This window comes from Stegodyphus dumicola, chromosome 9 (assembly GCF_044657685.1).
Source record: "Stegodyphus dumicola isolate Sdum_Otavi_A_Nest chromosome 9, ASM4465768v1".
Taxonomy (NCBI): domain Eukaryota; kingdom Metazoa; phylum Arthropoda; class Arachnida; order Araneae; family Eresidae; genus Stegodyphus; species Stegodyphus dumicola.
Genome location: NC_140776.1, coordinates 188297049 through 189450481, shown reverse-complemented (window position 1 = coordinate 189450481; position 1153433 = coordinate 188297049). Strand labels below are relative to the sequence as shown.

General features: G+C 33.7%; 4 protein-coding genes and 4 pseudogenes across 26 annotated transcripts; 1 reads left to right on the top strand and 7 right to left on the bottom strand.

Moving 5' to 3' along the window:
• Positions 1–118588: 118588 nt before the first annotated feature.
• On the bottom strand, positions 118589–202282 carry LOC146995591 (transcription factor unc-3-like). Of its 7 annotated transcripts, none has more exons than XM_085824476.1 (3): positions 190145–190573; positions 183242–183310; positions 118589–118751 (listed from the first exon to the last, which is right to left on the bottom strand). In XM_085824476.1, the coding sequence occupies exons 1-3, from the start codon at positions 190168–190170 to the stop codon at positions 118604–118606; spliced, it is 243 nt and encodes an 80-aa protein (XP_085680602.1). In that variant the 5' UTR covers positions 190171–190573; the 3' UTR covers positions 118589–118603. The 7 variants fall into 7 exon arrangements, 2 of the variants coding, with proteins under 2 accessions (XP_085680602.1, XP_085680604.1); XR_015043165.1 differs by lacking the exons at positions 118589–118751; positions 190145–190573 and adding exons at positions 130829–131716; positions 194285–194362; XR_015043164.1 differs by lacking the exons at positions 118589–118751; positions 190145–190573 and adding exons at positions 130829–131716; positions 194281–194358.
• On the top strand, positions 156894–371253 carry LOC146995590 (inositol polyphosphate-5-phosphatase A-like). Of its 17 annotated transcripts, none has more exons than XM_085824465.1 (9): positions 156894–156948; positions 158443–158523; positions 265269–265382; positions 277065–277094; positions 314234–314346; positions 327804–327907; positions 337826–337930; positions 361852–361927; positions 369730–371253. In XM_085824465.1, the coding sequence occupies exons 3-9, from the start codon at positions 265270–265272 to the stop codon at positions 369786–369788; spliced, it is 600 nt and encodes a 199-aa protein (XP_085680591.1). In that variant the 5' UTR covers positions 156894–156948; positions 158443–158523; position 265269; the 3' UTR covers positions 369789–371253. The 17 variants fall into 17 exon arrangements, 14 of the variants coding, with proteins under 14 accessions (XP_085680591.1, XP_085680589.1, XP_085680596.1 ...); XR_015043160.1 differs by lacking the exons at positions 156894–156948; positions 158443–158523 and adding exons at positions 262718–262872; positions 346037–346179 and having other exon boundaries at positions 369730–369879; XR_015043159.1 differs by lacking the exons at positions 156894–156948; positions 158443–158523; positions 369730–371253 and adding exons at positions 262718–262872; positions 346037–346179; positions 356036–356120 and having other exon boundaries at positions 361852–361906.
• Positions 371254–444330: 73077 nt separating this feature from the next.
• On the bottom strand, positions 444331–962772 carry LOC146995585 (uncharacterized). Its single transcript, XM_085823152.1, has 24 exons — positions 962631–962772; positions 933543–933604; positions 903644–903672; positions 898717–898789; positions 894113–894141; positions 892248–892320; positions 881876–881910; positions 879116–879170; positions 876502–876533; positions 873695–873773; positions 873259–873305; positions 871940–871984; positions 869486–869704; positions 866686–866781; positions 861755–861922; positions 861332–861625; positions 850589–850663; positions 846516–846582; positions 470439–470476; positions 467834–467888; positions 453391–453419; positions 452559–452591; positions 451167–451232; positions 444331–446182 (listed from the first exon to the last, which is right to left on the bottom strand). The coding sequence occupies exons 2-24, from the start codon at positions 933568–933570 to the stop codon at positions 446168–446170; spliced, it is 1680 nt and encodes a 559-aa protein (XP_085679278.1). The 5' UTR covers positions 933571–933604; positions 962631–962772; the 3' UTR covers positions 444331–446167.
• Positions 795265–796651, bottom strand: LOC146995589 (ATP-dependent RNA helicase DDX19A pseudogene; annotated as a pseudogene).
• On the bottom strand, positions 799850–801080 carry LOC146995588 (ATP-dependent RNA helicase DDX19A pseudogene; annotated as a pseudogene).
• Positions 804419–805749, bottom strand: LOC146995587 (ATP-dependent RNA helicase DDX19A pseudogene; annotated as a pseudogene).
• Positions 808997–810683, bottom strand: LOC146995586 (ATP-dependent RNA helicase DDX19A pseudogene; annotated as a pseudogene).
• On the bottom strand, positions 813641–817552 carry LOC118180210 (ATP-dependent RNA helicase DDX19A-like). Its single transcript, XM_085824560.1, has 2 exons — positions 817304–817552; positions 813641–814796 (listed from the first exon to the last, which is right to left on the bottom strand). Exons 1-2 carry the CDS (start codon positions 817476–817478, stop codon positions 813799–813801), a joined length of 1173 nt encoding a protein of 390 aa, XP_085680686.1. The 5' UTR covers positions 817479–817552; the 3' UTR covers positions 813641–813798.
• Positions 962773–1153433: the final 190661 nt, after the last annotated feature.

Genomic DNA, 1153433 nt, shown 5'->3' with positions numbered 1-1153433 from the left:
TTAATGAAAAAGCACCAACAAACGCATGGAAGAAATACTAAATTACCAAAAGAAAAAACCCCAAAAAAACGCATAGAAAAAATACGAAAAATCCAATGAAAATACTCCAAAAAACGCATGGAAAAAATACTGAAAAACCAATGGAAAAAACACCAAAAAACGCATGGAAAAAACACCAAAAAATGCATGGAAAAAATACTAAAAAACCAATGGAAAAAACACCAAAAAACGAATGGAAAAAATACTAAAAATCCAATGAAAATACTCCAAAAAAAGCATGGAAAAAATATTGAAAAACGAATGAAAAAAACACAAAAATCGCATGAAAAAAATATTAAAAAAGCAATCGAAAATAACACCAAAAATCGCATGGAAAAAATACTAAAAATTCAATGGAAAATATACCAAAAAACGCATGGAAAATATACTAAAAAAATAATGGAAAAAATTCTTAAAAACCGATGCAAAAAAAGCACCAAAAACGCATGGAAAAAATAGTAAAAATTCAATGGAAAAAATACCAAAAAACGCATGGAAAATTTACTGAAATATTAATAGAAAAACAGAAAAAACGCATGGAAAAAAAACTTAAAAACCAATGGAAAAATCACCAAAAAACGCATGGAAAAAATACTAAAAAACCAATCGAAAAGAACACGAAAAAAAGCATGGAAAAAATACTAAAAAATTAATGAAAAAGCACCAAAAAACGCATGGAAGAAATACTAAATAACCAATGGAAAAGAACACCAAAAATCGCATGGAAAATATACTAAAAATTCAATGGAAAAAATACCAAAAAACGCATGGAAAGTATACTAAAATATTAATGGAAAAAACAGCAAAAAAAGCATGGAAAAAATACTAAAAACCAATCGAAAAGAACACCAAAAACCGCATGGAAAAAATAGTAAACATTCAATGGAAAAAATACCAAAAACGCATGGAATTATACTAAAAATCCAATGAAAATACTCGAAAAAACGCATGGAAAAAATACTGAAAACCCAATGGAAAAAACACCAAAAACGCATGGAAAACATACTAAAAAACCAATTGAAAAAACACCAAAAATCGCATGGAAGAAACACCAAAAAACGCATGGAAAAAATACTAAAAAATTAACGAAAATGCACCAAAAAATGCATGGAAGAAATACTGAAAAACCAATGGGAAAAACACCAAAAAAACGCATGGAAAAAGACTAAAAAAATTAATGGTAAAATTCTAAAACACCAATGGAAAAAACACCAGAAAACGCATGGAAAAAATACTAAAAATCCAATGAAATTACTCCAAAAAACGCATGGAAAAAATACTCAAAACAATGGAAAAACACCAAAAACGCATGGAAAAAATACTAAAAAATTAATGAAAAAGCACCAACAAACGCATAGAAGAAATACTAAATAACCAAAGGAAAAACACCAAAAAAACGCATAGAAAAAATACGAAAAATCCTATGAAAATACTCCAAAAAACGCATGGAAAAAATACTGAAAAACCAATGGAAAAAACACCAAAAAACGCATGGAAAAAATACTAAAAAAACAATCGAAAAGAACAATAAAAATCGCATGGAAAAAATACTAAAAATTCAATGGAAAAAATACCAAAAACGCATGGAAAATATACTAAAATATTAATGGAAAAAACAGCAAAAAAACGCATGGAAAAAATACTAAAAACCAATCGAAAAGAACACCAAAAATCCCATGGAAAAAACACCAAAAAAACGCATGGAAAAAATACTAAAAGAATTAATGGAAAAAATACTAAAACACCAATGGAAAAAACACCAAAAAACGCATGAAAAAATACTAAAAAACCAATCGAAAAGAACACCAAAAAACGCATGGAAAAAATACTAAAAAATTAATGAAAAAGCACCAAAAAATCGCATGCAAGAAATACTAAATTTACCAATGGAAAAGAACACCAAAAATGGCATGGAAAAAATACTAAAAATTCAATGGAAAAAATACGAAAAAACGCATGGAAAATATACTAAAATATAAATGGAAAAAACAGCAAAAACGCATAGAAAAAATACTAAAAACCAATCAAAAAGCACACCAAAAATCGCATGGAAAAATAGTAAAAATTCCATGCAAAAAATACCAAAAAACGCATGGAAAATATACTAAAGTATTAATGGAAAACACAGCAAAAAACGCATGGAAAAAATACTTAAAAACCGATGGAAAAAAGCACCAAAAACGCATGGAAAAATACTAAAAATCCAATCGAAAAGAACACGAAAAAACGCATGGTAAAAATACTAAAAAATTAATGAAAAAGCAACAAAAAACGTATGGAAGAAATACTAAATAGCCAAAGGAAAAAACACCAAAAAAACGCATAGAAAAAATACTAAAAAAATTAATGGTAAAATACTAAAAAACCAATGGAAAAAACACCAAAAAACGCATGGAAAAAATACTAAAAATCCAATGAAAATACTCCAAAAAACGCATGGAAAAAATACTGAAAACAATTGAAAAACACCAAAAACGCATGGAAAAAATACTAAAAAACCAATCGAAAAGAACACCAAAAAACGCATGGAAAAAATACTACAAAATTAATGAAAAAGCACCAACAAACGCATGGAAGAAATACTAAATAACCAAAGGAAAAAACACCAAAAAAACGCATAGAAGAAATACGAAAAATCCAATGAAAATACTCCAAAAAACGCATGGAAAAAATACTGAAAAACCAATGGAAAAAACACCAAAAAACGCATGGAAAAAATACTAAAAAAACAATCGAAAAGAACAATAAAAATCGCATGGAAAAAATACTAAAAATTCAATGGAAAAGAGTACCAAAAACGCATGGAAAATATACTAAAATATTAATGGAAAAAACAGCAAAAAAACGCATGGAAATAATACTAAAAATCCAATGAAAATACTCCAAAAAACGCATGGAAAAAATACTATACACAATGGAAAAACACCAAAAACGCATGGAAAAATACTAAAAAACCAATCGAAAAGAACACCAAAAAACGCATGGAAAAAATACTACAAAATTAATGAAAAAGCACCAACAAACTCATGGAAGAAATACTAAATTACCAAAGGAAAAAACACGAAAAAAACGCATAGAAAAAATACGAAAAATCCAATGAAAATACTCCAAAAAACGCATGGAAAAACTACTGAAAAACCAATGGAAAAAAACACCAAAAAACGCATGGAAAAAATACTAAAAAAACAATCGAAAAGAACAATAAAAATCGCATGGAAAAAATACTAAAAATTCAATGGACAAAATACCAAAAACGGATGGAAAATATACTAAAATATTAATGGAAAAAACACCAAAAATCCCATCGAAAAAACACAAAAAACGCAAAAAAAATTATAAAAAATTAATGGAAAAAACACCAAAAAAACGCATGGAAAAAATACTAAAAAAATTAATGGAAAAAATACTAAAACACCAATGGAAAAAACACCAAAAAACACATGGAAAAAATACTAAAAAACCAATCGAAAAGAACAATAAAAATCGCATGGAAAAAATACTAAAAATTCAATGGAAAAAATACCAAAAACACATGGAAAATATACTAAAATATTAATGGAAAAAACAGCAAAAAAGGCATGGAAAAAATACTAAAAACCAATCGAAAAAACACCAAAAATCGCATGGAAAAAATAGTAAAAATTCAATGGAAAAAATACCAAAAAACGCATGGAAAATATACTAAAATATTAATGGAAAACACAGCAAAAAACGCATGGAAAAAATACTTAAAAACCGATGGAAAAAAAGCAACAAAAACGCATGGAAAAATACTAAAAATCCAATCGAAAAAACACCAAAAACGCATGGAAAATTTACTAAAATATTAATAGAAAAACAGCAAAATACGCATGGAAAAAAACTTAAAAATCAATGGAAAAAACACCAAAAACCGCATGGAAAAAATACTAAAAATCCAACCGAAAAGAACACGAAAAAACGCATGGTAAATATACTAAAAATTAATGAAAAAGCACCAGAAAACGCATGGAAGAAATACTAAATAACCAATGGAAAAGAACACCAAAAATCGGATGGAAAATATACTAAAAATTCAATGGAAAAAATACCAAAAAACGCATGGAAAATATACTAAAATATTAATGGAAAAAACAGCAAAAAACGCATGGAAAAAATAATAAAAAGCAATCGAAAAGAACACCAAAAATCCCATGGAAAAAATAGTAAAAATTCAATGGAAAAAATACCAAAAACGCATGGAAAAATACTAAAAATCCAATGAAAATACTCCAAAAAACGCATGGAAAAAATACTGAAAACCCAATGGAAAAAACACCTAAAACGCATGGAAAACATACTAAAAAACCACTCGAAAAGAACACCAAAAAACGCAAGGAAAGGATACTAAAAATTTAATGAAAAAGCACCAAAAAAAGCATGGAAGAAATACTAAATAACCAATTAAAAAAACACCAAAAAACGCATGGAAAAAATACTAAAAAATTAATGGAAAAAGTACTAAAAAATCTAAAGGAAAAAACACCAAAAAACGCATGGAAAAAATACTAAAAATCCAATGAAAATACTCCAAAATAAGCATGGAAAAAATATTGAAAAACGAATGGAAAGGACATCAAAATCGCATGGAAAAAATACTGAAAAGCCAATCGAAAATAACACAAAAATCGCATGGAAAAATACTAAAAATTCAATGGAAAAAATACCAAAAAACGCATGGAAAATATACTAAAAACCGATGGAAAAAAGCACCAAAAACGCATGGAAAAATACTAAAAAACCAATCGAAAAAACACCAAAAATCGCATGGAAAATACACCAAACACCGCATGGAAAAAATATTAAAAAATTAATAAAAATGCACCAAAAAACGCATGGAAAAAATTCTAAATAACCAATGGAAAAAACACCAAAAAATGCATGGAAAAAATACTAAAAAACCAATGGAAAAAACACCAAAAAACGAATGGAAAAAATACAAAAAATCCAATGAAAATACTCCAAAAAAAGCATGGAAAATATATTGAAAAACGAATGAAAAAAACACCAAAATCGCATGAAAAAAATATTAAAAAAGCAATCGAAAATAACACCAAAAATCGCATGGAAAAAATACTAAAAATTCAATGGAAAAAATACCAAAAAACGCATGGAAAATATACTAAAAAAATAATGGAAAAAATTCTTAAAAACCGATGCAAAAAAAGCACCAAAAACGCATGGAAATAATAGTAAAAATTCAATGGAAAAAATACCAAAAAACGCATGGAAAATTTACTGAAATATTAATAGAAAAAGAGAAAAAACGCATGGCAAAAAAACTCAAAAACCAATGGAAAAATCACCAAAAAACGCATGGAAAAAATACTAAAAAACCAATCGAAAAGAACACGAAAAAAAGCATGGAAAAAATACTAAAAAATTAATGAAAAGGCACCAAAAAACGCATGGAAGAAATACTAAATAACCAATGGAAAAGAACACCAAAAATCGCATGGAAAATATACTAAAAATTCAATGGAAAAAATACCAAAAAACGCATGGAAAATATACTAAAATATTAATGGAAAAAACAGCAAAAAACGCATGGAAAAAATACTAAAAACCAATCGAAAACAACACCAAAAACCGCATGGAAAAATAGTAAAAATTCAATGGAAAAAATACCAAAAATGCATGGAAAATATACTAAAATATTAATGGAAAAAACAGCAAAAAACGCATGGAAAAAATACTTAAAAACCGATGGAAAAAGCACCAAAAACGCATTGAAAAAATACTAAAAAACCAGTTGAAAAAACACCAAAAATCGCATGGAAGAAACACCAAAAAACGCATGGAAAAAATACTAAAAAATTAACGAAAATGCACCAAAAAATGGATGGAAGAAATACTAAAAAACCAATGGAAAAAACACCAAAAAACGCATGGAAAAAATACTAAAAAATTAATGGTAAAATACTAAAAAACCAATGGAAAAAACACCAGAAAACGCATGGAAAAAATACTAAAAATCCATTGAAATTACTCCAAAAAACGCATGGAAAAAATACTCAAAACAATGGAAAAACACCAAAAAAGCATGGAAAAAATACTAAAAAACCAATCGAAAAGAACACCAAAAAACGCATGGAAAAAATACTAAAAAACAATCGAAAAGAACAATAAAAATCGCATGGAAAAAATACTAAAAATTCAATGGAAAAATACCAAAAACGCATGGAAAATATACTAAAATATTAATGGAAAAAACAGCAAAAAACGCATGGAAAAAATACTAAAAACGAATCGAAAAAACACCAAAAATCGCATGGAAAAAACACGAAAAAACGCAAAAAAAAATTACTAAAAAATTAATGGAAAAAACACCAAAAAAACGCATGGAAAAAATACTAAAAGAATTAATGGAAAAAATACTAAAACACCAATGGAAAATACACCAAAAAACGCATGAAAAAATAATAAAAAACCAATCGAAAAGAACACCAAAAAACGCATGGAAAAAATACTAAAAATTCCATGCAAAAAATACCAAAAAACGCATGGAAAATATACTAAAATATTAATGGAAAACACAGCAGAAAACGCATGGAAAAAATACTTAAAAACCGATGGAAAAAAGCACCAAAAACGCATGGAAAAATACTAAAATTCAAATCGAAAAAACACCAAAAAACGCATGGAAAATTTACTAAAATATTAATAGAATAACAGCAAAAAACGCATGGAAAAAAAACTTAAAAACCAATGGAAAAAACACCAAAAAACGCATGGAAAAAATACTAAAAAACCAACCGAAAATAATACGAAAAAACGCATGGTAAAAATACTAAAAAATTAATGAAAAAGCAACAAAAAACGCATGGAAGAAATACTAAATAGCCAAAGGAAAAAACACCAAAAAAACGCATAGAAAAAATACTAAAAAAATTAATGGTAAAATACTAAAAAACCAATGGAAAAAACACCAAAAAACGCATGGAAAAAATACTAAAAATCCAATGAAAATACTCCAAAAAACGCATGGAAAAAATACTGAAAACAATGGAAAAACACCAAAAACACATGGAAAAAATACTAAAAAACCAATCGAAAAGAACACCAAAAAACGCATGGAAAAAATACTACAAAATTAATGAAAAAGCACCAACAAACGCATGGCAGAAATACTAAATAACCAAAGGAAAATACACCAAAAAAACGCATAGAAGAAATACGAAAAATCCAATGAAAATACTCCAAAAAACGCATGGAAAAAATACTGAAAAACCAATGGAAAAAACACCAAAAAACGCATGGAAAAAATACTAAAAAAACAATCGAAAAGAACAATAAAAATCGCATGGAAAAATACTAAAAATTCAATGGAAAAGAGTACCAAAAACGCATGGAAAATATACTAAAATATTAATAGAAAAAACAGCAAAAAAACGCATGGAAATAATACTAAAAATCCAATGAAAATACTCCAAAAAACGCATGGAAAAAATACTGAAAACAATAGAAAAACACCAAAAACGCATGGAAAAAATACTAAAAAACCAATCGAAAAGAACACCAAAAAACGCATGGAAAAAATACTACAAAATTAATGAAAAAGCACCAACAAACGCATGGAAGAAATACTAAATTACCAAAAGAAAAAACCCCAAAAAAACGCATAGAAAAAATACGAAAAATCCAATGAAAATACTCCAAAAAACGCATGGAAAAAATACTGAAAAACCAATGGAAAAAACACCAAAAAACGCATGGAAAAAACACCAAAAAATGCATGGAAAAAATACTAAAAAACCAATGGAAAAAACACCAAAAAACGAATGGAAAAAATACTAAAAATCCAATGAAAATACTCCAAAAAAAGCATGGAAAAAATATTGAAAAACGAATGAAAAAAACACAAAAATCGCATGAAAAAAATATTAAAAAAGCAATCGAAAATAACACCAAAAATCGCATGGAAAAAATACTAAAAATTCAATGGAAAATATACCAAAAAACGCATGGAAAATATACTAAAAAAATAATGGAAAAAATTCTTAAAAACCGATGCAAAAAAAGCACCAAAAACGCATGGAAAAAATAGTAAAAATTCAATGGAAAAAATACCAAAAAACGCATGGAAAATTTACTGAAATATTAATAGAAAAACAGAAAAAACGCATGGAAAAAAAACTTAAAAACCAATGGAAAAATCACCAAAAAACGCATGGAAAAAATACTAAAAAACCAATCGAAAAGAACACGAAAAAAAGCATGGAAAAAATACTAAAAAATTAATGAAAAAGCACCAAAAAACGCATGGAAGAAATACTAAATAACCAATGGAAAAGAACACCAAAAATCGCATGGAAAATATACTAAAAATTCAATGGAAAAAATACCAAAAAACGCATGGAAAGTATACTAAAATATTAATGGAAAAAACAGCAAAAAAAGCATGGAAAAAATACTAAAAACCAATCGAAAAGAACACCAAAAACCGCATGGAAAAAATAGTAAACATTCAATGGAAAAAATACCAAAAACGCATGGAATTATACTAAAAATCCAATGAAAATACTCGAAAAAACGCATGGAAAAAATACTGAAAACCCAATGGAAAAAACACCAAAAACGCATGGAAAACATACTAAAAAACCAATTGAAAAAACACCAAAAATCGCATGGAAGAAACACCAAAAAACGCATGGAAAAAATACTAAAAAATTAACGAAAATGCACCAAAAAATGCATGGAAGAAATACTGAAAAACCAATGGGAAAAACACCAAAAAAACGCATGGAAAAAGACTAAAAAAATTAATGGTAAAATTCTAAAACACCAATGGAAAAAACACCAGAAAACGCATGGAAAAAATACTAAAAATCCAATGAAATTACTCCAAAAAACGCATGGAAAAAATACTCAAAACAATGGAAAAACACCAAAAACGCATGGAAAAAATACTAAAAAATTAATGAAAAAGCACCAACAAACGCATAGAAGAAATACTAAATAACCAAAGGAAAAACACCAAAAAAACGCATAGAAAAAATACGAAAAATCCTATGAAAATACTCCAAAAAACGCATGGAAAAAATACTGAAAAACCAATGGAAAAAACACCAAAAAACGCATGGAAAAAATACTAAAAAAACAATCGAAAAGAACAATAAAAATCGCATGGAAAAAATACTAAAAATTCAATGGAAAAAATACCAAAAACGCATGGAAAATATACTTAAAAATTAATGGAAAAAACACCAAAAAAACGCATGGAAAAATACTAAAAGAATTAATGGAAAAAATACTAAAACACCAATGGAAAAAACACCAAAAAACGCATGAAAAAATACTAAAAAACCAATCGAAAAGAACACCAAAAAAAGCATGGAAAAAATACTAAAAAATTAATGAAAAAGCACCAAAAAAAACGCATGCAAGAAATACTAAATAACCAATGGAAAAGAACACCAAAAATGGCATGGAAAAAATACTAAAAATTCAATGGAAAAAATACGAAAAAACGCATGGAAAATATACTAAAATATAAATGGAAAAAACAGCAAAAACGCATGGAAAAAATACTAAAAACCAATCAAAAAGCACACCAAAAATCGCATGGAAAAATAGTAAAAATTCCATGCAAAAAATACCAAAAAACGCATGGAAAATATACTAAAAAACCAATCGAAAAGAACACGAAAAAAAGCATGGAAAATTTACTAAAATATTAATAGAATAACAGCAAAAAACGCATGGAAAAAAAACTTAAAAACCAATGGAAAAAACACCAAAAAACGCATGGAACAAATACTAAAAAACCAAAGAACACGAAAAAAAGCATGGAAAAAATACTACAAAATTAATGAAAAATCACCAACAAACGCATGGAAGAAATACTAAATAACCAAAGGAAAAAACACCAAAAAAACGCATAGAAGAAATACGAAAAATCCAATGAAAATACTCCAAAAAACGCATGGAAAAATTACTGAAAAACCAATGGAAAAAACACCAAAAAACGCATGGAAAAAATACTAAAAAAACAATCGAAAAGAACAATAAAAATCGCATGGAAAAAATACTAAAAATTCAATGGAAAAGAGTACCAAAAACGCATGGAAAATATACTAAAATATTAATGGAAAAAACAGCAAAAAAACGCATGGAAATAATACTAAAAATCCAATGAAAATACTCCAAAAAACGCATGGAAAAAATACTGAAAACAATGGAAAAACACCAAAAACGCATGGAAAAAATACTAAAAAACCAATCGAAAAGAACACCAAAAAACGCATGGAAAAAATACTACAAAATTAATGAAAAAGCACCAACAAACGCATGGAAGAAATACTAAATTACCAAAGGAAAAAACACCAAAAAAACGCATAGAAAAAATACGAAAAATCCAATGAAAATACTCCAAAAAACGCATGGAAAAAATACTGAAAAACCAATGGAAAAAACACCAAAAAACGCATGGAAAAAATACTAAAAAAACAATCGAAAAGAACAATAAAAATAGCATGGAAAAAATACTAAAAATTCAATGGACAAAATACCAAAAACGCATGGAAAATATACTAAAATATTAATGGAAAAAACACCAAAAATCCCTTGGAAAAAACACCAAAAAACGCAAAAAAAATTACTAAAAAATTAATGGAAAAAACACCAAAAAAACGCATGGAAAAAATACTAAAAAAATTAATGAAAAAGCACCAAAAAACGCATGGAAGAAATACTAAAAAACCAATAGAAAAAACACGAAAAAACGCATGGAAAAAATACTAAAAAATTAATGGAAAAAATACTAAAAAACTAATGGAAAAAACACCAAAAAACGCATGGAAAAAATACTAAAAATCCATTGAAAATACTCCAAAAACGCATGGAAAAATACTGAAAAACCAATGGAAAAAACACCAAAAACGCATGGAAAATATACTAAAAAACCAATCGAAAATAACACCAAAAAACGCAAGGAAAAGATACTAAAAATTTAATGAAAAAGCACCAAAAAAAGCATGGAATAAATACTAAATAACCAATGGAAAGAACACCAAAAAACGCATGGAAAATATTCTAAAAAATTAATGGAAATAGTACTAAAAAAACCAAAGGAAAAAACGCATGGAAAAAATACTAAAAATCCAATGAAAATACTCCAAAAAAGCATGGAAAAAATATTGAAAAACGAATGGAAAGAACACAAAAATCGCATGGAAAAAATACTAAAAAACCAATCGAAAATAACACCAAAAATCGCATGGAAAAAATACTAAAAATTCAATGGAAGAAATACCAAAAAACGCATGGAAAATATACTAAAATATTAATGGATAAAACAGCAAAAAACGCATGGAAAAAATACTAAAAACCGATGGAAAAAAGCACCAAAAACGCATGGAAAAATACTAAAAAACCAATCGAAAAAACACCAAAAATCGCATGGAAAATACACCAAACACCGCATGGAAAAAATATTAAAAAATTAATGAAAATGCACCAAAAAACGCATGGAAATAATTCTAAATAACCAATAGAAAAAACACCAAAAAACGCATGGAAAAAATACTAAAAATCCAATGAAAATACTCCAAAAAACGCATGGAAAAAATACTGAAAACAATGGAAAAACACCAAAAACGCATGGAAAAAATACTAAAAAACCAATCGAAAAGAACACCAAAAAACGCATGGAAAAAATACTACAAAATTAATGAAAAAGCACCAACAAACGCATGGAAGAAATACTAAATAACCAAAGGAAAAAACACCAAAAAAACGCATAGAAGAAATACGAAAAATCCAATGAAAATACTCCAAAAAACGCATGGAAAAAATACTGAAAAACCAATGGAAAAAACACCAAAAAACGCATGGAAAAAATACTAAAAAAACAATCGAAAAGAACAATAAAAATCGCATGGAAAAATACTAAAAATTCAATGGAAAAGAGTACCAAAAACGCATGGAAAATATACTAAAATATTAATGGAAAAAACAGCAAAAAAACGCATGGAAATAATACTAAAAATCCAATGAAAATACTCCAAAAAACGCATGGAAAAAATACTGAACACAATGGAAAAACACCAAAAACGCATGGAAAAAATACTAACAAACCAATCGAAAAGAACACCAAAAAACGCATGGAAAAAATACTACAAAATTAATGAAAAAGCACCAACAAACGCATGGAAGAAATACTAAATTACCAAAGGAAAAAACACGAAAAAAACGCATAGAAAAAATACGAAAAATCCAATGAAAATACTCCAAAAAACGCATGGAAAAACTACTGAAAAACCAATGGAAAAAACACCAAAAATCGCATGGAAAAAATACTAAAAATTCAATGGACAAAATACCAAAAACGGATGGAAAATATACTAAAATATTAATGGAAAAAACACCAAAAATCCCATGGAAAAAACACAAAAAACGCAAAAAAATTACTAAAAAATTAATGGAAAAAACACCAAAAAAACGCATGGAAAAAATACTAAAAAAATTAATGAAAAAGCACCAAAAAACGCATGGAAGAAATACTAAAAAACCAATAGAAAAAACACGAAAAAACGCATGGAAAAAATACTAAAAAATTAATGGAAAAAATACTAAAAAACTAATGGAAAAAACACCAAAAAACGCATGGAAAAAATACTAAAAATCCATTGAAAATACTCCAAAAACGCATGGAAAAATACTGAAAAACCAATGGAAAAAACACCAAAAACGCATGGAAAATATACTAAAAAACCAATCGAAAAGAACACCAAAAAACGCAAGGAAAAGATACTAAAAATTTAATGAAAAAGCACCAAAAAAAGCATGGAATAAATACTAAATAACCAATGGAAAAAACACCAAAAAACGCATGGAAAATATTCTAAAAAATTAATGGAAATAGTACTAAAAAAACCAAAGGAAAAAACGCATGGAAAAAATACTAAAAATCCAATGAAAATACTCCAAAAAAGCATGGAAAAAATATTGAAAAACGAATGGAAAGAACACAAAAATCGCATGGAAAAAATACTAAAAAACCAATCGAAAATAACACCAAAAATCGCATGGAAAAAATACTAAAAATTCAATGGAAGAAATACCAAAAAACGCATGGAAAATATACTAAAATATTAATGGATAAAACAGCAAAAAACGCATGGAAAAAATACTAAAAACCGATGGAAAAAAGCACCAAAAACGCATGGAAAAATACTAAAAAACCAATCGAAAAAACACCAAAAATCGCATGGAAAATACACCAAACACCGCATGGAAAAAATATTAAAAAATTAATGAAAATGCACCAAAAAACGCATGGAAATAATTCTAAATAACCAATGGAAAAAACACCAAAAAACGCATGGAAAAAATACTAAAAATCCAATGAAAATACTCCAAAAAACGCATGGAAAAAATACTGAAAACAATGGAAAAACACCAAAAACGCATGGAAAAAATACTAAAAAACCAATCGAAAAGAACACCAAAAAACGCATGGAAAAAATACTACAAAATTAATGAAAAAGCACCAACAAACGCATGGAAGAAATACTAAATAACCAAAGGAAAAAACACCAAAAAAACGCATAGAAGAAATACGAAAAATCCAATGAAAATACTCCAAAAAACGCATGGAAAAAATACTGAAAAACCAATGGAAAAAACACCAAAAAACGCATGGAAAAAATACTAAAAAAACAATCGAAAAGAACAATAAAAATCGCATGGAAAAATACTAAAAATTCAATGGAAAAGAGTACCAAAAACGCATGGAAAATATACTAAAATATTAATGGAAAAAACAGCAAAAAAACGCATGGAAATAATACTAAAAATCCAATGAAAATACTCCAAAAAACGCATGGAAAAAATACTGAACACAATGGAAAAACACCAAAAACGCATGGAAAAAATACTAATAAACCAATCGAAAAGAACACCAAAAAACGCATGGAAAAAATACTACAAAATTAATGAAAAAGCACCAACAAACGCATGGAAGAAATACTAAATTACCAAAGGAAAAAACACGAAAAAAACGCATAGAAAAAATACGAAAAATCCAATGAAAATACTCCAAAAAACGCATGGAAAAACTACTGAAAAACCAATGGAAAAAACACCAAAAATCGCATGGAAAAAATACTAAAAATTCAATGGACAAAATACCAAAAAACGGATGGAAAATATACTAAAATATTAATGGAAAAAACACCAAAAATCCCATGGAAAAAACACAAAAAACGCAAAAAAATTACTAAAAAATTAATGGAAAAAACACCAAAAAAACGCATGGAAAAAATACTAAAAAAATTAATGGAAAAAATACTAAAACACCAATGGAAAAAACACCAAAAAACAAATGGAAAAAATACTAAAAAACCAATCGAAAAGAACAATAAAAATCGCATGGAAAAAATACTAAAAATTCAATGGAAAAAATACCAAAAACACATGGAAAATATACTAAAATATTAATGGAAAAAACAGCAAAAAAGGCATGGAAAAAATACTAAAAACCAATCGAAAAAACACCAAAAATCGCATGGAAAAAATAGTAAAAATTCAATGGAAAAAATACCAAAAAACGCATGGAAAATATACTAAAATATTAATGGAAAACACAGCAAAAAACGCATGGAAAAAATACTTAAAAACCGATGGAAAAAAAGCAACAAAAACGCAGGGAAAAGTACTAAAAATCCAATCGAAAAAACACCAAAAACGCATGGAAAATTTACTAAAATATTAATAGAAAAACAGCAAAAAACGCATGGAAAAAAACTTAAAAACCAATGGAAAAAACACCAAAAACCGCATGGAAAAAATACTAAAAATCCAACAGAAAAGAACACGAAAAAACGCATGGTAAATATACTAAAAATTAATGAAAAAGCACGAAAAAACGCATGGAAGAAATACTAAATAACCAATGGAAAAGAACACCAAAAATCGCATGGAAAATGTACTAAAAATTCAATGGAAAAAATACCAAAAAACGCATGGAAAATATACTAAAATATTAATGGAAAAAACAGCAAAAAACGCATGGAAAAAATAATAAAAAGCAATCGAAAAGAACACCAAAAATCCCATGGAAAAAAAAGTAAAAATTCAATGGAAAAAAATACCAAAAACGCATGGAAAAATACTAAAAATCCAATGAAAATACTCCAAAAAACGCATGGAAAAAATACTGAAAACCCAATGGAAAAAACACCTAAAACGCATGGAAAACATACTAAAAAACCAATCGAAAAGAACACCAAAAAACGCAAGGAAAGGATACTAAAAATTTAATGAAAAAGCACCAAAAAAAGCATGGAAGAAATACTAAATAACCAATTAAAAAAACACCAAAAAACGCATGGAAAAAATACTAAAAATTTAATGGAAAAAGTACTAAAAAATCTAAAGGAAAAAACACCAAAAAACGCATGGAAAAAATACTAAAAATCCAATGAAAATACTCCAAAATAAGCATGACAAAAATATTGAAAAACGAATGGAAAGAACATCAAAATCGCATGGAAAAAATACTAAAAAACCAATCGAAAATAACACAAAAATCGCATGGAAAAATACTAAAAATTCAATGGAAAAAATACCAAAAATCGCATGGAAAATACACTAAAATATTAATGGATAAAACAGCAAAAAACGCATGGAAAAAATACTAAAAACCGATGGAAAAAAGCACCAAAAACGCATGGAAAAATACTAAAAAACCAATCGAAAAAACACCAAAAATCGCATGGAAAATACACCAAACACCGCATGGAAAAAATATTAAAAAATTAATAAAAATGCACCAAAAAACGCATGGAAAAAATTCTAAATAACCAATGGAAAAAACACCAAAAAATGCATGGAAAAAATACTAAAAAACCAATGGAAAAAACACCAAAAAACGAATGGAAAGAATACTAAAAATCCAATGAAAATACTCCAAAAAAAGCATGGAAAAAATATTGAAAAACGAATGAAAAAAACACCAAAATCGCATGAAAAAAATATTAAAAAAGCAATCGAAAATAACACCAAAAATCGCATGGAAAAAATACTAAAAATTCAATGGAAAATATACCAAAAAACGCATGGAAAATATACTAAAAAAATAATGGAAAAAATTCTTAAAAACCGATGCAAAAAAAGCACCAAAAACGCATGGAAAAAATAGTAAAAATTCAATGGAAAAAATACCAAAAAACGCATGGAAAATTTACTGAAATATTAATAGAAAAACAGAAAAAACGCATGGCAAAAAAAGTCAAAAACCAATGGAAAAATCACCAAAAAACGCATGGAAAAAATACTAAAAAACCAATCGAAAAGAACACGAAAAAAAGCATGGAAAAAATACTAAAAAATTAATGAAAAAGCACCAAAAAACGCATGGAAGAAATACTAAATAACCAATGGAAAAGAACACCAAAAATCGCATGGAAAATATACTAAAAATTCAATGGAAAAAATACCAAAAAACGCATGGAAAGTATACTAAAATATTAATGGAAAAAACAGCAAAAAACGCATGGAAAAAATACTAAAAACCAATCGAAAACAACACCAAAAACCGCATGAAAAAATAGTAAAAATTCAATGGAAAAAATACCAAAAATGCATGGAAAATATACTAAAATATTAATGGAAAAAACAGCAAAAAACGCATAGAAAAAATACTTAAAAACCGATGGAAAAAAGCACCAAAAACGCATTGAAAAAATACTAAAAAACCAGTTGAAAAAACACCAAAAATCGCATGGAAGAAACACCAAAAAACGCATGGAAAAAATACTAAAAAATTAACGAAAATGCACCAAAAAATGCATGGAAGAAATACTAAAAAACCAATGGAAAAAACACCAAAAAAACGCATGGAAATAATACTAAAAAAATTAATGGTAAAATACTAAAAAACCAATGGAAAAAACACCAGAAAACGCATGGAAAAAATACTAAAAATCCAATGAAATTACTCCAAAAAACGCATGCAAAAAATACTCAAAACAATGGAAAAACACCAAAAAAGCATGGAAAAAATACTAAAAAACCAATCGAAAAGAACACCAAAAAACGCATGGAAAAAATACTAAAAAATTAATGAAAAAGCACCAACAAACGCATGGAAGAAATACTAAATAACCAAAGGAAAAACACCAAAAAAACGCATAGAAAAAATACGAAAAATCCAATGAAAATACTCCAAAAAACGCATGGAAAAATACTGAAAAACCAATGGAAAAAACACCAAAAAACGCATGGAAAAAATACTAAAAAAACAATCGAAAAGAACAATAAAAATCGCATGAAAAAAATACTAAAAATTCAATGGAAAAATACCAAAAACGCATGGAAAATATACTAAAATATTAATGGAAAAAACAGCAAAAAAACGCATGGAAAAAATACTAAAAACCAATCGAAAAAACACCAAAAATCGCATGGAAAAAACACCAAAAAACGCAAAAAAAAATTACTAAAAAATTAATGGAAAAAACACCAAAAAAACGCATGGAAAAAATACTAAAAGAATTAATGGAAAAAATACTAAAACACCAATGGAAAAAACACCAAAAAACGCATGAAAAAATAATAAAAAACCAATCGAAAAGAACACCAAAAAACGCATGGAAAAAATACTAAAAATTCCATGCAAAAAATACCAAAAAACGCATGGAAAATATACTAAAATATTAATGGAAAACACAGCAAAAAACGCATGGAAAAAATACTTAAAAACCGATGGAAAAAAGCACCAAAAACGCATGGAAAAATACTAAAAATCCAATCGAAAAAACACCAAAAAACGCATGGAAAATTTACTAAAATATTAATAGAATAACAGCAAAAAACGAATGGAAAAAAAACTTAAAAACCAATGGAAAAAACACCAAAAAACGCATGGAAAAAATACTAAAAAACCAACCGAAAAGAACACGAAAAAACGCAAGGTAAAAATACTAAAAAATTAATGAAAAAGCAACAAAAAACGCATGGAAGAAATACTAAATAGCCAAAGGAAAAAACACCAAAAAAACGCATAGAAAAAATACTAAAAAAATTAATGGTAAAATACTAAAAAACCAATGGAAAAAACACCAAAAAACGCATGGAAAAAATACTAAAAATCCAATGAAAATACTCCAAAAAACGCATGGAAAAAATACTGAAAACAATGGAAAAACACCAAAAACGCATGGAAAAAATACTAAAAAACCAATCGAAAAGAACACCAAAAAACGCATGGAAAAAATACTACAAAATTAATGAAAAAGCACCAACAAACGCATGGAAGAAATACTAAATAACCAAAGGAAAAAACACCAAAAAAACGCATAGAAGAAATACGAAAAATCCAATGAAAATACTCCAAAAAACGCATGGAAAAAATACTGAAAAACCAATGGAAAAAACACCAAAAAACGCATGGAAAAAATACTAAAAAAACAATCGAAAAGAACAATAAAAATCGCATGGAAGAAATACTAAAATTTCAATGGAAAAGAGTACCAAAAACGCATGGAAAATATACTAAAATATTAATGGAAAAAACAGCAAAAAAACGCATGGAAATAATAGTAAAAATCCAATGAAAATACTCCAAAAAACGCATGGAAAAAATACTGAAAACAATGGAAAAACACCAAAAACGCATGGAAAAAATACTAAAAAACCAATCGAAAAGAACACCAAAAAACGCATGGAAAAAATACTACAAAATTAATGAAAAAGCACCAACAAACGCATGGAAGAAATACTAAATTACCAAAAGAAAAAACCCCAAAAAAACGCATAGAAAAAATACGAAAAATCCAATGAAAATACTCCAAAAAACGCATGGAAAAAATACTGAAAAACCAATGGAAAAAACACCAAAAAACGCATGGAAAAAACACCAAAAAATGCATGGAAAAAATACTAAAAAACCAATGGAAATACTCCAAAAAAAGCATGGAAAAAATATTGAAAAACGAATGAAAAAAACACCAAAATCGCATGAAAAAAATATTAAAAAAGCAATCGAAAATAACACCAAAAATCGCATGGAAAAAATACTAAAAATTCAATGGAAAATATACCAAAAAACGCATGGAAAATATACTAAAAAAATAATGGAAAAAATTCTTAAAATCCGATGCAAAAAAAGCACCAAAAACGCATGGAAAAAATAGTAAAAATTCAATGGAAAAAATACCAAAAAACGCATGGAAAATTTACTGAAATATTAATAGAAAAACAGAAAAAACGCATGGAAAAAAAACTTAAAAAGAATGGAAAAATCACCAAAAAACGCATGGAAAAAATACTAAAAAACCAATCGAAAAGAACACGAAAAAAAGCATGGAAAAAATACTAAAAAATTAATGAAAAAGCACCAAAAAACGCATGGAAGAAATACTAAATAACCAATGGAAAGGAACACCAAAAATCGCATGGAAAATATACTAAAAATTCAATGGAAAAAATACCAAAAAACGCATGGAAAGTATACTAAAATATTCATGGAAAAAACAGCAAAAAAAGCATGGAAAAAATACTAAAAACCAATCGAAAAGAACACCAAAAACCGCATAGAAAAAATAGTAAACATTCAATGGAAAAAATACCAAAAACGCATGGAATAATACTAAAAATCCAATGAAAATACTCGAAAAAACGCATGGAAAAAATACTGAAAACCCAATGGAAAAAACACCAAAAACGCATGGAAAACATACTAAAAAACCAATTGAAAAAACACCAAAAATCGCATGGAAGAAACACCAAAAAACGCATGGAAAAAATACTAAAAAATTAACGAAAATGCACCAAAAAATGCATGGAAGAAATACTGAAAAACCAATGGGAAAAACACCAAAAAAAACGCATGGAAAAAATACTAAAAAAATTAATGGTAAAATACTAAAACACCAATGGAAAAAACACCAGAAAACGCATGGAAAAAATACTAAAAATCCAATGAAATTACTCCAAAAAACGCATGGAAAAAATACTCAAAACAATGGAAAAACACCAAAAAAGCATGGAAAAAATACTAAAAAACCAATCGAAAAGAACACCAAAAAACGCATGGAAAAAATACTTAAAAACCGATGGAAAAAAAGCAACAAAATCGCATGGAAAAATACTAAAAATCCAATCGAAAAAACACCAAAAACGCATGGAAAATTTACTAAAATATTAATAGAAAAACAGCAAAAAACGCATGGAAAAAAACTTAAAAACCAATGGAAAAAACACCAAAAAACGCATGGAAAAAATACTAAAATACCAACCGAAAAGAACACGAAAAAACGCATGGTAAAAATACTAAAAATTAATGAAAAAGCACCAACAAACGCATGGAAGAAATACTAAATAACCAAAGGAAAAACACCAAAAAAACGCATAGAAAAAATACGAAAAATCCAATGAAAATACTCCAAAAAACGCATGGAAAAAATACTGAAAAACCAATGGAAAAAACACCAAAAAACGCATGGAAAAAATACTAAAAAAACAATCGAAAAGAACAATAAAAATCGCATGGAAGAAATACTAAAAATTCAATGGAAAAAATACCAAAAACGCATGGAAAATATACTAAAATATTAATGGAAAAAACAGCAAAAAAACGCATGGAAAAAATACTAAAAACCAATCGAAAAAACACCAAAAATCGCATGGAAAAAACACCAAAAAACGCAAAAAAAATTACTAAAAAATTAATGGAAAAAACACCAAAAAAACGCATGGAAAAAATACTAAAAGAATTAATGGAAAAGATACTAAAACACCAATGGAAAAAACACTAAAAAACGCATGAAAAAATACTAAAAAACCAATCGAAAAGAACACGAAAAAAAGCATGGAAAATTTACTAAAATATTAATAGAATAACAGCAAAAAACGCATGGAAAAAAAACTTAAAAACCAATGGAAAAAACACCAAAAAACGCATGGAAAAATACTAAAAAACCAATCGAAAAGAACACGAAAAAAAGCATGGAAAAAATACTACAAAATTAATGAAAAATCACCAACAAACGCATGGAAGAAATACTAAATAACCAAAGGAAAAAACACCAAAAAAACGCATAGAAGAAATACGAAAAATCCAATGAAAATACTCCAAAAAACGCATGGAAAAATTACTGAAAAACCAATGGAAAAAACACCAAAAAACGCATGGAAAAAATACTAAAAAAACAATCGAAAAAAACAATAAAAATCGCATGGAAAAAATACTAAAAATTCAATGGAAAAGAGTACCAAAAACGCATGGAAAATATACTAAAATATTAATGGAAAAAACAGCAAAAAAACGCATGGAAATAATACTAAAAATCCAATGAAAATACTCCAAAAAACGCATGGAAAAAATACTGAAAACAATGGAAAAACACCAAAAACGCATGGAAAAAATACTAAAAAACCAATCGAAAAGAACACCAAAAAACGCATGGAAAAAATACTAAAAATTCAATGGACAAAATACCAAAAACGCATGGAAAATATACTAAAATATTAATGGAAAAAACACCAAAAATCCCATGGAAAAAACACCAAAAAACGCAAAAAAATTACTAAAAAATTAATGGAAAAAACACCAAAAAAACGCATGGAAAAAATACTAAAAAAATTAATGAAAAAGCACCAAAAAACGCATGGAAGAAATACTAAAAAACCAATGGAAAAAACACGAAAAAACGCATGGAAAAAATACTAAAAAATTAATCGAAAAAATACTAAAAAACTAATGGAAAAAACACCAAAAAACGCATGGAAAAAATACTAAAAATCCATTGAAAATACTCCAAAAACGCATGGAAAAATACTGAAAAACCAATGGAAAAAACACCAAAAACGCATGGAAAATATACTAAAAAACCAATCGAAAAGAACACCAAAAAACGCAAGGAAAAGATACTAAAAATTTAATGAAAAAGCACCAAAAAAAGCATGGAATAAATACTAAATAACCAATGGAAAAAACACCAAAAAACGCATGGAAAATATTCTAAAAAATTAATGGAAATAGTACTAAAAAAACCAAAGGAAAAAACACCAAAAAACGCATGGAAAAAATACTAAAAATCCAATGAAAATACTCCAAAAAAGCATGGAAAAAATATTGAAAAACGAATGGAAAGAACACAAAAATCGCATGGAAAAAATACTAAAAAACCAATCGAAAATAACACCAAAAATCGCATGGAAAAAATACTAAAAATTCAATGGAAGAAATACCAAAAAACGCATGGAAAATATACTAAAATATTAATGGATAAAACAGCAAAAAACGCATGAAAAAAATACTAAAATCCGATGGAAAAAAGCACCAAAAACGCATGGAAAAATACTAAAAAACCAATCGAAAAAACACCAAAAATCGCATGGAAAATACACCAAACACCGCATGAAAAAAATATTAAAAAATTAATGAAAATGCACCAAAAAACGCATGGAAATAATTCTAAATAACCAATGGAAAAAACACCAAAAAACGCATGGAAAAAATACTAAAAAACCAATGGAAAAAACACCGGAAAACGCATGGAAAAATTCTAAAAATCCAATGAAAATACTCCAAAAAAAGCATGGAAAAAATATTGAAAAACGAATGGAAAAAACCCCAAAATCGCATGGAAAAAATACTAAAAAACCAATCGAAAATAACACCAAAAATCGCATGGAAAGAAATACTAAAAATTCAAAGGAAAAAATACCAAAAAACGCATGGAAAATGTACTAAAATATTAATGGATAAAACAGCAAAAAACGCATGGAAAAAATACTAAAAACCAATCGAAAAGAACAGCAAAATTCGCATGGAAAAAATATTAAAAATTCAATGGAAAATATACCATAAAACGCATGGAAAATATACTAAAATATTAATGGAAAACACAGCAAAAAACTTATGGAAAAAATACTTAAAAACCGATGGAATAAAGTACGAAAACGCAAGGAAAAATACTAAAACCAATCGAAAAAACACCAAAAATCGCATGGAAAAAACACCAAAAAACGCATGGAAAAATTACTAAAAATTTATGAAAAAGCACCGAAAAACGCATGGAAGAAATACTAAAAGACCAATGGAAAAAACACCAAATAAACGCATGGAAAAAATACTAAAAAAATTAATGGAAAAATACTAAAATGCACACGTTAAACTTTCATCCTCGCGACTACTTTTACTAAAAGAATTTTGGAAAAATGATATTTTGTATTTTTTAAAATTTTTTTAAATGAAGCTTCCCAGTACTTCTCACATCTTTAAAAATGTGATTTGGGCAACAAATTTCCTTTCTTATTGTTGTTGGTAGATTTTTGATGAAATCGCATCATTTTGAATTGTTTGGCAACAATTTTTCATCTTTTTTCTTATGTCACTGTTTTTAAGACAGTGGCATATTTCATTGTTATTTTTTTATATATATAATACATTTTTATTAATTTTTTTTGATAAAGTTATTTTTCAGAGTAAAATTGTGCGCGGAATTTTATGTTTTTTGAGTTGCTTTCATGTTATTTTTTCCTTATTTCACTGTTTGTAAGATATTGAAAAGTTTTGCATGACTTTTTTTCTTCAACGGAAAGTTGGTTAATTTTTTTATTAGGATAATTAATATTTGTATTAAGGGATATAGCTTATTTCATTGTAATGTTTTTTCTCTTGAAAATGTAAGATAAAATATCATTAATTATACTTTGCTTTTCAGAATTTTTTGTATTCTTTTATGTTAGTTACTGCTCATTTCACTGTTTTTAAGATATTGAAAAGTTTTGAGTGATTTTCTTAAGAAACAAAGTTCTTAACCTCCTTTATACCATTTGAGTTCTTAAGATTTTGCAAAGGGAAGTTGGTTAATTTATTTATTAGGATAATTTATATTTGTATTAAGGGATATTGCTTATTTCATTGTAATTTTTTATACGTAATAACTTTTTTTATGAAGTTGTTCTGCATAGTAAAATTCTACGCAGTTTCTAAATTTAACGTTTGGTGTTCCCTTCAGCCATTTTTTCAGTACATTTCAAAGCCAGACGAAGGCTGGCAGCGAAGCTGCTAGTAAAATGTAAAACACCAAGTACAGTGAAAACAGTTATCAAATTTTACAATTAAAGCCAGCGGGCAAGAAGGCAGATTTTTCTGTGCACAAAACTGAAAGTTTACTTTTGGTCCCACTCGGCAAAAAGACACTGAAAGTGTAGAAACTGACTTAATTCACAGTTCTGCTAAATTTGGCTCAGCCTTATTTAAACAACTTTTAAATTGCCCCACCGATTGGGTGCCTCCATAATAAAGAGACCACCACATCTGGCCTTGTATAGATTAATGGACTGGGTAACAATTATTCACAATCTGCCATTGTATTTCTAAAATTCCATACTGAGATGAAATTCTTAGTGATCTTCCCGCACTTTATTTCAATAAAGTGAGAATTCGAATCTTATAAAAACTATCTTTGATAATACTTATAAATTTTATTTACTCTTTTGAAAGCACGAACATGATTCATCCAGATTAATAATAGCGAGTACAAATTTTTATATTAGACCTTTAGAACATCTTCTGATGTTGTCATTCCGGAAAAACACAACTCTTTTTCTTTTATTCATAATTCACCATCTTTTTTTTTTTTCTGATTTTGCCATTCCGGAAAAACACAACTCATTTTACTTTTATTCATAATTCACGATCTTTACATATGTGTATTTTAAGATTCTCTATTAATGTGTTTCTGATTTCACAAACAGAAGTGACAGAAAAAAAAAATTATTGGGTTTATTTTTCATAAATACTTGTAAGGTTTGCTTTAAGTAATGTGCTTTTCTTATGTTTAAAACATTCCTGTACTTCTAATGTTTTGTATACTCCAGCAGAATATGTAAATGGAATGTGTTTTAAATAGGAACTAAGACTTAAATTTAATAGGGAGAGGTTAGGCAATATCTGTTTTGCAAAAACGAAAGTATCTCGTATTGTCTTTCTTTCGCACTCTTGTTATCATTCCGTGAATTTACCTGAAGTAGCTGAGCCAGGTTCTAAGGTTTTAAATTTTGATTTGTAAATAAGTTGAATCTCTGTCTAACTGCAAGTAACGGACGTTTTTTTTTTTTTTTTTTTTTTTTTTTTCTTCCCTTTTAGTTATGTAAATACCACTTTAAGTTCAAATAAATTCGTTAATCGAGTCTAAAAGAAAGACAATAAAAGTTGATGTATATATTTTTTGCAGAAATGCTTTTAGCGATACAACACTGGCACTTTGTAGAGTTTATTTTAAGTTTCTAATTGTTGTTTTAACTTTTAAACATGCTTTACTGTCTATTCTCGTTTCCCATCTACTTGTTTAAAGCTAAATGCTCTCGGCCGTATTGTACATGCCTGCTGATATTCACCGGTTAATTTAATTAAGTTTAACTTAATCAACTGCGGTACATAATTTTGTGCAGCTTCGGCTAAGTTCAGTTTAGTTTAGCATTAGATTAGTTTCTTATTTTCTTACCTTGATTTGAAGCCCAAGTGGAGGCTTTTCTGTAAGCCCAAGAAAAAGGCCATCTGCGTTCTTAGTTTGAGATAATAAAGAGGGAGATCAACTCTTCTCTGGACTTTTCATTTACACATTTGCACTCAGTAAGAAGTAGCTACATAGTTCAACAAGGTTTCCGCTAAGTTTATTGCATACATTACTGCTAGACAAAGCAGTTAGAAACATTATACTCTTTTTCATTGCAGAAAGCGTTTTTGTTAACAGACAGCCAGACCTAGGTAGAACTAGCAGTGTTCAGTGGTCTTACCAATCGACTCTGGTGAGTATAGCATTATTGATGCGGATGCGAATTAGGAGGTTGCTAATGTGACCCCAGAGAAGGCCTTATTAATCTAGATAGAAATGTTAAGCCTCTCAGGGCACATGGCTTTGACAAGCTAACGAATGGAATTCCGAGAACGGTCAAGAAAGTGAGGTAAAGAGGGAGAGATCATTGTCCCCTCTACTGCATGTAGGCCAATTACATAGAAGCGAAAAGAGACAAAACTCACGCCTGGCAAGAAAATAAGTGAGCAATCCGAGCTAGGTTTGGAAGCATGTGATGGCACTAAATAAAATATTTCCATCTTGAAGAGATACAATTAGTTATTAGCCATTCCACCAATAACTTCTTGAGACGGCTTACATCTCAAAACGAAACAATCTACCAAAGTATATTGCTGAATTTACGTTGTGTTTTGCGCTTCGTGTTTCACGCATGCACATTAGAAATTTTTTCATAGTAAAGTATGCAATAAACTTAATTTCACTTCGGCACTAAATAAAATATTTCCATGTCGAAGAGATACAATCAGTCATTAGCCATGCCACCAAGAACTTCTTGACACAATTCTGCTTGGCTTTCATCTCAAGCCGAAACAATCTACCAAAGTATGTTGCTGATTTTACGTCTCTTGAATATCTTCCCTACCGCAACCTTGCAATCACCTTTTTGTTATTTTTCGCTTTTATCATCATGCAGTTATCAACTCATAGCTGCTTGAGCAATGTCTCTTCTAATAAATACTATTAATTGAATATAAAACAGCATGGGAAACGTTTATGCTTGGCAATGATTGCAGACTTCACTCAAACGCACTTCGAAGTGAGTTTGTTAACCTGTGGAAAATTTAACAGATATTTTCTTTCCATACGCAAAAAGATACTCATACACCAAAAGATTTACGCCCATTGGTGTCTGATAAGAATGACACATTTATTATTCAGATAAGCCTCTATATATATATATGCTAGAATTTACTTTTTGCAGATTCAGGTAAGCGAGAAATAGATGTAGGTATATATAAATAAATAATGTAATTCAGCAGCGCGCACAAAATCAAGATAAGATAGAGTGGAACATTTAGTGAATAAAATTTAGTGTGCAGTCTTATGATGCATCGTCAATAGTGTATAGTAGACGCTAATTAAACGTTAAGCTAGCTACTTACGAACTATCTCAACCATCTTAGTAGAAGTAGCCAAATTTTCAGAAATTGCCGAACTCTTTCAGTTATGCGCATAACCATTCTTCCGGCAACCAATGCTTATAGCAATCTTTGATACACAAATCGTGAGATTTTTTGCTTTAAACTTAGATTTAAAATGTGAGCTTGTGGAATTCAACAGCAATGGAAGAAACTACCGTAAAATTTCGACAGTAATACATATTTTGCTGAAAATTTTCTAAAGGGAACAACGAGGAAATGTGTTTTGTAAATAGCCGCTGTTGCCAAAGATTGCACGAAGCCGGCTTTTTTTTTTTTTTTTTTTTTAAGTGAAAACAGATCGCTGTGTACTTCAGGAAAAAAAATAACAACAACAACAGGGAAAAAAAAGAAAAACGCAGAATGATTCGAAGACTATAAGTATTTTACTTTTTGATGTACGACATAATCCTTATTTATTTAAATTTGTATTTTAAATTGCTAAATTAAAATTAAGCTTTCTCTTCTATGTTGATATTAAGCTTTCTCTTATATGTTAAATTAAGCTTTCTCTTCTATGTTGATATTAAGCTTTCTCTTATATGTTAAATTAAGCTTTCTCTTCTATGTTGATACTGTTTACTAAACTTTCTATAAATATCGATAGTTTGGGAATCTTTCTAAAAACGAAGGCCCGAAAACCCACCAGCTTGCACATGCTAACTAAACAACATTTTCATCCATAAAGAGTCGTCAGATTGCGCCAGGATGGCTGCGATAGTACGTAAGTACCTTGAGTTATGTTAAAAAGAGACATTAATAATAATAATAATATTTATTCTTAGCCTGCCTTGCCTCTCATTGGGCACTACAGGTCATTCGTTATTAATTAATTACAAAGCAAATTACATTTATAAATACAATTATGTTGGTTTTTCCAACTTACATCGAATAGTTATATTAGTGAAAACAAGTTTGAATAGAAATTTGAATATATATATATTAATAATATATATATAAACTAAAGAGACATTAGTCGAAATCTGAAGTATGGTTCTAAATATCTACTATAGTGAAGAAAAAGACAAGGAAGTGGCTGAGAACGAAAACATTACGATTCGCAATTTAATGGAAATTCTCCATTTGGCAATTTCAGAAGCTTTATAACTGAACAAGAAATTACGTAACTTGTAAAAGTAACTTGAACACCTTACATTGAAAGAAACTTTTAATAAAGGAAACAAATGCATACTGAGGGTATTTTGTAATTTTTGATGTCATAAATTGTTTCATAAAAAACTATGTTTTTATTTTATAATATGTTCATGCCATCGTAATAGATTTAACCTGATGATCTAAAATTTCGAATCACTGAAGTCTCGACGAGTCCGGAAGTATGACTGTATATTGTATAAAAATCAGTTTTCTTTATTTAATTGCTATTTATATGCACAAAAATTCCACTTGCAGAAATTTATAATTAGTCAAAATATCGGTACTTGCATGTAACCTCAACCACTTTGTCGCAGTTTAGCGAATTATTATTATTTTTAATTATGTATTACTTACATATTTTGCATTTCAACTGCATATTTATTTCAAAAGGCAATAAGTAAACCTAGTTACAAATGGGTTTTTGTTGTGATAGAAATTTCGTGGCGATCGTTTTGTAAAAGAATTCGAAGCATTTTTCTTTTAGCGATTTTGTTGCAAAATAATGTATTACATGGATTACATGATACAACAAAATTAACGCGTGCGAAACTGAATGTTTGTCAAACGCATGGTTACCAGAGTTTGACTTCTGATTTACAGAGAAGGTTGCTGTTGTCCATGAATTTCAGGAAAGAGTGAATGTCAGAGGTCAAGCGGTAAAATTCGCTGAACACTGAGAGTTCGGTTCGGGATTCGAGTCTCGGCGACGCTGGCTGCATGGGTGTTTTCGGGGTTTTCCCTATGTGTAACGTGTATACGAGCCAATTTCCTTTAAAAAGACCTCCACGGGGATTATACCCATTATACTCTTTCCGTGTAGTGCCTAAGAGACGAGCACGTAATAAGTAAAAATGATTATCAGAGCCTCAAGGGGGGTGTAATTCTATTTCAATTCCAATTTTGAGGGACAGCACCCCGGGTGGGGTTGTACGAGGGTCTCCGACCCCTTTCCCCTTTTACGAACCCACACGAGAGGATTTTCGGCTCTCCATATATTTAGAATGCCCCTATGCCACAAAGACACTATACATTTGCAAATATGCATGCCTTCTCCGGGCATCGAACCCGGAACCTTCGGTACCATTCGGACGGCTACCGTGAACGTGATTGCAAAATAGGAATGTACCGAAATATCAATGAATGCGTTTATGTCATCAAATAGTAATTTTTCTTGCGGGTCTGTAAATTATTCAACATGATATTGTGGGCTGTAATTTGAAAAATTCAATGTTATTTGCGGAGAAATCGCATATGTATCATTAAGTTATATGGTCCAGTAAATTACGATCAGAGGCATGAGTGTTATAAAAAAGAACACATTTGTGCCGAAGGTAATCGAGCAATCCATCACCGTCGTGTGCATACGAGTAAAAATAATGTATGAATTTCATTTTTTTATGTTGGTATCGAAAAATATAATTAATAGAATACCTTTCTTTTCTCATGTATTTTTCCGAAACACGTTACTGGATTTACAGGCCATAGATCTGCATTTGTTGTCAGCAAAAACTTGATCACTGCAATTTTCAACAATAGCAATCCGTTCTTCAAACCTGTATGTATTACGGCCTTTAAGAGTGATTAGATTTCCACACTTATTTCCCCGGAGTATTTCGAAAGGAGCAAAGGCGGAATCAACTCATGAATTTTATTCTCGATGTCACCTATTTTTTTGCCTGAATGAATGCATTCTAGACGAGTTTGCTGAATTTACTTTTTTTTTTTTTATTATTCTTGCCGTCTTTAATTCACTGAATAAAAATGTTAACATATTCTTTCGAGTAAAAGAACAAGAACTTCTTTCGTTAAATTTTTTATGGTATGAGAATTTTTTTCCTTTGTTTTTGTGAGCTGAATTGAAAGAAGGAGTTAAAAACTTTGTTTGCTAAGAAGAAGGTATGTTGGATATATCACACTTGCTTCCTTTAGTTAAACAAGAATTACAAAAGAATGTAAGCAGTTTCTGTCGAGGTACTTAGGAATCAAAATATTATCTTCCAGCCGTGAATTCTCGCATACGATTAATTGAGTTGGTGTTGACTTATTCGAAAACATCAGTCAGTTAAAGCTTAATGAAACCGAATTTTAATTGAATGACATTAAGAAAGATAAAATAATGCTGAATTTCTTTCAAGTATGTAGTTTTTTAATAAAGTGGTATGGAGTAATAATATAAGAAAATCATTTCTTATATTCTGTTCATGTAGCTCTAGAGTAATCGAGCGACTAAAACCGTTGAACAGAGGTAATTTGATGGGAGTTCAAAGCTCGGTGAACGGCTAGCTGAAAGATGGGTTGTATTGTTTTTTCCATATCCAACACCAATACAAGCAATTTTTTCTGTGAAAGTCCTTCACAAAGAATTCCCTTTCTATAACCAGATAATTCTAATACCCTTAACAATGATTTAACTAACCGAATCAGAATCCATGTTTGTAAGCACAACCATCTGCTGTGCTACTTGCTGTACCATAATCTTTTAGTGTTATCTGTGCCGACCAGCTGGTATAGTGGTTAGCACCGCTGACTGCCGTGCCGAAGGGCCCGGATTCGAATCCCGGAGAAGTCATGGATGTTCATAAATGTATAGGGTCGGTGTGGCATGGCGGCAGTCTAAATATGCGGGAAGCCGAAAGTCCTCTCATGTGGTTTGGTGCAAGGGAAGAGGGATGGGAGACCCTCCGACCTTTCCCCTGCATCGAAATCGCATGGAAAATACACCGAACACCGCATGGAAAAAATATTAAAAAATTAATGAAAATGCACCAAAAAACGCATGGAAAAAATTCTAAATAACCAATGGAAAAAACACCAAAAAATGCATGGAAAAAATACTAAAAAACCAATGGAAAAAACACCAAAAAACGAATGGAAAAAATACTAAAAATCCAATGAAAATACTCCAAAAAAAGCATGCAAAAAATATTGAAAAACGAATGAAAAAAACACCAAAATCGCATTAAAAAATATTAAAAAAGCAATCGAAAATAACACCAATAATCGCATGGAAAAAATACTAAAAATTCAATGGAAAAAATACCAAAAAACGCATGGAAAATATACTAAAAAAATAATGGAAAAAATTCTTAAAAACCGATGAAAAAAAAGCACCAAAAACGCATGGAAAAAATAGTAAAAATTCAATGGAAAAAATACCAAAAAACGCATGGAAAATTTACTGAAATATTAATAGAAAAACAGAAAAAACGCATGGAAAAAAAACTTAAAAACCAATGGAAAAATCACCAAAAAACGCATGGAAAAAATACTAAAATACCAATCGAAAAGAACACGAAAAAAAGCATGGAAAAAATACTAAAAAATTAATGAAAAAGCACCAAAAAACGCATGGAAGAAATACTAAATAACCAATGGAAAAGAACACCAAAAATCGCATGGAAAATATACTAAAAATTCAATGGAAAAAATACCAAAAAACGCATGGAAAGTATACTAAAATATTAATGGAAAAAACAGCAAAAAAAGCATGGAAAAAATACTAAAAACCAATCGAAAAGAACACCAAAAACCGCATGGAAAAAATAGTAAACATTCAATGGAAAAAATACCAAAAACGCATGGAAAAATACTAAAAATCCAATGAAAATACTCCAAAAAACGCATGGAAAAAGTACTGAAAACCCAATGGAAAAAACACAAAAAACGCATGGAAAACATACTAAAAAACCAATTGAAAAAACACCAAAAATCGCATGGAAGAAACACCAAAAAACGCATGGAAAAAATACTAAAAAATTAACGAAAATGCACCAAAAAATGCATGGAAGAAATACTAAAAAACCAATGGAAAAAACACCAAAAAAACGCATGGAAAAAATACTAAAAAAATTAATGGTAAAATACTAAAATATCAATGGAAAAAACACCAGAAAACGCATGGAAAAAATACTAAAAATCCAATGAAATTACTCCAAAAAACGCATGGAAAAAATACTCAAAACAATGGAAAAACACCAAAAAAGCATGGAAAAAATACTAAAAAACCAATCTAAAAGAACACCAAAAAACGCATGGAAAAAATACTAAAAAATTAATGAAAAAGCACCAACAAACGCATGGAAGAAATACTAAATAACCAAAGGAAAAACACCAAAAAAACGCATAGAAAAAATACGAAAAATCCAATGAAAATACTCCAAAAAACGCATGGAAAAAATACTGAAAAACCAATGGAAAAAACACCAAAAAACGCATGGAAAAAATACTAAAAAAACAATCGAAAAGAACAATAAAAATCGCATGGAAAAAATACTAAAAATTCAATGGAAAAAATACCAAAAACGCATGGAAAATATACTAAAATATTAATGGAAAAAACAGCAAAAAAACGCATGGAAAAAATACTAAAAACAAATCGAAAAAACACCAAAAATCGCATGGAAAAAACACCAAAAAACGCAAAAAAAAAATTACTAAAATATTAATGGAAAAAACACCAAAAAAACGCATGGAAAAAATACTAAAAAAATTAATGGAAAAAATACTAAAACACCAATGGAAAAAACACCAAAAAACGCATGGAAAAAATACTAAAAAACCAGTCGAAAAGAACACCAAAAAACGCATGGAAAAAATACTAAAAAATTAATGAAAAAGCACCAAAAAAACGCATGCAAGAAATACTAAATAACCAATGGAAAAGAACACCAAAAATCGCATGGAAAAAATACTAAAAATTCAATGGAAAAAATACGAAAAACGCATCGAAAATATACTAAAATATAAATGGAAAAAACAGCAAAAACGCATGGAAAAAATACTAAAAACCAATCGAAAAAACACCAAAATTCGCTTGGAAAAATAGTAAAAATTCCATGCAAAAAATACCAAAAAACGCATGGAAAATATACTAAAATATTAATGGAAAACACAGCAAAAAACGCATGGAAAAAATACTTAAAAACCGATGGAAAAAAGCACCAAAAACGCATGGAAATATACTAAATATCCAATCGAAAAAACACCAAAAAACGCATGGAAAATTTACTAAAATATTAATAGAAAAACAGCAAAAAACGCATGGAAAAAAAACTTAAAAACCAATGGAAAAAACACCAAAAAACGCATGGAAAAAATACTAAAAAACCAACCGAAAAGAACACGAAAAAACGCATGGTAAAAATACTAAAAAATTAATGAAAAAGCAACAAAAAACGCATGGAAGAAATACTAAATAGCCAAAGGAAAAAACACCAAAAAAACGCATAGAAAAAATACTAAAAAAATTAATGGTAAAATACTAAAACACCAATGGAAAAAACACCAAAAAACGCATGGAAAAAATACTAAAAAAATTAATGGAAAAAATACTAAAACACCAATGGAAAAAACACCAAAAAACGCATGGAAAAAATACTAAAAAAGCAATCGAAAAGAACACCAAAAAACGCATGGAAAAAATACTAAAAAATTAATGAAAAAGCACCAAAAAAACGCATGCAAGAAATACTAAATAACCAATGGAAAAGAACACCAAAAATCGCATGGAAAAAATACTAAAAATTCAATGGAAAAAATACGAAAAAACGCATGGAAAATAAACTAAAATATAAATGGAAAAAACAGCAAAAACGCATGGAAAAAATACTAAAACCAATCGAAAAGAACACCAAAAATCGCATGGAAAAATAGTAAAAAATAAATGCAAAAAATACCAAAAAACGCATGGAAAATATACTAAAATATTAATGGAAAACACAGCAAAAAACGCATGGAAAAAATACTTAAAAACCGATGGAAAAAAAGCACCAAAAACGCATTAAAAAATACTAAAAATCCAATCGAAAAAACACCAAAAAACGCATGGAAAATTTACTAAAATATTAATAGAAAAACAGCAAAAAACGCATGGAAAAGAAACTTAAAAACCAATGGAAAAAACACCAAAAAACGCATGGAAAAAATACTAAAAAAACAATCGAAAAGAACAATAAAAATCGCATGGAAAAAATACTAAAAATTCAATGGAAAAGAGTACAAAAAACGCATGGAAAATATACTAAAAATCAATCGAAAAAACACCAAAAATCGCATGGAAAAAACAACAAAAAACGCAAAACAAATTACTAAAACATTAATGGAAAAAACACCAAAAAAACGCATGGAAAAAATACTAAAAAAGTTAATGGAAAAAATACTAAAACACCAATGGAAAAAACACCAAAAAACGCATGGAAAAAATACTAAAAACCAACCGAAAAGAACACGAAAAAACGCATGGTAAAAATACTAAAAAATTAATGGAAAAGCAACAAAAAACGCATGGAAGAAATACTAAATAGCCAAAGGAAAAAACACCAAAAAAACGCATAGAAAAAATTCTAAAAAAATTAATGGTAAAATACTAAAAAACCAATGGAAAAAACACCAAAAAACGCATGGAAAAAATACTAAAAATCCAATGCAAATACTCCAAAAAACGCATGGAAAAAATACTGAAAAACCAATGGAAAAAACACCAAAAAACGCATGGAAAAAATACTAAAAAACAATCGAAAAGAACAATAAAAATCGCATGGAAAAAATACTAAAAATTCAATGGAAAACAGTACCAAAAACGCAAGGAAAATATACTAAAAATCAATCGAAAAAACACCAAAAATCGCATGGAAAAAACAACAAAAAACGCAAAACAAATTACTAAAACATTAATGGAAAAAACACCAAAAAAACGCATGGAAAAAATACTAAAAAAATTAATGGAAAAAATACTAAAACACCAATGGAAAAAACACCAAAAAACGCATGGAAAAAATACTAAAAACCAATCGAAAAGAACACCAAAAAACGCATGGAAAAAATACTAAAAAATTAATGAAAAAGCACCAAAAAAACGCATGCAAGAAATACTAAATAACCAATGGAAATGAACACCAAAAATCGCATGGAAAAAATACTAAAAATTCAATGGAAAAAATACGAAAAAACGCATGGAAAATATACTAAAATATAAATGGAAAAAACAGCAAAAACGCATGGAAAAAATACTAAAAACCAATCGAAAAGAACACCAAAAATCGCATGGAAAAATAGTAAAAATTCAATGCAAAAAATACCAAAAAACGCATGGAAAATATACTAAAATATTAATGGATAAAACAGCAAAAAACGCATGGAAAAAAAACTAAAAACCTATCGAAAAGAACAGCAAAATTCGCATGGAAAAAATAGTAAAAATTCAATGGAAAAAATACCATAAAACGCATGGAAAATATACTAAAATATTAATGGAAAACACAGCAAAAAACTTATGCAAAAAATACTTAAAAACCGATGGGAAAAAGTACGAAAACGCAAGGAAAAATACTAAAAAACCTATCGAAAAACACCAAAAATCGCATGGAAAAAACACCAAAAAACGCATGGAAAAATTACTAAAAATTAATGAAAAAGCACCAAAAAACGCATGGAAGAAATACTAAAAGACCAATGGAAAAAACACCAAAAACACATAGAAAAATACTAAAAATCCAATGAAAATACTCCAAAAAACGCATGGAAAAAATACTGAAAAACCAATGGAAAGAACACCAAAAACGCATGGAAAAAATACTAAAAAAAACAATCGAAAAAACACCAAAAATCGCATGGAAAAAATACTAAAAAATTAATGAAAAAGCACCAAAAAACGCATGGAAGAAATACTAAATAACCAATGGAAAAGAACACCAAAATTCGCATGGAAAAAATACTAAAAATTCAATGGAAAAAATACCAAAAAACGCATGCAAAATATACTAAAAAAAATAATGGAAAAAATACTAAGAATCCAATGGAAATACTCCAAAAAACGCATGTAAAAAATACTGAAAAACCAATCGAAAAGAACACCAAAAAACGCATAGAAAATATACTAAAAAACCAATCGAAAAGAACACCAAAAAACGCATGGAAAAGATACTAAAATTTAATGAAAAAGCACCAAAAAAAGCATGGAAGAAACACGAAAAAACTCATGGAAAAAACACCAAAAAACGCATGGAAAAATTACTAAAAATTTAATGAAAAAGCACCAAAAAACGCATGGAAGAAATACTAAAAAATCAATGGAAAAAACACGAAAAAACGCATGGAAAAAATACTAAAAAATTAATGGAAAAAATACTAAAAAACTAATGGAAAAAACACCAAAAAACGCATGGAAAAAATACTAAAAATCCATTGAAAATACTCCAAAAACGCATGGAAAAATACTGAAAAACCAATGGAAAAAACACCAAAAACGCATGGAAAATATACTAAAAAACCAATCGAAAAGAACACCAAAAAACGCAAGGAAAAGATACTAAAAATTTAATGAAAAAGCACCAAAAAAAGCATGGAATAAATACTAAATAACCAATGGAAAAAACACCAAAAAACGCATGGAAAGTATACTAAAAAATTAATGGAAATAGTACTAAAAAAACCAAAGGAAAAAACACCAAAAAACGCATGGAAAAAATACTAAAACTCCAATGAAAATACTCCAAAAAAGCATGGAAAAAATATTGAAAAACGAATGGAAAGAACACAAAAATCGCATGGAAAAAATACTAAAAAACCAATCGAAAATAACACCAAAAATCGTATGGAAAAAATACTAAAAATTCAATGGAAGAAATACCAAAAAACGCATGGAAAATATACTAAAATATTAATGGATAAAACAGCAAAAAACGCATGGAAAAAATACTAAAAACCGATGGAAAAAAGCACCAAAAACGCATGGAAAAATACTAAAAAACCAATCGAAAAAACACCAAAAATCGCATGGAAAATACACCAAACACCGCATGGAAAAAATATTAAAAAATTAATGAAAATGCACCAAAAAACGCATGGAAATAATTCTAAATAACCAATGGAAAAAACACCAAAAATCGCATGGAAAAACTACTAAAAAACCAATGGAAAAAACACCGAAAAACGCATGAAAAAAATTCTAAAAATCCAATGAAAATACTCCAAAAAAAGCATGGAAAAAATATTGAAAAACGAATGGAAAAAACCCCAAAATCGCATGGAAAAAATACTAAAAAACCAATCGAAAATAACACCAAAAATCGCATGGAAAGAAATACTAAAAATTCAATGGAAAAAATACCAAAAAACGCATGGAAAATATACTAAAATATTAATGGATAAAACAGCAAAAAACGCATGGAAAAAATACTAAAAACCAATCGAAAAGAACAGCAAAATTCGCATGGAAAAAATATTAAAAATTCAATGGAAAATATACCATAAAACGCATGGAAAATATACTAAAATATTAATGGAAAACACAGCAAAAAACTTATGGAAAAAATACTTAAAAACCGATGGAAAAAAGTACGAAAACGTAAGGAAAAATACTAAAACCAATCGAAAAAACACCAAAAATCGCATGGAAAAAACACCAAAAAACGCATGGAAAAATTACTAAAAATTAATGAAAAAGCACCAAAAAACGCATGGAAGAAATACTAAAAGACCAATGGAAAAAACACCAAATAAACGCATGGAAAAAATACTAATAAAATTAATGGAAAAATACTAAAATGCACACGTTAAACTTTCATCCTCGCGACTACTTTTACAAAAAGAATTTTGGAAAAATGATATTTTGTATTTTTTAAAATTTTTTTAAATGAAGCTTCCGAGTACTTCTCACATCTTTAAAAATGTGATTTGGGCAACAAATTTCCTTTCTTATTGTTGTTGGTAGATTTTTGATGAAATCGCATCATTTTGAATTGTTTGGCAACAATTTTTCATCTTTTTTCTCATGTCACTGTTTTTAAGACATTGGCATATTTCATTGTTATTTTTTTTTATATATAATACATTTTTATTAATTTTTTTTTGATAAAGTTTTTTTTCAGAGTAAAATTGTGCGCGGAATTTTATGTTTTTTGAGTTGCTTTCATGTTATTTTTTCCTTATTTCACTGTTTGTAAGATATTGAAAAGTTTTGCTTGACTTTTTTTCTTCAACGGAAAGTTGGTTAATTTTTTTATTAGGATAATTAATATTTGTATTAAGGGATATAGCTTATTTCATTGTAATGTTTTTTCTCTTGAAAATGTAAGATAAAATATCATTAATTATACTTTGCTTTTCAGAATTTTTTGTATTCTTTTATGTTAGTTACTGCTCATTTCACTGTTTTTAAGATATTGAAAAGTTTTGAGTGATTTTCTTAAGAAACAAAGTTCTTAACCTCCTTTATACCATTTGAGTTCTTAAGATTTTGCAAAGGGAAGTTGGTTAATTTATTTATTAGGATAATTTATATTTGTATTAAGGGATATTGCTTATTTCATTGTAATTTTGTTATACGTAATAACTTTTTTTATGAAGTTGTTCTGCATAGTAAAATTCTACGCAGTTTCTAAATTTAACGTTTGGTGTTCCCTTCAGCCATTTTTTCAGTACATTTCAAAGCCAGACGAAGGCTGGCAGCGAAGCTGCTAGTAAAATGTAAAACACCAAGTACAGTGAAAACAGTTATCAAATTTTACAATTAAAGCCAGCGGGCAAGAAGGCAGATTTTTCTGTGCACAAAACTGAAAGTTTACTTTTGGTCCCACTCGGCAAAAAGACACTGAAAGTGTAGAAACTGACTTAATTCACAGTTCTGCTAAATTTGGCTCAGCCTTATTTAAACAACTTTTAAATTGCCCCACCGATTGGGTGCCTCCATAATAAAGAGACCACCACATCTGGCCTTGTATAGATTAATGGACTGGGTAACAATTATTCACAATCTGCCATTGTATTTCTAAAATTCCATACTGAGATGAAATTCTTAGTGATCTTCCCGCACTTTATTTCAATAAAGTGAGAATTCGAATCTTATAAAAACTATCTTTGATAATACTTATAAATTTTATTTACTCTTTTGAAAGCACGAACATGATTCATCCAGATTAATAATAGCGAGTACAAATTTTTATATTAGACCTTTAGAACATCTTCTGATGTTGTCATTCCGGAAAAACACAACTCTTTTTCTTTTATTCATAATTCACCATCTTTTTTTTTTTCTGATTTTGCCATTCCGGAAAAACACAACTCATTTTACTTTTATTCATAATTCACGATCTTTACATATGTGTATTTTAAGATTCTCTATTAATGTGTTTCTGATTTCACAAACAGAAGTGACAGAAAAAAAATTATTGGGTTTCTTTTTCATAAATACTTGTAAGGTTTGCTTTAAGTAATGTGCTTTTCTTATGTTTAAAACATTCCTGTACTTCTAATGTTTTGTATACTCCAGCAGAATATGTAAATGGAATGTGTTTTAAATAGGAACTAAGACTTAAATTTAATAGGGAGAGGTTAGGCAATATCTGTTTTGCAAAAACGAAAGTATCTCGTATTGTCTTTCTTTCGCACTCTTGTTATCATTCCGTGAATTTACCTGAAGTAGCTGAGCCAGGTTCTAAGGTTTTAAATTTTGATTTGTAAATAAGTTGAATCTCTGTCTAACTGCAAGTAACGGACTTTTTTTTTTTTTTTTTTTTTTTTTTTTTCCTTCCTTTTTAGTTATGTAAATACCACTTTAAGTTCAAATAAATTCGTTAATCGAGTCTAAAAGAAAGACAATAAAAGTTGATGTATATATTTTTTGCAGAAATGCTTTTAGCGATACAACACTGGCACTTTGTAGAGTTTATTTTAAGTTTCTAATTGTTGTTTTAACTTTTAAACATGCTTTACTGTCTATTCTCGTTTCCCATCTACTTGTTTAAAGCTAACTGCTCTCGGCCGTATTGTACATGCCTGCTGATATTCACCGGTTAATTTAATTAAGTTTAACTTAATCAACTGCGGTACATAATTTTGTGCAGCTTCGGCTAAGTTCAGTTTAGTTTAGCATTAGATTAGTTTCTTATTTTCTTACCTTGATTTGAAGCCCAAGTGGAGGCTTTTCTGTAAGCCCAAGAAAAAGGCCATCTGCGTTCTTAGTTTGAGATAATAAAGAGGGAGATCAACTCTTCTCTGGACTTTTCATTTACACATTTGCACTCAGTAAGAAGTAGCTACATAGTTCAACAAGGTTTCCGCTAAGTTTATTGCATACATTACTGCTAGACAAAGCAGTTAGAAACATTATACTCTTTTTCATTGCAGAAAGCGTTTTTGTTAACAGACAGCCAGACCTAGGTAGAACTAGCAGTGTTCAGTGGTCTTACCAATCGACTCTGGTGAGTATAGCATTATTGATGCGGATGCGAATTAGGAGGTTGCTAATGTGACCCCAGAGAAGGCCTTATTAATCTAGATAGAAATGTTAAGCCTCTCAGGGCACATGGCTTTGACAAGCTAACGAATGGAATTCCGAGAACGGTCAAGAAAGTGAGGTAAAGAGGGAGAGATCATTGTCCCCTCTACTGCATGTAGGCCAATTACATAGAAGCGAAAAGAGACAAAACTCACGCCTGGCAAGAAAATAAGTGAGCAATCCGAGCTAGGTTTGGAAGCATGTGATGGCACTAAATAAAATATTTCCATCTTGAAGAGATACAATTAGTTATTAGCCATTCCACCAATAACTTCTTGAGACGGCTTACATCTCAAAACGAAACAATCTACCAAAGTATATTGCTGAATTTACGTTGTGTTTTGCGCTTCGTGTTTCACGCATGCACATTAGAAATTTTTTCATAGTAAAGTATGCAATAAACTTAATTTCACTTCGGCACTAAATAAAATATTTCCATGTCGAAGAGATACAATCAGTCATTAGCCATGCCACCAAGAACTTCTTGACACAATTCTGCTTGGCTTTCATCTCAAGCCGAAACAATCTACCAAAGTATGTTGCTGATTTTACGTCTCTTGAATATCTTCCCTACCGCAACCTTGCAATCACCTTTTTGTTATTTTTCGCTTTTATCATCATGCAGTTATCAACTCATAGCTGCTTGAGCAATGTCTCTTCTAATAAATACTATTAATTGAATATAAAACAGCATGGGAAACGTTTATGCTTGGCAATGATTGCAGACTTCACTCAAACGCACTTCGAAGTGAGTTTGTTAACCTGTGGAAAATTTAACAGATATTTTCTTTCCATACGCAAAAAGATACTCATACACCAAAAGATTTACGCCCATTGGTGTCTGATAAGAATGACACATTTATTATTCAGATAAGCCTCTATATATATATATGCTAGAATTTACTTTTTGCAGATTCAGGTAAGCGAGAAATAGATGTAGGTATATATAAATAAATAATGTAATTCAGCAGCGCGCACAAAATCAAGATAAGATAGAGTGGAACATTTAGTGAATAAAATTTAGTGTGCAGTCTTATGATGCATCGTCAATAGTGTATAGTAGACGCTAATTAAACGTTAAGCTAGCTACTTACGAACTATCTCAACCATCTTAGTAGAAGTAGCCAAATTTTCAGAAATTGCCGAACTCTTTCAGTTATGCGCATAACCATTCTTCCGGCAACCAATGCTTATAGCAATCTTTGATACACAAATCGTGAGATTTTTTGCTTTAAACTTAGATTTAAAATGTGAGCTTGTGGAATTCAACAGCAATGGAAGAAACTACCGTAAAATTTCGACAGTAATACATATTTTGCTGAAAATTTTCTAAAGGGAACAACGAGGAAATGTGTTTTGTAAATAGCCGCTGTTGCCAAAGATTGCACGAAGCCGGCTTTTTTTTTTTTTTTTTTAAGTGAAAACAGATCGCTGTGTACTTCAGGAAAAAAAATAACAACAACAACAGGGAAAAAAAAGAAAAACGCAGAATGATTCGAAGACTATAAGTATTTTACTTTTTGATGTACGACATAATCCTTATTTATTTAAATTTGTATTTTAAATTGCTAGATTAAAATTAAGCTTTCTCTTCTATGTTCTCTTATATGTTAAATTAAGCTTTCTCTTCTATGTTGATACTGTTTACTAAACTTTCTATAAATATCGATAGTTTGGGAATCTTTCTAAAAACGAAGGCCCGAAAACCCACCAGCTTGCACATGCTAACTAACCTTAACATTTTCATCCATAAAGAGTCGTCAGATTGCGCCAGGATGGCTGCGATAGTACGTAAGTACCTTGAGTTATGTTAAAAAGAGACATTGATAATAATAATAATATTTATTCTTAGCCTGCCTTGCCTCTCATTGGGCACTACAGGTCATTCGTTATTAATTAATTACAAAGCAAATTACATTTATAAATACAATTATGTTGGTTTTTCCAACTTACATCGAATAGTTATATTAGTGAAAACAAGTTTGAATAGAAATTTGAATATATATATATTAATAATATATATATAAACTAAAGAGACATTAGTCGAAATCTGAAGTATGGTTCTAAATATCTACTATATTGAAGAAAAAGACAAAGAAGTGGCTGAGAACGAAAACATTACGATTCGCAATTTAATGGAAATTCTCCATTTGGCAATTTCAGAAGCTTTATAACTGAACAAGAAATTACGTAACTTGTAAAAGTAACTTGAACACCTTACATTGAAAGAAACTTTTAATAAAGGAAACAAATGCATACTGAGGGTATTTTGTAATTTTTGATGTCATAAATTGTTTCATAAAAAACTATGTTTTTATTTTATAATATGTTCATGCCATCGTAATAGATTTAACCTGATGATCTAAAATTTCGAATCACTGAAGTCTCGACGAGTCCGGAAGTATGACTGTATATTGTATAAAAATCAGTTTTCTTTATTTAATTGCTATTTATATGCACAAAAATTCCACTTGCAGAAATTTATAATTAGTCAAAATATCGGTACTTGCATGTAACCTCAACCACTTTGTCGCAGTTTAGCGAATTATTATTATTTTTAATTATGTATTACTTACATATTTTGCATTTCAACTGCATATTTATTTCAAAAGGCAATAAGTAAACCTAGTTACAAATGGGTTTTTGTTGTGATAGAAATTTCGTGGCGATCGTTTTGTAAAAGAATTCGAAGCATTTTTCTTTTAGCGATTTTGTTGCAAAATAATGTATTACATGGATTACATGATACAACAAAATTAACGCGTGCGAAACTGAATGTTTGTCAAACGCATGGTTACCAGAGTTTGACTTCTGATTTACAGAGAAGGTTGCTGTTGTCCATGAATTTCAGGAAAGAGTGAATGTCAGAGGTCAAGCGGTAAAATTCGCTGAACACTGAGAGTTCGGTTCGGGATTCGAGTCTCGGCGACGCTGGCTGCATGGGTGTTTTCGGGGTTTTCCCTATGTGTAACGTGTATACGAGCCAATTTCCTTTAAAAAGACCTCCACGGGGATTATACCCATTATACTCTTTCCGTGTAGTGCCTAAGAGACGAGCACGTAATAAGTAAAAATGATTATCAGAGCCTCAAGGGGGGTGTAATTCTATTTCAATTCCAATTTTGAGGGACAGCACCCCGGGTGGGGTTGTACGAGGGTCTCCGACCCCTTTCCCCTTTTACGAACCCACACGAGAGGATTTTCGGCTCTCCATATATTTAGAATGCCCCTATGCCACAAAGACACTATACATTTGCAAATATGCATGCCTTCTCCGGGCATCGAACCCGGAACCTTCGGTACCATTCGGACGGCTACCGTGAACGTGATTGCAAAATAGGAATGTACCGAAATATCAATGAATGCGTTTATGTCATCAAATAGTAATTTTTCTTGCGGGTCTGTAAATTATTCAACATGATATTGTGGGCTGTAATTTGAAAAATTCAATGTTATTTGCGGAGAAATCGCATATGTATCATTAAGTTATATGGTCCAGTAAATTACGATCAGAGGCATGAGTGTTATAAAAAAGAACACATTTGTGCCGAAGGTAATCGAGCAATCCATCACCGTCGTGTGCATACGAGTAAAAATAATGTATGAATTTCATTTTTTTATGTTGGTATCGAAAAATATAATTAATAGAATACCTTTCTTTTCTCATGTATTTTTCCGAAACACGTTACTGGATTTACAGGCCATAGATCTGCATTTGTTGTCAGCAAAAACTTGATCACTGCAATTTTCAACAATAGCAATCCGTTCTTCAAACCTGTATGTATTACGGCCTTTAAGAGTGATTAGATTTCCACACTTATTTCCCCGGAGTATTTCGAAAGGAGCAAAGGCGGAATCAACTCATGAATTTTATTCTCGATGTCACCTATTTTTTTGCCTGAATGAATGCATTCTAGACGAGTTTGCTGAATTTACTTTTTTTTTTTTTATTATTCTTGCCGTCTTTAATTCACTGAATAAAAATGTTAACATATTCTTTCGAGTAAAAGAACAAGAACTTCTTTCGTTAAATTTTTTATGGTATGAGAATTTTTTTCCTTTGTTTTTGTGAGCTGAATTGAAAGAAGGAGTTAAAAACTTTGTTTGCTAAGAAGAAGGTATGTTGGATATATCACACTTGCTTCCTTTAGTTAAACAAGAATTACAAAAGAATGTAAGCAGTTTCTGTCGAGGTACTTAGGAATCAAAATATTATCTTCCAGCCGTGAATTCTCGCATACGATTAATTGAGTTGGTGTTGACTTATTCGAAAACATCAGTCAGTTAAAGCTTAATGAAACCGAATTTTAATTGAATGACATTAAGAAAGATAAAATAATGCTGAATTTCTTTCAAGTATGTAGTTTTTTAATAAAGTGGTATGGAGTAATAATATAAGAAAATCATTTCTTATATTCTGTTCATGTAGCTCTAGAGTAATCGAGCGACTAAAACCGTTGAACAGAGGTAATTTGATGGGAGTTCAAAGCTCGGTGAACGGCTAGCTGAAAGATGGGTTGTATTGTTTTTTCCATATCCAACACCAATACAAGCAATTTTTTCTGTGAAAGTCCTTCACAAAGAATTCCCTTTCTATAACCAGATAATTCTAATACCCTTAACAATGATTTAACTAACCGAATCAGAATCCATGTTTGTAAGCACAACCATCTGCTGTGCTACTTGCTGTACCATAATCTTTTAGTGTTATCTGTGCCGACCAGCTGGTATAGTGGTTAGCACCGCTGACTGCCGTGCCGAAGGGCCCGGATTCGAATCCCGGAGAAGTCATGGATGTTCATAAATGTATAGGGTCGGTGTGGCATGGCGGCAGTCTAAATATGCGGGAAGCCGAAAGTCCTCTCATGTGGTTTGGTGCAAGGGAAGAGGGATGGGAGACCCTCCGACCTTTCCCCTGCATCGAAATTGGGGGTGGAACTGAGCAAAATCGCACTGTCAACTGTAAGGTGCTCGAGCATGTTCCCAACGACAGACGTATCTTGAGCGCTCCATGCCACGAGGAATTTCCTGGGCTTGAGCTGGTGTTACTGTAAGACAAGTAGGCATAACTAACAACAATTACAATGTTGTCTCTAGTAGAGTTTCTTAAACTGTGGGTCGCGGCCCCCATGGATGTCGCGGGACCTGCGGCAGGGGGTCGCCAAAAATTTTAGCAGTTCTGATATTTCTTTAACTTATTATAATAATTTTACAATTACCAAATATTTTTACACAATGTATCTGAAAATAGATAGAGATAAGACAATACAGACAAAGAAAAAAACGAAAACGTTTCGACACATTCTTTGTATAATATAAACGTTCATTTTCCTTGCTTTGCACGTGACGCTGTCATTTCGTCTGTTACTCTTTTAAAATTTTCACATTGTTCTATGTCTTAAAATTAGAAATTAAAGTTAATGACCTAAAACTGCAATAGTATATTACAGTAAGCAAGTGAAAAAATTGACTGTTTCACTCACGCGTGTGCCGGATTTGCACAATGCTTATGGGGTCCCACACAATTTTCGTAAATATTATGGATCCCGTGGGAGTTGCGAAAAAAATCTCGGTGATACAAAGGGGTCGCGACTGAAAAACGTTTAAGGAACCAACAGACTGTAAATCTGTAATGGCGTCATAGGTCATGTGAACATAGGTTAACTATGATGTCACAAAAATCCCGTGATCCTCGACGTCATTTCGCGACTTTTTGAGTCTTCTTTTGCTACTTTAATTAAATTTCTGGCAACACTGATGTACACCTATTAGTTACAAGAAAACTTATGGCATACCTTAATATTTTGAACATGCCACTGTTGCACATGCCACTTCGAGGAGATGTTTAAAAATTTAAAACCTGTTTCTTGAAAAATTAAATATAACTTCAAGTATGTTTTGAAGGTCTTGGGGTGAACATGCAGATATGGCAAACTACGAGATACTTAACAATAATGTAAAAGAAAATGCAAAGTATTTTAAAATACTACGTTAAAATTTTGCTTTTAACTCGTGTAGACCTTTGTTTTTATTATCCGCGTATGTTTGTTTATATTTAATTGTGCCTTGTACACACTTGCATTCAGCATTTGTTTTACAGTACACTGAATTAATATATATGTTTTCCAGTTTGTAATAAATGTTCAGTTCTTTTGTATCTTTTTAAGTATGCTTAAAAGTAAAATTTTTATGCATTTGTACAATTATTTGAATGCACTTTATTTTTTGAAACTGGTTGCAGAACTCTGAAACTTTGTGCTTTGATTTTTATTGATATTACGGCAAATCTCATTAGGGTTATCTGTCTAGGGAAATGGATGCCTTCGTGGAGGACGTTCTAATTGAAACTGGCATTACATGGGGCAAACCAGGAAAACGCCCATGCAATTAGAACATTTTCGAATTATTTCGCTTGGCACAACGGATTTTAGAAATCCAAACCGGAAACTTATGCAATGTTTTTCGCGATTGTTATATGGAATATGAACACATGCATAATGGAGACGCACTCGTATGCGCATAACGTACATATACTTAATCCTTTGCAATGACGGAATTAACATAAAGGCTTTCACTTTACGTCATATGATGCATACTATACACAGAAACCTTATGAAATTCTATTTCTCGTTCTTGAATACTAGGTATATAGCTTATAACCGTTTCAACCAGGTATCGTCAACGCAGTGCTCGCTGGCTCCAAGATGCTCCCTAAGCAGTTTCAAACTACCCTTTTTCAAGTATTGGCCCACGAGCTGCCGAGCGGTAAAGTCGCAGAACACTGGGAGCTCGTTACGAGGTTCGGATCGGGCTGGCTGCATGGGCGTTGTCGTGGTTTCCTCATGTGTAACGTGTATGCGAACCAGTTTCCCTTAAAAGTCCTTCACGAAGGCATCCCTCCTCGTAGGCAGATAGCTCTCGAATGCTTTGTCGTAATCAAATAAACAAGCCAAATCTTTCAAATATCTAAATGGCAATTTTTGGAGATTCGGAAGACAAATATTCGAAATTGTAACGAATGATTTTTGTAAAAATTCTTATTTTTGCTTTCCCATGGTAAGAAATGTAAGAGCAGCAAAATTAGCCTTTTAACATAAACTGAATGCTAGCAAAATCTAAATAACACTTCATGACAAGATGAATCAACTTTCGATTGCTAGGAACACCTGATTCCGCATACAATGAACTATTTTCTATCTCCATTAACCTCATATACTCTGTCCAACCAGGTGCACTGCGCTTTACATAGATTACTTCCTGTTCATATGTTATTTAATTAATTTGCCTTCTAAATTCAAGCAAAATTCGCATTCTTCTCTTCAGATTGGAAGATAACGAGGGCATACAGACAGCATTGATTTCGCAATGGTTGGTACTAAGAAAATGTTATGTCAGCTGATTATTGTGTGACAACAACTTATTTCATTGCACAACAACAAGCCGCAGTTTTCTTGCTTAGCTGGAAACATTTATGAACAAAGAACTATGAGCAATGTACTAAAGCAACATTTGTTATGAGTTTTCATTTAGTTCACTAATGGCCCACCAGCGGGCAAACGGTAAAGTCGCTGAACACTGGTAGTTCGATTCGAGGTTCGAATCCCGCGAACGGGCTGGCTGCATAGGTGTTTTCGTGGTTTTCCCCCACGTGTAACGTATATACGAGCCAGTTTCCCTTAGAAAGTCCTCCACGAAGGGCATCCCTCTCTTTAGGCAGATAGCCCTCGAGGCTTTGCCGTAATTAAATAACCTAACCTAACCTAGTTCACTAATGTTTACTGTGGGTGGCAAACTGGGCCAATGATTGGGCCTTGTCTCAGGTGAACTACTCGAAGAGGTGCCAAATTAGCCACAAAAATTTAGAAATTAGACTTCGGAAGTACATCAAGAAGTTGAAAAAGAATTAAAATACTTTCGAATACTCCGGATGAATTAAGCGAAGAATTCATAATACTAATTTTTTTAAAGCGCTGAGGTTTCGCAGCACTGGATGTTTCTAACATCAAAATTTAATCTTCGAACAAACGTGTTGAATTTTAGCTCGTTGCAATGGCTCAACTAGCCTAGATAGCACCATGGCGCAGACGTTAATATTCTCTACTATCAATTGTTTATTAGCAAAGCAACAAACCATGTTTTTGGCATAGATTTAGTCAAGATTTAGAGATCTTGTCTAAATCTACGCCAAACATTAATTTTGTTGCTTTGCTAATTTTATGTTTCACTTTGGTGTGTTTCTCTTTTCTCGGGCTGAAGATTTTACTTCACCATAACAAACATGGTAAAGTCTATTGAGTTTATATAAACTATATAATATCTATATCAATACTATACAGTATCGCAACAGCCTATTTTTGTTGCCAACGCATGACGAAATGCTATAATTGGCTAGATCTGCGACGCATAGGCTATAATTGGCTAGATCTTCTGCACTTTCAATACACCTTTCCTTGGAGAACCATGATCGCTGCATGGAGCCCGCGAGGCAGCATATCAGTTGATCCGGAACAAATCTCACCACCTGTACACTCTCAACTTATAACTGATTTTGGAACTATTTTTGTCGCAACCCACATAAGGCATAAAGGCCGACTAGAATAGCGTTGAAGGATCTAAATGAAGGTATTTACCGATAAAGTGTTCCATTATTATCAAGTTTTTGCTTCACTTTTGAGTAAAATTTGTTGTCGAACGATAACCATGGTGCGAGGTTGTATTGATACTTATTTTGGGACGGAACTGTATAGTTAGTTTTGTGATGGTTATTTCTGGATTACACTGCTGGATGGATTAAATGAGTTTTCTGTCAGCCTGTTTCATTAATTGTTATGTCTGGAATACGATTGTATCTAAGGTAAGACATGACTTCTTTTTCTTCATTTTTGAGTTGTTCTCTTGTTTATAATGAAATAATAAATTTAATTTTTCATCATAAAATAGAAACGGAGTTTTAAATTTTTAACTTTTTTTTTTTTTTTTTTTTTTTTTTTTTTTTTGTGTGTGTGTAAGATTTAAGACGAACCGTCGTGTCTGATTTTAATGCAACTGATATCGGTATTAAAGAACACCTTATAAACGTTCAGTTTCGCTTCGTTGATTTTATAAGATAACCAGTATCGAATATATAATTTTAAAAGAATCTGTTCTTGTAACATGAATAAGTAAGCAATAAAATTTTGGAAAGAGAGAAATAAATGAAAAAAATCAATGAATTTTATGAAGGAACAGAAATAAATGAAAGCGATAAAGCTGTCAATTTAAAGATTTGAAACACGAAAATGAAATTAAAACATAAAAACCGGTTCGATCAGATATAGTCAATCTGATTAAATATTAAGAAAAATACTGAATCATCCATAATCAATGATTGATCCTCCAAAATTACGCCTGAGAATACCGGAATTTAAAATAAAACGTCCACGGTCTAGAAATTTTAAAAGTTTGGAATTCTACCAATAGTCAAAGATTTGTGGAGGCATCCCGGTCATAAATGACGCGCGCAAATTTGAGAAGCTTTCAGCTAAATAGGTTTTAAATATGAAACGTTCCCGACAGTTCCGGCCCATTAATCTTAATGAAGAAGGATGAAACACTCACGGATCAATTATGGCAATAATCATTTGTCATTAATCAAGATATCCGTTGGAAAGCATTTTAAGTGCCCTCACCATTCTCTCTGTCACAGAGTGCGACACCCTTGATTTATCCTTTTCGTTTCCCAGGTACACGATGTAAAGGAAGGAAATCGCTAAGCATGTTATTCCCTAAGGGATTTCGGCACAGCATCCTTCAGAGAAAATTCTATTACGTTAATGATTTCTAAATCTTCTAATGTCCCTAAACCTGAAATATACATCAAGTGAACTACACTGATGTATGCTGCTATCGTCTTGGAGATGTTCATCCATGTTCGAATCTTGAGATTGCCAGAGTAGAAGCTCTTTTTGATTGTGAATCAGTTTAGATAAAAGCTTTCCAACCGGTGGTGGGGAAAAGCAGCTCAAAACTTATAAGATGCTCAAAACTTATAAGTGCTTTATAAAATTTGTGCTATTTTTGTTTTAAAAGGGAGTTTGATATCATAGCAAAGAGAAAAATACTTGTTCATGCTGAATGTAGATTATGTTTATTGAAAAAAATTGGAGAAAAACAGCATGTCATCAACTAAAGGAATAGCATAACTAATATGGAAGTTAGTGCAACATCTTAAGGAGTGATATAGTAGTATATGTTTGCGATTAAGGTCCACTTTTCCTACACTTTCTGAGATGAAAATATGTAGATACATTTTTTGGAGATCCGTGACGAATGCTAAACTGTGTTGTTATTTGTTTAGAGCAATTATATTTACTTGATAATTGTAATTTTAATTTAGAAGTCAAACAACAAAAATCAGCGTTATATTTTCAAATTTTCACAGGACTCGTTTCGATGGTTTTACCGAACCATCAACAAATGATGATGGTTCCGGAAAACCATCGAAAGGAGTCCTGTGAAAATTTGAAAATATAACGCTGATTTTTGTTGTTTAACTAATTAATACTTGTTCGGCATGTTATTGTATCTTAATTGTAATTTTATTTACTTCATATTAAATTTCTACTCTACATTTAACTCAATGAAAAAATATTTACTCTTCTTCTTCTTGTTAAATAATTGACATCACAGGCATTTTGAAAAGAATTTTATGTATATTGGACTAAATATTGTAGGTTATGGGCTTGATATACTATGAGCTCAGTAATGCTGAACATAACTGATTTTATACTTTTAGTTCTTTTGAAAGAACATTCCAAGCATCGCTACTTTAAAATCACAGTTTTTATTATAGGCAGAGACGTTCTGAATTTTGAAACCATGTCAAACAATTAATTTTGTTTTTTATATAGCATTGCGTCTAAATACATTCTTTCAGCTACCTGAATTTTACAAATCAAGAATTGGAGGCGGTTTATCTAATCATTTTAAACTAATAAGGCAGCCTTTAAGAGAAAACTTACTCATGTCTCATTATATGTCTCATTGCCTTAAATGTCTATTGTATTTTAAAATGAAACACTTACTTTCTTTTGAAAACTTTTGTATCTCTCTACAGTAGCAAATAATATCAAGAACCAGTCAAAAAGTAGCAATAATATCAAGAACCCCCCCCATTTAAATCTTTGGCAATGTACAATGAATACTTACATTGCTGAAGGACTGGTAATAATCGTAATAATCTTAATAATCGTAAGCTCTGAAGAGTTCGCTGTTCTTTATTAGAAAAAAAAACCATTTTAGAAAATCGTTCAAGCTTCTACATCTGCTGATGTTAAATAAAATATTGTTTATTAGAAATTCTTCAGATTTTGGATTAGACGCATTTTTTATATCATCACTTATTTTCAAAAGTAAATTTTTACTTTTCAATTAAAAATTACAAATAAGTAATATTTATTCTAAATTTTATGGAAGAAGTGATTTAAAGTTTTACGTCGCCTGTTTTCAAAATTCATTACTGGATTACTATTGAATCAAGAGTCAAAATTTTCATTACGAAAATTGCACAAATTTTTTTAACTTGGAAGTGTTTACAACTTTGTGATATTAAATTTAATAGCACGAGTGATTAAGTAAAAAATATTGATTTGTAAGTCAGAAGTAAATTATTTAAGCTGTAATAGGAAGAAAAGCTTATTTTGAATGTTAGATATTCCAAATAAATCAAACGAAGTACGGCATGCAATATATTAAAATAAAACTCTTTACTTACGCTGTATTTAAGCACATGTATTGGTATATAAAGGGCTATTTGTGCTGTTTACATATGATTTTGAAATATGTAAATCTTGAAACCATCCGCCCATTAAGTTTAAAATCCTTTCCTATAAAAACAATACAATTCTTTTGTTATATTTTGAACTCACAGATAATACTGTTACGAATTTGCTATTTAAAAAGCTAATGTTAGTTCAATTATAAATTAAATGGTTTTATTTCTCGCGCAGTGCAGCGCGTGACGAATATTAAAAGAAAGCTAAGCCGGAAAAATTAAAAATACAAGAGCGCGTGCGTTAAATAAATAAATATCTCTTTTTGATTTCGAGAAAGTACTGGAAAATTCTAGCGCATGATTTTAAAATCTTATAAAAGGAGGAAAACATATCAGTTCGTAGAAGTAGTTGCTTAGTTTGTTGTTGTTTAGAAAACTACTGTTGTTGATTGTAGCGAATTCGCGGATTAGCGTTCTTTAGCTGTTTTGAATTACGTTCTATTGGACATTTGAGTAGTTAAAAGATAACTACTGTGAGATATTGTAATACTGCATGATAATTTGAGAAAATTTAAGCATTTTTGTTGTGATAATAATAAATTTTTGTTCATTTTTCATCGGACTTGTGCATTCATTTCATAACGAACCCGTACGCACGCAACAATTTTTGGTGTCAGGAGTGGGGTTTGAATGCCAATAACAAGAGCGATGGAAGAACAATTCAGGCAAATGATGACTGCATTTGCTGCTTTCCAAGAAAAGATGGAAGGGGCCGTCAACTCCGTTAAGGAAGAAATGAAATTGGGCCAGGAATCCGTTAAGGAAGAAATGAAATTGGGCCAGGAATCCGTTAAGGAAGAAATGAAATTGGGCCAGGAATCCGTTAAAGAAGAAATGAAATTGGGCCAAGATTCCGTTAAAGGAGAGATGAGATCCGTTAAAAAGGAAATGGAAGACGTTCACGAAAAGTTGGAAGCTGGTCAAGTAACTTTTAAAGAAGACATAAAAGCTGTACAAGAAAAGATTGAAGCAGGTCAAGACGAAATGAAAAGAGAAATAACCTGCGTAATAGAAACTAAATTTGAGGCTATGGAAGACAGAATAGGAGCTGTCGAAAATAAATTCGGGCAAATTGAAGAAAAGGTTTCTTCTGTCAAAGATGAAATAGAAGATAGAGTGTCGGCTGTGGAGCAACGAGTCGAAGGAAGAGTTTCGGCCTTCCAACAACAAATTGAAGAAAGAGTTTCTGCCGTAGAACAACAAATTGATGATAGGGTTTCTGCTGCCGTCGCGAAAGAAGTTGACAGCCTAAAGAAGTGCATAGCGACGGTAGGAAACAATTCTGAAGGTTTCAAATTTTTATCGATGCCTGCTCGTTCCGTTCTGAAACTATCTACATATGATGGTAAGACCTCCTGGCAAGTGTATAAGACACAATTTTCTATCGTGGCAGATGCGAATGGATAGGATTCCCAAGCTAAGGCCTGTCATCTCGCCGCTTCTCTGAGAGCAGACGCAGCGGATATCCTGCAGACGCTTCCAGAAAATCAAAGGCTAGATTTCGAAGCTCTATCCGGCGCATTGGAGCTGCGCTTCGGCGAGAAATGTTTAAAAGACTACAGCAGGCTCCAATTAAAATCTCGTCAACAGAAGCCTACCGAAACACTTCAGGAGCTCGCCGCGGATGTTGAAAGGCTGTCCCATCTCGCCTTTTCGGAATGCCCGACAGAAACAAGGGAAATCCTGTCCTTACAATACTTTATCGACGGCATCCGAGATACTGAAATACAGAAAGCTCTTCGAATGGCAGATGTAAAGGACATAAAAAGCGCTCTGTTGTACGCCATGAAGTTCGAGGCAGCCCAGCAAGCAACTAGTAGAGATCGCTACCCAGTTAGAGCTGTGCGAGTCCATGAGCCAGTGGATCAACTGATGGCTCGTTTAGATGATTTAGCCAGACAAGTCGAAGATTTGATACGGAGTAGGAGCGAGAAGAAAGTGGCTCTAAGGTGTTGGAGATGTGGTAGTGAAGGTCACCTAAGACGGAATTGCAGAACACCCCAGGGTACGGAATATAAAGCAGATGATTTTACCAGACAAGTCAGTGGCTTGAGACGGAACAGAAGTGAAAAGAAACTAATTCTAAAGTGCTGGAACTGCGGAGTTGAAGGCCACATACGCAGAAACTGCAGAACACCCCGAGGTACGGAAAATAAGACCATTTCCCAGCAACAACGCAGTAAACAAATTAGTGACCATATCGAGGAACGGAGGTTGCCAGATAGAGAAAAACCTTGTTTTAAAGCTCTTAAAATTTATACAGTGAGTGGCAACAATAACGGACTGTCCATCAATGGGAATATCGATGGAGTTCCTTGCAGTATGATCATTGACACAGGAGCTAATGTTACCATAATTAGGAAAGATTTAGCTGAACAGTTTAAAGATAAACTTATTTGGACGCCATCCTGTGTTACCCTTCAGACTGCGTCTGGTGACAAGATCGACATAACTGGAAAGTTAAACGTAAACATCACGTTTGGAAGTGCCGCCTACTGTAACAGCTTTAAATAGTATTAAAATCATGTAGTTTAAATAATTTAAATAGATGAACATTAAGTTATTTGTAAATGGCAATATTTGAAACCAGACTCGAGTGCCACGTGCGACTCTCGCACGAAGAATTTAATTTATTTTTAAATGATAGAATATGTTTTCTCTTCTTGTTTGTATGTCGCCATTTTTGAGTGTTAAATAAAAGTTATTGCTGTGTTCCATCATTGGAGTTGCTTATTATCGCCAAAGAAGCATCACAGTCTTAATTATTTTGAAAGAGAAGAACGGAAAGAGAGGGAGGAAAGGGAAAGAGAGGGAGGAAAGGGAAAGAGAAGAACGTAGGAGACAGGAAGAAGCGGAAGAGCGGAGAAGGAAAGAACAGTATGAATTAGAGAGATTAAGACTTGAAGCAGAGACAAAGTCTCAAAATACTGGACAGATCCGGCCGAAAACGGAGCTGCGTCACCTTATGCAGAAATTCGATGACAAGAAAGGAGATATCGGTCTATATTTGCTATTGTTTGAAAGGCAAGCAGAATGGGCTAAAATTGATAAAGAAGAATTTGTATCTCATTTACTAGGACTACTTCCTTACGAAGTAACCCAGTTAATAGCTAGAGAACCCTCCGATAAAGCTAAAGACTATGAACACGTGAAGAATTTATTGTTAAGACGGTTTAAACTAAGCCCGGAAAAGTTTAGGCAGAAATTTATGAAACATCAAAAGAGTACCGAATCCACATGGGTGGATTTCAATTATGAAATAGAAAATTATTGCAAGGAATGGGTGACTGGTCTAGGAGTTAAGACTTTTGATCAGTTGCTAGATTTGATGGTGATTGACCAACTTAAGCGTCGAGTTCCTCCTGAAATTCGAGATCATTTTCTTGATGAGTGGGTAGAGATGATTTCATCTAAAAAATTAGCTGAAAAACTTGATGCCTATGAAAACGTTTGCGGAAACTTTAAAAAAAAGCCTGTAGTGGATAGGCTGAAAGAAAGATACAATGCACTAACTCAAGGTAAATTGAGTTCAGATAATAAAAATAAAACTGAAAACAAAATGTCATCAGGATTTAATACGCAAAGCTGGTTTCATAGACCTAGAAGTCCACGTCCAGATGATAAATATGCAAAAAGAAAAAAAGCCACAATGCTATCAGTGTGGGTCCTATCAACATTTAAGACCCCAATGTCCAAAACTTAAGAATAGTACTGAATCTCCTGCTAATCTTAACAGAATTAGTGCAAAACCAGAGGATAAATTTCCATTACCTTATACTAGTATGAGTTACGTAAATGGTCATAAAATTCCTATATTAAGGGATTCAGGTGCTAGTATTGATATAGTTTGTCGCAAATACATCACGCCGGAAATGCTGACAGGTGAAAATGTGTGGGTGCAACAGCCATTAGATTTGAATCCAACCTGTTTACCATTGGCTGAGATCGAACTAAATTGCGATCTTGGGCGAGTAATAACTAAGGCTGCCATTATTAGAAATGAACTCGACAAAGGAAGGTATTTATTAGGCAATCGAACTTTTGCACTGTTGAATAAACAAGGAAAGGAACCTGATAGTTGTCCTCACCAGGTTAATGCTGTCTCTACTAGAGCTCAGAAGAAAAGAGAAATAGCCGAAGAGAAGATCGTGGAACCGATGAAGGAAGAAAATAAAGCATCCAGAGATGTTTTTGAAGAAGAAGATAATTTACCGGAGCTAAATTCGGAAGATGAAACTCTCATGAAACTGGTAAACATTGACTCAGAAGAAATTGCACAACTTCAGCTTGCTGATAAGGAACTGTCTAAAATCATCCAAGAAGTTAAAGAAGGTACATGCAAAAATGAGAACTATAGTCTGACAGGAAAAGAACTTTTAGTTAAAAAAACGACGGATAAAATGGGCTTTGAAAGACAGCTTGTCGTTATACCTGAAAAACTCAAGCCGTCAATTATAAAGATGTGCCACGAAGGAACTTCTGGTCATTTGGGTGTCAAAAAGACCAAAGACAGACTTGCTAGATATTTTTACTGGACGAGGTGTTACTAAAACTGAATACTATCCTTTGCCTAATATTGAAGAACGTATCGAAACTGTAGCAAAAGCAAAATATATTACCCTATTAGATTTATCTAGAGGCTACTGGCAAATTCCGTTAACAGAAAGAGCCCAAAGATATGCAACGTTTGTAACTAGTTTTGGAAGTTTCAGGCCTCTACGTTTACCCTTTGGATTAAAAAATGCCCCATATTTTTTTAGCAAAGTTATGACTAAAGTCCTGGCTGGATGCGAAGGTTTCGCTGTACCATACCTGGATGACATTGCCATTTACTCAGAAAACTGGGAAGAGCACCTTAAAAACTTAACTTCTGTTCTAGAAAGAATACAGAAAGCAAATTTACGACTAAAACCATCAAAATGTAAATTTGCACAAGATCAAGTGAGATACCTAGACCATGTTGTGGGACAAGGACAACGAACCCCAGATGAAGTAAAGATCCTGGCTGTAAAGGAGTATCCTACACCTAAAACCAAAACAGAAGTACGTGCTTTCTTAGGACTGGTAGGGTATTATCGCCAGTACATACCGAGATTTTCAGAAATTGCTTCACCCCTCACGGACGATTTGAAGGCGGTAACAAAAAAAGGAAATATACAATGGTCTGAAATATGTGACAGAGCTTTTAAAAATTTAAAAGAGTTGCTATGCAAGAAACCAATTCTGTATGCTCCCGATTTTGATAAAAGGTTTATTATACAAACCGATGCCTCAGACAATAGCATGGGTATAGTACTATGCCAATTAGATGATGAACAACGTGAACATCCTATCTTGTATATAAGCAAAAAATTTACTAAGTTTGAAAAGAATTATTGTACTACTGAAAAGGAGTGCGCTGCTATCATCTACGCTATCAAGAAACTGCATTTTTATCTGGATGGTCAGCAAGAATTCTTGATTCAAACTGATCATAATCCTTTGGTCTGGCTACAATCCAACGCCAAATGTAACTCTAGATTGATGCGCTGGGCACTCTCATTACAACCTTATAATTTTAAGGTTATTCATCGCAAAGGATCTTTGCACAAGAACGTAGATGTTCTGAGTAGAATTAAGTAATGTAACTCTTAGTGTATGTAACCACGTTTAGAATTAATTTTATTGTTTAATGTATGCTCAACTAATGTGTTTGAACGTTCTCCATTTCTTTCTTTTTAAATGTGGTGTAAAAGTATTGTTTAAAACTTAAAATTTTTTGGCCTGAAATTTAGAAATTTATAAGAGAAATAACCTTTGCTCTTTAAGCAAATGAGCAAGCCGAGCTTATTAAACTGTCAAATTTTACAGAACTTTTCCCTTCGGAAAAAGTCTCTCCGTTGGGGGAGAGGTTGTAACAGCTTTAAATAGTATTAAAATCATGTAGTTTAAATAATTTAAATAGATGAACATTAAGTTATTTGTAAATGGCAATATTTGAAACCAGACTCGAGTGCCACGTGCGACTCTCGCACGAAGAATTTAATTTATTTTTAAATGATAGAATATGTTTTCTCTTCTTGTTTGTATGTCGCCATTTTTGAGTGTTAAATAAAAGTTATTGCTGTGTTCCATCATTGGAGTTGCTTATTATCGCCAAAGAAGCATCACACTACCATCACACGGCATATGTGGCGGATATTACAGATCCATGCATACTCGGATTGGACTTTTTAAGGAAATACAATTTTTCCTTAGACTTGAAAAACAACAAACTGCTTTCAGGATCTAAAGACATGACTATCCATCCTAAGAAGGGATCCTCACCTGGAAATGCCGACGCTTTGTCCGAAAGAACCAGCTCAAGAAACAGCCGAAATCATGCTAGGGTCGAAAAGAAACACCAGACTACCAGCTATTCTCCATCTCAGATGCTCTTCGGTCGAGACCTTCGTCTGCCTTGTGACCGCCTGTTTCATCGCCGTACGGATGCGCCTTCATCGCCATCCAAGATGTCAAGGCCCGTTTTGAAGTGATGCACCGTTCCGCACGAAAGCGAGTGAACTTGGCGACGGAGAAAGTGAAGACCAGATACAACACGAGAGCTGCTGGACATAGATCCAACGAAGGAGACAAGGTGTGGTTGTGGAACCCGATTCGACGAAAAGGAGTCAGGCCTGATTTACAGTCACCTTGGGATGGTTCGCACACAATCCTAAACAGGCTAAATGACGTCATGGTTCGGATCCGTGAGTCTTCGAACTCTTACGACAGGTTAGCTCATTACTATGGCCATAGTACGTAATGTGAATAATTGTAAATAGTATAAGACCATGGTCCATTTTGTTTTTAAATGTGTATTTCATTTGATTTGTATTTAGTATTTGATTTGCATTTAGTGTTTGATTTGTATTTGATAGCATTTGATTTGTTTTACTTATTGCGTTTATTGTTCATGTTGTTTAATATTGTAATGTTTATGCCTCAGTTGCATGCATGCCACAGTTGTAAGTTTAGCTTCCTGTCCAGGGATTGTACTGCCCGGGACGTGCAGTCCTTGGGAAGGGGGCAGTGTTACGAATTTGCTATTTAAAAAGCTAATGTTAGTTCAATTATAAATTAAATGGTTTTATTTCTCGCGCAGTGCAGCGCGTGACGAATATTAAAAGAAAGCTAAGCCGGAAAAATTAAAAATACAAGAGCGCGTGCGTTAAATAAATAAATATCTCTTTTTGATTTCGAGAAAGTACTGGAAAATTCTAGCGCGTGATTTTAAAATCTTATAAAAGGAGGAAAACATATCAGTTCGTAGTAGTTGCTTGCTTAGTTTGTTGTTGTTTAGAAAACTGCTCTTGTTGATTGTAGCGAATTCGCGGATTAGCGTTCTTTAGCTGTTTTGAATTACGTTCTATTGGACATTTGAGTAGTTAAAAGATAACTACTGTGAGATATTGTAATACTGCATGATAATTTGAGAAAATTTAAGCATTTTTGTTGTGATAATAATAAATTTTTGTTCATTTTTCATCGGACTTGTGCATTCATTTCATAACGAGCCCGTACGCACGCAACAATACCATTTTTATTCATTAGGCTATCCTGTACGAAGGCCAAGACAAAAATCCTGAAATGTGCCACATTTTACTCACGTACGAAGTTATGTGCAGTTAAGAAAATCCTCTGAATTCTTTTCTGATCTTAAAATCTAAAAAAAATAAGAAAATAATAAGCTATAGCATAAAATACATTTAAAAAATTTTCCTTTATCCTTCTCAAGAAAACTTCCCTATTTCTTTATAAAGCGTTTTTAATGTTTCTCTGGTTTTCAAGATTGCCATAAAAAAGATGGAAGAGAGGGAAAGAACGGTAGCGTTACATAAGATCTCTGGCTCTATAAAAGAGCTAAAAAATTTTGACTCTTTGTTAAGTTCATTTTATCTGGCGGAATTTCTTTCACGAAATGAGAAGGGAAATTCTCCTAGCATTTCTTTTTACACTCGATTCTGTTTTAAGCATGCTGGCATTGTAATCTGATTAAATCAAAACCAGGAGAAAAAAAAAAAAAAAAAAAAGAGGAAAGAAGATGAAGGGCAGAAAGGAAAAATAACAGATACTACAGATTAGAAAATGAACATATGAAAGAGATATCTCTAATTATCTTTCATTTGCAGAATCTGTTTTTAACAAAAAGATACTTTTTTATCGGCTTGCCTTAGGTAGTATACAGTAAAGATAGTTTCGACCGAACTACATTTTAATTGACTCGAGAACTAGATGTAATTAAAGAGCACGTTACTTATAAGGAATAGGATAAAAATACGTTTCTAATAGAAGAAAAAGTATGATTTTTATGAAATCGATGGCGGTAACGCCACAAGTTGGCGACAACTTCTAGTTTACTTTTTTTGGTACTATTCGGTTTCGAGGGCCATAAAAAAATTGCAGCGAAAATGTATGCGCGAAAGCGCCAAATCTAGCAAACACGCCCATTTACCAGCGTGCCAAATCTCGCGTACGAGCTGATTTCAGATTGCGTAAGTTTATATAGTTCTGTATTTCTTAAGACGCCATTGAAATACTAGTTTAATTTTTAATTCCTTTTTTGATATCCTATGGATCTAACAATTTAGGAATTACCTATGATGAAAAGTCTGCGATAGAATTTTGGGTAAAGTGCAGAATCACCCACTGCTTGACGCGTTTTTAAGAATTGCACATACTCGGTATCCATATACACATCGACTTCACTTTAAAAAAAAATCCCAGAATTGCACAAAAATGGCACCGCGCACACCCTTGACTTTATCTATGTACACATCGACCTATTGTCACTTAAAAAGTAAAAGAAAATTGACAAAATTCCAATTGTTTTTACCCTTGTAAAAAGCGGCAAAGAAATAAGCGGGCGATTCTGCACTTTACCGAAAGTGTTTTCAAAGAAAAGGCGTCATTCATCATGGAAAATTATGTTTGAACAACCAACGAGATGACATTATGCTTTAGCGATAACTCGGTAGCGAAATATTATATGAAATTAACTTTTCATCTAAATTAAAACATCAATATTTAAATAGATATTTACTATTATAATTACTTTCTTGCGTTAGGGTTGCCGCAATTACTTTTGGCAGCACTGGCATCAACAATAGTTTGGCGATTTTTTACGGCCCTCGAAACCGAATAGTAACTTTTTTTTTTTTCTTCTCTATATTATTAATTTAGTTTCACTTTCGGTACTCCGGTTTTAATATTTGTATGATTACATTGAATAAAATATAAGTTTAGCAAAAAAATTTTTCTCCTTCTAGTTCTCAATTATACAAAATCATAGAAATGTGCATTTTAATTTATTTTTTAGTAATAGGAATTTGGTTTCCGTCTAAGTTAAAACAGTCCCTACCAAAGTCTATTGATGAGAATAAAAGACGTGTTAATTTCCTTTTTCTTTTTTTCGGACTGTAGGCCATAATTTTTAATTCTCTTTTTATTCGTAGTAATTATCCCTTTTCCTTTATATAATTATGTTTACCTTTTCGGTATTTACGTATTATCGCAACCAGGTTGGTGCGATTTGTAAGTTTGAGTAAAAAAGTATGAATAGAAAGAAAATGTACATTTATTAATTACAGATAATTTTTAATACAGTTTTTTATATTATTTTGTTTTAAAATATAAAATAGCAGTTAAACCCTTCCGGTTTCGAATTTGAATAAGTTGCAGAATTATTTTTTCGGCGGAAATCTTTTGGCTATTACTTTTAGCACTGATTGAAAACCGCCTTCGCCATTAACAGCTTGAGCTTGGCGCCATATAAATTCGATAAGGTATCAGTCAAGATAACTTCATTCTACTCTTAAGCCAAAACTGCAGACGATACTATATGATATAAATTTTATTTTATGGAACTCTTTTTCTTCGAATTTCTCAATTAAATCTGGTGTTCAGAAGCAAAAAAAAAAAAAAATTAATATTAAAAAAAATATTATTATTATTTAATAGTAATTTTAAAACTCAGTTTTAAATCAAACGTTTAGTAAATATTTACGTAAATGAGGCAGAAAGAAGAAAATGTTATTAGAGTGTATCTCGTCATATTTCCTCATATTAGAAATTTTTTAGTTATTTAATATGCTACGAAATATATAGATTAATAATTAATATAGATACGAAATGTATATCAATAAGAAATTTTTATCTAATTAACTTTAAAAAAATTAAGTTTACTTGAATCATAGTTTTTTTTTTTTTTTTTTTTTTTTTTTTTTTTTTTTTTTTACCCTTTTTAAGTATTCTGTGACTTTCATTCTGTACGAATTTTAAACTGCAGTCTTAACAGCTACACTCTTAATGATATAACAAGAAATTTCTTCTGCGTGTGGTGCATTTTTTGGCTTCTGAAGATTAAAAAAGAATAAATAAATAACAAATAAATTTTTTTGTACATTTTGAGACAATGAGATGGAAGTAATGTTTATAATAAAAGCTGCTCGACATCTACAAATTAAAATGAAGACTACTATTAAGTCTATTAATATAATCCAACTAATAACTTCGGGTGCCTTATAAATGTTTTCAGGAAATTATTGACACAGTGAGGCATAATTTAATTTGTCACTATGAATTATATTACAGAATACTGCATTTTTTCAATAATAGTACCTTTTATTTTTATTCGGTGTCTGGAATTAAAATATATGCTTCGATTTAAATTTAAAATGTAACTCAAGATTTCTTTTACCTGCTTTTAGTCGGTGCTGTGACAAGAAGAGCTGTGGAAACAGAAATGAAACACCCTCCGATCCCGTGATAATTGACAGGTAGGATATGTGTTTCTTGGTGTATACTTTTCCATTCGTTGCATATATATATATATATATGCATTAGTTTTGTTATATATGTATATTAGTTTTGTAATACAATAGGTTATGGAGCAATAATGGTAAAATAAACTATTCTATTAATAACTATTTAAGCTATTATTATTATATAAATTTTCCAATAACTTGCAGTTTTACATTTCTTATTCAAAATAATAATAATAATAATAATAATAAGCTATTTTTTAAAGTCCTTAGTTTCTTTTAAATTGCTTAATATTAAATAAACAATCAAATAAGATCACTAATCGCTGCCACATCCAGCTCGTTTTCGATATTCATTCGCCTGATCTCTAAATTTAGTACAAATGTTTGCGCAGCAGATGGCTCTACAACTAGATCCAGTTACCCTGCCCTTACAGTACACCTCTGCCCGCCTTATATTCATCTTATATTCACGACAACAACAGTAGGAGGAAAATATGTCCGAATTTGCTTGAGTTTTAGTATTCTGAGTAATGCAGCTTTTAAAAGAGCGCAAGAACGGTTGGTTATGTTGCCAAGAGCCAGTGGAGTAATTCATGACACAATTATTAAATAGTGTGTAATTTTTTATAGCTAATTAAGAAATACAGATATGAAAATTAATTTTAATAGCTCTAAATGATTTTGATTGAAGGTCGTAATCATTTATCGCAGAAATATAATCTTCTAGAATAATTTCCCACTCTGTTTGGGTAACCGACTGAGAAAATTTCTACGTCATTCACGTTTCATCTTCCAGACTTTTTTGTGTAAATGACATTAGGATTTATATCCTCCAACAAAGGGAAGAGGAGACGCTAGTCAGTTGTCTAATTTTCAGAAGATTATTAAATTTTCTATCAGTTACAGATATGTTTCTTAAAGATAGGGTGCCATCTGAAGCATGTAACCCTCTGCTTCATACTAAAAGACTACATGAACTAGAAACATTTTGGGATATCTTTTATAACAGCCAGAGGATTCTTTGTGGTGGAACAGAACATAAATAATTTTGGTTGTTAATTTTTTTTATTTAATGTTGACTCATTTCTTACTATCAAAACGATGCTAAACCAGCAATATCTTAATTTTTCAAAGCACATAAAATAGTTTAATGGCTATTCACTTGTTTTTAAATATGGAAAAGTATTATAGTAACACATAAGGACATCTTCACAGCATGTAAATGTATTTCGACTTCACAGCATATATACATTGGCGAAATACATTTAAACAATGAAAATGACAGTACGAATGTTATGAATTTGCGAAGAAATCTTTAAATATTTAAACTTTAAATATTTATTATTTTAGATTTGATTATGAAGATGTTTTGTTATTTTTCTAATAGTCTACTTTTTTCTATTCTTTATTTATCATTTTTCAGTTTTCCATATTTAACTATATATATACTTTCTTTGTTTATCATTTTTCAGTTTTCCATATTTAACTAGTCAAGGTATGTTTCGTAAAACATACGTAAAATGCTGCAATATAAATTACATAAATTTTAGCATGAAAAATCAGCTATCGAAAACAATTTCCCCCCTATGTTGGAAATTATTTTAGAAGCTTGTAATCAGACTAAAAGATATTTAAACAATTCAGAAAGGTTTTCAACCTATAATACAACCTAAAATATATTATATATATATTGGCTTTCAGATTATCAAGATATGCATTGAAGCACACCTGAACTTGTGATTTCTTACTATCAAGTGAGAGCACTTGCCACTAAATGCTTAGAATTAATTGAGAATGTATTCACAGGGATTCAAGTTTGCCGTCTCTCAAACTTGTAGTCAAAAGACTATTTGTAATCTCATAATGTAATTGATTTCTTTCTGCAAATGGAGTAATATTATATTAAAAATTACGTCATTTCAAAAAAGTGGTATTTTGCTTGAATTCAGCTATGTTCTACTATAGAATGGCTTAGGTATTTCTCAGGTTTTGAGAAAAATTTTAACTGCAGCCGGAGTTTTCTATAAGACAATCTTCAATATTTCTTTACTATGATTAGAGATTGCAATATCAGCAGGGAAGTCCATTATTCACTTGATATTTCTTTTAGAATTAATAAGACTAATACTCATATTAGTTACAAAATACACATTGTTCATTGGGACCTTAGTTTCATTCGGAAAAATAAAGGTCCATGCCCCCTGCAAAACACGCACAAGAAACATCCGAGGCTGAACCATAAGCCCAGCATCTAGTTAACGTAAGCTGAAAAAAAAAATAGATTTATATTAAAAATTTTTAGTATACGAGACATAAAGTTCGGCCAGTCGAAGACATGAAAACATATCACATTTCAGATTTCTGTTCACATTTATTTTTAGAAATGTAGAGGATAATAAGATTTCCAGTTCCAAATCTATATAAAGCTGTAAAATTGATGGGAAGATTTCAGGTTAAATTTCAGTTACGAAGTTACTGCAAAGTTTGACATTTAATCAATAATTACCTTGTAGTATTTAATAATTTTAGCGCACGATTAAGTTTCTGTAGTAAACTTCTTTAGTGATAAGTTTTTAATTTAAAAATATATTTTTCATTAAATGTTGAATGCAAAATGCACTCCGTTGCTTTAAATGAACTTATATGCTATTAAAGAATATTTATTTTTTTTGTTACACTCTTATCAAATTTTACTCTCATAATTTACTCTTTTTCCATTTCTTATATTTCGTTAATTTTTTTGCCATATATTCATTTCGATTTAACATATTTTATTTCTTATCTGTCTAAGATAAATTTTATTTTATCTAATATATTATAATATAAATAATAAGATAAAGAATATATATAAAGAATTAGAATAGTTAATATTTATTATAAAACCATATAACCTATTTATCTGTATAGAGATTTATTTATATAATTTTATTATTTATATATGTAAAATGAAACATAGTTCTGTTACACACGTAGACTATAACAGCGTTCCGTAGAGTTACGCCATTTTTAATTTTAGAAATTAACTCTATTTGATACGGAAATATTCGTACATTTAGAGCATAGCATTGAGATAAATATCTATATTGAGGTAATATATTTTCCTTTGTGAATTAGGCGTAACAACAAACGTTTAGCTAAAAAACACTCTTGTTTTCCTCATTCAAAAAACATATTGCTACGGTAAAATAAATTTTGAGAAAAATAAAACATTTTAGAAGATAATTCAGAACTGCAAAGCAAATATGCTATTTGCGAAGGAAACTAAATTTTCAACCAAAAATTCTACGAAATATCCGAATAAAACTAACTTTCTATAATAGTTCATCTCATATATTTTGTATCATCATCTAATTTGTATAAATAATATGTATATTTCTAAAAGAAGTTTAAAAAAACTGATTCTATTCTGTACAAATATTTAAAAAAAAAATCATTAAAATGTATTCGCCACTGTCAGTTAACTTTACCGGAGTTCTTTAAACACTAGATTTTCCTCTTAATTACAAATGAAATGTAACTACTTTGCTGCTGATTCAATAACACGTTTTGCACGGTTATTTTCTTAATTTTCAAATGGGCCCACCAGCGGCTGAGCGGCAAAATCGTTGATCACTAGCGAGCCCACCATTGGCAGAGTGTTAAAGTCGCTGAACACTGGTAGTTCGAATCCCGCGAACGGGCTAGCTGCATGGAGTTTTCGCGGTTTTTCCCATGTGTAACATGTATACGAGTCAGTTTCCCTTGGAAAGTCCTCCACGAAGGCATCCCTCCCCTTAGGCAGATAGTCCTCGAGGCTTTCCCGTAATCACACACAATACAATACAATATAATACAATACGTTGATCACTAGTAGTTGGATCTGGGTTTTGAATCCCGGCGAACGGGGGCTGGTTGCATGGGCGTTTTCGTGATTTTCCGTATGTGTAACGTGTTGTGCGAGCAAGTTTTCCTTAGAAAGCCCTCCGCAAAGGCATTGTGATGCTTCTTTGGCGATATGAAGCAAGTCCAATGATGGAACACAGCAATAACTTTTATTTAACACTCAAAAATGGCGACATACAAACAAGAAGAGAAAACATATTCTATCATTTAAAAATAAATTACATTCTTCGTGCGAGAGTCGCACGAGGCACTCGAGTCTGGTTTCAAATATTGCCATTCACAAATACCTTAATGTTCATCTATTTAAATTATTTAATCTACAAGATTTTAATATTATTTAAAGCTGTTACAACCTCTCCCCCAACGGAGAGACTTTTGCCGAAGGGAAAAGTTCTGTAAAATTCGTAAGTTTATAAGCTCGGCTTGCTAAATTGCTTAAAGAGAAAAGATAACTTCTCTCATAAGTTTCCAAATTTTCAGACCGAAAATTTTAAGTTTTAAACAAGTATTTTTACACCACATTTAAATAGGAAGAAAATGGACCAGTGTTCAAATTAGCGTTCTTTTTTTTTCTTGACGACGCCTAGATCTCTTCCATGGTGGACCAGTTCCTCGGCTATAATTCACAGCAAAGCCTTTCCTCAGTTCATCTGTGCCTTTCGGATAATCTTCATTTGTCATTTGCTTTCGACAATTGTTTTCTTCGTCTATTAGTAGCGGCTTTGATATTAAATCAAAAGCCGAAAGATGATGATAACGCTGCATTGCAAAATGATTCTCAATATTAATTTCTTTATCGTTTTTTAAATTTTCGTGAACATCTTCCTCTTTTAATTCTGGTGATTTAACTTCTTCTTCAAATACATCTCTGGATGCTTTATTTTCTTCCTTCATCGATTCCAAGATCTGCTCTTCAGCTATTTTTCTTTTCCTTTGAGCTCTAGTAGAAATGGCATTAAAATGGTATCACTAAGTTTACGTTCAAATGATAAACTAATAAAATAAGGCAGTTCAGTGTTAACAGGAAGTAATAACCTGGTATCACTAATATTATGTTCAGTGATGAACTAATAAAATAAGACAATTCAATATCAACAGGAAGTTACGTTCAGTGATGAACTAATAAAATAAGGCAATTCAATATCAACAGGAAGTTATAATCTGGTATCGCTAATATTGCGTTCAGTGATGAACTAATAACATAAAGCAACTCAAAATTAACAGGAAGTAATAATCTGGTATCACTAATATTGCGTTCAATGATGAACTAATAAAATAAAGCAATTCAATATTAACAGGAGGTAATAATCTGGTATCACTAATATTATGTTCGGTGCTACTTTGGTAGACGGTTGCACGGATTTTGGCGATTTTCCTTTGGCGAGTAATACAACTTATGGTAAACCCATTGCTGGATAAGTTATTTATGGTAACCGATACTTTGTTGTCATTTTATTTAAAAAATAATGCGTTTTATTGTGCATAAATTCCGTGTTTAAAATATTATTTATGGCTTTTAAATATTAAAAATCAATTTAATTTTGCATTTTTATTTGAAATAAAAATTTTATTGTTTATCATATTTTATGAAATTTTATGTTGTGGATGATGTAATCAATGACGTCACCTTACTTAGAAAGTAATTCGTTTTAATATGTATAAATTTAATCTAATGTTTTAAACATTATTTATGGCTCTTAAATATTAAAATACAATTTAATTTTGCATTTTTTTAAAAATGATTGTATTATGTATGAATTTTTAAATAATTTTAATTCTAGCCGTGATGTAATAAGCTCTCTGAGTGGTTATAGAATATTTGTGCATTAACGAGCTGTAATCAGCTCCCTGATTGGTTACTGACAATTTGTGCATTTCCGCGCCGTTTTAAAATTTAATTTATATCTTCGAATTCCTTGAAAGATGTCTTCAAAGATGTTATCTAAATTATGATTCTGATTTTTTATTGTGGTACTTATCAGTAAAGAACAGGTTAAACACTCAAAAAAATGTAAGTACATATTTTTCTTTTATTTTATAATTGTATACTTCAATTTTTGTTAAAAAAATTAATACACTATTTTCAGAAATTGCTGAGATAATTATTGTCCATATGTTTTAATGTTAATTATATTCTATATAACGTATTTTAAAGTATTTGAATTTAATAATATTCTAATTCTTTTAAATGTTGGTATGATGGTTTTTAATTCGATATTCAATTTCAGTAATATTTTAATCTAATTAAACGTTTGTTTAATTGTTTGTTAGCCAATATTTTTATAGCGGTGTTTTTATTCTCTTCTTTGCTATATGAAAGTAATAATAACCTTACTTTAGTATTTTATACTCATAGTAAATGTATTTATTTACACTTGCCTGCCATCTTAAAAAACGACATTTTCAACAAAAAATTAATCCATTACTTTTAACGATATTTATTTATTTATTTTTTAAGTTTCGAATACTTTACTATGCGTAAAAACAGCGTTTTTCAAGATGGCTGACGTTTGTAAAAATCGCGCCAACAATTCGGCCAACGTAAATCGCCAAAAATCCGTGCAACCGTCTACCAAAGTAGCACCTTATGTTCAATGATGAACTAATAAAATAAAAATACGCACGATTATTCGATCTCGTCGGTTGGTGCCTCCAAAATAATTATGACTGTGATACTTCTTTGGCGAAATGAAGCAACTCCAATGATGGAACACAGCAATAACTTTTATTTAGCACTCAAAATGGCGACATACAAACAAGAAGAGAAAACATATTCTATCATTTAAAAATAAATTACATTCTTCGTGCGAGAGTCGCACGAGGCACTCGAGTCTGGTTTCAAATATTGCCATTCACAAATACCTTAATGTTCATCTATTTAAATTAATTAAACTACAAGATTTTAATACTATTTAAAACTGTTACAGTGCATACGGGTTCGTAATGGGTTGAATGCACACATCTCCGATGAAATGTTGATAAGATTTATTTTATCGAATGAAACGTTTCAGAAATCTGGAACTTTCTACAAAGATAGTCGTACAACTCTTCACGATATTACAGAGTACAATCAGTAGTTGCACTTCAAAGTACTATGAATGTTAAACACAATGCAATGCAAAGCGCAGTTAAAGAGAAAGCTACTCGGAGATGTCTCAGTACTCCGAACTGACGCTGAGCTAACAGCCAACAACAACATCTTCGGAGAGCAGACGCTCTCTCCGGCAGAAAAACGTTAGATGTCTTACTGCTGGTTTCAACCAAACCACTCTCTTGGCTAAAAGAAGGAAGTTATTTAACTCAGAACTTTCGATTACAGCTAGTAATAGATTAGTGACACTTAAGAAACAAATAGCGTGATTGTCGATAACGACGATGCAATGCTGCAGAATTTCGCATTCAGCAGAAGAGTTTCGAATTCTAAACTAAACGAAAGCTCAAACGGGAAAGAACTTTTTCCTTTAGCTAAGTGCTACCTTTATCTAAGTTCTACTTTTATTTTTTTTAACTATGTGCTACCTTTATCAAGACGTGCAGATAGATCTGAATCCTCCACAAACTTATGTGCAGCTAACAACTTCATTCACAGTCAGACTAAACAAATCTCTAGATCAACTGTAAACCTCACATTTTTAACTCTATGCCACTGTAGCTCTAGTCGGCTTTCATTATGTTGGTTTATGAAAGCTCTGATTTCATCAATAACATTTCATTTATCAAGCTTTTAAATTTGGACCATAATAACCTTTGATAAGCTAGAAATCAAAAAGGAAACTAATAAATTCGTCCTCATGGCTTATATAATAGAAAAATGTTCCAAACTTCGGGCCGAATAAAACCAGAAACATTCTGACAAACCTCTGAATGCCAATGGTCTTGCTGAAAAGAAAGAAGACTTAACAGCGAATCAAAGAAGTATTCTCGTAGAACAAGACTTCACACACTTTTTGAAAGAATAATTAAATTTTAATTCTGAATTATTTTTTATTACATGGAATATCGTAGAGACGAACGAAACCGAGAAATCTTGAAATGAACTAAAAATAAAATAAATATTAAATTTTGCACTTTTCGCGTGCAAACAAGAAAGTAATGGTAACCATTTTATCGGGGCACACAAATATATTTAAAAATAAAAACTCTGTCAAAATTGCTATAATAATGTATTGGACTTACTTCCCTTTTTATGAATTCTCCGAGTCTATTTTGTACCATTTCGTGGCAAGTTTTTCTCCAGCTGTATTTCTGTTGGAAATTCTACTGAGCTACCAGTGTTCAGCGAACTTTACTGCTCGGATGATGTTGGGCCTACCTCGGTTAGCAAAGTAGGTCTTAAACTGTATCTTTTCTATGTTTAAAATCTTTCTTCCACGGGTTTTAAGTGAAAAATAGGTCGATGTGTAACTACTAGAACTCGCTCTTTATAATATTTGTACCTCAATGCCGAAACATTATCTTAATTTCGTATTTAAAGGCAAGTTGTTTAAAATATCTCATTTATTCATTAGTTTTATTTAATATTACATATTTCTCGTTCTAGATTTAGCATGGTATTTAGATAGAGAGCAATAAAAAAAAATTGTTTTCTAAAGGAAACTGGCTCGTATGCACGTTACACATGGGGAAAACCACGAATAGTTGAATTTTTACCACCAACTCTTCGAAAATTTTTAGCCCACGTTGAAATACATTACACTAAAGAAATAAATGAGATTCTCGCATGAAGACCTTGTTGTCCAAGTTTTTCTAATTTTAATTCTTAACACATGAACATATTAGACTGAATACAGAATTTAGACTCCTACATAAACTTATTAGACTGAATTATAAACCAAATATAATTAATCAGGTAATCCAGAGAAAAAGAATTAAGAATAGACTAAACGTAGTAAGCAAAAAGTATACCTTACATTCAGAATTCTAAAAAATCTTAACATTAACTTTTAACGCAAGTTCTGCCGGGAAAATGATATCAGACGATAGCAAACGCACGATCGCCCCCCCCCCCGAACCACAGGGGGTTCATCAAACTTCTATATAAGCTGTACAGATTCATACTAAAAATCGCTCAAAGTCCAGACAAAAGAAAAAAAATGTGTGTCATCTATAAATAATTGCGAATTTAAATGAAACACCAAGCAATTTAAATATAACATAACCTAAATTTAAAATTTTAAATATAACATAACCTGCTAAGGCATTTAGTGCCAAACGAAACAATAAAAACACAGTTTGATAAGACAAGTAATGAATTTAAGGTACTTTACCTGCCCGCAAATCTGGCAATCGTATCTCATTATGTTTTGGCGTCCATTTTTATCCTCGAAATTCTCTTTTCGAGTCTCGCGTTGTTTGGTCTCGCCATGTGCCTTTGAATGACCATCCACTGAAAAAGATTCGATAGAATATTTTCAGCAATGTGGAGTTCGGCTAAAGTGCAGAATAGCCCACTTATTTGTTTGGCACTTTTTACAAGGGTAAGAAGAATTGGATTTTTGACAATTTTCTTTTACTTTTTAAGCGAAAATAGGTCGATGTGTACGTAGATAAGGTGAAGGGAGTGCGCAGTGCCATTTTTGTGCAATTCGAGAATTTTTTTTAAAGTGCAAATAGGTCGATGGATACCGAATATGTGCAATTCTTAAAAAAACGAGCCAAGCAGTGGGTGATTCTGCACTTTCCCCGTGGAGTTCTTCCAAGTAATGGAAAATATTCAAATATTCATGATATGAATCTATATATCAGGAAAGAAAGGATTACGGGGTGATGTAATGTATGGCTGCCGGCAATAGGCAAACAGTTTCCATGTGAAATAAACACTAAATGACATAAGCAACGTCACTTCTAATTTTTTCATTGTCTTATTATTAATTATCGAGTACTATTATATCATATTATATGTTCTTATACGATACTGCGAGGAGATAAGCGGGAAACTACCGAATTTAATTGCTGAACGTTTGGAATAAAGAATAATTCCTAATTATCAGAAAACTTTTAAGTTAATTTTTCAGTCATCCCCTACATACCTTGGGTAAAATCCTGGCAGAGCCCACACCCTCAGCAATAAACTGGGAAAGTGCGCAAGGTTCGCGCGTTTCTCAAATCGCCAACTTGAAAATAACAAATCAAAGAACTGAACAAACTCGGTATCCATTCACCATTCATTTGCCATCCATTTGCCATTCACAAATACCTTAATGTTCATCTATTTAAATTATTTAATCTACAAGATTTTAATATTATTTAAAGCTGTTACAGCATACCTTTCCTTAGTCAGATAGTTCTCTAGTGCTTTCCCATAAATAAACCAAACTAAACTTCACTTTAAAAAACTTCTTAAAATTGTAGCTTTTTGATGCTTTTTCACTTTTCACTTTTTCTGACATTTTTATTTATTTTTATTTATTTGTCTTTTTAGAGCTCAAATGATTCTTCCGACAATCTTTTTTTTTTAATTTTAATGAATTAGCTATTTTTTCGTACACATTTTCTGAACAATTCCGCCCCGCCCCATGTTAAAGAATATTATAAAAGAATAATTGCACTGAATTCCGCTTAGTGTGATATGTATTCCTTGTATTTCATGTATTGATTTAATTTTTTAATATATTTAGAGTAGGTTTCACATTAATGATTAGGAAGAAACATAAAATGACTTGTCATTTAAGACAAAGTAAGTCAAGACAAGTCATTTAAAACAAGTTTGGTCAACACTTGAGTTAGTTCTAAGTAAAGAGCATTTCTATTTGATTTATACGATTTGTAGTTTATTACTCAAAGTACAGAAAACAATCTAGATCCCGGATGGAGCTGTACTGAACTGTTCTGTTTAAGAAATTGTACAATAGAACTTCTGTTTTTCAAATTTAAATAAGTCGAATGGAATGATGAAATGTATATTCGAAATTGTTATTGCCTTTTCTCATTAGCTTGTAGAGACATTGGGTATATTTTTGGAAGCCGGAGAGATGAAAAATTAGCAACGCCTTCGCCGGGAATCGAACCGCGGACCTCTGGAATACCGGCCCAGCGTGCGGAACCACTACATTACGAAGGCAGGAGAAATACCTTATATACTCCCCCTTTTAAAGGGCGACTGGGATTTTTAGGGGACTCATTCGCCAAATCCTGGGTGTGGAGAATCCTCATCCAACACCCTTTTAGTTAGGGTGCTACTGTAGAGACATTAGGTATATTTTTGAAGCAGGAGGGAGGAAAAATATGCAATCATGTTCGCTGGGAATCGAACCACGGACCTCTGAAATACCGGCTCAGTGTGCTGACCACTACACCACGAAGGCACCCTAGGAAGGCGGGAGAACAAGGTCGTAGCTAGAGTTTCTAGCGCCCGGGGACAACTAAAGAATCTGCGCCCCTTTCTGTGTGACAGAAACGGAAAATATTTCATTAAAAAATTTCGTAGCATGAATTTGGTGCCCCTTGGATGCTGCGCTCGGGGACAGATGTCCCCCCTTGCCCCACCCTAGCTACGCCACTGCGGGAGAAATACCTTATAAGCTGAGCTTTCGATTAATTGAATGTCCCTTTATCTCCCTTCAGCTTCTGCTCGTGGACGTTCCACTGCATTCCATTGCGCAAAGAGAAAAACCATAAAGAAACATCCACACAACCAGACAATTCTGTTGGAAATCAACCCCGTAACAAAACTACAAGTATTCTGTAATCTTACCTCTGAGCCACTTTAGATAAATTCAATGAGTGTTACATCGCCATAGGACGATGCATACTCCAAGTATTACCATACTTGTAACATACCCCATAAAAATAGCACTGGATCTGTAGACTGCTGCTCGCCCGCTAGGAAACGATAATGGGTCGCGTGCCAGGAAGCCTTTATCAGACAGCGTCCTCGCTTGTTACATCAAAGACCCTCTAAAATTCCAATCCCCCGATTTGAGAGTCCCGCTTTAGCTCGACTGAACTGTCATCTCTCGTAGCTTTCTGAACCTCGGTGGTTTCCTTTAGCTGGCTGTCACAGAGACTCAATTGATAACTGGAGTCATTACTTATATTGAAATATTGAAATTAAATTATTGATTTAAATGCAGAAATTAATTGAACTCCAGGGAGAAATTATTACCATTTCAGGCATTCCAAATTTTGTTGTAATTTCACTTTTCTTAAATATTTCATAAATTAGAGTAAAAAAAATTGATACAACAGTGGGAGAAACATTTCGTATGATTTTTTTACCTGTCATTTCGCAAAGCTGTTCGCTGCAGTAACGCTTATGTAATTGCAATTAATATACTCACTTCTAATCAGCAAAATTTACTGTACCGAATCTTCTGATTGTAACACTTTTAGAGCGGCTGCATTTTTAAAAAACCGCTGCGTGTTGACCTATTCACATACGTATACAGAAGAAATTTAGTAAATTTAAAGCGTGTTTGCTTTTCAGAATTTATTAATGACAAGCGTATGAACATATTTATGTTATCAGTTTATATCCTTCATGTCAGTGCTATATAGTATCTTTCATACCATAGCTTGAATATACAAGTAATACGGTTTCACTAGACGACCATCCAGAAGTCAATGCATTTAATTCGGCTAAGTGTACTTTCTAAAGTAAATGAATTAAGAAAAAAAAAAAAAATTGGAGCTAAAAAAAAATTGAATCAGAGAAAGGCTTGAGCTTTCCTGAAATTTTCTTTGAAATTCTTACATAGTTTGCAGAGATCATTTTATGTTTAAAGTTGTTTTCAATTCGAATTTTCGGATTTTTAAGAGACAGCTTTAATCTTAATTTTACCTTTTGCCGTTAGAAATATTCTCTCAAAACAGGGAAATATTGTGGGAGGTAGCCCAGATTCAACAGAAGAATTTTTCTTCTGTTAACCTTGTTCAAAAGGAGGAATGGAAAGCTAAGAAATCAGACTTCACTGAACTGTCAATCTTTCGTGTTATATAAATCTAAACATTAAAGATACGAAGACTGGTTAGATTTTAGGCAAAGTACCATGTTTTAATACAGTCCAATACCCAGAAGTTTATATAATAACGATAAGGAATTTTTAAATACCCCTGAAAACATCATATTCGTTGAAATACATATAAAATGCAAAAATATTTTCATGGCCTAATAATTGATTTGTTAACAGTAAAAATAAGTCAGTTTACTTTTAAATGTACGAAAATAAACTCATTTTTTTTCTTTTAAATGAAACGTTTCAAATATTTAAAAATAACTTCCTTGTTGCTTCCTTGTTTGTAGCGTTAAATGAACACAATATAGATGATTTCCGTAGGCTCATTTTTTCCTTTCTTTAAATTCTCTTTATCCATGAATTCTGTTTTGTAACTTTTAATAGATAGACTATCATATGAATGAATTGAATGGTCGTGCATGGACCCTCTCCACTTCTTTATAGAGCATGCGTGATGTCCTCCCTAGAGCAGTTGGAACTTCGATGAATTGCACATGGATTGTCTCTTGTAATGGATTTTGTTTGAAGATAATAACGAGTCACATTTTCAACATCTCAACGTATAATGTTTCTTTTCAACGAGTTGTTTCTTCCTTTATATTAAGATCCCCACCTTCTTACTCTATTATTAGTTCATATAAACACGTGAAACGAGTATTTTAGCTACTTTTGGCGTCATGTTTCCAACATTTTTCTGATACTTTGTGCGCCCTATAGCTCCTAAACGCTTGTCCCTCTGCCCTAAGATTTCCCAGTTCTTCTACTTGTGACATGAGCTTTCAGAAAAGTATATGGAGTTCCTTGAAACCGGTATCAAAGGTAGGTAGGTCACGGAGGACTGGAACGCCTGGTGTCTAACAGAGGTAAACAGGCATATGTTCCACTTCCTAGTCTAACTACAGCAAAAGCTCCCTGGAGCCGCACGAGGCAGCACCAGGAGATTATTGAGGTTGTCAAAGGGAAGTACATGGCCTTACAAGGGCATTAGTAGGATTATATTACAGATTGAAGAGGCAAGCTGTGGTGTTACAGATAGTAGGAAGTTAAACTGAAAATACTTTACAATAAGACGTACACATAAAAAGACCTAAAAACACATAGGCACACAATACACAAAACACAATGCGTAAAATGCATAAACAGAGAGCACATAAAACAGGTACATACACATAGTCACTTAAGGCACAAAAAGACAAATGGAGTACATGAAGTCACACGAGAGCTGGAGCACAAGGTTAGTGTAGGACTGTTGATTTTTCCGATAATAACCCTATGTGCTATATCTGACTTCGAATCTAAAATTTTCTGAAAAACACAAAAACCTTGTCTAAAACTTAAAGGTTTATTTAACTGGAACTTCAACACTGATGAAAACTTAACATCACAAACAAAAACTTAACATCCTGGGTGGAAAACTTCAAAGTGCTTTAAAGTAACAGCTATGCCGGCACGGTGAAGAACACTTTCCCTTAAAAGACAGAATCCATCTAGCCCTTTCGGCGTATATCTCCATTCCGCTGAATTCAGACATCCGCTCCTACGTGTTTTGGACTTAAACGGCCAGGCTGGAACTGGAATAGGACTGGATCAGGACCGGAACAGGACTGGAACAAGACGGGAACCGGAACAGGACTGGATCCGCAACAAGACGGGAACCGGAACAGGGCGGAAACCGGAATATCTCATCCCCTGGCTTCCGCCCCGGGCAGGTCTATTCTGGCTCGAACTAAAAGGAACTGCGGTGCCACTAAGGAAAGCACCTCCTTTTATTGCCGGCGGTTGCCGTTACTACAGGCGACTTATGCAAATATTTAACATCCTTCCACCTAAGGAAAAAAAAAAAAAAAAAAAAAAAAAAAGAAAAAAAAAAAGTGAACTTTCACATCAAAGTAAAACAATGCAAAAGAGCCTTAATATGCCAATCTGTCCGGCGGAGTTACAGTTCTACCAGATCGTGTTACAGGCCTGACAGATTTATCATCTATGTTGAGTTTAAGTTCAGACAAAGAATCTTGTTTTTCATTCTGCAGCTTCACGGGTACATCATTTTGCGCTACCTCTAAAGGATACAGAGTTCGAACTGCTCTAAGCAAAATTCCATTTCGGGTCTTTACTCTTGCAAGCCGATCCATTCCATCAGGTCCTGGAAGTAGTTCTATGACACGACCAAGTTGCCAAAAAAGTCTTTTGTCACTACTACCGATCAAAACAATATCATCTAATTTAATAGTAACTTTCCTTTCAGCTCTTTTATGCGAAACCTTGAGAATTCCCAAATATTCTTTACGAAATCTATTTTTAAATGCTTCTCGTACAGTTTGAATATACTGAAATCTTCTTTGTAAATTACTTGATTTAATACCGTATTTTATATCCCGCAAACTACTAGTTCTAATTTCTTTTAAAAAGTCGGCAGGAGTTAAAGCTTTAAATTCAGGATCGGAAGGAATTACTGTCAACGGTCGGTCATTAAGAATCGCTTCACAGTCACACAGTATCGTGTACATTTCTTCATAATTTAAACAAGCATGTTTAAGAACTTTTTTAAGGACTTGCTTCATCATTCCGATCAGACGTTCCCACCAACCACCCCACCATGGAGCACTTGGGGGAATAAATTTCCATGTTATCCGCTCATTGGCTGCCTGCCGATTAATTTGTTCAAAATCTATTAATTTAAATGCATTTGAAGCTCCTACAAAATTAGTTCCATTATCACTGTACACAGTTGTGGGTTTACCTCTTCGTGACACGAACCGATGAAAAGCCTGAAGAAACACTTCTGTAGATAGAGAAGTCAGCAACTCCAAATGGACCGCTCTATAAACGGCGCATGTAAAAACACAAATCCATGCCTTTTCTTTGTTTCTCAACAATAAAGGACCACAAAGGTCTATACCCGTTACTTGAAATACTGCTGAATCATTTACTCGCTCTATTGGCGGTGGGGCTGATATGTGGTCAACAGGTGCAGCAGAATATCTCTTGCAAGTAATGCATTTACTCAAAACAGAACGCACCGTTCTTCTGCCAGATAACAACCAAAACCTTTCCCTTAAGGTATTCAGTATATATTGTACACCTGCATGTCCTTTCTTTTTATGTTCTTCCATAATTAAATTCCTAACTAATGGATGTTCTCCTGGTAATATTATAGGTGTTCTAAACTCTAACGTGTCATCTCTTCGAAACGCACCAGTTTTAATTCTTAGAATTCCCGCATCGTAAAATGGACTAAGAGTTCGTAAGCATGCGTCTTCTATATCCTGAAACGATTCCGATTGAATCAAGCGAATAACAACCTTTTCTGCAAAATCAATTTCATCAACAGTGAGTTCACCTTTCCTTTTTTTCTTATTTCTGCAATTAAAGAAAAATCGTTGAATCCAACCAACAACTCTAACTGTTTTTCGATAGCTAGAAAATCGCTCACTCAAACTAAACCTTTCAGTAGACACTAGAGATGAAACCACTGCCTTTTTTTTCTCGCTGGCTATTTCCGCTTCATCAGTTATAAATTCGGCACTCGGCCAATTTTCTTGCGATTTTAAAAGCCAGCTCGGACCCTCCCACCATTTTGACCGGGAGAGTTGGCGAACTGAACACCCTCTACTTGGAAGATCTGCAGGGTTAAGGTGACGAGGTATATGCCTCCAATCCTCCACACGTGTCAAAAGCCTTATTTCCTGTACTCTATTTTCTACAAATGTCCCCCATTGTTCTTCCCTTTTTATCCATGCAAGGACAGTAGTTGAATCTGTCCAGAAAAATATACTTCTGGCCTCAAAGTCTTTTAGAGCGTCTGCAGCAAGACGAGATGCAATAGTTGCTGCTAACAATTCTAATCTTACAATGGTAGTTTCCTTTTTACCACAAGGGGAAACTCTAGACCTAGGCTGAAGCAACTGTACTTTAACTGATTCAGGTTCTTCTACACGAATAAAAACTACTGCCGCATACGCTGCTTGACTGGCGTCACAAAAAACATGGATTGAACACTGTTTTGGCTGATATCGTATCCACCTTGGAATTTTAATGTTTTTCAAAAGAAAAATGTCCTTTACCCATTTCAAAAATTTACTTTTAATTTCGGTGTTAACTTCTTCGTCCCATTTTACTTTTGTTTCCCATGTACGCTGTAATAACATCTTAGGTAATATAAGGACTGGACATGTTATACCGATGGGATCAAATACTTTATGGGCTATTGCCAAAATACTTCTTTTCGTAACTTTCTCGAAACAAAGATTTTGTAAATTAGCAACATTTATTTGAAGAGTATCGCCTTGTCTTTCCCATAACAAACCTAATACATTCGCAATAGATTCTGTTTCTAAACTACAGTCGGTATATTCCCAACCCCGCAATTCAAATTTTCGTTCTGCCATAACATCTGAAGATACTTTCATGAAGCGCTGTAATTCATCTTCACTTCCAACACTTGTTACACAGTTATCAACATAGAAACTATTCATTAATTTAACAATAATGTTGGAAGAATATTTTTCATCTGCATCATTTTTCTCCAAAATTGAATTTAAGTGATATTGAATAACAGCTCCAAGTAAAAGTGGACTACTAGTTACACCAAATACGACTCGACAATGACGAAAATGCTTCAAGCCATCTTCACCCTTTATCCAAAGAAATCGGAGGAAGTTTCTGTCACTAGAATTCAGGCCAATTTGTAGAAAGGCTTTACGAATATCAGAAATCACCCCTATTTTTTCTTGGCGAAATCTATTTAAGATTGTAGGAATAAATGAAATAAGGTTTAATCCCTTTTCAAGACAATCGTTGAGACTCGGAGAACCCTTTACTTTAGACGAAGCGTCAAATACTGGCCGTAACTTCGTAGTACTATGTTCCTTAACAACATGTCTATGTGGCAAATAATGATGGGGTAAATCTAATTCATTTACGGGTACTTCCTCTATTATGCCCTCTTTGAGCCATTCTTGGAATATATTTTCATACTCTTGGCGAAGATTATCTATTTCAAGTTGCCTAATCGTACCGTGCAACCTTTTAAGCGATAACTCAAAATTATCCGACAGGGGAGGGTGCCCTTCCAACCAAGGCAAAGACACTACAGAGCGGTCATCTTCTATTTTTACAGTATCAAGAAAATGTTGCCTGGTAGCCTCATACAATTCCAATTTAGTCTTTTGTTCGGATGGGTCCGTAATACCAAGCGAGTCGAGGGCCCATAAATCAGAAATACAAGCCTCTTTATTCAACATTGATGTAACTAAGAATGTTGAACCTTCACTATTCAACTCCCCGGTTTTTCCCATAACCGTCCATCCTAACTTTGTTTCAATAGCTACAAGACCGTTTGAAATTTGTTTACGATTCCCCGTTAATAATCGTCCTGCAACATCGGCTCCTATTAAAATTTCTATGGGTCCTTCTAAACGATCTGTTAAACTTATTCCACAGTCAGCAAGCTCTTTAAGCCATATTCCTTGTCCAATAGAAGGTATACTATTACAAATAACAGGCTGACTTAACGCATCAAAATTACAACTGTACGAGCCAGACATATTAGATAAATGAATTTTGTAAACTTTATGTTCACACAAACTGGTCGTTGTACCGCCAAATAATGCGTGGCTAAGGTATTCCTTTACCGTATACCTGTAACCCATATCTTGAGCTGCGCTTTGTAGAATATATGACCTTTGAGAACCAGTATCAATTATAGCTCGAGCCGAACGAGATTTTTTTTTTATCTCCTTTAATTATTACTCTTATTGTTTGCAGCAAAACCTTAGGAGACCTTGAAGAAATGTTGGCGAGTGTTTCAGCCTGATTTGGAGGCTGTTCCGTTGCCTTGTCTCACTCATTTGTGAATGGCCCTTACATAGAAAAATATGATGCCTTTTGCCGCATGTAAAACAAACTGTTTTTAATCTACACCTCCTGACAGAATGTCCAGATTTCAGACACAGATAACAAGAGCGTGTCCTTTGGACCAAAACTTCTCTTTCTGACAACGATAAGTTACGCGCCTGAAAACATTCCGCAGAACCATGATTTATACTGGAACAAAATATGCAGCCTTTTCTAGCTTCATTAGAAGAAGTAAACAGTTCAGCTGCCGTAGGTTTTAAGCGAGGTTCTCTTATCTTTAAACCCGAATTCCCTTTCTTATTACCGTGAGCCAATCGATCGAAAACATTGAAAGATTTAGCTGCTAAAGAAATTCCTTCCTCACTTTCAACTTCACCGCGCAAGAAACATAAAAGGCGCTCAAGGTCAGATTCCCTTTCTCTTAACTCGGCGTTTTCGCCGGTTAAACTTTCTGATCCTTTACGCGAAAACCTAAGTCTCTCCCAGGTTTTTAAGACTTCATTCGGCAATGCTGATTCTACCAATGGATATAATATCGCGCAATATTTGCCTCTATTTATTCCCAATATCTCCAAGGCTCTTAGATTAGATTCGAGTTCATCATATAGTTCCCGCAAAGAATGTGTACCTTGTTTTTGAATAACAAGGGTTAGCAAATCACGAATATAAATCTCCGTTAGTAATTCTTTGTTACCAAAACGCGTCTGCAATGCTTCGATTGCGCTCTTGTAACTATCGCCAGTTGGCGGAAAGCTTTTAACTATTTCCTCTGCAGGAGAATTCTCCATAGCCTGTGCTAAATAAGCGAATTTATCATTATTATCTAATGTAGGATCTTTATCAATCTTTTGGAATTGCCCCCAAAATCCTAGCCATTTCTTCACGTTGCCGTCAAAGATAGGCAATTTAATCTTCGGATAATGTAACATTTTATTCTGAACAAAGGACGGATCAATTAAAGTTACATTCGGGGTTCCAAAAGTGAGATCTTTTACTTTACTTTCCAGAAGTCTCCACCTATCAAAATATAATTCAGATTCATCTATTTCCTTAATAAGTAAAGTCTCGTCTGTAATTTCTTTAAACATTAATTCTCGTATTTTCATTTCAGTATCAAACAAAATTTTAGCTTTCTCGGAAATAACTTTTATTTTAATTAATTTTTCTTCCTGATTATATTTAGTTTCTTCATTGTCAAATTCATTACAAGCTTTACTGAATAGTCTTCTATATTGAGTTCTTGCTAATTTTAAAGCTTCCATAATTCAAAAATAAAAAAGTCGCTTACCTTGCAGATAATATCCTGTCGCTTGATGCCAAATGTTGATTTTTCCGATAATAACCCTATGTGCTATATCTGACTTCGAATCTAAAATTTTCTGAAAAACACAAAAACCTTGTCTAAAACTTACTTATAAGGTTTATTTAACTGGAACTTCAACACTGATGAAAACTTAACATCACAAACAAAAACTTAACATCCTGGGTGGAAAACTTCAAAGTGCTTTAAAGTAACAGCTATGCCGGCACGGTGAAGAACACTTTCCCTTAAAAGACAGAATCCATCTAGCCCTTTCGGCGTATATCTCCATTCCGCTGAATTCAGACATCCGCTTCTACGTGTTTTGGACTTAAACGGCCAGGCTGGAACTGGAATAGGACTGGATCAGGACCGGAACAGGACTGGAACAAGACGGGAACCGGAACAGGGCGGAAACCGGAATCTCTCATCCCCTGGCTTCCGCCCCGGGCAGGTCTATTCTGGCTCGAACTAAAAGGAACTGCGGTGCCACTAAGGAAAGCACCTCCTTTTATTGCCGGCGGCCGTTACTACAGGCGACTTATGCAAATATTTAACAGGACAGTTCTGTTGTACATAAATACAGGTACATCTTGAATGATGAATGATGAGTTCGTGAATACTCATGTGTGCAGAAGAGTGCAGTTAGATTGCTAAGGCTTTGATTATTGTAGCGTCGCTAAGAACATAGATAAAAAACACTAATAAAAAAGCACGACGATGTTGTAGCACTAATTATTGGGCAGTGCCCCAGCAATTAGTGCACCGTGAGGCACACAAGCGTTCACTAACACTGCATAAGAAGATGCTTGTTCACATGCTGTTGAAAGGATTACATATATATCATTAAGGAGGCATAATACATCTCATTAAGGAGAAGTCATGTATTTGCGAATTGTTAGTATTGCCATTTTAGATTGGTGGGAACGGGAGCTTAAACACACAGTTGTGGTGAAGCACAGATATTGCAAAATCCATTGGACTAGTGCTTCGAATCTCCTCCCCGTTTTAAAGGCCCACCAGCGGCCGAGCGGTAATGTCGCTGCACACTTGGAGTTCGGTCCGAGGTTCGAATCCCGCGAACGAGCTGGCTGCATGGGCTTATTCGTGGTTTTTCAAATATGTAACGAGCCAGTATCTCTTAGAAAGTGCTCCATTATGGCATCTCTCCCCTTAGCAATATAGCCAATGAGGCTTTGCCGTTATCACATAAAACAAACCAAATCTCCCCGTTTTAGGAAGAATCGTGCAGCCGAAGAAAAGTAAAATCAGCGAAAATTACTGGTTAGATCTGGGAACAAACCCCGTGGAACAGGTGGCTTTTTTTTCCGGTTTTCTCCACGTTTTACATTAGCACGAGCCATGTTCCTTAGAAAGCCTTCCTCAAAAGCATACTTCCTTTATGTTAAGGGGTGTTGGAACCCAAAAATCTTCAAAAAACGGTGACTGCGGATTTTTGTATTTTCAAATTCTCTACACTTTTATTTTTCTAAAAATACCATTCTTTAATCTCTATGAAAATTATAACTGTAGAAAATCGAGTTTTAATTTGTCATCGAATGCTTTGATAAACGAGGATTTTTACATAAAAACGCGTTTTTCTCCAAACGTGATTTTTTTTATACTCGATTTACCTTTTCTCAGGAACTACTGCTCACAGGTATCTAAAATTTTTATGGCTTATTTCTTAGGTTTCCTAATGTTTAATAAAATGAGCTTTTTGTGATAAACTAAGAAAAAAAAATTTTAAAATGTTTTGTGTGAGAAATGTGCTAAATTTTACTATTCCTAACAAAATATTTTGTAAATTACTCTAAAATTCAAAATGTTTCAAAAGCTCATTTCAGTATAATAAGATTAGTATACTTTAATTACTCCAAAAATTTCAAGCCTGTATCTACAGCAGGTTTTCAGAAAAGGTACATCGAAAATGGCCAATTATTTAATATTGTCGGTATAAGGGTTGCTGATACCCTTTAATGAAATTGGCGTGCTCTAACATAAACGAAATAATTCGTGAACTGTGAAAATACTGCTTCAGTTTATAGGGGCGAAACCGCTTATGCCGGGTTTCGAGTCCCGGACTGAAATGCGAATCTTCAGCGACTTTACCTCTCTGCCGCTAACATCATGAGTACTGTGATTTCTGGGACAATATAACTTTTATTACTACTCTAGAAAGTATATTTTATCTTCTTCAGACTCCATTCTGCTCTAATTCCATTTGAATTACTTTTTGCCCTCTTTCCTTGGTCTTCACATCATTCATATTTAAAAGTATACGCTTTGCAAAACTCGTTTTTTTTTATATACTAGCAGCTTCGCAGCGAGCCTTCGTCTGGCTTTTAAATGTACCGGAAAAATGTCTGAAGGAAACACCAAACATTAAATTTAAAATTTTTACTCTGCAGGACAACTTCATTAAAAAAAGTTATTACGTATAACAAAATTACAATGAAATAAGCAATATCCCTTAATACAAATATTAATTATCCCAATAAATAAATTAACCAACTTCCCTCAAATGGTATAAAGGAGGTTAAGAACTTTGTTTCTTAAGAAAATCACTCAAAACTTTTTAATATCTTAAAAACAGTGAAATGAGCAGTAAATAACATAAAAGAATGCAAAAAATTCTGAAAAGCAAAGTATAATTAATGATATTTTATCTTACATTTTCAAGAGAAAAAAATTACTATCAAATAAGCTATATCCCTTAATACAAATTTTAATTATCCTAATAAAAAAATTAAGCAACTTTCCGTTGAAGAAAAAAAATCACGCAAAACTTCTCAATATCTTACAAACAATGAAATAAGCAAAAAATAACATGAAAGCAACTCAAAAAACATAAAATTCCGCGCAGTACAGAACAACTTTATCAAAAAAAAAAAAATCAATAAAAATGTATTATATAACAGGATGAAAGTTTAACGTGTCCAAAAATCAAAGAAAACTGTACATTTTTCAAAATAAACATTTTTTTAAAAAATCCCGTTGAAAAGATGTTAAGCTCCCTTTGTTAAATAAATTCAAATTTAATCGATTTATTGAAACACGAAATTTATTTTAAAATCGTAAAATAACTAAATGCCTATGTTTTATGACGATGTCAAAATGGAGTGTGTAGAGTAAAATCTTGGGTTCCTATAGCCCATTATGTCTCAAAATGACGTGATTTCGTCACGAAACATAAAATAAAAAAATTCTAATTCGGATTTCTAAAAAATCGCTTCGAGGTGTACTGGCTCTTGTCTAGATGCACCTATGTACCAAATTTCGTAGCGTGGGTCTGTTAGCTTACGCGCAGCGCAAACGAAAGACACACACACCACTTTCTTTTATAATATGTAGAGATTTACGCATCATATTTTATATAAAGAAAGTTTTTTTTATGGGCAGCATGTGTACAGATACACACTGCATTTAATTTTTTCTTCCAAGGAGAAAAAAAAAAAAAAAGCGTCGTTGTTCTTTTCTGCTGACTGGGAATCTTTCGATGTTTTACTCGCATTTCATTCACATTTCGTCGCGCTTCTACTAGACATTTCTTCTGTTTCTAGCAGCTTGTTTCTTGCTGCTTATTTTTATGCAGTGTTTATGTCTGCAGCCCGAAAAAAAAAAAAAAAATTATTACAAAACATTGTCTATTATTTCAAGCTCCAATTCCAAAATATTTTAATTATTAAATAAGTCCACTTTGCTTTGTATAATTTATGCAAATTGCAAATATAAATATCTAGCTATTGTATAGTATATAGTTTCAAACTGGCGGCCTGCGGGTCGCATGCTGCCCCTGAAGGAAATTTATGTGGCCCGTACATTTCAGTCACGTATTTGTTTCAATACTCTCCTTCTAGATTTCGATAAAACATTAATTCATTGGGCAGTGGATATGTTTTGAGAAAAGAGAAAAGCACGAGAAAGCATTTCAGCAAAACCCGAGCTGGGCACTCGGCCAGAAGTGTGATGGTAGCTCTCTTGTCTAAACGTTCTTCCTTTTTAGTACTTTTATTTTTAAATTATACATATCTTATTTCTCCTACACACTTAATGCCCCCTTGCGGCGGTAAAGTCGCTGAAAGCTGGCAGTTCGATCGAGTACCACCATGCCACACAGACACTATACATTTATAAACATCCACGCCTTATCCGGGAATCGAACCTGTATTCTTCGGCGTGACAGTCAGTCACTAACCGCTATCCCGGTTGGGCGGATCCTGTAATATAATGACTTAATGCCCATCCATGAACTGTTTCTGTCTATGGCGTATTTCGATGTAGTGATTTTGCGGTTCAGCAAATCGAAGATTTGGTCATCGAACTTTTGGGAAAAATTGAAGATTTGGAGCATCGAAAACATTTGGATCACTAGTTCTTGCTCTCTGACCTGTAGATTATATAAAACTTCTATAAAACGTTTAAGATTTATATGATTTTAGTCTCAATTATTATTATTATGGTTAATCTTAGGATTCTGACGTTACCAAAAGTTATTTATTTACGTTATTAAAATATTCATCTAAAAAGAAGTCCAGATTTAAACATTCAAAGGAGAGAAACCTAAGATATTTTGAACCAGCCAATAAGAGTAAAATACGTCGAGTAAATCATTCCTCTCTCCTCTCAGTAACATTCACAATATCACAACAGTGGCAACATCACTTGGCAATTGATAGAACTATTTTAAAATATTCTAAGTAAAAAAAGGTAATAGATAATTTTGCATTTTTTTATTTTAAAGCATAAAGCTCAAAAACTATATTTTTACTTTTTCTTTAAAAAATGTAAGTTGAACAACAGGGAATACTAAAATAATAAATATGGAAGATATAAGTATGGAATATGTTTGAAGTATTAGTTACAAGATTTAAATGTAGATGACACCACTACACATTCCGTGGTCAAAAAGGAAAAATCCCTGAAACTGCGTTATCATGAAGCTAAAAATGTAATTTCGATTTTAAATTTTTGTTTTATACCATTCAGAAATGTCCTAAACAAGAGTCAATGATTTGTTAATTTAATTAATTTTAAGGTTAAACAGCATTAAATTATCAATACCTGCAGTAAAAACTTTTAGTTCTTTTTTTGCACTTGTTTCGGAATTACAAAAGAAAAAGCTTTATGATTCGAAATAATGGCTACTATTTTTTACTTCTTCCATATTTTTTATTAACTGAAGGAAATACTTCAGCGACAAAACTAATTTATCAGCTCCGCAAGAAAGTTTACCTGCCCCCAATAAAAAGATAAACGCTCTCGTAAGACTTCATTTTTCGGAAATGTTATGCCAGTTATGATCATACGATGACGAGAAAGTTTACAACGGATCATGCTGGTCACTAGAATATGGAATTGGATGCTGCCTAAACTTGTGCTGCAGGCTTTCAGCAGGCTTGGTTTCGAAGTATAAATAAGATTTTCACAGTGGCGTAGCAAGCATAACTGGCGCCCGGGGCAAAATACCTTTTTGGCGCCCCCCCCCCCCCCACAAAAAAAACACTGATAGAAATATAATTTGTAGAATATATTCGTAATAAAAATAATGCAAATAATAATAAAATGCTAAATCTGCCATAAAATACTCTAAAATATATTAAGAATAGTCACTACCTAACCACACTAGCATTGGATTCTGAAATGTATCTGTATCGGCGGAAAAATCAGACTTACGATGATGTAGAATTAGTTAAAAAAGTATTATTTATTTTACATATTTTTATAATTGTTTTTAAAAAAGTACAGTTTTTAAACAATTAAAATTTTATATTATAGATAAGTAGATATATTTTTAATAATAATACAATGTTATAATACATTAATATAATTAATTACTATGTATACATTTTTCTTGCCTTGGATGAAGCAAATTTATCAATTACTTCATCAAAGTCGATCCTTTCAAATTCTTCTCTTTCCACATTCAAAAATGCCAGATGACTTAGGGGATCTTGTCCCATCGTTGATTGTAAATATGTCAAAATTAATTTTAATTTGCTGAACGAACGTTCATAGCTAGCATTTGATAATGCAATAGTTAGGAATATTTGAAGTGCGACTCTTAGGTTTAGAAAAACATTTTCTCTATAGATCTGTAATGGTGTTTTAGAACATCTTGCAGTCACATTCACTGCTCAAAACAATTAGGGAATATTGTGGTTCGGTATGAAATAACCATAAAATCAACAATCTATTTCAGAAAAGGAAATAGAAGAGATTATAAAGGAAAATTATAATGTTTATAAAATGGGGAATATGTAAATTTAGTTTGTGACGTCGAAAACTATGCGTTTTAGATAAGGAGTAAGGAGCGGCCTGCAGCATTCCTTTTGTTGTAGCAGATTAAAAACAATTGACACGCGTTGAATGCTTTGTAGCAATGAATATTTGATGTCTCAGCAAGATGACTTAGTTGAATCGGTAACCAGGAAGGCCATCAGTCGTTTACAGGAGAATCAAACGCAATCCTTTGTAGCGGAAGCGTTAGAAGTTTCCAAAAATGTAATTTCCAGACCATGGAATCGGTTTCTGGAAAATGGATATGTTTGAGAAATTCGGGACAAGGTCGTGTTATCGTTTTAAAATAAAAACCGGGAGCTATACGTGCATTTCCTTTAAAAAGATAAAAATATATCTCTATTTTAGAGAAATAAAGTGGTCAGAAAGAATGTTTTGTATACGGAGATATTTGGTTGATATACTGCAAACATTTTATTACACATTTTATCAGCCAATACAAGGAAATAAATAATTAATTGTATTACAGTGATTATTAATTTTAAATACATTTTCCAGAAATCTATCAAAATAAAAATTGAAATTTTCCGGAAAATCTTGTTTGGAGACCATTTGGCGCCCCCTTGCGAGCGGCGCCCGGGGCATCATACACCCTCTTGCCCCCCCCTCGCTACGCCACTGGATTTTCACCGTCGATTTATTGTTGATTTTTCATACAAGTTGATCACAGCTATGTTGTTGTTATTGCTGTTATTCTGACTTATCTCACTTCTCTGGCAGTAATATCAGAACAAGCTGACAAAATTCATCGTGGCAAGGAGCGCAAGATAAGCGCTTGCCATTGGCAATAGCCTTTAACACAATACAAGTGACACTATGACTTTGCTCAGTTCTGCCCCCGATTGGGCAGGGACGGGTCTGAGAGCCTTCTACCATCAACCTCTCTAGAAGACATATTTAAATTGTCCCATACCACACAGACACTATACATTTACAAACATCCATGCCTTCGAAACAGCAGTCAGCGTCGCAAATCACAATTCCGGTTGGGCAACGCACGTGTATAAAAAGTCATCTATGCCACTGTATGATGAAACAATTTTAGATTATTTGATGTCTTCTTTAACAAATTGTATCGGTTGCGTTAGATAGTAAAAGTTTTATTACGAATCTACAAAATTGCTTCATAATTTTGGAATACTATGTTCGTAATTTTGCGAGAGTTTTATTTTCCTGTTTTATCTGTCGTAAAACGAGAGAAAGAACCTTTTTAACCTCCTTGAAAAGCAGATTAAGCTCACTTAAAGCCTTTTCAAATTCTTTTCTGGCGATTAAAAGCAAATTATTTCCACTTTAATCATAGCACTTTTGGTAAGAGATGCTTTCAGCTATAAGTACATTGACGAGCCAAAACATTATGACCATCCCCACGTTTTTCAATGAACTTCTCTGGATGACGCAGGTGATTGAATTTGAATGGTATTCAGCTGCTGCTGGAAAAGATAAGGAATTGTTCTCTCGCTTACTTGCGAGTAATGGGCTCTAAGCGAATTTGACAGAGGGCATATTGTGATTGTTGAAGATTCGGAACGAGTATCTCCGAATCTGCAAGACTTGGCAGGTTGTTTACGATCAGCCATTGTTAGTGCTTATGCATAGTTGATAAATGAAGGCGAAACCAGCAGTAGACGTCAAGGTGTTGGATAAAAAAAAGGTCTTCTAAGACTTTCTCGCTTTCGACGCCAGGCAGTGGCTCAGCTTACACTTTAATACCACATAATTTCAAGTACATGTGTGTCGGAAGACACAGTTCAGCGGACACTACTGGACGGCGCAACAGACGTTCCATTCGTCTGTCTCTGTTGATTAAGCATCATTGCCAACTACGCTTACAATAGGACCGGGAATAACAAGATTAGACAATGGATAAGTGGAAGACAGCTGCCTGGTCACGATTTCTCATTTATCATGTCGATGCTCTAGTCAGGATGTGCCGTCTTCCAGGCGTGCATTCGCTGCCCCCTTCCCTGTACAGCAGGTCATACACAGGCTGGTGGTAGTAGCGGGTATTATGCTTTGGGGAACGTTCTTAGGGCCGGCTCTGAGACCCTTAATTGATAGAACAGACCATGAAAAACGAGGGCTCTCTGAACATAATTGCTGATCAGTTGCAGCCTTACCTGTTTGGAGCTTATGTGCGATTAAATTGAATATATTTGCCTTAATTAGGGTTGTAAGTACTGTTTTACTTCTCTTTTAGTATTTTGCTAAGTGATTTTATGATATTGATTGTCCTCATCAACTTTTTAAGGTAGATTGCATGACTGAATTCGCCGAACTTAAAAAACTTTCGTAACCTTTATATTTTGTGTGCGTAGTTATATTTTGTACTGGCGAGGATTTATAACGTAATTTCACGCATAACATTTTACAAGTAATTCAAGCAGTACTACACACTATTAATACCAGAACTCAGTTATCTCAGAAAGTCCTCTCAAGTGGTTGATGGTAAAAAAAAAAAAAAAAAAAAAAAAAGAGGGGCGGGAGAACCTCGGACCACGCCCCGGGGTGTTCTCCCTCAAAATTGGGGTGAAAAGTTTTAACAGTTAGCTAGGTTCAGCAGTACCTCAATTACCAATGGTACTACGGAGGTGCTGGCTAGCTTCTACCTGTACCTGTAGTATAACTTCTAATTAGATGCAGTCATGATACTTAGGTTACAATGGCCATAGTTATGCAATATCTTTCGCACTGCGGTCACCCGTCTTTCAATAAAAATCTACACGGTACCTCGCTAAACTCTCTTCGTCCGCGTTTTCTTTTTTCTATTCGTACTTACTTTGAACAACACATTTTCCAAATGTCTTTCCAGCTGACTTAACACCAGATCACCACACGAATACCGAAAGATGCAAGCGTTTGTTTACGAGCGTCCCCTTACGCTTTGTTTCGCCATTTCACACAGTCCCGCAATTTTTCCGCATTTGGATCCGAACGCCCGTTATTGCATCAGCAAAATGGCCTAGCAGAGGCTAGGTGGCTGTACAATGGCTACAGATTTAAGAAACTAGGATTCTAGAGCATATTGCAATGCCAGTATATGAAACAGAGCATAAATCATAAAAGTAATACAATGAATAAGTAGGGCAATTTATAAGTACATTGCCAAATTAAATCTATCTGCATAGTAAATATGCAATAAAATAAATCAATAGTGCAATGAAAAAAAATCTGATGTGTACACCACATGACTTCCTTGTACGGAATATTAAATTATACGCATTTTTTCTTGCATTTCATTTAAACTTATTGGATTGAATTAAACCTACTTCGCCGACACCGCATAAACCACAATAGATAAAATGCATTCTTTAAAATTCACTTTGTTTACCATTGCGACACTCTGGCGCTAGGTTCACTTAACAGTATTATATTTCGTTCATATTATAACTCAGAATGCACAAAATTTATATCATTTAAAGAATTATCTAATCGTTGACACATGTTCTATTCAAATACTATAATAAAGCTAGAACGATGTATAAAAGAAATTAAGCAAATATAACAAAAAAGAAACTTTTTCACAGACGATTGACTATTTCTCATTCAATTAATTCAGTTTTCACTTTGCAACAAGGCAAAAATACATAAAAACTCAAAATATCTGTATTAAAATTTACGAAGTAAATCTTAAACGCTTATTTCCTCGAATAAAACTTAGTCAAACGTTATAAACCATTTTGAAGAAAGGCTATTTCTAATAATGACTGCAGCTTATATAAAGCATAGTGAATATTTTAATATTGCCTTTTATTCAAGTTGAATGATGACAATGATTTTGTTAGACGATAATTCGCTAAGATTTTAAATAGCAAAGTAAATTTCTTTTGGTTTTGAGGTGCGAAATTTTGATCACTCGAAACCGTTTGAAATCTATCTGACAATCTTGATGTCCAATTTGAAAGTGTTTGAAATCTAGCGGACAAAATAGTGTTTGACCATTTTTGACGAGTAATTACTTGACACATCTCAGACCTGTAGGCATTATTGTATGCAAGGTGTAAGAATGCGTATTTGAATGCAAGTAAGAAATGTGTTTGAGCTGAAAATTAACTTTAGATTTCACTAACGACTAGGGTATCGCGAATGAAATATTCCGCTAAATAAATTCCCTATGTCTGTAGGCCGACTAGCCCATGCTGGCTGCTTGGGAGTTTTCGTGGTTTTCCCCATGTGTAACGTGTATACGAGCAAGTCTTCCACAAAGGCATCCCTTCCCTTAGGTAGATAATTCTCGAAGCTTTAACATAATCATGTACACCAACATCCTTATATTTACCTAGTGTTATTTAGCTAGTGAAATATATTAAAGCGTGATATGAGAAAATGTATACATCACATTATTTTCTTATCGCTGAACATTTGCTTCCATAACAAACTTTCGAAACTAAATTTCAGTTTTTAACGGCATTACACGTTACCTCAGTTATAGTTGAAGCCTTTAACGAAAGCTACTTTTGACAAACATGGATTTTATATGCAATATTCAAACTCTTTTTCTAAATATCTGTATTGCTAATAAATTCAAAATCATCTTGCTGGAAGAAACGTGATTTTATCAGCGGCATGTTTATCATGTCCTTGATTACTATTTATTGTGTTTCCTAATATTTATTGAAATGAGCTTTTTGTGATGAACTAAGAAAAAAAAATTCACAAATTGTTTTTTGTGAGAAAAGTGCTAAATTTTACTATGCCTATTGCAATATTCTATATATTACTCTAAAGTTCAAAATGTTTTAAAAGCTCATTTCAGTATAATGTGTACTTTAACTACACAGCAGATTTTGAGAAAAGGTACATCGAAAATGGCCAATTTAACATTGTCGGTATAGGGAATTCCAACTCCTTAAACTACTCCAAAATATTAAGACATCTTCTAGCCATTTGGATCTGAATATTTTTCTACAATAATTGAGACCTTGGAATATATTTAAAACATTTATATCTTCAAATTCCATTTATATCTCCCAGCATTAAAGAAATTGTTTGTGTATGGTGATTTCATTTTGTATTCACAGTTAGCCAGTAAATCTCCGATTACCACGCCAGTTTGAAGCCAGGCCCCACAAGAGATTTTCAGATTCAAATGCGAATAAAAAATACCAATACATTCACAGAATATAGTCATTCTTTCCTGTGACATCTTTTGTTAATAACATGCTGGACAAAATTAATTTATCAATTGTCCTTTTTGATAACAGTAAACTAGTAAACTGGGTACGTTGATCTTTTTACATAGCTTATCAGAAATGTAATAACTATATTAAGTATCTAGGACCTGAATTTTTTTATGTATCTTCTGATTATTCGATACTTTCTGCGTTTATCATATTCTCGAGGCAATTAATTATCTTGTTATATCACTTCGCTTCGTTTCTAACACGTTTCAGATATTTCCCAAATCTTAAATTATTAAATTATATTAAATTTTTAGTTTTACTGTAATATATTAAATTGTTAACACAATAATTGAGATTTTAATTTAAGTTATGAAATATATGAGGTTCACGTGGACATGGCAGTGTCTTGACATATCTCTATATATCTTTTGTCGTAATTGAAGAATATTTAGTAGACATTTAATGTACTCAAATGCAATTTGTGTCCTCACTTTGCAATATAGCTTTGTGGGCTGGCACTTGAAAATCAAATACTGTGGGTCCCAGTTGACTGTATGATATTTTTGCTAACTTTCCCGTATGCAATATAAACAAGTTCATTTTAGAAAATTTTCCTCAAAGACGTTCCTGTTCTTAGGCAGCTTGTATTCGGGAGCTTCCTCAACACTGTAATAACCAATGCGATTCTTCGACCAGTGGGCGAGTAGCTAGAGTTCCTGAACACTGGGAGTGCGATCTGAGTTCGAAACCTCCCAGAGCGGACCTGTTGTTGATGGGTGTTTTCATGGTTTTCTCCATGGATAGCGTAGATTTTAGCCCGTTTTCTTTGACGTTTTCTGTGAATGCATCCTTTTCCTTAAACAAGTGTGGGCTTTGCAGTGTTCAAATAACCCAGAATAAGTAATGCAGTTTTGGATATTAAAGGAAATGTTGGTTTGGGTTATGTGACAACAGCAAAGCCTCGCGGAGTATCTGCTTAAAGGAAAGAATGCCTTTGTCGAAGACGTTCTAAAGGAAACTGTTCGTGTACACGTTACACTCCAGAAAACCACGTAAACGCTCATGCAGCCAGCTCGTTGGCGGGATTCGAATCGCGGACCCAACTACCAGTATTAGACATTTTACCGCTCGGCCGCATGTGGGCTATTAAAGGAAAGAGTCGAGTTTGGTTTTTTGATAATTCCGCTTGGGAAAGTTCCGTTGTTTAAATGTAATGCTCTTGGGCGTACACATATGTTTTAGAATTTTCAAGACAGCGCAATGTACCTTTAAGAGATAAAAATATCTATAATCAGAAAATTTGAAGCGTCGTTATTTATTATCTTCTAACTCGGTGGTTCCTATACCTTTTGACTCGCAGAGCCATTTGTAGAATCAGCTTCTCTACCGGGGAGCCCTTCAGGCGCATTCTTTATGTTACAAATTAATGATGTTTAAGAATCATAATCTATGGGTAAGGAGAAGGACCCATGGATTATAATTCATCCATTAAGGAGAAGGACCCATGGATTATAATTCATCCATTAAGGAGAAGGACCCATGGATTATAATTCATCCATTAAGGAGAAGGACCCATGGATTATAATTCTGTTTTGAATATGACAAAGCGTACTAGGGTGTTTTGAATATGACATATTGTCTGGGTGGATAAAAGGTATAGATGGTAAGGAAATACAAGGCATAGAGACATCTTACCTCCAAGTGTCCTCGAAACGAAATTATGTTTTAAAGTTTTTAACTTTACTCTATTATCTCAATTTTTTCTCAACGTCATACTCTCAAAACTGTAACCGTACAAAAAGTTTCTTCCAAAGTTCAATGAAACGTACCGTTTCAAGAGCTATTTTATATTATTCCTCAGAGTATCATTAAAGGAGTTACAATAATTTCGGTTTCTGCAATAATAGGCAGTTCATTTCAAACACGTGTTCTCTCGTTACCTGCTACTTTAAACTATTTTTACTCTTTATGAAAGGCTATTTACATTTTAATTTTATTATGATGTAACTGTAGGGCATTGTAAGCCTAAATTAAGAGTTAACATAACGTCTAATGGGGCAACAGCGGTCGCTATTTTATGCCCATGTCAAAGTCTCCACACAACCATCCTACTTCAGCGTGCAGTAGGAAGAACACATTGCATTCCGTACAGCTTTCTATTTTCATAGTATCTTCACGTACTAGTACATAGAATCTGCTTTGAAGAGATCGCGATTTTGAATCGTTTACCGTTTTAACTATCTTATTTATTAATGAACACTTTCTAGTTACTCAACTAATCAAATGCGCCTAAACCTAGAAAAAGCGCTAAAGAAATAGCAATATGATTGCTAAGATCTTTCACTGTGGTTTGATCCAAAATCCACAGGTCACCTGCATTTAAATGGACTACATTTCGAGAAGCTTTGGGCGTATTCCAAGAACTCTAGAAGGATCGAGAATGAGTGACAACTTCTCAAATGTGCAGTTATTAGTGAGGTCCAAGCATAGTTGGCTCAGGCAAACTCGAAGAGGTTCATAAAAACGGGTACCCGCGTAAAGTCGCTATCTCGACGTAATGCCACCGACTTTCGAATCTTTGTGTTTTCGAGCTAGAAGACACGCAAAATTTAACTTGGTGATTTTCCACCTTAAGAATACAATTTCAAAATTTCTGTTTTCCATTCTTGTTTTTGATTCTTATTCTTAGATTTATTCAGCTTTTATTTATTTTAAAGCCCGGCGGCGTAGTGGCTAGCGCATCGCGCAGCAGCACCACAGGTCAGGGATTCGATTCCCGGGCTGTGCAAGGTCGACTCAGACTTTCATCCCTTGATTTCCGTCACTTGGGTTGATAACATGAGTACCAAGTTCGCTTGGGGACTAAACACTGGGGATCCTGCGAGAAGCTGATCACTTGTTTAGGGCATATGCTTACGCACCCCGGGGCCCACTGTCAAGAATGCAGATTTCGGGCACTGCAGGCCTTTGCCCACTAGGGCTGTTATGCCACTGAGTTTAGTTTTAGTTTTTAGTTTTTTTTTTTTTTTATTTTTTTAAATCGACAAAGCATCGTACAGCAACAATTTTGTATTTAGTGCATATTTTAGCGTATATTTTAGCCAAGAATAACATAAGGTTGTTGTTTTGCCTAATTTTATGTTTCTACTTTGTCGTGTTTCTTTTCCGTCTTCAAGAGTTTTTTTTTTTTTTTTTTACTTTGTTTTACTGTAATATATTTGTTGTAATATATCTACTTTTCAGAGTGTCTCACAGTTTTCTGTAGGAAAGATTTACTGTGTAATTTATTGCAAGATTCATAGGCCTCATTACGTAGTCATCCTTCATCGTCTAGATAAGTTTATCCGACATTCATTCTGAATCTTTCCCATAGCTTGTAAACGGTTTCTGAATCCCAGTTCTTTAGTAAATTCCTTTTCCGTTAGAAATAAACCGCCTTCTAGAACGCCCACGAGCGGTAAAGTCGCTGAACACTGGTAGTTCGGTCTGAGGTTCGAAACGGGCTAGCTTCATGTGCGTTTTCGTGGTTTTACCCATGTTACGTCTATACGAGTCAATTTCCCTTAGAAAGTGCTCCACTAAGGCATCCCTCCCATTAGGCAGATAGCCCTCGAGGCTTTGCCGAAATTTAAATAAACCAAACCAGCCATCTAGAAATACTAACAGATTCGTATGTGTAACCTTCACATGTCTGTGTATCCTTGATCAACTTCAAAATCACTAAATTCAAACCTTCGATAATTTTAGCTCTTTCATATATTTTCGTCCTCAAGAACACAGGAAATTGAACGACTAAACTGCCTTTATGACCTTTATGTCTTGAGGAAAGTAACGAGTGAAGTAATGAATAAATTCTTTGTAACTTGCTCTCCTTCATCTATTGACGTTAATAAAAGTTTCAGAATTCGATCTAGGATTTCGTCTTTACGACGGATCGATGATTGCCATATAACACGAAGACATGAAAATGTTAGATTTGTACGCTAGTGACATACTTCACACGAAAATATTAGTTTAAAACTTAATTTAGGTACAGGTTCAAGTGGCCGGAACACTAGAATTTTGTTGTTCATTGGGACTTCTAGTTGTACAGATATAACCCCACTGAACTAACTGTGTAGTTCCGCCCAAATTTTATACAGAACATCTCGCGGCACGGTTCGACGGTGTGTCGCCTCTCTAACTCTACTCCAGAAGTAATACTGCAAACTCAGCAATATGTACAGAAGGAATTTAGCAAATGCGGTATGTAATATCGAGCATGTATATAAGCAATATGTAATTTATCATGTATTAAATGTAACGTAAAGCAACCAGCCGTATGAAAATGTATTATGTAATTGAAACATTGATGTCCTATTGTTAATGTAAACTCAAGTAATATTACAGCAGGTTTGGCGACATCGTATCATGTAATGTGTGGTATGTAATTATGTAACATGTAAATAAGTAATACATAATATTAAATGCGTAATCGTGGTACACGTAATTAGAAGCATAGTAAATGTAATGTTTAGTGTAACAGCATAATGTCACTGTAAACCGCTCTATAAGACATGTAACTGTGTAAAGCATAGCGAATTATATGTAATGAGTAACGTATTTGAATGCATACGTAGTAATGGCAGTAAGCCCGAAGTAATACTGCAAACCCAGCAATATGTAAAGAAGGAATTTAACAAACGAGGTATGTAATATCGAGCATGTATATAAGCAATATATAATTAATCATGTATTAAATGTAACGTAAAGTAACCAGCCCTATGTTAATGTATTATGTAACTGAACCATTAATGTCACATTGTTAATGTAAACTCAAGTAATATAATAGCAGGTTTGGCGATATTGTATAATGTAATGTGCAGTATGTAATTATGTAACATGAAATAAGTAATATATAACACTATATGTGAAGTTGTGGTACATGTAATTAGAAGCATAATAAATGTAATGTAATGTAATATTTAGTGTAACGGCATAATGTCACTGTATAACCGCGAAATAAGAGCAAATGTAAGGTCTGTTTCAGGAATGTACATAGTGATTAACATCAGTTATCCCATTTAAGTATGTATGCCTTCAAATTTATATGTATTCCAATTTACAGTATTTATATATAAAGGTAATCTGGTATGTTTAAGGTATGCACGTAGGAATTTGGCTCAGATAATCCATTTAAGCAAGTATGGTTTTATATAACTAGGTATCTACAATCCTGGTATATATGTCTGCAATTGAATTGTATGTTAATAACTATTGCTTGTATGTTAGTAACAAAGTAAGTAACAGAGGTATGTAAACAACTGCAAATGTATCACTATCCATGTACAGTATTATTTGATCAAATAAATAAATACTGGACCCGGGCACTTTGGACGGGAGTCTTCCCCGGTGGCATTTGGTCAGCAGGACTGCCAACCGGATGATCTAGGCGTTGGATTTGGGAGCCCTGTGTGAGCCTCCCATGTGGCCTCATTGGTCAAACTCTAGATAATGGGGAACGTGGCCCTACACCAATTAATCTTAATGGTAGAGGGATGGGGCCCGCGTCTTCCCGTCACTTGTCTAACTCTACTATCAGAGCCCTCGAAAGGATTTCCGGATTTTGAATATATCTATGCCGCAAAGGTACTATACACATTTAAATATTCATACATTCTACAGAATTCGAGCATTGCCATATCCGTACGGTAGTCAGCGTCGTTAATCATTATACCGAACAGAGCGGCACTAGCCGTGACAGAATCTTAGAATATTACACTAAGTTTAAAAAAAGAAGTAATGTAACCTTCACATTGAATATTATTATTATGGAAGTTATTTCCGCGCATAAAGTTTCAATGTATTTGTATTACTCTGGACGGCTCCTTCATAAACTGATTTTAATTAAGGTATACATCTGCATTGAAATGGCCACTTTTGGTGAAAAGTAACTAAATGACTGTATTTGAGACAGAATTTTTTAAAAAAAATTCAGGAAGTTTTATATCTGTATGTTAACTTTAAGAAAAGGTATTACAGATTTGTTAAGCAGGGAGACCAAAAGTGAACATTTAAATCGCAGAAAGCAGTTTTTCAAATTGTAGGCAATCTGTTAGATACTAATTTAAAAGCAATTTTTTAATTCTACTTTCAGCACGATTTTGAGAGGATGACAATAATTTACAAAATAGATGTAGTCAAATATGAATGAGCAACTCACGAGCGTGGTTTCGAAAGAAATCGCTGAGTTGCTCTCACGAGCTGCTCTCTCGGGAATCCTGTAGTAGTTGAAAGATCTGAAGTTAAACTTCAATTGGAAGAGCCGTGGATATGAGATTCTTTACTGCTGGGTTCCTGGGCGTTAAATTAGGTAAAAAAAAGTATTAGAAATTGTCTATAATTTATCACATTTAGGTAACAAAGGAAATGCTTCATAATTTTAGCCAGTCATAACGAACACAAGAGATAATAAACACGCCAATCTAAGAAAACCTTCGTTTTAATATGCCTTTTACACAAAATATACAACAAAAACGTAAATTTGGATGTCGAAAAAGTATTGGCAAGATCATACAGGAAAATGAGGAAACAAAATTTAATACTTTGTGCTCATACCTTTTGCGCTCATAACGGCTTGTAATCTATTTCTCATACAGAAAACCCAAGTCCTGGTTATTTAAAAGGTCCTATTTTGAAAAACCAAAGTTTTGATGGGGATTCTGTGCCACTCTTGCAGGAGTATACGCTTAAGTTCCTCTTTATACGAAATTTTATATTTCCTGAATTCTAGGTCCAGTTTGTGCCATAAATTTTCAATCGAATTTATGTCGGACGATTGAAGCGGTGTCTTTAACTCGCGAGGAGTATTATAGAGTAACGACTGCCAGTTGAGGTTCACTGTATCCTTAGGTTCATTGTCCTGTTGAAATACAAAATGATGTTCCTAAGCCAAGTTTTGAGGCACTGAATTTCATGTTATGGCGCAATATGTCGGTGTATGTATGTGCTGTCATATTGCCATCAATGAAGAGTAGGCTACTCACTCTTTTTGCTGCCATGCAACCCCGAACTACGATACTCCCTACAACATGTTTTCCTGTCGGTGTTAAATGTTGTTTTCCTAGTTCGGTGTTTGGCTTTCTCCACACATATTGTTGTCCGTCACTCCCCAAAAATGTTAAACTTTGATTCGTAGGACCAAACAACTGTGTTCCAAAGTTCATCTGATAAATTAACATCAGATTTTGCAAAATCCAATTTTTTCACTTGTTTATTTCTGAAAAGAAAGGGTTCTTTCTAGCTGCCATTCCATACTAACTTCCTCTATGGCAAACATTCCGTATAGTCTGTATACTAAAAGTTTTATGCGAAGTATTAGCAACATCTCTGGCTAACTGAGGTGCACTTATCTTAACTTCTTTGATAATGCCACGTTTTATTTTCCAGAAAGTATTCGAGGCCGTCCACTTCTAATCTTATTTTTAGTCAGTCCTGTCTCTTTGAACTTTTTTACAACACTTCTAACAGTAAATAAACTTATGTTCAGTTGTAATCCTATAACAGGATGTGTTAAACCCTCACTTCTCAGCTGAATAATCATGTTTTTAACATTAGCATCCAATTCCTTCGATCTCGAACACAATATTAGCAATTTATCACAATATTAGCAAAATAACGTTTTAAAAGTTTTGAAGTCGCATTGCAAACTTTAAATTAACAGGGTTTCTTGTCACTCTAAACACGTGACCTCAACATAACAAAATTTGCATAGAAGTTAGAAATTTGCCAATATATTTTTTACATGCAAATTTATGTTTTTGTTGTATATTTTGTGTAAAAGGCATATTAAAATGAAAGCTTCTTTAGATTTGTGTGTATATTACTTGTGTGTTCGTTATATCCAGATAAAAATGTCCTTTGTTAGGAAATAGGATCAATTATAAACAATTGCCAATACTTTTTTTAACCCACTATATAAAAGCTAATGAGTTGGCAGAAATCACAGCAAAGTCTGCGGTTGAAATGTCTTTGGAACTTTGGAACTTTGCGGTTATACTGGCTTTCAGCAGGAAATATGGTTGAAATGTCCATTTGGCTCATTCCTTATAAAGATCACAGCATTGTTATTGTTATCAAGCAGAAGGCCTTGTACAAGTGGCAACTATTCTGGGATACTCAGCTTAAAAGCAAGCTGAGGAACATTAAAACGAAAGAATTGGGAGACAGACAGAAATCGGAGAGAGGGAGGGCTTTTAACTCGCCTTAGAGCTGGCCATTCATGGCCTACCTCAACATAACACAGAAAGAATCCATTTTTCGGAGATGTACTTCTGCACATTCCGATTTTCACATTTTAGTAAAACGTCCGTACTTTAATGCACTTTGTGGGAAATATTCTAATGGTTCTGAGGTAACTCTTCATCATCTAACCGGACAAGACTTTAATACAAATACATTCTGGTATTGAGATACTGCTTTTTATCACTCATTCTGAAATGGTTTTAATATTTCTTTAATTTATTTTAGAAGTTGATAATATAGGATCTTTTCCTGATTTTAATAGTTGAAGTATCCGAATTTTATCGTTTATCTCAGCTTTCTTTATTTTGTTATTTCTGTTGATTTTATCAGTGTGCTCGTAAGTTATCTGGATGTGTATTAGTGTGCTTGTACGTTATCTGTATTATTTGTGTTTCTATAACTTGCTAAAGGCTATATGCGGCGAATCACTTTTCAAAGTGTTGCCATCCAATATCCCTGTGTTACATTTAAAGAAATTAAATAATGAAGAATCTGGATAAATGTATTTATGTTTCTCGCCTTGTGATAAAACAACGCTACCATCGAATTTTTAATAACGTAATCCGCCACCCGAATCTGGCAAATTTGGGCATCTGGAAGCCTAATTTGGAATTTGTTTTATTATCTGTTTCATACTTTATAAAACTTAACGAATTTCGGTTAACAAACTCAACAATTTCAAAGCGAGCAATGGCAACACTGTACGGGAAGAGACATTTTCATCGCCAGCGCAGGAGGCTTATTCACAAAGCCTACAGACCGTTTCTACTGCTGTTTGCTCCGATTGCTTAAAACAGGAAACGTAGGGTTACAGAACCTAGTGCTTGGCGACTTTTGATTCATAGCCTTTACAATTTGTGTTTGAGCCTTGTGTACTAAAAATTGTGCGTAACTCACCAGAGAAATCACAGCTCAGCGGTAACGAGCGCGGAAAAGAATTCTCAGACCTCCAGATCGCAGGTTCTATCTTCGCTCGTAGCTTTCATCAGTTCTGCTCTACACGTATTAATATTTATTTTAACTTTATTGAATGACTTTATCATTATTTGTCTTTTCGCCTTCGGGTGCGGTGTTAAAAATTAAACACCTTTATTGTCTCTATTTTTGTTAATTTTTCTCATTTTTATTTACTGGTTTGTACTCTTTGTAGTAGATACCAGTAGCAAGATTACGATCCAAGATCCAGAAAAGCGTTTCAATAGAAATAGCGCATAATGGAATAAAATATAATTTTAGTTATACTTAATTTAGGTAAAAAAGAATAGGTATCCGACGCCCTTAAATGCTTACTCAATGTTTTCATTTGGTTTATTTTTAATATTCCTTTATTTGTATAAATGAATGCTCTACGGAAATTTACACATCATACTCTTTCTAACAGAAATGACGAAAAAGTGCATATGGTATCTCCATGCAAACACCTTTTTCTTGTAAAACAATTACGTACTTCTAAAAGTTTAAATTCAAATACAAATAAACTATTAATAAGATCAGTAAGTTATTTAAAATATATTCCACACAATTCCTCCAAGATTTCATTCATAAACTTAAAAAATATCGAATGAAATAAACGCTGTTTCCGTTTGTTTGGCGTTAATTACTACGCCTACAGGGCGATAACTTGCCATTCCAAATATGACCGCCGAACAAATGTTTCATCCAATGAGAGCAGACCGTAGTGAAATGGTCTGTAGGCTTTGTGAATATGCGCGCGGGAGACTGTGTATCGGAAATTCTAAAGATATGCTCATTTTAAAATTATTTTGCAATACTGCCGTTGAACTGAATATTACGGTTTAAGTACGAAGAACATGATATTTAGTAAATAAAGGTAACACACAAAACGTTAAAAACGTCCTTTTGGGCGTAATGTAAAATCTGAAGGCTTTCAGAATTTGGTTTTTCTTTTTAATGCCATTCACGATTATTTCAAATGATCGTTTTAACAATGTTATTATAGCTAGTTTCCAACACTGAATAATGAGAGTGAGTTCTTCATTCTTTGAAGGACGTTCAACTACTTTTCTTTATTTAATCGTTTTCCTATAATTTATTGCTGAGGTTTTAATAATGACTAAAAATGTTATCATTGCAAACATGTAACCGATGCTGAAAAACGGACAATAAAATGATATTATAAATAAGGATTTTATACGATTAGCGCTTATTCCAAAACTTTTCAAATTTTCGTATTTAAAAGTTTTGCATCAATGAGAACAACGTTCTGGATTTTGGCTAAAATTCAAAAACTAGAAGTCGTACTTTTTAAGCAAAGCTCTGAACAGATTTTCATAAAGAAATACATATCATTATCTATAATTTTTCAGAGTTGATATTTAAAACAGGTATGTGATCGAGAACCACACATTATATTTAAGAGCCTTAAATATGTTCTTAGAGTTTTACCAAATGCAATGAGAATGAGCTCAATATGATTTTGGTTTGGTTTGGTTTATTAGATTACGGCAAAGCACTCGAGGGCTATCTGCCTTAAGGGAGAGATGCCTTCGTGGAGGACTTTGAAAGGGAAACTGGCTCGTATACACGTTACACATGGGGAAAACCACAAAAACACCCATGCAGCCAGCCCGTTCGCGGGATTCTAACCTCCGACCGAACTACCAGTGTTCAGCGACTTTACCGCTCGGCCGCTGGTGGGCCGAGCTCAATATGAAGATGAGCTCTTGTTTGAAAGCATTTAAATGTATTAGTCTCAACCCTTAGTGGGCCCAGCGTAAACACTGGTACTTCTCTCCGAGATTAGAATCCCGGTGAACGGGCTGGCTGCATGGGCGTTTTGTTTTGCCCATTTGTAAGTTCTAACGATCCAGTTTCCCTTAGAAAGCTCTCTACGAATCCTCTACCGAGGTTCGAATCCTAGACGTTACACATGGGGAAAACCACGAAAACGCCCATGCAGTAGTTGCTCATTCGCGGGAGTCGAACCTCGGAACGAATTACCAGTGTTCAGCGAATTTACCGCTCGGCCGTTCGTGGGCCCATACCCGATATTACAGAAAATTTTCCTGTGCCAAATTGGGGAAGTTCTGCACATGAGCGGCGACATGTTTGTGTGATTTATGAGCTTTTAGTTTTTATGCGATATTTCGGTGAAAGAAAAAAAACCGTGTGGTTGGATTTTTGGTGTTGCGTTGTGTTAATCTACGTGCTTCGATACTGGTTTATAAAGAAATTTGACGTCATAAGAAAGCATATTCAGAATTTTGAGTTCTTTTATGTGCTGGAGCCATTAAACTTAATATAACAGGTATGTTTTCATTTGACATTGAGAATTTATAGACCTTGAAATTAAACTGAGGTGTTGAAAATGCATGACTTAGTGCTTTTGTGCTTTTAGTTTGAATATTAGGAGCATTTACTGGCTCTGTTTAAGAAATTTTGTGTTTGATTTTTGTCTTCATTAATTTTGTTATGCGTGAAAGAAGGAATTATTTGACAAGTTTTGGGGAATTTTATAGTTTTTATGCTTTCTTATTTTCCCGCTTTTTCATGTAAAGCAAATGTATTTACATACAATATAATTAGGGAATGATTGAGTCTGTCACGTTTAATAACTTTAAAATACGTGCATGTGGGGATGACAAAATTGTTTTTGCTGTTTAAGCATGTTTTCTTATTTCACGCTTATGTATACAGTGCTTTTTCTGTTTTATGCATTTTGAAACACATGGGTAAGTTTGTGTGATTGTGAGAAAAAGCTTACTTAGTTCACTGTTCCAAGTTTCAAATGTAAACACATATGGCATTTATTTAAAAAAAAATTATACTCAGTCGGACTAAAACAACTTTTAAATTGTTGATAATTCTACAAGTATTGCCTGCAAATACATAATGTACAAATTATACTGGAAAATGTGCAGATGCTTAGGTCAAGTATTATAACTTTCTGAGTAACTGAGGAGTCGACCAGCACTCACGGTCGCTGAACACTGAAGCAGTTGAGCACTGGTTTGACCTGAGCCCGTTTCCATGCGAAGGGTATTTTCGCTGATCTCTCCGTGTGTACCGACGATATGAGCCAGTTTTCCTTAGAAAGTCTTCCATAAAGGCATCTCTTCATTTAGGTAGAGAGCCTTTGGATGCTTTATCATAATCAGAGGTTTGAAAATGAGTCAGAGTTAGAGGTTTGGAATTAGAGGAATCGAAATATGGAAACAAATTGGCATGTCATTTCAGAAAAAGTCCTATTTTATGTCAAATTACCTATATTAGAACAACGCTGTACTTAAGTCTACTATATATCCTAAGACGCACTTTCAAGACACGAACAACGCAATTTGAATTTCGTCAAATGGAACAGAGAATGGTCAATTGACGGCTATAGACTTGCCTCATTTTGTTTTTTGCGCACTGTACCTTTTACTCGCCGTTCATGGCCTACCTTTGAATTACCTTTTAAAAGTGGAGAAACAGCCCATTTCTCGCAGATATAGGTTTGTACATTCTGTGTGTTTACATTTTAGTATAACGCCCGTACTTGAATGCACTTTGTGGGAAATATTTTAATGGTTCGGAGGTAACTCTTCATCAACTAATTGGACAACACATATTCTTATATTTAAGGGATACTGGTTTTCATGACACATTCTGAAATGGTTTTAATATTTCTTTAATGTATTTTAAATGTTGATCCTATATGAATTTTACCCGTTTTAATAAATGAATTTTATCTGTTTTAATAGTTGAATTTTATCGTTCATCTCAGCTTCCTTCATTTTATTATTTCTGTTGATTTCATCAGGGCTTCTAAGTTTTTTGTGTGTATATTAGTTTGCTTCTGAGTTTTCTGCGTTATTTGTGTCTCTATAACTTGTGTTTTTACTCACTTTACTTCTTCAAGTACCTGATACCTGTTTCGGCGCAGATAGCCTTTGAGATTTTGCGCCAGAAATCCACAACGAACCAACCCAAAGGTTGCAGCATTTGCAACAAAAAATGCATGATTTAATAAAAATAAGTATGATCGTAATTAAGCATGCGTATATATTAAATTGTGTTATGGAAATTTATTCCTGAAATATTTACAGAAGGGATCACAACGCAATGAAGGGTGGGTTACAATGGTGTCTTATACAAGTTCAACCGAAAGATACTTCTGTAAATAACAAAATTTAATGTTAAATATAACCGATGTCGTACAGTTCAAGACGTTTCAAAGAGTACTAGATAGTCTTCGAATTATTGATATTCATCTTTGTATTTTAAACATTAAAGATATTTTTTCAGAGCTTAAAAGTCGAATGAATTAGTCTATCCGGACGGTCCTTACTGCCCGAGGCTAAATTTGTCAGAAGGGGGGGGAGAGGGTTAGACTGATTGAAAGAGGAATATGAGAGACCTATAAATGTTGAGATATATGAGGTATGTTGGCGTATTTTCCAGTTTAATTCAATAATATGAAATTAAAATTCGTTTTATTTAAAACTGAAATTTACACTTAAATTTCCTCGTATCAGAAATGGTAGCTCACATTTTATGATATAACGCGGTAAGGACAGCGTGTCATGGGTAAAGCTTTGTTTTGCCACTGTGAAAAGGGAAGGATGTCTCAAATTTAACCACAAAAACTCGGTGATTAGAAGTGCATTGCTTCTCGCAACATATTTGTCTTTCGAATTGAATTAAAAACTTTGTAATTTAAAAGAAATATATTGCCACTGCACGAAATGATATATTTTTATCTTGCATGCGGCACTGTTTTAACGTTCAGTGAAGACGAGATATTTTTTATTCACATTTATTCTCTTATTAATTAACAAAGCCAGCGATTTTAAAGCGATAAAGATCGTTCCATTTCGATTATTTCTGGACCCATAAAATCACACCGCCTGAATTCATTAAAATCTTCTATATCTGTAAAAGATATGAGTGTCTCTTTGTTTGTGTATAATATATACAAGTTTACAATTGTGTTTCTATCTTCATGAAATATTGCCCTTGTGAACTTAAAAGTAAAATGAAGGTTAAATATGCAAAACCGTTTGTGTCACCCACAAGGTCTCATGGCATGTATATTAGAATGTCGTGCCAACATCACTCATCTTGGGTTAGGTGCCGTTGTTGCGTTAAAACTATCAATTCCTATCAAAAACTTTAAATGATGCCCTATTCGTGTACTCTTTAGAACAGCTCGAACTATACAGAAGAGTGCAGAAAATATAAGCGGAATTATGCGTGCTCTGTATTAGTATTTTGCGAATATTTCGAAAACTGTGAAAGAAATCGGTTAATCTTTGGATTATGGTAACTTGGCGATTTTTTGGCGAAAATTTGGCGACCAACCCTGCTACAGCAACTTGCTAGTTTTTGTTTTGACGCCATTTTGGTTTCACGAAGTAAAGGCATTTTTTTTTTTTTAACTCAAAATTTTTTTTCAACAATCTGCTAGCCGAATTACGCTTCTGCTAGAACGCTATGGAACAAAAGTGCTTGATCATGGCGTAGATTAGGTGCGAAATTGGGAGAAAGTGCAGAATCGCAAACTGCTTGCCGCGTTTTTAAGAATTGCACGTACACGGTATCATCCATGTACACGTCGACCTATTTTCACTTAAAAAAACATTCCAGAATTGCACAAAAATGGCATTGCGCACACTCTTGACTTTATCCATGTACACTGCTAAAGTCCTAGCTAGTAACCTTTATCGCTTTACCAAAACGTCGCCAAACTACCTGTTACCATATTCCAAAGATTGGCCAAAACGGTAAATGACGCCCTATTCGTTTACTGTTTAGAACAGCTCGAACTATACAGAAGAGGGCAGAAAATATAAGCGGAATTATGCGTGATCTGTATTAGTTTTTTGCGAATATTTCGAAAACGGTGAAAAAAATCTGCCAAAATGGGTGGGGATTATCGAAAACTCATTTCCAAAAAAAAAAAAAAAAAAAAAAAAAAAAAAAAAAAATAACGAAGTATATATCAGTTTTTACTAAAATCATTACAGGGCGCCGTGTTAGTTTTACGTTGTTGTACGTTATGCGAGCTTGGTTAAATTCTGCTTAGTTCATCTTGTACCAAAATAAGGGGAAAATCTCAGTTTATCTGAGATTTCAAAGAAACTGTTCCTCTAAATCAGTGTTTCTTAACCTTTCTAGAGAGTCGCACCCCATTGAAAAATGTGTTTTAATTTTTTTAGTCTAGAAAAGTACATTTTATGCGAAACTTATTGTTTATTGAAAAACATTGTACATTTTATATAAAAATAAAACAATATTATTTTTATTAATGACTAGTCTGTTGTTTGCTCATTATTATACTGGCGAATGGCGAAGCGAGGTTCCTTTTTTGAAAGACATACGAATTTAAGCGATCACTTGCATTTAAGCGATTTCTCGCTTTGGTTTTTATATGCAAAAGCGATGAAAATCTCGGGGCCCACCAGCGGCCGACCGGTAAAGTCGCTGAACACTGGTAGTTCGGTCCGATGTTCGAATCCCGCGAACGGGCTGGCTGCATGGGTGTTTTCGTGGTTTTCCCCATGTGTAACGTGTATACGAGCCAGTTTCCCTTAGAAAGTCCTCCAAGAAGGCATCTCTCCCCTTAGGTAGATAGCCCTAGTGGGCTTTGCCATAATTAAATACACACCATCGATGAAAATCCCATTTCGCACAAGTAGGTGGTAGCAAAGGGTAAGAGTAACTGCAGTGCTTCGTTCATCAACTCTCGATAACGCTGTAACTGTGAACACCAGAATTGCTGCAATTCTAATTGTTCGAGTTCCATTTGAACATATCTACTTGCTCGCATTTGAATAAGTTGATCTTTTTTCAGATCATCAAATTTAAGTCAAATAAAAATGGATCCAGTATCCATCTCTGAGTTTTGGTAATATTTCCGGTAGAAAAATATCCATTGAATGATTCGCTCAATCGTCTCAAATGTATTACAATGTCGGGTATAATTGTATTCTTTTCATTTTTCGCAATAACAGAATCAAGCGAGGGAAAGTTTGCAAAATTCCCCTTTTCTACTCGACGTATCCAAATTTCTAATTTTGCGATAAATGAAGATAATTTTTCACTAAGTATTATTATATTTATGCCAAATCCTTGCATCGATAGATTCAATTCATTTAAATGGCTAAATATGTCTGCTAAGTAGGCCAGCCTCAGCATTGCATAATTACTATCAAAATCTTTCACTAAATCCACAAAAAATGCGATGATTAAGCGCTCGCCTCGGATGTATTTTACTGCATTTACTGCTGTAGTTAGATGTTGTTTTAAACTTTCTGGCAATGCTTTCGACGCAAGTGCATGACGATGCAACATAGAATGCGTTATTATAACTTCCGGTAATTCTCTTTTCATATGTGGAAAAAATCCTGAATTTTTGCCTAACATTGCTGGGGCTCCATCAGTGCATATAGAGCCAATCACATTCTTTGGTAATTGATATTTAGTAAAAAAACTTTGATGCGATTGAAAACATCAATTCCTCTCGTATTCACCTCCAGTGGCTCACAAAATAGTAATTCTTCTATCACCTCTTTTTCCTTCACGTACCTGACAAATACCAAAAGTTGGCTACAATTATCAACATCAGTTGACTCATCCAGTTGCATGCTTATTTTTAGTGGACTGATTTTTATGTCTTCAATTACTTGCATTAAACTATCTTCACTGAGATCTTGTATTCGCGATCGTATAATATCATTCGATAATGGAATCTGTTGGATTTTTTTATGTGCTTCCGAATCTAAAACTGTTTTAACAATAATTAAAGCAGAAGGTTTAATCAACTCTTCAGCGATCGCGTGAGGTTTCTTTCTTTCTTTTTTTTTTTTTTTTTTTTTTTTTTTTTTTTTTTTTTTCACATAAATATGCCACTGGATATGACGCTTCTAATAAAGGTTTTTGAATTGCTGGTCCGCACAATTTTAGGATAGTTCCACTGGTATCAAACCGAGCCTTCTTTGACTTCAAGCTGTTCATGCTATGCGCTTTTTCGCCACCATGCAGATTGTTGAAATGCTCTAATAAATTTGATGGTTTTAGATTGCTGTTTGAAAATATCTGGGAACACAAGATGCATTGCGGTCGCTGCGTGCCATCTTTTTCGGTTGTGCAGGTAAATCCATAACCAGCATACTTATCATTCCTTTGTCATTTTTTTTGACATAGTGGGGTTCACTATAATCGATTTAATTATTTAGAAACAATGTAATATAATATATATAATGTTCGTACGTTTGTAATATCACTGAATCCTATTCGGCTTGAACGGGCAATTACGAATGTATTAGTCTCAAGAGGTTTCTGGACAAATCAGAATACACAATACCACATTATAATAAATTAAATAAATGATATTTAAAAATTTTTATGGTTAGGTAGGGGCTTCTCCCGCACACCCAAAAATACATTCCCGCACCCCTAGGGCTGCGGGCACCCCCGGTTAAGAACCACTGCTCTAAATGGAGCCTCTTTGTTCTGCATAAAGCTAGGCAATGCTGGTCTCTTCAGCTTGTAATATGCATTTTGTAGACTTTAATTTCTTTGTCTTTGTATTGTTTGTTAGTACATGTACTAAAGAAAATTCTATTGTGGAATCCTTTCCTAATAAAAGCTTTCTTTTTTAATTGTAATATGGTATTTAGGCAAAAAAATACAGAATTACTTTTTGATGAATTCTCAAATTTTGATTCTTTAGAGTACCTTTTGAATAATATTATGTGGAATACAAAGAAGCATATAGTTTATTGTGCTATTATTTTTCAAATAAGTCTATGGTTTTTCTTTAGCATTTTTGAGCGTTTTAAGAAATTCCGTTATATTTTAAACTGTTTTTGTACCATAATAATATTTATTTCAAATACTCTTAATCAGCCTTTAATATTACGAAAAATGAAGCTAATGATTAAAATGTTTGTATATTTTATTCATTACTGTGTTGGGATAATGTATTGATTAAAGTGTTTGTATATCGTTGGTATTTGTAAAAGTGTTTGGAAACATGTGATTCAAGTGTTTGTATATTGTGTTTTATAAGCTTTTATTTAGTTCACTAGTGGTGCTTCACTACGAGTGGAATTTTGCCATCTATTTTCAATCTACTTCCTTATAAACTATGGAGTTCAACGCAGTTTATACAGTTTATAAGGAACAGTTGTCCATGACAACACAATGCGAATGTAATTGTTTCCAAATTTGATTTAGGTATTTGTAATTAACCTTATCCCGCGAGCTCGGAAAAACAGTTGTGTACCTTCACTGGGGGCTCTTGGCTCAGCGGTTATGAAAAGGGGGAAGAATTATAAAATCGAGTCTTAATGTTTAAACGATTTTTCGCACATGTCTTCATAACGAACAATTCACATTAACGAACGATATCAAAATTTTATTGTTTCGCACCATCGAATGGAGACAAAAAAAATTATTTTCAATGAAACTTGCATAAAAATTGTAACTTTATTTCTGAATTTTTTCAAATCTCCGGAATTTTTGGATTATTTGATGTTTGTGATTTTAAAATTTCAAAATATAAAAGCATATCCGATGTAAAATTTAGAAATTTTCACAGATTATAAAAGTAACTTTTAGCCGTTTTCCAAAACAATACAATAATGATTTAAAAATATTAATTGGGCAGTTTTCTATACCTTAAAAAAAACTGTAGCACTCTGAAGCAGAGGGGAAACATCCCCACATGCATTCACACTATGTAGACTCTTCATTATTTAATTTCTTTAAATATAATACAGGGCGATAATATTAAGTGGCAACAATTTGAAAAGTGAAACGACGTTTATCGGGAATTGACGCAAAATGCCAAAACGAAATTAATAGGCCTTCTGAGCAAATTACCCCTTTGGACTAAACATGAAATTTTATGGAATTTGTTTGGATAAAGAAGCTAGGCAAAAATATAAAAATCGTTTGCTTTTCGAACAGTCCCCAATGTGTCTAATCGTTTGAAAGTTTCATTTGAATTTTTGCTACTTGAATTTTTACTGAATTTGACTTGAAATTTTACTACTTGAATTTTTACTTAACATTTTTATTTCCAGCGTGGTACTGTGTATCGGAAATTCTAAAGATATGCTCATTTTAAAATTATTTTGCGATATTGCTTTTGAACTTAATTTTTGGGTTCAAGTGCTAAGAACATGATATTTAATAAATAAGGGTAGCACGCAAAATGTTAAAAAAACGACCCTTTGGACGTAATTTAAAATCCGAATCTTTCAAGATTCTTTTTTTTATGCTAGTGCACTGTAAGCCTAAATTAAGACATTACGTAACGTTTAATGAGACACTAGCAGTCGCTATTTCGTGCCCATGTCAACGTCTCCACACAACCATCCTACTTCACGTGCGACAGAAAGAACACATTGCGTATGGCTTTCCATTCTTATAAGTGGCTTCAGATATCAGTACATAGAATCTGCTTTTAAGTGGTCACGATTTTATATCGTTTAATGTTTTACTATCAGCTTTATTAACGAACACTTTCTAGTTACGCAACTTTACTAAAGAAATGAAATGCGCCAATCAAACTTGAAATGATGTTAAGAAATCGTAATATTATTGCTAGGAACATCCAATGAGAATTGATTCCAAATCCACAAGTCACCTGCATTTAAATGAACTTCGCTTCGAGAAACTTTAAGCGTATTCCAGGAACTCACGTAGGATCGAGAATGAGTGAGAAATGTATGGCTATTTGTGAGGGTCAAGCATATAGTCTGATAGAGGAGACGCGAAATTCAACTTGGTGGTTTTCCATCTACAAGATATCATTTCTAAACTTCTGTTTCTCATTCTTCGCTTTGATTCTGGGAACATCGGTTCTAACGAATAGGTTTTCGGCTTAAGGTTGTTGTTTTGCTTAATTTTATGTTTTTACTTTGGCATGTTTCTTTTCCGTCTTCGAGAATTTCTTTTGCTATGTTTTATTGTAATATATCCATTTTTCAGCCCCTGACCCAATTTCCTGTGGGAAAGATTTACTGTGTAATTTATTGTAAGATTCAGACTCCTCATTCATAATTCTTCGCCTAGATAAATTCATGTGACATAATTTCTGAATCTTTTCCATAGCTTGTAAATGATTGAAAACGGTTTGTTAATTCATTATTTAGCAAATTCCTTTTTTGCTAGAAATAAGCCGCCATCTACAGGGTGGGCCAAATATAAGACCGACCAACGTTAAACACAAATAACTTTTTTTTTTTATTTTTCGACATAATTATTTTTTTCTTTTTGTAGGTTATATTTGAATTTTTGGAAATTTATTATGGAGCCATACATCGCGTTAAAATTATCGAGTTTTTCTACTCTTGTCAACGATCAATTGTTATGACGCAGCATAAATATCAGCAATATTTTAATTCCAGTGTACTGTTGGGTGCGGTGTTGTGGTCAATAGGGTTATCGGCCCATATTTCTTCGAGAATGAGGATGGAGCGCTGGAAACGATTTCCGGAGCTTCTTACAAAACAATGATTGAATACTTTTTGCGGCCAGTAGTGGAAAAGGATCCTTTTTTCATGGGAATATTTAAAAGACACCTTGTATGTTAATAAATCAGAGACTATTAGACAGCTGAAGCAGAATATTCGAGATGAAATACTGAGCCTTCAACCAGAAACAGTACGTGGTTTAATGGAAAACGCGTTAAAAGGAGCCAATCTCCGTATCGAGAAAAAGGGTGGACCTTGGTCTGATGTCATATTTCATGCATAATTTCCATAAATATATTTAATGTATAAAAAATTAATTAAAATAAATAATTATTACAAGCGTTATCAATGTTTAACATTAGTAGGTCTTATTTGGCCCACCCTGTAGAATGCCTCTCAGCCGCCTATCGACAAAATCGCTGAACACTGGTAGTTGGGTCCCATGTTCGAATCCCGCGAACGTGCTGGCTGCATGGACGTTTCTGTGCAGTATGTATACGAGCCATGTGTAACGTGTATACGAGTCAGTTTCCCTTAGAAAGTCCTCCACGAAAGCATCCCCCCTTAGGCCTATAACTCTCGGTGCTTTGCCGTAATTAAATAAACCAAACTAGTTAATTTGAAATGCTAACAGATTCGTATGTGTAACTATCACATGCGTACCTGTGTACCACCAACTTCAAAATAACTAAATTCAAACCTTCGATATCAAAACTGATCCTTTCTTTCTTATATACCTTCATCCTCAAGAACAGAGCAAATAGAACGACTAAACTACTTTTATAACCTTTTGTGTTGAAGAAAGTAACGAATGAAGTAATGAATAAATTCTCTGTCTTTCTTCTATTGACGTTAAAAGTTTCAGATTTCGATCAACTTTTCTAAGATTTTGTTTTTTCGATGGCTCGATGACTGCCATATAACACTTTTTACGCTAGTGGCGTATTTCGCATAAAAATATTTTCAAACTTAGTTTAGATACAAGTTCCAGTGGACATGACACCAGAATTTCTCCTCTCGTTGTACAGGTATCGGTGTCTCGCCTCTCTTACTGTACTACCAGAACCCTCGAAAGGATTTCCGATTTGCCAGTATTTAGAATGTCTCTATGCCGCAAAGATACTATACACATTTAAAGGCATATCGGTGCAGTAGTCAGCGCCGCTAATCATCATAAAGATCAGAGCGGCACTATCCGTTCACCACAAAACACACACAAAAATAAGATTTCATACGCAAAATGCCAATCCTCTTTCTAGATAATATTTCGGTCAACTTTCTTTTGAATGTGCTGTGACAGAATCTTGGAATTTTACACAATTTATGAGTTTAGAAAAGAAAATAATGCAGCCTTCACATCCAGTCTTATTATGGAAGTTATTTCTGGACATAAATTTTCAATGTATTTGTATTGCTCGGGAGGAATGCAAATACATTGAAAATTGAATGCAAGTACATTGGATTTCTTGTACAATAGGCGATCGACTGTGTCCAATTATAGCTTGAATACTAGATGCACTATCAGAGAGAATTAAGGATGGTAAAGAAAGTTCTTTTGCGAAGCATATGGCTTCTTTGATTGCAAAAAGTTCTGCTTGAAAAACTGAGTTGTTATTGCTTAAACGAATATTCCAGTTTTTAATACTTGAATTTTTTCGGAATGCGCAATATGCACTACCAACGCCTGCTTCAGATTTCGAACAATTAGTATATATGGTGAGTTCATATTTATTGAGTTCAAAGGTTCCCAATAGGGATTTTGTGTAAAAATATGTAGGATGTAGCTCTAAGTTGTGTTTAAGATATTCAAAATCTGTGGGTTGAAATACATTATTATTCATTATGCTTTGAATTCTTAGTTTTGATATTCTTACTTTATTTGCTTCTTTTATTAGAGATAAAGTAATTGGAGGGATGCCTGTTATTATTTGTAGCGCACTAGTTGGAGTAGTTCTATATGCTTTTGCTAGAGAGAGGAGGAAAGGTCTTTGGATTGAAAGTAAATGTTTTTGAGCTTGGGAATTCAAGGTTAAACCCCAGACGGAAGCACCATATAGTAGTATTTTTTCAATAACTGTTATGTACCAATTTTTTTCTAATTTTGAGGATATACCCCAAGTGCTGGCTGTTACAGATCGAAGAGAATTGTGAAGGGTTAAAGTTTTGTTTTTGAGATATTGAATATGGAAATGCCAGGATTGCCGAGTATCTAATACTATTCCCAGATATGTGATGCTCTTGTCAATTTTGATTTTTTCTTGAGAAATTTTGATTATTGGCTTTCTTAGGTTTTTTATGGAAGTACCTCTTTTTGGAATATATATTGCTTTACATTTCGTAGTAGAAATTTTAAGATGAAATTTATCTGTCCAGTTGCGGAAGATATTTAAAGAAAAGGTGGAGTTAATTTCTATTGATTTCCGGCTACTTGCGTTCACAATGAGAAGAAAATCATCTGCGTATGCTTGGATATGGGTATGATTAATATTGTCGTATAGTTTTAAAACTTCGTTTGCTATAAGATTCCAAAACGTAGGGCTTAAGCAAGATCCTTGAGGACAACCTTTTGATAATTTATAATTTATTACACCGGAATCTGAAGAATATTGTAGAGTTCTATTGCATAGGTAGTCTTTGATAATATGAAGGATATCCTGAGGGCATGATATTATTTCTAGAATTGTTATGATGTCTTTCCAGCGGATAGAATCGAAGGCTGCTTGAATATCTATCGAAATTATTATTGAATGAAGATTCTTTGATTCATTCATCTTTAAGACTTCTTGCATTTTTTGAAAAGCATGATCTGTTGATTTATTTGGTGTGAATCCATACTGATTTTCATGCATGATTTTCTTCATAAGCTGATTTTAATTGAAGTATACGTATGCGTTGAAATGGCGAATTTTGGTGAAATGTAACAACTGAATCACTGTATTTGAGAGAGCATATTTTTTAAAATTTCGACAAGTTTGTTTATATCTGTATGTTATATGTTAACTTAAAGAAAAGATATTACAAATTCGTTAAGCAGGGAGACTGAAAGTGAACATTTAAATCACAGAAAGTAGTTTTTCAAACTGTGGGAAATTTGTTAGGTATTTATTTACCAATTTTAATAATTTAATTATACTTTCAGCAAGATTTTGAGATGATGACAATAATTAAGACACAATAACACGCAGAAAAAATACTAATTCAGAAGTCAAACAACAAAAATCAGCGTTATATTTTCAAAATTTTGAAAGTTGCAAAATTTCAAAAAAAGAATTTTGAAAATATAACTCTGATTTTTGTTGTTTGACTTCTGAATTAGTATGGTGACAATAATTTAAAAAACAGACGTAGTTGAATATGAATGAGCATAGTTTCGAAAGTTGCAGAATATGAACTTTAATTTGGTATTTATTAATATTTCTTTTTATATCTTATTAATAACTTGATAACCTGGTATGTGCAAAAGAAAACGTGTATACGAGCCAGTTTCCCTTAGAAAGTCCTCCACGAAGGCATCCCTCCCTTCAGGCAGATAGCCCTCGTGTGCTTTGCCATAACTGAATAATCCAATCCTGTACAAAAGAAAGTTTATAATTTATACGGACTCCTTCATTGCACGGAAAGTATTTATTTATTTACCATCAGATGAGCAGCTGCACCGCCTTTAAGACATTCAGCTTTTACGCTCAACTGATGGAATCATCTACCAACTGTGTTGTTATGTAAAATACAATAAAATTTTAGAATTTTGATAATTACATAATAAAAATAAAATATCAATAAATAAATATATAAATAATACAATAAATAATAAACATAAATAGATACAATAAATAAAAGTTAAAAATTTAGAATAAGATGTGATGTAGCCGTTCCTCAATAGACACTAATGCCGGCTAGCTTTAAAAGGATTTATTAACAGAGCACACAGGAACGGTTACAAACAAAAGAAATATACATAAAAAATGAAACATTGAGAATAACATAACATAGTAAGCTATCATCATGGCGGCTGGAGGTCGATTGACGTTTTTTCATATCGCCACGAGATGGCGTTTAAATAAAATAGTTCGGTTACAGTCCATGACATGAATAAAATAGTTCAATTACACTTAAATAGGTCTGTTACAAAGATAAATACAATGGTGTTATATATGAAGTCAAATAAAGTATCAGAATTTTGAGAATTATATAATAAAAATTGAAGAAATTAAATATATAAAAACATAATACCTAAAGAAATATGAAAGTAAATGAAACGTAAATAGATAAGTAAATACTTAAGAAGATCATTACAAATTTTGAAAATGAACAACATAATGTATAAGAATAGTAGAGGCTGAGAATGTAAGATATGTAAAGAGTAAAGTATTTCATTATGGAGAATGAAGAGCAGTAATTGAATAAAAGTTGATGAGAAATAGTATTTGAATGAATTAGGATGACCTGAATGAAAAGTTCGTGGAAATTCTTGATAGAGAGTCATTCTTGAGTAAAAGACTTGACTAAAAATCTTGAGTTGAGAATTTATTAATATATTAAGGAGATGGAGTTAGAAAATATCCTTAAATTCTTGATCGAGCTTGAGAGATCTTGAAGGTTTAAATAAAGATAGTCTTGAGTGAAAGCATTAAAATGAGGTAGTAGAAAGAATGGCTTATTAAGTAAGGTAAATGAACAAAGAATAATGATTTCAAGTTCCTTTAAGATTATCGATGTTTGCGGAGATATAATTTATTATATTATGAAGATTATTTCTGAGAATATTACTTTTTAATAACTGTTGAAACCATAACTGAGCAGAAGTTAAATTGTATGCTTTAAGGTGATAATCTTTAGTAATGTTGCAGTGAAAGAGATAATGATCTATTGTGCCTTCATTACCACAGGTACAGAGATTTGTATGCTGAAGTCCGAATCTATGAAGGTATTTTGGAAATGGACCATGAGCTGTTAGGAAAAATGTAATTGAACGGTTGGTAGATATTAATGATCTTGAAGGTTTTGATATGAAAGTAAAAGTTCTTCTGCCGGTAGTTGCTTCCGTCCAGGTTTGCTTCCATAAGTGCATTAATTCTGTTTCTAATTTTGTTTTTAGTAATGATATTGGATATGGAATTGAGTAATTTGGAAGGGAAGAATTGTTTGCAGCCCCTTTTGCTAGTTCGTCTGCGAGCTCGTTACTACTATTACCGATGTGTGCTTTAATCCATTTGAAATGTGGTCTATTATTGTTTTGAAATTGAGAAAGTAGAAAATGGATTTCTTGTACAATAGGCGATCGACTGTGTCCAATTATAGCTTGAATACTAGATGCACTATCAGAGAGAATTAAGGATGGTAAAGAAAGTTCTTTTGCGAAGCATATGGCTTCTTTGATTGCAAAAAGTTCTGCTTGAAAAACTGAGTTGTTATTGTTTAAACGAATATTCCAGTTTTTAATATTTGATTTCCGGCTACTTGCGTTCACAATGAGAAGAAAATCATTTGCGTATGCTTGGATATGGGTATGATTAATATTGTCGTATAGTTTTAAAACTTCGTTTGCTATAAGATTCCAAAACGTAGGGCTTAAGCAAGATCCTTGAGGGCAACCTTTTGATAATTTATAATTTATTACACCGGAATCTGAAGAATATTGTAGAGTTCTATTGCATAGGTAGTCTTTGATAATATGAAGGATATCCTGAGGGCATGATATTATTTCTAGAATTGTTATGATGTCTTTCCAGCGGATAGAATCGAAGGCTGCTTGAATATCTATCGAAATTATTATTGAATGAAGATTCTTTGATTCATTCATCTTTAAGACTTCTTGCATTTTTTGAAAAGCATGATCTGTTGATTTATTTGGTGTGAATCCATACTGATTTTCATGCATGATTTTATTCTTATTTAGATGATATAAAAGTCTTGAAAGGATTAGTTTTTCAAGGAGTTTGCCCAACGTGGGAAGAAGGCATATTGGTCTATAAGTAGAGGGTTTGTGGCTGGTTTATTTTTCTTGAGGAGCAAAACAACTTCTGCATTTTTTAATATATTAGGAAATGTTAAGTTATATCAGCAGGCGTTAATGAATGATATAATAATTTGTTGATAATTATAAAAAATAAGTTTTAAGATGATGTTGTCGATACCATCGGGACCTGGTGCTTTCCTGTTATTTAGTCTTTTGATGATATGTTCCAATTCATCGATCTTTGGAGGGATGATAACTGTTGGTGGATTAGGACGACGTGTAGAAGAACTGTTAGATGCTTCTGTATCTGTGTATGATTCGATCTATATTCATCTTGTGGGAATAGTTTTGATAAAATTTCTAACGCAGCTTGGGAAGAGGAAATTGATTCAGAGAAGCTGTACATTGATAATGAAGGAGGAGTGAAAATTTTATTGTGCGCTATTTTGAAGGCGGAGCCATAAATTTTGGAGGTAGAAGTGCAAAATGTTTTCCAACTATTAATTTTTGATATTCTGATATTTCTTTTATAATGCGCTCTTGCTTTTTGGAAAGCTATTTTATAGTGAGTTCACGGAAAGTATTAGAGACATGTTACTACTCCCCAGAATTCTGTAGTAGCTGAAGTTAAACTTAAATTTGAAGAACCGTGGATATGAGATTCTTTACCGCCGAGTTTCCGGGCATGTAGTTTTAAAACGTAATGAGCTGACTAAATCGCAATAGCTTATCGCTATGCAAAAGTCTCTGAGTACTAATAATAAAATAATTAATTTCTCCGTGATCGCACTGGTATAAATTATATATCCAGATATGCGTAGAGATATTAGCTATCCAATTAAACCTCTCCCTTTCCACCAAACCAACCACACGAGAGGACTTTCGGTTTGCTGCATATTTAGATTGCTGCCAAGCCGCACTGACACTATACATTTGCTGCCTTCTCCAAGATTCGAGCCCGGGCCCTTTGGCACGGCAATCAGAGACAGTAACCACTATACAGGTTGGGCGGCAATAAATATAGAGTTACAAAAGATTATTAGAAATCTGTTGAATGTGAAGTTATTTGTAATCTTTAAAAACTGTAACAATAGGGTTCATATTTGTAGCATCATGAACCAAAAATAATGTTTTACTTTCTTACAAATATGTATGATTGATTTTAATAGCTTTTTGTGCATACATTGACAATCGTCCATGCCTTCTCCGGGATTCGAACCCAGGCTCTTCGGTACAGTCAGCAACACTAGCCACAATGCAGGTTGGGTAGCTTACTCAGGTGTAAAAACTAATCATCAGTGCCGTTCATACCTGTGGAAACGGGTTTAAGCAGTAGCCAGTCAGTGAAGATATTGTTGCGCAGGTACGACTGCGCGGGCGACTCTGCGAAATCGTAGACCGAAACTCAGTTCACGTGTTCGTTGTGAGTGGTCGGTTCTTAACCACGTTGGCACCCATTCCATGCCTGAAATGTCTCTTGATGAACCTCTCTAGAGCAAGAAATCTGCTTAGTAACCAGTGGACTGCTTCGTCTGACCAGGCCAGCCTTATCCTCTCAGAGCAAGGAGCTCTGCGGCTGAAGGTCCAGCAGACTTCCTAATTCGATTCCTAGAATGAGTTCATCCAGAACATATTCTCTGACTTCAACAAACGAAAGATAAGTGAAAATGACTCTACTTGAATATGTAGTTTTACTTAATCTTAATTTAAAAGTAAATTGTGCTCAAAGTAGCTCTCAAGTAAATTGTTCTCAAAAATTTTCTTTCAATCGTTGCCTTGATCAAGGATAATCTTATTTTAGCACTTTATAGAGCAAGACGTCCTTTAACTTAATTATTTTGTATTGTAAGAATATATTAAGTTTAAAAATGAGAACAAGATGTTCATTTTTAGTCTGAGAGACTGACTTCAGGAAACGTTAGCGTGTTTTCTCTTAAATGAATCAGCAAATTTGTTAATCTTTTAAAGAATTTTATTTAACATATATGATTTGAAATGGTTCTCAGAAAATTCACTTAAACTGATTGTAAATGCAAGTTTTTATGAAATGTGTGTTAAAACAAAGTATTTTTGTGATACTAATACATGTGTAAGAGTCCAGCTAATAGTAGAAATTAAGTTAAAAATAAAAACTAGTTTGAGAACGCATGAAGTTAAAATTAGGCTTCGTAATTGCCAGAATATATTCAGTTTAAAAATGAGAACGAGATATTCCGTTTTAGTCCAAGAAACAGAGCTAAAACTTTGGAGTGCTTCTAATTAAATGAAGCAAATTCGTTATTCTTTAAATGAATGAAATTTATTGAATGTAAACCATTTAAAATTGTTTACCGGAAATTCGATTAAAGTGATTGTAAATGTAAAAGGTTTTGTGGAACATGTGTTTAAGTATTTTTGCGATGCTAGTAAAAACAGAAATATGGTTGTATGTGTGAAAGAGTTAAAAGTCAAGTTAACAGAATTTAAGTTAAAAATAAAAGCTAGCTTCAGATTGAATGAAATTTAAAGTTAGTTTTTTGTAATTATCAAAATTAATTAAGTTTAAAAATGAGAACGATTTGTTCATCTGAGAGGCTGAGTTTAGGAAACTTTGGAGTGCTTCCAATTAAGTGAAGCAAATTCGTTACTCTTTATTTTATTATAAAAGAATTTTATTGAATGTAAACAATTTAAAATTGTTTTCAGGAAATTCAGTTAAAGTTATTGTAAACCTAAAAGTATTTTTGTAACTGCTTGTAAAACAGGAATGAGTGTGTATGTATGAAAGTCAAGCTAGTAGTAGATTTTACGTAAAAAACGAAAATTACTTTGAGAAAGCCATGACATTTTAAGGTAGGCTTACCAGCGAATGCTAAGTTAATTTTTCACTTAGCGCCTGAGGGCTGAGAATTGAATGTAGGGTGTATTTTTGAGGTGTGGTATGTGAAAATTCTAACATGCAGGTTGTTTGAAGCAGCAACTCTTTATATGAACACATGCTGTTCAGTAGAAAACAGTTTGCTTCAGCAAGACCTCGCAGGGGGGGGGGGAGATTTCAAAGTTGGAAAGAAAGTGGTGATTAAACCCATATGATGTCAAATGAAAGTACACTGAAACCTGTTTTTGTGCGGTCTTTGTTTGTGCGATTTTTTTATTTGTGCAATTTTTTGCCCGGTATATAAAAATTTCAGTCAAATTGGAACGTAATTGACGAAGTTACCAATTAAAAAAATAGTAAGTTTGATCGGCCATTTAGTTTGTTTCGACTTGCCATGGCATAGTGGTAAAGGGGGTCGCGGACTGCGATACCGAAGGTCCCGGTTTGGAATCCCGGAGAAGGCATGAGTGTAAAAATTCTGTTCCTTTATAGGAGGTAACGGTACCCACCTATTAGGTGCGTTATTATAATCTTTATTTAATAATTAAAATTTTTATTTTAAATTGTTAAAGTGAGTTTTTTTCCTATGTTGATATTCTTTACCGAACTTGCTACAAATGCCGATAGTTTAGGAATCTTTCTAAGAAAGGAGGCGCTCACGCATGCTAAGTAACTTCTAGATTTTCATCCTTAAAAACCCTACTTATCGCCACAAGTCATGTTTACATCCACCTGTTGCTTTGCCAACTGGCCAACTTTGCCAACAACACTGGGAGAAATTGAATCTATTCATTTTCTCATCCCCTCTACGCGCTTTTGAACAAGATGCGTGTGAAGGTATGAGACAGACCCCGGGTGTAACTTCACCCGTAGTTTGTAAAAAACAATGTATTAATTCATGAGGAATTTGGCAAAGCACAATTTCATGTCTACTTGCACAATTGGCACACAATTGTTATAAATGTTAGGAAATCAAATAACATTCTTATCTGTAATTAAAAATAATAAGAAATGTTACAAAATTTGTATAGGCGTTTGCCCGGAAGTACTATTAATTTCGTTTTGGCATTTTGCGTCGAAAACTTTAAATGTCCGTTTCACTTTTCAAATTGTTGCCACCCAATTTTATCGCCCTGTGTTATATTTAAAGAAATTAAATGATAAAGTATCTGCAGAAATGTATGTAAGTTTCTCGCATTGTGATAAAACGACTGTACCTAGAGCCATCCAATTCTAAATAACGTAATCTTCTCGAATATGGGCATCTGGAAGCCCTAATTTGGAATTTGTTTTATTATCGATTTCATATTTTGTATCACTTTAACGAATTTTTGATTAACAAACTCAACGATTTAAAAACGAGCAGTGGCAACACTATGCGAAAACAATATCTTCAACGCGCGAGACTTTGTATCGGAAATTCTAAAGATATGCTCTTTTTTTAATTATTTAGCGATATTACTGTTAAATTGAATTTTATGGTTTAAGTGCGAAAAACATGTTTAATAAATAAAGGTAACACATGAATCATTAAGAAAACGCCCCTTTGGGCGTAATATAAAATCTTAAAGGTTTCAGTTTTTATTATTTTATTGTTTTAATATATTGTAAATGTTGACTAAAACTGTTCCAATTGCTTGTGTAACTATGTGCTTTTATTTGTATTTAAAGAACTTTTAGCAGTAACTTTTGTCATCAGGTTATCAACACCTGTTAGATTTTATGTGCGGGACAGTTACGCTATATTTCATTTAATCCTCATCAGTAATTATTCGAACCATACACTATTTCGTAATAATCGATCAGTTTCGAAGGGGTTGGACTCCGAGTCCTCCAGTGCTAACACCACTTCTGAGATCTGAATTAATATTCTTCTGAATCTGATCTTCTGAGATCTAAAAATCAATATTTTATTGCATTTAAACTCCAGTGCTAACACAATACAAATTGGATGCAATTTCCTGTGTGTTTATTTTAGTCAAGAAAGTCAGCAGGGTGGCATCTTAAAATATATTGATTCCCAGTGGTGTTTTTTTATTACGGCAAAGCACTCTAGCGCTTTGCCGTAACTCTGGCTAAGGGAAGGGATGCTTTCGAGGAGGACTTTCTAAGGGAAACTGGCTCCGTATACACATTACAGATGGGGAAAACACGCATGCAGCAAGTCCGTTCGCCTAGAATCGAGTCTAGGTCGGAACTCCCAGTATTCAGCGACTTAACCGCTCGGCCACTGATAGACCTTGTTGACCCTCAACAAAAGCATAGTAGGGTGAGATAAATATCAAACAACTCGCAAATTTCTCTTTTGGGAAAATTAAAGAAGAGCAAAGCATTTGAGACTCTTGCATTGACAGTTCGTTTTTAACTTATCTAAAAGAATTATGTAAAAATTATATTATAGAAGGTTATTAAATACCTTCGACAGGCCACGAAGGCCAAAGTAATTGAATCGTACTTTTGAATTGCTTCGTTTGCAGTTTGATGGTGCTACGAATTTTTAAGAGCACATCCAAAAGCAAATTTAACAAACATCATAACTAAATTCAGTCCCATAATGACTAATGGGGTGTGCATCAAATCTTTAAATACACTATTAAGCTTATGAGTAAGTAATTGTGCTAGCACAATCACAAAGAATTACAAGCTATTGTGACAATGGATTCTTTATTAAGAAGAAAGGAATATACCTCAGCTCGAGAAGAACCAAATAAGTTGAAAACTCCAGAAATATTTAAAAGGAATTGAGAATTAAAATGTAATTCAGAATTGCAATTTTACTGTTATCTACAATATGTCTTCAAAAATGTTAACTGCCAAATCTTCGAAACTACAGGAAAAGAAATCGGATGCGGAAACCACATGGCTTTCTTATACAGAATATTAAATTATAAGCAGTTTTTTCTGCATTTCATTTAAACTTACTTCTTCGAGTTATACATTTTTTATAAAAAATATATGTTATTGGAATTTAGCAAATATTCTAGAAAATGCTAATCCATTGGAAAAAATCTTTTCCATGATAAAGTAAATTTTTAAAAACGTCAGAAAAAATAGCAGTTAAAATTAATAACAAAACAAGAAGAATAAATCTTCAATCATATCAATATTTTTAATGTACAGCATTTAGAAACAACTTAGTAAAATACATATGAAAATTAAATAATGTGCAAGAAACTAAAACTGGTAAATTTGAGAACGAACATCCTCAGAATGTTTGACAACTGAAGTCCTCCGGACAATGCAGTATGAATGTCCTCAGGATGTGAAATTGGTGAAGTCGTCAGGACATCCGAGAATCAACATCTTCAGGACATCCTCTCATATCCCAGGACATAGCGACTTAAATAAGACATCCTCAGGATGTTAAATTACGATGTCCTCAGGACATCTGAGAATCAACATACTCAGGACATCCTAATTATGTCCCGGGATATTTCGACTTAAATAGGACATCCTGAGGATGTTTTGTGTTACGGGGGTATATTTCTGATTCAATTAAATCGGTTTTAACTTCGCGGCGAGGCAGAAATACAAAAAAAAAAAAAAAAAAAAAAAAAAAAAAATTCTTTAGAAACTCAAAGATAGACAAAAACATAAAACGCCAATTCATTTAAAACAAAAAAAAATTTACAATTAAAATTAGAGTTCAGTTTCTACACAAAAACAAGCAATTCGGCCAGCAGGCAGATTTTCGGTGCAGAAAACTAAGTTTCCTTTTGGTCCCACTCGACAAAAAGACAGTGAAGGTGCAGAAAGATTTAATTCTGGTTGCAATTTGATTTAATTCTGGTTTAATTAATCTAATAGGTGCAGAAAGATTCTGCTAAGTTTCAAATGTAAACAAATATGGCTGCTATGTTAATCAAAAATCAGGCGTAGCTGCACTTAAACAATTTTTAAGTTGTTGATGATTCTACAACGATGGCATGCAGAGTACATAAAAGGCATAAAAACCTTAACCGAATGATAAGAACAGCATAACCATTTTCCATGATTAAGTAAATATTCGCGATTTACTATCATATAAGAATAAACGGAGCTCAGGGAGCCGAGTAACAGTGTACAACTACTCGTTTTTGAGTTATGCGAGATACATACATACAAACGAACGTACAGACGCCACGAAAAAAATTCTGATCTGAATCTATTTTGGATCAACTTTATAATTGGTTTGAGGAAAAAAAAGCCCTTTGTGTCTTTACGTAGAGATGTCACGCAAAAACATAGTTAAATTGCATTCGATAGCGGTCAAAATTGATATTTTCGTTGAAATATGATACCCGGAATTTTTTGTACTTCCTTTACTTCGTACAAGGAAGTAACATTCAGTGGCGGTTAGAATATTAAACAAAACATTGCTATATTGATAAATAATAGTAAATGGGAATCAGAGTTCTTTGAAAATTAAACTGAAGCAAATTTTCTATTTCTGTAATATTATTATTGTGAATTATTTAAACCAGCGGTTCTCAACCTTTCGACTAACAAGTACCATGTAAATAAATACTGAAAAACGTAAGTACCACCGCTACATTTTACAATGATTTTTTTCAGTTTCTCAACAGAAATATTAAAAATGAATATATTTTGCCATTTGCACAACCTATTGGCTGTTTGTATTAAATATGCATATATAAAAAATATATTAGGTTAAAAATGGGTTACAATTTTTACTATCAAAATTTAAGTTGTAATACTTTAATTCTAAAATTGAGTGCGAAATTTGGGTCCGTTTAAGGAAGACAAATTTCCTTGTGTCTGGTCTTACTTCACTTAGTTTTAACAGGAAATTAGGATCCACTTTTAATTTTGTTTCGCATTTAATTTTTAAATATAACATGGATGAAAATCATTGTTCACACAAATAGGTTTGTGCAAAAAGGGAATAAAAAATTAATAGCTTTATTTGAATTGCCTTTAAAGTTATTTTTCGGTTCAGATAAAAGTTAACCAGTGCATTATTTTTGAAATCTTCAGTTAGAGTTCGATCACAGGAAACTTCTATCAATTTTTCTTTTTCTTCACGAGATTTTTGAATTTAATAGTTTAAAATACTTTTTTTTTGCGTACCATCTATGTTTCTCTTGCGTACCACCGGTTAGAGCACCTGATTTAAACTATTAAAAATTTTGATTAATTAATGAATGCTGCCTTCTTTACTGGCAAATAAGGAAATAAATTAGAACTTATTTTGGTTTTAATAATCTTGATAGCTCAATAAATCTTGAAGTGTAAAATAAAAAAAATGGGAGAAGAAAAAATTTTAGAAGAAAAAAATTAGGTTTGGGAAGAAAAATGAAAAGGAAATTTAAAGTTATTTTCAATGGAAAAGATAAAAGTAAAGTTCTATTTGTGAAAAAAACAAAAGAAAAAAATTGAACTTGCGAAAAAAAATCTTAACTTTTGCAAAATAAATTGTAAATTTAAAAACTCTTCTTACTTCCTTGTACGAAGTAAAAAGGAAGTGAAGGAAAAAAGGAAATTCCGGGTAATCGCGAAAATTTTCAGGCAGCATATTTCAACGAAAATATCCCATTTTGACCTCTTTCAAATGCAATTTAACGATGTATTTCCGTGATATCTGTATGTAAGGACAGAATAAAACACTCCAAAAAAATTATAAAACTGCTTTAAAACCTCCAAAAAAATTATAAAACTGCTTTAAAATGAATTCTGAAGAGAATTTTTCGTGTCGTCTCTACAAACGTATGTACGTATCTCGCATAACTCAAAATCGAGTAGCCTCAGAACGTTGAAATTTTGTATATAGGACTGCTATAACATGTAGATGTTCATCTCATATTTTGGTTGCAATCGGCCTCTCCAAACGTATATAAATATATTTATATATATGTCCACTCTGTTACCCGGCTCATTGATCTCAGTTTCTTTACTCTTATATGTTTGTAAATTGTACATTTTTTGCTTTAAAAATGATTGAATTATGTTGTTCTTATCTTCCGGTTAAGGTTTTTATGCCTTTAGTAAATCTGTATACAATATTTTTAGAATTATCAACAATTTTAAAATTGTTTAAGTGCCGCTAAGCCTAATAATGTTTTTGATGGCGGCTATTGCTCTTGTTTACATTTGAAACAGCAAGATAGCGGATTTGTTGCCAATGTAGAGAAACTTAGCTTCGCAACAACAAAGATAACGCCTTCATTTATTATTGCCAATTAAATCATACTTAATCCATTTTGGAATTTTTTCGAGGAAATAAGTGTTTAAGATTTACTTCGTAATTTTTAATACAGATATTTTGAGTTTTTATGTATGTTTGCCTTGTCGCGAAGTGAAAACTGAATTAATTGAATGAGAAATAGTCAATCGTCTGTGAAAAACTGTTTCTTTTTTGTTTTCTTTGCTTAATTTCTTTTATACATAGTTCTAGCTTTATTGTAGTATTTGAATAGAACATGTGGGAACGATTAGATAATTCTTTAAATGATATAAATTTTGTGCATTCTGAGTTATAATATGAACGAAATATAATACTGTTAAATAAACCTAGCGCCAGAGTGTCGCTATGGTAAACAAAGTGAATTTTAAAGAATGCATTTATTCTATTGTGGTTTATGCGCTGTCGGCGAAGTAGGTTTAATTCAATCTAATAAGTTTAAATGAAATGCAAGAAAAAATGCGCATAATTTAATATTCCGTACAAGGAAGTCATCACGTACAAGGAAGTACACATCAGATTTTTTTTTAAAACAAAAAGCGAAGATAAAAAGTTAAACTTCAAAAATAACTTTAATTTTTGTCATTAAAGTAAAAATGTGAAAAGGAAAAAATATGTAAAATTTTAAAAATGAAAAGAATGTAAGAAATAAGTTTACTTATGAGTTTTAGATAACAAAAACACATTTACTTCGAATAAAACTGTATGTACGAACCGAAACTGCCACGGATATATCACAGATATATTTAGTTAGCACAGGTACAAACATATTACACTACGCTTTCTTCTATATCGCTCTCTTTCACTGTCTGAAGTGGCCCGACAGTTGATTCTTGTCTTTTGAGCTCAGAAACTTGAGCATGCAAACTTGTGGTAAAAAAGGTTTGTTAACCATTCCTTCAAAGACTCCTTTGAGAGGTCAAACTTGTCTGCAGACCACGACCTCTTCCATTAAGGATTTTTTTTCTTTTTTTTTTTTTTTCTTTTTTTTAAATTTTCTCAAGTTTTCAACCTGCTTCCTCTTTGCATAAATAAGACGTTTGTACGCATCGTCTGCAGCTGTCAGTGATGCTACTTTGATATTAGGTTTGTAATTACTAGAAAGTCTTCTTGGTGCTTCAGAAGAGTCAAAACCATTCATCTGAACTCTCCAGGATGTCTGGGTTTGAATCATCAAAGGCCATATTAAAACCCCATTCATTCCCATCCCATGGTTCTGACTGCGAAGCGTCGCGTGTTGCAACGACAGCCGATGGATTTAGACGTTTTGGTATGCGGGGACTGTCTTGTGATATCCAAAGAAATACGATTTTCCAGGAACAGAGTCGTTAGGTAAAGGTACGCCGTCGTCTACAGAGCGGTAGATTTGAGCTGGAGTCGTCCGATGGGAGAATTCTGTTTTGGGACTTTGTCTTCTATTTTCTGATTCACGTATATTGAAAAGCGGAGGTGGAACTATCATTCCGCGAGCTACGTTCCGTCTCTTACCAGATGATGGATCGTGGCTAATTAGCCAATAGGTCTTCATTTCCGCTTTGCCCTGAAAATGAAATTTATTTTAAAGAAAATTTAATTTAAAGATAAAACACAAAGAATGCTACGAGAACTCGGAATGTAACGAACTAATAAATAAAATAGAATAAATTTTACATAAGAATTGAAAAAAAAAAAAAATCTGAAAGGTTTCGGATTTTAAATTACGTTGAAAGGGGCGTTTTTCTAATATTTTGTGTTACCTTTATTTATCATGTTCTTCGCACTTAAATCATAAAATTCAGTTCAACAGCAATATCGCAAAATAATTTTAAAATGAGCATATCTTTAGAATTTTCGATACACAGTCTCGCGCGTTGAAGATAAAAATGTTCTTTTTGTACAACGATGCCATTGCTCGCTTTGAAACCCTCGAGTTTGTTAATCAAAAATATTTTGTAAAAAAACGTTTTACAAAATATGAAGTCGATAATAAAACAAATTCCAAATTTGGACTTCCACATGCCCATATTCGTTGGAGGATTACGTTATTCAAAATTGGACGGCTCTAGGTAACGTTGTTTATCACAATGCGAGAAATGCATTATTTAATTTCTTTAAGTATAATACAGGGCTCTAATATTTCGTGGCAAGAATTTAAAAAGTGAAACAGCGCTTTTAGTGAATCGACACAAAATGCCGAAAAGAAATTAATAATCCTTCTGTGCAAATTCTTCCTTTGGACTAATAATAAATCAGTTTCTATAATTGACTTGATTATCTTAGAACAGTAGACTGCGGTTCATATTATCGAGGTTAATGATATAATTCGGATGTTGTTATAGAATCGCCCAAGTCCTGCTCGTTAACACAGAAAATACTTCGTTTGTTGTGATCAACAGGTCGGTGACCGTGATCAAAGTGTGGAATATATTTTTTAAATTGAAATAAAATCGCTAAAAATATGAGCAAACAGATTATAAAATTTGTCAAGTGCCAGAAAAATGTCGCTTAGGAAGCGGTCAATCATTTAAGATTGGGCCAAAACAAAAAATCTGAGTTTGATATAGATTTTCAATTTGTTCTGCGATGTTTCTATCTGACTTTTTAAAGTATTTTAATCGGGCACGAGAAAGTTATGATAATGTCTGTTTTCTCGATTTCTGGAAAGCAAAAGAGTAAAATTACGTTTACAGCTAATACAGTAGTCAATTACAATTTCCGACGTAGCTTTCTTTAAAAATATGTTTCGTTCTGCATTGCACTGGAATGTAAACCAATTTAATTAGAATTCTACTAAAAACATCTAACTAAATACAAAATCTGTAACAATACACTTACGCCAAACTAAGATTGCATTTTCTGCCTAATTTTACATTGGCATGTTCTATTCAAGTGAGGAATGCTCTCTGAACATTAAGAGAACGTTTACTGTCACGGGATACGGAATCGGTCAAGTGATTTCAAGAAATATTATGCGCCGTTCATAAATAAACTTTTGCATTAAACTTTGAAAATACGATTAAATACATTATGAACGGTTCCGAAGCAAACTTCTGCATTTCCTAATTAAAATTCTTTGAAACTTCCTGTTTACATGTTTCTTGTTTAATCTAATTAAATTAGCTTATTTTAGTGCTATTTTGAAGCTCATTTTAATGTTAGTAAAATAGGGTGGACAAACATTACTGCATTGCAATTGTAATAATTTATTTTATTAAGAACTTTATTGGAATAGCAGACGATGCTTTATACAGTAAAAACTTAACAGCAAAGTACATTTTCTCAAGGTATACGAATTATGTAGTTAGTTATAAAAATTTCTTCAGAGGTTCATAAAATTTAACGAAAAAACTATCACAGACTTTGGGATGATTCGGCCGATTTCACTACACGAAGTCACGTTTGCACTACGCACAATGACCCACGATATGACTCAGAAAACTCCTGCTGAATTAATTTTAGGAAGAAAGTCTATAGACCTTTTTTTACTTCCTTGTACGAAGTAAAAAGGAAGTATTTACAATACTTCCTTTTTCGCGAAAAGTTTCAGGCAGCATATTTCAACGAAAATATCCATTTTGACCACTATCGAATGCAATTTAACGATGTTTTTGCGTGACATCTGTTCGTAAGGACAGAATAAAAGACTCTTTTCCTTCAAAAAAATTATAAAACTGCTTTAAAATGAATTCTGAAGAGAATTTTTCGTGGCGTCTCTACAAACGTATGTACGTATCTCGCATAACTCAAAAATGAGTAGCCTCAGAAAGTTGAAATTTTGTATATAGGACTGCTATAACATGTAGATGTGCACCTCGTATTTTGGTTGCAATCGGCCGCACCAAACGTATATAAATATATTTATATATATATATATCCACTCTATTACCTGGCTCAGTGATCTCAGTTTCTTTACTCTTATATGTTTGTAAATTGTACATTTTTTGATTTAAAAATGATTGAATTATGTTGTTTTTATCTTCCGGTTAAGGATTTTATGCCTTTAGTAAATTTGTGTGCAATATTTTTAGAATTATGAGCAATTTTAAAGTTGTTTAATTGCCGGTAAGCCTGTTTTTAATGGCTGCCATTGATGTTTATATTTGAAACGGGAGACTAGTGGATTTGTTGCCAATCTAGAGAAACTTAGTTTCGCAACAACAAAGATAGCGCATTCATTTATTATTGCCAATTAAATCATGCTTAATTCTTTCTGGAATTTTTTCGAGGAAATAAGCGTTTGAGATTTACTTCGTAATTTTTAATATAGATATTTTGAGTTTTTATGTATTTTTGCCTTCTCGCGAAGTGAGAACTGAATTAATTAAATGAGAAATATTCAATCGTCTGTGGAAAACTGTTTTTTTTTTTTGTTTTGTTTGCTTAATTTCTTTTATACATAGTTCTAGCTTTATTATAGTATTTGAATAGAACATGTGGCAACGATTAGATAATTCTTTAAATGATATACATTATGTGCATTCTGAGTTATAATATGAATGAAATATAATTCTGTTAAGTAAACCTAGCGCCAGAGTGTCGCTATGGTAAACAAAGTGAATTTTAAAGAATGCATTTGTTCTATTGTGGTTTATGCGCTGTCGGCGAAGTAGGTTTAATTCAATCTAATAAGTTTAAATAAAATACGTATAATTTAATATTCCGTACAAGGAAGTCATGTGGTGTACACATCAGATTTCTTATATCATAAAAACTTAAAACAATTTTCATTAAAAATTGTAAAATACAAAAAAAAAAAAAAAAAAAAAACGTAAAATACCAAAATGCAATTAAAAAAACGGTTTGAAAAAACAATTTTTACAATTAAAATTATAGTAGCTAAGCAAAAATAAGCCACCACACATGAAGATAAATTTTTCGTTGCACAAAACTGAAAGTTTACTTTGGTCCCAGCTGGAAGAAAGGCACCCAATTTGGTGTGCAAACTGACTTAACTAACTATTCTACTAAGAGTTTCAAATGTAAACAAATGGTCGCTTTATTAGTTCTCCAAGTTTTAGTTTGTTGATAATTCTACAACAATTGCGTTCAGATTAACTAAAGGCATAAAAACCTTAACTTGAAGTTATTCATTTTTAAAACAAAAAATGCGATACACTATTTTTCGTGCAAAAGTGTGCCTGCTCCCGAGTTTCACATGTCAGATATCAAAAATGAATCCATTAAATCTTCTGATTTCGTAGGAAGTAAGTAAAAGTACAATTATGATAAAAGGGGAAGGGAAGGAAATTTTAAAATTGAGACAGAACGTAGTAAAAAGTAAGTATCGTATTAGCAAAAAATTTCAGGCATCATATTTCAACGCAAATATCCATTTTCACCGCTATCGAATCCAATTTAACGATGTTTCTGCGTGACATCTGTACGTAAGGAGTCTCCCCCCAAAATTTAAAAACTTATTTAAAATGAGTTCTGAAGAGAATTTTTCGTTGCGTCTGTGCGAACGTATGTACGTACGTATCTCGCATAACTCAGAAACGAGTAGCCTCAGAACGTTAAAATTTTGTATATAGGACTGCTATAAAATGTAGATGTGCACCTCGTATTTTGGTTGCAATCGGCTGCACCAAAAGTATATAAATATATGTATATATATATATCCACTCTGTTACTCGGCTCAGTGATCTCGGTTTCTTTATTCTTACATGTTTGTAAATTGTGCATTTTTTGCTTTAAAATATCGCTGTTGTTTTAAAAACAGATGTTCGATTTAAAAAATCGTTGTCGCAAAAACTGTTTTAAAATTTTTTGCTTTAGTAAATCTGTATACAATATTTTTAAAATTATCAACAATTTAAAAGGTGTTTAAGTGTCGCTAAGCCTAATAATTTTTTTCATGGCGGCCATTGCTTGTTTACATTTGAAAGAGCAGAATAGTAGATTTGTTGCCAATCTAGAGAAAGTAAGCTTTGCAATAACGCCTTCTTTTACTATTGCGAATTAAATCATGTTCATTCTGGAAATCATGAAATCATTCATGAAATCATTCTGGAATTTATTCGAGGAAATAAGTGTTTAAGATTTACTTCAGAATTTTCAATACAGGCATCTTGAGTTTTAATGTATTTTTGCCTTGTCGCGAAGTGAGAACTGAATTAATTGAATAAGAAATACTCGATCGTCTGTGAAAAGTTGTTTCTTTTTTGTTGTTGTTCTTTGCTTAATTTCTTTTATACATCGTTTTAGATTTATTATAGTATTTGAATGGGGCAACGATTAGATAATTCTTAAGATGATATAAATTTTGTGTATTCTGAGTTAAAAAATGAAAGAAATGTAACGCTGTTAAGTGAACCTACGGCCAGAGTGTCGCTATGGTAAACAAATATAGTGAATTTTAAAGAGTGCATTTATTCTGTTGTGGTTCACGCGATATCGACAAAGTAGATTTAATTCAATCCAATAATTTTAAATTAAATGCAAGAAAAAATGGGTATAATTTAATATCCTGTACAGGGAAGTCATGTGATGTCACAACAGATATTTTTATTTAATACATTAAGTGTCAAAATTTATCGTTTAATCTTAGAAAATCGTTTCAATATTAGGTATCAAAAATATTGAATCAATTAAAATAATTACTGTGTAATCGACATATTATACATACAACAATTAGAACAAAACAATTAGAAGTTAAAAAAAGCTTTTTGTGTAGTTTTTAACCGTTTATGAGACATATTAGATCTTCCGCGTGATGTTTATTATATCATCTGGCCCACCAGCGGCCGAGCGGTAAAGTCGCTGAACACTGGTAGTTCGGTTCGAGGTTCGAGCCCCGCGAACGGGCTGGCTGCATGGGTGTTTTCGTGGTTTTCCTCATGTGTAACGTGTATACGAGCCAGTTTCCCTTAGAAAGTCCTCCACGAAGGCACCCCCCTTTAGGCAGATAACACACTGCTTTGCCGTAATTAAATACACCACTTATTATATCATCTGTAATATACATTGTATATATACATTGTAACATCCACATATTATACACATTGTAATATCTGTAATAAATTCTCACACACTCTCACACACTCTCACACACTCTCACACACTCTCACACACTCTCACACTCTCTCACACACTCTCACACTCTCACACTCTCTCACACTCTCTCACACTCTCTCACACTCTCTCACACTCACACACACTCACACACACTCTCACACATTCTCACACACTCTCACACACACCCTCACACACTCTCACACACTCAAACATCACCATCACACACTCACACCCTCACACACACTCACACTCACACACACACACACACACCCTCACACACACATACTCACACACTCATCCTCACACACACATCCTCACACACACTCACACACACTCACACACTCTCACACGCACTCAATCACACTCACACACTCACAAACACACACTCCCACACACTCCCACACACACCCTCACACACTCTCACACACACACTCACACATACTCACACATACTCACACACTCTCACACTCTCTCACATTCTCACACTCTCATTCTCACACTCTCATTCTCACACACCCACACACACACCCTCACTCAAACTCTCACACCCTCTCACACATTCTCACACACACACCCTCACACACACACAATCTCACACACACTCTCACACTCTCTCGCACACTCACACACTCTCACAAACTCACACACTCTCACAAACTCACACACACACTCACACACACACACCCTCACACATACACCCTCACACACACACTCTCTCACCCACCCACCCTCACACACACCATCACACACTCTCACACACACACTAACACACACACACTCTCACACACCCTCACACCCTCACACAAACTCTCACACACCCTCACTCACTCTCACACACTCACACACTCTCAAACACTCTCACACACACCCTCACACACACACCCTCACTCAAAATCACACACTCTCACACACACTCACTCACACTCACAAACTCTCAGACACCCTCACACACACACCCGCACACACACACCCGCACCCACACTCCCTCACCCACACACCCTCACACACACACCCTCACTCACACACTCACACACTCACAAACTCTCACACACACAACCTCTCACACACCCTCACACCCTCTCACACACACTCTCACACACACTCACCCTCACACACACCCCCTGACTCAAACTCTCACACACTCATACACCCCCACTCACACCCCCCCACACACACACACTCACACACACACTCTCACACTTTCTCACACACTCTCACACACCCTCACACACACACACTCTCACACATACACCCTCATACACACACACTCTCACCCACCCACCCTCACACACACCATCACACACTCTCTCACACACACTGTCACACACACTCTCACACACCCTCATTCAAACTCTCAGATACACTCACACACTCTCACACACACTCACACACTCTCAAACACTCTCACACACACCCTCACACACACTCCCTCACCCACACTCCCTCACCCACACACCCTCACCCACACACCCTCACCCACACACCCTCACTCAAAATCACTCACTCTCACACACACACACACACACAACTCACACACACACCCTCACACACACACCCTCACACACACACCCCCTCAGACACACTCCCTCACCCACACTCCCTCACCCACACTCCCTCACCCACACACCCTCACTCACACACTCACACAAACTCACACTCTCACACACACTCACACACCCTCACACTCACAACCTCTCACACACACCCTCACACCCTCACACACACACTCTCACACACACTCACACGCACCCTCACACAACACCCTCACACACACCCACTCACACCCCCACACACACACCCACACACAAACACACACTCACACACACAGTCTCACACTTTATCACACACACTCACACACTCTCACACACCCTCACATGCACACCCTCACACACCCTCACCGACACACCCTTACACACTCACACACACCCTCACTCACACACTCTCACACACTCACACACTCACACACACTTCAACTCTCGCACACACTCTCACACACACACACACTCCCTCACCCACACACCCTCACCCACACACTCTCACACAACCTCTCACACACACACCCTCACTCAAACTCACACACTCTCACACACACACCCTCACACAACACCCTCACACATACTCCCTCACCCACACACCCTCACACACACACCCTCACACAAACTCTCACACTCTCACACACCCTCACACACTCAGAAACTCACACACTCTCTCACACCCTCACACATCCTCACACACACATCCTTACACACCTTCACACACCCTCACACACACTCCCTCACCCACACTCCCTCACCCACCCACACACTCTCACACACACACCCCCTCACACACACTCCCTCACCCACACACCCACACACCCTCACCCACACTCCCTCACCCACACACCCACACACACCCACACACACTCACACACACTCACACACACTCACACACTCTCACACACACTCACACACCCTCACATTCACACCCTCTCACACACCCTCACACACACTCTCACACACATTCACACATACACCCTCACCCACACACCCTCACTCAAACTCTCTGACACACTCACACACTCTCCCACACCCTCACACACACACCCTCACTCAAACTCTCACACTCTCACACACCCTCACACACTCAGAAACTCACACACTCTCTCACACCCTCACACATCCTCACACACACATCCTCACACAACACCTTCACACACCCTCTCACACACACTCATACACTCTCACTCTCACACACTTACACACTCTCACACACACTCACACACACTCACACACATTCACACACTCTCACACACCCTCACACACCCTCACACACACCCTCACACACCTCACACACACACACTCACACACACTCACACTCTCAAACACTCTCACACACACCCTCACACACTCACACTCTCAAACACTCTCACACACACCCTCACACACACTCCCTCACCCACAATCCCTCACCCACACACCCTCACACACACACCCTCACTCAAACTCTCTGACACACTCACACACTCTCCCACACCCTCACACACACACCCTCACTCAAACTCTCACACTCTCACACACCCTCACACACTCAGAAACTCACACACTCTCTCACACCCTCACACATCCTCACACACACATCCTCACACAACACCTTCACACACCCTCTCACACACACTCATACACTCTCACTCTCACACACTTACACACTCTCACACACACTCACACACACTCACACACACTCACACACATTCACACACTCTCACACACTCTCACACACCCTCACACACCTCACACACACCCTCACACACCCTCACACACCCTCACACACCCTCACACACACTCACACACACTCACACTCTCAAACACTCTCACACACACCCTCACACACACTCCCTCACCCACACTCCCTCACCCACACTCCCTCACCCACACACCCTCACCCACACACTCTCACACAACCTCACACACACACTCTCACACAACCTCACACACAAACACCCTCACTCAAACTCACACACTCTCACACACAATCACACACTCTCACCCTCAACACCCTCACACACACACTCTCACACACACCCTCACACACACACCCTCACACACACACACTCACACACTCACTCACACATACTCACACACTCTCACACTCTCTCACGCTCTCACAGACACTCTCACACTCTCTCGCACACTTACACACACTCACACACTCTCACAAACTCACACACACACCCTCACACACACACACACCTTCACATATACACCCTCACACACACCCTCAACACACACTCTCTCACCCACCCACCCTCACACACACCATCACACACTCTCACACACCCTCACACCCTCACACAAACTCTCACACACCCTCACTCACTCTCACACACACACTCACACACACACACTCTCACACACCCTCACTCAAACTCTCACACACACTCACACACTCTCACACACTCTCACACACACTCACACACTCTCACACACACCCTCACACACACTCCCTCACCCACACACCCTCACACTCACACACACTCACACACTCTCACACACACTCACACACCCTCACACCCTCTCACACACACACCCTCACACAACACCCTCACACACACCCCCTCACTCAAACTCTCACACACTCTCACACACCCTCACACACACACCCTCACTCAAACTCTCACACTCTCACACACCCTCACACATCCTCACACAACACCTTCACACACCCCCTCACACACACTCATACACTCTCACTCTCACACACTTTCACACTCTCACACACACACACACACCCTCAAACACACACACCCTCACACACACTCACACACACACCCTCACACACACACCCTCACACACACAAACCCTCACACACACCCTCACATGCTCACACACACTCACACACTCTCACACACTCTCAAACACACTCAGACACACCCTCACACACTCTCACACACACACCCTCACACAGACACACACACACTCACACCAACACCCTCACACACATCCTCACCCACACACCCTCACACACTCTCTCACACACACACACCCTCACTCAAACTCTCACACACACACCCTCACACAATCCCTCACCCACACACTCTCACACACACACCCTCACACACTCCCTCACCCACACACTCTCACACCCTCACTCACACACCCTCACACACACACTCTCACAAACACTCAAACACCCTCACACACTCTCGCACACACACACACCCTCACACACACACCCTCACAGACACACCTTCACCCACACACTCACTCACACATACTCACTCTCTCACACTCCCACATACACTCCCACACACACTCACACAATATCACACACTCTCAAACATTATCACACATCCTCACAGACACACCCTCACACACACTCACACACTCTCACACACACTCTCACACACACTCTCACATACACTCACACACACCCTCACACATCCTCACACACACTCGCACACTCTCACAAACGCACATCCACACACTTTCACTTTCACACACACTTTCACACACCCTCTCACACCCTCACACACACACACACTCTCACACTCTCTCAAACACACTCACACACCCTCACACACACACAATCTCACACACATTCTCACACACTCACACTCTCACATACTCACACACACCCTCACACACACACCCTCACTCACACACACCCTCACACACACACCCTCACTCACACACCCTCACACACTCTCACACACACACACCCTCACAGACACACTCACACATTCTCACACACTCTCACACACACACACACACACACAAACTCACACACTCACCCTCACACACAATCTCACACACTCTCACAGTCACCCTCACACACACCCTCACATGCTCACACACTCTCACATACACTCACACACTCTAACACACTCACGTACTCACAGACACACACCCTCTCACACACTCTCACACATACACTCTCACACACACACCCTCACACACACTCTCACTCAAACTCTCACACACCCTCACACACTCAGAAACTCACACACTCTCTCACACCCTCACACATCCTCACTCACATCCTCACACACCCTCAAACACACACACCCTCAAACACACACACCCTCAAACACACACACCCTCACATACACACACCCTCACACACACTCACACACACCCTCACACACGCTCACACACACCCTCACACACTCCCACACTCACAGACACACACACACTCACACACACACCCTCACTCAAACTCTCACACTCTCACACACTCTCACACACCCTCACAGACACCCTCACACAACACCCTCACACACACATACTCACCCTCACACACCCTCACATACACCCTCACACACACCCTCACGCTCACACACACTCACACACTCTCAAACACACACCCTCACCCACACACCCTCACACACTCTCACAGTCACACAGACAATCACTTACACTCCCACACACCCTCTCACAGTCACACAGACACTCACTCACACTCCCACACACACTCTCACCCACACACCCTCACACATGCACTCACACACACATCCTCACTCATTCTCACACAACCTCACACACACACCCTCACACACTCTCACTCTTACACACTCACACACACCCTCACACACACACCCTCACAGACACACACTCACACACACACCCTCACACACACACCCTCACACACACACACACACACCCTCACACACACTCACATACTCTCAAACACACTCTCACACACACCCTCACATACTCACACACACCCTCACACACACTCACACACACCCCCTCACACACCCTCACAGACACACCCACACACAAACTCCCTCACCCACACACTCTCAAACTCACACACTCTCACACCCTCACACACACTCACACACACCCTCACACACACATCCTCACTCAAAATCTCACACACCCTCACACACTCTCCCTCACCCACACACACTCACACACACCCCCTCACACACACACACTCACACACTCTCACAGACACACATCCACACACTCACACACACACCCTTATTCAATCTCTCACACACACACCCTCACACACACATCCTCACTCAAACTCTCACACACCCTCACACACACACTCTCACACACCCTCACACACACACTCTCACACACTCACACTCACTCTCACACACCCTCACACACACTCACATACTCTCAAAAACACTCACACACCCTCACACGCCCACACACTCACACACACTCTCAAACACACTCACACCCTCACACACTCACACACACACACCCTCACTCACACAACCCCTCACACACACACCCTCTCACACTCTCTCACACACTCACACACTCTAGCACACACTCACACACTCTAGCACACACTCACACACTCTCACACACACCCTCACACACTATCACACACACACCCTCACACACTCTCTCACACCCTCACACACACACATACTCACACACACACTCACACACTCTCTCACACACACTCACACACCCTCACACACACACACCCTCACACACACACTCTCACACACATTCACGCACACTCACACACATTCACACACTCTCACACGCCTCACACACACATCCTCACACACACTCTCACACACACTCACCCTCACCCACACTCACACACACTTGCACACACATCCTCACTCTCACTCTTACACACCCTCACACACACACTCTCAAACACTCTCACAGTCACCCTCACACACACCCTCACATGCTCACACACTCTCACACACACCCTCACTCAAACTCTCCGACACACTCACACACTCTCACACACCATCACACACACACCCTCACTCAAACTCTCACACACCCTCACACACTCACTCACACCCTCACACATCCTCAAACACGCACACCCTCACACACAGTCACACACACACTCACACACACCCTCACACTCCCTCACACACACCCTCACACAATACCCTCACACACACACCCTCACACACATCCTCACCCACACACCCTCACACACACTCACACACCCACACACACACACCCTCAGACACTCCCTCACCCACACACACACCCTCACAGACACACCCTCACCCACACACCCTCACACACACTCACGCATTCTCACACACCCTCACCCACACTCACACACTCTCACACACACTCTCACATACACACACCCTCACACATCCTCACACACACTCGCACACTCTCACAGACACACATCCACACACTCACACACACAACCTTACTCAAACACTCACACACACATCCTCACTCTCACTCTTACACACCCTCACACACACTCTCAAACACTCTCACACAACACCCTCACACACACACCCTCATGCAACACCCTCACGTACACACTCTCTCACACACACCCTCTCACACACTCACACCCTCACACACAAACACACTCTCACACCCTCACACACACCCTCACACACACACCCTCACTCATACTCACACACACCATCACAGTCACACACTCTCACACACCCTCACACCCTCCCTCACACACACTCACACACACACACTTACTCACTCACACACACTCACACACACCCTCACACACACATCCTCACACACACCCTCACAGTCACACACACACACCCTCACACACACACACTCTCACCCACATACACCCTCACACACAAACTCTCACACATACACCCTCACACACACACCCCCACTCAATCTCACACATTCTCAAACACTCTCACACACACGCACATACACTCAAACACACTCATGTACTCTCACACACAGACACACACTCTCAAACACACTCACACACATGCTCACACACACTCTCAAACACACTCTCACATGCACCCTCACTCAAACTCTCACACACACACTCTCACACACACACCCTCACAGACACACCCACACACACTCTCACACACACTCACACTCTCAAACACTCTCTCACACACACATCCTCACACACACCCTCACACACACTCCCTCACACACTCCCTCACCCACACACTCTCACACACACACACCCTCAAACACACAACTTCACACACTCTACACACTCTCACATACACTCACACACACCCTCTCACACACACTCACACATTCTCACACACACACACACCCTCACAGACACACATCCGCACCCTCACACACACATCCTCACTCAAACTCTCACACACCCTCACACACACTCCCTCACCCACACACCCTCACACACACCCCCTCACACACACCCCCTCACACACTCTCACACTCAAACACACTCACTTACTCTCACACACAGACACACACCCTCACACACACACCCTCACTCACACACCCTCACACACACTCACACACAATCACACGCACCCTCACAGACACACCCTCACACACACACCCTCACCCACACACCCTCACCCACACACTCACATACTCACACACTCATCCTCACACACACATCCTCACACACACTCACACACTCACAAACACACACTCCCACACACTCCCACACACACCCTCACACACTCTCACACACACACTCCCACATACTCACACACTCACACACACACACATACACCCTCACACACACACTCTCTCACCCACCCACCCTCACACACACCATCACACACTCTCACACACACACACACTCTCACACAACCTCACACCCTCACACACACACTCTCACACACTCACCCTCACACACACTCCCTCACCCACACACTCTCACACATAATCACACACAATCACACACCCTCACACACACACACACACACACACACTCACAACTCACACACACACCCTGACACACACACCCCCTCAGACACACTCCCTCACCCACACTCCCTCACCCACACACCCTCACCCACACACTCACACACCCTCACACTCACAACCTCTCACACACACCCTCACACCCTCTCCCACACACTCACACTCTCAAACACTCTCACACACACCCTCACACACACTCCCTCACCCACACTCCCTCACACACACACCCTCACTAAAAATCACACAATATCACACACACTCTCAAACACTTTCACACACACATCCTCACTCAAACTCACACTCTCACCCTCAACACCCTCACACACACACACCCTCACACAAATTCTCACACACCCTCACTCACTCTCACACACCCTCACTCAAACTCTCACACACTCTCACACACACACCCTCACACACACTCACACAAACCCTCACACACACCCTCACATGCTCACACACTCTCACACACACACTCACACACTCTCACACACACACACTCACACACACACACCCTCACACAATCCCTCAACCACACACTCTCACACACACACCCTCACAGACACACTCACACATTCTCACACACTCCAACACTCACCCTAACTCAAACTCTCACAGTCACCCTCACACACACCCTCACATGCTCACACACTCTCACATACACTCACACACTCTAACACACCCTCTCACACACTCTCACACATACACTCTCACACACACACCCTCACTCAAACTCTCCGACACACTCACACACTCTCACACACACCCTCACACACTCCCACACTCACAGACACACACACACTCACACACACCCTTACACCCTCACACAAATTCTCACACACCCTCACTCACTCTCACACACCCTCACTCAAACTCTCACACACTCTCACACACACACCCTCACTCAAACTCTCACACTCTCACACACCCTCACAGACACCCTCACCCTCACACACACCCTCACGCTCACACACACTCACACACTCTCACATACACTCACACACACCCACTCACTCACACTCACACATGCTCTCACACACCCTCACACACTCTCACTCTTACACACTCACACACACCCTCACACACACACCCTCACACAAACTCTCACACACCCTCACACACACACCCTCACACACTCACTCTCACACACACACCCTCACACACACACACACACCCTCACTCAAACTCTCTCACACACTCCCTCACCCACACACTCTCACACACACACTCACACACACTCTCACACACACTCTCACACACACTCCCTCACCCACACACTCTCACACAATCACACACACACCCTCACAGACACACCCTCACCCCCTCACACACACTCATACACCCACTCTCACACCCTCACACACACTCACACACACCCTCACACACACACACTCTCACACACACATCCTCACTCAAACTCTCACACACCCTCACACACACACACTCACTCTCACACACCCTCACACACACTCACATACTCTCAAAAACACTCACACGCCCACACACTCACACACTCACACACACACACACCCTCACTCACACACACACCCTCTCACACTCTCTCACACACTCACAAACCCCTCACACACACACCCTCTCACACTCTCTCACACACTCTAGCACACACTCACACACTCTCACACACACACACTCCCTCACCCACACACACCCTCACTCACACACCCTCACACACACTCACACACTCACACACTTTCACACACAATCACACACACACCTTCACCCACAAACCCTCACACACACTCATACACTCTCACTCTCACACCCTCACACACACACCCTCACTCTCACACACACCCTCACACACACACCCTCAAACACACACACCCTCCCACACACACTCTCACTTCACCCTCACACACACACACTTTCACACACCCTCTCACACTCTCTCACACACACTCACACACACTCACACACCCTCACACACACACACCCTCACTCACACTCACACTCTCACACACACACACTTTCACACACTCTCTCACACACACCCTCACAGTCACACACACACACACTCCCACACACCCTCACACACACTCGCACACTCTCACAGACACACATCCACACACACAACCTTACTCAAACACTCACACACACATCCTCACTCTCACTCTTACACACCCTCACACACATACTCTCAAACACTCTCACACAACACCCTCACACACACACCCTCACATGCTCACACACTCTCACAGACACACACCCTCTCACACATACACTCTCTCACACACACCCTCACTCAAACTCTCTGACACACTCACACACTCTCACACACCATCACACACACACCCTCACTCAAACTCTCACACACCCTCACACACACCCTCACACACACATCCTCACCCACACACACACCCTCACAGACACACCCTCACTCACACACCCTCACCCACACTCACACACTCTCACACACACTCTCACATACACACACCCTCACACATCCTCACACACACTCGCACACTCTCACACACACTCGCACACTCTCACAGACACACATCCACACACAACCTTACTCAAACACTCACACACACATCCTCACTCTCACTCTTACACACCCTCACACACACACTCTCAAACACTCTCACACAACACCCTCACACACACACTCACACACTCAAACTCACACACCCTCCTCACACAACACCCTCACGTACACACACTCTCTCACACACACACCCTCACACACACACCCTCACTCACACACCCTCACTCATACTCACACACACCATCACAGTCTCACATACACTCTCAAACACTCTCTCACACACACACCCTCACAGTCACACACTTACTCACTCACACATACTCACACACACTTTCACACACTCACCCTCACACACACACCCTCACTCACACACCCTCACACCATCACAGTCTCACATACACTCTCAAACACTCTCTCACACACACACCCTCACAGTCACACACTTACTCACTCACACATACTCACACACTCTCACACACACTCACACACACTTTCACACTCCCTCATACACACACCGTCACTCACACACTTACACACTCTCACCCTCAACACCCTCACACACACACACCCTCACAAACACCCCCACACACACACTCTCACTCTCAAACACTCTCTCACACACACCCTCACAATCTCACACTCCCTCACACACTTTCACACTCCCTCACACACACATACTCACTCACACATACTCACACACTCTCACACTCTCACCCTCAATACCCTCACACACACACACAATCTCACAGATACACCCTCACAGACACTCTCACACCCTCACACACAAACTCTCACACATACACCCTCACACACACACCCTCACTCAAACTCTCCGACACACTCTTACACACACACCCTCACTCAAACTCTCCGAAACACTCTCACACTCTCACACACCCTCACACACTCAGAAACTCACACACTCTCTCACACACACTCATACACTCTCACTCTCACACTCTTTCACACCCTCACACACACACCTTCACACAAACACACCCTCACACCCTCACACACACAACCTCACACACTCACACACTCACACACCCTCACACACACCCTCACTCACAAACCCTCACTCACACACTTTCACACTCCCTCACACACCCTCACACACCTCACACACACACCCTCACAGACACACCCTCACACCCTCACCCACACACTCTCACACACACACCCCCACTCAATCTCACACATTCTCAAACACTCTCACACACACGCACATACACTCAAACACACTCACGTACTCTCACACACAGACACACACTCTCACTCACACCCTCACACACTCACACACACCCTCACACACACTCTCAAACACACTCACATCCTCACACACACTCTCACATGCACCCTCACTCAAACTCTCACACACACTCACAAACTCTCACACACACACCCACATACACACTCTCACACAATCACACACACACCCTCACAGACACACCCTCACCCTCACACACCCTCACTCACACACACACACACACCCTTACTCAAACTCTCACACACACACCCTCACACACACATCCTCACTCAAACTCTCACACACCCTCACACACACACTCTCAAACACTCTCACACAACACCCTCACACACACATCCTCACCCACACTCCCTCACCACACTCCCTCACCCACACACACACTCACACACAGACCCTCACACACTCACACACTCTCTCACACCCTCACACACACCCTCACTCACACTCACACACACCATCACAGTCACACACACACTGTCACTCACACACTCTCACCCTCAACACCCTCACACACACCCCCCCCACACACACATACACTCTCAAACACTATCACCCACACACCCTCACACACACACTCACACACACTCTCACACACACTCACACTCTCAAACACTCTCTCACACACACATCCTCACACTCTCACAGTCACACACTCTCACACACTTTCACACTCCCTCACACACTTTCACACTCCCTCACACACCCTCACACACACACTCTCACAAACACGTACTCACACACCCTCACACCCTCACACCCTCACACACAAACTCTCACACATACACCCTCACACACACACCCTCACTCAAACTCTCGGACACCCTCACACACACCCACACACACCCTCACACACTCACAGTCACCCTCACACACAACCTCACATGCTCACTCTCACACACACTCACACAAATACATACACTCACACACACTCTCTCACACACACACCCTCACACACACACACTAACACACACTCGCACAGACACACACCCTCACACACACACTCTCACACACACACTCTCACATACACTCACACACACCCTCACACACACACTCACACACTCTCAAACACTCTCACAGACACACCCACACACACACTCCCTCTCCCACACACCCTCACACACACACACACATTCTCACACACTCTCACCCACACACCCTCACCCACACACTCACACATACACTCACACACACCCTCACACACACCCTCACACCCTCACACACACATCCTCACACACACTCATACACTCTCACTCTCACACCCTCACACACACCCTCACACACTCTCTCACACACACACTCTCACAGACACACATCCTCTCACACACACTCACACACACCCACCCTCACACATGCACACCCTTACTCAAACTCTCACACACACTCCCTCACCCACACACCCTCACACTCTCAATCTTACACACCCTCACACACACACACTCTCAAACACTCTCACACAACACCCTCACAGACACACCCTCACACACACTCCCCCTCACCACATTCCATCACCCACACACACACTCAGACACCCTCCCACACACACCCTCACACACTCAACTCACACACTCTCTCACACTCTCACACCCTCACACACACCCTCACAAAACACCCTCACATACACACCCTCTCACACACTCATACACTCTCACTCTCACACACACTCACACTCTCACACACACTCACCCTCACACACACACACACCCTCACACACTCACACACACACCCTCACACACTCACACTCACACCCTCACACACACACTCTCACACACTCACACACTCTCACACACACACCCTCACACACTCACACACTCTCACACACACACCCTCACACACATACCCTTACACACACACCCTCACACACACACCCTCACACCCTCAAACACTCTCACACACTCTCACACACACACCCTCTCACACACACTCACACACACTCTCACACTTCTTACCTTAGATGTCTGATGTTGGACCTTAGACGTCTGACGTTGGACCTTAGACTTCTGACCTTAGACTTCTTTAGACGTCTGACGTTGGACCTTAGAGACTTTGAACTTAGACATTTAAAGGTAAGAGATCTAAGGTCAAATGTCCAAGGTAAGAATAAGTTTTGTGGTGTAAGTTTACTTATTATTGAAATCGAAGAAAAAGAAATGCTTCTCACTGCAATCTGGAAAGTGTGAAAAGGTGTCTCAAATAAAAGGTTTAAGTAAAAACGCATAAAAACCCGGAGAAAATGGACAGTAAACTGACCTCATATTGCACGGCATTTTACTGTTTTTGTCCTCCAGGTATTGATTTTATTTTTAAAGACCATTGCTTATCAAATTTGTTTCCTTAGTGATCTCTTACCTTTAAATGTCTATCACGCACAAATATTTTGTCTATGGTGTTGAATAACATTTACAATGAAAAGTTATTTTATTAAATTATTTTATATCTACAAAATATTTAAGCTTTATTTTATAGTGCTTTATATAATCATTTTTACTATTTACAGTTGCTGGCTTTAAATTATATAACTTATTTTTTATAAGAAATCTAAATTTTATAGCTTAAATAGTATATAATTTTAAATTTTCTGTAAGAATATACTTATGAAATGCAATGTGTTAATTGCAAGTGTCGTAAGAACAGCGCATTTACCGTTTGCACGATAATGTAATAAAGATTGTTCAAACAACTTAAAATTGTATTGAATTTTGAAAGAATAGAAGTTACCAATAATTCTTCCAAACAAAACATCGCATTTACAAAAATGCAAAAAAAAAAAAATTTACTTTCTGAAACATGTTTCTCTACTCTCAACTGGTGGTACGCAAGAGCAAAATAGGTGGTACACAAAGAAACAAAGGACTTTTAAGTATAAATTAAAAAATCTCGTGACAAAAAAGAACACTTGATATATATATTTCCTAACTGAAGATTTCATAAATAACACTTGTTAATATTTGGCTCAAACGAAAAAATAACTTAAAGGCATTTCAAATAAAGCTATTAAATTTTATTACTTTTTTTACACAATCTATTTGCGTGAACAAAATTTTGAAAAATAAATATAAAATAAAATTAAAAGTAGATCCTCATTTGCGATTAAAACTAAGTGAAATAATAAGGAAACTGATCTCTACTAAACAGGCCCAAATTTCGCACTAAATTTTAGAATTAAAGTATGATAATTTAAATTTTGATAATAAAAATGGTAACCAATTTTTAATCTAATATTTTTAGGTGTGTATATTTAATACAAATAACCAATATGCTGCACAAATGGCAATATATATATTTTATAAACTGAAAAATAACCATTGTTATTTTTTAAAGTTGTTTAATTGCCGCTAAGCCTTTTTTAATGGCGGCCATTGATGTTTACATTTGAAACGGGAGACTAGTGGATTTGTTGCCAATCTAGAGAGACTAAGCTTCGCAACAACAAAGATAACGCCTTCATTTATTATTGCGAATTAAATCATGCTTAATCCTTTCTGGAGTTTCTTCGAGGAAATAAGTGTTCAAGATTTACTTCGTAATTTTTAATATAGATATTCTGAATTTTTATGTATTTTTGCCTTCTCGCAAAGTGAGAACCGAATTAATTAAATGAGAAATACTCAATCGTCTGTGAAAAGCTTTTTTTGTTTTGTTTGCTTAATTTCTTTTATACATAAGTCTAGCTTTATTATAGTATTTGAATAGAACATGTGGCAACGATTAGATAATTCTTTAAATGATATACATTATGTGCATTCTGAGTTATAATATGAATGAAATATAATTCTGTTAAGTAAACCTAGCGCCAGAGTGTCGCTATGGTAAACAAAGTGAATTTTAAAGAATGCATTTATTCTATTGTGGTTTATGCGCTGTCCGCGAAGTAGGTTTAATTCAATCTAATAAGCTTAAATAAAAGTCAAGAAAAATGCGTATAATTTAATATTCCGTACAAGGAAGTCATGTGGTGTACACATCAGATTTTTTTTAAAGTAGACGTAGACCTTTTTCAGGACCCAGAAAAGAATTGTAAAAACTTTGGTGACGATAGCTATAGTAGTGACTCAGATATCAGCAGATTTTCTTATATATATATATGCTATAACCACATATAATAAAAATTGGCCATCGTATTGACACCTACTAGGAAAGGTATAAATATCATTACGTGGATTGCTGTAGGGAAGGCATAAATGTCATATATGGGACATGGGGGCACTTTTAAAATACTGTTCGTCTTAAAAAAATTGCCGTAGAGTAAGAAAAGGTAAGAGACATTTGAATCTATCCCGGTGAGTATTCTCTATCGAAACCTGGACAAAGCCGGAGAAGTTTATACTGTCGTATGTAAGTTCCCCAAGACTTAAACCAACAAGAGACTCTTTACAGGCATTTAGCCACATTATTTTAGCCAGGCTGGCTTAATTTACATTGTGTTCAGATCAAGAGCAGCACAATTCTAACGTATTTTTATAAATTGCTAATAAAATACTACACTTAGTAAAGAGTGGTTTCTTATTTGTAGAAAATAATTTTGAGACATTTTTTAAAGAATTTGAATAGCACTTTATTCGTGCATTAAAGGATAAATTTTAATTCCTTCAAGGCTAATAATATTTAAATTTTCTTTCTTAGCTTTGGAAGACTTTGTAGTTGGGCACATATTTTCAACATTTCTAAATTCTTACACTATAAATCTCGCAGGGTGGGATTTGGAGGGTGACAGCCATGGAGGTAGGAAAGGGAGGAGGGGCCATTCCGCGCTAGAAGTGAAGCACTGCTTTGAAGCTTGGGTCACCAGACGGGGTGTTCTTTGTTTACATTCAGAAGCTCGTTTGACAAGATTCTGATAGTATTTCGACACACGACAGTTCCATAGAAATCGAAAAAGGGACACTCTCGCATGAAAGAAACATTCATAGTGTGATGGATAATAGCAATTTGTATAGTTTACTGACATTTACGCAAAAATCACATCTTGGTTATTTTTCGATAACTAACAACAGCGATTTTGATTATGAATTTGTTTTATAAAATTCTAAGCAGTTGCACTACAAAAATATAGATTTTAAGAAAATTGCTAAAAGAGATCTGCCAAAATTTATTTTCTAGAAGATTTGAAAAGTTTGAAACTTGATGACTAAATGTAAATATAAAATTATGTATGTTAAAATATTTGTAATAAGGCACATAGGTCAGATTAAGTTTTTATTAAATAGAGTAACACATGCAAGGGCTATCTGCCTAAAGAGAGAGATGCCATCGTGGAGGAATTTTGAAGAAAAACTGACCTCTGAGTGGGTATTAAAAATAATACTTATAATTTTCATTCAAATTATATTCATATGTATTTTTTATGTAAAACTTTCGGGTGTATGCTAAATTAGTGTAAATTACTTTACACGAAAAATATAGTGAATGCACAGAAATTAAAGATTTGCACATGCCGGAAATGATAAATAGGAAATATGTATGGGTATTTATGCATGTGCTTGCAAAAAGCATGTATCTGCCTTTGACAAAATACTTAAATATTCATTTAATTATTTATAAATGTATTTGAAATGAAGAATTTATTCACTTATAAACAACTGTGAAAGTACTGTGAAGAAATTTAATGATTAAATGTATCTAATTTATAATGATTATAAATGTTATCTAAATATATAATAACCTTAATATTGAATTGTAAACATAAATTGAAATCCTGTTGACAAATACGTTATAAAACTATTTAAGCAAGAATTGTTCGTATTGGAAAGCAATCTGTTAAAAGGTATTGTAAAGCAAATGCTATGAGATGCGCACTTAAGAACGTAATAAAGAGTTTTGGAATATGTATTGTTGAAATAAAGGGTAAAAAAAAAAAAAAAAAAAAAAAAAAAAAAAAAAAAAAAATCTGATAAGTATAATTAAAAGAATTATTCCCTTTACATTTTATAATAACTCAGTTACAAGTTTTAAATAATACTTAAAAAAAACACTTATTTTATTCCCTTTCAGAAATGTTCAGAGAAAGTCAAATACTATTTAATACCTATTTAATTTTCGCTAATTCCTAATAATTCTCTAATTTAAAATGAACCGAATAGAGCATTAATTATAAAATGACTTACATTTTTCGATTTAAAAGAAGCCAAAAAATAATGTCATATTTAAGAAAGTATTTTAAGAAGAAGCTCTATAAATAATGCATAATTTTAATATTAATAATACAATAAACTTTGATCTTAATTTTTGTACCTTAACCGTTTAAAATCGAATTACCTTAATTTTTTTTAATGTAATTAACGAAAACTTGTGAAAATATTTCATTCAAATTAAACCATTCTGAGAAAACTGTCCTGTGAAAAGTATAGCATTTAATTCCGTTCAGAATGAAATGTTGTTTAAAAATATGTTGTTTTCACATACTTAGGACTCTGAAGTGTTGTAGAAAAAGAAAATATATACATTTATATGTATATTTGCGACGTAATTACAAAATATTTACACCCGAACGCGTCAAATCCCATAGAACTCAATGGTAAATGACCCAATGTTTTGGTCACCACGTAGGGATCGCCGGTGCTTCAGAGCAGGGTACGGAGAAACTTGTTTAGGGCGACTCCATCTTACTTCCTACCTCCATGGTGACAGCAGTTTTCGCTCCGTTTCGTGTCAAACAACGCAAATTTACTGTCTTGGTAGCAGAACATGTTTCCCACTTGCAATAATAACCTTGGGGAAGGGAGTGAATTGAAGGAGCAGGACGACCTCCTGTCTTGTCATTGTCCACCCAGACTGACCAAACAAGTTTGCTAAGCCAAAGAACGTTCTTTGGCTAAGCGCCATTTCAAGCGAGGACAGTCGTAACAATGGATACAGCTCCTTTGCCAAAAGTAAGTTCGCTTTTAAAATATATATACAATTATTTCTTAATATAAATATCTTAATTATTATAAATTATAGTTAGTTTATGTGTCAAAATTTAAGTATGTAATAAAAAGTAGTTTTAGTTTGCTCTTTTTTTTTAGGTGTCTGTAAATTTGCTTTAAGAGTGTAATGCTGTAACGTAGTTTTATTTATTACGTAATGCTAACACAATGAAAGCTGTACGTATGGATGGTACTTTTTGTAAATAATTCTTAACATTATTTTTATTTTTGAACAATTTACACAAAGCTATCGAATTTAATTATTTAAATTTAGTTTTGCATGCATTCCTATTTTAAATAGGAAGAACAGCGGTGGAAAAAAAAAATGCATACTAAAGTTTTGATTTTTTTTAATAACACAAGTGTGTAAATTATTTGGTAGTATTGGAAGAAATAAAAACCGTATACTTTACTGAATTTCCTATTAAAGTCATATCGTTTTCAGCTTCTAGTAGTTTTTAATAGATTTTTAACTTTCATTTTTTATAAATTCTGCTTATAGTTTGTGACAATAAAATTCACTTACTGTTGCAAAGCTGAATTTTTCCAAAATATAAATACTAGCACTACCTGGGTCATATCAACATTCTAAAACTTATATTTTTGCAAATATGTTGTTATTCTCGAGAGTGTAGGTGTAGCTAAGGCCTCTTGAACATTCAGAAGTCCGGGAGGCCAATAAAGCTGCTAAGACGGCTTTCCGTTTACGATTTTAAAAAAATCTTGCATTCTTTAAAAAAGACTGAAAGCTTCAGATTTTAAATTACGTCCAAAGGGGCGTTTTTTTAACATTTTGTGTGTTACCTTTATTTATAAAATATCATGTTCTTCGCAGTTAAACCATAAAAACATTCAACAGCAATATCGCAAAATAATTTTAAAATGAACATATCTTTAGAATTTCCAATACTCTCGCGAGCTGGAGATTTTTTTTTTTTTTTTTTTTTTTTTACTCGTACAGTCTTGCCATTGCTCGCTTTGAAATCGTTTACTTTGTTAATCAAAAATTCGTTGAAGTATTAGAAAATATTAAATAATAAAGCAAATAATAAAACCAATTTCAAATTCCAATTAGGGCTTCCACATGCCCATATTCTATGGAAGATTACCTTATTCAAATTTTGTTGGCTCTAGGTACCGTTGTTTTATTGCAATACGAGAAGCATACATACATTCATGCAGATTCTTCATTATTTAATTTCTTTAAATATAATGTTTGGTGGCAGCAATTTGAAATGAAACATATCGGGAATATGCAAAATGCAAAATATATGCAAAATGCCAAAACGAAATTAACAGTCCTTCTGGGAGAATTGTCCCTTTGGACTAAAAAAAAAAACCTTGTCCATTCTGCATAGGTTCCATATTCCTAATACTTGTGCCACAGCAAATTGTCAAATTTATCTGCCCCTTGTCTTTCTTTTAAATTGTAGCACAATAAAATACTTTTTTTTTCAGGAGGCATTACATGATAGTTCAAAATTATCAGATTTTTATAACTGCAAGAAGTTCCCGAAGATGCTGTTAATGTCCTAAAAGGTAATTTTATTTTCTACTCTGTTTTAAATTAAAAACTATACCTAGTCCGGATTTTTGAAAATTCCAGATATTCAGTTGACTTTATATGCTATATACATGTATTTATTTTATGCTAAATATGTATTTACTGACAAATATACGTATATGCCAATATATAATATGTACATCAAATGTTTATTTCTTTTAATGCAAATAAGAAAATTAAAAAAACAGTATTTATTTTTAAAAAATGTAAGGCATGTTTTTTTCAGACTTAATTAAATAGTAAAATTCGTACATGTCTAAACATTTTTATTTCAACTGAAACAAAACGACTTTTTTATATGTAAGCCATAAAACCTAAATGTTTGATGCATTTTTATTTTATAATATGAAAATTAAGCAATATTGCCTTATATTTGTGGCAGCGCCTATCATATTTAAAAAATTAACTTATTTTATTAACAGATAATAGAATGCACAATTAAAAAACAGCTTCCCCTCCCTTCTATTGCGGGAGAAAACCTAATTCGACGGGTTATTTTTATTTATTTATTTCCCCTTCTAAGAAAACTTGTCAGGCATACTTTCAAAATTGTCGAAATATATACTAATTTAAACATGATAATTCTGAAATGATTCATAGATAAATTCATATACATCAAACTCAATAGTTAGAAAGTTAAACTAATGACATTTACTTATTACTTTTCAAGATTATTGCCTTTTCATTTCAATTAGTTATTATATCTTCTCCTAGTGATATTAAAATGAGTGAGAGGATCTGATGAAGTAATGTTCAAAATAATATAATTGTTTACATTAGCAAAAGCTATTGTTGTATCAAACAAGTCTTATAAACCTTTTCGGTACTTTTCCGTTATGCCGGCGCAAGCGATAAAGTCGCCAATAATGGTACAACCGATTCCAAACGGAATATTCTCGCTGGTAACCTTTTACGCCTCATTTTAGAAACAAGTCGCAGCTTTTTCTTATCAGATTGATTGTTTCTTTCAATACTGGCATATTACATAGGATTTTTATCAGATAGTACAGTTTTATGTCCAAGGCCATTTTCGGTAATTAAGTCAATTAGGATGCAATCACAGCGCTTACCCGAAGCCGAAAATATAGAAAAGGTAAAGTCAAGGCTTAAATTCATCCATTCTAATGAGAATGCATTAGCGAAGTAAAGCACTGCCGGCGAATTCAGTCATGCAATCTGCCTTAAAAAGTTGATGAGGACAATAAATATCATAAAATCACTTAGCAAAATACTAAAAGAGAAGTAAAACAGTACTTACAACCCTAATTAAAGCAAATATATTCAATTTAATCGCACATAAGCTCCAAACAGGTAAGGCTGCAACTGATCAGCAATTATGTTCAGAGAGCCCTCATTTTTCATGGTCTGTTCTATCAATTAAGGGTCTCAGAGCCGTCCCTAAGAACGTCCCCCAAAGCATAATACTCGCTACTACCACCCGCCTGTGTATGACCTGCTGTACAGGGAAGGGGGCAGCGAATGCACGCCTGGAAGACGGCATATCCTGACTAGAGCATCGACATGATAAATGAGAAATCGTGACAGGCAGCTGTCTTCCACTTATCCATTGTCTAATCTTGTTATTCCCGGTCCTATTGTAAGCGTAGTTGGCAATGACGCTTAATCAACAGACGAGTGGGACGTCTGTTGCGCCGTCCAGTAATATCCGCTGAACTGTGTCTTCCGACACACATGTACTTGAAATTATGTGGTATTAAAGTGTAAGCTGAGCCACTGCCTGGCGTCGAAAGCGAGAAAGTCTTAGAAGACCTTTTTTTTTATCCAACACATTGACGTCTACTGCTGGTTTCGCCTTCATTTATCAACTATGCATACGCACTAACAATGGCTCATCGTAAACAACCTACCAAGTCGTGCAGATTCGGAGATACTCGTTCCGAATCTTCGACAATCACAATATGCCCTCTGTCAAATTCGCTTAGAGCCCATTACTCGCAAGTAAGCGAGATATACCATTCAAATTCAAGCACCTGCGTCATCCAGAGAAGTTCATTGAAAAACGTGGGGATGGTCATAATGTTTTGGCTCGTCAATGTACTTATAGCTGAAAGCATCTCTTACCAAAAGTGCTACGATTAAAGTGGAAATAATTTGCGTTTAATCGCCAGAAAAGAATTTGAAAAGGCTTTAAGTGAGCTTAATCTGCTTTTCAAGGAGGTTAAAAAGCTCTTTCTCTCGTTTTACGACAGATAAAACAGGAAAATAAAACTCTCGCAAAATTACGAACATAGTATTGCAAAATTATGAAGCAATTTTGTAGATTCGTAATAAAACTTTTTCCATCTAACGCAACCGATACAATTTGTTAAAGAAGACATCAAATAATCTAAAATTGTTTCATCATACAGTGGCATAGATTACTTTTTATACACGTGCATTGCCCAACCGGAATTGTGATTTGCGACGCTGACTGCTGTTTCGAAGGCATGGATGTTTGTAAATGTATAGTGTCTGTGTGACATGGGACACTTTAAATATGTCTTTTAGAGAGGTTGCTGGTAGAAGGCTCTCAGACCCGTTCCTGCCCAATCGGAGGCAGAACTGAGCAAAGTCATAGTGTCACTTGTATTGTGTTAAAGGCTATTGCCAAAGGAATAGCCTTTAACACAATACAAGTGACACTATGACTTGCGCTCTTTGCCACGATGAATTTTGTCAGCTTGTTCTGATATTACTGCCAGAGAAGTGAGATAAGTCAGAATAACAGCAATAATAACAACAACATAGATGTGCTCAACCTGTATGAAAAATCAACAATAAATCGACGGTGAAAATCCAGTGGCGTAGCGAGGGGGCGGTGCAAGGGAATGTATGATGCCCCGGGCGCCGCTCGCAAGGGGGCGCCAAATGGTCTCCAAACAAGATTTTTCGGAAAATTTCAATTTTTATTTTGATAGATTTCTGGAAAATGTATTTAAAATTAATAATCACTGTAATACAATTAATTATTTATTTCCTTGTATTGCCTGATAAAATGTTTGCAGTACATCAACCAAATATCTCCGTATACAAAACATTCCTTCTGACCACTTTATTTCTCTAAAATAGAGATATATTTTTATATTTTTAAAGGAAATGCAGGTAAAGCTCCCGGTTTTTATTTTAAAACGATAACACGACCTTGTCCCGAATTTCTCAAACATATCCATTTTCCAGAAACCGATTCCATGGTCTGAAAATTACATTTTTGGAAACTCCTAACGCTTCCGCTACAAAGGATTGCGTTTCACTCTCCTTTAAACGACTGATGGCCTTCCTGGTTACCGATTCAACTAAGTCATCTTACTGAGACATCAAATATTCATTGCTACAAAGCATTCAACGCGTGTCAATTGTTTTTAATCTGCTACAACAAAAGGAATGCTGCAGGCCGCTCCTTACTCCTTATCTAAAACGCATAGTTTTCGACGTCACACACTAAATTTACATATTCCCAATTTTGTAAACATTATAATTTTCCTTTATAATCTCTTCTACTTCCTTTTCTGAAATAGATTGTTGATTTTATGGTTATTTCATACCGAACCACAATATTCCCTAATTGTTTTGAGCAGTGAATGTGACTGCAAAATGTTCTAAAACTCCATTACAGATCTATAGAGAAAATGTTTTTCTAAACCTAAGAGTTGCACTTCAAATATTCCTAACTATTTCATTATCAAATGCTAGCTATGAACGTTCGTTCAGCAAATTAAAATTAATTTTGACATATTTACAATCAACGATGGGACAAGATCCCCTAAGTCATCTGGCATTTTTGAATGTGGAAAGAGAAGAATTTGAAAGGATCGACTTTGATGAAGTAATTGATAAATTTGCTTCATCCAAGGCAAGAAAAATGTATACATAGTAATTAATTATATTAATGTATTATAACATTGTATTATTATTAAAAATATATCTACTTATCTATAATATAAAATTTTAATTGTTTAAAAACTGTACTTTTTTAAAAACAATTATAAAAATATGTAAAATAAATAATACTTTTTTAACTAATTCTACATCATCGTAAGTCTGATTTTTCCGCCGATACATATACATTTCAGAATCCAATGCTAGTGTGGTTAGGTAGTGACTATTCTTAATATATTTTAGAGTATTTTATGGCAGATTCAGCATTTTATTATTATTTGCATTATTTTTATTACGAATATATTCTACAAATTATATTTCTATCAGTGTTTTTTTTGTGGGGGGGGGGCGCCAAAAAGGTATTTTGCCCCGGGTGCCAGTTATGCTTGCTACGCCACTGTGAAAATCTTATTTATACTTCGAAACCAAGCCTGCTGAAAGCCTGCAGCACAAGTTTAGGCAGCATCCAATTCCATATTCTAGTGACCAGCATGATCCGTTGTAAACTTTCTCGTCATCGTATGATCATAACTGGCATAACATTTCCGAAAAATGAAGTCCTACGAGAGCGTTTATCTTTTTACTGGGAGCAGGTAAACTTTCTTGCGGAGCTGATAAATTAGTTTTATCGCTGAAGTATTTCCTTCAGTTAATAAAAAATATGGAAGAAGTAAAAAATAGTAGCCATTATTTCGAATCATAAAGCTTTTTCTTTTCTAATTCCGAAACAAGTTCAAAAAAAGAACTAAAAGTTTTTACTGCAGGTATTGATAATTTAATGCAGTTTAACCTTAAAATTAATTAAATTAACAAATCATTGACGCTTGTTTAGGACATTTCTGAATGGTATAAAACAAAAATTTAAAATCGAAATTACATTTTTAGCTTCATGATAACGCAGTTTCAGGGATTTTCCTTTTTGACCACGGAATGTGTAGTGGTGTCATCTACATTTAAATCTTGTAACTAATACTTCAAACATATTCCATACTTATATCTTCCATATTTATTATTTTAGTATTCCCTGTTGTTCAACTTACATTTTTTAAAGAAAAAGTAAAAATATAGTTTTTGAGCTTTATGCTTTAAAATAAAAAAATGCAAAATTATCTATTACCTTTTTTTACTTAGAATATTTTAAAATAGTTCTATCAATTGCCAAGTGATGTCGCCACTGTGGTGATATTGTGAATGTTACTGAGAGGAGAGAGGAATGATTTACTCGACGTATTTTACTCTTATTGGCTGGTTCAAAATATCTTAGGTTTCTCTCCTTTGAATGTTTAAATCTGGACTTCTTTTTAGATGAATATTTTAATAACGTAAATAAATAACTTTTGGTAACGTCAGAATCCTAAGATTAACCATAATAATAATTGAGACTAAAATCATATAAATCTTAAACGTTTTATAGAAGTTTTATATAATCTACAGGTCAGAGAGCAAGAACTAGTGATCCAAATGTTTTCGATGCTCCAAATCTTCAATTTTTCCCAAAAGTTCGATGACCAAATCTTTGATTTGCTGAACCGCAAAATCACTACATCGAAATACGCCATAGACAGAAACAGTTCATGGATGGGCATTAAGTCATTATATTACAGGATCCGCCCAACCGGGATAGCGGTTAGTGACTGACTGTCACGCCGAAGAATACAGTTTCGATTCCCGGATAAGGCGTGGATGTTTATAAATGTATAGTGTCTGTGTGGCATGGTGGTACTCGATCGAACTGCCAGCTTTCAGCGACTTTACCGCCGCAAGGGGGCATTAAGTGTGTAGGAGAAATAAGATATGTATAATTTAAAAATAAAAGTACTAAAAAGGAAGAACGTTTAGACAAGAGAGCTACCATCACACTTCTGGCCGAGTGCCCACCTCGGGTTTTGCTGAAATGCTTTCTCGTGCTTTTCTCTTTTCTCAAAACATATCCACTGCCCAATAAATTAATGTTTTATCGAAATCTTTAAGGAGAGTATTGAAACAAATACGTGACTGAAATGTACGGGCCACATAAATTTCCTTCAGGGGCAGCATGCGACCCGCAGGCCACCAGTTTGAAACTATATACTATACAATAGCTAGATATTTATATTTGCAATTTGCATAAATTATACAAAGCAAAGTGGACTTATTTAATAATTAAAATATTTTGGAATTGGAGCTTGAAATAATAGACAATGTTTCGTATTTTTTTTTTTTTTTTTTTTTTTTTTTTTTTTTTGGCTTATCTTCAGGCTGCGGACATAAACACTGCATAAAAATAAGCAGCAAGAAACAAGCTGCTAGAAGCAGAAGAAATGTCTAGCAGAAGCGCGACGAAATGTGAATGAAATGCGAGTAAAACATCGAAAGATTCCCAGTCAGCAGAAAAGAACAACGACGCTTTTTTTTTTTTTTTTTTTCCTCCTTGGAAGAAAAAATTAAATGCAGTGTGTATCTGTACACATGCTGCCCATAAAAAAAACTTTCTTTATATAAAATATGATGCGTAAATCTCTACATATTATAAAAGAAAGTGGTGTGTGTGTCTTTCGTTTGCGCTGCGCGTAAGCTAACAGACCCACGCTACGAAATTTGGTACATAGGTGCATCTAGACAAGAGCCAGTACACCTCGAAGCGATTTTTTAGAAATTCGAATTAGAATTTTTTTATTTTATGTTTTGTGACGAAATCACGTCATTTTGAGACATAATGGGCTATAGGAACCCAAGATTTTACTCTACACACTCCATTTTGACATCGTCATAAAACATAGGCATTTAGTTATTTTACGATTTTAAAATAAATTTCGTGTTTCAATAAATCGATTAAATTTGAATTTATTTAACAAAGGGAGCTTAACACCTTTTCAACGGGATTTTTTAAAAAAATGTTTATTTTGAAAAATGTACAGTTTTCTTTGATTTTTGGACACGTTAAACTTTCATCCTGTTATATAATACATTTTTATTGATTTTTTTTTTTTTTTTTTTTTTTTTTTTTTTTTTTTTTTTTTTTTTTGATAAAGTTGTTCTGTACTGCGCGGAATTTTATGTTTTTTGAGTTGCTTTCATGTTATTTTTTGCTTATTTCATTGTTTGTAAGATATTGAGAAGTTTTGCGTGATTTTTTTTCTTCAACGGAAAGTTGCTTAATTTTTTTATTAGGATAATTAATATTTGTATTAAGGGATATAGCTTATTTGATTGTAATTTTTTTCTCTTGAAAATGTAAGATAAAATATCATTAATTATACTTTGCTTTTCAGAATTTTTTGCATTCTTTTATGTTATTTACTGCTCATTTCACTGTTTTTAAGATATTAAAAAGTTTTGAGTGATTTTCTTAAGAAACAAAGTTCTTAACCTCCTTTATACCATTTGAGGGAAGTTGGTTAATTTATTTATTGGGATAATTAATATTTGTATTAAGGGATATTGCTTATTTCATTGTAATTTTGTTATACGTAATAACTTTTTTTAATGAAGTTGTCCTGCAGAGTAAAATTTTACGCAATTTTTAAATTTAATGTTTGGTGTTTCCTTCAGACATTTTTCCGGTACATTTAAAAGCCAGACGAAGGCTGGCTGCGAAGCTGCTAGTATATAAAAAAAAAACGAGTTTTGCAAAGCGTATATTTTTAAATATGAATGATGTGAAGACCAAGGAAAGAGGGCAAAAAGTAATTCAAATGGAATTAGAGCAGAATGGAGTCTGAAGAAGATAAAATATACTTTCTAGAGTAGTAATAAAAGTTATATTGTCCCAGAAATCACAGTACTCATGATGTTAGCGGCAGAGAGGTAAAGTCGCTGAAGATTCGCATTTCAGCCCGGGACTCGAAACCCGGCATAAGCGGTTTCGCCCCTATAAACTGAAGCAGTATTTTCACAGTTCACGAATTATTTCGTTTATGTTAGAGCACGCCAATTTCATTAAAGGGTATCAGCAACCCTTATACCGACAATATTAAATAATTGGCCATTTTCAATGTACCTTTTCTCAAAACCTGCTGTAGATACAGGCTTGAAATTTTTGGAGTAATTAAAGTATACTAATCTTATTATACTGAAATGAGCTTTTGAAACATTTTGAATTTTAGAGTAATTTACAAAATATTTTGTTAGGCATAGTAAAATTTAGCACTTTTCTCACACAAAACATTTTTAAATTTTTTTTTTCTTAGTTTATCACAAAAAGCTCATTTTATTAAACATTAGGAATAAGCCATAAAAATTTTAGATACCTTTGAGCAGTAGTTCCTGAGAAAAGGTAAATCGAGTATAAAAAAAATCACGTTTGGAGAAAAACGCGTTTTTATGTAAAAATCCTCGTTTATCAAAGCATTCGATGACAAATTAAAACTCGATTTTCTACAGTTATAATTTTCATAGAGATTAAAGAATGGTATTTTTAGAAAAATAAAAGTGTAGAGAATTTGAAAATACAAAAATCCGCAGTCACCGTTTTTTGAAGATTTTTGGGTTCCAACACCCCTTAACATAAAGGAAGTATGCTTTTGAGGAAGGCTTTCTAAGGAACATGGCTCGTGCTAATGTAAAACGTGGAGAAAACCGGAAAAAAAAGCCACCTGTTCCACGGGGTTTGTTCCCAGATCTAACCAGTAATTTTCGCTGATTTTACTTTTCTTCGGCTGCACGATTCTTCCTAAAACGGGGAGATTTGGTTTGTTTTATGTGATAACGGCAAAGCCTCATTGGCTATATTGCTAAGGGGAGAGATGCCATAATGGAGCACTTTCTAAGAGATACTGGCTCGTTACATATTTGAAAAACCACGAATACGCCCATGCAGCCAGCTCGTTCGCGGGATTCGGACCTCGGACCGAACTCCAAGTGTGCAGCGACATTACCGCTCGGCCGCTGGTGGGCCTTTAAAACGGGGAGGAGATTCGAAGCACTAGTCCAATGGATTTTGCAATATCTGTGCTTCACCACAACTGTGTGTTTAAGCTCCCGTTCCCACCAATCTAAAATGGCAATACTAACAATTCGCAAATACATGACTTCTCCTTAATGAGATGTATTATGCCTCCTTAATGATATATATGTAATCCTTTCAACAGCATGTGAACAAGCATCTTCTTATGCAGTGTTAGTGAACGCTTGTGTGCCTCACGGTGCACTAATTGCTGGGGCACTGCCCAATAATTAGTGCTACAACATCGTCGTGCTTTTTTATTAGTGTTTTTTATCTATGTTCTTAGCGACGCTACAATAATCAAAGCCTTAGCAATCTAACTGCACTCTTCTGCACACATGAGTATTCACGAACTCATCATTCATCATTCAAGATGTACCTGTATTTATGTACAACAGAACTGTCCTGTTAAATATTTGCATAAGTCGCCTGTAGTAACGGCAACCGCCGGCAATAAAAGGAGGTGCTTTCCTTAGTGGCACCGCAGTTCCTTTTAGTTCGAGCCAGAATAGACCTGCCCGGGGCGGAAGCCAGGGGATGAGAGATTCCGGTTTCCGCCCTGTTCCGGTTCCCGTCTTGTTCCAGTCCTGTTCCGGTCCTGATCCAGTCCTATTCCAGTTCCAGCCTGGCCGTTTAAGTCCAAAACACGTAGAAGCGGATGTCTGAATTCAGCGGAATGGAGATATACGCCGAAAGGGCTAGATGGATTCTGTCTTTTAAGGGAAAGTGTTCTTCACCGTGCCGGCATAGCTGTTACTTTAAAGCACTTTGAAGTTTTCCACCCAGGATGTTAAGTTTTTGTTTGTGATGTTAAGTTTTCATCAGTGTTGAAGTTCCAGTTAAATAAACCTTATAAGTAAGTTTTAGACAAGGTTTTTGTGTTTTTCAGAAAATTTTAGATTCGAAGTCAGATATAGCACATAGGGTTATTATCGGAAAAATCAACATTTGGCATCAAGCGACAGGATATTATCTGCAAGGTAAGCGACTTTTTTATTTTTGAATTATGGAAGCTTTAAAATTAGCAAGAACTCAATATAGAAGACTATTCAGTAAAGCTTGTAATGAATTTGACAATGAAGAAACTAAATATAATCAGGAAGAAAAATTAATTAAAATAAAAGTTATTTCCGAGAAAGCTAAAATTTTGTTTGATACTGAAATGAAAATACGAGAATTAATGTTTAAAGAAATTACAGACGAGACTTTACTTATTAAGGAAATAGATGAATCTGAATTATATTTTGATAGGTGGAGACTTCTGGAAAGTAAAGTAAAAGATCTCACTTTTGGAACCCCGAATGTAACTTTAATTGATCCGTCCTTTGTTCAGAATAAAATGTTACATTATCCGAAGATTAAATTGCCTATCTTTGACGGCAACGTGAAGAAATGGCTAGGATTTTGGGGGCAATTCCAAAAGATTGATAAAGATCCTACATTAGATAATAATGATAAATTCGCTTATTTAGCACAGGCTATGGAGAATTCTCCTGCAGAGGAAATAGTTAAAAGCTTTCCGCCAACTGGCGATAGTTACAAGAGCGCAATCGAAGCATTGCAGACGCGTTTTGGTAACAAAGAATTACTAACGGAGATTTATATTCGTGATTTGCTAACCCTTGTTATTCAAAAACAAGGTACACATTCTTTGCGGGAACTATATGATGAACTCGAATCTAATCTAAGAGCCTTGGAGATATTGGGAATAAATAGAGGCAAATATTGCGCGATATTATATCCATTGGTAGAATCAGCATTGCCGAATGAAGTCTTAAAAACCTGGGAGAGACTTAGGTTTTCGCGTAAAGGATCAGAAAGTTTAACCGGCGAAAACGCCGAGTTAAGAGAAAGGGAATCTGACCTTGAGCGCCTTTTATGTTTCTTGCGCGGTGAAGTTGAAAGTGAGGAAAGAATTTCTTTAGCAGCTAAATCTTTCAATGTTTTCGATCGATTGGCTCACGGTAATAAGAAAGGGAATTCGGGTTTAAAGATAAGAGAACCTCGCTTAAAACCTACGGCAGCTGAACTGTTTACTTCTTCTAATGAAGCTAGAAAAGGCTGCATATTTTGTTCCAGTATAAATCATGGTTCTGCGGAATGTTTTCAGGCGCGTAACTTATCGTTGTCAGAAAGAGAAGTTTTGGTCCAAAGGACACGCTCTTGTTATCTGTGTCTGAAATCTGGACATTCTGTCAGGAGGTGTAGATTAAAAACAGTTTGTTTTACATGCGGCAAAAGGCATCATATTTTTCTATGTAAGGGCCATTCACAAATGAGTGAGACAAGGCAACGGAACAGCCTCCAAATCAGGCTGAAACACTCGCCAACATTTCTTCAAGGTCTCCTAAGGTTTTGCTGCAAACAATAAGAGTAATAATTAAAGGAGATAAAAAAAAAATCTCGTTCGGCTCGAGCTATAATTGATACTGGTTCTCAAAGGTCATATATTCTACAAAGCGCAGCTCAAGATATGGGTTACAGGTATACGGTAAAGGAATACCTTAGCCACGCATTATTTGGCGGTACAACGACCAGTTTGTGTGAACATAAAGTTTACAAAATTCATTTATCTAATATGTCTGGCTCGTACAGTTGTAATTTTGATGCGTTAAGTCAGCCTGTTATTTGTAATAGTATACCTTCTATTGGACAAGGAATATGGCTTAAAGAGCTTGCTGACTGTGGAATAAGTTTAACAGATCGTTTAGAAGGACCCATAGAAATTTTAATAGGAGCCGATGTTGCAGGACGATTATTAACGGGGAATCGTAAACAAATTTCAAACGGTCTTGTAGCTATTGAAACAAAGTTAGGATGGACGGTTATGGGAAAAACCGGGGAGTTGAATAGTGAAGGTTCAACATTCTTAGTTACATCAATGTTGAATAAAGAGGCTTGTATTTCTGATTTATGGGCCCTCGACTCGCTTGGTATTACGGACCCATCCGAACAAAAGACTAAATTGGAATTGTATGAGGCTACCAGGCAACATTTTCTTGATACTGTAAAAATAGAAGATGACCGCTCTGTAGTGTCTTTGCCTTGGTTGGAAGGGCACCCTCCCCTGTCGGATAATTTTGAGTTATCGCTTAAAAGGTTGCACGGTACGATTAGGCAACTTGAAATAGATAATCTTCGCCAAGAGTATGAAAATATATTCCAAGAATGGCTCAAAGAGGGCATAATAGAGGAAGTACCCGTAAATGAATTAGATTTACCCCATCATTATTTGCCACATAGACATGTTGTTAAGGAACATAGTACTACGAAGTTACGGCCAGTATTTGACGCTTCGTCTAAAGTAAAGGGTTCTCCGAGTCTCAACGATTGTCTTGAAAAGGGATTAAACCTTATTTCATTTATTCCTACAATCTTAAATAGATTTCGCCAAGAAAAAATAGGGGTGATTTCTGATATTCGTAAAGCCTTTCTACAAATTGGCCTGAATTCTAGTGACAGAAACTTCCTCCGATTTCTTTGGATAAAGGGTGAAGATGGCTTGAAGCATTTTCGTCATTGTCGAGTCGTATTTGGTGTAACTAGTAGTCCACTTTTACTTGGAGCTGTTATTCAATATCACTTAAATTCAATTTTGGAGAAAAATGATGCAGATGAAAAATATTCTTCCAACATTATTGTTAAATTAATGAATAGTTTCTATGTTGATAACTGTGTAACAAGTGTTGGAAGTGAAGATGAATTACAGCGCTTCATGAAAGTATCTTCAGATGTTATGGCAGAACGAAAATTTGAATTGCGGGGTTGGGAATATACCGACTGTAGTTTAGAAACAGAATCTATTGCGAATGTATTAGGTTTGTTATGGGAAAGACAAGGCGATACTCTTCAAATAAATGTTGCTAATTTACAAAATCTTTGTTTCGAGAAAGTTACGAAAAGAAGTATTTTGGCAATAGCCCATAAAGTATTTGATCCCATCGGTATAACATGTCCAGTCCTTATATTACCTAAGATGTTATTACAGCGTACATGGGAAACAAAAGTAAAATGGGACGAAGAAGTTAACACCGAAATTAAAAGTAAATTTTTGAAATGGGTAAAGGACATTTTTCTTTTGAAAAACATTAAAATTCCAAGGTGGATACGATATCAGCCAAAACAGTGTTCAATCCATGTTTTTTGTGACGCCAGTCAAGCAGCGTATGCGGCAGTAGTTTTTATTCGTGTAGAAGAACCTGAATCAGTTAAAGTACAGTTGCTTCAGCCTAGGTCTAGAGTTTCCCCTTGTGGTAAAAAGGAAACTACCATTGTAAGATTAGAATTGTTAGCAGCAACTATTGCATCTCGTCTTGCTGCAGACGCTCTAAAAGACTTTGAGGCCAGAAGTATATTTTTCTGGACAGATTCAACTACTGTCCTTGCATGGATAAAAAGGGAAGAACAATGGGGGACATTTGTAGAAAATAGAGTACAGGAAATAAGGCTTTTGACACGTGTGGAGGATTGGAGGCATATACCTCGTCACCTTAACCCTGCAGATCTTCCAAGTAGAGGGTGTTCAGTTCGCCAACTCTCCCGGTCAAAATGGTGGGAGGGTCCGAGCTGGCTTTTAAAATCGCAAGAAAATTGGCCGAGTGCCGAATTTATAACTGATGAAGCGGAAATAGCCAGAGAGAAAAAAAAGGCAATGGTTTCATCTCTAGTGTCTACTGAAAGGTTTAGTTTGAGTGAGCGATTTTCTAGCTATCGAAAAACAGTTAGAGTTGTTGGTTGGATTCAACGATTTTTCTTTAATTGCAGAAATAAGAAAAAAAGGAAAGGTGAACTCACTGTTGATGAAATTGATTTTGCAGAAAAGGTTGTTATTCGCTTGATTCAATCGGAATCGTTTCAGGATATAGAAGACGCATGCTTACGAACTCTTAGTCCATTTTACGATGCGGGAATTCTAAGAATTAAAACTGGTGCGTTTCGAAGAGATGACACGTTAGAGTTTAGAACACCTATAATATTACCAGGAGAACATCCATTAGTTAGGAATTTAATTATGGAAGAACATAAAAAGAAAGGACATGCAGGTGTACAATATATACTGAATACCTTAAGGGAAAGGTTTTGGTTGTTATCTGGCAGAAGAACGGTGTGTTCTGTTTTGAGTAAATGCATTACTTGCAAGAGATATTCTGCTGCACCTGTTGACCACATATCAGCCCCACCGCCAATAGAGCGAGTAAATGATTCAGCAGTATTTCAAGTAACGGGTATAGACCTTTGTGGTCCTTTATTGTTGAGAAACAAAGAAAAGGCATGGATTTGTGTTTTTACATGCGCCGTTTATAGAGCGGTCCATTTGGAGTTGCTGACTTCTCTATCTACAGAAGTGTTTCTTCAGGCTTTTCATCGGTTCGTGTCACGAAGAGGTAAACCCACAACTGTGTACAGTGATAATGGAACTAATTTTGTAGGAGCTTCAAATGCATTTAAATTAATAGATTTTGAACAAATTAATCGGCAGGCAGCCAATGAGCGGATAACATGGAAATTTATTCCCCCAAGTGCTCCATGGTGGGGTGGTTGGTGGGAACGTCTGATCGGAATGATGAAGCAAGTCCTTAAAAAAGTTCTTAAACATGCTTGTTTAAATTATGAAGAAATGTACACGATACTGTGTGACTGTGAAGCGATTCTTAATGACCGACCGTTGACAGTAATTCCTTCCGATCCTGAATTTAAAGCTTTAACTCCTGCCGACTTTTTAAAAGAAATTAGAACTAGTAGTTTGCGGGATATAAAATACGGTATTAAATCAAGTAATTTACAAAGAAGATTTCAGTATATTCAAACTGTACGAGAAGCATTTAAAAATAGATTTCGTAAAGAATATTTGGGAATTCTCAAGGTTTCGCATAAAAGAGCTGAAAGGAAAGTTACTATTAAATTAGATGATATTGTTTTGATCGGTAGTAGTGACAAAAGACTTTTTTGGCAACTTGGTCGTGTCATAGAACTACTTCCAGGACCTGATGGAATGGATCGGCTTGCAAGAGTAAAGACCCGAAATGGAATTTTGCTTAGAGCAGTTCGAACTCTGTATCCTTTAGAGGTAGCGCAAAATGATGTACCCGTGAAGCTGCAGAATGAAAAACAAGATTCTTTGTCTGAACTTAAACTCAACATAGATGATAAATCTGTCAGGCCTGTAACACGATCTGGTAGAACTGTAACTCCGCCGGACAGATTGGCATATTAAGGCTCTTTTGCATTGTTTTACTTTGATGTGAAAGTTCACTTTTTTTTTTTTCTTTTTTTTTTTTTTTTTTTTTTTTTCCTTAGGTGGAAGGATGTTAAATATTTGCATAAGTCGCCTGTAGTAACGGCAACCGCCGGCAATAAAAGGAGGTGCTTTCCTTAGTGGCACCGCAGTTCCTTTTAGTTCGAGCCAGAATAGACCTGCCCGGGGCGGAAGCCAGGGGATGAGATATTCCGGTTTCCGCCCTGTTCCGGTTCCCGTCTTGTTGCGGATCCAGTCCTGTTCCGGTTCCCGTCTTGTTCCAGTCCTGTTCCGGTCCTGATCCAGTCCTATTCCAGTTCCAGCCTGGCCGTTTAAGTCCAAAACACGTAGGAGCGGATGTCTGAATTCAGCGGAATGGAGATATACGCCGAAAGGGCTAGATGGATTCTGTCTTTTAAGGGAAAGTGTTCTTCACCGTGCCGGCATAGCTGTTACTTTAAAGCACTTTGAAGTTTTCCACCCAGGATGTTAAGTTTTTGTTTGTGATGTTAAGTTTTCATCAGTGTTGAAGTTCCAGTTAAATAAACCTTTAAGTTTTAGACAAGGTTTTTGTGTTTTTCAGAAAATTTTAGATTCGAAGTCAGATATAGCACATAGGGTTATTATCGGAAAAATCAACAGTCCTACACTAACCTTGTGCTCCAGCTCTCGTGTGACTTCATGTACTCCATTTGTCTTTTTGTGCCTTAAGTGACTATGTGTATGTACCTGTTTTATGTGCTCTCTGTTTATGCATTTTACGCATTGTGTTTTGTGTATTGTTTGCCTATGTGTTTTTAGGTCTTTTTATGTGTACGTCTTATTGTAAAGTATTTTCAGTTTAACTTCCTACTATCTGTAACACCACAGCTTGCCTCTTCAATCTGTAATATAATCCTACTAATGCCCTTGTAAGGCCATGTACTTCCCTTTGACAACCTCAATAATCTCCTGGTGCTGTCTCGTGCGGCTCCAGGGAGCTTTTGCTGTAGTTAGACTAGGAAGTGGAACATATGCCTGTTTACCTCTGTTAGACACCAGGCGTTCCAGTCCTCCGTGACCTACCTACCTTTGATACCGGTTTCAAGGAACTCCATATACTTTTCTGAAAGCTCATGTCACAAGTAGAAGAACTGGGAAATCTTAGGGCAGAGGGACAAGCGTTTAGGAGCTATAGGGCGCACAAAGTATCAGAAAAATGTTGGAAACATGACGCCAAAAGTAGCTAAAATACTCGTTTCACGTGTTTATATGAACTAATAATAGAGTAAGAAGGTGGGGATCTTAATATAAAGGAAGAAACAACTCGTTGAAAAGAAACATTATACGTTGAGATGTTGAAAATGTGACTCGTTATTATCTTCAAACAAAATCCATTACAAGAGACAATCCATGTGCAATTCATCGAAGTTCCAACTGCTCTAGGGAGGACATCACGCATGCTCTATAAAGAAGTGGAGAGGGTCCATGCACGACCATTCAATTCATTCATATGATAGTCTATCTATTAAAAGTTACAAAACAGAATTCATGGATAAAGAGAATTTAAAGAAAGGAAAAAATGAGCCTACGGAAATCATCTATATTGTGTTCATTTAACGCTACAAACAAGGAAGGAACAAGGAAGTTATTTTTAAATATTTGAAACGTTTCATTTAACAGAAAAAAATTGAGTTTATTTTCGTACATTCAAAGGTGGTGTGGTGTATTTGATTATGGCAAAGCACACGAGGGCTATCTGCCTAAAGGGAGGGATGCCTTTCGTGGAGGACTTTCTAAGGGAAACTGGCTCGTATACACGTTACACATGGGGAAAACCACGAAAACGCCCATGCAGCCAGCCCGTTCGCGGGATTCGAACCTCAGACCGAACTACCAGTGTTCAGCGTCTTTACCGCTCGGCCGCTGGTGGGCCCGTACATTTAAAGGTAAACTGATTTATTTTTACTGCTAACAAATCAATTATTAGGCCACAAAATAGTTTTGTATTTTATATGTATTTCAACGAATATGATGTTTTCAAGGGTATTTAAAAATTCCTTATCGTTTTTATATAAACCTCTGGGTATTGGGCTGTATTAAAGCATGGTACGCCTAATTTCTCCCCAGTCTTCGTTTCTTTAATGTTTAGATTTATATAACACGAAAGATTGACAGTTCAGTGAAGTCTGATTTCTTAAGCTTTCCATTCCTCCTTTTGAACAAGGTTAACAGAAGAAAAATTCTTCTGTTGAATCTGGGCTACCTCCCACAATATTTCCCTGTTTTGAGAGAATATTTCAAACGGCAAGAGGTAAAATTAAGACTAAAGCTGTCTCTTAAAAATCCGAAAATTCGAATTGAAAACAACTTTAAACATAAAATGATCTCTGCAAACTATGTAAGAATTTCAAAGAAAATTTCAGGAAAGCTCAAGCCTTTCTCTGATTCAATTTTTTTTTTAGCTCCAATTTTTTTTTTTTTTTTTTTTTTTTTTTTTTTTTTCTTAATTCATTTACTTTAGAAAGTACACTTAGCCGAATTAAATGCATTGACTTCTGGATGGTCGTCTAGTGAAACCGTATTACTTGTATATTCAAGCTATGGTATGAAAGATACTATATAGCACTGACATGAAGGATATAAACTGATAACATAAATATGTTCATACGCTTGTCATTAATAAATTCTGAAAAGCAAACACGCTTTAAATTTACTAAATTTCTTCTGTATACGTATGTGAATAGGTCAACACGCAGCGGTTTTTTAAAAATGCAGCCGCTCTAAAAGTGTTACAATCAGAAGATGCGGTACAGTAAATTTTGCTGATTAGATGTGAGTATATTAATTGCAATTACATAAGCGTTACTGCAGCGAACAGCTTTGCGAAATGACAGGTAAAAAAATCATACGAAATGTTTCTCCCACTGTTGTATCAATTTTTTTACTCTAATTTATGAAATATTTAAGAAAAGTGAAATTACAACAAAATTTGGAATGCCTGAAATGGTAATAATTTCTCCCTGGAGTTCAATTAATTTCTGCTTTTAAATCAATAATTTAATTTCAATATAAGTAATGACTCCAGTTATCAATTGAGTCTCTGTGACAGCCAGCTAAAGGAAACCACCGAGGTTCAGAAAGCTACGAGAGATGACAGTTCAGTCGAGCTAAAGCGGGACTCTCAAATCGGGGGATTCGAATTTTAGAGGGTCTTTGATGTAACAAGCGAGGACGCTGTCTGATAAAGGCTTCCTGGCACGCGACCCATTATCGTTTCCTAGCGGGCGAGCAGCAGTCTACAGATCCAGTGCTATTTTTATCGGGTATGTTACAAGTATGGTAATACTTGGAGTATGCATCGTCCTATGGCGATGTAACACTCATTGAATTTATCTAAAGTGGCTCAGAGGATAAGATTACAGAATACTTGTAGTTTTGTTACGGGGTTGATTTCCAACAGAATTGTCTGGTTGTGTGGATGTTTCTTTATGGTTTTTCTCTTTGCGCAATGGAATGCAGTGGAACCTCCACGAGCAGAAGCTGAAGGGAGATAAAGGGACATTCAATTAATCGAAAGCTCAGCTTATAAGGTATTTCTCCCGCAGTGGCGTAACTAGGGTGGGGCAAGGGGGGACATCTGTCCCCGAGCGCAGCATCCAAGGGGCACCAAAGTCATGCTACGAAATTTTTTAATGAAATATTTTCCGTTTCTGTCACACAGAAAGGGGCGCAGATTCTTTATTTGTTCCCGGGCGCTAGAAATTCTAGCTACGACCTTGTTCTCCCGCCTTCCTAGCGTGCCTTCGTAGTGTAGTGGTCAGCACACTGAGCCGGTATTTCAGAGGTCCGTGGTTCGATTCCCAGCGAACACGATTGCATATTTTTCATCCCTCCTGCTTCAAAAATATACCTAATGTCTCTACAGTAGCACCCTAACTAAAAGGATTTTGGATGAGGATTCTCCACACCCAGGATTTGGCGAATGAGTCCCCTAAAAATCCCAGTCGCCCTTTAAAAGGGGGAGTATATAAGGTATTTCTCCTGCCTTCGTAATATAGTGGTTCTGCACGCTGGGCCGGTATTCCAGAGGTCCGCGGTTCGATTTCCGGGGAAAGCGTTGCTAATTTTTCATCTCTCCGGCTTCCAAAAATATACCCAATGTCTCTACAAGCTAATGAGAAAAGGCAATAACAATTTCGAATATACACTTCATCATTCCATTCGACTTATTTAAATTTGAAAAACAGAAGTTCTATTGTACAATTTCTTAAACAGAACAGTTCAGTACAGCTCCATCCGGGATCTAGATTGTTTTCTGTACTTTGAGTAATAAACTACAAATCGTATAAATCAAATAAAAATGCTCTTTTCTTAGAACTAACTCAAGTGTTGACCAAACTTGTTTTAAATGACTTGTCTTGACTTACTTTGTCTTAAATGACAAGTCATTTTATGTTTCTTCCTAATCATTAATGTGAAACCTACTGTAAATATATTAAAAAATTAAATCAATACATGAAATACAAGGAATACATATCACACTAAGCGGAATTCGGTGCAATTATTCTTTTATAATATTCTTTAAAATGGGGCGGGGCGGAATTGTACAGAAAATGTGTACGAAAAAATAGCTAATTCATTAAAATTGAAAAAAAAGATTGTCGGAAGAATCATTTGAGCTCTAAAAAGACAAATAAATAAAAATAAATAAAAATGTCAGAAAAAGTGAAAAGTGAAAAAGCATCAAAAAGCTACAATTTTAAGAAGTTTTTTAAAGTGAAGTTTAGTTTGGTTTATTTATGGGAAAGCACTAGAGAACAATCTGACTAAGGAAAGGTATGCCTTCGCGGAGGGCTTTCTAAGGAAAACTTGCTCGCACAACGCGTTACACATACGGAAAATCACGAAAACGCCCATGCAACCAGCCCGTTCGCCGGGATTCAAACCCCAGATCCAACTACTAGTGATCAACGTATTGTATTGTATTGTATTGTATTGTGTGTGATTATGGCAAAGCCTCGAGGGCTATCTGCCTAAGGGGAGGGATGCCTTCGTGGAGAACTTTCCAAGGGAAACACATGTTACACATGGGAAAAACCACGAAAACTCCATGCAGCTAGCCCGTTCGCGGGATTCGAACTACCAGTGTTCAGCGACTTTACCACACTGCCAATGGTGGGCTCGCTAGTGATCAACGATTTTGCCGCTCCGCCGCTGGTTGGCCCTTTTGAAAATTAAGAAAATAACCGTGCAAAACGTGTTATTGAATCAGCAGCAAAGTAGTTACATTTCATTTGTAATTAAGAGGAAAATCTAGTGTTTAAAGAACTCCGGTAAAATCCACCAAAGAACGACAATATGCTTCAAAGACAAGACTGAATATATGCAGTTACTCTGATTTTCGCGCCTGTTGAAGACTCTGGGTTAACTGACAGTGGCGAATACATTTTAATGATTTTTTTTAAATATTTGTACAGTATAGAATCAGTTTTTTTAAACTTCTTTTAGAAATATGCATATTATTTATACAAATTAGATGATGATACAAAATATATGAGATGAACTATTATAGAAAGTTAGGGTACTTTTCCGTTTCGCCGGCGCAAATCTCGACAAGCAGACTTTATTGGCGACAACATACAGTATACACGTAAAAAATATTTAAAAAATGTTAGTTCTAAGAATTCTTTTTAAAAAAGAAGGCATAAACATTTTAATATCGCTTAAAATTTTATAAAAAGCCAATAAATAAAGACAATAAATTTGTAAAAACACATTAATTTAAGAATTTACTATGCTTTCACGGTTCAACATTCTGATTCGCCGGTTTATATCACGTGACCCCAAGCGATCTCATCTCACGTAAACTACTCTACAAAAATCTAATGCTCTCAGTAATTATCTACATTAATTTCAAGTTAAATCTTAATTTGGAACACAAGTTTAAATGCAAGAAATATTTCAATTCGTGCGAATAGCTTACTCAGAAATTATGTAAAACTGCAGTGCATTACTTCGCTAATGCATTCTCGTTAGAATTGATGAATTTAACCCTTGACTTTACCTTTTCTATATTTTCGGCTTCGGGTAAGCACTGTGATTGCATCCTAATTAACTTTATTACCGAAAATGGCCTTAGACATAAAACTGAACTATCTGATAAAAATTCTATGTAATTATATGCCAGTATTGAAAGAAACAATCAATCTGATAAGAAAAAGCTGCGACTTGTTTTGAAATTGAGGCGTAAAAGGTTACCAGCGAGAATATTTCGTTTGGCATGGGTTGTACCATTATTGGCGACTTTATCGCTTGCGCCGGCAAAACGGAAAAGTACCAAAGTTAGTTTTATTCGTATATTTCGTAGAATTTTTGGTTGAAAATTTAGTTTCCTTCGCAAATAGCATATTTGCTTTGCAGTTCTGAATTATCTTCTAAAATGTTTTATTTTTCTCAAAATTTATTTTACCGTAGCAATATGTTTTTTGAATGAGGAAAACAAGAGTGTTTTTTAGCTAAACGTTTGTTGTTACGCCTAATTCACAAAGGAAAATATATTACCTCAATATAGATATTTATCTCAATGCTATGCTCTAAATGTACGAATATTTCCGTATCAAATAGAGTTAATTTCTAAAATTAAAAATGGCGTAACTCTACGGAACGCTGTTATAGTCTGCGTGTGTAACAGAACTATGTTTCATTTTACATATATAAATAATAAAATTATATAAATAAATCTCTATACAGATAAATAGGTTATATGGTTTTATAATAAATATTAACTATTCTAATTCTTTATATATATTCTTTATCTTATTATTTATATTATAATATATTAGATAAAATAAAATTTATCTTAGACAGATAAGAAATAAAATATGTTAAATCGAAATGAATATATGGCAAAAAAATTAACGAAATATAAGAAATGGAAAAAGAGTAAATTATGAGAGTAAAATTTGATAAGAGTGTAACAAAAAAAATAAATATTCTTTAATAGCATATAAGTTCATTTAAAGCAACGGAGTGCATTTTGCATTCAACATTTAATGAAAAATATATTTTTAAATTAAAAACTTATCACTAAAGAAGTTTACTACAGAAACTTAATCGTGCGCTAAAATTATTAAATACTACAAGGTAATTATTGATTAAATGTCAAACTTTGCAGTAACTTCGTAACTGAAATTTAACCTGAAATCTTCCCATCAATTTTACAGTTTTATATAGATTTGGAACTGGAAATCTTATTATCCTCTACTTCTAAAAACAAATGTGAACAGAAATCAGAAATGTGATATGTTTTCATGTCTCCGACTGGCCGAACTTTATGTCTCGTATACTAAAAATTTTTAATATAAATCCATTTTTTTTTTCAGCTTACGTTAACTAGATGCTGGGCTTATGGTTCAGCCTCGGATGTTTCTTGTGCGTGTTTTGCAGGGGCATGGACCTTTATTTTTCCGAATGAAACTAAGGTCCCAATGAACAATGTGTATTTTGTAACTAATATCAGTATTAGTCTTATTAATGCTAAAAGAAATATCAAGTGAATAATGGACTTCCCTGCTGATATTGCAATCTCTAATCATAGTAAAGAAATATTGAAGACTGTCTTATAGAAAACTCCGGCTGCAGTTAAAATTTTTCTCAAAACCTGAGAAATACCTAAGCCATTCTATAGTAGAACATAGCTGAATTCAAGCAAAATACCACTTTTTTGAAATGACGTAATTTTTAATATAATATTACTCCATTTGCAGAAAGAAATCAATTACATTATGAGATTACAAATAGTCTTTTGACTACAAGTTTGAGAGACGGCAAACTTGAATCCCTGTTAATACATTCTCAATTAATTCTAAGCATTTAGTGGCAAGTGAGAGCAAGTTCAGGTGTGCTTCAATGCATATCTTGATAATCTGAAAGCCAATATATATACAATATATTTTAGGTTGTATTATAGGTTGAAAACCTTTCTGAATTGTTTAAATATCTTTTAGTCTGATTATAAGCTTCTAAAATAATTTCCAACATAGGGGGGAAAATTGTTTCCGATAGCTGATTTTTCACGCTAAAATTTATGTAATTTATATTGCAGCATTTTACGTATGTTTTACGAAACATACCTTGACTAGTTAAATATGGAAAACTGAAAAATGATAAATAAAGAAAGTATATATATAGTTAAATATGGAAAACTGAAAAATGATAAATAAAGAATAGAAAAAAGTAGACTATTAGAAAAATAACAAAACAACTTCATAATCAAATCTAAAATAATGTGCTGTATGACCTTTTGCTTGCAGAAATATTTAAAGTTTTCTTCGCAAATTTATAACATTCGTACTGTCATTTTCATTGTTTAAATGTATTTCGCCAATGTAATATATAGATGCTGTGAAGATGTCCTTATGTGTTACTATAATACTTTTCCATATTTAAAAACAAGTGAATAGCCATTAAACTATTTTATGTGCTTTGAAAAATTAAGATATTGCTGGTTTAGTATCGTTTTGATAGTAAGAAATGAGTCAACATTAAATAAAAAAATTTAACAACCAAAATTATTTATGTTCTGTTCCACCACAAAGAATCCTCTGGCTGTTATAAAAGATATCCCAAAATGTTTCTAGTTCATGTAGTCTTTTAGTATGACGCAGAGGGTTACATGGTTCAGATGGCACCCTATCTTTAAGAAACATATCTGTAACTGATAGAAAATTTAATAATCTTCTGAAAATTAGACAACTGACTAGCGTCTCCTCTTCCCTTTGTTGGAGGATATAAATCCTAATGTCATTTATACAAAAAAGTCTCGAAGATGAAACGTGAATGACGTAGAAATCTTCTCAGTCGGTTACCCAAACAGAGTGGGAAATTATTCTAGAAGATTATATTTCTGCGATAAATGATTACGACCTTCAATCAAAATCATTTAGAGCTATTAAAATTAATTTTCATATCTGTATTTCTTAATTAGCTATAAAAAGTTACACACTATTTAATAATTGTGTCATGAATTACTCCACTGGCTCTTGGCAACATAATCAACCGTTCTTGCGCTCTTTTAAAAGCTGCATTACTCAGAATACTAAAACTCAAGCAAATTCGGACATATTTTCCTCCTACTGTTGTTGTCGTGAATATAAGATGAATATAAGGCGGGCAGAGGTGTACTGTAAGGGCAGGGTAACTGGATCTAGTTGTAGAGCCATCTGCTGCGCAAACATTTGTACTAAATTTAGAGATCAGGCGAATGAATATCGAAAACGAGCTGGATGTGGCAGCGATTAGTGATCTTATTTGATTGTTTATTTAATATTAAGCAATTTAAAAGAAACTAAGGACTTTAAAAAATAGCTTATTATTATTATTATTTTGAATAAGAAATATAAAACTGCAAGTTATTGGAAAATTTATATAATAATAATAGCTTAAATGGTTATTAATAGAATAGTTTATTTTACCATTATTGCTCCATAACCTATTGTATTACAAAACTAATATACATATATAACAAAACTAATGCATATATATATATATATATATATATATATATATATATATATATACTTTTCCATTCGTTGCATATATATATATATATATATATATATATATATATATATATGCAACGAATGGAAAAGTATACACCAAGAAACACATATCCTACCTGTCAATTATCACGGGATCGGAGGGTGTTTCATTTCTGTTTCCACAGCTCTTCTTGTCACAGCACCGACTAAAAGCAGGTAAAAGAAATCTTTAGTTACATTTTAAAATTAAATCGAAGCATATATTTTAATTCCAGACACCGAATAAAAATAAAAGGTACTATTATTGAAAAAATGCAGTATTCTGTAATATAATTCATAGTGACAAATTAAATTATGCCTGACTGTGTCAATAATTTCCAGAAAACATTTATAAGGCACCCGAAATTATTAGTTGGATTATATTAATAGACTTAATAGTAGTCTTCATTTTAATTCGTAGATGTCGAGCAGCTTTTATTATAAACATTACTTCCATCTCATTGTCTCAAAATCTACAAAAAAAAATTATTTGTTATTTACTTATTTTTTTATAATCTTCAGAAGCCAAAAAATGCACCACACGCAGAAGAAATTTTTTGTTATATCATTAAGAGTGTAGCTGTTAAGCCTGCAGTTTAAAATTGGTACAGAATAAAAGTCACAGAATACTTAAAAAGGGTAAAAAAAAAAAAAAAAAAAAAAACTATGATTCAAGTAAACTTAATTTTTTTAAAGTTAATTAGATAAAAATTTCTTATTGATATGCATTTCGTATCTATATTAATTATTAATCTATATATTTCGTAGCATATTAAATATCTAAAAAATTTCTAATATGAGGAAATATGACGAGATACACTCTAATAACATTTTCTTCTTTCTGCCTCATTTACGTAAATATTTACTAAACGTTTGATTTAAAACTGAGTTTTAAAATTACTATTAAATAATAACAATATTTTTTTTAATATTAATTTTTTTTTTTTTTTTTTTTTTTTTTTTTTTTTTTTTTTTTTTTTTGCTTCTGAACACCAGACTTAATTGAGAAATTCGAAGAAAAAGAGTTCCATAAAATAAAATTTATATCATATAGTATCGTCTGCAGTTTTGGCTTAAGAGTAGAATGAAGTTTTGTATATGCATAAAGTAGAATTATTCCTGTCTTCCTTGCTAAATCCTGCTTGGGTTCATTTTTTTCTTTTTACAGTTTCTTTCTAATTAGCCTTATGAACTCAATCTTTCTCTCACTGTTAACAGGACGCTGATGAAAAACATAATGTATCTACTCATTAAATTTTTTCCAGAGAAAATTCCACCTTATTTTCTGTCTGTAAACAGCACAATTTGAAAACAAATTACTAAAATTCCGATACATTGATTTGAATTAGGTACATAACCAGTCTAAAACAAAGGAGTGGTTATCTAGTCATTATTTATAAGAAGTTTTCATATTGCTTATAAAACAGCAAGAAAACTCAAATGGAATCAGTTGGACTAGAAGTAGCATATTAAGAAAACGCAATTATCCGGAAAAATCAATATCCATCAGGTCATTAAGAAGCGCAATAGTGTAAATGATAAGTATAGTTTACCTAGATTGCGATCGCACCGTAATTAATCATACGCGAGTAACTAGACTATACTATTGAAATTAAATAAGTTATAGAATTATTAATTCTAGGCTGGAGTCAATTCAATGTATATTAATAATAAGTTTTTTATTTATTTGAAATTTTATTTTTAAAGAAGGCAGTTTGAGAAAGACATCAGAGTCTGGACTATATTGTTATCAATGATATTAATATAAATCATTAGCAGTATACTGATTTAGGATTAAGATCATTATCAAGAAGTTTTCTGCATGAAATAATCTTTACCACTGCTTCTGCAGTGTTTCTAAACACAGACAGTTTTAGATAAGTTATTAAAATTTATTTAAATCATCAATTCGATAATTTTTGAAATATTTGTGCTTACGGAGTGGAAAAAAAAAAAAAAAAAAAAAAAACATATCGAGTGCGGAAAAATACTGTGAACATTAATAATTATAATATGATGATATACACATGAATATCTGAAATTTTACTGCTAGCTATACTTGCAAGAAAACAAACACCTTAAAAAGCTCCTTGAAAACTTTTATTTTTGATAAAAGAATTCATATTTAAAAAAAATTACAAGCGAAAATGCTTATTTATCATAATGTCTTAATTCTACCGAGTATATTTTCCAAAAGCATTTTTTATTCACTAAGACACTTAAGATAAATTTCTTTTAAAATGTCTATTAATTTGCTCGCAATTACTTCTTGCTAAGAAAAGTAGATACATTTGAACACTGGCGTATTCATTACTTTGAAAATTACATTTGAACACTGGCGTATTCATTACTTTGACAAGTAAATAAACTAAGATTCCATGACGGAAACAATAATTAACTTTTCATAATCTTAATTAACTATTTTACGTTTCCAAGGTAAATTGAGCTCTCACCTGAGTTATTTTGGTTCGTAATTATATGCGGGGAAACTCCGATCCTGTCGACTGCGCCAGTAAAAATCCTTTCCTTATTTCAATATACTGAATATTGAATCTTGTAGGAAGAATAAAGCTAATTTTTCAGAATAAACAAAATACTTTTATTTAAATTTTAAAACAGAACCAAAAAAAATAAATAAATAAATACTCCAGCTCTAAACTATCAAAATTTTAAACTCTTAACTACTCAGTTAAAACTCTTACAACTATTCAAAAAATTAAAAAAACATTCAACTCTCTAAACAAATATATATATATAAAAATCTTTCGAATCCTCTTCTTGTTGCCACACCGTAAAATGCAAGTTCTTGTCCTATTATTTATATTTCACGTTCTCTTTAAGTCACGATCTTCACAAGTCATGATCTTTACAAGTCACGATCTTTACACCGAGTATGTGCAATTCTTAAAAACGCGTCAAGCAGTGGGTTATTCTGCACTTTACCCAAAGTTCTATCGCAGACTTTTCATCATAGGTAATTCCTAAATTGTTAGATCCATAGGATATCAAAAAAGGAATTAAAAATTAAACTAGTATTTCAATGGCATCTTAAGAAATACAGAACTATATAAACTTACGCAATCTGAAATCAGCTCGTACGCGAGATTTGGCACGCTGGTAAATGGGCGTGTATGCTAGATTTGGCGCTTTCGCGCATACATTTTCGCTGCAATTTTTTTATGGCCCTCGAAACCGAATAGTACCAAAAAAAGTAAACTAGAAGTTGTCGCCAACTTGTGGCGTTACCGCCATCGATTTCATAAAAATCATACTTTTTCTTCTATTAGAAATGTATTTTTATCCTATTCCTTATAAGTAACGTGCTCTTTAATTACATCTAGTTCTCGAGTCAATTAAAATGTAGTTCGGTCGAAACTATCTTTACTGTATACTACCTAAGGCAAGCCGATAAAAAAGTATCTTTTTGTTAAAAACAGATTCTGCAAATGAAAGATAATTAGAGATATCTCTTTCATATGTTCATTTTCTAATCTGTAGTATCTGTTATTTTTCCTTTCTGCCCTTCATCTTCTTTCCTCTTTTTTTTTTTTTTTTTTTTTTTTTCCTGGTTTTGATTTAATCAGATTACAATGCCAGCATGCTTAAAACAGAATCGAGTGTAAAAAGAAATGCTAGGAGAATTTCCCTTCTCATTTCGTGAAAGAAATTCCGCCAGATAAAATGAGCTCTTTATAGAGCCAGAGATCTTATGTAACGCTACCGTTCTTTCCCTCTCTTCCATCGTTTTTATGGCAATCTTGAAAACCAGAGAAACATCAAAAACGCTTTATAAAGAAATAGGGAAGTTTTCTTGAGAAGGATAAAGGAAAATTTTTTAAATGTATTTTATGCTATAGCTTATTATTTTCTTATTTTTTTAGATTTTAAGATCAGAAAAAAATTCAGAGCATTTTCTTAACTGCACATAACTTCGTACGTGAGTAAAACGTGGCACATTTCAAGATTTTTGTCTTGGCCTTCGTACAGGATAGCCTAATGAATAAAAATGGTATTATCTGTGAGTTCAAAATATAACAAAAGAATTGTATTGTTTTTATAGGAAAGGATTTTAAACTTAATGGGCGGATGGTTTCAAGATTTACATATTTCAAAATCATATGTAAACAGCACAAGTAGCCCTTTATATACCAATACATGTGCTTAAATACAGCGTAAGTAAAGAGTTTTATTTTAATATATTGCATGCCGTACTTTGTTTGATTTATTTGGAATATCTAACATTCAAAATAAGCTTTTCTTCCTATTACAGCTTAAATAATTTACTTCTGACTTACAAATCACTATTTTTTACTTAATCACTCGTGCTATTAAATTTAATATCACAAAGTTGTAAACACTTCCAAGTTAAAAAAATTTGTACAATTTTCGTAATGAAAATTTTGACTCTTGATTCAATAGTAATCCCAGTAATGAATTTTGAAAACAGGCGACGTAAAACTTTAAATCACTTTTTCCATGAAATTTAGAATAAATATTACTTATTTGTAATTTTTAATTGAAACGTAAAAATTTACTTTTGAAAGTAAGTGATGATATAAAAAATGCGTCTAATCCATAATCTGAAGAATTTCTAATAAACAATATTTTATTTAACATTAGCAGATGTAGAAGCTCGAACGATTTTCTAAAATGGTTATTTTCTAAGAATTAACAGCTAACTGTTTAGAGCCTACGATTATTAAGATTACATGTGTAAAAGTCCTTCAGCATTGTAAGTATTCATTGTACATTGCCAAAGATTTAAATGGGGGGGGAGGGGTTCTTGATATTATTTGCTACTGTAGAGAGATACAAAAGTTTTCAAAAGAAAGTAAGTGTTTCATTTTAAAATACAATAGGCATTTAAGGCAATGAGACATATAATGACACATGAGTAAGTTTTCTCTTAAAGGCTGCCTTATGTTTAGTTTAAAATGATTAGAGAAACCGCCTCCAATTCTTGATTTGTAAAATTCAGGTACCTCAAAGAATGTATTTAGACGCAATGCTATATAAAAAACAAATTTAATTATTTGACATGGTTTCAAAATTCAGAACGTCTCTACCTAATAAAAACTGTGATTTTAAAGTAGCGATGCTTGGAATTTTCTTTCAAAACAACTAAATTCGCAGTATAAAATCAGTTATATTCAGCATTACTGAGCTCATAGTATATGAAGCCCATTAAAATCTACAATATTTAGTCCAATATACATAAAATTCTTTTCAAAATGCCTGTGATGTCAACTGTCAATTTATTTAACAAGAAGAATAGTAAATATTTTTTCATGGAGGTAAAATGTGAGAGCAGAAATTTAATATGAAGTAAATAAAATTACAATTAAGATACAATAACATGCCGAACAAGTATTAATTAGTTAAACAACAAAAATCAGCGTTATATTTTCAAATTTTCACAGGTCTCCTTTCGATGGTTTTCCCGAACCATCATGATTTGCTGATGGTTCGGTAAAATCATCGAAACGAGTCCTGTGAAAATTTGAAAATATAACGCTGATTTTTGTTGTTTGACTTCTAAATTAAAATTACAATTATCAAGTAAATATAATTGCTCTAAACAAATAACAACACAGTTTAGCATTCGCCGCGGATCTCCAAAAAATGTATCTAAATATTTTCATCTCAGAAAGTGTAGTAAAAATGGACCTTAATCGCTATCAAACATACACTACTATATCACTTCTTAAAAGATGTTGTACTAACTCCATATTAGTTATGCTATTCCTTTAGTTGATGATATGCTGTTTTTTTTCCAATTTTTTTCAATAAACATAATCTACATTCAGCCCGAACAAGTATTTTTCTCTTTGCTGTGATATCAAACTCCCTTTTAAAACAAAAATAGCACAAATCTTATAAGTTTTGAGCTGCTTTTCCACACCCCCGGTTAGAAAGCTTTTACCTAAACTGATTCACAATCACAAATAGCTTGTACTCTGGCAATCTCAAGATTCGAACTTGGATGAACATCTCCAAGACGATAGCAGCATACATCAGTGTAGTTCACGTGATGTATATTTCAGGTTTAGGGACATTAGAAGATTTAGAAATCATTAACGTAATAGAATTTTTTCTGAAGGATGCTGTGCCAAAATCCCATATGGAATAGCTTGCTTAGCGATTTCCTTCCTTTACCTCGTGTACCTGGGAAACGGAAAGGATAAATCAAGGGTGTCGCAGACAGAGAGAATGGTTAGGGCACTTAAAATGCTTTCCAACGGATATCTTGATTAATGACAAATGATTATTGCCATAATTGATCCGTGAGTGTTTCATCCTTCTTCATTAAGATAAATGGGCCGGAACTGTCGGGAACTTTTCATATTTAAAATCTATTTACCTGAAAGCTTCTCCAATTTGCGCGCGTCATTTATGACCGGGATGCCTCCACAAATCTTTGACTATTGGTAGAATTCCAAACTTTTAAAATTTCTAGACCGTGGACGTTTTATTTTAAATTCCGGTCTTCTCAGGCGTAATTTTGGAGGATCAATCATTGATTATGGATGATTCAGTATTTTTCTTAATATTTAATCAGATTGACTATATCTGATCGAACCGGTTTTTATGTTTTAATTTCATTTTCGTGTTTCAAATCTTTAAATTGACAGCTTTATCGCTTTCATTTATTTCTGTTCCTTCATAAAATTCATTCATTTTTTTCATTTATTTCTCTCTTTCCAAAATTTTATTGCTTACTTATTCATGTTACAAGAACAGATTCTTTTAAAATTATATATTCGATACTGGTTATCTTATAAAATCAACGAAGCGAAACTGAACGTTTATAAGGTGTTCTTTAATGTCGATATCAGTTGCATTAAAATCAGACACGACGGCTCGTCTTAAATCTTACACACACACAAAAAAAGTTAAAAATTTAAAACTCCGTTTCTATTTTATGATGAAAAATTAAATTTATTATTTCATTATAAACAAGAGAACAACTCAAAAATGAAGAAAAAGAAGTCATGTCTTACCTTAGATACAATCGTATTCCAGACATAACAATTAATGAAACAGGCTGACAGAAAACTCATTTAATCCATCCAGCAGTGTAATCCAGAAATAACCATCACAAAACTAACTATACAGTTCCGTCCCAAAATAAGTATCAATACAACCTCGCACCATGGTTATCGTTCGACAACAAATTTTACTCAAAAGTGAAGCAAAAACTTGATAATAATGGAACACTTTATCGGTAAATACCTTCATTTAGATCCTTCAACGCTATTCTAGTCGGCCTTTATGCCTTATGTGGGTTGCGACAAAAATAGTTCCAAAATCAGTTATAAGTTGAGAGTGTACAGGTGGTGAGATTTGTTCCGGATCAACTGATATGCTGCCTCGCGGGCTCCACGCAGCGATCATGGTTCTCCAAGGAAAGGTGTATTGAAAGTGCAGAAGATCTAGCCAATTATAGCATTTCGTCATTGGCAACAAAAATAGGCTGTTGCGATACTGTATAGTATTGATATCGATATTATATAGTTTATGTAAACTCAATAGACTTTACAAAGTTTGTTATGGTGAAGTAAAATCTTCAGCCCAAGAAAAGAGAAACACACCAAAGTGAAACATAAAATTAGCAAAGCAACAAAATTAATGTTTGGCGTAGATTTAGACAAGATCTCTAAATCTTGACTAAATCTATGCCAAAAACATGATTTGTTGCTTTGCTAATAAACAATTGATAGTAGAGAATATTAACGTCTGCGCCATGGTGCTATCTAGGCTAGTTGAGCCATTGCAACGAGCTAAAATTCAACACGTTTGTTCGAAGATTAAATTTTGATGTTAGAAACATCCAGTGCTGCGAAACCTCAGCGCTTTAAAAAAAAATTAGTATTATGAATTCTTCGCTTAATTCATCCGGAGTACTCGAAAGTATTTTAATTCTTTTTCAACTTCTTGATGTACTTCCGAAGTCTAATTTCTAAATTTTTGTGGCTAATTTGGCACCTCTTCGAGTAGTTCACCTGAGACAAGGCCCAATCATTGGCCCAGTTTGCCACCCACAGTAAACATTAGTGAACTAGGTTAGGTTAGGTTATTTAATTACGGCAAAGCCTCGAGGGCTATCTGCCTAAAGAGAGGGATGCCCTTCATGGAGGACTTTCTAAGGGAAACTGGCTCGTATATACGTTACACGTGGGGGAAAACCACGAAAACACCTATGCAGCCAGCCCGTTCGCGGGATTCGAACCTCGAATCGAACTACCAGTGTTCAGCGACTTTACCGCTTGCCCGCTGGTGGGCCATTAGTGAACTAAATGAAAACTCATAATAAAAGTTGCTTTAGTACATTGCTATAGTTCTTTGTTCATAAATGTTGCCAGCTAAGCAAGAAAACTGAGGCTTGTTGTTGTGCAATGAAATAAGTTGTTGTCACACAACAATCAGCTGACATAACATTTTCTTAGTACCAACCATTGCGAAATCAATGCTGTCTGTATGCCCTCGTTATCTTCCAATCTGAAGAGAAGAATGCGAATTTTGCTTGAATTTAGAAGGCAAATTAATTAAATAACATATGAACAGGAAGTAATCTATGTAAAGCGCAGTGCACCTGGTTGGACAGAGTATATGAGGTTAATGGGGATAGAAAATAGTTCATTGTATGCGGAATCAGATGTTCCTAGCAATCGAAAGTTGATTCATCTTGTCATGAAGTGTTATTTTGATTTTGCTAGCATTCAGTTTATGTTAAAAGGCTAATTTTGCTGCTCTTACATTTCTTACCATAGGAAAGCAAAAATAAGAAATTTACAAAAATCATTCGTTACAATTTCGAATATTTGTCTTCCGAATATCCAAAAATTGCCATTTAGATATTTGAAAGATTTGGCTTGTTTATTTGATTACGACAAAGCATTCGAGAGCTATCTGCCTACGAGGAGGGATGCCTTCGTGAAGGACTTTTAAGGGAAACTGGTTCGCATACACGTTACACATGAGGAAACCACGACAACGCCCATGCAGCCAGCCCGATCCGAACCTCGTAACGAGCTCTCAGTGTTCTGCGACTTTACCGCTCGGCAGCTCGTGGGCCAATATTTGAAAAAGGGTAGTTTGAAACTGCTTAGGGAGCATCTTGGAACCAGCGAGCACTGCGTTGACGATACCTGGTTGAAACGGTTATAAGCTATATACCTAGTATTCAAGAACGAGAAATAGAATTTCATAAGGTTTCTGTGTATAGTATGCATCATATGACGTAAAGTGAAAGCCTTTATGTTAATTCCGTCATTGCAAAGGATTAAGTATATGTACGTTATGCGCATACGAGTGCGTCTCCATTATGCATGTGTTCATATTCCATAGAACAATCGCGAAAAACACTGCGTAAGTTTCCGGTTTGGATTTCTAAAATCCGTTGTGCCAAGCGAAATAATTCGAAAATGTTCTAATTGCATGGGCGTTTTCCTGGTTTGCCCCATGTGTAACGTGTCTGCGAGCCAGTTTCAATTAGAACGTCCTCCACGAAGGCATCCATTTCTCTAGACAGATAACCCTAATGAGATTTGCCGTAATATCAATAAAAATCAAAGCACAAAGTTTCAGAGTTCTGCAACCAGAGTTTCAAAAAATAAAGTGCATTCAAATAATTGTACAAATGCATAAAAATTTTACTTTTAAGCATACTTAAAATGATACAAAAGAACTGAACATTTATTACAAACTGGAAAATATATATATTAATTCAGTGTACTGTAAAACAAATGCTGAATGCAAGTGTGTACAAGGCACAATTAAATATAAACAAACATACGCGGATAATAAAAACAAAGGTCTACACGCGTTAAGAGCAAAATTTTAACGTAGTATTTTAAAATACTTTGCATTTTCTTTTACATTATTGTTAAGTATTTGAATGCAGGAAACTGAAAAGAAATATAGTTTGCCATATCTGCATGTTCACCCCAAGACCTTCAAAACAAACTTGCATGTGCATTGAAGTTATATTTAATTTTTCAAGAAACAGGTTTTAAATTTTTAAACATCTCCTCTCCATAATTGAAGACTTCTGTTTGTGAAATCAGAAACACATTAATAGAGAATCTTAAAATACACATATGTAAAGATCGTGAATTATGAATAAAAGTAAAATGAGTTGTGTTTTTCCGAAATGGCAACATCAGAAGATGTTCTAAAGGTCCAATATAAAAATTTGTACTCGCTATTATTAATCTGGAGGAATCATGTTTGTGCTCTCAAAAGAGTAAATAAAATTTATAAGTATTATCAAAGATAGTTTTTATAAGATTCGAATTCTCACTTTATTGAAATAAAGTGCGGGAAGATCAGTAAGAATTTCATCTCAGTATGGAATTTTAGAAATACAATGGCAGATTGTGAATAATTACAAATGTAAACCAGTCCATTAATCCATACAAGGCCAGATGTGGTGTCTCTTTATTGTGGAGGCACCCAATAGGTGGGGCAATTTAAAAGTTGTTTAAATAAGGCTGAGCCAAATTTAGCAGAACTGTGAATTAAGTCAGTTTCTACACTTTCAGTGTCTTTTTGCCGAGTGGGACCAAAAGTAAACTTTCAGTTTTGTGCACAGAAAAATCTGACTTCTTGACCGCTGGCTTTAATTGTAAAATTTGATAACTGTTTTCACTGTACTTGGTGTTTTACATTTACTAGCAGCCTTCGTCTGGCTTTTAAATGTACAGAAAAAATGGCTGAAGGGAACACCAAACGTTAAATTTAAAAACTGCATAGAATTTTACTCTGCAGAAGAACTTCATAAAAAAAGTTATTACGTATAACAAAATTACAATGAAATAAGCAATATCCCTTAATACAAATATTAATTATCCTAATAAATAAATCAACCAACTTCCCTTTGCAAAATCTTAAGAAAATGGTATAAAGGAGGTTAAGAACTTTGTTTCCTAAAAAAAATCACTCAAAATTTTTCAATATCTTAAAAACAGTGAAATGAGCAATAAATAACATTAAAAGAATACAAAAAACAAAAAATTCTGAAAAGCAAAATATAATTAATGATATTTTATCTTATATTTTCAAGAGAAAAAACATTACAATAAAATAAGCTATATCCCTTAATACAAATATTAATTATCCTAATAAAACAATTTACCAACTTCCCGTTGAAGAAAAAAAGTCATGCAAAACTTTTCAATATTGTTACGAATTTGCTATTTAAAAAGCTAATGTTAGTTCAATTATAAATTAAATGGTTTTATTTCTCGCGCAGTGCAGCGCGTGACGAATATTAAAAGAAAGCTAAGCCGGAAAAATTAAAAATACAAGAGCGCGGGCGTTAAATAAATAAATATCTCTTTTTGATTTCGAGAAAGTACTGGAAAATTCTAGCGCGTGATTTTAAAATCTTATAAAAGAAGGAAAACATCTCAGTTCGTAGTAGTTGCTTGCTTAGTTTGTTGTTGTTTAGAAAACTGCTCTTGTTGATTGTAGCGAATTCGCGGATTAGCGTTCTTTAGCTGTTTTGAATTACGTTCTATTGGATATTTGAGTAGTTAAAAGATAACTACTGTGAGATATTGTAATACTGCATGATAATTTGAGAAAATTTAAGCATTTTTGTTGTGATAATAATAAATTTTTGTTCATTTTTCATCGGACTTGTGCATTCATTTCATAACGAGCCCGTACGCACGCAACAATTTTTGGTGTCAGAAGTGGGATTTGAATGCCAATAACAAGAGGGATGGAAGAACAATTGAGAAATAAAGTGAAAAATAAAGTGCATTCAAATAATTGTACAAATGCATAAAAATTTTACTTTTAAGCATACTTAAAATGATACAAAAGAACTGAACATTTATTACAAACTGGAAAACATATATATTAATTCAGTGTACTGTAAAACAAATGCTGAATGCAAGTGTGTACAAGGCACAATTAAATATAAACAAACATACGCGGATAATAAAAACAAAGGTCTACACGAGTTAAGAGCAAAATTTTAACGTAGTATTTTAAAATACTTTGCATTTTCTTTTACATTATTGTTAAGTATTTGAATGCAGGAAACTGTAAAGAAATATAGTTTGCCATATCTGCATGTTCACCCCAAGACCTTCAAAACAAACTTGCATGTGCATTGAAGTTATATTTAATTTTTCAAGAAACAGGTTTTAAATTTTTAAACATCTCCTCTCCATAATTGAAGACTTCTGTTTGTGAAATCAGAAACACATTAATAGAGAATCTTAAAATACACATATGTAAAGATCGTGAATTATGAATAAAAGTAAAATGAGTTGTGTTTTTCCGAAATGGCAACATCAGAAGATGTTCTAAAGGTCCAATATAAAAATTTGTACTCGCTATTATTAATCTGGAGGAATCATGTTTGTGCTCTCAAAAGAGTAAATAAAATTTATAAATATTATCAAAGATAGTTTTTATAAAATTCGAATTCTCACTTTATTGAAATAAAGTGCGGGAAGATCAGTAAGAATTTCATCTCAGTATGGAATTTTAGAAATACAATGGCAGATTGTGAATAATTACAAATGTAACCCAGTCCATTAATCTATACAAGGCCAGATGTGGTGGTCTTTTTATTATGGAGGCACCCAATAGGTGGGGCAATTTAAAAGTTGTTTAAATAAGGCTGAGCCAAATTTAGCAGAACTGTGAATTAAGTCAGTTTCTACACTTTCAGTGTCTTTTTGCCGAGTGGGACCAAAAGTAAACTTTCAGTTTTGTGCACAGAAAAATCTGACTTCTTGACCGCTGGCTTTAATTGTAAAATTTGATAACTGTTTTCACTGTACTTGGTGTTTTACATTTACTAGCAGCCTTCGTCTGGCTTTTAAATGTACAGAAAAAATGGCTGAAGGGAACACCAAACGTTAAATTTAAAAACTGCATAGAATTTTACTCTGCAGAAGAACTTCATAAAAAAAGTTATTACGTATAACAAAATTACAATGAAATAAGCAATATCCCTTAATACAAATATTAATTATCCTAATAAATAAATTAACCAACTTCCCTTTGCAAAATCTTAAGAAAATGGTATAAAGGAGGTTAAGAACTTTGTTTCCTAAAAAAAATCACTCAAAATTTTTCAATATCTTAAAAACAGTGAAATGAGCAATAAATAACATTAAAAGAATACAAAAAACAAAAAATTCTGAAAAGCAAAATATAATTAATGATATTTTATCTTATATTTTCAAGAGAAAAAACATTACAATAAAATAAGCTATATCCCTTAATACAAATATTAATTATCCTAATAAAAAAATTTACCAACTTCCCGTTGAAGAAAAAAAGTCATGCAAAACTTTTCAATATTGTTACGAATTTGCTATTTAAAAAGCTAATGTTAGTTCAATTATAAATTAAATGGTTTTATTTCTCACGCAGTGCAGCGCGTGACGAATATTAAAAGAAAGCTAAGCCGGAAAAATTAAAAATACAAGAGCGCGGGCGTTAAATAAATAAATATCTCTTTTTGATTTCGAGAAAGTACTGGAAAATTCTAGCGCGTGATTTTAAAATCTTATAAAAGAAGGAAAACATCTCAGTTCGTAGCAGTTGCTTGCTTTGTTTGTTGTTGTTTAGAAAACTGCTCTTGTTGATTGTAGCGAATTCGCGGATTAGCGTTCTTTAGCTGTTTTGAATTACGTTCTATTGGACATTTGAGTAGTTAAAAGATAACTACTGCGAGATATTGTAATACTGCATGATAATTTGAGAAAATTTAAGCATTTTTTGTTGTGATAATAATAAATTTTTGTTCATTTTTCATCGGACTTGTGCATTCATTTCATAACGAGCCCGTACGCACGCAACAATTTTTGGTGTCAGAAGTGGGATTTGAATGCCAATAACAAGAGGGATGGAAGAACAATTGAGACAGCTCATTACTGATTTTGCTGCTTTCCAAGAAAAGATGGAAGCTGGCCAAACATCTTTTAAAGAAGAAATGAAATTGGGCCAGGAATCCCTCAAAGGAGAAATGAAATTGGGCCAGGAATCCGTTAAGGAAGAGATGAAATCCCTTAAAAATGAGATGAAAGCAGGTCAGGACGAAATGAAAAGAGAAATTACCTGCGTAATAGAAAATAAATTTGAATCTATGGAAGGCAGAATAGACGCGGTTGAAACTAAAGTTGGACATATAGAAGAGAGAGTTTCTGCCGTCGAACAACAAATTGATGATAGGGTTTCTGCTGCCGTCGCCAAAGAAGTTGACAGCCTAAAGAAGTGCATAGCGACGGTAGGAAACAATTCTGAAGGTTTTAAATTTTTATCGATGCCTGCTCGTTCCGTTCTGAAGCTATCCACATATGATGGGAAGACCTCCTGGCAGGTGTATAGGACACAATTTTCTATCGTTGCGGATGCGAATGGGTGGGATTCCCAAGCTAAGGCCTGTCATCTCGCCGCTTCTCTGAGAGCAGACGCAGCGGATATCCTGCAGACGCTTCCCGAAAATCAAAGGCTAGATTTCGAAGCTCTATCCGGCGCTTTGGAGCTGCGCTTCGGCGAGAAATGTTTAAAAGACTACAGCAGGCTCCAATTAAAATCTCGTCAACAGAAGCTCACCGAAACGCTTCAGGAGCTCGCCACGGATGTTGAAAGGCTGTCACATCACGCCTTTTCAGAGTGCCCGACAGAAACAAGGGAAATCCTGTCCCTGCAGTATTTCATCGATGGCATCCGGGACCCTGAAATACAGAAAGCACTGCGAATGGCGGATGTTAAAGATCTGAAAAGCGCTTTAGTGTATGCCATGAAATTTGAGGCAGCCCAGCAAGCCACCCGTCGAGACCGCCATCCAGTCAGAGCTGCTCAAGTCCAGGAGCCAGGGGATCAAGTCACTGCTCGTCTAGACGATTTAACTAGACAACTGAACGCCTTGAGTCAGAATATTGGTGACAAGAAACCGACCGTAAAGTGCTGGAACTGCGGTGCTGAAGGACACATCCGACGAAACTGCAGAACACCCCAGGGCACGGATGCTAAGACCGCTCCTAACAAACAGCAGGGAAGCTAATTAGTGGCCATCTCGCGGGGCGGAGGTTGCCAGATCATGAAAAGCCCCAGTTTAAAGCGCTTCAGATTTCTGCAGTGAGAGGCGGCAGTAATGGACTTTTCATAATAGGACATATTAATGGAGTTCCCTGCAATATGACGATAGATACAGGAGCCAACGTTACCATCATCCGAAAAGATTTGGCTCAACAACTGGGAAGCAAACTTATCTGGACGCCGCCCTGCGTTACCCTACAGACTGTGTCCGGTGAGAAGATCAACATCGATGGAAAAGTAAATGCTAACATCACGTTTGGAAGTGCCGCTTACCATCACACGGCATATGTAGCAGAGATCACTGATTCTTGCATACTCGGATTGGACTTTCTAAGGAAATACAATTTTTCCTTGGACTTTAAAAATAACGAATTGCATTCTACATCTGAGGACATAGCGTTATTTGGAGTCAATGATGAAGTTAAATCTGTCCATAAAATCATAGCACAAGACAATATCACAATACCGGCAAGAACAGAAATTTTACTTCCTGGATCCATAGCCGAAAACAAAAATTTCCGCTACGGCGTCATAGAATATCCCAATAACTGTAATAGCCCAAAAGGAGTACTAGTAGCCTCAACACTCGTCGACCTATCCAGAACGGTTATCCCGGTGAGAGTCGCCAATGTAACTGAGAAGGGGAGAATTATTAAGAAAGGTGAAGTGGTTGCAGCATGTACTCCAGTAACCACCGTTGAAAGAAAGAGTAACATCCAAGAATCCGTGTCCTCAGAGAGAATTACATCGGAGTTATTGCAGAATGCGCAATTAAACGATGAAGAGAAGAATGCTGCCGATCGCGTTATTAAAGATCTTCAAGTTGTTTTTTCCCGCTCGTCTTCTGACGTGGGTCGAACTAGTTTGACACAACATAGAATAGATACCGGCGATCATCGCCCGATCAAGCAACATCCAAGGCGTCTGCCGTTTGCTAAACAGGAAGAGGTGCGAACACTGTTAAAAGATATGGAAGAAGGCGATGTCATCGAGCCTTCAACAAGTCCATGGGCATCTCCCATCGTTCTCGTCAGAAAGAAAGACGGCTCAACAAGATTTTGCGTTGACTATCGCCGGTTGAATGAGGTTACGAAGAAAGACAGTTACCCTCTTCCTAGAATTGACGACATTCTAGACACTCTTTCTGGAAGCAAGTGGTTCTCAACGCTTGATTTAAAGAGTGGGTATTGGCAGGTAGAAATACACCTTCATGACCGAGAAAAGACGGCATTTACTACGGGACAAGGGCTTTGGCAATTCAAGGTGATGCCGTTTGGACTGTGTAATGCGCCGGCAACATTCGAACGCCTCATGGAGACTGTTTTGAAAGGACTTTCCTATGAAGCCTGTCTGATATACCTGGACGATATCATCATCGTCGGAAAGAGTTTTGAAGAGCATCTAGAAAATCTTAGAAAGGTGCTTCAGAAACTGAAAGAAGCCAATCTAAAGCTGAGTCCCGCTAAATGCAAATTGTTCCGAAAGGAAGTGACTTACCTGGGACATGTCATCTCTGCAGAAGGTGTGCGCACGGATCCTGAAAAGGTATCAGCGGTTAAATCCTGGAAACGTCCCGAAAATGTCCATCAGCTGAGAAGCTTTCTAGGGCTTTGCACCTACTATAGGAGATTCGTGAAGGACTTTTCTTCCATCGCAAGACCCCTTCACAAGCTGACAGAGAGCAACCAAAAGTTCTTGTGGACAAAAGAATGCGACGATGCATTTAACAACTTAAAGGAGGCTTTAACATCTGCTCCAATCCTGACGTATCCTCAGCACGACCGACCATTTATTCTCGACACCGACGCGAGCAATGAAAGTGTCGGTGCTGTTTTGTCCCAAGAAACAGACGGCCAAGAACGTGTGTACTGGAGCAAGTGCCTGTCTAAACCGGAGAGGAATTATTGTGTCACCAGGAAAGAGTTGCTCGCCATAGTCAAAGCTGTAGAACAGTTCCATCACTATCTATACGGCAGAAAATTTCTGCTCCGCACCGATCATGCATCATTGACCTGGCTTTTAAATTTCAAGAATCCTGAGGGTCAAATAGCCAGGTGGATACAGAGACTCCAAGAATATGACATCACTATCCGTCATCGTAAGGGATCATCACACGGAAACGCCGACGCCCTGTCTAGAAGACCTTGCCAAGAAAACTGTCGATATTGTTCCAGGGTGGAAGCGAAATACGAGCTGCTGACTCCGGTCGCAAGACAAATTACAACATCAACATCGGCTGATCGAGAACCGTGGAGTGATGATGAAGTCAGGAAAGACCAGCTGGAAGACCGCGACATTAAACCCATAATTGATCTAATGGAGTCGTCAAACAGAAAACCTACCTGGCAGGACATTTCTATCTGTAGTCCTACAACCAAACAATATTGGGCACTCTGGGATTCACTTCACATTCGAAACGGCGTCTTATACCGGAAATTCGAATCGGATGATGGGAAGACGTTCCGATGGCAGCTGATACTTCCAAGATCCCGCAATCCTGATGTCCTTAAAGAACTACATAACAGCCCTACGGGAGGTCACTTTGGAATAATGAAGACCTTACAGAGAGTTCGTGAGCGCTTTTACTGGAATAATGCAAAGGATGACGTGCAAAAGTGGTGCCGATCTTGCGATGCCTGTGCAGGTCGGAAAGGACCTAAGAGACGCAGCCGAGGCAAGCTGCAACGTTACAACGTAGGGGCGCCTTTTGAACGAATCGCCTTTGACATCCTGGGACCTCTGCCACGAACTGCTGATGGCAACAAATACATACTCGTTGTCGTTGATTACTTCACCAAGTGGCCTGAAGCTTATCCTATTCCTGATCAATTTATTTTAAGTTCGTAAAATAGTTAAGTGCCTACATTTCATGACGATGTGAAAATGGAGTGTGCAGAGTAAAATCTCGTTTCCTATAGGCCATTATGTCTCAAAATGACGCGATTTCGTCACAAAACATAAAATAAAAAAATTTTTAATTCGAATTTCGAAAAAAATCGCTTCGAGGTGCACTGGCTCTTGTCTAAATGCACCTATCTACCAAATTTCGTAGCCGTGAGTCTATTAACTTACGTGCAGCGCGAACGAAAGACACGCACACACAGACAGACTCTTTCTTTTATTATACTATGTAGAGACTATATTTTTCAATTTTAATAAAGTTATTTTGATGTTTTATGTATTTTTGCCTTGCCACGAAGTGTGAACTGAATTAACTGAATGAGAAATATATATCTAATGAAATTCGAGGAAATAAGTTTAAATTAAATGCAGCAAAAACAAATCGTACAAGGAAGTCATGTGGTAATACACATTCGATTTTTTTATAAAGCAATGGAAATATCAATGCAATGACATTAAAAATTTAATATGTTTTTAAATTAGTAATGGAATTATATTCATTTATGTACTCTTAATTGCATTTATTTTTATACTAAAAATTAGAATTTTAATCGCACTATTTGAGAAAAAAGTAACAAAAAGTGGTAGTTTGCATACTACATCATTACCAAATAAAATATTTATAAATACTTTCGGATTGTTTTCCCTTCCATAATACAAATTCTTAAATCCTTAAATCAAATTTCAGGTATAGTAAGCATTAATTACATTAATCTACATTCCATTACCAGCAATATTCTTATATTTTAAGAAGGATATGTTTCTGAGACATGTTACTGTATTTTGAACAAGCGATGAACTAAAGTTCAAAAGCTTGACAGGTCTAGATGATATGAAAATTTCTTTAATAATATCCCAATTTATTGAACGATGATCGCTAAGCAAATCTTCGACTTGATCGACACTCAGTTATTTAAAGTAAATGATCTAACAAAGCGAGTTTCGTCTTCGATGTATTCTATCCCTTCATTAAACATCTTACACTACTCAAAATCTCTTACGCTGAATAAAATATTGCCTTCAAAAGCATTTTACAAAGTTTCAAAAACTTACCTAGCGGATTTCCATTGCGAGGACAAAATTTCACGCAGATTCTTTGCGATAAGAATCGCTATTTTGGGAAATTTCCAAAGGAAAAATTCTTTATTCATTAAAAATTAATATATCTGCAAACGATAAAAGAAAATGAAATGCGAATTGTTGCCACATGTCGATGGAACTCGTCAACTTCTGAAAAAACTTCGCAAACGAATTTTGGACGCTCGCATTTTAAATTATTCATTCTCAATATTTTGATTCCAATGTACGGAAATGAATTTTAAATAACAAAAGTAAAATGTAAATCCACTGCACTACAGAAATCTATAGAAAGCATAAAACGTAATCTGCTGTGATTGCTATGAGCAATTAAGCTGAGAATGGCTGCATATGAATTGAAGAATTTTTCATTCAAAGCAATTGAGGAAGTTTCCAAAATTACGTAATTTCCTACTTTTTCCAAGAAAAAGAAATGAAATCTTACAAGAAATCCACTTTTTACTCTATCTTGTGTTCCTAATTGGAAAACTAAATTTGAAAAAGTTGTAGTACTTATTGCTGAGTACTTCTTTCGTTGAAAATTTGTTCACATTTGTTCACTAGAAAGCCATTCTGATTTCATCTCAAGTAAAAATTTTTAATTGAATTTTATTATTTATTTATTTCTCAAAAAATAGAGACATGATTTTCAGAAATATTCAGAAAGGGAAAAAAGAAAAAAAAAGATTTCTGGATTAGGTTTTTGTCATTTTGCTCCATCTACCGACTGTATAATATCGTTCATTTATTAACACAACATCTATAACACCTTATATCTATAAAACAACATCTTACATCTCCTCTCATAAAACAAACTGTTCAAAGTTCTATCAATTTCACTCGTGCAGTCAACAGCTAAAAATTAGACAGCTCGCGAAGAAAAGTGTTAAACTATGGATTTAGTATCCCACATTCGGGTTCCTGCTATGCGTCGACCTCGAAGACATTATTCTACTCTTGACATCATAAAAAGAACCATCATCGTAAATAAGCCGAAACCTGAAAAGAAGTACGAAGGGAGAGGGGAAGATTGTGTGCTAAGGACAATATTGAAAGGAAACATCTTAATTGTCCATCTTTGCACAATAACATCGTCAACAGTCCCTTCTATATTTCATCTAAAACGAAAAATATCTTCAATCTTTAACAGTTTTGGAAATGTTCATTTCATCTTAAAAATAGCATTTACTGAAATAAAAGTCATTATTAGGTGGAAACTCACAGTTCGGTTATCAGTTGTATCACTTCAGGTTAAGAACGTCATAATCAGTATTATTTTATTCATCTTCTTCTGCTTGAGTCCATTGTTTTATGTATTCAGCGCATGTACTTGTTTTAGTGGGTCCTTCATGATCTCCTTCTTTTACAACATCATAGGAGTCATTATTCTTTATTTTGACAATCTTATACAAGCCTAAATACTTTGATTTTAACTTATTGGTCCAAATTGCGTCCTTTTGATTGCTACTAAATCATTAATTTCATAACATTTTGAAGAACGTCTTCGAAAGTTATATGTTTTCTTATTTTCTTCTTGTACCTTAAACATTTGTATTTTCGCATCTTTTCGAAGCTCTTCTCTGTAAGTTTCAAAACTATTTTGAATTTCTGCGTCAATTATTTCTTTTCCAGAAGTATAATCAGTATTTGCTTGAAAATTAAAAGCATTTTGTTTGCTTACTTCAGATATAAAATTAACAGCTGATATTGCTTTAGAAAGTCTTCTTTTGGGGACAGAAGATTCTTCAAGAAACGCCTCTTCTGTGACGTTGTCTTATGTTTAGTTGCTTTGTAAATTGATGTTGAAGTCGCACTAGATGGCGTTGGAACAGCATCAGCACCACACAGGTCTCCCTAATGTTCCCAATCATCAGCATTAAGAATTTCTCGCAACTGACGACAACCTTTCTGATATAATTCTGATATCTTCATGAGTGATACACATTTTCCTTTCTAATTCTGCTTGTTTAGCAAATAATCTCTTCTCCATAATTTCCCTCATGCAATCTTTTTCTAAAGCTAGCATTTCTTGCATGTTCAGTTTAACATTTTGAACTTTATTTTCTTTCTCAGACAGGATTTTATCTTTGGTGATTGCTACTAAATCATTAATTTCATAACATTTTGAAGAACGTCTTCGAAAGTTATATGTTTTCTTATTTTCTTCTTGTACCTTAAACATTTGTATTTTCGCAGCTTCTATTTCATTCTTGGCATCTAATAGTTGTTTCTGTAAAATTTCTACAGCCTGATACGGAAAGTTTTCTTTCCAAAGACATAACTTGTTCTTCATGAACATCCAAATCCAATTGTAAAATAGATTTTACTTGTTTTAGTTGAACACTTTCTTTATCTCTTATATCTTCTGGGTATCAGAGATATAGGTTTGTTATCTTTTAAAATAATATGCATTTCAGAATTAGTATCTTAGGCTTGTCTTCCTTTAAGTTTTTCAGACATACCAGGATCCAGGATGGAAGTTTGATATTTCTGTTTCACCTGCGCACACTGAGCCGGTTCTTGGTGGTTGTATTGGTTACGCGGTCAGAGCGGACAGTGGCTACAGCGGACACGTGAGAGTAGCTAGGTGGACAGAGCGGACATTCTCGCACTTATTGTGTTGTTTTCCTAATCAGTCATATGTCATCTATTGTGTAGTTTCGAGCTTTGCACCTGCTGTAGAGAAAAGCCGATACTTATAATAGAAAATGTCTTTCTCATTTTCTCAGTCGATGTTTGATCCTTATGAAGCGTGTATGTCTTTTTTAGCGTCGAAAAAAAATCTGCGATGGAACCCATAGCCATTTTAAAAAAATTACTCTCTACAAAAAAAGAATGTTTAGTTGTAGATGATTACCCACACCGAAAAAATAAATTAGGAATGAGTTGGGTATGTGTAAAAGAAAAGACACATCGTTGTAAAGGAAATGTAAAGAGAAATTTTCAATACAAAGTACTGAAGAAAGTACATATACGAAGTACATTTCTGCGTGCCCAACATTACTGAGAACGAAGTTAAAAGGAAGTTAGAGACTTGCAGAAGAAAAGTCCCCCCCCCCAAAAAAAATCAGTTCCCGTTCCCCATATATTTCCAAAACTACTTTCAGAATTATATCAAAAAGGTTATGATTTTATTACTAAAATACCGGCATACTCCAGTGCCAAGACTGTTTTATGTAAGGAGAGGAGAAAGGCTTTGGGAGCTATCCTAATTAAAAGGCTAAATATTGACAAATTAAATACATAAACTGATTCAAAAATTTAAGTTTCTCGTTTGAATATTTTGATCAATTTTGTGTTAGTTAATATTTTTTGTATTTTCCATATATTTGTATTTTCCATAGCTGTCACTGATATTACTTACTGAACCAACTCACAGAACATTTAGAATTCGTCTGCAATTTTCATCAAAACAGATAAATTCAAAGTGTGCAATTTTGCTGTTTAAGTTTTAGTTTAAAATACTAAAATTCAAACAAAAAATGCCTACAATGTTTAAATTGTAACATGCATTATTTTGTGCTTTTGTATTTTAATATGTTTGTTTATATTTTTAATATGTGTTTTTGTTTAATTTAAAAGGGTCAAAATTCAAGCAAGTAAATTTACACAATTTAAAAATTACAGTAAGCATACTTGTCTTATTTTATCTTAAAATTCTAAAAGTTAAATGCTTACAGTTACATTTAAATATTTCTAGTAGCTTTATTTGCCATTTTTTCCCCTTAAATCTTTATTTCATGTTTTATATTTATTTTATTTTTGTTTGAAAAGTTTTAGTTTAAAATACTAAAATTCAAACAAAACAATGCCTGCAATGTTTAAATTGTAACATGTTTTATTTTGTGCTTTTGTATTTTAATATTTTTGTTTATATTTTTAATATGTGTTTTTGTTTAATTTAAAAGGGTCAAAATTCAAGCAAGTAAATTTACACAATTTAAAAATTACAGTAAGCGTATTTGTCTTAAATATTTTATCTTAAAATTCTAAAAGTTAAATGTTTAAAGTTACTTTTAAATATTTCTAGTAGCTTTATTTGCCATTTTTTCCCCTTAAATCTTTATTTCATGTTTTATATTTATTTTATTTTTGTTTAAAAAAAATCTGAATTTCAGCTTTAAAAAAACTATTTAAAAATTACTAGTTTATTTAATTTAGTTTTTTTGTTTTAAAATGCTAATATGAGCCGGAAAGTTTTATATGCATCAGAAAAAGAAATATGTATTTATATAAATTTTGCAGATTAGAAACCTTGGAAGTTCTATCATTAGATGAAAAAGAATAATTCATTTATTACATAACAGTAAATGGTTTAGAAACATGTAATTTAAATCAGAATTTTCCGAATTCATTTAGTAGGAAAAAAGTCCATATCAATCATGAAATTGGTAAATTATCAATTGTAAAACAAGTTAAAAAAATTAAGGAAATGTCGTTTTCCAAATAATTCTTATTAAAATTCTGGATTGACAGTCTCGTTAATTCACAATAAGGGGGAGGACAAAGACCACAACAAAGTTTTGTTCACATCTAATACAGCAAATGCTTTATTGTGTGCTGCTGCAAAAATAATCATTAACGGTTTTTGTAATAAAATAGTAACCATAATAATACAACATACTACGGAATCATAGCACCCATATAGTGCCACCTATTCCAACTGGGCACAAAAATAAGAAAAACTAAAGCAAGTCACAATTTTTTTTTCTGCTGTAGCATTTTGTGAACCAAAGTGGTCCTTTCATTTATATCCAACAATTTAAATATTTCCATACATTGGTAAGATTTACATTTTCATACATTGGTCAAACATTAACATTCAAGCATATATTACTACAAACTGACAAAACAGCAGTGTGTGTTATGAAGCATTTCAACAAAGGTGTGTTTCTTCGTCACACACGTATATACATACATAAAAATATCTTTCTACATTAGTAATAATAATATTATTGCAAATAATATGATTCAGCATCATAAGCATAACAGTATTTTTTTAGGGGAACAGCTTTAGTACAATACATAAGTAAGAAATTACATTAAACAAAATGGTCTCGCAAAACAGATTTAATTCATTAATTTGAATCAGTTTTGCCAGCAAAGATTTTTAAAAGTAGAACTGAATAAGATATATTCTCATGTACTTTTAACTCAATGAATGTCTGAATTAATATAATTTATAAGTATAATATGGGCATACTATATATGTAATATATACAATCCCTTTGTTTTCAAATAATTTTCAATCTACAACTAAGTAGTTTTTGAAGCAGCTGTGTGATGCCATTTGTAATAAGCAAACTATGACTCTAATGATTGTATTCCACAAAACATAGAATTTGTTATTAATAAAATAAATATACTTTAAATAGTTTTTGACACACTTCAATCTGTGTATCGCTTCATTATGAATAAATAAATTTCTTAAACAATTTTTGTGTTAGATTAATATACAATAACAAAGTTTTGTAAAGTAGGGAAGAAACATAGTAGAGGTTTTGTGGATTATTTCTCTAAAATCCCAAGTATTCAGGAATGGTACTTTCACCTTTTATAGATAGAACTAAGAACAGCTGTACATTGACAGCAAATTTCGTGTTCAGTACTGTAATTAAAAAATGAGTTTAGATGTTGCAATAAATTTTACTCTTCACCATTTAACATGTTTTGATAAATTCTATCTAAAAGCTCTCAAAAAATTGTCCATGGTGTCACTTCACTGGCTTTCTTTGAATTATAAGCAAATTTCAGAATTATTCATACCCTACCCCAAAACATACATTTTTTTACACTTCAGTTCGTGAATTTGTAATACATTTTCTGGTATTGGTCTGAAGGTTCACGTTCCTGCACAATGAAAGAACACAACACTGCACAGAAATCACCTCTTCTTCTAAAATGCACTTTTCAGAGAGTTTTTTTTTTGGGGGGGGGAAACTTTCTTTTTTTCTCTTAACCACAGTAAGTGTTTGACAGCAGTTTTCGTTGCCTTTTTATGTTTTCCTTTATTCTTTCTATGATGTGTTGGTCTTCAGAAAAAGATCGCGACTGCAAAAATGCTGGAATGATGGATAAGAAGCCATTGCTAGGTGGACCAATGGGAGCACCTGATTTGGTAAGATCACGCCTCATCATCATTACACGATCAAATCATGTGTAGGGCGCCATTGACAGTTTACACATCTGGGCGGACGATACGAGCTTGACGACCTTCCCATTCCAACAACAGTTCACCTAAATTCAAAGGAGATTCAAATAAATATTTAATCAAAATTTAAATAAATACTCATTCATTCATTTAAATAGAAAGAACAAAACGTTATTAACAGAAAATTGCTAACGGAACATTGTTAACGGAACAGTGTTACATAATGAAACACTGTTACATAATGGAACATTGTTAATATTGTTATTTAAATTATTAACTTTGCTTATGACAGAAAATTAAGATATTAGCTGAGAAGCTAAATATAGAGATACTGCAAGAAAACTTGGAATATCATTAGGCTTACCAGAAGTCCTCTTTTGACTAGAAATGATCTCGTCTGGCGATGCGGTGCCTGCCTCTCAGCCAGTTATTCATATTTTTCCACTTATGTGTTTAAATTTTAAAAGTCCAGAATACACTCAAATGATATTAATACAAACCTAAAAGAGCTTACAACATTCTACAATGCATTCATTATTACACTAAGGCACAGAAAGAAGTTTTGATGGAGCAGAACCTCTTATATGGATATACAGCAGTGAATTAACATGGTCTGAAATTGAAGCTTCAGGTGTAATTAAAAAATGTTGTCTAAATAAACAATTAAAACACAACTTTGAAGCTTTAGAACAGCCATTTTATTTTATTTTTAACAATAACAATGGTAAAGCAAAAACTGGTAACCATGGTAACGCTTTACGACTGTGCAGATAGTCTCGCAGACGAATACAAAAATTTTAAACAAGGTGAAAGCATTAATGAAGTTCCCGCAAATAACGCAATAAGCATGGATCATCCTTTTGATAATTGATTAAGTTGATGATTGCAAAGGCTTTTTGGCTAACTAGTTTGAAAATTTGGAACGGGATTATTTGGGAAAATAAATACTGAGAAGATGGATGGATATTTTTCGGGCATTTCAAAGGAGTCTGATGTGTACACCACATTGCTTCCTTGTAAATATTAAATTATGCACATTTTTCTTGCATTCCATTTATACTTAACCTAAAATTAAATTAAACCTACTTCGTCGATTGCACATAAAGCAAAATAGAATAAATGCATTCTTTAAAATTCACTGTATTTATTTACCATAGAGACACCCTGGAGCTAGTTTCACTTAACAGCGTTACATTTCATTCATTTTATAACTCGGAATGCACAAAAATGATATCATCTCAAGAATTAAATTATATTACCTGAAGAAATAAATTATATCATCTGAAGAATTACATATTTTGCCTAGGCTTTGTGTATAATGCATAAACATTCTATAGAATGACAAATGCTCTTTATTAAAAGATGTTCATTCCTCAAAAGTACAAATGTTATTTTGAAAAAGTAATGAAAGAGTTCCATTAAAAATCTGTCATTCAAAATACGTAAAAAAGTAGCGAGATGAATTTGATACAACATTATAAATTTGTATTTTTTATCTGGTCGAGACTGGGAATCAGTAAGACAACAATCTACCTGACAACGGAAATTAATTTCAGAAATAGTCATAAGTTTCACAACAATGCCCTTTATTAATAACTTTTTGTTTTTTCCGGCAGAGCTCACAAAGGTGGTTGTACAGTTCAGTATCATTTATGTGCAATGTTTTTGTATTTGGTTGAAAGTTCTTTCAACATTCTGTCGCTTCACCCATGTCCAGTACTCAAATGAGTTTTCATGAAGTACGGGAAATAACTCGGCATCCGCAACGTAGTACTGTACAGTATTGACGCTTCCTTTAAAATGATAAATCAATGTACTTTTCTTTTCCACAAATACACATCTTAGCGATTCAGGAACCATTAGTCCCATGGTTCCTTCTTAGTAGTCATTTGGGTTTTCATACATGATTTATTAACTTCTAGTAAGTAGTTTAGGTTCTTCAAAATGAATCAAAAATGTATTTCATGCTTTGCCTGTTTCTCATTTGGTATTCCTAGGAAATGTATGAAATATGAATAATTTCATACATTCCCAGCTAGTTATAGGTATTATGTACAATGCCTTTTAATTTTTTTATTACTACGGAATTCATATTTCATGAATCATCTTCAAGAATTAGATATAAAAATATACAATTTTAAAAAATGTGTTTTAGTAATATAATGCACATGCGAAATTTCATGTGAACAGATGCCTATGAGGGCTGAAAGTTTACATAAGAGAATACTAAATCATTTGTTCGAACCATTTTAAATAAAACTAATAGAAAACAAAACAAAAGGTGCTATGCCATTCAATTGACTTCTCTACATAAAAACAAGCACTAATCTGCTGCAAATAACAGGAATGATTAAGCATTCAGCAATATAATTGAGATAAACATAGTGAGCAGGGTGCATGCACAATGCTTACTCACCTAACGGAGGCTAGTCTCCAGATATATTGCTCAACCCTGAATGCAACACAAGAAAGATATTAAGAATGCAGGCATAATAGAATGAATGCAAATAACACTGCTTAAGGAATGATCGAAGAATACGCAAAGAAGCACACTGCACAAAATAAATAAAAAAGTAAAATGGGACAATGCTATATCTGCCGTTCTACTAGGGAAACCCGTAGAAAAGATGAGTGTTCTTAAACGTATACTCTAATATTTCAAGTCTCGTAAACTAGCGTTAGTCCTGCATATACTCTTAATATTTTCTAGTCTCATCTTCAAGTGTTCGCTACCAAAAACCAGTTCAATATGCCAAGCAGATATAAAATGGTGCTCCGTGTAAAAGTGAACCGCACGTTTTTCAATGAACACAGTTTTCAACTCAACACGAGTGAGTACAATGAACGTGACAAGCAAATATTAAATAGGAACTCTGGAAATATGTGAATAGCACATAGGATGCACATTAATATACCCAGTTGATATTGTTCGTTTTAATGCATCAGAATAACTTCTTATATCCAAACTCTACAGTCAACATTCTCTATAAACTCACAATCACAATGCATAAAACACTGCTAAAATACTCATTCATCACAGGGTTTCTTTAATAACCCATCTTCCAGAGTAACTTATAAATTTCGCTACAATTTTTAATACTCCACGGAAAATTTTGGCTGGGCCTAGTGATAATAGAATGCTCCATCAATTGAGTCATACAACAGGAGGTACAGCAACTCAGCTGGTGGTAAGTAAGCGTACACTCTCTCTAGGGTAGAAACTTCTTCTTTTTATGGGATCAGATGAGTACCGTTCACTCGCTGAAATAAACCGGTTCTTATTTATAACTTACAACTCACTAATAATAACCTTGATGAAAAAATTTGAGAAAAAATGTAACCTTATTCGGGTACAGTATTATATTTTAATTACGCTAAAGCCCTCCAGGAATATCTGCCTAAAGAGAGTGATGCCTTCGTGGAGGATTTTCGAAGTAAAACTGGTTCGTATACATGTTACACATCAGGAAAAGCACGAAAACGTCATGCAGCCAGCCCGTTTGCCGGGATTCCAACCTACTAATGTTCAGCGACTTTACTGCTCGGCCAAGTTAGGCATAGATATTTTCAGAGAATTTCTTTGCTCCTGATTTTATTTATTGAGATGATGGTAAAGCCTTGAGGGCTATCTATCTAAGGGAAGGATGCCTTCATATAGAGGACTTTCTAAGGGAAACTGGCTCGTATACACATTTCAAATGGTGAAAGCCACGAAATGACTCATGCAGCCAATCCATTTGCGGAATTTGAACATCGTATCGAACTACCAGTGTTCAGCGACTTTATCGCTCGGCCGCTGGTGGGCTGTTTGCTCCTGAAGAGAAGAGACTTGTGTCCGATGCTAACACTGCTTAAGGAATGATCGAAGAATATGCAAAGAAGCACACTGCACAAAATAAATAAAAAAGTAAAATGGGACAATGCTATATCTGCCGTTCTACTAGGGAAACCCGTAGAAAAGATGAGTGTTCTTAAACGTATACTCTAATATTTCAAGTCTCGTAAACTAGCGTTAGTCCTGCATATACTCTTAATATTTTCTAGTCTCATCTTCAAGTGTTCGCTACCAAAAACCAGTTCAATATGCCAAGCAGATATAAAATGGTGCTCCGTGTAAAAGTGAACCGCACGTTTTTCAATGAACACAGTTTTCAACTCAACACGAGTGAGTACAATGAACGTGACAAGCAAATATTAAATAGGAACTCTGGAAATATGTGAATAGCACATAGGATGCACATTAATATACCCAGTTGATATTGTTCGTTTTAATGCATCAGAATAACTTCTTATATCCAAACTCTACAGTCAACATTCTCTATAAACTCACAATCACAATGCATAAAACACTGCTAAAATACTCATTCATCACAGGGTTTCTTTAATAACCCATCTTCCAGAGTAACTTATAAATTTCGCTACAATTTTTAATACTCCACGGAAAATTTTGGCTGGGCCTAGTGATAATAGAATGCTCCATCAATTGAGTCATACAACAGGAGGTACAGCAACTCAGCTGGTGGTAAGTAAGCGTACACTCTCTCTAGGGTAGAAACTTCTTCTTTTTATGGGATCAGATGAGTACCGTTCACTCGCTGAAATAAACCGGTTCTTATTTATAACTTACAACTCACTAATAATAACCTTGATGAAAAAATTTGAGAAAAAATGTAACCTTATTCGGGTACAGTATTATATTTTAATTACGCTAAAGCCCTCCAGGAATATCTGCCTAAAGAGAGTGATGCCTTCGTGGAGGATTTTCGAAGTAAAACTGGTTCGTATACATGTTACACATCAGGAAAAGCACGAAAACGTCATGCAGCCAGCCCGTTTGCCGGGATTCCAACCTACTAATGTTCAGCGACTTTACTGCTCGGCCAAGTTAGGCATAGATATTTTCAGAGAATTTCTTTGCTCCTGATTTTATTTATTGAGATGATGGTAAAGCCTTGAGGGCTATCTATCTAAGGGAAGGATGCCTTCATATAGAGGACTTTCTAAGGGAAACTGGCTCGTATACACATTTCAAATGGTGAAAGCCACGAAATGACTCATGCAGCCAATCCATTTGCGGAATTTGAACATCGTATCGAACTACCAGTGTTCAGCGACTTTATCGCTCGGCCGCTGGTGGGCTGTTTGCTCCTGAAGAGAAGAGACTTGTGTCCGATGCTAACACTGCTTAAGGAATGATCGAAGAATATGCAAAGAAGCACACTGCACAAAATAAATAAAAAAGTAAAATGGGACAATGCTATATCTGCCGTTCTACTAGGGAAACCCGTAGAAAAGATGAGTGTTCTTAAACGTATACTCTAATATTTCAAGTCTCGTAAACTAGCGTTAGTCCTGCATATACTCTTAATATTTTCTAGTCTCATCTTCAAGTGTTCGCTACCAGTAACCAGTTCAATATGCCAAGCAGATATAAAATGGTGCTCCGTGTAAAAGTGAACCGCACATGTTTTTCAATGAACACAGTTTTCAACTCAACACGAGTGAGTACAATGAACGTGACAAGCAAATATTAAATAGGAACTCTGGAAATATGTGAATAGCACATAGGATGCACATTAATATACCCAGTTGATATTGTTCGTTTTAATGCATCAGAATAACTTCTTATATCCAAACTCTACAGTCAACATTCTCTATAAACTCACAATCACAATGCATAAAACACTGCTAAAATACTCATTCATCACAGGGTTTCTTTAATAACCCATCTTCCAGAGTAACTTATAAATTTCGCTACAATTTTTAATACTCCACGGAAAATTTTGGCTGGGCCTAGTGATAATAGAATGCTCCATCAATTGAGTCATACAACAGGAGGTACAGCAACTCAGCTGGTGGTAAGTAAGCGTACACTCTCTCTAGGGTAGAAACTTCTTCTTTTTACGGGATCAGATGAGTACCGTTCACTCGCTGAAATAAACCGGTTCTTATTTATAACTTACAACTCACTAATAATAACCTTGATGAAAAAATTTGAGAAAAAATGTAACCTTATTCGGGTACAGTATTATATTTTAATTACGCTAAAGCCCTCCAGGAATATCTGCCTAAAGAGAGTGATGCCTTCGTGGAGGTTTTTCGAAGTAAAACTGGTTCGTATACATGTTACACATCAGGAAAAGCACGAAAACGTCATGCAGCCAGCCCGTTTGCCGGGATTCCAACCTACTAATGTTCAGCGACTTTACTGCTCGGCCAAGTTAGGCATAGATATTTTCAGAGAATTTCTTTGCTCCTGATTTTATTTATTGAGATGATGGTAAAGCCTTGAGGGCTATCTATCTAAGGGAAGGATGCCTTCATATAGAGGACTTTCTAAGGGAAACTGGCTCGTATACACATTTCAAATGGTGAAAGCCACGAAATGACTCATGCAGCCAATCCATTTGCGGAATTTGAACATCGTATCGAACTACCAGTGTTCAGCGACTTTATCGCTCGGCCGCTGGTGGGCTGTTTGCTCCTGAAGAGAAGAGACTTGTGTCCGATGCTAACACTGCTTAAGGAATGATCGAAGAATATGCAAAGAAGCACACTGCACAAAATAAATAAAAAAGTAAAATGGGACAATGCTATATCTGCCGTTCTACTAGGGAAACCCGTAGAAAAGATGAGTGTTCTTAAACGTATACTCTAATATTTCAAGTCTCGTAAACTAGCGTTAGTCCTGCATATACTCTTAATATTTTCTAGTCTCATCTTCAAGTGTTCGCTACCAGTAACCAGTTCAATATGCCAAGCAGATATAAAATGGTGCTCCGTGTAAAAGTGAACCGCACATGTTTTTCAATGAACACAGTTTTCAACTCAACACGAGTGAGTACAATGAACGTGACAAGCAAATATTAAATAGGAACTCTGGAAATATGTGAATAGCACATAGGATGCACATTAATATACCCAGTTGATATTGTTCGTTTTAATGCATCAGAATAACTTCTTATATCCAAACTCTACAGTCAACATTCTCTATAAACTCACAATCACAATGCATAAAACACTGCTAAAATACTCATTCATCACAGGGTTTCTTTAATAACCCATCTTCCAGAGTAACTTATAAATTTCGCTACAATTTTTAATACTCCACGGAAAATTTTGGCTGGGCCTAGTGATAATAGAATGCTCCATCAATTGAGTCATACAACAGGAGGTACAGCAACTCAGCTGGTGGTAAGTAAGCGTACACTCTCTCTAGGGTAGAAACTTCTTCTTTTTATGGGATCAGATGAGTACCGTTCACTCGCTGAAATAAACCGGTTCTTATTTATAACTTACAACTCACTAATAATAACCTTGATGAAAAAATTTGAGAAAAAATGTAACCTTATTCGGGTACAGTATTATATTTTAATTACGCTAAAGCCCTCCAGGAATATCTGCCTAAAGAGAGTGATGCCTTCGTGGAGGATTTTCGAAGTAAAACTGGTTCGTATACATGTTACACATCAGGAAAAGCACGAAAACGTCATGCAGCCAGCCCGTTTGCCGGGATTCCAACCTACTAATGTTCAGCGACTTTACTGCTCGGCCAAGTTAGGCATAGATATTTTCAGAGAATTTCTTTGCTCCTGATTTTATTTATTGAGATGATGGTAAAGCCTTGAGGGCTATCTATCTAAGGGAAGGATGCCTTCATATAGAGGACTTTCTAAGGGAAACTGGCTCGTATACACATTTCAAATGGTGAAAGCCACGAAATGACTCATGCAGCCAATCCATTTGCGGAATTTGAACATCGTATCGAACTACCAGTGTTCAGCGACTTTATCGCTCGGCCGCTGGTGGGCTGTTTGCTCCTGAAGAGAAGAGACTTGTGTCCGATGCTAACACTGCTTAAGGAATGATCGAAGAATATGCAAAGAAGCACACTGCACAAAATAAATAAAAAAGTAAAATGGGACAATGCTATATCTGCCGTTCTACTAGGGAAACCCATAGAAAAGATGAGTGTTCTTAAACGTATACTCTAATATTTCAAGTCTCGTAAACTAGCGTTAGTCCTGCATATACTCTTAATATTTTCTAGTCTCATCTTCAAGTGTTCGCTACCAGTAACCAGTTCAATATGCCAAGCAGATATAAAATGGTGCTCCGTGTAAAAGTGAACCGCACATGTTTTTCAATGAACACAGTTTTCAACTCAACACGAGTGAGTACAATGAACGTGACAAGCAAATATTAAATAGGAACTCTGGAAATATGTGAATAGCACATAGGATGCACATTAATATACCCAGTTGATATTGTTCGTTTTAATGCATCAGAATAACTTCTTATATCCAAACTCTACAGTCAACATTCTCTATAAACTCACAATCACAATGCATAAAACACTGCTAAAATACTCATTCATCACAGGGTTTCTTTAATAACCCATCTTCCAGAGTAACTTATAAATTTCGCTACAATTTTTAATACTCCACGGAAAATTTTGGCTGGGCCTAGTGATAATAGAATGCTCCATCAATTGAGTCATACAACAGGAGGTACAGCAACTCAGCTGGTGGTAAGTAAGCGTACACTCTCTCTAGGGTAGAAACTTCTTCTTTTTATGGGATCAGATGAGTACCGTTCACTCGCTGAAATAAACCGGTTCTTATTTATAACTTACAACTCACTAATAATAACCTTGATGAAAAAATTTGAGAAAAAATGTAACCTTATTCGGGTACAGTATTATATTTTAATTACGCTAAAGCCCTCCAGGAATATCTGCCTAAAGAGAGTGATGCCTTCGTGGAGGATTTTCGAAGTAAAACTGGTTCGTATACATGTTACACATCAGGAAAAGCACGAAAACATCATGCAGCCAGCCCGTTTGCCGGGATTCCAACCTACTAATGTTCAGCGACTTTACTGCTCGGCCAAGTTAGGCATAGATATTTTCAGAGAATTTCTTTGCTCCTGATTTTATTTATTGAGATGATGGTAAAGCCTTGAGGGCTATCTATCTAAGGGAAGGATGCCTTCATATAGAGGACTTTCTAAGGGAAACTGGCTCGTATACACATTTCAAATGGTGAAAGCCACGAAATGACTCATGCAGCCAATCCATTTGCGGAATTTGAACATCGTATCGAACTACCAGTGTTCAGCGACTTTATCGCTCGGCCGCTGGTGGGCTGTTTGCTCCTGAAGAGAAGAGACTTGTGTCCGATGCTAACACTGCTTAAGGAATGATCGAAGAATATGCAAAAAAGCACACTGCACAAAATAAATAAAAAAGTAAAATGGGACAATGCTATATCTGCCGTTCTACTAGGGAAACCCGTAGAAAAGATGAGTGTTCTTAAACGTATACTCTAATATTTCAAGTCTCGTAAACTAGCGTTAGTCCTGCATATACTCTTAATATTTTCTAGTCTCATCTTCAAGTGTTCGCTACCAGTAACCAGTTCAATATGCCAAGCAGATATAAAATGGTGCTCCGTGTAAAAGTGAACCGCACATGTTTTTCAATGAACACAGTTTTCAACTCAACACGAGTGAGTACAATGAACGTGACAAGCAAATATTAAATAGGAACTCTGGAAATATGTGAATAGCACATAGGATGCACATTAATATACCCAGTTGATATTGTTCGTTTTAATGCATCAGAATAACTTCTTATATCCAAACTCTACAGTCAACATTCTCTATAAACTCACAATCACAATGCATAAAACACTGCTAAAATACTCATTCATCACAGGGTTTCTTTAATAACCCATCTTCCAGAGTAACTTATAAATTTCGCTACAATTTTTAATACTCCACGGAAAATTTTGGCTGGGCCTAGTGATAATAGAATGCTCCATCAATTGAGTCATACAACAGGAGGTAACGCAACTCAGCTGGTGGTAAGTAAGTAAGCGTACACTCTCTCTAGGGTAGAAACTTCTTCTTTTTATGGGATCAGATGAGTACCGTTCACTCGCTGAAATAAACCGGTTCTTATTTATAACTTACAACTCACTAATAATAACCTTGATGAAAAAATTTGAGAAAAAATGTAACTTTATTCGGGTACAGTATTATATTTTAATTACGCTAAAGCCCTCCAGGAATATCTGCCTAAAGAGAGTGATGCCTTCGTGGAGGATTTTCGAAGTAAAACTGGTTCGTATACATGTTACACATCAGGAAAAGCACGAAAACGTCATGCAGCCAGCCCGTTTGCCGGGATTCCAACCTACTAATGTTCAGCGACTTTACTGCTCGGCCAAGTTAGGCATAGATATTTTCAGAGAATTTCTTTGCTCCTGATTTTATTTATTGAGATGATGGTAAAGCCTTGAGGGCTATCTATCTAAGGGAAGGATGCCTTCATATAGAGGACTTTCTAAGGGAAACTGGCTCGTATACACATTTCAAATGGTGAAAGCCACGAAATGACTCATGCAGCCAATTCATTTGCGGAATTTGAACATCGTATCGAACTACCAGTGTTCAGCGACTTTATCGCTCGGCCGCTGGTGGGCTGTTTGCTCCTGAAGAGAAGAGACTTGTGTCCGATGCTTTCAAAATCAACAGAGTTATTGAAAATCTACATCAAACTAAGGCTGAGTTTGCACCTAATATGTATAACTGAAATTTCAAATTAAAATTACAAACCACGATGTTTGGCGACATTTTGTTGTTTGGCAATTTTTATAATGCCTTTTAAATTGTTTTGGCAGCTTTATTTTTTGTTTGAGGAATTTATTTCAGTTTAAAAAATTATCCTACAATTATCTAATTATTATAATTCATATTAATATAATTATTGATCATAATAGTGATGTATTTACAGCAATGAAAATATTACTCATCTTAATTTTTGCTCAAACTCAGTCTTGAGAATTTTAGATTAAATACTGGAAAATTGCCGCGAATTCGCAAACAGATGTTTTGAACAGATACAATCGAAATTTATTAATATTTTAAATCTGTGCGTTAGCCATTTTTTTGTATGGTTGGAAAGTGCTTTCAAGCATCAAAATTCTAAGTAATAACTTCCATTATTGAGATTTTCAAGGAAGCGAGCAGAATACAGTCACTTGAAAAAAAAAAAAAAGACTTATGCGAGATTATCGCTTAAAATGCACAAAATGGTTTTTACAATCAATGTCATTTGAGGCTGCAGTTTTATTAATTAAAATAAAAATACTAAATTTCAATTTCCTTTTTCTGAATTTTTCATATTTTTAGCAAAAAAAGATGCAAAATCTTACTGCGGTATGCTTCGGCTGAAATTTTTAAGAGTCTGCATGAGATTATTCTCTCTTTATAGATGCACATAATCATTTTTACAATCAATGTTATTGCGATGTTGAGATTTTCTGTATTTAAACAAAAATGTTAGTTTTCAGCTTTCAATTACTGATTCAGATTTTTACAGCAACAAATGAAAACTTTTATTGCAGTGGCTTTCCATAATCCAAGCAGAATAAAGCTGCTTAAAAATGAGAGACCCACGTGAAATTATCGCTCGAAATGCTAAAAATCATTTTTCTAATCAATGCCACCCTCACGTTGAAGTTGTACTAAATTTAAATAAAAAAGTTATATTTCAAATTTAAAACACTTCGATTTCTAAATTTTAAACATTTCTATTGCTTAGAAATGCAAAAATTAAATGTGTAAAATAAAAGATACATATAAAAATATTTCAGTAGTTTTAATCGCATCACAAATACCTTTTCTGCCCCCCCCCACTTTTACGGTCGGGAAGAAATCAAAGTGAAATTATGTTTACAAATTATGTTTCAGTGACTTGTTTTATTTTCCCATGTCTTATTTCCTATAGCAGGTAACAATCAAATCCTAAAAAGACTTACAGATATGATAGGACATAACACTGTTCTCTCTACCAAGAATCCATTCCTTGTTCCTATCTATAGGCTTGCTGGTGGGAGCGAAGACAATGATCAGATAACGTTGCAATAAACTCCTGCACAATTCATCCCGGTTGACCATTTCATGGAACTGAAATGAAATGAAGAGCAATTTCTTAGATCATTTGAAAAAGTAAAAGCCGGAGAACGTGTCACATCTCCTTTAAACGAAATGATTTGAATAGTCACAAATGCAGATTCTCTTTTGAAACGAATCAAATTATAGAATTTTTTTTTTTTTAATTCCAACCGCAGCGTACAAACAGAACAAAACAAAACAGAATGCACACAAAACAAACAGGATATTGTACAAACAATGCAATAGAATGCAGTATTGTGCAAACAGAACTCAGTGAACATATAATGTTAAAAGCCAATATCTCATCATTTGCCCTCCTAGTGCTCCAGTAACTTTGTTGTTGTTACTTATGCTCACTTGTCTGACTGTAAAATCAGCCCAAACCCACAAAATTCCTCTTGGCAAGGAGTGCAAGATACGCCTGTCGTTGGCAACAGCATTGAGCACCTTACAGGTGACGGTGCTATTTAGCTCAGTTCCACCCCCCATTTTGATGGAGAGCACCCCGGGGGGTCTCCATTCCTCTTCCCTTCCACCAAACCGCTTGTCGCATATTTAAAAAGCAGCCATGCGTTTACAAACATCTATACATCTTTTCATTTCGTCCTGACCTGCTTTCATCTCATTTTTAAGAGATTTCATCTCTTCCTTAATGGATTCCTGGCCCAATTTCATTTCTCCTTTGAGGGATTCCTGGCCCAATTTCATTTCTTCTTTAAAAGATGTTTGGCCAGCTTCCATCTTTTCTTGGAAAGCAGCAAAATCAGTAATGAGCTGTCTCAATTGTTCTTCCATCCCTCTTGTTATTGGCATTCAAATCCCACTTCTGACACCAAAAATTGTTGCGTGCGTACGGGCTCGTTATGAAATGAATGCACAAGTCCGATGAAAAATGAACAAAAATTTATTATTATCACAACAAAAATGCTTAAATTTTCTCAAATTATCATGCAGTATTACAATATCTCACAGTAGTTATCTTTTAACTACTCAAATATCCAATAGAACGTAATTCAAAACAGCTAAAGAACGCTAATCCGCGAATTCGCTACAATCAACAAGAGCAGTTTTCTAAACAACAACAAACTAAGCAAGCAACTACTACGAACTGAGATGTTTTCCTCCTTTTATAAGATTTTAAAATCACGCGCTAGAATTTTCCAGTACTTTCTCGAAATCAAAAAGAGATATTTATTTATTAAATGCACATGCTCTTGTATTTTTAATTTTCAGGCATAGCCTTTTCTTAATATTCGTCATGCGCTGCACTGCACGGGGAATAAAACAATTTAATTTATAATTCTACTAACATTAGCTATTTCTATACCAAATCCGTAACAATATGTAATATGTTGTACTTTAAATGCGACATGGTGTATGAACCAAAGTATTATTGTATGGCAATGTACTATCTGCCAAGCCTCTTGTATGGCACTGTATTTCAATCAGCGACTGGTGTTAAGGCCTCTCACCCTTTCCCATACCATCTTGGATGCTCTGGACAAGGGGAATGCTAATTAATTGTAGATGTGCGGTGCTTGTCACCTCAGAGGCTCCATGCAGCACCGGGCACATTACGATAGGGGTCCTGTCCATTTTTCATTTGAGCCACAGCTGGGCAGTTTGGGTTAGTAAAAATACCAGAACAATAGAAGTGGCATGCCCAGTGCTTAAATTGTGGCGGAGCCCAGCTCCGGTGCTTCTAAATTTTTAAGATAAATTACAATTGTAGCCAGAACACACCGGAGCCCTAAATAAGATGAGCTCCAGTACTACTTTTATAAAACTAAACCACAATTTCAAGGACAAAAATTAGAATTCCTAACGTTTTAGTTTAACAATAAGCAGATCTTGCAATACTCTATTTCCCTAGAAATACGAGCTCATGAGAACATGAGACGTTCAAGTAAAGTCCTCTCACTCACAACTCGCATGTGGAAACCTTTCCGTTTAAGAAGGGCAATAAATTTGGGGGAGTTTGTTTAGGAACGCGTACATTTCTCGCCATGCCATCTTATCTAGTGCATTCTTATCGATGCTTACAGCTAGTTACCCTTCCAGGAAAGAAAATTTGTGTTCTTAAATGTGCATTAAGTGACAGCGAGTACAGTAAGGGGAAATACTGAGATAAACTGCTCAAGCACATCCTACACATCGTCTTCTCAGAGTATCCACTAATGTAACCAAATACGGAGGTGCAAAAAGCGTAACCAGCAACTTCGCATTCATTCTTAACAGATTCAGACTCATTTTACCCCTGACATACATCGCTTGATGGCTATAATTGTTGGCTTTAGTTTTTCCTTATGCAAATTTTGATCGGAGTTCAATCGGTGGTAAGCTAACGTGGTTGCCGCTGATTGGCCGAGTATTATATGTACGCCGGTATTGGCGAATGAGTTATAATGAGTTAGCATAATGCTAGTTTTCTTTCACTCAAATGATTTTAAATGTAAAGGCTACAGTACTAACTTATTTTATTTTAATTTATGGAATAAAGCATGAATTTTATTTAGATTAGTCTTAGCTTTATTTAAGGGAAGCAAAATATGATTTGCATTTATCTCCACTGCCATAAGGGTTATGGGCCCAGAGCCAACAGCTAACCTGTTACCCAGTTCAACTCAGCATTGAATGAATGTAGATGAAGAGGGCCGTTATCCATGAAAAGAAGCTGACCTGTCTTAGAAGTTTGTTCAAGTCGTTGTGCTCACGCTTAATTGAAGATGTCATTACTACCTGAAAGTTTTGAGCTGCTAAACCATGACAACTGGGATCGATGGAAAGTCGATATTAAAATGCTGGTACTGGATAGAAATTGTTGGATCTTCATAGAGGATGAAGAAGAAGAATTAGATAAAAGTACAACAAGACGTGAAAAGCAGGAATTCACACTGAGAGAGAACAGAGCCTCCACTACATTATATTATGGAATTAAAACTGAGTTCAGGCCGCTGATACAAGAATGCTCAAGTGGTAAAGAAGCATGGGAAGTTCTACAGAAGCAATTCGAACTCAAAACAAAAAGAAAGGATAATTCAGTTACTGGATGAATTTTTTAGCATTAGATATACCCCAAATGAAGAAATAGGATTATTCATCGCGAGGATAAAAATGACTGCAAAGTTGGCTGAAGCTGCACACAACTTGCCAGATCTTTTTAAAGGATTTCAGGCAATAAGGAGATTACCCAAGGAATACGCCGGCATTGTACAGTTGATCTAAGGTGGAAGGACGAAGATTTTACGCTGGAAAGAATTGCTGAAGAACTGGTAAGGGAAGAAAGCCGACTTATGGTAAATGCTGATTTAGAAGACAGCAAGGTAAGCGTGTTCAATACTATTAGTTCAAATGCAGGGAAAGATACGCAGGGAAATGGGGAACAAATTCAGAGAAATGGGGAATATGAGAATAGGACCTTGTTTCATTGTCATAAATTTGGACACTTAATCGCTCAATGTGAAGAAAATGTAAGTAAAAATCAGAAATTTAAAATAGACGATAATAATGGACAGTTTAAAGATAAAGAATTAATGTTAGTAGAAAATTATGTAACAACTACAGATAAAGGAGGTAACGCAGGTAAATTTAATTGGGTCATAGATACTGCAGCTACAACTCATTTCTGTAATAATAGAAATTTAATGACAAATTTTGAAGAAATAGATGATATACGTATGTCTTTAGCTGTAGGAAATTCTGAAAGTAAAGTACAAGGAAAGGGTACCGTCAAATTTGCAGTAAAAGTAGGCAATCGAATAAATTGGATTGAGTTAGATAATGTGTTATATAATCCAAATCTAAAAAGAAATTTACTATCGGGAGCAAGGTTAGAAAAGGCAGGTGTTCATTTTGTGATTTCAAAAGGGAAGATGTGGATATATTTTAATAATTGGGATAGATTATGCTACGCTAAACGATATGACGGACTTTATCACGTAAAACCATTTAGATATGCAACAGATAAAAAGGAAGCTGGTTACGGTACAGAAATTGGAAAGTTAAATAAAGTAGACAATACGATGCTATGGCTTCGGAGATTTAGCCACGTAAATTTTGATTATGTTAAGAATACTAGTAAGAATCAAAGCGTGAAATGGTTACCAGAAATTGAAAAACCAATGGAGAGGTGTGAACCGTGTATTATTGCTAAATCTAGTAGAATAACTTTTAAAACTGTTCCAAAGAGATCAAATAAACCATTGCAGTCGGTTTATTTAGACGTTTGTGGCCCACTCCCAGTTTCATCTAACGGTGGGAGTAAATATTTCCTCACTATTGTGGATGACTATAGTAGATTAGTAACAGTGTATTGTATGAAAAAAAATTAATCATTCTACAACTTTAAGAATTATCATAGGCAAATGGAAAGACTGACGAATAGGAAATTAATAAGTATACGCACCGATAACGGTGAGGAATTCTGCAACAGGCAATTCGAAGGGTACTTAGCCGAAAATGGAATTAGTGTTGAACGCACAAACGCGTACAGCCCAGAAGAGAACAGTGTGTGTGAACATTTTAACCGAACGGCATTAGATGCAGTTAAAGATATGCTTAATGATGGTAAAATGGGAAAAGAATGGTGGGCAGAAGCTCTTGGCTGTTTCATACATACATGGAACAGAGTATGTCATAAAAGCAACCGAACCCCTTATGAAATGTTTCTAAATAGAAAACCCAATGTTGTTTATTTTAAAATATTTGGTAGTTGGCATGCGAAAACAGATTAGAAATTACAAATGAGAAAATAAATTACAAATGAGGTGCAAAGAAGAAATCATGGTAGGATATGTGAAGGAAACTATGGGTTATAGGATATGGCTACCAGAAGAACGCAGATTAATAGAAACCTGTAATGTGAAGTTCGTTGAAAAATTGAATTTGATGATACTTTGATTTCTGTTCCAGGATGCCATTTGCTTCCTGGAACAGAAATCAGACAAAAACTGGGATCGATGGAAAGTCGATATTAAAATGCTGGTACTGGATAGAAATTGTTGGATCTTCATAGAGGACGAAGAAGAAGAATTAGATAAAAGTACAACAAGACATGAAAAGCAGGAATTCACATTGAGAGAGAACAGAGCCTTCACTACATTATATTATGGAATTAAAACTGAGTTCAGGCTGCTGATACAAGAATGCTCAAGTGGTAAAGAAGCATGGGAAGTTCTACAGAAGCAATTCAAACTCAAAACAAAAAGCAAGGATAATTCAGTTACTGGATGAATTTTTTAGCATTAGATATACCCCAGACAAAAACTAAGTTTAAAAGACTAGAGGAACCTGAGCTATTAGCAGAATCAGATGAAGAACAGGAAACTTCTAGAGAAGAAATAAAGTTCTCAGATGATAAATTTACCCCGAAAGAAGAATCAGACTTAAACTGGCAAAGAAAAGCAGTTAAAAGGCCAGACGGAAGATGTACAGACATATATTATTATGTAGAGGGAACAGACACCCGTTTTAGATCCTATAATGATATTGAAATGTATTGTGAGGCAAGAAATATTAAATTTGAAAAAGATAAGTTTGGTTTTATTGGAAAAAAACGAATACTCGGGTTAATTTATTATTTATTAATTTTGTAGAAAAGGAGACTAGCTCCGTGTCTGAAGAGGCAAATTCCGTAGAAATTGTTATATCACAAAATTTTAAAGAAGCACGAAAATCAGTAAATGCCGAAGAATGGGATAAGGCAATGAAAGAAGAAATTGACACAATGAAGAAAAGAAAGGTTTGGGAATTAGTCGAAAAGCCAGAAAATAAAACTATGCTAGGAAACAAATTGTTCTATATGCTAAAAAGAAATGAAAAGAATCAAGTGGTTAGATACAAAGCACAGGGATTCAGGCAGAAAAGAGGTGAAGATTTTCATGACGTTTACAGTCCTGTAGTAAATTTTTCAATCATAAGAATATTTTTCACTATACTGGTATGTTTATATATGGATGGACTAATTGTCAGTTAAATGTAAAGAATGCATATTTATATGCAAACCTAAATGAAAATTATATATGACCTAACCAAAGGGATTTATTGAAGAGGAAAATAAAGTGTGTTTATTACACAAGGCCATTTACGGTCTACATCAAAGCGGCCATGAATGGTTTTGTGAATTTGAAAGTACTTTAGAAAATCTACATTTTAAGAAAATACAATGGTGTAATTGTGTTTATAAAAGTTCAGATGTAACTCTCTTGTTATATGTAGATGATATTGTGATTTTTAGTACAGATCAATATGGTATAAAGTAATTTCACAGCTGAGTAAGTTTTTTGATCTTAAAGTATTAGGCAAAGCTGAAATGTTACTTAGAATTGAATTCTTAGAGAACGAGAATGAGGTTTTTATATATCAGCAAAAATATATAGAAGAAACTTTTGAAAAATTTAAACATTTTCTGATACCAATAACTTCACTTCCCATAGATAAAGGCATTATTCTTACCAAATTAGATTGTCCATCTACAAGTGCAGAAATTGCGGAAATGCATACATTACCCTTTAGAAATCTGTTGGGATGTTTAGTTCTTGTAGCTAACAGGACAAGGCCTGATATTACATATGCAGTGAATATCTTATCACAGTTTCAGGAGAATCCTGGAATTAGGCATTGGGAAGCATTGTTGAAATTGCTTGGTTATCTCAATAGTACTAAATTATATAAATTAAACTTATCGAAGATTAAACATCTAAATTTATATTGTTATTCAGATGCTGATTATACAAGTAATAGGAATGACAACTTGTCATTCCTATTATATTTATATTATATTTAGATGGAGTACTGGTAATCTGGAAAACTGTTAAACAAAAAAGTGTAAGTTTATCAACCATGGAAGCGGGGTATATCGCCTTATCTAAAGCAGCGAAGGAATTAATGTGGACAAAAAATGTCTTACAAGATGAAATTTTAAAGTTTAATTTAAGAGAATATAAACTATTTTGTGATGACAAGTCTGCCATTGATTTTTCTAGATCGCCAATAGAAAATCGCCAAACTAAGCAGAGAGACATAAAATATCACTTTATTAGAAGACTAGTAAATGATGGAGTGTTTGACCTTGAATTTATCACCAGTAAATTAAATACTGCGGACTTATTTACAAAAGCGGCGACTGCTGTTAATTTAAGGAAGTTTTGTTTAGATGTTTTCAGTGTTTAAAGACAATAAGTGCTTTCGTATAATAGAATTGAACTATGAACTTCTGTAATTCTGTGTAAGTTTTGTTTTTCTATTTGCATGAGGAAAACAGGGCCGTTTGTTGGCTTTAATTTTTCCTTATGCAAATTTTGATCGGAGGTCAATCGGTGGTAAGCTAACATGGTTGCTGCTGATTGGCCAATGACGTCAAGATCTGCGGGTTGGTCGAGTATTATATGTACGTCGGTATCAGCGAATGTGTGTTTTTATGAGTTAGCATAATGCTAGTTTTCTTTCACTCAAATGATTTTAAATGTAAAGGCTACAGTGTTAGCTTATTTTAATTTACGGAATAAAGCATGAATTTTATTTAGATTAGTCTTAGCTTTAAGGGAAGCAAAATATGCTTTGCATTTATCGCCACTGCCAACACTACATATATATAAAGAAGAATGTTTGTGTATTTGTTCGCAATTAACTCAGCTACTACTATAGCTATCGTCACTAAGCTTTCTACAGTTCTTTTTTGGGTCCTGAGAAAGGTCGACATCCACTGCCTCCCCAAAAATAGCTAAAATCTGAGATATTAATTAATTCTGAAAACTCTAATTTTCGACCTCATTTTTTCGAGTAGGAACAATCTCGCACGTTGGAGATAAAAATCTGCTTTCTTTCGAGAAGTGTTGTCACTGCTTGCTTTCAAATGGTAGAGTTTGTTAAAAAAAAATTTGTAAGTTTTACGATGAAATAAAAATAGCTTTGCTCAACATTAAATACATTTGCTAGCTTTCAAATCGCAGTTTGTTAGTCAAAAATGTGTAAGCGTTACAATATATATATATAAAGAAGAATGTCTGTGTGTGTGTGTGTTTGTTTGTTCGCATTATTGACTTCTAATAAATTATGATAAACTTTTTGTCACATTTAATGGACTGAAATTGAATATAGGTGACATATTGGACGGAACTTGAGCTTTTACGACCTTTTGATTAGAAAGACGAAAATCATTAAAAACTGTGTGCGATTGTTGCCAATATAATGGGAGAGAATTAGTTTATTTTTCTACAGAAATTTATATTATTCTAAATTTACAATATACATTATTCTAAATTTAACTTAACTGGCATCGGATACTTCCTCTAGTAAGTAAATAAATAAAAATGACTCATTTATAGTTTTGATCTCTGAAAGAACATGCATAATATGTAAAAAATGCTTTTTTCTCGAAAACGTCTTAGAATAGACTGCTGTTAGTAATTAAAAAGATGTAGAAAGGAAGACAAAATCTTCTCAAACCTCTTTGAGTCAAGCAGAATAAAATATTATGGTAGAATTAAAATATTCTCTCGAGAGGCAATATAAGTGGATAGCTATCTTGGTTAATTCTGACTGCTCTGGTTCATTAAGCCTAATTAGCAAATTCTGTGTTAGGTTTTTGACAAGTGAATGTCAAGCTACTAATTTCTTTTAAATAATGGCCTTCCTTTTTCTTTCCGACATTGAGTTGGAGTTAGATATTTTTCTTAATTATTGGTCAAACAGTTGATTCGAAAAAGAAAACTGAACCAGGAGTTTTATTGCCATCTTGGGGCACGTGAGTGAAAAAGCGTTACTACTATTTTTTTTTTTTTTTTTTTTTTTTTTTTAAACTGAGGAGGAAGGGAAGTAAATATAAAAATTTAAAAATCTGGAAGCTTTCAGATTTTGCATTACTCCCAAAAGGGCGTATTTTAAAGTTTTTGTGTGTTACCATTATTTATTAAATATGTTCTTTATAATATAAACAAATTCCAAATTTGGGTATAAAACAAATTCCAAATTTATTCTTCCAGATCCCCATATAGGAATGGAAGACTACGTTATTCAAAATTGGATGTCTCTAGGTACCGTTGTTTTATCACAATGCCAGAAACATACATACATTTGTGCAGATTCGTCATTATTTAATTTTTTTTAAATATAATACAGGGCTCTAATATTTGGTGGCAACAATTTGAAAAGTGATATGTTTATAGTGAATCAACACAAAAATGCCAAAAACGAAATGAATGGCCCTCCTCGGTAAATTCCCCTTTGGGACAATAAAATGAAATAAAACTGAAAGTGTTCAGATTTTAAAGTCACACAAGAGAGTTTATTAAGATTTTCTACACACTCGCTGAGTTCGCAGCTTATTAGTCTGCTCTTGAACTCACTTACATAATTTGTTTTGTTATACACATTGCTTTCTTCGCTTTTACTCCGTGTAAAATTCAATGGTAAAATGACAAAAGTATTATTTTACATTTAATGCAGCATATCTTTAGAATTTCCAATACAGTAACAAGTATTGTTATGCAGTTTCATATTTTTTTCAGTCTTTAATCAGTTCATCATATTAGTATTCAGTTTTGATAGCAAGATGGCTTACAAAACATTTTTTTAACATTTTGTTATTAACATTGTGTTATATTGCTATGTGCTAACAATATTGTTAATTTTTTCTTATTGTTGTGTATTAACCTTATCTATTAAATATAAGGTTCTTCACACTTCACCACATAAAATTCAATACCAACGGCAAAATCACTAAATATTTAAAAACAGCATACTTTTAAATTGGTGATACAATGGAAGAAGACACCATGCATATTTTTATATTTGCTATACTACTTCTATAAAAACTAGTTATCATGAAAAGTTAGAGTCGAATTTGTTTATTAAAATTGAAAGATAAATAACTTCCACTTTTCTGAATGGCAACAGCTTCGCACGCTGGAGACAAAAATATTTAGTTTCGAAGTTTCGCCGTAGGTTCCGTGGTTTCAAATCAATGAGTTCGTTAATGAAAAATTTTAAATTTTAAATGAAAAGTTTTTTAAAATATGAAATAAATAATAAAACAAATTTGAAATTCAAAAATCGGGCGTTCAGGTGCGAATGTTTGCATGCAGGACTACGCTATTCAAAATTTGCAAAAACATATGCTAGTATGCAGCTTTTAAAAATGTGACATTTTTCTGAAGTGTAAGCAGCGTAATTGGGAAGAAAGCAATGCTTAATAACAAAGCTTTAAAAATGGATAACTAGTAGCGAGTGCAAGACTAGATTAATAGACTACAAGCTGAGAGAAAGCACAGAAAACCTTAGCAAATTCATTTAAGCGACCGTAAAAATATTAAACCTTACCGAATTTTAATTTCTTCTAAATATATAAAAAAATTTTACACAAGAAGTGCAATATAAAAATGTAAAAGGCAGGAACACAAGAAAACACAACCACGAAAATTACAAAGCACTTAAAACTTCCTCAGAAGATATGTGTTACGTACGAGCCGCTTGCAAAATTTGAAAGCTTTTAATATTCGCTTTAATAAAGTGAAAACTTGATTGTGTTTGCATAGAACCGCTGAAATGCCATACGTTTCATTTTGAAATAACTATCAAAGAAAAACTGATCGCATTGAAGAAGGATTGGTTTCGAACAACAAACATCATTAACATTTCCCTTTTTCTTACCTAGTAGAAGCAGACTTCAGATAAGTCAATAATTTACCGTAGAAACCAAGAAACTATCATGTTAAGCAATTTTATGCTAAATATTTAAAATATTACATCAATACCTCAAGCGCAGCCATCGCGGTAATAAAAATTGAGCCATTGTGCAAATAAAATCTGTGATTCTGTTTCTGAAAACTTGTGTATATTTGTAAAATCAAAAACAATAACAATACAAAAAATAATAAGGCAAGAACCTAGTAAACCATTTTTCATATTCTAATTATTAAGTTATTTATGTGCCATAATTTTTATTACATTTATGTGGTATGCTGTATATTATAGAGAAGAATATAAGGAGTTTGCAGAAGAAAACCATACTTTTAAAAGCAGTTGTACAAGTAACAAGTAAAAGGTCATTCTTTCATGGCCAAGACAACAACAATAAGTAAAAGCTGGAAAGCCTTTTAATATTAAAACATATTTTTATTTTTACTTATTACGTGCTCCGCCTTTAGGCATTACACGGAAATGAAGGAATGCCCTGTGGAGGTCATTTTAAGGGAAACTGGCTCGTATCTGCCTTATGCATGGGGAAAACCACGAAAACGACTGGGCAGCTAGCCCGTTTGCTGGGAATCAAACTCCGAAATGAATTACCAGAGTTCAGTGGCTTTTACTGCTCGGCTGCTGGTGGGCCTCTGAACATACTAAGAAGGGTTTTTATGAATTTCAAGAAGAGTTATTCTAGTCTTTTTTTATTCAAGAGAAAATTACTCAACTTCTTTCTATGAATATTTCATGAATCACTCGAATATTTAACTTTTTTAATCAATAACTGGATCTAAATTTTAAAAGTTTAAATAAAACACATCTCCCTATTCGAATGAAACTAAGAAATATTTATCGTAATTTAAATTCTCTCGAAAATTAATAAAGTCTTAAATTTCACTGAGTGGTTAATCTAATATAAATGTACTATGACAAAACAATTAATCTACTAAACAAATTAATGTATCATTTAGGAAACGCCTTTTTCATGAAATAAGCTTTTATTTGACTTAAATTTATTTTTAAATCTAATGAGAATATCTTATTTAATTTAAAAAAGGCTCAATAAATATTATTTCCATTTTCAAAGCTGTACCAATACTCCTTTTGACTATTTAATTCCTGATCTTATTTTTAAAAATTATTTGCTATTACAAATGAATTTCTTATGACGTATTTTTCTTTTTAAATATTTCAAATGAAATTTTATACATTATGTGAAAAAGCATTTTTTTTTTTTTTTAATCAATGGATTTCTTCAAAAGCCCATAAATTGCATTTAAATGTGCTCGTGAAACTCTTGTATACTGTAAAATTTATTTTGGTTAGCTTTAATTATCTCATTCATTAATTAAAGGGAAATACATATTATTAATCTACTTGGTTCTATACATTTACAAATGTACACAGTTGTATATTAAGAATTTAATTTCTTAATAATAGGAAAAGTGTTAAAAATTAATATTTAATAATAATGGCACCTGGTGTCAAAACCTGAAGTATTCCTACAGAAAAAATTTCAGTCAAATGTAAATTGCTTTTCATTTGCTATATGAGATTTTTACATAGTAAATAATAAATTGCAATTTATTAAACAGAATGATTTAATGATTTGTAATTATGATTACAAATAATAATCATGCAATTATGATTAAAAATCATTAAATAATCCATAATTAAATGGAAATCATTAAATCATACATAATTAAATGGATTAATAAAATATGTAATTTAATGATTATTTAATAATAAAATGTAATTTATATTAAAGAGCATTATTTCATAAACAGGATTTTGACTTAAATGTTCACAAACTTCCCTTAGAAAAGGCTTTACTTATAAAATTACCCAGAAAAGCTACCTTATCTGAGAAGATTTTCAATAAATCTCTATCGATTTTGAGGGCGATCAGGCACAGTCCCTCATCTTCAGGAGTAAAACATTTTTGCGAACATCTCGCTATCTTAAAAATAGCTCTATAAGTCTAAACTGCGTCCTTCAAATTAATCATGCGATCTTACATAACACTTAATGTAGATGCCTCTTGCGAAATCAAAAAGATTGTAAATCAATAGCAATAATAATAAATAATTGTAAATCGAAACTTTTTCTAATTCAAACTGAAACTTTTGACTCCCTTCCTTCTTCCTCTGAATCTTTCTAGCTTTCATCCTAGCAAGACGCTGCTGCAATCATCTAGACTCGCTTTTATTGCCATTGTATCATGTATTGATTAGTGCTCCCTGCTGATGAAAAGTCAATATGGCTGCTCTCTGTGTTATTTTCCCAACATCAGTAGGATCAACAAGATTAATATTATCTCCTGCTTTCCAAAGTATGAAAAATGAGCTCTTGAATAATTTGACCAAGGACTCTTTTTATTGCTAGATTTTACTCAGATAAATACTACAAATGGAAGGATGAATTGATTAAAATTCAGGAAATTTAGTGGTACGGAGGATGCAGAAATCAGTACTCCCAATAATCATAACTCATTATAGCAGCTGAAAGGAAACTGAATGTTACCTGCTATTGTTTTTGTGAGTCAGACAAACTTCGGATGGCAGTCATGGGTACAAAAGTCCACCTGTGGTTTCAAGGTCTATGCTAGAGTGTTGCACTGGCATGTAAATATTGTCATTTCAGTCTCTCTCCAACTGTTAATTGGTGAGAAATCTTGAACATGCATTGTGCAAAGCAGGAGTTGAACATCCTGTGTATAAAGAATATGTAGGGCAATGTGAGGAACATTGGTTTGCCCATTGTTCTATTGAAAGGAGAGGGGACAGAAGCCCTGGATATATTCATAGCCATGGGCATTAAAACCTCAGTAATATGATAGTGACTGGTAAGAGTACCAGATATGCACACTACAGGTAAACAGGATGTGCATCCAGTGCACCTCATACTGTTGCTGGGCCAGCATAATGATGAAAAATGCAAGCTTCGAATATGCATTCTCCACACATGGATATGACTATCACAACATTCTAAAAGAAAAGTGGGACTTATTCGAAAAGGTGACATCACACTTTTCATGAACCTGTGTTTGGCGCTGAACACACCATCAAAGGCATTGATTCCTGTGTCAGAGTGTGAAAGAAAGCTGAAGTAATGCTCACTTTACAAATAATCTACAATGCTTCAGATGCCATTGAGCCATACTTGATGTTAAGCGATATATCCAGTTTCCTATAAAAAAATTCCTAACAGTCATGTGGGCAAGATATCTGTCATTTGGGGCAATAGTGAGAGAAGACCAATGAGATTCTCAGGCCAATCTCTGTGGTTCTCCTGGAGTTATTAACTGCAAAGGCTAGCAAAAATCATTAGACCAAAATGATTAGCAGTTGGGATACACAGTAATTCACAATACTGAGTCCCCTTGCAACTGAATTCTGAGACATGTTAGTATGAATTGCTTCTTGTCTTATGAGACATTACATGACCCCCAACCTTCAAAATAACAAGTAAACATAATGTATGGATGAAAAACTGGCATTTTAGTCTGCCTTTTTAAATTACTTTGTAGTGTTATTTACTCTTTCATATAATGTACACATGCTGTGGAATACTGAACATTTGCATATCCCAGCATGTTCTACTTTTTATGCAAATTTCAGATTTGATGTATGATTCTGTCATGGTGTAATGATTCAAATGGCCAACAGCTACAAATAACAGTTCATTACATATAAATTTTACAACCTTGGTAAGCATTTCCAGATAAAAAATCTTCATCTGAAGAAAATACAAATTGCTGTTCCTCGAGCAGTGTTTTTTTCAGTGCCTTTTGATATTAGACAATGATCAAACTATTGAATACACTGAAAACAATACATTCAATACAAAAGCTCTGAAAAGGACTCAGTAGTGAATGGCATTAATTGATTGCAAAAGATGCTTCCTGACCCAGTTAAAGCAACACCTCTAACAGTTTAGAAACTCAACAAATTAAAAACAGCTTAGGAAATTATTTAGGACATTACTACTTAAATAATTATTTAACTCATAATTATTAATTTAATGCAATTCTAATTCTAGAAAAGACTGGTCCAAATTCTAGAACCAAGTGCTTTTGTTAGATCAAATTGAGTCGATTTTATGTCAATTTTCGGCAATGACTCCCCAAGTCTCTGGGCTCATTCCAATGAAGGCCAGGAAAACACTAAAATTATCATAAAAGGCACAAGGATTTTTATGTGCTGTAAGTTTTAGAAATTATATTAAGAAGTGGAATATTCCACAGATATACTTTACACTTATTGTTTTGGGCAGTATGCTAATATCCCATGTTACGATTGCCCTGTTTGTTAGTGATAAAGAATGAAAAAAAAAAAAAAAAAAAAATTGTGCTAAGTTTAAAGCTTATTTTAAAATAAGTTTCATTTCTCAGCTTGATGTGTAATTAATTTAGTCACCGTTATGGATTTAAGCACCCAGCAAGTATCTGACCTTTGGAGGGTAAGAAAAAGTTTATTTTGAATGTAGTAGTTGATTAAAATTGGCAAAATTGATTCATAGCTGTAATCAGAAAGAAAATAAATATTGGAAATCAAAGGAAAAAACTTGTTTTCCTATTTGGGTAAGAAAATGTTCAACACATTGCAGAAAAATGTGTGTAGCTACTAAACATATTTTCCTGATAAATGAGCAAGAGCAAAAAATTACTTCTTTGTGTTTATTATGAATGTGCGAAATGTGAAAAAATGAACACGTGAAAAAAAATGTGTGTAGCTACTAAACATATTTTCCTGATAAATGAGCAAGAGCAAAAAATTACTTCTTTGTGTTTATTACTATGTGATTTTATGAATTAAGAAATGTGAAATATTATTAAATTACTTCAAACACTACTTTCTACCCTAAATCTGGTTTACTAATTTTAAAGATAATATTTATTACTTTTCAATCCTCTTCAGCTCCAATATGTGTCTCCTACTAACAAGAAATTAGCCACCCCTTTTTACTGCATTGTCTTTTTCATATAAATGCAATTTTATATACTAATTCCAGCTATTACATTATAAAGAATTTAGTCTACGGAAAAGTCACTTCATGTTCTCATTATGCTGCCAGAGTATAACTTTGAAATTTTAAATGAAAAAACTGAGAATGCAAATGTCCTTTTAAAACAAATGCTAACAAAATGCAAAAAAGAAAACTCTATTATAATACAGAAATAAAAAAACTGCAAGTAACTTCTTTTCTTGATATTTTCTGTCACATTGCAAATATTAAGTAAATCTTTCATTTTCTAAAGTATTAATCCTAGAAATGATTTCCAGTTACAGAAGTTTTTAAAATAAGATAGAGAAAGTTATTGAAATAAATTCAATTATGTATATCAAAGAAGTCTATAAATATAAAATCAAATATTGTATATGGTATCGGTAGCACAAAAATTCCAAGTAAAATATTCATTATGCCTAATCATGTATATATGCATGTATGTAGGTGGGTACCTATATATTTATTTAAACACATAAATATGGCTGACAAATTCACAAAAATATTCAAGAATGAATTTTCTGACTTAGATACCATTTCAATGCTTAAATTTTCAAACAAATTTAGGGAGCATTTAAAAGACAAAAATGCTTGTTCGGCAATTAATGGTTCTATATTATAAAATGGTATCATATGTTATGAAATTTGTAGCTTGCCCACTGAATTCTTACATCACATAGAATTCAATAGTAGATTCACATTTAGAATTCTCAATAGTGTGTTAAATGTTGCCATAAATTTTCCTACTTTCTATTGTCATTTCTGAATTCATCATATCAATGCATAGCTTTCTTAACAAAATGACCTGCACAACTATCTTTGTCTTTTTAACTTTATTATTAAGCATCCCTTTCTTTGCACTTACCCCACACAAAATTCAATAACAAAATCACAAAATTTTTAAAAACAGCATATCATTAGGATTCCTGATATAGTATTAAGTGTTGCCAAAATATTTTTTTTAATTCCCTATATCATTTCTTTCAAAATAATACATAACAATAACATTTAGAGGCAGTATCATTTTATTTGAAAAGTAATGTGAACATAAAAGTGGTGCGGAGAAGAATGAGAAGCGAGCACATCTGGCGATAGTAAAAAATTAAAAATAGAAACATCTACATAAACCTACCATCCCAGAGTTCAGTTTTTACTATAAAAATAACCATTTCTCTCATAAAATGAGTCAATGGTTAATAATTTAACTTAAATGGGCAATACAATACCTAACAGAACTTAAAAATACACTCAATTTTCTCACCTCAGAGTATGGCCCAAACCACCAGTTTGTAGGATCAAGTTCCTTGCTCTCAAATCATCCAATAACTCAAATGCATTGATTTCAGAACCATCAATAGAAATGTCATCATCTAATGCAGGCATCTTCAAAGAAACCTGATGGTTGCCACCAACGACTTCCAGTTGATGCCATTCTCAGGAAGAACTATAGGATAAACATGAGCATGAGAATAATTCAGTTCATGTAGTAGATGCCATTGTATGCCTGAGAAATGAGCAAAATAATTGAAAATTTTAAAAAATTAATAAAAAGTGATATAACTAAATATTACTGAAATAGTGAAACCATTTTAATGCATTAAAATATTTTTTGTGCGTATGTGTGTACTTATAAATATTTATGGGGCAAGAAAATAAAAATTCAGCACTAGAAATTGATGGATGATTGTCAATCAAATGGTAACTTTAATGTACATTTTAAATTGCAACAATGTAGTGTTCAGTTAATGAAGCAAAGAGAACTTGAATGATTCTTCTTTTTAGTGGCAACCAAATTGCTGATAAAAAATCTGAAATTTTAACAACTGTTTCTATGCAGTGGTTTTATTGTTATATATAAATACCAGCATTTAGTTACTTTCTTCAAGTGTCTTCTCATAACAATGAAGCAGGAAATGAAATAAGAACTGGATAATAACAAAAGCCTTCATATGCAGAAAAGGTTTCATTCACCTTTTTTGTATATTATATGCACAATGAAGTGCATATGCATATCTACACAATGCTATTCATCCCTAAGGATAAATATCATTATGCAGATATTCTGGTACTGCTGCCTCATTTTTGAACATGTGAAGATATTCCCATAGGATATGCACAAGTGTAAGTTTAGCATCTTGAAGCAATTGCTAAAAATCCTGATCATTTAAGAAGCAATCTTGAATGATCATGATCTTTGTAGTCTCAGCCATAATCATGTGTAGCCAATAACACTAAACCTTAGTTCAGGTGATCACCTAACTACATGAGCAATCCAGACAGGGCGCCTCATTTAGTTGACTCTTTACACCTGATTAGATAAATTGTGACTACTTATTTCTTTGTACAGACTTCAGAAGCCAAAGAACTGTGATAGTACCACATCCAACAGCATGCCACTGTATCAGCATCTGCCTTCTACGAGTTGTAGAACACAATGACTGGTTCATTGATGAATGGAAGCAAGTGGCATGCAGGTATGAGTCTTGATTCCAAATGCATTAAGCTGACTTTAAGGTTAGAAATACGGTACTATCCTTATAAAGCCAAACTTCCAATGTGCCAGTCTGAAAATGGACAAGGTCATGATGATTGTGATGATTCAGTGATGGTTCGAGACAGCTTCCTTGACAATGTTTGGGATCTTTGCTATTTGAACCAACAAGTATGTGAAACTGCTCAAAAGTCACATTTCTTATCACTTTTCTGCTATCTGGATGAAAATAGAGTGCTCCAAAAAGACAATTTCTCTTCTGATGAGCATTTTACAGAATTCTCTTTTCTGAAATGGCCACCAAGAACCCAAACTTATTAAATGATTTGGTATATCTTGAAGGAAGAGGTGTGATCCAATCATCCAACATCACAGTGTTCTTAATTTATTCATGGGAAATCCTAGATGTTTGGCACGGCTTACCCCTGAAACATTTCTGCTGACTTTTTGAAAGTAAGCCTCAGCATGTGATAGACATTGTCAGGGTTAACAGAGAAATAACTTATTACTAATCAAGTATCCGTAATACAGTGACACTTCAGCAGACATGTTATGATTACGTGAATACTATGTATAATATTTTAATAATTATAAATGCATTACTTAATAATTTCTTTAAAGTAAAGGAAGAATGGCATTATGTAAAAATAATGGAATAACTCAAAAACATTTTCAAGCATTTAAATAATATCTCATGTAATATTCAATTTGATAAAACATATTTACCTCCATTTGTAAAAAATTGTAAGTATGCACTGTGGTTCCTAGAAGTTGCACCAATGCATGCCAGATTGTCTCCATATCTTCCAATTCGTACAATAAATCTAATGAATCAAAAAAAAAAAAAAAAAGTTTTCCTCTTCTCCAAGTTATCCATATGAACAACTTTACCTGAATGTCTGCTTTTCTCAGTTTTTTGCTCATTTGGTCAAAAACTGTTAAATTTGGCATATTAATGGACAGTAATTCTTTCTTTGATAGAACAGTCAAAAATCTCTAAAATACAATTCATATGAATTTGATCATGTTTAGAATAAATTTTAGTTTATAATTAAAACTAAAGAAATACGTCTTAAGTTTGGCTATAGTATTTCAAGCAAGAAATTATCCAACAATGATGAGATACATTTATATGAATTTGAGATAGATTAACTGTATCACTTGTCAAATTGTTGCCACCAAATATTAGCATCCTGTATAATAAAGAAGGATCTACATGAATTTATGCATGTTTCTTGCATTGTGAAAAAACAACCGTAGAGCAATCAAATACTAAATAATGCAGTCCTCCACCCAAACATGTGCATCTGGAAGTCCAAAATTTGAATTTGTTTTATTATCTATTTCATGTTTTACAAAAATTTAATATATTTTTGGTTAACAGACTCAATGATTTCAAACCAAGCAGTGGCAACACCGTACGAGTTTGGTGTTTGGCTGCTTTTAAATATCTTGCGATTTTGCTGTCAAATTGAATTTAATGTGGTAAAACTGAATACTGATATACAGCTGATATAATAAACTGAGAAAAGACTGAAAAAAATTGAAAAATTGCAGAATGTATTCCTAATATATGTCTTTTATACTGTCTCAACAGTTAAAGCCCATTCTAAAAACAATTTGCTCAAAGTCCAGAAATGAATTTTCTGGTCTTTTATTAATACTTCAAAAATTTAATGTATTTTATGCATTTTGAAATTATAATATGCATTAATATACTATGAAAAACGAAGTTGATGATACGTATAAACAAGCATCATAGCATGATATTTGAATTATACATTTAACTTAGTTATATATTTAATTATACAAATTAAACTACTGCTTATTGTAAAGAAAACTATACAGTCAAAAGTCTTTAATCCGGACTCGTCGGGACTTCGGCGATTCCGGATTATAGATCATCAGTTTAAATCTGGTAAGATGGCATGCAGAAATTATAAAATTAAAAATATGAAACCGTAATTTATAAAATAATGAGCAATTATGATCTAAAGGGTATCAAAATTTACCAAAAAAGAAGCCTAATATTTATTTGTTTACTTTATTAAACATTTCTTTCAACGCGCGGATGCGTAAAGCATACCTTACGCATAGCCGAAATTAGAAAATTGCAACCAGAAAACTATTTGATTTGTATTCATGGTATTTATAATGACGAGGAATTTGATTTAAATCATATCAAAGACGGAGTACATCGAAATTAAATACTACATTTAGTAAGGAATTATAAGCCGAATAAAATAAAAACATCTGCTCTGAAGATAACGATAGTGTTGACAAATAAACTTCCAGTTCATTGCGCGCCGGCCGCGATGTCTCCCCCCCCCCCCCGCGCACAGCAGCGTGAAATTGATAAACAGATTTCGGAACGGTTAGATAAACAAAGAATGTGCCTTTATCCATTTTTTGTAGCAATTCGTTTTTTGTTTGATGGACATCGAAACATACTTTCGTTTTCTAGATCCTTTGGGAGCTCCAGCATCAGAAATTCTATTTGACATAATCAAAAGTTCAAGCTTACTTTTAGAAAATTGCTCTTACAGTCTTCAAAAAATAATAAGCCGGATCCAATTCGAAGGTTAAGGAACAACGCAATCATCAACATTAACTGAAATAGATAATTAGATAATTTTAGCTTATAGCGTCCGTTATACCTTAAACGCGAACGCGAAAACGTATTCTGCACTTGCGCAGACGCATATGCGCAGTCGTAAATGTCTTGGGCGCACGAGTAAAACGCCTATGCGCATGCGTCAATGCGGCGCATGCGCAGAAAGATTTTAGCTTTGAGGTCCGGATTATAGATCATTCCGGATTATGGGTGTCCGAATTAACGACTTTTGACTGTATTTAAGGAGGCAAAGAGTTGCATGTGGCTGTTCAGTTTACTGGAGGAAATTTTGATGAATTATAAAATTTCTGACCACACCCCAAATTATGACAAAAACTTAACAGTGCTTTGTATTTTCAGTTTGTTTGTTTAATGGTTTTTATGGGGAAGCACAATATTCTTAAAGTGAAGATGCCTTAATGGAAGACCTTTTAAGGGAAACTGTCTCCCACTCACATTACACAAGGAGAAAAGTAAGAAAATGCCCATGTAGCTAGTTAATTTGGGAGCATCGCATTTTCTGAACTGACGAAAATTTTAACAAACTGAAATGAAATTTCAGAAACATTTCCCTTGCAAAATGCGTAAAAGAAAAATTAATCTTATCCCTTAGACACATTTTTTAGTAACTTTGCTACTCAGTCATTTGAGCAGCTTTCTCATTTTATTGGAATGTTTGTATAATTAATCAAACATTTTATTTTGTGTTATATTCATATTTTACATATTTTTCATTTAAAATTTCATATATTTTTCGGTTTTCCCATGAAAAATGAGTTCAAATCAAAATTCCAAATTGTCTCACATGTTTGAACTCACAATATGATCTCACAAGCTTTTGAGATTATGTTTTAATACTATTTATAATGTCTTTAAAGCTTTAACTATTCTAATTAATGCTGATTGCAATTTATGTATCTAACACAGAAATATCAAATATGAGATTAAACTACAAAGTCAGAATGTAGCCATTTGCCATGTATGTTATGCTTGCTGTTTCATTTCATTTTAAAATAATAATTTAGAGGTATATGCATCAGTGAAATTTTTTTTTATAATTTATCCTATGAAATTTAATTTAATTAAATAACTGCAAATTAAAATGAAAGTACTGTCTTCCAGGAATAGAATTTGAATTTACTGTTGTCTAATCATTTTTTAAAATAGTATGTTGAAGACAGAAATCTCAAGCTAGCTGAATAAACTAATTACTTTTAAAACTTATTAAGGAAGAGAGTTATTTATAAATCCATGCATTTTAGCTTTCTTTAAGTTAATTTGTCTAGATTCTTTTTAAATCAAAATTATATAGAATAACATGTTTAATTTTTCCTCTTCAAGTAAGAACGCGAGTAAAATGCAAATAGAAGAAAACACAAATAGCCTGATCTGTAGAGGCTAAAAGTTACCGCTGTTAATTAATATGCAAAATTTGGCAAATAGTTGCCAAATATAAGCCAGTTGAAGACATGCAACTTAAGCAAAAGTTAACACTCAAGTAAGACAGGTAGAGATGCAAGATATTTCCTCAATGGAAAGGTATTATTTACTTGCAACCTGCCTCATTTCCCTTTCTGTGTGTGGGGGGAGGGGGAGAAATTTCTGCTCTGAGTATACTAATTTCCCTTTCGGCTAATCTTCCACTGACTGAAAAGACACCAAATCATTCAAAATATCTCACCAATGTTCAGAAAAAATATGTTTTCTGTAATATGCAGAAACCGGTTTATTTGATTATGACAAAGCATGTCTATGTGCATATATCCCAAAACTAAAGAAACAATTAGAAATAAAATTAATCAGTCCATTTTATAAAAAGAGCCATAAAGAAAAAGGTGTTACTTAGTCTTCGGTGTCTGAAAGAGTATTGCTTGGCAGCATTGTTTTACGCCAAGCAGAGTTTGGCTTTAGTGTAACCCTAAAGTTATTTCGTTTTTGCCTTATTAGTATGTATGATTTTTGACTTGATGTGGGAGCATATGGTTGTTCGCTTTTAACTAAGTTACATAGGTAACTATAAGCACATGCGTGTGCTAGTATTCAATAATGTTGTTTTTGTTAAAATAAATTTGTTATTGTTAATATTACAGTCCACTTACTGAAGTTAAGTTTCATTAAATAAGTTGGAGCTATCTTCAGCAGGAACAGCATCTCATAAATCTAAATCAACTGCCACCAGAATTCTTGGGTCTGGACCACAGAAAACAACAGCAGTATCTTCCACAAGAACAGAACACAGGTATGCTATTCTTCCACCTACTACATAATTGCAATATGTTGGATCAAGACTTGCTTCATGGAAACTTTCTTTTAGAAATGTCTAAAATAAAAGAAATAATAATAATAAATATTTCCACCTTAAATATACAATGAAAGACACAGTATTAATAAACATTAATTCCCTTTTGTATACTAAATTTTTTGATGAAGCAAGTTCTAATCAGATTCAGCAAAGCCACACAAATATTTCCACAAAAATAATTATTATGTTATTATTATTTGCGGGTAAACAGCCTCAAATATTTAAATAAAGCATACAACTAAGAGGTCCATGATGAGTAAACCAGGTGTAATTATGAGTGTATGAGGGTAAATTTACGTATAATAATTTTTATCAGTTTTTATTTATTTACGGTGTCATCAATTACGATTTTAAAATAACTGTGTTTGTCTTATTGAATAAAATTCAGGTACACAAATAAATGATTACGACAATGCATGCAAGGATTATCCAGTCCTCGAGGCTTCCTTTTATTTAGCACTTTTATTTAGCACTATTTATTTAGCTTAAATTAAACTCATTCATGTTTGCAACATACAGAGAGAAGTACATGAGGAAAGCAATGAAAATATTCACACAGATAATATTTGAACTGAAATAGAATGAACTGCCAATGTACAATTACTTTATCCACTTGATTTATGACACATAAATAAATTTGTGTTAACAGTTGAATATTCATCCAGAAAGTTGTATTTGTCAGCAATTTTCAAATGTATTTTATTTTTATTGCACGCAAACATTTGGTCATGAACCTCAGTAGTAATTTCTGCTTAATTAATTTATTGCGTTCATACATGTACTGAATTACAAAAGCCCTAATATAATATATTTAAAAGAAACAGTAGACTACATATATAGTTGCTAATTTGTGATGCAATGAAACTTGTTAATAAATGATACCTAAATAAATTTAAAATAAAAAAAAATTCTCATTGATGATGACTAGAAGATTCAGTCAATTTAACAGTACAATTTTGTTCCTACAATCATAATTCTAGACATGGCAAAAGAAAAACTCTGGCACTTAGGAATTTTTATGATGAATGGCTTTCAAAATAGCTTTGTTTATTTATTTAGATTTATTTGCCAATGTATGCAGTAAAAGACTATACATAGGTGAATGAATCTAATAAGGATGCATTTTCTTATATTTAGTAACAAACAAAATACACAAGTTTGTTTTCAATACCTGACAAAATGTAGGCAAAAGCTATTCCATAGTGATTTAAAAAATTGACTGGACAGCTATAGCTACGAAGCATGGACAGTATAGCAACATTTAAAAAAGTTTTCTGAAGTCAATTAACTTCTGTCCCTTTAAAAGTAATCCTCTTCTACATTCATATGTCATTCTAGCATTAGAATCATGCCTGGAATGCCTATGCCAAAAATTATTTAGCCAAAAATTTCATGCTACACAAGAACGTAAATTTAACCAGTTATGATTTAGAAATTTACACTTCTCCTTTTCATTTCCCTATCAGAATGCAAATTAGTTCGAGAAAACTTGAGGATTACAGATTTTAAGACAAAGCCTGTTTCTGCTTCTCGAGGCCACATTTACTAGATTTCACTATCTCAGTAATTTATTATTATATCTATCTCACTATCTCAGATAAGATCACAATCCAAAGTCTCTGGCTTTGGATTGTGACTGCTGACATTTAAATTGTTATGCTGGTGAGAAGTTTGAGCCAACTTCCCATTAAATGAATTGTGCAATATTTGATTACTGGATTAGTTTTAATTTGAATTTGAATGTGACTTTTAAGATAGCTTGCGACAAGTCATTGTTTGACTTTGTTAAACATGAGATGTGCAGTTCAAGGATCTGATTTAATAAAAAGGTTATATTTTAACCATCAGAAGTCTTTGTCAGTATCTTCAGCCAAGCAATAATTCACTTCAAGTCCATTAGGAGTTTGAATATCAGTTTATGCTGTGAAAGAGCATCAAACTCTATACACTGAAGAGAGATTTTTTTCATTCCTACCTTCAAAAAGTGAATACAGCAAGCTACTGTGTATTGTGTAGGTTGTATTTTATGCAACAAAAAGCAAGGAAAAGGTGGGAGCATGAAACCAATGAAAATGTACCTTTAAGCACACTTCATGAAGATTTTATAGGACCGTTACTATAAACAAACAAGAATTGACCCCTGTAGATGCTTTTATAAAGTTTGTCTAGCTGTATCAGTAAAGCTGACATCAGCCCAAGATTCATCTTTGGAGATCCTTTTAGAATAATTACAAACAGAGATACGGCTTTCACCTCAAAGAACTGCCCAGATGATTACTGTGCAAAAGAAAAAAAACCAGTACATATTCTAAACTACAGGCATTCTGTGAGGAAATGGTCAAGCAGAAAGTATCCATTCAACTTTCATTCTAATTCTAGTCTTAGCCAAATTGTCTACTGAAGATCCAATAAAATGACACAAGTATGTTGCAGATGCCCAATGCATGTTAAACAGCCCTAACTGCAGAAGCACTAAGAGATCAGCATTTGTCAGCAATCTGTCAGCAGATCTGTCAGCAAAATATATTTTATTAAAGCAAGCAATTCATACAACAGCAGAATATTACAAAGACTACTTTTTAAGGATACATGTGCCCTCCCCCTCTTATATTCTATGGCTTCTGGAGCCAAACCTCATGCAGACATAAGGAAGAAACAGAAATAAGTGATTATCATTTACAAGAAAATTGTTTTTAACAGCTTATTATTTTTTTCAATTCAGTGTGACCATAACATTAGAAATGTAAAATTATAAAGAGACATAGAAAGGTGAATGCATTTCAGATTTATGATGCCATCTAAACCAATAGTAGAAAAAAAAATTAATGAAAATATGTCTTATAAAAAATTACTTTTATTCACCCATTAAATATTAAAACTGCTAATGACGTGATTTTTGGTTCAGCAAAGTTTAAAACTGATTATATTTTATTCATTGTTACCTCAATAACTCCTCCAGCAAAAAAAAAAAAAAAAAAAAAAAAAAAAAGATCAGTTGAATTAAAATTTTCTTCTAACAGATTAGCACGATCTGCAGCACTGCTTATGATGGTGTTGTCAATTGCCCAACATACCTTAAAAGTTCTTCTACCACTTACAGATTCTTGATACCACTGAATACAAATATCAGTTGATTTTGCAGAGGCAGGTAAACCCAGTATATGTATTGTTATTTAAACTGCAGGTTAAAATATGAAATAAAATTATGTAGAATAATTACTTCAAATTATTATTAAAACTCTATCTTTTTCATCTTTATACAGTTTCAAGGAATAAACATAACTTCAGGAATAGACCATCCTTAGATATACGAAATACTAATAAAAAAACAAATATTTTAGAAAATCAACGTTTCTTACATTCAAATATTATTTTAGCTACAGTAGCTGAGAACAATGGGGTGCCCATTTGTTCCAAACTAACTGCAGCAGATTTATCTTGAATAATGCTGTTGTGAATATTTGTAAACATCTGAATCCTTTCTGATTACACTTTTTGTTTTTCTGCATTCTTGTGGTGTTCTATTCATTTATTGTTTTTAGGCTGATAATTTTGGGGTTTACTTGATTTAATAATTCATTTCCTTTATTCCTTGGCAGCAATTTTTGCTACCCATTTGGGAATAAGAACTTGTCAACTTGGTGCTTTTATGGGAGATCTGCAAAAACACATTTTCAAAGCCAGGGTTCGTACACATTTCTGCACATGGAAATTAAGTACTTTTAAAGACTTTTAAGGACCATTAATGAAAAAAAATTAAGGACCTATGAACAAATGGGAACTGAATAAATTCAATTAAAAATATTATCTATGCCTGAACTTCACTTTTGTAACACCATCCTATAAATAATATATAGATCCGTAAGTAGGATGCATTATTATTAAGCATAGCTTAATTAACATTATAATTAATAAGTGTGAGAATAAAATTAACTTTATGGAATTTATCAAGTAGCATTAAATATTTTACACTTATAATAATTGGACATATTTGAAAGAAGATAAGTGGCATTTTATTTATGTTTTACAAATAGTTAGCTTTATGTTTTTATTATTATTAATGTTTCATTTTGTAACATACTCACTCAGTCTAGAGATTTAATAAATAGTAAACAGATTTTATGTCAAGGGGCATAGGTTAAAATGAAATCATAATCAGCATGATTCATAACAAAAGACTGGTTGTTGTCATTGCCTAGAAAGAGACCTGCTGATCAAAACAAACCTGAGAGGCCTGATGTAGGCACGGTTGGCAGGTTCTGAAAGTTAGCTGGGCTCCGTCTGACGCAGTTACTGTCATAATTTCATGTAGAGTTTCAGGGGTTGCGACTCAGATAATATACTTTAAGGTTCTAATAAGCCAATAAAGCATCAGAGGTGATAAGTTATTTTTCAGTATTTTAAGTGTCACTAGATGCGAAGAATAAGTTTTACATAAGTTTTTACATTTTTGTGTTTTATGTTGTGATCACGGTAAGGGTTAATGAAAGGCAATAACTTGCTTTAATATGCAGAGATAATTTTTAAAGGTAAGCAGTTAGTTATAAGTAATTAAATTAGGTATTAGATAACCTCAGTCATTATGGATTTACATGGTCACTATTAAATTTTATTTATTTTTTAACAATATTTGTTACAATATTTGTTAAAAAAGGCCCTAGTAAAATCACAATCTCATGAAATTTCACAGTTTAAAATACCTATAATTTATGACATTGATTCTAAAACGATATTAGGATAATTACACATTAAAAGCTACAAAACCATTTATATTTTGTAGCAACAACACTCAACAAAATAGTTATGCATCTTTTTAATTTGAAGCCTTCCCAGACATTTTGAGTAATTTATATCGATTTCCTTCTCTTGAACCATCTTTACTAACAATTATAAATTTGTCTCAATATGCGAAAGAATGTCCTCACTAGTTTCTGCGTGTTTTATCTCCTAACCTGTCAACCTCTCCACAATGTACTTATGAGGGTTTATTTGATCTGGTAAAAGTTAAATAGCCCCCAAACCCCTGACAGTTGTGAAGCAAATTATTGCTGTGTCTGAAAGTAACTACAAAGTCAGACAAAGGTTTAAATAAGCTTCTTATTTAAAAAGAACTTAGACATAGAGGCATGTTCTTATGCTAACAAAATCAACTGCAGCTCGTGGTAATGTAATTAAACAAGAAGAGTCAAATTCAAACTAAAAATATCAACTAGCGGTCAAAGACTATGCAACTTAATTTCATTTAACTCACTCTATCGTTGTAACAAACTCAAATGTCGGCAACGGTAATGCAAAGACAAATAATTACAAATTATGAGAGCTGGCAGGAACTAATGCAGGGAGCAAGTGGAGGTCAGAAACACTCTTGTCTTACATTCCAAAAACCTCAGTTTAAAAACTGTCTAAGTGATTTGCATTCTGGTAAGGAAATAGAAATGGGAAATTAGAGTAAAGGCTGAAATTGTAAACAACTGGGTAAGTTACATAATAATAACTGTACATATCTTTGAAGAATAATTTTCTTTCTCTTTATGTATTCAGTTTATTTCTTCTCCATTTCCTTTTCATTTTAGAATTTTTAGATTTAATTAAAGATTTCTGTTATTCTAAATAAAATAAATACATTTAGAATGTATAAAAAAAGCAGCTAATTTTATTTCTTTAGTAATATGAACATTCAGAAGAAATATGAAATATAGATGATAAGGTTCGGTTACAGAGCTGATGTGGCATAATTTTCAGAATTTATTGACACACCGAGCAACAAAATCTAGAAATGGCAAAACTTTTAGCATTTAGAACAGGCACTGGAAGCAGTATTTAAGATCCACAGAAACTACATCAGGTGAGAAAATGCTTAGTGCCAGCCATGTATATGATGCATTAAGACATATTAGATGAATCTTTTAAATTGTCAGTTTTCAATTTCTTTATTAGTAAAAAACATTTTCTATAATGCCTGTCCATATGATAAGATTAGAAGCATTTCTGATATTCTCCATGCTCATGTCTAATGAGAAGTAGAGAAAATAAAGGAAGATAAAAATGTTAAGAAGATTCTAGTATCAGAAGTAAAACTTTCAACTATAAAACCAATGTTTTCACTTTTCTTCCAGACGTTCTCCATAAAGTAAGAAACTGCGTGTTAATACCATCGAGACATTTTTCATTTTGTCACATTTTTCTGGAATCTTCTGTAATCGTGGGTCTATCAATCTTGCCTTCATATCTTTCTAAACTTTCCAAGCTGCAATGTCTAAAATCCTAAAGCAAAATTACCCCTACCAATTCTGTAACAGCATGACTAATAAAATCATTAATAATTAAAAAATTAAATAATTCACTAATCAATGCTTAAAATAATTACCGTATTTGACGGCATATAAGACACACTTTTTTTCCTAAATTTGGTCTCAAAAAAGTTACCTGCATCTTATCCATGAAGGACACTTTCAATACTGAATGCTATTTTTAGCCCGGATAAAGATCTAGACACACATAACTTTTTCTACATCTACATGTGTGTGGCCTTCTAAATAAGGGTGCGTCTTATATGCCAGTGTGTCTTACATGCCGTCAAATACGGTAAATAGTGCAAGTTAAAATTTAACAAAATACGAAGAGATAAATTAAAATTTAATATGATTTTTAATATAATTTTATTAGTAAAAATAAAATTTTCAAGATGTAATTTCTACTGAAATTTTGCTCAGGTACATAAAAGAAGTGTAGGGCTCCGGGTAGAATTATGATTTAACTGCAAAACTAAGAAGTACCGGAGCTGGGCTCCTGTGGGCTTGGTCGCAAATTAAGCTCTGGAGAAAACTGATGCATATTCTGAGAATTCTGAATATTCTGAGACAATTACATGGGAAAAACTCGATAAATACCATAAAAAATTTTAAAATAGATTTTTAATTAATTACATAGCTATTTTGCTTTTGCTAAGAAATGTTTCAGAAAAGGTGCTTTACAGCATTATACCTTGCTTATTTTTCACATTCAAAAATATTGCATAATAAGTGGCCAAAATGGAACTTTATAATATGACAGCGAAAAATACAAATGCTTTATTTTAATGTTATTTCTTAAATACAATTCCAAAATATTACCATTATTTAAATGAAATTTATCAATGTTACAATGTTCTGAAAAATATCATTGAAAAATTCCCAGATCTCGGAAATAAAAATTTTCTATAGAAACTGATCTTAAAATCGCCAAAATGTTGATAAATCGGCAAATTTAGAACCATTTAATAAAAAAATTCACATCCCCAAAAAGTGAAAAGTTAAGAACTCTTCATTATAAAAAATGAAATAATTTCGAAATGCTTATGTTTCACTTCGTGCTCAGAAACTTGAGTATCCCACTATTTATATTAGAAATAGGAACAAATTATAACCCATGAACCCATTCAAAAGATAACCAAAAGATTATCAGCTCCAAAAATATTCCTCCAAAATATTAATTCACACTCAAAATGGCAGTCATAAAAACAGACAGAAATTTCAGATTAAATTTCAGGACCTTCTCTCGATTTTGGTCGAAATTAAGGACTTTTAAGGACCAAAAATCGATTCAAAAAAACTTAAGGACTTTTAAGGACCATACGAACCCTGAAAGCCAATTCTTTAAGATATTTCAGAGCCCATGTCCACTGTACATAAACACAGATCAGAAAGCCTGAAAGTTCAGTCATGAATCAGCTATGATATTTAGCAGTTAGCTGAATTTTAAGTTAGGGTCCACCCTGACAGGTATTTGAGAAACTTCACAATATATTTTGCATACTAAGAAGGAATACTTAATATCTGCATTTCTTTGAGTAATTTCTAGCTATTGTTGTGTTGTGTGTGCTACTTATTGTGCTTCATAATAAATAATAAATTATTCATTTCTTTCAGCTTATCTGCACTTAGTATTTAAAGAAACATCAATAATCTATAATTCACAAATCAATTATTTCAAATAACCCATGGGCATATTCAGGGGCCATACACAAAGCGAAGAACGAAATGTCTGCATTCGGATCAGACTAACAATAAAATATCAGTTTTTCTGATGTTAAGAGATTTAGTGACCAGCATTTCTATGCAGATTATTACAAAAAATAATGATCAATATTATTATTTCCTAAATGTAGATCTTAGTCGTATAATTGTATAGAATTCATGCTCATTTATATTGGCAGGCTTCAGTATTGGCATATAGCCAATTTGTAATATTATTTGCAAGTGTTAAAAATGAAAAATACTTTAAATTAGTTTTTAACGATTATCAGGTTGTAATTGTAAAGAAATAAAACTTCTTAAAAAAATGGCTTATTAAGAATTAATCAAGTTCAAGTCAAAAAGAGGATCTGATGACATCATGATTATTCATTATCGGAGTTAACCCTTTGTGGTACGGTGTGCCTGGTCTGGGCACATCTAAAAATTTCCTTCTGTAGGCACAGAAAAATTGAATGAAAAATGATTTATAGATTACTCTGAACCTTCTTTATTTAAACTAGATGGCAGAAAACTAAATGAAAAAGGATTTATAGATTAATCTGAACCTTCTTTATTTAAACTAGATGGCAGCCCAACACAAATCAGTCCATATATTTTAGCAATGTTTAGTTTTTAAAACCCCTCATTTTTCAAAAACATCTGGTTGATCTTTGGATTATGGTAACTTAACGACTTTTTGGCGAAAATTTGGCGACCAACCCTGCTACAGCAACCTGCTAGTCATTTTTTTTTTTTTGGACGCCATTTTGTTTTCTCAAAGTAAAAGCACTTTCCCCCCCCCCTCTCAACATTTGTTCCAACAATCTGCTAGCCGAATTACGCATATGCTCGAACTTTTATGGAACAAAAGTGCTTAATCATGACGAAAATTAGGTGCGAAATTGGGAAAAAGTGCAGAATCGCCCACTGCTTGCAGCGTTTTTAATATTTGCACATACACGATATCCATGTACACGTCGACCTATTTTCACTTAAAAAAACATCCCAGAATTGCACAAAAATGGCATTGCACACACTCTTGACTTTATCCATGTACATTGCTAAAGCCCTAGCTAGTAACCTTTATCGCCTTACCAAAATGTCGCCAAAATACCTGTTACCATATTCCAAAGATTAGCCTTTCCTTCGAAAATGAAAAACCCTCCCATTTTTCAACCAAAGTTTTATCAAGCATTATCATTTATATTTCCTGTAGTAATAATGCTGACTTACTGTGTCCGATTGCATTAAGGCATAGGATTTTAAAATTAATGCCTCAATGAGTTGTAAATACGAATTAAATTCTTTAAAAAATTTTAAAGAATTTAATTCGTAAAATTTTATTGTTTATATGAGAAAATATAAAGAGATGGAAAAAATTTTATGCAAGGAATAAAAACTAAAAGTCTCTGCTAAGTATTCATTCGATAGTAAGCTATTATGAAAATACCTGCATCAGTTTATAGTTTTATCATTAAAAAAAAATTTGGCAAGCCACGTATTAAAGTCTCCAAATTAGATTAATTTAATTAAATATCTGCATTTGATTTTCACTTTTAACTACCGATCGTTGCAATACTTTCACGTGAATCCGCAAGTTATTGCTCAAACATGTCGCCAAGCTGAGGCAGCGATATTTAACACAAATGATTATTAAATTTCATAAACTCTTACGTAAAAAATAAAATGATTTACACAAAATAAAGGAAGCACTTCCACAGAGAACCTGGTAAATGTAAACATCGCCAACTTTGGCGATAATAGTTTAAATCTGGTAACCCAGCAGATTTATCCTATTCACTTGTTTGAAGTTTGCAACCATTCCTCTTGCGTTCATTTTGTTGAATTATCACTGTCGTTATTCGCATTTGCAGATTTTCGTAGATAGATGCCGGTTCTCGGTTCGGGATGAAAGGAAGAAAATACGGTGGTGAATGCTAATTTGTAACATGGCCGTTTACATTGTGTTCTTAATTATTAACAGCTCTAAGAACTATGAGGTTTCCAACCTCTAAAATAATTTGTTTCCGTAGGCCGCAAAAATGTGCATGTGCATTTTAAATAACTAAGTAATGCTTTTATTTTTATTATTGTTTATTGTCATCTAAAATTATGAGAATAAATCAATTTTTATAGTGTAAAATTTTAAAAGGTAATATATTGTTAATGTTTTTCTAACAATAACCTTTCAGAGGATGGCAGGTGTGACATAAATAGATGATTAAATTGAAATAAAAAATATTATTGATTATCTAAGATGACAGAATAGTTTGATGTATCACCATAGTCATCAAAATTAGCAAACCACTGCTGGTGTAAGGAATATATTGTTTTCTGTGTTAAATGGAATTTAAGACAATTTTTTTTCGCTTATCACATTTAACCGGTTAATTTCAGTATATTAATACTAATTTATATTTATTAAATGAATTTTTATTTCCGTTATAAATGCTTATATATTGTCTTATGCTTAATATATTCTTTTCTCTGCTAACTTGAATTTAATACAAATTTATTATCGTATATCACGTTTAACCGGTTAGTTTTACATCTACATGCTTATTATCTGTGAATTTTTACTACCATATGCTTAATATATTGTTTTGTCTGCTAACTTGAATTTACATGCAGTAAAAATCACGTTTACAGAATATAACGTTTACGGCTCGGCTCATCGTCGCTAAACCGCTAGCTTGGCGAGTAAAAATGCAACGGCGCCAACGGGTTCTCTGCGGATGAAAACCAAAAATAAATATTTCTAAAAAAGTATTTCATAACAAAAAAAAAAAAAAAAAAAATACAATTTTGCAGGTTAAAGGAATTTTAGAAATGCGAGAAATATTCATATTTGAAACTTAATTGCAAGTCACTATGAAGTTTTTAATGTACAAAATAACTTTCAAGTATAGTTTTAACTTATGCTGTTTTTCAAGATAAACATAGCGGAATCGAAATAAATATTAAAAGAATAAAACAAGTATTTAGTGATGATAAGAAAAATGATAGTAAATAAAGGTTCAACTGTTCAACTGAAATCTGGTTTAATTATATTCTTTTAATCATGCAGAAATTCTAGACAGTAGGGTAAAAAATAATTAAACTTACTTGTCTTATGAACAACTTACTCGGAGTGGCTCTAATCAATTTTCGTATTTAAACCGCTCAAAGCATATGTAAACAAAACATCACTGTTGCCATAATAATTTTACATTATCATGAACATATTAAATTATTAGTCCAAAGAGGCTTTGTCCCTAAAGGACGATTGTTTTCGTTTTGCAATTCTGCGTTGAATGAATATAAATGTCCGTTTCACTTTTCAAAATGTTGCCACCAAATATTAGAGTATATATTATATTTGAAGAAATTAAAACATGAAAAATTCGAGTGGCTCCTAAACACTATACCATCTGGGGGAAAAATCTTTTTATTATAAATTAATTTTAATATAAAAGTTATTTTAACATATGTGCATTTAAGAAAAAAGAGCAGTGAAAATTTCCCAAAATCGCAAGCAGATAAATTTTGGCAGCATAGTTTTGTCAAAAATTGCGCGATTTGGCAACACTGCGTTGCAACTTGATTCGCTGTTTGTAGCTGCGCCAAAGAACTAACTTTTAAAATCGTGTATTTAACAGCTTTTGACACTAACATATTTTCTGAAGCAGGGCAGAATTCGAAAGGTAAATCCTCTTGAAAAACCAACAAAGATGTCTTGTAGAATATAATACAGTATTATCAATTAATTACATAACTGCTTTTCTCTTACTTGAAGCAGAACTTTATTAATCTTGTGAGATATTTAGTCCAAGGCAGTTTAATTATAATATTGTTTTTGAAACTTTTAATATTAGGTATATTTATATTGTAATAGATGAGTAAGAATTAAGGATACAGTGGATATTTAGCTGAGGTATGCTAATCAGCCTAAATGCTACTATTTATCCTGTGATCCGTTCCATTTTATTTCTCGCTTCCTGTTAAATAGTCTTAAAATTTGTTTTAATTAAAAATAAATAAAAGTTGATTGATAGAAGCTTTCCATAATGTGAAACAACCTTTCCATGAATACGTTTCTTCCCATAATGTTATGCAACTGCAACTTTAAAATATTAGATTATGTTAATTAAAATTTGGGTAAAATCCTAGGAGAGCCCTTGGCGACAAACTGGGAAAGTGCAGAATCTCTGCGTGTTTCTCAAAATTGCCAACTTGAAAATGGCAAGTAAAAAAATTGCACAAACTTGGTATCCATGTACACATCGACCTATTTTCATTTAAAAAAACATCCCAATATTGCACAAACTTGGCACTGCACACTCTCTTGACTTTGTCCATGTACACATCGATATGCGCCATATAAATATGTTATATATGGCGCATATTGTATAATATATGTTATCAAATGTGGACTTTAAATAAAATTTTTAGAGTCCACATTAATAACATTGCAACAGCAAAAATTGCAAATATGGTGCAAGTTAGATCATTTTTAAATGCATATATTTATATTAATTGCACTAATTGTATATGTTTATTATATGAATATTTTAAATGTCTGTTTTATCATTCAATATTAATATATTTATGAACATTTCTGTTTTGATTGTTCTGTTCAATGTATCTTTGATTTTAATTTCACTTTTAAATTTTAGCACCATAATTTTATCAAAGTCTTCTGAAATTTAGTCACAATTTCACTCAATCAAATCTAACAGTGTAGTTCACAGATGCAGCATAAAAACTATGTCAAATAACAGTCACTAAGGTGTATGGATTAGGTTTTTCATGCCATCTGTTTTGTTTATTTCATGCTTATGACTGCATAAGAAGACTTACATGAAACAAATGTGTCACAAGCAGTGACACTGAGATGTTGTTTCACATAAAACTGAGAAGTACAGCACTAATTAGCACTGTAATTGTTAAAGAAAGTATCCTAGCTTTTAAAAAGCTTTGTTGCATGTAATGTGAACTTAATTACTTTATCATTTTAAGAATAAGAAGGGTTTGTGTGTTTATTTAATTCATAATGCAAAGCATGCAAGGGGTGGCTGAAAAAGTCATGCTTTCGTGAATAATTTCTAGGGCAATTAGGCTCATATTTACATCACTTAAGGAAAATCATGAAAATGTCACAAAATTCACAAAACACATGCGAAAAAAAATAACCTGCACAGCCAGCTCATTTTTCAGGATTTGAGCCGAGATTTAACTACCACTATTCAGCCCTCTGAATTACTCGTAAGACTAAATATGTAATATGTAATATCATGTAATAAAAAGTTAACTGTGTGTTGTGTGGCAGGATTGCTTTCTCAAGTATCAAGGTAGGAAATACTATTCTTTTCTAAATCTATTCTTTTTTTTTTTAAGTGTTTGGTCACAGTATTATTCATTACATGTACTTTCCATAATTCATATAGAATACTAATATTTCTACAAGTGTTTTTTTTTTTTTTTTTTTTTTTTTTTTTTTTTTTTTTTTAAGTGTTTTGCTTGTTGATATTCTCAAAATTGTATCTGATAATTAGTATAGTAATAGGTATAAATACAATAGACGTATATAATCAATCAGGAGTGGCCACAACTGCATATTTACATTATTCTAAAATAGGTGAAGTAGGTTTCAGGCAACAAGAAATGTGGATTCCAAACAATCATTCAGTGACAATGTTAGTTCAATAAGAGCTATGTGCCTGTAATAAATTACTGAATGCATGACTTTTAATACATCCATTTTACATAAACAGTTTTTCAGTATTATTTTTTTTTTAATTTACTAGCGGTACAACACTAATATATGCCCTAATTTCACCAAATGTGGCGATATGTGTTCTACGCTGGTTTTTGGCGCGATTGCGTGTTCTATGGCAACCCTGTTGACGTTGAAAAATCTTTCGCTGGAGCTCGTTGATTCGCCTCTGTGTCTGAGAAGATGGGAGGGAAACATAAAATGGTAGTTGTTGAATTGGAAGTTCGGCAAAAGGAAATATCATTGTGGCTATCCTGTTGAGGGGTAGTGGGTATTTCGAAGTGTGGAAAGAGGGTCTGGGAGGTTATTTTTAATGGCAGTGCATGATAGAAGTAGGGATTTGTGATTTTATTTATTTGTGAACAATAGTATAAATTTTCTGGATAGTGTGTCTGGCTGTCATGTAAATACGATAGTGATCACGTGGCGGCATGTTAAAGGCGGTATGAAATTTATATTTCTGCTATTCGAAAACGCATTAATTCATGGTAAGTGCATTTTATTTTATCCTTGTTCTTATTTTGTAGAATGCTATGTTCATTGGTTCTTTAGTATGAATTTCTGTCGTTATTGTTGTTTTTTTAAATTGTTTGAAATTTATTTTAGTTTATTTTATTGTTTAGTGTCTAGACTGTGCAATTCGTAGATGTTTTTTAAAGTTGAAACAGAACGCTGTGTGCATGGTATTATTTGAAATTTATTGTTGTTACGTTATTTTATTAAAGCGAGGAGTGCGTAGATCGTAGATTCCTTCCTTGCCTAAATTGTGCAATTCGTAGAATTTTGTTTAAGTTTAAACAGGATGCTGTGTACATGGTATTCTTTGAAATTTATTGTTGTTATGTTAATTTATTAAAGCGAGGTCTGCATAGTTTGTAGATTCGTTCGTTGCCTACATTGTGCAATTCGTAGATTTTTTTTAAGTTAAAACATGTCGCTGTGTACATGGATTCTTGTCAAATATTTTTGGTTAGAAACTTTACGTTTTTGCTATCTAAATTTTTTGTTTCAGATTTTTAGCTAAATTGTGTGTTCAAAACGTAGTTTTTGCATGTGCGAAAACCGCGTTTTTGGAGACATTTTAGGCTAAAAGTTCAAAATGTAGACAAAAAATTTAGATAGTAATATAGCAGCGTGAAGTTTCTCACCAAAAATATTTGGCGACTTGAGGGCGCATATCAGAGTAGTTCCTTACTTGCAAAACAATTTAAAGCATTTTATGTTGAAACAACTGCCTGTCTTTCATAGTATATTTGACAGTACCAATAATCTTCAGGAGTACTGAAATTCTATTCGGTAGCATTGTTAATAAAACTAGAAAATTGTACATTTTATTACTTTTGAAGAGTCATTTGCACTTGGATTCATTACACAAGTAGTGGTTTGCTAATTTTGATGACTTTGGGGATCCATAAAACTATTCTGTCATTTTAGAGAATCAGTAATACTTTTTATTTCAATTTAATCATCTAATTGTGTGTCACACCTGAAATCTTCTCAAATGTTATTGTTGGAAAAGCTTTAACAATATATTATCTGGTTAAAGTTTTAGGACATAAATACTGTTTTTCTCGTTATTTTAGATGACCATAACCAATAATAAAAGCATTAATTAATTATTTTAAATGCATATTTTGGCGGCCTATGAAGTCAAAATATTTTATTGGTTGGAAACCTCATTCTGCTTGCTTAATGCTACGTTAACAGCCGTGTTACCAATTATCATTAACCCCCCTCCCGCCATATTTTCTTCTACGAACTAGCATCTGTCACCGAAAACTTCCTTAATTATATGAAAGTATTTCCATCTATTTTGGAAAAGTTCATAAAATATAACGTGAAAATACGAAAAAATAATTATAAATAAGTGAAGAATAATTTAAATCCGCAAATGCGAACAACGAGGGTGATAATTCAACAAAATGAATGTTAGAGGAATGGCTGCAACCTTCATACAAGCGAATAGGTTGAATCCGCCGGATTACCAGGTTTGAACTATTATCGCCAAAGTTCCCGATGTTTACATTTGCTTGGTTCTTTGCAGAAGTGTTTCGAAATTCTAATTAGATGTAAACAAATTTCATTTAATAATAATTGAATGCCCCGGAAAGCTTCAAACTTCTTTTTTATTTATTTTTTTTTTTAAATTAATCTTTGGATTATGGCAAATTGGCAATTTTTTGGCAAAAATTTGGCAACCAACCCTGCTACAGCAACCTGCTAGTTTTGTTTTCACGAAGTAAAGGCATTTTTTTTTTTTTTTTTTTTTTACTCAACATTTTTTCCAACAATCTGCTAGCCGAATTACGCTTATACTAGAACTTTTATGGAACAAAAATGCTTGGAACTACTCTGATATGCGCCCTCAAGTCGCCAAATTTCTCGCCCTTCACGCTGCCATATTACTATCTAAATTTGTTGTCTACATTTTGAACTTTTAGCCTAAAATGTCTCCAAAAACGCGGTTTTCGCACATGCAAAAACTACGTTTTGAACACACAATTTAGCTAAAAATCTGAAACAAAAAATTTAGATAGCAAAAACGTAAAGTTTCTAACCAAAAATATTTGACAAGAATCCATGTACACAGCGACATGTTTTAACTTAAAAAAAATCTACGAATTGCACAATGTAGGCAACGAACGAATCTACAAACTACGCAGACCTCGCTTTAATAAATTAACATAACAACAATAAATTTCAAAGAATACCATGTACACAGCATCCTGTTTAAACTTAAAAAAAATTCTACGAATTGCACAATTTAGGCAAGGAAGGAATCTACGATCTACGCACTCCTCGCTTTAATAAAATAACATAACAACAATAAATTTCAAATAATACCATGTACACAGAGTTCTGTTTCAACTTTAAAAAACATCTACGAATTGTACAGTCTAGACACTAAACAACAAAATAAACTAAAATAAATTTCAAACAATTTAAAAAAACAACGATAACGACAGTAATTCATACTAAAGTACCAATGAACATAACATTCTACAAAATAAGAACAAGGATAAAATAAAATGCACTTACCATGAATTAATGCGTTTTCGAATAGCAGAAATATAAATTTCATACCGCCTTTAACATGCCGCCACGTAATCACTATCGTATTTACATGACAGCCAGACACACTATCCAGAAAATTTATACTATTGTTCACAAATAAATAAAATCACAAATCCCTACTTCTATTATGCAGTGCCATTAAAAATAATCTCCCAGACCGTCTTTCCACACTTCCAAATACCCACTACCCCTCAACAGGATAGCCACAATCATATTTCCTTTTGCCGAACTTCAATTCAACAACTACCATTTTATCTTTCCCTCCCATCTTCTCAGACACAGAGGCGAACCAACGAGCTCCAGCGAAAGATTTTTTAACGTCAACAGGGTTGCCATAGAACACGAAATCGCGCCAAAAACCATCGCAGAACACATATCGCCACATTTGGTGAAATTAGGGCGTATGTTAGAGTTGTACCAAATGCTTAATCATGACGAAGATTAGGTGCGAAATTGGGAGAAAGTGCAGAATCGCAAACTGCTTGCCGCGTTATTAAGAATTGCACATACACGGTATCATCCATGTGCGCGTCAACCAACTTTCACTTAAAAAAGCATCCCAGAATTGCACAAAAATGGCATTGCGCACACTCTTGACTTTATCCATGTAGACTACTAAAGTCCTAGCTAGTAACTTTTATCGCTGTTATGTCGTGGAGCAAAAACAATTTTATTTTGCACCTGACTGCCACTGGCTCCGACATAGCAATTTGAATACTCTACATCTAAAATTTGAAACATCATTCCAGAATTTTAAATGTTTATTTAATAGAATTCTATTCATATATTTGCAAGTTATACACTATAAATACAATAAACAAAATTTGAACTTATCTGCGCCAGCGTGAATAAGCCTGGCATAATATTCTGAACTCGACGCAACTTTAGCAGGAAAAATACCGCTAATTCAAACACAAGGTTTCATCCTTTCCAATGCAGCTAATTTTCTAAATATATTTTACTAATATCCGTAGCGGGACAGCGGATTCCATTTCATTCACCCAAAACTCAAATGTTATAACGTAATAGTATCGCAAAAGATGCAAAAAACATCGACTCAAAATCAAAATATTAAAATCTATAGAATATCATCCGCTGTTGCCATTCCAGCACTGCCAAGTTTTTCTTCCTGCAGCTGTTGCCAGACTTATTCTCGTTGTATGTGAGAGGTACAACAATCGCCTTACCAAAATGTCGCCAAACTACCTGTTACTATATTTCAAAGATTAGCCTTTTTTTTTTACTAGTACATAAAAGATCTAACATTGTGGTTCTCAACCTATTTTGCCCTATTCCACCCCTTTCGTCATTGCTAGAAGATCATTCTCATCATGCCCTTCCTTTTCAGTACTTGAAAAATGCATATGTATATTTATTTAGATTTCTTAACTTGCTTTATAAATTAAACAACAAAAAGTACAGAAAATGTTGATGTACAACCAGGATTTGAATAAAAATAGTTTTTTATATTCATAAACCACAGCTCCCAACTGTGGTTTTTCTTCTGGTCTCCTGGTATATTACCAAATCTCCCAGTTTTCAGTTTTTAGCCTTTATTAAGGAACATTTTTCCCAGAAATGAATAAATTTCATTGAATGAATTAAACTTAAATTGTGCTAATTCGATCTTTTCACCTTTAGTGATTTTCAGAATAATTTTTCTTATTAAATTTTATTATACTTGAATTGTATTTTTTATTAATTTTATTAAACATCATCTGATCTGAATTATCTTAATCTAATGGAGATATTTGTAGATGTTTACATCAGGGTTCAAGCTCTGTTTAATCAATTAATATTTACTTCTAATTTAATTTTATTTCGATCTACAGTACATTACCAAGTTTATCCGGATTTAAAGTACTTTGATCAGTAAAAGCTTTCATTCACTACTTGAAAATTTCTCAATTCATACTCTATTTCGATTTTATTTTTGCCATCAGTTCGTACTCTATTTTGATTTGGTGTTTAATGTGTGAGCTACAGTTGAACACTTTTTTATAAAATCTTCATTATTTTTCTGTAGATGACAAAAAAATATTTCAATTCAGAAAAACTGTAAATTTCAACATTACACTGATCGATACATTATGTAAGTATAATCAGACATCAAGCTGGTCTTTACCGTACGGTATCCCTTGGTTTCTGGAAACATCAGAAAGTAGTATTGGTTGTTCGTGAAATCTAAAAACCCCAATGTTGGTAACCGTAATGTTGATAATGTTGGCAAAACTTGCCTTGGAGAATTTTTTTTTTTTTTTTTTTTTTTTTTTTTTTTTTTTTTTTTAATCGTTAAGAAGTCGTTTTTCTGCGAATATCACCAAATGTGTTGTGATAAATTGAGATTTTGGCTATTTTTTGTAATAGTATTACTTCAGTATGGACCGGGATTTTTTTATACTTACCATTCTTTTCAATTGATGTGTTCAGTTGCACGTGCATTAGTGTTGTATTTTGATGTGGGTACCATCATTTGAATATGTCTGAGGTAAGTAAGAGGATGAATGTTGATGGTTTGGGTTCTATTATGTGTATTTATCCACCATTAACAGCAGATAGCCGAAACAACCAAAAATTTAATTGAATTGCTTACATGGAAGATGGAGAAGATGGTGGTGGGAAGCTTGAAAGTATGCTCATGATAAAAAGGTATGTTAAAAAATTGACGTTTCATTTATTTATTCGTCTCCGTATGTTAATTTTTGTTAAAAGATTTGTTGTTTAATGTTAGGAAATATGCATTTTCGGTTATTTGTTCATCTCTGTGAGTTAACGCAGCGGCAAATTTTTTCTGGTCAACATGATAGTTTTAACTTTAAGTGAAAATAGGTCGATGTGTTCATGGACAAAGTTAAGGCAGTGTGAAATGCCTGGTTTGTGCAATTCTCTGATTTTTTTTTTTTTTTTTTTCCAAAGTTAAAATAGGTTGATGTGTACATGGACACCGAGTTTGTGTAAGTCTTTGACTTCTTGTTTTGGTTTTGTGTAGTGGGGGGAAAGATCGGCACCATCTTGAAATTGGTGTAGATCTGTGGTGATGGCGATAAGGAGCGCGCCTTGCGCCCTCCGATAAGTGTGGCAACCCTAGAGGAGAAGTTTCTTACGAGTAGCGAGCAGAGCGAAAGAGGCAGGCTGTCGGGCAGTGTGCGCGAAGTTCCTAAATAAAGCTTAATTTTTATTGTGCACTATGTCTTGTTAATATTTATATTAATGCAGTAAGAACATAATCTGTGATATGGAATTCGAGGATTGGTGGTAAAACATAACAGGAAATCACCATAGATCCTTCCTGACGAAGATCTTGGCGTCAAAAAAGAAATGATTCGCCAAGGGGTACTGTAGAGTAAATTTTAACCCAGAGCCATTTAAAAATTTAGCCATTTGAGCATGTTGCATATTTTTTTGTTAGTAGCATTTCAAGGGTGTTCCCCAAGACATGACTTTCCTAGTAACTTTCTGTATCTCCACTTGTAAGTTCAAGTGTTTTTCTAAAAATTGTTAATGGCTTTGTCGAGACTGCTGCTGTTGGTACAGGACTGGAATTTCATCTTCCAACTCACTTTCATTTTCACTGATTCCTTTGTTTTCCCTGATAACTTTGATGATCTCTGCATCACTCTTTTCACAGCCTGATATTTTTTTGGCAGGTCTCATCATGCATTTCTTCATCGCCACCCTTGTCTTCTGGCACATCTCGAGAGTTTCCAGGAATTTGCTTTGGATGAAAGCTGACTTTTTTAAAGCAATTTGAAATCAATTGGGAGTTACTTCATCCCATGCATTTAAAATAACATGCATAGCATCTAAAAGAGAAATCGACTTAACAGCTTCTCTAGAAGAACAAACTGTGTCAGCCATATCAATTTCATGGTACTTTTCTGTTATCAGGACCAGATTGAGAGATGTATGTATGAATGTGTTCATGTATGTATATATGTATGTATTTGTCTATACACACATACACATGTATGTATATATATGTATGTGTGTATACACATATTGTGCATACATACATAAATCTGGATTGGATAACAGAAGAGTACCAATTTCATTAATAACATTTTAAACCACTTCCTTCCTGTAATGGGTCTTCAATGCTTATATAACATCCTGATCAGAATGAAAATTGTAATAGGAGGAAGGAAAACTAATTTTATATTCTTCAGTGAGAGATCATATGGATGGGCAGTGCAGTTATCTGACAAGTGTACCACTTTTTCTTACTGAAGTTCTTTTTCCCACTTCATAAGTAAATCTCTAAAAATCCTTCTTGTCATCCAAGCATTTTTATTGCTATAATAGGCACCCTTCGGACAACGAGATTTTCTACTTGCACCGATGACTAATGGAGTCTTAATTTTTCTGTCTGTATTACACGTTAATAACATAGTAACACATTGTTTCATATCTCGCTGATGACTCACTTTTTAATATTAAAATGTGCTAAGGTAGGGCTTAAAAAATATATTTCTATTTCAGGCAAAAAAAAATTTGCTGATTTGTTGGCACTGTTCCTATTTCCAAGTAAAATAACATCCAAAACATAAAAAATTTATAAACTCAATAAACTGCATTTTAAATCAAAATAAAACAAGGAAATAACATGAAAATAGAAATACATGATGTCTAATATGTACAGTAACAAAAAGGAAATATCGACTTACTTATTTAGAAATTTCTGTGTCTAGTAGCGCATAGAATTCCTTAACATCCCAAAGAATCTGTATACTGCCGTCGCCATATAAATTCACAAAAGTGAAAATAAAAAATATCCTCTGTACTGCCGGAGGCTTTCAGATATTAATTAAGGCTAATTGAGTGTATGAGATAGGATTCAGTTTCCCTTATTCCTTCCTTAGCAGGTAGACTTAGCTTTGCTATAATTAAAATGAAAAACCAGATATTGTTTAGCTTTTTAATTCATTTAATTCTTTAAAAAAGTACTTTTCTTTCTGTATATTTTCAGCATTAAACAGTGATTTTTGTTGCTCTGATTTTTTTTTTCTCTCTGAGGAATCCTTTTTTTTTTTTTTTTAATTTGATAGAATGGCTGATTTAACAGAAATTTTGGATTTTTGGCCTGGAATTGAGTTTAATGAAGATTGGACAAGTGAAGATGATCCTCATGACAACAACGATGAAGAAGTTCCTCCAAATAGGTATGTTTTAGCTGAGCCAGGAAGATTTCTAGTACATCTTATACATATATGTATTAGCGGGCTACAGCCAAAGCAAAATTTCTAAGTTCTATGTTCAGCTGAAGAAAAGTGTATAAAAACATTTCAATGTGATAAAAATTACAGTCAAAAGTCGTTAATTCGCACACCCATAATCCAGAATGATCTATAATCCGGACCTCAAAGCTTCAAACTTTCTGCGCATGCGTCGGGTTGACGTAAGGCCTTTACGGCTGAGAATATGCTTGTGCGCGTGCGCAAAATACGTTTACGAGTGCACGTTTAATGTATAACGGACGGTATAAGCTAAGCTAAAATTATTTAATTATCTATTTCAGTTAATGTTGCAGATTGCGTTGTTCCTCAATCTTCGAATTGGATCCGGCTTATTATTTTTTGCAGACTGTTAGAGCAAATTTATAAAAGTAAGCTTGAACTTTCGATTATGTCAAATAGAATTTCTGATATATATTTATTAATATGTAAATGATCTACAAAGCGAAAGTATGTTTCAAAGTTCATTAAACAAAAAGTGGAATTGCTACAAAAACTGGATAAAGGCATATCCTTTGTTTATCTAAACTTTAATGTTTGTTTATCTAAACTTTGTTTATCTTTAACGCTGCGGCGCCACGCAATGAATTGGAAGTTGATCTGTCAGCACTATCCTTATCTTCAGGGCAGATGTTTTTATTTTATTTGGCTTATAATTCCTTATTAAATGTAGTATTTCATCTCGATGTACTCCATCTTTGATATGATTTAAATCAAATTCCTCGTCATTATAATTCGCTTCCGACAGCGAAGAAAGTGACAGAGGTTATTGAAAACAAAAAAATTTCAATTGATAAATTTGTCGGTATTCTCGACACAGCAATTATAGGACTTGAACAGCGGAACTTTGTAACTGAACAAGAAATTATGTCTGTTTAAAGAATTAAAGAGAATGTATTATCACATAAAAAATGAAGCAACTTAAACAACTTACATTGAAAGAAATGTTTAATGAAGTAAACAAATAAATATTAAGCTTTTTTTTTTTTTTTTTTTTTTTTTTTTTGTAAATTTTGATACCCTTTAGATCATAATTGTTCTTTATTTCATAAATTACGGTTTCATATTTTTAATTTTATAATTTCTGCATGCCATCTTACCAGATTTAAACTGATGATCTATATTCCGGAAAAATCGATAATCTGGAATCGCCAAAGTCCCGACGAGTCCGGATTAACGACTTTTGACTGTATTTCAGTCTCTCCAAGCAACAACCAAATGGTAAATATTTTTTGGGGGGCCAAAACTTTTGACACTTTAAGTTAATACATAGTATATACGTATGACATCATGATTTAAATTTAATGTAATGTAACAACTTTTTCTCAATATCAAAATAATTAATGTGGCAATAACATATCATGTCAATTATCCTAACCCAGAACAAAAAAGTTGCTTAGCAGCTGCTATTTATTTTAAATGTTGATATTAACGAAACATTTTTGACATGCTGTTATGTCACATGCAATATTCTGCTTTCTTCAATGTCAGAATTAATTCTTCAATGCCTTATATAATAATAATGTGTTTAATGTTTGGCATAAAACTTTAAAATCTGTTTTATTTCGAAAAGTATGGCCACTGCTCGCTTTCAAATCATTAAAATCATAGAGTTTGTTAATAAAAAATTTGCATCTCCAGCATGCGAGATTGTTAGCATTTGGGAAAATGAAAGTGAAAATTAGCATTTTCAGAGTTTTTAATTAATATCTTGGCTATTAAAGTCGTACGAAGATGAGAATGGTCAAAATGGCTTCTCACGAATTTTTGGAATCCAACAGTACTTTTTACAAAATTCAACTCCCTGTCATTCTGGAGGAGATAATGTTATAAGCAAATAAAAATAGACATATTTTAATAATATGGATAAGATAAAAAAGTATGTAATTCAAAATTATAATTTAAATTATCAGTAACCCCTTAATTCCTCATTTTTAATTTGGGCATTTCGTCTCTATATTCCAAAAATAGTAATAATTATTTCTGGACTGCATTATTTATAGATCAGTCCATAACGTATGACTCGCATAAAGCTGATGATGTTGCTTATTCAGAACTTATTGCGTATTTTCCCTCTGTATTCCAAAAACAGTGACAATTATTTCTGGACTGCATAATGGTTCATGGATTAATTTCTGGACATGAGACTTTTAGATCCGATTTGATAAACTTGAGAGCTGAGAAGAGTCTTTCCACACTAACTTGAGTAGGAAGAAGACTGTTACTGTTAGGACTACTTCTTTTAACTTTTCAGGATAGATTTTTATAAGTTCCAAAAGAGGTGTCTTGCAAGCGCAGTCATATTTCTCTATTTCTTGAAAGGCCTTGTAGAAATCTTGTTTTTTCATTTTTATATTTAAAGGCTCTTGGTTCTTTATTTTCATTCGCTTTGCCTTAGCCTTTTCAATATTATCCAAAAGTATTTCTCAAAATCTAATTAATCAATGCAATAAATAAGTATCTATATAAACAAATCATATGTGAACAAAATAACTAGAAAAATCTAAGTTACAAAGTTATGGTCTCTCATTCTGTGCATTGTGGAAAAGAACTGTAACACCCCGAAATAGGTACTAGTAGCCCCAGCACTCGTCAACCTGTCGAGAACTGTTGTCCCAGTGAGATTTGCCAATGTAACTGATAAGGCAAGAGTTGTTAGGAAAGATGAAGTGGTTGTAGAATGTACTCCAGTGATCAGCATTAAATGGAACAGTAACTCTCCAGAATCCGCATCTTCAGAGAACATGACATTGGAGTTACTGTAGAATGTAAAATTAAGCGATGAACAGAGGAGTACTGCCGACCATGTCATTCAAGAATTTCAAGATATCTTCTGATGTGGGTCGAACCAATTTGACACAGCATAGAATTGATATCAGGGATCATCCACAAATCAAGCAACATCCAAGACGTCTACCAATTGCTGAATAGGAAGAGGTAAGAGCACTTTTAAAGGACATGCAAGAAAGCGAATTCATTGAGCCTTCAGTAAGTGCATGAGCATCTCCCATCGTCCTCATCAGAAAGAAAGATGGTTCAACCAGATTTTGTGTTGACTATCTCCAGTTAAACGAAGTTGCGAAGAAATACAGCTGCCTTCTTCCTAGAATTGATGATATTCTTGGACACCGCTTGGATTATGTAATGCGTTAGCGACATTCAAATGCCTCATGGAGACTGTGCTGAGAGGTCTTTCATGTGATGCTTGTCTGATATACCTGGATGATCATCATCGTCGGGAAGAGTTTTGAAGAACATTTAGAAAATCTTAGAAAGGTATTTCAGAAAGTGAAGGAAGCCTGTCTAAAGTTGAGTCCCGCCAAATGCAAATTATTCAAACTAGAAATGACTTACTTTGGACGTGTCATCTCTGCCGAAAGTGTGAGTACGGATCCAGAAAATGTTTCAGCAGTTGAAGGTTAGAGACACCCCGAAAATGTGCATCAGCTGAGAAGTTTCCTGGGTCTTTGCATCTACTATAGGAGATTTGTGAAGGACTATTCGTATATCGCAAGACCGCTTCACAAGCTGACAGACAGCAAGCAAAAGTTTCCGGGGACAAAAAAATGTGAGGATACATTTAACAACCTGAAGGAGGTTCTAACATCTGTTCCAATCCTAACACATATTCTCAGCTCAACAAACCATTTATTCGCAACACAAATGCAAGCAATGAAAGTATCGGTACTGTTTTGTCCCAAGAAATTAACAGCCGAAAACATTTTGGGACCTAATAGAGCAAGTAGTTATCTAAACAGGAGAATAATTACTGTGTGACCAGGAAAGAGTTGCTTGCCATAGTTAAGGCCATAAGACATTTCCATTATTGTCTCTGCAGCAGAAAATTCCTGCTCCACATGGGATCATGCATCATTGGCCTGGCTTTTAAATTTCATTAATTTTTTTTTTTTAAATACTAGTAACTGAATACCAAACAGCATGGTAAGTCCAAGTCTTCCAGATCATCACATTCATCCTCTTGGTTTACAGTCTGTTTATCTAAGGATATAATTTCAGCTTCTTTGAACCTTGCTATTATTGACAATGTTTTTACCGATTTCCACGCACTTCCTACCCACTTTGCAACTTCTTCATAAGATGCTCTACACATTTTATCGCTTTTGGTATACGTATGCAATCCTTCACTCATCCAACACTCCCACCGCTTTCGGACTTCAGCTTTGAAGGATTTATTACCTGATAAATCTAACTGTTGTAAGATTTTTGTCAAACCATCAGGAATTATTGCTTCAGTCGTAGACAATTTTTGACATCTGGTTTTCATTGACTCAAGTAAATGAGCACCCATGGAATCCATTATCAATAACCCTTTTGGTTGGAAAAAAGATCCCATACGACACTGCCAAACTTTTTGTAGCCGCTCATGCATGATTGTTTCGAACATTCAGCCGTTCTCGTTTGCACAAATAATTACGTCATTAGGAAAATCTCTCTTCGGAATAGTCTTTTGTTTAAAAATGATCATCGGCTTTAGCTTGTCACCGTTTGTGGCACATTCTAACACACATGTAAATGACGTTATTTCATGCCCCGTCGTAAGCACAGATACGGTTTTTGCACCAGTTTCATCAACACTTCTGTTTGCAGGAGAGTTGAAAGCTAATGGCGTTTCATCCATCTGTGACCGAAGAAGTTTTTTTTTGTCAATAATATCTGTCACATATTTTTAGAAAAGATGCCTTTTTATCCTGCCAGTCCATTGGTAATTGTTGCCCGACTGTTGTTCTAGTAGGCACAGAAATATTTTTTCTTTTCATAAATCTGCTACACCTCCTTTGAAATCATTATATTCATTCGTTTTGCTATAAATTTTGCTTGTAAGCGAATTTTTACAGCTTTTACATTCCCTTTCCTCGTTGCTCCTTTTTCCAGTTTTCAAGGTCGTCCTCTAGATTCGGCCACTTTACAGTATCACTTCTTACGCTCGTTTCTGTTGTGGCATATTTTAAAGTTCTTTTTCAGTCTTCCAACGTCGAATACAACTCTCGTCAACTTCAAACTCTCGAGCTGTTGCTCGATTTCCAATTTGCTCAGCACGTGAAATTACATTAAGCTTAAAACCAGCAGTATAGCTTCTGTGCCGTTTAGGTGACATTTTCACAAATTTTCCACTCTCTTCTTACTTAAAAACTATCCAACAAGTACTTGTACCCAAACTGATGGGATCTGTATCTGGCAGAATGCCAAGAAAAATTGATTCATGCTGAAGGGGAAATATGTCAGAGTTCATTATTGCAAGGCCAGGTGGAGTTGTATCCACCTTTGAAAAAAATTGCAGAAAAGGCAGGGGTGGGGAGAGGATGGGTACTGGAAGATTCATCGAATGGCAGAGGAGAGAGACTATTCAAACTGATGAGATGGTTGATTTGAAAGGGGGAAGAATGTTATTTTTCTGAGATCTTATTTAGGGTGAATAAGGCATGTAGATCCGTTCAAGGGAAAGAAGGTAAACAAAATAACGTTCGCAAAAATCAACTGAGTGGTCTTTTGTGTGGGAACAGCACCAGTCTATGCACAATGACAAGGCCATCCAAACTATGTACAATGACCATCATAGGAAATATTTTATATTTAGTACACCTAAACGCCGCATGGGTAGAAATGCCGCACACGCTGAAAATTTAAGTTTTAAACACGTAAACGCTGCAGCGTTTCTTCCGGAAATTACGGTACTTAAAAATAAAATATCGAAAAAATACTGAATGATGTAGGAAGGAAATCTAAGATTTTCTTATTTATGCTCAGACTTTTTGATGATGTGAGATTTGAATGAGCTTCAGAGAATGATATAACATTAAGCATAACCATAAATTGCTTTAAAAAGCAAGATTTGTATTGCGGCTGAATGCAATCATATCTATCCAGGATTTTGGAGAAGGTGCTGATGAAGTGTAAAATAAAATTTCACACACCTACCAGTTGCCTAGTTACATCTCTTGAGGTTGCTTTTTGTATAAATATTTGTTAGTGTTATAATATTTATGCTGCTGCAGAGTTTTATTAAGACTGCAAGGGTTTGTTTTTGATGTAGATGTCAGTGTATGGGTAGGGAAGTTAGAGAAGCTTTCTATACCAGAAACATATTGTAGATGACTGTGAGATTTGAAAATGCTGAGAAATACACCATAGTGGATAAAATTAATGTCAACACAAAATGTGAAAATTTTTTCCATTTCTGGAATTTTTGTATCTAAACACAGGACCTGTTTAGCAGATAAAGCAATAGACGCTTTATGTAAAAATTGTCAGCAACTGAAAAACATAACTTGTTATATATTTGTAATATAACTACTGATTGAATAAATGTAAAATATAATAATATTTTCTGTTTCTGTATTCTACGATTTTTTGTGCACTTCACCCTTTCCTATTATTTTTAAGCATATTTCTCTGTAAATGTTAGGAATGTCTTAAGCAGAGTTTGTCCAAAAATTTGGACGCTTGCCTTATGCTATGGCGTATTTTTATCCATACAGCTTGACAAGTGTTATTATCGCATGAAGAATAAGATTATCTTTCACCTGATCTCACTGTTACTCAGTTTTTAAAGGGCTGCAAGAAAGTAAAGCATAAAATCTTTGTTTTAAATTTATTTAACCTGCTATCATTTAAAAAGTTATCAACATTTGAAGCATTGCTGTTATATTATTACTGTTACTATGTTTCTAGTGCTATGTATTATTACATACATCAGTGCAGACTTACCATTCCTCTATACCAGAAACATATTGTAGATGACTGTGAGATTTGAAAATGCTGAGAAATACACCATAGTGGATAAAATTAATGTCAACACAAAATGTGAAAATTTTTTCCATTTCTGGAATTTTTGTATCTAAACACAGGACCTGTTTAGCAGATAAAGCAATAGACGCTTTATGTAAAAATTGTCAGCAACTGAAAAACATAACTTGTTATATATTTGTAATATAACTACTGATTGAATAAATGTAAAATATAATAATATTTTCTGTTTCTGTATTCTACGATTTTTTGTGCACTTCACCCTTTCCTATTATTTTTAAGCATATTTCTCTGTAAATGTTAGGAATGTCTTAAGCAGAGTTTGTCCAAAAATTTGGACGCTTGCCTTATGCTATGGCGTATTTTTATCCATACAGCTTGACAAGTGTTATTATCGCATGAAGAATAAGATTAATTTATCTTTCACCTGATCTCACTGTTACTCAGTTTTTAAAGGGCTGCAAGAAAGTAAAGCATAAAATCTTTGTTTTAAATTTATTTAACCTGCTATCATTTAAAAAGTTATCAACATTTGAAGCATTGCTGTTATATTATTACTGTTACTATGTTTCTAGTGCTATGTATTATTACATACATCAGTGCAGACTTACCATTCCTCTATACCAGAAACATATTGTAGATGACTGTGAGATTTGAAAATGCTGAGAAATACACCATAGTGGATAAAATTAATGTCAACACAAAATGTGAAAATTTTTTCCATTTCTGGAATTTTTGTATCTAAACACAGGACCTGTTTAGCAGATAAAGCAATAGACGCTTTATGTAAAAATTGTCAGCAACTGAAAAACATAACTTGTTATATATTTGTAATATAACTACTGATTGAATAAATGTAAAATATAATAATATTTTCTGTTTCTGTATTCTACGATTTTTTGTGCACTTCACCCTTTCCTATTATTTTTAAGCATATTTCTCTGTAAATGTTAGGAATGTCTTAAGCAGAGTTTGTCCAAAAATTTGGACGCTTGCCTTATGCTATGGCGTATTTTTATCCATACAGCTTGACAAGTGTTATTATCGCATGAAGAATAAGATTAATTTATCTTTCACCTGATCTCACTGTTACTCAGTTTTTAAAGGGCTGCAAGAAAGTAAAGCATAAAATCTTTGTTTTAAATTTATTTAACCTGCTATCATTTAAAAAGTTATCAACATTTGAAGCATTGCTGTTATATTATTACTGTTACTATGTTTCTAGTGCTATGTATTATTACATACATCAGTGCAGACTTACCATTCCTCTATACCAGAAACATATTGTAGATGACTGTGAGATTTGAAAATGCTGAGAAATACACCATAGTGGATAAAATTAATGTCAACACAAAATGTGAAAATTTTTTCCATTTCTGGAATTTTTGTATCTAAACACAGGACCTGTTTAGCAGATAAAGCAATAGACGCTTTATGTAAAAATTGTCAGCAACTGAAAAACATAACTTGTTATATATTTGTAATATAACTACTGATTGAATAAATGTAAAATATAATAATATTTTCTGTTTCTGTATTCTACGATTTTTTGTGCACTTCACCCTTTCCTATTATTTTTAAGCATATTTCTCTGTAAATGTTAGGAATGTCTTAAGCAGAGTTTGTCCAAAAATTTGGACGCTTGCCTTATGCTATGGCGTATTTTTATCCATACAGCTTGACAAGTGTTATTATCGCATGAAGAATAAGATTAATTTATCTTTCACCTGATCTCACTGTTACTCAGTTTTTAAAGGGCTGCAAGAAAGTAAAGCATAAAATCTTTGTTTTAAATTTATTTAACCTGCTATCATTTAAAAAGTTATCAACATTTGAAGCATTGCTGTTATATTATTACTGTTACTATGTTTCTAGTGCTATGTATTATTACATACATCAGTGCAGATTTGTTTAGTTTTTAACTGAAGCAATTTGTTAAAAGCATGAGATTCTTGAGAAATAAATTACTAATTCAGGGTTTTCTAAATCTTGAGAAGGCAAAAGTTTTGAGAAAACACAATTGTATATAAAGCAATTTGCCTTTTAATTTGAATTATTTAACATTCTAGAAATAGAGTTGATGAGAATTTGATCTTATTTAAAAATGTAACTGGTATTTAAACTTAAATGCCTAATAATTTATTCTTCACAGCCTTGTCAAAATCATGATTAATTATATAGAAGAATATCTGCTTAAATGGATATAAAATATGGCAATTTATTATGCATAAATGGGAGTTGTAAAGTTAGTTTATTGTAGTACTTGCTTGAATTTTTTGATTTCATACATTACGTGAAAAATTGTTAAGTGGACGAAATCTTTACATTTTGCTGTTTGAACACTGCTATTAGATTTTAATATATGACTTTATAATAAATACAGATTTTTCTAATAGCCATTATAAATGTGTTTAACATGTTTCTATAGAATCAAAAGAACAGAATTTGGGATATTTATTTTCTTGTGGAAAACATATGATGTCTTGAAATATGTTTGATTGCGGGAATAATTCAGAATTTTGTGTAATGTAATTTGACTTAAGCTAGAACTGAAACACATTAACCACTTGCGCTAAAAAGACATGCCACGCATGTCGAGATGCTTTTGTCTCAAACCGCATGCGACATGAACACCACATCGATAGGCATTTATCGCAAAAGTGAAAATAACGTGGTGCACATGTCGCCTAACAACGAGATTGTTTATTTCTCGAGTTACAGCTCTGGATTGCACTCGCAGATGCAAAGCGGCGTAAATGAGACACTTTACCGCTTGTTATATTGTAGTGCATGTCACCGCAACTGTGGAGTTTCGTCGTAGCGCAAATGGTTAAATTGAAGTAAAGTGATAGGATCTTGAATATATTTAGATAGGATCTTGAATATATATTTAGATGTTGCCATGATTACTGGAGAAGCTAGAGGAGACAATAAGTTGCTTTGAGAGATCTGTTTTAAAGTAACAGAGTCTAATTTATCTTTGATATATGACTTAATTTAGGGTATAAAGACTGATAATACAGAAGAAAAGGAAATACACCTGTAAATTAATCATTTTAATAAGTGTTATAATAACGCACAACTAACAAGGTGAAGCTGCAGCATAGTTAATACCGGACTGCTGTATTTTAAGTGTTTCCTTTTAAATCTCATATTTTTAAATTAAACATTTCCATTCAAAAACCATTTATAAGTGGATTACTTATTCCGCATTACATGATGCATTGCTTAATACTATGCATTTCTGTGATGCATTACTTGATAATCAAATTTTAGTACTTTGTTACAGCGGCTTCGATCATGTTTAGTGATTTTAGATTTGTGCCGAGATTTCAACTATAATTTCTCCATGCTCATGAAATGTGAATGTAAAAATAAACAACAGATTATATATTACAAAAATACTCATAAGCATGTTTTTTAAAAATCTTTGTTATTATTATTTTCTCTCATGTAATTATTCCAGTAAACTGCAGCTCCTGTTCAGCTGTTCAACTGCAGCACTTATTGAGCTGTCACCCATATTAAGTTGTTTGTTATACAGTTTCATGGACATCAGCTCCTCTGCCCAAGAATTCCTAAATCTAATAGCAGTGACAAATAATATTCTGGAACTACTGAACAAATTTTCAATGTGGAGGCCCTTCTTCTTTTTGCAATTTTTAACATTGCATCTCCAAATGGTTTCATCGTTAACATAAAATTTCATGTTGTGGCCATTTTTGCATACTCGTTTATCAGGTAAAAAACCTCTTTCTTGAAAAATGATATGGCATCTTCCTCATTACTTGGTAAATTAAAGAATGTTAATGTGATATTCACAAAAAAAAAAAAAAAAAATGCAATGGATGTATTTTAAAATAAACAGTGTGAATTCAAAAACCTCATCAGAAAGGAATAATGTAAGAACAGGCTGCAAGAGCAAAAATGCAGCATGGTGCATTTTTGCTCTTGCAGCTAATAATATACGATTACGTGGCGAGGTATAAAAACATGCACCCAAAGCTGATATATGATCGTTTTGTGAAGTGTCAGAACTCGTAGCCAGATTCTGGCAAGAAATCTTAGTTGATTGGCGATTCAATCTCGGGGGTCGCTATATCGAAGAAGTACCCAAATTTCTTTAGTTTAGTATATGACTTTGAACTTCAAAGTGAGACACTAAGCAAAAATATTATAAAGGGCGGATGAATTTTGCCTAGAATCTTACATTTATTTTTTTGCAGTGTCATTTTTCCAATTTAATGCACTTGCCTTGTTTATTAAAATGCTTGTCATTGTAGATACTACTTCCTACTGTACCATCAATATTTGTGTCTTAAATCAATGATTAAAGTGAAGTAGTGACTTACTTTTGATATACTAAATTGACTTCTATGCTAATTTTAAATGCAAGACTATTTTTAGCATTTTATAATTTATAGGATGTTTATTCTTTCCTGAGAACCATATAGTATTTCATGATGATACTAATGAATGAGAGAATTTTTTTGGGAGGGGAGTTGATATTTCATTTAATTTCAAGCATTATAGATTTCCCTAGCATGTTTTTAAGTAATATAATTGCTAAACTCTGATTGGTAGTTAATGCAAGTTTGAATGCTTTAGGTAATTGTTGATGAATAAATATATTTCAAGGTTGAGTTTTAGATTCGTAAGTGGGATATTTTATAGTATGTTCAGTTTCTTTTTTTTTTTTTTTTTTTTTTTTTTTTTTTTTTCCCCTCATTTAATATGATGTTATATTATTATTTTTTTTAAATCAAAACTTGTTTGATATAAAGCTTGTTTGCATGCTGTGTATTTTTCATTATGATTTATATGTTACATGTTTACTCTTTCTAGAAACTGTCTGCTCCAATATCATCTACAGAAGTGTGAAACTTTTTACAATTGTTTATTAAGAATTTCTATCATTTGCCACTTATGTTGCATGTGTAGTAAATTTGTAAAAGTTTCTTTTCCCTGCTGCTTGCATGTGTCATCTGCATTATGCTATTATGATTTTTTCTTAATTTATTTTTTAAAGGAAGAAATGATATATTCCAACTTTCATCATTTGTTGTTATTGTTGCTGGATTTTTCTTTAGTTCTATATAATACACATGAAAAATATTTGCATAATTTTTGCTTTGTATTACTTTCTATTCTGCATCAAGATTAGTCGGAGATTTGCAACTATTTATGCTTAATCTAATATATAGTATTCCCTCGCTAACCTGATAATTAGTGCATTATCAAATTTTTTGTAGTTTATCAAAGATATTTTTTGGGGGGTTGGGGGGGTTACATTCACAAAGTTGCAGTGCAAAAAAACACAGTGAGAATTATTTGTTGTTTTATACACAAATTGAAGTTTTGATTTTTATTAACTATAGGTATTAATAGGAAACTACATATTGTAACACAAGCCTTTTAATAAAAATGATATTGCAAGATAATTACATTAATTGACAGAGAAATGTCTGTTGTACATACCCTTTCACATTAAAAAAAAAGTTTTAAGCTAATGGCATTTCAGTATTATTATAGTTATTTTCTTTCTAAGTATAATATGATTTGAAAAACCTAATAACATCTATTTCAACAGTCATTGCAGGAATCTAACTCAAATTTAGGTCTTGAGTGGTGAAAGTGCTACTTGTTGAAGAGTATGATTATTATGGTATCTATCGTGACTTGTCGATGAACTTTGTAAATCAAAATGGAGGTATGTGATGCAAGAATTGTAGTTAAAATTTTTTAGAATTTTCAAATACCTTATATTGCATTTAATTTTTTCATACCTTATTTTTTAAAAGGAATAAGTATCTTAAGTTGACACAATTTGGCTGTTGTGTGCCTGTTACTTTTTTCCCTTCTATCTGATCTAAAGTAGCCCTGAAGTCTGGGACTCAAATGAGATTGGCATTATAAATGATGGAAGGATTTTGTTATGTTGCTGCTGTTCCCATTTCTGTTTGTACTGTTTCTTTTTACTGATACTCTGCTAAAAATTTCAAACAAGATTCAAGGTGATGGCCATGCTACTGATACTCTGCAATGAGTAATGCTTTCTTCCAGTCACCAATACCCAGCATTTGGTTTTGTTTCTTGTGTAAACACACACACATATATAAATGTACATGCATGTGCACTCACATACACAACACACAAATTAATATAAAACTGACAAAAGCAAATTGCAAGAATGACTTTGAGAATTATTATCTTGTGCATTTGCTGCTAAAATTGACGTACATTACTTTAAAATGTTAAATTATTACCACGTATGCAAATTTTTTTGAACTAATAAATTACATGATTAAAATAAATGAAAATTAAAAATTAATATGTTGATTTTTTTCACTGCCAGACCTGAACATTGTCAGGAGGTAGGTAGATATAACACCTATACAATCATCATACCTGGCCTATTAGATATGTTTCTGTTAATCCCAAATTGGCTGAGGCTTTAAAATGTAATATTTACCATTTTTAAAAACCATTTTTATGTCTGAAAATTTAAAGACTCTATCCCTACATATATGGCCAGCCAGAGAAGCATATATACAATAGTATAAACTACATTCAAAATGAAAATTCAAAGCATCAGAAAATTTCGGTTGGGTCGTATGCATAAAAATGGCAAAGTGGGCAAAAGCAACACTTTTTACAGGAAAACTATAAACACAGTAAATATATAAGTGGTAAATGCAGTCATAAAATTAAGTATAAAAAATCTGGAATTCAATAAACATTAACACTTTCACTGCTGGTCATGTGAGGTTATGTTGATAGTTAATGCTGTGTGATAGAAATAGATTGTACCCATATGCCAACTTTATGAGAAATATGATTTAAAAGAGGTAACAAAAGATTATTATGTCTACCATATTGATTGCTAAGCCTTTAAGCATAGAATTTTATGACTGCACACCAGTGTGTGATTGGCACTAAAGGTAAATTTATTTTTGCAATGCTGCATGAACCCTGGCACAAGGTATTTAAAAATGAATCAAAATTAGTAACAATAATATGCATTATTTTTGAATGAAACTATGCCACAAACAAATATATATATATATATATATATATTATAAATAAATATGTTATAAGACAGTTACAATGATATTCCTACAAACTAATTTCTGAATGTTATTCGTGTATGGTCTTTGCATGAAATGGAACTTTGTCTTCATTCCAAACTACATACATTGACAACTAGTTTCTAACCTTCACTCCATGCCAGTACTAGCACATATTTTCAAAACTTAATGCTGATCGGCAGCAAATTTGTTAATCAATATTTCAGTCTAATTACAAAAATCATATGAATCAATTAAAACTTACTCAAGCAGTAGGTACTTCTAAATGAATGTTGGAAAGAATGTGGATGGGAAAATTATCTGAACTCAGAGCAGCCTTTAATCTCGCCAAATAATATTAATGAAATAGTTGCTATAAAAACTTAAATTAAAAATTAAGAAAAAGAAAAATAGAACAGACTAACAGCTCTTTGTGTTATTTTGGCTGCAGTGGCAACTTTCAGAAAATTTGAAATGTCCCCATTAGTCAAAGTTACAGCCATAATGGTAGAAATAAAAATACAAATTTACAGTAAATTACATATTTTACAAATTTTACGTACTAAAAGTAGTTCCTCACCCATTCACCTCATTCTTCCTTTAAAAAAGGGCTTCATTATGTTAAAAAAAAAATCGCAGTTCATAGATGATGCCAGCTTTTTTTCAGTTTTAATTATTTTTAAACATATTTATTAACTTGATTATTGGCGAATGTTTGTGAAAACAATAGAATTTCTGGTATGTTGACTTCCCTTAAAATATCTTTTATACAAGCTAGTTGATTATAAATAGTATTTCCTATAACCTTTTTGGAGATGTACTGTTCCGATTAAGTAGCTTAATAGAATTAAAGTCGAAATCTCTTTTGTCAAGTAATGTGACTTCTTTTGGTAATTAAAAATGTTAAGATCCAGAAAATCGACAGCTGGTCAAACTGATGAATCTCAGTTTGTCTTAAATTTAAGACAGGAAGGCTAAATATTGCTAGATTTGATGAAGTTAAAATTGTTGAAAGAATGATATCCTCAATATATCTATAGAAATCTCTACTTTTTAGTAAATAAGTAAAGGTTACATATTTGAGTAGAATAATTCATTCCCATAAAGATGCCATTAATTTGCAGAAAAGTAGTATCTCGGAACTAAATGTAATTGTGAAAAAGAGAGCAGTGGAGATATACCTTCCAGGTAATAGTATCTAAACTTTTACGTATCTGTAACATTGGTAATTCTAATAGACTGGTATAAATTTTTTTTCATTGGCTGTGGTGTATAAAGGTTCCCAAAGTCATAGCAATTGATATTAAGTATATTGCTCTTTTACAATTTTAATCACATGATGGTTGTTATAAATGATGCAATTGAAGTGTTTTTCTTTGTTTACATTTTTTAAATTAAGTTTACAAATCTGCTTGAATTTAAGAGAAAAAAATGTAGTCATATCCCTCCTTATAGTTCCTCGTGCCATTAGGAATAAATCTGAAGTTGACTGAGCTCTTTTGGAACTTAAGCAGTGCATATAAGTTAGAAAATCTACTGAAATCAGAATTAAGAAATAATTTTAGTGTTCTGTGAAAAGCATGATGTTTATTATTAATAATTGCTCTTTTGTTACTTTTAGCAACACCATAAGTAACTGCTTGTTTAAGTTCGCTTTCATCAAGAGAGCTGTTACAAATGATGCTGAAATTATTACCGACTTTGTTTTTAGTTATAAAAAATTTAGCCCTAAGAGTAGAAATTTTTTTTGAGTTCTTGCAAGAGGTAAAAACTTTCAGAACTTTGCTGCTTAGACAGTGCTGTTTTGCCATTGTTTAATATATGTTTCCATTCCATAAAGGTTTGAGTAGGTAGGCAAAGCTTGAAGCTGGTTCTTAAAATGAAGTCATCTGTATTATCTTCAACATTTTTAATGCATAATGACTTATTAACTGAGCCAACTAACTGGCGTAAATTTAGTACTCTGTTTCATAAGCTGCCTTAAAAAATAATCTTCCAACTATATCAAAATTACCAGTAATAATGTGTTTATTGGGAGAATCCATACAAGAAGGGGGGGAACTACATCATTGCAGTATCAAGTTGCTTTTCAGTTCAGTTCCTGATGGTTGGAAAGCCGTTTTTTTTTTGGGGGGGGGTAGTTGAAACAGACGTGAGTCCTGGAATCTGTTGTGGGAAAAGATATTGTGATGTTTTAAACCTTTTTTTTAAATTTATTCTATTGAAGGCAAGATGTAGAAAGTTAATAAGAGAGAAATTCATGGTCATCATCTTTCTGTTACTTTGAAATTTAAGTATAATAAAATCTAATACAAAGTCTTTAATATCAGAAAAATTATTGAAAGTACCTATGAAGTACTATTGAAGTTGTGATAATGTAAATGTGTGCAGTAATGTGACACTTTTTAAAGTGAAATCTCAGTATTAAATAAATTAATGAACTTAAGTTGAAGTTTATTAACATTAACCACTAGTATTTTGTTTGTAGTCTTTTTGCCTCATCTAGTTCTTCTAAGAGCGTTTTTACTGAAAATATTAAATCTTCCATAAGTAGTATGATTAAAATATAAAGTACATTTATTAAGATAAGTGTTAAGTCCCTGTTTTTTAAAATGTGCAGATTTTCTGAAAAGCCTAATTTTTAGATTAGGAATAAAATCTAAAATTTTAATTGAAATATCAGTGAAACTGTGTGTTTTAAAATGTTCTATTTCTACTGTGGCCTGAGAAGTATGAGCTGATGCAAGCAATTCATTTTAATGCGAGATCTGTAGTTGTTTATTCTTGATTGTTTTTAGTCTGTCCTATACAAACCTTACTACATTTGTTACAAGTAATAGAGTAAATACAATTAGATGTTTTTCAGACTGCTTTTTCTCACCAAGTTGGATTAGCTGGTGGGGCATTATGTCTGTCTGTATGTTAAACAATTGGAATTTTTACATTCCTATATTTCAAATCAGCAAGATGATAAAAGTAAAAAGGGGGCTAACCTTAATTACAATCAAGATTTATGAAGGAAAAACTTGAAACCTCAGTTTTGCCTGAAAGTAATAGATTAATTCAAAATCGGAAAGTCCTTGAATTATTAAAATAAGAGTAATAGATAATAATAAAAGAATATATTAAGTTGCTTACTCAGATACAAACTAATATAAAATTGAAAAAAGCAAATTGCAAGAATGACTGTCAAACCTAGAACCCTGTGCATTTGCTGCTAAGATTGACATAAATTACTTAAACATGTTAAGTTATAATCAAATAAGTATTTTTTTTAAATAATAAATTGCAAACAAAAGTAATTATTGTATGAAACGAAAAATATAAAAATAGATGCAAATTTAGAAGTTGAATGAATAATAGTCAGTAGTCTTTGGCTGAGAGTGACATCTGAACGAACATTATGTTTTAAATTTTTAACTCTAAAAAATTCAAAAATACATCAAAATTGAAATTGGTATGGTCATTTTATCACTGTCAGATCCGAGCATTGTCAGTAGGTAAGCCTATTGATACAGTTACCTTATCTGACCCAGATTTCTTTCACTCGCATTACTTTCTTTTTTGTTACTTTCAACAATTTTAATCATATCCAGTCTAGCAGTATTTGCTTTTCGTATCTTAGTAACACTAACTCGGAGCAAACCTGACTGTTAATTTTCTGAATCTTGGCATTTTTAATTATCAAGAAGTGAGATTAACTTTTATTCAATTAAGTTAATTAAATGGAGCAGTAACATCTCAAAAAGGCTGTAGAAAATACTATTTATTATCAATTAGTTCGTATCAATAATATTTGCACATAAGTTGAGCAATAGCAACAGGAAATTTTATTACTTTCACAAGTAAGTGGGCAATAATCAAATTCCTAATTATTTTTAAGAAACTACTGAAAAAAAGCTGGCTTCCTCTACAGACTATAAATATTCTTTTACATAATAAAGCCAATTTTTTAAACCGCGAGGAGGAATGAGGTGAGAAAGTATTTTTATTGTCGTCTATAATAACCTTACTCTGACTTTCCGCCTACATTCTTTTCAGCAGTCATTTAGAAGTAGCTACTGCTTGATAAATTTTAATTAATTCTTCGCCTTTTTTTGTAATTGTATTTTTGTATTTTGATGCCAATTTTTAACATTGTTATAATTCCAGATTATTTATATTTCAGTAGGCACTTACACAATTGTTTATTGTTTTCTTGTGAGAAGTTTTGTTTTTGCGAGAAGTTTTGTTCACTTTTATACATGTGATCCAACAGGTATTTTTTGATGCCTTGAATTTTTATTTTGAATGTTGTTTATATTATTGTATTTACATTTTTTTAGCAGGCATGGTATGTAGGGGTAGCGTTTTTTAAATTTTAGAGGTACAAATAATTTTAAAATAATTAATTTTGAAACCTATGCTAATTTGGGATGAACAGAAACATATCTAGTAGACTGGGTATGGTAATTGTATCAGTGTTAAGCTCACATACATCCTGACGATGTTCAGGTCTAACATTGATAAAACAATTGTATTCATTTTTAATTTTCATGTATTTTCTGCTGTTTGAATTTTTAGGTCTAAAAATTAATATTCATTCAGATCTCAGTCTCAAATATTGACTGTTCATTCACCTGCTAAATTTTCATCGATTTATATATTTTTTATTTATTATAATGTATTTTTATTTATTATTTAAAAAATAATTTTTGTTTAAAATTTTGTTTAAAATTTATTTGAAAAAAATTTGGCTATTTGTTTATAATTTAACTTTTTAAAAATTTATATATATAGTGTGTATATATATATAGTCTTCTTCGCTTTTTATTTTAATTTCTTAACTACGTTCACAAAGTTTAAACTCTACAAGCTAGTAGGTCCTTCCTAAAAATCTTGTATTTTTTTACTAATAGCAAATCGCTATTTATTTTATTTTGTACATTTACCTAACCAGGCCATTATGTATAGTTTTTCTTACACCTTAATGTGTTTTTTCAAGCAGACGCGTCAGGAAATGGAACAGAGAATTGACACTAAAGTTTTTAACTAAGTTTTTCAGTTAATATTCAAGAAGAGTTTCGTGTATAGTTTCAGTTGTCTGTTTCGACGAAATGCGTTATGGAATTAGCTGGATTCGAATATCATTATATAATTTCCCCTGAAGGGTCGGTAATGAGATTCGAATTGGGCTAATTTACCATTTACCGCTTTTTTGTTTTTGTATTTTTGCTTAAGTCTTATATCACACTTTTATTCTATTGTTTAAAATTTGCCTTACCTTGATCAACATTTCACTTACAATTAGATTTGAATTTTATTTGTAAATATTCTAGTGATAATAATGTTTACACTTAATTGCACTTTATTTTCCGTATGTTAAAATTTGTTTCACTGTAACCGCAGTATCTAAGCTACTTTTTAGCGGAAGCACTAAGACTATTCTTTTAACTTGTTTTCTAAATTTTGCAGCTCAATGCACAAAAGTTCTTGACCACAAAGGTCTTTTTTAATTTGTTCTCCTTTCTTTAGTTTGTTCTCCTTTCTTTAGTTTGTTCTCCTTTCTTTAATTATTTATATTGTTGCGTGCGTATGGGTTCGTTATGAAATGAATGCACAAGTCCGATGAAAAATGAACAAAAAAAAATTTATTATTATCACAACAAAAAAGCTTAAATTTTCTCAAATTATCATGCAGTATTACAATATCTCACAGTAGTTATCTTTTAACTACTCAAATGTCCAATAGAACGCAATTAAAAACAGCTAAAGAACGCTAATCCGCGAATTCGCTACAATCAACAAGAGCAGTTTTCTAAACAACAACAAACTAAGCAACTACTACAAACTGAGATGTTTTCCTCCTTTTATAAGATTTTAAAATCACGCGCTAGAATTTTCCAGTACTTTCTCGAAATCGAAAAGAGATATTTATTTATTTAATGCACGCGCTCTTGTAATTTCAATTTTACGGCTTAGCTTTCTTTTAATATTCGTCACGCGCTGCACTGCGCGAGAAATAAAATCATTTAATTTGTAATTGAACTAACATTAGCTTTTTAAATACCAAATTCGTAACACTGCCCCCTTCCCAAGGACTGCACGTCCCAGGCAGTACAATCCCTGGACAGGAAGCTAAACTTACAACTGTGGCATAAATGCATTAATAAGCATTACATTACAATAATAAACAACATGAACAATAAATGAAATACATAAAACAAATCAAATACACATTTAAACAAAACGGACCATGGTCTTATACTATTTACAATTATTTACGTTATGTACTATGGCCATAGTAATGAGCTAACCTGTCGTAAGAGTTCGAAGACTCACGGATCCGAACCATGACGTCATTTAGCCTGTTTAGGATTGTGTGCGAACCATCCCAAGGTGACTGTAAATCAGGCCTGACTCCTTTTCGTCAAATCGGGTTCCACAACCACACCTTGTCTCCTTCGTTGGATCTATGTCCAGCAGCTCTCGTGTTGTATCTGGTCTTCACTTTCTCCGTCGCCAAGTTCACTCGCTTTCGTGCGGAACGGTGCATCACTTCAAAACGGGCCTTGACATCTTGGATGTGTTCCTCAGACGATGAAGGTGCATCCGTACGGCGATGAAACAGGCGGTCACAAGGCAGACGAAGGTCTCGACCGAAGAGCATCTGAGATGGAGAATAGCTGGTAGTCTGGTGTTTCTTTTCGAACCTAGCATGATTTCGGCTGTTTCTCGAGCTGGTTCTTTCGGACAAAGCGTCGGCATTTCCAGGTGAGGATCCCTTCTTAGGATGGATAGTCATGTCTTTAGATCCTGAAAGCAGTTTGTTGTTTTTCAAGTCTAAGGAAAAATTGTATTTCCTTAAAAAGTCCAATCCGAGTATGCATGGATCTGTAATATCCGCCACATATGCCGTGTGATGGTAGGCGGCACTTCCAAACGTGATGTTTACGTTTAACTTCCCAGTTATGTCGATCTTGTCACCAGACGCAGTCTGAAGGGTAACACAGGATGGCGTCCAAATAAGTTTATCTTTAAATTGTTCAGCTAAATCTTTCCTAATGATGGTAACATTAGCTCCTGTGTCAATGATCATACTGCAAGGAACTCCATCGATATTCCCATTGATGGACAGTCCGTTATTGTTGCCACTCACTGTATAAATTTTAAGAGCTTTAAAACAAGGTTTTTCACTATCTGGCAACCTCCGTTCCTCGATATGGTCACTAATTTGTTTACTGCGTTGTTGCTGGGAAATGGTCTTATTTTCCGTACCTCGGGGTGTTCTGCAGTTTCTTCGTATGTGGCCTTCAACTCCACAGTTCCAGCACTTTAGAATTAGTTTCTTTTCACTTCTGTTCCGTCTCAAGCCATTGACTTGTCTGGTAAAATCATCTGCTTTATATTCCGTACCCTGGGGTGTTCTGCAATTCCGTCTTAGGTGACCTTCACTACCACATCTCCAACACCTTAGAGCCACTTTCTTCTCGCTCCTACTCCGTATCAAATCTTCGACTTGTCTGGCTAAATCATCTAAACGAGCCATCAGTTGATCCACTGGCTCATGGACTCGCACAGCTCTAACTGGGTAGCGATCTCTACTAGTTGCTTGCTGGGCTGCCTCGAACTTCATGGCGTACAACAGAGCGCTTTTTATGTCCTTTACATCTGCCATTCGAAGAGCTTTCTGTATTTCAGTATCTCGGATGCCGTCGATAAAGTATTGTAAGGACAGGATTTCCCTTGTTTCTGTCGGGCATTCCGAAAAGGCGAGATGGGACAGCCTTTCAACATCCGCGGCGAGCTCCTGAAGTGTTTCGGTAGGCTGCTGTTGACGAGATTTTAATTGGAGCCTGCTGTAGTCTTTTAAACATTTCCCGCCGAAGCGCAGCTCCAAAGCGCCGGATAGAGCTTCGAAATCTAACCTTTTGTTTTCGGGAAGAGTCTGAAGGATATCCGCTGCGTCGGCTCTTAGAGAAGCGGCGAGATGACAGGCCTTAGCTTGGGAATCCCATCCATTCGCATCCGTCACGATAGAAAATTGTCTCTTATACACCTGCCAGTAGGTCTTCCCATCATATGTGGATAGCTTCAGAGGTGGACGAGCAGGCATTGGTAAGAATTTAAAATCATCACTCCTGCTCCCTGCCGACGCTACGAATTTCTTTAAAGTATCCATTTCTTTGGCAACTGCAGAAACTCTCTCATCAATTTGTTGTTCGATTTGGTGTTGGACGGCACAAACTCTTCCTTCAATTCGTTCCTCCACAGCAGAAACTCTCCCTTCTATATGTTCTTTTACAGAAGAAACTCTTTCTTCTATTTCTTCTTTCACCGAAGAAACTCTTTCTTCAATATGATCTTTTACGGAAGAAACCTTTTCTTCAATATGTCCAACTTTATTTTCAACTGCATCAATTCTGCCTTCCATAGCTTCAAATTTATTTTCTATTATGCAAGTAATTTCTCTTTTCATTTCTTCTTGACCAGCTTGAACGGCTTTCATTTCGTCCTTAACGGATTCCTGGCCCAATTTCATTTCTTCCTTAACGGATTCCTGGCCCAATTTCATTTCTTCCTTAATGGATTCCTGGCCCAATTTCATTTCCTCTTTAATTTCTTCTTTAAATGAGGCAAAGGCTGATATTAACTGCCTTAATTGCTCTTCCATCGCTCTTGTTATTGGCATTCAAATCCCACCGCTGCCACCAAAAATTGTTGCGTGCGTACGGGTTCGTTATGAAATGAATGCACAAGTCCGATGAAAAATGAACAAAAAAAATTTATTATTATCACAACAAAAATGCTTAAATTTTCTCAAATTATCATGCAGTATTACAATATCTCACAGTAGTTATCTTTTAACTACTCAAATGTCCAATAGAACGCAATTAAAAACAGCTAAAGAACGCTAATCCGCGAATTCGCTACAATCAACAAGAGCAGTTTTCTAAACAACAACAAACTAAGCAACTACTACAAACTGAGATGTTTTCCTCCTTTTATAAGATTTTAAAATCACGCGCTAGAATTTTCCAGTACTTTCTCGAAATCGAAAAGAGATATTTATTTATTTAATGCACGCGCTCTTGTAATTTCAATTTTACGGCTTAGCTTTCTTTTAATATTCGTCACGCGCTGCACTGCGCGAGAAATAAAATCATTTAATTTGTAATTGAACTAACATTAGCTTTTTTAAATACCAAATTCGTAACAATATATATATAAGTAAATGAAAGACATATTAATATCTTAAAAAAAATATTGTGTGCAGAGCTGCTGTAGGATTAAAAGTAGGAAATAAGTAAAAGTGAACCTGCTAACTAACTCTAGCTTAATTTGATGGCATTTAATTTATAGGATGACAAAACTTGAAATGCGGACAGTTTGTCATTCCTTGTCTTCCTGTTTATCTTCATAATTTTTGTTTGCAATTTGTCCTTTTGTCTTGAATTAGGAATTTGTTTGTGTTTATAATTTGATCCTTTTGCTTTGAATTAGAATTGTAGAATTAAATATTGTAACATTCAGCTAGGCTTACTGGTGCTCACTTTTTCGTGGCATATACAAATACACACATGAAAAAGTGCAGTATTATGTAACAAAAAAAGCCATGAACTCCTTATGTTTAATACAGATATTATTTTATATGAAAAAGAAATAATTGCTGCTTAGTTTGACATTTAATGTAAAGAAGTCAGTCTAGTGCATTGCCACTGTAAGTGGTGGTAACTGCCGTTCTGTATCCCAGTACAGAAGGGAAATTATGTTCATTATGTATTTGAGGTATGCAACTCAGTAGTTTCGGTATGTTATCAGGTTTCATCTGCTGTAGCTAAGATTGGTCTGTGCTGTGCTATCATGACCAGATGCATTTATTAGGTGATACATCTAGTGAATGCATGGCCTGAGAAAGAACAACAGGCTGCTACACTTCAGATATGTAATGGTGGTTATCCGGTGCAGTGAGAATTGGAAACCAGTGGCATCTTATACCATAATGCTAGATGATGGATTGGTACTCTGATATGTAATGTGGGACTTACTCTGTCTGTCCCTGTTCTACCGTTGGTTGGCATCATGGTGCTACAGAGGGGATTCATATGAAAATTTTATATGTCATTGATCCCATCATATGCAATAGTCTAGGGTCTCATAGCAGTCTCAGAGACCTATGATATGCATTCTGAAGTAATGGGTACCTGGCAAAAATTTCCCAGTGGTATGTCAGTGTTCAACTATATGTGCAGTAACTGGTTGCTTTGCAGTACATCAAGTTTTTCTAATACTTGAGTTGTGGCAGTACTGTCCAGTAATTAACTATGCATATAGTATGTCCATTATCATGGTCTTTCATATGATTCAGCTGTTGTGATTTTTCACTTCATTGAGTCCATTTTTCCTCATGTTTGCATCACTATGCAAATAGTCTATCTTAACACAAATGTTAGTTTCTCAAAAGGTAGTTTTCAGTTTCAATATGCCATAGATTTCTAGCCGTTAATGTTGGAAATCTTTTTTATGGCAGCCATATTTCTTAACAGGATCTAGTTTAAGCTGCCTATGCACAGGAGCAATGAAAAACACAAATCCGAAACTTAACAGTAGCTCTTTGTTCTACCCATGTACAGTGCTTCCAATCAGTATTTCTGAGGTACATAAATGGCATATATGTGTACTGCTATTAATTTATTGCCTTTCATGATTATTTGCATATCATGCAATTTTAAGTTGATCTGTTGTATCTTTTCTATTACTCTGTACATAAAATGCTTATTTTGGAATTAAAATTATGATACGAGTTAAAATTATGTAAGTTACAAACATTAGTTCATAATGTTCATAAATTTCAGATTGGAATGCAGAACTTAGTGTGTGTCATGTAAATGGCTTTATGGAAAGAAAAAAAATTTTGAGCTGGTGCTAATTGTGTGAGATTTGATGTAGTGAAGCTTTGCAGTTTCATAGGCCATAATAATTTTAGAATTTGGATTTAACAGCATTGTAATTTTAAAATGATCATACTTGGAAATAATAATTTATAAATTTTGCATAGATTGAAAAGAGCAAAAAATATTTGTAGTTAAATATGTGAAATTTCTTATATTGTTCTGCAATTCTAAATTATTTTTTCTATCTGAGATAGAACAAATAATTATTGTATTAATGATAATCATGGAAAATATTTATTACCGAATGTATGGGATAACAAGTAATTTGAATCAGTAATTAGTTCATCATATTAGAATGCTAGAAATTAACCATTTTGGGGCACTTAAAAGATGACACATAGGAGACTAAACTGCCAGACAGACAATGAATGAATTGCGTACATTCTGTAATAAGGTTACTGTGGTATTTAAGTTGAAAGGGATCATTGATTTTATGCATATAATTTTAGAATTTCAGTCTTTTAATTTTTCTTGATTTCTGTGATCAGATCTTTTGCTGTTTTAAAGATGATTCCTTAAATTTCTTTAAAGTGTTGTTTAATGTTTAATAAACATTCTACTGCTCTTTTACTGATAAATACTTCTAACACAATATTTTTCCTCTTTTTGTTCTGATAAGCATCAAGAATTAGTTATTGAGTTTCGTAGTATTTGTTTATATATTTTTAGAGACTGTTTTTTTGTGTGAATGTGTGACTACAGCCAAAGTTACCCCCTTCGAATGGCAGGCACTTGCCTTATCAGCATTGGCGACTTCTAAGGCCAGAAGTGGTGACCATTTTACTATGGAGGCTCCTATTAGGTGGCCACCATTGCCTCCTATGAGGGGACAGACAATTTACATCCATGCCTTCTCCGGCATTCGAACCCGGGCTCTTCAGTATCGCAGTTGACTCCCATACCCAGTATACTGCTTGGGCGGCTACTACAGCCAAAGTATGAAAGCTTTTAAAATTAAGTTTTAAAATCGACATCATCTGTAAAAGTCAGCCTATAGTGTGAATTTTTTTATGCAGTGCAGTCCATGAGTTTTGACTTTTCTGTCCTTATTTTGTTTCATGGATTAAACGTCCATATATAATGACTTAATGAGTTTTACATATTTCCATCTATTTAGTGCTATTAATACAGATCAACGACAGTGTGGAAAAAAAACCATAGGACATTAATAATAGTTTGGTTTTTGATTGGGTTTTATGTGCTATATGAAATTTACTTTGTACTGGAAAAAACTAAATTGTTTTCATGGCTATCCATAGGTGAAGCATAAATACAAGCCAGTGTTCCTTAAAAAAAAATCCTCCATAATGACTTTCTTCCTTTTTTTTTTTTTATTTTTTTTTATAGGTAGATAGTCTTTTACATGCTTTGTCATAGCTGCTAGGTTGTAACATATATTTGTCCCAATTTTTTAGTGTTTTTAAAATTTCTAAATTTTGTATTACACATAATGGATTTTGTAAGCATTTTTATCAGTGATTTTCGTCCAGTTTTCTTATTGCTGAAATGTACCTTGTTTGTAGAATTCATGGCACTGACCCAATTGATTAATGTAATTAATTTTTTGGTGATTACTTCCTTCCCTCCTTTTTTTTTTTTTTTTTTTTTTTTTTTTTTTTTTTTTTCTATTTTCTTGCCTTTTCCCTAAAATTTACTTCAAGTGTTTTTACAGAAATTTAAATCTGATAATTTTAAACCATTAAAAGCATTTTGCAGAGCTATATACAGATAGTACTCTGAAAGCTGAAGATCTGGGTTAATATGATGGGTGAACTAAAACATCAGTATAAAAATTTTTGCCAAGTCTTCATACAAATATGTAGTTTGTCTATGTCATGGTGGAACTCCAGTACCTATTCTGTTGGCAATAACTGACCTCTTCCTCTCAGTGACTTTGTTCATTTTTTCTGATTATAGGCAGTGTTTAATGGAATAAAAATTTAGCTGGAGAGCAACTTGTATTATATGACTTCTTTCTATTGTCACTAGAGAGGGAGAGAAAAGAATTTTCTTTGGCTGCAAAACAGCCCTTGAGATCACCTGTGTTGGTCGTCTTGGGTTTGACCATCTTTTTTTTTTTTTTTTTTTTTTTTTTTTTTTTACTAACATTGTAAAGTCTACTTTTCATTTCCAGTGATGAGTTGTTTGAGGAAAAACTAATTTTCATTGCATTTAAGTAATGAAACCTTGCACAGACAAATAACACTAAATTTTTGATTATTCAATTAATGTGCAATGCTGGCCATTAAAATTGCAACACCATGAAGGAAAGCAAATGCAAAAAAGATTGCATGTAAACAGTGTGGTATGAAGACAAAATGATTAAATATGTACGCACATTGGAGGTTTACAGGGTTGCAAACTTAGTAGAAACAGCTGCCATACCGGGCAGCTAAAACGGCCTTTAAACCATTAGGCATGGAGCTGAGAATACAGAAATGGACAACTCATTCCATGCTGCTTCATGTCTATGCCACATTTCATCAATTGTATTAGCTGGAGAGAGGTGGTGGGCCAGTCTCTCATTTAGCCATGACCAAACGTTTTCAGTGGGTGACAGATCTGGAGACTGTGCAGGCCAGGGTAGCAATCAAATACCCTGTGTATCGAGGAAGGTCCGAACATGACATGCAACATGTGGTCTTGCATTATCTTTACTATATATTGCTTAGGAATATATGGAATATACTGTTTAGGGGTCTTGAAGATAGGGCACAACCACTGGACGTAAAAAGTCAGAAATGTACCCATCTGCATTGAAATTATCATCCATCCGAACTAGAGATGTGCGTGTCGTGTACCAAATGGCTGCCCAAGCCGTCACACCAGGTGCAGAACCTCTATGTCGATATCAAATGCAAGCAGATGACATGCAGGCTCCTGGGACCCTCCAGACACGTATACGGTCATCAAAATACTGCACATAGAACCGGCACTCATTTGGAAAGGTGACATTGTGCCACTCCTGTAGCCAGCTTTGTCATTTGGTGCACCTGTCGCTGTCTGTCTCTATGCTACTTTGTCAAAGGAAGCGAAGTAATGGTCACCCTCCTGATAGTCCACGCTGCTGATAACGTCAACGCACCTTATGAGCTGATACTGGGCGTGCTACAAACTTGCCCATTTCCTGACTAATGGTCCGTGATGTGGTCATACAGTTTTGCAGGGCTTACCTCACAATATGTCTGTTCTTTCTGGCATTAGTCATGGGAGGGCATTGAGATCCTGCATGCTGTTCAGTATGATCCTCAGCACTTTATTGATTCCATATTCGCATGACAGTGGTTGGATGTCGACCAGTGCAACCGGTGATATCACAGAACGATAATCTACACTCTTGACAGGCAACGATCCTGCCTCTATCGAATTTCGAAACTTGCAGGTAAGCATTTCCTCTTCTTATCCGAGGATAACATGATATTCTGAGCAAACTCCAACCTTACAAAGCACTTTCCGAATGAGAAATCCACTACATAACTTTTCTTTTATGCTGTGCTTCAGATGTCTTTTCTCCCTCCTGCATCGTCTAAATGTGCTGAAATACTAATGATTTGCACATTCCAACTTCTTCCTTTGACGTTCGTCAGATCATTCCTTCCTCATGTTGCAATTTTAATGGCCAGCAGTGTAGTACCAAAATAATGAGCTTCCAGTCTTTCATATATGACTCAAAACCATAATGGTATTAATATTAAGTGTCTCATCATTCTCACTAGTTATCAAATGAGAGGTGCTATTAATCATCGTTTGATTTTATCCACAGCTGTGGTGACAGGTCATACAGCGCAAAATGTATCTTTGACATGAAAATTTCTTTTATTTATCTCCATAACCATTTTCTGTTTGTTAAATCATCTGCAGCACCAGCCCTATACATGATGCAAGGTAACAAGGATCTCTTTTTCATAATAAAGAAAGGATAGTAAGAAAAATGTCTGTTATTTGTATTACTATAGGGCATATTGATCACAATAAAGCAGCTCGGATCTAAGTTTTAAAATGAGGAATTTTATCCGCTTTAATTGTATAATGGTTAAGGGAAGTGGAAAAATGAGATAAATATGTTACTACCCCATTAATTATCCATATACAATGAATGTACTTTGGCATTTGCTTAAAAATTATTTTCATGTTATAGCATTTCAAAATGTATAAAACAATCCTGACCATGCTTTAATGAAAATATATATGTATATGCATTCTATGTTTATCTCTTGAACAAAACATTAATTAGTTGATGACAATCAGTAAAAATTCAGCTTCAAGAGTAGATATGGCAAAAATCAATATGATTTTTGTTACCTTGCAGGTATTATTTATTTTGAAGACAGTATTAAACTTATTAAATGCTTACTATACCATATAAAGTGAATGTTTTTCTTATTTTAAAAAAACTCATACCTTTTTTTAAAAATTGTTTTTACATATTTGCTGTATCTTTGTAACGAAAAAACATTAGCAATTTGTGCTTTTGTAGAATATATATCAATTAAAACTTGTCAATTTCAAATCAGTAGGAGCCTTTGTGTGTGCTGTAAAAGTGTATCTTTGTAGTAAAAAAAAGTGTTGGCAGTTACGCTTTTACGCTTTTGTAAAATAGTTATCAATTAAAATTGTCAATTTCATATCGGTAGGAGCCTTCGTATATGCTCTTAAAAGTGTCATTTTAAAATGTGTATTCATGGCAAAAAGTAAAATGAGCTTTATAATCTAATTGTGAGCATTTATCTGATGTATGCTAAGTTTGTCAACATATTGTTGAATACCTTATAGTTAGCAGTTGTGGTCTTTTTAAAAAGGTATGAGTATAATAGATCCATGGCATCATTTAAGTTTTCAAAATTTTTTAAAAATTTGTGTGAAGAGTAGATAAATTTGGGTTTTATTGGAGATGCTTGCTTGCTTTATCAGCATTAGCACAGAATCTGTCTTAGGGTAATGGTAATCTCTAAGTAAGAAAGAAACAAATATAATCTTTCATTCTACAAATTCTAAACTATTTTGATTTGATCATCTTTACACAATATGCATATGTGGAGCCTGTTTCTTGGTTTTGAATTAGTGTAGCTTTTAAAAATATTCTCTAGGTAGATTATCATTACTGTTATAAGAGACAGTGAATTTTCTTTACTGATAACTCATAATTCTTCACGATTAATTTATGATTCATGATTTAATTTTTTCTTTAACAATGAATTGAACATTCAAGCACAAACAATATTGTTTATCAAAATGTTTTTTTGTAACTTTCTGTTACAGTAATTCCTGTGATCCTTCATGCCATCTTATCACTTTTATGATGGCATAATAAATAAGTAAAAAAAGTAATTTGAAAAAGATTGCATGATTTTATAATCTCCACCCATTGTTAATACAGTGAGTGACAAATAATAAAATTGTCCTTTTCACATTTGACTAATGTCTATGACAAGGTAATTTTTAGTTTAAATGCTGTATAAGTTGACAATTTTAAGGAAAAAAATCAAACTTTGAAGTAGGGGGTCGACTTATACGCAAAACCTTTAAAAAGAAAAAAAAAGAAAAGAAAAGAAGATCTGCCGTCACTGATCGATGACACATCAGCAAACTTGATTATTACATGTATCGTTAGGCCCACCAGCGGCCGAGCGGTAAAGTCACTGAACACTGGTAGTTTGGTCCGAGGTTCGAATCCCGTGAATGGGCTGGCTGCATGGGCGTTTTCGTGGTTTTCCCCATGTGTAACGTGTATATGAGCCAGTTCCCCTTAGAAAGTCCTCCACGAAAGGCATCCCTCCCTTTAGGCAGATAGCCCTTGAGGCTTTGCCATAATCACACACACACATACATATATCGTTATCGTTCGTACAGAAAAAAAAAATTATTTATTCTTTCCATTTTATTTATTAGTTTTTTATTAAATTTGTTTGTGCAGCATTTGACAGCATTTCCAGCATGTGTTCATGTTTGCTTCCAGAAAAATGGTTGAATGGACAACACCCTAATGACTGATTGGTTTCAAAATCTATGGTTTTAAAAACCATATGTAATTTTAAGGAAACCTTCCCTTTTGATTTGGGATATGTTTCGACTGCATCGTGCTTATCATGTGCTAAAATGGAAATAAGCAAAAATTTGCTAAAGTGCGAGTGTAATTTTATCAAGTACATTGGCATGCTGTTTATCAGCGGTGGCAAATTTATTTTTCTCAAAAGTCGGGGGGATCGACTTATGCGCAGGTATATATGGTACCTGTTCTTAATCATAAGTATTAAGCTATTATTGCTAGTACCAAATATTATACAAATCGGCTATCTGATGTGATCTGAAAAGGATCTCTTGTTTTTAGGTATGCTCTGTAGTGTGACTTAAATATCTGTATTATAAGTATCCTATGATTTTGTTTTGTTTTTGTTTCCCAGATTAATTTTATGCTATTTGGTCACAGTCAATTTTATACTATCTAAAGTGCGCTATCTGGCCACAAGTATTGGGATATCTACCAGTGGAAAATTTTGGCTGTAATATCAGTGGCATTATCAGGATCAAAGCTAACCATTTTTTCTCCAAGTGTGGTATCTGCGAGTCTTTAAATTCTGCTGTCCAGCACTTCTCTAAATTCTATAAATTTTACTATGCATGAATTCTGGCAGTGTTTCTTCTAAATTCTAAAAATATTTTCCATCTGTAGATTTGCTACAAGTTGCTTTTCTAAATTAAAAAAAAAAAAAAAAATCTGCTTATGGTGTGACTGCACTGGTTGCATTGCCCATGGAAGCATGACTTTTAATGTAACAGCGGTTGAATTTAGTAACATAAATCAAAATCATGTACTATAAAAGTAGTATGCATGAAAAATCTGTACATCACATTATCAATAAATTTCCAATCATCAGTCAGTTCAGAATTTTCTTCGGTTGTTAACCATACCAATGTTGGTAAAGTAAAGAGGAAGTTGGGTTTGGTAATGTGAGTCACATATAAGTATTGAAAATGCTGCACCTTCCTGTAACAGTATGCAAAATTTCATTATGTTGCAGTCCTCTTACGGCAAGAATGAGCTGGTTTTTGGTGTCTGTGAGGCAGATTATGAATATTCAGGTTTATCCAGACATTTTCAATTAACCTGTGCTGTTTGTGCTCTGGAAACTGTCTGAAATAGTTCTGTACTTTATCAACGTGAGAGTGTTATTCAAAAATAATAATCTGTTACTGCATATTTCTGGGAGATATCTATGGAGGAGCCTATCTTAACTTCAGCCAAATTAAATATTTGTGTAATAAGTTAGAACCAGAGCCGCCACCAGAGTAGGTGCAACCTGTGTGGTTGCACTGGGGGAGAGCAACATTTTTAGAATTCTGAGAAGCATCGAGTAGCAAAATTTTTAGAATTTAGGGGAGGCAATGGGAAGCAGAGTGGCAAAATTTATAGAATTTATGGAGGCATTGAGTTACAGAATTTTGGAACCATAGAGACTACACTTGGGTAGCAAACTGCCTAGCACAAACTGTGGTTAGAACAGCTATTATAAATGTGTTTCATTCACACAAAATTAGTGCCTAAGTTATCAGCTAATGTGAAATTTTAAGTTGTAACCTTCTAGAAATTTATTCTTTTTCATTACACAGAGGCTGTGACTGTAAAATATAGACTGACAGTTTATTAAATGGATAAAATTTTTCATTAAATGCTTGCCATATTAAGTATCTCAGTAATTTTTCCAAGATGGTTTGCATGAAATCTCTGAAAATCTTTCTTATGAGTAAGCATTACAATATGTAGGTTGCTAGATTGTGCTTTGACTTAGAATTAAACTTATGCCTTCTTAAATTTGAGATTAGAAGTATGAACATCATGAACTTGCAGTAGTTGATCATTCTTTAATTAGATTCTTTGTTTTTTTTTAGCCCAGAGGGTTGCCATTTTGCATTGGTTCACTCTAAACGGCATTTCACTTTTCAAATTGTTGCCAGCAAATATTAGAGCTCTGCATTATAAGGAAATTAAATAATAAAGAATCTGCATGAATGCATGTATGTTTCTCGCACTGAAAAAACAATGGTACCTAGAGGCATCAAATTTTAAATAATTTAGTCCTCCACTCGAATATGGGCATCTGGAAGCCCGAATTTGGAATTAGTATTAGTATGCATTTCCTATTTTGTAAAACTTAAATGAATTTCTGATTAACAAAATCAATGATTTCAAAGCAAGCAATGGCAACACTGTACGGGGAGGGGGGAAAAAAGTTTTTATCTTCAGCGCGCGACACTGTGCATCGGAAACTCTGATTTTCGATATCCTCTTTTTTAATTTTTTTGTAATATTGCTGTTGAATATAATTTTACAGGTTAAGGGTGAAAAAAATGATATTTAATAAAGGTAACTTACAAAACATAAAAAAAGTGTCCCTTTGGGCATAATATAAAATGATTATTTCATATTAATGCTTTCAGATTTTACACATATGTAAATACATATCTATATTTTTTAAATAGGTGGCTTTGCAATCCCTTTCTAATATTGTGTTGGATATATTTCCATCTGTATGCAGTACTGATGGAGGCCAGCTCTTCAAGTATTTTATTTCACCTGAGCACTTTGACAAAAATTTGCTGTAACTAGGGATATACTCTTAAAAGTCTGTAAATGTATAGGGAAATAATATGATTGTAAAGCTATGGAATTAATGGCCAGATTCCTTTTTTGATAATGGATTGTACTTTGGAGTTATATCCCATTGTAAGACAGAGATGCTTCAAATTATAAAGAAAAATAATGAAGATTTATATTTTATCTATATTTTTGCCATTTAATACACATATGCATATAATGGGGGGGGGGAAGTAGTAATTCAAAAATTCAGCTTTTATTTATACCTGTAAAGGCAGAATTTTTACTTACATGCTTCAGTGCTGCAATCTCATTGCTTGTTTGCTTTAAATACTGATGTTTAACTAATTAGTGTTTGTTAAAAAATAAAGAACAGCTTTAGACATTTCAGATGCATCTGTACATAAATTGATCATCTTGATTTCTGAATACATATAACATGTGGCAAATTCTTAGCAAATATATACTGTGTTGTTTGATACTTATATCTCCCACGGAGTGACTACCCAATGGCTGAAAGATTAAGGCTACTAAAATATCCTCACTTGGCCCAGGTCTGATTTTTAATTAGGGCTCACTGAACAAGTTTTTCATGGTTTTCTTTATGAGGGTAACTGAAATACAGTATAAAGTCCATTATCCGGAATGATCTATAATCCATACCTCAAAGCCACAAACTTTTTTTTTTGTATGCTTTACGCATGTGCGTTTAGCACAAAAAATGAAGCAACTTAAACAACTTACATTGAAAGAAATGTATAACAAAGTAAGCAAGTAAATATTAAGCTCTCTCTCTTTTTTTTTTTTGTGTGTGTGTATGTGTGAATTTAGATAACCTTTAGATCATAATTTCTCTTTATGCCTGTAATGCGTTTACGTATGCGCATCTAGCACAAAAAACAAAGCAAACAACTTACATTGAAAGAAATGTTTAATAAAGTAAACAAATAAATATTAAGCTATTTTGTAAATTTTGATACCCTTTAGATCATAATTGCTCTTTATTTCATAAATTACGGTTTAATATTTTTAATTGTATAATTTCTGCTTGCCATCTTACCAGATTTAAATTGATGATCTATAATCCGGAAAAACCCCTAATCCAGAATCGCCGAAGTCGCGACGAGTCTGGATTACGGACTTTGTACTGTATAAGCCAGTGATTTCAGAATGTCCTTTACAAAGGAATGCCTCTTTTAGGCATATAGCAGTCATACGTTTCTCACACCTGAGTAAACATTTACAAACCACTGCAGTATTTTAAACTTTTTTGTCAGTCTGACTGTGTTTTAATGTTTATGTGAATGACACCCTGAAAATTGAAATAATCATCAGTTAATGTGACTAGATGAGACAACTGTAAGACTCATAAGCTGGATACTGTAAGTACGTCAAAGGAGTCTTCAATCTAAATCTGGGAAAGACCCAGTACTTCTATAGTTACTGTTCAGAAGGTTTGTTGTTTAAAAGATAAACCTTTTTCTTGCAGTCACTTGAAAATAATTTTATCGAGTAGTAACAAGTTCTTTGCGTCTAAAAGGTCATGTTTCTTCTCATATTCATTTATGTCTGTTTTGTGTGGACTTATGTCTTTGAAACCAAATATTAAAAATGTGGCCAATTCTACTCCTGTTATTAACAAACGGGCCTTTTCGTTTTTCATTGAGGCCTTGATCGCTCTCTACCTTGAAGAATTATGACTTTTATTAACTAATGACTGCTTTTTCCATTTTACTCTTACTTTTGTGGCCATGTTAAGTAATTTTAGCTGAATTAGCCATTTTCACTTTTTGAGGCAGTTCTTATTTTTAAAACAACTTGACTGACGCCATTTTGAACTTTTTCCAAGTCTTTCGACCCCCCCCCTTTAGTTTGTTGGGGCGAGTTCCCACCAACGGACAGTCTTATCACATAGGCTGTTGCCCAGTGACTTTGTTTACCCCTTCTTACGTCACACGACAAGTAGGAGAGCGTTGAAAGACACAGAGGGGAGTTACAACCTCTTTCAGTTTATGCTTCACGATAGAAAAGACTGCATAACCACAGGTCTGTTTTTTATGTTTCTTTTTCAAAAAATTTTTTCTTGGTCTTAGCAAGACCCACACTGTTAGATTTCATTTAAATTTAATTTCAGATTTCTAATTTATAAAGGTTTAATTCTTTAAGATGGCAGGTCTAGCCCATACGTTATTGTATATTTTGACTAATAGCAGACCGCTATTTATTATTATTTTTATTATTGTTGTACATCGGAGTTGCATTTTCATTTTTTTACACCTTAATGTGTCATTTTGAGCAGACGCGTTGGGAAATTGGAACAGAGAATTGAGACTAAAAAAAATTTTTAGGGCAATTTATCTAATTAATTAAAAATTTCGTAACGCTAAAGTTTCAATTGTCTGTTTCGGCGAAACGCGTAATGGGGTTAGCTTGGTTCGACGTTTAACCAGAAATTTCCCTTGAAAAGCCAGGTTAGACCTCGAATTGAGCTAATTTACCATTTTCCACTTTATAATTTTTATATGTTTTTATTTGTTTTTACTTGTTGCATCGATTGGTTTTTTATATGTTTTAACTTGTCACATCGATAGGTATTTAATGTATTTTTTGACTTTAACTTGTATCCAACGATTGTATTTTATAATTTACATTTTATTTCGCTTGTAGCCTAATTTTTCACCCCTCAATGTAATTGTTTTTTTTTTAAAACTGTGTTGAACTTTTTCTTGGAGCCACAGCTCCTGATAACTTTTTGGCGAGCTAACTACAATTTCTCTTCTCATTTCCTTAAGTATATATATATATATATATATATATATATATATATAATAACAAAAAAATTATTTTAAATATATATAAAATAGCAAATAATTAAAAGCCTTTACTTCATTCAAGTATATGAGACTAGGACCTGACAAACGGCTTACTTTTAAACAGGAGTGTTTTTCTACTATTAGCTAAACAGTATCTCATCAGTATTAATTCTTCCAATTCCTTTTGGTCATATGCTCATATTTATTTTATATAAGGGAAAAAAGTGCTGGTCAGATAGCTCATAAAAATTATGCAGTACATTGTAAAATTTGTAGAAGAAGCTACTGTAATATATTGGTATTACATATTGTATCATCTGGAAAATTCAGCAGTTTTTTAAATCAAGTGCATTTTCTTTTAATTATTTTATTACTGCTGATAAAGAATGAACTTTATCAAAGGAGATGTTTAAATATGGTCTTTTCTGCTCACTTTCTGTAATTCTAGTATCTTGCTATGGCATAGGTTTCGTTCAAATGGCTGTTTCTGATTACACAGTTTGAAAATGGTTTGAGAAGTTTAAATACAGAAATTTTGCCCATGCAAGTAATGCTCTATACAGTAATGTTACATGATAGTAACATCAAGAAGGAGGTTGCATCCTAAAAAAGGAATGCTTTGTGTGGGGGGGGGAACTTCGGAGAATTGTATACCATTTTTTGTAGATATCCTACTCTGCGAAACCTCATAGCATTTAAAAGAGCCAAAGCAAATGCATGAAAAGCAAGAAGGCAGAGCCAAAGGAATTCTTGGATTTCATATGTGTCATCAATAACATCCTCTATGCCTAGTAAGCGGGTTTGGGAAAAAGTTCAAAAACCATGCAGAATATGTTAAGACCGCTCACTTTCCTTTTTGGGAAAAGATGGCTGAGTGATTAGCTACATAGAAGAAATTGCGAATACTATTGGTGAGACATTTGCTGCCATTTCTTCCAAGAGAAACTATTCACCTGCATTTCTTTCTATCCAGCGCTCAGAAAGAAATTCCATCGCATTCAACTCTTTCAAATCTGAGTCTTATAAAAGAGACTTTACTTTGCTTGAATTAAGGAGAGCTTTGTTGCAGACACATAGGTCTTCTCCGGGTCTTGATGGCGTGAATTATGAAATGCTAAAGCATCTGTGCTATAACTCACTGATTGCCCTTCTCATTCTTTACAATAAAGTGTGGAAGGAGCATAATTTTCCCAGTGCATGGAGGAGAGCTGTTGTAATTCCTATTGCTAAGCCAGGGAAAGATCCAAGAAATCCCTCCAGCTATCGGCCAATTAACCCTTACGAGTTGCATATGTAAGCTGTTTGAAAACATGGTAAACAGCCGCCTAGTCTACTTCTTGGAAAAGAATAATATTATATCGCCTTATCAAAGCGGTTTCCGAAAGAGGAGAACAGCCGTAGATAACATGCTTCTCTTCAAGACAAGCTTTTGTAAGAAATGCGGTTTGCAAAACCGCATTTGCGGTTTTGCAGCTGAGGATGGTGGTTCGGTAAAACCATCGAAACTAGTCCTGTGGAAATTTTGTAAATATAACGCTGATTTTTGTTGTTTGTCTTCTGAATTTGTGTTTAATCTCTGTTTAAGGGGAAAACAGATCACTGTGTACATGAGGAGAGCATTCTTCTGTGGGAAAAAAAGAATGTAAAATAATAAGCAAACTGGACATCATTGGAATAAATGTTAAAATGCACAAATACTTCTGCTGTAAGTGGGCATTGAATTCACAAATGCTCTTCAAAGTCTATAGCAAATTTGCGATTTCATTATGGGTGTATATTATCATAAAGTATCTTTTCATATAATGCAGCAAGACTGTATTAATTGTAATGGAAACCACCTTTTTATTGTAATTTTTAAGAGATGGATATATTTGAATAAATTGTAGCAAACTGTCTCTGTGTCTAACAATACTTGTGTTTCTGCTTCACTTGTTAGGAAAACTGTTTAAAATGCTTGGTATCTTGCAGGAAATAATTTTTTTTTCCAAGTATGTTAAATAATAATTTTTTTCAATAATTTCATTCAAAGATGATTTATAAGTTCTTAATAATATGTATATTTGAAGGTTTTTTTTTTTTTTTTAAGAGGTTGAGGTTTTGGTTGATCTTAATATAACTATCAAATCAAAAATAAAAGGGAGGAGGAGGAGGATTATATTGTTCTTAAATACTGAAAATCTGTTTTGGTGTTGTGTTCTTGGTAGATGCAGCTAAATCCTTACTTACAGTTATAAATTTTTTTCACTTTAAATATGAATATAATAAAAGTGCAAGCTGAAAATTTTGTGGGAAACATGGTTTTGCTCTAGAATAGGGACTCCCCCCCCCCCCGTGTCAGTCTGTAGCAAGCAATATCTGCCATGTGAATTCTGACAGCCCAATAAAATTTAGTCTTGGTAAAGTTGTCAGAATTAAAAGTCATAAAACTGCCTGGGTGAAATGCTTGGGTCTTGTGATAGTGAAATTCCAGAAGATGTAAAGGTAATTCAAAACGGTCGTCAAGTAGTGCCTGGTGAACGGATGGACTTAATGAACTGCTATTGACTTTTTCTTAGACGTTGATAATTATAATGTTATTTGTGTGTTTATTGTTCTGTATTGTTATATTTATATTCACACATTTATAGTTCTTAGTTCAATTTCATGTCATTCGTTAAAGTTTATGTGTATTATATATGTATACATTTTCACTGCTTCAATTTGCATTGCTTTTAAGGCTCGTTTTTAAGGAGGACGTTGTGACTCCTGTTAAGTTTAGCATTTCCATTTTATTATTATTTAATAGTTTGTTTTGTAATTTTTTTTATGTTTGAACCTGGCAACCAGTTTTGTTTTTGAATTTGAATATTGTGATCGGAAAATTCCTGTTCTAAGCAGTTAAGTAAGCAGCAGTTAAGTTACGTTACTGAGATACTGAATGCTTTTTATCATTAAAATGTATGGATCATTTGATCATTATACTATACATGTAAATAGTCGCATTAATATGTATGTGTTTATAAAGTGAAATAAATTTGATATTAAACAAAGTTGTTGGATCTTGAGTCAAAATACATACCGATGGCAAGATTATAAGTAGGAGCTCTAATAGTAGGAAGAGAGAGGCCAAACTGGAAAGGGTGGAGTAAAGTAGGCATGATGTTATATAGGGTACAGAGTTCCTCAACACAAGTGATAAATGATTTGTATGTTTTCAGTTGGGGGGCGGGGGAATACTTATTCCAATGTTTCAAATTCGATCTTTCATACTTATCACAGAGTTTTAAAACCTGCTTTTCTCTTCTAAATTTTAAAGACTCGGTGTCAGTCTGAATCTCTATGGCAGCAATTTGAATGGAACCAGCTGCACCAGTAATAATCCTGAGTGCCTTATTTTGCATCAAGTTAATATCTTCTTGACAGGTTCTGGAGGCAGTGGCTTGCAAGTTCACTCCCCGTACTCCAAAGCAGGCCTGACATAAGTTTTATATGAGGTCAAAAGAGTATCAGTCAAGGAACCCCAAGTGATGCCAGGCAATCTTTTTAAAAGTTTGAGTCTATTATTTCCCCTGTTAATCATATGGACATGGAAATGACATATACTACATGGATGATACTTCATCATGGCATATAAAAAAAGTGATGTATTATCCAATTCATTAAAAAGCTTGAATTGTAGTAGTATTATTTTATGGTTGGCAAATTCTGGACATTGCCAAAAGTTCTCTTGAGGATATATGAAATATTATCTAGAATATTAAATCTGTCCTTGCAATCTGTCAAATTTTGCTGCATCTCCTTTTCCCTTTCGTGGTAATGAGTTTTAAGTACAGAAAACTTTTAAAAATTGGTTGAAAGCACATATAAAAACAATTTTGTTTTGCGTTCTTAATTTTATATTGTGTCTAGAAATGATGGAATGATATTTTTAATAAAATTAATTCAAGCATTTATAAATTAGATGTGTAAAAATGAGTGAACTGCTTTAAGGCTGAATATTAAGTGCCTGATGTAGAAATGAGTAATTTGGAATAAGAAAAGTAATGAAAATATTTATGTTTACCCAGCTAAGGATTTAATTTTATATGTCAAATGCATAATGCCTCAAATAATAGCTTATATTTTAGAAGACAAAAAATTGCGCTTTTAAATCGAATAACAATTATAAAAAAAAAAAAATCCACTAGAGAAACGAGAAACATTAGGAGTAAGATGTATTAAATATTTATATTCTGTCTGTGAATGAAATTATTATATTATTGATGTAATGCACACAGAATTATGATACGAGGGCTATCCAGAAAGTAGATTACGTTTTGGAATAAAAAAATAAACAAAGTATAGGAAACAAATTTTATTATATACAGATGAAAGCCACACTCAAATACTACTTTTCTACATAGTCACCATACAAATTAAGGCATTTATCGTAGCGATGTACGAGCTTGGAAATTCCTTCGTCGAAAAATTCGGCCGCCTGCGCCTTCAACCACTTCGTTACCTCTTCTTGCCTTCCATCTTGCACAAAACTTGTGGTAACCAAGCTTTTTGCTGATGATTTCGTGCAACAAACTTCGCGAAATTTGTGGAAAACTCAAAGAAAGTTCCGTTATTGTGAAATTTAGATTTTCACGGACTTTAGCATTGACTTTTTCGAGAAGTTCGGCGGTCACTGTGCTGGGTCTCCCACTTCGATCTTCGTCGTGAACATTGGTTCGGCCATTTTGAAATCTTATGACCCACTGATTCACTCCACCTTCAGTGATAATGTTGTCCCCATACACTTCACGAAGCTGCCGATAGATTTCTATCGGTTTACAGTTTTTTGCAGTCAGAAACCTTATTACTGAGCGCAGCTCGCGGGATTTTCAATTAACACAGACATTTCAAACCGTCACAGTATCTGAACGGAGCACAGCACGAACCTCTCACTAGCATGGCTAGATGCAGACTGAGCTGCGCAACGCTCTGACCCCAAGATGGCCGCGCTAGCCCCGCCCCTAGCGGACACAGACGGAAACGTAATCTACTTCCTGGATGGCCCTCGTACATTTGAGATTATACATGTTTGAGTGAGGTTAAAATAGCTCTAACCAAAATGAAATCATCAGCTGTTTTAAAACAAAGGAGGGGGGAATATAATACCAAAAAAGTACTTCATTTGTAAGATTAAATTTTGAATTCTATGAGAAAATTTTGAAGGTGAATTAAAATATTTCTGTAGCATTCAACTTTCAAAGTCATCTTTCATTTAATTGTATATGAGACTTAGTTGATCCCAGGGGCAAATTTAGTAGTATTTATTAATATTTATTAATTTTTTGTTCAGACAGTGTTATATTTTCCCCTTTTGAATAAAAAAGGATTCGAGGCTAATACTATTTCCTTCTGTTGCATGCATAGAAAGTTAATGTTATACGTGCTCATTCAAAGTGAAATTTTTCAAGTGGTTAAGTGTTATCAACCAAAATTTATAACCTTGCATTGCCAAGAAGTTGGAGGTAAAAACACTAAAGAATCTATGGGGCATGTTGAAGAATTCTTAAGGTAAATGTGTTCTTAATTTATTGTATATATTTAATTTTGCAGTTATAGAATTAGATTGTTTCATTACTAATATAATAGGTTTTTAAAATTAAAAAATTGACAAATTATTCTTGATAAATGAACATTTAATACTCACATGTACACAAACACATACGCACGTATAAACCATGTCCAGAAAAGTGATTACACAGCCTTTATTTTCACAACTGTTAATCAAGGATATCTACTTCCAGTTACAAAAAAAGTTTTAAATAACATGAATATTCATGCTTTAGCCCACCCTTTTTTTTTTTCTTTTTTGTTCAAAAAATTGAATTTTGCAAATGATACAAAATGTATTTTTTATGCAGTTCCCTGGGGCCTGTAATTCTTACATTCAGGAAATTTATATCCCTGTTATGAAAAATAAAACACAAGCTTAACTTCCAATATGACAAAAATTGTGTAAGATATTTAATTTCAAAATTTGGGATTTTTGGCATCATTGTCAATTTGCCTTGAGATGCCTTATTAATAAATATATTAGAATAATTTGAGGTGATTTTTTTCCTTCGGAAATGTCATTCAGTGGTATTCTTTTGTGGTTTACTAGAGGGTAACCTACTTTAATTTTCAATTATCATCCATATTGTATGCTGAATGAATTATCTAATTAATTGATAAGCTTTCAAATGCTGAGAGGATCTCATTAATTATAAAGTTTTATTATTTTAGAATCATGATATAATATTCATACAATGAAAGTCAAACTAGAAATATTTTTCATTTTAAAATTATTCAAACAGTGCTACGAGTTGGCTGTTTGTCAATACTAAAGTCTTCCAGTGTTTTCTAGTACAGGGGTTCTCTAAGATTTTGTAAATAAAATTTCATTTTTGAAAAGCATTATGTTGAATAATACTTATAACAATTTGCATAGAATGCTTATCAGTTAATCTGTTGGGTCATCTAAAATTTTCTGATGATAAATACAAATGAAACTAAGCAGAAACATAGGAAACCTACATTGAACTTTTTAGCATCATTTTATTCCGAGTTTTTGCCCCTATAATTTTTGTTTTGGTTCTGTGACATCTCTCAAGCACCTGAAAAATTTACATTTTAAAAAATCATTAGGATCATTCTTAAAAGAAGTTATTGACATGTTGTTAAATAATGTAAAAAAAAAAAAAAAATGAACTGCAGGCTATTCAGAGATTCTTTAAGTAACCTGAAGTGATGCAAATCCAAGAGGGCAAGGTCTTGAATATGGGGGTGGGTGACACAAAACATCTCATCCATGCTCAGTATGTTTTCGTCTGACATTCATCGAAATGTTGGGCCAATCATAGTTGTGATAGAAAGGTTGGTCACTTTTAGGCTCTTTGCATTGATTTTTTTTTTAATATTAAAACTGCCATTTGGAAGCAGTATTTTTCTGAATTCGTCTGATTTGGTGGCAGCAATTTGTAGTATATAATTTCTTTGTAGTCTTTCCATGCACAAAGCATTAATTTTTTTTGGATGCAGTCCCCTTTTGGTATTACTAACCAAAAGAGTTATTTTGGCTAACCTTATGATCTTTCTCATGTAATGTTGCATAGTTCAGAGCTGAAATTTACAGGCTTGTAGTTCTCAAACTACCTTGGAACTGTGTCATAAGAAACAGCACACATTTTGCTGGCAATCTAATTAGCATTTTTTTTTTTTTCCATTTTAAAATAAATGAGCATAATATGACAAAAATAACTTATAGGTTCTCTGTTCTTAGCACTGTTCTGAAAAAAAAAAAAAAAAAATTGTGCCCAGCACATTCTAGGTTAGGTTATTTAATTATGGCAAAGCCTCGAGGGCTATCTGCCTAAGAGGAGGGATGCCTTCGTGCAGGACTTTCTAAGGGAAACTGGCTCGTATACATGTTACACATGGGGAAAACCACGAAAACACCCATGCAACCAGCCCGTTCGCAGGATTCGAACCTCGGATCGAAGTACCAGTGTTCAGCGACTTTACCGCTCGGCCGCTGGTGGGCCTCCAGCACATTCTAGAATTATGCAGTGCGAGTAGAAAAGATTGTATTTGAACATGTCCACTTTGATCAAGGTTACTCAGTATCAGAAGTAATAAAATAATAAGAAAACATACTTCAATTTGAACAATGCAGAATTTTTCAGATGATGCAATATTAACATCAGAAACCTTTTTATAAACTTATATATTATCTTCGTCATGTATAAATGTAAACATTGTGTTCAGTTTGTGCATGGTCTCTGAATATGATTTCAAACATGGAAATTAAATAATCTGGTTCAATTTTTTGTATCTGAATTTAAAATTTTATTTTTTATAATTATGAAAAGTGTGAAATATTCTTAAATATAACTGTAGCGATCCAGGATTTGAATAAAAAATTACATTATATAGGTTTTTACATAATTATTTTTCCTTAAATTTAAAAGAGTTTTATGTAATAATATGGTTGCAGTAGCACAGGAAAGTTATTTGCTACCAAAATTTTAAAGTGTTTATGTGTCAAATGTCATATTTTTACCTTTATTGGCAAAAGCAATTTGATGGACAAATATTGGGTATATTCTGCTGTAACTTTGATTTTCAAAAACTCAGCAAATTTTGCACATTGTTGATGGCAATGTTCTAAGCATGGCCAATAACATATTATAAATACGACAGTAATATATCTGAATTTCATGTATGGGAATTTCAAATTTTATGAAAATTCTAATTCAGAGTTAAATAATAATTAAAAAGTAAATAGTTTACTATCTGCAAGATTGCATTTTAACTAAAAATAAAAAAGAAATTTTAACTAAAAAAAATTAAGAATTAAACAATATTATTTTAAAAAGAATTTTTTAAAAATAATATTGTTTAATGCTTCTATGCACTTAACCAGTAAAATCCGAAGATAGTAAAATATATAACAAAAATCAGAAGTTCAAGGAAGGGATATATGTAATAAGCAACACTATAGAAATAAATTTTAATCTAGATTAAAAGTTGTGTAAAGAATGCAGATAAAGTAATTTGAACTCTGAGAACTCTGAGAGGGTTTGGGTATGATTTTGACCTTGTCGCATTTAATTGTTGAATATGGATGCTTGGTGAAGAATTTAACCAAAAATTTGCTATTTTCTTTAATGAAGTGGCTGGCAGAGAACCCGGAGATACCTTTTTTATGTTGAGTAATCATTGTTGATAATTTTCTGGATGTTGAGTCATATATTGAGTTTCTGTGCTAGTATCTTTGCTACAGTTTGGTATAATATATATATGCCTGAAGTATCTACTATGGCAATGTCTGATTTATATGATTATAACGATTTTCAGACTGATGGGACTGGGGTAATGGAAAGTTTATAATCAAATCTTCTAAAGATGGAGTACATATGTGGAGTGATTTGGTACTAGGGAGAAATTCCAATAAATTTGCTATTATTTGATCAGTAATGACTTTATTTTTGTAGAAGTGATTGTAGAAGCTATTTCCCCCCCCCCATTTTTATGGTTGAGTTTTTCCTTATAATCAAGAATATATCTGTTGTTTTTAAACACTTTTAGTTGTAATTATATTCAGTTTCATAAAACTGGTGTGCAACAAAAATTTTTGGCTTATTTTAAGTAAAAGGTTATTTTAAGTAAAAGTTTTAAGCTTTTATTTTTTACTTAAAATGTAACTCTGAAACAAATTTTATAAAAATTGTGAAATATAAGTCTTTACATGCCCCTGTTCCCTATGATTATGTTAGTAAAGATTTACGCTCATTATAAAGAATATGGCATTAATAGTGTGACTCAGGTAGGAAAAGAAATTTACTGAGATGATTATGACATACCATGTCAGCGCAGTTTTGGAAGTTCGGCTAATTTGAAAATTTTAGTAATTTTCTGTAATGAAAATGTCTGTCTGTAAAGTGATTACAGGTTCCTTGAGCAGATGCTGACAAAGTATATATATTCTAAGCCTTGTATGATATGTGTTTTATGTTGCAGTAGTAAGCTGCCCCTGATTTGCAATGTTCATCCTGTAGTTTGATTTCTATGATGAATGAAACAAAGTTCTGCTCAGATTTTTAAACTGTTAAATATAAAAGTCATCAGTGTCACATCATGATATGGTTTATGCTGCCCTTATCGGTATAATATTTAGTAGTCCTGGCTTCTGTATATTTCATTGGGTTTGGGTTTGAATCCTCTGGGAGGCATGATGTTTGTGTGGCTTAATGACATTATAAATATATGGTGAGCTGAAGTCCTGTTGAGTGGCTTAGCGATAGCGATTAGGAAAGAGGGGTATCTTTAGGCCTTACCCTTGGGGGTTGATCTCCATGAAAATCGGGACAGAACTGAGCAAAGTGATCCTGTGGCCTATTATGCTGGTAAAGGCCCATGCAATTTAAAAAGATTCGAAGACAACTATTGATTTAATATGAAAAAACATCTTAATTGCAGATATTTACAAAATTTAGAAGCAGTAGATATGCAAAAATGATAAAGCTTATTTTCAAAACATAAAATTTTACATCAAAAGATTAAAGGTGCTATACAAAATGCTGTTTAGTGGAACTGACTTGCAATGATGTGTAGCAGGTGTTGGCAACCTTTTTTTGGCTGTGGGTTAAAATCAACCACAATGTGTGTATTAAGATGTTTTGGGCCAGTGGTGTTTTCATTTTAAAACCATCAGTTTGGGTGAATTATAAGTTTGTTTGAGAAAATAATTCTAATATGCTTTAAACTTTAAACGTAAAAATTTAAATTACAATTTTACGTATAAAAACAAACGTAAGTGAATTTTATTTATAACATTTTAATAACAAAAGCATCTGAATTTTTGGTGTTTAAGCTCTGCCTGTTCTTACTTAAAATAAATTTTGTGCGTGAAAATATTTGCTTGCATTTATAAGTTGAACAAAATGCCGATTTTTTTCGCTACTGAAGTCATTCTTGGACTACTGAACATCTCAGAGTGCATGAGGAGAATTGAGCTAACAGTATTAATGTTCTCAGATGTCAAAGAATTATAGAACAGCACTGCCAAACTTATCAATTTCTTCTTGAAATTATACTACAATTTAAATTTAAAAATAAAAATGTGTGTTCTTGACTGGAACTTTGTAATCAAACAAAAATGTTATTGTTATTTAGTTTCAATTAATGTTTTTATATATTCTTCAAGTGTTTGTTTCATATTTGCCTTTTACCTTAGTTCTGAAACTGAAGTGGGTTGCTCTGTGACCTGTGGGTCATAGAATGCTCAGACCTGGTGTATAAAATTGTCATCCTTTTTTCATGAAAGTGCCTGCTGTCACAAGGGCCAATTTGAAAGTTTTGCCATATGGTCATTATAATCCTGGTTTTTGGTATCTGTGTTTAGTATCTTTGTCTCCTTTTGTCATTCAACTGATTGTCTGCTTCATTTTAGTGTGCTTGCCCCCCCCCAAAAAAAACACCATATACGAGGGATAATATGCAAGTTAGATAAAAAAGTGCAGCCTTAACTTTTAGTCTCAGCAGTGATGCAGTTCTTTCTGAAGAAGTACAGAATTGCCTCAATGAAGGCAATGATGCCTAGATGCATGAGGAGTTATAGTTTTGGTGCTTTTTGGACTTTTCATTGCTATAATTTAAAAAAAAAAACAGTCTTGGTTAGCTTTGAACCATTTTTCTGAATAAATATTAGATGAGAAATTTTACATATTCTGGATGTTTCAGAAGTAAAATATTTAGAAGAAATGTGGGAATACAATTTTTTTTTTTTTTTTTTTTTTTTGCTAAAAGTTGGAGAATAGAAAAACTAAAATAATTTAAATGGATTGAATTTCTTTGTTCCCTTTTGTTTTGGGGAGGGTTAGCACTCATTACCTTTTTTTCCTACAGCTTAGAAACCAGCAGAATATAGCTAACACCATGAAATATGTTCTAGAAGAATCGGCATGATTGGTGGAAAAATAAATTACAATAAATAAATAAAAATATAAAATATATCATAAGGGCAAAAATTTTAATGCTTCAGTTTAAAGCATTTTTATAATGAGTTAAGCCATCATGTAATTCCTTTTTTATAGCAATGTTTTTAATTACATAAAGCAATGAAACGGTGCTTGAAAATTTTTCATCATTAATATATTTTCAAAAAACTTAATTTTATGGAATGCCTTTGTGTGTTCCTTATGGTTCCTTGAATATCATGATCTTCCTTTACGGCCATAAAGACTGTTCATCATTTAATACAGCTTTCATGAGTCACACATGTAGCTTGAAAGGTGAAGGTAGAAAATTATAGAGGATTTATTTTCAGCATATAAAATTTCTGAGTTGAATGAATTGTGTGCTTTTAAAAGATATAGAGTGTTCCAAGCTTGTGGCATCATTCTGGATGCTGCTATGTAAAGAATATTCTTAACATCAGCATTCAGTATGTTTAGTGACTATAAGGATGTGATCAAAGTTCATTTCTTAACTATATTTATGTAATATAAAATGAGCTGAAAACTTACCTCATCTGAGAAATCTTGTGAAGAGACCTTGCTTTGATTACAAAAATTAATCTTTATTTATGTATGTTATATTACTCATTTGAGGAATGAACATTGGACATTTTTATTGGTTGTCACTCTAACATCATGTATTTCATAGAACTTGTTATGTAATAATAATGTAACAGGCAGATGCAGACATTCTTTTAATATATTTTGTTAATCGAAAGTGGGAAAACTAACTGACTGGATTCTTGTGCCTCTAGGATTAGAATTATTTGATAGTTAAGCAGAGCAGGTAAATATGATTTTCAGCAAAACAGTGTACCTTGTCAAAGATGTCCACATGACCACACACTTTGTTTAAATGTTTATAATATATTTAAATAAAAATTAAATTACTTCAGTGCTATTCTGCTTTGATGTCAGTTTTGGTGAGATTATCCACATTTAATATTTTGTTCTCTCTAAGTTTCTTGCTAAAGCATCTGTAATTGCATACTGATAAGTAATGAAATGTTATAGTGTTTTTACATTGGTTGTAGAAGTTTTTTTATTTATTCCTTTCAGGAAAGTGTTAAAGTGTATATAATTTGTATTTTTAGAGCTCTCATGACCAGTGAACAGCTGTCTCCTTTTGGTCAGTTAAGGATATTTCTTGATGAAGATATCAGATGTCCAGAAAAATATACAGTAAGAAACATAATCAGTTATTTTTGTAAGCCTTAAAAATGTTTCCTATTAAATTCTTTGTTTTCCTTGCATATTGCTTTTATTAAAAGCATTTTCATAACAAATCTTTGGTTCTTACTCTGCATTAATTTAATCCCTCTAGTTTCTTTTGATCAAATAGCTGGCAAACATATTTCAAGGGGACTATGAATTACTAAACTCTTGGTGTATTGGGGTAATACTGTGGAACATGCTTATGGTTAACTAAAAATCATTTAATCTGAGGCAAAAACACAGGAAAATAGAATTACCCATATTATAATACAAGTAACAGAAAAATACTAAGCAGTTTATCTGTATTTTCACCTAATCAATCTTCAGATTTTTTTTTTTTTTTTTTTTTTTTGACTGTGTAAAATTAAATCATCATTAAATTAAATTAGTAATGGATCACACTTAAAAACAAAAAGAATAATGTATGAACAACACTTGTTTTTCAGTTGAAGTCGTTATGTACCAAATTTTGGCTGTGCACTTGATTTATTTCTATAAATGAGCAATTTTAACTAATAGTGTTCATATGTTCCACAGTACCTACAATTACTTTATATATTTTGCATTAAAAACCATTCCCAAAAACTATGATGTCATAAGCCATCACTCTTGTTATCACTCTTGAGATTTAGTACTTCGTAATTTTTAATGTAGATATTTTGAGTTTTTATGTATTTTTGCCTTCTCGCAAAGTGAGAACTGAATTAATTAAATGAGAAATACTCAATCGTCTGTGAAAAACTGTTTCTGTTTTGTTTTGTTTGCTTAATTTCTTTTATACATAGTTCTAGCTTTATTATAGTATTTGAATAGAACATGTAGCAACAATTAGATAATTCTTTAAATGATATACATTTTGTGCATTCTGAGTTATAATGTGAATGAAATATAATACTGTTAAGTAAACCTAGCGCCAGAGTGTCGCTATGGTAAACAAAGTGAATTTTAAAGAATGCATTTATTCTATTGTGGTTTATGCGCTGTCGGCGAAGTAGGTTTAATTCAATCTAATAAGTTTAAATAAAATGCAAGAAAAAATGCGTGTAATTTAACATTCCGTACCAGGAAGTCATGTGGTGTACACATCAGATTTTTTTATTGGTATGTCAAGGGGTTCAGACGTTTATTTTATTTGTATGTCAAGAGGTAAATGTAATAATTTAATATACGAATAAGAATTATTTATTTAAAAATGGTTTGTTTTATTGTGATTTAACCTTTTTAAGTGAGTGAAATTTAATGAGAGTATTAGAGGACTTGCATTTATGTCCAAATCCTGTGATTTCAAATGAGTTAGGAAATTGTACTTGTATTTTTAAATTTCTCTGATTTTAAAAAAGTTTAGATTTTACAATATTAATTTCACACTATTATGAGATCTGAATATACTGTAGCCATTTTATTTGGAAATAAGACGTCTGTCAGAAAAGAATTACTTTTAATTCTTAATGAACATTTACATTTCTAATAATTTCATTATAGCTTATTTCTTTTTCATTTAAATATTAGAGAAAAATATCTGTGCTCTGAGCTTGTCATTTCACCCTTACAATATACCGTATTTCTTCATGTATTCCCCCCTCTCCTATTTTATCTCCTAGCCTTTTAGGACCTGATTTTGAAGATTTAAAAAATATTTGCATGATTTCCTTTCCTTGCTGCATTCAAAGAACAAGCTTCCCTAAAATTTAAAATGGATTCTTCCACATGGTGATTGTTTTCATTTATGCAAACCCTTGGAAACTACTTGTGAAGGTCACACGGAACCTTTCCCTTAAATTTTTAATCCATTGTTCCCACCAAGCCAGTTTTCACCAGACAAGCCGATTTTTAGATTTGTGATCTGAATTAATTGTCAGTTTGTCCGGTTTTTATAAAAATTATGATTAAATAAAGTAAATTTGCAAAAATATTTTTGAGTATTTTGTTGGAACAGATAATGAATATAACTTGACCTTTATCTAAACTGATCTAAAGGTTTCGAGTGACAAAATGTGAAATTTTTAATTTCTAACCTGAAAATATTTATTGTAAAGTGAATGTTAGTTTCACTTTATAAGTTTTTAATTTCTGTTTTAATTATTCAGTCATTCAACCAGTTCTGAATATACATATATATTATAGTATATATGGTAAATGCATAAATTAAAGAAAATAAACAGTTAAAGAGATAAAATTCACAATTTTTGCCTTGTTGCTGTCTAAACCTTTTGTTTAACTTAGACAATTATAGTTTCTTTACTATTGAATTTTATAGTAAAGCAAAAGCAGACAGAGCAGTTTATTAATTTTAACATAATTAATTAGTTCAATATTTTTAACAAATAATTATAAATAATAAATGTAATAATAGAAATATTTACTTTCTATTCACCATAAATTTGGAAAAAAATAGGTTAATTTTTTAAATTAAATATTTCATTTAAAAATATGCTGGTCAGAAGTTTTAAAAAGGTAGCAACACTGTATTGAACTTCGTGCCAGACCAATACAAGAACCAACTAGCCACAGTTTAGCAAACATGAGCGGTCAGTCAATCTAGTTTGAGTCAGCTGCACATTCAGCTTCTCTAATTATTTATGGATGATTTGAGGCCTAAGGAGTAGTAGAGAAAACAATAAGAATAAGTAGAGAAAACAATAAGAATAAGAACAATAAGAATGTATGAGATTAAAGTTATAGATAAGTTAAAATGAAGATATATTATTAGGTACTGTAATGCTGCTATGTATTCTTCTTGGAATGTAGGTTTCCTTTTAAAGAAATAATAATATTTACATGTTGCTTATTTATGACTACTCTTTTTCATTTCTTAATTTCTTAGCTGTAGCTGCATCGCTTGGAAATTAAATTATTCACATTATTTCCCCCCCCTTTTTTTTTTTTTTTTTTTTTTTTTTTTTCTGTTAGTAAAAGAAAAAGGGGAAAATATGTGAGGAAACATAGTGTGTTAGTTTTATTATGTGATGTTTCATAATTTAGTTTTGTCAAATAGAGCATTTGAGTGCAAAATTTAAAAAATGATTGTTTTGAAGGTCTTCTGAATTTTACAACAATTTCAGTTGTAAATGTTATGATGTTTGGAACTGAAATTTAATTTTAATTTTCTTTCAGTATTTATGCCTGTGCAAAATTTAAAAACTGATTGTTTTGAAGGTCTTCGGAATTTTACAATAATTTCAGTTGTAAATTTTATAAAATTTAGAACTGAAATATAATTTTAGTTTTCTTACAGTATTTATGCCTGTGTCATTCTTTTTTTGTTAGGAGATTTCAAACATAAGTATTCATTTAAATTTTTTCTAAAGCCTGCTCTTACATTTTATGAGAAATATTTTGAACATTAAACTCTAGTAGAATTGCTTTTCTTAAGTGAATCTTTGACCTGCTGTGTAAAGGATAAGCCAAGCATGAGGAACATCCAAGTCCAAATTTAATTTAATGTAGGTATTTAAGCCTCAAGTTGTAATGTAGCATGTACAGAAAATTATATATTTATATATACTCACACTGTACAGTTTCGATAATCTGCATACTTTGGGACTAATGGTTGTTCAGGTTGTGCTGATAATAGGTTATAACTTTCTGACTTTTGTTTACATTTTGCTCTTTCTAATTTCTATATTATATGTATAGATTATTTGCTCATGAATAAGTAAAATGCACTCATACCTTAATTATTTTTTAATACAGATAGATCTGTTCTTAAAAACCGGTACAAGTGTCGAAAAACATAATGGAGAGATAAAATAGGAAAATATTTTAAGAAAGTGAAGAATGCTTTTCAAAATATGCATCCGATAATTTTGTTGAAAGGAAAACTGCATCTTTTAAAGTTATTTTTACACTCTTAAATGAGAGAAAAAGATTATTAATAAAAAATTACAAATAACTACACAGCTCACAAACACCCTCTTAATAAGGCTTTCCCTAAATTGAATCTGTTTGTTGATTTCAATATTATATTCTGCGTAGGCACATTTTGATTAATGACACTACCAGAATTACTGGAATTAAAATTTTAAACTTATAGGAAATCTCTCCCCTCTTTAGGCTCTTTTTCGCTATCATATTTTCTATTTTTAGAGCCAGAAGAAGCTTTACAAGGGCTGTTTTCAAAAGCATGTGTGTATTCTTCCACTGATGTAAACATGCTCATTTTGTGAAATGTAAACAAATGAGCTGTGAACAGCAAAATGGCACTGAAAACATGCATAAAGGAATTTTTGACATATGTCACGTTTTAGAGTGTCATAAATTTGTATGCTAAATAAATTCAAAATTAATAACAACAGTGGAGTATGTAACCAAAATATGGATTTATATGAAGCAAAAAAGTATTCAGCATGGTGTTCAGTCCTGTGGTTGCTCTTCATTTCCTGCACACTTGTCCTCAAGGGGTTAAAGAAGCATTGTACTGCAGTTTCTGTCTTTCTTTATTTATTTAATTAGTGAAAAGGTAAATTGCTACTTTTTATTTTTATGCACATATTGCTTTAAATATTTTTACAATATTCTTTTATTCTAAAGTGCTTAACATGGTGATCTCTTGAAAGTGGAATCTGATTTAATGTTATAATGGTAGAAAACCTTTTCTTTATGATAAAGCTCATGGTTATGATGTGACTGATTCAAGTCTCACTCTAGACATTGGCTCTTTCTCTATTAAGGTACAGAAAGTCACTATTAAAAAAAAGGCATTAATGCACTATAAGTTGCAGGGCAAATGAAGAAACTTTTAATAAAATCGTAACAGCAGACACCTAATGTTTAATGATTGGTTACTTCAAAAAGTCCATATGATTATCCAAATTTGCTGTTGTAGAACATTTAACATGTGTTATCATAATTGGTGGTAGTAGTCTTTAAGTTCAGTTCTAAGTGGTTCAGAATATTACACAGGAGAGTAGACTATTTCTGAAGGAGTGTTCAATTACATGTTATGAGCAACAATCATGCTTGTATTTATTAAACTCTGTGGTTATCTATGTTGCTGTGATATGCTATTACAGGATTCGTACAGTCCTTAAAAGTCCTTAATTTTTTTGGAATCAATTTTTGGTCCTTAAAAGTCCTTAATTTTGGCCCAAATCAGTAGAAGGTCCTTAATTTTAATCATCTGAAATTTCTGTGTTGTTTTTACGACTGCCATTTTGAGTGTGAATTAGCATTTTGGAGAAATATTTTTTTGCGATTCACTGATGTTTTTTTTTTTTTTTTTTTTTTTTTTTTGAATGGGTTTATGGGTTGTAATTTGTTTGTATTTCTAATATTTACTCGAGTTTCATGGGATACTCGAGTTTCAAAGCAAGAAGTGAAACATCAGCATTTCGAATTTCATTTTTGGTAATAAAGAGCTCTTAAACAATTTTCGCTTTTGGGGATGTGAATTCTTTTATTAAGCAGTTCTAAATTTGTCGACTTGTCAACATTTTGGCAATTTTAACGTCAGTTTATATAGAAAATTTTTAATTCTGAAATCTGGGAATTTTTCGACGATTTTTTTTTTAAACATTGTAACATTGATAAATTTCATTAAAATAATGGTAATATATTGAAATTATATTTTAAAAATAACATTAAAATAAACAATTTTTATTTTTCGCTGTTATATTATAAAGTTTCATTTTGGCAACTTATTATACAATATTTTAAATCTGAAAAATAAACAAGGTATAATGCTATAAAGCACATTTTACAAAAACAGCTCTTAGCAAATGCAAAGTTAGCTGTGTAATTAATTAAAAAGTCTCCTTTTTAATTTTTCATAGTAAGCGTTTTTCCGATGTAATTCTCTCAGAATATTCAAAATTCTCAGAATATGCGTCAGTTTTCTTTATAAAATTAATTTTATACTTTTATCCCCCCCTTTTTTTCCCCCAAAATATTTCTGGCTCTTTGCTGTTACAAAATTGGTTGGGATAATTTTTCTTTAGTATTTTTGACATTGCAGTTTGGAAAATTTAGAAGGATTTGAAGGCAAGATTTATAGACCCTCGATTCTAGATGATTTGAGAAATATGTGACAAAGTGAAAAATGTCTCCATGGTATAAACGCGTAATGGATGTATTTTACAGAAAGTTTGCGATTAATTTCTTACTTTTTGGAGAACGTCTGGAAGAACAATGAAGGCATAATATTTGAATGTTTTACTCCTGCTACTAGAATCTTTTTCTTAACATGTTTATCTTCCCTTTATTTTCTCTACTTTTCACTAGACACAAGCATGGAAAATATCAAAAATGCTTCTAATCTTATCACTTGGAAAGAAAGGAAAGATTATAGAAAGGGATTTTTTAATTAATAAAGAAATAAAAAACTTACAATTTAAAAGGTCCATCTAATATGTCTTAGTGCATCATACACAGAGCTGGCACTAGAAATTTTCCCATCTGATTCAATCTCTGTGGATCCTAAATTCAACTGCATAGTACCTTTCTAAATTCTGCTTCCAATGCCTGCTCTAAATTATAAAAGTTTTGCTATTTCTAGATTTTGTTGTTTGGTGTGTCACTAAATTCTAAAAATTCTGCCACACCATCTCTGTAACCGGTCTTTACCATATATATTTCATATTTCTTCTGAATTTCGTATTACTAAAGAAATTAAATTCGTCACTTTTTTCTATACATTCTAAATGCATTTAGTGTTTTTTGGAAAAACAGACATCTTTAATTAAATCCAAAAATTCTAAAATGAAAAGGAAACATGCTGAAGAAAGAAACTGACTACATAAAGAAAATTATTCTTCAAAGATATGTGCAGTTATTATGTAAATTACCCAATTATTTATAATTTCAACCTTTACTATAATTTTCCATTTCTGTTTCCTCATATGATAGGGTTACTGAACCAGATTAAATTAAATTGTACAATCTTTGACCACTAGTCCACATTTTTAGTTTGAATTTGTGTTTAATTACGTCACCGTGAGCTGTAATAGATTTTGTTAGCACATCATTTATGCATGCATTTATGTTTTAAGTTCTTTTTAAATAAGAGGCTTATTTAAACCTTTGTCTGATATTGTAGTTACTTTCAGACTTAGTGATAATTTGCTTGACATCTGTCTGGAGGGTTTTGGACTGTTTAGCTTTTACCAGATCAAGTAAACCCTCATAGGTACATTGTGGAGTGGTTGACAAGTTAGGAGATAAAGCATGCAGAAACTAGTGAGAGCATTGGTTTGCATATTAGCAAACTAGCCAAAATGTTTGAGAAGGCTTCAAATTAAAATGACGGATAAATATTTTGTTGAGTGTTGTTGTTACAAACATACATGTTTTGTAGCTTTTAATGTGTAATTTTTCTAATATTATTTAAGAATCAGTGTCATAAATTACATGTATTTTAAACTGTGAAATTTTATTAGATTTTGATTTTAATAGGGCTTTTTTAACAAATATTGTTGGAAAAAAAATTTAATAGTGGCCATGTAAATGCATAGTGACTAAGGTTACCTATTTACCTAATTTAATTATTTATAACTAACTGCTTGCCCTTAAAAATTATCTCCATGTATTAAAGCGAGTTATTGCCTTTCATTAATCACTTGCGCTAAAAAGACGTGCCACGCACGTCAAGATGCTTTTGTCTCAAACCATGCCTAAAAATGAAAATAACGTGGTGCACACGTCGCCTAACAACGAGATTGTTTATTTCTCGAGTTACAGTTCTGGATTGTACTCACAGATGCGGAGCTGCGTAAATGAGACACTTTACCGCTTGTTATATTGTAGCGCATGGCACCGCAACCGTGAAGTTTAGTCGTAGCGCCAGTGGTTAATATTCACTGTGGTCACAAGATAAAACACAAAAATGTAGAAATTCAAGTAAAACTTATTCTTTGCATCTAGTGAGACTTAAAATAATACAACTTATCAACTTTGGTGCTTGAATGGCTTATTGGAACCTGAAAGTATATTAACTGGGTTACAACCCGTGGAATTCTGCACAAAGCTATGACACTAACTGCATCAAACAGAGCTTGACTAACTTTCAACACTTGCTAACCGTGCCTACATCAGGCCTTTCAAGTTTGTTCTAATCAGCAGGTCTCTCTCTAGACAAGCAGCAGCAGTGATAATATTCAGTCTTTTGTTATGAATCATGCTGATTATGATCTTACTTCTCATTTTAACCTCTGCCGTTTGACATAAAATCTACCTGTTATTAAACCTCTACACCAGCAGTTCTCAACCTTTTGACTAACGTGTACCATCTAAACAAAAATTGAAACCCTTTAGTACCATTACTACAAAGTACTACCACCATCAATCTTGAACAAAGCGCAGATCACATAAATTTACGAGTGTTAAGAGAAAAAACTCAATCAGGATGTTGGGATTTTAACTTTTGAAAAAAATAGTTTAAAATACTTTGCTTCTTTGTGTACCACCTATTTTTTTCTTGCATACCACCAGTGGTACACGTACCACTGGTTGGGAACCTCTGCTCTAGACTGATCAAGTATGTGACAAAATGAGACATAAAAAAAAATCAACATAAAGCTAACTATTAGTAAAACGTAAATGTCACTTATCTTCTTTCAAATATGTCCAACCTCTTACTTAATATTTATAAAAAACTTAATATTTATTTGTTTACCTTGTTAAAAATTTCTTTCAATGTAAGTTGTTTAAGTTGCTTTGTTCTTTTTGCTTATACTTTCTCTTTAATTCTGTAGACAGACATAATCTCTTGTTTAGTTACATTGTGGATGTCCTGTAACTGCTGTTTCGAGAATTCTGACTAACTTGTCAATCAAAATTTTCTCATTTTCAGTAACTTCTCTGTAACTTTCTTCACAAACAGTAGTGGTATTTTCTGGATCTAGAACCATGCTACAGATTTCGCCATTCATTAATTGATTGATGATTGAGAAGCATTGTCATCACAATGAAAACCTTCTTTTATATTATCTTCATTTATTATTGCATATCCACATTTCTCTACAAAATCCGTTAATTGGAAAATTTCACCTTTGTTTTGTGATATCTGAAAACCTTTAAAATTAGCAGCTATCATCATCAAATTTAGCTATCCTACACCATACATATTTGGCTATGCATCATGGGCTTGGCGATTAACGACAAATTGTTCCGTTAAATTTTATGTTGTTTCTAATGCGCACTGAGACAATTAAGCCTGAATTGTATTAGTTTAGTTATTTATTATACTTTTGCCCATTTCTTGCACATGTGTAAGGCTTATCAGAGTTCTGAATAAATAAATTCCCACATATACTTAAGCCTTATTGAGGGCCGGCACTAGATATCTTACTGCCTGATGCAGTCTCTGTGGGTCCTAAATTCTGCGACTCGATGCAACCATATGGGCGCTGGTTCTGGGTTTATATGAATAACAAATCGTTTGTTCTTAATTCAAATAGCCCTAAATGTAATCTTTGGATCTATGAGTATCATCAACAAAATCTATGTTTAGCGTATGGAAAGAAATTGTTGGTAAATTTTTCCTCGTCAACATTTTTAGCACATTTAACTTAAATCTGTAATCATTGACAAGCGTAATGTCAACATAAAAGGTTACCATACTCCTTTATTATTCAATTACTAACATAAAAAAATTGTTTAGGCATCGCTACGTGAGTCATTACTCAAGTTGTCATGTTTTGATAAACATGCAGTGATGAAAGGAAAGTACAATAAATAATGATTTGCAAAGTTGACATCAGATCAATGATGGATCTATGTGGAATTTTTCCATTTGAGATGTGTGCCTAGCAGATAGGCAGCAACAGAGCCAAATTACTGGTCATACAAATTTACACTAAAATGATTCTTTCTTCAATAACAAGGTATTTTATGTAGTGTTGAAGTGAAATTAAGAATTGGGACTCTCCAGATGTTTTATTATGCGCAGAGGGGGAAATCAAATATGCATGTGTAAAGCCTACGAGTAAAAATGTTTTGGAGGTTTTTGATGTCCGAATTTTAGATCATTCCAGATAATGGACATCCAGATTTTGGATTTTATACTGTATTTATTTGTTTACTTTATTAAACATTTCTTTCATTGTAAATTGTTTGAGTTGCTTCGTTATTTGTGCTTATACTTTCTCTTCAGTTCTATAGACGGACATAATTGTTCAGTTACAAAGTTTTGCTGTTCAAGTACTGTAGTTGGTATGTCAAGAATTCCGACTAACTTGTCGCCCACCAGCAGCCGAGCGGTAACGTTCCTGAACACTGGTAGTTCAGTCCGAGGTTCAAATCCCGCGATAGGCCTGGCTGCATTGGTGTTTTCGGGGTTTTCCCCATGTTTAACTATCATACGAGCCAGTTTCTCTTAGAAAGTCCTCCACGAAGGCATCCCTCCCCTTAGGCAGATAGCCCTAGTGTGCTTTGCCATAATTAAATACACCACATCACCACCGACTAACTTGTCAATCGAAATTTTTTCAGTTTCAATAACTTCTGTGTTCTTTCTTCACTATTGGTAGTGGTATTTTCTGGATTTAGAATCATACTACAAATTTCGCTGTCCGTTAATTGATTGATGATTGGAGCATTGTTATTGCAATGAAAAACTTCTGTTATATCATCTTTGTTTATTACCACTTCTCCACATTTCATTTAAAAATCCATTACTTGGAAAATTTAACCTTTGGTTTAAGATATCTGAAAGCCTTCACATTTGCGGCTGTCATCTTCATCATCCTTAACATGAAATGTTGGCCATAAATTATGCCAAGCAGTTTTTAAAGTATCTGAAGAGACCCAAGATCGTGTGATGCTCCAGAAAGTAGATTTTACGCTAAAATATTTCAGAAATTCTTGAATAGTCTTGCCATTGTTCAAGAAGTGTAACAAGGATTGAAAAAATTCTAATTTATATTTGCATTTTCAGCATGCACACTATTCTGATAATATCCATAGGCTGAATGATGGACGTACAATTTGGAGGAAAAAATAATACGGTTACTTTGTCTTTTGCTAAAATTTTGAGTGGCATATGAGCCAAAGAGTTGTCTACAATCAGAACAATTTTTACGTCAGGCCTCCGTAAACCAACCGAATTCTTCCAAGCCTTGGGTATGAAATAATTTTCAAACCAACCATTCATTAACACTTTTGTCACCCATGTTCTTTTATTTGCATGATATATGATGGGAAACATTTTACTCCTTTAAATTCTTGATGTCCTGTATTTTTTCCAATTACGAAAAGTTTACACTTGTGCGTTCCTGCAGCATCTGCACATGCAAAAATTGTTAATCTCGCTTTGAAATCTTCGACACGAGTTGGAGTCTTTTCTGTAAAGGTGTCCAAGGTAATTTACGGTACATATTGCTCTAAAAGACCAGTTTCATCTGTGTTGCAAATTTGTTCTGGAGATAACTTTTAACTAATGAGTTCAATGAATTCATCTGCAAATAGTTCATCATAATTGTTTCACCTGAAATTCTTAATTGCCTTATACTATGGCGATTTTTAAATTTAGTTAACCAACCTGTCGAATATGTTTAGTTTGTAAGTTCATTTCTTAGTCAAATAATTTAGTTTGAGCCATTAGCATTTTATCCGTCAATGGCATGCCTCGCTGTGACACCGTCTGACCCATTCAGTCATCACTTTGCCATAATCTTCACTTTTTGCATAACGAATAATTTTTCTGTTATGCGAGTTTGTTATATTATGTTTGTGGGTGTTGGAATCCACAAAAAATTCAAAAAGTTTCTTTTTCTGTTATCTTATGTCATATACAGTTGGCTTTCAAATGCCATACTCCTCGCATAATTTTGAGACAGGTATACCTTTATCCATTTTTTGCAGCAATTCCATTTTTTGTTTATTGGACTTCGAAGTAGGTTTTCGCTTTTTAGATCCTGTTGCAACTCCAGAATAAGTAACTCTTTTCGACATAATTGAAAGTTGAAACTTTAATTTTTTATAAAATTGCTGTAATAAAAATAGCCTGCAAAAAAAATAATAAGCTGGATCAAACTAGAAGGTTAAGGAACTGCACAAGCTGCTACATGAATTGAAATTCCTTGGAATCGAAATCATTTTAGCCTAATTTAATAGCGTCCGCCATACACTATTGGCTATGTATTATGAGATTGATGATGAAAGACAAGTTGTTCCGCTTAATTTTGTCTTGCCTCTATAGCACACTGAGGCAATTAAGCCATAATTATTAGTTATTTATTATGCTCATGTCTATTTATTACACATGTTTAAGACTTATCGGAGTCCTGAACAAATAATTCCCGCAGATACTTGAGGCTTATCAAGGGCCAGCACTAGATATCTTATCGCCTGGTGCAGTCTCCATGGGTCCTAAAGTCTCCTACCATGCACTTCCCCCCAAGTTCTAAATTTTTGCCACCCCTAAATTTTGGATCCCAGAGCTTTCTTTAAATTCCAGATATCCTTTTATCCCTTAATTTTGTTGCTCGGTGCTTCTCTAAATTCCAACAATCTTTTCTTCCATATATTCTGCCTCCAGGTGCGACCATACAATCTCGGGACCATACAATCTCGGTAACATTTATGTGTTAAACAATTAGCACTACATGTAATCTTTTGACCTATGAGCATCATTAACAAAATCTATTTTTAGCATATGGAAAGACATTTTTGTTAAATTTTTCCTTGTCAACATTTAGCGCATCTGTAATCATCGCCAAGCGTAAATGTCAACATGAAAGGTTTCCATACTCCTTGTTATTCAGTTACTAATATAAAAATATTGTTTAGGCATCGTTGAATGAGTCATTACTCATGTTGTCATGTCTTGATAAACATACGGTTATGAAAGTAAAATATAATAAATAATAATTTGCCAGGTTGGCATCAGAGATATAAAAGTTTTAAAATCAACAATGTTTTTACGTAGAATGTTTCTGTTTGAGATGTATGCCAAGTAGATACACATATACGGAACCAAATTATTGATTACACAAATTTATGCTAAAATGATTGTTTCTTCAATAGCAAGGTATTTTATTTAGTGCCGAAGTGAAATTGAGAATCGGGACTCTACATGTTTTATTATGGGGAAAACAATCAAATGTGCATGTATGAAGCATAAAAAAAATTCGTAAAGAATAAATTTTGTTGGTGGCTTTGAGGTCCAGAGTTTAGATTATTCCGTATATTGGAGACTTTGTACTGTGTTTAATCTGAAGACTACAATTTATATTTTGCCTCTTATGAGGTGCAGAACATGAGTTAACAATTTTACTCAAATGGCTGGGGCCCAAACAATTTAAGAATTACTAATCTGGAATACTGGTATTACTGAAAATGATATGTTGTATATAATTTTATGCATAAAATAAAAAGATCTTTAAAAACTGCTCTGCTTTTATGATTTGTTACATGTGTATTTTTATTGTAATAAATCACACTTATGTTCACCATTTGTATGCACAGTATATTTTAAATAAAATAATTTAAATCATGATATTTTTACTTGTCTAGGCCACAAGTACTTACCTTTGACAGGGAAAGAAGTTTATATTGGAAGTATTGAGCATTTTGGAATGAAAGAAAAATCAAAATTTCCCACAGAGATATTTCCTGAGGTAACATTAATTCGTTAGTTTCTGCTTTTCTGCTTTTTTCATGGGGGAAACACTGAGTCACATGCCAAGAATTTTTTTTTTTCCAAAATTTTGAAATAATTACTGTGATATATATATAATAGGCAGTGTAATGTAGAAAGTGCTGTGATACATCTAAAGGACACCTGCTTAAAAATTTATCTTTCTCATTTTTCTGCAGCGGGGCCCACCAGCGGCCAAGCGGTAAAGTCGCTGAACACTGGAAGTTCGGTCGAAGGTTCGAATCCCGCTAACGGGCTGCCTGCGTGGACGTTTTCGTGGTTTTCCCCATGTGTAATGTGTATACGAGTCACTTTTCCTTAGAAAGTCCTCCACGGACGCATCCCTCCTCTTAGCCAGATAGGCCTAGTGTGCTTTGCCATAATTAAATACACCACACACCACCATTTTTCTGCATTGCTTCAATTTTTTAATTATCATATTTAATGATTGAAAGCAATGCTGATATTTTCAAGATTTATGTTGCATTTACTCCTTCCCATGCCATTTACCTCGACAAAACTTGGGCTCAAGTGTTATGGGTCAATGTTTGGTAAACAAGCCAGACTGATGCTTGAGAACAATCACAATACAAGCCGAAGCATAAATGCCTGTATTATACTCACTTTTGTGCGATACTGGTGGCGTGGAAGTAAACTTTAATCCTTCATAGATATTATAAATATATTTTGTAATAAATAACAGTTTCAAAATTATATTTCATAAATAAATAATACTTCAAGTAAGTAAACTTTAGTAGAAGTAAACTTTAATTCTTCTGCCTTTTGCAGATATTATAAATATATTATTTTTTTAATATATAATTTTAATAAAAATTATATCATTTATAGAGTCAAAAGTCGTTAATTCGGACACCCATAATCGGGAATGATCTATAATCCGGACCACAAAGCTACAAACTTTCTGCTCATGCGTCGTATTGACGCATGCGCGTAAGACCTTTACGGCTGCGAATATGCCTGTGCGCATGCGCAAAATATGTTTACGAATGCACTTTTAATGTATAACGGACGGTATAAGCTAAGCTAAAATGATCTAATTCAGTTATTGTTGCAGATTGCAATGTTCCTTAATCTTCGAATTGGATTCGGCTTATTATTTTTTGCAGACTGTTAGAGCAATTTTATAAAAGTAAGCTTGAACTTTCGATTATGTCAAATAGAATTTCTGATATATATTTACTAATATGTAAAGGATCTACAAAGCGAAAGTATGTTTCAAAGTCTATTAAACAAAAAGTGGAATTGCTGCAAAAAATGGATAAAGGCATATCCTTTGTTTATCTAAACTTTAACGTTTGTTTATCTAAACTTTGTTTATCTTTAACGCCGCGGCGCGCAATGAATTGGAAGTTGATCTGTCAGCACTATCCTTATCTTCAGGGCAGATGTTTTTATTTTATTTGGCTTATAATTCCTTATTAAATGTAGTATTTCATCTCGATGTACTCCATCTTTGATATGATTTAAATCAAATTCCTCGTCAGTATAATTCGCTTCCGATAGCGAAGAAAGTGACAGAGGTTATTGAAAACGAAAAAATTGCTATTGAGAAGTTAGTCGGTATTCTCGACACAGCAATTATAGGACTTGAACAGCGGAACTTTGTAACTGAAGAAGAAATTATGTCTGTTTATAGAATTAAAGAGAATGTATTATCACATAAAAAACGAAGCAACTTAAACAACTTACATTGAAAGAAATGTTTAATAAAGTAAACAAATAAATATTAAGCTTTTTTTTTTTTTTTGTAAATTTTGATACCCTTTAGATCATAATTGTTCTTTATTTCATAATTGTTCTTTATTACGGTTTCATATTTTTAATTTTATAATTTCTGCATGCCATCTGACCAGATTTAAACTGATGATCTATAATCCGGAATCGCCGAAGTCCCGACGAGTCCAGATTAACGACTTTTGACTGTATAATAAAAAATTGTGACTAACTCATGTAGTGTACTGATAGGAACTAACATTGGGTTACAACCATGAAATTACGATGTTAATGCTCACTAGCCCAGCTTTCTTTTCACAAGCCTGAATCGTGATGTTTATGTGTGGCTCTGCTTTCTGTTCTCGAGCCTGTCTCATGATGTTTATGTTTGGGACAAAATCTGAATCATGAGTAGTCAGATTTGTTAAAGCACGTGAAGCGGTTAAATAAATATTCTTTTTTTTTTTTTTTTTTTTTTTTTTTTTGTAGTTAACTTAACGTAGTAAATCAAGATATAAAACCTCCCATTTAACCATATATTATATATTTTATGGTCAGGTATTTTTAAAACTCAGTTATTAATAATAACAAACCACTTCAAATTAATAATTTATGAGAGTTTATCACATGAATCATTTGTTATTAATAATTACCATCAATGAAGGGAAGTGTAACAATTTTCAGTGGGTTCCTTTTGAGATTTGCCATTATGCATGAGTGTGATTTTCCTGCATCAACACCTAACGAAATTGCAAATGTATAATAGTGGTGGTGAACACTCATGTTTGTTTTTGCCTGTTGGCCACAACTGAATAAAATCTACTGTAGGCACTTACATTTTTCAAAACACTCACATGTACTTTACATTCAGCATTCACAAATGTTCTGTGTTCTGCTGTGTCTCAATTTGGTACTACTTTCGTCAGTTGCTAGCATACACATAAATGTTTCCAAATTTTGACAAATTTTACTCTCTTTGTAAGCACAGTGGATGATGATTTAGATTTCAGAGGGCACATTTTGATGATGGTTTTGATATGCTAAAATCGAAAAAAGAAAAAATTCTCAGTTAGAAAGTTTTTTTTTTTTTTTTTTTTTTTTTCCCCTAGAGAGAGAAGGAAAATGAAGAGAAGACTTCTGGCAAATAACCAGAAGATTATCATTGACTATCAAGGTATGATATTGTGAAGAATTGGTTGTGTTAAAAAAACATATTGCTGCAGCTAAAAATAAAAAAGACCTAATTATACTTTATGCTTTTCTGGAGGCCATGGAGGGTGCAATAGAATGATAAAAATGCTTAAGACAAAATATAAGCAGATTGTGATTAAAATTGATATATTTAAATCTTTGTGAATTTTGTCAAAAGAAACAATTCGTTACAAGATAAAACTTTTTTGTTTGTTTATTTTGTTAAAAGCATTAAATTGAATCCAAGGTGTCAAATTGATCTTACTGATTTACAGTCGGAAGCGAATAGAGACATTAAGTTTATAACGGTTTAATGAGACCATGTAATGAAAATTGTTCAGTAAAGGGCATTAAAAGCAAATTAAGTTACCTATCATCTGCTGGATGTGTTCACGTTATGGAGAGCTAAGACTGGCAATGGTAAATAATTTGCTAATAAAAATATTGAAACAAGATATTGAAGAGGTGTTACTTGCTGATTTGGAAACAAACATACAAAGTGGTCAGAAGGCATAAAGTTTATTCAATTTGTGAGAAATGGTGCACATTGCTTAGAAAGAGATCACAGCACGTATGAAGCTATATTTAGCTGTAAAGCTAAAGCATGTTTAAGAACCTACTTGCCAGTTAATAGGAATTGAAGATGAAGAATACCTGGCATTATTAAGAGTCTAAGGCTGATATCCATCCTCAGAAAGTAATCTCAGTCGAGGATAAAGATACTGGTGCAATGAATATGGAAGTTGAACTGGGTGATTTGAATGAAGACTTGGAGGTAGTGACTGTTGCAGATGTAATGAAAAACAGAAATAAGAGTGTTGGGTAATAGAAAAGGAGCAACATAATTCTGAAGTTGAAAAGAGAAAGAATTGATGAATTCTCAGAAATTATTCAAGAAACTTAGCGCTGTGCTAAACTGTCACCAAATAAGCAAGAAGAAAACATGTTAGCACTTTTTAAGTTAAAACCTGCAGTTGTTAATTTAGGAGAAACCGTTTGGATAAAAATACCAGAGGGATGGCATGGGAAAGGCTGATAAGGTGAATTATAGCTGTTACAATTTTTAAACAAAATGAAAATAATTTAAGCTCAAAACATGGCATTTTAAACCAACTTCTAACCAAAGAATTATTCTAGTGTATGCTAGGAAGCTTTTATTTTAGTCAATAAAGTTACAAATATTAAAATAAGTAAGAAAATGTGCTCATAAGAAATTTACGTAGTCAGGGATTTCAATATTGTAATTGCACAAGTAATGGTAGCCCAAATCGCTACAGTGGAAAAATTCAGAAACCCTCCGTAAATTCATATTTCACAGTCGTTAATAATTTCTTTAAAATGTAATAGCAGTGTGTTTATAATGCAATTTATTTGCATTTTTTGTTGCTGTAAGGTGTTCATAATATAATTTATTTGATGTAGTAAATAATGAATGTATCTTACAAATAACAGTAATCATTGCTATAAAACATTTTTTTTTTTTTTCATTGATTGAATTTCACTGCTAAGAAAAATGCTAAAGTATGTAATAAATAACAGTAATCATTGTTGTAAGACATTTTTTAATTTCATGCATGTTTGCATGACATTAAAATTTCATTAGAGTTCGAAATTTCTGTTTTGTATGCTTAATTATTTGCATTGACCAAACCCCATTGATGATTATAAATATTTATTAGTAAATGTGATTATTTTGTGTTATTTATCACATTAAACCAACAACTGGATTATTATTAATAATCACTGGATTTTTTACTTTGACCATAATATATGCAATGAATACAAGTAGGAATATATACTGTAGGGTAATTGAAATGCCAAAGAGATTAAGCTGTTCATCTGCTGAAATTTAGTTTTTTTATATTTTCTAATTTTGATGAGTCACTGTCAGTTGTATTGCTCAATAATGAATTTCTGGTTAAATTGTTGTATCTGAAAGGGAAATCAGCTGTTTCAGCTTTGTAACAATTTCATATGCTAAAACAGGTGAAAATATGCCTAGGCTATATGACTGTAACAAAACTAAAAATTCTTGTACATTACTTCAGGGAATCTAGTGGTTTGGCTCATCGAGGTTGCAGTGGCTGTCTGTCATTGGCCATATCTTAAGTCGTGGCACCACAGATTCAGGCTGTAGCAACGCAATCAGCAAATTACGTAGCGTAATATCCAGAAGAAAGATCATATCAGCGTAAATGTTGCACTTCAGGAAAATGGCAAGAAAAAAAAAAAAAAACTACGAGGAAATGACACTCAACCTAAACAATATACTAAATTAAAATGTGTGTGACATGTCCTCGAATATTATAGTTGCAAAATCTTCGCCTGTTTCATGATATCTGGGATATCAGTTAAGAAAAATTCTTGGAATAAAACCTTAAGGATAAATTATAGATCCTCTTCTGTCTGACCAAAGTATTTTTCTTAAATTCTAACCTGATAAATCACACTGTGTTTCATATGCTGGGAAATACAGTATCTTGAGATGTTGCAATCCATGTGACTGAAATTTGTTGCCAGAGTTCTATCATTTGCAGCTGCTGGTAGTCTCTGTTATTCCAGTGTGTGCAGTATTTGTATACCAGACATGTTCAATTGGGAAAACATCTAGTGAATCCAACAGTCAAGGCAGAATTGTAACCTTTTGTGTGTTGCTGAAGTATTGACATTGATTGCTTCCATGATTGTGCATTACCTTGCTGTAAGGTAATTCTGAAGTCCTTGTGAAGATATGGGAAAAACCACAGTTTTTTTTCATGTCTGTAATGTAACTCTGGCTAGTTAGTTTATTGTATGCTTTCTTGACACAAGCTTAACTCATATCAAATGGCACTCAACGAAGCAGGTCGTTTCGACGCCAAGGCAGTTTGACGCCATATTTTTTTAGTATTTTTATTTATTTATAGAATAAATATGAAATTATATAAGTAAGTAATATGACTGATTTTTATTTATTGAATTAGCAATTGTTTGCATGCATATTTGAAATAAATATATGTGTGTATATGTGTGAAAGTGTTCTAGATTTTTGTTTGTGTCCCAGATTAATGAGAAACTCCCTCGCCAACGTCAAGGCCCCGGGACATGAAGGAGGTTTTTTTTTTTTTTTATTTATTTATTTCAGAAAACAGCATCAAAAATGCAAAATACGCAAATGGTAAAAAAACATATGGTTACAAAGTAGTTATATTGCAGACAAATATAATTACAGGTAAATAAGATTACACATAAATAAGATTACATCGCAGAACTGTTATTATACTAATCCATTGCAAAGTTATGCGTCACACCTTTCAGGTATTCTATTATTTTTCGATTTTCAAAATCTTCAACTATTACTTTAATTCTCATATGAGCTCACAGATACCTATTCCACTTGTGCGGCGGTTCATCTCTACATACAAATTGTTCGTAACGTTGATCAATTGATTTTTGAACACGCCTGAGACCATCTATGAATTCCCATAATGTGGGGTGTGAAACACCAAATGATGATGACACCAAATTTATTTGAATGGTGGTCCAAACGTAATCTAAAAATAAATAAAAATATGAAAAGTATGGCGTCAAACAAAAACAAAAAAAAAGTATGGTGTTGAACTGACCACACGTCGAATGGCTGGCGTTGATCTGACCTTAATTTTCCACATTCCTTCACAAATTCCATTAATTGGAAAATTTTGCCTTCAGCTTGTGTATAATTTTTGTGATTGTTGTAATCATCATCACCGTGAAATATGGCAGCTAGCAATAAATTATTCCAAGCATTTCTAAATGTATCTTCAGACACATCTTTCTATGACCTTCCAATGATCCACGAAGCAGATTTTATGTCAGTGTACTTGAAAATTTCTTGAATGGCCTTGTTACTGTTCTGAAAATTCAACATAGGTTTTAAAAAGACTATCTTACATCTGCATCAGTGTACAACGCACTCTGATACTCATTGGGCAAATGATTTATGTTTAATTTGGAGGAAAGAAAAAGATGGAGACATTAGCTAAAACATTAAGTAAAGTATGAGCCGAACAGTTGTCTATAATTGCTAAAATTTTGCATCATCCGATGAATCAACTAATTTCAAACTTTGCTGAGTATCTGGTATGAAATGATTTTCAAAATCAGTCATTTGTTAATGTTTCTGTCATTCATGCTTTTATATTTAAACGATGATAGAGAAAATTTTACTCTTTTAAAAGTCAAAGTTGTGTTATTCCCAATTGTGTAAAGTTTAAATTTGTGCATTCCTGTAACATTTGCACATACCAGAACGATTAGTCTCGCTTTGGAATCTTTGACACAAGGTTAGGTCTTTTCTGTAGAGGTAGCTCGGGTATTTCAAAATTCATATATTACCAAGCAACACCAGTGTCATGACAGCAGCCAATTCTGGTGATAACTTTCATCCTTAACCCCTTCGAGCCGGGTAGCGAAAACGCGCGCTTATCGCTGAGGCCGGCAGTGTCTTACACGAGCGTCTCTCCAGGGCCGGGGGCTTTTTTGCTATAGGGCCTAAATCCATGAAATTTCCGAAGTATAAATGCATTGTTTAATAATGCTCTATAGAGTATTTAAATGACTTATGCTTTATAAATATTTTTATATATATACTTTAATTACCTTATTTCTTGTTTAAAAGCATATTTTACATATTTTATTTTAATTACTCACCATTTTATGAATTTTAACATTATACATCTGAAAACTAGATATATTACTTAAAATTCTCTTTTCGTATAAAAAATTTGAAAACAGGGATCTACACACAGTCCTATGTTACATTCCTTGTAATAACTCATTTGCCGTTTTGGAGGATTTTTCCGGGAATGTGAACAAACGAAGCATCGTCGTCTCATTTTCTTATCAGTCTCTTCTGAACAAAGTTTTAGAAAATGTCTTTCAGTTAATCTTTCAGAATCAATATCTGAAATATTTTGCATCATTTCTGCTATTTCATGCTCTGTTAAACATTTTCGACGCTTCGAAATTGCAACGGTAAAAACAAAGAATTCACGTCTAACAAGATCTAATTATTTTCTAAAAACTGAACTGCAAACCAAAATACCCAATGCTTTAGAGCAAATAAAACTTCTCTACTTACAGTAAACAACTACCACGTGCGAATAAAAAGTGCGATTTAAAGAGACGTCATAAATCACGCCATTCGGAAACATTTATTTCCCCGTTTGTTTATATAATTAAAAACACGTGTATGTGAGTATTCTCTCATTTCGAGTAGAAGGTCTAATTTACATGTATCTGAAACCATATGGACATACAGTGACATCTTGTGGCAGAAATTATAGTTTGAAAAACGTTCCAAAGTACTGGCACAAATACGTGACAGTCGGTAGAGAACGGAACAATCCTCTGGCACGCCTGCGTGTCGGCCGGTAGGTAAGTGTGTTCGTTGCTGGCACGTATACGTGACAGTCGGCGCGAAGGGGTTAATGAGTTTGGTGAATACACATGGATCAGCTGAAGTTTTATTGCCTGAAATTTTGAACTGCCTCATGCTATGGTGATTTTTAAATTTGGTTAACTGACCTGTTGAATATACGAATTAAGCCTTTAACTTCATCCTCATTAAATATTTTGCCTAGAGCCATTAGCATTGGACTTTCAATGGTGCAGCATCGCTATCTCATCTATTCAATCACTACTTTGTCATAATTATCATTTTTAGAATTATGAATAGTTTTTTTGTTATTCATTGTTGTTCTAGTGACTCTTCAGTGCCATATTCCTAACATAATTTTGATTTCAAAAAGTTCAAACTTTTAATTTGTAATACTAAAGTTCTAACTTTAATTTTAATAGTGCAGTGCCATTTATACCAGCTCCAAAAAATAATAAGCTGTATCAAATTTAAAAGTTAAGAAAGAGCATAATTTGCAATGTTAACTGAACTTAAATTCCTCAGAATCAAATTCCTTCTCCTGTTGCTATGCCAGTGAACAGAAACTAGGATGAGCGACATCCTGCTCCCAAAAAATATGTCTTGGAAATTCAGTTATTGTTTATGTTAAAAAATAAATTATATTGTTCAAAAAAATGCTAATCCCCCTACAACCATTCAAGGGCAAAAAGTGTAGTCATAGCAACTTAGACTAGAATAAGCGACATCCTGCTCCCAAAAAATATGTCTTGGACATTCATTTATTGTTTATGTTAAAAAATAAATTACATTGTTAAAAAAATGCTAATCCCCCCACAACCATTCAAGGGCAAGTGTAGTCATAGCCACTTAGCCAGCAGGTGTTTGAATGTTATGAGTAGGAATCTCAGTTAGTCAATGAGAAAAATCACTGTTATGGAACAGCTTCTTTTTTTTTAGTATTATACTCTCCATTCCAATACTTTGTAAGAAAAAAAAATCTTAAAAAATTGCTGAAGGCTGTTCTGAAGTCCAGATATTAGATCATTTCGAATATGAAAAATCCAGATTTTGGACTTTTTATTATAAATGCTGTATTAAAGTAAATCAGTTGAGCACTTTTTGTAAAAAGCATGAACAATATCATTTCTAGTATTGGAATTAAAATTTTGGACCTTAAATCAAATTTAAAAAATACTCATGTATAGAAATTTATTCCCATTTCATTAAAAATTTATCTCATATACAAGTTTGAAATGTTTAAATTGCATTTATTTAATATAATTCTTAGACTTCTGGTTTGGTTACATTATTAAAAAATTTGACAGAGTTCTGCTATAAATTAAGTTAGAAAAAGTGTGTTGAAATATTACATGGCCTACATAATGATAAGAAAACACTGTTACGAGGTTTTGGATATGATAGTTTTATAAAAATTAATAGACAGCAATTCATTGGTACTACTTTCCACATCTTAACTCTAAAACCTATTAAACACTTAATTCTAAAATATGCTGTATGCACATTATCTTTTTTTTTTTTTTTTTTTTTTTTTTTTTTTTTTTTTTTTTTTTTTGTTTCATTTTCTGTTTTTAGAGTAAAGGATTCACGAGAACACGCTGGAGTATTGGTCATACAATCTTTGATCTAGTCAAGATACATCTTTTTCATGACGCATCAAATTTCATAGCCATGGATGATGTAAGTTTTGTTTAAATGATTTTGCTGAAACTTTTGCAAAAATTATACTTTTATGTTTAATCAGATTTGCATGAAAACAAGGGAGAGTCTGAAAGATACTGCCATATAATGTAACTGGAAATTTAAAGGGAAGTTGAGTAATATGTTTCATGTGCCTTGCGAGTTGTTATTGGATTCGAAAATCTGTTTAATACATTTAGTTTTGACATTATTAATGTGCTTTTCTCTCTTTTTTTCATTCATGATTTTGATATCATGTTTGAATGCTTATGGGGGATGGTGAAGACCAGTTTTTATTCAGCAAGATGTAGCTGCAGATGTAAAAAATGTAGAAGTCCAAAAAAGCAATGTCAGGGCTGTACAGTGGGTGTTGCAAAAGATACCATTCAAGTCTGTACAGAGTCCAGCTGGTGAATGCAGACACGTGTGGTCTTTCATTATTTTGATGGAGTATATTACCTTCTTGCGCCAGAACTCAGTTTGGCATTTTTCCTTGATAGTAGCATCAGCATGGACTAGTATCTTGCTGTACACCTTACTGTCAGGGGTTTTACCTTTTTCCAGATACTATTTGTGTATAATACCACGGTTATCCCACCAGATACAAAGCATGATCTTTTTATTAGTCAAAATTATACTTTGCAATGCTGCCGACAGGTTCACTGCATGCAGATCAAGCCCCTTTTTGGTTTTTGTTGTTGAAGTGAATTTGCTTTTCATCAGAAGTGTTGATGCGGTCCAGAATTTTATCCTTGCATTGATATTCAAATGGATTAGTGCAGGCCTGAACATGTCTGTCTGTATCTGCTTCGTCTCATGCGGCACCCAGTAATTGAACTTGTATGTCAAGTTTATGCGATGCATTGCATGAATTGTGGACATGGCGCTAACATCTAATTCCTTAGCAAGCTCTCGAGTGGTTGCATACTGATCTTTTTCTGCAAGTTCTGGCAGGCAGAACGTTCTGGGCGTCCTACTGATGTTCGCCCAGAACGTTCTTCTTCTTCACTGTCATAGTCCTTGTTTTTGAACTTTCGATACTAAATCATCACAGAGTTATATGGTACAATGTTAGTACCAAAAGCTGTTCACATGATTTGGCGAAATTTTGTAGCTGACTTTTTGCAATAGAACTGGGAATAAATGATGTTTCTAATGTGGTAGCCTGATAGTTCTATTTGTGACCCCATTCTACTTAACAATATTTTTTTACAAATTTTACAACACGGTGTACTAAAGCAAGTTCCTTTCTTTCAAATATCAAAAATCATTTGACAAAATGCGTTTAAACAGGTGAACGTGATCTGTTTAGTGGACGCTATTTGCAGTGGTGGGAAACTTTGATTAAAACCCGATATTTGCAAAAATCTGTTGAACTGCATCATTTTTCTGAATACTGGAGTTTCTTAACTGCCCTCATTAGAGGAATTCATTTGAATTGTTGGCTTCAGTTCAACCATTATTATACACAATGGAAACTATATTTTCATGTCGTCCCAGTCTACAGGAAACCAAGTCTTGTCTATTTTTTGTCTGTTGCTTGTCTATTTATTTAAATTGCATGCTGTATGGTTTACGTGCTTATGTTTTCATGCAGAAAGTAAAATATCACTACTGTCAATATTATTATTTAAAATACCTGTTAAAGCATAGTTTAAAATGTTAGCAAACTTTTATTACTCTCATCAAAGCTTAGTATTCTTTTTGAAGACATTTTCAAGGGTATCTAATATTCAAGAAATATATCTTCACATTCCAATGTAGACAGGAAAATTGATAAGTGTTTTGTTGCATGTAGCCCAAAGAATATAACTAGCTCATGTCTGTCACATGTTGTGTTTACTTTTGGCCCTATTGACGTACCACATCTCTCATATGCCATAGTTAAGGCAAGGTGTTAAATTTTACAGCTAACAAATGCAGAAAGCCTGGAGTTAAATTTTCAAAGTTTATAGTTGACAAAAGAACTGAATGTAATCATACAGAGATGTGTACTGTCCTGGATATGTGCATAACATATTGTTTGTTCTGCATTGCTACTTTTACCTGAGTGGATTCTCTTTGCTGAAGTGATAATATAAATAGAATACAAAGTCTATAATCTGGACTTGTCGGGACTTCGGTAATTCCGGATTAGGGCTTTTTTTTGGATTAAAGATCATCAATTTAAATCTGGTAAGATAGCATGAAGAAATTATACAATTAAAAATATGAAATCGTAATTTATGAAATAAAGAGCAATTATGATCTAAAGGGTATCAAAATTTACAAAAAAAAAATAATAATAATAATAATAATATTTATTTGTTTACTTTATTAAACATTTCTTTCATATTAAGTTGCTTTTTTTTTTTTTTTTTTTTTTTTTTTTTGCTAATACTTTCTATAAACTATATATTCTTTCTATAAACAGACATAATTTCTTGTTCAGTTACAAAGTTCCACTGTTCAAGTCCTGTAAATGCTGTGTCGAGAATACCAACTGACTTGTCAATTGAAATTTTTTCGTTTTCAATAACCTCTCTGTCACTTTCTTCGCTATACGGTATTTTCTGGATCTAGAACCATACTACAGATTTCGCTGTCCATTTATTGATGATGGGGGCATTGTCATTGCAATGAAAAACTTCTGCTATATCATCTTCATTTATTACCACATCTCCACATTTCTTTACAAAATTTAATAACTGGAAAATTTCGCCTTTAGTTTGCGATGTCCGAAAACCTTCAAATTTGCGGCTATCATCTTCATCGTCCTCACCATGAAATATGGTAGCTGGCCATAAATTATGCCATGCATTTTTTAACGTATCTGGAGACACATCCTCCCAACACGCATGTGCAAACGTGCGTTAATGCGTATGTGTAAACACATTACACGCATGCGTAAAGCATACAAAAAGAAAAGTTTGTGGCTTTGAGTTTGAGATCATTCCAGATAGTGGATGTCTGTATTACAGACTTTGTACTGTATTATGCTTGAAGCAGAATGAAATATGTACTGAAGGTCTGAATTTTCCTGTACCCCCCCCCAAATTCTGCTATGCTGCATCAAAGTGGCGGGGTGTGTCATTGGGCAGAATGAGCGAAGTATGTTGGGAGCATAACTCCTGATAGGGCCACCTTAGACATGAAGGCCATTTCAATATGCCCAGCTAAAGCATAGCAGGTGAAGATCCTTCAGGGGATTACTGTCTTAGTGATCGGGTATCACAATCCTAGGCCTTTTTCATCCTTTCTATCCTTTTTCCATCTCCTCTCAAATGCTAACTTTTCTCTTTTTCTTCTGCTTTGTGGTATTCCTCTTCCAAGGTTGAGGTTTGTTATGAGAAACTAGAACTGTTCTTGTCTCTAGTTTTCGAATGGTGAGAAAACTGCGTGCGTGGAGATCCATGTCACTGGAAAGGAGGGTCCTGGTAGTTGAAGGACGAGGTACTGTCCCCAACACACTGCTTTGGCTTCTGCTTCTTCTAAATGGGAGGCACTTTATCGTACTCATGGGTATCAATCGGCTGGCCACTGGTCCTTTTGTCAGTGGCTTGGGGACAAGCTCTCGGGAGTACCTGCTTTTAGGAAAGCTGACTGTGGGGCTTCAGTTTGCATATAAACCTGGTTATCCTTGGTGCAGGAATCTGAGTCCCCTTGTTGGACTCTGTGGTGGGTGGGGATGCCAGGTTCGAATTTTTATTTCCTTCAAATATGGCTTTGCAAAATTTTATTACACTTCATGAAACTGCCAAGTAATCATCTAGTAAAAGACCTCAAACTACAGAAAGTACAGAAAACACCTAAATTGTTCCCCTATTTTTGGTTATGACAAGATCTGCTGAATTGCATAAAATGTCACATTTCCTTGTTCAAAAATATATAAAAGCCTGTGCAATGTTTGTATGTAGAATATTTCGAGCCACTCCTTCAGCTGAGACATGAGTAGTTGTCTCTTCACTATTACTTCAAAAACTGTTTCACATCCTGATAATTCAGCCAACTACTTAGTGCTTGATAGCCAGTTTTATTTGCTCTACCAAGTGCATCTTTCTTGTATTCCTGCTTTGGGATTATGCATTCAACAGTGGATGCAAGAACATGGCTTCTAAGAGGTGAAAGTTCAAGCAGTAAAATATTTGGAAATCCTCCTTGGAAAGATGCTTACATTGAGCTTCTCAACACATTTTCCAACTTAGCTAAAGATAACACCAATGATGATGTGTACAAGCAGATTTTCTATGAACATAGACAGGCTTTCAATGACTATGTTGCAGTGTATACAGATGGATCTAAGTCCCAGGATCACGTCGGCTCTGCCTTCGTGTGCGGGAATACTGTTGAGGGAAGAAAACTTTATCTCGCTTATACCATCTTCACTGCAGAGATTGTTGCTTTGCTATTAACTCTATCTTCCATAGGTAAACAACATATGAAAAATTTCATTAGTTACACACACTCGCTTAGTGTGCTAAAAGCTCTTGAATCCTATGTGGATAACACAAATCTGTTACTCGTAGAAGTTCTGAAGTTCAGTGTTAGCTTAAAAGCCAAAGGTTACCAGATCCTTTATTGCTGGGTACTAAGCCTTGGCTTGGTACCCAACAATAAAGGATCCTACAATAAAGGGTACAATAAAGGATCAATAAAGGATTGACAATGACCTTGTCATGCTTCCATTTTATCCTTCTGTTAGCTATAAAATTGCACGGATTCTCCAGAAATTCAATTTTCAAGTCGGTTTCTCGCCTATTAATAAAATTCACCCTTCGATTCTAAAAGATTGCGTTTCTGTCTTGAATTCTTGGGGAATTTATATTATATCGTGTCAGTGTGGTTTAAGATATATTGGCCAAACAAAAAGAGCGTTAAAGTTTCATATCAGGGAACATGAATCATGAATCTTATGTCAGAAAAGGCGAAATTAACAAGTCTTCAATAGCGTATCATAGTTGGACTTTTAACCATAATTTTGATTTTGGATCTGCAAAAATCATCCAAAAGGCTTCTTCCATAGGTGAATTGGATTTTCTTGAGGCTTTTCACATTCACAAAGATTTAGCAGGTTTAGTTAATGTTTTGAAGTCCAATCCAGTCCTTCCTAATGCCTTTAAAATTCTACTATCTTAATTCAGTTATTTTTGCCGAAAGATGGCATTACCTCCTCACGTTTGGTACTACCAGAGGGTATAAAAATCTGTTCAGTGGTTGCTTTCCATTATTCGAAGTTCAGATTTTGAGCGTGAAGGTGCATTTGCCCCTCGCTCCCTATTTTTAACTTCGCCATTTTTCTTGTCCTTTGTGTTACATGTTTAAATCAGATAGCCAGGCTCAGTAAAAGTAGCCGGCCAGTGCAACTCTGATTAAAAATTCGGTTACAACCACGTGCAGTGCTGATAAGGACCACGTGTTTCTAAGACTCCTTTCCCTGTATTTTTCTTCTTTCTTGTTATTTCTTTTTCCTGATGAGGAGGGACCTTTAGCTGCCCTTGAAATCGATTGAGTGTTTCAAAATACTTACGCTAAATACAAGGTTGTTTTTACGATTTTGATTGTCATATTAGCGTGTTTCTCTTCTATTCTAGTCTAATAAAGGATCCATTAGTGTTGTGGGAAACGAACTGGTGGATGTCACTGCAAAATATGCCTGTTCAGCTAACCCGTTCCCTATTCAGATAACAACACTTTGATTGGGAGGAAAATTTTGATGAAATGGCAAAATCTTTTGGATGCACAGTTAACCAATAAATTATGAAATACAAAACATAAAATAGAACATTGGAAATGAACCCTATACCGAAAGGAGGAGGTCCTTCTGACCCGATTAAGAATTGGTTTCACAAGGCTAATACACAGATACCTATTGATGGGTGAAATTGAACCAGTTTGTGCTAAATACAACACTGTTTTAACCATTAAACACATTTTAATTGATTGTCTAAATTTTAATTGCTTTTGAAATTTTTATTTTAATACTTGGGAGATTTCAGCAAAAGATTAAGTTGGTAAAGAACCACATTCTAACATTTTTAACTTTTTAAAAGCTACAAAGCTTTACCATGTTAATTGGATGCCCTGAATCCAATTTGAGTTTCAGAATCTTTGAGTTCAGATCTAACTGGGATCTAGTTATATTCATATTCATCAGAATTTATCCTTTGACTATAGAGTTTACTATCTGTATTTCATGGTTTTCAAAAATTAGTAAAAAAGAAAATTGTGTGTTTGATCTTATAGCTTGCTATTTTATACCTATATGTAACATTGTCTTAAATTTCCAATCATGACTCGTGAGTATGCACTGAATGGTGCATGTGTTCTTGTCTTTATTAGTTTAAGTTTTGAAAATACATAATCTTTTGTTTGGCGCAATATTAATCATGGTAATCATGGTGATATCAATATACCACCATGAGTTTTGTGCCGAAAAGTTCCAACCAACCAACCTAAATTTTCTGTGCTTTTCAAATTTCTACCATTTTCCTAGAGAAAAATACAAATATCCTTCGGATATTCTTACCTAACATTTTGTTAATTATTTAACTTAACATTTTGTTAAGTACTTACTACTTTACCTTATTGATCCAACTTTTTTTCACATTGCTTGTCTATTTTCATTCATTACATTTTTCTTCGCAGACTGATGGCGGCTAAGTGAAATATCCCATTCTACCATCTAGATTCTTCTTATCACACATTTGTTGTTCCAGACATTCTTTTATCTGATGCAGAGTAAAAGCGCGCTGTCACTCTCTTTCTATTCGATACAAGCAAATTTCTACCAGCATACTATGTTGACAAAAAAAAAAAAAAAAAAAAAATTGGATTTTACCAACTGTATCATCTTATCATGAAACATTTCTTGTTTTTCCTTATTTGATTAACCCTAAAGGTAGGAAATGCATATATGGAAGATAAAGTATATGCGAATTAAAATTACGATTTAAATTAGCAATAGCCAGTTAATTCCTTATATTTAATTTGGTCATTTCCCTCTCTGTTCTAAAAATATTGTTAACTGTTCCTGGACTGTGTTCTGTCTAGATCAGTCCATATAATATGACTTACATAACATTGAAGATGTAACTAATTCAGAACTTGAACTCAAAATTTTGAGAATAAATCTTTCTCTTAGTGAACTTTCATATTGAATAGCTATGCTCTTTTGCTCTTTGCTCTTGCTAAGACGCTGCCTTGCTGCTCTATTCCTACTACAGTATCAGAAAGGTAAATATTTTTTAATAGGCATGACTAGAGTGCCAGGTGAATTGTGGCTGTAAATGTCAATTGAAATAAAGATGAATATTTATTTGCCTCAACTGCCAAGTTTGTTTTTCAATATTGATCAGCATTCTTTGCTATCAATATTGCTAAGTTTGCTGTATTGCATATAGTTACTGAAAACTTAGTGTATTAAAATTATTTTTTTGCTAGTGAACAGGATTTTCATTACTGCATATAATGTCTGAAAGAGATTATAACATGCATTAAAAAATTTCTACTCTTTAAGTACCTTGAAAGGTGTTGCAGCAAAATAGTTTTTGAAGCAGTGGTTGGCAAATTAACTTTTAAATTTTATGAAACTAATAATGTATGTTTATATTAGATTTCTGGTGCAATGCTTAAAGTTTCAGTAAATTTAGATATGTTTTTATAACTGAAAACTGGCATCTATTAATGTATTTATTTTGTGGCTGTTTTTACTTTTATATCGTCCAAGGATTATATTAGAGGCAGTTTTATCTTTGCTGATTTCTGAAATTTATTTTTAGTATTTATTATTAATATGAAAATATATATTTGTTTAAATGAAGCTTTAAAAAAATTGTTGTGGATGTTTAGGTCTGCTTTTTGCAGTTTATAAATTAACAATTTTACAGAAAAAAACAAAAACTGTGTTTGAATTTGCTTTTGCTAAAGTGACTGGTCATTTGACGTGGTTTTTTTTTTTTTATTATTATTATTGTTAAACATTTTGCTTAATATGTTGAAAGCGTAATGCTTCATTGTCATTTAAGCTTTTTAAAATATGAATCATTAGATTCATATTTTAAAAACTGTTTGTTTGTTGATATTACTGTTGTTTACTTCTATTTGATATTGCTATTATTTTGTTTTCAGTTGGTATTACTATTATTTTATATTCACCAATGTACTTCATTTTAAACTTATCCGATATATGATTGGACCAATATTTTTATATTTCATTTTCTGTCAAGATACAGTAAAACTAGGCAAAATGCATTAGGTTATTTATTACAAAAGTAAGCATATTTTTTCATTTTACTAATTTTTCTAGATATCTTATAGTATGTATATTTTAGTTCCCCCCCCCCAAAATGCTTTGTAATATACTGAACTCTCCTGTGATGACCACCTTTTGTAGACAGCTAACTTCATGAGAACATTAACAAACACTGGTATTAAACATTACCTCTGAGGTGACCAAAATCATCTGAAACCTTGAGTGGTTTTTGAAAAGCATTCACTGTTTGTATAAAGGCATTTGAGGATCAATCATTATTATTGAAAATGCGTGATAAAGAGTTAAAATCAACAAAAATGCAAAAATTATTTTTCATCATAAAAAGTTAAATGAACTCATCTGTATTTTCACATATCATCAGATGATAATTCATGTTAAGAAATCACTATGGGCTGTTTGTCTTGCTTCATTGTCTTGCAGTCCTTGTGTGAAGAATTGTTGTTAAAAAGGTTAATCAGTTGCAAAGATGAGGTTAACCACTTGTTGAAGGTTAAAATAATCATAAGACAAAGCAGAGTATTCATGGACTGATGTCTCCACAAAGTGCTGAACAAGCCATACAGTATTATTTCCAGGATTCAGAGAAGCCTTCTAGGTTTAGGAACAGTTCGATGCTAGCCACTAAGAGGTGCTTGCTAAAAGTTCGTAACCTGCATGATGTGGCTTGCATTAACTTTATAATTTCATGCAATGATATCTGGCAGGTAATAATTTTCAGAGCTTAAGCCACCTCAGTAGAAAGAAATTCATTATTGTCTGTTTGCTAGTCTCCGGCTCAATCTGAACTTTTCTTTCTTTAGTGAATATATTCATTGTAACATCAAGTGAAGGGATCAGTTTGGTTGTGTGAGGGATGCAACAGGCAAGCATTATTTTGAATGGGTGTGTTATTTTGACACTCAGTTGTGTCTCCGCCTTTGTATCTTTCATGCATATTTTTTAATTTTATTAATTGTAGGTGACTTTTAACCAATTTGCTCAAGGAATGAATAGAATTTTTGTGTTTGAAGTTGAAGGAAGTCTATGATTTGTTTCATGTAGGATATCTAATGGTATAATTTTAACATCTTGTAGAATTCCAAAAGTGTGTACTTTTTCTTCATTGGTTAGATGAAAATAAATCCCAATGTGACATGCAGTTCACCTTCTTTCATGTTTCTGATATTAATATAAGTTACTTTTCTTCATTCTCAGTGAAAAATGGGTTAATCTTGTAGCTACTATTGTAAAAATCATTGCATTATGCAATTATTTCTAAGTAAAGTACAGTGCTCATTTAAACCCTTTCAAATGTCAAATATGAATTTGGTGAAATGTTTTGATTAGTTGCTGTTTTAGAAATAAAATATGCATTTTGATTGCCTTCTTTTATTAGAGAAGAAAATTCTAAATCTGAAGGCTATGGCAGGTGAAGCATGCAGAACTCAGACTTGTTAATAGAACATATTGTGTCAGTTGATAATTTTATAACATCATACATTGAGTAAAATAACTGATAAGTATAAAACAGCTTGTTAAGAAATATGAATACTATTTGAAGAAAAATTTTAGATAATTTAAAAAGCTGAAAGCATATTTATTTATTTATTTTTTTAATTTTTATTTATTTATCAGACACATAGCAGTGTAGAAGTACAGGAGTCCTTCTTCAACACAGCATCCTGTAACACGGTTTCGCTGTAACACGATTCATAAATTGCAAGAACCCTATAACAATATACAACAGGGATAAGATTAGATTATCTTTAAAGAAATTATGTTTTAGCTCTCATTTCATCAATAGATGTTGCCGGTAACTTAACTCATGTTCAATCTTTCTTATCTTATCTTGTTCATTTGCACTTTTGCAAATGAGGATGATGGTTCGGTAAAACCATCGAAACTAGTCCTGTGAAAATTTGAAAACATAATGCTGATTTTTGTTGTTTGACTTCTAAATTAATGTCTACCCCTATATCGAGAAATTTAAAATGACCGGGTAAGAACTAGTAAGCAAAGTAAAATTACAGATTTTGTAAAGAGAGAAGAGAATGGCAGAACTTTAAATGAAGGAAGAAATAATGAAAGTGAAAGCGATCTCATTCCACTGAAAAAACATTCTCTGTTGATTATACTGAGTAATGACAAAGAAGAAATTTATTACACTAAAGTTGTATTAAATTAAAATATGTAATATTCTTTGTTGTGTGTTAGCCCCTTTTTATATTGGCTCTGGGTCTCGTACAACATGATTTCACACAACACGGCATTTTCTAGGAACCTATCTACTGTGTTATACGAGGGTTACTTGTATTGGCATTATATTAGCAACATTATGGTAATGATAATCTTAAATTGAAGCATTTTAGTTACTCATAATAAAGAAACAATTCTAAAACAATTGAATTTCGGCCATAAAGACCAAACATTGTTCAGATCATTGTTTTTACAAGTATTTCATAAAAGCATTATCAGTATGATTGTCAATCCATACATTTTACAAGCATTTTAAATCTTGCAGTTATAAACATTTCAATCATTTACCAAACCACAAGGTTTAAAATTTCAAAGACAAAATTGCACTTAAATTATGTGTTAAAGCATCTAATATGTGTAATCTATCCAAGGAAATTAACATGCGAATTGCAATGAAAATGGTATAAAAATTGCGTCTTTTTTGAGAAAGTGGCATGTGTAAAGTATATACTATGTTTATAAATATGTAAATTTTAAATACAGTATCTATATGTTTATATTTGTTAAATTAATATTACATCTATCTAAATATTATAGTATCAAAATAAATGAAAATTATTTGTTTTATGAAATTTCAATTGTCTGTTTTTCTGCTCTAAAAAGTTAAATTTAATGTTTAACCATATTTTTCTGTAAACGCAAATAATCAGTTTTAAGTAAATTTTGCTGAATAAATTTCACTAAAATTAAAACATTTTCAGCTGAAGTAGAGATTACATGCAAAGCTTCTGAGAGATTTGATTGCTGACATTGAAGTAATATTGGGAGTTGTTCTAGGTGTTGGGAGGGTGTGTTCTATTGTAGTATTATAGTCATTCGTACAGAAATGTCCTGTCATATATTTTAGAGATGCCTTGGTCCAGAATTTATATTCATGCTATATTGCATGTTTTCATGAAACTTGGGTGAGGGAAATGCTTTTCTCCATGTAAAGGATTCTGATGCATTTAAAGAGTGTCTAACTATAAGCTTAGCAGGGCATTTTCAGGTATAACTGAATCAAGGAAATAAAAGAAAGCGGGGAAGCAATTCTGTATCTTCCATTCTACTCGGCCAGTTGCTGAAATTCAGCTTGCATTTTTTACGTCTTGAAAGCATAACATAAGATATATATTTGATAACATAAGATATATTTATATGCAGTGTTATTCTAATATACTTATTCTGACATAAAATTGGAATTTTTCTGAAAAAGCATGGCAATTTTTTTCCATATTTCAATTCTAAGACTGAACTAATGTATTCAAATATCGAATTTTATAAATTGTGATCAGAAATTTAAGGAAAAATTTGAGAATTAAGTTTTGCTCGCTTTTTTTACATTGTGCCCAAGAGTAATTCACTTGGAGAACTTCCTAGTTTTTGGCAACATATTTCACTTTTCTTTTCATTCTTAATCTGCCGAAGTCTCAGTTCTTCTTTCGTAGAAATATTTTTGCCATATATTACATTTTTTAATCACTGTTGGAATTTTTTCCCTTTTCAAATTTTACTGAATTGCTTTAGATATATTACTGAATTATATTCCTTTAAATAATTATGTAAAAAATTTAATTTTATACATTTGAATTGTGTACTTTTAAGTATTTATTAATATAAATTTTTTCAGTGTTTTTTATTTATTTTAACTGCATTTCCTTTTAAAGAGTGCTTTGTGAACCAGTGTACACCATGATGCATTTAAAAAATAGATGTCTTAAAAAAAGGAAATATAGTAAGCACAATTCGTACGTCTTTCAGTGAGCCATTCTGGAAGAATATATAAATGAAAAAGATGATAATAGAATTTTAATTTAGGAGGAGATACATATATTGTTTATGCAGTTTTTCATTGCCTTGGCTTTAAACAATTTTGTTATTGTGACTTTTTTTATATATTATTACATTTTTATCATCTTACTTTTAAGTTTGTTAAAATGTTATGCGTATTTCAGAATAAGTTTAAATATTTCATTTTTTTTAAATCATAAGAATTAAATAGTGTAATATAAAAAAAATGAGTTCGCAAAAAATTATTTTTGAGTTTTTAATACTTTGCCAATTTTTTGACACATTCTACAAATATGTCTGCTGTCATTCACTTTTTTGGGCTGCATATTGTCAATAGTTGTGAAACATCTTGGTTTTTGTAACATTCTTAAGAGTAGTCTTCTATATTTTCCTTATTTGCTCAATATAAAATAGTGAAGGGATTTTCACCGTGATACTGAAGGTCTTCAGAGGTGAGGTATTTTAAAAACTGGAGAAGAAAGAAATGACTAGTTTCATCAACATTTAAATGTTTTTAGATGGTATAAATGTTTTTTACTTGATTGTTGAACTTTGGATAAATTCTTAATCATTTGGCTGAGACATCTTTGGGTTTTCAATTTACGATATAACATTCTGTGACATATGTAAATTTATACAGCCCTTCAGTAAAAAAATAATCATCTTTTGCATTCATCCACAAAGTTGTATCTTGGCCCTTTTCAGTTTACATAGGCCCATTTGCTTAACTACTTGATGTGCTACACTGCCTGAAAAATTTTAATAAAATACGGTTTGAACATTCAGATATTTTGCTTTGAACATGCAACTTCTCTGAAATGGATTTTCTGCAGTTGTTCATTCTTCTAATTTCCTTCTTTCAGAAATATTTGTTTTCAGTGTTGACACAAAAACATTAGTTTTTAAACAGTTATATTTCCATTAATTATGTATTCTGGCCAAATTCTCAAATTTGAATTGTATCTTTCAGGAAGACCACCTTTCATTTTAAAGATATTTCACTTGCAGATTAAATTTCAAGCAAAGCTCATTGGACATACTATTGAGTTAAAACCTGTTTAACAAATGATAGAGGCTTGTTTTGGGCAATGCTGTGAGAGAGGATCCACTATCCAATTGTAACTCAATGATATGTTATATATCCAATTGCAACTTAACTTTGTATATATTGTTTATTTATCTATATCCATATCATGTACAGTATTGATGTTTTGCTGACACTCTAGTGAGCAATCAGCTATGTTGTTTACTAGGATTAAGTGAACTGTGAGTGCGGCATAGAAAATATTCCTAAATTGATTTGCTTCAGAGAGGCAAGAAAATTCTACCTCCAGTTTGAAAAGCACTTATTGCTACCTTGCCATGTCACTTTTAAGTATTTTTTTTTTTTTTTTTACTTTGAGAGGCAATTTTAGGTTTGGGAAATTGAAAATAATTTCAAGAAAACAAATCTGGAGAAGGACGTTAAATAATGTTTTTTACAGGATTAATCTACAGTTTACGTCACAAATAGTGTGCCAACCTAAATAATAAAATATCTTCATTGAATTGCATTGTTAAAATTATATTACTTTATAAATTTATCAAGGAATCCCCACACTTTTATTATTCATGATATAAAATCATACATGAGTTTTGTAAAGAGAGTTAATTTCTTGTTCCTATTAAACTGCAGGATCATTATTATTATTATTATTATTATTATTCATAAATATTTTGAGTTTTCAATAGAAACTTTATGGAAACTTTTTTCTAGTTGTACTTCTTTCTCTAGAACTATACTTGCATGTACAATTATGTATGCACTATTTAGAGGACTGGTTGCTACTTCATAAAGACACACTTCTTTGAGAGAAATTTTCATGTTCCTTTATACATGCAACATTATTGTCAGTAAAAGTGACGTACCCAGAGCAACATTATCCTTAATTATTCTGCGGGTGATATTTTTATCTGAGTAATTTGATTTTAAGAGTATTTCTTATATGTCCAATTGCATCTTGTGTATATATCCTCTTTATTTATATACATTTGTATCATGTACAATATCAATGTTTTGCTGATACTCTAGTGAGCAGTCAGCTATGTTGTTAATAAGGATTAAATGAACTGTGTAGTGTGGCATAGAAAATATTCCTGAATTGATTTGCTTCAGAGAGGCAAGAAAATTCTACCTCCAGTTTGAAAAGCAGTTGTTCACTGAGCTCTTGCGCCTGCTGAATTTAGTTACTTTGTTATGTACAGTAATGGGTATAAAAAGCCTCCCCCCCTTTTTTTTTTAAATATTTGGGTTATCTTGCAGGTTTTGGTATTTTTGAAAAGAATGATCAATAAATTTCATCTCTGATAATGCCAGTTTGCAATATATTTGAGAAATATTCTAATTAGATTCTTAGGTGTTTGTGGCAATAATTATTGTTTGTTATTTGTCTTGGAAGGGATGCTTTCTAAGAAAAACTGCTATGTATTCACATTATTTATAGAAAACATCAGCCTGTATGCCAGAAGCCAAATCCAGTGTAAACTATTAGAATTCAGTGGATTTAATTGCTTGGCCTCTGATTGATGAAATATTCTCATATAAGAGCTGTTAGTGATTCATTTAAATATTATTATTTGCTGGTACTGTGCTTTAGTGTCTAAACTGTAAACCCAACAGATGTGCATGTATATATGAAAAGTATAAAATAGATATTTATAGGTGTACATAAAAATAGAAATCTGTTTGAAACTTCATTGAATGAACTTTGTAACTGCATATGTTTCTAATTAGCCAGTATGAAAATTTTTAACATCAGAAAGAGAATATTAATGTAGTTCATTTATTTTGTTATGGGCTATCTCATCAAGGCTGTCTGCCCACTCTGAAGGTCTCTGTGAAGAAAACTCGCTTATCGATGTGTTGGAATTTTTAAAAATTCACTCACTCAGTCAGTTCAGAAATAAAGAAGTCAGACCCAGAGCAAACTCTCATTATTTTGTGCTTTTTAGCTCTGAGGCAAATAATATATTTCTATGAAGCTTTTTAATTGTGCTCAATTTATGCGGACTACTATTTCGTCTAATCACTCTGGCGAACATGTGGGTGTCCTGAGAAGAACAGTGAGTTTACTTTAAAGTATGTCCGATGAAATTGTAGAAGATATGACAAAGATGGGAAGGATTTAATTACCCTTTATTCTTCATGGTTTGCAGCTGCTTCCACACTTCAGGATACAAAGAACAGTACTTGTGGTCTGAACTAAAAAAATAAGAACTACAAACTAACTAAATTTAAATAAGAGCTAAACTCAAATACTATACAAAGACTAGTATCACTAAGATTGGCCTTTTAGGTCTTTACGTATGTAATACACAGAATGCAGGAAAACTACAGTATGTCTTCAATATCAAGAGGACTAAATTTCTGGCCTGAAAGGCGGACAGCAACTGACTGAAAAGCATGCATGGAATAAGGTGGCGAGAAGTCTCTCTCTCTCTCTTAACTCTTTCTTGGCTAAAAGCCACAACTTAAATACTTAATAGTTTGCAAGCTCAATTTGCATACTAAAACTAACCACATTTATTCTGGCCGGAAGTGGAAAATAAGAGAAGACACTAAAGTTTTAAAATAAAATAAACTTTAGTAAAACATAAAATCCTTACAAGTTAATTGGCCTCACATATAATAATCCCATATTTTTTAAAAGATTCTAGGACTAAGAATAACGTATTATGCAAAAGATAACTTATACATCCCACAAGGAAGATAGTTAATTTATCTAAATATCATACTGTAAGGAAAGCAAATATATAAAGTTTTATTTCAGAGGTTTGAAGTTATTAACTATTGAAATATATTCTTAAATGTTTAAATAGATTTTTCAGATGATCATTTTCAGGAGGAAAATTATCATATATTCTTAATATTATAGAATGCCAAATAGCTCATTCATTTGGGTAGTTAGGTGGTGAGTATTTCATAAGACAAAACACCTATAAAATCTGCAGATTAAAAAACCTTGCATTCAATCAAATTTCAATGAGCTGAATTGAAGGGACTTCTTAATCCCTTCAGTTCAAGGATGCTCATCAAAGTTTGTCTGAATTGAAAGAACTATGAAAAATTGTTTGACTAATTACATTTGAAGAAAATCTAGGATTCTTCATAGATATGCATATAAGTATTTAATTAAATAATAATGCTTTTTAATTAAATAATAATGTCTTGGGCATAGTAGTAATGCTGAACCTGTTAAAACATAATTAAAAGTAAAAAATTAATCATAATTAATTTAACCTAATATTATAGTTGAAATGATATAGGCATTCATGGATTAAGTGATGCTGACATAAAACCATACAGTTCCGTTAGTGATCAGATTGTGCATCTGCACTTGAAAAAGAAACGATGATTTTTTCCATGATTATGACTATATTTCTCTTTCTTCCAATGATAGAAATATCTGGAAATGTTATTAGTGATGCAGTCCAAATGATATTAAAATATTACCTTTTAATTTCTGAATGGCAATGTTTCAGATTTCTTGAATCAGCAAAAATAGAAAAGGAGAAGCAGTTCAGGTTTATTTAATTACAAATAAAAATGTAGGATCTACTGCTAAAATAAATTTTCTTGAAAGTGTGTTTTTAAATGCTAAGAAGTGAAGTGAAGGTGACTAATTCATTCAAAAGACCGTGGAAATGCAAATTACTCCACATTTATGGATTGTGTGAAGTTGGTTTGTGGCATGACCTCAGGGATTGATTCATGACTTTTAGGGATAATATCAGACTTCAATTGCTAGGGAAGGGAAAAATTCAAGAAATGGTTTCATTATCATTCAAAAACAAAAACAAGTTTTTCTTATTAAATTCTGTGCATTGAAGAAATTTGCTTTATGGAGAAAGTTTATATTAAGTTTCTGTACAATTTGTGGAAAACATAAGTTTTACTATGTAAGTACTGGAATTTATTTTAGCATATAATAACTGTTCGTTATAGAGAAATGCTGCAAATGTTTGTGCATCCACATTAAGATGTTTGAAATGTATTTGACAAGGGGTCAAATACATTTCAAATGGTAAATTCATGAAGAAGTCTGTTTCTTAATTTAGCTGCAAAAACTTAATGGTCATTCATATCAGGCAGGCTTTATAAAGCATGCTTATTGTTGACTAATTAATCTCTCATTTATAATTATTAAATATTATTTGTAACTTTACCACCCTTGATGGGGCCAGTAATTTATTTTGTTTTTAGATATTGCAAAAGAATAGAAAAAATATAAACAAAAATACGAAAATGATGAAAGGAGCAAGCTATTCAAAATATAGGAAATAGAATGTTCTTATTCGATATTGACTGCATAAACAATCATTGCTGTTCCCCCCCCCCCTTGTATACAGAATATAATTATAAAAAAAAGTTTTTGAAAATAAAAGAGAACAGTATTCTTTCTTGAGTATTTAAAAATAATTTCTGATATTAGCATTAGTTATTGAGCATAGTGTTATGATCCTTTATGTTTGTTTATTTTTATTTGTTCATATTTGAAGGTTACATCAAGTTGGATTATGCATTTTGTTCTTTTAAATATGCTTCTGTGTATATAGTTATTTTAAATTTGTGACAAATTGATCAGTTTCATATTTATATCTGAGGCATTTAATTTTATTATTTTTTATTATACAATTTTATGTTATTATTTCAAATCTCTAAGACTGTGTTACATTAAAAAAGTTGTTGTAATATTATCTCATAGCCATTTTGCAATTTGTCTTGAATGCTTTTTTGTTTTTGTTTTGTTTTGCTTAGTATCTATTTTAGATAATGATATATTACAAGTTATAAAACTGATATATTACAGGTTTTCTACTGACCAATATGAGAAAGTACCATTCTTTATTTTTGGAGACTGTAATTTTTGCCTAGATACCAAAGATGTAATACAGGTACTATCTTCAGAAAAATAAGTTTGCATAGTAATTATAACATTTATATGTTAGATAAATGGAAATAATTATAACAAGATAGCTAAACATTGTTTATTCCGTACTTCTACTAGCTGTTGTTATGTATTAGAGTTATAATATGTATTATCTTACAGTTACATATTTTGCAGTAATATTCCTCTAAAATATCTGAGACACAAATTTTTGTAGTTTATAGTTAGTCATGCAAATAGAATATTCAAATTTGTTAACAGATATCTTAGTATATATTATTTTCTAAAACTGAAGGAATCTACAAGTAACATTGAACTTGCCAATTTAGTTTGAGTTTTACATTACAATTTAATTTCAGTTTTACTTTTTTTATAACTATGTAGTTATAAAAAAAGTTTTAATTTCCATGTTTGCAAAAGAATAATGCACAACTTTAAAAAATGAGCAAGAGCTTCAAGTTCTAATAATATGTATGTTGCTTGTAATATTAGAAGGTGGAGTGAACATAGTTGTGTATGTTATTTGAATTAATTTGTTGAGGTTTTTAAAATCTTAGTGATAAAATCACTGGTTTACAGGGGGAAAAAAAGCTGGTGATAAAATCTGAATATGCATATTTTCTTCCATATTTTATTTTTTGTTTACTTTGCCTCCCCCCAACTCCAAAGTTTTTTTTTTTTTTTTTTTTAAATGACCAACATAAAAGTTTCGAGAAAAATAAATTTTTATTTATTTTTAGATGTATACAAAACAACATATTTCACCTTTATATTGAATGTATAATGGCCTACCATACTTTTCGTTTCCTTTGGAAATTTTTCTTTAAAATTTCAAAAGGTTGAAACAAAAAAGGTTCAAAAGGTACCATTGCTTGCTTTTTAGCAACAGACATGACGAAGCTTCCATCCTTGTCCTTTCAATTACTGCTCTCAGATTGATTTTGAGTGAAAGCAACAGCTGTCTTTTTCTTCTCTCTAATGAATTCATCTAATGTGGGCTGTTCATTACTGTATGTTATGGACAAAGAGATCAATCTCATTATTTAATAACCACACCATGTAAGTGTCTATGCAAACTGGAATTTCATTTGCAGTAACACAGTTAATATGTAAGACTTCAGAATTTTTTCGTATATTAAATGTGCCCACCAATGGGCGAGCGGTAAAATCGCTGAACAGTGGTAGGTATGACCTGGGTTTGATTACAGGCAAATGTGCTAGCTGCTTGGGCATTTTCGTGATTTTCCTCATGTGTAACTTGTATATGAGCCAGTTTCCCTTAAAATGTTCTCTACAATGGCATCCCTTTAGGCAGATAGCCCTAGTGTGCTTTGCCATAATCAACTAAATCAAATCATATATTAAATATTGACCTCTTATGTTTATCATTTGTATGTTGCAACACAAGCTAAAATATTAAGAATTTTATAGTCAGTAAGGAGATTTTTGTATCTGCAGATGTGAAAAAAACTGAATTCCAAAGAATAGTAAATGACAGGTTAATATGTAATTAAGTGAAAATATTAATTCTGTTGGTGGAGATTTCTGAAACATAGGGAAGGGAAAACTACTGTAACACAGCTAGAATTATCTATGATACGTGTTTTTCATAATAAACTGAATTGCCTGTTTACTTTTATTCCTCTAGCTTAAGTATTACAAAAGCCATGTTCCGAATTTCCTTGATATATCCAGAATACTAAAAAAATCATACTTTTCTTGGACCATGTGTCAAGAAATGCCAGCTAAAGGTGCTAAAAGGTTAAATAAAAAAGCTAAAGGTTAAATAATAAATTAAATATTACTACCTTCTGAGTCATTGACTTTGCATGACCTAAGATGCATCATTATACTAGGCTGAGATGGCCAATATGTATTTTGCTTATAGGTCAATGGATAGAAATGTATGTATGTGAAATTGAACGTAAGATATATGTACTACACTAGCTATTTAACACATCTTTAAGGTCTTTCAGTCCAGATGTAATAAGTATGCACAACTAGTGTTTATCTCCTTATAGAGACAATCACTAGGAATAGGAGATTACAGCCAGCATCTAGAATTTCCACACTGGTTTTTGTAGTTATGTTCTGAAGGATGAGTTTTTCCATTGCGGTATGCATATGTAGGTATATGACAAGCCATATGGCTTTATACTATAAAACTATAGTTCACTATAAATGTTTGCATTGGTACTCTTTGATTGGTCTTTCTTTCTTTCTTCATGACTTGACTAGCGAAAGATATTCCGAGAGAAGATCTTGTCAGAACTGCAGTTTAATGTTCCTGGTGTTTTAATATATTTATTTTTTATACAAATGTTTTAATGATTGAAGCTAATATGTATCTATATTCTAACATATTATTTTATTTATTAACAAGTTTTATATACTTGTTAATAAATAAAATAATTCTATCATCAAGTTCTACTTATGATCCTTCTTCCCTAAAATGTATATATATGACATGTATGGAATAGACTGAAATATATATACCCAATAACACAGGGGTTCTCAGCCAGGTTGAAATTTCCCCTTGGGGGAAAATTTTCATGGTTTCATGTGTGGGATGTGGTCAGCCTTTTACTCTTAAACTTGTTTTAGTTTATGTATATAAAAAATTACTCTTATTCAAGTTTTATCAACATTTTCTATACTTCTGGTTTAATTAAAAGCACATTAAAAATAATCTAAATTTAAGTAGATGTATATGCATTTTTGAGTTTTGGAGTTGCATGGGGCAAAAAAACTTGAGAGCCACTGCAGTAACATAAGCTCAAAGTATACCCTCGTAGTTATACCACCATAATATGAAATGTATAACTCTTTCAAAAAAAGTTTGTGGAAGAATCATATCACATGTGTAAAACTTGCAACAACTGAATTTTGTTGTTAGAGGATGTTAGTATATTCTTCATAAAAGACATATGTGAAGTAATATCTTGTGGGGCAGCATACACAGGTGATCTCATGCAAATAGAAATTAAAGCATCTTTTGACTATTTAGTGTGAAGCTGCATTTTGTAAAAAATGTGCTCGAATGCAAATACTTGTGTTCTTTGATCAAAGAAAAATTTTCATCAAACCACAACAACCTTTTTGGCAAATGTTTTATCCTCCAACTCCGTTTTTCTGTATTATTTAAGTGTTTCTGTAAGGTCAGCATTTCTGGATAATACAAGCTATTCAGCATGATATAATGGATTGTCTGTGATGTACATGAAAGACAGGCATTCTACTAATGCTTCCACTGAAGTGAATGTTTGTACATTTAAGTTTCGAAAAAATTTCTTGACTGCAGTTATCCCTCCCATGTATAATGTGTATATGAACCAGTGTTCCATAAAAAGCCCTCCACAAAGGGAAGAAGGCATCTCTTCTATCTTAGGCAGATAGCTCTTGAGTGCTTTGCCCAACCAGCCCCCTATGTAGCAATCATCCTTCAGTACCTTCTTCCTTCTTAGTCCTTGAATTGTGCTTAAATTTTTCTTACAGCTTCTTTACATAAAATATTCTACATAATAATGCAGCATAAATAACAGTATTCTATACTGTATTATGTATTGATATGATTATTACTGAGCTCCATAAACATGTGCAATATTCTAAAATTTTAAGTTATTAAATTATTTTAAGATTAATTATTAATAATTTTATTTAAGATTATTTAAATTAGATTTTCTAGAGGCATTTCACTTTGATATAAATCTTTCAGTTCTAGTTAGCAATCCCAGTTCCAATCCGTCTTTACCCTCAGTTTCTAATGAAATTATTTGATAGCTGTTTTCATTTTTCATCAATAGAGGGTGCCAGCAGCTTGACATCCTTCTTATCGTTCTTATTGCCTAATCTTATTACTGCTTTTTCCTTCATCATTTGCACTTCTGCAGTTGAAGAAGGAGTTTCTATATTTAACCTTCAAAACTAGTCCTGTAAATTTATAAATATTGTGCTAATTCTTGTTGCTTGTTTAACTCCTGCAATAATAGTTATTTGCATGTCATTTTAACTCAAATACACTTGAGTTCACATATGTAATATTCATTTAAAAACTCTTCCTTGCCAAATATAGATTTAAAAAGCTCTGTAGCTTTTCCATAATTCTCTTTAGAGAGCAAAATCTTCTAATAAGCTGGCGAGTTCGGTTTCATGCATTGAAATAAATGATCAAATTTATCCTCAGAATTAAGAGATTCATATTCCAATATTTTCATTGCCATTCTGTAAAAGATAAATTTAAAGCAATTCAGCAGTATTCGTATTCAAGAGATACACAGTTTGCTTCACGTTAGTGCCTTTTCTGCTTAAAAACTGCTTTCTCTATAGAAAACAAATCATTTAAAAATAATGAGCAATCCAGACTTTTTTAATGTTGGTTTGAAATTAAAATAGGTGAAAATTATGCAGGATACCTCTGTTTTATAAGGAGGACTTATAAAACAGAGTGCTGAACAGTGTAAATTATTATGAAATAAATGCTGTACATCTTATATGTATTACTTTGTATATTTTGACTTAAAATGTTGTCTTTAGAATTTAAAGAAAATTCTGATCAGGAACAGTTTTCCCTTTCGTTAACTTGTACTTGCGTAGATCTTAAAATGTTTTCCCTTTTTTTTTTTTTTTTTTTTTTTTTTTTTTTTCAAGGTAAGCTTTTCATTAGTTTTAACATTATTGATAAATATAAATACATAACATGAACAATAGTTAATTATTACTCAAAAGAATATCAGCTATAGAGCTATGATTAAAAACAATAAAGGCAATAGGATCATTAGGCTCACTGGCTTTCTTTAGTTCATCTAAAAGTCATCTAAAGAAATTAGAATGTCATTGTCTACAGAAACATCAGTCTTTTCTTTCAAAAACTGGGTCCATGCCACCAAATGTTACCTATTCAATAAAATGTCAGCACCAACTCTCCTGCTGAGATCTGCGAGATTTTCTTTCTCAGGGCACCAGTATCACTTAAACCCTGTATTTCATTCACTCTGTTGGTGGCAAATGATTTCTATCATTTTGTTGTCCTCTTAATCCAACAGAGTGATTTTTGAATTCGCCCAAAAAACATTGAGTGCCTTTTTTTAAATGCACCATTTTCTTGACTTTGCTTGCTAACTGAGCAGCAAGCAAAGCGCCGAATAATTCTAGTCTCGGAAGCGTGATTTTTCTTAGTGGCGTCGCTTCACACTTGCTAACCAATAAATTCACTTTGTTTGGGTTGTTTACTGTATTTGGTATTTTAGATTTTTCTGTATTTAACAATTTCGAATGAAGATGTTTGAAGTGTTTATGTACTTTTGCATTGCTGCGAAGTGATTGATTGTAACAGAAATGCATTTCTAATGAAATTCGAGGAAATAAGTCTAAAGAAATTGCAGGGATACAAGTAATATAAAAAAATTGTCTAAAGTCAATTCCTACTTAGATCAACACAGAAACATTTTAAAAATACAACAAAATTTTAAATATGTGAAAAAATTATATTAACATCAAGTGTCATCAACTACAACTTTAAAAAAATGTATTTGAACTTCAGTGGATGAATAGAAAGTATTTTATTAACAATTGAAAATTTGCACAAGATATTGGTTGAGTGTGAGCTGATAGTAGGAATTTTAAAAAGTAAAATTTCAATAGTCAGTACAAGGCAGTCGCATGGTGTGCACATTATATATTTACTATGAATTTAATTGAAATCTTCTCTAACAAGTTTATTATTATCTATTTCAATGCAGATTGAATTTGAAGGTGAAACCACTGATGGAAACTTTGCTCTTGATGACGTCACCTTTTACGATGGGAACTGTCAAAGTAAGTATGATAACACATTTTTATGCTCTTTTTAAATGCAGCTAAGATGCTCTTCCCTATGTCAGTCTGTAGCGATATCTGCCATGAAACCTCTGGCAGCCCCCATTAAAATTTAGCCTTTGGAAAGTTGTCAGAATTAAAATCATAAAATGAAGTGCAGTACAAGTTGTCAAATGAAGAAAGTCCATGGTTTCACCGGACGGACATCATCAGCAACTACACCAATGCGGTGCAGGTATTTATATAAAATGTCTTGTCGAGAGTTGAAAATTTGCCGTAAAGAATGCACGGGGTATGTCCACTGGGATAGGCGAAAATACAAGAGTATTCCACACTTTATCGGTTGAAAGGAGTTTATACATTTAAAAGTTGGTCCACTTTCCTCTTTGCCTCAGAACTAAACTGTTAATTGGAGAGTGAGAAATGTGGCTAAAGTAATCATTTTTCATTTTTATCATTCAGATTTCAAATCATTATAGCATAATGTGGCTAGGGTACAAATAGGGCGCAGCCCCATCCACCTAATCGACAAGATTTTATGACAAACAAGGGCTGCGCCAGGATAGCTTACAGCCATTTTTAGGCAGAAGATGGGCTTTTTCATTTCCAGTGGCTGGGGATCCATTGAAAAACAAGCTCCGAGCCAAAAGCCATTGCATTGGATACATTTATCTTGGTCTCTTCAACAAGAAAGTAATCAGTAGGTGTATGAGACAGCTGCCCACTCGGGAGTGAGCAAATATAACTGCCTTGCTAAAGTTAGTATCAGGTACAAGAAGATTTAAAATTGCCTTTCCTGTGGCAAAAATCTCTGCGTCGAAGTTAGAGGCATTCAGATCAACAGAATAGGATTCCGCAAAATATCCTTCACAGTACAACCGGCACCAGTATTTTCCTTACGTGCAGTGTCATCAGTAGAAATGTGGATCCACTCACAGCTAGGGTTATTTGTAGCTATAACTTCTAAGGAAAAAGCTTTAAGAGCGTCAGGAACTGCCTCGTATATCTTTTCAGCCATACCAATTTCAAGATTACAAGTAGGAGCCCTAATAGTAGGAGGAGAGAGGCTAAACTGGTTAGGGTGGAGTAAGGTAGGCATGATTAGGTATTGCAATTTCGGACCAAAATTTCAATACCTGTATTCGGTAGTAGGAATTTTATAAAAAAAGAAAGAAAACACAGGTGTTTCTTTGTTTTATTTGCCAATTTTATTAGAGTATATACCACCAAAAATCATTCATAATTTATACATTATAACAGTATATAAAGAATTGTAAAGAAACGAGGACCATCTTATATATTTAAATCACAAAAAAGTGTAAATATCAGTATTCTGTGGTACTATTAAAATTTTTGAAATGTGATCTTAAAAAAACATAATTGAGCCTGGAGCGTAATTTTGTGTAAAAATTACCAGCTGTCTAAAACCCTCTTTCAGCATCTTACACTAGTAGGTGGTACTGTTAGCAAGGGCGATATACTTTTTCCAAGTATTTATCTCGAAATCCCTCATCTTCAAATAAATCGATTTCTCATTGGATGGTTTTGGATATAACTGATTTCTGTATTTTATTTTGGCTTGTTGAATTTTTTTTTAGTTAGTGCTAATTCTAATTTTTGTTCAAGAGACAATTCTTTTCACTATCGACATTAGTGCCATCATCATCTTCGATAACTGTACCGAATTCTTCTGTGTGTGGATAGGTTTGTGGGTAATTTAAGAAAGTTTAATATTTCTTTCTATTTTCATTTTAAGAAAATTTAACATAAACTTGATTTGATTAGTCTCTTCCTCTTTTTCATTTTTAAATCATTATAATTATGTAAATACCGTAAGCCATTTTCTATTTCAGTATGCCTTTCTCCTGTGCGATTTTTCAATGTAATATATAATTCTTTAAATAGTGATGTGAGCTGTTCCTTGTTGCACTAACTGTTAAGAAATTAGAATCTCTCCGTATCGGAAAAATTAATTGGGAGATTAAAGTCGATTGTTGCTTTTGGGGATTGCATATTTCAGTTTCATAAATCGTTCCATCACTAGGAGTAAATTGTTCCAACGTGGTTTAGAATCTAATATTAAAACATGTTCTGTTTTACTTCCAGTTATTATATATTTTTCAAATAAGGCATTTTTTGTAGGAGAATGTTTAAATGTCTTAACAATTTTTCAAACTTGATTAATTATAATGAACTTGATGAGTTAATATTTCATCCTCATTAGCAATATCTTCAACAATTACAGGGTGATTATAATTAAAGTTGCGATATCAAAACGCTGCTCTAACTTTAAAACTACCAGTCAGAATGACTGGATATTTTACGAATGGAATCTGAACCATCGTGAAACAATTGAATTTTGTTTAGTGAAAGAAAAATACCATATTTGCCGCCGTATAAGACGCACTTTTTGTCTTTGAAAATAGGTCTGAACAACGGAATCCGTCTTACTCAGTTTTCGATTACATTTATTTCTCAAAATTTCCTCTATTCGGAGTTGCACAATCTTTTGTCTTGTTTTTTGCAGAGTATGGGAACATTAGTTACATAAAGTTCATTGAACCCGCATGCGCACATATCGACAATCACAGCTGAAAACTTTCCAATTTTTGTGAACGACTTTTAAGCGTGTGAAATTTCTACTGTTCAGTTATCTTTAATTTCTTGCCAAGTTATAGCTCAAAAACCATTGTCGGCATTGCTATAACATAACATACAAGGTATGTGTGATTGCGTATGGTAACAAGACTATAGATAGGCATTTCGGGCCACCCCGACTGATAAAATGATAAGAACTGTCAACTGGGATGCTGTGAAACTAAAGATAGTGTTTAAATCATTTAAGAAATGTGGTATTAGTAATGCACTGGAGGGTACAGGGGACAATTTGTTGTATGAGGACTCTGATGCTAATTTAGAAAGTTTCTATTGACTTTCCAGTTAGCTCTTGAGATGAGTATCTGAATTTTGACGAAAAAAATTAAAAGATGGTCTTTCCCCGTATAGATTGCATATTTGCAGAAATTATTAATTTGTATTACTTTATATTTAAAATACTATAAATTCATTATGATGATCAGTGATAACGTTTTATCCTTCAAAAATGTGTATAAAAAAGGGGTGCGTCATATATGCCGGCAAATACGGTAGTTAAAAAAATGTGCCGATAGATGCCGTTGTCAGGATTTACATGGCTGTTGTAGAGATATGGATATTTCAAGACTTGACATGCACACCACAGATGTAGCTGTGATAAAAATGCAGAACATTAGCGGAACACGTAATGCTTTGCTTAAATGCTTCGTTGTTTGACAATTAAGGATCGCGCTCTGCTCGTGAAACTTTTCTGTCAGAACGATGACTCTGTATTAACAGCCATCAGGAAGTTCTGGACATTAAAGGGCATAAACTTCGCCCCCAAAACCGCTTACGGCCTGTGAAAACTGATGGATAAATTCAAAGAGACAGATTTATTTAACGTGAAATGAGGTAGAGGACGAAACCCAGTTGCGACAGTGGAAGATGTGGCTACAAAGTTCCAAGAATAGACGAACAGTGATACAGGAATCAGCAGTGCATGGGGAACTGGACGAATGTTGGATATGCCTATCAGCACTGTGCGTAATGTCCTGTGGAACATCTTGCGCTGTTATCCGTGCAAGCTAACTCATGTGCAGAACTTTCTACTTGCTTACCTGGAAACATGTGAATCGTTTGCACAGTGATTTCTTGCCCGGATGGAAGTGAAGAATGGATGGCCAGGGAATATTCTGTGGTCTGGGGGAGCCCATTCCGTTTTGCAAGGTTCTATAAATACTCAAAATTGCAGGATATCGGTGATCAAGAATCCGTTCCTGCTACAGCGAGTACCTCTTCAGTCTAAAAAGGTCACTGTGGGGCGGAATAATGGCAGCGTTTGTCATAGGTCCGTTCTTCTTCGAGATCACATCTGCAGGGATCATTAACTGCTTAACCATGTCCTTCTGGCAATTCAGCAGCATCGGTGGTTCGCACAAGATGCAAGATGGTGCTCCTCTGGACATTGCTACTTCTATGAAGGAACTGCTGACCACTCATAAAATCATAACCTGCCATTTTCCAACAGTTTTACTGCCACGTTCGCCCAACTAAACCCATGTGATTTTTGGCTTTGGGGGATACCTGAAAAGTATTGTTTGCAGTCGGTAGGTTGGGAATCTGGCCGACTTGAAGGCAACCATCACTTACCACATTCATAGCATCAGCACAGATACCCTCCGGAACTGTACTGGAACATGTCGTTTTGTACTTCCAACTAGTAGCGAAACAAGGTGGATGCCATATCGAACAACTTATGCACGTTTGTTTTCATGAAGCTTTTCCTTTTTCTCTTGTCATTATCATTGTACACACATATTCTTTAAACTATTCACTGTAAACACGTCTTTTTGCCTGTCTTAAAGCCTTGGAGTCTATTATTTTCTTTTGGCTAACAACATTCGTGTGGTTATTGATTAGGTCTTACCCCTGCTAGCGTAGTCTATCGCCACATTTTGGAACTATTTTTTCCCTTCGCCAAACAAAATTTCATTGCCTCTCGATTGTTCTGGCAAAATATCAAGTCATTCTGACCTGTAGTTTTAAAGTTAATGTTCTGAAATCGCAACTTTAATTATAATCACCCTGTACCTTGTCATTATCTTCATTGTCACTCTCTTCAACGTCGGAATCGGAAGTTTCTATATCTACAGTATGCGGGTTCTTCTGTTGTTTATTATTTTTGGTATAATACATCTACTACTCCTAATTGGAGAGAGTGTGCGTGTACGTGCGAGAGACAGAGTGAGTGGGTGTGAGGAGCGTTTGAGAGAGTATACTCTCTCTAGCACTCTCACTCTCGCGACCCACAGTCTGTCTCTCGCACTCACACACTATCTCTCTCGCACTCATACAGGGCACAGGGTGATTTGTATCTCTCTCGCACTCATACACTCTCTCTCAAGTGCGAGAGGGAGTGTGTGAGTGCGCGAGAGAGAGTTCGTGAGTGGCAGAGAGGAAGTGGGAGACTGCGAAAAAGAATGTGCGTGTGAGAGAGTGTGAGTACGACAGTGTGTGCAAGTGCTAGAGAGGTGAGAGTATGAGTGCAAGAGACAGAGTGAGTAGGTGTGAGGAGGGTTTGAGAGAGAGAGTACACTCTCTATAGCACAATCACACACTCTCTGTCTCTCGCTCTCACACTTTCTCTCACACTCGCACTCTCTCACCTCTTTCACACTCTCTCGAGTGCGAGAGAGAGCGAGTGAGAGTATGAGTGCAAGAGAGAGTGTGAGTGGGTGTGAAGAGCGTTTGAGAGGGTACTCTCTCTTGCTCACACACTCACTCGCAATCACACCTCTCTTTCACTTCCCCCTTTCGAGTGCACGAGTGCGAGAGAGATTGTGAGTGTGAGCGAGTGCTACAGCAAGAGTGAGTGAGAGTATGACTGCAAGAGAGAGGAAGTGAGTGGGTGTGAGAGAGTATACTTTCTCTCGCACTCGCACCTTTCTTTCACACACTCTCTCTCTCGAGTGCGAGAAACGTTTGACAGAGTGCGTGCACAAGTGCCTGTGAGTCAGAGTGCATTTGAAAGAGTAAGTACTCTCTCACACTCGCAGGCATTCTCTTGCACTTGTGCATGCACAAACTCCTCACACCCACTCACTGTGTCGCACTCACGTACTTTCGCATGTACATGCACACTCTCTTTCGCAGTCTCACACCCACTCACTCCCTCTTCTCCTCGAGAGAGAGGGAGAGTGTATGAGGGGAAGAGAAAGTGTGCGAGAACGGCAGAGTGCAAGTGTCTGTGAATGCGAGAGAGTGAGTGGGTGTCAGGAGTGTACTTACTCTGATTCGCAGGCATTCTGTCACACTCATACACTCTGCCTCTCAAGTGCAAGAGAGAATGCCTGTGAGTGTGAGAGAGAGCGTACTTACTCTTTCAAATGCACTCTGACACACAGGTATTCTCTCGCACGTACACGCACACTTTCTCTTTTGCAGTCTCGCACATACATGCACACTCTCTCTCGCACTCAAGAGAGGTGTGTGAGCAAGAGAGAATACCCTCTCAAATGCTCTTCACACCCACTCCCTCTTGCACTCGAGAGAGAGTGTCTCTTACACTCTCGCACTTGAGAGAGAGAGAGAGTGAGTGTGAGAGACAGAGTGTGTGATTGTGCTAGAGAGAGTGTACTCTCTCTCTCAAACCCTCCTCACACCCACTCACTCTGTCTCTTACACTCATACTCTCACTTACTCTGCCTCGCACTCGAGAGTGTATGATTGATAGAAAGTGTGTGAGTGCTAGAGAGAGTGCACTCTTTCTCTCAAATGCTCCTCACATGCACTCTCTCTCGCACACTCACACACACACTTTCTCGCACCCACTCACTCTCTTGCACTCATACTCACACTCACACTTTCTGTAGCTCTCGCACACACTATCTCAAAGAGTGTGTGACTGTGAGTGAGTGTGTGATTGCACTTTCTCAAACACTCCTCACACCCACACACACTCTCACTCACTCTGTCGCACTCACATACTTTCTGGCACGTACACACTCTCTCTTGCACACTCGCACTCTTGCTCTCACAATCACGCACACACTCTCACTCTCGCACATTCACTCACTCCCTCCCTCCCTCTCTCTTATTTCGTAAGATAACCGCTGTGTATCTAGTACTATATTACTCAAATTTTTACACAACTTTGATCACCGACGCTTTCCACACACGTTGCCCTTCAGTTCCCTAAAGTGTCACAGAGATAGGGCTGACATTGTCAAATACTTTTCCCCGAATACAGGGTTAGCAAGAAAATACATAGCAAGCGAGCAAATTCCAAAGACGTCTCACCCCAGTTCTGCATAGCCAGCCAAGCCAAATATTACCTTAAATTATCACCCAGCTCAATCAGGGCTCAGTCAGTAAACCGACTATGCGACCCACACTTCTTGAAAAGTGCTTCGGGTGCCCAAGAGAGAACCATTGCTCTGTGTATGTTGATCTAGCTGCGAGTATTCCCTGAGCTACAAAACACGGAAAATGGACTCTGGAATACTCTGGAATCTGGTATCAGGGAGTAATCAGTCTTAAAAATGACGACACACTCAGAATAAGACGTCATGCTCATGAAGCAATGGATCCTGCATGCCAGGCCATGGCGACTTAATCATGGTTTGGGCTGTTTTCTCTTTGGCACTATTTCGATGTTTTGCTACTTGTATCAATCTCCCTCCGTATGCTTCGGTACGTGGAGTTGCTGGCCAATCTTCTCTATCCATTTATATAACCTATTAAGTGTTTCTTTAACCATGCCTGTATCAACAAGTTAATGCAAATGTACCTCAACTACTAGATGTTCAACAGTTGCCCCTGTAGGGCTATGTATCTACACTTAGTTCTTAAATAAACTCCCAGGGAGGAAGCGGAACATATGCCTGTTAACGTCTGTTAAACTTCAGGCGTCCCCATCCTCCATCACCTGTCTTTCATACGGAAATTCAGTATTCCAGCAAGATAATTGCACCTCTCACAGGTCCCGGTTGCCTACTGCATGCCTACATCACCATGCCTCTGACTTCTGCGTCATGAATTAGTTACCTAGAAACCCTAAATGATTTAATCCTATTGAGAATCTTTAGGGGGAAAATGTAAAATTCCAGAAAATTATTGAATCAATGCCTGGTAGTGTTGCGGCCAGATGAAGCCAAACGTCTTATGGACTAGCTATCCAAAATACAGTTAACACTTTTTGTACATAAAATTCTTTTCTTTTCCAGCTCATCCTGTAGAAGCAGCAGTGGAGCCCCCTCCATCTGAGAAATTCCAAGTGGTTTAAGAAACTGCTAAAAAATGAAGAAAAAGGCCGCTTTTAAAATACAGAATATTTCTAATTAAAGCAAACAAAAAAAATATAAAAATTAGGCTTACCATGTTTCATAAAGTGCCTTATATTTACTCCTGCATCCCATTACAGTGGCAAACTGAAAATCAGATACTTTCCTCAACCATCTCTGCTTTGCGGCAAATTTTGATGCTTTGGAAAAGATATCGATATTACTTTCTGTCGTATTGAAGGACAAGCTGAGACTTCAAAGAGGAATCTGCCATTATTTTCATGCAACTGTGGTATCAGCCAGCTTTTTGTTCGCATCTACGGCATTTTCGTGGCATTCGAATAAATCTTAGCATGCCACATAAATGTCTGCTCAATTCGCAAAGCTATATGTGAAACAAATCTGACACATTAAAAAACTGAAATGTTTCACGTCATGTAATTATAAATAACCTTGTATTTAAATACATTAATATTAAAACTATTTAAAATTATGACAATTTTTATACTACATCATTAAAAAAGATATCAGTTTTGCAAGAAACTCTATTGAATCTTTCCTTTTAAATAGCATGTGCGTAATTACTATAAATTCAATATAAATTAATGTTTATTAAAGAAAAAGAACAAAATGGAAAGCCTTAACCTAATTTAAAAATTGATATTTGCTAAAAAAAATCTTAGCAGTATTTTAACACACGTAAGGCAATTTAAAATTTCACGATCACCGTTTTGATTACACATTATCATACACCTGGTCACGTGTGCATCGAAGATCGAATTTCGAGTTTTTAGATTTACTTTTTGCAAAGTTAATACTTTGCACTAACTTTCATTAACAAACTCGACGATTTCAAAGCAATAGATGGCCACTCTGCAAGACTTATGATATTTGTCTTTCAAATTTCATCAAAACCAGCAATTTCAAAGAAATATGTTCACGCTCCAATTTGTTTCCATTTGGCGAAGCATAAAATACTTTTTTTTTCCAGTCTTCACAGTATATAACCTGCCACTTACTGATAACCAAATTAAGCGATTTAAAATCAACTAGTTCTTTCAACAAGTTCTTTGTGTCTTTTATTATTAATTGTTAGTTCGACATGTCAAATCAATCTAGGACTCATTATAATTGTATATTTTTTTCCTAATAACTATTTTAAACACTTGGTTTAAAAAAATACGTAAGCGAGAAATATATATATTCTTTAACTTATTTTTTCGTGTTTTTTCCTAATTTCTTTTGGTGAATATTTTTCCATTCTCTGTCCTTGTATTCAGTTATAACAACCAAGCGATAAAATGTTTCCACTTCTAACAAAAACTGAATATGTATACTCTGTTCAATATTTATGGTGTCGAATAATAATAAAGTATATAGCAAACATAAAATTACAGTCTTTTAATAAAATTGTGAAAAATTACAAAAATGTATAAATGAGTAAAATAAAGCATTTGTACTTGCGTTTTTTTTATTATTATTATTATTTCAATTTTTTTTATTTTATTTTTTTATTTAGACCGAAATTCACAGGTGCACTTTTACAACGCATTTCAAAACGACGTCGCATGACCCAACATCTTACGCATTTTGCGACGAGAATGTAGTATTACAAAGCGAAACCGATATTTCTGCTTAAAAGAAAAATGTAAGCAAAGACCTGAAATCCAAGTCTTTGCGACGGTCAGAAAATCGTGGAATTTCACATATATCTAGGTAGTTTAAAAAGGATGGATTTCATTGTGCTGAATAAAACAAAAATTTATCTTTTAAACGCCAGATAAAATAATATCGGTTTAAATGAGGTCTTTTTCGTTGATGTGTTTGTACTCATAATCTACTTAAATTGATATTTTTATATTTTTTTAACTTTCTACTAATATTTTCTACATTGCCGTAATAGGAATTCTGAAACTACAGAAGATTTTCTTATTCCTATAAATACTAAGTTATGATTTTCAGATCTGAAGAATAAATTGTGCAAATTTCGCTTCAAAATTTAGTACATTACATTATTTTATATAATGCATTATACTCTGGTACCTCAAAACTTTAAACGGTTTTTATTTTATGGGTTCGCCAACGAAGGGCGCCACAGATAAAACTTTGTTATATTCATTGCTGCAAATGCACAGCACATCAGCACGAGCAGAACTACCATAATAATTGCATTTTTCTACAAGTAGGACTAAAAACTTCTCCACTTTAAAATCATAAAGTGGTCTCCTTCCCCACTACGACGTACCCCGTAGGGTAACTACTTTAGGAGTCAAAGTCTTTTAGACTAAATACTCCTTCCTACCGCAATTCATGCCATGCAAATACGCATTTAACTCATGAAATGTAAAGATTCAACACATTTGTAACCATAAGGGTCACTTATAATTTAGTTATGAATAAATCAAAGGTAAATTTTAATTTAGTACCATGTATTTTCACACACGAAAAGCACCCGTAAATAATATTCTAAAATATTCAATGTAGCTGCAAATAATGGTGAAAAATATTTAAAATAAAAGCAATAACAATCAAAATTCTGAAAGAATTACGATTTTAACGGTCGCCCAAGAGGATCAAAGTTTTTATGCTGTCGCTAAGCTCGCAGTCTAAGAGTCTGTTACATTCCCTCTTACCAACCCCCCTTTTATTCCTTTGTCTATTTAGCTCTATTATAAACCACCATTAACACTTATACCATATAAAGTATGTGTCATCTTTTCAAGGTATATGTGAATCTTTTGAAACAGAGTCAACCATTTAAAATAACTCTACTTTTTGTAAAAAAGCCTTTTAACAAATGAAATTAATTTTAAAGGTAACCTTCCCGTAGCCAAATACATATTCTCACTCACGTTATTCGACAGAAACAAATATTCTTTAATATTACATGTTTGGAATATGCACAACATAAATTATTCTTGTAAAATTAATCAAATGTATTTTAATCTTCCTGCGATATTAATTATAAAGACAAAAACTTTGTTATGACCCCGAATATTAAAATTATCCAATATAATACATTTTCATAAAATATCAATCTTTAACATACTGAAAATTTAAAAATAACAAATATTTTCTTACGATAAAATATATTATTTTATTTCTTCAGTACACGTTTTCAGACGATTCTTTTTTCATACCTCGTGTTAATTATTTTTTCTCAAACGTTACAAGTATAAAAAATTATCTTTTTTTAATTCATGAAATAAATTTAAATAACAATTATAAGCACAAATTTGTGATCTGGTTCCTTTGAATTCTGATCTTTAAAAAGTAGACATGCTGATATTTTCCACCAAGGTAACAAACATTCTTAAAGAAGAATTTACAACAAAAAAAAAGTAAGTAAAAGCATTTATTTATTGTCCGATATTTTACTTTCGTAGAAGAACAACTTGTGTAAAAGCTCATGCTGCTAATTCAAATGAAACTTACTGAAAACTCATCATGGATAATTAATAAATTACATTTTCTTAATTTTTAAGCAGCGAGTAAAATTAATTCCTACAATTAATTTCTTAAAAACGTAAATTTGAAACTGAGATGCATTTTAATAAATTTTATTGGTTTATTCTTACCTCACCTCTGAAATGGTCAATATACTCATGAGCTAAGTAATTCTGTGATTTGCAAATTAGTGAATTATTTTTTGACGTCAAAAGAAACATCAGTGTCAAATATAAAATTAGGTAAAAATTCCAAATTTAAGTTAGCTTTGGTTTTATAATAAACTCTATCCATTTCTAGGAAGAGAGGCAAAAGGGTCTTTCATTTTCCGTACGAAAAAAAAAAAAGATCCCCAGCACAATGAAAACTACCTTCCTTTGAAAGAAAAATATAAACAAATAAAAATAAATAAATAAATGAAAAATAAAAAGTTTGAAATTATATTCGACAGAATATTAAGGCTCGCCCAAAACGGTTTGCTAAGGTTTTCAGGTTCGCAGTCTGCTGTTGCACTCCCTCCTACTAACCCCCTTTTTTTATCTTTTTAGCTCTATGATTAAGCATTATTTTCTTCGCACTTACACCTTATACAATTCAATCAGAAAATTACAAAACTTTCAAAAGCAGCACACCAGTATACGTTTAAGAATTCCCGATCCAGGGTTGTCTGCTCTCGTACATTCCTGTGAAAATGGGGCTGAGCAGTTGCAAAATGTGCTATGAAGTATACTATAGGATAGTATGCTATGAAGGGTAACGCAAATGGCTGCAGATGTCATCAACAAACCGTTTAAAATTGCCTATGCAGGATGCATGTTAAGTTGTCTATTCCCATATGTGCTATATAAGCAATAACCACAAATGCATAGTATATGTAACAATAAGCCCAGTATACAAGAGACAACAACTAATAGTGACTCAGGTGTATTGCGTGCACCTCGCAAACTACGATCAATGCACCATGCATACTACAGAATCCAACCATGAGTGATACACCCTGTACACTCATCAAACCATACAACAGTGTACTCAAGAGATCATAAGAACTGTGCACTTTATAAACTACATAAGCCTCACATGAACTGTGAAAACGATTTTTCCTATAACTATATGTACTCTCTGTATAACTAAGAACTGTTTGCCTTGCAAATTCTATGAACTTAATACTATTCGAATATCTTTACAAACCAAATGAACTGTGTACCTTAAAAACTCTGTGAATCGCCTAAAAACTCATAAGGTTACAATGCCTAATATATAAAATGCATGGTAAATGTTAAATTTAAGATGTTACATGTCAAATTTATGTATAATCAATGCATGTATGTGCCACATTTTAATGTTTCAATAAATGCCGAAGCGGGGTTCCTCTGGATAGTTAGTGTACAGGGTCAATACCATTTATGTGATGTAATGGTGCCCCTTACACTTTTTTCCTGTCCTGTCCTGTCCAGTACATGACGTGCTGTCGTAAGACACATCACACCAAGAGTAATGGCCACTGTCAAACTAAGGCTGATTGGGCCTTGGTTCCTCCACACGCGGAGGTGATCGTCATCTGCTCCAAGACTGAATGGAGATTCATCGCTGAGCTCTACGCTTAATACTACACAACGATGCCAGTCGGTTGGCAGTACGATGATCAGTTACGAAAACCACTCCAGACGACTCTGTCCGTATTCTGAAGATAAAGGCAGACGTCTTCAATGCCGCTGTGAGCGTAAATCCACCTCAAGCAAGCGCCATGAGATGACGGAAGGTACCACGGGTGGATAGCTGTAGCACGTTAAATAGCGGACAATTACACCGTTTGGGCATGTGACACAATCTTCTGATCTTTCCTCGTTTCCGTGAGCATTTGTTTTCTAGCGCCTTCCGCCGATGAGCGTCTTGCTGCTTCACGAAAATCTAAAATGCGGCCACGTTCGAAGTTGTGCAACTGTCTATCAAATTTTCAACAACGTCTTAACGGCATTATTGATTGTGTTTCCAGGAAACTGCAACACCAAGAAGGAGAAAAGATTAAACCGTCACTGTACTATGCAAGTTGCGCAACAGAAACAGGCGCTGCGTTCGAAGTTAACAATCATTGCACTGATCATGGATTAGTCATTATTAATCAAGTTATCAATCATCTGATTTGCATACTCGGTATAAAATTTTGAGATAATCAGATCATTTTTTAAATTGCTTTCCTCTCAAGAGAGTATATAATAAAAACAAAGACGATCCAATTTTGCAACAAGTAATATTCTATTTAGGAATTCAAAGGAACTTTACTATCTTATTTTAAATGCGACTAACCATTAATCAACTCGCTGCTGGTCGATTCGCGTAATTTATATTATAGTTTATAGTGAGATAATAAACAATCCAGAGAAAAATAAATACGAATAACATTATAGTATTGCTGCTTGTAACTAATAATCGAAAATAATATGGCATTACTAAGTATACTGCCACAAGACTGAATTAAAATAATAGCAGTATCTGTTTAAAATCGTAATTATAAATGTTAATGTGGCATTCATGGTAGTTAATGATTAATTATATTGGAAGTGAATGTATTATATGTTCGTAGCAATAACATTTACAATTTTGAGAAGGGCTTCTTCTAAAGATTTTAACTTAAATCGTTATCACACAGAAATATTTTGACTTCTTTAAAAATCTCTTTAAATGCAAAGTTAAATGGGTTGAGAAATACCATTATAATTCTAACATATGCTAATTACGTATTAAAATATAAAATAATGAAAGCTCATCTTGCATTTCTCCTGCTTCAAAATAACCTAACGTATCTACAAATTATATATTTTAATTGAACAAATACTATAGTACATCGGTATACGTCCCTGCTTGGATGCGAAACGTTTTTGATTTTTTAGAGTACGACTCGAGGTTGATGTTATGACCGACTGCACGCAGTACGCCTCGTTACCTCTTTCAAAACTGTGCTACGACTGGCCATGATCATCAGTATGCCTGTTGCTATTAATCAATAAACAATCCCAGCTATAACTCTGAATCTTCAAAAATTTTAGTGTATTTTCGAAGTGCGAATACGGTATGAGTATCCTGGATTTGACTCTCTCATACCGTATGCCGAGCACGATGTTGTGCACGACTGCGGAAAAGAAAGACAGCAGTGAATCGACTAACGCTGCGGAGGGCATAAAATCGATTACCAAAGAATAACCAGAGACATTACAACTTGGAACATGTTAAAAAATTGCTTTTGAGTTGGACAGCAAAATAACATTTGCGTACGGTCTCTTGTACAGTGCGTCTTTTGTATCATATATAGGTTTCATCCACTGCATTTGTAGTTGCATTAAAAATAATTTTAGTTGGTTATGGCAAATCATACTAGGAATATCGCCTAACGGGAGCGATGCCTTCGCAGAGGACTGTTGAAGGAAAACTGGCTCGTATACGAGTTACAAATGAGGAAAATGCTCATGCAGCCAGCCCGTTCATCTGGAATCGAGCCCAGGCTCGATGATTTTTTACAAGAAAGGATTATTTTCCCTTTATTTCTTACTGGTTAGTTTAGTTGATTATGGCAAAGCAAACTACAGCTATCTGCCTAAGGGACGCGTGGAGGACTTTCTACGGCAGACTGCACGTATACACCTCTTCGTGGAGGACTTTCTACGGCAGACTGCACGTATACACCTCTTCGTGGAGGACTTTCTACGGCAGACTGCACGTATACACCTTACACATGAGAAAAATTATGAAAACGCCCATACAGCCAGCCTTTTCGACCGGAATTGAAGCCAAGTTACTGTTTAGGAATTTTACCAATACAGTAATTTGGTGGGCCTTTTCATTTCTTACTGAGAAATTTTGTTTGCTATACCCCAAGGAGGAGTGGAGTAATGATGTATAACGGTTTAGAGGTACCACGGTAAACCAGCTGCCGAACCCAGATAGTAGTAAGATGACATTGGCTGCCGTACCAAAAGGCCCGGCATCGAATCTTGAAAAAGGCATAGATATTTGTAAATGTACACTGTTCGTGCGGCATGGGTGGTTCCCCCCCCCCATGTGCAACGTGTATACGAACCAGTTTTCCTTAGAAAGTCCTCCACGAAGGCATCCCTCCCTTTAATATGATTTGCTATATTAAACTAAACCATACCCCACATCTTTAAGCATGCTAGCAAATATCGTTTCACAATGCAGAAAGTAGATTCATAATTTTACAAATTTGAATTACAAAACTCGACATTAGCCAAGGGAAATTAAATATGGCATTGTTTTGTTAATTGATATTCCATTGTATAATAATTTGGAGATCGTATATTCCCACAGACTCAAACATCAATATTGCTAAATCCATACTTACAGAAAACGTTGCAAAGAGAACACAAACACGGGGGCACAATAAAATTTCATCTAGAAGCAGAATTTAAACCCACTAAAGATTCCCGCAGTCGCAGAATTTAATTACAGAAAACGTGATGTACATGATAAGCATTACACGTGTATATATATGGCATTTAAATGCATATATAGTGACGTATAAACTCGATATGTAACATATCGCATTTTAAGTATAACATGTATAATATCGCGGTATATGTATAATACGTTGTACGTGTAATGTGCATCATAACGTAAAACGCTTATGACGCGATATGTATAATGCACGTTTGAAAGCGTATATGCTCATACATATCGTGTTTAGATGAGTTCTCTATGTATATAATACGCATTCAAACATGCTGGGGATCAGTGAGACAAACTATTGATAAATTCGGCGCTGATCAATGACACAAACTATTGACAGTGTTTAAAGTGAAGAAGGTTGCATTCTCTAGGATTAAGATTTGTACGATGTACGTGAACATACGTAAATGATTAACGCATGGAAGTGTAAAGGGAAACTATTTGTTCTATTAAGTTCCCTCTCAAAGCGTTTAGGGAGAAAATTTAGAGCTCGTTTTGCGTTTCCACGTAGGGTAAAGCACTTTAAGGAGCTACAGTGGATTAAGAAAGCATTGGCAATATCCTATAATTGATCATATTAGGTAGCAAAGGAAATGCTTCACAATTTTAACTGGTCATAATAAACACAGGAGGTAATGAAACTTTCATTTTAATATGGCTTTTACACAAATTTTGCTATGTTGAGCTCACGTGTTTAGACTAGCAAGACACCCTGTTAGTATAAAGCCTGGAGTGCTACTTCAAAACTTTTAAAACGTTATTTGACTAATACTGTGATAAAATGGCTTCGAAGGAGTTGGATGTTAATGCTAAAAACATGATTATTCAGCTCCGAAATGAGGGTTTAACTTATCGTGCTATAGGAATGCAACTGAAAGTCTATTTACTTCTAAAAGTGTTGTAAAAATATTCAACGAGACAGGATCGACGGAAAATAAGATTAGAAGTGGACGGCCTCGAATATTTTCTGCAAGGGAAAACGGGCATTTTCAAAGAGGTTAGGAAAAACCTTCAAATAAGTGCATCCCAGTTAGCCAAAGCTTTTGCTAATACTTCGCGTAAAATGTTCAATGTGAAGACTCTACGGAATATTATACCTGAGGGGAGTTATTATGGAAGGGCAGCTAGAAAGAAACCTTTCATTTCAAAAATAAACAGGACAGAGAGATTATATTTTGCAAAATCCTAAGTTAATTTATCAGACGAGCTTTGGAACATGGTTATTTTCTCCTACGAATCGAAGTTTAACATTTTCGGGACTGATGGACAACAATATGTGAGGAGAAAGCCAAAATCCGAGCTGGAATTCAGCATGTAACTCCGACTGTGAAACATGGTGGAGAAAACGTCGTCGTTTGGGGCTGCATGGCAGCAAACGGACTTGGTAACCTATGCTTCATTGGTAATATTATGACACCATGTACACTTACATACTGAGCTATAACTTGAATTTCAGTGCTCAAAATCTTGGCTTAAGAACATCATTCGTACTTCAACAGGACAATGACGCTAAGGATACAGCGAACCTCACCCAGAAGTAGTTACTGTATAACCACCTCAATCCCTTGGCAAATATTTATTATTTATATGCACACGAGAGAAAACATGACAGTGCTCATACACCAGCCCGCCAAAACCCGATTCCAAATTGAACTACCAATATTCAGCTGTGCCTTCAAAGGTAAATTTTGAAGGTTAAAGTTAAGTATAAAATAAAGTTCAAGCTTCACATTTCCTCAACTAAAATGCTGATTTGAAATAAAATACCAAAAACATTTGCACTTAAATAGAATTTTGAATATTTGATAGTTACCGTTTCACATACTTGTCACGTTAAAGTACAGAACTTTGGCTTTAGTTTAAAACATTTGGGAGAAATAATTTTTTCCGTGATTTTCGCTCGCTTTATTACATGCTTCTCTGGAAGAATTATTCATGACACCTGCAAAGAAATATCAGCATCCTATTCTGAACCTTATCGTATGACCTAAAATTCCAACAATAAAGCATCATTCCCCTTAATTAGTTACAGTGGAGGGGAAAAATATTTAAACAATACTGATTTATGTCATAATTTCATTGCAAATGATGCAAATTAAATTTTTAAATAACTAGTTCATATTAGCTTATGTAATACATAAAAATTAACTATTAAGTAATCTTGTCACAACGCAGAAAAACGAAGTTACGTGAGTTTCCAAAGGAAACAATGCATTTGAACCACCACTGAAAAACCTGTCTTCAAATACTGAAAGTGAAAGAAAAGGAATGCAGTTTGTTTTAGAACGTTCTATTAGTCGAGAACGTTCTGATTTTACCATATAACTATTAAAAACATTTGAAGTTTTTTTATGCAAAATACATTTATCTGATTATTTTCTCAGTAAACTGATTACTTAATTTTATTTTGTGCATATTAGGGGGATTTTCGAGTTACTTATATATTGTGATTTTAAGAAGAATGCCGACTAAATATTTTTTGAACAGATTAGACTTAATGCATTACTGAATTATGAGAAAGCTTATTTGAATTCCATCTAGAGTTTGGTGTGATTTGGTTCATTTGATTATGGCAAAGCATGTTAGGGGTATCTGCCTAAGAAGATGGATGCCTTCATGGAGGACTTTCTAACGGAAACTTGCTCCTATCCATGTAACACTTGGGGAAAGCAACGAAAATGCCCATGCGTCTTACCAAATTCTAAAAATTTTGCCGCACCGGAATTCTGATACTCAGTGTTTTTTCTACATTCTAGAAAGTTCCCCATCCCTAAATTTGGATGTTTCTCTAAATTCAAAATTTTTGCCTTTCCTAAGTACACCACAATGGATTGCATCGCCTCTGGCGCCGGGCTTTAAATAAAAATCGTTGCAACTTGAAACAGAAGGAAGGCGTACGGAATTGCTCATTAAAACTGAAGAATTATTAGGCTCATCAACTCCAGAGTTTGGCACATTCTGAAAATTTGGTGACTTCTGATAAGGCGGTTGCGTTAATACCTAATTAATTCTTCATCCTGTGTCATCACTAATAATTGTTAGTTCCGAGAAGGATTGGATTATTTAAATCATAGCAAAGCACTCAAAGGTTATCTATTTAGTAGAAAAGATGCCTTCGTGGAGGATGTTCTAACAAAAAATGGCTCATATCCATATTACACATGGGGAAACCAAGGAAACTCTCAACCAAACTGAAGTTTTTTAGTATATGAACCCAGGTCACTCTACCACTTGGAGGATTGGTGTATTGAGAATACGGCAAGCACACTACGGCTATCTGCCTAACGGAAGGGATGCCTTCGTGGAGGATGTTCTAAGGGAAACTGGCTCGTATACACTTTACGCATGGGGAAACTCACGAAAACGCCCAAGCAGCCAGCCCGTTCATGGGATTCAAACCTCGGACCAAACTACCAGTGTTCAACGATTTTACCGCTCGGCCGCTGGTGGGCACTACTTGGAGGAACTCCAGTAAGAGGATATCAGAGGGGTATGCTAGAATTAAGATGTCCATTCAAAGAGTGCAACGATTTAATGAAATTTTATATCAAATAATATTTAATATTAAATCCATCGGTTTCGTTGACGCACATCTTCTGCGAATTTTTACGAAAGAGCTCTTATTAAATTGGTACTTTTATGTTATAGCAGTCCCCATCCATACTTGGCGATTTTAGATATGCGCCTATATCTCAGCTATATTTTCGCAAAACTCGTGAAAGCAAATGTAAAAATACAATATACAGGGTTAGCATAAATTATTCATTCATTTAGAAAAGGCTATATTTTCAAAAGTATTACGGATATGCACAGGAAAAATATATAAAATGAACCACAAACTCACCAAGTATTTTTCACTCTATCACCAAGTTTACCAGATAAGTGGAACGTTACTTCATCGCTGAATATCATCTTGGTGGCAAAATCTTTGTCCTCCAGTACTGGTGCAAAAATCTGGTTGACGGGTTTAATCCTCCGGCTTTAATTATTGCAGGAACTGCGCATGGTACGGTTTGAAATGCAACTGTCATTTCCTAAATCTTTTAACTATTCTTATTACTAGACGCTAAGCGGTCAGCCTTCGTCTGGCTTTTCAATGTACCGGAAAACAAATGTCCAGTATCCAAGAGAAACATTAAATTTAAAAACTGCACAGAATTATCGCTCTCATTTTTCCGAGTGACAACAGTGGTATATCGGCAACAATGGCTGTATGCCATTGTTAAAATTTTTAAAAAATTTGAGGCTTCGAGGTGCACTGGCTCTTGTCTAGATGGACCTATGGACCAAATTTCGGAGCCCTGGGTTTATTAGTTTACGAACGAAACACAGAGAGAGAGAGACAGACTCATCCTTTTATTATATATTGAGATTATTATCGCATGCAACTATTCCAGTCTCAACTGCAGCACTTTCACTCAAATTAAGCTATTGATTACACCATTTCATGGACGTCAACTCGTCTGCCCTAGAATACATATATATAATAGCAATGACGAACGATATTCTGGAACTGCTGAGCCAAAGTCCGACACAAAGACCCTTCTTCCTGCAGTTTTTAATATTGCACCTACAAATGGTTTCGTTGTTAACATGAAGTTTCATGTTGTGGCTATTTTCGCAAACTTGTTTGTCAGGCAAAAGACCTCTTTCTTGAAAAAACGATAGGGCATCTACCTCATTACTTGGTAAATTAAAGCTTGTTAACGTCATATTCACAAAAAAAAAAAAAAAATGAAAGGTTTCAGATTTTAAATTACGTCCAAAGGGGCGTTTTTTAAAGTTTTGTGTATCACCTTTATTTATTAAATATCATGTTCTACGTACTCAAACTATAAAATTCAGTTCAACCGCAATATCGCAAATTAATTTTAAAATGAGTATATCTTTACAATTTCCAATATACAGTCTCGTGCGCTGGTGATAATTTTTTTTTTCGTACAGTGTTGCCATTACTTGCTTAGTTTAATCGCTTAGTTTTTTAATCCAAAATTCGTTGAAGTGTTACAACATACGAAATCGATAATGAAACAAATTTCAAATTCAAATTAGGAAAATGAGTATATCTTTACAATTTCCGATATACAGTCTCGCGCACTAGAGATAATTTTTTTTTTCATACGGTGTTGCCATTACTTGCTTAGTTTAATCCAAAATTCGTTGAAGTGTTACAACATACGAAATCGATAATGAAACAAATTTCAAATTCAAATTAGGGTTTCCACATTCTGCGGAAGATTACGTTATTCAAATTTCGATGGCTTTTACCGTTGTTTTATCACAATGCGAGAAACATGCATACATTTAGGCGGATTCTTCAATATTTAATTTCTTTAAATATAAGACAGTGCGATAACATATGGTGCGAACGATTTGAAAAGTGATACAGCCTTTTAAAAGTTTCGACACAAATTGCCAAAACGAAATTAATAGTCCTTTAGGGCGAACTGCCCCTTTGGACTTATAAAAAAAAGGGGAATATATTTTTAAATAAATAATGCGAACTCGAGAACCTGAACAAAAATGAATAATATAAGAAAACGCAGTGACATCAGAAATGCAGCAATACTTCTGTACAATACTATACTAATATACGATCACGGTGACAAGGTACAAAAATACGCAACCAGATTATGGCGAGATATCTCGGTTGATTGCCGACTCAATACCAGCGGTTGCTACAGCAAAAAAGGGTACTTACCTACTATGACGACTACTTGGCAACATCTGCCGATAAAAATTAGTTCAGTTCAGTTATCTGATTTAGACAGCATTTAGCTTTAACTGCCTGTCATGGTATTGCCCTAAGGCTTGGAAAAATGAGAATAAGGCGGTAACCGCCGCGCCTCTATAGGCGGAGCTAGAATAGTACATGAGTACACAATGAAATTTAGAAGTACATCTGGGAAAACTGTTAGAGCTGGCAACAAAATATGAAAATATATTAAGTTATGTAGTAAGCTAGTCATGAACAATCATAATTAAATCACTAATACTTTGAATTTCATAAATTAAATCAAAAGGCACTTACAGGCTGAATTGCAATGAGTTCTACCCAGTGGGTGTGGCTTGAAACGTCGTAGGTCGGCGGCAGTTACGACAGGAGTCACCCTCCCGTAAACTGACCTCGGCCAATGCTTCTTGAAAGTTCACATTCCGGTGGAAAAAGAAAACAGTACTTGCAGGTAAGCACAGTCAAATTATAAAGTGAAAATGAAGAATTCACACTTGAAGACACACAATACTTGTAAAGCATAGTAAATTAAATGTATACACAATGAAACAGCAAAAGAACACTTGATGAACCAAGAACACAGTGGTTTTAGTCTTGTACTCTGTAGCTGTTCTCAAAACGCGAAGTGGTGAATTTCTGTATATACACAATATGTACATAAAAGCAGATACCTATGAGCTAAGCTATTACCTATGTGGGTGTCGCAAAGTCAATCATAAGTAGTAGAAAACAAATTGAACTTGAAAAATATAAAAAGCTACCAAAGAGCAATGCCATTATCCATTAGGATGTCGCAATGTTCATTTGAGGTAGTTGAAAATACGAAGAATAAGTGAGCTTTAATCCAAAGTCCGATGCTGCGGGATATTATACAATCTCATGTAATATAATTTTTTATATACACTATTCACAATTCACCACTTCACATAATGGAAGGTGCTTTGCAGCACATTCCAGGATAGAATCATAATTAATTAGCTCCCTTATATGGTCATATCTTGAGTTAGCTATTTTTTGAAAGAAACTGTGGCTTGTAGTGAGTATCTCATCAGGAATGGGCCGGATCTTCAATTCTTTATGAATCTGTAAGTTTCTGACAAACCACGGCGCATTGATGATATCGCGTAGAATTTTATTTTGAAAAATTTGTAGTCTTCTTCTGTAGGTTTTATAAACGGTGGCCCAAACAGGGATAGCGTACAGAAGTATCGGGCGAATAAGTATTACCCAGTAGAGCGGTGTTTGCAACACCAGGGTGCCTAGGCCAGAGGCCTTACCCCTTGTAGAATATGTCTGGTTCCATTTAATATTATATTTACAGTTAACCATTCAATATAAGTAATTACCAATATATATATATATTTTTTATATAAATTTTTAGGTCTTTAGAGGGTAAATTGCTGTTATGGTGGAAGCCCAGGAAAGCTGTCGAGCCGTGACTACAAAGTTACATGGTAAGTGAGTAAGTCAATAATCTGGATCCATTAAGTACATGATACATGATTCAAAAAATATATGAGCAATAATTAATGAAACATTAGAAGATAATAAAAATAAGAACATACATGACATCAGAGGCAGGTAAAAGGGTGAGAAAGAGTATACACAAAGCAGGAATAAATTACATAATGTACACATTGAGCTGAGCAAGGGGACGATCAATATTCGCAAGATCGTTATAATCATATTCACAGATTTTGATGCAGGGATTGTCAATAATTTGCTGCCTACTGTGAAATCTTTTGGCCAGCCTGTAGTAGAATGATCTGAGCTGCATCATGCCCAGCTCTTCATGTATTCTATTATTCCTGATATACCATTCTGCGTTGGTAATTTGCCTTAGAACAATATTCTGACAAGCCTGCAGCCTGCCTCTGTTAGTTTTGCGTGTGTGGGCCCAGATAAGGCTGGCATAACAGAGTAATGGTCTGAGAATGGACTTGTAAATAAGTAACTTGTTGTCTATAGATTACACTCTGTTCCGAGCAATTAAGGGGTTGAGTTGCGCTTTACGAACCCGGAACCTTTGGATAATAGAAGTAATGTGTGGGGACCATGTGAGAGTATTGTTGAGGATCACCCCAAGATATAGGACTTGCTTGGCCCAGGGAATGGTGGTACCAAAGAACTGGAGATTTTTCTTGATCTTGGTTTTCCTAGTGAACAGGATGGCCTTGGTTTTGTCGACATTAACTGCAATCTTCCACTGGGTGAGCCAGGTCTCTAGTGCATGGATGTGATTCTGTAGTCGTTGTATTGCTGGACCAATAAATGCACTTTGTGCCAGGATCGCAGTGTCGTCCGCATACATAGCTAATGTTGTGTCATGTGTGGTGGGAATGTCGTTCACGTAAATGTTAAAATATGTAGGTCCAAGCAAGGACCCCTGAGGGACCCCTGCATGGATGGGGTGGAAAGTTGAGTTTGTGCCTGCTACATGAACGACAAAGTATCTACCTGTTAGGTAGGAATTGGTGATGTTAATGATGTATTCTGGGAAACCCAGAACATGTAACTTGTATGTGAGTGCTTCCAACCAGACTCTATCAAAAGCCTTTGCTATATCAAGAAAAATTCCACCAGTGATCCTCTTGTTAGCCATTCCTTCAGCGATGGTCTCAACAACCCTGTAGAGCTGATTTGCCGTGGAGAGTTGCTTCCTGAAGCCGAACTGATGGGGAATCAGAATGTTGTTGTCCTCCAGGTGTGCGTTGATTCTTTTGAGCAGGACTGCTTCGAACACTTTGCTGATGGACGAAAGCAAGCTTATAGGCCTGTATGATTCTGGTTTGTTTGGTGGTTTTTTAGGCTTTAGTATAGGGACTATTTTAGCCTTTTTCCAACACTCAGGAAAGTATTGCCATTCCAGGATGATGTTACAGATCTTGGTGAGAATGAAGATGACTTTGACTGGCAGCTTCTTAAGCATGATGTTTGTGATGTTATCAATGCCAGGGCTCTTCCTGTTTTTGAGTTTCTTGATAATAGCTAGGACTTCTGAAGGTAAGGTTGGAATAATGTTGTCAGTGCGTGGGCTTATAGAGAAAGTGGAATGAAAGTATTGAACAGTGCTTTCAGTGGTGGAGTCATGAATGTTGTTAGTGCGAAACTGAGATTCCAGCTGCGCTAAAAGTTCTGCTTTCTCAATTTCGGTGTAATGGATCCCTTGAGGACCTTTAAGGGGCGGAATGTTGTTGTGGCATTTCGTATACCTTTTGATGGCTCTCCATAGCGAGTTATCGTCTGTGGAGAGGTTTTGAAGGTACCTGGTCCAGCTGAGTTGTGCCTGTGTATTGAGTAGAGATCTGACCTCTCCGCAGAGTCTGTTGAATCTTTGTTTGTCCTCTCGGTTGCGGGACCTCTGGAACTGACGTCTGGCAGCGTTGCGTTGTCTGATGAGTAGTCTGAGCTCTTGGCTTCTGTAAGTGCGCCCCTTCGGCACAGGCTTTCTGGCTGCAGAGTAAGCATGAGTGATATCATCGGTAAAAATCTTGATTAAACTATCAATGTCATCCCTCGATTGTACTGTGGGGGTTGTGTAGTGCATGTTGTTTAGAGTTTTGGCGAAGGCTCGCCAGTCCGTGCGAAAGACTTGTGTCTGGTGGAGTATAGCTGCTGACGTTCAGAATCAGTCTGACCGGATTGTGATCAGAAGAGAGTTCGTGGAGCACAGAAATATCCAGCGGAACGCTGGTATTTTTGAGCAGGAAGAAATCCAAGATTCCAGTAGAACGGGCAGTATACCGTGTTGGTGTTTTGGGAGCTGCTATGTGTAGATTCGCCGATTTGGCCAAATTGAAAACTACATGTCCTATGTCATTTGAATTATAGCAGTTCCATGCGCGATGTCTAGCGTTAAGGTCTCCACCAATAATAACATGTGTGCCAAGTGAGAGTAAAACCTGCAAGTCCATGTGGACAAGTTGAGGGTTACGTGTGGGTGGAATGTATGTGGAGACAAAAATGTATGTTATATTATTGCTTGTTATGAGTGAGGTGGCTGAGGCCTCAAAAGCTGAAAGCCGTGGAATTGGAACAGGGTTGTGAGGAATGCAGCGTTTAATAAGAAGTGCTGTGCCCCCGCCATGAGGGTTCTGATCTGTAGCTGGTCTGTTATATCTGTGTACAGCATAATTCTGCACAAAGATAGGTGATGAAGGGCCAAGGCGGTGTTCCTGTAGGAAGAAGACATCGGGGTCGTACTTATTTACAAAATCCCGAAGTACATGAATTTTACGGGATAGTCCATTCGCATTCCATGTAAAAATATGTACACAATCATTCATCAAGTTATTCATTATTTACATTATTAGAGCCAAATATGTCCTCACAAATGTTAAAGACAACAAATAGCTTGTCAATGGCATTATTAGCTGCTTGTAACTCTGGCAGCCTGGCACTAATTTTACTAATAACATTGCCTACTGAGAGGCCTTTAAAAACACAGCTTAATTCTTTCAATAACTTAAAAATTCCATAATGGCACTAAAGCCTCCCTCAGCAGAGGGGTTACAATTTTTAGCAATATCAACATGAGATTGTACATTTTCATTTTTACGAGGCTTAGTAGATGGCTTATTTACAACATTTTCAGAATTATCAAAAATAACATTTTTAACTGCCGCAGCAAAGGTACGACCATTAGACACATGAGAATTTTGAACATTGGTTTCGCTCTGCTTGGGAGCGCTTAGGGTATCAGAACCAACTTTGGCACCTGCATTTTTGTTTTTAATAGTGTTGTTGACGGGGAACTTAGAGCACCCCCTATAATTAGCAGTATGCCCTGTTTGTAAGCAGTTACAGCATTTAACAATATCAAGCCTTTTGGCAGAGCATTCGGCAGATTTGTGTGGCCCAGCACACTTTACACTTCTTGGTTTAAATTTGCAGTTATCTGAAGAATGATGGAAGTGTTGGCAGTTGTGACACTGCACAACACTTCTGTTTGATTGGTAAGCAGTCACTTTAACATAAAATCCCAGGAGCTTGACAATGTCATACACCTGCTCAACACCAGGTACATTGTTAATTTGGGCCTGATAGAGTGGCATAGGAATTCTGGTTTTTATTCTGTGCATTTGAGCGACTCGTCGAACCTTGAATCCTTGGTCTTGCAGCGCTTCGCTTATCTCTTCCACTGGGCAGTAGATTGGCAACCCTCTGATTACCACCTTGATCGGTCTGTCATGCTTTGTGAGTATAACATAGTGATCCACTTTTTTAGAGTCCAGGTAGCTCGTAACAATTCTGTGGTCATTTTCTGTAGCCGGGAAGATTTTCAGGAATTCTCCACTGACTTTGCCTACAAAGTCAGCTTTGCTGTCAGTTTTTAATATCTTAATGAAGTCGCTGAATTTTATATCAGGCTTAACCATGATAGGCCGAATTTTTGGCGATAGAGCTGGTGGTATGACACTGTCAGAACCCTGTTGCGTGTCCATTTCAATAATTTCAACTTCATTTTCATTACAATTATTTGGTACATTTTCATTAGCATCATTATTTGCACAAGACAGTTTTCAAATTTATTGGCCAAAGGGAGATCAATATTGTTTTTAACTAATTTAACAGGGCGGGAGGTATTCTTCGAGAGAATCCCTAGTATCATTTATTGATCTTTTAACTCGTTTGACCGAGTTTTTTCTAGCCTTGGGCTTAAGTTTGTTATCATTGTTAGTAGTATTATAAGCATCAATAACATTACACATATTCAAAACATCAGATAAATTACGATTCCTATTAATTACATTTTCCTTAAATCGATTAACAAAACCAGGATCCAGACTACTAAAGAACTGGCACTTACCTATGCATGCAGAAATAAGTCCTTCGGCAATCGCTCTGGTCTTTCTGTAGTTTTCTTCCACAATCTGTTTCTGGGTATCATCCGTCATAATCCTTAGGCTGTTTGCACAATATCGACCTTGTGAGTTAATATCCGCTTTGATTTTGTCACGAAATTGCACACAGGCGATGTAATCTCTAGGTCCGAAATCCTCTTTATGAAGAATGTCACACCAGTTTCCACCTAATACCGAGTTACCGTAATCGATGTAATCCTCAGAGAAATTAACAATTTGCCGAGCAGCCTTTTCCATAATTTTCACACAATTATCACCTTCACTCATGATGAGTGAACAGAATTTCACAAATCACACGTTGTAGATTCGCAAAACACACTGAAAAACTTGTAATCACATGGCGATCACAGTAATCCAGGCACGAAAAAAGCACGAGTAGCCAAGCCGCCAGACGCCGCCGCAGCCCGGGCGAATAAGTGTAATATATATTTTCTTTTTAATTCTCACATTTAACTTGGATTTTCTGCCAATCAAGGGTTGAAGAGCAATTTTTGCGACAGTCGCTTTTCTGAGTGCATATTCGGAATGTTCTTTAAAGAGCAATTGTGAATCAAAATAGATACCTAAATATTTAGTGCTGTTAACCACAGGAACTTCTTGATTATTAATTTTAATGTTCACTTCAACTGGGGTGAATTTTCGATGTCGGCGAAAAAGTAGAATGTTGCTTTTAGAGGGATTAATGCTGACTCTCCATGATTTAAGGTAATACACAACGTGATTCACTGCAATTTCAAGCTTATCAACAGCAAGTTGTGGTTTCATTGATCTGGTCAATATCGCTGTATCATCAGCAAACTTAACTATTTTTGAATTAAGTGGGACGGGCATGTCATTTGTATAAATGCAAAAAAGACTGGGTCCAAGAACACTTCCTTGTGGAATTCCGCTTTTGATATATTTATTCGTAGAATAAGTGTTGTTAATTTTTACTTGAAAGGTACGGTTTCTCAGATAACTTTTTAGAAGTTTAATGAAGTTAATTGGCAGATGAGCAAGGTGTAGCTTGTAAATTAAACCATCATGCCACACCTTGTCAAATGCTTTTTCTAAATCCAAAAAACAACTTGCAATTGTATTCTTTTTAACGAATGAATCAGCGATATACTCTGTTACATTAAGCAGTTGATGAACAGTACTGTGTCCAGTTCTGAAGCCGAATTGTTCACTATTTATGGTATTTTTATCTTGAAGGTGCTTTGTAAGTCTTGTTTGTATGACCCTTTCGAAAACTTTGCCCAGCCCAGGAAGCAGACTAATTGGACGATATGAGTTAAGCTCTCTTGGATTTTTCCCCGGTTTAAGGAAAGTAACAATATTTGCATGTCTCCACTGCTGTGGAAAATAGTTTAACCTGAGACACGCATTTATGATATTAGTAGTTAGAACAATGTAGCTTTTGGGCAGAATATTTAGGATTTTATTTGAAATCCCGTCGGAACCCGGAGCTTTTCTGACTTTTAGATTTTTGATGATGTTTCATTAGGTGAGGTGGGATTAATATGCTCATTAGCAATGCGGTCCGGGAGGTGAATATTAAAATTATAAACATCCTCTTCTATTTCCTCAATGTAATAATTGTTGTTAGTAAAAGTATTTTCCAGATGGGGAGCAAGAGCTTCTGCAATATCTTTTTCAGAGTAGGCGATGCCATAATTAGTGTTAATAGAACCAATATTATAGTCTTGATTTTTACGGAGTGTTTTTGCAATTTTCCAGACAGTTCCTGGGTTAAAGTCCATGGAATCGAGGAGATCATCCCAAGAATTTGACCTATATTCAGAAATAGCTTCTTTAATTTCACGGATTTTTCTATTTAATTGGTTTTTAATAGTAGGATCAGCCGTCCTTCTCCATTGCTAGGCAGTCCTATTTTTGTCTTTGATTTTATCAATTAAGTAGTCAGGTAATTTGGGCTTCTGATATTCTTTAAAAGTAGTAGAATTGATAATAGCAGTGTTAATTCTTCTGTTGATTTTAGTGATTTGTTCTTCGATGTGTGAAATATCAGCTAAAACCGGATGTGCAGGTAGTGTTTCAAGAATTTCCTTAAATTTAGTCCAGTTAGTGATGCTTTTGAGAGGAAGTGACCTTTCATATCCATAAAATGTGAAATTGACTGGAAGGTGATCTGAACTCAGTTCATTATTGACTTTAAGATATGGAATTTGAAGAATATTTTTCGTAATGACAATGTCAAGAACATCAGCTGTACCTGTATGGTGGTGTGGTGTGGTGTATTTAATTATGGCAAAGCACACTAGGGCTATCTGCCTAAGGGGAGGGATGCCTTTCGTGGAGGACTTTCTAAGGGAAACTGGCTCGTATACACGTTACACATGGGGAAAACCACGAAAACGCCCATGCAGCCAGCCCGTTCGCGGGATTCGAACCTCGGACCGAACTACCAGTGTTCAGCGACTTTACCGCTCGGCCGCTGGTGGGCCCTGTATGGTGGTAACAGGTAGGGTGAGTAGGGCCATAAATTCTGAGATCGTTATTTAGTGCGAAACTATAGAGTATGTTACCATTAGTGTTCCTGATTCTTGAGTTCCATGAATTATGTTTGGCATTAAGGTCGCCGGCTATGACAACCGGAAAAGCGATGTTGCTAAAGCTGATGAGATCGTGACCACTGATGGTGTTCCTTGGTGGATTGTAGGCAGAGATAAAAACCACTGGTTCGTTGGTACGAGAGTGCACAATGATAGCTGTGTGTTCGATGCTGGTATTGCCGCTGAGGCTAAATGGAGTGGAGCGAAGATAATTTTTAACAAGAATCAAAGTCCCGCCTCCTCTATTATGAGAGCGGTCAGAACGATAAGTTCTAAATCCTTGTATTTTAAATTTGTCACATGCTCTGAGATGAGTTTCGTTAGCGAGAAAAATATCAATATCATGACGATAAATTTGTCACATGCTCTGAGATGAGTTTCGTTAGCGAGAAAAATATCAATATCTTGACGATTAATGTAATTAAGTATCTCGGTATTTTTATTTTTTATACCATTTGCGTTAAAATATGCGACATTTAAACTACTCGAGGCAGTGATATGATAACTAGTAACATTAATATAAGGATTAGAATTCATAGTTCATATTGCTTAAGAGTTCAAATGCTTCAAATCCGATTTGGATTTTGTCAATTAGTGATTTTGCTGTCATAAATTTCTAGAAAAGTAATTTGGCTTGGTTGAATAAGTTTTTTAGCCATAATATGAATCCGGGGGCGGAGTTTTGTGCTTCTCCTGAACTTTCTGGGTTCCGATTGGTTTGACTTGTATTATTTTCGTTGTTATTATTTTCAACATTTTGGGTTTGATTTTGAGTAGGAAGCGGCGGAAAATTTTCTAAGTCCCTTGGAGGTGGAGGTGGGTTATTTCTTCTGGTATTACGATTTTCTTCTCTTGATTTCTCTTTTATATTATCAGGGTGCATTTCACACCCACGATAAGAACTTATATGCGGACCTCCGCAAAGGGCACAGGTACCAGGTAGCTTTTTGTCTTTAGTACAAGTATACGTAGCATGATTTTGGCCGCATTTTAGGCAGCGCGTTTTATGCTTGCAGTGCGTTTTACTATGACCGTACCTTTGACAGTTGTGACACTGTGTCGGACCTGGCGTAGTTTGGAAGCTAACAACTTTAATTCCTAAATCTAGGATATGTGTAATTTTATAAATATTTTCCCCTTCAATGCTTCTTTTTACTTCCACTAAAAAGGTGGGCATTTTGACAGTTTCGCCATTAATTTTCTTGGTGAACTGCTTAACAGCTTTAACTGTGATTCCTTTTTCAGTTAACGCTTCAAAGATGTCTTCTGTTTTAGTGTGTGCTGGGAGTTTTTTAATCACAGCGCGTATGGGTTTTTCAGTTGGCAGAGGAAATGTGTGATACGGAATAGTTTTATCATCTAAGAATTTAGTGATTAATCTGTAATCATCTGAACTTTTAACTTTGATGTGTATATCAGTGCCTTTAAAGTTGCATTCCATTTGAGAAGTTAGTTTTTTAATTTCATCGCGGAGTTTTTTCCAATCGTTTACGTCCGAAATGATTATAGGAGGTATTCTATTAGCGGTTTTTCTGGGTTTAACGAATCCTTCGCTATCTTGAGAGTTCTGAGAACTGATGACTTGAACATCCATATCGTCTTCGTTAGGGAAAGCGGAATATTTATTTTTAACAGATGTGGTTGAATGATTGCTATCTTCGCTAAGATTGCGTTTGTGGTTTTTTTTTTGGGGGGGGGGATAGATCCATTCCTCTTTCTGTTTATCAGCAGTAGCCTTCTGAATATTATCGGGAGGTATTATGCTTTGCATATTTTGAGAATCAGTTGGTTTACTAACAGAAGATTCATTATCAATGGGAAAATTTTCATTAAGTTCATCAACATTTTTGAACATTTTCATGCCTAAGTTAAGGACTTCAGTGAGTTTACAAATTTCATCAAGAATATCAAGAGCAACAGTAACCTTTCCATTTAGAATTTGATTGCGATGCGTATTTAAGTTAATCCATAACTTATACTTATCCTCCGGAGTGCCATTATCAATAATATTGTTACGAATTTGGTATTTAAAAAGCTAATGTTAGTTCAATTATAAATTAAATGGTTTTATTTCTCGCGCAGTGCAGCGCGTGACGAATATTAAAAGAAAGCTAAGCCGGAAAAATTAAAAATACAAGAGCGCGTGCGTTAAATAAATAAATATCTCTTTTTGATTTCGAGAAAGTACTGGAAAATTCTAGCGCGTGATTTTAAAATCTTATAAAAGGAGGAAAACATCTCAGTTTGTAGTAGTTGCTTAGTTTGTTGTTGTTTAGAAAACTGCCGTTGTTGATTATAGCGAATTCGCGGATTAGCGTTCTTTAGCTGTTTTGAATTACGTTCTATTGTACATTTGAGTAGTTAAAAGATAACTACTGTGAGATATTGTAATACTGCATGATAATTTGAGAAAATTTAAGCATTTTTTTGTTGTGATAATAATAAATTTTTGTTCATTTTGCATCGGACTTGTGCATTCATTTCATAACGAACCCGTACGCACGCAACAATTTTTGGTGTCAGAAGTGGGATTTGAATGCCAATAACAAGAGCGATGGAAGAACAATTCTGGCAAATGATGACTGCATTTGCTGCTTTCCAAGAAAAGATGGAAGGAGCCGTCAACTCCGTTAAGGAAGATATAAAAGCTGTACAAGAGAAAATGGATGCTGGTCAAATATCCGTTAAGGAAGAAATGAAATTGGGCCAGGAATGCGTTAAGGAAGAGATGAAATCCCTTAAAGACGAGATGAAAGCAGGTCAGGACGAAATGAAAAGAGAAATTACCTGCGTAATAGAAAATAAATTTGAGGCTATGGAAGGCAGAATAGACGCGGTTGAAACTAAAGTTGGACAAATAGAAGAAAGAGTTTCTTCGGTAAAAGAACAAGTAGAAGAAAGAATTTCTTCTGTAAAAGAACATATAGAAGAGAGAGTTTCTGCCGTCGAACAACAAATTGATGATAGGGTTTCTGCTGCCGTCGCCAAAGAAGTTGACAGCCTAAAGAAGTGCATAGCGACGGTAGGAAACAATTCTGAAGGTTTTAGATTTTTATCGATGCCTGCTCGTTCCGTTCTGAAACTATCTACATATGATGGGAAGACCTCCTGGCAGGTGTATAGGACACAATTTTCTATCGTTGCGGATGCGAATGGATGGGATTCCCAAGCTAAGGCCTGTCATCTCGCCGCTTCTCTGAGAGCAGACGCAGCGGATATCCTGCAGACGCTTCCCGAAAATCAAAGGCTAGATTTCGAAGCTCTATCCGGCGCTTCGGCGAGAAATGTTTAAAAGACTACAGCAGGCTCCAATTAAAATCTCGTCAACAGAAGCTCACCGAAACGCTTCAGGAGCTCGCCACGGATGTTGAAAGGCTGTCACATCACGCCTTTTCGGAGTGCCCGACAGAAACAAGGGAAATCCTGTCCCTGCAATATTTCATCGATGGCATCCGGGACCCTGAAATACAGAAAGCACTGCGAATGGCGGATGTAAAAGATTTGAAAAGCGCTCTGTTGTACGCCATGAAGTTCGAGGCAGCCCAGGAAGCAACTAATAGAGATCGCTACCCAGTTAGAGCTGTGCGAGTCCATGAGCCAGTGGATCAACTGATGGCTCGTTTAGATGATTTAGCCAGACAAGTCGAAGATTTGATACGGAGTAGGAGCGAGAAGAAAGTGGCTCTAAAGTGTTGGAGATGTGGTAGTGAAGGTCACCTAAGACGGAATTGCAGAACACCCCAGGGTACGGAATATAAAGCAGATGATTTTACCAGACAAGTCAGTGGCTTGAGACGGAACAGAAGTGAAAAGAAACTAATTCTAAAGTGCTGGAACTGCGGAGTTGAAGGCCACATACGAAGAAACTGCAGAACACCCCGAGGTACGGAAAATAAGACCATTTCCCAGCAACAACGCAGTAAACAAATTAGTGACCATTTCGAGGAACGGAGGTTGCCAGATAGTGAAAAACCTTGTTTTAAAGCTCTTAAAATTTATACAGTGAGTGGCAACAATAATGGACTGTCCATCAATGGGAATATCGATGGAGTTCCTTGCAGTATGATCATTGACACAGGAGCTAACGTTACCATCATTAGGAAAGATTTAGCTGAACAGTTTAAAGATAAACTTATTTGGACGCCATCCTGTGTTACCCTTCAGACTGCGTCTGGTGATAAGATCGACATAGCTGGGAAGTTAAACGTGAAAATCACATTTGGAAGTGCCGCCTACCATCACACGGCATATGTGGCAGATATTACAGATCCATGCATACTCGGATTGGACTTTTTAAGAAAATACAATTTTTCCTTAGACTTGAAAAACAACAAACTGCTTTCAGGATCTGAAGACATGACTATCCATCCTAAGAAGGGATCCTCACCTGGAAATGCCGACGCTTTGTCCGAAAGAACGAGCTCGAGAGACAGCCGAAATCATGCTAGGGTCGAAAAGAAACACCAGACTGCCAGCTATTCTCCATCTCAGATGCTCTTCGGTCGAGACCTTCGTCTGCCTTGTGACCGCCTGTTTCATCGCCGTACGGATGCGCCTTCATCGCCTGAGGAACACATCCAAGATGTCAAGGCCCGTTTTGAAGTAATGCACCGTTCCGCACGAAAGCGAGTGAACTTGGCGACGGAGAAAGTGAAGACCAGATACAACGCGAGAGCTACTGGACATAGATTCAACAAAAGAGACAAGGTGTGGTTGTGGAACCCGATTCGGCGAAAAGGAGTCAGGCCTGAACTACAGTCACCTTCGGATGATCCATGTACAGTGCTGAACACGAATGACGTCGTGGTTCGGATCCGTGAGTCTTCGAACTCTTACGACAGGTTAGCTTATTACTATGGCCATAGTACATAATGTAAATAATTGTAAATAGTATCAGACCATGGTCCTTTTTGTTTATAAATGTGTATTTGATTTGATTTGTATTTAGTATTTGATTTGTATTTAGTATTTGTTTTGTATTTAGTATTTGATAGCATTTGATTTGTTTAAGCTAGTTATTTCATTTATTGTTTATATTGTTTGATATTGTAATGTAATGTTTATGCTTCAGTTGCATTTATGCCACAGTTGTAAGTTTAGCTTCCTGTCCAGGGATTGTACTGCCCGGGACGTGCAGTCCTTGGGAAGGGGGCAGTGTTACGAATTTGGTATTTAAAAAGCTAATGTTAGTTCAATTATAAATTAAATGGTTTTATTTCTCGCGCAGTGCAGCGCGTGACGAATATTAAAAGAAAGCTAAGCCGGAAAAATTAAAAATACAAGAGCGCGTGCGTTAAATAAATAAATATCTCTTTTTGATTTCGAGAAAGTACTGGAAAATTCTAGCGCGTGATTTTAAAATCTTATAAAAGGAGGAAAACATCTCAGTTTGTAGTAGTTGCTTAGTTTGTTGTTGTTTAGAAAACTGCCGTTGTTGATTATAGCGAATTCGCGGATTAGCGTTCTTTAGCTGTTTTGAATTACGTTCTATTGTACATTTGAGTAGTTAAAAGTTAACTACATTTGAGTAGTTCTATTGTACTACTGTGAGATATTGTAATACTGCATGATAATTTGAGAAAATTTAAGCATTTTTTTGTTGTGATAATAATAAATTTTTGTTCATTTTGCATCGGACTTGTGCATTCATTTCATAACGAACCCGTACGCACGCAACAATATCATGAATTAAATCTCTATTCCTAAGAAAATCTAAATCCATAACAAAAACCTAAACTTTACGAGATCCTTAACGTAACTCGAAGCAAGGCATTGTTCATCAAAAGAAAACAATCGTAAGAACAAAGCTTGAAAATGCTTACCAAGAATCCGGATGCGTGAAAGACAACCAGCTCGAAGCAAATCCAAACCAAAAGTGCGATAAAAATTATTTATCGGCGGTTTATGTTTATAAATTTTTTTTAAATAAAAGCCCTAATTATAAAGGAACAAAAACTGGAAAACCAAAGAAACCGAATATATATATTGACAATCACAGATATGCTCTGGTGAAAGATCGAAATTGGAGAATGTCGACTTTCACCGGAGAATGTCAACATTCACCAAATACGTCCGTGAAAGATCGAATATTGCACTACATTCTTGTATATTCGGACCCTCACCGGTGTATGTCGACAATCACAGATATGCTCTGGTGAAAGTTGAAAAGAGAGGTTATAAAGTGCCATAATAGTTTAAGTTGTTGCAATAAATAAGATTTGAATCACATAATTTAGTAACTTTTTTATTACTGTTATTTTATTTTCTCATTTAGAACGTACTGTATAATTAAGTAAGTTTATAACTTCTATTATTTTCCTTTCTCATTTTGAATGTATTGTGTGTTTTAGGTTCTCATGTTCTTAAGTTCTTATTTCAAGTCTCAAGTGCGTTTATTCGCGACTGAATGACGGAGAAGAAAATCTAATATTGTTATATGTTCAACATTCACCATTAGTACATGGTGAATGTAGATATTGACCGGTGTAAGTCAGAAATAAGAGTATTTGGAAAATATTTCGGACATACACCAAGAGACTGTGTGAATGTTGACATTCACCGGTGAAAGTCGACATTCTCCAGATTTCACCGTAACATATATATAAATTATTATAAATAAACGCATGTATATATAGTGTTACGGATTTGGCATTTAAATAGCTAATGTTGGTAGAATTATAAATTAAATTGTTTTATTCCCCGTGCAGTGCTGCGCGTGACAAATATTATGAGAAAGCTAAGCGGAAATAATTTTAAAAAAATACAAGAGCACGTGAATTTAACATTTAATAAACAAATATCTCTTTTTGATTTCGAGAAAATACAAGAAAATTCTCGCGCATTTAAAAAGCTTATATAAGCGGCATGGAAACCTCTCAATTGGTTAGTTATTTAGTTAGTAGTTGTTTTAAGAGTTTGTTTAGAAAACTGCTCTTGTGGACTGTAGCGAACTCGTGAGTTTTCTCTCTAGCTGTTTTGAATTAAGTTCTGTTGAACGTTTGAGTAGTTAAAAGATAACAATTTCTGGGGAAATTTAAGCTTTTTTTTATAATAATAATAAATTTTGTTCATTTTTCATCGGACTTGTGCATTCAATTCATAAAGAACCCGTACGCACGCAACAATATATATAAACTATATACTAAATATGAATTAAAAATATTAACTTACCTAAAACTGGTTAAAAGGAAACATTGAAGTTAATGGTGAGGAAAGTGGTGGGAAATAGCTTTTGAAATAGTCAATCAATTCGAAAGGAGTTTCGTGTTTTTCCCGCCAAATAAATTCAGCTAAATAGGTATCCAAATGATGGCGGCTTGTCCCACGTTGTCCCTTGTTCTTTCGTTTACCTCCTCTATGACCTATGTTAGGATTAACTTGTAAAACCTACAAGGGTCGCCAGTTTTGGCGAGATATCTAGGTAGTCGTCATAGTACGTAAGTACCATCAAATCTATTGATTCTTAAGGTGAAAAAATTATGGCAGTTAGCATTGTTCCGTCGATCATGCAAATTGGCTAGAATCGAACCATGAAAGCTGGCAGAAATCCCGTCAAACGTCAAAAATTTGTCTTAGCGCACTTTTTTCAGTTTGCGTCAAAGAATGGCGAAACAAACATTATCAACATATGAAAAGAAAACATACTTTAGCAATTTAAAATGCAAATTTAGCTATAAAATAAGGAATAAGGATTACGTGATGCATTAAAAAATAAAACACTTACATTCTTCTTCAAATGCGCTATTTTCTTTTCCCGAAGTATACAGCAATCTGTTTTCGTTTAAAAAACATTAGAGAATTGTAGAGACTCGGCTTAGCGCAAACCTTGGCAGCAGCGACCATCTGGAAAACGCATATCTTTCTTATTCCCTTCAGAAAATTTTCAGCAAAATTTTGCATTCCTGCAATAATTTTACTACAATTTCTTCTATTGCTGGTAAATTAATTCCCCAAGCTCATATTTTAAAACTAATGTAAAACATGTCACGATTTATTTATAAAGACCGTTGGAACTTGGAATAGGACAAAAAAACAAGACATACGAAAATGGCGGCTCTGCTTGACTGAAGGACTGTTATCGGCATATTTGCCAGTCGTTAGGCGCATGGTTGCCAGGGTGTGGCTGAAAATTTGGCGATTTCTATTAAAGTAGTTGCATTAATACATAAGTACCTATTATACATAATATTCGTAATGCTTAGAATACATACAATTTTAAAAGAATCATGCTGTGTATTTTAAGAAAAATTAATCTTTATTAAATACAATATTACTTTTGTAGTTCCTTCGTACAATGTAACTTATAAAATTTAAAGCAGGCGCGTCTAAAAATAACAACAAAGGTATTTTGAGTACTGTTTATGCTCGTGGCGAATAAGCATTCCTCTGAAACAACATTTTGCATTATATCGAGTATAACACAATTTCAGATCGACCAAGTAATTAGTATGTTTTGCTTGCGGACGAATGAAGACATTTTTTTGGTGGAGGTAAAGCGGGATTTTTTTTAACTTACTTGTATAATGAAAATTTTAGAGTAACTCTATTTAGTAAGTACTACAGCTTAATAAATGTAATGTTCCAACTTAAAAAACATGCTGTATAATTTCCTCAAGATTAAAATAAGGTTTTGCACAGTGTAATATCTTGTTATTTAATAAATAACTATATTTATTGTTGAAGTGGCAACGCCATATTTGTATTATGTAACCGTTGCTCAGCAAGGTGAGAAATTGTTTTAAAATTAGAATTCTGAAGTTTTTCCAGCTAGTAGTTGTATGAAATTTTTGCCACAAAATAATTTTCTTGAAATTATCTATCTACGTAAAAGAAAAAGAAAATTTATGTTCTACTAAGAAGATTATCTGTTTTGTCAATTACTGCAAAATACATTACAACGGGTAATCAAATTTGAATTGCTATGCCTTGCATTTAAACAGCTTAACTTTCGATCACAAATAACTGATACTAGACACGGCTGAATCTAAAAAGAAAGGCAGTATACAGTTCTTTGCTTAAAGTTTGGCTTCACTCCTTCATTGTAGGGCAACCACCTGCCCATGTGCCGTCTTAACAAAGTGTGCAAAGTCTTAAGCAATGGCTCTATGAAACCATCCAAGCTGGAGGATCATCTGAGAATGTAGTACCCTGACACTGTTGCCAGATCGTGCGATATTGCACAAATTTGCGACTTTTGACGAACCTGTGCTACTAATATTTTAGTATTTGCGAAATCTATCATTTTCTTATGCTACTTTTTGCGACTTCAAAGATTATTTTAATATATCGTAAAATGCTTTTATTTTAAAATAATTTATCAATTAAATATATATTAAAAATAGTTTATTTAGGCTTAAAATAGAAGTTGACATCTAGCAATCTTATTTAGATGTGGGCTTCCATTTTCAAGACTACACAGCCTGATGCTGGTATAACAAGAAAGGGGCTAAGGGAAGTGAAAAAAGTAAAAAGAAAGAAAAAAAATTCTTCGGGACATCTCACCACCCTCCCTAGTCCCCCGTGAATTTTGTTTTTCAGTCAGCCCCCCCCGAGCTCTGTGGTGATGATGAATCGAATCAAAGAACTTGCAGCTTGCGCGCCATATATTGGGTACCCAAAAGAGAAATAAATTCATACTCCTGATTATAATATTGCTAAGAACTAAGCAATGGAAATGACTTGAAAATGAAAGCAACGGCATTTTTCTAAATAACAAGAAAAATAAATTTAACAGTGAAAGAAAAATTCTTTAAGTAATCAGGATCTGAAACAGATCCACCACACAGAACGGAAAACTCACTAAAAAGCATGCCTCAAATAAACTGTTTACAATTAAGCAAAAAAAAATAAATTAAAAAATTAACTGCCAACTAAAAAAATTTAATACAAAAGAGCTAACAGTCTAAACGTGAGGAATCTCTTAAGAATGGATATCTGCAAATTAATTTAAAAATTGAAACTAAATTAAATGAGAATTAATTAAAAAAGAAATGGATATATAAACAACTGAAAATGAGCAATATAGTTTTAAAATTTTCGTTAAAGCTAAGTTATGTAATTAAAAAGACTAAGAATTGAATAGTCTGTAACTTACAGAACCAATAGACGGTAAATTTGTGATGACATCAGAGGTCATATGAGCCTGCGTAACTATGACGTCAAACTTCCGTGATCTCTGACGTCATTTGCCATTTTTGGAGACTTTTTGAGTCTTCTTTTGCTACTTTAGTTGAAAATTTTCTGACAACACTGTACCCCGATAAAATACTTTAAAAAAACTGAAAGAAAAACTTCAAAAGAGACCCACGGGAACAACATGCTGCCTTCGAGGTCAAAACGAAACGGTGATGTTTTGCAGGCTCATACAATATCTCACAATTTACAGCTACTGAATTTCCAACATCCGAAGAACTGTCGGCGAAAGATCGAATATTGCATTACATTCTTGTACATTCGGACCCTCACCGGTGTATGTCGACAATCACAGATATGCTCTGGTGTAGGTCGAAAACAGAGGAGTATATGTACACGCTGTCATTGCAAAAGGAAGTGTTCCGCAAATAAATGCAATTGCAAAAGCAAGGGACTCTTGTGCAATTCAAAGTGTCATAATAGTTTAAGTTGTTGCAATAAATAACATTTGAATCACATAATTTAATAAGTTTTAAACTTCTATCATTCTCCTTTCTCATTTTGAATGTACTGTGTGTTTTAAGTTCTAATATTCTGAAGTTCTTATTTTAAGTCAAAAAAGTGCGTTTTTTCGCGATTGAATTACGGAGAAGAAAATATAACTTTCTTATATGTTCAATATTCACCATTAGTACATGGTGAATGTCGACATTGACCGGTGTAAGTCAGAAATAAGAGTATTTGGAAAATATTTCGGACATACACCAAGTGACTATGTGAATGTTGACATTCACCGGTGAAAGTCGACATTCTCCAAATTTCGGTGTTTCACCGTAACATCTACATTTCGAACTTTAAGCCTAAAATGTCTCCCAAAACGCGGTTTTCGCACATGCAAAAACCATGTTTTAAACACACAATTTAAGCTAAAAATTTGAAATAAAAACAAAAAATTTATATAGCAAAAACGTAAAGTTTCTAACCAAAAATATCTGACAAGAATCCATGTACACAGCGATATGATTTAACTTTAAAAAAATCTACGAATTGCACAATCTGGACAACGAAACAAAATAGCGAACTACGCACACCACTTTTTAATAAATTAGCATAACAATATTAAATTTCAAAGAATATCATGTACACAGCATCCTGTTATCTAGGTAACGAACGAATAATCTACGAACACCTCGCTTTAATAAATTAACATAATAATAAGCTTCAAGAATACCGTGTACACAGCGTTCTGTTTAAACTTTAAAAAACATCTACGAATTGCACAATCTAGGCATTGCGCACTAATGAACAAAATAAACTAAAATAAATTTCGAACAATTAAAAAACCACAATAACGACAGAAATTCATACTAAAAAAACAATGAACATAACATTCTACTAGATTAAAAACAAGAATAAAACAAAACGCACTTACCATAAATAAATGCTTCTTCGAACAGCAGAAATACCAATTTCAAACATCATCAAAACAATTTCACCACAAGTTTGTTAAAAGCCTCTTCTCTCGTGTCAGAACAACGATGGAAAATATACCACCAAATAAAACTCCAAATTGCATTTCCTATTTTCTGTTGACAACGTCGCTTTAACCCGCCGCCACGTAATCTATTATGACATCGTAATTTTAATTTATTATTTATATGACAGCCAGACTCACTATCCACAAAGTTCATACTATGTTTCACAAATTAATGTTCAAAACCTTCTTCTAAATACTTGTCGAATTTCCAGCCAACCGAAAAAATAGTTGTACTAAAACTTTGCTAACACATCATAAATCACTTAATTACCATACGAACCAACTACACTTCGCGACAAGCTAACTTGAGAACACATACAAAGCTAGAACGACCTTTTCACAGCTTTTCACCCTGTTCTTCAAGTTATCAATGCGCAGTAAACTGCCCGCGGATATTCAATTCCTCCAATTTGCTACACATTTGGCGACTTCTTGCCAAATCCAGCGTATTTAGATAATAATCTTTTTATGCAGTGAAGCTGCAGTTGAAATTGATAGTTCATCATAGTATGAAATGTAGGGCGTGTTATTCGTTATCTTAATTTATGTGAAATATTTCACTATTATCTCAACGTGACGAATACTAATTTAATGATAATTAAAACTTGAAACCGGAAGAGCTAACAACGTATTCCTTGCAGTTTGGGTCAAATTCCGTCCCCCCCCCCAAGACCGTTCGCTTAGTTAAAAGTAAAATATATAAATTAAGAAAATCTGGTAGTAAGTTATTTTCTTTTAATTTTTAAGAGTTTATGCGGCTTTCTGCTACCAAAACAGTGAACGAGGGGAAATTTTTTATTTTTATTTTTTAAAGACGTTAATTTGATTTTAATTTGCGATTGTTTAAAAAACTCTGACAATATTTTATAGCAGACATTATGAAAATTATATCCTGTATTAATTGTCTCCTAAAATACACACGCATTTCCAGTCAGTCTCAGAAAATCACCTTTCTACAGTACGTTTTATCCTATCTTACCGATTACTGTTTAAAATCAAAAATAAAATGAATAAAAAGACTCGAAATTGAGATTTTCAGATTGCTGTCTACTAAAGAGCTTACCGTTAAAAATTTCAAGGCATTAAAAAATTTAATAATTAAATTTTATATGCTTGAAAAATGTTCTGCATTAGGTTTACGGAGAAAGCGCATATATCAATACTGAAGTTATTTCGAGTTTAGTTTCTTCAATGCTAAATCCTGTAAACATTCTTCTCCACGTCTTATAGTTAAAAAAGTTTAGAAGTAGAAAGAACATATTTTACTTCTAAAAATACGGTAGATGAGAATCCGCTGACATCTTTAGACATCCGAGGGCACAACTATTAAAGAAAAATCATATCCGGCCGTCACATATTCGTGGCAGTGTCTTGAAACATTTTAAGAACTACAAATTTTTGCCACAAAATGGCATTGCATGTGCATAGGATTTGAGATACAGTGGTGGCCAAAATTGTGGACACTTTTGGAAATTTTTATGTTTTTGAACTTTGTATGCTTATAGAAAACGTTACGTTTCACAAAATGCAAACTTGTATATATCATTTTAAAGAGAATTTATTACTGAATTCAATACAAAACACAAAATTCAATTATTTGCAATACAAAAGAAGTTAAACGATAATAGTTATCGATAGTGATGATTGCAGTGAGTTATCAGTACTTAGTAGGGTACCCTTTATTTTTGATTACAGCTTCACTTCGACGTTTCATTGAGCTGACAAGAGTTTTAAGCTCTTCTTTCGTTATTACATGATGCCAGGAAACAATTATAGCCTCAATTAGTTCCCTTTTATTTGATGGGCGCCTCATTCGGACAAGAGTTTTCAAACGGTGCCACAAATTTTCGATAGGATTGAGGTCAGAACTGTTTCCTGGCCATGACAGCAATTTAATGCTCTTTGTACGAAACCACTCCTTCGATATTTTGGCCGTGTGGCAAGGAGCAGAATCCTGTTGAAAAATAAACAAAGCATTGTTGGGAAAGAGATCTCTGATGGAAGGTAGAAGTTTTGGTTCTAGAATAGTGTCAATGTATTTTCTGGCATTTAGGGTCCCATCGATGACATGAAGGCGGCCAATACCATCTGCTGACATGCATGACCAAATCATAACACTAACTGGGTTGAATGTTTCACAGTTGCTTGAATGCAGTCAGGATGTAGCTCTTCTCCTATTCTACGTCTTATATATTTTCGCCCATCACTACCGAATAACGATATCTTAGTTTCATCACTCCATATAACTTGTGACCACTGATCATCTGTCCAATTAATTTGTTCCTTTGCCTACTGTAGTCTTTTCTTTCGTTGCTGAAAATTAAGATAAGGCTTTTTTCGTGGAATTCTACCTCTCAGTCCAACATCTGTTAATCTTCTCCTTATTGTTCTTGAACTGACAGAAACACCAGCATCATTCAGATCACTTCTGATTGCCGCCGATGACATTTTTCTATCTTGGAGACATAGTCTTTTTATTCTTCTGTCATCAATAGATGTGGTGCACCTTTTTCGGCCTTTTCCTTCTTTGTTTTTTATTGAATTTGTCTCCTGATATCGTAAACAAAACTTTCGGACTCCAGATGTAGTCACTGAACCCCCCACCTGTCTTGCAATTTCAGCATAGGAAAGACCACTCTCTCATAACACAATAATATTACATCTTTTAGATGTCAGATCTACTCTTTTATTTGATGTCATTGCTTCTTGACTAAATATTAAACATTTTTACAAAAATTCCTACTTGTAATTGCAGTGTATAAGAAACAGGTCCTCCTTCTACAGAACAAAGTAAAATAATGAATTGTTTCAAGTGTAAACATGATGTCAGCTTCTACTAGCAGTTACTAACATTTGATTGGTTATCAGAACAAGAACAGTGATTGACCAGGAAAGCTAGACATTACAAACCACTTCATAACTGTGTTTTTTATTTATATTAAAGTACATATAACTTTTTTTGTATTGCAAATAATTGAATTTTGTGTTTTGTATTGAATTCAGTAATAAATTCTCTTTAAAATGATATACACAAGTTTGCATTTTGCGAAACGTAACATTTTCTATAAGCATACAAAGTTCAAAAACATAAAAATTTCCAAAAGTGTCCACAATTTGAACACCACTGTACACGTAGATTTGACCTTCTACTAAAAATGAGAGAAACATGACTCAGGATTAGAAAAGAAAGCACAATCTAAACAAACACGGGGCAGCCTGTCACGTGTCGTCAGAGGTTGAGCTCTCTGTGTTATCGCCCTGTATTATATTTAAAGAAATTAAATAATGATGAATCTGCATGAATGTATGTATGTTTATCGCATTGTGATAAAACAACGATACCTAGAGCCATCCAATTTCGAATAACGTAATCCTCCTCTCAATATGGGCATCTGAAAACCAAAATTCGGAATTTGTTTTACTATCGCTTTCATATTTTGTAACAATTTAACGAATTTTTAATTAACAAACTCAACGATTTCAAAGAGAACAATGGCAACACTGTACAAAAAAAATTTTTTTTTTTTTTTTTTAATCCCCAGCGTGCGACACTATGTTTTAGAGATTCTAAAAGATATGCCCATTTTAAAATTATTTTGCGATATTGCTTTTGAATTTAATTTTATGGCTTAAGTGCAAACAATGTGATATTTAATTAATAAAAGTAAGGTACAACCCCTCCTTTGGGCGTAATATAAAATCTGGAAACTTTCAGGTCTTTTTTTTTTTTTTTTTTTTTTTTTTCTAGTCCAAAGGCATTTGTTTCTGAAGGACTATTGTTTTCGTTTTGCGATTTTGCGTCGGACTCATAAACGTCGGTTCACTTTTCAAACTGTTGCCACAAAATGTTAGAGTCCTGCATTATATTTGAAGAAATTAAATAATGAAAAATCTGCATAAATGTATGTATATTTCTCGTATTGTGATAAAACAACGGTACATAGAGTCATCGAATTTTGAATAACGTAATCCTCCAACGAATATGAGCATGTGGAAGACCAAATTTGAAATTTGAAATTTGTTTTATGATCGATTTCCTATTTTTTAAAACTTTGACGAATTTTTGATTAACAAACTCAAGGATTTCAAAACGAGCAATGGCAACGTTGTGCAGAAAAAACATTTTTATCTCCAGCGCGTGAGTCTCTGTATCGGAAATTCTAAAGATATGCTCGTTTGAAAACTATTTTGCGATATTGCTGTTGCACTGGATCTTATGGTTTAAGTGCGAGGAACATGATATTTAATAAAGAAAGGTAACACACAAAATGTTAAAAAACGCCCCCTTTGGACGTAATTTAAAATCTGAAAGATTTCAGATTTTATTATTATTATTATTATTATTATTATTATTATTATTATTATTATTATTTTCTCTCTTGAGCATCTGAAAAGTATAATTTCATTTACATCATCCATCTCAGAACGTGTTTAATTTGTTGATCCAATGGATTTTCTTTATCCAACAAAGCGCATATGCATCTGTTGCATTTTCAAATTCGTGTAGATTTCATTTTTATGTTACATTGCCATGATTTAGATTTCTTGGTCTGACGGTTTGCTTCATTCAGAACGGAACGTGCTTTGCTTCTAAATTAACGGAAACATAAATGTATGCTTCCTAATACTACTTGGTAAGCTGTTCTCGACAAAATACTCGTTATCAAATGGATTTCGATTCTAATCGTCTGCTTGTTGCCCCACCGTCACATATTCGTGTCATATTCGTCACATATTCGTGTCATATTCGTCACATATTCGTGTCATATTCGTCACATGTTCGTCACATATTCGTGCCAGTGTCTTAGAACATTTCAAAAACTACAATTTTTGACACAAAATGGCTTTGCACGTCCGTAGGATTTGAGATACATATAGATTTGACCTTCTAAAAATGAGATAAACATGACTCAGGATGGGAAAGGAAAGCAAACAGGGCGTGTCACGTGTTGTCAGAGGTTGAGCTCTCTGAGTGCCTGCCTTCCACTTTCCGTGAAAGATTTTGTCATTTCTGGTAAATAATATTTCTTATACTATCTTTTAATTACATTTTAAGTTTATCAATGTGTTTTGCCAATTAAAACTTTATTTAAATTTAAAATTTCTAAAGTAAGAATCGTTTAAGATTTTTCATGTAAATTAAAGAAAAAACTATTAAATTTTAAAGTACATGATAGCTTAAGTAACAATCTAAAATGGTAAAAATTATGATTTGAACTTTTTTTAATTATTTCTTTTTCCTAAAGTTAGGCTTAGCGCTGTAAAATCTCCTGTCCTGTGGAAGCGTTCCTTTAGACTCTCGTCCGTCCGGAGAGAACGTCTTAAACACAGGCGCGCCGTCTCGAAAGGGTTAAGAAGTTTGGAGCCGAAATATTTGTGTGTGTGTTATCTCAAAATTATCATGGAGCTTAGACATTGCTCGCACACTTTTAATAAATTATATAAGAAAATTCACTACCTAATAAGCTGTAAGGGAGCTACCTAATAAGCTGTATTCACTACCTAATAAGCACAATGGTTGATCTGCATATTGATTGACAAATACGCAGGAGCGGTATTGCAAAAGACTAGTAGTGTTCTTCTAAAAGATTATTTCTCGCTCTGTTCGATAGAACACCGAACGGTGTTGTGGTGTGGTGTATTTAATTATGGCAAAGCACACTAGGGCTATCTGTCTAAGAGGAGGGATGCCTTCGTGGAGGACTTTCTAAGGGAAACTGGCTCGTATACACGTTACACATGGGGAAAACCACGAAAACACCGATGCAGCCAGCCCGTTCGCGGGATTCGAACCTCGAACCGAACTACCAGTGTTCAGCGACTTTACCGCTCGGCCGCTGGTGGGCAGAACACCGAACGAAATTCTGCTAAACTGATGATTTTCAAAACGGATTATAAAATGGATTCAAAAGAGATTCAGAAGACTTTTTCGTGACATCGGTACGTACAGAGGCTTTTCGTACATTTTTTACCCTAATTACAGAAATAGTTTACCTAAAATTGTTATGTTTTAAATGACCTATTTGATATTTCTTTACTGTTTTTCTACACCGTCATTTCCACAACAATAAAGCGCTTACCATTATCGGAAGAACTCGAACATCTTTTCCAAAGTTTAATTAGGTTGTATGTCGACGTTAAGAAAGACCGCTTTTTAACCCCTTGGACTACACGATATCTGCCAATTGCGCGAGCTATAGTAAACAAGAAAATCGGTCGCGTGCCGTGCCATTCAATTGTTCAGCCGTGTACCCGAACTGGCGCAAAATGTATATTTTTCATGACATATACATTTCAGTGTAACGAAAGGAATGGTGAAATAATAAACAATATTTAGGTACAAATAGTAATTTTAAAACATAATCAATTGTGTGTAATCGTAATCAATTGTACAGTTGAAAAACATAATTGCACGATGGATGTGATGGGTATAAGAGTTTTTTAATTCTTTATACGAAATTGTATATGAAATGTGTGAACGTAACGAAGCTTTACGGGGAACTAAAGTAACAGATCATCCAATTTCGTCAGAAATAACTGAAAAAAAAATACTGACGTTACAATCAAAGGAAAAATATTCGATGTAGAATAACTCCAATCGCTTGTTGGGCCCACCAGCGGCCGAGCGGTAAAATCGCTGAACACTGGTAGTTCGGTTCGAGGTTCGAATCTCGCGAACGGGCTGGCTGCATGGGCGTTTTCGTGGTTTTCCCCATGTGTAACGTGTATACGAGCCAGTTTCACTTAGAAAGTCCTCCACGAAGGCATCCCCCTTAGGCAGATAGCCTTCGTGTGTTTTGCCATAATTAAATACATCAGCACCAACCGCTTGTTCTAATAATACGCGGCATTTTATGCACAAATTAATCACCACGAGTCAGACACGTGGCTTTTGTTTATGACACAAATTCCTGACGACGAGTCAGACTCATGGCTTTTGTTTATGACACAAATTCCTGACGACGAGTCAGACTCATGGCTTTTGTTTATGACACAAATTCTTTACCACAAGTCAGGATCGTGGTTATAGGCCAAAGGGTTAAAAGTCCAAAAGCTCAAAAACACATTGGTGATAGAACAGGAAATTTAGTAGGGATATGTCCTAGATACTCGTTTTTTGTTCCATTTTTTCCAGGGAAGTAACACTTGATTGCATGGAAAAACGCATACGAAGCTGTTATTCACTTACACGATTTTGTTCCAAAATTCTTGTTAAATTAGAACACATTCGCATGCTTTCTGCAGAAGAACACAGTATATTTCCGTATATACGGTAAGAATTTTAGAAACTTTTTTTTATAAAGCTAAATTAAGCTGGTCGGCTTATATACCGATACGCTTGTATCAGGAAGATATAGATACTATTCTGTTAGCCGGTCACAATTGGTAAATTCTTAAATATAGCCTTTTTTTATTTATCTAGTATATATTTATTAAGTTTGTTAAAAACTATTAACTCTAAATGAAATATATCATTAGATTTGTGAAAATGAATTATTTAATTTTCGAAACGGTTTACATTTCTGGTTTGTGTAACTCCATTGTCAAAACCACAAAATCTGACGTTGGCAAAATTTGTAACTGCTTGACTGAAAACTATCCACGTGCTTCCACCTTTCTGGATTTTGGCATCCCCGCCATTTCGAAACATTTTTTCTACACTCTTGAACTTGTTTTTTAGTTAAAGAAACCACAGATCACATATAAGACAACATAAGAACGGTAAGAATGCGTTAGCTTCATATAAGGTCACCACAATTAAAATTATCGTTTGGCGTTTTAATTTACAGCAAATGAAATCGATAATATTTCAGCCCTCTTTTCCTGGGTAGCAACATTTCTGCCGTCATTCCAGCATGATTGAATATTAAATAAATTTTTTTCTTTTGAAAAAATTTCGTCAAGTTACCACCGGTTCTGTAGATTGAATAATCTATTATAAACCCATATGCACGTAATAATACTTTTTTCAAAACGATTTTCCGAGGCGTCTCTCAAGGTTCAGTTTTAGGACCGAAATATTTTAATATTTTCATAAATGACATGCCTGTCCCACTACACTCAAGTATTTATAAATATGCTGACGATACAGTTATCTTAACCAGTTCTAGAAATCCACAAAATGCTCTTGACAAACTCCAAATGCAAGCTAATCTAATCAACAAATACTGTGAAGATTGGAAAATTAAACTTAACGCAGCTAAATGTTGTGTTGTTTTATACCGCAGATATAAGAAAAATTATCCTATTAACTACTATAAAAATAGATAATTCACCAGTTCCTGTATCAAGCTCATATAAATACTTAGGAGTGTACGTCGACAAAGCTTTAAATTTCAAGGATCATATCCAGTATACCATCAATAATGCTAATGCAGCATTCATGTCTCTTTACTTCCTGCTTGGAAGGAAATCTAAATTAAATCTAAACATCAAGAGAAAACTTTATATCACATTCATCAGACCAATTCTGCTTTATGCAGTTCCTGCATGGGCGACTGCTGGAAAAACTGAACGCCAGAAAATAAACGTCTTACAGAATAAGATTCTTCGAAGCATTACCAAAGCACCTTGGTTTGTGCGTAACGCGCAAATTCATAAGGATTTAAAGATTCTGCCGATTCATGATCAAATACTAACTACTGCACACAACTTCTTTGAAAAAAATGAAAAACTCGCAATACCCGGCTATTAAAGAACTCACAAACTATGATCCCACTGAAGAACATGTAGTAAAAAGACCGCGAACTATCCATCCTAATGCATTATGGTGGTAGTGTACAGTATATATATATATATTATTCTACTTATTTCACATATTTTAATACTCTTCATTGAATCAAGTTTTGCTTATGTTTTGGACAATGCTCTGACAAAGCTTATGGACTTTGATTGCAACTTAGATTACTTACTTATTTTACTTATTATTTCTATTTAACCAAGAATTTATTTAGTACTGTAAAGTGCTTTATAGCAAAGACTTTGCTTACAGGGAAAAATTTTAGTTCGCGGTCTTACGACTCCTTCACTCGCTACGGCCATCTCGCATCACGTGGTGTTACTTCTACAGTCTTATTTTACGTTTTATTCAGCAATTTTATGAAACTTAGGACTTATTTTGCACCGACCACTGCTAATGACATGCCATTTAATTGCATTTAAAAAATTATATTTACTGAGTTCATCTCATGACTTCGATCTTGCCTTCGGGTGTGGTGTATTTTTCAATACACCTCTTATTTTATTATGATTACTAAGGGCCTTTGGTAAAATGTTTAACTACTGGTTAGAACTCATAGAAGTTGATGCCAGAAGAAAAGATACGATCCTAGATCCTTAGTCCACATAACGTCGAGTTTGCGGGACTGTGCTGTATGTATAAACAGCAACGCGGTAAAATGTAACGATCAACTTCCATTAAATTCCATCCAACAAGAGTGAGCTTGTGACCATTAAAACGGTCTCCAAGAATCATTATTTATGATATCCCAAAGGATATCACAAAAGAAGAGTTATTAACATCATTAAAGGCTCAAAATGAAGAACTTGACGGGGAAGGTTTAGTAGTTAAATTCCCCATTAAACAAAAGCATAAAAACCACTGGGTATGCGAGGCCACTCCAGAATTATTCAAACAACTCCTAAAAATTAAAAAAGTATGTATTAACTGGGAACGATTTAGCATCAAAGAATATTTAAGACCTACACAATGCTTTAAATGCTGCCAATTTAGGCACATCTCAAAGCAATGTCAGACGGAAGAAGCATGTGGTCATTGTGGTGAGGTGGGCCACTCTCACAAAGACTGCGATAGCTCAACTCTCAAATGTATTAATTGTGCGGAACGAAACGCCAACAACGAGCAACAATATGACGAAGGACATTCAAGCTTCGATAAAAATTGTCCATGCCGCATCTTAGAGATAGACGAACTTAAGAAACGCATAAATCATGGATAATTTACCTCAAAAGAACTATTTAAGAGCACTACAAATTAATTTAGCACGCTCTCATGTTGCAACCGCACAACTTAAAGTGCACATTTTTGACTATGATCTGGTCTTCGTGCAAGAACCATACTGTATTGACAACAAACCAGTTGGTTTCCCATTACAAACTAAAGTCATTTCAACAACCGACGGACTACCAAAGACGGCCACTGTGGTCGTAAATCCTAACCTCACGGTTCTTAACACGCTGACCACTCCAACTTTGAATATTATAAAACTGAAATTTGAACAAAGATCATTAACGATCTTTAACTGTTATAGCCCACCAATCACGGACCTTACAGACTTAACTTCTCTCCTAGACTTAGTCGATAGAAATCTATCGGATAATACAGACAATATTATCCTGGGTGATCTTAACGCTAAAAGTGAAATATGGGGTTCTCCATTTGAAGACCCTAGAGGCAGAATGGTCAGAGAATTTCTGATTTCTAGACAATTTATTATTGAAAATGACCCAAATTGTCCCCCAACATATAACTGTTCCAGAGGAAAGAGCTGGATAGACTTAACAGCAAGCCAAGGAAATATTATTCATGATTGGCGAGTTTTGGATGATTCATCGCTCAGCGATCATTGCTATGTATCTTTTGAAATTTCTCGTGACAAAAGCACAGATCAGATTATACGAAGGAAGTATAAACTGAACAAGATGGACTGGCTTACACTTAAGGAAAAGCTCAGTAGTTATTTTTCTACCTTTAATCCTCAATATGTGAAAGATACTGTTGACTTAAAAGCCTTAATAAAAACTTGGACCCAAAAGATCCAAGATATCTTCGACCAAGCAATAAAAGCAAAGGGAAAATTCCTCAACGTACAGCACAAAGAGGTCCCTTGGTGGACTCAATCGCTTAATATCATGAAGAAAAGAATTCTAGCAGAAAGAAAACGCTATCAGCGTTGTACTCAAGACGACAACTTAAGAGCTTATTATAAGACTATCTATAAGAAAGACTTAGCCAAATATAAACGAGAAATCCTCCGTTCCAAAAGAACGTGTTGGAAAAATCACTTAGAAAGCATAGATCCAAAATCTCCATTTGGCATTCATTATGATCTGGCAAAAGGAAATATTTCCTTGCCTTTTCAAATCAAAGCGCTTCTTAAACCTGATAATTCTATGACTGAAACCATTGATGAGACTCTAAAATTGCTGTTGGAGCACCACTTCCCAGCTGATGACCGGAGCACAGATTCAATAGAACATAGTCAAATTAGAACTCAAATTAAGACCCGATTTGGTGCTAAACAATATCTTCCGTTCACCAGACAGGAAGTTGAATTCACGATTAAATCACTTAATTCTGGTAAAGCTCCTGGCTTGGATAACCTTCCTAAAGAAATAATTCTAGAAGCATTTTACGCCAACCCAACAGTACACACGGCATTATTCAATGAACTTCTTAGACGCGGTATCTTTCCTGAATGCTGGAAAACCGCTAAACTAGTTCTCTTTTCTAAAGAAGGCAAAAGCTTGGAACTTCCACAGGCATACAGACCAATATGTCTATTAAATACATGGAGTAAAGTTTATGACAAATTAATAACTAACAGGCTCAACTATTATCTATTTTCAAACAGCAAACTCAGTAACAGACAATATGGCTTTACGGCTGGAGTTTGTTCCACGGACGCCATTAAAGATATAATCGACACAGTTGAAAATAACCGGAAAAACAACTGCTATACGAACATTATATCTCTCGATATTAAAAGTGCCTTTAATAACGTTTGGTGGCCTTTTCTTTTACAAGAACTGAGAAATATCTCCTATGTCCAATCAACCTATATAAAGTAATAGAATCAATGCTGGAAAATAGAAAAATCATCTATGAAGCAAACAACACTTCTCTTACCCACTCTCAAGAAAAAGGCTGTGTCCAGGGATCAAACTCCGGACCACTTTTTTGGAATATTGTCATGAACACTGCACTTCAAATGGAGAGGGAGTTCAAATACAAGCTTATGCAGATGATGTACTATTTATAGTATCAGGAGCTACCCACCAACAAATCCATAATAGAGCCAACAATGCCCTGATTCAAATAACTGAATGGGCGAAGAAGAGCAAACTTAGCTTCTCCCCGGAGAAATCTAGCTCAATGTTTATTGCCGTCAAAAAGAGGGGCGCAGCATATTCAGCCCCCACAATAAAGTTGAATGGCACTACTATTAAAAGGCGCAAACAAATCAAATACCTAGGTATAATAATAGATGAATGCCTTACCTGGCTTCCACATTTGGATTACATAAAAACAAAAGTCTGCAAGATTATAAATCGGCTTATGAAATTTCCTGGCCTCTCCAAAGCAGTTATGAAGGAACTTTACAAACGAGCCATAGAAAGGACAGCTGTATACGCCTGTGCAGCTTGGTGGTTTCCACCAACTGTTAAAATGCGAAATAAAGAAAATACTATTCAAAGAGTAGCCCTACTAGCTATGACAAAATGCTACAAAACAGTTCCGACCTCAGCTCTATAGATCTTAGCCGGCCTGATTCCATTAGATATTAAATTGGATCAAGAAAGTGCAATCCAAAGAACTAAAAGAGGCTGGTCAGACTTTTCATTTGAAAATTTTCACTTCTTAAAAGAAGCCCTCGACTTTCCCAAACATAAATGGTTTACCCATCCTGCCACAATAAAGACTTGTGAATGGAACGATCATCTCCCATTAAATAGAAATTATGAATTATTTACGGATGGCTCCAAAATTGAAGATGGCACAGGAGCGGGATTTTGTGTCTATTGGAACGGCACATTAAAAGCTGAATTTTCTTTTCAACTGAACCCCAATTGTTCAGTATTCCAAGCTGAAACTCAAGCGTTGAAATCAGCTCTAAACTGGCTATTAATACACACGCATACAGCCCACATTTATACGGATAGTCAAGCCGTACTGAAATCATTGGAAAGATTTGACATTCTGAATCAAGAAATCATAGAAGTTAAAAAGCTCGTCTATCAAACTAAAGCTAAATTACATTGGATATGAGGCCATCAAGGTTACAGAGGTAACGAAAAAGCGGACGAACTCGCCAAAAAAGGCACATCTTCTGAAGTGCATCTAGACTGCAAACTTCCTCTGAGCTTCATAGTAAGAACAGCTAAAGAAAAAGCTCTCACTCTGTGGCAACATCGATGGCAAGAAGAAGATACGGGCAGATTCTTCCTAGAATACAAGATCCTTCCTAGAATCTCTGAAAAAAAACACTTCAATGATTTCTTTCTTAATCAACTGCTCTCAAATCACGGAGCCTTTCCTAGTTACTTTAATAGATTCAAACTCAAGACTCCGCCCAGTCGCTGTACATGTGGACAAGAAACAGCGGACGCACTGCATTCTTCACTGTCCGAGTTTGGACAGAAAAAGAAATGAACTTTTTCCGCAAACCTTGACTTTCGACCTTCTATGCAAATTAATTCTATGAGACAAAGGTCGCCAACTGCTTTCCAAATTTATGGAATTCCTGTATTCCAATGAGAACACAATCTATGTATAACATAAAATATTTGTGGCTTGAAAATGTATTTCTAATATTTTGATTTTCTATTATATGCTTAACTTTGTATTTTATTTTCTGTTCGAACCGTAACAAAACTTATGATATCTTTCAATTTTGGGTACTTTTCCGTTTTGCCGGCGCAAACGATAAAGTCGCCAACAATGGTACAACTGATGCCAAACGGAATACCTTCGCTAGTAACCTTTTACGCCTCATTTCCAAAACAAGTCGCAGCCATTTCTTATCAGATTGATTGTTTCTTTCAATACTGGCATACAATTACATAGAATTTTTACAAGATAGTTAAATTTATGCCCTAAGACCATTCGCGGTAATTAAATCAATTAGAATGCAATCACACCGCTCACCCGAAAATAAAGAAAAGGCAAAATCAAGGGTTAAATTCATCAATTCTTAATGAGAATGGACTAGCGAAGTAAAGCACTGCGATTTTACATGATTTCTGAGTAAGCTATTCGTACGAATTGAAATAATTCTTGCATTTAAACGTGTATTCCAAATTAAGATTTAACTTAAAATTAATGTGGATAATTACTGAATTAGATTTTTATAGCGCAGTTTACGTGATATGAGATTACTTGGGGTCATGTGATATGAATCGGCGAATCAGGATGTTGAACCATGAAAGCGTATTAATGCCTTTTTACAAATTATTGGCTTTTTACAAAATTTTAAACCATATTAAAATGTTTATGCCTTCAAAATAAAAAATTCTTAGAACTAATGTTTGTTAACAGCTTTTATGTGTATACTGTATGTTGTCGCCAACAAAATCTACTTGGCGAGATTTGCGCCGGCGAAACGGAAAAGTACCCAATTTTGGTCTTTGACACTGTTTTTGTATTATCTATAATTTTGATGTCAAAAAATTGATTGATCACTTTATTTATAATTTTTTGCAAATAAAGACTTTGGCGTGGTCAATACATCTTTCAGTTAGCGGACCTCAAAATTTGCTAGGACTCAAATTAAAAAATAACTGATTATTAAATTTATTTTCTTTAGCTTAGCTTTGGCTGACTAGTTAATATTCTTAGCCTATGGCTCCGGTGATACCTCAACACTGAGGTGCGGACTGGATATTCCATTTTTATGTTGTTACTTACGCTCACTTGTCTGACAGTAACATCAGTCCACGCCCACAAAATTCCTCTTGGCAAGAAGCGCAAGATACACCTAGCGTTGGCAACCAGTCTTGTACACCTTACAGGTAACAGTGCGACTGAGCTCAGTTCCGCCCCCCATTTTGATGGAGAGCACCCCGGGGGGTCTCCATTCCTCTTCCCTTCCACCAAACCGCTTGTCGCATATTTAAAAAGCAGCCATGCGTTTACAAACATCTATACATTTACAAACACTATACATTTGCAAATATCCATGTCTTCTCCGGCATTCAAACCCGGGCCCTTCGGCACGGCAGTCAGCAACGCTAACCACTATACCGGTTAGGCGGCTCATAATAAATGTTGCTTTAGTATATTGCTATAGTTCTTTGTTCATAAATGTTGCCAGCTAAGCCAAAAAACTGCGGCTCGTTGTTGTGCAATGAATTAAGTTGTTGCCACACAACAATCAGCTGACATAACATTTTCTTAGTAACCATTGCGAAATCAATGCTGTCTGTATGCCCTCGTTATCTTCCAATCTGAAGAGAAGAATGCGAATTTTGCTTGCATTTAGAAGTCCAAATTAATTAAATAACATATGAACAGGATGTAATCTATGTAAAGCGTAGTGCATCTGGTTGTTGGGGGGGATTATAATTTTAAAATTTTGCCCTTTTACCAAAATTCAATAATACCGTTTCTTTTTAAAATAAAGTGCACTATAAAAGTTAATTTGAGGAAGACTAAAGAAAATTACATAGATCCCACTTTTGGCGAAACTCGTGTAATTTCTTTTATGCTTGTAATGAAGGCAAAGTTTTATTCGATTGACGAAATTCTGGCTTCGTCACGAAACCGCTTCCATTTGTTTAGTTTAGCCTTTTCAATCGCTCGAAATACTCGAGAAACGTAATCCTAAAATCAAATCGTATTCCGTATATCTCGTAGCCCTACAAAATCTTGTGACTTCAGCGGTATCTGAATGAAATACATTTAAATTAACAGCACACATCTACTATTAGTAACAATTTTAGTAACGTGAAACTTTAGTTAGAAATCAAGGTATATGATGAATTTCATTTTGTTCTTTTAAAAAAGTTAGAATTTCCTTTGCTGAAACGTACGACATATAGAATAGGGGAATTTATTTAATTTTTAATCTAAATTAACACTTTTCTCAAACTCGAGGGCTAAGGGGACGGATACCTTCGTTGAGGACTTTCTAAGGTAACAAGGAGGGTCTCATGTACAAGGGGATCGTGTACAAGTTACACATCGGGAAAACCACGAAAACGCCCATGCATCCAGTCCGTTCGCGGGATTCGAACGTCGGTTTGGTTTATTTAATTACGGCAAAGCACATTAGGGCTATCTGAATAAGAAGGGGAAGCCTTTCGTGGAGGACTTTCTAAGGGAAACTGGCTCGTATACATGTTACACACGGGGAAAACCACGAAAACGCCCAAGCCGCCAGCCCGTTCGCGGGATTCGAACCTCGGACCGAACTACCAGTGTTCAGCGACTTTACTGCTCGGCCACTGGTGGGCTCGAACGTCGAACCAAACTACCAGGGTTCGGCGATTTTACCGCTCGGTCGCTGGTGAGCCTCGTCTATATAAATACAACGGACAGCGGTTTGATACAAGCCGACAGAAATTACAGCGCTTCTAATTATCATCGATAGAGGGAGTACCTATTTATCTTCTCATGAATACCTATATAGCAAGGCAGGTGACAGGTCAGAGCAGGTCCGGACATCCGGACGGCTTACATAGACAAATCGGGTGTAGGGTTTATATTTATTTTAACTAACATTTATTTTAAGTTTAAACTATCTTTCCTGTCAAGCCTTACTTTCCCCTGGAACTGCCAATGCCAGAATATGTAAATTTGAGTAGAACGCGCAAGGATTCAAATTATCAGCGGAAGTATTCTGATTTAAATAGAAGGAAATGAGTTCGGTGTGATATTCTTACTTAGCGAGTGCGGAGGTAGTTAGCGAGAATTGAAGAACCCCGCGTTGCGGCCTATGTGCTTGGCGGGAAGTAGTGGTAATTGTTCCAGTGAGCTTCAAGCCTGCTGAATTAGCAGCGGTATTGTAACACGCGGTGAGTTAGTTATTTTAGAGAGCCTCGTAGTTAGAATCTTGTCTTTACTTTCTTTTCAGGTTATTATTTTTATTTGACTGCCAAGTTGGCACAGTCTGTAAGCGTCAAGAGGACGCAATTGTAATTTATTACGTTGAATAAAAAGGGACTTAAACCCTTCACAAGGCTCTATCTTTTATACAAGTTTTCACAGTCACCTCTTGGTTGCGTGCAAGTTGGAGGCGCGCAACGTTATATTGGCGCCCGAACACTTATCGAACTGAAATGGCCGAAAACTGGATGGAAGCCGCTGGACAACACCAAGAAATGACAACTCAGTTAGAAGGATTTGGATACCTGGTCCAGACTTTGAGAGCATCAATCAATCCAAACGTCCATTTCGACGGAAAAAATTCGGTGGCGGTATTTTTAGAAGGTCTAGAAAACCACTTTCAGCTCTACCCTGTGCCTGAGAGACAAAAAGTTGCCATCGCCACATCAGCACTAAGAGGACAGGCCGCGCTATGGTGGAAAAATATAGGCAAATTTCTTCTAGGTGAATTTGGAAGCCCGACGTATACATTTGAAAATTTCAAAAAATCGTTAGTAAAGGCCTTCCCCATAGTGAAAGACCGCGCACGGCTGGAAGCCGAACTATATAGTTTCTAGGATACAGCAGAATTGACGGACTTTATTTTACGAAAAATCAAGCTAACGGATATGCTGTATGGAAAAAAACCCGATGCGGAGATAATTGAAATAATATTACCAAGATTGTTACCCGCTGTCCAAGACTACTTTGAAATTAGAAACCCAAGCACGTTGCAGGAACTTTTCGAATTGGCGGTGAAGTTTCAAAATCGCAGAATAGCGGAAAGAGCGAGAGGGGAAACATATTCTCAAAGTACCCGAAGGAAGGAGGAAACCAGAAATGGAAATCGCTCGTATGGGGGAAAGAACTATCAAGCTAACGCATCGAAACTCGAAGGTCAAGGCCCAAAAAGAAAATTTGAAAATAAACATCCGCGTACCCAGAAGACACAGATTGAAAGGAAAGCTTTAAACGACTAGAGGGGCCTGTGAAAGGGAGGGTCCAGACCCCGGAAGTTTTAAAAAAACCCTCAAATAGACATTTAAACACGGTCATCGTAAAAAACTCACAGCTACCAATTATACAAGTCCTGGTTGGCGATGTACCAGTAGAAGCCCTCATCGATACAGGAGCAGAAGGAAATTTTATGAGTGAAAAGTTCTTCAAAAAGAATTTTTATAGGATACGACTATTTAAAACCAGAAATACGGAAGTTATAGCAGCGCAAGGAAAAACATGTCACTGCATCGGGAAATTATCATTAAACTTACAGGTAAAAGAGGAAAATCTCAAAGTATTAATTTTTGTGGTGAAACACCTGCAACACTCTCTTATTTTAGGTATGGACTTTCTAAGGGCCGCGAGGGCCAAATTAAATTTTCAAGATAGTTCCGTGGTGTTGGAGATGGACCAGAGTGTGGTGGAACCTGTGGAGACACCTGAATTGGACCTTAGCCATCTGAATGACCAGGAAAGTAAAGCAATACAGCAAGTGGTGAGTAATTTTTCTCATTTATTTTCAGAAAAACCAGGAAACTGTCAAATCGTGACTCACAAGATTCAATTAAATGCCGAAAAACCTTGTAGGACTAAACCGTATCGTTATGATAAACAAAAAGACCTAATCATCGAAGAACATATTCAGGAGATGTTAACGAATAAAATAATAACGCCCATAAATAGTGAGTACGCGAGTCCAGTCGTACTATGTAGGAAAAAGAACGAGTTTCCTCCTTCGGATAAAAGGGCTTGAAGGTTTGCTATCGATTACAGAAAACTAAATAGTATTACTAAATTTCCAGTTTACCCTTTGCCGGTTATAGACGAGATCATTAGACAGATCAAATCGACAAGATATATGTTTACTTTGGACTTAACGTCTGGCTACTATCAAATAGCTATGAGACCCGAAGATATACATAAAACCGCGTTTATAACAAAATCGGGCACTTATGCATTTTTACGCATGGCCTTTGGGTTGTGTGGGGCCCCATCAACATTCCAGAGAGCTATGGATATTGTTCTAAAGCTTGTCCTAGGAAAATCGACTTTAATCTATCTAGATGATATAATTATAAAGAGTAGTATCTTGGAACAACATATTAAAGATCTAGAAGAAGTTTTTAAATTATTAAAAGAGGCCGGTATTACAATTAACGCCTCAAAATGCAAGTTCGCAACTAAAGAACTTAAATATCTGGGTTATAAAATTTCGCAAAAGGGTATAGAAACGCAAGATTCAAAAATAAAAGCTATTAAGAATTTTCCACCGCCCAACACCGCCAAGAAACTTTCATCTTTCCTTGGATTATGTTCTTACTATCGATCTTTCATAAAAGATTTCGCTAATATTGTTGAACCACTCTTAGTAATCAAAAGAAAAAAGAGTAAGTTTACGTGGACAGCGGAAGCTAACACAGCTTTTGAAAGATTAAAAGAAGCGCTTATTAATGCCCCTGTTTTAAAATTCCCTGAGGGGGACGAAAACCTGGAAATTGCAGCAGATGCGTCAGACTATGCGGTGGGTGCGGTTCTTATGCAAAATAACCATCCGCTGGCATTTTTTAGTAAAACATTGAATCAGATACAAAGGAATTATACAGCTACAGAAAGAGAAACATTAGCCGTATTAATGGCTGTACACAAATTTCGAGTTTATTTCGGCAAATCGCCAGTAACAGTCTTTTCGGATCATGCGGCTGTTGGTAGACTTTACTCGGGGAAAAATCTAACGCCCAGGTTAATAAGATGGACTTTAAAACTCCAAGAATATAATATCACAATAAAATATAAACCGGGTAAGGAAAACAATGTAGCTGACGCACTTTCTCGTATAAAACTGGACGATGAAGGAAATGAACTTAAATGCGCTGTGTTAACTTCAAAAATTTTAGATTCTAGAGATACGGTTATTACTGAACTGAAAGCTGATCCTGAATTTGGAAATATCTATGCTTATTTGAAAGACCCCGAAAGCTTTGAGCATACAGATATCGATGCGATAAGAAATAAAGCGAAAAACTATGAAATAATAGATAATTTATTATTCTATACGAAAACAACAAACGAAAATCTTGAGTATAAGCCAGTCATCCCAGCCTCGCTTCGATTAAGCATTTTGAAGGAGTTGCACGAAAAAAAAACAGCGGGCCACCTAGGGGTCAGAAAGACTTTAAAAAGGGTACGCGAGGCGGTATATTTCCCGCAATTATACAAAATAGTAACGGCGTATGTCAGGTCCTGCAATCAATGTCTGTTAATAAATGATATTAATTACAGCCCGGCCGGGTACTTAAATAGCATTCGCGCTACATTTCCGAATGAAATTTTAGGGATAGATCTCCTTGGTCCCTTCCCCCAGAGCGAGTTAAATAAAAATCGTTTTCTTTTAGTAATAGTAGATCATTTTTCAAAATGGATAGAAATTGTTCCACTTAAACGCGCGTCAGCCAAAACAGTCGCAGATGCATTCTTACACAGATACATTTTAAAATACGGTGCACCGATAAAAGTCATTAGCGATAACGGAAAACAATTCATTAGTCAAATATTTGAAAACATATGCAATGGACTTGGCATACGCCATATCAAAATAGTTCCGTATAGACCACAGGCTAACATAGCAGAAAGAGTTAATAAAAACATTGTAAAAATAATTCGCAGTTACGTTAGCACACATCACAAGCGCTGGGATGGCTACATAAATGAATTAGCTTATGCTTTAAGAACGGCACATCATGATACTACGGGAAAAACTCCAGCAGAATTATTTTTAGGCAGAAAGTTAATTACGCCTTTAGATAAATTATTCTTTGTGCAACAAAGAGAGCAGGAGTTTAAACAACAAGATGTGCAAAAGTTGATTGATCAGGCGCTTAAAACCTCGGATACGGCAAGAAATAGGCAGAAACATTATTATGATAGAAAACGCCGTGAAGCAGATTTTAAAGTTGGGGATAAAGTATTGAAGCGGAAATTTTCTTTATCAAGTGCCCCAGACACTTTTATGGCAAAGCTAGCTCCAAAGTTTGAAGGCCCCTATGTAATTCAGGAAATCAAAGGGGTAGTATTATATCTTAAGAACGACAGAGGGGAAATCTGTAAAGCAAGTCCCGACCAGGTGAAAAAATACTATAATCCAAATGATTTTGAAATCCTTAAAAGTTTCTTGCAGGACTCAAGTCTAAACGAAATAGAAGGGCCAGAGACTACAACAACTATTCCACCACCCAAGAAACAGAGAACTGAAGAGAGACCTAGCACTTCTACAACCCGGACGTCGGTATCAAAAAGAAAAAATGATTTTCAAACTCCGGCGTTTAAGAAAAACAAAAATACAGATGAACCGGGTAAAGAAACCGTGGTAAAGAGAAAAACACCACCTACAAAGGATAGCAGGAGAAATTATACATCAAGGAGAACGCGCACACGGCCACAGAGTCAGGTGCCAGCAAGGCCGCCGTTCCGGAAACTGAAACGCCAACAGGAGGCACAAAAATACGAGGAACAGAAGAAATTCAAGAAGGACTCCAGACCGGAGGACGTCAGGACCGGCCGTCCCAGGGAGAAGCGGAAGGGCCAACAACCAGACGATTACTCCGTCAAGAGGCCAGCATGTAGAGGACGCAAAAGAAAAAGCAACGTGGACGACACTCGGAGATCAATAAGGAGAAGATTGACATCCATGAAACCTCTAACTTGGGATCAATTTTGCCAAAAACGGATGACGGAGTTTCAAGCATCGAAAACTCAAAGATAAGTTAAAACCTATAATTTTTTTTCTCTTTCGTTCCGAAATGTTATGCGTAAGTACGAAGTTCTATGTTTTGACGAAAGTCAATATGTCTCGGTTGAGACTTAGTTTTGTTTTACTTTATTTAGCTAAGGCAAATGTATTATTTTCTTTAAGTGTAAAAGCTAAAAACAAGCATTTTCTGTTGGTCGAAAGACTAATTCTGTTACGTTAAAGCCAAAATTTGGCCGAAGATAAAAATAACTTCGTATTCTTGTATTAATAAGAATTTTACTTTCAGTGCCGCCAGCTTGGCGAAGAATGAGTAAAGTAAAAATTTATTTTCTCTTATTCATTTTATGGTAAATTGTAAAAAGCATATGTATTAAAAATTTGTAAATGTATGTAAATACTTGAAGGTTATGTAAAAGTAGAATTTAATCTAGAAGCATAAAATTGTAGATGCTAAAAGTGAATGCTTAAAAGCAATGAAGTCAAAATTTAAGTATTAAACTGTAAAGTCATGCTTTAGAGCGAAAGCCTGCATGTTTAAAGATGAATGAGGGGGAATTTAGAATGAATGTGTTTTGTAGGGTTCTCCACCTACATTTGAATTTTTAAGAATATTAAAGTAGCTCATTGAGTTGTAGAATGTCGAGTAAGGTGTGTCTATTTGGTTGTTGAATTCTAACAAATCATGGTGGTTAGGGGAAGTGTTGTAAGACTAAAACACGAATATTCCCGTTTGACACCACACACGGTGGAGAGCCAGGGTAAAGTTAAATTAATGCTTGAAAAATTGAATGAATGTGAAGTAAGCAATAACTAAGAAAAACGAATCGTTTAAAAACAAAAATTTATTGTGTCAAGAAAGTGTAAATTATAATGTATGTAGAAAGATACTGATACTTATTCCTTCCAGATGCTGGAAGGAAAGACCAAGATTGATTGATGAAGTCCAGGAAAAGTTGCTGTAAGAAGAGAGCTTTGTAACGATCAACAGAATTTTAGTATAATTGTTACATAAGATTTTTTTTTTTTTTTTTTTTTTTTTTTTTTTTGTGTGTGTAAACGAGGTTCTCGCCAATTAGTTCAGAATTAGATAAACTTACAACAGGTCGTTTGTAGGACCTGCTTCCAAGTTTTCCAAATTCTGGCAGCGGCAAATGTAGGGTTTATATTTATTTTAACTAACATTTATTTTAAGTTTAAACTATCTTTCCTGTCAAGCCTTACTTTCCCCTGGAACTGCCAATGCCAGAATATGTAAATTTGAGTAGAACGCGCAAGGATTCAAATTATCAGCTGAAGTATTCTGATTTAAATAGAAGGAAATGAGTTCGGTGTGATATTCTTACTTAGCGAGCGCGGAGGTAGTTAGCGAGAATTGAAGAACCCCGCGTTGCGGCCTATGTGCTTGGCGGGAAGTAGTGGTAATTGTTCCAGTGAGCTTCAAGCCTGCTGAATTAGCAGCGGTATTGTAACACGCGGTGAGTTAGTTATTTTAGAGAGCCTCGTAGTTAGAATCTTGTCTTTACTTTCTTTTCAGGTTATTATTTTTATTTGACTGCCAAGTTGGCACAGTCTGTAAGCGTCAAGAGGACGCAATTGTAATTTATTACGTTGAATAAAAAGGGACTTAAACCCTTCACAAGGCTCTATCTTTTATACAAGTTTTCACAGTCACCTCTTGGTTGCGTGCAAGTTGGAGGCGCGCAACGTTATACGGGTATCGTTCGGATCCCGCAACTATCTGAAGCTACACTCAGAAAACAATACAAGGGCAAAGTACATGGGCAAAATATAGATTTTTCTGTCATGCTGAAGTAAACATTTTCCTGGCTACATCGCATGTAACACATTGCTACACAATACATTTCATAATATGCATTGCGTTGATCATTGCACTGTACTTAAGGAACATTTACAACTCAATGCTACAATTAATACGCTGTATATTCTTTTCAACATATTACGCTGAACATTATTCTTGAATATTCAACATAGATTTTGAACAACGTATAATTGATTAAGTAAGACATAACTTGATTATATAGTACATAACTTAATTATATAAGACAGAAATAAATAACTTGATACAACAGATAAATAAATTAAGAGCTCTTACATTTGCACACAGAAACATACGTTGTTTACTTTGTGCTGTACTTATAATATACAAAATGCAGATTTAAGGACACGGTACAGCCCATATTGCTTTTGATTAAATAACATGTTAAAAGTTAACTGTGGCATAGCTCTCGAGTATTTGGTTACATCCAGTAATTTTGAAGCTACTCTACCTCTAGTCAGTAGAAAGTTGCCCACCAGCGGCCGAGGGGTTAAATCGCTGAACACTGGTAGTTCGGTCCGAATCCCGCGAACGGATGCATGGTTGTTTTCGCGGTTATACCTATGTGTAACGTGTATACAAGCGAGTTGCCTTAGAAAGTCCTCTCCGAAGGCGTACCTCTTCTTAGGCAGATAGCTCTCGAGACTTTGTCCTAATCATACAAACCAAATCGTAGAAAGTTATTAAAAAAAATTAATTTCAAATGCTTACTCTACTTGGAGATGAAACAAAACCATTCGAACCATATCGCTATATATCCTGCAATACAATTTTCTATAGGAGACCAGCTATTTCTTGTTCATACTTCCACTTTCTGAAAGCAAACGCACATACATCTTATTTATTTATTCACAAATAACTGAAAACTTTCACAAAACAAATATTAAACAAATATTAATTACCTCATATTCGGAATGTGAAATGAATTGCTGCGAATGACGACCCAATTCATGCAATTGATATAGAAGAAACTGGTTTTTGTCAATTAATATTTGCTTAAACGCATATTGAGCCTATAAATAAAAGGCACTTAAACCTTAAAATTCGTTCAAGAGCAATATCGCAAAATAATTTTAAATTCACCCTATCCTTTACAAGGAGGTTAGAATAGAAGGAGGGAAGGTTCAACTTAAACGGTGAAGCTTGACGGCCATGTTACTGTTATCGCTGTGACTTGCGCAAGGAAGTCTGTAATTGTAACATTTTTTTTTTTCCTTTTCTTTTTGAAGCTTGTCAGCTTATATTGCATATGGATGCCCAAATAGATTTTCGAAAAATATTCCTGGGATTACTGTTCTCTCGTAAGTATTGATTTTCTTTTTTTTATGTAATTTTATAAGTATGTTAAAAATATCACAATGTCATGTTGTTTTCTTTCCAGATGTGACAAAAATGACTTAATAATAATCGAAACATGTTAAATACATTTTAATGTTTTGCTTACAGCTGGTATCTTCGTTCCTTAACATACAATGATATATGCTAGGATTTAAACTGTATAATGTGAACGCTTAGATAATTCGTTTTATAATTTTCATGAAAAGTAAGAAATCAATTGTTACTATTTTTATGAATTGTGAAGGTGTTAAATAAAGCAACGCTTTTCTTTATTTATTAATTACTATTCATTCTTAAGTTTTGTGAACTGTTACGGATATAATTTGTGCATTTGATCAAGATAAACTGTTCTGTTGTTAACATGTTTTTGCATAAATTTACACATTTCTGGGCAGTATAGCGATAAATGTAAGTAAAATATTTACACAATTGAACATGTGAAAAGATATATCCAAAAATTTATATAGGTATATTTCTGTAATTCAGCTTAATTCAAGGTAATTTCTTTGAGATTCATAAATATGAAACGCGCATAAACTGAAATCATTGAATTCACATAAATCTGTTTTATTTTATTAATATTTATTTTCTTGTTGATATAAGTTCATTATTGGTTGTGAAAAGAATCGATTTAAAACTTTCATTTAAAAAAAAAAGCAACATGTTACCATTTTTTTAGATAATTATCTGTTATTAATTTCAGGTAAAAATGATTCTTTAATAAATTATAATAATATTGCGAATAAATCAGAAATATCACTTCTTAAAGAAACAATTGGAAAGTATAATACCCGAGAAGTTGCTAATAAAACCTAAGCAAATTCTTGAAATTATGCAGAATCATAATTTTTAAAGGCTTTAATGTTATGCACATGCATTTAGATTTCGAACTATTTCTTAATGATTTTCTGTACTTAGTAAATTACAGACATCATCTTTATAACTTTAAAACAAAAAACTAACAATAGCGAAGCATTTCATTATAAATTTAACATATTTTTACTGGAAAATGCATGCATAGAACAGCTTACAAATACGTACGTTTCACTGCCGTATTGCAATGTTTTGAAGTAACAAACATGGACGTTGCTTGTTCCGTGGAGTTTCATTCCCCGATAGTGGAGGAAACTGCGAACCCTCCCTCCTTCTATTCTAACCTCCTTGATCCTTTAAATAAAATGTTTTTACTGTACAACGTTGCCATGCTCGCTTTGAAATTCTTGAGTTTGTTAATCAAAAATTCGCTAAAGTTTACAAAATATGAAATCGATAATAAAATAAATTCTAAATTTAAAATTTTGTCCATATTCGCAGTAGGATTACATCTTTCAAAACTGGATGACTCTAGGTACCGTTGTTTTATCACAATGTGAGAAACATACATACATTTAAGCAGATTCTTCATTATTTAATTTTTTTTCAAATATAATACAGGGCGATAATATTTGGTGGCAACAGTTTGAAAAGTGAAACGAACGTTGAGAGTGATTCAAATTCGAAAGGTTTCAGGCTTTTTAATCTGAAAGGCTTTTTTTAATTATTTTTAGGATTAATTAATAAATCAGTTGTTTATTATTTTAATTGAAAAGTTTAAAACTGCTATCGCAGTTCTGCAGTTCTTTCCCTTTGGACTAAAAATTAATGCTAAAATTAAATTAGTTATGCAACTCTCATTAATTTCAAATTTTATTATAAAAAATTTTTTGTAATTACGTTCTCGATGAAATTTTACAATCAACCGTTTGGAAGCAGTTAAGCGGTTTAGCGTTTGGAGGCGGTTAAGAAGAAACCAAAACGTTTCGTTTGCGTTATTTGAATTTAGAGGAGGTTAAGAAGAAACCAAACGGTTTCGTTTGCGTTATTTGAATTTGCTTGATTATTGTTCAACAACCCATTTTCAAACGCATAAACTACTGTTTTGAACAGCGCAAATTAATTCAAAAATTTTGCTTAGAATTTGCAGTGCTTTTCTAGATTCGATGGATGGTTGGATTGCATCACTTTTGCTGTCAATTTCTGCAGTTCTTTAAACACATTCATAATTAGTTTTTATACAGGTTGTCTGAATAACTTTGCGAATTGACACAGATTCTAAAAATGAAAGCACACAACTTCTTTGACTGATATTTGAAACATTAGATTATAGCCTGCAGTTTCGCCGAAGCTTCTTCTACATAAATGCCATATTTTCGGGAACAGTTTTTAAAGGATTTAGAGAGCTTTGCCTTCGCATTTATGTTATATGTACGGCCTTCTAACAGAGATATCGTCTTACTTATCTCTTTCCCAGTGTTTGCATTTTCCCAAAATTCAATTATTTATTGAATATTTCCTGTGATGTCATTTGAAAGCTTTTCTAATACGCTAAAATTAAAATCTGAATGTTGGAATTTGTGGCTTAAATCTTTTCGCTTGGCATTTCGACAGGGCACATGTTAAGCATACAGGCAAATTTAAAAAAAAAAAAAAAAAAAAAAAAAATGCTCCTACCAATGGTTCATTCAAATTTCAAAATTTACGTTTCTAACCTGCAGAAAGTTTGGCTTCTGTCTGTTTATTAACATAAAAATTGCTTATTAGCATGAAAATTATGCTTGTAGCATGCATGAAGGTTATTAACATGACAATTACTTTTCTTGCTTTCTCTTCAGTCTGGAAAAATTTTTCAATTCTTTTCCATTCGAAGACTTTTAAGATATGATAATAGTAAAATGCACTTCATGAACTCCTTTTATAACTCGCTGGTAACATTATCTATCCCAAAATGGAAGGTTTTGAATGTGGAGACCTTAAAAGATGGCACATCAGTTGTACTTCCACTTCTGATCATTTAGAATTCGGGAAGGAATTCTCGTTCATTTACACTGTCTCTACAGGATTTTTTTTTCCAAACTGCGTTAGCCCAGAAGGACTGTTAACCCTTTGTTGCATACAAATAATCTAGAGAAGTTAAACGAAAATGTTTGTATTTTTTCTATTTAAAATAACCTTAGTAATAATAATAATAATAATAATAATAAAAAATTATTCAAATTTCGTTTTAAATAATTGCTACAGTTTGTTCACTACAGTGGACAGCATGCATATACGTACATGCATACAAATCTCTTCCCAACGATTTACGGTCATTGAAATTGAAATCATTTCCTGCCTTGTTTGCAGTGATCATTACCATCTTCTAAAGGTAAATCTACAACTGACATGTACATACAGATCTCCCAAAATACCTTCATTTCGTCGATTGTGATTGAATTCATTTTGCTACGATTTTGTAACCTGTACCTGTTGAATTCAAATGTCAAATGTTCTAGAAATTCCTTGCCAAACATAAACATTTCCTTGTTTCCTTGTGATAAGTAGTACTTGGGTTTCAATTCACTCTTTTCGGTAGATCTTTATCTACCCACTCCACAATTTTCTCAAACTGACATTTAAAATAAAATGTCTAAAATGACTAATTATGAATAAAAAATGGCAGTATAAGAAAATGTAAGCAATATTATAGAATGTTTACTATGAGAAATAGTACTAACTTGGAAACAGAAGTAGCAGCCATTTTCCAAATATCAATGCTTTACTTAGTGATGTTATACAGCCATCTATGATCCACAGTTGAAAGTTCTAATAATATAGAATGAATAAACACAGGAATGGAATCTGTTAAGGCATTTACAAAAGAATAAACAAATTTAAACTTGCGTCTACTAAAGTGGATATGATGCAACAAAGGGTTAATTTCGTTTTGGTATTTTGAGCCGATTCACGATAAGCATTGTTTCACTTTTCAAATTGTTGCCACCACATATTATCGCCCTGTGTTAAAAAAAAAAAAAAAAAAAAAAAAAAAAAAAAAAAAAAAAAATTGTCTCCAGCGCGTGAGACTCTGTATCTGAAATTGTAAATATGCTCATTTTAAAATTATTTTGAGATATTGCTGTTGAACTGAATTTTATAGTTTGAGTACGTAGAACATGATATTTAATAAATAAAAGTAACATTCAAAACGTTAAAAAAACGCCCCTTTGGGCTTAATGTAAAATCATCTCTATGTCTATGTCATAACACTATTAAGAGGCAATCGGCCTAGTGCGGCCTTTACCAATATATTATAAGTAGAGTGTCTTTAAAGATGAGTTGAATCCAGTAAGATAGAACGTACTTTTTGCACCTAGTGCAGAGTCTCTAGAAAAGAAGTAAACGTGGCTCCACGATGTGAGGATCTGTTACTTGAGAATTTCTGCCGCTCGGCTATGCTTGTCTTGAGAGAAGCTGCGAATTAATCTTTATCTGCACAGTTCAGAATCATCTCAACGGCTTGAAAAGCTAGGCAAAGTTTCTGCATATTTGATTTAGCTGATTTAATTCTCTGAATTATTGTGGTTATTGATTTAATGAGAAAAAGGGTTTTCTGATCTTTGAAAATGTTAATGATTTCTGCTAAATTTTCCTGCGGGTTTTTCTGCTTAACTTTGTCACTGTAAAGGTTTTTAGGCATTTCTTGATTAGTTTGGCCTGAAACTTGAATAAATTCGGGGAAGTCATTAGTAGGAATTTCTTGTGGTTTTTCTATCTTCTCTAAATGATTGAATCTTTTTCTGTATACCTTACAACCACGATAAGAAACGTGATTTTCTTAACAGTAAATGCAAGTTGTTTTTTCATCTGGTTTTAATTTACAGGTATTGGATCTGTGGTTTTGTCCGCACTTACAGCACCTGACCTTTAAATGTAAAATCAAAAAGCATTAAGAATTTTTATTTATTTATTTATTGGTTAACATTATATGGATGAACTAGGGAAAGCTTTGATGTGGAGAAGTAGCATATTCTGTCACTGAAGAATTAGTATTTTAGGCAGTCGGATTTAATACTCAGCGCAGATGAATTTACTAAACGGTTTTTCAATTGGTTGGCATGTATTCATTTTGGTTCCAGGAAAATAGACCGTAATAAGCGGCTGAGTATACTAGCCTATGAATTTAAACAGCGGCGGATAGATACTGTTGCTGCTAAAAATGACGGATACACGTAGTCGGAGCGGGGAATGAGAAAACTAAGTTGAATTAATAACGAAGCTATAATACTACCAAATGTAGTCATTCAAATAAGTAACAATTATGCGCAAACTTATTGCTGAGTTATTAATAGTAAATTATTTATTAGTCTTTCGTCCGTTAAAAATTTTAAGTTTCTAAAGTTAAAAAAAAAAGCACAAGTTACAAAGTAAAAGCAATGGCAAATGATCTGCAAAAAAGTAAAAAATAGAAAATATATATAAAAATTAAATCAAATGGGAAACAGTCGGTAACCGAAAACAACAAAAGTTAATAAACCAAAATATTCGAACAGTAGTTTTTAGCCTAATTTTGTTTTTTATGAAAAAGTTGGAGAAAATTAGATTAATTTACATCGTTTCAGTGTCGGTGAAATTCAAGACAACGGTATTGAAAGCCATGATATCTCCAAATTTAAAACTGGAATTTTTTAACTTAAAATAATAAACATTTCATAGCTCAAATCCCAGGCGTTCCTTTCATTTCAAAGAAAATAAACTGTTAAATCTAAATTAAATCATTTTTCTATAATTTTAGAGTAAGTTAATTGAACACTTTCCAGATTCCATTCGTCTTGGTAGATTTGGGCTTAGAGAAAACTCACTTTGGGAGACCATTTTTTTTTCGCTGTACTTCTCAGTTTTAATTTCCCCAGGGTTCGTAGCCACATTTTAGTTAAAAAAATAAGCACCTATAAGCACTTTTCAAGCACATTTTAAGAAAAAAATAAGCACATTATACACAACTGCATAACCTTAAAAGAAAAATTAGACTTGTATTTTAAAATATGAGCACTGCAATATTTATTAAGAAAATGAGCATTACCTCAACCATGGAAAACAACTTTTTTTCTTCTTTTTTTTTAAATTTTAAATGACAGTTCAATTTACAGAATTAGTTTATAATGAGAGGGAAAAAAAAACTATGCAGAACTAAACTATATTACAAGATTTAATGATGAAATTTCAGTTCAAAATATAGAAAATAAATAATAATAAGCCATTTTAATTGTATTCGTTTGGCATCTAATAATAATTATTTTTCCACTCACATTAATATTTAAATAATTTAACTTAAATCAAAATTCTGAACATTTTCTAAATTTTCATTGCATAACAGTTTTCCCTTAACATTTATTCCAAGCAAAGTAATTTAAGTAAAAAAGAGGCACATTTCTGAAATCAGAAGACGTGAAATTGCTTCATGCAGTCTCCTTCAACAGTAAAAGCTTAACTAACCTGCATACTCTGAAATTGCCGAATATTCCGGATAGTAACTGGAAAAAGAGGAGTAGGGGAGATTGTAGCCGTTCTTTAGATTTCTCGGCTAAATAAATGATTTTGACATTTCGATATGTGCATCATATAAAAATAGACCACTATCAAACAAACTGAGAAATAATCTGCTTAGAAAGCACAGTAAAATTCTTTTAAGTGTTCATAAACAAATCTTGAAACGCTTGGGTTGGGTAGACCACAGAACTTTTAGTCCTATTCAATGCAGATTGGACAGTGACACACACACACACACACACACACACACACACAAAAAAAAAAAAAAAAAAAAAAAAATACATATTCTCATAATATAAGCATAACGATCATAATAAACACGAATATGAACTGACCACGCGGAACGAGAATGCAAATTATTAAAATCTTGATAGAAAGAAATTCAAACGTGTGTAGTATTTGGGTGGGAGGAAAAGAATACCGAATGTACCGGAATTTTCTACGGTTTTCGCAATTCTTAGACCAATAGAACGATGTGCACCTGTTTGTACTCTCGCGCGCACCGTAGATTACGTTAATGCAGAGAAAGGGGGAAAAGCTATTTCCGGGAGTAGGATTCACCATCTGACGTTCCATATAAGGAAGAAAAGTTGTTTATTTAGTTTCGGCTTTGGTATCATCCGTGAACCTTTAGGTTCCTTTCGAAGGGCTCCCGGACTGAAGAGTCCTATCCCTGTCGATGCTGAATCACTTTTCGAACGTTGGGAGCATAAGTGAATTCTGGCAGAGTGTCAATAAGCAGAAAATATGTCAGTAAGCAAAAAAATATGGCATAGAGTCCAGTCGATGGTGAGGTGGCGATACTTGCACTTGGGGAGAAGTAACCGGAGGCTATTTCCCAGGAATCAGGTCGATGCGATGAGAAACAAAGTTGAAGGCGGCGTCGGTGGGCGGAGAGAAGGCTGGAGGTGGTGGAGAATCATCAGGTCAGGTGGTATAGAGTAGCCAATGGCTGAGAAAGTGATTTTTTTTTTGTAAGAGAGCTGAGGGGTCTCATGCACGGGGCGCATTCATTAAAAAAAGCACTAAAAGCAAAAAATAAGCACTAAAAACAAAAAAATAAGGGCTAACAAAAAGTAAGCACCTATAATGGCCTTTATATTTTATTTTCAAATATAAGGCCTTATAAGCACTTGCAAGGACCGCTACGAACCCTGTTAGAGTCTGCTGCCATTCGGAAAAGCGTAATATATTATTCTCTCATATTTGATCTGCCTGTTAATTAATTATCTAGATTAAGATTATTAAAAACAATAGATGCAGTTATTAAAATTAAATAAAAATGCATAAAATTAATGATATATTTAATTTAAAATATTAAATATACGCTGCTGGCCATTAAAATTGCAACACCAGGAAGGAATAATCTGACGAACATCAAAATCCCAAGAGAGGAAGAAGACATTGGGATATGTAAATGTTTAGTATTATGATTTCATCGCATTTAGACAACGCAGGACGGAGAAACAACATCTGAAACACTTCATAAAAGAAAAGTTGTGCAGTGGATTTCTCATTTGGAAAGCGCTTTGTAAGATCGGGGTTTCCTCAGAATCTCCTGTTATGCCTCGAATAATAAGAATAAATGCTTACCAGCAAGTGTCGGAATTTGAGTTTTTGACAATGCAGAATAAAGAGGCACGATCGTTGCCTATCAAGAGTGTGGATTATCGTTCCATGATATCGCCCGTCGCATTGGTCGACATCCAACCACAGTCACGCGAATATGGATTCAATGAGTTGCTGAGGGTCATACTAAACGGCACGCAGAATCTCAACGCGCTTCCATGACTAACGACCAAGAAGACAGACATGTTGTGAAGTCAGCCCCGCAAAACCGTACGACCACAGACGGTCAGGGAAACGGGCATGTTTGCAGCACGCCCAGTATTCGTTCGTACGGTGCGTCGACGTTTGCAGCAGCGCGGACTATCAACACGGCGACCGTTACTTCGTCTTCCCTTGACAATGTAGACAAGACACGGCCACTCTGGTGCGCGGAACGACAAAGCTGGATACAGGAATAGTACAATGTCATCTTTTCAGACGAGTTCCAGTTCAGCGTGCAGTATTCTGTTGGCCGTATGCGTATCTCGAGGCTGCGAGAAGACCGCACGTCGCCTGCTTGCATTCGATATCGGCATAGGGGCCCTGCACCTGGTGTGATGATTTGAGCAGCCATTGGTTACACGACACGCACATCTCTGGTTCGGATCGACTTTAATTTGAACGCAAATCGATACATTTCTCGTGTCTTATACGTCCAGTGGATGTGCCCTATCTTCGAGGCCTGCCAAACGCCATCTTCCAAGAAGATAATGCAAGATCATATGTTGCAGATCGTATTCTGATCTTCCTCGATACACAGGGTCATCACATTTGATTGCTGCTCTGGTCTCCAGATTTGTCACCCATTGAAAACATTGGTCATGGGTTCCTGAGAGAATGGCACACCACCCCTCTCCAGGTAAAACGGTTGATGAAATGTGGCATAGACTTGAAGCATTATGGAATGTATGTAGATACTACAGATATTAAATCAGAAACAGGTAGTTTTAAAAAATGCGTTATTTTAATAAATATGACGCTGCTAAATTATTATCACATCTTTTAAAGATAATATAGGAATACACTTTAATTGAACTCCGAGTTAAAAAAATTGCGTTATGATTATTTTAAACATAGTCAGAATATAATTATAGAAATATTGCTTTTTATATTTGGAAAATCTTGCGTCACAAGTTGATCAATTTTCAACAGTTTGAAATTAACTCGAATCACATTCTTCTTGAATGTGTTCATTACGTCCAGAAACTTAACACACTTCCGGCCACTCTAAAGTACCTGTGTTACCACACAGGCCAAAATGTTTTCTGAATTTTTACGAACTAAAGAGAAAATTGCTGCTTTTAGGAATTCAGTTATCAATTTATATAATAAAGATGCATTTACAGTATTATTAGTATTTTATTTCAGTTTTCTCTTTTATTAAATTACTATAAGTGCTACTGTACTTTTGTTTATTTAGTTTGTTTGTGATACAACTTACTTCTTACATGGTATATTTTGTGGAACATGAAGAAATTAAAGTTAACCAAAAAAAAAAAAAAAAAAAAAAAAACTTTCAGATTTTATATTAAGGCGAAAAGGGCTTCTTTTAACGTTTTGTGTGCTGCCTTTACGTATTAATTATCACGTTCCTTGCACTTAAAACACATAAAATTCAATTCGACAGCAACATCGCAAAATATTTAAACACATCGAAACAGCATACCTTTAGCATTTCCATCACACAGTCTCGAGCGCTGGGGATAAAAATGGTGTTTTCTTTTGTACAGTGTTGCCATTGCTCGCTTTGAAATCGTAGAGTTCTGTTAATCATAAATTTGTTAAAGTTTTACAATATTTTAAATAGATAATAAAACAAATTCAAAATTCGGGCCTCTAAATGCCCATGTTCGATTGGAGGACTACGTTATTCAGAACTGGATGGTTCTAGGTACCGTTGTTTCATCACAGCGCGAGAAACATTCATGCAGATTCTTCATTACTTAGTTTCTCTAAATATAATTGATAGCGATAATTTTTGGCGGCAACAATTTGAAAAGTGAATCGACGCAAAGTGGCGTTTCGGAATTACTAGCCCTTTGGGCTAAGCAAAATATAGTCCGAAGTCAATACTTTATAAAGTTGATACTGTCCATTCATTTCGAGCATACATGATTTTTTATAAAAATGACAATTCCAATGCAAACCAGATTACATGAGACAAAGATTTTCATATATTTTCTTTATTGACATAAAAACAGAGAAACATATCGAAAGGTCTTGTTAATCATATAATAATGAAACATTTTTTTTTTTTTTTTTTTTGGATATTAACCAGTCAATTGAACTGGGCTTGTAAATGATGAAGCTATGTAAAATCTCTTTCTTTGTGTGAATTTTGAGTGGTATGCATCGCAACCTGAATACGGAGCTCGACGATATGCATTTTATTCACAGGCGAAAGGAACGCAGCAGTTATTCATAGGAAGTACAGGGGAAGAATTCTTTGCGCTTCCTTCGAATAACTGCTCCATTTATCCGCAGCCCCAGGGATAAAATGTAGGTCGGTGGTTTTTTGCGTTCATGGAACGATAGATAAGACTTACATTTCGCACGGGGAATGCAGATTTTTGCCTGCGGGTCGCCATGTACGTCCTCAACGTGCCATTCTACGCACACATTCTATTACAAACTTGGCTTATTTCGATCCCCTTTACATTTGTGCTATATATTTTTGATTCACTCTGTATAAATGAAATTTCTGGATTCGTATAATGTTATGTTTTGCTTAATTTTTGGAAGAGCGGGAAAACGAAATGAAATGGAAATATTTTAGCTAAAGCTTTTCAGTTGTCGAAAGACGAACAATTTTTCCAGCCCTTATTTTAAATCAATTCCTCACAATATTATAAAATCCGTTCGAAACAAATAAAAGATAAAAGTTTACTTGTTTGTTCTTAACCCCTTGAGTACATTTGATGTCTGAGACGCGTCATTCACTTTTTCCCCCTAGGAGCGGTTGACGTGTCTAAGACGTCAAACCAAAAATTAAACTCTTGGGTACATTTGACGTCTGAGAGACGGCATTCACTGGTTTTCCCTAGGAGCGGATGACATGTCTAAAATGATATTTGAGGTTATGCACAATTCTGTTCATTTCATTGGAGCTTGTATCAGTCATAATAGAAGAGGCAATTACAGTATTTCGGTGAACATTATTTGCGATACACTGCCCCATTATGTCAAAAACAAGGAATATATTTTATGATAGTGAAAGTGACTGAGAAATCTAAAGAAGAATTGTTTAGTGATCCTGAAATTGACAATTGCAATGAAATACAAAGCGAAGGTGATGAAGACGATATCAAACTAGAAAATGATGACAATTGTAATATAATATCAAGGTTTCGAAGACGCACAAGACGTCTATCGAGCAGTGATAGTGAATCTTCTCGTGACCAGTATCAGAGGAATGAATCTGGGAAGAAGAAGGAGCCTGCATAGACTAGGTAGTAATCCTACACCTTTGGATGTTTTGAAAGAAGTCTTGAATGAAGATTTTTGGGACACTATAGTAGAAGAGACGAATAGATATGCCAGACAAGGGATAGAAAAAGAAGGTTGTGTAAAAAAAAAGGTGGTTTAGACAAATAGATATGCCAGACAAGGGATAGAAAAAGAAGGTTGTGGGAAAAAAAAAAGTGGTTTCCTGTAAGTTCTGATGAAATGAAAGCTTATATTGCATCTTGATGTTGCACATAAAGAAGCCAAAAATGCATATGTATTGGTCAAAACGATATGCAATAAGTACTCCAATTTTTGCCAGCACTATATGGCATGCGATAGGCTTTTGATATTTCAAGCTTTCTACATTTTACGGATAATGAAGATGACAGAATAAGGAAGATTAGAAATATAGTGGATTATCTAAATATTAAATTTTGTTACATTTATACTCCTAAAGTGAAGTAGCTATTGATGAATCGCAACCAAAAATTATATCCATTCCACAAGCAAAAATTTTCTCAAATAAATCCGTACACAAGGGGTTAAGTTAGTGTAAATCCTAAGGAATTATGTTTACAAATTTTATTGTTCCAGTTAATTATTATAACCTAATACTACCAGGAATAATTTTCTACCCGGATTTTAAATTTATTTCTTTTATCAAAAAACATTACAATAATTTGTTTTAGTGCTATTACAGTGTAACACTTCCCTTTACGTATATAAAAAGGATCTGATTTGTTCATTTATTATTCTAGAAGTTTCAATGAAACTTTTCAGCCTGTATTCGTTTTATTTGGAAAAGAAATTGAACTTAATATTTAGAGCTAGAAATGAATTTCGTAATGGGAAGATGCTACAAACCGGATGTCCTCATTCAGTTTTTACTCGACTTGTCGCTACACCAAATTTATGCACATTTTGTATTTTCAACATTTCATTAATTACGTAGAATTCGAATGCTAACTGGGGGAGGCTTAAAAAAAAAGCTAAAATCTAAGGTGAAAAAAAAAATAAAAAGGAAAAATTAATAGTACATCACTGCAACGGAAATTTGACACCTGCCCCCTAGTGAGGAGCTCTCTCCGTCAGTCATTTTTCAGTCGAACCCCAATTATTATGCCAATATATGAGGCTTATGTTTTATAATTTTCAAAGGACCTATACCTGAAAAGCGCCTTCTGTTGGTTATATCACAATTATTTTCTTTCAGTTTATCTCCAGCGTTATGCAAAGAGTGGACTATTCCGGCTAATACATATAAGCGTTAGGTATCAATAATATATTTAAGGCCAGCTCATTTATTTCGTAAGGTTCTTTCTACAACCTTCATTCCTTAAAATCATGTTATAATTGAGGGCATAATACATTTCTATGGCACTGATTTTTCCAAAGTTAGCGTGACTTTTTATTAAGCTAATTTTTGGATTGATTGGATCGCATTTTGGGCACAAGAAAGAAAACTTTTCGCTTAAGCGAATATATTAATATACTTAGTGATTACTTGAAGAATTACTACAATATACTGAAATAACGAAATAAAAAATTACTACAGTATACTGAAATAACAAGATAAGCAGTTACTATAATATACTGAAATAACATGATAAAAAATTACTACAGTATACTGAAATAATTTCTATGTTGTTTTGCAATCAATCAGCACTCAATGTAAAAGAACGGTGAGTTGTACGCAATAAACTTACTTAATATTTCGTGCTAAATTTGCAGGCATGAAGATAACTAAAAAAAATTCATTTCTTGTCAGGTATTAAAAGGGATTATGATATTAAAAATATTAATATTAAGGCATTAAAAATAAAAATAAAAGGCTTAATATAATATAGCAATAGTAAAAAAAGGCTTAATAAAAATGAATTATTATAAAGCTAAATATAAATTAAGAAAAAATGCCTAATATAAATTATTAATAAAAAAATGCTTAATATTGACAAATTAAATCAAACGGGGAACATATTTTTGAGTCAATTTAGACTAAAAAATATACGCTTACCGTTTGAACATTTTGATCAATGTTGTGTTAGTTAAATATAAATGTATTTTCCAAAGCTGTCACTAATATTGATCCCTGAACCAACTGATAGAACATTAAGAACTCTTTCATAATTTGAATCAAAACAGATAAATTCAAAGTGTGCAATTTTGCCATAAAAGTTCAAGTTTAAAATACTAAAATTCAAACAAAAAATACTCATAATTATTAAACTGTAAAGAGTTTTTTAATTTCATGTGCTTTTTACTTCCTTGTACGAAGTAAAAAGGAAGTATTGTAATCGCGAAAAGTTTCAGGAAACATATTTCAACAAAAATATCTATTTTGGCCACTATCGAATGCAATTTAACGGTTTTTGCATGATATCTGTATGTAAGGAGAGAATAAGACTCATTTCCTCCAAAAAAATTATAAAACTGCTTTAAAATTAATTCTGAAGAGAATTTTTCGTGGCGTCTGCACGAATGTATGTACGTACGTGCGTACCTATCTCGCATAACTCAAAAACGAGTAGCCTCAGAACGTTCAAATTTTGTATATAGGACTGCTATAACATGTACATGTGCACCTCGTATTTGGGTTGCAATCGGCCGCACCAAACGTATATAAATATATTTATATATATATTCACTCTGTTACCCGGCTCAGTGATCTCAGTTTCTTTACTCTTATATGTTTGTAAATTGCACATTTTTTGCTTTAAAAATGATTGAATTATGTTGTTTTTATATTCCGGTTAAGGTTTTTATGCCTTTAGTAAATCTGTATGCAATATGTTTAGAATTATCAACAATTCTAAAGTTGTTTAATTGCCGCTAAGCCTGTTTTTAATGGCGGCCATTGATGTTTACATTTGAAACAGGAGACTAGTGGATTTGTTGCCAATCTAGAGAAACTTAGCTTCGCAACAACAAAGACAACGCATTCATTTATTATTGCCAATTAAATCATGCTTAATTCTTTCTGGAATTTTTTCGAGGAAATAAGCGTTTGAGATTTACTTTGTAATTTTTAATATAGATATTTTGAGTTTTTATGTATTTTTGCCTTCTTGCAAAGTGAGAACTGAATTAATTAAATGAGAAATACTCAATCGTCTGTGAAAAACTGTTTCTTTTTTGTTTTGTTTGCTTAATTTCTTTTATACATAGTTCTAGCTTTAATATAGTATTTGAATAGAACATGTGGCAACGATTAGATAATTCTTTAAATGATATATACATTTTGTGCATTCTGAGTTATAATATGAATGAAATATAATACTGTTAAGTAAACCTAGCACCAGAGTGTCGCTGTGGTAAACAAAGTGAATTTTAAAGAATGCATTTATTCTATTGTGGTTTATGCGCTGTCGGCGAAGTAGGTTTAATTCAATCTAATAAGTTTAAATAAAATGCAAGAAAAAATGCATATAATTTAATATTCCCTACAAGGAATTTATGTGGTGTACACATCAGATTTTTTTGTAGGTGTTTGTTTATTCATTAATGTGTTTGTTTATATTTTTATGTGTTTTTATTTTTGTTTAACTTAAAAAGGGAAAATTCAAGCGAGTAAATTTACACAATTTAAAAATTAGAGTATGCATATATAATATTTTATCTTAAAATTCTAAAAGTTAAATGCTTAAAGTTACATAATTTGGACTTTAACTCTTTCTAGTAACGTCTTTTGCCATTTTTGTTTTTAAATATTCATTTCACTTTTTATTTATTTATTTTTGTTTGAAAAAAATCTCAATTTCAGCTTTAAAAAACTACTTAAAAATTACTAATTTATATAAGTTTTGCAATTTAAAAACCTTAGAAGTTTTGCAATTAGATAGAAAAGAATCATATACGAGGGCTATCCAGAAAGTAGATTACGTTTTGGAATAAAAAAATAAACAAAGTATAGGAAACAAATTTTATTATATACAGATGAAAGCCACACTCAAATACTACTTTTCTACATAGTCACCATACAAATTAAGGCATTTATCGTAGCGATGTACGAGCTTGGAAATTCCTTCGTCGAAAAATTCGGCCGCCTGCGCCTTCAACCACTTCGTTACCTCTTCTTGCCTTCCATCTTGCACAAAACTTGTGGTAACCAAGCTTTTCGCTGATGATTTCGTGCAACAAACTTCGCGAAATTTGTGGAAAACTCAAAGAAAGTTCCGTTATTGTGAAATTTCGATTTTCACGGACTTTAGCATCGACTTTTTCGAGAAGTTCGGCGGTCACTATGCTGGGTCTCCCACTTCGATCTTCGTCGTGAACATTGGTTCGGCCATTTTGAAATCTTATGACCCACTGACGCACTCCACCTTCAGTGATAATGTTGTCCCCATACACTTCACGAAGCTGCCGATAGATTTCTATCGGTTTACAGTTTTTTGCAGTCAGAAACCTTATTACTGAGCGCACCTCGCAGCTCGCGGGATTTTCAATTAACGCAGACATTTCAAACCGTCACAGTATCTGAACGGAGCACAGCACGAACCTCTCACTAGCACGGCTAGATGCAGACTGAGCTGCGCAACGCTCTGACCCCAAGATGGCCGCGCTAGCCCCGCCCCTAGCGGACACAGACGGAAACGTAATCTACTTCCTGGATGGCCCTCGTATTTATTACATAACAGTGAATAGTTTAAAAACAAGTAATTTAAATCAGAATCTCTCTAAATCATTTAATAGAAAAAAAGTCATATCAATCATAAAATTTGCAACTATAATACAAGTTCAAAAAATTAAGGAAAAGTCTTTTTCCAAATAATTCCTTCTCTAAAATACCGGATTTACAATCTTATTAATTCACAGTAAGGGAGGGGGGACGAGGACCATAACGAACAAAGTTTCGTTCACATCTAATACCTACAGCAAATGGTTCATTGTGTGCTGCTGCGATAATATTCACGAACAATTTTTGTAATTAAATAGTAATCATAACAATACGATATACTACGAAATCATAGTGCCACCTATTCCAACTGCGCACAGAAATACGAAAAACTAAAGCAAGTCACTATTTTTCCTTGCTGTAGTATTTCGTGAACCGAAGTGGTCCTTTCATTTATATCCATTTACAGTAAAATTTACAACATTTCCATAAATTGGTCAAACATAAACATTCAAGCATATATTACTGCAAACTGACAAAACAGCAGAGTGTGCTATGAAGGATTTCAGCAAGGGTGTGTTTCTTCGTTACATGTATACAAAAAAAAATATCTCGCTACACAAGTAATAATAACATTATTGCAAATAATATGATTTAGTATCACAAGAATAGCAGTCATTTTGGGGGGAACAATTTACTACAATATGCAAGTAAGAAACTACATTAAACAACATGGTCTCACATAACAGATCTAATTCATTAATTTTAATTAGTTTCACTAGCAAAGCTTTTGAAAATAGAACTCAAGAAGTAATAATCTCGTGTACTTTTAACTCAATTAACATCCGAGTTATAATTTATAAGTATAACATGGGCATACTATAATATATACAATCCCTTTGTTTTTAAATCATTTTCAATCTACAGCTAATGATAATTTTTGAAGCAGCTGCATGATGCCATTTTTAATAAGCAAACTATGACTCTAATGATTGCATTCTACAAAACATAGAATTTGTCATTAATAAAATAAATGTACTTTAAATAGTTTTCGACACACTTCAATCTGCTTTGCCATGAATAATTGCTTAACATTTCTTAAACAAACAATTTTTGTGTTAATATACAATAATAACAAATTTAAAATTTTGTAAAGTACTGAAGAATCGTAGTAGAGGATTCATAGAATATTCCTACAAAATTCCAAGTATTCTGGAATGGTAACTTTCTCCTCTTATAGATAATACTAACAAAAGCTGTACATTGACAGCAAATTTTTCAATCAGAACTGTAATTAAAAAATGAGTTTGGACATTGTAATAAATTTTACTCTTCTCCATTTAACGCGTTTTGATTAATTCTACCCAAAAGGGCTCAAAAATTTTTCCATGGTGTCACTTCACTGGCTTTCTATGAAATATAAGCAAATTTCTGAATTATTCATACTCTATTACAAAACATACATTTTTTTACACTTCAGTTCGTGAATTTGTAATACATTTTCTGGCATTGGTCTGAAGATGTTTAACGTTTGTACACAATAAAAGAACACAAGATTGCACAGAAATAGCCTCTTCTTCTAAAATGCACATTTCACAGTTTTTTACAAAAATCTTTCTTTTTTTACTTAAACACAGTAAGTGTTTGACAGCAGTTTTTATTGCCTTATTATGTGTTCCTTTATTCTTTCTACTATGTGTTGGTCTTCAGAAAAATATGGCGACCGAAAAAAGGCTGGAATGATGGATAAGAAGCCATTGCTAAATGAACCAATGGGAGCACCCGATTTGGTAAGATCACGCCTTATCATCATTACACGATGGATCACATGTATGGCGCCATTGACAGTTTGCTCATCTGGGTGGATGATACGAGCTTGACGACCTTCCTATTCTAACAAAAGTTCACCTAAATTCAAAAGATATTTAAATACATATTTAGTCAATATTTAAATAAATATTTATTCATTCATTTAAACACATAAAACATAATATTATTGAAAGAACACTGTTAACGGAATATTGTTATTTAAATATTAGCTATCCCGAAAGCTAAACAAACATTAACAAAATTTAAATATTAGCTGTAAATTAAGATATTAGCTGAGAAGCTAAATACAGAGATATTGACTAAGTCAATATTTAAATAAGCATTTATTCATTTAAACACAAAGATCAAAATGCTATTAACAGAACACAGTTAGCGTAACATTGTTACATAACAGAACATTGTTATTTAAATATTAGTTTTCCTTATGAAAATTAAGATATTAGCTAAATTGACAGAAAACTTGGAATATCATTAGGCTTACCAGACATCCTCTTTTGACCGGAATTGACCCCATCTGATGATGTGGTACCTACGTCCCAGCCAGTCATTCAGATTTTCCCGCTTATGTGTTCAAATTTTAAAAGTCCAGAATACACATAAATGATATTAATACGAGCCCACAAGAGCTGACAACATTTTACGACACATTCTTTCTGACACTGAGGCATGGGAAAGAAGTTTTGATGAAACAGAAACTTTTATTTGGATATACAGCAGTGAATGAACAGGGTCTGAAATTGAAGCTTCGGGTGAAATTATTAATGAAGTTCTTGCAAATAATGCAGTAAGCATAGATCATCCTTTTGATGAAGTTGATGATTGTAAAGGCTTTTTGGGCTAGCTAGTTTGAAAATTTGGAACGGGATTATTTGGAAAAATAAACACTGAGAAGATGGATGGATATTTTATGGGCATTTCAAAGGAAACATTTGATGTGCACACCACATGGCTTCCTTGTAAATATTAAATTATGCACATTTTTCCTGCATTCCATTTATACTTAACCTAAAATTAAATTAAATCTACTTCATTGATAGTGCATAAAGCAAAATATAATAAATGCATTCTTTAAAATTCACTGTATTTATTTACCATAGCAAAACTCTGGCTCTAGGTTTGCTTAACAGCGTTACGTCTCATTCATTTTATAACTCAGAATGCACAAAAATTATAGCATCTGAAGAACTGCATAATTTCCCTAGTGTTCATTACGCGTAACATTTTTGTATTTGGTGGAAAGTTCTTTCAACATTCTGTCGCCTCGTCCGTGTCCAGTACTCAAATGTGTTTTTATGAAGAATGGGAAATAACTCGGCGTCTGTGACATAGTACTGATGCTTTCTTTAACAGGATAAATGAATGTACTTTTGCTTTCCACAAACAACCCATTCTAGCGATTCAGGGGCCAGTAGTCCGGTGGTTCCTTCCGAGTGGTCGTATTGGCTAGTTCACATCATTTATTAACTTCTGGTAAGTAGTTTCGATTCTTTGAAACGAAAACGAAAATGTATTTCCTACTTTGCCGTTTTGTCATTTAGCATTCCATAGAATGCCTAGGAAGTGTATGAAATATGAATAGTTTCATAGTATAATATGAATAGTTCATTGCCGGCTAGCCTGGAAATATGAATAGTTCATTGCCGGCTAGCCTGGAAATAAAATATGAATAGTTCATTGCCGGCTAGACAGGAAATACAAATAGTTCATTGCCGGCTAGTCAGGAAATACAAATAGTTCATTGCCAGCTAGCCAGGAAATATGAATAGTTCATTGCTGGCTAGCCAGGAAATACGAATAGGTCATTGCCGGCTAGCCAGGAAATATGAATAGGTCACTGCTGGCTAGCCAGGAAATATGAATAGTTCATTGCCGGCTAGTCAGGAAATATGAATAGTTCATTGCTGGCTAGCCAGGAAATACGAATATAGTTCATTGCCGGCATTGCCAGCTAGCCAGAAAATATGAACAGTTCATTGCTGGCTAGTCAGGAAATATGAATAGTTCATTGCCGGCTAGTCAGGAAATATGAATAGTTCATTGCCGGCTAGCCAGGAAATATGAATAGTTCATTGCCGGCTAGTTATAGGTATTGTATACAACTGCCTAGGCATTTTACAGAATGCTGGATTTTATACTTTGCCGGTAACATGAAAATGTAAGATACGAGTTTCATTTTTGTAGAACTACGGATTGATATTTCATGAATCAGCTTCAAGAATTAGATATAAAATATGCAAACTAAAAAATATATATATTTGTAACTCAATGCACATGCATCATATTATGTGAAAAGACGTTTATTTATAAGGCAAAAATTTTATGTAAGAGGATACTAAATAATTTTTCGAACCATTTTGAAAGACGACTAATAGAAAACAAAAAAAGGGAGCTACAGAATTCATCTGACTGCTCTACATTCAAACAAGCACTATTCTGCTGCAAATAACAAGAAATATTAAACATTCAAAAATACAATTGAAATAACCATAGTGAGCAGAGTTCATGCACATTGCTTATTCAACTAATGGAATACATTGCTCACTCCTGAATGCAGCACAAAAAGATGTGAAGTGAAGGCAGGCAAATAGGCAGCCATATTACAATTAACAAAGTGAATGCAAATTACATTGCTTAGCACAATCGAAAAATATGCACGAAGTAAACTGCTCAAAAAAGAGGGGGCACAGTTCTACATCTCCCGTTCTATGGGCCGATTGAGGAAATTCAACTTGCGTTTTTCATGTATCACAAGCTCCACTAAGGATACGCATTAGATTTATATTAAACATTGTTCTTATATAGCTATCCTGAAACAAAATCGGACTTTCTCTCAAATGACATGCCAATTTGTTTCCATATTTCGATTCAACGACTCAAATTATGCCAAACTGGCAAGTTTTCAACAATTCGAAATTTTGTTTCATTCCAAATAAAATTCGCTCATTTTTTATGATTTATTTTTAAATATTTTTTATAAATTTTTCAAAAACATTTTTAATTATAACCTATAAAATTTTTAATACCTTCATAAAGAAGATGTATTTTTAAGCATACATGCAAAAAATTAGAGTTTTTTATTCAAAATTTCCTAAAACATACGCGAATTTATATATTGGCGCGTTTTGAAATTTGGCATATTTGTTATAAGCGATAATAACGCCAAATTTGGGTTAAGACTTTGTTACAATTATTATAAAGTATGAATGATGACTTTTTTCCCCGCTCGTGTACAATGAAAAAAGGGAAAAAATAGATTACTATAAATTAAGAAGTTTGCCAAGTGAGTTACTGTTGGAGCAAACTGAAAAAAATGTGCCAAGATAAATTTTTAAATTTCTCACCAAAAATTGCAAAATTTAATATTTAGGCATAATTTGAGTCCCAGAACCGAAATATGGAAAACAATTGGCTTGTCATTTCAGAAAAAATCTGATTTTGTGTCAAAATACCTGCATTAGAACAATGCTATATATAAATATAAGAGAACCTGCATACAATCCAAGACTTTGTTGCAAAAATTCAGTCAAAATCGAAGACACATATGTGCAAATTGCATCAAATCCAGCAAAGTTCCTCTCCCGGCCTTCACTTATATAACTGTTTGTCTGTTTACTTATGTCACAGATATACAGTCTTCCACTTAAAAAAGTATTTTAAATGAAACCAAATATTCATGTGTTGTCATTTTTAAACGTGAAATATTCTAAATTTCAAAATAAATCATTTTATATATTTCTTTGCATTTTTATTTAGGAAAATTTAGCATTCCTTATTAAAAAAAAATCTGATGTGAACAAAATATGACTTTCTTGTATGGGGTACATAATACACATTTTTTGCTGCATTTCCATTTATACTTATTTCCTCGAATTTGGGATATATTTCTCATTCATTCAGTTCTCACTTCATGGCAAGGCAAAAATACATAAAAACTCATAATATCTTCATTAAAAATTTAAATATATGAAAAAACATAAAGTTAAACTAAATTTGTTTTACTGAAACGTCCCCGTCCCAGGACCCTGCGATTTAGATAATGACCTTGTTATTGGCCGGCGCTGGAATAAAAATTTATAAATTAGAAATAAGCCTACTATCCTATATTATGAAGAACTTAAGACCCCAAAATTATATATTAAATAGAATCGACTATCTTTTTATTACTTTTGAAATTTATCTGCTAAAATTTCAGATTCCACATATGTCTAAAATTTCATGTATATAAAAATTATGCTAGTATATAAAATTTATGCTAAAATTTCAGATTCCACATACCAAAGGGACTTGGCCCCTGTCACTCTTCCAGCCCTACTGTCTTCAATGGATTTAAATAAATTTGCTGGTTTTCCCATCTAGCTGAGGATTTGCAGTATAATGTTAATACGAAAAAAAAAATTAAAATCTTTCTTTGGGGAATTCCTAACAGATTCTGACTCAGACACTCATAATAAGAAATATGACTAGTATGTAGTTTAGAACTAAATAAAAAATGAAAACATTTTTCAAATGGTTAATCTGAAATATACCTTTCGTACTCAAATTATTTGCAAATCATATTGAATTTGTGTACAGAATAGAATCAACATCAGTAACAGACAGTATATTAAAAATTCTTGGCTTGCACAGAAATGTTCTGTATTTGAAAAACGTTTTTAAATTTGTTCTTATCTGAAGTTCTTAAACAGACAACTGAAATTTCAAAATTAATTTATTTTTGGTAAGTATACGACACATGAAGAAACATTAAATTTCCTGATATTTAATTATTACAAATAAAAATTGCAAGTAAATGATTACAAATTATTTATAATTACATTATTTAAACATGTACACAACAAAACCATGCTCTAAGAAACAAGAGTTAACTTCAACTTGGAAATTAAGACAAAGAACTGATGTCTAATAAAAGCTCCAAAAATAAAGTCTAATAAAAATTCTAATAACCAAGTTAATTGAAATATTAAAAGAATAGTTAAATTATGAATTAAAAAACATTCAAAATCTTAACTGAAAATGATTAACAGTTCTCTTTATAATATACACGATGATGTACAAAACTTACAGGCTTCGGACGTCGTGGACGGAGCCGGCGGCGCTGCCTTCGGCTTCTCGTCGTTGATGAGGAGTCCTTTAAAAATAGTATATAGTATATAAATATACAAATAGTATATAAATAGAAACTTTCAATAGTTACAACACATATTGCAAATATTTTATATTTGCAATTACATATAAAAAATCTTAAATAGCTGTATGCATTTTGCAGCTGAGGATGGTGGTTCGGTAAAACCATCGAAACTAGTCCTGTGAAAATTTTGTAAATATAACGCTGATTTTTGTTGTTTGACTTCTGAATTAGCTATATGCCGGTTTATATAAAATATTAACATCAAGTTAAACTAAAAACAAAATGAATTACAAAAACATTATCAGCTGCTACAAATGTATCCGAGTTTTTTAATAAACTTTGTGCGCATTTTTCATGAGCTATGTCTCTTCGATTTTGAAAGGAAAATGAAAACTGGAGCTTTAATGAATGGAACATGACTCTTGATATTATTTTGTTATTCTGTATTAATTAAGCATTCAAATAGTTTTACAGATCTGTAATTCTATATGCTTAAAATTGAAAGACATTGTGTTAAAGAAGTACCAGATATATATATATCTACGAGATCAGTGCAGCAATAATGTGCCGCTAAGATATTACATAAAAAAAACCTACAAAGATCTTCTTAGTAACAATAAATAATCAAGAAAATACCTTTCATGTCTTTTGTGTTTAATCTTTCTACTCTTTAGATGTTATAGCTGTAGAGGATGAGAAAGGCAGTTGCACAAACGATGCATTATGTCAGTGTTCGTGTTTAATCTTTCTACTCTTTAGATGTTATAGCTGTAGAGGATGAGAAAGGCAGTTGCACAAACGATGCATTATGTCGGTCATTACTTAAAGTCTCAGATGAGGCTTAAACTCCGTTAGGATACAGAATAAAGTAAATCATTTTCCAAGCTGCTCACAGCTTTACAACAGCGTAAGATATTTTAAGATCTTTGAACTGACTTTCTCACACAGCTTTATAGGAAAATCTTCGGCTATTATTTTATGTTTCTTTACTGCTTCATTTCGATATACTATGAAGAACTTATCCATACACACCTCAAAATTATCTTCTATTAAAAAAAAGAAAAAGAAGATTTCTTGCAATAACCATAAAGGACATTATTTTACATTATTTAAACATTAACATAAATAATGCTCTCAAAAAGCAAGACTTAACTTCAACTGGCAAGTTAAAACTGAGGACCGATGTCTAATAAAAGCTCCTACACTAAGTTGACTACTGATAAAAAAGCTAATAACCAAGTTACATAAAATTTTACATTCATACTCTTAATTGAGAGATACTTATTCTCATTATAATATATATGAAGTATAATATACAAAACTTACTTTGGGTGGTGGGGGTGGAGGTGATTTCACACTCTGTAAAAGTAACAAATATATTTAAACTTTCAATAGTTAACGCACATATTCAAATAGTTCTTAAATTTACAATCAGATGTCAAACATTTACAGCAGTGGTTCTCAACCTTTTACCTAATTGTGCCATCTAAACAAAAATTGAAAACCTTTAGTATCACCACTACAAAGTATTACTAAATTTGTTTGGAATGCCTTCATTTATTATCGTGTCTGCACCCATGTTATGACTGGATACCAGAAAGCCAGGAAAGTCTCTGCTTTCCATCCTGGCATCAACCAAAGACAAAACAAATGCATATTCTTTCTCTAAAGATGTTTATCAACAAATGATATTGACTGAAGGGAAAAAGGGAATGTTAAAAAATATATATTTTAAAGTAAGAAATGCTTTAGTTTTTGGGGAGCAGACATTGTGTGGGTCACTTTTTTTAACATAAATTATATCTGTAAAGTTGGGGTGCGAGTATTACACGAGCGTATACGGTAAATTTTCTTTAAAATTTGAAAAGAGAAACTGCTTAGATAGTATTATGATGTTCAAAGAACCACTGATGATATTCCTGTTTTATAAAAATAGAAACTTTTGCGAGTTTTAAATCTCCATACTAAAAAGAATAATAAATCTGCTAGGAATTTCCTAAACACAATACTCAAGAAAAATACTAAATTCCACTGTTAAAAATACTGCTGTAACAATGAAAATATATTTTGAATGTTTAAAATAAAAATAAATCAAAATTCATGAATTTTTTTTAAAGACATGCTTTAGAGAAATGTTGAGGGGGGAAATTGTTCTTACCTCTTCTGGCCCCCAGAGACTTGCCCTAACTTTAAAAAAAAAAAAAAAAAAAAAAAAAAAAAAAAAGAGAGAGAGAGAGAGAATTGAATTGTATGTATACAGTGCATGAATAACAAAAATGCATATTCAATAAAAAATTAACATTAACATAGAATCTAACAATGAAATGGATTTGGGGGAAAAACACTTCATTTAAAAAGTAAATAAATAAATAAAAACCAAAATTGTAAACAAATCAAAGGGTAAATTTATTTTAAATTAACAGTACTTCCTCTGTATCATCAGTTCACTCTTACTTTGACACAGATTTTTCTCCTAATTCCATTCATTTCCATTTCAAACAGAAATGGTATTGAGAGACCTTCCCTTTAATAATATCTGTTGTTACTGCATTTTTAGAATATTTATAACAAAACAATACGAAAAGCATAATATAAAGGAGAAAATCAGCATTTAGTCCTTATTTCTTAAAATGCATCTAATTAATAGTTGACTATTTGGCAATGAAATCTATCGACCTTTTAATTTCTTCCAATATTGTCATCAAAATATTGTGGGGTACTTACGAGTTCGTAGATTTGGATTTCGAATAACAACATTTGATGAAGAATGGAAACACAATTTATTAGACAGTATTACTTAGGACAGCTCCAAAAACACGTTTACAGTCACTGAAAAACTACGACAAATAACGCTAAAACAATCAGCAACACAGACTTCAGGCTATAAAGGTGAAGAAAGCCTCACGGTGAAACACCGGAGAATGGCTCCCGACTCGGTTTGTTCTCGGAACTCTACGTACTATCGAGACTATCCGAGCTATGAATCGTGATGCACTCGATGCATCAACTCACAATACTCGGACTAGACACCTCGACGTTAGAATACATCAACTCGATAGACTACGAGACACTCCTACTTCGCATACCAGCAGGGTTATATAGCTTTTGGGTTGCCTTCAAGAACATTCATGTCAAACCGGTAAGAATTTGTTCTAGAATGTTCTCCGTCAGTCCACGGCATATTGCCAACATTGTCGGCATGTGGAAGATTTTGTGCCAAGGCAACTAACCTGCTTTCCCTTGCCACTTTCTGGCAACCCTAAATCCGCCTTGCCCTATCTTACTGCAGCTGAACATTTTGTAAGAATATTAAATATATTTTCAAACATTCATTTCAACAGTTATACCAAAGTTTTAACTGAAAGCAAGTTTTCTGCTTCAAATTAACCAAAAATTTAAAGAGCACAACAAAGTATTTTTATAACATTAATCCCAAAATGAAGTTTTACAACTTTCTTAATAGTATTCACAACTCACAGCACTGCTTCTTTATTACCATTCAAAAATCAGTTAAACGTGTTCATGCGTTATACCCAAAACCTATTATAAATAGGAATGTTTGAACTTATGTTATTTATTATTAAGTTTTCATGGCTTTATTTTTTCATATTTGGGATACCAACGTTAAATGAAAAAACAAAGCTTCATTATGCTACTGAATGAATAGCAGTTTTTGAAAGATTTTCTCCATGTTTAGATAATGCATATTTAAGTAACGGAAAATGCAAATGTTCGTGTGCCTGGTTTTTCGGGCGAAGGACTATGATATTCAAAATTGGATGACTCTAGGTTACTGAGAAACATGCATACATTCATGCATATTATTCATTATTTAATGTCTTTAACGCTTTGCGGCACAGTGTGTCCGGTGTGGACACACCTAAAAACTTCCTTCTGTATGCACAGAAAAATTGAATGAAAAAGGATTTATAGGTTACTCTGAACCTTCTTTATTTATAGTAGATGGCAGCTCAACACAAACCAGCCCATATATCTTAGCCATGTTTAGTTTTAAGACCCTCATTTTTCAAAGAGATCTTCCAATTTTTTTTTTTTTAGGGTATAAAAGGAATTGTTTGAAAATAAATTTCTGTTATTCTTTTGGCTGTATGGTAATCTCCTTATTCTACATTAGTTTTAATGTTTAACCTTGAAATCTGAAATAAAATCAAACGGTAAACCCTAGGTGTGCCTAGACCGAGCTCACCGATAATCTAGGACAACTGAGAGTCTGTATTCTTTGTTTCTCTGCATCTCATCGGTCAGTTCATAGACAACAATGTTCGTTTCAGAATTCTTTTTGAAACTCTATTCAATCAGTGTGCCTACTTTGGGCACACCCACAGAATTAAACGATAAGTGCTATCTTCACAACTCTCTAGGCCTAGACTGCCGATCTTTTATTTTTTTTAATCAAAACTCCAACTTTAAAAGGTAGCGTGCTGGAAAGGGTTAATGAATATGCCAAACTTCAAAACGCGCCAAAATTTCAAAAAAGTCACGTATATATTAGGAAATTTTGAATAAAAACTTTCATTTTTTGCAGGTATTCCAATTTTGTCTCAAAATATATTTATGCTAGAAGAATGCTATATATAAATCTAATACATGTCAAGTCGCACTTTTGAGACATGGAAAACATAAGTTAAATTTCGACCATCGGTCCAATAGAGCAGAAGATATAGAACTGTCCCCCCTCCCTTTTCGGGGGGGGGGGCAAGGTGTACATTAGTTAATATATAATAAAAAGCGATATTAAGAAAACCGAATAAAAATTCATGATTTCATTATATTTGAGTGCAATGAAATTCATAATGCAGTACAAAGTCCGAAATCCGGAATGGTCGGGACTTCAGCGATTCCGGATTTTTCTGGACAACAGATCATCAATTTAAATCTGGTAAGATGGCATGCAAAAATTATACAATTAAAAATATGAAATCATAATTTATGAAATAAAGAATAATTATGATCTAAAGAGTATCAAAATTTACAAAAAAAGCTCAATATTTATTTGTTTGCTTTATTAAACATTTCTTTCAATGTAAATTGTTTAAATTTATGTTTAATGGACATCAAAACATGCTTTGCTTTGTAGATCCTTTGGCAAATCCAGAATTGGAAACTCTTTTCGACATAATCGAAAGTTCAAGCTTAGTTTTTATAAAATTCCCGTAATAATAACAGTCTGCAAAAAATAATAAGCTGGATCAAATTAGAAGATCAGGGAGCAGTGCAGTCTGCTACATTAATTGAATGATTATCTTTATTAATTAGAATCAATAAAGATAATTTTAGCCTAGCTTAATAGCGTCCATTATAGATTATTGGCTATGTATCACAAGATTGGCAACGAAAGCCAAGTTGTTTCGCTAAATTTTGTCTAGCTCCTATTGCATATTGAATTAAGCCTGAATTGTATTAGTTTAGCTATTTACTACACCTATGTTTATTTCTTGCACATGTTTCAAACTAATCCGAGTCCTGAATAAATGTTAAGGCTTTATCTAGGGCTGGGGCTCGATACCACCTGGTACAGTCTCTATGGGTTCTAAATTCTGCTACAAAGCACTTTCCTAAGTTCTAAATTTTCACCATGCGTAAACTTTGGATCCCAGTGCCTTCCCTAAATCATAAAAACTTCTCATCCCTTAATTTTGCCCCTTGGTGCTTCCCCAAATTCCAAAAATTTAGTCTTCCCTAAATTCTGTCGATGCTTCTGGGCTTATGGTGAATAACACATCAGTTATTCTTAATTAAAATAGCACTAAATGTAATCTTTTGGCCTATGAGTTTCATTAATAAAATCTATTTTTAGCATATGAAAAGAAATTTTCATTGAATTTTTTCTCGTCAACATTTCTTAGAGCATTTAAAAATCTATAATCACTGCCAAGCATAATGTTAGCATAAACGTTTGCCGTACTCTTGTTATTATTCAATTATTAATACAAAAAAAAGTTTACACATCACAGCATGAGTTATTACTGAAACTGTCATTTATTGATAAACATGCAGTGATGAAAGCAAAATATAATAAATAATGACTCGCCAGGTCGGCATCAGGGATATAAAATAGGTGAATGTTTCAGTTTGAGATGTATGCCAAGCAGATACTCAGCTACGGAGCCAATTAATCAATCTCACAAATTTATGCTTACATGATTGTTTTTCCATAACGAGGTATTTTATTTATTGCCTAAGTGAAATTAAGAATCGGAATTTTTAAGTGAAAATCTCCACACCTTTTATTATGGAAGGAAAAATCAAATGCACATGTGTAAAGCATTAATAAATAATAATAATAATAATAATAAAATGTTTGTGGCTTTGAAATCTGGCTTTTAGATCATTCCGGATAACGGACGTCCAGATTTCGGACTTTGTACTGTAAATGATAAAAAAAGTTTCATTGTGCAACAATGAACATTAACAAGTGCAGGTTTTAATGTACAAAACTTAGTACCACGTATTGGTTTCAAAAACCATATGAAATAATCACAGTAATCTACCATTAAACTAAAATGTAGACTACATATTGTGGGGTTCTGTTTATTTTTACTAATACTTATTTTACATTGTGAACCTTTCCTGAATTCCCTTAGCTTTCCCCCACATTGCAAACAAAGTAGGGTGAACGAGAGTATTTAGGATAAAAGGTTAGACGGTGTTTTTGCTATTGTGAATGCATGTTTAACCTTCCAGCATGCGCACTATGCACAAAGTTTACAACAAATTCGGTTTTTAATGCATACTTCTCGCATATGGCGGCTGAGACGTCTGAATGTCATTCTTATTTCTCCTTTCAACCCTTCCCCACATCATGGAATACGCCAACAGGAAGTCATATGACATTTTTGTTTTATTACTGGGCTTTTGCGCTATGTGGCAGCTTCTTCTTAAAAGTTACGACATGCGCATGGTTGTGGCTGAAAATTAGGAAAGTATTTTTTTCTCAAATATTTTGTAATTTTGTTATTAATTGACGTGTATTATTTTAATTTGTATAAATTTGACTCTATAATTTTTATATCGGTTTTCACAGGGAAAAAAAAAAAAAAAAAAAGTGCAACCAGCTGATTTTGCTTGCATTCTTCAAGAATTATCTGATGAAGAAAAAGAAGACAAAGAAACCTTTGGATGCGAGAATAATAGCGATAGGTGTAAGGAAAATATAGAGATAAATAATATCAGCTGTAAATCTGAACATTATATTTCAGATGATGATAGTAATAATGATATAGAAAAATGGAAGGATGATGATATATTCCACGGGTGGCCAAAGTGCGGCTCGCGAGCCTGATATGGCACTTGCAGACAATTTGTGTGGCTCATGCATATAAAACATATGTATGAAATATGGTAAACAAACTTTTAGAAAATCTAGATGTGTCCAAAAAGAAGTAATTAATTAGTTTAGACTCTTTTTACAAAGTTATCAGGGATCTCTTTCTATTTAGAACCTCCTCCACTAATTCTATAATGATGTAAATATGAATTTGTGGCTTTTAGAAAATCTAGATGCGGCTCTCGAACATTCCTGAAATCAAACGTGCGGCTCTTACTGACATAAAGCTTGGCCAACCCTGATATATTCTATGTTAGGGAGGATAAATCTTCTAAGTGGCAAAATCAGAAGTAGACAAACTGCTCAAAGACAAACAAGATGAATATTGTGAGCGTTATCTGGTCTAAAACACTATGCCAAGGAGGTTGTAATATCTTGTTATTTAATAAATAAGTATAATTATTGTTGAAGTGGCAACGACATATTTGTATCAAACCATTACTCAGCAACGAGAGATATTGTTAAAAAAAGATTAGTATTCTGAAGATTTTACAGCTAGGAGTAGGATGAAAATTTTGCCACTTAAGAATTGTATAAAATTTGTCTAGCACCGTGAACTAGAAATAAAATTTATGTTCTACTAAGAAGATTGTCTGTTTTGTAAATTACTGCAAAATACATTACAGTCTTAATAAATTGGAGGTTCCACTGAGATACTGGAAATTAGGAGTGCAATTATCAATTTCGATGGTGCTGGTCTCCTAATCCCAGAAATTTACTGAATTTTTTAGAACAAGTTTGCTAATACCAATTGCCAAGTTTTTTTTTTATTTCAAGGAGAAATGGATGTAAGAAGTCTGCCGTTATAAAGCCAGATTTTAAGCGGATCATTCAAAGGTTATCTTCTGTGCTTCTGTAACTTACGTCTGAGCAAAAACTGTCAAAAATAGGATACTGCTGATCTCTGAAGATAAGATTAACTTTTGGTTTTCTTAAAAAAAGCTTTTATTGAATTTTAATACTTTATTTCAGAATTATAGTTTATCGTGTAAGATTTTGTTTAAAATAACTGACCCACAAATTATTCAGCTTAAATTTATAATTGATATTCGTGGTAAAGAAGTATTTTGAAATTATTATTTATGCTTTACTTTTATTTGTATTGAAATTTTATGTTGATAATTGATATGTGTAAGCCATCCCGGCATTTATATATATATATATATATATATATATAAACTGCTGAGTTTTTGAATTTGTTGCCAAGCAGGCGCGTGAAAATAGGTAGTAACGTCAAACTGACGTAGAGTGAATTGATTATACTGCAGAATTGGCAAAGTCTAAGTTCTCGCCATCCAGGCGTGTGGTAGATAGTAACGTCATCCCGACGTATTACAGATTGTATATTCTAAAAGTTGTATTGCCAAACTGGCAAAAATTGTTTTTGTTATTGCCAACCAGGCGTGGAGATAGATAGTAAAATCGTCAAACTGACGTTGGTAAAATTCCATTGTATTGCCGAACTGGCAAAGGTGTTTATATAGTTATAGCTAATGAGGCTTGTGAATAGTGAGTTAAAACGTCAACCCGACATAGTATTAAATTATTTTGTGCCAACCTGGCAAAGTTGTTTAAATAATTCTCTCCAATTGGTTAGTGTGAATTTCGTATTCGAGAAATTAAATCTCGCCAGAAATTATATATTTTTAATACAAGTACGAGCTTTTAGATTGAATTTCAAAAGGAAGCCTATTAAAAGTAACTTGTGTCAACATGTCATTCTTAGCTAGGAGTAAAAAACAGGATTTAAAAGCACTAGCAGAAGAGTTAGGTTTAACCGTGAAACCTGAATTTAAGATTGCTCAGTTGCATAAACTGATTACTGAAAGTCCCGATTATGATGAGGAGTTTACTTGAGAACTACTGGCTGCAATTAGAGGAGAAAGGGAACGAAAAGAAGAATGCGAAAGAGAAGAAAGAGAAAGAAGAGAAGAACACGAAAGAGAAGAAAGAGAAAAGGAACGCAAAAGGGAAGAAAGAGAAGAAAGAGAAAGAAGAGAAGAACGCGAAAGAGAAGAAAGAGAAAAGGAATGCAAAAGAGAAGAAAGAGAAAGGGAACGCGAAAGAGAAAAAAGAAAAGAAGAGCGAATTAGAGCCTTTGAGCTACAGAAACTTCAGCTGGAAGCAATGGCTGCCACAGCACAGCCGGCAGAAACTACGCAGTTACCTGAGCAGCCTTTAAAAATCAGAATTCACGATGTCATGCCACGTTTCAACCCTAAAGAAGATGAAATAAGTTTATTCCTGGTGTTATTTGAGCATCAAGCTAAAATAATGAATATACCTGCTGAAAATCAAGTGACTCAACTTATTTCATTACTGCCTCCTGACATTGTTCAGCTTATTGCTAGAGAACCAGAAGAGGAAGAGAAAAAGTATGAATATGTAAAAACTTTACTGTTACAACGATTTAAATTGACTGCAAAAAAATTTCGACAACTATTTAATAAACACCAAAAATCTACTGAAAGTACTTGGTATGATTTCTACTATGAATTAAAAAATTATTTAGAAGGATGGCTTAACAGATTAAACATTAAAACTTTTGAACAGCTAAAAGATCTCATGCTGGTTGATCAAATAAAAAAGCGTACTTCTCCTGATTTCAAAGAACATTTTATGGATCAATGGACAACCATCATTTCACCTACTGAAATGGTTAAGAAAATTTTGAAGATGTGAGAAAAACAATAAAACCGAAATTTTCTACCAATCAGACTGAGAAATTTAACAAAGGATCATTTAAACCGCGTTATGATAATTTTGTGAAAAAAATAAGAGCATCCACCTCATTTTAAGCATTCTGATAGATGGGATGATTCAAAATACAAGAAAGATCATCAGCAAAGGAATCAGTTCAAAAAAAAAAAAAAAAAAAAAAAAAACAAGAAAATTTATATGACAAAAGATATTGACCACGATGTTTCGAGTGTGGATCATATGAACATTTTAAGCCTCAGTGTCCTCGCTTAAAACCAAATGAAAAGGTAAATTGCGTATCTTCAAATGATGATTTGTTAGAGACATATACAATTAACGGTTTAGTGAATGAGTATGAAATGCCTATTCTTCGAGACACAGGAGCCACTGTTGATGTTATTTCTCGGAACTACATAGATAACGCAAAAATGACTGGAGAACATGTCTGGGTACAATATCTTTTAAATGACCATTTAGTGTGTCTACCGTTAGCGGAAGTTGAAATTAATTGCGAACTTGGTCATATAAAGACAAAGGCAGCTGTTGTTACAAATGATCCAGGCAGATATGTATTGGGTAACAAAATTGCCCAATTGTTCAAAAGTAAATCATTCTTAAATTTAGGAAAAATAAATGCGGTTTTGACACGATCTCAAGTAAAAGGATCTCCTGAAGATGATCGAAGCAGAGAAATTGAAATGGAGAAACTAGAAGAATTGACGTTTATTGACACTGACGAAGATATTTTACCGCAAGCTGATGAGGAAGACAAGGAAATTAAGAAAGTGATTAATGTTAATTCAAAGGAATTAATTGAATCTCAGCATCAAAGCAGAGATCTAGCGTCATTGCTTAACGAAGCTAAAAATGAAAATTCCAGCAAGACAAATGATTTCAAAGTAAAAGAAAACGGATTGTTGGTGAAAAGGAAAATAGATAAAAATGGAAATGAAAGGGAATTAATTGTTATTCCTGAAAAATATAGGGATCAAATAAAGTCATTATGTCATGATAGCACATCTGGACATTTAGGCGTTGTGAAAACTAAAGATAGATTAACAAGATACTTTTACTGGGCTAATTGCTATAAAGAAATAGAAGAGTATGTTAAAACTTGCGATACACGTCAAAGAGTGGGAAAATCTAATGATAAAGCCAAAGCACCTTTGACTTTAGTACCAATTATTGCAGAAGTATTTTCAAAAATTAACTTTGACGCATGCGGTCCTTTACCAATAACACCGAATGGCAATAGATATTTAATTACAGCTATTTGTTTAGCTTCAAAATATCCGGATGCTGTACCTGTTCCTAATATTGGCACAACGTCAGTAATTGAAGCCGTGTTACAAATATTTAGTAGAATGGGTTTCCTGAAAGAAATACAAACTGATCAAGGTACCTCCTTTATGAGCAATCTAGCCATAAAATTTGTAGAAAAATTTGGAATAAAAGAAACTAGAAGCTCAGTACACCATCCGCAGAGCAACCCTGTTGAAAGATTTCACCGAACAATCAAACAAATTTAAAAAGTTTTATGTATCAAAGCAGCCCCTGAGTGGGAGAAGCAAGTTCCCGCAGCTCTATTTGCTTTAAGAACAATAACGCACGAGAGTACGGGATTTACACCTGCAGAATTAGTATATGATCGAAATCTTAGAACACCTGTAACATTATTATATGAACAATGGATGAATCCTAAAGACAAAGGAAATAATGTTGTTGAAAACGTTTTTCAATTGATAAATTGGTTAAAAAGATGCAAAGAGCTGGCTACAGATAAAATGCTGGAAATGCAAACCAAAAGAAAGGTGTGGTACGATCGTAAAGCTATAAAAAGAGAATTCTCTGAAGGGGATTTAGTATTAGTTGTATCAACGAATAAACCAAACAGACTAGCAGTTGAATGGAAAGGTCCTGGGAAGGTTGAGAAGAAATTATCCGAAACTAATTATGTTGTGAGTTTCGAAGAAAAAAATGACTTTAACCAAGTCTACCATGTTAACATGCTAAAACCCTATCATAGATGAGCAGAATCGGTTAACCTTATGATTACAGAAGATCAGTCTGAAATTGATGATATGGAGGAAAATTTCCCAACAATTGACTCTGAACCAACATTGTTCGATTTTGAGGACATCAAAGAAAACAGCTCCTTAAGTGATAAGCTAAATGAACAACAGATTCAAGAATTGCATGATATGCTGCTGAAGTTTTAAAAAATCTTTTCTAATAAACCTGGAAAAACTCATTTAATAACGCATGATATTCAATTGACAGAAAACACCCCAATCCACTGTAAACCATACAGAATGTCTCCTAGACAAACGGATATATTAAAAACAGAAATTGATAAAATGCTTCAGCATAAAATAATTGAAATAGGAGATTCAGATTACACTTTTCCTATGATTTTAGTAGAAGTAGCAAGGAGGGATCCAAGACCTTGTATCGACTATAGAAAATTGAATAAATTGACTAAAACACAATTCTTCCCCTTGCCTTACATCGAACAACGAGTAGAAACGGTAGCAGGCGCAAAATATATAACTCTTTTGGATTTAACAAAGGGATACTGGCAAATACCTTTAACACCCAATGTTCAAAGATTAGCCACTTTTGTTACAAGTTTTGGCACATTTAGACCTCTACAGATGCCTTTCGGACTTAAAAATGCACCATTTTCATTTAGTAAAATGATGCCGAAATCCTTCACGGTTGTGAAAACTTTGCTGTTCCACATTTAGATGACGTGGCAATCTTTTCAAACACCTGGGAAGAACATCTAAGTCACCTGAAAGCCGTTTTGTCCAAAATAAAGGACGCTGGTTTAACTATTAAACCAATAAAATGTAAATTTGCTCAAGATAGAGTAAAATATCTAGGACATATTGTAGGTCGTGGTATAAGAATGCCAAGTGAAGTGAAAGTAAAAGCTATTCTTGATTTTCCAGTGCCATCCACAAAAAGTCAAGTCAGAGCATTTTTAGGATTAGCGGGATATTCTAATCATTACATTCCCATGTTCTCATCTATCGCAGCACCTTTAACAGAAACTTTGAAAGGAAACTTAAAGAAAGGGAAAATAAATTGGACAGAAGAGTGCACAAAAGCATTTGAAGAGCTAAAGCTCAAAGGCCTGTACTACATGCACCTGATTTCAATAAGGAGTTTATTTTGCAAACTGATGCGTCAAACTCTGGTATGGGTGTCATTTTAGCTCAAAAAGATGAACGAGACAATCAACATCCAGTATTATACCTCAGTAAGAAGTTTACAGAAACTGAAAAAAAAGTACTGCACCACAGAAAAGGAATGCGCCACCATAATATTTGCTGTAAAGAAACTTCAATGTTATTTAGACGGGCATACTAAATTCCTCATCATGACCGATCATAATCCCTTAGTTTGGCTCAAAAATAATGCGAGTCTAAATCCACGACTTATGAGATGGGCACTGGTACTACAACCCTACAATTACACGATCGTTCATCGAAGTGGTAAAAACCATAAAAATGTAGACGCATTAAGTCGTACTCCCTGGCCTGATTAAATAATTTGTTTCTCTATGTAGATAAAAAAAATATTTTGTTCCTTCCTCTCTTCCTTAGTGTATCTTATTATGTTACATCTTGTATTTCAATTCTGTATTGTGCTGATATTGTTGTTTTGAAAAAAAAAAAAAAAAAAAAAGTAAGGAGGGGGGAGAGGTTGTAATATCTTGTTATTTAATAAATAAGTATAATTATTGTTGAAGTGGCAACGACATATTTGTATCAAACCGTTACTCAACAACGAGAGATATTGTTAAAAAAAGATTAGTATTCTGAAGAAGGAGTAGGATGAAAATTTTGCCACTTAAGAATTGTATAAAATTTGTCTATCACTGTGAACTAGAAATAAAATTTATGTTCTATTAAGAAGATTGTCTGTTTTGTAAATTACTGCAAAATACATTACAATGTAAAGGATGAAATAGAAACATTTTTTAAAATAGTTGATATAAATATGCTTGATGAAATTTTAGAATGTACAAATAAATATATAAGTTTGCTAAAAGATAAAATACTCGAAAGACAGAGATTGTTACATATGATGGAAATAAAAAAAGGATACCATGTAAATGCGAAAGAATTGTTCTCAAGTGATGGCACTGGAATTGAAATAGCTAACTGAGATGTACTACAAGAGATTTATTCTTTCTGAGAAGTTATCTTCGATCCGACGATAAATCAACAGGACAGACGAATATTAAAACTAGCTTGGATTTTAAAATACAGTTATTAAATAATACCTTTTAAAATTTCTATAGTAAAATACATCATTGCTTTTCCACCTGACTAATATAAGTGTTTAAAAAGAATTTACTATCATTTAAATGTGACATCATTTGTATTCTGCAATAATAAGGTTAATATTTTATGTTTTAACAAACTTATTACCAATATTCACTCATTTCTGTCCTTTTTCGTGTCAAAAATGGTATAATAACAGATGTCATAAAAAATATGGCACACACGTGCTCATGTAAAATTGCCAAGTGCATGTGCTGGAAGGTTAATGGTTTCTACCTGTAGTTAAACTTAAAAGTGGCTACGCATTCTTGCGGTTGAGTTAGTATTCTGCCTGTGTAGATTTCTGAGTCTACCTGTTAGCTTAAATTGAATCGTGTAATCTGGCACTTCTCTTTACTTTAAATTTATTGTTACTTCCTGTTTTAAGTTCTCACTGCAAGTGGCCAATATTTCTTGTAATCACGCAATTCCGAGCCAAATGTTAAATATTTTGTGAACAATAAATGGGTCTTTTATACCCTTCCCTGGTTGTGTTCATCTTCAATCACGTGAGAGAATTCGCAGGTAACAACATTTGGGTAGATCTAGTCACATTTTAAGACTTCAGCACTACTACTAAATATCCGTAATCCACAATAATTGCATTTTGATTGTTTAATATTTAAAAAAAAAAAAAAAAAAAAAGATAGATTTTTATTAATTGCCAACTACAGTTCTATTGCTTTTCTTTTGGTATTTATACTTCCAAACACTACATAATTCAAGTTTTATAAATATTACAGTCATATATGTTATTTGTTAGATCATTATCTCATTTTAAATAAGAATGTTGGAACTTAGGTTTTTCCACTATGAAATGCAAATAAATTAAGCACTTAGTTAAATACTGATTATAATCATTGCTATCTTTAGAACCAGTTATAGCAGTTTCGTGCTATGTCTTCTAAGTGTCGAGGTACACGAAGGTCACGAGAGAGCCCAAGGACCACTCTCATCTCGTGTCTGTCTCCGATGCAAGCACTGTGATAAGCCAACATTACGAAAATGGGCCTTTTAACCTTATATGAAATTTTCCCGTGGAGGTATTGAGAGGATTTTATTTTTATTGCTGACAATGAAGACACATCAAATGAACCATGATTTCCTAGAGGAAGAAAATGCTTGGTGTATTGAGAATACGAAAAAGCACACTAGGGCTATCTGCCTAAGGCGAGGGATAACTTCATTGAGGACTTTCTAAGGGAAACTGGCTCTTATACATGCTAAACATCGGGGAAAACCCCGAAAACGCCCATGCAGCCAGACCGTTTGCGGGATTTGAACCTCGGACCGAACTACCAAAGTTCAGCGATTTTTAACGCTCGGCTGCCGGTGGGCCTAGAAAATATTTGCTATGGCTAGTGATGGCACTGTAATACAGAACATGTTAGAGATATTCAGAATATACGTTTAGTAAGACTCGCTTCATGACATCAACATTCTCTCAAGACCCTTAAGGTATCAAAATCGTCACTTTCAGAACAATGGAATTTGATTGGAAATATGAAATGTCATTGTTTCAGTCATTTTTAGTTTTATTTTCACGGAATAAAGCATTTACTGCCATTGTTTATTTTCTTATATTATGATTAACTTTTTCATACTATCTGTGGGATTTGACATTACATGTAATTTGTATTTTATAAGTAATTTCACTTACTTTTATTAACTCCATGTTTCTTGGCCATTAATAATTATTAATTTGGAAGTGGAAACAAGAGAGCTTATTTTACACAAACTTTTATAACCATTACAATATTAACAAAAGTCGAACAGAAAATACTGCACTAACCATTGAGTTAAAAACAGATGGAAATGACACTAAATATATATGTGGGTTCTTTAGTTTCGAAATCACAATTCATATTCAAACAAAACACATTTAATAAAACATTAATACATCTATAATATAGTTCATCTATTAATACAAAATATATAACATCGTTTATCTATTACCACGATATCTATAACATCTTATATCTATTAACATGGCAGCTATAACGTCTTACATCTCTTAATACCCCATCTATATCATCTTGCATATCCTCTCATAAAACAAAGGGGCGAGAGTTCTATCAATTTCACTCGTGCAGTCAACAGCTAAAATTTAGACAGCGCACGAGGAAAAATAATAAGCTATGGATTTAAAATCCCACATATATAAAACATTAAACTACTGTATATGCTAAAAAAAAAAAAAAAAAAATGCTATCAATTACCTGAGTTAAGAACAACTTCCGCAGAAGCCTTCACTGCTGTCACACTTTTTAGTGCCTGTCACAATTAGAATGCTGTATAAATTATTTTTGCATTGAAATAAAAACAGTTTAAGAGCAGTTTATTGCACTTCGTATAATCTCTAACATAAATATTCTTCTCTTTATCACAGTTCACACCAGTGTGCTTTTATGAGAAATCTGCACTTGTATTGATGTTTGCTTACCGGAAAAAATTCTCTCTTACACCAGAGCTTCTGTACAGCTTTACACAATGCAAGTAACAGCCTATGGGCCACAAAAGTGGAAACATGTATAGTATAGATGCTGGTCAAGAGAAGAGAGTCTTTAAGTGCTTGATGTTCTGAGCAGAGCAAGCTACTCTATGCTGTTTTCAAGCTCTTTTTATGGCTGTGCTATCTCAGTGTTCTCAGTCTCCCGTGGATTAAACCGAATGAGTGTGCAGTTAATTTTGTGCTGTGTGTGCTAATTTTCAGCTGTGACTTTGGTTATTAACATATGTGATGGAGGAGAATGAATTCCCTCCGCTCAACAAAATGGATGCTGCTGCTGCTGTTCGTAATCACGTGGTAGGGCTACCTGATGAAATACATAAATATGCAAATGCATTGCTTGATGATAACTGGATTGAATTACTAAATGAAATACTCAATCTTTAAATGATTATGTCACTGTTGCTCAACAAATTAGCATACTACAAAATGCCATTAGTCAGAGGAATTGGGATATTGATGAGATACTGGCTAGTGCTAAGACTGAAGATGAAAAACAAACGAAACTTAGTTGTTTTCATAAGAAAAAGGAATCCCCAAGGACTCGTACAACTGTTCAAAGGTAAGCATGAATCTTTTGGTGTGCTCAATTCTGAGGAATTTTTTTTTTACTAATATTGCTAATAATGTTATTTCTCTATGTGCTAAAAGTGCTAAATCAGATAAATGCAATGTTAAAACTGATGTAAATTGTGTATCTAATACTCATTGTGTTGGGAATGTTGAGAACCCTGAGCCAAAAAGGCCTTCCAAAAAATCTAAGCGCAGTGGTAATGACATACAAGAAGCTGATTTGTCAAAGATGCTGATTTGTCAATCTGCCCAGGTCTCTTGAAATGATCTTGCACTATCAATGTTGAATTTTTCCTTTTATGCTAGATTCATTTGCGAGGGTTTCAAGACATGGAGTAGAGAAAAGCACAAAATTTTAAAATGATGCATTAAATATAAATTGATCATATACTAAAATGAGGCAACATTATTAACCAATAGCAAGGAATTGGATTTTCACGAATCAACAATCTATGGCTACCAAATGGGAACAGAGGATAGCAGTAACCATTAACCCAGACATCTCTTTGCTAAACTTCTAACTTTAGACCTCATGTGCTCCTTTTCGGCTTTATCGGGCTTATTCTGGCTCATCGCATGTGAATAAGCTTGGCTTCTCTACTAAGCTTTCGTGTTTTGTTATATTATCAGATCGCATGTTTTTCCGTTATATTTGTGTATTCTGTTTATATATTACACTAGAATTATTCATAACAGGATGCTGAGATGTGAAAAGTGGAATCTATTTAACAATGAAAGTATTAAAACTCACTGGCAGTCTGCAATAAATTTGAATTCATTTAGCAAACATTAGCTGCTTCAACTTTGGCATATTCTTTGCTGTGTAACGAGTAATATGACTGGCCCAAACAATTGAAATGTCATAAATTGGGTCAATAGATATGTATATCATTTCTGTGGCGATAAATGAAAAGCTTATATATAGGCTTCGGCCCTGTGTCAGTGGCATTATGCGATCAGTTAGTAAGTGAAACGTTCAAGACTAAATACTTATTTAAACTAACTAAACAAACTAAAATACTCATTTAAATTACATAGTATCATTTTATTGTGGTTATTGATTAAGGAAGTAATATTTTAGTCGCATGCCGGCTGATGAGGTTCTGCATGCTGACTGTGGCACGCATGCTACAGGTTCGCCATCACTGGTCTATAGACATAGCCCAGGTAGAAAAGCAAAACTTTTTATAGGAAATTAGATGAATATTCATTTAGACTGACATGAGAAATATTATGTATTTTCTGTACATTTAAAAAGTGAAAAAATATGTTATATAATTGTACAAAAATATTTAATGTTCCAATCTGATTAATTTTAATAAAATTCAAAATGAAGTATATTGACAAAAAAGAAAACTTTTCTACAGCAGTTGTCTCAAACTGGTGACCTGCAGGCTGCATGTAGAAGCAGTTTCACACGGCTTGCAGAAGTATTTCCAGCAATTTAATTACCATTACTTTGAAGACAAAGTTCAATATTTAAATTTTTCAGCGTGCAGTTTTACATTATTTTACTTATCATTAAAAATAAGTACAAGAATCGGAAAAAAATTCACAATGGAACTAATTTATTTTTAGCTTATGTAAGTTAATCACTGATTCAACATACTACAATTATTTGGAATAAGAAAGATGTTTGTGTTTGTTTGATGCTATGTTTGAGGCCACTGCTCTCAGATGACAACATCAACAAAAAATCAAATGGATAATATTTAGAAAAGTTTCATGAAAATTATACATACTCCTTTTATCTGTTTTTGGAGGGCTTGGTCCCAGTAAGCTTAAAAAAAAAAAAAAAAAAAAAAAAAAAAAATTATTATTTGACGTTTTAAAGGAAGATGTACTGATTTTGAGCGAAAAAAAAGCTCTTTTTGCTACTGAAATTATTTGTTTATTTGTATACATATATTTTCAGGCAAGAGCAATTGGTGACATAATAAAATTCAAAGCTGCAGAAACAACAATAAACACTCTTTTCTTTAAAGGAATGACAACTGCTGCGTTAAAGAATTAGTTATCAATATGATTTTAAGTTTTATTTTTGGGAGACTAACTGAAAAATATATCATTATATTAATATTACTGCGACTTAAAACCAATTACAAACATCTTAAATTTTTTTTTTTTGGGGGGGGGGGGTAGAGAAACAAGCCTAATATTGTGGAAAGCCAGATAACAGCTGTTTTCTATGTTAGAAGTATATACCTTACATTATGTAAAATTCTGATAAATAGAAACACAATTTTGATAGCAAATTCTAATCTCTAAAGCAGTGGTTCCCAATCTATGTTATGTACTTCCCAGAGGCTCCTTAATCAATCCAGGAAAATAATGCTCGGCTGTTCCTCGGAATCACACCATACCAGAAATTTCTCGCTCCGATACTCAGGCCTTCCGGAATTCCCAAAATCTGCTTGAAGCTTCTCAAAACTTAGTCTCAAATAAATAGATTTTTGCTGTGAGTTTTGCTGCCTGTGCTTAAATAAATACTGTATATTCTTGTGAATGTTATAAATATGGTGTATCCACCACTATCTGTTAAAAAATTTACTTTTTATTATTGCAGCCTATGGAGTATAAAATCAGGAGGGGTACAAAATAAGAATGCATGTGAAGAACACCTCTGACATAGAACATCTTTATTAATAGGAGGATGGATCCCTCTTTTTGACACACTGTATGCAACATAGAGCAGAAGCATTTGATGGAATATCAAGCCCTCTTGTGAAGCAGTACCTAATTTCGAAAGCATAACTGTAGGCAAATTTCAAGCACAAAGCTTGAACACCCAATAGCCTCTCAAATCTTTATTAAATGCTCATGCCAGAGGATGAAGGAGGGCAGATACAATATTCTATTTCATAATTATATACTTCAAAGGCCTGCTTGAAAAACCAAACCTAAAAAAGGGGACAGTGATCTTGCTACGTAGTTGATCTTCAGAGAATAACGTATAAAGGAAAGCATGGATGTGATCGGTCTGGATATTTTGAATTTCCCGTGTAAAATGACAGGTGGGCAAAACTGCAGTGGAAATCATACATAGAAGCCATCACTTTCATAACTCATAGTCAGCAAGACATAAATGATTTTCTGGGCATTCTCAAAACATAAATGCTAAATGGAATAGAAAATAGAAGATTTGGAAGGTAAAGAAGCTGCATGATTTTAACTGCACCACCCCCCCCCCAAAAAAAAAAAATCTGCTTATTCTTTACAAATTGGTGTTTAATAATAATCTAGAAATGATTAATTTGAAGAAAATGAATTAATGAAGCTGTTAATTTTAAATCTCAAAAACAACTGACAGCTGATGCTGCATCAGATGGTGAGATATCTCCAGATATTGCAACCAAAATTACAGTTTTATAAAATTTACATGTATTTATATACTTACTTAAAATAGGATTCTCTCTTTGAGGATGTTTTAAAACAGGTTTTGGATACGGATATCCATGAAATACACACGTAATCAAAACTAAAGATTCTCCAGTAGCTGCTAAGTTTAGAAGCCTTAGTGCCTTATAAATTCGCTGCTCCAAAACCAGATTTCACTTTAGTACAAAAAGGCATTTTAGTCCTTCTAAAAGCTGCTGGAGTAGCTCTCAGCATATGGTAAAACAAATCGGATGGGTCTTTGGTGACCTTGCGACAACTACCATTAAATTAAATTCTGTCACTATTCCAGACAACTATCCAATTAGGCATCAATATGATTTTACGCTCAAATTTAAACAATAAAGAAAATTTTCTGGCTTTATGCCTCAAGCGTATGACCAGATGCCAATGAATAAAGACGGCATACCCAAACTGGCAATAGTTATTTTAACTCCATGGCATTTGCTTTAGGTAATGCTGCGCAAACTATGCAAATTTTGTCAGATTTCAGTTACTATTTTCTATATATATGTATAGGATATTTTGACTGCTTCCTCATCTCTCAACGAATATGTCATTCATAAAGAGTTTTTCAAGAGATTAAAAAAGCCTAATTTGACTAGCAACCTTCCTAAATGCGCATTTGCTTCAGAACGTGCTGGCTGTATGGTCGATTTCGTGGTTTTCCCCATGTGTAATGGTATACGAGCCAGTTTCCCTTAGAAAGTCTTCCATGAAGGCATTCCTCCCTTTTGGCAGATAGCCCCTGTGTGATTTGCCATAATTAAATAATTCAATCCAATCCAAAAAATTTTTAAATATGTACAAAGTTTTTAAAGAATTTCATTCTAATCCTTAATACTGATTCAATTCAGAATCTGCCAATAAATCCAGAAATTCTTTTTCAGTCATTAGTGAATCATCATAAATTTCATCTCACGATTTATCACAGCATTATCTTTACTTTGATAGACTACATCATATCTTCTCATATGGGTAACGTTTTTTGGTTGAAAATAATCAGGGGGGGAAGGCAACTTATTGCTGAAATGCCTTTATAATATACTTCAAACTTCTCTTTTTAAATAGTAGATGGCAGCATATCACAAGGAGACCCAGAATTTTCATTTATGATGTGTTATTAAAATCCACTTATTTTCTATATTTTTTGGCAACACAAAAAAAAAAAAAAAAAAAAAAAAAAAAAAAAAAAAATTGTTTGAAAAAAAATTCTGTATAATTTTGATGGCTGTACTCTATATCACTTGTTATATATTTTTTTACATTTTTCATACAAAAAGCATGTGCAGAATCATTAAATATAATGGGGTGTTCCATTAGTGGCAACACTGCGCCTTTAGCGATCTCATGCTATTACGCATCAGAACATCCATCTTAGGAGAAAACATCTGTTGTATATGTTTTCTATTTACATTGTTTTGGGGGGAAATTTTGTGAGTAGTTTTCAGGTGGGAATTTTATCAGCAGCTTGAGTCATCTTTACTTAGGGAAGCTGCACGAATTATTTTGCTATCGCTTTTTAGTCTCATTCCCGTTTATTTATAATAATTGTGTAGATATTTTTTGTGTGTGTATAATTTTTAGCTTATTTTTTTATTGTTAATATTAATTGCAGTTAATTTTTTTTTATTATTAATTTTCCATAAATGGCAGGAAAACTCTTTCCGAAGAGGAAAGAATTTCTTTTTCTCTTTCTTTTTACTTGGAATTCTAAACATATTGTTGCACGGAACAGAAGCCACACAAAACAAGTTTATTGTTCAAAACCTGCAAAGTTGGTTTTGTACTTTTATCAAAAAGATGCGACATGTTTTGAAAATTTCATGAAGCTACGAAATCGAAAAATGTGTAAATATTTTTGCATATACATATATTTATGTATATGCAAAAATATTTACACATTTTTCGTGAATATACATATATTTATCTCATTTATCCATATATATTCAAGAAAGTTGTGTATATCCAGAAAACCATGTATACAGCTATAATACAGTGTTTTTTTTTTTTTATTACTATACATAAGCTTCTACTAATTTCCGTGCTTCACTGCAATTCTCGCTTAGTCGCTCTTTTAAGAGCTCTGGTGGCGCAGTGTTCCACCTCATGGAACACCCACAGAATTGAAACGGTAAGTACAATTTTTACAAAATTTTATCTGTATACTCCTTTAGGCGTAGATAGACTGCATACAAATTTTCTTGTTGAAATACCGATTTTAAAGTGTAGTGCACCACAAAGAACTATGAATTTATTTTGCTAGCCTAATTTATTTCACATTGCTAGTCTTCAGTATTACATGAACTTAAATCAAAAGATAAAATTTCTGCTGATAGCCAAGAAGCCACAGAATTTTAAAACACGAACACCAGACATGCCTTTTGTTCACAGAAATTAGAATTTTTTAGAAAAATAAGTTTGCTTAAATTTTCTTGAACCTCAGTTCTTATTTCATAAATGAGGCAATAACTTGCTTGTCTCTAGGACAAATACATCCTCAGAAGAGGGAAATAATCAAAAATTGTATAAATTCATTAACAGATGGTTTCAGTGCATTTCAAACATCATTATATTCAAACATTTATAATCATTACAAGATTAACAAAAGCCAAACAGAAAATAATGCACCTTGATTGTGATAAAAAAGAAGAAAATCAAACTAAATATATATAAAACATTAAATTACTACATATGCCAAAAAAATTACTATTAATTACCTAGGGAGGCTGCACATTGGAGCATGCCCTCCGCCTCTTTACAGAGAGTTTTAATCTTTTCAAGATTCTGAAAAGGATTAAAATCAGAATTAGAGCACTGCATATACATACTATATATTTACATTTAAATAAACATATACATTTAAATAAATTTTTTTTTACATTTAAATAAAAACTTCAGTGAATTTGAAAGCATTTTATTATACTTCATATGATTTCTAACACATATATTCTTTGCTTTGTAATAGTTTACACCACTGCACTTTTATGGAAAACCTGTACATGTATTTGTGTTTGCTTACCAAAAAGCAATCCTAAAAAGAGTTTTGCTCATACCAGGGCTTCTGTACAGCATTAGACAATGCTAGTAATAGCTTGCAGGCCAAAGAAACTGGAAACTTATATAGTACAGATTCTGATCAACAGAAGATAATTTTTCAAAACAAACTGCATTTCAAACCAATTCATTAAAGCGCTGTTTCCTGAGCAGTTCTGAAATAAAATTCATTACTCCAGATAATGGAAAGACAGGCATAGGAAGCTGATTAAAATACAAATTATCTCATAAAATGAATGATTCTTACAAAAACCTGCACACTTCTATTATTTATTGTAGTAACAGCAGATTTTTTAGTCTTTCATCGCAGAATCCAGGGTCAAAAGTATTTTGCATTAAAACCTCATATGATGAGCCATACCAAGATGGAAGGCTCACCAGCAGCCGAGCGGTAAAATCGCTGAACACTGGTAGTTCGATCCGAGGTCCGAATCCCGCGAACGAGCTGGCTGCATGGGCATTTTCGTGGTTTTCCCCATGTGTAACGTGTATATGAGCCAGTTCCCCTTAGAAAGTCCTCCACGAAGGCATCCCTCCCCTTAGGCAGATAACCCTAGTGTGCTTTGCCGTATTCTCAACACACCACACCACCAAGATGGAAAGCCAGTATCAACTGATAATACCATCCAACATTCAAGTAAACTAAAGAGGTAGCCTCCGAATTTGGCTGAATTGGTTCCAAGAGATAGAACGCATTTATAGACATATTGATCAACATCATTAACAAGTTCAAACTTCAAAAGAATGACCCTTATTTGCTAATAATGGTACCTCTGAACAGGTAATAAACTGCCACATTGCAAAGAAAGCTTCCAATGGCTATAACAAGAAGCTTATGCAAAGAATTTACATAGGTCTTTTCCATGTGTGGAGTAGGATTGAAGATACTGGACTTAAAAACTCTGAGACTGGACAAATGCACAGTCAAGCTTTCTTCCCCAAGAAATCCAGATTTAGCCCAGAGACAGCTAATCCATGACTGCTGACATGGAGAGAAGGCAACACTCAAACACAATCTAAAAAACAACTTGTTTAGCTGAAAGTAGCATGTTTGTTTCAGGATATACGGATGTACTGATTTCTACTTCATTCAGAATGAATCTCCTCCCTGATGGTCCAAATGTGCAAAACAGAAATTCTTAAAACTTTGATAATGCCCTGCACTGCTGCCAACAGTGATTCCATCTTTTTTATACATGAAACTGGCCAAGTTCATGAACTTCAATACATACGGAGCAAATAACAGGACATATGTAATGGTGCTCAGATCAGAATCCATCAGAAAATTAAAGAATAATATTCTTACGAACTGCATCTACTGCTTTTATATAGCTTATTTTGTTAACCCTTTGCACTCACCAGCAACTCGAGCATGATTTCAGCTTTGCCAAATTGAATTTGCAGATAGCGTCTTCCCTTCCAATTTTCTTTTTGCATATGTATTGGTTTCACAATTTCACAAGTTTCACAATTCATTAGTGAAAAACAGTTTAAAAAAATCTATTGGTTGTTTTATGTTAGAAACTATTCATGTTTCTGTGGCCATGAATTTGGTATAAATAAGCATAAATTGTACGCTTTGGCCAGGTATAAATTGTACGCTTGGAGGCACTTCGTCGTAGTCTCCACAAAGTACTCATGTTGAACTACTTGCACCTTCCACAGGTTCACTTTCAACTTCTCTTTTACATCACTCTCAACTTCCCTGTCACTCTCTATAATTCTAATTTTCCGTCCTCTCACACCTCTTACTGCATCACTGTCTTCTCCACTGGATTCGTTCGTTTCGCGGCGGACTCTGTCGGAAATCGCTGCAAGTTGGTCATCCAAAGCAGCAAAATCGAATTTGTCCGAACTCGAGCTGATCTGATCTTCCTCCATATTTTTAGGGTAAAACACTATTTAATTACTATATTTACTACCAAGACTGTTTCAAGCGAATGCTATGCTGAGACTAACTAAACTGAGCTAAGATTTGGCAACAATGTCAGTGGAGCCTAGTCCATGAAAAGACTTCCAAGAAAAATATCTTATCTCACATCGTAAGTAAGGAGATTGCGTTACAAAAGACCATAGTGTCGTAGCAGCGTCGTTCGATTTATGACTTCAAATCACTTGGGTGCCGCAGCAGCGCCGCTCGAGCTACTAACCAAGTTAAATTAAATTTTAAGAAAATCTTTAGTTGAATTATGAATTTAAAAATCAGGAAAACTCAGATAAGCGGCACTTGGCGCAATTTTTTCCGCCATCTTGAATCGTTATATCCTTGGGAGGAATTTTTTGACGCCTAGAGGGAAATGGCATCAAAAGGCACCTTTCTGAAAATTTCCTCTCAACCCAGAATAAATATTGTGGAAAAATACTTTCTTCTTAAGGATCTGCATATACTTGCAGAACCTTACTACATATTAACATACTGTAGAAATGCACTTATTTTGGATAAAATAAGATGCTGTATGGATTCTATAGAAAAAAATTTTCATTTAGCATTTTAGACTCAAAACACACAAATTTGTAGAAATCCCCATTAGTGATGCTGAAGGTTTATAAACAATTTACAGTTACAATTCTACTTTTGCGGTCACCCAGAGAGATATTTATACAAAAAATGGAATAGTGTTGAAGATTAATGCAGTTTTAGTGTTAAAAATTCCAATTCACACTGGTGTGTTTAATATATTTTGTCAAACAATTTTTGGCATTAAGAGTGTGTTGTGAAATATGTAAAAAAATATTGTTATCATTAAATACAAGGTGTCTAAAATGCTATCAGATTAGAACCATCATTTACTTCCAATTCTGTTGCAAAAAATAACTTACTTGGAGCACTGAGGCAGGAGACTCTGCCCTTTTTCTCTTTTTCCTGTTGCCCTATAAAAGTAACAAATATATTTAGAAACAACTATTACAATAGTTAGTGCATAAATTACAAATAATTCTTATATTTACAATCACATATCAAAACCTTGAGATTACAACATGACATTTATGTTTATGCTGCTATATTGAGATCACACATTCATAAAATCACACAATTGTATTGCCATTTCAAAAACTGAGTTTCTCTTACTAATAGAATGGCATGCAAAACACATCTCTAAATCACAAAACTAAATAAAACAAAGGAATTCATAATTTTAAATAAATATCAGTAAACTATTTAAATATATAAAAGCAACATTTTAAAAACTCTCACCACATAGAATCCTGCAGTTTTTCATTGCAGTTACAGAAAACCTAACTGCAGTTAAAAACATCATTGCATAATCTTCGAGATATGTATAAACAAGATATGATGGAAATTCTGAAGATTTAGTTTCATATAATCAACATTAGTCTTCAAAATATGTTGTGTCCCATATATAGAACCTTTTACAATGTAAGAAATACGAGGGCCATCCAGGAAGTAGATTACGTTTCCGTCTGTGTCCGCTAGGGGCGGGGCTAGCGCGGCCATCTTGGGGTCAGAGCGTTGCGCAGCTCAGTCTGCATCTAGCCATGCTAGTGAGAGGTTCGTGCTGTGCTCCGTTCAGATACTGTGACGGTTTGAAATGTCTGCGTTAATTGAAAATCCCGCGAGCTGCGAGGTGCGCTCAGTAATAAGGTTTCTGACTGCAAAAAACTGTAAACCGATAGAAATCTATCGGCAGCTTCGTGAAGTGTATGGGGACAACATTATCACTGAAGATGGAGTGCGTCAGTGGGTCATAAGATTTCAAAATGGCCGAACCAATGTTCACGACGAAGATCGAAGTGGGAGACCCAGCATAGTGACCGCCGAACTTCTCGAAAAAGTCGATGCTAAAGTCCGTGAAAATCGAAATTTCACAATAACGGAACTTTCTTTGAGTTTTCCACAAATTTCGCGAAGTTTGTTGCACGAAATCATCAGCGAAAAGCTTGGTTACCACAAGTTTTGTGCAAGATGGATTCCAAAAATCTTGACAGAGGACCACAAAAATCAGCGAATGGCTGCAGCGTTGAACTTTTTGGACGCTTACCATAAGGATGGTGACTCTTTACTCGATTGCATCGTTACTGGTGACGAAACATGGGTGAAACATGTGAACTGTGAAACGAAATTGCAATCAATGCAGTGGGGGCACACAAGTTCTCCCCAAAAACCCAAGAAATGCATGCAAACAATGTCGGCAAGGAAGATGATGGCGACTGTTTTTTGGGACAGAAAAGGTGTAATTTTGGTGGACTTCCTGGAAAGAGGCACTACAATAAACTCTCAAAGGTATTGCCAAACTCTCCAAAAACTCAGAAGAGCAATTCAAAACAAGCGCAGAGGAATGTTGAGCTCTAAGATCTTGTTGATTCACGACAACGCCCGGCCCCACACGGCAAATGTCACTCGTAAAGTTCTTGAATCTTTTAAGTGGGAGTTGTTTCCTCATCCGCCGTACAGTCCCGACCTGGCACCGAGCGACTTCCACCTATTCCCAGCAATGAAGAAGTGGCTGGCTATGCAGCGTTTTGATGACGACGCACAGCTGCAAGAAGAGGTAACGAAGTGGTTGAAGGCGCAGGCGTCCGAATTTTTCGACGAAGGAATTTCCAAGCTCGTACATCGCTACGATAAATGCCTTAATTTGTATGGTGACTATGTAGAAAAGTAGTATTTGAGTGTGGCTTTCATCTGTATATAATAAAATTTGTTTCCTATACTTTGTTTATTTTTTTATTCCAAAACGTAATCTACTTTCTGGATAGCCCTCGTATGAGCAGAATAAATACTGTGGAAACATATTTTGGATAAAATGAGATGCTGTATGGATTCTATAGAAAAAATTTATCATTTAGCATTTTAGAGTCAAAGCACACAGATTTGTAGAAATTCCCATTAATGATGCTTCAAGTTTATAAATAACATTTACAGTTACAACTCTACTTTTGTGGTCACCCAGAGAGATATTTATACAAAAAATGGAATAGTATTGAAGATTAATGTAGTTTTAGTGTTATAAATTCCAATTCACATTGGTGTGTTTAATGTATTTTGTCAAACAATTTTTGGCATTAATAGTGTGTTGTGAAATATGTAAAAAAAATATCGTTATCATTAAATACAAGATGTCTAAAATGCTACCAGATTAGAACCATTATTTACTTCTAGTTCTGTTGCAAAAAAATAACTTACTTGAGGCAATGGAGCAGCAGCTTCTGTTCTCTTCCTTTTCATGCTGCCATATAAAAGTAACAAACGTATTTAGAAACAACTAACAGAATAGTTAGTGTGCATATTACAAACATTTCCTATATTTACAATCACATATCAAAACCTAGAGAATGCTGCATGCAAGTTTTAAGAGTGCACTGACATCAAGTAAAACTAATATACTATGAAAAAATTATGAGTTGCTGGAAATGAATTTTTCGAGTTCAACAGTTTCGTGCACATTTATGGTGAGCCATGTATGTCAGATTTTGTTATACTATCCTACATTACGAAGAACTTAAGACCCCAGAATTATGAATTAAAGAGAATTTACTATAAATACATTTAATATTTCCAAAATTTATCCCCTAAAATTTCAAATTTCATACGAAATTGATACCCTATGTATCATTCATTTGCATATTCCAATATTGAGATTCTATTCAAAAGAACATGAAATTCTTATACATTATTATACTAGATATGTGCAATATATTGCACTTCATATAACTTCTTATACACATATTGTTTGCTTTGAAATAGTTTACACCAGTTTGCTTTTACCAAAAGCTTCACTTTTATTTGACTTTGCTTACTAGAAGAAATCCGAAAAAGAGCTTCACTTACACCAGGGCTTCTGCACAGCATCACACGATGCAAGTAGAGCCTATGGGCCACAAAAACTGGACACTTACATACTGGAGATGTTGGTCAACAGAAGAGAATTTTTCAAATTATATTTTATTTCAAACCAGTTCACTAAAGCGTTGTTTACTAAACTGCCTTGAAATAAAATTAATTATTCTGGATAACAAAAAGGCAGGCACAGAAGGCTGTTTCAAATGCAGATTAACAATGAAGACACTTTTTTTAATGTGAGATGAAAGTCTCCTAAAATGAGTGTTTCTTTTAAACCTGTATACATGTACCATTTATTGTAGTGACAGCAGACTTTACTAAAAGACTCTCTTACTAAAAGAATGGCATGCAAAATACATCTCTAAATCCCAAAACTAAATAAAATAAAGAAATTCACAATTTTAAATAAATATCAGTAATTAATCCGTACTCGTCGGGACTTGAGCGATTCTGGATTATCGATTTTTCCGGATTATAGATCATCAGTTTAAATCTGGTAAGATGGCATGCAGAAATTATAAAATTAAAAATACGAAACCGTAATTTATGAAATAAAGAACAATTATGATCTAAAAGGTATCAAAATTTACAAAAAAAAAAAAAAAAATAATAATAATAATAAAAAAAAAAAGCTTATTATTTATTTGTTTACTTTATTAAACATTTCTTTCAATGTAAGTCGTTTAAGTTGCTTCTTTTTTTATGTGATAATACATTCTCTTTAATTCTATAAACAGACATAATTTCTTGTTCACTTACAAAGTTCTGCTGTATAAGTCCTATAATTGCTGTGTCGAGAATACCGACTAATTTGTCAATCGAAATTTTTTTGTTTTCAATTTTTTCGGCGTTAAAGATAAACAAAGGATATGCATTTATCCATTTTTTGCAGCAATTCCACTTTTTGTTTAATGGACTTCGAAACATACTTTCGCTTTGTAGATCCTTTACATATTAGTAAATATATATCAGAAATTCTATTTGACATAATCGAAAATTCAAGCTTACTTTTATAAAATTGCTCTAATAGTCTGCAAAAAATAATAAGCCGAATCCAATTCAAAGATTAAGGAACAACGTAATCTGCAACATTAACTGAATTAGATAATTTTAGCTTAGCTTATACCGTCCGTTATACATTAAACGCGCATTCGTAAACGTATTTTGTGCACTCGCGTATTCGCCGCCGTAAAGGTCTTACACGCATGCGTCACTAAGACGCATGCGCAAAAAGTTTGTAGCTTTGAGGTCCGGATTATAGATCATTCCGGATTATGGGTGTCCGAATTAACGACTTTTGACTGTACTTTCTTTTTAATTCTGTAGACAGACATAATCTCTTGTTCAGTTACATTGTTGAAGTCCTGTAACTGCTGTTTTGAGACTTCCAACTAACTTGTCAATCGAAATTTTCTCGTTTTCAGTAACTTATCTGTCCCTTTCTTCACTATCGGTAGCGGTAATTTCTGGATCTAGAACCATACTACAGATTTCGCTATTCATTAATTGATTGATGATTGAGAAGCATTGTTATCACAATAAGAAACTTCTTTTATATCATCTTCATTTATTACCGCTTCTCCACATTTCTTTACAAAATCTGTTAATTCGAAAATTTCACCTTTGCTTTGCTATATCTGAAAACCTTTAAAATTCGCGGCTATTATCATTAAATTTAGCTATCCTTCACTATACATATTTGGCTATGCATCATGAGCTTGGCGACTAATGACACGTCGTTCCATTAAATTTTATCTTGCTTCTATCATGCACTGAGACAATTAAGCCTGCATTGTATTAGTTTAGTTATCTATTATACTTATGTCTATTTCTTGCACATGCACATTATCAGAGTTCTGAATAAATATGTCCTAAATTCTGCAACCCAGTGTGACCATACGAGTCCTGCGCTGGTTCCGGGTTTATGTGAATACCAAATCAGTTATTCTTAATTCAAAGAGCCCTAAATGTAATCTTTGGGTTAACAAAATCTATTTTTAGCATATGGAAAGAAATTTTTGGTAAATTTTTCCTCATCAACAATTTTTAGCACAACTGAAATCAAGCGTAATGTCAACATATAAGGTCACCACACTCTTTTATTATTCAAATACTAACAAAAATATTTTTTTTAGGTATTGCTATGAGTCATTACTCAAGTAGATAACGAGTACTGCGAGTCATTAGTCAAGTAGATGTTTAGATAAACATGTGGTAATGAAAGGAAAGTATAATAAATAATGATTTGCCAGGTGTGCATCAGATCTATGATGTACCTATGCAGAATGTTTCGGTTTGAGATGCGTGCCAAGCAAATACGCAGCAACGGAGCCAAATTACTGATCATACAAATTTATGCTAAATTGATTGTTTCTTCAGTAACAAGGTATTTTATTTGGTGTGGAAGTGAAATTAAGAATTGGGACTCTCCAGATGTTTTATTATACACGGAGGGGGAAATCAAATGCGCATGCGTAAAGCCTACGAGAAAAATTTTATTGATGGTTGATGGTTTTGATTTTCTTGATGGTTTGTGGCTTTGAGGTCCGGATTTTAGCTCATTCCAGATAATGGACGTCCAGATTTTGAACTTTGTACGATACCACTCAGGTGTGGCAGAAACTCCATTAGGATTTACTTATTTGCACATCTTCAGGGAAAAGGGGGCCCATTGTTATACTAAGCTAAGAGGGATGCGGTTTCCCTTGCATGTACTACTGGACCCAAAACACCCAGTTCAGTTTGGGGGAAAAAATACAGTTTATGCTTTTGCATGATAATTTAATACTTGCATACAAATATTTTAATAAAAATGTGTAAAGTTAGCCATAATTAAATACATTAGTGTGATGGTTGAGACTGAATTTTATATGAAAATTTTTGATATATTTGGTTAAAGTTAGTTGTTGATATTCATAACACAGATTGCAAGTGTTGATCTGTCACTTTATTTCTTAATTTTGACTTCATTAGATTCATAAGAGAAAATGTTTGTTCACACATATATATATGCTACCAAACATGATAGCACATCTGCTTGCATTATTTTTTAAGTGCAAAAATTCGGCAGGTGGAGTTCTACAAAAGTCCAGAATATCTAAATCATGGAATCTGGATTTGCATAAGTCAGAAGTTTGTACATCGATAAGTTCTGATTGAACATCTTCTGGAGCTTCTTCGACTACAATGGAGCCCTGAACAGTTTAAATTTAATCTTATGCAATTCAAAGTCTGTAAATCACTTTACAAAAAAAATAAGCAGCCTTTCCAGTTGTTTATCAGGAAAATTTTCTTTTAGCTTCTTCAGGTACAGAAAATTGACAAAATTTTGACAGCCAAGCTGCTTTGAGAACAGCTGGAGTTTTAGTTTGAAAGCAGATACTGCTTGTTAGGTGATTGATGAACTAGTTTTTTTCCCATCAATTTTGTGTTTAGGTCATTCAGATGGGCTCTCGCATCAACTAAAAATGCTAAGTCGCACTTGAAAGATGGTTCCTTTACAGTGGCGTAGCTAGGGTGGTGCAAGGGGAGACATCTGTCCCCGGGCGCAACATCCAAAGGGCGCCAAATTGATGCTATGAAATTTTCTAATGAAATGTTTTCCATTCTTGGCACACAGAAAGGGGCGCAAATTCTTCAATTTTCCCCAGGCGCTGGAAACCCTAGCTACGCCCCTGTTCCTTTAAAAACCTAGTTTGTTTCCCATTTTCATCAAGGGATAGTATTATTTCATCAATCAAATCAGCAACCCTTTTCAAAGCCTCTCTACGGCTCAACCATCATACTTTAGAGTTCCCCGGGCGCTGGAAACCCTAGCTACGCCCTTTTCCTTTAAAAACCTAGTTTGTTTCCCATTTTCATCAAGGGATAGTATTATTTCATCAATCAAATCAGCAATCCTTTTCAAAGCTCTCTACGGCTCAACCATCATACTTCAGAGTAATATATGAGATCACTATGTGGTGCATCTGTATGTTCTAGGATTTCCTTAAATTGCTTGTGGTTTAAAGCATGCCAGTGAATAAAATTTATTGTATCGCTCACTACTTTCATTAGGCGGTCAAATCCTAGTTCTTTCGCGCATAGCTCTTCTTGGTGTATGATAGAATAACATGAAAGCAAATCTTTTCCTCTATCATCCTCTCAGTAGACTCCCCTAACTTTATTCCCTAGTTTATCCCCTAAGATTTCAGATTCAAAACAAAAATGATACCTTATGTGCCATTTACGTGCATATTGCTATATTGAGCTTCTATTCAAAAGTAAATAAAATTTATTTCAAAGTCTTTATTATTTTCTCTCAAATTAAAAAAAAGCATTTTGATGTCATAATGGTAACTATCCACCGATCATCAAATCACACATCTGTATTGTTATTTCCCAAAACTGAGTTTCTTTTTCTAAAAGAATGGCATGGAAAACATGTCTCTAAATCGCAAAACTAATTAAACAAATGAACTCATAATTTTAAATACATATAGGTAAAATATTAGAGTCTACAATAATACAAGAAATGAACTTGCGAAATACTGTATGAAATAAAGATTAACCGATGTATGAAATATTTACTAGATTAAAAACCATTCTACATCTATTTTCTTGCTTGGACAATGTTCTTTCTTTATTACTTGTTCCGCATACCTGTCAGTTTCTATTGATAGTATTTCCCAAAAGTTCACATTCAATACTTCTTCAAAAACCTCTAATGGTTTGGATTAGCACCTAGTTTTGCATAATCAGAGGGTTTACACCAGGTATTCCTGTAAATTTTTTTATTTCAGGCACATTATCTATTTCCTTCCAACACCATTCTTCCGATGATTTGTCTGCGATTCCAGAAGGTTCACAATCATCATCACTTATTAGTCGCCTAACACGTTTTCGCTTTCTTGGTAATATTTCACTATTATTATCTTCATTATCAGTATCAGGTAAGTGTACACTTATTTCTTCTGATTCTTCATAATCGCTCCAATCACCTTTACCTTCATAGTCTGCAAAACTCTTATCTATTATGGTATTTACTATACAACACATTTTTGCGTTATTTTTCCGTTTCACCGGCGCAAACCTCGCCAAGCAGACTTTATTGCTTTATTAGCAACAACACACAGTATACACATAAAAAATGTCAGCAAATGTTAGTTCTAAGATGTTTTTTTTATCTTGAATGCATAAATAAAAAATATTTAAATATTGAATTTTGGAACAATATTGAAAGAACTTTTCATACCATTTAACTGAAGTTAATTCTTCACACCAACCATAAATAAATCTTACACACTTCATGAAACTCAACACTCCGCGACTTTATCGCTTGTGCCAGCGAAATGGAAATTTGCGCCAGCCAAACGGAAAAGTACCATTTTTCCTTTACAGAAATATATATTGACCGATGCTCACACTAAATTTTTACAAGAATGAAATCTTACAGACTAACAACAATTTGGGCGTGACTTGTACCAAGAAATTCTATGTAACAACATGTGATAGGATCTGTGATATTTCCACAAGTAAAAAAGGTGTTGCCAAATTCAGTACACTAGAAATTTTAAACTAAATTAATTATCATATTCAACAGTATGCATGACGAGTGTAGCTCGTCATTGTGCGATATGGCATGAAAAACCAATGACGAGCTTGACTCGTCATTTTACCGGAAGGGGTTAAGCTTTTCATGTAGGCACAAAGGCTCAACAGCGGCCAAGTGGTAAAAAGGCTAAACACCGTTAGCTCGGTCCGGGGTTCACATTCCGATGGAAAGGCTGACAGCATGGGCACTTTCGTGGTTTTCCCCTTGCTTTCTAAATGCTGTTTAAATTTGCTTCATTCAAAGTTTTTGTATATAAATAATTACGGTAAATTAAAATGAACTGTTTTTTAAGTGTTTACAGTTGCTTTTGTAACAGACAGCACCACTACTTTTTCCAGTCACACAGTTGGACGTGCCGTCCGCCAACGTAACAGCTAATTAAAAATATTCAGAACTACCTTTCAAATCTGCATGATCTGATTTATTCTTATTTAATGTTAATATTTTATTTATTTATTTATTTTTAATTTTTAATTTTTTTTTTTTTTTTACGTTTTGCAAAATATTTATTTCTTGTGCTGTGTTTTATATTACGGATAAGAAAATTTTCAGTGTGTGGATATACAAGTGTGAATTTCTTTTATTAAATTAGCTGGTTTAAGTATTTCACTGAATTACTTGGTATTAATATAACTGAAAGTGAGCTCCTAAATGTCATGGATATAGATTATATCAAGAACTTCGTGCATATAGTGAATGAAACACACCCGATTTTGTCCTGCTATATTTAGTTGTCAAAATCTATTTTAAACAATTGTTGTAGGCACAGCATTAAAAAGTCTGATGTGTAGACCACATGACTTCCCTTGCACGGAATATTAAATTATGAGCACTTTTTTGGCTGCATTTCATTGAAACTTATTTCCTCGAATCTTTTTAAATTAAATAGATTTCTCTTTAAATTAATTCAGTTCTCACTTCACAACAAGACAAAAATACAGAAAACCTCAAAATAGCTTTATTAAAAATTGCAAAATATAGAGAAACTTAAAACACCAAATACAATTAAAACAAAAAAAACAATTTTTACAATTAAAATTATTGTTTCTATGCAAAAACAAGTAGTTACACCAGCAAGCAAGAAGGCAGATTTTTCGGTGCACAAAACTGAGTTTACTTTGGGTCCCACTCGGCAAAAAGACACTAAAGGTGCAGAAACGGACTTAACTCACTATTTTGCTAAGTTTCAAATGCAAACAAATATGGCAGCTATAGTAAAAAAAAATTAGGTTTAACCGCACTTAAAAAACTTTTATATAGCTAATAATTCTACAACTATTGCATGCAGATTAACTAAAGGCATAAGAACTTTAACTGGAAGATAAGAACAACATAATTCAACCATTTTTAAAGCAAAATATGCACAATTTACCAACATATAAAAATAATTTTTTAAAAAATGAGCTCACGCAGCTGAGTAACAAAGTGGGTATATTTGCATATTTATATATGTTTGGTGCAGCCGAATTCAACCAAAAAGGTAGGTGCACAACTACATGTTATATCATATACAAAATTTCAACGTTTTGAGTCTACTCATTTTTGATTTATGCGAGTTACATACATACATACGTACGTACGTCCAGACATCGCAAAAAAATCTGTCCTGAATCCATTTTAAATCCTTTTTGCAACCCGTTTTGGAAAAAAGAGTCCTTTATTCTGTTCTTACCTACAGATGTCACGCAAAAACATCCTTCATTGTATCCGATAGCAGTTAATATTTGGGTATTTTCATTGAAATATCATACTCGAAAATTTTTATGATTGCGACACTTCTTACAAAAGTGCAACTTACTTCGTACAACAACTTCGTTCATTGACCGTCTCATTATTTACAACTTACTTCGTACAAGGAAGTAAAAAAGTGAGTTCCCAAATATCCTAATTTTCTCAAATAATCAGCAAATAATTAATTTTAGTCCTTTTGTTCTTTCATATTATAATAGTTTATCATTTATCAGTACAAAAACTGAGGTAATTAAAAATTTAACTTTTTAGATATTTTTAGTATTTTTTCATTAATGTTATAAGGTATTTTCTCCCTCCTTTCTGCATGCCTTCATAATGTAACCATAGCTCACTCGGCGCGTATTCGAGAGGTGTAGGTTCGAGTCCCGGCGACGCCTTTGCACATTCTTCACACCTCCTGCCTTAAAATAACCTAATGACTCTACAGTGGTGCCCGAACTAAAACGTGGTGAGCGTTGATTCTTCACAACCAGGATTTAACGATCGGGTTCCCTAATCTCCATTCGCCCTTTATAAGGGATAATGTATTTTCTCTTTCCTTCCAGCATGTCTTTGTGGTGTGATGGTCAGCATACTCGGCGCGTATTCGAAAGGTTCAGGTTCGAGTCCTGGCAAAAGACATCGCTCATTTTCAAAAATATCTCTCGGCGTATTATAAAAAAGTAACCTAATAGGTTCTAAAATGTAATTAATGAAAATCATTTCAACCCAAAATAGAATTTGCATTAGTGAATTTTAGTTAATAATAGTGCCCCCCTCTATTCTGAATATTATTGGAAAAATTTAAAGATCAAATTTGATAGTATCTTAAGATGGTTTTGCAGTCGGAAAACAAACTCATATTGATTCATCCTTTTTTTTCTTTACAAATGCCGAATATCTGTTTGCAAGTTCAATCTGTTTTCAAATCAAATGCCGAATATCTGTTTTCTATTTGAACTTGATCAAATAGTGTGTTAGTGTTTAATTCAAAAGATAATATTATGCACTGATTAACATTTCCTCTAACTTTTAATTAAGGTTGCCTATGAGCAACCCCTTTAATTCTGACTCGCAGCTTTTATTTTTAGGCCAGAATATGAATGTCGGAGGGTTAAGGATATTAAATTTAAACAACGGGATTTCTTTTGAAGCACTGCGACATGACAATGTTTAATAATCTTAGCATCGTTAAGAATAATTTTCTGGGTTCTCATATTGAAATTTTCCCAGAGTATTAAAAGTTGTAAATGAAAACGTAAGCATATTATTATAAAGGAAAATGTAGCCGAAAACTGCTGCGACTGCTATTTAACTCTAAGGAGGGGTTATCAGAGAGAAAATGAGAATTAATATAGATTAAAATTGCATTTTAGGTAGTTATTACTGATTATAATAGATTGCAATATTTGAATATGAATTCTTTGAATATTTAAGAAAAAAATTATGACTGCGAAAATAGAAAAATATTTTCTTGGATTGTTTCCTTTCTCATAGAATGCGGATGAATTCTGTTTTACTTAATGAAAACTAAAATTTATTTGCTAATTAATCTGTCCTCTGTGAAGACTTTACTTCAGTGATCTCTATTAATTTGCCATTTGTTTTTCTTAATTTAAATGCTTCAAGAATAATTAGAAAAGGACCTAATTCTCTTCTTGCCCTTAAATTCTTCATTTGTAAAACTGCATTTTCAGCTATAATCATGTGAAATAATTCTCTAAATATAATTCAGTGCAGACAAAATAAGACATATAAACAGCTTGGAAATGGGATCACCACTGAGATTCTGTTTTAGAAATATGATGAAGCTTACGAAAAATCTAGGAAGCGAAGTAATTCCATACCATATTTTATAATTTTTTATCAATGATCAACCTGTAAATATAATTTAATAATTTAACGTGTATGTATATGTTACCGTGAAAGACCGAAATTGGAGAATATCGACTTTCACCGGAGAATGACAACATTTACCAAATACATCGGTGAAAGATCGAATATTGCATTACATTCTTGTACATTCGGACCCTCATCGGTGTATGTCGACAATCACAGATATGCTCTGGTGTAGGTCGAAAAGAGAGTTAAAAAAAAAGTCATAAAAGTTTAAGTTGTTGCAATAAATAAGATTTGAGTCACATAATTTAGTAAGTTTTTTATTACTATTATTTTATTTTCTCATTCAGAACGCACTGTATAATCAAGTAAGTTTTTGACTTCTATTATTTTCCTTTCTCATTTTGAATGTATTGTGTGTTTTAAATTCTTATGTTCTTATTTTAAGTCTCAAGTGCGTTTTTTCGCGACTGAATTACGGTAAAGAAAATATCATATTCTTATATGTTCAACATTCACCGGTGAAAGTCGACATTCTCCAGATTTCAGTGTTTCACCGTAACGTATGTTCTACATGTAAATATTATAATATATATATGCATGTATATGTGAGGAGAAGGTTCATTAGCGGCTGAGCGGTAAAGCTGCTGAACATTGATAGTTTGGTCCGGAGTTCACATTCCGGTGAACAGATTAGCTGTATGGGCGTTTACATGGTTTTCCCCATGTGTGACGCATATACGATCCAGTTTTGCTTAGAAAGTGCTCCACAGAGGCATCCTTACCCTTAGGCAGATAGCCGTCGAGTGCTTTGCTATATTTAAATAAACCACAACAAACCATATAAGTAATTTAAAAATCGCTATATTTTATATATGCTTACAAAATGGTATATATATGTAATTAAAAATTTTCTAATTGCTTCAGAACCTAACATTTATATAGATATTATATACATATATATACATTAATGAACATTGTATATTTAAAATTTTTTTCTTTGATATTTTATACCTTGTAGAGACATTAGGTATTTTTTTCTGGAAGCAGGCAAGATGAAAAATTAACAACGCCTTTGCCGGGAATCGAACCACGGACCTCTGACAATACCGGCTCAGCGTGCAGAACCACTACACTACGAAGGCAGGAGAAATACCTTATAACCTTGTTCCATATTTTGTTGCATTTATTTATGCCTATATACATACATATAAAAAAATAACAATAGGCTAAAAATTAAAAACAAAATTTTTAAACCCGTCCCGTGCTATAGCTGCAGGATTGAAGTAAAATAAACTTAAAGCATCTAAAGTTAGAATTAAATTGGAATCAAAGCAAGGCAATTCCTCGCCAATATTAATAATTGCAACTGCATATAAGAGGTTTAACTTAATATCTAAACATTTGAAAATTAAAATAAGAATTTATTAGTAGAACAAACTCAAAAAATAAAAATGCGAAAAGGAAAAATATAAAAATTAATTAGATGCTATAAGTTCATATATATATAATTAAGAATTCCACATTAACTAACACGAATATAACCAAAAACTGCATCAATAATGCACAGTTCAGTAAGATTAACTGCACTCTTAAGAATTTTCTGCAGTCTAGTTTGCGTTACTTTATTCATAAGTCCCTAATCAAAATCAATTAAGTGTTTACGCAGCGTTAGAAAATTAACTAAAAGTGCAGTGACCGCAATGTATTTGCAATTTGGTAAACGATCCTTAGACGTGAAAAGGTCGAAAGCCACTTGTGTTTAGACTTTTCAGATACTTCGTACACATGTAACATAGCATTCGAAATGCAAATCTGGGTATTTACACTATAGATTTATTGATGTAACAAATATGCACCTTTCTACTCCCATGCCTTTAAAAAAAAAAGAAAAAAAAAAAAAAAAGATGCTATTTGCCTTACAGTTTATCATTGAATAATCCATTCCTATTGTACAAAATTGCATTCATACATAGAATTAAACTTGTTTTCCTCTCCATAAAATTGAATGCGGAGAAGTTAGATGTTTTAAACGACACCTACATTTTCCCATGCCTCCAAAGCGAGCTGTGTCACGTCCTTTTTCGGCACTTTCCATCTTTAAGTTTGTTTGTAATTTATGACTATGTTTGTAATTAAGACCCCTGCGATATAAATGGCCAGTTCAACCCCCTATCAGATATTCTCAAACTGCCTCTTCGGAACAGAAAAAGCAAATAAACGAGAGTCCACTTTCAAAACTACTTGAGGAAAGAAATATTATATCTTATGATGGGCCCCAGACCCAGGATGCTACATTGCCCCCCCTTTTCACTTCTCTGGAGATCCACTCACTGCGCCCACTGCAAGAAGATATGCTAGCTGCTGGCCTTATCCATTAGTAAAAATAGAGGGCTGAATCATGACAGGTAATGATTTTTGAAATCGAGGCCTGACCCCAAGGAAAAAGATTTCGATTCACCATTGTAGATGCAATTTAAAGTCAGGGTTTGCGATTATTATTCAATTAGAATATTACTCAATTTTTAGCTAATTACATGTCGCATAATTTTTTTTCCTCATTTGATTTCAATTAAAGGTATCGGTATTTGCACAGGAAACAATTGTTTAATTTTGTATTTAACTCTGAATAGGAAAACACAAAAATTATAACTAGTAAAAATTAAGAGGTTTACTTAAAAATTATATTAAATTAAAAAAATCTAATGGATCCTATAGCCACGTGATTTGGATTTAAACATTTAATATACAATGAACCTTCTTGCGGCAGCTTCTTTCAAAAATCAGCAGCATTTCCCAGAAATAAACACTTGTCATGTAGTCACTTAACTCAAACTTGGAATTTTCTGTAGCAATTTTAGTCACATCTTAAGAAGCATAAAATTAACTTTAGACCCAAACTCAGTCACATCATCATAATAGTGGATTTGAGTTCTGAATTATTCATGGGGAACAGGACAACCATTTAAATCTCAAGAACCCTCAAAAAAATATTAAAAAGTTCAAGTCAAGAATTTGTATGCTAAATTAAATACTGTTAAATAAAACAAGTTCAAAAACATCATTAACCAACATATAGACGGAAAAGAATTATATCAGACTTATTGTGTTAACATGTGGTAGTTCTAATTTACGGTTAAGACAAGATAAGCATCATCATTTACATACTTAACACACTCTTACGATTACTGATTCTGACTCTGCCAGTCAATTATGAAAAATGAAGATACAAATATTTCAAACTAAATGATCCTGCTTACATTTACAATTACAGAAGTGATCTTAATGGATAAAGCTTGTACAGCCATTATGTCCTACATTATATAAAGTGCAGAACCAAAACATTTTAAAGAGTACCCTATCACCTAAAGGGGAATAAAATGTTATGGTTTTGAACGTGACGTGTCTACACAAGCCTGATTTCATCATCTACTACAACGTTTTAAAAAGGTGAGTAATGTTCTGTATGCTAAGCTTGTACTGTGTGCATTAAATGATGCCTAAACAATATATTTTATAACCTTTAAAACATAAACCAACTGCAGTAACACATTATTAAATAATATGACAAAGGTAGGTTAGGTTATTTTAAGTTATTAAAATCTTAAAAAAAACCCACAATTTTCCCAAAGGCTAGTTTCGCCAACATTAGGGCTTTTAGATTTCAGAAACAACCAATACTACTTGCCGATTTTTTTCAAGCAGAAACCAAGAGTTACCCTACAGTTAAGATCAGCCTGATGTCTGATTATACTTACATAATGTAATGATCAGTGTAATGTTAAAATTTACAGTTTTTCTGAATTAAGATATCTTTTGTCATCCACAGAAAAAATAATGAAAGTTTTATAAAATGTGTTCAACTGTAGCTTACTCATTAAACAACATATCGATATAGAGTACGAACTGATGGTAAAAATAGAATCGAAATAGAGTATGAATTGAGAAATTTTTAAGTAGTGAATAAAAGCTTTTACTGATCAAAGTACTTTAAATCCGGATAAACTCGGTAATGTACCGTAGATCGAAATAAAATTAAATTAGACGTAAATATTAATTGATTAAACACAGCTTGAACCCTGATGTAAACATCTACAAATATCTCCATTAGATTAAGATAATTCAGATCAGATGGTGTTTAATAAAATTAATAAAAAATACAATTCAGGTGTAATAAAACTTAATAAGAAAAATTATTCTGAAAATCACTAAAGGTGAAAAGATGGAATTAGCACAATTTAAGTTTAATTCACTCAATGAAATTTATTTATTTCTGGGAAACATTTTCCTTAATAAAGGCTAAAAATTGAAAACTGGAAGATTTGATCTACCAAGAGACAAGAAGAAAAACCAGAGTTGGCAGCTGTGGTTTATGAATATAAAAAACTATTTTTATTCGAATCCTGGTATATACCAACATTTCTGTACTCTTTTTTTTTTTTTTTTTTTTTTTTTTTTTTTTTTTTTTTTGTTTAATTTATAAAGTAAGTTAAAAAGCAATCTAAATAAAAATATATATGCATTTTTCCAAGTACCAAGGAAGGGCATGATTGGAATGATCTTCTAGCAATGGTGAAAGGCGTGGAATAGGGCAAAATAGGTTGAGAACCACAATGTTAGATCTTTTAAGTACTAGTAAAAAAAAAAAAAAAAGAAGTTTGAAGCTTTCCAGGGCATTCAATTATTATTAAATTAAATTTGTTTACATCTAATTAGAATTTCGATACACTTCCGCAAAGAACCCGGCAAATGCAAACATCCCCAACTTTGCCGATAATAGTTCAAACCTGGTAATCCGGCAGATTCAACCTATTCGCTTGTACGAAGGTTGCAATCATTACTCTAACGTTCATTTTGTTGAATTATCCCCATCGTTGTTCGCATTTGCCGATTTAAATTATTCTTCACTTATTTATTATTTTTTTTTGTATTTTCCCGTTATTATTTATGAACTTTTAATAAATACATAGAAATATTTTCATATAATTAAGGAAGTTTTCGGTGACAGATGCTAGTTCGTGGAAGAAAATATGGTGGAAGGGGGTTAATGGTAATTGGTAACATGGCTGTTAACGTAGCGTTAAGCACGCAGAATCATGAGGTTTCCAAACGATAAAATATTTTGACTTCATGGGCCACCAAAATATGCATTTAAAATAATTAATTAAGTAATGTTTTTATTATTGGTTATGGTCATAATGAGAAAAACAATATTTATGGCTTAAAACTTCAACCAGATAATATATTGTTAATGCACAATTAGATGATTCAACTGAAATAAAAAAGTATTATTTATTCTCTAAAATGACGGAATAGTTTTATGGATACCCAAAGTCATCAAAATTAGCAAACCACTACTTGTGTAATGAATCCTAGTGCAAATGACTCTTCAAAAGTAATAAAATGTACAATTTTCTAGTTTTATTAACAATGCTACTGAACAGAATTTCAGTACTGAAAATTATTGGTACTGTCAAATATACTATGAAAGACAGGCAGTTGTTTCAACATAAAATGCTTTAAACTGTTTACAAGTACATTAAAAAAATAACACTGAAAAACTGTTTATGTAAAATGGATGTATTAAAAGTCAAGCATTCATTAATTTATTACAGGCACATGGCTCTTACTGAACTAAGACTGTCACTGAATGAGTGTTTGGAATCGACATTTCTTGCTGTCTGAAACCTACTTCACCTATTTTAGAATGATGTAAACATGCAGTTGTGGCTCTCACTGACCTAAAGTTTGGCCACTCCCGATCGATTATATACGTCTACTGTATTTATACCTATTATATTAAAAAATGAAAAAAAAAAAAAAAAAAAGACATTTGTAGTAGAAATATTAGTATTCTATATGAATTATGGAAAGTACATGTAATGAATAATACCGTGACCAAACACTTAAAAAAAAGAATAGATTAAGTGTTTCCTACCTCGATACTTGAGAAAGCAATCCTGCCACACAACACATAGTTAACTTTTGATTACATGATAGTCAAAAGTCGTTAATCCGGACACCCATAATCCGGACCTCAAAGCTACAAAATTTCTGCGCAGGCGTCAATGCGTAATGGGTTCACACATGCGCATAGGTGTTTACGCATGCGCGTAATACCTTTACGCGTACGCACATGCATGTGCGCATGCGCGTTTAATGTATAATGGAGGGTATAAGCTAAAATTATCTATTTCAGTTAATGTTGCAGATTGCGTTGTTCCTTAATCATCTAATTGGATCCGGCTTACTATTTTTTGCAGACTGTTAAAACAATTTTATAAAAGTAAGCTTGAACTTTCGATTATGTCAAAAGGAATTTCCGATTCTGGAGCTGGTGAAGGATCTACAAAGCGAAAGCATGTTTTGTTTTGGCAATGTATCATAAGACTGCGAAAGTATTTTCAAACAAAAAGTGGAATCGCCGCAAAAAAAAAAAAAAAAAAAAAAAAAAAAAAAATGGATAAAAACATATCCTTTGTTTCCCTAACCATTCTGAAATCTGTTTATCAATTTCACGCTGCCCTGCGCACGTGGGGGGGGGGGGACGACGCGGCGTGCAATGAACTGGAAGTTGATCTGTCAGCACTATACTTATCTTCAGAGCAGATGTTTTTATTTTATTCGGCTTATAATTCCTTACTAAATGTAGTATTTCATCTCGATGTACTCCGTCTTTGATATGATATAAATCAAATTCCTCGTCATTATAAATATCACGAATACACATCAAATAGTTTTCTGGTTGCAATTTTCTAATTTCGACTATGTGTAATGTATGCTTTACGCATGCGCGAGTTTAAAGAAATGTTTAATAAAGTAAACAAATAAGTATAAAGCTATTTTTGTTTATATTTTGATACCCATTAGATCATAATTGCTCTTTATTTCATAAATTACGGTTTCATATTTTTAATTTTATAATTTCTGCATGCCCTCTTACCAGATTTAAGTTGATGATCTATAATCCGGAAAAACCGATAATCCGGAATCGCCGAAGTCCCGACGAGTCCGGATTAGACTTTTGACTGTATTACATATTTAGTCCTACCAGTGGTTAAGAGGGCTGAATAGTGGTAGTTCAATCTCGTCTCAAATCCTGAAAAACGAGCTGGCTGGGCAGGTTATTTTTTTTTTTTTGCACGTATTTTGTGACATTTTCGTGGTTTTCCTCAAGTGGTGTAAATATGAGCCTATTTACCCTAGAAAAAATTCACAAAAGCATGCCTTTTTCAGCTAGCCCTCGCATGCTTTGCACATTGAATTAAATAAACACACAAACCCTTCTTATTTTTAAAATGATAAAGTTATTAAGTTCACATTACATGCAACGAAGCTTTTTAAAAGCTAGGATACTTTCTTTAACAATTACAGTGCTAATTAGTGCTGTACTTCTCAGTTATATGTGAAATAACATCTCAGTGTCACTGCTTGTGACACATTTATTTCACGTAAGTCTTCTTATGCAATCATATGCATGAAATAAACAAAACAGATGGCATGAAAAACCTAATCCATACATCCTTGGTGACTGATATTTAACATAGTTTTTATGCTGCATCTGTGAATTACACAGTTAAATTTGACTGAGTGAAATTGTGACTAAATTTCAGAAGACTTTGATAAAATTATGGTGTGAAAATTTAAAAGTGAAATTAAAATCAGATACATTGAACAGAACAATCAGAAAAGAAATGTTGTCCATAAATATATTAATAATAATTAATGATAAAATAGACATTCAAAATATTCATATAATAAATATATACAATTAGTGTAATTAATATGCATTTACAAATGATCTTAACTTGGACCATATTTGCAAGTTTTATAATGTTGTTAAATGTGGACTTTAAATAAAATTTTTAGCAGCATACATCATTTGGGTTTGTTTAAATTATGGAAAAACATGGGAGAGATATCTGCCTAAGAGGAAAGATGCCTTCAAGGAGGTCTTTCTGAAGGGAACTGGTTTGAATCCACGTTACATATTGAGAATACCATGAAAACAATCATACAACTTGCCCATTAGTTGGTTAACCAAACTACCAGACACTTTACTGTTTGGCTGCTGATGAGGTGTATATCAGTTGCAAAGCAGCGAACAAAAAATAATATATTCTTTGGTTCCTGTTACGAGTTACATGCAAAAAAGCAAGTCTTAATAAAAATGAATATGCCAAATTTAAAGTGAATATGTTGGGTGTTTTTTTTTTTTTTTTTTTTTTTTTTTTTGTGCAATACATGAGCATATGCATAAAATTTAAAAAATGAGTCAGAGCAGAATATAATTTATTACTAAAAAACCTTTTATGTAATCAGTTGCAATTAAGTTTCTATTTAAATGAGAATACATATTGATTTCATTTATGTGATAATAATGGAATTTCAATCATAGTTTTGGAAGTACTTTAAAATTATGCAATGAAGATATTAATCGTAAATTCACAATTTCTTTAGAAACTGCACTGTTAAAAACATAAATATTTTGGAATTTTATAATACTGAAAGATATTCAAAGACAGGTATCAAGTTTCCCAAGAAATTGCCAAGAAAAAGGGTCATTATTACAAAGCTCAATATTACATGATTATTCTACTTCCGTTAGGCTTTATATATTGTTTTCTGTGCTAACTTGAATTCAATACAAATTTATTTTCGTATATTGTGTTTAACCGGTTAATTTTGAATTTTCACTTCCATATGCTTAATATATTGTTTTCTCGGCTAACGTGAATTTATGTTACTTATTCTTTAATTAGTTTGATTATATTCATTAAATATCACATTTACGCGGCTTACTTCCATGTGTTTTAATATCTCATAACTGACGCCGATCAACCATAGGTGAACTTGGCGAGTAAAACAGCAAACGGCGCCAACGGGTTCTCTGCGGATGAAAACCCAAAATTTCTAAATAAATCAAACACATTCATGAAAACAAGCAATTTCAAAAGTCATTATAATAACAGTAGTCAAGAAAGCATAAAGTTACGAGTAAGAAATCTCTAACAAAGTTAAAGATCATCCATATAATCCAATTGCTATATTAATCAAAATAAATAAGAAATTCAGTACAAAGTCAGAAATCTGGACGTCCATTATCCGAAATTATCTAAAATCCGGACCTCAAAACCACCAATAGCCTTTTTCTCCTAGGTTTTACGCATGCACATTTGATTCCACCCCCCTTCCGCACATAATAAAATATCTGGAGAGTGTCAATTCTTAACTTCACTTTGACACTAAATGAAATACCTTGTTATTGAAGAAACAAACCTTTTAGCATAAATATGTACGATCAGGATCAGTAATTTGGTTTCATTGCTGCGTATCTGCTTTTTGGTACACATCTCAAACCAAAACATTCCACATAGATACATCGTTGATCTGACGCCAACCTGAGGAATCATTATTTATTATACTTTCCTCTCATCACCGCATGTTTATCAAAACATGACAACTTCAGTAATGACTCATGTAGGGATGCCTAAACAATTTTTTTTGTTAGTAATTGAATAATAAAGGAGTATGGTAACCTTATATGTTGACATTACGCTTGACGATGATTACAGATTTAAGTTAAATGTGCTAAAAAACGTTTACGAGGAAACATTTACCAAACATTTCTTTCCATTAGATTTCGTTGATGATACTCATAGACCCAAAGATTAAATTTATGGCTATTTGAATTAAGAATAACTGATTTGGGTACTTTTCCGTTTTGCCGGCGCAAGCGATAAAGTCGCCAATAATGGTACAACCGATGCCAAACGGAACATTCTCGCTGGTAACCTTTTAAGCCTCATTTTCAAAACAAGTCGCAGCTTTTTCTTATCAGATTGATTGTTTCTTTCAATACTGGCATATAATTACATAGAATTTTTATCAGATAGTTCAGTTTTATGTCTAAGGCCATTTTCGGTAATAAAGTTAATTAGGATGCAATCACAGTGCTTACCCGAAGCCGAAAATATAGAAAAGGTAAAGTCAAGGGTTAAATTCATCAATTCTAACGAGAATGCATTAGCAAAGTAAAGCACTGCAGTTTTACATAATTTCTGAGTAAGCTATTCGCACGAATTGAAATATTTCTTGCATTTAAACTTGTGTTCCAAATTAAGATTTAACTTGAAATTAATGTAGATAATTACTGAGAGCATTAGATTTTTGTAGAGTAGTTTACGTGAGATGAGATCGCTTGGGGTCACGTGATATAAACCGGCGAATCAGAATGTTGAACCGTGAAAGCATAGTAAATTCTTAAATTAATGTGTTTTTACAAATTTATTGTCTTTATTTATTGGCTTTTTATAAAATTTTAAGCGATATTAAAATGTTTATGTCTTCAAAAAAAGAATTCTTAGAACTAACATTTTTTTAACATTTTTTATGTGTATACTGTATGTTGTCGCCAATAAAGACTACTTGGCGAGATTTGCGCCGGCGAAACGGAAAAGTACCCTGATTTGTTATTCACATAAACCCAAAACCAGTGCCAGGGGTCGGATGGCCACACAGACTTGGAGAATTTAGGACCCACAGAGACTGCATCAAGGCAGTAAGATATCCGGCGCCGGCCCTCAGTAAGGCTTAAATGCATGTGGGAATTTATTTATTCAGAACTATAATAAGCCTTAAGGACGTGCAAGAAATAGACATAAGTATAATATATAACAAAACTAATATAATTCAGGCATAATTGTCTCAGCGCGCAATAGAAGAAAGATAAAATTTAACGGAACAATTTGTCGTTAGTCGCCAAGCTCATGATGCATAGCCAAATATGTACAGTGAAGGATAGCTAAATTTGATGATGATAGCCACTAATTTTCAAGGTTTTCAGATATAGCAAAACGGTAAAAGTTTACAATTGGGTTCCCCTTGTTTATTGGCGATTCTTTCTTGACGCCAAGATCAACGCCAGGAAGACACAATTTCAAGATGGCCGCTACAAAAACCATGATAAGGTTAGGTTTGGTTAAGTAATTTAATTATGGCAAAGTCTCGAGGGCTATCTGCCTAAGGGGAGGGATGCCTTCATGGAGGACTTTCTAAGGAAAACTGGCTCGTATACACGTTACACATGGGGAAAACGACGAAAACACACATGCAGCCAGCCCGTTCGTGGGATTTGAACCTCGGATCGAACTACCAGTGTTCAGCGACTCTACCGCTCGGCCGCTGGTTGGCCAAAACCAAAATAAGAAGTCAAAGAGCTGCACAAGATCTGTGTCCATGTACACATCGATCTGTTTTTACTTGAAAAAACATCCTAAAATTGCACAAACTAAACATTGCGCACTGCCTTAAATATGTCCATGTACACATCAATCTATTTTCATTTAAATAAAATCGGGAAGTTAAAACAAAGTTTAAACTATCGTGGTAACCAGAAGTGAGGTTTCACGGCCAAAATTTTAAAAAAATTGTCGCCAATCGAAGGGGCACCCAATTCTACACTAGAGCCAGGAAAACAAAGGTAAAATTTTCCAATTAACGGATTTTATAAAGAAATGTGGATAAGGTGTAAAAAATGAGGATGATATAAAAGAAGTTTTTCAGGTTGATCTTTGGATTATGGTAACTTGGCGAAAATTTGGTGACCAACTCTGCTACAGCAACCCTCTATTTTTTTTTTTCCCGCCGCCATTTTGTCTTCACGAAGTAAAGACATGTTTCTTTTCTTATTATTTACTCAACACTTTTTCCAACAATCTACTAGCCGAATTACACTTATGCTAGAAATTTTATGTAACAAAACTGCTTAATCATGACAAATATTAACTGCAAAATTGGGAAAACGTGCACAATCGCAAACTCCTTGCGCGTTTTTCAGAATAGCACATACATATAAACCATTTACACGTCGACTTATTTTTACTTAAAAAAACATCCCAGAATTGCACAAAAATGGCATTGCGCACACTCTTCACTATATCCATGTACACTGCTTTTTTGTCATAAATTAGAAAATTTCACGAAAATGCATTAAAATTTTGTGAATCTTTAAATCCGGTAAAAAGCACATATATGAAATTACCTGATCGTGAAAAAGTATATACCCTTTCCAAGAATGAACATTTCCACGTATAAAATAAATAAAATATCCAAAAGCTTTTACCTCTAAATTATCTATTATATTATGAACGTCACCAACGAATTTATACGCAAACATTAAAAATAGTTACAAATACTTAGTGTCAAATATTTAAATTATTTTCATACACGTTTACTTCAACTGAAACGTATACCAAATTCCTACAAACATAAAAGTCACAAAATAACTATCATTTAATTAAAATATAACTAAACCATGTACACGTCGACTTATTTTTACTTAAAAAAAATCCCAGAATTGCACAAAAATGGCATTGCGCACACCCTTCACTATATACACGTACACTGCTTTTTTCTCATAAATTAGAAAAATTTCACGAAAATGCATGAAAATTTTGTGAATCTTTAAATTTGGTAAAAAGGACATATATGAAATTACCTGATCGCGAAAAAGTATATACCAAGGATAGACATTTGCACGTATAAAATAAATAAAATATCCAAAAACTTTTACCTCTAAATTATCTATTATAAACATCACCAATGAATTTATAACAAAACATTAAAAATGATTACAAATAGTTAGTGTCAAATACTTAAATTCTTTCCATGCACATTTACTTCTACTCAAACATATTCCAAAATACTACAAACATATAACTCTCAAAATCACGATCATTAAATTAAAATATAATTAAATTAAAAAACACTACTTGAAATATAAATAAGCACATACATTAAATTAATAAAAATTAGCTTACAATCCTAATTACTTTAAACTAAATCAGTGCTAATAACAATTTTCCAATAATACCATATTAATTTATTTACTCCTTACAGTTAGAACAATGCATAAAAATAATAACTTCAAATAATTAAAAATACTAACTTACCTAATCTTCTACAGAATCTTGAGTGCATGGCGGATCACAAAATGTCCATTTTCACCAGGTTTCTTGCACCGCCATTCAAACTATCTGTAATATCCTTCCTTTCACACAATCTCATTTCATTCCCACATATTGGACATTCATACTTATCCGCAATTAAGCAATTCTTTTCAATTACACATAAACGTAATAAAAATTTCGGATTTACTTTATATACGGCCATGGAATCCAAATATTAAACAACACTGTTTCACAGAACATAGAATGAAACTACTCCTATAAAGTACAGCAGATATTTTTACAATATACCCCCTTCTCCGATTAAAGACACAGTCATTCGTCCATTAATGTCACATGACATATCTCATGATCTCTCATTTCTCTCACACAAAATAATGCGTAATCGGAACTGAAAACTTTTCACATTATTCCCAAAGTCCTAGGTAGTAACCTTTATCGCCTCCAAAATGTCGCCAAACTACCTGTTACCATATTTCAAAGATCAGCTGTTTTTCATTGTGATGACAATGCAGTAAAAGTATAGTTTAGGGTACCCCTTGGCGAAACTTGGTGGTACATGGATACCCATGTTTCTTTTCTTTTTATCTACTGAACAGTTCTTCCAACAATCTAATAGCCAAATTACACTTATGCTAGAAATTTTATCTAACAAAACTGCTTAATCATGACAAATATTCACTGCAAAATTGGGAAAAAGTGCACAATACCATACTCCTTACGCGTTTTTCAAAATAACACATACACATAAACCATGTACACGTCGACTTATTTTTACTTAAAAAAACATCCCAGAATTACACAAAAATGGCATTGTGCACACTCTTAACTATATCCATGTACACTACTTTTTTCTCATAAATTAGAAAAATTTCACAAAAATACATGACAATTTTCTGAATCTTTAAACCCGGTAAAAAGAACATATATGAAATTACCTGATAGCGAAAAAGTATATACCCTTTCCAAACATGAACATTTCCACGTATAAAATAAATAAAATATCCAAAAACTTTTACCTCTAAATTAAGGAACACTGTTTAACACAACACAGAATAAAGCCAAATACAAAATTTCCAGATTTTTTCCCCCCTTTTCCGATTAAAGAACCGTAATTCGTCCATTAATATCACATGACATATCCCACGATCTCTCATTTCCCTCAGACAAAATAATGCGTAATCGGAACTGAGTACTGCTCACATTATTACCAAAGTCCCAGGTAGTAACCTTTATCACCTGCAAAATGTCGCTAAACTACCAGTTACCATATTCTAAAGATCAGCCGAATAATGGTCAACTTAACTGTGATATGAAGAAAATACGATCAGCCTATTTTTGAACTTATACTTTACATCTGGATTTATTATAAAATGAAGACTAAGAAAACGCATAATTCAAGGAAACTAACATTTTATACTTTTAGTTTCGCACATTTAAATATTCTGGCACTTTTTTAGGAAACTACACATATTAGATTACATTTGGATATCAAACATTTTACTTTACTTGTATACTGAATTTCTATGTACAAATGGATCACGAATATAAATATTTTCGCTCTAGTGTAGAATTGAGTGCCCCTTCGCTTCGCGACAATTTTTTAAAAATTTTGGCGATGAAACCTCACTTCTGGTTACCATGATAGTTTTAACTTTGTTTTAGCTTCCTGATTTTATTTAAATGTATGAAAAAAATATATATAAGTGAATACATACAAAGCAAGCCTTTTGAAGCGTTCTTCTTCATCAACCGCTTCCATATCCATTCAAGTCTCGGAACTTTTAAAAACCAAAGCACACAGTAAACTACGCATTTGTTCTTTGGCGCTACCAGAACCAGCGAATCAGCTTTACGTTGCAACGCAGTGTTGCCAAATCGCGCAATTTTTGACAAAACTATGCTGCCAAAATTCATGTTCTTGGGTTTTTGGGAAATTTTCGCTGCTCTTTCTTAAACCCACATATGTTAAAATAACTTTTCTATTAAAATTAATTTATAATAAAAAGATTTTGCCCCCCCAGATGGTATAGTGTTTAGGAGCCACTCGAATTTTTCATTATTTAATTTCTTCAAATATAATGCAAGACTCTAACATTTGGTGGCAACAGTTTGAAAAGTGAAACGGACATTTATAGTGATTCAACGCAAAATCGCAAAACGAAAACAATTGTCCTTAAGCCCCTTTGGATTAATAATTTAATAAGTTCATTATAAGGTAGAATTTTTATGGCAACAGTGATGTTTTGTTTACATATGCTTTTCTGTCTCAGCGTGATAACGCACGGGCTATTCCTTTATATATATATATATATATATATATATATGTTTAGAATTCTAAATAAAGAGGTTTGTTGTTAATTAAAAAGGTTTTCTTTGCGAAATATATTTCCATTCGTCCGAAGTTATTAAAATAAGTTCAGAAATTGATTAATTTGAAACAGGAACAAAGGCGGGAGCCCACTTATTTGTTGCCTCCATAATAAATTAACCACCGCTTCTGGTTTTAGCAGTGGTCAACGTCTAATGACGGATTGGACCCGACATTGGAGTAACATAACAACTATTTTAGCAACTTAACAACTTAAACCCTACATACAGCAGGTCCTAAGGTCATACAGTAGCTACGACGGAAATGAGCACCTCTATTTGGTGTTGTTCTGTTATCAGGACCGAATTCAGATATAGCTGAAAGCTGACGATATAATGAAAAACTGAGAGCGTAGACAGACAGACGTGTTGTTTGGCACCCACTATAAGTCTTTCTGGCCACAGGAGGAAAAATCAAGTTTAGGTGCGAACACGGAGGTTAGATAGATGGAGTAAGGCAAAAAGAGCATATATTCAGAATTTCCAATATACAATCTTGTACGCTGGAGATCAAAATGTCCCCCCCCCGTATAGAGTATTGCCATTGCTTTCTTTGAAATCATTGAGTTTGTGAATCAAAAATCCGTTAAAGTTTTACAAAATATGAAGTAGATAATAAAAAAATTCCAAATTTGGGCCTCCAGATGTCCATATTCGAGTGGAGGACTACGCTATTCAAAATTTGATGTCTGTAGGTACCATTCTTTTTTCACAGTACGAGAAACATGCAGATTCCTCATTATTTAATTTCTTTGAATGTAATACAAGGCCTTGGGCAAATTTTGGGGCAAAAATTCGAAAAGTGAAACACCGTTTATAGTGAACCAACGCAAAATGCCAAAATGAAATTAATAGCCCTTCTGGGCAAATTGCCCCTTTGGTCTAAAAAATATATATATGTGTAAGAATATTTGGCAGTTTTCGGATATTTGGAATATTTGGCAGTTTTCGCTCTTGGCGACCTGGCTACGGCGGCCGGTGGGGGAGATCACCGCCAAACCCGGCTACCGACCCCGACAACTTTCTGCTGACGTTTAGGTTACTGTAAGGCTCTATAGGAGCCTTAGGTTACTGTAGAATCCGGAGTAACGGGAGGGATTTAGGGAAAACTTCTGAGGGCTCATATTGAAGGTCACGTGACCATTTTACTTCGCTTCTGCTGCGTGGATAACGTGACCATTTTACCATATGCGCAATAGGCATATTTTCAGCATGGTAACCTTCGTCGCTTGGCCGAACGAAGAACATCTATGTATGTTTGGCTTGGCGATGATTTGAGATTTCTATGATTCGTAAGTCAAGTCAAAGAATTGAGTGAAGTGTTGTGGAATGCGTGAAATTCCGTCACTTTGTGCCCAATTATGCGAGCATTTCTTTGCTAGGTGCTTAAAAAAACATACGGGGTGCGCATTGTGCACAAATATATGAGAATTTATTTACTGGGGACTTAAAAACCGTATAGGGAAATAGACGTTATCTTTTTTTTCGCTTGTGTTGATGATGTTTTCGAGTTGCCTAAATTAATGTTGTAGCAATTACATGTGTTTTTGTATCATGCAATAATCAGTTAACCGTATTTTACATTTATTTCCAAATGTATTTTTGTTTTATATTTCATCTTATATTATTTGTTTTATATTTCATCTTATATTATACCGTTATCAACATTTTTTTTTTTAAATTCATGCTTTCCTTAAAGGCATGTCTCATCCTAAGCAAATAACTCTCCAGTCCTTTGACATAATCAATTAATTTAACCTCATTTTACAATTTTTTTATTTCATATTTACAGGTATCATAAAAGATCTTGGCAAATAATTCTTGAGAGCTTAACATAATTAATTTAATCTCATTTATCATAAAAGTTCATCTTTTAACAGGCATTCAGCAAAATAACATACTGTGGTCCTTTCTTTTCATATTGATTACATTATCTTACCTTAGTAGTAATTCAAAAAGTATAGGTATTACTTTCAGGTAAAGAAGTTGTTAACAAAAAATTAGCAATGAGTTAAAATAAATTTCTGGTGATTCAACATACCTCATTCAGTCGTGTTTTTCACTAGTGTGAAATTTCTTTAAAAATTCTTTGTTATTTTTAATGGCATCGAAAAATTCACTGCAGTTTTTGTTCACTATTAATGTTGCAGCTTACTACAACCTTTGGTTCAGCCATTTTACTTCTTTCTGCAAACCATATCACGTTCATTAATGAGAATACTCTTTGGACTGGTGTGGATGTGTTTGGCATCCTTGGAAATGTATTCTATTATTTGAATGGAACTGAGCAATGAAGTGTATTTTTCAATGAAACGACTGAAAACATGTATCCATAAATATGCACTTTATAATTGGCTCACCAAAAAGCTTTTGAAATCATTAATTCTTCGAAAAATAGATCCGTGTTAATTGTATAATGTGCGACATTTTCATTAATTTTTTTTAATCTGAAGCTTCAGTTTGATATCGTGTTAATTCACTGTTGTTTATATAAATAAAAGAGTCAGCTCCGCCAAAACTGTTGTCTCATAGCTCAGTGTAAGCAAAACATCTATCATAAAATGTAAACTTTTGTACGATTAATAATTCATCATTTTGTAGTATTCTAAAATTCTACATTTCAATTTCATTGGCAATATCAGTTGCAGTTGCTTTTGTACTTTCCTTAATAGATAATTTTGTTAAATAATTTAAGTTGCCTTTGCACAAACCACAAATAGTACATTTCACTACAATCATTGTCATCTCTGCAAGGTGTTCTTGTGAAATAAAATAAGATTTCAGTCCTTTGTAGATTTCAAGAATTTTGCAATAGTTGGAAGTAGTAAAAGAAAACGGTTGTTGTTATGTTGAAGATCCTTTTTCACATTCTACATCTACAAATTCGCAGAACTCTTTAGTTATAGTGACTCAAACCATACAAATGTGGAAATACATTTGTTTACTTTATTAAACATTTCTATCAATGTAAGTTGTTTAAGTTGCTTCGTTTCATGTGACTATACTTTCTCTTTAATTCTATTAAACAGACATAATTTCTTGTTTAGTTACAAAGTTCCGCTGTTCAAGTCCTATAATTGCTGTCTATAATTTTCGTTTTCAATAAACTCTGCGTCACTTTCTTCACTATCGGAAACGAATTATAATGACGTCGAACTTTATTTAAATCATATCAAAGACGGAGTACATCGAGATGAAATACTACATTTAGTAGGGAATTATAAGCCAAATAAAATGAAAACATCTGCCCTGAAGATAAGGATAGTGCTGACAGATCAACTTCCAATTCATTGCGCGCCGCGTCGTTTCCCTCCCACAGCAGAGTAGAGTGAAATTGATAAACATATTTCGGAATGATTAGATAATCAAAGGATATGCCTTTATCCATTTTTTGCAGCAATTCCACTTTCTGTTCCACTTCTGTTAATGGATTTCGAAACGTACTTTCGCTTTGTAGATTCTTTACTTATTAGTAAATATATATCGGAAATTCTATTTGACATAATCGAAAGTTCAAGCTTACTTTTATAAAATTGCTCTAACAGTCTGCAAAAAATAATAAGCCGGATCCAATTCGAAGATTAAGGAACAACGCAATCTGCAACATTAACTGAATTAGATAATTTATACCGTCCGTTATACATTAAACGCGCATGCGCACACTCATATTCGTAGCCGTAAAGGTCTTACGCGCACGCGTAAACGCAATTCTGCCTTTGTAGATGTTACCTTCCATACTAATGACGCTAAATATAAAAAAATCAGTAACACCATAACTAACTTCAAACTTCTTATTCAGGCTTAACTTCTGCAACGTGGAATTTAGTGGAATAACATGTCTTCAGCTGATCTGATGATGCATCGCCAATCCTGTATAACGGACAGCAGCCAATAACGCCACCGAAGCTTGTCACTGCGCATGCGTGAAGCAAGTTCACTGCTAGGGCGAGACGCTACTAATAAATAATAATGTTAAATGCGAATTAAAACGGATAATTAAATAAATGCTAAATTATTAATGCAAATAGACGAATTCTAATACATACATTGTTCGGAATTGGAGTTTCAATAAAAGAAGATAAAAACGGATAATTAAATATAATAACAAGATTAATTATTCTTACATATATTGTTCGGAATTGGAGTTTCAATAAAAGAAGATTAAAACGGATAGTTAAATATAATAATAAGATTATTTTTATATGTTTTTCTCTTTTGCTTTTCAATTTTATTTTTAGAATTAAAACGGATAATTAAATAAATGATAAATAAATTATTAATGTAAATGTAAAAAAATTACCCCAACTGAGTGCAAAAAAATTGCTCCAACTAGAGTGCAAAAAAAATTGCTGGGGTGGGAAAAAATTGCCCAAACTAGGGTGCAAAAAAGGGTGCAAAAAATTGCCCCAAGTAAGGTGGAAAAAATTGCCCGAACTGGGGTGGAAAAAATTGCCCCAACTGGGGTGGAAAAAAATTGTCCAACTGGGGGTGGGAAAAAAATTGCCCCAACTAGGGTGGGAAAAAGTTTCCCCAACTGGGGGTGGGAAAAATTGCCCCAACTGGGGTGGGAAAAAATTGCCCCAACTGGGGTGGGAAAAAATTGCCCCAACTAGGGTGGGAAAAAATTGCCCCAACTGGGGTGGGAAAAAATTGCCCCAACTAGTTACCTAGACCCGAAGACATACATAAAACCGCGTTTATAACAAAATCGGGCACTTATGCATTTTTACGCATGTCCTTTGGGTTGTGTAGGGCCCCATCAACATTCCAGAGAGCTATGGACATTGTTCTAAAGCTTGTCCTAGGAAAATCGACTTTAATCTATCTAGATGATATAATTATAAAGAGTAGTATCTTGGAACAACATATTAAAGATCTAGAAGAAGTTTTTAAATTATTAAAAGAGGCCGGTCTTACAATTAACGCCTTAAAATGCAAGTTCGCAACTAAAGACTTAAATATCTGTGTTAAAAATTTCGCAAAAGAGTATAGAAACTCAAGATTCAAAAATAAAAGCAATCAAGAATTTCCCACCTCCCAACACCGCCAAGAAAATTTCTTCTTTCCTTGGGTTATGTTCTTATTATCGGCCATTCATAAAAGATTTTGCTAATATTGTTGAACCCTTGTTAGTAATTAAAAGAAAGAAAAGTAAATTCATGTGGACAGCAGAAGCAAATACCGCATTCGAAAGGTTAAAAGAAGCGCTTATCAATGCCCCTGTTTTGAAATTCCCGGAGGGGGACGAAAACCTGGAAATTGCAGCAGATGCGTCGGACTATGGTGTGGGTGTGGTTCTTATGCAAAATGACCATCCTTTGGCAATTTTTAGTAAAACGTTGAATCATACACAAAGGAATTATACAGCTACAGAGAGAGAAACATTAGCCGTATTAATGGCTGTACACAAATTTCGAGTGTATTTCGGCAAAGCGCCTGTAACAGTCTTTTCGAATCATGCGGCTGTTGGTAGACTTTACTCGGGGAAAAACCTAACGCCCAGGTTAATAAGATGGGCTTTAAAACTCCAAGAATATAATCTCATAATCAAATATAAACCGGGTAAGGAAAACAATGTAGCTGACGCACTTTCTCGTATAAAACTGGACGATGAAGGCAATGAACTTAAATGCGCTGTGTTGACTTCAAAAAATTTTAGATTCTAGAGATACAATTATTGCTGAATTGAAAGCTGATCCTGAATTTGGAAGTATCTATGCGTATTTGAAAGACCCCCGAAAGCTTTGAACACACAGATATCGATGAGATAAGAAATAGAGCAGAAAACTATGAAATAATAGATAATTTATTATTTTATACGAAAACAACAAACGAAAATCTGGAATACAAACCAGTCATCCCAGCCTCGCTTCGTATAAGCATTTTGATGGAATTACACGACGCGAAAACAGCGGGTCATTTAGGGGTCAGAAAGGCTTTAAAAAGGGTACGCGAAGCGGTATATTTCCCGCAAATATACAAAATAGTAACTGCGTATGTCAGGTCCTGCAATAAATGTCAGTTAATAAATGATATTAATTACAGCCCGGCCGGTACATTCGCGCTACATTTCCGAATGAAATTTTAGGCAAAGATCTTCTTGGTCCTTTCCTCCAGTGAGTTAAATAAAAATCGTTTTCTTTTAGTAATTGTAGATCATTTTTCAAAATGGCCAGAAATTCTTCCACTTAAACGCGCGTCAGCCAAAACAGTCGCAGATGCATTCTTACACAGATACATTACACAGATACATAAATACGGTGCACCGAAAAAAGTACATAGCGATAACGGTAAACAATTCGTTAGCCAAATATTTGAAAACATATGCACTGGACTTGGCATACGCCATATCAAAATGGTTCCGTATAGACCACAGGCAAACATAGCTGAAGGAGTTAATAAAAACATTGTAAAAATAAATCCAAGTTATGTTAGCACACATCACAAGCGCTGGGATGGCTACATAAATATGTTAGCTTATGCTTTAAGAACGGCAAATCACGATACTACGGGAAAACCCCAGCAGAATTATTTTTAGGACGAAAGTTAATTACGCCATTAGATAAATTATTCTTTGTGCAACAAAGAGACCAAGAATTTAAACAGAAAGATGTGCAAACACTTATTGACCAGGCGGTTAAAAGATCGGATACGGCAAGAAATAGGCAAAAGTTATACTATGATAGAAAACGCCGTGAAGCAGATTTTAAAGTTGGAGATAAAGTGTTGAAGCGGAAATTTTCTTTATCAAGTGCCCCAGACAATTTTACTGCAAAGTTAGCTCCAAAATTTGAAGGCCCTATGTAATTCAGGAAATCAAGGGAGTCGTATTGTACCTTAACAACGAGAGAGGGGAAATCTGTAAAGCAAGTCCCGACCAGGTGAAAAATATTATAATCAAAATGATTTTGAAATCCTTGAAAGTTTCTTGCAGGACTCAAGCGTAAAAGAAGTAGAAGGTCCAGAAATAACGTCACCCGTTCCACAACCCAAGAAGCAGAGAACAAGAAGAGAAACCTAGCCGTTCTATAAGTCATGCGACGGTACCGAAAAGAAGAAATGAAAACGTCAGACTCCAGCATTTAAGAAATACAAGAAAGCAAAGCCGCCGCGTAAAGACACTTTGGTAAAGAGGAAAACACCACTTACAACTTATCGCAGTAGAAATTCTGCATCGAGGAGAATGCTTCCAGGGCCAGAGAGTCAGGTGCAAACAAGGCCGCCGTTCCCGAGGACGAAAAGACGGCAGGAGGAACGAAAAGACCACCACCAACAGAAGAAATCCAAGCACGATTCCAGACCGGAGGACGCCAAGACCAGCCGTCCAGGGGCAAAACGGAAAAGACAGCAACCCGACGACTACCACTCCAAGAGGCCAGCATGCAGAGGGCGAAAAAGAAGAAGCAACGTGCACGACACTCGAAGGACCCTAAGGAGACGACTGACGTCGATGAAATCTATAACATGGGAGCAGTTCTGCCAGAAGAGGATGTCGGAGTTACAATCATCGAAAACTCAAAGATAAGTTAAAATCTTCTATAACATTTTTTTTCTTTTGTTCCGAAATGTTATGCGTAAATACAAAGTTCTATGTTTTGACGGAAGTCAATGTGTCTCGGTTGAGATTTAGTTTTATTTTACTTTATTTAGCTAAGGCAAAAGTATTATTTTCTTTAAGTATAAAATCTAGGAAGAAGCAGTTTCTGTTGGTCGAAAGACTAATTTTTTTATGTTAAAGCCAAAATTTGGCCGAAGATAAAAATAACTTCGTATTCTTGTATTAATAACAACTTTAGTTTCAGTGCCTCCAGCTTGGCGAAGAATGAGTAAAGTAAAAATTTATTTTTCTCTTATTCATTTTATGGTAAATTGTAAAAATCATATGTATTAGAATTTTGTAAATATACGTAACTGCTTGAAAGTTATGTAAAAGTAGAATTTAGTCTAGAAGCATAAAATTTTAGATGCTAAAAGTAAATGCACAAAAGCAATGAATTCAAATTTAAGTATTAAACTGTAGATAAAATCATGCTTTAGAGCGAAAGCCTGCATGTCTAAAGATAAATGAGGGGGAATTTAGAATGAATGTGTTTTGTAGGGTTCTCCACCTACACTTGAATTTTAAGAATGTTAAAGTAGCTCATCGAGTTGTATAATGTCGAGTAAGGTGTGTCTATTTGGTCGTTGAATTCTAACAAATCATTGTGGTTAGGAGAAGTGTTGCAATACTAAAACACGAATATTCCCGTTTGACACCACACATGGTGGAGAGCCAGGGTAAAGTTAAATTCATGTTTGAATACTTGAATGAATGTGAATTAAGCAGTAACTAAGGAAAATAAATCGTTCAAAAACAAAAACTTATTCAGTGTCAAGAAAGTGTAAATTATAATGTATTTAGAAAGATACTGATACTTATTCCTTCCAGATACTGGAAGGAAGAGAACAGATTGATTGCTGAAGTCCGGGAAAGGTTGCTGTAAGAAGAGAGAATTAAATAAGTATCTACAGAAATTTGTTCTACCTTTTGTGAGATAACAGATTTTTTTTATGTCAACGAGGCTCTTAAAATTTAGATCAGAATTGTGGAAACTTTCCAATAGGTCGTTTCTAGGACCTGCTTCCAAGTTTTCCAAATTCTGGCAGCGGCAAATGTAGGGTTTATATTTATTTTAACTAATATTTATTTTAAGTTTAAACTATCTTTCCTGTTAAGCCTTACTTTCCCCTGGAATTGCCAATGCCAGAGTATGTAAATTTTAGTAGAACGCGCAAAGGATTCAAATTGTCAGCGGAAGTAATCTGAGTTAAATAGAAGGGAAACGAGTTCGAAAGTGTGTTTCTTGCTGCACGAGCGTGGAGGTGGCTAGTTAGAAATTGAAGAACCACGCGTTTAGGTTCTTGTTGTTAATTTTTCAACGTAATATTCAGAAGTTTGCTGAATTATCAGCGGTATCTTAGAACGCGGTGAGGTTAGTTACGTATAGAGAGCCTCGTAGTTAGTCACTTGTTATTATTCTTTTTTTAGTTTTTTATTTTTATTTTACCGCCGGGTCGGCGTAGTTTGCGAGCGTCAAGAGCACGCATTTGTAATTTCTAAAGTTGAATAAAAAGGGATTTAAACCCTTCTCAAGAATTTGTCTACTTTCCAGTTGTTAGCAGTCACCACTATTGTTGCGTGCAGGTTGGAAGCGCGCAACATTACAAGGGATATCATTAATTATACTTTGCATTATCATTAATTATACTTTGCTTTCCAGAATTTTTTTGTTTTTTGTTTTCTTTTGTGTTCTTTGTTGCTCATTTCACTGATTTTAAGATACTGAAAAGTTTTGAGTGATTTTTTTAGGAAACAAAGTTCTTAACCTCCTTTATACCATTTGAGTTCTTAAGATTTTGCAAAGGGAAGTTGGTTAATTTATTTATTAAGATCATTAATATTTGTATTAAGGGATATTGCTTATTTCATGGTAATTTTGTTATACGTAATAACTTTTTTTTTATGAAGTTGTTCTGCAGAGTAAAATTCTACGCTGTTTTAAAGTTTCAAGTTTGGTGTTTCTTTCAGCCATTTTCCCGGTACATTTAAAAGCCAGACGAAGGCTGGCAGCTAAGCTGCTAGTATTCTGTACAAGCTTGATATAAAACTTGTTTTATTAGATTTCCCTCCTTTTCCAACAGCACAAAGTTTCGAGATCTGGACTCATCCATTGGGCTAATAACTGATTTAGCCACTACAATATTATTACTACTTTCTAATGAACCTTTTTCTAGATTTCTTCATTTCTTCTATAACCCGTTCTCCCTTTTTGTCCTCCTCACTTAAAAACTAACTTCTAAATCTCTCTTTAAAGAACTACCAGTAGGATTCTTATTCTTCTGGCCTTCCCTCCGTGCTGTATTCGGTTAGTTATTGGGATGTATACCTGTGCAATCTTTAATGAAGCTCCAACACTTTTACCTGTACATGTCTGTACCTAAATGAAACTGGTTCGTTTTGATGTTATACTAGCGAAACACCAAAAAAAAAAACAATCTTGATTTAAATGATGATGATTTAAATAATTTAGCTGGTATTTTAAGGATGAGGATTTATACTAACTGCTGATGATTTTTTATTTACGTTATCGTGATTATATGTTATAGTGATGAAGAATGTGATTAAATGAGTATGATGGTAATAAAACTTTAGGTGATAGTACTTTGTATTCAGGTGATTTTATTATTTGACGACTTCAATGATGATGGTGTATATGATATATAGTTTCGATTGATTAGTATGGAATGATGATGTGATTTGTGTGATGGTGGTTTATTTTATTCTGACGATGGTGATAGAGATACGATGGTTTAAAATCATGATGTGTTTTGTGTGGTGAGGAATATTTAGATGATTTTGATGATGATATAGATTTGGCTAATGACGATTTTATAGCGGATATGATAGTGATTTATACTAACAGAACTGCAAGTGCCTCTCTCTCGGTCGCGGAATAGTTTCTTTGTGTTTGATTTAAAATTCGGCTAAAAATGCCACGGGCTGCTGATTTCGCAAAAGTAGCGCTCCTACCGCATAATCCGAAGCATCCGCTGAAATTTCTAAATTCTCATCCTTTTCAGGAAATTTCAACACAGGAGCTTGCGTTAATGCTTGTTTTAATTTTTCGAAAGCACTATTGACTTCGGCCGTCCATTAGAATCTCGCCTTTTTCCTTTTTAATTTTAACAATGGTTCAGCAATAGCTGCAAAATCTTTTATAAAGGACCTATAATATGAACAATGTCCTAGAAAAGAAGAGAGCTTCTTCGCCGTGTTTGGAGTCGGATACTTTTGTACAGCGATTATTTTTGATTCGTCTGTCTCTATTCCTTTCTGAGATATTTTGTAACCTAAATATTTTAATTCAGGGGCTGCAAATTTGCACTTTTTGACATTAACTTTTAGACCGGCTTCATTTAATAAAGAAAACACCTGTCTTAAATCCTGTACATGTTGGTCGAGATTATCACTAGTAATAATGATATCCTCTAAATAGATAAATGTGGACTTTCCATGAACAGGCCTTAACACAATACATCGCTGAAATGTTGCCGGTGCCCCTGAAAGGCCAAACGGCATACGCAGAAATGCATAAGTGCCAGACTTGGTTATAAAAGCAGTCTTAGGCACGTCCTCAGGCCTAACCCCTATTTGAAAATAACCAGTCGTTAAGTCTAAAGTCGTCATATATTTGGTGGATGTTATGTTCCTTAGAATTTCTTCAATAATAGGTAACGGATATACCGGATATTTAGTTATGGAGTTTAATTTACGGTAGTCAATTGCGAATCTCCACCTTTTTGGATGTGTCAATGGATAGTCATTATTTTTCTTACATAAAACCACCGGGCTAGCAAAACTACTTGAGATGGGCGTTATGATCTTTTTACGTAGCATATCCGTGATATGCCATTCTATAATTTTTTCCTTATTCTTATCATACCGGTATGCTTTGTGGCGAACTGGCATTGAATCTCCGGTGTCAACACTATGGTTAGTAACCTGAGTAAATCCTGGAATATCACTAAATAACGAAGCAAATTCACTTACCACTTGTCGGATTCTTCGTTGCTCTTCATTAGGCAGGTGGTCAAGGTTTAACATCGGCGGTTCAGCCTTTTCTTCACGAACTAGTTTCATTGTCAGCTTAAGGGACGCTTCATTAAAATCTAGCGTTGCTTGTGCCTCTGAAAGAAAATCTATTCCTAAGATAATATGTGCTTGCAGATTCTTTACTATGAAAAACATAACCTTTACTTGTTCGTCCTTGATACGGACATACAGCGGTAATTTACCTATACACTTACATCTTTCTCCTTGTGCAGCTAACACTGTCGTATTATCCGAATTATATATACGATATTTACGAAAATACTTCCTAAAAAAATCTTCTGCCACACAGGAACACTGCGCGCCTGTATCCAGGAGTGCGGTGGCTGGGATATTATTCACCAACACTTCAATCTTCGGAAGAGTCAAATTTTTCACCATTACTGTATTTAACTTGAAGGAAGAGGGGTTTTCGTGGCCTTCGGATTTCCGCACCCTCCCGTCAGCAGAAATCCGTTTTAGTTTAAATTATTTTTCATTTCCGTGCTTTCCTTCTTCTTTTTCCGCCCACCAGCGGCCGAGCGGTAAAGTCGCTGAACACTGGTAGTTCGGTCCGAGGTTCGAATCCCGCGAACGGGCTGGCTGCATGGGTGTTTTCGTGGTTTTCCCCATGTGTAACGTGTATACGAGCCAGTTTCCCTTAGAAAGTCCTCCACGAAGGCATCCCTCCCCTTAGGCAGATAGCCCTAGTGTGCTTTGCCATAATTAAATACACCACACCACCACCTTCTTTTTCCACTGGCCTTGAGACTTTTTTCCTGGATTGCTATTGAACTGTCGACGTTCGCCGGCTGTTTTTGAATGCTCGGGTTTCCTTGCCCACTGATTCGCTTTGCTTCCGTAGCCGTGTGCTTGAGTTTGCTGTAGTCTTGGCGCACCAAATTGGTTTCGCTGTTGATAATGGCGTCTTCTTTCAATGTCCGCCGTTCTTCTACTTTCAAACTGGATTGCTAGCTCAAATAACTTTTCCAGTGTAGTCGGATTTCTTAATTCAATAAAGTCTTGCACTTGGGGCAGTAACCTCGGCAAAATCACTTGAATTATCTCAGGATACGGACGGTTTCCATACAAGATTTTGAAGACGTGAATTTTTCTTAAAATACAGCTTGAGAGATTTTCGATTCTTTGCTGATATATGCTGAAAAGTTCCGTTTCTAATTTCGCACGATCCCTTACGACAGGGAAGGCTTTTACTAGGGCAGTCTTGAAATTCTCGTAAGTACAGGTGGGACTTCCTGCTTGACCCAAGAGACTTCTGCCTATACATATCAACCAATTAAGCGCTTGGCCCCTCAAAGCGCTGGTAGCTAAGGTATCTTTTTGAAATTCGTGCACGGGGTAGAGCATGAAGTGGTCATCCAATTTTTCCAAAAAACTGGTTACCGGTGAGTTTCCATTAAATGTTGCTTCTGGTTTCATCGAAGCGCGCATGGTCTGGACGATGTAACCAAATCTTTCCAGGGCGGCAGCTGGCATTTCTGGATTTTGAGCCGCTTCTGCAGGCAGCACAGGTTCTTCTTGAAACTCGGCCATGGTTATTCTTCTTCGTTGGGCGCCACTCTCAGGTTCAATGTTCCGTCTTACTTTCTTCGGGAATATGCAAGGACCTGACTCGGAACAGAGAGCTTACTAAAGCTATGTTCAATAACTGTGGGAAGTAGACAGGATACACAAGAAAGGTATACAAAACCCTTTATTTTTCTCTCTTTACAATAATTTCCGTACTTCGGAATACAAAGACCCACTACTTGTGGTCTAAACGTAAGAATATAAAAATATTTAACTAAACTCTAACTTAACTTTGGAATAATAAACGTGGAAGATTGGCCTTATATTAACAGGAAGCCGTATGTAGTACAGATAACTGTTAACACTACAATACGTTTAAAAATTATCACGAGGATTAAACCTCTGGCCTGGAAGGCAACCAGCAACTGAGTAAAACTTCTAAGGTAAGCGGCCTGCTTCGACTAACTCCATCCTCTCTCTCGCTTGGCAAAAAGCCACATCTTAAGTACTTGGCGTTCGCCACACAAATTTTGCATAAATAAGTTAACGCTTTTAATTCTGGCCGGAAGTAGAAAATAAGAAGTGATAGTAAAGATTTAAAATAAAATAAACGTTAGTAAAACTTAAGATCCTTACATAGGTGATGCAAAACCATTTGCAGATATAACTGACGCCAAACCATATGGTTCATTAAATATAGAAAAAATTGAGTGTGTTGGACATATTCAAAAACGAATGGGAATATGGCTACGCAAATTAAAACTTGAAAGAAAAAAAGTAAAATTAAATGACGGTAAAATCTGTCTGGGAAAGGGAGACTAACAGATAAGTTAATAAATGAAATAACTTCGTATTATGGTAATGCGATTAGAGAATATAATGAGTCTGTTAGTGATATCAGAAATGCCATTTGGGCAATTTACTACCACAAAATATCGAGTGATGAAAAGCCGATTCATGACGTTTGCCCTGCAAATGAAACCACATGGTGCAAATACAATATAGCTAAGCAAAATAAAGCTGATTATAAGCATATAAATTCTGAACCAGTCGCTGTAATGGAGGCAATAAAGCCAGTTTTTATAGATTTGTGACAACCTTCGTTATTGAGACGTTGCCTTGGCGGCAAAACACAAAATACTAATGAATCATTTAATTCCTTAATTTGGAAATTTTGTACAAAGACATGTCGTGCTGGTAGTAGGATAGTTCAAATTGCTGGAAATGAAGCAGTAATTGCTTTTAACGAAAGGTCTGTTGGTAGACATTCTGTAATGAATGAGCTACAGCTTTTTAGAAGTAAGTTTTCTATTGAAGGATTTTTACAAATTGATAACAAGAGAATAGATAACGCAGAAAAGAAAGTGGTTATGTAAAAATAAATTTTTGTGCAAATATGCTACATGTATTTTAATATACGGCTATCATTCTGTCATGGTAATGTATATAGCAAGGTAAATTTAACGTGTTTCATACTAACAAAAGCTTCTGCAATTTATTAGGATTTATACTTTTTAAATGTATTTTCAAAATAAATATACTATGCACTTTATTATTAGAAAGTTATATACTGAAGTATTGGCATTAAAACTCAAATTTCTTAAAATACGGTTTTTCGCAGTTGTATACATAGCATTTAAAGTATGCTAAAGTTACATTGTGGAAGAACTATTAAATGTTTTATAAGTTTGATATACAGTAATATATTACAGAGAACTTGAGCTAAGACATTTGGCTATAAGTAAATTCTTATTTGTAAGGAAGTTTTAGTTTTATCATTCTTAGTCGATATGTTATACTTCGATGAATGTAGCAGTTTAGCATACAATTTCAAATAAGTCGTAAAGGATTTTTTCCCACCTATGTTTAAATAATATTGCATAATATGATACATATCATATGCTTAAATGCTTGAAAGTACTTAACTGATGTGGTTATGTAAAAATAAATTATTTGTTCAAATATGCTACACGTATTTTAATACACGGCTATCATTCTGTCATGGTATTTTATATAGTATGGTAATTTTAATGTGTTTCATATTGACAAAAGCTTATGCAATTTATTAGGATTTATACATTTTAAATATATCATTTCGAAAATAAATATACTATGCACTTTATTATTAGAAAGTTGTATACTGAAATATTTGCATCAAAACTCGATTTTCTTAAAATGCATTTTTTCCCAGTTGTATACATATCATTTAGAGTATGCTAAAGTTACTCTGTGGAAGAACTATTAAATGATTTATATGTTTGATATACAATAATACATTACAGAGAACTTTACCTGAAACATTTGCCTATAAGTAAGTTCCAATTTGTAAGAAAAATTTTAGTTGTATCATTGATAGCGTAGAAGTTTCAAATCATTTTTAGTTGATATGTTATACTTTGATGATGGCAGCTTATTTTATATTAATTATGCTTATACCAACTATTCGAAATTGTATAATATTAAAATATCTCTCAGAAAATAAGCATTTTATATATTTTATAACAAGAGAAGTATTTAAAAAAATATTTACATTAAAACTTGATTATCTCAAAACATAAATTTTCACTGCTGCGCGCATGATATTTTAAAAACGGTTCTTGGTACACACTTTAAATTTAATGGACTTCTTTATATGAGTATTATCATCTAACTGAACCAAAAAATATATTGAATATTTTAATAGTCAGAAGTTTTACGCATGGAAATATTAAAAATTCTTTATTAAAATGCATTGTATAAATTTAGTTCTAAATAAAATGAGAATTTAACATGAAATTCTTAAGATTTTTGGTTCACAGTAGTCTTTAGATGCTATACAAGCTGTATATTAGCTATGAAGTTAAAATATATAACAGAATGTTTTAAATTGTGCACGCAAAGTGGGAGTATTGCGTGAACATATAAAAAATTACCTCACAAAGAAGATTAAATTATAAAAACATTTGTGGCAACACAAAATATTTGCTTACTAATTCAGCTGTGCTATGTAGTCAGCTGTAAAAAACTGGAAGTAATAGCTTTAAAAATAAACATGCTATCCCAATTCTTACAACAGGATCATATTCAGAGATTTTGAGGGTTTTAAGGTGTACGAGACCCCTTAACGTAGTTCAATGGAGAACGTGATGCAACCACTTCTCATTCCCCAATGACTTTAGCTTTGGCACTTACGTTTCAACCGTCACCGGAATGACGACCTTGATAATTCAACGAAAGAACATATTATTAGTACTCATTTCGTGCTCTTAACGTTCTTAGCATATTTCATAATGCCTTACCGGAAATTTCTGTTTTCAGCTATAATCCTGGAAGGAAAAGTTCTGTTCATGCTGGTTCTATCATCTCGACTTGAGGTTTTGGATGATGGTAAATTACTCATGTATCGATTGTTATACAAAAGGAACTCTATTTGTATGCCTCATGATTGAAAAGTCCATTATTGCCACCAACCATAACCGAAATCTGAAAGGATTTTATGTGGGACTTCTCAATATCTGGCAATCTCTGGCAAATTCCGCTCAACATCCACGATTTGTTTTCGTGACTTCTTGCTGATTAGCAGCATTATCTTCTGTGTCCTAATGTGTTCTGCAGTTCTTTCGTAAGTGTTCATCACCACTGCAGTTCTAGCATACTAAGGTCGCTTTCGTCTGACGTCTGTTCCGCTTTAAGGCACTTACTTAAGTGGGTAGACTGCCTGGACGAGCTGTCACTTGTCCACTAGCTTCTGGGTTGGAGTAGTTCCGATTGGGCAATGGTGTGTGCAAGTTTCTGAAAGGACTGCTACGTGTTTCATGGCGTACACTCTAGGCATTTTTTAAATCCTTGAGATCCACTATTCGCAGTTGTTTCTATACCTCAGGTTCCCGTATGCCACCGAGGAAGTATTTCATGGATTGTACTTCACGTATTTCTGTTGAGCAGTCAAAAAAGGAGAGATGGGAGAGCATTTCGATATCAGTGGCGAGCTTCTGGATTATTTTGGTGAGCTTCTGCTATCGAGATATTAACTGCAGCCTTCTGTAGCCTTTTAAACACTTCTTAGTAGAGCTTTCGCGTACCGGGTACAGCATCAAAATCTAGCCTCTGGGTTTCTAGAAGAGTGGGACCGATATCGTCTTCTTCTATTCTCAGAGAAGCTGCGAAATTACAGGTTTGTCTTCGGAATCCTACCCATTTCCATTTGGAGCTATACAGAACTGAGCCTTGTACATATGCCAAATGTTTTTTCCATCACACGTGGAAAGCATGAGAAATGGGTCGGAAAACATAGGTACCAATTTAAAGGTATCAGAATCGTTTCCAGTTGTCATTGTGAATGTGTTAAAGCTGTCAGATTCTTTGGCGACAACAGCAGAAACTCTGTCATCGATTTGTTGTTCGACATCAGAAACTCTTCCTTTGATTTGTAGTTTGACAGCATTAACTCTTTCTTTGATTTGCTGTTTGACAGCAGAAACACGTTCTCCAGTTTCTCTAACTCTCCTTTCGACCATGTTATTTCTGCTTTCAAAATCCTCGAAAATCTTCTACTGTTGTCTTTTATTTCTTCTTGACAGGCTTAAGTATCAATTTTGGATAGATTCCATCTTTCCTTGAACTGGTATTATTTCCCCTTTCCCTCTTTTGTTGGACGCATTTATCTCTTCTGTAAAGGAATCAACCTCTCCTTTTATATCTTCTTGGAACGCAGCAAAGACTGTCACAAGCTGCCTCAGATGCTCCTCAATTGTTCTTGTCTCTAGCATCTGTCCTACTTCTAACACCCAAAATTGTTCCTGGCATAAAGGTTCGTAAAGCATGCGGAAGAGCTGGTAGCTTGTTAGAAATTATTTGTCTCGAAAAAACACTGAACAATTCTGGAGTTTTTCGAAAAGTACGAGTAAAAAAATATAATTCCAAAAATATACGAAATATAAAGGAACACTGCTAGTAGTTATCACTTTAAAGTGCTGAGAATGATGAAGAAAATACGATGAAAAGCGCACGTAAAGAGCGAACATAAATCTGTCAATACTCCTTACTCTATGCTGAACTGCAAAGTTCAGAACTGAAGTTCATTCTGGTCTTATCTCATTTTCTAACTCTCCATACCAAAAGCCCGAAACTGACAAAACTGTTGGACGTTCGAAATTTTGGAAGAGAAAACAAATGAAGCCACAAGGAAAAATCTACATGGCTTATAATGATTGTCACATTAAAAAAACTATAAACTGTATTTACAGTGGTACCTCGATATACAAATGCCCCAACATACGAGTGTTTTGAGACAGGAGCTACCGAGAGAGCGATGTTTTTGCTTTGAGACGAGAGCAAGATTTGAGATACGAGGAATCGCACACTACACCGCTGTACACGACCGCAACATGCGCGCGCATGTAGGTGTCGTGTGCAGCGTCTAACAGTTTCTCCCACCTCAGACTAGTCCTCAGTCTGGTGCTTGTTTCTCTCGTTTTGGAAGAATTTTTGATAAGTTGGGTTCGCGTTTTTTGCTTTTTGTACATTTAGAAAACATTATCATATTTATTTTTATAACCCTGGGTCCAAAGAAGATGATGATGTCTATTGAATTAAAGCGTTAAATAATAGAAAACCATGAGCAAGGTGTGCGAGTAATTGACTTGGGGAGGATGTACGGGCGTAACACATCAATGATATTTACTGTGCTTAAACAAAAGGAGTTGATAAAGAATAACGCCAACTAAGGGCGTTACAATAATTTTTAAGCTCCGACCTCTCTCCGTCAAGACATGGAGAAACTACTGATGGTGTGAGTGAGAGAGAAGCAGCTTCAAGGAGGAACCTTAACACAAAGCATCATATGTGAGAAGGCACTATTACGAGTTATTTACGAGCGATTTACGGTTATTTTCTACAGAAGATCCCACACACTTCTACAAACGTGGAATCGGAAGACCCGTTTAAAGCCAGTCGGGGCTGGTTTGACAACTTTAGGGAAAGGACCGACCTTCACTCCGTCGTCAGGCATGGTGAGGCAGCAAATCCGGATGTAAAGGCAGCTGATGTTTACATCAAAATGATTTCCGAACAGATAGTAGCCAAAGGATACATCCCCCCCCCAGCAAGTCCTCAACTGTGACGAGACAGGGCTTTCTGGAAAAGGATGCCGAATAGAACTTACATAACGGCAGAGGAGAAGATGCCAGGTCACAAACCCATTAAAAATAGATTAAATCTAGCAATTTGCGTCAATGCGAGTGGCGACTGTAAAATCAAGCCTCCGCTAGTATACCATTCGGAAAACCCCAGAGGCTTTAAGTCATATAATATTTTAAAAGAAAACCTGCCAGTTATAATTTTAAGAAGATATGTGGAGGGCAAATCCGAAGTCGTGGGACAGAATGAACTTCTTTGTGGAGTGGATAATTCTGGTGTTCTGTTCTGGTGTTGGCCTCGACAATGCCCCTACTCACCCATCAAATCTCGAAGATGATTTACTCGAAGAGTTCAAGTATATAAAATTTCCCTACCTACCACCCAACACCACTCCTATCCTGCAGCCCATGGATCAGCAGGAGATTTCTAATTTTAAGAATTTGTACACCAAGCACATTTTTCGCCGCTGCTTTGAGGTGACAGAGAACACAAACCTTACCATTCGAGAGTTCTGGAAAAACCACTTTAACATCGTGATGTGCCTAAGAATTATTGTTCAGGCCTGGCTGGGTGTTACAACGTCTGCATGGAAGAAGCTGTGGCCTGAGGCTGTAGCTGAAAGAGAATTCGAAGGATTGGAAACCAAAGTGTCAGTGGTAGAGGAGCTTGTTTCTCTCGGAAAATCCATGAGTCTGGAGGTGAAGGAGAGAGATGTGAACGAACTCGTAGAGGAAAAGTCTCAGGAGCTGACAACCGAGGAGTTACACGATCTGCATTTGCAGGAGCATACGGTGGTTCAACGAAAAATAATTTTCCAAGAGGAGCCAGAGATGGAGGAGGTTATCCCTACAAGAGATATAAAAGAGATCTTGAGAATGTGGGATAAAGTTGTAGAGTTCGTGGATAAAAGTCACCGCGAAAAAGTTGCAACTAGTCCTAAATCGGAGTTGTTCAACGAAACTTGCCTAACTCGATTCCGCAATACCTTGACAGGTAGGAAGAAACAAACCTCCTTGGACAGTTTTTTTAAACGATCTGCGGGTGAAAATGAGCAGATCATGACAAAAAGAGCGAAGACCAGTGACAAAAATTAAGCGCTTCCGTAGGCACTTTTTCTTTTAATTATTTTTTTATAGAATATGTATTTGTTATTTATAAATAAATGTTTCTTCTTGTTTTTGAATAAGAAACTACATTTTTCTTATTCAAAAACACTTAAAAAAACAGCTGAGGTCGTGTTTTGGGAGCTGGAACGGATTAATGGCATTTCGATTACTTTCAATGCGGAAAATTGCTTTGAGATACGAGCAAGGTTACGAAGCATATTAAACTCGTTTGTCGAGGTACCACTGTACTTAATTATATAATCGTTAGCAAGCAGATAGTAATAAATAATTTTAAAACTGTGCTGCTATCAATATACAAATTATGTTGACTAGTATAATTAATTTAGAATTATGCGAATACATATAATATAAGATGATGTATGTTACTATAGATACGTGTTAATATAATACATATATAAGTCTGTGCATATATATGAAATCCTAATTCTTTTTATACCAGTTAACAGTTAGAATTACTGAACAACCATGAAAGGTTCCCCAAGAATGAAATATGGTGTAACAATGAACACTTAGTTTAGAAATTCGATTCTATTATATATTGTTGTAAAAGTCATTGTAAGAGTGAAAATTCTTCATTCTGCCTTAATGCGATTTTTTGCGTTTAATGCGTTGTTTGGTGATTTTATGATCCCGAATTATATTGATGTGATATATTAATACTGCATTTGTAGACATACGTTTTTTGAGAAACGAGTCAAGGCGATTGATTTTTTGTAAAAATTTGGATTTATCCTTATTTTATTGACGTGCACCAGCACTGAATTGAGAATGGCTTGTGCTATGCTTCGATGGATGAAGAAGCGTTTGTAAGTAATGAATATTATGAACGTTTGAACATATTTAAATGAACAGTATTAAAAGTATATATTTACTTATACCATATACTAATAGTTTATGGTAAATTTTTCATTATAAATCTCATGACAGTTTCATTTCTCATTCTATTGCATTTCTATAGCAGTACATAAATTTTGTGGTTTACATATTGTAGATTGCATCAGTTTTACAGCGCAATTTATTCCTCGGTATGTTACTTGTAGTGTTATTAGAAATTCCATTATTTTTGTATTTTTTCTGCAATTGGTAGTATCTGATTAGGAAATTTATGTTTTATTTCAAGATATATATGAAGTTGGTAATATCAAGTGTTAAATAAACGTTGTTATTCGGGCAATAGCGTTAGCTTTATCGATATAAATAAATGCAATTCCTATTTCTTAAATACTCAAGATATAAAGACACACTCGAATAGTAGATTCACTCACTTTACGTTTTTTAAGGGTTATATATATACATTAAGGGCGTGTTCAAAACAACCATTGACGAGTAGTCTTGGCGTAATTCGTATTCATACCAAGATTATCCATTTCTCAAGGCAATAATTTTTGTTATTTTTGCTAAACCGTTTACGAAAATATAATTTTCCGAATCCTGAACTCTTATGCCTGGAAAGGCAGATTTTAAGATATTTGTTTTGCAAAATTCAAAATTCGTATTTTTAAAAATTTATTTTACGCAAAATTCGTATTTTTAAAACACTGATGTATATGTTCTTTTTTTAAAATTCTGCCAGTATATAACATTATATAAAATTCTTGTGTTATCACCATTTATAGTTGTCGCTTGCTGTACAGCCTGCTGAATACATGTTACTTTCTAGGTATCTACAATTACATCGTGTTGTTTCGGTACGAACAGGGGCGAAGTATTCATCACTTAGATACATTTAAAGATAATTAATTAATTTTTTCTGATTTTGATATCTATAATATATAGACAGGATTACTGATAAGAAATTTAAGAAAATAGTAAATGAAGAAGTAAATAGAAAAATTTCTTTCAGGTATTGTGAGATGTCAATATAAACTTCATACATTTTACTAGGGGACTGTTGACAAAGCAAAATCTTTACTATATAAGTCTACGAGCTCTACATATACAGTGTGTTGCTCAAAGTAAACTTCCTGCATTGTGAAGAGTACTACGTGTATGTCGTGATGCGTTCATGCGAAGCTTGTTTCCTCGTATGAGCTCTGCCTCTTCGAACCGAAATTGTCCGTAATCTGCAGCGTCTTGAGTTGTTTATGCAGCTTCTTGAGCTGTTCTGGTATTTCCTGTCGAATCTGACGATGACGCGGACAGTCTTACATCCTTCGTTTACTTGCGACTTCTTCCCGTCATCGCGCATATTCTTTTGACGTTCCGCTTGCCTAATGGGCCTCCGTTTCGCTTCTGCTTACCTTTCCGGAGCACGCAGTGATTCTTGGTTTTCTGAATGTCTTTTGCGTCTGCTACTAGTTTCTGATACAGTTTGAGCAAGCGAAGTTTGTTGAGTTGTTGCTTGTCTGCTGGAACTCCTATTCGTTTCTTCTTCAGTTTCTTGAATGCGTAACCTTTCTTGTCACTATGCTTGCCTTCTGAGTTTCTAGTTGTATCTTCATTCATTTTTGAAGCATGCAAGTTTTCTTCTACTTGCCTGCTGAGTCTCCTAGTGCTTTTTACTACATTTTTTCTGTAGCTCGCTGTAACATTTGTGCTGTCTTCTTGCGTTCAGACATTTTAGTAAATTGAAAAAAAAATTATGTAACTGTAGTAAAGTAACATTGCATCTAAAATATGTTAAATACCTACAGAAGTTTAAACTTCTACTCAGAAAGGAAGTATACAATAAAAGAAATTAAATTTTTATAAATAAAATTAGAATAGCATAAAATGCATAGAAACATTTCATTATGAAGAAAATGTATTCATTCTTTCCAAGCAACCAGCGATTCGTAAATAAATTTTTCTTGCCCAGTCAGGAAACAAAGAACTTTGACACTTGGGGTAATACATTTGAAATTATGATTTAAATTTATTTTAATCTAACAAATTTGCAAAATCTCAATAGAAGAATTAACGTAGCGATAGCATATCGTGTCACGTATCTAAAGGTGAACCATAAAAGTTGCCAAAAGCAGCTATTCATTTAAAATACTGAAATTAACGAAATATTTTTCGACATACAGTGACGTTATATGGAATCACGTGCTTTCCTCAACTTAGAATATAACCGTAAATAATAACAATAAGTTTCGAGTTTGGCAATACTATTTATTACATATTTTTTTAACTTAAAAATTTCTCTTAAACAATACGATTTGAGAGTGAGAAGAGCCATCATTTTTCTAAATAAAGCAATTTGATCTCCAGCGCTTTCCGAAATTTTATATGACATCTCGAGTGATAGTCGTAGGAAGATAACAATAGTCGAAAAGTTTTACCAAGAATTTTTGAAATCCGAGGGTACCTCCTTCTAAACTCAAATCTCCCCCCCCCCGTTCCGGAGGATATGATGTTATGAAGAAAAAAAAACAAAGACGCAAAATCCCACATATATTTAAACTGCTGATTCCTGTTTACAATATTCAATTTCCTTTAAAAACATTAAGCTTCATTTAAATAAAAGGAAAATAAATTCACACATTTTCCCTAGCTTTCAAGCTTTTATTGTATTTTTAAATATTCTTTTTGTCACTGTTGCGCAAGTTTTCCGCGACGTCATTAGGAGCCGTAGGTCGAAAACATATAAGAATCATTGTTGTAAATAATGATCATATGATAAATTGCATACATATGCGATTCTTTTGATTAGAATTTGAGTACAATTCTTTATACATCAGCTAGTATGCCCCTTTATGTAACGACAAGAATTATTTTCAATGATTATCCGATGAGAATGATTCTTTACAATGATTATTTGATGACAATGATCATTTGCAAAGAATATTAAAAGCCGATGACTACGATTACTTAAATAGAATATGCATGTCTTCGATCACGTCACTATTGTATATCGCTATACTTCTGGGGTTGGGGGGGTGTTGTGTATTGTACTACGGCCCTGTAATTAAGCGTTTTAAATGACATCAAAAACGTTAGTAAAACTTAGGATCCTTACATACTACCCGCCAGAGTTAATTAGTTTGAAACTGAGGTCTAAAACGACCTTGTTGAAAACTTTTAGCTCTAGAATCTAACGCGAGGCCAATCTTTTACAAACATTTCTCTCTAGGAACTAGATATTAAAAAGTCGTTTTTACATTATCATCTCTATGGATAAGTATTTTCATCTGTACTGCATCTATAAACAGGAGTTTCTTAGTTGAAATATGGTTCCTTATGGAAGGAAAACTAGTTTAATGAAATGTTACACAATCAAAAGGCAAGTAACATGAATATTTATATTTCTCCTTTAAAATTCTTATTTCATTCATGACGTTATTTAATTATCTCCCCGTGCTCTCTGACTTGTGTTGTAAAGAAAAACACCAAACACGAGCGTGTCTATGTACAAGTGTTCAACACTACCGCCTGCAATCAAAACACTAACGTCTTAAAATTCAACATAACAAAACCTCAGAACACACCTTATATTCATCTCTAAACCCTGAGGTACTATTCTGAAAAGTGGCTAACTCTGAAGTGTAGCGTCAGAGAGCCTAACTACATTCATTCAACCTTTATCACATATTCACAATAATTTGCTCATTTTACAGTCACACGAATAAGTTAAAATTTTTGGCATTACTCTAATATTTTTACTTTTAACATATCACAATATTTCTTAACTTTTAAGATAACAGTTCACATTGTATATAAGGACATATTAACATGCCGTTAATTTTACGCATTTTAAAACATACATTAGTAGTACATTGTTAACTTCTATTCTTTTCCAAGCAAGTGCCAATTCTTCTGCATTGAAATTCTACATTTCAAAAGTCTTTCAGATTAAAACTTCTTTCTTGCCAGAATATTTTAAATAAAATTTTATATAATAATTTTTACAATTTTCTTAAGGTACCTTTCTCAAAGATTATCAATGCTTTTTCAATATTCAAGTATTTACACATTCCTATTATACATTAATTTTAGTTTTACTCGCGAGTAATTGAAAAACAATACTAAAATAGGTAACAACTCCTTTCTCGCCTTTTTGGCGATAAAGGTAGGACTCACATGAGGTAAAAATTCTTGAATTCTGCCACTTGCAGTAAGATTGAAAAATTAACTTATGGTTTCAAAGTAACATAAAGTTTTACTTATCTTTGTGATATTCAGACATCCTTTTTTCTGCCCAGTCCTGGAAGGTGGCGAAGACTACGGTCTGGTTGATCTTCCTTCTTGTGCGGGTTCGCCCTTCGGTTCCTTCCTCCATGAGCTTTCTTTTTCTTCCAGTTCGGTCACCCTTGAAGACCTTTTTTTTAGCATCTGCCTGTGGTCTCGGCCGTTTGATGGCAGCTGGTCTTGGCGGAACCCTGACAACTGTCTCTCGTTGTTGCCTGGATCTCGTTGCTGGCTGTTCAAATTTTTCTTGCGTCTTTGCATCTGCAGCTGGTCTTCCTTCATCAATTCTTCGACATTTGCTGCGTAGACTCCTATCCGATGGGTAGATCTTCTGTTTTGGAGCCGTGTTATAGTTGCTGTCATTTCTCCTGGCTTTCTTTGCATTAGTCGTACTTCTCCATTCTTCATTCTGGGGGTGGTTGTGCCCTCTCTTCTCTGGTCGGTGGAACGACTTCTTTTTCTTGTTACCTTCAGTTTTCCAACGGGGGAACTTTCTTTTCAATTGCTCCTGTCTACTAATGGCTTGCCCTTGGGATTGTCGTTGTTCCACCTCCGGAGCTTGTGCCTGCCGTGTCGGATCCTGCAAAAGATCTTGAAATATTGGCATTTTATTACGGTTATAAAATGGTTTTATCTGGTCTACGTTTGCGGTGCAGGTTTCATCATTCCTGGCTTTTAACACCACTAAGCCTGAGTTACTTTTTCTATGACATATGGTCCTTCAAATCGTGGATAAAATTTGGCAGTTTTATCTTCTGGTGCTGAAGAAAGTTAATGCTTAATTTTTAACACTTCATCTCCTACTTTATAAGTTACTCCCCGTCGTTTCATATCATAATAAAGCTTCTGTTTTCTCTGTGCTCCTTCAGTGTTCTTTTTTGCTTCTTTAATTTATTTTTCTATATTGCCCATTTTAAATTCTGGGGGTCTTTGTTGAACATAAAATAATTTATCTAACGGCGTTATAATCTTTCTGCCTAAAAATAACTCAGCAGGAGTTTTGCCCGTCGTATCATGTTTTGCGGTCCTAAGGGCGAAACCTAATTCATTGACATAGTTAACTCAGCTTTTATGAAAATTTTTAACATAACTACGGACAATTTTCATTATATTTCTATTGACTCGTTCCGCTATATTTGATTGCGGCCGATACGGGACCATTTTTAAATGACGTATGCCCAGTTTTTGGCACATGTCTTCAAATATATTACTTACAAATTGAGGACCATTATCCGATATTACTTTTAGGGGCGCCCCGTATTTTAAAATATATTTATTTAAAATAGAATCAGTAACTAATTTCGAGGAGGCTCGTTTTAAGGGAACAATTTCGATCCACTTACTAAAATGATCAACCATAACAAGGAGATAGCCACTTTTATTTAACTGACTTTTTGGGAAAGGGCCCAATAAATCGATGTCAATTATTTCATTTGGAAATTCCGATTTAATACTATTTAGAAACCCGGCCGGGCGTAAATTAATATAATTAACTGCTTGACATGTTGGGCAGGACTGGACATACGCCCTTGTTAACTTTTGCAGCTCAGGAAAATAAACTGCTTCGCGTACGCGTTGGATGGTTTTTTGAATACCAGCATGAGAAGCTAAAGGGGAGTCGTGTAACTCCTGCAGTATATTTAATCTAAGACTAGCTGGGATAACAGGTCGAAATTCGTTGTTGGAATTCGTAGTTTTTGTATAAAATAATAGACCATCTATTAGTTCGTAATGGGCCGCCCTATTTCTTATCGCCACAATATATTGGTGGCTAAAATTTTCAGGATCCTTTAAATAATCATAAATATTTTTAAATTCAGGATCCTTACTCAGTTCGGTTATCACAGTTTCTCGGGAATGTAACTTACATGCTGTGAGCATTGCCACCTTTACAGTATTACCTTCTTCATCTATTTTTATTCTGGATAGGGCATCTGCTACGATATTTTCCTTTCCGGGGCGTGTGTTTAATTACCAGATTATACTCTTGTAACTTTAGTGCCCATTTTATTAACCTTGGGGATAAGTTTTTCCCTGAGTACAATCTAGTTCCCGCCGCATGATCAGAATACACTGTTATTGGACCTTTCCAAAATAGACTCGGAACTTTTGCACTGTTAACAGAACTGCAAGTGCCTCTCTCTCAGTCGCGGAATAATTTCTTTGTGTTTGATTTAAAGTTCTACTAAAAAATGCCACGGGCGGCTGATTTTGCGAAAGTACCGCTCCTAGCGCATAATCCGAAGCATCCACTGAAATTTCTAAATTCTCATCGTTTTCAGGAAATTTCAAAACAGGGGCTTGCGTTAATGCTTGCTTTAATTTTTCGAAAGCACTATTGGCTTCGGCCGTCCACGAGAATCTTACCTTTTTCCTTTTTAATTTTAACAATGGTTCAACAATAGCTGCAAAATCTTTTATAAAACTCTAACTTCAATCTTTGGAAGAGTCAAATTTTTCACAATAACTGTATTTAACTTGAAGAAAGAGGGCTTTTCTTGGCCTTCGGATTTCCGCACCCTCCCGTCAGCAGAAATCCGTTTTAGTTTAAATTTTCTTTCTTCCTTTCCATGCCTTCCTTGTTTTTCCGCTGGCCTTCAGACTTTTTTTCTGGCTTACTTTTGAACTGTCGACGTTCGCCGGTTGTTTTTGGATACTCAGGTTTCCTTGCCCTCTGATTCGATTTGCTTCCGTAGCCGTGTTCTTGCCTTTGCTGTGGTCTTGGCGCGCCAAATTGGCTTCGTTGCTCATACAGGCGTCTTCATTCGATGTCCGCCGTTCTTCTACTTTCAAACTGGATTGTTAGCTCAAATAACTTTTCCAGTGTAGTCGGATTCCCTAATTAAATAAAGTCTTGTACTTGGGGAACTAAACTCGGCAAAATCACTTGGATTATCTCAGGATCCGGACGGTTTCCATACAAGAGTTTAAAGACGTGAATTTTTCTTAAAATAAAGGTGGAAAGATTTTCGATTCGTTGCTGGTATATGCTGAAGAGTTCCGTTTCTAAACTTGTACGATCCCTTACGACAGGGAAGGCTTTTACTAAGGCAGTCTTAAAATTTTCGTAAGTATAGGTGGGACTTCCCGCTTGACCCAAGAGGCTTCTGCCTATACATTTGAACCAATTAAGCGCTTGGCCCCTCAAAGCGCTGGTAGCTAAGGTGACATTACGGAACTCATGAACTGGATACAGCATGAAGTGGTCATCCAATTTTCCCAAAAAACTGGTTACCGGTGAGTTTCCATTAAATGTTGCTTCTGGTTTCATCGATGCGCGCATTGTCTGTACGATGTACCCAAATCCTTCCAGGGCGGCAGCTGGCATTTCTGGATTCTGAGCCGCTTCTGCAGGCACCACAGGTTCTTCTTGAAACTCGGCCATGGTTATTCTTCTTCGTCGGGCGCCAATATCAGGACTTGTATTCCTCTTTACTTGCTTTGGAAACATGAACTATCCTGACTCGGAACAGGGAGCTTACTCAAGCTATGTTTACTAAATTACGTGATTCAAATCTTATTTATTGCAACAACTTAAACTGTTATGACACTTTCAATTGCACAAGAGGCCCTTGCTTTTACAACTGCATTTATTTGTGGAACACTTCCTTTTGCAATAACAGTGTGTACATATACTCCGCTCTTTTCAATCTACACCAGAGCATATCTGTGATTATCGACATACACCGGTGAGGGTCCGAATGTAGAAGAATGTAATGCAATATTTGATCTTTCACCGACGTATTTGGTGAATGTTGACATTCTCCGGTGAATGTCGATATTCTCCAATTTCGGTCTTTCACGGTAATATATGTTTATAAGATTATATATATATATATATTGTTTATATATATATATATTGTTTATATATATATATATATATATATATATAATCGTTTATTGCAATGCATTGTCGGAAACGCTTTCCTGGCCCATAGTGACGAGAGACAACACAAGAAAAATAGGGTACGAACATTGTAAAGATATTTGTTTATTTTCCTTAGCGCAGCAGAAACCAAGGAATAAGAACAAAAGCAGGGGATCGCCATCAAAGAAAGTATTCGAAAGTTCCTTCGGAACGTATCCTAAACATGGGTTTGGTAGGGATAGTCCAGTGCATTGTTCAGCAAGATCACGAGACCTAACTTGCATTATCAGTTCGTCTCGGGGTACTTCAACACATAAGTGCACGAAACCCCAGTTAGAAGTCCAACAGGAACTTGTGGCACATATTGTGGCAGGTGCTGGGAAAGTCCTGGGGATGCACGGTATTTTCCAGAACATCTCATGTTCGATGTGCGAGAGATGGAATACCTGTAACAGGGTGCAGGTCGTAATTTCGAACACCTTTTTTGAGGTCCATAAGTATCTAATTTTGTTCCTACTTTTTAATTTATCTTGTGCTAAGCATAACTGGTGTCCGATCTTTCGTGTGTTTTGTGTTGTTTGCACCGGCCAGGAAAGTGTTTTCGGCCATGTTTTGCCATTTAATTTTTCGTCATCGTAGTCTCTCTCATATATGTGTATAATTACTTATGACTCAAGTGTTGCTACTATATGATGACATTTACAAACACGGTGTTTAAAATGCTACATATTCCCATCCGAAAATATCTTTTTCTTTATCTCTTGCCCTTCAAATAAGATATATGTGTCCTTCATTGCAAAATTACCTGGAACTTTAATTTTTCTTTTTTCGAGGACAATGGAGAACATATTTCATTATAGGCAGCTGTCAATATTCAAACATCAAATTGTAAAAGCCATTAAAGTGTGGCCGAGATGATCAGAAGGGCTAAATTCGCATAAGGATTTAGGAAATAAATTTTGAAAGATTTTGTAAATTTTCCTTCAATAAATTTAATGCAACAGGCAAAAGAAATTACAGGGAACAATAAATATAGGAGAAAACAGGTATATCTTTTCCTAATTTACTTTGATTTGATTGATTTCTTTCTTTCTTCCTGTATAAATAAATAAACTTTAAGAATGCAACTGAAGAATGAGAATAAAAGTTTCAATTGAAAACAAATGGTGGCAAAAATCCTAGTGCGGCTCTGCTGGACTACGAAAAAGACCAGTAATATGATCCGAATTTGGAATAACGAGAGAAAATTTGAAATCTGTGCAGAGACGATGCAAAGAGACTCGTTAAAATACAGGTTTTGCTGATTCAGAAAGAACGTTACGTGTATATCTTCTAAAATGCTTTTTCCATCCTTTGTTTGTAGTTGTTTCCCTTTTCATTTCAGTTTCCTTTTTTCCTCCTATTTTGCAATTTTCGTCATTGTTTCCCTCTGTTTTTAAGCCACCTGTTTATTATTTCTGTTATTATTATTGCAAATTATGTAAAAATTAAGTAAGGAAAAGTAAGGCACTGAAACTTTGCAAATTATTACGCTCTACGTGAGATTCATGGAGGCCGCTTATTGCATACAAATAACGCAAAGTACTTTAACTTATCTGCTTGGCTTTAGGTCAGAACAACGAAAACAACAAATTCACCCTTTGTAGAAAACAATTCTTCCAGGCAATAATCTACGGGGAGTTTTTTCCCTATGAAACTGAGCCAAAAGTGTTATATAGTATCTAAATATGGAAGTGTTGTACATGTTAAACGTGATCGTCATTGCATTACCTTCACTATTTTACTACTGAAATAAAGATATACCGATTTTTTTGTAGATTGGAAAATCCTCCTTGTGATCATGAAAAGGAGCAAAAACTGGAAAACGAGAAAGAACTGGAAAACGAGAAGGAACTGGAAAAGAAGCGAGAACCGGAAAAGATGCAAAAACTGGTAAAGAATCAAAAACTGAATAAAAAGGAAGAACAGGAAAAGGAGGAGAAACTGGAAAAGAAGCAAGAACTCAAAAACAAGAGAAAACTGGAATTGACACAAAAACTAGAAAAGAAGCAAGAACTGAAAAAGACACAAAAGCTGGAAAAGATACAAAAACTAGAAAAGAAGCAAGAACAGGAAAAGATACAAGAATTAGAACAGAAGCAAGAACTGAAAAAGAAGCAAAAATTGGAAAAGAAGCAAGAACTGAAAATGAAACAAGAGCAGAAAAAGAAGCAAAAACTGGAAAAGAAGGAAGAACTGAAAAACAAACAAAAACTGGAAAAGCAACAGAAACTAGAAAAGAAGAAAGAACTGGAAAAGAAGCAATTACTGGAATGGATTCAAAAACTAGAAAAGAAAGAAGAACTGAAAAAGAAGAAAATACGGGAAAGAATACAAAAACTAGAAAAGAAAGAAGAACTGAAAATGGAGAAACATATTGAAGAGATGCTAAAACAAGCACACAAAAATGAACTGGAAAGGCAAAAGTTGAGGGAAAAATTGCAAAAACCAAAAAAGAGAGACCTGAAAATGAAGAAGGAACTGGAAAAAATGCAAAAACTGGAAAAGAAGCAAGAGCCGGAAAAGATGCCAGAAATGGAAAATATAGAGGAGTCTGAAAAGACGCAATACCTGGAAAAGAAGCAAAAAACGGAAAAGATTCCAAATCTGAAAGACAAGCTGGAACCGGAAAAGAACTGTCAAACCCGAAAAGGAAACCGGTTGAACTGCGAAAAGAGCCAGAACTGGATTCCGACTGCAGAACGATTGATTTAATGACCAAACGAAGCAAGACCCGGAAAAGAAAAATAGAACAAATAAATCATATACCTGCTTCATTTTACCAAAATTTATTATCAACAACATTTTTATTATCAAGAACTTTATGGTATTCTTAGTATATGGACGGCATTTGATAATATTTTGCTCGGTAAGTGTAACTACTGATATATTATTAGCTAGTAATTAGTCATGCTAACTTAAAGATACCAGTATTATTTTAGTAGCAACTAAGTACACTCTTTCGTAGTTCAGATCTATGTTTTCAGTGCCTTTCATAGCTGCGAGGTCTTCCGGTTTTACCTGGAAAGTCACAGTTTATTGACTTTTTTAACACATAGCTTTACACATGACAATATTTTTCAACAATAAATTTAAGTTGTGCTACTGGCTTTAAATTGTGCAAATAAATATTGCACGGCATATCTTTCATAATTGAACTCATGAAATTAATTTATACAAATTTCATTTTAAAATTTCTTTGACCCTGAGCTGTCTTATCCAACTGCAGATATTCATAGAACTTTATATCAAGGTTCAAAGAAATGTTCAAAAAGGAATGTTTATCCACTTTTAATTATGTGTTAATCAGCATGATTTGCATTACTAAGATTGTAATTCTAAACAAATTAAAAGCTGTTGTAGTATGTACATTAGCTTTTCATTTGCTTTCACCTTGTTTAAATTCAGTTTGACATACCACAGTTTCCGTCTCTACTCAGGATTTTTTCAGTGTAAAAATTCAAGATTACAAATTGAAATGAGCGAAAGAAATAACTTTTAAAATGTGTGTATACATTACATCAGAATTATAATATAATTAGATAAATAAACTGAATAATATGTTATAATGCGAATTTATATCAATTTCGATTTCTTTCAAAATGGAGATTCCTTCGCACCTCACAAATCTCACAGAAACTCTCGGTTTGTGATTCGTGAGCTTTAGTTTTTTATATTTGAAATTTGGCAGCAATATGATTCACTGTTACGATGCAAATTCTTGCTCACAAATTGGTTATCTAACTAGAAAATGGTATAATTAAAATAAAATGAATATTATTAGATGGAAATGTTGGTTTCCTTTGCGTTTATCTGAATGGTATCGTATATATAAACCTGTTGGAGACGTTTTTTTCCCACACATCGAATAGAGACACATAGTCACATAATACAAATAATATGAATACAAGAATATAGTGTAAGATGAAGCTCTACCACATTTCTCTATTACTTAAGACTGCGAAAGATTTGTTAAAGCATTACAGGATCATACTCTGATGGATCTCGCCGTTCTGTTTCATTTTCTGCCCTCGAAAACACATTATCTTAGTACAATAGATTACTTTTGAAGGAATGGATATTTTGAAAACATTGTAACTGTAAGAATTATTCTCTGACGTTATTACTGAAAAAGCGGTTGAGAGCATAATCTTTGGCTATGCGCTTTAAGCTGTATTAAAACCATTTTGAAATGTAAGGCCTACAAACTTAAATTCAACTTTATCTTATTTCTGTACTATTCATTAGAGTTATATACATTCCCATCAATAGATACTGAATGGCTAAATATTCTGCTTACCCAAATCAGTTATTTTTTTCCTCTCTTCTTTTTCTTAATTTTAATTAGTCCGGAAAGTAAAGGTATAGAGAATTTCCCTTCTTCATTAGAAATCTGATTTAGAATTTTGTTTTCGGAGATAAAAGTTTGAATTCTCTATCCCTTTTCTAAACACAAAGATTGAAAAACGTAACATCGAAATTTTGAAAACATTTATACACTAATAGAAGGAAAAAAAAAAACAGAATATAATGCTTCAGCAAGCATGTAAATATCTCTATCACTTAAGTTTCAGCTATGTTTGTTATAGTATATTCAGGCGTATAAGGCGCACTTTTAAAAGAAAATGCAAGATGGAAATTTATGGGTACGCGCTGTACGCCAGCTATAAAAATGTTATGTTTAGAAATATGGAAAAAGTTATTAGAATTAGATAAAATTAGATTTCTGCGTGTAATTAAATGCTTTTTATTTAAGAGAAATAACATAGTTTATGTATTTAAAAATTTTCGTTATCGGATTCTGTTTCATTTTCACCTTCACCTCTGATCCATACTTGCATAGACAGATCCAAGGTCCTCATATACGTCTCAAGCAATAACTTCAAGCACATCATCGAATTCTGTTTCAGTTTTGCCGTTACTTTTACTCTGATCCACACATAAATAATCATCTTTCGTTGCATCTAGACCGTCAGATATACCACATAAATTAAACGGGTTTAATTTTATTCCGTGATTTTATTATCTACTGACACACTATTTATGGACTGGCATGACGTATTTGGTCTCCATTTGTATATGTTTTTTTCACCTTCACTTTTGTTCGAGTATTCCACTAACGTTTAAAATATTCTATCGATGATTTATTGACATATATGTCTAATATCTGAACTAATGGCAATAATCCGCCTGGATAAACTGTCATATCTGTATAACACTCTTTCAACAACATATTTGTGTTATCCGTTAGATGGAGGCTGAGCATGTTCCCAAAGTATTAGACCTTCTTGATTATCTGAGGCAAAAGGAAGCTTTTGCCAAATATTTCTTATCCACAGTTTCACAACATTTTTCTCCGCCGATCATTTCTCGTGAATACGGATGAAAACACTTTCGGGAAACTGCACTTCAGCAAAGTCTTTCTTTTCAAGATATCGATGAGCTTTTAATTTCGCACGGTCGGCTAAGCAGGAGATCAGTACGGTGAGGTGAGATTTCTCGTTGGCCTATTGATTTTATGTTAACCGTTATTTTTCTTTCATATCATTGTTTCTTTATCTCCTACTATATCAAAACTACAGGAATGACATCCATATTTGCAACACGTGATAGTAAATAAATTTTTACATATTTTTAAAAGCTCATCAAAGTTTTATCTCTATATTTTCGAAGCCTTTGAAAAAATTTTATCTCTTTTTCTCGGAGAACTGAATTATTCCGTGAAGTAAATCGAATACACAACCTCAGTTTGCTTTAAAGTTTTCACTTCCATTTGCACACCATTTTTTCTATTTTTAAGGCAAAGAAACGTACGCTGTTTCTTGTTACAATTAATCCATTCTAGTGATGATGGGGATTTTCTACAATGCAGTTTCCAACACTTTCGCCGACGGTAAGCTATTTCATTACTTCTTTATGCAATACACATTTATTCTTTGGCGCAATAATCATTGTAAAATTTCATGCCTCTTCCACTCGTGTACGAAGCATTCACGAAAACCAACCTGCATGATTTCCATTTTCTTTCGCAAACTGAATGACTTAACATTTGAAACTTGCATTGTGTTTGTTTCGTTCGGCGAAAGCCATAACTACTGCTGAAGAAAGCACTGGATGAACTACACTTCACTAAAATCAAATGTGATATCGTTAAGTCTTTGATGTTGACATCTGAACCACAACTTCAAATGACTACAGAAAGAAGAAACATGACTCCTAATTCCGCAAATTCACTTTGGTCGAAAGTGCACTCTTATCCAAATTATGTTCCTTATTTCTCGAAGTCCTAGAATAACAATCTCTTCCACATCCAGAATGAATACAAATCACCTCCTACCTTGCAGAAATATTTTCCCCGATAATCAATTCTCCTGCGCAGCACCTTATCGCTTGCCAAACTGCAATGTTTCCGCAATTGACATATTTGCTCGTGTTTCCTAAGGTATGAAATAATCAAGAAGAGCTGTTGCGGGATATGATGTTTTTGGTATTGCCAAACCGCCATGTGTATTTTATTGCTTTCTTTATTTACTAAAGATCTGATGCATTGTAATTAAGCGATATAAGAACTTGATTTATATGCGATTACGTTTTCTTATACAAAATGTTCCAACAATGTGCTTATGCGTTGTAATTTCATTTATTCAAAACTCAGTCTAGTTATATTTATAAAATTTTCAATAGCAAACGAATGTTTTAAGAAAACAGTTTAAACGTTTTGGGTCAAGATACTTTTCAAAAAAAGTCTAAACCAAGAATTATTTATATGAGAAATTTTATGTAAAAACAAATGGCGCACATTTTTACGTTTGAAATTTACTGGCATATTCCATGACAAATTTACTAAGAGATTTCAGGTTTTTACCAGCTATAGGAAGTCAAGGATTTCTAGAATAATTTAGAAAGTCAAGGACGAGTTCTGTCTATTGTTAATTGGTATTTTCATTTCCAAAATAGAAGGTTGAAAATTAAATTTTGAGAGAAGTCTTTTTAATTTTTTTCGCAAGCTGCATAATGAGTTCATTTCAAAAAAACTGAAAATAAATGTATCAGTTTTCTACATTTTACTAATTATTCTTTCCTCCAATACCTAGACTTCATTTCGGAAACTTTCCTTTTGGTTATAAGAAATAAATCACAAAACAATTGACTGATGTCAATCGAAATCAGACGGAGATACTTATGTTCAAAATTATTTCATAACGAGTGCAAACTTTTTCCTCATAAAATTATGAGTGTCGGAGAAACATATGAAGAGCTAGGCTTCGTAATTTTTACAAAACAAATGACTTTAAATTTAAAAGTACCAAAGCGCAAACATTTACGTTTTTCAAAACACATTTGTACTTGCAAGTCAATGCCTACCACAAACGACCAAGATCCGGTCTGAACTTTTGCAGACAGTGCACAGACATGCGTTTCGAGTACCTTTCATTTTGGTTATTTGCGTATGCCATATAACCTTCTCAAATATTCTCATGCTTGTGACTAAGAATTGAATTATCATTTTAACTGATATTTTTATGTGACGTGTAACAATAATTTTGTTTATTTTTCAGGATGAAGATTCAGGCCCCCTTTGCGCATACCGACTGTAATTTGAATAGCCAGTTTACAATAACAAACTTAATAGTAACCGACCGTCATAGAAAGACGCCCGAGGCTTAAAGGAACGCGAATCTCTATCAAAGTTGCAACTTGTGTAAATGCAATTTTGACTTTTAAATTCTTTTATTTTCCCTTTCTCGTGTCAAAAATGTTTTTCTCTTCAATATTTAGTTTAATAACGTGAAACTTTAATTTAAATTTTTCTTTTCGCAATTTTTACTTTAAAAAGATTTTAAGTTCTTTCATTTTACAAAAGTAATACAGATTTTAAAAACTATAAATATTTCCTTTTGGTTTTTTATTTTAAAAAATTGCTTTTAAATGCTCACTTTATTTATTTTACAGAAATATTATATACTCTTAAAGCTAAACATATTTCTATTTCGTATTTCCATAAATGCCATTTTTTAAAAATATTTTACTCCTTTTTATTAAGGGGTGTTGGAAACCCTATAGCAACAATGTTGAATTGGCCATTTTTGGATTACCTTTTCTGAAAATCTGCTGTTCTTACAGGTTTGAAGGTTTTTACGTAATTAAAGTACATCTATCACCTCGCGCTCTTTCAAGCACGAGGCAGCTTCGTCTATGCACTCGCCATAGTAGGAAAATAATCTCTATCTTTGAAATTTTATCCTCTAATTTATTACACATAACGGTACACAATATACAATAAAACAAATATCACTAGTATAGTATACATTTAATTATATACATAATATAATATTGTTATTTCAATCCATTTCATCGAGAGTCGCGATCAAACTTTTAACTTTTGTTTTTAAACTCTGCAAAAAAATTTTCCCTTCTTCAGATATTTTATAGAGATTAAGAATCACTTCAGCATGATGTAAAAAGAACAGCCATTTCTCAGCTTTCGATGGTGGGTCAAACATAACTCTTTTATTATTTTCAAATGTTTCAATAATCGTTTTCCTTGCTCTAAGAAACTCTAAGAATCTCCTATATCTTGATAAAAATAAGAACCTTAATTTCTCATTTCCATATAAAATATACTTCCTCGGTGTCTACTGGCTTTAACGCCTGACATTCGAATCATGTTATTAACAGACATAAAAACAATTATAATTTTCTAAGTTCATATGGTTAATATATAAATTAAGAAGGACTTACTTTTGATCCCGATAGTGAAAATATCGAACGAAGAGCACAACTTGACGCTGTTAACTTTAATCATGAGCACATTGCAGTGGCACGTAACTTGACATGATTACAACACGGTAATTCACATTACCCCTGATTTAACTTTTCACGATTTCACTAGGATGATGAACACTGATGATCCCATTTTACCACTCACTGGCTGTTAACTTTTTAGCACATCACGCTTTCACAAATCGGATGAATTTATTCGAACACATGGCCCTAAACGCGCCATTTTCTTTCGTCATAAAAATCTTCTCTCATCGTAGATCCATTCGTGAACTATCACCGAATTTCATTTTATAACTTTCAGTAACTTTTTACAACCGTATTTATTTATTATTTTCACTATTTAGTGATTTTGTTTTTCACAATCTTATCCTATCGACTGCGCCGATTTGCACCTCGCGCCGTTTCAACTCCGAGGCGGGTTCGGTCATTTCTCATGCACTCGCTATAATAGGAAAATAATCTCCATCAGCTTTGAAATTTTATCCACTAATTTATTAAACAATACACAATAAAACAAATACCACTACTATACATTTAGCTTAAGTTATCTCTTTGCACACGGCATGACAGCCGGTCCAACCGCAAAAGTCACAAGTCTCGTATTCTTCCCACCAGCTTGCCCCCACTCTGTTTTCCGGCGTAACTACGTCCCTTCCTTTAACCGTCTTTCGCCCATCGCGGATAAAATGTTCTGGAAACGTCTTTCGCTAAGGGAAGGAACATCACAATACCTAGCTGAATATCCTGAAACGAGCTTTTTTATCATTTTAAATTTTAGAGTATTTTACAGTATATTTTGTTACGCATAGTAAAATTTAGCACTGATTATAATCAAAAGCTCATTTCGGCAAATATTTGGAAGCGTAGTAAATAAGGTATAAAAATTTCAGATACCTGTGAGCAGTAGTTCTTGAGAACAGGTACTACATCGAGTATAAAAAATAACGTTCGGGGGAAAAACGCGATTTTATGTAAAAATTCTCAATTATCAAAGTATTCAATGACAAATTAAAGATTAACATTTTGCATTTGGCTTATTATTATTATATTAAAATTATGCGAAATGAACAAACAGTAAATAATGAGATGCTCAATTAAAAACAAATACAGATTTAATGATAAAAGGGAAATTTTTAATGTCATTACAAACAAGATTTCAAGGGGTTCAAGAGGCCGTTGCCTAAAAAAAAAAGAAAACAATTCGTCGTTTCCGGAAGAAATGAAACTTTAAAAAATATTTTCGTTGTCACAAAAATCAAACTTTTTGAAACATTACGTTATTCAAACTCTTACGTCACTTCCGAGTGTCACGTTATCTAAGATGGCATAGGTTTCGGCTACGTCACCAAGCCTCTGGCATCTCCTGAGGGCGGTTGGTTACTACACCTGTACCAACGATAGTGAACTTCCAGTGATATCCTTCTGTCTGTACCTGAATGAAACTGGCTCTATTTGACGGCACACTAGCGAAACACTAAAAAGTCATGATTTAAACGACGATGATTTGAATAATTTAACTGGAATTTTGAGGACGACAATTTAGATTAACTGCTGATGATTTTTTATTTAGGTGATCGTGAGTATATGGTTTAGTGATGAAGAGTATGAATAATTGAGTAGGATGATAATAAAACTTTAGGTGATCGGGCTTTGTATCTAGGTGAAGTTCTTTTATTCTGACGACGACTTCAATGATGATGATGAAGATGATACATAGGATGGTTTAGAATGACTGATGTGATTTGAGTGATGATGGTTTATCTTATTCTGACGATGATCATGGTGACGCGATATACATGATGGTTAAAATGACGATGTGTATTAAGTGATAATAAATATTTAGATGAATTTGATGGTGACATAGTTTTGACTGATGACGATTTTATACATGATGTGAGAGTGATTTATATAATAATTTAGAGGAGTTAGACAATGAAGACGATGATTAAATGAGGATGAAGAAGATGATGATTTGGTTGATATTGCTTTCTATTTAGATGATCTGGAAGATTATGATTTATCTATCTCGACGATGATAATGGTGATGATGACATATACGACGGTTTAAACTGAAGGTATGATTTCGATGATGATGATTATTTAAATGATGGTTTTGAATTATCTGGTGATAATTTTATAATTTCTTTCTTGGTTATTCAGAGAACAATTTTGATGGTGAATAAGAAGGTTGAGGTGATGAAGACGATGATCAAATGAGAATCATATTGTTGATGGTGGTGATTTAGATGATACTGCTTTTTATTTAGTTGATTTGAGCTATGATGATTTATCTTAATTTGGCGATATTTTCAATGACGATGATGATGATAATATATATATGATGGTTTAACATGAAGATGTGTTTTGGGTAGTTATGCTTAGTTAGATGTCTTAGATTAGCAGATGAAGTTGATTGGATTTAGAAGGAAATTTATATAGATGATGATTTTAATGAGTTAGATATTGATTTAGATGAAGGTATATTCATTTGATAATGATTATTTAAACAATAAGAGGGTCGTCCGAAAAATTACTTTGCCGTAAACCATACAAAACAAAGTCTTATTACCTGGAAAAACTTATTGCAAAAGATACAGCTATATTTCTGCTACTTCTCAGCATAAGAAACATCGGAACTATACCAATTGTCATAGCGTCGGTTACCTATTTCCATTAGAGTGTCATAGAAGTCTGTCGCCTGGGAAGAAAGGCATCAAATCACATTTGTCTGCAACATTTCACCTGTAGGAAAGTGTGCCCAGACAAGAACGTCTTCAGGTGCAATAACACGTGGAAGTATTTAACAGCAAGATCGGAGCCACAGAATGGATGGTCAGACATCTCCCAGCGAAACGTCTGCAACATATATTTTGTGGAATTCCCCGTATGCGTCCGATGTTGTTGTAGAACACCACAACACCAGCACTGAGCATCCCAAACCATTTGTTCTGAATGGCTCTTCAGATGTTCTCTAGTAAAGCGCAATAAAGATCAGCTTTCACCAGAGCACCACTCGCCAATACGTCAATGAGCAGAATGCCTTTACTATCCCAGAATACCGTGGACTTCAATTTCCGTGCATAGACTGAGGATCGTCCGGCGCGTGGATCCCTGTGACGCCAATCAATCGTGAGTTGCTGTTTTCTGTGGTGAAGTGAGCTACCCACATCTCATCACCTGTAACGATTCTGTTAAATTGCGTTCGATAAACTGATTTATGTATCTGCTGCCTCTAGTTCTTTGTGTTTAAGTTTTGAGTATTCGAAATGGAACTCAAATACAATCAATCATATATATAGATTACATATCAATTCATATACTTGAATTAAATACATATTTACTTACCGGCCCGAAACTTTCTTAACACGTTGAGCGCGGCGCCGGTCTCTGGGGACCGATAGTGAACTTTCCGTGTGGCCGCCGTCGGTCCCTGGGAACCGACACTAGAATTTTCGTTTGCCTGGCGTCGTTCCACGGAACCGACAGTATAAGTTAAAAAATAAATATAGTCTCAATGAAATGTGATCAAATTTAGCATTAATGAAATGTATTGAAACATTCTAAACAAAAATACGGCTTAGCTCGCTGCCGGCTGAACGGAAAGGACAGCAAATTCGGCGCCGAACTCAGCGTGTTAATTAGAAAGCTACCGCTCGGCCTTAAAAACGCACAGCAGTTTGGTTTAAATAACCATTGATAACACTATTCTATAACGTTCTATAACGTATTATTCTATAACGTTCTTTGTACGTTAAAGTACATATAGGACAAGAGTGTGCAAGGAAACTGATATATAACAAATTTATTTAATATTTTTCATATAATAAGGATAATTTCAAACTGTAAACATAATTCTAAAAATCCATGACATTATCGAATTGAGACCTGTTTCGATGTCAGATATATCTCGTAATGAAATCTGAAATTTTTTGAAATTTAACAACTAATTTTTCGAGGTATTTGACAGTCCAATCTGTATAAGTTTCATTTATTTGTTTAAATGTTTGTAAAGTGTTATCACAGATTTTCATAAAAAAAGGGTGTGAGAGATAAATGATAAAATTGATAGATAGAAATGGCGGGAATATTATGCATTTGTTCAGAAACATAAACGTAGTATTTGTGAGATTTCTCGCACAGCCAAGTTATAATTGTTTTGTTAAATTCTTTTTTTTTTTCATATTTAATTCTTTTAAATTAATTTCTCAAAGTTTGTCATAATTTATGTGACTCAACTAGGTACGAAAAATTGATTCGGAATGTAAAAGAAATATATGTATTCTGTAACATTATTTTTTGTAAAGTTTAATTTTTTTAAATTAACAAGGTCTGTAACCAATGTTTGCACTTATTTAATGCACGGAGTTCCAAGGAATTTCACTCATCATCCTACAAGCTGCAATAAACACAAAAACACTACTCTGAAAATGAAATATTCTAACAAGGATTGTAAAGCCAAAGGCATATAATTAGTCTCCTCTGTATGCTCAGATCATTCAATATGATTTCTCTCACAGCTTATAGATTTTCAGATGAGTTACTCAAGTTCGTTTTTAATGGTAATCAAAATAATGTAAAACTGCAATTAAAAAGATTAAAATTTCGACAAATTGACTAAATGAAAAATATATTCGCTGGTCGCTTAAAATTGCTTCAACGGTACCTAGTTCCAAATTGCAAGACGGCTATTCCACACACGGATAATCGAGAATTAGTATAACATTCTACAGCAAAATAATGCAAATTCCTGGTTTTTTTCATATAATGCATTCATGCTGTCAGATTTCTTATGTCTAATCTTATAATATTATTGTAAAATTACTGCCGGTAGAAATCATTCCTTGAAAATGAAGGCCCCTTGCCACCTTCTTGATGCCTAATTTCAAATGGATAATTCAAACGTGGCCAAAGGAGAAATATTAAAATTTTCAAAATATCGTGTTTACGGTTTTTTAATACCTAGATTTACCACTATTAACTAATATTATGATATAATAATATATTAATAATTAGTCAAATGAAATTTATGTGGCTTCGTGTCAACCACTTGGTATTTTTAACGCTGTGTTTGAGCAAAAACAGAATATTGTTTATTAAGCTATAATAAACATCCTACAGTAACATTTAGTTATTGTACATTGTTTTTTATCAGCACTTACGAGCTGAAGTTTCGTCTTATTAAACTATCCATATTGGTGTTTTTCATGCTCCTATATTGTTTTTGTATATAAATAATGGAAATTACAATTGGGATGATCAGTTCCATAAAACTCTCAGTATTCTGCAATCCTAACCACATGACCAATGGTGCCCCAAACATACAAGAAACAAACAGGTATTTACAAGTAGGAATGATTTTCGAAACGTTTGCTTGAACAAAACTCAAAACAAAATAAAACAAAAGGGTCGAATCAAAATGTTAATGTTTCATAAAAATGTGCAGGATAATGTTAGATGTAAAGCCTGTTTTCGTTTCCCTGGCAGACGTACTAGGAAGTTTCATAAATGAAAGTTTTCTCTTTTGGTGGGATAGTGGCTGTGACCTATACATCGAGCATTCATTGCTGGACAGTACGTGTATAATTACAGATAGATAGATATAAGTAATTAATAGAGTATTTGACATATATAAACTCATCATTCAGATCTTCGAAAGTGTTCAAATAGTAAAAACACGATACCGTATGCTTTCACCACTTCACTTATGATGTATACTATGCCCATATGAGGTACTTCTCCCTGTTAGAGTTAACTAAATCTTAGCTATTGAAATATAGCATTTTCAAATTCTTTCCATTTGAATTTAACATGAATAATTTTACTCTGATCTCTCTCTTTCTTTTCTGTTTGTTTCTTACTTCTAGCCATTTATATCCAGTTCTATATCTTCTACTTGTGCCTCTGATATTTAATGTAACGGCATTTTGCTTTAGAGTAAATAGATTTAAAATAATTAAAAATTACATTCCTATTTTCAAAATACTTTTATTAATATTTCAAGGTAAACATTTTGATATTCGTCAAATGGAACTCGAATCTAAAATTTAATTTTTATTAAATCTTTAATCTGTTTCCAGCACTATGCATAAAAACGCCCTTTCTTGTTAAAATAACGAAACTGATTTCAGGTTTACTAGTAAGGAATCAAATTGCAAATTGCTTAGATGACATTTTTCAGCTCTCAGAATACATTCCATTTAACTATGCAGTAAATCGAATGATTGTTTGCAGTTAACAATATGTAAAAAGCTGTTTGGGCCCGGTCGAGAAACAGGTGGTTTACATCTGGAGGAAACGAATGTTTGACAATGTCTATATACTATATATAAACTAATAATTAGAAACTTCCGCGTAATGCCCTTATGAAATAATTCACTGTATATTAGAAAAGTACGAGAAACAGACGCATATTTTTTCGAATGAAAAAAATCGAAAAATTATGTGCTCACTAAAATCAAAAATCTCAGGCGAACAACAAATAAGGTCTTGTAAGGCCTTATGTGTTGTTCCTTATAAGTTATGTGAATTTCCTTATAAGGCCTACTAAAATATACACACTTTTTGCTGCTGATCATTTAAATTTATTTCTTCGAATTGCTTTTTCAAACTTGAATACCCGATTCCTAAAAGAAAGTTGCTGATTTTGAAATTACGTATACTGCACAATTTTGGTCGTGCGTTTATGAATTTTTTCTAATTTTATTTCTTTATTAGCGGAAGTACCCGATGTCAATTAAGTTAGATTGAAAGCAATGTATCTAACAATCAAGAGAACGATACCGTTGTAATCCTTCTCTAACGATATAAAAAATACGATTCATAGTTATACATTTTTCAGTCTGGTGCGATATGCAACCCCACATAAAAAATTTCGATAGAAAAATATAATTCTCTCTCATTGTATCAGAAGCAATGTCACTCAGCTTTTAGTGATTTTCGTCTTTCTAATCAAATGGCCATAACAGCTCAAGTTCCATCCAATATTTCACCTATATTCAACTTTAGTCGATTCAATGTCGCAAAATAATTATCATAATTGATCAGAAATCAATAACGCAAACAAACAAACAAACACACAAACAGACATTCTTCTTTATATATATAGGTTATGTAAAATTTACAAATTTTTTTATTAACAAAATGTACGAGTTGCAAGCGAGCAGTAGCAACACATTTCGAAATAAAACAATTCTATCTCCAACGCCCGAGACTGTTACCACTAGGAAAAATGAGTGCGAAAATTAGAACTTTCAGAATTTTTAATTAGTATTTTGGCTCATGAAAGTGGTTAAGATGAGAATAGTCGAAATGGCTTCCCTCGAATTTTCGGAATCGGGAATAACGTATTTAATATTTGGGAAAGCTATTTTTATTTCATCTTTTATCTATTTTCGTATTTTAACAAACTCTAGGATTTGAAACAGATCAATGGTAACAACTTTCGAAATAAAGCAGATTTTCATCTCCAGCTTGCGAGACTGTTGCCACTCGGAAAATGAGAAAGAAAATTATCGTTTTTCCGAGTTTTTAATTTATAGCTCTGATTTTAGCTACTTTTTTTTTTTTTTTTTTTTTTTTTTTTTTTTTTTTTTTTTGAGAAAAGTGACGTCGACCTATTCTGGGACCGATAAAAGAATTGTAGAAAGTTTGGTGGTGATAGCTATAGTAGTGACCGAGTTATGAGAGGACAAACACACAAACTTTCTTCTTTATATACTATATAGATAACAAGTATGAAACTTTCCCAAATGTAAGTATACGAACCGCGAGACTGTATTAAAATTTGGATTTACTTATTTGTCAAAAAAGAATTTTTTTAAATATTTGACATCGCCAAAACATGAATATTTTCGTGATTTAAAAACATTTCGATAACTGGAAGTATATTACTACAAGCAACGATTGCAAAAATAAAGGTCGTGTAGGGACTTTTAAGCCGGATAAAGGATGTTGGTGTACATATACGTGAGCATATACATATACGGTTGGTACAGCTAACCTGCAATATAAAGAGAGAAGCAAGCCTACTCTTTAGAAAAATTTCAATATTCTTCGGCTAATCGTTTTTGAGTTATGCGAGATACATACACACATATATTATATCTACATACATACAGAGAACACGAAAAAATCCCTTTTGAATGCATTGTAAAATATACTATGAAAAGGAAGAAGTCTTTATTCTGTCCGTATGAGATGTCGCACAATAATAATCCAAATGGATTCAGATATGGACAAAATGGATATTTCCACTGAAATGTGATACTTGAAAATTTTCGTGATTATAATACTTCCTTTATATTGTTGCGTGCGTACGGGTTCGTTATGAAATGAATGCACAAGTCCGATGAAAAATGAACAAAAATTTATTATTATCACAACAAAAATGCTTAAATTTTCTCAAATTATCATGCAGTATTACAATATCTCGCAGTAGTTATCTTTTAACTACTCAAATGTCCAGCTAAAGAACGTAATTCAAAACAGCTAAAGAACGCTAATCCGCGAATTCGCTACAATCAACAACAGTAGTTTTCTAAACAACAACAAACTAAACAACTACTACAAACTGAGATGTTTTCCTCCTTTTATAAGATTTTAAAATCACGCGCTAGAATTTTCCAGCACTTTCTCGAAATCAAAAAGAGATATTTATTTATTTAACGCACGCGCTCTTATATTTTTAATTTTTTTTTTTGGCTTAGCTTTCTTTTAATATTCGTCACGCGCTGCACTGCGCCAGAAGTAAAACCATTTAATTTATAACTGAATTAACATTAGCTTTTTAAATACCAAATTCGTAACACTGCCCCCTTCCCAAGGACTGCACGTCCCGGGCAGTACAATCCCTGGACAGGAAGCTAAACTTACAACTGTGGCATAAATGCAACTGAAGCATAAACATTACATTACAATATCAAACAATATAAACAATAAATGCAATAACTAGCTTAAACAAATCAAATGCTATCAAATACTAAATACAAAACAAATACTAAATACAAATCAAATACTAAATACAAATCAAATACTAAATACAAATCAAATCAAATACACATTTATAAACAAAAAAGACCATGGTCTGATACTATTTACAATTATTTACATTACGTACTATGGCCAAAGTAATGAGCTAACCTTTCGTAAGAGTTCGAAGACTCACGGATCCGAACCACGACGTCATTCGTGTTCAGCACTGTATATGGACCATCCGAAGGTGACTGTAATTTAGGGCTCAGTCTTTTTCGTTGAATTGGGTTCCAAAACCACACCTTGTCTCCTTTGTTGGATCTCTGTCTAGTAGCTCTTGTGTCGCATCTGGTCTTCACTTTCTCCGTCGCCAAGTTCACTCGCTTTCGAGCGGAACGGTGCATCACTTCAAAACGGGCCTTGACATCTTGGATGTGTTCCTCAGGCGATGAAGGCGCATCCGTACGGCGATGAAACAGGCGGTCACAAGGCAGACGAAGGTCTCGACCGAAGAGCATCTGAGATGGAGAATAGCTGGTAGTCTGGTGTTTCTTTTCGACCCTAGCATGATTTCGGCTGTTTCTCGAGCTGGTTCTTTCGGACAAAGCGTCGGCATTTCCAGGTGAGGATCCCTTCTTAGGATGGATTAGTCATGTCTTCAGATCCTGAAAGCAGTTTGTTGTTTTTCAAGTCTAAGGAAAAATTGTATTTCCTTAAAAAGTCCAATCCGAGTATGCATGGATCTGTAATATCCGCCACATATGCTGTGTGATGGTAGGCGGCACTTCCAAACGTGATGTTTACGTTTAACTTCCCAGTTATGTCGATCTTGTCACCAGACGCAGTCTGAAGGGTAACACAGGATGGCGTCCAAATAAGTTTATCTTTAAACTGTTCAGCTAAATCTTTCCTAATGATGGTAACATTAGCTCCTGTGTCAATGATCATACTGCAAGGAACTCCATCGATATTCCCATTGATGGACAGTCCGTTATTGTTGCCACTCACTGTATAAATTTTAAGAGCTTTAAAACAAGGTTTTCCACTATCTGGCAACCTCCGTTCCTCGATATGGTCAATAATTTGTTTACTGCGTTGTTGCTGGGAAATGGTCTTATTTTCCGTACCTCGGGGTGTTCTGCAGTTTCTTCGTATGTGGCCTTCAACTCCGCAGTTCCAGCACTTAAGAATTAGTTTCTTTTCACTTCTGTTCCGTCTCAAGCCACTGACTTGTCTGGTAAAATCATCTGCTTTATATTCCGTACCCTGGGGTGTTCTGCAATTCCGTCTTAGGTGACCTTCACTACCACATCTCCAACACCTTAGAGCCACTTTCTTCTCGCTCCTACTCCGTATCAAATCTTCGACTTGTCTGGCTAAATCATCTAAACGAGCCATCAGTTGATCCACTGGCTCATGGACTCGCACAGCTCTAACTGGGTAGCGATCTCTACTAGTTGCTTGCTGGGCTGCCTCGAACTTCATGGCGTACAACAGAGCGCTTTTTATGTCCTTTACATCTGCCATTCGAAGAGCTTTCTGTATTTCAGCATCTCGGATGCCGTCGATAAAGTATTGTAAGGACAGGATTTCCCTTGTTTCTGTCGGGCATTCCGAAAAGGCGAGATGGGACAGCCTTTCAACATCCGCGGCGAGCTCCTGAAGTGTTTCGGTAGGCTTCTGTTGACGAGATTTTAATTGGAGCCTGCTGTAGTCTTTTAAACATTTATCGCCGAAGCGCAGCTCCAAAGCGCCGGATAGAGCTTCGAAATCTAGCCTTTGATTTTCGGGAAGCGTCTGCAGGATATCCGCTGCGTCTGCTCTCAGAGAAGCGGCGAGATGACAGGCCTTAGCTTGGGAATCCCATCCATTCGCATCCGCAACGATAGAAAATTGTGTCCTATACACCTGCCAGGAGGTCTTCCCATCATATGTAGATAGTTTCAGAACGGAACGAGCAGGCATCGATAAAAATTTAAAACCTTCAGAATTGTTTCCTACCGTCTCTATGCACTTCTTTAGGCTGTCAACTTCTTTGGCGACGGCAGCAGAAACCCTATCATCAATTTGTTGTTCGACGGCAGAAACTCTCTCTTCTATATGTTCTTTTACAGAAGAAATTCTTTCTTCTACTTGTTCTTTTACCGAAGAAACTCTTTCTTCTATTTGTCCAACTTTAGTTTCAACCGCGTCTATTCTGCCTTCCATAGCCTCAAATTTATTTTCTATTACGCAGGTAATTTCTCTTTTCATTTCGTCCTGACCTGCTTTCATCTCGACTTTAAGGGATTTCATCTCTTCCTTAACACATTCCTGGCCCAATTTCATTTCTTCCTTAACGGATATTTGACCAGCATCCATTTTCTCTTGTACAGCTTTTATATCTTCCTTAACGGAGTTGACGACTCCTTCCATCTTTTCTTGGAAAGCAGCAAATGCAGTCATCATTTGCCTGAATTGTTCTTCCATCGCTCTTGTTATTGGCATTCAAATCCCACTTCTGACACAAAAAATTGTTGCGTGCGTACGGGTTCGTTATGAAATGAATGCACAAGTCCGATCAAAAATGAACAAAAATTTATTATTATCACAACAAAAATGCTTAAATTTTCTCAAATTATCATGCAGTATTACAATATCTCGCAGTAGTTATCTTTTAACTACTCAAATGTCCAATAGAACGTAATTCAAAACAGCTAAAGAACGCTAATCCGCGAATTCGCTACAATCAACAACAGTAGTTTTCTAAACAACAACAAACTAAGCAACTACTTCTACGAACTGATATGTTTTCCTCCTTTTATAAGATTTTAAAATCATGCGCTAGAATTTTCCAGTACTTTCTCGAAATCAAAAAGAGATATTTATTTATTTAACGCACGCGCTCTTGTATTTTTAATTTTTCCGGCTTAGCTTTCTTTTAATATTCGTCACGCGCTGCACTGCGCGAGAAATAAAACCATTTAATTTATAATTGAACTAACATTAGCTTTTTAAATACCAAATTCGTAACACTATTGTAAAATGCAGTAATAAAATATTACCTAAATGGAAATCTTAAAAAGATGAGAATTAGTACCAGAATTCCACAGCTATACGTTTAAGAAGTGGTCGTAAAAAAAAGTGGTTCGCTGACAACTTCGTTCTAAAAGTTCAAGCAATAACTAAAACATTTTCGAATAAATTGTGTGTGAAAACTGTATGTCCCGTCGTTCAAAAGTAGTGGAATGTAAATTCACTTGATGTTCCCTCAACCTCAGAGTCCCAAGAAACCTCAGAGTCATAATGTTGACCGAAACTACTTTATTGGCTTTCAAACATTAAGTTGGCTGAGGAACGGCGAAGAACTCTTTGAAACCTCCGACTTCAGTAGCGGCTCACCATGTAAACTCAAGAGAACCTGTGCTTAGTTGAAACTCACCGCAACTTAAAAGCTCTAAACCCGAGCTTTACGATCCTAACAAATTTGTGTCTGCGCCTCTCCTCGGTACAAAGAGAGAAATACAATTTGCGTAACATAGAACTAAAATATTTAATCCTTTGCGGCGCACTGTACGTTAAAGTCGGAATTTCAGCAAGAAACGTTGTATTCAGTATATTTAGTCCTAAATAAGTATACAGGTAAAATGTTGTAAAAATTGCACGTTTTAATTCTGTGGGTGTTCCATGAGGTGGAACACTGCGCCGCCAGAGCTTTTAAAAGTGCGACTAAGCGAGCATTGCACTGAAGCACGAAAATGAGTAGAAGCGTTTGCATAAGAAGGAAAAAACTCTGCTATTATGGCTGAATACATGGTTTCCTGGATATACACAATATTCTTGAATATATACGGATAAATGAGGTACATATCTATATACACAAGTCCTATATACAAAAATGTTTATAAATTTTCCTATTTCTTAGCTTCGTGAAATTGTTCAAAGCAAGTCACACCTTTTTGATGGAAGCACAAACCAACTAAGATTAAAATAATTAACTACGATTAATATTAACAAAAAAGAAAAATAAGCTTATAATATATAGATACACGAAAAATATCTACACAATTATTGAAAATAAACGGGAATGAGACTAAAATGACAGCTAAAAATTCGCGTAGGTCTAAGTAAAGATGAGTCAAGCTACTAATGAAATTCCCGCCTAAAAACTACCCCCAAAAATTTCGAGATGCCAATATTAATGCTTTCATAACACAAAAACCACCTCGCCCCTCAATGCTGCTTTGTTTGAATTCATTCCCTCCCCAAAAAAAAAAATCAACGGAAACAGAAAACGAAAACAACGGATGTTCTCTCCTAAGAGCACAGATGTTCTGATTAGTAAGAGCATGAGATTGCTAAAGGCGCAGTGTTCCCGCTAATGGAACACCTGGTTTTATTCAATGATTCTGCGTATGATTTTTGTATGAAAGATTAAAAAAATAATTTGGAGTACAGCCAGCAAAATTATGCCTATTTTTTCTCCAAATAAAATTTTTATATCATTAAAAAAATAGAGAAAATTACTTGAAAAAAATGGATTTTAATAACACATAATAAATTAAAGTTATGTGTCTCCTTGTGATATGCTGCTATCTACGGTTTAAAAAGAAGAGTTCAAAGTATATTATAAAAGCATTTTTATCTATTTACGGTTGAATTTAGAGGCTTTCGAAGCGATTCAATTTGGGTGTTCCATGTAGTGGCACACTGAGACACAAAAGCTTAACCGTATTTTAGAATCATTTATAAAAATATATAAATGTAAAGTTAAATATAAAATATTCGTTTCAAAGCGATCGTTGGCGATTCCATATCTCTTTAGTCTTCCGTTGCATCTTAGAGAGACATTGTGAAAAACCTATATTTACTTATTTTCTCAGAAACATCGGTCATCTTAGGATGGTAATCGACAAGAGGATTTATTGTACCTATATTTTCTTTTTGTAAAATTCTGCGTTTACATTTTCTAGATCTAAATTTAAATTTGATCTTTCTCAAAAACATAGTGTGAAAATGAATGCATTTCCGTTAATAATCTATTCCGTTAATAACTCTATCTGGCTGCAGTGGTCCAGAGGTAAAGTCGTTGAACGCTGGTAGCTAGACCCAGCACAAAAACACGCTGCTTGAGAATTTTATGGTTTTTCTAATGTGTAATGTGCGTACGAAACTTTTCCTGAGATAGTCCTCCCCAAACGCTTCCCTTCCCTTAGGAAAAGAGCCCTAACGTGCTCTTCCAATAATCCAATAAATATAAATACGGTACTGAAATATTACGTAGTTTATCCTGACTGTTGTCATCACAACTAACGAATCGCAACATGCAAAGGATACTTATATAAAAGGATTAATTTGAAGTCTTAATTTTATTCAAAGAACATAATATTAGAAATTTGAGACATGCATAAAACTTTTAAATACATTTAATCTAAAGTAAATGCTCCTTTTCCCTTTTTTTAATTTTTTAAAAATATATTGGTCATGAAGAACTGCCAATACAACTTTATGAAATGACTTAATTAAATAATAACGTTTAATAGTTAAGTAAATAAATTTAAAATTCTCTTAAAATAAAAAATAAAAAACTGCGTAGTACTCCCATACGTATCATTAATTTTCTACTTCCTTTCAACTTTTCAATGCAAGAGTTCCTTCTTGGATTTTTAGCAAAAAATTATTAATGAAAGGAAATATATGAAATATAGAGGTAAAAATATTCCTCATTCTTACTCGCACCTAGAATTCATTACTCGAATACGCACCAGCACCTTTTAAAAGTAGAAAAGATATATCTGCAGAATAATCGTCATGCGATTATTTTATTTACTCTCTTTTATAGGAATATATTTTCCACGACGATATTTTTAAACTGCGAAGTTTTGGAACCGCTTTCTGTTCTTCGTCGATGTTTTGTACCACGATTGTTTTCTTCGATGATGTTTTAGACTTACGATATGTTTTCCTGCCTTCTTTTCTGCCACATGTTTTCTACAACGAAGTTTCCGTCTTACGTTGTTTTCTCCGCTACGTTTTCGTCCGCGATGTCTTCGTCGGACCTCCTAGAATTCACTCGCAAGCAAGCGAAGTAATCGTTCCATTTAGACTCTTGTCCTTCGACAAAATAATACCTAGCCCATTATGGATTTATGCAAATGTACAGAGATGTATAAGATTATGGGGTTCATTTAAAAATGACTTTTCAGTCCACTTTCATATTAGTTTGATTACCATTAAAAACGAACATGAGAAAGGGGTCTAAGAATTTGCGTCTTATAATTAGGAATTTTTGAATAAGATTACAATCAATTTTTTTTTCCTTATGGTTGGCACTTGCCTATGTCGGCATCGTCCTGCCCTAAGGCCAGATCGGTAGTCTCTTTATCATGGAGGCGCCTAGTAGGCGGGCCATCATTGCCTCCTATGAAGGGACAGACAATTTTACATCCATGCCTTCTCCGGGATTCGAACCCTAGCCTTTCGGTATCGCACTCAGTTTTCCCTAACCACCATAACGCTAAAAAAGGCTTGCAGCTACAGATTTGATTTTATTCTTGACTTGTTGTTTAAAAAAATAAAATTTACGAAAAAAAAATGCAGATCAATTTTTTAACAGTGGGAATCAATTTTTCGTAACTATTTCAGTAGTGTCAGTTAGGTCAGACTTGTAGAGATTAATATTAAAATATTAAAACTGAGACTCGGTCTTTCAGAAAGCTTCACAAGTACTTTCTCTCTTTCCATAACAATGTATGTTATTGTCGTTATGATTGATCAATACCAGTATTGATCACCGATAATTTTTAAGAAAATCTGTGATAACTCTTTACCGACTTTTAAACAAAGGAATGAAGCTTATACAGGGTGAGCTGTCAAGTACTTCAGAAACTGTGTTCTTAAACGTTTAAAAATATTTCATATCTTTTAATGAAATACATCTGACACTGAAGCATGTCTCCATTCGATGATGCCACCGATGCTTGAAATTATATTCACAGTTTCAGCATGTTTATAATAAAAATTGTAACCAATGTGCTACTCACTAGTTTTCTGATATACTCCTGCGTTTTATGTACTTTAAAATTACAAACGGCTACAACTGTGTCTCTGTTCACCTTGTTTATTTAATCAAACTACTTTGTCTTTAACTGACAGAGTGTTGGCTTTATAGTAATATATACTTCTCACACTTCTGCTGCTTTGTTTTGTGTTTAAAATGTTTCTTCAGTTTTATTTGGACCGTAAACGCTTCAAGAAAGTAATTCAGAAATCTGATTTAGAATGTGCGTGTTGATGATTGACTGATTCAGATGCTTGATTATTTTCTGATTAGATCTCATTTGCGTCTGCAAGAAGTGCCAATAATTAGGTAATAAATCTATGCAGAATTTTCGTCAGAACTCGTTGGTATGCAAGTAAATAAAATGCTTACACAAATGAATAAAATACTCCTCATATTATCATTTCGACGTTTCATATACAGATAATTTGACTAAAACCTGAATTTATATTTTCTCTCTCATTGTAATGTTTCTTTATACTTTTATAAACGTTCTTCCAAATAAATGTTTCCACAAAATTATTACAATAGGTTCTCAAGCATTACCCTCTTAACCTTCTAAAACCGGGCCGAAATTTTCATATTATAGCTTTCAGACCAGCGCGATCCGAAACAGTTTTGCCACCTCTTTGACATTTTCCTAATGAGAAAAGTCGTTAGTTCCCCTCTATGGATGAAGTAAAATTTACATGTTTGTCGGACGCCTACGTCCCATAGTAGAGGAGTTGCTAGATTTGCAATTTTTTCGATGATTATTTTGCTTTCATATTTAAATGAAAGCAAAATTCTAAATAAATAGTGCATAAATAAATGTGCAGTACTGGATGCATATCCAGTGCACACTTTATTTAGAACAAAATGTATGCAATGTTTATATTTCACTCATTATTTCTAATCAATCTTGTAAATAATTTGTGAATTTTTTAACTTTGTTTTCACTCTTCATTTATATTCGCGTATTTTCGTATTAAAAATTAGAAAGCGAGAACAAAATTTAACAAAATATAGTAAATACAGACTAGATCTGTAAGTCTGCAAGCCGGAATGCGATTTTTAATAACATATTTTCATTAATAAAATAATGGTAATGACTAATTTAATGAAATAATAATAATAATATTTATTACCATTAGATGATTAGAATGAGATTCAATACAATTAGATTTTGAGATGAACTTACAGCAATAATAAAGCTTTACATAACAATAACAGAGATTTAAATCTGCTTTTTTCGATAATTTTGTTATTATAATATAAAAATCAAAATCCGAGATACATTGGTTGCGTTTAATAATTAATTTTAACAAATATTACATTGGACTATCAGGCAAAGAAGGTATATCTTTAACGAGAATTTTTCTTTGTAAAATTGGCTTTTGTTTATGTTAGCCGAGAAAAAAATTCGTGACTTATACATGCAATCATCAAAAGAATTTTGAGAACAGTTTTAAATGTTCATGAAGAATTAATTATACGTCAATTTCTTTCCATAGGTAGAAATTTCGTCTAAAACTATCGTTATATCCAAAAGTTGAAGTCTATTTCATTTTCAACGAATATTCTATTTGCACATAATATATTTTCTAGTTTATTTTAGAAAGAGTAATCTTTCACGTTTTCAAAAGAATAAGGAAATATTGGGTGTTGATACCATGTAGTAAATTTGTTTTTTATATTTCTTCCAGTAATGAAAACGATTACCCTGCAATATTTTCAAAGCAAAATTAAGAAAACCGTTTACGCCAAATTGTGCATAAAGTATCTTCTCGTGTATATTTTTATTTAAAGTGTGGAATTTTCTCTTTGAAAATATCAAAAATCATGAAGAGCAAAATTAATTCATGAGAAATAACTTTGAAATGCAATAATTCCATTGTAATATGACATAGTGGATAAAAGTGCAATACAGTTTATTTATTCACAAATAATCCCCCTCATATGCGTAATTTATGTACTGTCGATTGAGAAATATAGGTTAGTAAATTAAATCGGTTAATTCAATACTTTTCCTTTATCAATATTTTTACCTGCTCTTCAGTAAAGCGGTAAAGGTGGCTGAACACTTATAGCTCGCTTGGATTTGAATCCCGGATAAATAGTTGGATTCATGGTTTTTGTGTAACGTAAATGCAAGCCAGCTTCTCTTAGAAAGTCCTCCGCGAAGAACTCCCCTTATACAGGTAATCGTTGGGTGCTTTGATGTAATTCAGTAAGCGAACAAATTAATCCAATCAATACCGAAGAACGGGTTGATTACATGTGGAGTTTTCCACCAGGAATGTAAATGCGAGCAATTTTCTCTTAAAAAGGTTTACACGAAAGCATCCATTCCCTTAAGCAGATAGCGTTCGCGTGCTTTTCCGTAATCCAATCCTAATTTTCATACATTTAGTAGTAAGTTGACATACACCTTATTACAGACAAAATAACAACTTTTTTAAGATATTTTTTTATCAACTTGTCTGAATTCTCTCTATCTCTTGAAGAGTATAAGAATTTCAGCAAATAAAACTAGCCAAAATTTTATAACATTTAACTGATGTTTTGATTCAGTTTACAAGTAACGTCAGCTTTACTGATATTTAAATATTTTTTGGCAGATCTCATCCTAAAAGAGGGTGTAAAGATAAATTGATTTTATTTAATTTACAATCAATGAAAATCATTGAAAGCAATCACTGAATGAATGAAAATCAGAAAAACTATTATGCATACAATTGTCTCTTATTTATCTCCTGATAAATCAGACAAAATTGCCTGCATAATAGAAGCACTTTGAAAGAGTTGACAGTTCTTAAGTGTTTTATGCACTCCACAAAACAATGTCAAAATAAAATCTTATTATTCATAAGTATGAAAAGGAAGTAAACGAGTAAACGATAAAAACGGTTTTACCTATTTTCTAGAAGGGCATTAAATCTAAAATATTAATCTATTCTTATTTGTTATGATTAAAGAACATTAAATTTGGTAAGCTTCAAGAGCGTGCAAAATCGCTGACGTTTTAATCATAGCAAAAGTCAGTACTAAAAAAAATAGCATTAAAATTATGAGACAGATTGAGAAAGAGATGGCCTCTATTTAATTTTCACGTATATTGGCGAGAGACGAAACCTGCGGTTTTTGCCAAATGTAGCTAAACTGATAAGAAGAGGGAAATAATGCGTAGCCAGCGGCTACTCTGAGCAGCAACAATGGACCACCCAAAGATCTACAGATAGGCGATTCTCTAAAATGGGGAGGGCATGGATGGTATGACAGTTGTACCAATGCCGGCGTCTGAGAAAGTCATTCTCCTTGTACAACTGCTGTACCAGCCGGCTTCGAGAGGTTAATCGCATTTACGTTTACTCGGCTGGAGAACTCAGTAAAGGACTTCTTACCACAATGCCCACAGTTGGATAATCTTCGGTTTCTGGCAAGTACTATCTTAGCTGGTAAAAGGCAGCAGACCAACAATAAAGTGCTATTCACATTCAATGTTCCCATGTTTAGCTATTGTCTATTTTGCCTTTCTGCTCACTTTTCGAATATTTGATTTTGAGTGAAACGATCGTTAAGATAGTAGGTGCTTTGAAATTTATAATCATTCATCCTTTGGTATTTAATTAGGAAAATTCCCATCGGAAGACTCAGTGTGAAAGTAATTCAGATAACAGGGAAGTACTGCTATATGCGGTTGAATTCCATTTGCATAAAGGTATAAAACCGGCCCTTTAAGGAAGAGATGAAATCCCTTAAAGTCGAGATGAAAGCAGGTCAGGATGAAATGAAAAGAGAAATTATCTGCGTAATAGAAAATAAATTTGAGGCTATGGAAGGCAGAATAGACGCGGTTGAAACTAAAGTTGGACAAATAGAAGAAAGAGTTTCTTCGGTAAAAGAACAAGTAGAAGAAAGAATTTCTTCTGTAAAAGAACATATAGAAGAGAGAGTTTCTGCCGTCGAACAACAAATTGATGATAGGGTTTCTGCTGCCGTCGCCAAAGAAGTTGACAGCCTAAAGAAGTGCATAGCGACGGTAGGAAACAATTCTGAAGGTTTTAGATTTTTATCGATGCCTGCTCGTTCCGTTCTGAAACTATCTACATATGATGGGAAGACCTCCTGGCAGGTGTATAGGACACAATTTTCTATCGTTGCGGATGCGAATGGATGGGATTCCCAAGCTAAGGCCTGTCATCTCGCCGCTTCTCTGAGAGCAGACGCAGCGGATATCCTGCAGACGCTTCCCGAAAATCAAAGGCTAGATTTCGAAGCTCTATCCGGCGCTTTGGAGCTGCGCTTCGGCGATAAATGTTTAAAAGACTACAGCAGGCTCCAATTAAAATCTCGTCAACAGAAGCCTACCGAAACACTTCAGGAGCTCGCCGCGGATGTTGAAAGGCTGTCCCATCTCGCCTTTTCGGAATGCCCGACAGAAACAAGGGAGATCCTGTCCTTACAATACTTTATCGACGGCATCCGAGATGCTGAAATACAGAAAGCTCTTCGAATGGCAGATGTAAAGGACATAAAAAGCGCTCTGTTGTACGCCATGAAGTTCGAGGCAGCCCAGCAAGCAACTAGTAGAGATCGCTACCCAGTTAGAGCTGTGCGAGTCCATGAGCCAGTGGATCAACTGATGGCTCGTTTAGATGATTTAGCCAGACAAGTCGAAGATTTGATACGGAGTAGGAGCGAGAAGAAAGTGGCTCTAAGGTGTTGGAGATGTGGTAGTGAAGGTCACCTAAGACGGAATTGCAGAACACCCCAGGGAACGGAATATAAAGCAGATGATTTTACCAGACAAGTCAGTGGCTTGAGACGGAACAGAAGTGAAAAGAAACTAATTCTTAAGTGCTGGAACTGCGGAGTTGAAGGCCACATACGAAGAAACTGCAGAACACCCCGAGGTACGGAAAATAAGACCATTTCCCAGCAACAACGCAGTAAACAAATTATTGACCATATCGAGGAACGGAGGTTGCCAGATAGTGGAAAACCTTGTTTTAAAGCTCTTAAAATTTATACAGTGAGTGGCAACAATAACGGACTGTCCATCAATGGGAATATCGATGGAGTTCCTTGCAGTATGATCATTGACACAGGAGCTAATGTTACCATCATTAGGAAAGATTTAGCTGAACAGTTTAAAGATAAACTTATTTGGACGCCATCCTGTGTTACCCTTCAGACTGCGTCTGGTGACAAGATCGACATAACTGGGAAGTTAAACGTAAACATCACGTTTGGAAGTGCCGCCTACCATCACACAGCATATGTGGCGGATATTACAGATCCATGCATACTCGGATTGGACTTTTTAAGGAAATACAATTTTTCCTTAGACTTGAAAAACAACAAACTGCTTTCAGGATCTGAAGACATGACTATCCATCCTAAGAAGGGATCCTCACCTGGAAATGCCGACGCTTTGTCCGAAAGAACCAGCTCGAGAAACAGCCGAAATCATGTTAGGGTCGAAAAGAAACACCAGACTACCAGCTATTCTCCATCTTAGATGCTCTTCGGTCGAGACCTTCGTCTGCCTTGTGACCGCCTGTTTCATCGCCGTACGGATGCGCCTTCATCGCCTGAGGAACACATCCAAGATGTCAAGGCCCGTTTTGAAGTGATGCACCGTTCCGCACGAAAGCGAGTGAACTTGGCGACGGAGAAAGTGAAGACCAGATGCGACACAAGAGCTACTAGACAGAGATCCAACAAAGGAGACAAGGTGTGGTTTTGGAACCCAATTCAACGAAAAAGACTGAGCCCTAAATTACAGTCACCTTCGGATGGTCCATATACAGTGCTGAACACGAATGACGTCGTGGTTCGGATCCGTGAGTCTTTGAACTCTTACGAAAGGTTAGCTCATTACTATGGCCATAGTACGTAATGTAAATAATTGTAAATAGTATCAGACCATGGTCTTTTTTGTTTATAAATGTGTATTTGATTTGATTTGTATTTAGTATTTGATTTGTATTTAGTATTTGATTTGTATTTAGTATTTGTTTTGTATTTAGTATTTGATAGCATTTGATTTGTTTAAGCTAGTTATTGCATTTATTGTTTATATTGTTTGATATTGTAATGTAATGTTTATGCTTCAGTTGCATTTATGCCACAGTTGTAAGTTTAGCTTCCTGTCCAGGGATTGTACTGCCTGGGACGTGCAGTTCTTGGGAAGGGGGCAGTGTTACGAATTTGGTATTTAAAAAGCTAATGTTAATTCAGTTATAAATTAAATGGTTTTATTTCTCGCGCAGTGCAGCGCGTGACGAATATTAAAAGAAAGCTAAGCCAAAAAAAAAATTAAAAATACAAGAGCGCGTGCGTTAAATAAATAAATATCTCTTTTTGATTTCGAGAAAGTGCTGGAAAATTCTAGCGCGTGATTTTAAAATCTTATAAAAGGAGGAAAACATCTCAGTTTGTAGTAGTTGTTTAGTTTGTTGTTTAGAAAACTACTGTTGTTGATTGTAGCGAATTCGCGGATTAGCGTTCTTTAGCTGTTTTGAATTACGTTCTTTAGCTGGACATTTGAGTAGTTAAAAGATAACTACTGCGAGATATTGTAATACTGCATGATAATTTGAGAAAATTTAAGCATTTTTGTTGTGATAATAATAAATTTTTGTTCATTTTTCATCGGACTTGTGCATTCATTTCATAACGAACCCGTACGCACGCAACAATATAAAGGAAGTATTATAATCACGAAAATTTTCAAGTATCACATTTCAGTGGAAATATCCATTTTGTCCATATCTGAATCCATTTGGATTATTATTGTGCGACATCTCATACGGACAGAATAAAGACTTCTTCCTTTTCATAGTATATTTTACAATGCATTCAAAAGGGATTTTTTCGTGTTCTCTGTATGTATGTAGATATAATATATGTGTGTATGTATCTCGCATAACTCAAAAACGATTAGCCGAAGAATATTGAAATTTTTCTAAAGAGTAGGCTTGCTTCTCTCTTTATATTGCAGGTTAGCTGTACCAACCGTATATGTATATGCTCACGTATATGTACACCAACATCCTTTATCCGGCTTAAAAGTCCCTACACGACCTTTATTTTTGCAATCGTTGCTTGTAGTAATATACTTCCAGTTATCGAAATGTTTTTAAATCACGAAAATATTCATGTTTTGGCGATGTCAAATATTTAAAAAAATTCTTTTTTGACAAATAAGTAAATCCAAATTTTAATACAGTCTCGCGGTTCGTATACTTACATTTGGGAAAGTTTCATACTTGTTATCTATATAGTATATAAAGAAGAAAGTTTGTGTGTTTGTCCTCTCATAACTCGGTCACTACTATAGCTATCACCACCAAACTTTCTACAATTCTTTTATCGGTCCCAGAATAGGTCGACGTCACTTTTCTCAAAAAAAAAAAAAAAAAAAAAAAAAAAAAAAAAAAAAAAGTAGCTAAAATCAGAGCTATAAATTAAAAACTCGGAAAAACGATAATTTTCTTTCTCATTTTCCGAGTGGCAACAGTCTCGCAAGCTGGAGATGAAAATCTGCTTTATTTCGAAAGTTGTTACCATTGATCTGTTTCAAATCCTAGAGTTTGTTAAAATACGAAAATAGATAAAAGATGAAATAAAAATAGCTTTCCCAAATATTAAATACGTTATTCCCGATTCCGAAAATTCGAGGGAAGCCATTTCGACTATTCTCATCTTAACCACTTTCATGAGCCAAAATACTAATTAAAAATTCTGAAAGTTCTAATTTTCGCACTCATTTTTCCTAGTGGTAACAGTCTCGGGCGTTGGAGATAGAATTGTTTTATTTCGAAATGTGTTGCTACTGCTCGCTTGCAACTCGTACATTTTGTTAATAAAAAAATTTGTAAATTTTACATAACCTATATATATAAAGAAGAATGTCTGTTTGTGTGTTTGTTTGTTTGTTTGCGTTATTGATTTCTGATCAATTATGATAATTATTTTGCGACATTGAATCGACTAAAGTTGAATATAGGTGAAATATTGGATGGAACTTGAGCTGTTATGGCCATTTGATTAGAAAGACGAAAATCACTAAAAGCTGAGTGACATTGCTTCTGATACAATGAGAGAGAATTATATTTTTCTATCGAAATTTTTTATGTGGGGTTGCATATCGCACCAGACTGAAAAATGTATAACTATGAATCGTATTTTTTATATCGTTAGAGAAGGATTACAACGGTATCGTTCTCTTGATTGTTAGATACATTGCTTTCAATCTAACTTAATTGACATCGGGTACTTCCGCTAATAAAGAAATAAAATTAGAAAAAATTCATAAACGCACGACCAAAATTGTGCAGTATACGTAATTTCAAAATCAGCAACTTTCTTTTAGGAATCGGGTATTCAAGTTTGAAAAAGCAATTCGAAGAAATAAATTTAAATGATCAGCAGCAAAAAGTGTGTATATTTTAGTAGGCCTTATAAGGAAATTCACATAACTTATAAGGAACAACACATAAGGCCTTACAAGACCTTATTTGTTGTTCGCCTGAGATTTTTGATTTTAGTGAGCACATAATTTTTCGATTTTTTTCATTCGAAAAAATATGCGTCTGTTTCTCGTACTTTTCTAATATACAGTGAATTATTTCATAAGGGCATTACGCGGAAGTTTCTAATTATTAGTTTATATATAATATATAGACATTGTCAAACATTCGTTTCCTCCAGATGTAAACCACCTGTTTCTCAACCGGGCCCAAACAGCTTTTTACATATTGTTAACTGCAAACAATCATTCGGTTTACTACTTTAGTTAAATGGAATGTATTCTGAGAGCTGAAAAATGTCATCTAAGCAATTTGCAGTTTGATTCATTACTAGTAAACCTGAAATCAGTTTCGTTATTTTAACAAGAAAGGGCGTTTTTATGCATAGTGCTGGAAACAGATTAAAGATTTAATAAAAATTAAATTTTAGATTCGAGTTCCATTTGACGAATATCAAAATGTTTACCTTGAAATATTAATAAAAGTATTTTGAAAATAGGAATGTAATTTTTAATTATTTTAAATCTATTTACTCTAAAGCAAAATGCCGTTACATTAAATATCAGAGGCACAAGTAGAAGATATAGAACTGGATATAAATGGCTAGAAGTAAGAAACAAACAGAAAAGAAAGAGAGAGATCAGAGTAAAATTATTCATGTTAAATTCAAATGGAAAGAATTTGAAAATGCTATATTTCAATAGCTAAGATTTAGTTAACTCTAACAGGGAGAAGTACCTCATATGGGCATAGTATACATCATAAGTGAAGTGGTGAAAGCATACGGTATCGTGTTTTTACTATTTGAACACTTTCGAAGATCTGAATGATGAGTTTATATATGTCAAATACTCTATTAATTACTTATATCTATCTATCTGTAATTATACACGTACTGTCCAGCAATGAATGCTCGATGTATAGGTCACAGCCACTATCCCACCAAAAGAGAAAACTTTCATTTATGAAACTTCCTAGTACGTCTGCCAGGGAAACGAAAACAGGCTTTACATCTAACATTATCCTGCACATTTTTATGAAACATTAACATTTTGATTCGACCCTTTTGTTTTATTTTGTTTTGAGTTTTGTTCAAGCAAACGTTTCGAAAATCATTCCTACTTGTAAATACCTGTTTGTTTCTTGTATGTTTGGGGCACCATTGGTCATGTGGTTAGGATTGCAGAATACTGAGAGTTTTATGGAACTGATCATCCCAATTGTAATTTCCATTATTTATATACAAAAACAATATAGGAGCATGAAAAACACCAATATGGATAGTTTAATAAGACGAAACTTCAGCTCGTAAGTGCTGATAAAAAACAATGTACAATAACTAAATGTTACTGTAGGATGTTTATTATAGCTTAATAAACAATATTCTGTTTTTGCTCAAACACAGCGTTAAAAATACCAAGTGGTTGACACGAAGCCACATAAATTTCATTTGACTAATTATTAATATATTATTATATCATAATATTAGTTAATAGTGGTAAATCTAGGTATTAAAAAACCGTAAACACGATATTTTGAAAATTTTAATATTTCTCCTTTGGCCACGTTTGAATTATCCATTTGAAATTAGGCATCAAGAAGGTGGCAAGGGGCCTTCATTTTCAAGGAATGATTTCTACCGGCAGTAATTTTACAATAATATTATAAGATTAGACATAAGAAATCTGACAGCATGAATGCATTATATGAAAAAAACCAGGAATTTGCATTATTTTGCTGTAGAATGTTATACTAATTCTCGATTATCCGTGTGTGGAATAGCCGTCTTGCAATTTGGAACTAGGTACCGTTGAAGCAATTTTAAGCGACCAGCGAATATATTTTTCATTTAGTCAATTTGTCGAAATTTTAATCTTTTTAATTGCAGTTTTACATTATTTTGATTACCATTAAAAACGAACTTGAGTAACTCATCTGAAAATCTATAAGCTGTGAGAGAAATCATATTGAATGATCTGAGCATACAGAGGAGACTAATTATATGCCTTTGGCTTTACAATCCTTGTTAGAATATTTCATTTTCAGAGTAGTGTTTTTGTGTTTATTGCAGCTTGTAGGATGATGAGTGAAATTCCTTGGAACTCCGTGCATTAAATAAGTGCAAACATTGGTTACAGACCTTGTTAATTTAAAAAAATTAAACTTTACAAAAAATAATGTTACAGAATACATATATTTCTTTTACATTCCGAATCAATTTTTCGTACCTAGTTGAGTCACATAAATTATGACAAACATTGAGAAATTAATTTACAAGAATTAAATATGAAAAAAAAAAGAATTTAACAAAACAATTATAACTTGGCTGTGCGAGAAATCTCACAAATACTACGTTTATGTTTCTGAACAAATGCATAATATTCCCGCCATTTCTATCTATCAATTTTATCATTTATCTCTCACACCCTTTTTTTTTTTTTTTTGAAAATCTGTGATAACACTTTACAAACATTTAAACAAATAAATGAAACTTATACAGATTGGACTGTCAAATACCTCGAAAAATTAGTTGTTAAATTTCAAAAGATTTCAGATTTCATTACGAGATATATCTGACATCGAAACAGGTCTCAATTCGATAATGTCATGGATTTTTAGAATTATGTTTACAGTTTGAAATTATCCTTATTATATGAAAAATATTAAATAAATTTGTTATATATCAGTTTCCTTGCACACTCTTGTCCTATATGTACTTTAACGTACAAAGAACGTTATAGAATAATACGTTATAGAACGTCATAGAAAGAACGTTATAGAATAGTGTTATCAATGGTTATTTAAACCAAACTGCTGTGCGTTTTTAAGGCCGAGCGGTAGCTTTCTAATTAACACGCTGAATTCGGCGCCGAATTTGCTGTCCTTTCCGTTCAGCCGGCAGCGAGCTAAGCCTTAAAGCTAAGCCGTATTTTTGTTTAGAATGTTTCAATACATTTCATTAATGCTAAATTTAATCACATTTCATTGAGACTATATTTATTTTTTAACTTATATTGTCGGTTTCGTGGAACGACGCCAGGCAAACGAAAATTCCAGTGTCGGTTCCGTGGAACGACGCCAGGCAAACGAAAATTCCAGTGTCGTTTCCCAGGGTCCGACGCCGGCCACACGGAAAGTTCACTGTCGGTCCCCAGAGACCGGCGCCGCGCTCAACGTGTTAAGAAAGTTTCGGGCCGGTAAGTAAATATGTATTTAATTCAAGTATATGAATTGATATGTAATCTATATATATGATTGATTGTATTTGAGTTCCATTTCGAATACTCAAAACTTAAACACAAAGAACTAGAGGCAGCAGATACATAAATCAGTTTATTGAACGCAATTTAACAGAATCGTTACAGGTGATGAGATGTGGGTAGCTCACTTCACCACAGAAAACAGCAACTCACGATTGATTGGCGTCACAGGGATCCACTCGCCGGACGATCCTCAGTCTATGCACGGAAATTGAAGTCCACGGTATTCTGGGATAGTAAAGGCATTCTGCTCATTGACGTATTGGCGAGTGGTGCTCTGGTGAAAGCTGATCTTTATTGCGCTTTACTAGAGAACATCTGAAGAGCCATTCAGAACAAATGGTTTGGGATGCTCAGTGCTGGTGTTGTGGTGTTCTACAACAACATCGGACGCATACGGGGAATTCCACAAAATATATGTTGCAGACGTTTCGCTGGGAGATGTCTGACCATCCATTCTGTGGCTCCGATCTTGCTGTTAAATACTTCCACGTGTTATTGCACCTGAAGACGTTCTTGTCTGGGCACACTTTCCTACAGGTGAAATGTTGCAGACAAATGTGATTTGATGCCTTTCTTCCCAGGCGACAGACTTCTATGACACTCTAATGGAAATAGGTAACCGACGCTATGACAATTGGTATAGTTCCGATGTTTCTTATGCTGAGAAGTAGCAGAAATATAGCTGTATCTTTTGCAATAAGTTTTTCCAGGTAATAAGACTTTGTTTTTTATGGTTTACGGCAAAGTAATTTTTCGGACGACCCTCTTATTGTTTAAATAATCATTATCAAATGAATATACCTTCATCTAAATCAATATCTAACTCATTAAAATCATCATCTATATAAATTTCCTTCTAAATCCAATCAACTTCATCTGCTAATCTAAGACATCTAACTAAGCATAACTACCCAAAACACATCTTCATGTTAAACCATCATATATATATTATCATCATCATCGTCATTGAAAATATCGCCAAATTAAGATAAATCATCATAGCTCAAATCAACTAAATAAAAAGCAGTATCATCTAAATCACCACCATCAACAATATGATTCTCATTTGATCATCGTCTTCATCACCTCAACCTTCTAATTCACCATCAAAATTGTTCTCTGAATAACCAAGAAAGAAATTATAAAATTATCACCAGATAATTCAAAACCATCATCTAAATAATCATCATCATCGAAATCATACCTTCAGTTTAAACCGTCGTATATGTCATCATCACCATTATCATCGTCGAGATAGATAAATTATAATCTTCCAGATCATCTAAATAGAAAGCAATATCAACCAAATCATCATCTTCTTCATCCTCATTTAATCATCTTCTTCATTGTCTAACTCCTCTAAATTATTATATAAATCACTCTCACATCATGTATAAAATCGTCATCAGTCAAAACTATGTCACCATCAAATTCATCTAAATATTTATTATCACTTAATACACATCGTCATTTTAACCATCATGTATATCGCGTCACCATGATCATCGTCAGAATAAGATAAACCATCATCACCCAAATCACATCAGTCATTCTAAACCATCCTATGTATCATCTTCATCATCATCATTGAAGTCGTCGTCAGAATAAAAGAACTTCACCTAGATACAAAGCCCGATCACCTAAAGTTTTATTATCATCCTACTCAATTATTCATACTCTTCATCACTAAACCATATACTCACGATCACCTAAATAAAAAATCATCAGCAGTTAATCTAAATTGTCGTCTGCAAAATTCCAGTTAAATTATTCAAATCATCGTCGTTTAAATCATGACTTTTTAGTGTTTCGCTAGTGTGCCGTCAAATAGAGCCAGTTTCATTCAGGTACAGACAGAAGGATATCACCGGAAGTTCACTATCGTTGGTACAGGTGTAGTAACCAACCGCCCTCAGGAGATGCCAGAGGCTTGGTGACGTAGCCGAAACCTATGCCATCTTAGATAACGTGACACTCGGAAGTGACGTAAGAGTTTGAATAACGTAATGTTTCAAAAAGTTTGATTTTTGTGACAACGAAAATATTTTTTAAAGTTTCATTTCTTCCGGAAACGACGAATTGTTTTCTTTTTTTTTTAGGCAACGGCCTCTTGAACCCCTTGAAATCTTGTTTGTAATGACATTAAAAATTTCCCTTTTATCATTAAATCTGTATTTGTTTTTAATTGAGCATCTCATTATTTACTGTTTGTTCATTTCGCATAATTTTAATATAATAATAATAAGCCAAATGCAAAATGTTAATCGTTAAAGAGAAATGCGACCAGAGATATAAAATTAAAAATTAAAAGACAAAGAATTAAATTTATATATCAAGTTTTACCAGAATATAAAAAAAGAGAAAAGACTTTAAAGAATAGAATAGTTGAAGGGGTGTTGAAAGCCAAAACATTTCATAAAATGAGGATTTCTGATATTTGCATTTTCAAATTCTCTACAATTTTAGCTTTCTTAAAACACCGTTCTTTAATCTCTATGAAAATTAGGACTGTACAAAATCTAGCTTTAATTTGTCATTGAATACTTTGATAATTGAGAATTTTTACATAAAATCGCGTTTTTCCCCCGTACGTTATTTTTTATACTCGATGTAGTACCTGTTCTCAAGAACTACTGCTCACAGGTATCTGAAATTTTTATACCTTATTTACTACGCTTCCAAATATTTGCCGAAATGAGCTTTTGATTATAATCAGTGCTAAATTTTACTATGCGTAACAAAATATACTGTAAAATACTCTAAAATTTAAAATGATAAAAAAGCTCGTTTCAGGATATTCAGCTAGGTATTGTGATGTTCCTTCCCTTAGCGAAAGACGTTTCCAGAACATTTTATCCGCGAGGGGCGAAAGACGGTTAAAGGAAGGGACGTAGTTACACCGGAAAACAGAGTGGGGGCAAGCTGGTGGGAAGAATACGAGACTTGTGACTTTTGCGGTTGGACCGGCTGTCATGCCGTGTGCAAAGAGGTAACTTAAGCTAAATGTATAGTAGTGGTATTTGTTTTATTGTGTATTGTTTAATAAATTAGTGGATAAAATTTCAAAGCTGATGGAGATTATTTTCCTATTATAGCGAGTGCATGAGAAATGACCGAACCCGCCTCGGAGTTGAAACGGCGCGAGGTGCAAATCGGCGCAGTCAATAGGATAAGATTGTGAAAAACAAAATCACTAAATAGTGAAAATAATAAATAAATACGGTTGTAAAAAGTTACTGAAAGTTATAAAATGAAATTCGGTGATAGTTCACGAATGGATCTACGATGAGAGAAGATTTTTATGACGAAAGAAAATGGCGCGTTTAGGGCCATGTGTTCGAATAAATTCATCCGATTTGTGAAAGCGTGATGTGCTAAAAAGTTAACAGCCAGTGAGTGGTAAAATGGGATCATCAGTGTTCATCATCCTAGTGAAATCGTGAAAAGTTAAATCAGGGGTAATGTGAATTACCGTGTTGTAATCATGTCAAGTTACGTGCCACTGCAATGTGCTCATGATTAAAGTTAACAGCGTCAAGTTGTGCTCTTCGTTCGATATTTTCACTATCGGGATCAAAAGTAAGTCCTTCTTAATTTATATATTAACCATATGAACTTAGAAAATTATAATTGTTTTTATGTCTGTTAATAACATGATTCGAATGTCAGGCGTTAAAGCCAGTAGACACCGAGGAAGTATATTTTATATGGAAATGAGAAATTAAGGTTCTTATTTTTATCAAGATATAGGAGATTCTTAGAGTTTCTTAGAGCAAGGAAAACGATTATTGAAACATTTGAAAATAATAAAAGAGTTATGTTTGACCCACCATCGAAAGCTGAGAAATGGCTGTTCTTTTTACATCATGCTGAAGTGATTCTTAATCTCTATAAAATATCTGAAGAAGGGAAAATTATTTTGCAGAGTTTAAAAACAAAAGTTAAAAGTTTGATCGCGACTCTCGATGAAATGGATTGAAATAACAATATTATATTATGTATATAATTAAATGTATACTATACTAGTGATATTTGTTTTATTGTATATTGTGTACCGTTATGTGTAATAAATTAGAGGATAAAATTTCAAAGATAGAGATTATTTTCCTACTATGGCGAGTGCATAGACGAAGCTGCCTCGTGCTTGAAAGAGCGCGAGGTGATAGATGTACTTTAATTACGTAAAAACCTTCAAACCTGTAAGAACAGCAGATTTTCAGAAAAGGTAATCCAAAAATGGCCAATTCAACATTGTTGCTATAGGGTTTCCAACACCCCTTAATAAAAAGGAGTAAAATATTTTTAAAAAATGGCATTTATGGAAATACGAAATAGAAATATGTTTAGCTTTAAGAGTATATAATATTTCTGTAAAATAAATAAAGTGAGCATTTAAAAGCAATTTTTTAAAATAAAAAACCAAAAGGAAATATTTATAGTTTTTAAAATCTGTATTACTTTTGTAAAATGAAAGAACTTAAAATCTTTTTAAAGTAAAAATTGCGAAAAGAAAAATTTAAATTAAAGTTTCACGTTATTAAACTAAATATTGAAGAGAAAAACATTTTTGACACGAGAAAGGGAAAATAAAAGAATTTAAAAGTCAAAATTGCATTTACACAAGTTGCAACTTTGATAGAGATTCGCGTTCCTTTAAGCCTCGGGCGTCTTTCTATGACGGTCGGTTACTATTAAGTTTGTTATTGTAAACTGGCTATTCAAATTACAGTCGGTATGCGCAAAGGGGGCCTGAATCTTCATCCTGAAAAATAAACAAAATTATTGTTACACGTCACATAAAAATATCAGTTAAAATGATAATTCAATTCTTAGTCACAAGCATGAGAATATTTGAGAAGGTTATATGGCATACGCAAATAACCAAAATGAAAGGTACTCGAAACGCATGTCTGTGCACTGTCTGCAAAAGTTCAGACCGGATCTTGGTCGTTTGTGGTAGGCATTGACTTGCAAGTACAAATGTGTTTTGAAAAACGTAAATGTTTGCGCTTTGGTACTTTTAAATTTAAAGTCATTTGTTTTGTAAAAATTACGAAGCCTAGCTCTTCATATGTTTCTCCGACACTCATAATTTTATGAGGAAAAAGTTTGCACTCGTTATGAAATAATTTTGAACATAAGTATCTCCGTCTGATTTCGATTGACATCAGTCAATTGTTTTGTGATTTATTTCTTATAACCAAAAGGAAAGTTTCCGAAATGAAGTCTAGGTATTGGAGGAAAGAATAATTAGTAAAATGTAGAAAACTGATACATTTATTTTCAGTTTTTTTGAAATGAACTCATTATGCAGCTTGCCAAAAAAATTAAAAAGACTTCTCTCAAAATTTAATTTTCAACCTTCTATTTTGGAAATGAAAATACCAATTAACAATAGACAGAACTCGTCCTTGACTTTCTAAATTATTCTAGAAATCCTTGACTTCCTATAGCTGGTAAAAACCTGAAATCTCTTAGTAAATTTGTCATGGAATATGCCAGTAAATTTCAAACGTAAAAATGTGCGCCATTTGTTTTTACATAAAATTTCTCATATAAATAATTCTTGGTTTAGACTTTTTTTGAAAAGTATCTTGACCCAAAACGTTTAAACTGTTTTCTTAAAACATTCGTTTGCTATTGAAAATTTTATAAATATAACTAGACTGAGTTTTGAATAAATGAAATTACAACGCATAAGCACATTGTTGGAACATTTTGTATAAGAAAACGTAATCGCATATAAATCAAGTTCTTATATCGCTTAATTACAATGCATCAGATCTTTAGTAAATAAAGAAAGCAATAAAATACACATGGCGGTTTGGCAATACCAAAAACATCATATCCCGCAACAGCTCTTCTTGATTATTTCATACCTTAGGAAACACGAGCAAATATGTCAATTGCGGAAACATTGCAGTTTGGCAAGCGATAAGGTGCTGCGCAGGAGAATTGATTATCGGGGAAAATATTTCTGCAAGGTAGGAGGTGATTTGTATTCATTCTGGATGTGGAAGAGATTGTTATTCTAGGACTTCGAGAAATAAGGAACATAATTTGGATAAGAGTGCACTTTCGACCAAAGTGAATTTGCGGAATTAGGAGTCATGTTTCTTCTTTCTGTAGTCATTTGAAGTTGTGGTTCAGATGTCAACATCAAAGACTTAACGATATCACATTTGATTTTAGTGAAGTGTAGTTCATCCAGTGCTTTCTTCAGCAGTAGTTATGGCTTTCGCCGAACGAAACAAACACAATGCAAGTTTCAAATGTTAAGTCATTCAGTTTGCGAAAGAAAATGGAAATCATGCAGGTTGGTTTTCGTGAATGCTTCGTACACGAGTGGAAGAGGCATGAAATTTTACAATGATTATTGCGCCAAAGAATAAATGTGTATTGCATAAAGAAGTAATGAAATAGCTTACCGTCGGCGAAAGTGTTGGAAACTGCATTGTAGAAAATCCCCATCATCACTAGAATGGATTAATTGTAACAAGAAACAGCGTACGTTTCTTTGCCTTAAAAATAGAAAAAATGGTGTGCAAATGGAAGTGAAAACTCTAAAGCAAACTCAGATTGTGTATTCGATTTACTTCACGGAATAATTCAGTTCTCCGAGAAAAAGAGATAAAATTTTTTCAAAGGCTTCGAAAATATAGAGATAAAACTTTGATGAGCTTTTAAAAATATGTAAAAATTTATTTACTATCACGTGTTGCAAATATGGATGTCATTCCTGTAGTTTTGATATAGTAGGAGATAAAGAAACAATGATATGAAAGAAAAATAACGGTTAACATAAAATCAATAGGCCAACGAGAAATCTCACCTCACCGTACTGATCTCCTGCTTAGCCGACCGTGCGAAATTAAAAGCTCATCGATATCTTGAAAAGAAAGACTTTGCTGAAGTGCAGTTTCCCGAAAGTGTTTTCATCCGTATTCACGAGAAATGATCGGCGGAGAAAAATGTTGTGAAACTGTGGATAAGAAATATTTGGCAAAAGCTTCCTTTTGCCTCAGATAATCAAGAAGGTCTAATACTTTGGGAACATGCTCAGCCTCCATCTAACGGATAACACAAATATGTTGTTGAAAGAGTGTTATACAGATATGACAGTTTATCCAGGCGGATTATTGCCATTAGTTCAGATATTAGACATATATGTCAATAAATCATCGATAGAATATTTTAAACGTTAGTGGAATACTCGAACAAAAGTGAAGGTGAAAAAAACATATACAAATGGAGACCAAATACGTCATGCCAGTCCATAAATAGTGTGTCAGTAGATAATAAAATCACGGAATAAAATTAAACCCGTTTAATTTATGTGGTATATCTGACGGTCTAGATGCAACGAAAGATGATTATTTATGTGTGGATCAGAGTAAAAGTAACGGCAAAACTGAAACAGAATTCGATGATGTGCTTGAAGTTATTGCTTGAGACGTATATGAGGACCTTGGATCTGTCTATGCAAGTATGGATCAGAGGTGAAGGTGAAAATGAAACAGAATCCGATAACGAAAATTTTTAAATACATAAACTATGTTATTTCTCTTAAATAAAAAGCATTTAATTACACGCAGAAATCTAATTTTATCTAATTCTAATAACATTTTCCATATTTCTAAACATAACATTTTTATAGCTGGCGTACAGCGCGTACCCATAAATTTCCATCTTGCATTTTCTTTTAAAAGTGCGCCTTATACGCCTGAATATACTATAACAAACATAGCTGAAACTTAAGTGATAGAGATATTTACATGCTTGCTGAAGCATTATATTCTGTTTTTTTTTTCCTTCTATTAGTGTATAAATGTTTTCAAAATTTCGATGTTACGTTTTTCAATCTTTGTGTTTAGAAAAGGGATAGAGAATTCAAACTTTTATCTCCGAAAACAAAATTCTAAATCAGATTTCTAATGAAGAAGGGAAATTCTCTATACCTTTACTTTCCGGACTAATTAAAATTAAGAAAAAGAAGAGAGGAAAAAAATAACTGATTTGGGTAAGCAGAATATTTAGCCATTCAGTATCTATTGATGGGAATGTATATAACTCTAATGAATAGTACAGAAATAAGATAAAGTTGAATTTAAGTTTGTAGGCCTTACATTTCAAAATGGTTTTAATACAGCTTAAAGCGCATAGCCAAAGATTATGCTCTCAACCGCTTTTTCAGTAATAACGTCAGAGAATAATTCTTACAGTTACAATGTTTTCAAATAATCCATTCTTTCAAAAGTAATCTATTGTACTAAGATATGTGTTTTCGAGGGCGGAAAATGAAACAGAACGGCGAGATCCATCAGAGTATGATCCTGTAATGCTTTAACAAATCTTTCGCAGTCTTAAGTAATAGAGAAATGTGGTAGAGCTTCATCTTACACTATATTCTTGTATTCATATTATTTGTATTATGTGACTATGTGTCTCTATTCGATGTGTGGGAAAAAAACGTCTCCAACAGGTTTATATATACGATACCATTCAGATAAACGCAAAGGAAACCAACATTTCCATCTAATAATATTCATTTTATTTTAATTATACCATTTTCTAGTTAGATAACCAATTTGTGAGCAAGAATTTGCATCGTAACAGTGAATCATATTGCTGCCAAATTTCAAATATAAAAAACTAAAGCTCACGAATCACAAACCGAGAGTTTCTGTGAGATTTGTGAGGTGCGAAGGAATCTCTATTTTGAAAGAAATCGAAATTGATATAAATTCGCTTTATAACATATTATTCAGTTTATTTATCTAATTATATTATGATTCTGATGTAATGTATACACACATTTTAAAAGTTATTTCTTTCGCTCATTTCAATTTGTAATCTTGAATTTTTACACTGAAAAAATCCTGAGTAGAGACGGAAACTGTGGTATGTCAAACTGAATTTAAACAAGGTGAAAGCAAATGAAAAGCTAATGTACATACTACAACAGCTTTTAATTTGTTTAGAATTACAATCTTAGTAATGCAAATCATGCTGATTAACACATAATTAAAAGTGGATAAACATTCCTTTTTGAACGTTTCTTTGAACCTTGATATAAAGTTCTATGAATATCTGCAGTTGGATAAGACAGCTCAGGGTCAAAGAAATTTTAAAATGAAATTTGTATAAATTAATTTCATGAGTTCAATTATGAAAGATATGCCGTGCAATATTTATTTGCACAATTTAAAGCCAGTAGCACAACTTAAATTTATTGTTGAAAAATATTGTCATGTGTAAAGCTATGTGTTAAAAAAGTCAATAAACTGTGACTTTCCAGGTAAAACCGGAAGACCTCGCAGCTATGAAAGGCACTGAAAACATAGATCTGAACTACGAAAGAGTGTACTTAGTTGCTACTAAAAGAATACTGGTATCTTTAAGTTAGCATGACTAATTACTAGCTAATAATATATCAGTAGTTACACTTACCGAGCAAAATATTATCAAATGCCGTCCATATACTAAGAATACCATAAAGTTCTTGATAATAAAAATGTTGTTGATAATAAATTTTGGTAAAATGAAGCAGGTATATGATTTATTTGTTCTATTTTTCTTTTCCGGGTCTTGCTTCGTTTGGTCATTAAATCAATCGTTCTGCAGTCGGAATCCAGTTCTGGCTCTTTTCGCAGTTCAACCGGTTTCCTTTTCGGGTTTGACAGTTCTTTTCCGGTTCCAGCTTGTCTTTCAGATTTGGAATCTTTTCCGTTTTTTGCTTCTTTTCCAGGTATTGCGTCTTTTCAGACTCCTCTATATTTTCCATTTCTGGCATCTTTTCCGGCTCTTGCTTCTTTTCCAGTTTTTGCATTTTTTCCAGTTCCTTCTTCATTTTCAGGTCTCTCTTTTTTGGTTTTTGCAATTTTTCCCTCAACTTTTGCCTTTCCAGTTCATTTTTGTGTGCTTGTTTTAGCATCTCTTCAATATGTTTCTCCATTTTCAGTTCTTCTTTCTTTTCTAGTTTTTGTATTCTTTCCCGTATTTTCTTCTTTTTCAGTTCTTCTTTCTTTTCTAGTTTTTGAATCCATTCCAGTAATTGCTTCTTTTCCAGTTCTTTCTTCTTTTCTAGTTTCTGTTGCTTTTCCAGTTTTTGTTTGTTTTTCAGTTCTTCCTTCTTTTCCAGTTTTTGCTTCTTTTTCTGCTCTTGTTTCATTTTCAGTTCTTGCTTCTTTTCCAATTTTTGCTTCTTTTTCAGTTCTTGCTTCTGTTCTAATTCTTGTATCTTTTCCTGTTCTTGCTTCTTTTCTAGTTTTTGTATCTTTTCCAGCTTTTGTGTCTTTTTCAGTTCTTGCTTCTTTTCTAGTTTTTGTGTCAATTCCAGTTTTCTCTTGTTTTTGAGTTCTTGCTTCTTTTCCAGTTTCTCCTCCTTTTCCTGTTCTTCCTTTTTATTCAGTTTTTGATTCTTTACCAGTTTTTGCATCTTTTCCGGTTCTCGCTTCTTTTCCAGTTCCTTCTCGTTTTCCAGTTCTTTCTCGTTTTCCAGTTTTTGCTCCTTTTCATGATCACAAGGAGGATTTTCCAATCTACAAAAAAATCGGTATATCTTTATTTCAGTAGTAAAATAGTGAAGGTAATGCAATGACGATCACGTTTAACATGTACAACACTTCCATATTTAGATACTATATAACACTTTTGGCTCAGTTTCATAGGGAAAAAACTCCCCGTAGATTATTGCCTGGAAGAATTGTTTTCTACAAAGGGTGAATTTGTTGTTTTCGTTCTTCTGACCTAAAGCCAAGCAGATAAGTTAAAGTACTTTGCGTTATTTGTATGCAATAAGCGGCCTCCATGAATCTCACGTAGAGCGTAATAATTTGCAAAGTTTCAGTGCCTTACATTTCCTTACTTAATTTTTACATAATTTGCAATAATAATAACAGAAATAATAAACAGGTGGCTTAAAAACAGAGGGAAACAATGACGAAAATTGCAAAATAGGAGGAAAAAAGGAAACTGAAATGAAAAGGGAAACAACTACAAACAAAGGATGGAAAAAGCATTTTAGAAGATATACACGTAACGTTCTTTCTGAATCAGCAAAACCTGTATTTTAACGAGTCTCTTTGCATCGTCTCTGCACAGATTTCAAATTTTCTCTCGTTATTCCAAATTCGGATCATATTACTGGTCTTTTTCGTAGTCCAGCAGAGCCGCACTAGGATTTTTGCCACCATTTGTTTTCAATTGAAACTTTTATTCTCATTCTTCAGTTGCATTCTTAAAGTTTATTTATTTATACAGGAAGAAAGAAAGAAATCAATCAAATCAAAGTAAATTAGGAAAAGATATACCTGTTTTCTCCTATATTTATTGTTCCCTGTAATTTCTTTTGCCTGTTGCATTAAATTTATTGAAGGAAAATTTACAAAATCTTTCAAAATTTATTTCCTAAATCCTTATGCGAATTTAGCCCTTCTGATCATCTCGGCCACACTTTAATGGCTTTTAAAATTTGATGTTTGAATATTGACAGCTGCCTATAATGAAATATGTTCTCCATTGTCCTCGAAAAAAGAAAAATTAAAGTTCCAGGTAATTTTGCAATGAAGGACACATATATCTTATTTGAAGGGCAAGAGATAAAGAAAAAGATATTTTCGGATGGGAATATGTAGCATTTTAAACACCGTGTTTGTAAATGTCATCATATAGTAGCAACACTTGAGTCGTAAGTAATTATACACATATATGAGAGAGACTACGATGACGAAAAATTAAATGGCAAAACATGGCCGAAAACACTTTCCTGGCCGGTGCAAACAACACAAAACACACGAAAGATCGGACACCAGTTATGCTTAGCACAAGATAAATTAAAAAGTAGGAACAAAATTAGATACTTATGGACCTCAAAAAAGGTGTTCGAAATTACGACCTGCACCCTGTTACAGGTATTCCATCTCTCGCACATCGAACATGAGATGTTCTGGAAAACACCGTGCATCCCCAGGACTTTCCCAGCACCTGCCACAATATGTGCCACAAGTTCCTGTTGGACTTCTAACTGGGGTTTCGTGCACTTATGTGTTGAAGTACCCCGAGACGAACTGATAATGCAAGTTAGGTCTCGTGATCTTGCTGAACAATGCACTGGACTATCCCTACCAAACCCATGTTTAGGATACGTTCCGAAGGAACTTTCGAATACTTTCTTTGATGGCGATCCCCTGCTTTTGTTCTTATTCCTTGGTTTCTGCTGCGCTAAGGAAAATAAACAAATATCTTTACACTGTTCGTACCCTATTTTTCTTGTGTTGTCTCTCGTCACTATGGGCCAGGAAAGCGTTTCCGACAATGCATTGCAATAAACGATTATATATATATATATATATATATAAACAATATATATATATATATAAACAATATATATATATATATAAACAATATATATATATATATAATCTTATAAACATATATTACCGTGAAAGACCGAAATTGGAGAATATCGACATTCACCGGAGAATGTCAACATTCACCAAATACATCGGTGAAAGATCAAATATTGCATTACATTCTTCTACATTCGGACCCTCACCGGTGTATGTCGATAATCACAGATATGCTCTGGTGTAGATTGAAAAGAGCGGAGTATATGTACACACTGTTATTGCAAAAGGAAGTGTTCCACAAATAAATGCAGTTGTAAAAGCAAGGGCCTCTTGTGCAATTGAAAGTGTCATAACAGTTTAAGTTGTTGCAATAAATAAGATTTGAATCACGTAATTTAGTAAACATAGCTTGAGTAAGCTCCCTGTTCCGAGTCAGGATAGTTCATGTTTCCAAAGCAAGTAAAGAGGAATACAAGTCCTGATATTGGCGCCCGACGAAGAAGAATAACCATGGCCGAGTTTCAAGAAGAACCTGTGGTGCCTGCAGAAGCGGCTCAGAATCCAGAAATGCCAGCTGCCGCCCTGGAAGGATTTGGGTACATCGTACAGACAATGCGCGCATCGATGAAACCAGAAGCAACATTTAATGGAAACTCACCGGTAACCAGTTTTTTGGGAAAATTGGATGACCACTTCATGCTGTATCCAGTTCATGAGTTCCGTAAAGTCACCTTAGCTACCAGCGCTTTGAGGGGCCAAGCGCTTAATTGGTTCAAATGTATAGGCAGAAGCCTCTTGGGTCAAGCGGGAAGTCCCACCTATACTTACGAAAATTTTAAGACTGCCTTAGTAAAAGCCTTCCCTGTCGTAAGAGATCGTACAAGTTTAGAAACGGAACTCTTCAGCATATACCAGCAACGAATCGAAAATCTTTCCACCTTTATTTTAAGAAAAATTCACGTCTTTAAACTCTTGTATGGAAACCGTCCGGATCCTGAGATAATCCAAGTGATTTTGCCGAGTTTAGTTCCCCAAGTACAAGACTTTATTTAATTAGGGAATCCGACTACACTGGAAAAGTTATTTGAGCTAACAATCCAGTTTGAAAGTAGAAGAACGGCGGACATCGAATGAAGACGCCTGTATGAGCAACGAAGCCAATTTGGCGCGCCAAGACCACAGCAAAGGCAAGAACACGGCTACGGAAGCAAATCGAATCAGAGGGCAAGGAAACCTGAGTATCCAAAAACAACCGGCGAACGTCGACAGTTCAAAAGTAAGCCAGAAAAAAAGTCTGAAGGCCAGCGGAAAAACAAGGAAGGCATGGAAAGGAAGAAAGAAAATTTAAACTAAAACGGATTTCTGCTGACGGGAGGGTGCGGAAATCCGAAGGCCAAGAAAAGCCCTCTTTCTTCAAGTTAAATACAGTTATTGTGAAAAATTTGACTCTTCCAAAGATTGAAGTTAGAGTTTTATAAAAGATTTTGCAGCTATTGTTGAACCATTGTTAAAATTAAAAAGGAAAAAGGTAAAATTCTCGTGGACGGCCGAAGCCAATAGTGCTTTCGAAAAATTAAAGCAAGCATTAACGCAAGCCCCTGTTTTGAAATTTCCTGAAAACGATGAGAATTTAGAAATTTCAGTGGATGCTTCGGATTATGCGCTAGGAGCGGTACTTTCGCAAAATCAGCCGCCCGTGGCATTTTTTAGTAGAACTTTAAATCAAACACAAAGAAATTATTCCGCGACTGAGAGAGAGGCACTTGCAGTTCTGTTAACAGTGCAAAAGTTCCGAGTCTATTTTGGAAAGGTCCAATAACAGTGTATTCTGATCATGCGGCGGGAACTAGATTGTACTCAGGGAAAAACTTATCCCCAAGGTTAATAAAATGGGCACTAAAGTTACAAGAGTATAATCTGGTAATTAAACACACGCCCCGGAAAGGAAAATATCGTAGCAGATGCCCTATCCAGAATAAAAATAGATGAAGAAGGTAATACTGTAAAGGTGGCAATGCTCACAGCATGTAAGTTACATTCCCGAGAAACTGTGATAACCGAACTGAGTAAGGATCCTGAATTTAAAAATATTTATGATTATTTAAAGGATCCTGAAAATTTTAGCCACCAATATATTGTGGCGATAAGAAATAGGGCGGCCCATTACGAACTAATAGATGGTCTATTATTTTATACAAAAACTACGAATTCCAACAACGAATTTCGACCTGTTATCCCAGCTAGTCTTAGATTAAATATACTGCAGGAGTTACACGACTCCCCTTTAGCTTCTCATGCTGGTATTCAAAAAACCATCCAACGCGTACGCGAAGCAGTTTATTTTCCTGAGCTGCAAAAGTTAACAAGGGCGTATGTCCAGTCCTGCCCAACATGTCAAGCAGTTAATTATATTAATTTACGCCCGGCCGGGTTTCTAAATAGTATTAAATCGGAATTTCCAAATGAAATAATTGACATCGATTTATTGGGCCCTTTCCCAAAAAGTCAGTTAAATAAAAGTGGCTATCTCCTTGTTATGGTTGATCATTTTAGTAAGTGGATCGAAATTGTTCCCTTAAAACGAGCCTCCTCGAAATTAGTTACTGATTCTATTTTAAATAAATATATTTTAAAATACGGGGCGCACCTAAAAGTAATATCGGATAATGGTCCTCAATTTGTAAGTAATATATTTGAAGACATGTGCCAAAAACTGGGCATACGTCATTTAAAAATGGTCCCGTATCGGCCGCAATCAAATATAGCGGAACGAGTCAATAGAAATATCATGAAAATTGTCCGTAGTTATGTTAAAAATTTTCATAAAAGCTGAGTTAACTATGTCAATGAATTAGGTTTCGCCCTTAGGACCGCAAAACATGATACGACGGGCAAAACTCCTGCTGAGTTATTTTTAGGCAGAAAGATTTTAACGCCGTTAGATAAATTATTTTATGTTCAACAAAGACCCCCAGAATTTAAAATGGGCAATATAGAAAAATAAATTAAAGAAGCAAAAAAGAACACTGAAGGAGCACAGAGAAAACAGAAGCTTTATTATGATATGAAACGACGGGGAGTAACTTATAAAGTAGGAGATGAAGTGTTAAAAATTAAGCATTAACTTTCTTCAGCACCAGAAGATAAAACTGCCAAATTTTATCCACGATTTGAAGGACCATATGTCATAGAAAAAGTAACTCAGGCTTAGTGGTGTTAAAAGCCAGGAATGGTGAAACCTGCACCGCAAACGTAGACCAGATAAAACCATTTTATAATCGTAATAAAATGCCAATATTTCAAGATCTTTTGCAGGATCCGACACGGCAGGCACAAGCTCCAGAGGTGGAACAACGACAATCCCAAGGGCAAGCCATTAGTAGACAGGAGCAATTGAAAAGAAAGTTCCCCCGTTGGAAAACTGAAGGTAACAAGAAAAAGAAGTCGTTCCACCGACCAGAGAAGGGAGGGCACGACCACCCCCAGTATGAAGAATGGAGAAGTACGACTAATGCAAAGAAAGCCAGGAGAAATGACAGCAACTATAACACGGCTCCAAAACAGAAGATCTACCCATCGGATAGGAGTCTACGCAGCAAATGTCGAAGAATTGATGAAGGAAGACCAGCTGCAGATGCAAAGACGCAGGAAAAATTTGAACAGCCAGCAACGAGATCCAGGCAACAACGAGAGACAGTTGTCCCGGTTCCGCCAAGACCAGCTGCCATCAAACGGCCGAGACCACAGGCAGATGCTAAAAAAAAGGTCTTCAAGGGTGACCGAACTGGAAGAAAAAGAAAGCTCATGGAGGAAGGAACCGAAGGGCGAACCGCACAAGGAAGAAGATCAACCAGACCGTAGTCTTCGCCACCTTCCAGGACTGGGCAGAGAAAAGGATGTCTGACTATCACAAAGATAAGTAAAACTTTATGTTACTTTGAAACCATAAGTTAATTTTTCAATCTTACTGCAAGTGGCAGAATTCAAGAATTTTTACCTCATGTGAGTCCTACCTTTATCGCCAAAAAGGCGAGAAAGGAGTTGTTACCTATTTTAGTATTGTTTTTCAATTACTCGCGAGTAAAACTAAAATTAATGTATAATAGGAATGTGTAAATACTTGAATATTGAAAAAGCATTGATAATCTTTGAGAAAGGTACCTTAAGAAAATTGTAAAAATTATTGTATAAAATTTTATTTAAAATATTCTGGCAAGAAAGAAGTTTTAATCTGAAAGACTTTTGAAATGTAGAATTTCAATGCAGAAGAATTGGCACTTGCTTGGAAAAGAATAGAAGTTAACAATGTACTACTAATGTATGTTTTAAAATGCGTAAAATTAACGGCATGTTAATATGTCCTTATATACAATGTGAACTGTTATCTTAAAAGTTAAGAAATATTGTGATATGTTAAAAGTAAAAATATTAGAGTAATGCCAAAAATTTTAACTTATTCGTGTGACTGTAAAAAGAGCAAATTATTGTGAATATGTGATAAAGGTTGAATGAATGTAGTTAGGCTCTCTGACGCTACACTTCAGAGTTAGCCACTTTTCAGAATAGTACCTCAGGGTTTAGAGATGAATATAAGGTGTGTTCTGAGGTTTTGTTATGTTGAATTTTAAGACGTTAGTGTTTTGATTGCAGGCGGTAGTGTTGAACACTTGTACATAGACACGCTCGTGTTTGGTGTTTTTCTTTACAACACAAGTCAGAGAGCACGGGGAGATAATTAAATAACGTCATGAATGAAATAAGAATTTTAAAGGAGAAATATAAATATTCATGTTACTTGCCTTTTGATTGTGTAACATTTCATTAAACTAGTTTTCCTTCCATAAGGAACCATATTTCAACTAAGAAACTCCTGTTTATAGATGCAGTACAGATGAAAATACTTGTCCATAGAGATGATAATGTAAAAACGACTTTTTAATATCTAGTTTCTAGAGAGAAATGTTTGTAAAAGATTGGCCTCGCGTTAGATTCTAGAGCTAAAAGTTTTCAACAAGGTCGTTTTAGACCTCAGTTTCAAACTAATTAACTCTGGCGGGTAGTATGTAAGGATCCTAAGTTTTACTAACGTTTTTGATGTCATTTAAAACTCTTAATTACAGGGCCGTAGTACAATACACAACACCCCCCCCAATCCCAGAAGTATAGCGATATACAATAGTGACGTGATCGAAGATTCTTTGGAAATAATCGTTGTCATCGAATGACATGCATATTCTATTTAAGTAATCGTAGTCATCGGCTTTTAATATTCTTTGCAAATGATCATTGTCATCAAATAATCATTGTAAAGAATCATTCTCATCGGATAATCATTGAAAATAATTCTTCTCGTTACATAAAGGGGCATACTAGCTGATGTATAAAGAATTGTACTCAAATTCTAATCAAAAGAATCGCATATGTATGCAATTTATCATATGATCATTATTTACAGCAATGATTCTTATATGTTTTCGACCTACGGCTCCTAATGACGTCGCGGAAAACTTGCGCAACAGTGACAAAAAGAATATTTAAAAATACAATAAAAGCTTGAAAGCTAGGGAAAATGTGTGAATTTATTTTCCTTTTATTTAAATGAAGCTTAATGTTTTTAAAGGAAATTGAATATTGTAAACAGGAATCAGCAGTTTAAATATATGTGGGATTTTGCCTCTTTGTTTTTTTTTCTTCATAACATCATATCCTCCGGAACGGGGGGGGAGATTTGAGTTTAGAAGGAGGTACCCTCGGATTTCAAAAATTCTTGGTAAAACTTTTCGACTATTGTTATCTTCCTACGACTATCACTCGAGATGTCATATAAAATTTCGGAAAGCGCTGGAGATCAAATTGCTTTATTTAGAAAAATGATGGCTCTTCTCACTCTCAAATCGTATTGTTTAAGAGAAATTTTTAAGTTAAAAAAATATGAAATAAATACTATTGCCAAACTCGAAACTTATTGTTATTATTTACGGTTATATTCTGAGTTGAAGAAAGCACGTGATTCCATATAACGTCACTGTATGTCGAAAAATATTTCGTTAATTTCAGTATTTTAAATGAATAGCTGCTTTTGGCAACTTTTATGTTTCACCTTTAGATACGTGACACGATATGCTATCGCTACGTTAATTCTTTTATTGAGATTTTGCAAATTTGTTATATTAAAATAAATTTAAATCATAATTTCAAATGTATTACCCCAAGTGTCAAAGTTCTTTGTTTCCTGACTTGGCAAGAAAACTTTATTTACGAATAGCTGGTTGCTTGGAAAGAATGAATACATTTTCTTCATAATGAAATGTTTCTATGCATTTTATGCTATTCTAATTTTATTTATAAAAATTTAATTTCTTTTATGGTATACTTCCTTTCTGAGTAGAAGTTTAAACTTCTGTAGGTATTTAACATATTTTAGATGCAATGTTACATTACTACAGTTACATAATTTTTTTCAATTTACTAAAATGTCTGAACGCAAGAAGACAGCACAAATGTTACAGCGAGCTACAGAAAAAATGAAGTAAAAAGCACTAGGAGACTCAGCAGGCAAGTAGAAGAAAACTTGCACGCTTCAAAAATGAATGAAGATACAACTAGAAACTCAGCAGGCAAGCATAGTGACAAGAAAGGTTACGCATTCAAGAAACTGAAGAAGAAACGAATAGGAGTTCCAGCAGACAAGCAACAACTCAAGAAACTTCGCTTGCTCAAACTGTATCAGAAACTAGTAGCAGACGCAAAAGACATTCAGAAAACCAAGAATCACTGCGTGCTCCGGAAAGGTAAGCAGAAGCGAAACGGAGGCCCATTAGGCAAGCGGAACGTCAAAAGAATATGCGCGATGACGGGAAGAAGTCGCAAGTAAACGAAGGATGCAAGACTGTCCGCGTCATCGTCAGATTCGACAGGAAATACCAGAACAGCTCAAGAAGCTGCATAAACAACTCAAGACGCTGCAGATTACGGACAATTTCGGTTCGAAGAGGCAGAGCTCATACGAGGAAACAAGCTTCGCATGAACGCATCACGACATACACGTAGTACTCTTCACAATGCAGGAAGTTTACTTTGAGCAACACACTGTATACGTAGAACTCGTAGACTTATATAGTGAAGATTTTGCTTTGTCAACAGCCCCCTAGTAAAATGTATGAAGTTTATATTGACATCTCACAATACCTGAAAGAAATTTTTCTATTTACTTCTTCATTTACTATTCTCTTAAATTTCTTATCAGTAATCCTGTCTATATATTATAGATATCAAAATCAGAAAAAAATTAATTAATTATCCTTAAATGTATCTAAGTGATGAATACTTCGCCCCTGTTCGTACCGAAACAACACGATGTAATTGTAGATACCTAGAAAGTAACATGTATTCAGCAGGCTGTACAGCAAGCGACAACTATAAATGGTGATAACACAAGAATTTTATATAATGTTATATACTGGCAGAGTTTTAAAAAAAGAACATATACATCAGTGTTTTAAAAATACGAATTTTGCATAAAAAAAAATTTTTAAAAATACGAATTTTGAATTTTGCAAAACAAATATCTTAAAATCTGCCTTTCCATGCATAAGAGTTCAGGATTCGGAAAATTATATTTTCGTAAACGGTTTAGCAAAAATAACAAAAATTATTGCCTTGAGAAATGGATAATCTTGGTATGAATACGAATTACGCCAAGACTACTCGTCAATGGTTGTTTTGAACACGCCCTTAATGTATATATATAACCCTTAAAAAACGTAAAGTGAGTGAATCTACTATTCGAGTGTGTCTTTATATCTTGAGTATTTAAGAAATAGGAATTGCATTTATCTATCTCGATAAAGCTAACGCTATTGCCCGAATAACAACGTTTATTTAACACTTGATATTACCAACTTCATATATATCTTGAAATAAAACATAAATTTCCTAATCAGATACTACCAATTGCAGAAAAAATACAAAAATAACGGAATTTCTAATAACACTACAAGTAACATACCGAGGAATAAATTGCGCTGTAAAACTGATGCAATCTACAATATGTAAACCACAAAATTTATGTACTGCTATAGAAATGCAATAGAATGAGAAATGAAACTGTCATGAGATTTATAATGAAAAATTTACCATAAACTATTAGTATATGGTATAAGTAAATATATACTTTTAATACTATTCATTTAAATATGTTCAAACGTTCATAATATTCATTACTTACAAACGCTTCTTCATCCATCGAAGCATAGCACAAGCCATTCTCAATTCAGTGCTGGTGCACGTCAATAAAATAAGGATAAATCCAAATTTTTACAAAAAATCAATCGCCTTGACTCGTTTCTCAAAAAACGTATGTCTACAAATGCAGTATTAATATATCACATCAATATAATTCGGGATCATAAAATCACCAAACAACGCATTAAACGCAAAAAATCGCATTAAGGCAGAATGAAGAATTTTCACTCTTACAATGACTTTTACAACAATATATAATAGAATCGAATTTCTAAACTAAGTGTTCATTGTTACACCATATTTCATTCTTGGGGAACCTTTCATGGTTGTTCAGTAATTCTAACTGTTAACTGGTATAAAAAGAATTAGGATTTCATATATATGCACAGACATATATATGTATTATATTAACACGTATCTATAGTAACATACATCATCTTATATTATATGTATTCGCATAATTCTAAATTAATTATACTAGTCAACATAATTTGTATATTGATAGCAGCACAGTTTTAAAATTATTTATTACTATCTGCTTGCTAACGATTATATAATTAAGTACAGTGGTACCTCGACAAACGAGTTTAATATGTTTCGTAACCTTGCTCGTATCTCAAAGCAATTTTCCGCATTCAAAGTAATCGAAATGCCATTAATCCGTTCCAGCTCCCAAAACACGACCTCAGCTGTTTTTTTAAGTGTTTTTGAATAAGAAAAATGTAGTTTCTTATTCAAAAACAAGAAGAAACATTTATTTATAAATAACAAATACATATTCTATAAAAAAATAATTAAAAGAAAAAGTGCCTACGGAAGCGCTTAATTTTTGTCACTGGTCTTCGCTCTTTTTGTCATGATCTGCTCATTTTCACCCGCAGATCGTTTAAAAAAACTGTCCAAGGAGGTTTGTTTCTTCCTACCTGTCAAGGTATTGCGGAATCGAGTTAGGCAAGTTTCGTTGAACAACTCCGATTTAGGACTAGTTGCAACTTTTTCGCGGTGACTTTTCTCCACGAACTCTACAACTTTATCCCACATTCTCAAGATCTCTTTTATATCTCTTGTAGGGATAACCTCCTCCATCTCTGGCTCCTCTTCAAAACTAATTTTTCGTTGAACCACCGTATGCTGCTGCAAATGCAGATCGTGTAACTCCTCGGTTGTCAGCTCCTGGGACTTTTCCTCTACGAGTTCGTTCACATCTCTCTCCTCCACCTCCAGACTCATGGATTTTCCGAGAGAAACAAGCTCCACTACCACTGACACTTTGGGTCTCTTTCAGCTACAGCCTCAGGCCATGCAGACGTTGTAACACCCAGCCAGGCCTGAACAATAATTCTTAGGCACATCACGATGTTAAAGTGGTTTTTCCAGAACTCTCGAATGGTAAGGTTTGTGTTCTCTGTCACCTCAAAGCAGCGGCGAAAAATGTGCTTGGTGTACAAATTCTTAAAATTAGAAATCTCCTGCTGATCCATGGGCTGCAGGATAGGAGTGGTGTTGGGTGGTAGGTAGGGAAATTTTATATACTTGAACTCTTCGAGTAAATCATCTTCGAGATTTGATGGGTGAGTAGGGGCATTGTCGAGGCCAACACCAGAACAGAACACCAGAATTATCCACTCCACAAAGAAGTTCATTCTGTCCCACGACTTCGGATTTGCCCTCCACATATCTTCTTAAAATTATAACTGGCAGGTTTTCTTTTAAAATATTATATGACTTAAAGCCTCTGGGGTTTTCCGAATGGTATACTAGCGGAGGCTTGATTTTACAGTCGCCACTCGCATTGACGCAAATTGCTAGATTTAATCTATTTTTAATGGGTTTGTGACCTGGCATCTTCTCCTCTGACGTTATGTAAGTTCTATTCGGCATCCTTTTCCAGAAAGCCCTGTCTCGTCACAGTTGAGGACTTGCTGGGGGGGGGATGTATCCTTTGGCTACTATCTGTTCGGAAATCATTTTGATGTAAACATCAGCTGCCTTTACATCCGGATTTGCTGCCTCACCATGCCTGACGACGGAGTGAAGGTCGGTCCTTTCCCTAAAGTTGTCAAACCAGCCCCGACTGGCTTTAAACGGGTCTTCCGATTCCACCTTTGTAGAAGTGTGTGGGATCTTCTGTAGAAAATAACCGTAAATCGCTCGTAAATAACTCGTAATAGTGCCTTCTCACATATGATGCTTTGTGTTAAGGTTGCTCCTTGAAGCTGCTTCTCTCTCACTCACACCATCAGTAGTTTCTCCATGTCTTGACGGAGAGAGGTCGGAGCTTAAAAATTATTGTAACGCCCTTTGTTGGCGCTATACTTTATCAACTCCTTTTGTTTAAGCACAGTAAATATCATTGATGTGTTACGCCCGTACATCCTCCCCAAGTCAATTACTCGCACATCTTGCTCATGGTTTTCTATTATTTAACGCTTTAATTCAATAGACATCATCATCTTCTTTGGACCCAGGGTTATAAAAATAAATATGATAATGTTTTCTAAATGTACAAAAAGCAAAAAACGCGAACCCAACTTATCAAAAATGCTTCCAAAACGAGGGAAACAAGCACTCAGACTGAGGACTAGTCTGAGGTGGGAGAAACTGTTAGACGCTGCACACGACACCTACATGCGCGCGCATGTTGCGGTCGTGTACAGCGGTGTAGTGTGCGATTCCTCGTATCTCAAATCTTGCTCTCGTCTCAAAGCAAAAACATCGCTCGCTTGGTAGCTCCTGTCTCAAAACACTCGTATGTTGGGGCACTCGTATATCGAGGTACCACTGTAAATACAGTTTATAGTTTTTTTAATGTGACAATCATTATAAGCCATGTAGATTTTTCCTTGTGGCTTCATTTGTTTTCTCTTCCAAAATTTCGAACGTCCAACAGTTTTGTCAGTTTCGGGCTTTTGGTATGGAGAGTTAGAAAATGAGATAAGACCAGAATGAACTTCAGTTCTGAACTTTGCAGTTCAGCATAGAGTAAGGAGTATTGACAGATTTATGTTCGCTCTTTACGTGCGCTTTTCATCGTATTTTCTTCATCATTCTCAGCACTTTAAAGTGATAACTACTAGCAGTGTTCCTTTATATTTCGTATATTTTTGGAATTATATTTTTTTACTCGTACTTTTCGAAAAACTCCAGAATTGTTCAGTGTTTTTTCGAGACAAATAATTTCTAACAAGCTACCAGCTCTTCCGCATGCTTTACGAACCTTTATGCCAGGAACAATTTTGGGTGTTAGAAGTAGGACAGATGCTAGAGACAAGAACAATTGAGGAGCATCTGAGGCAGCTTGTGACAGTCTTTGCTGCGTTCCAAGAAGATATAAAAGGAGAGGTTGATTCCTTTACAGAAGAGATAAATGCGTCCAACAAAAGAGGGAAAGGGGAAATAATACCAGTTCAAGGAAAGATGGAATCTATCCAAAATTGATACTTAAGCCTGTCAAGAAGAAATAAAAGACAACAGTAGAAGATTTTCGAGGATTTTGAAAGCAGAAATAACATGGTCGAAAGGAGAGTTAGAGAAACTGGAGAACGTGTTTCTGCTGTCAAACAGCAAATCAAAGAAAGAGTTAATGCTGTCAAACTACAAATCAAAGGAAGAGTTTCTGATGTCGAACAACAAATCGATGACAGAGTTTCTGCTGTTGTCGCCAAAGAATCTGACAGCTTTAACACATTCACAATGACAACTGGAAACGATTCTGATACCTTTAAATTGGTACCTATGTTTTCCGACCCATTTCTCATGCTTTCCACGTGTGATGGAAAAAACATTTGGCATATGTACAAGGCTCAGTTCTGTATAGCTCCAAATGGAAATGGGTAGGATTCCGAAGACAAACCTGTAATTTCGCAGCTTCTCTGAGAATAGAAGAAGACGATATCGGTCCCACTCTTCTAGAAACCCAGAGGCTAGATTTTGATGCTGTACCCGGTACGCGAAAGCTCTACTAAGAAGTGTTTAAAAGGCTACAGAAGGCTGCAGTTAATATCTCGATAGCAGAAGCTCACCAAAATAATCCAGAAGCTCGCCACTGATATCGAAATGCTCTCCCATCTCTCCTTTTTTGACTGCTCAACAGAAATACGTGAAGTACAATCCATGAAATACTTCCTCGGTGGCATACGGGAACCTGAGGTATAGAAACAACTGCGAATAGTGGATCTCAAGGATTTAAAAAATGCCTAGAGTGTACGCCATGAAACACGTAGCAGTCCTTTCAGAAACTTGCACACACCATTGCCCAATCGGAACTACTCCAACCCAGAAGCTAGTGGACAAGTGACAGCTCGTCCAGGCAGTCTACCCACTTAAGTAAGTGCCTTAAAGCGGAACAGACGTCAGACGAAAGCGACCTTAGTATGCTAGAACTGCAGTGGTGATGAACACTTACGAAAGAACTGCAGAACACATTAGGACACAGAAGATAATGCTGCTAATCAGCAAGAAGTCACGAAAACAAATCGTGGATGTTGAGCGGAATTTGCCAGAGATTGCCAGATATTGAGAAGTCCCACATAAAATCCTTTCAGATTTCGGTTATGGTTGGTGGCAATAATGAACTTTTCAATCATGAGGCATACAAATAGAGTTCCTTTTGTATAACAATCGATACATGAGTAATTTACCATCATCCAAAACCTCAAGTCGAGATGATAGAACCAGCATGAACAGAACTTTTCCTTCCAGGATTATAGCTGAAAACAGAAATTTCCGGTAAGGCATTATGAAATATGCTAAGAACGTTAAGAGCACGAAATGAGTACTAATAATATGTTCTTTCGTTGAATTATCAAGGCCGTCATTCCGGTGACGGTTGAAACGTAAGTGCCAAAGCTAAAGTCATTGGGGAATGAGAAGTGGTTGCATCACGTTCTCCATTGAACTACGTTAAGGGGTCTCGTACACCTTAAAACCCTCAAAATCTCTGAATATGATCCTGTTGTAAGAATTGGGATAGCATATTTATTTTTAAAGCTATTACTTCCAGTTTTTTACAGCTGACTACATAGCACAGCTGAATTAGTAAGCAAATATTTTGTGTTGCCACAAATGTTTTTATAATTTAATCTTCTTTGTGAGGTAATTTTTTATATGTTCACGCAATACTCCCACTTTGCGTGCACAATTTAAAACATTCTGTTATATATTTTAACTTCATAGCTAATATACAGCTTGTATAGCATCTAAAGACTACTGTGAACCAAAAATCTTAAGAATTTCATGTTAAATTCTCATTTTATTTAGAACTAAATTTATACAATGCATTTTAATAAAGAATTTTTAATATTTCCATGCGTAAAATTTCTGACTATTAAAATATTCAATATATTTTTGGTTCAGTTAGATGATAATACTCATATAAAGAAGTCCATTAAATTTAAAGTGTGTACCAAGAACCGTTTTTAAAATATCATGCGCGCAGCAGTGAAAATTTATGTTTTGAGATAATCAAGTTTTAATGTAAATATTTTTTTAAATACTTCTCTTGTTATAAAATATATAAAATGCTTATTTTCTGAGAGATATTTTAATATTATACAATTTCGAATAGTTGGTATAAGCATAATTAATGTAAAATAAGCTGCCATCATCAAAGTATAACATATCAACTAAAAATGATTTGAAACTTCTACGCTATCAATGATACAACTAAAATTTTTCTTACAAATTGGAACTTACTTATAGGCAAATGTTTCAGGTAAAGTTCTCTGTAATGTATTATTGTATATCAAACATATAAATCATTTAATAGTTCTTCCACAGAGTAACTTTAGCATACTCTAAATGATATGTATACAACTGGGAAAAAATGCATTTTAAGAAAATCGAGTTTTGATGCAAATATTTCAGTATACAACTTTCTAATAATAAAGTGCATAGTATATTTATTTTCGAAATGATATATTTAAAATGTATAAATCCTAATAAATTGCATAAGCTTTTGTCAATATGAAACACATTAAAATTACCATACTATATAAAATACCATGACAGAATGATAGCCGTGTATTAAAATACGTGTAGCATATTTGAACAAATAATTTATTTTTACATAACCACATCAGTTAAGTACTTTCAAGCATTTAAGCATATGATATGTATCATATTATGCAATATTATTTAAACATAGGTGGGAAAAAATCCTTTACGACTTATTTGAAATTGTATGCTAAACTGCTACATTCATCGAAGTATAACATATCGACTAAGAATGATAAAACTAAAACTTCCTTACAAATAAGAATTTACTTATAGCCAAATGTCTTAGCTCAAGTTCTCTGTAATATATTACTGTATATCAAACTTATAAAACATTTAATAGTTCTTCCACAATGTAACTTTAGCATACTTTAAATGCTATGTATACAACTGCGAAAAACCGTATTTTAAGAAATTTGAGTTTTAATGCCAATACTTCAGTATATAACTTTCTAATAATAAAGTGCATAGTATATTTATTTTGAAAATACATTTAAAAAGTATAAATCCTAATAAATTGCAGAAGCTTTTGTTAGTATGAAACACGTTAAATTTACCTTGCTATATACATTACCATGACAGAATGATAGCCGTATATTAAAATACATGTAGCATATTTGCACAAAAATTTATTTTTACATAACCACTTTCTTTTCTGCGTTATCTATTCTCTTGTTATCAATTTGTAAAAATCCTTCAATAGAATACTTACTTCTAAAAAGCTGTAGCTCATTCATTACAGAATGTCTACCAACAGACCTTTCGTTAAAAGCAATTACTGCTTCATTTCCAGCAATTTGAACTATCCTACTACCAGCACGACATGTCTTTGTACAAAATTTCCAAATTAAGGAATTAAATGATTCATTAGTATTTTGTGTTTTGCCGCCAAGGCAACGTCTCAATAACGAAGGTTGTGACAAATCTATAAAAACTGGCTTTATTGCCTCCATTACAGCGACTGGTTAAGAATTTATATGCTTATAATCAGCTTTATTTTGCTTAGCTATATTGTATTTGCACCATGTGGTTTCATTTGTAGGACAAACGTCATGAATCGGCTTTTCATCACTCGATATTTTGTGGTAGTAAATTGCCCAAATGGCATTTCTGATATCACTAACAGACTCATTATATTCTCTAATCGCATTACCATAATACGAAGATATTTCATTTATTAACTTATCTGTTAGTCTCCCTTTCCTAGACAAATTTTACCGTCATTTAATTTTACTTTTTTTCTTTCATGTTTTAATTTGCGTAGCCATATTCCCATTCGTTTTTGAATATGTCCAACACACTCAATTTTTTCTATATTTAATGAACCATATGGTTTGGCGTCAGTTATACCTGCAAATGGTTTTGCATCACCTATGTAAGGATCTTAAGTTTTACTAACGTTTATTTTATTTTAAATCTTTACTATCACTTCTTATTTTCCACTTCCGGCCAGAATTAAAAGCGTTAACTTATTTATGCAAAATTTGTGTGGCGAACGTCAAGTACTTAAGATGTGGCTTTTTGCCAAGCGAGAGAGAGGATGGAGTTAGTCGAAGCAGGCCGCTTACCTTAGAATTTTTACTCAGTTGCTGGTTGCCTTCCAGGCCAGAGGTTTAATCCTCGTGATAATTTTTAAACGTATTGTAGTGTTAACAGTTCTCTGTACTACATACGGCTTCCTGTTAATATAAGGCCAAACTTCCACGTTTATTATTCCAAAGTTAAGTTAGAGTTTAGTTAAATATTTTTATATTCTTACGTTTAGACCTCAAGTAGTGGGTCTTTGTATTCCGAAGTACGGAAATTATTGTAAAGAGAGAAAAATAAAGGGTTTTGTATACCTTTCTTGTGTATCCTGTCTACTTCCCACAGTTATTGAACATAGCTTTAGTAAGCTCTCTGTTCCGAGTCAGGTCCTTGCATATTCCCGAAGAAAGTAATACGGAACATTGAACCTGAGAGTGGCGCCCAACGAAGAAGAATAACCATGGCCGAGTTTCAAGAAGAACCTGTGCTGCCTGCAGAAGCGGCTCAGAATCCAGAAATGCCAGCTGCCGCCCTGGAAAGATTTGGTTACATCGTCCAGACCATGCGCGCTTCGATGAAACCAGAAGCAACATTTAATGGAAACTCACCGGTAACCAGTTTTTTGGAAAAATTGGATGACCACTTCATGCTCTACCCCGTGCACGAATTTCAAAAAGATACCTTAGCTACCAGCGCTTTGAGGGGCCAAGCGCTTAATTGGTTGAAATGTATAGGCAGAAGTCTCTTGGGTCAAGCAGGAAGTCCCACCTGTACTTACGAGAATTTCAAGACTGCGCTAGTAAAAGCCTTCCCTGTCGTAAGGGATCGTGCGAAATTAGAAACGGAACTTTTCAGCATATATCAGCAAAGAATCGAAAATCTCTCAAGCTGTATTTTAAGAAAAATTCACGTCTTCAAAATCTTGTATGGAAACCGTCCGTATCCTGAGATAATTCAAGTGATTTTGCCGAGGTTACTGCCCCAAGTGCAAGACTTTATTGAATTAAGAAATCCGACTACACTGGAAAAGTTATTTGAGCTAGCAATCCAGTTTGAAAGTAGAAGAACGGCGGACATTGAAAGAAGACGCCATTATCAACAGCGAAACCAATTTGGTGCGCCAAGACTACAGCAAACTCAAGCACACTGCTACGGAAGCAAAGCGAATGAGTGGGCAAGGAAACCCGAGCATTCAAAAACAGCCGGCGAACGTCGACAGTTCAATAGCAATCCAGGAAAAAAGTCTCAAGGCCAGTGGAAAAAGAAGGAAAGCACGGGAATGAAAAATAATTTAAACTAAAACGGATTTCTGCTGACGGGAGGGTGCGGAAATCCGAAGGCCACAAAAACCCCTCTTCCTTCAAGTTAAATACAGTAATGGTGAAAAATTTGACTCTTCCGAAGATTGAAGTGTTGGTGAATAATATCCCAGCCACCGCACTCCTGGATACAGGCGCGCAGTGTTCCTGTGTGGCAGAAGATTTTTTTAGGAAGTATTTTCGTAAATATCGTATATATATTTCGGTTAATACGACAGTGTTAGCTGCGCAAGGAGAAAGATGTAAGTGTATAGGTAAATTACCGCTGTATGTCCGTATCAAGGACGAACAAGTAAAGGTCATGTTTTTCATAGTAAAGAATCTGCAAGCACATATTATCTTAGGAATAGATTTTCTTTCAGAGGCACAAGCAACGCTAGATTTTAATGAAGCGTCCCTTAAGCTGACAATGAAACCAGTTCGTGAAGAAAAGGCTGAACCGCCGATGTTAAACCTTGACCACCTGCCTAATGAAGAGCAACGAAGAATCCGACAAGTGGTAAGTGAATTTGCTTCGTTATTTAGTGATATTCCAGGATTTACTCAGGTTACTAACAATAGTGTTGACACCGGAGATTCAATGCCAGTTCGCCACAAAGCATACCGGTATGATATAAATAAGGAAAAAATTATAGAATGGCATATCACGGATATGCTACGTAAAAAGATCATAACGCCCATCTCAAGTAGTTTTGCTAGCCCGGTGGTTTTATGTAAGAAAAATAATGACTATCCATTGACACATCCAAAAAGGTGGAGATTCGCAATTGACTACCGTAAATTAAACTCCATAACTAAATATCCGGTATATCCGTTACCTATTATTGAAGAAATTCTAAGGAACATAACATCCACCAAATATATGACGACTTTAGACTTAACGACTGGTTATTTTCAAATAGGGGTTAGGCCTGAGGACGTGCCTAAGACTGCTTTTATAACCAAGTCTGGCACTTATGCATTTCTGCGTATGCCGTTTGGCCTTTCAGGGGCACCGGCAACATTTCAGCGATGTATTGTGTTAAGGCCTGTTCATGGAAAGTCCACATTTATCTATTTAGAGGATATCATTATTACTAGTGATAATCTCGACCAACATGTACAGGATTTAAGACAGGTGTTTTCTTTATTAAATGAAGCCGGTCTAAAAGTTAATGTCGAAAAGTGCAAATTTGCAGCCCCTGAATTAAAATATTTAGGTTACAAAATATTTCAGAAAGGAATAGAGACAGACGAATCAAAAATAATCGCTGTACAAAAGTATCCGACTCCAAACACGGCGAAGAAGTTCTCTTCTTTTCTAGGACATTGTTCATATTATAGGTCCTTTATAAAAGATTTTGCAGCTATTGCTGAACCATTGTTAAAATTAAAAAGGAAAAAGGCGAGATTCTAATGGACGGCCGAAGCCAATAGTGCTTTCGAAAAATTAAAACAAGCATTAACGCAAGCTCCTGTGTTGAAATTTCCAGAAAAGGATGAGAATTTAGAAATTTCAGCGGATGCTTCGGATTATGCGGTAGGAGCGCTACTTTCGCAAAATCAGCAGCCCGTGGCATTTTTAGCCGAACTTTAAATCAAACACAAAGAAACTATTCCGCGACCGAGAGAGAGGCACTTGCAGTTCTGTTAGTAGTGCAAAAGTTCCGAGTCTATTTTGGAAAGGCGCCAATAACACTGTACTCTGATTATGCGGCGGTAACTAGATTGTACTCAGGGAAAAACTTATCCCCAAGGTTAATAAGATGGGCACTCAAGCTACAAGAATATAATCTGGTAATCAAGCATACCCCCGGAAAGGAAAATATCGTAGCAGATGCCCTATCCAGAATTAAAATAGATGAAGAAGGTAACACTGTAAAGGTGGCAATGCTCACAGCATGTACAATAAATTCCCGAGAAACTGTAATAACCGAACTGGGTAAGGATCCTGAGTTTGGAAGCATTTATGAGTATTTAAAGGATCCTGAAAATTTTAGCCACCAAGATATTGTGGCGATAAGAAATAGGGCGGCCCATTACGAACTAATAGATGGTCTATTAATTTATACAAAAACTACGAATTCCAACAACGAATTTCGACCTGTTATCCCAGCTAGTCTTAGATTAAATATCCTGCAGGAGCTCCATGACAGCCCTTTAGCTTCTCATGCTGGTATTCGAAAACCTATCCAAAGCGTACGCGAGGCAGTCTATTTTCCTGAACTGCAAAAGTTAACAAGGGCGTATGTCCATTCCTGCCCAACATGTCAAGCAGTTAATTATATTAATTTCCGCCCGGCCGGGTTTCTAAATAGTATTAAATCCGAATTTCCAAATGAAATAATTGGCATCGATTTATTGGGCCCTTTCACAAAAAGTCAGTTAAATAAAAGTCGCTATCTCCTTGTTATGGTTGATCATTTTAGTAAGTGGACCGAAATTGTTCCCTTAAAACGAGCCTCCGCGAAATTAGTTACTGATTCTATTTTAAATAAATATATTTTAAAATACGGAGCGCTCCTAAAAGTTATATAATGGTCCTCAATTTGTAAGTAATGTATTTGAAGACATGTGCCCAAAACTGGTCATATGTCATTTAAAAATGGTCCCGTATCGGCCGCAATCAAATATAGCGGAACGGCTGAATAGAAATATAGTGAAAATTATCCGTAGTTATGTTAACAATTTTCATAAAAGCTGGGATAACTATGTCAATGAATTTGCTTTCGCCCTTAGGACCGCAAAACATGATACAACGGGCAAAACTCCTGCTGAGTTATTTTTAGGCAGAAAGATTATAACGCCGTTAGATAAATTATTTTATGTGCAACAAAGAGCCCCAGAATTTAAAATGGGTGATATAGAAAAACTAATTAAAGAAGCAAAAAAGAATACTGAAGTAGCACAGAGAAAACAAAAGCTGCATTATGACTTGAAACGACGGGGAGTAACTTATAAAGTAGGGGATGAAGTGTTAAAAATTAAGCATTCACTATCTTCAGCACCACAAGATAAAACTGCCAAATTTTTTCCACGATTTGAAGGACCATATGTCATAGAAAATATAACTCACGCTGTAGTAGTGTTAAAAGCCAGGAATTGTGAAACCTGCTCCGCAAACATTGATCAAATCAAACCCTCTTATGATCGTAATAAAATGCAAATAATTACAGATCTTTTGCAGGATCCGGCACGACAGACACGGCGGGCACAAGCTCCAGAGGTGGAACAACGACAAGTACAAGGGCAAGCCATTAAGAGGCAGGAGCAAGTGAAAAGAAAGTTTCCCCGCGGGAAAATTAAAGGTTACAAGAAAAAGAAACCGTTCCACCGTCCAGAAAAGAGAGCTCACGAACACCCCCAGAATGAAGAAGGGAGAAGGACGACGTATGCAAAGAGAGCCAGGAGAAATGACGGCAACTATAATCCGGCTCTAAAACGGAAGATCTACTCATCCGACAGGACTCTCCGCAGCAAATGTCGCCGAACTGCGGAAGGGCCACCAGCGGCGGAGGAAAAGTTACAAGGAAAATTTGAACGGCCAGCAACGAGGTCCAAGCAGGAACGCGAAAGGATTCTCCCGGTTCCGCCAAGACCAGCTGCCATCAAACGGCCAAGACCACAGGCAGCGGCGAAAAGGAAGGTATTCAAGGGTGACCGAACTGGAGAAAAAAGAAAGCTTCTAGAGGAAGGCCCTGAAGGGCGAGCCCGCACAAGAAGGAGGATAAATCAAACGAGAATCTGCGCTACCTTCCAGGACTGGGCTCAGAAAAGAATGTCCGAATGTAACAAAGATAAGTAAAATTTTATGTTACTTTGCAAACGTAAGTTAATCTTTCATTCTTACTGCAAAGGGCAGATTTCAAGAAGTTTTACGTCATGCGAGGTCTACCTTTATCGCCAAAAAGGCGAGAAATGAGTTGTTACCGATTTTGGTATTATGTTTTTCAATTACTCGCGCGTAAAACAAAAGTTGATGTATAATAGGAATATGTAAAGACTTAAATATTGTAAAAGTTATTGTATAAATTTTATTTAAAACATCCTGGCAAGAAAGAAGTTTTAGTCTGAAAGACTTTTTGAAATGTAGTATTTCAATGTAGAAGAATTAGCACTTGATTTGAAAAGAATAGAAGTTAACAATGTACTACTAATGTATGTTTTCAAATGCGTAAAATTAACGGCATGTTAATATGTTCTTATATACAATGTGAACTGTTATTTTAAATGTTAAGAAATACCGTGATATGGTAAAAGTGAAAGTAATGTTAAAATGTTTTTTTATTCGTGTGACTGTAAAAAGACCAAATCATGGTGAATATGTGTTAAAGGTTGAATGAATGTAGTTAGGCTCTCTGATGCTACACTTCAGAGTTAGCCACTTTCAGAATAGTACCTCAGGGTTTAGAGTTGAAGTTAGGGTGTGTTATGAGGGCTTGGTATGTTGAATTTTTAACACGTTAGTGTTTTGATTGTAGGAGGAAGTGTTGAACACGTATACATAAACACATTCGTGTTTGGTGTTCTTTTACAACACATGTCAGAGAGCACGGGGAGAGATAATTAAAATAGTCATGAATGAAATAAGAATGTTAAGAGAAATATAAATATGCATGTTACTTGCCATTTCATTGTGTAACATTTCATTAAACTAGTTTTCCTTCCAGATCTCTGGAAGGAACCAGATTTGAATAAAAGCTCCTGTTTAGATGCAGTACAGATGAAAAATTGCGTGTCCTTGGAGCTGCTATTGTAAAAACAAATTTCTTTTTTTTTTTTAATTTCTAGTTTCTAGTGAGAAATGTTTGTAAAAGATTAGCCTCGCGTTAGATTCTAGAGCTAAATGTTTTCAACAAGGTCGTTTTAGACCTCAGTTTAAAATTAATTAACTCTGGCGGGAAGTATGTAAGGATCTTAAGTTTTACTAACGTTTATTTTATTTTAAATCTTTACTATCACTTCTTATTTTCTACTTCCGGCCAGAATTAAAAGCGTTAACTTATTTATGCAAAATTTGTCTGGTGAACGCCAAGTACTTAAGTTGTGGCTTTTTGCCAAGCGAGAGAGAGGATGGAGTTAGTTGAAGCAGGCCGCTTACCTTAGAAGTTTTACTCAGTTGCTGGTTGCCTTCCAGGCCAGAGGTTTAATCCTCGTGATAATTTTTAAACGTATTGTAGTGTTAACAGTTCTCTGTACTACATACGGCTTCCTGTTAATATAAGGCCAATCTTCCACGTTTATTATTCCAAAGTTAAGTTAGAGTTTAGTTAAATATTTTTATATTCTTACGTTTAGACCACAAGTAGTGGGTCTTTGCATTCCGAAGTACGGAAATTATTGTAAAGAGAGGAAAACAAAGGGTTTTGTATACCCTTCTTGTGTATCCTGTCTACTTCCCACAGTTATTGAACATAGCTTTAGTAAGCTCTCTGTTCCGAGTCAGGTCCTTGCATGTTCCCGAAAAAAGTAAGACAGAACATTGAACCTGATACCGTCACCAATATAAGAAGTATATTTTACACCTCTTTTTTCCATGGAACATGAAAAATTGTTTATCTTTCCATTCATTTCCATTTTTCCTGAAGAACCAGCATTATTCTCCAAACAGGCCTTGTGTTCACTTACGCCATTTCCTAGAAATGACTCGCAACCTTTGCAATATAAGACAGTATTTCTGTATCGATTACTGTGTTGCTTTCTGACCCTATTACGGAACAGACTCCAACCAAAGACGTATGTCCTCGAGTCTTCCATGTACCGTCTCCACTTACAGTCACATTTAACGACGAATTTGAAAGAACGATGTGCAATCACAGGAGGGAGATCCATAACGCAGCAGAATTTCTGCATAGCAGCTTTCCCTTGACCAAGAGTTCGCATTGCATACGTAAATCTTCTGTTTAGCTCTGATATATTTTTTCGGACACCTATCATATTAGAGTTTCTGAAAGTTCTTTTACATGAACACTTTGAGCATAGTAACTCAAATTTTGAGCTTAAACCATGATGAAATAGTTCACTTAAATGAACATTACAAATTTTACAACATAAATTATTTTCAATAAATTGAAATAGGATATCCAAATCAAATAGTCTATAACCACTAAAATTAGGCTCTAAAGTTATCTTTATCTCTTGGTGGCAAATCAGTGTCACTATTTAATTTTTTAAACGAAGAACTGACACCACACTTCTTATTCATTGTATCATTATGCTGATTTCCCTGGAACTTTTTTTCTTTGGTCGATGAATATAAGATCTTTTATATTTTACATCTTCCTCACAATTTTCCATAATTATCAGGTGATAAAAATACTAAACAAAAACTGCAATGTTATAATAAAAACACCTTCAAAAAAGTCAAAAGAAATTTAGAAATCGCAAAAGAGCTTGTAAACAATCACGTTTCACGCTAATCCAAAGCTGGAGTAAGATTTCAACACATGCCTATGTTAGATGCCTATGTTAGAATAGTGCTATGTATAAATGTAATATATTCCTAAGTCGCGCTTTCGAGACATGAAAAACGCAGTTTGAATTTTGTCAATCGGGCCAGTAGAACGGGAGATATAGCACAGTCCTCCCTTTTTTTTTTTAGCTTGATAACACATCAGCACTGTTTTTCCACCATCTCAAAATAAATTATGAAGATTTGTGCTTATGCAACTAGTTGAATTTCAACAGAAATACACGTTCATATGAAAACGTTGAAGCTCTTTTAACCCTCTGAGCGTTATGACCGGGTTTAGGCGGTCAAGACGGCCTACCTCGAAAGCGTTACGGACGCTTCTAGGCGGTCACTGGAAAAGTGTTCGAAAGCGTTACTGACGGTTCTAGGCGGTCAGTGATGAAGACCTCGAAAGCGTTATGACCGCTTTAAAGCGGGCGTGCAGATGTCTCCTGCCCCCCTTATTTCTGGAACCCTGGAGATCTCTAAATGACAGTTCTCAGTAGGAGGCAAAGAGGGTTGTCTTTTTCGTTTTAGACCGCTATGTTTAATCGCCAAGAAAACGCTTGAACATGTAATGGTTTATAAACAACAAACAAACGTGGGCATTCTTCGCGAAATGAAAAAGTATCATGTAAGCATGTTTTTTCAATAGTCTCTTTAAACAGATAACATTTTCATAAAATATCCTTTAGTTTTTAAATTGATTGTTCAGAAATATGCGAAATGCTCGTGAATTCAATTAAAAAATAGCATTAGGAAATATTTAAATAAATTTACTTATGGATATATAGATACATAATTAAAACCGACAAGTTATAAGTTTTAATTATTCGAGCGAACGAATAGCGCATTTAATTACTGCATTTAATTTAATACTGCATTTAATATGAGTTATATATAATTACATGTAAAGAATAACATAATTAAGCAATAATTCAAATAAAAATTAGCCATCAACAGTAATTTATAATAAGCGTATTTTGAACGGGTTTATGAAGCATAATCTAATTTTATAGTAAAAATAATAATGGCGAATTATTTATTCATTTTGGAACAATATTCGTCGCTTATACTGGTTTGATGAAGTTCTGTTTAAATTCATTTCAAATATTCCAAATCTTTATATGTACATTGATTTCAATGCGATTTTTATTAGAAAAAAATTCAATTAGTTTGATTTTCTTACATAATTGTAATTACATTGTTCAACGCAAAATAACTACAAGCAGAAAGGCAAAGGTGTGTTAAAATTTCTGTATTTTGCTATATAAATTATTAAAATAACCAACCTACAGCCTAACAACTGAATGTCCGAAATATAACCCGCAACTTTTCTAAAAGTAACAAATTTCAGTTAAAAAAAACCGCAGTTAATAAATAAAACGAAATACTATTAAGAAAAGAAGCACGAAAATTTACTTTTTAGTCCAAAGAGATTTCAGTCCCGAAGGACTATTGCTTTCGTTTTGGCATTTTGCGTCGGACTCATAAACGTCGGTTCACTTTTCAAACTGTTGCCACAAAATGTTAGAGTCCTGCATTATATTTGAAGAAATTAAATAATAAAAAATCTGCATAAATGATTGTCTATTTCTCGCATTGTGATAAAACAATGGTACATAGAGCCATCGAATTTTGAATGACGAAATCCTACTGCGAATATGGGCATCTGAAATCCCAAATTTGGAATTTGTTTTATTATAGATTTTATATTTTGTAAAACTTTAACGAATTTTTGATTTACAAACTCAATGCTTTAAAAGCGAGAAATGGCAACGTTATATAGAAAAAAAAATACTTTTATCTCCAGCTCGCGAGACTGTGTATATCGGAAATTCTAAAGATATGCTTAATTTAACATTATTTTGCGATATTGCTCTTGAACTGAATTTTATGGTTTAAGTGCAAAGAACACGATATTTAATAAATAAAGGTAACACTCAAAACGTTAAAAAAACGCCCCTTTGGACATAATTTAAAATCTGAAAAATTTCAGATTTTTTTTTTTTTTTTTTATTTATGTTTGCTTACTTTATTTTTAGTTGAAAGGGGCAATTTGCCCTGAAGAACTTTTAATTTCGCTTTGGCATTTTTCATTGGAAACTATAAACGGCGGATCACTTTTCCAATTGTTGCCACTAAATTTTATCGCTCTGTATTATACTTAAAGAAATTAAATAATGAAGAATCTGCATGAATGTACGTATGTTTCTCGCATTGTAATAAAACAACGGTACCTAGAGCTATCAAAATTTAAAAAATGGAAGCCCTAATTTGAATTTGAAATTTGTTTTATTATCGATTTCATATTTTATAACACTTCAACGAATTTTTGATTAAAAAACTAAACGATTTCAAAGCAAGTTCCAAAGCGATTTTATCTCCAGCGCGAGAGACTCTAAGATACGCTCATTTTAAAATAATTTTGAGATATTGCTGTTGAACTGAACTTTGTGGTTTGAGTACGTAGAACATGATATTTAATGAGGTAACACACAAAACGTTAAAAACACTCCTTTGGACGCAGTTTAAAATCTGAAACCTTTCATATTTTTATTTATTAGTTCAAAGGGGCTTATTAGTATTTAAAACAATAGTCCTTGAGAGACTATTGTTTTAAATACTAATACTGTTTTCGTTTTTGCGATTTTGCGTTGAATCACTATAAACGGCCAATCACTTTTCAGACTGTTGCCACCAAATGTTAGAGTCCCGCATTACATTTGAAGTAAGTAAATAATGAAAATCTGCGTAAATGTGTGTATATTTCTGGCATTGTGATAAAAAAAAGGTTTGAAAAAAGGCCATCCAAGTTTGAATGCCGTAATCCTCCTACGAATATGGGCATGTGGAAGATCAAATTTTATATTATCTATTTCATATTTTGTGAAACTTTAACGAATTTTTGAGTAACAAACTCAACGATTTCAAAGCAAGCAATAGCAACACTCTACGGGGGTGGAAACCTTTTTATCTCCAGCGCGCGGAATTGTGTACCGGAAATTCTAAATATATGCTCATTTTAAAATTAATTATCGACATTGCTATTGAACTGAATTTTATGGCGTAAGTGCAAAGAACATGATATTTGATAAATAAAGGTACCACACAAAACGTTAAAGAAATGTCTTTTTGGACGCAATTTAAAATCTGAGACCTGTAAGATTTTTTTTTAAAAAATTTTTATTGTTTTTTGAATGCATGTTGTTTGCGAATGACGCAGTAGTCGTGTATAATTTGAATATATAATAATTATTTGTGCTATTTTTTATTTGAAATGCATAGAATTCTCTAAAATAGTAGCATTCTTAGATTGAATATTGTCTAAGCAGGTTCAATGATATTTTAACTTCATTACCATATCAAATACAGTTTCTTTTTAATTTAAAAACTTCGCCAGCGGTCTGAAGCAACTTTTTGAATCATAGGATGAGTTTTACTAAAATTTGTAGTAGTCCGAATTTTTATAAGTATTCAGAGTTACTGAAATAAAAAAAGCTAAACTTTTTAGAATTTTTTTATCAAAGTATTACATCTTAGGCCAGCAAGACCTGATTAGTAAATCTGGGAAAGGATCTATGATTGTTTAGTAAGAAGTAAAAAAAAGTACTCTAGGTCTAAGCAGTAAAAGAAAGCCTGTCCCTCTATCGAAAATTGTCACGTATGTTAGAAAGATTTTGCAAGACATTAATATTTTAGCTCAAACATGATTTTTTCAAAATTTAGTCTCTTGTTTTGGAGATGGTGTTCAAGCATCATAATTTTATTTTCACATGTGCAGAATTTTTATATTTTTTATTGATCGCTGTACTTTTAACTTCCATAGCATAAATTAAAGAAATACACATAGCAACTTCAGCCATAAACAGATGACTTAAGAGAAATTTGTTTTGACATATTATGTGAAAGATTAATAAGTACTATAACACAACAATATTACATGACAGTAATATTAAATGCTTTTGCATTTATGTTACATGACAGTAATTAGAAAACAATAACTGTAGATGCGAAAAAAACCTGTACTTATAAACTTCTGCATTTTTAAAGAAAGTACAAAATAGTTCAGAATAGCAGATGGTTTTCAGATCATTCAGTAAGGTCATCGTAAGTATATTCTCTTCACGTTTCGGAAGAACTGTAGTAGTTCAGATTTGTTGTAAAAGACTAATTACACCCCTGGGGATTGGCGTACTTACGGAACGGAAAAACAAGCTTTGAAACATACTCATACAAAAGTCCTACCTTTTGTTCGACAGATAAATGACAGATGTGATAATTTGAACACATGCTTTCAATCAGTTGTTTCCTTCTAACAAAGCGTCTTGGGCGGCTAGCAGGATCCTAGCAAAGTCTTGTAATAGTCTCTTGTTTTAAATATGCTGTATTCGAACTCAAATTCAAAGACGGGCATTTAAAGATTTTATTAATGCTTTTTTTTTTTTTTTTTTTTTTTTTTTTTTTACATTCGACGATTCAATATTTGTTTAAAAAATAAACACATAAATAAACTTGCATAGCAGATCAAAATTATGTTGCTGTGGAAATGTTTCATCAACAGTTATTAGTAGTTATAACAGCATAACTAAATAAGCCCATTTTGAAATATGGATGATATTGCATTCATTATTTTTAATCTGAAACAATATCAAGTTGTTATTACTAGGTAAAATGGCTTAAAATAAGCTCACACATTATAAGAAAATTTTTTAAAATGAAAATTGGATTCACTTTCTTTCACATAATTTCTGACCAGTTCTTCCAAAATATTTTAAAGCTTACTTTACTACATAATAGAAATGTCTCCACGTTCGTTGTTTTTAGTTAGTAATTTTAATTGAGGCTGTTATATAAGAAGGCTATTTATCGTTGTTGTGTTATAGTACTTATTTTATTGTATAATGCAAATTTTTATCAATTGGTTAATTTTATAATGTATAGAGGAATTTAAAACAGAACAAAAGTAATTTCCACCGTTATAATATGTCCTTAAATGGTTCCCAATAAAAACATAGTTAACTGAGTAGTATACTACATTATATTAATTAATTTACTAACCAAATAGCAAAAACATTTCAAATTCGAAATCCATCTTTTAACTAAGTACTTTTTGCAAAGTAACAAAAATTCTAATCCCTTTGTAGTTTAAATTAAAGATAAACAAAAAATGTTGTTTTTTCCCCATGAAATGCTAATTTTATATTATTTGATAAAAACTGGGAAGTGCAAAATCAAAATCCTGGCGAAATACATATACTTATGAATGAACACAGCACACAAACATTTCTTCACCCTAAGCACGAACACAAATCATATTTTAAACAGCTTAAAATGAATCTACTTTCAAAGTATTTAATTTGTGATAGATAATGACAGCTGAAAATATTTTCCAATATTACAAGATAAAATGAGGTTATTTCTCAAATAGTTTCACAAATAAACTCACAAAATAAAGAACGCTTTTATAAATTTTTAATTTGCAATACGTTAGATGCTTTATTGAAGAATTTGCAATAATATCGTTCTGATTTTCATTTTATACAAGATTGTCATCATGTTTCACTGATGAGCAACTTGCTAATTATTAGTCCAATGTAGAGTCCTCCTTCTGTTTTCTCATAAAATCGCCTTTGTAAATTTAGAGTTTAATTTAGCAAAACGTTTTCCACCTAAGTGGTAAAATGTCTTCGTAAAGAATTCCCTAAAGAAATCTGCCGTGTATTTATGTTGCATTTAGGGATATTTTCAAAAACACACGCTGCTGATTGTTATTTTTAATAGGTGAACAAAAGAAATATTTTTTTAAGAAAGAATATAACTTAACTGCAAGCTATGTCTTATTCCTAGATAGCGAAGCTTGATTACAAACTCAATTTTTAAAATACATTTAATTATCTTTATGCTTTAAAAAATGTCTTGTCTGGTATTTGGCCACCCACTTAACTTACACGTTGACCATTTAAATAGAGCACTACCAAATGGCACATTGAAAATGATCATATTCATCTCAGTGAGATGGATATGATTCTCATATCTTTTCTGTTTCGCATCTCTTTCTCGGGAACAAATCTACCTATGTAGTATATTAATGTATAGGTAGCAGACATTCTGTCACTGTCAGCCGAACGGTAAAGTCGCTGAATAGTCGCAGAATACCGAGTTCTGACTTAAGTTCGATTCTAAGAGACCGGGCTGGCTGCATGGGAGTTTTCATAGTTTTCCGTATATATAACATATATACGAGCAGTTTCTTTAAAAAGTCCTGGGGCCCACCAGCGGCCGAGCGATAAAGTCGCTGAACACTGGTAGTTCGGTCCGAGGTTCGAATCCCGCGAACGGGCTGGCTGCATGGGTGTTTTCGTGGTTTTCATCATGTGTAACGTGTATACGAGCCAGTTTCCCTTAGAAAGTCCTCCACGACGCCATCCCTCCCCTTAGGCAGATAGCCCTCGAGGCTTTGCCGTAATTAAATAACCTAACCTTTAAAAAGTCCTCCACGAAGAGACCCTCCTCTTAGGCAGACAGCTCTAGTATGCTTTGATGTAGTCAAATAAGCCAAAACATTCTGTTGGCAAAAAAGCAAGATTGCATTTATCATGAATAATTTCTAATGCAAAAGTTATACTTGTCACTAAGGAAAGAATTTATTTTTGTGTAAAATTCAGATTGCTTGAATTTTAATAATTCTCAGAAACGAAACACAAATAACAAAAAACTAAAAAAAATATTCATAATTAATTAGGATATATAAACGATGTAATCATTAAGCATATTTTTAGTAAGAAAGAATATTTTGTAATAAATAATTGAAAAATATATTTAATACTAAAGAATCCTCTATATATCTCTACAAAGTATAAAAATTACAAATATTTTTCAAGGTGCATGTGTATATGTACCTGATAAAAATATTTACATTGTTTATTATTCTAGCGATATTTTTAACCAGGTGCATATTTTCCGTGAGGCATTTTCCGGAGAATTTTTTTTCCCGATATACATTTTCAGGATATTTTCTTGGCATTCGTTTTACTCAAGTGGTTAGATTAAAGTGTTATTTTGTATGCTGTGAAACCTAACTAGAATTTATTTTCATTCCATAGTTGCTTCACATAAATTTTCGATTTTATGTAATATTCAGTTTCATAATTGCACTATCATTTTGAGATTTACTATACTTTTCAGTTTTTTCTATTAAATGTTGTCTACAACTACTTTCAATAAAATACTGATATGATATATAATAGGGAAATATAACATACACGCGCACACATGCTCACAAACTTACATCACCATATGTATACACAGTGTTTTGTATTGTGTGTTTACATATATATATATATATATATAGTTTACATATAACAGTTTTAATAATTTTAACAGCAAAACAGTTTTAATAATTCCTACGAAAAGTGTGATAAATTTTCACGAAATAAACTGCTTAAATTTATATATATATATCAAGCAAGGTAGTAATTACAATTTTGAAAAACTAATTTTGGTCTAGAAAACATCTTGTGCAATTTTTGGAGCAACAGCTCTTGGTAACTTTTATGCGAGCTTACTACATTTATATATATATATATATATATATATATATATATATTGCGCTTTCCATAGATTAACATAAATGAAGTTTTTAAAGTCTGAATTTAAATAATGATATTGTGTTTATATGTACTGTAATTACTGATGAAAGGATGTTTCTGAATTTAAGGCCTTAAATTACTAACAGACGGCAAATACACAACTTGAAATCAGAGTCTTTGGAAGAAGCAATAAATTTAGAATTTTCGGCAGCTCCATTTCTCGTCATAGTTAACAAAATGAAAGAACTGAGAAAAATAGATAGCGGATGCTTTTTTGTCCTTGCACAAAGGTAATGGTCTCCCATATAAAGTAGAAAATGTACAAAGGTGGTAAGCTTTTAGTTCAGTAAACTAAAAGAGTTCAGTAAACTAAAATATACCCCTGGAGGTATATTTACGTTGAAGTCAACTTGGAGATTCCGCTATTAGGTGTTTTCTTTGAAAAGGGTAATATCTTTTTCAGCACATAACCAGAAATAAGAGTTTATGTTTTCATTACTTAATCTTCAAAGCTGTATAATTTGGAGCATCTGCTCGAAAAACTGTTAACTTATTTTTCATCCTTCATGAAAAGAATACACATCTGCGTAAATGTCTTGGAGAAATAATATCGTTAACAATTTTGCTACAAAGAATTTTTTTTTTTTTTTTTGGTTTCTATTAACATCTCGATAATGCACGTAGTATATAAATACTTGCATTGTAACTCATATATAGCTAATTACAAGGAAATTGCATTGTAACTCGAAAATACATTTATTTTCTCAAGAAGCTCCTTTGTCCAAGCTGTTTACTTGTTTTCTACCCCCAAAGTGATTTTACTCTATGAAAGCCGAACTGCCTGATCTCATTCATCAGCCACTTCATCTATTCTGCTGTTGAGTTATGCGATATACATGCATACATACGTCGCGCTAAAACTAGTCATAAGTCCCAAATATAAAATTTCAACATTTTATGTTAAGTTATGCGACATACGTACGTTTAAACGTCATGATGGAACTATTCAAAATGGAAATTTCCTTTGAAATATGAAAATCGAAATGTTTCGCGATTACAATACTTTATTTATTTCTCACAAGTCAAAACGGTGTCATAAATAACTAACTACTAATAAATTTATGGTGCAATCTAAAGAATTATTTAAATCTAACACTTTAAACTGGAATAAACTTATAATATTTGAAAATTAAATACAAACATAATACTAAAATAAGTTGCGAATAATTTGTATTCGAAAAATTGGAACACGAGAGAAAAAAATTCTCACAAAATCCCTTTGTATATTAAAAAATATTTCCTCAGAAAATAAGGATAAAAAAATGCAAGATTAATTTTTCACCATTATCGAAGCAATTCCTTAAAGAAACTGGAAATTTAAAGCATTTTACGTAGTTTCTCTTACTGATGTATATTGACTAACTTTCTGTATTCGGCACATATCTTGATTTTAAGGTACGAGTAATATACAGTAATATGTGTTAGTGCGCAAATTATAAAGTAGCCAAATAGGAGATAAAATACTATTTTAGCAACCAGTCTCGTGACGAAGATACCATAGGGAGAAAAAATAATTTCACTCGCTAAATTCAACGGAGGGGAGAATTAACTTAATTATATCCACATGGTAAGGGGGCCCGCTTTTGAAGCAGTTTGAGTAAAAATGCTTGCCGCTTTTGCGACAGACATGGTAACAAAACACGATTATTTTTACGTCGTTTCCTGAAAAAACCCGTAACGCTCGGGGTGTTAAACTTCCGCGGTTAAACATTCCGAGTTTCAATGGTAAATATACTGATTGGCTTAATTTTAAAGATCTGTACATGGCGACAGTTCATACCAATCAGTCATTAGCGAAAATTCAGAAATTCCAATATTTGATAGGACTTTTAAAAGACGAACCAGCTGCTATTATTAAGCATATTCCGATTTCCGAAACTACATACGATGAGGCTTGGGACAAATTGATGAATCGTTATGATAGAAAAAATCAAATTGTAATGTCGCTTGTCAGAACATTTCTTGAGCAACCAAAAATTACTAGCGCTGATTCTGTTAATCTAAGAAAACTATCTGATACATCTGATGAAGTTATCCGTGGATTAAAATCTCTTGGCGAAAAGGCTTCGTCTAGAGATGTTTGGCTAATTTATTTTTTGTTAGAAAAAGTCGATCCAGAAACGCGCCATTTATGGTCACAAAAAAATGGTGAAGAAGAATTTCCTACCTTAGAATGTTTTTTGGAATTCTTAAACTCAAGATGTGTTTCACTTGAAATGTTAAACACTCATAATAATGAAAAGCGAGTATCGCATAAAAATCAGTGCTCTGTTTCGAAGAATGTTTCACATAATAATAAAAATTCTGTTCTAAAATGTCAGCATTGCAATGGTTCTCATTTTTTATCAAAGTGTTATAAATTTAAAGGTGCAGATATTACGACTAGGAAAAATATCATTCGCAAGAATTTATTATGCTTCAATTGTTTCGGAAATCATCAATTAAAATTTTGTTCATCGCAGAATGTGTGTTCTATTTGCAAAGCAAAACACCATACTTTACTGCATGAAGATATTAAAAGTGTTAACGTAGTTGTGTCAAATTCATCTCCATCTGATGAACAAATTTCTAATTCAGACGAACAAAATAATATTTCGAGTTTTTCTATTCAGGGTCAGAGTACTTCATTTTTACCAACGGCGGCAGTAATAATTTACGATTCTGCTGGTCAAGGTCACGAATGTATCATTCTTTTTGACAGTGGAAGTGAAGCTTCTTTTATCAGTGAATCATTTATTCGACAATTAAATATACGCAGACAAAATGCCCGTATTTGCGTAAAGGGACTTGGTGATTCTGAAGCAGCTTTGACTCGTGGTTATGTAAATGTAAAATTGTTTCCCAAATCTGAGTTGAAAAAAAATGGTGTTTTAATACAAGCATATATTCTTAAAAAATTAACTTCGCATTTGCCTTCAGTAAAGATTGATAGCAAGGACCTTGATTATTTGAATTCAATTAATCTTGCAGATCCAAATTTCAGTACGCCCAAACAAATAGACATGATAATTGGAGCTGACTATTTCTTTTCTCTGCTTCAGCCAGGGCAGATTTTTGGCTATAAAAATGTAATTGCGCAAAATACTATTTTTGGTTGGGTTGTATCAGGCAGAATTAAAACAGAAGGCAATACTCCGCATCCCATTAGTGTTAATCGCATTAGTTTACATATTGAGGATAACGTCGATGCAACACTTAAGCGTTTTTGGGAGTTGGAAGAATTAACGTTCCAAAATCAGAAATCAACGATTGAAGAAGAGTTTTGTGAGAAGCATTTTAAAGAAAATTATCGAGTAAACGGAAATGGCAGATTTGTTGTCCGACTGCCCGTTTTCAGTAATGCTGAAGAGTTAGGCGACTCCAAACCTTTGGCTATTTCTCGTCTTCTATCCATGGAAAGAAAATTTGATTTAGATAAAGAACTTGGTAGGCAATAATAGGAGTTCATGCAAGAATACGAAACTTTAAATCATATGGTTCCAGTTGTTGAGAATGAAGAAAATAAGCAAGTATATTATCTACCGCATCATGCTGTTGTTAAACCAAGTAGCTCTACCACTAAACTTCGTGTAGTATTTGACGGTTCATGTAAACCTAAAAATTCAGTTTCTTTGAACTCTGTTTTAGGGATAGGTGCAACACTACAACGAGATATATTTTCAATATTGCTCAACTTTTGTATACATAAAATAGCTTTTTCTGCTGACATAGAAAAAATGTACCGCCAGATTTTAGTAGATAATGAGGATCAACATTTACAAAGAATTGTTTGGAGAGAATCTGTTAATTCAAAAATGCAGACATATAAATTATGTACAGTTAGTTATGGCACTGCATCTGCACCATTTTTAGCAACACGCTGTTTGTGGCAAATTGCTTTGGATGCAGAACAGGATCATCCTCATGTATCCTCCGTTCTTAAAAATGATTTCTATGTAGATGATTGTTTATCTGGAGCAAACAGTTTAGAGGAAGCAGTTGACCTATGCTCTAAGCTTTCACAGCTATTACAGAAACGTGGATTTAATTTAAGGAAATGGAGGTCAAACTGCTCAAAGCTTCTCGAAAATTTATCCATTGATAATCATGAAGAAGATGACCTGGAAGTTCACTCAGATGAATGTGCCAAGGCTTTAGGGCTGTTTTGGAACTCTACAGAAGAAGTATTTTTATTTAACATTTCTATGGATTTTGGGACTGAAATTACTAAAAGAAGGTTCATTTCTCAATCTTCTAAAATCTTTGATCCTCTTGGCTTGCTATCACCATGTACAGTCAAGTTGAAAATGTTTTATCAGCAATTGTGGTTTTTAAAACTTGACTGGGATGCCCCACTGCCTAAAGAATGGGAAGAGAAGTTGCAGCGACTTCAAAAAGATCTTAAGGCTCTCAAAAATGTTAAAATTTCGAGGTGGCTTCAAACTACGTCTAACCACATCTATCTGCATGGTTTTTGTGACGCGTCAGAATCTGCTTACGCTGCTGTTATCTACTGTGTTCAACCAACATCTCACGACAGAAATGAAGTCAATTTGGTGGTTGCTAAAACCAAAGTTGCTCCCATTAAACAAGTGTCCATACCTAGACTGGAACTCCTAGGTGCATTGCTCCTTGCCAGATTAATCAAAGCTGTTCGTAAAGCCTTCTCCACCACTGAAATTTCCTTTCACGCTTGGACTGACTCTAAGGTTGTTCTCTGTTGGTTAGCAGCTCATCCTCTAAAATGGAAGCTTTTTGTGGCAAACAGGACTTCAGAAATATTAGATGCTGTTCCCTATCAACAGTGGAGCTATATTTCGTCGAAACAGAATCCTGCCGATCTTCCTTCTAGAGGAATCGATCCTAAAGTTCTATCGAACATATCCCTATGGTGGCATGGGCCATCATTCTTAGCGTTCGACAGTTCAAAGTGGCCTCTACAATGTTCTGTCAGTAATGAGACTAACAGCGATGCAACTGTCTTAACTGAACAAAGGACAAAATCATTTTTTTGTACAACAGCTTATTTGACTAATGACACTCTGGACAATTTATTTCAGAACTGTTCTTCTTTATCTAAAATAGTTAATGTAATTTCTTTTTGTTTAAGATTTATTTCTAGGTGCAAAGAACGGGTCTTTGGTTCTGAAGATAATAGGTTAAAAAGTCCTGCAGTAGTACCTTCATCTAATGAAAGGCAAGCAGCTATGAAGTTGATCATTAAATGGATCCAGTTTGTGCACTTCCATAAAGATATGAAGGATCTCAAAAATAATTCATCTTTAAGTCCTAAAAGTGTCCTAAAAGTTCACTTTTTCCTTTTCTAGATGATGATGGTGTTTTACGGGTGGGAGGTAGGCTGCAAAATTCTGACTTGTCATTCAATGCTAAGCATCCCATAATTATACCAGGTCAACACAGGATTGCTTTGTTGCTTGTTAAACAATATCATGTAACTTATATGCATGCAGGGCCCAGTTTACTAGCTAACATTTTAAAGCAAAGCTATTGGATTGTAAATGGTAAGAAACTTATTCAGTCCTTTATCCATAAATGTATTGTTTGTCACAGATATAAATTGTCATCTAATAATCAATTAATGGCAATATTAGAGTTGTTACAGTGAAAACTGTTAATGGTTATTTTAAAATACCCGTAGTAAAACTTTTACCGTTGCCATTGCATCGGGAATGATCTATGTTAATGCAATGGCAAGGGTGGGAGTTAATGTTGGATGCATATTTAATATTTGCTTTTCTTTTTTTTTTTTTTTTTTGTATATTTTATTTCCTCACTGCTTAATTTTATGTTATGATTTTTGCAATAATCTTGTTACTGGCAACGTGCTTTATTTTACTATAAAGTTTGTGTGAATGGCAACAGTTGTTCATGTTTATGTTTCAGTAGAATAGCGTTCTTAGCCGCACTGCGCTGCAGGCAATATTTCTCTTAAAGAATTTTATGTTTTAGAATAAGAATAAAGTTTATTATACAAAGCTGATGCGTTCTAGTTCAAGGCAACTAAACGGCAAATCACGATACTACGGGAAAACCCCAGCAGAATTATTTTTAGGACGAAAGTTAATTTCGCCATTAGATAAATTATTCTTTGTACAACAAAGAGAGCAAGAATTTAAACAGAAAGATGTGAAAACACTTATTGACCAGGCGGTTAAAAGATCGGATACGGCAAGAAATAGGCAAAAGTTATACTATGATAGAAAACGCCGTGAAGCAGATTTTAAAGTTGGAGATAAAGTGTTGAAGCGGAAATTTTCTTTATCAAGTGCCCCAGATAATTTTACTGCAAAGTTAGCTCCAAAATTTGAAGGCCCATATGTAATTCAGGAAATCAAGGGAGTCGTATTGTACCTTAAGAACGAGAGAGGGGAAATCTGTAAAGCAAGTCCCGACCAGGTGAAAAATATTATAATCAAAATGATTTTGAAATCCTTAGAAGTTTCTTGCAGGACTCAAGCGTAAATGAAGTAGAAGGTCCAGAAGTAACGTCACCCGTTCCACAACCCAAGAAGCAGAGAACTGAAGAGAAACCTAGCCCTTCTATAAGTCATGCGGCGGTACCGAAAAGAAGAAATGAAAACGTCAGACTCCAGCATTTAAGAAATACAAGAAAGCAAAGCCGCCGCGTAAAGACACTTTGGTAAAGAGGAAAATGCTACTTACAACGTATCGCAGTAGAAATTCTACATCGAGTAGAACGCTTCCAGGGCCAGAGAGTCAGGTGCAAACAAGGCCGCCGTTCCCGAGAACAAAAACACAGCAGGAGGAACGAAAAGACCACCACCAACAGAAGAAATCCAAGCACGATTCCAGACGGGAGGACGCCAAGACCAGCCGTCCAGGGGCAGAACGGAAAAGACAGCAACCCGACGACTACCACTCCAAGAGGCCAGCATGCTCAGGGCAAAAAAGAAGAAGCAACGTGGACGACACTCGAAGGACCCTAAGGAGACGACTGACGTCGATGAAATCTATAACGTGGGAGCAGTTCTGCCAGAAGAGGATGTCGGAGTTACAATCATCGAAAAATCAAAGATAAGTTAAAAATCTTCTATAACATTTTTTTCTTTTGTTCCGAAATGTTATGCGTAAATACAAAGTTCTATGTTTTGACGGAAGTCAATGTGTCTCGGTTGAGATTTAGTTTTATTTTACTTTATTTAGCTAAGGCAAAAGTATTATTTTCTTAAAGTATAAAATCTAGGAACAAGTAGTTTCTGTTGGTCGAAAGACTAATTCTGTTATTTTAAAGCCAAAATTTGGCCGAAGATAAAAATAACTTCGTATTCTTGTATTAATAACTACTTTAGTTTCAGTGCCTCCAGCTTGGCGAAGAATGAGTAAAGTAAAAATTTATTTTTCTCTTATTCATTTTATGGTAAATTGTAAAAATCATATTTATTAGAATTTTGTAAAGATACGTAAATGCTTGAAAGTTATGTAAAAGTAGAATTTAGTCTAGAAGCATAAAACTTTAAATGCTAAAAGTAAAGGCTCAATAGCAATGAATTCAAATTTAAGTATTAAACTGTAGATAAAATCATGCTTTAGAGCGAAAGCCTGCATGTCTAAGGATAAATGAGAGGGAAGTTAGAATGAATGTGCTTTGCAGGGTTCTCCACCTAGACTTGAATTTTAAGAATGTTAAAGTAGCTCATCGAGTTGTAGAATGTCGAGTAAGGTGTGTCTATTTGGTCGTTGAATTCTAACAAATCATTGTGGTTAGGAGAAGTGTTGCAATACTAAAACACGAATATTCTCGTTTGACACCACACATGGTGGAGAGCCAGGGTAAAGTTAAATTCATGTTTGAATACTTGAATGTATGTGCATTAAGCAGTAACTAAGGAAAATAAATCGTTCAAAAACAAAAACTTATTCAGTGTCAAGAAAGTATAAATTATAATGTATTTAGAAAGATACTGATACTTATTCCTTCCAGATACTGGAAGGAAGAGAACAGATTGATTGCTGAAGTCCAGGAAAGGTTGCTGTAAGAAGAGAGAATTAAATAAGTATCTACAGAAATTTGTTCTACCTTTTATGAGATAACAGATTTTTTTTTTATGTCAATGAGGCTCTTAAAATTTAGATCAGAATTGTGGAAACTTTCCAACAGGTCGTTTCTAGGACCTGCTTCCAAGTTTACCAAATTCTGGCAGCGGCAAATGTAGGGTTTATATTTATTTTAACTAACATTTATTTTAAGTTTAAACTATCTTTTCTGTTAAACCTTACTTTCCCCTGGAATTGCCAATGCCAGAGTATGTAAATTCTAGTAGAACGCGCAAAGGATTCGAATTGTCAGCGGAAGTAATCTGAGTTAAATAGAAGGGAACCGAGTATTCTTTTGTGTTCTTTGTTGCTCATTTCACTGATTTTAAGATACTGAAAAGTTTTGAGTGATTTTTTTGGAAACAAAGTTCTTAATCTCCTTTATACCATTTGAGTTCTTAAGATTTTGCAAAGGGAAGTTGGTTAATTTATTTATTAGGATCATTAATATTTGAATTAAGGGATATTGCTTATTTCATGGTAATTTTGTTATACGTAATAACTTTTTTGATAGTGATTTATATAATAGTTTAGAGGGTTTCGGCAGTGAAGACGATGGTTATTTATATTTAGATGCAGCGTCTAACAGTTTCTCCCACCTCAGACAAGATCTCAGTCTGTGTGCTTGTTTCCCTCGTTTTGGAAGCATCTTTGATAAGCTGGGTTGGCGCTTTTTGCTTTTTGTACATTTAGAAAACATTATCATATTTATTTTTACAACCATGGGTACAAAGAAGAAGATGATGTCTATTGAATTACAGCGTGAAATCATAGAAAACCATGAGCAAGGAGTGCAAGTAATTGACTTGGCGATGATGTACGGTCGTAGCACATCAATGATATGTACTGTGCTTAAACAAAAGGAGTTGATAAAGGGTATAACGCCATCTAAGGCCGATAAAATAATGTCTAAACTCTGCACCTCTCTCCGTGAATAGATGGAGAAACTAGTGATGGGGTGGGTGAGAGAGAAGCAGCTTCAAGGAGGAACCTTAACATAAAGCATCATATGTGAGAAGGCACGAGCAATTTACGGTTATTTGCTAAAGAAGATCCCACACACTTCTAAAAATGAGGAATCGGAAGACTTGTTTAAATCCAGTAGGGCTGGCTTGACATCTTTAGGAAAAGGACCGGCATTCACTCCGTCGTCAGACATGGTAAGGCAGCTGAGGTTTACATCAAAATGTTTTCCGAACTGATACTAGCCAAAGGATACATCCCCCCAGCAAGTCTTCAACTGTGACGAGACAGTGCTTTTCTGGAAAAGGATGGCGAATAGAACTTACATAACGGCAGAGGAGAAGACGATGCCAGGTCTCAAACCCATGAAGGATAGATTAACTCTAGCAATTTGCGCCAATGAGATTGGCGACTGGAAAATCAAGCCTCTGCTAGTATACCATTCGGAAAATCCCAGAGTCTTTAAGTCATATAATATTTCAAAAGAAAATCTGCCAGTTATGTGGAGGACAAATCCGAAGGCGTGGGTCACCAGGAAATTCTTTGCGGAGTGGATAAACCTGGTGTTTGGCCATTCTGTTAAAAAATACCCACAGAAAAACAACCTACCCATGCAACCCCTTCTCTTCCTCGACAATGCCCCTACTCACCCACCAAATCTCGAAGATGATTTACTCCAAGAGTTCAAGTTTATAAAAGTTCCCTACCTACCACCCAACATTACTCCTATCCTGCAGACCATGGATCAGCAGGTGATTTCTAATTTTAAGAAATTGTACACCAAGCACATTTTTTGGGGCTGCTTTGAGGTGACGGAGAACACAAACCTTACCCTTCGAGAGTTCTGGAAAGGCCACTTTAAGATCGTCATATGCCTAGAAATTATTGATCAGGCCTGGCTGGGTGTTACAACGAGGACCTTAACCTCTGCATGGAAGAAGCTGTGGCCTGAGGCTGTTGCTGAAAGGGCCTTCGAACGATTGGAACCCAAAGTCGCATAGGTAGTGGAGCTTGTTTCTCTGGGAAAATCCATGAGTCTGGAGGTGGATGGGAGAGATATGAACGAACTCGTCGAACAACAGTCTCAGGAGCTGACAACCGATTAGTTACACGATCTGTATTTGCAGCAGCATACGTTGGGTTAACGAAAAATTAGTTTTGAAGAGGAGCTAGAGGTGGACAAGGTTATCCCTACAAGAGATATAAAACAGGTCTTGGGAATGTGGGAGAAAGTTGTAGAGTTCGTGGATAAACATCACCGCGAAAACGTTGCAACTAGTCGTGCATCCTTGACACGGAGGAAGAAACAAACGTCCTTGGAAAGTTTTTTTAAACGATCTGCGGGTGGAAATAAGCAGATCATGACGAAAAAAGCGAAGACCAGTGACAAAAATTAAGATCTTCCGTAGGCACTTCACTTTTTCTTTTAATTATGTTTTTATAGAATATGTATTTGTTATTTATAAATAAATGTTTCCTCTTGTTTTTAATTCTTATTTAAAAACACTTAAAAAACAACTGAGGTCGTGTTTTGGGATCTGGAACGGATTAATGGCATTTCGATTAATTTCAATGTGGAAAATTGCTTTGAGATACGAGCAATTTGACATACGAGCAAGGTTACGAAACGAATTAAACACGTATGTCGAGGTACCACTGTACGTAATTATCTAATCGTTAGCAAGCAGAGAGTAATAAATAATTTTAAAAGTCTGATGCTATCAATATATAAATTCTGTTGACTAGTATAATTAATTTAGAATTATACGCCTACATATAATAATGGGATGTATGTTACTACAGATACGTATTAATATATACATATATAAGTCTGTGCATATATATGAAATCATAATTCTATTTAAACAAGTAAACAGTTAGAATTACTGAACAACCATGAAAGATTCCCCAAAAAATGAAATATGGTGTAACAATGAACACTTAGTTTAGAAATTAGATTCTATTGTATATTGTTGTAAAAGCCATTATAAGAGTGAAAATTCTTAATTCTGCCTTAATGCGATTTTTTGCGTTTAATGCGTTGTTTGGAGATTTTATGATCCCGAATTATATTGATGTGATATATTAATACTGCATTTGTAGACATACGTTTTCTTAGAAACGAGTCAAGGCGATTGATTTTTTGTAAAAATTTGGATTTATCCTTATTTTATTGACGTGCACCAGCACTGAATTGAGAATGGCTTGTGCTATGTTTCGATGGATGAAAAAGCGTTCGTAAGTAATGAATATTATGAAAGTTTCAGCATATTTAAATGAATAGTATTAAAAGCAAATATTTATTAACATATATCAATAGTTTATGGTAAATTTTTCATTATAAATCTCATGACAGTTTCATTTCTCATTCTATTGCATTTCTATAGCAGTACATACGTGTACTACGTGTATGTCTTGATGCGTTCATGAGAAGCTTGTTCCCTCGTATACGCTCTGCCACTTCGAACAAAAATTGTCCGTAAACTGCAGCGTCTTGAGTTGTTTATATAGGTTCTTGAGCTGTTCTGTTATTTCCTGTCGAATCTGACGCTGACGCGGAGAGTCTTGTATCCTTCGTTTACTTGCTACTTCTTCTATTCATCGCGCATGGTCTGTTGACGTTCCACTTGCCTAATGGGCCTCCGTTTCCCTTCTGCTTCCCTTTCCGGAGCACGCAGTGTTTCTTGGTTTTCTGAATGTCTTTTGTGTTTTCTACTAGTTTCTGATACAGTTTGAGCACGCGAAGTTTCTTGAGTTGCTGCTTGTCTGCTGGAACTCCTATTCGTTTCTTCTTCAGTTTCTTGAATGAGTAAGCTGTCTTGTCACTATGCTTGCCTGCTGAGTTTCTAGTTGTGTCTTCATTCATTTTTGAAGCTCGCAAATTTTATTGTACTTGCCTGTTGAGTCTCCTAGAGTTTTTTACTTCATTTTTCTGTAGCTCGCTGTACCATTTGTGCTCTCTTCTTGCGTTCAGACATTTTAGTAAATTGGAAAAAAAAATTATTTAACTGTAGTAAAGTAACATTGCATCTAAAATACGTTAAATATCTACAGATGTTTAAACTTCTACTCAGAAAGTAAGTATACAATAAAAGAAATTAATTTTTTATAAATAAATTTAGAATAGCATAAAATGCATAGAAACATTTCATTATGAAGAAAATGTATTCATTCTTTCCAAGCAACCAGCGATTCGTAAATACATTTTTCTTGCCAACTCAGGAAACAAAGACCTTTGACCCTTCAGGTAATACATTGGAAGTTATGATTTAAATTTATTTCAATATAACAAATTTTCAAAATCTCAATAAAGGAATTAACGTAGCGATAGCATATCGTGTCACGTATCCAAAGGTGAAACATAAAAGTTGCCAAAAGTAGCTATTCATTTAAAATACTGATATTAACGAAAGATTTTCGACATACAATGACGTTATATGGAATCACGTGCTTTCTTCAACTTCAGAATATGACCGTAAATAATAATAACAATAAGTTTCACGTTTGGCAATACTATTTATTTCATATTTTTTTTAACTTAAAAATATCTCTTAAACAAACTCTACGATTTGAAAGTGAGAACGGCCAACATTTTTCCAAGTAAAGCATTTTGATGTCCAGTGCGCTAGACTTCGGCTACTTGGAAAAATAAATACGAAAAATTACCGTTTTCCGAAATTTTATATAATATCTCGAGTGATAGTCGTAGGAAGATAACAATAGTCGGAAAGTTTTACCAAGATGTTTTGAAATCCGGGGGTACCTCCTTCCAAACTCAAACTCCCCGTTCCGGAGATATGATGTTACGAAGAAAAAAACAAGGAGGCAAAAATCCACAGATATTTATATTGTTGATTCCTGTGTACAATATTCAAATTCCTTCAAAACATTAAGCTTCATTTAAATAAAAGGAAATTAAATTCAGGCATTTTTATTACCTTTCAAGCTTTTATTGTATTTTTAAATATTCTTTTTGTCACATTTGCGCAAGTTTTCCTCGGCGTCATTAGGAGCCGTAGGTCGAAGACATTTAAGAATCATTGCTGTAAATAATGATCATATGATAAATTGCAATACATATTCGATTGTTTTGATGAGAATTTGAGTACAAATCTTTATACATCAGCTACTATGCCCCTTTATGTAACGACAAAGATTATTTTCGATGATTATCCGATGAGAATGATTCTTTACAATGATTATTCGATGACAATGATTATTTACAACGAATATTAAAAGCTGATGACTATGATTACTTAAATAGAATATGCATGTCATTCGATGACAGCGATTATTTCCAAAGAATCTTCGATCACGTCACTATTGTATATCGCTATACCCGTGGGGTTGGGGCCGGTTGTGAATTGTACTACGGCCCTGTAATTAAGCGTTTTAAATGACGTCAAATAGTCACTGATCCAGATATTTTTCTAGTAACTGCCGCGTATTGTGATCAAAACCGTTATTTAAATCTTCTAAATAAAATTTGGGATAATTCCTTTTACATCAGAGAATAAAGCAATTTGTAACACGAATTTCAACAAAACTACATGCATCGAATAACAAGAATTATATAAACGGAAGTATCAGTACAACAAATCGCTCCTTGCAGCTCCGCTTTTGTCCGACACTTGTTTTTCAGCTATCGTATCTACCCATTTGAAGATACCATGTGAAGAATACTTTTTTTAAGTGTGTAAATTAATTACATGTATGTTATGTATATATATGGAGATATTTTTTGAATTAAGAAAGCACCAACTTCTTTTAACGAAAACAACCGAGACATTACCTCCAGTCCAATTTAATTTTTCATCTAAATCATTTCTTAATTACAAAAGTTAATATTAATTTTCTTTGCAAAGGAGACTAGGTGTTGCTGGAAACAAATGAAATACCAAACATCATAAATTTATTGAAGTCAACAGCAGAAAACTGTTAAACAATTAATAGATCACTTCAATGAAATGTAATTGCATTTAAACGTATTAAATTGTTTTCAGCAGATGTAATAATCAGGAACATAGGAAGATCCGAAGAGATATTTTGCGTTTAAATACTTCTTTTGTTTTCGCTATTTTTTTATACATTTCAGTTAACGTGTAAATCTATGTTTTGAACGCATGGCCCGTTAAGTGAAGAAGTCTGTAGGAAGGCAATTTTAATCCTGTGCGGAAATTGTCCAAATGATTGATCAGTCATCGACTCAGCATACGCAGCCATCAGGTTGAGATCCCAAACATTGATTAATTGCGCTCGACTGGAAATTTGATCAGCATGGTCAACGGAAGCCACCGTTTAAAAAATTTTCTTGTTCTTAAATATATGCTTATTCACTTTTGTAATATTACTAGATACTTATAATCACGGTTCCTTCACTTTCAATAATATATTTCATAAATTGTTGAAGTGCAGACACATACTTCATATTGTAGAAAAACGTTTCTCTGGAATTTTTGATGCAAATCCTGGTTATCTTTTCTAAGAAGGGAAAGTAAGAAAGTGTGCCATTTATAAAGCTTAAATTTTGCTAGATTTGCAGGTTTTTCGCGCTCGCATTTTACGTGCTTCTTAAGAATCTCTGGAAATAAAATGGGAACTTTCCATGACTTGTTGCCAATCTAATTGGAGAAAAAATTTATTCATTATAGGGATACTTGCGGGAGGTAACCGTCGAGCAATCTTCTTGTATCTGCCTCGTCCCATCCTGTTTGTTATTTTATTAAAACGTGTTTGGAAATTATTTCCCTCATTGCAATGTTTGATTTGAGATGATAGATGTCAATCAGACCTTTTAATATGGCATCTTGAGCTGCTGGTGCCAGGAACTTTATTTCCTTTTATACCTGTATATCCTCATAATGGAATTTAGGCTAATAAGACGAATATTCATTTCCATATTTATTGTTTTTTAAAGATTTTGAATAAGTAAAGATATTTTACAACATAGAACGTTTAGAAATCTTTGACAATCTGTAAAAATGTTCGCAAACTGTAACTTACTACTTTTGAGTAAAAACGTATAAGTAATCATTTATTAAATTAATTAATTCAAACATATGAACATATATGTTTAATGAAATAAAAATATTTCAGCGCAAATAATTATCGACGTGTATTTGAAGAAGAAGAAGGAGAAGCAGAAATATACTACAGCGAACAATTACTAGAAGAATTGGATCCCCAGTGTTTAAGATTGCAATACGTGTCGGAGACGTAAGTCTTTTCGGAAAAAATAATAAAACAAAACATAATGTTTCAGGTCCAGTTTAATTATACATTTAATAATTTTTTGACAAAAACGCTGGTCTGGAAAATAATACGTTTTCAGATTTATAATGCTTAAAGTTTTTTTCATTCCTTCATTACAAAAATAGATTATAAATGTTTAAAATGGAAAATTACATTGTGAAGAATTCATATTTATTGTAATACCTTTTGATTATAAGGAAACTTTATTGCTTTAACTAATGAAATATCTAAACAGAAAGCTAATATACAAAATACACGTGTTTATACGGCCAGTTTGTAAAATTTGTGAATGAGAAGTAAATGTCAAATAGTTGATATAATTAGAGTAACAAAGACAAAAAAGACTTTATGTTTATAAATAATATGCATATATATATATATATATATATATATATGTAAAACAAATTAAATAAACACTGAAATCCATCCCATACTCTATTCGGAACAAATCTAATATAAATTGTTCTCCTCACTTCTTTCTGTTAGACTATATATTTCTAGATTTACAGAGATTTATGATATTATTTAGCTCGAGTTTTGACAATGTACTCATCAAACATAATAAAAATTTCGAGATTCTAACTTTTCATTGCAATTATTGTTTTTAATATGCAATATTAAATGATTTTGAATTAAAAGCAAATTAAAAAATAAAAATTAATTAATTAAAATATATGTTTATGTAGATATATATATCCCCATCACATGATTTTTACATAAAGATGATGACTTAGCTAAGTGGGAATATAAAATTTCCTGAATCAAATATTTCTCTTACTAAACCACAATATTGTCGAACTATGCACATTTTTTCTATCTCTGTCACCGCTGACACGGCGTCGTACTACTTTATTCCTATTCCAACAATATGAGAAATATAAATATTCTAGAAATAGGTAAGTTTGGAATTTCAAATGAACTGGGGCCGCAAATGTGAATTGAAATAAATCTGAATATTTTATCTTATTCATCTTTCAAATTTGCTCTGTATTATAGATCAACATGTGCGATCAGAATTCCTAACATTAATTCACACACACACACACACATATATATATATATATATATATATATATATACGTTTATCGTATATATGTTACGGTGAAACACCGAAATCTGGAGAATGTCGACTTTCACCGGTGAATGTCAACATTCACATAGTCGCTTGTTGTATGTCCGAAATATTTTCAAATACTCTTATTTCTGACTTACACCGGTAAATGTCGACATTCAACATCTATTAATGGTATATATATATATATATATATATACATATAATCGTTTATTGCAATGCATTGTCGGAAACGCTTTCAGGCGCCATAGTGACGAGAGACAACACAAGAAAAATAGGGTACGAACAGTGTAAAGATATTTGTTTGTTATTCTTAGCGCGGCGGAAACTAAGAAATAAGAACAAAAACATTGGATCGTCATCAAAAAAAGTATTCGAAAGTTCCTTCGGGAAGTATCCTAGACATGGGTTTGGTAGGGGTAGTCCAGTGCATTGTTCAGCAAGATCACGAGCCCTCACTTGCATTATCACTTTCTCTAGGGTACGTCAAAACATTAGTGCACGAAACCCCCGTTAGAACTCCAACAGGAACTTGTGGCACATATCGTGTCAGCTGCTGGGAAAGTCCTGGGGGTGCACGGTATTTTCCAGAACATCTTATGTTCGATGTGCGAGAGATGTGATACCTGCATCAGGGTTCAGGTCGTAATTTCGAAGAATTTCATTGAGGTCCATAAGTGTCTAATTTTGTTCCTATTTTTTAATTTCTCTTGTGCTAAGCATAACTGGTGTCCGTTCTTTCTTGTGTTTCGTGTTGTTTGTACCGACCAGGAAAGTGTTTTCGGTCATGTTTTGCCATTTCATTTTTCGTCGTCGTCGTCTCTCTCATATATGTGCATAATTACCTATGACTCAAGTGTTACTACTATATCATGAAATTTACAAACATAGTGTTTAAAATGCTACATATCCCCATCCGAAAATATCTTTTTTTTTCTCTTGCCCTTCAAATAAGAAATGTGTGTCCTTCATTGTATAACCTCCTGGAACTTTAATTCTTCTTTTTTCGAGGACTATAGAAAATATTTCAGTATAGGCAGCTGTCAATATTCTGACATTACATTTTAAAAGCCATTAAAGTGTAGCCGAAACGCTCAGAAAGGCTTAATTCGCTTAGGATTTAGGAAATACATTTTGTAAGACTTCGCAAATTTTCCTTCAATAAATTTAATGGAACAGACAAAAGAAATTACAGGGAACAATAAATATAGGAGAAAACAGATATATCTTTTCGTAATTTATTTTGCTTTGTTTGATTTCTTTCATTCTTCCTGTATAAATAATTAAAACTTTAAGAATGCAACTGAAGAATGAGAATAAAATTTTCAATTGAAAACGAATGGTGGCAAAACTCCTAGTGCTCCTCTGCTGTACCACGAAATAGACCAGCAATATATTCCGAATTTGGAATAACGAGAAAAAATTTGAAACCTTTGCAACCAGCGATGCAAAGAGATTGATCTGACAGGAAGATGACTTAAATGAGGAAACTCGGAGATAATTTAATGAGGTGTCAGGTTACCTCTACTGGGATAATAATAAGAAAAGGTTAAAATACAAAATACGTAAGTAAATTATACAAAAATTGAAGAAATTTAATATATCTGGCATGCGTAAGAAATAGTAATTGATTCAAAAATGTAAATGAATCCAAAGCTTTCAAACTTATACTCGTTTAAATACAGATTTTGCTGATTCAGAAAGTACGTTACTTGTATATCTTCTAAAATGCTTTTTCCATCCTTTGTTTGTAGTTGTTTCATTTTTCATTTCAGTTTCATTTTTTCCTCCTATTTTGCAATTTTCGCCATTCTTTCCCTCTGCTTTTAAGCCACCTGTTTATTAGTACTATTATTTATATTACAACTTATGTAAAAATTAAGTAAGGAAAAGTAAGGCACTAAAACTTTGCAACTTATTACGCTCTACGTGAGATTCATGGTGGTCGCTTATTGCATACAAATCATGCCAAATGCTTTAACTCTTTCGCATCGAGGGACGACCGAATCTGTTTTCAATAAACATCGAAAACGCCCGTGTTTACGAATTTGTCTTGGAATAGTTTTCCTTTCCCCCTCCGGTTTCATCCATTGTGTGCAGTTTCACCTTAGGGCCGGTTTGCACCTGCGAGCGTCAATAGCTTTCCGTTTTTCTCCTTTTTACTTTCCGTTTTTCTCCTTTTTTTAATTTATATTATTGTTTTTATTATTTTTATTTTTCGTTTTTCTCCTTTCCTTTATTATTTCTTCTCCTTTATTTTTTATTTCTCTTTTAGTTATATATTATTATTATTTTATTGCTTCAAAAGAATGATTGACATGTCTTTTAACAACTCGCGAAACCAATGAGCCATACACACTAACGTGGAGGGGAAAGAACTAGGTAGAAAATAAACGAGGCGTTGCGGCGGTTTGCTGTTGCCTGAATGCACGGGCGTTTCGGGCGACTTTATGCGAAAGAGTTAATTTCTCTGCTTGGCTTTAGGTCCTAACAACGAAAACTAAAAATTCGCCCTTTGTAGAAAAACATTCTATCAGGCAATGAATCTACGGTTAGATTTTTCCCTATGAAACTGAGCCAAAAGTGTTATATAGTATCTAAATATGGAAGTGTTGTACATGTTAAACGTGATTTTCGTTGCATTACTTTCACTCTTTTACTACTGAAATAAAGAGATACTGATTATTTTGTAGATTGGAAAACCCTCCTTGTGATCATGAAAAGGAGCAAAAACTGGAAAACGAGAAAGAACTAGAAAAGAAGCGAGAACAGGAAAAGATGCAAGAGCTGAAAAAGAATCAAGAGCTGAATAAAAAGGAAGAACAGGAAAAGAAGGAGAAACTGGAAAAGAAGCAAGAACTGAAAAACAAGAAAAAACTGGAATTGACACAAAAACGAGAAAAGAAGCAAGAACTGAAAAAGAAGCAAAAGCTGGAAAAGATACAAAAACGAGAAAAGAAGCAAGAACCGGAAAAGATACAAGAATTGGAAAACATACAAGAATTGGAAAATAAGCAAGAACTGAAAAAGAATCAAGAGCAGGAAAAGAAGCAAAAACTTGAAAAGAAGCAAGAACTGAAAATGAAACAAGAGCAGAAAAAGAAGCAAAAACTGGAAAAGAAGGAAGAACTGAAAAACAAACAAAAACTGGAAAAGCAACAGAAACTAGAAAAGAAGCAAGAACTGAAAAAGAAGCAAACTCTGGAATGGATTCAAAAACTAGAAAAGAAAGAAGAACTAAAAATTCAGAAACAACTGGAAGAGATACAAAAACAAGTAAACAAAGAAGAACTGAAAAGGCAGAAGAAACTGGAAAAAATGCAAAAACTAAAAAACAAAGAAGAACTGAAAAAGAAGAAGAAACTGGAAAAAATGCAAAAAATAAAAGACAAAGAAGAACTGAAAAAGAAGAAGAAACTGGAAAAAATGCAAATACAGGAAACGAAGCAAGAGCCGGAAAAGATGCCAGAACTGGAAAATATAGACGAGTCAGAAAAGACGCAATACCTGGAAAAGAAGCAAAAACGGAAAAGAATACAAATCTGAAAAACAAACTGGAACCGGAAAAGAACTGTCAAACCCGAAAAGGAAACCGGATGAACTGCGAAAAGAGCCAGAACTGGATAACGATTGTAGAACGATTGATTTAATGACCAAACGAAGCAAGAACCGGAAAAGAAAAATAGAACAAATCAATCATATACCACTGCAAGTAATAGCACTGCAAACATTAAATATCAACGTCAAAAAAGTAAACACCCTTCTTCAAGGGGGCCTTGCAATACACTGTCATAATCCAGAAGATATAGAAAAAAATCATTTATAACCTCATTGCCAAAACAGTTGCAAAAGATATAGTTAACATAAAATTTCCTGAAGCCAGAATACCAAAATGCACAATTCATAATATTCCAAAAAATTTCAACTCTCATGAACTGATTCAAATTATCGCCCGAGAAACATAATATTTCCGAGCTAAGACCTTTATTTAAACTGAATGATCAAAATAATAAATGGATCATAAAATGTCACGGTAAAACTTTCCAAAATTTTATGAGTAAAAAACAAATATATATTGGATGGCGCACCAATAAAATAACCGAGTTTATCGGTGTACGCAGATGTCAAATCTGCCAGGATTTCTCCCATAAGACAAACAAACCAAAATGCTCATTCTTCATCGGAAATTATCATGTTTCTTGCGTTCTTCCCAAAATCCGTACTGCATAAACTGCTGGATTAACAATGAAAAGTATGAAGCAAACTTTGAGTGTAAACATCCAGCTTTAGCTATTTCCTGGTCCACATATCAAACAGAAGTTAGACGAGTAAAATCCAATACATATTATCAACAATAATACAAGATCCTTCAGACTATATATAGACCATTTCCATCAATAAAAAGAATAATAATGTCATCCGCTTTCTCAAAATAAATCTTCAAAGAGAGAAGACCGTCACCGACCAACTAAGTCAGTATCAAGTAGATTATCTGGCAGATTTTATTATAACACAAGAATCTTATTGCATCACTGGCAGAGTAGGAAAAATTCCAAATAACTGGACAATTATTCAACGTCATGCTTCAACCGGTGTTTTATCTCCTCGTACAGTCATATTCATTCCAAACAATAAATGGAATTCTACAATAATGATTAATACTCGAGATATAATCACAATTTTAATCAATACTAATGCATCTCAGCTTCTTATTACTAGTATCTATATATCTCCGTCAAAAATCCAAATCAAACCTTATCCATACTAAATGAAATCTTACAACAATAATAATAGTCGCATGTTATTAGTGGAGACTTTAACTCCCATAGTACTTAATGGGGATACTTACAAACCGATCAGAGGAGACCACAGAGGAGAAATACTTGAAGAATTTTTAAATGCAAACAATCTCATTCTACATAATCATTTTACTGAGCGATCTACCTCTGATAATACCTACAATAAAGATTGGACTGATCTTCTTATTTCTACAACACATCTTGATAATAAAATTAACAACAGATCAATACTAGATGAACACTGAATCTGATAACAAATATATCTCTTTTGATATAACTGAATATACGTCCTTTACTGCACTTACAAGATATAAAATCAATAATAACAAAGAAAAGAAATTTCAACAAAAGTTCAATTCAATTTCAAATGACTTTCTAAATTCTATTATTCTGTGTACAAAAAAAAACAGAACTTAATAATATTACCAAGGAACTTATCAAAAAGTTTCAAGATACCTAAGAACGTACCTTCTTCAAAAGATCATCAATTCCCATTATAAAAATCAACTGGTGACGAAAGAACTCCGCAAAGAAACACACAAAACACGAGCATTACGAAGAAATCTCAAATCATCGCAAAATGATGAAGAACGACTAAACCGACTTCAAAAATACAAAAAACGAAAAGCCTCATATAAAAAGCAAATAATATCTGAAAACGTTAAGCATGGTGCAACTATTGTTCAAACAACCAGGATACGTATGGCTCATTGTACAAAATTGAAACCAACAAAATCTTCCACCCAACGCAACTTACAGTCACTAATACGGGAAATAATGATAAAAATGTTACGAAGATCACTTTAGAAAACATCCTAGATGTTATTCTACCAAACGAAAGCATATATGATGATTCAACTGAACAAAGATTAATTCGTTTTAATCTACTTCCACGAAAATGATATCCCATTTACATCCATGAAACTCAATCGAATTATTGAAAAACTCAATAACAAAAATGCTCCTGGACCAGATAGAATCTGCATTCAAATTATACATAAAAGCTCTTGGAGAAATTCTTGAACGTTGTATTATAGGAAGACTTGAATACCAATTTCAACATCAAAATTTCATCAAGGAAAATCAGTATGGATTTAGGCAGCAAAAATCTACCATTCATGCAACCAGTGCAGTCCTAAATCAAATCGATGTTAATAAAATCAATAACCTACACTCCGCAATAATCAGCTTAGATCTTGAATCAGCCTTTGATTCATTATGGCGGCCTTCAATTAAAGAAGCACTTGGAAATATTGAATGTAATTATAATATCTATCAAATAATAAATAATTTCCTTGATAATCGCCATAATCTCATTTTAATAATAATACTTTAATCAGAAGAAAACAGGTTCGTGGATGTTCACAAGGCGCATGTATGAGCGCAGAATTATGGAATATTACATTTAATAAAATTATAAAAAGTGCCTGGCTTCCTTTTCCTAAAATTACTGCTTTCGCCGATGATGTCGCATTGGTTATCAGTGGAAGGTCCTACTTAATCCTTCGAAGAAATTGTCAAGAAATAATAGCCATATTCCAGCAAAAATGCAAGAAAATTAAACTTGAAATTTAATCCTTCAAATCTAGAATCATGACAAATAATAAACCTGGATAAAATCTTACTAAGCAACTTTCTGTTAAAACAAATGGCGAAAAAAATCAAGCATACTAAATCAATCAAATACCTAGGAAATTATAATACATGAAAACAACATCTTATCGAATATCTCAAAGAACTTAAAATTCGCACACATTCTATAAGTCAAAATCTTCGACATGTGCATGGCACAAACTGAGGTTTAAATCGCCATATCACCAAATTACTATGTCGTACAGTAATAACCAAAATGATTACCTACGGCTCTGCCATCTGGGCATTCCCTATAACCACAAGAAAAAAAAATTCTTACCTCAACACAACGACAATTTAATCTTAATATTTCCAGAGGCTTTCGAAATACCTCCACAACTACTCTTAATATCTTAGCTGGAACTATTCCACTCCATGTCGAATCCATTCAGGAAGCAATTGATTCTACAATATATGAACTTCGCCATAATATTACTTATAACAAAACCATATACATCACAGAGGATTACGAAATGTGCCCTGCTCCTTACAATAGACATCTCCTGCTGTATCACACACAAAAATAAAAACAGCAATAAACACTAAAACTAAAAACAATTCAATTGAAGTATTTAATTATAGAATCAAATATTAATACTGACCGTTAATCTGCCATCTATGCTATCTCTAACCCAGAAAATCAGACTTCTATTGTTTATGACATCAATAACCTCTCTAAAACAACAGATAATTTAAAAATTCATATATCATGGATAAGAGGCCATAGTAGAAATGCCGGTAACTTAACATTTGACAAACTTGCAAAGAAGCTGTTCCTAATCAAGAAAGCAATTTTCTATATACGAAATTTCCCAAATCTTATCTTCGACTGCCCATAAAAGAACAAATTACCCAAATATGCCAAGAACAATGGAATAACGCATCTACAGGTCGATGAAATTACTAGTTCTACCCCTATTGGAATACTGACGCCAAGAGTACATAATCCTTTTTAACATGTAATAGTACTGGCCGTGGGCCATATCGTGTTTATTTTCATCAAAGAAACTTAACAGACACTGACTTCTGTATATGCTGCTAGAAAGGAGACAGTGATCACTATCTTTTCTCATCTCCTCTCAAGAAAACGTTTCATATTCGCGCACCCAGAAATATTGATATATAATTCAAAAGAACAAACGGCAAACTTCAACATCTTCATTCTAATATGAAACAAATTCACCAAAACGTAGCACAATTGGATTAAATCTATGCAGAGTAACCCCATCTACAACAGACGAAATATAACAAAATATTTAATTTTCACCTTTGTAGAATTTTAAGATAATTATCGATCTTTGTCACAAATACTTATTTGTACTGATCGTAATAAAAAAAGCCTTGCAAAATCCATAATAAACAGAATGAAATATAAAAATTGAGTCGTCAGAGTAAACTAGAACTGAAAAGGTGAGTCATGATACTGATTTGCTGTGTCATGACAAAAATGAGCTATGAATATTGTATGAGTCATGTAAAATATATGAACTTAAACGAGAAACTTTTTATGATCTCTGTAATCATGAACACTTTAGTCACTTATGAACTCTGACTAATGAATACTGAAAACTATTTGTGATCATGAACTCTAAAATAAAATTTTATTCTCTTCTACATGTTATACTTCTATTTTATTAATTTTATTATATGATATATCATATATTATCCTATACTTTAGCACTTTATTCAAAATTATAATTTTATTATATGATATATTATGTACTATTCTATACTTTATGTATTAAGCTATATTTTATTTCCCATATTTTAAGTATTATTCAGTATTTGTCATGATATATTCGGTTTTAGCATTTTATTCTAAATTTGGAAAATTCAAAATTTTGTTATAATGGCACATTATGTGTTATTGTATACTTGATGTATTATTCTACATATATTTTTCTTCTATTTTAAGAATTATTCCAAATTTGCCATATGATATCTCTACATATAATAAAAGAAAGAGTCTGTCTGTGTGTTGTGTGTGTTTCTTTCGTTCGCGCTGCGCGTAAGCTAATAGACAGAGGGCTACAAAATTTGCTACATGAGGTGTATCTAGACAAGGGCCAGTGCACCTCGAAGCGATTTTTTCGAAATTCGAATTCGAATTTTTTTTTATTTTATGTTTTGTGACGAAACCGCGTCATTTTGAGACATAATGGGCTATAGGAAAGCGAGATTTTACTCTACACACTCCATTTTCAAATCGTCATGAAACGTAAGCACTTAGATATTTTACGAACTTAAAATAAATTTCTTGTTTCAATAAATCGATTAAATACGAATTTATTTAACAAATGGAGCTTAACACATTTTCAAAGGGATATTTTCTAAAAATGTTTATTTTTAAAAATGTACAGTTTATTTTTCTTTGATTTTTGGACACGTTAAACATTCATCCTTGCGACTGCTTTTACAAAAAACTTTTGGAAAACTGATAATATTTTGTACTTTTAAAAATATGTTTAAATGAAGCTTCCGAGTACACTTCGCACATCTCACATCTTTAAAAATGTGATTTTGGCAACAATTTTCCTGTCTTATTGTTGTTGATATATTTTTGATGAAATCGCATCATTTTGAATAGTTTCATTCTTTTAGAAATAAGGGTTTGGCAACAATTTTTCATCGTATTTCTTATGTCACTGTTTTTAAGAAATCGGCATATTTCATTGTCATGTATATATATATATATATAATACATTTTTATTGATTTTTTTGATAAAGTTGTTCTGTAGAGTAAAATTCTGCGCGGAATGTTATGTTTTTTGAGTTGTTTTCATGTTAATTTTTGCTTATTTCACTGTTTGTAAAATACTGAAAAGTTTTGCATATTTTTTTTTCTTCAACGGAAAGTTGGTTAATTTTTTATTATGATAATAATTATTTGCATTAAGGGTGTAGGGTTTATATTTATTTTAAGTTTAAACTATCTTTCCTGTCAAGCCTTACTTTCCCCTGGAATTGCCAATGCCAGAGTATGTAAATTTTAGTAGAACGCGCAAAGGATTCAAATTGTCAGCGGAAGTAATCTGAGTTAAATAGAAGGGAAACGAGTTCGAAGGTGTGCTTTCTTGCTTCACGAGCGTGGAGGTGGCTAGTTAGAAATTGAAGAACCACGCGTTTCGGCCTGTGTGCTTGCCTCGCCAGATTGTTAATTTTTCAACGTAATATTCAGAAGTTTGCTGAATTATCAGCGGTATCTTAGAACGCGGTGAGGTTAGTTACGTTTAGAGAGCCTCGTAGTTAGTCACTTGTTATTATTCTTTTTTAAGTTTCTTATTTTTATTTTACCGCCGGGTCGGCGTAGTTTGTGAGCGTCAAGAGCACGCATTTGTAATTTCTAAAGTTGAATAAAAAGGGATTTAAACCCTTCTCAAGACTTTGTCTACTTTCCAGTTCTTAGCAGTCACCACTATTGTTGCGTGCAAACATAACATTAGCGCCTTAACACTTGTCGAACTGAAATGGCCGAAAATTGGATGGAAGTTGCTGGAGAACAACAAGAAATGGCAAGCCAATTGGAAGGATTCGGATACCTGGTCCAGACGATGACAGCGTCAATCAAGCCAAACGTCAATTTCGAAGGAAAAAATTCGGTGGCGATATTTCTAGAATGCCTCGACAATCACTTCCAGCTCTACCCTGTGCCTGAAAGACAAAAAGTTGCCATCTCCACATCTGCACTAAGAGGACAGGCCGCGCTATGGTGGAAGAATATAGGCAAATTTTTATTAGGGGAATTCGGAGGCCAGACATATACATTTGAAAATTTCAAAAAATCGTTATTAAAGGCCTTCCCCATAGTGAAAGATCGAGCAAGGTTAGAAGCCGAACTGTATAGTTTTTATCAACGGAATATAGAAGAGTTGACGGACTTTATTCTGCGAAAAATTAAGCTGACGGATATGCTGTATGGGAAGAAACCCGACGCGGAGATTATTGAAATAATCTTACCAAGATTGTTACCTGCTGTTCAAGACTACTTCGAAATTAGAAACCCAAGCACATTGCAGGAGCTCTTCGAATTAGCGGTCAAGTTCCAAAATCGCAGAATAGCGGAAAAAGCTAGAGGGGCATCGTATTCTCAAAGTATCCGAAGACAATCTTCAAATGAGCAGACCAGAAATGCAAACCGCTCTTATGGGGGAAAGTGCTATCAAGCAAGGTCATCGAAACTCGAAGGTCAAGGCCCAAAAAGGAAATTTGAAAACAACCGTCCGCGTACCCAGAAGGCAGAAGTTGAAAGAAAAGCTTTAAACGAGTAGAGGGGCCTGTGAAAGCGAGGGTCCAGACCCCGGAAGTTTTGAAAAAACCCTCAGGAAGACACTTAAATACGGTCATCGTAAAGAACTCACAGTTACCAATTATACAAGTCCTGGTTGGCGATGTACCAGTAGAAGCCCTCATCGATACAGGAGCAGAAGGTAATTTTATGAGTGATATTTTTTTAAGAACTTTAATAGGTTTCGATTATTTAAAAATAAAAACACAGAAATCATAGCAGCGCAAGGACAAACTTGTCATTGTATTGGAAAACTATCTTTAAAAATTCAAGTTCAAAACGAAAGCCTTAAAGTATTAATTATTGTAGTAAAAAATTAATAATTAATCCACTTATTTTAGGTATGGAGTTTTTAAAAGCCGCGAAGGCCAAACTGAATTTTCAGGAAAGTTCTATCGTGCTGGAGATGGATCGGAGGGTGGTGGAATCAGTGGAAAAACCGCAAGTTGACCTTAGCCATTTGAATGACCATGAAAGTCAAGCCATCCAGCAAGTGGTGAGTACTTTTTCAAACTTGTTTTCAGAACGGCCTGGTAGCTGTCAAATAGTTACGCATGAGATACAGTTAACTGCCGCCAAACCCTGTAGAACTAAACCTTACCGCTATGATAAACAAAAAGACCAAATCATAGAAGAACATATTCAGGAAATGTTAAAGAACAAAATAATAACGCCCATAAATAGTGAGTACGCGAGTCCAGTCGTACTATGTAAGAAAAAGGACGAGTTTCCTCCTTCGGATAAAAGGGCTTGGAGGTTTGCTATCGATTACAGAAAACTTAATAGTATTACTAAATTCCCAGTTTACCCTTTGCCGGTTCTAGAGGAAATTATTAGAAAGATTAAATCTACAAGATACATGACTACTTTGGACTTAAGGTCTGGCTACTATCAAATAGCTATGAGACCCGAAGACATACATAAAACCGCGTTTATAACAAAATCGGGCACTTATGCATTTTTACGCATGTCCTTTGGGTTGTGTAGGGCCCCATCAACATTCCAGAGAGCTATGGATATTGTTCTAAAGCTTGTCCTAGGAAAATCGACTTTAATCTATCTAGATGATATAATTATAAAGAGTAGTATCTTGGAACAACATATTAAAGATCTAGAAGAAGTTTTTAAATTATTAAAAGAGGCCGGTATTACAATTAACGCCTTAAAATGCAAGTTCGCAACTAAAGACTTAAATATCTGGGTTATAAAATTTCGCAAAAGAGTATAGAAACTCAAGATTCAAAAATAAAAGCAATCAAGAATTTCCCACCTCCCAACACCGCCAAGAAAATTTCTCCTTTCCTCTGGTTATGTTCTTATTATCGGCCATTCATAAAAGATTTTGCTAATATTGTTGAACCCTTGTTAGTAATTAAAAGAAAGAAAAATAAATTCATGTGGACAGCAGAAGCAAATACCGCATTCGAAAGGTTAAAAGAAGCGCTTATCAATGCCCCTGTTTTGAAATTCCCGGAGGGGGACGAAAACCTGGAAATTGCAGGAGATGCGTCGGACTATGCTGTGGGTGCGGTTCTTATGCAAAATGGCCATCCTTTGGCAATTTTTAGTAAAACGTTGAATCATACACAAAGGAATTATACAGCTACAGAGAGAGAAACATTAACCGTATTAATGGCTGTACACAAATTTCGAGTTTATTTCGGCAAAGCGCCAGTAACAGTCTTTTCGAATCATGCGGCTGTTGGTAGACTTTACTCGGGGAAAAACCTAACGCCCAGGTTAATAAGATGGGCTTTAAAACTCCAAGAATATAATCTCATAATCAAATATAAACCGGGTAAGGAAAACAATGTAGCTGACGCACTTTCTCGTATAAAACTGGACGATGAAGGCAATGAACTTAAATGCGCTGTGTTGACTTCAAAAATTTTAGACTCTAGAGATACAATTATTGCTGAATTGAAAGCTGATCCTGAATTTGGAAGTATCTATGCGTATTTGAAAGACCCCGAAAGCTTTGAACACACAGATATCGATGAGATAAGAAATAGAGCAGAAAAGTATGAAATAATAGATAATTTATTATTTTATACGAAAACAACAAACGAAAATCTGGAATACAAACCAGTCATCCCAGCCTCGCTTCGTATAAGCATTTTGATGGAATTACACGACGCGAAAACAGCGGGTCATTTAGGGGTCAGAAAGGCTTTAAAAAGGGTACGCGAAGCGGTATATTTCCCGCAAATATACAAAATAGTAACTGCGTATGTCAGGTCCTGCAATAAATGTCAGTTAATAAATGATATTAATTACAGCCCGGCCGGTACATTCGCGCTACATTTCCGAATGAAATTTTAGGCAAAGATCTTCTTGGTCCTTTCCCCCAGAGTGAGTTAAATAAAAATCGTTTTCTTTTAGTAATTGTAGATCATTTTTCAAAATGGCCAGAAATTCTTCCACTTAAACGCGCGTCAGCCAAAACAGTCGCAGATGCATTCTTACACAGATACATTACACGGATACATAAATACGGTGCACCGAAAAAAGTACATAGCGATAACGGTAAACAATTCGTTAGCCAAATATTTGAAAACATATGCACTGGACTTGGCATACGCCATATCAAAATGGTTCCGTATAGACCACAGGCAAACATAGCAGAAGGAGTTAATAAAAACATTGTAAAAATAATTCCAAGTTATGTTAGCACACATCACAAGCGCTGGGATGGCTACATAAATATGTTAGCTTATGCTTTAAGAACGGCAAATCACGATACTACGGGAAAACCCAAGCAGAATTATTTTTAGGACGAAAGTTAATTACGCCATTAGATAAATTATTCTTTGTGCAACAAAGAGACCAAGAATTTAAACAGAAAGATGTGCAAACACTTATTGACCAGGCGGTTAAAAGATCGGATACGGCAAGAAATAGGCAAAAGTTATACTATGATAGAAAACGCCGTGAAGCAGATTTTAAAGTTCGAGATAAAGTGTTGAAGCGGAAATTTTCTTTATCAAGTGCCCCAGACAATTTTACTGCAAAGTTAGCTCCAAAATTTGAAGGCCCTATGTAATTCAGGAAATCAAGGGAGTCGTATTGTACCTTAACAACGAGAGAGGGGAAATCTGTAAAGCAAGTCCCGACCAGGTGAAAAATATTATAATCAAAATGATTTTGAAATCCTTGAAAGTTTCTTGCAGGACTGAAGCGTAAAAGAAGTAGAAGGTCCAGAAATAACGTCACCCGTTCCACAACCCAAGAAGCAGAGAACAAGAAGAGAAACCTAGCCGTTCTATAAGTCATGCGACGGTACCGAAAAGAAGAAATGAAAACGTCAGACTCCAGCATTTAAGAAATACAAGAAAGCAAAGCCGCCGCGTAAAGACACTTTGGTAAAGAGGAAAACACCACTTACAACTTATCGCAGTAGAAATTCTGCATCGAGGAGAATGCTTCCAGGGCCAGAGAGTCAGGTGCAAACAAGGCCGCCGTTCCCGAAGGCGAAAAGACAGCAGAAGGAACGAAAAGACCACCACCAACAGAAGAAATCCAAGCACGATTCAAGACCGGAGGACGCCAAGACCAGCCGTCCAGGGGCAAAACGGAAAAGACAGCAACCCGACGACTACCACTCCAAGAGGCCAGCATGCAGAGGGCGAAAAAGAAGAAGCAACGTGGACGACACTCGAAGGACCCTAAGGAGACGACTGACGTCAATGAAATCTATAACATGGGAGCAGTTCTGCCAGAAGAGAATGTCGGAGTTACAATCATCGAAAACTCAAAGATAAGTTAAAATCTTCTATAACATTTTTTTTCTTTTGTTCCGAAATGTTATGCGTAAATACAAAGTTCTATGTTTTGACGAAAGTCAATGTGTCTCGGTTGAGATTTAGTTTTATTTTACTTTATTTAGCTAAGGCAAAAGTATTATTTTCTTTAAGTATAAAATCTAGGAACAAGCAGTTTCTGTTGGTCGAAAGACTAATTCTTTTATGTTAAAGCCAAAATTTGGCCGAAGATAAAAATAACTTCGTATTCTTGTATTAATAACAACTTTAGTTTCAGTGCCTCCAGCTTGGCGAAGAATGAGTAAAGTAAAAATTTATTTTTCTCTTATTCATTTTATGGTAAATTGTAAAAATCATATGTATTAGAATTTTGTAAATATACGTAAATGCTTGAAAGTTATGTAAAAGTAGAATTTAGTCTAGAAGCATAAAATTTTAGATGCTAAAAGTAAATGCTCAAAAGCAATGAATTCAAATTTAATTATTAAACTGTAGATAAAATCATGCTTTAGAGCGAAAGCCTGCATGTCTATAGATAAATGAGGGGGAATTTAGAATGAATGTGTTTTGTAGGGTTCTCCACCTACACTTGAATTTTAAGAATGTTAAAGTAGCTCATCGACTTGTATAATGTCGAGTAAGGTGTGTCTATTTGGTCGTTGAATTCTAACAAATCATTGTGGTTAGGAGAAGTGTTGCAATACTAAAACACGAATATTTCCGTTTGACTCCTCACATGGTGGAGAGCCAGGGTAAAGTTAAATTCATGTTTGAATACTTGAATGAATGTGAATTAAGCAGTAACTAAGGAAAATAAATCGTTCAAAAACAAAAACTTATTCAGTGTCAAGAAAGTGTAAATTATAATGTATTTAGAAAGATACTGATACTTATTCCTTCCAGATACTGGAAGGAAGAGAACAGATTGATTGCTGAAGTCCGGGAAAGGTTGCTGTAAGAAGAGAGAATTAAATAAGTATCTACAGAAATTTGTTCTACAATTTGTGAGATAACAGATTTTTTTTATGTCAACGAGGCTCTTAAAATTTAGATCAGAATTGTGGAAACTTTCCAATAGGTCGTTTCTAGGACCTGCTTCCAAGTTTTCCAAATTCTGGCAGCGGGAAATGTAGGGTTTATATTTATTTTAACTAATATTTATTTTAAGTTTAAACTATCTTTCCTGTTAAGCCTTACTTTCCCCTGGAATTGCCAATGCCAGAGTATGTAAATTTTAGTAGAACGCGCAAAGGATTCAAATTGTCAGCGGAAGTAATCTGAGTTAAATAGAAGGGAAACGAGTTCGAAAGTGTGTTTCTTGCTGCACGAGCGTGGAGGTGGATAGTTAGAAATTGAAGAACCACGCGTTTAAGTTCTTGTTGTTAATTTTTCAACGTAATATTCAGAAGTTTGCTGAATTATCAGCGGTATCTTAGAACGCGGTGAGGTTAGTTACGTATAGAGAGCCTCGTAGTTAGTCACATGTTATTATTCTTTTTTTAGTTTTTTATTTTTATTTTACCGCCGGGTCGGCGTAGTTTGCGAGCGTCAAGAGCACGCATTTGTAATTTCTAAAGTTGAATAAAAAGGGATTTAAACCCTTCTCAAGAATTTGTCTACTTTCCAGTTGTTAGCAGTCACCACTATTGTTGCGTGCAGGTTGGAAGCGCGCAACATTACAAGGGATATCATTAATTATACTTTGCATTATCATTAATTATACTTTGCTTTCCAGATTTTTTTCGTTTTTTGTATTCTTTTGTGTTCTTTGTTGCTCATTTCACTGATTTTAAGATACTGAAAAGTTTTGAGTGATTTTTTTAGGAAACAAAGTTCTTAACCTCCTTTATACCATTTGAGTTCTTAAGATTTTGCAAAGGGAAGTTGGTTAATTTATTTATTAAGATCATTAATATTTGTATTAAAGGATATTGCTTATTTCATGGTAATTTTGTTATACGTAATAACTTTTTTTTTATGAAGTCGTTCTGCAGAGTAAAATTCTACGCTGTTTTCAAGTTTAAAAATTGGTGTTTCTTTCAGCCATTTTCCCGGTACATTTAAAAGCCAGACGAAGGCTGGCAGCTAAGCTGCTGGTATTCTGTACAAGCTTGATATAAAACTTGTTTTATTAGATTTCCCTCCTTTCCCAGCAGCACAAAGTTTCGAGATCTGGACTCATCCGGTGGGCTAATAATTGATTTAGCCACTACAATATTATTACTACTTTCTAATGAACCTTTTTCTAGATTTCTTCATTTCTTCTATAACCCGTTCTCCCTTTTTGTCCTCCTCACTTAAAAACTAACTTCTAAATCTCTCTTTAAAGAACTACCAGTAGGATTCTTCCTCTTCTGGCCTTCCCTCCGTGCTGTATTCGGTTAGTTATTGGGATGTATACCTGTGCAATCTTTAATGAAGCTCCAACACTTTTACCTGTACATGTCTGTACCTAAATGAAACTGGTTCGTTTTGATGTTATACTAGCGAAACACCAAAAAAATCTTGATTTAAATGATGATGATTTAAATAATTTAGCTGGTATTTTAAGGATGAGGATTTATACTAACTGCTGATGATTTTTTATTTAAGTTATCGTGATTATATGTTATAGTGATGAAGAATGTGATTAAATGAGTATGATGGTAATAAAACTTTAGGTGATAGTACTTTGTATTCAGGTGATTTTATTATTTGACGACTTCAATGATGATGGTGTATATGATATATAGTTTCGATTGATTAGTATGGAATGATGATGTGATTTGTGTGATGGTGGTTTATTTTATTCTGACGATGGTGATAGAGATACGATGGTTTAAAATCATGATGTGTTTTGTGTGGTGAGGAATATTTAGATGATTTTGATGATGATATAGATTTGGCTAATGACGATTTTATAGCTGATATGATAGTGATTTATAGAATAGTTTAGAGGGTTTCGGCAGTGAAGACGATGGTTATTTATATTTAGATGCAGCGTCTAACAGTTTCTCCCACCTCAGACAAGATCTCAGTCTGTGTGCTTGTTTCCCTCGTTTTGGAAGCATATTTGATAAGCTGGGTTGGCACTTTTTGCTTTTTGTACATTTAGAAAACATTATCATATTTATTTTTATAACCATGGGTACAAAGAATAAGATGATGTCTATTGAATTACAGCGTGAAATCATAGAAAACCATGAGCAAGGTGTGCGAGTAATTGACTTGGCGATGATGTACGGTCGTAGCACATCAATGATATGTACTGTGCTTAAAAAAAAGGAGTTGATAAAGGGTATAACGCCATCTAAGGCCGATAAAATAATGTCTAAACTCTGGACCTCTCTCCGTGAATAGATGGAGAAACTACTGATGGGGTGGGTGAGAGAGGAGCAGCTTCAAGGAGGAACCTTAACATAAAGCATCATATGTGAGAAGGCACGAGCAATTTACGGTTATTTGCTAAAGAAGATCCCACACACTTCTAAAAATGAGGAATCGGAAGACTTGTTTAAATCCAGTAGGGCTGGCTTGACATCTTTAGGAAAAGGACCGGCATTCACTCCGTCCTCAGACATGGTGAGGCAGCAAGTTCCGATGTGAAGGCAGCTGAGGTTCACATCAAAATGTTTTCCGAACTGATACTAGCCAAAGCATACATCCCCCCAGCAAGTCTTTAACTGTGACGATACAGTATTTTTCTAGAAAAGGATGGCGAATAGAACTTACATAACGGCAGAGCAGAAGACGATGCCAGGTCACAAACCCATGAAGGATAGATTAACTCTAGTAATTTGCGCCAATGAGATTGGCGACTGTAAAATCAAGCCTCTGCTAGTATACCATTCGGAAAATCCCAGAGTCTTTAAGTCATATAATATTTCAAAAGAAAATCTGCCAGGTATGTGGATGACAAATCCGAAGGCTTGGGTCACCAGGAAATTCTTTGTGAAGTGGATAAACCTGGTGTTTGGCCCTTCTGTTAAAAAATACCCACAGAAAAACAACCTACCCATGCAAGCCCTTCTCTTCCTCGACAATGCCCCTACTCACCCACCAAATCACGAAGTTGATTTACTCTAATAGTTCAAGTATATAAAAGTTCCCTACCTACCACCCAACACCACTCCTATCCTGCAGACGATGGATCAGCAGGTGATTTCTAATTTTAAGAAATTGTACACCAAGCACATTTTTTGGGGCTGCTTTGAGGTGACGGAGAACACAAACCTTACCCTTCGAGAGTTCTGGAAAGGCCACTTTAAGATCGTCATATGCCTAGGAATTATTGATCAGGCCTGGCTGGGTGTTACAACGAGGACCTTAACCTCTGCACGGAAGAAGCTGTGGCCTGAGGCTGTTGCTGAAAGGGCCTTCGAAGGATTGGAACCCAAAGTCGCATAGGTAGAGGAGCTTGTTTCTCTGGGAAAATCCATGAGTCTGGAGGTGGATGGGAGAGATGTGAACGAACTCGTCGAACAACAGTCTCAGGAGCTGACAACCGAGGCGTTACACGATCTGTATTTGCAGCAGCATACGTTGGGTTAACGAAAAATTAGTTTTGAAGAGGAGCCAGAGGTGGAGGAGGTTATCGCTACAAGAGATATAAAACAGGTCTTGGGAATGTGGGAGAAAGTTGTAGAGTTCGTGGATAAAAATCACCGCGAAAACGTTGCAACTAGCCGTGCATCCTTGACACGGAAGAAGAAACAAACCTCCTTGGAAAGTTTTTTTAAATGATCTGCGGGTGGAAATAAGCAGATCATGACGAAAAAAGCGAAGACCAGTGACAAAAATTAAGCTCTTCCGTAGGCACTTCACTTTTTCTTTTAATTATGTTTTTATAGAATATGTATTTGTTATTTATAAATAAATGTTTCTTCTTGTTTTTCATTCTTACTTAAAAACACTTAACAAACAACTGAGGTCGTGTTTTGGGATCTGGAACGGATTAATGGGATTTCGATTAATTTCAATGTGGAAAATTGCTTTGAGATACGAGCAATTTGACATACGAGCAAAGTTACGAAACGAATTAAACACGCATGTCGAGGTACCACTGTGCGTAATTATATAATCGTTAGCAAGCAGATAGTAATAAATAATTTTAAAAGTCTGATGCTATCAATATATAAAATATGTTGACTAGTATAATTAATTTAGAATTATACGCCTACATATAATAATATGATGTATGTTACTACAGATACGTATTAATATATACATATATAAGTCTGTGCATATATATGAAATCATAATTCTATTTAAACAAGTTAACAGTTAGAATTACTGAACAACCATGAAAGATTCCCCAAAAATTAAATATGGTGTAACAATGAACACTTAGTTTAGAAATTAGATTCTATTGTATATTGTTGTAAAAGCCATTGTAAGAGTGAAAATTCTTCATTCTGCCTTAATGCGATTTTTTGCGTTTAATGCGTTGTTTGGAGATTTTATGATCCCGAATTATATTGATGTGATATATTAATACTGCATTTGTAGACATACGTTTTCTTAGAAACGAGTCAAGGCGATTGATTTTTTGTAAAAATTTGGATTTATCCTTATTTTATTGACGTGCACCAGCACTGAATTGAGAATGGCTTGTGCTATGTTTCGATGGATGAAAAAGCGTTCGTAAGTAATGAATATTATGAAAGTTTCAGCATATTTAAATGAATAGTATTAAAAGCAAATATTTATTAACATATATCAATAGTTTATGGTAAATTTTTCATTATAAATCTCATGATAGTTTCATTTCTCATTCTTTCGCATTTCTATTGCGGTACATAAATTTTTTGGTATACATATTGTAGATTGCATCAGTTTTGCTGCGCAATTTATTCCTTTACTTGTAGTGTTATTAGAAATTCCATTATTTTTGTATTTTTTCTGCAATTGGTAGTATCTGATTAGGAAATTTATGTTTTATTTCAAGATATATATGAAGTTGGTAATATCAAGTGTTAAATAAACGTTGTTATTCAGGCAATAGCGTTAGCTTTATCCAGATAGATAAATGCATTTCTTAAATACTCAAGATATAAAGACACACTCGGATAGTAGATTCACTGACTTTACGTTTTTTAAGGGTTATATATATTCATTAAGGGCGTGTTGAAAACAACCATTGACGGGTAGTCTTGGCGTAATTCGGATTCATACCAAGCATATCCATTTCTCAGGGCAATAATTTTCGTTATTTTTGCTAAACCATTTACGAAAATATAATTTTCCGAATGCTGAACTCTTATGCATGAAAAGACAGAAGTTAAGATATTTGTTTTGCAATTTGATGCAAAATTCTTATTATTAAAACACTGATGTATATGTTCTTAATTTAAAACTCTGCCAGTATATAACATTATATAAAATTCTTGTGTTATCACCATTTATAGATGTCGCTTGCTGCACAGCCTGCTGAATACATTTTACTTTCTAGCTATCTACAATTACATCATGTTGTTTCGGTATGAACAGGGGCGAAGTATTCATTACTTAGATAGATTTAAAGATAATTAATTAAATTTTTCTGATTTTGATATCTATATTATATAGACAGGATTACTGATAAAAAATTTCAGAAAATTGTAAATGAAGAAGTAAATAGAAAAATTTCGTTCAGGTATTGTGAGATGCTAATATAAACTTCATACATTTTACTAGAGGGCTGTTGCCAAAGCAAAATCTTTACTATATATGTCTACGAGCTCTATGTATACAGTGTGTTGCTCAAAGTAAACTTCCTGCATTGTGAAGAGTACTACGTGTATGTCTTGATGCGTTCATGAGAAGCTTGTTCCCTCGTATACGCTCTGCCACTTCGAACAAAAATTGTCCGTAAACTGCAGCGTCTTGAGTTGTTTATATAGGTTCTTGAGCTGTTCTGTTATTTCCTGTCGAATCTGACGCTGACGCGGAGAGTCTTGTATCCTTCGTTTACTTGCTACTTCTTCTATTCATCGCGCATGGTCTGTTGACGTTCCACTTGCCTAATGGGCCTCCGTTTCCCTTCTGCTTCCCTTTCCGGAGCACGCAGTGTTTCTTGGTTTTCTGAATGTCTTTTGTGTTTTCTACTAGTTTCTGATACAGTTTGAGCACGCGAAGTTTCTTGAGTTGCTGCTTGTCTGCTGGAACTCCTATTCGTTTCTTCTTCAGTTTCTTGAATGAGTAAGCTGTCTTGTCACTATGCTTGCCTGCTGAGTTTCTAGTTGTGTCTTCATTCATTTTTGAAGCTCGCAAATTTTATTGTACTTGCCTGTTGAGTCTCCTAGAGTTTTTTACTTCATTTTTCTGTAGCTCGCTGTACCATTTGTGCTCTCTTCTTGCGTTCAGACATTTTAGTAAATTGGAAAAAAAAATTATTTAACTGTAGTAAAGTAACATTGCATCTAAAATACGTTAAATATCTACAGATGTTTAAACTTCTACTCAGAAAGTAAGTATACAATAAAAGAAATTAATTTTTTATAAATAAATTTAGAATAGCATAAAATGCATAGAAACATTTCATTATGAAGAAAATGTATTCATTCTTTCCAAGCAACCAGCGATTCGTAAATACATTTTTCTTGCCAACTCAGGAAACAAAGACCTTTGACCCTTCAGGTAATACATTGGAAGTTATGATTTAAATTTATTTCAATATAACAAATTTTCAAAATCTCAATAAAGGAATTAACGTAGCGATAGCATATCGTGTCACGTATCCAAAGGTGAAACATAAAAGTTGCCAAAAGTAGCTATTCATTTAAAATACTGATATTAACGAAAGATTTTCGACATACAATGACGTTATATGGAATCACGTGCTTTCTTCAACTTCAGAATATGACCGTAAATAATAATAACAATAAGTTTCACGTTTGGCAATACTATTTATTTCATATTTTTTTTAACTTAAAAATATCTCTTAAACAAACTCTACGATTTGAAAGTGAGAACGGCCAACATTTTTCCAAGTAAAGCATTTTGATGTCCAGTGCGCTAGACTTCGGCTACTTGGAAAAATAAATACGAAAAATTACCGTTTTCCGAAATTTTATATAATATCTCGAGTGATAGTCGTAGGAAGATAACAATAGTCGGAAAGTTTTACCAAGATGTTTTGAAATCCGGGGGTACCTCCTTCCAAACTCAAACTCCCCGTTCCGGAGATATGATGTTACGAAGAAAAAAACAAGGAGGCAAAAATCCACAGATATTTATATTGTTGATTCCTGTGTACAATATTCAAATTCCTTCAAAACATTAAGCTTCATTTAAATAAAAGGAAATTAAATTCAGGCATTTTTATTACCTTTCAAGCTTTTATTGTATTTTTAAATATTCTTTTTGTCACATTTGCGCAAGTTTTCCTCGGCGTCATTAGGAGCCGTAGGTCGAAGACATTTAAGAATCATTGCTGTAAATAATGATCATATGATAAATTGCAATACATATTCGATTGTTTTGATGAGAATTTGAGTACAAATCTTTATACATCAGCTACTATGCCCCTTTATGTAACGACAAAGATTATTTTCGATGATTATCCGATGAGAATGATTCTTTACAATGATTATTCGATGACAATGATTATTTACAACGAATATTAAAAGCTGATGACTATGATTACTTAAATAGAATATGCATGTCATTCGATGACAGCGATTATTTCCAAAGAATCTTCGATCACGTCACTATTGTATATCGCTATACCCGTGGGGTTGGGGCCGGTTGTGAATTGTACTACGGCCCTGTAATTAAGCGTTTTAAATGACGTCAAATAGTCACTGATCCAGATATTTTTCTAGTAACTGCCGCGTATTGTGATCAAAACCGTTATTTAAATCTTCTAAATAAAATTTGGGATAATTCCTTTTACATCAGAGAATAAAGCAATTTGTAACACGAATTTCAACAAAACTACATGCATCGAATAACAAGAATTATATAAACGGAAGTATCAGTACAACAAATCGCTCCTTGCAGCTCCGCTTTTGTCCGACACTTGTTTTTCAGCTATCGTATCTACCCATTTGAAGATACCATGTGAAGAATACTTTTTTTAAGTGTGTAAATTAATTACATGTATGTTATGTATATATATGGAGATATTTTTTGAATTAAGAAAGCACCAACTTCTTTTAACGAAAACAACCGAGACATTACCTCCAGTCCAATTTAATTTTTCATCTAAATCATTTCTTAATTACAAAAGTTAATATTAATTTTCTTTGCAAAGGAGACTAGGTGTTGCTGGAAACAAATGAAATACCAAACATCATAAATTTATTGAAGTCAACAGCAGAAAACTGTTAAACAATTAATAGATCACTTCAATGAAATGTAATTGCATTTAAACGTATTAAATTGTTTTCAGCAGATGTAATAATCAGGAACATAGGAAGATCCGAAGAGATATTTTGCGTTTAAATACTTCTTTTGTTTTCGCTATTTTTTTATACATTTCAGTTAACGTGTAAATCTATGTTTTGAACGCATGGCCCGTTAAGTGAAGAAGTCTGTAGGAAGGCAATTTTAATCCTGTGCGGAAATTGTCCAAATGATTGATCAGTCATCGACTCAGCATACGCAGCCATCAGGTTGAGATCCCAAACATTGATTAATTGCGCTCGACTGGAAATTTGATCAGCATGGTCAACGGAAGCCACCGTTTAAAAAATTTTCTTGTTCTTAAATATATGCTTATTCACTTTTGTAATATTACTAGATACTTATAATCACGGTTCCTTCACTTTCAATAATATATTTCATAAATTGTTGAAGTGCAGACACATACTTCATATTGTAGAAAAACGTTTCTCTGGAATTTTTGATGCAAATCCTGGTTATCTTTTCTAAGAAGGGAAAGTAAGAAAGTGTGCCATTTATAAAGCTTAAATTTTGCTAGATTTGCAGGTTTTTCGCGCTCGCATTTTACGTGCTTCTTAAGAATCTCTGGAAATAAAATGGGAACTTTCCATGACTTGTTGCCAATCTAATTGGAGAAAAAATTTATTCTTTATAGGGATACTTGCGGGAGGTAACCGTCGAGCAATCTTCTTGTATCTGCCTCGTCCCATCCTGTTTGTTATTTTATTAAAACGTGTTTGGAAATTATTTCCCTCATTGCAATGTTTGATTTGAGATGATAGATGTCAATCAGACCTTTTAATATGGCATCTTGAGCTGCTGGTGCCAGGAACTTTATTTCCTTTTATACCTGTATATCCTCATAATGGAATTTAGGCTAATAAGACGAATATTCATTTCCATATTTATTGTTTTTTAAAGATTTTGAATAAGTAAAGATATTTTACAACATAGAACGTTTAGAAATCTTTGACAATCTGTAAAAATGTTCGCAAACTGTAACTTACTACTTTTGAGTAAAAACGTATAAGTAATCATTTATTAAATTAATTAATTCAAACATATGAACATATATGTTTAATGAAATAAAAATATTTCAGCGCAAATAATTATCGACGTGTATTTGAAGAAGAAGAAGGAGAAGCAGAAATATACTACAGCGAACAATTACTAGAAGAATTGGATCCCCAGTGTTTAAGATTGCAATACGTGTCGGAGACGTAAGTCTTTTCGGAAAAAATAATAAAACAAAACATAATGTTTCAGGTCCAGTTTAATTATACATTTAATAATTTTGACAAAAACGCTGGTCTGGAAAATAATACGTTTTCAGATTTATAATGCTTAAAGTTTTTTTCATTCCTTCATTACAAAAATAGATTATAAATGTTTAAAATGGAAAATTACATTGTGAAGAATTCATATTTATTGTAATACCTTTTGATTATAAGGAAACTTTATTGCATTAACTAATGAAATATCTAAACAGAAAGCTAATATACAAAATACACGTGTTTATACGGCCAGTTTGTAAAATTTGTGAATGAGAAGTAAATGTCAAATAGTTGATATAATTAGAGTAACAAAGACAAAAAAGACTTTATGTTTATAAATAATATGCATATATATATATATATATATATATATATGTAAAACAAATTAAATAAACACTGAAATCCATCCCATACTCTATTCGGAACAAATCTAATATAAATTGTTCTCCTCACTTCTTTCTGTTAGACTATATATTTCTAGATTTACAGAGATTTATGATATTATTTAGCTCGAGTTTTGACAATGTACTCATCAAACATAATAAAAATTTCGAGATTCTAACTTTTCATTGCAATTATTGTTTTTAATATGCAATATTAAATGATTTTGAATTAAAAGCAAATTAAAAAATAAAAATTAATTAATTAAAATATATGTTTATGTAGATATATATATCCCCATCACATGATTTTTACATAAAGATGATTACTTAGCTAAGTGGGAATATAAAATTTCCTGAATCAAATATTTCTCTTACTAAACCACAATATTGTCGAACTATGCACATTTTTTCTATCTCTGTCACCGCTGACACGGCGTCGTACTACTTTATTCCTATTCCAACAATATGAGAAATATAAATATTCTAGAAATAGGTAAGTTTGGAATTTCAAATGAACTGGGGCCGCAAATGTGAATTGAAATAAATCTGAATATTTTATCTTATTCATCTTTCAAATTTGCTCTGTATTATAGATCAACATGTGCGATCAGAATTCCTAACATTAATTCACACACACACACATATATATATATATATCTATATATATATATATACGTTTATCGTATATATGTTCGGTGAAACACCGAAATCTGGAGAATGTCGACTTTCACCGGTGAATGTCAACATTCACATAGTCGCTTGTTGTATGTCCGAAATATTTTCAAATACTCTTATTTCTGACTTACACCGGTAAATGTCGACATTCAACATCTACTAATGGTATATATATATATATATATATATATATACATATAATCGTTTATTGCAATGCATTGTCGGAAACGCTTTCAGGCGCCATAGTGACGAGAGACAACACAAGAAAAATAGGGTACGAACAGTGTAAAGATATTTGTTTGTTATTCTTAGCGCGGCGGAAACTAAGAAATAAGAACAAAAACATTGGATCGTCATCAAAAAAAGTATTCGAAAGTTCCTTCGGGAAGTATCCTAGACATGGGTTTGGTAGGGGTAGTCCAGTGCATTGTTCAGCAAGATCACGAGCCCTCACTTGCATTATCACTTTCTCTAGGGTACGTCAAAACATTAGTGCACGAAACCCCCGTTAGAACTCCAACAGGAACTTGTGGCACATATCGTGTCAGCTGCTGGGAAAGTCCTGGGGGTGCACGGTATTTTCCAGAACATCTTATGTTCGATGTGCGAGAGATGTGATACCTGCATCAGGGTTCAGGTCGTAATTTCGAAGAATTTCATTGAGGTCCATAAGTGTCTAATTTTGTTCCTATTTTTTAATTTCTCTTGTGCTAAGCATAACTGGTGTCCGTTCTTTCTTGTGTTTCGTGTTGTTTGTACCGACCAGGAAAGTGTTTTCGGTCATGTTTTGCCATTTCATTTTTCGTCGTCGTCGTCTCTCTCATATATGTGCATAATTACCTATGACTCAAGTGTTACTACTATATCATGAAATTTACAAACATAGTGTTTAAAATGCTACATATCCCCATCCGAAAATATCTTTTTTTTTCTCTTGCCCTTCAAATAAGAAATGTGTGTCCTTCATTGTATAACCTCCTGGAACTTTAATTCTTCTTTTTTCGAGGACTATAGAAAATATTTCAGTATAGGCAGCTGTCAATATTCTGACATTACATTTTAAAAGCCATTAAAGTGTAGCCGAAACGCTCAGATTCGCTTAGGATTTAGGAAATACATTTTGTAAGACTTCGCAAATTTTCCTTCAATAAATTTAATGGAACAGACAAAAGAAATTACAGGGAACAATAAATATAGGAGAAAACAGATATATCTTTTCGTAATTTATTTTGCTTTGTTTGATTTCTTTCATTCTTCCTGTATAAATAATTAAAACTTTAAGAATGCAACTGAAGAATGAGAATAAAATTTTCAATTGAAAACGAATGGTGGCAAAACTCCTAGTGCTCCTCTGCTGTACCACGAAATAGACCAGCAATATATTCCGAATTTGGAATAACGAGAAAAAATTTGAAACCTTTGCAACCAGCGATGCAAAGAGATTGATCTGACAGGAAGATGACTTAAATGAGGAAACTCGGAGATAATTTAATGAGGTGTCAGGTTACCTCTACTGGGATAATAATAAGAAAAGGTTAAAATACAAAATACGTAAGTAAATTATACAAAAATTGAAGAAATTTAATATATCTGGCATGCGTAAGAAATAGTAATTGATTCAAAAATGTAAATGAATCCAAAGCTTTCAAACTTATACTCGTTTAAATACAGATTTTGCTGATTCAGAAAGTACGTTACTTGTATATCTTCTAAAATGCTTTTTCCATCCTTTGTTTGTAGTTGTTTCATTTTTCATTTCAGTTTCATTTTTTCCTCCTATTTTGCAATTTTCGCCATTCTTTCCCTCTGCTTTTAAGCCACCTGTTTATTAGTACTATTATTTATATTACAACTTATGTAAAAATTAAGTAAGGAAAAGTAAGGCACTAAAACTTTGCAACTTATTACGCTCTACGTGAGATTCATGGTGGTCGCTTATTGCATACAAATCATGCCAAATGCTTTAACTCTTTCGCATCGAGGGACGACCGAATCTGTTTTCAATAAACATCGAAAACGCCCGTGTTTACGAATTTGTCTTGGAATAGTTTTCCTTTCCCCCTCCGGTTTCATCCATTGTGTGCAGTTTCACCTTAGGGCCGGTTTGCACCTGCGAGCGTCAATAGCTTTCCGTTTTTCTCCTTTTTACTTTCCGTTTTTCTCCTTTTTTTAATTTATATTATTGTTTTTATTATTTTTATTTTTCGTTTTTCTCCTTTCCTTTATTATTTCTTCTCCTTTATTTTTTATTTCTCTTTTAGTTATATATTATTATTATTTTATTGCTTCAAAAGAATGATTGACATGTCTTTTAACAACTCGCGAAACCAATGAGCCATACACACTAACGTGGAGGGGAAAGAACTAGGTAGAAAATAAACGAGGCGTTGCGGCGGTTTGCTGTTGCCTGAATGCACGGGCGTTTCGGGCGACTTTATGCGAAAGAGTTAATTTCTCTGCTTGGCTTTAGGTCCTAACAACGAAAACTAAAAATTCGCCCTTTGTAGAAAAACATTCTATCAGGCAATGAATCTACGGTTAGATTTTTCCCTATGAAACTGAGCCAAAAGTGTTATATAGTATCTAAAAATGGAAGTGTTGTACATGTTAAACGTGATTTTCGTTGCATTACTTTCACTCTTTTACTACTGAAATAAAGAGATACTGATTATTTTGTAGATTGGAAAACCCTCCTTGTGATCATGAAAAGGAGCAAAAACTGGAAAACGAGAAAGAACTAGAAAAGAAGCGAGAACAGGAAAAGATGCAAGAGCTGAAAAAGAATCAAGAGCTGAATAAAAAGGAAGAACAGGAAAAGAAGGAGAAACTGGAAAAGAAGCAAGAACTGAAAAACAAGAAAAAACTGGAATTGACACAAAAACGAGAAAAGAAGCAAGAACTGAAAAAGAAGCAAAAGCTGGAAAAGATACAAAAACGAGAAAAGAAGCAAGAACCGGAAAAGATACAAGAATTGGAAAACATACAAGAATTGGAAAATAAGCAAGAACTGAAAAAGAATCAAGAGCAGGAAAAGAAGCAAAAACTTGAAAAGAAGCAAGAACTGAAAATGAAACAAGAGCAGAAAAAGAAGCAAAAACTGGAAAAGAAGGAAGAACTGAAAAACAAACAAAAACTAGAAAAGCAACAGAAACTAGAAAAGAAGCAAGAACTGAAAAAGAAGCAAACTCTGGAATGGATTCAAAAACTAGAAAAGAAAGAAGAACTAAAAATTCAGAAACAACTGGAAGAGATACAAAAACAAGTAAACAAAGAAGAACTGAAAAGGCAGAAGAAACTGGAAAAAATGCAAAAACTAAAAAACAAAGAAGAACTGAAAAAAAAGAAGAAACTGGAAAAAATGCAAAAAATAAAAGAGAAAGAAGAACTGAAAAAGAAGAAGAAACTGGAAAAAATGCAAATACAGGAAACGAAGCAAGAGCCGGAAAAGATGCCAGAACTGGAAAATATAGACGAGTCAGAAAAGACGCAATACCTGGAAAAGAAGCAGAAACGGAAAAGAATACAAATCTGAAAAACAAACTGGAACCGGAAAAGAACTGTCAAACCCGAAAAGGAAACCGGATGAACTGCGAAAAGAGCCAGAACTGGATAACGATTTTAGAACGATTGATTTAATGACCAAACGAAGCAAGAACCGGAAAAGAAAAATAGAACAAATCAATCATATACCACTGCAAGTAATAGCACTGCAAACATTAAATATCAACGTCAAAAAAGTAAACACCCTTCTTCAAGGGGGCTTTCCAATACACTGTCATAATCCAGAAGATATAGAAAAAAATCATTTATAACCTCATTGCCAAAACAGTTGCAAAAGATATAGTTAACATAAAATTTCCTGAAGCCAGAATACCAAAATGCACAATTCATAATATTCCAAAAAATTTCAACTCTGATGAACTGATTCAAATTATCGCCCGAGAAACATAATATTTCCGAGCTAAGACCTTTATTTAAACTGAATGATCAAAATAATAAATGGATCATAAAATGTCACGGTAAAAGTTTCCAAAATTTTATGAGTAAAAAACAAATATATATTGGATGGCGCACCAATAAAATAACCGAGTTTATCGGTGTACGCAGATGTCAAATCTGCCAGGATTTCTCCCATAAGACAAACAAACCAAAATGCTCATTCTTCATCGGAAATTATCATGTTTCTTGCGTTCTTCCCAAAATCCGTACTGCATAAACTGCTGGATTAACAATGAAAAGTATGAAGCAAACTTTGAGTGTAAACATCCAGCTTTAGCTATTTCCTGGTCCACATATCAAACAGAAGTTAGACGAGTAAAATCCAATACATATTATCAACAATAATACAAGATCCTTCAGACTATATATAGACCATTTCCATCAATAAAAAGAATAATAATGTCATCCGCTTTCTCAAAATAAATCTTCAAAGAGAGAAGACCGTCACCGACCAACTAAGTCAGTATCAAGTAGATTATCTGGCAGATTTTATTATAACACAAGAATCTTATTGCATCACTGGCAGAGTAGGAAAAATTCCAAATAACTGGACAATTATTCAACGTCATGCTTCAACCGGTGTTTTATCTCCTCGTACAGTCATATTCATTCCAAACAATAAATGGAATTCTACAATAATGATTAATACTCGAGATATAATCACAATTTTAATCAATACTAATGCATCTCAGCTTCTTATTACTAGTATCTATATATCTCCGTCAAAAATCCAAATCAAACCTTATCCATACTAAATGAAATCTTACAACAATAATAATAGTCGCATGTTATTAGTGGAGACTTTAACTCCCATAGTACTTAATGGGGATACTTACAAACCGATCAGAGGAGACCACAGAGGAGAAATACTTGAAGAATTTTTAAATGCAAACAATCTCATTCTACATAATCATTTTACTGAGCGATCTACCTCTGATAATACCTACAATAAAGATTGGACTGATCTTCTTATTTCTACAACACATCTTGATAATAAAATTAACAACAGATCAATACTAGATGAACACTGAATCTGATAACAAATATATCTCTTTTGATATAACTGAATATACGTCCTTTACTGCACTTACAAGATATAAAATCAATAATAACAAAGAAAAGAAATTTCAACAAAAGTTCAATTCAATTTCAAATGACTTTCTAAATTCTATTATTCTGTGTACAAAAAAAAACAGAACTTAATAATATTACCAAGGAACTTATCAAAAAGTTTCAAGATACCTAAGAACGTACCTTCTTCAAAAGATCATCAATTCCCATTATAAAAATCAACTGGTGACGAAAGAACTCCGCAAAGAAACACACAAAACACGAGCATTACGAAGAAATCTCAAATCATCGCAAAATGATGAAGAACGACTAAACCGACTTCAAAAATACAAAAAACGAAAAGCCTCATATAAAAAGCAAATAATATCTGAAAACGTTAAGCATGGTGCAACTATTGTTCAAACAACCAGGATACGTATGGCTCATTGTACAAAATTGAAACCAACAAAATCTTCCACCCAACGCAACTTACAGTCACTAATACGGGAAATAATGATAAAAATGTTACGAAGATCACTTTAGAAAACATCCTAGATGTTATTCTACCAAACGAAAGCATATATGATGATTCAACTGAACAAAGATTAATTCGTTTTAATCTACTTCCACGAAAATGATATCCCATTTACATCCATGAAACTCAATCGAATTATTGAAAAACTCAATAACAAAAATGCTCCTGGACCAGATAGAATCTGCATTCAAATTATACATAAAAGCTCTTGGAGAAATTCTTGAACGTTGTATTATAGGAAGACTTGAATACCAATTTCAACATCAAAATTTCATCAAGGAAAATCAGTATGGATTTAGGCAGCAAAAATCTACCATTCATGCAACCAGTGCAGTCCTAAATCAAATCGATGTTAATAAAATCAATAACCTACACTCCGCAATAATCAGCTTAGATCTTGAATCAGCCTTTGATTCATTATGGCGGCCTTCAATTAAAGAAGCACTTGGAAATATTGAATGTAATTATAATATCTATCAAATAATAAATAATTTCCTTGATAATCGCCATAATCTCATTTTAATAATAATACTTTAATCAGAAGAAAACAGGTTCGTGGATGTTCACAAGGCGCATGTATGAGCGCAGAATTATGGAATATTACATTTAATAAAATTATAAAAAGTGCCTGGCTTCCTTTTCCTAAAATTACTGCTTTCGCCGATGATGTCGCATTGGTTATCAGTGGAAGGTCCTACTTAATCCTTCGAAGAAATTGTCAAGAAATAATAGCCATATTCCAGCAAAAATGCAAGAAAATTAAACTTGAAATTTAATCCTTCAAATCTAGAATCATGACAAATAATAAACCTGGATAAAATCTTACTAAGCAACTTTCTGTTAAAACAAATGGCGAAAAAAATCAAGCATACTAAATCAATCAAATACCTAGGAAATTATAATACATGAAAACAACATCTTATCGAATATCTCAAAGAACTTAAAATTCGCACACATTCTATAAGTCAAAATCTTCGACATGTGCATGGCACAAACTGAGGTTTAAATCGCCATATCACCAAATTACTATGTCGTACAGTAATAACCAAAATGATTACCTACGGCTCTGCCATCTGGGCATTCCCTATAACCACAAGAAAAAAAAATTCTTACCTCAACACAACGACAATTTAATCTTAATATTTCCAGAGGCTTTCGAAATACCTCCACAACTACTCTTAATATCTTAGCTGGAACTATTCCACTCCATGTCGAATCCATTCAGGAAGCAATTGATTCTACAATATATGAACTTCGCCATAATATTACTTATAACAAAACCATATACATCACAGAGGATTACGAAATGTGCCCTGCTCCTTACAATAGACATCTCCTGCTGTATCACACACAAAAATAAAAACAGCAATAAACACTAAAACTAAAAACAATTCAATTGAAGTATTTAATTATAGAATCAAATATTAATACTGACCGTTAATCTGCCATCTATGCTATCTCTAACCCAGAAAATCAGACTTCTATTGTTTATGACATCAATAACCTCTCTAAAACAACAGATAATTTAAAAATTCATATATCATGGATAAGAGGCCATAGTAGAAATGCCGGTAACTTAACATTTGACAAACTTGCAAAGAAGCTGTTCCTAATCAAGAAAGCAATTTTCTATATACGAAATTTCCCAAATCTTATCTTCGACTGCCCATAAAAGAACAAATTACCCAAATATGCCAAGAACAATGGAATAACGCATCTACAGGTCGATGAAATTACTAGTTCTACCCCTATTGGAATACTGACGCCAAGAGTACATAATCCTTTTTAACATGTAATAGTACTGGCCGTGGGCCATATCGTGTTTATTTTCATCAAAGAAACTTAATAGACACTGACTTCTGTATATGCTGCTAGAAAGGAGACAGTGATCACTATCTTTTCTCATCTCCTCTCAAGAAAACGTTTCATATTCGCGCACCCAGAAATATTGATATATAATTCAAAAGAACAAACGGCAAACTTCAACATCTTCATTCTAATATGAAACAAATTCACCAAAACGTAGCACAATTGGATTAAATCTATGCAGAGTAACCCCATCTACAACAGACGAAATATAACAAAATATTTAATTTTCACCTTTGTAGAATTTTAAGATAATTATCGATCTTTGTCACAAATACTTATTTGTACTGATCGTAATAAAAAAAGCCTTGCAAAATCCATAATAAACAGAATGAAATATAAAAATTGAGTCGTCAGAGTAAACTAGAACTGAAAAGGTGAGTCATGATACTGATTTGCTGTGTCATGACAAAAATGAGCTATGAATATTGTATGAGTCATGTAAAATATATGAACTTAAACGAGAAACTTTTTATGATCTCTGTAATCATGAACACTTTAGTCACTTATGAACTCTGACTAATGAATACTGAAAACTATTTGTGATCATGAACTCTAAAATAAAATTTTATTCTCTTCTACATGTTATACTTCTATTTTATTAATTTTATTATATGATATATCATATATTATCCTATACTTTAGCACTTTATTCAAAATTATAATTTTATTATATGATATATTATGTACTATTCTATACTTTATGTATTAAGCTATATTTTATTTCCCATATTTTAAGTATTATTCAGTATTTGTCATGATATATTCGGTTTTAGCATTTTATTCTAAATTTGGAAAATTCAAAATTTTGTTATAATGGCACATTATGTGTTATTGTATACTTGATGTATTATTCTACATATATTTTTCTTCTATTTTAAGAATTATTCCAAATTTGCCATATGATATCTCTACATATAATAAAAGAAAGAGTCTGTCTGTGTGTTGTGTGTGTTTCTTTCGTTCGCGCTGCGCGTAAGCTAATAGACAGAGGGCTACAAAATTTGCTACATGAGGTGTATCTAGACAAGGGCCAGTGCACCTCGAAGCGATTTTTTCGAAATTCGAATTCGAATTTTTTTTTATTTTATGTTTTGTGACGAAACCGCTTCATTTTGAGACATAATGGGCTATAGGAAAGCGAGATTTTACTCTACACACTCCATTTTCAAATCGTCATGAAACGTAAGCACTTAGATATTTTACGAACTTAAAATAAATTTCTTGTTTCAATAAATCGATTAAATACGAATTTATTTAACAAATGGAGCTTAACACATTTTCAACGGGATATTTTCTAAAAATGTTTATTTTTAAAAATGTACAGTTTATTTTTCTTTGATTTTTGGACACGTTAAACATTCATCCTTGCGACTGCTTTTACAAAAAACTTTTGGAAAACTGATAATATTTTGTACTTTTAAAAATATGTTTAAATGAAGCTTCCGAGTACACTTCGCACATCTCACATCTTTAAAAATGTGATTTTGGCAACAATTTTCCTGTCTTATTGTTGTTGATATATTTTTGATGAAATCGCATCATTTTGAATAGTTTCATTCTTTTAGAAATAAGGGTTTGGCAACAATTTTTCATCGTATTTCTTATGTCACTGTTTTTAAGAAATCGGCATATTTCATTGTCATCTATATATATATATATATAATACATTTTTATTGATTTTTTTGATAAAGTTGTTCTGTAGAGTAAAATTCTGCGCGGAATTTTATGTTTTTTGAGTTGTTTTCATGTTAATTTTTGCTTATTTCACTGTTTGTAAAATACTGAAAAGTTTTGCATATTTTTTTTTCTTCAACGGAAAGTTGGTTAATTTTTTATTATGATAATAATTATTTGCATTAAGGGTGTAGGGTTTATATTTATTTTAAGTTTAAACTATCTTTCCTGTCAAGCCTTACTTTCCCCTGGAATTGCCAATGCCAGAGTATGTAAATTTTAGTAGAACGCGCAAAGGATTCAAATTGTCAGCGAAAGTAATCTGAGTTAAATAGAAGGGAAACGAGTTCGAAGGTGTGCTTTCTTGCTTCACGAGCGTGGAGGTGGCTAGTTAGAAATTGAAGAACCACGCGTTTCGGCCTGTGTGCTTGCCTCGCCAGATTGTTAATTTTTCAACGTAATATTCAGAAGTTTGCTGAATTATCAGCGGTATCTTAGAACGCGGTGAGGTTAGTTACGTTTAGAGAGCCTCGTAGTTAGTCACTTGTTATTATTCTTTTTTAAGTTTCTTATTTTTATTTTACCGCCGGGTCGGCGTAGTTTGTGAGCGTCAAGAGCACGCATTTGTAATTTCTAAAGTTGAATAAAAAGGGATTTAAACCCTTCTCAAGACTTTGTCTACTTTCCAGTTCTTAGCAGTCACCACTATTGTTGCGTGCAAACATAACATTAGCGCCTTAACACTTGTCGAACTGAAATGGCCGAAAATTGGATGGAAGTTGCTGGAGAACAACAAGAAATGGCAAGCCAATTGGAAGGATTCGGATACCTGGTCCAGACGATGACAGCGTCAATCAAGCCAAACGTCAATTTCGAAGGAAAAAATTCGGTGGCGATATTTCTAGAATGCCTCGACAATCACTTCCAGCTCTACCCTGTGCCTGAAAGACAAAAAGTTGCCATCTCCACATCTGCACTAAGAGGACAGGCCGCGCTATGGTGGAAGAATATAGGCAAATTTTTATTAGGGGAATTCGGAGGCCAGACATATACATTTGAAAATTTCAAAAAATCGTTATTAAAGGCCTTCCCCATAGTGAAAGATCGAGCAAGGTTAGAAGCCGAACTGTATAGTTTTTATCAACGGAATATAGAAGACTTGACGGACTTTATTCTGCGAAAAATTAAGCTGACGGATATGCTGTATGGGAAGAAACCCGACGCGGAGATTATTGAAATAATCTTACCAAGATTGTTACCTGCTGTTCAAGACTACTTCGAAATTAGAAACCCAAGCACATTGCAGGAGCTCTTCGAATTAGCGGTCAAGTTCCAAAATCGCAGAATAGCGGAAAAAGCTAGAGGGGCATCGTATTCTCAAAGTATCCGAAGACAATCTTCAAATGAGCAGACCAGAAATGCAAACCGCTCTTATGGGGGAAAGTGCTATCAAGCAAGGTCATCGAAACTCGAAGGTCAAGGCCCAAAAAGGAAATTTGAAAACAACCGTCCGCGTACCCAGAAAGCAGAAGTTGAAAGAAAAGCTTTAAACGAGTAGAGGGGCCTGTGAAAGCGAGGGTCCAGACCCCGGAAGTTTTGAAAAAACCCTCAGGAAGACACTTAAATACGGTCATCGTAAAGAACTCACAGTTACCAATTATACAAGTCCTGGTTGGCGATGTACCAGTAGAAGCCCTCATCGATACAGGAGCAGAAGGTAATTTTATGAGTGATATTTTTTTAAGAACTTTAATAGGTTTCGATTATTTAAAAATAAAAACACAGAAATCATAGCAGCGCAAGGACAAACTTGTCATTGTATTGGAAAACTATCTTTAAAAATTCAAGTTCAAAACGAAAGCCTTAAAGTATTAATTATTGTAGTAAAAAATTAATAATTAATCCACTTATTTTAGGTATGGAGTTTTTAAAAGCCGCGAAGGCCAAACTGAATTTTCAGGAAAGTTCTATCGTGCTGGAGATGGATCGGAGGGTGGTGGAATCAGTGGAACAACCGCAAGTTGACCTTAGCCATTTGAATGACCATGAAAGTCAAGCCATCCAGCAAGTGGTGAGTACTTTTTCAAACTTGTTTTCAGAACGGCCTGGTAGCTGTCAAATAGTTACGCATGAGATACAGTTAACTGCCGACAAACCCTGTAGGACTAAACCTTACCGCTATGATAAACAAAAAGACCAAATCATAGAAGAACATATTCAGGAAATGTTAAAGAACAAAATAATAACGCCCATAAATAGTGAGTACGCGAGTCCAGTCGTACTATGTAAGAAAAAGGACGAGTTTCCTCCTTCGGATGAAAGGGCTTGGAGGTTTGCTATCGATTACAGAAAACTTAATAGTATTACTAAATTCCCAGTTTACCCTTTGCCGGTTCTAGAGGAAATTATTAGAAAGATTAAATCTACAAGATACATGACTACTTTGGACTTAACGTCTGGCTACTATCAAATAGCTATGAGACCCGAAGACATACATAAAACCGCGTTTATAACAAAATCGGGCACTTATGCATTTTTACGCATGTCCTTTGGGTTGTGTAGGGCCCCATCAACATTCCAGAGAGCTATGGATATTGTTCTAAAGCTTGTCCTAGGAAAATCGACTTTAATCTATCTAGATGATATAATTATAAAGAGTAGTATCTTGGAACAACATATTAAAGATCTAGAAGAAGTTTTTAAATTATTAAAAGAGGCCGGTATTACAATTAACGCCTTAAAATGCAAGTTCGCAACTAAAGACTTAAATATCTGGGTTATAAAATTTCGCAAAAGAGTATAGAAACTCAAGATTCAAAAATAAAAGGAATCAAGAATTTCCCACCTCCCAACACCGCCAAGAAAATTTCTACTTTCCTCTGGTTATGTTCTTATTATCGGCCATTCATAAAGGATTTTGCTAATATTGTTGAACCCTTGTTAGTAATTAAAAGAAAGAAAAGTAAATTCATGTGGACAGCAGAAGCAAATACCGCATTCGAAAAGTTAAAAGAAGCGCTTATCAATGCCCCTGTTTTGAAATTCCCGGAGGGGGACGAAAACCTGGAAATTGCAGGAGATGCGTCGGACTATGCTGTGGGTGCGGTTCTTATGCAAAATGGCCATCCTTTGGCAATTTTTAGTAAAACGTTGAATCATACACAAAGGAATTATACAGCTACAGAGAGAGAAACATTAGCCGTATTAATGGCTGTACACAAATTTCGAGTTTATTTCGGCAAAGCGCCAGTAACAGTCTTTTCGAATCATGCGGCTGTTGGTAGACTTTACTCGGGGAAAAACCTAACGCCCAGGTTAATAAGATGGGCTTTAAAACTCCAAGAATATAATCTCATAATCGAATATAAACCGGGTAAGGAAAACAATGTAGCTGACGCACTTTCTCGTATAAAACTGGACGATGAAGGCAATGAACTTAAATGCGCTGTGTTGACTTCAAAAATTTTAGACTCTAGAGATACAATTATTGCTGAATTGAAAGCTGATCCTGAATTTGGAAGTATCTATGCGTATTTGAAAGACCCCGAAAGCTTTGAACACACAGATATCGATGAGATAAGAAATAGAGCAGAAAAGTATGAAATAATAGATAATTTATTATTTTATACGAAAACAACAAACGAAAATCTGGAATACAAACCAGTCATCCCAGCCTCGCTTCGTATAAGCATTTTGATGGAATTACACGACGCGAAAACAGCGGGTCATTTAGGGGTCAGAAAGGCTTTAAAAAGGGTACGCGAAGCGGTATATTTCCCGCAAATATACAAAATAGTAACTGCGTATGTCAGGTCCTGCAATAAATGTCAGTTAATAAATGATATTAATTACAGCCCGGCCGGTACATTCGCGCTACATTTCCGAATGAAATTTTAGGCAAAGATCTTCTTGGTCCTTTCCCCCAGAGTGAGTTAAATGAAAATCGTTTTCTTTTAGTAATTGTAGATCATTTTTCAAAATGGCCAGAAATTCTTCCACTTAAACGCGCGTCAGCCAAAACAGTCGCAGATGCATTCTTACACAGATACATTACACGGATACATAAATACGGTGCACCGAAAAAAGTACATAGCGATAACGGTAAACAATTCGTTAGCCAAATATTTGAAAACATATGCACTGGACTTGGGATACGCCATATCAAAATGGTTCCGTATAGACCACAGGCAAACATAGCAGAAGGAGTTAATAAAAACATTGTAAAAATAATTCCAAGTTATGTTAGCACACATCACAAGCGCTGGGATGGCTACATAAATATGTTAGCTTATGCTTTAAGAACGGCAAATCACGATACTACGGGAAAACCCAAGCAGAATTATTTTTAGGACGAAAGTTAATTACGCCATTAGATAAATTATTCTTTGTGCAACAAAGAGACCAAGAATTTAAACAGAAAGATGTGCAAACACTTATTGACCAGGCGGTTAAAAGATCGGATACGGCAAGAAATAGGCAAAAGTTATACTATGATAGAAAACGCCGTGAAGCAGATTTTAAAGTTCGAGATAAAGTGTTGAAGCGGAAATTTTCTTTATCAAGTGCCCCAGACAATTTTACTGCAAAGTTAGCTCCAAAATTTGAAGGCCCTATGTAATTCAGGAAATCAAGGGAGTCGTATTGTACCTTAACAACGAGAGAGGGGAAATCTGTAAAGCAAGTCCCGACCAGGTGAGAAATATTATAATCAAAATGATTTTGAAATCCTTGAAAGTTTCTTGCAGGACTCAAGCGTAAAAGAAGTAGAAGGTCCAGAAATAACGTCACCCGTTCCACAACCCAAGAAGCAGAGAACAAGAAGAGAAACCTAGCCGTTCTATAAGTCATGCGACGGTACCGAAAAGAAGAAATGAAAACGTCAGACTCCAGCATTTAAGAAATACAAGAAAGCAAAGCCGCCGCGTAAAGACACTTTGGTAAAGAGGAAAACACCACTTACAACTTATCGCAGTAGAAATTCTACATCGAGGAGAACGCTTCCAGGGCCAGAGAGTCAGGTGCAAACAAGGCCGCCGTTCCCGAGGACGAAAAGACAGCAGAAGGAACGAAAAGACCACCACCAACAGAAGAAATCCAAGCACGATTCAAGACCGGAGGACGCCAAGACCAGCCGTCCAGGGGCAAGACGGAAAAGACAGCAACCCGACGACTACCACTCCAAGAGGCCAGCATGCAGAGGGCGAAAAAGAAGAAGCAACGTGGACGACACTCGAAGGACCCTAAGGAGACGACTGACGTCAATGAAATCTATAACATGGGAGCAGTTCTGCCAGAAGAGAATGTCGGAGTTACAATCATCGAAAACTCAAAGATAAGTTAAAATCTTCTATAACATTTTTTTTCTTTTGTTCCGAAATGTTATGCGTAAATACAAAGTTCTATGTTTTGACGAAAGTCAATGTGTCTCGGTTGAGATTTAGTTTTATTTTACTTTATTTAGCTAAGGCAAAAGTATTATTTTCTTTAAGTATAAAATCTAGGAACAAGCAGTTTCTGTTGGTCGAAAGACTAATTCTTTTATGTTAAAGCCAAAATTTGGCCGAAGATAAAAATAACTTCGTATTCTTGTATTAATAACAACTTTAGTTTCAGTGCCTCCAGCTTGGCGAAGAATGAGTAAAGTAAAAATTTATTTTTCTCTTATTCATTTTATGGTAAATTGTAAAAATCATATGTATTAGAATTTTGTAAAGATACGTAAATGCTTGAAAGTTATGTAAAAGTAGAATTTAGTCTAGAAGCATAAAACTTTAAATGCTAAAAGTAAAGGCTCAATAGCAATGAATTCAAATTTAAGTATTAAACTGTAGATAAAATCATGCTTTAGAGCGAAAGCCTGCATGTCTAAGGATAAATGAGAGGGAAGTTAGAATGAATGTGCTTTGCAGGGTTCTCCACCTAGACTTGAATTTTAAGAATGTTAAAGTAGCTCATCGAGTTGTAGAATGTCGAGTAAGGTGTGTCTATTTGGTCGTTGAATTCTAACAAATCATTGTGGTTAGGAGAAGTGTTGCAATACTAAAACACGAATATTCTCGTTTGACACCACACATGGTGGAGAGCCAGGGTAAAGTTAAATTCATGTTTCAATACTTGAATGTATGTGCATTAAGCAGTAACTAAGGAAAATAAATCGTTCAAAAACAAAATTCAGTGTCAAGAAAGTATAAATTATAATGTATTTAGAAAGATACTGATACTTATTCCTTCCAGATACTGGAAGGAAGAGAACAGATTGATTGCTGAAGTCCAGGAAAGGTTGCTGTAAGAAGAGAGAATTAAATAAGTATCTACAGAAATTTGTTCTACCTTTTATGAGATAACAGATTTTTTTTTTATGTCAATGAGGCTCTTAAAATTTAGATCAGAATTGTGGAAACTTTCCAACAGGTCGTTTCTAGGACCTGCTTCCAAGTTTACCAAATTCTGGCAGCGGCAAATGTAGGGTTTATATTTATTTTAACTAACATTTATTTTAAGTTTAAACTATCTTTTCTGTTAAACCTTACTTTCCCCTGGAATTGCCAATGCCAGAGTATGTAAATTCTAGTAGAACGCGCAAAGGATTCGAATTGTCAGCGGAAGTAATCTGAGTTAAATAGAAGGGAACCGAGTTCGAAAGTGTGCTTTCTTGCTGCACGAGCGTGGAGGTGGCTAGTTAGAAATTGAAGAACCACGCGTTTAGGCCTGTGTGCTTGCCTCGGCAGATTGTTAATTTTTCAACGTAATATTCAGAAGTTTGCTGAATTATCAGCGGTATCTTAGAACGCGGTGAGGTTAGTTACGTTTAGATAGCCTCGTAGCTAGTCACTTGTTATTATTCTTTTTTTAGTTTCTTATTTTTATTTTACCTCCGGGTCGGCGTAGTTTGCGAGCGTCAAGAGCACGCATTTGTAATTTGAATGAAAAGGGATTAATACCCTTCTCAAGAATTTGTCTACTTTCCAGTTCTTTGCAGTCACCACTATTGTTGCGTGCAGGTTGGAAGCGCGCAACATTACAAGGGATATCATTAATTATACTTTGCATTATCATTAATTATACTTTGCTTTCCACAATTTTTTTTTTGTATTCTTTTGTGTTCTTTGTTGCTCATTTCACTGATTTTATGATACTGAAAAGTTTTGAGTGATTTTTTTGGAAACAAAGTTCTTAACCTCCTTTATACCATTTGAGTTCTTAAGATTTTGCAAAGGGAAGTTGGTTAATTTATTTATTAGGATCATTAATATTTGAATTAAGGGATATTGCTTATTTCATGGTAATTTTGTTATACGTAATAACTTTTTTGATAGTGATTTATATAATAGTTTAGAGGGTTTCGGCAGTGAAGACGATGGTTATTTATATTTAGATGCAGCGTCTAACAGTTTCTCCCACCTCAGACAAGATCTCAGTCTGTGTGCTTGTTTCCCTCGTTTTGGAAGCATCTTTGATAAGCTGGGTTGGCGCTTTTTGCTTTTTGTACATTTAGAAAACATTATCATATTTATTTTTACAACCATGGGTACAAAGAAGAAGATGATGTCTATTGAATTACAGCGTGAAATCATAGAAAACCATGAGCAAGGAGTGCAAGTAATTGACTTGGCGATGATGTACGGTCGTAGCACATCAATGATATGTACTGTGCTTAAACAAAAGGAGTTGATAAAGGGTATAACGCCATCTAAGGCCGATAAAATAATGTCTAAACTCTGGACCTCTCTCCGTGAATAGATGGAGAAACTACTGATAGGGTGGGTGAGAGAGAAGCAGCTTCAAGGAGGAACCTTAACATAAAGCATCATATGTGAGAAGGCACGAGCAATTTACGGTTATTTGCTAAAGAAGATCCCACACACTTCTAAAAATGAGGAATCGGAAGTCTTGTTTAAATCCAGTAGGGCTGGCTTGACATCTTTAGGAAAAGGACCAGCATTCACTCCGTCGTCAGACATGGTAAGGCAGCTGAGGTTTACATCAAAATGTTTTCCGAACTGATACTAGCCAAAGGATACATCCCCCCAGCAAGTCTTTAACTGTGACGAGACAGTGCTTTTCTGGAAAAGGATGGCGAATAGAACTTACATAACGGCAGAGGAGAAGACGATGCCAGGTCTCAAACCCATGAAGGATAGATTAACTCTAGCAATTTGCGCCAATGAGATTGGCGACTGTAAAATCAAGCCTCTGCTAGTATACCATTCGGAAAATCCCAGAGTCTTTAAGTCATATAATATTTCAAAAGAAAATCTGCCAGTTATGTGGAGGACAAATCCGAAGGCGTGGGTCACCAGGAAATTCTTTGCGGAGTGGATAAACCTGGTGTTTGGCCCTTCTGTTAAAAAATACCCACAGAAAAACAACCTACCCATGCAACCCCTTCTCTTCCTCGACAATGCCCCTACTCACCCACCAAATCTCGAAGATGATTTACTCCAAGAGTTCAAGTTTATAAAAGTTCCCTACCTACCACCCAACACCACTCCTATCCTGCAGACGATGGATCAGCAGGTGATTTCTAATTTTAAGAAATTGTACACCAAGCACATTTTTTGGGGCTGCTTTGAGGTGACGGAGAACACAAACCTTACCCTTCGAGAGTTCTGGAAAGGCCACTTTAAGATCGCCATATGCCTAGGAATTATTGATCAGGCCTGGCTGGGTGTTACAACGAGGACCTTAACCTCTGCATGGAAGAAGCTGTGGCCTGAGGCTGTTGCTGAAAGGGCCTTCGAACGATTGGAACCCAAAGTCGCATAGGTAGTGGAGCTTGTTTCTCTGGGAAAATCCATGAGTCTGGAGGTGGATGGGAGAGATATGAACGAACTCGTCGAACAACAGTCTCAGGAGCTGACAACCGATTAGTTACACGATCTGTATTTGCAGCAGCATACGTTGGGTTAACGAAAAATTAGTTTTGAAGAGGAGCTAGAGGTGGACAAGGTTATCCCTACAAGAGATATAAAACAGGTCTTGGGAATGTGGGAGAAAGTTGTAGAGTTCGTGGATAAACATCACCGCGAAAACGTCGCAACTAGTCGTGCATCCTTGACACGGAGGAAGAAACAAACTTCCTTGGAAAGTTTTTTTAAACGATCTGCGGGTGGAAATAAGCAGATCATGACGAAAAAAGCGAAGACCAGTGACAAAAATTAAGCTCTTCCGTAGGCACTTCACTTTTTCTTTTAATTATGTTTTTATAGAATATGTATTTGTTATTTATAAATAAATGTTTCTTCTTGTTTTTGATTCTTATTTAAAAACACTTAAAAAACAACTGAGGTCGTGTTTTGGGATCTGGAACGGATTAATGGCATTTCGATTAATTTCAATGTGGAAAATTGCTTTGAGATACGAGCAATTTGACATACGAGCAAGGTTACGAAACGAATTAAACACGTATGTCGAGGTACCAATGTACGTAATTATCTAATCGTTAGCAAGCAGAGAGTAATAAATAATTTTAAAAGTCTGATGCTATCAATATATAAATTCTGTTGACTAGTATAATTAATTTAGAATTATACGCCTACATATAATAATAGGATGTATGTTACTACAGATACGTATTAATATATACATATATAAGTCTGTGCATATATATGAAATCATAATTCTATTTAAACAAGTAAACAGTTAGAATTACTGAACAACCATGAAAGATTCCCCAAAAAATGAAATATGGTGTAACAATGAACACTTAGTTTAGAAATTAGATTGTATTGTATATTATTGTAAAAGCCATTATAAGAGTGAAAATTCTTCATTCTGCCTTAATGCGATTTTTTGCGTTTAATGCGTTGTTTGGAGATTTTATGATCCCGAATTATATTGATGTGATATATTAATACTGCATTTGTAGACATACGTTTTCTGAGAAACGAGTCAAGGCGATTGATTTTTTGTAAAAATTTGGATTTATCCTTATTTTATTGACGTGCACCAGCACTGAATTGAGAATGGCTTGTGCTATGCTTCGATGGATGAAAAAGCGTTCGTAAGTGATGAATATTATGAAAGTTTCAGCATATTTAAATGAATAGTATTAAAAGTATATATTTATTAACATATATCAATAGTTTATGGTGAATATTTCATTATAAATCTCATGATACTTTCATTTTTCATTCTATTGCATTTCTATTGCGGTACATAAATTTTTTGGTATACATATTGTAGATTGCATCAGTTTTGCTGCGCAATTTATTCCTCGGTATGTTACTTGTAGTGTTATTAGAAATTCCATTATTTTTGTATTTTTTCTGCAATTTTTAGTATCTTATTAAGAAATTTATGTTTTATTTCAAGATGTATATGAAGTTGGTTATATCAAATGTTAAATAAACGTTGTTATTCAGGCAATAGCGTTAGCTTTATCCAGATAGATAAATGCATTTTACGTTTGTTAAGGGTTATATATATTCATTAAGGGCGTGTTCAAAACAACCATTGACGGGTAGTCTTGGCGTAATTCGGATTCATACCAAGCTTATCCATTTCTCAGGGCAATAATTTTCGTTATTTTTGCTAAACCATTTACGAAAATATAATTTTCCGAATGCTGAACTCTTATGCATGAAAAGACAGAAGTTAAGATATTTGTTTTGCAATTTGATGCAAAATTCTTATTATTAAAACACTGATGTATATGTTCTTAATTTAAAACTCTGCCAGTATATAACATTATATAACATTATTGTGTTATCACCATTTATAGATGTCGCTTGCTGCACAGCCTGCTGAATACATTTTACTTTCTAGCTATCTACAATTACATCATGTTGTTTCGGTATGAACAGGGGCGAAGTATTCATTACTTAATTACATTTAAAGATAATTAATTAAATTTTTCTGATTTTGATATCTATATTATATAGACAGGATTACTGATAAAAAATTTCAGAAAATTGTAAATGAAGAAGTAAATAGAAAAATTTCGTTCAGGTATTGTGAGATGCTAATATAAACTTCATACATTTTACTAGAGGGCTGTTGCCAAAGCAAAATCTTTACTATATATGTCTACGAGCTCTATGTATACAGTGTGTTGCTCAAAGTAAACTTCCTGCATTGTGAAGAGTACTACGTGTATGTCTTGATGCGTTCATGAGAAGCTTGTTCCCTCGTATACGCTCTGCCACTTCGAACAAAAATTGTCCGTAAACTGCAGCGTCTTGAGTTGTTTATATAGGTTCTTGAGCTGTTCTGTTATTTCCTGTCGAATCTGACGCTTACGTGGAGAGTCTTGTATCCTTCGTTTACTTGCTACTTCTTCTATTCATCGCGCATGGTCTGTTGACGTTCCACTTGCCTAATGGGCCTCCGTTTCCCTTCTGCTTCCCTTTCCGGAGCACGCAGTGTTTCTTGGTTTTCTGAATGTCTTTTGTGTTTTCTACTAGTTTCTGATACAGTTTGAGCACGCGAAGTTTCTTGAGTTGCTGCTTGTCTCCTGGAACTCCTATTCGTTTCTTCTTCAGTTTCTTGAATGCGTAAGCTGTCTTGTCACTATGCTTGCCTGCTGAGTTTCTAGTTGTGTCTTCATTCATTTTTGAAGCTCGCAAATTTTATTGTACTTGCCTGTTGAGTCTCCTAGTGTTTTTTACTTCATTTTTCTGTAGCTCGCTGTACCATTTGTGCTCTCTTCTTGCGTTCAGACATTTTAGTAAATTGGAAAAAAAAAATTATTTAACTGTAGTAAAGTAACATTGCATCTAAAATACGTTAAATATCTACAGATGTTTAAACTTCTACTCAGAAAGTAAGTATACAATAAAAGAAATTAAATTTTTATAAATAAATTTAGAATAGCATAAAATGCATAGAAACATTTCATTAATGAAGAAAATGTATTCATTCTTTCCAAGCAACCAGCGATTCGTAAATACATTTTTCTTGCCAACTCAGGAAACAAAGACCTTTGACACTTCAGGTAATACATTGGAGGTTATGATTTATATTTATTTCAATATAACAAATTTTCAAAATCTCAATAAAGGAATTAACGTAGCGATAGCATATCGTGTCACGTATCCAAAGGTGAAACATAAAAGTTGCCAAAAGCAGCTATTCATTTAAAATACTGATATTAACGAAAGATTTTCGACATACAATGACGTTATATGGAATCACGTGCTTTCTTCAACTTCAGAATATAACCGTAAATAATAATAACAATAAGTTTCACGTTTGGCAATACTATTTATTTCATATTTTTTTTAACTTAAAAATATCTCTTAAACAAACTCTACGATTTGAAAGTGAGAAGGGCCAACATTTTTCCAAGTAAAGCATTTTGATGTCCAGTGCGCTAGACTTCGGGCACTTGGAAAAATAAATACGAAAAATTACCGTTTTCCGAAATTTTATATAATATCTCGAGTGATAGTCGTAGGAAGATAACAATAGTCGGAAAGTTTAACCAAGAAGTTTTGAAATCCGGGGATACCTCCTTCCAAAATCAAACTCCCCGTTCCGGAGATATGATGTTACGAAGAAAAAAACAAAGAGGCAAAAATCCACAGATATTTATATTGTTGATTCCTGTTTACAATATTCAATTTCCTTTAAAAACATTAAGCTTCATTTAAATAAAAGGAAATTAAATTCAGGCATTTTTATTACCTTTCAAGCTTTTATTGTATTTTTAAATATTCTTTTTGTCACAGTTGCGCAAGTTTTCCTCGGCATCATTAGGAGCCTTAGGTCGAAGACATTTAAGAATCATTGCTGTAAATAATGATCATATGATAAATTGCAATACATATGAAGGAAAGGAAAGTATACATATGAAGGTATAGGAAGTGTGCCATTTATAAAGCTTAAATTTTGCTAGATTTGCAGGTTTTTCGCGCTCGCATTTTACGTGCTTCTTAAGAATCTCTGGAAATAAAATGGGAACTTTCCATGACTTGTTGCCAATCTAATTGGAGAAAAAATTTATTCTTTATAGGGATACTTGCGGGAGGTAACCGTCGAGCAATCTTCTTGTATCTGCCTCGTCCCATCCTGTTTGTTATTTTATTAAAACGTGTTTGGAAATTATTTCCCTCATTGCAAGGTTTGATTTGAGATGATAGATGTCAATCAGACCTTATAATATAGCATCTTGAGCTGCTGGTCCCAGCAACTTTATTTCCTTTTATACCTGTATATCCTCATAATGGAATTTAGGCTAATAAGACGAATATTCATTTCCATATTTATTGTTTTTTAAAGATTTTGAATAAGTAAAGATATTTTACAACATAGAGCGTTTAGAAATCATTGACAATCTGTAAAAATGTTCGCAAACTGTAACTTACTACTTTTGACAAAAAACGTATAAGTAATCATTTATTAAATTAATTAATTCAAACATATGAATATATATATTTAATGAAATAAAAATATTTCAGCGCAAATAATTATCGACGTGTATTTGAAGAAGAAGAAGGAGAAGCAGAAATATACTACAGCGAACAATTACTAGAAGAATTGGATCCCCAGTGTTTAAGATTGCAATACGTGTCGGAGACGTAAGTCTTTTCGGAAAAAATAATAAAACAAAACATAATGTTTCAGGTCCAGTTTAATTATACATTTAATAATTTTGACAAAAACGCTGGTCTGGAAAATAATACGTTTTCAGATTTATAATGCTTAAAGTTTTTTTCATTCCTTCATTACAAAAATAGATTATAAATGTTTAAAATGGAAAATTACATTGTGAAGAATTCATATTTATTGTAATACCTTTTGATTATAAGGAAACTTTATTGCATTAACTAATGAAATATCTAAACAGAAAGCTAATATACAAAATACACGTGTTTATACGGCCAGTTTGTAAAATTTGTGAATGAGAAGTAAATGTCAAATAGTTGATATAATTAGAGTAACAAAGACAAAAAAGACTTTATGTTTATAAATAATATGCATATATATATATATATATATATATATATATGTAAAACAAATTAAGTAAACACCGAAATCCATCCCATACTCTATTCGGAACAAATCTAATATAAATTGTTCTCCTCACCTCTTTCTGTTAGACTATATATTTCTAGATTTACAGAGATTTATGATATTATTTAGCTCGAGTTTTGACAATGTACTCATCAAACATAATAAAAATTTCGAGATTCTAACTTTTCATTGCAATTATTGTTTTTAATATGTAATATTAAATGATTTTGAATTAATAGCAAATTAAAAAATAAAAATTAATTAATAAAAATATATGTTTATGTAGATATATATATCCCCATCACATGATTTTTACATAAAGATGATGACTTAGCTAAGTGGGAATATAAAATTTCCTGAATCAAATATTTCTCTTACTAAACCACAATATTGTCGAACTATGCACATTTTTTCTATCTCTGTCACCGCTGACACGGCGTCGTACTACTTTATTCCTATTCCAACAATATGAGAAATATAAATATTCTAGAAATAGGTAAGTTTGGAATTTCAAATGAACTGGGGCCGCAAATGTGAATTGAAATAAATCTGAATATTTTATCTTATTCATCTGCCAAATTTGCTCTGTATTATAGATCAACATGTGCGATCAGAATTCCTAACATTAATTCACACACACACACACACATATATATATATATATACGTTTATCGTATATATGTTACGGTGAAACACCGAAATCTGGAGAATGTCGACTTTCACCGGTGAATGTCAACATTCACATAGTCGCTTGTTGTATGTCCGAAATATTTTCAAATACTCTTATTTCTGACTTACACCGGTAAATGTCGACATTCACCATCTACTAATGGTATATATATATATATATATATATATACATATAATCGTTTATTGCAATGCATTGTCGGAAACGCTTTCCTGGCGCCATAGTGACGAGAGACAACAGAAGAAAAATAGGGTACGAACAGTGTAAAGATATTTGTTTGTTATTCTTAGCGCGGCGGAAACTAAGAAATAAGAACAAAAACATTGGATCGTCATCAAAAAAAGTATTCGAAAGTTCCTTCGGGAAGTATCCTAGACATGGGTTTGGTAGGGGTAGTCCAGTGCATTGTTCAGCAAGATCACGAGCCCTCACTTGCATTATCACTTTCTCTAGGGTACGTCAAAACATTAGTGCACGAAACCCCCGTTAGAACTCCAACAGGAACTTGTGGCACATATCGTGTCAGCTGCTGGGAAAGTCCTGGGGGTGCACGGTATTTTCCAGAACATCTTATGTTCGATGTGCGAGAGATGTGATACCTGCATCAGGGTTCAGGTCGTAATTTCGAAGAATTTCATTGAGGTCCATAAGTGTCTAATTTTGTTCCTATTTTTTAATTTCTCTTGTGCTAAGCATAACTGGTGTCCGTTCTTTCTTGTGTTCCGTGTTGTTTGTACCGACCAGGAAAGTGTTTTCGGTCACGTTTTGCCATTTCATTTTTCGTCGTCGTCGTCTCTCTCATATATGTGCATAATTACCTATGACTCATGTGTTACTACTATATCATGAAATTTACAAACATAGTGTTTAAAATGCTACATATCTTCATCCGAAAATATCTTTTTTTTTTCTCTTGCCCTTCAAATAAGAAATGTGTGTCCTTCATTGTATAACCTCCTGGAACTTTAATTCTTCTTTATTTGAGGACTATGGAGAAAATATTTCAGTATTGGCAGCTGTCAATATTCTAACATTACATTTTAAAAGCCATTAAAGTGTAGCCGAAACGCTCAGAAAGGCTTAATTCTCTTAGGATTTAGGAAATACATTTTGTAAGACTTCGCAAATTTTCCTTCAATTAATTTAATGGAACAGACAAAAGAAATTACAGGGAACAATAAATATAGGAGAAAACAGATATATCTTTTCGTAATTTATTTTGCTTTGTTTGATTTCTTTCATTCTTCCTGTATAAATAATTAAAACTTTAAGAATGCAACTGAAGAATGAGAATAAAATTTTCAATTGAAAACGAATGGTGGCAAAACTCCTAGTGCTCCTCTGCTGTACCACGAAATAGACCAGCAATATATTCCGAATTTGGAATAACGAGAAAAAATTTGAAACCTTTGCAGCCAGCGATGCAAAGAGATTGATCTGACAGGAAGATGACTTAAATGAGGAAACTCGGAGATAATTTAATGAGGTGTCAGGTTACCTCTACTGGGATAATAATAAGAAAAGGTTAAAATATAAAATACGTAAGTAAATTATACAAAAATTGAAGAAATTTAATATATCTGGCATGCGTAAGAAATAGTAATTGATTCAAAAATGTAAATGAATCCAAAGCTTTCAAACTTATACTCGTTTAAATACAGATTTTGCTGATTCAGAAAGTACGTTACTTGTATATCTTCTAAAATGCTTTTTCCATCCTTTGTTTGTAGTTGTTTCATTTTTCATTTCAGTTTCATTTTTTCCTCCTATTTTGCAATTTTCGCCATTCTTTCCCTCTGCTTTTAAGCCACCTGTTTATTAGTACTATTATTTATATTACAACTTATTTAAAAATTAAGTAAGGAAAAGTAAGGCACTAAAACTTTGCAACTTATTACGCTCTACGTGAGATTCATGGTGGTCGCTTATTGCATACAAATCATGCCAAATGCTTTCACTCTTTCGCATCGAGGGACGACCAAATCTGTTTTCAATAAACATCGAAAACGCCCGTGTTTACGAATTTGTCTTGGAATAGTTTTCCTTTCCCCCTCCGGTTTCATCCATTGTGTGCAGTTTCACCTTAGGGCCGGTTTGCACTTGCGAGCGTCAATAGCTTTCCGTTTTTCTCCTTTTTACTTTCCGTTTTTCTCCTTTTTTTAATTTATATTATTGTTTTTATTATTTTTATTTTTCGTTTTTCTCCTTTCCTTTATTATTTCTTCTCCTTTATTTTTTATTTCTCTTTTAGTTATATATTATTATTATTTTATTGCTTCAAAAGAATGATTCACATGTCTTTTAACAACTCGCGAAACCAATGAGCCATACACACTAACGTGGAGGGGAAAGGACTAGGTAGAAAATAAACGAGGCGTTGCGGCGGTTTGCTGTTGCCTGAATGCACGGGCGTTTCGGGCGACTTTCGGGCAACTTTATGCGAAAGAGTTAATTTCTCTGCTTGGCTTTAGGTCCTAACAACGAAAACTAAAAATTCGCCCTTTGTAGAAAAACATTCTATCAGGCAATGAATCTACGGTTAGATTTTTCCCTATGAAACTGAGCCAAAAGTGTTATATAGTATCTAAATATGGAAGTGTTGTACATGTTAAACGTGATCTTCGTTGCATTACTTTCACTCTTTTACTACTGAAATAAAGAGATACTGATTATTTTGTAGATTGGAAAACCCTCCTTGTGATCATGAAAAGGAGCAAAAACTGGAAGACGAGAAAGAACTAGAAAAGAAGCGAGAACAGGAAAAGATGCAAGAGCTGAAAAAGAATCAAGAGCTGAATAAAAAGGAAGAACAGGAAAAGAAGGAGAAACTGGAAAAGAAGCAAGAACTGAAAAAAAGAAAAAACTGGAATTGACACAAAAACGAGAAAAGAAGCAAGAACTGAAAAAGAAGCAAAAGCTGGAAAAGATACAAAAACGAGAAAAGAAGCAAGAACCGGAAAAGATACAAGAATTGGAAAACATACAAGAATTGGAAAATAAGCAAGAACTGAAAATAAGAAGCAAGAGCAGGAAAAGAAGCAAAAACTTGAAAAGAAGCAAGAACTGAAAATGAAACAAGAGCAGAAAAAGAAGCAAAAACTGGAAAAGAAGGAAGAACTGAAAAACAAACAAAAACTGGAAAAGCAACAGAAACTAGAAAAGAAGCAAGAACTGAAAAAGAAGCAAAAGCTGGAAAAGATACAAAAACGAGAAAAGAAGCAAGAACCGGAAAAGATACAAGAATTGGAAAACATACAAGAATTGGAAAATAAGCAAGAACTGAAAATAAGAAGCAAGAGCAGGAAAAGAAGCAAAAACTTGAAAAGAAGCAAGAACTGAAAATGAAACAAGAGCAGAAAAAGAAGCAAAAACTGGAAAAGAAGGAAGAACTGAAAAACAAACAAAAACTGGAAAAGCAACAGAAACTAGAAAAGAAGCAAGAACTGAAAAAGAAGCAAACTCTGGAATGGATTCAAAAACTAGAAAAGAAAGAAGAACTAAAAATTCAGAAACAACTGGAAGAGATACAAAAACAAGTAAACAAAGAAGAACTGAAAAGGCAGAAGAAACTGGAAAAAATGCAAAAACTAAAAAACAAAGAAGAACTGAAAAAGAAGAAACTGGAAAAAATGCAAAAAATAAAAGACAAAGAAGAACTGAAAAAGAAGAAGAAACTGGAAAAAATGCAAATACAGGAAACGAAGCAAGAGCCGGAAAAGATGCCAGAACTGGAAAATATAGACGAGTCAGAAAAGACGCAATACCTGGAAAAGAAGCAAAAACGGAAAAGAATACAAATCTGAAAAACAAACTGGAACCGGAAAAGAACTGTCAAACCCGAAAAGGAAACCGGATGAACTGCGAAAAGAGCCAGAACTGGATAACGACTGTAGAACGATTGATTTAATGACCAAACGAAGCAAGAACCGGAAAAGAAAAATAAAACAAATCAATCATATACCACTGCAAGTAATAGCACTGCAAACATTAAATATCAACGTCAAAAAAGTAAACACCCTTCTTCAAGGGGGCCTTGCAATACACTGTCATAATCCAGAAGATATAGAAAAAAATCAGTTATAACCTCATTGCCAAAACAGTTGCAAAAGATATAGTTAACATAAAATTTCCTGAAGCCAGAATACCAAAATGCACAATTCATAATATTCCAAAAAATTTCAACTCTCATGAACTGATTCAAATTATCGCCCGAGAAACATAATATTTCCGAGCTAAGACCTTTATTTAAACTGAATGATCAAAATAATAAATGGATCATAAAATGTCACGGTAAAACTTTCCAAAATTTTATGAGTAAGAAACAAATATATATTGGATGGCGCACCAATAAAATAACCGAGTTTATCGGTGTACGCAGATGTCAAATCTGCCAGGATTCTCTCATAAGACAAACAAACCAAAATGCTCATTCTTCATCGGAAATTCTCATGTTTCTTGCGTTCTTTCCAAACTCCGTACTGCATAAACTGCTGGATTAACAATGAAATGTATGAAGCAAACTTTGAGTGTAAACATCCAGCATTAGCTATTTCCTGTTCCACATATCAAACAGAAGTTAGACGACTAAAATCCAATACATATTATCAACAATAATACAAGATCCTTCAGACTATATATGGACCATTTCCATCAATAAAAAGAATAATAATGTCATCCGCTTTCTCAAAATAAATCTTCAAAGAGAGAAGACCGTCACCGACCAACTAAGTCAGTATCAAGTAGATTATCTGGCAGATTTTATTATAACACAAGAATCTTATTTCATCACTGGCAAAGTAGGAAGAAATCCAAATAACTGGACAATTATTCAACGTCATGCTTCAACCGGTGTTTTATCTCCTCGTACAGCCATATTCATTCCAAACAATAAATGGAATTCTACAATAATTATTAATACTCGAGATATAATCACAATTTTAATCAATACTAATGCATCTCAGCTTCTTATTACTAGTATCTATATATCTCCGTCAAAAATCCAAATCAAACCTTATCCATACTAAATGAAATCTTACAACAATAATAATAGTCCGCATGTTATTAGTGGAGACTTTAACTCCCATAGTACTTAATGGGGATACTTACAAACCGATCAGAGGAGACCACAGAGGAGAAATATTTGAAGAATATTTAAATGCAAACAATCTCATTCTACATAATCATTTTACAAACCGACCTACCTTTGATAATACCTACAATAAAGATTGGACTGATCTTCTTATTTCTACAACACATCTTGATAATAAAATTAACAACAGATCAATACTAGATGAACACTGAATCTGATAACAAATATATCTCTTTTGATATAACTGAATATACGTCCTTTACTGCACTTACAAGATATAAAATCAATAATAACAAAGAAAAGAAATTTCAACAAAAGTTCAATTCAATTTCAAATGACTTTCTAAATTCTATTATTCTGTGTACAACAAAAACAGAACTTAATAATATTACCAAGGAACTTATCAGAAAGTTTCAAGATACCTATGAACGTACCTTCTTCAAAAGATCATCAATTCCCATTATAAAAATCAACTGGTGACGAAAGAACTCCGCAAAGAAACACACAAAACACGCGCATTACGAAGAAAACTCAAATCATCGCAAACTGATGAAGAACGACTCAACCTACTTCAAAGATACAAAAAACGAAAAGCCTCATATAAAAAGCAAATAATATCTGAAAACTTTAAGCATGGTGCAACTATTATTCAAACAACCAGGATACGTATGGCTCATTGTACAAAATTGAAACCAACAAAATCTTCCACCCAACGCAACTTACAGTCACTAATACGGGAAATAATGATAAAAATGTTACGAAGATCACTTTAGAAAACATCCTAGATGTTATTCTACCAAACGAAAGCATATATGATGATTCAACTGAACAAAGATTAATTCGTTTTAATCTACTTCCACGAAAATGATATCCCATTTACATCCATGAAACTCAATCGAATTATTGAAAAACTCAATAACAAAAATGCTCCTGGACCAGATAGAATCTGCATTCAAATTATACATAAAAGCTCTTGGAGAAATTCTTGAACGTTGTATTATAGGAAGACTTGAATACCAATTTCAACATCAAAATTTCATCAAGGAAAATCAGTATGGATTTAGGCAGCAAAAATCTACCATTCATGCAACCAGTGCACTCCTAAATCAAATCGATGTTAATAAAATCAATAACCTACACTCCGCAATAATCAGCTTAGATCTTGAATCAGCCTTTGATTCATTATGGCGGCCTTCAATTAAAGAAGCACTTAGAAATATTGAATGTAATTATAATATCTATCAAATAATCAATAATTTCCTTGATAATCGCCATAATCTCATTTTATATAATAATACTTTAATCAGAAGAAAACAGGTTCGTGGATGTTCACAAGGCGCATGTATGAGCGCAGAATTATGGAATATTACATTTAATAAAATTATAAAAAGTGCCTGGCTTCCTTTTCCTAAAATTACTGCTTTCGCCGATGATGTCGCGTTTGTTATCAGTGGAAGGTCCTACTTAATCCTTCGAAGAAATTGTCAAGAAATAATAGCCATATTCCAGCAAAAATGCAAGAAAATTAAACTTGAAATTTAATCCTTCAAATCTAGAATCATGACAAATAATAAACTTGGATAAAATCTTACTAAGCAACTTTCTGTTAAAACAAATGGCGAAAAAAATCAAGCATACTAAATCAATCAAATACCTAGGAAATTATAATACATGAAAACAACATCTTATCGAATATCTCAAAGAACTTAAAATTCGCACACATTCTATAAGTCAAAATCTTCGACATGTGCATGGCACAAACTGAGGTTTAAATCGCCATATCACCAAATTACTATGTCGTACAGTAATAACCAAAATGATTACCTACGGCTCTGCCATCTGGGCATTCCCTATAACCACAAGAAAAAAAAAATTCTTACCTCAACACAACGACAATTTAATCTTAATATTTCCAGAGGCTTTCGAAATACCTCCAGTACTACTCTTAATATCTTAGCTGGAACTATTCCACTCCATGTCGAATCCATTCAGGAAGCAACTGATTCTACAATATATGAACTTCGCCATAATATCACTTATAACAAAACCATATACATCACAGAGGATTACGAAATGTGCCCTGCTCCTTACAATAGACATCTCCTGCTGTATCACACACAAAAATAAAAACAGCAATAAACACTAAAACTAAAAACAATTCAATTGAAGTATTTAATTATAGAATCAAATATTAATACTGACCGTCAATCTGCCATCTATGCTATCTCTAACACAGAAAATCAGACTTCTATTGTTTATGATATCAATAACCTCTCTAAAACAACAGATAATTTAAAAATTCATATATCATGGATAAGAGGCCATAGTAGAAATGCCGGTAACTTAACATTTGAGAAACTTGCAAAGAAGCTGTTCCTAATCAAAAAAGCAATTTTCTATATACGAAATTTCCCAAATCTTATCTTCGACTGCCCATAAAAGAACAAATTACCCAAATATGCCAAGAACAATGGAAGAACGCATCTACAGGTCGATGAAATTACTAGTTCTACCCGTATTGCAATACTGACGCCAAGAGTACATAATCCTTTTTAACATGTAATATTACTGGCCATGGGCCATATCGTGTTTATTTTCATCAAAGAAACTTAATAGACACTGACTTCTGTATATGCTGCTAGAAAGGTTACAGTGATCACTATCTTTTCTCATCTCCTCTCAAGAAAACGTTTCATATTCGCGCACCCAGAAATATTGATATATAATTCAAAAGAACGATCAGGAAACTTCAACATCTTCATTCTAATATGAAACAAATTCACCAAAACCTAACTTAATTGGATTAAATCTATGCAGAGTAACCCCATCTACAACAGACGAAATATAACAAAATATTTAATTTTCACCTTTGTAGAATTTTAAGATAATTATCGATCTTTGTCACAAATACTTATTTGTACTGATCGTAATAAAAAAAGCCTTGCAAAATCCATAATAAACAGAATGAAATATAAAAATTGAGTCGTCAGAGTAAACTAGAACTGAAAAGGTGAGTCATGATATTAATTTGCTGTGTCATGACAAAAATGAGCTATGAATATTGTATGAGTCATGTAAAATATATGAACTTAAACGAGAAACTTTTTATGATCTCTGTAATCATGAACACTTTAGTCACTTATGAACTCTGCCTAATGAGTACTGAAAACTATTTGTGATCATGAACTCTAAAATACAATTTTATTCTCTTCTACATGTTATACTTCTATTTTATTAATTTTATTATATGATATATCATATATTATCCTATACTTTAGCACTTTATTCAAAATTATAATTTTATTATATGATATATTATGTACTATTCTATACTTTATGTATTAAGCTATATTTTATTTCCCATATTTTAAGTATTATTCAGTATTTGTCATGATATATTCTGTTTTAGCATTTTATTCTAAATTTGGAAAATTCAAAATTTTGTTATAACGGCATATTATGTGTTATTGTATACTTGATGTATTATTCTACATATATTTTTCTTCTATTTTAAGAATTATTCCAAATTTGCCATATAATATCTCTACATATAATAAAAGAAAGAGTCTGTCTGTGTGTTGTGTGTGTTTCTTTCGTTCGCGCTGCGCGTAAGCTAATAGACACAGGGCTACAAAATTTGCTACATGAGGTGTATCTAGACAAGGGCCAGTGCACCTCGAAGCGAGATTTTACTCTACACACTCCATTTTCAAATCGTCATGAAACGTAAGCACTTAGATATTTTACGAACTTAAAATAAATTTCTTGTTTCAATAAATCGATTAAATACGAATTTATTTAACAAATGGAGCTTAACACATTTTCAACGGGATATTTTCTAAAAAAGTTTATTTTTAAAAATGTACAGTTTATTTTTCTTTGATTTTTGGACACGTTAAACATTCATCCTTGCGACTGCTTTTACAAAAAAATTTTGGAAAACTGATAATATTTTGTACTTTTAAAAATACGTTTAAATGAAGCTTCCGAGTACACTTCGCACATCTCACATCTTTAAAAATGTGATTTTGGCAACAAATTTCCTGTCTTATTGTTGTTGATATATTTTTGATGAAATCGCATCATTTTGAATAGTTTCATTCTTTTAGAAATAAGGGTTTGGCAACAATTTTTCATCGTATTTCTTATGTCACTGTTTTTAAGAAATCGGCATATTTCATTGTCATGTATATATATATATATATAATACATTTTTATTGATTTTTTTGATAAAGTTGTTCTGTAGAGTAAAATTCTGCGCGGAATTTTATGTTTTTTGAGTTGTTTTCAAGTTAATTTTTGCTTATTTCACTGTTTGTAAAATACTGAAAAGTTTTGCATATTTTTTTTCTTCAACGGAAAGTTGGTTAATTTTTTATTATGATAATAATTATTTGCATTAAGGTTGTAGGGTTTATGTTTTTTTTAAGTTTAAACTACCTTTCCTGTCAAGCCTTACTTTCCCCTGGAATTGCCAATGCCAGAGTATGTAAATTTTAGTAGAACGCGCAAAGGATTCAAATTGACAGCGGAAGTAATCTGAGTTAAATAGAAGGGAAACGAGTTCGAAGGTGTGCTTACTTGCTTCACGAGCGTGGAGGTGGCTAGTTAGAAATTAAAGAACCACGCGTTTCGGCCTGTGTGCTTGCCTCGCCAGATTGTTAATTTTTCAACGTAATATTCAGAAGTTTCCTGAATTATCAGCGGTATCTTAGAACGCGGTGAGGTTAGTTACGTTTAGAGAGCCTCGTAGTTAGTCAATTGTTATTATTCTTTCTTTAGTTTCTTATTTTTATTTTACCGCCGGGTCGGCGTAGTTTGTGAGCGTCAAGAGCACGCATTTGTAATTTCTAAATTTGAATAAAAAGGGATTTAAACCCTTCTCAAGACTTTGTCTACTTTCCAGTTCTTAGCAGTCACCACTATTGTTGCGTGCAAACATAACATTAGCGCCTTAACACTTGTCGAACTGAAATGGCCGAAAATTGGATGGAAGTTGCTGGAGAACAACAAGACATGGCAAGCCAATTAGAAGGATTCGGATACCTGGTCCAGACGATGACAGGGTCAAGCAAGCCAAACGTCAATTTCGAAGGAAAAAATTCGGTGGCGATATTTCTAGAATGCCTCGACAATCACTTCCAGCTCTACCCTGTGCCTGAAAGACAAAAAGTTGCCATCTCCACATCTGCACTAAGAGGACAGGCCGCGCTATGGTGGAAGAATATAGGCAAATTTTTATTAGGGGAATTCGGAGGCCAGACATATACATTTGAAAATTTCAAAAAATCGTTATTAAAGGCCATCCCCATAGTGAAAGATCGAGCAAGGTTAGAAGCCGAACTGTATAGTTTTTATCAACGGAATATAGAAGAGTTGACGGACTTTATTCTGCGAAATATTAAGCTGACGGATATGCTGTATAGGAAGAAACCCGACGCGGAGATTATTGAAATAATCTTACCAAGATTGTTACCTGCTGTTCAAGACTACTTCGAAATTAGAAACCCAAGCACATTGCAGGAGCTCTTCGAATTAGCGGTCAAGTTCCAAAATCGCAGAATAGCGGAAAAAGCTAGAGGGGCATCGTATTCTCAAAGTATCCGAAGGCAATCTTCAAATGAGCAGACCAGAAATGCAAACCGCTCTTATGGGGGAAAGAGCTATCAAGCAAGGTCATCGAAGCTCGAAGGTCAAGGCCCAAAAAGGAAATTTGAAAACAACCGTCCGCGTACCCAGAAGGCACAAGATGAAAGAAAAGCTGTAAACGAGTAGAGGGGCCTGTGAAAGCGAGGGTCCAGACCCCGGAAGTTTTGAAAAAACCCTCAGGAAGACACTTAAATACGGTCATCGTAAAGAACTCACAGTTACCAATTATACAAGTCCTGGTTGGCGATGTACCAGTAGAAGCCCTCATCGATACAGGAGCAGAAGGTAATTTTATGAGTGATATTTTTTTAGAACTTTAATAGGTTTCGATTATTTAAAAATAAAAACACAGAAATCATAGCAGCGCAAGGACAAACTTGTCATTGTATTGGAAAACTATCTTTAAAAATTCAAGTTCAAAACGAAAGCCTTAAAGTATTAATTTTTGTAGTAAAAAATTAATAATTAATCCACTTATTTTAGGTATGGAGTTTTTAAAAGCCGCGAAGGCCAAACTGAATTTTCAGGAAAGTTCTATCGTGCTGGAGATGGATCGGAGGGTGGTGGAACCAGTGGAACAACCGCAAGTTGACCTTAGCCATTTGAATGACCATGAAAGTCAAGCCATCCAGCAAGTGGTGAGTACTTTTTTAAACTTGTTTTCAGAACGGCCTGGTAGCTGTCAAATAGTTACGCATGAGATACAGTTAACTGCCGACAAACCCTGTAGGACTAAACCTTACCGCTATGATAAACAAAAAGACCAAATCATAGAAGAACATATTCAGGAAATGTTAAAGAACAAAATAACAACGCCCATAAATAATGAGTACGCGAGTCCAGTCGTACTATGTAAGAAAAAGAACGAGTTTCTTCCTTCGGATAAAAGGGCTTGGAGGTTTGCTATCGATTACAGAAAACTTAATAGTATTACTAAATTCCCAGTTTACCCTTTGCCGGTTCTAGAGGAAATTATTAGAAAGATTAAATCTACAAGATACATGACTACTTTGGACTTAACGTCTGGCTACTATCAAATAGCTATGAGACCCGAAGACATACATAAAACCGCGTTTATAACAAAATCGGGCACTTATGCATTTTTACGCATGTCCTTTGGGTTGTGTAGGGCCCCATCAACATTCCAGAGAGCTATGGACATTGTTCTAAAGCTTGTCCTAGGAAAATCGACTTTAATTTATCTAGATGATATAATTATAAAGAGTAGTATCTTGGAACAACATATTAAAGATCTAGAAGAAGTTTTTAAATTATTAAAAGAGGCCGGTCTTACAATTAACGCCTTAAAATGCAAGTTCGCAACTAAAGACTTAAATATCTGTGTTAAAAATTTCGCAAAAGAGTATAGAAACTCAAGATTCAAAAATAAAAGCAATCAAGAATTTCCCACCTCCCAACACCGCCAAGAAAATTTCTTCTTTCCTTGGGTTATGTTCTTATTATCGGCCATTCATAAAAGATTTTGCTAATATTGTTGAACCCTTGTTAGTAATTAAAAGAAAGAAAAGTAAATTCATGTGGACAGCAGAAGCAAATACCGCATTCGAAAGGTTAAAAGAAGCGCTTATCAATGCCCCTGTTTTGAAATTCCCGGAGGGGGACGAAAACCTGGAAATTGCAGCAGATGCGTCGGACTATGGTGTGGGTGTGGTTCTTATGCAAAATGACCATCCTTTGGCAATTTTTAGTAAAACGTTGAATCATACACAAAGGAATTATACAGCTACAGAGAGAGAAACATTAGCCGTATTAAAGGCTGTACACAAATTTCGAGTTTATTTCGGCAAAGCGCCTGTAACAGTCTTTTCGAATCATGCGGCTGTTGGTAGACTTTACTCGGGGAAAAACCTAACGCCCAGGTTAATAAGATGGGCTTTAAAACTCCAAGAATATAATCTCATAATCAAATATAAACCGGGTAAGGAAAACAATGTAGCTGACGCACTTTCTCGTATAAAACTGGACGATGAAGGCAAAGAACTTAAATGCGCTGTGTTGACTTCAAAAATTTTAGATTCTAGAGATACAATTATTGCTGAATTGAAAGCTGATCCTGAATTTGGAAGTATCTATGCGTATTTGAAAGACCCCGAAAGCTTTGAACACACAGATATCGATGAGATAAGAAATAGAGCAGAAAACTATGAAATAATAGATAATTTATTATTTTATACGAAAACAACAAACGAAAATCTGTAATACAAACCAGTCATCCCAGCCTCGCTTCGTATAAGCATTTTGATGGAATTACACGACGCGAAAACAGCGGGTCATTTAGGGGTCAGAAAGGCTTTAAAAAGGGTACGCGAAGCGGTATATTTCCCGCAAATATACAAAATAGTAACTGCGTATGTCAGGTCCTGCAATAAATGTCAGTTAATAAATGATATTAATTACAGCCCGGCCGGTATATTCGCGCTACATTTCCGAATGAAATTTTAGGCAAAGATCTTCTTGGTCCTTTCCTCCAGTGAGTTAAATAAAAATCGTTTTCTTTTAGTAATTGTAGATCATTTTTCAAAATGGCCAGAAATTCTTCCACTTAAACGCGCGTCAGCCAAAACAGTCGCAGATGCATTCTTACACAGATACATAAATACGGTGCACCGAAAAAAGTACATAGGGATAACGGTCAACAATTCGATAGCCAAATATTTGAAAACATATGCACTGGACTTGGCATTCGCCATATCAAAATGGTTCCGTATAGACCACAGGCAAACATAGCAGAAGGAGTTAATAAAAACATTGTAAAAATAATTCCAAGTTATGTTAGCACACATCACAAGCGCTGGGATGGCTACATAAATATGTTAGCTTATGCTTTAAGAACGGCAAATCACGATACTACGGGAAAACCCCAGCAGAATTATTTTTAGGACGAAAGTTAATTACGCCATTAGATAAATTATTCTTTGTGCAACAAAGAGACCAAGAATTTAAACAGAAAGATGTGCAAACACTTATTGACCAGGCGGTTAAAAGATCGGATACGGCAAGAAATAGGCAAAAGTTATACTATGATAGAAAACGCCGTGAAGCAGATTTTAAAGTTGGAGATAAAGTGTTGAAGCGGAAATTTTCTTTATCAAGTGCCCCAGATAATTTTACTGCAAAGTTAGCTCCAAAATTTGAAGGCCCATATGTAATTCAGGAAATCAAGGGAGTCGTATTGTACCTTAAGAACGAGAGAGTGCAAATCTGTAAAGCAAGTCCCGACCAGGTGAAAAATATTATAATCAAAATGATTTTTAAATCCTTAGAAGTTTCTTGCAGGACTCAAGCGTAAATGAAGAAGAAAGTCACCCGTTCCACAACGCAAGAAGCAGAGAACAAGAAGAGAAACCTAGCCGTTCTATAAGTCATGCGACGGTACCGAAAAGAAGAAATGAAAACGTCAGACTCCAGCATTTAAGAAATACGAGAAAGCAAAGCCGCCGCGTAAAGACACTTTGGTAAAGAGGAAAACACCACTTACAACTTATCGCAGTAGAAATTCTGCATCGAGGAGAACGCTTCCAGGGCCAGAGAGTCAGGTGCAAACAAGGCCGCCGTTCCCGAGGACGAAAAGACAGCAGGAGGAACGAAAAGACCACCACCAACAGAAGAAATCCAAGCACGATTCCAGACCGGAGACGCCAAGACCAGCCGTCCAGGGGCAAAACGGAAAAGACAGCAAACCGACGACTACCACTCCAAGAGGCCAGCATGCAGAGGGCGAAAAAGAAGAAGCAACGTGGACGACACTCGAAGGACCCTAAGGAGACGACTGACGTCGATGAAATCTATAACATGGGAGCAGTTCTGCCAGAAGAGGATGTCGGAGTTACAATCATCGAAAACTCAAAGATAAGTTAAAATCTTCTATAACATTTTTTTTCTTTTGTTGCGAAATGTTATGCGTAAATACAAAGTTCTATGTTTTGACGGAAGTCAATGTGTCTCGGTTGAGATTTAGTTTTATTTTACTTTATTTAGCTAAGGCAAAAGTATTATTTTCTTTAAGTATAAAATCTAGGAAGAAGCAGTTTCTGTTGGTCGAAAGACTAATTTTTTTATGTTAAAGCCAAAATTTGGCCGAAGATAAAAATAACTTCGTATTCTTGTATTAATAACAACTTTAGTTTCAGTGCCTCCAGCTTGGCGAAGAATGAGTAAAGTAGAAATTTATTTTTCTCTTACTCATTTTATGGTAAATTGTAAAAATCATATGTATTAGAATTTTGTAAATATACGTAACTGCTTGAAAGTTATGTAAAAGTAGAATTTAGTCTAGAAGCATAAAATTTTAGATGCTAAAAGTAAATGCTCAAAAGCAATGAATTCAAATTTAAGTATTAAACTGTAGATAAAATCATGCTTTAGAGCGAAAGCCTGCATGTCTAAAGATAAATGAGGGGGAATTTAGAATGAATGTGTTTTGTAGGGTTCTCCACCTACACTTGAATTTTAAGAATGTTAAAGTAGCTCATCGAGTTGTATAATGTCGAGTAAGGTGTGTCTATTTGGTCGTTGAATTCTAACAAATCATTGTGGTTAGGAGAAGTGTTGCAATACTAAAACACGAATATTCCCGTTTGACACCACACATGGTGGAGAGCCAGGGTAAAGTTAAATTCATGTTTGAATACTTGAATGAATGTGAATTAAGCAGTAACCAAAGAAAATAAATCGTTCAAAAACAAAACTTATTCAGTGTCAAGAAAGTGTAAATTATAATGTATTTAGAAAGATACTGATACTTTTTCCTTCCAGATACTGGAAGGAAGAGAACAGATTGATTGCTGAAGTCCGGGAAAGGTTGCTGTAAGAAGAGAGAATTAAATAAGTATCTACAGAAATTTGTTCTACCTTTTGTGAGATAACAGATTTTTTTTATGTCAACGAGGCTCTTAAAATTTAGATCAGAATTGTGGAAAGTTTCCAATAGGTCGTTTCTAGGACCTGCTTCCAAGTTTTCCAAATTCTGGCAGCGGCAAATGTAGGGTTTATATTTATTTTAACTAATATTTATTTTAAGTTTAAACTATCTTTCCTGTTAAGCCTTACTTTCCCCTGGAATTGCCAATGCCAGAGTATGTAAATTTTAGTAGAACGCGCAAAGGATTCAAATTGTCAGCGGAAGTAATCTGAGTTAAATAGAAGGGAAACGAGTTCGAAAGTGTGTTTCTTGCTGCACGAGCGTGGAGGTGGCTAGTTAGAAATTGAAGAACCACGCGTTTAGGTTCTTGTTGTTAATTTTTCAACGTAATATTCAGAAGTTTGCTGAATTATCAGCGGTATCATAGAACGCGGTGAGGTTAGTTACGTATAGAGAGCCTCGTAGTTAGTCATTAATTATACTTTGCATTACCATTAATTATACTTTGCTTTCCAGAATTTTTTTGTTTTTTGTTTTCTTTTGTGTTCTTTGTTGCTCATTTCACTGATTTTAAGATACTGAAAAGTTTTGAGTGATTTTTTTAGGAAACAAAGTTCTTAACCTCCTTTATACCATTTGAGTTCTTAAGATTTTGCAAAGGGAAGTTGGTTAATTTATTTATTAAGATCATTAATATTTGTATTAAAGGATATTGCTTATTTCATGGTAATTTTGTTATACGTAATAACTTTTTTTTTTATGAAGTTGTTCTGCAGAGTAAAATTCTACGCTGTTTTCAAGTTTCAAGTTTGGTGTTTCTTTCAGCCATTTTCCCGGTACATTTAAAAGCCAGACGAAGGCTGGCAGCTAAGCTGCTGGTATTCTGTACAAGCTTGATATAAAACTTGTTTTATTAGATTTCCCTCCTTTCCCAGCAGCACAAAGTTTCGAGATCTGGACTCATCCGGTGGGCTAATAATTGATTTAGCCACTACAATATTATTACTACTTTCTAATGAACCTTTTTCTAGATTTCTTCATTTCTTCTATAACCCGTTCTCCCTTTTTGTCCTCCTCACTTAAAAACTAACTTCTAAATCTCTCTTTAAAGAACTACCAGTAGGATTCTTCCTCTTCTGGCCTTCCCTCCGTGCTGTATTCGGTTAGTTATTGGGATGTATACCTGTGCAATCTTTAATGAAGCTCCAACACTTTTACCTGTACATGTCTGTACCTAAATGAAACTGGTTCGTTTTGATGTTATACTAGCGAAACACCAAAAAAATCTTGATTTAAATGATGATGATTTAAATAATTTAGCTGGTATTTTAAGGATGAGGATTTATACTAACTGCTGATGATTTTTTATTTAAGTTATCGTGATTATATGTTATAGTGATGAAGAATGTGATTAAATGAGTATGATGGTAATAAAACTTTAGGTGATAGTACTTTGTATTCAGGTGATTTTATTATTTGACGACTTCAATGATGATGGTGTATATGATATATAGTTTCGATTGATTAGTATGGAATGATGATGTGATTTGTGTGATGGTGGTTTATTTTATTCTGACGATGGTGATAGAGATACGATGGTTTAAAATCATGATGTGTTTTGTGTGGTGAGGAATATTTAGATGATTTTGATGATGATATAGATTTGGCTAATGACGATTTTATAGCTGATATGATAGTGATTTATAGAATAGTTTAGAGAGTTTCGGCAGTGAAGACGATGGTTATTTATATTTAGATGCAGCGTCTAACAGTTTCTCCCACCTCAGACAAGATCTCAGTCTGTCTGCTTGTTTCCCTCGTTTTGGAAGCATCTTTGATAAGCTGGGTTGGCGCTTTTTGCTTTTTGTACATTTAGAAAACATTATCATATTTATTTTTATAACCATGGGTCCAGAGAAGAAGATGATGTCTATTGAATTACAGCGTGAAATCATAGAAAACCATGAGCAAGGTGTGCGAGTAATTGACTTGGCGATGATGTACGTTCGTAGCACATCAATGATATGTACTGTGCTTAAACAAAAGGAGTTGATAAAGGGTATAACGCCATCTAAGGCCGATAAAATAATGTCTAAACTCTGCACCTCTCTCCGTGAATAGATGGAGAAACTAGTGATGGGGTGGGTGAGAGAGAAGCAGCTTCAAGGAGGAACCTTAACATAAAGCATCATATGTGAGAAGGCACGAGCAATTTACGGTTATTTGCTAAAGAAGATCCCACACAGTTCTAAAAATGAGGAATCGGACTTTTTTAAATCCAGTAGGGCTGGCTTGACATCTTTAGGAAAAGGACCGGCATTCACTCCGTCGTCAGACATGGTGAGGCAGCAAGTTCCGATGTGAAGGCAGCTGAGGTTTACATCAAAATGTTTTCCGAACTGATACTAGCCAAAGCATACATCCCCCCAGCAAGTCTTTAACTGTGACGAGACAGTACTTTTCTAGAAAAGGATGGCAAATAGAACTTACATAACGGCAGAGCAGAAGACGATGCCAGGTCACAAACCCATGAAGGATAGATTAACTCTAGTAATTTGCGCCAATGAGATTGGCGACTGTAAAATCAAGCCTCTGCTAGTATACCTTTCGGAAAATCCCAGAGTCTTTAAGACATATAATATTTCAAAAGAAAATCTGCCAGGTATGTGGAGGACAAATCCGAAGGCTTGGGTCACCAGGAAATTCTTTGTGAAGTGGATAAACCTGGTGTTTGGCTCTTCTGTTAAAAAATACCCACAGAAAAACAACCTACCCATGCAAGCCCTTCTCTTCCTCGACAATGCCCCTACTCACCCACCAAATCTCGAAGATGATTTACTCTAATAGTTCAAGTATATAAAAGTTCCCTACCTACCACCCAACACCACTCCTATCCTGCAGACGATGGATCAGCAGGTGATTTCTAATTTTAAGAAATTGTACACCAAGCACATTTTTTGGGGCTGCTTTGAGGTGACGGAGAACAGAAACCTTACCCTTCGAGAGTTCAGGAAATGCCACTTTAAGATCGTCATATACCTAGGAATTATTGATCAGGACATGCTGGGTGTTACAACGAGGACCTTAACCTCTGCACGGAAGAAGCTGTGGCCTGAGGCTGTTGCTGAAAGGGCCTTCGAAGGATTGGAACCCAAAGTCGCATAGGTAGAGAAGCTTGTTTCTCAGGGAAAATCCATGAGTCTGGAGGTGGATGGGAGAGATGTGAACGAACTCGTCGAACAACATTCTCAGGAGCTGACAACCGAGGAGTTACACGATCTGTATTTGCAGCAGCATACGTTGGGTTAACGAAAAATTAGTTTTGAAGAGGAGCCAGCGATGGAGGATATTATCGCTACAAGAGATATAAAACAGGTCTTGGGAATGTGGGAGAAAGTTGTAGAGTTCGTGGATAAAAATCACCGCGACAACGTTGCAACTAGTCGTGCATCCTTGACACGGATGAAGAAACAAACCTCCTTGGAAAGTTTTTTTAAATGATCTGCGGGTGGAAATAAGCAGATCATGACGAAAAAAGCGAAGACCAGTGACAAAAATTAAGCTCTTCCGTAGGCACTTCACTTTTTCTTTTAATTATGTTTTTATAGAATATGTATTTGTTATTTATAAATAAATGTTTCTTCTTGTTTTTCATTCTTACTTAAAAACACTTAACAAACAACTGAGGTCGTGTTTTGGGATCTGGAACGGATTAATGGCATTTCGATTAATTTCAATGTGGAAAATTGCTTTGAGATACGAGCAATTTGACATACGAGTAAAGTTACGAAACGAATTAAACACGTATGACGAGGTACCACTGTGCGTAATTATATAATCGTTAGCAAGCAGATAGTAATAAATAATTTTAAAAGTCTGATGCTATCAATATATAAAATATGTTGACTAGTATAATTAATTTAGAATTATACGCCTACATACAATAATACGATGCATGTTACTACAGATACGTATTAATATATACATATATAAGTCTGTACATATATATGAAATCATAATTCTATTTAAACAAGTTAACAGTTAGAATTACTGAACAACCATGAAAGATTCCCCAAAAATGAAATATGGTGTAACAATGAACACTTAGTTTAGAAATTAGATTCTATTGTATATTGTTGTAAAAGCCATTGTTAGAGTGAAAATTCTTAATTCTGCCTTAATGCGATTTTTTGCGTTTAATGCGTTGTTTGGAGATTTTATGATCCCGAATTATATTGATGTGATATATTAATACTGCATTTGTAGACATACGTTTTCTGAGAAACGAGTCAAGGGGATTGATTTTTTGTAAAAATTTGAATTTATCCTTATTTTATTGACGTGCACCAGCACTGAATTGAGAATGGCTTGTGCTATGTTTCGATGGATGAAAAAGCGTTCGTAAGTAATGAATATTATGAAAGTTTCAGCATATTTAAATGAATAGTATTAAAAGCATATATTTATTAACATATATCAATAGCTTATGGTAAATTTTTCATTATAAATCTCATGATAGTTTCATTTCTCATTCTTTTGCATTTCTATTGCGGTACATAAATTTTTTGGTATACATATTGTAGATTGCATCAGTTTTGCTGCGCAATTTATTCCTCGGTATGTTACTTGTAGTGTCATTAGAAATTCCATTATTTTTGTATTTTTTCTGCAATTTTTAGTATTTTATTAAGAAATTTATGTTTTATTTCAAGATGTATATGAAGTTGGTTATATCAAATGTTAAAAAAACGTTGTTATTCAGGCAATAGCGTTAGCTTTATCCAGATAGATAAATGCATTTCTTAAATACTCAAGATATAAAGACACACTCGGATAGTAGATTCACTGACTTTACGTTTTTTAAGGGTTATATGTATTCATTAAGGGCGTGTTCAAAACAACCATTGACGGGTAGTCTTGGCGTAATTCGGATTCATACCAAGCTTATCCATTTCTCAGGGCAATAATTTTCGTTATTTTTGCTAAACCATTTACGAAAATATAATTTTCCGAATGCTGAACTCTTATGCATGAAAAGACAGAAGTTAAGATATTTGTTTTGCAATTTGATGCAAAATCCTTATTATTAAAACACTGAAGTATATGTTCTTAATTTAAAACTCTGCCAGTACATAACATTATATAACATTATTGTGTTATCACCATTTATAGATGTCGCTTGCTGCACAGCCTGCTGAATACATTTTACTTTCTAGCTATCTACAATTACATCATGTTGTTTCGTGATGAACAGGGGCGAATTATTCATTACTTAGATACATTTAAAGATAATTAATTAAATTTTTCTGATTTTGATATCTATATTATATAGACAGGATTACTGATAAAAAATTTCAGAAAATAGTAAATGAAGAAGTAAATAGAAAAATTTCGTTCAGGTATTGTGAGATGCTAATATAAACTTCATACATTTTACTAGAGGGCTGTTGCCAAAGCAAAATCTTTACTATATATGTCTACGAGCTCTATGTATACAGTGTGTTGCTCAAAGTAAACTTCCTGCATTGTGAAGAGTACTACGTGTATGTCTTGATGCGTTCATGAGAAGCTTGTTCCCTCGTATACGCTCTGCCTCTTCGAACAAAAATTGTCCGTAAACTGCAGCGTCTTGAGTTGTTTATATAGGTTCTTGAGCTGTTCTGGTATTTACTGTCGAATCTGACGATGACGCGGAGAGTCTTGTATCCTTCGTTTACTTGCTACTTCTTCTACTCATCGCGCATGGTCTGTTGACGTTCCACTTGCCTAATGGGCCTCCGTTTCCCTTCTGCTTCCCTTTCCGGAGCACGCAGTGTTTCTTGGTTTTCTGAATGTCTTTTGTGTTTTCTACTAGTTTCTGATACAGTTTGAGCACGCGAAGTTTCTTGAGTTGCTGCTTGTCTGCTGGAACTCCTATTCGTTCCTTCTTCAGTTTCTTGAATGCGTAAGCTTTCTTGTCACTATGCTTGCCTGCTGAGTTTCTAGTTGTGTCTTCATTCATTTTTGAAGCTCGCAAATTTTATTGTACTTGCCTGTTGAGTGTCCTAGTGCTTTTTACTTCATTTTTCTGTAGCTCGCTGTACCATTTGTGCTCTCTTCTTGCGTTCAGACATTTTAGTAAATTGGAAAAAAAATTATTTAACTGTAGTAAAGTAACATTGCATCTAAAATACGTTAAATATCTACAGATGTTTAAACTTCTACTCAGAAAGTAAGTATACAATAAAAGAAATTAAATTTTTATAAATAAATTTAGAATAGCATAAAATGCATAGAAACATTTCATTATGAAGAAAATGTATTCATTCTTTCCAAGCAACCAGCGATTCGTAAATACATTTTTCTTTCCAACTCAGGAAACAAAGACCTTTGACACTTCAGGTAATATATTGGAAGTTATGATTTAAATTTATTTCAATATAACGAATTTTCAAAATCTCAATAAAGGAATTAACGTAGCGATAGCATATCGTGTCACGTATCCAAAGGTGAAACATAAAAGTTGCCAAAAGCAGCTATTTATTTAAAATACTGATATTAACGAAAGATTTTCGACATACAATGACGTTATATGGAATCACGTGCTTTCTTCAACTTCAGAATATAACCGTAAATAATAATAACAATAAGTTTCACGTTTGGCAATACTATTTATTTCATATTTTTTTTTTAACTTAAAAATATCTCTTAAACAAACTCTACGATTTGAAAGTGAGAAGGGCCAACATATTTCCAAGTAAAGCATTTTGATGTCCAGTGCGCTAGACTTCGGCCACTTGGAAAAATAAATACGAAAAATTACCGTTTTCCGAAATTTTATATAATATCTCGAGTGATAGTCGTAGGAAGATAACAATAGTCGGAAAGTTTTACCAAGAAGTTTTGAAATCCGGGGGTACCTCCTTCCAAACTCAAACTCCCCGTTCCGGAGATATAATGTTACGAAGAAAAAAACAAGGAGGCGAAAATCCACAGATATTTATATTGTTGATTCCTGTGTACAATATTCAATTTCCTTTAAAACATTAAGCTTCATTTAAATAAAAGGAAATTAAATTCAGGCATTTTTATTACCTTTCAAGCTTTTATTGCATTTTTAAATATTCTTTTTGTCACATTTGCGCAAGTTTTCCTCGGCGTCATTAGGAGCCGTAGGTCGAAGACATTTAAGAATCATTGCTGTAAATAATGATCATATGATAAATTGCAATACATATTCGATTCTTTTGATGAGAATTTGAGTACAATTCTTTATACATCAGCTACTATGCCCCTTTATGTAACGACAAATATTATTTTCGATGATTATCCGATGAGTATGATTCTTTACAATGATTATTCGATGACAATGATTATTTACAACGAATATTAAAAGCTGATGACTATGATTACTTAAATAGAATATGCATGTCATTCGATGACAGCGATTATTTCCAAAGAATCTTCGATCACGTCACTATTGTATATCGCTATACCCGTGGGGTTGGGGCCGGTTGTGAATTGTACTACGGCCCTGTAATTAAGCGTTTTAAATGACGTCAAATAGTCACTGATACAGATATTTTTCTAGTAACTGCCGCGTATTGTGATCAACGCCGTTATTTAAATCTTCTGAATAAAATTTGGGATAATTCCTTTTACATCAGAGAATAAAGCAATTTCAACAAAACTACATGCATCGAATAACAAGAATTATATAAAAGGAAGTATCAGTACAAGAAATCGCTCTTTGCAGCTCCGCTTTTGTCCGACACTTGTTTTTCAGCTATCGTATCTACCCATTTGAAGATACCATGTGAAGAATACTTTTTTTAAGTGTGTAAATTAATTACATGTATGTTATGTATATATATGGAGATATTTTTTGAATTAAGAAAGCACCAACTTCTTTTAACGAAAACAACCGAGACATTACCTCCAGTCCAATTTAATTTTTCATTTAATCATTTCTTAATTACAAAAGTTAATATTAATTTTCTTTGCAAAGGAGACTAGGTGTTGCTGGAAACAAATGAAATACCAAATATCATAAATTTATTGAAGTCAACAGCAGAAAACTGTTAAACAATTAATAGATCACTTCAATGAAATGTAATTGCATTTAAACGTATTAAATTGTTTTATAACATATTATTTCCCTCATTGCAACGTATTATTTCCCTCGTAGTAAACGTATTATTTCCCTCATTGCAAGGTTTGATTTGAGATGATAGATGTCAATCAGACCTTATAATATAGCATCTTGAGCTGCTGGTGCCAGCAACTTTATTTCCTATTATACCTGTATATCCTCATAATGGAATTTAGGCTAATAAGACGAATATTCATTTCCATATTTATTGTTTTTTAAAGATTTTGAATAAGTAAAGATATTTTACAACATAGAGCGTTTAGAAATCTTTGACAATCTGTAAAAATGTTCGCAAACTGTAACTTACTACTTTTGACAAAAAACGTATAAGTAATCATTTATTAAATTAATTAATTCAAACATATGAACATATATATTTAATGAAATAAAAATATTTCAGCGCAAATAATTATCGACGTGTATTTGAAGAAGAAGAAGGAGAAGCAGAAATATACTACCGCGAACAATTACTAGAAGAATTCGATCCCCAGTGTTTAAGATTGCAATACGTGTCGGAGACGTAAGTCTTTTCGGAAAAAATAATAAAACAAAACATAATGTTTCAGGTCCAGTTTAATTATACATTTAATAATTTTTTGACAAAAACGCTGGTCTGGAAAATAATACGTTTTCAGATTTATAATGCTTAAAGTTTTTTTCATTCCTTTATTACATAAATAGATTATAAATGTTTAAAATGGAAAATTACATTGTGAAGAATTCATATTTATTGTAATACCTTTTGATTATAAGGAAACTTTATTGCATTAACTAATGAAATATCTAAACAGAAAGCTAATATACAAAATACACGTGTTTATACGGCCAGTTTGTAAAATTTGTGAATGAGAAGTAAATGTCAAATAGTTGATATAATTAGAGTAACAAAGACAAAAAAGACTTTATGTTTATAAATAATATGCATATATATATATATATATATATATGTAAAACAAATTAAGTAAACACTGAAATCCTTCCCATACTCTATTCGGAACAAATCTAATATAAATTGTTCTCCTCACCTCTTTCTGTTAGACTATATATTTCTAGATTTACAGAGATTTATAATATTATTTATCTCGAGTTTTGACAATGTACTCATCAAACATAATAAAAATTTCGAGATTCTAACTTTTCATTGCAATTATTGTTTTTAATATAATATTAAATGATTTTGAATTAATAGCAAATTAAAAAATAAAAATTAATTAATTAAAATATATGTTTATGTAGATATATATATCCCCATCACATGATTTTTACATAAAGATGATGACTTAGCTAAGTGGGAATATAAAATTTCCTGAATCAAATATTTCTCTTACTAAACCGCAATATTGTCGAACTATGCACATTTTTTCTATCTCTGTCACCGCTGACATGGCGTCGTACTACTTTATTCCTATTCCAACAATATGAGAAATATAAATATTCTAGAAATAGGTAAGTTTGGAATTTCAAATGAACTGGGGCCGCAAATGTGAATTGAAATAAATCTGAATATTTTATCTTATTCATCTGCCAAATTTGCTCTGTATTATAGATCAACATGTGCGATCAGAATTCCTAACATTAATTCACACACACACACATATACATATATATCTATATATATATATATACGTTTATCGTATATATGTTACGGTGAAACACCGAAATCTGGAGAATGTCGACTTTCACCGGTGAATGTCAACATTCACATAGTCGCTTGTTGTATGTCCGAAATATTTTCAAATACTCTTATTTCTGACTTACACCGGTAAATGTCGACATTCATCATCTACTAATGGTATATATATATATATATATATATATATATATATATATATATATATATACATATAATCGTTTATTGCAATGCATTGTCGGAAACGCTTTCCTGGCGCCATAGTGACGAGAGACAACACAAGAAAAATAGAGTACGAACAGTGTAAAGATATTTGTTTGTTATTCTTTGCGCGGCGGAAACTAAGAAATAAGAACAAAAACATTGGATCGTCATCAAAAAAAGTATTCGAAAGTTCCTTCGGGAAGCATCCTAGACATGGGTTTAGTAGGGGTAGTCCAGTGCATTGTTCAGCAAGATCACGAGCCCTCACTTGCATTATCACTTCCTCTAGGGTACGTCAAAACATTAGTGCACGAAACCCCCGTTAGAACTCCAACAGGAACTTGTGGCACATATCGTGTCAGCTGCTGGGAAAGTCATGGGGGTGCACGGTATTTTCCAGAACATCTTATATTCGATGTGCGAGAGATGTGATACCTGCATCAGGGTTCAGGTCGTAATTTCGAAGAATTTCATTGAGGTCCATAAGTGTCTAATTTTGTTCCTATTTTTTAATTTCTCTTGTGCTAAGCATAACTGGTGTCCGTTCTTTCTTGTGTTCCGTGTTGTTTGTACCGACCAGGAAAGTGTTTTCGGTCATGTTTTACCATTTCATTTTTCGTCGTCGTCGTCGTCGTCGTCTCTCTCATATATGTGCATAATTACCTATGACTCAAGTGTTACTTACTATATCATGAAATTTACAAACATAGTGTTTAAAATGCTACATATCCCCATCCGAAAATATCTTTTTTTTTCTCTTGCCCTTCAAATAAGAAATGTGTGTCCTTCATTGTATAACCTCCTGGAACTTTAATTCTTCTTTTTTCGAGGACTATGGAGAAAATATTTCAGTATAGGCAGCTGTCAATATTCTAACATTACATTTTAAAAGCCATTAAAGTCTAGCCGAAACGCTCAGAAAGGCTTAATTCGCTTAGGATTTAGGAAATACATTTTGTAAGACTTCGCAAATTTTCCTTCAATAAATTTAATGGAACAGACAAAAGAAATTACAGGGAACAATAAATATAGGAGAAAACAGATATATCTTTTCGTAATTTATTTTGCTTTGTTTGATTTCTTTCATTCTTCCTGTATAAATAATTAAAACTTTAAGAATGCAACTGAAGAATGAGAATAAAATTTTCAATTGAAAACGAATGGTGGCAAAAATCCTAGTGCTCCTCTGCTGTACCACGAAATAGACCAGCAATATATTCCGAATTTGGAATAACGAGAAAAAATTTGAAACCTTTGCAGCCAGCGATGCAAAGAGATTGATCTGACAGGAAGATGACTTAAATGAGGAAACTCAGTGATAATTTAATGAGGTGTCAGGTTACCTCTACTGGGATAATAATAAGAAAAGGTTAAAATACAAAATACGTAAGTAAATTGTACAAAAATTGAAGAAATTTAATATATCTGGCATGCGTAAGAAATAGTAATTGATTCAAAAATGTAAATGAATCCAAAGCTTTCAAACTTATACTCGTTTAAATACAGATTTTGCTGATTCAGAAAGTACGTTACTTGTATATCTTCTAAAATGCTTTTTCCATGCTTTGTTTGTAGTTGTTTCATTTTTCATTTCAGTTTCATTTTTTCCTCCTATTTTGCAATTTTCGCCATTCTTTCCCTCTGCTTTTAAGCCACCTGTTTATTAGTACTATTATTTATATTACAACTTATGTAAAAATTAAGTAAGGAAAAGTAAGGCACTAAAACTTTGCGACTTATTACGCTCTACGTGAGATTCATGGTGGTCGCTTATTGCATACAAATCATGCCAAATGCTTTAACTCTTTCGCATCGAGGGGCGACCAAATCTGTTTTCAATAAACATCGAAAACGCCCGTGTTTACGAATTTGTTTTGGAATAGTTTTCCTTTCCCCCTCCGGTTTCATCCATTGTGTGCAGTTTCACCTTACGGCCGGTTTGCACCTGCGAACGTCAATAGCTTTACGTTTTTCTCCTTTATTTGCTTCAAAAGAATGATTGACATGTCTTTTAAAAACTCGCGAAACCAATGAGCCATACATACTAACGTGGAGGGGAAAGAACTAGGTAGAAAATAAACGAGGCGTTGCGGCGGTTTGCTGTTGCCTGAATGGACGGGCGTTTCGGGCGACTTCGATGCGAGAGAGTCAATTTCTCTGCTTGGCTTTAGGTCCTAACAGTGAAAACTGAAAATTCGCCCTTTGTAGAAAAACATTCTGTCAGGCAATGAATCTACGGTTAGATTTTTCCCTATGAAACTGAGCCAAAAGTGTTATATAGTATCTAAATATGGAAGTGTTGTACATGTTAAACGTGATCTTCGTTGCATTACTTTCACTCTTTTACTACTGAAATAAAGAGATACTGATTATTTTGTAGATTGAATAATCCTCCTTGTGATCATGAAAAGGAGCAAAAACTGGAAAACGAGAAAGAACTAGAAAAGAAGCGAGAACAGGAAAAGATGCAAGAGCTGAAAAAGAATCATGAGCTGAATAAAAAGGAAGAACAGGAAAAGAAGGAGAAACTGGAAAAGAAGCAAGAACTGAAAAACAAGAAAAAACTGGAATTGACACAAAAACGAGAAAAGAAGAAGAAACTGAAAAAGAAGCAAAAGCTGGAAAAGATACAAAAACGAGAAAAGAAGCAAGAACCGGAAAAGATACAAGAATTGGAAAACATACAAGAATTGGAAAATAAGCAAGAACTGAATAAGAAGCAAGAGCAGGAAAAGAAGCAAAAACTTGAAAAGAAGCAAGAACTGAAAATGAAACAAGAGCAGAAAAAGAAGCAAAAACTGGAAAAGAAGGAAGAACTGAAAAACAAACAAAAACTGGAAAAGCAACAGAAACTAGAAAAGAAGCAGGAACTGAAAAAGAAGCAAACTCTGGAATGGATTCAAAAACTAGAAAAGAAAGAAGAACTAAAAATTCAGAAACAACTGGAAGAGATACAGAAACAAGTAAACAAAGAAGAACTGAAAAGGCAGAAGAAACTGGAAAAAATGCAAAAACTAAAAAACAAAGAAGAACTGAAAAAGAAGAAGAAACTGGAAAAAATGCAAAAAATAAAAGACAAAGAAGAACTGAAAAAGAAGAAGAAACTGGAAAAAATGCAAATACAGGAAACGAAGCAAGAGCCGGAAAAGATGCCAGAACTGGAAAATATAGACGAGTCAGAAAAGACGCAATACTTGGAAAAGAAGCAAAAAACGGAAAAGAATACAAATCTGAAAAACAAGCTGGAACCGGAAAAGAACTGTCAAACCCGAAAAGGAAACCGGATGAACTGCGAAAAGAGCCAGAACTGGATAACGACTGTAGAACGATTGATTTAATGACCAAACGAAGCAAGAACCGGAAAAGAAAAATAGAACAAATAAATCATATACCACTGCAAATAATAGCACTGCAAACATTAAATATCAACGTCAAAAAAGTAAACACCCTTCTTCAAGGGGGCCTTGCAATACACTGTCATATTCCAGAAGATATAGAAAAAAATCAGTTATAACCTCATTGCCAAAACAGTTGCAAAAGATATAGTTAACATAAAATTTCCTGAAGCCAGAATACCAAAATGCAGAATTCATAATATTCCAAAAAATTTCAACTCTGATGAACTGATTCAAATTATCGCCCAAGAAACATAATATTTCCGAGCTAAGACCTTTATTTAAACTGAATGATCAAAATAATAAATGGATCATAAAATGTCACGGTAAAACTTTCCAAAATTTTATGAGAAAAAAACAAATATATATTGGATGGCGCACCAATAAAATAACCGAGTTTACCGGTGTACGCAGATGTCAAATCTGCCAGGATTTCTCCCATAAGACAAACAAACCAAAATGCTCATTCTTCATCGGAAATTCTCATGTTTCTTGCGTTCTTCCCAAACTCCGTACTGCATAAACTGCTGGATTAACAATGAAATGTATGAAGGAAACTTTGAGTGTAAACATCCAGCTTTAGCTATTTCCTGGTCCACATATCAAACAGAAGTTAGACGAGTAAAATCCAATACATATTATCAACAATAATACAAGATCCTTCAGACTATATATAGACCATTTCCATCAATAAAAAGAATAATAATGTCATCCGCTTTCTCAAAATAAATCTTCAAAGAGAGAAGACCGCCACCGACCAACTAAGTCAGTATCAAGTAGATTATCTGGCAGATTTTATTATAACACAAGAATCTTATTGCATCCCTGGCAAAGTAGGAAGAATTCCAAATAACTGGACAATTATTCAACGTCATGCTTCAACCTTTGTTTTATCTACTCGTACAGCCATATTCATTCCAAACAATAAATGGAATTCTACAATAAGGATTAATACTCGAGATATAATCACAATTTCAATCAATACTAATGCATCTCAGCTTCTTATTACTAGTATCTATATATCTCCGTCAAAAATCCAAATCAAACCTTATCCACACTAAATGAAATCTTACAACAATAATAATAGTCCGCATGTTATTAGTGGAGACTTTAACTCCCATAGTACTTAATGGGGATACTTACAAACCGATCACAGAGGAGAAATACTTGAAGAATTTTTAAATGCAAACAATCTCATTCTACATAATCATTTTACTGAGCGATCTACCTCTGATAATACCTACAATAAAGATTGGACTGATCTTCTTATTTCTACAACACATCTTGATAATAAAATTAACAACAGATCAATACTAGATGAACACTGAATCTGATAACAAATATATCTCTTTTGATATAACTGAATATACGTCCTTTACTGCACTTACAAGATATAAAATCAATAATAACAAAGAAAAGAAATTTCAACAAAAGTTCAATTCAATTTCAAATGACTTTCTAAATTCTATTATTCTGTGTACAACAAAAACAGAACTTAATAATATTACCAAGGAACTTATCAGAAAGTTTCAAGATACCTAAGAACGTACCTTCTTCAAAAGATCATCAATTCCCATTATAAAAATCAACTGGTGACGAAAGAACTCCGAAAAGAAACACACAAAACACGAGCATTACGAAGAAAACTCAAATCATCGCAAACTGATGAAGAACGACTCAACCTACTTCAAAAATACAAAAAACGAAAAGCCTCATATAAAAAGCAAATAAAATCTGAAAAACGTTAAGCATGGTGCAACTATTGTTCAAACAACCAGGATACGTATGGCTCATTGTACAAAATTGAAACCAACAAAATCTTCCACCCAACGCAACTTACAGTCACTAATACGGGAAATAATGATAAAAATGTTACGAAGATCACTTTAGAAAACATCCTAGATGTTATTCTACCAAACGAAAGCATATATGATGATTCAACTGAACAAAGATTAATTCGTTTTAATCTACTTCCACGAAAATGATATCCCATTTACATCCATGAAACTCAATCGAATTATTGAAAAACTCAATAACAAAAATGCTCCTGGACCAGATAGAATCTGCATTCAAATTATACATAAAAGCTCTTGGAGAAATTCTTGAACGTTGTATTATAGGAAGACTTGAATACCAATTTCAACATCAAAATTTCATCAAGGAAAATCAGTATGGATTTAGGCAGCAAAAATCTACCATTCATGCAACCAGTGCAGTCCTAAATCAAATCGATGTTAATAAAATCAATAACCTACACTCCGCAATAATCAGCTTAGATCTTGAATCAGCCTTTGATTCATTATGGCGGCCTTCAATTAAAGAAGCACTTGGAAATATTGAATGTAATTATAATATCTATCAAATAATAAATAATTTCCTTGATAATCGCCATAATCTCATTTTATATAATAATACTTTAATCAGAAGAAAACAAGTTCGTGGATGTTCACAAGGCGCATCCTTTTCCTAAAATTACTGCTTTCGCCGATGATGTCGCATTTGTTATCAGTGGAAGGTCCTACTTAATCCTTCGAAGAAATTGTCAAGAAATAATAGCCATATTCCAGCAAAAATGCAAGAAAATTAAACCTGAAATTTAATCCTTCAAATCTAGAATCATGACAAATAATAAACCTGGATAAAATCTTACTAAGCAACTTTCTGTTAAAATAAATGACGAAAAAAATCAAGCATACTAAATCAATCAAATACCTAGGAAATTATAATACATGAAAACAACATCTTATCGAATATCTCAAAGAACTTAAAATTCGCACACATTCTATAAGTCAAAATCTTCGACATGTGCATGGCACAAACTGGGGTTTAAATCGCCATATCACCAAATTACTATATCGTACAGTAATAACCAAAATGATTACCTACGGCTCTGCCATCTGGGCATTCCCTATAACCACAAGAAAAAAAAAATTCTTACCTCAACACAACGACAATTTAATCTTAATATTTCCAGAGGCTTTCGAAATACCTCCAGTACTACTCTTAATATCTTACCTGGAACTATTTCACTCCATGTCGAATCCATTCAGGAAGCAATTGATTCTACAATATATGAACTTCGCCATAATATTACTTATAACAAAACCATATACATCACAGAGGATTACGAAATGTGCCCTGCTCCTTACAATAGACATCTCCTGCTGTATCACACACAAAAATAAAAACAGCAATAAACACTAAAACTAAAAAAAATTCAATTGAAGTATTTAATTATAGAATCAAATATTAATACTGACCGTCAATCTGCCATCTATGCTATCTCTAACACAGAAAATCAGACTTCTATTGTTTATGACATCAATAACCTCTCTAAAACAACAGATAATTTAAAAATTCATATATCATGGATAAGAGGCCATAGTAGAAATGCCGGTAACTTAACATTTGACAAACTTGCAAAGAAGCTGTTCCTAATCAAGAAAGCAATTTTCTATATACGAAATTTCCCAAATCTTATCTTCGACTGCCCATAAAAGAACAAATTACCCAAATATGCCAAGAACAATGGAATAACGCATCTACAGGTCGATGAAATTACTAGTTCTACCCCTATTGCAATACTGACACCAAGAGTACATAATCCTTTTTAACATGTAATATTACTGGCCATGGGCCATATCGTGTTTATTTTCATCAAAGAAACTTAATAGACACTGACTTCTGTATATGCTGCTAGAAAGGAGACAGTGATCACTATCTTTTCTCATCTCCTCTCAAGAAAGCATTTCATATTCGCGCACCCAGAAATATTGATATATAATTCAAAAGAACGATCAGCAAACTTCAACATGTTCATTCTAATATGAAACAAATTCACCAAAACGTAACACAATTGGATTAAATCTATGCAGAGTAACCCCATCTACAACAGACGAAATATAACAAAATATTTAATTTTCACCTTTGTAGAATTTTAAGATAATTATCGATCTTTGTCACAAATACTTATTTGTACTGATCGTAATAAAAAACGCCTTGCAAAATCCATAATAAACAGAATGAAATATAAAATTTGAGTCGTCAGAGTAAACTAGAACAGAAAGGGTGAGTCATGATACTGATTTGCTGTGTCATGACAAAAATGAGCTATGAATATTGTATGAGTCATGTAAAATATATGAACTTAAACGAGAAACTTTTTATGATCTCTGTAATCATGAACACTTTAGTCACTTATGAACTCTGCCTAATGAATACTGAAAACTATTTGTGATCATGAACTCTAAAATACAATTTTATTCTCTTCTACATGTTATACTTCTATTTTATTAATTTTATTATATGATATATCATATATTATCCTATACTTTAGCACTTTATTCAAAATTATAATTTTATTATATGATACATTATGTACAATTCTATACTTTATGTATTAAGCTATATTTTATTTCCCATATTTTAAGTATTATTCAGTATTTGTCATGATATATTCTGTTTTAGCATTTTATTCCAAATTTGGAAAATTCAAAATTTTGTTATAATGGCACATTATGTGTTATTGTATACTTGATGTATTATTCTACATATATTTTTCTTCTATTTTAAGAATTATTCCAAATTTGCCATATGATATCTCTACATATAATAAAAGAAAGAGTCTGTCTGTGTGTTGTGTGTGTTTCTTTCGTTCGCGCTGCGCGTAAGCTAATAGACACAGGGCTACAAAATTTGCTACATGAGGTGTATCTAGACAAGGGCCAGTGCACCTCCAAGCGATTTTTTCGAAATTCGAATTCGAATTTTTTTTATTTTATGTTTTGTGACGAAACCGCGTCATTTTGAGACATAATGGGCTATAGGAAACCGAAATTTTACTCTACACACTCCATTTTCAAATCGTCATGAAACGTAAGCACTTAGATATTTTACGAACTTAAAATAAATTTCTTGTTTCAATAAATCGATTAAATACGAATTTATTTAACAAATGGAGCTTAACACATTTTCAACGGGATATTTTCTAAAAAAGTTTATTTTTAAAAATGTACAGTTTATTTTTCTTTGATTTTTGGACACGTTAAACATTCATCCTTCCTACTGCTTTTAAAAAAAATTTTTGGAAAACTGATAATATTTTGTACTTTTAAAAATATGTTTAAATGAAGCTTCCGAGTACACTTCGCACATCTCACATCTTTAAAAATGTGATTTTGGCAACAATTTTCCTGTCTTATTGTTGTTGATATATTTTTGATGAAATCGCATCATTTTGAATAGTTTCATTCTTTTAGAAATAAGGGTTTGGCAACAATTTTTCATCGTATTTCTTATGTCACTGTTTTTAAGAAATCGGCATATTTCATTGTCATGTATATATATATAATACATTTTTATTGATTTTTTTGATAAAGTTGTTCTGTAGAGCAAAATTCTGCGCGGAATTCTGTTTGTAAAATACTGAAAAGTTTTGCGTATTTTTTTTTTCTTCAACGGAAAGTTGGTTAATTTTTTATTATGATAATAATTATTTGCATTAAGGGTGTAGGGTTTATGTTTTTTTTAAGTTTAAACTACCTTTCCTGTCAAGCCTTACTTTCCCCTGGAATTGCCAATGCCAGAGTATGTAAATTTTAGTAGAACGCGCAAAGGATTCAAATTGTCAGCGGAAGTAATCTGAGTTAAATAGAAGGGAAACGAGTTCGAAGGTGTGCTTTCTTGCTTCACGAGCGTGGAGGTGGCTAGTTAGAAATTGAAGAACGACGCGTTTCGGCCTGTGTGCTTGCCTCGCCAGATTGTTAATTTTTCAACGTAGTATTCAAAAGTTTGCTGAATTATCAGCGGTATCTTAGAACGCGGTGAGGTTAGTTACGTTTAGAGAGCCTCGTAGTTAGTCACTTGTTATTATTCTTATTTTAGTTTCTTATTTTTATTTTACCGCCGGGTCGGCGTAGTTTGTGAGCGTCAAGAGCACGCATTTGTAATTTCTAAAGTTGAATAAAAAGGGATTTAAACCCTTTTCAAGACTTTGTCTACTTTCCAGTTCTTAGCAGTCACCACTATTGTTGCGTGCAGGTTGGAAGCGCGCAACATAACATTAGGGCCTTAACACTTGTCGAACTGAAATGGACGAAAATTGGATGGAAGTTGCTGGAGAACAACAAGAAATGGCAAGCCAATTGGAAGGATTTGGATACCTGGTCCAGACGATGACAGCGTCAATCAAGCCAAACGTTAATTTCGAAGGAAAAAATTCGGTGGCGATATTTCTAGAATGCCTCGACAATCACTTCCAGCTCTACCCTGTGCCTGAAAGACAAAAAGTTGCCATCTCCACATCTGCACTAAGAGGACAGGCCGCGCTATGGTGGAAGAATATAGGCAAATTCTTATTAGGGGAATTCGGAGGCCAGATTCAAAAATAAAAGCAATCAAGAATTTCCCACCTCCCAACACCGCCAAGAAAATTTCTTCTTTCCTTGGGTTATGTTCTTATTATCGGCCATTCATAAAAGATTTTGCTAATATTGTTGAATCCTTGTTAGTAATTAAAAGAAAGAAAAGTAAATTCATGTGGACAGCAGAAGCAAATGCCGCATTCGAAAGGTTAAAAGAAGCGCTTATCAATGCCCGTTTTGAAATTCCCGGAGGGGGACGAAAACCTGGAAATTGCAGCAGATGCGTCGGACTATGCTGTGGGTGCGGTTCTTATGCAAAATGGCCATCCTTTGGCAATTTTTGACATTTGAAATTTGGCATTTGAAAATTTCAAAAAATCGTTATTAAAGGCCTTCCCCATAGTGAAAGATCGAGCAAGGCTAGAAGCCAAACTGTATAGTTTTTATCAACGGAATATAGAAGAGTTGAAGGACTTTATTCTGTGAAAAATTAAGCTGACGGATATGCTGTATGGGAAGAAACCCGACGAGGAGATTATTGAAATAATCTTACCAAGATTGTTACCTGCTGTTCAAGACTACTTCGAAATTAGAAACCCAAGCACATTGTAGGAGCTCTTCGAATTAGCGGTGAAGTTCCAAAATCGCAGAATAGCGGAAAAATCTAGAGGGGCATCGTATTCTCAAAGTATACGAAGGCAATATTCAAATGAGCAGACCAGAAATGCAAACCGCTCTTATGGGGGAAAGAGCTATCAAGCAAGGTCATCGAAGCTCGAAGGTCAAGGCCCAAAAAGGAAATTTGAAAACAACCGTCCGCGTACCCAGAAGGCAGAAGTTGAAAGAAAAGTTTTAACGAGTAGAGGGGCCTGTGAAAGCGAGGGTCCAGACCCCGGAAGTTTTGAAAAAACCCTCAGGAAGACACTTAAATACGGTCATCGTATAGAACTCACAGTTACCAATTATACAAGTCCTGGTTGGCGATGTACCAGTAGAAGCGTAGAAGCCCTCATCGATACAGGAGCAGAAGGTAATTTTATGAGTGATATTTTTTTAAGAACTTTAATAGGTTTCGATTATTTAAAAATAAAAACACAGAAATCATAGCAGCGCAAGGACAAACTTGTCATTGTATTGGAAAACTATCTTTAAAAATTCAAGTTCAAAACGAAAGCCTTAAAGTATTAATTTTTGTAGTAAAAAATTAATAATTAATCCACTTATTTTAGGTATGGAGTTTTTAAAAGCCGCAAAGGCCAAACTGAATTTTCAGGAAAGTTCTATCGTGCTCGAAATGGATCGGAGGGTGGTGGAACCAGTAGAACAACCGCAAGTTGACCTTAGCCATTTGAATGACCATGAAAGTCAAGCCATCCAGCAAGTGATGAGTACTTTTTCAAACTTGTTTTCAGAACGGCCTTGTAGCTGTCAAATAGTTACGCATGAGATACAGTTAACTGCCGACAAACCCTGTAGGACTAAACCTTACCGCTATGATAAACAAAAAGACCAAGTCATAGAAGATCATATTCAGGAAATGTTAAAGAACAAAATAATAACGCCCATAAATAGTGAGTACGCGAGTCCAGTCGTACTATGTAAGAAAAAGAACGAGTTTCCTCCTTCGGATAAAAGGGCTTGGAGGTTTGCTATCGATTACAGAAAACTTAATAGTATTACTAAATTCCCAGTTTACCCTTTGCCGGTTCTAGAGGAAATTGCGAAATCGCCGAACGCTGGTAGTTCGGTGGCTGCATGTTCGTTTTTGTAGTTTTCCACGTGTGTAATTTGTATACGAGCAATTTTCCTTAGAAAGACCTCCACGAAGGCCTCCCTCATGCAGACAGCCCTTGTATATTTTCCAGTAACCAAACAAACCAAATTATTCTACATTTTATTAATACTGTATTATAAGAGGCATATAATTGTGGCAACAGTTTTATAGATAGGTAGGTTGTTTCTCTGTAGAATTATATATATATATATATGGATGTTGACCATTTTTGTTGCAAAGAAATATATCATTCTCTGCTAACCCAGGCTTTAAAGTCTGAACTAAAACTGTACCGATGTTCTAGAGGGCAGTAAACCACAATAATGATTGAAATGTGATAGGCAAACAAAATATGCTTTGGCCCAAAATTATATCTCATAGATAAAACTAATATTATTTATGCAATCAATATGAGTAATGTTTCATGCACTTAGAAGAAAGCTAAAGTAAAAATTTGTATACAGTAGAACTTGGTCAATCTGTTCCTAAGAGTCTGAATAAAATGATGAGGTATTGAAATGGAATGACAAATGCTCTAAGCCAAGCTTAAAGTTTCAGAGTTTAACTTCAGCGTTCATTCAGTCAAAACGTTTTCTGGTAGCAAATTAAACCCTTGTTTAGAAGAAGAAGATGTTTGTGTGTGTGATTATGGTAAAGCCTCCAGGGCTATCTGCCTAAGAGGACTGATGCTTTCGTGGAGGACTTTCTAAGGGAAACTGGCTCTTATACAGGTTACACATGGGAATAACCTCGAAAACGCTCATGCAGCCAGCCCGTTCGCGGGATTCGTACCTCGGATCGAACTACCAGTGTTCAGCGATTTTACCGCTCGGCCGCTGGTGGGCTAGAAGATATGAAACTGAGAGATGTCGGCCGTTAAATGGAACACCGTATTTCCTTACGCACTTCTCCCCCTTTTTGTAGTAAATGTTTCGTAAGTAAATCGAGAGGGAAAAATTATGCGAATACCTCAATTTCCAAAGGACGTGGTTACAGCAAGAACATCAGAAAAGAAAAGTATTCTTTGAATGACCTACATGTAACTATCACAATATTACTTTTTTTAAGTAATCTTTATTCCAACAAGAATGAGTAGTAATATTAACATTAGTTTAACTAATATGATATCTTCATGTCTACATCCCTATAACATAGATCTCGCCGTTGTTATTCCTCAAAATATCTATGCAGCTGCTTCAGCGAAATGGTAAATTGAATGTCAGTTGGTGTTTGCTTCGCTCTGACTTGTCGGTTATTGAATTAGACTAACAAAAAATTCAACAGTTAGATAGGAACGTTTCGGCGGTATCTTCGCAAGTATTTTGCGAGAGTTTGTCTGTTAGTAAGATGAAAACAATCACTATATGAGCAAATTCATTTTAGAATTTAAGGGAGTTCGTTTTCTGAACGCACTGAGAAAGGAGAAAAATCACGCGAATAATTTTAAAAATTTCAGAACCTGGCGCTTTAGATCAAAGAGGAAATATACGCAAGGGAGAAAAGGGATTTACGCGAGAAATACGCTAATTGTTTGCATGCAAGACGTAAGAAAAAAATGATGGTATTATACGCTGAATATATAAAAGCAGAATTCTCTTACATTATAACTTTTATTGTACATTTTATAAGACATCTATATTGTATAGTTTAAACAGTGTGGGATTTTTATTTTTCTGGGAAGCGAACACAAACTGACATTCCGTCTACAACTTCGCCGAGTGAGCTGCACATTCACCTTCTCCAATTATTTATGATTGAATTGAGGCCTAAGGAGTACCAAGGACAACAATAAAACTGTCAAGATTCATTTGCAGGGAACTAAAAATGAAGACATAACAAAGATGCGTGGTTTAAGTATCTGTATTTTTAAAGTATGAAATAAAATATATTTATTCCCAGCCATGGAGACTGTATACAGGGAATTCTAAACATGTGCTACTTTTAACTGTTTAGCCATTTTGCTGTTCAAATGGGTTTCCCAACTAGTCAGTTTGCCGAATCCCAGCTAGCCCGTTCGCCTGCAATAGAATCCAGTCTAAATTGAACTACGAGTATTCACCCGAATCTACATTAATTACACCATCAAGTGATGTGTCTCTTTTTATAACATAAATATTAGTGGTAAAAAATTCAGTATGAGTTAGAGTATCAGTTGTGAAACAGGCTGTTGGCCTTAATTTCTCATTATCAAAACTAATCGAATTACACTTAATGAGTGAGAATTTTTTGATAAGTAAGTTAATAATAATCATAGTTTTTTACTTTATACATTCTGTTCGGTACGCTACACTTAATTCACACTTAAATGGCAGTGTTAATATTTTCATCATAAGTCTGAGTTATTGCCACCAAATATTATCACCCTGTAATACATTTAAAGAAATTAATGAAGAATCTGTACGTTTCTCGCATTGTGAAAAAACAACGGTACCTAGAACCATCCACTTTTGAGTAACGTAGTCCTCTATCTGAATATGGACACCTGGAGGCCCAAAATCTGAATGTCTTTATTTGTTTGATTATCTAGTATTTGATACAGTATAAAACTTTAATTATGATTTATTTATTAGCAATGACCATTCTGTTTTGCCCAATAAAGTGGGGTCCAACCACAATTGTTTATTGTATTTGCCTGAATATTAGACTCTTACTTACCTCGTTGGCATGAAACTGATTCATTCTTAGACTTATTATAAGCAAAAGTAATGAACACAATACAAAAACATATTACTGAAATTGAATGGTATACAGAGTTCGCACACATGGAAATTAAGTACTTTTAAGAACCATTAATGAAAAAAATTAAGGATCTATAATTCACTCTTCTAATATCATCCTAAAAATAAAATAGATTTTTAAGTAATATAAATTATTACTAAACATGAATTAATTAACATAATTATTAATAAGTTTGAGAATAAAATAAACTACATACAGTATATTAAGTAGCATTAAATATTTTACACTTATAATAGGTAGGACACATTTGAAAGAAGATAAGTGACATTTACGTTTTACTAATAGTTAGCTTTATGTTAATTTTTTTTGTCTCATTTTGTCACATACTTGGTCAGTCTAGAGCAGAGGTTCTCAACCGGTGGTATGCGTACCACTAGTGGTACGTAAGAAGAAAATAGGTGGTACACAAAGAAGCAAAGTATTTTTAACTATTTATTTCAAAAATTAAAACCCCAACATCCTGATTGAGTTTTTTTCTCTAACACTCGTAAATTTATGCGATCTGAGCTTTGTTCGAGAGTGGTGGTAGTAGTAGTAGTACTTTGTGGTGGTGGTACTAAAGGTTTTCAATTTTTGTTTAGATGGTACACGTTAGTCAAAAGGTTGAGAATCGCTGGTCCAGAGGTTTAGTAAATAGCAAGTAGATTTTATGTCAAACGGCATAGGTTAAAATGAGAAGTCAGATCATAATCAGCATGATTCATAACAAAGGACTGATGTTATCACCGCCGCTGCTTGTTTAGAGAGAGACCTGCTGATTAGAACAAACCTGAAAGGCCTGGTGTAGGCACGGTTGGCAAGTGTTGAAAGTTAATCAGGCTCTGTTTGATGCAGTTAGTGTCATAGCTTTGTGTAGAGTTCCAGGGGTTGTAACCCAGTTAATATACTTTTAGGTTCCAATAAGCCATTTAAAGCACCAGAGGTGATAAGTTGTTTTGTATTATTTTAAATCTCACTAGATGCAAAGAATATGTTTTACTTGAATTTCTACATTTTTGTGTTTTATCTTGCGACTACAGTTAGTATTAACGAAAGGCAATAACTCGCTTTAATATGTAGAGATAATTTTTAAGGGTAAGCAGTTAGTTAGAAATTATCAAATTACGTGAATAGGTAACCTTAGTCATTATGGATCCTATTAAAATCTAAATCTAATAAAATTTCACAGTTTAAAATACATGTAATTTATGACACTGATTCTTAAAGGACATTAGAATAATTACACATTTAAAACTACAAAACATTTATGTTTTGTAACAACAACACTCGACAAAATATTTATCCAAAACATCAAACAATATTTATCAACAAAATATTATTTATTAATTTTATTTTAATTTGAAGCTTTACCAAACATTTTGGCTAGTTTATATTGATTTCCTTCTCTTTAAGCATCTTTCCTAACAATAATTAGAGATTTGTCTCAATATACAAACCAGTGCTCTCGCTAGCTTCTGCGTACTTTTATCTCCTAACTTGTAAACTTCTCCATAATGTACCTATGAGGGTTTACTTTATCTGATAAAAGTTAAATAGTCCAAAACCCCCAACAGACGTGAAGCAAATTATCACTATGTCTGAAAGTAACTACAATATCAGACAAAGGTTTAAATAAGCCTTTTATTTAAAAAGAACTTCGAACAAACATAAAGGCATGTTCTGATGCTAACAAAGTCAATTACATCTCATGGTGGCATAATTAAACAAGAACAGTCAAATTCAAACTAAAAATGTGGACGAGTGGTCAAAGATTATACAATTTAATTTTAATTTAATCTGACTCAGTAACTCTATCATATGAGGAAACAGAAATGGAAAATTATAGTAAAGGCTGAAATCATAAACAATTGGGTAATTTACATAATAATAACTGCACATATCTTTGACATAAAAAGATTTTTAATTAACTGTTTTAATTAACTGATTTTTAATTAACATTTTAACATAAAAAGATTTTTAATTAACATCCAGTTGGGAAAAAACTTACTGGGTATAAAATGTCAGCCATTAACTTGAAATTATTTTAAAATTTTTTGAAATTATATTAAACTTGAAATTATTTTAATAAATAAATTTAATCTGGCTCAATAACTCTTATCATATAAGAAACAGAAATGGAAAATTATAGAAAAGGCTGAAATCATAAACAGTTGGGTAATTCACATAATAAGAACTGCACATATCTTTGAAGAATAATTTTCTTTATGTATTCAGTTTCTTTCTTCAGCACGTTTCCTTTTCATTTTAGAATTTTTGGATTTAATTAAGGATTTCCGTTTTTCTAAAAAACACTAAATGCATTTAGAATGTATAGAAAAGTGACTAATTTAATTTCTTTAGTAATATGGAATTCAAAAGAAATATGAAATATATATCAGAGCTGGTGTGGCAGAATTTTTAGAATTTAGTGACAACAAAATCTAGAAATGCCAAAACTTTTAGAATTTAGACAGGCACTGCAAGCAGAATTTAGATAGGCACTATGCAATCGAATTTAGGATCCACAGAGATTTCATCAGATGTCAGAATGCCTCGTGCCACCTCTGTGTATGATGCATTAAGACATATTAGATGGATATTTTACATTGTAAGTTTTCAATTTCTTTATTAATAAAAAAAACCCCTTTCTATAAATCTTTCCTTTCTTCCCAAGTGATAAGATTAGAAGCATTTTTGATATTTTCCATGCTTGTATATAGTGAAAAGCAGAGAATATAAAGGGAAGATAAACATGTTAAAAAAAAAAATTCTAGTATCAGGAGTAAAACATTCAAATATTATGCCTTCATTGTTCTTCCAGACGTTCTACAAAAAGTAAGAAATTCATCTCAAACTTTCTGTAAAGTACATCCATTACGCGCTGATACCATGGAGACATTTTTCATTTTGTCACATATTTCTCGAATCTTCTAGAATCGTGGGTCTATAAATCTTGCCTTCAAACCGTTCTAAATTTTCCAAGCTGCAATGTCAAAAATACTAAAGAAAAATTATCTCAAACAAATCTGTAAAAGCAAAATGACAGAAATATTTTGGAAAAAAAAAAAAAGGAGAGAAAAAATGTAAAATTAATTTTATAGAGAAAACTGATGCATATTCTGAGACAATTACATGGGTGGGATAGAAACTTTTATATGTCATACAAAGCAGATCATGTTTGTTTAAATAGTTAAACCGAAGGAGTCAAAGGAAATCGATTAATTGGAAAAGGTTTCATTTATTTCTATCAGCTAATCCACTTCCAAAAGCAAAACTTATCTATACAATTCAAAATGGCATTTGACAGGTGATGCGCTAGGATGCCTTCTCTTCAATTTGGTCCTAGAAAAAGTAATAAGAGATTCAAATATCAATACCATCTTTCATAAACTGGTACAGATATTGGCTTTTCCTGATGACATTATCATTATTACTACTACAATACAAGCTGTACTAAAATGGGCTTTTATATCTCTAGAGGAGGCTCACAGGAGGGGCCTGAGAATTAATGAAAATAAAATATATGCCATGCACTAAATGAGGCATCTAGATAGGACACTTAGACATGGGAGAATATAAATTTCAAAGTGTTGCCAGCTTCACATATTTAGGGACTGAAACTTCAACAGAAACAATATTACTACAAAAATACAAAAGAGAATCACTGCAGTCAATAGCTGCTTCAGTGGAATGCAAAAATATATGTACTCAAATGTTGGTCAAAGAAAAACAAAGGTTTTACTGTATAAGACCAATTTTGACATATGCATATGAAACGACCGTAATGCGCATAAATGAGGATATTGTTACGAAATGTCCAGCCGCGGTGAGATACCTTCCCCGCAAAACAGTTTTAGTGTTGCCATAAAATGGCAAGATAAGGCAGAGTTGCCACATTTGGCGAGAAATCGCCCATTTGGCGACAAAACTGGCGATATGCAATGGACGGATGGAAAACCTGCTGGAACGAATTCTTCCTGGTTTAGCCCAGAATGTTCCCGAACACCAGTCAAAACTTATATAAACCCTGCTGGTACGCTAGTATCAAGTTGGTGTCTCTTTTAGCGAGTCAATCCCTGCAGAGTCGATCGAGTTGACAGCCGGGCAGTGAGTGCCAAGTGGGTCGTCGAGTGCACTGAAAGCTGTTATCGCTGTTAATGCATCATCGAGAGGACGTGTTGAGCTCCGGGAACGACTGAACCGAAGAGTCGGGAGCTGTGCTCTGTGTGTCGTCGAGTGCATCGCGAGTTGTAGCAAGTACGTGGAGTTGAGTCGGGTGCTTTGCAGGAAGTACTCTAGTGCTTTGCCGTGAAGCTGTCTCCACTGTGATAGCCTGAGCTAACATGGAGGCTGTGTCGCTGATCGTGTCAGCGTGTTTATAGTAGTTCATCGACGGCTGTAAAATGTGTTTTGGAGCTGTCCTCACAATACTGGCCAATAACGTATGTTTCGATACTTCATCAAGTAATATTGTCATTATTCTCTCCAAATCCTCACGAACCCCATACGAACGTGAAGGAAAAAAATAACGTAACAACTGTTGTCAGAAGAAAAACTTAACAATATGTTGGGCATCTTTGAAAGGAAGGTTTTTGAGAAGTACTTTTGGAGGAATACAAAAATATAGTGTGTGGCTTAGAAGATCAAATTTGAAGCTATATCGCAAATATAACGAACATGACATCATTTAAAAAACAAAGAATAAAATGGGCAGACCATGTAAATAAAAAAAGTCTTCAACGGCAGACCAAATCTAAGATGACTACATAATGGCCTACTGGTCTTAAAATCCAAAAACTGTAAAACGCTAGCTGTGAGAATATTGGCCTGAAAAAAGCTTTTTGAGAACGCCAGGGTGAACTTTGGAGGATTTACTGGAGGATGGAATTATTAACTCAAGAATACTGAGGTGCATGTTATAAATTTGGGACTCTATCATAAATAAATCAATGCATTCAAAATTTATAAGGAATGAAATTCCACATAAAAGAAAAGCTCGGAAAATCCCGAATTCCAGGTACAGGAAAATTCCGCTAGTGGTATGTAAAAAACAGAATTCTTATTAAAAAAGCCAATTGAATGGCAAAAATGTCAACTTTAAAATTATAAAAACAATCAACAAATTTGTTTACCAACTTGAAAAGTATCACCATACAAAAGCACATAAGTTTTTTAAATAACATTCAGTCAAAAAAGACACATATTTTGATTACTATAAAATCTCACTGCACCTGGAAAGTTGGCAAAGATGTTGCCAGTTTTTATTGGGCAACACACAAATAGACATTTATATGCATTAAAGACGTATATATAAATATAAGCATCTTACCAAGGTCTTCGTTCAGAAACTTTTCATATTTTCATACTGATTAATCCATAGTGTGTCTTATGAAGATTTTGAATTTGAAGGTAGCCACAGATACAAAATTATGTATCCACTTTTCAGTAGCAAGGCAACAGTTTTCTAATGCAATTATTTGTTGGGCTTTTGCTACACAGCAATACATATGCTGGCTGGATCTAACTGATCTGATTTCTACATGAATATTCCACACTTTGGGATTCAATGCTTCGACTGCAACATCAAAAGGTAATTCGCTGATTTCAATTCAGTGTAATGGTGGTGTAATTCAAGAGGACTTGTTTTCAATTATGGTACGTTTCCGAAAACATATTTATGCTTTTACAGCGTATATCAGAAAGATGTACCGAATGGTATCAATTCATCCTACTCAACAGCAGCTACAGATAATTTTTCGGAAAGAGTCAATTAATGGTCCAGTTAAAACTTTTGAGTTGAACACGGTCACTTATGACAAAGTGCATCTTTTTTACCCATGAGAACATTACGTCAGCTTGCTATGGATGAGCTCACAAATTTTCTATTAGCAGCTGCAGTTCTACAGAGTGATTTTTACATGGATGATGTGCTAACAGGGTCCAATTCATTGAGGTCGGCAAAAGAGCTACAGCATGAACTAACTGAGATTTTAAAAAGTGCAACTATGACTCTGCACAAATGGTGTAGCAACAATCCTGAGCTTGCAGTTAATGTTGATGATGAATACACATTTCAGTGCGAAAATGAAGTCTCAGCTCTTGGTGTTTCCTGGAAAGCATATGAAGATTGTTTTAATTTTAAGGTTAGGTTAGGCTATTTAATTACGGCAAAGCCTTGAGGTCTTCGTGGAGGTCTCTCTAAGGGAAACTGGCTCGTATACACGTTGCACTTGGGGAAAAACCACGAAAACATCCAAGCAGCCAGCCCGTTCGCGGGATTCGAACCTCGAGCCAAACTACCAGTGTTCAACGACTTTCCCGCTCGGCCGCTGGTGGGCTGTTTTAATTTTAAAGTGAAAGTAGTAAATGAGTGTGGAATTACTAAAAGGCAAGTTTTGTCGACAATAGCGAGAATCTTTGACCTACTTGGTTTATTGGATCCCGTGATAGCTAAAGCTAAAATATTTCTTTAGAGACTATGGTTTTTGAAGTTCAATTGGGACGATCTTCTACCTGAAAAGAAGCCAAAGAATGGCAACGGTTTTTCTCTGAACTGCCAAATATTTGTAAATTAGAAATTAACAGATGCATTCTTGTCACAGAAGCAATTGTTATTGAATTACACGGATTTTGTGACGCCTCCGAGTTAGCTTATGTAGCTGTAGTTTATTGAAAATCCGTCTCCCAATATGGTGAAGTAGTAATATAAGGCTTGTAACAAGTAAATCAAGAGTTTCTCCTATAAAGCAAGTTACCATACCAAGATTACAGTTATGTGCAGCTGTATTGCTTGCGAAGTTATTGACTCGAGTAATATCTGCTCTGTAATAATGTATTTTTCTGGAGTGACTCTATGATAGTCTTTTCCTGGCTGCAAAAGGAGCTCTGCTGTATGAAAACGTTTGTTGCTAATCGAGTTGCAGTGGTTCAAGAAATGACAGATGTGCAACAGTGGCGGCACGTTCCATTCAGTGAAAATCCGGCTGATATTATCTCCAGGGGACTTGACTCAATCAAGTTTGTCCAAAGTGAACTATGTTATCCTGGTTTCTTGATGAAGGATGAGTAGCCATGTAAAAGTTATTCCTACTGAACTTTTGTGAAAGATTTCCTTAATGAACTCAAAAAACTTAATGACTCTAAAATTTCACTTAATATAAAAGTCAATTATTTCCTAAGTGAATTCTTAAATTCGAGTAATAATTATGTTAAACTTTTGCATATTTTAAGTTATATTTACAGGTTCTACAATAATTGCAAGGCTAAGAACAAGATTAGCTGTCCTCTTAGCAGTGAAGAAATTAAACATGTGGAATTAAAACTAATCAAAATCGTTCAAGAAGAGTTTAAAAAAGAATTAGCTAGTCTCCAGAAAGATGGTAAAGTGGTTCCAAAACAGTAAGTTAAAAAAAAATGTATCCCTTTTTAGATAAAGAAAATATTTTGCGAATAGGCGAAATAGTAAGTATAACTTTGAAAGAAAATTTCCTATAATATTGCCGAAAAATCATAGATTAACGATCTTATATTTCTCTCTAATCTTGAGATGATCTATAAAAAATACATGCACATTGGACCTCAAGGATTACTGTGCAATATTAGACAGAAATTTTGGCCTTTAGGTGCTCGTAATCTTTGTAGGAAAATAGTCCATGGCTGTATGATTTGCTTTAAAGCAAAACCAGCCCCTAGTGACCAGCTCATGGCCCATTTACCACAAGAAAGAGTTACACCAAACTTCCCAGGAGTTGATTTTTCTGGGCTATTTATGATAAACTACAAAAATCAGAAGAAAGGAGTTCTAAATAAAAGTGAGGAGTAAAGTTCTTAACAAAAGGCGTATTCTTCTAGTGAGGCCTTTATCACAGCATTAAAAAGATTTGTTAGCAGAAGAGGTAAGTGTGCACGTACCTTTTCCGACAACGCGAGAAATTTTGTTGGAAGTAATTTAGAACTGAAAAAAACTGAACAAGTTGATCAACAAACTAGACGAGAAGTTGGGAATTATTTATGCGTCGAAGGCATTGATTGGACTTTCATTCCTACACGTGCTGCTAATCACAGAGGACTCTGGGACGCAGCCGTCAAGTAAGTCAAACATCATCTCAAACGTATGGTGGGAAATTTAAAATTAACATTGGAGGAATTTTTAACTATAATTACTCAAATTGAGGGGATACTTAATTCACGCCCACTGTATCCTATGTCAGCTGAGTTAGATGACTTTGACGTCTTGAAGCCTGGTCATTTTTTGATTGGAAGACCAATAACTGCATTAGTAGAACACAGCATTTTAAATGCCACAGCAAATGAACACAGCATTTTAAATGATAACATGTTAAACAACTGAAAAAAATTAACGAAAGTAATTCATTCCATCTGTAAATGTTGGTCAAACAATTATTTAAGTACACTTCAACAAAGAAATAAATGATATTATGGAAAAAATATTGTAGAAGTTGGTACTATGGTCATTCTATGAGAAGATAATACACCTGTTTAATAATACACCACTAGGTAGAATTATAGAAACGCGAGCAGGTAAAGATAATAAAGTAAGAGTCGTAAAAGTAAAAAAAAAAAAAAAAAAAAAAAACTTTTATAAGGCCAATTTCTAAAATTTGCATTTTACCTTTACTTAAATGAGTAAAATTAAAGTAATTACAAGATGTAGATTTATGTAATTATATTGTAATTAGATTGTGTTGCAATGCTTATGAAAATTTTAAATTGTTGAATGTAACCACGTCAACGCCGGGCGGTATGTTCATGCCTGCGAGTGCAGCGCTCCTGGTGTAAAAAAATTGTTACTGGTAAGTTAGTTGCCAAGAGTACGAGATGCAGTAGGTTTAATACATTGAGTGCCAGTTTTATTTACAGTCCATTTTAGAGAATATAATAATATTATCTTTGAAGAAAGCGAACCGGTCAACAGCCTCCTTATTCCTGTTATTAAAAAATTTTTCTTTCCTGTCCATCCCCCGGGGGGGGGGAGGGGAGTTGACGCAGAGAACTCTCTTAGGCTACTGGCTAGGATTGTACCTAGACAGTCTCGGCCATGGGGGTATAATATTATTGAATTGTGTGGTTCCACGTGCCCAGGAGGATATACCTCAGGACTAACTGTTGGCCTGCCTGGGTGGGTAGGCCTCGGTGTGGGACGGCACCATAGTTTGCTAAGTAATGACAATATTGTGAACTGCAGCCCGCATAGTAATGGTAGGTAGTCTTTAAATGACCAGTCAGATCTCCAAAGTGACATTTTCCCGCCACAGTGAAACCTGAGAATCGGGAATGGTAGCCCCGCGGGCACAGGAGGTAGCCGTGGTTATAGAGACCATTTTTAGTCTGCCACCCAGAATTGGGAACCCGGGGTGGTAGTATGATTAGTGTATGTTCTTGGGAGACTAAATTCTGGGATCCAGCCCCTTGCCTGATATGGGGGTTCCACAGTTGGTACCAGACGTGTAATGACAAAGAACGGGGCACGTAATATTTCTCTCTAATATTGGGGGGAGGGGGCATCTGGGCTAGGTCCATCAACAGTAACTATGCTAGCACTTATACTGAAGTTTTAAGTGCAGGCAAAGTAGCCTCACCTTTGCTTGCCTTGACCAAATTTATAGTTAAATTTCAGTTATAAATCGCCAGGAATGAACCGGATATCTGTAAGTATGTATGTTAATAATCAGACAGAACTTAACATGGTTAATTTACCAGCATGTTAAGATTACCCTGTCAGCCATCAGGATTAGTATTCATATTAATCATTGTGAAAATGTTCCAAATAAAATACAAATGAAAGTGAAAAAAGCTGTCAACAAAACTGTCTCAGAAAAGTAAAATTTGTTGCTAGAATACCATGGAGATATTTAGATACCAAAGACGAAAGTTGGCTCACCTTGCCAATTTTCGTGTTTGGTATGAGGCGAACTTTTTTGGTGATGTGAGATCATGAATCTAGGATCAATAAGATCATCATTTGAAGAAATAAATGAAAGTTTTGCTTGAATTATGCTCAAAAGATGAGGCTAAAGATCATGATATATGTGGCACCATTACGCTTTCATTCGATTTTGCTCGTACAACTCAGGTTTAAAGGTGTTAAATGCAAATAAGAACTGTAGCATATTTGCGTTGCTACGCTACCAACATTATACCAGTAAGAAATGTAAAGAAACCTTACACATAGAATATCAGTGTGTGAAAATGCATGTCTTCCAGTTATTCTGTATATTTGAGTAATAAAGTCTTGTTCGTTCAAAATTAGAGAGATTTCTCTAAAAATTCATTACAGACGTATAAAAGAAATAAATATCTGGTGGTAATCACTGGGATAAAGGTGAAACCAGTGTTTATTTAAAAACAAAAGAAATACAGTATGTGTGAGTATTAGTTTTTATGAATACTGTGCCATTTTATATGAAAGTGTTTCATCTTATTATTCAATTCAACTAATAGAATGATATTCTAAGTTTGGATTAAGCATCAAAATACTTAAGCCTGATTACGATGTTCTTTTAAAATTTGAGCTCTTCTATTTAGAGTGGCAAATTTACTATGTTAATGTTAGAATATATTTATATTATGAAAAGTAAGATTTGTCTTACCCAAACAGCCTCTGAGAACTAAATCAGAATCCACGAATGGATTCACATTTTTTAACTTTCATTTACGTAAGACATTTCTATGCCGTATGTAATTGGTGAATGTCCTTTTCAAAGCATTCACTTTCTGTTTGTTGTATCAGGAACATTTGGCCATGCTGAACACTAATTGGTCCTGAAAATCTTTCTAAGGGCCCTTTTTCAAATAAACCTGAAAATATAACTAATAACATATAAAATAATTATATAATTATTACTTAATTTAAGTAAATTATGTAAAAGGCTATTCACTTTTATCTCAAATAGTTACTGTCCGAGTTGGATAATTTCTGCCCAACAGAAGTGCCTGACCACACAATTTGTGATGCACTAGCTTATCAGGATTCTGATTCGATGCCATGGTTGAACAGATGAAAAGTTCTTGAATTGTGGCCTCACTATGCTGAACAAACATCTTATCATCTGCAGGTTCCTTTTATATCCATTCGAGGGCTATCATTGAGTCTATCCATAAGTAGACTTGAGTCACTGCTAATTTCAAGGCGATAAGGGCGTTTTTAACCAACTCGGGCAATAAGACAGTGGCACATAGCTCAAGCCTTGAGAATGATTAGGCTCTTAAGAGGAGCAACTCTTGATTTGCTCAAGATTAACCTTACCAATGTTCTCCCAGAAGAATATACAGACTTGCAATAAACTGCTCCGAAAATATGTTCATAAGCATCGGCAAAACAATGAATTTCAACAATTTTAGCTTAATCAACCACTACATGTCTGTCATTATTGATGTTGTTTATGCTCTCTAGTGTCAAAAGATATTGATGCCGTTCCTGATTTTCTGCAGTAGGAAGTCCATCATTCGAATTAAATTTAAGACGGCACAGTTTCTGCATAAAAATCTTTGCTTTGGCTTATAGTTGGGCCAAAAAGACCAAAAGGATCAAATAATCTAGCAACTGAAGATAAGACACATCACTTATGTATGTGATATGATACAAATACAGAAATGATATCCCTCTATACAGATGAATGAAAATGTCAAGATCACGTTGGTGTAGCCTTTGTAGCAGGAAAAAAAATTCTGGGATATCGATTACACCCGACTTGCAGCGTTTTTTCCTCTGAACTCACTGCAGTTTATCATGCTCTAAACATTTATGTCAAAAGAATGTTGGAGGATTTTCGTTATCTATACAGATTCCTTGAGTGTCCTAACATCATTTAAAGAGCTTAAGTATAAATTCATATTGCAGTATTACCAGAATTCTGAAGCTTAATCAGACTAAAATATCGAAGATATCAGATTCTTTATTTCTGCATCTCTGGCCAGGGTGGCATAAAAGCGAATGAACTTGCAGACATTACAGCTAAAACTGCTAACTACAATATCCAATTCCCAGATTTCACTCATAGATATTAGTGCGATGATGAATCTTTTTTAATAAATGGCAGAGATATCGTTTGGTCACCCAAACGATTAATAGGCTGAGAAATGTTAAATCCACAACTGAATGCTGGCTGTATATGGCAAATAGAGGAGAACAAGTTATCTTGACCCGGTTGAGAATAGGTCATTGCCCATACGGCTCTAACATTTTAAACATTACTTCAGTACTGAGATTCTTCAGTGTACTTTCAGTTTGCTTTGTTAATGTTTATACATGAAAAAATTATTCCTATGCCTATTTGGTAAACTGATAAGTATAAGGATTCATAATAATATTTGAATAACATAATGTAATAATATAATGTCATTTATGTAGTTTTATAATAACGTTCATAATTAGATGGCATTTTAGTTTTATTACAATTTAAAAAATCACCATATTATGAAGATTAATTAGAATTTTAAAATTGTAATATTTTGGAAAAAAATATATGTTCTCAAATTTAAACATTCTTTTAATTTAGCTTCATTTAATTCTTTCTGGTACTTGTATTTTAATATTGGATAAAATCCAATCTGGAAAAAAACAGTGAAACTTTCAGGGCAAAAAAGTAACTGTAGTGGAGGACACATCTTTAATTTAAACAATGTGTAGATACAGAACTATACTCATTATAATAATTTGGAACACCATTTTAAAGAATTTCAATGCTAACAGCAAATCCATACAATCAGCTCAATGCAACATCAATCCAACTGGAGGCTTTGCTGTAAGCTCTGAGAAAGGAACCGTTTTTTCTTGTTACTTTTGAGTTCAAGCCTAACTGGAGGCTTTGCTGTAAGCTCTGAGAAAGGAGCCTACTACTTTTAAGTTCTTATTTAGAGAAATAAAGGGTAATTAACCCTTCTTGAATTTTACGTTTGTTTTTCTTAAGCGATTATTCTCTTATTCCTACACATCTGTCAGATAGAAAGTTAGAACCCCACAAACTGTTGGGGTTATATTGTGATTCAATATTTATTATATACTGGCATTAAATGCCATCACTCTCATCGAAGATTTTTAACCCTCCAGGCAGTGAAGATCATGTATCGACATCTTTGGATTTACACTAATGATTGGTAAATGTATTAAGTTTCAGCATACTGAATTTCCTAGATGCATTCATATACAGACAATTACATACAGTTACATACATTTTGCGATGCATCAGAGTTTGCTTATCCATCAGTGATTTCTCATGGGCAAGGATGAAGATAATGTAATGATTGCAGTTATTCCTATTTAAGAATGTGAAGATGTTTTCCTGTCTGAACTTGTAGTTGTTCAAGAAAAATAGGTATATATTTTCTTTTTTCATTGCAGCATTGGCAAGCAGAGAAAACATTTGGCTGAGTTTTGGGGGTATACGAAAAGGATTCAAAAAAAGAAAAGGAGATTAGTAATTATTTTAATATTTGATTATGAATAGGATAGGATTTCATAGGATTGACCAAAATTACAGAAAAGTACTTGAGCAGAGTGTAATTCAGATCTACCAACCTAGTAAATAAAAATTGGAATATGAATGGAATTAATGAAATGGATTAAATTCTCTTACCTTATGAGGTATTTTTCTCTCTTCCCTTCCACCATGCTTTAGTGCTGTAACTGTTCACAAATGAACTCCACTGTCCTCAGAAGCTGGTGCGTTGGGCAGTGTACTCGTAAACCAAATTGCTCGTCAATAAGGACTTTTTGGCTCCAGAGAAAACTAACTATTTAGGCCTTTAAGTAGCACAAAATCATATCTTAGATAATGAAGATAGGAAGCCGGTTGGGTTTTCATTTTGAGGATTTGAACGGCACTAGCCAGGTTTCAGAATCGGCACGACGAGCGTGCGCTTCCAGCTTTGAGGAAAACAGCAATGCAGTAACGTATAACTGATCAGCATTGCTAAGAAAAATATATAACAGGTAGGAAGGTATTTAATCATGCGATTAGTAATAGAGTCAATGCTGGAGTCTTCTTAGGTTTGAGCTTAGCGACATATTCCCTTACTTTGCTCAGTGTTGCATATTGCATCATAAATCTCTCCTGCATGGAGAGTTAAGAAATCGTGCAACATCATGTCGGAAGGAAGTTGCGGTCTTGGCAAAAACTCCCATTACGTGGTGTGAACTGTGTTTGGAGACTATCGGCTAGTAACTCAGTTTTCTTCATGTCTGTATGGGCCACCACCACTGCATCCTTAGCTAAGGACGGAATGTGTGATTTATGTTTGCAAAGTCTGGCAGATGCATGCCAAAGATTAATTTATCTGAGATAGTTTCGGTCTGAATGTGGTCAGAATATCATGATTGGGTGTACTGGTCATATGATGCCTTGATCTCATTTTGGAGAGTATGAAGTTGTAATTTTAGTTCAGAACTCCAAGTTCTTTCTCAAGGTCTTCGTACTTTATTCTTTTCACGAATTCTAAATTTACCTTCTGTTGGTGGTTTAGAATAAACTGGGGCGTATGGTAAGTATTTGTTAACGTTGAAGTTAATTCATAAACTGCCTCATCAATGCTGGATTTAATTTCAAGGGAGCGTCAAATTTTAGTGTTCAGTTTAAAATGAACGTGCTCCCAATTTGTTGAGACGAGTGCCGAAGAATTTTGATAAAGAGTTACAGTTAAGGTCGATGAGCACGGGGTTGTGTTCTGAGGATAATCAGCATTCTACAGTCACTTGATACCCAAATGGAATATTTCGAAAAAGAGTCAAATCAATAAACGACAGGACTCCTGTGTATCACATTGTGTAGGGAAATCCGGAGCAACACTGAACCCATTGTAGGAGGCAATTTAGATCACCAGCAATTGTGATATTGTTTGAAATAGTGAGCAGCTTGTTGAAATCTTCGGCTAGGAATTTTTTATGAGGTGGAAGATAGGGAAGAGATCCAAGACTAAGGGAGGATGAAAAATTCCCCCGATATCTAGCACGAGAATCCGAGGCTTGTCTGTCATTTTGATAAAAATTATAATTTGTAAGCTTGGGAGCTCTTCCTGGCCGGAGTTTGGTCTCTAGGACAAAAATAATGTCAAAGCCCTTCTCATCTACGTAATCACAAATAATGCTGTTAGCATTCCAGGTACATAATTTTAAAAAATTCAAACCTCTTAAAGTATTGAATGTTAATGATTGGGGGAGAGAGCTCGTTAAAACATTTAAGAGTGAAAATCCAGGGAGAACTTTAGTAGAAAGTGGTAAAAGTTGCAGTCAGTCATAATTTGAACTATTATTTGCATTGAAGGTAGGACCAACGAAAGGACAGGATAGAGACAGGGTTGGGTAGTGGGTACTGAGTCTGAACTTTAGGTGCAGGGTTTACGGCCGGCTGCGGGGTATTAGTATCAGCACTAAGTTGAAATTTTCCAAGTTTTCAAACTGATTAGATGTGCTGGTAGTTTTATTAATATTATTGATATTATTAATAAAACTTATTAGAAAAAACGTCCCTGGGACTTTCTTTGCAATACGGTAAAGCAAATCCTTTGGAGTCTACTGGTTGAAATTTTTTTTTGTCTTCAGTCTTTTGAGAATTAGTTTTTGCAGAACTAAGAGAGGGGTTGAATACCAGTAGCAGTACTGCTGCTGTTTTTAGAATTCAGTTTGTTGCAATAGGCCAAAAATTTTTGTTCTGTGGCTGGTAGTGTAAACAAGTAAACACCAAGGCTCACACAAAGCGTTTTTAAGTAAAATAAAATTTTCTTACCGTCGGCTATCATCTGTTTCAGCATCGGCTCTTTGTTTGGCTTGACCTGAAGTGATTTCAAACATCTTCTCCATGTGGTGGTTCTTCAGTGCATAAATCTGTATCATATTTTTGAGCAGTTCATTTGGAGATAGTTGAGGTGGCCATATCTCAATTCGTAATAACATGAAGAGGTCCAGGAGGCTACATAATCGCCTTTATAGCAGGATGACTGCCAGCTGGCGAAGCCGCCTTCAGGTTAGCAATCTAAACTGCTGAGCTCAGAGCTCGTCAGCGAACGACCGTAACTCTTGGCGGCCGTGACGCAAATCAAAATAAAAAAATCAAGATACCTTGCCGGTCTGATTATACATTTCTGTAAACTGGAATTGATCAATCACGTGAATAAACGACACATACGAAAAGTCAAATTTCTAAGCTACGCCTCATGAACATCACGATGGACTGCTGAACTCAGAGACAAGTCAATTTTTGTTTTCCCCTGCTCGAAAATTTTCGTAAGTATTTTTTGCTTATTCTGTTCGCAAAGCATAGGGTGTCAGAAACAAGACGCATTTATTATCTTTCTTTCATAGTTTGCTATTGAAAAGTGGTAACTGTCGGATCTTTGTCTTAACGTATCATTTGCGAGCACCAAAATAAAGCAACCAATTATAGTGAGAAGAATCCTTGCATATTTTGTGAAAAATTTCATGAAAGTCGAGATTGCTTTGTTGCTCAGAAGATGCCTCTGAGTCAAAAGAATGATGAAATTAAGGAAAAGAAGGGTTGCTTCTTCTGCCTCAAAATGGGACACGGCCAAGCAATGCAAGAAAAATGTACGATGTTTGATATGCTCGAAAAGACATTGGGGTGTCATGTGTCCAGATTTGCCCACCAATCAAAAAAAAGAGCAATGATGTTGAAAAGAATAAAGAAGAGGAATCACAAAACGTATCACTTGCGAGCACTAATTTCCCAGATGGAGTGTTTCTTTTATTAAAGGAGACGTAGACGTACGGTGCCATACAATTGGATTTGAATATTTAATTCATGCACTTTTGGGAAGAGTAACAACAAAGTGAGAAATTCACAAACGCTATGAAGTGAACGTTAGAAGCCTAAAATGTAATTTTTCTAGACGATTAATCTTGTTGGATCAGTCAAAGATTTGTAAACTAGTAGTCAGTTTAAAGCCTGGACCACGGATAGAAGGCTTAAATATCTATCTATATATCTGATGTAGGAAGAAGGGATTTAATAATAGAAGTTCTTATTCGAGCTGATGTCGCAGACGTAAGGTATTTCTCCTGCCTTCTTAGCATGCCTTCAGCATACTCGGCACGTATTCGAGGTCCCGTTGTTCGAATCCTGGCGAGGGCATTCCTCATATTTCAAACTTTTCTGCTTTCAAAAAATACCTAACGTCTCTAAGCGGTGGTGGATAATTTTCCACCACAAGGATTCGGCGACTAGGTCCTCTAATCCCCAGTCACCCTTTAAAAGGGGGGAGCATATAAGATATTTCTCCCACCTTTTTATATCATGCCTTCGTCGTGTAACGGTTAGCATATTCGGCGCATATTCAAAAAGTCCGTGGTTTCAATCATCTCTCCTGCTTCCAAATAATCTAATGTCTCTACAATCGGAAGAATTCAGAAATAGAAAATGGGCTGACTGCTGTGGAATCACCACTTGGATGGGCAGTCATGGGAAAGATAAATGATCAAGTTTCAGAAAGAAACTACTTATCTGTGACATCAACAATAATATCCATGTTGACTCAAGAAAACTTGTGGAAGCACTAGGAACAGATGCTAAAAGAAAATAAATCTGATTCAGAGTTAGAAGAAGCAATGTGGGATCATTTTCACAAGATTCTTCGTGGTTGATATCAAGTCAGTTTACTTTGGGTCCAATGATAAAGAAGCTTTACCAAGTAACAGAGAAGTTGCTAAAAAATGATTGATTTCCGTAACAAAGAAGCTCCTGCTGAAAGATAAATCTGACACATAAAATGCAGTGTATTGTGTGAAGAATGGCTCGAATCTGGAGTAATACAAGAAATACTGGAAAAAGAGGAACGAGTTAATAATCATTACCTTCCCCACAGACCGGTCTTGAACGAAAAGTGTACAGCATTATTTGACGCTTCATGCAAGCAAAAAGATTTCTTGTCACTTAATGACTGTCAGGCAAAAGATCAAAACTTAATTGAATTGATACCTAGATTGCTTCTGGAATTTAGCAAGGAAAAATACAGATTATCTCAGATAATAGAGATGTTCTTCAAATATCTGTTCAAAGAAATAATCGTGATTTCTTAGGATTCCTGTGGTGCATAAACTGGGAACAAAAGGAAATAATAAAATTTCGCAGCTGTAGAGAAGTCTTCGAACTAAAATGCAGTCCGTTTCTTTTAGGAGCAGTAATCAACACTCATTTAGACGAATGTGAACTTTCTTTGAAGAAGCGTTTAAAAAACTGAACAATTCCTTCTATGTTCACAACTGTGTCCCTTCAGAGAATTCGAATAAAGAAAAAGAATAATTTATTGCAAAATCAACTCAGTTAATGGCAAATGCTAACTTCGACTTAAGAGGGTGGGAATAAACAGAATTCAGCAGTGAAAAATCTACAATGGGTGAACTACTGAAAGTACTTCATCTTCTGTGGCATAAATATGAAGAGTCATCCCTTTGTGACATCCCTAATATCGCTTGACTGAGTTGTCAGTGACAAGACGAAACGTACTATGTACTTGTACAGAGTTTTTTTACCGATGCTAGTGTAGTATATTTGAGAAGACAATATAAAGAAGTGACTCTACTGCAAGCCAAAGCATGAGCAGCTCCCTTGAAAAAAACAAGCATACCACAACTTGAATTGCTTGCTTGTCTTACTGGAGTGCGATAAGCCTCATTTATCATGAAAAATAAGGTTGAAATTTCAAAGGAATATTACTGGACAGATTCTTCATCAGGACTTTTCTGAATAAAGAACGTAGAAGTTCGGAGCACTTTTGTAAATATTAGTTTCAGAAATTAGAATACTATCGGACCAGGAAAACTGGCACCATGTCCGGTGCAGAAAACCATCCGATATGCCATCAAGAGGATGTTCCGCGAAGAAACTTATTAAATCAAGATGGTGGGAGGGCCCACCTTGGTTGACACAGGCGGCAGAAGAATGGCCTCTTTCTATCCCAATCCATAATAAAGAAGAGGTTAATATTGGCTGCTACATACAAAATCGACTGGAAGTTCAGTCCACCCGCAGCATCATGGTGGGGCGGCTTTTGGGAATGACTTGTTTAAATGGTTGTAAAAACTCTTGTGTCAAGTCTTAGGCCAGTCGTGTCTGAATTATTAAGAACTGATGAGTGTGATGTGCGACTGTGAATGCCAGACCACTCACTAATCTGTCAGAGGACTCTGATAGTCTCATCCGTTTGACACCGTCCTTATTTTTAGGTGAAATTCCAGTCTTTGTCCTAACTTGGATCACCTTGATAAAGTTTATTTCTGAAACATCTACAGAATTTACGAGCACTCTTGAGAAATGAGATTTAGAAATGGATATCTCAGGTTGTTAATGCAACATCATCTACAGTGCCGATTTCTCAACAAATAAAAATTCAGGGATATAGTTCTCATTGTGTGTGATGACAAATGCAAAATTCTGCAGCCTGTAGTGATTGAGCTATAACCAGGAAAAGAGGGAACATTTGAGTAGTTTGTGTCAGAACCATGTCTAGAAAATTATTTCGAACAATCCAGAGAACATTCCGTCTGGAAATACCTTCATCTTTGGAGTTAGACGAAGCAAATGAAACTGAGACGCAGGGTAAAGACAATGTAGTTTAAAAATTTGAACAAATTAAAATTTCAACTAATTTCTTACCTGAACATTACTTAAGTCATTTTAGTGTAGGAATTTAATAACTTAATTTTCTTTTTGTTTACTATTTAGCCCTAATATTTGTATGGACAGTATTTTTTTTGATTGATCGATTGATTAAGTGTATGTCATCAATCAAAAGGTGGGAGGAAGTATTGTTGGAACCAAGCCTCAGTTGTTATCTTTCTTTCATAGTTTGTCACCGTCTGAGCTTTGTTGTAGTTTGTTGTTTTACGGATTTTGAAAATACACATGACACTTTGGAATATTAGAGGTAAAATTATTTTATTTTACATTTACTAGGATAACGATCAACAAACCTCGGATAAATTATGATCAGCAATTGAAAACATCTCAAATAGTCAAGCAAACGCCCCCCCCCCCCAAAAAAAGAGTGAAAAAATTGAGTCAAAAATATAATCAAAAATCTTAAATTAAAACTTTTCATCTAAAAGTATGCTTTGATGGAGAAAACTTATTGCTACCTTCCACCAAATAAAAGATGTTTTAGAGGTAATAACTTAAACTGGAATTCAAATTTCAGGTAATGTCTTCTAAATCTTAAAAACAATACTTATTATTTTTCAAATATTTTTGTTATTTTTAATCTTCATGATCCCCCAGTTTGACTCTAAATTGCTTTATCTATTCATAATTTTTTTTATTCCTGCCCTTAATATTACATTTTTTTGTGGTACTTATCAATACACGACAGGTTAAATCAATACTCCCCCCCCCAAAAAAAAAGAGTAAGTAGATATTTTTTTTTAACTTTATAATTGTATATTTCAATTTTTATTTAAAACAATTAATAAGCTGTTTTCAAAAATTGCAGAGATATTTATTCCCACATATATTGTTTTAATGTTAAATAATTATATCCTATAAAACATATTTTAAAGTATTTGAAATTAAGTAATATTTTAATTCTTTTAAACGTTGGTATGATGGTTTTTAATTCGATATTCAATTTAAGTAATATTTTAATCTAATTAAAAGTTGGTGCAATGTTTTTATAGCGGTGTTTTTATTCTACTTCTTAAAACAACGTTAGAATAGGAATAGCATGTATTAAAATATTTGCAATCAATATTCATTTTGTAATTTTGTTTTTGAAAGTAAGACAGTCTTATGAAGCACTTTTATGAACTGGTTTAAACACACATATATGTGACTGCAATATTTTTTGTATTTAACAAAGAGACGCATGAAGCTTTATTTCATTTCTTTCAGGTGTTGGAGATGGTTCATTACATGTTAGAAAAGAATGATTGGATGGCCAAACAAACTAAAACAAAAGGTGTTCTTATATTTTTCCTTTTTCTAATATTATTTAAATTTTATAATATAATACTGTGTTTTTTTGCAGTGGATCTTCCGATCATCAACAGCATCCTCATTAAAATCATTATCAATCATCTTCAAATGCCCGAGTTGAGAACCTAGTTATAACAAGAATCGTAATAAAAAAATAACCACATTTACAAGGTGTCAAATGCTAATAATCTCATCCTCACATCAGCCAGTTACATATTCCTAGTATGCTCCATTAAAAGTATCAGGATATCCTAGATTTCATTCTGCAACCAGAAACTTCCATGATCATGTACAATCAAAACTGATCACCTGAAATTTTCAAATGCCACATTTTAATTTTTCAATAAATAGTCTGATTTATTTTTAGTGTAAATCTATTTAACTTGCATAGAAAGAAAATTACACTTTAGAATTTAAATATAATGTTAAATTAAAACTCATGTTAATTTCTTAAATAAAATAACCAAAAAAGTATGCGATAATATCTTTTCCAAAATCCTCTGTATGCATTCTTCGTAAAATGTTTATACATTGCGAAGAATATTACATAAATAAATTAACTGTTTATTCAGATATACACATTGCCTTCTTAATCCCCTTCCTACTTATATGCTCATCAGTACCATTAAGTTAGTATCTCTAAAATTGCATGCTATTACTAGAAGAAAAACACACAGAAGTGATACATCTGTTACCAATGGGTAAAAAAAGGTTTCTCATTGAAAAACTTCTACTTTGTTCCCCTTGAAAACTCTACCAGTTTCTAGTCAATGACAATAATTACCGTATTTATGCGAATCTAATGCGCATCCCCATTTTAAAACTTTAAATAATAAAAAAATTGTTTGTCGGCGAATGTAATGCGCATCAATGATATGAGAAATTTATTGAATCTTATTTTATGCAACAATGGATTTGTATATAAACTATCAATTAATGGTATGATAATTTTATTTAAATTTAGATACCATATTTTATACAACAATGGATTTATAGATAAAGTAGCAGAACATAGAATTAACCTATTAGTGGGCTAGTGTCATGTGAAACAATCATTGTTAATTAGCACTACCGTATATACGGTACCTATCGTAAAATATGAACATGAAATAAATCGTAACATTTCTATCTAGCGGCATGTTTTCCGTTTGAAGGTTAAGAAAGGGGGAAGTTTGCACCCGTCTGCTGTTATTGCCAGAATCACTGTTACGCGTTGTTTTTCACATCCCGAAGTTTTGATGATAACTTCCTTAGTCCCCTTCTCGTAATGGTGTAGTTACGAGGCATATCATGAACTCTCTCCCTGCCTTTCTATTGCCACTTTTTTCAGCATAAAGAATTACTTTACGTTTGAAAGTAGCGTCTTCTCTGTTTGCCCTCCATTTCGTGACTACGTACTCTGCAGTTTGTATCCTCTATGCAATAATGTGTCAACGATAAATGTAACGGTAAATGCAGTCGAGAAATTTGGTTGACGTCATCGGTGAACTTTGCACTCGAATCTAATGCGCACCCCAATTTTGAATACTACATTTGGCCAAAAACGATGCGCATTAGATTCGCGTAAATACGGTACTTGGTTTATTGAGTAGATTTTAATTTTTTGGAAACTTATTCATGATTTATAAGGTATTTCTTCCTCCTTCTTTGTTGTAGTGTAGTGGTCAGCACACTGGGTACGTATTCCAGAGGTCTGTGGTTCGATTCCCGGTGAATTTGCTCATTTTTCAAGTCTAATGTTATTACACTGGTGCCCAAACTAAAAAGTGGTGAATGATGATTCGTCACCACCAGGATTTGGCAACTGGCTCCCTTAAAATCCCAGTTTGCATATAAAAGGGGGAGTATATAAGGTATTTCTCCCACCTTCTTAGCATGCCTTCGTAGTGTAGTGGTCAGCATGCTTGGTGCGTATTCCAGAGGTCTGTGGTTCGATTTCCGGTGAGGACGTTGCTCATTTTTCATCTCTCCTGCTTTCAAAGATTACCTAATGTCTCTACAGACTCATATTTCATGTTTAATAAAAAAAATTTCAAGATTCATTTATTAAATATGCTTATAAGTTATTTCATTTTAATAAAATTATACTACCTTTATCAAAGGAGATAACATACTAAATAATCCATTAGTATATGAATTATTATTTTATTACTTTTTGAATTTTATTTAATGTTTTAATACATTTACTTATATGCTATATATATATATACGTATATAAAGCGCATTATTCTGAAACGACTGTCGTGTATACATTGTGAGGTGCTCTAGAAATATTTAACACAAACGTGGCATGATGTGGGCATTTTTGTATAGCATATGTATGAATAGGATGATGAACACAAACAAAAACAAATATAGTTCATACAAAGTCAGTATCATAATATTCTGCTGGTATATAGAATGTAACATCCATTATCGTGAGACTCTTTTCTCTTCATTCCTCTCATGTGGGAGAGAGGCAAAAACACAAGGCGCGAGCAGTTCAGCTAAAGTGATCATTCCTGTTCATCAGAACATCACAAAAGGAATAAATACACAGCAAAAAAAAAAACATTTAAAAACCAAATTCAGTTGTGTGCTGATAGCAGCAACAAGTGGGATAAAAACAAAATTTAAATAAGTACATTTAAAATTCAGGTAAACCACACCAAAAAACAGAAGCAAAGCGCTAACCTTTCCGTATTTGGATGCACTATCATCAGGGGGTTGGTAAAACTAGAAAAGTAAATAAATAAAATAGTTTGTTTCTGAACAGACTTCCTTCCTTGTGCTGCGTGCCACAGAGCGGCATGGAAGCACAGAAAAACTTCCCAAGTGGTCTCGAACCCGCATCGAAGTGCCTAATAAAATGCAATTCATTCTTTAACTCAAAAGACAACAGATGGCATCTTTGTGCAGGTATGCTTATTTCTTGCCTACTACGAACCATGGAATATGCTTTAAAGATTTTGTGTACGTACTTAAGGCTTGTTGCTGATGTTGTTGTGACTAATCTGGCTTGCCTCACATTAGAACAAACCATTAAGCTCAGGAGTACATGATTACGTCTGTCGTTGGCAAGAGCCTTGGGTACCGTATAGGCTACAGTATGGTTCTTCCCTAGTTTCACATCAATTTTGAGGGAAATCCACTTCAATTCAAGAGTAGGTCCCAGGGCTCCCATCCCTCTTATATTTCCCGGTCACATCATGATGACAAGAGGGAGGTGTCAGACTTTTGGGTCCAATGCTAGGTATTTTAACAGATTGAGTCCAGAAACAAAACTTGCAAAAATAATAATCCAACACTTGGAGGGGGAGGGAAATAAAAAAACTAAATGCAAATTTTGAAAGCATATAGGCCTTGTTAAAAAATTAAAACACAATTTATAAACAAGTTAAAAAATAAAACTGTTCCAGCCCAGTGTTGCCAGATCAAATTTGCTACTTTAGACAAAAACACTGGGGCCCAAATTTATCTGTATACGATTTTGGGGAAATTTTTGCTCCTCCATCATTTCTTTGTGCTACTTGTGCAACTTTAAAATCTTTTAATATACCGCAAAACACTTATATGTTAAAATAATGGCAAATGCTGTTACCGCAAAACGCTTATATGTTAAAATAATGGCAAATGCTGTTACAGCCATCAGTGAGTGTTAATTTTGGAATTTGATTTCAAGACTAAGCTGAGAGTGTTTTATACATTCTTTATGAAAATGATTTACAATGGACAGATAGCTGAGAGTCATACTTCATATAATGTCAAAATGCAGTTCCCTTTCCATGTGAAAAATGGATTGCATTGTTGGTTATACTGAAAATGTTTTAGGGATTATATCATTAATGGATATTAGTAGTATTCCATATCAACGAGAATAGAAAAAAAGGTTTCCAGGCTACCTGTGTAACAACAGCATATGCACTCCATTTTGAATGTTTCTCCAGTATATATTAACATAAATTACAGAATTTTTAAATTTAAAGTAAAATTTTTGGGTTTTTCTGCCACAACAAGTTAAAAAATTCTTAAATGTTTTAATGACCTTTGTTGGGTCTATGAGTGAAAATTTTTAATAATGGCACTGAGAATTTCAAACTAAACACTTATAAAGCATGTTCTTATTTATTTTTTCAAAACTCCATGGTGGTTTGTCCAACATTTTCATATTACCTTTGTATTTTTTTCTGCATACAGCCCGTTAAATATATTCAAAATTATTCTAACGGAAATAACATATCAAAAACAAAAATGTTTTTATTTTGTATCTTACAGGCCAAGGCCATAATAACATTTGTTGGATATCCAAAACAGCTTATGAATGATTTTTTCCTCCGAGTATTATAAAAAAGTGACTGTCTAAAGGTTCGTTTTTTAATTTTAAACAATAATTTTAAAATTTTATTTCTTTTCTTTCAGTTAACTCTTAATAATGTAAGATATTTTCACAACATGTGGTCAATTAACTTTGCCACTCAAACAGGAGAATGAAATTCCCTGACTTTTCCAGGTGTGTTTCAAGAAAATTCCAGTCTATCCGCGTAATGTACGTTGGCTGTGCTAAGAGGTAAATTAATTATGGTATTACTTGTATTGTGTAGCAAATTCACTTAATTATTCAATAAAGCCCAGAGGACATTTATTCTTAATTATTCTTGGTATACTTTGTTTGATAATTTTGTTTAGTTTTCCACTTAAGAAACTTAATAAAATTTAAGATATATACATTGGATAACAAATGTATGTTTTATTTAATTATTACTCATGATCATCACCACTTCAACACGAGGCTAATCCGGTCCTTATAAATCACAACGCAATGCTAAATAGTTAGGTTAGATTTTAGGTAAATTTAATTTGCGTGAGGTATGTTCTTAAAAGGCACCTTAACACTTGAAAACACAAATATAATTATAATAGTTGTTTTCTCCACTGAAGATTGAGATTAGAATCTTCCCAATCTGGAATAAAATAAGGCTTTTTTTGCAGCTAAACGAAAGAAAGAAATCTATTTTAATAAATTGAGGTATTTTATATTTATTTCGCAGCATACATAAGGAAAAAATATGTGCATTAAATTTCGTGATGGTATGTCATCATACTGCTATAATTAATTTTAGGATTATGGCAGAGAAAATTTCCTGAAATTTGGAAATATTATTTACTAATAATAAATAAATTTAGAGGGAAGAAGCAACATTAAATTATATGAATAACATAAAAATAAAGATAATTACTTAAAAATTGAATTAGAATAATCAACGATATTTTAGCGAATATAGTTATATTACATGGCTAGCCTAGATGACTGATTACTATTTTTTTATTTTACTGCAAAATGACAAGGTATTTATTAAAAAGAAAAAAAAAAAAAGTTTAAAAAGATTTTGCGGTAAAATTCTAGTATACGGTAAGGCTTTGGCACGATTTTGAAAATTGTCGCCAAGACCAAAATGACCCGTTTACTGCGCATCATGATGTCGCCAAATCCCATTATTATTTTAACCAAAGAACGTCTATGTAAAGAAGAAAAGGTTCCATACAAGTAAAATGCATTCTAGCGTAAGTTAGTAGTAAATTAGCGTAGTAATTGTAGTATTCTAGCGTAAGTTAGTAGTAAATTAGCATTACTTAGCATTCTAGTAAATGCCTGCCAAGGGATTTGGCGACGGAACCTGGCGGCCAGAATTTCCCTCTCCGCGATGTGTACAGAAACACGTGTTAAGAAGAAACGCTCTTTGACAAAAAGAAAACTACGAAAATCCGTTTTTAAATTATTGCGAAAAATTTTAAAAACGGATTTTCGTAGTTTTTTTTTTTTTCCCTGAAAATAACTAATCCATGAATTAATTTACTTGCGCCAAAAAATATTTTCTTTTCCTTTAGAGTTTAACCACTTGCGCTAAGACTAAACTTCTCGGTTGCGGTGCCGTGCGCTACAATATAACAAGCGATAAAGTGTCTCATTTACGCCGCTCCGCATCTGCGAGTGCAATCCAGAGCTGTAACTCGAGAAATAAACAATCTCGTTGTTAGGCGACGTGTGCACCACGTTATTTTCATTTTTGCGATAAATGCTTATCGACGTGGTGTTCACGTCGCTCGCGATTTGAGACAAAAGCATCTCGACGTGCGTGGCACGTCTTTTTAGTGCAAGTGGTTAAAGAAATTTTAAACCATATTCATTTTATGAACTCTTGATAACGTGACCTTCGAACTTCGACACCGGTTTCGAGCTTTGGCGACAGATATATCAGACATGCACAGTTGTTTCCCTCTATGATGAAACGGAACCACGTCTGTTGCAGAGAGGTTTTCCTTCTTTACAATACATATTCTTTGATTCTAACCTCCATGGTACCGTATGCTAGGATTAAACCCATTTTGTTTTATACGAGAACAGGTACTTTCTTTAGTTCATGCACTGCACATGCGATTCTCGAGAATACTGGAAACCAAAAGTTGCGGGAAAGTTGCTTTGCCTTTCTAAAAGACAATCAAATTGGAGCTGCGAAAATTGGCTCTATGCCAGCTACCCGAATGACACTCACGTGATACATAATTCGCCAAAAAAGTTCTCTCTTCCGACGTCGGCGCAAAAATCGCTTTTTTTGGCGAGATCGTTGTATGAACTTCCCTGACTTTTCCAGATTTTGACAAAAATACTTAAATTCCCTGACTTTTCCCGGAATATTTTGGTTAATTTTCGAATTCCCTGACTTTTCCCGGTTCTCCAGGTAGCGTGGCAACCCTGATAAACTGTTAGTAATTGTTATATTACACTTCTTATGACACTTCTCCTGCTTGCAAAAATTGACTATTAAGTCGAAATTAATATCCTTATACTAGTCTTTACCAATTATACTGTTCCTTACTGTTAATTTTCTCCTTTTTTATTGTGTAAAAAGCTAAAATGCTCTCTTTACTCTACAATCATCTTCGTTAGCTATTAACGGACACAGAGGTCCCTCAATCTGAATAATTACTGTTCAGAACTCTTCATACGCTCAATCTGTGCTGTCTACAACTCTTTAAAAATGATACTTGAAAGATTTAATTGCAGCTTCCCAGGGGACTGCGAAATTTGGTGCCCCAATTGAAATTAATTTCCATTCAATATTCCCAGGAGATAATAGAGTTTCATTTTGGGGTTTTAATTACATTATGAAGTCTCTTTATTTCTTTGTTGGTACCAACTAGATTTGTGGCACTGACACAATATAATGTTGCGCAGTCCATTTCACTAAATTGAAAGTTTAATCTGGTACATCTCTGTCTGATGGGAGACTTCCTATTATTTTTTGACACACAAATTGTTTGTTTTTAAAACACATAATATAATGAAGTACAACTTCATGACAAACAGATTGACCATTTAATGGCCAGAACTTTTCGTGCATGTGACTCTATAATGCACGTCCTGCATCAACATGCAAAAAATTTTTTTGATAATATTTAATAAACTAATAAGATAAATTTGTGAATTTTAGATTTTGATTTGATTTTAGATTTTGATTTATTGAATTTTAGATGTTTACCAAAATAAGTAAGATTTGTCTTACCCAAACACAGCCTCTGAGAATTAAATCAGAATCCACGAATGGATTCACATTTTTTAACTTACATTTACGTAAGACATTTCTATGCCGTATGTAATTGGTGAATGTCCTTTTCAAAGCATTCACTTTCTGTTTGTTGTATCAGGAACATTTGGCCATGCTGAACACTAATTGGTCCTGAAAATCTTTCTAAGGGCCCTTTTTCAAATAAACCTGAAAATATAACTAATAACATATAAAATAATTATATAATTATTACTTAATTTAAGTAAATTATGTAAAAGGCTATTCACTTTTATCTCAAATAGTTACTGTCCGAGTTGGATAATTTCTGCCCAACAGAAGTGCCTGACCACACAATTTGTGATGCACTAGCTTATCAGGATTCTGATTCGATGCCATGGTTGAACAGATGAAAAGTTCTTGAATTGTGGCCGCACTATGCTGAACAAACATCTTATCATCCACAGGTTCCTTTTATATCCATTCGAGGGCTATCATTGAGTCTGTCCATAAGTAGACTTGAGTCACTGCTAATTTCAAGGCGATAAAGGCGTTTTTAACCAACTCGGGCAATAAGACAGTGGCACATAGCTCAAGCCTTGAGAATGATTAGGCTCTTAAGAGGAGCAACTCTTGATTTGCTCAAGATTAACCTTACCAATGTTCTCCCAGAAGAATATACAGAATTGCAATAAACTGCTCCTCCGAAATAATGTTCATAAGCATCGGCAAAACAATGGATTTCAACAATTTTAGCTTGATCAACCACTACGTGTCTGTCATTATTGATGTTGTTTATGCTCTCTCGTGTCAAAAGAAACTGAAGCCGTTTTCTGCAGTAGGAAGTCCATCATTCGAATCAATTTTAAGACGGCACAGTTTCTGCATAAAAATCTTTGCTTTGGCTATAGTTGGGCCAAAAAGACCAAAAGGATCAAATAATCTAGCAACTGAAGGTAAGACACATCACTTATGTATGTGATATGATACATAACACTACGGCTCTACTTTATATATCTATATGATAACACTACGCTCTACTTTAAAGGAAATGTTATACTTTATTGGTTTCCATGACACACCCAAGGTTTTTCTTTCAACTGAATCAGAGAAATTGTATTCTTTCTGATTTAGAGAAAGTTCAGAATGATTTGCATATCATTTATATGCAAACGGCATGCCTTCTTTTTGAAAAACCACTATAAGCTGCTGTTTGCTTTGGGCTCGTTTAACATCGAAGCTTCGCAGCATCACCCATGGAGACTTGTACGGCAGGAAAATGTGATCCTGCTAGTTGATGGGCAAAATACAATCACCAACACAGTCCTATGACCTCTGTTTCTGCCTAAATGGAAAGGCACTTAGCTGTGACCGCTAGTGTCAACCAGCTAGTCACTAGTCCAACTGGTCAGTAGATTGAAGTCAAGCTTTCCGAAGACTAACACACAAAATAAAGCACACGCTATAACCTAATAAGAGTAAAGAACCAAGGTGTTATGACTGTGGAAATATAGGGTGCGTAGTGTATGTGCATTCTTTATGCGCATGCGTAAAGCGTTTGTGGCTTTGAGGTCCAAATTATAGATCATTCCGGATAAGAGACGTCCGGATTACTGACTTAGTACTATATCCAGACCAGAATCCCATCTGTCTACATTTACTCAATGATTCATGCTCCCGTTTATATCAGGCATGCACAACATGTATCCCATCGTTTGGTTTAAGAGTTAGCATACTTACAATATATAACTAACCTAAATGCACAGCTGGAGAATCCTTTTCAGATGCCACTAAAGGAGAACTGAAAAATTCAGTCTCTGAGCTAGTCGATACCCATCTTAATTTAATGTGCATTTCATATTTTTTATTTTCTGTTAGTTTCTTTAGCCATAAGTGGTGGTGAATTGTGACCACCAAGTACATGCATCTGTTTAATTTAGTTGAAATAAAAAGGTTATTTAGAACTTTCTTCTGCAGTATGTATTCTTCAAAGACATATCGAGTATTCATTACTTCGTCTTTTATACAGAGTTCACACTGACTCAATAAAGTGATGTTATTTACAGCCAGATCACTGTGAAACAGAGACACAAACACAGAAATGATATCCCTCTGTACAGATGGATGAAAATGTCAAGATCACGTTGGTGTAGCCTTTGTAGTAGGAAAAAAAAATTCTGGGATATCGATTACACCCGGCTTGCAGCGTTTTTTCCTCTGAACTCACTGCAGTTTATCATGCTCTAAACATTTATGTCAAAAGAATGTTGGAGGATTTTCGTTATCTATACAGATTCCTTGAGTGTCCTAACATCATTTAAAGAGCTTAAGTATAAATTCATATTGCAGTATTACCAGAATTCTGAAGCTTAATCAGACTAAAATATCGAAGATATCAGATTCTTTATTTCTGGATCTCTGGCCAGGGTGGCATAAAAGCGAATGAACTTGCAGACATTACAGCTAAAACTGCTAACTACAATATCCAATTCCCAGATTTCACTCATAGATATTAGTACGATGATGAATCTTTTTTAATAAATGGCAGAGAGATCCTTTGGGTGACCAAACGATTAACGAGCTGAGAAATGTTTAATCCACAACTGAATGCTGGCTGTATATGGCAAATAGAGGAGAACAAGTTATCTTGACCCGGTTGAGAATAGGTCATTGCCCAAGCGGCTCTAACATTTTAAACATTGCTTCAGTACACAGCTTCTTCAGTGTACTTTCAGTTTGCTTTGTTAATGTTCATACATGAAAAAATTATTCCTATGTCTCATTTGCTAAACTGATAAGTATAATCATTTATAATAATATTCAAATACTATAATGTTACTTATACTGTAATAAATAATATGTCATTTATGTAGTTTTATAATATGTTCATGATTAGAGGGCATTTTAGTTTTATTACAATTTACAAAATTACTATAGTATGAAGAATAATTAAAATTTTAAAATTGTAATATTCTGAATGAAACCAAATGTTCTCATATTTAAAATTGTTTTTTTAATTTAGCTTCATTTAATAATACTAGAAAATTCTTTCTGGTACTTGGATTTTAATTTTGGATAACATCCAATCTGAAATTAAACAATGAAACTCTCAGGGAAAAAAAAAGTAGCTGTAGTGGAGGACACATCTTTAGTTTTAAAAATGTGCAGATACAGAACTATACTCATTATAATAATTTGGAACACCATTTTACAGAAAACCAATGCTACCAGCAAATCCATACAATCAGCTCAATGCAACATATTTAAAGGAGCTGATTTCTTAAAATCTTTAGAAAATCTTACTGCAGTATTCCATCATGAATGTTTTGACATAAAAGAAGAAACTTCTATAACATCTCTGACATATCAAAAGCAGAATCGCAGACCACAAATAAAGAAAATATTTTTGACAAGAGTATTGAAGAATCCAAATCACTTTCACAACAATTTTTAATTCTTTTATTGTTATTTGTAACAATATATTATAGGAACAACATAATAGCTCACAGAGATAACATAGAAAATTTTAAAATATACTTTTAAATTTTTCGAGTTAAGAGCAAAAAGTCTGCATGAAAAATTTATAAAGGTGATATAAGTGCTATATAATTTGATGATGAAGTACGACAATTTTTATTATTTTTAAAGAAAGATGACGAATTTAGTTCTGCCACAGAAGTATATCACGCTGCCCGAGAAATGTCAACTTTCCCAATGTATTATTCTCAAAAATTTTTTGACCATTAGAGTTTCTAATGCATCAGAATCTGTTTTAAAAATAGTAAAAATCTATTTAAGAAGTACCATGTCAGAAGAATGATTAAACACTAAGCGTATATTATATATATAAAACAAGAAGTGTTAAATAATATCCATACCTCGAAAATATTTCACGAATTTGCTACAACAAAATCAAGAAAAAAATTTACTAAAACCTTTGCTTAACAGTTATTTAATTTAATACTCAATTATATTAATTTTAAAATTATTCAGAAAATGTTTTTATATTCATTAATATGATTTTTCATAACTAAAGGTAATTTTTAATTTGTAAACTATGAATGGAAGATTTCTGCTTTTGAAATTTTCTTTTGGATTTACAATTTAATAAATGGGCTATAAGAAAATATGAAAAGGAACTTTACGTAATATTTCTGTTGAAACGAGTTAAGAATGTACCCCAAAGGGATCAACAGAATTCGAAAACATAATTCGCTTTTTAGTTTTATATATGCTATATAACTTAATAACCAAAATTGTGGAATTTAATGAGAAACATTTTTTATGTGCCACTGATTAATGAAACTGGTACATCGTGAAAAGGACAAAAATTGACAATTTATATAAAGTTTGCATAGAAGCAGATAATAAAACAATGAATGCAGCAGACAAGTCCTATTTTGAGAACATGTGGGACAAACGAAGCAGAAACAAAGAATCGTATTTTGCTGTGCTTTGATTTATCAAATCTGTAGACTTAAATTTTAAACTTAACATATGTATCAATTTACTGAATTTTTAATTCCTAACAATTAAATTGCTGGACAAAACAAGACTTCTGCAAAATTTATTTTCTGTTTTTTATGTACAAAAACAATGAAAATCAAGCAATAAATAGTTATTCATAATGATGCTGATATTATTAGGTGAGTTATATTTTATGCAGAAAAATCTAAACATGCCTTTTTTAAGTTCATTATTTTATAAGTCAATCGAGGTATGGAACAGTTTGTTAAAAGATGTAGTCTTATATTAAATATGCACTACATTCAGATGATCTCAATAACAAGTAAGTAGATATATGACAGAACTTAGGAAAAGAATGAATGTTCAAAATTTGCCATTATCTGGACAATGCCTTTTTTGCACATATTTATTATTGTTTCCTAACTCAGTGAATTACTGCTGCTAAACATATAAGACCTTACTAAATAAAAGGCAAATTATATTATTTTGAGCCATTTTAAAAAACTCATCTTTGAAGATATGCCATTTAATTTGAGTTTAACTAGCATTTAAAAAATTTATTTTACTCCGTTCTTTTATGCCTTGTTTTGTCACAAGTTCACACTAGGATTTTATGCAGATTAGTTTGGCAAATGGCAGTTTAAATTCAGAGAAAGAATCATAACCACAGTTATGAAACCACAGCATTCTGTTGGATTTTTGGCTGCTGATGTTTGCTTTGTATTATTAGAAGACACTGCTCAAGCAAGCACATTGCAGTACATGGAAGTCTGGGATGGTAAATGCATTTAAGATTTAAGTTGCCCAAATGAAATGGTTTTGTAGCCTTGAGTACTGGTATTGAGTAAGTTAAACTATATGCTCCAGCTAGTTATTGAAAGTCAAGGATACTTTAGATATTATGTTATTATTTCAATGTAAAGGCATTTTAGTTCACTAGAAAGATCCATCAAGTGCTCTAAAGAGGTTGAATTACACAAATACAATTTTTATACAAAATTCACAACACATATGGCATCAGTGTTCAAACATTGTTGAAGTACATAAAATAAATAACATGCTTCTATAACACTAACTGTGTAGACCTTAAAAGAACATACTTAGAATGTTTCATATCATTTTAATTTGCCAATCTGGAAGTTTCCCTACGAGAGGGGAGGCAAAAGGTAGGTAAAGGACTAATTTTCATGGAAATTAATTTTTTTTTCATCTTCCATGTAACTACAATAAATTACTTAAGAATTGAGTTTTGGAAATACTTAGAACTCTACAAAACTTACTGGAGAATCTACAGGGAAAACTCATTAATTTATAATTATTAAAAGCTACACTGAAAATCAGTGCAAAGAAAATTCTTAGATACATTAAATGAATTCAGTTAATTTAAACTAGGTAACAAGCCTGTTGAGGTAAGTCGTGGCAGATAACATGAGAGAAATTCTTTCTACTCTTAAGGCTATATTACCAGTAGAAATCCATAAAAGCATTTACTGCGCTCTATAAATATACTCTGCAAAACAGATGAAATATTATGATGTTACTTACCATCCTGATACCTCACTAAGTGTCTGTTACTGGCCACAGTCTTGGATATCTTCTAATAGACAAGATTAACTTCAACTCCTTCCCAGTTGTGAGAGAATTAACTTCTCGTAACAGCAGACTTCTCCAAAAAAGACTTCCTGTACTCTACTGACTTTCATTACAGTACCGAAACAGTATCTTATGTATCTTAGAGTGGCCATTTGTTTTAGATCATCGTCAACTCGATATGGTAGCTATGGGCTGCAAAGTGAACTTTCGTACAGAAAGTTTAAGGCTTTATACAGCAGACAGGTATATTACATGTAAAGTGCCTCAAGATTTTACATATACATGTAGATACAGTACATGTGCAATATCCCAGTAAGGCCAATGAGAGATGCTTCTAATTGCTATTTAATAAGGCAGGTAACATTTTGGGTATTTATCTGTTACCCATTAATCAGTGGGCAACAGTTATTTCTGACAATACAACAATTTCAAGCAATATAATGACAAAAAGAGATACTGATATCGCTATTAGAAACGTTTTCAGATAAACCAGCATCAAATCATTCAAGCTTACAGCGTTTAGGTGATATTTCTAATGAGGTAATTCGGAACTCATATTCATTGCATGTAGAAGCTTCTAAAAGTTGTTTTAATATTTATTTTGTGTCAAAAAATAGACTCTGAAACTTATTATTTATGGTCTCAAAAGTAGCTATTGACATTCCTTATCTGATAACGTCTCAGAATTTAAGTAACAGATGTGCTTCATTAGAAATTTGTAATACTGAACATGAATAGAGACCTTAGCGAAAATGCCACTGTAAATAAAATCTGCGTCTGATTAATGTAAAGAAATAATTTTGTTTATTTGTTTAAAGAATGGGTACCATTAAAGTATTCAAATTTAAGGAATTAGGTGTAACATAGGGAAAGATAACGTAAAAAAAATATATAATCCGTGCTTTAATTGCCTCTGTGGTACTTAACATACCTGCATTACTTTTTCTAAATTTAAGTAACACACTGTTACATGAGAACACTAAGTCAGTTTTGTTACAGCTGACTTAAATCCAGTTGTGATCTCAAATTCTTATAATTTAAAGCTTTACATGGCATGTTATTTTTGTGGAAAAAATAAGAAGTATTGTTTCCCACAGCAATCATTCAAGCACTTGATAGAATGGGAAACCAGCACAGTTGTTCTGTTCTTCTGCATACTGGTAATGAATGTAGCTTTATTTCGGAGTCTTGTACACTGAAGCTACCACTGAAAAGAAGTTATGCTCTATCTACTGTTTATCCAGATGTGCTTTTCTGCCCATGATTCCAAAATTTCATTCTGGAAGAGAGTGTTATGCTAAATAAGTTACCTCTCCTCTTCCACCGAGGCATACGGATCATAATATTCTGCCATCTGCAGATTCTGTTGTTAGCTGATCTTGAATATAGTAAGAAAAATTGACATTATTATTGGCAGTTATAATGGATTTGCCTTTTGTTGCCAGGTATAATTAAAAATTCAGTAGTGGCACAACACAGATATTTTGGATGAGTACTTTCTCGAAGAATTGGAAACACGAAACACATTTCGTGATAATGAAATCGCAATTGCACTACACAACTTTTGGACTGAGTTAAACACTGACAAAGCCCTGAAGTGGTTTTGGCAAACTAGTGAGTTACTTCAAAGGGTTACAGTGCTAGCAGACAAAGAGAAATATTGTGTAAAACTTTTCAAAGTGAATTCTGATTAGACTCGTCGTAATGCTTCCGTTTTGAGATTCTGCTGAAAATATGAGAGAATATATTAAGTGAAATCCTAGTTTGCAAAAAGGTTATAAAGAATACATGCCCCAATATGAAAAACTGAGTCTATGAGTCTAGTTAATTTAACACACATGTGTACCTGAAAATGCATAATACATTCCTCAACATTCTGCATTTATACCACCAAATAGTGCTATGATTTTTCTAAGCCTACTATAAAGGAAAGTCTTTGAATTCCATATTATTTGCAGCCCTAACTATCAAGTGTGATTACTTTCGGTACTTGGAAGTTTCAGAACACATATTGTAGTGTTTATGTCTAATACTGCCGATTTGTATGAGCACATTCTTATAGCTAAAGAAGGTAGAAATGCTTTGCAGAACAGAAGTATGGGATTGATTAATTATGGTAATTTATTTCATGGCTCCTTTTCATTTCTGCCAATGACATTTTGAAACAATTGCAGTGGATGGTGAAAAAGATTTCCCACATTATCAGAGATAATAAAAAATTATTTCTATGCAATGGTCGTTTCTTTAGATTGGAATGCACTGAAAAGGCTTTTGATACTTGTAGGCAGTTTATATATCGGAAGCTACGAAATTTGTGACTAAAGAAATTAAGGAACTGAAGAAGTTTAAACTGAGGAAATGGTGAAACATTTAGCCTTTCTTTAAGCCAAAATTTGTTGAACCAAGAGAAACTGGTTCTCTCAACATGAAAATTATGCCTAATAAATTGTCTAAATTGTTGAAATTATAATGTGATTCAACATTATTATATAATGGGATTAAGACAGTCTTGGCTGTTGAAGAAAACCTAAAATATGAAAAAATTTTAATCATCGGAGATTTTTCAACCTTCCAATAGCTGTAAAAGCGATGAAGATTGCATATCGACATCTTTGGATTTTCAATAGTGATTGGTATGAACTGGTTCCTAATAGTATTAATGAAAAATGGATTCAGTTTCAGTATATTAAAATTCCTCCTAGATGCATTCACTTACAGACAATGCAGTTAACAAACATCTTGTGATGCATCAGATTTTGCATACCAATAAGTGATTAATTATAACAGCAAGAACTTAATATTACAATAGCTGTGATGACTACAGTTATTCTTCTTTTCCTAGATTAGAACTGAATGCTATCATAGTTTGTTGGTTCCATCCAAAATATTCCGAGTTACTGTAAATTTCAAATCTTTGCATGGGCTGATTCTAAAGTTGTACTAATAAGGTTATCATCATCATCTCACAGATGGAAAACATGTTAACTGAAGTAAAGAAATCTTGGGAGTTTTACTGAGGTCTCATCAGAATTACATTCAATCAAAATTATACCCAGCAGGCCCTGCTTCCTGAGGTATTTGTTCCAAAAGCTCAAAATGAACTGACTGTGGTGGTTAAAAGAGGCCCCTTGAATTTGACTGAATCACTGAGGATCATTGACAGAAAAGAGGACTAATACCATACTTTTATGACATAGTTTAAAAATTGAAACTTTAAGTACTTTCTTAAATAGCACAGCTTCCTTATCGAAAAGATACAAAACTGTATGCTAAATTTCAAGGGTGAACCTTTCCCTATAACTCTTTGCAATGTAGAAAAGCATCAAGGCATTATTTAGCACTGTGGGTATAGTAAGTGCATTTTAAAGATGGAATACAATTATTAAGTTACAAGAAACCTTTGAAAATAATTTTGTTGGTGGCATCGAATAATTTTTTTGAAGATGGCCTCCTACAAGTGGCAGGTTGTATTCAGCATACTAGAATAAATTATAATGCTAAGCATTCATTTATTATTCTATCTCCTAATAGACTGGATGAACTCTTGATTGAGCTGAATGAAATTAGATAACTTACATATACAAGCTGTATAGTGGTAAATTCCATTTTAAAACACAACTGTTGGATAAATGGAGCAAAGAAAATTCTTAAAAGATTTTAAAGCAAAATGCAAAGTTTGTAACATGTAAAAGTAAATTTTAACTTGCCAGAATTTAAAGTATAATTAGAAGGGGCACTTGTTAACTGTAGTATTAATTATGTGGGCCCAGTAACTTAAAATTTAACTAAGGACATGGTAAATGAAAAATACTAACAGCTATGCTGCATTATTCATTTGCATGGCAACAACAGCTATTCACCAAGAAACTGTCTCAGATTTCACAATTGACTGCTGCATTCAAGAGGCTTGCTGGAAGCCAAGGCATACCTGACACATTTCCTGTGATAAGGAAGTAACTTTATTGCAGCAAAGAGAAAACTGAGTGAACTTTGAAAGAACTATGTGAAACTACTACAAGTGTTCCTGAATGTGATTGTATCAGGCCTCACCTTCATTCCATAAGGTTTCTGTTGCAGAAAATAAAGAAGACGAAGAAGAGAGATGGCACAGTGAATGCTTGCATATGCTGAAATCCAGATCAGAATGGTCAATCCTGGAAATTGGTGATATTATTCTGCTAAAAGGTAACATTTTCCCAGCTACATGGCCATTAAGAAGAATAGTAGAGATATATCCAGCACAACATGGACTTGCTCTTGTAAGTTCAAGTTTTATTTCAAGCAAGTTAATTAAGAATCCACTTCTTCAGGACAGATGTGATGGCTGTGTGCCACATGGGATCTGAGTTTTTACCTACATCTGCAGCATATTACAAGTAATGAAGATGGCTCATTACTCTTACAAATAGCCACGTCATCATAGCAGTGCTGCTGTATTCTCCGGATTGATTTACACTTTCGGTCATGCAGTGCTGCTGACTGTCTTTTTTTTCCCTCTTTACATTGTGTTAATAAATGTTCTTTTTTATTTCGTAACCCGGTTTATATTTAAAAAATTTTACATCCATCATAATTATTACATTCAGATACCAAAACATTAATTGGTAAACTGGTGATTGGTAAACAAGATATGTAGCTAATTGGACATCATTAGCTATCATGAATATTTATATATTCAGTGAAGAGATGTTGTTGAAAAGGTGAAACAAATTATGAATTTGCGTATTTCTTTTATGACAGCAGCAAAATAAATTTTTACATTTTTATGTAATTTAAATTTATAATTATGTATTTCAAAATATCAACTATTTAATAGACAAATTTTTTCCTTTAATACATATTAAGCAGTTTAAAATGATCGTCATCTCAGAATCTTATTATTTATGCTTAACTGACAGTTTTAACTGTTTGCTGCAGAATAAATTTTTTCATATTGTGACATGGCTATAAGCTTCCTAAAATTATGTGTTTGTTTTTGAATTAAAATTATTTTAATTGAAAAAAGAATTAAAATTTTTTGAAAGACTATTCATTATTAAAGTCTCTCAACAATAAAATTCCAAAACTTGTCTCAAGACAGTACTAACAATATTTTATTCTACTAGATATGCAGTCCTCTGTCCATGAGGTTGCCTTTGATGTATTAAATTTTATTCTCATTTTGATTATTTAAAACTGTCATTAGTATTTCATATACAAAATAACATACGCATTGAAGCATAGTTCATTCAAATAAGTATCAATTTTTAAATGTTCAATTATACTCTGCCTATTTTCTATTCTTATTACTGAATTAATATTTATCCCTCCTTCATATTTAAGCCTTCCGCTCAAAATGTATAAATTTATGCAAATATGATACATTTCGGTATAATTAACATATGAAACCCAAAATATGTTCTATTTTTAGCAGCTATATTATTAATTCTGACATTAAATGGCAAGTAATGCATTTCTACACAGTACATAACGCATAACGTATATTTCAGTGTATAACATGCACTTTTGCCAAAAATATGATCGAAATTTACGAGTGCATGTTATACGAGTGCACGACGGATATAAAAATAATAAATTAAAAATATGGAAAAAAATCGGCATACATAAGTTACATTTTTGTGTTTACTTATACTGTTTTAAAAGAAATGGCATACCTCTTAAATTTAAAATCTTTTCATTATCGGATAGCATAAAATGTTCAACATGCTGGTATTCCATTATATCCTCAGGCACATCATCGATTTCTGTTTTATCTTCACCGTCACTGCAAATCTGGTACATAAACAAACATCACTGGGTCCATCATTCACCAACACCAAACACCCTCGCTGCAGCACAATTTCCATTTTCTTTCACACACTGAATGACTTTGCATTTGAAACCAGCAGTGTGTTTTTTGCAGGAACCATATTTATTACTAAAATTAACACAAGATCAACTAACTGTATTTCAACTAAAACCTTCGATGTTCACTTGAAAATCACACTTCACAGAAAGAGAAAACATCTGAAATCTAATTCCACAACTTCTTTCGTGTTGGAAGTGTATTCTTTCTCCAGATTATATCCACCTTCTCTCAAAACCCTACCATAACCCCTTCTTTTGGACATTTGCATTGAATCCATCCTCTTTGCAGGAATATTTACTCCCTCAAGCATTTAACCCACACACATATTGTTCCTCTTAAGACTTGTCAATGCAGTACATTATTGTTTGAAAGGCGCGTTATACAGATATACACACAAAAATTTAAAAATCTAGCGTAAAATTATAGATGAACATTATACACTGGTGGGCGTCCCACGCCGAAAAATATGGTAATTAATATGCAGTAATCTTTGACTTAAATCAGCAACCATATAGAGCAAATATTTTTTATTTATAATTTACAAAAAGTTATTTTAAAAGTTTATTCATTTTGTTTACTCATTTATATTTCAACTATATAATTTTTCAGCAGGCATTTAAATATTTCCAACAATATAAATTTCAAACATAGCTTTTTATTAGAAAATGTGTTATTCCTGTGAAAGCCAGAAACAAAAACACATAATAACTGAAGTTATTAAATATATAACTGTTGCATTGCCTTGAGGGGTTGTAGGATGAAATATTCATATCAGAACATTTATTCATATATATTAGAACAGAACTGCATATCAGGTCTATGCATAGAAAAATAAGTTGTTCAAAAATGTCTGCTAAAACCATAGACTTATTTTCATTTTGCAAAATAAACAGTATCACTCACATTAAATATGGGGTGGGGGGAATACATTAAAAATCAAAATAAGAAGACTAAAAATAAAAATCGTTTAAGGCTATCTATACAATTTCCTGAGATTTTATACACAGAATATAAAAGCTTTCACTTATGAATCTGTGATTTTAGAACCTCTTCCTATCATAGAAATACTGATATAACTGCATGCTCTGTTATCTTCAACTATTATGATTTTCATATTCACATGTACTGTAAATAGTTTTTAAGATTACTGAACAGTAAGGACAAAGCTAATAATAATAAAGTAACTTGCTATAGTACACAGACAGTAGCTCAGCAAAATGAAAATGATGAATGCAGAAAAAAAGTGTAGAAATTTAGAGTGGGGTAATTCTCATAAGCATAAATATAAAACACAATTTAAAAGCAGAAATTCTCAGAGTACTTTTCTTTCAAATAGTTCAAATATAGATCTAAAGTGAAAAAGTCGCGCTTTTCATTCACTTCATTGCAACAGATATTAAGCTATCATTTTTTTAAAAAAATTACATAAGGGTTTAAAATGGATGCAACTATTATTTAATAATTAAAATCATTTAAGATTTAATTCTTAAATATCTCATGATTATTCATGCCTCACAAGCTATGAGTAAGCCTGGGTAAATGATAACACGTGTGAAAACTCAAGCCTAGTTTTGAGTATTTGGTGGAGAAATTAGAAAACTGCTTTAAATTAATTTTATTCTAAAACAAAAATCAACATTTTCTACTAGCAAGTGAATGGATGCAATCCTTCCATAAAATTATTTGTAAAGAAATTTTACAACTTACCAAAATGAATGTTTTAGAAATTTTATAAATTATTCTCTCTATATTAATTAAAAACTGTTGCTTTGAGTTTTATTTCAATAACACTTGCACAATGTTCAATTAAATCATTCCTTCTCTTTGCAAATTCAATTCAAAGAATGCCTTTTCATTAGTTAAGCAAAAATGCACATTTTTAAATCTTTATTAAGGCTTATCATTTGTGCCCCAAAATGTTAAATAAAAACAATATGCACATGGAAAGGTAGAAATGATTAAGACTAAACTAATAAATTATTCCCTTGAAATGATTTATCTGGTATCTCAGTAATATACTTACACAATTAAAATATATATGAACTAAAAATTAATTCTATACATCTTGATTCCCTTAATTAATAAACTTAATTCTCTTAATTCTCTAAACTAAAGGGTATTTTTATGTTTCAGACATTCAAGTTTTAAAACTTTCAATCTAGTTCCTCATGAATATTAGACAAAATATCCGATAACAACATGCAAATAAATTATTTAAAAAGGACAGGATACAGTCCTTCTATAATTAATTTGTTTTTTCATCTAAATTTGTTTAACTTGTCCTTTTCTTGATACATGACACAGACATGATACATGATACTGACTGATGAAATGTAATTAAAATGACTGCCTTCATGGAAAAATTTCCAATGCAAAATGGATCAAATTCACAGTACATATCTATGAAGGGAAAAGAGTGATTCCCTCCTTTCTCACAATTATTTTTTTTAATAAAATATCATTTTATGACCAGTTTTTCACAAAAACTTATTTTACAACAGACTTGCATACTTTTACCTTAACTAAACCATTTTAAAAAACTTGGATAAAATTATTTTGAAGCATTATTTTCCCCCCTCTCCTGTAGTGAAAATTGCATTTCATCAATTTTATTGTATAAATCGTGCTAATTTAAAAAAAAAAAAAAAAAAAAAAAAAAAACATGAAAGATGTTTAGGAACAAAGGAATTGAAGGAAGAAAATTACTTCATGTCTCCCTTTCACCAGGTGCATTATCCTCTGAAGAGAGTTTGATGCACATGCATACTACTCCTCAAAGATTAGCTTTGCCTCCTTACAAAATACTCATTTATAATTAAAATAATATATTTTTATTGTTTAATATATAAAATAATATATATTTATTATTTAATATATTATTAATATTAAAATAATATACTGTTTTACAATTAAAAAGTATATGCAGAATGTTTCAAAGCATAATTTGTTTACAGCTAAACGTTAAGGCACGTAAGAATAAAAAATTATATTTTTCCTTAACACTTAGCTGTGAACTCTACAGATTTCACAGCTAAATGAAGTATTTCAGAATGAAAGACAACAGAAAAGTTTTAAAAAATTCCACATGGTCTTATATTTAAAGGAAAAAATAAACAAAAAAGTGGATTTCTTTTATCCTGTGCTTTGTTGTGCCTGTGCTTTGATTTATCCTGCATAAAATTTCATGGGTTTTAACAGAAAACAATTAATTATAGGTTGAAACACTAATATTAAAATCCTCTTAAACTTCAGTTTTTAGCTTAAGATCTTATTTAAATTTTTTTAAATACAAGACCTGAAATATTTCTTGAATGCTAAAAATTAGCCCAGCTTTAAAATGCAAAACTGTCATTTCCCATTTAAAATTTTCAGAGAAATGTAGCATTTAATGCTATATAAATTTAAGTTTCACAAATATATAATTAAAACAAAAAATATCAAATATATTTCTTATGAAATATGAAATAGATGCAAAGTTTTTCTACGTAATTCTTAGGTAATACATGCATTTCCATAGTAACACAAGGTACCAGGGTTTGGTTTACATAACAACAGACAATTTTGCCAGCCTCCTTAATTTTTTCTCCACAACATATAAAATTTATTTCTGAAGCAATATTTTGTTGTAATAATTTTCAGATATATAAAATAAAAAGTTGAGGTAATAAATTTAATTCATATTAACAGTTACTGAATATTAGTTATTAATGAGAAATTTTCAAGACAGAAGCAATTCTATGATTAGAAAAAAAAAAATAATATATTGAGAAAAATGTTCCCACACTTCCTGCATTTTTTTAATAAAATTCTTGGAAATATGAAAAACACTTTATTTTGTTAAATAATGTTTACAGATTTAGAAAATAAAAATATATTAATAACTTCTGAGTTAATATTAGGAATTAACATTTCTCAGTAACAGAGAAAATTATAATTAGAAATAATTTTTTTCCACAAGAAATGCTTCTTCTTTCTTTCTTTTTTTTTTTAAATAGCTGTCATTGTCATACCTACTGTTTAGTGCAAGATATCTTGCATTAAATATATTGAACAACATAAAGCAATTAATAAAATTTAGAATAAATCTAATAATAGCTCTTCGAAAACTGACTGTAATTGTCAAAAAGAATCAATTTTAAAATCTTAAAAATACGTCTTGTGACATACTTTTTTGCATCAAATTTTTTTTTTTTTTTTTTCACGGAAAACAAAAAATTTAGATATCAAATTCAAAAATATCTTCTTTTAACAACTAATTAACATTAGATATTAATTGGAAAGTTTCAAGGAGGAGGCAAAAAATAAATGTAAGAAATATAAAGTATTGAAAAGATTTTTCTCCTTTTTCAAAATATTTGTAAAATAATGCTTCCAAATTAAAAAAATTAAACATTTCATGGCACAATTCTGAAATATTGAATTTTAGGAATTATTCATTCTGAATAATAATTCAATTCTCAATATTGAAATTACAAAGCATTATGTTGTTATTTAGTGCTTCTAATTTACACAGAAATGCCAAATTAAGTTGCAATTTTGCAAACAGAAAAACATGATCAGATATAACAACAAATATCAATAACAAAAACAACACATATCTTGGAGATTTTTTTTTGGGGGGGGGGTCTTTGTGACAAGTTTCATCATTATCTCCCGATTTCTTAGTTTTCTAAATCAAAATAATTATAAAAATAAAAGAATTATATATAATTTCATATAATATAAATTTTTAAAATGTTAAATAGAAAGTTATTTTAAATATGAATGTTCAGAGCATTAAATGTTTATCAACAGCAGAAAAAGTTAATAAAAATTAATTTCAATATTTAAATTGAAAATTATACAAGATAAATTAATTTTAAAAAATTAATTATTTATTTATTAAATACACAAAATTATTTGCCTTGTTTAACATATTCATATATTCACATTTCTTTTTTTAATTCATTTACACAAATTTTCTGTACATGTTTAAATACTACAGATCACTGGGGAGTGATGAATTTGTCACAAGCATCAGTTATTTAACACAATAGAAAAAGATAATAAATGCAAATACTCATTGCCATCATGTACTTGTATCAAGTATTAATACTACAGAAGCTCGAAATACATACAGTTTCTCCCACTTAAATACTATGGGATCTCAAAATACAGTTTCTCCTGCTTAAGCAATGTTAAAAATACATTCTAAGTATTTCTGTGAGCAGGAGCAAGGTAACAAACATTTGCACAATGCAGACTGCAAGTCCTGAGTTAAATAACAAATAAGTGTTGTCTTTCATAATAAGTGTCCTTGCCTTTCAGGTAGTAAACTTAGAAAGGTACTGCTACGAAAACACACACAGTGAACTTACAAACTTAGGCAAATCACAGCTACAGTGATACTTCGCAGACATTCAAAGTGTTCCTTATGGAGTCTGAGAGTGAAAAGTACCTGATTTGCTACCTGTGTTGGGGGGGTATGAAAAATTAATACAGATAGGCAATTCTTCCATGTTACAGGAACTGTCCAGGAGAATCATTATTATGGAAATTGTCGACACCTTTACAGTTTTTTCTCGAAACAATTTGCCAAGTGAACACAATTTTACAGTCTCTAAAATTTTGCACAGAAAGTCCTAAATAGTGGAGATCCTTTAAACCAAAATTTTGGTCAAATTCCCTGTTTTTAAATTGTTTGACAAAGTTTGGCTCGATCTTCGGGAGTCGTTTGGATAAAAGTCCAAAACTCTAGGCTTTCAGTTGAAGCTGGAATTTTCCTGCCTATGGCTGTGATGGAAAGGACATTTTGTAAAAGTCACCAATTTTGTCTGAGTTACGTTTTATGCAGGTATTCTGCATCTCTTGGGAACTTGCAAGTATATGATAAACAGTAAAGACATCCAGAATGTTTAGGGCATCCAGTTTGCATATGCCCAAAGTGCTGACACCTGAAACAGCTGCTGGTTGTTTGCTTCCCCGATCTGTATTTTGCTTCTGGTGGAGTCAGAGTTTTCATCCACTGATTAAGCCACATACGACAACCTTAAGTGGAAGTTGTTCTTTTGAACACAATAATTGTCAAAAAGAATCAATTTTAAAATCTTAAAAATACGTCTTGTGACATACTTTTTTGCATCAATTTTTTTTTTTTTTTCACGGACAGCCCGTTCTCTGCTGTGCCAGTCATGGAACATTCAGGAACATTCTCCTAAACATTTACGATTTTGTAGAGTCTCACCTTCTTTGGGAACATATAAAGGTAACACTGCAGAGGAATGGCGGCATCAATATTATTTTTGACGAAAACAGATTTCTTTCCACATGACTTGAGGTCGCAGGCACGTTACGGGAAGCAGACAACATTTCTTTTCCACGGGAGGTGGGATGCTGTATCCAATCAATCCATATCCTCTAGGCAATAAAAGGAGTTCATAAAATGTTGAAAGCTCGTGGTTAAGAAGTTCATTTTTAAGGTCCAAAAGATCTCTTTTGGAAAGAGAAGCTTTAAAATCATATCACACAGTGTTGGCACTCAATAACTCTCATCCAGTTTTAAAAACGATGTTGAAGTCATAATTAGTAAACTGCTGGAGCTGGCAGTCCTGTGAGGTTGATGATTTCTAACATCAGAAAAAAAGTCAGAGACAAGAATTAGTGACTTAATTTTAATGCACCAGTAATATCTCTCATTTCTGGCTGAGCTTAAAAGTTTTTTTTTTTTCTTCCTTGCGGTCCAAACTTGTGTATTACAGCTCAGCTGATGAGTGTCTAATGCATATATGCGAGGCCATGAGCAGTGTGCCCTATTCAGTGCCCCCCCCACCTACTGGAGAAGCAGTAGTTCATAAACTGTAAACACAAATGGTAGAAAATTTATTCATTATTGTGATAGGTCGCTATTGTGAAAATATGAATAACAGTTCAAGTGCACAGAGAATCATTTAAAAGCAAAATGCTTAGATTTTATCCTCAAAATATAACAGAAGATGAAACTACAGAATGAAACACAATATACAGAGTTAACGTGTCAAACAAATACACAGAAATATAACCTAACATAGATGAAAGTTATAACAGTTTATGCCAGAATGGTTCAACATAGCCAAGAACTGTGTATAATTTATTCTTAATTACAAATGTTAAATAAAATGAGGAAGATGTATTAAAATACATAAAACAAAATATTTTTGCATGCAAATGTAGTTTGGCTCACCAATATATAAATAAAAAAAACAATTTAAAAAAATACTCAGTTCTAATAAAATAGAACTTTTAGGAAAGTTAGCATTTCTGATAAAATATTTTTAGTTGTAAGAGACACACAAAAAATAAAGATGGACATAACTATCTCAATAAAAAGTAAATTTATTTTTTTATATAAATATAATACAAATGCATGTTAAAATTTCAATCAAAAATTGTATTTATGCATCTTCATAATACAATAATTTCGCTAATTATTTTAAACAATAAAATCTCGTATATTCACAAATTTTTTATAAAACAACAGATTTCCTTAAACAGTCATGTTTCAACTAAGTGCAGTCATGTTTTTATATTTTACAGAATTAGTACATGCTGCACATAAAAATAAGAAAATGCACAAATTAAAGCATACAATTTTATTATTTCCCTCCTCATAATAAAATGACATTTTTTTTTTTCAACAAACATTGATATTATTAAATTGATTAAAATTTCCCCAGAAAAGGTTTACACATTTCTATATATTGTGCTACGCAAATTTTCTTCCTCTAATAGCCTAAAAACTGACTTCATGAACTACTTTGCATCTATTTAATAATTTTTTAAACATGAAGATTTTTTAAAACAAAAATATTCACTTAGAAATTATATGCATAAAGGAAAATATTTTTACTAAAACATTATTGTATAAATTTTCAATAGCCTTAATACAATAAACTTTTCTTTAAAAAAGTTTTCTATGATGAATTGTATTTAAACATAGTATCAAAAATTATAATAGTGTGCTTTGACAACTGTTTTAATGCACACACAAATTTAAAATGCCTAAAATGTATAAATTATATAATTACAGTTTAAGCTTTACACAAAGAACATGCTAACATTTAAAATTTAAATTAATTAAGGATAAAAGGATTACATTTATAAGTGAGTGAATAGTATAAGAGGCTTTCAAATTAAAGTATTAGCTCAATACTCTGAGGTCAGCAAGACCATAGAGAAGGTAGTTTAATAATGTCATGAATAATATGAAATTTTTGTTCAACTTCATGTTTAATAAAGTGAAATAAACAGTTTGAAATAAAAATATATCATCAACCTTCATAAAATTTGTAATTTAATTCTCATAAAATTTGTAATAAATTCTCAGATAAATACTTTATTGGAGTAGAACTCAGACAGTCTTGCATATTATTACTATATTATTATTATATTAGTTTTTATGATATTAAAAATATATATAAGAATGCAATTTTACATGCATAATAAATTACTTAAACCAGACTTGAAAAATTTGACAGAAAGGTATTTTTTTATAAATTTTGTCAGTGTTTTAAAAGAAAGATTTTGGAGAAGGCAAAGATTTCCTACACAAAATTAAAAGCATTCTGTTGCAAAGAAACCAGAACTTAGTATTAGTTCTGATGAATAGGGGGGGGAAGTTTAAACATAATTTGGTCTGTTTTTTGAATGACAATAATTTTGTCCCCGTCTTTTAGGTGGTTTAGTGAAGCATGTGAATCTGATATAAAATATTTTTTTATGAAAAACTGGTTACACAATCATAATATTTTATTACAAAAAATAATAGTAGGACTGGAAGGGGATTAACTTTTTCACCTCATAGGTATGTAATGTGAATATGATCTGATTTGCATAATATATTTAGGCACTGAATGAATAAATTCCTACAAGTGCCAGCTCTGGTCATAAGACATGTTGCCATTCATACATTACTGCATTCATTGCATTGTTTTTTTAATGATTTGTTTATTTTCTTTACAACAACTAGGTAATTCTGCAAAATTCAGAAATCATGCAAACATGTACCACAGAAAGTGGCCTAAAATGCTTGGTATGGGGATGAAGTAACTTCTTTTAGATATTTCACTTGTCACACAGAGAAAGAAAACTCAAAATAATTTTCAATTTTTTTTTCTCTTACATTTATCCATTTGCCTTATAAAATAAAAATATTTAATTAAACTAAATTTTAAAATTTATACATTTCCATGTGCATATTATGAAGATTATTATTATTTTATATATACATACAGTATATATAAAATATGTAGAGCCAGATTAAGACTAAGCCTCATATACATTTACTTCTGTCCCTTCCCCCCCCCCATTTCTTCTTTCTTGGTCTTGGTTCATTCCACAGTAAAACTGGCATAAAAGTTTTTGGTGGTACATCCTTTCCTCGAGTTTCTAACGACCTTTTTGTTCCTAATGACCATTTCCTTGTTGCCCTAAAAACATGCTTATTTTGCTAAATGGTTAATCCAGTTCTAACTGTTTGCATATATCATATAATAACAGAGCTGTGACAAACACATATGCTAGTGTTAAAATATTTTGTTCTTGATGTGAAATGACATTCATGTTACAATACTGAGGATAATAATAAAATTTACATGTCTTTTTTTATTCTATGCTTGCCTACCTACTGAATTTAATTTTATATTATCATTTTTATTTTTCCAAATCGTATTTTAGAATGCCCCTCCCATTCTTTAACTTCGTTTTTCTTTACTTTGAAATTCTTCTTTGAGACATATATAATTTCCTCCAATTTTAGTACAAAATGGAGAAAAAAAAAAAACTACCTGTAAAATCTCAGTAACAATGGCGAGGTCCAGATTAAGTTAGAAATTAAACAATTTATTTCACAGCTGCAGTTTCAGCAGTGAAAATTCTTTTAAGGGAAACTCATAATTCACTTCTTTAAATCAATAGCTGACTTTCTATGTATAACATCACGAATAAAGAAATAAAATTAACTGTTATGTTTGCTTTAGTGAATAAGCTATTTTACTTTAGTGTATGTTTCTAGTTCCCAGCTTAGATGAAAATAACTTAAAGGACATTAAAGTTACTCATATCAGGTTCTAATTATTGTAATATTAAATCTGAGAAGTCTCATTTCATAAAAATTTCACAGAAAGCATAAAAGAAATAAATAAAATATAAAAACAAAGTCCATAATGGTAGCACACATTTTTGCAAAATAATGATGTAGCTAAGCACAGTTTTACTGTGATCATTACACTGCTCCTCTTTCTCATCACTCTATGAAAAACGGAATTGGTACATTCAATACATAGATTTTCAGACACTGTTCTAAGATCTGGGATTCTAAGCCTCCTTGCCTGCACATCACTTCCTAATATCACTAAACTCAGTTCAAAGTATGATACCTACTTCGAAATTCGCTAAAAATTTTCATAATTTTTTTAATTTATCGTCTCACTAAAAATCCTCATACTTTTTGTGTATAACTCTACCACCACCATAAAATTTGATCAACGGAATCACCTGCATAAAAGCTTCAATCGCACCTGGGATCCTTATGCGGAAACTGAAAATCTAATAATTAAGTCTCTTATCAGCGAGCACAGATTCCAACCGTGGCAATGTGAAGTCCATCAGCTTAACTTAGATGACAGTTCCTTTTGTAACTACGTTGCACGATTTAATTACAGAGCTTTTTGCCAACTCTCTCGAAAATCAGTTCAAGCCAACCGTTTTTCCAGCTAACAACCCTCTGGATCAAGAAATTACGAACTTCATGACTGATGGGATTTCCTTCCCAAAGAATATCACACTTTACCTCTCCACGTGAAGACCTTATGCAGCTCGTTAAGTTAGATAAATTAATTACTAATATATTTCCACATATTTGCTTTAATTCCCACATCTAATGATGAACTCGCAATGCGAAATTAATTTTCTCATAGCATGGACCTGCTGACAAAATTCGTGTGACTTCAACCTTCCTGATTCGCCACTATAATGCTTCTGATTCATCAGCTGAACATAAATGCATTGTTCTGGCCCCTTCTGCCCCATGATTATCTTCTCCTTTCCGATCAGCAGATGGAGCCACATGTGCGACCTGCTTCCAGTTCTCACCGTTGTTTTCTATGTAGCGGATGGCTTTTGTGTTGTGGACGTTGATGGATAACGTGTCCTCGCTTCCTACCTTATTTCTGTGATCTTTCCTGGGAAATTCTGTTAGCGAACTATCAATTTTGTCATGGCCTTCGGTGACCCTCGAAAGAGCTTGTAAGAGGTATTTTATAATAGTTGCATGGCAGCATACAACTAGTTCCAAGTTCCAGTTGTACTGCTGATGTTAATGGAAATTGCTTTTCATTGGCATTACTTTCCATTAACTTGCATTACTTTCCATTTATTACTTTTCAATTTGAGTTTTACAAATTTCATTCCCCACTTTTAGAGGGTTTAAGAATGATTTTCCCTTTTATTTCAACTTAACTGATTTTTTTTTCTTATTATATATATTAAATTTCATTTGATCTGAATAGTCTCATTCTACAGCAGCTATTTATAGACTTTTATATGAAGATTCAAGCACTGTTTAATGTGTTAATATTCACACTTTAATTTGTTTTGCTCCAATATAATGTACTTCAAAGAAGTTTACCCACATTTGCGCTGTGTACATTCATTATTCATTTTATATTCCTCATTTTCTAACTCATTCATAAATTAATGCTTTCCTACCCTACTCACAACTTCCTCTGTATAAAAGTGCAAGAAATTGTATCCTTAGTGATAACTCAACAATAATTTTTAAAATATAGAATTTAATCATCATTCATATTTTTATTAACTTTGAATACTTGTACATATATTTAGCCACTTATCCATTTTTAATCTTGTATTAATCCTTTTAGGTGCATTTTTATCAAAAATCAAAGTTTATAAATACCTGAGTAAACTGGTTCACAAAATGCATGAATAAAATAATAATGCTTCATTAAGCACGAACAAAAGTAAGAAATTATCACCGATGGCAGTATATTGGTGAAGATCAGCTCAATTTTACTATTGTTACAGTAAGCACCACACATGCTAACAGGTGTTTTACATGAAAATTGGGAATCCTTGGATGAAAAGAAGCCCACAGAAGAAGTTTCTCCACTATTCAACAGGAATGGACTGGGAGCTGCGTCATTAGTTCTGAGAAAAATTTTGAAAGTTAATGTGAAATCCAGACTGAGGAGAAAATTAATACAGACAATAGTTCTGCCCTCTAAAAATTTAGCTTTCCCATTTTTACCCAATAAAGGATGTAATACTGAGGATTTTCTCCCCTTAATTCTACTCCAAATGCTGGTAATACATTCATTGATTTATCCTGAATTTTAGAGATCAGCCTGTTTGTCCTGTGTATGATTATGTACAAAGTTTCAAAGAACTCTTTAAATAACTAGACCAGATAATTCTCGTTCACATGCAGGGAAGGGAGGAAAAACACAAATCATGAATTTTATGACATGTATTTATTATAATAAAATGCCTTCTAATAAGAATATTGTATTTCATGAGCCATGAAACTGCAGTCACAGTGAATTCATGCAGTTGCATATTTATATTTACTTTTTTTTTTTTTTTTGGCTAAAAAGCCCTTCAAAATGTTAAAAGATATAAATGATTCATTTTTTACACATACAGTACACTCCCGATTATCTGCGGAATTGGGTGGCGTGGACGCCACGGATAACAAAAATGGCGGATAATCCGCAAAAAGATAAACGGGTATAGCAAAAGAGCAAACGGTCATTCCAACTTTGAAAAATCGTTTTATGTACAATAAAACGTAAAATAAACAGCAGGAAATGTTTAACTAACGCTTAATATTTTAGTATATCACTCTAAACCAACCTAAAATGCATTTTGTTAATGAAAATACAAAAGTGCTTTGTATACTTACGAGAGGCGTCAAGGATACACAGAAAATTTAATACATATATACTGTTTTAATACTGTAATGTATTATGCAATTACAAAAGCATAACTGTAAAGCATAACAAAAGCATAACTGTAAAGCATAACAAAAGCATAACTGTAAATGCAAAAGCATAACTGTAATCTTTTTGAAGAAATCAGTCATTTGTGTTTGCTTCTTGCTTTGGAAGCATTTTCTCTTGATCCGAGATTGCATTTTTCGTAGCATAAGTTTCTCAGCCAACTTTGCGTCATCTTGTTCTTCCAAATAGCTCAGCAGTCCATCGACTTGTTGCAAAGCCGCTTCGTGATTCTTCCGCATCTGCACAGTGGGCTCTTCTTCGCCTTCACTTCACTGTCCTTCATTATCGGTCTCTCTCCTTGCTTTCTTCACAATTTCGTCATCTGCCAAGCATTCGAAGCCAGGTTCGTTGACTTCACACTCCAACCACTCATTAATGTTTTCAGCATCAAAGTTCTCACCACTTGGAACTATTTTCATCATATCAGCAAGAGTTGCCATGGGCATGTTTACATCCCATGAAGTCCAATTTCTCGAATTCCAGGTCGCTGCTTAAAACGAGTCAACCAGCCAGAAGACGCATCAAAATATCCTTTCAGGCCTAACAACTCAAAAAAGTTCTTGCCTCTCCTGCAATGATAGGACCATTTACAGGAGTACCCTCTTTTCAAACATGAGCTAAACACTATGTCAATGCCGTGTCTAGCTCATCAAAGGCACAACTCTTCATAGTTTTTCACGTTTTCATTGCGGAAGCACTGTCCAACATTGATGCAAAGTTCACCAGATTGTCTTTTTGCTTTAGAATGTCACGTACTGCTGTTTCTACGATTCCGTAATCCAATTCCATCTCTTGCCTTGTTGCACCGTTTGCGACTTTGGTAATTAATTATAGTTTTGGCGCAATTCTCAACACAACCTTCTTTCCTTTTCCTGACATTTTAAATCGGTAGCAAAAAACGCAAAACCAAAAAGCACAAGCACTGAACACAATAAAAGATAAGAAATTAACTCCGACAGGTTCTCAAACACTATCAGGCTTAAACTAACAATGGCGAGTGGGAGGAAGTAGACGTGTCAGTAAGATTAAGACAAGAGAGGGCGGTCGAGCAGGCACTGAAAGGGTGAGTCAGAAATCATTGACTCATCAGAGGTGAAGTTTCCAAGAATGCCGGAGATATTTTTGCCATAAATAAGCACGATGTTAGCAAATTTAACTTTTCACTCAGTTTTCTGAACATTTTCATTTTCTTTGCTTTAAGCTTGTTAAAAAAAAAAAAAAACTGTGTACAGCAAGTGTGTGTAATCGGGAGTCAACTGTATAACATACCTTATTTCTTTCACATTCTGCTTATTGTTATTAATAAGAAAAATATTTTAAAGTTGAGCAATTTATTCAAAATATAATGGAAACGAAGCAACGTAAGTTTTTGGACACTAAAAAATGCCATTTGCATTTAATAAAACTCAAAAAAGAAAAACACAGCCAGAATTTCTCACAATGCCTCCAAACGTTATTCATTCTTTTATCATGATCAAATTCCCACATTCCAATTTTGCTTTTATCAGTTTCAGCAATCACACCAGAAGCTCCAATCATATTCTCATACACATACTTTTCCACAAAAGCTCTTCCAATCCATGACACACATCACCAAGACATCTCAAAAGAAATTACATCACAAATGTCCAGATCTTTGCTGAGCTCTTTCAATGGAACTCCACAACTTCTCAACCAACTTTATGTGAGCCCCAGAAATAGGGTCTTTAAATGCCACACTATGACTGACTGAAAGACAATTATGTGCTTTTCAGCAATATCAGACAATTATAGCAACCTGCTTTATGTTCCTGTTCATAAATTCAAAGAAGGGGGGCGGAACATCACACCCCCTTTTAGTGCCAACAAACACCCAGGCTGCATTCATTCATTTATCACACTGAAATTTCCACTTTTCATACTTGCTTTCATGAATTTCAACAATCACACCTGCACCTAAAATCATACTTTTATTTACACACAGTATGACTCGTACTTCCCTGCTAAAACTTCTCCACTGTGTGATATATTTTGCGATGATTTTGCCTCAAAACAAATAAAATCACACGAGGAAAGTTCCATGCACGATCTGACTGACTGAAAGACAATTACATGCCTTTCAGCAATGCCAGACAATTACAGGAACCTGCCTTATGTTCCTGTTCATAACTTTAAAGAAGAGGGGGGAAAATCACCCTCCCTTTTAAGTGCCAACAAACATCCATTCACTCTTATCACTATGAAATTTCCACCGTTTTCAAACTTCCTTTCATGAATTTCAACAATCAAAACAGCACCTTCAATCACATTATTTTCACTCACATATATTTCTATTTTCACTTCTCTCCTAAATCTCTTGCATCTGTGTCACATATCGGCAAAGCTTCAATATGAAATTAAATCATGCCTGCCCAGTTCTATGCAAAAAAAACTTTAATGAAGATCCACAAGCCTTCCGTGAATTTTGTGTGAACCCTAAGAACAGAACCTTACATATCACATTATCACACCTTACATGTGACACAGACAATGAAGAATGTCTTCTTTCCTTGTAAGAATCTGAGACATTTACAGGACCTTGCCTTATATTTTTCTGTATAACTTGAAAAACAGTTTTCTTCAATTCTTTCCAGAACCTCAAAAAATATTTTTTTTTTTTTAAATTGTCAGTCATTTACGGTTTATATCTTGTTATGGTTAAATTTTAGCTTTTTAAACTTGCTTTCGTCAGTCTTAAAAATCCCATTACAACCTCCAATCATGCTGTTTTTCATCATCACACACACATTCCTACACATAACTCTTTGGAAAATGTCATCCAGTCTGTGACAAAATTTTCAAAGTAATTTACATCAAAACAAATTAAACAATCGATGGCTTTTGTACCCATGTATTACCAACTGCACTCTCTCCAAACCAGGCATATTTAATCATGGACATTCTAACATGATGCCCATTCATTTTGCTATTATGAAACTTCCCAGAATAACCATTATTCATTTTTCCCCCCTACTTAGTATATCGCATTCTTCTATACAAAATATTAGCTTTATTTGGAATGAAATCCATTGCCGTACGTGGCAATTAAGTAAAGGTAACACAGAAAACATTTAAAAAATGACTTTTGGGGCATAATGTAAAATCAGAAAGCTTTCAGATTTTTTTTAATATATTTCCTTTCATTATGTTTTTTTTTTTTTTTTAATTTTATTTTGTTATGCATGTTTTGTATTTTTATGCAAAACACACATAAAAATTTTAATTTAATAATGCGTCTTTTTGTGCTCTTAAGGTCCTATTGTTACTTTTTTTTATTCTTCCCCGACACCAGTTGTTGCATTATTTTCTTCCTTCATGTTCGTACGGGGTTCGTGAGGATTTGGAGTGAATAATGGAGACACTTGATGAAGTATTGAAACACACTTTATTTGCCAATAATGTCAGGACAGCTCCAAAACACGTTTTACAGTCGTCGATGAACTACTATAAAAACGATCAGCCAGCAACACAGCCTTCAGGTTATCAGGCACAGTGTTGCACAGCTCCACGTACTCTCAAGGCTCTCCACACTACAACTCACGATGCACTCGAGAACACACGAGCACAGCTCCCGACTCTTCGGTTCAGTCGTTTCCGGAGCTAACATGCTCTCTCGATGATGCACTAACCCTGATACACTAACAGACTCCTTCAGTGCACTTGATGACCCACTTGGCACTCGCTGCTCGGCTGTCAACTCAATCGAATCCACAGGGATTGACTCGCTAGACGAGACACCAATTCGATACTATCTCGCACTCTAGACGAGGCACACACACTCGCCCTCTCGATAAAGCACACACTAACTGACTGCGGACCAGCAGGTTTTATAGTTTTTGGCTTGTGTTCGGGAACATTCTGGGCTAAACTGGTAAGAATTCGTTCCAGAAAGTTCTCCATCCGTCCATGGTATATCGCCAAATTGGGCGATTTCTCACCAAATGTGGCAACCCTGAAACTGCTTTGCGGACAAGCCATCTTACCGCGCTTGCACATTTTGTAACAATATTATTCATCATCTTAAGGTCACAAATTTTTGATTATTTCATAAATCACTATTTCATATTTTCAGTTTTATAATTCCTACATGTCATCTTATCAGATTTAAACTGATGATGTAATATCGAGAAAAATCTCAAATCTAGAATGCCTGAAGTTATGACCAATCCAGGTCTTGAACTTTCTAATGTACCAGAACCTGTATGATGCTGCAGCAAAACAAATTCAAAATGGTATCTAAATGGTATGCAATATCTACAAATTCCTCAATATTTAACACATTCAGATTCAACAAAGATACTTTTGCTACCGAATGGTGAAGGCATAATATTTTGGGTATCTTTTACTGCCTCCAAATTAAAAAACTTAAAATTTTCGTAACAAACACTATGGATATACAAAATACAAAAGTTTCCTAAATGAATATACAACATATATGAACATACAAATATGAATAAGAATATGAAAATACAAAAGTTTCCTAATGACCTAAGACCTAAAAATAACTGCACAATAACTCAAATAAAAAAATTCTTCTAGGTTAAATATCCAAATAAAAGTTCTATGTGCTCATTTATAAAATTGCATATATAGAAGAACTGCACACATACTGGCAAAATTCCTCCATATTCTGTGCACTTAAATGAGTTGCCCAACATGTAAACACTTACCCAACATGTAAAATGAGTTGCAAAACAGAATAAGGAAAGAATATAACTCTTGAAAAGTAATTTTCAATGGGTAGAAAAATTGAACCTCATGCCAGAGCATACATTAAAGTGCAATTTTAGCTAAAATATATTCAATTAATTAGTCCTTTAATTGTCCATTCTTCTTAAACGTAAAATGCAGCCTCCAATGCCCAAACATTTAAGTTATATCTTAATAAATTATACAACTTAAAAAATTCTTTTATTATTTATAAAAATTCGCAGTATGTGACAGAAATAAGCAATATTATATGTGTTGAAAAATAAATCATTTATTTCTTTTAACATTTTCTAGGGCTGTTTAGCAAAAACAAGTAAACCTAAATACTTAAAAAGAAGTGAAAGCCACTGCACGAATTCACTGTGGCTGCAGTTTCATGAACAATGAAATACAATATTCTTACAATTTATTTTATTCTTATTAAATACATACCATAAAATTCATGATTTGTGTTCCCTCCCTCACTGCATGTGAACAACAATTGTCTGTTCTACTGATTTAAAGAGATCTTTGAAACATCACATAATCATACACAGGACAAACAGACAAATCTCTAAAATTCAGGATAAATTAATGAATGTAACAAGCATTTGGAATAGAATTGGAAGGGGATCCTCAATACCAATATCTTTTATTGGGTAAAAATAGCAAAAGATTAATTTTTAGATGGCAGAATTATCGTCTGTATTAATTTTCTCCTCAGTCTGGATTTCATAGGAACTTCCAAAATTTTCCTCAATAATAACGCTAATGATTGCAGATTCTAGACCATTCCTGCTGGATAGTGGAGAAATGTCTTCTGTGGGGCAAAGAATTCCAAACTTCCATGTAAAATACTTGTTAACATCTGTGGTGCTTACTGTAACAACAGTAAAACTGAGCTGAGCCTCACCAATTTATTGCCATCAGGTGATAATTTCTTACTTTTGTTCATGCTTAATTAAGCATTATTATTTTATTTTATTCATGCATTTCATGAACCAATTTACTCAGGTATTTATAATCTTTGATTTTTGATCAGAATGCACCTAAAAGGATTAAAAATGGATTAGTAGCTAAATATATGTACAAATGTTCAATGTTAATAAAAACCAATGATGAGTAAATTCTATATTTTGAAAACTATCATTATCATTATGGTTGTCGATTTTCACAATCAGCATTTTTGTTCATAAAAAAATTTGCATCATTTGGTGTATGGAAATCAATAATTAACCAGAGTTCAGTGCGCTTTTCAGGATACAATTACTTGCAATTTTATAATAGGAAAATATTTTCCTTGCTAAAAAATTAAAAACTAAGACATATGTTGTTTACCAAATCACCAAGTTTACCAAATCTGCAATGCTTACACCAATACCGGTGTCAATGATGGCCTAGGTTCTATCCTCCTCGTTCGGAATGATTTTAACTCTTTACAGGTCCAGTTGGCTAGGATCTGTGAGACATTCACACCTGGTTTTGTCAAAGAAAGAAGTCTAAATAAAAAATTGAAAGTCTAAATAAAAAATTGATATCTTTAATTCAGATGCTAATTTTTACATCACATTATATTTACTTATGTCAACCAAATGAACTAATTTTAAGCCATAAACTTAGTAGTTAAGATGTACTATATTACTCTAGCAGCAGTATGTACTATATTACTCAATAATTTCTAACAAAATTATTGAGGCCCTCGGTAAAACTGAAACAGTCTATAATCAATAAAAATTTTGCAACGAAATCAAATGATGGTCACAAGGGTCCTCCATTATTTCTTGGCTTTGTATAGTACCTCATTTAGTTTCAATCTTAACATGTTACAACACGTTAAATATACAACAGAATTACTTACATTCAATGAGTTTGAAATCAGTTCTCGAAGAAAGATTTCTTTATTGGAATAGAAGGTGTTGATGCTGATGCTCAATGAGTGGCCTTCTCAGCTTGGAATGCAAACTTTTCCGCATCATTGTGATCATCCTGCATACAAACTTCGTTCTTGTCTTGGCATCTAAAATAAAAATTAAAAATTTCAGCCATTTTGCCTCATGCAATTTTCTGATCATGTATCAGTTATTTTGTATCAGATATTAAATACTAATGAACATTCATCCACTAATTTATAAACTTTGTTTTACTTCTGTACATTTACCAGTGTACAGAAATAATTTTCTCAATATAATTGTTTTCACATTTATCTAAAAGCATTTGTTTGCTGATCATTAAAAATAAGTTAATACGTTTCAACTACAAGCAGTAAAAGAACAAAAACGAACATGACGTGAATGAATTATTTTCATCAACTTCACATATTGTGTTAACAGAAAAAGAAAGCCAACACTTTAAACTATGACAAATTTGGAATAATTGTAAAAAATATTGCAAAGTCATGTTAAAGACTTCAAACAGCCTCTGTTAGTAACATTAAGGGTAATATCGAACTTCCTACCAAACAACTGTATTCCTCAGTATCATGAGATTTTGTCCCTCAATTGATATTAACGCTCTTGCGTCATGCTTGTTTGCTCAATCGCTCTTCCATCATGCTTGTTTGCTGGTCACTCATAATCAGCTTGAGCTTTGAAAAGCTTCGTTCAGCAGACGCGACAGTTACTGGAAATGTCAAAGCTATAAGCAATGCAACAGAGACGTTTGGGAAAGAATTTAATGAACTGCAGATTTTTAAAAGCAGCAGTACTCTGTTGCACTAAACCTGTTAAGTTGCCCAATTCAGCACATGAATCATGAGCATCAACATCCGACCCAGTAATTTTATCTGTTAAGGTAACGCTCAGAACACCACAGATCAGTTTCACTCATTCCTGTAATGCATCGGAAATTGAGCAAGAAATCAAACTTGTCATAACTCTTTAGCTGCATCTTGGGCCAAATCGAAACCTGTTTCTTTGTAGGATTTCAGGAAGTATATTGTGTTCTGAATACAATTCAAAGTGAAATCAAATTGCATAGCCTTACTTTACAACATTTTGCTCACAATATTAACTTTCTCCAAGAGATAGTACCCTATTATTAACAATACCCAGAAAGGGTAGCGTTGAATTTGGTTTGCCAAACTGGCATCCTTCATTGTTACCTTTGGGTCCTTTCTCTCGCAGACCTCAATTAATAATGCACCATAAATCAATTCTATCTGAAACCTCACAGATTTAACGGAATCTCTTCGACATTGGCAGCATGTTTCTGAGGTTGGCTTCACTGTAAACAATTTAACATATCGCTTGAGCAAATACCATAACTGAGTTGTTGCAGCAAACAGCAAAAAATCCAAAAAAAGGTCGATAGTAGTAGTCAAAGATTTCACCATATCTCCGAACATTAACCCGTGAGAACCGCATGGAAGGTAAAACGCTTTCGTATTTAGCTCAAGTATGCGTTTTTGTACCCCACTGTTCTGTCCTCTCGTATTGGATCCATTATCAAATCCTTGCCATCTGCAGTTTTGTATTTTCTGCAGCAAATTTAGTTCATCAAGCTTTTTCAAGCATGCTTCTGTCGAACGTGTGCTACTACCTACTGCCAAAAAGCCTACAAATCACAATTTTTGTCACATAAACATTGGCAATTCATATTATCATAGTCATTTGCTCCTGATAGCTTGCATCAGGAGTATAATCTACCATGATGGAGACATATTTGATAGTGTGAGCATCTGCAATTATTTTCTTGAGAACCACTTTGCCCATCAGATGGAGGTGTTCATTTTGGATGTGATTCCCTAGATAATGGTCATGTATCTCAGCATTTCTGATATGTTCTGTCAGCATTTTTGATAAGACAAATCCAGCAAAATTCCTTCCCTGGCCTTTACCTGCACAACTGTTTGTCTGTTTATCACAGATATACATACTTCCAGTTACAAAAATGTTTAATTGACCCAAATACTTTTATTTTGGTATTTTTAAATTTAAGAGATTATAAATTACAAAATCTAACATTTCATTCATTTCTTCGCATTACATTCATTTACATTTTCTTCCTCCCAAAAATTAAGTACATATCATTATTAACATTATTATTGCCCATATCATTATTAACAAAGTGCCACATATGAGACTGACCACCGATACCCACTGAATGAAATGCTGCTTCCAAAATTTTAACTTTCAGAAACTATAAATATTTCATAGCAAAATCAACTAACAATAATCGTATTCGTAACATTAATGACATCCCTACTAACAAGGGGGCTCAGCCCCTGCCACTCTTCAAGCCCTACCACCTTCAATGGATTTAAATAAGCAATCTTGCTGATTTTTCCATCTGGCTGAGGATTTGTAGTGTAACGTTAATAGGAAAAGAATTTAAAAAAAATCATTCTTTGGAAAATTCCTAAAATACTTAGCTTTGGAACTTAGTTGTCTAGTAAGCCTAAGAATGGCTAAGACTGGGGCAGGTTCACACTATTGGAGAAAACCTTACATTACCAGCAGCTAAAGATATCGTTTTAACATTATTAAACGAAAAAGGAGCTAATGAAATTAATAATAACACGTTATCAAATGATCTAGTAATTTGATGAATTCATGAAATGGCAAATTCATACCAAAGACACTTGTTCAGAAAGTAAAACACAGCAAGTATTTCGCATTACAGTTGGATGAAAATACTGATATAACGTACTCTGTTCAATTATTAGCTTAAATACGTTTCGAAGATGATAAATGAATTGCCGAAGAATATTTATTTTGAGAATATCTTCATTACAGAGCAACTGTAAATGATATTTTCCATAATCCAGAATGATCTTAATACTCAAAGCTGCAAACTTCCTGTGCATGCCTAAATGCATTATGCGTAAACGCATAATGCATTTACGAATGCACTTAATACATTTACGCATGCACGTTTAATGTATAACGGACGGTATAAGCTAGGCTAAAATTATCTAATTATCTATTTCAGGTAATGTTGCAGATTGTGTTGTTCCTTAATCTTCAAATTGATCCAGCTTATTATTTTTTTGCAGACTTTTAGAGCAATTTTATAAAAGTAAGCTTGAACTTTCGATTATCTCAAAAAGAGTTTCCGATTCTGGAGCTGCCAAAGGATCTACAAAGTGAAAGCATGTTTCGATGTCCATCAAACAAAAATTGGAATTGCTGCAAAACATGGATAAAGGCATATCCTTTGTTTTCTCTAACCATTCCGAAATCTGTTTATCAATTTCAGGCTGCTCTGCGGGGAGGAAACGTTGCTGCGCGCAATGAACTGGAAGTTGATCTGTCAGCACTATCCTCATCTTCAGGGCAGATGTTTTTATTTTATTCGGCTTATAAGTTCTTACTAAATGTAGTATTTCATCTCTATGTACTTCGTCTTTGATTGATTTAAATCAAATTCCTTGTCATTATAAATATCATGAATAGACATCAAATAGTTTTCTGGTTGCAATTTTCTAATTTTGACTATGCGTAATGTATGCTTTATGCATGCACGCATTGAAAGAAATGTGTAATAAAGTAAATATATATTAAACTTTTTTTGTAAATTTTGATACCCTTTAGATCATAATTGCTCTTTATTTCATAAATTACAGTTTCATATTTTTAATTCTACAATTTCTGTATGCCATCTTACCAGATTTAAATTGATGATCTATAATCCGGAAAAAACCCTAATCCGAAATCCCGACGAGTCCAGATTAAAGACTTTGTACTGTAATTTGTTGTAATTGTCCTATATATGTTTATGCGCTATAAAGATCTCTTTAAATAATTAGGTCAGGTGATGCTTCTTTACACGTGTGTGTGTGGGGGGGGGGGGAAATCTCAAATCATGTATTTTATATGGAATACATTAATGACAATAAATTATAATAAAAGTGCTATATATAATTATTCATGAAACTGCATTCAGGGGGAATTCATTTAGTGCCTTACATTTCTTTCTGAATATTCATATTTACAAAATTTATTTGCAAAGCAGCCTTACAAAATGTTAAAAGAATCGAATTCATTTTTATACACATATGTTGCTGCTTCTTTCATTAAAAACCTTGTTTTAAGTACAAAACAATTTCTTAAAAAATATAATGGAAATTCTGTCATTTTAAGTTTTTGGACACAGGAAGATGCCATTTATACTTATGAAAAATGTACAAATAACAGACTAGTTAATCAAATGTGTTTTAGCTCAACATCCCCCTCAGTTTATGCCAATAAATTCTAAAGAAGAAAAACGTGTTGCAGCTTCTTTCAGTGCCTCTAAACGTAGATTCTATTCACTCTTTTACCATGATTAAATTTCCACTTTCCGATTGTGCTTCCACTAATTTCAACAGTTACGCGAAAAACTCTATAATCATATTATTTTTATGCATATACATTTCTACATACACTTCTCTGCGAAAGTTCTTCCTACCCATGACATATTTCTCCTAGACTTGTATCTCAAAAGATTCTGAATCACAAGTGGCCAGTTTCAGTGGAGCATTCCAGATTCTCAACGGAGTAGTGAGAGTCCTAGAAGACACTATAAGAAGTGTCACCTTAAATGACACACTATAAGAAAACAATGTGCCTTCTAGCACAGGCAATTATAGGGCCCATCTTTAAATTTCACATCATAACTTCAATAAGGGTGTGGAAGTCATTCTCTCTTTCAGTGTCTCTAAATACCCAAGCTCCATTCATCATTCGGAAATTTGTGCTTTCAACAATCACACCAACACCTAATGTCATATCTCACCTGCATTCCTACATATATTTCCCTGCAAAAATTTCTCAAATCTGTGACATATTTGTCAGACATCTTGGTCTTAAAAGAAATGAAATCACATAAAGCCTAGCCATGCATAGATCTCTCAATGGAACTCCCCAGATTCTCAACTGAATTTGTGTGAGCCATAGAAACAGAATCCTTAAATGTCACACTGTGACTCACTGGAAGACAATAATGTGCTCTCCAGTAGTGTCAGAAAATTATAGACCCTGCTTTATGTTCTTCTTTATAACATTAGACGGAAAACAAAAATCGCATGATCTTTCATTGCCTCCAAACACCCAGGCTCCATTCACTCTTTTATCACTCAGAAATTTCTCCTTTACAAGCTTGTTTCCATCAATTTCAACAACCACACCAGCATTTAATATCATATTTTCATTCACATGCATTTCTATTTGTATTTATCTGCTAAAATATCTCAAATCTGTGACAGATTTATCAGACATTTTGGTCTTAAATGAAATCACATGAAGCCTAGCCATGCACAGATCTCTCAATGGAACTCCCCAGATTCTCAACTGAATTTGTGTGAGCTATAGAAACAGGGTCCTTAAATGTCACACAATGAATGACTGGAAGACAATTACGTGTGCTCCAGCAATGTCAGACAATTATAGATTCTGCTTTATGTTCTTCTTCATAACTTCATCAGATGGAGAACAAAAATCACATGATCTTTCATTACCTCCAAACACCCAGACTCCATTCACTCTTTAATCATTCAGAAATTTTTTCTTTACAAGCTTGTTTCCATCAATTTCAACAACCACACCAGCACCTAATATCATATTTTCATTCACACGCGTTTCTATTTGTATTTATCTGCTAAAATATCTCAAATCTGTGACAGATTTATCAGACATTTTGGTCTTAAATGAAATCACATGAAGCCTAGCCATGCACAGATCTTTCAATGGAACTCCCCAGATTCTCAACTGAATTTGAGTGAGCCATAGAAACAGGGTCCTTAAATGTCATGCTGTGAATGACTGGAAGACAATTACGTGCGCTCCAGCACTGTCAGACAATTATAGACCCTGCTTTATGTTCTTCATAACTTCATATGGAGAACAAAAATCACATGATCTTTCATTACCTCCAAACACCCAGGCTCCATTCACTCTTTAATCATTCAGAAATTTCTGTTTTACAAGCTTGTTTCCATCAATCTCAACAACCACATCAGCATCTAATATCATATTTTCATTCACACATATTTCTATTTGTATTTATCTGCTAAAATATCTCAAATCCGTGGCAGATTTATCAGACATTTTGGTCTTAAATGAAATCACATGAAGACTAGCCATGCATAGATCTTTCAATGCAACTCCCCAGATTTTCAACTGAATTTGTGTGAGCCATAGTGTTGTGAAATGAACTAAAGTAAAAACTGGCGCGAGGCACTGCTGTTCGTGACGTCAGCCTGCGTGCTGAGTGAGTGCGTGCTGAGTTGCCTGCGTCAAATAGATGCTGAAATACAAGGCCCCTCTTTTCCAAGTAACTCTGAATCTAGGAAATTTAAATTGCCTAAAATTGAGCTTAAGAAATTCAGTGGTGAAGCTAAAGATTACCTGACTTTTTGGAGTCAGTTCCAGAAAAACCACGACGACAAAAGTATCGCTGATGAAGATCAAATGCAGTATCTGTTGCAAGCCATGGAACCAAAATCAAAGGCAAAACGTCTAGTCCTTAGCTTTTGGCAACGGCAGCTAATTATCCTAACATCCATCAAACAACTAAGAGAGCGCTTTGGACGCGAAGATTTACTTGTGCAAATCTATGTGAGAGACTTGTTAAGCCTAGTGATGAAAAACGCTGTAACCGGAAAAGCAAAAACTGATCTACCATCCCTGTATGATGAACTAGAAGGAAAATTGCGAGCGTTGGAAAGTTTGGGGAGAACCCAAGAAAAATATGGGGATTTTTTTACCCCCTTAGTGGAAAGTTGCTTACCAGAAGTACTGATGGCATGGAAAAGAAGCAGAAATCACGATTACAATGAAACTAAAGGGACTCGATCCTTGCAACATTTAATGAATTTCTTAAAACAGGAAGTTAAGGGGGAAGAGAAGGTTCTACTTGCAAGAACTGGTTTCGCTTCCCAACAGAACCATCAGAAGAAAGACTTTAACCACGAACAGGTAACGCAAAATGAACCCGTAACAGCATCACCTCTAGTAAGTCTTGAGAATTCAGGTAGGAGTGTTCCGAACTGTAATTTTTGTGAAAAGAAACATTTTAGAGAAAAATTTTACTCTGCAAAAAAAAAAAAAAAAAAAAAAAAAAAAAGACTTTAGCTGAAAAACAACAATTGTTATTGAAAAAAGGTGCTTGTTTCTCTTGTCTGAAAAGAGCGAGTCACATTAGTAAGTTTTGTCCTTTGAAAGGTAAGTTAAGTTGTTCTATTTGCAAAAGTTGTAATCATTTTGATGCAATGTGTAATCAAAAGCTAAAAAATAACAATTAGATACATGTTTCAAAAGAGAGTTCTCTTTCAAACTGTGGCGAAAGTTAAACTGTATTTTTGCAAACGCTGTGCGTTCCAGTTCAGTGTCAAGGTCGTGAGAAAATTATTCGCTGCATAATTGATAGCGGAAGCCAATGATAAGGAATGTTTGAAGGTAGTTTTGAAGCACTTTCTGAGAAAGATTTGTGGTTTTATTCCTAAGGTTAAAGCTGTTTTAGTCTAAGAAATAAATAACCCAGTGGAGGTTCCCAGTGGAGAAACAGTATCTATTTCAATTTGGAACCATCTTGTTTAGCTACAATCTAGACTTTGGTTTTTAAACAAGACAGACTAAATAATCATATTTTGTGAAGTTTTTACATCATGAATATGTTTGTATCAACAGAGCCAGGTTGAAGATAGGCCAGCACCTGGGTAATCATGTAATATGTGATCTAATCACTTAGCTATTTATTTTTAGAGGGTGATCCTAAAATTTGCTGTCTTCTCACCTTTATTTTATTGCATGCTCAAATTTAAGAAGAGTGCTTTAGTCTAAGAAATAACTAACTAACTAACTAAAAGAAGTAGATCACATACTATATGATTACCGGAACCTGTACATTCTCGCAAGTATACTTCCAACCTGGCTTTCTGTCCCAATTTTGAGAGGGATCTGCAGGAATTAGTCCTTCTGAAACCCGCCATGTTTCTTATCGAGAACAGAAATTCCAATGTTCAAAAATGAATGAATTCATGAATTAAATTCATCAAGTCTTAATAAGAGATTAAAGTACAGAACTAAATTGTTAAATGATCTGAGACAACGATTTAGAAAAGAACACCTTAGTCAACTGGTTCAAAAGCATAATGAAAAATGATCTCGGGAACCTGTAGTAGGAGAAATAGTACTGATGGAGGATGATAACAGAAAACGTTTATTTTGGTCCTTAGCCCGAATTACGGAATTGATCCCTGAACGTGATGGAAAGATTTGTACGGTTAAACTTAAGACCCGGCATGGAACAGTTGTACGACAAATACAATGCATCTTTCCTCTGGAGATACAGGCCAATGATAGAAACATAATTCCAGATAAGAAACTGGATGCAGAGGAATCTAATTCTAGTGCTGGATGTATGTTAAAAAGGGGAATTGCAGCTGATAAAATGGTGATGCAACAATATTCCTCCTCTGGACAACTTGTGAAAGGTAAAAAAAAACTTGATCTTTTAAATAATGTTTGTTATGAGCTTGAGACTCGACCTGAGTCTCAAAGGGGGGAAGGATGTTGTGAAATAAACTGAAGTAATAAATGGCGTGAGGCGCTGCTGTTTGTGACGTCAGCCTGCGTGCTGAGTTTTTCGAATGTTTTGCTTGTAGACAGAACGAAAGCTGATCTCGGAAGAGTGAGAATGTTGTCATGAAAATAAAGAATGGCTTATTAAGAATTTTTTGTCTTTATTCATAACGCACCCAGCCTCGGATAGAGGCAGCCCGCAACTGAACAAACTGTTTTTAATATATTTGATTTATATATTTTCTGTGTTCTTCGTTAACAGTAGCTCTAAATGGCACTTTAAACTAATTTGGTGTCCATCCTTGACAATCAAGTACATTCATGCAAGTTGACAATTAATATATGTAATCTTTCCACACAGCCACAATCGAAGATATGATTTTTGCCATCCCATGTCTCCTAAAATGCTACTGGTATAGCTGCATTGGCTCTGGCTTTGAATACAGCATGTCATACCATCAGAATTGCTTTCAAATAGTCTCACTGCAAGAACACTACTTCCAGGTAAGTCCTCACACTAAGGGTGAAAAACGTTTGAGATTACTACAAGTTCAATAACCGGATTCTCTAAAAAAACACCAAATGTCATGTTGCACAAAATGTGAGCAATTTTCACACTGCCAAAGATATCTGGAGAATACATCACTCCAGACACTTTATCAAACACTCAATATCTGAGTCACTTCCACAGCATCTGCCATTCATGCTGCCAGGCATTTACTTTGGACATTACTGGGTGGTCTTAACTACATAAATTACAATATTGAATCAAGTTATCATATATTTTTGTCCATTTATATTTTGTGATTAAAATTAACTTTAAAAAATTTCTATCGCAATAACTTGCAAGTATTTTTATTGGGAAATATAATGACAAAAATGCAAGAAATGACTAACCATACACAGAATAATTAAACATCATATATATCAATAATTCATTTCTCTTTTTCTTTAAATTCAGAAATTTCAAAAATTTAGAAAATTACTCAGTTGAATGATGCGAATATTAATACCATGTTTGAGTAAAGGTAAATTAATATTTTTATTCTTTGAAAAGCAAAAACTGCTTTCATAAATAAATTTTACTTTTATAATTATAGAGCATCTTAGCAAGAATTGTTACTTACTTTTTCTTTTCCTTCTCTAAATCTATTGAAAATGGCTATCCAACTAACCAAGATGCAGTCTTCCTCGTATGGCAAAATATAATAGCCTTTCCTATTGACACAGTACCATATATATGTTACACAAAGCTTGAAATTTCTTTATCTCTGCATACTATGTAATACTGATCTATATTATCCAAACTGTCTTCTTCCCTTTTCAGTTTAATTATAATAGGATCAGAAACAATCACTTCTGCAAATTCCATGACTTCTTCAGAACAAGTAGCTGAGAACAGCAGCATCTGACAGTCTTTCAGTAGCTGCTTATGAATGCGAATAGACTGGTCTTGATATCCTTGAGTCGAGATCATCATAACATCTGCTTCATCTAAAATAAATACTTTTATTTTCCTGAGATCAAAAAATTTATAGCGCATTGCCCAATCATAAACTTTACCAGGAGTTCCAATCATAAAATGAGCAGTAATTTTTTCTCCTCTTTGCAAAACCTCACCTCTAACAGCAAAACAAAATTCAATGTTAGGACAAAATTTTGCCATTTGTTTTGTCACTTTTCCTGTCTGCATGGCTAACTCATATGTTGGGGACAAAATAAGCACGTGAGGATACTTCAAATTTGTGTCCACTCTGCTCAAACTTGCCAAAAGAAAACCAGCAGTTTTAAGCGTACCACTCTGAGACTGAGCAATCATATTTTGTGGAGGATCTGCAATAAGAGTAGGAAGAGCAGTCTCTTGTATTTTTGAGGGTGAATTAAATTCCATACCACACACACCTTTAAGAAGTTCAGGTCGCAGATTCAATTCTTGAAAATATTTCACAGAATAGAAAGATGAATTAGGATTTCTCTGGATATCTATATCATGAGAAACTTCAATTAAATGAGATCTTACAAGTTTTTTCATCACAGATATCTCAGCAGTATTTAATTCAGGTTCATCATCTTTTTCATCATAGTCTTTTGAAGCTTCATCAGGAATCTTTGGAGGAGGTATTGGAGGTGGCACAGGTGGTGGAATAGGATCGTCCAAATTTAAATTGTCAATTAATTTTGAAATTCCTTTCTCTTGTATATCAGCAGAAAGACTCCAATCATCAACATCTGCCATGATAAAGCCTATCGAAAATGTAAATGTCAAAATATAGATTTCTGTAAATTCTAACATATGCAAAGATAAAGACATACTTAGAAACACTGAAATCATAACAAATATAATGCATGTGTCCCAAATAATTAAAATGTATGAAGATCATAAAAAGCAGTTATTTTACTTATGTCACATTACTTTAAAGTGATAATTCTATTGCTGCACAAAAAAAAAAAAAAAAAAAAAAAAAAAAAAAAAAAAAAGATTATTATGCCTTTTATTAAATGGTATTCAATTCCATGTGCAAAAACTCATGAATATACAAGTTACCTACTAACTAAATGTAGAAAATGGTTCCCAGTGGAGAAATAGTATCTATTTCAATTTGGAACCATCTTGTTTAGTTGACTTTGGTTTTTAAACAAGAGAGACTAAATAATCACATTTTGTGAAGTTTTTACATCATGAATATGTTTGTATCAACAGAGCCAGGTTGAAGAAAGGCCAGCACCTGGGTAATCATGTAACATGTGATCTAATCACTTAGCTATTTATTTTTAGAGGGTGATCCTAAAATTTGCTGTCTTCTCACCTTTATTTTATTGCATGCTCAAATTTAAAAAGAGTGTTTTAGTCTAAGAAATAAATAACTAACTAAAAGCAGTAGATCACATACTACAGTCAAAAGTCGTTAATTCGGACACCCATAATTCGGAATGATCTATAATCCGGACCTCAAAACTAAAAACTTTCTGCGCATGCGCCGCGTTGACACATGCGCATAGGCGTTTACGCGTGCGCGTAAGACCTTTTACGACTGCGCATATGAGTGTGCGCAAGTGCAGAATACGTTTTCGCGTGCGCGTTTTGTGTATAATAGACGTATAAGCTAAAATTATCTAATTATCTATTTCAGTTTATGTTGATGTTTGCGTTGTTCCTTAATTTTCAAATTGCATCCGGCTTATTATTTTTCGCAGACTGTAAGAGCAATTTTATGAAAGTAAGCTTAAACTTTCAATTATATCAAATAGAATTTCCGATATATATTTGTTAATACGTAAAGGATCTAAAGCGAAAGTATGTTTTGAAATCCGAAATCTATTTATCAATTTCACGTTGCTTGGCGGAGGGATCGCCGGGGTAATGAATTGGAAGTTGATCTGTCAGCACTATCCTTATCTTCAGCGCAGATGTTTTTATTTAATTTGGCTTATAATTCCTTGAAGAAAGTGACAGAGGTTATTGAAAACGAACAAATTTCGATTGACAAATTAGTCGGTGTTCTAGACACAGCAATTATAGGACTTGAACAGCGGAACTTTGTAACTGAACAAGAAATTATGTCTGTTTAATAGAATTAAAGAGAAAGTATTATCACATGAAACGAAGCAAAACTTATAACTTACAACATTGAAAGAAATGTTTAATAAAGTAAACAAATAAATATTAAGCTTTTTCTTTTTGCAAATTTTGATACCCTTTAGATCATAATTGTTCTTTATTTCATAAATTACGGTTTCATATTTTTAATTTTAGAATTTCTGCATGCCATCTTACGAGATTTAAACTGATGATCTATAATCCGGAAAAATCGATAATCCGGAATCGCCGAAGTCCCGACGAGTCCGGATTAACGACTTTTGACTGTATATGATTACCGGAACCTGTACATAATCGCAAGTATACTTCCAACCTGGCTTTCTGTCCCAATTTTGAGAGGTGTGGTCTGCAGGAATTAGTCCCTCTGAAACCAGCCATGTTTCTTATCGAGAACAGAAATTCCAATGTTGAAGATCTTGATGAATTAAATTCGTCGAGTCTTAATAAGAGATTAAAGTATAGAACTAAATTGTTAAATGATCTGAGACAACGATTTAGAAAAGAATACTTTAGTCAACTGGTTCAAAACATAATGAAAAATGAACTCGGGAACCTGTAGTAGGAGAAAAAGTACTGATGGAGGATGATAACAGAAAACGTTTATTTTGGTCCTTAGCCCGAATTACATAATTGATCCCTGGATGTGATGGAAAGATTTGTACGGTTAAACTTAAGACCCGGCATGGAACAGTTGTACGACCAATACATTGCATCTTTCCTCTGGAGACCCAGGCCAATGATAGAAGCATGATTCCTGATAAGAAACTGGGTGCAGAGAAATCTAATTCTAGTGCTGGATGTATGTTAAAAAGAGGAACTGCACCTGATAAAATGGTGATGCAACAATATTCCTCCTCTGGATGACTTGTGAAAGCTCCAAAAAAAAACTTGATCTTTTAAATAATGTTTGTTATGAGCTTGAGACTCAACCTGAGTCTCAAAGGGGGAGGGAGTATGTTGTGAAATGAACTGAAGCAATAACTGGCGCGAGGCGCTGCTGTTTGTGACGTCAGCCTGCGTGCTGAGTTTTTCGAATGTTTTGCTTGTAGACAGAACGAAAGCTGATCTCGGAAGAGTGAAAATGTTGTGGTGAAAATAAAGAATGGCTTATTAAGAATTTTTTGTCTTTATTCATAATGCACCCAGCCTCGGATAGAGGCAGCCCGCAACTGAACAAACTGTTTTTAATATATTTGATTTATATATTTTCTGTGTTCTTCGTTAACAGTAGCTCTAAATGGCACTTTCAACTAATTTGGTGTCCATCCTTGACAATCAAGTACATTCATGCAAGTTGACAATTAATATATGTAATCTTTCCATAAGATAACACAGCCACAATCGAAGATATGATTTTTGCCATCCCATGTCTCCTAAAATGCTACTGGTATAGCTGCATTGGCTCTGGCCTTGAATACAGCATGTCATACCATCAGAATTGCTTTCAAATAGTCTCACTGCAAGAACACTACTTCCAGGTAAGTCCTCACACTAAGTGTGAAAACGTTTGAGATTACTACAAGTTCAATAACCGGATTCTCTAAAAAACTGCCAAATGTCATGTTGCACAAAATGTGAGCAATTTTCACACTGGCAAAGATATCTGGAGAATACATCACTCCAGACACTTTATCAAACATTCAATATCTGAGTCACTTCCACAGCATCTGCCATTCATGCTGCCAGAGGCATTTACTTTGGACATTACTGGGTGGTCTTAACTACATAAATTACAATATTGAATCAAGTTATCATATATTTTTGTCCATTTATATTTTGTGATTAAAATTAACTTTAAAAAATTTCTATCGCAATAACTTGCAAATATTTTTATTGGGAAATATAATGACAAAAATCCAAGAAATGACTAACCATACACAGAATAATTAAACAACATATATATCAATAATTCATTTCTCTTTTTCTTTAAATTCAGAAATTTCAAAAATTTAGAAAATTACTCATTTGAATGATGTGAATATTAATACCATGTTTGATTAAAGGTAAATTAATATTTTTATTCTTTGAAAAGCAAAAACTGCTTTCATAAATAAATTTTACTTTTATAATTATAGAGCATCTTACCAAGAATTGTTACTTACTTTTTCTTTTCCTTCTCTAAATCTATTGAGAATGGCTATTCAACTAACCAAGATGCAGTCTTCCTGGTATGGCAAAATATAATAGCCTGTCCTATTGACACAGTACCATATATATGTTATACAAAGCTTGAAATTTCTTTATCTCTGCATACTATGTAATACTGATCTATATTATCCAAACTGTCTTCTTCCCTTTTCAGTTTAATTATAATAGGATCAGAAAAAATCAGTTCTGCAAATTCCATGACTTCTTCAGAACAAGTAGCTGAGAACAGCAGCATCTGACAGTCTTTCAGTAGCTGCTTATGAATGCGAATAGACTGGTCTTGATATCCTTGAGTCGAGATCATCATAACATCTGCTTCATCTAAAACAAATACTTTTATTTTCCTGAGATCAAAAAACTTATAGCACATTGCCCAATCATAAACTTTACCAGGAGTTCCAATCATAAAATGAGCAGTAATTTTTTCTCCTCTTTGCAAAACCTCACCTCTAACAGCAAAACAAAATTCAATGTTAGGACAAAATTTTGCCATTTGTTTTGTCACTTTTCCTGTCTGCATGGCTAACTCATATGTTGGGGACAAAATAAGCACGTGAGGATACTTCAAATTTGTGTCCACTCTGCTCAAACTTGCCAAAAGAAAAGCAGCAGTTTTAAGCGTACCACTCTGAGACTGAGCAATCATATTTTGTGGAGGATCTGCAATAAGAGTAGGAAGAGCAGTCTCTTGTATTTTTGAGGGTGAATTAAATTCCATACCACACACACCTTTAAGAAGTTCAGGTCGCAGATTCAATTCTTGAAAATATTTCACAGAATAGAAAGATGAATTAGGATTTCTCTGGATATCTATATCATGAGAAACTTCAATTAAATGAGATCTTACAAGTTTTTTCATCACAGATATCTCAGCAGTATTTAATTCAGGTTCATCATCTTTTTCATCATAGTCTTTTGAAGCTTCATCAGGAATCTTTGGAGGAGGTATTGGAGGTGGCACAGGTGGTGGAATAGGATCGTCCAAATTTAAATTGTCAATTAATTTTGAAATTCCTTTCTCTTGTATATCAGCAGAAAGACTCCAATCATCAACATCTGCCATGATAAAGCCTATCGAAAATGTAAATGTCAAAATATAGATTTCTGTAAATTCTAACATATGCAAAGATAAAGACATACTTAGAAACACTGAAATCATAACAAATATAATGCATGTGTCCCAAATAATTAAAATGTATGAAGATCATAAAAAGCAGTTATTTTACTTATGTCACATTACTTTAAAGTGATAATTCTATTGCTGCACAAAAAAAAAAAAAAAAAAAAAAAAAAAAAAAAAAAAAAGAGATTATTATGCCTTTTATTAAATGGTATTCAATTCCATGTGCAAAAACTCATGAATATACAAGTTACCTACTAACTAAATGTAGAAAATGGTTCCCAGTGGAGAAATAGTATCTATTTCAATTTGGAACCATCTTGTTTAGTTGACTTTGGTTTTTAAACAAGAGAGACTAAATAATCACATTTTGTGAAGTTTTTACATCATGAATATGTTTGTATCAACAGAGCCAGGTTGAAGAAAGGCCAGCACCTGGGTAATCATGTAACATGTGATCTAATCACTTAGCTATTTATTTTTAGAGGGTGATCCTAAAATTTGCTGTCTTCTCACCTTTATTTTATTGCATGCTCAAATTTAAAAAGAGTGTTTTAGTCTAAGAAATAAATAACTAACTAAAAGCAGTAGATCACATACTACAGTCAAAAGTCGTTAATTCGGACACCCATAATTCGGAATGATCTATAATCCGGACCTCAAAACTAAAAACTTTCTGCGCATGCGCCGCGTTGACACATGCGCATAGGCGTTTACGCGTGCGCGTAAGACCTTTTACGACTGCGCATATGAGTGTGCGCAAGTGCAGAATACGTTTTCGCGTGCGCGTTTTGTGTATAATAGACGTATAAGCTAAAATTATCTAATTATCTATTTCAGTTTATGTTGATGTTTGCGTTGTTCCTTAATTTTCAAATTGCATCCGGCTTATTATTTTTCGCAGACTGTAAGAGCAATTTTATAAAAGTAAGCTTAAACTTTCAATTATATCAAATAGAATTTCCGATATATATTTGTTAATACGTAAAGGATCTAAAGCGAAAGTATGTTTTGAAATCCGAAATCTATTTATCAATTTCACGTTGCTTGGCGGAGGGATCGCCGGGGCGGGGGCGGGTAATGAATTGGAAGTTGATCTGTCAGCACTATCCTTATCTTCAGCGCAGATGTTTTTATTTAATTTGGCTTATAATTCCTTGAAGAAAGTGACAGAGGTTATTGAAAACGAACAAATTTCGATTGACAAATTAGTCGGTGTTCTAGACACAGCAATTATAGGACTTGAACAGCGGAACTTTGTAACTGAACAAGAAATTATGTCTGTTTAATAGAATTAAAGAGAAAGTATTATCACATGAAACGAAGCAAAACTTATAACTTACAACATTGAAAGAAATGTTTAATAAAGTAAACAAATAAATATTAAGCTTTTTCTTTTTGCAAATTTTGATACCCTTTAGATCATAATTGTTCTTTATTTCATAAATTACGGTTTCATATTTTTAATTTTAGAATTTCTGCATGCCATCTTACGAGATTTAAACTGATGATCTATAATCCGGAAAAATCGATAATCCGGAATCGCCGAAGTCCCGACGAGTCCGGATTAACGACTTTTGACTGTATATGATTACCGGAACCTGTACATAATCGCAAGTATACTTCCAACCTGGCTTTCTGTCCCAATTTTGAGAGGTGTGGTCTGCAGGAATTAGTCCCTCTGAAACCAGCCATGTTTCTTATCGAGAACAGAAATTCCAATGTTGAAGATCTTGATGAATTAAATTCGTCGAGTCTTAATAAGAGATTAAAGTATAGAACTAAATTGTTAAATGATCTGAGACAACGATTTAGAAAAGAATACTTTAGTCAACTGGTTCAAAACATAATGAAAAATGAACTCGGGAACCTGTAGTAGGAGAAAAAGTACTGATGGAGGATGATAACAGAAAACGTTTATTTTGGTCCTTAGCCCGAATTACATAATTGATCCCTGGATGTGATGGAAAGATTTGTACGGTTAAACTTAAGACCCGGCATGGAACAGTTGTACGACCAATACATTGCATCTTTCCTCTGGAGACCCAGGCCAATGATAGAAGCATGATTCCTGATAAGAAACTGGGTGCAGAGAAATCTAATTCTAGTGCTGGATGTATGTTAAAAAGAGGAACTGCACCTGATAAAATGGTGATGCAACAATATTCCTCCTCTGGATGACTTGTGAAAGCTCCAAAAAAAAACTTGATCTTTTAAATAATGTTTGTTATGAGCTTGAGACTCAACCTGAGTCTCAAAGGGGGAGGGAGTATGTTGTGAAATGAACTGAAGCAATAACTGGCGCGAGGCGCTGCTGTTTGTGACGTCAGCCTGCGTGCTGAGTTTTTCGAATGTTTTGCTTGTAGACAGAACGAAAGCTGATCTCGGAAGAGTGAAAATGTTGTGGTGAAAATAAAGAATGGCTTATTAAGAATTTTTTGTCTTTATTCATAATGCACCCAGCCTCGGATAGAGGCAGCCCGCAACTGAACAAACTGTTTTTAATATATTTGATTTATATATTTTCTGTGTTCTTCGTTAACAGTAGCTCTAAATGGCACTTTCAACTAATTTGGTGTCCATCCTTGACAATCAAGTACATTCATGCAAGTTGACAATTAATATATGTAATCTTTCCATAAGATAACACAGCCACAATCGAAGATATGATTTTTGCCATCCCATGTCTCCTAAAATGCTACTGGTATAGCTGCATTGGCTCTGGCCTTGAATACAGCATGTCATACCATCAGAATTGCTTTCAAATAGTCTCACTGCAAGAACACTACTTCCAGGTAAGTCCTCACACTAAGTGTGAAAACGTTTGAGATTACTACAAGTTCAATAACCGGATTCTCTAAAAAACTGCCAAATGTCATGTTGCACAAAATGTGAGCAATTTTCACACTGGCAAAGATATCTGGAGAATACATCACTCCAGACACTTTATCAAACATTCAATATCTGAGTCACTTCCACAGCATCTGCCATTCATGCTGCCAGAGGCATTTACTTTGGACATTACTGGGTGGTCTTAACTACATAAATTACAATATTGAATCAAGTTATCATATATTTTTGTCCATTTATATTTTGTGATTAAAATTAACTTTAAAAAATTTCTATCGCAATAACTTGCAAATATTTTTATTGGGAAATATAATGACAAAAATCCAAGAAATGACTAACCATACACAGAATAATTAAACAACATATATATCAATAATTCATTTCTCTTTTTCTTTAAATTCAGAAATTTCAAAAATTTAGAAAATTACTCATTTGAATGATGTGAATATTAATACCATGTTTGATTAAAGGTAAATTAATATTTTTATTCTTTGAAAAGCAAAAACTGCTTTCATAAATAAATTTTACTTTTATAATTATAGAGCATCTTACCAAGAATTGTTACTTACTTTTTCTTTTCCTTCTCTAAATCTATTGAGAATGGCTATTCAACTAACCAAGATGCAGTCTTCCTGGTATGGCAAAATATAATAGCCTGTCCTATTGACACAGTACCATATATATGTTACACAAAGCTTGAAATTTCTTTATCTCTGCATACTATGTAATACTGATCTATATTATCCAAACTGTCTTCTTCCCTTTTCAGTTTAATTATAATAGGATCAGAAAAAATCAGTTCTGCAAATTCCATGACTTCTTCAGAACAAGTAGCTGAGAACAGCAGCATCTGACAGTCTTTCAGTAGCTGCTTATGAATGCGAATAGACTGGTCTTGATATCCTTGAGTCGAGATCATCATAACATCTGCTTCATCTAAAACAAATACTTTTATTTTCCTGAGATCAAAAAACTTATAGCACATTGCCCAATCATAAACTTTACCAGGAGTTCCAATCATAAAATGAGCAGTAATTTTTTCTCCTCTTTGCAAAACCTCACCTCTAACAGCAAAACAAAATTCAATGTTAGGACAAAATTTTGCCATTTGTTTTGTCACTTTTCCTGTCTGCATGGCTAACTCATATGTTGGGGACAAAATAAGCACGTGAGGATACTTCAAATTTGTGTCCACTCTGCTCAAACTTGCCAAAAGAAAAGCAGCAGTTTTAAGCGTACCACTCTGAGACTGAGCAATCATATTTTGTGGAGGATCTGCAATAAGAGTAGGAAGAGCAGTCTCTTGTATTTTTGAGGGTGAATTAAATTCCATACCACACACACCTTTAAGAAGTTCAGGTCGCAGATTCAATTCTTGAAAATATTTCACAGAATAGAAAGATGAATTAGGATTTCTCTGGATATCTATATCATGAGAAACTTCAATTAAATGAGATCTTACAAGTTTTTTCATCACAGATATCTCAGCAGTATTTAATTCAGGTTCATCATCTTTTTCATCGTAGTCTTTTGAAGCTTCATCAGGAATCTTTGGAGGAGGTATTGGAGGTGGCACAGGTGGTGGAATAGGATCGTCCAAATTTAAATTGTCAATTAATTTTGAAATTCCTTTCTCTTGTATATCAGCAGAAAGACTCCAATCATCAACATCTGCCATGATAAAGCCTATCGAAAATGTAAATGTCAAAATATAGATTTCTGTAAATTCTAACATATGCAAAGATAAAGACATACTTAGAAACACTGAAATCATAACAAATATAATGCATGTGTCCCAAATAATTAAAATGTATGAAGATCATAAAAAGCAGTTATTTTACTTATGTCACATTACTTTAAAGTGATAATTCTATTGCTGCACAAAAAAAAAAAAAAAAAAAAGATTATTATGCCTTTTATTAAATGGTATTCAATTCCATGTGCAAAAACTCATGAATATACAAGTTACCTACTAACTAAATGTAGAAAATGGTTCCCAGTGGAGAAATAGTATCTATTTCAATTTGGAACCATCTTGTTTAGTTGACTTTGGTTTTTAAACAAGAGAGACTAAATAATCACATTTTGTGAAGTTTTTACATCATGAATATGTTTGTATCAACAGAGCCAGGTTGAAGAAAGGCCAGCACCTGGGTAATCATGTAATATGAGATCTACATATTTACTTAGCTATTTATTTTTAGAGGGTGATCCTAAAATTTGCTGTCTTCTCACCTTTATTTTATTGCATGCTCAAATTTAAAAAGAGTGTTTTAGTCTAAGAAATAAATAACTAACTAAAAGCAGTAGATCACATACTACAGTCAAAAGTCGTTAATTCGGACACCCATAATTCGGAATGATCTATAATCCGGACCTCAAAACTAAAAACTTTCTGCGCATGCGCCGCGTTGACACATGCGCATAGGCGTTTACGCGTGCGCGTAAGACCTTTTACGACTGCGCATATGAGTGTGCGCAAGTGCAGAATACGTTTTCGCGTGCGCGTTTTGTGTATAATAGACGTATAAGCTAAAATTATCTAATTATCTATTTCAGTTTATGTTGATGTTTGCGTTGTTCCTTAATTTTCAAATTGCATCCGGCTTATTATTTTTCGCAGACTGTAAGAGCAATTTTATAAAAGTAAGCTTAAACTTTCAATTATATCAAATAGAATTTCCGATATATATTTGTTAATACGTAAAGGATCTAAAGCGAAAGTATGTTTTGAAATCCGAAATCTATTTATCAATTTCACGTTGCTTGGCGGAGGGATCGCCGGGGCGGGGGCGGGTAATGAATTGGAAGTTGATCTGTCAGCACTATCCTTATCTTCAGCGCAGATGTTTTTATTTAATTTGGCTTATAATTCCTTGAAGAAAGTGACAGAGGTTATTGAAAACGAACAAATTTCGATTGACAAATTAGTCGGTGTTCTAGACACAGCAATTATAGGACTTGAACAGCGGAACTTTGTAACTGAACAAGAAATTATGTCTGTTTAATAGAATTAAAGAGAAAGTATTATCACATGAAACGAAGCAAAACTTATAACTTACAACATTGAAAGAAATGTTTAATAAAGTAAACAAATAAATATTAAGCTTTTTCTTTTTGCAAATTTTGATACCCTTTAGATCATAATTGTTCTTTATTTCATAAATTACGGTTTCATATTTTTAATTTTAGAATTTCTGCATGCCATCTTACGAGATTTAAACTGATGATCTATAATCCGGAAAAATCGATAATCCGGAATCGCCGAAGTCCCGACGAGTCCGGATTAACGACTTTTGACTGTATATGATTACCGGAACCTGTACATAATCGCAAGTATACTTCCAACCTGGCTTTCTGTCCCAATTTTGAGAGGTGTGGTCTGCAGGAATTAGTCCCTCTGAAACCAGCCATGTTTCTTATCGAGAACAGAAATTCCAATGTTGAAGATCTTGATGAATTAAATTCGTCGAGTCTTAATAAGAGATTAAAGTATAGAACTAAATTGTTAAATGATCTGAGACAACGATTTAGAAAAGAATACTTTAGTCAACTGGTTCAAAACATAATGAAAAATGAACTCGGGAACCTGTAGTAGGAGAAAAAGTACTGATGGAGGATGATAACAGAAAACGTTTATTTTGGTCCTTAGCCCGAATTACATAATTGATCCCTGGATGTGATGGAAAGATTTGTACGGTTAAACTTAAGACCCGGCATGGAACAGTTGTACGACCAATACATTGCATCTTTCCTCTGGAGACCCAGGCCAATGATAGAAGCATGATTCCTGATAAGAAACTGGGTGCAGAGAAATCTAATTCTAGTGCTGGATGTATGTTAAAAAGAGGAACTGCACCTGATAAAATGGTGATGCAACAATATTCCTCCTCTGGATGACTTGTGAAAGCTCCAAAAAAAAACTTGATCTTTTAAATAATGTTTGTTATGAGCTTGAGACTCAACCTGAGTCTCAAAGGGGGAGGGAGTATGTTGTGAAATGAACTGAAGCAATAACTGGCGCGAGGCGCTGCTGTTTGTGACGTCAGCCTGCGTGCTGAGTTTTTCGAATGTTTTGCTTGTAGACAGAACGAAAGCTGATCTCGGAAGAGTGAAAATGTTGTGGTGAAAATAAAGAATGGCTTATTAAGAATTTTTTGTCTTTATTCATAATGCACCCAGCCTCGGATAGAGGCAGCCCGCAACTGAACAAACTGTTTTTAATATATTTGATTTATATATTTTCTGTGTTCTTCGTTAACAGTAGCTCTAAATGGCACTTTCAACTAATTTGGTGTCCATCCTTGACAATCAAGTACATTCATGCAAGTTGACAATTAATATATGTAATCTTTCCATAAGATAACACAGCCACAATCGAAGATATGATTTTTGCCATCCCATGTCTCCTAAAATGCTACTGGTATAGCTGCATTGGCTCTGGCCTTGAATACAGCATGTCATACCATCAGAATTGCTTTCAAATAGTCTCACTGCAAGAACACTACTTCCAGGTAAGTCCTCACACTAAGTGTGAAAACGTTTGAGATTACTACAAGTTCAATAACCGGATTCTCTAAAAAACTGCCAAATGTCATGTTGCACAAAATGTGAGCAATTTTCACACTGGCAAAGATATCTGGAGAATACATCACTCCAGACACTTTATCAAACATTCAATATCTGAGTCACTTCCACAGCATCTGCCATTCATGCTGCCAGAGGCATTTACTTTGGACATTACTGGGTGGTCTTAACTACATAAATTACAATATTGAATCAAGTTATCATATATTTTTGTCCATTTATATTTTGTGATTAAAATTAACTTTAAAAAATTTCTATCGCAATAACTTGCAAATATTTTTATTGGGAAATATAATGACAAAAATCCAAGAAATGACTAACCATACACAGAATAATTAAACAACATATATATCAATAATTCATTTCTCTTTTTCTTTAAATTCAGAAATTTCAAAAATTTAGAAAATTACTCATTTGAATGATGTGAATATTAATACCATGTTTGATTAAAGGTAAATTAATATTTTTATTCTTTGAAAAGCAAAAACTGCTTTCATAAATAAATTTTACTTTTATAATTATAGAGCATCTTACCAAGAATTGTTACTTACTTTTTCTTTTCCTTCTCTAAATCTATTGAGAATGGCTATTCAACTAACCAAGATGCAGTCTTCCTGGTATGGCAAAATATAATAGCCTGTCCTATTGACACAGTACCATATATATGTTATACAAAGCTTGAAATTTCTTTATCTCTGCATACTATGTAATACTGATCTATATTATCCAAACTGTCTTCTTCCCTTTTCAGTTTAATTATAATAGGATCAGAAAAAATCAGTTCTGCAAATTCCATGACTTCTTCAGAACAAGTAGCTGAGAACAGCAGCATCTGACAGTCTTTCAGTAGCTGCTTATGAATGCGAATAGACTGGTCTTGATATCCTTGAGTCGAGATCATCATAACATCTGCTTCATCTAAAACAAATACTTTTATTTTCCTGAGATCAAAAAACTTATAGCACATTGCCCAATCATAAACTTTACCAGGAGTTCCAATCATAAAATGAGCAGTAATGTTTTCTCCTCTTTGCAAAACCTCACCTCTAACAGCAAAACAAAATTCAATGTTAGGACAAAATTTTGCCATTTGTTTTGTCACTTTTCCTGTCTGCATGGCTAACTCATATGTTGGGGACAAAATAAGCACGTGAGGATATTTCAAATTTGTGTCCACTCTGCTCAAACTTGCCAAAAGAAAAGCAGCAGTTTTAAGCGTACCACTCTGAGACTGAGCAATCATATTTTGTGGAGGATCTGCAATAAGAGTAGGAAGAGCAGTCTCTTGTATTTTTGAGGGTGAATTAAATCCCATACCACACACACCTTTAAGAAGTTCAGGTCGCAGATTCAATTCTTCAAAATATTTCACAGAATAGAGAGATGAATTAGGATTTCTCTGGATATCTATATCATGAGAAACTTCAATTAAATGAGATCTTACAAGTTTTTTCATCACAGATATCTCAGCAGTATTTAATTCAGGTTCATCATCTTTTTCATCATAGTCTTTTGATGCTTCATCAGGAATCTTTGGAGGAGGTATTGGAGGTGGCACAGGTGGTGGAATAGGATCGTCCAAATTTAAATTGTCAATTAATTTCGAAATTCCTTTCTCTTGTATATCAGCAGAAAGACTCCAATCATCAACATCTGCCATGATAAAGCCTATCGAAAATGTAAATGTCAAAATATAGATTTCTGTAAATTCTAACATATGCAAAGATAAAGACATACTTAGAAACACTGAAATCATAACAAATATAATGCATGTGTCCCAAATAATTAAAATGTATGAAGATCAGAAAAAGCAGTTATTTTACTTATGTCACATTACTTTAAAGTGATAACTCTATTGCTGCACAAAAAAAAAAAAAAAAAAAAAAAAAAAAACTGATTATTATGCCTTTTATTAAATGGTATTCAATTCTATGTCCAAAAACTCATGAATATACAAGTTACCTACTAACTAAATGTAGAAAATGGTTCCCAGTGGAGAAATAGTATCTATTTCAATTTGGAACCATCTTGTTTAGTTGACTTTGGTTTTTAAACAAGACAGACTAAATAATCATATTTTGTGAAGTTTTTACATCATGAATATGTTTGTATCAACAGAGCCAGGTTGAAGAAAGGCCAGCACCTGGGTAATCATGTAACATGTGATCTAATCACTTAGCTATTTATTTTTAGAGGGTGATCCTAAAATTTGCTGTCTTCTCACCTTTATTTTATTGCATGCTCAAATTTAAAAAGAGTGTTTTAGTCTAAGAAATAAATAACTAACTAAAAGCAGTAGATCACATACTACAGTCAAAAGTCGTTAATTCGGACACCCATAATTCGGAATGATCTATAATCCAGACCTCAAAACTAAAAACTTTCTGCGCATGCGCCGCGTTGACACATGCGCATAGGCGTTTACGCGTGCGCGTAAGACCTTTTACGACTGCGCATATGAGTGTGGGCAAGTGCAGAATACGTTTTCGCGTGCGCGTTTTGTGTATAATAGACGTATAAGCTAAAATTATCTAATTATCTATTTCAGTTAATGTTGATGTTTGCGTTGTTCCTTAATTTTCAAATTGGATCCGGCTTATTATTTTTCGCAGACTGTAAGAGCAATTTTATAAAAGTAAGTTTAAACTTTCAATTATATCAAATAGAATTTCCGATATATATTTGTTAATACGTAAAGGATCTAAAGCGAAAGTATGTTTTGAAATCCGAAATCTATTTATCAATTTCACGTTGCTTTGCGGGGGGATCGCCGGGGCGGGGGCTGGTAATGAATTGGAAGTTGATCTGTCAGCACTATCCTTATCTTCAGCGCAGATGTTTTTATTTTATTTGGCTTATGATTCCTTGAAGAAAGTGACAGAGGTTATTGAAAACGAAAAAATTTCGATTGACAAATTACTCGGTGTTCTAGACACAGCAATTATAGGACTTGAACAGCGGAACTTTGTAACTGAACAAGAAATTATGTCTGTTTAATAGAATTAAAGAGAAAGTATTATCACATGAAACGAAGCAAAACTTATAACTTACAACATTGAAAGAAATGTTTAATAAAGTAAACAAATAAATATTAAGCTTTTTCTTTTTGCAAATTTTGATACCCTTTAGATCATAATTGTTCTTTATTTCATAAATTACGGTTTCATATTTTTAATTTTAGAATTTCTGCATGCCATCTTACGAGATTTAAACTGATGATCTATAATCCGGAAAAATCGATAATCCGGAATCGCCGAAGTCCCGACGAGTCCGGATTAACGACTTTTGACTGTATATGATTACCGGAACCTGTACATAATCGCAAGTATACTTCCAACCTGGCTTTCTGTCCCAATTTTGAGAGGTGTGGTCTGCAGGAATTAGTCCCTCTGAAACCAGCCATGTTTCTTATCGAGAACAGAAATTCCGATGTTAAAGATCTTGATGAATTAAATTCGTCGAGTCTTAATAAGAGATTAAAGTATAGAACTAAATTGTTAAATGATCTGAGACAACGATTTAGAAAAGAATACTTTAGTCAACTGGTTCAAAACATAATGAAAAATGAACTCGGGAACCTGTAGTAGGAGAAAAAGTACTGATGGAGGATGATAACAGAAAACGTTTATTTTGGTCCTTAGCCCGAATTACATAATTGATCCCTGGATGTGATGGAAAGATTTGTACGGTTAAACTTAAGACCCGGCATGGAACAGTTGTACGACCAATACATTGCATCTTTCCTCTGGAGACCCAGGCCAATGATAGAAGCATGATTCCTGATAAGAAACTGGGTGCAGAGAAATCTAATTCTAGTGCTGGATGTATGTTAAAAAGAGGAACTGCACCTGATAAAATGGTGATGCAACAATATTCCTCCTCTGGATGACTTGTGAAAGCTCCAAAAAAAAACTTGATCTTTTAAATAATGTTTGTTATGAGCTTGAGACTCAACCTGAGTCTCAAAGGGGGAGGGAGTATGTTGTGAAATGAACTGAAGCAATAACTGGCGCGAGGCGCTGCTGTTTGTGACGTCAGCCTGCGTGCTGAGTTTTTCGAATGTTTTGCTTGTAGACAGAACGAAAGCTGATCTCGGAAGAGTGAAAATGTTGTGGTGAAAATAAAGAATGGCTTATTAAGAATTTTTTGTCTTTATTCATAATGCACCCAGCCTCGGATAGAGGCAGCCCGCAACTGAACAAACTGTTTTTAATATATTTGATTTATATATTTCCTGTGTTCTTCGTTAACAGTAGCTCTAAATGGCACTTTCAACTAATTTGGTGTCCATCCTTGACAATCAAGTACATTCATGCAAGTTGACAATTAATATATGTAATCTTTCCATAAGATAACACAGCCACAATCGAAGATATGATTTTTGCCATCCCATGTCTCCTAAAATGCTACTGGTATAGCTGCATTGGCTCTGGCCTTGAATACAGCATGTCATACCATCAGAATTGCTTTCAAATAGTCTCACTGCAAGAACACTACTTCCAGGTAAGTCCTCACACTAAGTGTGAAAACGTTTGAGATTACTACAAGTTCAATAACCGGATTCTCTAAAAAACTGCCAAATGTCATGTTGCACAAAATGTGAGCAATTTTCACACTGGCAAAGATATCTGGAGAATACATCACTCCAGACACTTTATCAAACATTCAATATCTGAGTCACTTCCACAGCATCTGCCATTCATGCTGCCAGAGGCATTTACTTTGGACATTACTGGGTGGTCTTAACTACATAAATTACAATATTGAATCAAGTTATCATATATTTTTGTCCATTTATATTTTGTGATTAAAATTAACTTTAAAAAATTTCTATCGCAATAACTTGCAAATATTTTTATTGGGAAATATAATGACAAAAATCCAAGAAATGACTAACCATACACAGAATAATTAAACAACATATATATCAATAATTCATTTCTCTTTTTCTTTAAATTCAGAAATTTCAAAAATTTAGAAAATTACTCATTTGAATGATGTGAATATTAATACCATGTTTGATTAAAGGTAAATTAATATTTTTATTCTTTGAAAAGCAAAAACTGCTTTCATAAATAAATTTTACTTTTATAATTATAGAGCATCTTACCAAGAATTGTTACTTACTTTTTCTTTTCCTTCTCTAAATCTATTGAGAATGGCTATTCAACTAACCAAGATGCAGTCTTCCTGGTATGGCAAAATATAATAGCCTGTCCTATTGACACAGTACCATATATATGTTACACAAAGCTTGAAATTTCTTTATCTCTGCATACTATGTAATACTGATCTATATTATCCAAACTGTCTTCTTCCCTTTTCAGTTTAATTATAATAGGATCAGAAAAAATCAGTTCTGCAAATTCCATGACTTCTTCAGAACAAGTAGCTGAGAACAGCAGCATCTGACAGTCTTTCAGTAGCTGCTTATGAATGCGAATAGACTGGTCTTGATATCCTTGAGTCGAGATCATAACATCTGCTTCATCTAAAACAAATACTTTTATTTTCCTGAGATCAAAAAACTTATAGCACATTGCCCAATCATAAACTTTACCAGGAGTTCCAATCATAAAATGAGCAGTAATGTTTTCTCCTCTTTGCAAAACCTCACCTCTAACAGCAAAACAAAATTCAATGTTAGGACAAAATTTTGCCATTTGTTTTGTCACTTTTCCTGTCTGCATGGCTAACTCATATGTTGGGGACAAAATAAGCACGTGAGGATATTTCAAATTTGTGTCCACTCTGCTCAAACTTGCCAAAAGAAAAGCAGCAATTTTAAGCGTACCACTCTGAGACTGAGCAATCATATTTTGTGGAGGATCTGCAATAAGAGTAGGAAGAGCAGTCTCTTGTATTTTTGAGAGTGAATTAAATCCCATACCACACACACCTTTAAGAAGTTCAGGTCGCAGATTCAATTCTTCAAAATATTTCACAGAATAGAGAGGTGAATTAGGATTTCTCTGGATATCTATATCATGAGAAACTTCAATTAAATGAGATCTTACAAGTTTTTTCATCACAGTCTCAGCAGGATTTAATTCAGGTTCATCATCTTTTTCATCATAGTCTTTTGATGCTTCATCAGAAATCTTTGGAGGAGGTATTGGAGGTGGCACAGGTGGTGGAATAGGATCGTCCAAATTTAAATTGTCAATTAATTTCGAAATTCCTTTCTCTTGTATATCAGCAGAAAGACTCCAATCATCAACATCTGCCATGATAAAGCCTATCGAAAATGTAAATGTCAAAATATAGATTTCTGTAAATTCTAACATATGCAAAGATAAAGACATACTTAGAAACACTGAAATCATAACAAATATAATGCATGTGTCCCAAATAATTAAAATGTATGAAGATCATAAAAAGCAGTTATTTTACTTATGTCACATTACTTTAAAGTGATAACTCTATTGCTGCACAAAAAAAAAAAAAAAAAAAAAAAAAAAAATGATTATTATGCCTTTTATTAAATGGTATTCAATTCCATGTCCAAAAACTCATGAATATACAAGTTACCTACTAACTAAATGTAGAAAATGGTTCCCAGTGGAGAAATAGTATCTATTTCAATTTGGAACCATCTTGTTTAGTTGACTTTGGTTTTTAAACAAGACAGACTAAATAATCACATTTTGTGAAGTTTTTACATCATGAATATGTTTGTATCAACAGAGCCAGGTTGAAGAAAGGCCAGCACCTGGGTAATCATGTAACATGTGATCTAATCACTTAGCTATTTTTAGAGGGTGATCCTAAAATTTGCTGTCTTCTCACCTTTATTTTATTGCATGCTCAAATTTAAAAAGAGTGTTTTAGTCTAAGAAATAAATAACTAACTAAAAGCAGTAGATCACATACTACAGTCAAAAGTCGTTAATTCGGACACCCATAATTCGGAATGATCTATAATCCGGACCTCAAAACTAAAAACTTTCTGCGCATGCGCCGCGTTGACACATGCGCATAGGCGTTTACGCGTGCGCGTAAGACCTTTTACGACTGCGCATATGAGTGTGCGCAAGTGCAGAATACGTTTTCACGTGCGCGTTTTGTGTATAATAGACGTATAAGCTAAAATTATCTAATTATCTATTTCAGTTAATGTTGATGTTTGCGTTGTTCCTTAATTTTCAAATTGGATCCGGCTTATTATTTTTCGCAGACTGTAAGAGCAATTTTATAAAAGTAAGCTCAAACTTTCAATTATATCAAATAGAATTTCCGATATATATTTGTTAATACGTAAAGGATCTAAAGCGAAAGTATGTTTTGAAATCCGAAATCTATTTATCAATTTCACGTTGCTTGGCGGAGGGGATCGCCGGGACGGGGGCGGGTAATGAATTGGAAGTTGATCTGTCAGCACTATCCTTATCTTCAGCGCAGATGTTTTTATTTTATTTGGCTTATAATTCCTTGAAGAAAGTGACAGAGGTTATTGAAAACGAAAAAATTTCGATTGACAAATTACTCGGTGTTCTAGACACAGCAATTATAGGACTTGAACAGCGGAACTTTGTAACTGAACAAGAAATTATGTCTGTTTAATAGAATTAAAGAGAAAGTATTATCACATGAAACGAAGCAAAACTTATAACTTACAACATTGAAAGAAATGTTTAATAAAGTAAACAAATAAATATTAAGCTTTTTCTTTTTGCAAATTTTGATACCCTTTAGATCATAATTGTTCTTTATTTCATAAATTACGGTTTCATATTTTTAATTTTAGAATTTCTGCATGCCATCTTACGAGATTTAAACTGATGATCTATAATCCGGAAAAATCGATAATCCGGAATCGCCGAAGTCCCGACGAGTCCGGATTAACGACTTTTGACTGTATATGATTACCGGAACCTGTACATTCTCGCAAGTATACTTCCAACCTGGCTTTCTGTCCCAATTTTGAGAGGTGTGGTCTGCAGGAATTAGTCCCTCTGAAACCGGCCATGTTTCTTATCGAGAACAGAAATTCCGATGTTGAAGATCTTGATGAATTAAATTCATCGAGTCTTAATAAGAGATTAAAGTATAGAACTAAATTGTTAAATGATCTGAGACAACGATTTAGAAAAGAATACTTTAGTCAACTGGTTCAAAACATAATGAAAAATGAACTCGGGAACCTGTAGTAGGAGAAAAAGTACTGATGGAGGATGATAACAGAAAATGTTTATTTTGGTCCTTAGCCCGAATTACATAATTGATCCCTGGATGTGATGGAAAGATTTGTACGGTTAAACTTAAGACCCGGCATGGAACAGTTCTACGACCAATACATTGCATCTTTCCTCTGGAGACCCAGGCCAATGATAGAAGCATGATTCCTGATAAGAAACTGGGTGCAGAGAAATCTAATTCTAGTGCTGGATGTATGTTAAAAAGAGGAACTGCACCTGATAAAATGGTGATGCAACAATATTCCTCCTCTGGATGACTTGTGAAAGCTCCAAAAAAAAACTTGATCTTTTAAATAATGTTTGTTATGAGCTTGAGACTCAACCTGAGTCTCAAAGGGGGAGGGAGTATGTTGTGAAATGAACTGAAGCAATAACTGGCGCGAGGCGCTGCTGTTTGTGACGTCAGCCTGCGTGCTGAGTTTTTCGAATGTTTTGCTTCTAGACAGAACGAAAGCTGATCTCGGAAGAGTGAAAATGTTGTGGTGAAAATAAAGAATGGCTTATTAAGAATTTTTTGTCTTTATTCATAATGCACCCAGCCTCGGATAGAGGCAGCCCGCAACTGAACAAACTGTTTTTAATATATTTGATTTATATATTTTCTGTGTTCTTCGTTAACAGTAGCTCTAAATGGCACTTTCAACTAATTTGGTGTCCATCCTTGACAATCAAGTACATTCATGCAAGTTGACAATTAATATATGTAATCTTTCCATAAGATAACACAGCCACAATCGAAGATATGATTTTTGCCATCCCATGTCTCCTAAAATGCTACTGGTATAGCTGCATTGGCTCTGGCCTTGAATACAGCATGTCATACCATCAGAATTGCTTTCAAATAGTCTCACTGCAAGAACACTACTTCCAGGTAAGTCCTCACACTAAGTGTGAAAACGTTTGAGATTACTACAAGTTCAATAACCGGATTCTCTAAAAAACTGCCAAATGTCATGTTGCACAAAATGTGAGCAATTTTCACACTGGCAAAGATATCTGGAGAATACATCACTCCAGACACTTTATCAAACATTCAATATCTGAGTCACTTCCACAGCATCTGCCATTCATGCTGCCAGAGGCATTTACTTTGGACATTACTGGGTGGTCTTAACTACATAAATTACAATATTGAATCAAGTTATCATATATTTTTGTCCATTTATATTTTGTGATTAAAATTAACTTTAAAAAATTTCTATTGCAATAACTTGCAAATATTTTTATTGGGAAATATAATGACAAAAATCCAAGAAATGACTAACCATACACAGAATAATTAAACAATATATATATCAATAATTCATTTCTCTTTTTCTTTAAATTCAGAAATTTCAAAAATTTAGAAAATTACTCATTTGAATGATGTGAATATTAATACCATGTTTGATTAAAGGTAAATTAATATTTTTATTCTTTGAAAAGCAAAAACTGCTTTCATAAATAAATTTTACTTTTATAATTATAGAGCATCTTACCAAGAATTGTTACTTACTTTTTCTTTTCCTTCTCTAAATCTATTGAGAATGGCTATTCAACTAACCAAGATGCAATCTTCCTGGTATGGCAAAATATAATAGCCTGTCCTATTGACACAGTACCATATATATGTTACACAAAGCTTGAAATTTCTTTATCTCTGCATACTATGTAATACTGATCTATATTATCCAAACTGTCTTCTTCCCTTTTCAGTTTAATTATAATAGGATCAGAAAAAATCAGTTCTGCAAATTCCATGACTTCTTCAGAACAAGTAGCTGAGAACAGCAGCATCTGACAGTCTTTCAGTAGCTGCTTATGAATGCGAATAGACTGGTCTTGATATCCTTGAGTCGAGATCATAACATCTGCTTCATCTAAAACAAATACTTTTATTTTCCTAAGATCAAAAAACTTATAGCACATTGCCCAATCATAAACTTTACCAGGAGTTCCAATCATAAAATGAGCAGTAATTTTTTCTCCTCTTTGCAAAACCTCACCTCTAACAGCAAAACAAAATTCAATGTTAGGACAAAATTTTGCCATTTGTTTTGTCACTTTTCCTGTCTGCATGGCTAACTCATATGTTGGGGACAAAATAAGCACGTGAGGATATTTCAAATTTGTGTCCACTCTGCTCAAACTTACCAAAAGAAAAGCAGCAGTTTTAAGCGTACCACTCTGAGACTGAGCAATCATATTTTGTGGAGGATCTGCAATAAGAGTAGGAAGAGCAGTCTCTTGTATTTTTGAGGGTGAATTAAATCCCATACCACACACACCTTTAAGAAGTTCAGGTCGCAGATTCAATTCTTCAAAATATTTCACAGAATAGAGAGGTGAATTAGGATTTCTCTGGATATCTATATCATGAGAAACTTCAATTAAATGAGATCTTACAAGTTTTTTCATCACAGATATCTCAGCAGTATTTAATTCAGGTTCATCATCTTTTTCATCATAGTCTTTTGATGCTTCATCAGGAATCTTTGGAGGAGGTATTGGAGGTGGCACAGGTGGTGGAATAGGATCGTCCAAATTTAAATTGTCAATTAATTTCGAAATTCCTTTCTCTTGTATATCAGCAGAAAGACTCCAATCATCAACATCTGCCATGATAAAGCCTATCGAAAATGTAAATGTCAAAATATAGATTTCTGTAAATTCTAACATATGCAAAGATAAAGACATACTTAGAAACACTGAAATCATAACAAATATAATGCATGTGTCCCAAATAATTAAAATGTATGAAGATCATAAAAAGCAGTTATTTTACTTATGTCACATTACTTTAAAGTGATAACTCTATTGCTGCACAAAAAAAAAAAAAAAAAAAAAAAAACTGATTATTATGCCTTTTTATTAAATGGTATTCAATTCTATGTCGAAAAACTCATGAATATACAAGTTACCTACTAACTAAATGTAGAAAATGGTTCCCAGTGGAGAAATAGTATCTATTTCAATTTGGAACCATCTTGTTTAGTTGACTTTGGTTTTTAAACAAGACAGACTAAATAATCATATTTTGTGAAGTTTTTACATCATGAATATGTTTGTGTCAACAGAGCCAGGTTGAGGAAAGGCCAGCACCTGGGTAATCATGTAATATGAGATCTACATATTTACTTAGCTATTTATTTTTAGAGGGTGATCCTAAAATTTGCTGTCTTATCACCTTTATTTTATTACATGCTCAAATTTAAAAAGAGTGTTTTAGTCTAAGAAATAAATAACTAACTAAAAGCAGTAGATTACATACTATATGATTACTGGAACCTGTACATTCTCGCAAGTATATCCCCAACCTGGCTTTCTGTCTCAATTTTGAGAGGTGTGGTGGTACAAGAGACTTTCACCCTTCTCCCTCTATCACCAATCTCTTGAAAGGACTTCAGGTTTGCTGTATATTTTCAGTGTCCCTCACTGCAGACACTATATTCTTACATACATCCATGCTTTCTCCAGGATTTAAAGCCAGACCCATCAATATATATCACTAATCATTACAGTAACTGGACTCAGAGGTCGACAGGTTAAAACAAGGCAAATATTCAAGTAGGCATTTTAGATATCACAAAGCCTAACTGCTGATGAAATTCCGAAGGTTGCTAAACCCTCTTCTCCTACCATTAAACTCTCAAAAAGGTGTCACCTAGCTGCATATTTTGAGTGCCCCCTTGCCAACAAAACACTTACAAACACACATGCCTTCTCTGAGAATTGAACCTGGGCTCTCTGGGGCAGCAATCACCATCTCTAACCATTATCCCATCTTTATGTCAACAGCAGGAGTATGAACCAGTCCTTAATTAAAAATTAGAGGAACAAATTAGTTATTTCACCAACAATTTTTTTTAAATTCTAAAGATGACAAAGATTATTATTATTATAATAATTGACAAAGATTATTTGCCATAGAGATGTATATAGCATGAAGAAGGTAAAATTAAATGTTAAATCACTATCAGAGCACACAATGCAATTTCTCAATATTTCACTAAATGCAACTTTTCAAGTAATCTTCACTTCAATTTTCCCAATAAGGCCTAGTGATCTTTTCTTTCTTCCTTCCATGAGGTTAACAAACATAAAACATACAGTTGAACTTCTCTCCCATCATCATAAAAAACTGCAGATAGAAACCTACTATTCAAACTACCATTTGTAAAGCACTTTTCTAGGTGAAGTTAGCATTGTGCTTCATGTTCATAGGTGGTTTAAAAAAAAAAAAAAATCTGGATAGTTAATTGCTCGCTTGGATTTCATGAGAGATCCAAATGGTGACCTTGAGAGAGCAGCAGGCACAATAAATCCCTAATGACCATGTCATAAATGAATACATCTTCCAGATTCTGTAAAACAGTTGTTCCAGAATTTAGCTTTGGTAGGGTCACTGGTAAGACTGAATTAATTTAATGACCAGTGACCTATACTGGTGACTCTTCTAAACATAAAAAGTCATAATTACTGTACGCAGTCCAAAATATAGATATCGAAACCCCCAGCAAATTTTTCTTTTCTTTACAAAGGTTTAGAAATGAGAAATATAATACTCAAAGCATGTGTGCTGTTAAAATGATTTTCTCCCTACTAATTAAAAACTCCGCCATTCGCATTTGATCTGCTAGGCACACATCGAGCACTTTTGTTTGCTCTGCCTCCTTCTCTCCAGCCAATTAGCTGCCCCTCTTCTAGTGCCACTTACAGTCATAAGGTCAGTCAGTGAATATATTTCTTCATTTCCAGTTAACATATGAAATGCATCAAGAAATTTTAATTCACAATAACTATATATTATGGCCAAAGGGGCAGTTATAAAATTTTTAATGTAACTGAACTGATCATCTCTAATGTGACAGTTTGCACTCATTATCACTATTGTAGCAATCTGTAGTAATCAGTCAGATGTGCTGAGTAACAGAAATCCTAGATTTATGTATCTAATAGCTTCTTGGCCATGGATTCATCACACTCATCTAAAGTCATCAATTTTTACAACTACAATGATATCCTTAAATTGTATATTGACCTGAACATTAATATTCTATTAACTTACTACCAAAGAAATCTCAGCTATTCTTAATATAGTAAAATTAATACTGCCATATGCCACTAAATAACTTACCATGATCAGGTTGAATCATGAAAGATCCACCGTCTGATGATTCCCAAGTATACTGCTCATCATCGTTACGTTTTGTTGTTACAGTTATATTGTCTGCAACTAAATAAGCTGAGCAGAAACCTACACCAAACTGTCCAATCATAGAGATATCAGCACCAGCCTGCACTGCTTCCATAAATGCTTTGGCACTAGACTTTGCAATTGTCCCCAAGTTGTTTACCAGATCTGCTTTCGTCGTACATACCCCCAATTTTGTCAAATGCCTAAAGAAAAAATTTATATCTTTAATTAAGATGCTAATTTTTAATCACATTATATTTATTCATATCTTCCAATGAACTAATTTTAAACCATAAACTTGCTAGTTAAGACATACTGTATTACTGTAGCTGCAGTCATGCTAACGAAATTATTGAGGCCCTCGGTAAAACTGAAATAATCTATGACTAATACACATTTTTGCAACGAAATCAAATTATGGTCCCACGGCCATAATGCTACTTCTTCACTTCGTATACAACCTCATTTAGTTTGCAATCTTAACATGTTACAACATGTCAAATATCCATCAGAATTACTTATATCCGATGAGTTTGAAATCATTTCTCGAAGAAAGATTTCTTTTTTGGAATAGAAGGTGTTGATGATCAGGCTCATCAATTGAGCTATCTCACTGCAAGTTATAGCAGGTTGTCCAATATTTATTCTTATGGATAATTATGAATGTCCGCATAAACTAAAATTTCTGAATAAGTACCTCAAACATCAAAACACTGCTCACAGGAAGTAGCCATCCAATTCACCTAACTTGAATCCCCATTAAAAATCTTTATGATGACTTAGATGCACTGCTTTTATTATAGTCCCCCTCTAACTAAGCTCAAGAAGATTTAAAATTGAACTATTAGAAAAATAGCTCTTATTGCCTTATGGCAGCTCCATATAGACAGGGCCAGATGAAAGGCGATTGGGCCCAGCATTTGAAAGGGGGTTACCATCAAAATAAACAAAAAAAATTTTGAAATTTAAAGCAAATTGCTTTTGACAATAATGGCTAAATTATGAATTATTCAAATAATTAAAAATATATTTATTTTAAGTTCGCATTGCTGGATGAGATTTATTAATGTGTTTATTATTATATAATATATGCTTTATAATATAGAAAACTCATACCCGTAAAAGTTCATGTCAAATGTATTGAATTTAATCGAGATAGTCCTATATTAGAGAGATTTTGCACTACGTACGCGAACTACTTTACGTACGTTAACTACTATGCACGTATATATGCACAAGCAATTATTTGCACAAACATACCAGCCATTGGTATAGTATCAAACGTCAATTGTTTCTTGCATTTGTAGTTCGCTATTCTTCTAATCGTTATAATTATTAGAGTCGTATTTTCTGACTACAATTACTAATTGTTGAATAAGGTAAGTACTAATTGTATTACATAATTTTATTGACAAAACAAGTGTTTTTTTAATTAAAAATTTAAGTATAGTATTTGATAAAAAATGGATACCTAATCTATCATTTTATCATTAGATGTCGAATCCACTGAAACGAGAAAGAGATGTAGGAAGAAAATTTAAAACTGATAGTCTAAAAAGGAAATTAAGTGCAAAAAGGAAAACGGAAAGTGAAAAACTCAGAGGAGCTTTAAACAAATTTTTTTTAATAGATAATGATGACAAAGGAGAAGGAGAAACTAATGACAAAGTTGAAGAAGAAAGTACTGATAAAAATGAAGAGGAAAATGACAAAAATGAAGAATTTCATGATAAAGATGAAGAAGATTAAGAACAATTGAAGAATGAAGAAGAAACATAATTGCCCATAATGGAGCCGGAACAAGAAGAAGCAAATATTGGAATGAAAATGGAATCACAGAATATAACTGATGATCCTGCGTCTTGGCCTGAGATTATTACTAAAAAAATAAGAGATTTAGTTATAACAGAATCACTAAAAGATCGTTTTGAACAATTAAAAAATCATAATGAATCTTTTGAGTTTTTGTGAAAACTTCAAAATATGGAAAAAGAAGTACTTCAAAAACATGCAGCTGAATTAAAAATTTCTCTAACAGATTCCAAGTTAACAGAAAATGATGTACCAAAAGTGAAAGAAGCTGATATAGATGGGAAAATGTTAGTTGAAGAACTGGAAGCTTTGAAATCTATTTTTCCTTCAGAATTTTTTGAAAATCCGTTTAAAATGTTCAAAGTTTTATCAGATAATGATAGACCACTGGCATTTCTAATCTTGTTTATTGCTCTCCGAGCTTCTGGAGAGGGATCATTTTTCAGAACAAAAAAACTATCTGAGAGCGACAATGAATCAGGATAGATTAAATAGTTTAGCAATTATGTCGATTAAAAGTGAAGATGCAAGGTAATTAGATTTTTAAACTATTTTAGAATTTACAGAACAAAAACTTAGAAATATGTAAATTCATGCGTTCATATCCGGTGATGTAAATTTATATTCAATAATTGTTTTTGTATTTTGAACATTTTTATTTTTTAATTTATGTAGAAGTTTACATCTCTGATGATTCATGACATTTGATATATTCATATATATATATATACTGAATTTGAATTTTATTTAAGTATTTAATTTTAGAGAGAGGTCTCCGCAAAAAAAAAAAAAAATTAATCGGGCCCCGCACCCTATTCGATCCGGGCCTGCATATAGATTACCATATCAAAACTTAAATGAAGGTCAGAAGTGAGTGACATCCTTCATTATTAGTTTTACTTGTTTGCATTCTTTCTAATTTTTTTAGCTTCACAACATAATATACAAATAGAAATAAATAGTCACAAATGTACCTAATTATTCACTATATATTACAACAGGTTAGCAATAATGAAAAAATTGCGTAAAATAAAATGCATAAATTAAATGAAGCTTACCTCAGAGAGAGAGGTCTTAAAAATAAGGCCTTGGGCCCCCCTTCTCTTTAGCCTGTGACCGAGTCACCGGCTGGTAATTAGTCATCACCCTAGTCCACGGCCGGCGCTGTAATAAAATGTTTAAATTAGAAATAAAATCTTTTAACATGGAGTTCAAGAAAAAAGTTGCATTCAGGAACATTAAAAAATTTAACACTAGCACACTAGAAACACAGATACAAGCATAAATAACAACGTATGAATTGATTTAATGCCACAAAAATTTGGCAATATACAAAAAATAAGACTGGAGAAAGTTTTTTGAATGCAGCACATCTCTCTAGTAATTCAAAGTGCCAATCGTTTCGATGGCATGGAAAGGGTAGCGTTTAATTTGATTTGCCAAACCGGCAACCTCCGTTCTTGCCTTTCTATCATTTGCACTCTCGGAGACCTCAATCAATGCACCATAAACTGATCCTAGATGAAACCTCACAGCTTTAACGGAATCTATTCGACATTTACAATGTGTTTCTGAGATTGGCTCCACTGTAAACAATTTCACATATCACTTGAGCATATCCCAGCAAACACCAAGTAAATCTGATGAAAAATCCCTGGTCGATAGCCGCAGTCAAACAATTTGCCATATCGCTGTGTACTAAGCTGTTATAACCACATGGAACGTAAAATGCTTTTGGATTTAGCTCGAGTATGCGTTTTGTACACCACTGTTCCGTCCCTACATACTGGATCCATTATCATATCCTTGCCTTCTGCACTTTTGTATTTGAAAATATCATTTATCAAGCTTTTTTAAGCATTCTTCTGTCAAACTCAAACCTGTGCTACGACAACAAAATGCTCACAAATCTCAACCGTTGTCACATAAACATTGACAATTTGTATTATCATAGACATTTGCTCCTGAAGACTTGCATCAGGAGTCCAATCTAGCATGATGGACCAATATTTGGCAGTCTGAGCATCTGCAATTATTTTCTCGAGAACCACTTCGCCCATCAGATGGAGGTGTTCATTTTGGATGTGATTCCGTAGATAATGGTCATGTATCTCAGCGTTTTTGATATGTTCTGTCAGCCTTTTTTATAACACAAATCCAGCAAAATTCCTTCCCCGGCCTTTACCTGCACAACTGTTTGTCTGTTTATCACAGATATACATACTTCCAGTTACAAAAATGTTTTAATTGACCCAAATACTTTTATTTTGGTATTTTTAAATTTAAGAGATTATAAATTACAAAATCTAACATTTCATTCATTTCTTTGCATTACATTCATTTACATTTTCTTCCTTGCAAAATTTAAGTACAAAAAGTCCAAAGCAGCCCATATCATTATTAACAAAGTGCCACATATGAGACTGACCACTGATACCCACTGAATCAAATGGTGCTTCGAAAATTTTCCTAACTTTCAGTAACCATAAATATTTCATAGGAAAATAAACTAACAATAATCGTATTCTTAACATTAATGACATCACTACTACCAAGGGGACTCAGCCCCTGCCACTCTTCCAGCCCTACCACCTTCAATTGATTTAAATAAGCACTCTTGCTGGTTTTTCCATCTAGCTGATGATTTGCAGTATAACGTTAATATGAATAGAATTTTAAAAAATCATTCTTTGGGGAATTCCTAAAATATTTTGAATCAGACACTAATAAAAAGAAATATGACTTATACGTAGTTTAGAATTAAATAAAAATATTTCTCAAATGGTTGATTCGAAACGTGCAAATCATATTGAATTTGCGTACAGAACAGAATCAGAATCAGTAAGAAACAATAGACTGGTGTGCAAAAATTAAGAACGAAGTCGAAAAACTAACATATCAGCTGAACGAAGAGGCAGAGCGGACAGAAAAACCAATCAGGAGATTAAGTAACGTGATATGCAGGTAGACGTAATGTGGGAGTGTCTGAGTAGTATAAAGCATGTTGTTGTTGTAAGATCAGTATTTCTGGCAAAGAGATTGCACGCCATATAGCAGTTAAAATCACACCGAGTTGCTGCCTCAGCGAGAAATGGCGAATAATCAATCTGTTAGACGACATCTTGATGCTTTTACCCAAGGTCGAATCATTAGGAAGTTGGAGGAAGGCCGCAGTGTGACAAGTGTGGCTGCAGAGATCGGAATTGCTAACAGCATCGTTTCACGACTTTGGAGACAATTTCAAACTACAGGAACAGCTATCCGGGGCTTTAGTAGTGGTCGTCCACAAGGAACCACACCCGCAGATGACCGGTATATTGCCTTACAGGCCAGAAGAAACAGGCGGCAGACAGTGCGAGAAATCGCTAGACACACGACTCAGGCGACTGGACGACCAATATCGCGTTTTACCGTGGCCAGAAGACTGCACGGTGGTGGTATGTTTGCACGACGCCCTGTACAGTGTGTACCTCTAATGCCTGCCCATCGGAGAAGGCGTTCTCTGTGGTGCCGGGAACACCGGAATTGAAGAGACAATGAATGGGGACAAGTACTCTTTACAGATGAGAGCAGATTCAGTCTGAGTAGCGATTCTCATCGCATACTCATCTGGAGAGAGCGGGGGAAGCCGCAATCATCCCTCGAACATCATTGAAAGGGACAGGTATGGAGGTGGCGGAGTTCTCGTTTGGAGAGACATCACGCTTGGTAGCCGTACAGACCTTCACATCTTCAACGCAGGTTCAGTTAACGGGACCCGTTATTGTAACGAGATTCTTCTTCCATATGTGCGTCTTTTTAGAAGCGCTATGGGTCCGCAGTTCCTTTTCATGGATGACAATGCACCATGTCATCGCACAGTAGCTGCCGAACAGCTCTTAGAGATTGAGGATATTGAACGTATGGATTGGCTGGCATGATCTCCGGATCTCAATCCCATCGAGCATGTATGGGATTTTCTAGGCAGACACTTGGCAGCTCGTACCTTACCACCAGTAACGATTCCGGAGCTTCGATTGGCGCTGCAAATGAATGGGCAGCAATGCCTCAACAACTCATTGACACCCTCATTCTCAGCATGGGCAGATGCTGTGAAACCTGCCTAGCAGTCAGGGGAGATCATATCCCCTATTAAAGACCGGATGTTTCTTGCTGGACACCCATCACAGGGATGTTTCGGCCTTCAGCCGCATTGCGCTCCATGCTACTTTTTCAATAAAGCTTCTTTTCATCCCTCTGATTTCTCTTTTAGTAAGTGTTGCTTACATTACTCATGTCCTTACGTATTGGGGATCTTACGGTATTAAATGTGTTGATTTCGAAAGCTTTTGTACAAAGTTATATTGAAAAAATTAATTGCCCTTCATTTTTGCACACCAGTGTATATGGCTAGGATTGAGTAAGTGAAAAGTGTGGATTCGCGTGCAATGGAGCCAGGACAATCTACTAGCACTAAGAATATCAAATAGAAATGACAAATTGTTTATGGAAAATGTAATGAAAGCTATCATTTCGGTTTCCTTGGAATGGAGATGAAAATGGAATCTCAGCCTTGATCTTTTGTTTGCAGTGAACTGTTATGAAATTATGCAGTGAACTGTCATGAAAGTTGAGCCTAAGCATGCTAATTTAAAGGATAAATCTAAAGAATATTTTAAGAGGAAATTTTCGAATTTTCGTAGTTCAAAAATAGTAAACAAGTAATGAAAGTTTTCATTATTTCAAGTAAAAAACCTTTGGAACTTAGAATTGTTAAGAATGGGGGCAGGTTCACATTATTGGAGAAAACCTTACATTACCAGCAGCTAAAGATATGGTTTTAAAATTATTAAACGAAAAAGAAACTAATGAACTTAATAATATTACGTTATCAAATGATCCAGTAAATTCATAACAGAGACACTTGTTCAAAAAATAAAACACAGCAAGTATTTCGCATTACAGTTGGATGAAAGTACTGATATAACGTACTCTGTTCAATTATTAGTTCAAATACGTTTTGAAGAAGATAAGTGAATTCCCGAACAGTATTTATTTTAAGAATGTCTTCATTACAGAGCAACTGTAAATGATATTTTCAAAGTACAGTACAAAGTCTTTCATCCGGACGTCTATAATCCGGAATGATCTATAATTCGGACCTCAAATCTACAAACACTCTATGCATGCGTGCGTTAAAAGAAATTTTTAATAAAGTAAAGAAATATATATTAAGCTTTTTTTGTAAGTTTTGATACCCTTTAGATCATAATTGTTCTTTATTTCATAAATTATGATTTCATATTTTTAATTGTATAATATCTGCATGCCATCTTACCAGATTTAAATTGATAATTTATTATCCAGAAAAATCCCATCTGGAACCGCCAAGTCCGGATTAAAGACTTTGTACTGTAACTGACAACTTTATGTCTGATAATGATATTTCTTGGAATATGTGCATTGCTGTATGAAGTGATGGAGCTCAGGCTTTAACAGGAAACATTCGGGTGTTATTTCTCAAATAAAAAATATCGCACCTGAAATAAATTTACTCACTGCTTCATTCATTGTGAAGCTTTGGTAGCTAAAACAATCCCCGAAAACCTGGAAACTGTTTTGAATCAAGCTGTGAAAACTATTAATTTTATTAAAAATGAAGAATTGAAGAATAAAATTTAAATTGGAGAATATTTATGATTTTATGCCAAGAGATGGGCAACGAACATGAAACGCTTTTGCTATACTCTGAAGTAAGGTGGTTATCCAGAAGCAAAGTTTTAAATCTTCTGTTTAAACTTTGATCAGAAATTAAAATTTTCCTGTATGATTAAAAATTAGAATTATAAAAATATTTATTTAGTGAATTCTGGTTGGCATGTTTAGCATATTTAGCTGATATTTTGGGAAAATTAAATGAATAAAATTTAGGATTGCAAGGATAATGTGTTAATTTATTTACCAATAAATGTTCTGTTAAAAAACTCGAGCTAATAATTAAAGAATTATGTAATAATATTTTCAACATTTTACCACCTTTTAGAAAAATAATTTTAAAATAATTTGAAATAAAAAAAATTAACGTACAACAATAAAATTCATTGTTTTTCATTAATAAATAATCTCAACATGTATTTACCCAAGGAGTATGAAAAAGGAAATTTTGCTCAAATCTACCTGAAATTTTACCTCGTTTGGAAAAAGAACAATTGAGAGAAATTTTCTGTGGTCAAACTCTAACTGAAGATTTAAAAAATAGCACATTTGTTAACTTCTGGCTAAACCCAAAAAAAAAAAAAAAAGAAGAAGAATGCATTTTCAAATAAAGATATTAAATTTATTGCCCTATTTTCACAACCGATTTGTGTGAACAAGGATTTTCTTCCATGTTAGATTTGAAAATAGATACACAATAAAATCAAAAGTGGATCCTAATTTATGGTTAAAAACTAAGTGAAATAAGACCAAACATAAAGAGATTCAAATATCTTAAGCACAGCCAAATTTCTGCCTAAATTGTAAAATTAAAGCTATTTAGAGGACATTTAAAAAATAGCACATTTGTTAACTTCTGGCTGAACAACAACAACAACAAAAAAAAAAAAAAAAAAAACATTTTCAAATAAAGCTATTAAATTTATTGCCCTATTTTCACAACCTATTTGTGTGAACAAGGATTTTCTTCCATGTTAGATTTGAAAATAGATACACAATAAAATCAAAAGTGGATCCTAATTTGTGGTTAAAAACTAAGTGAAATAAGACCAAACATAAAGAGATTCAAATATCTTAAGCACAGCCAAATTTCTGACTAAATTGTAAAGTTAAAGCTATTTAGAGGACATTTTGATAATTAAAATCGTAACCAATTTTTAATCTAACATTTTTATGTGTGCATATTAAATACATACAGCCAATAGGTTGTGAAAATGACAAAATATATTTCTTAATATCTCTATTGAGAAACTGAAAAATAATCATTGTAAAATGTAGTGGTGGTACATAAGTTTTTCAGTTTTTGTTTGGATGGTACACGTTGGTGAAAAGGTTGAGAACCACTGAATAAACACATACAGATGATCGATTTTAAATAATAAACCTTTAATCACAACAATTACTCTTCATAACTACTCGTTAAATCAACACTGAAGATATTTGAGTCGGAGAATAAATCGGACCAAGCATGGCAGCGACAGAGCGTTAAGTGTTTTTACGCATCTTGAAAATATCCGCTACAGTTACAGCTAGAAATTTGGGCATGCAGTTTGCGAGTAACAAAAATCTTGGCGAGTAACAAAAATCAATATCTCCACACTCAAATGAGACTTAACTAACACAAATGAGACTTAACTAACTTTTAGAAAATTACAGCTAAGTACTGATGTCTACTAAAACCACTGAAACTAAATAACTATGTTAAATCAATAAAACTTACGGGCGGTTTGACCCGAGTTGGGAGCCGCCGCCGCCGCCTGGAAGTCATCATCTCCTGTAAGAGAAACAAATGTATTTAGGAGCTTTTAATAGTTAGTGCACATATTACAAATATTTCTTACATTCAAAATCAGGTATGAAAAATCTTGAGATAACTGTATGCCAGTTTTTAGGAGGTACGGACATCAAGTAGAATTAATATAAATTATAAAAAACTACGAGTTGTTCGATGTAAATTTCTAAGCTTTTTCAAACAAATCTGTGTGCATTTTTCTTGAACTGCGTATGTCGGATTTTGAAAGGGGAATGAAAACTGGAGTCTGATGGATGGGACATTACTTTGATACTGTTTTTGATACTCATTCTATATTACTAAACCACTCAAATTAAGCATGAAGCATTCAAATAGGAAACACATCTGGATTTCAAAAATGCTTAAAATTGAAATATATTGTGTTAAAGAGGTACCAGATAAATATCCATGAGATCAGTGTAGCAATAATGTTTCACTATGATATTACAACAAAAGACCTACAGATCTTTCTATAAGCAGTAAATAATCAAGAAAAATATCATTCGTGTCTTTCGTGTTTAATCTTTCTAATCTTTAGATATTACAGCTGTACATTTCCACGAATGACTCATTATCTCTATAAAACGAATGATTCCCTGCAATAACTATAAAAAAAAGTTACTATACTTTATGTTATTTAAACATTAACCTAACAAAACAATACTCCCAATAAATGAGACTTGACTTCAGATGGGAAATTAAAACTAAGCACAGACGTCTTCTAAAAGCTACTACACTAAGCTGACTACTGATAAAAAATCTCTACTGATATCAAATCTCAAGAACTTTAGTTAAATTATGAATTAAAAACATTCAAAATCTTAATTGACAGATACTTAATCATACTCCTTATAATATATATGAAGATGCATAAAACTTACCTTAGGTGGTGGAGGAGATGGAGGTGGTGGACTAGGAGCAGATCGTGGAGGTGACGGCCTAGGAGCAGATGGTGGGGGTGGTGGAGGTGGAGGAGATGCCGCCCCCTGTAAAAGACACAAACATACTTACAAACTTTCAATACTATAACATATGACAGATACAATTTCATACAATAACTATACATATTCAACTTTCAATACAATACATATGAGAGCTTTTATGAGATACTGAAATCAGATAAAAGCTAATATAAATTATCAAGCAGTTGTTTTGCTGGATGTGAATTTTTGAGCTTTCCCAGACTTTTTACAACTGCAGCTACATCTTGCTGGTGCTGCTTTCCATTCCACACAGGTAGTCCAAAATGAAGTTGATATGTTTTTAGACTCACAGCCACCAAGTTTCTGGGCCAAAAGTTTTGAAAAACTACCAAAATATTGGCATAAAATCATGGATTTAGGTGGATTACTGCACTAAAGACACTGCTTTTATGTTCTTTTAATGTTATTAAGAGCTTTTTTTTGACGGAAATTTTTAAGATCAGGCACATTTCAACAATACAATTCCATGACAACACTACAAGAAATGAAATTATGAAATACTGTACAAAACACAGATTATATGATATTTGAAACATTTACTAGATAAAAATAAATGAGAAAATATAATTGCTATTGCAACACTGAAATAAAAGCAAGAAAACAATACTTAAAGGAACAGCAGAAATCATTTAAGAGAGTACCAGACATTTCCAAATATAAGCCGACCTGCATACAATTCAAGATTTTGTTTCAAAAATTCAGTCAAAATTGAAGACACACATGTGCAAATTGCATCAAAAGTCTAGTTATATTGAAAATCCAGCCAAGTTCCTTTTTCTGGCCTTTATTTGCACGATTGTTTGTCTGTCTTCCACTTAAAAAAGTGTTTTAAATGACGCAAGTATTTATGTTTTGCCATTTTTAAATCCAAAAGATTATAAATTTCAAAATATAACATTTTATACATTTCTTTGGCTATCGTATATTTGTGTTTAGGAAAATTATGCATTCCTTATTAAAAAAAAATCTTGATGTGAACACAATATGACTTTCTTGTATGGAACATTTATACACATTTTTAATGCATTTGAATTTATACTTAATTCCTCAAATTTGAGATATATTTTTCATTCATTTAATTCAGTTCTCACTTTGTGGCAAGAGAAAAATATGTAAAAACCCAAAATTCCTTCATTAAAAATTGAAAAATATGAAAAAACATAAATTTCATTTGTCTTACCAGAAATGACGTGCCTGCCCGACCTTTTGTTATGGACCGTGTAATTGGCCGGTGCTGGAACAAAAATTTTTAATTAGCCATTTATAAATCTGAAAGATCATAAATTTCAAAATATAACATTTTAAACATTTCCCATATCATTAACAAAGTAAGGAAGTATGGAAGTACCACATATCAGAGAACGAAATGAACGAAATGCTGCTTCCTAAATTTTCCCAACTTTCAGTAACTATATATATTTCATAGGAAAATAAACTAACCATAATCATATTCTTAACATTAATGACATCTATCAGGGTTCATAGCCACATTTTAGTTAAAAAAATAAGCACCTATAAGCACTTTTCAAGCACATTTTAAGGAAAAAATAAGCACTTGTCTAATTACATTATCAGGGTTCATAGCCGCATTTTAGTTAAAAAAATAAGCACCTATAAGCACTTTTCAAGCACATTTTAAGGAAAAAATAAGCACTTGACTAATTACATTATACACAACTGCATAACCTTAAAAGAAAAATTAGACTTGTAATTTAAAATATGAGCAACGCAATATTTATTAAGAAAATGAGCATTACCTCAACCATGGAAAACAATTAACTTTTTTTTAAATTTTAAATGACAGTTCAATTTACAGAATTAGTTTACAATGAGAGAAAAAAAAACTATGCAGAACTAAACTATATTACCACATTTAATGATGAAATTTCAGTTCAAAATATAGAAAATAAATAATAATAAGCCATATTAACTTATTCGTTTGGCACCTAATAATAAATACAATTTATTTTTCCACTCATATTAATATTTAAATAATTTAACTTAAATCAAAATTTTGAACATTTTCTAAATTTTCATTGCATAACAGTTTGCCCTTAACATATATTCCAAGTAAAGTAATTTAAGTAAAAAAGAGGTACATTTCTGAAATCAGGAGACAGGAAATTGCTTCATGCACTCATCCTTTAACAGTAAAAGCTTAACTAACCAGCATACTCGGAAATTGCCGAATATTCCGTGTCGAGCGTAACTGGAAAAAGAGGAGGGGGGGATTGTAGCAGTTCTTTAGATTCCTCGGCTAAATAAATGATTTTGACATTTGAATATGTGCATCATATAAAAATAGACCAACTGAACTGAGAAATATTCTGCTTAGAAAGCACAGTAAAAACTCTTTTAAGTGTTCATAAACAAATCTCAGACTGAACATCAAAATTAATTATCTCTGCAAAATACCGCAAACGTTATTGCGCAATACGTGCGGCGTAATTCTTCCACATGTGATATTACGCAATCGGAATCAACAGCTGCCGGTATTCGGAGAATAAAGAACAAAATAAAAGAAAAGAAAGAGACTTACTAATCTGGGGTGTTTCCGATTCTAATTTTCAACAGACTGCGTTAAATTTCCGGAATAGAATCAATCTTCGCTTAGGTTGGGTAGACCGCAAAAACTTTTAGTCCTATTCAATCCAGATTGGACAGTGACAAAAAAAAAAAAATTCCGCTGCTTCAATATTAGAGATTTTGGGGAGAAAGGGAAGAACCTCCCAACCTCCGTACTGTATAATGTATTGGGGGGGGGGGGAAATTCTTTTGATTATTTGATTACTTTCCTTTTATTTAAGCCATTCCGAATATTATTCCTTAGAAAGCTAATATGTGTAAAAACACACCCATTTTTTGGAAGTTTATCTATACTTCACCAGTTACTGCAACTATATTATTATAAATATTCATGCATATACTCATAATATAAGCATAACGATCATAATAAACTGACCACGCGGAACGAGAATGCAAATTATTAAAATCTTGACAAAAATTCAAACGTGTGTAGTATTTGATGGGAGGAAAAGAATACCGAATGTACCGAATTTTCTACCGTTTTTACAATTCTTTGACCAATAGAACGACGTGCACCTGTCTGTAATCTCGTGCGTAATATAGGTTACGTTAATGCAGAGAAAGGGGGGAAGCAATTTCCGGGAGTATGATTCACCATCTGACGTTGCATATAAGGAAGAAAAGTTGTTTATTTAGTTTCGGCTTTAGTACGAGGAAAAATGCACGTTCATTAAAAAAAAGGGGGGATTAAAAAAAAGCACTAAAAGCAAAAAATAAGCACTAAAAACAAAAAATAAGGGCTTTGCATAAAATGTAAGCACCTATAAGGGCCTTTATATTTTATTTTCAAATATAAGGACTTATAAGCACTTGTAAGGACCGCTACGAACCCTGTCTATACTGCCAAGGGGACTCGGCCCCTGCTACTCTTCCAGCCCTAGTGCCTTCAATGGATTTAAATAAGTTTGCTGGTTTTCCCAACTAGCTGAGGATTTGCAGTATAATGTTAATATGAAAGAAAAAAAAATTTTTAATCCTTCTTTGCAGAATTCTTAACAGATTCTGAATCAGACACTCGTAATAAGAAATATGACTTGTATGTAGTTTAGAGTTTAAAAAAAATGAAGATATTTTTCCAGGGTTCGTACACATTTCCTTACATGAAAATTAAGGACTTTTAAGGACCATCAAATAAAAAATTAAGGACCTATCAGCAAACAAAAAAAAAAAAAAAAAAAAAAAAAAAAAAAAACGAATAGGAATTTGTCTAGAAACTCTTTAAACTGCAGCAGAATTTCATCCCAATCATCTTGTAAAAAAAGTTTATTTTGCATTAATACCGGTAGAACTATTTTCATTTTCTTCTGGGCTTTTTCTGGACTTTTATAACCATCAATCGCGGGTCTATACAAGATGCATTTCGATTAAGAGAATAATTTATTGGACATTTAGACATTAAGTGTTGTACTATTGTTAAGACACATTGTTGACCTTCTTGTTTCAATGCAAAACTTTCAGCTTGTGAAATGTCCTTCTTGCGGCATTTTTGAATATTCTAGTTTCAAAATTTTAAAGTGCTGAAGGCAATCATTTACAAGTTTTAAGATATCTTCAGCAAAAAAGGGAATAAGTGGTTTATCACTTTGATAATATTCAAAGAAAGGCAATAATATTTTCGACAGAGAGAGGAAAAAATTTCATTTTATAAGAAATGTTTCATCTTTAGTTGCCTCCAAAATATTTGAGAAGGATTTCGATTAAATTTTTTTTAAACTTCATTTCAACTTCTTTAATGTACAGTAGCAAGTCATCCCATATTTCAATGGCTCTTTCAACTGCTGGAACATCTTGCAACCATCGGTAAAAGCAGAACTTCACAGGTAGCTTTTTTAAGCCAGATATACTTAAAAAATCTTCACGTCTTGCAGGAAAATCTTTAAAAATCCAATATAAGGAGGATAAGAATGATGGAATGTCCCAGCCAGTGGATGACATCCCATGCTTGAAAGCATTGTTAAGAATGTGTAAAACACTTGTCCCTAATGTCAAGCATTGAATGTTATATTCCTTTGTCAAGTCCTGTTGCAATAAACCATAAAATTTCCAGTTTACTGCAGGACCATCCATCGATATTTGTAAAAGTTTTGACAAGTCTAGTTTTTCAACACATTCATAAAATTTGGATAAAATAATTTCACTTGTTGCATGCCCTACAAATGCAGAAGTAAGGTACTGAGTTCTGACCTTATTTTCTTGATGCCAGTACCTCACATAAATATCTAGTTGCTTCTTTTGATTTGTCAGATTAAGAGTCTCATCAAATAGTAATGTAAAAAACTCAGCATTTTTACAATGCTTTAGTAACAAAGTTTTAAAATAAGGGCCAAGACCAAAATAACAGATATAAGTACATTTCTTTTTACCACATGAAAACTATTTTGCAATGGAACTATCCGGGAACATTTTAGTGAATAACGGCCCAATATCATCGCACGATTTAAAAGAATAGTGGCTTTTGATGCACTTAAAAGACCACAATATTTCTGCATCTGTAACTTCAGATTTGAAAAGAAAAGAATTGATTTTATTATTTTTTACACTTATTGATGTTGAATTAGCAGTTACATCTTTTCCTGAAGTAGACGCTTCTTCTAACTTGACAAAATTCATGATAGTGTTAGAACAAACTGCAGTTGAGAAGGGAAAGATGTTTTGCAGCTAAAAGGGGCATTATATGCAAGGCATTAGTAAAATTAAGTATCGCAAAATGTATATATATATATATATATATATATATAATAAGACATCTATATATATAATAAGAAATGCATACTGAAAATATACATTTTTAACTATATACATATATATAGTATATAGTACAGTATATATATACAGTACAAATTCCGAGATCCGGACATCCAATATCCGGAATGATCTAAAATCCGGACCTCAAAGCCACCACCAACCAATTTTTTAGGGCTTTTTGGAGGGAAGGGGTATGCTTGACGCATACACATTAGATTTTTTTCCTCATCATAAAAAAACATGTCGGAAATCCCGATTCTTAATCTCAGTTTGGCGCTAAATAAAATATCTCATTATTGAAGAAATAATTATTTTAGCATAAATTTGTGTGATTAGTAACATGACTCCATAGCTGCGTATCTGCTTGGCATAATCCCAAACTGAAACATTTGTTATATTTACACCAACTAATATTTTATATCCTTGATGCCGAAATCGCGAATCATTATTTATTGTATTTTGCTTTCATCACCGCATGTTTATCAACGGATGACAGCTTGAGTGATGAATCATGCAGCGACGCCAAATAACAGAGTATTATCCGATTACAGATTTAAGTTTAATGCGCTAAAATGTTGACAAGGGGAGATTTAACAGAAATTTCTTTTGTTATGCTAAAAATAGATTTTGTTAATGATACTAATAGGACAAATGATTATATTTAGTGCTATTTGAATTAAGAATAACTGATTTATTAGACTAGAAGAGAAACATGCTAATGTGACAATCAAAATCGTAAAAAGAACCTTGTATTTAGTAACAACTTGTATCTATATACTTACGCAAAATACAAGGTTGTTTTTATGATTTTAACTGATTTGTAATTCACATAAAGCCAGAACCTGCGCCAGAGCTCGCATTCGCACCAGGCGGCAGAATTCAGGGAAGTTAAACAGAAGTTTTTCATTGCGATGATAATGCCCCAATCATCAATCAATTAACGGAGGGCGAAATCTGTAGTATGGTTCTAAATCCAGAAAATACAGCTACCGATAGTGAAGAAAGTAACAGAGAGGTTACTGAACGAGAAAAAATTTTGATTGACAAGTTATTCAGAATTCTCGACACAGCAATTACAGGACTTGAACAATGGACTTAATGACTCAAGAAGAAATATGTCTATAGTATTAGTCTAGTATCAGCAGAGAGTAGTACAGTATCAGCAGAGAACTAGTGATACTAGTACACTATCAGCAGAGAAAACAAATCAAACAACTCACATTGAAAGAAATGTTTAATAAAGTAAACATATAAATATTAAGCTCTTTTCTTTTGTAAATTTTGATACCCTTTAAATCATAAATGCTTCATTATTTCATAAATCAGGATTTCATATTTTCAATTTTATAATTTCTACGTGCCATCTTAGTAGATTTAAAATGATCTAATATCCAGAAAAATCTCAAATCTGGGATAGCCGAAGTCCCGACCTCGGACTTTGTACTGTATAAATATATATATATATATAATACAGAATGTATATTTTCAGTTAAACCTCTACCCAATAACTTTAGTAATTCATGAGAGTTAATTTTGCATCTACTTAATTCATGAAACTTAGTTTCAATTAGTTGTTTTCAGCTTTAAAAATATTAAAAATTTTTTAATTAGTTAGTTGTTTTCAACTAATAATTGTATCGCCATTAGCAAAAATAATGCATTACTATCAACAGCATAGGATTAAACCAAATACTTAATTGTCTATTGAAGCTTCAAAACGTATTTCCGAACTTCACTTTTTCTCGGCTAGTGTTACCGAATTTGCCCTTGGCGACCTAAAATCGAAATGGAGCCAACAGATTTCCCGCAAAATCGATAACAGACCCTCTTCAGAAATAAACTCATAATCCCGATATCCCATATATATAGTATGTGCAAAAGGGAATAAACTCCGCGGAAGGTGATAAAAAATTAATTTAGGGCTTAATTGAAACAAACACAGAAATTAAGCTACGCAAAACCGTGTAAAACAAATTGAAATGATAAAACGAAACTTAATTTTCATGTGAATTTTCAGCGCTGACTCTCCCATTATAGAAATTTCAATTTGTTTCAGACAAAGACCACATTTAGCTTTATAAGGATTGTCATCCATCAATATCCAGTCTTTGTAGTCAGCTTGATGAAGCCACAGTTTATTGAAAATGCACTTTCCAGGCATCTCGTTCCTATTGGCGTCGGAAGGGTTGTGGCCTTCCAGGTTGGGATTGCTCTAATTTTGACAAATATTTTCAGAATCCCCCCACCCTTTTTTTTTCTTTCTCGAGCACCTTCATCATCACTTTCGCCTCATAAAGAACTTCCGGCTTCACACTTTCGTTACAATCTGCCTAAATTTATGGATAACACCTGTTTCGAAAGATTGGGTGAATAGCCAATCAGACACCGATACTTTCGTTCGGGTAGCTAATTGGTTTTTTTTTTTTTTTTTTTTTTTTTTTAATCGTTTGCAACCCAAATCCGTCAACAGATTGGTTAAGAGCCGTGCAATTTTAATTCCATATTCACGAGAAATCGCAATTCACACATAGAATGGCAATCATTAGAAATGATAAGAAATGTCAAATGAGCAAAATTAAGGACCGTTTATTCATTTTGGCCAAAATTAAAGACTTTTATAAGGACCAAAAATCATTTTTGAAAAAATTAAGGACTTTAAAGAACCGTACGAACCCTGTTTTTCAAATGTTTAATCTCAAATATACCTTTTGTGCTCAAATTATATGCAAATCATATTGAATTTGAGTACAGAATACAAGCAACATCATAACAAACAATCCATCAAAAATTTTTGGCTTACACAGACAATTGAAATTTCAAAACTAATTTATCTTTGGTAAGTATAGGACACATGAAGAAACATTAGATTTCTCGATTTTTAATTATTACAAATAGAAATTGCAAGCAAATGATTACAAATTATTTATAATTACATTATTTAAACATGTACACAACAAAACAATGCTCTTACTCAAGACTTCAACTGGAAAATTAAGACAAAAAACTGATGTCTAATAAAAGCTCTAAAACTAAGTCTAATGAAAATTCTAGTAACCAAGTTACTTGAAATATTAAAAAAAGTTACTATACTTAATGTTATTTAAACATTAACCTAACAAAACAATACTCCCAATAAACGAAACTTCACTTCAGATGGGAAATTAAAACTAAGCACAGACGTCTTCTAAAAGCTCCTACACTAAGCTGACTACTGATAAAAAATCTCTACTGATAATCAAATCTCAAGAACTTTAGTTAAATTATGAATTAAAAACATTCAAAAGCTTAATTGACAGATACTTAATCATACTCCTTGTAATATATATGAAGATGCATAAAACTTACCTTAGGTGGGCAGGGTGGTGGACGTGGTGGACAAGGAGTAGATGGTGCAGGTGGTGGACAAGGAGTAGATGGTGCAGGTGGAGGTGGTGGACAAGAAGGAGAAGATGGTGCAGGTGGAGGTGGTGGACAAGCAGGAGTAGATTGTGCAGGTGGAGGAGATGCCGCCCACTGTAAAAGCAACAAACATACTTAGAAACTTTCAATACTATACATATTAGAGATACAATTTCATGCAATACTACACTCAAATTTCAATACAATACATATGAGAGCTTTTACGAGATCAGTGCAGCAATAATGTGCCGCTAAGATATTATATCAAAAAAGATCTTACAAAGATCTTAGTAACAGTAAATAATCAAGACAAATATCTTTCATGTCTTTCGTGTTTAATCTTTCTACTCTTTAGATGTTATAGCTGGATGAGAAAGGCAGTTGCACAAATGACGCATTATGTCGGTCATTACTTAAAGTCTCAGATGGGGTTTAAACTCCGTTAGGATACAGAATAAAGTAAATCATTTTCCAAGCTGCTCACAGCTTTACAACAGAGTAAGATATTTTAAAATCTTTGAACTGACTTTCTTACACAGATTTATAGGAAAATCTTAGGCTTTCTTACACAGATTTATAGGATACCAGAAAGCCACGAAAGTCTCTCTTTCCATCCTGGCATCAACCAAAGACAAAACAAATGCATATTCTTTCTCTAAAGATGTTTATGGACTAATGATATTGATTGAAGGGAAAAAGGGAATGTTAAAAAATATTTTAAAGTAAGAAATTCTTTAATTTTTGGGGGTGCAGACATTGTGTGGGTCACTTTTTTAACATAAATTTTATCTGAAAAGTTTGGGTGCAGGCAATACATAAGTGTATAAGGTAAATTTTCTTTAAAATTTGAAAAGAGAAACTGCTTAGATAGTATTATGATGTTCAATAACCATTGATAATATTCCTGTTTAATAAAAATTGAAACTTTTCCGAGTTTTAAATCTCCATACTAAAAAGAATAATAAATCTGCTAGGAATTTCCTAAACACAAAACTCAAGAAAAATACTATGTTTTCCACTGCTAAAAATACTGCTGTAACAATAAAAATATATTTTGAATGTTTAAAATAAAAATACATCAAAATTAATGAATTTTTTTAAAGACATGCTTTAGAGAAATGTTAAGGGAGGGAAAATTGTTCTTACCTCTTCAAGTCCTGGCAGACTTTCCTTCACTTTAAAAAAAAGAAAAAAAAAAATTCATTGAACTGTATGTACACAGTGCATGATAAAACAAAAATGCATATTCAACAAAAAATTAACATTAACATAGAATCTAACAATGAAATGGATTTGGGGGAAAAACACTTCATTTAAAAAGTAAATAAATAAATAAAAACCAAAATTGTAAACAAATCAAAAGGGAAATTTATTTTAAATTATCAATACTTTCTTTGTATCATCAGTTCACTCTTACTTTGACACACATTTTTCTTCTAATTCCATTCATTTCCATTTCAAACAGAAATGGTATTGAGAGACCTTCCCTTTAATAATATCTGTTGTTACTGCATTTTTAGAATATTTATAAAAAAACAATATGAAAAGCATAATATAAAGGAGAAAATCAGCATTTAGTCCTTATTTCTTAAAATGCATCTAATTAATAGTTGACTATATGGCAACGAAATCTGTCGACCTTTTGATTTCTTCCAATATTGTCATCAAAATATTGTTGGGTACTTACGAGTTCGTGGATTTAGATTTTGGATAACAACACTTGATAAAGAATAGAAACACAATTTATGAGACAATATTACTCAGGACAGCTCCAAAAACATGTTTACAGTCATCGAAATACTACGACAAATAACGCTAAAACAATCAGCAACACAGGCTTCAGGCTATAAAGCTATAATGGTAAAGAAAGCCTCACGGTGAAGCAACAGAGAATGGCTCCCGACTCGGTTTGTTCTCGGAGAGTACTATCGAGACTCTCCGAGCTACGAATCGTAATGCACTCGATGCATCAACTCGCGATGCTCAGACTAGACACCTCGACGTTAGAATAGATCAACTCGATAGACTATCAGACACTACTACTTCGCATACCGGCAGGGTTATATAGCTTTTAGGTTCCTTTCGAGAACATTCGTGCCAAATCGGTAAGAATTTGTTCTAGAATGTTCTCCGTCAGTCCACGGCATATTGCCAACTTTTTCGCCTCAGAGATTTTGCACCAAGGCAACCTGCTTTCCCTTGCCATTTTCTAGCAACCCTAAATCCACCTTGCACTATTTTACTGCAGCTGGACATTTTGTAAGAATATTAAAATATATTTTCAAACATTTATTTCAACAGTTACACCAAAGTTTTAACTGAAAGCAAGTTTTCTGCTTCAAATGAACCAAAAATTTAAAGAGCACAAATTATTTTTACAACATTAATCCCAAAATGAAGTTTTACAACTTTCTTAATAGTATTCGCAACTGACAGCGCTGCTTCCTTAGTACCATTCAAAAATCAGTTATCGTGTTCACGTGTTACATCCAAAACCTATTATAAATAGTAATGTTTGAATTTATGGTATTTATTATTAAGTTTTCATGGCTTTACTTTTTCATATTTGGGATACCAATGTTAAATGAAAAAACAAAGCTTCACTATGCTACTGAATGAATAGCAGTTTTGAATGCATGAGGCATACTAACGTGCACATCACTGAAAGATTTTCTGCATGTTTAGAAAATGCATATTTAAGTAACGGAAAATGCAAATGTTCGTGTGCCTGGTGCCCATTTTCGGGCGAAGGACTACCATATTCAAAATTGGATGACTCTAGGTTACCGAGAAACAGGCAAAGATTCGTGCATATTGTTCATTATTTAATGTCTTTTAAGCTTTGCGGCACAGTGTGTCCGGTCTGGACACACCTAAAAGTTTCCTTCTGTACGCACACAAAAATTGAGTTAAAAAGGGTTTATAGGTTACACTGAACCTTCTTTATTTACAGTAGATGGCAGCTCAACACAAACCAGTCCATATATTTTAGCCATGTTTAGTTTTTTAAGACCCTTATTTTTCAAAGAAATCTTCCAGACTTTTTTAGGATATAAAAGGTTTGTTTGAAAAGAAATTTCTATGTTATTTTTTTAGCTAAATACTAATCTCCTTATTCTATACTAATTTTAAATTTTTACCTTGAAATCTTGCCTAAAACCAAACGGCGAACCCTAGGTGTGCCCAGACCGGGCTCACAGATAACCTAGGACAACTGAGAGTCTGTATTCTTTGCTCTCCGCATCTCATCGGTCAGTTCATTGACAGCAAAGCTCGTTTCAGAATTCTTTTTGAAACTCTATTCAATCAGTGCACCCACTTTAAGCACACCCACAGAATTAAATGATAAGTGCTATCTTCACAAAATTTTTACTTCTGTACTCTCTAGGCCTAGTTAGACTGCCTAGATTTTTTCTTTTTTTTTTTAATCAAAACTCGAACTTTAAAAGGTTGCGTGCTGGAAAGGGTTAATGAATATGCCAAACTTCAAAACGCGCCAAAATTTAAATTCACGAATATCTTAGGGAATTTTGAATAAAAAACTTTAATTTTTTGCAGGTATTCCGATTTTGTCTCAAAATATGTATGCTAGAAGAATGCTATGTATAAATCTAATACATGTCAAGTCGCACTTTTGAGACATGGAAACACAAGTTAAGGCCCGTCCACACGAGTACGCTCGAAACGTAGCTGACGAACGCGCTTTTACGTTACCAGCGTAAAAGCATCCAAACCAGTACGCTTGCGAAGAGTGTGTTTAACCAACAGAATTACTTTGCACAAAAATCACGTGATGCTGTAATATAAGCATCAACACAGCTGTATCTTCGCTTTTATAGCTGAAACTTTACTACTAAGTGCAATTATTAAGCAGAGGAAAAACCGCAAAAAAAAAACAATTTAATTTTGCATTTGTTTTAAAAATGATTTTATTATGAATGATTATTTAAATTCTATGCGTGATGTAATCAGCTCCCTGATTAGTTACTGAATATTTGTGCATTACCGCGCCATTTTAAAATTTTATTATTCATCTCTTCAAATTCCTCAGGTTTCAAATGGAATGGATATGTCCGTTTCGAAGATGAATGTTCTTATTGGTAATTACCAAGAATTATTGGTATTGGAATAAAAAAATTGCCATTTGAGACCTAATTTTGGCCAACCTGGCTTTCCTAATCAAAGATTTATTTATAAATTATTAATAGCCTCAGAGGAAATTTATTTTAAATTTTTGGAGAAAACCTCGCTAATTGCTTCTTCAATGAAGTGCAAGAGATGTGTGTGGTACTTATCAATGTACGACAGGTAAAATACTTTAAAAAAATGTAAATACATCATTTTCTTTTACTTTATAATTGTATACTTCAACTTTTATTAAAAAAAGTAATACGTTTTCAAAAATTCCTGAGATATTTATTGCCACATATGTTTTAATGTTAAATAATTAAATCCTATAAAACCTATTTTAAAGTATTTAAGTAATATTTTAATTCTTTTAAACGTTGGTATGATGTTTTTAATTTGATATTCAATTTAAGTAATATTTTAATCCAATTAAATGCTGGCGCAATGTTTTTATAGCAGTGATTTTATTCTATTATATGAAAGTAATAATTTAACCTTACTTTAGCATTTTATACTCTTAGTAAATGTATTTATTTACATTTGTCAGCCATCTTAAAAAACAACGTTTTCAACAAAAAATTAATCCACTATTTTTAACAATATTTACTTTTTAAAGTTTCTAATACTTTATGCAAAAAATACGTAAAAACAGCATTTTTCAAGATGGCTGATGACTGTAAAAACCGCGCCAACAATGTAAATCTCCAAAAATCGATGCAACCATCTACCAAAGTAGCACCTAATTTTTTTTCTCTTGAAAATATAAGGTAAAATATCATTAATTATACTTTGCTTTTCAGAATTTTTTGTTTTTGTATTCTTTTATGTTATTTATTGCTCATTTCACTGTTTTTAAGATATTGAAAAGTTTTGAGTGGTATTTTTAGGAAACAAAGTTCTTAACCTCCTTTATACCATTTAAGTTCTTAAGATTTTGCTAAGGGAAGTTGGTTAATTTATTTATTAGGATAATTAATATTTGTATTAAGGGATATTGCTTATTTCATTGTAATTTTGTTATACGTAATAACTTTTTTTATGAAGTTTTTCTACAGAGTAAAATTCTATGCAGTTTTTTAATTTAACGTTTGGTGTTCCCTGCAGCCAATTTTCCGGTACATTTAAACGCCAGACGAAGGCCACCAGCAAAGCTGCTAGTAACGAATAAAGTAAGAAATGAAAACAATAATAATAGGTAAAATAAGAATATAATGATTCATGGTGAGGTTCGAACTTGCCACCTTTCCATTTGCAAAGCAGTGCGCTGACCACTCAGCTTATCTGTGATAGCAGTGTTTGTGAAAAATAATGTAACAAGTAGAAGTCAATGCAAAGGTAATTTAATTAAACTTCAATATATGGTTACTGTATGACACAATTGTAACTTTCCTCCAAAATTTCGTAATTGTATTTTATTGAATAGTCTTTCACAGTCAACTGCTTTATTTTAGAAGTTGTTATATTGCTGAAGTTAGTTTTTGGTGTATTTAATACTGGGATACTTATAGAGCTTCTTATTACACATGATATAGCCAATATTTATAATAAATAAGGAGAATTTTGTAAGGCAGAAAGTTTGATTTCGTAGAAACTGTAATTTATTTAGGTTCCTATTACTTACGGTGTTATAAATAGGTGAAGCATATGGATATACTGGTCGGATCATTGATTTATAAATATACAGTATGGCGTGAACAAAGCTGTTTATTTTATTGCTGTATACAGTTATGATATTTCTAAGCAAAAACTCATCTCTGATGCCACATTGAAACAGGTAAGCAAGAAGGTTTTCTGATTATGACACGTGATAAAAACTCGGTCGGCTATTGGCTATTCGCACGCGTCGTGGGCGGGCGAATAGCTATGTCAGAAGTATATACCTTACATTATGTAAAATTCTCAGAAATAGAAACACAATTTTGATAGCAAATTCTAATCTCTAAAGCAGTGGTTCCCAATCTATGTTATGTACTTCCCAGAGGCTCCTTAATCAATCCAGGAAAATACTGCTCGGCTGTTCCTCGGAACCACACCATACCAGAAATTTCTCGCTCCGATACTCAGGCCTTCCGGAATTCCCAAAATCTGTTTGAAGCTTCTCAAATCTTAGTCTCAAAAAAATAGATTTTTGCTGTAAGTTTTGCTGTCTGTGCTTAAATAAATACTGTCTATTCTTGTGAATGTTATAAATATGCTGTATCCACCACTATCTGTTAAAAATTTTACTTTTTTTATTGCAGCTTATGGAGTATAAAATCACAAGATAAGAATGTCTGGGAAGAACAACTCTGACATAGAACATCTTTATTAATAGGAGGATGGATCCCTCTTTTTGACACACTATATGCAATATGCTCTATGCAACACAGAGCAGAAGCATTTGATGGAATATCAAGCCCTCTTGTGAAGCAGTACCTAATTTCGAAAGCATAACTGTATGCAAATTTCAAGCACAAAACTTGAAACACCCAATAGCCTCTCAAATCTTTATTAAATGCTCATGCCAGAGGATGAAGGAGGGCAGATACAATATTCTATTTCATAATTATATACTTCAAAGGCCTGCTTGAAAAACCAAACCTAAAAGAGGGGACAGTGATCTTGCTACGTAGTTGATCTCCAGAGAATAACGTATAAAGGAAAGCATGGATGTGATCGGTCTGGATATTTTGAATTTCCCGTGTAAAATGACAGGTAGGCAAAACTGCAGTGGAGATCATACATAGAAGCCATAACTTTCATAACTCATAGTCAGCAAGACATAAATGATTTTCTGGGCATTCTCAAAACATAAATGCTAAATGGAGTAGAAAATAGAAGATTTGGAAGGTAAAGAAGCTGCAGGATTTTAACTGCTCCCCCCCAAAAAAAAATCTGCTTATTCTTTACAAATTGGTGTTTAATAATAATCTAGAAATGATTAATTTGAAGAAAATGAATTAATGAAGCTGTTAATTTTAAATCTCAAAAACAACTGACAGCTAATGCTGCATCAGATGGTGAGAGATCTCCAGATATTGCAACCAAAATTACAGTTTTATAAAATTTACATGTATTTATATACTTACTTAAAAAATAGGATTCTTTCTTTGAAGATGTTTTAAAACAGGTTTTGGATATGGATACCCATGAAATACAGACATAATCAAAACTTAAGTTTCTCCAGTAGCTGCTAAGTTTAGATGCCTTAGTGCCTCATAAAGTCGCTGCTCCAAAACCAGATTTCACTTTAGTACAAAAAGGCATTTTAGTCCTTCTAAAAGCTGCTGGAGTAGCTCTCAGCATATGGTAAAACAAATCGGATGGGTCTTTGGTGACCTTGCAACAACTACTATTAAATTAAATTCTGTCACTATTCCAGACAACTATCCAATGAGGCATCAATATGATTTTACGTCAAAATTAAACAATAAAGAAAATTTTCTGGCTTTATGCCTCAAGTGTATGACCAGATGCCAATGAATAAAGACGCCATACCCAAACTGGCAATAGTTATTCCTGTTAACTCCATGGCATTTGCTTTAGGTAATGCTGCGCAAACTATGCAAATTTTGTCAGATTTCAGTTACTATTTTCTATATATATGTATAGGATATTTTGACTCCTTCCTCATCTCTCAATGAATATGTCATTCATAAAGAGTTTTACAAGAGATTAAAAAAGCCTAATTTGACTAGCAACCTTCCTAAATGCGCATTTGCTTCAGAACGTGCTGGCTGCATTGTCGATTTCATGGTTTTCCCCATGTGTAACAAGTATACGAGCCAGTTTCCCTTAGAAAGTCTTCCACGAAGGCATTCCTCCCTTTAGGCAGATAGCCCTCGTGTGATTTGCCATAATAATTCAATCCAATCCATAAAATCTTAAAATATGTACAAAGTTTTTAAGGAATTTCATTCAAATCCTTCAAATACTGATTCAATTCAGAATCTGCCAATAAATCCAGAAATTCTTTTTCAGTCATTAGCGAGTCACCATAAATTTCATCTCTCGATTTATCACAGCTGATGACATTATCTTTACTTTGATAGACTGCATCGTATCTTCTCATATGGGTAATGTTTTTTGGTTGAAAATAATCATTGGGGGGGGGGGGCAACTTATTGCGTATAAAATGGAAAGAATTCAGAAAAGTTTAGTGTTTTTTCAGAATGAACAATATATTTTATAATCAAGTTTGCCGATGTGTCATCGATACTGATATTCAACACGTGAACGGTGTAGAAAATTGACCAGCCGATGCTCTTTCTTGCATTCAAACGGTTACTGATGCTATTCCTGTTAACCCTTTGTTGCTCAGTGTTCCACTACATGGAACCCCCAAATTAAATCCATTCTGAAACCGTTAAATTCAACCGTAAATGGATAAAAATGCCTTTATAATATACTTCAAACTTCTCTTTTTAAATAGTAGATGGCAGCATATCACGGAAAGACCCAGAATTTTCATTTATGATGTGTTATTAAAATCCACTTATTTTCTATATTTTTTGGTGACGCAACAAAATTTGTTTGAAAAAAAACTCTGTATAATTTTGATGGCTGTACTCTATATCACTTGTTATATATTTTTTTACATTTTTCATACAAAAAGCATGTGAAGAATCATGAAATAAAGTGGGGTGTTGGCGATCTCATGCTATTGATCTCATGCTATTACGTATCAGAACATCTGTCTTAGGAGAAAACATCTGTTGTATATGTTTACTATTTACATTGTTTTGCAGAATGACGCAGTTTTGAGGGGTGAGGTGTGGTTTGTGCTATGTAAGCCCTAATATGGACATCTTGAAATTTTTGTGAGTAGTTTTCAGGTGGGAATTTTATCAGTAGCTTGAGTCATCTTTACTTAGGGAAGCTGCGCGAATTATTTTGCTATCGCTTTTAAGTCTCATTCCCGTTTATTATAATAATTGTGTAGATATTTTTTGTGCATGTATAATTTTTAGCTTATTTTTTTATTGTTAATATTAATTGCAGTTAATTTTTTTTTATTATTAATTTTCCATAAATGGCATTAAAACTCTTTCCGAAGAGGAAAGAATTTCTTTTTCTCTTTCTTTTTACTTGGAATTCTAAACATATTGTTGCACGGAACAGAAGCCACACAAAACAAGTTTATTGTTCAAAACCTGCAAAGTTGGTTTGTACTTCTATCAAAAAGATGCGACATGCTTTGAAAATTTCACGAAGCTACGAAATCGAAAAATGTGTAAATATTTTTTAATATAGGACCTGTGTATATACATATATTTATCTCGTTTATCCATATATATTCAAGAAAGTTGTGCATATCAAGAAAACCATGTATACAGCTATAATACAGTGTTTTTTTTTTTATTACTATACATAAGCTTCTACTAATTTCCGTGCTTCACTGCAATTCCACCTCATGGAACACCCACAGAATTGAAATGGTAAGTACAATTTTTACAAAATTTTATCTGTATACTCCTTTAGGCGTAGATAGACTGAATACAACTTTTCTTGTTGAAATACCGACTTTAAAGTGTAGTGCACCACAAAGAACTATGAATTTATTTTGCTAGCCTAATTTATTTCACATTGCTAGTCTCCAGTATTACACGAACTTAAATCAAAAGATAAAATTTCTGCTGATTGCCAAGAAGCCACAGAATTTTAAAACAGGAACACCAGACATGCCTTTTGTTCATAGAAAGCTTTTTTAAAAAAAAAAGTTTGCTTAAATTTTCTTGGCACTCGGTTCTTATTTCATATATTAGGCAATAACTTGCTTGTCTCTAGGACAAATACATCCTCAGAAGAGGGAAATAATCAAAAATTGTATAAATTCATTAACAGATGGTTCAGTGCATTTCAGACATCATTATATTCAAACATTTATAATCATTACAAGATTAACAAAAGCCAAACAGAAAATAATGCACCTTGATTGTAATAAAAAAATGTGATAAAAAAGAAGAAAATCAAACTAAATATATATAAAACATTAAATTACTACATATGCCAAAAAAAAAATACTATTAATTACCTAGCGAGGCTGCACATTGGAGCATGCCCTCCGCCTCTTTACAGAGAGCTGTAATCTTTTCGAGAGTCTGAAAAGGATTAAAATCAGAATTAGAGTGCTGCATATACATATATATTTACATTTAAATAAACATATATATTTAAATATTTTTTTTTTACATTTAAATAAAAACTTCAGTGAATTTGAAAGCATTTTATTATATTTCATGAGATTTCTAACACATATATTCTTTGCTTTGTAATAGTTTACACCACTGCACTTTTACGAAAAACCTGTATATGTATTTATGTTTGCTTACCGTAAGCAATCCTAAAAAGAGTTTTGCTTATACCGGGGCTTCTGTACAGCATAACTCAAAATCGAGTAGACTCAGAACGTTGAAATTTTGTATATAGGACTACTATATATAACACGTAGATGTGCACCTTGTATTTTGGTTGCAATCGCACGCGCCAAACTTATATAAATATATTTATATATATATCCACTATGTTACCCGGCTCAGTGATCTCAGTTTCTTTGCTCTTATATGTTTGTAAATTGTACACTTTTTGCTTTAAAATTGATTGAGTTATGTTGTTCTTATCTTACAGTTATGGTTTTTATGCCTTTAGTAAATCTGTATGCAATATTTTTAGAATCATCAACAATTTTAAAGTTGTTTAAGTGCCGCTAATCCTAATATTTTTTTAATGGCAGCCATTGCTTGTTTACATTTGAAACAGCAGGATAGTGGATTTGTTGCCAATCTAGAAAAACTTAGCTTCGCAACAACAAAGATAACGCCTTCATTTATTATTGCGAATTAAATCTTGCTTAATCCTTTCTGGAATTTTTTCAAGGAAATAAGTATTTAAGATTTACTTCGTAATTTTTAATATAGATATTTTGAGTTTTTACGTATTTTTGCCTTCTTGCGAAGTGAGAACTGAATTAATTGAATGAGAAACACTGAATTGTCTGAACATTATGGCGTAATGGATGATCGGATGCAATTTTAAAAGTACGACTAGCTTTATAGTTAAACATCATTCATTCTTGAACGTCTGAATACTTAATCGTCTGTGAAAAACTTTCTTTTCTTTTTTGTTTGCTTAATTTCTTTTATTTTCTTTCAGATTTACTTCGAAATTTTTAATAACGTCGTTCAGAGACATATCAACACCTTAAGGGAAAATTATGAATAACTGGTCGACATTTGAGGATTTTATCATTTATTTTTACAGAAAATAATTATTCCTGTATAAGTAACACATTATGAAAATTTGGCTTACCTGAAAAACAACTTAGGTCATATAAATGCAATGAAAATCAATAAAAGCCAGATGTCTACTTCTCTCTTAACTAGATCTCTTAACGGGAGATCTCGACAGGTATCTTCGGGGCGGCAGGTACAATGTGGAACATAGGCTTTTTTTTTTAAGAAATAAGGACAATGCACTATGGAAAAGAAACTAACACATATTAACAATGCAACAGTATATATCCATTCTTTTAACTATGTACATTTGTTGCATCTAAACTGGAATTGATTCCCATTTAGTATACATGCCTCATGGAGACACATACTACACTCTCTAACACATTGCACCCACTTCTGTCTGGCAGTATCATCAAAATAGTTCCCACTGCAATAGCCACAGTAATTTTCACTGTTTTCGAGATCCGTCGAGGTACTGGGTTGACTTCCTCCCTGACGTCTAGGTCCCTGTGTTGGTGTTTTACTGCGCAGTTGACTCCTGTATTCTGCGGATGTTATAAGGGCTGATTCTTGTTTTTTCTCCTATTCTGTACAGAGTGGTTCTGTACTACTGGTACAGGGGATAATTCCGAAAATGATGTAGAAGCTGATGCAGTAGATGGTGGTGATGACCTCTGGAGATTATCGTCTTCTTCCTCTACCATAACTGGAATGGTGCCATTTGTAGTAGCTGTAGTTCCAAAATATCGGGATTGCATGGGTATATTCCACATTTCCGAAAGCCATTGACAAAATTGCCCGACTCGACTGTCGAGATCTTCCCGTGATCAACTGTCAAAATCTTCACGAGTTACACATTTCTATGAGAGATGACAGCAACCCCCTCTGACAGGCTATGAAAACTTTTTGCTTAGACATCCATGCTCCTGAATGCCTGATCTCACTAACCAGTCATTTGGAAATCACCAAAAATTGAAACCATTGTACACATTTATCATCATTATTAAAGCCAATCTTATACTTTATGCATTGCAAATTATGAAGAACTTACCTGACAGATTATTAATATTTATTTTCTTGATCAATCTCTGACTTTACAACACATTCGATTCACAATGACACACTACATTCTTAGGCTATTCCAATACAGTGGTTTCCATATGCGACACAAGGGTGCAGACCACTCTACTAAGGGACTTCCTTAAAAGTGTCGAGATGTCCCCGAACGACTATATAGATATTTTGAGATTTTATGTACCTTTGTCTTGTCCGGAAGTGAGAACTGAATTAATCCAATGAGAAAAACTGAATCATCCGTGAAAAACTGTTTCTTTTTCGTTTTGTTTGCTTAATTGTTTTTATACATGGTTTTAGATTTATTACAGTATTTGAATAGAACATGTGGCAATGATTAGATAATTCTTCAAATGATATAAATTTATATGCATTCAGAGTAATGGATGAACGTATATGGACATAGTATACATATATATATATATATATATATATAGAATGTACATAGTATATGGACGAAATGTAACTCTGTTAAGTGAACCTAGCATTAGAGTGTTGTTACGTAAACAAATATAGTGAATTTTAAAGAGTGCATTTATTCTATTGTGGTTTATGCGCTGTGCACGAACTAGATTTAATTCAATCCAGTAAGTTTAAATGAAATGCTAGAAAAAATGTGTATAATTTAATATTCCCGGCAAGGAAGTCATGTGGTATACACATCAGATGTTTTATAACTGCAGCTACATCTATCTTTCATTCCACACAGGAAATCCAAACTGAAGTTGATATGTTTTTGGACTCGAACTTAAGAACGTATTTTGACAGAAAACTTTCATTACAGACACATTTCAAAAATACAATTCCATGCCAATACTACAAGAAATGAAATTATGAAATACTGTAGGAAATATAGATTATATGATATATATAAAATTAATCTTAGGAGATAACTAATCAATATCTCTTTAGTAAATATATATATATATATATATATATTAATTATATATATATATATATATATATTATATATATATAGGAAACATTTACTAAATGAAAATAAATGAGAAAATATAATTGCTATTGCAACACTGAAATAAGAAAGAAACAATACTTGAACAAGAAAACAATACTTGAACAGCAGCAACCATTTAACAGAGTAGCACACATTTCAAAATATAAGACAACCTGCATACAATCCAAGACTTTGTTGCAAAAATTCAGTCAAAATCGAAGACACATATGTGCAAATGGCATCAAATCTAGCAAAGTTCCTTTCCTGGCTTTTACTTGCATAACTGTTTGTCTGTTTACTTATGTTACAGATATACATTCTTCTACATAAAAAAGTATTTTAAATGACCCAAATATTCATGATTTGTCATAAATGTGAAAGATTCTAAATTTTAAAATGTAACATTTTATACAATTCTCTGGATTTCTTATTTATTTAAATTATGCATTCTTTATTTTAAAAAAATCTGATGTGAATAAAATGACTTTCTTCTATGGCGTATTTAAATAATAAATAATTTTTGCTGCATTTCAATTTATACTTATTTCCTGGAATTTGGGATATATTTCTCATTCATTCAGTTCTCACTTCATGGCAAGGAAGAAATACATAACAAAATTTTGATGTCAAAATGGCAACTCCTTCAGATCATCAAAACGTACGTCTACATTGTCATTTTCCAAAATTGAGTTCCACCCCCCCCCCCCCAAAAAAATGAAAAACATCTCTAAATCACAAAAAGTATAAAATATCTGAAATGAACTATCATACTACCGGATTAGAATCATTATTTATGTCTAGTTCTGTTCCAAAAAAATGTGTATGAAGAAGCATAAAACTTACCTGTCTTGGGCAAGGTGGCGAGGCAGACGAGGAGGTTGTGGAGGATGAAATCCTCCTCGTCTTGTGTCCTGGTGCCTATAAAAGTAACAAATATAATTAGAAACAACTATTACAATAGTTAGTGCACATATACGAAATATTTCTCATATTTACAATCAGGTATAAAACATCTTGAAATAACTCTATGTAAGGAAAGAATAAAAGACTCTTTTCCACACCAAAAATTATAAAAACTGATTTTTTAAATTAATTCTAAAGAGAATTTTTCATGGCATCTGTACGTACGTATCTCACATAACTCAAAAAGAAGTAGCTTCAGAATATTGAAATTTTTTATATAGGACTGCTACAACATGCAGATGTGCACCTCTTATTTTAGTTGCGATTAACCGCACCAAACGTGTATAACGCATATAAAGAGATGTATATATCCACTCCGTTCACCGGCTCAGTGATCTCAGTTTCTTTACTCCTATACGTTTGTTAAGTTGTGCATTTTTTACTTTAAAAAGGATTGAATTATGTTATTCTTATCTTTTGGATAAGATTTTCTGCCTTTTAGTACATCTGCATGCAATATTTGTGGAGTTATCAACAATTTAAAAGTTGCTTAAGTGCACCTAAGCCTAATGAATTTTGTGATTGCAGACAATTTGTTTACACTTCAAACTTGGCAAAATAGCGGATTTGTTGCCAATCTACAGAAACTAAGCTTTAAAACAACAAAGATAATACCTTTTCTTATTGCGAATTAAATCATGTTTAATCCATTCTGGAATTTATTCGAGGAAATACGTGTTACAGATTTATTTCGTAATTTTTAATATAGATATTTTTAGTTGTTATATATTCTTGCCTTGTCAGGAAGTGAGAACTGAATTAATTGAATGAGAATTGAATGTGAAAAACTCTTTTTGTTTTATTTGCTTAATTTCTTTTATATTGTTACAAAATGTAAAGGTCCAGTAAGATAGCTTCACCGCAAAGCAGTTTTAAGGTTACCATAAAATGGCAATGGAAGGCAGGGTTGCCACATTTGGCGATAAATCAGCCTTTTGGCGACATTTGGCAACAAAATTTGCAATATACCATAGACAGTTGGAGAAACTTCTGGAATGAATTCTTACTGGTTTAGTCCAGAATGTTCCCGAACACAAGCTGAAAGCTATATAAACCATGCTGGTCTGCAGTCTGAAAGTGTGCTACATCGAGAGTGTGTGTGCCTCGTCTAGCGAGTCAATCCCTGCGGAGTCGATCGAGTTGACAGCCGGGCAGCGAGTGCCGAGTGGGTCGAGTTCACTGAAGGAGCCTGTTAGTGTATCGCGGTTAGTTCATCGTCGAGAGAGCGTGTTGAGCTCCGGGAAAGACTGAACCGAAGATTCAGGCTGTGCTCGTGTGTCGTCGAGTGCATCGCGAGTTGTAGCGTGGAGAGTCTCGAGAGTGCGTGGAGTTCCGAGAACGACCAAGCAGAGTCGGGAGCTGTACTCCGAAAAGCAGAGTCGGCTGCTTTGCAGGAAGCTGTCTCCACCGTGATAGCCTGATAACTTGAAGGCTGTGTCCAGGGTTCGTACACATTTCTGCACAAGGAAACTAAGTACTTTTAAGGACTTTTATAGACCATTAATGAAAAAAAATTAAGGACCTAAGAGCAAATGGGAACTGGATAAATTCAATTAAAAATATTATATCTATGCTTGAACCTGAGTAGGATGCATTATTATTAAACATAACTTAATTAACATATTTATTAATATGTTTGAAAATAAAATTAATTTTATAAAACTTAAAAAGTAGCATTAAATATTTTACACTCATAATAACTGGACATATTTGAAAGGAAATAAAAGACATTTTAGTTACCTTTTACTAACAATTATCCTTTTTCTTTTTTAATGTCTCATTTTGTCACATATTTGCTCAGTCTAGAGGTTCAGTAAGTAGATTTTATGTCAAGTAGCATAGGTTAAAATGAGCATTAAAATCATAATCAGCATGATTCGTAACAAAAGACTGAATGTTATTACCGCTGCTGCTTTGTCTAGAGAGAGATCTCCTGATTAGAACAAACCTGAAATGCCTGATGTAGGCACAGTTACAAGTTTTGAAAGTTAGCTGACCTCTGTCTGATGCTGTTAGTGTCGTAGCTTCGTGTAGAGCTCCAGGGGTTGTAACTCAGTTAATATACTTTAAGGTTCTATTAAGCCACTAAAGCATTAGCAGTGATAAGTTCTTTTGAATTTAGTCTCATTGGATGCAAAGAATAACTTTCACGAGAATTTTTATATCTTAGTGATTTTTATATCATGTGACTACGGTAAAGGTTTAACACGATGAGCCTGACGCCGAATTTGCTGTCCTTTCTGTTGAGCCGGCAGCAATATTGCGATCAAGCGGTGCAATATTGCTGACTTAAATTATTAATAAATTATACAAAAAGGAAGGAGATGCACATAAAGTCCGAAAGTATTGTTCGAAATGTTATGATGACAATTCAAAACTATTTGGATGCAAGATAGCCAAAAATGTTACCAAAATAAATGTTTCATATTGTAATATGTATAAAACTGAGTTGTATTTTTGTTTAGAATGTTTCAATAAATTTCATTAAAACTACATTTGATCACATTTCATTGAGACTATACTTATTTTTTAACTTTAATACTGTCGGTCCCGCGAAAAGACGCCAGCCAAACGAAAATTCCACTGCCGGTTTTCAGGGACCGATGCCAGGCTCAGCGTGTTAACGAAAGGCAATAACTTGCTTTAATATAGAGAGATAATTTTTAAGAGAATGCATTTAGTTATAATTAAATTAGTCATTATGGATTTACATGGCCACTATTAAATTAGATTTATTTTTTAATAATATTTGTTAAAAAACCCTATTAATATCACAATCTCAAAAATTTCATAGTTTAAAATACATGCAATTTATGACATTGATTTTTAAACAATATTAGGATAATTACACATTAAAAGCTACAAAACATAAAATTCAACAAAATAATTATGCATCTTTTTAATTTGAAGGCCTGCCTAGACATTCTGGCTAATTTATATCGACTTCCGTGTCCTTAAGCATGTCTTCTGACAATTAGAAATTTGTCTCAATATGCAAACCAATGTTCTCATTAGTTTCTGTGTGTTTTATCTCCTAACTGCCAACCTCTCCACAATGTACTTACCTATGAGGGTTTATTTGATCTGGTAAAAGTGAAATAGTCTGACCCCCCCCCTCCCCGACAGACGTGAAACAAATTATCACTATGTCTGAAAGTAACTATAAATCAGATAATAAATTTAAATAAAGGTTTAAATAAGCTTCTGATTCAAAAAGAACTTGGAACATATAGGTCTGTTCTTATGCTAACAAAATCAATTACAGTTTGTGGTGATATAATTAAACAAGAAGAGTCAAATTCAAACTAAAAATATGGACTAAGGGGTCAAAGACTGTACAATTTAATTTCAATTTAATCTGGTTCAGTAACTCTATTGTCATAATAAACTCAGATGTCCACAGCAGTAATGGAAAGACTAATAATTACAAATTATCAGAACTGACAGAACTAATGCAGGAAGCAAGTAGAGATCAGAAACACACTCATCTTACACTCCAAAACTGTTTAAGTGAGGAAATAGAAAGGGAAATTATAGTAAAGGCTGAAACTGTAAATAACTGGGTAATTTACATAATAATAACTGTACATATCTTTAAAGAATAATTTTCCTTCTCTTTACATATTTCGTTTCTTTTTTCAACACATTTCCTTTTCACTTTAAATTTTTGGGATTTAATTAAAGATTTCTGTTATTCTAAAAGACTGCTAATTTTATTTCTTTAGTAATACAAACATTCAGAAGAAATATGAAATACACATGGTAAAGTCTGGTCACAGAGCTGGTGTGGCATAATTCTTAGAATTTAAGGAGACACTGAGCAACAAAATCTAGAAATGGCAAAACTTTTAAAATTTAGAGCAGGCTTTGGAAGCAGACTTTAGAAAGGCACCAAGCAGCATAATTTAGGATCCACAGAGACTGCGTCAGGTGGCAAAATGCCTAGCGCCAGCTCTGTGTATGATGCATTAAGACATATTAGATGAATCTTTTGAATTGTCAGTTTTCAAATTCTTTATTAATAGAAAAATTCCTTTCTATAATGCCTGTCCATATGATAAAATTAGAAGTACTTTTGATATTTTCCGTACTTGTATCTAGTGAAAAGTAGAGAAAATAAAGGGAAGATAAAAATGTTAAGACAGCGATTCTAGAATCAGCAGTAAAACATTCAACTATTATGTTTTCATTGTTCTTCCAGATGTTCTCCAAAATGTAAGAAACTGTATGTTACTACCATGGAGATATTTTTCATTTTATCACATTTTTCTAGAATCCTTTAGAATCGTGGGTCTATAAATTTGTCTTAAAATCTTTCTAAACTTTCCAAGATTTAATGTCTAAAATCCTAAAGAAATATTACCCCTACCAATTCTGTAACAGCAAAAAGGCTGAAATGTTTTACAAAAAAAATCAGAGGAAAAATGTGTGAAATTAATTTTATAAAGAAAATTGATGCATTTTCTAAGAATTCTGATCATTCTGAGAAATGGGGAAAATTCTTACCATGAAAAAATTTAAAGACATTTTTAATTAATTACGTAGCTATTTTGCTTTTGCTAAAACCTGTTTTGTAAACTGTGCTTTATAGCATTATTCTTTGCTTATTTTTCAGATTCAATAAATTGTATACACTGGTGTGCAAAAATTAAGGACGAGACAGTTTTTTCAATATAACTTTGTACAAAAGCTTTCCAAATCAACACATTTAATACCGTAAGATCCCCAATACATAAGGACACGAGTAATGTAAGCAACACTTACAAAAAGAGAAATCAGAGGGATAAAAAGAAGCTTTATTCAAAAAGTAGCACAGAGCGCAATGCGACTGAAGGCTGAAACACTGTGATGGGTGTCCACCAAGAAAAATCCGGTCTTCAATAGGGGATATGATCTCCCCTGACTGCTAGGCAGGTTTCACAGCGTCTGCCCATACAGAGAATGAGGGTGTCAATGAGTTGTTGAGGCATTGCTGCCCATTCGTCTTGCAGCCCAATCGAAGCTCCGGAATCGTTACTGGTGGTAAGTTATGAGCTGCCAAGCATCTGCCTAGAAAATCCCATACATGCTCGATGGGATTGAGATCCGGAGATCGTGCCGGCCAATACATATGTTCAATATCCTCACTCTCTAAGAGCTGTTCGGCAGCTACTGTGCGATGACATGGTGCATTGTCGTCCATGAAAAGGAACTGCGGACCCATAGCACCTCTAAAAAGATGCACGTATGGAAGAAGAATCTCGTTACAATAACGGGTCCCGTTGACTGAACCTGCGTCAAAGATGTGAAGGTCTGTATGACTACCAAGCAATGATGCCTCCCCAAACGAGAACACCGCCACCTTCATACCTGTCCCATTCAATGATGTTCGAGGAATGATTGCGGCTTCCCCGCTCTCTCCAGATGAGTATGCGATAAGAATCGCTACTCAGACTGAATCTGCTCTCATCTGTAAAGAGTACTCTTTCCCATTCATTGTCTCTCCATTTCCGGTGTTCCCGGCACCACAGAGAACGCTTTCTCCGATGGGCAGGTGTTAGAGGTACACACCGTACAGGGCGTCGTGCAAACAGATCACCACCGTGCAGTCTTCTGGCCAAAATAAAACACGATATCGGTCATCTAGTCGTCTGTGTCGTGTGTCTAGCGATTTCTCCTGCTGTCTGCCGCCTGTTTCTTCTGGCCTGTAAGGCAATATACTGGTCATCTGCGGGTGTGGTTCCTCGTGGACGACCACTACTCAGGGTTGCCACTCAAACAGGAGAATGAAATTCCCTGACTTTTCCAGGTTTTCCAGGTGTGTTTCAAGAAAATTCCAATCTATCCGCATAATGTACGTTGGCTGTGCTAAGAGGTAAATTAATTATGGTATTACTTGTATTGTGTAGCAAATTCACTTAATTATTCAATAAATTCCAGAGGACATTTATTCTTAATTATTCTTGGTATACTTTGATAATTTTGTTTAGTTTTCCACTTAAGAAACTTAATAAAATTTAAGATATATACATTGGATAACAAATGTATGTTTTATTTAATTAATACTCATGATCATCACCAGTTCAACACGAGGCTAATCCGGTCCTTATAAATCACAATGCAATGCTAAATAGTTAGGTTAGATTTTAGGTAAATTTAATTAGCGTGAGGTATGTTCTTAAAAGGCACCTTAACACTTGAAAACACAAATATAATTATAATCGTTTTTGTTTTCTCCACTGAAGATTGAGATTAGAATCTTCCCAATCTGGAATAAAATAAGGCTTTTTTTGCAGACATTCTGCAGCTAAATGCAAGAAAGAAATCTATTTTAATAAATTGAGGTATTTTATATTAATTTCGCAGCATACATAAGGAAAAAATATGTGCATTAAATTTCGTGATGGTATGTCATCATACTGCTATAATTAATTTCAGGATTATGCCAGAGAAAATTTCCTGAAATTCGGAAATATTATTTACTAATAATAAATAAATTTAGAGGGAAGAAGCAACATTAAATTATATGAATAACATAAAAATAATTACTTAAAATTGAATTATAATAATCAACGATATTTTAGCGAATATAGTTATATTACATGGCTAGCCTAGATGACCGATTACTATTTTTTTTATTTTACTGCAAAATGGCAAGGTATTTATTAAAAAGAAAAAAAAAAGGTTTAAAAAGATTTTGTGGTAAAATTCTAGCATTGCATCTTTCTACATCTTTGGCAAAATTTTGAAAATTGTCACCAAGACCAAAATGACCCGTTTACTGCGCATCATGATGTCGCCAAATCTTATTATTATTCTAACCAAAGAACGTCTATGTAAAGAAGAAAAGGTTCCATACAAGTAATATGCTATTACCCCGCTAGAATGCGGAGGGAAAATTTGCCAAAGGATTTGGCGACGGAATCTGGCGGCCAGAATTTCCCTCTCCGTGATGTGTACAGGAAATTGAGAAACACGTGTTAAGAAGAAACGCTCTTTGACAAAAAGAAAACTACGAAAATCCGTTTTTAAATTATTGCGAAAAATCCAAGAAGAAACGTTTTATCAAAGGGCGTTTCTTCTTGGATTTTTCGCAATAATTTTAAAAACAGATTTTCGTAGTTTTTTTTTTTCCTGAAAATAACTAATCCATGAATTAATTTACTTGCGCCAAAAAATATTTTCTTTTCCTTTAAAGTTTAACCACTTGCACTAAGACTAAACTTCACGGTTGCGGTGCCATGCGCTACAATATAACAAGCGGTAAAGTGTCTCATTTACGCCGCTCCACATCTGCGAGTGCAATCCAGAGCTGTAACTCGAGAAATAAACAATCTCATTGTTAGCCGACGTGTGCACCATGTTATTTTCATTTTTGCGATAAATGCTTATCAACGTGGTGTTCACGTCGCTCGCGGTTTGAGACAAAAGCATCTCGACGTGCGTGGCACGTCTTTTTAGTGCAAGTGGTTAAAGAAATTTTAAACGATATTCATTTTATGAACTCTTGATAACGTGACCTTCAAACTTCGACACCGGTTTCGAGCTTTGGCGACAGATATATCAGACATGCACAGCTATTTCCCTCTATGATGGAACGGAGCCACGTCTGTTGCAGAGAGGTTTTCCTTCTTTACAATTCTTTGATTCTTACATATTCTTTGATTCAAACGTCCATGGTACCGTATATTAGGATTAAACCCATTTTGTTTTATACGAGAACAGGTACTTTCTTTAATTCATGTACTGCACATGCGATTCTCGAGAATACTGGAAACCAAAACTTGCGGGAAAGTTGCTTTGCTTTTCTAAAATATTTACAATAAAATTGGAGCTGCGAAAATTGGCTCTATGCCAGCTACCCGAATGACACTCATGTGATACATAATTCGCCAAAAAAGTTATCTCTTCCGACGTCGGCGCAAAAATCGCTTTTTTTGGCGGGATCGTTGTATGAACTTCCCTGACTTTTCCAGATTTTGAGAAAAATACTTAAATTCCCTGACTTTTCCCTGAATATTTTGGTCAATTTTCGAATTCCCTGACTTTTCCCGGTTCTCCCGGTTTTCCAGGTAGCGTGGCAACCCTGACTACTAAACCCCCGGATAGCTGTTCCTGTAGTTTGAAATTGTTTCCAAAGTTGTGAAACGATGCTGTGAGCAATTCCGAACTCTGCAGCCACACTTGTCACACTGCGGCCTTCATCCAACTTCCCAATGATTGGACCTTGGGTAAAAGTATCCAGATGTCATCTAACAGATTGATTATTCGCCATTTCTCGCTGAGCCAGTAACTCGGTGTGATTTTAACTGCTATACGGCGTGCAATCTCTTTGCCAGAAATACTGATCTTACACCGACAACATGCTTTATACTACTCAGACACTCCCCCATTACGTCTACCTGCATATCTGCGCATGTGCTACCGTACATCACCTTACTTAATCTCCTGATTATTCTTTCTGTCCTCTCTGCCTCTTCGTTCAGCTGATATGATAATTTTTCGACTTCGTTACACAGTGGAGAAAAAAAAGTTGAGAAGCGATCAATGACAAATAGCTAATACAGCGAAAAATCCCCCTACTCTACTTATTGGCGCCACGCCAGGAGAGATAAAGACCTTTGAACCCAGAGTCACGTGATCACACATCTGGTCGAACGAAGTCTCTCCCTTTTGAACGAAGTCTCTCCCTTTTTTTTCCTGCCGTGCCTACTTGCGGAAAAGAATCCAGAAGAAAATGTCCAAGAACCGGGGGAATGAGTCATAACTCGCAATAAGAAAAGAACAAAAAAGAAGTTTTTCCCCCTTTTCACGCATTATCACTGCCTTTGGAGAAAGAAAGGAAAAGTTTCCACCACACACACACTGACCTTGCATTTTCTGCTTTCAAAGCAAACATAATTACCCAGATCAAAATAAATAATTCATTATTATATCTACTTCCTTTTGAACAACGATCCCCGGAATTTCCGGGTATCGAAGTTCAAAATCCGCGGAGCACAAACACCCCTGCATACTATTTAAATTTTGATATTAGAAAAGCTTTGAAATTTCTGCATATCATAAAAGTAATAATCTACCTTCTAATAAAACATTAAATGTGCAATTTTCTACACTTTTTTCCCAATACATCAAATTGTGATTTAACATGTAACTGAAATATCAGTCATTGGTGACCAACACTATACATTCCATTCAGATGATGTCAGTCACCAAAGGCCAACACAGTATATTTTTTATTTGGACTGCACCAGTCACCAGCGTTACACAATTTAAAAAACTATCTCAGTATATTTTTTATTTGGACTGCACCAGTCACCAGCGTTACACAATTTAAAAAACTATCTCTTCTATCAAATGATGCACAGATCTCTTGGCTGCAACTATACTGGTGAAACTGGGTATCATGGTCTAAATAAGAAAGGAAGACAAAGCAGGCATGGTGCTTAAATGCTAAAGCACTGCAGTGCAATCAACTTTCTCTCAGGAATAGATAACATCACAAACTACTTTGTTATTATAATATTATATACAAGTAACTTTCTATTATTTATACATTTATAATTATATAGTATTTTCAGCTTAAAACCTAAAAATACTATATAAATTTTCCAAAATTGGCCCAAGCTTAGAAATATTCCATAAAAGCTAAATCCAAAAAAAGGAGTAAACAAGGTTCTCCAAGGCAGACGAGTAGCAAGACATCAAGCTGCAGACTAAATGACAGAAGATGAGATTCCAAAAAGACAACATACTTGCAGAAAAAATAATTTCTGAAAAACTCTACAAGACAATTTAATGGGTAAAGTTAAAGAGCAATTTTCTATCTCTTTCAGAAAGAAAATAATTTTTAACATGTGAGAGTAATTCTTTGCATTAACATCAGATAATTTTAACACACAAATGCTAGAATAAAAAAATTCAAATTTCAACATTAGAACTTGCTAGCAGTTTAATAGCATGCCAAATACAGAGGTAACTTAAACATGAATATGGCAAAGTAGAATTGAAAACTTTGATTTACAGTTGTCCCTTTTTGGCCAGTTATTTTTCAAAAGTAAACATATTTATGCTTAAAACTGAAACAATGCAGGAAAAGTCATTTAAAAAAATGGAAACAATTGAAATCAGAGTCAATGGTTTCCTGTTAATTTTTTCCTCTGTTTCAATTAAAGCTGGGTTTACTACACACAAATCGATTCGTTGATGGGCTATGATAAATAATTAAAGATAACCTATTGTGTCTGTTAGCTCTTGATTCTTAAACTAAGCTGTCTTCAGTTTTTCCAAATCTAGTTACAAGCTCTTTGAAATATCAGTAATGATTTACAATTGGAACAAACTCAGCAGGCAAATAAAGACATTCTTCAGGTTGTAGTTAATTATACATTCTTCACTACAATTTCATAAGTTTATCTGCAACGATCTGAGCAAAAATTCAACTACAGCAAGATACAAAATTGAAACCTAACAATTTAAATTAATACTTTTTTTAATACAGATAGATTTTTACTTAATTAGAATATTTTGCAAACTTCGATTTATTATGAAACAAATTTTTTTCTTCAGTTTAACATTTCTTCATATCTTCTCATTAAACAAAACACATTCAAATTAAAATTTTAAATTAATCTTAAAACTTACATTTTTATCAGCAGTTCCTTGACTACTGACAAGTTCTTCCAGTTCTAATTGCAACTGCTTTCTACTCCTTTCAAGTTCTCCCATTTTATCTTGGCTATCTTTATATGCCCGGGTTAAAGATAGGATTTTAGTCTCTTTTTCTTTAGATTTTCTTTCAGCCTCCTCTCTTTCCTGAGCAATTCTCTTAGATACAGCTTTTTCTATGGCAAGCAACTGGGCAAATTTTCGTTGCTTTTTCTCTAGTTCAGAAACTTTAGTCCTCTGATTTTCAAGTTCCATGTTTAGGTCTTCTACCTATAAATTATTAGAAGTAAAATTGTAAATTGAATATATTTGTAGTGAATATAAACAAGAACTGCATAACTTCATATGAAAATACAATTGAAATGCTAGTTAACTTATATATATGTAAAATTATCTCACCTCAGATTGAAGCTTCTTTTTTGATTTGGATAATTTCCCATTAGCAGTCTGAAGTTCTTCTATCTGCCTCTCCAGCATTTCAATATCTTTCGTCTGTTTTTTACAAACTTCTTTAAGGTTGGCAACCTGCTGAGCATCCTCATCTGCTCGTTTCTTTAGTTCTTGCAACTAAAATAATAATGTTAACATTAAGAAATTTAGCAATTAGTAAGGAATTTACATTTCATAATGGCATATTCAATGGCAGATCTCTGAAGTGAGAGATTCATTTCACTTGACCATTTAAGGAACTCATTTTATGATACAATATATGTTTACTACTCTTTAAAAATGAATCGATGAATCGTATTTCTTAGCAGCTTGCATGATACATTTTATGTATTTCTTTGTTAATGCAGGAAATAATTCCTAAGAATTTGCCAAGATTTGAAATGGTGCTATATATGATTAACCCCTTAACTGCCGCGGGCGTATATATACGCCTTGCTCAGCCGATGCGTTAACTGCCCCCCAAATGCGCAGCCGATGCGTTAACTTTGCGAATAATTTTAGGTGTAGCAGCGCAAAGCAAATGATAGCAGTTCGGAAGGACGTATATATACGCCTGGGGCAGTTAACGCATCGGCTGAGCAAGGCGTATATATACACCCGCGGCAGTTAAGGGGTTAAATATAATTATTTTTAACACTTCTTGTGATGTCACGCAAGTCCTAACACTTTGAACTAATCTTTTCAGTTTTAATTTCAGGTGAGAAAGCAGTAAGAAACAGCCTAAGGGAAGAATTAAACGATGAGATAAATATACAATCAGCTACTTACTTTCAAAAGCTAAAAACAGCTGTACTGAAGATAAATATGTCCCATTTCCCATTAATCTTTACAAACTATTTTTATCCCTGAATTACATTGCACTGTCTCAGTTTAAGTTTATGCTGCCCCAATAAATTAAATAAATCACTAAACTACGATCTGGCATTATTATAAACTCAATATATTTCCTGTGTTTTGAAAAGTCAACACCAAGCTATTCTGGACAAACGTGAGGCTTCAAGCTCAAATTCATACATCTGCTTTACCAAATGCAGAAATAAAGATCATCACTAATCTGTTCCCCAAAAATCTGTGTATAGCATGTGTGCATAGTGCAGATAAAAATCTAAGCATAACATTTTTATTCAAAACATGGTACTAGTACTTTGTAGCGGTGGTACTAAAGGTTTTCATAGTCAAAAAGTTGAGAACTGCTGGTCTAGAGGTTTAGTAAATAGCAGGTAAATTTTATGTCAAACAGCATATATTAAAATAACAAGTAAGATCATAATCAGCATGATTAATAACCAAAAGACTGAATGTTATCACCGCTGCTGCTTGTCTAGAGAGAGAGAGGCCTGCTGATTAGAACAAATTTGAAAGGCCAGATGTAGGCACGTTTAAGCAAGTGTTGAAAGTTAGTCAAGCTCTGTTTGATGCAATTAGTGTCATAGCTTTGTGTAGAGTTCTAGGAGTTGTAACCCAGTTAATATACTTTCAGGTTCCAGTAAGCCATTAAAGCACCAGAGGTGATAAGTTGTTTTGTATTATTTTAAGTGTCTCTAGATGCAAAGAATAAGTTTTACTTGAATTTCTACATCTTTGTATTTTATCTTGTGACCACAGTGAGTAGTTTAGTAATGAAAGAAAATAACTCGCTTTAATATGTAGGGATAATTTTTAAGGGTAAGCAGTTAGTTATAAATAATTAAATTAGGTAAATAGATAACCTTAGTCATTATGGATTTACATGGCAACTATTAAATTTTATTTTTTAGCAATATTTGTTAAAAAAGCCCTATTAAAATCAAAATCTAATAAAATTTCACAGATTAAAATACATGTAATTTATGACACTGATTCTCAAACAACAACACTCAAAAAAATATTTATCCGTCATTTTAATTTGAAGCCTTCCCAAGCATTTTGGCTAGTTTACATCGATTTCCTTAATTCAAAATGCAATTTCTTTATTCAAAATTAAATCAAACTGTAACTGTTAATAAAATTAACATAATCTTTATAAATCACTATGCAGTCGAATTTAGGATCCACAGAGATTGCATCAGATGGGAAAATGCCTAGTGTCAGCTATGTGTATGGTGCATTAAGACATATTAGATGGATCTTTTAAATTTTAAGTTTTTGATTTCTTTATTAATAAAAAAAATCCATTTCTATAATGCCTGCCCAAGTGATAAGATTAGATGCATTTTTAATATTTTCCATGCTTGTGTCTAGTGAATAGCAGAAAAAATAAAAGGAAGATAAACATGTTAAGAAAAAGATTCTAGTGTCAGGAATAAAAACATTCAAATATTATGTCTTCATTGTTCTTCCAGTCATTCTCCAAAAAGTAAGAAATTCTTCGAAAACTTTCTATAAAATTCATCTATTACGCGTTGCTACTATGGAGACATTTTTCATTTTATCACATATTTCTCGAATCTTCTAGAATCATGGGTCTATAAATCTTCCCTTCAAATCCTTCTAAACTTTCCAAGCTTCAATGTCAAAAATGCTGAAGATAAATTATCCCAATTCTGTAACAGCAAAAAGCCAGAAATATTTTGAAGAAAAAAAAAAGAAAGGAGGGAAAAGTGTAAAATTAATTTTATAGAGAAAACTGATGCATATTCTGAGAATTTTTAATATTCCAATACAATTACATGGGGAAAATGCTATGAAAAAATTAAAAAGACGACATTTTTAATTAATTACATAGCAAATTTTGCTTTTGCTAAGAGCTGTTTCGTAAATTATGCTTTATAGCATTATACCTTGCTTATTTTTCAGATTCAAAATATTGTATAATAAGTTGCCAAAATGAAACTTTATAATATTACAGAGAAAAATTTTAATGTTATTTTTTTAATATAATTCCAATATATTACCATTATTTTAATGAAATTTATCAATGTTTTAAAAAAATCGTCGAAAAATTCTCAGATTTCAGAATTAAATTTCTCTATACAAACTGACATTAAAATCGCCAAATTCATAAGTTTAATAAAAGAATTCACATTCTCAAAAGTGGAAATTCTTTAAGAGCTCTATTACAAAAAATGAATTTTGAAATACTTATGTTTCACTTCTTGCTTAGAAACTCAAGTATCCCATCATTTATATTAGAAATGGAAACAAATTATAACACATGAAACAATTTGAAAGATAGCCATATACCTCAGTGAATCGCCAAAAGTATTCCTCCAAAATGCTAATTCACACTCAAAATGGCAGTCGTAAAAACAGAAAATTTCAGATGATTAAAATTAAGGACCTTCTGCTGATTTGGGCTAAAATTAAGGACTTTTAAGGATCAAAAATCGGTTCCAAAAAACTTAAGGACTTTTAAGGACTCTTAAGGACCATACGAACCTTGAACAAAGATAATACATTCTCTTATTATTGCGAATTAAATCATGTTTAATCCATTCTGGAATTTATTCGAGGATATAAGTGTTTCAGATTTACTTCGTAATTTTTAATATAGATATTTTTAGTTGTTATATATTCCTGCCTTGTCGGGAAGTGAGAACTGAATTAATTGAATGAGAAATACTGAATGGTCTGTGAAAAACTGTTTCTTTTTTGTTTTGTTTTCTTAATTTCTTTTATATATCATGTTAGATTTATTACAATATTTGTATAGAACATGAGACAACAATTAGATAATTCTTCAAATGATATAAATTTATATGAATTCTGAGTTATAATATGGGCAAAATGTAACTCTGTCGAGTGAACCCAGCACCAGAGTGTCACTATTCTAAACAAATATAGTGAATTTTAAAGAGTGCATTTATTCTATTGTGGTTTATGCACTGTGGACAAAGTAGATTTAAATGAAATGCAAGAAGAAAGATGTATAATTTAATATTCCATGCAAGGAAGTCATTTGGTGTAAACATCAGATTTTTTATAACTGCAGCTACATCTAGCTGGTGCTATCTTCCATATTACACAGGAAATCCAAATTGAACTTGATATGTTTTTGGACTCGAATTTAAGAACGTCTTTTGACGGAAAACTTTCATTACAAACAGACACATTTCAAAATATAACATTTTATACATTTCTTTGCATTTTTATTTAGGAAAATTATGCATTCTCTGTTAAAAAAAAATCTGATCAATCTGTGAACAAAATATGACTTTCTTGTATAGGGTATTAAATAATAGATAATTTTTGCCGCATTTCAATTTATACTTATTTCCTCGAATTTCGGATATATTTCTCATTCATTCAGTTCTCTCTTCATGGCAAGGCAGAAATACATAATAAAAACTCATACCTTCATTAAAAATTTAAAAATATGAAAAAACATAAAATTAAACTAAATTTTTTTTACTGAAACGTGCCCGTCCCAGTACCCTGCGATTTCAATATTGACCGTGTTATAGGCCGGCGCTGGAACAAAAATTTATAAATTAGAAATAATTTTACTATCCTATGTTATGAAGAACGTAAGACCCCAAAATTATGAATTAAATGGAATCGGAGATACATTTATTCCTTTTGAAATTTATTTGCTAAAATTTCAGATTCCACACAAAAGTGATACCCTATGTGTCATTTACGTCAATGTTGTTCTACTGAGACTCTATTCAAAAGTAAATGAAATTTATTTCAAAATTTTTATGAAATATATTTTCTCTCAAATTCTAAACAAAGTATTTTTATGTCAAAATGGCAACTCCTGCAGATTATAAAAACACATATCTACATTGTCCATTTTTCAAAACTGAGTGTTCTTTTTCCTAAAACAATGGCATAAAAAATATCTCTAAATCATAAAAAGCATAAGATATCTGAAATGGAACTATCATGCTACAGGTTAGAATTATCATTTACTTCTAGTTCTGTTGCAAAAAATGTCTATGTAGAAGCATAAAACTTACTTGTCGCGGGCAAGGAGATGGGGAATGCGAGGAGGAGGTCGTGGATGATGATGATGAGGATGAGGAGGAACTCCTCCTCCTCTTGTGTCCTCTCTCCTATAAAAGTAAAAAAATTAGTTAGTGCACATATTACAAATATTTCTTACATTTACCATCAGGTATAAAACATCTTGTGATAACTGTATGTAAGGGCAGAATAAGACTCTTTTCCACCCAAAAAATTATAAAAACTGATATAAAATGAATTCTGAAGAGAATTTTTCGTGGCATCTGTACATACGTATCTCGCATAACTCAAACGAGTAGCATCAGAACTTTGAAATTTTGTATATAGGACTGCTATAACATGTAGATGTCCACCTAGTATTTTGGTTGTGATCGGCCACTCGAAACGTATATAAATATATTAATATATATATCCACTCTGCTACCCGGCTCTGTGATGTCAGTTTCTTTACTCTTGTATGTTTGAAAATTGTACATTTTTTGCTTTAAAAATGATAGAATTATGTTATTTTTATTTTCAGGTTAAGGCTTAAATTTGCATGCAATATTTGTGGAGTTAGCAACAATTTAAAAGTTGTTTAAGTGCAGCTAAGCCTAATGAATTTTGCGATGGCGGACATGTTTGTTTACACTTCAAAACTGGCAAAATTGCAGATTTGTTGCCAATCTACAGAAACTAAGCTTCGCAACAACAAAGATAACGCCTTCTTTTATTATTGCGAATTAAATCATGTTTAATCCTTTCTGGAATTTATTCGAGGAAATAAGAGTTTCAGATTTATTTCGTAATTTATAATATAGATATTTTTAATTGTTATGTATTTTTGCCTTGTCAAGAAGTAAGAACTGAATTAACTGAATGAGAAATACTGAATCGTCTGTGAAAAACTTTCTTTTTTGTTTTGTTTGCTTAATATCTTTTATACATCATGTTAGATTTATTACAGTATTTGAATAGAACATGCGACAACAATTAGATAATTCTTCAAATGATATAAATTTATATGCGTTCTAAGTTATAATATGGACAAAATGTAACTCTGTCGAGTGAACCCAGCACCAGAGTGTCGCTATGGTAAACAAATATAGTGAATTTTAAAGAGTGCATTTATTCTATCATGGTTTACGCGCTGTGGACAAAGTAGATTTAATTCAATCCAGTAAGTTTAAATGAAATGCAAGAAGAAAGATGTATAATTTAATATTCCGTGCAAGGAAGTCATGTGGTGTAAACATCAGATTTTTTATAACTGAAGCTACATTTAGCTGGTGCTATCTTCCATTCTACACAGGAAATTCAAATTGAAGTTGGTATGTGTTTGGACTAGAATTTAAGAAATTTTTGATGGAAAACTTTCATTACAAACAGACACATTTCAAAATGTAACATTTTATACATTTCTTTCCATTTTTATTTAGAAAAAATTTTGCATTCCTTATTTTAAAAAAATCTGATGTGAACAAAATATGACTTTCTTGTATGGGGTATTAAATAATAGATAATTTTTGCTGCATCTCAATTCACACTTATTTCCTGGAATTTCGGATATATTTCTCATTCATTCAGTTCTCACTTCATGGCAAGGCAGAAATACATAATAAAAACTCATACCTTCATTAAAAATTTAAAAATGTGAATAAACATAAAATTAAACTAAATTTTTTTTACTGAAACGTGCCCGTCCCAGTACCCTGCGATTTCAATATTGACCGTGTTATGGGCCGGCACTGGAACAAAAATTTATAAATTAGAAATAATCCTACTATCCTATGTTATGAAGAACTTAAGACCCTAAAATTATGAATTAAATAGAATCGACTATACATTTATTACTTTTGAAATTTATTTGCTAAAATTTCAGATTCTACACGAAAATGATACCATATGTGTCATTTATGCCAATGTTGTTATATTGAGATTCTATTCAAAAGTAAATGAAATTTATTTCAAAATTTTTATTAAATATACTTTCTCTCAAATTCTAAACAAAGAATTTTCATGTCAAAATGGCAACTCCTGCAGATCATCAAAACGCACGTCTACATTGTCATTTTCCAAAACCGAGTTCTGCCCCCAAAACAGTAACACAATCAAACCTGAAGACATATATGTGCAAATTCCATCATAAATCAAGTTACATGACAAATCCAGCAAAATTCCTTCCCTGCACAACTGTTTGTCTGTTTACCATAGATATACATACTTCCGGTTACAAAAATATTTTGACCCAAATATTCATGTTTTGGAATTTTTAAATGTAAAACATTATAAATTACAAAATATAACATTCTATACATTTTTTTTCCTTTTCTATTTAAGGAAAATCCTCATAAAAATTCTGATGTGGACACCACAACTTTCTTGTATAGCATATTAAAGTATACACATTTTTTGCTACATTTCATTTAAACTTAATTCCTTCAATTTGAGATATATTTCTCATTCAATTAATTCAGTTCTCACTTTGCGGCAATGCAAAAATACATAAAAACTCAAAATACCTTCATTAAAAATTGCAAAATATGAAACAAATTAAATTACATAAAAATATAAAATTTAATTTAATTAAATTTGTCTTAAATTAATTATGTCTTCGTCCCAGGGACCTGACCTTGTGCCCTGATCACTGGGCCCTGCGACCTCATTATTGCCGAGATGAATCGCTGTAGCAAAGTTTTTAAATTGGAAATAAAATCTTTTATAAAGGTGTCTGAAATAGAACTATTGTGCTACCAGATTAAAACCAACAGTTACTTCTAGTTAAAAATATATATGAAGATGCAGAAAACTTACTTGGAGCGGGAATGCTGGCAGTGGCGTAGCGAGGGGGGGAGAAGGAGGGCACTGCTCGCAGAGAGACGCCAAATGGTCCCCAAACAAGAATCGCATCACCTCACTTTGTTGAGGTGGGTGCCGAAAAGGTATGCCTTGGGTGCCAGTTATGCTTGCTGGACCAGGGGATGAGGAGGAGCTTGATTTGGAGCAAATCATTCTGCTCTTCTTTTTGCTGCCCTATAAAAGTAACAAATGTATTAAGAAATAACTATTAGAATAGTTAGTACTCATATTACAAACATTTTTTTACCTTCACAATCACATATCTAAACCTTTAGATTATAACATGTCATTTATATTTATGCTGCTATATTGAGATTCTATTCGAAAGTAAAAGAAATTTCAAAATTTTATTAAATTTACTTTCTCTCAAATTTTAGAAAAGCATTTTGATGTTATAATGGTAACAGCCCACAAATTATAAAATCACACATTTGTATTCCCATTTCAAAAACGGAGTTTCTTTTACTAAAAGAATGGCATGCAAAACACATCTCTGAATCACAATACTAAATAAAACAAGTGAATTCATAATTTTAAATAAATATTGATAAACTATTAGAATCTATTAAAGCAACATTTTGAAAATTCCAACCACATAGGATTCTGCAGTTTTTAATTGCAGTTAAAGAAAACCTAACTGCAGTTCAAAACATGATTGCATAATCTTCAAGATATGTATATTTAACATATGATGGAAATTCTAAAGATTTAGTTTCATATAGTCAGCATTATTTTTCAAAATATGTTGTGTTCAATATATAGAAACTTTTACAATGTAAGAAATATAAGCAGAATAAATATTGTGGAAAAATAATTTCTTCTTAAGGATTTGCATATGTTTTATACAGTTCTTTGCCCTTTCATAGATTCCTATTTAGGAAAACTTCCAAAAAAATGTCTGGCGTGGACACCCCGACTTTCTTGTATGGTGTATAGACATTTTTGGCTGCATTTTATTTAAACTTATTTACTTGAATTTGAGATATATTTCTCATTCAGTTCTCACTTTGAGGCAAGGTGAAAATATATAAAAACTCGAAATATCTTCATTAAAAATTGAAAATATGAAAAACATAAAATTAAACTAAATTTGTTTTACGGAAACATCTCAATTCCAGGACGCTGCGATTTCAATATTGACCCTGTTACGGGCAGGCACTGGAACAAAAATTTATAAATTTGAAATAATCCTACTATACTATATTACAAAGAACTTAAGACCCCAAAATTATGAATTAAATAAAATTGAGTATACATTTATTACTTTTGAAGTTTATCTGCTAAAATTTCAGATTCCACACAAAAATGATACCCTATGTGTCATTTACGTCAATGTTGTTATATTGAGATTCTATTCATAAGTAAATGAAATTTATTTCAAAATTTTTATTAAATATATTTTCTCTCAAATTCTAAATAAAGTTATTTTCATGTGATAATGGCAACTCCTGCTGATCATAAAAACACTCATCTGGAATTTTTTCCCTAAAACAATGGCATGAAAAACATCTCTAAATCACAAAACGTATAAGGTATTTGAAATGGAACTATCATAATGAGTTGCTGGTTGTAAATTTTTCGATTTTAACAGCTTTGTGTGCATTTATGGCAAGCTGCGGTTGTCAGATTTCATTATACTATTTATTCTACATTACAACGAACTTAAGACCCCAAGATTATGAATTAAATAGAACTGATTATGATAATTCTGAAATTTATCACCTAAATTTTCAGATTGAATACAAAATTGGATACCCTATGTGTAACTAAGCACATGTTGCTATATTGATATTCTATTCAAAAGTAAATGAAATTTATTTCAAAATTTTTATTACATTTTTTTTTTTTTCCCCTCAAATTTTGGGAAGCATTTTGATCCTTCTTAAATTTCATTGTGTTTAATCTTTCCCATGTTTAGATAGTAGAGCTGTAGAGGAAGAGAAAGACACCACGAACGATTATGTCAGTCATTACTTACATCAAGTCTCAGATAGGGCTTAGACTCCAGTTAGAACATGGAACAAAGTTTAAATCATTTTCCAAGTTTCTGGAAAGTTTACAATAGTGTAAGATATTTTCTTGACATGATAAGTCCTATGGATTCACTTTTTACACATCTTTAGAGGAAATTCTTAGGATATTATTTTATTTTACATTTTATTCTTAGGCTATTATTTACATTACTTTATTTTACATTACATAAACACTAGCATAAATAGTGCTTCCAAAAAGAATGACTTAACTTTAACTGGGAAACTAAAATTTAGGACTGATGTCTAATAAAAGCTAATGCCAATAACTAAATCAAATCTCAAGGAAGCTTTAGTTAAAGCATGAATCATTCAAAATCTGAATTGACAGATATTTAATTATTCTGCTTATAGATATATGAAGATGCATGAAACTTACCTCAGTTCGGAAAGCAGAAGGTGTTGGAGGAGGCAATGGGGCGCTCTGTAAAAGTAACAAAGATATTTAGAAACTTTGTATAATTAGTGCACATATTACAAATTTTCTTTGCATTTACAATCAAATATCAAAAACCCTGAGAAAGCAATATGGGAGTTTTTATATGAGGTGCTGACATCAAGTAAAAACCAATATAAATTGTGAAACAGTACAGTTTAGCTGGGTGTGAATTCTCGAAGTTCTCTGGAACTCTACCTTTTTTTACAACTGCAGCTACATCTTGTTGATGCTATCTTCCATTCTGCACACGATGTCCAAAATGAAGTTTTTTATTGGGGGGGGGAGCTCACGGCCACCAAGTTTCCAGGCCAAAGGTTTTGAAAAACTACCAAAACATTGGCATAAAATTATGGAATTAGGTGGTGATTACTACTCGCACTAAAGACACTGCTATCATGCTTTTTTTTTCCCCTAACTTTATTACTAACATTTTCTGATGGGAAAACTTTCATTACAACCAGACATATTTTGGCAATACAATTCCTTGACAATAATACAAGAAATAAAATTACGAAACATAGATGATCTGATGTATGAAATATTTACTAGATTCAAATAAATGACAACAGAAAATAGAATTGTTATTATTGCAACACTGAAAAAAGTGCAAGAAAAATACAATAGCAATCATTTAACACATTACCAAACATTTCCAAATATAAGCCAACCTGCACATAAGCCAAGATTTTGTTGTAAAAATTCAATCAAAACTGATAACACATATGTGCAAATTGCATCATAAATCCATATGATAAATCGAGCAAAATTCCTTCTCTGGTACAACTTTACTTGCACAACTGTTTGTCTGTTTGTCACAGATATACGTAATTCCCATTAAAGTGTTTTAAATGACCCAAATAGAATGTTACATTATTCAAACATTAACATAACAAAATTATGCTCCCAATAAACGAGACTTAACTTCAGCTGGGAAATTACAACTAAGCACTGATGTCTACTTAAAACCATGAAAAGTGTAACCTAAATTTTCTTTAAAATTTGAAAAAAGAAACTGCTTAGGTAGTATTATGGTGTTCAAGAACTACTAATATTCCTGTTTTATAAAAATAGAAACTTTTTTTAGTCTGAATCTCTATACTAAAATGAATAATACATCTACTAAGGATTTCCTAAATACAATACTTGTGAAAAATACAGCTGCAGCAATTAAAATATACTTTGAATGTTTAAAATAACTGAAAACTCATGGATTTTTTAAATATATGCTTTAGAGAAGTATTAATTGAACAAAATTTTACCTCATCCACTGCTTCTAGTCTTCTATCCTGAGAATAGGGTCCCAGTCCTTTAAAAAAAAAAAAAAAAATCAATCTTTTCTGCATGTAGCGTGCGTGATTAACAAAAATGCATATTCAACAAAAAATTAGCATTAACTATAGGAATCTAACAAAGAAATGGATTCTTGGGAAAGGCACTTCATTTAAATAAATAAATAAATAAATAAAACAAAAATTATAAACAAATCGAAACAGAAATTGATTTCAAATTGCCAATACTTTATCTGTATCATCAGTTTTTCTGTATGAAAACATGATCAACAAAAATGCATATTGAAATGCATTCAAGATGCCAGATAGAAAACAATGCACTAAATATTGAGTTAAAAAGGAAGAAAATGACACTATATAAAACATTAAATTACCGCATATGCCAAAAAAATTAACTATTAATTACCTGCATCGAGCAGGGCATTAGTTTCCTTTCTCAGGATTTCATCAAACTCATCCCTCATTTTGAAGGCTTTCTCCAACACCTGAAAAGGATAAAATCTCAATTAGAATGCTGTATAAGTTATTTTTACATTCAGTTTATATAATCTCTAACACAGACGCGCAGCATTACTCAATGCAAATAGAGCTTATGGGTAACAAAAACTAAAAACTTTATACAGTACAGATGCTGCCCAACAGAAAAAAGGACGTTTCAAAATATATTTTATTTCAAACCAGTTTACTAAAGTGGTGTTTACTGAACTGCTTTGAAATAAAATGCATTAGTCTGGATAATGAAGAAGCAGGCATAGAAAGCAGTTTAAAATGCAAATACAATTTTTACAATGAAGACACTTTTTTAATGTGAGATGAAAGTCTCCTAAAATGAGTGTTTCTTTTAAACCTGTATACATGTATTATTTTTTGTAGTGACAGCAGTTTTCCATCCACTTCAGATCATAGCCTCAAGTCAAAAGGATTTCGCATTAAAGCATCGTATGATGAGCCACAGCAAGATGGAAAGCCAGACATCAACAGATATTAGCATCCAACATTCGAGTGAGCTAAGATGCGGCCACCTAATTTGGTACCAACAGATTTTGGTCAATGTCTTTCACAAGTTACCTCTTCAAAGAATGACCTTCCTAATAATGGCCCCACTGAAGAGTTGACAAAATGTCACGCAACAGCAAAAAAAGCTTCCATTGGCTATTACAAGAAGTTTACACAAAGAATTTACAAATGTATTTCCAGGTGTAGGCCAGGCTTGAAGAAACTGGACTTAAGAAAGCTGCAATTGGACAAAATGTCCAACCAAGCTTTTTACCTGAAGGAATCCAGATTTGGTCAGAGACAGCTAATTCATGAACAAAAACAAAATGCGACACTCAATACAATTTAGTGCGACACAATTTAAAAAAGGGCTTGTTTTGCTGAAAATAACGGGTTTGTTTCAGCGTATATGGATGTACTGACTTCTACATCATTCAGAATGGATCTCCTGATGGCTCAAATGTACAAATTCTAAAAATCTTGGTAATGCCTTGTATTGCTGCCACTCGCGATTCCACGGTTTTTATACATCAAAATGGCCTAGTTCATGAACTTAAACATAGGAGGAGGAAATAAAAGAGCACATGGAATGGTGTTCAGATTTGGATCCCGTACAACATAATCAGGATAACTTTAGCTATTGTACATTCTATAGGGAAAATTTCCCATAACCTCATCTATCATGAAATCAATTTAGTTCCCAAAAACTGAAAATATCTACAATCTTTATTAAAAGTCTTACAAAATTCCTCAATGCACATCTCTTTTTTGTCTGAAAGACATGTGTAAAAATGAATTTTTTATAATAGTTGTGTTTCCTATAAATTTATCCTTTCTTACATTTTTATTAAGTTCTAGCATTCGTAAATATATTTAACCAGCAGCTATCTGTCTATTTAAATTGCCTATCCCCTTATCAATTGAGTAAAGTACATACAAAGCATTTTCTTTATATTGATGCCAGTTTTATTAAATAAAGAAACACTGAACGAGAAAGATAAGAATTGAAGTGGTTCAGATCTTAACTCAAAAGGGATCATTTTAAATTTAATACAGTTTATCAGTTCAGATTGTCACCAGACAGTGCCCAGGTGGAATAAAAGAACATTTCATAGGAAATTAGATTAATATTCATTTAGAGAAATATTATTTATTTTCTATCGATTTAAAGAGTGATAAAAAATAAGTTATATAATTCTATAAAAGTATTTAATGTTTTAATCTGATTCATTTAAATGAGAATACATTAATTTAACATATTTTATTTAAATCATTTACATTAAAAAATGAAAGAAACAATATTCTTAACAATTGCATCAACTGCTTTATAGCTCATTAATTCATAACAATATCATAAATAATGTGGCATGTCCTGAGCTTTTCATGTGGCTGTCTAGTGTGGAAGCTTAAATACAAAAAATAAAACATCTCATTTTGATAATCTTTAACATGAAGTATATTAACAAAAAGAAAAGTTTTCCAAGGCAGCTGTCTCAAACTGGTGGCCTGCCGGCTCGCTGTTTCACATGGCTTGGGAATATATTCTCAGCAATTTAATAAACATTATTCATAGTCCACTTTTACATCATTTTGCTAACCCTTCAAAACGAACATGAGAATCACTCAAAAATATTCATAAACGGAAGTAGATTTTTCCAAAGATTTCAAGCTACAGATCTGACTAAATTGAGATTTTTCCAAAGATTTCAAGCTACAGATCTAAAATTTATTCATACCTATCACTCAATTGTTAATTACTGTGATAAGAATAATCATTTTGTTTGAGCATTTGATATGTGAACATTTTTTCTGAGCAGTTGAAATTTAATAAGAAAAGAATGAGATCGACTGACGGTTACATTAGGTGTTGCAGCTCAAATCAGTAGCCCAAAATAAGGAAATTTACTTACTGATGTATAGATATATGTATTTTTTCTGTATACGCAGAAGCAAAGCTTAATAAATAAAAGAAAGAGGAATAAGTAGTCATTATTAGTCCTCAAGTTTTGGCCACTTGGAAATATTTTGTAAGCTGTTTATTTTTACCATAAGTTAGTCAGTCATTAATTCAACATAATTAGAATTATTTGGAATAAGCTGGTTTCATGCATCAGGCAAAAGTTCAACTTATATTTGAGACCACTGCTCTCAGATGTTAACATCCACAAAAAATTAAATGGATAATGTCTTAAAAAGGATTATCATAATTATACACACCTTCAGCAGATCCTCCTTTACTCTCCGAGGACCTGAAAAAAAATTAAGCAATTATCTAAAAGTTAAAGACAGATATGTACTGATTTCTAGCAAAAAAACAGGTTTGTCTTCTTCTTGAAAAACATCTCTATACAAATATAGTGGTCGTGGTTTTAAATATCAATGGCAAAAGCGACATAATTGGCGACATAATTGCAGAGAAAAAACTTTAACAAGTTACTTGCTTACACACAAGTTAAACACTGTTTTAAAATGCTATGGGTTTTTGTTTAAAGGAATGGAATAACATCTGCTGCTTTAGAGAATTAGTTAATAATATGATTTGTTAATTTGTATAAAAGAGAAAATGAAAATTAAAAATTTTCAGGGACTATCTCAAGAATAAATTATTAATATTACTGTAACTTAAAAACCAATTACAAACATTTTTAAATTTAGGTTTGGGGGAGAGGATGAATGGAGAGATGGATGTGGGGGTATTCTGGCACAAAACCTTAAACGTTATACGCGCCGAACTACATGTAAGGCACTTGAAACACAGCTGATAGATAGAAACAGGATAGATATACAAATAGACAGACATGGTTAAAACCACATGAGCTGCATAACAACCAAAACTGATGAAATGATCAGTACTCAGATGAAGTTGCCGATACCTGATGATATTAAATGTCAAGTGTAAAATTCTAAAACATGAAATAATTTAAAATACATGTCATTAAAATACCAAAGTGTAATAGCATAAGCAAAATCAAATTGAATTACAAAGAATTGCCTCTTTCATGTAGTCAAATAAATTTGTATTGGCCTCTTTCCTGATTACTCTGATATAGGAGAACATCTTTATTAATATTAGGTAACTTTTTTTTTTTTTTGACACACTAGAGTGGAAGCTCCCGTAAAGCAGCATTTAACTTCGAGAGCATAAGAGGTAAATTTAAAGCACAAAGTTAAAACACCAAATAGTCTCAGATTTAATTGTTCATGCCAATAATAGTTTAATTGTTCATGCCACAGGATGAAGGAGGACAGACACAATGTTCTGCTTCATAATCATTTACTTTAAAAGCCTGCTTAAAAAAACAAACCTAAAAGTGGGGAGAACCATCTTGAAAGACATCCAGGTATAAAGTATACAGAAAAGCATGGCTGTGATCAGTCTGGGTATTTTGAATTTCCATATAATAGCAAGTGGGCAAGATTCCAGTGGAGATACTGCACATCATACATAGAGGTCATCACTTTCATAATTCACAGTCAGCCAGACATACGGACATAAAAGGTTCTCTGGGCATTCTCAAAACATGAGTGGTAAATGTAGAGGCGGGTTAAGTGGTTTGCAAACCTACCCCGCGAACATATGGTCATCTAGAAATACAAGCTTTTTCTAGTTAATGAATATCAATTAAAATTCTTTGCTACAATTAGCTCAATAGAATAGTGCATTCATCAGCTCATTTTACTTAAAAGAAATAGGACAAAATCGCATATTTTTTTCCCTGTACTTAGAAATTATGTACTCAACTGTACTGAAACATCTAAAAAATGACTACACCGGTAGTTCTAAGCAATTGTGCACTCCCATAGAGAGATTGCATTACAAAAAATGATTACCATTGATGTGCTTATTTGTTCATTTTCCAAGAAGTGCTGGTTACTTTCAGGTACTTTCTGGAAGTGAAGGCTGCTTTGCTAATGTCTAAGTTCATTACTCAGATTAATGTCATCTTAATTTATTAAAAGAATTTATTATTCTTTAAAAATTGATGTTTAATAATCATCTAGAAACCAAGCTGTAAATTTTAAATCTCAAAAAAAATTGACAGCTCATGCTGCTTCAGATGGGCGGGGGCAATATCAGCAGGTACAGCTTTTGAGACATGCAAGTAGCTTATGACACAAGTTACAAATTCACAATTACATCTAGACCCAAAAGTAAGATTTTTCTTATTGACCAGTTGGCCATTTACCAGTTTCTTAAATTGACCAGTTGACACTCTTTTTCACATCAAAATGGTTACTGATGCCATTTCTGTTATCCTTTCTCCCAGGTATGAGCTACTTCCTCCAAGTTCTTCGCTGCCTCCTAATCCTCAGCAACCCAGCTTTCACCATCCAGCTTTTCCTAGATCTTCTCACCATTTCCACCACCACCAGATGGCAACACCTATGCTGACATATCTACGCTTTTTTCCAAAGCCTCTTATGAACTTAGGCCATTTTTTGCTGCTCTTCTACTGATGTTCTGCTGTTCTATGATTCACTTACTGTACTTTCATTTCAAGTCATGCCCCCCGGAGTGTTCCTCAGGTACAGCTTTAATATGGAAGAACTCCAGTATGACCACTACAGACAATAACTTGCTTATCTCTAGCCCAAATAATTCCTCAGAAGAAGAATATAATGCAAAATTCTGAGAATCCATATCTGACAGGGTTCAATGCATCTGAAGCAGCATGATTTTACTAAAACTTTTACTACCATTACAAGATTAACAAAAGCCAATTAGAAAATAATACACTAACCATCGAGTTAAAAAGGACAAAAATGACAATAAATACATATAAAAGATTCAATTTCAGCATAAACCAAAAAAGAAATATCTCTTCATTACCTCTGCCTGCAGCTGCTCGGAGACGCGATGCACATGCCCTGCAGACTTCGAGCATCTGGAAAGGAGAAAATTAGAATTAAAATGCTGTATAATTTTATTTCTACATTTAAATAAAAACTTCAGTAACTTTCAAAGCATTTGCATATATTTCATATATTATCATATTATATATATGTAATATATTACACTTCATATAATCTCTAATACGCATACTCTTAGCTTTAAAATAGCTTACACCAGCTTGCTTTTAGAAGAACCTCACTTGTGTTTGCTTACTAGAAGAAATCCGAAAAAGTTTCGCATATACCAGGGCTTCTGCACGGCAACACAAAGCAAGTAGAGCCTACGGGCCACAAAAACTGAAAATGTATATGCTGGAGATGCTGGTGAACAGAAGAGAATTTATCAAAATATCTTTCACTTCAAACCAGTTCACTATAAAGCGTTGTTTACTAAACTGCCTTGAAATAAAATTAATTACTCTAGATAACAAAAAGGCAGGCGTAGAAGGCTGTTTCATATGAAGATTAACAATGAAGACACTTTTTAATGTGAGATGAAAGTCTCCTAAAATGAGTGTTTCTTTTAAACCTGTATACATGTATCATTTATTGTAGTGACAGCATATTTTTCCATCCACTTCAGATCAGTCTCGAGTCAAAAGGATTTCGAATTAAAGCATCTTATGATGAGCCACAGCAAGATGGAAAGCCAGACATCAACAAATATTAGTATCCAACATTCGAGTAAGCTAAGATGTAACCACCAACTTTGGTACCAAGCGATATTGGTCAATGTCTTTCGCAAGTTACCACTTGCGAAAGTTACCACCAAGTTACCACTTAACCATTTCTCAAAAGAGATCATACTAAATTTAAGATGGTTTACCAGATGACCGTATTAAATTTAGTATGATCCCAGGTGGAATAGCAACCCTTATTGGGGTACAGACGTAGCTCAGGTGGAATAGCAAAACATTTTACAGGAAATTAGTTGAATATTCATTTAAACTGATATGAAAAATATTATGTATTTTCTATAGATTTGGAAAAAAAAAAAAAAAACATGTTATATAATTCTATATAGAATGACCTTATTTGCTAATAATAATGGCCCCTCTGGAGAGGTGACAAAATGTCATGCAACCACAAAAATAGCTTCCAATGACTATTACAAGAAACTTACACAAAGAATATACAAATGTATTTCCAGGTGTGGGCTAGTCCCGTGCATTTCTGTCTTCAGAGGAGTTTAAAGCTTGAATAAACTGCACTTAAGACAAATGCACATCCAAGCTTTCATCCCCAAAGAATCCAAATCTTGCCCAGAGGTGTCTAATCGATAACTTATAATCTGGAGATAATGTGACACTCAATAAAATTCAGTGTAACACAATCAATACAGACCTCCTTTTGCTGGAAATAGCCTGCTTATTTCAGCGCATATGGATGTACATATCTGTGCATCATTCAGAATAGATCCGCCCATGATCCACATTTACAGAGACTAAATTCTTAAAATCTTAGTAATGGCATGTTACAGGTGCCACTGGTGATTTCCCCCTTTTCATGCATCAAAATGTCCAGGTTCATAAACGTGATACATGAGCAAGAAATAATAGAGGATATGGAATTGTGCTCAGATTTGAATCCAATCGAGCATGATCGGGATACATTGTTGTCTTCAACTTCCAGTCAGGAAACCTGCTAAGAATACTCCAAAAACTTCATCCTTCATGTAATCAATTCAGTTTTTCACAGATGGGAAGCCTAGTCTCTCACAGATTCAAGATGGCTACACTCTGAAGTCTGATAAAATTCAATAATGCATACCTTTTTTTTTTTTTTCGGAAAGATCTTTTTACTATGGCAATTTCCTAAATATTGCTGTGGCACATGTCATAAAGGTGCAGAAAACAGATCACGGTACTCTTTTCTTATATGGGTAAAAAATGAATTCTTTTATAACATATATTTTATATTTTAGTTCTCATTTCATAACTATATTTAATAGTGTGTGGCATATTTATCAGCAGCTATCTGTGTGTTTAAATTACCTGCTCTCTTATCATTTCAGCAGATTGCATTAACAAAAAGAAACATTTTCCAAGGCAGTTGTAACACACTGGGGGCCTACCAGCTGCACATGTCCCCTTGAAGCAGTTTCACATGGCTCGGGAATATATTCCCAGCAATTTAATAAGCATTATTATGACAAGACTTTGAAGAGAAAGTTCAAAATTTTAATGATTCACAGTCCACTTTTGCATTATTTTCCTTATCATTAAAAATAAACATGAAAATTGGAATGAATCTTTCCAATTTCTGAAAAATTTCATTTTCAGAAATTGAAAGAAAATTTTTCCTCTTTCTGAAATAGAGAATTAATTCCTTAAATTCATATAAATATATATATTTAATTTGTATAAATTTTTTCAAACATTTCAAGCTACAGACATAACTAAATTTTATTCATACCTATCAAAAAAAATCACAGCTGAAAATTAATATGAAAAGAACTAGATTGACTGGCATTGCAGCTCAAATCTGTAGCCAGAAATACTTTGGAATAAATTGAAAACTGTTTATTTTTAGCTTAAGTAAGTTAATCACTTATTCAATGCTAGAATATTTGCAACAAAATGCTTTCAAATCACGTATTTGGCCAAATTCATGTTTGAGACCACTCCTCTTCAATAACAACATTTACATGAAATCAAATTGATAGTATCTTAAAAAGTTTCATTATATTTATACTAACCTCGAGGTAGACATGCCTTCTAAAGCCCCCATGCTCTGGAAAAAAAAAAAAAAAAAAAAGGAATCAAGGTATTATCTGAAATTTAAGGAAACATATGTACTGATTATGAGTACAAAAAGGCTTAAAATATCTCTATACAAAAATAGCGGCCATGGCTTTAAATATCAATGACAAGAGCAATTGATGACATATAAAATTCAAAACTGTAGAAACAACAGTTAACTCTGAAAATGCTAAGGGATTTTCTTTCAAGGTGCTGCTTTAGAGAAATAGTTATCAATAGGATTTGTTAATTTATATAAAAGAGGAAACGGAAGTTATAAATTTTTGGAGACTAAATGAAGAATAAATTATTAATTAAATTAATATTACTGTGACTTAAAAATAAATTACAAACATTTTAAATTTAGGGGTGGGGCAGTAAGAGAAACAAAGAAGCCCTATATTGTGAAAAATCAGATAACAGCCGTTTTCTGTGTTAGAAATGAACTCTGAACATTATGTAAAATTCTTATAAACTTCTTATAAACATAATTCTGATAGGGAATTCTAACCTCTAAAGCCTTGGTTCCCAATCTGTGTTCCACGTGTTCTTCCCAGAGGCTCCTTGATCAATCTAGCAAAATAATGCTGGGCTGTTCCTCGGAACCATACATACGAGAAATTTTTCACTCTCAGTCCTTCCAGAATTTCTCAAATCTGCTTAAGCTTCTCAAACCCCCCAAAAATACAGTTTTGCTGTGTGTTTTACTGCTTCCTAGATTTAAACTAATACTGTGTGTTCTCGTGAATGGTATAAATTTAGTGTATTCAACACTATTTGTTAAAAAATTTATTTACTTTCCTTTATTGTAGCTGATGGAGTATAAAATCAGATGGTGTGCAAGAGTGTCTGGGAAGAACAACTCTAATTTAGGAGAACATCTTTATTAATATTAGTTTGGATAACTCCTTTTTAACACACTGTACACAATATAGAGTGGAAGCATTTGATGGAATATCAAGCCTCCCGTAAAGCAGTATCTAATTTCGAAAGCATAACTGGAGACAAATTTCAAGTGAAAAGTTTGAACACGAAATAGCCTCCCAAATGTTTAATTGTTCATGCCATGGGATGAAGAAGGCCTGATACAATGTTATGTTTTGTAACCATATACTTCAAAGGACTGCTTGAAAAAGCAAACCTAAAAGTAGGGAGAGCCATTTTGAAAGGCAGGCATTCTCCAAGCAACTAAGCATAGAGGAAAGCATGGACGTCATCCATCTGGATATTTTGAATTTCCCATGCAGACTGCATAACATTTGCCTTACGTAATGCTGCACAAATATACAAACATTACTAGATCAAATTTTGTCAGATTTAAATTATTGTCTACTACAGTCAAAAGTCGTTAATCCAGACTCGTCGGGACTTCGGCGATTCCAGATTATAGATCATCAGTTTAAATCTGGTAAGATGGCATGCAGAAATTACAAAATTAAAAATATGAAACCGTAATTTATGAAATAAAGAACAATTATGATCTAAAGGATATCAAAATTTACAAAAAGAAAAAGCTTAATATTTATTTGTTTACTTTATTAAACATTTCTTTCAATGTAAGTTGTTTAAGTTGCTTCGTTTCATGTGATAATACTTTCTCTTTAATTCTATTAAACAGACATAATTTCTTGTTTAGTTACAAAGTTCCACTGTTCAAGTCCTATGATTGCTGTGTCGAGAACACCGACTAATTTGCCAATCGAAATTTTTTCGTTTTCAATAACCTCTGTCAGTTTCTTCACTATCGGAACTTGTTTTAAATCATATCAAAGACGGAGTACATCGAGATGAAATACTACATTTAGTAAGGAATTATAAGCCAAATAAAATAAAAACATCTGCCCTGAAGATAAGGATAGTGCTGACAGATCAACTTCCAATTCATTGCGCGCTGCGGCTTTCCCCCCGCCAAGCAGCTTGAAATTAATAAACAGATTTCGGATTTCGAAACATATTTTCGCTTTAGATCCTTTACATATTAGCACATATGTATTGGAAATTCTATTTGATATAATCGAAAGTTTAAGCTAACTTTTATAAAATTGCTCTAACAGTCTGCAAAAAATAACAAGCCGGATCCAATTCGAAGATTAAGGAACAACGCAATCTGCAACATTAAATGAATTAGATAATTTTAGCTTAGCTTATACAGTCTGTTATACATTAAACGCGCATGCATAAATGTTTTATGCGCATGCGCACACGGATATTCGCAGCCGTAAAGGTCTTATGCGCACACGTAAACGCTTATGCGCATGCGTCAACGCGAGGCATGCGCAGAAAGTTTGTAGCTTTGAGGTTCGGATTATAGATCATTCCGGATTATGGGTGTCCGAATTAACGACTTTTGACTGTATACATAGAAAGGACATTTTGATTTCTTCTTCATCTCTCTATGAATATATCCTTTTTATCAAAGAAGTTTTTAAGAGGGAAAAAAATCATAATTTGACTGTCAACCTTCCTAAATGCAGGACGTGTAAAATTCTTAGGTTAGGTTACAATTGACGAAAATTGATTCATTCCTTTTGAAGTTATCCAAGATATTCTGAAGAAAAAAAACTATTTTTGAACTCTGACATTTTTTGGGAATTCTTAATTTCTATAAGAAGTTTTTATATCATGCTGGTGAAGTTCAACTTCCTTTAAATGGTACACTATGAAGTTGTAAGAAAAATGACAAAATATCCTTAGATTGGTCAAAAGACACTAAAACACTTTTCAGCCTTATAAACAGCTTATGGCACAAGTTATAAATTCTGTCCATCCAGACAACAACAACAAACAAAAAAAAAAAAAAAGAAACAGAAAAAAAAAATATATATATATATATATATACATATATACATATATAATGGCTTGAGAAAACCCATAGGCGCTTGAGTCCAGGAACTCCATGTTACTAAGACGGGAGCCACTATGATACTTTTCTAGAAAATTGAGTAATATTAAAAAGAAATATAATACATTGGACTGTGAGGTTTTTGGAAATATTTGACACTATTAAATATTTCAGATATCTGTTTGCAGGAATGAACTTCTTTACATGTTTACAGAACATAAGGCACTCCCAAAAGTTTTTTTTTTTTTTTTTTTTTTTTTTTTTAATTTCCCAAAAGTATAACAATTTCCCCCCTTGCAAAATTAATAACACTTAATTTTATAGGTCCGTTCACTACTGATACGCATTATTACATGTGAATGATGCAGAAAATTGCTCAGCCAATGCTCTTTCTCCAGTGCAATTTCCAGCCAATGCATTCATCCAGTATTAAATGAATTTAAATTTAAAGGTAAACTTTCTGCTAATTGATTGCCAAGAAGCCACAGAAATTTAAAACATCAACAGAATCATGCTTTTGGTTCAAATAAAGCTTTAACAATAAAACAGTTTGCTTAATTCTTCTTGGAATTCGGTTCTCATTCTATGTCTCTAGCACAAATACTTCTTCAGAAGGATATAATGCAAAATTCTACGAGTTCATATCCAAGAAGGTTCAATGCATCTGAGGCAGCCTGATTTTACTGAAACTTTTCTTACCATTGCAAGATTAACTAAAGCCAATTGGAAAATAATATACTAACCACTGACTTAAGAAAGAAAAAATAATACAGTACAAAGTCCGAAATAGATCAAAATCCAGATAATAGATCATCAGTTTAAATCTATAAGATGGCATGTAGAAATTATAAAATTAAAAATATGAAATCGCAATTTATGAAATAATGAACTATTAATGATCTAAAAGGGTATCAAAATTTACAAAAAAAAAAAAAAAAAAAAAAAAAAAAAAAAAAAAAGCTTAACATTTAATTGTTTACCTTATTAAACATTTCTTTCAATGTAAATTACTATTTTAAATTGCTTTGTTTTTTGTGCTAATATATTTTTTTTAATTCTGTAGACAGACATAATCTTTTGTTTAGTTACACTGTTGAAGTCCTGTAACTGCTGTTTTGAGGATTCCAACTAACTTGTCAATCGAAATTTTCTCGTTTTCAGTAACTTCTCTCTCACCTTCGTCACTATCAGTAGCGATATTTTCTGGATCTAGAACCATACTATAGATTTCTCCATTCGTTAATTGATTGATGATTGAAAAGCATTGTCTTCACCATGAAAAACTTTTATATCATCTTCATTTATTACCGCTTCTCCACATTTCTTTAAAAAATCCATTAATTGAAAAATTTCACCTTTGTTTTGTGATATTAGAAAACCTTTTAAAATTAGCGTCTGTCATCAAGTTTAGCTATTCTTCACTATATTTTGTAATATCTTGTTATTTAATAAATTTATTTATTATTTAACTAATTTATTGTTGAAGTGGCAATGCCATTCTTATGTTGCTGAGCAACGGTTATTATGTAACCGTTGCTCAGCAACATAAGAAATTGTTTTAAAAATTATAATTCTGAAGTTCTTACCAGCTAGTAGTAGTATGAAAGTTTTGCCACTAAAGAATTTCTTCAAATTATCTAATTCCGTGAATTAGAAATAAAATTTATGTTCTACTAAGATTGCCTGTTTTGTTAATTACTGCAAAATACATTACAGTCTTAATTAATTGGAGGTTCCACCGAGATACTGGAAATAAGAAGTGCAATTATCAATTTCGATGGTGCTGGTCTCCTAATCCCAGAAATTTGCTCAATTGAACAAGTTTGCTAATACCAATTGCCAATTTTGTTTATTTCAAGGAGAAATGGATGTAAGAAGTCTGCCATTTTAAAGTCAGATTTGAAGCGGATCATTCAAAGGTTATCTTCTGTTCTTCTATAACTTGTGTCCGAGCAAAAAATTGTCAAAAATAGGATATTGCTGATCTCTGAAGATAAGATTAACTTTTATTGAATTTTAATACTTTGTTTCAGAATTATAGTTTATCGTGTAATAGGATATTGCTGATCTCTGAAGATTAGATTAACTTTTATTGAATTTTAATACTTTGTTTCAGAATTATAGTTTATCGTGTAAGATTTTGTTTAAAATAACTGACACTAAAAATATTCAGCTTAAATTTATAATTGATATTTGTGGCAAAGAAGTATTTTAAAATTATTATTTATGCTTTACTTTTATTTGTACTGAATTTTTATGTTGATAATTGATATGTGTAAGCCATCCCGGCGTTTATAAAAAAATAAAATAAAAATAAAAGAACTGCTAGCTGAGTTTTGAATTTGTTGCCAAGCAGGTGCGTGGAAAATAAGTAGCAACGTCAAACTGACGTAGTGTGATTTGATTATACTGCAGAATTGGCAAAAGTCTTTTCTTAGTTGTCGCCATCCAAGCGTGTCGTAGATATTAAGGTCATCCCAACGTATTACAGATTATATATTCTAAAAGTTGTATTGCCAAACTGGCAAAAATTGTTTTTGTTATCGGCAACCAGGCGTGGAGATAGATAGAAAATCGTCAAACTGACGTGGGTAAAATTTCATTGTATTGCCTAACTGGCAAAGGTATTTATATAGTTATATAGCTAACGAGGCTTGTGAATAGGGAGTTAAAACGTCACCCCGACGTAGTATTATATTATTTAGTGCCAACCTGGCAAAGTTGTTTAAATAATTCTCTCCAATTGGATAGTGTGAATTTTGTATTTGAGAAATTAAGTCTCGCCAGAAATTATACATTTTTAGTACAAGTACGATCTTTTAGATTCAATTTCAAAAGGAAGCCTAATAAAAGTAACTTGTGTCAACATGTCATTCTTAGCTAGGAGTAAAAAAAACAGGATATAAAAGTACTAGCAGGACAGATAGGTTTAACCGTGAAACCTGAATTTAAGATTGCTCAGTTGCATAAAATGATTGCTGAAAGTCCCGGTTATGATGAGGAGTTTACTCGAGAACTATTGGCTGCAATTAGAGAAGAAAGGGAAAGAAAAGAAGAACGCGAAAGAGGAGAAAGAGAATGTGAAAGAGAAGAAAAAGAAAAAGAATGCAAAAACTGATCAAGGTACCTCCTTTATGAGCAATCTATCCATTGAATTTGTAGAAAAAATTGGAATAAAAGTAACTAGAAGCTCAGTACACCATCTGCAGAACAATTATGTTAAAAGATTTCACCGAACAATCAAACGAATTTTAAAAGCTTTATGTATCGAAGCAGCCCCTTAGTGGGAGAAACTAGTTCCCGCAGCTCTATTTGCTTTAAAAACAAAAACGCACGAGACTACGGGATTTACACCTGTAGAATTAGTATATGGCCAAAATCTCAGAACACCTGTAACATTATTATATGAACGATGGATGAATCCTGAAGACGAAGGAAATAATGTTGTTGAATACGTTTTTCAATTGATAAATCGGTTAAAAAGGTGCAAAGAGCTGGCTACAGATAAAATGCTGGAAATGCAAACCAAAAGAAAAGTGTGATAAAATCGTAAAGCTATTAAAAGAGAATTCTCTGAAGGAGATTTAGTATTAGTTGTATCAATGAATAAACCAAACAGACTAGCAATTGAATAGAAAGCTCCTCAGAAGGTTGAGAAGAAATTATCCGAAACTAATTATGTTGCGAGTTTCGAAGGAAAAAAGACTTTAATCAAGTCTACCATGTTAAAATGCTAAAACCTTATCATAGGCGAGCAGAATCGGTTAACCTTATGATTGCAGAAGATGAATCTGAAATGGAAAATATGGAAGAAAATTTCCCAACAATTGACTCGGAACCAACATTATTTGATTTTGAGGACATTAAAGAAAACAGTTCCTTAAGTGATAAGCTAAATGAACAACAGATTCAAGAATTATATGATATGCTGCTGATGGTTTCAAAAATCTTTTCTAATAAGCCTGGAAAAACTCATTTAATAATGCATGATATTCAATTGACAGAAAACACTCCAATCCACTGTAAACCATACAGAATGTCACCTAGACAAACGGATATATTAAAAACGGAAATTGATAAAATGCTTCAGCATAAAATAATTGAAATATGAGATTCAGATTACACTTCTCCTATGATTTTAGTGGAAGTAGCAGGGAGGGATCCAAGACCTTGTATCGACTATAGAAAATTGAATAAGTTGACAAAAACACAATTCTTTCCCTTGCCTAACATTGAACAACAAGTAGAAACGGTAGCAGGCGCAAAATATATAACTCTTTCGGATTTAACAAAGCGATACTGGCAAATACCTTTAACACTTAATGCTCAAAGATTAGCCCCTTTTGTTACAAGTTTTGGCACATTTAGACCTCTACGGATGCCTTTTGGACTTAAAAATGCACCATTTTCATTTAGTAAAATGATGGCCGAAACCCTTCACGGTTGTGAAAACTTTGCTGTTCCATATTTAGATGATGTGGCAATCTTTTCAAACACCTGGGAAGAACATCTAAATCACCTGAAAGCCGTTTTCACCAAAATAAAGGATGCTGGTTTAACTATTAAACCTATAAAATGTAAATTTGCTCAAGATAGAGACAAATATCTAGGAAATATTGGCGGCCGTGGTATATGAATGCCAAGTGAAGTGAAAGTAAAAGCTATTCTTGATTTTCCAGTGCCATTCACAAAAAGTCAAGTCAGAGCATTTTTAGGATTAGCGGGAATTATAATCATTACATTCCCATGTTCTCATCTATAGCAGCACCTTTAAAAGAAACTTTGAAAGGAAACTTAAAGAAAGGGAAATTAAATTGGACAGAAGAGTGCACAAAAGCATTTGAAGAGCTAAAGGAGAAACTGTCTCAAAGGCCCATACTACATGCACCTATGCACCTGATTTCGATTAAGGAGTTTATTTACCTGAGTAAGAAGTTTACAGAAACTGAAAAAAGTACTCTACCAAAGAAAAGAAATGTGCGGTCATAATATTTGCTGTAAAGAAACTTCAATGTTATTTAGACGGGCATACTATATTCCTCATCATGACTGATCACAATCCCTTAGTTTGGCTCAAAAATAATGTGAGTCTAAATCCATGACTTATGAGATGGGCATTAGTACTACAACTCTACAATTACACGGTCACTCATCAAAGTGGTAAAAACCATAAAAATGTAGACGCATTAAGTCATACTCCTTGGCCCGATTAAATAATTTGTTTCTCTATATAGATTTTTAAAAAAATTGTTTTTGTTCCTTCCTCTCTTCCTCAGTGTATGTTATGTTATTTCTTGTTTAATTCTTCTTAAAATTCTTTTATTTCAATTCTGTATTGTGCTGATCTTGTTGTTTTGAAAAAAAAACGTAAACTTATAAAAAAATATAAATTAAAGATTATCTGGAGAGGGAAGAGGTTCTAATATCTTGTTATTTAATAAAATTATTTATTATTTAATTAATTTATTGTTGAAGTGGCAACGCCATATTTGTATTATGTAACCGTTGCTCAGCACTGCAAGAAATTGTTTTAAAAATTAGAATTGTGAAGTTCTTAAAGTTAAGTAGTAGTACGAAAGTTTTGCCGCTAAAGAATTTCTTCAAATTATCTATTTCCGTGAACTAGAAATAAAATGTATGTTCTACTAAGAAGATTGCCTGTTTTGTTAATTACTGCAAAATACATTACAACGTATTTGGCTATGCATCATGAGCTTGGCGACTAACGACAAGTTGTTCCATTAAATTTTATCTTGCTTCTAATGCGCACTGAGACAATTAGGCCTGAATTGCATTAGCTTAATTATTTATTATATTTATGTATATTTCTTTCCCATGCTTGAGGCTTGAGTTCTAAATAAATTCCCATATATTTAAGCTTTACTGAGGACCGACACTAATATCTTACCGCCTTACTGCAGTAATGAGGGCCAACACTATATATCTTACCGCCCGATGCAGTCTCTGTGGGTCCTAAATTATGCGACTCGGCACGGCCATACGAGCCTTGGCACTGGTTCTGCGTTTATGCGAAAAACAAATAAGTTATTCTTAATTCAAATAGCCCTAAACATAATCTTTAGGTCTATGAGTATCATCAACAAAATCTACTTTCAGCATAGAGAAAGAAATTTTTGGTAAATTTTTCCTCAACATATTTTATCGCATTTATCTGAAATCTGTAACCATAGCCAAGCGTACTGTCAACATAAAAGGTTACCACACGCCTTTATTCTTCAAATGCTAACATAAAAAAATTCTTTAGGCATCGCTACATGAGTCACTACTCAAGTTGTTATGTTTTGATAAACCTGCAGTAATGAAAGGAAAAGTATAATAAATAATGATTCACCAGGTTGGCATCAGATCAACAATATAGCTATGTCAAATGTTTCAGTTTGAGAATGTGTGCCAAGCAAATATGCAACTACAGAATCAAATTACTGATCATACAAACTTATACTAAAAAAAAATTGTTTATTCAGTAACAAGGTATTTTGGTACTTTTCCATTTTGCCGGCGCAAGCGATAAAATCGCCAATAATGGTACAACCGATGCCAAACGGAATATTCTCGCTGGTAACCTTTTACGCCTCATTTTCAAAACGTCGCAGCTTTTTCGTATCAGATTGATTGTTTCTTTCAATACTGGCATATAATTACATAGAATTTTTATCAGATAGTTCAGTTTTATGTCCAAGGCCGTTTTCGGTAATTAAGTCAATTAGGGTGCAATCACAGCTCTTACCCGAAGCCGAAAATATAGAAAAGGAAAGTCATGGGTTAAATTCATCAATGAGAATGCATTAGTGAAGTAAAGCACTGCAGTTTTACATAATTTCTCAGTAAGCTATTCATACGCATTGAAATATTTCTTGCATTTAAACTTGTGTTTCAAATTAAGATTTAACTTGAAATTAATGTAGATAATTACTGAGAGCATTAGATTTTTGTAAAGTAGTTTACGTGAGATGAGATCGCTTGGGGTCACGTGATACGAACCGGCGAATTAGGATGTTGAACCATGAAAGCATAGTAAATTCTTAAATTAATGTCTTTTTACAAATTTATTGTCTTCATTTATTGGCTTTTTACAAAGTTTTAAGCGATATTAAAATGTTTATGCCTTCAAAAAATGAATTCTTAGAACTAAAATTTTTTAAATATTTTTTGTGTATACTGTATGTTGTCGGCAATAAAGTCTGCTTGGCGAGATTTGCGCCGGCGAAGCAGAAAAGTACCGGTATTTTATTTAGTGTCAAAGTGAAATTAAGAATCGAGACTCTCCAGATGTTTTCTTATGCGAGGAGGGGAAATCAAATCCACATGCTTAAAGCTTAGGAGAAAATTTTTATTGGTGGTTTTGAGGTACAGATTTTAGATCATTTCGTATAATGGACGTCCGGATTTTGGACTTTGTACTGTACTAAATACACATAAAAGATACAATTCCAGCATATGCTAAAAAACATTTTACTGTGAATTACCTATTTGGATGAGGGACTCTAGTTGGTCCTCCCACTCTTCCAGCATGTCCAGCTGCAGGTGCACTCTTTGGGACTGAAAAGAATAAAATCAGAATTAAAGTGCTATATAAGTAATTTTTGCATTTAAATGAAAACTTCAGTAAATTTCAAAGCATTAATTTCATATAAGCCCTAACACATATATTCTTTGCTTTCTAAGTTTCCACCACTGTAATGTTACAAGAAATCTGCAGTTGTACTTGTGTTTGCTTACCAAAAGAAATCCTAAAAAGAGTTTTGCTTACACCAGGGCTTCTGTACAGCATTAGACAATGCACGTACAACTTACGGACCACGAAACGAGAAACTTGCATAGTAGAGATGTTGGCCAACAGAAGAGAGTCTTTCAAAATATATCTTATCTCAATCCAGTTCATTATAGCATTGTTTTTTGAACTGCTTTCAAATAAATTTCATTACTCTGGATTGTGGAAGGACAGGCATAGAAAGCTGTTTAAACTGCAAATTAACAATGGAGACACTTTTTTAATGTGATATGAAAATATCCCACAACGAATGTTTCTTTTAAACCTGTAAATTGTACCATTTGTCTTAACAGGAGATTTCTGCACCTACTTCAAATCAGAATCCTGAGTGGAAAGGATTTCACATTAAAGCATTAAAGCATCGTATGATGAGCCACAGCAAGATGGAAAGCCAGTGAACAATAAATCTTAACATTCAACATTCCAGTGAGCTAAGGGAGCTAAGAAGTAACCACCAAATATGGTTCCAAGAGATAGGAAAAGTTTATGGACATACTGGTCGATGTTATTCACAAGTTCACTTTAAAGAATGACCCTTATCTGCTACTAAAGGCCTCTTTGAAAAGGTGATAAAATGACACACAGCTGCAAAGAAAGCTTCCAATGGATCCAAGCTTTGACTGGACAAATGCACAACCAAGCTTTCTTCCCAAAGAAATGCAGATTCGGCCCAGAGACAGCTAATCCATGACTTTGGATCTGGAGAGACTATGGCACTCAATACAATTTAGTGACACACAATCAAATAATTAAGTTAATTAAGTCATAACAATTTAATAAACAATGTGGCCTGTCCAGAACTTTAAGTATGATAGAAATAGAAGTCGAAAATGTTGAATATTAAATACGATAAAATAATTTAACTTTGATCATCTTTAAAAATGAAGTATACTAACAAAAAAAGAGAACTTTTCTATCTAAAACTGGTGGCCTGTAGGCTACACGTGACTCCCTGAAGCAATTTCGCATGCTTTGCTAATATATTCCGAGTAATTTAATTAACATTATTATGACAAGATTTTTTCAAGATTTTAATGATTCACAGTCCACTTTTAAATTATTTTACTTCTTAAAAATAGGTATGAGAATTTCCCAAAAAATTCACACACAGAACTAATTTATTTAATAAAATTCATATAAATATATTTAGTTCGTATAAATTTTTCAAACATTTCAAGCTACAGACATGACTAAATTTTATTCATACTTAACAAAAAATAAAACATCCTCTGTTGTGAATTTTTGTAAAAAGAAAAATCACTTTGTTTGAGTGTACATTTATGAGTAAACATTTTTCCTACACAGTTGAAAATTAATAAGAAAAAATGAGACTAACTGATGCCTCAAATCTGTAGCCAGAAATACTTGGAAATAATTCTTAAATCCTTTATTTTCAGTTTAAGTAAGTTAGGCATTGAAATATACTAGAATTATTTGGAATAAGAAAAATGCTTTCAAATTGTGCAATCAATTTATGTTTGAGACCACTGCTTTTACATGGCATCTACAGTAAATCAAATGGATAATGTGTTAAAAAAGTTTTATTATGATTATACATACCTGCAGCACGACAGTCCCCGAGGCCTCCCCTGTTAAAGGGAAAAAAAAATGAATCAAGATATTATCTGAAATTTAAAGAAAAATATATACTGATTTCAAATTTTAAAAAAAGCTCTTTTTCCTACAGATAATATTTGTAGTCAAATATAACAGCCATCGTTTTAAATATGAATGGCAAGAGCAATTTGCGACATGTAAAATTCCAAAGTGCAGAAACAATAGTGAACATATTTTGAACATTTTTAGGGGTTTTGTTTAAAGGAATGACAACTAATGCTTTAAAGAATTAGTTATCAAAATGATTTGTTCATTTCACCATGGGCAGCTAAAAGGAAAAAATAAAAGTTACTTTTTTTTAGACTAACTCAAAAATATATTATTAACCCTCTAAGCGGCAAATATTTTTCGTGATATCTGAAAAAACTTATATATACTTGCATATAGGGCGATACATCAAGAGTATAGAAATACAGGTATGAAATACCAGAAGAGTTTTTACATTAAAATAAAAAAAAAATCATTTGTACTCACAGAAGTTTTGAGAAATTTGTGCTTTTTTAGCAAAAACCTCAGAGGGTTAATATTACTGCGACTTAAAAAACCAATTCCAAACATTTTACATTTTCTTGGGGGTGGGGGATAGAGAATCAAGTCTCATATTTTGGAAATAATAATAGCAGATAATAGCCGTTTTCTACATTAGAAATATATACCTTACATTACGTAAAATTCTAATACACAGAAACATACTTTTGATAGCAAATTCTAATCTCTAAACCCGTAGTTCCTAATCTATGTTCTATATGTACTTCCCAGAGGCTCCTAATCAATCCAGGAAAATAATGCTCAGCTGTTCTTCGGAACAACACATACCAGAAATTTCTCGCTTTGATAAGGAAAAGTATAATAAATAATTATTTGCCAGGTTGGCATCAGATCAACAATGTATCTATCAGAATTCTGGAAATCAGATTGAAGCATCTCAAAGCTTAACCTCACATAAATATAGTTTTGCTGTCTGTTTTACTACTTTCACACTAGGGGATGAAAGATGGCACACACAATGTTCTATTTCATAATCATGCACTTCAAAGGCCTGTTTTAAAAAAACCAAACCTAGAAGTGGGGAGCGCCATCTTGAAAAGTAGTTGATCTCTGTGAATAAGGTATAGAAAAAAACATGGACATGATCGGTCTGGATATTTTCAATTTCCCGTGTAAAATACCAAGTGCGGTATGGATATTTTGAACTTCCCATGTAAAATAGCAAGTGGTCAAGTCAACTACTAGGAAATAGTGGAGATACTGCACACCATACATAAAGGCCATCACTTTCATAATTCATAGTCAGCAAGACATACAGACATAAATGATTCTTTGAGCATTCTCAAAACATCAATAATAAATGAAATAGAATGTTTGGAAAGTAAAAAAGGCTATGGGATTTTAGCACCCCGTCCATTTGTCCAACGCAGACATCATGTCCCGATTTCTCCATCTAACGGTCTATGACAATCACATAATTGACAAAAATTGGATCATTCCTTTTAAAGTTATCAAAGATTTCCCGAAAACAGAAAACTATTTATGTATTCAGACATTTTTTGGGGAATTCTTTATTTCTATAGGAAATTTTTAAATCATGCTGCTGAATTTCAGCTACCTTTGAAAGGTACACTCAGAAAAATGACAAGATACTGTTAGATTGGTCATAAGACAATGGAAACAGCATATGAAACAAGTTACAAATTTAGTACATCCAGACCCCAAAAAAGAATTTTTTTCTTATGTGTGATGCCTGAGGACAACACATAGGCACTTGAGTCCCGTGAACCACTAATATTCTTTTCCAGAAAATTCAGTGATACTGAACAGAAATATGATTCATAGGACAGAGAGGTTTCGACGATATTAGCCGCTATTAAATACTTCAGATATTTTCTTGTCACTCAGTTTTTATTTCATAAATGATACAATAACTTGCTTGTCTCTAGGACAAATACTTCCACAGAAGGAAATTATGCAAAATTCTACCAGTTCTTAGGCTTCACTGCATCTGAAGCATCACGATTTTATTGAAACTTTTATTACCATTATAAGATTAATTAAAGCCAACTACTAGGAAATAGTACTCTAACCACCTAGTTAAAAAAGAAGAAGAAAATGACAGTAAATATCCAATATCAGGGTTCGAACACATTTCTGCACACAGAAATTAACGACTTTTAAGGACCATTAATGAAAAAATTAAGGACCTATGAGCAAAAGGGAAATGAATAAATTCAATTAAAAATATTATCTATGTCTAAATTTCCTTTCTGTAATGCCATTGTAAAAATAAAATAGATTCCTATGTATTATTAATAAACATGAATTAATTAACTTAATTATAAAGTTTGAGAATAAAATAAACTTTATGCAATTTATCAAGTAGCATTAAATATTTTAAACTCATAATAGTTGCACATATTTGAAAGAACATAAGTGACATTTACGATTTACTAACAGTTAGCTTTATGTTGATTTTTTTTATGTCTCATTTTGTCACATACTTGGTCAGCCTAGAAGCTTAGTAAATAGCAGGTAGATTTTATGTCAAACAGCATAGGTTAAAATGAGATGTAAGATCATAATCAGCATCATTCATAACAAAAGACTGGATGTTGTCACCGCTGCTGTCTAACTAAAAAGAGACCTGCTGATTAGAACAAACTTGAACTTTATTCGCACATGGTAGTTGTTTATTTAAGTAGAGAAGTTTTATTTGTGCTAAAGCGTTGGGTATTTTGGTTTGCAGTTCAGTTTTTAGAAAATAATTAGATCTTGTTAGACATGAATTTTTTCTGTTTTTACTGTTGCAATGTTGAAGCGTCGAAAATGTTTAACAGAGCATGAAATAGCAGAAATGATGCAAAATATTTCAGATATTGATTCTGAAATTCTGATATTGATTCTGAAAGATTAACTGAAAGACATTTTCCAAAACTTTGTTCAGAAGAGACTGATAAGAAAATGAGACGATGACACTTCGTTTGTTCACATTCCCGGAAAAATCCTCCAAAATGGCAAATAAGTTATTACAAGTGCAAGGAATGTAACGTAGGACTGTGTGTAGATCCCTGTTTTCTAATTTTTCATACGAAAAGAGAATTTTAAGTAATATATTTATATATCAGATGTATAATGTTAAAAGTCATAAAATGGTGGGTAATGAAAATAAAACGTGTAAAATATGCATTTAAACAAGAAATAAGGTAATTAAAGTATATAGTACAAAAATATCTATAAAGCATAAGCCGTTTAAATACTCTATAGAGCATTATTAAACAATGCGTTGATACTTCGGAAATTTCAAGAATTTAGGCTTAGTAGCAAAAAAGCCCCCGGCCCTGGACAGACGCTCGCGTAAGACACTGCCGCGATAAGCGCTATCCAGCTCGAAGGGGTTAAGGTTCTAGTATGGGAAGTAAAACAGTCAAATATTATGTTTTCATTGTTCTTCCAGACGTTCTCAGTAAGAAATTCATTGCAAACTTTCTGTAAAATATACCCATAACATGTTGATACCACGGAGACATTTTTCATTTTGTCACATATTTCTCGAGTCTTCTAGAATCGTGGATGTATAAATCTTGCCTTCAAATCCTTCTAAACTTTCCAAGCTGCAATGCCTAAAATCCTAAAGAAAAATTATTGCTACCATTTCTGTAACAGCAAAAAGCCAGAAATCTTTTGGAAAAAAAAAAAGAGGGAAGAAATGTAAAATTAATTTTATGGAGGAAACTGATGCACATTTTGAGAATTTTGAATATTCTGAGATAATTACATGGGAAAAACTCTTACTACGAAAAAATTAAAAAGAAGATATTTTTAATTAATTATACAGCTAATTTTGCTTTTGCTAAGAGCTGTTTCGTAAATTGTGCTTTATGGCATTATACCTTGTTTATTTTTCAGATTCAAAAATATTGTATAATAAGTTGCCAAAATAAAACTTCATAATGTGACAGCGAAAAATAAAAATGTTTCATTTCAATGTTATTTTTTAAATATAATTTCAATATATTACCATTATTTTACTGAAATTTATAAATGTTACAATGTTTTAAAAAAAAATCGTCAAAAAATTCTCGGGTCTCGGAATTAAAATGTTTCTATATAAACCGATCTTAAAATAGCCAAAATGTTGAAAAGTCACCAAATTTAGAACCGTTTAATAAAAGAATTCACATCCCCAAAAGCAAAAATTTTAAAAGCTCTTCATTAGAAAAAATAACTTTCGAAATGCTTATGTTTTACTTCTTGCTTAAACTCAAATATCCCATCATTTATATTAGAAACAAATTATGTCTCATGAACCCATTCAAAAGATAACCATATTATATGTCAGTGAATCACCAAAAATATTCCTCCAAAATGCTAATTCACACTCAAAATGGCAGTCGTAAAAACTGACAGAAATTTCAGATCATTCAAATTAAGGACCTTCTGCTCATTTTGGCCAAAATCAAGGACTTTTAAGGACTCTTAAGCACCGTACGAACTCTGAATATTAAAAGATTCAATTTCAGCATATGCCAAAAAACATTTTTACTCTTATTTACCTGACGTGGCGGAGCTCTCCAGAATGCTCCTTATTCCGGCCACGTGGTCCAGCAGAATTTGGAGGCCGACAGCCTGAAAAGGATAATATCAGAATTAGAGTGCTATATAAATTATTTTTACATTTAAATAAAAATTTTAGTAAATTAGAAAGCATTTTATTGTACTTCATATAATCTCTAACACATATATTCTTTGCTTTATAATAGTTTACACCACTGTGATTGATTACCAATGATTTGGTAATCTGTGATCGATTACCAAACCACTGTGATTTGTGTTTGATTACCAAAAAGAAAAAAAAGTGTTTTTCTCACACCAGGGCTTCTGTACAGCATTAGAAAATGCAAACGGGAAACAAAAAACTGGAAACTTATATAATACAGATGCTGAACAACATAAGAGAATCTTTCAAAATATATTTTTTTTCCAAACCAGTTCACTAAAGCGTTGTTTACTGAACAGGTTTGAAATAAAATTCATTACTTTGGATAATGGAAAAACTGGCGTAAAAAGCCGATTAAAATGCAAATTATCTCATAAAATGAGTGATTCTTTCAAACCTGCTTACTTCAGCCATTTTTTATAGTAACAGCAGATTTTTGCAGGATTCTGCATTAAAATATCATATGATGAACCATAGCAAGATGAAATGCCAGTTATCAATATATCCTACTAGCCAACATTGAAGTGAGCTAAGTAACACTCCCAAATATGATTCCAAGAGACAGGAAGCATTTATAGACATATTGGTCACAGTCATTCACAAGTTAACAGTTCAAAAGAATGACCCTTATCTGCAAATAATAACCCCTCTGAACAGGTGACAAAATGCCTCACAGCTACAAATAAAGTGTCCAATGGCTATTACAAGAAGCTTACACAAAGAATTTACATCTTTCCATGTGGAGGTTAGGATTTAAGGTACTGGACTTAAAAATTTCGAGACTGCACAAATGCACAGACAAGTATTCTTCCATTAGAAATCCAGATTTTGCCCAGAGACGGCTAATCCACGACTTCTGATCTGGAGAGAATGTGCAATTTAATGCAACACAATCTAAAAAGAACTCATTTGGTTGAAGCTGCATGTTTGTTTCAGCAGATATGGATGTATGAACTTCTAAATCATTCAGACTGGATTCCTCTTATGGTTTAAATTGTACACAGAAGAAATTTTTAAAATCTTGGTAATGCCTTGCAGTGCTGCCATTGGCGCTTCCACTCTTTCTGTACATCAAAATTGCCAACTTCGGGAACTGAACACATGAGGATGAAATAACAGAGCATCAGAATCTAGTAGAATATAGACGGGATACATTGTTGATAAAACTTTTAACTTCAGCTACTTTCAGTAGGGAAAGAGAAAAATCTCCCATAACCTCATATATCAAGTAATCGATTCAATTTCTCACAGACGTGAAACCTAGTGTCTCGCTGATTCAACGTGTCTACAATCTTTATTAAATTAAATCTTACAGAATTCCTTAATGCATACCTCTTTTTTATCTGAAAGATATGGGTAAAAATGAGTTTTCTGTAATAGATATGTTTCCTACAATTTTATTCCTTTCTTACATTTTTATTTAGTTCTGACTTTCATAAACATATTTAACAGCATGCAGCATATTTATCAGCAGCTATCTCTTTATTCAAATAGCTTGTCCTCTTATCAGCTGAGCAGTGTACATAACGGTGCATTTTCTTTATACTGATGCCAGTTTTATTAAATAATGAAATTATGAACAAGAAAGAAAAAAGGGAGGAAAATTGAAACAGTTCAAATTTAACAATTGCTCAAAAGGGATCATTCTAAATTTACCACGGTTTATCAGCTAGGACTGTCAACAGACATAGCTCAGGTGGAAGAGCAAAACATGTCATAGGAAATTAGATGAATATCCATTTAAACTGACATGAGAAATATTATGTATTTTCTGTACATTTAAAAAGTGAATATATATATATATATATATAATTGTATAAAAATATTTGTTTAAATGCGATTGATTTAAATAAAAATTCATGAATTAAATGTATTTTTATTTAGATCAATTATGTTAAAAAATTAACGAATAATATTCTTATGAATTGGATCTACTGCTTTTATATCGTTAATTCATAGCAATATTCTTTAGTTCCTTAATTCATAACAATAGAATATATAATGTGGCCTGTGCAGAACTTAAAATGTGATAGAAATAGTCAAAGTGTCGTATATTAAATACAATAAAACATCTCATTTTGATGATTTCTGAAAATGAAGTATATTAACAAAAAAAGAACTTTTCTAAGGCAGTCATCTCAAACTAGTGGCCTGCAAGGTTCAAGTGACCCCGAAAGCAATTTCACGTATCTTATGAATATATATCCACCAACTAAATTGGCATTCTTATGACAGAACTTTGAAGAGAAAGTTCCAGATTTTAACGATTTGGAGTTTTACATCATTTTTTTTTTTTTATAATTCAAAACGAATATGAGTATTGCCCAATCACAAATGGAACTAATTTGCTTAATATAACTCATATAAAGATATTGAATTCATATAACTTTTTTTGGGAAAAGTACATTTTAGGGTACCCCTTGGCGAAACTTGGCGATTTTTTGTGATACACGGATACCGAGTTCATGAAATTCTTTGACTTGTTATTTTGGCTGCTGCTACGAAGCCAAAGAATTGCACAAACTCGGTATATCCATGTACGCATCGACCAATTTCCACTTTAAAAAAAATTCCCAAATTGCACAAAAATGGCATTGTGCACTCCCTTTATCCATGTACACATCGACCTATTCTCACTTAAAAAAAGATCAGAGAATTGCACAAACTATGCTTTATGCACTCCCTTGAGTTTGTCCATGTACACATCGATATATTTTCACTTAAAAAGTCAAAGGAGCACCCAATTCTACAGTAGAGGAAAACAAAGAGTGCATAATCTCAATAAACTACATTTTAAACCAAACAAAATAACATAAAAATGAAAAACCTGTTATGTATATTAGCACTACACAAAGCAAAAATCCCCTTACATTATTTAGAAATTCATTCATCTTCAGTCTGTGGCACACAAAATTCCTTAACAGCATCCAAAAACTTCCTAAAACTATCTGATCTACAATCCGTAAATCAGCGTTGCCACAGAAATTCACAAAAATAAGAGTCAAAAATATACTATATAGTTTCGGACTATGGCTACTAAGTAAACCTACATTTACACAATTAATTCACCCAATTAATGCACTTTTCCACTTTCATTCTAAATCGTACAGAAACTTCAAATTAATCCTACTACATTCAGCCATTATACTGCCTAAACAATGAAACAAGCAATGTACTTCATAAGCAACACACACCACAAAAGCCTTTGCAAAACATCCCATGGTTCAAAATTTCCCGGAATAATGCAAACGATTACGTCCTAATAGGGTTTCCATAAAATTCTACTATTCTGGTTACCATAAATAATACAACAACTTGGCGATAAACCAAACAACAACTTCTCGATAATACAAGGGGTACTTTAAAGTCATCTCCAACCCTTTTTTTAAACATTTCAAGGTACAGATCTGAATAAATATTATTTATACTTATAAAAAAAATATTCTAAGTTGTGAATTTTTGCTACAAGAATAATCACTTTGTTTGAGCATACATTTAGATGTGAAAATTTTTTCTGTGCAGTTGGTAATTAATAAGACAAGAATGAGACTAACTGATGGTTATCAGATGGTGCAGCTCAAATGAGTAGTGAGAAATAAAGAAATTCACTTACTGCTGAACAAATACATGGGTTTTTATTGTATACATCAAAGAGAAACTGGTAATATTCCGTTTTGAGGACCGTAAAATATTGCAGTGAATATGTATGCACAAAAAAGCACAACAATCTAGCAAACATGCCCATTTAACACACACCAAATCCAGCGTACACGCTGATTTCAAACTGTGTAGACAGTTCTATATTTCTGGTTTAATTTTTAAATCCTTTTTTGATATTCTATGGATTTAATAATTTGGGAATTGCCCATGACGAAAAGTCTGCAATAGAATTTTTTCAAAGAAAAGGGGCATCATTAATTACAGAAAATTATGTTTGAACGACCAATGGGATGAAATTAAGCTTTAGCGATAACTTGGTAGAGAAATCCATTCAGTTATGTTTAGCCTTTTTTTATATAAATTATAATAATGAGCTGAAATAGTTATTTACTCCCTTGCTTCCATTCAGTTATGTTAAGCCTTTTTTTATATATATTATAATAATAAAGTGTTATATGAAATTAACCTTTTGTATAAATTAAAACAATCTTTAGGTAGTTATTTCCTATTATACTTCCTTTCTTGCATTAGGGTGGCCACAATTATTTTTGGCAGCACAGGCATCAACAATAGTTTGGCTATTTTTTACAGTCCTCAAAATGGAATAGTACCAGGAAACTCAATAAGTAAATGAAAGAGAATAAGTTCTCATTATTTGTACTCAACTTTTGTCAACTTGGAAATATTTTGTAAACTATTTATTTTTAGCTTAAGTAAGTTATTGATCAATTCAAAATAATTAGATGGCTTGGTTGGTTTATGTGATAATGGCCAAGCCTTGAGTGCTAAGGGGAGGGATTCCTTTGTGGAGGACTTTCCAAGGAAAAGTGGCTCACATGCATGTTACACCTGGGGAAAGCCAGGAAAACGCCCATGCAGTATGTGGGATTCCGATCTCTGACTGAACTACCAACGTTCAGTGCCTTTACTGCTCGGCAGCTGGTGGGCTGAACATAATTAGAATAATTTAGAATAAGCTGCTTTCATATTTTGCATTAGGTGCAAATTCAATGTATGTTTGAGACCACTGCTCTTAGAAGACAGCTTCCACAGAAAATCAAATGGATAATGTCTCAGAATAGTTTTATTATAATTATACAAACCTCCTCTGTCGACCTGCCTTCAGTGTGCCCTACAAAAGAAAAGAATTAATATATTATCTGAAATTAAAAAAAACATACATACTGATTCAGAGTATAAATAAATAAATAAATGAATAACTTATTTTCCTATAGAAAAATATAAATTTAGCAGTCATGATTTTAGAAAGCAATTGACACAATATAAAAATCAAAATTCCAGAAACAAAAGCAAACACTCTTTGAACATGTTAAGATTTCCCCCCCCCCTTTTTTTTTTTCTTTAAAGGAATTACATCTGCTGCTTACCTTATCATTTGTCAATCATTATCAAACAAAGAATTAATTATCAATAACATCTGTCAATTTCACAATGGAAAAGAGAAAATGAAAGTTATATTTTTTAGACTACCTAAAGAACATATTATTAATATTCCTGTGCCTTAAAAACCAATAACAAACATGATACATATTTTTGAGGGGGGGACAGATTTGAGTTAGAGAAACAAAGTTAGACAGATTTGAGTTAGAGAAACAAAGAAGCCCCATATTGTGAAAAGGCAGATAATAACCATTTCCTATGTTAGAAATATACACCATACTTTTGTAAAATTCTGATACACAGAAATATAATTTTGATACCAAATTCTAACCTCTAAAGCAGCAGTTTCCAACCTATATTCCACATGTACTTCCCACAGGCCCCTTGATGAATCCAGCAAAATAATGCTTCGCTGTTCTTCAGAGACACACATATCTAGATCTTTTGAAATATTTTTTATCCTTTTTTGAAATCTGCTTGAAGCTTCTCAAAACTTAGCCTCACATAAATAGTTTTGCTGTGTTTTACTGCTTCATGTGCACTAATAATAAATACTGTGTATTCTTGTGAATGATATAAATATAATATAATGTAAAGACCGTCTGGAAAGAACAACTCTGATATAGGAAAACATCGTTATTAACAGGAGTTTTTATTACGCTTATTGACACACTGTACTGTACTGTACTGTATAGAGCACATACATTGTATAGAGCAGAAGCATTTGATGGAATATCAAGTCTCCTGTAAAGCAGCATCTAATTTCAAAAGACAACTGGATGCAAATTTCAAGCACAAAATTTGAACATCAAATAGCCTCATAAATGTTTATGCCAGAGGATGAAGGAGTCAAATACAATGTCCTGTTATGGTGTCATATGATGGGAGGTGGTGTTTCAAGTGTTGTCATTTAATTTTCCATTGATCCTGGACACAGTCTGGAGGTTAATGCAGGTTAAGCATCCAGCTAAGTTTACCTTTCAGTTCTTGAGTCAGATGAACCAACTCATGATAACAACTGAGAGCTGATACTCTCTAAGTTCTTATGTAGTTTTTACCCAGCCACTAAGCTATTTATTTCTAGTACTTTCTGCTTCTCAAAATGACAGGAAAGCATATGAGGCCCAGATATGGTTAAAACTAATATAATGATCAATGATAGTTACTGAATTATAATATTTAGCATGGTAATACAGAGACCGGATCAAAATGTTGCCAAATTTGGCTGCAAAATTTCGTTTAAACAAAAGATTTCCAGCTTGGTGATTTCTTGCCAATTTAGCAAGATAGCCATTTACTCAATGTTAAACCCCCGTTTTTCCATTTTACCAGTGGAACACCTTCTCATGTTACATTCACAGAAAATTACAGTACAAAGTCCAACATCTGGACGTCCAGAATTTCCGGACTTCAAAGCCACCAAATTTTTTGTGCGTGCCTGTGTGTGTGTGTACGGTTTACGTATATGCACTTGATTTCCCCCCACAAATAACAAAACATACGTAGATTTCCAATTCTTAATTTCATTTTGGCACTTATCACTTTAGCTTAAATTTATGTGATCAGTAATTTCACTCTGTAGCTGCATATCTGCTAGGGCCACATCTCAAACTGATACATTCTACTACATAAGAACATCATTGATTTTTACACCTACTAACATTTTATATCCCTGGCACCAACCAACCTTGCGAATTATTATTTGTTATATTTTGGTTTCCTCACCAGCCTGTTTATGCAACACATGAAAATTGAGTAATGAATCATGAAGCAAAGCCTAAATTTTGTTTCTATTAGTAACTAAATAACAAAAGAGTATGGCAACTTTTCTGTTGGCATTACGCTTGGCGATGATTACAGGTTTAAGTTACCTCAGTGGTGTAACAGCCCCAATGGGCCAATGCCTGTTAGCACCCTGAAATCTGCTTTCTTGACCGTGAGCCCCGGGGTGCATATGCCCTGAACAAGTGGTCAGCTTGTCGCAAGAACCCCAGTTCCCAAGCGAACTTGGTACTCATTTTATCGACCCAAGAGATGGAAATCAAGTGAAGAAAGGCTCAGTCGACCTTGCCCAGCCTGGGGATGGAGCCCTGGACCTGTGGTGCTGTTGCACGATGATCTAGACAGATTTGAGTTAAATGAGCTAAAAAATGTTCACAAGGAAAAAGTTTTAAAAAAATATCTTTCAATATGCAAAAATAGATTGTTAATGATATTCATAGGCCAAAAGATTACATTTAGTGTTATTTCAATCAAGAATAATTGATTTGTTAATCACATAAATCCAGAAAAGGCGCCAGAGCGCGTATGGCCACACCAGGCAGCACCGGGAAGATTAGGACCTGCAGAGACTGAATCATGCAGTAAGATATCTGGCACCAGACCTCGATAAGCCTTAAGTATATGTAGGAACTTACATATTCAGGATTCAGATAAGCCTTAGGCATGTGCAAGAAACAGACATAAGTATGTATAATAAATAACGAATAAGTATATGTGGGAATTTACTTATTCAGGACTCGGATAAGCCTTAAGCATGTGCAAGAAATAAGCTAATAACTCAACTAAATACAATTCAGGCTTAACTGACTCAGTGCACGATAGAAGCACGACAAAAATTTAGCAGAACAATTTGCCTTTCATCGCCAATCTCATGATATATAGCCAGTAATGTATAGCAGACACATTGAGCTAGGCTAGAATTACACTTTACTAATTTCAAGGAATTTCAATTAATATAGCAGATTATGCTGTTGATTAACTTTCTGATTTGATCTAGCTTATTATTTTTTGCAGGCCTCTGTTATTACAGTTATACAAACGTTTAATTTTATGAAAATTGAATTTGAACTTTCGATTATGTTGAAATGAGATTCTAATTCTCGAGCTGCAACAGGATTTACAAAGCAAAAGCCCATTTCAACGTCCAAAAAGTGGAATTACCACAAAAAATGCATAATGGTATGGATTAATTACGAGAGGAGTATGGCATTGGAAAGTCAACTCTATATGACATAAGAAAACAGAAAAAGGAATTTTTTGAATTTTTTCTGGGTTCTGACAACCCACTCCCAATGAAAAAATATTCAGTAATAGAAAAATTATTTGTTATACTAAAAGTGACAATCATGACAAAGTGATAACTAAATGGGTCAGACAGCATAGAAAAAAGGCTTGCCATTGATGGGTCCAATGCTGATGGCTCGAAGCCAAAATATTTCATGAAAAAATAAACTTAAAAACTGAATGCACATATTCACAAGTTGAATAACCAAATTCAAAAACCGCTATGGTATAAGGCAATTAAAAATTTCAGGTGAAAAAGCTTCTGCTGATAAAGAAACTGCTGAACTATTTGTAGATGAATTCATTGAATTCACTCACAGTGAAACGTTATCTCCAGAACAAATTTGCAATGCTGATGAAATTGGTCTTTTCTTCTGGCAATATATATAACAAAATAACCTTGGCTACATCTACAGAAAAGGCTCCAACTAGTGTCAAAGATTCCGAAGCGAGACTAACAATTTTAGCATGCATGAATGAATTTTTGTTATCGGAAAAAATACATGACCTCGAGAATGTAAAATACATGACCTCGAGAATGTTAAGTTACAGAAATCAAATAGTTACACAAGAATTTCACACAATGGTGACAGTTTGAAAGCAAACTGTGGCGGGTACAGCCGATTTGCCTGTAACATTACAGATAATGTTTCAGAAGCTGCGTGGAAGAATCACGTGACTGACTGGAAATAAGCCAATCAGGAGAAAAGTGCTTGAAAGCTAATCGCAGAAAAAAACATGGCTGAATGCATTTTGGTTGTATAGTGCAGGTAAGTAAGAAAATGTTTACAATTACTGTTTGAAATATTTTTTGTTCATTTTATGCAGATTATTTTCATGCACTTTGCACTGTTATATGTAGTGAGTAAGTATTTTAACGTTTAAGCTTTGTGATTAATTAATATCAGTGTTCGTAATGTCTAATGAGTTGAAAGAGTGCAAAATCTTTATTCCAAATGCAGATCTAATAGTAATATTTTGTCGTTGTGCATCCGATAAATTATGCCTTAAATGGACCGTATTATTATTTATAACTAATTATTAAAAAATTTAATCACTGTTGTGGTATTTAATTGAAATGGTAATGCTGTTGCTGAAAACAAAATTAATCATGTTTGCGTTCGTTTGCAATCATCTGACCAAAGAACGTTTGACATCTTTTTCCCAGCAGGCCTTGCGAGAAAAGTTTATGTAAAAACTCAGAATTCTGAACTTTATGTATAGTATATTTTTTGCTTACTAGGTTTGGTTTATTCTTTTTTTAGAATTACCTGATAAATTTATACTTCCTTTATAATTCAGTCTAATATGTTTATGTAGGAGTGTGTTATGAAGTAAATTTACAAAAACTTGAACAATGCGGTCGAGAATAGTGTTTATTCTTTAGTGTAATAATATTTTTTTTCAGTGGTATTAATTTCTTACGAAAATTTACTAACGTTTATTTTACTAACTAGATGCAACTTAATTATTCCATATATTTTAATAGACCATTATCAGCAGGGGAAAGATGGAAATGACCTAAAATATTTTTCTAAAAATTCGTTCTAGTTATAAACGAAAACTAAAATTTTATACATTATTTACAAAAGTATCATTTCATAATTTTTTATAAATGATAAAATTTAATATAAATTGTATATACAACTACCATTGCATACTTATAAGTTTTTAAACATTTAATGTAGAATTTATGTTGATTTTATTTTGCCCAGTTTTAATACAGTTTTGAAGTATGGTCTTGTTACTAGGATAGCGTGAATCTGCTAATACAAGTTTAATACATTTCGTGACAAATGTTTCTCTTATTCATGTAATATAATATATAAATCATAAAATAAGTTTTCTTAAAAATAAATTATGATTGTTTATTGGAATTTCAAACAATTCTGTATCTGTATGTTAGCATTAAAAGTAAAATAATAATAAATTTTTAATGAAGCATTGATTTTACTATTAACAATGTAAATATATATATACACACACACATGAATAAATGGAAATGTAAGCTACTTTTCCTTACAAAGCCGTCCATGAATATATACTTCTCTTTAGGCTGATAGTCTTTGCATGCTTTGCCATATTCTATCAATCCAAATGATGCAAATATGCAAAAAATTTTACTTTCTTTGAAAGTTAATGCATGAAATGAAATTCAGTGCATTTGTAAACTACATTAGTTCTCTTATAGCTTGGCATTTAATTGCCCAATTATTTACTAGTCCAAATTAATGCAGAATTCAGATATCATTCAAATAAAAGAAAATTTAAAAGGTCTCATTTTTAGATGTATACATGAAGATTTATTTCTTTTAATATTATTTAAAGTTAACCGAATTAATTTCAAATTTAAGTATTCATGCTGTTCAGTAGCATTATTTTGGGAAATCTTAAATAACTGAATGCAATATTTCTTGTTAATAAGAGAAAAGCAATGTTATGAAAGACTAGCAAAGTGGATTTGCATGTTCTAATTACGTAAGGTCCCATGCTCTAGGGGTCATTTTTAAAAATTCTTAATTTAAAAAGAAGTATTTAATGTAAAGCTTCTTAACTTCACACATGTGGAATATTAATTCTATATATTATATCTCATTCTTATTTTATTGATTAATTTCATAGCATTTCGTGTGACACTAGTAGTAATTATTAATTAAATTTTATGCAGGTTCTGATCTCTGTTTTGATTTTGTTATTAATTACATAAGGTTTAAAATTATGTAAGGTACAAACACCTTCTGCATCTATTAATATATGCAGAAGTGAATGAAATTATGCCAGTGAAATTTTTTAAAATTTCCACAAAAACAAATTTCTGTGGAAAATTACAGTTACAAATTCTAAATGCAAACAAAGGAGTGAATTTAAAAGTTATCAAATAAATCAAAGTGTTGGTAATTCTTGCAGTTTTGCAGAAGAATTTTTATACTTTGCAGAATGGGAATATGATGTATGGTTTTGTTAGTATTAATTATTACAACTGAAGTATTGCAACTTAAACATGTAATTTAGCTTAAAATTTATTTGAACTTAATTTTCTAATTTATTTTGATCATGTATATTTCATAAGTCTTAAAAATGAACTTAATTTCTCATCCTACATTTTAACATAATTTTTTTAAAGAAGAAAAAGTCACATTTGTTTTGCTTAGTTGCACATGAAAATACATGCCTATATATAGAGATAGAGAAAGAGGAGTTATGTTTACTTGCAGACTTTTTTCCTCCTTATTACTAATGTTATAGTATGAAAATTAAGGAGGAAATTAAGCAATCAATTTAATTTTGAAGGATGTGATTACAGTAAGATCATTTATTTAGGAGACATGTTTACAAAGAGGGAAAAACCATTCATTTTTTCCAAGCGGTCGAAACGAATTTTTATGAAATGTTATATTGTGTTATTTCTTCATTAATTTTTTTTTTCAGTTTTTATGCAAAGTTTATGAATTAAGTAATAAATTATTTTTACTTCTGTTCCTATAAGTCTAATTATCTTAGATATTTACATGCAGTTTGTTTGTATTATGATTATGTTGTATACTGTATATTATGTAAAATGTAAAGAGTTCAATGAAGAAAATCTTTCTTCTAGAAAGAGCTGTGGCAAGAAATGGGTTGGCAATATTTGCTATAAGCCCAGAAGCAGAAGCACTCATACCCACGGCCAATTTTATAATTTGCCAATTTCAACACTTATACAGACCACAAACCTATTGCCTTCGCTTTTAAACAAAATTTAGACAAAGCCTCTCCCAGATAAGCACAACAGTTGAGTTATATTGCTCAATTTGAAATAAATGTTCACTTTGTCAGTGAAGAAGAAAGTGTTGTTGCAGATGTTTTTCCTAGAATTAATAACATCTCCAATTGATTATGCAACTATTGCAGAATTTTAAGATGATGAAAGTTAACAATTTTAAGAAACAACACGAGGCTGAGAATGGTTCAGATTCCCATTTCAGGCACCGACAAATTGATTTACTAAGATGTCTCCAACAACAGTAACTGCCCATACATCTCCTCAAACTTTCGCAGATATTTTCTTCTATTCCTACCCTATCTCATACAGGAATTAGAAGCACAAGAAAATTATTCATGAAAAGATTCATATGGCCAAATTTCAATAAAGGTTGCCAGTTATGATGCAGGGAATGCAGAGAATGCCAATGCCTTTCTGCAGTATCATAGACGGAACTTTTCTACTATACACTTACATAATTTAAATTACAATATCAAAGATAATACCAAACCATTTCACCCAAAATGCACATATAATACAGTTACAAAATGTCCAACTGTGATAAGATAGCTAACCCGTAATGTGGGTTTAGGTATGCTAGAGGTGGCAAGGGAAAGCAGGATTGTATGATTTGGCAAGAAATCGCCCATTTGGTGACAAAATTGGGGCTGTGCCATAGACGGATAGAGAACATTTTAGAATGAATTCTTATCGGTTTGGCCCAGAATGTTCTCAAAGCCAAAAAGCTATATAAACCCTGCTTGTACATAGAGCAGCAGTATAGTATATCATAGTTCGTCGAGAGTGCATCATCAAGTGTGTCGACCGAGTTGGCAGCTGCACTTTAGTGCTTTGCCTTGAAGCCGTCTTCACCGTTATAGCCTGAAGGCTGTGTTGTTGATTGTGTCAGCGTGTTTGTCATAGTTTTTTGGCGACTATAAATGTGATTTTGTAAGTGTCCTGAGTAATACTGGCTAAATAAATTGTGTTTTGATTCTTCATCAAGTGTTGTCATCAAGCACTCCAAATCCATGGACCTGTACAATGCAACAACACTAAAAGAATGCTTAAAAAATTATTTTTATAGAAGTGAGAAAAAAGTTACTTATTTACAACTCAATCTGTATGTGATGTGTAATCTGTACGATTTCGGTGAAAAAGAATCAAAGAATTGATCAAACATGGCACTGCACACAATCTTGGCACTGAAGTCCTAAAATGAGAGACACACGATGCCTTAAGCCACATTAGGCTCTATAGCTGCAGAAAGAAAAGTCTAAGATTTCACTGAAGACAATGAGAACTGCAGGGTGTGATCTGTTGCAGAGCTAAAATGATGAAATCCCCAAAGCAAGTACACAACACTATCAAAAATTTATGGAGAAGTGCTTGCGGGGATACATGCATACTTGAGAGGTTGATCTGCTAACGTTTTGATAGTCATCAGATGAGCTCAGCTCACATTCTAATAGTTACGTGCCACAATGCACCACAGTGGGCACAAACAAATGCTTACGCATAAATATATATATATATATATATATATATTACGCTACCATCGTATCACAGACTCTTAAGAGACTACTAAAAATATTCTAAAGTAGTCATCAGGATTTGTACACATTTCTGCACACAGAAATTAAGTACTTTTAAGGACCATTAATGAAAAAAATTAAGGACTTATGAGCAAATGGGAACTGAATAAATTCAATTAAAAAAATTATCCATGCCTAAATTTCACTTTTGCAATACCATCCTAAAAATGAAATAGATCACTAAGTAGTATGCATTATTACCAAACATGAATTAACATAATTATTAATAAGTTTGAGAATAAAATTAACTTTATGCAATTTATCAAGTAGCATTAAATATTTTACACTTATAATAGTTGGTCATATTTGAAAGATAAGTGGCATTTACGTTTTACTAACGGTTAGCTTTATCTTGATTTTTTTTATGTCTCATTTTGTCACATACTTGTTCAGTCTAGAGGTTTAGTAAATAAGCAGGTAGATGTTGTGTCAAACTGCATATGTTAAAATGAGAAGTAAGATCATAATCAGCATGATTCATAACATAAGACTATCACCGCTGCTGCTTGTCTAGAGATTAACCTGCTGATTAGAACAAACTTGAAAGGCCTGAGGTACGCAAGGTTGGCAAGTGTTGAAAGTTAGTCAGGCTCTGTTTGATGCAGTTAGTGTCATAGCTTCATGTAGAGTTCCAGGTTTCGTAACCCAGTTAATATACTTTCAATAAGCCATTAAGGCAGCAGAGGTGATAAGATATTTTGTATTATTTTAAGTCTCAGTAGATGCATAGAATATGTTTTACTTGAATTTTTACATTTTATCTTGTAACCACAGTGAGTATTAATGAAAGGCAATAACTCACTTTAATATGTAAGGATAATTTTTAAGGGTAAGCAGTTAGTTATAAATAATTAAATTAGGTAGTTTGATAACCTTAGTCATAATGGATTTACATGGCCACTATTAAATTTTATTTTTTAACAATATTTGTTAAAAAAAAAACTATTAAAATCAAAATCTAATAGCATTTCACAGTTTAAAATACATGTAATTTGAATTTAGGATAATTAAACTTTAAAAGCTACATAACATTTGTCTTAAAACAACAACACTCAAAAAGTATTTATCAGTCATTTTAATTTGAAACCTTCCCAAACATTTTGGCTACCGATTATCCATTTTGGATATCGATTTTATTCTCTTTAAGCATCTTTTCTAACAATTAAAGATTTGTCTCACTATGCAAACCAATGCTCTCGCTAGTTTCTGCGTGCTTTATGTCCTAACTTGCCAACCTCTCCACAATGTACACTGCTCAAAAAAAAAAATGGGACAGTCCTATATCTCCCGTTCTACTGGGCCGATTGACAAAATTCAAATTGCGTTCTTCATGTCTCGAAAGCGCGACTTAGGATATATATTAGATTTATATATAGCACTATTCTAACATAGGTATTTTGACACAAAATCGGACTTTTTCTGAAATAACATACCAATTTTTTTACATATTTCGATTCTATGACTCAAATTACGCCTAAATATGAAATTTTGTAAAATTTGTAGCGAAATTTACGGAGAAATTCACAAATTTATGTTGGCATTTTTTTTTCAGTTTGCGCCAAGAATAGTTCACTTGGCGAACTTCTTAATATATGGCAACCTAGTTTCCTTTCCCGTGAGAGGAAAAAAAGTCACCATCGTTCCTTTTTTCCAAATAATATTCTTTATATTATATTTTTAATTATAACTGTTATTATTTTAAGTAATTTTTTCTTTTTCAGATTTCATTTTAATTGTTTAAGTTGCATGGTTTTTTCGAATAACTGTTTAAAAATTTCTATTTACCTACTCGAACTACGTAAATAAAGGTGCAGCGTTTATTTTTTTTTTCAAATAGTTTTCTTCATATATATTTTTTATCATAGTTATTATTTTATGTAATTTTTAAATTTTTATACTTTTATTTTAATTGTTTGTGTTGCATCGTCTCTTCAGATTAAAATTTTCTATTTATTCCTTCAAACTGAGCATTTTAAATATATTTATTAATATTAATTTTCCAGAATTTGATTTTATTTATTTGAATTGTGTTTCTTTAGGAGGAATACTTTACAACCCAGACTACGATGCGTTTGAAAACTGCATTTATTAAAAGAGAAAATACAGTAAAGCACAGTTAACACGCCTTTGAATGTTCCGTTCAGAAAAGATATATATAAATAGGAGAGATGTATAACCGACATTTTAACTTCGGATGACTTGCATACACTGCTTTAAACAGTTTTATCATTGTGCCCATTGCTTTACACAATTTTATCCTACATTTGGTTTCTTAAATGTTATTCATATTTTAGTCAAATATTTTATTTTTGAACTCGTAAGAATCAAATATCGTAAGATTAAAAAGCTTTAAACTAAAAAAAAAAAAAAATACAAATACTAAATTTTACCCAAACATTTATTTTTTCTTCTCTTTTTCCTCAGGCATTATACTTTATTCTTGCTCTTTTTCTTTAGGCATTCCGCAAGTATATTAAAAAGCATCCAACTTTTCGAAATATCTTGATATTTCTGACAATCATTTTAAATAAAGTTATCGCCTTCCATTTCATAAAGGCCCATAAACGGCCGAGCGGTAAAGTCTCTGAACACTGGTAGTTCACTCCGGGGTTCGAATCCCGGTAAACGGGCTGGTTGCATGGGCGTTTTCGTGGATTTTCTCATGTGTATCGTGTATGCCAACTGGTTTCCCTTAGAAAGTTCTTCACAAAGGCATCCTTCTTTTTAGGCAGATAGCCCTGCTTTGACGTAACATAATAATCCAATTCAATCCATTTCATCAAAATTTGGTCAGAGCCTTTATCAGTCTTTAGAGGCTAAACACTTTGAAGGTATGAGATGAAAAGAAAGACTAGTTTCATCAAGAGGTTTTGGTTTATTTAATTAGGGAAAAGCACACTAAAGCTATCTGCCTAAGGGGAGGGATGCCTTCGTGGAGGACTTTCTAAGGGAATTTGACTTATCTTCTAAGTCCCAGTTCCGACAACAATTCCGTCAAAAATTCCGAATTACTGAAGCTGAAGTAAAAGATTTAGTTTATGTTCACTGTATGTTAATAATGTAATCAGATTGTAATAAAAATAGATTATAGAATTTGTGCTGATGCAACTTTTTGTCTGACTGCACAACATGTAATGGAAGAGAAGGCTTGTAGAGATCTGTTTTTGACATGCCTCTAAAATTAGATGTCATACTCCTTTTGTCTCTTCAATGTCAAAAAAATTTCCTTTGAGAGGCAACTTTAGTTTTTGGAAAGAAAAAAAAAAAATCACAAGAAGACAAATTTGAAGAACATGCAGGACGATTGAGTACACATACTTATTTTCAGAACACAAGCGGTTCTCCGACTGGTTATTGAATAATGAAAAGATGCATTGTCATGCAATGCAAAACATTTGTAATACGTTTTCTGACTGAATAACGTAAGATTAAAAGTCATCTGCTTAATTCAGAGCCATTTACAAGTCAACTACACGGCAATTGCAGAATCGTTTTGATCCTGAGCTTGTAAGACAAACCTAATATCACTGGATTTAAACACTTCTTTAATCTTGCGAGAACATACCTTCTTTAGCTCATATTCCAAGAATATTAAGTGAATACAATTATTGCAAAAGAAATTGAATATTCATTTGCACTACGGCTTGGTAGTTAACTAACGAATTAACAAAACTGAAATTCTGCTTTTTGCGTCTAAGAATACAACAATATTTTTTAAATATTTACAAATAAAATATTAAATTGGAGATTCACTTGGAGCCTCATCAGTTGCCTAGCATTTGAAGATTGTTAAATACTCATTGTTTGTTGCGACGTCTAACCCAGGCTGCATGGTTGGTTTCCATAGTTTTCTATGTTCTCCTTACAAAGGTTCTCTATGAAAGCATCTTAATCAAATAGCTCCCATGTTGTTTCTATGTTCAAATAACCAACTAACTTAGTTTAAGGCGCGATTTCCAAGTGAAGTTACTAGCAAAACTCGAATACTCATTAAAAATCATGTAGCTTGCCAATCGAGAGTAACATGAAAGATACGGCACCAATAATTGAATTGCTGTTACGGTACGCTGTTTCTAAACTTAGATGGTCATTCCTTAATTAAATAGCCCACCAGCGGCCGAGTGGTAAAGACGCTGAACACTGGTAGTTCGGTCTGAGGTTCGAATCCCGCTAACGGGCTGGCTGCATGGGCGTTTTCGTGGATTTCCCCATGTGTAACGTGCATACCAGCCAGTTTCCCTTAGAAAGTCCTCCACGAAAGCATCCCTTCCTTAGGCAGATAGCCCTCGTGTGCTTTGCCATAATTAAATAAGCCATCCAATCCAATTCAATCCTTAATTAAATATAATTGATTTGTAACTTCTACTAGAGTTGACGGTAAAAACTGAAGTGTAAATAAATAATATCGTGTGCAATCTTGATTAATATAAAATTAAAAATATTTGCATTCAGAGAGAAAGGTTTTTGAAATATTTGCAGTTACTTTATAAGAAGGATTTATTAATAATTGTAATAATTACTTATTATACTACTGATGATCAGGATTCAGTTCTTGACAATTACATTCTAAATTAGAATTTTAAGGATTGTCCACAGAACCTGCTGACTTATCCAGCCATTAAGTAGCTGCAGATCATTTCTACATAACCATTGAACTTCCATTAATTCAGTCTCTAGAGGGTTGTATGTTTATATCATAATTTGACTTTTATAAAATGATTATTCTAAATCTTATATTTCTATAAAAATACACTGTGATTTAAAAATATGGATGATAGTATCAGCCGCTCTTTCAGCCACTTCATAAGCAACAGTTTGTTTAGAAATAAATTATGCAGTTAATGTCATAAAATATTATCATAAAATTCAAATAAACATCAAATGAAAATTCTCAGTTTTAGACAATTCGAATAAGTTAAAGTAAAGTAGCAGACGATAAAACGCCGAAGGTGAAAATTTACTCTTACAAAAATTTACTCTTATTTTTTTTAAAAAAAGGAAGAAAGAGAGAAATTAAAAAAATAGTTAAAAATTTGAATAATATCATCTATAATTTAAAAAAAAACTTTTCATATAGTATTAATAAATATTTATTATGCATCTTTAAGAGAAACAATATCGTATTATTAATTCTCCGTAAAATTTTACTTGAAATTTAAGGTTAAAAATAGCTGTGGCAATACAGTGTAACAATAATCCATAAACCACATTTGGCGTTATTATCGCTCAAAAAAAAGATGCCAAATTTCAAAACGCGAAAATATGTAAATTCGTGTATATCTTAGAAAATTTTGAATAAAAAAGTCTAATTTTTTGCAGATATGCTTAAAAATACACCTACTTTAAGATGATGGTAAAAATTTTATAGGTTATAATTCAAAGAAATTTTAAAAATAAAACACAAAAAATGGGTAAATTTTATTTGGAATGAACCTAAGTTTTGAAATGTGAAAGGAAAAATAAAAAAAATTTAATAAAAAAAGAGATATTAATACATAATTGCCAAATTCAATTAACATTGAGGAGCTAAAATTTTGAGTGCTAATATTTTAAAAACTACTCGTACGATTTTTACAAAACTTGGTACTCTGGCATAATTTGAGTCGTAGAATCGAAATATGTAAAAAAATTGGTATGTTATTTCAGAAAAAGTCCGATTTTGTGTCAAAATACCTATGTTAGAATAGAGCTATATATAAATCTAATATATATCCTAAGTCGCGCTTTCGAGACATGAAAAACGCAGTTTGAATTTTGTCAATCGGCCCAGTAGAACGGGAGATATTGTCCCCCCCCCTTTTTTTTTTTTTTTTTTTTTTTTTTTTTTTTTGAGAGCAGTGTACCTATGAGGGTTTACTTGATCTGGTAAAAGTTAAATAGTTCGAAACCTCCGACAGATGTGAAGTATATTATCGCTATGTCTGAAAGTATTTACAATATCATACAAAAGTTTAAATAAGCTTCTTATTTAAAAAGAACTTTGAACATGAAGCCATTTTCTGATGCTAACAAAATCAATAACAGCTAATGGTGATGAAATTAAAGAAGAAGAGTCTAATTCAAACCAAAAATGTGGACTAGTGGTCAAAGATTATACAATTTAATTTGATTCAGTAACTCACTAAGTAATTATTACGTAACGTGAATTAACATAATTATTAATAAGTTTGAGAATAAAATAAACTTCATGCAATTTATCAAGTAGTATTAAATATTTTACACTTATAATAGGTGGTCATATTTGAAAAATAAGTGGCATTTACGTTTTACAAACAGTTAGCCTTATCTTAATTTTTTTTATGTCTCATTTTGTCACATACTAGGTCTATCATATGAGGAAATAGAAGTGGGAAATTATAATAAAGGCTCAAATCATAAACTATTGGGTAATTTACATAATAATAACTGCACATATCTTTGAAGAATATTTTTTTATATATATTCAGTTTCTTTCTTCAAGAAGTTTCCTTTTCATTTTAGAATTTTTGGATTTAATTAAGGATTTCCGTTATTCTAAAAAACACTAAATGCATTTAGAATTTATACAAATGGTGGCTAATTTTATTTCTTTAGTAATATGAACATTCAAAAGAAATATGAAATATATATGGTAAAGGCCGGTTACAGAGCTGATGTGCCAGAATTTTTAGAATTTAGTGACACACCGAACAACAAAATCTAGAAATGGCAAAACTTTTAGAATTTAGAGCAGACACTGGAAGCAGAACTTAGAAGGGGACTAGGCAGCAGAATTTCGGATCCACAGAGATTGCATCAGGTGGGAAAAAAAGGTGTACCAGCTCTGTGTATGATGCATTAAGACATACTAGATTAATCTTTTAAATTGAAAGTTTTCAACCTATTTATTAATAAAAACATCCCTATCTATAATGCCTGCACATGTGATAAGATTAGAAGCGTTTTTGATATATTCCATGCTTGTGTCTAGTGAATAGTAGAGAAAATAAAGGAAAGATAAACATGTTAAGATTCTAGTATCAGAAGTAAAACATTCAAATATTATATTTTCATTGTTCTTCCTGACGTTCTCCAAAAAGTAAGAAATTCATTGCAAACTTTCTGTAAAATAAATCCATTATGTGTTGATACCATGGAGACATTTTTCATTTTGTCACATATTTCTCGAATCTTCTAGAATCATGGCTCTATAAATCTTGCCAAGCTGCAATCCTTTAAAAAAAATTTCCCTACCAATTTTGTAACAGCAAAAGGCCAGAAGCAGTTTGGAAAAAAAAGGGGGGGAAGTGTAAAATTAATTTTATAGAGAAAAACTGATGCATATTCTAAGAATTCTATATACTCCGGGACAATTACATGGAAAAAGCTCTTACTATGAAAAAATTAAAAAGACATTTTTAATTAATTACATAGATAATTTTCTTTTGCTAAGAGCTGTTTCATAAATTGTGCTTTATAGTATTATACCTTATTTATTTTTCAGATTCAAAATATTGTATAATAAGTTGCCAAAATAAAACTTTATAATATAACAGCAAAAAATAATAATGTTTTATTTTAATTGTTGTATCATAAATTATAATAAGACGTTTAGCTTAAGAGAGCTTCTCCTGACGCATGCGCCGTTCGCGTTTATCCGCGCGGTGATGATGACGTAACTGTTTATTACGTATGTATGTATATGTATACCCTTCTTACTTACTTCTTCGCCCTTTTTCTCTGCTGTAAGCAACTATGTTTAAGTTAATCTCTGTCATTAAAAATGTTCATTGATATTACAATCTATTTAGGCCCATTAATTTCTTCAATGGTTCTGGGCCCAGGAACGTCTCAACTGTGCCTAATTAGCACAATACTTATTTTAAAATGAACATTTTGAAGTTTTTGAGCATTGAACTCTTAAGCCTAATTCAGTGCAAGAACTGTTACGTCTAATCAACGGTACGAACTGATCAGCGTTCAGTTAAGCCTATTTTTATAGCGCTCAATCTTGTTTTTTTTGGGGGGGGGGCTGTGAGAGACTGTATTACAACATTATGTCGCATTTGACTACTATAGAAAAGCTCAGAAAAGATAATTTTGACAGTTGGAAATTACAAATAGAAGCAGTATTGATTAAAAACGACCATTGGGATTATGTAATCAGTAAAGAGCTAGAACCTGCTGAAGGAACCGAGGAAGAAAAGAAATGGCTCCAAGCTGATCAAAAAGCTTGCGCAGATATAATTCTTGCTATTAATCTTAGTGAACTGTGTCATATAAAGCATTGTGTGACATCAAATGCTGTGTGGAATAAACTCAAATCCGTATATGAATCGAAAGGACCTGCGAAGAAGGCTACATTATTAAAACAGCTTTTATTTAGAAAAATGGTGGAAAGCGAAACGATGTCTGAACATTTGAATTATTTCTTCGAATAAGTTGATAAGCTTAAACAAATGGAAATTGACATAGCTGATGATTTATTATCGATTCTTCTGCTCTATAGTATTCCAGAAAATTTTGAAAATTTTAGATGCGCCATCGAATCAAGAGATCAGTTACCTAGTCCCTAATCTTTGAAAATCAAAATGTTAGAAGAATGGAAAGCAAGAAAAGGGAAAATGTCTCAAGATTCACAGAATGCATACTATACTGATTATAAAAGACGAAATCAAGAACAGAAGAAAAATGAAAAATGGAAGGTAAATTCAAACAAAAATTTTCCTGCTGAAAGAAATTTTCGAAACTTGAAGTGTAATTACTGCTCGAAAATTGGGCACAAGGCATCTGAATGCAGAAAGAAAATATGTGCAATCAAATAAGGGAAATCAAGGTTCTATGATGGCTTCTAATTATGAAGGAGCAGATTAGTTTAGCTGTAAACAATGCTTATCAGAGGACCTCCTCATGGTGCTTAGATAGTGGCTGTACATCTCACATGTGCAATGACAGAAGGTTATTTTCAGAATTTCACCCTCCAACGAATTCAACCATAAAGTTAGCAGTTGACAAAACAGCAAAAATTACAAGAATTGGAACTGTCCTTATAACAGTACCTAACGGAAATAAGACAATTAAACTTAAGCTCAAAAATGTGTTATGTGTTCCGGAATCAAAATGTAATTTGCTGTCAACATCTAAAGCTACTGCAAATAATCGTTCAGTGATTTTTACAGAACGACATGCTAGAATAATAGAACCAAATGGATCTATACTATTGCAGGCTATTCGTCATGGTGAGTTATTTTTTGGCATCAAGCCAACTGTATCTCACTTCAAAGTATTCGGACAGAAATGTTTTGTACTTAATAAAAGATATATTTTATTCTGATACATATTCATTCTGATTCCGTACATATTTATTCTGATGCTCTCTCGGCCCTACAAGGCTTGGCAAATCCGGAACCAAGTAATAGACTTCTTTTGGATATAAAAACATTTATAACAAAATAAGAGAGAAAAATGCTATATATTTTCATTGGGTTAAGGCACATATTGGTGTTATCGGGAATGAAAGGGCGGATATGCTAGCTAAAGAGGCTGCCCTGGGAGAGGGTGATATTTATGAGGCTATTAATGATTCCAGAAGAATTACCTTGAGAAAAATGAAAGCAAGTATAATTGAAAAATGGGCTCATGAATGGAATGGTTCAAATAAAAATAAGGGTTACTTGAGGATTTTTACCATAAAAAGAAAAATGGATCTATTTAATAATATAGATACTATTCAAGTTATCACGAATCATGGTAGATTTCCGGCCTATTTAAAACGATTTAATCTCCAGGGCAATGATCAATGCTTGGCTTGTGGGAAGTACGGAAATGCAGCTCATTTTATGGAAGAATGTAAACTGACCGAGAGTGTGAGGACGAGATTTGGAAAAATAAATGAACAAAATGTAATTGAAAAAAGAAAATTCTTGAATAGCTATGCAACAGAAATTATGAGGATTGTGAATGAAAATATAAGACTATCATAGGAATAGGACTTTAAATATTTTAATCTTTTATTTATTTATTTATTTTATTATTATTATTATTTTGTTGTTTTTCTGCGTCGGGTTTGCTGCGTTAACCATGAGGCCGATTACTGTCGGCCAGGAGGGTTGCAGCATACTCGTAAACTAAACTAAACTTAATAAAAGGTCTAAAGGGAAATTCGATCCTCGATCAGAAGAACATATATTTGTAGGATACTCAAATGAATCGAAAGCATACAGGCTGTGGAATAAAAATTCCAGAAAAATCGTTATAAGCCGAGATGTTAGATTCATTGATGAATTTGAAAACTGTACTAATTATGATAAAGATTTTGAAGTTTTATTTCTCGAAAATATTCCTGATAAAAAGAAGGAAGAACCTCTGAATGTAAAGCAAATATCGGCTGATGAAATAACAAAAAACCCCTCAAATATGGCAGAAGCATCTGCTGAATCATCTGATAATGAAGATTCTGATTCCGAAGCATTACCTGAAATGCAGATTAAAAGGGGGCCAGGTTGTCCAAAGAAAGTCAAGACTGAGAAGCCAGGAAGACCAAAAAAGGAGTACCACAATATAAACATAGAAAAGGAAGAAGCACAAATTGCTGAAGAAGATACAAATCCGACATTAGAAGAAGCATTAAATGGAAGTTATGCTGAAGAATGGCATAAGGCTATGCAAAGTGAGTATGAAGCACTTGTTAAAAATGGTGCATGGAAATTAGTAAAGCGACCACAGAACAAAAAGGTAATAGGATGTCGCTGGGTTCTTAGAACGAAATATAATGCAGATGGAACAGTTCAAAAGAGAAAAGCTCGATTGGTTGCTAGAGGATTTGCACAGGAACCTGGAATTGATTTTAATGAAACCTTTGCTCCAGTAGCCAGAGCAAGTTCTATAAGAACTGTGATTGCATACAGTGCTGAACAAGACCTTATGTTATATCAAGTAGATTTTGTTATGGCTTATGTTAACGGAGATTTAAAAGAAGAAATTTTCATGGAACAAGCTAAAAATTTTGAAGACCAAAATAATCCTGAATATGTTTATGCTTTGAAAAAGTCTCTTTATGGTTTGAAACAAAGTGGACGACAGTGGTATGAAAATTTAGACCAAACACTCAAAAACTTTGGATTACAATCAGATAAGTGTGTATACAGGATGAAAACATCTCAAGGTGAGTTAATTCTAATTTTATATGTGGATGACTTAATAATAGCAACAAATAGCTGTGATTTATATGCTGAACTTTAAAGTTATCTTTCTAAAGAATTTCATGTTAAAGATTTAGGCAAACTTTATTATTGTCTTGGAATAGAATTTAATCAAGATGCAAATAATAATTCTATTAGTTTATCTCAGCAGAACTATGTTGATAATATTCTACGAAGGTTTAATATGCAAGATGCAAAACCAGTAGCAACTCCTTTAAATCCTAGTGTAAAATTAAGTAAAAAATGTGTCCTTCTGAAACTGAAAAGGAAGAAATGAACAATGCACCTTATCGACATCTAACTGTTTCGCTTACGTATCTTTCTGTGTTTACTAGGCTGGATATTACATATGCCGTCAGTCACCTGAGCCAATTTAATAACAATCCTGGAAAATTACACTGGTTGGCTGCAATGCGCGTTCTTCGATACTTAAAAGGAACTAAAAATTATCGTTTAAAATTTTGAAAGACTGGAAAAGCACTTATTGGATATACCGATGCCGGCTGGGCGTCTGATGTTAATACTAGAAAATCAGTATACAGGTTACCTATTCACCTTTGCTGGAAATCCAATAACATGGGAATCACGAAAGCAACAAACTGTTGCATTATCAAGTACTGAAGCAGAGTACATCAGTCTTTCAGAAAATGCCAAAGAAGCAGTTTATTTACGTCGTTTTCTTAAAGAATTAAATTTTACTGCTGATCATCCAACCATTATATATTGTGATAATCAAGGTGCACAGAAGCTTATGAAAAATGCTGTTTATCACTCGTGCACTAAACACATAGATATTAGACATCATTTCATTCATGAAATTTATGAAAGAAATGAAATAGACGTTAAATATGTGCCAACAGAGAATATGCCTGCTGATGTACTGACAAAAACATTAACTGCTTCGAAACATTCTAAGTGCTGTAAATTAATTGGAATAACTGTAAATGATTAATGTTTATTTTTTTTTCAGCTGCCAAACGTGGAAAGGGGGATTGTTGTATCATAAATTATAATACGACCTCCTGTCGCATGCCAGGTACGCGTTTATCCGCGCGATTGCTACTGGATGATGACGTAACTGTTTATTACGTATGTATGTATATGTATACCCTTCTTACTTCTTCACCCTTTTTCTCTGCTGTACGCAACTATGTTTAAGTTAGTCTCTGTCATTAAAAATGTTCATTGATATTACAATCTATTTAGGCCCATTTATTTCTTCATTAATCTTATTTTTTAAATATAATTTCAATATATTACCATTATTTTAATGAAATTTATCAATGTTACGATGTTTTAAAAAAAATCGTGGAAAAATTCTCAGATCTCGGATCTAAAATTTTTCTATAGAAACTAATCTTAAAATCCCCAAAATGTTGATACGTTGTGAAATTTAGGACTGTTTAATAAAATAATTCACATCCTCAAAATGAGAAGTTGTTTAAGAGCTCTTTATTAGAAAAAAATAATTTTAAAATGCTTATGTTTCACTTCTTGCTTAGAAATTCGAGTATCCCATCATTTCTATTAGAAATAGAAACAAATTATAAACCATGAACCCATTCAAAAGAAAACCATATATGTCAGTGAATCGCCAAAAGTATTCCTCCAAAATGCTAATTCACACTCAAAATGGCAGTCGTAAAAACAAACAGAAATTTCAGATGATTCAAATTAAGGACCTTCTACAGATTTTAGACAAAATTAAGGACTTTTAAGGACCAAAAACCGATTCCAAAAAATCTAAGGACTCTTAAGGACCGTACGAACCCTGCGATTTGTATTATGTGCAAAATTGATAATGCAAAACCTTTGGCAGTTGGGTTTAGAATTTGACGACGACATTCCAACTGATTGTAAGCAGATGTGGTCCGAGTGGAGCGGTGAAATTGAAAATTTCGAAATTTGAAAGGACCGTACGAACCCTGATTCATTTATTAACTTAAGTAAAACATCACTCATGTACATAACATGTTATTCTTCTTTAAAATAAGCCTATATTAACTTAAGTAAAACATCACTCATGTATATAACATGTTATTCTTCTTTAAAATAAGCCTAACTTAACTACAGAAACATACATTCCTAATTCTATAAATTGTTTTGTTGCCACTTCTAAGAAACTAAACTAACAATAATTAGTGGCCAAATGACATTAAATAAAAAATTAAAGGAAAGTAAGTAATATTAAATTGAAGCACATATAAAATAAAAACTACTTTCATTTTAAATCTAACAAATGCAGCTTGCATTACAAATTTGCCACATGCTTAGGAAGAAAGAACTGCTAAATCTTGCAGCTGCCGAAGGATTAATAAACAGGCTTACTTTAAATCTGAATTTGTGCTTAGATGGTCGAAGGACACAATAAGTCATATGAATATTCTTTTGTCTTTACAGTTCCAAGAACTGGAACTGTGTTGTATTTTATATGTGTTGGGTACGTGCTCAGTGATGATTACAAGATGCACACAAAACATCTTTTATTCTACATTGCTCATCTACTATACAGTTACAGTTACATATATAACATCTCCCCTTTTTTATAAAAAATAATAATAGTAGTAAAATTAAACATATTCTTTTAAATAATAAGGTTTCTTAACAGTCCTACCAGATCGAGTGACGTAGTTATGTCCATTTGAAAAATTTGATGATACTATACCTCGTTCACTATTTGGTGACACAACACTTCTGTTAGATTTTGAAGGACTTACAGGCACATCTAAATTTGTAGTGCTCCTACTATTTTCATGTATCTCGGGTTCATCTATAACTTCATTCTCATAGTTGTTTTGTATTGAAAACTCTTCCTGATTAGTTCCTTTAAGAAGGTCTCTTCTGTTCCTTTCTACAATTCTTCCATCTGTTCTTATAATCCTATATGAACGTGGTCTTTCTGCTTCTTCTATAATTTTCCCTCTTTCATTTAGTTTTTTCCTTTTCTCTTTTATGTAAACATGATCTCCTGTTTTCAGTGGTTTTAATGGTCTTGCATTCCTATCATAATAACTTTTTTGTAAGGTTTGTCTCTTCAGTAAATGTTGCTTATGGTCTTCATATCATTTAGCTTGGACAAAATTCTCTTTTATAGGCATCAATCCATTTACTTTTCTTCCAAACATCAATTCTGAAGGTGACTTAATTTCATCTGAAATAGGAGAGTTACGATATTCCAGTAAAACTAAATATGGATCCTTGTTGTCAACTAAAGCTTTTTCTAACATTCGCTTGACAGTTTGAATATGTCTTTCAACCATTCCATTAGACTGTGGGTATTTTGGATTTAAAGTTCTGGTTTCAAAATTCCATCTTCTTGCAAAATCTTTATATTTCCTGCAATTATATTGTGGACCAATATCCGAATACACTATTTTTGGAATACCATGTCTTGCAAAAATTGATTTCAATTGCTTTATCACTGCTACACTTGACAAATCTTCCAAATGTCCAATTTCAACATATTTGCTAAAATAATCTATAACTATTAGATAATCCCTTCCTTGAAAGTAAAAGAGGTCTGTTCCCAATACTTCCCATGGACCATTAGGTATTTCTTTAGATATCATTGGTTCTTTAGTATTAGCTTTTTGTAAACTTAAACATGTTTGACAATTCAGTACCAAATCTTCAATTTCTTTGGACATTCCTGGCCAATATAATATTTCTCTTGCTTTGATCTTGCATTTTACTACTCCTAAATGACCATAATGAATTCTGCTTAACATATCTTTTCGTAAACTTCTTGGTACAACAACACAGGAATTTTTAAATATTAATCCATTTGCTTCTGATAGTTCTTTTCTGAATTTAAAATATGGTTTTGCCAGTTCTGGAACCATACGTTTTTCATCTGGCCATCCAGTTTTAATTAATTTTTTTAAAACTTGTAGTTCTTCATCTTTTTCTGTTTCCAGTTGAAAAATTTTCATTTTACCATTAGACATTGGTATACATTCTACAACTAATCCAACATGAGCTTCTATTTCTCCTTCAAAGAAATCAGATCCTTTATCAGTGAATGATCTTGATAATGCATTCGCTATAAAAAATTCTTTTCCTGGTTTATATTTTATCTCAAACTGATATGGCTGTAATCTTATACGCATTCTTTGTAGTCTTACAGGACATTTATTTAATGGCTTTTTGAAAACTGATTCCAGTGGTTTATGATCACTTTCCACAGTAATATTTTTTCCAAATATATACTGGTGAAATTTCTCGCACGCAAATACAATAGCTCAAGTTTCCTTTTCAATTTGAGCATAATTCTTCTGTGTATCTGTTAATGCCTTAGATGCATATGCCACTGGTAAATTATTCTGCAGTAAGACTGCTCCTAGTCCTTCTTGAGATGCATCTACAGATAAAACTACTGGCATGTTTATATCATAATACTGTAAAACTGGTTTATTTACCAAGACATCTTTTAGTCTTCTAAATGCTTTTTCATGTGTTGCATTCCAGTTCCAGATAACTTGTTTTTTCAACAAATCTCTTAAACATGATGTCAATTCTGATACATTAGGTATAAATCTAGAAACATATGTAATCATTCCTAGGAAAGTTTCTAATTCTTTCACATTTTTTGGTGGTTTTATATCTAGAATAGCCTTAATTTTGTCTTCATCTGGTTTTAAACCATCTTTAGAAAATATATGTCCCATATATTTCACTTCATTCAGCCCAAATTTACATTTATTTAAATTAAATTTAACATTCTTTTCTCTGGCTCTGTCCAACAACTTCTTTAATCTTGAATCATGTTCTTTTTTATCTTTACCCCAAACTAATAAGTCATCTATATATATTTGAACTCCTTCTAAATCACTAAAAATTTCAGAAAAACTTCTGTGGAAAACTTCTGGTGATGAACTCAGTCCATATGGCAACCTTAAAAAACAATATCTACCAAACGGAGTGTTAAATGTAGTAAATTCACAACTTGAATCTGACAGTTTAATTTGCCAAAATGCTTTGTTTGCATCTAAAATACTAAAGACCTTTGCATTTGTCATTTGAGATGAAATTTCTTCAAAGGTTGGTATGTGATAATGTTCTCTCAGTATATTTTGGTTAAGGTGCTGAGGATCTAAACACACTCTTAAATTTCCATCCTTTTTCCTTACTACCACTAATGAATTCACGAATTCTGTTGGTTGGTTAACTTTCTTTATAATACCATCTTTTTCCATTCTTGCTAATTCCTTTTTTAATGGATTTAATAAGCTAAGTGGAATTTTCCTACAGGGTTCTATTTTACCAACAGCTCCTGGTTTTAATTTAATATGATATGTATATCCAGTTAAATTCCCAGTTCCTTTAAACAAATCTTGATATCCTTTTAAAAGTTCTGGTAACTTTTCATTAGAATCAGGATTTACTGTACAAATCCTTTGTATTAGGTTTAATTTTTGCAATGTAGGTAAACCTAAAATAGCTGGAACAGTTTTATCACATGCTACAACTTGAAATTCTATTTCATCCTTGTCATCTTTCGATGTTTCACATAATAATTTACATTTTCCAACTACATCAATTGTAGTACCATTGTAATTATTTAAAGTGACTTTTGATTTAGTCAAACATTTCTCTCTTAAATTTAATTGTTTAAATTTAGGCAATGGTAGCACATTACACTGAGCTCCAGTATCCAACTTAACAAATAAATATTTAGATATGTTTACTTTTAGTTTTTCAAACCATTCGGTTTTATTTTTAGAAAATGGATTTATATCTTCTACTGACCCTAAAATATATTCATTACCATTATTATGTAACTCATGCTCTAAATTATTCTGTACAACATTAACATTTTTATAAGTGCACATTTTAGAAAAGTGATTTTTCTTTTTACAGTACAAGCAAATCTTATTATAAGCAGGACAGCTGTATAACTTATGAAAAGTTCCACATTTTCTACATGGTTTTGGATTATTGTACTTATTTCCTTGATAGTTTGAAGAAGATTTAGTACTTTGTTGCTTTTGTTTTACATGATAGTCTTTCTTACAAGGCTGACTTTTTTCCTCTGAAGGTCGAAATTTATTACGTTTGATAACTTCTATTTTATTTTCTTCAGTTAAAGTTTTCAGCTGAAGTTCTGCTAATTCAGAAGCTTTACACATTTTAATACATTTCTCCAATGTTAACTGATCTTCCCTTAATAATCTATCTTTGAGATTTTTATTTAGAATTCCACTTACTATTCTATCCCTTATTAAACTATCTTTTAATTCTGCAAATCCACAGTTGCTACTTAATTTCTTTAAATTCGTCAAAGGATTCACCTACATGTTGTGTTCACAGAAAAATATATGTCTATCAACACTTTCCTTTGCGAAAGCTTCAATTACTTTGTCAACATCCTTCTTATCTTCTTCACTTAAATTAAAAGTATTAAATTTTTCAAGTGCTTCTTCACCAATTATATGCAATAAAATAGCTACTTTAATTTCAGGTGATTTAGTTCCACCAGACGCTAACATATAAATTTGGAATTTTTGTTTCCATTTCTTCCAATTTTCGAAACTTAGATTACTTGGTGGCTTTAATCCATCCATATTTAATTTAGGACTTTAAATAGTTTATATATACATATTTTTAGCCACTTCCAATAAAAATAAACAACTCACTTACCAGCTGATTTCACAGTAAACAACTTCCCATGATGTTTTTGTTTAGAACATCTTTATGGAGGCTGCATGGTTCTTCAAAAAAGATTTTCTTTTTTAATCAAGGACCAGCTGCCCCATGTGTTGTATTTTATATGTGTTGGGTGCCATGTGTTGTATTTTATATGTGTTGGGTACCTGCTCAGTGAGGATTACAAGATGTACACAAACATCTTTTATTCTACATTGCTCATCTACCATACAGTTACAGTTACATATATAACAACAACTGGACATACAAGATGAACTGCATAGTTTCAAAATTATCCCCATTATATAATTTTAACATAATGGAAATAACTCTTACAAAATGATGCAACTTTAATATTTCTGTTGATTATCGGTTCTTTCTTTTCATTTTGCAATCTGAATGTTGGTTACTGTATTAAAATGCTTAACTGTTTAACATATTTTATTTTACCTTTTTAGTTTTTACAAACAGTACATTCAAAAATTTATCTGCATTATTTTTATAGATAGCATTTACAATTTTTATTTTTGTCCCTTCTAATTATCATATCACAACTGCCAATCTCCAAATATAAAAAAACCAGGAGTTTCCGAGAAGTCTCCATGGTGTCCAGCAATGCCATTGCAAAGAAACACCATGCTAATTTAAATTCACTTCATATTGCCTGATTCAGGCTATTGAACTATTTATATGCTTCTGATGTAAAAAATGTAAAAAAATGTAATGTAAAAAAGAACAAAATTAAATGAAAATATTAAGAAAATAAACATTGGTTGAATCTCAATAAAAAGTTGCCAGCCGTAGATTCTAGATTAAACAAAATTTTGTATGAAAAATTAAGCTGAACATCTTTAGGATGAGGGAATGGAATTTCATCTGTTTTGAGCTTAGGAACTGTTGAGCATGTCTTTAATACAAAAGTTCATTTAAGAATTGTTTATATGTTCCTGGAGATTAACCGATCGATATTGCATCTTGGATCAGGGCACCCTCATTAGAAGAGAACGTGTCGATCTAAAAATCTGTTTTGAGGAAACAAGGGCTAAAAATTAAAAGCGAAGACAATTAGCAGCTATGTCATATACATTCTTACTTTGAATATTAAGTTTAGAAATGTACGTTAAGATTTGTCGGAATTCACATGACTTATGATAGATATAATTACTCCACTAGTCAGAAGAAAAGAAATATATATTTAATGTCAAACTTTCTTGTTTAAATACATTACATTTTAAAGTGCAGAGTTAAAAATTCAAATGCAAGAATTTAACACAAAATGTTATTGCATTACAGTTTTTAAATAATAAGCAACAGCTTAAGCCAAATTCCTGCCCATTTGTAAACAAAAACTTGGAAAATACACCACTTATGTGACCAACAAACAAATCAGTTAATATGATCAAATTGTTATAAGGTAATATTGCCAAATAAAAAATAAATTCACTAAATAAACAAATTAAAAATTGCCAAGCAAAAAAATATCACAGCATAACAACTTGGCTTCAATTTCAGTCGACCATTATAAAAACTCGGGAAAAAAGCAACCTTAGTTTAACACATTTTGAATTAATCCATCCATTTTGAGGGCAATCAGGCATTAAGTCTTTCTTCATCAGGAGCAAAACACATTCTGCAGATTTTTTTAGGAATAAAAATTCCTGAAAATATCTAGGACAAGGTAAAGTTACCTTTTCGCTTAATTTAAAATTTTAGATCGACACGTTCTCTTCTAATGAGGGTGCCCTGATCCAAGATGCAATATCGATCGGTTAATCTCCAGGAACATATAAACAATTCTTAAATGAACTTTTGTATTAAAGACATGCTCAACAGTTCCTAAGCTAACTAAAGTGCAATGAAATTATTTAAATGTTTCTTGATATTCTGATATGAAATTAGTTAAATTTCATCGCTAATCTGAAAAATATTTTTCTCATTATTTAATGTTATCATTTGGTTAATACTAATGAAACAACCATGGACAAACATTATCACACTAGCGCCTACAGTAACATGACATTTACTGTAGAACATTTATTTTAGGCATCATAGACCAAGAAGAAATTGCAGCATTTCAGATGCTCACTTATCATCAAATCGTTTTTCCTACAGAACTGCAGTAGTCCCAGAATACAATTGCAATATAGTGTTAAGAAATGTACAAGCGCGGTGAGATAGCTTCCCCACAAAGCAGTTTTAGGGTTGCCGTAAAATGCCAAGGGAAGTGTAGGGTTGCCACATTTGGCAAGAAATCACCCATTTGGCGAAATTTGGCCACAAAATTGACAATATACCATGGACGGTTGGAGAACCCTCTGGAAAGAATTCTTACCGGTTTACTCCAGAATGTTCCCGAACACAAGCCGAAAGCTATATAAACCCTGCTCGTCCGCAGTCAGTCAGTGTGTGTGTCTCTCATCGAGAGAAAGTGTGTCTCTCATCGAGAGTGTGTGAGCCTCGTCTAGCGAGTCAATCCCTGCAGAGTCGATCGAGTTGACAGCCGGGCAGCGAGTGCCGAGTGTGTCATCAAGTCCACTGAAGGAGTCTGTTAGTGTATCGCAGTTAGTGCATCGTCGAGAGAGCATGTTGAGCTCGGGAAAGACTGAACCGAAGAGTGTGCTCGTGTGTCGGCGAGTGCATTGCAAGTTGCAGCATGGAGAGTCTCGAGAGTACGTGGAGTTCCAAGAACGACCAAGCAGAGCCGGGAACTGTACTCCGGAAAGCAGAGTCGGGTGCTTTGCATGAAGCTGTCTTCACTGTCATAGCCTGATAACCTGAAGGCTGTGTCGCTGATTGTTCCAGCGTGTTTATAGTAGATCTTCGACGACTGTAAAAGTGTTTTAGGGCGGTCCTGATTAATATTGATAAATAAAGTGTGTTTCGATACTTCATCCAGTGTCGTCATTATTCACTCCAAATCTACAAACCCGTACGAACGTGAAGTAAGAAAATAACGCAACAGCTAGTGTCAAAAGAATAGGAAAAATGCAACAATATTAAAAATGCCACCCAAAAGTCAAATTTAGCATCACGTAAAGCAAAACAACTATTTTTAGCATGCACAAATTCATAAATTCGATTCTTAAAAAAAGACTTTTATTGAGGGTTTAAGAAAAAATGTTCTACTGTTTATGCAGTTAGGAAGCATCTTGTGTCAAATCAGTCATAATCCCTTCTCAGCATGACGGACAAAATCAATTTATTAACAAAGGAATTCTGGAATGCTAGTTATGAAAAATTCCTTATTAACCCGATTTCAAATTAACTGGGCCTCATCTAAAAATAGTTTGTTATTGAGAAAAGATGGGAAAATTACTATCCCAAATGGTTATCATATAAAAGAAGGCTGTTCATGAAAAGTACAAAAACGAAAAGTTAAAAGTATTAATTTTACCCCTTGACGATGAGGGCACACTCGGCATCTGGACCGGACCTCGGAAGATCCTTTTTGAGGACCTAAATAAAAGAATATAATATTATTATTTGTTCAAACATAAGAGTTTGTAAAAAATACTGTTCAGCAATTATAAAAACTACAATATGAATTATAATAACATTAATACATACTATTTTCTTACATAAATATTCAATGGATCAAGAAAATTTTTAGCGTCCTAGAAGTTAGAGATTAATTTATTAGCCCAAATGGGTCAATAGTCTTGAAATGCAATTTTGCATTGCTTTACTTTAACATGTTCACAAGGCCATTCGGAAAAATATAAGATAATTATGTTTTAATCCTTTAACGGTTTGACCCGGATTTTTTCGTTCTTTTATGCAAGCTCCTTAACGGTTTGTCCCATAATATTGTCATTTTAAATATCTCCTTGAAAACGGACTGACCCGTGATTTTGTTAGACTTAAAAGAAGCGTCAAAAACGGATAGCCCGTAATTTTGTCTCACTTTCACCCCCAAGTGCCTAAGGGGACAAGAGGATCCAATCCTGATGACAATAGTTAATGAATGACCCTCAATAGCGCGGGAAGTTTTACGATCAAGAACTCTTCTTGATGTTTTACGATAACGGCGACCTTACACTGGTTCTAAAATAATAAGAAATTTGTTACCAGTTAGAAAGTTAAAGAGGAAATAAGAATTTCTGTTTTAGATGTTGTTTGAGAAATTAAAAAAATACAAAAAGGAGATTTTTATAAAATAAGCTTTTATTTATAACTCAAATTATTAGTAAATTTAAAAAGAAAAGTAATTTAGCTATTGTTCTGCTATCGGAAGGGATTCAGGAATGTACGTATGCACGTCATGTGCATGTGTCAGTGTATTTATATGTGCGTAAACACATGTATACGTTCGTATGTATACATATGCGCATACATGAACACATACAACCGTATATACATGCACAGGAATAAGAAATTAAATATTATTCTTTACAAAATTCATTTACAATATATTAATCATAATTATATCATGAATAATAAGAAAAAGTCGCGCCCTATATATATTTTTGACATTGGAAATCGACTGTTTGATTTCGTTACTTAAGTGTCTGCATTTTTATAACGAATATACATGCACAGGAATAAGAATTAAATAATATTCTTTACAAAATTTATTTACAAATTTATATCATGAATAATAAAAAAAAGTCGGGCCTATATATATTTTTGACATTGGAAATCGACTGTTTGATTTCGTTATTTAAGTGTCTGCACTTTTAAAATCCTTGATATAAATTTGCACATGAATATTGTAAAGAAGTTTAATTAATCTCTTGTTCCCAATAAAATATGCCACATATTATTTTTTGCCGTTGGCTTATTAAGAATTTTAGAAGTTTCGAATAAAATGTTTATGTTATAAAACGTTTTTAATTTAATTTAAATTTTTATCTTCTTAATCTTAACTTATCTCCAATGAAAATTTTCAACTGAAAAATCATTTTTCAAAAATGAATAAAAAATTTTTACTTCCAATAAAGTAAATGAAATAACAATGAATATTTTTTTTAACAATAATCGAAACCATTTTTTGACTTTTCACTCAGAAATCAGAAGTTACGTTAATAATATACAAATTTCAATTAAAAGAATATTTTATGTCAATGCAAACATTAAAGTTTTGACTTTTGTAGTTTGTCTTGAAAATGAAAACAGGGTTTGTACACATTTCCTTACATGAAAATTAAGGACTTTTAAGGACCATCAAAGAAAAAATTAAGGACCTATCAGCAAACAAAAAATAAATAGAATAAAGCAATTATCCATACAACCGACTTCATGCTTGTAATTTCACTTTAAGAAACTAACAGAAGTGTGTATTATGCACTATTATTAAATTCACTTTAATACTTACCATAAAAGAATTTTGAAAATTAAACTAACTCCCTACAAGTTATGAAGTAGATAACATTAAATTAGGAACATAATTTCTTTAAAAACATGTTATAAGTGTATTTTACACTAATAACAGTCACTATTTTAGAGATTTACATGATTAGTATTAACTTATTCAATATTTATTTAAACACAGTCAACTACTATTATAATCACAATGTAAGAATATTTTGCAGATTAAAATAACTGATTTGTAAACATACAATTTATTTCCTTGGTTTTTTGAAAGATACTAGAATAATAAACTGTACAATAAAAGATACAAAACATTTGTGCTTTTTTTAAATCTGAAATCTTTTCAGCTATTTTAACATCTAATTTATTTATGTCTATTTCCTTTTCTTTAACTATTCTTCTAAGTTCATTTGCTTTGATAAACAAATCAATGTTCATGCTGGTCTCAGCTTCATCTGCTAAAGCATCTACTTCTTCATTAATATCTTTAATGTCCCTTTGAAGAAATTTTTTCTTCTGCTTCATATAATCAATTTTTCTTCCTCAATGATATTTCGTTTCCTCTTTGAATTTTCAGATTTAGTTAAAGATTTTTGTTCTTCTAAATACTGCATATATTTAGACCTTGCAGAAGCTGCTGCTGATCTCATTTCTTTATTAATTTCGATATTAAGAACAACTCCAGAAAATTTTATGTAATCAAATACTGTGCGTTGAAAAATGTATGATGAGTCACTTAAATTTTCAATTTCAATTGCTTTATTTACAGAGAAGCCCCTTTCCACAGAGGCCTGTCCATGTGACAAGATAAGAATCATTTTCACTATTTTCCATAAATTTGAATAGTGAAAATCATGAAAATAAGAAGTGAGAAATGTGTCAAGAGAAAGATTTTGAGGATCAAAAGTAGAAAATTCATGTAAATTTGTCTTAACTACTTTGTCTAGAAACTCTCCAAACTGCAGCAGAATTTCATCCCAATCATCTTGTAAAACACGTTTATTCTGCATTAATACCGTTAGAACTATTTTCATTTTGTTCTGGGCTTTTTCTGGAGTTTTAACCATCAATCGCGGGTCTATACAAGATGCATTTCGAAAAAGAGAATAATTTATTGGACATTTAGATATTAAGTGTTGTACTATTGTTAAGACACATTGTTGACCTTGTTTCAATGCAAAACTTTCAGCTTGTGAAATGTCCTTCTTGCGGCATTTATCATTCATTAACTGCTCAGCAATGAATCCCAAATAAACTTTATCATTATAACATTATAACTTTATCATTATAAACTTTTATCATTATAACAATTTGGATCATTAAAATTAAATTTATAAAGATTTTCTGCTTTAGTTATTTTTGAATATTCTAGTTTCAAAATTTTAAAGTGCTGAAGGCAATCATTTACAAGTTTTAAGATATCTTCAGCAAAAAAGGATATAAGTGGTTTATCACTTTGATAATATTCAAGGAAAGGCAATAATACTTTCGACAGAGAGAGAAAAAAATTTAATTTTATAAGAATTGTTTTATTTTTAGCTGCCTCCAAAATATTTGAGAAGGATTTCGATGATTTTTTTTTTAAACTTCCCCATTTCAACTTCTTTAATGTACAGTAGCGAGTCATCCCATATTTCAATGGCTCTTTCAACTGCTGGGACATTTTGCAACCATCGGTAAAAGCAGAACTTCACAGGTAGCTTTTTTAAGCCAGATATACTTAAAAAATCTTCACGTCTTGCAGGAGAATCTTTAAAAATCCAATATAAGGAGGATAAGAATGATGGAATGTCCCAGCCAGTGGATAACATCCTATGCTTGAAAGCACAGTTAAGAATGTGTAAACTACATGTCCCTAATGTCAAGCATTGAATGTTATATTCCTTTGTCAAGTCCTGTTGCAATAAATCATAAAATTTCCAGTTTACTGCAGGACCATCCATCGATATTTGTAAGAGTTTTGACAAGTCTAGTTTTTCAACACATTCATAAAATTTGGATAAAATAATTTCACTTGTTGCATGCCCTACAAATGCAGAAGTAAGGTACTGAGTTCTGACCTTATTTTCTTGATGCCAGTACCTCACATAAATATCTAGTTGCTTCTTTTGATTTGTCAGATTAAGAGTCTCATCAAATAGTAATGTAAAAAACTCAGCATTTTTACTATGCTTTAGTAACAAAGTTTCAAAATAAGAGCCAAGACCAAAATAACAGACATAAGCACATTTCCTTTCACCACATGAAAACTATTTTGCAATGGAACTATCTTGGAACATTTTAGTGAATAAAGGCCCAATATCATCGCACGACTTAAAAGAACAGTGACTTTTGATGCACTTAAAAGCCCACAATATTTCTGCATCTGTAACTTCAGATTTGAAAAGAAAAGAATTTATTTTGTTATTTTCTACACTTATTGATGTTGAATTCGCAGTTACATCTTTTCCTGAAGTAGATGGTTCTTCTAACTTGACAAAATTTATGATACTGTTAGAAGAAACTCTGCAGTTGAGAAGGGAAAGATGTTTTGCAGCTAAAAGGGGCATTACATGCAAGGCATTAGTAAAATTAAGTATCGCATATATATGTATATAATGTACCTATCTTTCTATATATATATAATAAGAAATATATACTGAAAATATACATTTTTACTGTATATATATATATATATATATATATATACAGTACATATATATATATATAGTACATATATATATATATATATATATATATACAGTACAAATTCCGAGATCCGGACATCCAATATCTGGAATGATCTAAAATCCGGACATCAAAACCACCACCAACCAATTTTTTAGGGCTTTTTTGGAGGGAAGGGGTATGCTTTACGCATGCGCATTAGATTTTTTTTCCTCTTCTTAATCTCAGTTTGACGCTAAATAAAATATCCCATTACTGAAGAAATAATTATTTTGGCATAAATTTGTGTGATTAGTAACTTGACTCCATAGCTGCGTATCTGCTTGGCGTAATCTCAAACCGAAACATTTGTTAATTTTACACTAACTAATATTTTATATCCTTGATGCCGAAATCGCGAATCATTATTTATTGTATTTTGCTTTCATCATCGCATGTTTATCAACTGATGACAACTTGAGTGATGACTCATGCAGCTACGCCAAATAACAAAGTATTATCCGATTACAGATTTAAGTTTAATGCGCTAAAATGTTGACAAGGAGAGATTTAACAGAAATTTCTTTTCTTATGCCGAAAATAGATTTTGTAAATGATACTCATAGGACAAACGATTATATTTAGTGCTATTTGAATTAAGAATAACTAATTTGTTATTTACATAAAGCCAGAACCAGCGCCAGAGCTCGCATGGCCGCACCAGACGGCAGAATTTAGGGAACTTAAACAGAAGTTTTTCATTGCGATGACAATGCCTCAATCATCAATCAATTAACAGAGGGCAAAATCTGTAGTATGGTTCTAAATCCAGAAAATACAGCTACCGATAGTGAAGAAAGTAACAGAGAGGTTACTGAACGAGAAAAAATTTTGATTGACAAGTTATTCGGAATTCTCGACACAGCAATTACAGGACTTGAACAATGGAACTTAATAACTCAACAAGAAATTATATGTCTATAATATTAGTCTAAAGTATCAGCAGAGAAAACAAATCAAACAACTCACATTGAAAGAAATGTTTAATAAAGTAAACATATAAATATTAAGCTCTTTTTTCTTTTGTAAATTTTGATACCCTTTAAATCATTAATGGTTCATTATTTCATAAATCACGATTTCATATTTTCAATTTTATATTTCTACGTGCCATCTTGGTAGATTTAAAATGATCTAATATCCAGAAAAATCTCAAATCTGGGATCGCCGAAGTCCCGACCTCGGACTTTGTACTGTATAAATATATGGGGGCTCTGACCGGTATATTGGAGTATTGGTATATTTGAGTAGTTCATACTTGGATACTTCAGAGAAGGTACTGTGAAAACTTTGCTTTATTTCTTTCTTGAAGATAGTGGTACTTTTGTTTCGTTTTTAAAATGAGTTTCCTAAATAATTTAAAGAAAAGTGATTTAATAGTACTTGCGGAACAAATTGGACAGACTGTTCCAGAAAATGCTAAAAAAGCTGACATTAGAAAAATTATTGAAAATTCTGACATTTTCAAAACGAACGTTGAATTTGCTCGTGGCGTCGTCAAATCGATCGCAGAGGATCGGACGCCTAAAACCAGTAATGAACACTATCTGTTAGAGATCGAACGTCTTAAATTAGCTCAAATTGAGAAGCAGATTGAGCTAGAAAATTTAAAATCACAATCATTATCGAGTGATAGAGGAAACGCGCAGACTAGTGTTGAAGATATCATTAAAAGCGTCAAAACACTAACTATAGCTGTACCTCAGAAACCGGGAGCTATGCATTTGTTTTTTCAGTCACTTGAGAAAGCTTTTACTACTAAAAGTGTACCAGTGGAGTTAAAATCAGAAGTGTTGATTAATTTATTAGGTGATAAATGTAATAATGTTTTAACGTATGTTTCTGAACAAGAAATCGCGGATTATGATAAATTAAAAACTCTAATCTTGAAAGAATTTCAGCCGACACCGCGTGAATATTTGAACAATTTTAAAAATGCACAGAGACATTCATCTGAATCGCATGTTCAGTTCGCGTCTCGACTCCGTGCAACTTTCAATTATTATTGCAAGTTAAGAGAGGTAGATGACTTTAAGAAATTGTGTGATCTTATTGTATCTGATAAGTTGTACGAAACTCTTGATTCTAAAACAAAGGAACATATTCGGGAGGGCCAAAGTTGGTTCCAACCTAATCAGTTGGGGAGAGAATGGGATTTATTTTATTCATCCAGGGGTAAATCTTTAGTTTATACCAGTAACACGCGAATCGAAATTCCAGAAAATAAAAAGCTTAATTTTTCCAAAAACAACCTTAGAAAAGCTCAGAACAATTTCAAGGATTCAGGGAAGTTTGTAAATCAGGGTAGTAGTAAACCAGAACGTATTTGCTATGTATGTGAGAGTAAAGGGGAATTATTTCACTTTGCGAGAAATTGTCTCAAACGGTTAGGAAAGGAGGAAAGTTTGTCTCCAAAAAAGGTATCTGGGTTAGAGATTGAATCGGATAATGCAGCTAGAAATAAGTTAGAATTTATTGAACTGTTGATTGATGGTAAGAAAGTAAAATGTTTAATATATTCTGGAAGTGAATTGATAGTTGTAAAGAGATCTCTTTTTCCGAATAAATTATCATGTGGATGTATAGAGCTCAAAAGTTCGTTTGGTCATGTGGTTAAAGCGGAAACGGCGAAGTTTGTTTTATCTTTATGCGAAAGCAAAAAACAAAAAGAGATAGAAGCAGCAATGGTTAATGACTTGATAACAGACTGTATTTCCCCCTCCCTTTCCTGTCTAAAAATGATCTGTTGTGACCAGGTGATGATTACGCAATATGAAAATGATTCCGTCTCTTCGGAAAGGAATTTTTTGTCTTTTATTTCTGCAGCCATTGAGGGAGACAGCGAAATAGATTTTATGGCATATTTAGGATTACGCAATACTGTTTCCACTCTTATTAATGAGTATAAACCGTTAGAAAAGCCGCGCAGTACAAACTTAAAAATGAAAGTAATATTAAAAGATGAAATTCCAGTTTCTCAGTGTTCGAGGAGAATTCCTTTTGCTAATCAAAAAATTGTTGATAATTAAATAGATGAATGGTTAAAGGATGGGATTATAAAGCCGTCGTGTTCAGAATATGCTTCGCCAATTGTTTTCTATAGAAAAAAATGTGTGAAGACACGGATTTGACTTCAGGCAGTTAAATAAAAAAAAATAGTTAAGGATTCTTTTCCTACGGCACAAGTAGAAGAAGTTTTAGATCGTTTGGGTGAAGCAAAGGTTTTTTCGACATTAGACTTAAAAAATGGTTTTTTTAATGTTCCAGTTGAGGAAAGCTGCACCAAATATTTGGCATTTATTACTCATGCAGGATTGTACGAATTTCTAAAAGCACCTTTTGGTTTGTGCACGTCCCCTAGTGTATTCCAAAGATTTATTTATAATGTGTTTAGAGATTTAATTCGGGATGACACTGTTGTTACTTACATGGAAGATTTTATTATTCCAGCACGAAATGAGAAGGAAAGTTTAGAAAAGTTGAAACGCGTTTTAGAAGTAGCCAAAGAATATGGTTTGGGGATTAATTTTAAGAAAGGCCAATTTTTGAAAAGAAAAATAGAATTTCTCGGGTATGTTATTGAGGATGGTACAATTCGCCCCTCTACTGAAAAAAACCAGGGCTGTTCAAAATTTCCCGGAACCCAAAAACCTTAAGCAGATTCAAAGTTTCTTGGGCCTTACTGGGTATTTTAGGAAATTTATTGCCAATTATTCAAAAATAGCGAAACCACTAAGTGATCTTCTTCGTAACGGAGCAGAATTCAAATTTGGGCCTGAGCAAAAAGATGCATTTAATAAATTGAAAGAACTTTTATCCACAAGTCCGGTTCATCATATTTTTAAACAAGGAGCACCATTAGAATTGCATACAGACGCAAGCAGTCATGGTTTCAGCGCTGTATTGCTACAAAAGTCAGATGATGGACAGTTACAACCCATTTACTCCATGAGTAAAAAAACTAGTCTCCAACAAGAGAAGCTATCTAGTTATGAGCTTGAAGTTTTAGCTATAGTAGAAGCTCTAAAGAAATTCAGGATTACCTTTTAGGATCTAAGGTCAGGGTAGTTACGGATTGCGATGCTTTCCAGAAGACCATGTTTAAGAAAGATCTAACCCCTAAAGTAGCGAGATGGGCGCTACTTCTAGAAGAATTTGACTATGAAATTGTTCACAGATCTGGGCTACAAATGAAGCATGTGGATTCATTAAGTAGAAACGCTGTCATGATGGTTACTTGTTCTCAGGGAGAAGTTACAGCCAAAATTGCAGCTGCTGAAAAAAGTAATGAGCGTCTCCAGTTGCTAAAATCCTTAGTCGAGCAAGGACTAAAAAAAGATTTTCTAGTGAAAAATGGAGTATTATACAAGTTTGACAGTGGTCGTGAGTTACTTGTGGTACCTGAAGCATTAGAGCTAGAAATCATACGTAGTGTTCATAACAAGGGACATTTCGCAGTGTCTAAAACAGAAGATCTGCTGAAAACCGACTTTTATATTCCTAACCTTAGAAAATGAATTCAACAAGTTATTTCAAATTGTGTAGAATGTATTTTGTGCGACAGAAAACGAGGTAAGAGCGAAGAGTTGCTGAATCCCATACCAAAAGATAGTATCCCTTTGAGCACTTTTCATGTCGATTTTATAGGACCATTACCGTCGACAAATAAGAACTACAACCACATCTTAACCGTGGTTGATGCATTCACGAAGTTCGTGTGGCTCTATCCAGTAAAGTCTACATCAGCTCAAGAGGCATTGCAGAAGCTGAAACTGCAACAATCAACTTTCGGTAATCCTTTGAGAATTATAAGCGATAAAGGTACGCCGTTTACCTCTAAAGACTTTGAAGATTACTGTAGTCAAGAGAAGATCCAGCACATATTTACAACGACAGGCGTTCCTAGAGGAAATGGACAAGTGGAAAGGATTCATCTCACTCTGATTCCAGTCCTATCCAAATTATCCATAGATGATCCAACCAAGTAGTACAAGTATGTTGGAGATGTACAAAGGATCTTGAACAGCACTAAGAGCAGAAGCACAAAGAGTTCTCCATTTGAGCTTCTCACTGGTGTTAAAATGAGAAATCGAGAAGACTTAAAGATTATGGAAATTCTCGAAGAAGAAGAAAGAAATATTATGATGAAAGATCGAGAAGATATGAGAGAGGAAGCAAGGAAAAACATTCTAAAAATTCAGGAAGAGAATAGAAAAACAAAGAACAAGAAGAGAAAAGAGGCACACATATACAATGTGAACGACTTAGTTGCCATAGAAAGAACGCAGTATGGAGGTGGACTAAAGTTAAGGCCAAAGTTCTTCGGTCCATATCGTGTAACAGCAAGAACCGGCAAAGATCGCTACCAGGTGACAAAAGTGGGACACCATGAAGGTCCTGGATGTACCACTACAGCAGCTGATCTCATGAAGCCGGGGACTTCTACTATATAGGACTATGTGTGGTTCTTCCACACTTCTTTTTTTTTTTTTTTAAATTTATTTTCAGGTGCTGTCTTGATGTTCCAGTGTTGCTGATCCGTGTTTTCGAGGACGAAAAAGTGTCAGGACGGACGAGTTGTAGTATCTGTAAGTGCGACACAACCACCAGAGGGCCTCACTGATGCGCCAGCAGCGAGAGCGAGGTGAAAGAGGAGTATGACAGGCACTTTCTTCTGCTATCCCACGCGAAGGTGGTGAGATGTCTGTCTACACGTGAAGGTGTAGAGTAAGGAACTATAGTTTTCCACGCGAAGGTGGTAAATTGACTGTATAATACATCAGCAAGTGCGAGTAGGTACTAATCGGTTAAGTGATAAGACTGGCAAAAGCTATACAGAATCCTGTTTGTATCAAGCGGCACTTGTATTTAATCTAATTTATACCTTTTCTGATAATCTTTATTAAATGTTCTGTGGTGTGGAAAACAACGTTGGAATTGTTATTTAGCATCTTCAACTCCCCCACTACATATATATACGGAATGTATATTTTCAGTTAAACTTCTACCCAATAACTTTTTAGTAATTCTTGAAAGTTAATTTTGTGTCTAGTTAATTCAGGAACATTAGTTTCAATTACTTGTTTTCAGCTTTAAAAATATTAAAAAATTTTTAATTAGTTGGTTGTTTTCAACTAATAATTGTATCGCCATTAGCAAAAATAATGCATTACTATCAACAGCACAGGATTAAACCAAATACTTAATTGTCTACTGAAGCTTCAAAACGTATTTCCGAACTTCACTTTTTCTCGGCTACCACTACCGAATTTGCCCTTGGTGACCTAAAATCGAAATGGAGCCAACAGATTTCCCGCGAAATCAATAACAGACCCTCTGCAGAAATAAACTCATAATCCCGATATCCCATACATATAGTATGTGAAAAAGAGAATAAACTCTGTAGAAGGTGATAAAAATTAATTTATGGCTTAATTGAAACAAACACAGAAATTAAGCTAAGCAAAATCGTGTAAAAACAAATTGAAATGATAAAACGAAACTTAATTTTCATGTGAATTTTCAGCGCTGACTCTCCCATTATAGAAATTTCAATTTGTTTCAAACAAAGACCACATTTAGCTTTATAAGTATTGTCATCCATCAATGTCCAGTCTTTGTAGTCAGCTTGATGAAGCCACAGTTTATTGAAAATGCACTTTCCAGGCATCTCGTTCCTATTGGCGTCGGAAGGGTTGTGGCCTTCCAGGTTGGGATTGCTCTAATAAATAATGATCTTTCTTAAAATACTGCCCAATAAAACATGTCGAATAATTGACAATTTACAAGCTTGAAAGCTAAAATTCTAAAAAGATTCTGGAAAGATTGGACATCACATAATAAAAGAAATAAGTCTACAACTACAAAGGAAGAATAAGAGAAGAAACTAGACACAACAAGTCCTTCTTGCCATTCAATAACAGGGAGGCAATTTTATGGCTTATCCATCACACTAAGGGGAAGCAAAACATACTGCCCTATCTTAGAAAGATTTCAGAAGGTGTTTTTTTTTTTTTTTTTTTTTTTTTTTTTTTTTTTGACAACACGGCCATTTTCAAAGCATTCCCAAAGCATTTTGTTCAGATGGGTGGGGTCGTTAATGGGTTAAAGTTATTTGTTATTTGGTGTCCTACTCATGAATAAACTAAGATATTTAAAAGCAACAGATGCAGTTCTTAATTTTTTTAAACTATCGAATCCAATTCAGTTAAATAAAAATTCATGATATAGTTAATTTAAAATGTTTAATTCATGCAGAATTATTTATAATATATATTTTTTCACTTTTCAGATATAACCTCGGATCTGGCAGCACCAGTTGAATGCATGTTAGAATTGAATAAACTCAGAAGTTTTGAAGAAGCCTGATTCGTAATGTTCTTTTACCTTGGTGTTAAGTGTGATTTAAATTAATGTTTCTTCAACCAGGATAACTTGAAATCTTCACAGTGAATATAATATTTTACATTTTTGGCGCCCAACTGTTGTGCATGAACAGTTTTTTGATTTAGAATGCCGTTTTTTACGTTATTGAAAAATTATTCCTTTCCACTGAACGTGGCAGGATAAACGTTCAGAATACTTGTGAATGCTCACCAGGAAAGCAAGTTACTAAATTAGGATTAAATCATTTGAAGACTGCACAGGTAAGTGAATAAAATTATTTTTGTTGTTATTATGGCAGACGATATTGTTAAATCGAAAGCTACTAGAAAAACTATGAGACAAGCTATTTCTAAAATAATAAATGTTGCGGAACCTGAAATTAAAAAAGACATTTGGGACAAGAATATGGTAGAAGAAAATGTGTTTTTACTTACTTCTAAATAGTCTGCGTTGAAAGAAATTAATGAAAAAATATTGGATTGTTTTAAAGGGGATGAGTCTGAAATTGAGAAAAAATGTAATACTGTGTTAGAGTATGATGAAAAAATGAGTTTATGTATTTTAGGGCTAAAAAGAAACTTAATTTAAATTCTCAGATAGTGAACATTGGAAATGAATCGCCTGGTAACCATACTGCTGCTGTAAAGGTCGAAAACAAAACTAACATTCGGTTACCTAAAATTTCAATTCCTAACTATTATGGTGAGCCTAGTTTATTTTTGGAACTTTATAATTCTTTTGAAAATGCTATTGGTAATAATAATGAGTTAACAAAGGTTGAGAAATTTACCTATCTTAAATCCTTACTCGCAGGACCTGCTTTAAGTGCAGTATCTGGGTTTGCACTATCTAATGAAAATTATGACGCTTCTATAAGTTTAATTGAAGAAAGATTTGGACGAACAGATTTGGTTATATCTTAGTACATGAACAAACTCTTGAATCTTGAACCGGTTAGAAGTTTGTCCAATGTGAAAGCACTATTTTGGAGATGGCTGATACAGACTATTATGTAACGGCTGGGCGAAGACGACAAAAGACACCGCACTTGATTGGAGCTCAGAAGATTGAAAACAAAAGCTTAGGAAGTGACAAAATCAGTACGTTGTTTCGGCAGATTCAAGACAAATCCACACGTTTGGAAACAACTGAAGATGAAGTTTCGAATTGGTTGCTAAGTGATGATGCCCTTGAAGACTAATATTCCGAAGGTTTTTTTAAAGCAGAAGAATACCGAGACCAGTTCTGCTTGATCTGTTCGCTGTTAGAAAATGCAAAGAAGGGAAATTTGATTACGGAGAAACAACAACCGAGCAAAAAAGGAAATTCAAGCTTCCAAAACTTGAATTGAGGAAATTTAGTGGAGAACCGAAAGACTTTCTTGCCTTTTGATCTCAGTTTGAAAAAATTCACAAAGATGATTCTATTGTGGATGAAGAATAATTTCAATATCTGTGTGGTAGCAAATTCTAAAACGTCAAGACTGGTAACAAGTTTTCCGTCAACTAAAGGAAACTATTTAAAGGTGATTGCACAACTTAAAGAATGCTTCGGCAGAGATGAACTTTTGGTTCAGATTTATGTACAGGATCTACATTCCATAGTAATGAAAAATGCTGCTGGTCAGATTAAAGGAGACTTAGCTGAGCTTTATGATTTACTTGAGAGCCAGTTTATGGCACTCGAAAGCCTCGGTAGAAGTAAGGAAAAATGTGCAGAGTTTTTAGAGCCACTTGTCGAGTCCTGTTTACCAGAGGCTGTTCTTCGTGCATGGGAAAGAAGCCGCTCGAAGGAAGATACTGCGTGACAGCAAGATAGTGCGCGTTCTTTGGATAAACTTTTGTGCTTTCTTTGAAACGAAGTGCAATGTGAGGAAATGATTAAGCTCGCTCGTCCAGGTTGGGAGCTTCACGTTCTGCATTCGCGTCTACATTCCGATGATGCAGATTCCTCTACAGCTGCTGCCTTGGTAAATGTTCCAAAGCAATACAGGTAGGCGAAATTTACGTTGTATTTTATGTGAGAAATCGCACAGTTCTGCCGAATGTTTTTCTCCTCGAAAATTGCTTTAGAAGATAAACGAAAGCTTTTGGTGCAAAAGCGTGCCTGTTTTCGCTGCCTGAGAGTTGCATATAGTTCACGGGCATGCAAAAATAAAGTAAAATGTTTAACTTGTGATAAATTTCACTATACCATTATGTGCTCAAATGGCGAACCTGTAAATCCAAATGAAACTGACAGTACTGTTATTTCAAGTAATGTATTGTCTAATCAGTCAACTGTTAATGAAAATGTGTATTTTCAAACACTTGTTTTAGAAATAATATTCAAAGGTAGACAACTTACAGTCTGTACGATATTGGACAATGGTTCTCAGAAATCTTATCTTTCAGAAAGGGTCATCGTATTTTTTCAACTGCGTACTAAATCGAAACAAACCATTATATACGGTTTGTTTGGGGGGAGAGAGACAAGTCCTTGTTCCCATTTAGTGTTTGATGTTAATTTAAGAAATTTTGAGGGCACTTATGACCATAACTTTGAAGTACTTTCTCAAAACAAAATATGTGGATATGTTCCAAAAGTAGTTGATCACAATACCCCGAGATAATTAAAAGAAAGAAATATTACCTTGTCAGATTTGCAAGCTAAAGAATATGACATCGAGTTGCTTTAAGGAGCAGATGTCAATCAGGGACATTATTACTGAGAGCTCTCTGAAACTGAACTCGGGTGTAACTGTCGTTAAGACTAAATTCGGATACACTGTGATTGGTAAAGTAAACAGCTTATCTAAAGAACCTACTTCAGCTACTATTCCAGCATTACTAGAAAATAATTTGTGCAATAATGTAGTTTCGCTGCATTGTGCTAATCTTAGCGTAACCGAACTCTGGAATTTAGATGCCATTGGCATAATAGACCCAACTGAAGATGTTAAACGTAAACTTGCACTCTGACACCGTTAAGCAATTTAAAGAGAATTTAAATGTTCTTCCTGATAGCTGATATGAATTGTCACTACCCTTTAAATCTGAAATTCCGTTACCTAACAATAAGTCTAATTCAGAAGTCAAACAACAAAAATCAGCATTATACCTACAAAATTTTCACAGGACTAGTTTCGATGGTTTTACCGAACCATCATCTTCAGCTGCAAAACCGCAAATGAACAAGATAGGAAATAATGTTTAGATAAGATAAGAAAGCCTGGACAAGAATAAGCAAGTGGCGCTATCTGTTGGCGAAACCAGAACTAAAACATAATTTCTCTAAAAGCCGAAGGCAAATTTGGATTGGAATTAAGATCGTTAACTAGAACAGAAAGATTTTTATGAATGTGAAATGCCTATAGAAAATCCAGTTCTCCAATGGAAGATGTTTTTTGAATAATTTTGGGAGCAGAAAAATTGAAAGTGTGATTTTCGGACCAACAATGTTGAGCAACAGAAGACTTCTGAATTTCCTTTTTTCTAACATATGCCTCATGTTCTTTGACGCGAAATTTTAAGGCTCTCTTAGTTTGGCCAATGTAAATTAAACCGCACTGGCAAGGAATCCTATAAATACCCCAGGAATTCATATCCGGAATGGGGTCCTTGAGTATAGAAGTTGGAATTTTATTGATGGGAGAGTAAACAACCCGAAAGTTAAATTTCTGCAAAATATGTGCAACTTTATAGCTAATTGATGGAAAGAAGGGAATGACAATAGAATTTTTATAATCTCCTAAAATAAGAGTGTGGCTTTTAGTGTGTTGAGATGAGAATTTTTCAACTGCTTGATTAATAATGTTGGGTGAAAAGCCCCTGTCAATAGCTGTTGCTTTTAAATAATTTAGTTCTTCATCAAGGGCTAGTTTGGAGGAGCAAACTTGAAGAGCACGGAAAACATAGGAATAAAATGAAGCTAACTTTTGTTTAGTCGGATGACATGATTTAAAGTGTGGTGGAAGGCAAACCGATGAAGGTTTACGGTAAACTGTAGTACTGAAGTTGGATGTGTTACGTGTGACCAGAATGTCGAGAAACGGAAGAGAATTGCAAGTCTCAAGTTCAAAAGTGAACTGAATAGCAGGATCAATAGAATTCAATGTTGAAAGAACTTTATTTAAATCATCTTTAATACCTTCAAACAGGGTAAAAGTATCGTCTACGTAGCGGAACCATGCCGGGAAGTTTAAAGTTTCAAACAATTTTGATTCATAATAATGCATGTAGATATCAGCCAGGATGGGACTGAGGGGACTTCCCATGGCTAATCCCTCAGTTTGCTTGTAATATTTATTTTGGAAAACAAAATGTGTTTGTTTCAAACAGAGTTGAGTGAGAGAAATTAGCTCATCAATTTCGATGCAAGAGAAATGAAATTCGCGAAGTCTGGTTTCTAGACATCTTAATGCACCCTCCACTGGGACATTGGTGAATAATGATTTTACATCAAAAGAAACCATGAGTAAATTACTAGGAGAAATGTTTTTAACCTTTTTTACAAACTCTATTGAATTTTTTATGGTGTAAATGTTATTGTCTAATAGAGTGGAAAATCTAGAAACTAAATATTTAGCTAAAGGATACGAGGCAGTACCTAAATTTGATACAATAGGGCGGAAAGGAATACCACTTTTATGAATTTTGGGAAGAGCATATAATCTGGCACAATTCGCAACAGATGGGATAAGCGAATGTTTTAAGTTGCTTGAAATGATTTGCGAAGATTTGATCGCAGTTTTTATTTTGGATAAGTCCGAAGGTGAAGGATCTTTAGGGATCGGATTATATGGTCCTTCGTTTAAGAGTTTAGTGACACCATCGATGTAAGTGTTCTTATCCATGACGACTATCTGGCCACCTTTGTCGGCCTTTGAAATGATAATATCCGGGTTAGAAAGAATTTCGCGCATTGTAGCTCTTTCTCTCGCAGTTAGATTTGGTTTCAAAGGTTTATTATTGAATTTCACATTATGAGCGATAAGATGCCTAATCATTTCTTTCTGTGAATCTGAAACTTTACTGAACTTGAAAGCTTTTTCGATAGGAGCCAAAATCTTTGGAATCGAGGGTTTACAGGTTTGTGAGAAGTTAAAATTATATTTTAGAATTCTCTCTTGTTCTTCTGAAAGACTAACATTAGAAATATTAACTATTGGCTTGATGTTTACAATGGGAAGATTTTTTGAACTACTTGAACTGGAAGACTGTAAAAGAAGTTTTTCGAATTTAACTGCAAGGGTGTTTTTATGACGGTTAACTGCATTCTCTGTTCTAGACCAAGACTTTTGCTCAAGGCCAGTGAATTTTGGATATGATTTAGCGAGTTCCAGATGAAGCTTATAGAGTTCATGTTCAACTTTGGACAATTGTTGACGTGTATCCCTTATCACGGACCGAAGTAAGGCAAGCTTGCAATTTAACAGAATTCTTGAAACGCGACTCGAAAGTTTTTGATTAGTTTTGATTTGAATAAAATTGGGGATCAATTTTTTACATTTACATTTAAGTAAAAAGTCAAGATGATTCAGGAATTTTTGCCGTTTCAGGCATAATTTAGTGAAACGATTAACGGATGAAGGCATGATAAACAATGCAGAAAATCAAACTAAATTAACTGAGCAATAATAAAGTACACACAAAACAGCAGAAAAATCCCTCACTGAAATGAATAGAAAACAAAACGTTTCTAAGCAAAATGCATGAAATCAGACAAGCAAAGCACAATATCCAAATGTTCAAAACATAAACATAACTTGAAAATTGCAAAAATGTACTCACCGAAACTCCTACAATCACAAAATTTCACATTCACATAGAGGCATTTCACATTCATAAAAATCTTTCTGTTCTAGTTAACGATCCTAATTCCAATCCAAATTTGCCTTCGGCTTTTAGAGAAATTATGTTTTAGTTCTGGTTTCGCCAACAGATGGCGCCACTTGCTTATTCTTGTCCAGGCTTTCTTATCTTATCCAATCATTATTTCCTATCTTGTTCATTTGCGGTTTTGCAGCTGAAGATGATGGTTCGGTAAAACCATCGAAACTAGTCCTGTGAAAATTTTGTAGGTATAACGCTGATTTTTGTTGTTTGACTTCTGAATTAGTATTTATTCGGCGTGTTGTTGTGTCTTAATAAGTCTATGACTTTTAAAAGGCATCAAAGAATGGGTCAACGAATTAATGAGGAAAATCAGTTAGATGAATATAAGGTAGTTTCTAAGCAATTGGAAGACCAAAAAGTAATAGAAAAGGTTCCTGAAACTGAAATTGATAATTTGAGTTATTATTTGCCCCATAGGCCTGTTATAAAGCATACTAGCCAAAGAATATGTATTGTTAAGAAGGAAAGCTTCGCAGCAGCAGGAGTGGCTCCCTCCAAACGGAAAAGGACACAACAGCGCATGCGTGAAATATCTGTCACCAAAAAGCGCCAAAGCTCGAAGCTGATGTCGAAGTTCGAACAAGTTCAACAGTAACGTTTATCAAGAGTTTAAAGCTGTGTGACTCCATTTTTTCCCCTACATATTGACAGATGTAAAATCAGACATCAAACTGCGGTATGGATAATACAAGTTCAACTAGTAAAGCAAGTGGCAGGATGAAATTAAATTATCTTGAGAAAATTAGTATTACACGGTATGTAGAGATAAATGGGAATTCAGAGCTACATCTATTCACTGATGCCATGTAAGAGCTCCGATGGTGCATATGTCTACATTAGAACTGTAACGCCCGTGGGAGTCAAAATTTGATTGATCAGAGCCAAATTCAGGATAGTGCCATTAAAATCTGACAATACCCCAGTTAGTATTGATGGCCTGTTGCATTGGCACGAAACTGGTTCACTCTGTATACGCCGCCTTAGATTTGCCCGATTTGAAAATTATTGCATGGAGTGATTCCATGGTACCACTCTGGTGGATTAAGAACCGTAGTGATTGGTCAGTTTTCGTTGCAAATAGGGTAAGAGAAATAAACAGTCTGATTCCTTCTCAGTGTTGGCGCCATGTACCAGGTTATTTACACCCGGCAGATATGCTTTCAAGAGGCTGGTGGGAGAGGTTAGTTCGTGCAGTAAAGGAACTGTTGACAAGGACACTCGGTAACACGGTTCTTACAACTGAGGAGTTGTGTACAGTATTGTGCGACTGCGAGTCAATAATTAACTCTAGACCACTTACCTATCTGTCGGAAAATCCGGATGATTTAATTCCACTTTCCCCAACCATGTTTCTCATCGAGAATCGCAGCTTAGGTGTTTCCGATATTGATTTCTGCGATTCGAAAAGTCTTCAAAAAAGGGCTAGACATCGCCAAAAACTGCTTTATGATTTAAGGCATAGATTTAGGAAAGAATATTTAGGCCTTCTGGCCTATAATAAGAAGGACCCATCGTCAGAGCTACAGTTGGGTGAAATTATCCTAATAGGAGATGATATCAAAAAATGGATGCATTGGCCTTTAGCTAAAGTCATTCAACTAATTCCTGGGAAAGAGATGGCAAGGTGAGAATTGTAGAACTAAAGACTCAAGCTGGTACGCTGCTTCGTCCCATTCAGCGAGTCTTTCCATTGGAAGTGCAGTTAACAGACACACCCACTGATCCCATAAACGATAACTCTTACTAATCCTATTTCTTCTATTTCTAGTGATGAGCATTCAAATTCTAATGATTCTTCAAATGACTCTAGTAAAGTCCTGCAAAGTGCTACACTATCGAGATTTGGACGTGTGATCAAGATGCCTCAGAGATTAGATCTCTTCGACCAGGTACTGTATGTCTTGGAGCCAACCTGGAGTCGACTCAAAGAGGGGGAGAATGTTGGAGACAGCCGCTGCAGACAGACGATTACGTACGGCTGTGCAAAGTCAACAGAAGGAGCGCCGCATTTGATTGGACTATTTTTTATTATTCTTATTTTTTTCTTTAACTGCGAACTAAGCGGGAAAATTCCCTTTACACTCAGTATATATATGCAGTTGTTAAAGTAATGTAACGTTTTCAGCTTGTTTGAGATATCCATATTAAAATCTTTATATTAATAATCCCTGCTGTGATTATTAAATTTGTAACCTTCACGTTGTAGCCCTGAGAGTTGCAACACACTAAGAACACTTTACAATTCCTGTGAAATCAATATAAGAAGTTTAAATTCATTAGGTATTGTGTCGGAAGCTTCTATTAGGACCTGTTATTTTAAAGCTTTTACCAGACGATATGAATCTGGAGTTTAATAGAAAAAGAAACTCTAAAACTGCAATATAGCCTAACGGAACTTCTCGAATTCATTAGATTGGAAGTTGAGCGTCGAGAATCTTCTAATTTAATAATAAACTCAAAGAAAAGGGACACAAATTACGGAGTTACGCAGAATAAAAATAATTGCTTAAAGGGGGCAAGCAGTCTTACTGCTTCGGCATTAGCCACAGTGACTAAGCCATATTGTTTCTATTGGTAATCAAAATACACATGATGTAGGAAAATGTGAGAAAACAAATGAGCAAAAAAGGCCGATATTAAAATACCATGGACGTTGTTACAGATGTTTTAAGAGAGGTCATGTATCTTCCAGATGTAAAATGAAACTTCAGCCTTGTGAGTTGTGTAATGGTTTAAATCATAATAAGCTATTTTGTAAAAATATTGTTCTTGAAGTGGAAGCAGTTTCAGATGTTAAACAGAAAGTAGGAACAGTATCAGATTCTAAGCAGAATGTAGTTGCATCCTTGTCATTTAACTCTTAAGACTGTTTCTGAAACTGCTGATAAAGGTGTATACTTACAAACTTGCACTGTTTATGTTTCAGATACAGATAATACTAGAAACCAAATAGTAAAAATCTTAATTGATGGTGGATCACAGAGGTCATTTATTAGTTCGGTTTAGCTAAAGAACTAAAATTAAGGACTTTAAGGAAAGAAAGGTTATATATTTATTCTTTTGGGTATATCCAAGGTAGACTAATGGAATATAATGTTCAAATTACCCTGAAAAGTATACATTGCCTTAATGACTCAACCATGTTGAAGCTCTTGTAACAGATACAATTTCTGAAACGATCATAAAAATTCCCTCCAAAAACATTTTAGAAATATTAAAATCAGAAGATTTAAAATTAGCCGATAATGGTGAAGCAGCTGAAATAAAAATATTGTTAGGATCTGATTCATGTTGGGAAATGCAAACAGGAGAAAAGATAGTAATAAATTATTTGCGGTGTCTTCTATATTTGGTTGGTCCTTGGTTGGATTTTTGGAAGGTGATCAGTCTAGTGCCTGTATTTTACAACAGGTGCTTCTCACTGCTTGAAGGAAGATAATAATTCAGTTAATGACTGTTTACAAAGGTTTTGCACTTTTGGACCATTTGGATTTAGAAGAGAAGAACCCTGATGATAAATCAGTCATTGAGAAATTTGAAAAAGAATTGCATTTTACTAATGGTAGATATGTAGCTCGTTTGTATGGAAATCACATCATGAAAACTTGGGTAATAATTTAGAAAATGCCAAGCGAAGTCTAGTATCTTTGGTTAATAAACTAAAAAATGATGAATGGCTTAGGGCAAATTATGATAGCATAATAAACGAACAGTTAAAAAATGAAATAATTGAAGAGTACGAAGTTGAAAGTCGGGACAGCAGTAAAATGTATTACATGCCGCATTCTCCAGTGGTAAGAAAAAATGTATCAAAAACTAAAGTCCATATAGTGTTTGACGCATCTTCGAAGTGTAATGAAGTATCTGAACAATTGTTTGATGTCTGGCCCAAATTTGAATCCTTCTGTTTTAGACTTGATATTGCGGTTCAGACAATACAAACAGCATTCTCAGCAGACATTGAAAAGGCCTTTCTCCAAATTGGAATCTCTGAAATTGATAGAGATATGTTACGGTTTTTATACTTTGATAATAATTACAATTTGAAACATTATAGAATGACTCGAGTTCCTTTCAGTGTGTCGGGTAGCCCTTTCATTCTGGCGTGCACTATAAAAAAGCATATAAAGAAAATAGAGTTACAAAATCCAGATATTTTTTAGATGTTGAACTGTTCGATCTACGTAAATGATGTTTTCTATGGGGCAGATTCTGTGGAACAAGTACTGGAGCCTATTGCGTGCTTTAATATGCCGGAATGAATTTGCGTCAGTTTAATACAAATTCAGAGAAACTCAAAAAACTAATGGGATAATTGTGGAATAATTAAATCAGAAAATAAACTAAATAACTCCTTAAAAGTATTCAGGATTAACTGGTGTACAAGGAAAGATGTAATTTCCTTGAACATAGATAACTTGTGTGAAACATTAAATAGTTGTAGAAACACCACAAAAAGAAATATATTAAGGGTGACTGCTACTATTTTCGATCCAGTAGGTTTCTTAGCGCAATTTGTATTATGTGCAAAATTGATAATGCAAAACCTTTGGCAGTTGGGTTTAGAATTTGACGACGAAGTTTCAACTGATTGTAAGCAGCTGTGGTCCGAGGTGGAGCGGTGAAATTAAAAAATTAAAGAAATTTGAAATTTCTCAAAAATATTTTCCTCCAAATTGAATCAAAATAAAGACATCGAACTGCATTTATTTTGTGATGCATCTATTAAAGCGTATGGTTTAGTTTAATATTTTAGATTGGTTGAATAGTTTCATATTTTAGATTGGTTGAAGAAGGGCAGGTAGCATTCATTATAGCAAAATCTAGAATTGCACCAATAAAACAAAAACTCACACTTTCAAGGTTAGAGTTGTTAGAAGCATTAACATCGGCAAGACTCGCTAAAAATTTTAAAGAGCTGTTTTCAATCCATGAAGAAAATATTGTTACAAAATGTACAGGTGCCGTAAGATGGCTTCCTTGCAAAGCAGTTTTATGGTTGCCATAAAATGGCAAGGGAAGGCAGGGTTGCCACATTTGGCGAGAGATCACCCATTTGGCGACAAAATTGGCAATATGCCATGGACTGATAGAGAACCTTCTGGAACGAATTCTTACCGGTTTAGCCCAGAATGTTCTCAAACACAAGCCGAAAGCTATATAAACCCTGCTGGTCCGCAGTCAGTTGGTGTTGTACGGATCTTAAGTTTTACTAACGTTTATTTTATTTTAAATCTTTACTATCACTTTTACTACCACAATTTTCTACTTCCGGCCAGAATTAAAAGCTTTAACTTATTTATGCAAATTTGTTGGCGAACGCCAAGTACTTAAGTTGTGGCTTTTTGCCAAGCGAGTGAGAGGAAGGAGTTAGTAGAAGCAGGCTGCTTGCCTTAGCAGTTTTTACTCGGTTCCTGGTTGCCTTCCAGGCCAGAGGTTTAATCCTCTTGATAATTTTAAACGTATTGTAGTGTTAACAGTGCTCTGTACTACATACGGCTTCCTGTTAATATATGGTCAATCTTCCACGTAGGCCCTTGTTTATTATTCCAAAGTTAAGTTAGAGTTTAGTTAATATTTTTATATTCTTACTTTCAGACCACAAGTGGTTGGTCTCTGTATTCTGAAGTCCGGAAATTATTGTAAAGAGTGAAAAATAAAGGGTTTCGTATACCCTTCCTGTGTATCTTGTCTACTTCCCACATTTATTGAACATAGCTTTAGTAAGCTCCCTGTTCTGAGTCAGGTTCTTGTATGTTCCCCAAGCAAGTAAGGAGAAACACTGAACCTGATAGTGTGTATGCCTTGCATAGAGTGCGAGTTAGTATCGAGTTGGTGTCTCGTCTAGCGAGTCAATCCCTGCGAAGTCGATCAAGTTGACAGCCAGGCAGCGAGTGCCGAGTGGTTCGTCGAGTGCATCAAAAGTCTTGTAGTGTATCGCGGTTAGTGCATCGTCGAGAGAGCGCGTTGAGCTCCGGGAACGACTGAACCGAAAAGTCAGGAGCTGTGCTCATGTGTCGTCGAGCGCATTGCATGTTGTAGTGTGGAGAGTCTCGAGAGTACGTGGAGTTCCGAGAACGACCAAGCAGAGTCGGGTGCTTTGCAAGAAACTGTCTCCACCGTTATTACCTGACAGTGTGAAAGCTGTGTCGCTGATTGTTCCAGCGTGTTTATAATAGATCTTCGATGACTGCAAAAAGTGTTATTGGAGGCTGTCCTGATTAATATCAGCCAATAAAGTGTGTTTCGATACTTCATCAAGTGTCATCGTTTTTCACTCCAAATCCACACGAACCCCGTACGTGTGATGTATATTTAAAATAACTATAACTGTAAATAAATATAACTTTAATGACGCTCATGCTATGTGATTCCGTTGTTGTGATGCACGTGTTACTGTGCTAGCTGAATGTCATGTGAACTGCTTAAAAATGTATAATAAAATTTTGAATTCTTGAGATATACTCATTAGTTGAGTCTACTTTGAAAGTATAGAAGTTATCAAGTTTAACAAACAACACAAGAAATTATATGGTGCCAGGAGCAAAATGGATTTCAGACCACCTGCTCCGCTAACATTCTCTGTCGGAAATGTTAAGGAAAAATGGAAAAAATGGAAGCAAGAGCTAGAAAACTATTTACTTGCAACGGAAAAAGATGCCAAGCCAGATAAGACTAAGATTGCAATCCTTTTGGAATTTACTCGGTACTGAAGGACTCGAAATTTATAACACGTTTCGATTTGAGCCACCTGAAAATAAGGAGAAGTACGAAGAGGTCTTGAAGTCTTTTGAAGATTATTGTTCACCACGGCAGAATGTCGTATATGAACGTTACAAATTCTTTTCGTGTAGCCAACAAGAAGGACAAACAATTGAATGTTATGTCACTCAGTTAAGACTTTAGCGTTAACTTGCGAGTTTGCTGAACAAGAAAATGGATTGATTCGCGGCCGTATTGTATTAGACATTTGGGATAGGAGTCTGACCGAATGTTTGCTTCAAGAATCTAACGTAGGATTAGAAAAAGCTATAGAAATAGTCCGTGTCACTGAAACAAGCAAAGAGCAACTCCGGAACATGAAAGATGATCCTGAAATGCTAAATGTTGTTCACATTATTTCGAAATATTTGCCTGTGAGTGAAAGAAGAGTGGTGGAATTTAGGAAAGAAACTGAATCAGATCCAGATTTGCAAATAGTTATGAAATATAGTAAAGAGGGTTGGCCTAAATGTTACAAAAAAGTAGACAGTAGTGTAAAAACATACTTTAAAGTAAAAATTATCTTTATATTAATGACAACTTGTTATTTCTTAATGAAAAATTATTTGTACCTTATGGTTTGAGAAAAGATATGTTGCAATTAATTCATGAAGCGTACTTTGGAATTGAGAAATGTAAAAGTAGAACCCGTGAAATTTTTTATTGGCCAGGTATGACAAATGACATTGAGCAGCATGTTTCCAAATGTGAAATATGTGAAAAATTCAGAAATAGAAATCAAAAAGCACCTCTAATGCAACATGAAATTCCAACTAAACCATTCGAAAAAATTGCCCTTGATATCTTGCAATTTGGTAATCAAAATTACTTAGTAGTCATCGATTATTACTCTAAATGGATTGAGGTTTCTAACATAAAAGATAAGACAGCAAATGAAATTATGATAAAGTTAAAATGCATCTTTGCCAGGTATGGTATTGCAAATGAAGTCGTTTGCGACAATAATCCCTGTAATAGCTACTTATTTAAGAAATTTGCTGAAGATTGGGATTTCGAACTTAAATTTAGTAGCCCCAGATATCCTCAAAGTAATGGGTTGGCTGAAAAAGCTGTATGAATACTGAAAAAAATCCTGAGGAAAGTGCAAGATATAAGTGTAGGCTTGATGGAATATCGAAATACCCCAATTAGTGGAATAAATTTGTCTCCTGCACAACTGTTAATAGAAGATTAAGGACAAAATTACCTATCAGTAATAAATTGTTAAATACTAAAATAAACGAAGCTTATTCTAAATTTCATGCACTTCAAGCTATGCAAAAATATTATTATGATAGAACCCTACAGAAGCTGCCCGAGTTAAAACCTGGAGATAGTATAACCTTGTTCAACTTTAGAACTGGGCAATGGGATAAAGGTGAAATAATTTTCAAAACATAAAGCTGCTAGATTCTATATTGTAAGAAATTCAATTGGGGAAATATTACGAAGAAAAAGACGCCATATAAAATTTTTCAAAATCACCTTACAAAGTTAATAATGATTATGATGATATAGTATTAGATAAAGAAGAAAATTCACATGGAAGCCCTGAGAATGTTTCTGTGCCTGTTAATATAGGAAATCAACAGAATAATCTATCCAATAATACAATAACAAGAAGTGGACGGTTGATTAGACAACCTTCAAGATATAGAGACTTTGTCATAGAATAAAATAATGTAACATATTGCATGTATCATTTTTATGTAACTTTTTTTATTGTATATCATATTGTGAATATACTTGTATTGATATTACTTACTATTTTTATTATTGTTTATAAACTGGAGGAAGGGATGTGATGTATATTTAAAATATACTACAACTATAACTGTAACTTTAATGGTGCTCATGCTATGCGATTCCGTTGTTGTGATGCACGTGTTACTGTGCTAGCTGAATGTCATGTGAACTGCTTAAAAATGTATAATAAAATTTTGAATTCTTGAGATATACTCATTAGTTGAGTCTACTTTGAAAGTATAGAAAATAACGTAACAATATCTATCTGTGGACGGGTAGTCTGATAGTGGTTCACTGGATTCATAGTGCTCCTGAACAATGGAAAATGTTTGTAAAAAATCGAGTATCCATTAACTTTCCTAAATAACTGGAGACATAATGGAAAGTCCAATTCAGCGGACATTTTATCTCAAGGATGTTCAGCCGAATATTTGTTGTCTTCAAGATTATGGCAGTCTGGACCAGACTGGTTAGTTGAATCAGTGAGTGCGACAACAGAGTTTTCTGATCCTGAATTAGAAGTGTATAAATGATACCACAATACTACTGTCTATTGCAGAAAACTCTAAGTCTCTGTTGAATCCTGAAAATTAGTAAATATCCATGCAGTCACTCTAATAGCTCTAATTAATTAGTAAATTAATTAGAGCTATTAGTAAATTAATTAGAGCTATTAGAGTGACTGCATGGATATTTAGATTTATTCACAATCTGAAAAAAAAAAAAAAAAAAAAAACTGACAAGAAAACAGGACCCTTGATTGCAGAAGAACACTTTGCCGGAAAAATCTCAGCAGAAATTTTCATTATGAAAACTCTATGATAACTTAGAATCAAAACTTAGAGCATCAGAAGTTCTGGGTGTTGCTAGAGATAAATATGCAGTGATGTTATATCCTCTAGTCGTTTCATCATTGCCGGATGATACATTAACAGCCTGGCAAAGATTTTGAGTTATTATTCGCAGTCAGAGAAAATCTGAAAGTAGTGAGCAAAAAGAGAAAAATGCATCAACACATCGCATGGATTGAGATGGTTTGCTTTCATTTTTGCTGGATGAAATTGAAGGTGAAGAGAGAGTACATATAGCTACTCAGTGCTTTAAGCCAGGGAATGCTAAACACTTTGGTTTCAAAAACTGTGCAGACTTTTCCAAAACACCTTCTGTTTCTACTCTAATAGCAACATCAGAATAAAATTCAACTGGAAATCATGCATTTGGTGATTGCTTTAAAGGAAGACAGATGATGTCTGAGGAAAGGCAAAAAAGGTCTGAGGCGTCTGAGGAAAGGCAAGTAGTTCTAAATAGTCACAGTTGCATTTTATGTTTAGACAGAAAACATGTAATAGCTAAATGTAAAAAACGAACATTGTGTGTGAATTGTGGGAAGAAACACCATATACTTTTATGTAGAAATATGCAAGCTGAATCAAAATCTCCAGTTCTTGTTAGCATGAATAGGGATACAAATATGGATGCAGTACCTGAACGAGATGAAACCCTCGCCAATTTGGCGAGAACAGCAAATGTGTTTTTGCAAACTTACGTTGAAAGGGCGAGTAAGAAAGCGTCAGGCCTATGCTATTATCGATTCAGTTTCACAAAGATCTTATATTCTAAAAGCCCTGCAGATGAAATGAAATTTGAGAGTACATCTAAAAAAAGACTGAGCCATTCATTATTTATTCATTATTATACTGATGTCATAAACCACGATGTTTTTACACAGGGTTCGTAAGCCACATTTTAGTTTAAAAAAATAAGCACCTATAAGCACTTTTCAGGCACATTTTAAGGAAAAATATAAGCACCTGTCTAATTACATTATACACAACTACATAACCTTAAAAGAAAAATTACACTTGTAATTTAAAATATGAGCAATGCCATATTTATTAAGAAAATGAGCATTACCTCAACCATGGAAAACAATTATCTTTTTTTTTTTAATTTTAAATGACAGTTCAGTTTACAGAATTAGTTTAAAATGAGAGGGAAAAAAACCATGCAGAACTTAAATATATTACAAGATTTAATGATGAAATTTCAATTCAAAATATAGAAAATAAATAATAATAAGCCATATTAATTGTATTCATATGGCACCTAATACTAAATACAATTTATTTTTCCACTCATATTAATATTTAAATAATTTAACTTAAATCAAAATTCTGAACATTTTCTAAATTTTCATTGCATAACAGTTTTCCCTTAACATATATTCCAAGTAAAGTAATTTAAGTAAAAAAGAGGTACATTTCTGAAATCAGAAGACAGGAAATTGCTTCATGCACTCATCCTTTAACAGTAAAAGCTTAACTAACCAGCATACTCGGAAATTGCCGAATATTCCGTGTCGAGCGTAACTGGAAAAAGAGGAGGGGGGGATTGTAGCAGTTCTTTAGATTCCTCGGCTAAATAAATGATTTTGACATTGCGATATGTGCATCATATAAAAATAGACCAACGGAACTGAGAAATATTCTGCTTAGAAAGCACAGTAAAACTCTTAAGTCTACATAAATAAATCTCCGACTGAACATCAGAATTAATTATCAATGCTAAATACCGCAAACGTTACTGCGCAATACGTGCGGCGTAATTCTTCCACATGTGATATTACGCAATCGAAATCAACAGCTGCCGGTATTCAAAGAATAAAGAACCAAATAAAGGAAAAGAAAGAGACTTACTAATCTGGGGTGTTTCTGATTCTAATTTTCAACAGACTGCATTTAATTTCCGGAACTGATTCAATTTTCACTTAGGTTGGAAACCGCAAAAACTTTTAGTCCTATTCAATCCAGATTGGACAGTGACACAAAAAAAAAAAAAAAAAAAAAAAAAATCTGAAATGTTTTAGATTTTAAATTACGTCCAAAGGGGCGTTTTTTTAACTTTTTGAGTGTTACCTTTATTTATTAAATATCATGTTCTTTGCACTTAAACCATAAAATTCAGTTCAAGAGCAATATCGCAAAATAATGTTAAATTAAGCATATCTTTAGAATTTCCGATATACACAGTCTCGCGAGCTGGAGATAAAAGTATTTTTTTTTCTATATAACGTTGCCATTTCTCGCTTTTAAAGAACTAAGTTTGTAAATCAAAAATTCGTTAAAGTTTTACAAAATATAAAATCTATAATAAAACAAATTCCAAATTTGGGATTTCAGATGCCCATATTCGCAGTAGGATTTCGTCATTCAAAATTCGATGGCTCTATGTACCATTGTTTTATCACAATGCGAGAAATAGACAATCATTTATGCAGATTTTTCATTATTTAATTTCTTCAAATATAATGCAGGACTCTAACATTTTGTGGCAACAGTTTGAAAAGTGAACCGACGTTTATGAGTCCGACGCAAAATCGCAAAACGAAAACAATAGTCCTTCAGGGACAAAGCCCCTTTGGACCAAAAAAAAAAAAAAAAATCCGCTGCTTCAATATTAGAGATTTTGCGCAGAAAGGGGAGAACCTCCCAACTTCCGTACTGTATAATGTATTGGCAAAAAAAAAGAGAGAAATTATTTTGCCTATTCGATTAATTTTCTTTTATTTAAGCATTCCGAATATTATTCCCTAGAAAGCTAATCTGTGTAAAAACACGAACATTTTTGGAAGTTTATCTATACTTCAGCAGTTACTGCAACTATATTATTATAAATATTCATGCATATACTCATAACATAACCATAACGATCATAATAAACACGAATATGAACTGAGCACACGGAACGAGAATGTAAATTATTAAAATCTTGATAGAAATTCAAACGTGTGTAGTATTTGGGTGGGCGGAAAAGAATACCGAATGTAACGGAATTTTCTACAATTTTCGCAATTCTTTGACCAATAGAACGACGTGCACCTGTCTGTACTCTCGCGCGCACCATAGGTTACGGTAATGCAGAGAAGGAAGGTGGAAAGCATTTTCCGGGAGTATGATTCACCATCTGACGTTGCATATAAGGAAGAAAAGTTGTTTATTTAGTTTCGGCTTTGGTACGGGAAAAAAATGCGCGTTCATTAAAAAAAACAGGATTAAAAAAATGCACTAAAAGCAAAGAATAAGCACTAAAAACAAAAAATAAAGGCTTTAAAGAAGAAGTAAGCACCTATAAGGGCCTTTATATTTTATTTTCAAATATAAGGACGTATAAGCACTTGTAAGGACCGCTACGAACCTTCTTTACAGTGTATGGAACTTATCATCGTAACTTCAAAGCTCTTAACCAAGATACAGGAGTTGGACAAAAATATGGAAACACCTTTAAAAAAAACATATTTCTTTGCTTAATATGGTGTAGGAAACCCGTTGGCATCCAAAACAGCTTGCAGTCTTCTCGGAATGAATAAATACAGTTCCTGTATGTTTGCCAAGGGAATATTATACCATTCTTCCTGCAAAACGGTGGCAAGTTCAGATAACGATGTTGGCGGTGGATAACGAGAACACACTTTCCGTTCCAATGTAGACCACAAAAATTCGATAATATTCAGGTCTGGTGACTGTGGTGGCCAGGGGAAATGGGACAACTCATCCTCGTGCTCAGAAAACCAGTTCTGGACAATGTGAGCTGTGTGAACAGGGGCTTTGTCGTCTTGGAAGACACCCTCACCATCGGGGAACAAAGTTTGTACCATGGGATGAACTTGATCGGCCAAAATATTCACATAAGTCTTGGCAGTCATGTGCTCTGACACAGTTATCATGGGGCTAGCAGAGAACCACGATATGGCTGCCCAAACCATAACAGAACCCCCGGCCATGTTTCACTCTTGGCAACAAGCAGTCTGTATTATAGGCTTGAGATGGCGTTCTCCAGATGTAAACTCGGCCAGAAGTGGGAAACAATGTGAAAGAAGACTCGTCAGACCATATTACTCGCTTCCACTGCTCTATAGTCCAGGCTTTATGACTTAAACACCACCTTTTCCTGTTACGGGCATTAGCTTCACTGATGAGTGGCTTCTCGATTGCAGCACGGCCAGCAATTCCCTGTTTATGAAGCTCCCTTTGGTGCTCACAGGGTTCGGTAACACAACATTCATTTCAGCAGTAACTTTTGCAGCTGTGGTCTTCTTATTTTTCGTCACAATTGCCCTTAATGATCGTCTGTCACGATCACTCAGAATACACTTTCGTCCACGCTGTGATTTAGCAGATGATGTTTTTCCGATTTTCAAATATGCGGAATAAATCTTCGATACAGTACCTCTTGAAACACTAAATACGTCGGCTACCTTGCTTACGGAAGCACCTACCATACGTGCTCCAACAATTTGCCCACGTTCGAAGTCTGTTAACTCTGACATAATGCAATGACAATCTCACATAACAGTACTCCGACAACAACTGAACTGTTTAGCACATTTACGAAGTTGTATAGGTGGCGTCAGTAGTCAAAAACACCAGCGCCACCTACATATTTCATTAAAATCAATCTTTCTTTTCAAACATGCATTTCACAAGGTGTTTCCATATTTTTGTCCATCCACTGTATTATTTGTAGAAGTTGGTAAAGGCGAGTGGATTCGAGAGCTTCAAGAGAACAATATTTCTTTCTGTATGCGACAATAGTAATGGACCAAAAGAAATACTTATCGGCGCTGACATTGCAGGCAAGTTGATGACCTGAGAATTTGAATTGCTTACTTCAGGCCTTGCTGCTATACAAACTAAACTTAGCTGGACTCTCTTTGGGAAAAACGTATGTCAGTGGCGTAGCAAGCATATCTGGCGCCCGGGACAAAATACCTTTTTGGCGCCCCCCCCCACACAAAAACATTTCAGTAATATAATGTACAGAATATATTCGTAATAAGAAAATAATGCAAATAATAATAAAATGCTGAATCTGCCATAAAATACTCAAATATTTTAAGAATAGTCGCTACCTAACTGCACTACACTAGCCTTGGATTCGGAAATGCATCTGTGTCGGCGGAAAAATCAGACATACAATGATATTAGTTAAAAAGGTGTTATTTATTTTACATATAAGTGTTTTTAAAAAGCACAGTTTTAAACAATTAAAAGTTTAATATACATTATAGATAAATAGATATGTGGCAACTTGCCTACTACAACTCAACTCTGCCAGTCTGGTAACCCATAGCAACCAAAAACAAAAATAATATTTATTCCATTCAATTGTTATAATTATTTAACGATCTGTCTCAAAAAATTGTTCTAACATAATTGGTGACACGTATTTATTACGAATAGCAACCTTCAATGTTGCACGAATAAGGAGTTTATATGTCTAAATTCTGAGCAGCGGTAAGTTATCCAGTGTGATGAGATGCAAGTAAGACATTTTACCTGTCATTTCAAGCGTTGTGCCGCATTCCGATTAATCAACATATTTCTGTCATAATTTCAGCGGATATATGTATCGTCTGCTGCATTTGAGCCTCCAATTTCTCTGATTTCAAGTACCAAGAAACTGTGTCACTATATACATATTGATTATTTTTCTATACATATTATTAATGTGCAGCCCACCAGCGGCTGAGCGGTAAAGTCGCTGAACACTGGTAGTTCGGTCTGAGGTTCAAATCCCACGAACGGGCTGGCTGCATGGGCGTTTTCATGGTTTTCCCCATGTGTAACGTGTATACGAGCCAGTTTCCCTTAGAAAGTCCTCCACGAAGGCATCCCTCCCTTTAGGCAGATAGCCCTCGAGGCTTTGCCATAATTACACGCACACAGATATTATTGTACACTGCTCAAAAAAAAAAAAAATGGGACAGTGCTATATCTCCCGTTCTACTGGGGCGATTGACAAAATTCAAACTACGTTTTTCATGTCTCGAAAGCGCGACTTATGATATATATTAGATTTATATATAGTACTATTCTAACATAGGTATTTTGACACAAAATCGGACTTTTTCTGAAATAACATACCAATTTTTTTACATATTTCAATTCTACGACTCAAATTATGCCAGAATACCAAGTTTTGTAAAAATCGTACGATTAGTTTTTAAAATATTAGCTCTCAAAATTTTAGCTCCTCAATGTTAATTGAATTTGGCAAATATTTATTAATATCTCTTTTTTTATTAAACTTTTTTGATTTTTTCTCTCACATTTCGAAATTTTGGTTTATTCCAAATAAAATTTACCCATTTTTTGCGTTTTATTTTTTAAATTTTTATTTTTAAATAATTTCTATAGATTTTTCAAAAAAAATTTTGAATTATAACCTATAAAATTTTTACCATCATCTTAAAGTAGGTGTATTTTTAAGCATATCTGCAAAAAATTAGACTTTTCTACTCAAAATTTTCTAAGATATACACGAATTTACATAATTTCGCGTTTTGAAATTTGGCAACATTTTTTTGAGCGATAATAACGCCAAATGTGGTCTATGGATTTTTGTTACACTGAATTGCCACAGCTATTTTTAACCTTAAACTTCAAGTAAAATTTTACGGAGAATTTATTATATGACATTTTTTCCCTCAATGATGCATAATAAATATTTATTAATACTATATGAAAGGCTATTTTTTTAAATTATACATGATATTATTCAAATTTTTAACTATTTCTTTTTTAATTTCTCTAGTATCTTTTCTTTTTTTAAAAAATTTAAGAGTAAGTTTTTGTAAGAGTAAATTTTTACATTCGGCGTTTTATCGTCTGCTACTTTACTTCGCTTAAATCGAATTGTTTAAAACTGAGAATTTTCGTTTGATATTTATTTGAATTTTATGACATTAACTGCATAATTTATTTCTAAACAAACTTTGAACTTCACTGTTGCTTTTGAAGTGGCTGAAAGAGCGGCTGATACTATTATCCATATTTTTAAACCACAATATATTTTTATAGAAACATAATATTTAGAATAATCATTTTTTATAAAAGTCAAATTATGATATAAACATACAACCCTCTAGAGACTGAATTAATGGAAGTTCAATGGTTATGTAGAAATGATCTGCAGCTACTTAATGGCTGGATAAGTCAGCAGATTCTGTGGACAAGTAAGAATAATTATATAAACGACACCAACATTCTGGATTCAATAAACAACGAGGATACGATGTTTACTAAATGAATTAAGAAGTTTTAAAACATAAAAAATCAACTCATTTTTTTCCTAAAATGTATTTTTGTGCGTAGCGTATTTTCATTATATTCTTAAAATTCTAATTTAGAATGTAATTGTCAAGAACTGAATCCTAATCATCAGTAATATAATGAGTAATTATTGCTGTTATTAATAAATCCTTCTTATAAAGTAATTGCAAATATTTCAAAAAACTTTCTGTCTGAATGCAAACATTTTTCTATGCAAATATTTTTAATTTTATATTAATCAAGATTGCACACCATATTACTTATTTCCACTTCAATTCTTACCGTCAGTTCTAGTAGAATTTACAAATCAATTATATTTAATTATGGCAAAGCACACGAGGGCTATCTGCCTAAAAGGAGGGATGCCTTCGTGGAGGACTTTCTAAGGGAAACTGGCTCGTATACACGTTACACATGGGGGAAAACCACAAAACCGCCCATGTGGCCAGCCCATTCGCGGGATTCGAAACTCGAACCGAACTACCAGTGTTCATCGTCTTTACCGCTCGGCTGTTGGTGGGCTATTTAATTAAGGAATGACCATCTAAGTTAAGAAACAGCGTACCGTAACAATATTTCAATTATTGTTCCGTATCTTTCATGTTACTCCCGATTGGCTAGCTACAGGATTTTTAATGAGTATTTGGATTTTACTAGTAACTTCACTTGGAAATCGCGCTTAAACTAGGTTAGTTGGTTATTTGAACATAGAAAGAACATGGGAGCTATTTGATTAAGATGCTTTCATAGAGAATCTTTGTAAAGAGAACCTAAAAAACTACGAAAACCAACCATGCAGCCTGGGTTAGACTGAGCAGCAAACAATTAGTATTTAACAATATTTTCTTTTTCAAATGCTAGGCAACTGATGAGGCTTCAATTAAATCTCCAATTTAATATTTTATTTGTAAATATTTAAAATATTGTTGTATTCTTTGACACAAAAAGCAGAATTTAAGTTTTGTTAACTCGTTAGTAAACTACCAAGCCGTAGTGCATATGAATATTCAATTTCTCTGGCAATAATTGTATTCACTTAATATTCTTGGAATATGAGCTAAAGAAGGAACGTTCTCGGAAGATTAAAGAAGTGTTTAAATCCGGTGATATTAGGTTTGTCTTACAAGCTCAGGATCAAAACTATTCTGCAATTGCCCGAGTAGTTGACTTGTAAATGGATGTGAATTAAGCAGATGACTTTTAATCTTACGTTATTCAGCCAAAAAACGTATTCCAAATGTTTTGTATTGCATGACAATGCATCTTTTCATTATTCAATAACCAGTCGGAGAATCGCTTGTGTTCGGAAAATAAGTATGTATATTCAATCGTCCTGCATGTTCTTCAAATTTGTCTTCTTGTGATTTTTTTTCTTTCTCAAAAACTAAAGTTGCCTCTCAAACGAAAGAATTTTGACATTCAAGAGACAGAAGTAGTATGACATCTACTTTTAGAGGCATGTGAAAAACAGATCTCTACAAACCTTCTCTTCCATTACATGTTGTGCAGTCAGACAAAAAGTTACATCAGCGTTAATTCTATAATCTATTTTTATTACACTCTGATTACTTTATTAACATACAGTGAATATATACTAAATCTTTAACTTTAGCTTAAGTAATTCGGAATTTTTGACGGAATTGTTGTCGGAACTAGGACTTAGAAGATAAGTCAAATTAAATATTTCGATAACCCAGTAAATTCAAGTTCGAAATTTCAATATTTTATTTTCGGAGGGAGGGGAAATGTTTTCAGTTTTGGTCCATTATACTAAGTATAATTAAGACACAATAACACGCCGAATAAATACTAATTCAGAAGTCAAACAACAAAAATCAGCGTTAATTTGCAAAATTTTCACAGGACTAGTTTCGATGGTTTTACCGAACCATCATCTTCAGACCATCATCATCTGCAAAACCGCAAATGCAGTTGATTTGCAGCTGAAGATGATGGTTCGGTAAAACCATCGAAACTAGTCCTGTGAAAATTTTGCAAATTAACGCTGATTTTTGTTGTTTGACTTCTGAATTAGTATACTAAGTATATTTGCTTCGATTTTTTATTTTTCCATAAAAGCGAAAATTTTACGCATGGTATACATATAACGCATAGCTTCAAATTAAAATTTAATAATATACAGAGTGGTTATAATTAAAGTTCCACATTGAAATGGTCATAAAAGGAAAACTACTGGATCAAATGTTATCAAACTTGGAAATCGTGTAAAGGAGGTCATGGAAATTTATTTTCCGCGAAAAAAAGGAAGTTCGAAACCTCACCACCAGGGAGGGAAATGGCGCTGTATGCAATATTGTTAAACTAAATATGGGTCGGAATCTAACTTAACCTTTTGTTAAACGGGTTTAATATGTTGTATACCCTTAAGAAACTTTGAAGTAGGCAAATTATTATTTAAAGACGTTAAATTCGATAAATGTCAAGTGCGCCATCCCTGTAAGTGAGAATTTCGTCTGTGAAAACCACGAATTAGCGATTAGAAAATGTGTGATCGCAAATCACTCTCACAAGTGCGTACAATCTGGAAATCGTTTTCTTACAGATCTCTAATTTGTAATTTTTTAAGCCTGAATTCAGCACTAAAACATGAAGATACTGATTCAAAACGCTTTTAATCGATTTGGGCCAAAGAAATCTCTCATGTTATCTATCTAGTTCCATTGCATTCTCCTACGGCATTCGATTGCAGAACAGTCATTTCACACCGTTTACTGTTGAATGACAGCTAGTTTTATAACTGAACCATTTTTTTCTGAAGAGCAGTCGACAGCTGGACCACTGCGATTGCAGTTCCTTAGAGCCAATATTAAAATGTTTCGTGATACATGAACTGCAGTAACGTGGCATTTTAGATACTACGATTTTTATGCAGAGCTGGGCACCACCTCAAGAGTGTTGCATAGTTACTTAGGCAACATTTCAAAAATGAACGTCTTATAGGCCAACACTTCCCCTCTTCCCACCAGACCTCAACCTCTGTGACTTTTGTCTATGAGGTTATCTCAAAAGCACTGTTTATGGTGATAATCTAAACAATGTGGCAGAAATGAAAAATGTGATACACTGATAACATTCCTCCTGATATGCTATGTGTAACGTGTATACGAGCCAGTTTCCCTTAAAAAGTCCTCCACGAAGGCATCCCTCCTTTAAGGCAGATAGCCCTCGAGTGCTTTCCCGTAATCTAATAAAGCAACCCAAAACCAAACCTGATATGCTAAGAGCTGCTGTTGAGAATGCAGTAACATGATTTAACTTGCTTTCGGAAAATGCTGGACGCTACATTGAACATGCTTTGTAACACGTTTCCGAAAATATTAAACACATTTTAAACAGATGTTTTCGTGTCTTATTTCATTTAACAGTATTGTATACAGCGCCATTTTTCCCCTGATGGTGAGTTTTTGAACTCTTTTTTTTTCCGCCGAAAATAAATTCTCATAACCTCCTTTACACGATTCCTAAGTTTGATAACATTTGGTCCGGTAGTTTTCCTTTTATGACCATTTCAAAGTGGAACTTAAATAATAACCACCATGTAAAATAAGGTTTAAAAGTCTGACAGTTTGGTTCAAGTCCCAACTTTAAAAAATATATATATAAATATAAATTTTGATATTAATTCTCTTAGAAAGCATGTTTTAAGAAGCTAATGTTTTCTCTCGCGTTATAGATTGTATAAAAAAACATGATCTTTAATATGATTTAGATTGTTTCAGCCGATATAAGAATCGGGTTACTCTGTGGTACAGAATAAACCCTGCTGGACTGCTTTATTTCTTTGTCATTTAGCAAAAATCTTTTAATTAAATTATTTATCCTTTGGACTTCGCTTTAAACTTTATTTATAGCTAAAATGACTAGAAAATGAAAAGCTGTCTTTAGCTGAAATGCAATTCATATAATTGATATTTTAAAAAATTGACAAGAATGCAAAATGTATGGAAGTCTAGCAGTCGAAAAATCTTAATTTTCCTGTGTGAGCACTGAAAATAACTGTAGAAGGAAAGAAGAAAATTAGGGAGAAAAGTAAGCAAAAATTTGCAGGGAAATTTGGCTGTCAGACGTACCAAGATGTTCAAAAAGTTGGACGCTTTCGAATATACTTTCAGGATACTTCAAAGAATTTAGGTGTTCAAAGAGAAAACACTTGGACGAGTACACCAGCAAATACCATCAATTGAGCTTGTGTTAACAGAAAAGACAAAACGATATCATTGCAGATTAAAGTGAAGAGCGACTGGTTTTAAACTATATGGTTATGTAAATTACGTTATAGAACATCATATCGTATCATAAATGGTGAATCCCATGATTTCCTCAGTCGAATTATTTGAAGATTCAGGAGTTTATCCAGTGATGTATGTGGATGTCACTTAAAGATGTTTTTTCCCCTTCCTGATGAACTAGCGGCCGAGCGGTAAAGTCGTTGAACACTGGTAGTTCAGTCCGAGGTTCGAATCCCGCGAACGGGCTGGCTGCATGGGCGTTTTCGTGGTTTTCCCCGTGTGTAACGTGTATGCGAGCCAGTTTCCCTTAGAAAGTCCTCCAGGAAGGCATCCCTCCCCTTAGGCAGATAGCCGTAGTGTGCTTTGTCATAATAAAATAAACCAAAACCTTTTGATGCCAGTCTTTCCTTTCATCTCATAGCTTCAAAATGACTGATAAAGACTCTGACGAAATACTTCGTGAAGAACTTTCTAAGGGAAACCAGCTGTCATACGCGATACACATGAGAAAATCCACGAAAACGCCCATGCAACCAGCCCGTTTACCGGGGTTCGAACCCCGGAGTGAACTACCAGTGTTCAGCAACTTTACCGCTCGGCCGTTTGTGGGCCTTTATGAAATGGAAGGCGATAACTTTATTTAAAATGATTGTCAGAAATACCAAAATGTTTCGAAAAGTTGGATACTTTTCAATATACTTTCAGAATGCTTAAAGAAACAGAGAAGAAAAATAAATTTTTTTGTAAAATTTAGTATTCGTATTTTTTTAAATTTAAAACTTTTCAATCTTATGATATTTGATTCTTGCGATTTCAAAAATAAAATATTTGACTAAAATATGAATAACATTTTAAGAAACCAAATGTAGGATAAAATTGTGTAAAGCAATGGGCACAATGATAAAACTGTTTAAAGCAGTGTATGCAAGTCATCCTAAGTTAAAATATCGGTTATACATCTCTCTTATTTATATATATTTTTTCTGAACGGAACATTGAAAGGCGTGTAAAACTGTGCTTTACTGTATTTTCTCTTTTAATATAGTATGCAGTTTTCAAACGCATCGTAGTCTGGGTTACAAAGTATTCTTCCGAAAAAAACGCAGTTCAAATAAATAAAATCAAATTCTGGAAAATTGATATTAATAAATATATTTAAAATGCTCAGTTCGAAGGAATAAATAGAAAATTTTAAAACAATTAAAATAAAAGTATAAAAATTTTAAAATGACCTAAAATAATAGCTATGACGAAAAATATATATAAAGAAAACTATTTGAAAAAAAAATAAACGCTGCACCTTTATTTACGCAGTTCGAATAGGTAAATAGAAATTTTTAAAACAGTTATTCGAAAAAAAAAACGTGCAACTTAAACAATTAAATTTGAAAAGAAAAAATTACTTAAAATAATAAGTTATAATTAAAAATATAATATAAAGAATATTATTTGGAAAAAAGGAACGATGGTGACTTTTTTTCCTAAGGAAACTAGGTTGCCATATATTAAGAAGTTCGCCAAGTGAAGTATTCTTGGCGCAAACTGACAAAAAAGTGCCAACATAAATTTGTGAATTTCTCCGTAAATTTCACTCCAAATTTTACAAAATTTCATATTTAGGCGTAATTTGAGTCGTAGAATCGAAATATGTAAAAAAATTGGTATGTTATTTCAGGAAAAGTCCGATTTTGTGTCAAAATACCTATGTTAGAATAGTGCTATATATAAATCTAATATATATCCTAAGTCGCGCTTTCGAGACATGAAGAACTTAATTTGAATTTTGTCAATCGGCCCAGTAGATCGGGAGATATAGGACTGTCCCTTTTTTTTTTTTTTTTTTTTGAGCAGTGTACATATTTGATTGATCTAAAGTATTTGACAACGATGCTGCTTTGCAATTGCAGCGAGTGGCAGTTAAGCCACCGCCTTTATTCTCGCTGAGGCCCATCGTTATGGTTCATTCAATTGGATGCGCAGTTGAGTCACATTACTGCTGACGAAACTCAATTTTATACAGCGATCACCGCGTTAGAATCAGAGGTACTGCAATCAGCTCGTGAAATAATTTTGAATCCACCGGCAACAGACAAATACAAATCTTTAAAAAAAAAATTAATTTCTGTTTATGAAGAATCCGAGGCAGTTAAAATCGAGCAACTGTTACACGATTTACGGTTGGGTGATATGAGGCCTTCTCACTTGCTGTCTAAAATGTCAGACTTAGCCGCCGGTAACCTAACGGATAACATTCTTAAAATATTATGGATGAATAGACTCCCATCTAACATGCAAACCTTTTTAGCGGCCAGTAGCGAGCCACTTAAAAATCTTCCCAAAATCGCTGATAAAATTCACGAGCTGGCCATTCCAGCGCAAATATACGCAGTGCAGGCTCCTGGTCCAGGTATTGTGGCATTACAAGCTTATAATAATGATTTGTCTAAACAGGTTGCTCAGTTAGTAGTCATCCAAGCTGAACCTTTTCAGCGCAACCGTTCCACATCACGTGGTCGAAATACACGCCGTAGCCAACTCAGAAAACTTTATAAAAGCCCTCCTCCGGTTTTTACCACCACAAATTTGGAAACAAGGCAAACAAATGCCACTCACTGTGTCAACCACGGAAACGAGAAGGGCCGTTGCTCGAAGTTGGGAACCACAGCGGCCGGAATTTTGCACGCCTTTTTGTCATCGAAAGCGGGCTTAAGGTTTCTTGTAGACACCGGGACTGATGTCTTTGTGGTTCCACCACATTTTCATGAACAAAAGCACCTTACCAAGTTACAACTTTATGTAGCAAATGAAACTCCTATTCAAACTTTTGGTGAACGCCTGATATCTGTTGATTGAGGATTGCACCGCAACTTCCAATGGCCATTCATTATTGCTACTGTTTCATGCCCTATTAATGGCGCTGATTTTTTCAAAAATTTTCTTTGCTTGTCGATCTTAAGAATCGCCGTTTGATAGATTCCACAACCAACTGAACTTATCCGGAAGTAATTCGCAATAGTCAAGATTTGAGCACTAAACTGATTTCGGGTATAAATCCCCATGGCATCAGCTTCTCAGAGAATTCCCTACAAACACACACCCAGTTATGGGTATTTCCAAACCCAAGCACGAAGTATTACATTATATTGAAACTACCAACCTCCGATTGCCGTTAAATCAAGACGCTTACCTCCGTATAAGCTTAAAGTCGCCAAAGAAGAATTTCAATACATGATGGAACACGGAATTTGCCGTCCTTCAAAAAGTTCATGCGCCAGTCCGCTCCATCTAGTTCGGAAATGAAATGGTAAGTGGCAATTATCGCTGGTTAAATGCAGCTACAATTCCTGATCGTTACCCAGTCCCTCACATTCAAGATTGTATGCAAGTTTTAGAGTGAAAAGCTATTTTTACAACCATTGATCTTGAGCGGGCGTATATCCAAGTGCCCGTTAACTCAGTTGATAATTCCAAAAACTGCAGTTATTACGCCTTTTGGACTATTTGAGTTTCCGGTCATGACTTTCGGCTTATGCAATGCTGCTCAAACGTTCCTACGCTTCATGAATCAGGTGTTAAACGGCCTCGACTTTTGTGTACCTTATTTTGATGATGTCTTAATCGCCTCCTCTTCAGAGCAAGAACACCTATCACATTTGAGAACAGTTTTTTTAACGTTTTCAAAGGTACAGTGTCAGTCTTAAATCTTTCCAAATGAGTTTTCGGCCAACCAAGTGTATCCTTTCTTGGTCATGAAATTTCCTCTGATGGCGTTCGACCCCTTCCAGATAGAGTCACCGCTATCCGCGATATGCCCGAACCATCTACACAGTGAAGGACTTAAGAAGATTTCTTGCTATGCTAAATTTTTATCGACGTTTCTTACCTCAGGCAGCAACCATACAAACACCTCTAAATTCTTTTTTCGTTGGAATCAAGCAAAACGATAAACGTGTTATAACCTGGACCACAGAATTTCACGAAGCGTTCCGAAAATCCAAAAATGATTTAATTTCGGCAACAAATTTGCAATATCCTTTCGCATCTAAACCATTATCACTCTACGTTTATAAGGTATTTCACCCGCTTTCCTAGCGTGCCTTCGTGGTGTAGTGGATCTGCACTCTGGGCCGGTACTCCAGAGGTCCGCGGTTCGATTCCCGGTGAAGGCGGTTGCTAATTTTTCAATCTCTCTTGCTTCCAAATATCCTAATGTCTCTACAGTGGCGCCCGAAGTAAAAGGGGTGTGGAATGAGGATTCTCCACACCCAGGATTTAGCGATTGGGTCCCCTAAAATCCCCAGTCGCCCTTTAAAAAGGGGAGCATATAATGTATTTCTTCCGCTTTCCTAGCGTGCCTTCGTGGTGTAGTGGTTCTGCAGGCTGGGCCAGTACTCCAGAGGTCCGCGGTTTGATTCCCGGCAGAGGCGTTGCATATTTTTCATCTCTTCTGCTTCCAAAAAATAAACTAATATCTCTACACGTTGACGCATCAACAGCAGGTATAGGAGCAGTTTTAAAACAGAAAGATCAAGAATTATGGAAACCATTTTCATATTTTTCTAAAAAACTCTCACCAGCACAAACCAGATATAGCACTTACGATCACGAATTATTAGAAATTTATGAAGCTGTCAAATATTTTCGGCATATGCTAGAAAGACATATGCTAGTATGATCTTCACAGTTCACAGAACCTTAACCTATGCTTTTCAACAGCGTTTGGATAAAGCTTCTCCTCGCCAAATGAGACACCTAGACTTCACAGGGCAATTTTCAACAGATATCCATTATATTGCGGGTTCGCAGAATATTGTAGCAGACATCTTGTCTCGTATTGAAGAACTAGCCATTCCTTCGCCAATAAACTTTGCTGCCCTTGCGGATGAACAACACCGGGATTCAGATCTACAAACCCTCTTGAAAAGCAAATCTTCCACCAATCTCAACTTGCAACCCATGCAGCTGTCACCTGGAAAATCACTTTATTGTGATGTTCAGGATTCAAGATTTCGACCTTATGCTCCCTCCGGATTTCGCCATGCCATTTTTAGTCAGTTATGTCTTCTGCCACATCCTGGCATCAAGGTTTCGAGGAAACTGATATCTCAACATTTTGTATGGCCTAGCATGCAAAAGGACATAGCCAACCGGACACGTTCGTGCTTGGAGTGCCAAAGATCTAAAATTGTCCGACACACCACTAGCCAACTTAAAAATTTTAATTTGTCCTCATCTCGCTTCAATCATGTGCACCTCAACTTGATCGGACTCTTATATTTATTAATATTAATGTAATACATGAATAAAATTAATTATTTTGTATACATTTTTCTTACCTTGGATGATGCAAATTTATCATTTACTTCATCAAAGTCGATCCTTTCAAATTTTTCTCTTTCCTCACTTAAAAATGCTAGATGACTTAAAGGATCTTGTTCCATCGTTGATTATAAATATGTGAAAATTTATTTTTAATTTGCTGAACGAACGTACATAGCTAGCATTTGATAATGAAATAGTAAGTAGTATTTGAAGTGCGACTCTTAGGTTTGGAAAAACATTTTCTCTATATTCTGTAGTAGAGTTTTAGGTTCCGTTTCTTTTCTACTGCGGAGTAACGTCATACAGTCACATTCACTGCTCAAAACAATTAGGGGATATTGTGGGTTCGGTATGAAATGACCATATAATCGATAACCTTTTTGAACAAAAGAAAATAGAAGAGATTATAAAGGAAAATTATAACGTTTACAAAGTTGGGAATATGCAAATTTAGTCTGTGATGTCGAAAACTATGCGTTTTAGATATGGAGTAAGGAGCGACCTGCAGTATTCCTTTTGTAATAGAAGATTAAAAACAATTCACATGCATTGAGTGCTTCATAGCAGTGAATATACGATGTCTCAGCAAGATGACTTAGTTGAATCGGTAGCCAGGAAGGCCATCAGTCGTTTACAGGAGAGTCAAATGCAATCTATTGTTGCGGAAGAGTTACGAATTTTCCAAAATGTCATTTCCAGATTATGGAATCGGATTTTGGATGTCGTGTTTTTATTTTAAAACGATAACAAGGTCGTGTTATCGTTTTCAAATAAAAAGCGGGAGATATACAAGCATTTCGTTTAAATAATATATCTCTACTTTTTAGAAATAAAGTGGTCAGAAAGAACGTTTTGGATGATGTACTGCAAACATTTTATTACACATTTTATCAGACAAATCAAGAAAATAAATAATTAATTATATTACAATAGTTATTAATTTTAAATATATTTTCCAGAAATCAATCAAAGTAAAAGCTGAAATTTTCCGGAAAATCTTGTTTGGAGACCGTTTGGCGCCCCTCTATAAGCTGCGCCCGGGGCATCATGCACCCCCTCGCTACGCCACTGCGGTATCTGTGAGATCTCGGACAATTCCGCATTGCTTGTCACATCCAGGTTGAAAGGAAATATCGATATCCGATCTATAGTCTCTAGATTCACTTGGAATTCTAGATCCCTCAGAGAAGAAAAATAAACTGGAACTTCAAGAAGAGGCAACAGATCATTTCTTGTCTACTGTAAAGGTGAATGATGAGGGATATTTTCAAGTCAATTTGCCATGGCTTTATAAACATCTACCGCTAAAAGATAACTACGACTTAGCTGTAAAGAGATTAGATTCTACAGTAAAATGACTAGAAGTTGAAAAACTTTATCATGCTTATGGAGAAGTTTTTAGTGAATGGGAATGAGAAGGCGTCATAGAAGAACCAAAAAGCGAAATTGATGTAACGTGCCATTATCTACTACATCGACACATAGTAAAAGAAAACAGTACTACATGAATCAGGCCAGTGTTTGATGCCAAACAGAAAGGATCACCTAGTCTCAATGATCGTCCAGAAAAAGGTCGGAACCTTGTCGAACTGATTCCTTCAATTCTTCATAGATTCCGAATGAACAGAATAGGAGTTTCTGCAGATATACGAAAAGCATTCTTACAAATAAGTCTCAACCCTAAGGATAAAGACTAAGATTCTTATGGTATAGAACTGATGGAAAACTGAAGTATTACAGACACTGTAGGGTAAAATTTGGAGTTACAAGTAGCCCTTTTCTGCTAGTTTCTGTAATTCACCATCTTCTAGAATCCACTTTGAAACAACTAAATGGAAACCCAAAGTATAAAGTGGATATTATTGAGCAATTGAAGAAGAGCTTTTATGTAGATAATTGTTTAGTGAGTGTGAAAAATAATTTAGAATTGCAACAGTTCATACAAGTTGCTTCAGATACTTTAGCTACAAGAAAGCTAGTTTGGTTAATGGTTTACTGAGATTACGGCAAAGCACACTAGGGCTATCTGCCTATGGGGAGGGATGCCTTCGTGGAGGCCTTTCTAAGGGAAACTGGCTCATATAGACGTTACACATGGGCAAAACCACGAAAATGCCCATGCAGCCTGCCCGTTTGCAGGATTCGAACCTCAGACCGAACTACCAGTGTTCAGCGACTTTACCGCTCGGCCACTGGTGGGCCACAAGAAAGCGGGAATTACGTGGTTGGAAATACAATGATGACCCAACAGATAATTCCTCTAGTACCACAAATGTATTAGGAATGGTTTGGGTATGATACTACCGTACCCAAACCATTCCTAATACATTTGATGTTAGTAATATTAAGGCAAAGGTCACCTACTATCTACCAGAAATTTTGTCTAAAAGAGAGATTTTAGCTACTACACACAAAATATTCGACCCTTCAAACGCCGTTCCCACTGGGGTTTATCTGATCTAACAAAGTCAGTTCCATGTGTCGACTAGTTCCGCTGTGCCTACAGTTCAGATTTCTCCACTTGCTGCCCTACGGGGAAAAACTGGTTAAGGCAACCAGTCTGTGCTACGTCACAAAATCTGCTTTAGGGCTCGTGGCATAGAGTTCAAAGTTTTCAACTTTACGCCGAGTTTGGGATAAACGTCGACCAATCAGAGCGAAGCTAAAACGAAGTGGCATTCTGCAGAAGATTCCGCTGTTAAAAAACAAACAGAGCGAACGCTGGAAATCAATCGAGCAGGAGAACAGCGTGGGAAAGTTGCAGACACATCCACGCATGCGCAAATTTAGTTTCTCTCATTGGCCACGGCTTACATCCCATCCTCGCAGGAGTAGACGGAACTCCTGTATTTTATGCCCTTATGACTATGCCTCTATGCCCTATACGCCACTGTCTGAATACAGCCTTGGGAATAGCTTGCCCCATAACTCTTGTGCCGAAACTTTTACTTCAGCACCTATGGGAAGTTATCTTAGGACAAAGAAGTTCATACAAATCCAAAATCACAATTCTGTAAATGGTGGAATGATTTGAAGTGTCTGGAAAGACTGAGAATACCACTGTGATCGTGATATAGAAAATGTCTCACTTCATTTCTTCAGTGATGTGAGTAAACTTGCATATTCAGCTGTGACCTTTGTTCGAGTACAAATAAGAGATTTGGTTCAAGTTCATTTGGTGCAAGCTAAAGCGAGAGTTGCACCCAGCGGAAGGAAAATGACAACAATAACTCGATTGGAACTTCTTGGAGCTACAATATGTACATGTTTAGCATCCAGCATAATACCTGAATTTCAAGCTGATGATATTTATTTTTGGACAGATTCGTCTACTGTGCTAGTTTGGATACAGAGGAATGAAGTATGGGACGTATTTGTTCACAACAGAATTAAGGAAATAAAGCAACTGACTTCTATTGAGTTTTGGAGGCACGTACCACGATCACTGAATCCTGCTGATTTGCCCAGTAGAGGATGCTCTGTTTCTTAATTTAATTAAATCTAAATGGTGGGAAGATCCTAAATGGCTATATTTATCCCCAGAAAAATGGCCAAAAGAAGATTTTAGTGCTGATGAAAAAGAAATAGCTCTTGAGAAAAAGAAAAGGATTAGTTCTTCCTTAATAAATCTTAATGCTAGTGAAATAGTTGCTACTAGATTCTCACGTTATCGTAAGACAATCAGACTGGTACCATGGATGTGTCGTTTTGTTTACAACTGTAAACATCAAAACAAGAAAAAGGATGAACTTACCGTACCCGAGTTAAATGAAGCAGAGAATATCTTGATTCGTTTAACACAAAATGAATCCTTTAATGGAATAGAAGATGAACGGATTTTAAGTCTTAATCCATTCATCATCAGAAAACAGCGATATTTCAAAGAGAAAATACATCTGAGTTCTGAACTCCTATTTTGCCAAGTGATCATCCTCTTATAAGAAGTTAAATAGTGGAAGAACATAGAACTTATTGGAGTTTCTCACGTCCTAAATTCTTTAAGAGAAAGATTTCGGATATTAGTGGGAAGAAGAGTTGTGTCATCCGTTTTGAAAACTTGTATAACCTGTAAGCGTTATTCAAACAAAAATGTTAACCCACCTGCGCCACCACCTCCTAGAGATCGGGTACAAGATGCCTCAGTATTTCAAACAACCAACATAGATTATGCTGGACCTATATTTCTAAGAAAATACAAGAAGGCACAGATTTGCCTATTCACTTGCACAGTGTACCATTGTGTTCATTTGGATTTGGTTACACCCTTAACAACAGATATATTTCTACAAGTGTTTCATCATTTTGCTGCTAGACATGGGAAGCCATCCATAATTTATACTGATAATGGAACAAATTTTGTTGGAGCATGCAATGCACTTGCTTCAATCCATTTCAATGAAATTGCAAAAAAGGAGCTAATGAAAGTATTATTTGGAAGTTCATTCCTCCAGATGCTCCATGGTGAGGTGGCTGGTGGGAATGCCTCATAGGAATGATGAAAAGAATATTAAGAAAGGTTCTTGGGAGAGCTTGCCTTAGTTATGAGGAAATGTGTAGCATTTCGTGTAACTGTGAAGCTATCTTAAATGATAGATTTTTAACAGTTGTATCGGCTGATTCAAGTCTCACTTCCATAAGACCTGGAAATTTTTTACAGGAAATGCAAAACCATTCAGTGCCAATTGTAAAACATGACTTCAATACTAACTTTTATAAACGTAGATTGCGTTATATCCAAAATGTTAACCACATTTTCAAGAAAATATTTCGCCAGGAATATCTGGGAACTTTGAAAACAACAAGCAAAAAATTCGCTAGAAGTTGTAAATTAAAAGAAGGAGACATTGTCTTAATTGGAAATGATGACAAAAGGAGATTAAATTGGCCTCTTGGTAAAATCATATAATTATTTCCAGGTACCGATGGTGAAAGTCGACGAACCAGAATTAAAATGCAAAACAGAGAAGTCATAAGAGCTGTACAAAATCTTTATCCTTTGGAATTATCGACTGCCGAGGAACTTCCATCGAAATTCAGCAGAAGTCAACTATGCAAAAACATTTTGGTGGAGAAAACTTTAATTGATGATGCACCTGTAGATACAAATAGAATAATCCATACCCATTTAAAATCGCCCACGATAACCAAATCAGGAAGGACAATTAGAGCTCCTCATCGATTAGACTTGTGAGAACAATGTTTAATTTTTATTATTTTGCAATACTCAATCCTGAATTTCATATTGCAAGGTGGGAGGATGAACAATATTTTGAATCTTAATATTTTTATTTACATTTTTTTCTAGCTGTAGCTTCTGAGTAATATTGCATGCGTTTCAAACAGATGTAATTGTTTTCTTTACTCTATAGGGTTTTGTTTTGGTTCATTATCTATTCATATTATTATCTATGCTTTGTATAGTTTATGTCTCAGAGAATGGCAATATATTATGTTGTTGTTCTTTTTTTAGAGAGTTAGTGTAACTTTGTTCCCCCCTTTTAGAGTATGAGTAAAGGAATTATTTAATAATTGAGTCATAAATAACTAAAGAGATATGGATAGTTATTTCCGAGTAACAAATAGTTTCTTGAGGTAACAAATTTAGTGAGAATTTTTGAACAAACCCAATATATGTTAGAAATAAACTTTATTTTATTTTTGTGATGTTGTGTCTGCCAAAGCAATGCTACAATTATAGACTCTATGTTCCTTAATATTCATGTGTAGCTCGTTTTTGTTTTTTGCTGAATGGCAATAGTTTAGTTAGTCAAGTTAATAAACGTGTAACATGCATTTGTAATTTGCTTAGTTCTTTCTACTATATTACAAAATATATCTGCGATTATAAGTAATTTCTATCACATTATCAGCACGATATACTCAAAAGAAGTTTATTTCACAGAGATGAAGAATTTTTCGAAAGAAAAAGAAGCAACATCCACAGTGCCTGGAAAGCTAAGCCTAACATGTTGAAAGTGACCCGATGGAAGAAATTAAGATTCAGAAACTCGACAAAGATAATCACAATGCTTGGAAAATCTTAGCACGAGCTGTTTTAATTCAAAAAAATTGTTGGGAAGCAATTGATCCAGGTTATGGTGTTGAATTAAAAAGTGATGTAAAGAAAATTAATGAGGAAGCCCTAATCTTCCTATTCTTAGTGGTTGAAGATCAGTTTTTAGATAACATAGCTGACTGAGAAACAGCAAAAGAAGCATGGGATACTTTAAAAGTACAAAATCCATCCTAAAATCATGTCTCATCGTTGAAGAGAGAAAAAGTTGCTGCACTACACAGAAGTGAAATCAGAAGCTGTTACAAGTGAGGTCATGGGAAAGAAAGCCCTCACTCGAGATAACTACAGAACTAAAGCTAGCAGCCATTACAGAAACAGCATAAAAATACTGACAGAAATACCCACCGCTTTTCTCGTGGGGAGTAGGATCATATTGCAAAAAATTGCTCTGCTGCTAAAACCCCCACATGCAAAAAAGGTTTCTAATGAAGTATATCAAGCACTGTTTGTTGAAGCCACTGAACATACTTGTTCTCAGGAGCAGAAATTTATGAATTCAGTTTCAGTGAAATCACCAGTTCAGATAGCCAATTTTGAAAAAAATTGAAGTTTCTGGCACGGGAGGCATTATTTTGAATCCTTTCAGAGAATATGGGAAACATGCTATTCACCTAGCAACTGTTCTGTATGACCCTAAGCTTCTATCAATAGAAAGAATAGAAGAAATAGGAATGACTGTTTCCTTTGAAAGGGGCAAAGCAATCATAAAACATCAAAGACAACAAGAGAAGGTCATCCTCACTGCACACAGGTATGGAAGATTCTACAAAACTGAAGAGAAGCAAATGCACAAAATATACCTTTCCAGACACGAAGAAATCATGCATCAAAAATTAGGACATTTCCAACATGATGGAGTTAAGTAACTTATGAAAAGGGATGATTCGAATATGACACGTGAAGAAATCCAAGAAAAGGATGTTGTTTGCTAAACACGTGTTCTCGGGAAAATGACGAAGACTCCATTTAAAGAAAAGGCCAAATGTTCAACTAGATTACTTCCATTAATACATACTGACGTAATCAGCGTGGCTGTGGAGTCAGAGTTGGTCAGATTTTGTGATAAAAGGAGTTGGAGCTGGAGTCGCTAAAACACATCGACTCTGACTCCAGTTTTTGTTGGACAGTTTAAATTTGATATGAAATTAAAGTGAATTTTAAAAAATTAATGACAAACTAAATTATTACTTTTATTTACGGAATATATACATTAATAAATAGTTATTTTCTATTTTATTGACATATTAATAAATAAATATAAGGGAGGAGGACTAATGTGATAATTGACATTAGTGATTAAACTGATTCATTTAGTTACAAATATCACTGGTAAATATAGGTAAACAGCAATAGCAGCAAGAACTCCCAAAATTGATGCCATTCTTAGGAAGCGCAGGATAGAGTGCAATTATTGATCAAGCAATGTGATGAGGAAGTACATATTTGATGATATAGAGGTTGTTAGAATTAGGAACATTTTTAGAAGATGAAAATATCCCTAATGTTTCAGTAACAGGAAGACAGTAGAATGATCTTTCAGAATTGGAAACTCTTCTTTCTGCATCGTATAAAGCCACAAAAATGCTACAATCTGAAGAAACAGGAGGCAAGAATGGAAGAATGTGAGGTTTGTTCTTTCTGAAATGGAGGGTTTATTTCAGAAGGAATGAAGAAAAGAGAAACTGTTTTGCTAGACAATGAGATCTTGCTGGGTTCAATATATAGAGATCCAAAACACCAGATTTTGTTGGATAACGAACAAAGCCATCTATAAACTTTCAATATGAATGAAATTATTTTCAGAGCAATTGGAGGATTCAAATCTCTACAGTCAAACTGCAGACATTGCAACTTAGTCTCTATTATCCTCTTTCAGTGATAAATTAGATTTTGAGAAAATTTTTTGGATAATATTGAAAGCACTTGTAGAGACATTAGGAATTTTTTTCAGGCAGGCAAGATGAAAAATTAGCAATGCCTTAGGCGGGAATCGAACCACGGACTTCTGGAATATGCGCCCAGCGTGCAGACCACCACACCACGATGACATGCCAACAAGGCAGGAGAAATACCTTATATACTCCCCCTTTTAAAGGGCAATTGGGGTTTTTTCAGGGAACCCAATCGCCAAATCTTGGGTTTGGAAAATCATCATCCACCACCCTTTTAATTCAGGTGCCACTGTAGAGACATTAGGTATTTTTTGGAAGCAGGCAAGATGGAAAATGAGCAACGCCTCTGCCGGGAATCAAACCGCAGACCTCTGGAAATACACACCCAGTGTGCACACCACTACAACATGAAGGCATGCCAAGAAGGCGGGAGAAAGTCAGTGTGGAAAGACGTTTCTCAGCTCTAAAGTTTATCAAATCGGATCTATGGTCCTCCAACAATGAAGATCTTGCCAAAGCTATACTGTTTCTTAGAAATACAGGATTCGTACACATTTCTGCACATGGAAATTAAGTACTTTTAAGGACTTTTAAGGACCATTAATGAAAAAATTAAGGACCTATGAGCAAATGAGAACTGAATAAATTCAATTAAAAATATTATTCTATGCCTGAATTTCACTTTTGTAATACCATCCTAAAAATAAAAGATCCCTAAGTAGTATGCATTATTACTAAACATGAATTAACATAATTATTAATAAGTTTGAGAATAAAATAAAGTTCATACAGTTTATTAAGTAGAATTAAATATTTTACACTTATAATAGGTTGGACATATTTGAAAGATGATAAGTGACATTTACGTTTTACTAACAGTTAGCTTTATGTTGAATTTTTTGTCTCATTTTGTCACATACTTGATCAGTCTAGAGCAAAAGTTCTCAACCGGTAGTACGCAAGGAAAAAATAGATGGTATACAAAGAATTTGCTAATTTGCTATGCCACTAATTTTGTTTCTGTGACATCTATTACTTCTTTTATATTAAAAAAAAATACGCTATAACCCATGTGTATATGTTTACATTATACATATATGAGGGAGTCGGTCATTTTCCCTACAGACTGGTAATTGGACCTATCACACCTACATTAAAAGGTGGAAAGTACGTTGTTACCTTTGTTGATGACTACTCAAGTTATGCTGTGGTTTTCAAGTCCTTGAAAAATTCCAAGGAATATAAAACAAATGTTGAAAATTTCCATGAACTCAATATCACTACTCTATGAAGTAACAATGGAAGAGAATATGTCAGCAATGAATTTGATGATTTCCTAACTAAAATTGGAATAACAAGACAACTCACAATTCCCCGGACACCACAGCAAAGCGCAATTGCAGAAAAAATGAACCATACTCTATTTGATATGACTAGATGTCTTCTCCTAGATTCCAGCATCCCACAAGAACTGTGGGCAGATGCTGGGACTATTGCCTGTTATTTGCACAATAAGTGTCCATCAAAAGCTACCAAAGGAAACATACCTAAAGAGGTCTGGATCAAGAAGCCTGTGCAAATTAGTCACCTGAGAATATTTAGCTGTCAAGCTTTTGCTTAAATTGATAAAACGCTGCAGAAAGGAAAGCTAGGGAAGCGTCTGTGTCTTTTGAAGATATCCCAAAGGGGTGAAAGGACACAAACTATGGAATACAGAGGACGATAAGTTTTACAACAGAGGAATTAAAAATTTTCTATAGAAACTGATCTTAAAATCGTCAAAATGTCATCGTCAAATGATCTTAAAGTCGCCAAATTTAGAACCGTTTAATAAAAGAATTCACATCCCCAAAAGCAAAAAGTTGTTTAAGAGCTCTCTATTAGAAAAAATGAATTTTGCTATGCTTATCTTTCACTTCTTGCTTGGAGCCTCGAGTATCCCATCATTTATATTAGAAACAGAAACAAATTATAACCCACAAATTATAACCAAAAGGTAACCATACACATCAGTAAATTGCCTCCAAAATGCTAATTCACACTCAAAATAGTAGTCATAAAAACAGATAGAAATTTCAGATGATTAAAAATAAGTACCTTCTGCTGATTTAAGCCAAAATTAAGGACTTAAGGACCAAAAATCAATTCTAAAAATCCAAGGACTTTTGGACTCTTAAGGACTGTACGAACTCTGGAAAATTAAATGATCTTTAACTTAAATCATAAGTACAATTCTGACAGTGAAGTAAATGTTGTTCCATTAGAAGTACCCACGAGTTGTACCACCACAGGAGTCGAAGATGTTGAAGCCCAATTAAATGACACAGCAGAAGAAATTTAAGGCACAGAATCAGCATTATTGACAGATTCTGATAGTGCTAAGACCTAAGACACTATATGGAGATCCAGTGTTATGTAAACCTGCTTGTGAAGAACAACCTGCCATCAAAATCTGTAAGAACCCAAGAAGTGTAAAAGAAGCAATGAATTCACCACCCGCAGAGATGTGGAAAGAAGCCATGAAGGAAGAATTGTCCAATTTGTATGAAAACCAGACATGGGAGTTGGTTCCAAAATCAGCTGGTATCAGACCCATAGGATGCAAGTGGGTACTCAAAGAAAAACAAAATGCAGAAGGAGAAATAATCGAATTTAAAGCTCGATTAGTAGCTAAAGGCTACTCACAAGTCCCTGGTAGATATTTTCCAGAGACTTTCTCCTCTGTTGTCAAGATAAAAAGTCTATAAGAATCCTTCTAGCCCTTGCTGTCAAGTTACAAATGGAAATTCATCAAATGGACATCACTGCTGGTCTATCTTAATGGCTTACTCAAGGAAGACATATACATGGAACAACCTGAAGGATCATAAGAGCAAGAGCATTTAGCGTGCCATTTTATAGAAAAGCTTGTATGATTTAAAGCAATCAGGAAGATCATGGAATGAATGCTTTGATACTTTCTTGAAGAATTGTGGACTATCACGCTCAAAATGTAATCCATGCATTTATTATCACCCAAACAAAGCATTCTATCTTGGTCTCTATGTAGATGGCATGTTAATTCTTGGCACCCCTGAGGAAATAACCACATTTAACCCCCTCCGGTATGAAAACCCCCCGGTTTTTTTATTTTGAATGCATAAATAAAAAATATTTAAATATTGAATTTTGAAACAATATTGAACGAACTTTTCACACCATTTAACTGAAGTTAATTTTTCACACCAACCATAAATAAATCTTACAAACTTCATAAAACTTAACACTCAGCGACTTTATCGCTTGCGCCAGCGAAATGGAAATTTGCGCCGGCCAAACGGAAAAGTACCATTTTTCCTTTACAGAAATATATATTGACCGATGCTCACACTAAATTTTTACAAGAATGAAATCTTACAACAACAATTCGGCCGTGACTTGTACCAAGAAATTTTAAGGGTAAACAATATGTGATAGGATCTGTGATCTTTCCACAAGTAAAAAAGGTGTTGCCAAATTCAGTACACTAGAAATTTTAAACTAAATTAATTATCATATTCAACAGTATGCATGATGAGTGTAGCTCGTCATTGTGCGATATGGCATGAAAAACCAATGACGAGCTAGACTCATCATTTTATGCGAAGGGGTTAAGCATAAAATTGCAAGAGACCTTTTGACCTTTACTATCTATGAGGATCCAGAAGCATACTGATGGCACCTTAACATTAGATCAAACAGCTTACACAGGAAAAATTCTGGAAAACTTGAAAGTAGAATCAGTCAGGGGAGATCAACACCCATGGTTCCCACTGTAAAACTCCAAGAGGTAGATGATGAAGAGTGGAGAGATATAAAAGCAGAAAGTGAACAAGTTCCATATGGGCAAGCCATAGGTAGTCTATTATAACTTGCTTGCAAAACAGTAGATGTTCGCACTAGATGGCGCTTCATATCGGAAACTTGGGGGAAAAACGTGAAATTTTTGTGTGGTATTTTGACTTTTTACGATTACAAAAAATTTATTTAAAATTGATATAATTTCTGCTCAATTAGAACTTATTTTACTTCTTGCTTTGTGTAAGAGAAGCAGAATTCAGTGGTTTATATTAATATCTGAGAAATGACTGCAGCAAGGAGATGCAGATAGTTTAACTGAAGAAATACGCTTGAACGACACAAAATTCCTTTTAATTACTTTCGCATGAAACTTCATAAATTCGATGAATTTCTAGCCCTTATTGAACTATTTATTCAAAAGCAGAACACTAATTTTTGTCAGAATATTGCAGAAAAGAATCATTCGGAAGATAGGAATAGTTTATACAGATTTACTGTTCAAAATAGAATTATGCAATTCTAATTATCATTTAAAATATTCATAAATCCCAGAAAAGGATCGTTGTATATATCAAATGCTGCATATATATAATTTAATTTTTTATGAATATTTTAAATGATAATTAGAATTGCATAATTCTATTTTGAAGAGTAAATTTTTCATGGGGTAGAATACCAGAAATGTTTTTGCAGGATGTACGAACTTTCCTTAACTGATTTAAATAATGCAATAAAAAGTACATTTTATTTAAATATGTGCAGGATTTACAACATTACTAAATTAGGATTTACAACATTACTAAATTAAATACCACACTATTTTAAGTTAATAAACAACACCAATTATTTTTAAACAATATTTTAGTTCCTGCCTTATGTACATATTTTTTACCTTAAATGTTATAGTAATTACTTCAGTTAGTCAATTATATATTAATAAACAGCCACTATCTTAAAGTTTATTTTATAAGGTCACTTTTATCTAAAACTCTTTGAAGTAACTGCATTTTATATAATACTTCTTTCTCTTCAAATTTGCTAATGCTCATGCAAAAGTTCTTTAATTAATGAAAAATTATCAAGATTAAACCTTTTCGAGAAGTGGTCAGGCACGTTAAGAAAAACAAACACATTAAAATGCATAGAAGTGCAGTCAAAAGTCGTTAATTCGGACACCCATAATCCGGAATGATCTATAATCCAGACCTCAGAGCTAAAAACTTTCTGCGCATGCGCCGAGTTGACACATGCGCATAGGCGTTTACGCGTGCGCGTAAGACCTTTACAACTGCGCATATGCATGTATGCAAGCGAAGAATACGTTTTCGCGTGCGCATTTTATGTATAACGGACGGTATAAGCTAAAATTATCTAATTCAGTTAATGCTGATGATTGCGTTGTTCCTTAATCTTGGAATTAGATCCGGATTATTATTTTTTGCAGACTGTAAGAGCATTTTTATAAAACTAAACTTGAACTTTCGATAATGTCAAATAGAATTTCTGATGCTGGAGCTCTCAAAGGACCTACAAAACGAAAGTATGTTTTGGTGTCCATCAAACAAAAAGTGGAATTGCTGCAAAAAATGGATAAAGACATGAAGAAGGTGACAGAGAGGTTAGTGAAAGAGAAAAAATTTCAATTGACAAGTTAGTCGGTATTCTCAGCACAGCAATTATGGGACTTGAACAGCGGAACTTTGTAACTGAACAAGAAATTATGTCTGTTTAATAGAATTAAAGAGAAAGTATTATCACATGAAACGAAGCAACTTAAACAACTTACATTGAAAGAAATGTTTAATAAAGTAAACAAATAAATATTAAGCTTTTTCTTTTTGCAAATTTTGATACCCTTTAGATCATAATTGTTCTTTATTTCATAAATTACGGTTTCATATTTTTAATTTTAGAATTTCTGCATGCCATCTTACGAGATTTAAACTGATGATCTATAATCCGGAAAAATCGATAATCCGGAATCGCCGAAGTCCCGATGAGTCCGGATTAACGACTTTTGACTGTATTCCATAAAATCAGCTACATACTAAGCAGCTTCTTTTCTGTATAAACAACAATTTTTTAAATTTTTTAAAATAAATGGTTTTACTCATCATCACTCGTTTAAAATTCAGACATCACTAAATTTTTTAATTAGATGAAACAGCATATTTATATTAATAGCAGTATCACTTTTGCTAGTCTCGTGTTAGCCAAAATAGAATCAAATCATAGTAGTATAATCATAGTAGTCTTATTATTAAACCAAAGACTTGTTGTCAAAAGAAGGATAATGCACGCAATGCCGAGCAAAAATTAGGTTTATATGACTGAAATGAAAAATAAATGCAAGCTTCTTCTGTCCCCCCCCACTCCCCCAAAAAAGTCGCAGTTGATTAAAAAAAAATCGTATATTCATACATTATTAGGGTAGGAAAAAAGCAAGGCCCGAACCCGCAACACAAGTTCCTAGTAAAACTGAATTTTCAACTTTAGCGTGTTACCTCCGCACTAAGGTACCTTGGAGACAAGCTTCACCTTCAGGAAACTGAAGAAGCATCTGGGCTACTTTGAAACTAACGATAATATTTTCTGTAAATATCTTTTTTAAAATACCAACTCCATTACACCACCACTCATGGTGATGATTAAATCCAAAATCTTTAACTTGAGAAGCCAACGTTTTATTCCCCCAAGGCGACAAGAGCAACCTTAAACTGACGTAGACATATTTTAAGAAACATTTAAAATCTGGGATTTTGAAATCCATCATTATTTTCTCCCAAGAATCTAGTGCTTTAGATTATTCTGTAAAATTTATCAACCATATATCATTTATGGTTGATTATTAAGATTTACTATTGCTAATAAACTTAAGAATTTTCCTTTAAATAATTTATAAAGCTATTTATTTTATTAGCATATGCATTTTTTTAATTAAGATTAGTTCATTTGCTCTTTTTTTTTTCATCAAGAAGAATTTTTGAAAGTACAATCATTTAAAAATCATGATATAAACTGGACATTTGAAACGAGGCGTCAAGCGTCAAAAAGTTCCAAGTTTAATCAAGTCACGCAGTCTCCGGCCATCCAGCAAATGCCACCTCTCAGCTACGCATGAGCACATTGATGTGAATGCAGCTTTTATACTATTTACTGCATAGCATGTACAGTGGCTCCCAAAACTGTTTGTAAACTTAAATAACTTGTAAAATAGCACCGTAGCCCGGAGCTGAATTCGAATATAAAGCTCAGTATGTTTTCATATCATATATTTTTATTTCATATCACTGCGATTTTGAATATAGTAAACTTTTTTAAAAAATACTTATTTTCTTTACCCAAAATTGAAAAATGTAAGGAGATAACAAAAGTGATCATACACTAAAATATTTTCGTAAAATTTCATAAATAAAATTAGCGTCTGCCACTTTTTTTTTTTTTTATTAAATTTTTGTGTTTCGTTGATGTTTAGAAATTCACTTGACTTTATTCTTTGCTAGCTTACTTTATTATGTTTTATTTAATTTTTCATTCTATAGACAAACATAATTTTTTGTTAAGTTTCACTTTTAAAGATTTGCAATTGCTGGGAATCTGGATAATGGAAATTCTACTGAACATGTACAAAGACAAGCAAAGTGAAAAAGGATAAAATCTTACCTATCCTCCTCTGCGCTCACTGGTCGTTTTTGGCTCCTTCTAAATGAATAAAATGAAAAACTGTGAGCATTACAAATAAGAAATATAGTTTCATATTATGTAATAATGAAAAATGCAGTTTTCTATAATTAAAAAAGTATGTACAATTCCGTTACCGAGACCATATCAAATCGCAGCCACAGTATACCCACAAAAGCACCAAATGTGGCACACATTTAATAACAAACTGCACATAAATTTAGATTTCTCTGCATACAAGTAAATTTAGACTGCACCTTAAATTTAGATAGTTCTAGGCCCATTTTCAAATTTTGCTTACATATGTCCCAGAAATATTATATACTGTCCCAGAAATATTATATACCTCCTTATATACTGTTCCAGAAAGAAAAAAGAAAATTCAAGATTAGTTAATATTTAAAGTTCAATATAAGCAATGCATTGCATAAAATGACTATAAATATATTACTACGATTTAAAATATAACAAAATCAACTGAAATTTTTTAGATATAAATCTTAAAAAATGTGATTGTTGGCAAAAATGCCTGACCCTTCCAAATTTTATGTTATTCAACCTGTTTTGTAACCTAATTTATTTTTTTAAATAAAGAAGTTTAATTATTTTAAATATGAACTATTGGTGCGTTATATTAATGATAAAAATTAATTGCAGAAGTATTTTTTTTTTCCCTTACAAAATTTACAAACTTATTGTGGGTCAAATAATCTTAAAGTAAGGGACTTGGCATGAAGTGGAAGACAAATTATTTTTATTGATTTGAAAAATATTTTAAGTGGAGAAATATATTTATAGCCATCTTTATGTTTATGTAATATTTTGCTCAAATCAAACTATATCAAATATAACTTAATATTGAAAGTTATCTTTAATTTTCTTTCTTTTCTTCTGGGGCAACATGTGTACGCAAAATTTGAAAATGGGCCTCTAAATTTTTAAGTTGCCACTGAAATATTGGTTTAATTTTTAGGTTTTTTAATATTGCTCTGGATCTTACTATTTGGAAACTGCTCGAAGGTAAAACATTTGCAAAACGAGTTTTCCAAGGAAAAGGCATCATTCATGATAGAAAATTAAATTCAAAGAACCAGGAGGTGAAACTGTTTTATCAAGTATTCGACAATGAAATGGCACTGCAGGAAATAATCTTATAATGAGAAGAAGGATTAAGAACATAAAACTAGTTTGAAGGCTACAGACATGAAGTTCATCTACTTTTTATGTCAGAAATATAGTGATTTTTGTAAACTCTAAATTAATATAAACATCTATACAACTATAAACTGAAACAGTCACATGTGTGAGGTGTGTGCCACATACTTTATTTGTTCGGCCTATGTTGAGGATCAGAAGAGGAGATGAGAAAATTATTTAAGCACAGGAAAGACCTTTTTCACTCAATCTAAAAAACAGTGACAAGAGTTCTTTGGCCACAATGAGTTTTTGGTGGATTGTGCAAAGAATCAAATGATTTTGGGAGGGGGGGGTCACTGTTCAAAATCTATAGGTGAAAACTTTATTGTATGTCATAGAGGTTGGCACCTATCTCTCAGCTGTATTGGACGCTATTTCTTATCCTCTGACAAGCTTTATATAAGTTGCATATAAACTGGTTCGGGAAAGTCGAAACTTTTTGAAGCCCTTCAAAAACTATGTTCATTAATGCAATCTACATTTTTATATCTTCAAACGGTCAGGAATTATTTAATTTTGAAATCTGCAAACTGTAAGTTATTTTGTCTCAATAATATTTCTCCATTAACTTCATTGTTAACATCTATCTGAAACCTTTTAATGAAACGATTCCCTTCAGTACCATTACTTTTTATCTTCAATAGCAAACATTTTTCTCTTTTCAAGCATATAAGACTCGTGTATACATATTTTTCAAATAATATTATAAATTTTTATTTAACTTTTTCAATATAATTAAATTTGAAATGTTTTACAATTAAAGATTCTTGTAATATTTAACCATTGCAATAGATTTTAAGGCTAGAATTAAGTTTTAAAGTTTAAAGTTTGTATTATTTGAAGGATAATTATATGTATATCATGTATTTATATCATTTTAAAACTTATTTTTTTCTCTTTTTAACCATACAGGTTTTATTAAAATATTTTCATATTTGGAAAAAATATTAATTAAATACTTAAATTCATTTAGTATTTATTTTAAAGTTTTTCTAAAGTATTTTGTTAAACATGCAACATTAAACTGCACATGTCAATATTATGACTCTTAAATAAATAAATTTAACATTTGATTTTGATATAAAATATTTTTGTCTAACAAAAGGATCTTAACTACTCAATTTTTGAAGCTTTTGACATTTGTTTTCATTTTATTGTATCTTATTGTTTATTTATTAATACAACATTTATCCACGCATGCCGGTATCATATCCATAAATAAATAATTTTTACATTAGACCTGTTTAATGTTATTTATGGCTACCCTTTATTATAAGCCCACCCAGATTTATCACTAAAAATTATTGCCAAGCATGGCGATAAATGATAGGATGTGGGAACTTATACCATTCAGCAAATGCAATGTAAACAACCATTAATTTCTGGAATTACGGTTACAGCTATTAGTGGCCAATTACATTTATTCATTTTCAATACAAATTACAGAGATATTCATTTACTCAAAGTTAAATATACAAGTGACCCTGTATATTTGAAGATGGGCTATACTGAAGCTGTTCCACATTTATTATTGTGTTAATATTTTTACCAAAAGGATCCTAGCAACTCAACACTTGAACTTGTAATACTATTTGTTTATATTTCATTGTACCTCATTGTTTACTTATTAATGATTGAATTTTTCAATTGAATATAATATTTTAAGCTGTATTCTTAATAAATTTATATCTACAATGTTATGTTTTTATACTATATTAAAACTCAATATTTTCTCTTCTGAATCACATAGTTTTTATTACGACATCTTTATTTAAGAAAAATCTTTATCATTCACATCTCACCTATTCTTATTAGCTTAGATTATTGTATATGAATTTTGTATTAAATGAATTAATGTATACACTATATATTCTTGTACATATTTCAATAGAAGAAAATTTACAATCAACAACAATGCTTAGATCTGCATCTTCAAAAAATTCAGGGAGACATATTCATTAAGTGAACCAAGGATCACTACCAATATTATCTCCAGTGTCTTTAAGCGTTGACCAACACAATGATGATCATTTCTCTACCTGCATGACCACTGACCAATGTCATCCTCAAACTAATGCACTCACTCCTGTACCAGACTCTGCAGCATACGAAATCTACTCAAGATGTTTGAAAAAAAAAAAAGCAATTCTAGATACAGATCAAAACATATACTACCCACAGTCATAAGACAGAATTACAGGATTTACTCACATCTCTATATCAAATGAATGTTTCTCCAACCAATGATTCTATTACTTCAGCCCCACAAGAACTCCAACTCCACCACAATTCCAGCTCAGCAAGTAGCATAATACCTACCCCACAACAAAGACAGCAAATCCCTATTTCTACACCAATAACGGAACAGTGCACAATTCAAAGTACTCATCAAGAACTTTTGAATGTTGAGGAAAATAGATCAAAATATTACTGCAAATCAGGATAACGAAGAAGTACAACAATGCCGTACATATGCTCAAGCATTAAAAACAAAGCAAAATGATCCTACACTCCTAATCTATACGAACGACTCATGACACATCTTTAAACTACCTAATAAACTGCAAACCATAACATAACATTAGTGGAGCTTCCTTTTTATGAAAAGAAGGAAAAGAGCTTAGACAATGTTGCCCATTGCTCTTCTGCCATTTGATCATTTAAATGAAAGGTTTTAAATGTTAACTCCCATGAAAGGAAAATAATAAATAAATATATAAGATCCCAAACTGACACCAAATATATAGTATCCGCAAAAGATCCCATCTCTAAATTCAGGGTGTCGGTTAAATCGTTGAAACTTCCCAATTGGATGAAGAGCCTATTTAATCCCTCCCAAACCTCCAAATGCAAACTCATGACCAAACAAGGAAGTGCAAACCATACTTCCGATTGAAAAAGTTACTTCTTTATGGGGACTTTTTCCTTAACTTCAAGTTTAGAAAATAGTCCCCATAAAAAAAAAAAAAAAAAAAAAAAAAAGATAGAGAGAGAGAGAGAGAGAAATTGCCGTACACTGTAAGACCAAAGAAGATGTTAAAGAATTAAATAACTTACTCCAGCAATCTGAACATGCCCACGATATTACACATACTAGAATCCAAAAAAAAAGTGAACACCAAAATGTACAATACAACAACTCCCACTAAATGCTATAGGAGAAGTCACTGCAAATATTCTTTCACGAGTAACAAACCATAATCTATCAGAATTCAAACCCTTAGTCAAACTTCGAGATTAAAAAAATACAATTAAATGGATTATCGAATGTACCCCTACTACTTTTCATAAATGCATTTCATTGAAAACAATCCAGTATGGCTAGCATACCTGCTATATCTCTGAATTTATAGGTGCTGAACGATGCAACAACTGTCATATCTTAGAAGATAGAACAAATAACTGCCCATATCACTGTCACTGCGCTTACTGTGATGAAAAACATGGAGAAGTTGAATGTCCTGCCAATAAACCACATTGCATTAACTACACCATAAATAATAAAAATTCTAGAATGCATTATTATTGTGATCATCCTGCATATGCTCCACATTGCCCATCTTACCAAGAAAAGATAATGAAAATTCATAGTAGAACCCAGTATCATAATTAAATAGAATATGTCAATTTCTAAACCTCTGATAATATATAATATGAATCCAATACGTACAAATATTATACAAGCAAATTTCCAGAATGAAATAAAATGCCTTCAAATAAATCGACAAAAAGCCCAGGCTGCAACTGTACATGCCATTATCTTTGCTGTCAATTATCAAGCTGACATTCTATTTCTTCAGGAGCCGTTTACTAAGGATGGAATAATAGTTGGTCTGCCATTGCAATGAAATACCTTCCAAAAGGCAGATGTTGAGCAACCTCCATGTGCTGCCAAAGTTATTTGTAACTCCGACTGGACACCGCCAATCTTGAAGATGATAGAGATCATATTGCGGTTTTCCTAGAAATAATTGGCCTTACAATAGCTCTAATTTCAATCTACACACCACTTACTGCTTCACTTGATGGAGTTATACATTTTTTGGATTCTTTTCAGCAATTTCATACTTCAACTAATCAGCTTATTGTCAGTGATTTTAATACCCACAATACCATTTGAGGTTACAATACAACAGACACTAAAGTCAGCCAATTAGAAGATTATATCTGCTCAAAAAATTTCATAATTCATAACAGAACAGACGCTCCTCCTTTACACCGTATTTTTACAATAGGATGGCTTGACTTAACAATATCCAATCAATTCTTAGCACCATATATTCAAGAATGGACAACTTCTGATGTATAGTCTTTCAGATCATAAATATATAACCTTCCACATTGCACAAGTTTCATCTACTATAATAATCAAAAGATACAAGTTGCCTGGTAAGGAAATTCAAATATTTACAGAGATTATATGAGGTACGGTACCACAGCTTCAATTATGTGAAACAACAGAGGATCTTAATAACTTTACAAATAACCTCCTACAAACCTATGAAGACACTTGCAAAAAACATCTTCCACAACGTCAAACCAAAATATTACAAGCCATTAACTGGTGGAACAAAGATTTCCATATCCAGCAAGTCAAATGTAGGTCACTCCATCGAAAATCACAAAATCGATGACTTGGTATACATACACAAATCTTGGAAATGTATCAAGGCGAAAGAGCCAGATACAAACATATGATTGCTTAAGTGAAAATAGCATCATGCTGAAAATATTGCACAGAAAGTGAAATATATGGCATTCATCATAAAATAGCTACTAACCACCTATATAAACCACCTCAACTGCATTGCAAACTGGACCCGACTATCAACCAAGTGATATATATAATTTATTGCAGCTAATTCTTAATACCATTTTTGGCACTGATAACTCACTCGATGATACTTCTGAACAACATATAATCAGATATGCATCTATAAGCATACATATTTCGGCATACCAACCATTTACGACACCAGAAATAAAAAATATCCTTCGTCACCTCCCAAAAGATAATAGCTCCAGGGATGGATGGCATTGATTATAATATTTTCAAAGTTTCAATACAATCAAATCTTCAGTTCTTTAACCCGTTTAGGACCAGACACAATGATACACAACACAATAATTCCTCTCTTACAAGCACAGCTTCCCAGATACGCGATGTAACAATTCTCTCCTACTAGCCCAGCATCGCGTATACGTGACATTAAAACGGAACAATTTATTTGAATTTTTAAAAGCCAGTAAATGGAGCTAAGTGGTAATTGTTTTCACAGGGATTGATTCCTACGGCATTTGACCTTCACGTACTGGCATTAGTTTCTGTTTTGTGTTTCTGGTTTTGAGAGATTTATTGAAATAAACTCGAAACCATGGCTCTTTATAAGTGTGCCTGTGACAGGGTTCGTACACATTTCCTTACATGAAAATTAAGGACTTTTAAGGACCATCAAAGAAAAAATTAAGGACCTATCAGCAAACAAAAAAATTAATAGAATAAAGCAATTATCCATACAACCGACTTCATGCTTGTAATTTCACTTTAAGAAACTAACAGAAGTCTGTATTATGCACTATTATTAAATTCAATTTAATACTTACCATAAAACAATTTTGAAAAATTAAACTAACTCCCTACAAGTTATGAAGTAGATAACATTAAATTAGGAACATAATTTCTTGAAAAACATGTATAAGTGTATTTTACACTAATAACAGTCACTATTTTAGAGATTTACATGACTATTATTTAACTTATTTGATATTTATTTAAACACAGTCAACTACTATTATAATCACAATGTAAGAATATTTTGCAGATTAAAAAAAACTGATTTGTAAACATACAATTTATTTCCTTGGTTTTTTGATAGATACTAGAATAATAAACTGTACAATAAAAGATACAAAACATTTGTGCTTTTTTTAAATCTGAAATCTTTTCAGCTATTTTAACATCTAATTTATTTACGTCTATTTCATTTTCTTTAACTATTCTTCTAAGTTCACTTGCTTTGATAAACAAATCAATGTTCCTGCTGGTCTCAGCTTCATCTGCTAAAGCATCTACTTCTTCATAAATATCTTTAATGTCCCTTTGAAGAAATTTTTTCTTCTGCTTCATATAATCAATTTCTTCCTCAATAATATTTCTTTTCCTCTTTGAATTTTCAGATTTAGTTAAAGATTTTTGTTCTTCTAAATACTGAACTTCTAAATAACAAACTCCACTTCTTGCAGAAGCTGCTGCTGATCTCATTTCTTTAATAATTTAGATATTAAGAACACCTCCAGAAAATTTTATGTAATTAAATACTGTGCGTTGAAAAATGTATGATGAGTCACTTAAATTTTCAATTTCAATTGCTTTATTTACAGAAAAGCCTCTTTCCACAGAGGCCTGTTCATGTGACAAGATAAGAATACTTGTCATAGTGAATACTTGAATAGTGAAAATATACATTTTTTACTATATACATATATTATATATAATTTATTTCCTAAACAATATTGATTAATTGATTATATTATCTCCCAAGTTTAATTAAAGTAGAATTATTTTAAAAGAGTGAATCCATACTGGTAAGTTTTATTTTGAAAGATGTATATATATTATATACAAAGTCCGAGATCCGGACATCCAATATCTGGAATGATCTAAAATCCGGACCTCAAAGCCACCACCAACCAATTTTTTAGGGCTTTTTTGAAGGGAAGGGCACGCGCATTAGATTACGCACGCGCATTAGATTTTTTGCCTCATCATAAAAAAACATGCCGGAAATCCCGATTCTTAATCTCAGTTTGGCGCTAAATAAAATTACTCAATTTAATAGGTCATTATATATAATGTCTTGAATGATGATTATACTTTGGTATATAATGTATTTACTGTAATGTAATTATATATAATGTATATATTGACAAGATCAGTAACGGATATCCCGCCAGTGGCGGTTTTTCTTTGATCACTTTCCAGTCATTGTGGTTTTTGATTTAGAAAAACAGTAAGTTTTCTGATATAAACCTGATGTCACACAGTGTTTGAGGTTGAAATATTTTTTTAGTGTCCCCATTCAGAAAGAAGATAAATCTGAACAAACTGCAATAACTACTAAAAATGCACACACCCAGTTTGAAAAAAAAAAAAAAAAAAAAAAAAAATAGATTGACCCTTCAGTTTAACAATTCACAAAAAAGTACATGCCAAGTCATTTTGGATTATTCTAATAGTATTTCGAAAAATAGCCATACTGCAATTTCTTCTGCTCATCATTCATTGAAAATTTCATCAACTCCGAAGCCACAATGCAATCAGACAGCTAAGACAACTAAAAATTATTCTCAAGAGTTTATGCCAACAATAATTAGCACAAGATCAGAATCAACTACTGAAAATAATAATAAAGGAAGAAGACCCTCAACAGCACTTTAAATAATCCCGAAAGGACATACTAATGAACAAATCTTTGATGATCTAGATAGACATATCAAAATCAAGAAAAAAGTGAAGCTCAAATGAGGAGAAAAAAGTGAAGCTCAAATGAATGCGACAATAGCATCTACATTTTTTCCTTGCAAGAATTCATCATTAAATCAAAAATACAGAAACTAAAATGTAATCTCCATAATGTTCCATCCAACTATACTGAAGAGGTGTTGGCGATAATTTTCAAAACTGCGCCAAGCCCAGACAAAGAAAAAAGGAAAACGTTTCGACGCATTCTTTTTATATAGAAACGTTCATTTTACTTGCTTTGCACGCGACGCTGTCATTTCGTCTGTTACTTATTTAAAATTTTCACATTGTTCTGTTCAATGTCAATTATATCGTCAAGTTCCTCACGATCTTTTATCCAAGCGCCAAATAAGTGGACGATTCTGCGTATATAATCAAAGAATAAAAACCCTTTAAATTTATGTTATTTAATTATAATCGTGAATGAAACTTTTACATGTCAATAAAATATAAATACTACGAGTGTATATATATATACAAATTGCAGTAAACAGTGAGTAATAAATAACACATACATTAAGCAAATAATATAGTTGTACAAAAAAGCAGAAAGACACCTGAGTCAGAGGACCAGCATTGACAAGATACATTTAAAAAATATATGCATTCTGTCTTTTTGACATTTTAGATATTACAAGGTTTAAAAAAATGGTGAATGTTGTGAATTTTAATCAGTTTTCTTGGAAAAGTAGTCATTTTAACATTCAAGCTAGAGCCGCAAAAGTCAAAAATTTGACAAATATATGTGTTTCTGAATAATAAAGATTAAAACAAAATGATCAAATAGGCGCAATTTTATATTCATTTAATTTTCCATAAAAAATTTACCACTAAAGATAATGTACCACAAGTGGTACGTGTACCACAGTTGGAGAACCAGTGGCTTAACCTTAAACTTTTAACATTCATATCTTTATCGATAATTGATTTTTGTCATTTCAAATAATGCGGAAACCTTATAATTGTGTATATGATTTGTTGCCAGTCAAAACATCATAGATAAGAGTTCCTAGATTTTCTCAGACTAGCTAGGATTACAAAGCAGTTTAATAATAATTCTATAATTTCAAAATTTGGGTTAGATGGTAGCAGCATTAGAGGTCTTTCGTTAAGTAACAATTACTGATGTAAAAAATTAAATACAAATATTAACACTTAATTAAACATTTCATATAATAGACTGACGCTATACTACATTAATACGATATATTAGAAGAATTCAACTACAGTTTATTATGAAAAACTTAATGCGGATAATTTAATTTTCATCAAAAAATTTTCAAGATTTAACCGGCAGATCGGTGATACCGACAAACCGAGTGAAGTGATAAAAAATAAATAAAACAATATAAATACGCAAATATATAAATAAAAATCCCTTACCTGGAGCTGACTTTCTTCGACTGCATTTTTGACATTTTTTTTTTTTTTTTTACACAAATAAATTACAATAAAAATATTAAAATAGAAAAATGTTAATGGTTAGTTGAAAAACAGAATAAAAATTTATATACAAAGATATTAATAAAAATATTATATAAAAATGTTAATGTTAAAATAAGAAGGTTAGATTAAATACAAAAATATTAAATATATGAAATAGAATTAGAAAATTAAATAAAAAATATATGAAAAATATATAAAATAGAATATGAAAAAATATATTAAAAATCACTAGAATGGGTAGAAATTTTTAGATCATCTAGACAAAACCAAGTTTTAATCTAGTATGAGCCGTAATGCTTTTGCACTTAGTCGCGAAGTCAGTGGCGAACGGGCACGTGACCTTTCTAGCCAATCAGGAAAATCAGTTAAAAATTACACTAAAATTTCATTGGATGGATTTGCACCGTTTGCTAATCCCAAATTCAAATCGTTTGTTACCATTTCAATTAATGCATTATTTTATCTGATGCAGAGTAACAGCTGTCACCCTCTTTCCATTCGGCACAAGCAAGGTGTTTTTTTAGTCTAAAACAAACACTTCGTTTCCGAAAACTGCCAGATGTAAATTGAAATGGGTTTCACTTCAGTTTTAGACAAAGGAAATTGATTTGGCTAGCTATTTGTGGGAGGGGGAATATCTTATTGTAGCAAGTACGGTTATATAAATGGCGGGAAAAACTTTCTATTACCACCTGGCAAGAAACTTTCATTTAAAATTGAGAAAAATCTTTGTTATATTGAACTCAGCATATATAATTATAATTTTAAAGATATTAACAACAAAAGAGGCTTATGACCATTTTAAACCAAAGTTTTATTACCGAAACTCAATGTATTTTTCCCTTACTTTATTTTTATGTATTGTTTTTTTTTTATATTTCGATGTCTTGAGTATTCTTTCCACTTTTTTGCATCATTTGTGTTCTAGGTCATGGTTTCTTAAACTTTTTTCAGTCGCGACCCCTTTTTATCACTGAGATTTTTTCGTGACCCCCAGGACCCCATAATATTTACAAAAATTTTGTGGGACCCCATAAGTATTGCGCAAATAAGACACACGCGTGAGTGAAACTGACATTTATTTTTTCATTTGTCTTGTAATATACAATTCCAAGGTCATTAACTTTAATTTCTAACTTTAAGACATAGAACGTGTGTGTGTGTGATTTATGGCAAAGCCTCGAGGGCTATCTGCCTAAGGGAAGGACTGCCTTCGCGGAGGACTTTCTAAGGGAAACTGGCTCGTATACACGTTACACATGGGGAAAACCACGAAAACGCCCATGCATTCAGCCCGTTCGCGGGATTCGAACCTCGGACCGAACTACCAGTGTTCAGCGACTTTACCGCTCGGCCGCTGGTGGGCATGACATAGAACGCTGTGAAATTTTTAAATAGGTAACAAACGAAATGACAGCGTCACGTGCAAAGCAAGAAAAATGAACGTTTATATTATAAAAGGAATGCGTCGAAACTTTTTCTTTTTTCCTTTGTCTGTATTGTCTTATCTTTATTTATTTTCAGATACATTGTGTCAAAATATTTCGTAACTGTAAAATTATTATATTAAGTTAAAAAAATATCAAAACTGCTAAAATTTCGGCGACCTCCTGCTGCAGATCCCGCGATCAACACGGGGGTCGTGACCTACAATTTAAGAAGCCCTGTTCTAGGTAAAATCCTAGTATTCTGCAATTCGATAATATTATCCAAATGATAACATTATTTTTTCCATTGAACAGCTGATGTTTATCCATTTTCACATTAAGTCGCACTTTCCCGTAATTTTGAAAATACTCTCTTGCATGCTGTTCGGTTGAAAACAAGTCTGAAATCATTTTTTCCAAATGCATTTGAAAAATAGATAACTTATACTGTTTTTTACAGAATTTAAACCACTTCAGAATTAATCGGGTTTACATGAATACAAAGTGTTATTATGGCAATGGTACGCAAACTGGGAGTCGCGAACAAATTTGGGGGGGGGGGGGGGTCGCTAAATTCAAAAACATTTATTTGACAACAAAAAATATAACGGCATTTGAAAAGAATTTTGGATGTTTAACATTCACCGGGAATTTTAAATTAATCATTTCCATATATTAATTTTGATTTTATTGTTTTCACCTTGATTCAGGCGTTTTGCTTGAACAACTCGAGAATCGAATTTCAAAGCGCGCAGCAATAATTGTAATATCCATGGTTTACACACTGTGTTCCTTATTTCTAACCAAATTTGAAAAGGACAAAATTTGAAAAAAGGACATTAGCCCACCAAATGTGCATGTGTAACGTAACGTAATATACGAGTGTGCTGAAACCAACCAGCCCGATAATAAAAGGCCTCCTGGTTAACGCAGCACAACCAACACATACGTGTATATGTATGTAATTTGGAAAAAAAAAACTTTGAGAGTAATACAACACGTGAAAGCTTAAAGATTTATTTTTTTTTTTAATTATTATTATGGCGGGCACTACTAAGGTCAGAAAAGGAGGTCGTTTTATTACGGGGCACCTAACTGGTTACCTCCTATGAAGGGACAGACAATTTACATCTATGCCTTCTCTGGGATTCGAACCTAAGCTCTTCAATACGGTCACTTTCCCGTCCGGACGGTAACTTTCGTAAGTTTTTTTTTTTTTTTTTTTTTTTTTTTTTTTCTGTTTTGTTAAATTATTGCAAAGTACGCGAGGGCTATCTTTCTTAGAGAAGGGATGCCTTCGTGGAGGACTTCCTAAGTGAAAGTGGCTCGTATACACGTTAGACATGCGGAAAACTAAGAAAACAGCCATGCTAGCGCGTTATCCAGGACTCGAACTACCAGTGTTCAGCGACCTTTACCGCTTGGCAGCTGGTGGACCTCCTACGTTAAAATTTAACTGCTATGAATAGGAATGGCATAACTGTTAAGCATTGATACATTTAAAATGGTTTATTTCACTCTGATAAAAAAATGAATAAAGTTTGTGGAACCTAAACAATGAGTAATAAAAAAAGATGTAAGACCAATCCTTTTTTTGCCAGTCATATTTTATGTTGATTTTACTTTCTTAATTATATCATTTTCTTCTTTTCACTTAATTGCAAAATTGAGCGTGAGTCATTATAATGTCAAATCAAAATTGCTTCAACTGTCTCCACTCCCAACTTGTTACTTTTATCCGATTATTGAGGACCACTAGGGAAAATATTCGCTGGAAATTTGCACTGTGGGCTGGAATGACAATTACACGTACAGTGTACAATACAATGTACGTATTAGCTTAGCTTCCTTGGATACGATTTCCGATCAATATGCTTTGTAGCTGCAAGAAATTTAGCCATTTTCAAAGTAGCTACACAGTTTTAAATGGTATTCTTTTTTCCCAATTAATCTTAGTTACCATATGGCAACCCTAGCTACTACGAAAACGTTGGAAACGAAAAAGCAGATGTTATGAAATTCATGACTCAAAAGATTCATTTCATCTGCAGAGTTTTAAAAGGCAGATGCAAAGTTCATAAAACAGTATCTATTTTTCTACTTTGGCGCCTATCGAAAGATGCAAAGTCATCAGAATTTTATTCGTATTATTTGTTATTATATTAAGACATGTCCGTTAGTGACTCGCTGGGAAATTTTGCTCTCGCTGTGGCCTTTCACCTCAAAAGAACTCAGACAAATCTATAACGAAATGAAAGAACTTTTATTTTTGTTCTTTTTTTCCGGTTGGTTAGGCACATGCAGAAGCTGTTCCCACATTTCTTAGACCAGCGATTCTCAATCGGTGGTACATGTACCACTGGTAGTACTCAAGAGAAAAATAGGTGGTACGCAAAGAAACAAAGTATTTTTAAAAATTAAATTCAGGAATCTCCTGAAGAAAAAGAACAATTAACAGAAATTTCCTGTGATCGAACTCTAACTGAGGACTTCAAAAATAACACAGTGCGTTCTTTTGTGGGATTCCGCTAATGGATTGGGGGAAGTTGTCCGTGTTTTAAACTCACATGGCTTGTTTGCAAATTCCGTATCTTCCAGGAAATATTTTGTTGAGAGGAGAAAATAAAAAAACAGTTTGTTACTTCGATTCTCACGCGTTTGCGTTTTCAGGTTTTTTCCTGTACAAATACGGCTTGGAGGTCAAATATCAAAGAAATTTTATTTTGGGAAGCTCGGCTGCTAAAATTCTTCGGAAATTATTTTAAAACCGGTTGATCTTTACATTATGGTAACTTGGCGATTTTTTGGCGAAAATTTGGCGACCAACTCTCCTACAGCAACCCTCTATTTTTTTTTCCCCGCCGCCATTTTGTCTTCACGAAGTAAAGACATGTTTCTTTTCTTTTTATCTCCTGAACACTTCTTCCAACAATCTACTAGCCGAATTACACTTATGCTAGAAATTTTATCAAACAAAACTGCTTAATCATGACAAATATTCACTGCAAAATTAGGAAAAACTGCACAATACCATTCTCCTTACGCATTTTTCAAAATAACACATACACATAAACCATGTACACGCCGACTTATTTTTACTTAAAAAAACATCCCAGAATTGCACAAAAATGGCATTGCGCACACTCTTCACTATATCCATGTACACTGCTTTTTTCTCATAAATTACAAAAATTTCACGAAAATACATGACAATTTTCTCAATCTTTAAACCCGGTAAAAAGAACATATATGAAATTACATGATCGCGAAAAAGTATTTACCCTTTACAAATATGAACATTTCCACATATAAAATAAATAAAATATCCAAAACCTTTTACCTCTAAATCATCTATTACATTATACACGTCACCAACGAATTCATACCGCAAGCATTACAAATACTTAGTATCAAATATTTAAATTATTTCCATGCACGTTTATTTCAACTTAAACGTATACCAAATTCCTACAAGCATAAAATTCACAAACTAACTATCATTTCATTAAAATATCACTAAACCATGTACACGTCGACTTATTTTTACTTAAAAAAACATCCCAGAATTGCACAAAAATGGCATTGCGCACACTCTTCACTATATCCATGTACACTGCTTTTTTCTCATAAATTACAAAAATTTCACGAAAATACATGACAATTTTCTGAATCTTTAAACCCGGTAAAAAGAACATATATGAAATTACATGATCGCGAAAAAGTATTTACCCTTTACAAATATCAACATTTCCACATGTAAAATAAATAGAATATCCAAAAACCTTTACCTCTAAATCATCTATTACATTATACACGTCACCAACGAATTCATACCTCAAGCATTACAAATACTTAATATCAAATATTTAAATTATTTCCATGCACGTTTATTTCAACTTAAACGTATACCAAATTCCTACAAACATAAAATTCACAAAATAACTATCATTTCATTAAAATATAATTAAATTCAAAAACACTACTTAAAATATAAATGAGCACATACATTAAATTAATAAAAATTACCTTACAATCCTAATTACTTTAAACTAAATCATTGCTAATAACAATTTTCCCAATAATACCAAATTCCTTTCCACCTTACATTTACAACAATGCATAAAAATAATATCCTCAAATAATTAAAAATACTAACTTACCTAATCTTCTTCAGAATCTTGATTACGTGGTGGATACACTTTTCTTACTTCTGTTTCAGAATCTTTAAAATCATACTTATCTTTCAAAGCAAGATACCAGGTAAAATAAATAACATAATAAAACATCTTTATTTCTCTCTCGCACAACCTTAAAAAACATTTATTACTATCCTTTTCAATACCACTAAATACCCATTTCGAATTCACTTTAGTTACGGCCATGGGATCCAAAAATTCACAAACACTATTTCACACAACACAGAATAAAGCCAAATACAAAATTGCCAGATTTTTTCCCGATTAAAGAACAGTAATTCGTCCATTAATATCACATAACATATCCCATGATCTCTCATTTCCCTCACACAAAATAATGCGTAATCAGAACTGAATACTACTCACATTCTTAACAAAGTCTAACTAACCTAATCTTCTTCCGAATCTTCCTTACATGGTGGATACACTTTTATTATGGATTCAATAAAATTACTGAACGATTTTTTTTCCGAATTTGATAGAATTTGATAAAAAAAAATTCTCTTCATCACATCTACAATTCACTTTAGACAGCGCCATACAATCCCAAAATTATTCAACCCTACTTCACACAACACACAATGAAGCTTAATACAAAATAATATACATCCACAGATACTTGTCCAAATTCCCCCCTTTTCCGATTAAAGAACCGTAATTCGTCCATTAATATCACATGACATATCCCATGATCTCTCATTTCCCCGACACAAAATAATGCGTAATCGGAACTGAGTACTGCTCACATTATTACCAAAGTCCCAGGTAGTAACCTTTATCGCCTCCAAAATGTCGCCAAACTACCAGTTACCATATTGTAAAGATCAACCTTAAAACCTTGAATGTATTTAAAATTGCATGATTTTTTTCAGTTATTTCTAATTAATTTTTTTTTAATTTGGTTTCAATTCGAATTTGAAACTGTCTTCGTTTCATTCTTTTTATAAGCGTTTTTATCACCTTATTCCAATTTTTAGTATAAGGCAGTGTAGTAATGTAAATGTTTCAGGTAATGAAAATTAATTTTAATGTTATTTCTAAATAACATGCATTCCACGACTACCGCTTACTTGAGTGACATTTTGGTTTGCTATGTTCTAAATGATAACTAGCGGTCGAGCGAATAATACTCGTATTTCTTTAATCTTTAACTATTCAAATTCCGATGAACGGATTGACTGCATGAACGTTTCTTGTTCTCTCACGTATGTAAAGGGTATATCAGTCAAATTCCTTTGAACGCCCTCCACGAAAGCCCCTTTTGCTTAGGTAGATAACACTTTATTTAATTCGAAAAATAAAAATAAAATTATATTCGAAATAAGAAAGCTAAACTTATGAGCGTTTCATAACTATGTTTAGAAACCCTTCCTTTTATGAATCATTTTAATGACAAAATGAATTTTAATTGTGCGACAAATGAAATACGAATTTTTATTATGGAACATTATTATTGAACAGTTATTATGGAACATTTTCTAATTCAAAATTTTAAAAAGTTTCAAAACTTATTAATTTATCCTTTGTTATATGATTTGCGTCTATAATGTCATGTCTGTATCAATTTGTTCAGAAATTAGATACGTTAGTTTAGGTTAATTGAATATGGGAAAGCACACGAAGGCTTCCTACCTAAAGGAAAGCATGCCTTCGTGGAGAGTTTTAGGAGAAATTGGCTCGTATTTACGTTTCACATGGGGGAAACAACGAAAACCAACCATGCGGCCGGCTCGATCGACTGACGTCGAACCTATGTCTAACTACCAGCATTCAACGGCCTCAACCTTTCAGTAACTTGTAGTGTTCAGAAAGTAATTAATTTTACGTGAGAATCGTGTTTTGGAAGCAATCAAACAAGATATTGGAATACTAAGCATGTATACAGGAATTCAGATGTGTACTACTTTTTAGTTTCCTGAATTTAATCATCAGTGCGAATCTTCATTAATATTAACTCAGTACGAATCTTCATTACTTCGATAGAAAGCAACAGTAAATAGCTTGAGATCTGAAAATTTCGCATAACAGTTTGATACCTCAAAGGCGATTTTAGCATTCTGAAAATGTGGATCATAAAAAAACTGAAGAAATATTTCGCCATTCGACAAACATGTTTACATTTTGAAATTCCAATGCGTATATGCAATTTTGCATTCAAAGAAAAAATGAAGTAGCAATATAAATCATCGAACAACTGTTCCTTTTCTATTCTAAGGTCAAAGTAGTATCTTACATCTCTAAGTGATAAAACAAAATTTTTGAATACATTAAAACTCAAGATTTTATTTTCTAAAGCTCCAGGGTTTGCATCTGCATTTCTTTCTTGAACCAAAAACTATGAAGCGATTAAATAAATTAAACATCTTATATCCCTGATGTAAAGGCAGATCAACTCTGGGACCGCTATTTTCAATGCCACATGGAAAAAAATAAATAAAAAAAAATAAAAAAAAAAATTCTTGGCTCATGCATTGTAAATTTTTCTTACTGCTGGCGTTGTTCAATAATAATTTAGTGCAGTACAAACGCAGTGAGCAAATTCTATTTCTCCAGGAATGAATATTACCAGAGGTTCAGAGGTTTCTAATTCAAAAATTCTGCTGTGTGTGAAATAATTCAAAACAAGGATCGACACACAGTCCTACGTTGCAAATTTCGCACTCAAAATACGTTATTCGCATTCGCTTTTCTTTGGTTTTAGCGAACACAACGCATCTTCTCCTACCTTTATTACCTTTTCCTTCAACGTACGCCGACCAGCGGCCGAGCGGTAAAGTCGCTGAACACTGGTAGTTCGGTCCGAGGTTCGAGTCCCGCGAATGGACTGGCTGCATGGGTGTTTTCGTGGTTTTCCCCATGTGTAACGTGTATACGAGCCAGTTAAAAGTATTAACACTCATTTTGTAATCCGAAAATGCTTTTTAAATGGCACTTGCAATAAATAAACTCTATTTAATTTGCTCTTCAACATCAGAATAATAATACTATTAAAGATGAAAATGCACATATTGTTTGAAGGCAATGTTTGAATACATTAAATCACTGAATTTTCGGTACGATGACAAGTGAATATATTTAACACTGATTACTTCGCTAGTTTTTTAGTACATAATAGAGGTGCAAGTTTAAAGAACTATTTCAATCGTAAAATGGAACATTTTTTTAGAACAAAATTTCGAGTTATAGCATACATTTCATTTGAAGGTAAAATAATACTTACTTTTTTTTTTTCTTGGGAAAACTGTATTCATCTACCTGCAGTGAGAAAGCGATTAGAGTACATCCTGCATTCTAACGCCCTGAGCGTTGGAACTAGATTGAAAGGAAATCCTGAGTGTTTGCCTGACTGTCGACAAAAGAACACTAATCACCCACTCCTTAAGGACTCGATTCGATAATTTTTCCCGCTTTCCATAACCATGGAGGTACACAACTGTTTTTGGAGCCCATGGGAGAAGGTTAAAAATAAAAGCAGCCAGTCAAAATTAAGAGGGCTGTTGACAGAAAGCCTTAATTAAAAAGTAGTTATAGGAAATGTTAATCGATGCTTAGTATCATAATCTGGATGAAACACTTATTCACTATTTGATCCGTCAACGGCCATACCATGCTGAAAGTGCCGGTTCTCGTCCGATCACTATTTGATCAAGTGTATAGTAAAATGATATTCGGCACTTATAAAGGAAAAAAATGGTTAATGAAAATAACTATGCGTTATATTTTCGCTTTTCCTACTGCAAAACCGTTCTAAGAGATTGTCGATTTAATCATCAAATTATTCCTGTATTATTCGGAACAAGACAGCCATTATTCTTGAATATAATTCCTTAACCCTTTAAGGACTAGTGCCGGGAGAACGAAGCGCAGTCACGGGATCGGACCTACTGAAATGGATCGTCGCCACCGGTCCGCGCATTTTTCAGCAGTTAGGCCTAATTTTACAAAAAAAAAAAAAAGTATAAAACCAGCATTTTGATAACATGACATTTGATAATATGAATTTTTGAAGTTGCGTATTTAATGTACTTGTTTTTAATGTGTATTAATATAAAGAATATCATAACAGGTGTATTAATATAAAGAATATCATAATAAATTAAACAGGCAAAATACTAAAATCCTAACTATACACACAGAAATAAATACTATAAACACGAAAAAAAAAATATTTACAAATACAAAATTAAAAAATAAACACAAGAATTACCTGTAGGTAATTAAATTCTAATTCAAAAATTCTGCTGTGTGTGAAATAATTCAAAACAAGGATCGACACACAGTCCCACGTTGCATATTTCGCACTCAAAATACGTTATTTGCTTTCGCTTTTCTTTGGTTTTAGCGAACACAATACATCTTCTCCTACCTTTATTACCTTTTCCTTCAACGTACGCCCACGAGCGGTAAAGTCGCTGAACACTGGTAGTGCGGTCCGAGGTTCGAGTCCCGCGAATGGGCTGGCTGCATGGGTGTTTTCGTGGTTTTCCCCATGTGTAACGTGTATACGAGCCAGTTTCCCTTAGAAAGTCCTCCACGAAGGCATCCCTCCCCTTAGACAGATAGCCCTAGTGTGCTTTGCCATAATCTCAATAAACCGAACCAAACCTTCAACGTACATTTTCGGAAACTGTCTTCCAGTTAGACGGGAAAATTGAGTGTCCGGTGATTTTGGACAAATTTTTTAAAGTTTTTAAGTAAGTCTCTTAGCCATGGCTAACGAAAGGAAACTGAATATAACCCCAACAAAGCTTCTTCAAAATACACTCAGAAATACTTCATCCTCAAAGACTGTGTGACATCAGGTTTATATTAGAAAACTTTCTGTTTTTCTAAATCTAAAAACAGCGCTCATGATGACCGGAAAGTGATCAAGGAAAGACCCCCCACTCGCGGGATATCCCTTACTGATCACTCAATATATACATTATATGTAAAACACATTGTATACCAAAATATAATGCCTGTGTCATTATATATAATGACCATTCAAGGCATAATGACCTATTAAATCCAGTAAGAAAAACAAAAACACAGGCTCTTTCCTGAGAAATGTGAGCAAGACGCATTAGGCGTCCTGAAAGCTGATAGTCTTTCTCCATCTGTAATAATGTTGTAATGTTACTTTTTAATTAAAAGCTTATGTTAAGTTTTAAGAAAGCTTATGTTAAGTTTCAAAATAAATAGAAAAAAAGTAAGTAAAATAAAATACAAAACAAAAAACAAAATCTGAAATGTTTCAGATTTTAAATTACGTCCAAAGGGGCGTTTTTTAACATTTTGTGTGTTACCTTTCTTTATTAAATATCATGTTCTCGCACTTAAACCATAAGATCCAGTGCAACAGCAATATCGCAAAATAGTTTTAAAACGAGCATATCTTTAGAATTTCCGATACAGAGACTCACGCGCTGGAGATAAAAATGTTTTTTCTGCACAACGTTGCCATTGCTCGCTTTGAAATCCTTGAGTTTGTTAATCAAAAATTCGTCAAAGTTTTAAAAAATAGGAAATCGATCAATAAAACAAATTTCAAATTTGGTCTTCCACATGCTCATATTCGTTGGAGGATTACGTTATTCAAAATTCGATGACTCTATGTACCGTTGTTTTATCACAATACGAGAAATATACATACATTTATGCAGATTTTTCATTATTTAATTTCTTCAAATATAATGCAGGACTCTAACATTTTGTGGCAACAGTTTCAAAAATGAACCGACATTTATGAGTCCGACGCAAAATGCCAAAACGAAACTAATAGTCCTTCGGGATTCGAATCCCTTGGGACTAAAAACAAAAAAATCCTAAAGAAATGAACAAAACCACCTGTTACTCTTAAATTCAAAGGCGCACTTATAAAGAGCCGTGAATTCCAGTTTGTTTATTTCAATAAATCTCTCAAAACCAGAAGCACAAAACAGAAGCTAATGCCAGTACATGAAGGTCAAATGCCCTACGAATCAATCCCTGTGAAAACAATTACCACTTAGCTCCATTTACTGTCTTTTAAAAATTCAAATAAATCGTTGCGTTTTAATGTTACGTATACGCAACGCTGGGTTCGTAGGAGCAGAACCGTTGCGTCGCGTATATGGGACGCTGGGCTGGTAGAAGTGGAATTGTTGCATCGCGTATACGCGACGCCGGTCCTGCAAATGACTAATTTGGTTTTAAATGATGTTCCTTAGTTACATTGATGGTGTAAATGTTTGTAGAAACTATTAGTAAAAACAGTTGTTTAAACCTTTATTACTGATCATAAATATTTACTATATTACTAAAAAGTTTACTTTTTAAAAGTAGCTCAGTTATTGCACTGATAAGCTGTAGAGTCATTAGGTTATTTTGAAGCAGGAGTGAGGGCTTAATTTCTAAAATTAGAAGTGCCGGAGCCCTACGAAAAACTATCAGAAAAGAAGAACAAAAACAAACAAATACACAAAATGACTAGAAAAATAATTAATAATTAAACTTTTAAATAATTAATTATTAAAATTAAATAAATAATAATTTGAATAACTAAAAATGTAATATTAAAATTTAACAAAATGTAAAGACATACATAAGGTATTTCTCTCGCCTTCTTAGCATGCCTTCGAGGTGTAAGGGTCAGCACGCTCGGCGCGTATTCGAGAGGTCCATGGGTTCGAGTCCTGGCGAGGACACTGCTCATTTCTTCAGTTTCCTGACATTGAAAAATTCTGTAGGAATTACTCTACAGTGGCGCCCGAACTAAAAAAAGGTGGTGGATGGTGGTTCTCCACCACCATGATTTGGCGATTAGTTCCCCTAATGCCTAGTCGCCATTTAAAAGGGGATAAGGATTGTAAGAATTGGAGGCTCCCTTCAGCCCACCTGGACACTCGGGTCCCCCATAGCTCAAAAGAAGGGCCCCCCCTATATCCACAAACGAGGGCAGGCAGTAAACCAGCCACCCCCAAACAACAAACAAAAATACTAAATCAAAAATAAATAACCACATCTAACACAAAATTACAGACCAACAAACAAACCAAAAAATATCCATAAACACAAATTCACAACATAGAACACCACAGATATCTAAAACCCATATAAATACAAAATTCATTTAAAAGGGGGTATTTCTCCCACCTTCTTAGCATGCCTTCGTGCTGTAATGGACTGCACGCTCGGCGCGTATTGGAGAGGTCCGTGGTTCGAGTCCCGGCGAGGACATTGCTCATTTTTCACGTCTCCTGCTTAAACTAACATATAAATACTCTACATATAAATACAAATATAATAATTTATTAAATAAATTGGAAATAATTAAATATTAAAATAAAATACTGGACCTAGACACCAGTTTTGGTTTCGGCTGCAATTACCATTTCACACAAAAAATAAAAAAACAGCTCAACTGGTCTCTAGTCTAATTTAAGCTCTGAATATTACTATTTCAAGGGATGATAGAAATGCAGATCATTCTTTTTTCAGCACACCAATAAAAAATGTTAAAATGGTTAAAGCGTCACTAATACGAAAATGTAGAGAATGCTATAAATAACTTTAGCGGATGACCTGTAGGTATGAGGGAAAAAAAAAAAAAAAAAAAAAGAGTCCAACATTTTTTGACCACGATCTTCTCTCAATATAATTCTAGCTGTTAAGCAGAATATGACAGTGGACCAAATTTTCAGCGAAAGTCGCAAGTGACAATTTGCATCCCCCTACCTTTGGTTATATCATTTCTAAAAAGTCTGCAGGTGTTCCTTTTCGCGGGAAGACATTACCGCTGGAATGAAAAATTTACCCGCTGTCATAAAATCATGGTACTTTCTAGAGAAAAAGAATACGAATTTTTGATTAACAAAGTCAACGATTTCGAAGCGAGCAAAAGCAACGCTGTATGACGGGGGGATGTTATTTTATTTCCAGCGCGCGAGACTGTGTATCGGAAATTCTAAAGATATGCTGTTTCTAAAGAGAAGCTAAGTTAGGTCATAGTAAGGGTCTAGCGAAAGCTGGTGCTCGCTTTATCATCAAGTGATTTTTTGAACAGCGGATGAAATGGGACACAGAAAATCGGTGGGGAAAGGCAGTGGACGAAATGGCACTATTTCGAGCCAGGGATGAAACGAGAAAGGACAAAAGGACACTAAGCGGTGCCACTTAATCCCGGAGAAGGTATGGATGTTTGTAAATGTATAGCGTCGATGCGGCATAGAAGCACTCTAAATATGCGGCGAGCTCAAAGTCCTCTCGAGAGGCTTTTGGTAGGGGAAGATCGGTGGCAGACCCTGGGGCCCGTCCCGCGAGGTTTTTTCCATCAAAATTCGGGCCAATCTGAGCGAAGTCGCACTGCAACCTGTACGGTGGTCTTGCCAACGACAGACGCAATCTTGCCCTCCTCGCCACCAGAGCCTACTGGAAATCTAAAATCTAGCCGGAGCCAATAAATAAGAAGCCTTCGAAATGTCTTTTATGTAACTGAGCACCAACTTCAGTAGAAATTTGATCTCGAAAATTTTATTTTTAGTAGTAAAAGTAGATTAAAAATCGCTTATCAAATTTTAATTTATCACTTAACGTTATATTAAATTTTAACTTTAATTATTAGTCCAAAGGGGCTTTGCCCCTGAAGAACTGTTGTTTTCGTTTTGAGATTTTGCGTTGAATCACTATACATGTCCGTTTCACTTTTCAAACTGTTGCCACCATATGTTAGAGTCCTGCATTATATTTGAAGAAATTAAATAGTGAAAAATCTGCATACATGTATGTATGTTTCTCGCATTGTGAGAAAACAACGGTACACAGGGCCATCAAATTTTGAATGACATCATCCTCCAAAGAATCCGGGCATGTGGAAAACCAAATTTCAAATGTGGAATTTGTTTTATAATCGATTTCATATTTTGTAAAACTTCAACGAATTTTTAAGTAACAAACTCAATGATTTAAAAGCGAGCAATGGCAACACTCTACGAAGAAAAAAAAAAAACTTTTTTTTTATCTCCAGCGCGCGGAACTGTGTATCGGAAAGTCTAAAGATATGCTCATTTTAAACTTATTTTGCGACATTGCTATTGAACTGAATTTTACGGTTTAAGTGCAAAGAAAATTATATTTAATATATTTAATAAAGGTAAAACACAAAACGTTAAAAAAAACTCCTTTGGACGTAACTTATAATCTGAAACTTTTCAGATTTTTATGATTGTATTTTATTTAATTATTTAGTCATTAATTATTTAACTGTTTTAGCAATTAATTAATAGCCCAAAGGCTATTAGTATCAAAACGGTGTATTGCGTTCAATCAGTATAAAAGTCTGAATCACTTTTGATATTGTTGCGAGCAAATGTTATCCATTGCCTTGTATTATATTAAAAGATATTAATAATAAATAAGTAAAAAAAATTCTGAAAAGTTTCAGATTTTAAATTACGTACAAAGAAGCGTTTTTTTTTTTTTTTTTTTTTTTTTTTTTTTTTTTTTAAGGTTTTGTGCGTTACCTTCATTTATCATTTATCATGTTCTACGTGCTCAAATCATAAAATTCAGTTCAACAGCACTATCATAAAATAATTTTAAAATGAGCATAACTTTAAAATTGCCGATGCAGAGCCTCGCGCGCTAGGGATACTTTTTTAGTCCAAAGGCGCTTTGTCCCTGAAGGACTATTGTTTTCGTTTTGCGATTTTGCGTCGGACTCATAAACGTCGGTTCACTTTTCAAACTGTTGCCACAAAATGTTAGAGTCCTGCATTATATTTGAAGAAATTAAATAATGAAAAATCTGCATAAATGATTGTCTATTTCTCGCATTGTGATAAAACAATGGTACATAGAGCCATCGAATTTTGAATGACGAAATCCTACTGCGAATATGGGCATCTGAAATCCCAAATTTGGAATTTGTTTTATTATAGATTTTATATTTTGTAAAACTTTAACGAATTTTTGATTTACAAACTTAGTTCTTTAAAAGCGAGAAATGGCAACGTTATATAGAAAAAAAAATACTTTTATCTCCAGCTCGCGAGACTGTGTATATCGGAAATTCTAAAGATATGCTTAATTTAACATTATTTTGCGATATTGCTCTTGCGATATTGTCCTTCAGGGCAAATTGCCCCTTTGGACTAATGAAGAATTTTCATGAATGTATCCATTTTATGGTTTAAGTGCAAAGAACATGATATTTAATAAATAAAGGTAACACTCAAAACGTTAAAAAAACGCCCCTTTGGACGTAATTTAAAATCTGAAACATTTCAGATTTTAATTTTTTTTTTGTAAATTATATATATATATATATTTTTTTTTTTTTACAATGTTGCCATTGCTCGCTTTGAAATCGTTTACTTTGTTAATCAAAAATGCCTTGAAGTGTTACAAATTATGAAATCGATAATAAAGCAAATTCCAAATTCATATGCAAAATTTTCAACGCAAAATGCCAAAACGAAATTAATAGTCCTTCAGGGCAAATTGCCCCTTTGGACTAATGAAGAATTTTCATGAATGTATGCATGTTTTTCGCATTGCGAAAAAAGGACGGTACCTAGATCCATCAAATTTTGAATAACGCAATCCTGCAAACAAACATGGGCACCTGGAGGCCCGAATTTCGAATTTGTTTTATTTATTTTTTCATATTTTATAAAACTTTAACGAAGTTTTGATTACCAAACTCATAAATTTCAAAGTGAGTAATGGCAACACTGTACAGAAAAAACTTTTTTTATGTCCAGCGCGCGAGTCTCTATCGGAAATTCTAAGGATACGCTGTTCTTAAATACTTTACTGTATATTTCAAATTTTGCAAAACTTTAACGAATTTTTGGTTAACAAACTCAACGATTTCAAAGCGAGCAATGGCAACACTGTACCGGAATAATAATTTAAAAAAAAAAAAAAATTATTTCCAACGCGCGAGACTGTCTATAAGAGTTTCTACAGATGGGCTATTTTTAAATAATTTTAGCCTAAATGTGTATGAGCATGTAATGAAAAAAACGCCCCTTTGGACATAATATAAAATCTGAAAGATTTAAAAAATTTTTAATTACTAATTATTTTATTATTCATTTTAAGCTTATTTAATTTTTTTCGAAATGTGTATGTGCATTTAATGAAAAAAACGCCCCTTTGGGCATAATATAAAATCCGAAAGCTTTAAAAAAATTTTAATTACTAATTACTCGTGTTTTTTTAGTCATTTTAAGCTTATTTATTTTTTTTAATTATTAATGATTTTTATCAGTCACTTTTATTTATTTATTCTTGTTTCTATTTTCTGACGGTCTTCCATAGGCTCAGGCGCTTTTAATTTTAGAACGATAAATGCTTGAAAACTGCTTGAAAAAGATTAATTTCTTGAGCTTTGGTTCTGATGTTACTGTCAAACAAGTGAGATAAATGACAAACCATGGAAGGAGGAATAAAAAATAAAAGGGAGGGGAAAATGGTTGCTGCAAAATTGTGCACATGCAGATGCTTTTCCAACTCTCTCTCCATACCCTTGGTTTAGAATTCAGTGTTTACAGTATATTTCTGCTTATTCATCATTACGCAGCTAACTGAATTACAGTCGAAGTGGCACTCGAGAGTATAAAGTCGTTTCCCACTACAACCATCTGCTTGATCAAGGTTCTTCAATTAAGTTGATGCATTCCAGTTTTATTTTGCCGGGTCTGGTAAATGAACCTAGGAGTGGAAGATTTGAAACCAAAATATGCTCGAGTGCTGCATAATAAATTTGCAACGAGAGCTTAATGAAAATGGCGAATTTGAACGGCTTAAGCAATTGATGCATCCAGATGCTGCTTTTTGGGTCTGGTCAGTGCAATAAGCGGTATTTTTTTTTTTTTTTTAAATAATCATGACCTGAAATAGAAGATGTATTACGACACCTCTAATTAGTCGTTTTCTTCGAAATAATAAATAAAAGCGAAAGATGGCATTTTTGTTTTAAATAATATAAATTAGAGATTTTCCAGTCGGCATTTTATAGCTCATTAGAACCTGTTTATATGTAATATTCAAACACTCATGGAAATTATAAATAATAATAATAAAAAAAGTTTGATAGGTTTTAAATTTTATATTACGCCTAAAGGGTTTCTTTTTTTAACGGTTTGTGTGCTGCTAGAATTTCCGATACAGAGTTTCACGCGCTAGAGCAGTGCTCCGCAACCTTTTCTCACCTGCGACGCACAAAAAATCTTTCTGGAATTTCGTGGCACACCAAAGAGTTCCGAGTTATCAAGGAAGTGCCGAAAAAATTCAAATGCTGACACACTTACAATCACACACACAACAGTGAAATATATAAAAACATTTAAAATAGACATTATTAAGGGAAAAAAAATTGTCATTGTGTATTAAATACATGATAAAAAATTTCAAAATGTCAAATACATGTATTTGATTGCGGCACACCTATATCCTACTCATGGCACACCAGTGTGCCGCGGCACTCCGGTTGCGGAGCACTCCGCTAGAGATAAAAATGTTTTCTCTGTACAACGTTGCCATTGCTTGCTTTGAAATCCTCGAGTTTGTTAATCAAAAATTCGTTAAAGTTTTACAAAATATGAAATCGATAATAAAACAAATTCGAAATACGGACCTGTGTTCGGTTGGAGGACTACGTCATTCAAAATTTGATGGCTCTAGGTACCGTTGTTTCTTTACTATGCGAGAAACATTCATTTACATTCTTCATTATATAGTTTCTTTACACATGGCGATAATGTTTCGTGGCAACAGCTTCAGAGGTGAATCGACGTAAAATGCCGTTTTTAAATTAATAGCCCTTCTGGGCTAATAATCTTAGAAATCTAATATTTAGCAATCGTAGGTATTATTTTCCGTTCCGATTTTTCAAGAAATCACAAAGACCACAAGATTTTGCAAGAGTAATATTTCGCACCTTTAATTATTATGTTTTTTCGCACTTAAAACATAAAACTCAATTCAACAACAATATCAAATTTAAAAGCGCATATCTTTAGAATTTCCGATACACAGTCCCCCGGGGTAGAGACTACCCCACCACCTTCCGTACAGTGTTACCACTGCTCGCTTTGGAATTGTTGAATTTGGTAATAAAAAATTCGTTAAATCTTTACAAAATTTGTAATACATATAAAACAAATTCCAGGGTCGGGCTTTCAGATGCTCATTTTTGGGTGGAGGACTACGTTATTCAGAATTTGTTGGCTTTAGGTACCTCTGTTTTTTCACAATGCGAGAAACACATGATGGCAGCAATTCGAAAAGTGACGAAACGCTTTTACTGATTTTTAGGAGTTTTTTTCATTTACACACAAATACATGTTTCGAGAAAATTTGGCTAATGTCCCTTTGGGTTAGAAACATTTAAAAACAGCATATCTTCAGAATTTACTTAGAAGTTCCCCCCTCAGGTGCAGTGTAATCACTGCTCGCTTTGGAATCCTTGAGTTTGTTCGTTAACGCTTTACAAAATATGAAATAGACAATAAAAGAAATTCCAGATTCGGGCTTTCATGTGCTCATATTCGGATGGATGACAACGTTATTCAAAATTTGATGGCTTTAGGTACCGTTGATTTTTCTCAAAATGTGAGAAACATACGGTGGCAGCAGTTTGAAAAGTGATAAGACGCTTTTAGTGATTTAACGCAAAATGCCGTTTGGAAACTAACATCGCTTCTGGGCCAACGCTCCTTTGGGCTATAAAAAAATAAACGAAAAAAAAAAAAAAAAAAAACTCACTGCTCATTATGTCATGCAACTTTTAAAAAGTTTAAACTTCGGCGTAATTTAATTATTAATTTTGCAACTTTTAATCCTTTCAGGGGCGATGGTTTCGCCTTGAAACCGCATTTTCAACATTTTTTTTTTTATTTAGAAAATTTGGTTTCATTTTCTCAAAACCGCTGCTAAAATTAAATTACTTCTTAAAGCTGATAACAGATGGCAGCACTAAACCTTTTTGGGCATCCATTAATTGATAGGAGTCGTTCAAATATAGCTTGTTTTTTCACTGTTTTCTTGGGGGCTATTTTAAGAACAAAAAACACAACAGTTTTTAATTTTTCCACAATATATTTTATAAGCAGGCATCAATGATTAATGAAATGTCCTTAGTTCACAAAAAAAAAGTAATGGAACCCAGTGGCGTAGCTAGGGTGGGGCAAGGGGGGACATCTGTTCCAGGGCGCAGCATCCAGGGGGCGCCAAATTAATGCTACGAAATCTTTTAAGGAAATGTTTTCCATTCTTGGCACACAGAAAGGGGCGCAAATTCTTCAGTTGACCCCGGGCGCTGGAAACTCTAGCTACGCCTGTGATGGAACCCTTTTAATTTTGAATGTTTTCAGCGCGGTTTCAGTACGAGACCACCGCCCCTCTGAGACATCGAAGAAAGGATCAGATGACGCAGTCGAAAGATTTTTTACAGCTGTGTTTATTGCTTTCGAATCACTGCTGTAAGCAGTTGCACCATATCTTCGTTTGAGTGGCTTCAAAGATGAAGATTTATGGAGCTTTTGAGAGAGGGAAAACATTTCTTATTTTTTACAGAGCACACTGAAGAACACTCACAGTTGCGTTTTTATTCTGCTTCTCTAAGCCGTCGCTTTTCTCATTCTTCTAGTTCATAGTAAAATATTTGTATACATCTAAATTAATTTTAATTTCACATATAATTGTCTTAGTTTTTAACATAATTTTTAAAAATATTTCATAGTTTTATGTAAGTAATTTAGTGCATTATTAGTTACTTTTTGTCTCTTCCTGTTTCAAATTTTTAATTTATAATTAAAAATGCGTGTTTATGCAAATATTACTTACTTCATTAGTTGTTCAGTAATTTACTACTGTAATCTGCAATGTGGGTTACGTTCCAATACTTTCCAGCAAAGTAAAGATAAATAAGCAAAAGCTTAGTCTTAAATGCTCTAGACGGGCGTTGGTTTCAAGGCGAAACCGGTCCCCTTACCATAAAGGGACACAAAAAAAATTTTTTTACACTCAATTATATTGTCTATAGGACCATTGCATGTCATTATGCTTACTTTTTCATACCTTTTAAAAAATTATAACATTGCGCCCCTGAAAGGGTTAAAGGAATAGATTTACTTAAAACCGGAAGTAATTTTAGTCATTTTTACTTTTTTATTCGGAGACCACTGTTAATTATTTTTATCTGTTAAGAATCGTTCAAAATGCAATAATTGGTCTTAATATCTTCATCCTGATTCTTACTGTTTACATCGAAATATTGATTTGCAGAAATTAAACCCTTCTGACGCACTGGGGAAACGGTGTAGGACCCTACCCCTTGTAGAACAAATATGTTATTTCGAATACTGTCATGAGTAACTAGTATATATATATATATATATATATATATATATATAATTAAATGATGTTTTTTACATTTTTTATTATAAAATAGAGATAAGATAAGAGATAAATTAAAAGATAAATTTCCAAAAAGACTAAAGTGTGCGTCAAGTTTCAATAGACCTGAAGTGCTATCTGGGAAGGCCGAGAAAGGTGGAATGAGCTGGCTATAGCCTGATGCAGAAAAAACATTCGTATATATAATAGGCAAAGTAGTGTGAGTTTCTTGGTGCGCTAGTAATAATTAAACCTTAAATCTATAACACAATATGAAGAGGTACATATTAGATTAAATAAGTTATACAATATGGGTACTAAGTATGGCCATAGACCGTTTAATATTATTTGGGTCATTAAAGTCGTAATCGTAAATCCTTATAACTGGGTTGTTAATATTAACAAGATTGGCATAAAAGTTCCGGCGAGCCGGCAGTAAAAACACTTAAGTTATTCTATACCCAATTCTTCATGTAACTTTTGATTTCGAACGTACCAGGGCGAATTGGTAATCTGTCTTAGGACACAATTTTGAGCCTGTTGCAATTTTTTTGATTTCGAACGTACCAGGGCGAATTGGTAATCTGTCTTAGGACACAATTTTGAGCCTGTTGCAATTTTTTTGATTTCGAACGTACCAGGGCGAATTGGTAATCTGTCTTAGGACACAATTTTGAGCCTGTTGCAATTTTTTTCTATAAGATTTGCATGAATATGCCCAGACCGGGTAGGCATAGTATGAGACGCAATACGGTTTTATAAATAAACAACTTTTTGTCTACATTGAAAGTACACTGTTTCGTTAAACCCTTCTCCGCGTCTTTAATTCTCCTAGTTTTATAATATTATCCATTTAAAATTTTGACTAACCCACCGTTAGGGAGATGGCTCTCGACAATCTGCAATAATGATAATAAAAATAACAACAATAATACTCTGCAGTTTTTGCACACGCATTCCCTGCAACCGTCCCTCTGGGCAGCAACCTGAACATTTTCATAAAAATGCCAGCGACTTCAAGCAAATTGGTCATTGTTCGAAAAGGCAGAACTTTCAGAAGGATGCCGACGGGGATGCCCTCTTTATGCAAATCAATCACTGTTCAAAAAGAAAAAAATCTTAGAGCAGCTTTCGATCTTTTATTTCTGCCAACTCTTCCTTGAAATTTTGTTAATGATCTGAGGGAACTTAAAGATTTTATTTCTTCTCCCACACGTCCAAGAATATTATGACAAAGAAAACATTATTTTTAATCTAAAGGGGCAATTTGCCCAGCAGGACCGTTAATTTCGTTTTGGCATTTTGCGTTGGTTCACTATAAATGTTGGTTCACTTTTCGAACTGTTGCCACCAAATATCATCTCCCTGCACTATATTTAAAGAAATTGAATAATGAAGAATCTGCCTGAATGCATGCATGTTTCTCGCATTGTGATAAAACAACGGTACCTACAGTCATCCAATTTTGAATAACGTAACATTTCCACCCGAATATGGGCATCTGGAAGCCCAAATTTGGAATTTGTTTTATTATCTATTTCATATTTTGTAAAACTTTAACGAAATTCTATTAACAAATTCGACGATTTCAAATCGAGCAACGGCAACATTGTAGAGGAAGAAAAAACTTTTTTATCTCCAGCGCGCGAGACTGTGTATCGATAATTCTAATCTTCCTGCTAATGTGCTTTCTTTTACGCATCGGATGATTATCTTTATTAATTACAGTAATAATTTTGAATCCTGAAATTGAATTTGATTTTGTATAAAATAAAAATATATTCATGTAATGCTAAATACACCTCGTTCATACTAAATAATATTCTTCTGCAGGTTTTATAATTTCTAGGTCTTTAAAACTCTCATTAGTACACAACTACCAAATCAAAATAATCAAATAGAAATAGATAATTTGCATTTGTACTAAACATGGTTACCAGCTTATACGAAATTTAATGGCAAATTTGAAAAATCTGATTGCATCACATTACTTTTTTTTTCATGAATTTAATACGGTGATTTACTTGGAAAAAAAATCTCAATCAGACAGAGAGATATAGGTATTTACTTTTCTGAAAACAAATCCAGAAGCATTTACATTTTACAGCATTGCTGTTTATACATACAGCAGAGTCCCGCAAACTCGACATTATATGGACTCAGTTCGGTTATCTGATTTAAACAGCTTTTAGCAGCCCACTTCTTTAACTGCCTGTCATGGTATTGCCCCAAGGAAAAATTAGAATAAGGCGGTAACCGCCGCGCCTCAATAGGCGGAGCTAGAATAGTACATGAGTACACAATGAAATTTAGAATTTAGAAGTACATCGGGGAAAACTGTTTGATGAGTTTCCGAAATGTCGCGTTTTACAGAATAAGCAGTGGGTTTTTCAGAACTCTTAATATTTAACTCTTTCATGAGCGCGATATTATTTCTATAATGTTTTAACTAAAAAACTCTAGAAATTAAATATTATGATTCTAGAGACAAATAATATATGAATTAACACCAGAAAGACTGAAACATAGTATATACCTATATTGCCATAAAAGCAGTCAAAATGCTGTTCTCATGTGTAAAGAAATTTGTTTAAAATTATTATTTTTTTTTTTTTTTTTTTTTTGTATTTTTTACTTGCTTGTAAGTATTAACAATAAAAAGAATTTACTTCACTTGGAAAAAAAAAAAAAAAATTATGCATTATTCGTACATTTTAAGCAATTGAAAATGGAAATCTTTTTATGTGTACATCTTCCGCAAACATACTTTTGACATTTTTCACATCTATTATTTGTTTTGTTGTTGTGGCAAAGTCGTACTTGACAAATTTTTCGTTTGTTAGAATATATTGTATTTGATGATGTTGCAGTTGATCTTTGTGGGTCTTCATGTTCTGATGAATTTTCTGTCTTGCTGCTCTGTAATCGTCGGAAAGCTGTTCTGCTAATTCAAACGAGACCTGTTTTCGTTGTATTTGTCATCTTGTTGCTTCTTTGTAAAGGATGGGTTATGGGTTATTCAATTATGGCAAAGCACACGAGGGCTATCTGCCTAAAGGGAGGGATGCCTTCGTGGAGGACTTTCTAAGGGAAACTGGCTCGTATACACGTAACACATGGGAAAACCACGAAAACGCCCATGCAGCCAACCCGTTCGCGGGATTCGAACCTCGGACCGAACTACCAGTGTTCAGCGTCTCGGCCGCTGGTGGGCTCTTTGTAAAGGTTCCAAGCATTTATAGCAGCCACAACTGCAACTTATCATGCATATGCCCAAAGGGACAATTTATCATGAACTTGTATGTTATCATGTGACAGTAATAAATATATGTATATATATATATATATATATATAAGCTGTTATTCCAATCCAGAGCCGAACTGGTCATATAAGAAATTTACTCAATTCAGTAATAAAAGTCCTTCAATTATTTAACATTTTCCAAGTAGTCAAAACGACTACTTTTGGGCAATACATGTACATATATAATTTATTTACTAAAGAAACATTGATCATATTATCTCCTAAAATAAATTTAGTAGAAGCACATATATATACATCGGGGGGGAGGCAACTACCATGATTTAATAAACTTATTTATATGTTGTACAAGTTGTCAAGTGTTGTCAAATGTTGTCAAGTCACAAAACTATAAGTAGCTGTGTTATTATATACGTAATTTTTTTTTTAAATTGAAATTGAAAAGCAGTCAAAATGGCTTTAGGCAATCTAGTGTTAAAAAAAAAATCTACTCTTGCCCCTTTCGTATTCACCATCTTTCATAAAAAATCCGTACATATTCTCTTCACCCACCAAGGACTTGTTCGAACCTAATCTTTTCCCACCCTATCAAAGTAGTTCGTCCAACACCTAAATCCTAGGTAATTTTTTTTACACTTTCCCCTTTGTTCAGTCTCTTTAAAGCATCTTGTTTTATTGCCATTGTCCTGTTAGCTTTCTTTTCGAAAGACATTTTCATTTAACAGAATATCAAAAATTCCCCAAAATATGTTAAGACTGTAGAGTCATTAGGTTAATTGGAAACAGAAAAGATGAAAAATATGCAACCGCCTTCGCCGGGAATCGAACCACGGACCTCTAGAATACCGACCCAGCGTGCTACCGTTACACCACGTTGGCACGTTAGGGAAGTGGGAGAAATACCTTATATACTCCCCTTTTTAAAGGGCGACTAGGGTTTTAGGGATCTAGTCGCCAAATCCTGGGTGCGGAGAATCATCACCCACAACCCATTTAGTTCGGGCGCCACTTGTAGAGTCATTAGGATAACTGGAAACAGAAAAGATGAAAAATATGCAACCACCTTCTCCGGGAATCGAACCACGGACCTCTGGAATACCCGCCCAGCGTGCTGCACCACTACACCACGAAGGCACGCTAGGGAAGTGGGAGAAATACCTTATAAGATTTGTACGCTTAGATATGAACTGAGGAACAATACCCCCAATGAACTGGTGTGAGTTTAGTTTGCAATAAGATACAGTCACAAAACTTCATTCTCCTAACGCTGGAATCCTCAACCGGTGGTACGCGTACCCAATGGTGGTACCCAAGAGAAAATAGGTGTTATGCAAAGAAACAAACAATTTTTAAACATTAAATTCAAAAATCTCGTGAAGAAAACTGGCTAACTTTTGGTTGAACCGGGGGGGGGGGAATTAAGGCATTTCATATAAAGGTGTTAAAAATTTTATTCCATTTTTTGCAAAACCTATTTGTGTGAACAAAGATTGAAAAATAAATACAGACCAAACTTAAAAGTGGATCCTAATTTCCGGTTAAAACGAAGTGAAAAAAAACCAGACATAAAGAAACTGATCTCTCTTAAACGGGCCCAAATTTCGCACTAAATTTTAGAATTAAAATATTATCACTTAAATTTTGATAATTAAAAAGCTAACCAATTTTTAATCGAATATTTTTTATGCGTGCATATTTAATACAAATAAACAAGGTTGTGCAAATGGCAAACTATACTTTTTTTTTTTAATATTTGAGAAATTGAAAAATAATCATTGTAAAAATGAAGTTGTGGAATTAAAGTTTTTTAATTTTTGTTTAGATGATACGCGTTAGACAAAAGGTTGAGAACAGCTGTCCTAATTTCTAAAATTAGAAGAGTCGGAGCCCTACCGTAGACCCTCAGGAAAGAGAAACAAGAAGAAATAAATAAAATGCTTAATAAACTCATTAATGATTAAAATAATTAATGATTAAAGTGAATTATTAGATTAAATTTATTAAAAATCAGATTATTAATCCAAAGGGGCTTTGTCCCTGAGTGACTATTGTTTTCGTTTTGCGATTTTGCGTCGAATCACTCTGAATGTCCGTTTCACTTTTCAAAATGTTGCCACCAAATATTATCCCCTGTATTATATTTGAGGAAATTAAATAATAAAAAATCTGCATAAATGTATGTATGTTTTTCGCATTGTGATAAACAACGGTACCTAGAGCCATCCAATTTTGAATGACGTAATCCTAGTGCGAATATGGGTAACTGAAATCCCAAATTTGAAATTCGTTTCATTATCGATTTCATATTTTGTAAAACTTTACCGAATTTTTGATTAACAAACTCTACGATTTCAAAGCGAGCAATGACAACGTTGTAAAAAAAAAAAAAAAAAAAAAATCTCCAACGCGTGAGACTCTGTGTCGGAAATACTACAGGTACGTTTAATTTAAAATTATTTTGCGATATTTATCTTGAACTGAATTTTACGGTTTAAGTGCAAAGAACAGGATATTAAATAATTAAAGAAAACACACAAAATGTTAACAAACCGCCCCTTTAGACGTAATTTAAAATCCGAAACCTTTCAGATTTTCTTTTTTGACTTTTTTTAATTTATCTCTAATTTTAATAAATCTAATAAGTAATTTTTAATATAATTTTATTGCTAAAAATAAAATTTTCGAGATCCAATTTCTACTGAAATTGTTGTCCTATTCCATGAAAGTACCGGGGCCTTCTAATTTAGGGCTCCGGTGCGGTCTGAGTAGAAATTTAATTTATCCTCAAAACTAAGAAGTACCGAAGCCCGGCTCCGGCGCAATCTAAGCTCTCTCTGGTTTTGCAACAATAGAAAGGAATGTGAGCCAGCGGCCAGCAGCTACCCGACTTTCTTCGTATCCTCCAAAGAAGCAAACAGCGTTGCTATGTATTACAACATATCTTTAAATTTGTTCGACAGTTTTAAGAATTAACCGCAGAATGCGAAAACGGCAAAAATTACGGAAAAAGAACACTCGAATCCTTGAACAGAACAGGAAAGATAAACGCGTAAACAATAATTATACATACTGTACGTAATATTTGCTCTGTTTGGCCTAGACATATCTTAAAAAAGTTGTCGAGTTAATACGGAATGTCGAGATATCGGGAGTCGAGTTAATTAGATTTACGCATTTTCGCATTTTAGTAATTCATTTTTGTTATCACACATTTAGAACATGGGTGGGAGGTTCGAATCCCGCGAACGGGCTGGCTGAATGGGCGTTTTCGTGGTTTTCCCCATGTGTAACGTGTATACGAGCCAGTTTCCCTTAGACAGTTCTCTTTAAAAAAAAGCCCATAAGGCCTATTCATTTCGTTTTGGCATTTTGTGTCGATTTACCTTCTGCGTCGATTCACGTTTCAAACTGTTGTCACCAACTATTACAGCGCTGTATTACATTTAAAGAAATTAAATACCGAAGAATCTACATAAATGTATGTTTCTCGCATTGTAATAAAACAACGGTACCTAGAACCATCCAATTTTGAATAACGTAATCCTCCCGCGAATACGGGCATCTGGAAGCCCTAATTTGGAATTTGTTACATTATCTATTTCATATTTTTCAGACATTAAAGTATTTTCGATTAACAAATTCAACGATTTCAAAGCGAGGAATGGCAACACTGTACGAAAAAATAAAAGACATTTTTATTTCCAGCGCGCGAGACTGTGTATCGGAAATTCTAAAGCTATGCTCACTTTAAAATTACTTTGCGATATAACTGAATTCTATGGTTTAAGTGCGAGGAACACGATATTTAATAAATAAAGGTAACACACAAAACGTTAAAAAAACGCCCCTTTGAACGTAATATAAAATCTCTTATTTTTTTATTTATTTTTTAATCCAATGAGCGGATATAATTTATCTTTGTTAAGTTACTTAAAAGATGCATCTGCATGGGTAATCCACGCATGGCGACGAAAGCATGGAGGTAGCAGAGATGCGAACGTAATGCAGCTTCGAACGCAATTAGAGAAGAGAATAAAGGAGGGAGAGGGGGGGGAGTCAAATCGGCAGCTGGTTCCTGCAATTTATGGTCAACAGTTACTGATAAAGAAGTGTGAAACAGAATTCCTTTCGTGGCAGCTCTTGACACTTTTCGATGTTTTCTTTTTTTTCCCTCCAAGTATTCCAGCACGGTAAAACTGCTCCCAAAACAAAAATGGGCGGGAAGAGTGAATCATGGGAAAAGGGAGTGAAAGATTTGTTTATACTTTTGTAGAAAATTGCTGTAATGAGAGGAGTGAACCCAGAAAGGTCAGATCACACTCCAAACATTCAGAATAATAAATTCGGCTCTCGTCAAGGGCTTTCAACAACTAGTTCTCAATTTAGTAGAAAAAAATTGCAGCAGCTTTTAACCATAAATCCTGCTTCGTCGCCTGCTTCCTGGACATCGAAAAGGCGTTCCACAGAATTTGGCTTACAAGTTTGCTCCACAAAATCATCCAAATTAAAAAAGCGACATTAATAAAGCATTTCTGCATAAATGAATGTCCCAATATTCCGCTTTTCGTTCCCATCATTGTAATAAAATTGTATTTTTATAGGTCCAAAGGTGCAATTTACCCAGAAGGACTATTAATAATTTCGCTTTGCCATTTTGCGTTGCCTCGCTATAAATGTCGGTTAACTTTTCAAATTGTTGCCACCGAATATTAGAATTCTTCATTAATGAAATTAAATAATGAAGAATCTGCATGAATGTTATGTATGTTTCTCGGATTGTGATAAAACAACGGTACCTAGAGTCATCAAACTTTGAATATTGAACATTTCCACCCGAATATGGGCATTTTGGAAGCACAAATTTGGAATTTGTTTTATTATCGATTTTATATTTTGTAAAACATTAACAAATTTTCGATTAACAAACTTCACGATTTCAAAGTGAACAATGGCAAGGCTGTACGGAAAAATCATTTTTATCTCCAGAGAGTGAGACTGTATATCGGAAATTCTAAAGCTATGCTAGCTTTAAAATTGTTTTGGAATATTGCTGTTGAACTTAATTTTATGGTTTAAATGCGAAAAACGTGATATTAAATAAATAAAGGTAACGTACAAAACGTTAAAAAAGCGCCCCTTTGGGCATGATGTAAAATCTGAAAGCTTTCAGATTTTTTTTATTTATATTTATTTGATTTTTTTCCCCTTACAATTATTATTTGAAAATTGTGCTACTAGTTAGTAATTTTCTTTCAAATAATAAACAAAAGCAAAAGATCAGATTTTCACTTTGAAGGTAGGCAGTTAAAAATATGAGACAGAAATTTTGCAATCGGCTTTTTTTACAGCTTGCTAGAAAGAAACCTTCCTTAGGAATGATACTCGTAGGATAAAATAACACTCACTATAAAAGTTAAATGATACTACCCAGATAAAATGAATTTTAAACCATCAATTTACGCTGTATTGAGCAACACACATTTTTAATAGCACATATAAGTAAAAGATTTTTTTTTTTTTTCCGTTAGAACACAGAAAAGAGACTTTTCTTCAAGATTTTTTAACTTTTTTCCAATTTGATTCTTTATAGCGGAAGCGTATAAACCGTATCCTAAATGATCTAGTTTTCGAAAGATTTCTGTTAATTCACAACAAATCAAATGAAGTGTTAATTAAACGTAATCGCCTTGAATGAGAAGGAATTAATACATTCCAGTCGAACATATCAAAGAATTATTTGCAACTCCTTATTAACCACGGCTCACCAGCGGCCGAGCGGTAAAGTCGCTGAACACTGATAGTTCGGTCCGCCGAGGTTCGAGTCCCGCGAACGGGCTGGCTGCATGGGTGTTTTCGTGGTTTTCCCCATGTGTAACGTGTATACGAGCCAGTTTCCCTTAAAAAGTCCTCCACGAAGGCATCCCTTCCCTTAGGCAGATAGCCCTCGAGATCAACTTCTAGGAGTTCTAACTAGTAGTTAAACATTTTACCAAAGGCTCTTAGTAATCATAGAGGTGTATTGAAAAATGCACCACATCCGAAGGCGAGATCGAAGTCATGAGATAAACTCAGTAAATAGTCATTTTTAAATGCAATTAAATGGCATGTCATTAGCAGTGGTCGGTGCAAAATAAATCCTAAGTTTCATAAAATTGCTGAATAAAACGTAAAATAAGACTGTAGAAGTTCAAAAAGGCGAATTTGAAGAGATAATAATGTCCTTATTCTTCAGAAACACAATTCGGGTACAGTACAATTAATTAATCATGCAAGAAAATTTATTTCCTTAAAGTTGTAGAGTAAAAACCACGTGATGCGAGATGGCCAGTAGCGAGTGAAGGAGTCATAAGACCGCGAACTAAAATTTTTCACTGTAAGCAAAGTCTTTGCTATAAAACACTACACAGTACTAAATAAATTCTTGGTTAAATAGAAATAATAAGTACAATAAGTAAGTAATCTAAGTTGCAATCAAAGTCCATAAGCTTTGTCAGAGCATAGTCCAAAACATAAGCAAAACTTGATTCAATGAAGAGTATTAAAATACGTGAAATAAGTAGAATAAAATATATATACTGTACACTACCACCCTAATGCATTATGATGGATAGTTCGCCGTCTTTTTACTACATGTTTCTCTGTAGGATCATAATTTGTGAGTTCTTTAATAGCCGGGTATTGCGAGTTTTTCATTTTTTCAAATGAGTTGTGTGCAGTAGTTAGTATTTGATCGTGAATTGGCAGAATCTTTAAATCCTTATGAATTTGCGCGTTACGCACAAACCAAGGTGCTTTGGTAATGCTTCGAAGAATCTTATTCTGTAAGACGTTTATTTTCTGGCGTTCAGTTTTTCCAGCAGTCGCCCATGCAAGAACTGCATAAAGTAGAATTGGTCTGATGAGGGTGATGTAAAGTTTTCTCTTGATGTTGAGACTTAATTTACATTTCCTTCCAGACAGGGAGTAAAGAGACATGAATGCTGCATTAGCTTTATTGATGGTGTACTGGATATGATGTTTGAAATTTAAAGCTTTGTCGACGTACACTCCTAAGTATTTATATGAGCTTGCTACAGGAACCTAAATCAGATGAGCTCTGGTACTTCTTTTTATAAAACTGAACCACAATTTAACGGGGGAAACATTTAGAGTTTCTAACGTTTTAGTTTAACAATAAGCAGACTTTGCAATACTCTATTTCCCTAGAAATACGAACTCATGAGAACACAAGGCGTTCACATAAAGTCCCCTCACTCACATGCGGAAATCTTTCCTTTAAGGACAATAAATTTGGGGGGAGTTTGTTTAGGAATGCGTTAATTTCCCGCCATGCCATCGTATCTATTGCATTGTTATCCATGCTTACAGTTAGTTATCCTCCCAGGAAGGAAAATGTGTGTTCTGAAATGAGCGTTAAGTGAGAGCGAGTACAATAAGAGTGAAATACTGAGATAAACTGCTCAAGCACGTCCTATACATCGTCTTTTCCCACAGTATTCAATAATTGGAGGAGGGGGGGAAGCGTAACCAGCAAAATTACATTCATCCTTAGGTGTTAGATTCAGAACTCATTTTACCTCTGACACACATCTGCTTGCTGGCTATAATTATATCAGCAGAGTGCCACGGTCAAAGAGGATGTTCTCTCTCACCAAGATTCCCCTCATTTTTTTGTTTCCACCCACTTATACCCTCATTCTGTTTCGCCCTGGAATTTTAATCAGGTATACTTTATGTATATTTAATTTTTGTGATGATAAAAAAATTCCACCCCCCTTCAGCTTAAATTGGGTCGGAGCCCACCAGATATTGGCTTATTTATTATATTTAAATTTATTTAATATTATTTTAATACTTTCATAATTTGCGTTTGGGCCGCACTTTAGACACCCATGTCCTAAATGTGTGATAACAAAATGAATAACTAAAATGCGAAAATGCGTAAAACTAATTAAAATTAAATACAGTAGAGTCCCGCAAACTCGACTCCCGATATCTCGACATTCCGTATAACTCGGCAACTTTTACTTCCTTGTACGAAGCTTTTCGCGATTACAATACTTCCTTTTTACTTCGTATAAGGAAGTAAAAAGGAAGTATTGTAATCGCGAAAAGCTTCAGGCAGCATATTTCAACGAAAATATCCACTTTGACCGTTTTCGAATGCAATTTAACTATGTTTTTGCGTGATATCTGTACGAATCTGAGGACAGAATAAAAGACTCTTTTCCTCCAAAAAAACTAAAAAACTGCTTTAAAATGAATTCTGAAGAGAATTTTTCGTGGCGTCTGTACGAACGTATGTACTTACGTGCGTACGAACGCGACACACAAAATGTTAAAAAAAGTCTGGGCATAACATCAGATTTTTTTTTAACTGAAATAACTAACCCAAGATATGTTTCTTAAATTTAAAAAAATCTGACAACAGTCGAAATGCCCTGATGACGAAAGTATAATTTCTAGCTAGGAGTGGCATGTATAAAGAAAAGATACGGCGCCTGACTGGCGCCATAACGTAAAAGATCCAACACGAGTTGTTTCAGAAAGCAGCTGCAAAAAACGTTATTCATTTTTGCTTTGAGGTTTGGCGGAGGAGATATATACAAAACAAATTACTAGTGTTTGGAGACGAAATTAAATCTGGACTCATCGGAAATACCGACTTCAACTTTATTCCCTGCGTAGGAATGATGGCGCATCTAGTATCGTTCTGTTTGATGCGTGTTCAGCTAATGAAAAAAAAAAAAAAAAATTAACTAACAAATAAAGGTTTAACCTTTGCCCATACCATTAATGTGGGAAAGTTATTCGAAAACAGAATGAAAGAGGTTCATTACAGCAGAGGATGCTTGGTTTGCGATCACGTTTGTCCACCACCGTTTTGATAACATTACAGGAATGAGAAAAAATGCTCTTCAAAACAGCCATGGAAAACTATCTTAAACATAACTAGAAACATATCGATAAGCAAATAGTCTGAAAATGTTAGGCTAAAGTTCTGTTCATATTTATGCTGTTTATAGATGTTATCGTTACTGACACTGCAACTTGAGGGGCAATTTGCCCAGAAGTATTATTAATTTCGATTTAGCATTTTGCGTTGTTTCATTTTTCAAATTCTTGCCACCAAATATTATCGTCCTGTATTATATTTAAAGAAATTAAATAGTGAAGAATCTGCATAAATGTATGTATGTTTCTCGCATTGTGATAAAACAACGGTATCTCGAGCCATTCAATTTTGAATAACGTAATCCTCCTGCGAATATGGGCATCTGGAAGCCCAAATTTGGAATTTGTTTCATTATCGATTTCATATTTTGTAAAACTTTAACGAACTTTTGATTAACAAACTCTAGGATTTCAAACAGAGCCATGGTAACGTTGTACAGAAAAAAACATTTTTATCTCCAGCGCGCCACACCGTGTATCGGAAATTCTTAAGATGAGCTCATTTTATAATTATTTTGCGATATTGCTCTTGAACTGAATTTTATGTTTGAGTGCGAAGAACACGATATTTAACAAATAAAGGTAACACACAAAAGGTTAAAAAAAAAAAAAAAAAAAAAAAAAGGCCTCTTTGGACGTAATTTAAAATATGAAACCTTTCAGAATCCCCTCCCCATCAATATCCGGCCAAGCGTTAAATTCTAACAACTCATCTTTATTAAGGCCACTTTAGATCCACTATTTGGATACATGTCTTTGTAATTTAGCAATTTCTATATTTCAACTTTACTTCGTGATTTTAACTTTTATTTGGCCACTTATTTAATTCGGTTTAAAAAATCGATGTTTTGATCCTATTAACAGAATTGTCGATCACAATAAGCGATGTATTTTTTTATTGTGTGTTACCTGTTTTCGTATGGGAAGGACGTCGACAGTTCGATAACAATATCCGAATAAGATTAACCGCAATCACGTAAAGCGGCGACTCCTGTATTTTTTTTCCGGAGGAAACAATATTGTTGCGTGCGTACGGGTTCGTTACGAAATGAATGCACAAGTCCGATGAAAAATGAACAAAAATTTATTATTATTACAACAAATATGATTAAATGTCCTCAAATCACAATTAAATTAAATGTCCTCAGTATCACAATATATTACAGTAGTTATCTTCTAACTACTGAAACGTTCAAAAGAACTTAATTCAAAACAGCTAAAGAAAGCTAATCCTCGAATTCGCTACAGTCAACAAGAGCAGTTTTCTAAACAACAACAAACTAAGTAACTAGTACGAACTGAAGATTTTTTAAAATGGCGCGCTAGAATTTTCTAGTACTTTCTCGCGCGGGAAATAAAACCATTTAATTTATAATTGAACTAACATAAGCTATTTAAATGCCACATCCGTAACAATATAATAATTATTATGCAAAAATTCTTGCATATCCAGTTTTTATCTTAACACCTCAAAAGTGTCACAAGCTCCGTAAAATACGACAGCTTACAAAAACGAATGACAAATTAATTAAAAAAGAACTAAAAGTCTGAAAGCTTTGAGATTTTACATTAACGCCCAAAGGGGGGCTAACTTTTTGTGCGTTACCTTTAGTTATTAAATTTCATGTTCTTCGCACTTAAACCATCAAATTCAATTCAACAATAATATCACAAAATATTTAAAAGAGCATTAAAATTTCCGATACACAGTCTCGCGCGCTGGAGATAATCCTCCCCCCGTACAATGTTGCCATGGCTCGCTTCGAAATTGTTGAGTTTCTCAGGCTCGCTTTGAAACTGTTGAGTTTCTCAGGCTCGCTTTGAAACTGTTGAGTTTCTCAATCAAAAACTCATAAATACTTTACAAAATATGAAATAGGTAATAAAACAAATTCCAAATTCGGGCTTCCAGATACCCATATTCGGGTGGAGATGTACGTTATTCAGAATTGGATGGCTCTAGGTACCGTTGTTTCATCACAATGGGAGAAGCATACATACATTGACGCAGATTCTTCATTAATTTATTTCTTTAAATATAATACAGGGTTGTAATGTTTGGTGGCAGCAATTTAAAAAAATGTGTGTGTGTGATTATGGCAAAGCCTCGAGGGCTATCTGCCTAAGGAAAGAGATGCCTTCGTGGAGGACTTTCTAAGGGAAACTGGCTCGTATACACGTTACACATGGGAAAAACCACGAAAACGCCCATGCAGCCAGCCCGTTCGCGGGATTCGAACCTCGGAACGAACTACCAGTGTTCAGCGACTTTACCGCTCGGCCGCTGGTGGACACTTCAATTTAAAAAAGTGATTCTCCGTTTATAGTGAATCAACGCAAAATGCCAAAACGAAATTAATAGGCCTTCTGGGCCAACGCCTCTTGGGATAAAAAGAAGAGAAGAGGAATCGGAATGTTCTAAATCTCACTAGCAATCTACGGTATAATACTATTAATTAATAATGTAATTGTTTATAAAAACTTTCGTAAAGCTATGTAATCCTGCAAACATACAACAGTACACACACACACACACACACACACACACAAAAAAAAAAAAAAAAAAAAAAAAAAAAAATCAAAGCTCTGTTCTGGAAAACTATTTCTTTCAGCCCATTTCTGTGAATTTTTCTCTCTTTGAGGCTGGTTAGCAAAATAACGGTTTAAAATTCTTAGTAGATGAAAGCACACGACGTAAGAGATATCTGCCTAAACGGAGCGAAGCCTTCGTAGCGCATTTTCTGCAGAAAACTGGCTCATGAGAAAACTATGAAAACATTATACAACCCATTCGCCAGAAATTCAACTCTGGTCGAATTATCAGATACAAAAGATCTCATCCACTCCAGAAATTTTATGAACTGACTGGCACTTTGTAAGCTAAGATCAGTAACTGAAAAATCAGCATTACATTTCTTAATATTTACCTTGGCTTTGAATGTAACAAATTCTGGCAAGTGACTTGTGAACTATGAACTACTTGGAGGAAATCATGGCTAGACTGTGCTGCAGACAGACTGCAAGCTTAGACACTAGTTTTTATTTTTATTAATTTTTTTTAATATGACACTTTATGTGAAGGCAAATCATGGCCTCGGAAGTTAATAAGGATCCTAAAAACAAGCTCAATTAGAAAGAAGTGGAACAGACTCGGAAGCACCAACAGGAACGAAATAAAATATTCATTTTGTTGTTGCTAATGCCAACTTGTCTGACCTATAGTCAGTCCAAGCCAAAGAAATTCCTCGTGGCTATGAGCGCAAGTTTTACGTTTGTCGTTGGCAAGAGCCATGAGCACCTTCCAGGTGATAGCGCTATTTAGCTCAGTTTCGCCCCCAATTTTGATGGAGAGCATTCTGAAAGGGACAGATCCGCGAGTCTCCCATCCCTCTTCCCCTACCACCAACCTTTCGAGAAGCCTTTCGGCTCGCCGATATTTAGAGTACCCCCATGCCGCACGGACACTATACATGTACAAACATTCACGCGTTCTCCGGGATTCGAACCTGGGACCTTCGGCACGGCAGTCAGCGACGCTAACCACTATGCCGGTGGGGTGGCATATTGATCTTAATACTTTGTTGCGCCAATTGCGTTCATTAGTAAATTTACAAACATGACTGATCAATAGATACGATTTATCAATAGGTTTGTTGATTTACGACTAATCAATAGGTTTTGTTGATTTATTTCTCATTTTGTTATCCAACTCAAGAAGGTTGTTTTTTCCCATGTGCAACATGCGAGCCAGTTTCCCTTAGAAAGTCTTCCATGAAGGTATCTTAGACAGATAGCCCTCGTGTGCTTTTCCATAATTAAATAAATCCCATTTGCAGTGAAAACCATCATGCAAATACGAAGAATTTTTAAAGCATGAGCAAAATTTCTAACATAACATATTTGTCTGTCATTATTTCATATATAAAACCTATTTTTTTAGGGCATAAAAGGAATTGTTTGAAAAGAAATTTCTATGTTTTTTTTTGGCTGTATGCTAATCTCCTTTATTCTATATTAGTTTTAAATTTTTACCTTGAAATCTTGCCTAAAATCAAACGGCGAACCCTAGGTGTGCCCAGACCGGGCTCACCGATAATCTAGGACAACTCAGAGTCTGTATTCTTTGTTTCTCCGCATCTCATCGTTGACATTGTTCATTGACAACAATGCTCGTTTCAGCAATCTTTTCGAAGCTCTATTCAATCAGTGTGCCCACTTTGGGCACACAAGCAGAATTAAAACGATAAGTGTATCTTATCATTTTAATTCTGTGGACAAAATTTTACTTGTGTACTCCTCTAGACCTAATTAGACTGTCTACCTTTTTTTTTTTTTTTAAATCAAAATTCCGACTTTAAAAGATAACGTGCCAGAAAGGGTTAAGCAATGGGATTTCTTTTGAAGCACTGTGGCATGACAATGCTTAAAAATCTTAGCAGCCCTAAGAATCCTTTTCTGGATTCTCATATTGAATTTTTCCCAGAGTATTAAACGTTGAAAATGAAAACGTAAGCGTATTATAAAGGAAAATGAAGCCGAAAAATGCTGCGACTGCTATTTAACTCTAAAGAGGGGTTATCATTGAGAAAATGAGAATTAATATTGATTAAAATTGCATTTTAGGTAGTTATTACTGATTTTAATAGATTGCAATATTTGAATATGAATTCTTTGAATATTTAAGAAAACAAATTATGATTGCGAAAATAGAAAAATATTTCCTTGGATTGTTTCCTTCCTCATAGAATGCAGATGAATTCTTTTTTTACTTAATGAAAACTAAAATATATTTGCTAATTAATCTGTCCTCTACGAACACTTAAGTTCAGTGATCTCTATTAATCTGCCATTTTTTTTTCTTAATTTAAATGCTTCAAGAATAATTAGAAAAAACCTAATTCTCTTCTTCCCCTTAAATTCTTCACTTGTAAAACTGCATTTTCAGCTATAATCATGTGAAATAATTCTTTTAATATAATTCAGTGCAGAAAAAATAAGATATATAAACAGCTTGGAAATGGAATCAGCACTGAGATCTGTTTTAGAAATATGATGAAGTTTACGAAAAATATGGGAAGCGAAGTAATTCCGTAGAATATTTTATAATTTTTTATCAATGTGTAAGATTTTCACTTGCGCAACTCTCAGTTACTGTAGAAAGTGACGAATGTTAAGAACTATTTAGCGAATCATCGCTTAAGTTCGTGTAACAGTAAACAAAAAGAGGGAAGGGTAACTAACACTTTATTATTACAGTAAGATTTAATAAAACTCCGTTTTTGAGTGTACAATCAAAGCCGACACTGGGGCTTAAACTTAAGAGACTAAAAATTAAACTAAAACTAAGATTAACTATAAAGAAATATAGCCGAAGCTATCAAGATTCTAACCGAGTTGGCCCCTTAATTTTATTTGACTACGAAGTTTATCAAGGGCTTGAGTGCGGCCGAGCGTAATAACAGCTTTGAGAGAGAGAAAGTGGCCAAAAGGCAGACGCGCGGAGAGAATCAGAGTGCAGAGAGAATCAGAGTTTCTGATTCTCTCTGCAGTCAAATAATAAAGTGAAAATGAAGAATTCACACTTAAAAACACACAATGACTCTGTAAGTAACTTCGCGGTTTAAATACCGCTCCTCCTCATTAAGTATTCAGAAAAATTCCAAAACTACGTTCTGGCCGGAAGTAGTAAGTTGAAGTTAAGAATTTGACAGGAAAGGAACTTTAACTTAAAATTTAACTGTTAATAAAATTAGCATAATCCTTACAAATGATCAACATGTAAATATAATTTAATAATTTAATGTGTATGTATGTACCGTGAAACACCGAAATTGGAGAATGTCGACTTTCACCGGAAAATGTCAGCATTCACCAAATACGTCGGTGAAAGATAGAATATTGCATTACATTCTTGTATATTCGGACCCTCACCGGTGTATGTTGACAATCACAGATATGCTCTGTTGTAGGTCGGAAAGAGAGGTCATAAAGTGTCATAATAGTTTAAGTTGTTGCAATAAATAAGATTTGAATCACATAATTTAGTTAGTTTTTTATTACTGTTATTTTATTTTCTCATTTAGAACGTACTGTATAATTAAGTAAGATTTTAACTTCTATTATTTTCCTTTCACATTTTGAATGTACTGTGTGTTTTAAGTTCTTATATTCTTATTTTAAGTATCACGTGTATATTTTCGCGACATACACCAAGCGACTATGTGAATGTTGACATTCACCGGTGAAAGTCGACATTCTCCAGATTTCGGTGTTTCTCCGTAACATATATACTACATATAAATAAATATACATACACATTATAAGATATATATGCATGTATATGTGAGGAGAACGTTCATTAGTGGCTGAGCGGTAAAGCCGCTGAACATTGGTAGTTCGGTCCGGAGTTCGACTTCCGGTGAACGGGATGGCTGTATGGGCGTTTACGTGATTTTCCCCATGTGTAACGCGTATACGAGTCAGTTTTGCTTAGGAAGTCCTCCACAGAGGCATCCTTACCCTTAGGCAGATAGCCGTCCAGTGCTTTGCTATATTTAAATAAACCACAACAAACCATATAAATAATTTTAAAATCGATATATTTTATATATACTTATAAAATGGTATATATATGTAATTAAAAACTTTCCAATTGCTTCAGAACCTAACTAACATTTATATTGATATTATATACATACATTAATGAGCATTGTATATTTAAGATTTTTTCTTTGGTATATTTATACCTTGTTCTGTATTTTGTTGCATTTATTTATGCCTATATATAATAATAGGTTAAAAATTAAAAACAAAATTTTTAAACCCGTCCTGCGCTATAGCTGCAGAATTAAAGTAAAATAAACTTAAAGCATCTAAAGTTTAAATTAAATTGGAATCAAAGCAAGGCAATTCCTCAACCATATTAATAATTGCAACCGTGTATAAGAGGTTTAACTTAATATCGAAACATATGAAAATTAAAACAAGAATTAAATAGAACAAACTCGAAAAAATAAAAATGCGAAAAGGAAAAATATAAAAATTAATAAGATGCATAAGATGCTTTAAGTTCATATATTTATATATATAATTAAGGATTCCACCTTAACTAATACGAATATAACCAAAATCTGCATCAATAACGTATTGTTCAGTAAGATTAACTTCATTCTTAAGAATTTTCTGCAGTCCAGTTTGCGTTATTTTATTCATAAGTCCCTAATCAGAATCCATTAAGCGTTTACGTGGCGTTAGAAAATTAACTAAAATAAAGCAGCGACCGCAAGGTATTTGTAATTTGGTAAACTGTCCTTTAGACGTGAAAAGGTCGAAAGACATTTGTGTTAAGACTTCTCAGATACTTCATACACATGTAACACAGCATTCTAAATGCAAATCTCGGTATTTACACTACAGATTCATTCCATGTAACAAATATGCGCCTTTCTACTCCTATGCCTTTAAAAAAAAAAAAAAAAAAAGATGCTATTTGCCTTACAGTTTACTGTACAAAATTGCATTCATTCATAGAATTAAATTTGTTTCTTCTCTTCCTCTTCATAAAATTGAATGCGGAGAAGTTAGATTGAAATGTAGAAAGAAATGTAGGTACACCTACATTTTCCCTTGCCTCCGAAGCGGGTTGTCACGCCCTTTTTCGGCATTTCCCTTGTTTAGACTCGTTTATAATTTATGACTATGTAACTAAGACCCCCTAGGATATAAATGGCCAGTTCAACCCCCTACCAGATGTTCTCAAACTGCCCCTTCGGCAAATAAACGATAGTCCACTTTCAAGGGGTAGAACTACTTGAGGAAAGAAATATTATATCTTAGGATGAAATCCCAGGCCTTTGATGCTCTGTGCCCCCCCCCTTCGCTCATGGAGGTAGGAAAGGGAGGAGGGGCCATTCCGCGCTAGAAGTGAAGCACTGCTTTGAAGCTTGGGTCACCAGACGGGGTTGTTCTTTGTTTACATTCAGAAGCTCGCTTGACAAGATTCTGATAGTATTTCGACACACGACAGTTCCATAGAAATCGAAAAAGGGACACTTTCGCATGAAAGAAACATTCATAGTGGGATGGATAATAGCAATTTGTATAGTTTAGTGACATTTACGCAAAAATCACATCTTGGTTATTTTTCGATAACTAACAACAGCGATTTTGATTATGAATTTGTTTTATAAAATTGTAAGCTGTTGCACTACAAAAATATAGATTTTAAGAAAATTGCTAAAAGAGATCTGCCAAAATTTATTTTCTAGAAGATTTGAAAAGTTTGAAACTTGATGGCTAAATGTAAATATAAAATTATGTATGTTAAAATATTTGTAATTAGGCACATAGGTCAGATAAGTTTTTATTAAATAGAGTAACGCATGCAAGGGCTATCTGCCTAAAGAGAGAGATGCCATCATGGAGGAATTTTGAAGAAAAACTGACCTTTGAGTGGGTATTAAAAATAATACTTATAATTTTCATTCAAATTATATTCATATATATTTTTATGTAAAACTTTCGGGTGTATGCTAAATTAGTGTAAATTACTTTACACGAAAAATATAGTGAATGCACAGAAATTAAAGATTTGCACATGCCGGAAATGATAAATAGGAAATATGTATGGGTATTTATGCATGTGCTTGCAAAAAGCATGTATCTGCCTTTGACAAAATACTTAAATATTCATTAAATTATTTCTAAACGTATTTGAAATGAAGAATTTATTCACTTATAAACAACTGTAAAAGTACTGTGAAGAAATCTAATGATTAAATGTATCTAATTTATAATGATTATAAATGTTATCTAAATATATAATAACCTTAATATTGAATAGTAAACATAAATTGAAATCCTGTTGACAAATAGGTTATAAAACTATTTAAGCAAGAATTGTTCGTATTGGAAAGCAATCTGTTAAAAGGTATTGTAAAGCAAATGCTATGAGATGCGCACTTAAGAACGTAATAAAGAGTTTTGGAATATGTATTGTTGAAATGAAGGGTAAAAAAAAAAAAAAAATCTGATAAGTATAATTAAAAGAATTATTCCCTTTACATTTTATAATAACTCAGTTACAAGTTTAAGTCAAATACTATTTAATACCTATTTAATTATTAGGAATTAGCGAAATACTTATTTAAAGTATTTCGCTAATTCCTAATAATTCTTTAATTTAAAATGAACCGAATAGAGCATTAATTATAAATTGACTTACATTTTTCGATTTAAAAGAAGCCAAAAAAATCATGTCATATTTAAGAAAGTATTTTAGGAAGAAGCTCTATAAATAGAAAAGAAATAATGCATAATTTTAATATTAATAATACAATAAACTTTGATCTTAATTTTTGTACCTTAACCGAATAAAATCAAATTACCTTAATTTTTTTTTCTAATGTAATTAACGAAAACTTGTGAAAATATTTCATTCAAATTAAACCATTCTGAGAAAACTGTCCTGTGAAAAGTATAGCATTTAATTCCGTTCAGAATGAAATGTTGTTTAAAAATATGTTTTTTTCACATACTTAGGACTCTGAAGTGTTGTAGAAAAAGAAAATATATACATTTATATGTATATTTGCGACGTAATTACAAAATATTTACATCCGAACGCGTCAAATCCCATAGAACTCAATGATAAATGACCCAATGTTTTGGTCACCACGTAGGGATCGCCGGTGCTTCAGAGCAGGGTACGGAAGAACTTGTTTAGGGCGACTCCTTCTTACTTCCTACCTCCATGCCTTCGCTTCTCTGGAGTTCCACTCACTGTCACGTGCCCACTGCAAGAAGATTTACTAGCCGTTAGTAAAAATAGAGGGATGAATCATGATGACACACAATGATTTTTGAAATCGAGGCCTGACCCCAAGGAAAAAGATTTCGATTCCCCGTTGTAGATGCAATTTAAAGTCCGGGTTTGCGATTATTATTCAATTACAATATTACTCAATTTTTAGCTAATGACATGTCGCATAATTTTTTTTTTTTTTTCATCGTTTGATTTCAATTAAAAGTATCGGTATTTGCACAGGAAACAATTGTTTAATTTTGCATTTAACTCTGAATAGGAAAACACGAAAATTACAGTTAGTAAAAATTAGGAGGTTTACTTAAAAATTATATTAAATTCGAAAAAAACTAATGGATCCCACAGCCACGTGATTTGGATTTAAACATTTAATATACAATGAAGCTTCTTCCAAAAGTCACCAGCATTTCCCAGAGTAAAAGTAAACACTTACTTCTGCTCAGCATCACCTCTCTAAGACGAGTACCTCCATCAAAGACCAAAATAATTAGAAACGGGGATGATAGTCTTAGAGAGGATTTAATATATTTTACAGTGCATCAGTGCGAGATCCAAAAAAATCCGGACCACCTGGTAGCCCCTACACGGTTGGCGGCCACCTCTCTAAGACTACCACTTCCAAAAGTGACCAGCATTTCCAAAAAATATAAACAAACACTTCACTGAAATCATCTCTCTAAGATCATTACCTCTACAGAAGACCAAAATCAAGGAAACGTGGTTGGATATCTTAGAAAGGATTTTTACTCATAGTAGTTACATTTATTACAATTACGTGTAAACCGTAAGGAAACGCATAAGCGGAAGAGCGGTTATGTCGCTGAATGCTGGTAGTTAGACCTAGGTTCGATTTTCAGAGAAGCGGCTGACTGCGTGGGCGTTTTCGTGTTTTTTCCCTTATGTAACGTGGATACGAGCCAGTTTTCCTTAGAAAGCCCTCCACCTTCATTTCTTTTCATTCTTCATTTCCCTCCACCTTCATAAAGGCTATCTGTCTGATAGCCTTTATGCGCTTTCGTATAATCAAATAATTAAAAAACAAATTAAGGAAACTTACTCTTTTTGCTTCCTGGGTTGCGCACCAAATAAATCATAGTGGGAGCTTGCCTGAAACATATCAGAACGGAAAATTAAATTAATTTTATAAGTCAGCGTGGTGAAAAGTGATACGCCGTTTATAGCGAACCAACGAAATACATGTTATTTTAAATTCTAAGAATCATTCACATTAATAAATTCAATTTCAAACTGAATATTAGGACTGATTTTTGGACTTGCGTTTAATGGAAAAGCTAGTAAGAGATTCAATACATGAACAAAATTAAACGCTACCGGAATGACATATTATGAAAATTACGAACTGCAAATAATATACCACGATTTCTCTTAACTTGCAAAGTTCATTCCAAAGTACCAGAATCCTGCCTAGTTACTTTTTTTATTTATACTTAGAAAATATGTCTACTGATTATTCGATCATAATGCGAATTATACAGAAACACGTTAATATATAAAATAAGTACTTTATAATAAATAGTTACAATTAATTTCCACTTCTTGATTTGGGATTGCAAAACGAGAAACCTTTCCTTTAGGGGGTCGCCTTTAATAATTTTCAGGTTTGAGACTAAGGAATACAAAGGAATACAAAGGAACTTTTCCTATTTTCCGCTCGCTGCTATCCCTAAACTGGGGTAGGCCATGAAGTTATTATTTCATAGTCGAATGCTGGAATTTTAACTTTTGCAAACACTTGAATTTAGCTATTTCAGGTGCTTCCAAGGGCCTCCTATCTGCGACATACAGAGAATTGCATCACTGCAACATAGAGGTAGGGGCGCCCTTAAAAACTTAAAAGAAAACGAATTCTATTATCTACATATACTTAAAGATTCTAAAGTTAAAAGTAAATTGGAGTCAAATCAAGGCTATTCCTCAACTATATTAATATTAACAATCGTGTAAAAGGGGTTTAATACAAAATCAAACCATATCAAAATTCAAATAAGAATAGTAGTACAAATTCTAAAAATAAAAATTAAAAGCAAAAGGGAAAAAAATACAGGATAAAAAATATAAAAATAATAATTAATCTTCTTTTATAAAAAAATTCTGATAAAATATTCTAATTCCTTAATAAAATATTCTAATTCTGACCTCATCAAATGAAAATGAATTAAAGCTTCTATATATATGTAATGGAATCCGTCTTAAAGTTTAAACGCGTAAATGTAGTTCAGCAGGACATTAAAAGGACCCCCTAAGCCTTCGGGCCCCTATGTGACGGCATTCCTTGCATACACTTATTTACGCCACTGTTGGTATTTTATAAGTTTTGACGTTCTAAATATATTTCAAAATTTAAAGAAATGAAAAAAAAAAAAAAAAAAAAAAAAAAGAAAGAAAAGAAAAAAAAAAAAAAACTCTCTTTTCAGAATGATAAAAAAAACTAACAAAATTAAATTATATAATAAATATGTTACATCAATCGATGTACCTTGAAATTCAAATTCTTTTCAATTTATTTACGTATAGCATATTCTTGTAGCTTTAGGCTTAGGTTTCAGAATAATCCCGCTTCTGATTTATGTTAACTTCCTTAATCTTAATAACTTACACGTAACGTATTCGTAAAAGTACATAACATAACAAACGTACTTACTGCATCGTACCATTAAACATTTCAAGCGTACATCCTCTCAATGTATATATTTTAAAATTATAAATAGGACGACATCCAGAAATTAGCTGTTGCCATATCTCAACAGATATTTTGTCTAATAACAATTAAATAATTTACAATCGTGCTTACATATCTAAGAGGAAAAATCCAGCATTGTGTTTTAGTTCTAGTGATAAGAATAAATTTTGGCCCCCCCTGACCTAGGCTCCCTTTTATCCGGTGAACAATTTTGCCACCTCCACGCGGCGGCCTTGATAGCAGTTCTTTCAATCATGGCCGTACAAAGAATAGGAATGTACAACGTTCTTCAGTTCATTAAAAAAAAATCTGATGTGTACACCACATGACTTCCTTGTACGGAATATTAAATTATACGCATTTTCTCTTGCATTTAATTTAAACTTATTAGATTGAATTAAACCTACTTCGCCGACAACGCATAAACCACAATAGAATAAATGCATTCTTTAAAATTCACTTTGTTTACCATAGCGACACTCTGGCGCTAGGTTCACTTAACAGTATTATATTTCATTCATATTATAACTCAGAACGCACAAAATTTATAGCATTTAAAGAATTATCCAATCGTTGCCACATGTTCCATTCAAATAATAAAGCTAGAACGATGTATAAAAGAAATGAAACAAACAAAACAAAAAAGAAACAGTTTTTCACAGACGATTGAGTATTTCTCATTCAATTAATTCAGTTTTCACTTCGCGACAAGGCAAAAATACAGAAAAACTCAAAATATCTGTATTAAAATTTACGAAGTAAATCTTAAACGCATATTTCCTCGAAAAAATTCTAGAAAGGATTAAGCATGATTTAAATAATAAATGAAGGCGTTATCTTTGTTGTTGGGAAGCTAAGTTTCTCTAGATTGGCAACAAATCCGCTATCCTGCTGTTTCAAATGTAAACAAGAGCAATGGCCGCCATCAAATTAGGCTTAGCGGTACTTAAACAATTTTAAAATTGTTGATAATTCTAAAATATTGCATACAGATTTACTAAAGGCATAAAACCCTTAACCGGAAGATAAAGCAACATAATTCAATCATTTTTAAAGCAAAAAATGTACAATTTACAATCATATAAGAGTAAAGAAACTGAGATCACTGAGCCGGGTAACAGAGTGGATATATATATAAATATATTTATATACGTTTGGTGCGGCCGATTGCAACCAAAATACGAGGTGCACATCTACATGTTATAGCAGTCCTATATACAAAATTTCAGCGTTCTGAGGCTACTCATTTTTGAGTTATGCGTACGTACGTACAGACGCCACAAAAAATTCTCTTCAGAATTCATTTTAAAGCAGTTTTATAATTTTTTTGGGGGGAGGAAAAGAGTGTTTTATTCTGTCCTTACGTACAGATATCACGGAAATACATCGTTAAATTGCATTCGATAGCACATTTTACGGAATGAGTCGTGATTCGTACTGAGAAATGTATCAATGAAGGCCAGCAATTTGAACATGACACCATTTGGAACATTTTGTTTGACCAGTGAATTAAGCATATCCGGGTATTTTAAATAGTGTCTAACCTTTTAAAAGGGAAGCACTACAAGTATTTTGGTCAACTGTGCAGTCGGCGATATCCTGATCTGCATTAGAATGGCGTTCGCGAAATGTTGAGTGTTGTTGCGCTGAAGATCTATTCGATTTTGTGTGGAGGAAATTCAAGGTACCGGAAGTGCAGCTTGAGAAAATATATCATAGAGATAAAACCACAAAATCTAAATTTAGCGAACCTATTGGAAGGTGGGTTGTCATCTTTCAGCTAGCTGCCAGGAAAGGTGCCAAATTGCGATTTGAAGAATCGCTTAAATCGGGGGGGGGGAAGTCGATTTCGCTAAGGTTTACGATGAATTTTCGGTAAATTTTCTTATAGACAAACGAGATATTTTTCAGCAAACTGCGGCTTCGTGAGTCTTTTATGCTGAATTAACTTTTTATCAGTACAGTCACTGCGATGTGAACCAAAAGCAAGTTCTGCGTTTAGCACCAAGTTTGTGGTCTAAATTCTTCGTTGAAATTTTAGCAAATCCTTTAAAGAACAGGGAGGCTGGGAGGAGTTCCAAAGAAGAGCGAAAAATGAGTTCGCAAATTTTTTACCTGAGAATGGATCACTTTCTCTCCTTAAACATCCTTATAAAGTGAATCAAGCTGAATTCATGAGAATACCTAATCCTGAAAGCGACGACAAATCTACTAATGTGAACAACTCTTTAATAAGGTCTATTCACGGTAAGCAATCTCAGAATAAAGATTTCGAGCTAAAACGATGTAGAGTATTTTCGGTGCAGAAATTTCAATTAGAAATGAATTCGGAAAGTGACCTGCTGGAAAGTTCTCAGCAAACCGACTCAGAAAGTCAATTAGAAGCTGAATCGGAAAGTGAACGGGCTCAAAAAGGGACGCCTGCATCAGAAAATCAATCAAAGGATATCTCAGAAAGTGAATCGTAACAAGAACAACTAAGGTCCGAATCAAGAAATCGTCAGAAGATGACTCAGAAAGTGAATCGCAGCAAGAAGAACCAAAGCCTGGATCGAAAAATCAGTCAGAAGAGGACTCTGAAAGTGAATCGGAACAAAATTGAAGGTCTGGGTGTGAATCTCGATTAGAAGATGACGCAGAAAGTGAATTGCAGCAAGAGGTACTAAAGTCTGAACCTCAATCTCGATCAGATGAGGACTCTGAAAGCGAAACACTGCAGAAGCTATACTGAAACTTGATTCGGAATGTAAATTTCAGCAGAAAGAAAGACCGATTCGTAAAGCCAGTCAAAAGTTCGCTCAAGAAAGTAAAGTGGAATCGAAAAAAAAGACCAATTCGGAAAGTCAGTCGCAGAAGTATACTCGGCAAAGTGAAGTGCAGCAGAAACAAAAATTGACTCGGGCGAAAAACCAAAGCAACTAAAATCTGACTCTGAAAGTCTGCAAAAAGCTGTTTGAGGGTGAAACTTAATTACAGTTTGAAGCAATGTGACCAGCTTGTGGAACTTTAATGTTTAAAAAGGTATGTTCAATGGCAGTGAAACTAATAAACTAATGGCCATGTCTTAATGAAAGACTGCAATCATTAAATCCATATTAATTTTTACCATTTTTCTTAACATTGTATTATTAAGTGAAATTTTGATGTATGGTTTTCGAATGTTTTTAAGTTTTAACATTATAAATTCCCTTTTTAGAGTTTCTTTTAAACCATTTAGACCTGGTATGTATTAACATTTTAAGTGTTTAGCGGTGTACTTGTGGACATCGTTATCACTTTAAAAATGCACGCAAGATATTTTAAGTTAGCATTTAATTAATCCGAGATCTTTAAAATTACAGGTAGGTGAAAATTATAATATAGTTTTAATGAAAGTAAAGAACACTGTTAAATCTTGTAAAAATAAGCAATTATAAATTCAAAAAGATCCGAGACACATTTTCCTTTGAACAGCTTGTAATTTTTTGTTTCTCGTTTATTTAATTGTTTTAAGGTTGTAAGCATTTTTATGTAACCTCGACTTGCAAATATTTTTGCTGAATAAGAAATTTCACTCTCCAATAGCTTTGAAAGATTATACATGGCAGTTTCATACAATAATAAAACCTCTAGCAAACAGATTGTACATCTTTTCAAATAACCTCAAATAATTTCGTCGAATAAGAAATTTCAGTTCCTGATACGTTTAAAAAAAGTTATACTTTGCAGTTTCATACAGAAATAGAACTTCTCTAGCAAAAATCTATCACCTTTATCCAATTTAAGTGGATTTTGACGTGCCTGATATTCTGATGTAAAACATTTACTTGGTCGATTATATGCCAAGCTCGAAAATTAGAATTCTTGGCATTAATTAACCATAAAATAACATCCACTACCTATAAATCTTGCAATCTTAATTTTATTCTGGGTATTAAGCCGAAGTCTGAAATACTTAGTAGCAGATAAAGTATTCTTAGTTCGAGAAAAATTTATTTCTTGTATCTAGAAATAATGTTTGCAATAATAATGAACCCAAATATTTGTTGCGCTTTTGAACAAATTTTAGTAATCATCAGTATCGAAATAATGTTCATTTGGAACAGATAATCGTGAAACGAACTGTGAATTTCTTCTGTTCCTGTCATCATAATCATTCCATCAGCCACTGTGCTCAACACCGCTAATTAAACCAATTATCCTAGTTAGCCTATGTTACTAATGTATAAACGTTGCATATTCAAGTCCTTTAAAATTATGTGTCATTCCTTTCAATTTAGGCTTAGCAGCGCGGTAAAATCATTGAAAACTGGTAGTTCGTCCGAGGCTCGAATCCACCAACGGGCTGGCTGTATGGGCGTTTTCGTAGTTTCTCTATGTATAACATGTATACGACCAGTTTTCTTTAGAAAGTCTTGCACGAAAGCATCACTTTCCTTAGGTTTAACTTGGCTTAGCCCACAGGGTTAACTTAATTAACTTAGCCCTCGAGGTTTTGCTGTACTTAACTAAACGAAACCTTTCAATCTGATATCAGGAAATTCTCGGATGTTTCAATTTTTTAATACTGTTCTTGCATGTATACCTCAAGATAATTATAGCAAGCAAGGTTTTTAAATACATTTGAAATTTTATCGAATATAGGCACATTAGTTTTCTTACGATTTGATTATCTACGGTTATTTACTTATGACAGATTCTTTTTAAGAAACGATATTAAGTTTAAATCCATATGCATTTTCATACGTACGTTTATGTGCATTTTAAAACTGGTACCATAGCAAACATGGCTTCTATGCAGAGTCGTAGCTAGGGTTTTCAGCGCACAGGGACAACTGAAGATTTCGCGCCCCCTACTGCTTGCCAAAGGATGGAAAACATTTAGGAATAAATTCTAAAATGTCGTAATATTAGTTTGGCGCCCTTTGGATTCTGCGCCCGGGGACAGATGCCCCCCTCTAGCTAGCCCCTGCTTCTATGGTAATACCATGATCTGAATAATCCTAATGCATAACCCATATAGTATAGTAAGTATAGAATAGTATATTAAGAATCCATCGTTATATAAATAAACCTGCTTGATGTTCTTTATCTGAACGTTTTTGTTTCCCCATAGTTATATTAACGTATTTTGAGTATTGGGCAATTTGCGAGAGGATTCATTCCGTATAGAACATTTTAAGGCAATCGAGCTGAAATTTTCGTTATGGAAGGGGAAAATGAGAACAATTCTGCAGTCAAAGCGTTCTCCGAGATTCGATGCAAGATTAGTCTTGAACTATTTGGTAGTTACCCACTGAACTAACTGACTGTTTAAATGTCTTAACTTAGTGCCCGATAAGTTAAGACATTTAAAAAGTCAGTATTTTCAGCTTCTGCAATTAATTACAATTCAGTAGTTCAATATAATTCAACAGTTATATTTAGATTTTTGATATAAGAATTTTAAAATGTTTAAGCAAAGATTGGCTGTATTTTTGACAATACATTCAGTTACGTACTGCGAATTTAACAGTATAGGACTGACTGCAGTTATAACCATGAGTGAAAAAGATAGGATTTTAAATTGCATATCTTGTTTGCATCTTTTAAATTGAATATTTTTTAATTCTTAACACAGTTTCCAAGGGGAACAACAACGTTTCCGTTTTCAGAACGTACATAAAACTTTGCAAATGTATCATTTTATTTCAATTTAGTTTATTGAGAAAAGGAATTGCAAATGTATCATCTTTATCGAACACATACCAAACAATTTCCTCCAGAAAAATATAGGCCCTGAGATCAAAATTTCTGTGATTAAGCATAATTTCGTCATTAGCTCATTTGGATTGTGATATAATTTTCATAAGCATGGCATTCACACTTTTTAGGGTATTATTTGAATAAAATGGGGTGAAACAGAATGGCACAATTAAAACCATTTTATTAAAAATATTAATTAGAAAACTATAATATGCTTGTGAGAGATAAGAATAATACGCTTTGAGGACTTCGCTACTTACAGATGCAGGTGAATCAGCCCCCCCCCCCCCAAAAAAAGAGGTTACAATCATCGGCATTTTTTTTTTTTTTTTTTTACTTATTACGTGCTCCGGCCTTAGGAATACACTACACGAAAAAGGAGGAATGCCCCGTGGAGGACTTTTTAAGGAAAACTGCCTCCTATCCACGTTACAGAAGTCACCTGACTAGCTCTCGAGCCTCCAGTCTGCTTTTAAGAGACAAAGCGCTCAAAACTTCTTCACCTCATTTAAATAATATATATATTAAACTACAGATTTCACAGATGCAGGCCCTAAACTGGAATCTGTAAGGTACTGGTAAGAGTAGGGGAAAATATCTCTTGCTGGTTAGCCAGTATACAGACGAATGTATCAAAGTATGCACATTACACATGGGGAAAACCCCGAAAACGCTCATGTAGCCAGCCCGTTCTTCGGAACTCGAACACCGGACCAAACTACCAGTGTTCAACGGCTTTTGCCGCTGGTGGGCAAAGTATCAGCATTTGAAAAGTAATTACTGTGGAGCTAATACTTTTTTCCAGAGTGTAGGCAGATGGAACAAGTTGTTTAGCAGCGCTTGTTAGGGTAGGTAAAAAAAGTTTGCAGAAGCTTCAGAGCAATTGAAATCGCAAGACGTTTAGAAAAGTGGTTTCGCTTGCAGGTGCGAGTCGCGATTCGTTGTCCTGATCGCGTATCTGGAGAGTGGACATACTATGGCTACCGATCGTTACTTTGCCTCTCAGACAAGGTTGCGTAAAGCCATCCAACGCAAACGCATCCTGTAGAACAATGGGCCCACAAGCGGAGGAGCGGAAACGTCCTTGAACACTGGTAGTTCGGTTCGAGGTTCGAATCCCACGAACGGGTTGGCTGCATGGGTGTTTTCGTGGTTTTCCCCATGTGTAACGTGTATACGAGCCAGTTTCTCTTAAAAAGTCCTCCACGGAGGCATCCCTCCCTTAAGGCAGATAGCCCTCGAGTGCTTTGCTATAATCTAATAAACCAAACCAAACCTGTAGAACAATACTCACCAAACTCGACACTCCATACTCAAGAATTGCTGCAAAAGTTTAAATGGGAAGTCGGGTGTCTGCCCCCATATAGCCTAGGTTTATCCCAAGTTAATTTCTTTCCTCAGAATTGAAGGATCATTTATCTGGAATGAGATTCTCTTCAAACAGTGATGTGAAAACAACCACCTAGAAGTGGCTCAATGAGTAGAGACATGATTTCTGCAAAACCGGGTTAAACAAGTGGTGCTGTGTTCAGATAAATACCTAAATAGGTTTGGTGATTATGTGGAAAAATGATGGACCAAGTGTGCCTCTTAATTTCCTTTTGTATTTTCTGTCTATTTTTAATAAATAATTTTTGTTACTCTTGCAACCTCCTTTTTTTTTTTTTTTTTTTTTAATCCACCCTTGTATTTCTAAAAAAAATTGTTTAATGCGAATTACCTAAAATTGCCTGATATTTCAGTAATAACAGTTTTAGAGGAAATGTGAACAATTAATAATAAAAACTAGAATTTCAAGTAAAAGCAGAAAAAGACTAGGCAAGTGTGCGTTCGCTAATGAATGACGCACTTTAATTACTTAAAAATTCTAATGACTTAAAAAAAAATCTTACTTAAAAATTCATTATTTAAATACGACTAATTTAAAGTTATGAAAATGCTTAATTTTCAAATATTAAGCATTTCTTTTCTTCCAGTCTTCAACACAATTCAGTACGGTGAGCAGTTTAAGAATAAATTTTTAAGAAATTGTCTCGATATTGTCGGTGCAGAAAACGAAGCTTGACAAGAACTCGTAAACTCGTAAAATGAATTAATGAAAACTTAACCACGAGTTGACTGGGAAAGTGAACATCAGAAATGCTCAATAGAAACTTATACAGAAGGCTGTTTAGGATTCGACTCGGAATGTGAATTCCAACGGTTGCGACTGAAAATCGGTTCGGAAAATCTACAAGATCCTCATAGAGTGTGCAGGAAACTGGTTTTCAGTCTGAAATAAAACACCAAAGGAAGAGAGATGTTAAGAAAGCTTAAGAGGAAGAGGATTCGGTTTCTTTTGCTTATGGCAAAACACTCGAGAGCTATATGCCTAAGAGGAGGGAAACCTTCGTGGAGAACTTTCTAAGGGAACTAGCTCGCATACACGTAACGCCATGCAGCCAGCCCGGTTGCTGGATTCGAACCTCGGACCGAACGACCAGTGTTCAGCGACTTTACCGCTCGGCCGCTGGTGGGCCAACGAGGAAGTGGAAGTAAAATGAATCAAAATGTAGTTATGCGGATTGAGTGCCTAGTCCTTGAAATACGAATGTACAAGAGATGCAGAAGAGAATTTTAATACATTAAAGTAGTCACACTGGGGCAAGTGAAACGAATAGGTAAACCTTTAGAAGTAATTGTAACATTTAAAATTGCATAAATTTTCTCTACCTATTTTTTCAGCATTGTATTTTCAAGCAAAAATTTTTATGGGATGGTTTCTTAATAGATGAACCATTAAGCAAAATAAGTAGATGCTTAGAACATCGAGCAAAAGCGGCATCCCAAAAAAGACTCGAGAACACCAAAATGTTTCATCTTTGACGGACTTGACAAAGTTATGCGCCTGAATCTCTTGGAGCTGCTAAAATTGTGCTTCGCTTTTTTATTAGACCAGCAAAAATGTACTGTATTCATATTTTCGCAAAATGTTTCATTGCCACTTTTATCACGGAATGAGCAGTACATTTAAATTAAGACCACAAGCGTAAACATACAAAGGGACACCAGCATATTTTAAGCGCCTCTAAATGTCTTAATCCGAGACATATATTAGTATTTTTAAATCAATATGCAAAGCACTTATAAATTAGTATTTGCGTTATTCGTTTTTTTTTTTTTTAACTGTAGATTGGGTAACAATTTTAATGAAGTTAAAGAAAAACTCTTGTAAAAATGCTTCAGAAGATCCTATAGGAAATTTCTCTTTTTTTCAGCAACTTCAAAACTTTTTTTTTTCATGTAATTAATAATCAGTTAATAATCATTTGTCATTCTAATTTTTGTCCAATTAACCTCAACTTTTATAAACCTTATCGATGGCCGAGCGTTAAAGCCGACTGGATACTGGTAGTTTTTCCGAATTCAAACACAAGGTGAATAAGGGAAGCCGCCCGGACACCCTACTACGGAAGCCGCCCGGACACCCGGGCGGCTTCCGTAGACTATTCGGGTATTGTCCGGAGTCCACAAGTGTCTAGGATAAGCCACTCCTGATTCTCAAAGAGCACCGGGCCCACCAGCGGCCGAGCGGTAAAATCGCTAAACACTGGTAGTTCGGTCCGAGGTTCAAATCACGCGAACTGGCTGGCTTCTTGAGCGTTTTCGTGGTTTTCCCCATGTGTAACGTGCATACGCAGGGGCGTAGCTAGAGGGGGCAAGGGGGCATCTGTCCCCGGGCGTAGAATCCAAGGGGCGCCAATCTGATGTTACGATATTTTAGAATTAAATGTTTTCCATCCTTGGCAAGCAGTAGGGGGCGCGAAATCTTCAGTTGTCCCTGGGCGCTGAAAACTCTAGCTACGACTCTGTGTATACGAGCCAGTTTCCCTTAGAAAGTCCTCCCTTAGGCAGCTAGCGCTCAAGACTAGCCGTAATCTCATAAAACCAAACCAAACCGTTCGTTTGGAGAGGTGTTGATGCACTCAGGTAAACAGAAATATACCTGCATTTGCAAGTAAAACATTATATACATAAGAGTAGTCGAAGCCCTGAGTTATATCACTCATGATGATACACTAAAATACACGTTGAGTTACAAAGACGTATTTCGTACATATAACTAAGACGTTAATATATTTATACACTGTCCTGAGTGCATTAGCTCTGCACAGAAAGGCGCAAAGTCTTCAATATGAAGCGTACCATGTGACCGTGTGGGAAATGTTATTAGCATTATTAATTGCCCTGCAGAATTTTGTCGTAGCTACATACTTCTATCTGAATGCGGCTATCTACGTGCGTCTGATGAATATGTTACGGTGAAACACCGAAATATGGAGAATGTCGACTTTCACCGGTGAATGTCAACATTCACATAGTCTCTTGGTGTATGTCCGAAATATTTTCCAAATACTCTTATTTCTAACTTACACCGGTCAATGTCGACATTCAGTCTCTTGGTGAATGTTGAACATATAACAATATTATATTTTCTTCTCTGTCATTCAGTCGCGAATAAACGCACTTGAAACTTGAAATAAGAACTTAAGAACATGAAAACCTAAAACACACAATACATTCAAAATCAGAAAGGAAAATAATAGAAGTCAAAAACTTACTTAATTATACAGTACGTTCTAAATGAGAAAATAAAATAACAGTCATAAAAAACTTACTAAATTATGTGATTCAAATCTTATTTATTGCAACAACTTAAACTATTATGGCACTATATGACCTTTCTTTTCGACTCTTTTCACCAGAGCATATCTGTCATTGTCGATATACACCGGTGAGGGTCCGAATATACAAGAATGTAGTGAAATATTCCTTCTTTCACCGACGTATTTGGTGAATGTGGATATTCTCCGGTGAAAGTCGACATTCTCCAATTTCGGTCTTTCACGGTAAGCAACAAGTAAAGAGTAACAAGCGAATGCGATTCGAACAGAGGCGAATGGGCTGCATCGTTGGATTACTACACGGCAGCTTCACTTTGAAAGCAGGGTACTACAAGCGGTCGGACGGAAAAAACGCTGAACACTGGTAGTTCTACTCTGCTTCGATTCCGGCGAGCTGCATGGGCTTTTTCGTGGTTTTCCCCATGTGTAATGTGCTTACGAGCCAGTTTCCCTTAGAAAGTCCTAAACGGAGACATTTCTCCCCTTAAGCAGATAGCCCTAGTATGCTTTGACATAATTTGCTAAACTAACTAAAATTGTATATTGAAATAGACTCGCAGCATTACGCGGAATGTAGGTTCTGACCGGCTGCATTTTTTATCTGATTTCTGAAATGCCAGACTGGCTTCTTAAAGAACTCTCATTGCCTGTCGCAGTAAGCTGTACTGTTTTGTTGTTCTTAACTCGTATATTTCCTCACCAGGCACCGAGTGGTTAAGAATTCTGAATTACTGGTAGTTCGACATGGTTTCGGTTTGACCCCAGCTTAACGGGCTGGCTGCACGGCAATATTTTTGTGGTTTTCGCCATGTATAGGGTGAATATGAGCCGGTTTACCCCTGAATATCCTCCACGAAGGCATTCCACCTCTTAGGCAGATAGCTCTTGTAACTCAGACGTCCTCAAATGACTTACCTTAATTATTTTTGAATTTCTTAAATGAGATACATTTTTTTACTATATTTTCCAAGTGTGAAATGGGGGGGGAGGGAGCAAGTGCAGTACACATACTTGCAAAATAAATATACGAATCGTTAAATTCTAATGGTGAGGTTATTTAAATACAGCAAAGCACATGGGAGTCATCTGTCTAAGGGAAGGGACGCCTTTGTGGAGGACCTTCTAAGAGGAAACTAGCTCGTATTCACGTTACTCATGTGGAAAGTAAACATGCAACCAACTCTCTCGCCTGAAATCAAAGCCAGGTCGAACTCTCAGCATTTGCCAGTTTTAATCACTTTGCCATTGGGGGCTATACGTTTGCAATGTAATTTTTTAATATTGTCTGAAATGGGGAGGAGGGAGGAAGTGCAGTACACATACTTTTAAAATAAGTAAACGATTCGTTAAATTCTAATGGTGAGGTTATTTAAATGTACTGTTTTGTTGTTCTTAACTCGTATATTTCCTCACCAGGCACCGAGTGGTTAAGAATTCTGAATTACTGGTAGTTTGACATGGTTTCGGTTTGACCCCAGCTTAACGGGCTGGCTGCACGGCAATATTTTTGTGGTTTTCGCCATGTATAGGGTGAATATGAGCCGGTTTACCCCTGAATATCCTCCACGAAGGCATTCCACCTCTTAGGCAGATAGCTCTTGTAACTCAGACGTCCTCAAATGACTTACCTTAATTATTTTTGAATTTCTTAAATGAGATACATTTTTTTACTATATTTTCCAAGTGTGAAATGGGGGGGGGAGGGAGCAAGTGCAGTACACATACTTGCAAAATAAATATACGAATCGTTAAATTCTAATGGTGAGGTTATTTAAATACAGCAAAGCACATGGGAGTCATCTGTCTAAGGGAAGGGACGCCTTTGTGGAGGACCTTCTAAGAGGAAACTAGCTCGTATTCACGTTACTCATGTGGAAAGTAAACATGCAACCAACTCTCTCGCCTGAAATCAAAGCCAGGTCGAACTCTCAGCATTTGCCGGTTTTAATCACTTTGCCATTGGGGGCTATACGTTTGCAATGTAATTTTTTAATATTGTCTGAAATGGGGAGGAGGGAGGAAGTGCAGTACACATACTTTTAAAATAAGTAAACGATTCGTTAAATTCTAATGGTGAGGTTATTTAAATGTACTGTTTTGTTGTTCTTAACTCGTATATTTCCTCACCAGGCACCGAGTGGTTAAGAATTCTGAATTACTGGTAGTTCGACATGGTTTCGGTTTGACCCCAGCTTAACGGGCTGGCTGCACGGCAATATTTTTGTGGTTTTCGCCATGTATAGGGTGAATATGAGCCGGTTTACCCCTGAATATCCTCCACGAAGGCATTCCACCTCTTAGGCAGATAGCTCTTGTAACTCAGACGTCCTCAAATGACTTACCTTAATTATTTTTGAATTTCTTAAATGAGATACATTTTTTTACTATATTTTCCAAGTGTGAAATGGGGGGGGAGGGAGCAAGTGCAGTACACATACTTGCAAAATAAATATACGAATCGTTAAATTCTAATGGTGAGGTTATTTAAATACAGCAAAGCACATGGGAGTCATCTGTCTAAGGGAAGGGACGCCTTTGTGGAGGACCTTCTAAGAGGAAACTAGCTCGTATTCACGTTACTCATGTGGAAAGTAAACATGCAACCAACTCTCTCGCCTGAAATCAAAGCCAGGTCGAACTCTCAGCATTTGCCGGTTTTAATCACTTTGCCATTGGGGGCTATACGTTTGCAATGTAATTTTTTAATATTGTCTGAAATGGGGAGGAGGGAGGAAGTGCAGTACACATACTTTTAAAATAAGTAAACGATTCGTTAAATTCTAATGGTGAGGTTATTTAAATACAGCAAAGCACATGAGGGCCATCTGTCTAAGGGAAGGGACGCCTTTGTGTATAGAGATCTTAAATAGGTTTCCTATATATACTTTGTTCCAAACTAAGTTTTTTAATTCACATATCTTTAAAGGTTATTTACCATTAAAAATCTGTTTTAGTTAAACTTTTGTATCTGTACATTAAAGCACAACACTTACCAAACAATTATCTACAAGAAGCGGCAGCAACGCTGTTCATAAGCCAACGTTAAACGAAATACGTTGTTTTTAACCTCTTATAACAGTGTTACTTGATTTCAAATAAGTGTATAAAAAGAGTTTTTTAGATATGTCATTCAGTTTCATCTTTATTTATTGAAATAACAATCCTATATTTCTTACTTCTACAAAACTTTTACTTCAATCGAAATGAGGATGGCAGTATATTTTCTTGCTGGAAGTGTCTAGTACGCGCTTATATCTTAATAGAGAAAATGCCCTATAAAGGAAAATTTCCCATTTTTACATAATCGTACATAATTTAAAGTTTTCTGCTTTCCTTTAAGTTCTTTTATTAAATAGAATTTTTAAAATATTTGATTCACTTAATTATCACACTAAATTCTAGAGAATGTTTAGTCTAAATGGGAGTTAGCCCAGATTAATAGTCCCGAAACGGCATTTTCAGTTGTATCACTTAAATGGGATATATAGCTTTTAAGATTGTTGCCACAAAATATTATCACCTTGTATTATATTTAAAGAAAATAAATAATGGAGAATTTGCATGAATGTATGCATGTTTCTCGCATTGTGAAAAAACAACGATACCTAGAGTCATCCAATTTTGAATTACATAGTCCTCCACTCTAATGTGGGCATCTGGAAGCCCGAATTTAGAATTTATTTTATTGTCTATTTCATATTTTGCAAACTTTTAACGAATTTTTGATTAAAAAAAAAACACTACAATTTCAAAGCAAACAGTGGCAACAGTGTAGGGGAACTCTCTGGTCAGGGCTTAATTTCAAAAATTAGAAGTACCGGAGTCCTATAGAAGACCTTCAGGAAAGAGGAACAAGAATTAATAAAGAATAAGATGACAAATAAAATCATTAACAATTAAAAAATTAAATAATTAAATAATGGTTAACTTAATTAAATAATTAAAATTAAAATTTAATAAAATGCAAAGAGATAAATTAGAATTTAATAAGCAATTTTATTAGTAAAATAAAGTTTTCAAGATCAAATTTCTACTAAAATTAGGTACTCGCGTATTAACGCAACCAGGCCAAAATTCGCATAAATTGCCAAATTTGGCGACACTACTTACGGCAACCCTACGTGTTATACGTAGTTTTGTAAAAAGAGCATGTGGAGATTCACAAAATTTTCCTGCATTTTCGTGCAAATTTTTGTAATTTATTAGCAATTAAACCCTTCCGGTTTCGAATTTGAATAAGTTGCAGAATTATTTTTTCGGCGGAAATCTTTTCCCTGTTGCTTTAGCACTGATTGAAAACCCTATTCGCCATAACCATGTAGACGTCGACTTATTTTTACTTAAAAAAACATCCCAGAATTGCAAAAAAATGGCATTGCGCACACTCTTGACTTTATCCATGTACACTGCTATTTTCTCATAAATTACAAAAATTTGCACGAAAATGCAGGAAAATTTTGTGAATCTCCACATGCAAAATAGCAGTGTACATGGATAAAGTCAAGAGTGTGCGCAATGCCATTTTTGTACAATTCTGGGATTTTTTTTAAGTAAAAATAAGTCGACGTCTACATGGTTATGGCGCATACGGTTTTCAATCAGTGCTAAAAGCAACAGCGAAAAGATTTCCGCCGAAAAAATAATTCTGCAACTTATTCAAATTCGAAACCGGAAGGTTTTCATTGCTATTTTATATTTTAAAACAAAATAATATAAAAAACTGTATTAAAAATTATCTGTAATTAATAAATGTACATTTTCTTTCTATTCATACTTTTTTACTCAAACTTACAAATCGCGCCAACCTGGTTGCGATAACACCTGAAATTATTCAGTTACATAAAAGAAGTTCTTATTTAGGGCTCCGGTGTGCTCCGGCTAAAGTTATAAGTTATCCCCAAAACTAAGAAGTACTGGAGCCAGGCTCCTGTGGGCTCCGGCGCAATTTAAGCCCTGTCTCTGCTGCATTCGAACTTCTACGACCCGAGAAGACTATTTTAAACTGGATGATCAAATAAAATTTTAAATCTTTTAAGTCATCTGTCATTTCGGCTTCACATAATATCGTTGATCACAGACCCAAGTGTCAGTGTCTGCCTGAAAGAAAAAAAAAAAAAAAAAAAAGTTATAATTCAGTGCATGCCGAATTTATGGGCCTGTAAGTTATTTGTAAATCATCCTGTAAGTCATCACTTTGTTAATGAGAACAACGAAAAATGTTAAATGAGGCCCCTGAGCAAACATTAAGCAGCATACATTCATTAAAACACCTTTGAAGATCATAACTTGAGTGTTCGTAACTCGAGACACCGTTTATCATGGTGGCTTCTTTTGCTCAGATAACGTTTGTGACCCGAGTTTCTGTTATTTCTAATAAGGGACGGACTTACTAGAGAAAATCGGCAAGGATTTGCCTATTACCAAGGTTCCAATGGTAATCCTTAACCTGTTATTATGGATAAATAAATGATGAAATATTAAAAACGAAATGGAGGAAAGAAAGACCATTGCATAAGATAAGCAAAAAAGAAATTATTTACCTTTAAAGGATTCATTGCAAACCTTTAACAAAGTACTGCATTATCCAGTGCCTACTGCTAAAATTAAAAAAAAAAAAAAAAAATTCAGCCCATCTCTCTTAATTTGGGAATCCCTTGGGTTCAAAACCCGGAGGAAACTTAAATGTTTGTAAGTGGATAGTGTCTCTCCGAAAACCTTTTATACTCATTCCACGCATCACCTCGAATTTATCACCTCGCACTGATTAGAAAATGGTTTTGTGAAATCGTAACTGACGTACGAGTACCATAGAAAGAAGAAGTTTTTAGACAGAAATTTTTACAAAGTATACTATGTTCTATTCAAAGCAGAATTTAATTAAAATAGCTATAAAATTTATGAAGTTTGCTTTCAATTTTTATGCAAAATGTTCTATCCCATTTTGTCTCTCCTTTTCTAGATGCAATATTAATATGCTTTCATACTATATGAAGCGCTGAACAGTTATGCGACCACGGAATTTGAACCTAATTTAGTCATCTATACAGTTTAACAACTTCTCTACAATTCCAGAACCTCATCATGACCATCGTTTCTATTTCATTTTCCTTGTTGAACATAAGACCACTTCCAGACTGTTTCGTTCTGAGTTGCTGCATCATCAGTCTTCGTCTGAAATAAACCTTATTTTTCCTTTTTTCTTTATCCACTCTTTTTTATCCACCTTCACCTATTTTTTCAAATCTTCAGCATAAGTCATTTCAAAGAAGCCCGATTTCAGTTTCAGGATTCAGTTTTTCCTGCCAAGAATTATAATCCTTTAACTCAATTTCAGGTTACTATTCAGTGCATCAAATATGCGAATTTCTTCTAAAAAACTGTAAACGTTTTGCCTTTGATGATAATTTTTAGGAGCAATGAAAAAGAATTTGCAAAGTGCATATTTCCCACACAGATCATCGAAAATTCGGCCTAATGATCTTTGAGGAAGGAATGCTACTTCCATGTTCTTAGATTAATTAAATCTAATCGTATAATATTATTAGCCCAGAAGGGTTATTAGTCTCAAAACGGCATTTTGCGTCGAATCACTTTAAAATTCCAAATCACTTTTCAAATTGTTGCCACCAATGTTATCTTCCTGTGTTATGTTTAAAGAAATTAAAAATAATGAAGAATCTGTATGAATGTATGCATGTTACTTCTATTGTCAAGAAAGAACTGTGCCTATACTCATCAAATTCTGAATAACATAGTCTTCCACCCAAATATGAGCAAAAAAATTTTTTTATTTTCTATTTCATATTTTGTAAAAACTTTAACGAATTTTTGATTAAAAAAATCCAACAATTTCAAAGCAGTGGCAATACTGTAGGGAACAACATGTTTTTATTTCTAAATACCCAAATTTTCGAATGTTAATAAGTGGGGGGGGATTCGAATGTTAATATTTAAGGGAGGGGGATTTAATAATGTATAAATAAATTAGTCAAATAAAATAAGTCAAATAAAAATTTGAAGGACGACATTTTTTGAGCCACCTAGTACTCGTATTTTTAACACAACTATCAACAAAAAGAGAATGTTTTTATTTAAGCGACACAAAACAACATGCAATAAAATTGTTTTGTTCTATATTACTTTTAATCACCGCTTACAAACTAAAGATTCTTCACATTTTTAAACATCAGTATTGTTGTTTTTAAATATTTCTCACATATATATAAATAAAAGAAGTCATAATTCGGGTGAATCGCCAGACTTTATACAGAAACATTACATAGGCTTTTTCGATTTAATGTATTTAAGGGAGGGGGGAAACCTTAGTTTTAGCAAATAATGAACTGCGCATGTAAATACTTTAAAAAATTAGTGCTACACAAATAAATGAAATTCGTGTGGTGATTGAAAATACTTAAGTTTTATCCAATTCCACTTTTCATGAATCTGTTTCTCTGATTTCCATATCCTCCCAAATATGATTTCCATATGATTTCCATCCCTCACAAACGACAGGATTTCTGTGTCCTACAGATTTCTGTATTTTTTTCTCTCGTTTACAGTGTCTGGTGTCTGTACATTCATACATATATAAACCAATAATTCATAATCTTTTATAATTTCCATATACCATCTCCAAGGAACACAAATTTAAAACCATCAATGAAAAAATATATAGAATTTAAATAATTATTTTTAATAATTTCAACATTTTGTTTAAATCTGCTAAGAAAAATCTTTAATCGCAAAAATAAATTTTAAATTTCTACCGAGTGATCAAGACCTCTGAATACTTGTTTTTGACTGTTCTAGAAATTATTCGACCGATGTTCAACCTCTAACTCAATATTCGCAGACCACCCCTCGTTGAAAGAGAGAACGCCAATGTAAAATTTAGGGGGAAAAAAAGAAAATCTTAAAGCTTTCATATTTTATATTACACCTAAGAGGGCGTTATTTTAACGTTTTGTGTGTTACCTTTATTTATTAAATATATTTATTCTTCGCACTTGAACAACAGAAAATTCAATTCAACAGCAATATCACAAAATGTTTAGAAAGAACATAGCTTTAGAATTTTCGATAAACAGTCAAAAATGGGTTTTTTTTTTTTTTTTTTTTTTTTTTTTTTTTTTTTACAGTGTTGCCATTTCTTGCTTCGAAACCGTTGAGTTTGTTAATGTAAAATTCGTTAAAGTTTTACACAATTTGAAATAGATAATAGAACAAATTAGAAATTCATGCTTCCAAGTGCCCATGTTCGGTTGGAGGACTAAGTTATTCAAAATTGGATGGCTCTAGGTATAAAGTATTTCTCCTGCTCTCTTAGCATGCCTTCGTGGTGTGGTGGGCTGCACGATGGGCGCATATTTCTAGAGGTCCGTGGTTCGATTCCCGGAGAGAGTGGGAGGGATTATTCAGTTACAGGAAAGCACACGAGGGTTATCTGCCTAAAGGGAGGGATGCCTTCGTGGAGGACTTTCTAAGGGAAACTGTTTCGTATACACGTTACACATGGGGAAAACCACGAAAATGCCAATGCAGCCAGCCCGTTCGCGGGATTCGAACCTCGGACCGAACTACCAGAGTTCAGCGTCTTTACCGCTCGGCCGCTGGTGGGCCTCGATTCCCGGAGAGGGCGTTAGACCTTTTTCACATCTTCTGCTTTCAAAAAATACTTAGCGTCTGTACATAATGTCAATAAGGTATCGTTGTTCTTCCACAGTGTGACAAATATTCATGCATTGATGTAGATTCTTCATTATTTCGTTTCTTCAAATACAATGCAGGGCGATAATATTGGGTGGCAACAATTTGAAAAGGGAATGAGTGTAGCGAGTGAAACGATGCAAAATGCCATTTTGAGACTTTTGGGCTTAAAAAAAAAAAAAAGCAACCAGTAGATGTTTTCATGCTTCTCCTACACACACACACAAGAAGGAAAAGGGGAGAAAAATTTAGCAGAAATTTATTTGTTCTTGAAGAAAAGGAACTTTAGTCTTACTGCTGTCGAAATCGATATTCAAAATCTACATTATACTAAGGTTGCTTCTTTTGCGTAATTTTAAATTCCATCTGTATCCAAATAAATCACCAAACAGTTAACTGTTTTGTGATTTTTATAATTTATTTTGACAACTTTACTTGAGTTTGAAAGAAATTCGTTGTCTTATATTTACTTCCTTGTAAGATGTAAAAAGGAAGTATTGTAATCGCGAAAAATTTCGGTTATCATATTCCAACAAAAATATTCATTTTGACCGCTATCGAATGCAATTTAACGATGTTTTCGCGTCACATCTGTAAAAACTGTTTCTTTTTTATTTAATGTTTTATACATCGTTTTAGATTTATTACAGTATTTGAATAGAACTTTTCGTAATTCTTCAGATGATATAATTTTTATGCACTCTGAGTTATAAAATGAACGAGATGTAACGCTGTTAAGGGAACCTAGCGCCGAAGTGTCGCTATGGTAAATAATTATAGCGAACTTTAAAGTGTGCATTTATTCTATTGGGGTTTATGCCCTATCCACGAAATAGATTTAATTCAATCCAATAAACTTAAACGAAATGCAAGAAAAAGTGCGCACAATTTAATAATCCGTACAAGGAAGTCCTATGTTGTACACATGAGATTTTTTAATATAATACAAGGCGGTAATATTTGGTGGCAACAGTTTAAAAAGTGACACAAACAAGTGTTTGAACTAGTGATGGGCAACTTCGGTACTTTCTTGTACCCGGTACGAGAGTTACGGGTACAGACAAGTACCCGGTAAAAAATACCCGTTACTCAAGTAACCGTTACTTTGAAAAGTACCGAAAATCGATTTCAAGTACCGAGTACCCAAGTAACGATTTGGAGTAACGGTTTGCTGTACCGGAGTACCCTAGTAACGATTTGGAGTACCGAAGTGCCCTAGTAACGATTTGGAGTACCGAAATACGCAGCTAACGATTTTGCGCACTGAAGGAACTCTGCCACGTCACCGCGTGTTTGATTTTATCTGTACGGAGTAAGATACTGAATATCAGAAAAGATGTCAACTACGGAAGTGTCTGAGGAGCAGGCCATTCATGGACACAAGAAGCGCATATCACCATTTCGCAAATACAACCAAGATACTACTGTCCTCGTACCAAAACCGAAGTGAGCTGAACCCTCATCGATCCTCCAGTAACGAATACCGAAATACCGAGAAGAGACGCATATTTTCGTTACAAAGTAGCGAATACCGAAAAGCACCCGTTTCGGTACAGAAATAACGAATACCGAAAAGTACCCGTTTCGATACAGAAGTAACGAATACCGAAAAGTGCCCATTTCGGTACAGAAGTAACGAATACCGAAAAGTACCGATTTCGGTACTGAAGTAACGGGTACTTGGATGTACCGATTTTCAGTACCCGTTACAACTAAGTACCCGTTACAAAATACCCGGTTCGGTAGTACCGACTCATCACTAGTTTGAACATAAAATTCCGTTTCAAGACTAATAGCTAATCAACCTGAATGGCTTAATAATCGGTATGCGGGAATCATGCATTGAATTTCAAATCTGAATATCTTTATTTCTCCTGCAGCTTTTATGTTGAATCCCTAAATACTTTATGTGTTATATCCGTGCTTTCAGTGACCATTTGTATATATGCTATTACCAGACAAATGACTTTCTTTTCTCTTTAAGAATATCACTACAAAGAGTGCATTTATTCTATTGGGGTTTATCCACGAAATAGATTTAATTCAAAATTCATTAACTATTGATTCAATATGTTTAATTGAAATGCGGGGAAAATCGCGTATAATTTAATTTTCCGTGCAAGGGAATCACGTGTTGTACATATCAGAATTATATATATTATTATGACATATTAAGCAGCAAATTTTTTTTATGCTTGAACCTAAGACAGACAGAAGTCTTTCTGCCGCAGGGCGTTGATTTTGATTGATTATTGAGATTACGGCAAAGCACACTAGGGCTTATTTCCTAAGGGGATGGATGCCTTCGTGGAAGACTTGCTAAGGTAAACTGGCTCGTATACACTTTACACATGGGGAAAACCACGAAAGAGACCATGCAGCCAGCTTTTTTCGGGATCCATTAGAAAGTCCTCGACGAAGGCATTCCTTTCCTTAGGCAGTTATCCCTATTGTGCTTTGCCGTGTTCTCAATAAACCAACAAAACTCAATAGAGCGTAAATTGATTTAAACTTCATTTTATCTGGATAGTATCATTTATGTTTGCAGTGAGTGTTAATTTATACTAAGAATATCATAAATAAAAGGTTTCTAAAAAGATGTAAAAAAAGTCGATTGCAAAATTTCTGATTCATATTTTTAATCTCCTACTTTCAAAGTGAAAATCTTATCTTTCGCCTTTATTTATTATTTGAAAGAAAACTACTAAATAGTACTGCAATTTTCAAATAATAATAAAGCGAAAAAAGAAAATCTGAAAGGTTTCAGATTTTAAATTACGTCTAAAGTAGCGATTTTTAACGTTTTGTGTGCTACCTTTATTTATTAAATATCATGTTCTTCGCACTTAAACCATAAAATTCAGTTCAACAGCAATATCGCAAAATGATTTTAAATTGAGCCTATCTTCAGAATTTCCGACGCGCAGTCTCACGCGCTGGAGATAAAAATGTTTTTTCTGTACAGCGTTGCCATGGCTCGCTTTAAAATCCTTGAGTTTGTTAGTCAAAAAATTCGTTTAAATTTTATAAAATATGAAATCGATCATAAAACAAATTCCGAACTTCAAATTTGGGCTTCCACATGTCCACATTCTATGGAAGATTACGTCATTCAAATTTTGATTCTCTAGGTACCGCCGTTTTATCACAATGCGAGAAACATGCATACATTTATGCAGATTCTTTATTATTTAATTTCTTTAAATATGACACAGGGCAATAATATTGGGTGGCAATAATTTGAAAAGTGAAACGGACATTTAAAATTTTCATCGCAAAATGCCAAAACGAAATTTTTGGGCTAAAAATTCCGTTAATTCCTGCTGTGGATGATATTAAATGAAAATGGCGAAAATTATTTTCAGTACCACACTGAAGTATTCCCATAGATTTCTTGGAGGATTAGTTAAAATAGCTCCAGTGAAGACTTTTTGACCCAAAAGGGAATTCACCCCACCTCATAAATCCTTCACTTGCTGGGTTGGATCCTATTATGATTGTTCGGTGCAAGCTTTGTGTTTCCCTAAATGGTTAGTTTTTAGAGCAGCAGCAGATTCCCTGCTTCTCGCGTAGAGGGAGGTACACATTATAGTATTCTTTGGCAAAGGGAAAAACACAAAACCAATTTCACAAAAGAAAGCCATAAAGTTTTATGATGCATTTCAGAGCCTGGATTGACTGCTAGTTCTGGCTGGCTCCACGGATGGAAAAAAGGGTACCACCACCCACAGATCAAGGGGCAAGAGTAGATTTCTTTTTAATTCATATATTGTTTGTCTCCAGGATCATAATATTCGATTTCTAGAGTTTTTTAGTTAAAACATCATAAAAATAATATCGCTCCTGTGAAAAAGTTAAATATTAAGAGTTCTGGAAAACCCACCCCTTATTCCGTAAAACTCGATTTTTCGGAAACACCACAGTCTCTCAGTTCACATTATGTCCAGTTTGAGGGGTTCTGCTGTATGTATAAACAGCAACCTTTTATTGTAAATGCTTTTGCGAGAATTCAGTCTCGGATTTGTTTTCACAAAAGTAAATACCTATATCTATATGTCTGTTTGAGACTTTTTTTTTTTTTTTCAAATAAATCACCGCATTAAATTTAAAAAAAAAAAAAAATGTTATGCAATCATTTTTCAAATTTGCTCTTAAATTTTGTAGAAGCTATAATTATGTTTAGTACAGATGTAAATTATCTATTTCCTATTTTTAACTCATTATTTTTGAATTGGTAGCTGCTGTGTACTAATGAGAGTTTTAAACACTGTACGGAGGGGGGGGGGGATCTCTACCGGGCAAGACTGTCCAGACATGCTGTTTTTAAATATTTTTATCCCAAATACTCTCGAAATGTGTATTTGTGTGTACATGAAATAAATAAATAAATAAAAAGCCTAAAAATCACGAAAATCGCTAAAAGCGTTTTATCACTTTTCAAATTGCTGCCACTACTTGTTTCTCGCATTGTGGAAAACACAGAGGTACCTAAAGCCAAGAAATTTTGAATAATGTAGGCCTCCACCCGAAAATGAGCACCTGGAAGCCGGAATCTGGAATTTGCTTTATTGTGCACTTCATATTTTGTAAAAACATAAAGGGATTCTTTATTAACAAAAACTCCACGATTCCAAAGCGAGCAATGGCAACACTGCACGGGGGAAAAAAAAAAAAAAAAAAAAAATCTATATCTACAGCGCGCGAGACTGTGTATCGGAAATTCTAAAGATACGCTCATTTTAAAATTATTTTGCGACATTGCTGTTGAACTCGATTGTATGGCTTAAGTACAAAGAACATGCTACGAGTATTTAACAAATAAAGGTAACGCACAAGGTGTTAAAAATTGAAACTAAAAAATTTCAAAGGTTTCAGATTTTAAATTACGTCCAAAGAGGCGTTCTTTTAACTTTAAGACGTGGAAGAGGATTTCATTTTCGCAAAGCAATAATTCAGTGTGAACAGTAAAAATCAGAATAAAGAAATTAGGAAATTGTTCGATTAATTATTGCATTTTTAAAGATTCTTAACAGATAAAAATAATTAATAATAGTCACCGAACAAAAAAAATAGACTAAAATTACTTCCGATTTTAAGTCAATCTGTTCCTTTAACAGTTGCAAACTTAATAACTAAATCACACCTAAGTTTAAACTTTGTAAAAGTTGCATGACAGTGAGCAGCGAGTTCTTTTTTTTTTTTTTTCTTTTTCTTTCTTTCTTTTTTTTTTTTTTTTTTTTTTGAATCACCAAAAGTGTTTTATCACCTTCCAAATTGCTGTTCCCTAATGTTTCTCGCATTGTGAAAAAACAACGGTATCTAAAGTCATCAAATTTTAAATAACGTATCCCTCCACCCGAATATGAGCACCCGAAAGCCCGAATCTGGAATTTGTTTTATTGTTTGTTTCATATTTTGTAAAGCTATAACGAATTTTTGATTAACAAACTAATTGATTCTAAATCCAGCAGTGGTAACACTGCACGGGAAGGAAAAAATAAAATCTAGCGGGCAAGACTGTCTATCCGAAATTCTAAAGATATGCTGTTTTTAAATGTTTAACCCAAAGGGTCATAAGCCCAAATCCTCTCGAAACGTGTACCTGTGTGTAAATGAAAAAAACGCCTAAAAATCACGAAAAAAATTACTAAAGGCGTTTTATCACTCTTCAAATTGCTTGCACCATATGTTTCTCACATTGTGAAAAAACAACAGTACCTAGGCCATCCAATTTTTGAATAACGTAGTTCTCCACCAGAATATAAGCACCTGAAATCCTGAATCTGGAATTTGTTTTATTGTCTATTTCATATTTTCATTAATAAGCTTTAACGAATTTTTTATTAACAAACAAAAATTATTCTGGGTGAGCAGTGGTAAAACTGTACGGAACAAAAACACTTCTAGCGGGCGAGACTGTCTATCTATAACTCAATAGATATGCTGTTTTTAAATATTTTTATCCCAAAGGGACATTAGCAAAAATGCTCTAAAAACGCGTATGTGCGTGTAAATGTAAAAAAACGTCTCTATGGAAGTAATATCAAATCTGAAAGTTTTCAAATATTTTTAACCGTAAATTAGTTAAATAACGGTAAAATACAAATGGTTACCGAGTAATGGAGTTCTAAATAATTCTTTTAAATGAATCTGTTTTGAGATGGGAATTTGTTGATTCCAGCTTAACCAGGGTGATTACGTTTTGTTAACAAATCACTTGATCAGTTGAGAAGTAAAAGATATATTTGATAAAATATAGCATTTATTCGGGTATGGTTAATAATATGAAGCATCAAATTGAAAATGACAAAAAATATCCTTCACCTATCTCTGTCAGTACAGAAGTTGCTCAGTACAACGCTAAATTGATGTTTTTAAAGTGTCTTACCGGTTACGTGTATATCTTATGATTTTTATGAGAAAAGTGTGTTCTGTTTAACAGTTCCTTGCTGTAATATGACAAAATAAAGATCTATAGCTATTATAGACATATTCCCTGTAAAGTTACAAAGACTGCACGCGTTATGGTTACTCAAATAACCCAAGGCATCCTAGTTTCCACGAGTTTTTGAATATAAACAAGCTATAAAAATTCGACTGGAAAATCTTTCATTTAGTATACTGTGTATCGTCTAAAGTAAAAATCTTTTCTTTCGCTTTTGTTTATTATTTTGAAGAAAACTACTAATTTGAAGTGTCGTAGCAACAACTTCTAATTTCAAATCATAATTATATATATAAAAAATACTGCTTATTATATTGACGAGTCTCAAAAGCAGCATTTGCTGCATTAAAATTGTTGTTCGTTTTTGCAGAAATGCTTTATGTGAGTCGTTCTGATTTCCCATTTTAATTGAGTTTTCACAAATTTAATACGAAGCGCTCGAGCAGATGAACAAACTTTCACTTTCTCTCCCAGTTTCAAGTACCACATCCAGCAAAATAAAATTCCTATGTATCAACTTAATGGTTTGAAGCAGCTGGCTGTTCCGGTTATTCCTTCGCCGTGTCTTCCTTTTTCCGTGGTAGTCAAAATCGTTCCTGTTTCTGTGAAATCATAAATATTCATTACCCCCTTTCCCAAAGGGGTTACATAGTGGGCGGTCGAGTGGACTGAAGAAAAAGAAGTGCTGGGTCTTTCCTTTGAGGGGAACGATGCCGACAGGAACCCTCTTGGGGAGAGCAATGGGATGCCACTGGGTTCCTCATCTCGCCTACTGACCAGAGCTTCACAGTGCGAAAGATTAAATCTTTACTTCTTACTTTTATTTGAAAATTATAGCGAGGATATTTTTAAAATGAATTAGTATTTATAAAGTGTTTGTAACGGGAAAATGCTGAAAGAAAATGCCGCTGCTACCTGTCGTAATACGAAAGAAATCAATGTGGTATTTCATCAATTTCCATACAGAAACGTTCAACAGACAAAAGAATGGATGCGTTGAATGTTGCAGAGCAAGCTAACGTTTTTCTTTTTTTTTTTTTTTCTCTCTTTTTTTTTTAATAAGTTTATCATGTCAATATTCAGTTTTCTTACCGAGACGGCTTTACAAAACTTTTTTTTGTGTTTTTATTATTAACGTTTTGGTGTTTACCTTATTTATTAAAGATCTCATTCTTAGCGCTTACGGCACATAAAATTCGATTCAACAGTAAAATCAAAAAATATTTAAAAAATCATATCTTTAAAATTTCTGCTAGACAATCTCTCGCACTAGAGATAAAAATGCACTTTTCCGTACGGTGTTGCCACTGCTTACTTTGTAATCGTCGAGTTTGTTAACCCTTTCCGGCACGCTACCTTTTAAAATCAGAGTTTTGATAAAAAAAAAAAAAAAAAAAAAAAAAAAAAAAAAATGGTAGGCAGTCTAGTTAGGCCTATAGGAGTACACAAGTAAAAATTTTTGCGAAGATAGCACTTATCGTTTTAATTCTGTGGATGTGCCCAAAGTGGCACACTGATTGAATAGAGCTTCGAAAAGAGTGCTGAAAGGAGCATTGTTGTCAATGAACTGACCGATGAGATGCGGAGGAACAAAGAATACAGACTCTCAGTTGTCCTAGATGATCCGTGAGCCCGATCTGGGCACACCTAGGGTTCGCAGTTTGATTTTACGCAAGATTTCAAGGTAAAAATTTAAAACTAATATAGAATAAGCAGATTAGCATACAGCCAATAAAATAACATAGAAATTTCTTTTCAAACAATTCTTTTTATACCCAAAAAAAGATCTGGAAGATTTCTTTGAAAAATGAGGTCTTAAAAAACTAAACATGGCTAAACTATATGGACTAATTTGTGTTGAGCTGCCATCTACTATAAATAAAGAATATTAATCTAATAATCTTTTTTCATTCAATTTTTCTGTGCGTACAGAAGGAAATTTTCAGGTGTGTCCTATTGGTGTGTTAACTTTATTTACCTGGAATTTTAAAATTTATTTTTAATATTTTATTATATTTAAAATTTATTTTTAATATTTTATTATATTTAAAATTTATTTTTAATATTTTATTATATTTAAAATTTATTTTTAATATTTTATTATATTTAAAATTTATTTTTAATATTTTATTAAAACTTTCAATATTTTATGAAAATATTTGATTAAAAAGCATGCAGTTCTAATCTTCAGATTGAAATCGTTTTAATATGTGTGTGGATGTTTATTATTAAATCAGTTCTAATAAAAAATGCTGGCATGAAAAGAAAACTGTATTTTTAATCGATTTTACTGACTTTTAATCATCCACTTCAATAGTAAATTGGTTTACTTCTGTTCCAGTGTTAGCGTAGAATTGAAAAAATATTATTGCATTTATAACTAGAGTACTTTTGCCAGCATTTCCAAAAATACGGTTTGAGATATAAAAAAGTGTAAAAGTATCTTCAGACAAATTACAAAACAATTGATATTTTCCTCTTTTCTTGATAATTTGAAGAAATTCTTACACATATTTGTTACAGACGTTACAAATTCTTGTATTACATTTACTGTATTATTAGCTACATATTATAAAACTGCTTATATCTATCAGTTTATAGAGTTCCTCACTTTGTAAATGCTAAATTATGATTGAACGTGAAGAATCTTAAGAACTGATAAGCGAATAATTGCTTGAGTTCGTGCGGCAGGAAACAACAAGATTGAAGGGTAAATAACCCTTTATTATTCAAATAAGATTTAACAGAACTCCGTCTTGGAGTGTACCATAAAAGCCGACACTTGGGCTTTAACTTAAAAGGATAAGAATTAAACTAAACTAACCTAAACTAAAGAGATATAGCCGAAGCTATCAAGATTCTAACCGACTTGGGCCCTTAACGCTAATTGACTCCGAAGCAATCAAGGGCCTAAAGTGGCGCCCGAACTGAAAGAGTTGTGAATGATGATCTCCACACCCATAATTTGGCGATTGGGTCCCCTAAAAGCTCCAGTAGCCCTTTAAAAAGGGGAGTATATAAGGTATTTCTCCCACTTTCCTAGCGTGCCTTTGTGGTGTAGTTGTTCTGCACGCTGGGCCGGTATTCCAGAGGTCTGTGGTTCGATTACCGGCGAAGGCGATTGCTAATTTTTCATCTCTCTTGCTTTCAAAAAAATCCTAATGTCTCTACAGTGGCGCCCGAACTAAAAGGGGTTGTGGATGATGACGCTCCACACCCAGGATTTGGCGATTGGGTCCCTTAAAAACCCCAGTCACCCTTTAAAAGGGGGAGTATATAAGATATTTCTCCCGCCTTCCTAGCCTGTCCTCGTGGTGTAGTGGTTAGCACACTGAGCCGGTATTTCAGAGGTCCGTGGTTCGATTCCCGGCGAAGGCGTTTGCTAATTTTTCATCTCTCCGGCTTTTCCAATCAACCTATTATACCCTAAAAACCTATTATACCCTAATGTCTCTAGAAGTTAAAAGATTTTAACATTAGAATGCATTACAGAGAAATATTAATCAAATTTCTCATTGTTGAAAGAATAGTTTGCATCTTAATTATGCTTGATTTACCCACAATAAATTAATTCTAAGAATAATTGAAAACAAGGATCAATTAACCTGCTTCGTGATAAGAGTTTTCTCAAATTCTGATTAAGGTCTCATTTTTTGACAGTCTGAATTTCTGAGTTTGTTCAGCTTTTGAGGAAAATATGTTGAAACAAGTAGGATTGGATTGGATTGGATTATTTAATTATGGCAAAGCACACGAGGGCTATCTGCCTAAAGGGAGGGATGCCTTCGTGGAGGACTTTCTAAGGGAAACTGGCTCGTATACACGTTACACATGGGGAAAACCACGAAAACGCCCATGCAGCCAGCCCGTTCGCGGGATTCGAACCTCGGACCGAACTACCAGTGTTCAGCGTCTTTACCGCTCGGCCGCTGGTGGGCGTTGAAACAAGTAGAAAAGCTCGCAAAAAGTACGTGTTTCAATGGACATCGTTTTGGAGATAGCCTGGGAATTTTTCTTTTTCTTTCTTTCTTTTTTTTCTTTTGGTTACTGAGAACCCAACAGCGGCTGAGCGGTAAAATCGCTGAACACTGAATCGCTTTAGGTTAATTGGAAGCAGAAAAGATGAAAAATACGCAACCGCCTTCGCCGGGAATCGAACCACGGACCTCTGGAATACCGGACAAGCGTGCTGAACCACTACACCACGAAGGCACGCTAGGGAAGTAGGAGAAATACCTTACATACTCCCCTTCTTAAAGGGCGACTAGGTGTTTTAGGGGACCTAGTCGCCAAATCCTGGGTAGTTCGGTCCGAGGTTCGAATCCCGCGAACGGGCTGGCTGCATGGGCGTTTTCGTGTTTTTCCCCATATGTAACGTGTATACGAGCCAGGTACCCTTAGAAAGTCCTCCACGAAGGCATCCCTCCCTTTAGGCAGATAGCCCTCGTGTGCTTTGCCATAATTGAATAACCCATACAATGACTGGAGGAATAGCTTTTCGTTGTGGTGGTGTGGGTAAATTTTGACTTGAAGTACTTGGTTGATTTACAGTGTTAACTGAATTCTGGGTATTATTAGTATTGTTTTCGGGGTCTAAAGAACTAAATTTATTTTTCATGGCAATGAAATTTGATGCATCTCTAAGACTTACATTTCTTTTTTAAATCTGTTTTTCAAACCTAAGTAGGCTTGCCATCCTTGAGGTTAGAATTAGCATCGGAATTATCATCCTTGTTTAGAGTTAACCGAGCTTCCATGTTGTTTTCTTCTTACATTTAATTTACAATTAGCATTAAAAATTATCAAGGCTATCTAGGGGGGGGGTAGCACACTGAGATATAAAAAATGCACACTTACCCCACGGCCGTTCCTAGGCCATTGGCTGCCCGCGTATTTTCCTAAGATTGCTGCCCCCAAATTTAAAAAAAAAAAAAAAAAAAAAAAATGCTCAGTGATTAATAAAATTTTTATTCCACACTAATTTATATAAGACAGATTGTATAAAACGTAGTTACATATGACAAGTGCTTACAATGAATTTAAAATATTTAGACGTAGTATCGCGAGAGTCCGGCCGCCCCTGATTTTGGCCGCCATATATAGATATACCTTTATTAAAGCGCTAGCCAACGGAAAAAAGAACAAAAAACAAGTTCTTTTGTAGAGTCATTAAGTTAATTGGAAGCAGAAAAGATGAAAAATATGCAACCGCCTTCGCCGGGAATCGAACCACGGACCTCTGAATACGTGCCCAGCGTGCTGAACCACTACACCACGAAGGCACGCTAGGAAAGTGAGAGAAATACCTTATATACTCCCCTTCTTAAAGGGCGACTAGAGTTTTAGGGGACCTAGTTGCCAAATCCTGGGTGCCGAGAATGATCATCCACAGCCCTTTTAGTTCGGGCGCCACTTGTAGAGTCATTAGGTTAATTGGAAGCAGAAAAGATGAAAATATGCAACCGCCTTCGCCGGGAATCGAACCACGGACCTCTGGAATACCCGCCCAGCGTGCTGCACCACTACACCACGAAGGCACGTTAGGGAAGTGGGAGAAATACCTTATACTTTCATTTCGTAACAGATTTCTCTCTCTCTCTGTCAGAGTTCCTTTTAAGTAAAAGACAACAGCGAGAGCAAAAATGATCCTTTAGAACAGGGTTTCTTAAACTTTTTTCATTCGCGTCCCGTTTTATCACCGAGATTTTTTTTTTTTTTGACCCCCGGAACCCCATAATATTTACAAAAATTTGTAAGAACCTCCATAAGTATTGCGCAAATCCGACATACGCGTGAATAAAACTGTCAATTCTTTCACTTGTATTGTAATATACTATTGCAGTTTTGGGTAATTAACTTTAATTTCTAATTTTAACACATAGAACAATGTGAACATTTTAAATAAGTAACAGACGAAATGGCAGCGTCACGTGCAAAGCAAGGAAAATTAACGTTTATATTATAAGGTATTTCTCCCACTTGCCTAGCGTGCCTTCGTGGTGTAACGGTAGCACGCTGGGCAGAGTAGTAGCTACGGTTTTCAGCGCCCAGGGACAACTGAAGATTTCGCTCCCCCTACTGCTTGCCAAGGATGGAAAACATTTATTTTCTAAAATGTGGTAACATCAGTTTGGCGCCCCTTGGATTCTGCGCCCGGGGACAGATGCCCCCTTGCCCCCCTCTAGCTACGCCCCTGACGCTGGGCCAGTATTCCAGAGGTCCGTGGTTCGATTCCCGGCGGAGACGCTTGCATATTTTTCATCTTTTCTGCTTCCAATTAACCTAATGACTCTACAAGTGGCGCCCGAACTAAAAGGGCTGTGGATGATCATTCTCGGCACCCAGGATTTGGCGACTAGGTCCCCTAAAACCCTAGTCGCCCTTTAAGAAGGGGAGTATATAAGGTATTTCTCCCACTTCCCTAGCGTGCCTTCGTGGTGTAGTGGTTTTGCACACTGAGCCGGTATTTCAGAGGTCCGTGGTTCGATTCCCGGCGAAGGCGGTTGCATTTTCTGCTTCTAATTAACCTAATGACTCAACAAGTGGCCCCCGAACTAAAAGGGTTGTGGATGATGATTCTCCGCACCCAGGATTTGGCGACTAGGTCCCCTAAAACCCTAGTCGCCCTTTCAAAGGGGAGTATATAAGGTATTTCTTCCACTTCCCTATAGCGTGCCTTCGTGGTGTAACGGTAGCAAGCTGGGCCGGTATTCCAGAGGTCCGTGGTTCGATTCCTGGCGAAGGCGGTTGCATATTTTTCATCTTTACTGCTTCAAATTAACCTAATGACTCTACAATACTATGAAAAGAATGCTTCTAAACGTTTTCGTTTTTCCCTTTGTCTGTATTGTCTTATCTTTACCTGTTTTCAGATACATTTTCTAAAAATATTTGGTAATTGTAAAATTATTATAATAAGAAATATTAAAACTGGTAAAATTTTTGGCGACGCCTTGCTGCAGGTCCCGCTACTCCCTTGGGGGTCGCGACCCACAGTTTAAGAAACCCTGCTTTAAAGTATGGGTGTCTAAACTGTGACCGTTTGAAGGCGGCATTGCAAAGGAAAAAAAATTTGCGGGGCCGCATACAATATTTTTTAACAAATTTAAATAAAAATTAGCTCTATGTTGTTTTATTAAAAAAAATTAACTTCTTTTTATTATTAATTTTCTTTATTTGAATTAGATATGTATAGGTACATATTTATTATTACTTTGTAAAAGTTTCGTTTCATTTAGTTTGGATTTCATGAAAATGGAAAAAATTCAAATGAATGAGATGGACGAATTTGCTTTTGTTGAACAAGCAAATCGATATCGGGTTCAATAAACGAGGTTGCAATTCTTAATGCATTTTCAAGATGTTTGTCAGTGATCTTTGTTCTACTTTGTTTTTTGGATGCTTCATTCTTGAAAATAAGGCCCACCAGCGGCCGAGCGGTAAAGTCGCTGAACACTGGTAGTTCGGTCCGAGGTTTGAATCCCGCGAACGGGCTGACTGCATGGACGTTTTCGTGGTTTTCCCTTTGTGTAACGTGCTAACTTGTATGCGAGCCAGTTTCGTTAAAAAGTCCTCCACGAAGGCATCCCTCCCTTTAGGCAGATAGCCCTCGAGGCTTTGCCATAATCACACATACACACATTCTTGAAAATAATTGTTCACAAATATAGGCACTGCCAAAAGCTGAAGACATTAATAAAGCATGACTGTGAAAATTAGGATATTTATCGCGGATTACGTAATTTTTATAAAACTCCAGTAAAGAAATATTTTCAAATTTTTCTTTCAGTTGAATGTCATTTTGCAGTTAATACATCATGACATACTAAGATGTTTTTATTTAAATTTTTATTTTAAAATAAATGCCAACGAATCGATTATACATGAATCAAATTCAAATATTTATTTTTTTAATAAAAGTGTGAAAATTTAAATACTTTCATAATTTGCGTTTGGGCCGCACTTTAGACACCCGTGCTTTAAAGTAGGGGTCTTCAAGCCGTGGCCGCTGAAGGTATTTTAGGTGGTCCCACATTTGAAGAAAAATTGAAACATTTTAAAGAAATTTTGGTTTTAAGAAAAATTGCCTTATCAGCTTTTTGTCGTAAAAAATAACTTTTTTCCCTCTTATTCTTGACATTTAAAACATTTTATTGACATGCCCGTTATTATTTGGAATAAAATTTTCTGAAAATGACGAATTTTTCAAACATTTCACTTTATCTTATGTAATATGTGTTTCACCTGAATTTCAATTAGAATTTATAGATTTACAGTGTGATTCTGCAGTAAAATGCAAGTTTCTTGAAAATTCTACATTAATTTTTATTCGAAATACGTGACGGAAGAAAGTATCCAGGAATTCAAAAACATGCAGTCTTCATGTATTCTATCTTTGGCAGTGCCTACATATGTGAACAGCGTTTCAGTAAAATGAAAATCAAAAAATCAAAAACAAGAACACGGCTGACAGAGCGACATTTGGAGAAAACTTTTACGAATTGCAACAACACAGATTAAACCGGATATTGAAGCTTTAATCAAGTAAAAACAATGTCAAATTTCACACTGAAACCAAAGTAACTACCATCTCCGAGTAATGCAAGTTTTTTTTTTTTTTTTTTTTTTTTAATTTTTACTTTTTATTGTAAATGCATTTTGTAATATCGTTCTGTACAGCCATCTTTATACTTTTTTTTTTCATAATTAAAAAAATTTTCAAAATATTTTAATTCAATTTCCGACCTTTGCATTGACTTTTTGGGACCAATGTATACATATACAAATCTGTAACACTATCTCTTCGCTTAGAATGAAATGTCTTGTAAAAGAAACCTTCCTTTTTTTGTATAAAATTTTCCGACTACAAGATTTTTTTGACAGACACGTGGCCAGGGGATCTTTGTGAATTAATTGATATGGCTGTTGGGTACGAAAGGTTGAAGATTCCTACTTTAGAGCGTGGGATCTTTAACGAACGCAGATATCTTAGTAATAACAACAACTACGAACAAAATTCTGTTGAACACTGCATTTTTCGCTAGGCGCCAAAGTAGAAAAATAGACGTTGTTCGTGGACTTTGCAGCTGCTTTTTAAAACACTCCCAACTGAAGCGAATTTTTGTGAGTCATGAATTTCATTCCATCTGCTTTTTCGTTCCGAATGTTTTCTAAGTAGCTAGGGTTGCCATATCATAACTAAGATTAATAAGGGAAAACAGAGTTACCATTTAAAACTGTGGTAGCTACTTTGAAAATGGCTAAGTTTCTTGCAGATACAAATAAGCATATTGATCGGAAATCGTATCTAATAAAGCTATGCAAAAACGTACATTGTATCGAACACTGTACGTGCATTTGCCATACCAGCCCACAATGCAAGTTTCGAGACACTATTTTCCCTAATGGTCTTCAATAATCGGATAAAAGTAAAAAAATTTGTAGTGGAGACAGTTGAAGCAATTTTGATGTATTATAATTTTAAAATTACTTGTGCCCAGTTTTATAATTATGTGAAAGAAGAACAGAATATAATTAAGGAAGTAAAAATCGACATAAAAAAAAGGCATAAAAAGAAATAAAAAAGGTTAGTCTAAAGTAAAGGCATTAAAAAAAAAATGTCTTAGTTAGTCTAATTTTTTATGTCTTAATAAAAGGCATAAAAAAGATTAGTCTTACATTTTTTCTATTATTCGTTTTTCTAGATTTCTCACACTTTATTGATTTTTTATCAGAGGCCATTTTAAATGTAGCATATAAAACATTTTAAATGTAGCATATGAACCATTTTAAATGTAGTGGAGACAGTTGAAGCAATTTTGATGTATTATAATTTTAAAATGACTTGTGCCCAGTTTTATAATAATGTGAAAGAAGAACAGGATATAATTAAGGAAGTAAAAATCAACATAAAGGCATAAAAAAGATGTAAGCATCTTTCCTATTATTTGTTTTCTAGATTTCTCAAACTTTATTTATTTATTTATTTATTTATTTATTTTAATTAGAGTAAAATAAACCATTTTAAATGTAGCATATAAACATCCCGTGTCAATGCTTAAAAATCACGCCAATCTTATTCATAGCAGTTAAATTTTAACCAGAGTCGTAGCTAGGGTTTTCAGCGCCCAGGGACAACTGAAGATTTCGCGCCCCTACTGCTTGCCAAGGATGGAAAACATTTAATTCTAAAATGTGGTAACATCAGTTTGGCGCCCCTTGGATTCTGCGCCCAGAGACAGATGCCCCCCTTGCCCCCCTCTAGCTACGCCCCTGATTTTAACGTAGGAAGTTTGAACAGCTGCCGAGCGGTAAAAACGCTGAACACTGGTAGTTCGGTCCGGGGTTTGAGTCCCGGCAAAAGAGCTGACTGCATGCGCGTTTTCGTAGTTTTCGACATGTCTAACGTGTATACGAGCCAATTTCACTTCGGAAGCCCTCCACAAAGGCATTCCTTCTATCAGGCAGATAGCCCTCGCGTGCTTTGCAGTAATTTAACAAAACAAAAACATTAATTCAGCTAAGGTGCCGTCCTGACGGGGAAGTGGGTAGTGACTCTGACTGCCGTACCGAAGGGCCTGGGCTCGAATCTCGGAGAAAGCATGGATGTAAATTGTATGTCCCTTCATAAGAGGCAATGATGGCCACCCGTTAGGTGCCTCCCATAGTAAAATGACCAGGCCTTAGCAGTGTCCAACAGACAGTCTCACGCGCGCGGGATAATTTTTTTTTTCTGTTATTGTTTCTACTTCTCGTTTTGAAATCGTTGAGTTTATTAATCAAAAATTCGTTAAAAGTGTTCCAAAATATGAAGCAGACAATATAACAAATTCCAAAATCGAACTTCCAGGTGCCCATATTCGGGTGGAGGACCACGTTATTCAAAATTTGTTGACTTTTAAGTACCATTGTTTTTTAACAACGCGAAAAACATACATATATTCATGCAGATTCTTCATTATTTAATTTCTTTAAGTATAATAACTAAGGTATGCTCAGAGCAGGAAAAAAAATATCTTACATGCTTTTAAATACTTTAATTTATTAATTAATAACAGAAGGGAAATAATTAATAACAGAATGGAGAAACGACTGTCAAATAATAACAGTCGTTTTTCCAAATGGCAACTGACTCGAATGAAAAGTGAAACAACTCAAAATCGTGTTTCGACACTGAAAGCCCTTTTGGAACCATTTAGGGTTAAAGTTTTTGCATTATTAGCATGTTTTCCTTCAGCGAGGGATGTCCTCCGAATATTAAGATTAGGCACTGCATCGGTCAAATAATTTTCAGAAACATATGAACCCTTCATAAATGTGAACAGTCTTTTCGTGTTTAGAATTTTATGCAAGATATATTACTGATCATATTTATATTAAATTAGTTAAATTCTATTTCTGTTTTGAAGGGCAAATTTTTCTCAGCGTTTAGTGTTATTATGATACCAACATGATTATTACGATACCAAAATAGTTATGGACAAACGTGATCACATTAAAGTGCGCTTGCAGTATATTTTTCACATCATTTATTATATATTTGTTGTGGCTTGAACTTATACAGAAACTTTAAATACTGATTAATATCGTTTTATTTATTTATTTATTTATTTTTTGTAAATAGTGTGTTTTAAAGGTAACATTATGCTCTACCGTAACTTAGTTACTGGGAAGGGAGTACTGTTGTGGCTTGAACTTATACAGAATCTTTAAATACTGATTAATATCGTTTTATTTGTTTTTTGTTGTTTACAGAATGGCAACAAAGAGTTTATTCAACTTTTGTTGTTCTTGGAATGGCAACAAAAGATTACTAATGATATTGTTCTAAAGAGTTGTTTACATTTTGCTAAAAAACGAAATAAAGATTACTTTTGACTTAAAACATGGATTGACGTTATTTGATGAAACAGAGTTGTAAAAATAAAGATTAATTTGGAGTCAGAGCCAATATATTCGTTACAATCACACATCCCCCCCCTCGAATAGCTAATTAAATCATTTCCTTGGCCTAAAACTGAAGTTCAGTTTACTTGGTTCTATCTAAGTCGTTGACTGTAAATAAAGAATTAACACTTTTGCGTTACTAGCTGAAAATCTACGTGAAAACAAACGTGTGGGCCCCAAATATAAACCTTAATGTAAATTCGCTGGTAAATAATTTGGGGTAGTTTGTAAGGGCATTGGCGGTAATATAAAATTAAGTGCTTAACGCAACACGAAAATTAAGAACTTTTTATGCATAAAACAAGAAATGCGTGGCGAAAAGAGCAAACAGCATATACGGGAACTCCTAGCGCCATCTATTGAGTAAATAAATAAAAAAGTTATTTAGTCGATAGTTAGCAGAGCAGGTGCGAAAAGTTTTCAGCCCCAGTTTGTTCTGTTTATAAAAGTATCTGTTACTTATTCGAAAACGCAAGTGTTTATTTTAAAAACAAAAAAACCACCTGCATTAATTCAAATTGTTCGAAAAATGCTAACAAAAAATGCTCCATCCAATAAAATTTACTGCTATTCTTAACTAAATTTTCTGATTGGCTGGAAAGAAAGAAGGGATATTTGATTGACATTTGCGAGTGACTTTGGAAACGCAGAAAGAATTTATGCTCATTCTGGTTCGAGATATTCATCACGACCAGGCGATTAAAATTTATCTGATTATCTATTTTCAAACTTTTTTATACTTAACTTTTTTTATACTTAGCTTTTTAAACTTTTTATATTATAACTTTTTATCTTATATATTTAATTTTTTTGTATTATATTTAACTAATATTTATCTATATTATTTATATTATATTAAATTTATCTATTCGTGTTTTATATTATCATAAATTTGTATATATATATCGCATCATGACCCCACCTAGAAAGAGCTCCAGGTAAGGGAATTTTTATCTATTTACGTATTTATATTGTTATACTATTTATTTCGTTTAATTCTTTTTTTCATCGTTGCCGGTTTTTGCAATGGCGACACTGTACGGAGGGGGAAAAAAAAAATTAATCTCCAACGCTTGAGATTCTGTATCGGAAATTCTAAATATATGCTGGTTAAAGCGCAGAATTATATTGCGATATTGCTGTTGAACTGAATATGATATTTAATAAATAAAGGTAACACACAAAATATTAATAACGCCCCATTGGACATGATTTAAAATCTGAAACCTTTCAGATTTTATTATTATTATTTTTTTTTTTGGGGGGTATAATTATATATTGTTGTGTCTTACAATAACGTTGTATGGTATAATTTCGTTTCGGCGACCGTAAAAAAATTGAAGGGAAAATGCATGCGCAAATGCGCCAAATCTAGCAAATGCGCTCATTAAACAGCGCGCCAAATCTCGCGAACCCGCTGATTCAAAGCATCCTAAAGGCGGCTTTGGCTAATTTCAAATTGTGTAAGATGTAAGTCACCATAAATACTGGTTTAATTTTTTAATTCCTTTTTTGATAGCGCTATGGATTTAACAGTTTGAACAAACAGCAAACGTGCCCATTTAAAACAACGTCCCAAATCTAGCAAATTCAAATTCTGGTTTCAAATTAAACTCTTAATAAAGTTCTTAAATAATAAGGTTCATATATAATACAGGCCTATTAGAGATATAGTTGAAATGTTTTAGATAACAGTTTTAGTTCAAGTTTAGTTGGATAAAAGATCGTGAGGAATTTGACGATATAATTGACATAGAACAATGTGAAAATTTTAAATAAGTAACAGACGAAATGACAGCCTCGCGTGCAAAGCAATTAAAATGAGCGTTTCTGTTATAAAAAGAATGCGTCGAAACGTTTACCTTTTTTCTTTGTCTGTATTGTCTTGTCGGGGAAAGTGCAGAATCGCCCACCGCTTGGCGCGTTTTTAAGAATTGCACATACTCGGCGTATCCATGTGCGCATCGTCCTGTTATCATTTAAAAAAAGTCCCAGAATTGCACAAAAATGGCTTTGTGCATTCCCTTTACTTTATCGATGTACACATCTACCTATTTTCACTTCAAAAGTCAAAGAAAATTGACAAAAATCCCATTCTTGCTCTTGTAGAAAGCATCAAACAAATAAGTGGGCGATTCTGCACTTTAACCGTCTTATCTTTATCTATTTTCTGATAAATTTTGTAAAAATGTTTGGTTACTGTAAAATTATTATAATAAGAAATATCAAAACTGCTAAAATTTTTGGTGACCCACAGTTTAAGAAACCCTGTTGTATGATGTTGCTTCACCAATTTATTATGGAGTTCTTTAAATATTGAAGACAGTATTAGTAGGTTGCTTTCAAGATTTTCAGCTGCTGAAGAATAGAATGATGTTATAATAATTTGTTCTTGGTTTATATTTATTGAGATTCAAACAATATCTTCATTGGCAAAAATTAATATTGTAGACAAGTATTTATTTAAAATAATAATTTCTGAACTAATTCTTAAGTTGTCTGTTGGGCTATGCAGTTTTATGATATTGCACTTATTTTTTCTTGTTACTTTGATACTTTTGACATGCCTGTTTCAGCAGGAATTGTATTTCGCTATTACAGGCACCTCAAATAATCCCAGTTAGGGGAGACATAACATACTATTACCTCTTTTGAGTAAATTGAAACAGTTATTGTATTCTAAAATTTGTTGCATCTGGTCTTCTTTGGTTATCATTCTATCATCTTCAGCCATTCTTTTATTGGGAACTATGTTATGTTGAAGAGGTGGAGCAGTTTATCGAATTGCAGTGGCTCTGTCGAATCAAATGATTTCATTAGAAACAAGTACCTAGTCTTAAGGCTGTTCACTTGTATTAATTTAGGTTGAGCATTTGTAGTGATGAAGTAGTGTGCAGAGCACCGCCAAAATAGGCCATAAACATTAGAGTCTGGCATCCCAGGATATTTGGTGGTTGATGAAGGGTGAGGTAAATGATAGCAAATGATAATGAATAGGTAATTAAATGGCAGTTCCAGATTATGAAAAATATTGCGAATTTGCAAAACATGAAGTTAGTTGCAGATTGGTAGATAAGTATTAATGAATCAGTAAAGTTCTATCAATTTCAAGCATTTGAGGAGGTGAGGTTTTAGCATAAATGTGATAGCAGGGTTTGTTTACATTCTGCACCAAGTTTTTTACGTAAACAGGAAAGCAAATTTGTTCTTAGTTGCTTGAATTTGGGAAAAAAAAGTTTCTTATGTACGTAGATGCAATCTTGTAGCAAATAAGTAAAATTAGGCTGAAAACTTGTGTAGAGGCAAAGTTTATTGTTAGATGAACATCATCATGTAATGAAGTAACATCAGAAAAAACATATACTTGAAGATCTAGATTTAGATTTTGGCATCATAACTTCAGAGATATATATAGTATACTTAATGCGTTTAGTGGTTATCAATTCTAAAATAAAATAATTTTGATTTGGTGCTGTAAGAATACCTATTAAGGGGCTACGATTATAAGGTGTTTAAGAACTAATATTGTTACAAATTAAGATTTATCAATATTTAATAAAGGGGAATATTCAATCAATAATTGCAAGCAAGTTTGATACTTTATCAATGGTTGATCTTTACATTACGGTAACTTAGCGATTTTTTGGCGAAAATTTGGCGACCAACTCCCCTACAGCAACCCTCTATTTTTTTTCCCCCGCCGCCATTTTGTCTTCACGAAGTAAACACATGTTTTTTTTTCTTCTTATCTACTGAACACTTCTTCCAACAATCTACTAGCCGAATTACACTTATGCTAGAAATTTTATCAAACAAAACTGCTTAATCATGACAAATATTCACTGCAAAATTCGGAAAAAGTGCAAAATACCATACACCTTACACGTTTTTCAAAATAACACATACACATAAACCATGTACACGCCGACTTATTTTTACTTAAAAAAACATCCCAGAATTGCACAAAAATGGCATTGCGCAAAAAATTTCACGAAAATACATGACAATTTTCTCAATCTTTAAACCCGGTAAAAAGAACATATATGAAATTACCTGATCGCGAAAAAGTATTTACCCTTTACAAATATGAACATTTCCACATATAAAATAAATAAAATATCCAAAAACTTTCACCTCTAAATCATCTATTACATTATACACGTCACCAACGAATTCATACATGAAGCATTACAAATATTTAGTATCAAATATTTAAATTATTTCCATGCACGTTTATTTCAACTTAAACGTAAACCAAATTCCTACAAGCATAAAATTCACAAAATAACTATCATTTCATTAAAATATCACTGAACCATGTACACGTCCACTTATTTTTACTTAAAAAAACATCCCAGAATTGCACAAAAATGGCATTGCGCACACTCTTCACTATATCCATGTACACTGCTTTTATCTCATAAATTAAAAAAATTTCACGAAAATACATGACAATTTTCTCAATCTTTAAACCCGGTAAAAAGAACATATATGAAATTACATGATCGCGAAAAAGTATTTACCCTTTACAAATATGAACATTTCCACATATAAAATAAATAAAATATCCAAAAACTTTTACCTCTAAATCATCTATTACATTATACACGTCACCAACGAATTTATACATGAAGCATTACAAATATTTATTATCTAATATTTAAATTATTTCCATGCACATTTATTTCAACTTAAACATACACCAAATTCCTACAAGTATAAAATTCACAAAATAACTATCATTTCATTAAAATATAATTAAATTCAAAAACACCACTTAAAATATACATGAGCACATACATTCAATTAATAAAAATTACCTTACAATCCTAATTACTTTAAACTAAATCATTGCTAATAACAATTTTCCCAATAATACCAAATTCCTTTCCACCTTACATTTCCAACAATGCATAAAAATAATTAAAAATACTAACTTACCTAATCTCCTTCAGAATCTTCATTACGTGGCGGATACACTTTTCTTCATTCTCTTTCAGAATCTTTAAAATCATACTTATCTTTCAAAGCAAGATACCAGGTAAAATAAATAACATAATAAAACATGTTTATTTCTCTCTCACACAACCTTAAAAAACATTTCTTACTATCCTTTTCAATACCACTAAATACCCATTTCGAATTCACTTTACTTACGGCCATGGGATCCCAAAATTCACAAACACTATTTCACACAACACAGAATAAAGCCAAATACAAAATTTCCAGATTTTTTCCCGATTTCCCCCTTTTCTGATTAAAGAACTGTAATTTGTCCATTAATATCACATGACATATCCCATGATCTCTCATTTCCCCCACACAAAATAATGCGTAATCGGAACTCAGTACTGCTCACATTATTACCAAAGTCCCAGGTAGTAACCTTTATCGCCTCCAAAATGTCGCCAAACTACCAGTTACCGTAATGTAAAGATCAACCATAAAAATATCTTTCTATGGAATTTGTCTACTGTCTTGTGAGATGAGTATTACATTACCGAGTTCATCTTCTGAAGAAATGCATCGACACTGGTGGCAGTTAACATTGCAAAGTGTTGAATGCATAAACTTTCAAAGGAAAACAGAGATTATCTATAAGAAACTATGTAATAGTTATTTCTAAGAATTAAATGGTCTTAATGTTATGCCAAACATTTTTTTTCCTTTATTTCTGTTGCGGAATTCCAAGTCTGGAAGCAGTTACAATTAAGTTAGATCCCGAACGAAACAAGTAAATTTGTAACTTGGCTGTGGTATTTTGCATTAAAAATGCCGCTAAGTAATAAACTCTTTAAAAAGCTCTTAAATGAAACCAAATAGTGTAAAAATAAATTTTAACACCAACAAATCTCTCTGAAGGGTAATCGTTGTTAAAAGGCAAACATAACATTTTGATATCCAACCGTTTAAATGTTATTTTATGAAAATTCTAGTTCAAACTTGAGTACCTTACTATTCGTAAGACATGAAAATAAGATGTAACAAATGAGAAAAAAACTACGGTATTGAAATTTAGCTGCCACTGGAACATAAATATTTATGAATTAGAAAATATATACTTTCATTATTTTCAACATACCTTTTTATTGTTATTGTTTTAAAAAGAAGATCAAATGTAAAATAACTTTTAAGTTTGTTAACAGGCGTTCTCGAACACTTTGTAGTTTGATTAACCCTTTAACAATACTAGATAAATAATGAAGAACCACAAAGTACTCTTGACTCAGGTTCGTACGGCACTTAAAAGTCCTTTTTGCAATTGATTTTTGGTCCTTAAAAGTCCTTAATTTTGGCCAAAATCAGCAAAAGTTCCTTAATTTTTAGTTAATTAAGGAAATTTCTGTCTGTTTTTATGACTGTCATTTTGAGTGTGAATTAGCATTTTGGAGGAATGTTTTTGGTGGTTTCACTGATGTATATATGGTAATCTTTTGAATGGGTTCATGAGTTATAATTTGTTTCTATTTCTAATATAAATGATGGGGTTCTCGAGTTTCTAAGCAAGAAGTGAAACATAAGCATTTTGAAATTAATTTTTTTTAATAAAGAGCTCTTCTTTTACAAAACGGTTCTAAATTTGGCAACTTTTCAACATTTTGCTGATTTTAGATCAGTTTCTGTAGAAACTTTTTAATTCCGATATCTGAAAATTTTTCGACGATTTTTTTAAAAATATTGTAACATTGATTAATTCCATTAAAATAAAGGTAATATATTGAAATTAAGTTAAAAAAATAACATTAAAATAAAATATTTTTATTTTACGCTGTCATATTATAAAGTTTCATTTTGGCAACTTATTAATATACAGTCAAAAGTCGTTAATCCGGACTCCTCGGCGATTCCGGATTATCTATTTTTCCAGATTATACAGCTTTTATTTTAATGTTTTTAATTTTATAATTTTTTTCTAAAGCCCAAATGGGAATTAGTCCAGAAGAGCTATTAGTTTCAAATTTTGTGTCAAGTCACTTTTAATTGTCCGAATCACTTTTCAAATTGTTCCCACCAAATATTATCACCCTGTATCATATTTAAAGAAACTAAATAATGAGAATTTGCATGAACATACATATGTTTTTGCATTGTGGAAAAATAATGTTGCTTATAGTCCTTAAATTTTGGATAACATAGTCCTCCACCCGAACATGGGCACTTGAAAAGCCTGAATTTGGCATTTGGAATTTATCATATTTTTATTGTCTGTTTTATATTTTGGAAAAATTTAATGAATTTTTGATTAAAAATCATAGTTTTAAAGCTAGCAGTGTTATTATTTTATATTTTGTAAAAATTTTAACTAATTTTATATTGTAAATTGAAGTTTAATAAAAGTAGTTAAATAGAAATTAAAAGATCAAACTTAGTAAGGAAATTAAACAAATTAATTAATTGTAATAAATTGCCTCAGGCTCTTTTATAAATGTATTATTTTAAGTTTTATAAAAATTTAATGAATTTTTGATTAAGAAACATAGTTTTAAAGCAAGCAATGTAATTAATAAAAACATTTTTATTTTAAGTGTGCAAAACTGTCTGAAATTCTAATACAATCAAAAGTCGTTAATCCGTACTCCTCGGGACTTCGGCGGTTCCGGATTATCGATTTTTCCCGATTATAGATCATCAGTTTAAATCTCGTAAGATGCCATGCAGAAATTCTAAAATTAAAAATATGAAACCGTAATTTATGAAATAAAGAACAATTATGATCTAAAGGGTATCAAAATTTGCAAAAAGAAAAAGCTTAATATTTATTTGTTTACTTTATTAAACATTTCTTTCAATGTAAGTTGTTTAAGTTTTGCTTCGTTTCATGTGATAATACTTTCTCTTTAATTCTATTAAACAGACATAATTTCTTGTTTAGTTACAAAGTTCCGCCGTTCAAGTCCTATAATTGCTGTGTCACGAACACCGACTAATTTGTCAATCGAAATTTTTTTGTTTTCAATAACCTCTGTCACTTTTCTTCGCTATCGGAAGCGAATTATAATGACGAGGAACTTGTTTTAAATCATATCAAAGACGGAGCATATCGAGATGAAATACTACATTTGGTAAGGAATTATAAGCCAAATAAAATAAAAACATCTGCGCTGAAGATAAGGATAGTGCTAACAAATCAACTTCCAATTCATTACGCGCCCGCCGCCGAGCAGCGTGAAATTGATAAACAGATTTCAGATTTCAAAACATACTTTAGCTTTAGATCCTTTACATATTAACAAATATATATCGGAAATTCTATTTGATATAATCGAAAGTTTAAGCTTACTTTTATAAAATTGCTCTTACAGTCTGCAAAAAATAATAAGCCGGATGCAATTCGAAAATAAAGGAACAATGCAATCATCAACATTAACTGAAATAGATAATTTTAGCTTATACGTCCATTATACATAATATGCGCACGCGAAAACGTATTCTGCACTTGCGCACACTCATATGCGCAGTCGTAAAAGGTCTTACGCGCACGCGTGAACGCCTCTGCGCATGTGTCAACGCGGCGCATGCGCAGAAAGTTTTTAGTTTTGAGGTCCGGATTATAGATCATTCCGAATTATGGGTGTCCGAATTAACGACTTTTGACTGTAATATGTAGCTTTTAAATACTTTTAGTCCAAAGTAGCATTAGCCCAAATGCTCTCGAAGCATGTATGTGTCTGTAAATGAAAAAAGGTGCCCGTTTGGACCTAATTTTTATCCTATAAAATCTGAAATTGCTTTCATTATTTATTTATTCATTTTTTAGGGGTGGGTACTGAACCCAAGGTTCTCATAACTTTTCAATTACATGGTTTGCGCTTACATTATTTTATTTTTATAAAACTCTTTTTGCAAAGTTATATTAAAATAAATTTCATAATCCTTAATTTTATTTGCGTGAATTTCACATATTCATAAAAAACAGATGCATATTTGTATCCTGTAAAATAATTTGTTAAAATTCTACAGGATATTTGAGTGGTCTCCCAGACACTGTTATTTCATAAAATAACAAATATTTATATTGTATACAACAATACCTTTAGAGATTACGTTATTTCATGTAATTATAAGATACCTGTTCAAGTATTTATTCCATGCTAAAAGAAATTATTTGTAAATTAAGTTATATTAATTTCTTTAAAAGTAATTCATGGGAAATTTTGTTTCACAAATTTTTTGCATACACAAAGTTTTCGGTCGAAGACTTTTCAGTATTTTTCGGTTTCGGCATGAAAATCGCCCTCAGGTCAGCGGATAGTGTGGCTGGATACGAGGTTTTTATTTATGAACCTCACACTGTAACATCTTTCTCTAACGATTGCTATTTCCACACTACCAATTGAGTGCATCAGGAGGTTGGAATATTCTATTCCTAGTGATTTCGAGAATCAAATTGTAACACAGAAAAAATCATTCGAAACGATTCCGTATCTATCATAATCTGACAAGAGTATTCTGCTTGTAATGAGTTGGAAAGCCATCTTTCATTAAGGAATAATTCATAGGTAACACCTAGAAGGTTAAAAGTACCATTTTGTTGTTGAATCATCGACGAAATAGTTTCCTCTCATGGTTCTTGGACTATAGTTTAAACCTAATTTTCTATCATGAATGAGGCCCACCTGCAGCTGAGCGGTGGAGTCGCTGAACACTGGTAGTCGGTCCGAGGTTCGAATCCCACGAACGGGCTGGCTGCATAGGCATTTTCATGGTTTTCCCCATGTGTAACGTGTATACAAGCCAGTTTCCCTTAGAAAGTCCTCCACAAAGGCATCCCTCCCCTTAGGCAGATAGCCCTCGAGGCTTTGTCATAATCACACACACATACTATCATGAATGATGCCTTTTCTTTGTAAAAATTTATTGCAAAATTTTTATCTTTAGGCAATTTCTAAATAGATAAATCTTGATGCGCTATTAAAAAGTTTAAAAATTAAACCAGTAGTTTGGTAAATTTATTTGTATGTCAATTTATGATTTAAATGGATGTGTGTGCCAGATTTGGGGCTTTTATGCATGTACAGTCACTGTAGTTTGTTATGGTCTCAGTAATAAAATTGTACCTACTTTTGTTTATTATAGAAATGTGCAGCGCACAGGAAGACATGGGCAAAACCGCCTTCCAGGTGTGCAGACGGAGAGGTAAGATATGAATTTTTTCTCTTGGCTTCTTTTTTTGTTGCTTCTTTCTCTTTGAGTGTGGTAGTAAAGTCATGCTGCGATAATGATGTTATGTCACACTGCGACTTTTGTATAACTTCACAAAGTGACATAAATTTAATTGCTTTAAAGCAGCGGTTCTCAACCTTTTGACTAACACATACCATCTAAACAAAAATTGAAAAACCTTAGTACAACCAGTACATTTTACAATAATAAGTTTTCGATTTCTCAATAGAAATACAAAAATATACATTTTGCCATTTGCACAAGCTATTGGCTATTTGTATTAAATAGGCACACATAAAAATATTAGATTAAAAATTGGTTACCATTTTACTTATCAAAATTTAAGTTAAATTACATACTTAAATTCTAAAATTTAGTGCAAAATTTGGGCCTTTTTAAGAGAGATCAATTTCTTTATGTCTGGCCTTATTTTACTTAGCTTTAAGTGCGATCCACTTTTAATTTTGTTCTGTATTTATTTTTCAAATAAAACATGGAAGAAAATCCTTGTTTATGCAAATAGGTTGTGCGAAAAGGCAATAAAAATTTAATAGCTGTATTTGAAATGCTTTTAATTTTTTTTTTTTTTTTTTTTTGGTTCAGCCAAAAGTTGTGAAACCTTCAGTTGAAGTTCAATCACAGGAATTTTCGATCAATTGTTCTTTTTTTTCTTCACAGAATTTTTTAACTTTGTTTCTTAGCATACCACCTATTTTTCTCTTATGTACCACATGTTGAGAATCGCTGCTTTAAGGATGGGTGTCACACAACGTTACATTAGTTTAATCAGTATAATGTTGCAATAGCAGTATTTCAGACAGCTCCTCCAATAAAATTGATAACAGCAGAAAAGCGTTTTATTGATTCAGTAAAAAGTTACACTCTTTCAGTTATTAAAATCTCTCTGGAATCTTTGGAATATTGCAATATTAATGTGCAATATTAATTCAATATTATAATTCAATATATATATATGCAATTCAATATTATATACCATGTGCAATATTAATTTTTATCACTGCAAACCTGGCAGATTCACCATACGAAAATAAAAAATGTAGCACACCACGTTTGTACTGATTATCTATATTCATCTTCTATGGGTACTAAAATGCGTTCGATATTTACAAAAGTTGGTGATGAACTGAATAATATGTTAGTGAAACGATGACAAGTTTCAACAGGCTCAAAATTATATTGTTTTAAAAAATGCATCATAGTGAATTCCACGTATAGTCTTAATGCGCACGAACTTGTGGACTGACGCGATATTTATAAATGTTGACTTATGTAAAATAATCTATAACTTCAGGAATTTAAATGCCTTCTTTTTTTTTTGGCACCTACCCAACTGTACTCTTAAGCTAGTGTGTCCGACATCACTTCAAAATATTCGTTACGATTTGGTAGTCTCCTTTACCATTAATATATTTTAATTTGTTGATCTAAAAATAAAAATTCACTTTAATATGTAAATTCATAAGCAACAGGATATCTTATTCTGTCCTTTAAGAAAATTATTTCAACTTCACAGAACACTCAAGAAATTTAATTTTCTTCAAAATAAAATGCAAATGTAATGGAAACTTATTTATAAAATCATAATGTTTTCATTGCTTTAAATTCCATATTTGTATTTTACTACATTTTATGCAATTAGTTTTTATGTAAAGAAAATAAAATAATACAGAAATATAAAATTTCAGTTTATGTAAAAATGTAACAGAAATTACTTTATAAAATAAAAATGTGTGCAAAAAGTAAACAAAAGAAACTGTTAAGATTAATGTAAAAAATTATTTTACAATATCACAGGAGCTATGTTGTTGAGAAACATTTCTTCTAAAATTCGAAGTTCTAATTTGTTTTTCAATGGGAATATATTTAATTCTGAATTTTTTGGTTGAGCTTCAATTGCACAGTGAGGAGTTTTCAGCAAGTCCACCTTTTCTTCCAATATTTGTAATATGCTTGATAAAGAATTTAATTTTTTTAAGATTAGATGTTGAAATTCTGCAGAAGAGTAAAGGTCAGGGTAATACATAATTATTATAAAAGCCTGAAAACAGAACACATTTAAAAATTGACTGTTGGTGAGAAATTGCCCATTTGGCGACATCTGGCAGCGAAATTGGCAATATGCTGTAGACGGATGGAGAACCATTTAGAACGAGTTCTTACTGGTTTGACCCAGAATGTTCTCGAATGCTGGCTAAAAGCTATATAAACCCTGCCTGTACGCAGAGTAGCAGTAGTGTCTTGAGTCTATTGAGTTGATCTTCAATGTAGTATTAAATTGATTATCGAGTGCATAGAGAGAGTCTCTTAGTAAGGTGCAAGTTAGTGCATCATCGAGTTTTATCTGCGAGAACGACTGAACTGAGTCAGGAGCTGTACTCTAGTGCTTATCATGGAGTGCATTACGGGTTGTAGTGTGGAGAGTCTCGACAGTGCGTCGAGTTCCTAGAAGACGGAACCGAGTCAGGAGCTGTACTCTAGTGCCTTGCCGTGAAGCTGTCTTCACTGTTATAGCCTGATGGCTGTGTTGCTGATTGTTTCAGTCTGCTTGTTGCAGTTTTTTGATGACTGTAAACATGTTTTTGGAGCTGCCCTGAGTAATGTTGGCAAATATATTCTAACTTCATTGTCGTTATTGACTCCAAATTGCATAAACTTGTACAGGAATGCAACATAAACAATAATAATCGTGCATAAACAATAATTTAATATAAAGCAATAAGGATGAATTAAATAACTGTTTAAATGTTAAACATCTAAATGTTTTAACAGTATTTATTTGCTCATGTATAATTATCGAAATATTTGATGTAAAATTAGGTTAACAGTCATGGCTACATTATTTTATAAAATTCTGTGAATTTCAGATATTTTGCAACAATTAATCTAATAAATAAATCAAATATAATTTTTATAGTTTCAAAATGTAGGATTATATTATTTTTCCACTGCAAAATTAAAGTAACCCAATAGATTTTGAGAGCATCAAATTTGTATAAAAATAATGCAGTTAAATGTTCAAGCAAATATATCATATCCTGACATAATTGTTAATTTTTAATTCTTTAATACATGAATGGCTATTTCTAAAAGCTAGTGTAAACAATATTTCAGATCTAAAGCATAAGTTTAGAGAACAATTTACAAATAAATTTGAGTTTTAATACAATTTATTCCTGTGTTCATATTATATACGCATAACTGTACTTTTTTAATCCATAGAAAGTTTCAGTGGGGTGATAATTTTTTTTTTTTTTACTTTGGTGTAATATGGCTATAATGGCATTTCTTAAAATATAAATTGGAAGAAATATTATTGATGAATACTTACAAAATAATCTCTTTTTTTTTTATCTTAAATGATCATAAACAGCATTTATAACAAAAATACTACCTTTGAAATTTTCTTTAGTAAATGCCAGCAAAATAGAAACTGCCCCAACATTAATTAGAATTTTATTTATTTTATTAATGTATGTATAATGATGTATCTAGGTATGAAGTCAATTAAAAATTGGCTTGCCATTTTAAAAAAAAACTTTGCTTTTATCAGTTAACCCAAGTACATTTAGAAAAACAAATTTAATTGGTAATAAAAGGGGAACATGTATTTAATTGGTTTAATTATTCAGAGACTACCTTTAAGGAATAACTATATAGAAAATATTTCATGTGAAATAAAGTTGCAACACTTACTAATAGGATCACGTTCATTATTCTTTGCAGAACTTTATTGACATAACTTATTTTATCTGCATATACGTGCTTATGAATTAAATGTGCATTCAATTGAGTAAAAGGAAATAATTATTTAATTTAAATTTTTGATAATTTGCTCTTTGAGCAACCTGTTATTAGTAGTAGTATTAGTAGTGAATAGTGTTATTAGTAGTGATGTTCTATTTTTATTGCATTGCATGATTATTTTCATGTTATTTTAAAAAAATTAGCAAGCTTTGTGAAAGCATAATCGGGTATATTTAGTTATCAATTAAATAAATTATAATAAGCAAACATCAGAAGTATGTAACCTGTTAGTGTATGAAAGTATGTAGCATTTATGAAAAATTGTGGCTCGAATTGAGAAAACAGGAAATTTTTTCAAATATTCTCATATTTAGAGTTGATTTTGGACATTTGTACAGTACTTGCATTTGTAGATCCACCCCTCTAGCACTTCCTGTCTTGTATCATTTCAAGGATATATGTTTTCCTATAGTTTCAAAGTTTTGGTTAAACATTCATCTAAAGCCTACAGCTTTCAAACAGCAAGTTCTTACTATTTATATACAAATAGCTTCATTTGTGAGTTTTTTGCAGTAACAGTAGTACACCTATCTCTTGATTTACTCAGAAGATAGGTTCCGCACAAAACCGTGTAAATCGAAATCTTGGATTTTGCTATGCAAAACCATGTGAAACAAAGAACACACTAAATGTGTATAATTTAGTTATTTATTTACATAAAACAAATTATTTTAATATTATAAGTCTTAAGTTATACTTCGTTCATAAAACAACAAATATACGTAGATAATAGAAGTACATATTTATTTTATTTTACATTAGGAAAATATAAGATCACTCAAAAAATTATTATAAGTTTAATCACTGACATCACTTTCATGAACTATTATAGTCTTTTCTTCTTGATTGGTATGATGTCACTTTCATCACTTGAGTGTTCTTGATAAGATTCTGCTTCAATGGATGACAAAATGGGGGAGATCTCAGTTCAACAAGACTTCATAGTGAAATCCGTAATAAACAATTGCCTAGGTTTTTTTCCCCTAAATCTTTGTAAATCTCCTCATATTAATTTAAACACTTACTAAGCTCCCATTGGAATCGGAGAGCTTGTTCAACATTTGTGTCATATTGTAAAAAATGATTACCTCATTTTCTTCCCCATTCAAGTCCTACGCTGACAACTCTAGATGTGAATGCAGCTGGTTCGAATTTGTCTTCCTCATGCTTATTTGTTTCATGAATCATGTTAATAACTCATCCTCATTTAGTTCTTCATCAACCATTATTTCTTCAATATCTGCTTGAGCTAAATTCTCAAAACCTTCTCTTTTTATAGTTTGAGCCAGTTTAGTGATCTGAGTATATTCATACTCTAATGGTAATCTATCATTCTTATCTTTAGCAGCATCTAGCCATATTGCTTTCAAGCATGCGTTGAGCATTGGTTGTTTATTCTGAGTATATGACAGTCTAACATGCTTAGCATAATCTAAGATTGTAAATTTCTTCCAAGCATCCATAAGAGTAAGAGATTTATCATTCTCCATTTTTTCTAAAATATACCTGAAGATTTGTTTGATATACAATGTCGTAAAAGTCCAAATTACTCCTTGTAATAAGGAAGTTGTGTTTTTTGAGTAAAAAGACAATTTCTACTTTTTTGTGTTGTAAATTTTGAAGATGACCAGGTGCATTAGTCTTAAAAAGCAATACCTTTTTACTTAAATAATTGACATCTGGGACAAACATGTTAAGAAACCACTCATTGAATGCTATGGCAGTGAACCATGTTTTCCTGTTAGCCATCCAATAAATGGGAAGGTTATTTATATTTATTCCTTTAAATGAGCGGGGTGTTTTTGATTTGTTAATAACCAATGGTTTCATTATAACCTTGAAGCATAGCAACAGAAAAGAATTGTTATATGACTTTTTGCTACCTTATGACCACTAGCTGATTTGCAAGCTTTAGCTAAATACAAGGTTTGTACGGTCCTTAAGAGTCCTTAAAAGGCCTTAGATTTTTCGAAATTGATTTTTGGTCCTTAAAAGTCTTTAATTTTGGCCAAAATCAGCAGGTCCTTAATTTTAATCATTTGATATTTCTGTCTCTTTTTTACAATTGCCATTTTGAGTGTGAATTAGCATTTTGGAGTAATATTTTCGGCAATTTACTGGCATATATGGTTATCTTTTGAATGGGTTTATGGGTTATAATTTGTTTCTATTTCTAATATAATTGATGGGATATTCGAGTTTCTAAGCAAGAAGTGAGATACAAGCATCTCGAAATTCATTTTCTCTAATAAAGAGTTCTTAAACAACTTTTCGCTTTTGGAGATGTGAATTCTTTTATTAAACGGTTCTAAATTTGGTGACTTATCAATATTTTGGCAATTTTAAGATCAGTTTCTATAGAAAATTTTTTAATTCCGAGATCTGAGAATTTTTGGACGATTTTTTTTAAAACGTCCTAACATTGATATATTTCATTAAAATAATATTAATATATTGAAATTATAATTAAAAATAACATTAAAATAAAACAGTTTTAATTTTCGTTGTCATATTATAAAATTTCATTTTGGCAACTTATACAATATTTTGACTCTGAAAAATAAAGTAGGTATAATGCTATAAAGCACAATTTATGAAACGGCTCTTAGCAAAAGCAAAATTAGCTATTTAATTAGTTAAAAATATCTTCTTTTTAATTTTTTCATAGTAAAAGTTTTTCCATGTAATTGTCTCGGAATATTCAAAATTCTCAGAATATGTATCAGTTTTCTCTATAAAATTAATTTTATACTTTTTCCCTCCTTTTTTTTCCAAAATATTTCTGGCTTTTTGCTGTTATTGAATTGGTAGGGATAATTTTTCTTTAGTATTTTAGCCATTGCAGCTTGGAAAGTTTAGAAGGATTTGAAAGCAAGATTTATAGACCCACGATTCTAGAAGATTCGAGAAATATGTAACAAAATGAAAAATGTCTCCATGGTATCAACACGTAACGGATGTATTTTACTGAAAGTTTGCGATGAATTTCTTAATTTTTGGAGAACGTTTGGAAGAACAATGAAGACATAATATTTGAACGTTTTACTCCTGATACTAGAATCATTTTCTTAACATGTTTACCTTCCCTTTATTTTCTCTACTTTTCACTAGACACAAGCATGGAAAATAACAAAAATGCTTCTAATCTTGTCACATGGGCAGGCAAATTATAGAAAGGGATTTTTTTTATTAATAAAGAAATTGAAAACTTATAATTTAAAAGATTCATCTAATATGTTTTAATGCATCATACACAGAGCTGGCACTAGGCATTTTCCCACCTGATGCAATCTCTGTGGAGCCTAAATTCTGCTTCCAATGCCTGTTCTATATTCTAAAAGTTGTGCCATTTATAGATTTTGTTGTTCGGTGTGTCACTAAATTCTAAAAATTCTGCTACAATGGCTCTGTAACCGGCCTTTACCATATGTAGTTCTTCTGAATGTTCCTATTACTAAAGAAATGAAATTAGCCATTTTCTATACCTTCTAAATGCATTTCATGTTTTTTAGAATAACGGAAATCTTTAATTAAATCCAAAAATTCTAAAATGAAAAGGATACGTGTTGAAGAAAGAAAATAATAAAGACGAAGAAAATTATTCTTCAAAGAAAATGTGCAGTTATTATTATGTAAATTAGCCAATTATTTATGATTTCAGCCTTTACTATAATTTCCCATTTCTATTTCCTCATATGATAGAGTTAATGAGCAAGATTAAATTAAAATTAAATTGTATAATCTTTGACCACTAGTCCACAGTTTTAGTTTGAATTTGACTGTTCTTCTTTAATTACGTCATAGTGAGCTGTAAATGATTTTAGCATCAGAATATGCTTTTGTATTCTATGTTCTTTTTATATAAGAGGCTTATTGAAACCTTGGTCTGATATTTTAGTTATTTTCAGACATAGCGATAGTTTGCTTCACATCAGTTGGGGGTTTTCAACTATTTAACTTTTACCAGATTAAGTAAACCCTCATAGGTACATTGTGGAGAGGTTGACAAGTTAGATAAAGCAGTTAGGTTGATGCAGAAACTAGCGAGAGCATTGGTTTGCATTTTGAGACAAATCTCTAATTGTTAGAAAAGATGCTTAAAGAGAAGGAAATCGATATAAATTAGCCAAAATGTTTGGGAAGGCTTCAAAATAAAATGACGGATAAATATTTTGTTGAGTGTTGTTACAAAACATAAATGTTTTGTAGATTTTAATGTGTAATTATCCTAATATCGTTTAAAAATCAGTGTTATAAATTACATGCATTAAACTGTGAAATTTGATTAGATTTTGATTTTAATAGGGCTTTTTTTACAAATATTGTTGAAAAATAAAATTTAATTGTGGCCATGTAAATACAAAATGACTAAGGTTATCTAATTACCTAATTGAATTATTTATAACTAACTGCTTACCCTTAAAAATTATCTCTGCGTATTAAAGCGAGTTATTGCCTTTCATTAATACTCACTGTGGTTACAAGATAAAACACAAAAACGTAAAAATTCAAGTAAAACTTATTCTTTGCATCTAGTGAGACTTGAAATAATACAAAAACTTATCACCTCTGGTGCTTTAATGGTTTATTGGAACCTTAAAGTATATTAACTGGGTTACAACCCCTGAAACTCTACACGAACGTACGACACTAACTGTGTCAAACAGAGCCCGACTAACTTTCAACACTTGCGAACCTACATCAGGCCTTTCAGGTTTGTTCTAATGAGCAGGTCTCTCTCTCTTGACAAGCAGCAGCAGTAACAACATTCAGTATTTTGTTCTGAATCATGCTGATTATGGTCTTACTTCTCATTTTAACCTGTGCCGTTTGACATAAAATCTACCTGCTATTTACTAAACCTCTAGACTGACCAAGTACGTGACTTGACATTTAAAAAAATCAACATAAAGCTAACTGTGAGTAAAACGTAAAAAGTCACTTATCTTCTTTCAAATAAGTTCATCTGTTGTAAGTGTAAAATATTTAATGCTACTTAATATACTGTATGTAGTTTATTTTATTCTCAAACTTATTAATAATTATGTTAATTAATTCATGTTTAGTAATAATGCAGACTACTTAGAGATCTATTTTATTTTTAGGATGGTATCACAAAAGTGAAATTCAGGCATAGATAATATTTTTAATTGAATTTATTCAGTTCCCATTTGCTCATAGGTCCTTAATTTTTTTCATTAATGGTCCTTAAAAGTCCTTAATTTTCGTGTGCAGAAATGTATATGAACCCTGTAAATAGGTTCTTTCAGGCATTTTTTTTTCAGAACAATGCAGACTCGTCAGCATTCAAGATCTGATAAGAAATGTAGGAGCTCGTGGCAATTGATTTCAGCAAATTTTGCTGGATATTTTTATGCTACATCTGAAGCAGCAGATGCACTTTCTCCTTTCAGTCTTGGATTATGTAAAGAATGCCTTTGTTTAAATTTCTCAAACCAACCACGACTTGTGGGAAAAGATACATTTTTTTCATCTGACAAAGTCGATGGTGACTGATTCTTAAGTGCTTTATAAATTTTTAAAGCCTTATTTCTAATAGCATCAGTATCAATTGGAATCCATTTTTGATTTTGGTCTTCTACCCATATCTATGCCTTTTTCTAAAAGAGTCTTCATTTTTTCTAATTGTCCTTATTGTGGCTTCATTCATGGAGTAAAATTTAGCAACATTTGTTACTCTTTCTCTGTTACATAGACAATCTAATATTTTAATTTTTTTCTAATTTCGTTTTTTGATTTTTTAAAAAATCTTTTTAGCATTATAAAACTTTGAAAAATTTATGTAAATTATAAAAATGCCACAAAAACTACGAGGGTTAAAACTTTAATAGTGGCAACACAGCTGAAAAAACGCTACGCAACAAAACCAAAGAATATCGCGTATACCACATGTGAATTACATACCTGCCTTACCTCTCAGCAAAAAGACTTGTCCTGCCTACGTCACGCGCATGCGGAGTGACGTGAAGAACGGATCCTTGTATTAGCTTGCGGTCTAAAGTAAGTGTTGTCAGGATGTTTTCAAAACAAGAACAAGGATGTTGGATAAAAATTGAATGTGCCAGAGGTCGTACAGCACGACAGTGTCATCAAGGGCTTCAAGAGGCTTGCGGGAAATCAGCATTGCCTTACAGAACAGTATAAAGATGGGTGAAAGCATTCAATGAAAGATGCCAAAACATGGCAGACATGGTGCGGCCAGGTCGTCCGAGTTTCAACGATGCAGACGTGCAAGCTGTTGCCGCACTAATGGACAGTGATCGCCGCCAAACGATTCGTCAGCTGTCCAGACAAACAGGATTAGCGCATACGACTGTGCTGCACATTCTGAAGGAACACCTGTCCATCAGAAAAATTGCTTCACGACGGGTTCCACATTAATTGACGGAAATGCAGAAATGGCTACGATACGATGCTGCCCAAACCCACCTGGAGCGCTATGAGCGTGAAGGAGATGCTTTTTTACGCTGTATCATTTCGCTGGATGAGACTTGGGCCCAATCGTACCAGCCAGAACTGAAACAGCAATCAAACGAATGGCGTCATCACAGGTCACCACGACGTTCGAAATTTCGTCACAACCCCAGCAATGTGAAAGTTATGGTGATTCTCGTGTACGACTGTGATGGTGTCATCCTAATGCATATCGTTCCCCCACAGCAAACCATCACTGCACAGTATTACTGCTCATTTTTGGAGCACAATCTCCGACCAGCTTTGAGAAAAAAACGACGACACTTTCTGCAGAACGTTCCTCTCATTTTGCATGATAATGCTCGGCCGCATGCAGCGCAAGCTGTGACTGATTTGTTCAAGCGATGGGGCTGGGAAGTGCTTTACCATCCACCATATTCCCCAGATCTAAGCCCTTGTGACTATGACTTAATTCCTAAGATGAAGGAACCACTTCATGGCACTCGCTTCCAAACTGTTCCTGAGATTCTTGGGGCAGTAGACCGGTCCTTTCAAACTATCAACAAAACAGGCGCTGCTACAGGTATTCTGCGACTTTCACATCGTTGGAAACGGGTTGTACACAATGCTGGCGACTATATTGAAGGACTGTAAAACATGGTGACATGAATCACTTTTGTATTCCTTGTAAATAAATAGTTGCCACTATTAAAGTTCCAACCCTCGTATAAATGTTGAAAACTTATTAGTAATCATTCAAATATGTAGATAAAAATGTTGTAATATTTGCTGCTAAAATAACTGATACTGAACTAGTTCACATGAACCAAATAGCTTTACTGTTGTGAAATACAGATATATATATATATATACTATGGAGATTCCTCTTTTACAATACGAGAAATCCCCATCCTTGTTGTTGCCACTAGTGTTACCAAAGGAATGAGATTCAAAAATGATTTCAAATATATATATTTGCGTCTATGCAGCCAAATATACTATTTTACCAAGGTTTTTAAATTTATTAATTTTTAAACCGTTTAAAACCAAAATCGTGTAAAACAAGTACTGTGTAAATCGAGGGATAGTCTGTACAAATATGTACTTGATGAAATCCTGCAAAGTTGACAAATGTTTTTAGGAAAAAGAAAATGGAAAAAACAAATTTAGATTTCAATAAATTTGGTTTTAGAGTGGAAATGATGCTGAAAAGCTTCTAATTTCAGAATTGTTGCGTAGTTTTTTAGTCAAATATATGTTCATGTTTCTAACTTTTCCACGTGTAATAAAGAATACTGCTGTAACATATAGTTAAACAAAATGAAAAGAAATGATCTTTTTTAGTATTTGTAATAATTTGTCTGTCATGTAACCTCAAGTTTTTGTTGGTGTTAATTGTTTTTTATTTTCAATTTTTATTCAGAATTGCAGAATTCTAGGTCTTTAATTTTCTAAAAGATAAGCAACGAAGCATATTATTTAAAAAAAAAAATTATTATTTTCACTTCAAATACCACTATATGTCAACTAAGTTTACTAAGTTGTATATTTTAATACATAATTAAAAAGAATTAAAAACTGAAGTAACACCAACGCACTGCTAATTAGTCTACACAGAGACTGCAAATAAATCATTTTTAAGGCTCATCAACCATGATTTGCCAACTACACGAGAAACAGGGCATCTTTGGAAATCAGAATTTATTTTAGCAACAAGTTTTTGATGGCCAGAAGCTTCTGACACAAAAGAAAATATTCCTTAGTGGTATGATGTAATAAAATATCTGATACTAATACTATCCAATTGTCATCTAAAATCACACAGTCGTTTCCTTTGTTGGAACAATTTATTGTGAATAGGTTTTCTTTTTTTCTTTTTTCTTTTCTTTTTTATTTGCAAATCTTGTATTGGACATCTACAGCTTTGTTTAGAGTATGCCCTTCCTCGGTGAATTAATGTTCAGTTGTAGTGGGCTCCTGGGCATAGCCTTTTCCCAGTGTAGTAAGTTAATCCTTTTATGAATGTTGAAAAATAAGTGTTGTTGAAGTTCATAAAAATAAAAATTCGAAGAGCAGTTAATGGCAGCAAAATGAAAACAATCAGTAGTAATGGCAGAGTTTGTAACAGTTTTAAGATGATGAGTTTTGAAGTTAAGACCTAGAGCTAGTCCGAGTGTGAGCAGCAGAGGCAATCAGGGGCGGAAAGAGAAGAAAAAGCCTTTTTCTTCTTTTTTCTTCCCCCTCTCCTCTAGTGTTCAAGGCTGAATGGTTTCCGTAGTCAGGTTGTATAGGCAGGAGCTTCCTGAACTTCTGTTGGCTGGCAGAGGAGTAATCCTATTGGGTTAAGTGTGATCTACAGTGTGCTATGGGGGAGGGCCTAGGCTGTTTTCAATCCATGCTAATTTAGATTGATGGATGAGTGAATGAAGTTGGAGAGGACATGATGAAAAATTAAATTAAGCCTGCCTTAATATTAATTAGTGAACAGATAGGAATAAAAATTTAATTTTTCCCAATTTTTGGTGCTAAACTATATTACAATTAGATATATTACAATGCAGTAATAATTAAAGAAGAATTAATGAGATTGTTTGTCTTTTTTAAACTAATTAAACATTAATCAAAAACCTTTATAGTATGTCTCTGAGGATGGCTTTAGGCCTTTTCCTGTGTTCTGAGTTGATATAATTTTAAACTGGTATTGTGGGGTTTTTTTGCCTTGGTTATATCATTGTAGAATTTTCTTAGAAGTGGTATTCTACATTCACTGTGAATAGCACCAAAGACAGCTTGCCATTTGTCGTAGTGTGATGTTTTGAAGCTGTTGGAGTTTTAAAAGTGTGCTTTTGCAGACCTAACCCCAAACTAGGCATGCATATGCAAGTATGGGATGCAATATTGGCTTTATAAATGAGTAATTTTTTATCTATAGCTAAAACGCTGTTTTGAGCGATTAGGGGGCTGAGTGTAGATTTGCTAGCTGGAAACTTTGCAATTATGCATTTTGTGAGGGGAGGGCTTTCTTATTAAATGAAGATTAGTAATTTGACTTCCTTGGCTCAGAGAATAGGAGTGCTGTAAAAGGTAACATTTCCTTCAACATTAATTTTCTTTGTGAACATTACTGCAATAGTTTTTTTCTGTGTTGACTTCAATTTTCCACTTGCTAAGCCACTTGATCTTTGCCATTGCTTCCTGGCATGGTCTGGGATAATAAACCAATTATATTGAGAATTGCTTTATCTGCTGGATGTCTTGTTTGCCATTGCTTTCTGGCATGGTTTGGTCAGCGCCGGAGTTAGCATTTTTCCTAGGCGGTGCAAAAACCACCCTTACCCATCTTCCTTTAAGTTTCTGTAACAAATTTTAATTTTTTAAATAAACATAAAAATAGGTAGTTTTTGAGATAAAATGTAAAATCCATTTTATAGTAAGAAATTCTTTATGTGCCATTTTTGTTCTAAAAGAAATATACATAACAAATAGTTTAGTTTCTTTACATATGGCAAAGCATAAGAGAGCTAGCTACCTGCCTAAAAGGGGAGATGTCTTCGCTGATGTCTTTCTAAGAGTAATTGGCTGATGCAAGTTCCGCATGAGCGAAATGGCGGAAACACTCATGCAGCCAGCAAATTCGCTTGATTCTGACCCCCGACCGAACTACCAGTGTTCAGACTTTACATCTCAGCCGCTGGTGGCCAAACATGCATACCAAAAGTTACATAATTAAAAAAACCGTGCGAACCCTCTTAATGCAGTTACTTCTCCGGTGCACTGAAATAATCAAATTTACATTTTCCCTGAAATGAGGATTTTTTTCAATATTTGCTAGAATACCTATTTATAGAAATAAATGATGCTAATAGAAAACGATTCAGAACTAAATGCTAAAATAGTTCATCACAGCACAAAAATGGGAATCAGATATTACTAAATAATAAAGAAATTCATTTAAACAAATCTAAGCAAATACAATGGATTGTATAATTTTGTACCAATTTCTCAATATTAACAGTAACTTTAACCTAGCATGTTAAATATTCATTTCACAATAATGCCTTCATGTAGCCTACTCAAGAACCTCGACTATCATCCTCACACAGCCTGAGAACATAATAAATATTTACATATTTATGCAAAAGACTATTTTTGTACTGTAATAATCAAAATTACATTTTCTCTGAAATATGCAATTTTGCAATATTTGCAACAATAACTAGCCAGACCATGGAGGTAAGAAAGAAAGGAGGTGCCAACCCCACATTGCGAGTGAAGCACTGCTCCGAGGGCTTCGGTCTACAGATGGAGTGTTTTTTTGTTTACATTTAAAACCTCCCCTGATAGTATTTCGACTTGTGACACTTCCATACAAATTGAAAAACGGGACACTTCCGCATAAAAGAAACATTCATTGTGTGATGGTTTGGTTTATTTCATTATGGCAAAGCACATTAAGGCTATCTGCCTAAGGAGAGGGGATTAAATCTTTAAATAAAATTCAGATATATATATATATATATCAAATGTCATGGATCATCAGATAGGTAAATTTCTACATAAATTAAAAAATAAAAATGTTCAAAATACAAAAACATTTATTGAATATAAATTTACATCACGGAATATGAATACATGAATTTACATATTTCTAAGTTTTTGTTCTGTAACTTCTTCTAAAATTGTTTGAAAATCTAATTTCCTTGCGTCTTCACTTTCAATCGACATAATCTGTAAACTATTTAATCTATTCTGATTCATTGTCGATCTCAGACAGTTTTTTATTAGTTTTAGCCTGGAAAATGATCTCTCTCCAGAAGCAACGCTTACTGGAATTGTTAAGAATATTCGGAGAGCAATAAACAAGTTTGAAAATGCCATTGCTCTATCATTATCCGATAAAAATTTAAACATTTTAAACGGATTTTCAAAAATTCTGAAGGCAAAATAGATTTCAAAGCTTCCATTTCTTCAATTAACATTTTCCCGTTTATATCAGCTTCTTTCACCTCAGGTACATCATTTTCTGTTAATTTAGAATATTTTTAATTATTTGAATAATTCATAATTTATCCATTATCGTCAAAAGCAATTTGCTTTAAACTTCACTTTTTTTTTTTTTTTTTTTTTTGTTCATTTTGATGGTAACACGAAGCTTGATTGGGCCCAATAGCCCTTTATCCGATCTGAATAAGGTTTATTTCAGATGAAGACTGATGATGCAGTAACTCTGAATGAAACAGTCTGGAAGTGGTCTTTATGTTCAACAAGGATTTGGATTGGATTGCATTATTCAATTATGGCAAAGCACACGAGGGCTATCTGCCTAAAGGGAGGGATGTCTTTGTGGAGGACTTTCTAAGGGAACCTGGCTCGTATACACGTTACAATGGGAAAAATTACAAAATCGCCCATGCAGACAGCCTGTTCGCGGAATTTGAACCTCGGACCGAACTACCAGTGCTCAGCGACTTTACTGCTAGGCCCCTGGCGGGCTCCACTGTGTGATGGATAATAGCAATTTGTATAATTATGCTTATGCAAAATGTTATGTTTAAAAAAGATTTTAGCAAAAATGTTGCGCTTAAAGAATGAAAAATACCTTATGGTACCTTTAAAATTATATACGTCTTTCGATACCCTTGATTATGCACTCGTAATAAAAATAATCTTTAGCTACAAACAAAAGATTACATAAGTTAGGACAGTAGATGAGCTGATTAATTACGTAACTAACTTTCATTAGCTATACATAACAACAATACGGGCTACTGCTGAAAGGGAAAGGTTAGTATTTGTACTTCTTTTCATAATTCTTATTTCAATAATAATTTTAAGTTCTTACCTAATGCTCTTAAAATATTAGGGAATTAAAATTTTACTCTGTGAGCCATTTGATCTGCAAATAAAACTATGGCATCGCCATAATTAACTTGATGTGCTGTTTGATTTTTGATTGCCAGAATTGTGAGACTTGATAAACGCTCCTGGCTCATCGATGATCTCGGATAGATTTTAATAAGTTTTAAGTTGCTAAAACTTCGCTCACAGCTTGCAGATGTAGTTGAAAGCATAGAGTAAATCAAAGCAATACAAATATTGCAAAAGGCATCCTGAAAATCATAGGTTAGGTCTGTTGCAAGAGATGAAAAAGCTCTAGCCTTTTTTATGTCGACGAATAACACTGGGGCTTGTTCTTTAAAAACGGCAAGTTCTTGACAGAACTCAAATGCGTTTTAAGATCTTGCTCATATTTTCGTGCAAGATCTGCTCCATTCTTGTGCAGTTCTTCAGTTGACATATTCAATATTTCACGACCATTGAGAAATGGAAATTTGAATTTAGTGTTATAGCACTGTTTACCCTTGTTTCATTTTCTGATATGATTCAAACTAATACAATTTTCATTGCATTAGAAAGTAGCTGAACACGAAATGTTTGTGATTCGTCCTCGCACAATTCATCAAATTCCTTTTTGCATTTTAGAATTCGTTTATTTGTCAGAATAGGTTCAACCTCAATTTTTTTCAGCTGCTACTTTAAATTCTTCTATCCAATATTCTGTAGGAATTTCTCTCATTTTTTGCACAGTTTTGGCCAGACCTTCCATTAATGCGACGAGATGAACAAGAATAATATCTTCCATTTGAATTTCAGTATTTATTCGATTGATTTCTCGAAGAATATTAGCCCAAGTTGTCAGGCTGATAAAATAAATTCAAAATTTTTAAAACATGGAGCAGCTGTCCTGCTTCGTACTTTGATAGGTAATTAATTTTGAAATAATAATATTGTACTTTGAAAGATAAATTCTTTCAATGATTTTACTACTTCTGGTAAATTCATTAGAAGAGCTTTCACAGCCACATATTTTGCTGACCATCTCGTCTGGGTGCTTCCTTTTGAGTTGGTTTTTGTACATCTTTTCGTAATATCCCATCGAATAGTGAATCCGACAAAAAAGCTATATATCTTCTGGATAATTCCAAAGAAGTTAACTTCTTCGTGGCAAGATGAGGCAGAATGCACATAGACAAGATTCAAAGAGTGAGCCAAACATCGCACATATTCGGCCAGCTTATTCATTTCTGTTATCCTGACTTGTACTTCAGGATCTAATATGGCAGGAAAGTACCGGCCATATTAGATCAGTTATTCTCTTCTCAGATTGACCACAACATTGTCAATATCCAAACCATCAAGCGTCAGTTTTTCCGCAATCCATTGAAAAATACATTCTCCTGTCTTTCCACCAATTTCTATGAAACCAATTTCTATGAAATCAAACCAATTTCTATGAAGCTCTGCTTTATTTCACACACATCACCACATATTTTTTACGTATTGAATCACCTGGCTCATTTGTTCTGTGTGCAACACATCTGGAATGCAATCGAACATTATTGTATAATATTTCGCCTTTGTAATATTATTTAAAATGCTATTGTGAACTGTTTTTGCCATTTTATCAGTAATTTCATTTTGAATTATCTTTGTTAAATATGATACTTGTCCCTTCTTTAGGTATTCTAACTGGTACTTAAGAATTATGTTTTGCTAGCAGAGTCGTTAAATTAACAAAAAATTGCCTTGACTAGGCCGAGGACACTTTGTGAGCAGGCTGCCAGGGGTTTCATCAGACCCACGGAAAGAAAGACAGTTTGTTGAAAGATACAATAGAGCATCCATACTCGTCTGTAGGATCTTTCTTCATTTTTCTTTCTCTGTGTGAATTAGTCTCTTAATGTCATGATCGATGCCTTAACATGATTTCATTTGTTGTAGTGGAACTTTCCACTTAATCACTCGGCTTTAACCACTTATGCCCTTTATGACCCCGTCTGAATGGAGCTTTAGTGTATCTCGGTTACTGCATCGTTGAGAGAGTGTGTTAAGCTCCGGCAATGACTGAATCAAAAAGTCGGGAACTGTGCTCTGTGTGTCATCGAGTGCATCGCGAGTTGTAGCGTGGAGAGTCTCAAGAGTATGTGGAGTTCTGAGAACGACCATGCAGTCGGGAGCAGTACTCTGGTGCTTTACAGTGAAGCAGTCTCCACTGTTATAGCCTGATAACCTGAAGGCTGTGTCGCTGATTGTTCCGGCGAGTGTATAGTAGATCTTTGACGACTGTAAAATGTGACTTTGGAGCTGTCCTGATTAATATTGGTAAAAAAAGTGTGTTTCGATACTTCATCAAGTGTCATCGTTGTTCACTCCAAATCCACATAAACCCCGTGCGAACGTGAAGGATGAAAATAACGTAACGGCTGGTGTCAGAAAAGAAAAACGCAGCAATATTCTTAAAAGAGGTTTTAAACCTAGCTTTAAAACTACTAATGTTGCATCAAAATTTGACAACATTCCCAACACAATTCAGCTCCACTCTTGAACTTGCCACCCTCAGAAGTTGCTGCCTGGGGCACAGACCCCCGGCTTGCTTCCCTTAGATCCGGGACTGGGTTTGGTATAATCAGACCAATTATGTTGGTATAATTGGTATTGAGAATTGCTTTATCCACTGGATGTCTTGATCTTTGCCATCGCTTCCTAGCATGTTTTGGTGTAATTAGACAAATTATATTGGTATACTTGGTATTAAAAATTGCTTTATCTGCTGGATGTCTTAATCTTTGCCATTGCTTCCTGGCATGGTTTGGCATAATTAGACCAATTATATTGGTATAATTGGTATTGAGAATTGCTTTATCTGCTGAATGTCTTGATCTTTGCCATTGTTTCCTGGCATGGTTTCTTCATTTAATAAGATCTTTCAGGTTTTTATTTTGAGTACTTTTTTTCTTCGGGGATTGTTTTTGGAATTTTCTTGATAGGCTGTATAGAGTTCGTTGGTGAAATTGTCTACTAAAGCATCTAACTCTTCTCTCAGGTGTATTGTTGTGTTAGTGTAATGAGTCTTGTTTAGATAATAATTGGTATAATTAGACAAAATATATTGGTATAATCAGACCAATTGGTAATAACAACTCTTTTGTCTGGTGTGTTGTTGCGACTAGCATCCAGTTCTGTAATGACTGGGTTATAGTTCGAAGATAGTTCATTCAAGGATTTTAATTTTGGATGGAGTTTGGATATTTTTTTTAATATAAAAAAATCCAGCATAGTAGCTGAGCTGCAGCCATATAGTGTGTTGTGGTGGACGGAGTTGCTATATAGATGTTGGCTGTAGTTGCCAAGTTATAAATGTATTCTCCAGTACAAATTGCAGTTCCATGTGCTGTATCTAGCGCTAAAATCTTCACCTAATAGAACTCTGTTGTTGAGTTTAAATATTGTGCTTAAATCAGCAATATTATTCATGTGTTGTTTATGAAGTACACAACATATAAACATGACGCACATTGCTGATGATAACATAATGGACAGTTCAGGTGGGTGGTATTATGGTGATAGCTATGGCCTCTGTGGCCAAAAGCTGTGGAAGTGTTAGTCGGTAATGAGAGCAGTGGCGTAACTAGAACTCTTGGACCCCTATGCAAAAATTTTTCCTGGCCCCCTCCTCAATAAATTTAATGTGCTTAAAAATAAAAATAAAAATTAAAATTTTTAAAATGTTAAAAAATATCAAGGATTTCACAAGCCAGTGTTTTTATGATGAATTTTATTACATCTGGATTATTTGTTAAAAATTAAAAGCACATCCTTAGGGAACTAGTTGAAAGGTACGTAACATGAAGAAAGAATAAAAAGGAAAATATTTTCCCTTGATCAACTGTGAAATTTGCTTTAGTCTGGGTATTTGATATCGGATGATTTTAATCAGTTATTTAAGCCTTTTTGTGTGCGTGCGAGAGACAGACTTTTCTCTCCTTTCACTGAGATACATACTGATAATAAATGAATAAGTCTATATAAAAAAAGGAACATGTCACGTAAAGTATAGCATTAAGAAACGTAAGAAAGCTTAGTTTTACGGAGATTTTTATATAAAATCCAAGAGGTTTTACATACAAATTTGTTTTGAATTTTTATATAAAATCTGCACCAATCTAAGTTTTTTCGCTTAATCTAGCAAACTTAAATAACTGGTTATATTATAAAACATTAAAAACAATATATTCTGTGAAAATAGAAGAGAAACACGCCGAGTGAAACAAAATTCGTAGCACAATAACCTTAAGTTTGGTGTAGATTTATGTTATGATCTCAAACAATTTCTAGGGCAAGCAGGTTTAGGTCCCTCTTCGTCAGAAGTAAAGAAATCTACAAGACTGAAGAATAGTCATATTTTTCAATTGCGCCAAAATATATGTAAATATTTATTTTTGAATGATTTTTTTTTTTTTACCAGGGTAACAACTTTTATTTTATAATATTAGCTATAATTTTATAGAAGCTCCTTGCCTTCATTTCCGAAAACTCTCGAACACAGTCAGAAAGAACAATTTCTTTAGGTGTATCTTGCTCTATAGAAATTAGAGCAAGATTTGTCAGCCTAGTCTCCGTCATAGGAGATCTTAAACAAGTTTGTGTGTATTTTAATTTTGAAAAATATCTCTCTCCGCTTGCAACTGTTATAGGAAAGGACAGCAAAATTCGAAGTTCCACTCCAGTATATTTGGAAAACATTCAAGATTTTATACATATTCTAAAATGACAAGGGGCTCCGCTCCAGGAACGATGTATTTTGACAGATCTTCCAGTTCATCACAAAGTTCCGAAGCGTTCAGATTACTTGAATGTTTATTTGTGAGTTTCAATTTCTAGTCTTTGTGTGTATTCAAAAGTTCTCTGAAAGATGTTTGAGGGTTCCTACGTCGTACAGGAAACTGTACCGTAGTATGCTCCGTATTCCCGAGTAAGTTCAAATCTTTCTTCTACAGAACGAATAGCAATATCTAACGTATAGAAATACAGCTCTACTTTAAACTACTCTTCCAACACTTTGTATGTTTTCATATGAAGCCTCGTACCCAAACAATCTACATCGCCTTAGGGTATGATGGACTGGCTAAAGGAAGGGTAGATTTCTAACGTATCTGCCATTTACTTTTCTTCCGTTTAGGCAAAGCGGGGTCTTGCAATTCGGGTGCATACGCAGGAGCGTTACCCCGTGAATAGCACAATGTCCGATTTTCTAACATGTGGAAAGAAATGTAAAGAAAGTTCCATAACAGTCCTTGAAAGTATGTGAGATAATTAGTAGACCGACATGATGGCATTAGGAGTATCCGAACTACGCAGTGACACATGGCCTAGAGTAGGTGCGGAAACACCGCTCGAGGTATCTTTTTGTTGACATTGCTTGCTGGGTCATAATATAAGATGGGAATTGTGGGGTTATTGACTTTATTGATGTTATCAAAAAATCTTTTCGGCAAAATAAGTTTGGATTTCTAAGATGTCAGTTTCTTTATGAATAGCTTTATTACGTACGAACCAGCGGCTCTTTGTCAATTCTCTTAATACAACATTTTGCATAGTTTGTATCTGTTTGATGGCAGTGGGGCTGGCATATAGGGCACGCATAGGTGAGCACAGGACGCAAAATAGCCTTATAGATCAGTAACTGACATTCGAGCGACAACGCTGAGCTCCGAGCAATTAAAGGGGTAAGTGTAAATCCGTCTTAAAACAACTATTTCTGGCTCAGAATTTAATGACCTCAGATTTCCAGTTTTTACATTGCTTATAAATTAAGCCTTTAGTAACACTGTGTACGCATTCATCATAGGATGTAGTTCCACAATTTTCAAATATTACATCCACTGTCACACACACAAAAAAGCAAACTGCAAGTGTAAAAAATAAAGATAATTTTCCTGTCGGTGATTTTTACAACTTTTTAAATATTTCAAATCATATAATCTGCTGGTGATGTAAATTCATGTCATACCACATGGTTTTGTCTGCGGAGGAACAGGTATGACATTAGTTTAAATTCATGATCCCAGAGTAGCCATGTACGGATCATAGCTCCTTACTACTGTGTTAGAGGGTTCCCTGTAGTTCTTCATCTGGCTGCATTCTATAATGTATATTTTCAGCATGAAGTTAAAGGGGTACAAGACCTAGACTCTGACTACTACCCAGGTTTGATAACCTTAGATGCTCAAAATTGATATTCAGAATTACTGGAGCAAGTCTTTTCTCACACAAAAAAATTAAAAAAATTTTTTTTCTAAGTTTATTGCAAAATGCTTATTAGGGAACCTAATAAATAAGCCATAAAAAGTTTAGATACCTGTGAGCAGTAGTTCCTGAGAAAAGGTACATCGAGTATAAAAAAATCACGTTTGGAGAAAAACGTGTTTTTGTGTAAAAATCCTCATTGATCAAAGCAGTAGATGACAAATTAAAACTAGATTCTTTTACAGTTCTAATTTTCATAGAGATTAAAGAATGGTATTTTTAGAAAGATAAAAGTGTAGAGAATTTGAAAATGCAAAAATCCGAAATCACAATTTTTTGAAGATTTTGGGGTTCCAACATCCCTTAAAATTTACGAATTGTTCCAAAATAGAAGATAATGCAGCCTGTGTATACAAGAGGTATATCAAGAGGTACAAAAAAGTTCGGCGGGACTCGAACCCCGAACTTCTCAAAATACGCGCCGAGTGTGCTGACCATTACACCTCGAAGGCATGCTAAGAAGACGGGAGAAATACCTTATAAATATAGAAAACCAAGCAGAATTTTTAATTAATATAAAAAATACTAGATTATGCAAGTGAAAACGGTATATTAGTAACATTAACATAACATCTGCCATCACTGCACAATTTTATGCTATTAAAATGCTAATGAAAACTATGCTATTAAAATGCTAAATGAGAAATAACCCCTGGAACTATACATGAAGCTACGACACTAACAGCTGCAGACAGTGGTCAGCTAACTTTCAAAACTTTCTAACTGTGCCTACATCAGGCCTTTCAGGTTTGTTCTGATTAGCAGGTCTCTCTATAGGCGAGCAGGAGCGGTGACAACAGCCAGTCTTTTGTTATGAATCATGCTGATTATGATTTTAATGCTTATTTTAACCTATGCTGCTTGACATAAAATGTACTTAGTATTTACTAAACCTCTAGACTGAGCAAGCATGTGACAAAAAGAAGCAAGCATGTGACAAAAAGAGACATAAAAAAAAAAAAAGCTGTTAGTAAAATGTAACTAAAATGTCACTTAACGTCTTTCAGATATGTCCAGTTATTATGAGTGTAAAGTATTTAATGCTACTTGATAAATTTCATAAAATTAATTTTATTCTCAAAATATTAATAATTATGTTAATGAAGTTATGTTTAATAATAATGCAAGCTACTCACGTTCAGGCATAGATATAATATTTTTAATTGAATTTATTCAGTTCCCATTTGCTCATAGGTCCTTAATTTCTTTTCATTAATGGTCCTTAAAAGTCCTTAAAAGTACTTAATTTCTTTGTGCAGAAATGTGTACGAACCCTGTGAATCAGATTCGAAAGTAAAATATATATATATATATATGTGTGTGTGTGTGTAAGATAAAAAATATGAAAGCAAATTTTATTCACTACAACCTCTTTTATTTAATTTTGGGACTTCATCTCTCTGTCTTAATACTAGTGCTACAAGTCTAAACTGTGTCATGCAAATTAATCATGCAATCATACGTAATGCTTAATGCAGATAACTCTTGCCCAGTTAAATAATTGTAAACCAGAAAATTTTAAACTTGGAAAAGAAACTTTTGATGCCCTCCCTTCTTCCTCTGAAACCTTGCATCATGTTTTTGCCTATGCTGTCATTCTGGTAAGACGCTATTGCAGTCTTCTATGCTTGCTTCTATCACCATAGTATAAAAAAAAATATAAGTGTTCTGGAAATAGGTTGGGTTGTAGTGCCAAGTGAATTTTGGCCACAAATGTGAATTTAAATAAAAAAGGAAATTAATCCATTTCGACTTGTTCTTTAATATGAATCAAGTATCTACGCTAAACAACACTGCTGTGCTTCTACATCTGAGTGTTCTTACATCAGTGCTTCCAAAATTTTGCTATCATCACACACACACACACACATATATATACAATATGTTAAGTGCATAGGTGAAGGAATGAAGAAGACGTTAACAAAACCGAATTGAAGAGTCACCATCTTTACTTACACATTTCAAATCATGTCTCTTCGCAGATAAATTACTTTTCAATCATCATTGAATATTATAAATTTTTATGTAGACTGATTTTAAAAATAAGATGTAGGCATTTTAGGCGGAGAAGCAAAGCAGCATTGATGTTGGCATGGCTGAAACTAAGGAAAGGAATGACATAGTTTTTTGTGCCAAGGTTATTTATATCAAAGTAGATGCAGTTGTAGAGACAAGCTATGATTGGCTAATCTTAGGTTGCTGCATAACATAGAAGGATCACAAATTTGGGAGAACAGATGAATTTAGGGGGAATGCACCAAATCTAGAATATTAATTTTGAGGTTGCCAATTATTTTTAAAGCAGCTATTGTATTTTCTTATATTTTGCATTAGAACTCAAAAGTCAATACTTCCTAAGAAGATTCCCAAAATCTTAGTTTAAAAACTAATAGTCGATCTGCACAAATTGCAGCAGTCTCGAACAAAGTGCAATTTTTTTAAAAAGAAGAGTTTTACATGGTTTCGAGCTTCCCTTTTTTTATGTACTGACCTTTAGATCATAATTGTTCTTTATTTCATAAATTACGGTTTCATATTTTTAATTTTATAATTTCTGCATGCCATCTTACCAGATTTAAACTGATGATCTATAATCCAGAAAAATCGATAATCCGGAATCGCCGAAGTTCCGACGAGTCCGGATTAACGACTTTTGACTGTACTGACCATTTCAATGATTTTTGTGTTTCAAGGTTACCTCTTGTAAATGACTGTAATTAGTCATATGGCCTTTTCAGGCTGTCTGCATTGTAATTATGTTTGCTGCCTCATACCTTTTTTTAGCGGTAGTTATTTTTCCCCTCATTTTTTTAAGTATATAGCTTCATTTTCTTAATTTTTGATTCCACTTTATAAAGTTATTTTGATTCTGTAGCATTGTAATTTTGCTGGTGTTTTGTAATTTTTTATGTCTTTAGAGTTACGGATGCAAGTCGGGAAAAGGTCTAGGCATTTGAGAATTATAAAATGTATAAAATTGAAATTTATGGCCTTGCTTCTCAAATGTCTCAGAGGAATGAAACTTGTATTTGGAACTCGTGGATCAACTTGGTTCTAGATTTCAAAACACTTCCTCCTTGGTTCCTTGGTTTGAAACCTCGAACTGAGGAGATCAATATTTGTTTTTATTTGCTCTTTTGAATTACATTATATATATATATATATATTTAAGAACTGTGTTTATTGCTTTTAAGTATTTTAGTTTATTCATCAGTGGCAGATCGGTTAACTTTAAAAAAGTAAATATCTTATAAATGGCCGTAGACTTATGAACATGTTAAATACAAAATTGCATTTCAAGACAATTAGCCCATTTGAGCAAATAAATTCATGTCTAATTTCTAAAGTTTTCAAATTATTGCCTTTAATCTTCCTATGACCTTTAATTATTTCCTTGATCCATTGAATATTTATGTAATAAAATAGTATGCAGTAATGTTGTTATAATTCGTATTGTAGTTTTTACGATTGCTGAGCAGTATTCTTTACAAATTCTTCTGTTTAAACAAATAATAATATAATATTCTGTTATTTAGGCCCTCCGTACCATTTTGCGGACTCTACCTCCATTCATTGGGAAAATGGGGCGACACGTCGGCGCAGGTCCGCTACAGGCCCATTCCCAATGCGAGGCCATACAAGCCTCCAAACGCGCCATTGTGCGCGTTAGCGAGGATGTTCAAAGGTAAAATTAATACTTTAACTTTTTTTTGAACTTTTTTATTGAACATTTTTCTTTTCCTTTTTGTACTTTTCATGAACAGCTTTCTTTTATATGATAACCGTTTGGGATAAAAATTGTCCTTACTTATCTCAACATTAAGTTTTTTAGATGAGGCCTGGTTAATTTCGAATCAGGTTAATTAGGGAATCTGCCATAAACTAGGAACTAGCATTCCAAAGAATTCCTTTGTTATACTCATAGACAAGGTCTTTCTTTTTGCACTTGTATCAGAAAACTATTCTCTTTAAATCTATTGGGTAAAACAAGAGTTAATTAAAAATTTGCAAGATGAGAAGGAAATTAAATCTTAAAAATAATGGGCCTCACAAAAGTGATAAAAAAACTGTAGGCAGGAATTTTGGAAAATATTTCTTTATTTGACACAGATAGGTATCTTAAAGAGACGTGGCATACTAAATTATGAAGGCTTCCATTTGTTGTTGAGTGTATACACAAAAACTCAATTCTCTCTGCTTTCTAACTGGTCATTCAATAATAATTCTGCGTTCTTTCTGGGTGTTCTGGTCAGCGCTGTAATGTGGAGTATAATTTCGACTCGGAGCTTTTGCGATGGAGCTTTTGCACTGGCAGTTCCATTAACTCTATAGCAGCAGACCTCATAGTCATTGAAAGCCTTTCATTGGCATGAGGGTTTGGCTGCCACTCCAAAGCAGCTGTGATGGATTAGTTTGTGTGCTTCCCCGAGTTCTTCAAGGGAGAGGTGTTTATTTCCTCTCGTGTCCTGGCTTTTACGAATGGCATGAAACAAACCGTTCCTTTGCACTGTTAGGTCTGTGGACAGGGTCTACAGGCTGTTCCTCAGCATATTTGTAAGCAGCTCTGCCCCCATGCCATTGTCTGTACCTTGCAGAAATGTAATAAAGATTGAAACATTGATTTTTTTCATCTGCGTTTTACGCAGTAAATTCTCGATGCCTAGGAAGGCTCGCCTCTTGCAACTGATATCTTGGACAACGTAGTGAGTTTTGAACTGCTACTAAAAGAAGGCACTTTGAACTACTACTACTTCATAATTAAGATTCTGTGCATTTGAAATAAATGAGGGGGCCATCGTAAGACAGCAGCATCTAGCCTATTATTTCAAGGCGTATCTTATCCCTTGCAGATTTAAGTTGCATGCAGCTGGTGCATTTTATGGACTTAAAAAAAGCATTAATCCTGCCAGTAATCATATGGTTGTCTCAGAAATTAAGACATGCAAAACCACAAGTGGCTCATTAAATCAGTTATGGTTCCTTTGAATGTACCGTAATACTTGGGTATCTGTGGCAGTTACCTCCGAGATTGCAACCGTTATTGGAAATTCGGGAAATTTCCCGAAGTGCTTGTGGTCAAAAGCCTGCCTTCTTACCCGATATTGATAATTTAAAGTGTAGTTGAAACAAGAATCATAATTGCAAGATTCATGCAACAAAAAACAAATCTCTGGAATAAAGACATTTAATCACACTTCAGAAAATAAAGTAATGGTAAACTAGTAATACTTATCATCCTCATTAACTCAGTACAGTTTCATGTTTGCGGCATCTGGTTTTTTACTCCATAGTATAGAAGAGGTGAATTTTCATGTTTCGGTATCCTCATGATTTCATGAGGAAGAAATGATTTCACCTCTATGCAAGTTTGACAACTATTAAGATAAGGGTCTTCACCTGGGCATCTCAAAATCTTGGTGAAGATAGCATTCTTCATGGTATAAATTGACCTTCATGAAGGCACCGGACCCTAGTGTGACCAACTTCTGAAAAGGTGGCCATAATTGTTTTGCAGGTTGGGCATGGGTACCTTTGCTCCTGGGCTTAAGGATTCCCAGTCCTTTTTATAAGAAAGATTTTCTTCATTGAATTCCTTACACTTTACATAATATACAGCATACGACATAATCATAATAAAACAATTGCATGTAAATAATGAAGATAATTATGTTTAATAGGAACAGAAGTTTAAAAAATTGTTATTAGATTTATGCTTTTATTATTTTTGTGTTGCTGTTATTTTTTATTTTGTAAACATGATTCTTACGACACATAAAGTTCGATATTACTTAATGTGATGGCTGTGGTTTAATCTACTGATGCAATTTTTAAAAATGTTTTATCTAAAATTCTTCATTCTCCTAAATTTCATCGCTCTAAAATATTCAGCCTGTTTGTTGTTTTCTAATGTAAATTATTGTCTTCCATTGTATATTGCAGTTAATGTATAAAGATTTATATATTTAAAAAATATAATTGATTTGTAAAATATATTAAATAATTTTTGTATATTTTCCCTCTTATTTTATGATTTATTTATTACCATGCGATATAGCTTTATATCAAAAAACGGTTATGAATTTTATCAATAATTTTTGGTAATCAATAGGACCTTAATTACGCTGGTACATTGCCGATGCATATTTGCCTATCAGCTTCCTTTGACCTTTAACTTTCATTTCATGAACTAGCTTTAAAATTTCATCGAGCCCTGGGTTTTGAGAATCGCGGAAAATTATACTGGGGCTTATTTTCCAATTACCATAATTTCCGAAAGAAAGGCTGCATCAGCGTAACTGCCATAATTGAGAAAAATGAATGGCGGGAAAAAAAGTTAGCAGAAAAGTCGCATCAGTGTAAACAGTGCAATAGATTAAATTGTGCACGACGTCGTCGTGGACCACTTAGACATATGTCCTGATATATGACATATCATTTAAGAAAAATGCATGACATGAAACTATAACTCAAAAATAAATTAAAGGTAAGAAATAATGAAAATATATTTACGTTCACGAATGTAATTATTAAAGAAGTCCATATTTGTCATACTCATACTATATTATAAAAAATGTTGCAACAACAAGGTATTAAATTTGGGTGATAAAAGGAAATTTTAAATTTTACTTACAAAGGCATTACAGTAAACTGAACATCAAATGAAGTCATAAAAACGTGATTCTTCACTATCTGAATTAAAAAGATTTAGTAAATCCTGATCTAAGTCTTCCAGATTGTCACATTCATCCTCTTGGTTTACAGTCTCTTTATCTAAGGATATAATTTCTGCTTCTCTGAATGTTGCTAATATTAACCGATGTTTTCATTGATTTCCATGCACTTCCTCCCCACTTTGCAACTTCTTCGTAAGATGCTCTGCGTATTTTGCCGCTTTTGGTATACGTATGCAATCCTTCACTGATCCAACACTCCCACTGTTTTTGGACTTCAGCTTTGAAGGACCTGACAAATCTAATGATTGTCAAACCACCAGAGATTATTGCTACGGTCATAGACAGTTTTTGACATCTGGTTTTCACCCACTCAAGTAAATGAGCACGCATGGAATCCATTATCAATAACCCTTTTGGTTGGAAAAAAGATCCCTTACGACACTGCCAAACTTTTTGTAGCCACTCGTGCATGATTGTGTTGCACATCCATCCATTCTTGTTTGTACAAATAATTATGTCATTAGGAAAATCTCCCTTCAGAATAGTTTTTCTTTTAAAAATGCTCATCGGCTTTAGCTTGCCACCGTTTGTGGCACAAGCTAACACACATGTTCACACACAATGACGTTCTTTCATGCCCCGTCATAAGCAGATACAGTTTTTGCACCAGTTTCATCAACTGTTCTGTTTGCAGGAGACTCGAAAGCTAATGCCATTTAATCCATATTTATTATCTGTGATGGAAGAATTTTTTTTTTGGCAATAATATTTGTCACATGTTTTAGAAAAGGTGCCTTTTTATCCTGCCAGTCCATTGGTAATCGTTGCCTGACTGTTCTTCTAGTACGCACAGAAATATTTTCTCTTTTCATAAATCTGCTCGGCGGCAAGGCCTTCCTTTGAAATCATTTATGTTCATTTGTTTTGCAATAAATTTTGCTTGTAAGCGAATTTTTACAGTCGAAATTGCCATTCCCATTTCTTGTTGGTCCTTTAACCAATTTGCAAGGTCATCCTCTAGATTCGGCCACCTTATAGTACCACTTCTTTTGGCTTGTTTCTGTTGTGGCATATTTTTAACTTCTTCTTTTTCAGTTCTCCAACATCGAATACATCTCTCGTCCACTTCAAACTCTCGAACTGCTGCTCTATTTCCAATTTGTTCAGCACGTTAAATTACATTAAGATTAAAACAAACAGTGTAGCTTCTGTACCGTTTAGGTGTCATTTTCAGAAATTTTCCACTCTCTTCTTACTTAAAAACTATCCAACAAATACTTGTACTCAAACTGATGGGATCTGTATCTGGCAGAATGCCAAGAAAAATTGATTCATGCTGAAGGGAAAATACGTTATTGCAATGCAGGTGGTGTCCGCCTTTGAAATTGCAATGGAAAATTGCAATGGAAAAGTTAGGGATGGGGAGATTTACAATGCAAAAGTTAGGGATGGGGAGAGGATGGGTCCTGGAAGAGTCATCGAATGGCAGAGAAGAGAGACTATTCAAACTCATGAGAATGCTGACTTGAAGGTGAGAATAATGTTATTGTTCTGAGATCCCATTTAGGGTGAATAAGGAATGTAGGTCCTTTCAAGGGAAAGAAATAAACAAAGTGAAGTTCAGAGAAAGCAACTGAGTGGTCTTTTGTGTGAGAATAGCACCAATCTATGTACAATAATGATAAGGTCATTCAAACTATGCACGACATATGAAATATTTTTTTTAAGTGCACCTAAGTGCCGCATGGGTAGAAATGCCGCAGCTGCTGAAAATTTAAGTTTTAAGCATGTAAATGTCACGGCGTTTCTTTCGGAAATAACGGTGGATCTTTATAGTCGGAGAAATATTTTGGGGGAATAAAGCATTATTATTATATTATAGTACACATTAAAAAAACTTATTTTTTATATGAAGAAATTTTAATTATCTTTTTTTAATTACAAGTATATATCCATGCCACATTTAGTTTCAAATTTTTGCTATTATAATTAATGACGATATATAATTTTTTATTTATAGAGTCCCGCAAGCCACCTCCGGCCAGAGAGGTGGAAAGGGTGGTGTCTTCCGACACATCTTCCGTAGATGAGGCACCAGAAGCAGGTTAGCATATCTCTGTTTTGAGAATCTGATAAAAGAATACTCAGTCTTGTTTGGTGTGGAACACTCATGCTACAAATTGTTATCACGAAAGTTTGACTTATCTGAATCTATTAATTTTCTTTAAAACATCAAATGGATTATATAATTTGCAAATGGTATTCATTAACTCTCATTGATCCTGTAGCTACAGCTAAATTTTAAATGCATGTGAAAATATATTTCTTAAAAATTGTTTTCATAATAAAGTACTAAGCTCTCATTTTATTGCGGGTACATATGATCATACTTGTCCGTGGTTATTTCAATAGCATTAACGAAATGATTACATTAAATGATGAAAACATATATTTCAAAGTAGCAGTGGAATTTAATTTAATATCACACTGTCAAGAAACATTTAAATAAGTACTTTCGTAACATTACTAAATAACTCTCTCCCAAGGACTGCACATCCTGGGCAGTACAACCCTTGGTCAGTAGCCAAATTCGTTACAAACAAGACGTAATGAAACAAATAAATAACATAATTAAAGAAACAAATATTTACACTATGTGCAATTAAACACATAACAATTTTAAATAATACAAATTAAAGTTCAGAATGAATTTCAGTCTATTTTCATTAAGTTATAACCGGGTCAAATACTTTTTCACTGCAGTTTTCAGATGTATTCCTGTTTTGTGTATCACAGTCTGAACATTCAGTCTTTTCAGACTTTTCATCCACAGAAAGATCTGAAAGAGTTAGTTCATCACTCTGTAGTTTATCATCATGACAGTTCACCTCAATACTTTTAGCGGATGCTACATGCTTATTTACCTCTATTTCCTGAATGCCAGTTCCGATGTTTGCTCTAGGGTCATGAATAGAATTTGATCCTTTACAAGCAAGAGTATCCTGGTTTAGAATCAAGTCCTTGTCTGCACAACCTGCATTATGAGGCACATACATAGATTGCGAAGTGGGTGAATTTTCTTGCAATACTGGAGCAGTCCGTGTAAGTTGTACATCAGCTTCTTCCATCTCAGCATTGCATGAACTTTCAGATAGTTCAATACTTTCTAACTGTGACTTTGTAACTTCATTATCAGTTTCTATGATCTTGACAGTCATAGTTTCACTTTCTTCTATCACTATTTCAGGCACTTTAGAATCCGAAACTTTATTTCCATGAATTATTTCTTCACCTCTCTTAGAAGCTTTACAAGCCACTTCTTTTATTTCTTCATCTTTACAAACAGTATTATCACTTTCTTCCACTTCAACTTCAGACTCCTGAGGTTGAGAATCGTCTTTGCCATCTTTTACTTCATCGTCTTTTATTTCTTCATGTTTTCATTCTGTTTCTTCAATCTCACAAGATGTTTCATCCTTTATTTCTTTTATCTTTCTTGGACACTTCACCAGCTGCTTCCTTCATTTCCTCATCCTTTGATTCTTCAGATGCCACTTCTGTCATTTCCACATCTTCTGGCTACAATTTTCTTTCCAAACTCCATGTTATCGCTTCTAATATCCTTTTGCTTCACTACCACTTGTTGCAGTTGCTCTTGCAGATTGTTCTCTCTGGTTTTTATCTTCACTTTCAGCTCTTATCTTGGCTAAGAAGTCCATCAAAATCTTCATTTCCTTCACCATGGCTTTTCTCTGCAGATGGGTCACTGGCATTCACTCGCAAATCCCACTTCTGACACCAGTTGTTACATTTTTCTCTTCACGTACAGGCTCAAAAATTTGGAGTGAATAACGATGGCACTTGATGAAGTATCGAAACACAGTTTGTTAGCCTGTATTATTATTCAAGACAGCTCCAATAACATGTTTATTGTCGTCAAAGAATACAATAAGCACGCTGGCATAATCAACAACACAGCCTTCAAGCTATAATGGTGGAGACAGCTTCACGGCAAAGCTCCAGAGAACAGCTTCCGACTCGGTTCAGTTGTTCCCGGAGCTTAACACGCTCTGAGATGAAACACAATGATGCATTAGTCGACGACCAGATAATTGATGCAGTCGACAACCAACTGGGCACTAGACTTTAAGACTCTCGCGAGCTCACTGACTGTCAGCTCGCTAAACGAGACGCGAACTCTGCATGGACCAACTGACTCTCCGCATACCAGCAGGGTTTATACAGCTTTTGGCTTGTGTTCGAGAACATTTTGGGCTAAACCAGTAAGAATTCATTCCAGAAGGTTCTCTATCCATCTATGGCTGATTGTCAATTTGTTCGACACAAGTGGCAACCCTAAACATGCCTTGCAAGGAAGCTATCTTACCGCGCCTGGACATTTCATAACAATACGGATACATTATCTTTCACTAAACTTTAAGTAAAGTATGAGGTAAACTGTTGTCTACAATCAGGACAATTTTTGTGTCATCAGGTAAATCAACTGAATTCAGATATTGGCGAGCATTGGGTGTGAAATGATTTTCAAACCAGTCATTTATTAATGCTTGTGTCACCCATGCTCATTTATTTGCACAATATATAACGGGGAAAATCTTTACTTCTCTAAATTCTTGACGTCCTGTATTTTCCCGATTATGAAACGTTTACACTTGTGCATTCCTGCAGCATTTGTACATGCTAAAATTGTTAGTCTTGAAGAGTCACTGGAAAGTACATGTGGAACATAGATTGGGAACTGCTGATTTAGAAGTTAGAATTTGATATCTAAATTGTTTCTGTTTATTGGAATTTTACATACTGTATGGTGTATATTCTAACATAGAGAATGACTATTGTCTGCCTTTTCACAATATGAGGCCTTCTTTCTTTCTCTAACTCTGCCCCCCCCAAAAAAATGTAACATGTTTGTAATTGGTTTTTAAGTCACAGTAGTATTAATAATATATTCTTCAGTTAGTCTCCTAAAACATAACTTTCATTTTCTCATTTATCTGCCCATTGTGAAATTAAGAAATCATATCGATAACTAATTCTTTAAAGCAGCAGTTGTCATTCCTTTACAGAAAAACCCTTTACCATAAGTGTTTACTTTTTTTTAAACTTTGTATTTTGTATGTCATGAATTGCTCTTCCCACTGATATTTAAAACCATGGCCTTGCAGTACATATATCTTTTTTTTTTTTTAATTTCAGATAATATATTAATTCTTTTCTTTTGTAGGGATCCAGAGGGGGAGGAAGACAGATGAGGTTTGTATAATTATAAAGAAACTTATTTAAGACATTATCAGTTTGTTTTTTTGTGTATGTTATCATCTAAGAGCAGTGGTCTCAAACATAAATTGAATGTGGGCCTAATGCAAAATCTGAAAGCAGCTTATTTCAAATAATTCTAAATATGGCCAGCGCACTTGCGGCCAAGTTGCTGAACACTGGTAGTTCAGTTGGAGGTTTGAAACCCACGTACAAGTTGGCTGCATGGGTGTTTTCGTGGTTTTGCCCAGGTGTAACGTGTATACAAACTGGTTTCCTTTAGAAAGTCCTCCACGAATTGCCATTATCACGTAAACCAACCAAACTATCTAATTATGTTAAATTAATGACTAACTTACTTCAGCTAAAAATAAGCATTTTACAAAATATTTCCAGGTGGACAAAATGTGAGTACAAATAATGACAATTTATTCTCTTTCTTTTACTTATTTTTTTGATGTATATAGAAAAAAACTTTATATAATTGTTCATCTGTGAGTGAATTTCTTTATTTCTGACTACAGATTTGAGCTGTGCGACCTGATAAACATCAGTCAATCTCATTCTTTTCATATTAATTATAAACTGCACAGAAAAAATATTCATAGCTAAATGTATGCTGAAACAAAGTGATTGTTCTTATTGCGAAAATTCACATATTTGGATTTTTTTTGATAAGTATGAATAAAACATAGTCATATCTATAGCTTGAAATGTTTGAAAAATTTTATATGGATTAAAAATATATATTTATATGAATTATATTAAAGAAATTAGTTCTGTTTGTGAATTTCTTGGACAATTCTCATACTCGTTTTGAATCATAAGCAAAATGATGTGAAACTGGACTTCGAATCATTAAAGTCTTAAGCTTTTACTTCAAAGTCTTGTCATAAATTATTATTTATGACATGATTATGAATTATCTAATTCAGTTGATGGGCATATGTTCATAAGCTGTGCAAAATTGTTTCAGGGGGTTACTTCAGGGGGGTTCAGCCTGCAGGGTACCAGTTTGAGATGACTGCCTTAGAAAAGGTTTTCTTTCTTGTTAATATACTTCTTTTTCAAAGATAATCAAAATGAGATGATTTATTGTATTTAAGATTCAACATTTTGACTGCTATTTCTGTCACACTTAAAATTCTGGACACGGCACATTATTTTTTATATTTTTATGAATTAACTATGTAAAAGCAATAGATGCAGGTCGTGAGAATATTATTTCTTAATTTTTGTAGTATAATTGATTAAAATAATTATTCGTTTAATTTAAATAATTTGATTTAAATAATTATTCATTTAAATCAATCAGATTAAAGTATTAAATACTTTTATAGAATTATATAACACATTTTTCTCACATTTTAAATCTACTGAAAATACAAAATATTTCTCATACCTTTGTGAATATTCATCTGATTTCCTATAAAATGTTTTGCTATGTCTGTCCACAGTCTCAACTGGGAAACCGTATTAAATTTAAGAAGATCCCTTTTGAGAAATTGTTAAATTTAAACCTTTTCAATATTATTTTTCTTTTCTGTCTTGTTCAGTGTTTCATTATGTAATAAAATTGATGTACTATAAAGAAAATGCACTTTGTATGGAGTTTGTACTCCTCCAAATGGACAGACAATTTAAATAAACAGACAGTTGCTGTTAAATACACTGCACACTATTAAATACTCTGCTGTCCATTAAAATTGCAACACCAGAAAGGTATGAATGATATGACAAACATCAAAATCACATAAAAGGAAGAAGAGTATTAGTATTTCAGTGTATCTTAGACAATGCAGGAGGGAGAAATGACATCTGAAGCACTGCATAAAAGAAAAGTTGTGTATTGTATTTCTCATTCAGAAAGCGCTTTTTAAGATCGGAGTTAGCTCAGAATATTATTTTATGCCTCGAATAATAATAATAAAGGCTTACTAGCAATACGTTTGTTACTTTTATAGGGCAGCAAGAGGAAGAGAACAGAAGCTGCTCCATTGCCTCAAGTAAGTTATTTTTTCCAACAGAACTAGAAGTAAATGATGATTCTAATCTGGTAGCATTTTAGACACCTTGTATTTAATGATATTTTTTTACATATTTCACAACACACTCTTAATGCCAAAAATTGTTTGACAAAATATATTAAACACACCAATGTGAATTGGAATTTTTAACACTAAAACTGCACTAATCTTCCATACTATTCAATTTTTTGTATAAATATCTCTCTGGGTGACCACAAAAGTAGAGTTGTAACTGTAAATGTTATTTATAAACCTGACGCATCATTAATGGGAATTTCTACATATATGTGTGTTTTAAGTCTAAAATGCTAAATGATAAATTTGTTTGTATAGAATCCCTACAGCATCTCATTTTATCCAAAATAAGTGCATTTCTGCTGTATGTTAATATGTAGTAAGGTTCTGCAAATATATGCAGATCCTTAAGAAAAAATTATTTTTCCAAAATATTTGTTCTGCTTATATTTCTTACATGGTAAAAGTTTCTATATATTAGACTCAACATATTTTGAAAAATAATGTTGACTATACGAAACTAAATCTTTAGAATTTCCATCATATCTTGAACATACGTATCTCAAATATTATGCAATCCTGTTTTTAACTGCAGTTAGGTTTTCTTTAACTGCAATTAAAAACTGCAGAATTCTGTGTGGTGGGAATTTTCAATGCAATTTTTAAATCCCTTTATAAAATATTCCTTTCTTTATTCCTAAGCTCTGTTTTGTACCGTAACATATGACGTCACTGTTGACTGCTGTGTTTACGGCAACAAAGAAGTTGATTAACTAAAGGCTGAATCCTAGTCAACCAACTCCTGTAGGAGAAAAGTGATAGTACTTTGAAACAGTTGGTATGAGACGTGATCTAGTGGGTAAAACCTGTAAAGAATCACTCAGAGGATTTAACCTCTCTTAACAAGTCATCTTTCTTCAAGAGCACCAGAATCCAAAACTTTTGTAACTTCAAATTGCATTAAAAAAAAAAACTTTGTTGATATTAGTAATAATTGGTTAAAAATTTGACTACACATCAGCTCTTTAGATGCCATTTCAGAAATTAATATCCTTTAATTTCCCATTTCTGCAAATGATGTATCAAACTAAAACTAGTGTTTATATATGTTAAGTTTTAAACTTCTAGCAAACAAGTGTTATGCTTATGGAAGTGAAATAAATTAATTTGAAGAAAAATTATTATTTGGTATAAAAATTTCTTGGCGTGTTTAAATGTATCTTAATAAAAAAGTAAATCTTAAATACATTTCGATTTACAGTAGTAGTCTTCATTACGGTTATAAACGTTTTTGCGATGAGTTGAATTCTGTAAAAATATAGTTTAAACTTCAAATTTTTTATAAAGATAAGTAACTCGTATTTTTGGACAGGAATTAATTTTATTGTGGGTAAGATTTTAACTTCATTCGTATATAATACTGATGAAATGCAATTTGCTTATTTTTATTATCATGATCTTGCTCCTTAAATAATTAAATATGTCCATTTAAAAATTTAATACCATAACTATATTTATTGTTTAATGTCAAACAAGAAATACTTTTGCATGGTTGGGTTTCATGGTTTTTCTTATGTGTAAGGTGAATACGAAAAATGTTTCCTTAAATAGTTCTCCATAAAGGTATCTCTCTCCTTATGACAGATAGCCTTTGTGTGCTTTGCCATACTTAAATAGCTTAGCCAAACTAAAAAAAACATTTTTCTATATGTAAATCTTTAAATAATTTTATTTAGCTTATTTAGAAAGCTCAACCAAAATATGATATTTGTAAAAACTCATTAGCGATTCCGCAATTGGGATTTTTCCATATCAGCAGTTTATAAATCTAGTAAGATGGCATGTAGAAATTAAAAAATGAAATCATGATTTATGAAATAATGATGTATTTATGATCTAAAAGGTATCAAAATTTACAAGAAAAAGCTTATTTGTTTAAATTGCTTCATTTTTTTTGTGCTAATACTTTACTTTTAATTCTGTAGACAGACATAATCTCTTGTTCAGTTACATTGTTGAAGTTCCTGTAACTGCTGTCAATCGAAATTTTCTCATTTTCAGTAAATTCTCTGTCCCTTTCTTCACGATCGGTAGCGGTAATTTCTGGATCTAGAATCATACTACAGATTTCGCCATTCCTTAATTGATTGATGATATAAAAGCATTGTCATCACAATGAAAAACTCCTTTTATATCATCTTCATTTATTACTGCTTCTCCACATTTCTTTACAAAATCTGTTAACTGGAAAATTTCACCTTTGCTTTGCGATATCCGAAAGCTTTAAAAATTTTCAGCTATCATCATCAAATTTAGCTATCCTTAACTATACCGAGTGGCCATAATTAAATTACAGTGCTCACAGTGTTCTGTAGTGCGATCTATTTGCGAGAATGATGCAACATTTTGTAGGAAGATTTAAACAAGACGGGGGACGAAGGATTCCGCAAAAAAAAAAAATTAGTTCCGAAAGTCACCGCTAGGGGAATATTTGGCGCTGTATAATAGAAAATAGAGTGTTAACAAATGCTAATTAATACGGAATAAAATTGCCTTTTATTATGCACATTTTCTGCTGTAGTTCAAATGCAATATGGCAACACTTTTAAAAACGCGTAAAATCTACATAAACATTGATAAAGTCTCATGATCTGATATCACATACGCTGAGCAGAACAAGGAGTTCTTTATTCAAATTTCACGTTACATCCATTCGCACAGTGCCAGCTGCTTGGGTTTTAAAAGGCAATGTGTTACGTTTCGAATCAATCAGATGGAAAGTTTATGTGCAATGTCTCCTTCTTTAGTCGAGCATGCGTTACTGGTCAAATTCTTTTACCTCAACCAGTGCAACGCATCAGTCGCTCTTCGTGCTTTTAGAACGCTAAAAAAAAATGCGTAAAGGTAATGGTCCTGTGTCAGTTAATGGGCTAAAAGCAATGGTTGCGACGTTTGAGAAAACAGGTTCTCTGAAGGTTCAGTCAGGCAGAGGACAAAAACCTGTACCACAGGATACAATCGAAGCAGTTGCTGTTGGGTGATTGTCGACAGATGATCAGACAATATTGCTGCCACCTCTAGCACTCCTGGAGTAGCTCGGAATATGGATATGCCTTACAGTATGGTATGGAAAATCTTACGAAAGATTATCAACTTCTATCCGTACAAGATCAGCCGTGTACAGGAGTTACTGTACCCCGACCATGATAAGCGATTGACTTTTGCTGTCACCTTTCTTGCCAGAATGGAGGTGGATGATGCTTGGCTGTGGAAAATCTTATGGGGAGACGAGGCCCACTTTTACCTGAATGGAACCGTGAATATCCAGAACTGCCGAATTTGGGATGACAAACCACCACATGCAGTCCTAGCAATTCCCTTACATTCACCAAAGGTAACTGTTTGGTGTGGGTTCACAGCGGAATTTATCGTAGGTCTATTCTTCTATGAGAATATTACCCCGACAGGACCGGAAACCTGTTCTGTTACCGGAGAGAAATATCGTCACACATTGAACAGCTTTGTCATTCCGGCACTTCAGCAAAGACAATGCCTGGGTGAAATCATTTTCATGTAAGATGGAGCCCCTCCACACGTTGCTCTATGGGTGCAACAGATGCTACGACAGAAATTCACAACAGAAAGAGTCATTAGCCTCTACTTTCCAACTGTATGGCCACCTCGGTCGCCTGATCTTACCCCATGCGACTTCTGGCTATGGGGTTACCTTAAGTTCAAGATCTATCAAGGAGTGGTCCTGGACCTGGCTACGTTGAAGGATAACATATCACAGACTGTACGGGAGATCCCTGCAGACATGTTTCTTTCTGCTGTTGCGCATACTGTGCACAGAATGCAATATGTGGTCCACAACAACGGCAGCCACATTGAACCTCATTTGAATGCAAAATAAAAGGTAATTTCCGTGTTGATTTGCATTTGTTAACACTCTATTTTCTATTACACAGTGCCAAATATTCTCCTAGCGGTTACTTTTGGAACTAATTTGTTTTTTCGCGGAATCCTTCGCCCCCATCTTGTTTAATCTTCCTACAAAATGTGGCGTCATTCTCGCAAATAGATCGCGTTACAGAATACTGTGTGTCAGTTTCATTATGGCCACCCGGTACATATTTGGCTATGCATCATGAGCTTGGCGACTAATGAGAAGTTGTTCTATTAAATTTTATTTTTCTTCTATCGTGCACTGAGACAATTAAGCCTGAATTGTATTAGTTATTTATTATACTTATGTCTATTTCTTGCACATGTGCATAAGGCTTATCAGAGTTCTGAATAAATAAATTTCCACATATACTTGAGCCTTATTGAGGGCCAGCATTTGATATCTTACCACCTAATGCAGTCTCTGTGGGTTGTAAATTCTACGACCCGGTGTGGCCATAAGAGTCCTGCCCATGGTTCTGGGTTTATGTGAATAACAAATCAATTATTCATAATTCAAATAGCCCGAAATATAATCTTTGGGTCAACAAAATCTATTTTTAGCATATGGAAAGAGATCTGTGGTAAATTTTTCCTCATCAACATTTTTTACGGTGTTTAACTTAAATTTGTAATCATCACCAAGTGTAATGTCAACATAAAAGGTTACCATACTCCTTTATTATTCAATTACTAAAATAAAAAAATTGTTTAGGCATCGCTACACAAGTCATTACTCAAGTTTTCATGTGCTGATAAACATGCGGAGATGAATGAAAATTATAATAAATAAATAATGATTCACCAGACTGGCATCAGATTAATGATGTATCTATGTGCAATGTTTTGGTTAGAGATGTTTGCCAAGCAGATACGCAGAAACAGAGCCAAATTACTGATAAAAAATTTACGCTAAAATTATTTTTTCTTCAATAACAAGGTATTTTATTTAGTTTCGAAGTGAAATTAAAAATCGGGACTATCCAGATGTTTTATTATGCTTGGAGGAGAGAATCATGCCTATGACTAAAACGTTGTTGGTGGTTTTGAGGCCCTGATTTTAGATTATTCTGGATAATGGCATCAGATCAACGATGTATCTATGTGCATTGTTTCAGTTTGAGATGTTTGCCAAGCAGATAGCAGCAACGGAGCCAAATCACTAATAAAAAATTTATGCTAAAATTATTTTTTTCTTTAATAACAAGGTATTTTATTTACACTCATGTCCATAAATTAAGGATAATGCAAGATCAGGCAAAGGAAGAGTTTTCACCTCTCTTAGAAGCTTTACAAGCCACTTCTTTTATTTCTTCATCTTTACAAACAGTATTATCACTTTCTTCCACTTCAACTTCAGACTCCTGAGGTTGAGAATCGTCTTTGCCGTCTTTTACTTCATCGTCTTTTATTTCTTCATGTTTTCATTCTGTTTCTTCAATCTCACAAGATGTTTCATCCTTTATTTCTTTTATCTTTCTTGGACACTTCACCAGCTGCTTCCTTCATTTTCTCATCCTTAGATTCTTCAGATGCCACTTCTGTCATTTCCACATCTTCTGGCTACAATTTTCTTTCCAAACTCCATGTTGTCGCTTCTAATATCCTTTTGCTTCACTACCACTTGTTGCAGTTGCTCTTGCAGATTGTTCTCTCTGGTTTTTATCTTCACTTTCAGCTCTTATCTTGGCTAAGAAGTCCATCAAAATCTTCATTTCCTTCGCCATGGCTTTTCTCTGCAGGTGGGTCATGGCATTCACTCGCAAATCCCACTTCTGACACCAGTTGTTACATTTTTCTCTTCACGTACAAGCTCAAAAATTTGGAGTGAATAATGATGGCACTTGATGAAGTATCGAAACACAGTTTGTTAGCCTGTATTATTATTCAAGACAGCTCCAATAACATGTTTATTGTCGTCAAAGAATACAATAAGCACCCTGGCATAATCAACAACACAGCCTTCAAGCTATAATGGTGGAGACAGCTTCACGGCAAAGCTCCAGAGAACAGCTTCCGACTCGGTTCAGTTGTTCCCGGAGCTTAACACGCTCTGAGATGAAACACAATGATGCATTAGTCGACGACCAGATAATTGATGCAGTCAACAACCAACTCGGCACTAGACTTTAAGACTCTCGCGAGCTCACTGACTGTCAGCTCGCTAAACGAGACGCGAACTCTGCATGGACCAACTGACTCTCCGCATACCAGCAGGGTTTATACAGCTTTTGGCTTGTGTTCGAGAACATTTTGGGCTAAACCAGTAAGAATTCATTCCAGAAGGTTCTCTATCCATCTGTGGCTGATTGTCAATTTGTTCGACACAAGTGGCAACCCTAAACATGCCTTGCAAGGAAGCTATCTTACCGCGCCTGGACATTTCATAACAATACGGATACATTATCTTTCACTAAACTTTAAGTAAAGTATGAGGTAAACTGTTGTCTACAATCAGGACAATTTTGTGTCATCAGGTAAATCAACTGAATTCAGATATTGGGTGTGAAATGATTTTCAAACCAGTCATTTATTAATGCTTGTGTCACCCATGCTCATTTATTTGCACAATATATAACGGGGAAAATCTTTACTCCTCTAAATTTCCATCATATCTTGAACATACGTATCTCAAATATTATGCAATCCTGTTTTTAACTGCAGTTAGGTTTTCTTTAACTGCAATTAAAAACTGCAGAATTCTGTGTGGTGGGAATTTTCAAAATGTTGCTTTATTAGATTCTACTAGTTTATCGATATTTATTTAAAATTATGAATTCATTTCTTTTATTTAGTTTTGTGTTTCAGAGATGTGTTTTGCATGCCATTCGTTTAGTAAAGCAAACTCCGTTTTTGAAATGGGAATACAAATGTGTGATTTTATGATTTGTGGGCAGTTACCATTATAACATCAAAAAGCTTTTCTAAAATGTGAGAGAAAGTAAATTAAATAAAATTTTGAAATTTCATTTACTTTCGAATAGAATTTCAATATAGCAGCATAAATACACTCACATTTGTGAAAATTGCAACACCATGAATGACTTACGCGAGTGAGCTGAAATTTTCAGGAAATGCAAAGTAGCGCATGATATGCAAATGATTAGAATTGCAAATCCGTAGCGCATGCGTATGCTGAGCAGCGCCCTCTGAACGGCTGATGGATCCGAATAAATAGACGGCTGTAGCGAGGCGTGTATGGTTATCGGTGGTTATCTGCTACTGGTAAGCGTTAACTCAATCTGTACTTATGCCTCGTCGACGAAAGAGAGCGAGATTTGAACAACTTACAGAGTTTGAACGAGGGAGAATCATCGGCCTTCGTGAAGCTGGATTGTCGTATTGTGCAGTAGCCTCTCGTGTGCAGCGTAACAGCAGCACAGTGATGCACGTTTGGAAGCAGTGGACGGACGAGTGTCGGACAACTCGGAAATCCGGGAGTGGACCCCGAAATGTGACGTCAGCTCGCGATGATAGACACCTGGTCCGCATGGCGCGGACGGACCGTACAGCTTCCTCTAGACAATTGGCAGCACTGTGGTCAATAGCTACAGGTGTTTCATTGTGTGCTTCATCAATTCGTAGACGTCTGCTGCAGTGTGGACTGCGCGCACGGACTCCTTTATACAGGATCCCCCTAACGCACGACCATCGCCGCCTGCGGCTACAATGGGCCAATCAGCATAGAGACTGGCGTGCTGATTGGCAGCATGTCGTGTTTTCTGACGAATCCCGCTTTAATTTGTGGTACCATGATGGCCGCATTCGTGTCAGACGCTATGCCGGTGAACGCCACCTTCCGGAGTGCATTATCGAACGCCACAGTGGACGAACACCCGGAGTTATGGTCTGGGGCGCCATAGCATATCATAGACGATCTCAATTGCTACGAATTGTGGGCAATCTGAACAGCAACCGGTATATCCGTGAAGTTCTACAGCCCGAAGCTGTTCCCTTCCTTCAAAGCTTGCCAGGCGCTGTATTTCAACAGGACAATGCCCGCCCTCATACTGCTCGGATTGTTAAATCCTTCTTTGCAGCGCAGCAGGAACAGCTTCTTCCTTGGCCTGCGTGTTCCCCGGATATGTCGCCAATTGAACATGTGTGGGATGTCATTGGTCGGCGTCTTGCTCGTGATCCTCGTCCTGTTGCGTCTGCAGACGAACTTTGGGTACGTGTACAAACGATATGGAATGCTCTTCCTCAGTCAGACATTCAAACTCTGTTTGACTCCATGCCACGTCGTGTAGCAGCACTTATTGCGGCGCGTGGTGGCCACACAAAATACTGATTCTGATCTCTTGTTCTTGTTTGTTTGCTTTGAACATTTAATCATTTATTTGTACCACTACCACTCAACTGTGTATTAAATTGCATTCAATTATGACGATTCCTTCTTGGTGTTGCAATTTTCACAAACGTGAGTGTATAAATGACATGTTATAATCTCAAGGTTTTGATATGTGATTTTAAATGTAAGAAATATTTGTAATATGTGAACTAACTGTTCTAATAGTTATTTCTTAATACATTTGTTACTTTTATAGGGCAGCGATAAAAAGAGGATGAGGATTGACTCCACACCAAGCTCCTCCTCATCCTCACATCCAGCATTCGAGGGAGCAGCAAGCATAACTGGCTCCCCAGGCGAAGCGCCTTTTCATCACCTTCCCCAACAAAGCGAGGTGATGAGGTTCTTGTTTGGGGAACATTTGGCGTCCCTCGTTGAGCAGCGCCCCAGAACTCCTTCTCCCCCCCTCGCTGCGCCACAGCCATCATTCCCGCCACAAGTAAGTTTTCTGCATCTTCATATATATTTTTAATTAGAAGTAACTGTTGGTTCTAATCTGGTAGCGTGATAGTTCCATTTCAGACACCTTATATAAAAGATTTTATTTCTAATTTAAAAACTTTATTACAGCAATTCATCAGGGCAGTGGCGATGTCCCAGTGATCAGGGCACGAGGTCAGGTCCCTGGGATGAGGATATCATTAATTTAAGACAAATATATATTTTTATGTAATTTAATTTGTTTCATATTTTTCGATTTTTAATGAAGATATTTTGAGTTTTTATGTACTTTTGCATTGCCGCAAAGTGAGAACTGAATTAATTGAATGAGAAATATATCTCATATTCAAGGAAATAAGTTTAAATGAAATGTAGCAAAAAATGTGTATAATTTAATATGCCGTGCAAGAAAGTCATGAGGTGTCTACATCAGAAGTTTTTTATGAGGAATGCGTATTTTTCCTAAAATGTAGAAAAGGCAAAGAAACCTGTAAAATGTTATATATTTTGTAGTTTATAATGTTTTACATATAAAAATGCCTAAACATAAATATTTGGGTGAATTAAAATATTTTTGTAACTGGAAGTATGTATATCTGTGGTAAACAGACAAACAGTTGTGCAGGTAAAGGCCACGGAAGGAATTTTTCTGGATTTGTCATGTCACTAGATTTATAATGCAATTTGCACATACGCGTCTTCAGTTTTGATTGTGTTTTTACAAAAAATGTTGGCCTATGTGCAGGTTGGCTTATATTTGGAAATGTTTCATAGTCTGTTAAATAATTGCTGCTGTTGCTTCAAGTATTGTTTTCTTGCTCTCATTTCAGTGTTGCAATACCAATTCTACTTTGCTGTCATTTATTTTTGTCTAGTAAATATTTCGTATATCATAATCTGTATTTCGTACAGTATTTCATAATTTCATTTCTTCTAGCATTGTCATGGAATTACTGAATTGTGTCTGGTTGTAATGAAAGTTTTCCGTTAAAAAATGTTTTTAACAAAGGGGGGACATATTATTTTGCATATGTGCACATGAATGTTTCTCCAAGGCTTGTACGGTCCTTAAGAGTCCTTAAAAGTTCTTAATTTCGACCAAATTTGGCAAGAGGTCTTTAATTTTAATCATCTGAAATTTGTCGGTTTTTACAACTGCCATTTTGAGTGTGAATTAGTACTTTGAACAAATATTTTTGGCCCATTCACTGAGATAAACAGACAAACAGTTGTGCAGGTAAAGGCCACGGAAGATAGTTAGTTATCTTTTAAATGGGTGAATAGGTTCATGGATTATAATTTGTTCCTATTTCTAATATAAATGGTGGGATACTCAAGTATGCGTGTGCGCATGCGCGTTTAATGTGTAAAGGACGGTATAAGCTAAGCTAAAATTATCTAATTCAGTTAATGTTGCAGATTGCGTTGTTCCTTAATCTTCCAATTGGATCCGGCTTATTATTTTTTGCAGACTGTTCCAGCGATTTTATAAAAGTAAGCTTGAACCAGGGTTGCCACGCTACCTGGAAAACCGGGAGAACCGGGAAAAGTCAGGGAATTCGAAAATTGACCAAAATATTCAGGGAAAAGTCAGGGAATTTAAGTATTTTTGTCAAAATCTGGAAAAGTCAGGGAAGTTCATGCAACGATGCCGCCAAAAAAAGCGATTTTTGCACCGACGTCGGAAGAGATAACGTTTTTGGCGAATTATGTATCACGTGAGTGTCATTCGGGTAGCTGGCATAGAGCCAATTTTCGCAGCTCCAATTTGATTGTCTTTTAGAAAGGCAAAGCAACTTTCCCGCAACTTTTGGTTTCCAGTATTCTCGAGAATCGCATGTGCAGTGCATGAACTAAAGAAAGTACCTGTTCTCGTATAAAACAAAATGGGTTTAATCCTAGTATACGGTACCATGGAGGTTAGAATCAAAGAATATGTATTGTAAAGAAGGAAAACCTCTCTGCAACAGACGTGGCTCCTTTACATCATAGAGGGAAACAGCTGTGCATGTCTGATATATCTGTCGCAGAAGTTCGAAACCGGTGTCGAAGTTCGAAGGTCACGTTATCAAGAGTTCATAAAATGAATATCGTTTAAAATTTCTGGAACGACTTGCGCTAAAAAGACGTGCCACGCACGTCGAGATGCTTTTGTCTCAAACCGTGAGCAACGTGAACACCACGTCGATAAGCATTTATCGCAAAAATGAAAATAACGTGGTGCACACGTCGCCTAACAACGAGATTGTTTATTTCTCGAGTTACAGCTCTGGATTGCACTCGCAGATGCGGAGCGGCGTAAATGAGACACTTTACCGCTTGTTATATTGTAGCGCACGGCACCGCAACCGTGAAGTTTAGTCTTAGCGCAAGCGGTTAAACTCTAAAGGAAAAGAAAATATTTTTTGGCGCAAGTAAATTAATTCATGGATTAGTTATTTTCAGGGGAAAAAAAAAAAAAAAACTACGAAAATCCGTTTTTAAAATCATTGCGTGGATTTTTCGCAATAATTTTAAAAATGGATTTTCGTAGTTTTCTTTTTGTTAAAGAGCGTTTCTTCTTAACACGTGTTTCTCAATTTCCTGTACACATCGCGAAGAGAGAAATTCTGGCCGCCAGGTTCCGTCGCCAAATCCCTTGGCAAATTTTCCCTCCGCATTCTAACGGCGTAATAGCATTTTACTTGTATGGAACCTTTTCTTGTTTACATAGACGTTCTTTGTTTAGAATAATAATGGGATTTGGCGACATCATGATGCGCAGTAAACGGGTCATTTTGATCTTGGCGACAATTTTCAAAATCTTGCCAAAGCCTTACCGTATACTAGAATTTTACCGCAAAATCTTTTTAAACCTTTTTTTTTCTTTTTAATAAATACCTTGCCATTTTGCAGTAAATTAAAAAAATAGTAATCAGTCATCTAGGCTAGCCATGTAATATAACTATATTCGCTAAAATATCGTTGATTATTCTAATTCAATTTTTAAGTAATTATTTTTATGTTATTCATATAATTTAATGTTGCTTCTTCCCTCTAAATTTATTTATTATTAGTAAATAATATTTCCAAATTTCAGGAAATTTTCTCTGGCATAATCCTAAAATTAATTAAAGCAGTATGTTGACATACCATCACGAAATTTAATGCACATATTTTTTCCTTATGTATGCTGCAAAATAAATATAAAATACCTCAATTTATTAAAATAGATTTCTTTCTTTCGTTTAGCTGCAGAACGTCTGCAAAAAAAGCCTTATTTTATTCCAGATTGGGAAGATTCTAATCTCAATCATCAGTGGAGAAAACAACAACTATTATAATTATATTTGTGTTTTCAAGTGTTAAGGTGCCTTTTAAGAACATACCTCACGCAAATTAAATTTACCTAAAATCTAACCTAACTATTTAGCTTTGCGTTGTGATTTATAAGGACCGGATTAGCCTCGTGTTCAACTGGTGATGATCATGAGTAATAATTAAATAAAACATACATTTGTTATCTAATGTATATATCTTAAATTTTATTAAGTTTCTTAAGTGGAAAACTAAACAAAATTATCATACAAAGTATACCAAGAATAATTAAGAATAAATGTCCTATGGGATTTATTGAATAATTAAGTGAATTTGCTACACAATACAAGTAATACCATAATTAATTTACCTCTTAGCACAGCCAACGTACATTACGCGGATAGACTGGAATTTTCTTGAAACACACCTGGAAAACTTGGAAAAGTCAGGGAATTTCATTCTCCTGTTTGAGTGGCAACCCTGTTGAACTTTCGATTATATCAAATAGAATTTCGATATATATTTGTTAATATGTAAAGTATCTAAAGCGAAAGTAGTATGTTTTGAAATCCGAAATCTGTTTATCAATTCGTAATGAATTGGAAGTTGATCTGTCAGCACTATCCTTATCTTCAGCGCAGATGTTTTTATTTTATTTGGTTTATAATTCCTTACTAAATGTAGTATTTCATCTGGATGTACTCCGTCTTTGATATGATTTAAATCAAGTTATCCGTCTTTGATATGATTTAAATCAAGTTCCTCCTGGATAGTGAAGAAAGTTACCCAGAGGTTATTGAAAACGAAAAAATTTGGATTGACAAATTAGTTGGTATTCTCGACACAGACACAGCAAGAACAGTGGAACTTTGTAACTGAACAAGAAATGATATCTGTTTATAGAATTAAAGAGAATGTATTATCACATAAAAAACGAAGCAACTTAAACAACTTACATTGAAAGAAATGTTTAATAAAGTAAACAAATAAATGTTAAGCTTTTTTTTTTTTTTTTTTTTTTGTAAATTTTGATACCCTTTAGATCATAATTGTTCTTTATTTCATAAATTACGGTTTCATACTTTTAATTTTAGAATTTCTGCATGCCATCTTACCAGATTTAAATTGCTGATCGATAATCTGGAATCGCCAAAGTGTCTCGATTAACAACTTTTGACTGTACTGCACAAGAAAACAAACTTTGTTTTGAATGGGTGAATAGGTTCATGAATTATAATTTGTTCCCATTTCTAATATACTCAAGTTTCTAAGCAAGAAGTGAAACACATGCTTTTCGAAATTATTTCATTTTTTTCTAAGGAAGAGCTCTTAAACAACTTTTTATGTTTGGGAATGTGAATTCTTTATTGAGCAGTTCCAAATTTGGCAACTTATCAACATTTTGTCGATTTTAAGATCAGTTTCTATAGAAAATTTTTGATTCGGAAATTTGGGAATTTTTCGAGGATATTTTTTAAAAAATATTATAAATTATATCAATTTCATTGAAATAATGCTAATGTATTGAAATTGTATTCAGGAAATAACATTAAAATGAAACATTTTTATATTTTTGCTATCATATAAAGTGACAATACTTTTGATTTTAGCAACTTATTATACAATATTTTGAATCTGAAAAATAAACAAGACAATAAATGCTTTCCGCTTTAGAACAATTTATGAAACAATTCTTACCAAAAGCAAAATAGCTATTTAATTAATTAAGAATGCCTTCATTTTAATTTTTTCGTGGTGAGAGTTTCGTGGTGAGTCAATATACATCAGTTTTCTCTATAAAATTAATTTTATACTTTTTTCGCTCTGGTTTTTTTTGAAAATATTTCTGCCTTTTTGCTGTTAATAAATTGGCAAGGGGAATATTTCTTTAGGATTTTAGACATTGCAACTTGGAAAGTTCAAAAGGATTTGGATACATGCACATAGATGCATATACACTCATGTCCATAAATTAAGGATAATTCGGAGTCACGCGTAAATCGAACTCTAAAATAAATATATCACCTGTAAAATCACTAGATACATCTTCAAGAATCATATGCAAATTCCAGGAAGTAACCAGATGACGCCGATGGTACGTCACAATGACGAGAGTGTAAGAGAGTGATATATAAGAAATACAGGCAAAGAAGTAAAGTTATTCACAGGCGCTTTATAAGCATTTCAGTGCAATAACCGAATAGTTATGACACAAAGGACGCATTTGGATGATTATCGGCCGTCTGGAATGTGGGCGTACGCAACTGGAAGTATCAGACGAACTTGGAATTGCCCAGAGTGTCATCTCCAGGCTTTGGCAACGATTCCAAGATGATGGTAATGGGAGTAGATGTTACAGCACAGGTCGCCCCAGAGTTACAAAGCCCAATGAGGACCGGTATTTGGCAGTTACTGCCAAAAGAAACAGGCGGAGCACAGCCTCAGACCTGTCTCGTCAGCTCTCTTCAGCCACTAGTACGACAATTTCAAGGCAGATCGTGTACAGACGCTTAGGGCAGTTTGCTCTATATGCTCTTAGACCTGTCAGATGCGTTCCACGTATTGCAACTCACTGTCGCCTGCGGTTAGTCTGGAGTAGAGAGCATGCATTGTGGACACCGCAACAGTGGGCTTGTGTGATGTTTTCGGAGGAGTTCAGGTTTAGCTTGCAGTCTAATTCTCGCAGGACTTTCAAATGGAGAGCTCCAGGTACCCGTTACCGCCAAGAAAACATCATTGAACAACACCGTTACGGTGGTGCAGGAGTGCTCATTTGGGGTAGAATTATTCGGGGCTCCAGAATTGACCTGCATGTTCAAATTAGAACCATGACAAGCCAAAATCTATTGGGACATCATTCTGGAATAACGTGTACGTTTGTTTCGGGGTGCATGGGCGCACAATTTGTTTTTATGGATGACAAACACCCATCCGCAACGTGCAAACATCGTAAGCGAATGCATTCAGTCGGAGGATATCACCCATATGGACTGGCCAGCATTCTCACCGGACGTGAATCCAGTAGAGCACGTGTGGGACATACTTGGCCGAAGAGTTGCAGCCCGTCAACCTCCTCCTACATGTCTACCGGAACTTTGGAGAGCATTGCTTTTTGAGTGGTGTAATATTCCCCAAGATCAGATTGATAATTTGATACTCAGCGTGCCTAGGCATTGTACGGACTGTATTGCATCATCTGGGAGACATACAATGTATTAAATATCATACCAACCATGTAATATTGGTTTTTTGTAAATAGGTTTTTTTTTTTGTAATTTGCTCCAGGGAGAAAAAATCGCTAATTTTTTTAATAATATCAAACATATAGCATCTTTTTTTGCTCTTTATCTTTTGTTTAATAAATGAGCTTTACAAGTCAAATTTGTTTTGCTTCTAACTCTTCCTTTGCCTGATTTTGCATTATCTTTAATTTATGGTCATGAGTGTAGATGCACATGAATATTTCACATCCAGCAACTCATAATTTTTTCGTAATTTTTGTTACTTGATGCTAATACTGAAACTGGTATGCAGCAGTCTCAAGTTGTTTTTTATGTGATTGTAAATGGAAATATTTGTAATACATGCAGTAACGTTTCTGTTAGTTGTTTCTAAATATATTTATTTCTTTTATAGGGAAATGGAAAGCGGGAAAGATCGCCGTCTCTGCCCCCGCCCCAAGTAAGTTTTATGTTTCTTTGTATATATTTTTTGCAACAGAATAAAAAGTAAATGATTGTTCTAAACTGGTAGTGTGATAGTTCCATTTCAGATAACTTAATAATAACAATATTTTTTTTTATAAATTTCATCACACAGTGTTCTAAAAGAATTCTAATAGTTGTTTCTAAATATTTATGTTACTTTTATAGGGAAGAAGAAACAAGAGGAGGAGGATTTCCACGGCCTCCTCCTCATCTTCCAGACATCCTCACCTGCCCCAAGTAAGTTTGATGCTTTTTCTTATACTTTTTTTTTTTTTTTTTTTTTTTTACAACAGAGCTACAAGTAAACGATGGTTCTAATCTGGCAGAATAATAGTTCCACTTCAGCCACCTTAATGATATTTTTTTACAAATTTCACTAAACAGTGTTCTAAATCAAGTCTCTTTCTTCCAATGCCAAAAATTGTATTACAAAATATGATTAAATATGCCAACGCAAACTAATCGACAGATCCAGCAACTCGTAATTTTTTCGTAATTTGTATTACTTGATGCTAGTATTGAAACTGGCATTTTTATGTGTGATTGTAAATGTCTTAATATGTTTATTACTTTTATAGGAAAATGGAGAGAGGGAGAGATCACCATCACCACTCCCGCTCCAAGTAAGTTTTATGTTTCTTTGTATATATTTTTTGCAACAGAATAAGAAGTAAATGATTTTTCTAATCTGGTAGCATGATAGTTCCATTTCAGATAACTTATACTTAATATAATTTTTTTATATATCGGGTGGCCATAATTAAACTGACAGTGCTCACAGTGTTCTGTAGTGCGTTCTATTTGCGAGAATGATGCCACATTTTGTAGGAAGATTAAACAAGGTGGGGGACGAAGGATTCCACGAAAAAACAAATTAGTTCCAAAAGTAACCGCTAGGAGAATATTTGGCGCTGTGTAATAGAAAATAGAGTGTTAGCAAATGCAAATCAACACGGAAATTACCTTTTATTTTGCATTCAAATAAAGTTCAATGTGGCTCCGTTGTTGTGGACCACATATTGCATTCCGTGCACAGTATGCACAACAGCAGAAAGAAACATGTCTGCAGGGATCTCCCGTACAGTCCGTGATATGTTATCCTTCAACGTAGCCGGGTCCAGGACCACTCCTTGATAGATCTTGAACTTAAGGTAACCCCATAGCCAGAAGACGCATGGGGTAAGATCAGGCGACCGAGGTGGTCATACAGTTGGAAAGTAGAGGCTAATGACTCTTTCTGTTGTGAATTTCTGTCGTAGCATCTGTTGCACCCATAGAGCAACGTGTGGAGGGGCTCCATCTTACATGAAAATGATTTCACCCAGGCATTGTCTTTGCTGAAGTGCCGGAATGACAAAGCTGTTCAACGTGTGACGATATTTCTCTCCGGTAACAGAACAGGTTTCCGGTCCTGTCGGGGTAATGTTCTCATAGAAGAATAGACCTACGATAAATTCCGCTGTGAACCCACACGAAACAGTTACCTTTGGTGAATGTAAGGGAATTGCTGTGACTGCATGTGGTGATTTGTCATCCCAAATTAATTACACTTGTAATTAGAATAAGATAATTTTATTTTTATACAAGAATGTTGCAAAATATGCTCCTTTTCGGTACTTATGGCTCACATTATCCCCTGTGTATTTACATATAATTAATTTATTTAGATTAATTTTATATAATTAATTAAAAAAAGTATTTAAAATTTTTAATTATAAATTTAAATAAATAAATTATACTCCTAATCAGAATAAAATGATTTTATTTTTATAGAATAAAATATGCTCTTTTTCTAACTTTTTTTCGTATTTCCAATTAATTTCTAATTAGAATGAAATTTTTTTTTAATTATCTACTTAATATTTAAATATATGGAAGGTCTGGCCATAAGAAATATGGAAGTCAATTGTTTAATCTAACCAAATGCTTTTTTTCTAATTATCTCTATGTATAAATACAATAGGATTATTTAGAATATCAAAAGCACTCCCAGGCTATATGCTTAAGGAGAGGAAAGTCTGTTAGCCGAGTCTTGACTTCGAGACGAACTACCAGTGTGCAACAGTTTTCCCCTTCAGCTACTGAAAGACACCCTGTATCATAAAAGAAGTTTTTAATCCCTCATAATCAAATTTATATTCAAATGTAATTATTCAAAATGATAATCAGACTATAAGACTTAAGAATTTCTGTGCCGCACATTTGGACCATCAGGGAGGAGATTCATTCTGAATGAAGTAGAAATCAGTACATCCGTATATCCTGAAACAAACACGCTACTTTCAGCTAAACAAGTTGTTTTTTAGATTGTGTTTGAGTGTTGCCTTCTCTCCATGTCAGAAGTCATGGATTAGCTGTCTCTGGGCCAAATCTGGATTTCTTGGGGAAGAAAGCTTGGTTGTGCATTTGTCCAGTCTCGGAGTTCTTAAGTCCAGTATCTTCAATCCTACTCCACACATGGAAAAGACCTATGTAAATTCTTTGCATAAGCTTCTTGTTATTGCCATTGGAAGCTTTCTTTGCAGTGTGGCATTTTATCACCTGTTCAGAGGTACCATTATTAGCAAATAAGGGTCATTCTTTTGAAGTTTGAACTTGTTAATGACGTTGATCAACATGTCTATAAATGCTTCCTATCTCTTAAAACCAATTCAGCAAAATTCCGAGGTTACCTCTTTAGTTTACTTGAATGTTGGATGGTATTATCAGTTGATGACTGGCTTTCCATCTTGGTATGGCTCATCATACGAGGTTTTAATGCAAAATCCTTGTGACCCTGGATTCTGGTCTGAAAGACTCAAAAATCTGCTGTTACTACAGTAAATAATAGAAGTATGCAGGTTTTTGAAAGAATCATTCATTTTATAAGATAATTTGTATTTTAATCAGCTTCCTATGCCTGTCTTTCCATTATCAGGAGTAATGAATTTTATTTTAGAACTGCTCAGGAAACAACACTTTAGTGAATTGGTTTGAAATACAATTTGTTTTGAAAGATTATCTTCTGTTGATCAGCATCTGTACTATATAAGTTTCCAGTTTCTGTGGCCCGCAAGCTATTACTGTCATTGTCTAATGCTGTACAGAAGCCCCGGTATGAGCAAAACTCTTTTTAGAATTGCTTTGGTAAGCAAACACTAATACATATACAGGTTTTTCATAAAAGTGCAGTGGAGTTAAACTATTACAAAGCAAATAATGTATGTTAGAAATCATATGAAGTATAATAAAACGCTTTCAAATTCACTGAAGTTTTAATTTAAATGTTAAAAAAAATTATGCAGCACTCTAATTCTGATTTTAATTGTTTTCAGACGGTCAGGAAGATTACAGGGCTGTGTGGAGAGGCGAAGGGCATGATCCACCGTGCATACTCGCCTGGTAATTAATAGTAAATTTTTTTTTGGCATATGTAGTAATTTAATGTTATATTTAATTTGATTTTCTTCTTTTTTAACTCAATGTTTAGTGCATTATTTTCCGTTTGGCTTTTGTTAATCTTGTAATGATTATAAATGTTTGAATATAATGATGTTTGAAATGCACTGAACCATCTGTTAATGAATTTATACAATTTTTGATTATTTCCCTCTTCTGAGGATGTATTTGTCCTAGAGACAAGCAAGTTATTGCCTCATTTATGAAATAAGAACCGAGTGCCAAGAAAATTTAAGCAAACTTATTTTTCTAAAAAATTCTAATTTCTATGAACAAAAGGCATGTCTTGTGTTCGTGTTTTAAAATTCTGTGGCTTCTTGGCAATCAGCAGAAATTTTATCTTTTGATTTAAGTTCATGTAATACTGGAGACTAGCAATGTGAAATAAATTAGGCTAGCAAAATAAATTCATAGTTCTTTGTGGTGCACTACACTTTAAAGTCGGTATTTCAACAAGAAAATTTGTATGCAGTCTATCTACGCCTAAAGGAGTATACAGATAAAATTTTGTAAAAATTGTACTTACCGTTTCAATTCTGTGGGTGTTCCATGAGGTGGAACACTGCGCCACCAGAGCTCTTAAAAGTGTGACTAAGCGAGAATTGCAGTGAAGCACGGAAATTAGTAGAAGCTTATGTATAGTAATAAAAAAAAAAAACACTGTATTATAGCTGTATACATGGTTTTCTGGATATACACAACTTTCTTCAATAAATATGGATAAATGAGATAAATATATGTATATACACAGGTCCTATATGCAAAAATATTTACACATTTTTCGATTTCGTAGCTTCATGAAATTTTCAAAGCATGTCGCATCTTTTTGATAGAAGTACAAACAAACTTTGCAGGTTTTCATATTGATAACTAATTCTTTAAAGCATCACTTGTCATTCCTTTAAGCAAAATCCCCTCAAATTGTGTTTATTGTGTTTTCTGCAGCTTTGAATTTTATTATGTCACCAATTGCTCTTGCCTGAAAATATTTGTATACAAATAAACATATATTTTCAGTAGCAAAAAGAGCTTTTTTTTTCACTTAAAATCAGCACACCTTTTTTTTAAATGTCAAATAATATCTTGATTTTTTTTTACAGCTTGCATGGACCAAGCCCTCCAAGAAGTATGTATAATTTTCATGAAACTTTTCTAAGTATTATCCATTTGATTTTCTGTTGGTGTTGTCATCTAAGAGCAGTGGCCTCAAACATAGCATCAA

Coding starts and splice junctions, on each gene's coding strand:
- LOC118180210 (XM_085824560.1), bottom strand. CDS start 817,478: ATGGAAGCAGTGCAGGCTGGTGCTGATATCTCTATGATTGGACAGTTT. Junction 814,797..817,303: donor CATGATTCAACCTGATCATG/GTAAGTTATTTA, acceptor CATTTTCGATAG/GCTTTATCATGGCAGATGTT.
- LOC146995591 (XM_085824476.1), bottom strand. CDS start 190,170: ATGTCTGGAATACGATTGTATCTAAG. Junction 183,311..190,144: donor GGAATACGATTGTATCTAAG/GTAAGACATGAC, acceptor ACCTGCTTTTAG/TCGGTGCTGTGACAAGAAGA. Junction 118,752..183,241: donor GATCCCGTGATAATTGACAG/GTAGGATATGTG, acceptor TCTTTTGTACAG/GATTGGATTATTCAGTTATG.
- LOC146995590 (XM_085824461.1), top strand. CDS start 262,817: ATGGAAGATGGAGAAGATGGTGGTGGGAAGCTTGAAAGTATGCTCATG. Junction 314,347..327,803: donor AAACATAATCAGTTATTTTT/GTAAGCCTTAAA, acceptor TTACTTGTCTAG/GCCACAAGTACTTACCTTTG. Junction 327,908..337,825: donor CCACAGAGATATTTCCTGAG/GTAACATTAATT, acceptor TTCTGTTTTTAG/AGTAAAGGATTCACGAGAAC.
- LOC146995585 (XM_085823152.1), bottom strand. CDS start 933,570: ATGCCGAGTGTGCCCTCATCGTCAAGGG. Junction 876,534..879,115: donor CCGAGCAGCTGCAGGCAGAG/GTAATGAAGAGA, acceptor ATTTTTTTTCAG/GTCCTCGGAGAGTAAAGGAG. Junction 873,306..873,694: donor TAATGCCCTGCTCGATGCAG/GTAATTAATAGT, acceptor TTTTTTTTAAAG/GACTGGGACCCTATTCTCAG.